The sequence below is a fragment of the Geotrypetes seraphini genome, chromosome 6 (assembly GCF_902459505.1).
Source record: "Geotrypetes seraphini chromosome 6, aGeoSer1.1, whole genome shotgun sequence".
Lineage (NCBI taxonomy): Eukaryota > Metazoa > Chordata > Amphibia > Gymnophiona > Dermophiidae > Geotrypetes > Geotrypetes seraphini.
In genome coordinates, this window is record NC_047089.1 from 116842762 (window position 1) to 117996194 (window position 1153433).

A 1153433-nucleotide genomic window follows, 5' to 3' on the forward strand; every position below is an offset into this window, starting at 1 on the left:
ATTCTTCAAAAAACCTTCACTGGATCCTATCTGCCTATCCAACTGAACCCATCTCTCTCCTCACCTTATCCAAGCTTCTAGTGCAATGGTCTCAAATTCAAACTCTTTGCAGGGCCACATTTTGGATTTGTAGGTACTTGGAGGGCCGCAGAAAAAAATAGTTAATATCTTATTAAAGAAATGACAATTTTGCATGAGGTAAAACTCTTTATAGTTTATAAATCTTTCCCTAACTTTGTTGTCTGGTGACTTTATTTTTCTGTGCTTTTAACTATGTTTCCAGGGCCTTCTTGTCCATTGACTATTTTTCTCTCCGTCTTCCGCCTTGCATCCATCTTTGGCATTAACTTAACATTTACCCCCCCTCTTTTACTAAGCTGTACAAGCGGTTTTAGCGCGCACACTAGACGCTAACGCCACCATTGAGTTGGCGTTAGTTTTTACGCTTAGCGCAGGGGGCTACGCACACTAAAAACGCTAGTGCACCTCAGTAAAAGGAGCCCTTAATTTTTCCATTTTTCTGCTTCTCAAAATCTACTTTTCCATGTCTTACCTTCCCTTGCTATCTCTCTCTCCTTCCCTCCCTATTTCCATGGTCTGACATCTCCTTCCCCCTTCAATGTAGCATTTCTCTTTCCCTTCCTCCTTTCTGCCCCCTGCAGTCCATCTCCCTTCCCTTCCTCCTTTCTGGCCCCCCTCCCAGTCCACTCCTTTCCTCCAGTCCAACATTTTTTTCTCTCTTTCTTCCTTCATGCTTCTCTGGTCCTCCTTCCCTCCCCCAATCAACATCTCTCTCTCTCCCTCCATGAATCCAACTTTTCACTCTCTGCCCTCTCCCACTTTCCCAGTGAAACATTTCTCCTTCCCTCCTTTATGTCCTCCCCATCCATCTCACCCTCTCCGTGAGTCAAACACTTTCTGCCTCCTTCACGCTTTCTCTCTCTGTCCTTGCCTCTTCCCTCGAGTAGCATCCCTCCTTCCCACCCACCCCTCAACCCAATATGCTCTCTCCCCTGCACTATATCACCCTCCCCTCCAGTGTGTAGCACCTTTCCTTTCTCTCCCTTTCTGCCAGGTCCAGCAGTACCTCATCTCCCTTTTATCTCCTCCCTGTCCAGCAGTACCCCTTTTCCTTTCCCTCCCTCCGTGTACACAAGGGCTCCCCTCCCCCAAAGGCCTGCATGTTCCCCCCTGGCCTCCCGGTCTTAGTTTCAGATCATTACGGCAGCCTGCAGAGAGGATTGCCAGCACTGTAGCAATCCTTGCAGGCTGCCATCGGCCTCCGCAGCACATTCCGTCTGCTGCAGTCCCGCCCCTCCTCTGACATCAGGGGCAGGATCACGGCAGAGGGAACAGGCTACTGAGAAAAACAGCAGCCTGCAAGGATCGCTACAGCACCGGCGATCCTCTCTGCAGGCTGCCGTAATAATCTGGTGGTAAGAGTGGGAGGCCAGGGAGGAAGCTGGAGGACGCTGCAAGCTCTTTGTAGCACTAGACCACGGGCTGCAAAATAGTACCTGGTGGGCCGCGAGTTTGAGACCGCTGTTCTAGTGCAACAGGAATTTCTTGTATAATCCCACTCTATTCCTGGACAAGTGGATTATGCATCCTCTTTTTTTTTTTTTTAATATCATTCATTTTAAAGTCAAAAATAAGTGCAACATATTTTACAGACATTTTACACTTTAACAGCACTTAAATTCAGTCAAAATTATCTTCTATAACAAATACATATATCACCCCCCCCCTCATCCATATATCCAAAAAATGCACTCCAATTAAAAGTATCTCCCCACCCACCCACCCTGGACATGTATTATCAAAGGGGAAAATCAACAATCACTCCTTATAGCATTTTATCACTTGGCTCACTGCGTGTTCGACTGGCGGGCCAAGGACTGTAGGGGATGGCTTCTTAGCCGGCTTACCTGTGGGGTGCAACACCGAAGATACATCTAGCGGTGTCGAAAGTGCCGGAGTCGATTTGGAGGACGTCGCCGATGCGGGGTCGATGCCGGTGGAATCTCCATACCGGTACCGAAAAGAAGCTTTTGTTGAAGTTGGCGATTTTTCAACGTTCTCTTTTGAAGAGAAGCACAACGGGTACACGTCGCAGCCCTATGGTCCGGACCCAAGCACTGGAAACACCAATTGTGGGGGTTGGACAGGGAAATAGGACGTGCACACCACTGACACTTCTTAAAGCCTGGTGAAGGGGGCATGAAGGGAAAAATGGCAGTAGCAAAATCGAAGTCCGAGGCTTCGATGATGCCAACAGGCCCCGCCGGGGCCGACCGAAAAAAAGACGAAAAAAAGTTGGATGTTTTTGTTTTTTTTCAACAAGAAATAAGAAAAAGAACGTGAAGAAATTTGCGAGAATATACGTGAGCAGGAAGGCGAAAAAAGAATATTCCAACAGCCGTTGGAAAAAACGCGTCTTCTTAGCTCCACGGAAACTAAGAAACTGGGGACCGCATGCCTCCGTCGGGTGGGAAGGCACTCGCGCATGCGCGGTGCGGCTAGCTAGAACTTTCTAAGTTCTTAGAGTGCAATCACTCTAAAATTGTCCATACCAGGGCTCCGTCGGTGCCGTCACCCATCAGTTAAGAATATACTGCCTGCTTGTCCTGGGATAAAAACAGTCAATGTTTAAGAAGGCACTGGAAATATAGTTAAAAGCACAGAAAAATAAAGTCACCAGACAACAAAGGTAGGGAAAATTATTTTATTTTCAATATAGTAATTGAAATATGTCAGTTTTTAGAATTTATATCTGCTATGTATATTGTGTGTATATGAAAAATGAATGGAAAAAATTGCATTACAATTAGTAAAGGAGTGGGATCTGGGGCAGAGCTTTGGTGGACCTAAGGCAGAGCTTGGGAGGTCTGTGGTTGGGGTATTCAGTTGATATTTGTTAGACTTAGGGGGTATTTAGCTTGAAGTAGTTGAGAAACTGCTATAGGCAATGTCAGCACCAGTGCCTCTCCTTCTTTCTGGCAACCCATACTGGCGTCTCAGGGCCCATCTGGAGGGCCTCTGCGCATGCATGGACATCAACGTGATGTCACGATGATGTCCGCACACTTCTGGGTGCCTTGAGCCGTGGTTACTACCTTTAGTTTGAGAGACACTGGTCTAGATCAGTGTTTCTCAACGCATAGTACGTGTACCCTTGGGGGTATGTGGCCTGGCAGCCGCCGCAGGGATCATTCCCTGCTGCCCCCTGCTGAAGCCACTTGTTATCTGTTAGCAGCATTTGGTTTTTTAAGAAGATGTTAACAATGTGACATTTCTTTTTTGTTTGAACGCTAGCGATATCTATTAGAGCGGCAGTACATTTCAAATATCACTATTGGTGGCTCTTAAGAATCCTGAGGCAGGCCTGTTGGCCGAAACATGTACATGTCGAGTCATTGAGTCATTGTATGCATCATTGTGGTATTGGAGAAATAAAGATTTTGTAATGTAATTTATTTCTTATATACTGCTACATCTAAGCGGTTTACAGAAAATATACATTAAGATTAGAAATAAGAAAGGTACTTGAAAAATTCCCTTACTGTCCCGAAGGCTCACAATCTAACTAAAGTACCTGGAGGGTAATAGAGAAGTGAAAAGTAGAGTTAGAGGAAAAATAAAAATAAAATAAACATTTTAACAAGACAGCATTGATCTAAATACTTTGGAATGTAGAAGAGAGGAGAGAAAGGAATAGAAGCAGAAGGGGGAGCCGTTGAACAGTAGAATTCTGGAGAAATTTAAATGATAGAAATAGAACAAAACAAAGACAAAAGGCAAAACAATAGATAAGATTAAAGATAAATCATAAGCTGGAAAGAAAAATAAAATAAAACTTTGTCTTCAATCCACGGTTTCAGCGTCAGTGATGAAGTGGAGCAAGTAAGTTTAGGAGGAGCGATTGACGTTTCCAGAAAGGGCTTCTTCAGGGAAGAGACTTGGCAGACAGTCCCAGGATGCCTATGTCTCCTCCCCTGCGATGTTCTCCCATCCATGCATTCCCTCCCAGACACACTGCCCGTGCCCCAGCCGCTCCAAGGAGGCTGCCCCAGATGAGGCCCACGGTGAATGCAGGATTCTCTCCTCTGCGGGAAAGCCGCCCGGAGCCGACAGTCGATCTTCTTAGCAGATTGCATGGGGGGAAGAGTTCACACTCTTGGTAGGATCGGGTCTGTGTGCTCTCGGTGGTTGTGGCTGGTCTCGTTGCTGCTTAGGTGTAAAAGCAGTTGATCTCCACTGCTGCTGATATTTAAAAGCAGGCAGATTGATCTCTCCAATGGACTGCAGGGGGAGGAGTTCACACTCCTGGCAGGATCGAGTCTGTGGGCTCTTGGTGGTTGCGGTAGGTCTCGCTGCTGCTTGTATGTAAAAGCAGTTGTTTTTCTACTGCAGCTGATATTTAAAGCAGGTAGATTGATCTCTTAAACGGGATATAGGGGGAGGAGCTCACATGCCTGGTTGGATCGGGGCAAGGGCTCCTATTATAGACAGCTGGTCTTGCTGCTACTTAGGTGTTAAAGCAGTTGATCTTCCTAGCGGACTGCAGGAGGTGTGGAGCTCACACTCCTGTCATGATCTGGTCTATGGGCTCTTGGTAGTTGCGGTTGGTCCCAATGCTGCTTAGGTGTAAAAGCAGTTGTTCTCCCACTGCTGCTGATATTTAAAAGCAGGTAGATTGATCTATCCAATGGAATGCTGGGGGAAGATCTTATATGTCTGGCTGGATCGTGGCAAAGGGTTCCCGGTAGTGGCGGCTGGTCCTATTGCTGCTTAGGTGTAAAAACAGTTGATCTTCTTATCGAATTGTAGGGGGGGGCGGATCTCACATTCCTGGCAGGTTCGGGTCTGTGGGTTCTTGGTGGTTGCGGATGGACCCGCTGCTGCTTAGGTGTAAAAGCAGTTGTTTTCCCAATGCTGCTGATATTTAAAAGCAGGCAGATTGATCTCTCCAACAAATTGTATGGTGAAGAGCATACACGTCTGGCTGGATTGGGACAAAAGCTCTCGATAGTGGCGGCTGGTCTTGGTGCTGCTTAGGTGTAAAAGCAGTTGATCTCCTACTTCTGATAATATTTAAAAGCAAGCATATTGATTTTTCCAACGGAATGCTGGGGGAAGAGCTTACTTATCTGGCTGGATCAGGGCAAAGGGCTCTCGGTAGTGGTGGCTGGTCCTGTTGCTGCTTAGGTGTAAAAAACAGTTGATCTTCCTAGTGGACTGCAGGGGGAGGTGGAGCTCACACTCTTAGTTGGATCGGGTCTGTGTGCTCTTGGTAGTTGCGGATAGTTCCGCTGCTGCTGAGGTGTAAAAGCAGTTGATTTCCCACTGTTGCTGATATTTAAAAGCAGGTAGATTGATCTCTCCAATGGACTGCAGAGGGAGGAGCTCACATGCCTGGCTGGATCGGGGCAAAGGGCTCTTGGTAGTGGTGGCTGGTCCTGCTGCTGCTTAGGTGTAAAAGCAGTTGATTTTCCAAGCGAACTGCAGGGAGGGTGGAGCTCATATTTTTGCAGGACCGGGACTGTGGGTTTTTGGTGGGTTGGTCCCGTTGCTGCTTAGGTGTAAAAGCAATTGATCTCCCACTGCTGCTGATATTTAAAAGCAGGCAGATTGTCCAGGGAGAGGAGCTCTGCACTCAAACTGCCATCCTCCTCGCCTCCAAGTTCCGGAATGTTTTTTTCATATCATCAGATGAATTGCAGGACACTTTCTTAGGGCACAACATTCTGATCTTAACAGAATACCGCAGTCACATGACAGGAATAGTGTTAGGGGAGTGCAACTAGGGCAACTGCTCTTTGGTCAGAGAGAGCTCTAAGAAGGTAAGGAATAAGAGGTTAGCTTTTATAAACTACAAAAGATCATAGAAAAAGAAGTCAGGCAAAAATATCTGGAAAAGTTAAGAGAGGCTGGTTGTGTAGTCAGGAAAGCAAAGATGCAAATGGATGAAAAAAATAGCTGACATGGTAAAACGGGGAGACAAGACATTTCTTAGATATATTAGTGATAGGAAGAAGTGCAAAAGTGGCATTGTGAGACTCAAAGGTGAAGGAGAGGAATAAAATATCAGTAATAAAATATCAGTAAATTTGGGGCCTGTTTAACAAAGTCATGCTAGTGGCTGCCGCACGGCAACAGCCCTGAAGCCCTTGAAATCTTTTTTTTTTTTTTGAATCATAATGAATAAAACAGTATCCACCTTATAGTACATAACATAAGAGAATATAAGGAAAATTTAACATTCTTTCAACTGTTAATTAGTCCACAATAATAATGAGGGAGAAGTATCACAAATCGGAGATTAATTAATTAATCCAACAAATTATAAGAAATTTAGGCTGACTGAAGTGGACCCAATTTACTAACTTGGAACATTTTCTTGGTTACAAATAGGGGTACTTGCAAAGATTACCTCCTTATCTACTATAAACCTCGATAACTGTGCAGATTCAAAAAAGGTATATTTAGCTCCCCTATAATTAACTAAGCACTTACAGGGGTATCTCAAAATAAATGTAGCTCCAATTTTTAACACCTGTGGTCTCAAGAGCAAAAACTGTTTCCTTTTTTTTTTGAGTTATCCTAGAAACATCTGGATACATTCTTATTTTTTGATTCAAAAACAAAACATCTTTATATTTAAAAAACAGCTTCAAAAGCCATTCTCTATCTGAATCTAATGCTAGTTGTACAAAAAGTGTGGCAACCATTAATTCCTCTGATTCTGACTTCTCTAATAAATTTGTTAAGTCCAATACATCTATTACTGGTTCTTGCTTGTCCTCCGGAGTCTTCTTCTTTCCCAAGGAAATATAATATATTTTTGAAATTGGTGGAAAAGAACTCTGTGGGACTTTTAGAATCTCCGAAAGATACCGTTTAAACATATCAAGAGCTGTAGTGGATATTAACTTTGGAAAATTAATCAGTCTCAAATTTTGTCTCAGTACTACATTTTCAAGAACCTCCATATTAAAATTGATATTATCATTATCCCTCATGAGGAGCTGATTTTGTGCTCCCAATATTTCCAACTTTTTTTCCTGCTCAAGTGATTTTTTCTCAATATTCACCATTACTTCCAATTTTCTTTCATGTTCTAATGATTTTTCTTCCAATTTGCCCACTTTTTTTTGCAATTTTAAAGTCTCAGAAAGTATCCCTGCTGAATGAGTAGACAGAGTTTGCAATTGACTTCCCAGGGAAATCTGTAATGTTGAGATTGCCTCCCAAATTGAGTTTAAATCCACAACTGAAGGCTTTTCTAGAGGAACTAGGAAACATTTAATGTCCAAATCTTTAAGCTGCTCAGTACCTGTTTGAAAATTTAAAGGTAATGGTGATTCTTGCCGTTCCTCCATTTCCCCCAAGACCTCCTGTGTTGGAAATGCTGTAGACCTTCTCCGGGCTGCCAGTTCTTCATTTTCCTCCTCCTCACAGCTCCCGGAAGTTACCGCCACACTCTCTTCACTCTCCTCACTCTGCAAACACAGTTGAGGGAGTGGCTGCGCCGGCGTGTCTCGTTCCTCCGGAGAGAAGGTGACCGCTTCAAAGGAGGTGGAAGGGCTCTCCGAAACGCCCCCACCTTGCGCCGAGGACTCTTTCGCCAGATCTCGTTGGGCCCGACGTTCGACGAACGCATCCATAGGGCCAGGTAACTGCTGTGACTCGGGTTCAGTAGGAAAAACCCGAGTTTTGGACTTGCGCTTCACCATTTCTAGGAAGATAGGCTCAGGAGCGTTCAGCCAAACAACTTCAGTCCGCCATCTTCATTTGACTCCTCCCCCCGCGGCTCTGACGCCACATTCTAAGAGGAAAGGAAGAAGGCGTGTCTAGCCCTTGAAATCTTTATGGACTTTGAGGCCAATACTGTGCAACAGCTACTAGTGTGGCTTTGTAAAACAGGCCCTCAGTTGTCTTTCCTTAAATTTCTTCAGTATAAAAGAGTAGTTTTTTTTTTGAATTTTGAAATTAATCTTGAATGTTGTAATTGTTTATAACAAAATAATTTAAAAATGTGTTCAAATTATAATAAAGAATTCAATATAAGAAAATAAACTGAAAGTTTTATTCAAAAATAAGCAATGGTTCAAAAGTTACAGCTATTTTATGTGAAACGTAATTTCCTGTGCAACATTTTAAAAAAAAAAATTTGCCCGCTTTTCGGCATAGATCAGTGAAAAATGCCCACAAACAATGTGTTAATTACGGCTATTGTTTGTAAAATGAAACATTTGAACTTACTGTATTTTTTAAATTATAATTTAAATTTATCAGGAGTCGGAGTCAGTACATTTTTATCAACTCCAGGTACCCAAAATTGTCTCCAACTCCTCGACTCCTACCCCACAGCCCTGCAGGAATGGTACCGGAGGACTAGAGAAGGGCAGATGTCCCTCTCCACAAAAGTGGAAGTAAGGCAGAAATAGGGACTTACAGGCCGGTAAGTCTGACTTCTTTGGTAAGCAAATTAATGGAAATGCTTATAAGTACATAAGAATTGCCCCTGCTGGGTCAGACCAGTGGTGCATCGTGCCCAGCAGTCTGCTCCCGTAGCAGCCCTTAGGTCAAAGACCAGTACCCTAACTGAGTCTAGCTTTACCTGCGTACGTTCTGGTTTAGCAGGTCTAACTTTGTCTTGAATCCCTGGAGGGTGTTTTCCCCTATAATAGCCTCCGGAAGAGCGTTTCCACCACTCTCTGGGTGAAGAAGAACTTCCTTACATTTGTACGGAATCTATCCCTTTTTAACTTTAGAGAGTGTCCTTTCGTTCTCCCTACCTTGGAGAGAGTGAACAACCTGTCTTTATCTACTAAGTCTATTCCCTTCATTATCTTGAATGTTTTGATCATGTCTCCTCTCAGTCTCCTCTTTTCAAGGGAGAAGAGGCCCAGTTTCTCTAATCTCTCAATATACAGCAACTCCTCCAGCCTCTTAACCATTTTAGTTGCTCTTCTCTAGACCCTTTCAAGTAGTACTGAGTCCTTCTTCATGTACGGCGACCAGTGCTGGACGCAGTATTCCAGGTTGGGGCGTACCGTGGCCCAGTACAGCATGATAACCTTCTCTGATCTATTCCTGATCCGCTTCTTATTCATTCCTAGCATTCTGTTCACCTTTTTTGCCGCCACCGCCACACATTGTGTGGACGGCTTCATTGACTTGTCGACTAGTACTCCCAAGTCTCTTTCCTGGGGGGGCCTCTCCGAGTCCTGTATTTGTGTATAAGATTTTTGTTACTGACATGTATCACCTTACACTAATCCATGTTAAACCTCATTTGCCATGTTGCTGCCCATTTCTCGAGCATGTTTATGTCACGTTGCAAGTCTTCGCAATCCTTCTGTGTCTTCACTACTCTGAATAACTTTGTATCGTCTGCAAATTTTATCAATTTCCAGGTCGTTTATAAATATGTTGAAGATCATGGGCCCAAGCACTGAACTCTACGGCATCCATCCGAGGGTCATCAAGGAACTGAAAGGGACTATAGCTGAATTGCTTCAACTAATAGCCAATCTGCCGATTAAATCGGGACAGATTCCTGAAGACTGGAAGGTGACGGATGTTACGCCGATCTTCAAAAAAGGTTTGAGGGAAGAACCGGGAAACTACAGACCGGTGAGTCTGACCTCAGTACCGGGAAAGATGGTAGAGGCGCTGATAAAGGACTGCATCATCACCTTGATGGACATGGTCTGATGAGGACCAGCCAGCTGCACTTCTTCGAGGGAGTAAACAGGCAGATAGACAAGGGCGACCCGATAAACATTGTATATCTGGATTTTCAGAAGGCATTCGACAAGGTTCCACATGAACGACTACTTCAGAAAATTGTGAGCCATGGAATCGAGGGTGAAATACTCACGTGGATTAAAAACTGGCTGGAGCACAGGAAACAGAGAATGGGGGTAAATGGACAATACTCAGACTGGAAGAGCGTCACCAGTGGGGTGCCGCAGGGCTCGGTGCTTGGACCTGTGCTCTTCAACATCTTTATAATCGATCTGGATATTGATACGACGAGTGAGGTGATTAAATTTGCGGACGATACATAGTAACATAGTAGATGATGGCAGATAAAGACCCGAATGGTCCATCTAGTCTGCCCAACCTGATTCAATCTAAAAGTTTGTTGTTGGTTTTTTTTTTTTCTTCATCTCCTTAGCTATTTCTTGGCAAGAATCTAAAGCTCTGCCCGTTACTGTTCTTAGGTTCCAACTACTGAAGTCTCCATCAAAGCTCGATACGAAATTATTCAGAGTAGTGAAAACACAGGGGAATTGCGAAGATCTACAACATGACATAATCAATCTTAAGAAATGGGCATCAACATGGCAAATGAGGTTCAATGTGGATAAGTGCAAGGTGATGCATGTCGGTAACAAAAATCATATGCACGAATACAGGATGTCCAGTGCTATACTCAGAGAGAGCCCCCAGGAAAGAGACTTGGGAGTACTTGTAAACAAGTCAAGTCAATGAAACCATCTGCGCAATGTGTGGCGGCAGCGAAAAGGGCAAAAAATGCTAGGAATGATTAAGAAGGGGATCACAAACAGATCTGAAAAGGTTATCATGCCGTTATACCGGGCCATGGTACGCCCCCACCTAGAATACTGCGTCCAACAGTGGTCGCCGTACATGAAAAAGGACATAGTACTACTCGAAAGGGTCTGGAGAAGAGCGACAGAAATGGTTAAGGGACTGGAGGAGTTGCCGTACAATGAGAGGCTAGAGAAACTGGACCTATTCTTCCTTGAAACATCAAGATATTGAAGGGAAAGAGAGATTGTTCACCCTTTCCGTGGTGAAGCGAACCAGAGGGCACTCGCTAAAGTTAAAAGGGAATAGATTCCGTACAAACATAAGGAAGTGGTAGAAATTTGGAACGCTCTTCCAGAGGCTGTTATAGGGGAATGCACCCTTCAGGGATTCAAGAAAAGGTTGGATAAGTTCCTGCTGGAACAGAACATATGCAGGTAATGCTAGTCCCAAATAGGGCACTGGTCTTTGATCTAAGGGCTGCCACGTGAGCGGACTGCTGGGCATGATGGACCATTGGTCACGATGGACCACTGGTCTGACCCAGCAGCGGCAAATCTTATGTTCTTATGAACAGCTTCTTGAAGCAACTAGTCGGGAAACCGAAAAGAAAGGGAGCTATTTTAGATTTGGTCCTTAGTAAAATGCAAGACATAGTACAGGAGTTAACTGTGTTGGGGCAGCTGGGAAATAGTGATCATAATGTAATCAAATTTGAGCTGATACCAGGAGTGACGTCGCAAAAGAAATCTACTGTAGAGGCATTTAATTTTCAAAAGGATGACTATGAGAAAATGAAAAAAATGGTTAAAAAGAAGCTAAAAGGATCAGTTGCAAAGGTTAAGACTGTAAACCAGGCACAAATATTATTTAAAACTACCATCATGGTATTCCATGCATCAGCAAAGGTGAAAAGTAGAAGAAACGAGAGCCGGCATGGTTAAAAGATGAAGTGCCAAAAAAACATCCTTTAAAGAATGGAAAAAGGATCCCAATTAAGAAAATAAGAAAAAACACAAGCATTGGCAAGTTAGATGCAAAGCATTGATAAAGATCCTGTTCAATATGTTTGTGAGTGACATTAAGGTTAGAAGGGAAGGTTTGCATTTTTTGTGGATGATGCCAAGATTTGTAACAGAGTAGACACCGAGGAGGGAGTGGAAAACATGAAAAAGGATCTACAAATGCTAGAGGAATGGTCTGATATCTGGCAACTAAAATTAAATGCAAAGAAATGCAGAGTAATCAGAAGGAGCCATATGTGGAGAGGGACCTTGGGATGATAGTGTCCAAAGATCTAAAGGCGAAAAAACTGTGTGACAAGGCGGTGGCTGTTGCCAGAAGGATGCTGGGCTGTATAAAGAGAGACATAGCCAGTAGAAGAAAGAAGGTGTTGATGCCCCTGTGCAGGTTGTTGGTGAGGCCTCACTTGGAGTATTGTGTTCAGTTTTGGAGACCATATCTGGCGAAGGACATAAGAAGAGTTGACCCAGCTTCCCAAAGCTCCCTATCGGTATGGTATAGAGTGGTTCGTTCCGTAGCTTCCCAGGAACACTTAACCACTCTTAGGGAGAGGTGGAACCGAGATCTTGCCACTCAGTATACCCCTGATACTTTTATGGACCTTTTTCATACTTTGCATGCTTTTGTGAAGTCGGCGGCTTGGCAGGAGACCCAATTTAAAATCCTCCATAGGGCTTACCTCACTAAAGTGAGGGGAGCGGGCATGGGTTTGTGGGAAGATCCTTTGTGTACCAGATGTTCAGGGGCCCCAGGGACGGTTTTGCACTCATTTTTGGAATGTCCTGACCTATCCATCTGGAACTTTTCTTTTGCGCAACTGCAGCTAGTCCTGCAGCGCTCAGTTGAGTGGGATTACAAGACGCTGCTCCTCGGCGACTAGACCCTATTGGAAGAGCAGGGCTTTACGGTACCGCAGCGGCGCTTTATTTACCTGACTTTGTTGACGGTCAAACGTACAATTTTACACTATTGGGTTCATTGGACAGTTGGCTCACTCAGATGGTTGAGCTGGCATGTTTCGAACTTTGCTATCATAAACGTTCCTCCAACCCTGAGCTGGCTTACCTGGCTCTTTGGAGTGTGTTCCTGCAGTTACCTCCGGTGCGGGGGAGGAAGGGAGGGAGGGTCGGTATGAATGGTGGTCAAGTTCTAAAATGGTTAACCTCTTTTCTCTCAGACCGTTCCTCCAGAGTCAGATTTAATGATGACTATTCTACATATTATTCTTCTACTTATGGGATACCTCAAGGGTCTATTCTGTCACCTCTCTTATTTAACATTTTTCTATCTCCTCTTCTCACCATTTCGCAATCACTGGGTTTTACATCATTCTCCTATGCAGATGATATTCAATTCCTGCACCCTTTTGACCCGGAAAATGATGAAGAAATAACGGCCATCAATAAAAAATTAGACTTGATAAAAGACTGACTAAGTTCTAATAAATTGGCATTAAACATTCAAAAATCCAAAACCATGTTTTTTACCTGGAAAAGAGACTTAACGCCAATATCACCGTTCATCCTAGATAATATCCCCCTAGAGTCAGTACCTATGCTGAAAATTCTCGGAGTAGTGGTTGATGTTGACTTATCATTTCATAATCACATCAATCAAATAGTTAAATCTTGTTTCCATAAATTACGTCTGATTCGTTCAATCTCTACATTTCTAGATCCTAAATCTGTTAATATATTAATCCATTCTATGATCATATCTAAAATCGATTACTGCAACTCTCTTCTAATCAATATAACACATAAAGAAAAAAGACGGCTTCAGATAATTATACGGCGATAAAACTTATTCATAAAGCGAAAAAACATGATCATGTTACACCACTAATGATTAAATCACACTGGCTTCCTATTTCCCACCGAATTAACTTTAAGATTCTATTTTTAGTATTCAAAGTACTAATCTTTAACGAACCACAATTTATGACAAGAATGATTATTCCATACAATGCCCCGCGTTCTCTACGATCATCTTCTTCAAACTTACTAACAATTCCCTCTTTGAAAATCGTTGGCACAAGAAGAAATGATATGTTTTCTGTTATGGCTCCTAAATTGTGGAATTCACTGCTACATTATATTAGAAATGAAAAAGATCTTTCATCTTTTAAAAAATTATTAAAAACTTTTTTGTTTCAAGACGCCTTTGATGTTTAATATGCCTTATCTTGGACCCTTCATATTTTGTTACAGATATTAACCACATTAACCCCTTTCCCTCCCTTTCGTTTTTTTCCTTTTATGTAATTTCCAATATAGAATGAAGTTGTAACTTTTCCCCCCTTTCCTTCTTCAATCATATCTGTCTTTAATATGACTGCAAAAATGTTAGTTGATTTATTTAATTTGTTTGTTATTGTTTTATTTTGTCCAATTGTATGTGAGACCACTATCTAGTGGCTTTTTAAATTGTACATCGCTTAGAAAATTTGTATAAGCGATTCATCAAATGGTAATAAAACTTGAAACTTGAATGGGGAGTATGAGAGGGGTTTGACTGACGAGTTGACTGCTCTGTGTTGGTTGGTATGTGTGTTGTTTTTTTTCTGTGGGATATTCTTGGGGTGGGATGGAACATTTTTTCAAAATTTCTGAGGCTCACGGAAGAGGCGGGCTGTTTTCCTTATTGGAATATCCTGTGTTTTAGTGGTTTATCTTGCACTTTTGTTGATGCATGTTCTGCCTCTGTACTGCATGCCAGTGTTTGCAATTTTGTTCTGCATTCTTGGACACATGCTTGTTTCTCCTGTGGTCTCTTTAATAAAAATGATGTTCAAAAAAAAAAAAAAGAAGAGTTGAAGCTGTCCAGAGGAGGGCAATGAAAATGATAGGAGGAAAACGGTGACGGAGTTCAAAAAAGCGTGGGATAAACACAGAGGATCTAGAATCAGAAAATAATAGTAAATATTGAAGAACTAAGGCCAGTACTGGGCAGACTTGCATGGTCTGTGTCTGTATATTTCAACCAAATAAATACACCGCTATTCTTAGCACTGCACAGGCAGAGTGCAGTGCTAAGAATAGCGGTGTCTTTAGCTTAAAGTCAGTCCCGCCCTCAATCCCACCCCAATCCCGCCCTAGCCCCACCTTAACCCTGCCCTAGCCCCACCCCCAATTTCTTCCATTCATTTTTCATGGACACATAGGGCCTGATTCTCTAAAAGTGCGTCCCGATTTTAGGCAGCTGTAGGCGTCCTACAGCTGTCTAATCAGCCAATCGGGATGCACGTTTTTTTAAAAAAATGCTCCCCAGGCAGGCCGCCTATATTGAAGGCGAGGCCCACAAGACACCTAGGCCCTGATTCTGAATAGGACGCCCGGGAGAGGCATTTTGCTGGCCTACATTTTAAGCTTCTCCTCTACTAGGGAGACGCGTAGGGCCGCCTAGGTTCAGCCTAAGGCCCGCCTAAGGCCCTTAGACGAGCTTAGGCATCTTGCGGGTCTCCCTAGGCTCCCGGAGGTGCCTTCAGGCTTGCCTGGGGAGCATTTTTTTTTTTTTAAACGTGCATCCCGATTGGCTGATTAGACAGCTGTAGGACGCCTAAAATCGGGATGCACTTTAGAGAATCAGGGCCATAATATCTTCATATTAATTCATAATGGTAACGTCAAAATTAAAAAAAACTACAAAGCACACTATACACAGAAAATGTTAATTATCATTTGGGGTTTTCAAAGATGTCAAGGCAAATGACTTTAAAATAACTATAGAAAAATAACCTCAGTAACTATAGAAAAATAGACAAATATAGTGCAAAATATAGACAGCAGATATAAATTCTCAAAACTGACAGGTTTTGATCACTAAATTGAAAATAAAATCATTTTTCCTACCTTTGCTGTCTGGTGATTTCATGAGTCTCTGGTTGTGTTTCCTTCTTACTGTGTATCCTTTCTTTCGTTTCTTTCTTTCTGCACTCAGGCCCAACAATTGTCCCTTTCTATTCCCTCCCTCCTTCCTTCCTATGTCCTTAGTGCCCCAGTGCCTCCTTCCCATGTCCATAGTGCCCCCCAGTGCCTCTGTCCTGTGTCCTTAGAGCCCCAGTGCCTCTGTCCTGTGTCCCTAGTGCCTCCCAGTGCCTCCTTCCAATGTGCATAGTGCCCCCAGTGCCTCTGTCCCTAATGCCCCAGTGCTTCCTTCCCGTGTTCATAGTGCCCCCAATGCCTCCTTCCCATGTCCATAGTGCCCCCAGTGCCTGTCCTGTGTCCTTAGTGCCCCTAGTGCCTCCTTCCCATGTCCATAGTGCCCCCAATGCCTCCTTCCCATGTCCATAGTGCCCCCAGTGCCTACTTCCCACATCCATAGTGCTCCCAGTGCCTGTCCTGTGTCCCTAGTGCCCCCAGTGCCTCCTTCCTATGTCTTTTCTTGCCTTTGTCCTTCCCCCCGAAGCCATCCTGCCTGCCTACTTCCTTCCCTCTCTCCAGTGCCTGATTCAACCCCCCCCACAGATTCAACACCCCCCCGCAGATTCAATCCCCCCCCGGCAGATTCATCACTCACCCCCTGCGGATTCAACACTCCCCCACCCGCGGATTCAAACCCCCTGCCTGCCCGCCTGTGTACCGCCGCTGCCTTCCAGTCTGCCTCCCTGCCACGCCGATTGAAATGCTGGACCGCCGCCCCTGCTTCTTGACTTCTTCCCGACATCAATTTTGATGTCGGAGAGGAAGTTCGGGGCCAGCCAATTGCTGCCTGACTGGCCCAAACTTCCTCTCCGACGTCAAAATTGACGTCGGGAACAAGCAGTGGCGGCGGCCCAGCGTTTCAATCGGTGCGGCAGGGAGAGAAAGTGATCGGCTGTCCTGGTGCCCCGCGCACAGCTTCGGGACGCTGTCCCTGAAAACAGACCCCCATACACTACCCCAGTGATCACCAACCCCCTTCACCTCCATAAAAATTTTATTCACAACTTTAAATTTCAGCCTCCAGACCATCATCACCTGGCCGCTTGGAATAGGAAAGCCTATTCGTCCAGCCCAGAGGCAGCTTAAGTCGTCTTGGGGGTGGGTTAGGGACCCATAGAGAGGAGGACCCATGCCCATAAGCCCCTGTAATCACTGCATTGATACTGAAACATGTGCACTGCCCTATACACCCACAAAATCCTTTTTTACTGGCATATAAGTGGCTCCTGCAGCCATAATGGCTATTGGGGTGGTAGATAAGTGGGTCTAGGGGATTCTGGAGGTAGTTTGGGGGGCTCACCACCGATAAGGTAGTGAGCTGTAGTGAGGAGAAGCCATGGCACCCTTTTTGTGAAGTTCACAGCAGTGCCCTGTAAGGTACCCCACTATTTAAGTGGCATGTCTGGATGTGCAGTCCATCACTTTGCAGACCCTTCCCACAGGGCTTGTTCTAGGCGTTTTGGACTTGGATGGAAGGTTGGACGGAAATGTGGTATAAAGATAGACGATGATCAGATCGGCAGGATGTATAATTAGATGAATTTTGAAAGTAAAAAGAAGTTGGACGTATCTTTTGAAAATGTATCTTAGGCTCTTTTTAACTTTGGACGACTTGCGAGATGGACGTAAACGTCCCTTTCAATTATGCCCCTCCACGTTACTATGTTAAAGAAAGCTAAGAAAGAATATGAAGAGAAACTTGCCAAAGAGGTAAAAACTCATAACAATTTTTTAATGTTCATCAGAAGCAAAAAACCTGTGTGGGAATCTGTGGGACCATAGGATGATCAAGGAGAAAAAGGGGCGCTCAAGGAGGATAAGGCCATAGTGGAGAGACTGAATTAATTCTTTGCTTCGGTCTTTACGGAAGATGTAAGAGATCTATCTGAACCAGAAGTGGTTTTCAAGGGTGATGATGTGGAGGAACTGAAAGAAATCTCGGTGAATCTGGAAGCTGTACTAAGGCAAATCGACAAGTTAAAAAGTGATAAATTGTCTGGACCGTATGGTACTAAAAGAACTCAAACATGAAAATACTGACTTGCTATTAGTGATTTGTAAGTTATTGCTAAAATCATCTGTAGTACCTGAAGATTGGAGGATGGCCAATGTTACGCCGATTTTTAAAAAGGGTTCCAGGGGACATCTGGGAAATTACAAACCAGTAAGTCTGACTTCAGTGCCAGGGAAAATGGTGGAAACAATTATAAATAATAAAACTGTGGAACATGTATATAAACATGATTTAATGAGACAGCATGGGTTCAGCCGAGGGAGATCTTGTCTCACCAATTTGTTTGACTTCTTTGAAGGTGTGAATAAACATGTGGATAAATGTGAGCTTGTTGATATAGTGTATCTAGATTTTCAGAAAGCTTTTGATAAAGTTCCTCATGAACATAAGAATTGCCACTGCTGGGTCAGACCAGTGGTCCATCGTACCCAGCAGAACACTCATGTGGCAGCCTCTGGTCAAAGACCAGTGCCCTAACTGAGACTAGCCCTACCAGCGTACGTTCTGGTTCAGCAGGAACTTGTTTAACGTTGTCTTGAATCCCTAGAGGGTGTTTTCCCCTATGACAGACTCCAGAAGAGCGTTCCAGTTTTCTACCACTCTCTGGGTGAAGAACTTCCTTACGTTCGTACAGAATCTATCTCCTTTCAACTTTAGAGAGTGCCCTCTCGTTCTCCCTACCTTGGAGAGGTTGAACAACCTGCCCTTAACTACTAAGTCTATTCCCTTCAGTACCTTGAATGTTTTGATCATGTCCCCTCTCAATCTCCTCTGTTCAAGGGAGAAGAGGCTCAGTTTCTCTAATCTTTCGCTGTAAGGCAGCTCCTCCAACCACTTAACCAACTTAGTCGCTCTTCTCTGGACCCTTTCGAGAAGTACCGTGTCCTTCTTCATGTACGGCGACCAGTACTGGACGCAGTACTCCAGGTGAGGGCACAGCATGGCCCGGTACAGTGGCATGATAATCTTCTCCGATCTGTTCATGATCCACTTCTTTATCATTCCTAGCATTCTGTTTGGCCTTTTTGCTTCCGCCACACATTACATGGACGGCTTCATCAACTTGTCGATCAGAACTCCTAAGTCACTTTCCTGGGAGGTCTCTCCCAAGAATCGTCCCGGACATGAAATTTTTGTTAACGACATGCATCACTTTTCACTTATCCATGTTGAATCTCATCTGCCATGTCTATGCCCATTCCTCGAGCCTGATTATGTCTTGTTGCAGATCTTCGCAATCCCCCTGCATCTTCACTACTCTGAATAACTTCATATCATCCGCAAATTTAATCACCTCGCTCGTCGTACCTATGTCCAGATCATTTATAAAGATGTTGAAGAGCACAGGTCCAAGCACCAAGCTCTGTGACACCCCACTGGTGACGCTCTTCTAGTCCGAGTATTGTCCATTTACCCCCACTCTCTGTTTCCTATGCTCCAGCCAGTTTTTAATCCACGTGAGTATTTTACCCTCAATTCCATGGCGCGCAATTTTTCAAAGTAGTCATTCATGCAGAACCTTGTCGAACACCTTCTGAAAGTCCAGATATACAATGTCGACCGGGTCGCCCTTGTCTATCTGCATGTTTACTCCCTCGAAGAAGTGCAACAAGTTTGTCAAACAAGATCTGCCTTTGCTGAAACTGTGCTGGCTGGTCCTCATCAGACCGTATCTGTCAAGGTGATCAATGATGCAATCCTTTATAAGCGCCTCTACCATCTTTCCCGACCGAGGTCAGACTCACCGGCTGTAGTTTCCCGGATCTCCCCTCGAACCTTTTTTGAAGATCGACGTAATATTCGCCAACTTCCAGTCCTCCGGAATCTTTCCCGATTTGATCTACAGATTGGCTATTACTTGAAGCAGTTCAGCTATGGTTCCTTTCAGTTCTTTGATGACCCTTGGATGGATGCCATCTGGTCCCGGGGATTTATCGCTCTTAAGCCTATCAATCTGCCTGCATACCTCTTCTAGACTGACCGTTAACCCTGTTAGTTTCCCGTTTTCACTTCCAGCATATAGCCTGATGGGTTCCAGTATGCTGTGTATATCCTCTTGGTAAATACAGATGCAAAAATATGTTCAGTCTGTTGGCGATTGCTTTGTCCTCCTTTATTCCCCTTTATTCTCCTTTATTTGTGCTCCCTTTATTCCTTGGTCATCCACTGCTTCCTTCGCAGGTCATTTCCCTTTAATATACCGAAAGAATGGTTTAAAGTTTTTCGCCTACATGGTTATTTTTTCCTCGTAGTCTCTTTTGGCCCTTTTTACCACCTTATGGCACCTGCGTTGATGTTGTTTGTGCTTATTCCAGTTTTCGTCTGTTTTTGATCTTTTCCATTCCTTAAATTAGTTTTTTTTGCCAATTCCTTATTCTTTTTCCTCTTTGATCCCTTGTTGATATGCGATATATATAGATTTTGCGCCTCAGTGACCATATCCTTAAAAAGAGACCAAGCTTGCTCTAGCATCTTTACAGTGTTCATCCTCTTCTTAATCTTCTTCCCCACCATGCATCTCATCCTAAACACAACAGTAAAAGTAATGCAAATAAATATAACAAATGGTTCGACATCGAACTCCTAAAAATGAAACAGTTAGCCAGACGTCTAGAAAGAATATGGAAAAAAACAGAATTATCTGACCGTAACAATTGGAGAGCCAATATAAAAACCTACAAACAACTGATAAAAGATAAACGCAAAGCATTCTACTCAAACAAAATCAATTCATCCTGCAACAGCTCACAAGGAGTCAATACAAAAGAGCTGTTCAATCTGATTACGAACTTATTTGACACCACCCGCTACACTTTACCTACACACAATATTAAATTGTGCGAACAACCTAGCCCTGCACTTTGACTCAAAAATCAAAAACCTAAGAAACAATTGCTCAACAAAAGAACCTAGTGATCACCATATAGCTAACACACAAGGAAATGAAACACCTGCAGACATGATCTGGAATTCCTTTCAAGACATAGATTAGAATAACTATACCAAATTATATAACAAATACTCCAATTCATATTGCTTCCTGGACTCATGTCCCCCGGAAATCATGAAAGTGGCACCACTTGAATTTAAACTATCACTACTGCATAACCTGAAAAATGGGAAATTCCTCACCAAGAATGGCCACATATTAAACCCCTATCCTAAAAAATAGCAAAGAATCGTCAGCCCTAATAACCAACTATAGACCAATTGCTTCCATTCCACTCATCGTAAAGATCATGGAGGGACTGGTACACTCCCAATTGATGGAATATCTTGACCAGTTCTCACTCCTTCAAGAGACTCAATCCGGCTTTAGACCTCTTTTCAGCATGGAAACAGTAATTGCGGCCATCTTAGATTACTTGCATCTATTATTAAGCAAAGGCCACAATGCCCTGATATGCAATTCAACATGAGCTCTGCCTTTGATCTAGTAGACCATGCGAAAATGCTATACTGCCTAGACGCCATTGGCATCAGGGGTGAAGTGCTAAACTGGTTCCATGGTTTTCTTTCTTCCCGCACCTATCAGATTCGTTTCAACAATGATCTCTCCAACACCTGGAGCAACACCTGGAGTACCGCAAAACCTGGAGTACTATCCCCACTGCTTTTCAATATCTACATGATCTCACTGAGCGTTCAATTAACCCAGCTGGGGATAAAATTATTCAGTTACGCTGATGACTTTACTATCATCATCCCATTTGCCAACGCCATCTCGGAAACAATTCCCATAGCATCAGAAGCCATAAACTTGATGGAGCACTGGATGACAGACTTCAAACTCAAGCTCAATACAGAAAAGACAAAATTATTTGTCACTTCACCACGCCCACTTGACTCCAAAACACCACTAGACATCAACAAACTTAACTACCCCATACAGCCCACCATTAAAATACTGGGTGTAACTCTGGACCAATGTCTTACCATGGAAGACCAGGTGGACTCCCTAATCAAAAAGGGTTTTTTCACCCTCTGGAAGCTTAAATCCATTAAAGCATACTTTGATAACTCTGCATTCAGAATCCTGGTATAATCCCTCGTATTGAGTCAACTTGACTACTATAACATCGCCTATTTAGCAATCCCCCAAAAGAATATGCAACGCTTACAATTAATGCAAAACACTGCGGTCAGACTAATCTTCGGTCTGAAGAAGTTCGATCACGTGACACCATACTACAAACAGCTACACTGGCTGCCATTGGAAGCTCGTGTAAAATTTAAGTTCACCTGCCTCTGCTTTAAAGTTCTTTACGGTCTAACCCCTAAATACATAACTGACCTCTTCTCCTTCTCAGCCAGCAGACACAAGAGAAGCTCCCACTTGCACTTCGTTTCTCCCCCGGTTAAAGGTTGCAAACTAAAAAAACACCATGAGCACCTTCTCTCACATCAAGAAGCTCCTAGAACAACTCCTATTGCCCACCACATACGAGGTATTCAGGAAACGCCTCAAAACTCACCTGTTCCTGAAATACCTAGACAGCTGACCCGTTCCTCTCTTTCCCCTCTTTAACGGTTCTCTTGCCCTTTCTTCCTACTGTTCCCCCTTCCCCTAAGTTCTCTCAACTTGTACTTCACTAATCTTTTGTAAACCGCATAGAACTTAACGGTACTGCGGTATATAAACTGTTATTATTATTATCCCTTCATAATTCCCTTTTCAGAAGTTTAGCGCCGTGGCCATCATTCTGGACTGATGTTTCATCCCTATTTCCAGGTTGAAGCGGATCATATTGTAATCGCTGTTTCCCAGTGTCCCTTCTACTTCTACATCTTGTGGCAGTCCTCGTAGTCCATTTAGAATTAAGTCCAGAATTGCATTTCCTCTTGTATTTTCCCAGACAAGTTGTTCCAGGAAGCAATCGCCTACAGTTTCCAGGAACTTGGTCTCTCTAACATAACCGGAAGGTGCCTAGGTTTCATTCTATCCCTGGATAGTTGAAGTCGTCCATGATAACTGCATTGCCTCCCTTGCAGTTGCGTTTAATCTCATCCGTCATTTCTCTATCAATTTCTTCAGACTGCCCTATCCTTGTTTCCGGTCCATTTGTGCCTGGAATTTTGACCCATTGAGACTTTAACTTATCTGTCTGTTGTGGCATGTTCTCTCCAGTAGATTCAATTCCCTCTTTTAGGTATATGACAATGCCTCCTCCTTTTTGAGTCACTCTGTCTCTGCGGTATATTTGTATCCCGGTAGCACCGTGTCCCAGACATTTTCCTCAGTCCACCATGTTTCCTTGATGCCGATGATGTCAACGTTATCCTTTTGTGCCACAGCTTCTAATTCACCCATCTTATTTCTAAGGCTCCTTGCTTTCGTGTACAAACACTTGAGTTTGCAGCCTGTTCTCTTGCGAGTCCTTCCTTCTTGTGTCCCTTTCGGTCTGTCATGCCTGCGATCTGGTGAGCCTCCCCCTCCATTTTCCTGCACGGTATCATCCGGGTATACCGGTTCCCGAACCATCGACTCTCTCGGTCAACTATCAACTTTCCCCTTCTTCCTAGTTTAAAAACTTCTCATCTTCTCTCTTGATGTTGCTTGCAAGTAGCCTCGTTCCGTCCTTCCTTGCTGTTCCCCCAGAACGTTGTCCAGTTGCGCACAAAGTGGAATCCTTCCTCACACCAGCACCGCATCCACACGTTGAATGCATGTAGCTCCATCTTTATCTTCTCGTCTGCCCTGGGTACTGGCAGGATCTCCGAAAATGCTATCCTCTGCATTCTGGTCTTCAGCTTCCTTCCTAGCATCTGGAACTGGTCCTTCAGTACTTCTCTGTTGTAGTTCCTGTTTCTCACGTTGTTCATCCCCACATGGATCACCACCGCCGAATCATCTTTTTCCACACTGTTGACGATCCTGTCGATGTGGCTCACTATGTCTTCTACCTTGGCTCCCGGTAGGCAGGTCACCAGTCGATCCAGTCTTCCTCCTGCTATGTAGCTGTCGACTTGTCTGATGATAGAGTCCCCCATGAAGATTGCTGTCCTCTCTATTTTCTCTTGATTCTCCAGCCGCAGGGTGTCCCTGGTGTATGTCCATCTCTCCAGCTGTAGGTCCGTGTCCTTCATACCTATCCATTTCCTCTCATCCTGGCGTTCCTCTCATCCTGGTGTTCCAGATCTTGCTGATGTGTTCCCCATTTCCTCCTGGTGGCTGTCCGTCTGGTGTTCCACACTCTCTGTAGCCGTATCCCGGCAGTTTCACTGTTGCTAGTGTTTTTCCACGGCCTCCATGTATGTCTCTTCTATGAAGTTCTCCAGCTCCCGGACTTCTTGCTCGATGGTGTCCTTTGTCTTGATGTTCTCTGCATCTCTGTCTTCCTCCTCCACTGCTTGAAGTGCCTCCAGTTCCAGTATTCTGCCCTCCAGGAGTCTGACTTGCTTCTTCAGGCTTTCCAGTTCTCCGCATCGAGCGCATACGTAAGGAAGGGAGGTAGTCCAGAAGGGAGGTAGTCACATATGGCAGATGGTGCAGAAAACTGGGTAGCTCAACATTCTGCTTCTGTCTGCTTCTTCCATTGCTACCCACTTGCCGGTCTTCTGTGGATGCCTTCTGTGCCTGCTGTGTTCACCTGGTTATGTCCTCAGTGTCCGCCTGGTTGTTTATCCTCAGCGCCTTCTTTGTCCTCTGTGCCTGCCTGGTTGTGTGTCCTATGTACCTGCTGTGTCTGCCTGGTTGTGTGCCTCTATACCTGCTGGGTCTGCCTGGTTGTGTGTCTCTGTACCTGCTGGGTCTGCCTGGGTCTGTATCTGCTGTGTCCTCTGTACCTGCTGTGTCTGCCTGGTTGTTTGTCTCTGTACCTGCCTGGTTGTGTGTCTCTGTACCTGCTGGGTCTGCCTGGTTGAATGTCCTCTGCGTCTGCTGTGATCTCCCTTTGCTCTTCTTTAGTGGTGGCTCGGCCCTTTGAAAAGGTGCAGCTGGCCCCTCCCCTTTTAAGGGGGAACTCCAATAGATGACGTCGGGGGTAGGCGGAGCTAACTCTAGCCGCTGCCCCTGCTGATCCTCCTGATCCTGCTGATCCTCCTGATCCTTCTCTCCTGCTTTCCCCTCCTCCTCTGGGTTTCTCCTGCTGTCCCCCTCCGCTCTCCTCCTGCTACTCTCCTCTCCTCTCAGCTGAGAAAATTAGAGTAATGGGATAGTTCAGTTGTGGATTAGGAATTGGTTATCAGAAAACAGAGGGTAGGGATAAATGGTAATTTTTCTCAATGAAGTGGAGTAAACAGTGGAGTGCTGCAGGGATTTGTACTGGGATCTGTGCTATTTAATTCATAAATGATCTGGAAATTAAATTTACAGATAAGAACTGATGTAGGCAGCTGTCCAGGCCTACCTCGGTAATGAGACCTCGAACGCTATATACTGGTTTCAATAAGTATATATTTATTTAGTCAATCAGTAACAGCTTACAGGAATAAATCATTCAGCATATAGCGTAACAGAAGGTGATCTCCAGGCCTAGAGATCCTCTGATGTCTGTCCTGACCTCTCCCTTCTAAAGGCCTGGTTTTTATACATTTCTTAGTGGCCAACACCACATTGGCCTAGATCACATGATACCTCCTTATTGGCTATTTTCCTATGCACTACTGCCTAACTACATTCATTTATTGGTTGGTTCACCTGCGTCATGTTATATGTTCACTCTGTTTCCCGTAAGACCTAACCTTTTCCCCGAAATGCCTGTTTCTATACCATATATGCATTTCCGAGCAATAAACCTCCTCCCAACTGCAAATATTTCTGACACTTTAGATGATATCTCTTGAGAATTCTATCTTCGGACCATGGTCTGTTTATCTCTTCATGGTATCTGGCTGGGTGGGTCCTGATGCCAGACCGCAGCATCAGGACCTGTTGCTTTTTCTCTAGTTTTACTGCTACAGTAGCTAATTGAACTTAAAAACAGCCTCATTTCCCCATCTTTGCATGCTCTTTAGTCAATGATGTGAAATATCTTTCCACAGTTAATCTACTGTTTCTATCAGCTGCAGAGATAGATAAGGTAGATGTCAGTTGCAGGGGGTGAGGGCAGTTTTTCTGTAAAGAGAAAAGTGATCTTTGTCTTTTTCCCTATCCCACTTCACCTGGTTTAATAATGTCAGGACTTACAGGGATTCTTCCAGAGCTTCCATGCTTTATCTTCCTCCTTCTCTCATCCCCTCTTCAAAGCCCCTCCAGGTGGCTTTGACCCCTGTTCATTCGGTGAGGAGTTAGATTGTGTCAGAAACTGTACATTATGGGCCCAGGGCTATGTGTTAGGAATTGCATATGGTAAATGAAAGAGACAAGTGCCCACCCTTACTACGCTACCGAGGACAGAGCAGTATAACATGTCACAGTGTACTCATTGCTTATAATACTAGGCTAAGCAGTCAATGATTCAGATACTTGTGCAAAGCAGAAATTGGGCCTGTAAGATCTAAATAAATGACTTATACTGTTAAGGTTATACTGATGTGTTAGAAACATCAGCATAGATTACTGATGTAGTGGGGATAGATGGTGGCTTGTGGGAGGGGAAATCAGCTGCTGGTGTTTCATAGGGGGAGGTACATTAAAAATCAGCCAAATCAAGATTATCAAAAATGTTATGTACGGGTCTGTGTAGGGGTCTCTATTTCAACATTTGGGATAGTTCGAGCAACTAGGCATCTGCAGGGGTTCATAATTTAACCTGATACAGTTTAATATATTCTCTTTTTATGGCTTCATCCTGTTATGAGCATACTACATCCAAAAGGGATGGCGGGATAAATTAACAAGTTAGATTATTTCCATGCTCTTCCAAAATAGCTGGGATCAGTGCAGACTCGGCTGGGTCCAGACGCCAGGGGTGAAAGTCCAGGTAACCACATCAAATTTTACGTCATCATCCTTCAGCTGGGCTCATCACTTCTTCTTCACTGCTGTTCTCCTCAGCTTAGCAGCAAGAAAGGGAATGGAAAGAATCTAACTGGAGGGGAAAATAACTAGGGAGCTATTGTGGGAGTCAAACAGGATGAAAATGCAGAAAGTCACAATCAAGAAAAACACATGAACTTGCAATAGGGCTGTTAGAAATAATTACCAACACATGAAAATATATATATGTACTTAATACTGCATGAGTCCATAAAAGAGTTAAAGTGCAAATTAATAAGTCCATAATTAAAGCTGTAGAAGTTCAAGGTCATAAAGGTCATTCAGTCTTTGGTAGCAACAGTCAGGAAGTCTTTGCTAGTAAGTCTAGGTGCTTATCCGGTCCCTTCTCTGGTAGCAAGATCCTTCCGTTGGAGCTCATCCGTCATCGGGGTTTCATACGGCCGAAAATCTTTCTTCCAACGATGATATTTCAAATAGCATTAGTCCATAATTATGCAAATAAGTCATTAATAGACATTAAAAGGATGTAAACACGGATTCTCATGTAGCATACAGCTTCCTCTGATATGGCAATTGTCTTTGTGAAGTGATCCATAATTAATAAGGCAATACCTGAGCCATATTACTAACAGGATAGGTACAACGTTAAGAGATGACATAAAGAAAACAAAAACTTATCTGTTTTAATTCAGATAGGCTAAGGTCTAATATATGTATTGGCTGAATTATATTTGTCAGCCTAAGGGAGTTATAGTTACAATGGCATATGATGTTCAAAGGAATATGCTAAACATAAATATGAATTAGCAAAGAGTCAAACCCAAGCAAAAGGATGGCTAAGCTATAGCCTTAGACATATTAACACATAGGTTATATTGAAACATACTAAAATAAAGAGGATAAACCCTAAAAATTAAAATAAAATAGGATTTATGGGAGAAATGTCCTTCCCATGGGATTCTATCAAATCATGGGTTACTTTTTTTGTTTGACTCATAATATATTTTTGCTAAGAAACCAAATAAAATCCTACATATTGATTAAAACTAGACAACTGATTTTTTCCTAACTCAGCCTACAATGGGTTAAAAGTATAGTGCATGAAAAAGCAGAAGTTACTTTCGCTTCGGTGTGTTAGCACGACATTAATTAATATTACCATTTGGGATAGAAGCGGATCATAAGAACCCTATGCAATATGTTCCAGTTATTGTAAAGACATGAATAATGAAAAAACGAAAAGAAAATAGCAACTGATAATTTCAAGTTAAAGAAATAGAGCACTACATTTCCCAGTGTCCTTAAACACAGACACATCAACCAGGAAGTAGCTCGGTATGTTTGTGTAACGGAAAAAAAGAAGAGGAAGCATAACTCATTTTCTTAAACTAGAAGAGGAAGCATAACTAATTTCTTAAACTTTGATCACAGACAAAGAATAAGGTGTGAAATCGTTGTGGTGAGTACTGAAAGAATTAAATCTTCTTTCTTTATATTGGTAATTATAGTGAGCGCTCATAAATAGAAATCTACTCGTATTTCCATAAACACTGAAGTTGACATATGACATAATACAACAAATAATAACTCATGTGCAGGAAAACAGACAGACATTAATTGCTTGCAAGTATTAAGGGAGTGCCCCTCTTGTATAATTTTATTTATTTTTTTTTTTATTTAGAGTACTCATAAAAATCATTAAGTGTTCTCTTCAAGTGCACTGTAGTTTTTCCTAACTCTAGAAAACAAATGATCGTTAGTAATGGGAAAAAGTGAGGTGATGGGAAACGCCCATAATAAAAATCCCAGACCTAGAAAGACAAAGGGTGCGTTTATTTTTACATTGCCAGTTATCATACTTAATGCCTGTCAGTTATTTGGTTAGACATAATCACTTGTCACGTATCCTTCCTATCTACGTACACTATCTTTATATATTCCCTTCATTGCCAATCTAACATAACACTTTCTATTGACTTTCGGTATTTGTCTCTTATCCCTTCTTTCCAATACTTTTCTGTAATTTTGTTCTCTTTCTCAAAAACAATCCTTTATAATCCAGCAAACTTATATAAAATAAATAATGATTTTAATGAAAGCTTATGGTAACATTGAAACGCAGTTAAAATTATACTTCCTCTTTCAGTCTCATTCAATCTCATCCCCCTCACCCCCCCTGTTTTTGTGTTTTTTTTTCTCTGGTACGTGACCACAAAAGAACAGGAAACAAAAAACCAAGAGAGCAATGCTTTCGCTGTCTCACAAAGTGCCATATGTTACACAGGTTAGTACACAAGCGTAAAGCAAACAGCATAAACGGAAGAATAAAGGAAGCCTTTAGACTGCATGACAAACTGAAACTATTACAGTAAAACACAGACTCAGAGCTATGCCAAGGCTAGAAGACCCCTCTTGTTAGTAGCAAAGAAATAAACCCAGGAAAACAGAACGAAGAAGCCAAAACCTTTACAAAATAGTGGCCACACATGATAATACTACTTACACTAATAAAATCCATGAAGACAACATATCAAGCGTAAATAAAGAAAGCTAGGCAAGGTAAGATGGTATGTCAGTGAAAGCAACGTCATAAGCAGTATGGTGACATCATAAGGGGCTAGGTAACACAAAGCACAATGCAGAGAAGAGGTGTATACTTTCGGCTCAAAAATTGCAGGAAATATGGGGGCAGAAGGAGGAACAGGATTGTCTAAGCAACGGCTTAACAGAAGATCAAGAGGGAACAGGCAAGAGAAAGAGAAGCTAGGGCTAGGGGCACAAGACAAATAACTCTGGCTAGCACTGACAGCCAGAGAAGTATAAGACAAGGGGATTCCTAATGGCAGCAAGAGCAGGGGGAGAAATCAGACATAGCGGGCTCCGAGACAAAAAACACTACTTAAGCACAGTTTCCTGGAAAGTGGGGGACGGGGTGCATTGCTGTTGAATAGTTTCACAGATATCATCTAATGCCGGAGAGATAGTGGCCCACGGGACAGGGGAGTAACGACCAGTATGTGTTGCAAGAGTGTGATCTGCCTGCCATTGCACTTGGTGTGCAACAGAAGGTGGAAAGATAGGACTAGGGTTAAGAGTATTTGCTGGGGAGAGCAAAGGAGCAGTGAACAGTGGCAGAGAGTGATACAAACGGGAGGACTGAGACGCTAGCAGCAAAAGCGGAGAAGCAGGAGAAGAAGGGGGTGGGAGACTGCAGGAGCAGGCAACATGGGAGAAATAAACAATATATCCAACTACAAAGTGTACAAACTAATGAGTCTAAAAATAAAACTAATAAGAATACTTACAAAATGATGCAATGTGATCACAGAAGAGCAGGTACCTGTGTAGCAATAACTCAGGTGTAGCCTGAGACCACAGAAACAGCATAACCACCAGTCAAAGCTGGTTCAACAGTCATACCATAACAGTGATAGTCTGATATAGCAGAGGAAACGTCAAGACCACAAGAAATAAAGAAAAGAATTTAACCAGCAATCGAATCAGTGTCTGTACCCAAAAAGAAAAATTAAGGAGAGTAAAAAGAAGGTATATAACAGGAAGTGTTAGATACTGACAATACAGCTGCGCTAGACTATACCTAAATTCCGGCTACGCTACCCACCGGTGATTGATTAACTACTAATTACCTACGTATATATATCAACTACGCCCTGACCTATAGGCTGACTACACAACCCGCCAGCCGTAAATATCTCTTAACTCATGAACTATGGACTGACTACCGCCCGCCAGTCATAAATATATATATATCCTAATTCCTAAACTATTCCTAAACTATGGACTGACTACCACCCGCCAGTCATAAGCTTATCCCTTATGCCTAAACGACAAACAAACAGGATTAGTAAGGAAAGAGAAAGCAGTGTTTAAGGCAGACCATATTCCATTGCTGGTTTTAAACTAGAAAAAGAAAAAAAACCGCATAAAAGGGGAAGTAAAATAACACAGCAAATCTGCAAGAAAATAAGGAAGTTTAGGTAGAGACACTGCATAAGTACAAGCATGCAACCCAGAAACACACTTTTGGCCAAAAGTAATGGAGAGGCAATCTGACAAGCAGAGTATAGGCCTTCAATCCAGTGAGGTCTCTAAAAGGGGCGTGTCTCCTCTTTCAACGTCGAAGGGTCACCACTGATGTAGGCAGCTGTCCAGGCCTACCTCAGTAATGAGACCTCGAACGCTATATACTGGTTTCAATAAGTATATATTTATTTAGTCAATCAGTAACAGCTTACAGGAATAAATCATTCAGCATATAACGTAACAGAAGGTGATCTCCAGGCCTAGAGATCCTCTGATGTCTGTTCTGACCTCTCCCTTCTAAAGGCCTGGTTTTTATACATTTCTTAGTGGCCAACACCACGTTGGCCTAGATCACATGATACCTCCTTATTGGCTATTTTCCTATGCACTACTGCCTAACTACATTCATTTATTGGCTGGTTCACCTGTGTCATGTTATATGTTCACTCTGTTTCCCGTAAGACCTAACCTTTTCCCCGAAATGCCTGTTTCTATACCATATATGCATTTCCGAGCAATAAACCTCCTCCCAACTGCAAATATTTCTGACACTTTAGATGATATCTCTTGAGAATTCTATCTTCGGACCATGGTCTGTTTATCTCTTCATGGTATCTGGCTGGGTGGGCCAGACCGCAGCATCAGGACCTGTTGCTTTTTCTCTAGTTTTACTGCTACAGTAGCTAATTGAACTTAAAAACAGCCTCATTTCCCCATCTTTGCATGCTCTTTAGTCAATGATGTGAAATATCTTTCCACAGTTAATCTACTGTTTCTATCAGCTGCAGAGATAGATAAGGTGCAGGGGGTGCAGGTCAGTTGAAGGGGGTGAGGGCAGTTTTTCTGTAAAGAGAAAAGTGATCTTTGTCTTTTTCCCTATCCCACTTCACCTGGTTTAATAATGTCAGGACTTACAGGGATTCTTCCAGAGCTTCCATGCTTTATCTTCCTCCTTCTCTCAGAACATAACATAAGAACATAAGAGTTGCCTCCGCTGGGGCAGACCATAGGTCCATCTTGCCCAGCGGTCCGCACCCGCGGCGGCCCATCAGGCCTATTGCCTGAAACAGTGTTCTCAGACTAATTTTATAACTTACCTCTACCTCTATTCTTATCTGTACCCTTCTACCCCTTTGTCCTCCAAGTATCTATCCAAAGCTTCTTTGAACACCCTGTAGGGTGTTCCTGCCCTGTAGGGTGAATCCTCCGGCAGCGCATTCCATGTATCCAGGAAGAACTTCCTGGCATTTGATCTAAACCTCTCCCCCTTCAATTTCTCCGAGTGCCCCCTTGTACTTGTGGTTCCCCTTAATTTGAAAAGTCTGTCCCTGTCTATTTTTTCTATACCCTTCATGATCTTGAAGGTTTCTATCATGTTTCCTCTAAATCTCCGCTTTTCCAGGGAGAAAAGCCCCAACTTTTTCAGTCTGTCAGTATATGAGAGGTCCTCCATGCCCTTTATTAGTTTAGTTGCTCTTCTCTGGACTTTCTCAAGTACCTTCTTGAGGTGTGGCGACCAGTACTGAACACAGTACTCCAGGTGCGGTCGCACCATTGCACGATACAGTGGCAGGATGACTTCCTTCGTCCTGGTCGTGATACACTTTTTAATGATACCCAACATTTTGTTTGCTTTCCTTGAGGCTGAAGTGCACTGCGCCGTCGCCTTCAATGTTGTGTCCACCATCACTCCAAGGTTGCTCACCCCTAGCGGTGAACCCCCCATTTTGTAAGTGAATATCGGGTTTTTTTCCCTATATACATGACCTTGCATTTCCCTATGTTGAAGCTCATTTGCCACTTTTTGGCCCATTTTTCCAGTGTTGTCAGATCTTTTTGGAGATCTTCGCAGTCCTCCACGTTATTTACCTTGCTATAAAGCTTGGTGTCATCTGCAAATTTAATAACCTCACATTTCGTTCCTGCCTCCAGGTCATTGATAAATATATTGAACAGGAGCGGTCCCAGTACCGACCCCTGCGGAACTCCGCTCGTGACCCATAGAAACATAGAAACATAGAAGATGACGGCAGAAAAGGGCCACGGCCCAACAAGTCTGCCCACTCTAATGACTCACCCCTAAATTCTTCCCTGAAGTGATCCCACATGCTTATCCCATTTTCTCTTGAAGTCCAGCATGCTGCTGGCCTGAATTACCTGCAGCGGAAGACTATTCCAATGATCAACCACCCTCTCGGTGAAGAAGTACTTCCTGGTATCACCATGAAATCTCCCACCCTTGAGTTTCAACGGATGACCTCTTGTCGCCGTAGGTGCTTTGAGAAAAAAGATATCCTCTTCTACCTCAATACGGCCCGTGAGATATTTGTACGCCTCAATCATATCTCCCCCTCTCTCTATGCTCCTCGAGTGAGTATAGCTGCAACTTACCCAGCCTTTCCTCATACAGGAGATCCTTGAGTCCTGAGATCATCCTGGTGGCCATTCGCTGAACCGACTCCATTCTCTGCACATCTTTTTGATAGTGCGGTCTCCAGAATTGTACACAATATTCCAGATGAGGTCTCACCAAGGATCTGTACAACGGCATTATAACTTCGGTCTTCTGGCTTGCGAAGCTTCTTCGGATACAACCCATTATTTGTCTAGCCTTGGATGAAGCTTTCTCACTTGGTTGGCAGACATTATGTCTTCACTAATGATTACTCCCAAGTCCCGTTCTGCAGTGGTTCTTGCTATGGTCTCGCCATTTAGGGTGTAAGTTCTGCATGGATTTCTGTTGCCAAGGTGCATGACCTTACACTTTTTGGCATTAAAACTTAGTTGCCAAGTTGAGGACCAATGTTCCAGTAAGTTTAGGTCCTGCGTCATGCAGTCGGGCACTGAGCTGTTGCCTACTATGTTGCATAGTTTGGCGTCATCGGCGAATAATGCAATTTTCCCTCAAAGCCCTTGAGCCAGGTCCCTTACGAAGATATTAAACAGGATCGGACCCAAGACCGAACCCTGTGGCACACCACTGATTACTCTCGGAGAGAGTGCCATTCACCATTGCCAGTCTGAGTAATGGCCCTTTACTCCAACCCTCTGTTTCCTGTCCGCCAGCCAGTTTTTGATCCATCGGTGGACCTCCCCTTGTACCCCGTGGTTCCATAGCTTCCTTAGCAGTCTTTCGTGTGGCACCTTGTCGAAGGCTTTTTGGAAGTCAAGGTAAATGATGTCAATGGATTCCCCTTTATCCACCTGGCTTGTTACCCCCTCAAAGAAGTATAATAAATTCGTGAGGCATGACCTGCCCTTGCAGAAGCCATTCTGGCTCGACTTTAGCTGCCCATTTTTTTTCGATGTATTCCCAGATGCTGTCTTTAATCAGCGCTTCCATCATCTTTCCCGGGACCGAGGTCAAGCTCACCGGCCTGTAGTTTCCCGGGTCTCCCCTTGAGCCTTTTTTGAAGATGAGCGTGACATTTGCTATTTTCCAGTCCCCCGGAATCTCTCCAGTTTTTAAGGATAGGTTGTATATTTGTCGGAGTGTCTCAGCTATTTCATTTTTTAGTTCCTTGAGTACCCTTGGGTGAAAGCCGTCCGGACCTGGCGATTTGTCGCTCTTTAGCCTGTCTATCTGCCTGAGGACATCCTCCTTGCTCACCTCTAGTTGGACCAGATTTTCATCCTGCTCTCCTTTTACGATCTCCTCGGGTTCTGGAATGTTGGTTGTGTCCTCCCTCGTGAAAACTGAAGTGAAGAACTCATTTAACCTGTCAGCTATCTGTTTTTCCTCTTTTACCGCTCCCTTTCTGTCCCCATCATCCAAGGGTCCCACTTCCTCCCTCGCTGGTTGCTTCCCCTTAACGTACCTGAAGAACGATTTGAAGTTTGTTGCTTCCCCCGCCAGTCTCTCTTCATATTCTCTTTTTGCTTTCCTAACCACTCGGTGACACTCCTTTTGGTGTATTTTATGTTCCTTTTGCTTGTCCTCAGTTTTGTCCTTTTTCCATTTTTTGAATGATGCTTTCTTGTCACTTATCGCCTTTGTTACTGCATTTGTTATCCACATTGGGTTTTTTGTTCTATTTTTTTTGCACCCTTTCCTGAACCTGGGAACGTACAGGTTCTATGCTTCATGCACTGTGCTCTTCAGTAGAGTCCAGGCTTTTTCTACGGACTCTATCCTCTTTGTGTTGTTGTTGAGTTTATTTCCCACCATTTCCCTCATGGCATCATAGTTCCCTTTTTTGAAGTTGAGTGCTGTCGCCGTAGTTCTTTTTGCCTTTGATGATCCACTTTCTATCCTGAACTGAATTGTGTTGTGATCGCTGTTCCTAGTGGGGCTAGCACCACCACCTCCCTAGCGGGTCCCCCTAGTCCGTTGAGGATTAGGTCAAGAGTGGCATTACCCTGTGTTGGTTCCGTGACCAGCTATTCCCTCGTAACCTCCAGGAATTCGGTCTCCCTCATGCAGTTTGAGTGCCCGATACTCCAATCTATTCCAGGGTAGTTCAAAGTTGTTAAAACCCATGCGGATTGTGAAAAATTGCATGCAGACCTTAGGAAATTGGAAAACTGGGCATCCAAGTGGCAGATGAAATTTAATGTGGACAAATGCAAAGTGATGCATATTGGGAAGAATAACCCGAATCACAGTTACGGATTGTAGGATCCATCTTGGGGGTTAGCGCCAAAGAAAAGGATCTGGGTGTCATCGTCGACAAAACGATGAAACTTCTGCCAAGTGTGTGGCAGCAGCCAAAAAAGCAAATAAAATGCTAGGAATTATTAAAAAAGGTATGGTTAACAAGACTAAGAATGTTATAATGCTACTGTATCGCTCCATGGAGCAATCTCATCTGGAGTATTGCGTTCATTTATCTTAAGAAAGATAAAGCGGCACTAGAAAAGGTTCAGAGAAGAGCGACCAAGATGATAAAGGGGATGGAACTCCTCTCATATGAGGAAAGACTAAAAAGATTAGGACTCTTCAGCTTGGAAAAGAGAAGGATGAGGAGAGATATGAATGAAATCTACAAAATTCTAAGTGGAGTAGAACGGCTACAAGTGGATCGATTTTTCACTCCATCAAAAATTACAAAGACTAGGGGACACTCAAAGTTACAGAGAAATACTTTTTAAAACCAATAGGAGGAAATATTTTTTCACTCAGAGAATAGTCAAGCTCTGGAACACATTGCCAAAGGTGGTAAGAGTGGTAGTGTAGCTGGTTTTAAGAAAGATTTGGACAGTTTCCTGGTGGAAAAGTCCATAGTCTGTTATTGAGAAAGACATGGGGGAAGCCACTGCTTGCCCTGGATCGGTAGCATGGAATGTTGCTACTCCTTGGGCTTTGGCCAGGTACTAGGGACCTGGATTGGCCACTGTGAGAACAGGCTACTGGGCTTGATGGACCATTGGTCTGACCCAGTAAGGCTATTCATATGTTTTTAAGTTCTAATGCTTGTCCCAATAAGTTTTTAGGCTTAAACACTAGCTCATGTGGACCCTCATTTCTTCCCATTTCCTGTCACCTTGTAAATGCATCAGAGAAATTTCTGCCTCTCATTGATTCTCACTACACTTTCCAGAGTCCCTTGCCTGCCTTCCTGAGGACTTTCCCTGTAAGAATCAGGAAATTCAATCCAGGAACTGAAAAATGTATTAAATCTTGCACATGGGCCAACTGAATAGGTTGCCCCATGTGCCTAAGGCCCCGCCCATAGGTGGGGCATTAGGCAACGGACCCAATTCCGGTTGGCCCAGTTGCCTAAGGCCCCTCCATTTGGCTGGAGGGAGGACCTGGCTGGCCAGTGATTAAGGCTAGTGGAGGGGCTCGGTTGGGGGAGGGGAGTTTGTCCGGCAGGAGGGCTTGGGCTCCCTCCTGCCGGTAATGGCGGGGTTCTGTCGGCAGGAGGGCTTGGACTCACTCCTTCCGATGATCATGGGGTTTGGAGGGGTTTATGTTGGCAGAAGGACTTGAGCTTTCTCCTGCCGATGATTGTGCGGGTGTTCGGCAGTCCTGTCAGTAATCGCACAGGTGTTGGGGGGGTGCTTTGTGTAGGCAGGAGAGATTGGGCATCTCTCCTGCTGGGGAAGTTAGGAGGGATCGCCGCAGGAGAGATTAGGCATCTCTCCTGCCGCCATCGTTACCGGTGCGGGGGGGATAGGTTATCTGGGCTGCTGAGCTGATCGCAGCAGTCGTGATCAGTTCAGCGGCCTGATTCAGAACTTATACCTGTTTTGACTTGGTCTAAGTCAAAACTTATAAGTTCCAAATGGCAACCTGTCAAACCTTTTTGGTTATGGCTGCCAAACGACTAAGTCTAGGTTGGCCCATCTCCCACCCTATCCACTCCTCCAAAAACATCCCTTTTCGTTCTAAGGCCCCAATTCTGCAAACTGTGCCTAAGTGGAGCCTAGACTTAGGTGTGCTTTGGATGTCCGATTTAAGTGGATAACAAGCAATTTAAGGGACTTAGTGTTCCCTCTAAGCTGAGCAGGAGTCCTCCACCCACAGTCTCACCAATAGAGGGTGCTGTTTTACTGTCACATTTTTCAATTGTGAGGGACAGGCAAGTTCTGCAGGACTCCAGGGAACATACCTGTCCTTAGCGACTGAAAATATTCCACCCCCTAGTGGTAGCAATGCAGCTGGAGGACACCTGCTCAGCTTAGAGGGAACAGTGACACTTTATTTAGACAAGCTAGAGGCTAGCTAGGCGTCCGTTGAATGTAGAAGTGAGTTAAGTGTCACCTCTGCCCAAATGTAGGCGTCCATAACAAAAACCCGTGCCTAAGTAGATAGATGTGGGCATGTTTATGGTTAGGCTCTAGATAGACACTACTTGGGTGTTAGATCGCGTCTATGTATGGCTTAAATTGTAGGCGAATGAAAAGCTGGTCTAAGTGCACTTTTTACTTCAGCTCAGTGTTATTTCAGCTTCGACTGGACGCGACTTCCTATGGGCGAAACTTAAGCATTCTTTGGGCTTCTGAAACGATATTCTCTATATCGGGAATATATTGGGATATATTCTCTATATCAGGAATATGTTTTTTCTTCTTTTTTCTCTCCTAATAAGCCAGCATATCAATAGGGCACATCAATACAAAGATACTGCATGCAAAATATAGTACTTCTCTGCCCAAACAGCAATTTACTAATTACAGCACATGAAAAACACACACCTTTGCATATCCTGCTTAAAAATAACCCATTTTTTCTCACAGTGCTGCAATCAGCTCTTTCTTGAAAGCAAAGAAAGAACATGAAAAAGATATAAATATTGCATACATTACTTTATTTCTCAAAGCTTAAAAATAGAAAAACCAGATACATACTGTGGCGGGGCCAGGGATAAGCCTAGCGCTGGCAACCCGGCTCCCGCCCCAGGCGTAGGACGGAGCGCTCCCTGGAGGACTCCCGCTGGATAAAATCAGTAGAATAATTGGCATACACTGCTTTCTTGGTAAAGTTCAAATTTTCTCTTTATTATCCCCAGTTCAAGGCACTGGGTTTCCAGTAGTCCCTCCTGGCTGAGTGGACTAAAAACAAACAGTACATCCACAATGCTTCTTTTTCATAACACAGTCCAGCCTGCTACTCAGGCAAATAATCCAAAATAAACCAAAAACGTTTTTCTCTTCAGTATCACTAATTGTGCCTGAGGATACTTCAGGAAGCTTTTCCCACCTGACCCACCTGAAGTACAATGCCCCACTACCCTTATGCTCCTGGGTAGGGGCTGGGGAACCATCCACCCTTTTCTGACTGGTGTAAGTCCCCTCCCAAAAGGTCCCCTATTCAGGGTTATCTAATGTCAGGTCACTGAATTCCCGTTCAGGCTTTTCTGGGAAGTGAATTAGGGTTCCCACCTCCTTCACTCTCTCTACAAGGCCTCACTCTCGGGCTCTAATTAACTCATTCACACTTTCTTACATTCCTGCCTCAGGGAGAAAGAACGCTACCCAGAAATAGTCAACTTTCATTCCCCTCCCCCATTCATACCTTATTGACTGTGATTAGATAGGAGATCCCAGGCTGCTAGACTGCAATCCATTTCACTGCCTTCAGAGACCTCTCCCTCTATCTCCATTAGGGACTCTCCGCTCTCTGAGGCTGGGTAGGAATTCCCTTCAGGGGCAGCAACTGGCCAGCCCTGCTCTGGAAGCCTTTCTCCTCTCTTGAGCTTCTGCCTAGGAGCCAGAAGTTTGTTAGTACGGGAGGGCTGTAGGAAAGCCGGTTCCTTAGCCCTGCACTGGGAAAGAGAACTTCTAGCTGGCTCCTTCCTGCTCTGCATGGGACATCTCTCTCTAGCAGTTCCTGAGTTCCCCTGAGTGTTCCCAGCTGTGTTGATTTTATGCTGCAGGCTGGTTCCCACTCTCCCTCTGGGTTCGTCTTGCCTGTCAGCTCCGCCCCTTTCCTTAACCCTTCCTGGGCTAGTTTTCTTTACCAGAGGCTTTACTGGAGAACTGCCCAAGGAGTTATAAAAGGGATTATAGTGCCCTAACTCAGATATTGTGGTTTCTGCCCTTCTCTCTCTGCCTGGCCCTGCCTGTTGGCTCTTCGTGATAGGAACAGGGTTACTGGGCAGCTTCCTGGGCTTAGGAATAGGGACAGCCCTTTGCATGGCAGGGTTTAAACCCGGGTTTAAACTGGTGACAGGAGCTTCCCTGTCACAATACCTTAACATGCATTTTCCTTCATTGCAAAATGGAGCTGTGCAACTGCACAAAAGTGACTTCATTGTGAGATCATCAAGGTGCACCTGCAAGGTAGAATGCCACAATTAAAAGATGTGCTGGGTGTTGAACTCACAACCTCTGCATAATCAGCAGAAGAGTTTAGCACATTGACCTGAAATTGAGCTATCATGATAAAATAAGTTCACTGGTTAGGAACTTTCTCTATAGGCTAAGGCTGATTAGAGCACTATCCACATTCCTGGATGAAGCATCTCTAAACATCTTAATGCACTCCTTAGTCATATAATAATAATAATAATTTATTGTTTATATACCGCCAAAGCCAAGTTAGTTCGAGGCAGTTTACAATAAAGAAGAGCTGGACCTACAGCGAAAAAAAACAATGAAGTATTTGAGTACAATTCAGTGCAGTGCAAAATAGAAGAGCTGGAACATACAGCGAAAAAACAGAAACAAGAAGGCTTTGAGTGCATGACTGTTTGTATAGAGTAAGGTAACATTGTAGGGACGGTTTGCAATAAGAGTGAGTCAATAGGGAGCAGGTTGTACAGTGTGGGGTAAGTAGTGAAGGCTTTGGGAGATTTTGGTCAAAAAGAAGTAGGTCGAGGAGATTTACAAAGAAGGGTAGGTCAAACAGTATGGGAAAGCAGTGAAGACTTTAGGCATTCCTGGTCAAGAATCGGTTGAACAGGTTGGTTTTGATTAGTTTTCTGAAGTTGAGGTAGGATGAGGAGTGCATGATGGTGCTGCTTAGCCAGTTGGTCTGTAGGCTTGCTTGGAAGGCCAGCATTCTGTCAAGGAATCTTTTGTATCGGCAGGTTTTTATTGTAGGGTGGCTGAACATGCGTATTCTGCATGTAGGCCTGATGGAGCCTATATGCCTAGTTTGAAGTGGGAGACCAGGTACAGAGGGGCCAAACCGAGAGTGGATTTGAAACAGAGACAAGCAAATTTGAACAATACTCTTGCCTCCAGTGGAGTTTTTGGTAGTAGGGGGTATGTGGTCCCATTTCTTTAGGCCGAAAATCAGTCGCACAGCTGAGTTTTGTATGATTTGGAGTTTTTGAATGGTTTTCTTGAGCGACCCCAGATAAATAATATTGTAATAGTCAAGTAGGTTTAGGATGGAGGATTGCACCAGTAAGCGGAATGATGTTGAGTCGAAGTATTTTCTGATGGTTCTAAGTTTCCATAGTGTCGAGAAGCCCTTTCTGATTAAAAGCTCTGAATGTGTATCTAGGGTGAGATAGCGGTCCAGTGTCACTCCTAGGATTTTTATGATATCGACAATAGGGAAGTTCTGTCCATTGAGGGTTATTGTAGTATCTTTGATTTTGTCATTTGGGCTAGCCAGGAAGAATTTGGTTTTTTCGGGGTTGAGCTTCAGTTTGAACTCTGTCATCCTTGTTTCGATTTGTTTTAGAATTAGTGCTAGATGAACCTTCGTCTCTGGGTTCAGGCTTGTTAGAGGCAGGAGAATGATGATATCGTCGGCGTAGATGTAGAATTTGATTTTTGCTTTTTGCAATAAATTTGCCAGTGGGGCGAGGTAAATGTTGAACAGAGTGGGGGATAGGGGGGAACCCTGTGGGACACCGCATGGGTTAACCCAGCTGGAGGATTGGATATTGTCGCTATAGACTCAGTACGTTCGTTTAGTCAAGAAGCCTCAGAACCATTTTAGTACTTTGCCTGAGAGACCAATAGTCTCCAAGCAGTCAATTAGGATGGTGTGATCGACTAAGTCAAAGGCGCTGCTTAAGTCTAGTTGAAGGATTAGTGCATTGGAGCCTTGGCTGAATAGGCTCAGGAGGTAGTCCAGTAATGAGGCAATAACCGTTTCCGTGCTGAACCCGGATCAAAAGCCTGATTGGTTGTCGTGAAGAATGTTGAATTTGTCCAGGTAAGATACTAAGTCCTGGTTTACCAGGCCTTCCATCAGCTTTACAAAGAAGGAAATGTTTGCGATGAGCCTGTAGTTGGATGTCAGCTTGATGGATTACTTGGGGTTTATTACAATAGGTGTGATCAGTAACTAACTCCTCAGGAAATGTATCCGACAGTAATAGGGAGGAGAGCCAATCGTATAGCGAGGCTTTGAAGGGGACTGGAGCAGCTTTCATGACGTTTGGTGGGCAGCTGTCTAGTCTGCAGTATGAATCGACGTATTTTGAGAAGAGTTTGCTGAAATGATTCCAGATAGGGATAGAGAAGTTGTTCCAGTACATGTCTACTCTGGGATCGCTTGTGTGTTGGGCGACAGGGTAGTTCAGATGGTTGGATGTGGAGGGTGGTAGGTTGGATCTTAAGACATTGATTTTGTTGTTAAAGAATTCAGCCAGAGCGTCTGCTGAGGGAGGGGAGTCTGTGGTGTGGCGTGAAAAGGCCTGTAGATTGTTAACTAGTTTAAATAGGTTCTTGGTGTTGGTGTTGGGGTAGTCTATTTTTTTTTGCGTAGAAGTTTGTGCGTTTTGTAGTTATGAGATTTTTGTATTCTTTCAGTTTTAGTCTCCAGTTTGTTCTTTCTATGTTGTCGCCAGATTTCAGCCATTGTCTTTCCAGTTTTCGTAGTTCTCGTTTCACTGCTCCTAGCTTGGCGTCGAACCAGCCATCTAGGTTTTGATTTCTTGTTCTTCTTAGTTTGATGGGGGCCATCTTGTTAAGAATCTGCGTGCTTGTGTTGGTCCAGGTGTCTATAGAGGGGGAGTGTGAGTCTGGTGAGATATCGTACTGTGACCAGAATTCAGTTGGGTTTACCAGGCCTCATGTGGCAACCATTTTCCTAATCCTTTTTTCCTCCAGGGGTTTGGCTGGGGAGTGTTTGGTTTGCCAGTTGAACTGGAAATTGCACAGATGGTGGTCCGACCATAGGGAGTTGGTCCAAGTGGTTTGGTGCCAGAACATTTTGGGATGGGCTTGGGTTTTAGGAGAAAAGGTAATTAGATCTAGTTGGTGTCCTTTTTGGTGAGTTCTTTCAGGGGGTGGCACAAGGAAGTCGAGAGAAGTGATAAAAGAGAGTAATTCTTTGGTGTCAGCCTGCTCTAGGTGGATGTTCAGGTCTCCAGCTTGAACATCCACCTAGAGCTGTAGGTTGTACTGTAGAGTTGTACTGTAGAGTTGTACTGTAGAGTTGTAGGTTGTAGGTTGTAGGGGCTAGCAGTTGAGTTTGCGAGAAGGAATTCGAAGAGGGTGTCCTTGGCCGTGGGCCATTTCTTGGGAGGAATGTAAAATAGCGTGATGATTAAGGCCTCTTCTAATTTGTCTGACAAGAGTTTGCAGGAGAGGATTTCCATGTCCACTGAGGAATTCGTAGCTATGATGGTGGATTTGTACGTATATTTTAGAATATTGTAACGCTTTGTATAAGGGAATAACTCTTAAAGAAATACGCAGATTACAAATTATACAAAATACGGCAATAAAAATAATCACTAAAAGGAAAAAATTTGACCACGTGACTCCCCTTCTGAAGAAAAAACACTGGTTACCTGTTAACCATAGAATCACATACAAAATAGCATTACTCTCACAAAAAATTTTAACGAACAAAGCTCCTGCATTTTTAAAAAGATTCTTTTATTCCTATAAGATCTTTAAGATCAGAAGAGAAATCACTCCTCCTAGTGCCCTCATTAAGAGTCATCTACTCTAGGAGAGACACGATCTTTTCCGTCACAGCCCCCCAAATCTGGAATTCGCTCCCAACTAATACAAGGGAAGAAAAATTACTTGGTAAGTTTAAAAATCTCCTGAAAAGCTGGCTTTTTAAGGACGCTTTTAACTGAGTTACACATATTTTTACATCCCCAGGATACTCGTTAAGTAATAGCAAGATCTATAAGCAAAAATTGAGCGGGTAATCTTTCCCCCATCCTGTTGTTTCACTGCCTTGCCCTGTTTGATTTGATTTACAAATTGTACTTAATCCTCGTTTATTTCTCCCTTTTGTGTTTGTCTGGTACATAGATGTGTGAATTGTCTTGTTTGAGCAATGTGTTTTTTCATTTTGTTACCCCAATTTTACTAGTTCTTGTAAATCGCCCTGTCATATCATAGCTGACTGACCTGCCTATGTATCATCTGCTTAAGAATGATATCAATCACCACAAAGAAAGCATTTCTGGCTCACTAGGTGCCTTGTTGCACCTCCTCTATCCTCTCCAGGTCACCAGTTCAAATCTCACCTTCACTAATTTTAACAACATCCTAACAGCTTATTAGCTCTCATAAGTGGACTTTGTCTTTTTTCATCAGTAAAGGCCAGATACCTCAATCTATCCTCCTGGTTCTTGAGCTGCACTATTTTGGTTAAGCAGGTGTGGAAACCATAAAGATGCTCACAGCTGCACTGCTCTCAGTAATACAAAACTCCATCTGACAATACCGCAGGAAGAACTACACCTGAAAACTACACCTGAAAACTACACCTGAAAACAGAAAAGAGGAGAAGCTGGTTTACACAAGGTTCACAAACAGGGGGTTCAATCCCCAAGGTCCATATCTGTCCTCCCTTCCCTGAAGCAATGTGTTAACCTCATTTATGTTGAGCTGCTTAGATGTCACCGTGGTATAGTTGTTAAAGCCTTAACTCGCTGATGGTGTGGGTTAATATCACCTGTAATCCTCCACTGCTACAGGTCTATTACATAAAGTTGGGATAAATGTTTCAGCACCTGTTTAGAACTCATGTGAGGGAATAGACTAACTGAAAACAAAGTCTGTGTGCATATAACAGCAGGAATGCGTGCCATGGTGTTCTATGAGGCCAACATTATCAATTTACTATTGTTCCTGAAAGTCATCAAGGATACCTGTGTGAAAAGAACAATAGAAGTGTGAAACATGTTAGCTTTGTGAACATTTATTTCCCTCATCAGAAGAGTGACTCAAGTGAAGAATAGTAGAGTAAGCAAATACCTTTCAGGAACAATAGTAAATTGATAATGTTGGCCTCATAGAACACCATGGCACGCATTCCTGCTGTTATATGCACACAAACTTTGTTTTCAGTTAGTCTATTCCCTCACATGAGTTCTAAACAGGTGCTGAAACATATTACCATATATCATTCTCACCTACAACTGTTTGGCCAGGTGCAAGCTGGTGTGCTGAGCTGCTCGTCTGGTCTCTCTCTGGCAAACACACTGGGGTGATGAGCATAGTTAACCTGAAATGAAGAATAGAGACAAACTGTTAACAAAGACCTATGTCTCCAAAATTAAACACTGAAGTTGTGGCAGAACACACACCTAGAAGTAACAGAAGTGCTAACATACCTTTAGACTCCTTATTAAAAATGGCAGCTACAGCTGACCCCTTTTGATAATGCCTAACCCATTAGGCACTCATTAGGAGTTTTCCACCTGAACCATGTACACTGATTGGATGTCCACTGAATGGCAGTGTTTCCCCCCCCCCCCAACACACCCGACCTATTCTTATCAATGAGTTAGTACATAGAACCATTCATCACCTGATTTTAACTTGCCTGTAATTTGATTCTACAAAGAATTAACTTTAGCTCTATGAGTAAACCCTCTCAGATGTGTGAACACATCCATTTTACTTACATATCCATTTTTCTGCCACCAAAATTTCTACCAGCATGGTCTTTATCAGTCTTATCAGTCATTTTTGTCAGCCCTGTGGAATCAGAAATAAAATAACTATTATAAACAATAGCACACAATGAAAGCCCATAAAGAGAAGTCAGTTCTTGCTGGTTGGTTTCTTTGGTTCTATCATAAGGACACCTAAGTAGCTTACAAAATATCATTCTCACCTTGACTTACTATCTGAGCTGCTAGCTAGCAAGCTGCTTCTAGAAAAGATAAAACAACATATTAGAATGACATGTAGCTTGTTAATGGCTCTGTAGAATAGAGAGAAATGGGAGGCAGAGATAGGAAAAAAAATGTAAAAGACTAAGACAGAGTAAAGTCTCAAACGTCTGCAAAAGCAGACAGAATAGAATAGAACAGAATAGAACAGGACAGAATAGACAGAATAGAACAGGACAGGAATAGAACAGGACAGAATAGCAGGACAGAAGCAGGACAGAATAGAAAGGAAACACTGCTCACCTGGACCTTCTTATACCCATGCACGCCTATGTAGCGTCTGACGTCAGTATGGCGGGAAAACGTTCTCTATGCCTATTGGGCGCCATTCGGGTGCGGTTGCTTGTCCCGCTTCCTAACCATGCCCATCACACCTCATTGGGTGTCCTATGGGGGTGTGTTTGAACGTGTTCTACAGGTAGCCTGAAAAGATGGCTGCACCTTGCAACATGGCTCCAAAACAGAAATCGAATTTCTTGCATGGAGAGTTGCAGATCCTTGTGACCCAAGTCGGGGCCAACTATGATTCCCTCTTTGGGAGGGAAGCTGATAGGATTGGGACAGAAGGCCAGCATGCTATCTGGAGAAGAATCTGCAGTGACATAGATTCAGTACACCATCAGGGCCGTGATATAGAGGCTCTGAAAAAATGGTAGCGTGCCCTGCGGAGAGAGGTCCAGCGAAAGCAAGAACAGATCCTTGCAGGGTCCTTGCGGCAATCTCCAACTCACTATCCTGGAGAGTGAGATGATGGACATAGTGGGTCCTGGAATAGCACCTGTTGTGGGAGGCACCAAGGTAAAATCACTTTACATAGAAGCCATTGACTTGGTGTTTTAACTCATATTTTATATCTTTCTAAACTATCTTTTCTAAACTGCTGCGACACAGGCTGCGACACGAGCCCAGGCTGCGACACAGGCTGTGACATGAGCCCAGCAGGCTGCCATGCTGGAGGAGCAGGCTGGGATGTGCCGTGCTCTGGAGGACATGTGTGGCATTCTTACACACTTTCTCCGCCAGCTCATCACCCAGACTGCATCACCTGGGGATCCTGGAGCTCAAACCACCTCCCAGACCTCCTCCAGCCAGGCCCCCACCAGGCAGGGTTCCTCCCAGCCACCCGTGCCCGGGGTCGAGGCCGTGGCCGGGGAAAGGGAAAAGGAAAAGGAAAGGACCCCCATTAGGACCCACTATGTCCTCTGAACACTCCCAGGCCAGTCATGCCGCATGGACCCTGGGGCTCCGCTGGACCTCCTCTGCATGTACACGCCACAGCCTCTATATCATGATTCAGTCACTGTAGATCTTTCATCCAAATAGCCTCCTGGCCTGAGTGCCAATCTTCATCAGCTTCAACTCCCATCGAGGGCATCATAGTTGGATAATAACTATTACACCCTTCCAAGGATCTGTAGCTCTCCAGGAGCCATGTTGCCACCTTCATTCACCACTCCAACTGCAACCTGTGCCATCTCTTTGCACCCTGGACATTTGCCTCACTTCACCCAGCTGCTACCTGTGCCATCTCTTTGCACCCTGGACATTTGCCTCACTTCACCCAGCTGCTACCTGTGCCATCTATTTGCACCCTGGACATTTGCCTCACTTCACCTGTGCCATCTATTTGCCTCACTTCACCTGTGCCATCTCTTTGCATCCTGTATTATGCATTTTACCATCTATCATGTAAAATGGCAAGCCAATGGATTGATGTTTTACAATAAAATCCATCAAATAAATGAAACATATATAGCTGACAGTGTGTTTGTGTTTCAGCTTATATTGTATTCGTTAGGTGCTTCATGGAGCTACATTGCTGTATCATATGGTTTACAGAGGTATGTCCCAACAGTGTCATGAACGACCACTAGGCCAGTTAGAGTTTGAGGATACCCCTAATGCAGGGGTGCCCAACGCGTCGATCGCGATCGACCAGTAGCTCAGGAAGGCAACTCGAGTCGATCGCACTCGTGTTGCCGTCCTGATCTACGGGCCGATCAGCCTTCCTCTCCAGTGTTCTCCCTAGGGCCTTTTAGCTGGGCGGTCCGCCCAGCTGTCATCTGCCGCTGCTGAACATTAAAAAAAAAAACCCCAAAAAACGGCTTGGAGATTTCAGCCCCTAGCGAACTTATGCTCCGGGCTCTAACGTGTGCGTGCAGGCTTCTCTTCTCTTCCCTCCGAAACCGGAAGTTATGCCCGGGGAGGGGGAGGGGGGGGAGAAGGGAAGCCTGCACGCACATGTTGAGAGCCCTGAAGCAAGCGTTCGCTACGGGCTAAGGCGGGAGACATGTTAGTGAAGCATTTCCTCTTCTTGCTGCCGGGTCCTGCCTACTTTCTGTTTCCGCGAAGGCAGGACCCGGCAGCATTTCCCCCAACAGTTCCTCGCAATGCTGGTCGGCCGAAGCAGGGAGAGGTTGGGGCGGCGGCGGCTTTTGGGCGTGTTATTGGCGTCGGCTTTCGGGCCTGTTATTGGTGGCGGTTTGGGTCCTGGTCCCCGATGGCAGTTTGGGTCCCCGATGGCAGTGGCAGTGTCTTGGGGGAGGGCAGGGAGAAAGAAAAAAAGAAAAAGGGCAGGCAGGGAGACAGAAGGAAAGAAGAGAAACAGAAAAAAAGGAAAGGGAGGCAGAGAGAAAGAAAGGGCAGGGGAGAGGAAGGAAAAGTTGGGGGAGGGAATGAGGTGTGGAGGAGTGGAAGCATACAGGCTGAAAGAAGGGAAGAAAGACTGGATGCACAGTCAGAAGAAGAAAGTGCAACCAGAGACTCATGAAATCACCAGACAAGGTAGAAAAAATGATTTTATTTTAAATTTAGTGATCGAAATGTGTCTCAATTTATATCTGCTGTCTATATTTTACACTAAGGTCCCCTTTTACTAAACCGCAATAGAGTTTTTTAGCGCAGGGAGCCTATGAGCGTCGAGAGCAGCGCTAGGCATTCAGCGCAGCTCCCTGCGCTCTAAAAACTGCTATCGTGGTTTAGTAAAAAGGGAGGGGGGTATATTTGTCTATTTTTGTATGGTTGTTACTGAGGTGATAGTGCATAGAGTCATCTGCTTTGACCTCTTTGAAAAACCCTGGAATAGGAATGATAATTAACATTTTCTATGCGTACAGTGTGCGTTGTGTTTTTTTAAAATTTTATTGTTGGTAGATCATTTTGACTTGGTCATTTTAAAAGTAGCTCGCAAGCCCAAAAAGTGTGGGCACCCCTGCCCTAATGGATATGCATAGTGGTAGATTTGAAGGCTGACACCTCCATTAGATGCTGGTCTCTCATGCATGCTCATTAGGGCTATCCCTTACAATCCTCTTATCCCACCTTTCACAACCTAGCTCCCTATGCATCAACATCTTTTCAGTTATTTTCCTTGATGCATACCAGTGGGGGGGGGCTGGAACCTACATGCCATCTCTCCATTCCACCTCAAAACCTAGTGTTTTTCCCTAACCTCCTTCCATCCCGTGTCAACCTTTCACCCTTTCTGTTTGCAAATACCCTCGCATCCCTAATCTCTCCTTGCCTCCATGACATCCTCCACCTCTTGCTTTTATCTTTTCTCATTCCAGACTACTATCCAGCATATCTCTCAGTCTCTCTCCCTCCCCTCCCCCAAGTCTGGCCATTTCTAGACACCTCTCCTGCATTTAACTTAAGAATCTCATTAATATGTATCCCATTTGGTGTAGTAGCTGCCTTGGTTGATGACATATTTCCCATGTTTAAACACAGGTTCCCATCCATTCCACTTGGAGTTAATTGAAAGTTGTAGGCCCTCTCTGCTCTTTCTTTTTGGTGTACTCTGCTGATATGGAAAATGGAGGTGGGGCAGACCATGACATTATGAAAGCATGGAGAGTGGTGGGTGTGGGCATCTGTGTGTAACCTGGCCTGGCCCCTTCTTTTCCCTAACAATTGATTCCCCTCCACACAAAACCTAAGTCCTCAACAATCCCTCACACCAACACCCAGAAAAATCCATAAACTAAAGAAATACAGATAATGGGGGTGGGGAGGAGTGGCAAAGGCAGAAGGGGAGAACAGGCAAGTCATAGCACAAAGTTTCATCATTGAGGAAACGGAACACCACAAACACCAACTCACATGAGGGGGTCTTACATAGGAAAAATGGCCATGCCAAAGCTTTCTATATACTCAGCACGCCTAATTAGCGTCTGACATCATAGGAACCGTTAGAATTCAAATCTAATTGGACGTGCATTGGATGTCGTTTTGCCATATACAGCTGTAGTGACGTTGTAGTCATTTCCTTCACATCTCTAAGCTTTGATACGAAGCTCTATGTTCTATACAAAGTTACCTCTATAGCTCTATGCCTTAAGGCACTGCTTTTTATCTTCCATACATCAGGGGTTCAAGTCTTGAGTAAGGTTAGCAAATAGTTTATATTCATTTCTCAGCCAGGACACTTGGTAACTCTTTAGCCTTGCCTTTACATATAAATATTTTGCTTCAGCTTTTATTATCTGCAGCCATTGTCTAATTTTTAATGCAACCTGTTCACTCTCATGCTGATCACTCTCATGCTGAACACCCTCCCCCACCCCAACATCTCCCCCTAACTGGATCATTCTTCAACACCTGTCCAAGCCCTCTGAAGTTTGATTTAACTCATAGCTGTTGGCCAATGCCTATATTGCATCAAAAGAAACACATTCCTATTAGAATGGCTTGTAGTTGGGAGCAAATGAAAGTATCTCATGCACCTGTGGCTGCAGAATGCTGATGAGAAACAGCAAATTCCACCACTTCAGATGCAAGTTAGGATGCAAGGAAACAAAAGTGAAGGTGAGGAAGGGATTTGAACCAGGATGCTTGAGAAGATGGACAAGGCGTAATAGAGCACATTAACCAGGTAATCCACAAATGTCATCTTGCTGTCAGAGGAAAGGTTTCCTCTCATCACTGCTTAGGATGTCCGAGCCATGGTAAGTTGAAAATAGATTTGCCTGGAAAGGGAAATGTGCACCTTACAAATGGCAAAGTCCACCATGTAGACCCTGTTATAAGAGCTAATAGGAAGCTGCTAGGACCTTATTAAAATGAGCAAAGGTGGGATTTGAACTGGGGAGTTTGAGAGGTCGGAACAGGCGCATTAACCTGTTGAGCTAGAAATGCTTTCTTTGTGCTTATTGTGACATGATAGTTAATGAGATGATACATAGGCAGCTCAGTCACGTATGATATGAAAGGGCGGTGAGATTCGTCTAAGCAGAAGTTGTATGGGTTAAACTCCTGTGCTAGTCGTACAGAGGTTGTGAGTTCTACACCCAGAACATCTTTTAATTGTGGCATAATACCTTGAAGGTGCTAGATAACAAACCGTACAATAGCAGTTTTGATTTGCTTATACCGCTTCTTATAGGCAGTTAATTCTGCTAGGAGACAAAACACTGCTGTTTCTTCACGATTTCAGAAATGTATATTTTACCATGATAAAAACTAACAAAGTATGCCATGTTTAAAAGGAGAAATATAAGATGAGTTGAACTCAAATTCTTAGCATGGAAGGGGGAAAAGTTTATTTTTCTGCTACACAGAAAGTTGTACAGTAATGTTATTATCAACTCCTATAAGAAGTGGAAAGCATCATCAAGGTGCACCTGGAAGGTAGATATGCCACAAGTAAAATACAGGGCGGGAGTTGAACCCTCAAACCCCGGAAGATCGGTACAGCGCCTTTACTCACTGAGCTACAGCACCTTTCGCTCCAATGTCTCTGGCTCCCTTGTCATATCATACCTTAGTGAACTGCTAAGGGAAAAGGAGCTTAGCTATAATGTCATAGTAGGCTGAGACAAAAGAGTGGTAGCTCAATGGTTAAAAGCGCTGCTTTCACTGAGCCCCAAACCCATATTCCCCAGTATGGTTGAATACATGTGAGGTGGAGTCCAAAAGTGCTGTTTTGATCAAACGCAAGCTCCATTTTTCTAATGTCCAACCCAGATCATGCTCACATGCTAATCTTCATTCTAAGCACTGTACTAAGGATGTATGACTGTAAGTAATCTGTTCCGTTTAGGCGTCATACCCAGAAAAGTGGTGTTTTTTGCCCTTAACGATCGGCGTCATTTGTGCTGCAATTCCTTAATACATATTTAATATTTGTTTTCTACCAGAAAACCTTCCAAATCTTTAGGCATTCCTTTGCTTAAACTTATTTGATTTGATCCTTAAAATGATCTCCACGAATTCTCAGCAGCATGTTCTCTGTCATCCTAGACCCCCCTCCCCCACCCCAACACACACTCCTGCAGCATAACATCCTAACCCTAACCATGAAAAACAGCAAAGTCCACCATATATATATATATATATATATACATACCACTTTGAATGCTAATAGGAAGCTGTGAAAAATAGGTATGCTGATGGTGGGATTTGAACCGGAGACCTTGAGACAGAAATGCTTTCTTTGAGTTGAGTGTGATATGATAGCTAATGAGCTGATACATAGGCAGCTCAGTCAAGTATGATATGAAAGGGTGGTGAGATGAACTTAAGTAGAAGCAGCTGTAGCTCTATGGGTTAGGAGCCTGTGCTCCTAACTCACATCCAGAGGTTGTGAGTTCTACACCCAGCACATCTTTTAATTGTGGCATACTACTTTGAAGGTGCAGATTGATGAGGTCACAATGAGGTCAGTTTTGTGCAGCTGAAGACCTCCATTTTGCAATGAGGGAAGCTGAATGTTAAGGTGTGTATCTGTTTATTCTCTTTTTAAGTGCTGAGAAATGAAGTTATATGTGCAATAATGATATGTGTTTGCTGTTCTTTCTTTGCTTTCAAAAGAGAGCATTGATATGGTGTCATTAAATTTATTAGGACAGAGAAAAGATGAAAATTACCTATTCAAACTCACTATTGGAATTATTGATGGAAAAACACAGCGGACGTCTACCTCGCGTCTAACAAAGAGCCGCAATTAAGAAAGTTGAAACTGCATTGAAATCCAAGTTAGACCAGGGTTTCTTACGCCTACATTATACACGATATTTAGACGCAGTCTGCCGCTCAAGTAGCACCTACCTAGCACCTGCCATTGCCACGCCCATGTCATGCCCAGGGCACGCCCACGTCCATATATGAAGACGCGACTATGCTTTGTATAGACATCTATACCTCGTCTATCTTTTGGGGACGTCTATCTGCCGTCTAGCTACGTCTAACTCTCAATTAACACTAATTAAGACCCTTAACTCCGTAATTATTCAATTACGCTGGATGATATGTAAATGTTGAATAGTGTGGGAGATAGTGGTGAACCCTGTGGTACTCCCGAGGGGTTTTTCCAGGAGTTGAGTATGTCCCACCACTAACCACACGGTAAGATCTCTTTGTTAGGAAACCCTGTATCCAGTTCCTTACTCCAGTTGAACAGTCCCTGTATCCAGTTCCTTACATCCAGTTGAATAGATTCTTTTAAAAATCTGGTGAAGCTGTTTTCAAGGTCTTGGAAGGACATACGTTCAGTAGGCAGTTCATTTTAGTATATTTATTGAACAGGGTTAGAAATTGGTGCCAGTTTGGAGGTTCAAAATGGTTCCAGAGCATGTCTACTCTGGGTTCTTTTACGTGGAGTCTGAGTTGGAATTCGAAGTTGGGTGAGGGTGAATGTATGGTCACTCTTATGCCTAAGATTTTATTGTTGAAAAAAGTGGGAAGGGTTTCTGCCGAGGGCATACTTTCATTATCCCGTAGCAGGATTTGGGTAGTGTCTGTTAGTTTGTTTACCAACTTGAACAGTTCTTTGCTATTTGTTTTGGGTGCCCCTATTTTTTGTGCGTAGTGTTTTGTTCATTTTTCTCTAATCAGTTTTTGTAGTTTTTCATTTTTTGTTTCCAGTGTATTTTGTCTTCTTCTTTGTTTGTTTTTTGCCAGATTCTTTCTAGTTTTCTCAGTTCCTGTTTTAGAATTAGTAATTCAGAGTAGAACCATTCATTTAGTTCCCTTTCTTTCTTTTTCTATGTTTGGAATGGTGCTATTTGATCTAACACTTATTTGCTAAACTTTGCCCATTTAGTTGGGAAGTCCTGTATTTCCTCAGTTTTGGGTTGTAGTTCATAGTCGGCCCAGAATTCTATTGGATTTATAGTTCCTCTTCTGGTGATTATGGTTGGTTTAGGGTTTTTTCTTTTATATTTTGGTTGTGGTGATTTTTTTTGCCAATATAGATCAAATTTACATATGTAGTGATCTGACCAGATGCATTTTTCCCAGGCCCCTATGCTATAATGGATCTTTGGGTCAGTGATTTCTTTTTGCGAAAAGGTAACTATGTCTAGTTGGTGGCCTTTTTTGTGCGTTTTCTCTGGTTTTGGTATTATGAAAACTAGAGTTTTTAAAAAAGTGTCAATTTCTATCACGTCTGGTTTTTCCACTTGCTCCACATTTATGTCTCCCAGTAGCAGGTTGTACGTTCCTTTTAGGGTATAGTGAGGTATTCAAAGAACTCTTCTCTAGCACTAGTCCACTTTTTTGGGGAAATGTAAAATAGTGTCACGGTTAATGCCTCTTCTAGTTGGGTGTTGGTGACCTTGCAAGTTAATATTTCCAGGTCTTTTTTGGTTTTTGAGTCTATTTTGCTATAATCAAAGGATTCTTTTAAAATTATCGCTATACCACCCCCTTTTTTCCAGTTTCTAGATAGAGATATTATTTTGTAACCCTGGAGTAACATTTCTTTCATAATCGTATCGGTGTCTGAAACCATTCATGTTTCAGTCAGAAATAGGAAGTTGGGGTTTTTTGCACCAGCCAATCGTGTAGTATTTGAGCTTTGTTTCTTACTGATCAGGTGTTCAGGTAATATCCCTTGAGATTATCATATTTAGTTGGGGTGGGTGTTCTAAAGCATTCTATTTTTTTCAGTTTTCTTTCCTTGATCTTGTTTTTATGGAATTTGAATAAATTGCGAACTCTATTTACCACGGGTATTTGTAATGGGCCTAGATTTGAATATTCATATAGAAATTGATGTGGGCCTGTTGGTTTGTTTGTCTTAGTTAGTCTGTGTCAGGAAAAATGAATAGGAATTGGTTTGGGGTTGTTTTCATCGTTACACCAGCTTCTATACCATTTTAAATAAAGTATCCCTAGTTTCAGAAGAGATTTGTTGGAAGTCACCATTTTTGGCTAGTGTTTAGATTGCTTGGGAGGAGAGGAGTAGAATATCGGTTGGTAGACAGGGGAATAGTGCAGTACAATAATATCAGCTATAAAGTGAGAAAACAATAATATCAGCTATGACAGGTTGTTAAACTTATCAGGAGGATTTTGAAGTCAATCACATTCGTTGCTTCACAGATCGTCGCTTCACAAAGGCACGCACTAAGGCCTATGCCGGCGCGCCGAACGGCTGAGCACCGTTGGCGCCGCTTGCTTTAAAAAGAAGCCTCCGCTGGTTTCGGGGGGAGGGGCGAATCTGATCACACACCCCGCAGGATCGGGCTCCTGCCTCTCACTGCCTGCCTGCCCACTGGTCCTAGTGCGGGAAAAGGCAGTTTCAGCCGATGCCACTTGCTTTAAAAAGAAGCCCCGCTGGTTTCGGGGGGGGGGGGGGGGGGGAGGGGCAGATCGGATCACACACCCCGCAGAATTGGGCTCCTGCCTCTCACTGCCTGCTTACCCGCTGGTCCTGATGCGGGAAAAGGCCAATGCCGCTTCAGCCAATGCCGCTTGCTTTAAAAAGAAGCCCTGCTGGGTTTTTTTGGGGGGAGGGGCGGATCGGATCACACACCCCACAGGATTGAGCTCCTGCCTCTCACCACCTGCCTGCCCGCTGGTCCTGGTGCGGGAAAAGGCTGGAATGGAATGGAAGAGTGTTGGAGGGAAAGAAAGGGGGCAGAGTGGTATGGAAGGGTGGTGCTGATGGAATTCATGTACAGAGAAAGGGGAAAGACATAAGGGTGGGATATTGGAGGGAAAGAAAGGGTGCAGATGCTGATTGAAGAGGGGTGGATAGCGAGAGAAAGGGCAGACATTGAATGGTAGTGGGGAGCCTATGCTGGATGGAAGTGCAGATGGGAGAGATAAGGGAGCAAATGCAGGAAGGAAATGGGAGGAGAGAAAGGGGAGCAGATGCTGGATGGAAGTGAACAGAGAGAGGAGAAGGTACTAGATGGAAGGGTTTGAGAAAGAGGGTACATGATGGGAGGAGGGAATAAATAAAAGGAGGGCACATGATGGGGAGAAAAGGATTGAGTTAGGGAAACACTGGAGGGGTGAGGGAAAGAGGTGGCAAGCTTTAGGTAGACAGTAAAAAAGGACATTGATGAAATCCGTGGAGATCAGGGAGGCCCGATGAACTTGTCTGCAGCAGTGTTAGTAGCGTCAGCGCAGCGATTTAATTAGGCAGCCTTGGGGCTTTTACTGAGTTGCGGCCCGCCTCTGATGATGCAACTTCCTCTTTCCTCAGAGGCGGGCGCAACCCATCAAAGGACTCAAGGCTGCCTAATTGAATCACTGCGATGACAGTACTGAGAGCTGCTGGGAGGGGAAGGGAGAAGATGAGGGCGGAAAGGAGAAATGGATGATTGGACAAATTCCCGCTTCCCGGAACTGGCTCTGCTCTTGCAAACCCGCCTGTTCTCCTTTTCTGGCAGCAGTGGGCAACATTGCCTAGGACCTGAGTCATGCAAATTGCACGCTGGAGCATGAAGTCAGCCTGCACTTTTCCCTGGGAGGGCTGCAATTGCCCACAAATGAGAGCAAATAGGGTCAGCCTCCAGTAAGATATTTGAACAGGAGTACAACCTGCAGACGCACACTAAATCTCACCCTTTACTTCCCCCCCCCCCCCCACCCCCGTTAGAGCTTCTTTCAGATTGCTGGTCTTTAGCTGAGCTCACATCCAATAAGATCAGCGAGAAAGTGGTGAACTTCTCTCTTTTGCACTTGAGTCATTGCAGTGATTGACCTGGACCACAAGTCACATAACTTGGCTCCTTTTGGAACACTACAACAACCAAGACCCCTGATTGTGGTTATCTAGGCATAACTTCCATGGAATGACCACAAGTACATGAAAAGGTTCAGATCCCAATACTGTCTCACACACATAAAGGACAGGCTCCTCCATGAGTGAAGGTTAGAGCCATTGCTTGAAAGGCATGAAGCTATAGAACACATTTGATATAATATGCTGCCAATCAAGGAACAGTATGAGGGACAGTACCATGACCATAAGCAACATCAAATAACATGCATGCATTACAATACAAAGGCACTGGGCGAGGAGGGTAATAAGGGGTCACAAAAGGCCCTCAGCACCTGCTAAAGGTACTAGGTGGGGGTTGCGATAAACCACAAGCTGCTAGTTACACTCAAACATTTGTAAACAATTCCGGTCCAAGAAATTAAAAGGTCAGGATGTGGCGTTGCAGGTGTATCAGTCTCTTTAAACTGGTAAGGTGCATACTCAGAGAGAAAGGTGTCTGCACAGACAGGGAGGGACACACCAGCTTGAAAGGAGTTCAGGGATCATCATCCAGCAGCTGAAGCCCAGGGAAGTGAGTCAAAGGAGGACATTGACTTGGTATATGAGAGACAATATGCAGATACACAGTATTCATAAGAGGACAGGGTGATAGGTTTGTGTGGGTTGCGCACTACTAGTAAGGCATTCAAGAGAGACCATAAGGATATACTCAGTGTAGGGCACAAAAAACCCCATTATGCCAGAAATGTGTGAATTGATCATATCCAGTGAGCACCATGGAATAAACACTGTATAAAACCTTTGTCTTAATAATATAACCCCTAACTAAGCAGCGCTCAGGCCATGGAATACAAGAACTAAAATGAAGATTGTGCAATTTAGATAGGTAAAAACAAAAATGCAAAAATGGGGATAAAAAACACCAAAAATGGCCAATGGTATGTCTTCCGGGATACCCCACAAACCAAACAGACAACACAGAGAGTACATGGCACAAAGAAACAGAGAGCTCCAGCAGGCCTTAAACTGTCTTTCATCTGTCAAGGAATCAGGGCAGAACTTAAATCTGCAAATAAACACAGTTTTACAAAAGGAAGAAGGAAAATAACATCATAGAACCAGACATGTGTGCACACATTAGCAAAGTAAATTTCCTGAGAACACATGGCATAATCAACTGGTCTAGAGTCTAACTTCTGTAAGAGAAAACAAAAAATGGAGTCAATGGGCATAGGGCATGTCGTCAGACAAGTCACACAGTCAGAGGAGAGAATGCAATCAGACTGGCTAGTCTGTATTTCAATCTACAGAAAGAAGCAGATCTGACTAGGTAAAGCAAGATACAGTGTACAGGGTGAGGTACAGAGGTAGTTTGAAGTATTACAGTTTCAATGCTAAGAGGCAAAAGAAACATTGTAAATCTTAAAGTACAAGGGCATTTCAAGGTCACTTGAGGCACAACTTTTTCTTCCTTGTTATTTTGTTTCGGTTCAGCAAAAAATTATTTGTGGCAAAACTGGTCCAAGATAGCTATGCATGTATACCAACTGACTGCTAAGAGAGAGAAGAAACATATCAAATCATCATCATAAGGAAACAGACTTATTGGAAAGAAAAAAGTGATAGGGGAAATGCCCCTTGCCAGATACCAGTGGTAAATCGGCTGCCAACAATTGGCATCTCCCAGACCTGTTAAAGAGACTTGTACAGAGTACTGTAAAACAAAAAAAGTGAAACACTACAACAAGGATAATGCAGATCCACTGGTCTTAACAGATTAAATTATTAAATTACACTTTCCACTACAACATATGAAGGTGCTTTATACATTTCCCAAAGAGCTTACCTAAACAAAAATAACTGAGAACTTTGCGCACACCCACCTATTCCAACGAGAATCAAACACATGACACATACCCTGTTTATCAACGTACGCTATCCTGTCTGCAACGTTCGGCAACAATCATGCTTCCTTGCTTCACCAAATCCACATTAGCCACAAAGCAAACCTGAATCTGCAACCTTTCCCATGTTTCCAAACCAAATTATTTTTCCATCTCCCCTGGTAATTTCTCAACATCACCAATTTCTCTTTCTCTGCATCTTGTCTTGTTTCCCCAGTGCTTTCTTGTACCAAGTTTCCATATTTGTTAAAAAGTTGATGAACTTCCAAATACTAGATTCACTCGTGCAACAGAAATATGAATTTAACCCCCCCCCCCCCCAACATTTAGGAAACTTCTATCTAGCTAAATTATCACACAGATTGTTGGTTCTTTTTTTTTCTATTCAAACTCATTGATGCTCCATAATTATCCAAATAAAGATTGCATTGTATTGTATTGTCTTCTGCAAGCATGATATACGATATATACGATATATATTCCCCCCCCCCCCCTCTTGTAAGAAGAAAAAGAGGGACAGGCAGGAATGCTGGCCAGAGGGGTGGAGGGAAAACAGAAAATTCCCTACAAATACGGTATGCATACCACAGTTAGAATAAAGGAACATAAGAACAGTGCCTCTAAATATAAAATTGTTAAGAAAAAGACCTGCAAATTCCTGACACAGGATGAGCATTGTGCCACTGCATCAGAGCAGGGTGTTCTAATAATTCCCTGTGCCTTTCTACTAAGCACAACACAAACAAAATAATTGACAACCTCCTTTCAAATATGCAAAAGATAAACCACTGGTAAAAGGAGTTGAATTCCAAAGCAGTGGCATACCTAGCATATGCTAATTTCCTAAATAATAGCTTTGAAAACACAGATATATTGAAAAACCAATGTATGTAAACCAACACTTTCAATTGGCGACTGCTATGCTAATAGGACATAAGAAAATATCGTTTTGCTAGAACATAGTGAAGCAAGTGTCACCTCACATTTCACTCAAAAAGAAGGAAAAAAGCCTCAGAAAAGGCCCTCCCACCGCCACAAAAGTGGATATCAAGGTGGTTAGACGGTAACCTCACAGGCAAAACCTTCAAAAATGAGTTAATACGAGCAAAGAAACTTATGCTTCACATGTATGTAATTGTAGATAGAGGAATAAAGCCACTTATCTTCAACTGATCGGCACACCGACGGAGGCCAGCGTTTCACCGACTAGCTGCATCAGGGTGTGACCCGACCGATCAGTCTGCAAAACAGAAAGGAAAAACAAAAGGAACTTAGACAGTCTCTCATTATGTTTTAACTTCTTAGTGTTCAAATACTAACTTGTACCTTAAAAGAGCGGAAACAACCGCTTCAGCTGAGTCCAAACAGATGGCTTACATGGGGCGGCTCTGAACTTCTAAAATTTAAATACCCCCGGTAGGAACGTCACTACCGGAAGCAAATCAGAGAAAGACTTGACAGCTGAGAAATCGCAACAAACCGGCAAAAACCAAAAACAACAGAAAAAAGGACATCAAGCATTCTTTTTGAATGCATTTTTTCATTGTTTAACATTTTTTGTTATTTTTATACATATTGTTTTTATTCTTTTTTATTTTTTATCTGTGTTTAGGTTTTTTTGTAACTTTTTTATATATATATATATATATATAACTTTTTATTTGTTTTTCAATGTATTGAAATTTTTCTTGGATTTAGTGATTGAAGATGACCAAAAAATAAATAAATGCAAAAAGTAAATGCAAACAATACAATATAAATGAAACCTAATAAAAAAAGAATTTGAAAGAACTTTTGAGTCCTGCTGACATAACCACAACTTCTCCTCAAAATGGGTGTTCAATTATGGAAAAGTCAACAGGACATTTCAAGTGTGGCAAATGTTTGACTTGTGCCATCACCATTGAGTTTACTGATAGTTTTAAGCATCCAGGCACAAAGAAACTGTACAAACTCAAACATCTGACCACCTGCTCTTCTATGTTCGTGGTATATGTTATTTTCTGCCCATGTTTTAAAATTTACGTGGGGCAGACCACACGGACTCTGAGGAGACGCATCACTGAACATAAGAGTTGTCTTCATAACAACAAGCTGCAAGCTCCCCTTGTTGCACACTGTCTCGAACACAGTCATAACTTTGAAGATCTACGTTGCTTTGCCATTGATCACGTTAAGGAAGGCATTACAAATCGATCGACCCAGTTGCTACGTGCTGAACAGTTCTGGATCCACCTTTTAAACAGCGAAGAACCAGTTGGGTTAAATCAGAGACTGGAATGGAATGCTTTTTATTAGGTTTCATTTATATTGTATTGTTTGCATTTACTTTTTGCATTTATTTATTTTTTGGTCATCTTCAATCACTAAATCCAAGAAAAATTTCAATACATTGAAAAACAAATAAAAAGTTATATATATATATATATATAAAAAGTTACAAAAAAACCTAAACACAGATAAAAAATAAAAAAGAATAAAAACAATATGTATAAAAATAACAAAAAATGTTAAACAATGAAAAAATGCATTCAAAAAGAATGCTTGTTGTCCTTTTTTCTGTTGTTTTTGGTTTTTGCCGGTTTGTTGCGATTTCTCAGCTGTCAAGTCTTTCTCTCATTTGCTTCCGGTAGTGACGTTCCTAACGGGGGTATTTAAATTTTAGAAGTTCAGAGCCGCCCCATGTAAGCCATCTGTTTGGACTCAGCTGAAGCGGTTGTTAAGGTACAAGTTACAAGGTACAAGCGGTTGTTAAGGTACAAGTTAGTATTTGAACACTAAGAAGTTAAAACATAATGAGAGACTGTCTAAGTTCCTTTTGTTTTTCCTTTCTGTTTTGCAGACTGATCGGTCGGGTCACACCCTGATGCAGCTAGTCGGTGAAACGCTGGCCTCCGTCGGTGTGCCGATCAGTTGAAGATAAGTGGCTTTATTCCTCTATCTACAATTACCTACATGTGAAGCATAAGTTTCTTTGCTCGTATTAACTCATTTTTGAAGGTTTTGCCTGTGAGGTTACCGTCTAACCACCTTGATATCCACTTTTGTGGCGGTGGGAGGGCCTTTTCTGAGGCTTTTTTCCTTCTTTTTGAGTGAAATGTGAGGTGACACTTGCTTCACTATGTTCTAGCAAAACGATATTTTCTTATGTCCTATTATCATAGCAGTCGCCAATTGAAAGTGTTGGTTTACATACATTGGTTTTTCAATATATCTGTGTTTTCAAAGCTATTATTTAGGAAATTAGCATATGCTAGGTATGCCACTGCTTTGGAATTCAACTCCTTTTACCAGTGGTTTATCTTTTGCATATTTGAAAGGAGGTTGTCAATTATTTTGTTTGTGTTGTGCTTAGTAGAAAGGCACAGGGAATTATTAGAACACCCTGCTCTGATGCAGTGGCACAATGCTCATCCTGTGTTCTAGCAAAACGATATTTTCTTATGTCCTATTATCATAGCAGTTGCCAATTGAAAGTGTTGGTTTACATACCTAGCATATGTGACACCTGGGGCCCATCATTTTTTTGACATCTGTACGAAAAACATGATTTTTAGTAACAAGTCACATGTCACACCTAGGAAAAGGCACATGTCACAAGCCACATGTCAACCTAGGAAAAGGTTGACATCTTACATACTGCAGTGAGCATCAATACACCCATTGTAAAACTAAACAAGCCAGACCAGTACAGATCAATCCTACACCGTCAATCCTAACAGAAAACCATGTCTTTCGAACACACAGAACACAGAAAACACCTTCGCCTAGTATGGAATATGTCATCACAAACTAACCCCTCCCCCTTTTACAAAACTGTAGTGTGGATTTTAGCCATGGTAGTAACAGCTCTGACGCTCATAGAATTCTGAGCATCAGAGCTGCTACCACCACGGCTGGCGCTAAAAAATGCTCCACAGTTTTGTAAAAGGGGGGATAAAATAGAAATACATAGACAAAGAAGCTGGACTCTGCATAAAATGCAACACCACAGAAACAGTGACATATGTCTCCTAAAGCAATAAATAGAAAATTTTTGTTCTAACTTTGTGTTCTCTGGTTTCTGCTTTCCTCATCTTCTTGTTACTGTCTTCCTTCCATCCACTGTCTGCCCTCTCTTTACCCCTCCTTATATGGCATCTTCTCTCCTTCTATGCCCCTTCCAGAAACTGTATGCCTCCCCCTTCCATCTCTCCTCTAGACTCCCCCCCCCCTTTGGTCTGGCATCCATCATCTTCCCTCTGTTCCCTCATGGTCTGGCATCTTTATCCTTTCATCTCTCTTTCCCTCCCCCCTGTGGTTTTTAGCATCTCTCTCTTCTCATTTCCTCCACTCAGATCTGATATCTCTGTCTCCTTCCCCGTTCTCTGGCATCTCTCTCTCCTCTCTCTCTTCCCTTTCCTTCTCTGGTCTTCCTTCTTTATTTTCTGCCTCCGTTTAAATTCTTTCTTACTATGCAGTCCTTAGTTTCCCTCTTTTCACTATGTCTACCCATAGCATGCCACCCCTTTCCTTCACCCCTCCACTATCTCACTATCTTCTTCCCCCATCCAGCATATGTCCTTTTTCTTTATTCCTCCTTCCATCCAGTATGTGTTCTCTTTCTCCACTTCCATTCAGCATTTGCTCTCCCTTCTCCCCACTTCCATCATCTGACCTCTTCTCTCTCCCCTTTCTACCCACTTCCATCATTTGCCCCTTCTCTCAATCTCTCCATCCACCACAGGCCCATCTTTCTTCCTTACTCACCTTTCCGATTTTGGCAACAAGATCTGCAATGCCGCCGCCCCCCAGGACAACAGGCCCGGGCCAGTTTAGACATCCCTGCCTGTGGCCGGCGATGTCTAAACTGCCTTCTTACAGCAGCCGGAGCATTGTAGTTGCATATGGCTGCCGTAAAGGTTGTCTCTGATGCAACTTCTGATTGTGTCAGAGATGACCTTTACGGCAGCCACACGCAGCTTAAACGCTCTAGCTCAGGGATGCCCACACTTGCGAGCACTTTTAAAATGCTTGCGAGCTACTTTTAAAATGACCAAGTCAAAATGATCTACCAACAATAAAATTTTTAAAAAACACAAAGCACACTGTATGCTGAGAAAATGTTAATTATCATTCCTATTTTGTTTTTCAAAGAGGTCAAGGCAGATGACTCTATGCACTGTCACCTCAGAAACAACCATACAAAAATAGACAAATATACCCCCTCCCTTTTTACTAAACCACAATAGCAGTTTTTAGTGCAAGGAGCTGTGCTGAATGTCCAGCGCTGCACTGGACACTTATAGGCTCCCTGCGCTAAAAACCGTTATTGCGGTTTAGTAAAAATATAGTGCAAAATATAGACAGCAGATATAAATTCTCAAAACGGACACATTTTGATCACTAAATTGAAAATAAAATCATTTTTCCTACCTTTTTGTCTGGTGATTTCATGAGTCTCTGGTCCTTCTTCTTTCTCCTCCTGGCCCCCCTTTCTTTCTCTCTCCCCATAGCCCCCCTCTTTATTTTTGCCTTTCTTTCTCTCTCCCCCTGGCCCCCCTCTTTATTTTTGCCTTTCTTTTTTTCTCCCCCTGGCCCCACTCTTTCTGCCTTTCTTTCTCTCTCCCCCTAGCCCCCACAAAGCCATCGTGCCGATTTCTCCACTTCCACGATTCTTTCCCTACTCTCACCCCCAAGCCAGCAGCCATTCTCCCTGCTCCTTCCCCGAGCCAGACCCAGCGCGTACAAGTGTCGGGCCCACAAAAGTCTTCACTTCCAGGGTCAGTTCTAACGGGGAGGAAGTTGCCGGCCAGCCAGACAGCGATTGGCTGGCCCAGAACTTACCCTCCGACGTTAGAATTGACACCGGAGGTGAAGTCTTGTGGGCTCTGCGCTTTTTCCCCGCCCACCAGCCCGCCTCACCTTTTGTCTCCACCTACCACGCAGTTGCCGGCCGGTTGGGTTAAGGAGTGACTCTGCGGGGGAGCCGGTGCCGGGATATGGTGGTGAGATGGAGCAAAGGCAGGGTGGCTGGCTGTGCACCCCCTTGGGGCGTGCACCCGGGGCGGACTGCCACCTCCCGCCCCCCTATTGGTACGCCACTGTTCCAAAGCAAATTTCCTTGTTCCAAAGCAATTTCCTTGTTTTTGGAAATTCTGTTCGTATTAGCTCAACTACTAAAGCTTTTTTTCTGTCTTCCTGAATCTTATGTTTCAGCTTACTACTCACCAGTCCTATTCTGAATTTGACAAAGTGTAATAAGTTTCAACTCTAGTCAGAAGTGCAATATAGATTCTGACTTTTAACATTTAAATGAGTGAATGGTTTCTCCCCCCTGGTTCTCGCCGAGAAGCCATTCAGCCATCTCTGTTTAAGACACTATCTCAAAGTATTGTCCTATGTAACACTGTCATTATCACTGCAGGATCCTCTCTAAGGGATCCTGCAGAGGATCCCTTAGAGGATTGCTGTCCAGGGGGTCTCATCACTTCTGCTAGCTTTTTACTCCCCATTCTGTCCCCCTGCTCCATCCCCCCCTCTCTCCTGTGGAGAAAAAGGGAGGCGGCCAAAAATATGCCTTCTGGAAAAGGAGAAGGAGGTGAAAACTCACTGCTGCCCAGAGGCACAGCGTGGGGAACTTGTTTCAAGTGAACAAAAGAAAACCCAGATAGCATTTTTTACAGCGAGCACAGAGTTAAAAGATACCAAAGCTGCAGTTTTTGATGGGTTTTTGTCCTGTTTCTTTTTACAAGGCTCGTCTTTCTTAAGAAAGGGAGGATCCTTAGTGCCTGTCTGACCCAGAACAAAGCACAAATCTCACTTACCGTACCTTACCTTATAAGCAAGACACAGGAATATATAATACAAAGCTTATACTTCAAACCTTATCTTCTAAGTGATAGATAGATTAAGTGCATGCACAAAGCGTTAACCCCACGGATGACAGAGCAGGCAGGCGTGTCTATTAATAGCGTTCTTCCCAAAAGAACATGTGGCCACTTACTACAGGAGTTCCCTAAACTCCGTGAGCATCAGGAGTTCCCTAAACCCCTGAGGCTGGCCAAAAGCCTCAATAATCATATAAAATTTGCAGATGACACTAAACTCTGTAGCAGGTGTAGTAGGTGTAAAAAGTGTGAAGACCTACAAAGGGACCTGAACAAACTGGAGGAGTGGGCAAATAAATGGCAGATGAACTTCAATATAGAGAAATGCAAGGTCATGCATATAGGGAAAAAGAACCCGATGTTCAGCTACAAAATGGGGGGGATTAGTACTAGGGGAAAGTAACCTTGAAAAAGACTTGGGTGTGCTGGTGGATATAACAATGAAGTCAACGGCACAATGCGCAGCAGCCTCAAATAAAGCAAACAGAATGTTGGGCATTATTAAGAAGGGTATTACAACCAGAACAAAGGAAGTCATCATGCTGCTGTATCGTGCGATGGTGCACCCGCATCTGGAGTACTGTGTCCAATATTGGTCACCATACCTTAAGAAGGACATGGCGATACTTGAGAGGGTTCAGAGAAGAGCAACGAAAATGATAAAAGTTATGGAAAACCTTTCATATGCAGACAGGTTAGAAAGGCTGGGGCTCTTCTCCCTGGAAAAGCGGACACTCAGAGGAGACATGATAGAGACTTACAAGATCATAAAGGGCATAGAGAAGGTGGAGAGGGGCAGATTCTTCAGCCTATCGGGAACCACAAGAACAAGGGGGCACTCAGAGAAATTGACAGGTTTAGAACCAATGCTAGGAAATTATTTTTCACTCAAAGGGTGGTGGGCACCTGGAATGTGCTTCCAGAGGCTGTGATAGGACAGAGTACATTATGGGGTTTCAAAGAAGGTTTGGATAAATTTCTGATGGATCCGGGGATTGAGGGATACAGATAGAGGTATAGATACAGATAGAGATATAGCTTTAACCACCGGTCTTTAACCACCGGTTAAGACCGGTGCTGGTCCACAAAATAATTCTTTTATTTCCACCAGTCCATAGGTGTAAAAAGTTTGAAGAACACTGATCTAAAGGTAACGCCTCTCCCTGCTTCACCGACGCAATAGATCAGATGCATGCAGCAGCGACTGCACAAGCCTCTCCCCCCCAAACATCAATTCTGACGTTGGAGAGGAAGGACTGGCTGGCCCGGAACTTCCTCTCCAATGAAAGAATTGACATTGGGGGGAGGCTTGTTGAGTTGCTGCACGCACCTGGCCTGTTGCTGCAGCGGTGGCTTGGGAAGTGAACATAGTACAAGCTCCTTTTTGCACTTCTGTCCTCTGCCAGCTGCAATTGTCTAGAACGGTCCACAATGTCAGTTCCTGGAGTGCTTCTGCTTGCTTCTGAGCACTTGTACTGCCAGTGCTGCCAAAGAGGGCCAGGGCCAGTCCCTGTCCATAGCAGATCTTTAAGCCACTATTTCCTGCTGCATCTTGATGGCTCCACCTCCTCTCTGTCCATCCTACAATCTGTAGGGGAATTTTCTGTGACGCTTTGGTGATGTCACATAACCAGGAGAGCCAGAGAAAAAGCAAGAGCAAGTCCTGTGTGGCAGCTCTCATGTTATGGAGGAGTGTGTGGCGCAGTGGTTGGAGCTACAGCCTCAGCACCCTGGGGTTGTGGGTTCAAACCCCGTGCTGCTCCTTGTGACCCTGGGCAAGTCACTCAGTCCTCCATAGCCCCAGGTACGTTAGATAGATTGTGAGCCCACCGGGACAGAGAGGGAAAAATACTCGAGTACCTGATTGTAAAACCGCTTAGACAACCTTGATAGGCGGTATATAAAAAACCTAATAAACTTGAAACTTGATGCTTGAAACAATAAATATGGTATACCCTAGGAACATCTCCAATGTGTAAACATGCTTCTCCTGTTGTCAGTTTACAGGTGTCCTGGATAGCCTAGTGTAGTTCCTGCTGTGGTATTGCCACATCCTATTCCATCTATCTGATACCTGTGCATACGTGAGCATTTTTGTGGTGTTTAGGAACAGGAAAGGCAGGAGAGTGAAGGGAAGGGGTTTGGCTGGGGGAAGGGTTATTACAACAGGGGATGCTGGTGGTGGGCCTTGCGGCAGTGGTGGTGGTCCAGGCACCAGCAGGGATGTTCTCTCGGAATGGTTTACAGTATATATTCTGGGACTCAAAGCATTTTCCCCTATCTACTGAGCGGCAAGTTCTTGCCTCATCCCCTGCAGGAACACCTGCTCCTGTCTCCGAAGGAGGCAACCATGCTTGCATAGATCCTCCATCTGCATAATGGAGAAGGAGAAAGAGAAAGAAAGGAGAGGAAGGGATAGGATGAGTGTGATATCACAATGTGACATAATCTGACTTATGTCTGGACCTCTATATCACAGAAAAATGGATTACAAGATATGTTGGCTTCCAGTGATAATAGGATAGGGTCAGAGTGGAAGACCCTTCCCCTCCTGATGTTCCTTGGTGCAGGTTGGTTATTGCTGCTTTGGCCAGAGAAGGAAGAGGACAGGTGGATGTATCCTGGCCTATAGGGATTTGCAGTGGAGAAAAATACTCCACCCCTTCCTGCATCCAGAACCTACATTAATAATTTAAAATTTGTAGACCATTATGCCAACAGTTTAAATGAATTTATTCAGGCTTTCAGGCAGCATTTCTTATTCTGGTGGGCTGACGAAGTTATAGCAATTAAATGGGTTGGCCAGGGTGAGAAAGAGCAGTATGGTTATGAACTTGCAAAAAAAATGCTTGAGTACCTGAATAAACTCAAGTAAACTGTTCTGAGCTCTTCTGGGAGAACGGTATAGAAAATTGAGAATACATAAATAAATATATCTCAGGGTGCTGAGGGTGTAGCTTTCACAGCTGTGCCACTATCTCCCTAGACCTGCAGGCTGTGATACAGATTGCTGTGTACATATGGCAAAGAGAAAGTGCAGGGACATATATGTAATCATAAGGCTGAAGGCAGGTAGGCAGGCAAGAACTTTCTAATTTTACTTTCTTTAGACAAATGTCAGTATGTTTCCTTTACAAATAACATGTTTGGTGTCACTTGCATGTGGCACAAAGATTAAAAACAGCACCTTGTGAATGACCATGATGAAGAAATAGAGTTTGTAAGTTCAAATCCCATTCTGGCACTTTTGGGAAGTTTTTGTAAAAAGAACTATTTTATACAGGTTTATATAAAGAAAATATTTTTACATTATTATTTGTCATAAGCAGACTATGAGTACTTACATTCCTGGGAAAGGAGGCCAGGCGGTTGAACCTCCTGGTGAGGTGGTGCCAGGAGGTTCTGTATTGCAGGTATGTTCTCCTGCGGCCTTCCACCTTAAAATAATGTTCCTTCCTCAGGAACAGGCTTGCCAGGAACCTGGAATCCGTTCCAAAATCTGGATTCCTCCTGGCAGCCATGCTTTGCAAATCAATTGTGTTGTAAAAATTGGTGATTCTGTGACATCACAATGCTAAAACGTGATTATATAATTTTGCGCCACTTAGGCATGCTTGTGGATCCATGACAACGCTATCCAAACACCATTATTCTATACACAACGACGCTTACAATTGAACAGTAATAGAGACTTAAATGCTATTATTTAGTGGCTCATTGTATACCTGATATGAGTTCAACACTCAAAGTCTGCAGGTTTTCTGGTGGGAAAAAAGAATATTACATATTTGCTAACCACACTCAAGACATGAACCCCTGACCTTTGGAAGATATAGACCAGGGGTGCCCAATACGTCGATCGCGATCGACAGGTCGCTCACTCAGGTGACCCCAGTCGATTGCAGAGCGGGTTCCCTTCTTCCCTTCTCTTTTTCCCCTCCTGACTGGCCCGCCTCTTGAAGAACGCCAGCCAATCAGAGTGCTGGCATGAAGGTCGGTGGCGTACCAAGTGGGGGGCGGTCTGCCCTGGGTGCATGGCTTGAAGGGGTGCGCAGCCGGCCAGGTGCAGGTCCTCCTGCCCTTCCTTTCCCCCTGTCCGCGCTCGGGGCTCGTGCCTACCTGGTCCTGTGCCGCCGCTCAAATGGTGCTGTTCAACTCTCGCGGGAGTTGACGGCACCATTCGAGCAGGACCAAGCAGGCGCGCGCTCGGGGCTCGCGTCTGACTTTAACTTCCGGCGCATATGGGGGAGCCTGCCGAGCTGACACAATTCGGCCGGCACGAGACCAGGCAGGCACGCTCGGGGCTCACACCTGCCTATTACTGCCGCAGCAGATGGGGACTTGGGTTGCTGTCCAGCAGGGAAGGCTGCTGATGCAGCGCTGGACCGCCAGGATTGCATCAAGGTACCAGGGGTGAGGGGATGTTTAAAATACCAGGATAGCCATCTAGGGAGGGAAGGAGGGATTTTAAAAAGTACAGGGGTATGATTAAAAAAAGGTACTGGGGGATACGTAGGGGGATGATTTAAGGTACTGGGGGGTATGGGGGATGGTTTAGGGTACGTGAGGGGTATGGGGCCAGCCTGCCTGCCACTAGGCCTGCCTGCCTTGTGCCCTGTCACTGCCTAGCGGCAGTGGTTTGGGGGGAGGGCAGGGAGAAAGAAAGAAAGGGGGCAGGCAGGGAAACAGAAGGAAAGAAGGGAAACAGAAAAAAATAAAGGGGGCATGAAGAGAGAAAAAAAGAAAGGGAGGCAGGGAGAAAGAAAGAGAAGGGAGGGAGGAAGAAAAAGTTGGGGGAGGGAATGAGGTCTGGAGGAGAGGAAGCATACAGGCTGAAAGAAGGGAAGAAAGATTGAATGCAAGAAAGTGCAACCAGAGACTCATGAAATCACCAGACAAGGTAGGAAAAATGATTTTATTTTCAATTTAGTGATTAAAATGTGTCTGAATTTATATCTTGTCTATATTTTGCACTATGGCCCCCTTTTACTAAACCGCAATAGCGTTTTTTAGCGCAGGGAGCCTATGAGCATCGAGAGCAGCGCTGGGCATTCAGTGCAGCTCCCTGCACTAAAAACTGCTATTGTGGTTTAGTAAAAAGGGAGGGGGGTATATTTGTCTATTTTTGTATGGTTGTTACTGCCTTGACCTCTTTGAAAAAAACCCGGAATAGGAATGATATTTAATATTTTCTCAGTGTACAGTGTGCTTTGTGGTGTTTTTTTTTTATTTTATTGTTGGTAGATCATTTTGACTTGGTCATTTTAAAAGTAGCTCGCAAGCCCAAAAAGTGTGGGCACCCCTGATATAGACAATGCTTTTAAGCATAGAGCTACACTGGGGATTTGGGAACAGGTGCTTAACAAATGCCTTCATGTTATGTAAAAGCTTTGAGAAGTGAAGGGAATGATTGAAAGTCAATACAGGTGTGTTTGTCAAAACAACACGCAAAGAATGTCTAATCAGTTTGAAAGTTTTCTTGCAGGAAGTCCTAACACTGCCTATGATGTCAGATGCCAATTAGGCGTGCTTAGTATAAAGAGGATTTTATGTCTCCTTTAGACTCCTGTGTGTTTGTGCTTCTGCTGCTTGATTTGTGATATTGTGACTTTGTGTTGTGACCTCGCTATTTCTCCTTTCCCTGGTCTTCTCTCTTTTGTTCTATATTTGTCAGTTGGTGTCTTTGGTTTAGTGTTGGTTTGAGAGATGGCTGAGTACTTTGGGTTTGTGTTAAGTGAGGAGGAGCATAGATTTTTGCGGAGAGGAAGGGGTCTGGCCCCGGCTTTGGGGCATGGCCAAGTTAGTCACAGAGGCCCAGTCTGATACGGACGCCAGGCCCCCAGGGTGAACTTCCTCGATATGACAGATGAGTGTGCATTGTTCTCTTTAGATTTAATAATTCATCTGTGTGATCAACTGCAGGATGATTTGGAGTACACCACTCTTAGGGGACAATCCCTTCCAGTTTATGTACAAGTAACTACAGCCCTGGCTTTTTTGGCTACTGGAACATTCCAAAGCCCCTGGTTCCTGGGGCTGGCATCAATCAACCATCTATATCCAGGATTATAACTAGGTTTCTGGATGTCTTTTTAAGGCAGATTGCTATTTCTATACAATTTCCAATGAGTGAGGCAGACCGGCAACGCACAATAAATGGTTTTTATCAACTGGCACGCTTCCCCTCTGTCCTGGGAGCTATAGACTGCACACATGTAGCACTTAGACCACCTGCAGAGACAGAAAGGCAATTTAGGAACCGGAGGGCATATCATTCCATGAATATGCAGGTGGTATGTAGTGCTACAATGGAGGTGATCAATGTGTGTGCCAGCTTCCCAGAGTCCTGCCACAACACCTATATCCTGGCCCACTCCGGCCTAAGTGGCAGGTTCCAGAGGGGAGAAATCCATGGTGGATGGCTGGTTGGTGAGTTAACATACTACTGCAAATAAAGCTTTGCTTCATTAACCACCTTTCTCTCATTTTACCACAGGGTCGTTGCAAACATTGGAAGATGATGCAGGACAATGCAACAGATATATGCCCCTTTTCTAATATTGTTTCTTCTTGCAGGTGATCATGCCTATCCCCTGCGGCCATGTTTGATGATCCCAGTTGTGTGTCCCCAGCAGCCGGAGGAAGTGCGGTATAACCGGGCTCTGAACACCACACGGGCCATCATTGAACGTGCGTTTGGTTTGCTAAAGTCCCAGTTTACTTGCTTACACCACTCAGGAGGGCAACTGCTCTACAACCCGGACAAGGTGTGTCAGATATTTGTTGCGTGCTGTATGCTACATAACATGGCAGTGAGAAGAAGGATGCCAGACCCTCCTGAGCCATTAGCAGGCCTTATGATGAATTAACCACATTTCAAATAGCTAACAGCTTTCATACTCTTGTTGCAGGTTGGAAGTCCGCATTGTCACTATACAAGGGCATCATAATGTGCTTCTTGATGGCCTGGTAAGAGCAATATATTGGAGATCATTGTAGGACCTTTTTTTGAACAAAAAAAAATAAAATGCACTAAATCAACGCATGCGCTAAACTAACGCGTGCAAGTTATTCTATGGACGCGTTAATGGTTATCGTGCGGTATTAAATATTAAAGGGCACTTAATCAACGCATGCAATAACGTGTCCATAGAATAACATGCAGGTGTTAGTTTAGCATATGCCTTGATTGTTTTTAGTACAAATCAAATCTATAGTTCGCTGTCGTCCTTTTCTGAAGCTATAGGGTAACTGTAGGCATTCTGACAGTTTGAGGGGGGGACTTCTCCAAGGTATTAACATGCTTCCCCTCTGGCCCAGCTGACCACCTCCTCCTGTGGCTATCATCTCATCATGAATCTGTTCCTGTGATATAGGCAGATACTGTTACCTATTCCTGATACTTGTGCATAAGACATATAAGACATTTTTGCTCACTTTCACTAACCTTCAACATTCAGAACAGTGTGTGTAAGTTGATAGCTATAATTTTTGTGCTGTGGTTATCATACGGCTCTGGAACAAGGAGGACAGCTTGAGATATGTGGGGATTTATTTCCAATGCTTTCAATGGCAGAAAACTTTGGGCTTTACTCTCTGACCTCCTTACTTCCATTGCTTTCAGTGCAAGGATCTCTGAATCCGTCTTCCTTTTCCTAGAGCCTGTCTTCTCCTACCAGGAGTCCATGATGAAACCTTAACAATTCAAGCACAGAACAATTTTCTCCTTCCTCCTGTAGGCTGGCACTTGATTTGGACCTAGGAGTGGCTTACTCTGCATCCATCTGTAATCCATCTCATCAAACTGCAGTTGCATGATGTTACACTTGCACGCCGCTTTCCTGGACTGTGCAAGGATTCTACATTTGAGTGTCTATGAAGTTATACGTTAGATTCTGTGGGTTTGGGTCCGCGCATGCGAGATTGGATTCGGGTCCTTTATACGTGCCCTCTTAGTTGTGTTAAGGTTAATGGGGGGTATTCGGAGACTTTTTCATTAGCCCAGGGAACACGACAGGGATGTCCTCTGTCATGTCTCTGACAGGGCTTCTTTTTGCCCTGACGGTAGAACCCTTGGCTCAGCGGGTGCGGATGAACCAGGATATCAAAGGGGTTACGGTGCCGGGAGGGGATTATAAGCTGACCCTGTTCGCGGATGACCTTCTGTTTACGGTGGAGGAGCCTGAGAGTTCTCTGCCTGCAATATTGCGGGAGTTGGAAGATTTTGGTCAGGTGTCAGGGTTTCGTGTTAACGTGGGTAAATCGGAGCTTCTCAATATTAACTTGAATGGAGAGCGAGTGTCTTATCTCAGAGACCGATTTCCGTTTCGGTGGGTTCAGCATTCTCTACGTTATCTTGGGGTTTATTTTGAACCGCCGGGAGTGGCACTTTATGATCTTAATTTCCCTCCGCTCTTTCGGCGTATTCGCCAGGATTTGCTTGGCTGGAAAGATCAGTACTTTTCTTGGTTGGGCAGGGTGGCTGTTGTGAAGATGATGATCTTACCCCGTCTCTTGTTTTTATTTCAGGTGTTGCCGCTATGGGTGAGCAGGAGGGCGTTGGAGGGGGTTCAAAGGCATCTTTTTGATTTTATATGGGCGGGCAGGAGACCCAGGGTAAGCAGGAAGGTCTTATATTTGGGGCGGAGTGATGGGGGACTGGGGGTACCCAACGTGGTGAAATACTACCAGGCTGCTCAGTTACGTGCCCTTCTAGAGTGGCAGACGCAAGTACCGAAGCCGTGGGTGGAGATAGAGCAAAGTTTAAATGATGGAGTGCCCTTGATGCATCGGCCATGGCTGCCGGGCAGGGTGCGACTAGTGGGTGAGGTGCCTTCAATTGGAACTTCTCTGAGGGTTTGGAATCAGACCAGAGGGGGCTTATTGCAGGGCAGGCACCATTCCTGGTATACCCCGTTGAGACATAATCCAGATATTTTACCGGGCATGGATGGGGGAGTGTTTGCTGCTTGGGAAGCTACTGGTTTGGTATGTGTGGGACAACTGTGGGATCCGATTTTGGGCCGTATTCGACCCTTTGCAGAGCTCCGGGGTAGGTTTGGCTGGGGGGCCGGGATCTGTTTCCTTACCTCCAAATTATTCACTATATTCGGACTTCGGGTCTCCTGGGGGATTTGAGGGGGGGCAAGACCCCCTTTGAGTTATTGTTGGGTCCAGTGCTCCGGAAGGGAGTTCTGGCTGTTATCTATAGGTGTCTTAATCATAGGGAGGCCCCACATCCCTACATGAGGGCTTGGGAAGGTGATTGGGGAGCTCCTATCTCGTGGGACACTTGGGGGAATATCTGGACAGAAGTTTCCTCGGCGGGTATATCCGCTCTGCTGATTGAGAATGGTTATAAGGTCCTCTTTCGCTGGTACTATACTCCTCAGGCTGTGGCACGTTGGCAGGGAGGTACAAGTGTACTATGTTGGCTGGGCTGTGGGGAGGTGGGCACCTACCTTCATATGTGGTGGCAGTGTGGGCGGGTGCGTGGGTTCTGGAAGGAGGTTTTTTCTAGGGTGTCCCAGATCCTTGATATCCAGATCCTGGAGAGTTGGCGACATGCCCTATTGTATTGGCATCCCTTAGATCTTGCCTGGGGAGATTCTATGTTTTGTAAGCTGGCATTCACTGCTGCCAGGTTGGCTTTGGCCTCTTTGTGGAATCAAGCGCTCTCTCCCACCTGGGATATGGTGGAGCAGCGCTTGCTTTCATGGCAACTTCTTTACCACTTAACGGCTTTGCGACATGGCAAACAACATGGCTATGCTCGTATTTGGCGTAGATTTCTGGCTTCTGTGGAGGTTGGAGGTAGGGGCGGACCGGGGATTTGAGCTACATTTGGGGCTGAAGTGGGTGGGCGGGAATGTGGGGGATTCCATATTCCTCTTCTATTTTCTGCTGTGTATGGGCTTTGTTGGTTCTCAACCTTTTTAAATGTTGTGGGTATTGTGTTTTGTCCCTGGGGGTAGGGTGGGGGGGGGTAGGGTGGGGGGGGGGTAGGGGCTATTGTGGTTTGTTGTTGCTTGATTATAGGGATTGCACATGTTATTTGGTTTGCAGCACTTTGAGTGTTTTCCAGAATGTTGCACATTATGCCTTGTTTTATTTATTGCTGCTGCATCTACTATGTATATTTTATGTTGTGTGTATATCTCAATAAAAGCTTTATTAAAAAAAAAAAAAAATCTTAAACCATTTTTGACCTTGTGATTACTTATAAAAGGAAGGCCAGGGCACATTCAGATACATTGAGTAGCATCCGGGCATTAGTGTTTCCTTAAGCACCATTGTATCACATTGACCTTTGTCTTATCTAGTGTTCCATGAGGACCAGACTGCAAAGGAGAGAAGTGGGGTAGCTGTTGGGGGAGGCACCAGGGGCTGGCATGTCTCCCACTTGCTCACCAGTCCAAAACTACCTCAGAGCCTGCAAATAGCATAATATTTGAGAAAATGGCATTATTGGAGAGGATGGACTTATTGGAGAGGATGCCTTAACTTGGAGGTGTTTCCTACCCTGACAGCTTAAGATATGCTAACTGCAGCTGTTTAGGCGTGCTTTGAGCGCTCACATTTTTGGTTGAACCTCCTTTTCTGAATCAATAAATATGGTAAACCCTAGGAACATCTCCAAAGTGTAAACATGCTTGTCCGTTTTCAGGTGTTCTGGACAGCCAAGTGTAGTTCCTGCTGCGATATTGGCAGATCCTGTTCCATTTTGCTGATACCTGTGCATACGTGAGCATCTTTGTGGTTTTTAGGGAAATATTTACCTTTTTACACACCTGGTTTAACAAAGCACTGCATGTAGATTGCTTTCTTTGGGGTGTGGTTACCATATGGCTCCAGAAAGAGCAGGATGGATTGAGAAATCTGGGTTTCACTTCCCTTGCCTTTAGTGGAAGGAAGAAAAACCCAATTACAGAGACACAATTACAGAGACCCATAAAGATCATAACACCTTTTATATGTCACCTTGCTCTTATTTTGAAGGGGAATGGCAGGGCCCATTCAGCAGTTCCTCCTGAACCTTATCTCCCTTCCACTCTGTCCACCAAACTGAAGATGGCAGAAACACACAGGAAACGTATAAAACAATATAAACTTTTTAAAAATATAAATATTAAAAACTTTTAAAAAACTATTTACAAAAGGGAAAAGAGAGAGCAGGTGCCCCCCAAGAGCAGCTTGAGCTACCTCAGGAGGAGCCAGGAGGATGGAAAAAAGGTAGTCATGGAGAGAACTCTGGCACATGGCTGGAAGCATGCCTTAACTCCCCAGCCAGGACCCCAAAGGCATGCTCCAGCCTATCCAGGTGTTCCCTCCATGACTGCATCTCCTGGATCAATGTAACCATGGCCACCTCTAGTACCCTCAACATCTCCAAAACTTAGTTTCCAGCAGCAGGGGCATCTGCTGCTGCAGCTGCCCATACCCCTGGATCCCTCTGTATTGGAGAGGTTGGGGGAGCCTCCTCCTGAGGCTGATTATGCTGCTCGAGGGGGGGATAGGGTGGGATGGGGTCTGGAACCGGAGGGGTAGGAGAGTTTGGGGTACGGGGTAGGGATTTTGGGGGAAGGGTTTTGGGCAGGCCACTGGGCCTCGGCACTCTCCTCAGCCATTTCCTGGGCCTCCGCCTGGGCCATGTCCTGGGCCCTCTCCCGGGCCTCTGCCTCTGCCCTCTCCCAGGCCATGTTCTGGGCCTCAGCCTCTGCCTCTGCCCTCTCCCAGGCCATGTCCTGGGCTTCGGCTTCTGCCCTCTCCCGGGCCATGTCCTGGGCCTCCGCCCTGGCCGCTGCCTCTGCCTCCTCGTGGCCAGCTTCTGGACCTTCAGGGGGTGCCCGCGCTGCAGCTGCTTCAGCTAGACAAGAAGGAAACAGGATACAGTTAGGTAGATAAAGTACAGTTTTGAACATGAAATTCTTTACTGCTTTCTTTCCTTCAAATGTAAATATAAATATAAAGCATCAACCTCCTAAGAAGGTACATTATTAACATTTGGGTGACAGCCAAGACCATGTGACACCTGCAAACCCTGATGTTAGCCCTACTTGTGCCAAACCAGTGCCTATTTCTAGGGAATGAAACAGAATTGTAAAGTCTTGCCAGCAGATGATAGCAAATAGTGCAGCACAAGTTCAGAGTTCTACTAGATTTCCCTATTATTCCTTGCACACATTTGGCCAGGACTAAACTCACTTTTATCATACAGCAATCCAATTCAAGTTTCAAGTTTATAAAAATTTTGATGTAAACGCAATATCAAATATTTTCAATGCGTATAACAATAATAATTTTAGGGGACAAGATAGAACAATTTATATCAATAAACATACAATTGATATAAAGAGGGGTGAATTAAAATTATTTAAGGAACAGAAAAACATTTAAGGGGAAACAACATCAGGAGGATAATTAAAAAATATTTTAAATAAAACTAGGTCTAAAAGTGAATAGGAGCGATTGTGACCTATATACAGATCTGGTTAAATTTAATTGTTTGATCCTAAGATTGTTGATAGAAAAAGTTATCCACTCTATGACTCATATGCATCTTTGTATAGGTGGCTTTTTAGTGTGCTTTTAAATTTTTCTAAAGAGGTTTCAGCATGTAGATAAATTGGTAGCTTGTTCCAAAGCTGGGGTGCTAGGATAGAAAAAATTGTAGCTCTTCTTGTGCCTATTATTTTCAAAGACGGAATGGTGAGCAGATGCTGATCTGTTGATCTTAGAGATCTAGCTGGAGAATATGGTATTAAATAACGATGTAAGAATATTGGTGCATTGGTTTTTTGAATTTTGAAGGTTAACAATGCAATTTTATATATTATTCTGTGTGAGATAGGTAGCTAGTGTGCTTTTTGCAAAAGAGTGACATGATCATATTTTTTGGAGTTAGTAATAATTTTTATTGCTGTGTTTTGTATAACTTGTAACCTTCTTATTTCTTTCTGAGTTATGCCTTGGTATAATGTATCCAGCCTGGAAATAACCAAGGAATGAATTAGAACATTAAGAGCTTTGGGTTCTAAGAACATAAGAACATAAGAAATGCCATCTCCGGATCAGACCTTCGGTCCATCAAGTCCGGCGATCCGCACACGCGGAGGCCCTACCAGGTGTACACCTGTCGTAATTTATAGTCCTTGAAATTCAATATAAACAGCTGGGGAATAAGGTCAAAAATATGTTCCTGAAGGTCCAAATAATGAATACAACAGATAAAGGAACCAAAATTATGCTTCAGATACCTTATTAACCTTGAGTGGTGCTCAGAAACCAAGATGGCATATGAAGAACTCAAAACTGGGGAAAAACCCCTAAAGAGATTCTTGTGATATCTATCATTGCACCAGTGTATGGTATAAAGGTACTGTAAAATCTTTGTAAACTGTGTTCATAGCTGGTAATATATCCAAAAGTTGAATTGTCCAATATGGCTTTAAAGAGAAATAGCTAAACAGCTTAATGAATGAACTTAGCTTGAATGTTCAACCCGCGATGGTTCAGCTGGGTTCTGACGCGTTTCGCCCCTATGGCTTCATCAGAGAACCCGCCTAGCTAAAGATGAACACGAATTCAAAATCAGTCCTGAAAAGATGAAACAAAAGAACAAGATGCATGACTGTGTTTGATACTGAAAAACAACTTATAAATATAGGTAAGCAGCAAAGTTAACGACGCTACCGGTGGAATACCTGTGCTGAAACAATGATTTTCAATTTCCTGTGACGTAAGCGCTCAGCTGAGCGCTCGGTTTTTATGCAGGGAGAAATGTCAATCACCTAGTGGAGGAACGCCCACCACTCCACTTCCTTATTGAGGCCAGAAGGAGCCACTGTCTGCCAGTGAAAAATGAAGCTCTGTTCTTGTTTCCAAAGCCAAGCCTGTGAATTACACCTCTTGTTCTCTTCACCTTGGAGAGGGTGAACAGTCTCTCTCTCTCTCTCTCTCTACTAAGTTTCAATCATGTCCCCTCTCAGTCTTCTCTAGCCTCTCGATGTACGGCAACTCCCCCAGTCCCTTAACCATTTTTGTCATTCTTCTCTGGACCCTTTCGAGTAGTACTAAGTCCTTTTTCTATGTACGGTGACCAGTGTTGGACACAGTATTTCAGGTGGCGGCGTACCATGGCTCAGTATAACAGCATGATAACCTTTTCAGATCTGTTTGTGACTCCATTCTTAATCATTCCTAGCATTCCATTTGCCCTTTTCGCTGCCGCCCTGCATTGCGTGGACGATTTCATTGACTTGTCTACAAGTCTCTTTCCTGGGGGGCGCTCTCAGAGTATAGCTCTGGACATCCTGTATTCGTGCATATGGATTTTTGTTACCGACATGCATCACCTTGCACTTATCCACGCTGAACCTCATTTGCCATTTTGTGACCCATTCCTCGAGTGTATTTATGTCTCTTTAAAGGTCTTCGCAATCCTTCTGTGTCCTCACTACTCTGAATAACTGTATCATCTGCAAATTTAATCACCTCACTCGTCGTGCCAATTTCCATGTCATTTATAAATATGCTGAAGAGCACAGGCCCGAGCACCGAACCCTGTGGCACTCTACTCGTGACGCTTTTCCAGTCCGAGTATTGTCCATTAACCCTCACTCTCTGTTTCCTATCCACCAACAATGATTTTCAATTTCCTGTGACGTAAGCGCTCAGCTGAGCGCTCGGTTTTTATGCAGGGAGAAATGTCAATCACCTAGTGGAGGAACGCCCACCACTCCACTTCCTTATTGAGGCCAGAAGGAGCCACTGTCTGCCAGTGAAAAATGAAGCTCTGTTCTTGTTTCCAAAGCCAAGCCTGTGAATTACCCCCTCTATTACTGTGTGCCACCTTCAAAATTACGAATTTTAAATCCTGTAATTGATGAGAAGAAGATTGCCAATGCTGAACCAACGGGGCATTAATATCTCCTCTTCTGATTTTACTGAGGTGTTCAATAATACGGGTCTTGATGCTTCTAGTGGTGTGTCCTACATATAACATATTGCATGGACAAAAGATCAAATATACAACACCCTGTGTATTGCAATCTGTGCGCTGTTGTAAAATGTGTTTCTTCCTTAATAACCGGGGATGTTGAATGCTGGTGGTTTCAAAAGCGTGCGCACACACCGTACACTGTCCACATTTGAAATGACCCGTGAGGGGTGTCTCAGTGTTGTCTGGTTTGTTGAAAAAATAAGAGGTAGATATATGATCCCTCAAATTTCTGCCTCTGGAATATGCAAATAGAGGAGGCTGTTCAAGGCATGTGTGTGTCTGCAAAATATGCCAATGGGTACTGATAATTTTTTTGATATTGAATGCTTGATAAGAGTAAGGCAACGTGCATACCATTCGGGATTCAGGTTGGTCAGAAGTCTGATTTAACAAATAAGAGCGATGAGCGTATAAAGCCCGTTTATAGGCTTTTCTGATGGTACCGTGGGGATACCCTCGATCTTTAAACCGCTGCCACATATCTTCTGAACGATGTTTATATTCTTCCGTGGTACTGCACAAACGCCTGACCCACTGGTAGATTATCTCTCAAGTGACGTGGATGATAACTGTCATAGTGTAACAAAGCGTTCCTATCAGTGTTCTTACGGTGTATGGAAGTGTGAAAGACCCCTTGGTTAAGAGTAATGTTAATGTCTAAAAAAGCAATCTGGGTGTAAGAAGTGCAAGAGGTAAATTGTAAGTGTGGATTGCGTGTATTAAGCCACTGTAGAAACTGGTGAAAAGCTTCAAGAGTATTAATCCATATCAAAAATACATCATCGATGTAACGCTTCCATGTGTAAATATCAGAAACATATGTGGAAGAATAAACGTGTGTTTCCTCGAAGTCAGTGACGTAAAGGCATGCTAAAGATGGGGCCATGGTTGCCCCCATTGCAGTTCCTTTTATTTGCAAAAAAAATTCAGAATCAAACATAAAATAATTGTGCTGCAAAGCTATGCTGGCTAAGGTGACTAAAAAGTCTACTCTAGCTACAGATAACTGTAAAGATTCAAGGTATTTCCTCACGATCTCAATCGCACTGGATTGAGGAATATTGGTGTATAAGGCTTGAATGTCTAAAGTAACCAATAAGGCTCCCTGAGGTATGGATTGAGCCTCCTGGAGCCATGCAAGCATACTGGTGGTGTCCTTGACGTATGACTTCGCAGTGGTAACTAAAGGTTTGAGATATTGGTCCACAAAGGTGAACAGAGGCTCCAAAATGGAGCCAATGCCCGAAACTATGGGGCGCCCAGGAGGGTTAGTGACATGTTTGTGTATTTTTGGGACGAAGTATATCACAGGGATGACCGGGTGATTTTGATGGAGATAACGGTACTCCTTCTCAGTGATGATACCTTTTTCCAAGGCCTGTACAAGGACGTGCTGAATAAAATCTGCAATGTCCACTGTAGGGTCCCCTGGCAAGGGCTGGTAGTAATGAGGATCACTCAATTGTCTACGAGCTTCCATTATATAAGAGGAAGTATCTAAAATGACTATGCCACCACCCTTGTCAGCTGACCGTATGACAATATCGGGATCTTGGGCCAAACTTCGTAACGCCCGGGTCATCTCAAGGGACATATTCCGTCTGATATAAGACTGCTGTGCCTCTAAAGTAACTATGTCCTTTTCAACCAAATTATAAAACACCGTTAAGTGCGGATCCAAATTGCCTGGGGGATTCCAGGTTGATGGCCTGTGCAGGCCCGTAAGCTCCGGGTCACTGGGTTTGTCTTGAAAGAATAATTTTAAATTGCATTTCCTAATGAGTTTGTACAGACTTATCCTGGTGTCCAATGGGTTGTAATTCGTGAAAGGAACGAATGACAGCCCCTTGGATAAAACTGTCAATTCACTGGTAGATAGCCCCCTACTGGATAAGTTAAACACGTTATTATTAGTCCCTGTCAGGGCTTCGGTGGACGTCTCCCCTTGGCAGTCCGGGGGCCTCCTTGTTTGTGGGAGGCCGTCCCTTGAAAATTTACAGAGGCAGAACGGGTTTGTATCGAACCTGATGTTGTGGAAGTACTAGAGTCAGTGCTAGAGTCATCCCCTCCTGACCCACTCGATGTTTGTGTATACGTAGGTTTTTTTGGCTGGCGGGAACGTTTATTGCGATCCATCCAGGGATAAACATATCCCCGGATGTAATTGCCCTCGTCCCGTCTAAATTTACCTATTTTAGTTTTTTTGATATCTGCTCTGAAAACCTCCATTTCTTTCTTGAAATTTTCCATCTTTGTGGTGAATTCATCTAATTGTAATGTGTTTTGTACTAAAGCAACTTTGTCTTGAAAGTCAGTGTGGTAGGTGTCTAGCTCTTGTTTGGTAGTGTTGATGATCAACAACATTAAATCATGTGAACATTTGTTTAAGATGGCATTCCATTTCTCTAAGAAATGAACATTATCAAGAAATAACCTGGGCTCAGTACGCATCCGGAGCCCTCTGGGAATGCGTTTGGCTCTACAATATTCAGCCAACGTAGCAGCATGTAATTCGGCTCTAATCGTACGTTTCTGCAAAAATGCCAATTGGTCCCAATCTACAGTGGTGGTAGACACCTCTTCTTGCGTAAACAGCTTAAATGATGACAAAATGTCATCTGCTTGCTGGTCAGTGTATGATAGTACAGTATCCCAACCTCAGGGAGCCTTATTGGTTACTTTAGACATTCAAGCCTTATACACCAATATTCCTCAATCCAGTGCGATTGAGATCGTGAGGAAATACCTTGAATCTTTACAGTTATCTGTAGCTAGAGTAGACTTTTTAGTCACCTTAGCCAGCATAGCTTTGCAGCACAATTATTTTATGTTTGATTCTGAATTTTTTTTGCAAATAAAAGGAACTGCAATGGGGGCAACCATGGCCCCATCTTTAGCATGCCTTTACGTCACTGACTTCGAGGAAACACACGTTTATTCTTCCACATATGTTTCTGATATTTACACATGGAAGCGTTACATCGATGATGTATTTTTGATATGGATTAATACTCTTGAAGCTTTTCACCAGTTTCTACAGTGGCTTAATACACGCAATCCACACTTACAATTTACCTCTTGCACTTCTTACACCCAGATTGCTTTTTTAGACATTAACATTACTCTTAACCAAGGGGTCTTTCACACTTCCATACACCGTAAGAACACTGATAGGAACGCTTTGTTACACTATGACAGTTATCATCCACGTCACTTGAGAGATAATCTACCAGTGGGTCAGTTTTTGAGACTCAGGCGTTTGTGCAGTACCACGGAAGAATATAAACATCGTTCAGAAGATATGTGGCAGCGGTTTAAAGATCGAGGGTATCCCCACGGTACCATCAGAAAAGCCTATAAACGGGCTTTATACGCTCATCGCTCTTATTTGTTAAATCAGACTTCTGACCAACCTGAATCCCGAATGGTATGCACGTTGCCTTACTCTTATCAAGCATTCAATATCAAAAAAATTATCAGTACCCATTGGCATATTTTGCAGACACACACATGCCTTGAACAGCCTCCTCTATTTGCATATTCCAGAGGCAGAAATTTGAGGGATCATATATCTACCTCTTATTTTTTCAGCAAACCAGACAACACTGAGACACCCCTCACGGGTCATTTCAAATGTGGACAGTGTACGGTGTGTGCGCACGCTTTTGAAACCACCAGCATTCAACATCCCCGGTTATTAAGGAAGAAACACATTTTACAACAGCGCACAGATTGCAATACACAGGGTGTTGTATATTTGATCTTTTGTCCATGCAATATGTTATATGTAGGACACACCACTAGAAGCATCAAGACCCGTATTATTGAACACCTCAGTAAAATCAGAAGAGGAGATATTAATGCCCCGTTGGTTCAGCATTGGCAATCTTCTTCTCATCAATTACAGGATTTAAAATTCGTAATTTTGAAGGTGGCACACAGTAATAGAGGGGGTAATTCACAGGCTTGGCTTTGGAAACAAGAACAGAGCTTCATTTTTCACTGGCAGACAGTGGCTCCTTCTGGCCTCAATAAGGAAGTGGAGTGGTGGGCGTTCCTCCACTAGGTGATTGACATTTCTCCCTGCATAAAAACCGAGCGCTCAGCTGAGCGCTTACGTCACAGGAAATTGAAAATCATTGTTGGTGGATAGGAAACAGAGAGTGAGGGTTAATGGACAATACTCGGACTGGAAAAGCGTCACGAGTAGAGTGCCACAGGGTTCGGTGCTCGGGCCTGTGCTCTTCAGCATATTTATAAATGACATGGAAAATTGGCTACGACGAGTGAGGTGATTAAATTTGCAGTATGATACAGTTATTTCAGAGTAGTGAGGACACAGAAGGATTGCGAAGACCTTTAAAGAGACATAAATACACTCGAGGAATGGGTCACAAAATGGCAAATGAGGTTCAGCGTGGATAAGTGCAAGGTGATGCATGTCGGTAACAAAAATCCATATGCACGAATACAGGATGTCCAGAGCTATACTCTGAGAGCGCCCCCCAGGAAAGAGACTTGTAGACAAGTCAATGAAATCGTCCACGCAATGCAGGGTGGCAGCGAAAAGGGCAAATGGAATGCTAGGAATGATTAAGAATGGAGTCACAAACAGATCTGAAAAGGTTATCATGCTGTTATACTGAGCCATGGTACGCCGCCACCTGAAATACTGTGTCCAACACTGGTCACCGTACATAGAAAAAGGACTTAGTACTACTCGAAAGGGTCCAGAGAAGAATGACAAAAATGGTTAAGGGACTGGGGGAGTTGCCGTACATCGAGAGGCTAGAGAAGACTGAGAGGGGACATGATTGAAACTTAGTAGAGAGAGAGAGAGAGAGAGAGACTGTCCACCCTCTCCAAGGTGAAGAGAACAAGAGGGCACTCGCTAAAGTTAGAAGGGAAAAGATTCTGTACAAACATAAGGAAGTTCTTCTTCACCCGGAGAGTGGTAGAAATCTGGAACGCTCTTCCAGAGGCTGTTAATAGGGGAAAGCGCCCATCAGGGATTCAAGACAAGATTGGATAAGTTCTTACTGGAACAGAACATAAGCAAGTAAGGCTAGACTCAAATAGGGCACTGGTCTTTGAGCTAAGGGCCGCCGTGTGAGTGGACTTCTGGGCATGATGGACCACTGGTCTGACCCAGCAGCGGCAATTCTTATGTTCTTATCTGCCTGGCTAGGTGGCTTTAACAAACTGAGGTGGAGATGTCAGTACTGTACTGGTGGGACACCGTGGTGTCCTGTATGATTATAAAGGCTGCCTTGGCTTTTCTAGGCTCTGGAAAACTAATCTGTCCAAGGCACCATTAGATGTTACCAGTAAATGGCTGGCTCACGGATAATCTGGTGTATCAGCAGAACTTGGGGAGGGAATTCACAAAATATAAACCGAATTGCTTCTTTTATACCTCATACTTCCAGATAATCAAACATATCACCTGGAGTACTGCATCCAGCACTGGTCGCTTTACATGAAGAAGGACATGGTACTACTCGAAACGGTCCAGAGAAGAGCGACCAAAATGGTTAAAGGGCTGGAGGAGTTGTACAGTGAGAGATTGGAGAAATTGGGCCTCTTCTCCCTCGAACAGAGGAGATTGAGAGGGGCATGATCGAAACATTCAAGGTACTGAAGGGAATAGACTTAGTAGATAAGGAGGCAAATTCAAAACTAATGCTAGGAAGTTCTTCTTTACACAACGTGTGGTGGACACCTGGAATACAATTCCAGAGGAAGTTATAGGGCAGAGTACAGTACTGGGGTTTAAGAAAGGTTTGGACAGATTCCTGCTGGGAAAGGGGATAGAGGGGTATAGATAGAAATTTACTGCACAGGTCCTGGACCTGTTGGGCCGCCGCGTGAGCGGACTGCTGGGCGCGATGGACCTCGGGTCTGACCCAGCGGAGGCATTTCTTATGTTCTTATGTTCTTATTGTTTCAGCACAGGTATTCCACCGGTAGCGTCGTTAACTTTGCTGCTTACCTATATTTATAAGTTGTTTTTCAGTATCAAACACAGTCATGCATCTTGTTCTTTTGTTTCATCTTTTCAGGACTGATTTTGAATTCGTGTTCATCTTTAGCTAGGCGGGTTCTCTGATGAAGCCATAGGGGCGAAACGCGTCAGAACCCAGCTGAACCATCGCGGGTTGAACATTCAAGCTAAGTTCATTCATTAAGCTGTTTAGCTATTTCTCTTTAAAGCCATATTGGACAATTCAACTTTTGGATATATTACCAGCTATGAACACAGTTTACAAAGATTTTACAGTACCTTTATACCATACACTGGTGCAATGATAGATATCACAAGAATCTCTTTAGGGGTTTTTCCCCAGTTTTGAGTTCTTCATATGCCATCTTGGTTTCTGAGCACCACTCAAGGTTAATAAGGTATCTGAAGCATAATTTTGGTTCCTTTATCTGTTGTATTCGTAATTTATAGTCCACCATATCCTTACATGCCTCTCTTAAGGAGATATGCATCTAGTTTGCTCTTGAAGCCTAGGACGGTCGATTCCGCTTTGGCTAAGGATCTAATGAGACATAGTTTATAAAAACAGTTTTTAACTATGGAACTAATCTGATCATGGAAGGATAATTCATGGTCCAATAATACTCCCAATATTTTTGTCGTCGTCACTTTTTGTAGTGGGCAATTGTCCAAGAAAATTTATGATGCAATTTTAAGATCCTTTTTCCATGGAAAAAACATTATTGAAGATTTGGATGGATTCAGAGCCAACATATTGTTTTTTAGCCATTGACTAATTTGTTTTAACTTATTGTTTATGTTCGTTATCTCATTAGAATCAGCAGTATTTAATGGATGTAAGAGCTGGATGTCATTTGCGTAAGCAAAAACGGAGAATCCAATGGATTAACTTAGTGTGAGAAGTAGAGTTAAGAAAATATTGAATAAAAGGGGGGACAGAATAGAACCTTGAGGAATACCATAAGAGTTTGTATAGTTTCCTGATGATGAATTATTGAAAATAACTTTGGCGGACCTGTCTTGAAAATATGATTTAGTTTAAGGATATACCATTTATGACTAAAATAGTGAGAATGTATCCAGACGTGTCACGAACGACCCAAAAGAGAAGAAAACAGTTTCTCATTTTGAGACCAAGGGTCCTGCAGTTAGGTGCGACGTTTGTACTCAGATTCCCCTGTAAATGTGTGATGACCTATCAAGGGAATAGATTTGTCTTTTTTGAACCTCAGCAGTTGACAAAATTTATTTCTGCTAAAGAGCAAATTTAGAATACTTGAGAGAATTTCTGTTTCAAGTCAGCTCATTAATAAGGTTCTTGTTCCCTCTTAGCTACCATCTTTTATTTTCTTTGTATTGTTTGATTAGAGATTTCAGCGATTGTATTTCTAATTGAGGTCTAATGTCACAATCCAGTAAATTTATATTTTGGTTTAATTCTTTGCCTTTATGATGAGAAAAATAAAGTCTTTTGCTTTTCTTATGTAAATTTTCATTATTGACTATTGTGTTATTTCAAAGTTTGAACTGGTATTGTATTATTTCTTTGTCTTGACTAGTAATTATGTCAAAACTACAAAATGAAAATAAAGATTATAAAAAAAAAGAAAATATGATTTAAACCAATTTAGAACTTGTTCAGAAATACCAATGGAGGACAGTCTCTTGATGAGTAAATGATGGTCAATAGTGTCAAATGCTGCAAATAGATCGAGTGAAATCAAAAGTACCGATTTATGGTGATCCAAATAATATTGAATGTTGGCTGTAAGACCTATCATAGAATGTTCTGTTTAATAATTAGCTCTAAAATCTGTCTGGTTGGGATGTAGTATATGAGTTTTTTCAATGAAGTTGCTTACATGATTGAAAACATTTTTCTATTAATTTAGTGATGAATGGTAAATTGGCGATAGGTCGATAATTTGATTCAGTTGAAATTGAATCTTTAGGATTTTTAATTATTGGACGGATGATTGCTTCTTTCCATTCTTTTGGTATAATTCTTGTAGTTAAACTATTTTCATTCATTGTCTGAATGAAGAAACCAAAGAAGGAAAAGAAACGTTTTATAAAGAAGGGAGAAATTGCGTAAGAACCTGAACCTTTGATGTTGATACTTTGTAACAATTATTTAAGGACCTCTAGGGTTGGTATTTGAAAATTGGTGCATTTTGAAATGGATAAAGTTTGTATTGGTTCCATATCAACATTAAAATTACTTTTTGAGCTAATGCTATCTCTAATTTTATTAACTTTGTTTACAAAGTAGTTTGCTAGATCTTGTGCTTTTGGTGTATCTTCTAATTCTGGGTTTTCTATTCTTTTGGGGGCTGTAAGATTTTTTAAAATGGCAAAAAGGGCAGAGGAATTTTTAGCACCTTCAATTTTTTTAGAATAATATGTTGTTTTTGCTGAATTTATTTTGGTTTTATAATATAGCAGTTGTTCTTTATATTTACTCAAATTCTCTCATGATTTAGTTCTTCTCCATTTCCGTTCTAAGGCCCTAAGTTGTTTTTTGATTAGAGTAAGTTCTTCTATATACCAAGGGTTTCTTATTTTCTTTTGACTTATAGTTTTTGTGCATAATGGAGCTAATTTTCCCATTAGTTCTTCTGTTGCAGTGGACCAAGCTCTGATTTGTTCATTTATTGGTAAAAGACAAAAGTCTTCTATTTTTAAGTTGAATGATGCAATAATTGAGGAAAGTTCAATTTTATTGTAGTCTCGATAGGTGATTGATTTTGAATAGTAGTTGTTCCTAACAGTTTTAGAAAAAAAATTCAAAGTAATTAAAGAGTGGTATAACCTTGGAACAGAGGTAATTTTGAGATTTGAAACAACTTCATTAAGCGATGTAGAAGTAAGAATCATATCTAATGTATGACTAGCAGAATGAGTTGGTTCCTTGATCAAAGAAGTAAGATTTAAATTTGAGATTAATTCTAGAAATTCTTCTGTAAAAGGATTACATATGTCGTCTAAATGTATGTTAAAGTCACCAAGTAGTATGACGTTATTTGATAATGAATTAAAATCAAATAATAGTGCCTGTAATGAGTCAAAGGTATCATGTCTCATTGGTGGAGGAATAAATAAAAGCAGAAAATGAGTTGGTGGGGAAGTATTTATTTAAAAATGTTGGTATTCAATAAGTGCTCCTGTTGGTGAAAAATGACAGCTAATCCGCCACCCATTTTTCCTATTCTGTGATTATAAATGTAAGAAAATTCTGGAGGGCACGCAAAAGAAAGATATGCCTCTTCTCCTGTAGAGAGCCAAGTCTCTATTATACAAAGAATATCCAAATTGGATTGTAGTATTAAATCTTTGATTATATGAAATTTAGTTTTAAAAGATCTTACATTAATTAAACATATAGTAATGTTTGTTGTTTGATTTAAATATAAAGGCGTCAGAGGAATTTCAGTGTATGCTGGGGGGGGTCGATGTGATAGTAACTTACCCTCTTTCAATGGTCTATTACCCCAGAAGGTTGGAATCGGAAGAGCTGTGTTATCTATTGGTGTTGGAGATAGCTGAAGGGAAATTAGAATAAGCAGGGAAAAGTTTATCTTGGAACGTGTTAGTTTGTGTAAGGAACCGCACCAAGGAAGTGCACAAAGGAGCGCATTAAGGAGCAGGACCTGCTCTTTAATTGCGCTCCTTTGGCGTGTGCCGCAAAGGAAGTTAATTTAAATGACATGTACCGGAAGTCAGCTGGGGTTGAAGGTAACGCGCAGCTTTGCGGCAGCACATCTGAGAATGGATTAAAATCTAAAATACAAAGTTAAAAGAATAACATAAAAACAGTTAATCAGCATTAGAGAAAACAACAAATTATTATTCGTAGCAAAGTGAGGAGTGCAGGTAAAGTGCTCAGTGCTTGTGCAGCAATCGAAGAGAGAGAGGTTGGTTATGAGAAATGAGGGTTTCCACAGGCTTGGGGGACAGAGGTGAAATTGGCATGGAAGTATGTGAGCAGGGTTTACTTTCCAAAAAGCCAGCTTATGCATGGAGAGCAGTTTAAACCTGGGCTGCCCAAGTCCAGTCCTTGAGGATCTACTGGCAGGCAAAGTTTTCAGGATATGCATGAGAGAGATTTGCATACCAAGAAGGCAGTGCAGGCAAATCTCTCTCATGCATATTGTTATTGGTGAGGAATAAGACACCTCCAAATGACCAGAGGCTGAAGCTTTTCACATGATAAATTTATCTCTACTGTTCCCTCAGAATGGTTTACAATATTTATTCTGGGACTTAAAGCATTTTCCCTCATTATTCAGCAGCCTGAGCAGCAAGTTCTTGCCTCACTCCCTGCAGGAATGCCTACAACTGCCTCCGGAGCAATCGGCCACGCATGCTTAGGTCTTCCATCTGCATAATGGAGAAAGAAAGAGAGAAAGAAAGAAAGAAAGAAGAGGGAGGATAGGATGAGTGTCATATCACAGTGTGACATAACAATTAGAGAATGACACGGTGGCAGTTTACCCGCGGCCACCGGGTTTAGCTGCGGGTAACCCGCCAAAACGGGGAACGAAAACTAGCAGTCGCTGTGAATGGTCTTGTCCCTGCAGTGAGGCATGAAGGATTGCACGGTCCCCGCAGCTCACACCCACCTGCCCAATCGATCCTAGTGATTAGCCACCTCTCTCCCTTCTCCTCACTATGGGTTAAGCTATCCGGAGGAACTGGAGCAGACATAAAATTGGGTCAAACGGAAGAAATCGATAAGGATCTGGAGGCTGAACTGGGGCAGGTATGCAAAAGCGGAAGTGTGGTGGTGATGGGGGACTTCAACTACCCGGGAATAGACTGGAGTATAGGGCACTCAAACTGTATGAGGGAGACCAAATTCCTGGAGGTCACGAGGGACTGTTTCATGGAACAACTGGTCATGGAACCAACACGGGGAAATGCCACTCTTGACCTAATCTTCACCGGACTAAGGGGACCCGCTAAAGAGGTGGCGGTACTAGCCCCACTAGGAAACAGCGACCACAACACGATCCAGTACAGACTAGAAATTGAACCATCAAAGGTGAAAAGAACTACAACGACAGCACTGAACTTCAGAAAAGGGAACTATGATGCCATGAGGAAAATGGTGAGAAGGAAACTCAACGACACCGCAAGGAATATGGAGTCCGTAGAAAATGCATGGACCTTACGCTATCAAAGAGCCGCGCACACGCTGCTGCTCAGTTTCGATCTTCTGCTCTGACGCAACCAGAAACAGGAAGTTGCAGCAGAGCAGAAGATTAAACACTGAGCAGCCGTGTGTGCGCGGCTCTTTGGGAAAGCGTGCAGGTCGCCGAAAAAGAAAGCCTACAAACTAAGGTGAGGAGAAGGGAGAGAGCTGGCTAAACACTAGGATCGATTGGGCAGGCGGGTGGGGGCTGTGGGGACCGCGCGATCCATCTGTAAGGTATGTTACATGCATTTCTATTAGAGAGCATCTTTTTTGGTTAAAGCTGAGAACAACATGTGCCACATCAATCGCCTGTAATGCACTAGTTGCCATTGTTCATTATTTGTTGGAGTAGTGGTTGGTACTTAAGGTGTAAGAAGAATGAATGTTTTGTACTAAATAACACCATCTACCCTACCTGCTTATTTGGAACTTTGGTTATCTAGATGTGCAGTTCTAGAAACCGCTTTCACTATTATGAGCTGTCTAATTGCATGTTGAGGGAAGAGGAAGTGGTGGTTGCAAACTTACCAGGTGCAATACCATATTAATATAGCATATTACCTTGGAGATGAAGGAACAGCGCATTGCTTCTGCCCAACCAGGCTCAAACTGAAAGGAGGGAGCGAAAAGGAAAAGGATTCTGGGCCAAGGGGATGAAGACGGAAAGAAAAACCCACAGCAGGAAAGAAAGGGAAGGACAGGCAGGTGAGTCAGATGCTAGAAGCAGGGGGGGGGGAAGAAAGAGGGAAAAAAGCTAGATGGGGTTGAAAAGAAGAGACACACTGGTATGGAAGAGGAAGATAGGGGAAATCTGGACACAGGAAGGTAACAGAAAGAGGGGAAATTATGTGCATGGGGCATAGGGACAGAGACATAAAGGGGACATGCCATGGGGATGGTATATGGACACAGGGTGGGGGGGCAATGGCAGATACATAGGGGAGATATTAGAAATGGGGAAAATAGGAGCCCAGAAGCGAGATGGTTTGTGGGGATGGGACAGGGACCGAGCTCGCAGGCTCCAGTGGCTTGCACAAATTACATTGTAACGTGCCATGAAAATAAGAGGGAGGAAGGTAGATAGATAGGCCACGCGAGAGGAGCTGAAGGGTGGTAGAAAGGAACAGATGGTAAAGGAGGGAGGGAAGGGTGGTGGTGGAAAGGAATAGGACAGATATTGAAGGAGGGTGGAGAGGAACAGACCCTGAAGGGAAATGTGGAAGACAGAATGGGAAGAAGACAGATGACAGACTATGGGGGAGCGGAGGGAAGAAGATGGGTGCTAGACCAATTGGGGGGGGGGGTGAAGGGAGAGGCACAGTAACAGCAAATGGAAGACGCAGAGAGAAGACACACAGTGGATGGAAGGAATTGAATGAGAAGATGTGGAAAGCAGAAACCAGACAACAAAGGTAGAAAAAAAATTCTATTTATTTATTTTTTGCTTTAGGATAAAGTAGTATATTAGTTGTGTTGATAAAAATTTATAAACAAAGCCCTGCCAGCTGAACATCTCTTTCTCTAGTTCAGCAGCAGGAACTTTGATTTATAAGAAAGGAATAAGCTAAATATTACAGTACTAAGGCTTATATGGATGCAGCGGGGACGGTGACGGGGCGGTGAATGGGATGGCAGTGGCGGTGACGGGGCGGTGAAAGGGATGGCTGTGACGGTGATGGGGCGGTGAAGGGAACGGCGGTGACGGGGCGGTGCAGAGGATGGTGGGCCGGGGACAGGGCGATGACGGGGACAAATTTTTTCCCCGTGTCATTCTCTAATAACAATCTTAACCTAATCTAATAACAAGTCTTAACCTCTATATCACTGAAAAATGGATTACAAGATATGCTGGCCTGCAGTGTTAATAGGATAGGGTCAGAGTACATTATGGTGGTACATTGGGTAGTGAAGGAGGACAGGCAGGTGTGTCCTGACCACGATGGTGTCCAAGTCAGACTATGCCACAATGCTGATGCCTGGGCTATAGGGATTTGTAGGGGAGAAAAATTCCCCCCATGCATCCAGAACCTACATTAATAAAGTAATGTTTGTAGAGCATAATACCAATGGTTTTAATACATTTATTCAGGCATTCAGGCAATTTTTCTTGTCCTGGTGGGCTGACAATCTATATAACGCAGCTGTGGCATGTAAATGGTTTTGCTAGGTGAGAAGAAGCAGCATGGTTATAAACTGGCAATCTCAGGGTGCTGAGGGTGTAGCTTTCACAGCTGTGCCCCTATCTCCTTAAACCTGCAGGCTGTGATACAGATTGCTGTGTACATATGGCAAAGAGAAATTGAAGGGACATATATGTAATCATAATGACACATTTGGTGTCACTTGCATGTGGCACAAAGATTAATGGCCATGATGAAGAAATAGAAAGTTCAGATCCCATTCTGGCACCTTTGGTAAGTGTTTGTAAAAAGAACTATTTTATACAGGTTTATGTAAAGAAAATATTTTTACATTATTATTTGTCATAACCTGAGTATGAATACTTACATCCCTGGGAAAGAAGGCCAGGTGGTTGAACCTCTTGGTGAGGCGGTGCCAGGAGGTTCTGTATTGCAGGTAGGTCCTGCTGCGGTCTTCAGTTTTGAAAAAATGATGTTCCAGGAGCCTGGAGTCCTCTGTTCCAAAATTCGGATTCCTCCTTACTGCCATGCTTTGAAAATCAATTTTGTTGTAAAAATCGGCGATTCTGTGATGTCACAACGCTATAACACAATTACATCCTTTCGCGCCGCTTAGGCGTGCTTGTGGATCTGCAACGGTGCTTAGCGCATGCTGTAATTATATACATAACGATGCCTAAACTGAACACATATAAACATTTCAATGTTATTAATGGCTTATTCTATGATGAAGCTGTTTAAATGCGGGAGGGTGGGATTTGAACCAGTGTGCTGGAGAGGATAGACAAGATGCAACAAGACTCTTTAACTTGATGAGCCACAAATGGCTTCTTTCAATCAGTGAAATCAGTGAATGGTTTCTTACCATGACAGCTTAAGATGTCCCAGCCATGGGACAGTGAAAAGAAGTTTGCTTGGAAAGGGAAATGCGCTGAAGGAAAATGGCAATGTCCACCTACCAAATAGTATGGGAGCTGTGAAAATTATTGAAAGTGATGTTTGGATTTGAACTAGTGAGCTTGAGAAGATAGACAAGGTGCATTAACTTGGTGAGCCAGAAATGCTTTCTTTGTGGTGATTGTCATATGATAGCTAAATAGATGGTACATAGGCAGGTCAGTAAGCTATGATATGACAGGGGAGTCAGAGGACCTAGAGTGGAAGGTGGTGTAGCTCAATGGGTAAAAGCTGTGTGCTTCTCTTCTAGGTACACCTAGATGAATCTCACAATGAGGTCAGCATTGCATTTTGGAACTGCACACTTCCATTTGCAATGAACTAGAAGCCACATTCAGGTCTGTTATATGTTTTATTCTGTTTTTAAGCTTTGCTTTGAAGAATGAGCCGATTGTAGCAACGTTTAGTGAGAAAGGAGGTGTTATTTGAAGAAAGGAACCTAAAGCAGTATTTTTCATGTGCTGTAATTAGCTAATAATATTTGAAATTTTGAAATTCAATATGCATGTTTGGATGTGTCCTGTTTTTCTGGTGGCTGAATCATAAAATGAAATCCCTTAACTATATTTAGAAGATCACTTTGGGAAACTTTAGAAATCTACCTAAATCTCATTCAGAGAAACATCTCTCAAATAACATCTAAGGGATGCCCAGGGAAAGCTTAAGGAATGACTTAGAGGGCTGCCTAAATAGCATCTATCCTACAAATAGCATCTATCCTATTTGAATCTATCTATCAGAAGCCCAAACCACATCTTTCTAAAGCCTAAACCAGGGGTGCCCAATACGTCGATTGCGATTGACTGGCAACCTGAGTCGATCGCAGAGCCATGCGGTTTCCCTTTTCTTTTTTCCCCTCCTGACCAGCGTGCAATTAATCCGCCTCGTTGTGAACGCCAGCCAATCATAATTCCCTTCTCTTTTTTACCCTTCCTAACTGGCGTGTAATTAATCTACCTCTTGTAGAACGCCGGCCAATCAGAGTGCTGGCAGGGCGGGGTTAGAAGGTCAGTGGGGATGGAGCTTAGCACCCTACTACAGGAGACAGAAGCAGTGTACCGCCTGTTATGGTAAGAGCCGAAGTTGGGAATAGTGCTGCCCGATTCAAATAAAAATAAATAAATAAATAAAATAAAATAAATAAGTAATAATAATAACTTTTTGTAAATGGCAGGTAGAACTAGAAGCAGCAAGACTTCAATCAAAACAGGCAGTGTAGTCACAGGAAGTACCCAGGGGATGGCTTTGGTTGGATGGAGGAGGAACCAGAACGGAGGGCAGAGGTCTCTGTGCAGACTGAGGCCATCCCCTCAAAGACGTCTACAGTCTCAACACAGACGGAAGTAATGGATCAGTCGGACAAAGACCTTTTGCTAGAGCTGAGGAGCCTGAGAGAGGAGGTTCAGCGCTTAAGGAGCATCCGAGACGACGAAACCTTCATCGATGGAGTCATCCAGGAGCTGTCTCAGATCGCGGATCAGGATCAGGAACCTGACAAGACCACCCTGAGAACACCCAAAGCATCCAAACCCGCAAACTTGAGACCAACCGCTGGAATGCAAGAAGTAGCTGGTGTCGCTGACTCCTGGCAGCTGGTGACTTCCTCCTCAGGGAAACGCAGAGGACCTAATTCTGTCTCTCTCTCTCACATACAGGGCAGCTCTACATCGACACCACAAATCATCCTTAAGAACAGATACCAGCTGCTACAGGAAGGTCCTGACAACGAGGTACAGGAAGATGTTCAGCAGACGGTTCCAGAGTCAACAGTTCGGCCCACCCCTAAGAAGCGCAGAGTGGTGGTCATCGGGGATTCGCTGCTAAGGGGCACCGAGGGACCAATTTGTAGGCTGGACCTGCAATCAAGAGAGGTCTGCTGTTTGCCAGGGGCCAGGATCCAGGATGTAACCGCTTGCCTTGACAGACTCATCAAGCCCCGAGATCACTTCTCCATGATTCTCATCCACGTCAGGACCAACGACACCGCCAGGAGCACCACGAACAGCTTACCTGAAGACTTCGGGGCCCTGGGTGAGAAGCTGAGGAGGATGGATGCGCAGGTGGTCTTCTCCTCGATCCTCCTGGTAAGGGGCAAGGGCAGTGCCAGGGAGATCGCATCCAGAGGGCAAACGACTGGCTGCAGGGATGGTGCAGGGAGATGAACTTCGGGTTCCTGCACCATGGAGAAGCATTGCAAGGACTACTGGGACAAAACGGGTTATACCTGACCAGAAGAGGGAAGAACGTCCTTGGACACTGTCTAGCCCACCTACTTCACAGGGCTTTAAACTAGGTATTTACAGACCCCCAAGACAACAGGATGACCTGGATATGGAATTGATTGAAGATATAGAGAATATCACCTTGCGTGGGGACACAGTATTGTTAGGTGACTTCAACATGCCTGATATGGATTGGGGCACACTTACCGCTGCTTCCAGCAGCAGCAGGAGGCTATTAAACTCTTTGAAGGGAGCACGTCTCAGGCAACTAGTGTTGGACCCAACAAGGGATCAGGCAATACTGGACCTGTTGCTTACCAATGGTGAAAGTGTCACAGAGGTCTCGGTGGGAAACACATTGGCCTCCAGCGACCACAACATGATATGGTTCAATCTTGGGAAAGGCTTCACTAAATTTGCCACACTGACCAAGGTCCTCAAATTCAAGGACACAAACTTCCAAGAGATGGGTGACTTTGTTCACCAGATGCTACAAAGCCAAACAGAAACTGATAGTGTGGAAGAAATGTGGTCGACTTTGAAAGCCACCATACAGGAAGCGACAAACCGTTATGTTAAGCTAGTAAGTAAACACCATAGAAACAATAAACCACAGTGGTTCACTGCGGAGATCTCAGACCTCAACAAAGAAAAGAAAAAAGCATTCATCTCTTACAAACAATCAAGGGAACAGGACTCCAGAGCAGAATACCTGACCAAGTCAAAAGCCGTCAAAACAGCAGTCAGGGAGGCTAAATTCAACATGAAGGAATCTCTAGCAAAGAACATCCAGAAGGGATATAAATCATTCTTCAGGTATATCAGTGACAGAAGTAAAAACTCAGGGGGAATAGTACGTCTTAGGAAACCAGATGGAGACTATGTGGAAAAGAACTCAGAAAAAGCCCAACTGTTAAATGAATACTTCTGCTCTGTCTTCACCCCGAGAAGCACCGGGGCATGGCCCTCAGCTACAGACAAGGGCTGAGTCAGTTGACCCATTTAGCGATTTCAAATTTACGCCCAACAGTGTCTACGTTGAGCTGTCAAAGCTCAAGGTTTACAAGGCAATGGGACCGGACAACCTGCACCCCAGGGTGCTCAGGGAGTTGAGTGATGTCTTGGCAGAGCCGCTGTCAGCACTCTTCAACCTCTCCCTTAGTTCAGGAAGTGTCCCGTTGGACTGGAAGAAGGCTAACGTCATTCCACTCCACCAGAAAGGCTCCAAGACAGAAGCGCAAACATACAGTACCAGTGAGTCTCACATCAATAGTGAGCAAACTAATGGAAACTCTTATCAAACACCAATTAGATATGATCCTGAATGAAGAGAACCTACGGGATCCCCGTCAACATGGATTTACTAAGGGGAGATCCTGCCAATCTAACCTGATCAGCTTCTTTGACTGGGTGACGGGAAAGCTAAATGTTGGAGAGTCCCTGGACATCGTATACCTGGACTTTAGCAAAGCATTCGATAGCGTACCTCATCGCAGGTTGCTAAGCAAGATGAGTTCCATAGGATTGGGCGACACATTGACGAAGTGGGTTGGGAACTGGCTTAGAGGTAGGGTTCAAAGGGTAATGGTGAATGGCACCCCCTCTGAAATGACGGAGGTGATCAGCGGAGTGCCCCAGGGCTCTGTCTTGGGCCCGATACTATTCAATATCTTTATAAGGGACTTGGCAGAAGGGCTCCGAGGTAAGATAACATTATTTGCCGATAACGCCAAACTAAGCAATGTAGTGGGCAAAAGCACAATGGATAAAAATTCAATGCCCGACAATATGATGCACGATCTACTCTTACTAGAGAACTGGTCTAAGACATGGCAGCTCAGCTTCAATGCCAAAAAATGCAAAGTTATGCACCTGGATACCCAAAATCCATGCAGGACTTATACCCTTAATGGCGAGATCCTAACAAGAACAGTAGCAGAACGAGACTTAGGGGTGATCGTCAGTGAGGACATGAAGGCTGCCAATCAAGTGGAGCAAGCTTCTTCCAAGGCAAGACAAATCATAGGTTGCATATGCAGGGGTTTCGTCAGCCGTAAGCCTGAAGTCATTATGCCTTTGTATAGATCCATGGTGAGACCCCACCTGGAATACTGTGTGCAATTCTGGAGGCCACATTACCGTAAGGATGTGCTGAGGCTGGAATCGGTCCAGAGAATGGCCACCCGGATGGTCTCGGGACTGAAGGATCTCCCGTACGAAGAACGGTTAGATAAATTACAGCTATACTCGCTCGAGGAGCGCAGAGAGAGGGGAGACATGATCGAGACGTTCAAGTATCTCACGGGCTGCATCGATGCAGAGAAGGATATCTTCTTTTTCAAGGGTCCCCACAGCAACAAGAGGACACCCGTAGAAAATCAGAGGCGGGAAACTGCGCGGTGACACCAGGAAATTCTTTTTCACCGAAAGGGTGGTTGATCGCTGGAATGGTCTTCTACTTCAGGTGATTGAGGCCAGCAGCGTGCCTGATTTTAAGGCCAAATGGGATCGACACGTGGGATCTATTCACAGGGTAAAGGCAGGGGAGGGTCATTAGGGTGGGCAGACTAGATGGGCCGTGGCCCTTATCTGCCGGCAATTTCTATGTTTCTATGATTCACTTCGGGTGAATTGATATAATTTAAAACCCTCCCAAAAAATTGGCCTCCTGATTCAGTGACTGACCCTCCCCTCTTGCCCCCTAAAGCAGGATCGGTAGCACTGCCTCTTGCTGGCCAGCCGCTGCCGCTCCTGCTTTAGAGGGCAAGGGGGGAGGGTCAGTCGGGAAGTACTGTGGTGTCCGGCTTTTTCCATGGCTTCCCGCGCATCCCTTTACCTAATTTCAGCAGGGAGCAGCCTGCAGAGAGGATTGCTGGTACTTTAGCGATCCTTGCAGGTTGCCATAGGCCTCAGGAGCTGTCTTCCCTCTGCCATGATCCTGCCTCTGACTCAGAGGAGGGGCGGGACTGCGGCAGAGGGAAGACAGAGGGTTGCCTATGGCAACCTGCAAGGATCACTAAAGTACCGGCAATCCTCTCTGCAGACTGCTCCCTGCTGGAATTAGGTAAAGGGATGCGCGGGAAGCCATGGAAGAAGCCGGACACCACAGTAAGGAAGGAAGGAAGGAAGAAGCAGGTGGGTGGGCTGCAGGACTTCGAGGGGACAGGCAGGCTTTCAGAGGGGGGTACAGATCTTCAGGAGGTAGTGCAGGCCTTTAGGGGGGATTGTGCAGGCCTTCGGGGGGACAGGCCTTTGGGGGAGGAGGGCCCTGGTGTAGAAGTACATGGAGGGAGGGAGGGAGGGAAGGGGGTTCAAAGAGACGTGCATATGCTGGACTTTGGGGGGGGAAGAAATAATGGGTCTAAAAACAGGAGAGGGGGAGAGAGATAGGGAGGGAAGGAACAGAAAGGGAAAAGTTGGACATAAGGGATGGTGTGGAGGGGGGATAGAGATACTGGATAGGAGGTAGTTGTGAAAAGAAAGGAAGAGATGATGGACCCTGGGGTGGTGGGGAAGGAGGGAGAGATGCTGGATGAAAGGGTAGTTGAGAAAAGGTGGATCTGTGGATGGAGATGAAAAAAAGGAAAGATGCTAGACTTCCGGGGGAGGGAAGGGAAACGGAAGGGGAGGACAGAGATGGAAGATGGATGGTTAGCATAGAGAAAGAAGAAAACAACAAATGGGCAGGAGTCCCTGGCAAGCAGAAGACAACCAGAGCATGGGACCAAAATGATTTGAATAATGACCAGATAACAAAGGTTGGAAAAATTATTTTATTTTCAATTTAGTGATTAAAATGTGGCCGTTATGAGAATTTATATCTGCTGTCTATATTTTGCACTATTGCCCCCTTTTACTAAACCGCAATAGGGTTTTTTAGCACAGGGAGCCTATGAGCATTGAGAGCAGCGCAGGGCATTCAGCGCAGCTCCCTGCACTAAAAACCGCTATCACAGTTTAGTAAAAAGGGAGGGGGTATATTTGTCTATTTTTGTATAGTTGTCTATTTTTGTATAGTTGTTACTGAGGTGACATTGCATAAAGTCATCTGCCTTGATCTCTTTGGAAAAAAAACAAAAACCCGGAATATAAATGATAATAAACATTTTCTCTGCGTACAGTGTGCTTTGTGTTTTTTTAAATTTTATTGTTGGTAGATCATTTTGACTTGGTCATTTTAAAAGTAGCTCGCAAGCCCAAAAAGTGTGGGCACCCCTGGCCTAAACTATGCTGAAACAGCTATTCTTTCCACTGCTTATAGGAACTAATTTTACAATTATTATACAGCTAAGTAGCACAGTGGTTCTCCCCTTCCATGCTGATGTTTCCAGTTCAACTCCCTGTTAATACTGCTCACTATATATTATATATATATCCTTTTAAAGATGGCATACTGTGTTACTTTTTTATTTTTATTATATTGAAGTATACAATCCTGAAATAAGAAAGAAAAAGAATATAACAGGACAGTGAGATCTACCTTGTTCTATCTCCTAGCAGAATTAACTGCCATTATAGAATCTATATAGAACAGTATAATTGAACCAGAATTGCTATTATTGTATGGGTCATTGTGTAGCACAGGGGGTTAGAATAAAAGTTAGCGTCACATTTTTTTAAGATTCACACTTTTTCAAGATTCACACTGTTCCTAGTTCAACTCCCATTGAATCTACTGTATGATAAATATAATTTTAAAGATAGTATACTGGGTTTATATTATCTTTTTAAAGATGGTATACTGTGTTTTTATTATGTTAAAGCTTACAATCCTGAAATAATGAAAACGAATTAGTAAAAAACACATTTTTATATATAACACTAGTGTTTAAGCCCGTTACATTAATGGGTGCTAGAATAGATGTCTGTCTATCTTTCTCCTGTCCCCTGTCTCTTTCTTCCTTTGTTTCTGTCTTTCTCTCTGCCCCGTTTATCTTTTTTCTTTCTAAACTAAACCAAGCTAAACTAAACCTTAAGTTTAAATACCGCATCATCTCCACGGAAGTAGAGCTCGGCACGGTTTACAAGAACTTAAAAATGAGAAAGGTTTACATAAGTTTATAAATCAATGGAAAAGTAAGGGGAAAAAAGAAATTACATGTTAGAGAAGAGGCCAGGTTTTTAGTTGCTTACAGAATAAATGGAGGGAGCTCAGATTCCGCAATGGGATAGTAAGGTCATTCCAGAGACCTGTGATTTTGAATAGAAGTGATTTTCCAGTTTACCTGCTTGGAGAATACCATGTAGGGAGGGGAAGGATAGTTTTAATTTATGGGCGGTCCTGGTGGAGTCAGGGCACGAGGAGTTGAAGGAAAGTGGGATTAGGGAAGGAAGGGATGCCGTGAATAATCTTAAAAAGCCAGGCAAGAGCATTTGAATTGGATTCTGGAAAATCAACTGGGAGCCAGTAAAGAATGGCCAGGAGTGGGGAGGACATGGTCAGATTTACGTTTTGCAAAAGATCAGCTTGGCTGCAGTATTCTGAATAAGCTGGAGTCTTTGGAGGCTTTTTTTTGTTAAGCATAGGTAAATGGGCATTTACAATAGTCAAGTTTTGGAGAGGATGATGGATTGGACAAGGACGGCGGAAGCAGGGTCTTGCTTTCCTTAGCCTGTGGAGGCTGAAAAAGCATGATTTTGTCAAGGAGTTGAGGTGGTTGTTAAGGGAGAGAGAGGAATCAATAATGATGCCAAGGACCTTGCTTGAGAACTCAAGGTGTAAGGCAGCGCCTGAGGGTAGTGCGAAGAGGGTGGGCAGGTGTTCTAACTTTGGGCCGAGCCAGAGTAATTTTGTTTTTGATTCATTTAGTTTCATCTGTACCGAGAGGGACCAGGAGTGGAGTCTCATTATGCAGGATGTTATGTTGGTGAGGTTCTGGTCTGTTTCAAGAAGGACAAAGATATCATCAGCGTATGTGTAGATTGTTTCAAGGGGAGAAAGCTGGAAGAGCTTCAATGAGGACATATAGATATTAAAAAGGATAGGGGATAGGGGTGATCCCTGAGGGACACCGCAAGAAGGAGACCAAGGAGTGGACATGGTGCCATTAGAGTTGACAGTGTAGGAGTGAGAGCAAAGGAAGTATGAGAACCAATTAAGAACAGTGGAATCAATTCCTATCTCGGAAAGTTGATAAAGTAGTATGTCGTGGTGGAGACATCGAAAGCAGCAGAGAGGTCGAATTGTAACAGAACAGCAAATTTGTTTCGAGAATGTAGTTGTTGCACCTTTGATATTAGGGAGACAAGGAAGGACTTGGTGCTGAAACTGGATCTAAAGCCATGTTGATAGGGGGAGAATGGAGAATCTCTCTAGGTAAGAAGATAGCTGAGTAGCGACTATGGACTCAAGCAGTTTGGTTAGGAGGGGGATATTTGCTATGGGGCAGTAGTTCGATGGTGAGGAAGGGTCGAGATCTGCTTTTTTCAGAAGAGGGGATAAGGCAATGTGTCCCATTTCTGTGGAGAACAGGCCAGATAGTAGGGCAGTGTTTACAAGATTAGTAAGGGAGGAGATGGCCTGCGCAGGAATGTTATCGTAAAGGTAGGATGGGAAAGGATCTAGGATACATTTGCAGGATTTTAATTTGAGACAAAGTTTAGAGATCTGGGATTCGGAGGCTATTTCGAAGGCAGTCCAGGATCTATCAGCAGGGATAGGGTTGGAGTCGTTGGAAGGTAGAGAATTGTAAGAGATAGTTGAGGGGAAAGAACTTCTTATGGTAATGATCTTTTCGTTAAAAAATTTGGCTAGGTCGTTAGCGGATGGGGACAGAAGGGGAAGGTGGAGTCGTTTTTTGAGGTTAAATTAAGCCAGATGTTGAACAGTGTACTAGTTTGGTTTTTTGATCTGGTGATTTTGTCACCGTAGAAATTTTTTCTTGCTTTTGTCAATACCGTGTTGTAGAACTTGATGTTGTTTCTCCAGGATTGTCTGTCAGAAGGAGATTTCGATTTTTTCCATTTACGCTCCAGTGCTTCAATTCATTTCTGCTTCAATTCCCTATGATATGGAAGATACCAGGGAGCTTTGCGGGCGTGGGCGATAGGTTTAGTACAGAGAGGAGCGAGAGCACGGTAAGTGGATTCAGAAAGGGTTACCCAGTTGTGCCAGTTGGAATCAGGGTCAGTATGGTCAGGAGAAGGAGGAAGTTGGTTAAGAAATTGGGACCAGAACAGTTCACTCGTGATTTTTCTGTCTCTCTCCCTGCCCTGCCCTGCCCATCTTTCTTTATTTCTTTCTATCTTTCTTTCTCCCTCCCGTTATCTATCTTTATTTCTTTCTGTCGCTCTCCCTGCCCAGACCCTCACTGAAGCCGTACACGGAAGTCCGACGCAGGCAGGGATTCGTGAAAGGAGCCACCGCCGCGTCTTTCAACTAAAAAATACAATACGGCAAGGCGAGCAGGGAGCAGGCAAGACCAAAAAACAGGAAGAAAAACAGAACCCTAAGCATGCATGCGCACTCCTACCTGCGGGTCCCTACAGCTCACAGAAAACGGGAGCACGCAGTGGGAGTGCACATGCACGACTTAGGGTTTTATTATATTAGATTATAGGGACCTGGCATCTAGATCAGAAAAGTACGATTTTTGTGAACGCGCATCTAATGCCTTCCCGACGCTCAGTGCAACTTATGCCCCACAGACGTGTACAGCACGCCTAAAAGTAGGTGCAGTTTGCAGAATCAGGGCCTTAGGGCTCCTTTTACGAAGGTGCATTAGGGCACCTTCACATGGAGTACCGTGCGTTATGGCCTCGTTAGGTGGTGAGTGCGGTAAATCATGTAGTATCATGCGGCAATCCACGTGTTAATGTCCTAATGCAAACATGGGTGGAGGTAGGGGCGGAACGGAGGTGTGGCGTAGGTGGGTAGCAGAAACCATGTAGCACGCGGTGTAGCCAGACGCGTAGCGCGGCTCTATCGCATGCTTATCGTGTCCCTTTTTAACGCCACAAAAATAGGCGTGCATGTGCACGTGAGGAGGCACTCCCCCAGCAGAGACCAGTAGCAGGAGCAGTAGGCCAGCTTCAGCAGCAGGAGAGGCGCGGGCAGCCTCGTAGGGCCTAACAACAGCCATGTCTCAAACAACAGCCTCTTTCAGTTTCGGAGGCTGGTGGTCATGTTATACTGCCTCAGTTCTGCTGCCATCACAGAACTGAATGATCAGCTCTGGGACGATCTGGAGCCCCTGACTGCTAGATCTGGAGCCATCCCCGTGATCTGCAAGCTGCTCTCTGTCCTGCACTTTCTGGGGTCCAGCCCTCTGCTGTTGCTGTGGCAGGGATATCTCCACCCTCATTTTCAAGGTGTCTCCACCAGGTACTCGGTGCCATGATGGCCAATGAGGGCCCTTGCAGGGCAGCATGGGAAGCCCTAGGAGCATCGTTTGAGACTGTTGCCGGAATACCACAGATCATGGGGGCCATTGACTGTACACACGTGGCATTAGTCCCGCCCAGTGCCACGAAAGCCTGCTACTGGAACCAAAAGCATTTCCATTCCCTTAACAAGCAGGTGGTGTGTGGCTCAGATATGTTGATCATGAATGTGGTGGCCAGATTTCCAGGATCCACCCACGATTCCTACATCCTGCGACAATCGGCCATATTCCGGCAGTTTGAAGAGGGCAGGCATGGTAACGGCTGGCTCTTAGGTAAGTGTCACGGGGAACAGCTTGCGTCTCTACACTCTGTAGCTTTGATTTAAGAAGCAGCAACATCATATGGACGGATTGAGACATCTGGGTTTTACCTCCATTGCCCCAAATAGAAGTAAAGGCCAGATGTCTCAATTAGAGAATGACACGGTGGCTGTTACCTGCGGCTAACCGGCCAAAATGGTGGGGAAAAAACTGTGTTCACCGTGGCTACGGGAACAAGGTCATTCACCGCCCCATGAAGTAGTGAATGGCCTTGTCCCCGCAGTTAAGGGAGGGAATGCGTGCGGTCACCTATCGCTGCTGATGCTGCCACTCAACATCTCCCTACTCCCTCCCTGAACCTTACCTTCATGGCTGGCGATTTCTAAACTTCCTTCTTACAGCTGCATGTGGCTGCCGTAAAGGTCATCTCTGACGCAACCGGAAGTTGCATTAGAGACAACCTTTCCGGCAGCCTTATGAAACTTCAACGCTCCGGCTGCTGTAAGAAGGCAGTTTAGAAATCGCCGGCCACGAAGGTAAGGGCAGGGAGGTTTGTCGGCACAGTTGTACGCTGCAAGCAGGAAACACTCCTTCTGCCTGTCGGACCGGGGCCTGTTGTCTGGGGGGGTCGTGGGTGCATTGCGGAAGCAGCTAAGAGGTGTGAGATGTTCTAACTGGGGGGGTGAAAGCGCCACGAAGGTAAGGGGCAGGGAGGGAGAAAGGGAGGAAAAGTGGGGTGGAGAAGAACAGACACTTAAGGGAAATGGGGAAGAGAGAGTGCGGAGAAGACACTAAAGGGAAATGGGGAAGAGAGATTGGGAGAAGACGCTGAAGGGAAATGTGGAAGAGAGAGTGGGGAGAAGATGCTGGCAGGGAAGAAGACAGACTATGGGGGGAGCAGAGAGAAGACAGACAGTGGATGGAAGGAATTGAATGAGAAGATGAGGAAAGCAGAAACCAGGCAACAAAGGTAGAAAAAAAATTATATTTATTTATTTTTTTGCTTTAGGATAAAGTAGTATATTAGTTGTGTTGATAAAAATTTATAAACAAAGCCCTGCCAGCTGAACATCTCTTTCTCTAGTTCAGCAGCCAGAACTTTGATTTATAAGGAAGGAAAAAGCTAAATATTGCAGTATTGAGGCTTGTATGGATGCTGCGGGGACGGGATTAGGGCGGTGAAGGGGAAGGCGGGGACGGGGCGGTGAAGGGGACGGTGGTCTGGGGATGGGGCAGTGATGGGGACAGATTTTTTCCCCGTGTCATTCTCTAGTCTCAATCCCCCTCCTCCCCTTTTTCTAGCTGTGTGGCAATTGCCATCAGGTGTCGTCTCCACAATCCTGGGTGTGTAATAAGACATATGCCTTCAATATAGGCCAACATTCAAACCGCCTACATTTAAGGTGGCAATCTCACACGTAGGATGGCTCCTTTGAGCCAGCATTACATTGGGTGTTTACTTAGTATGGGGGCTGGCTATTGATGCCAAATGTCATATTTGGGCTGTGTTTGAATATACCAACTGCTATCGCATGTTTACACATACTGCACATTACACATGACAGGTTACCCCATTCCAGCCTGGGGAGATGGTTCATACCCCCAGCTTGATGCAGGCAGGAGCTTCTCTCCTGCTCTTACCCCGTTCCAGCCTGGGGAGATGGTTCACACTCCCAGCCCGATGCTGGCAGGCGCTTCTCTCCTGCTCTTACCACGTTCCAGCCTGGGAAGATGGTTCACACTCCCAGCCTTTTGCTGGAAGGAGCTTCTCTCCTTCTCTAATCCCATTCCAGCCTGGGGAGATGGTTCACACTCTCAGCCTTCTGCTGGCAGGAGCTTCTCTCCTGCTCTTACCCCGTTCCAGCCTGGGGAGATGGTTCACACTCCCAGCCTTTTGCTGGAAGGAGCTTCTCTCCTGCTCTAACCCCGTTCCAGCCTGGGGAGATGGTTCACACTCTCAGCCTTCTGCTGGCAGGAGCTTCTCTCCTGCTCTTATTCCGTTCTAGCCAGGGGAGATGGTTCACACACCCAGCCTTCTGCTGGCAGGAGCTTCTCTCCTGCTCTTATTCCATTCCAGCCTGGGGAGATTGTTCACACTACCAGCCTGATGCTGACCTTTTCAAGGCTACTCTCCTACAGAGAAGATAAATGGGATGGTGGATTAGCTATTAATTTGGTCACCTTTAAGTTTGTTGGTTAGCAGGGTGCTCCCACAGTACAGGTGTGTCAGGAGCTTGCTACAGTTGTAGGGCAGGGAAGGACATGTTATAGGCCTAAACCATTCCTCAGCAGGGTGGGGGCAAGTGCTCTGGCAGATGAAACCCCCCTTTACTCATCTTAGTGCCTTTAACAGGACCATGCCATCTCTCTGAACTACAGTTTCTCATTCCAGCACACTTGTCAAAATGCTAACAGGGACGTGTGCCAGAGTGCTGGCAATCTTTGTCACACAGGCTTGTGCACATGCACAATGTCATTCAGTCTACACTGCTTCATCTCACTTGTTGACTGTTACACACAACAGCGGAGGTGCCTCTGTGTGTGCTCTCTAGGGTTTGGTGATGGTGTTACCCCACCCGCACACACTCAGCATTTATGATGCGTCAAAAATGCAGGCTGCGAACACGATGGTGTCAGCTCCTACAATTCTCACCTATATTGGCTACTTCAAAGATAAAATGTGGGAAACTATTGTTTACAGCTATCTTCTCTCGATTCACTGTGTTTGTAGGTGACGTGGTACCAGCCTCCTTCTCATGATGCCCACCCATGCATTTATCAGCATACATAACAATGTCACCACTTAAATGTACCTGCCATTACAAGATATGATTTTTCTGCAACATCTCACCCTAGTAGGAGTGAATTGTGTGCCAATTGGGTAGCCTACTCATCTTTATCTGTAATGGAAACACACTGCGCCAATGGAGGTGTGAGCTTTCATTTGTCTGTGATATGATATGAGCTGAGCTGCAGATGAAAACCCCGGAAAGCCTCTAACAGCTGTAATCTGTGCTCCTTTGTTCCCCCAGGTGATGCCGGATACAGCTGTCTCCCATGGCTTCTCACTCCACTGCGTGACCCCCAAACACCTGCAGAGAGGGCCTACAATGACGCCCACATCGCCACCAGTGGAGTCATCGAGCGCATCTTCGGGGTGCTCAAAAGTAGGTTTCGGTGTCTGGATCAGTCCGGCGGAGCATTGCAGTACTCCCCCAATACAGTGGCCCAGATTGTGCTGGCGTGCTGCATGCTCCACATCGCAGTGTGCCCGTAGAACATCGTGTACCCATAGAAATCCAGCCCGATCTTCCACCAGTTCCATCATGTCGGCCTGCACCTGCTCGCACTACCACTCTGAGCAGTAGGCAGGTCCGGCAGCAACTCATATGGGGGGGGGGCCAAGCGGGACTACGCAGGTGTCAATGAACTAGCCCTCTCCTTTACAATGGCATGCTAACGTCCACAGGGCCAGTCGTGGCGGTCACAGCTCCGACGTCGAGAGCAATTCTATGAAGCGTCCGAGTTGTTACCGTGGCACTACAGCTTTGTAAAGGAGCCAGCATGTGTTCCTCCGTTCCCCGTCTGTTCCGCGCAAAGCGCTGGCCCTGTTGTACCCTGTACAGCTAGGATGTCCTCCTATCCATGTGTAGGTGTGCCACAGTGATGTGAAATGTATGCTACCGTTAGGCCTGCACCGTTCTACAGAGGATGCCGTATACATAGGTTAGATCCGTGCATAGCAGCTGTCAGCTAGATGTCTTCTGTTCAGTTATTCCACATAGGTCACATGGATTATATCTGGAATGTTCAGCATACAGCTGTTCATTTCAAAGGTACATGAGGGAGGGGATACTTTTCCACTCCGCCAGAGTTAAGGAGGGGTCTGTGTCGAACACACTACACATGGTTTTTTTTGTTTTCCCATGACTTTCCACCTTTTTTTTTTTTGCTTACAGAGAGATGGATCCGTCAGAGGTGTTGCCATCACACACCACCTGACCACCTGGCATTTGGAGGGCCATTCCATCTATTTAGATAAGTAGCAGTTTTCATTCTCGTAGACGACTAAATGCTTCACTTGTGTTTTGTCTGTAAATGAGATCAGGTTCTCGGAGAACAGAATGCAGCTAGATTATTCTCTGTTCCATTGGCCCATGTCCAGATGGCCGGTGCGTGTTGGGAGTTCTGAGAGAACATTCTTGATATCATGACTAGATTTAAAGGACAATATCTACACATATACTGTATATTGTGGTATGCAGACTATGCCTGCTAGGAATGTCCCTAGAGCAGTGCTCAAGTGAAGTTCAGGCTCCACGCCAATACGCCCTTTAAAAGCACAATTCCAGTCATTAAATGAATTTCCTTCTTTGTAGAGGGAGTGGGAGTACAGAACTGCAGGATTCCCATCCCCCATGGAAGCCTAGAGTGATTAACAGAAAATCACTTCCTCCTGAGGGTTTGGGGCAGGACTGCAGACTCCTTACTCTGAGAACCAAGTTCCTTAATAGTCAGAAGCAGCAGGAACTAGGAGAGGACAGGTCACAGCACTCAGGGCTGAGAGCTCTGAATGTTAGCCAAACTCCAGAGTCTATGGAGCTAATAGAGGCTGGTGAGTCTCTTGGTCTGTTGGAAGAGCCACAGGATATGGAGCTGGAAGTCAATGCTGAGACAATTGCTGAATTGCCTATTGAAGTCCAGCCCATGGAGATATGCTGTGTGAGAGGCAAGTGACTGACTTTGTTGAATGATTTTTGAAAGTTTGTTTTTCTAATTACTTGCCTGTGCTGGATACCTTTAAACCAGCTGAAGAGTTAAAGAAGTTTCTTTCGAATTGTGTTTTTGAACTTGTTTCTTGCTGGAAGTTTTGTTACTTATCCTGGGGAAGGAAAACTGAACAGTTTCCCAGTCCCAGACAATGGGGGGTTTTGCCCGTGTTACGTGGTGGGATTGAGGGCCGATACTGGCAGAAAAAGACCACACGGTGCACGCTGTCTGGCCAGCACTCTGATGCTGGAGAAGTCAGTGCAGTTACACTGACTTGGGTAGAATTGAGGCAAGTGAGTTACACTGACTTGTGTGTTTTGAGTTTTGAATTTTTTTTTTCTTTTCTTTTTTTGATACCTGCTAATGGACTATGAATCAAAGTGGACTTTAGCAACAGATTTAGTTTTTGCCTGATGGACATTAAGTCTTAGTGATATACTGAAACATCCTGACAAAGTTTTATGTTTAATTTTTACTTTGAAGAAAGCTCAAGTTTATTTTGAAAAGAACTTTCCTGGTGCGGTGGTGTCCTTAGCTAAACGCTTGGCTGTTATTTTTCCTTGTGTTGCCCGTGGCGGCTCACAAGAGGTTTTTTTGTACCTGTGGCACAAGACACCTTGTCCTGAGGCTGCCGGTTACAATATGTACTTGACTAATGTAGGTTCAAAAGGCTTTTTTATCCTAATGGCTGTCTCCCCATAATTCCACATTCCAGGATGTTGGATTATGCTCTTTCTGGGATGCTACATTCAAAGGATGTGATCCTCTTAATGTTGTTCACTCTTTTCTCTCACTACAGAACAAGGTCAGCTCGGTCGCTGCGCTTCCACCCACACCACCAACCCTATCCACATCTCTAGAGGTCTGTCTCCCCATTTGAGCATCTTTGAATGAGCTCTTTTCTGGGATCCCACCATCGTATTAAGGTCCTTTACTCTTTTCTCTCACTACAAGAACAAGCTCAGCTTGACTGCTTGGGCTCACATCCACATCACCAACCCTATCCACATCTCTATGTGCCTGTCCCCCCATAAGCCCGCATTCAAGGATGTTTGGATGCGCTTTTTCAGGTATGCTACATTCTAAGTAGACAATCCTCTTCATATCCTTTACTCTTACTACAGGAACCTTCACCTTCACCTCCTTCATCATTTCACCTCTAGCTTTGGCCCACAACTCTCCCTCCCTCCCTCACCGAAATGGCCACTTTCCTGACCGTGGTTTTTTTTCCCAAACTGCTCTCTTGGTTACTCTCTCTCTAACTTCTGTACCTCACTACATTGCTGCTCACCATCTGATATCCTTCACCATTATTCACCCTCCCCCTCGGCCACGCTCACTCACCTCCAAGAGCTTTGTAAATCTTCAAGCCCTCCATCCTTCCACCCTCTCATCCACACTTTCATGTCTCCTTGCCTCCACAATGTTATCTAACTCTCGTGGTTCAACTCTATTCTCTCCTTTGCTCTTGACACCCTTGCTCCCCCCCTGTCTCTTGCTGGCTTAAACGTAACAAACCTCGACCTTGCCTCAGTCCATGTCTCTTTTTTCCCATGATCCTGCACCTGATGTTTTGTTGTCCCCTTGGCTACAATCTCACACATGCGCTGCTGACCTTCTTCACTTAAAACGTACATTCTCCTCCTTCAATTTAGCACTTACACGGGTCAAGCAAAATGACTACAGCCAAATCACTAACTCCCTTTCTTTGCCATGCTTCCCTCCCCCCCTCAAAGTGCTCCCCCCTTCCCACTTCTGAGGTCTCCTTTTCTCTCTCTCTTTCTGTGGCCAGATTATGGCAGATGACTTCCATTACTAGATCTGCAAAGTCACATCCTTCTCCCCTACCTACCAGCCAGTCTCCTGAACTCCCACCTCCATTTCATCCTTCAGTCAAACAGCTCTGGAAGTTTTTTTGTGTCTGGTGGGGGCCACTTGTCCCTCCTTCAACAACAGCAGACATTTCTGCCGTCTCTGTCATCACACAGGATGAAACTGCACAACATCTGTCCTCAGCCAAGCCCGGTACATGACCCTGGGACCCTATTCCCACCTCATCTCACATAGTGTTATCCCTCCTATATGCCATATTCTCAGTCTAGCGCTTGACACTGCAACTGTCCCATCCCCCCCCCCACCCCCGCTAAGAGCTTCACCTGATCCCCTCCTGTACCTCTGACAATTGGCCCTTCTCCCATTTTCTGTTCCTATCCAAGGTACTCCAGTGTGCTATGCTCCTAAGCTCCTTGCACCTCCTTTCAACTGGACACATTCTCCATCCCCCAACACTCCACACAGACCGTCCTCACTGAAGTCTGCTGTGAATCGTTCATGGCGAGATCTAAGGCCCTTTACTCAACCATTATCCTTCTTGAGCCGTCTGCTGCCTTAGATACTATAAGTTGCCGTTTAGTACTCGATATGCTATTTTCTTTTGGAGTTGGGGAATCTGTCCTGTGCTGGTTTGCCTCTTTCCCCACGCCCCTTTACCGTATGTGTGGTTGAGTCCTCTTCTGCTGCTGCCACCCCGCTAGCGGGCGGTGTACCTCAGGGTTTCCTACAAGGTCCTCTTCTCTTTTCTCTCAACACCTCTTCCCTGGGTGCCCTGATCTCCTCCCATGCCTTCCAGTATCACCTAGATGCTGGCCATTCCCAGATCAACCCTTTTTACATCTGAACTCTCATCTAAAACCCAAGAAAAGTCTCTTCTTGTTTAGCTGACATTGCTGCCTGCATGTCCTGCCGCCATCTGACATTGAATATGTCCAACACTGAGCTGTTCCTCTGTCCTCCTAAGCCCTCTGCTCCTCCTCCTTTCTTCATCTCTGTAAATAATAGTGTCAAAGTTGCAGCCTCCTCTGCTCGTCACGTCAGAGTGGTGTTCCATTCAGAATTTTCATTCGCTAAGTCTATTCAACACGTCGCTAAGACCTGTCACCTCTCTCTTTAATATAACCTACTTCCTTTCTCGTGTCCAAGCTCTCCTTACCTCACACTTACAGTACTATCATCTACTCCTAACTGGTATCCCTCAGGGTCGTCTCTTCTCCTTCCAATCTGTGCAAGACTCTGCTGCTTGACTCATCTTCAACTAACCTCCCAATGCTCACGTCACCCCTCTCTTTCAGTCACTTTACCGGCTCCCTATCCGCCATGGCATACCCTTCAAGCTGTTATTGCTGACCTACAAGTGTGTTCACTCTGCTGCCCCATTATATCTCTCCTGCCTGCTCTCTCTCTTTATACGCTTCTTTGATAGCTCTGCTCCTCAGATAAGTGACCCTTCCACTCCCCTGCCTAATCCAGACTTTGTGCCTTTCATCTAGCTGCCCCTATGCCTGCAATCAAGTACCTGAGTTTGTCCTTATTTACAAGCAGACTCAAAATCCACCTTTTGGATTTCACCATCAACCCTTTACCCTACTCCTATGCCCTCCAAACCAGTCTGCCGATGAAACCCCTTCACTCTATCCATGACATCTTGTTTGTCCGTCTTCCTTGTTTCAAGTGTAAGCTCTATTGAGCAGGGACTCTTTGTAAGTCTGGTAGCGCTATAGAAAGGATTCATTCATGTAGCTTTAGGAACAATGCATGTATCTAGATGGTAGTGTGATTATGCTCTATTCAAAGGACAGCATCCTCTTCACGTCCTTCATTTTATTTCCTCTCACTACAGGGGAACAAGGTCAGCTCAGTGGCCACGCTTCTACCAACATCAGCAATTCCACACTAAAGCCACCTAGTCAAAGGGTTGGCATATTGCCACTGAATGCTCCTGAACCAGTAAAGATTTCAGTAATCTCCTCACTGAGAAAAGAAGAAAGCTATAGGAGGACAACAGACAAAATGACATCATCTAGGGACAAATACCAAGGATCAACTCGACACATCATGGACAACTTTCAACTCATCACTGAATTCCGAGTAAAGAAACTACAGAGAAGAGTGAAACCGGGCCTCCCCCCTCCCTCCACAGCTGCCTGATTCCGCTGATGAGAGCGCCTGAAGCGCCAGCACTCTCCTACCTCACAGATCTCATCAATGACTCATTACAGTCCCTTAGATGGAAACATCCCATTGTGAAACCTATACCAAAAGGTCACTACAAAAACCTACTAAACCTCTCCAACTACAGACCCGTTTATGCGGTGTTGTTGAATGCCAATGTGGAAACCTTTCTCTCACATTTCTCAGCCAGATGACTACATTCTTCTCTTCACAAAGAAGGAAAAGTGAGTTTTGTCTGGACATACGTACGTCTCCGAACGTGAGGAAACCTTAGCTTGCACCTGCAGCGCAAGCAGTCATCAGCAGCCAAACTGCTGTTGGTGGTGAAGTCTCTGGAGCAGTCCTTAAAACATAGACCTTACTTCAAACACATCTAATAGCAAAGCACCAGGGTAAGAATGTTCTGGGTAATGGCACCCGTGCGGTGGAATGAAGGTTAGAAAAGAACAGCTGAAAGATTTACAAAGCAAACTACATCCACTGAAACTAGAGAGAGAAAACCTGATCTTTGGGGCTAAATATTTGTTGAAATGGCCAACCTCATGAAGAGGTAGGCCAAAGCGTATCGTGTATTGACTCCCAACTGTTCCCCTAGTAGTGCATGTGTACATATACAGGACAACTGATTTGGTATCAAAAAGTGCAAAAAAGTAGGATGATCCATTATTGCCATTACCCTACCAGAACTAAGAACTTGGTAAGACCACCATAGAGCTTTGTGTATTTCAGTATAGAGGCTGTGCATTGTAACACCTCACACCTCCTTATGGTAACAGCTGTTCCGAAGATAATGTATCATTAACGTGACCATTTATTTTTTTCATCAAAACGGGAAATCTATTAATATTCAGTCCCACCCCTAATCCTGCCCTAGCCCCACCCCCAATCCCATCCTAGCCCCGCCCCCAATTTCTTCCATTCATTTTTCATGTACACACAATATCTTATTATTTCATAATGGTAACCATAAGAACATAAGAATTGCCACTGCTGAGTCAGACCAGTGGTTCATCATGCCCAGCAGTCCGCTCACGCGGCGGCCCTCTGGTCTAAGATCAGCACTCTAACTGAGACTAGCCCTACCAGCGCACGTTCTTGTTCAGCAGAAACTTTTCTAACTTTGTCTTGAATCCTTGGAGGGTGTTTTCCCCTATAACAGCCTCTGGAAGAGCGTCCCAGCTCTCTACCACTCTCTGGGTGAAGAACTTCCTTACGTTTGTACGGAATCTATCCCCTTTCAACTTTAGATAGTGCCCTCTTGTTCTCCCTACCTTGGAGAGGGTGAACAACCTGTCCTTATCTACTAAGTCTATCCCCTTCAGTACCTTGAATGTTTCGATCATGTCCCCTCTCAATCTCCTCTGTTCGAGAGAGAAGAGGCCCAGTTTCTCTAATCTTTCGCTGTACGGCAGCTCCTCCAGCCCCTTAACCATCTTAGTCGCTCTTCTCTGGACTCTTTCATGTCGATGCCTATTCCTCGAGCTTGATTATGTCACGTTGCAGATCTTCGCAATCCCCCTGCGTCTTTACTACTCTGAATAACTTCGTATCATACGCAAATTTAATCACCTCGCTCATCGTACCTATGTCTAGACCATTTATAAAGATGTTAAAGAGCACGGGTCCAAGTACCGAGTCCTGCAGCACCCCACTAGTGATGCTCTTCCAGTCCGAGTATTGTCCATTTACCTCCACTCTCTGTTTCCTATGCTCCAGCCAGTTTTTAATCCATGTGAGTATTTCACCCTCAATTCCATGGCTTGCAATTTTCCGAAGTAATCGTTTATGCGGAACCTTGTCGAACGCCTTCTGAAAATCCAGATATACAATAACGACTGGATCACCCTTGTCTATCTGTCTGTTTACTCCCTCAAAGAAGTGCAGCAAGTTCGTCAAATACGATCTGCCTTTGCTAAAACCGTGCTGACTGGTCCTCATCAGCCCATGTCCGTCAAGGTGATCAATGATGCTGTCCTTTATCAGTGACTCTACCATCTTTCCCAGTACAAAGGTCAGACTCACCGGTCTGTAGTTCCCCGGATCTCCCCTCGAACCTTTCTTGAAGATCGGTGTAACATTCGCCACCTTCCAGTCTTCCGGAATCTTTCCCGATTTGATCGACAGATTGGCTATTAGTTGAAGCAGTTCAGCTATGGTCCCTTTCAGTTCCTTGATGACCCTCGGATGGATGCCATCCGGTTCCGGGGATTTATCGCTCTTAAGCCTATCAATCTGCCTACATATCTCCTCTAGACTGACCATCAATCCTGTCAGCTTTCCGTCTTCGTTTCCAGCATCTTCTTCGGTAAATACAGATGCAAAAAATGTGTTCAGTTTGTCAGCGATTGCTTTGTCTTCCTTTAGTGCTCCCTTTATTCCATGGTTATCCAACGGTCCCACCACTTCCTTTGCGGGTCGTCTCCCCTTAATATATCGAAAGAACGTCTTCGCCTCCTTGGCTATTTTTTCCTCGTAGTCTCTTTTGACCCCTTTTACCGCCTTATGGCACCTGTGTTGAGGTTGTTTGTGCTTGTTCCAGTTTTCATCCATTTTTGACCTTTTCCATTCCTTAAATGAAGTTTTCTTGTCTCTGATCGCTTCCTTCACCTCTACAGTGAGCCACGCTGGTTTTTTCTTCTTGGATCCCTTGTTGATACGCGGTATATATATATTTTGCGCCTCGGTGACTGTGTCCTTAAAAAGGGACCAAGCTTGCTCTAGCGTTTTTACAGTGCTTATCCTCTTCTTAATCTTCTTCCCTACCATGAGTCTCATCCCTTGGAAATTCCCTTTTTGGAAGGTCAGTGCCGTGGCTGTCGTTTTGGACCGATGTTTCTCCCCTGCGTCCAGATCAAAGCGGATCATATTGTGATCGCTGCTTCCCGGCGTCCCTTCTACTTCTACATCTTGTGCTGGTCCTCGCAGGCCATTTAGAATTAAGTCCAGAATTGCATTTTCTCTAGTATTTTCCTTGACAAGTTGCTCCAGGAAGCAATCGCCTACAGCATCCAATTTAAAAATTTTTAAAAACACAAAGCACCCTATACGCAGAGAAATTTTTAATTATCATTTATATTTGGGGTTTTTTCCAAGATGTCACCTCAGTAACTATAGAAAAATAGACAAATATAGTGCAAAATATAGACAGCAGATATAAATTCTCAAAACTGAAACATTTTGATCACTAAATTGAAAATAAAATCATTTTTCCTACCTTTGCTTTTGGGTTATTTCATGAGTCTCTGGTTGCATTTCCTTCTGACTGTGTATCCTTTCTTCATTTCTTTCTTTACTCAGGCCCAACAATTGTCCCTTTCTATTCCCTCCCTTCTTCCTTCCTATGTCCTTAGTGTCCCATCCTATGTCCTTAGTGCCCTCAGTGCCTCCTTCCTATGTCCTTAGTGCCCCCAGTGCCTCCTTCCAAGTCCCCCACCACTGCCTTCCAGCCTTTGTCCCACCGCCTCCCCCGAAGTCAGCCTGCCTGCCTACCGCCCTTCCTCCCTGCTGCGCCAAAACCAGCCTCGCACCGATTCAAACCCCCCCCCCCCGGTCCACCGCCACTGCCTGCCAGCCTCTCTCCCCATCTCCCTCCAGCACCAATTCAATACCCCCCTCCAGTCCGCTGCCGCTGCTTGCCACCCAGAAAATTTCAGTGGAACCCTCACAACCCCCCCCCCCCCCTCTTCTATCTTGGATTATCAGACGTCCGGATTTAGCCAGAAAAGTCCTCTTTTTAAAGGAGTGTCCAGACGTCTGTCTAAAATGTGAGAGTTTGTCTGGGTTTTTTTCTCCCCTGTTCCCTGCCTACCTCGGTTTCTTGGCTGCTACTCGTATTTTTGGGAGGCATTAACTATTCAACCAGTGCAGCTCTGGATCTCACACTTTGAAAATCAAGCCTCGTTTTGGGGCTCCAATGGTTTCGTTCATTACAATTCAAGCCTCATTTTGAGGCTCCAATAGCTCCTCTCAGGATCAACCAAGCCTCACTCTGGCCCTCATTGAAGGGAGGTGAGGAGAGAGGCTAGCAAGCAGCAGCGGCTGCAGACCTGGGGGAGGGGGTTGAATCGGGCGCAGGATGAAGGGAAAGAGGGAGGATGGCTTTGGCGTGGCAGGGAGGGGAAGTGATCGCCTGTCCTGTTGTCCTCGCGCACAGTTTCGGGATGCTGTCCCTGAAAATGGGACATTTTGGCATCCCGAACCTGTGTGTGGGGATAACGGGACAGGGGATCTAAAAACAGGACTGTCCCGTTCAAAACGGGAAGTATGGTCACCTTATGTATCAAAGCACCTTTACAGAAGCTCATGTCATGTAAGCCTCTCGCGAAAGGCTCATATAGATCACATTGAATGGACTCTTCCCCAGTCCTTAGTTGTGGTATAGAAGCTTTCAATGATTGTCATCCTATTGCATGATTAAATCAGATTCACCTTTCACTTGCCCAGATTCCGTCTCTTCATTTTAACAGTATTGAACTCCTCAGGGACATATTGACGTGTGGCTTCTTATGCCCACCATCTTCACAGGCCAACCACAATGTCATCCCTTTCATCACATTGTCATGCCAGTCAGAGTGCTGCACACTTTATTCTACACTTTGACATTAGCTTTTGCCAGCTCACATCCCTCTCAGCCTCTCTCCTGATGACATTCATGGGCCCACTCCAAATCACCATTACTATAATGAAACAAGGAGGAAATGAAGGGGGGAAGCATTGTGCAGTGCTTCTAGCAACAGCCTGGAACCCATGCTGCTCCCTGTCACCTTGTCCAACTCACTTCATATAACCCCCAACCCCACCCCCCACCAGCCCACGGAAATGTACATGCTGCATACATTACCCACTCCATGTAAACAGTAGTTCTTCTGACCCTTGGGAGAACACCATACAAACAGCAATCTGCAAATGTTTCAAACCAAAACCCACAAAAAGGGGGGGTCGATTGAGACCATTTTGACTTCCAAATGCAAGTAAAGGCCTGACGTCTCAATCTGTCCTCCGTTTTCTGGATCCCAACCCTTTGGCTCAGATCAAAAGATGTAGGGGTTGCTACTTGACCACTTTCTGTAGCATGTAAACAAGCAGTCAATCAGTCAGAGGCAGTAGTTGGTGTTTTGCAAACTAGTCTTGAATGGTCACATAGTGCATGTTCATTCCCCTAAAGAGCTGATGTCTGCTCTTACTGCTTATGGCTGCAATGTTGTTCTGTGTGGTCTCTCTCTCTCTCTCATCTGTGAAGGTTGACGATATACACCCAGTCCTCCACATCTTACTATCTCTTTCACAATTGCCCTCCACCATCTTACCTAATATCAAAGCTCATTGTATGTACTTAGTGAGCAATGGAGCAAAATACTAGCCTTGCAAAAACATATTTCACCTTATGAAGCAATGGAATCCTTTGTAGTGTGTGGGGCACACCGTTAACACCTCTGACACTTTCGAGTGTCTCTTCAAACTTTCGAATAAAAGAAAAAGAGGGCATTCAGAAAAGTTGAAAGGGGACAGATTCAAAACGAATGCTAGGAAGTTCTTCTTTACCCAACATGTGGTGGACACCTGGAATGCGCTTCCAAAGGGCATAAAAGGGCAGAGTACGGTACTGGGATTCAAGAAAGGATTGGACAATTTCATGCTGGAAAAGGGGATAGAGGGGTATAGATAGAGGATTACTGTACAGGTCCTGGATCTGTTGGGCCACCGCATGAGCGGACTGCTGGGCTCTTGAGGACCCCCCAATTGCCTACGCCTGGCCTAGTTTCCTGCCTTGCCCATGTCTGTCCTGCCTTGCCCATGCTGTCCTGTGTCCATGCTGTCCTGCCTTGCCCATGTCTCTACCCCCCTTGCACCATCTAGGCCCTGCCCTCTCTTATCTGGCCTAGAGGCTGGCCTGGCTGTGGCTAAAGAGGGGTCGTGGCTGGATGGGGTGGTTCCTACAAAGACAGCAATTGCAAAAGCACAGAGAATCAGATTGTCTCCCTCAATGTTATACCCCCCCTCCCATGCTCATTCCATCTGCCATCTATGACATGCACTCTCTTACCTGCAGGTCTGGCTGGCACACAGGAGGGGGCCTGGGTGTCAGAGCTGGGTCTTAGAAAGACAAGATATGCAAAACATCATGTCAGCTTGCCTCCTCCTCCTTCACTGTTAGCCGTCTCTCTCCCTCTTCTCCTCGGGGCTCAGAGCCACCTCCAATGGGGGTCCCCCCTGTGACAGCTGAATGATCCCGTATGGCTCTGGACTTCATTCTCACCTGGGCCTTGATGTCCCTAAAACAATGTTTTATCTGTTCCATACTGTGGGCTGTCAAGTAAAACCATTGACAGCCCACAGTATGGTAGCCGTCGAAGAGATCCGGCGGCTAGCATCTCCAAAGAGCTGGTCATGTCGGTCCAGGGCCATACGGAGCAGCAGATGGTTCTCCTCAGAAAATCAGACCGCCCTCAGCCTTTCTACCTGTCCCTCCTCAGCCTGGCTACCCCCATGTCCTCTACACTTGCTGGCAAAATACTGGTTATCACAGTTATTAAGACTTTAAATAAATATAAATTTATAATTGTGATGTGCTCAGACCTTAAACCCATTAAATAGTGAAGTCACTACTTAGAGTTTAACAGGGGGACCATCATCGCACTCACTTGTCCCCGACCCCTCCCTCCATATACATATTCAGATACTTGATGGTACTTATCTGAATGGAGAGGTGTTTGTTGTCAGATTTGATCCTGTTAAATCTCGGTAGCGGCTGTGTTCTAACTCATAAAGTGCCTCTTAAAATCCTGAGGTGATTGTTAACTATAAATCTGTTTCATTTCCCGTCCCCCCGACTCGAGTTTCGCCTTCTTCGTCGGGGAGGGACACTAAAAGTTAAAATTTAAAAATTTTTATTATTCAAAATTCTCTATTCAAATGTGTATATATGCAAAATAATCTAAGCATAATTAATCAATTCACATTGAAGTTGCTATAGAATAAATAGAAATACCTGATACTGGCTCATTGAACCAGACTCGTACAAAATCTGCTGGCCATCTGACTGACTCTGTTGTAGCGGTGCGTATTTAAGGGATCCTGAAACCGGAAGAGGCGGTGCCTTAAGGCCCCGGATGATAACACCGCCGGGGACATACTTTCTACAGGGCCAGCCACTCGATATCAACATTTAAGCCTTTTGGGTGCAGGGTCTGCCAGTTATAAATAAAACGCTGTTCTTTTTGAACCAGCGCTTTAGATATATCACCTTCGGTGCTGTGTATCTGAGTTAACACTGTGTATCTGAGATCTAACAGATCATGTGATTTGTCCATCCAATGGGATACCAGGGGGGCGGATACTCTATTTCTTCTAATATTACTCATGTGTTCTATGATTCGGGTTTTGATCATACGAATCGTTTGTCCTATGTATAATTTGTTGCAAGGACATTGTATACAATAGATGACCTTTGTGGATTCACAATCTGTCCCTGAGAATAATTTAAAAATACGTCCGCCCTTCCCTGGTATCACAATGTGGTCTGCATTTAGTACTAACTGACAGACCCTGCACTTACCGCAAGGCTTGTGCGGTAATTTATTTTCAATGTCATAATGGTACATATTATGTTTTAGCTGTTCACCGAGATTTTTTGCTCTGGAGAACGCAAATTTAGGATGATTTTGTAGTGACGTATGGTACTGTAATATTGGCCAATACTTTAATATGATGTGTTTAATGGCATTGTTTTTGTTACTGTGAGGCAAAACACATACTATATTGTGATCTTCTTGTTTATTTTGTTTGTCTTGTATTAACCAAGAGCGGTGGCAGTTTTTTGCCCTTTTCCACGCCCTCTTAACGACTTTGACAGGATACCCCCTACTAACGAACCTATTATACATTTCATGTGCTTCTCTATCAAAATCAACCTCCTGGCCCTGTAGAAAGTATGTCCCCGGCGGTGTTATCATCCGGGGCCTTAAGGCACCGCCTCTTCCGGTTTCAGGATCCCTTAAATACGCACCGCTACAACAGAGTCAGTCAGATGGCCAGCAGATTTTGTACGAGTCTGGTTCAATGAGCCAGTATCAGGTATTTCTATTTATTCTATAGCAACTTCAATGTGAATTGATTAATTATGCTTAGATTATTTTGCATATATACACATTTGAATAGAGAATTTTGAATAATAAAAATTTTTAAATTTTAACTTTTAGTGTCCCTCCCCGACGAAGAAGGCGAAACTCGAGTCGGGGGGACGGGAAATGAAACAGATTTATAGTTAACAATCACCTCAGGATTTTAAGAGGCACTTTATGAGTTAGAACACAGCCGCTACCGAGATTTAACAGGATCAAATCTGACAACAAACACCTCTCCATTCAGATAAGTACCATCAAGTATCTGAATATGTATATGGAGGGAGGGGTCGGGGACAAGTGAGTGCGATGATGGTCCCCCTGTTAAACTCTAAGTAGTGACTTCACTATTTAATGGGTTTAAGGTCTGAGCACATCACAATTATAAATTTATATTTATTTAAAGTCTTAATAACTGTGATAACCAGTATTTTGCCAATTAACAGAATCACAGATTAACATTGTATATTTCCCTATTGTTTAAGTATCTAATAAGGTACCACAGGGAAGCAATGGCTACTTTGAGCAGAACGTCAAAATCAGGTCTATCTGAGGAACGAATTTCCTCCCTTTTGGGGAGTGCCCGATTGTTTGAAGAAGGCACGGTAGATCATAGCACTACATGGGATGATATTCAATATTTACAAAAATCTCTCATCAGGTCCCAATTACACTCAGCGGCATTAGTTGAATATTGTCACTATATGAGAGTACCTAGGGGTTTAAGGTTATACAAGGAACCTAGGTTCCATGACAATAAAGACTATATTAGGAATTGGAACGATACATTAACGCGCTGTTCTATTGACCTCATGCTGCTAACTATAGACGCACTAGTACCAGTTATTGAACAACAACAGAAAGATCTAGGAAATAAATTAGAATTGATTCAACAACAAACACCTGATGAAGAATTTACATCCAGCTACCAAGATCATTTAGCTAAAATGGATAAATACCAAAAAGAGCAACGTCAACTGAAAATAAAGAAATTCCGGAGGGATGAAGGAGACTTCACCAAAGGTTATGTATACCCATGGATGAATTATAACGTTAAAACAAGAAGACAAAGAACCAACATCAATAAAAGTAAGAAAATTAAGTTTAATTTATCAACCAGCAATTCCTCATCTTCGGAAGAAAATATTGCGCCTCTTCAACAACAAAAAGAGCTATATCAACAAAAAAATCCGAATGATTTATCCGATTCTTTTTTAAGAATTCAGTCCCAAGAAACAATACCAGTCATAGGCAACAGAACAGTAACGCGCAGTACAAGCAAACACAAGAAATAAAAGTCAAAGACCACACAGGAATTTTTAATTTGTCATCGAGAAGACTGGATAAAAATGAGGAACAAGTCTTACAACGAGGTCTATCCTTTGTCCCAAGTACTAAATATGACAGTTTTGATGTTCGAGCACATCTTCAAAGATTTTTTCGCACAATCAAATTGAAACAATTTTTTCAGGATAAACAAATGAATGAATCCCCCTTACCAAAGGGGTTGAAACTTAAATCTTCCTGGATGCCGCCCGGACAGACAGACCCGCTAATAACATCGTTTGAAAAATTAGTATTACGTGATGTTAGCTGTTTAGAACTTCAAGATAATTTCATTAACCATTCAAACCTCACTCATCAACAGAGGAAAATTATACGTGACCTTCAAGCAGATCATTCAATAGTCATCTCAAGGGCCGACAAAGGAGGGGGAATCGTTATCCAAGATTACAAAGACTATAGGGAAGAGGCCATGCGCCAATTACTAGACATGACATATTACACCAGATTGCAACATGATCCCACTATGCAAATTAAATTGAAAATAGATGGGATGATTAACACCGCCAGGGACTTACAAATAATTACATCTAAAGAAAGCAGATTCCTCACTAGCGACTTTCCCAGGATACCAAAAATTAACTTTATTCCCAAAATACACAAATCTGACACGAAACCACCGGGACGTCCTATAGTAGTGGGCACTGGCTCAGTTTTAGAGCCAGCGTCGCAATACTTGGACAGCCAATTGAAACATTTGGTTCCTCAGGCTGACTCATATATTAAAGACTCTTCACATTTCCTACAGGTTATATATCAACATTTACCCAATGAATTGAAGGAAGATTCAATTTTAGTAACAGCCGACGTGGTGTCACTATACACCAACGTCCCCCAGTTGGAAGCAGCAAAATTAGTCAAAACACAATTATTGAAACTCAAATTAACAGAATTAAAAACATCTTTGCTGTATGATCTAGCAGAATTAGTTATTTACAATAACTATTTCAAATTTGAAGATGATATTTTCCTCCAAACAAAGGGAGTAGCCATGGGGGCCACTGTGGCCCCCACACTTGCTTGTCTTTATATGAGTCAGTTTGAGGAATCCCATGTATACACCTCCAAGTATTTCCAGCATGTGTCATGCTGGAAACGCTTTATTGACGATGTATTTTTTGTGTGGAGTGGTGGAGAGACTGATTTAACTAAATTCCTAGAAGAACTCAATCTAAAGGATAGTAATATAAAGTTCACTTATACTATAAACAAACATCAAGTCACGTTCCTAGATATAAGAATTGTTAAACAGAATTTACGTATCTCCACCACTCTACACAAGAAACCGTCCGACAGAAATACCCTATTACAGTTTCAAAGCTATCACCCACGACCACTCAAAAACAGTATCCCCATTGGACAATTTCTCCGCTTGCGAAGAATTTGTTCCGAGGAGGTTGATTTTGATAGAGAAGCACATGAAATGTATAATAGGTTCGTTAGTAGGGGGTATCCTGTCAAAGTCGTTAAGAGGGCGTGGAAAAGGGCAAAAAACTGCCACCGCTCTTGGTTAATACAAGACAAACAAAATAAACAAGAAGATCACAATATAGTATGTGTTTTGCCTCACAGTAACAAAAACAATGCCATTAAACACATCATATTAAAGTATTGGCCAATATTACAGTACCATACGTCACTACAAAATCATCCTAAATTTGCGTTCTCCAGAGCAAAAAATCTCGGTGAACAGCTAAAACATAATATGTACCATTATGACATTGAAAATAAATTACCGCACAAGCCTTGCGGTAAGTGCAGGGTCTGTCAGTTAGTACTAAATGCAGACCACATTGTGATACCAGGGAAGGGCGGACGTATTTTTAAATTATTCTCAGGGACAGATTGTGAATCCACAAAGGTCATCTATTGTATACAATGTCCTTGCAACAAATTATACATAGGACAAACGATTCGTATGATCAAAACCCGAATCATAGAACACATGAGTAATATTAGAAGAAATAGAGTATCCGCCCCCCTGGTATCCCATTGGATGGACAAATCACATGATCTGTTAGATCTCAGATACACAGTGTTAACTCAGATACACAGCACCGAAGGTGATATATCTAAAGCGCTGGTTCAAAAAGAACAGCGTTTTATTTATAACTGGCAGACCCTGCACCCAAAAGGCTTAAATGTTGATATCGAGTGGCTGGCCCTGTAGAAAGTATGTCCCCGGCGGTGTTATCATCCGGGGCCTTAAGGCACCGCCTCTTCCGGTTTCAGGATCCCTTAAATACGCACCGCTACAACAGAGTCAGTCAGATGGCCAGCAGATTTTGTACGAGTCTGGTTCAATGAGCCAGTATCAGGTATTTCTATTTATTCTATAGCAACTTCAATGTGAATTGATTAATTATGCTTAGATTATTTTGCATATATACACATTTGAATAGAGAATTTTGAATAATAAAAATTTTTAAATTTTAACTTTTAGTGTCCCTCCCCGACGAAGAAGGCGAAACTCGAGTCGGGGGGACGGGAAATGAAACAGATTTATAGTTAACAATCACCTCAGGATTTTAAGAGGCACTTTATGAGTTAGAACACAGCCGCTACCGAGATTTAACAGGATCAAATCTGACAACAAACACCTCTCCATTCAGATAAGTACCATCAAGTATCTGAATATGTATATGGAGGGAGGGGTCGGGGACAAGTGAGTGCGATGATGGTCCCCCTGTTAAACTCTAAGTAGTGACTTCACTATTTAATGGGTTTAAGGTCTGAGCACATCACAATTATAAATTTATATTTATTTAAAGTCTTAATAACTGTGATAACCAGTATTTTGCCAATTAACAGAATCACAGATTAACATTGTATATTTCCCTATTGTTTAAGTCTCTACACTTGCTGGCCATCTCCTCTCCATAACTTACCACACCCACACAAAGGTGCAGCCATGGTTTGACACCTCTATGTCACAACACCCATTTTGGCTTACAGTGAGATGTTTGTTGACATTCACATATTCTATGATAGACCTTATTCATAATATGTAGTAAGGAATATGAGCACATGTGTGCTTTAATGCATCTCTAAAAAGGGGCTAACATGCAGTATTATCACCAAAAATCATGAACCTTTCCACATTTATCAAGTGTTGTATAGACGCACGCTGATGACGTAGGCGTACGTATGACATAAGCGCGAGTGCCACCAGCGGGCGTATATATGAGGTGCCATCTCTTCCCTTCTTTTATTCTAGACAGGCTGGGGATGCTGCTGGTTCATGTACAGGTAAGGTTGCAGGATGTGTCTCTTGTTCTCTCAACTGAAATGTGTTTTCTCCCATGCAGAGGTTTGGTATGTTTGAGGTAGAACCAAACCTATTTAAAACAATAGAATGATCTACTTTGTATTGTCTGCCCTGAGGATGTTCATTATAGTGAATGCAAATTTGGTGTGCTCATGTAGACTTATGGTTTACAGGTACTATGTTGAGTTCAGTGGCTTGAACTGTTTTGAATTTGAACTAAGCTACTATGTAATGTGGACTGTGTGTTAATGTATTTTTGGTTCTTTCACAGATAATATGGCAACACTCTGAGGTTCCCCTCCCCCACCTCACATAGTAAGTGGCATGGAGCTACACAGGTGTGGAGATGAGCTCCTTAATTTAAGAAGCTTTCATGAATGCTTTGTTAAGGAACCAGTTTGAATTAGTAATTGGTGGTTAGTAATGTAGGTAGAGACTGATATCTTAAATGCTATGTCTTAAATCATGGCTTCTCTATAAGTTCAAAGACAAGATGTGCATTATGATATAGACTGTTGTGTTTGCTTGATCAACTAAAGGAAAGATATATCATCTGTTTGAAAAGTTACAGACACCTACGTAGCAAGTATGTTATTAGAAGATATGACAGCACATCTGATAACAAAAGCTGAATGGAGAAGCTATGGACATTTCGGGGAGTAAGGTACCTACATGAGGAAGGCTGTGAGTTACATAAACTCATTTTGGAAGAACATAGAGTAGCTGCATGATTGGTGGTATAGGAAGAGGTATTCTAAAAAGGCTGTCCTAATGAATAGGTGGAAAGGTTTGCATTATATGGGGGGGGGGTATAGGGAGTAAAGGTTGGCTTAATATACTGATCACTTTTTTGTAGCTGAGACTAATTAGAGGGAGATGTTGCCTATATATGCACACCAGATACAAACTCTCAATTACCCTCACCTATGTAGGTAGTGAAGTGTGTTAGACTTTGAAACCATAAAAATCTGCATGAAAAGTGATGTTTATGCTACTCTTTCCTATAGGTCACCTCTGTAAGACCAGCACCTGCCTGCTGTGGACCATAAACTGCAATGACTTTGGATTGTTTCCCATATTAAAAACTCTTATTGCTGCCTAGTTGGTCTCTTTGTACAAATAAAAAACCTAACAAACCACAACTTTAAATTTAATATAGTTTCTAATAAAGCAACCATTGTTGGTTTTACAATACAAAATGACACTCAAACCAATTACCCCCTCCTGTAGGAAGTGGTGATAGATCAAAGGTAGCAATTGTGATGGACGACCACCATATCAGGCGTTTGGTTTTTGATGGACCACATGTTCAGCAGTAATAAAATGTGAATCATATCTTCTAGTCATCCCCACCCCCCTACTCCTCAAAGAATGCCAGGAGGGATGGCCACTTCCTGCTGTGTCAAACACCTTACCCTCCAAGCATCCCCCTCCCCTGTCCTGGAGACATTGGGAGCAGGAGCTACTGTAAACACATCTGGTTCCTCTGTTATGTCACAGGGCCCTTGGTACATCATGAGTAGTATAATTGGTACACCTCATGTCAAAATGATTGACAGCTGTCAAAGATAAGGATCGACCAATCAACGTTCACTTCTGGGTTAAGCCACGCCTACTCTCTGCCCACACCACGCCCACTCCTCCCAAACCCTAACAACTCCCTGCTCACTTTTACCCAAACCCCACCCATGCCCCTCCCACTCCACTTTTCCCTTAGCCCCGCCCAGGCCCTGCCAGATCATACCCATTTTTTCATAGCCCCACCTAGGCCCCACCCATACCACACACCCTGCCATCCATGCCCTGCTCACTCTCCGCCATGGCCCGCCCCCCTCCCATAGGAATGAATGGTGGTAGCCTCGCCCATGCCCCACCCCCATAGGATTGAATGGTTGTGGTCCTGCCCCGCCCCATCACCAGAAATGCACTTTCTGATGATGTCACCGGAAATGGGGGGGTGTTTGACCCCGGAAATACGCTTTCTGATGACATCACCGGAAATGGGAGTGCCTGTCTACCGGAAGTGTACATTCTGATGACGGAAGTGGAAATAGGGTAAATAAAGCGCTGGAAATGCACTTTTCTGATGAGACGGAAATGCATTTTCTGATGATCTTACCGGAAACAGACTTAGTCAAAACCCCAAAAAAGAAGTGTCTTTATTTTAACAGTTTTTTTTAGTTAAAAGACAGGTTTTAAGAGCTCATAGAGCAATGCACAAGCCGATCGCAAATTCTTTCCTGTTTTTTTTTAAAAAGACTAGGTTTTAAGAACACTGCACAACCACTCAGAAGAGATAAAAGACATACAGCTGTTTTTTAATTTCCTGATTTTTAACACACTACCAAAACCTGAGTTAATGGCTGTGGGGATGGGCAACATCCAGATTGTCATGGTGATGGCTGATAAGCTGGTTATCATAAAAGGTTCTTTCAGCCCCCCCCTGATAAAAACAAAGGGGGGGGAAGGTGTGTTTAAACATGTCTGAACATGCCCCGGCCCCCTGGTGTTGTCATAGAACATAAGAAGTTGCCTTCGCTGGGCAGACCAGAGGTCCATCTTGCCTAGCGGTCCACACCCGCGGCGGCCCATTGCCTGAACAGTGCCCCTGACTAATTTTGTAACTGCCTCTAATCCTCTAATCCTATCCCTATAACCTACCTCTACTCCTATCTGTACCCCTCAATCCCTTTGTCCTCCAGGTACCTATCCAAACCTTCTTTGAAGCCCTGTAGCGTGCTCCTGCTTATCACATCCTCCGGTAGCGCGTTCCATGTATCCACCACCCTCTGGGTGAAAAAGAACTATGCCCTGTCTCTTTAACAATCTGAAAAAAAAAAAACTGTTCCTATTGTCCTCTGTTAAAAAGGCAGAGTTTTAAGACTTTTTATTATTTAGAGCTATGTTAGAGCTGAATGGAATAGGGTACAGTTATGGTTCAAGAGGCTAAAAAGAGCGATATTACAGTCCGAAGTCAAAACACATACAATTTTACACAGACCTGCTAAAATCCATTTTAAAAGAAATAAAACAATGGTGTCAGAAGTTGACAGCCAATGGTCGACATGTCAGCCTTTGCCCGTTATAACAACGGCTACAAATACATCTTAACGGTAATAGATATCCTGTCAAAATATGCATGGGCCATGAGTTTAAAAACAAAAAGCGGTCACGAAGTTACCAAAGCCTTTGAAACAATATTTAATTTAGGGCGTACACCTGAAAAACTTAAAACAGACAAGGGTAAATAATTTTTAAATAAGTTTCTGAAGAATTTATTAAATCAAAAAGGTGTTTGCCATTTTGTGACCCATAATGATGTTAAAGCAGCTGTAGTGGAAAGATTTAACAGAACTTTAAAATCCAAAATGTGGCACTATTTCACGGCTCATTGTTTCATCCTTCTTGCAGCCCCTCCCCCCCTCCGATAAAGCCAAGGGGAGAGGGAGAGGTGTGTTTAAACCTGTCTGAACATATCCCAGCCCCCTGGTGTTGTCATAAGAACATAAGCATTGCCTCTGCTGGGTCAGACCAGAGGTCCATCATGCCCAGAATTCCGCTCAAGCGGCAGCCCATCAGGTCCAAGACCTGTATAGTATTCTTCTATCTATACCCTTCCATCCCTTTTTCCTTCAGGAATTTATATAATCCTTTCTTGAACTCCGATATCGTGCTCCGTCCTATCACACCCTCTGGAAGCTCATTCCAGGTGTCCACCACCCTTTGGGTGAAGAAGAACTTCCTAGCGTTGGTTTTGAATCTGTCCCCTTTTAATTTTTCCGAGTGCCCTCTCGTTCTTGTGGTTTTTGAAAGATTGAAGAATCTGTCTCTATGTCCTTCATGATCTTGTAAGTCTCTATCATGTCCCCTCTAAGTCTCCGTTTTTCCAGTGAAAAGAGCCCCAGTTTCTCCAGTCTTTCAGCATATGAGACATTTTCCATACTTTTTATTAATCGCACTGCTCTTTTCTGGACCCTCTCGAGTAACGCCATATCCTTCTTTAGGAACGGCGACCAATATTGGACACAGTACTCCAGATGCGGACGCACCATCGCCCAATACAATGACAGGATATCCTCTTTCGTTCTGGCTGTAATACCTTTCTTGATAATACCCAGCATTCTATTCGCCTTCGTTGAGGCCGCTGCGCACTGTGCCGACAGCTTCATTGTCTTGTCTACCATTTCCCCTAAGTCCTTTTCTAGGGTACTTTCAACCAATTACAGACCTCCCATCGTATAGTTGTACTTTGGGTTTCTGTTTCCCACTTGCAAGACTTTACATTTCTCTACATTAAATTTCATCTGCCATCTCGCCGCCCACTCTTCTAGTTTGTTCAGGTCCCTTTGTAAAGCTTCACAGTCCTCTTTTGTCCCAACTGCACTAAATAGTTTGATGTCGTCTGCGAACTTTATTACCTCGCACTTCGTCCCTGTTTCTAGATCATTTATAAAAATATTGAACAGCAGCGGTCCGAGCACCGATCCCTGCGGGACACCACTTGTGACCCTCCTCCAGTCAGAGTAGTGGCCCTTCACTCCTACCCTCTGCTTCCTACCCGCCAACCAATTTTTGATCCATCTATGTACGTCTCCTTCCACCCCATGGCTCTTTAGTTTCCGTAATAGGCATTCATGGGATACCTTGTCAAAGGCTTTTTGGAAATCCAAGTATACGATGTCTAAGGAGTCCCCTTTGTCCATTTGTTTGTTAATTCCTTTGAAGAAGTGTAATAAGTTCGTTAGGCATGATCTTCCCTTGCAGAAGCCATGCTGGCTTGTTTTCATCAGTTTATTTCTTTCGAGATGCTGTCCTTTATCAGTGCTTCCACCATCTTCCCCAGAACCGAAGACAGACTTACCAGTCTGTAGTTCTCCGGTTACCTCTTGATCCCTTTTTAAAGATGGGCGCAACATTTGCTATTTTCCAATCCTCCAGGATCACGCCTGTACTCAGGGATAGGTTACAAACCTGCTGTAGTAGTGCCACTATTTCTTCCTTTAGTTCCTTCAAAACCCTGGGGTGCATTCCATCCAGGCCCAGAGATTTGTCACTTTTTAATTTATCTGCCTATATACGTCTTCGAGGCTTACCTTCATTGATGTTAACAGGTTTTGGCACATTGGATGTGTCCTCCAATGTAAATACTGATGAAAAGAACATATTTAGTCTATTCGCCACCTCATATTTAGTCTATCACCACTCCTTTTCTATCTCTGTCATCCAGCGGTCCCACCTCCTCCCTAGCTGGCTGCTTCCATTTAACATATCTGAAGAATGGTTTGAAATTTCCTGCTTCCCTGGCTAGCCTCTCTTCATAATCTCTTTTTGCTCTTCTAACCACGCGATGACATTCTTTTGATGCTTCATAGAAACATAGAAATAGACAGTAGATAAGGGCCACGGCCCATCTAGTCTGCCCACCCCAATGACCTTCCCCTACCTTTCTCTGTGAATAGATCCCATGTGTCTATCCCATTTGGCCTTAAAATCAGGCACGCTGCTGGCCTCAATCACCTGAAGTGGAAGACTATTCCAGTGATCAACCACCCTTTCCAGTTCTCCCCGGTTTTGTCCTTTTTCCATTCCCGGATTGAATGTTTCTTGCCTCCTATTGCTTTCCTCATTTCTTTGGTTATCCACGCTGGGTCTCTAGTTTGGTTCTTTTTGCATACTTTTCTAAGTCTGGGGATGTACAGATTTTGCGCTTCGCTCACCGTGTCTTTGAATAGTGACCAGGCTTGCTCTACAGTCTGGGATTTCTTTGAGTTGCTCCTAAGTTTCTTTCTTACCATTACTCTCATCGCTTCGTAGTTTCCTTTCTTGAAGTTTAAAGTTGTCGCTGCGGTTCTCTTCCCTTCGATATTCCAACTTTAACTTTGAACTTGATCACGTTGTGATCGCTGTTTCCCAACGGTCCCACTACTTCCACTTCCTTTTCAGGTCCTCCTAGCCCATTAAGGATGAAGTCCAGAGTGGCATTTCCTCTCGTCGGTTCTCTGACAAGCTGCTCCATGAAGCAGTCCTGTATAGCCTCCAGGAATCCGGTCTCCCTAGCACATTTTGAGTTTCCAAGTCTCTAGTCTATCCCGGGATAGTTGAAGTTTCCCATAACAATCGTGTTACCGCTTTTGCATTCTCGCCTCATCTCGGCTTTCATTTCTTCATCGCTTGCTTTGGATTGCCCAGGTGGATGATAGTACAGGCCCATCTTTATCTCGAGCCCATTTTTTCCTGATATTTTAACCCATAGTGATTCCAATTTGTCGGTCGTTACCGCTGTGTCCACTCTGGTCGAGTGCATGTTATCCTTTATGTATAGGGCTATTCCTCCTCCTTTCTGACCTGACCTTTCTTTGTGATAAAGTTTGTACCCCAATAGTAATATGTCCCATTTATTTTCATCATTTCACCATGTTTCAGAGACTCCAATGATGTCTAGGTTCTCATTTTTGGCCCTGATTTCTAGTTCTCCCATTTTGTTCCTTAGGCTCCTTGCATTAATATACATGCAGTTTAAATCCTGGTATTTTTTGTCTTCATTTTCTATTCCTGTGTTATGTTCTTCTTATTATCCTCATCTCGAGCTGTCAGCTCTAGTTTTTTTGCCCATTGTATTTTTCCCCTGTGATACGTCCTTCTTATCCTCCTCTTGGTCTGTCAAATCTTGTTGTTTGCCCGTTGATTCTTCCCAGCATTTTTCCCTCTCAGTATCTTCTTAGGATACCTTTTTCCGAATCATCGACACTTGGTCGACCGTCGGCTTTCCCCTTCTTCTTAGTTTAAAGCCTGATCTATTCTTCTTCTGACATTGTTTGCTAGAAGTCTTGTTCCCGACGCACTTAGGTGTAGTCCATCTCTCCTGAAGAGCTTGTTTTTGCCCCAAAACGTCCAGTTCCTCACGAAGTGGAACCCCTCTTCCTCACACCATCTCCTCATCCATGCATTTATTGATTGTAGTTCCGCCTGCCTCTTCACATCTGCCCTTGGTACTGATAGGATCTACAAAAACACTATCTTCTGAGTCCTCATCTTCAACTTCCTTCCCAGAGTCTTGAACTGTTTGATCAGTGCATTTCTACTGTAGTCTCTCCTGCTGACATCATTTGTCCCAATGTGGATCATCACCGCAGTCTCTTCAGTCTCTGCTCCTTCTAGGATCCTTTCAATTCTGTTGGCGATGTCCTTTGTTCTTGCTCCTGGGAGTGATGTATGCCTTAGATCTTTAACAAACATCTGTTAACATCAGAAATAAAAGTTCTCACAGCTGTTAGCAACAGAAATAAAGGTTCTCAAGCCGTCAAACAAAATGACTGCCACAAAGGCGCGTAGATTGAGTTACTTTCTTAAAGACCGTGATGTAGAAAAAGAGGGTTACCCGATGACAGAAAAACTGTATGAATCAGACAAAGAAAACATGGACCTCTTTAACACATAGGTAACTGAAAAAAGGCCTATCAAGAGGTCTCATAACTTTCTTAAAGACTGTAATGCAGAAAAACCGATTGACGCAACAGCAGATACCGGGGAGCATATGCACAAATTAACAGATTCTGAAATACAAGAGTTTTGAGAAGGGGGAGAGGAAAGTCCTGTAAGCTCAGGTGAAGACCCCCGAGAATCTCCTCAGTAGCAAAGTAAGGCCAGTACAGCTAAGACCTAAAATGGCTGCTGAAAAAGCAAATGGACTCTCTGACTAGAAATTGTCAGCTCTGAAAGGAGCCATGAACTCTAGAAGACACTTCTGCTTTTTCCTAGAAACAGAGGGTGTGGTTATAGAGAAAAATAGTTCTGATGAAAAATATAAGCAGCATGATAACTTTATGAAAGTTTTACCAGAAGAAAAACGAACCACGGACAAAAGTGTACAAAAAGGCCAACCACAGAGCCGGAAAACCGTTAGGCCCAGGTGCTCAAAAGAGGAACTTGGTATATTAACGGGACATTTACGGGGAAATGAGGGAGAAGCATATGGAAAAAGGCGTGACACAGAATCACTCAATTTATGTTAACCAATCCATAGCTTAATATATGCAATGATGAATATAATTAACTGATGAAAGTGTGAAATGTAATATGCACCAACGTGGGCCAGAGCTGCCAGAATCATATAAAAGAAAGCTCCCTGGACCATAGTTTCAGAACTCATCGAAAGTTCTCCATCAGTCTGGCCAGCCTGATATATGTTCTATCACTCTGTATGCTATGTGATTTGTTCCTGTAAGCTATTACTATTTGATTATTAAACCTCATATTATTTGTATCAGCATAAAGAGAGTTAAGTGGTCTATCTGTGAAGGCCTAGGGTCTTCAGTTTTCAGACGCTCAAAAGCTATATGATTCAAACATAGAAAATGAAGATGCAGGCTATGAATTACCAGAGGATAATACTTCGGATATCGAAATTTATGAAGCCGCAGCTGACGCCGTGGCGACAGACATGTTGGAAAAGCCAGAATCTTCCATGGTAAGAGAGAGAGAGACACACACACTTTTCATTTCCAGGGGTCGGTGTTGAAGGGTTTATGAAGCTGGATCTGTTCGTGTGTTTTTTTTTAAAAGTTCAATATGTTTATTGGTTTTGTATAACAAACAGTAAAATAGCAAGTACAAGCAGAGTCAGTACATTCAGCAATAACAGCAAACAGTCTGCAATACACAGTACAATCAAGAGCAAAAACATCAGCACAAGTACAATAAGAAAAAGAAAAATGCAGTAAAGGATCAGAAAATGAAACAAGCTGCCAATGGAATTAAATTCAATGATCTACGGAGATTCACAATACTCAGTTAGAGGCGCCCAGAGTTGCTCATGTTTATTCACATGACCATATTTTACCGCATAACATCTCTCATATTTCATTATTAAACATACTTCATGCCACCACAAATTATAAGACAGATTATCAGCATTTTTCCAATTAGATACAATAAGTTTGAGAGCAATGATCAATAAACAGCGAAATAGTTTGGCTGACGTATCATCAAGTGAAGAATTTAAACCCAGATTGCCATATATTAAAATAGCTAAAGAAAGAGGTTCTTGAATATCAAAAAGTTTGGATATAGTGCCCCATATTGAATACCAAAAGGTTTTGACCACTGCGCAATGAAAAATTAAGAACATAAGAAGTGCCTCCGCCGGGTCAGACATGGGTCCATCATGCCCAGCAGTCTGCTCCCGCGGCGGCCCAAACCTGTCTGAATCACCATAAGGGGCCCCCTTGCCACCTTGGTTTCCCATTTAAGTCCTATCTTCCCATCGAAGTCCTAACCCTCCGGTCTTGCACATGCACGACCTGGTCGGGTTTCTATACTTATTTCCTGGATACTTCTCTCAGTATCCCACTATCCCTTTATCCCTCAGGAATCCATCCAATCCCTGTTTGAATCCCTGTACCGTACTCTGCCTGACCACTTCCTCCGGTAGCGCATTCCAAGTGTCCACGACCCTTTGGGTGAAAAAAAACTTCCTTGCATTTGTCTTGAACCTAACTCCCTTCAGTTTCTCCGAATGCCCCCTCGTACCTGTTGTCCCCTGTATATTCTTATGTTCTTAAGCGAGAATATATCATACCCTGCTTTGATAGCATGACAGAGTTGCAGCCAGCGGAAGTAATGCGAGCGGGGTAAGTCATAACAGAGACATAGAGCGTCAAAAGTAATCCAAGCACCATTTTCAATTAGTTGACCAAGATACCTTGTGATACCTGCAGACTTCCAAGTACTCCAGCAGATGGGGTTTTTTTGAATAAGTATTTTGGGGTTGTTCCAAATGGAGACAAAAAGAGTGGAGTTCCAATCATTAGGTAACACAGAGTTCAGTTCCTTAAGGGCCTGTTTAGTTGAAAGTAAATGGCAAGGTGAAGAAACAAAAGTGTTTGCGTTAGCAAGAAAATAAGTTTGCAGGTCCGCAGGTTGTACTAGATGTTCTTCTATTGGCACCCACAAGGGTTTTGAAGTAGTGTTACTATTGTCAATCCATATAAAGCCTTGCCTCAAAATGAATGAGGTATGGTATTCATAGAAACTGGGGAAACGTACTCCTCCCTCAGATTTGTCTCTCTTCAATTTCTGCAAACTGATACGAGGTGTAGTATTGTTCCATAAATAACGCACAAGAAGGGCTTCGATTTTCTTGTAGGAAGATCTAAGTAGATACAATGGCAGCATGCTAAGGACGTAGTTGATGGAAGGCATTATCATCATCTTTATGGTGGCAAGACGTTCCCACCAAGACAAGCGCAATGGAGACCATCTGGAAGTCAAAGAACTAATGGTGCTAAAGATGTATTCAGTGTTGTAATCTATCAGATCCTCAAGGCATGGACCAAAGTATACACCAAGGTATTTCAGCTTCCTGCTCGTCCATTGCAGCCCTAGACTCCGAATAGATTCACATAAATCTGGAGAATTCAATGATAAGATTTCCGTTTTGGATTTGTTGAGCTTGTATCCTGAAACCATGGAATATTCAGAAATGGTTTGTAGGATGTGTGTGATAGACTCAGCAGTAACATATAGTAACACATCATCTGCATAGGCAGAAACCTTAATCTCTACCTCCCCATACTGAACACCTTTAATATTGTGATCTCGAGAAAAGGCCAATAACAATGGTTCCAATGCCAAGTTGAAGAGTAATGGGGAAAGCGGGCAACCCTGTCGGGTGCCTCTAGTAGGGAGAAAGCAAGCAGATGAAGTCCCATTTATAGAGATCTTGGTGGTAGGTGATAGTACCCTGATCATGTCAATGAAATAACTGGGGAAGCCAAACCATTCAAGAACAGCAAACAGGAAGGACCACTCAATTCTGTCGAACGCCTTCTCCGCGTCCAGCCCCATGGCCATCAGGGGGACGTCCAGAGAAGCTGCCTGAGCGATAATACGAGTATTGTCACTTGATTTAAAGCCGGTTTAAGCAGGCATGATAATATGTGGAAGCACAGGCTGTAAGCGAGAAGCTATAAGTTTTGCAAATAGTTTGGCGTCAGTGTTAATTAGAGACAGTGGTCTGTAATTTGGTATGTGTAAAGGGTCTTTGCCCGGTTTAGGAAGGACGATGATGTCCTTCAGTGAAGGTTCCAGAAACATCTCCCGATGATATCAGATATTCAAAGAGAGAGAGTAGACGAGGACTCAGTTGGTCACGAAAGCACTGATAAAATTCTATAGTAAAACCATCTGGCCCAGGAGTTTTGGATTTGGCCATAGTGTCCATAGCAGAGTCAATCTCAGACAACGACAAAGGAGCACACAAGAGGTCATGCGCATTTTCAGGTACAGTTTGGTGATGGAGCGGAGATAGAAAATCAAAAATATGCTCCCTAGATGCAGGCTCCGCAGTATATAACTGCTGGTAAAACATTCAAAATCGTTCAAGGATCAACAATGGGTCAGTGAGGAGGGCTCCATTCTCTGAATGAATGGCTGGAATTGTAGTTTTATCAATTTTCCCTTTCAAATAACGGGCCAGGGTGTGACCACACTTGTTAGATTCAGTGAAATATTGTGCATGTTGAGAGAAAATTTGGGTAGCAGCAGTAGTGCTAAGGGTGCGATTATAAGTGTAACGGAGGTCCCGCAATCTATATAGAGCATGTAAGTCAGAAGGATCAGCACAGTGCTGTTGTTCTAGGAGTTTAATCTCAGTTTCCATTTGATGCAATCTAGTCATAGCAGATTTCTTTTTGAAAGCTACATAGGAAATAATCGAACCTCGGATGCATGCTTTAAAGGCATCCCAGACAATGGGCCAACGTATAGATGTTGGTGAGTTGAATAAAAAATATTCATCAATTGCTATGGATATGTGTTTTTTAAACTCGTCATCTTGTAAAAGTGAGTTGTTAAACCTCCATTGTGATCTTACAGGGGGAGTACCAAGAGCTGAGAGGTCCAGGATTATTAAAGCGTGATCAGACACACTGATTGCTTGTATTTCAGAACTGGTGATATGTTTGACAAGCGATTGACTGATCAAAAAATAGTCTATACGGGAGTAGGAGTTATGAGGGCATGAGTAAAAAGTGTATTCAAAAGTATCTGCATGATTGATGTGCCACGGATCAATAAGGTGAAATTGAGAAATAATATCCTGGAGTGAGTGCCAATTCTTAGATTTTTTGTATAGAGTGCTTGATTTTCTGTCTTTAACAGGGTCTTGTATGACATTAAAGTCACCACCAATGATATGATGTAATTTGGAAACTTACTAATATTGTCAGCTAAGTCCATGAAAAATTGAGCGTCATCTAAGTTAGGACCATACACATTCAACAGCATAACATTATGGTCCGCAACTTCCAGCAGAACCTGTGACCACCTACCTAAGGAGTCAGATGAGTGTGACTTAATTGCAAGATCTGGTCTCTTACGTATAAATGTTATAACTCCATTTTTCTTGGAGACAGCAGCAGAGTAGAATGCAGGGTGAGCCCAAGAAGGAGTTATTTTCTGTGCTTCATCGGTGTCAAGATGTGTCTCCTGCAAAAAAAGCACGTCAGCCTGGAAGGTGTTAATATAGTTGACAATTTTTTTTCGCTTTATAGGATTGTTTAAACCTTTAACATTTAGTGATACACATCTCAAGGGCATAGATCCAAAATGTATGAGACTTGAACAGATGCAAGAGAATACATAAGGTAAAAAACATGAATTTTAGCTTGATTTGGAAATCACACTGGGCAGCATGAAAGATAAAGGGATCATCATATAAATCAACAAAAGTACTTGCAGTAATATAACAGTCGTACAGTTGAAAAATCGCTGTCAGAATGCAGACATAGTGAAAGAAAAACAGAAAACTATTATACAGAGAAAGGAGTAGAGAGTTGCGCGGGGACAGAAATCCCACCCGTCCCCACCCGTCCCCGCCAAAGTCCCACCCGTCCCCACCCGTCCCCGTGAGGAATCCCACCCGTCCCCACCCGTCCCCGTGAGGAATCCCTCCGTCCCCACCCGTCCCCGTGAGGAATCCCCTCCGTCCCCACCCGTCCCCGCGAGGAATCCCCTCCGTCCCCGCCCGTCCATATAAACTTCAGAAATAGTTATTTCATTTAATTATGCTACTGAATTAAAGGCTCTGGTAGAAACCATTTACAAATAAGCAAAAAGACTTTATTAATTTGAAAATATTAATTGGGAAGAATACATACTTTGCAAATGGGTTTCTACCAGAGCCTCTAATGTTTATAAATTTTTATCAACACAACTAATATACTACTTTATCCTGAAGCAAAATAAAAAAAAAGAAATATAATTCTTTTCCTACCTTTGTTGCCTGGTTTCTGCTTTCCTCATGTTCTCATTCAATTCCTTCCATCCACTGTCTCTCTTCCTTCTGCATCTTCCATTTGCTCTGTTACTGTGCCTCTCCCTTTCTTCCCCCTTCCAAATTGGTCTGGCACCCATCTTCTTCTCTCCGCTCCCCCCATAGTCTGGCATCTGTCTTCTTCCCTGCCAGCGTCTTCTCCCTACTCTCTCTTCCCCATTTCCTTTCAGCGTCCTTCTCCCCCCATCTTCCCCATGTCCTGTCAGCGTCCTTCTCCCCCCTCTGTCTTCCACATGTGCTTTCAGTGTCCTTCTCCCCCCTCTGCTTCCCCATGTCCTTTCAGCATCCTTCTCCCTCTCTGTCTTCCCCATGGCCTTTCAGCGTCCTTCTCCACCCCCCCCCCGTCTTCCCCATGTCCTTTCAGCGTCCTTCTCCACCCCTTTATCTTCCCCATGTGCTTTCAGCATCCTTCTCCACCCCTTTGTCTTCCCCATGTGCTTTCAGCATCCTTCTCCCCCCCCCTCTGTCTTTCCACAAGTGCTTTCAGAGTCCATCCCCCCCCGCCCTTCCCATGGCCTTTCAGCGTCCTTCTCCACCCCTTTATCTTCCCCTTGTCCTTTCAGCGTCCTTCTCCACCCCTTTGTCTTCCCCATGTGCTTTCAGCATCCTTCTCCCCCCCCCTCTGTCTTCCACAAGTGCTTTCAGAGTCCTTCCCCCCCCCCCCGCTCTTCCCATGGCCTTTCAGCGTCCTTCTCCACCCCTTTATCTTCCCCATGTCCTTTCAGCGTCCTTCTCCACCCCTTTGTATTCCCCCATGTGCTTTCAGCGTCCTTCTCCCTCCTCTGTCTTCAAGTGCTTTCAGCGTCCTTCTCTCCCCCTCCTTCTCTACCGCCCCGGGTGCAGCACAGCCGGCCAGGTCCCCTTACTTTTGTGGCACTTCCCCGACCGACTGACAACAGCCCCGGTCCGACAAACCTCCCTGCCCTTAACTGCGAATCTAAATTACCTTATTACAGCTGCTGTAAGAAGATAATTTAGATTCGCGGCTACAGGGCAGGGAGGATTGTCGGACCGGGGCTGTTGTCGGTCGGTCGGGGAAGTGCCACAAAAGTAAGGGGGCCTGGCCGGCTGTGCTGCAACCGGGGCGGGGTGTGGCGGGGCGGACCGCCCCGTCCCTTGGTTAGCCACTCGAACCGCGAGGCTACTCTCCTCCTTACCTGCACTGCCTGCAGCACAGAGCCAAACGGAAGTCTTCCCGACTCAGTCGCGCGGCTCTTCTCTCTACCTTCTCTGCTTGCAGCACAGAGCCGAACGGAAGTCTTCCCGACGTCAGCGCTGACGTCGGAGGGAGGGAGGGCTTTAAGCGACCCTAGGGGCGTCCCCACGGGATCCCCGTGACCCAAAGGGGGAACCCGCGGGATGCCCGCGGGTCCCGCGGGATTCCCGTCGTCCCCGTTCCCGTGCAGCTCTCTAGAAAGGAGTGGACCAAGGGTCAGTGAGCCCACAAAGAGGGCAGAGTCAGCTACTCACAACGCATTGAAAGGTACTTATTATCAGCATACATAACAATTAACTGCACCATAAAAGAAAAGGAGCAGAGTCTAAACAATAGAGTCACAAGCAGATACTTATCAGGTGTTGTCAATTCTGCTAGGAGAGAGGTTTTCAATGTAATCTACCAGTTCATGAGGAGATGTGAAATCCTTAGTGGAGTTGTTATAGGTTACCCTGAGTTTCGCCGGATAAAGCATTCCAAATCTTGCTCCAAGCTGTTTGAGCTTCGGGCGATACTCCAGCAATTGTTTGCGTGCTTTAGCCGTTTGCTTGCAGAGGTCTGGCACAAATAGCAGCATGTGGCCTTCCAGCTTTATTGGAGCCTTTAGTCGTGCTCTCTGCATGATGTCGAGTACCTGAGGGTACCGGAGCAAACGCACAATAACCGGTCTGGGATACCTGTTGTGATCAGAGGCTTGGTGAGTAGGAATCCTGTGTGCATGTTCAATTTCGAATGCTTGGCTAAATTCAAGATCCAGCAATTTTGGCACGGTGGATTCCAAAAATTTAATCAGGTCGCAGCCTTCCCGCGATTCAGGTAGGCCTAGGATCCGAAAGTTGTTACGACGTGCGCAGTTATTACTGTCAGCTAATTCAGCCTCAAGCAGCGTGATACGCTTATTCTGCCGTTGCAGAGCTTTGATGTTTTCGGCATGAACCTGGGTAGTGTTTTCAACAACATCCATGCGTTTGTTAAGATCTGTAAGTTCAGCTTTGAAAGTGCGAAACTCCGTCTTAATTTCGTCTAGATCATTTTTCATGTCCCCCATGAGCGTGCGCAGGGCGCGAAATTCCGATAGCAGGGAAGTTGCAGTTTCTTCGTACAGCTTCGCAGCAGATTTAGAAGGGGAGGCCGGCTCCATGCTGTGTTTTTTTCCAGATTTCACGGTAGCCATGGTGTTTAATAAGGTGCGCAGTTAGTTTTGGCAGCAAAAGCACCCGATAAAGTACGCCGAAATTGAGACTAAAGCTGATTCAGCGCCGGAGCAGAGCCTCTAAGCAGCCATCTTCGCTCGCTAGCGCCCCTGTGTTCGTGTGTTTTAAAAAGGAAAATTTATTTCTGTATGTTTTTTTTGTAGGGAAGTGGCGGATCTTCACGATCACAGAAACCTGTGGACAAGGTGTACATACCGATGATAAATCTATCCTGTTTGTGTTTTTTCTGCTCATTTCAAAGAGAACCAGCGGTAAATGAACATAAACTAAAATTAAGACCTGAAGATTCTTGTGATTATGGTTTGTGGACCGGCATAGGCCTTTCCAAAACACCAACAGAACTTAAATCAGTTATAAAGGTAGTTGTATACTGCATTCTAAATAAATGTCTGCAAGGTGTGAAGGATGAAGATTGTGGAGCCTGCTTAATGCGAGCTGGGGGGCAAAAACACTATGATTGCTTGATATGGGGGCAAAAGGATATACAACAGAAACTCAGGAAAACTTGTAACATGTTGTGCCTGGAACGTGTGGTAAATGTAGTCACTTTTGTAGGCTATAAAATGAAAATACTGATGCTTTGTAATGAAAGCATTAATATAATCATTGATTTCATCAGAAATATTAAGACCTCTATAAACAGGCCATGACTACTCAATAGATTTGGTCAATTTCATGAGAGATGGTGGATATGTAGAGATTGTAAATGATTTAATCCGTGACACTGATTATAAATCATTCTTCAAAAGAAATGCTTTATAAAACATGGTTTTATTCTTGGGATTGTGGGAAATACATTATGTAACTGCTTGTTTGTTTGTATAAAACTTTAAACATTTATTGTTGTAAAATAAAGATTTTTTTAAAAATTGCAAATGTGTGGTGTGTTTTAGGAATGGCTAGCCACGTGAATTATCAGCCCAAACTAAAACAATAGAAGGTGTGACAGATTATAAGGAACTAGGCTCTAGGCACGTAGGGGTCATTTTGATATCTAAAATGACTAACCAAGACAAACAAGATCTAGGAGAGGCCTTAGACATACAATAAAGCCTTCGTGAATGGGTAACTTCTATAGAGGGTTGTAAGTGTATAAAAAATATGCTGTGACAAGACCAACAAGCGTTATGGTTTTTGTGGATGCTACACCGGACCCCAGATATATCAACTGCTCACATGGTAAGTAGAAAAGGGCCTTTTATTTTTGTTTTTAGGGATATCATTTTTTTTCTGTCTCTGAAGTGAGTTGATTTATCTGGCACGTATGTTTTTTGTTTTTTTTTAAACCCAGCATCTACAAAACATTCTTTTTTACGTTATGATTAGACCAAGAAACGGCTGGAGAACCAACACCTTATACATCGACATGTTCTAACCAACAACCGGTTCCTTACCGGAAGCCAAAAGATAAATGAAATAGTAGGTATTCTGGTTTTTGTAAGAAGACTAGGGTTAAAAGAAAAATTTATATACTTTTATAATGGTTGATCAAGAAAATGTTAAGCACAGTCAGAATCCCAAAGAAAATGTGTATTAACGGTTATGCTATGTTATAAATTGTAGATCCGGAAAATGTTAGAAAGTCGCAAGCAGATACTATGAACCTGACAGAAAAGTCTAACATGAAAAGAGCACATATGAAAGCTTCTTAGACGGTGAACCAGAGCCTAAAGGTGTTTACTGGAAACCAAAAGATAAACGAATTAGTAAGTATTCTGATTTTGTAAGGAGACTAATGTAAAAGAAAATGTCATTACTTTTATAATGGTTGATCAAGAAAATATTAGGCAGTCAGATCCTCAAAGGGAGAAAAGTATTAAAGGTTATGCTATGTTATAAATTGTAGATCAAGAAAATGTTAGAAAGTCACAAGCAGATACTGTGAAGCCGACAGAAAAGTCTAACAGGAAAAAGACACACAGTGAAAGCGTCTCAGAACCGGACTGCACAGAAGATGAAGAATTTCATGAAGGTGATAATTATCCTGATAGCAGCAAGGTGTCAGATGGCGGTTCAAATAAGGTGCATTAGGTTCTTCTGAAGATTCAGAACCAATCAGCTATGTCCAGTTTGTGAAAATATGGGATCGTAACTGGACAAGTTTCATGGTGTACTTTATTCAGAAGAATTTCATTTCATTAATTTAGACAGGATAACATCATTACGTGAGGCTCAAAATGCTATGCGCCAAGGCATTCAACATATCCTGGATGATGTTAGCAACAGAGCATTGAAACGACCAGGTCCCAATTTGTATTAGCCTCGTTCTGCTGTCCTCACTACAGATGCATCCGGGGACACCTCTTTAGAAAGAAATCACATACACACACAAACGCACATGCAAATATGCAAAGGGATATCTCCTTTATTCAGAGTACTGTAACATATATAGCATTTCACATGGGTCAGTTTTTTTAGCATATGACTTTAGGAAAGACCATATATGGTAACAGGATACATAAAAGCAACTAGAAAAAGGTAGCAAACATAAGGAGGGGGAAGTAACTATGGCATATAATACTGTCTTGTCTAAGATCTAGCAATGTTTCTTTATTAACAAATGTTTCTTATCAAAACAAGTCAACTACAGAACAAAATGGGGACACAGAGCTCAGAACACAAAAAGAAAAGACCTTGTGGTTTCTTGGCAAAATGATAACTGTTTCAGCAGTTTTTTTTATATGTTACACAAGCAGGAATAGAATAGACTTACAAGAAGTATATGCCCCTTCAATCCCCTCTTACGTCATGAAAATGACATCATAAGTGCACAGCATGAGCTTGGAGGGAGAGATATTCCATATATGTCCTATGATATATATTTCAATAAGAAGGTGTTTAACCCCTTTTGGGACACCAAGAGCAGCAATAAAGACATGGGGGTCAAAGCTTCCGGGAAGGTCAGGGGTCTGTGGTAGGGACTGGCAGGTATGAACCAGGGCTGCAGTAGAGCGATGAACAGCTGAGTTGACTGTACCATTTAATCACGGACCAGGCAAGGCAGGCAGCCAAGAGTGAAAGAGTCAGTCAGTAGGGAGGCCACGCCAGGTTCGGAGAGGAACATGAGCCAGTGTGGTGATGCGGTCCACATCTTCCTCGAGCACAGTACCATCATCATCAAGGTTAAGGCAGCAGTTAGAGAGGTGGAACTTCCGCAGCCATCTTCCGCAGCCAGCAAGTAATCTAGGGACAGGCGATTCTGGTACATGGCAGTGCAAAAGTTCAAGAACATCCTGCAAGTGAAGTATGCAGTTGAGCAGGTAGATTGGGATCCGACAACCCCAGGAGCCATCTTTGGCCCATGTAGCAGGTCCATAAGCAGCAATGATCCGTTCAGCAGGCCAGTTGTCACCCCATTTTCCAATCTGTATAGGGTGGAGAAGGCTTTTGGCGACCCCCTAGTGTCGAACACAGGGGCTCCCAGGCATTCGCCGTCGGCCAGCAGTAGCAGAAAGGAGCGGGGATGGATCCAAGTACACATGTACCAGTCCGTTGAGCAGGCAGCCAAGGGTAAGCAAACAGGCCACAGAGTCAATATCAACCATCAGGAGCTGGCCATCGGGCGTAGGAAGTTCCATGGGGCAGGTACTGAAGAGGAGGACCTGGTAAATTGAAGATGCAATAATGGAAGTCCGCAAGGGGCCAATGATATGTTTTCCGGGTTACCCCACAAACCAGACAGACAACACAGATATTACATGGCACAAACAAACATAGAAAGATGATGGCAGAAAAGGGCTATAGCCCATCAAGTCTGCCCACTCTACTGTCCCATCCCCTTAAGTCTGTGCCCTAGTGGCCCAATCCTTTAACTCGGCCCTCACAGGGATCTCACATAGGTATCCCATTTAGAGCTCCAGTAGGCCTTAAACTTGTTTTAATCCGTCAAGGAGTCAGGGCTGAACTTAAATCTACAAATAAGCACATTTATACAAAAGGAAAAAGAAAAACAACATCATAGAACATAGCACTAGCAAAGTAAATTTCCATGTAATACATGGCACAATAATCAGAAAAGGCATAATCAAAGGGTCTGGAGTCTAAATGTATGCTTGAACTTCTGAAAGAGAAAACAAAAAATTTAGTCAATGGGCTCCATTGCTCTGCCTATTTTATTCATAGAGCATGTCTTCAGTCAAGTCACACAGTCATAAGAGATCATGCAATCAGGGACACAGCTGGCTAGTTTGTACTTCAATCTACAGAAATATGAAGATCTTGCTAGGTAAAGCAAGATACAGTGTCCAGGGTTAGGTACAGAGGTAGAATGAAGTATTGCACTGGCAATGTTAAGAGGAAAAGAAACATTTTAAATCTTAAAGGGCAAGGTCATTTCAAGGTTACTTGAAGCACAACTTTTTCTTCCTGTTTATTTTGTTTCGGTTCAGCAAAAGATTCTTTGTGCCAAAACTGATCCAAGATAGCTATGTATGTATTCCAACTGCCTGATAAGAGAAGGAGAAGAAATACTTCACATCATCATCATAAGGAAACACATACCCACTGTTAAGAAAAGTGATAGGGGAAACACCCCTTGCCAGATACCGATGGTAAATCAATTACCAACAAGCTGCTTCTCCCGGACCTGTAAAAGAGACTTGTACAGTGTACTGTAAAACAAAACAAAAAAATGAAACACTACAGCAATGCTAATGCAGATCCACTGGGCTTAACAGATTAAAGTAGTAAATTGCACTTTCCACTAGAACATATGAATTAGTGTCAATTCATAGTTGCTTTATACAGTTCCTACCCCAAAGAGCTTACTTAAACAAAAATAATTTGGAACTTTACTCACACCTGCCTATTCCAACTAGAAGGTTATAATAAGGACATAATGTAATGTAATGTAATGTAATTTATTTCTTATATACCGCTACATCCGTTAGGTTCTAAGCGGTTTACAGAAAATATACATTAAGATTAGAAATAAGAAAGGTACTTGAAAAATTCCCTTACTGTCCCGAAGGCTCACAATCTAACTAAAGTACCTGGAGGGTAATAGAGAAGTGAAAAGTAGAGTTAGAGGAAAAATAAAAATAAAATAAACATTTTAACAAGACAGCATTGATCTAAATACTTTGGAAGGTAGAAGAGAGGAGAGAAAGGAATAGAAGCAGAAGGGGGAGCCGTTGAACAGTAGAATTCTGGAGAAATTTAAATGATAGAAATCATGCACATACTTTCAAACACGTGACAGTGCTGTAATTGTCTGCAACAATCATGCTTCCTTGCTTCACCAAATCCACATTAGCCACAAAGCAAACCTGAATCTGCAACCTTTCCCATGTTTCTAACCCAAATTATTTTTTTTCCTTTTCCCCTGGTAATTTCTCAACATCACCAATTTCTCTTTCTCTGTATCTTGTCTTGTTTCCCCAGTGCTTTCTTTGACCAAGTTTCCAAGTTTGTTAAAAACTCGATTAAATTCCAAATACTAAGCCTTTGACAACAATAAAAAGAAGGGTAAAGACAAATGAAAAGAATAAAGATTAAAAATTACAAAAACATACAAACAGAATTACAAGGAGAGAAAGAAGAACTTCAAGGAGTAAAGGAAAGAGAACATAGATGGAAGAAAAACAATAGGGCAAAGGGAAAATTTTTTTGTGTGTGATTAAAGCTCCTTTGAATTTATCTAAATGTCGCTAAACCATAAGATTAGGAGTTAATCCAGTCCAAGCATGATTGTGTAAAGCCTGAACCAATTCAGAACTAATTAGCATACCTTATTTTTTATTTTAGGCAAAATACATTGCAATCCCTAAAACCATAAACTAAGAACAATGTGCTTGGCTCCTATTCCTCTTCAAACTTCAAAATGTGCACAGTGCTGTAACTTTTGGCAATAATCCTATTCTTAGATTTTTTTATATTAGGGGCGATAGTGTTTGTTTTTCCGCTCAATGTCCACAGCTAAATGGGGCGTTTCGGGAGGCGTGTCGAGGGCGGGAGTTGGGCGGGACGTGGGCTGGCTTAGACTTAGTTGTACAGCATGTATAACCGAAAGTTTAACAACAGAGCTTAGACGGAACTTGGATGTTGACTTAGACCATGTAAAACATGGTCTAAGTCACAAAAACCCACCTAAACTCACTAGATAAGCACTTCAAACACATAACACAGACCCCCACATACTACCCCAGTGATCACCACTTTAAATTTCAACCTCCAGACCATCATCACCTGGCCGCCTGGCATAGGAAAGCCTAGTCGTCCAGCTCAGAAGCGGCTTAAGTCATCTTGGGGGTGGGTTATGGACCCTTTAACCCACCCATAGAGAAGAGGACCCATGCCCATAAGCCCCTGTAATCACTGCATTGATATTGAAACATGTGCACTCCCTTATACACCCCCAAAACCCTTTTGTACTGGCATATAAGTGGCTCCTGCAACCATGAGGGCTATTGGGGTGGTAGATAAGTGGGTCTAGGGGATTCTGGAGGTGGTTTGTGGGGCTCATTGTCACCTATAAGGGAGCTATAATGAGGAGAAGCCATGGCACCCTTTTTGTGAAGTTCACAGCAGTGCCCTGTAAGGTACCCCGCTATTTAGGTGCCTTGTCTGGGTGTTCAGTCCATCACTTTGCAGACCCCTCCCACGTCCAACAAGACTTGTTCTAGGCGTTTTGGACTTGGATGGAAAGTTGGACGGAAATGTGGTATAAAGATGGCCGATTTAGCGGCTTGGATGATCTGATCGGCAGGACGTATAATTAGCCGATTTTTGAAAGTAAAAAAAGTTGGACGTCTCTTTCGAAAATGTGTCTTAGGCTCTTTTTAACTTTGGACGACTTGCGAGATGGACGTAAGACGTCCCTTTCAATTATGCCCCTCTATACCTTCATCGTCCATAATGCCAAAGGTTCTTAGCCAACTGTTAAAGGAAAAGATGGACAAAGGTCTGTTGGTTCAAGGTGGCAAGCTTTTACAAATAACAGTTGAACCTTTAGCTATTCGTTTCATAGACTCTCTAAATTTCCTACCTATGAAACTTAGCAAACTTCCAAAGGCCTTAGGTTTTCCGGGCTGTAAGGGTTATTTCCCGCATTTTTTAATGCTCAGGAAAATCAAGACTATGTAGGGTTTATGCCAGATATGGAGCATTATGGTGTGGGAAACATGATGCCTGAAGAAAAAGAGGAATTTTTTAAATGGTACAAGGACAACCAGCACAAGACGTTTGATTTGCAAAAAGAGCTGGCTTATTACTGTCAACAGGATGTGGCTATTTTGTGACAGGCATGTGTTCTCTATAGAGCTGAAATCATGAAAATGACACAAAAAGATGTGGTTGTAGAATGAGAGGGTACTTCATAAATTCTAATGAATTGTTTAGACCCTTTCCAATATATAACCCTAGCCTCTGTATGTATGGCCATGTTCAGATTTATGTTTTTAGAACCCGAGACAGTGGCGCTCATCCCCCCGGATAACTATCACAGACACAAAAAGAGATATTCATCCCCTTCTATTCAATGGTTGCTGTATCAAGAGGCTGCACAAAATATACAGATCATGCATGCTCTGAACGGGGGTGAAAGAAAGGTGGGGGGTCTTATTTTCTTGACGGTTACGCTGTCATTGATGGGGTAAAACAGCTTTTGAATTTAATAGTTGCTTTTATCATGGCTATCCGGTCTGTTATAATGATAAAGACCAGAATCCTGTAGCAGCCACGACCTATTGCTTTCTTTATTACAAAAAGCAGCTAAAGACAGCCTACTTGGAAAGCCTGGGCTTCAAGGTCGTGAGTCTGTGGGAGCATGAGTGGAAGCAGATGGTCAAAGAAAATGATAGGGGCTGTGCAGACTTCCTGGCTAGCACTGCTTTACCGCAACCCTTGCTCCCATGAGATGCCATTTTTGGGGGTAGAACAAATGCTGTTTCTCTATACTACAAAACAAACCTGGGGAAAAACTACACTATACCAGCCTATATCCTTATCCAACAGGCAGGCCATCCGCAAATCATTTTTGACAAATTTGGTCCACCCACAAATTGGTTTGGTTTTATAAAAGCAAAAGTATATCCTCCGAGAAAGCTTTTTCCCGGTGTTACCTGTCAGGTTGGGCGGTAAGCTTATGTTTCCTTTGTGCCGTACATGCGCCGACGCACGGCAACAGGAAACGTGCCCATACGGATGAGGAGAAAGCTTTCGTGGGGACTTGGTGCACGGTGGAGATGGATGTTGCCATTGCAAAAGGGTATGTGGTTGTTGAAATCTATGAAATCTTGTATTTCGAGCAAAAATCTCTTTTCTGAATACATCAAAATACACCTCCGTGAAAAACAAGAGGCTTCCGACTACCCCCAGTGGTGCAATGATACAGAAAAACAAAATATGTACATCTCTGATTTCTATAGAAAAGAAGGTGTACTTTTGCGTGCAGACCATATTCAGCTAAACCCAGCTAAACGCCAAATAGCAAAACTGTTCTTAAATTCTCTGTGGGGGAAATTTGGTCAAAGGACAAACCTGCTTACCGTTAGCATTGTCAGAGAGCCCGATGATCTCTTTAAATACCTGTTTTCCCCTGAATTTGAGGTTTCATCATGCGACTTTATCGATAATGAAACGGCCTGCGTGTCAAGGAAGCACTCAAAAGATCGCACTACTTTGCCCGGTAACACTAATGTTTTCATCACCTGTTTTACAACAGCCTATGCACGTTTAGAGTTGTACAAACTTCTAGATAGTCTACAAGAACGTCTGTACCACGATACAGATTCTGTGATATTTTTGAGCCGCGAGGATGACTGGAACCCCCTCTGGGTGATTATTTAGGGGAGCTCATCAGCAAGATACCTGCAGATGAACATATAACAGAGTATGTATCAGCAGGTCCTAAAACATACGGTTACAAACTATCACGTCGAAAGACCTGTATGAAAGTGAAAGGGATAACGTTAAATGTAGAAAACAGCCAGAAAAAGCAATGTTACTTACCGTAACAGTTGTTATCCAGGGACAGCAGGCAGCTATTCTCACTAGTGGGTGACGTCATCCGACAGAGCCCCGATACGGACATCTTGAAAGCATGTCTTGCTTGAAGAAACTTAGAAGTTTCGAGATGCCCGCACCGCGCATGCGCCAGTGCCTTCCCGCCCGATGTACCGGGCGCGTCTCCTCAGTTCAGGTAGCTAGCCTGAGAAGCCAACCCAGGGGAGGTGGGTGGGACGTGAGAATAGCTGCCTGCTGTCCCTGGATAACAACTGTTACGGTAAGTAACATTGCTTTATCCCAGGACAAGCAGGCAGGTATTCTCACTAGTGGGTGACCTCCAAGCTAACCCCAATGGGATGGTGGGAGAGTTGGCAATTTTAAGAGAACAAATTTTGTAACACTGTTTGGCCAAACTGTCCATCCCGTCTGGAAAAAGTATCCAGACAATAATGAGAGGTGAATGTATGAACCGAGGACCAAGTGGCAGCCTTACAAATCTCCTCAATTGGTGTCGATCTGAGGAAGGCTACAGAGGCTGCCATTGCTCTGACCTTATGGGCTGTGACCTTACAGGGAAGGGATAATCCAGCCTGGGCATAGCAGGAAGAGATACAAGCCGCCATCCAGTTAGAGATGGTGCGCTTCGATACAGGTCGTTCCAACTTGCTTGGATCAAAGGAGACGAAAAGTTGAGGAGCAGTTCTGTGTGGCTTTGTGCGATCCAAGTAGAAAGCTAGAGCACGTTTACAGTCCAGAGTGTGCAAAGCAGATTCCCCAGGATGAGAATGAGGCTTTGGAAAGAACACTGGAAGCACGATGGATTGGTTGATGTGAAATTCAGAGACCACTTTAGGCAAGAATTTTGGATGAGTACGAAGGACCACTTTGTCATGATGGAATACAGTGAACGGTGGATCCGCCACTAGGGCCTGAAGCTCGCTGACCCGGCGAGCTGACGTGAGGGCCACTAGGAAAACCACCTTCCAGGTGAGATACTTAAGTGGAGCCTTGTTGAGAGGTTCAAACGGAGGCTTCATAAGATGAGACAGGACAACATTGAGATCCCAAACCACAGGAGGAGGTTTGATAGGAGGGTTGACATGGAAAAGACCTTTCATAAATTTAGAAACCACAGGATGAGCAGACAAAGGTTTCCCCTGTAGAGGCTGATGGAAAGCCGCAATAGCACTCAGGTGGACTCGTATAGAGGTAGACTTGAGACCAGACTGAGACAGGTGTAGAAGATAGTCCAATACAGAAGATAGGGAAGCACGCTGTGGTTCTGTGGCATTGGAAATACACCAGGAAGAGAATCTAGTCCATTTCTGGAAATAGCATTGTCGAGTAGCAGGCTTCCTTGAAGCCTCCAAAACCTCCCTCACTGCTTGAGAGAACTGGTGAGGAGTAATGTTGAAAGGAACCAAGCTGTCAGGTGGAGGGACTGCAGATTGGGATGAAGTAGTGAACCCTGATGTTGAGTGAGTAGTGAAGGAAACACTGGAAGAAGTACTGGCTCCCTGCAGCTGAGTTGAAGTAGGGCCACCGAGGAGCAATTAGAATCATGGTGGCATGGTCTGATCTCAACTTGACTAGAGTCTTTTGAATGAGAGGAAACGGAGGGAACGCATATAGGAAGCGATTCCCCCAATCCAGTAGAAAAGCGTCTGCCTCGAGGCGATGAGGAGTGTATATCCTGGAGCAAAACTGAGGCAGTTTGAAGTTGTGGGGGGCTGCAAAGAGGTCTATCTGAGGCGTCCCCCACCGTGCAAAGACTTGATGAAGGGGGTCGGAGTGGAGCGTCCATTCGTGAGGCTGGAGAAGACGACTCAACTTGTCTGCTAAGACGTTGTCCTTCCCCTGAATGTAGACAGCTCTGAGGAAGGTGTTGTGGCGGACTGCCCAATCCCACACTCGAAGAGCTTCCTGGCAAAGAGGGGCCGAGCCCGTGCCCCCTTGTTTGTTGACATAATACATGGCGACCTGATTGTCGGTGCGAATTAGGACCACCATGTCGTGAAGCAGATGTTGAAAAGCTTGGAGAGCATTGAAGATGGCTCTGAGCTCCAGGAGATTGATTTGATGAAGTCGTTCCGCACTGGTCCAGAACCCCTGAGTGCGAAAACCATCCAGATGAGCTCCCCATGCATAGTTCGATGAATCGGTCGTGAGAACTTTCTGGTGGGGAGGAGAGTGAAACAGCAAACCTCTGGATAGATTCGAAGAGGTCATCCACCAGAGAAGAGACTGCCGTAGAGCAGGAGTGACCACAATGTGGCGGGACAACGGATCGGACACCTGAGTCCACTGAGATGCCAAGGTCCATTGAGGAATTCTGAGATGTAGTCTGGCAAAAGGCGTCACATGAACTGTGGATGCCATGTGACCCAAGAGGACCATCATGTGTCTCGCAGAGATGGAGTGGCGAGAAGACACCGACTGGCAGAGTAGAAGAAGAGCCTCCATGCGTTGAGGAGGAAGGAATGCTCGAAGTTGGATGGTATCCAGTACCGCCCCGATAAAGGGGAGAGACTGGGTGGGCTGAAGATGTGACTTGGGAAAGTTGATCTCGAAGCCCAAGTTCTGCAGGAAACAAATTGTAGTCAAGGTCGCCGAAATGACCCCCTGGGCCGACGGTGCCTTGATGAGCCAGTCGTCGAGATATGGAAACACCTGGAGACCTATGTTCCGGAATACAGCGGCCACCACCACCAGACACTTCGTGAAGACTCTGGGCGACGAGGAAAGGCCGAATGGAAGCACTCGATACTGCAGATGTAGATGTCCCACCCGAAATCTGAGGAACTTGCGGGAGGCCGGATGAATCGGGATGTGAGTGTAGGCCTCCTTGAGGTCCAGAGAGCATAACCAATCGTGCTGCTCGAGGAGGGGGTAGAGAGAGGCAAGGGTCAGCATACGGAACCGTTCCTTGACCAAAAACTTGTTGAGGACTCGAAGGTCCAAAATGGGCCGCAGATCGCCCGTCTTCTTCGGGACCAGGAAATACCGGGAGTAAAACCCTTGGTTTTGCTGATCCAACGGGACCGGCCCGAAGCCGAAGCAAAGCCTGAGCCTCCTGGAGGAGAAGAGCGGTCTGCGTCAAGTTGGAAGGATACTCTCTTGGAGGGTGGTCCGGGGGGACCCGTTGGAAATGAAGAGAGTATCATTCACGGAAGCGTAGACCTGGGAAGGGTGAGAACGCTTGAGAGAAGACTCGACCAGAAGGGACTGATGAGAAAGTTGAGCTCCCTCAAACCACTTCCTCCGGTAGCGCATTCCAAGTGTCCACGACCCTTTGGGTGAAAAAAAACTTCCTTGCATTTGTCTTGAACCTAACTCCCTTCAGTTTCTCCGAATGCCCCCTCGTACCTGTTGTCCCCTGTATATTCTTATGTTCTTAAGCGAGAATATATCATACCCTGCTTTGATAGCATGACAGAGTTGCAGCCAGCGGAAGTAATGCGAGCGGGGTAAGTCATAACAGAGACATAGAGCGTCAAAAGTAATCCAAGCACCATTTTCAATTAGTTGACCAAGATACCTTGTGATACCTGCAGACTTCCAAGTACTCCAGCAGATGGGGTTTTTTTGAATAAGTATTTTGGGGTTGTTCCAAATGGAGACAAAAAGAGTGGAGTTCCAATCATTAGGTAACACAGAGTTCAGTTCCTTAAGGGCCTGTTTAGTTGAAAGTAAATGGCAAGGTGAAGAAACAAAAGTGTTTGCGTTAGCAAGAAAATAAGTTTGCAGGTCCGCAGGTTGTACTAGATGTTCTTCTATTGGCACCCACAAGGGTTTTGAAGTAGTGTTACTATTGTCAATCCATATAAAGCCTTGCCTCAAAATGAATGAGGTATGGTATTCATAGAAACTGGGGAAACGTACTCCTCCCTCAGATTTGTCTCTCTTCAATTTCTGCAAACTGATACGAGGTGTAGTATTGTTCCATAAATAACGCACAAGAAGGGCTTCGATTTTCTTGTAGGAAGATCTAAGTAGATACAATGGCAGCATGCTAAGGACGTAGTTGATGGAAGGCATTATCATCATCTTTATGGTGGCAAGACGTTCCCACCAAGACAAGCGCAATGGAGACCATCTGGAAGTCAAAGAACTAATGGTGCTAAAGATGTATTCAGTGTTGTAATCTATCAGATCCTCAAGGCATGGACCAAAGTATACACCAAGGTATTTCAGCTTCCTGCTCGTCCATTGCAGCCCTAGACTCCGAATAGATTCACATAAATCTGGAGAATTCAATGATAAGATTTCCGTTTTGGATTTGTTGAGCTTGTATCCTGAAACCATGGAATATTCAGAAATGGTTTGTAGGATGTGTGTGATAGACTCAGCAGTAACATATAGTAACACATCATCTGCATAGGCAGAAACCTTAATCTCTACCTCCCCATACTGAACACCTTTAATATTGTGATCTCGAGAAAAGGCCAATAACAATGGTTCCAATGCCAAGTTGAAGAGTAATGGGGAAAGCGGGCAACCCTGTCGGGTGCCTCTAGTAGGGAGAAAGCAAGCAGATGAAGTCCCATTTATAGAGATCTTGGTGGTAGGTGATAGTACCCTGATCATGTCAATGAAATAACTGGGGAAGCCAAACCATTCAAGAACAGCAAACAGGAAGGACCACTCAATTCTGTCGAACGCCTTCTCCGCGTCCAGCCCCATGGCCATCAGGGGGACGTCCAGAGAAGCTGCCTGAGCGATAATACGAGTATTGTCACTTGATTTAAAGCCGGTTTAAGCAGGCATGATAATATGTGGAAGCACAGGCTGTAAGCGAGAAGCTATAAGTTTTGCAAATAGTTTGGCGTCAGTGTTAATTAGAGACAGTGGTCTGTAATTTGGTATGTGTAAAGGGTCTTTGCCCGGTTTAGGAAGGACGATGATGTCCTTCAGTGAAGGTTCCAGAAACATCTCCCGATGATATCAGATATTCAAAGAGAGAGAGTAGACGAGGACTCAGTTGGTCACGAAAGCACTGATAAAATTCTATAGTAAAACCATCTGGCCCAGGAGTTTTGGATTTGGCCATAGTGTCCATAGCAGAGTCAATCTCAGACAACGACAAAGGAGCACACAAGAGGTCATGCGCATTTTCAGGTACAGTTTGGTGATGGAGCGGAGATAGAAAATCAAAAATATGCTCCCTAGATGCAGGCTCCGCAGTATATAACTGCTGGTAAAACATTCAAAATCGTTCAAGGATCAACAATGGGTCAGTGAGGAGGGCTCCATTCTCTGAATGAATGGCTGGAATTGTAGTTTTATCAATTTTCCCTTTCAAATAACGGGCCAGGGTGTGACCACACTTGTTAGATTCAGTGAAATATTGTGCATGTTGAGAGAAAATTTGGGTAGCAGCAGTAGTGCTAAGGGTGCGATTATAAGTGTAACGGAGGTCCCGCAATCTATATAGAGCATGTAAGTCAGAAGGATCAGCACAGTGCTGTTGTTCTAGGAGTTTAATCTCAGTTTCCATTTGATGCAATCTAGTCATAGCAGATTTCTTTTTGAAAGCTACATAGGAAATAATCGAACCTCGGATGCATGCTTTAAAGGCATCCCAGACAATGGGCCAACGTATAGATGTTGGTGAGTTGAATAAAAAATATTCATCAATTGCTATGGATATGTGTTTTTTAAACTCGTCATCTTGTAAAAGTGAGTTGTTAAACCTCCATTGTGATCTTACAGGGGGAGTACCAAGAGCTGAGAGGTCCAGGATTATTAAAGCGTGATCAGACACACTGATTGCTTGTATTTCAGAACTGGTGATATGTTTGACAAGCGATTGACTGATCAAAAAATAGTCTATACGGGAGTAGGAGTTATGAGGGCATGAGTAAAAAGTGTATTCAAAAGTATCTGCATGATTGATGTGCCACGGATCAATAAGGTGAAATTGAGAAATAATATCCTGGAGTGAGTGCCAATTCTTAGATTTTTTGTATAGAGTGCTTGATTTTCTGTCTTTAACAGGGTCTTGTATGACATTAAAGTCACCACCAATGATATGATGTAATTTGGAAACTTACTAATATTGTCAGCTAAGTCCATGAAAAATTGAGCGTCATCTAAGTTAGGACCATACACATTCAACAGCATAACATTATGGTCCGCAACTTCCAGCAGAACCTGTGACCACCTACCTAAGGAGTCAGATGAGTGTGACTTAATTGCAAGATCTGGTCTCTTACGTATAAATGTTATAACTCCATTTTTCTTGGAGACAGCAGCAGAGTAGAATGCAGGGTGAGCCCAAGAAGGAGTTATTTTCTGTGCTTCATCGGTGTCAAGATGTGTCTCCTGCAAAAAAAGCACGTCAGCCTGGAAGGTGTTAATATAGTTGACAATTTTTTTTCGCTTTATAGGATTGTTTAAACCTTTAACATTTAGTGATACACATCTCAAGGGCATAGATCCAAAATGTATGAGACTTGAACAGATGCAAGAGAATACATAAGGTAAAAAACATGAATTTTAGCTTGATTTGGAAATCACACTGGGCAGCATGAAAGATAAAGGGATCATCATATAAATCAACAAAAGTACTTGCAGTAATATAACAGTCGTACAGTTGAAAAATCGCTGTCAGAATGCAGACATAGTGAAAGAAAAACAGAAAACTATTATACAGAGAAAGGAGTAGAGAGTTGCGCGGGGACAGAAATCCCACCCGTCCCCACCCGTCCCCGCCAAAGTCCCACCCGTCCCCACCCGTCCCCGTGAGGAATCCCACCCGTCCCCACCCGTCCCCGTGAGGAATCCCTCCGTCCCCACCCGTCCCCGTGAGGAATCCCCTCCGTCCCCACCCGTCCCCGCGAGGAATCCCCTCCGTCCCCGCCCGTCCATATAAACTTCAGAAATAGTTATTTCATTTAATTATGCTACTGAATTAAAGGCTCTGGTAGAAACCATTTACAAATAAGCAAAAAGACTTTATTAATTTGAAAATATTAATTGGGAAGAATACATACTTTGCAAATGGGTTTCTACCAGAGCCTCTAATGTTTATAAATTTTTATCAACACAACTAATATACTACTTTATCCTGAAGCAAAATAAAAAAAAAGAAATATAATTCTTTTCCTACCTTTGTTGCCTGGTTTCTGCTTTCCTCATGTTCTCATTCAATTCCTTCCATCCACTGTCTCTCTTCCTTCTGCATCTTCCATTTGCTCTGTTACTGTGCCTCTCCCTTTCTTCCCCCTTCCAAATTGGTCTGGCACCCATCTTCTTCTCTCCGCTCCCCCCATAGTCTGGCATCTGTCTTCTTCCCTGCCAGCGTCTTCTCCCTACTCTCTCTTCCCCATTTCCTTTCAGCGTCCTTCTCCCCCCATCTTCCCCATGTCCTGTCAGCGTCCTTCTCCCCCCTCTGTCTTCCACATGTGCTTTCAGTGTCCTTCTCCCCCCTCTGCTTCCCCATGTCCTTTCAGCATCCTTCTCCCTCTCTGTCTTCCCCATGGCCTTTCAGCGTCCTTCTCCACCCCCCCCCCGTCTTCCCCATGTCCTTTCAGCGTCCTTCTCCACCCCTTTATCTTCCCCATGTGCTTTCAGCATCCTTCTCCACCCCTTTGTCTTCCCCATGTGCTTTCAGCATCCTTCTCCCCCCCCCCTCTGTCTTTCCACAAGTGCTTTCAGAGTCCATCCCCCCCCGCCCTTCCCATGGCCTTTCAGCGTCCTTCTCCACCCCTTTATCTTCCCCTTGTCCTTTCAGCGTCCTTCTCCACCCCTTTGTCTTCCCCATGTGCTTTCAGCATCCTTCTCCCCCCCCCCTCTGTCTTCCACAAGTGCTTTCAGAGTCCTTCCCCCCCCCCCCGCTCTTCCCATGGCCTTTCAGCGTCCTTCTCCACCCCTTTATCTTCCCCATGTCCTTTCAGCGTCCTTCTCCACCCCTTTGTATTCCCCCATGTGCTTTCAGCGTCCTTCTCCCTCCTCTGTCTTCAAGTGCTTTCAGCGTCCTTCTCTCCCCCTCCTTCTCTACCGCCCCGGGTGCAGCACAGCCGGCCAGGTCCCCTTACTTTTGTGGCACTTCCCCGACCGACTGACAACAGCCCCGGTCCGACAAACCTCCCTGCCCTTAACTGCGAATCTAAATTACCTTATTACAGCTGCTGTAAGAAGATAATTTAGATTCGCGGCTACAGGGCAGGGAGGATTGTCGGACCGGGGCTGTTGTCGGTCGGTCGGGGAAGTGCCACAAAAGTAAGGGGGCCTGGCCGGCTGTGCTGCAACCGGGGCGGGGTGTGGCGGGGCGGACCGCCCCGTCCCTTGGTTAGCCACTCGAACCGCGAGGCTACTCTCCTCCTTACCTGCACTGCCTGCAGCACAGAGCCAAACGGAAGTCTTCCCGACTCAGTCGCGCGGCTCTTCTCTCTACCTTCTCTGCTTGCAGCACAGAGCCGAACGGAAGTCTTCCCGACGTCAGCGCTGACGTCGGAGGGAGGGAGGGCTTTAAGCGACCCTAGGGGCGTCCCCACGGGATCCCCGTGACCCAAAGGGGGAACCCGCGGGATGCCCGCGGGTCCCGCGGGATTCCCGTCGTCCCCGTTCCCGTGCAGCTCTCTAGAAAGGAGTGGACCAAGGGTCAGTGAGCCCACAAAGAGGGCAGAGTCAGCTACTCACAACGCATTGAAAGGTACTTATTATCAGCATACATAACAATTAACTGCACCATAAAAGAAAAGGAGCAGAGTCTAAACAATAGAGTCACAAGCAGATACTTATCAGGTGTTGTCAATTCTGCTAGGAGAGAGGTTTTCAATGTAATCTACCAGTTCATGAGGAGATGTGAAATCCTTAGTGGAGTTGTTATAGGTTACCCTGAGTTTCGCCGGATAAAGCATTCCAAATCTTGCTCCAAGCTGTTTGAGCTTCGGGCGATACTCCAGCAATTGTTTGCGTGCTTTAGCCGTTTGCTTGCAGAGGTCTGGCACAAATAGCAGCATGTGGCCTTCCAGCTTTATTGGAGCCTTTAGTCGTGCTCTCTGCATGATGTCGAGTACCTGAGGGTACCGGAGCAAACGCACAATAACCGGTCTGGGATACCTGTTGTGATCAGAGGCTTGGTGAGTAGGAATCCTGTGTGCATGTTCAATTTCGAATGCTTGGCTAAATTCAAGATCCAGCAATTTTGGCACGGTGGATTCCAAAAATTTAATCAGGTCGCAGCCTTCCCGCGATTCAGGTAGGCCTAGGATCCGAAAGTTGTTACGACGTGCGCAGTTATTACTGTCAGCTAATTCAGCCTCAAGCAGCGTGATACGCTTATTCTGCCGTTGCAGAGCTTTGATGTTTTCGGCATGAACCTGGGTAGTGTTTTCAACAACATCCATGCGTTTGTTAAGATCTGTAAGTTCAGCTTTGAAAGTGCGAAACTCCGTCTTAATTTCGTCTAGATCATTTTTCATGTCCCCCATGAGCGTGCGCAGGGCGCGAAATTCCGATAGCAGGGAAGTTGCAGTTTCTTCGTACAGCTTCGCAGCAGATTTAGAAGGGGAGGCCGGCTCCATGCTGTGTTTTTTTCCAGATTTCACGGTAGCCATGGTGTTTAATAAGGTGCGCAGTTAGTTTTGGCAGCAAAAGCACCCGATAAAGTACGCCGAAATTGAGACTAAAGCTGATTCAGCGCCGGAGCAGAGCCTCTAAGCAGCCATCTTCGCTCGCTAGCGCCCCTGTGTTCGTGTGTTTTAAAAAGGAAAATTTATTTCTGTATGTTTTTTTTGTAGGGAAGTGGCGGATCTTCACGATCACAGAAACCTGTGGACAAGGTGTACATACCGATGATAAATCTATCCTGTTTGTGTTTTTTCTGCTCATTTCAAAGAGAACCAGCGGTAAATGAACATAAACTAAAATTAAGACCTGAAGATTCTTGTGATTATGGTTTGTGGACCGGCATAGGCCTTTCCAAAACACCAACAGAACTTAAATCAGTTATAAAGGTAGTTGTATACTGCATTCTAAATAAATGTCTGCAAGGTGTGAAGGATGAAGATTGTGGAGCCTGCTTAATGCGAGCTGGGGGGCAAAAACACTATGATTGCTTGATATGGGGGCAAAAGGATATACAACAGAAACTCAGGAAAACTTGTAACATGTTGTGCCTGGAACGTGTGGTAAATGTAGTCACTTTTGTAGGCTATAAAATGAAAATACTGATGCTTTGTAATGAAAGCATTAATATAATCATTGATTTCATCAGAAATATTAAGACCTCTATAAACAGGCCATGACTACTCAATAGATTTGGTCAATTTCATGAGAGATGGTGGATATGTAGAGATTGTAAATGATTTAATCCGTGACACTGATTATAAATCATTCTTCAAAAGAAATGCTTTATAAAACATGGTTTTATTCTTGGGATTGTGGGAAATACATTATGTAACTGCTTGTTTGTTTGTATAAAACTTTAAACATTTATTGTTGTAAAATAAAGATTTTTTTAAAAATTGCAAATGTGTGGTGTGTTTTAGGAATGGCTAGCCACGTGAATTATCAGCCCAAACTAAAACAATAGAAGGTGTGACAGATTATAAGGAACTAGGCTCTAGGCACGTAGGGGTCATTTTGATATCTAAAATGACTAACCAAGACAAACAAGATCTAGGAGAGGCCTTAGACATACAATAAAGCCTTCGTGAATGGGTAACTTCTATAGAGGGTTGTAAGTGTATAAAAAATATGCTGTGACAAGACCAACAAGCGTTATGGTTTTTGTGGATGCTACACCGGACCCCAGATATATCAACTGCTCACATGGTAAGTAGAAAAGGGCCTTTTATTTTTGTTTTTAGGGATATCATTTTTTTTCTGTCTCTGAAGTGAGTTGATTTATCTGGCACGTATGTTTTTTGTTTTTTTTTAAACCCAGCATCTACAAAACATTCTTTTTTACGTTATGATTAGACCAAGAAACGGCTGGAGAACCAACACCTTATACATCGACATGTTCTAACCAACAACCGGTTCCTTACCGGAAGCCAAAAGATAAATGAAATAGTAGGTATTCTGGTTTTTGTAAGAAGACTAGGGTTAAAAGAAAAATTTATATACTTTTATAATGGTTGATCAAGAAAATGTTAAGCACAGTCAGAATCCCAAAGAAAATGTGTATTAACGGTTATGCTATGTTATAAATTGTAGATCCGGAAAATGTTAGAAAGTCGCAAGCAGATACTATGAACCTGACAGAAAAGTCTAACATGAAAAGAGCACATATGAAAGCTTCTTAGACGGTGAACCAGAGCCTAAAGGTGTTTACTGGAAACCAAAAGATAAACGAATTAGTAAGTATTCTGATTTTGTAAGGAGACTAATGTAAAAGAAAATGTCATTACTTTTATAATGGTTGATCAAGAAAATATTAGGCAGTCAGATCCTCAAAGGGAGAAAAGTATTAAAGGTTATGCTATGTTATAAATTGTAGATCAAGAAAATGTTAGAAAGTCACAAGCAGATACTGTGAAGCCGACAGAAAAGTCTAACAGGAAAAAGACACACAGTGAAAGCGTCTCAGAACCGGACTGCACAGAAGATGAAGAATTTCATGAAGGTGATAATTATCCTGATAGCAGCAAGGTGTCAGATGGCGGTTCAAATAAGGTGCATTAGGTTCTTCTGAAGATTCAGAACCAATCAGCTATGTCCAGTTTGTGAAAATATGGGATCGTAACTGGACAAGTTTCATGGTGTACTTTATTCAGAAGAATTTCATTTCATTAATTTAGACAGGATAACATCATTACGTGAGGCTCAAAATGCTATGCGCCAAGGCATTCAACATATCCTGGATGATGTTAGCAACAGAGCATTGAAACGACCAGGTCCCAATTTGTATTAGCCTCGTTCTGCTGTCCTCACTACAGATGCATCCGGGGACACCTCTTTAGAAAGAAATCACATACACACACAAACGCACATGCAAATATGCAAAGGGATATCTCCTTTATTCAGAGTACTGTAACATATATAGCATTTCACATGGGTCAGTTTTTTTAGCATATGACTTTAGGAAAGACCATATATGGTAACAGGATACATAAAAGCAACTAGAAAAAGGTAGCAAACATAAGGAGGGGGAAGTAACTATGGCATATAATACTGTCTTGTCTAAGATCTAGCAATGTTTCTTTATTAACAAATGTTTCTTATCAAAACAAGTCAACTACAGAACAAAATGGGGACACAGAGCTCAGAACACAAAAAGAAAAGACCTTGTGGTTTCTTGGCAAAATGATAACTGTTTCAGCAGTTTTTTTTATATGTTACACAAGCAGGAATAGAATAGACTTACAAGAAGTATATGCCCCTTCAATCCCCTCTTACGTCATGAAAATGACATCATAAGTGCACAGCATGAGCTTGGAGGGAGAGATATTCCATATATGTCCTATGATATATATTTCAATAAGAAGGTGTTTAACCCCTTTTGGGACACCAAGAGCAGCAATAAAGACATGGGGGTCAAAGCTTCCGGGAAGGTCAGGGGTCTGTGGTAGGGACTGGCAGGTATGAACCAGGGCTGCAGTAGAGCGATGAACAGCTGAGTTGACTGTACCATTTAATCACGGACCAGGCAAGGCAGGCAGCCAAGAGTGAAAGAGTCAGTCAGTAGGGAGGCCACGCCAGGTTCGGAGAGGAACATGAGCCAGTGTGGTGATGCGGTCCACATCTTCCTCGAGCACAGTACCATCATCATCAAGGTTAAGGCAGCAGTTAGAGAGGTGGAACTTCCGCAGCCATCTTCCGCAGCCAGCAAGTAATCTAGGGACAGGCGATTCTGGTACATGGCAGTGCAAAAGTTCAAGAACATCCTGCAAGTGAAGTATGCAGTTGAGCAGGTAGATTGGGATCCGACAACCCCAGGAGCCATCTTTGGCCCATGTAGCAGGTCCATAAGCAGCAATGATCCGTTCAGCAGGCCAGTTGTCACCCCATTTTCCAATCTGTATAGGGTGGAGAAGGCTTTTGGCGACCCCCTAGTGTCGAACACAGGGGCTCCCAGGCATTCGCCGTCGGCCAGCAGTAGCAGAAAGGAGCGGGGATGGATCCAAGTACACATGTACCAGTCCGTTGAGCAGGCAGCCAAGGGTAAGCAAACAGGCCACAGAGTCAATATCAACCATCAGGAGCTGGCCATCGGGCGTAGGAAGTTCCATGGGGCAGGTACTGAAGAGGAGGACCTGGTAAATTGAAGATGCAATAATGGAAGTCCGCAAGGGGCCAATGATATGTTTTCCGGGTTACCCCACAAACCAGACAGACAACACAGATATTACATGGCACAAACAAACATAGAAAGATGATGGCAGAAAAGGGCTATAGCCCATCAAGTCTGCCCACTCTACTGTCCCATCCCCTTAAGTCTGTGCCCTAGTGGCCCAATCCTTTAACTCGGCCCTCACAGGGATCTCACATAGGTATCCCATTTAGAGCTCCAGTAGGCCTTAAACTTGTTTTAATCCGTCAAGGAGTCAGGGCTGAACTTAAATCTACAAATAAGCACATTTATACAAAAGGAAAAAGAAAAACAACATCATAGAACATAGCACTAGCAAAGTAAATTTCCATGTAATACATGGCACAATAATCAGAAAAGGCATAATCAAAGGGTCTGGAGTCTAAATGTATGCTTGAACTTCTGAAAGAGAAAACAAAAAATTTAGTCAATGGGCTCCATTGCTCTGCCTATTTTATTCATAGAGCATGTCTTCAGTCAAGTCACACAGTCATAAGAGATCATGCAATCAGGGACACAGCTGGCTAGTTTGTACTTCAATCTACAGAAATATGAAGATCTTGCTAGGTAAAGCAAGATACAGTGTCCAGGGTTAGGTACAGAGGTAGAATGAAGTATTGCACTGGCAATGTTAAGAGGAAAAGAAACATTTTAAATCTTAAAGGGCAAGGTCATTTCAAGGTTACTTGAAGCACAACTTTTTCTTCCTGTTTATTTTGTTTCGGTTCAGCAAAAGATTCTTTGTGCCAAAACTGATCCAAGATAGCTATGTATGTATTCCAACTGCCTGATAAGAGAAGGAGAAGAAATACTTCACATCATCATCATAAGGAAACACATACCCACTGTTAAGAAAAGTGATAGGGGAAACACCCCTTGCCAGATACCGATGGTAAATCAATTACCAACAAGCTGCTTCTCCCGGACCTGTAAAAGAGACTTGTACAGTGTACTGTAAAACAAAACAAAAAAATGAAACACTACAGCAATGCTAATGCAGATCCACTGGGCTTAACAGATTAAAGTAGTAAATTGCACTTTCCACTAGAACATATGAATTAGTGTCAATTCATAGTTGCTTTATACAGTTCCTACCCCAAAGAGCTTACTTAAACAAAAATAATTTGGAACTTTACTCACACCTGCCTATTCCAACTAGAAGGTTATAATAAGGACATAATGTAATGTAATGTAATGTAATTTATTTCTTATATACCGCTACATCCGTTAGGTTCTAAGCGGTTTACAGAAAATATACATTAAGATTAGAAATAAGAAAGGTACTTGAAAAATTCCCTTACTGTCCCGAAGGCTCACAATCTAACTAAAGTACCTGGAGGGTAATAGAGAAGTGAAAAGTAGAGTTAGAGGAAAAATAAAAATAAAATAAACATTTTAACAAGACAGCATTGATCTAAATACTTTGGAAGGTAGAAGAGAGGAGAGAAAGGAATAGAAGCAGAAGGGGGAGCCGTTGAACAGTAGAATTCTGGAGAAATTTAAATGATAGAAATCATGCACATACTTTCAAACACGTGACAGTGCTGTAATTGTCTGCAACAATCATGCTTCCTTGCTTCACCAAATCCACATTAGCCACAAAGCAAACCTGAATCTGCAACCTTTCCCATGTTTCTAACCCAAATTATTTTTTTTTCCTTTTCCCCTGGTAATTTCTCAACATCACCAATTTCTCTTTCTCTGTATCTTGTCTTGTTTCCCCAGTGCTTTCTTTGACCAAGTTTCCAAGTTTGTTAAAAACTCGATTAAATTCCAAATACTAAGCCTTTGACAACAATAAAAAGAAGGGTAAAGACAAATGAAAAGAATAAAGATTAAAAATTACAAAAACATACAAACAGAATTACAAGGAGAGAAAGAAGAACTTCAAGGAGTAAAGGAAAGAGAACATAGATGGAAGAAAAACAATAGGGCAAAGGGAAAATTTTTTTGTGTGTGATTAAAGCTCCTTTGAATTTATCTAAATGTCGCTAAACCATAAGATTAGGAGTTAATCCAGTCCAAGCATGATTGTGTAAAGCCTGAACCAATTCAGAACTAATTAGCATACCTTATTTTTTATTTTAGGCAAAATACATTGCAATCCCTAAAACCATAAACTAAGAACAATGTGCTTGGCTCCTATTCCTCTTCAAACTTCAAAATGTGCACAGTGCTGTAACTTTTGGCAATAATCCTATTCTTAGATTTTTTTATATTAGGGGCGATAGTGTTTGTTTTTCCGCTCAATGTCCACAGCTAAATGGGGCGTTTCGGGAGGCGTGTCGAGGGCGGGAGTTGGGCGGGACGTGGGCTGGCTTAGACTTAGTTGTACAGCATGTATAACCGAAAGTTTAACAACAGAGCTTAGACGGAACTTGGATGTTGACTTAGACCATGTAAAACATGGTCTAAGTCACAAAAACCCACCTAAACTCACTAGATAAGCACTTCAAACACATAACACAGACCCCCACATACTACCCCAGTGATCACCACTTTAAATTTCAACCTCCAGACCATCATCACCTGGCCGCCTGGCATAGGAAAGCCTAGTCGTCCAGCTCAGAAGCGGCTTAAGTCATCTTGGGGGTGGGTTATGGACCCTTTAACCCACCCATAGAGAAGAGGACCCATGCCCATAAGCCCCTGTAATCACTGCATTGATATTGAAACATGTGCACTCCCTTATACACCCCCAAAACCCTTTTGTACTGGCATATAAGTGGCTCCTGCAACCATGAGGGCTATTGGGGTGGTAGATAAGTGGGTCTAGGGGATTCTGGAGGTGGTTTGTGGGGCTCATTGTCACCTATAAGGGAGCTATAATGAGGAGAAGCCATGGCACCCTTTTTGTGAAGTTCACAGCAGTGCCCTGTAAGGTACCCCGCTATTTAGGTGCCTTGTCTGGGTGTTCAGTCCATCACTTTGCAGACCCCTCCCACGTCCAACAAGACTTGTTCTAGGCGTTTTGGACTTGGATGGAAAGTTGGACGGAAATGTGGTATAAAGATGGCCGATTTAGCGGCTTGGATGATCTGATCGGCAGGACGTATAATTAGCCGATTTTTGAAAGTAAAAAAAGTTGGACGTCTCTTTCGAAAATGTGTCTTAGGCTCTTTTTAACTTTGGACGACTTGCGAGATGGACGTAAGACGTCCCTTTCAATTATGCCCCTCTATACCTTCATCGTCCATAATGCCAAAGGTTCTTAGCCAACTGTTAAAGGAAAAGATGGACAAAGGTCTGTTGGTTCAAGGTGGCAAGCTTTTACAAATAACAGTTGAACCTTTAGCTATTCGTTTCATAGACTCTCTAAATTTCCTACCTATGAAACTTAGCAAACTTCCAAAGGCCTTAGGTTTTCCGGGCTGTAAGGGTTATTTCCCGCATTTTTTAATGCTCAGGAAAATCAAGACTATGTAGGGTTTATGCCAGATATGGAGCATTATGGTGTGGGAAACATGATGCCTGAAGAAAAAGAGGAATTTTTTAAATGGTACAAGGACAACCAGCACAAGACGTTTGATTTGCAAAAAGAGCTGGCTTATTACTGTCAACAGGATGTGGCTATTTTGTGACAGGCATGTGTTCTCTATAGAGCTGAAATCATGAAAATGACACAAAAAGATGTGGTTGTAGAATGAGAGGGTACTTCATAAATTCTAATGAATTGTTTAGACCCTTTCCAATATATAACCCTAGCCTCTGTATGTATGGCCATGTTCAGATTTATGTTTTTAGAACCCGAGACAGTGGCGCTCATCCCCCCGGATAACTATCACAGACACAAAAAGAGATATTCATCCCCTTCTATTCAATGGTTGCTGTATCAAGAGGCTGCACAAAATATACAGATCATGCATGCTCTGAACGGGGGTGAAAGAAAGGTGGGGGGTCTTATTTTCTTGACGGTTACGCTGTCATTGATGGGGTAAAACAGCTTTTGAATTTAATAGTTGCTTTTATCATGGCTATCCGGTCTGTTATAATGATAAAGACCAGAATCCTGTAGCAGCCACGACCTATTGCTTTCTTTATTACAAAAAGCAGCTAAAGACAGCCTACTTGGAAAGCCTGGGCTTCAAGGTCGTGAGTCTGTGGGAGCATGAGTGGAAGCAGATGGTCAAAGAAAATGATAGGGGCTGTGCAGACTTCCTGGCTAGCACTGCTTTACCGCAACCCTTGCTCCCATGAGATGCCATTTTTGGGGGTAGAACAAATGCTGTTTCTCTATACTACAAAACAAACCTGGGGAAAAACTACACTATACCAGCCTATATCCTTATCCAACAGGCAGGCCATCCGCAAATCATTTTTGACAAATTTGGTCCACCCACAAATTGGTTTGGTTTTATAAAAGCAAAAGTATATCCTCCGAGAAAGCTTTTTCCCGGTGTTACCTGTCAGGTTGGGCGGTAAGCTTATGTTTCCTTTGTGCCGTACATGCGCCGACGCACGGCAACAGGAAACGTGCCCATACGGATGAGGAGAAAGCTTTCGTGGGGACTTGGTGCACGGTGGAGATGGATGTTGCCATTGCAAAAGGGTATGTGGTTGTTGAAATCTATGAAATCTTGTATTTCGAGCAAAAATCTCTTTTCTGAATACATCAAAATACACCTCCGTGAAAAACAAGAGGCTTCCGACTACCCCCAGTGGTGCAATGATACAGAAAAACAAAATATGTACATCTCTGATTTCTATAGAAAAGAAGGTGTACTTTTGCGTGCAGACCATATTCAGCTAAACCCAGCTAAACGCCAAATAGCAAAACTGTTCTTAAATTCTCTGTGGGGGAAATTTGGTCAAAGGACAAACCTGCTTACCGTTAGCATTGTCAGAGAGCCCGATGATCTCTTTAAATACCTGTTTTCCCCTGAATTTGAGGTTTCATCATGCGACTTTATCGATAATGAAACGGCCTGCGTGTCAAGGAAGCACTCAAAAGATCGCACTACTTTGCCCGGTAACACTAATGTTTTCATCACCTGTTTTACAACAGCCTATGCACGTTTAGAGTTGTACAAACTTCTAGATAGTCTACAAGAACGTCTGTACCACGATACAGATTCTGTGATATTTTTGAGCCGCGAGGATGACTGGAACCCCCTCTGGGTGATTATTTAGGGGAGCTCATCAGCAAGATACCTGCAGATGAACATATAACAGAGTATGTATCAGCAGGTCCTAAAACATACGGTTACAAACTATCACGTCGAAAGACCTGTATGAAAGTGAAAGGGATAACGTTAAATGTAGAAAACAGCCAGAAAAAGCAATGTTACTTACCGTAACAGTTGTTATCCAGGGACAGCAGGCAGCTATTCTCACTAGTGGGTGACGTCATCCGACAGAGCCCCGATACGGACATCTTGAAAGCATGTCTTGCTTGAAGAAACTTAGAAGTTTCGAGATGCCCGCACCGCGCATGCGCCAGTGCCTTCCCGCCCGATGTACCGGGCGCGTCTCCTCAGTTCAGGTAGCTAGCCTGAGAAGCCAACCCAGGGGAGGTGGGTGGGACGTGAGAATAGCTGCCTGCTGTCCCTGGATAACAACTGTTACGGTAAGTAACATTGCTTTATCCCAGGACAAGCAGGCAGGTATTCTCACTAGTGGGTGACCTCCAAGCTAACCCCAATGGGATGGTGGGAGAGTTGGCAATTTTAAGAGAACAAATTTTGTAACACTGTTTGGCCAAACTGTCCATCCCGTCTGGAAAAAGTATCCAGACAATAATGAGAGGTGAATGTATGAACCGAGGACCAAGTGGCAGCCTTACAAATCTCCTCAATTGGTGTCGATCTGAGGAAGGCTACAGAGGCTGCCATTGCTCTGACCTTATGGGCTGTGACCTTACAGGGAAGGGATAATCCAGCCTGGGCATAGCAGGAAGAGATACAAGCCGCCATCCAGTTAGAGATGGTGCGCTTCGATACAGGTCGTTCCAACTTGCTTGGATCAAAGGAGACGAAAAGTTGAGGAGCAGTTCTGTGTGGCTTTGTGCGATCCAAGTAGAAAGCTAGAGCACGTTTACAGTCCAGAGTGTGCAAAGCAGATTCCCCAGGATGAGAATGAGGCTTTGGAAAGAACACTGGAAGCACGATGGATTGGTTGATGTGAAATTCAGAGACCACTTTAGGCAAGAATTTTGGATGAGTACGAAGGACCACTTTGTCATGATGGAATACAGTGAACGGTGGATCCGCCACTAGGGCCTGAAGCTCGCTGACCCGGCGAGCTGACGTGAGGGCCACTAGGAAAACCACCTTCCAGGTGAGATACTTAAGTGGAGCCTTGTTGAGAGGTTCAAACGGAGGCTTCATAAGATGAGACAGGACAACATTGAGATCCCAAACCACAGGAGGAGGTTTGATAGGAGGGTTGACATGGAAAAGACCTTTCATAAATTTAGAAACCACAGGATGAGCAGACAAAGGTTTCCCCTGTAGAGGCTGATGGAAAGCCGCAATAGCACTCAGGTGGACTCGTATAGAGGTAGACTTGAGACCAGACTGAGACAGGTGTAGAAGATAGTCCAATACAGAAGATAGGGAAGCACGCTGTGGTTCTGTGGCATTGGAAATACACCAGGAAGAGAATCTAGTCCATTTCTGGAAATAGCATTGTCGAGTAGCAGGCTTCCTTGAAGCCTCCAAAACCTCCCTCACTGCTTGAGAGAACTGGTGAGGAGTAATGTTGAAAGGAACCAAGCTGTCAGGTGGAGGGACTGCAGATTGGGATGAAGTAGTGAACCCTGATGTTGAGTGAGTAGTGAAGGAAACACTGGAAGAAGTACTGGCTCCCTGCAGCTGAGTTGAAGTAGGGCCACCGAGGAGCAATTAGAATCATGGTGGCATGGTCTGATCTCAACTTGACTAGAGTCTTTTGAATGAGAGGAAACGGAGGGAACGCATATAGGAAGCGATTCCCCCAATCCAGTAGAAAAGCGTCTGCCTCGAGGCGATGAGGAGTGTATATCCTGGAGCAAAACTGAGGCAGTTTGAAGTTGTGGGGGGCTGCAAAGAGGTCTATCTGAGGCGTCCCCCACCGTGCAAAGACTTGATGAAGGGGGTCGGAGTGGAGCGTCCATTCGTGAGGCTGGAGAAGACGACTCAACTTGTCTGCTAAGACGTTGTCCTTCCCCTGAATGTAGACAGCTCTGAGGAAGGTGTTGTGGCGGACTGCCCAATCCCACACTCGAAGAGCTTCCTGGCAAAGAGGGGCCGAGCCCGTGCCCCCTTGTTTGTTGACATAATACATGGCGACCTGATTGTCGGTGCGAATTAGGACCACCATGTCGTGAAGCAGATGTTGAAAAGCTTGGAGAGCATTGAAGATGGCTCTGAGCTCCAGGAGATTGATTTGATGAAGTCGTTCCGCACTGGTCCAGAACCCCTGAGTGCGAAAACCATCCAGATGAGCTCCCCATGCATAGTTCGATGAATCGGTCGTGAGAACTTTCTGGTGGGGAGGAGAGTGAAACAGCAAACCTCTGGATAGATTCGAAGAGGTCATCCACCAGAGAAGAGACTGCCGTAGAGCAGGAGTGACCACAATGTGGCGGGACAACGGATCGGACACCTGAGTCCACTGAGATGCCAAGGTCCATTGAGGAATTCTGAGATGTAGTCTGGCAAAAGGCGTCACATGAACTGTGGATGCCATGTGACCCAAGAGGACCATCATGTGTCTCGCAGAGATGGAGTGGCGAGAAGACACCGACTGGCAGAGTAGAAGAAGAGCCTCCATGCGTTGAGGAGGAAGGAATGCTCGAAGTTGGATGGTATCCAGTACCGCCCCGATAAAGGGGAGAGACTGGGTGGGCTGAAGATGTGACTTGGGAAAGTTGATCTCGAAGCCCAAGTTCTGCAGGAAACAAATTGTAGTCAAGGTCGCCGAAATGACCCCCTGGGCCGACGGTGCCTTGATGAGCCAGTCGTCGAGATATGGAAACACCTGGAGACCTATGTTCCGGAATACAGCGGCCACCACCACCAGACACTTCGTGAAGACTCTGGGCGACGAGGAAAGGCCGAATGGAAGCACTCGATACTGCAGATGTAGATGTCCCACCCGAAATCTGAGGAACTTGCGGGAGGCCGGATGAATCGGGATGTGAGTGTAGGCCTCCTTGAGGTCCAGAGAGCATAACCAATCGTGCTGCTCGAGGAGGGGGTAGAGAGAGGCAAGGGTCAGCATACGGAACCGTTCCTTGACCAAAAACTTGTTGAGGACTCGAAGGTCCAAAATGGGCCGCAGATCGCCCGTCTTCTTCGGGACCAGGAAATACCGGGAGTAAAACCCTTGGTTTTGCTGATCCAACGGGACCGGCTCGACGGCCCGAAGCCGAAGCAAAGCCTGAGCCTCCTGGAGGAGAAGAGCGGTCTGCGTCAAGTTGGAAGGATACTCTCTTGGAGGGTGGTCCGGGGGGACCCGTTGGAAATGAAGAGAGTATCATTCACGGAAGCGTAGACCTGGGAAGGGTGAGAACGCTTGAGAGAAGACTCGACCAGAAGGGACTGATGAGAAAGTTGAGCTCCCTCAAACCCCTTGTGGTGAACGATGCGGTATCGAGCATCCAGCTTACTGGGAACTGCAGGTATGGAATACGGTGTCTCAAAACAGCGCATGAAAGTCTGGTCCAGCAATTTATGTAGAGGAAGCCGAAGAGTCTCCGCCGGAGGGTGAGGCAAATGCATGGTATCCAAATACTCTTTAGAATATTTGGACCCAGTGTCCAAAGTCACATCCAAGTCATCCGCCATCTGTCGGAGAAAGGATGAGAAAGACAGTTGGTCTGCCAAGGCCGGCCGACGAGACGGACTAGAAGAAGTGGAAGCCTCCGGGTCCAGGGAGAGCTGAGATCGGCATGGAGAATAGGAGGTAGATGGTTCCTCGTATTCTGGCCCCTCCGGCTGGGACACATCCGACGAGGAGTACCCCAAACGCTGCATCTTTTTCTGCGGAGACACCTCCGAATGACGTGAGGAGTGCCGAGAAGAGTGCCGAGATCGATGCCCCTCCCGGTGACGGGACGGAGAACGAGATCTTCTATGCATCGATTGATCCTTCGAAGCCTCAAAGGAATGGATAGGACTCGATGCAGTGGATCGCAGAGGTGGCAGAGATGCGGATTCACGCAGCGCCACCCATGTCTGGTATGGAGTGCGGAAGAACTCCTCCTGCGATGCAGTATGCCCAGGACTACGATTATCAGGAGCCGTCCTAGCACCCTGTTGTCGTGGAGGTGTGATGGGCTCCAAAGGCGGCATCTCAGGAAGGGAAGCCCTCCTGGAGGATTCCGCCGCCCTCCGCCGATCCCCCTCGTCGAGCAGAGAGATCGAACGACGAGGAGGAGGGGGAGGGGGCGGACCGCCCCCTGAAACCGGGGTGGGAATCTCACCCTGAATGTTGGCGATAAGCCGGGGTCCCATAGTGTGCATAAGCTCGACAAACTGAGCTTCTAGCAGGGATCGAAGCGAAGCCGATATGGAGAGATCCGCAACGAAAGGGGGTCCTCCTGCACGGTCTTCGCGTTCCTTCGTGGCCAAGTGCTTCTGCTTGCTAGCTTTAGGCACTTTGATGACCACGGGAGGGACAGTGGAAGGCGGTACCTGAACCGAGGAGACGGAGGCAGGCGCCGATGCAGAACTCGAAGCTGAAGCCGGGGCAAACGATGCTGGCTTCACGATGCTCGATGCAGGAGTCGCAGATGTAGGTTTCAAATGGACCGGCGAAACCTCAACAGCCGCAGCAGCAGAGATGTCCTTGGCAGTCTCCATCTTGAACATCGACTCCCAGAGCAAGCAGCGCCGCTTAAACGAGCGCGCAGTGAGCGTGGAACAAGGCCGGCACGATTTCGGAACGTGTTCCGGACCAAGACACTGAAGGCAGCGTCGATGCGGGTCCGTCAGCGAAATCGCACGCTGGCACTTGCTGCACTTTTTAAAACCGGTGATTGGTCGGGACATAGGCCGGAAAATCGACGCTGCAAGGTCGAAGCCGCTAGGCCGCAGCCACGAGGCCGGCCCGGCCGAACCGCCGGAAGAAATAATTTTTAACTTTTTTTTTTATAAATAAAATAAAAGTTGAAAGAAATTGAAAGAAATAAACAAAAACGCGGGTTAAAGAAGGCAAAAAAACTGAAATTCAGTCAGCGCAGAATGAAGACAACTTCTCAGCTCCGCGGAAAGAAAAGAACTGAGGAGACGCGCCCGGTACATCGGGCGGGAAGGCACTGGCGCATGCGCGGTGCGGGCATCTCGAAACTTCTAAGTTTCTTCAAGCAAGACATGCTTTCAAGATGTCCGTATCGGGGCTCTGTCGGATGACGTCACCCACTAGTGAGAATACCTGCCTGCTTGTCCTGGGATAATCAATTTTACTAGTTTAAAAGATCTAGTTTTTGACTACAAACAGGGTGCAAAGGGTTTACCCCAGAAAAAGATAGGGATGCAACAAACCGGTATTATAAGAAACAAAAAGAGGTGGGCTATAGAGACCGGTGTGATTAAAAAAACACAGCAAGTTGTGTATGAGAAAAGAGTGAAGGAGGAGAATGGGTTCAGCACACTACACTACGGATACTAAAACGGTGGATGCCCGCTGGTCGCACCCTATTAGCAGGACCGTCCAATTCAGGCTTCTTTGTAAAAAAAACTGTTAGAACATGCTGGCTGTGTATTGTCTGTCACACCTGACAATATTGTTTGGTGTTATAGTTGTTGGCAACCTTTGTATAAAGAAATATTAAATAAATATCCTTTTATTACTTTTAAGGACATTTTGCCTGATACTTTTAACGATGACCGAATGTTTCCAACCCATAAAGTAAAGGTGGTTATTGTACATGATCTAATGCAGTGTTTTTCAACCGCCGCAGGGCCACCATCAGGGCAGTACTACCAGTCCTGCATTCAGGGGCCCGGAGCTGACAGGGGGCCCGAGGCAGGGGCACCAGTAGCTCGCCAAGGCAAAGTGAGTCGATCACCCAGGACTCACTTTGTCTTGGCGATCTAATCTATCGAGCCGATAAGTCTTCTTCTCCCCAACGTCAATTCTGCAGTCGGAGAGGAAGTTCGGGCCAGCCAATCGCTGGCTGGCTGGGCGGAACTTCCTCTCCGATTGCAGAATTGACGTCAGGGAGAGCATGCGTCGGCGTCGGCTTTGGGGCCTGTTATCCATTGGTGGGTCCTGTTCCCCGATGGCAGCGGCAGTGGCAGTGGCTTGGGGAACGGCAGGGAGAAAGAAAGAAAGGGGGCAGGCAGGGAAACAGAAGGAAAGAAGAGAAACAGAAAAAAAGAAAGAAAGGTCAGGGAGAGAGGAAGAAAAAGTTGGGGGAGGGAATGAGGTGTGGAGGAGAGAAAGCATACAGGCTGATAGAAGGGAAGAAAGATTGGATGCACAGTCAGAAGAAGAAAGTGCAACCAGAAATCACCAGACAAGGTAGGAAAAATGATTTTATTTTAAATTTAGCAAAGTGGAGGAAGTATTACCACTGTTTTCAAAGGAATTTGCCCAAATAACTTAATAGTTAACTGGGTAAATTCCCAGAGATGAAAACTTCCCTTCACTTACTATGCACAGTTCTGAATTTATATCTGCTGTCTATATTTTACAATATGGTCCCCTTTTACTAAACCGCAATAGTGTTTTTTAGCGCAGGGAGCCTATGAGCGTCAAGAGCAGCGCTGGGCATTCAGCGCAGCTCCCTGCGCTAAAAACTACTATTGTGGTTTAATAAAAAGGATGGAGGGTATATTTGTCTATTTTTGTATGCTATAAAAACCAAATACAGAGAGAGACTGAGAGCTGTTGACGAAGAGCTACGTGTGTGTCTTTCTTCGATTCCAGCCAGAATATCAGCTTTGTGTTCAGCCAAACAGGCCCAGGTTTCGCACTAAATAAAGTATTTAATAATTTTTCACTATTCTGTTTACTTAATATTTCATAATAAAGTAATTATAAAATACTTTCTTTGTGTTTATTTGATTCCTATTCAAGAGAATTACTTTATATATAGTCAATATAGGCACAGAGTTAAATTTTTTAACATTTTCTAATGGTGGTCTGCCTCGTGATTTTTTTCATGAAACAAGTGTGCCTTTGCCCAAAAAAGGTTGAAAAACACTGATCTAATGGATTCTACCTGTAAAAGCGGCGAAATAGAGAATGTCTTTACTAAGTACGTACATCACAGAAACCTGAGCATCATATATATAGTTCAGAATGTTTTCTGCTAGGGTAAAACAAGCCGGACTATAACTTTAAACACCAAATACATGGCTCTCTTTAAGAATCCTAGAGATAAGTTACAGATAGCCATTCTAGCTAGACAGATGTACCCTGGAAAATCACAATTCTTTTTAGAGGCCTTCGAGGATGCCACCAGAAAGACGTACGGTTATCTCTGTGTGGATTTAAATACCACAACGCCTTAGGCTTACAGATTGAGAACGGATATTTTCCCGCCAGACTGGACAACAATTTATTGTGTAAAACCACAATCAGCCCGTAAAAAGCTGTGAATATATAACCAGGCCCCTTCATATAAGCTGGGACATGTCTCAGGTAACTTGTTTAGCTGTGTAAAGAAAAACCTGCCCCTTTAAAAACTTTTAGTCCAAGCCTCGCTGCAGCACAGATAAGCCGTCCTGAATACAGCTTCTGATGATTTGGTGGCTGCTATAGCTGAAATCGCTCTCAACACCCTAAAAGGTAACATCCCGCTTTCACAAAACCAGATAAAGGTTTTAAAAGGGAAGCGTCACACTATAAAAAGACTTTGTGATAAAAGATTAGCCCTTATTAGCCCTTAAGAAAAAAAGAAGCAGTTGGTGAAACAAAGGGCCCTTGTTAAGTTTTGCTTTACCATTGATAATGGGTCTTCTGACAAACCGCTGATGCATCATGCTGAAAAAATGTACCTGGTCCCTAGTCAACAACTCGAGTGCTTGAGAAACCCCATAGATCGGGGAGAAAATATTAGAACCTCAACCATACATAGAATAGACGCGGAAATGAAAAACATACTTACATAAGAACATAAGAAACGCCTTCACCAGATCAGACCGCGGTCCATCTAGTCCGGTGCTCCGCACACGCGGCGGCCCATTTAGATACTCCTTTTTGGAGACCCGACTTTACCGCAAGAAGGTGTGCATCCAACTTGCACTTGAATCCCAGTACCATAGTCTCCGCCACAACCTCCTCTGGGAGTGCATTCCAAGCACCCACCACTCGCTGTGTGAAACAGAACTTCCTGACATTTGTCCTAAACCTGCTGCCACTCAGTTTCAGGCTATGACCTCTTGTCCGTGTCACATCTGAAAATGTTAGCATTTCTGCTTCTTGGTCTATTTTATCAAATCCTTTTAATATTTTAAAAGTCTCTATCAAATCCCCTCTCAGTCTTCTCTTCTCGAGGGTAAACAGTCCCAGTTTCCTGAGTCGTTCCTTGTAGCTCAAATGCTCCATTCCTTTGACAAGTTTCGTGGCTCGCCTCTGCACTTTCTCCAACAGAGTTATATCCCTCTTGAGGTATGGAGACCAGTGTTGGACACAATATTCCAAGTGTGGTCTGACCATTGTTCTATAAAGTGGCATTATGACATCTTCCGATCTACTCGTGATCCCCTTCTTAATTATGCCTAACATCCTGTTTGCTTTCTTTGCCGCCGCCGCACATTGTACCGATGGCTTTAGGGTATTGTCAATCAGTACCCCCAAATCCCTTTCTTGTTCGCATTTTGCTAATGTCACCCCCAACATCTTGTACTCATGTTCCTTGTTTTTCTTTCCTAGATGCATCACCTTGCATTTGTTTATGTTAAAGTTCATCTGCCACTTTGTCGCCTACTTTTCAAGCTGTTTCAGATCTTTCTGGAGGTCCTCGCAGTCCCTTTGAGAACCAACCGCCCGACATAGTTTTGTATCATCTGCAAACTTTATTATATTGCATGTTGTTTCCTCTTCTAGGTCGTTTATAAAAATATTGAACAAGATAGGCCCAAGAACAGAGCCCTGAGGCACGCCGCTAGTCACTTTCTCCCAGTCCGAGAATTTCCCATTTATGTTAACCCTCTGCCTTCTGTTTTCTAGCCATTTGCCGATCCATCTGTGTACTTCTCCTCCTATTCCATGGCTTACTAGTTTCTTCATAAGCCTTGCATGTGGGACCTTGTCAAACGCTTTCTGGAAGTCCAAGTAAATTATATCCACTGGATCTCCACTGTCCATTTGTTTGTTCACTTTCTCAAAGAATTGTAGTAAATTTGTCAAACATGACTTCCCTTTTCTGAAGCCGTGTTGATAGCCCTATTAATTTGTGATCCTCCAAATGTTGTACAATGTTATCTTTTATTAGTGTTTCAATTATCTTCCCTGGAACCGATGTGAGGCTCACAGGTCAGTAGTTTCCTGGATCATCTCTTGATCCTTTTTTGAAAATTGGGATGACATTTGCTATCCTCCAGTCTTCTGGTATTTGTCCAGTTCTAATAGACATGTTAGCTACGGATTGTAATAATTCACTAATTTCCACCTTAAGTTCCTTTAATACTCTTGGGTGAATTCCATCCAGTCCAGGGGATTTGTCACTTTTTAGTTTGTCAATCTGAAAGTGTATCATGTCCAACGTCACATTTACTGTCGTGAGGCTTTCCTCTATTGCAGTAAACACTACAGGAGAGGTTCTTGAAGATAGGAAGTGAGGTAAAATGAACAACTCAAACAGTGTGCAATCCTCACTCAGCAGGATAAACCATTCAAAACAGAACAGACCAACTTGTGACGTTCTTCAATTTTCTTTATTCAAAAACTTTTCTTTTTTCTTATCATTCTTGCTCCAATGCTCAAATGCCCTCGGCTGCAAGAGGAAGCCAAATTAAGTGCTCCTTGCTGGAACCCTTGATAAGCCAGTTTGGCGAAACGGGTCCCGTCGGGCATTTGAGCATTGGAGCAAGAATGATAAGAAAAAATAAAAGTTTTTGAATAAAGAAAATTGAAGAACGTCACAAGTTGGTCTGTTCTGTTTTGAATGGTTTATCCTGCTGAGTGAGGATTGCACACTGTTTGAGCTTTCCTCTATTGCCCCGGTGAATATCTTCCCTGCGGTTGGTACTGCTGAAATGTCCTCATTTGTGAAGACTGAGGCAAAGAATGAATTTAACCTATCGGCAACCTGTTTGTCCTCTTTAATTGACCCTTTCCTTCTCTGGTCGTCGAGAGGGCCCACTGCCTCTCTTGCTGGTTTCTTTCCTTTTATATATCTAAAAAAAGGCTTGAAATACTGGTATGTCTGACCATGAAAAAGTTAAACTTTACTCAGAAGTGTTACAACGCTATCTCGTGTTGAACAGACAAAGGGATATGGAAAAGCTAAATGTGTATCTACAGGGACCGGTTGATGCTTCAACAACCCCCTCTCCAGAAAATAGTATACCTCCTGACTGTGGTTCAAGAAGTGTTAAACAGCATCAATATGCGCTATAGGAAAAATGCCAAAGTCCTGCTTAACAAACTGTCAAAAAACAAAAGTGTTGCATCCTGGGAGGGAAATGGTACGTTTGTATACCAAGGAAAACCTATCAGTGGTTCTAACCTGCTCGACCTCGTTTGCAGTGTTACACAGACCCATGCTCTTTCAGAGCAAAGAAGGACCCTAGGCTGGGGGAGTTCATGCAAACCCTAGATGAATTAAATATGCCTTCCTCGGTAATGGGTAATGCTGCCAACAGAGATGTACTGTTAGGCCTCAAGGAGAACCCAGCTATGAAGGTTCCTGAACTATATACGAAACCTACCAAGACCAAAGAACTCCTACCTCATAAAAACCGTAAATTACCCAGTTACCAGTGGCTGAGTGTATAAAAACATATCTTCAATAAAATAATACTTTTTAAAAAATGAAAATAAAAGACTGCAGACATTTTGATTTTTTAAGGTTTACTTTTTTTATTTAGAAGCAGCATGACATTCATGGTAGGAAATACAACCCTAGGGAGTATGAAATGGATTTTGAAAAGGTCTTCACAAGACTTGTTTTTTATTTTTTACAAATTTCAGTACCATTTCATCATTTTGCATTAAATCTTCAGAATACATTTCTAAAATATTTTCAAAAGGTTGCCCTTTACAATGATGATGTAAAAAAAAACAACACACAATGATAGCCACAGGCCTCAGACAGCGGGTGCTGTAACTGTCTGTTATGATATAATATGGCCTTACAGTGTTAATTGAAAAAGTTCATAATGCTGTTAGGAAAGAATAAACTATCCAGTGGTTGTCCGTAAGAATCAAAAAATTCTCCTATCCCATCACCGGTCACATAGAGGGCCAACCAATGTTCACCCGGTAGGTTGTGTGGGTGTGTGTTCACGACAATTCCCACGGGTTTCCTTGGTATTTCTAACCCTGTTAACCAGTCACTGGGCAGTATATCTAAAAAAGATTCTGCAACACAGGAGTCCTTCTTTAAAATAAGGAAGATCTGTACGGTGTTCATGTTCAAGAATGGTCAAAAAGAACATTCCTTCTATGATTAATTTCTATCACATTGTCGAAACCCCATAAACAATCATGTTCACAGTGTGAGGTAAAGCTCTGGCAAAATGTATTTCAGCCCGCAGGATACCGGTTTTGATCAGCGAGTAGTGGTCAGTGCACTCCTGGTCCGGCGATAGGTCAATGGCTAGCAACATATAACCTTTGTAAAACTCCTGACCAGGAGAGTGTTGTCTTTCAGATGTTTAACGGTCGCATATATTCTCTCACACAATTTCCATTTTCAAAGTCGGGTTGTAGAGGTTTTCTGGGTACTTGTTCACCATCCACATACAGAGCCGCAAAATGAATATCGCAATGTTTAAAATTGAAAGGATTTTTAGCATAATTACCACTGAAAGCATCGTTATCCACAAAGCCCAACATGATGAGCTTTGGCAACTGCCCCAAAAAGAGATTTTCCTGATTAGTCACACAGGTGCCGGTCGGTATGCTAAACTCCTTCAACCCCACACGGTCTATCGCATACTTGGCATTAGCTTTCAGTAGAGCTTCAGCATGTCCCAAGCGCACTCCAGGGGCCACTTTAACTCTCTTTACAAAGAGGGTTGCATTTAGGATAAGGAGTTTATAATTTTGGTCAGCATCACCGCTCATTAAACAGAAAGAGTTTTTGTTACGAGACAGTTTTATTTTAAGATCTACGCAGTTGATGAGTAGCTTTTCTTGAAAAAAATAGATCGCTGTGTAAATGCCCCAACAGCTCCACCTTGTGGCTAGATGCTGTAAAGTGAGCCCTTTCGGTAAAACCCACATTATGTGCTCCTATATCTCTCACGTCGTGATGTTTGGCTGTATCCTTATAAAACAGGCTGCTTGTGAACTGTGATTTGAGGGCTCCTTCACCGTAATTGATGATCAGCTCTATGAGGGCTCTGTAGGGGTAACAGTTATTACTCTGACTAATCAGCTGGTGTCCCAGGGTAACATCCAATTGGCTAAAAATAGATGCAATCGGGTAGTTTACCAGGGCTAATTTGGTGGCTGCATCAATGTCTAAACCGTCTTCTTTCACAATTTTACAGGTCAGATGCAGGAGAGTGTTGTTTAAATCAATGTAGTCTTCACCGTGCCCTGCTATGTAGAAGTCCAAAGTGCTGTTTCCGATAAAGCTGATAATGGTGATTTCCACATAAATGCTTTTTTCGATACTGGTTTGGGTCGGGGATAGCTCAAACAGATTTAGTTCTGATTTAATACATTCTTCAGAGCCGTGGTGTACAAAAGCCATGGTTTTTTTTAAAATATATCACATTTCCTAGAACAGGCCCTTCTCTTCTTGGATCCACCGGATAGCTTCTGTGATTTGTCACCTTGGGGTTTCTTTCTTTTAATAGGTTTTGAAGGTCCTTGCAGAATCTTTTTAGGATGGGTCCTCTTTCTAACCACAGCCAGTCCTGACCCCGCCTGCTCTGCGGAATGTTTTAATTTATTTAGAACGGTTGTTGTGACGTGGCCCATGACATCTTTAGCTATGTTTTGTGCAGCTCCTTTCACATGTGGTTTAATAATTTCAAAACCCCTTCTCAAAAGTGGTATTGCTTTTCTAAAGAGACTACGAAATACGCCACCTACACCAGCACTGTACATGACAGGGGCCCCGTGATATCCTGAAAGTCCATAACAGGCTTGTGCTGTGTAATCATTTTTGTATGCTTTGGGGTCTCCGTATCTTTAGATACCAACATTTTAAACACAACAGTCTTCCTGGGTCGCAGGTGAAGCTTAAGGATCACCTTCTCGTAACGAAATGAGACGTTCCTGTTCTGATCCATCTTTATTTCAAATATGATGGTGTCGATGTGCTGCTTGTTCACAGGTATAGTGCGGTTTATCATACGTGAGGGTAATAAACTTATCCACTGACCCTAGAGTTGGAACACAGCGCAACAGTTGTACAAAATGGTCACCTACTAACTGCTGCTATACAATATCGGTGTACACGTAGAGGGTATTAAAGCCGGCTGCGATATTTGCTGGGAAATGAGAATGCCTTGTATTAACGTTAGCCTTTACCCCCAAAATGGTTGCCAAATCACCCCCTGCAAAAATAACAGACTTATTCTCTGATTTTACATGAATTCTTCGCGTATTGGGGTCATATATGATTCTTGGCGGTCTCTCAGACTCATAGAAGCTTTCTAATAACCTCCCCGTGGTCGCATAATATCCTCTCTGGATTGTAAATTGGTGTACATTTCCTTCTCCAGAGGTGACAATGTACTTTATGTCTTCCTTAATATTTTCCCAAGTATGTGGGTATTGTATTTCCACCACTCCGCTTCCCACGGGAACAGTAATTTTGCAAGCGGTGCTGCTTGCCCAAAGCTTCCCTCTGACGCGCCCAGGCGGAAACAGGAGGCTGCGTCAGAGGGAAGCTTTGGGCAAGCAGAACTGCTTGCAAAATTCTTATATCCTTATAAAACTATCCTTAAAATGGGAACTATCCTTATAAAACAGGCTGCTTGTGAACTGTGATTTGAGGGCTCCTTCACCGTAATTGATGATCAGCTCTATGAGGGCTCTGTAGGGGTAACAGTTATTACTCTGACTAATCAGCTGGTGTCCCAGGGTAACATCCAATTGGCTAAAAATAGATGCAATCGGGTAGTTTACCAGGGCTAATTTGGTGGCTGCATCAATGGCTGCTTGCAAAATTTAGTTCCCTGTTTTATAAGGATAGTTTTATAAGGATAGTTCCCATTGCCTTTCTTACCCACGTTGCTTGTTTGTTTTACTTTCCATCGATGGGGGGGCTTGCATTTCTGATCGGGGGGGGGGGGCCCCGTGTTGCTAATCGATACTTTGGGGGGTGTCACCGTTCTAAGAAAAAAAAAATTGGAGTTAAAGGTGAGTGGTGAGATGGGCCTGGTATGGAGGGAGAAAGAGAAGAGGGCAAGGCAGAGCAGGGCAGATGATGGAAGTGGGGAGAAGGGAGACAGAAGGGAGCAGGGCAGATGATGGATGTGGAAAGAAAGGGGCAGGGCAGAAGATGGATGTGGAAAGGGGCAGGGCAGATGATGGAAGTGGGGAGAAGATGATGGACGTGGGAAGGGACAAATTAGCCTGTTTAATGGATGAAACCGAAGGAGTCAATTGGATGCCAAGATAGCAAAATGCCCGGTCAGCCCATTTCAGTGGGAAGACCCCCGGCCAGGTGTCCCGAAGCTCGGGTAGGTAGGACTTCGAGATTCAGCCAAAACCCCGAAAAGTCCCCATATTCAGCCATCACCATCAAAAGAGCAGGCAGAGCTTGGACAGGACGAGTAAGATGTACCAGAAGATCATCTGCAATGCGGACAATTTAAATTCCACCGCACTAATGGAGACCCCAGGAATGTCCGGATTACGCAGAACATCACGCACTAAAGGGTCTAAGGTAAGAACAAACAGCAGGGGGGACAAAGGGCCATGGTGAGACCACATCTGGAATACTGTGTGCAATTCTGGAGGCCACATTACCGTAAAGATGTGCTAAGAGCAGAGTCAGTTCAGCGGATGGCCACCAGGATGGTCTCGTGGCTCAAGGATCTCTCATACGAAGAGAGGCTGAACAAGCTGCGGCTCTACTCTCTCGAGGAACGTAAGGAGAGGGGAGACATCTCCGGACGTATCGAGGTGGAAGAAGATATTTTCCTTCTCCAGGGACCCTCAGCCACAAAAGGGCATCCGCTTAAACTCAGGGGTGGGAAATTTCATGGGGACACCAGAAAGTATTTCTTCACCGAAAAAGTGGTTGATCATTGGAACAAGCTTCCAATACAGGTAATCGAAGCCAACAGCGTGCCAGATTTGAAGGGTAAATGGGATGCCCATGTGGGATCCTTAAGAGGGTGGAGTTAAGGATGGGTCATTAGGAGAGGGATCTCCAGGAGAGCAGACTCAGGGGGGTGGGTCTGTGAAGTGGGCAGACTTGATGGGTTATGGCCCTTATCTGCCGTCATTTTTCTATGTTTCTATGACCTGCAAAGGGACCTAACGAGACTGGAAGAGTGGGCAAAAAAGTGGCAAATGAGCTTTAATATAGAGAAATTCAAGGTCATGCATGTAGGGAAAAAGAACCCGATGTTCAGCTACAAAAAATAGGGGTAAGTAACCTTGAAAGAGACCTGGGTGTGTTGGTGGATACAACGATGAAAGCATCGGCACAAAGTGCGACAGCCTCAAAGAAAGCAAACAGAATGTTGGGTATCATCAAAAAGGGTATCACAACCAGGACATAGGAAGTCATCTTGCCTCTGTATCGTGCAATGGTGTACTACACATCTGGAGTACTACGTCCAGTACTGGTCGTCGTACTCCAGATACTTGAGGGAGTCCAGAGAAGAGCAACTAAATTGGTAAGAGGTATGGAAAACTTTTCATACGCTGACAGGTTGGAAAAGCTGGGGCTATTCTCCCTGGAAAAGCAGAGACTTAGAGGAGACATGATAAAAACCTTCAAAATCCTGAAAGGCATAGAGAAGGTAGACAGGGACAGATTCTTCAGACTGTGGGGAACCACAAGTACAAGGGGGCACTTGGAGAAATTGAAAGGGGACAGGTTTAGAACAAATGCTAGGAAGTTCTTCTTTACTCAGAGAGTGGTGGACACATGGAACGCGTTCCCGGAGGTTGTGATAGGGCACGCTACGGGGGTTCAAGGAAGGTTTAGATACATTCCTGAAGGATAAGGGGATTGAGGGGTACAGATAGAAGTAGAGATAGGTTATAGGAAAAGTCAGGGACTACCTAACAGGTCATGGACCTGATGGGCCACCGCTGGTGTAGACTGCTGGGCACGATGGACCTCTGGTCTGACCCAGCGGAGGCAACTTCTTATGTTCTTATTAGTCCAATAAAATGATGGGCACTAAATTTTCTTCCCTCTATGCCCCATGCTTCCTACCCAAATGCAAAATATAAATTGGTGGGCTTCCCAAAGCCCTGCCAGCTGAAGATCTCTTCCTCTAGGAAGGAAGGGGAGCTTTGTTCAGAGATGTTTGGAGGTTGCATAGAAGAAAAACTGTACACTGGCACTGGTATGGTAATCTTTGTTTTGAATTTTAAAATAAAAGAAATAAAGTGGAAATAAATAAATATATGGGGGCGGGGCAGGGGCGAGGCTTGGTGTGGTATGGTAGCGCATGGCAGGGGACCCAGTGTACTTGTGTGGCTAGAGGCCCTCGACGAATTAATCCTGCTTTGCTGTTTGTCATTACCTGAATGGCCTCCCACAAGATCATTGTGTCCCCCCCCCCCAGCAAGGGGAAGGCTGTGTCTGTCAACCATATCGACAGATATGCATACTAGTGCTGCCCGATTCAGGAAAAAAAACTTTGATTCGATTCGATTCAGCCTATTGAATTGGTTTATCGATTCAATTTTCCTTCCCAACAGGGTGTTTTTTTCAAACATCCTGGTGGGTTTATTTTATAGCCTCTTCACCCCCTTTGCCTTCTCCTAACCACACTGGCGCTGTAAACCACACTGGTGGTGTAAACAAAATAAAGAAACAAAAAGGACTTTTCCTCTCTGTTAAATCCTAGCTCACATTTGCGGTCTAACACCAGCTCTGGCAGGATACCCCAGGAATGTCCGGATTACGCAGAACATCACGCACTAAAGGGTCTAAGGTAAGAACAAACTGCAGGGGGGACAAAGGGCTCCCCTGCCGAGTGCCCTGCTGAATGTCAAAAGGGGCAGAAAGCAGCCCATTAACCCAAACAGCCGCGAAAGGCTAAGCATAAAGAGAGGAGACGACATCAAGAAAAAATCCCTCAAAACCATAATGCCGCAACGTGGCAAACAAGAACTTCCAGGAGACCCCATCAAAAGCCTTCTCCGCATCGAAGCTAACAAACAGGGAAGGCAATCAAACATGAGCCACGTATTCCAAAGAAGTTAAGATACGGCGAATAGAGCGGGCCACCCGACGATTACGGACGAAGCCCACCTGTGAATCAGTGATAAGATCAGGGAGAACACAGGCCATTCTGTTAGCCAGGATCTTAGCAAAAAATTTCGCCTCAGTATTAAGAAGGGAGATAGGCCGATACGAACTAAGCAAGGTAGGATCCTGTCCCGGTTTCAACAGAACCACGATAAGTGCATCCTGCAGAGACTGTGATATGTTTAAATGATTTTTATTATTCCAGCAGTAAGAAGCAAATACAAACAGTAGTACCATTCAGGAAATAACATTTTTAACAATATAATCAGTTCCCCTCCCATCCCCCCCTCCCCTCCCCAAGAATCCATGGCCAGTCCTACAGCTGAGAGTGGGAATAAAATCTTAAAGATTCAAAAGTCTACTGCGAGCACGCGGTGTGAGGTTCTGCCAGAAGTGCTCCCACACCTGACAAAATTTGCGACCCGGGCCAAGAGTCAAGTCTCCCACCATGCATTTCTCCAGTGTTGCGTGCACTATCATTAGAGATCTCCATTGTGCATATGAGGGGGGATCACGGGAGAGCCAGTTGGTGAGGATGGCTTTTTTCCCCATCAAAAGGGGTTCTGCCAGAAGTGCTCCCACACCTGACAAAATTTGCGACCCGGGCCAAGAGTCAAGTCTCCCACCATGCATTTCTCCAGTGTTGCGTGCACTATCATTAGAGATCTCCATTGTGCATATGAGGGGGGATCACGGGAGAGCCAGTTGGTGAGGATGGCTTTTTTCCCCATCAAAAGGGCTCTGGAGATAAATGCTGACATTCCCCTGGGTTTGGGCGAGGCTATATTATAAAATCCAAATAACGCCCTCGGTTGCGGAAGCCATCGCCTTCCCCAAAGCGATGGGGATTACTGCGTCGCATTCTTGCCCGAAATGCAATCAGGTTCACGCATCTTTGAGTCATATGTTTTGGGCCTGCCCCGCAATCCAACAGTTTTGGAGACATCTTGGCCTATATACCACATTGCTTGTGCGCTAAGACTATCAATGCTGTACGTACGTTGTGTACTGCTTGTCTACCCTATACAAAGCTGACTTGTATGGATGCAATCACATCGGGGAGAAGGGTCGCTAATCTATCAGCTAAGATTTTGGACAGAATTTTGATGTCTACATTCAGCAAAGAAATTGGGCGATAGGACTCGGGAGCAGAACTGTCTTTGCCAGGCTTCAATATCAACGTGATTAAAGCCTCATTCGCTTCTCCTGGGAAATGTTCATCCTGGATTACCTGGGAGTAATAGTCCCTTAAAAAAGGACTAAGCAGCCCTGAGAGCAGTTTATAAAATTCTGCCGTAAAGCAATCCGGCCCTGGAGCTGAAAAATTTCGTTGATTGTGGATAGCTTTATGTAGTTCTTTAGGGGTGATGGGTGCATTAAGAAACCTAACATCCGAGTCAGAGAGCGGCTGTAAACCGGAATCCGTGAAATAGTCCTTAATAAGGGGTTCAGCTCCCGAGTCCCGGCGCCCATATATCTTCCCGACATGGGACTGAAAAATTTGTGCAATGTGTTCAGTAGTGTGTTAAAATTGGCCCGTACTATCCTTCAATCCCAAAACATAACGGTGACCCCGCACCTGGGAAGTCAAGCGGGCTAATAACTTCCCTGTCCGATTTCCATAGCGATGGTAGCGAAATTTTTGATACAAGAGCATTTTCACCGTGCGCTCATGTATATAGGAGTTGAGGGTCGTTTCCACGGAAGCTAAGTGTTCCCTAGTGTGGCGGGTCGGGAACAGGGTATACTGACGCTTAGCGCTTGCTAGTTCTTTTTCCAACCGCAGTATTCCCCGGGACAAACGGCGATTACGCGCTATTACATAAGCTATACAATCTCTGAGCACCACCTTAGCCGTGCTCCAAAACAGTGTCGGATCATTGCTATGCTGACCATTAAAGTCTAGGAATTCACCCCATTTAGTCGTTAGGCTTATCTGTTAGGTATGTTTTGAAATGGTCATCAGAAAATAGATAACTAGGGAAGCGCCAACATACAGGTCCGCGTAAACCGAAGCCAGATCATCGTGTGATCTGAAATCACCGCCGGGCCTATTACCACTGCATCCACATTTAGAAATGCTCTGCGCGTGGTAAGGATGTAATCTATCCTAGATTGTGTGTTATGTGCTCTGGAGCAGTGTGTGTAATCCCGTTCAGTGGTATGGAGAATTCTCCACGGGTCCACCAGATCTAAAGTGGCGCAAAGATAGGGCAGGCCTCTGGTATGAGATATACTCGCACCAGGTCCCGGCTGAGAACGATCACAAGTCGGGTCAAACACCTGATTGAAATCCCCTGCAATGTATACCGGATCAGTAACCCACCAAAGAAGCATGGCAGTTAGACCCTCAAAGGAATGGTCATAAGTATTAGGTGCATATACATTCATCAAGTAAAAGGAATATGTGCCTACTGACAACTGCAGCGAGAGGTAGCGGCCCTGTGGGTCTAAGGCTACTACTTTCGCAGTGTAAGGTAATGTCTTACTAATCAGTATCGCCACCCCTGCCCGCTTATGAGTTGAAGATGCTGCATGCACTGCGGCTACCCAGGACCTCCTCAATTTCTGATGTTCCAAGTCTGTAAGTCGGGTTTCTTGCAGACAGGCTATGTCAACCTTATGTCGTTTGAGCTGTGTTAAAATTTTTGTTCGTTTTATGGGAGAGGTAATGCCCGAAACATTCCAGGATACTATTCTCAAAGTGTTAGCCAGCAGGTATAAAAGGTATAAAATGCTAAGTGCGGAAAAAATCCACCCCAGGTTCCCAGCCATACCCAGGGCAGCCACATGACGCTCAGGACCTGCCCGAGTAACCAGTACCATGGTAAATGTCAGGTGCAGGAGTCTCGCAGAAGGGTCTGATCCCACCCTTCCCAATAATTGAAAGAATACCAGCAGCAACCACGTAGGCCAAGGACTCCCCCCTCCCTGGAACCCCAACCCCCCCTCCCTTCCCAACCTTCTCCCCAATTGCATGATGTGGTCACAGCCTCAGGTTCGCCCTAGGCGGGTCCCAAAGGTGTGAAAGATCACAAAACAATGTCACTCCGGGCCCCGAGTTCCCATACAGTAAATACAATAGTCATAAAAGCAGTCTGCAGAGCAAATGAACGTTAGGATGAGCTCAAATATATCAATTTCTGAACTAGAACAAGAAAAAACACAAAATTGTAAACAAACTTAAACCAGAATAGCAAGTAACAGCCATATTATCTAAGATCCAGGCTTCCCCCAAACCAGGAGATCCCGGTGCATCCACAATGCCACAGGCACACAGGAGCATGTGACAAACAAGGAAGCACACCATGTGCTCTTTCATGTAAGGTCCGACTGGGGCAACACCTGAGTGTTCACATAAAGGGCCGCCTCAGCCGCAGCCTCAAATACCTGCCAGTGTCCCTAATGGTAAATTTTCAAAGTGGCTGGATATAAAAAGAGAAAGCGTATTTTTTTTCCAGCCAAAGAGGAGCAAAGTGGGTAGAATTGCTTCCTGCGCTCCGTTAGGGCCACAGAGTAATCCTGGAAAAATGCACACCTGACTCCTCAAATGCTAAAGTCTCCCGAAGTTGTTTATATTTGCGCAAGATTTCCACTTTATGGTTATAGTTTAAAAGTTTGGCTATTACCATGCGAGGCCTCGCCTCTCTTGCTTGTTCTCGGCCTAGCCGGTGTGCTCTCTCCAGTCGAATAGGCCCCAGGCCCTCCTTCAAGGGAAAGGAACTGGTCAGCCAGGCCTCCAGCACCTGCAGGAGCTTAGGACCGGGTACTGTTTCCGGAATCCCCAAAAAACATAAGTTAGATCTTCTGGATCTATTTTCAAGATCATCCAGTCTTTCTGCTTGTTTATGAGTCAGAGCCTGCAGTTCCTGTAACGTGGTGTCATGTGCCTGCTGTGTATCCTCGATGCTGGAAACCCGAGTCTCCAGCGCTGTGGTGAGGCTAGTAGTCTCCATAAGTAGATTTTCAAGCTTTTGGAGCTGTTCAGAAAGTTTTTCTATGCTGGGCTGCATTGCCACTGTTACTGCTTGAGTAAGGGCCGTCAGCGCCTCCGGCGCTATTTGCTGAATCGCGGCTGTGGAGGTGACCAGCGCCATTTTGTCAGCACCGTGCTGCGGGTGGTCCTGATCCTTTTTTTGAGTGAGGGTGGACATCGGCGACGCAGGAGAGGACAGAAATCTGTCCATATATTGTGCACAGCAAGCGCTGCAAAGCGCTGTCTCCCGGCTCACCTCCAAAGGCTAGTAACAGGGCGCTTCAGGACTCGGGGCCCGGGAGCTCAGGCAGCCTGCTTCTGCCTTGGCTCAGTGCATCATGTGATCTCCCGCAGAGACTGTGATAAAAACCCATGCTGATCATACTTATTGAAGGTAGAAGTCAGCACCGGTGTAATTTCCATAGAGAGCAATTTATAAAACTCCGCGTGATAGCCATTGGGTCCAGGGGCTTTCCAAAGAGCGCTAGACTGGATCACCGAAGCCACCTCCATCGAGATAGGGGCATTCAACATCTGTTGGTGAATAGCTGATACACAAGGAGTCGGGATGTTATTGAGATACAACTAACTTGGCATCTCCGGGGTCGTAGAGCAGGCATATTACCTATGATAGAACTGGTGAAAAACTCACAATGGCCGCATCAGTACAAACCGGCCCCACCCACTCCTTTATTACCTGGAGCACCCGCCGGGGACCATCAGATGTACGGACCAGGTTAGCTAAGAGTCTCCTGCGGGAGCGGGAGGTACGGGCTTGCAAAAGCTCATTTAAAGAAGCCTGCGATGCCAGCAGAGTGCTCCTCTGGGAAGGGGTGGGATGGCAAGCATACCACATCCTGTCCGCCCGAACCTGCCTCTCCAAGTGAAGAATTTCCCTATCGCGTGTCTTTTTCTGAAAGCTAGCATAAGCAATAATCTCACCACGCAAAACTGCTTTAGCTGCCTCCCAATATAGCACTGGGTCCTCCAGATGAACCTCATTATGAATCTGATAGTCCTTCCATTTCCAAAGTAAATGATCAAGAAACCCAGGATCCCTATATAAAGCCGGAGGAAAGTGCCATCGACGGGTGCCGCTCCCGCCCGCCCCCACACTCAAGGTGCACCAAACAAAGGTATGATCCGAAACGCAATAAGGACCGATCCCCACCGCAGTCATAGAGGAAAAAAGACTGGTGGACAAAAGCCAGTAGTCTATCCGAGATTGAGTGCCATGAGCACGGGATAGGTGAGTGTAATCACGCTCCCCAGGATGGAGAGTGCACCAAACATCTACCAGATCCAGAGTCGAGCAGAGATAAGGAATCCCCCTAGAAGAATCAATACGGTCCTGTGGACGGGGATCGGACTTGTCAATGGTGGAATCATGAACAAGGTTAAAATCGTCCCCAAACACTCGAGGCAAATCAGGAAAATCACTCAAAGCCTTGAACAAAGAAAGAAAGGTAAAAAGCTTTATTATAAACATTTGGAACATAAATGTTACAGAGAAACAAAGGCATCCGATTTAAAAGGATAGAAAACAAAACAAAACGATCAGACGGGTCCACATACACCCTATTCACCGTCACATCCAGGGTTTTCCGAATGAGAATCAAAACTCCAGACCCGCCGCAGCGCAGCAGCCCCCACCACCCATCCAACCCACCAGTGGGCAAATTTAGCATGTTCCTGAGAGGTCAAGTGCATCTCCTGCAAGAAAGCAATATCCGCCCCGTGACAGTTCAAGGTCTGCAGTATCTTTTGTCACTTGATAGGGGAAGTAACCCCATTAACATTCCAAGAAATTAGTTTAACCATTGAAAACCAGAGGAATGAAAAGCAATAATGAACCAATAACAATAAAGGGGGGAAGGAGGGGGGCCGTCCCAGCCTACAGCCTCCCCATGTCGCAATTCCAGGAACACGGCCTGTAAAGACTCCCAATAGGGGCCCAACATACCCCAGGATGGCCTTCCCCAGCTCGGCCCCCAACCAGAAAGAGAAAAAAAAAGCAAAAAAAACCCACAACAAACCAAAAAAGGAAGCAACCCCAGACCAATCCCAACCTACCCCATTCCCCACACCCCCCAGAAACACCAGTGTCCCTTAGGACTACCCAGGGCTGCCCCGAACCTACCAAAGCCCCGCCCTCCCGAACAAGCCCCAAAAGAAATAAACAGAAAGAAACATCAGTAGTTTACCCCGCAAATCCCCCAGAGAAACCTGAAGTATAACTGGGGCAGCAAACTCCAGCAAGAAAAGGAGCTAAGATCACAAACAAAAATGCCCCAATCCACCCCTCCAACCAAACCGAGCAACCCTACCCAGACCCCATCAGTCCAAAAATACAAGGCCAATATCACCAAAAGGACCCCATCAGCCCTGAGCCGGGGTAAAAAAAACCAACCCAGCCGACACCTCCCAGCCCACAAAACCAAAACCCAACCATCCGTTCCCCACTCATCCAAACATACTAGCAGAACCCCCCCTCAGAAACATAGAAAACTCTTAACAAGTGTCCCAATGTCCAAAAAAACAAACCAACAAACAACAAGACACCAGGCTGGCAAAGTCAATGGGGCAGGTGCAGAACTGGTAGACGGAGTAGTCATCTGAGCCATGAAATGTGTGGCATCTGCCACGTGATCTAAAAAGTGAGCCTTGCCTTCATAGTAGATCTTCAGCTTGGCAGGATATCAAGGCAAATTGCACATGTTTACAGTGCAGCTCAGCACAGAGAGAGGCGTAGGCTCGTCGTTGGGTAGAAACCCACGGAGAATAATCCTGGAAGCATAGAAAGCACAGTTACTTACCGTAACAGGTGTTATCCAGGGACAGCAGGCATATATTCTCACATGTGGGTGACGTCATCTACGGAGCCCCAGCGCGGACAGCTTTTCAAGCAAACTTGATTGAAGTTTCAAGTTTGCTACACTGCACCACGCATGTGCATGCCTTCTTGCCCACTAGAAGGCGCATCCCCACCTCGTGGTTCTCAGTTCCATAACCAGCAAAGAAGCCATCCCCGGGGAGGAGGGCGGGTTGTGAGAATATATGCCTGCTGTCCCTGGATAACACCTGTTACGGTAAGTAACTGTGCTTTATCCCAGGACAAGAAGGCATGATATTCTCACATGTGGGTGACCTTCAAGCCAACCAAAAAAGGGCAGGTGGGAGGATGGCAATTTAGGAAAACAGGTTACGTAATACCGACTGGCCAAACCGGCCATCGCTTCTGGACAAAGTGTCCAGACAGTAATGGGAGGTGAACGTATGAACCGAAGACCAAGTGGCAGCTTTACATATGTCCTCCACAGGAGTAGACCGGAGGAAAGCAACAGAAGCTGCCATAGCCCGGACCTTATGCCCCGTGACTCGACCATGGAGCGTGAGACCAGCCTGAGCGTAGCAAAAAGAAATACAAGCAGCTAACCAGTTGGACAAGGTGCGCTTGGAAACAGGATGTCCCAATCGATTAGGATCAAAGGACAAAAACAATTGAGGAACCTTCCGATGAGACTTGGTACGTTGGAGATAAAAGGCCAACGCCCTCTTACAGTCAAGCGTGTGAAGGGCCGCCTCACCAGGATGAGAGTGGGGCTTCGGAAAGAACACCGGAAGAACAATGGACTGATTGAGGTGGAAATCAGACACAACCTTAGGCAAAAATTTAGGATGGGTGCGAAGAACCACCTTGTCATGATGAAACACAGTAAAAGGTGGATCCGCAACCAAAGCCTGCAGCTCACTAATCCGACGAGCGGACGTGAGCGCAAGCAAAAAGACCACCTTCCAAGTGAGAAACTTAAGATGAGATTTGTCGATAGGCTCAAAGGGAGGCTTCATCAGTTGAGCTAAGACCACATTAAGATCCCAAACTACAGGAGGAGGTTTCAGAGGAGGGTGAACATTCACGAGACCCCTCATGAAACGAGTTACCAGAGGATGAAGAGAAAGAGACCGACCCTCGAGATGCCGATGGAACGCCGCAATGGCACTAAGATGCACCCGAATGGAAGTCGTCTTCAGCCCAGACTTAGACAGATGCAACAAATATTCCAGCACCGAAGACACTGGAACTGAACTCGGGTCCAGATGGTTCGAGGAACACCAGGATGAAAATCTGGTCCACTTCTGGGAATAACAAAGCCTAGTCGAGACCTTGCGTGAGGCTTCCAAAATCTCCCTCACCGACTGAGAAACAGGAACCGAAGTCAAGGGGAAAGGAACCAAGCGGTCAGATGTAAAGACTGAAGATTGGGATGTAACAGCGAACCCCGACTCTGAGACAGCAGAGAGGGAAAAACAGGCAGAAGCAGAGGTTCCTGACACTGAGTTGAAGGAGCAGGGAGAACCAGTGCTGTCTGGGCCAACGAGGCGCAATGAGAATCATAGTGGCTCTGGTCGATTTGAGATGTACCAACGTTCTCAAGATCAGAGGAAAAGGAGGGAACGCATAAAGGAACCTTCCCCCCCAGTCGAGAAGGAAGGCATCGGCCTCGAGACGGTCCCGGGAGTACATCCGAGAACAATAGAGGGGCAGTTTGTGAGTCTCCGGAGAGGCAAACAGATCCACCTGAGGAGTCCCCCAGCGGTCGAAGACCTCGCGTAGAACCCGGGAGTTCAGCGACCACTCGTGCGGCTGGAGAAGACGACTGAGTTTGTCTGCCAGACAGTTCCTCTCTCCCTGAATGTAAACCGCACGTAGGAAGATGTTCTGGGAGACCGCCCATTCCCAAAGGCGCAGGGCTTCCCGGCACAGGGACCAAGAGCCCGTTCCGCCCTGTTTGTTCACATAATACATTGCCACCTGGTTGTCCGTCCGCACGAGGACTACCTGATCGTGTAGCAAGTGGCAGAACGCTCGAGCCGCCAGAAAAATGGCCCGAAGCTCCAACACATTGATGTGACAAAGACGGTCCTCTGCCGACCATAGACCCTGAGTCCGCAGACCGTCGAGATGAGCCCCCCACGCGTACTCCGAAGAGTCCGTGGTCAGGACCTTACGATGCGGAGGAACGAGAAAGAGCAAACCCCCGGAAAGATTGGAAGAGTTGGTCCACCAACGGAGCGAGCGTCTCAAAGAAGGAGTCACCGTTATTGGACAAGAGACTGGGTCGCGATCCTGACGCCACTGCGAGGCCAAGGTCCACCGAGGAAGCCTCAGATGCAAGCGGGCGAACGGAGTTACGTGGACCGTCGATGCCATGTGACCCAGAAGAACCATCATGCGCTGAGCCGATACTACAGGCATCAGCGAAACCTGGCGACTCAATCGAAGCAGGGCCTCCAACCGAGGGGGGGAAGGAACGAACGGAGGCGAACCGTGTCCAGCACGGCTCTGATAAACTGAAGGGATTGAGTCGGGCACAATTGAGACTTGGGAAAGTTCACTTCGAACCCCAGACGTTGAAGGAAGATGATAGTCTGTTGGGTCGCTGAGATAACCCCCTCCCTGGTCGACGCCTTGATCAGCCAATCATCCAGGTAGGGCAAGACCTGTAGCCCCCGAAATCTCAGGGCTGCAACGACCACCACCATACACTTCGTGAAGACTTGAGGGGACGAAGCCAGTCCGAAGGGGAGGACCCGATATTGAAGGTGCAACTCCCCCACCTGAAACCGTAAGAATTTGCGGAAGGCGGGATGCACCGGAACACGAGTATATGCTTCCTTTAAGTCTAGGGAGCACATCTAATCCCCTTCCTCCAAAAGAGGATACAACACCGGAAGCAACAACATACGGAACTTCTCCCGGACCAGGAACTTGTTGAGCTTCCGGAGGTCCAAAATGGGGCGTAAGTCCCCGGTCTTCTTTGGGACCAAAAAGTAACGGGAGTAAAACCCCTGCCCCCGTTGGTCGGGGGGTACAGGTTCCACTGCCCGAAGGCTCAACAAGGCCCTCGCTTCGGCGAGAAGAAGGGGAAGTTGGGCTTGACTGAATGGGTAAGCACCCGGCGGATGTTCCGGCGGCGTGGCTAAGAAATTGAGCGAGTAGCCTTCGGAGATAATCCGGAGCACCCAAGCATCTGATGTGATCCCGGTCCAGGCCGCATAAAAGGCTCGGAGTCGACCCCCTATAGGAAGGGGGTTCGGCGAGAGTGCGGAGGGGGCCCGCCCCCATCCGCACATCCCGTCAAAAAGATGGCGCCGGCTTGGACGTCGCCTGCGCCTGAGGTTTTTGTTGGCCTCCCCTACCCTGTTGCAGCGGGCGCCGGGGCGGAGGTCTAGAGAAGGCCGGCGTGGACTTCTGGGGGTTTCGCCTTGGGGGAGGCCGAAACGGCTTCTGCGGCGGGGCCCGAGGTTTAGGACGGACCAAGGAGGCAAGGGAGCGCTCCTGTTCCGACAGACGTTTGGTCGCCACCTCCAGGGACTCATCAAATAATTCAGAGCCAACACAGGGTAGATTGGCCAGACGTTCCTGCAAATTCGGGTCCATGTCCAGGGTACGCAGCCATGCCAGCCGGCGCATGGCCACTGCAAATGCGGATACCCTGGAGGCCAGTTCAAATGCGTCGTAGACAGCGTGAAACAGGTACAGACGCAGCTGAGATAAGTTGGACATGAAAGTGGCAAACCCCTCCTTGTGGGAATCCGGCAGGACCCCTTGATAACGAGGCAAGTCTTTGACCATGGCTCGAAGATAAGATGAGAATGTAAAGGCATAATTAAGGACCCTGGTAGCCATCAATTAGTTGGAATAGAGGCGACGACCAAACTTGTCCAGGGTCCGTCCCTCCCATCCGGGCGGGACCGCCACCGAAACCTTAGCGGGCTGCGACTTTTTCAGCGCCGACTCCACCAGCAACGACTGGTGAGACAGTTGTGCTTTCTCGAAGCCCTTACATGGGATGGTCCGGTACTTGGACTCCATCTTAGAAGGCACCGCTGTGACTGTAAGAGGGGAGTCCAAACTACACCTTCCCTGTGATCCTGGATTGAATTCCTGGTGGTAGTTTGATTGCGCTTTGACAGGGCTGTTGGTACGGCGGCTCCTGTTTGCCTTTTCCCTGCCTATCCGGCGGTGGTGTCTGTTGTGCAATTATGGCCTTCGGCTGTGGCTTCTTCAACCTCTTTTGGTTAGCAGTTTCCTGGCTGTGAGACGGCTGTGTGGATCCTCCTTGACCCTTTCCTTGCCTGCTTACTACCATGATGTCCTGCTTCGTTGGATGGCCCTGGTTTCCTTGTGACAGGCTGTTGACACCTGAAGACTCCTGCCCCATATTGTAGAGGCAAGAAATCTCCGAAACATGTCCAATTTATTGTCAGCTTTACATCTCTTTTATATCATTCTACATGAATCAGTGTTGTCAGCATGTGTCAGCATTAGAGAATGACACGGGGAAAAAATTTGTCCCCGTCACCGCCCCGTCCCCGGCCCACCATCCTCTGCACCGCCCCGTCACCGCCATTCCCTTCACCGCCCCGTCACCGCCACTGCCATCCCTTTCACCGCTCCGTCACCGCCACTGCTACCCCATTCACCGCCCCGTCACCGTCACCGCAGCATACATTTATTCTTTCTCTGAGGTCTCCCTCTCCTGCTTTTCTTGAGCAATGCAATTTACCTTTTGTTCCATGTCAGGCAGTGATATATGAATCTCGTTTTGTGGAAGGTTTGCTGACTTAAGGCTTTACCGAAAAGGAGCAAGGTGTGTATTAGAGGGAAGAGAACAGATGACTCGTGGTTCTAATTACCAGGCCCCCTCCGCAATAACATTGCACATGGATATGAAATGATCCTTTTTCCAGTGCAAAAATGAACAAAAGGCTGTTACTGCATGATCTGCATAGTACTGTCCATTTAACAGACTGCAAAAAAATGATTGGGTCCTGATTTTCCTATGGTAATTCAGGATTTTTGCAATTAAATAAAGGATTAAATATCTCCTAAAGGTGGTGGGAAAGCATCAGGGCCAAGCATTTTCAGGTTACCGAAAATGACTGATTTCCTGGTTTGGGAATGGCACTGCTGTGTGTTCCATTCGAGCCCCCTGTGGGCATGTCATTGCATAGTGAGCATATTTCAATATACTAAGGGTATGATGCACAAAGCTCCATCAATTCCAGTTAAAAATGCTGGGTTGGGAGCGATTTCCTTTTACCAGGCTATGCTACACAACTAGCATGCTGTTTGTACGGTAAAAGAGGAGAGGGGCTGTGCCTGGTACTTGCTTAGCAGAGCAATCGCTAGGCACAGCTCCTCTTCCTGATCAGCTGATCACAGCTCTTGAGCCGGCAGGGGACGCCGCGAATCAGCAGAGCAATCGCTAGGCACAGCTCCTCACAGCTCTTGAGCCGGCAGGGGATGCCACGAATCAAATGAGGAGCCAGTATATTGGGGGGCGGAGTCAATGCGGCAACGTGCAAGTCGGGTAGAGAGTTGGAGGAGACAGACCACATGGCGGAGACAAACATGGCCGCCGGAAAAAAAATCAAACACCCGGTCCCGAACCAAAGACACACGGTGAAGACAAGGTAAATAGCGGTACTTAGAAGGGGGTACATTGGCCTGCGGGGACAAATCTTTTCACCGTTTTTGCGGGCGGTGAAAACTTTTGTCCCCGTGTCTGCGGCGATTTGGCTATGGAGTCTCCATAACCCGCAGCCAAACCGCTGCCACGCCGCGGCTCCCTGCGGGGATCGCTCCCCGTGTCATTCTCTAGTCAGCATGTGACATAAACACAAACCATATATGGACACAGGTCACATGAAACTTTAAAGAAAATAACAAGCATTTTTACTAGCTAGAGACTGAAGTCCACAGAGGGTGCTGTGGTCAGCAGAGCTTCTTATCTAAAGCTGATTGCAAATATGGCTTTATGAAAACAATTGAAGTCACTTCACAACAAGATAACACACATCTTATCAAACATAAATGTCCTTGTACTATTTCAGCAAGAGAAGGCAAACAGAGTCTGGATTTACAGCTTTAAACACATAACCTAAGGAAAACTACCAAAGTACATGATACGTGTCCCTTCAATCCCCTCTTACATCATGAAAATGACATCATAAATGCACAGCATGAGCTTGGAGGGAGAGATACTCTAGATATGTCTCTCGAGGAGGGGTTTTAGGAGCTGTAATACGAATAACACAGTACATGAGCAGTCAAAGACAAGAGTGCAGATAATAATAGAGATTATAACAATAAAAAGGTCTTTTACCCAACCCTGCATTCAACTGATCCCAAGAATTAGATAAATCAGAGTTACATTTGAGCTCAGCAAAGAGGTCTGCTAATTTCTGAATGGCCATAGTAACCTGTATTGTCAGGAATAAAAGTGCAACACCATAAAGTACTGGGAAGAATTTTACAGAATTCTCAGCTAGAATAATATCTAGGGCCATACGATTTTGAAAACCATCTGAGAAGTGGAGCTTAATTGATCAGCAATACCTTGCAAGGTGTCCCTAGAGTAGTTCACAAAGCGTTGCTGATTATAATAAATTTAACTAATCCGATCAACATTCTTATTAATAGTAACAAAGGGAATAAGGAACTCAAACCCAGCCTTAACCTGAGCTCGGGCCTTAAATTCATCTGGGACCCCTCTTGGGACCCCTATAGCATCTATGTATACATGCAATCAGATTTATTTCTAGACAGATAAGAGGAAAAACCATGTGAATAGGAAGGATGCCTTTCAGAAAGAATATGCAGGAGCATGGTAACCGTAGTTAAAGTGCACTGGCCTATCCACTGGCTGGGTAGCTGAACAGGGAGCCAAAAGTCTCCATAGAGCCAGTAAATATCACCTAGGGTAAAAATTTGATGCTGCAACAATGGGGCATACCTATGAGCCAAGACAGAACAATAACCTGGGGGTAAATTACCTACAAAACTACCCTGTGTCAGATTAGAAACATGACATGTGTAATTACCCTTAAAGATGGTAACGGCAATATCAAGCTTTTTCTGTCCAGGCAGCAAAAGGTATTTAGAACACCATAGTGCACAAAGGGGATAGGTAAAATTAGAGGAGGTAGATAGATCCCGTAAGAAAACTGATGGGTCGGATAGCTAGACCCACCCTTAAACCACATGTCCATAATGTACATACCTTCATCAGTAGGTCTAGGGTTGTCAATAGTAAGAGAAAGCTTAATAATTTGTGCAGGAACACTTTTCCTATAACAGTTTCCAACCTTACGAAGGGTCATACAAGTAAGCAGTGATTTACCATTTTGGTCCACTTTTTTTTCAGAGTACTTTCTGGTTTATAAGCCCAGTCAGTATCAATATTCCACCCTACCGCTCCCCAGAATGCACACTTATCCCCCCAACGTGAGTCAGTAACACATATATATACATATGTCTTTAGTTTTAGGAATCTCTGAGGACCAATGGCACAGCCTTGGGATATCAATTGATGAACAGTCCACAATGTCACAATACTCAAAAGAGAAGGTGGCAACTTGCACACTACTGAAATTATACCAAAAGGTAGTATACTGTCTATCTTTCTGGATTCCAACTGAAGGACAGCCTTTTCGAGGGAGTAGTCCAGCTTGACGTCATGTTCGTAAAGAGGTGTCGGGGGTGCTGTTTACAGCAGGAGTGTCATTTACAGATGGGTATGGGCAGAAAGTGTCGTGGACCCAAAACACATCATCCCTGTAGACCCAATTAGAAATGACCCAAACAGGAAGAAAAACTAGCAGCAGCGTTGCCAGTAAGAGAATGATAAAGTTGGTAGAATGCTGCAATGAGATCATCATGTTGTTCCACTGGAGGAGGTGAAATTTGCGCAGGGAAGACTTGCTTCTGGGGTTTTAGGTTAACCCTCTTTAAGCGACTTGCGTGGATCCAAACAGGAAACTCCTCAGTGAGTGCAGCGGGCCTGGTCACAGCGATCACAGTAGTTGGAAGGCCAAAGGGGAAATCCGTCTGCTTCTGATCCTTCAAAAGCTTCTGGACAATCACCAGGCTGGAAAAAATGGGTAGGAATCTGTGGAGAGAAAGGAGAAGTGCAAGACAAGCCCTAATATTTCAATGAGCTTTTGGACGTATTCCTCCTGTATCAAGGGAAGATCACTACTCTCAACTATTGAGGGTTTGTCTACCCATGGGGCGGGGAAAGGTCATCCCATGAGAATCTCAAAGGGAGAGCAGCCAGATGTCTGTGCATACAGAAAGAGATACTTGAAAAGAGATGCTTGAAAAGCATTCCAAATATCATTCAGCAGCTGTACTCCAATGTGATCCAAATAAGAGATAGAAAACAAGAGAGAAACCATGTTGCCTGTACTGAATGTGGCAACATGTAACAATACCAGTACTTGGTATAGCTATGGCAAAAGAGATACAATACTCAGTTACTTAAGGTTCTTAATTGAACATTCCAAAAAGATATGTTTTTGCGTGCTGCATATGACTATTATGGCACTTCAGAGAGTCCATACTGATGTACTGAATGTATTCAGAAATGTATACTGAATGGATCATATGAAGGGAACACCACGAAATAAACGCTGTATAAAGTAAAACTTTTTCTTAAACATATAACCCCTAACTAAACTATATTCAGAATATGAAAGCTAAAAGTAAAAGAACATTGCGCAGTTAGGCTAGTAAGAAGTGGAAAAAGAGCTCTAGAAATGGCCAATGTTATGTATCCTGGGGTACCCACTAAACTAAAACAAGTAGACATGACACAGACAAAACATAAAGTTTTAAGCGTGAAGCTATTATTCCATCTGTCAAGTGTGCAGGGCTGAATTTAACTCTGCAAATAAACACATTGATATAAAAAACCAAAACAAAGAAACAATAATGTATATCATAACCATCTCATATTTGGAAAAAGGCATAAAGCTAATGTCTCTATCTCTGCAGTGATAAAGAGGACCCTTGGAAAACATTAGAAATATCTGTGCCAAAACTGATCTGGGATGGCTATGTATATATCCGAACTACTGCTAAGAAAAAGAAAAAACATTTTAAATTAGCAACATCCTAATTTCAGCTAAAACAATAGAAAGGAATTATGTTTTCCAATTTGTTTTCAATTCACAAACGTGCAAGCTGTAATTATCGAGCTATATATATCTGTATCAAGGAGCAAAAGGTCAAGAATTAAAATATCACTAGCAAAAAGTTAAAATGTCGAGCGAGCACTACGATAACCAATACCATGATATTGGGCAATGAATAAGGGAGAGCTAGCAGCTGGTATCCAGGGTTTCCCCTCTTTGCACCAAAGTCCGTCCAAAAGGGCGGCTTTGGGCACTCGCCAAACACCAGGCATCAAGTTCAGAGGGGGAGTAACAAAGGACTGAAGCTGTGAAAAAAAGAGAGGAAGAGAATCCTTTTCACCCTTGAGACCCAGGAGCCCATTTAAAAGAAGGGCTTGGACATCGTGAAAAGTGTGAAGGGTAGTGGGGTGACCAAGGGTCAGAGGAGTAACCATCTCTACCACCATAGCACAAGCAGCCAGGGCTTTCTTGAACAGGAGTGACTATAGAAAAAAAGGCAACAGAGCGTAACTTACCGCCATGTTCTCCCTTCATGGTGTTACAATAGTCCCAAACAAAGAGATAAAACATATGGGCATAAGCAGGAAGACCCAGACCTGGGCTAGAAACCAAAGCACATCTCAAATGTCCAACATTTCATGAGTCCATCTGATAAGAGCAGTCATTTCAGAAACCAGGGTCTGCCTCAGAATCTGGTCATAGAAGGAACAAGCAGAGATCCATTGGCGGCAGTGACCAATCATATCAAGAAAAGTAAGCATGTCTTTCTTGGTAGCTGGGCGGGGCAGACCCAGAACAGCAGCAATGCAGAAAGTGCAGATTTTCCTCTGACCATGAGACAGGACAAAACCCAGGTATTTCACTTCAGATTTACACCAGTGCAGTTTATTTCGTGACACCTTGTGACCACACACAGACAACCATTGTAAAAGGTGCAAACTATCAGCCTGACAGGTCTCCTGAATTATGGAACACAAAAAGAGGTACAGAATGAGGACAGAACCATGAGGGGCAGAACATGACTGTAGAATAGTCCGGAGGACAATGAAGAGCACCACAGGGGGGTCAACATAGCCCTGGGGCATTCCACACCAGGTATACTATTGCTTAAAGGTGAAGGCAAAAAGGGGCTGAAAAGCCTCACCAACAGGGACCAAAAAAAACTTTCTTTAGGACAATGACAGAAAAAAAATTGGCTACCGATGGAATGGAGGAGAGAAAGGAAAAAACATCAAGGACAATGGGTGCAATGAAAATTACCAAAACATTAACAGCCCTAAAGTCTAGGACGAAGCGGGGGATGCCATCAGCTTTGACAACAGGATTGATAGTGGTTTTGATAATACCGGAGGAAAGAAAAGTGACAAGCAGTGGAATCTCACCGTACTGCTTGATGCAATGAGAATGAGTAACTTCAAAGAAGCACTATAGGGGGTACATGAAATACAACATTGTCAGTGAAAGCCCAAAACCGGGAAGTCTGAGGGGAGGGGCAAAAGCATTCATGCACGGACCCTGATAATGAAAGCAAAGAACAGCGTCTGGCAGTCAAAAGTGCATTTGTACATTATAGAATTCAGACTGTCAAAATAGAAAAAAATGAGGTTTACAGTCAGAAAGAGAAAACCAGAATCGCATTCCTTAAGGTCAGTAACTAGATGTCCAAATAAGCACAGAGAAAATTCACAACTGGCTAATCTTCTAAAAACAAAACAAAATTTTGCCAGCACAGAACTCAAAGGAAGCAGCCGTAGAAGAAACGCACAAAATTAGTCAGGATCAAACTATTGTATGTTCAAAAGGAAGACAAGAAATAGTGCTTGTGTACAAGCTGCGAAGGAAAGATCTTAGACTGATTCAAACAGCGCTTGCAATTCATTCCACATAACAGCATGTCCTACCTCAGTGTTAAACATATAAACAGTGCAAACGTATACGGGAAAGGATTGGTGACACAGAGAGATGTGAGCTGAAGGAAGAATGTCACACACACACAGGCAACATAAGCCTTACAAGTCTCATCTGTCTAGGAGGGGGAGAATCAAGTTTCAAGTTTCAAGTTTTATTCGGATTTTATATACCGCCTATCAAGGTTATCTAAGCGGTTTTTACAATCAGGTACTCAAGCATTTTCCCTATCTGTCCCGGTGGGCTCACAATCTATCTAACGTACCTGGGGCTATGGAGGATTAAGTGACTTGCCCAGGGTCACAAGGAGCAGTGCGGGGTTTGAACCCACAACCCCAGGGTGCTGAGGCTGTAGCTTCAACCACTACGCCACACACTCCTCCATAAATCCTAAGTGCCTTTATGACTCATTACAAAAACAATATAACAATGCAAAAATATTTGCTTATCTTACCTTATAAGCGAGGTACAGTAATAAGAGACAATAAAATCTTAAACTCTATAAAATTTTAACCTCACAAATGACAGAGTGGGCAGGGGGGTTCTATAAATAATTTCATTCTTCCCGAAAGAATGGCAGCTGCTTATATTCACGAGGGGCGCTTATCGAAAGTACCCCGAGATTTTCCCCAAAAAACTCCGTAATAGAACCAAAGCTTGAACTTAAAATAAAGGGTGGGAACAGGTCACCAATACCAGTGAGTATTAAAGAAAAGAAAAAAATTCAGAAATACTCACAAAATATTGGTGATATCATCTGCCCATCCCGGACGAGCCCCCAACTGAAAAGGATTAGGTCCCAATTCCTGCCCCATACTTTCTCTCTGTCATTTGGAAGTCAGATGCATCTGGGGACATATTGTAGAGGCAAGAAATCTCCGAAACATGTCCAATTTATTGTCAGCTTTACATCTCTTTTATATCATTCTACATGAATCAGTGTTGTCAGTATGTGTCAGCATGTGACCTAAACACAAACCACATATGGACACAGGTCACATGAAACTTTAAAGAAAATAACAAGCATTTTTACTAGCTAGAGACTGAAGTCCACAGAGGGTGCTGTGGTCAGCAGAGCTTCTTATCTAAAGCTGATTGCAAATATGGCTTTATGAAAACAATTGAAGTCACTTCACAACAAGATAACACATATCTTATCAAACATAAAGGTCCTTGTACTATTTCAGCAAGAGAAGGCAAACAGAGTCTGGATTTACAGCTTTAAACACATAGCCTAAGGAAAACTACCAAGGTACATGATACATGTCCCTTCACCTTTCATCACACCAGTCAGAGTGCTGTACACCTTATTCTACACTTTGACATTAGCTTTTGCCAGCTCACATCCCTCAGCCTCTCTTCTGATGACATTCATGGGCCCATTACTACAATGAAACAAGGAGGAAATGTGAAGGGGGTGGGGGGAGCTTTGTGCAGTGCTTCTACCAACAGCCTGGAACCCATGCTGCTCCCTGTCACCTTGTCAAACTCGCTTCATATTACCCCCCTCACCAAACCATGGAAATGGACATGCTGCATGCATTACCCACTCCATGTAAACAGTAGCTCTTCTGAGCTCCCCTTGGGAGAACACCATACAAATAGCAATCTGCAAATGTTTCCACTTCCAAATGCAAGTAAAGGCCTGACTGTCTCAATCTGTCCTCTGTTCTCTGGATCTCAACCCTTTGGCTCAGATCAAAATATGTAGGGGTTGCTATTTGCCCGCAGTAGCTGGTGTTTTGCAAACTAGTGGGAATGCTCACATGGTGCACATTCATTCCCCTAAAGAGCTGATGGCTGCAATGTTATTTTGTGTGGTCTCTCATTTGTGAAGGTTGACAATTCCCCTCCACCATCTTACCTAAAATCAAAGCTCAAACATTGTATGTACGTTACTGAGCAATGGAGCACAATACTAGCTTTGCAAAGACATATTTCACCTTATGAAGCAATGGAATCCTTTGGAATGTGTGGGGGCACACCATCAACACCTCTGACACTCATACAAATCTTCGTAGTGTCTGACGTGTTAACACTGTGCCAGCTGGAAATAATCCTTATGGCGCTTTTTCAGGAGTAGACTCAAACTGTGTCGTAGTCTTGCACACATGCTGGGAAAACATTCCCACTGGGGGGAAGGTCTATCATGCCTTCGTTTTAGAAGTTTGCTAGGAATGGGGAGAGGGAGGAAGACAAGTACTGAAGGGTACAATTTGTTCATCATCTTACTAACAATGAACATCAGAACACATCACCAAATTCTGGGGGAGGCATGTTAGACCCCCCCCCCAGGTAGATCCTGAGGCACAATGCAAGAGTTGACTCTCAAGGTTTCGGATCTCAAGACCCTTTCTGAACTATTGCATTATCACAAGTACCCAAACCCAGGAAGTGGATGACTGCCATTCTACCAATTGTGGGTCAGATGAACTCCAGAAGTGTATTTCCTTGTACTTTTGGAAGGAAGTCACCCAAGGGAGGGGGGAGAACCGCAGTAGCAGTGCTATGTAAAGTCATCGCACTGGGCACACTTCTTGACTCCAGCCAGACGGGTAAGGCAGTTAGAGTTAAGCTCATGTTCACCGTTGTCAGAATCCAATGCAATAGGATGCAAAAGCTTTTTGCAGGGGGGCTAAGGGTCAATACGTGATGCACACACACTCAAGTGCCTACCTAGCACTTTGAAAAGAATCACAAAATGACTACAGCAAAGAAACAGTATATAGTACAATAAAGAAATATTTTATTTATTTACAATGTGTGTCCCTCCCCCCTCCACCCAACACAAACGACACCCTAATGGCCATGTCGGGGCACTTTTAGCGGTCTCCCCCAACCCCTTGAACGCCCCCATCCCCGGCCCCCCTGATTAGGGGCTGGCTGTTCCCTGGCCTCTGCTAGCTGCAGAATTGCTGCAGTGAGCCCCCTGCCTCACTCCCTCCATCCCAGCTCTCATTCCTTCCATTATTCCCTCCATCCCAGCTCTCACGTCCTGCCTCATCCAGGCCAGCTCCTGTACCCTTGCCTGCCCACATGCCTCCATCCTCTCAAAGTGGAGAGTCTGGAGGGCATGCAGGCATTGGAGCTCCCCCAGAGCAGCCACACAGGCTGCTGCGGTGGTGGTGGTGGTGATGGTGGGGAAGAGGGTGGTGGGAGCTGGTGACATTCCACTTCCTGCTCCATCTCCTCACTGCTAGAGGAGGGGAAGGCCAGACCTGTCCAAGGAGTTCCTAGAAACAGATAAGAAACAAAACACACAGTCAGATTGTTCCTCCCTCAAGGTCAGTTTCCCCCTGCCTTGCAGAAACCTGTCTTCCCCTCACTGACTGTCACTTCTCGCCGATTCTACGCCTCCTGCTGACGTCTGTTCCCCCCCAAATCATCCCATCTTGCATCTATGCCAGGCCCTCTCTTTCCTGGGCTACAGGCCTGGCTGCATGGCAGGAAGGTGGTGTCCTGGCTGGGTGAGGCGCTGCCTACAGAGACAGGAGGACATGGAGAGACAGAGGGTCAGATCCTCCCTACTCTCTGCTAGGGCAAGAGAGAAAACCGTTCTGGTCCCGCCCTCATCTGCCCCCCCTCTTACCTGGCCTTGAGGCCTGGCCTAATGGCAGGGAGGAGGTTTGTTGGATGGGCGAGGCGGGGCCTGCAGAGACAGAGTCACATCATCTCTTTCAAGGTCAATCTCTACCCCCCTCTCCCTCTCCATCAACTCTGCTAGGCCAAGAGAGAAAACCGTTGTGGTTCCATCCTCTCACAACCTCATCTACCCCCTCTTACCTGCCCTGGAGGCTGGGCTGTCTGCATCTGTGGAGGGGGCGTGGCTGGGTGAGGCAGGACCTACAGAGACAGGAAGACATGCAGAGACAGAGAGTCAGATTCTTTCCCCCCTCAAAGTCTGCCCCCCCCCCGCCTTGCCTCGTTGAAACCTCTAATCCCCCTGCTGCCACGTCTCCTGCCCTGCTGACGTCTGTCCCCCCCCCTTCACCCTCATCCCATTGCACCATCTAGGCCCTGCCCCCTCTTACCTGCCCTGGAGGCTGGGATGTCTTGAGCAGAGGCACGGGGCTGGCTGGGCGAGGCAGGGCCTGCAGAGACATGCAGAGACAGAGTCACATCATCTCCTCCTTCAGGGTTAGTCCCCCCCCACACTTCCCCTCACTATCACATCTTCTAGGCCAGGAGTAGGCAATAGGGGGGGTGTTCTCGAGAGGCACAGCCAGGTCAGGTTGTGTGGATATCCACAATGTATATGTATGAGATGCATTGCCATGCTCTGCCTCCTTGAGATGCACGTCTATCTCATGCATATTCATTGTGCATATCCACACAACCTGACCTGGCTGTGCTTCTCGAGGACACCCCTACCCCTGGCCTAGCCTAATCCACACCTCCTGCCCTGCCGACGTCTGTCCCCCCCCACCATCTAGACCCTGCCCTTTCTTACTTGGCCTAGAGGCTGGGCTGGCTATGGCTGAGGAGGGGTCGTGGCTGGCTGGGGCGGTTCCTACAAAGACAGAAATTGCAAAAGCACAGAGAATCAGATTGTCTCCCTCAATGTTACACTCCCCACCCTCTCTCCCAAGCTCCTCCCATCTATAACATGCACTCTCTTACCTGCAGGACTGGATGGTCTGGCTAGCGCACAGGAGGGGGCCTGAGTGTCAGAGCTGGGTCCTAGAAAGACAGGAAATCCAAAACATCATGTCAGCTTGCCTCCTCCTTCACTGTTAGCCCTCTCTCAAGCCAGGCACTTCACTGTTAGCCCCCCCTCTATGCCAGACACTATCTTACCTGTGGTAGCAGCTCCACCTGATGAAAAGGAAGAAGAGGCCTGGCTGCCAGAGCTGGGTCCTAGAAAGAAACTAAAGCCTAAATATCTACACAGTTCATGTCCTCCAATGTTATCCTCATTCACTTAGTACTGTGTTTCCACCCCTCCACCCCTGCATTCCACCACCCTGAATAGGCCTATTAACCTCATTATCTGCATCTACCGTTCTACAGCAGCGACTTTCAAGTAGGCCCTGATATGGTACCCATCCCCCCTCCCACTCCTGAGTGAGAGGTGAGGACATGGCATATGGCATGGCATATGGCATATGGCATGACTGTTCTTACAAGTTGTATGATATATATATAGACCCCCCTCTCCGTGCTGCAGGTTATTGGTGTTTGTGTCTATGTGAGTCACATTATAATAAACACAGCCCTCTACATATATGCTTATAAACAGCACAGCTACACCCTCAGACAGAATATGATGGGTCTTAGGTTTTGCATGGAGGGGAGTGGCAGCAGAAATACCACCATTGACACACCTGGGTTAAACTTGCATCTGCCCTCTTGACTTCCATAGATTGCAAGGGACGTAGAGGGTGAAGCTGTGGTGTTTGTAAGCATATATGTTGAGCACATGTAACACTTTCCATAGAGCTCTTCCTGCTAATGAGCTGTTCCACATGCTGCCTGTGAAATACTGGAAAGAATGCTCATACTTACCTGCACCTTCTGAAGCGGTGTCATACTCACTTCCGAGGCCCAGTAGGTAGACAGGCCCCAGCCTGGCCGCCAACTCTTCCTCCTTTGAGCTTAACGCCACCTCTGATGGGGGTCCCCCCGTGGCAGTTGCATGCTGCCGTATGACCCTGGACTTCTGTCTCACCTGGGCCTTGATGTCACGAAAACGGTGTTTAATTTGTTCCATACTGCGGGCTGTCAAGGCAACGCCATTGACAGCCCGCAGTATGCTGGCCCAGATGAGACTTTTGGCTGCCGAGGAGTTACGGCGGCTAGCCTCCCCAAATAAATGATCATATTTGTCCAGGACCTTACGGAGCAGCAGATGGTTCTCCTCCTCGGAGAATCGGACTGCCCTCAGCCGTTCTGCCTATCCTTCCTCAGCCTGGCTTCCCCCATGTCCTCTACCCTTGCCTGTCATCTCGCTAACCTACCCAGCCACGGTTTGACAGCTCTATCTGACAGCACCCATATTGACTTACAGTGAGATGTTTGTTGTCACCCACATGTTCTATGATAGACCTCACTCCTAAGATTTAGTAAGGAATATGGGTACATGTGTGCTTTCATGAGGCATCACTAAAAAGGGGCTAACATGCTGTATTATCAGCAAATCGCACGTGCTATCCCAGATTTACCACGCGTTGTATCGATGCACGCTGATGATATATTCGTACGACATAGGCGCCAGTGCCACCAGCGCCAGTATATATGAGACCTCACATCTACCCTTCTTTTATTCAAGATAGGCTGGGCATGCTGCTGGTTGGCGTACAAGTAAGGTTGCAGGATATGTGTGTTGTTCTCTCAACTTAAACGATATGGTGTGCACTGTACTAAAATGTATTTTCTCCCATGCAGGGGTTTTATATTTTTTGGGGTCAACCAAACCTATTTGACACAATGTAATAATGTACTTTGTATTGTCTGCCTTGAGGATGTTCATTATAGTGAACAGAAATGTGGTGTGCTTATGTAGACTTATGGTATACAGGTTGAGTTCAGCGGCTTGAATTGTGTGTTAATGTCTTTTTGGTTGTTTCACAGATAATATGGCACCACTCTGAGGTTCCCTGCCCCCACCTCACATAATAAGTAGAATGGAGCTACACAGATGTGGAGATGAGCTCCTTAATTTAAGAAACTTTCATGAAAGCTTTGTTAAGGAACCAGTTTGAATGAGTAATTAGTGGTTAGTAATGTATGTAGAAAGTAATATCTTAAATGCTCTGCCTGAAATCATGGCTTCTGTATAAGTTCAAACACACAATGTGCATTATGATATAGACTGTTGTGTTTGCTTTATCAACTAATGGAAGGATATATCATGTGTTTGAAAAGGTACAGACACCTATGCAACAGGTATGTTATTAGAAGATGTGACAGCACACCTGATACTGGAGGCTGAATGGAGAAGCTATGGACATCTCTGGGAGTAAGGTCATTAACTACACGAGGAAGGCTATGAGTTAGATGAACTGGTTTTGACAGAACATAGAGTAGCTGCGGGATTGGTGGTACAGGGAGAGGGATTTTAAAAGGGCTGCCCTATAGAATAGGTGGAGAGCTTTATCTTATATGAGCGGGGGGGGGAGTAAAGGTCGGCTTAAAATACTGATGACTTTTTGTAGTTGAGCCCAATTAGAGGGAGCTGAGGCCCTAATTAGAGGGAGACGTTGCCTATATATGCACACCAGATAACTAACTCTGTATTACCTTCCACCTATATAGGTAGTGAGGTGTGTTAGACCAGTGTTCTTCAACCTTTTTACACCCGTGGACCGGCAGAAATAAAATAATTATTTTATGGACCGGCAAACTACTAAGACCGAAATAAAAAAAACACATTTTCGCCCTGTCTCCGCAAGCTCGGTCCCCACAAACCATCTGATCCCATCTGCACAAGCCTCAGTTATGATTTTATATTGAACGTATTTTATTAAAGTATAAAAAGAAACAATATTCTGTACAATTGTCATTTTATAAATATAAATATTCAGAACAAGGACCAACAAAACCCCTGTCTCCCCTCCCCTTCACATATATCCCCTCTACTATCAAGAAAACTGAACAAGCCAAATTATTACAGAATGCTACACAGAAATATCATGCTAACAGAATACTGTCCATAATAGGAATAGTGTTAGGCTTTGCAGTCTCCAGTTATGTCTCTAGCGGATATATATTTCAAATCTGATATATTGTAATGACAAAATAGAAATAAAATTATTTTTTTCTACCTTTTGTGGTCTCTGCTTTCATCTTCTTTCCACTCTTCCTTCCAGCGTCTGCCCGTTCCATCCACTGTCTGGCCTCTCCCCCTTCCATATGTATCTGACTTCTTTTTATGCCCCTCTCCCCTTTCCATCCAGCCTGTGCCTCCTCTCTCCTTTTTACATCATTCATTCCAGCTTCACTGCTTTCTTCATTTTTATCTCTCCTACACCAGATCTAGCATCTTTATCCCTCTCTCATTTCTCTGCTGATCCCCTTTCCAGCATCAATCTCTCTCTACTTTCTCATTCCTGTCTCTCCCCTTTCCCTCCTCTAATCTCCCTGCCAGCTGTTTCCTTCCTTTTTTCCTTCTCCCTTCCCTCCTCCCCCTTATCCAACAGCAGCTCTCTTCCCATCCCTTTCCCTCTTCCCCTCTCTTTCTACCTCCCTCCAGGTGCAGTAGCAGCTCCCCCTTTATCCATCAGCTTCCCAGCCTCCAACAGTGGCTTCCTTCCAGCAGTTCTCAGTACTTGCCTGCAGCAGTGATTTCCTTAGGCAGCCTTGGGTCCGTTGCCGCCTCTAAGGAAAGGGGAAGTTGCCAAAGTGAATCACTGCCCTGGTAAGTACAGAGCTGCTAGGAGAGGAGACAGCCACTGTTGAAGCCTCCCCATGATCTTACTCCTGCTGTGCCCTGCACTTTCACGACCCCCCCCCCCCCCAAGCCGGCAAAAACAGCTTTGCACCGCAGGCCCTGTCGCCCAAGACGAGCCGGAGGCCCCTACCCGCCGCATCCTGCACGTGGGCAGACTCTCAGCACAGACGCTGCTGATGGCCCCAATCAACACGCTGACCATCTCCTCTCTGCCTGCACTTTCCCCGAGGCCCTCTTCGGCGACTTGGCAGGGGCAGCGATCAAGACAGGCTGCCAACGTCGGGACCTTCCCTCTCCTGAGTCCCGCCTATTTTGTTTCAACTTCCTGTTTCCGCATAGGCGAGACTCACAGAGGGAATGACCGACGTCGGCAGCCTGTCTTGATCGCCCGAGGTTGGGAGGAACAGAAGATTTCCGCGAACACCACCGGGGCAGGAAATTTAACGGCGTCCATCTCGCCGGCCCTGTGTGGACTGGCAGGAATTTTCTGCGGACCGGCATCGGTCCACGGACCGGCGGTTGAAGAACTGTGTTTAAGACTTTGAAACCATAAAAGTGTGCTTTAAAAGGGATGTTTATGCTACTCTTTTCTGTAGGACCAGCGCCTGGTTGTTGCGGACCATAAACTGCAATGACTTTGGATTGTTTCCTCATATGAAAAACTGTTCTTGCAGCCTAGTTGGTCTCTTTGTACAAATAAAAACACCTAACAAACCACAACTTGTGTGCTTTACATTTAATAGAGTTAGATGCAAGGCATGTGTACCTTTAGCCCTAGGTTTGGGGGGTGGGGGGAGGAGGAGGCCTGCTAGGTAGATGATAGGCTGTCCTGGTAGAGGTGACCTATAGCAAAGTGCAACATGTGTTAGGAAGATTATTTAATTGACATGGTCTTAAACAGTAAAAAAAAAAAAGGTGTTGGACACAGCTGAGCTTGTAGTGAGGTCAGGTGGTTACCTTGGCAAGTGCAATAATATGAAACTTGGACATTATGTAGCTTGGACATTATGTAGCCTACCTCTTCTCTCCCCCCCCCCCTCCAATCAGGATCACACAGTATTTAGGGGTAGGTGTGGTGATATAGTCCAGATATTTTACCTATAACTGTATCCTGTAGGCACACATTTCCACACACAAAGGAAAGGTTCCCCCCAACTCAGTCTAGGTCAGGGATTTTAAAAGGGCTGCCAGCTAGAGGTGTCACAATCTCTGGGACAAGAAATAAAGTGTGGTACATTTTGCCAAGAGATTGGAAAGGATACTAATGTGACAACAACCTTGGGCTAATGTGGAAGTAGGAAGGTCAATCTATATATCATAGGAGGTGGGAGATCAGACCCTCCCGGTTAGCCAGCTGGGCCCTGGGCATGGGAATAAGGACTGTACAACACCATGACTGCCATTCCTCCCCGGTTCCTATACCTATTCAGCATTGGCCCTACCCTATACAGTTTATTAGGACTACACACCTGCCTTAGGTCAACCCCCCAAAAACATGTGTTCCATATACACTGGCTATGAACTGCCCTCCCAGCCTCATAATGCTAGAATAATCATTCATAGACTTCTCCTCTACACATATCTCCTACTCTCTTAGCCCCCTTTATGCAGACTGCTTCACGGTGCCTAACCATCTGAGGCTTGCTATATATGTCTCTGGCTCCCCCCTGCCCTCCCAGGACATGACATGGTTTCAAAATACATCTGGCCAGCCTGTCTCTCAACTCCCCTCTAATGTTGGTTACAGTGCTGGGATGGGGGGGTGTATGTGGTTATGTCTCTTCTCCCTGCCCCCCTCTCATGTGTGGCTGGACACAGTATCTGCTGTGAGTTTGGAATTGCCTCCTACAATCAGAAGCTGAGGTTCATTGATCCCACTGGGGGTGCATATATCCTGCTGAGGCTTCTGCCTGGGAAGTCCCTCCCCTTGTTTGAACCCCCCTATTGTGCCTTTCTGCCTGCAAAGGGTTTTAGGTTGAGTAGTCCATTTATGAAAGGAATTGTAGGAAAAGTGAAGAGAGAGGCTTGTTTTTATCTACAGTGTTTCCCTTTCTGTGACCAGCCTGGTATTAGAATTTGTGGGCCTGGTTGAAAGCAGTGGCATGGCCTTCCCTGTCACAATACACTGGTATAGTGAGGGAGAAAGGTGGGCTGGTTGGTTCCACTCTGGCCCCCCTCCCAATGCACATGTCCCTTTACTTTAGCTTCCAACTAGGCCATAGCTTGTTGCCTGTGTTATCTTCATGGTGTAAAGTAGTGAAATGATACATATCTGTCCTCATGAGAGTTTACAGAATGTGAGGATTGGGTATCTCACGAAATGCCACCAGACTCCCTGTATACAATCAACACATAATGAGAGAGGGGGGGAGAGGTACCTAACAGTGGGAAGACCAATGAAGCCCTGAGTAGTTTAAGTCACCTGACATTTCACAGCCCTGATTGGGGAGAGGGGGAACCCTTACACCACTCTCCTGAAAGAAGAAAGCTCAGTGCAGTATGTAGCATTCAGGCAGGGGGGGGGGGCGTTCTTTTAGTAGAGTGAAGCAAAAAGTTACAGCAAAACTGAATGTTGAACACATTATCAGCCTGTGTGACGTTATCACAACCTGTGATAGAGTGCACTGGAATCAAAATGAACTAACTTGGAACAGGGTAGAGCGGTTTCTTTTTCCTGCCATGCTTATTCCACAGCGGCCCTCCAAAGAGTGTTATTCTTATGCCTAGGCCAGAAAGCAGGTTTGGCCCTGGGCCCATCACTAATTCTAATAAAGCAACCATTGTTGGATTTACAATACAAATTGACACTCAAACCAATAACCCCCCTCCCGTAGGAAGTGGTGATAGATCAAAGGTAGCAATTGTGATGGATGAGCACCATAACAGGTGTTTGGTTTGGGATGGACCACAGGTTCAGCAGTACTAAAACATGAAACATATCTCCCATCTCCATCCCCATCCCCCTAATCTTCAATGAATGCCAGGAGGGATGGCCACTTTCTGCAGGAGAAAAGCAGCTACAGAGAGAGGCAGAGGGAGAGAGAAGCCAAAGGGGGAAAAAAGCAGATAAAAGAGCAGGAGAGAGAAGCAGAGGCAGGAGACCAAGAGGGGAATCAGTGAGAGTTAGCTCCACCCCCACGACATCGACCACCGAAGCTCCGCCTTAAAAGGGGAGGGGCCAATGGAACAGAGTAGGAGAAAAGCAGCTACAGAGAGAGGCAGAGGCAGAGAGAACAAAAGGGGGAAAAAAGCAGATAAAAGAGCAGGCGCAACCACAGCAGACCCAGAAGGCATCCGCAGCAGACCGGCAAGCAGACAGCAATGGAAGCAGCAGATGGAAGCAAGATGTTGAGCTACCCAGTTTTCTGCATTGTCTGCCATATGTATGATTACCTCCCCTCTGGGAGGCGGTCTTACGTATGCGCCCGATGCAGAGAACTGGAGAGCCTGAAGAGACAAGTCAGACTCCTGGAGGGCAGAATATTGGAACTGGAGGCACTTCAAGCATGGGAGGAGGGAGACAGAGATGCAGAGAACGTCCAGACAGAGGAAGCAGAGAACAAGACAGAAGACACCATCGAGGAAGAAGTCCGAGAGCTGGAGAAGTTCATAGAGGGATACAGGGAGGCATACAGGGAGGTCTTGGAAAATCACCAGCAACAGTGGAACTGCCGAAAGACACCTACAGAGAGTGTGGACCACCCGACAGACAACCACCAGGAAGAAATGGGTGATACAGTAGCGAGAACGAAGGATACGGACCTGCAGCAGGAGAGATAGACATACACCAGGGACACGGACCTGAGGCTGGAGAATCAGGAGAAGATAGAGAGGACAGCAATCGTCGTGGGCGACTCCATCATCAGACAAGTTGACAGCCACATAGCGGAAGGAAGACTTGATTGGCTGTTGACCTGCCTATCGGGAGCCAAGGTAGAAGACATAGTGAGCTGCATCGACAGGATCCTCAACAGTGTGGAAGAAGAAGATACGGCAGTGGTAATCCATGTGGGGATGAACAACATGAGCAATAGGAACTACAACAGGGAAGTACTGAAGGACCAGTTCCGGATGCTAGGAAGGAAGCTGAAGACCAGAACGCATTCGCGGAGATCCTGCTGGTACCCAGGGCAGATGAGAAGAGGCAGATGGAGCTGCAAGCAGTCAATGCGTGGATGCGGCGCTGGTGTGAGGAAGAAGGATTCCACTTCGTGCACAACTGGACAACGTTCTGGGGGAAGAGCAAGCTCTACAGGAAGGATGGTCTCCACCTCAGCAGAGACGGAACGAGGCCACTTGCAAGCAACATCAAGAGAGAAGTGGACAAGTTTTTAAAATAGGAAGAAGGGGAAAGCCAACAGTCGACAGAGAGAGAGAGTCGATGGTTCGGGAACCGGTATACCCAGAGGATACCGTGCAAGAAAATAGAGGGAAAGACTCACCGGATTACAGGCAAGAGAGAACGAAAAGGACACAAGAGGGAAGGAAATGCAAGAAAGGAAAAAGCTGCAAACTCAAGTGTATGTACACAAACGCAAGGAGCCTTACAAATAAGATGGGTGAATTAGAAGCCATAGCACAAAAAGATAACATTGACATCATAGGCATCACGGAAACATGGTGGACTGAGGAAAACATCTGGGACACTGTGCTACCGGGATACAAACTATACCGCAGAGACAGAGTGGCTCAAAAAGGTGGGGGCATTGCCATATACGTCAAAGAGGAAATTGAATCTGCTGGAAAGAACACGCCACAACTGACAGATAAGTTAGAGTCTCTAGGGGTCAAAATTCCAGGAACAAATGGCCTGGAAATGAAGATCGGCATCTACTACCGATCCCCAGGGCAGTCCAAAGAAATTGATGGAGAAATGACAGATGAGATTAAACGCAACTGCAAGGGAGGCAACACAGTTATCATGGGTGACTTCAACTATCCGGGAATAGACTGGAACCTAGGCACCTCTCTGCATTAGAGAGACCAAGTTCTTGGATGCTGTAGGCAATTGCTTCCTGGAACAACTTGTCAAGGAAAATACTAGAGGAAATGCAATTCTGGACTTAATTCTAAATGGCCTGCGAGGACTAGCACAAGATGTAGAAGTAGAAGGGACGCTGGGAAGCAGCGATCACAATATGATCCGCTTTGATCTGGACACAGGGGAGAAACATCGGTTCAAAACAACAGCCACGGCACTGAACTTCCGAAAAGGGAATTACGAAGGAATGAGACTCATGGTAGGGAAGAAGATTAAGAAGAGGATAAGCACTGTAAAAACGCTAGAGCAAGCTTGGTCCCTTTTTAAGGACACAGTCATCGAGGCGCAAAATCTATATATACTGCATATCAATAAGGGATCCAAGAGGAAAAAGAACACAGAACCGGTATGGCTCACTGTAGAGGTAAAGGAAGCAATCAGAGACAAGAAAACTTCATTTAAGAAATGAAAAAGGTCAAAAACGGATGAAAACTGGAACAAGAACAAACAACATCAACGCAGGTGCCATAAGATGGTAAAAGGGGCCAAAAGAGACTACGAGGAAAAAATAGCCAAGGAGGCGAAGAACTTCAAGATGTTCTTTCGATATATTAAGGGGAAACGACCCGCAAAGGAAGTGGTGGGACCGTTGGATGACCATGGAATAAAGGGGGCACTAAAGGAGGACAAAGCAATCGCTGACAAACTGAACACATTTTTTGCATCTGTATTTACCGAAGATGTACACAGCATACCGGATCCCATCGGGCTATATGCTGGAAACGAAGACGGAAAGCTGACAGGATTGACGGTCAGTCTAGAGGAGATATGTAGGCAGATTGATAGGCTTAAGAGCGATAAATCCCCGGGACCGGATGGCATCCATCCAAGGGTCATCAAGGAACTGAAAGGGACATAGCTGAACTGCTTCAACTAATAGCCAATCTGTCAATCAAATTGGGAAAGATTCCGGAAGACTGGAAGGTAGCGAATGTTACACCGATCTTCAAGAAAGGTTCGAGGGGAGATCCAGAGAACTACAGACTGGTGAGTCTGACCTTGGTACCGGGAAAGATGGTAGAGTCACTGATAAAGGACAGCATCATTGATCACCTTGATGGACACGGGCTGATGAGGCCAAGTCAGCACAGTTTTAGCAAAGGCAGATCGTGTTTGACGAACTTGCTGCACTTCTTTGAGGGAGTAAACAGATAGACAAGGGCGGTCCGGTCGACATTGTATATCTGGATTTTCAGAAGGCGTTCGACAAGGTTCCGCATGAACAACTACTTCGGAAAATTGCAAGCTATGGAATTGAGGGTGAAATACTCACGTGGATTAAAAACTGGCTGAAGCATAGGAAACAGAGAGTGGGGGTAAATGGACAATACTCGGACTGGAAGAGCGTCACCTGTGGGGTGCCGCAGGGCTCGGTGCTTGGACCCGTGCTCTTTAACATCTTTATAAATGATCTGGACATAGGTACGACGAGCGAGGTGATTAAATTTGTGGATGATACGAAGTTATTCAGAGTACCGTATTTTCTCACATATAATGCGCGCGTTATAGGTGGTTTTTACGTACCCTTGCACGTTATACGCGTTAGCGCATTGTACAAAATTTTTTTTACATAGTTCCCCCCCCTGACGTCCGATTCACCCCCCCCCCCCGCAGGATCGCTCGCACCCCCACCCCGAAGGACCCTCGCACGCACTCCCACCCGCACCCTGAAGGACCGCTCGCACCCCCACAGCCTCCCGACCCCCCCCATCATGTAGAAGCTCCTACTGCTTCTTCTTGGCGGTCCCGACACCCGACATGATCGGGGTAAGAAGGAGCTCAAGCCCTCTTGCCCCAGCCAACCGCGGCACCCCCGCGGCACCCCCGACACGATCGGGGTAAGAGGGAGCTCAAGCCCTCTTGCCCCAGCCAACCGCGGCACCCTGACACGATCGGGGCAAGCTCCCTTGCCCCCCCCCCCGACTCCCCGACACGATCGGGGCAAAAGGGAGCCCAAGCCCTCTTGCCCCATCGACTCCCCAACTCCCCGCTAGTTGTTCGGGCCAGGAGGGAGCCCAAACCCTCCTGGCTACGGCGACTCCCTACCCCCACCCCGCACTACATTACGGGCAGGAGGGATCCCAGGCCCTCCTGCCCTCGACGCAAACCCCCCTCCCCCCAACGACCGCCCCCCCAAGAACCTCCGACCGCCCCCCCCAGCCGACCCGCGACCCCCCTGGCCGACCCCCACGACACCCCCACCCCCCTTCCCCGTACCTTTGTGTAGTTGGAGTCAAACTCGCCTGCCGGCAGGCAGCCAACAATGGAATGAGGCCGGATTGGCCCATCCGTCCCAAAGCTCCGCCTACTGTTGGGGCCTAAGGCGCCTGGGCCAATCAGAATAGGCCCGGGAGCCTTAGGTCCCACCTGGGGGCGGGGCCTGAGGCACATGGGAGGTGAGTGGGTTGTAAGAATATCTGCCTACTGTCCCTGGATAACAACTGTTACGGTAAGTAACTATACTTTATCCTAGGACAAACAGGCAGCATATTCTCACAAGTGGGTGACCTCCAAGCTAACCAGAAAGGGATGGTGGGAGAATTGGCAATCTAGGAGAAAAAATGTTGTAAAACAGACTGGCCAAAATGGCCGTCCCTTCTGGAGAAAGTATCCAGACAATATTGAGAGCTGAAAGTATGAACCGAGGACCAAGTGGCATCCTTGCAGATTTCCTCAAGAGGAGTAGATCTGAGGAAAGCTACAGACGCCACCATTGCTCTAACTCTGTGACCCGTGACTCGACCCTGCAAAGGGAGACCAGCCTGAGCATACTAGAAAGAGATGCAAGCAGCCATCCAGTTGGAGATGGTTCTCTTTGAAACAGGATGCCCCAACTTATCTGGATCGAAGGAGATGAAAAGTTGAGGAACAGTTCTGTGAGGTTGAGGGCGTTGCAAGTAGAAGGCCAAAGCACGTTTGCAATCCAGAGTGTGAAGCGCTATTTCTCCAGGATGAGATTGAGGTTTTGGAAAAAACACTAGTAGAACAATGGATTGATTGAGATGAAATTTTGAAACCACTTTAGGTAAGAATTTTGGATGTGTACGGAGGACCATCTTGTCATGATGGAAAACGGTGAAAGGTGGATCAGCAATTAGAGCTTGTAACTCACCGACTCTTCAAGCGGATGTGAGGGCAATGAGAAACACCACTTTTTCAAGTGAGATATTTAAGATGAGCCGAATCTATTGGTTCAAATGGAGGCTTCATCAAGTGGGTAAGAACAAGATTGAGATCCCAGACCACTGGAGGCGGTTTGAGCAGTAGATGGATATTGAAAAGTCCTTTCATAAACTTGGAAACCACAGGATGAGCAGAGAGAGGTTTCCCGTCAATAGGTTGATGGAAAGCAGCAATTGCACTGAGATGGATTCTAATAGATGTAGATTTGAGGCATTTTTTTTGTTGTTTTTTGAAGTGGTGCTTTTGTCAGAGTTTTTTGCTTACATCAGAGCCTTTCATGATGTCATCACATTTATTACGTCTGGCTGCCCTCCCCCCTCTGGTTTAAATATCGGAGCGGGAGCCGGCGTTCATTGTTGCATGGAAGCTTTTTTCATTTTTGCACGGTATGTACATTGTTGTGCTCCTTTCTGTAATGGCAGTTGTTAAATATTTTATGTTAGCTTGGGTATGCGGTCTTGAAAAGTTTTTAGCCCATATCTATAGCCTTTTTTGACATACATGTTTTTTTGCATTTCAGATTACTTTTTGAAGCAGTGCTATGGTTGTTACCTTTCTTCAGAATTAAGTTTCTTTTCTGGCGGGGTCTCCTGAAGCAGACACCGAAACGGGGCCGCGTCAGGACCCTTATGAGCTCTTGCTTCTTAAAATCAAGTCAAGCTAAGTTGAAAGTATCAGTGGCAACCTGATTTGCAAGAATAATTTATTTTTGTTCGTTTTGACTTATATGCATACAGTATTTTCAATTAAGCAATTATGTGACATAAATTCAGTTGAAACATTTTTCCACACCTCTGATCTGGTCTCGCTTTTAACATTGATTGAGCAATGATTGGAAGACAAACTCTTTTTCCAAGAGGGGGTAACCTCTCCCTCTTTTGTTTTTATATCTCTGAGCTAAATTTTTGTATAGCGAGCCCTCCTCTCAGGTTGTGTATATCACTGAGTCAGTCTGTTTCCAATAGTCTAGTGTCTTTTCTGACTCTTAGTAATTTTGTCCCTGCTGAAGTTATAACATAGATAAGATTGGATTGGCATGACCTGCCCCTAGTGAATCCATGTTGATAGGGATCCCTCAGATTCCCCTCAATATTGTGTCTAATTTCCCTTTAAGTAGAGTTTCCATGAGTTTACACACTATTGATGTGAGACTCACTGGTCTGTAATTCGCAGCCTCCGCTCTGCAATCCTTTTTGTGCAGAGGAACATCGTTGGCAATTTTCCAGTCCAGGGGGAATCTCCCCGTACTTAGGGAGAGATTGAAGAGCATGGCTAACGGTTCCGCCAAAACATCGCATAGCTCTCTGAGCACTCTTGGGTGCAAATTGTCCGGTCCCATGGCTTTGTTCACCTTGAATCTTGACAGTTCTCTGTAAACATCAGCTGGTGTGAACTCAAACTTCTGAAATGGGTCTTCCATGCTTTGCTTTGCTTCCAGCCGAGGCCCGTGCCCTGGTGCCTCGCAGGTAAAGACTGAACAGAAGTAATCATTCAGTAGTTTGGCTTTATCGGAATCTGTTTCCACATAATTCCCGTCTGGCGTTCTAAGGCGTACTATCCCGTTTGCATTCTTTTTCCTGTCGCTAATGTACCTGAAGAAGGATTTGTCCCCTTTCTTAATGTTCTTCGCTAGAGTTTCCTCCATACGAAGTTTGGCCTCCCTGACTGCTGTTTTGACCGCTGCAGACTTCGTCCTGTATTCAATGTTTGCTTCTTTATCCCCCGTGCGTTTGTATGAGAGAAATGCTCTTTTCTTCTCCTTGACGAGGTACGATACCTCCTCTGTGAACCATTGGGGTTTCCTTTTTCTTTGTTGTTTGGTTACCGATTTTATGTAGCGGTTAGTTGCCTCATGAAGGATCGATTGTTGTTGTTGATCAATTTTATAAGTAAACTGTAAACTATTAGCAATAAATCAATCTAAAGACTTAAAAGTTTGATAAAGAAGAAATACAAATTCACTTATCTGTATGTCAGTGGTGAATGGAAACTGGACTGTTGGCTGAGCCACTGAAACAGAAACTGGTAAAGCTCTAGTGCAAGTGAAACCCAAAATCTTCTGTAATTCAAAAGAACAATTTGTGTGGCTGCCCATGAACACTACTCCGGCTGAGTTTCAAATGTCTTCCTCAGGAGGGATGGATGTAGATGATCATTGATATCACCACCCTTTATTTGAGGGCGCTTATGTTCAGTGAGATAATTTAAAGTCCAGATGGCTAATAGTAATTAAGCAACAGCCCGGTGTTTCTTGCTGCCGGTTCTTGTTTGAAGACTGTTTGAGTATCTGTCGAGTAAGTTTTTGCTTGCATATTTACATTGAACTACTGAATTATCATTGAACTTGAATGATAATATATGTGGAGTGAAGTTATTATTGATGTGTTTAAACCTTTTTTTAATATTGCCTAGATCTCAATGTGATCATCTATGTCCACTCCTCCTGAGGAAGACATTTGAAACTCAGCAAGTCGAGTGGAGCAATATTGTGTTCATGGGCAGCCACACGAATTGTTCTTTTGAATTACACAAGATTTTGGGTTTCACTTGCACTAGAGATGTTTGGGATTACTCTACCATCGGACATTTGAAATTGAAGAGCCTTACTATGTTTCAGTCCAGTTTCCATTCGCCACTGACATACAGATAAGTGTACTTGTATTTCTTCTTTATCAAACTTTTAAGTCTTTAGAATGATTTATTGCTAACAGTTTACTTATAAAATTGATCATCAACCATTTTGGGACTTTGGAGAACCGAGTGATGCTATGATGGTTCTCTGGTCCATTGGTCTTCTTTTCAAGTGGCCGATGTGAGAAGTGAGTACATGGTTGCGCATCACATTTCAACATACAGGGTATTTCATGCCAGTATCTCATACAGATACATGTAGTTTAATCAAAATAATATTTATTCAATTTATATCCAATTAAACTTGAGGTTAAAATCAGAATTAAGATGATAATTGGGGAGTGGGTTTCCTTACCCAGCATTTGGATCTAGTAGATGTCTGGTGCACTCTGCACCCTTATGATATTGATTTCACCTTTTACTCTCAAGCCCATAAAGTGTATGCCAAGATGGATTACCTCCTTCTAGATAAGCGCCTGTTCTCCATGGCCACTTATTCAGAAATTTATGAGAGCACCATCTCTGATCATGCACCGGTGGGACTCCAGTTGAGTTTTGCTCCCACATATCGGACCTCCTCCTGGAAATTGCCTCCTCACTTATACCATGACCCGGACTTCTGCACTTTTTGAGAGCGCTTTGGGTAGATTATACACTTACGAATGACACGCCTGAGGTGGGCCCTGTTATTTTCTGGTATGCACATTATCATGTATCTTTCGGGTCAGCAGAAAAACGGGAGGGGGAATTATTGTGGTTGTCTGGGAGGCTACACGACTTTTGGAGGGCCCACATCAGCACCTTGTCAGAGGCGGATCGTCTGGAGCTCCGAGAGGTTCAGGGTCAGCTTGAGGAGCTTCTTAATAAGTGTATGGAACGCTGTTTGGATTACCAGCGGTATCAGCTTTACCGATAGGTGGCAAAACTGGGAAGCTGTTGGCTAACTTGATATGCCCGCATAAAAAATGACAGGTTATTACCACTATTAAGGATGCCCGGGATGTACGTCATGTGGGGGAGCACCAAATTGGGATGCAATTTTGTTCAATGCTACCAGACTTTGTATGGGCATCAGCCTTTGGATAGGGAAGCCCTGACCAATTTTTTTGCTGATCTGGGACTGCCTCAGTTGACAGAGGACCAGATGGTGGTTTTGAATGCACCCCTTATGGTGGACGAGATGTCTACCACGATTGGTTCCCTTACTTTGGCCAAGGCACCGGGCCCGGATGGCTTTGACCCTGAATATTGTCAGTTGTTACAGGACCTGGTGGCTGGCCCAATTAGTCAGATGTTTAATGAGGTAGCGGGAGCTGATGGTTGCTTTCCTGAAAACTTGACGCATATTGTGCTACTGCTGAAGCCGGGGAAGAATCCTGAATTGGTGGGTTCCTTTCGCCCCATTTCATTATTGGACCAGGATATTAAATTACTAGCTATGACACTGTTTTTGCCAGAATTGATCCACTCAGATAAGGTGGGTTTTGTGCCTGGTAGACAAGCCTCGATGAATCTGATGAAAATATTGGGGGCCATTCATGAACATAAGGGTAAGGGGGCAGTCTGCAGTGGTGAGATTGGATATGGAAAAAAAATTCAATAGCATCTCCTGGGAGTATTTATTTTAGGTTTTGGAGGGTTATGGTTTTACGGTGTTTCTTTCTGGATTGGATTAGGGCACTTGTATACTCACCCCAGGGCTCAGTTGCTCATTAATGGGGGCTTGACGGATGCATTTGGGTTGCAGTGGAGGACTAGGCAGGGTTGCCCACTCTCCCCATTGCTGTTTCTTTTGGCTATTGAACCTCTGGCTCTCAAGATACGACAGGCTCCTAGTGTCCGGGGAATCTGGGGGTGGGAGGTGGGTGGGAATGCAAAATTAGCCTGTTTGCGGATGATATTTTACTCTATCTAGATCAGGCTCCCACTCACTTGACTGAGGCGCTGGCCATCGTGTGGGATTTTGAGGCATTGTCGGGTTTGCAAGTCAACTGTAGTAAGTCTGAGCTTTTGTTATTGGCTGGAGGCATGCTTTGCTCCCTACCCCACCCTCGGCTACTCCTGTACGCTATCTGGGTGTATACTGGAGTACCAATCCTGTTACCTTTTATTCTATGAACGTCTTCTGCCATCTCAATCTCATTGGGAAATTGGGCAGGTGTGGCAGGATCTCCCGCTGGGCCTGTTGGGGCGTGTGGCATTGGTAAAAATGGTCCTGCTCCCTATGTTACTTTATCCTCTTCAGATGGTGCTGCTCTGGCTCTGTCGTCAGGATGAACTTCATTTTAAATCTTTAACCTCAATGTATTATAAGGTGACCTTACGCACCTATTACACTCGTATACAGTTGTATTGCAGTGGAGGTCTCCCTACGCCACTATGTCATAAATGTGGGACGGGGACACACACTTTGGGACATGCTTTTTGGTCCTGCCCCATTATCCAGTGCTTCTGGAGGCGTATAATCTCTTACATGTCAGGGTTAATTGGGAGAGCCTTGCACCGTACCCCGGCCCACTTTGTCTTGGATTTGTCAGAGGCTTTTGGCCATTTGCCTAGGGGGCATTGGGCTCTGTGTAGGATGATGAGTTTACTGGTTGGATGGTCCCTGACTTTCCGGTGTTTTGGCATTGGCAGAACCAGTTGCATCAGTTGGCCATCTGGGAGGCGCGAAAGGCCATCTGGGAGGGCTAGGAAGTGAAAGATATTATTTTTGAATATATGGGAGCCATATCTGCAAGCCTTGCATCCAAAGGGCCACAGTGCGGTCTCACAATGGGTGTCCTAATCTGGACGCTCTGTTAGTTGGGCTGGGAGAGTAATGGTGCCTGCTGGTGGGGCGGGGCGGAGAGTACCCTTGGGGGGAGGGAAGGGGGGTATTGAACGGTTCTGGCATTTAGTTACGGATAGGATGAGTGGGATTGGGTGGGGGAGGGGTGGTGTGGCCTCTTCAGGGCTCATAAGAGTCCAGGGCCTTGAAGAGCCTTTCCGCCCTCATTAACCTCATTCATCTCGCTCGCTCTATGTATAGTAGGATGGGTGGGCGTTTGTTGTTACTCTTCATCTGTATAAGCTTGTCATATTCTTGTATATGATACATCATTGTTTGTACTGTGCACCCCCTTGGGGTGCTCTGGAGTTGTATTTGCTGTTGTTTGCATCAATAAAAATTGTTTGAACCTAAATCTTTAATCTCTTGGTTTATTGATAAAATAAGTTTATTGAGCTCAACAAGAAGAAACAAAAACAAGAAAAATATCAAGAACAAGCTCTCAATTTTCTAGAAATAACAGAACCAACCACAACCCCCCCAAACCCAACCCTCCGACCCCCCCTCCTATGTTCCCCCCAAGTCCTCCTTCGGCTACATATGATAACAGGAACCACTAATGGATGCAGGTACAGCAGTTCAGCCATAGATAATATGGAGGGGGATAATAACTAAAGTATCAACAGTTCAACAGGCGGATACGAGCCAGTGGAGTCATGGTGGTCCAAAAGGGCTCCCATATGTGCTTAAAGGATCGACCACAAAGGGAAGAAAAGTCCAGCACATCTCAGCGTTCCCACATCAGAAGCGTGATCATATGACACTGCCATAGGGAATAATCAGGCGCTTCCACCTCCAGCCACTTGAGTAGAATGCATTTCATAGCCACAAGAATAGTCCATCTAAGGAAAGCAGCAGTCCCACTTTGGCGTGGAAAGTAATGGGGAGACACACCAAAAAGAATCAGCAGAGAACGTTGTACAGTAACATGCCAGATAAGCTCTACAAATAAAAATATATCTTCCCCAAAAGACCTAACAGTAGGACAGGTCCAGAACATATGTCCCAGCCCCGCTTCCGGAGCCTGATATCTAAGACAGGCAGCTGACTCTCGAAAACCTGAGAGATAAGCCCTCTTAGGAGAGATGTACAGCCGTAGAACTAACTTATAATGTTGTTCCCAAAAGGTAGTATATTTACGATAAACATATAACTTGTGAACAGCTTGTAATATCACTGTATCAGACAATGCCCGATTGAGATCCCTGGCCCAAGCATCTCTTAGTTGAATGTGGTCAAGCAAAGGGGACTCATCTTTCAGGTGGCGATGATGGAATTTAAGCGGAACAGGGAGCTGGAATCCAATGGTGAATGCCGTAGACAGCAACTCCTGACGAGAAGCTGTTAGATGGCAAGATGGCAAAGAAGTGAGGTAGTGATGAATCTGCAAATAGGCAAACCCATCAGTAGAAGGAAGATCAAAATCCTCCTGTAGTTGAGCAAAGGACTTAATCCTGCCGGCATCATCCACCAACTGAAACATATAATGAATCCCCTTTGCTTCCCAGGGGACAAAACTGGCACGGTCCACCCCAGGAAGAAAATTACCATTAAAACAAAGAGGGAGAAATAGTATGGCTGACCGAATGAAATTTACAGACCCAGTGCCAAACCCTCCGCAAAGGATGGTGAAGCACCATGCTAGGAAGAAACTCAGGTGAAGAGGAAGGAACAGAATGTAAATAGGCGCTGAAATGAGCAGTCCGAAAGCAAGAGAATTCCAAAGAAGTGTTGGTGAAGGCAGAAGAACCCCAAAAAGGTCATTAATATGTCACAAGCGAAGATTCAATAAGCCCAGCCCACCCTTATACCATGGAGTCGCCGCAACATGATACGATAAGCGAGCTCTCCTGCCAGCCCAAAGGAACTGCTGAACCAAGCGCTCCAACCTACGTTCATCCCGAGAGGTCAAATAAAGGGGGGAGCACCTGAAAGACATACAACCAACACAGGACTATAAGCACCCGACCCAGAAGCGAAAAAGGAAGCTCACACCACAAGTGCAATTTATTGGTAAGGGCCTGGAAGAGCGGCTCCATATTAAGAGAATACAGATGAGAGAGGTCCAACGGGATGAGCACCTCCAAATAACTCATGGAGGACTCAGCCCACCGCAAGGGAAATGAACCTCTCCAAGCAGTATGGACCGCAGGACCTGAAGGTAAGGCAATTGACTTATCTAAATTTAGAGAAAGACCAGAGTAGAAATCAAACTCAGAAATAAGGTCCAATGCAGACGATAAAGAAACCTCCAGCTGAGTAAGGAGCAAAAACATATCATCAGCAAAAGCTAAAGTCTTCAATTCCACCCCATGCTCCGGACCTCATCAAAATGACGAAAGGTACAAAGCAAAGGTTCCAAGAAAATAAGAAAAAGCAGCGGAGAGAGAGAGCACCCACGGAAAATAGAAAAAGAATCAGTGCGTGTTCTGTTAACCAACAAGGATGCCCTCGGATTGGAATACAAAGAACGCACCGCATTGAGGTAAAAGCCCCCAAGGCCTACATACTCTAGAGTACGGAACAAAAAGGATCAGTGAATGCTAACAAAGGCCTTGGAGGCATCCAAACTAACAAACAATGCAGGAATGTGGTGATGTTGACAATAAGCTAGTGCAAAGAGTACCTTCCGAACATTACAGACCGACTGATGACCACGAATGAAACCCACCTAATCCTCATGGATGATGGTCGGAAGATGGGGAGCCAGACAATCTGCTGGAAAAGAAGCTTAAGATCAACATTAATCAACGAGATAGGATCATCAGCCTCCTTTCCAGGTTTCAACAATAAGGTAATAAGCGCCTCATTGGCATAGCGGGAAAAAGAGCCGCGAGTAATTGCATCATTATAGTAATCCAATAGGGGGCCACACAATTGGGGAGAGAGAATATGATAAAATTCACCAGAAAAGCCGTCTGGGCCCAAAGCCTTTCCAGAATGGAGAGACTTGATAGCAGCCTCCAGTTCAGCTGCCCTAAAGGGGCAGTTGAGAGCAGAAATAGCATCCTCAGAAAATTTAGGCAATCCCGAAGATTGAAGATAATCCGTCAATAAGTCTGGGAAAGCATCATCAGGGCCAGCATACAAACGCTCAAAAAATTCCAAGAAACCGCAGCCGTATGGGACACCCTTCCCCCTCCCAGGCTCCGGAGCGTCAAAATCAGTCGCTGACCAGTCCTATATGCAACCATGTGTGCCATAAGCCGACCCGGTTTATTGCCAAAGTGGTGGAAGCGGTATTTATGATAAGTCGCCCATTTCTGAGAGCAGGAGTGGAGGAGAGAATTAAGAGCCTCTTGGATGGACAGATAATGTTCCCGAGTCATCTCCGAAGGAGTAGAGTGAAAGGAGCGCTTAACCGCTCGCAAGGCTTTTTCTAAATTTAAAATTCCACTATGAATACGTTTATTCCTGGTGCAGAGAAAGGAAATAATATGGTCCCGGAGTACAGTTTTAGCAGTTTCCCAAAACAAGATCGGATCATCCAGATGTTGATCATTAGTGGCTGAATATTCATCCCATCGGGCCAGGAGGAATGTGCGAAATTCAACATCCTGCGTAAGATAAAACGGAAAGCACCAACGAGGAGAGCGGACATAAGCGACATCCAAGTGAATGTCCACCCACACCTGGGTATGATCTGAAATATTCAAGGGGCCAATCTCTGCCAATACTACAGAGGAAAATAACTCCTGGGACACTAAAATGTAATCAATTCAAGACCAGGTATTATGGGCCCTAGAAAGGTGAGTAAAATCATGAACCTTGGGGTGTAGGAGACGCCAAGGATCTATTACAGAAAGGGCATCACACAAATCAGAGAGAAGACGACCCTTAGCCCCCAAATGGGCAGACAAGGTACCAGACTTATCCAAAGCCAGATCCATAACCAAATTAAAATTTCCCACAAGAAGGGGGTCCCCATGATATTTGAAACAAAGCTGAGTTAACTTCCTCAACAAAGCCGATTCCAATGAATTAGGCCCATAAATAACCAATAACCAATAACTCCAAGCCCCCAACGACAAACGTAGTAGAAGATAGCGGCCATCCGCAGCTTTAGCAAAAATCTGAACACCCAACGGCGAAGATTTAGGTACCAATACCACTATGCCACCATGACGCCCAGAGGAAGAGGCAAAATAAACGTCCCCCCACCCAGCAGAAGGAAAAGAGCAGGAGCAAGCATGTGGAGAGCGGTGAGCGGAGAGAGCGGGTGCTTGTAAGGAAAGAGGAGCAGAGAGGGCTGAGATAGCGGAGAAGAGCGGATAAGCAGTTGGGAGGTGGAGGAAGCTGCACAAGGGGAGCGGAGAGGAGCGGATAAGCAGTCGGGAGGCGGAGGAAGCTGGTAGAGGAGAGGAAAAGTAGTCAAGAGGCAGAGGACGCTGGAAAGGGAAGCGGAGAGGAGCACAGCGATCAGTAGCAGTAGAGAGAGAGGCGATTGGGACATGGAGAGGGGAAGAGGCGGGTATAAACTCCGCCCACCCTCCGACATCACACCCGATCTCCCCCATAAAAGGGGACGAGCCAACGGAACGCAGCCGTTCAGCGTGGCAAAGGCGCTCACCTTAGCGAGAACGCCTTTGCGAAGAGCCAAGTTGCAGACGACAGGACACCTTAGGGTAACAAGAGGACCTTTCTAGCCCACTAACAAGCAGGTAAAACACTCTCACAAAGCAGGCTCACTAACAAGCAGACAAAACACTCTCACAATGCAGGCTCACTAACAAGCAGGCAAAACACTCTAACAAACAGGCAAAACACTCTAACAAGCAGGCAAAACACTAACTATATAGTAGGCAGACCTTTCTAGCTCACTAACAAGCATGCAAAACACTCTAACAAGCAGGCTAAACACTTTACAAGCAGGCAAAACACTAACTATATAGTAGGCAAACCTTCTTGGACACCTTAATCCTTTAACTCTCAAACTACCTCACAGGCAAACTTCTCTAACTGACTAACAAGCAGACAGACCGTCTCAGACACTCTAATCTTTTAAACTCTCATACTGACTCGTAGGCAGACTTTTCTAACTTTCTAATTAACCAACAAGCAGGCAGATCTCACTTACAACTTGAAAATGGCAGGGAGAACAAGAAGCGCCAAGACTACTATCAAGACCAGCATTCCAGTCACCAAGGGGTTCCAGGGGGTGGCCACGGCCTGCGTTCAGACGGAGGAGAACCCCAGGATGGTGGACAGAGGTCTCTGTGCAGACGAGGCCATCCCCCAGCAGTACACTCTGTCTCTATGCAGACAAAGGAGGTGGGCCAGCTGGACGGAGACATCTTGCAGGAACTGAGGAGCCTGAGGGAGAAGCATCCGAGAGGATGAGGCCTTCATCGACTAAGTCATCCAGGAGCTGTCCCAGATCACCGAGCAGGCACATGACAAGTCCATCCTCGAGACGCCCAAACCTTCAGCTTTGAAACCAACGATTGGGGTACAGGAAATGGCTGGAGACGCTGTCTCCTGTCAACTGGTAACCTCCTCCACAGGCAAGCATAGAAGACCCCCCTTTTTCAGTTTCTTCTTCTTTTTCTCACAAAAGGGCAGTTTCACATCTACCCCACAACTCACCCTGAGGAACAGATTCCAGATCTTACATGAAGAAACGACTGACGAGGAACAGGAAGATGCTCAACACAGGTCTCCAGTTCCGGGGACAACTGATCGACTCCCCCCGAAGAAGCGCAGAGTAATAGTCATTGGGGACTCCATGCTGAGGGGCACCGAGGGACCAATTTGCAGACTGGATATGCAATCAAGGGAGGTTTGCTGTCTGCCTGGAGCCAGGATCTGAGATATCACTGCCTACCTAGATAGACTTCTCAAGCCCCCTTCCCCATGCTTCTCATCCACGTTGGAACGAACGACATTGCTAGGAACACCCAGGAGGACATACCCAAAGACTTTGGAGCCCTGGGTGAGAAGCTGAGGCGGACAGGAGCGCAGGTGGTCTTCTCCTCGATCCTCCCAGTTAGAGGCAAGGGAAGAGCCAGGGATGAGCGTATCCAGAGGACTAACGAGTGGCTAAACGGATGGTGCAGGGAGATGAACTTTGGATTCCTAAACCATGGAGCCATGGAGAGGCACTGCAGGGACTTCAGGGACCAGACGGACTACACCTGACCAGTAGAGGTAAGAACGTCTTTGGACATCAACTAGCCCGCCTACTTCGTAGGGCTTTAAACTAGGTAAGTTGGGGGAGGGTATCCACTCACATACCAGCGCAGTAAGTAACTATCCTGAGGAGGTAACTCGCGACTCCACTTCTGAGTTCGAGGTAAGTACCCACATTGCAAACAATTCTTTAAGAGTCACACTAACTCAGGCGGGAAAATCCCCACAGGGACTTGGCAAACATAAGGTAACAAAATTCTGGAATTGGAGACGAAAATAATAAACGCCGAGCTAGACGTAGTGGTGATATCCGAGACTTGATTCACGGACTCTTATGAGTGGGATATGGCTATACCGGGTTACAACTTACTTCGTTGAGACAGAGAGGACAAGTTAGGAGGAGGGGTAGCGCTATACACTAAAGAAGACATCAAAACTACCAGAATCACAGATGTCAAGTACACCGGAGAATCCCTCTGGGTGAACCTGGCCAGAGGTACCGAAAAATGCCTGCATCTTGGTGTAGTTTACAGACCTCCAAGACAGCTGGAAGACAAGGACATAGAATTAATCGAGGACATAGAGAAAATCACTTTATGTGGGGACACTGTACTGTTAGGAGACTTCAATATGCCCGATGCAGATTGGAACACACTTTCAGTGACAACCAGGAGCAGCAGAAGGCTATTAACCTCCATAAAAGGAGCACGACTCAAACAAATGGTATTGGAGCCCACTAGGGATCAGGCGATACTGGACCTAGTACTCACAAACGGAGAAAGCATCTTGGAGGTTTCGGTAGGCTAGCTTCCAGCGACCACAACATGGTATGGTTCAACCTCAGGAAAGGTTCCACTAGATCAAACACGTCAACAAAGGTACTCAACTTTCGGGGCACTGACTTCAAACTCATGGCAGATTTTGTCCATTGGGCACTACAAAACCAAGCCGAAACTGATAACGTGGAGGCGATGTGGTCAACCCTGAAATCTACCCTACACGAAGCATCAAACCGCTACATCAAAACAGTGAGCAAACGTTGAAGAAACAATAGACCCCAATGGTTCACTGCAGAGATCTCGGACCTCGTTAAAGAAAAGAAAAGAGCATTTATTTCCTACAAACAATCTGGGAAAAGGGAGGCTAAAATAGACTATATAGCCAGGCCTAAAGCAGTCAAAATGGCAGTCAGAGAGGCCAAGCTTCGAATAGAGGAAAATCTAGCGAAGAACATTAAGAAGGTGGACAAATCCTTCTTCAGGTATATTAGTGACAGGAAAAGAAACACAGACGGGATAGTATACCTTAGAAAACCAGACAGGAATTATGTAGAATCAGATTCTGATAAAGCAGAACTTCTAAATGAATACTTCTGCTCAGTCTTCACTTGCGAGGCGCTGGGGTCCGGTCCACAATTGCAGGCAAGACAAAACTCGGAAGACCTGTTTCGGAATTTTGAGTTTACACCCAGCGATGTCTACCGCAAACTATCAAGACTCAAGGTGAACAAGGCCAGGGTGCTCAGAGAGTTGTGTGATGTCCTAGCGGTACCGTTATCCATGCTCTTCAATCTTTCCCTGAGTAAGGGAAGAGTCCCCTTGGACTGGAAAATAGCTAACGTCACTCCACTGCACAAAAAGGGTTGCAAGACAGAGGCTGCGAATTACAGACCGGTGAGTCTCACATCTATAGTGAGTAAACTCATGGAAACACTAATTAAACATGAATTAGATACAATCCTGAGTGAAGAGAATCTACGGGATCCCCACCAACATGGATTTACCAAGGGTAGGTCCTGCATATCCAATCTAATTAGCTTCTTTGACTGGGTCACAAGAAAACTGGATTTGGGAGAGTCCTTGGACGTCATGTACTTGGACTTCAGTAAAGCTTTTGATAGCGTTCCACACCGTAGGTTATTGACCAAGATGAAATCGATAGGATTAGGAGAAACACTAACTACATGGGTCAATGATTGGCTAAGTGGTAGACTTCAGAGGGTGGTGGTTAACAGTACCCTCTCCAAAACGTCGGAGGTAACCAGTGGAGTGCCGCAGGGCTCGGTCTTGGGCCCGATCCTTTTCAACATATTCGTAGGAGACCTGACTCAGGGGCTTCAAGGTAAAATAACATTATTCGCCGATGACGCCAAACTATGTAACATAGTAAGTTATAGCAATTTGCCCGATGGTATGACACAGGACCTACACTTGTTAGAACATTGGTCCTTGACTTGGCAACTTAGCTTCAACGCTAAGAAATGTAAGGTCATGCACCTTGGCAGAAGAAATCTGTGCAGAAATTACACCCTAAATGGTGAGACCTTAGCTAGGACTGCAGCAGAGCGTGATTTAGGAATAATCATTAGTGAAGACATGAAAGCTGCCAATCAAGTGGAGAAGGCTTCATCCAAGGCTAGACAAATGTTGGGGTGTATCCGTAGAAGTTTCGTCAGCCGGAAGCCCAAGGTCATAATGCCGTTGTACAGATCCATGGTGAGACTTCATCTGGAATTTCTTCAGGGTATGCTGGCTGGATTTGAGGTGATTGAGGCAGGAAAGTCTGTTGGTCATGTGGAAAAGTTTGTTGGTCACAAATTTAAAATTGGCAGGAAGTTCGTAGGTCACAAATTTGAATTGTGGAGGGAAAGTCTGTTGGTCACAGATTTGAATTTTTGAATTTTGGCGGGAAAGTTCATTGGTTCTACCTACCCAGGCGCAGTGAGACCTGGACAACTGCAACAATCATGACATCAGATGCGGAAACATAAGAGAACAGCTCATACATATTTATTTATTAAGATTTCTTAGCACCTTGATAAAGGATTCCATTTAAGGTGGTAAACAATTATAACTTGATTTAAATACCTTATATTTTATTAATAGCATACTTATGGTAAAATTACCATATATGCTCAATTTTAAGCACAGGCTCTAGTAGTACTGAAAAATATTTGCAAGAAGCTTTCAAAACAAAAGTCCTAAAATGGAGAAATATCCAATATGGAGTAAAGTTCCAAAACAAAAATACCCAATATGGAGAAATAATTCCACATATTGAAATTGCAATCTGGACGAGTGAGCAAAAATTAAAGGCCCCATTTACAAAGCCACAGTAGTGAGTACTAGTGTTGCACATGCAACGCAGCCCATAGGAATTGAATGGGCTGTATTGCATTTGTCACATGTGAATTGCTACCATGGCTTTTTACCTCTCCTCATTTTTATACTCACTCTTTTAAGAAGATGGCACTAATTATGTCTTAGGACTTGATATAATTTGTATGTGAGTACTGTGAGGCTCACAATGCATGAAAAATGGGTGTTGGTTCTTTATTCAAGAGTAGTATAGCAACATACCATACTGAAAAGTCATACAAACAGCTTATATAGGGGTCCTTTTAAGGTGCGCTAACAGATTTAGTATGTGCTCAGTGGCGTACCTAGGGTATGTGGCCCATCATTTTTTGACACCCCCCCCCCATGTAAAAAAATATTTTTTGTAATAACCATGAAACTAAATAAATGGTCATAATAGAAACAGGCAGTGAACATTTTCTTTTATTGAACCTCATATATGTAACCATTATTCCAAACATACCATAAATTATGTCTGAATTGTCATGACATCAGAAGTACATATGGAGTAGTTGCAGGTGATGCCTGGGACAGTTCTGATTGTGTTAGTTCGGTTTTATGTGTTTTTTGAATTTTTTTGGGTTTTTATTTCTTTTTTGACGGTTTTGTAGTTTGTGGTCGAGGTCAATAGGTTGTAGAGTTGGGGGTCGAGTGTTGCAGCTCGAATGGCTAGGAGGTTGTCGAACTGTTTTTTTCTTTTGACGTTTTTGGTTGGAGGGTGTGTGAATGGTGCGTGAGTTCTCCTACCCCTAATCACTAAATATGAACACTCTATTCAACTTACGGAACATTTCTATTTCTGTGTAAACAACTTGGCACTTCCTAGCCTTGCAACACACAAACTGACGTTAACATTATTAATGTTATCAGATGTACACTGCTATACTCTTTAACTCGTTGTACGAGATATTCACTGCTATACTCTTCAATTCGCTGTACGTAAAGTTTCTCTTTATTTTATTGTATTTACAGTTTCTTTTATTGTGAACCGCCTAGAAGTCGCAAGATTGTTGGCGGTATATAAGAATAAAGTTATTATTATGTCTGGCTGAGGTGGATTGAATTATTTAGCTGAAGAAATTAATTACCCCCCCCCCATTCCACACACATTAATTCTCTTCCATTTTTGTTCCCATTATAAAAAACACTGATAAGTTCTCAGAAAAAAAATGCATTAAAATAAGAAGTGAAAACAAAGGCCCCTACAGATGAGAACATAACATAAGAATAGCCTAACTGGGTCAGACCAATGGTCCATCATGTCCAGTAGCCCATTCTCATGGTAACCAATCCAGGTCACTAGTACCTGGTCAAAACCCAAAGAGTAGCAACATTCCATGCTACCGATCCAGGGCAAGCAGATGTTTCCCCCATGTCTTAATAACAGACTATGGACTTTTCCTCCAGGAATTTGTCCAAACCTTTTTTAAAACCAGCAACGCTATCTGCTTTTACCATAACTTCTGGCCACTTCATTTTTAAGCTGAGATCTTTCCTTCCAAACAGAGACTTTGCTAGATGTCAAATACAGCACAAGGTAACTTCACACAGACTTAGCTGTGCAGGAAATGTGAATCTCCTCATACACCCACCATATAGTGCAAAAATGTGCAAAGGTCTGGTTTTTTCTTTCAATCACTACATAGACTAATGCCACACAAGCAGCGCTGTTACAAACATATTCTGTAGGTCAATGCTAAGGTTAACAAAGTTTCCTTCCTTGGACCAGAAGGAGATACTGACAAACCACTGGAAGAGATCCCAAAACAACTACCCAGGAACAACACCCAAAGACCCACTCAGTGTGTGAACCAGTTGAGTGGAGTGGACTAACAGGGGGGTGGAAATGGGCCTGGAGTTTGCTCAGCAGAATTTCCCAGATCACCTCTTCCTCTCAACACATTGACACGTTGCCACCACCACCACTAGGAACACCTCATCGGGTAGGCCAGCAATGCTATAAACTTTATAAAACACATTATTATATTTTCTTATAAAGCACATATTTTAACCGAACTCTCTGATATCCTCAGCCTATCCATTCACAAAAATAGAAGGAAGAAAATTTCCCATTTCCTGCTGTCTCATGTCCCCAGCCTATACAATATTTTTCTTCTGCAGAGTGCAGACCCTTCAAAAGTCTGACCAAATCCTCATTTCACTTGCATTATAAAGTACTGAGGATGCCATCTCTCCCCAATCCCAGGTCCTAAAGTCTAAGACAGTAGCACAAACTAGTGCTGCCAGATTCAGGAAAAAAAATTTCGATTTGATTCAGCCTATTGAATTGGTTTATCGATTCGATTTTCCTGCCCAATTGGGTGTTTTTTTCAAACATCCTGGTGGGTTTATTTTATAGCTTTTTCACCCCCCTTTGGCTTCTCCTAACCACACTGGCGCTGTGGTGTAAATAAAATAAAGAAACAAAAAGGACTTTTCTTCTCTCTGTTAAATACTAGCTCACGTTTGTGGTCTAACACCAACTCTGGCAGGATACACATTTCAAATCTGACATATTGTAATCACAAAACAGAAAATAAAATTAGTTTTTCTACCTTTTTGTTGTCTGGTTATTTTTCAAATCTTGTTGGTCCAAGGCTCTGGTTGTCTTCTGATAACTTGCTTGCCAGGGTCTCCTTCTTTCTTCTTTCTTCGTGCTAACCATCCATCTGCCATCTCTGTCCTCCCCTTCCGTTTCCCTTCCGTCCCCCGGATGTCTGGCATCTTTCCTTTCTTTGTCTCCCTCCACAGATCCACCTTTTCTTAACTACCCTTTCATCCAGCAGCTCTCCCTCCTTCCCCGCCACCTCAGGGTCCACCGTCTCTCCCTTTCTTTTCCCAACTACCCTCCTAACCCTCCTACCCTCTATCCCCCCTCCACACCATCCCTTGTGTCCAACTTCTCTCCCTTTCTATTCCTTCCCTCCCTAAAACCCATGTTCATCATCTCTCTCTCTCTCTCCTCTATTTTCAGAGCCATTATTTCTTTCCACCCAAAGTCTGGCATATGCACGTCTCTTTGAACCCCTCCCCCTTCCCTCCGTGTACTTCTACACCAGGGCCCCCCTCCCCTGAAGGCCTGTCCCCCCTTAAAGGTCTGCATCCCACCCCTGAAGGCCTGTCCCCCCCTTGAAGGCCTGCCTGCCTGCTCCCCTTGAAGGCCGGCCCCCCTTGAAGGCCTGTTCCCCCCTTGAAGGCCTGCCTGCCTGCTCCCCTTGAAGGCCTGCCCCCCCTGAAGACCTGTTCCCCCCTTGAAGGCCTGCACCCCCCCTGAAGGCCTCCACCCCCCTGAAGGCTTGTCCCCCCCCCTTGAAGGCCTGCCTGTTCCCCTTGAAGGCCTGCCCCCCCTGAAGGCCTGTCCCCCCCCCTTGAAGGCCTGCACCCCCCGAAGGCCTGCACCCCCCCGAAGGCCTGCATCCCCTGAAGGCCTACACCCCCCTCGAAGGCCTGCCCCCCTGAAGGCCTGCACCCCCCCAAAGGCCTGCACCCTCCGAAGGCCTGCACCCCCTTGAAGGCCTGCATCCCCCGAAGGCCTATACCCCCCTCGAAGGCCTGCCCCCCTGAAAGCCTGCACCCCCCGAAGGCCTGCACCCCCCCAAAGGCCTACACCCCCCTCGAAGGCCTGTCCCCCCTTGAAAGGCCTGTCCCCCCCTCCACAAGGTCTGCCTGCCCGCCCCACCCTGAAGGCCTGCTGCCCCCCCCCCACTACCTTGAAGGACCACTCGGCCCCACCACCACCATGAAGCACTGCTCATTCCCCCGGCCTCCCCGCTTCATTTCCCTGGGGAAACAGCCTGCAGCAAGATCGCGCGATGCCAGCGATCTTTGCTTGCTTCGGCTGTTTCCTCCGCCGCGGTCCCGCCCTTCCTCTGGCATTGCGATCTTGCTGCAGGCTGTTTCCAGACGCGACACCCGGCACAGGGGGAGGGAACCGGACCGGACCGGGAGCACCCCCTCAGGGCTTGGCACCCGGGGCGGACCGCTCCCCACACCCCCCCTTGGTACGCCACTGTATGTGCTAAATGCTAAGGCGCCCATCGCATTTAATGGATGCCTTAGCATTTAACGAACACTAAATCGTTTAGCACGCCTTTATAAAAGGACCCCATAATGTTAAAACCCCAGCCTTTAAAGGCTCAAACTGCTGTGTAATTTTAAAAAGAAACACCTTGGAAACAATTTTCCATAGGAAACAAATTTTATTTTTTAAAAGAACAAGTTTAGGTTGAAACAGAAATGAAATGTGACTTAGGGCTCCTTTTATCAAGCCGCGCTAGCAGGGTTAACGCACGTGACTTTTCATCACGTGTTAACCCCTGCGCTGGCCAAAAATTACTGCCTACTCAAGAGGAGGCAGTAGCGAATAGCGCGGCCAGTGGTTTAGCACGCGCTATTATGCACATTAAACCGCTAGTGCGGCTTAATAAAAGGAGCCCTCAGTTTCTATTTTCAAGGACTAACAGAAATGTTGATTTCAAAACCTAAAAGATATCCAAATATATAAAACAATGAAAAATAGATTCAGAACTCAAACATTTCCCTCTCACATGGGCGTCGGGACATCTTACTTACTTAGGTATAGTTATTTCCCGGATCCTTCCAAAATATATGCTCTCAATATAGACCCTTTAGTTCTCATTACAGTACAAAAATTAGAGAATTGGAGGATCTATCCACTTTCTTTAATGGGCAAGATAGCATTATATAATATGGTACTGGTGCCCCAATGGCTTTATGTATTTCAAATGATACCTGTTTTATTATCTTCCCGTCATGATAAACTAATTGGGAAATGTTTACAAAAGTTCTTGTGGAACGGGAAGAGAGCACGTTTGTCATTGTCTCATCTGGCGCGCCCTAGAGATCGCGTAGGCTTTGGTCTCTGTAGTCTTCGTTTATTGTCTCAGGCGTGTCAGATGAGACATCTAAATGATTGGTATCGGGGGACAAGCCATTTTTTCGGCCTCCCGGTAGGAACTTTCACTTTGTGCTCCATATCATTTTAGTTATCTGCTTCATGTTCTTCACTTGCCCAGGAAAACTTCAACTGGACGGGATCTGTTCTTATTACCTCTGCGGCGTCTCTGGAAATTATTGTGCAAACAGCTCGGGATTCCGTTTCAGGTGACTCCTTACTTACCACTGCGGGGCAATGGGGCCTTTCCCGCAGGCATGGACCCAGTTTCCTCTCAGGTTTGGACACTACAATCTACTCAATATGTCTTTCAATTGGTCCATTCTGATGGCTCCTTAAAATCGTTCGAGGAACTTCAACGAGATCATGGTTGGAGGCCAATTGATTGGCTTTCTTACCTTCAACTTTCCTCCTACATTTACTCCTTGCCACGAGAATCCATCTCTGATCGCTGTATGGAATCCATTTCTGAAGCGTTGAGTCTGTCTGCACAGGTACCGATTCCATTGAGATTTCACCATCGTCATCTACAGGAACACCTGGGTGAACCTTCTTATGAAGCCCATGCTCTCAACTGGACACAGGACCTTTCTTGTGAAGTGACAGCAACCATGATTCGCAGGGGGTTCCTTCGGACAGCTCGTGTGTCCCATAGTGTGATCCTGTTTGAAATGAATTATAAATTTTTGCACCGGTTATACAGGTCTACTGCATACCAATTTCGGGCAAAGATGTGTTTGTCCGACCGTTGCCTTAAATGTTCTCATTCTCCATCTACTCTTGGACATCAGTTTTGGTCTTGCACTCGGATTCGCATCTTTTGGCAGCAGATGTGTAATCATATTTGCAACATGTGGAATTACAAATTTACCTTGGATCCGCTGATGCTGTTCTCACTGGATCACATTCCCCTGTCCACCCCAAAGGGGTTTCGGAGCTTTCTTTCTCGCTCCGTGCTATTGGGGAAGAAAGCAATTCTATTATGCTGGATTACCTCGGAATTTCCGACACTTTCCCGTTGGCGGACTCTGATGATACATCAAGCAACCATGGAGCGTTTGTGCTTTTCTTCCTTGGACTCTGCCTTGGGCTGGTTATTTTGTCAATGTTGGACACCATTCTGGGACACTTTAACACCAAGAGCTCGTAGTCATTTGTTGAATGTCTGATTATCTTATTGGGACTGCACTGGAGTGGATTTTTTGTTGTTCATAGTTTTTGTTTAGGTTGTGGGATGGGGATGGTCGGTGGGATGGGGGGGAGGCTCAGGTATATGGTGCATTTGGGCTGTGCTTTGGTATCCATGTTATTCTGTTGTACACCATGTATATTTGAGAGTTTATTTTTCTTTTTTGAAAACTTAATAAAATATATTTCTCAAAAAAAAAAAAAAATTTTAAATATTTGTGGTACACAAATGCAGAAGTTTGGCAAACATTTACCAAATTTTTCTTATTACCTTTTAAACAAGTTGTAGTTAAATCCATTCCAAGACTAATTTTGTATAAAACAGCTTAAATAGAAATTTTTTGAAATGTCCATTGCTCCATATAATTGATATTTTTAATAAAAAGTTTTGTCATTTTATGTGGGGTATTTTGTTTACTGTTTTACAAAAGGTGAATAAGCCTGCTGAAATGCCCTATATCTAAACACTTTTAGAAATATTTATAATACTACTAGAACACGTGATACAAGTTCTTAAGTTGAGACTTTTACAGTAACACTCCAAAGTTACTGCCCGTGTTCTAGGAAAAAATAGTGATTCGACTGAAGTATGGTTGCAAGCTACTCTAACGCCCCTCTTCTACAAAGCTGCACGGTAATGGCCCCGAATTTAAAGGGCTTTGGGGCTGTTGCTGCGTGGCAGCCACTAGCATGGCTTTGTAGAAGATGGTGGTAAGTGTTTTTCAGTTAACTAGAACATAGTCAACTGACAATATATAAAATGCTATTTTACTGACATGAAGCTGGTTATCCCTAATATTCCAGACCTTTTTCACAGAAGAAGGGGACAGCTATCCAAAAAGCTTAACCAGCCCTTATAAGGTTCAGAAAGGAAAAGAATTGCATATCTCTTGAACTGTAGAAAGTTAGAGTAGTAATCTCACTGATCTGTGCTTAATTTATATTTTGAACACATGAGCACATAATATTGAACACGTGAGCACAAAGGTCCGGGGATGTAACATGCTTGATTAACTGTCTTTTGGGTTTCAATAGCTTACAGCTCACTCCACAAGGCTTGTCCCAGTTGTGTTAACTGAGGACCTTGCACTAACATTCAAGCTGTTATTTTATTATAGTTCCCTTTTCTTTGGGACTTGGTGCAAATCTCCCAATATATTCGGTGATTCATGAAAAATTTTTATATTTGAACACAGATTAATTTATTCTTCTACTAGTTTTGGTTTTCACCCAAATCATATTTAGACCTTGATCATATGGAAATTTTAAGAAAAATATGCAATTATTTCTGTGAGAGTTCATTTTTTGCAGGTACCACACTGACCAAGGTCCTCAAATTCAAGGACACAAATTTCAAAGAAATGGGAGACTTCGTTCACCAGGCGCTACAAAGCCAAGCAGAAACTGATAATGTGGAAGAAATGTGGTCGACTTTGAAAGCCACCATACAAGAAGCAACAAATCGCTATGTTAAATCAGTAAGTAAACGGCGAAGGAACAATAAGCCACAGTGGTTTACTGCAGAGATCTCAAACCTCATCAAGGAGAAGAAAAAAGCATTCATCTCTTACAAAAAATCAGGGAAGCAGGACTCTAGAGCAGACTACCTGACCAAATCAAAAGCCATCAAAACAGCAGTCAGAGAGGCTAAATTCCACATGGAAGAGTCTCTGGCAAAGAACATCCAGAAGGGAGATAAATCCTTCTTCAGGTATATCAGTGACAGAAGAAAAAACTCAGGCGGGATTGTAAGTCTTAGGAATCCAGACGGAGACTATGTGGATAAGGATTCGGAAAAAGCCCAACTATTAAATGAATACTTCTGCTCAGTCTTCACCCGAGAAGCGCCGGGGCTTGGCCCTCAGCTACAGACAAGGGTTGGCTCAGTTGACCCTTTTAGTAACTTTGAGTTTACGCCCAGCAGTGTCTACGGTGAGCTGTCAAAGCTCAAGGTTAACAAAGCAATGGGGCCGGACAACCTGCACCCCAGGGTGCTTAGGGAACTGAGTGATGTCTTGGCGGAGCCACTGTCCGCGCTCTTCAACCTCTCCCTTAGTACAGGCAGCGTCCCGTTGGACTGGAGGACGGCTAACGTCATTCCACTCCACAAGAAAGGCTCAAAGATGGAGACAGCAAACTACAGACCAGTGAGTCTAATATCGATAGTGAGCAAACTAATGGAAACTCTAATCAAACACCAATTGGATAAAATCCTGGATGAAAAGAATCTACGGGATCCCCGACAACATGGATTTACTAAGGGGAGATCATGCCAATCCAACCTGATCAGCTTCTTTGATTGGGTGACGGAGAAGCTGGATATTGGGGAGTCCCTAGACATCGTGTACCTGGACTTTAGCAAAGCATTCGATAGCGTACCACACCGCAGGTTGCTGGGCAAGATGAGTTCTATAGGATTAGGTGACACATTGACGCAATGGGTTGGGAACTGGCTTGGAGGTAGGCTTCAAAGGGTGGTGGTGAATGGCACCCCCTCCGAAATGACGGAGGTGATCAGTGGAGTGCCACAGGGCTCAGTCTTGGGCCCAATCCTATTCAACATCTTTATAAGGGACTTGGCAGAAGGGCTTCGAGGTAAAATAACATTATTCGCCGATGACGCCAAACTAAGTAATGTAGTGGGCAAATGCACAACAGACGAAGATTCAATGCCTGACAACATGATGCACGACCTACTCCTGCTGGAGCGCTGGTCTAGGACATGGCAACTCAACTTCAATGCCAAAAAATGCAAAATTATGCACCTGGGCAGCCAAAATCCATGCAAGTCTTATACCCTTAATGGCGAGATCCTAGCAAAAACGGTAGCAGAACGAGACTTGGGGGTGATCGTCAGTGAGGACATGAAGTCTGCCAATCAAGTGGAGCAGGCTTCATCCAAGGCAAGACAAATAATGGGTTGCATACGAAGGGGTTTCGTCAGCCGTAAGGAGGAAGTCATTATGCCATTGTATAGATCCATGGTGAGGCCCCACCTGGAATACTGTGTGCAATTTTGGAGGCCACATTATCGCAAGGATGTGCTGAGACTGGAGTCGGTGCAGAGAATGGCCACCCGGATGGTCTCGGGACTCAAGGATCTTCCATATGAGGAACGGCTTTACAAATTACAGCTATACTCGCTCGAGGAGCGCAGAGAGAGGGGAGACATGATCGAGACGTTCAAGTATCTTACGGGCCGCATCGAGGCGGAGGAAGATATCTTCTTTTTCAAGGGTCCCACGACAACAAGAGGGCATCCGTGGAAAATCAGGGGCGGGAAACTACGAGGTGACACCAGGAAATTCTTTTTCACTGAAAGAGTGGTTGATCGCTGGAACAGTCTTCCACTACAGGTGATTGAGGCCAGCAGCGTGCCTGATTTTAAGGCCAAATGGGATAGACACGTGGGATCTATTCACAGAGAAAGGTAGGGGAGGGTCATTAGAGTGGGCAGACTAGATGGGCCGTGGCCCTTATCTGCCGTCTATTTCTATGTTTCTATGTTTCTATGTACTCCTTGGTGGTTTGAGAACCTTAAAAATACTACAGTGGTGCCTCACACAACGAACTTAATCCGTTCCAGGAGCAAGTTTGTTATGTGAAACGTTCGTTGTGTGAAACGCGTTTTCCCATAAGAATACATGTAAAACAAAATAATTCGTTCTGCAGCCCTGTTTTCCCATAAAAATACATGTAAAACAAAATAATTCGTTCTGCAGCCCTACATTTCCCTCCCTCCACCTCACCTTATATGCAGAGTTTGCCAGCTTTCTTTTTCACCCAGCCGCACGCTTTCAAAAAGCTGTGCACGCGCAGCTGCTGAAGTTGATCAATGTTCTCTTCTCCTGCAACTTCCGGTTTCCGGTTGCGTCAGAGGAGAAGATTGAACAACAGAGCATGCGCGCATGTGCTGCTCTTTGAAAGTGTGTGGCTGGCCGAAAAAGAAAGCCGGAAAACTCGGCATCTAAGGTAAGGTGGAGGGTGCTGCTGTTCCCGGCTCACATTAGGAAGCGGCGAGAGTAGTTCCGCCCCCCCCGGGCCCCTCGGGCGACTTCGTTGTGTGAAACGAAGTTCGTTATAGGGAGCAAGACAAAAAGTTCGTTATGCGCAGCGTTCGCTGTGCGAGGCGTCCGTTATGCGAGGCACCACTGTATTTTATTTTTCTTTTCAATTCATAAAGTCAAGTGTTACTTCCTATAGCAACAAGACATAGAGGCATTTTCAAAAGAATATCCACGTCGGAATTGGAAAGTCCTGCTCACAACATCCAACCCCCCCCCCATCCATCTCACAGCAATTTTCAAACAGGAAAGGCATCCAGATTTCCTGTTTGAAAATACGTGAGTGTCTATTTTGAACAACCAATTTTATAAACTGAAATGCTTAAACTATAAATGGGGAGTAGGGAGCACAGGGATGTCTGTCTGGCAGCATTCGTATGAAAATGGTGGTTAGTGCAGCGGACTGTAAGCCAAGAAACACTGGTTCAAAACCCAATAACTTTTTTTTATAAAAGCAATCCCTCTGAACTACAGAAAAATATTTACTGTACTTAAAGATACCTGTAGGCTGTTGAAGTGGTGTACATTCAGGCATTTCTCTCTTCCTGGAGGGAGCCCTAGGGAACCTCCTCCCACAAAACACATTATTAGAGTTAGAGTGGGATTTGAACCTTTGTTCCTTGGTTTACAGTCTATTGTACACTAGCCCCCTCTTCTATGAAACCGCGCTAGTGGTTTCTAGTGCAGAGAGCCATGCTGAATGGCCCGTGCTGCTCCCGATGCTCATTGAATTCCTCTGAGCGTCAGGAGCAGCGTGAGCCATTCAGCAGCTCCCCACGCTAGAAACTGCTAGTGCAGTTTTGTAGAAAAGGGGATAGGTTTCTCCTTTGACCTGCTTGCTGCTATGTTCAGAATGGCTATATTGTAGTACCTGCAGCTAATATATAGCCTGGTTTTCCTTTATGGTTTCACTTCCAGGTAAGAGAAAGAGGGGGACAGCAACCACTGGGGGTTAAGGAGGGTCCATGCCTTAATCTCTCCAGTGGTCAGCAACTCAATCAGAGCACCTTTTTGTAACTTGGATGTGACAAACAAAAGATTAGGTTCTTACCTTTGCTAATCTTCTTTCCTGTAAATCCTCACTTTATTCCGGACCAGTGGGTTATTTCCCTCCTCCCACCTTCTGTAGGAAGCTTTTAGACTTTTACCCCCTCCTTCTCATACCTCATCACTGAGCATGCTCTTGTCCAAAGTAGTCAGTCTTAAAGCAACTGAGAGAACAAGAGAGAGAGGAATGGGGAACTCCCCGGCAAGCAAATCAATTCTGCTCTCATAAACAAATGCAACAATGCAAAATGAAATAACAAGTTATAAAACATTGAAAATCTGAGTGACAAAACAGTGCTAGAAGCCTTTTAATGTTAGAAGGGGGTGCCTGAACTAAGGACCCCCCCATTAAGTGCTAAACCCATTCTGATGGCATTCTTCAAAAGGCTGGTCAGAAAACAGAAATCCAGATTACCAGTTAGCAGACAATTAGCGAATCAGCAATATATAGGGCAGGTTTCCCAGAATAAAGTAAGGATTTACAAGAAAGAAGATTAGCAAAGGTAAGAACCTAATATTTTGTTCTTTATTCCGGGACTAGTGGGATTAACAGAGCAGTCCTGAAAAGTCAGGATGCTGCCATCATAGAGGAACCAAAAGCAGCATCCTACTTGGCCTGTGTCGATCCTGTAAAACTTTGTGAAGGTATGCAAGGAGGACCAGGTAGCAGCCCTACAAATCTCATCCAGAGACACAACTGATGACTCTGCCCAAGAGGAGAAAACTCTGGTCGAATGAGCACGTATCCTGAGGGGGGGGCTTCTTTCAGGCTGCCACGTAAACTGTGGAAATGGCCATGCGAATCCACCTGGAAATGGTAGCCTTAGAGGCTGGAAGCAACAAGAAAAAATCCAACGGGATCTGCAATAATTACACCAACAAGGAAAAACCAAATAAAATCTGCAGACTGTGTATAAGATGCAGGCAATATTTATTAAAATTAAAATGCAGTAATGTAAAACCTTATTACCAACCAAGGGACCCGACACGCCGTTGATATTTGGTTTATCTTTTTTATAATTTTTAAACCTATATATTCTGTTAATATTCAAGGCCGTATAATTATTCCGACATGCCGTTCAAACACATAGTACGAGTGTGCTCCAAATACATTTAGCACATTGCTGGCAATCTTATCTTCTTAGTCTTCCAGTCAGTTCAGCCATTTATACGTTTTGTCTAAATGTTTAAACATAGCACTGCTAGTTCCCGTGGTCCATAATGCATACAATTTTTCCTTAATATTGTTCAATTTTGTGCTTAAGAGCTCAATACTACAATCACTAAGGCCATTTCACATCATTACCCCTTTTTTTCTTTTTTCTTAACCAGTGGTTTCCAGGACTTATATATAATTTTTGATTACATGTCTGCTCTTGTCTTCCTCTCCCCTTTTTTATTTTTATTTTATTTTTTATTTTCATTCTGCTTGTGGCATTACACCTTTCCAGTATAACAATTAAAAAACCCATGTTGCTCATATGTGAGCTGCTATTGTGTTTTATATTAACATCTTTTGTTTTTATTTTATAACATTTTATTAAAGTATGTTTTAGTTGTAGGTTATACATTTATATGATGTCATATCTATATATAGTATTATTATGTTCTCTATAACAGTTGTCATCTTCATTTTTTGCAGTTTATTTTATACCTTATTTATCATGGTAGGTGTCCTCTTATTACAGCTCTACACTCTTGAGGAACGTAGGAAGAGGGGAGACATGATCGAAACATTTAAGTACCTCACGGGACGTGTCGAAGTGGAAGATGATATTTTCTTTCTCAAGGGACCCTCGGCCACAAGAGGGCAACCGCTCAAACTCAGGGGTGGAAAATTTCATGGCGACACCAGAAAGTATTTCTTCACAGAGAGAGTGGTTGATCATTGGAACAAGCTTCCAGTGCAGGTGATCGAGGCAGACAGCGTGCCAGACTTTAAGAATAAATGGGATACCCATGTGGGATCCCTACGAGGGTCAAGATAAGGAAATTGGGTCATTAGGGCATAGACAGGGGGTGGGTAAGCAGAGTGGGCAGACTTGATGGGCTGTAGCCCTTTTCTGCTGTCATCTTCTATGTTTCTATGTTTCTATTACAAATAATGGGTGTCTATTTACAAATTTGCACTGTTCCACACAAAGGTTTCATCACAGCTTCATCACGTGACACTTTCCTTTTGATTTTTCCCCCTTTTTTTCCTTTTTTCTTTAATCTTGATCTTTCATTTTCTATTTCACTTTTTTTAGTTAAGTTAGTGAATACACTTATATATATTTTTTTTCACATGTTTCTTTCCTACCCTTAGCATATTATAAATAGTTTGCTTTTTTAGTTCACAGAGTTGTAGACATATCACCTTATGATATCACAACATCACGTTCTTTTCTGGCATGGCATGTTAACACCACTTTGTTTTTTCACATAGTCATCTTATACACTGTTTGAATTATTTCAGTATTGTATTTATATTTATTAGGACCCCTGACAAAGGTGTGTTGTCCGAAACACGGACCGTGTCGGGACCCTTGGTTGGTAATAAGGTTTTACATTACAGCATTTTAATTTTAATAAATATTGCCTGCATCTTGTACACAATCTGCAGCCTTAGAGGCTGGCCAGAACAAACAGGTGGTCAGAGAGATGAAACTTGGTAACAAAAGTCTGCACACGTCAAAGGTCATGGAACACCATGGGCCACCATGGACTATGGAAGGAAGACATAAAGAAGATCATCCCAGGTTGTCACAACCCTAGCCCTAAAGCTCGGCTTGTGCCAGGGAAGGCTCCGCCTAACCCTAATCTTATCTTGAAGAGGGCTAACCAATGTGACAGGTTAGACACAAATAGAAAGGAAGGCTCTGAATTCCCATTCAAACCCCATATTATAAAACCCTGGGGAGGTGAGGAATATGGGGAGAACAGCCTGGAGCAGAGGGAGGTGCCTTATACTAAGGAATAGCCTCAGAGCAAAACCACAAGTTCAGGTAATTCACAGCTGCTGGGCCTAATTAGAGCCCAGGGAAAAACCCAGCAAAAGCTACAGGCTGCCCTTCCCCCTTTCAGGACAGGGCGGGGTCGGGTCAATGCTTTAGAAGCAGCCCTGAGAAAGACCAAGTTAGTCTACCCTGGGTCCCCAGGAAGGAGGTTCTCAGGACGGGTCTCCTGAACCTCAGAGAAACCAGGATATTGAAATGGTTGATGCAGCCCCTGCTCCTGAAGCCAGCCAGCTAGCTAACCCGGAGCCCATGGAGTTTAAGGACACTGCCATGGAACCAGAAGCCTCAGCCATGGATGAGAGTTAAGTACAATGACTTTACTTTTTGGCTGTGCTTAATTTTTGTGGACTTTTCTTTTCTGGTTTTTGGGGAAACCTGCATGTACCTGTTTTTAAGCCCGGTGAGCAGTGCTGAGCTCACGGCTGTAAAGGTGCCTAAATCTGGTAGCATTAAAGCCAGGTTTTATTTGTTTGTAAGATTTTTGCTTTTTGCCTTTTTGCGGTTGATTTGGGACTGCATTATAGACTGTGTGCAGGGGTAGTAGATTGGGGAGAATCCACACAAGTTCCTTGGGTGGGATTGTGGGGCCATTTGTGGCAAGCTTATTGAAGAAGTGGATTCAGCTACTCCCCTCCCCCAACCAACTGCTTGTTGAGTTGGTTGGGACAGGCCTGTTGCAAGCCAGGCCTAATTGGAACTCTTTTATACAACTGAGAGAGTGCAACAGTCTTATTTCTGCCCTGCTTGGGACAGCAGGCTTATTAGGACTGAACTATTATAGACTGTTACAGTACTTACCTTTTAATACCTGTAAGAAAGGTGTGGGCTTTTGTTGTACAGCCCGGTTATTCTTTTCATGGTTTTTGTTGTTCATGAAATTAATGGACTAACCCCTGGTGAGGGGCTATGGACTCAATAAATTGAGACTCAGTTATATTTGAAACTTTATTGTTCCTGACCTTTTTATTATTCCTTACTGCATAAGAACCAGCAGGACTTCCAGCGTCTTCTGGAGGCACGTCCAGCGCGGTCTATTCTGAGTGCTGATCGGGGACCAACGTTCAAACCAGCACCGGCAGCGCCACAAGGTTCAGGGCTGAACCATAGTGTCCAGGCCTTTGCTGCCGGCCTGACTGAAGTCACCATGAGATCGAACATGGGGATCCTCACTGATCCACAATGCAATCAAGCGCTCTTTGAGAGAGACCACTCATCGGGGTCCAGAGTCTGATGACAGAGAGTCCGCTTGAATGTTATCCACTCCAGCCACATGCACCGCAGACAGCGCCTAAAGGTGCTTCTCTGTCCATCAAAAAAGCAGCTGAGCCTCCATGCTCAGTGAGGGACTCTTCATGTCCCAGTGATTAATGTAAGCCACCACCTTGGCATTGTCTGAGAACATATGGATGGCTCAATGATGGAGATGACCCTCGAAGTGGAGAAGAGCCAGCCGAATTGCCCAAAGTTCCAGGTGATTGATCGATCACTTGCACTCTGAAGGCACCCATCGGCCCTGAACAGGGACAGACATGTACACTGCTCCCCAGTCCTTGACAGGATTACCCAATCTGAGATCCAGAGTGGAAGGTCCATGGACAGTGAGAGAGGACACAACCACCATGCTAGACTGTTGCAGGCCACAGTCCAGGGCAGGAGTGCATGAAACTCCTGCAGCAGACGCAGATGAACCCTAGCCCATAGTACTACATTGATCATTGCCACCATAGTCCCCCAGGACCTGGAGATACTGCCTTGCTCTTGAGATCAGAGAGGCCAGAATGTCTCTGATAAACTGTTGTAGCTTTGTCTGACGGGTCACGGGCAGAAACACTGTGAAATCGAACCCTTGTGAAATCCTGGATGGGCTCGAGGTGACTCTTCTGAAATTTGATCACCCAGCCCAGACCCTGACCTCCCTTGGACAGCAAGGGAGCTCTGACCAACCAGTTATCCAGATACTGTCACAATCCTATCCCTGTGGCTCAGCCTTTGCCAGGACAGGTTTTAGTAAAACCCTGCCCAGTAATCCAGAGAGCTAACCACGGAGATAGGATTGTGACCAGAGTTAAGGAGAAAGCTGGTTTTCCCTGGGATGCAGGTTTTTCTGATCTCCAGGGAGGAGAGGAGTGTGAGCAGAACAGCCCACAACAGCCCCAGAGGAATCTCTCTCCCTCTGGTGACTCACAGCTGAAGGGAATAATTAAAGTCCCAAAGAAAGCCAGGCAGATTTTGCAGATAACCCCTCCCCCTCCAAGGGCAGGGCGTATTCACCTGAGTACTTTGGAAGCTGCTTTGGGGAGGAGAAAGGCAGTTTATCCGGGGCCAGCCCCAGAGAGGGTCTCTCGCGGCTGGGCTCCTGAGTCCCAGGACTTTGAAATGCAGGAGCCAGATACTGACCTTTCTGACAACCAGCCAGCAACAGAAGAACCTATGGAGTATTTGGAAACTCCCAGTCTGCCTGAAGACCTCTTGATGGAAGACAGCTAAGTGGCAGGGCTGGGAAGTTTGGGGGTTTATTAGCCCACTGTGTATGTTTTTGAACTGCTTAGAAAGGGTGCTTTCCTTTATAAGTTGATTGGGACTTGTGCTGGTTGGGACTGCCCTGCTTGGGGTGAAGCAGGAAGGAAAAAAAAAAAGGGGAAAAAAAACACGTTTTTTTTTTGAGGTTTAAAACTTCCAGCCAAGTTAAGCTGGCTGAAACTGTTACTGCTTGAGAGTGTGCGAGGGAAGTAATTGTGGGGAGAATCCACAGTCCAAACAGGTTGGGTTAGTGGGGCCATTAGTGGCATTCTGAAATTCAGAAACTTAATTAGTGGATTCGCTTGCTCCCCTCCCCCCACCAACTCCTGCTGAGTTGGCTGGGGTCAAGCCGGACTATCTTAAGGCTTGTGCACAGGGCTTTTGAAAATGTGATGAAGATGGACTCTGTTTGAATGTAAAGACAGCCGCATTTTTGCTTTTGGTGGTTTGTTTCTTTTTACTTACCTAGTCTTCCTGATGAAAGGCTAAAGCTGGAATCTACTCTTTTTGACTAGCCCTAGTTTGGTTTTGCTGACATGGATTGATTTTTGTGATTTTGTTCTTGGACTATTTGTATGTCAGCTCTTGCCCTTACCACTGAATAAAGTGGATATTGCAGGATCAAGGAAAAATTGACTCTTTGTGTTTCTTTTTGATTTCCTGCCTAAAGGTAAATGTTATACAGCAGGACTTCCTTCCTTCAAGGGAAGCACGCCAGAGCAGCGCTAATGTAAGCGTGAGCCGGGCCTACTTGAACCACGGGTACCGGCAACGCTACAATACGGGTGAACCAAGACCCCCCAGAGTGTGAAAATGGACTGCCACCACCACCATTACCTTGGTGCAAGTCCAGAATGCAACTGGAAATGTTGCCCCTGAACATGGAATCGCAGATATTTCCATTGGTCCAGGAAAATGGGAATGTGGAGATATGCCTCCGTCAGATCCAGGAAGGCTAGAAACTCCCCCTGCGCCATTGACGTGATCACTGAACACACCATCTCCATGCAGAAACAAGGAACCTTGAGGTCCAGAATCAGTCTCCAATTAATGGATCTTTCTTTGGAACGATGAAGTATATCGAGTATCTCCCAGAGCCCAAGTCTCGCTCTGGCACGGGTTTAATTGCTGCAAGAGCCAAAAGTCTGTGGGATTATGGCCTGCACCCGAACCACCTTTTTGGGGCGGCCCGCAGGGGAATCCAGAAAATACTTGGTCAGAGGACAGAGAAACTCCAACTTGTAACCATCTTTGAGAACCTCTAGAACCCAGCGGTTGGAGGTGATGGCCTCCCATTCCGCCAGAAAGGCTACCGGTCTAGCGTCAGAACTATTTCTTAGCAGAAGCCGCTGGCTGACTTGTCACAGACTGTTGATAGCGGAGCCCGCTGAAGTGTAGTCTGGCATACAAAGAGGATCATTGTCCTGAGGAAGAAACAGAGTATGGACAAGAACTCTGAAAGGGACAAAAATTAGAACATCTCAAATTCCTAGAAGGGCGGGACCTGCTCCCAGGCAAAGCCTTGTGTTTACAATCCTGAACATTGGCTATAGGGTCATACAGACCCTGGTCGAATAGAAGCTGACTCTTAAAGGGCAACTGGCTCAACGTGGCGTTAGAAGAGGAATCGCCAGACCATTGCCAGATCCAGAGCATTCTGCGAGCCAAATCAGAATAGGCACTCAGCTTGGCGAAAACTTTCAAGATGTTGTACAAGGCATCAGCCATGTAATCCACTCTGGAGATGAGAAAATCCAAATCACAAACCACCACAGTGTCAGCTTGGAATGACATGCCCAAGCCATGAAGGAGGAGGTGGTCGCTGCTTTAACACCAACCACAGCTGAATCAAACAGATGCTTCAGGACCACCCTCCATCGGTGGGAAGAGATGTACACTTGGTGATCTGCATCACTGAAGAATCCACCTTCGGGGAAACAAAGCACTTGTTAAAACCATCCACTATGGGATAAAGACATGCCATGGCTTGAGCACATTTCAAGGGACCCCCTGGAGTGTCCCAGATATATGCAAGAATGTGAACAACATCTGGATGATCAAGGAAAGAGGCAGATTGTGGCCTCTGATCACTCATGAAGGAACATTCAGCAGTATCCGGCTGTTCTGACTGCAGCTTCAATTTCTGCAGAGATTCAGAGATAAAATCCATAAGATGCGTGGGCTTGAAAAATCTGCGCACTCTGGGGTCCTCCACCAAATCACAGGCTCCACACAGGTTTGGATCCTGGAGATCTGCCAGATTTGCCACATCCATGGCTGCTGAAGTGCTGCCTGGCGAAAGCAGTGGAATGGATGAGTGTTTGGTGCAAGTCTAGTTCCCCTATGATCAGTACTGAGGTCGATGGAAAGGAAACAGTCAGAGACTTTTTAATTAAGTATGCCTGATAAAGAATATTCACAAATTCCGGGGGAAAACCATCCTCCATGGAGGAAGCAGACTTCTGCGCCTCAGCTTTGAAGATATTTTTCGCCAGATCTGTGCTTGCGTTTCACCAAAACTTCACCAGCACACGTCCCAGGGCCCCCGATACTAATTTTGCAGGAGTTGGGGCAGAAGGTGCTTGAAGAACCTCCCTGGAGGTCGAAGGCCCTGCATCCGGGCAAACTACCGCCCTCGCATCCGACAGCCATCCACTGCAAATGAAGCATGAATCCATCCCATCCTGTCCTGGAGAGGCCATGTATGAAGTTTGCTTGCAAAAATGAAGCTCACAAATATGAAAAATATACTGTATTTTTCGCTCTATAAGATGCACCTACATGTAAATGAGGAAAAACAAACAAAAAATAAGAACCAAATAGTGTACCTTGTCCCACCACCTTGCCCTTTACCCTGTCCTCCCTCTGGTGGTCTCTAGTGTTAGGCTGGATCAGGGTACTCCCCCTGGTACCTTTTTTTTAAATTCTGGCGGACCAGCGCTGTATCTGCATGAGCTTTCCGTGTTCCTGACCCTCCCTCACTGGACAACTGCCTCTGAGTCCTCATCTCTTGTGGCAGAGTGGCACACAAGGCAGGTGCAAGCTTTTCGTGCTCCTGCCTGGTCGCTATCAGTTCTCATGAGTCCTGCGAGAACTGATGGCAGCCATTCAGGGAACGGCATTGGGCCAGGCAGGAGCGTGAAAAGCTCGCATCTGCTTTGTATGGCGCTCTGCTGCAAGAGATGAGGACTCGGAGGCAGTTGTCCAGCGAAGGAGGGGCAAGAGCGCGGAAAGCTCCTGCCGATACAGCGTTGGACTGCCAGAATTTAAAAAAGGTACCGGGGTGGGGGGCTCCATAAGATGCACCTACATTTCAGCCCACTTTTTTTGGGGAAAAAGTGCATCTTATGGAGCGAAAATACGCTTTAAATTGGGAAAAATCCAAGATGGCTACCACAGGTGCTGATTTAGAAGAAAAAGTGCCTGGGAAAACTACAGGAACCCTTAGAAAATGATGATTTGTGGCTTTTAGAGGTGGGGAAGAGTAGAGCATACAGGGAAACACCCAAAACCCCTTTTCAAGACCCCCCCAAAATTGCTGATTTAGGCTGTCAGCTTCCTACTCACTGTGACATGTACTGAATGAAAGAAACAGCAAGCACAGCTGTAACAGCTCACCAGGAGATTCTGTGCCTCAGGGAACTTAGAAAAGTGGATTTCAAGTCTTCTGACTGCCCTACCAGCTGGACCACCACAGCTGCATTCCTCCACCACCAGTGCCCATGTCGTACAAACGCCTGGTGGAGGAATACAGTCTGGCTCCAATCCCAGTCGTACCTCCACGGAACCGCTCAGCATGCAGACAAACTTGGGGTGAGCTAGCTCCCTCAGCAAGTGGATCCTGGAACTGCTCAGCAAGTGGACAAACTTGGGGTGAGCTAGCTCCCAAGGGAATAATCCTGAAGCCCCGATCTGATGTGCAGGCTGGCCAGGTGGCTTACTGCCAAGCAGGGAACCCCCCAGAAGCAAATGTTCTCCAACAGTCTGTGATCTCCCACAGTCAAGGATGTTCCCGCAGGGAACCTCCGCAGCACGAGGGGAAAAAACTGCGACTGAAAATTACTGAAAGGTACTGAAACATCTCAAAACATGAGCAGAAAAAAATAAGCTCCTACACCTGGCTTGTAGAAAAGAAGACTGCTGTGGACATAAGCATGCTTATTGATGAGGTATGAGAGGGAGGGGGGTAAAAGTCTCTAAAGTTTTGATGCTTCCTACAAGATCCTCGGTGGGAGGAGGGAAATAACCCACTGGTCCCAGAATAAAATGGGATTGTACATGAATGGGTCTAGATAAAATATCCTTCTTTTTGGATATGGATGTTTCTTCCCATTTAAAAATCATTGTTGGACATCCTACTTTGGGCCTTCCCTAATCCCACCCACAACATGCTCCCTTGTTATTTGGACAAAAATCCAAACTCTCACTTTCCAAAATCATGATTTGGAAGATTTTAGTAAATTGACTTTTTAAAAGACATTTTGAGACATGCATCTGCTTTGAAAATGAACACTGTGGAAGGGCATTTTCAATAGGACATCTAAGTCCAAGTTTGGACATTTTGGGAAAGATGTCCAGAAATCCAGTAGAGCAGGGGTCCCCAACTGGCCGTCTGACAGCTGGGCCGCGAGAGATCCCCTTATGCAACATCTTTCCATGCCTCCTTCCCATCCTGCACAGCAGAACCCCGCCGAATCTCTCACTGCGAGGCCGACATATCTCATTCCAAACAGCAGCGGTGGCATCACTAAACAGGCTGCTTCGCTGCTTTCCCTGCCGGGGCTTTCCCTCTGCTGCCGCGTCACTGATTACATCATCAGTGATGCAGTGGCACAGGGAAGATCCCGGCGAGGAAGGATAAGAAGCAGCCTGTTCAGTGCTGCCGCAACTGCTGTTTGGAATGGAGGTATATCGGCCTCATAGTGGGAGGGTGGGTGGGGTTCTGCTGCATGGGGGAGATGGGAGGGAGAGATGGAAAGATGCTGCGCAAGGGTATGGGTTGGTGGGGTCATCGGGGTTCTGCTGCACGTGGAGGATGAGGAGAGATGGAAAGATGCTGCTTAGTGGAATGGGTTGGCAGGGTTGTCGGGGTTCTGCTGCATGTGGGGGATGGAAGGGAGAGATGGAAAGGTGCTGTGCAGGGGGATGAGTTGGTGGGGTTGTTGGGGTTCATCTGCAAGGGGGGATGGGAGGGAGAGATGGAAAGATGCTGCATAAGGGGATGGGTGAGAGATGATCGTTGTCTTACGTCGGTTCCTGGGAAGATAGTTGAAGCACTAATTAAGGATAGCATAGTACAACACCTGGATAATCACGACCTGATGAGAGCTAGTCAACACGGCTTCAGGAAGGAGAAGTCATGTTTGATGAATTTACTTCAATTTTTTGAGGTGAACAAACAAATTGATAGCGGAGAAAGCATTTGACAAGGTTCCACACGCAAGGCTTCTGAAGAAACTACAAAGCCACGGAATAGAAGGGGATATACTAAGATGAATAGACAATTGGCTAGAAAACAGAATGCAGAGGGTGGGCATAAATGGGAGAAGATAACAAGCAGTGTGTCCCAGGGCTCGGGGGCCCATCTTATTCAATATCTTCATAAATGACCTGGAAGAAGAAACAACAAGTAATATAATCAAGTTTGCAGATGACACAAAACTATGTCGTTCAAATTGGTAACCAAACTTCAGGATTGCAACCGTCACGTTTGAAAGTCACTCAGAGGTATAGAGTTCTTCAAGAAGAGAGTTGCGCCCTCTAGTGATGAACAAGGCTTTTAGGCTACACGCAGTCATATTTCACTGTCTTTACAATTACATTTAAAATCTTCCCTGTATTTTTTAATGCTAAACAGTATTTTTTAATGCTAAACAGTAACTCATCACTCTATGTACTTATCCACCAACATTCTAGGAATCACGTCAGTTCTAATTCTGACGTGTAATAAACTCCTCCCCCTGTACTCTTTTAAACCGGACAGCTGATGCTATGTTTTCTCTGACAGTTTAAATTCTCAGCACCGACAGCGTTCTTTTGACGGTATGTATTGTTGTGCCTCGCTTCCTACAGTAGCTTTATAATTAATTTAGAATTTTTGCCGTAGTGAGGATAGTGAAATTTCTACTCTCATACCCGGCTGTTTATATACATTCTATATTTCAGATGTTACCACATCGCAAACTTGAAGCATTCTATCAGCATTGAAAAGGTTTTTCAGTTTACATATAATAGGGTCTCCTGAAGAAGGAATCGAAATGGGGCCACGTAGAGACCCCAAACCTGTTATAAACTGAATTATCAAGCTGCTCTCAATTTTCTCACAGAGCGATGTTCATTTGAAAAGATTTGTAAAGATAAGAAAAAACAAAGTATTTTCATACAAGTGTTTGAAAGACTGTAAAGACATTTATTTATTTATTTTTGTAATCAAACTTGGAGCGTAACCAGCACTAATAAAGTTGCAACGACTGAAAAGTATACTTTGGTTCATCACTAGAGGGCGCAACTCTCTTCTTGAAGAACTCTATACCTCTGAGTGACTTTCAAACGTGACGGTTGCAATCCTGAAGTTTGGTTACCAATTTGAATGAGAAGACAGTTCTTTTGTTTGAACTCTAATATTTTTCTGACTTCCACTAATATTTAACTATTAGTACCCCAGTGACATTATAAAGAAACAAAACTATGTCGGGCAGTTGGGTCACAAAAGGACAGCGAAGAACTCCAGAGAGATTTGAACCAGCTGGATAAATGGGCAGAAAAGTGGCAGATGAAGTTTAATATAGAAAAATGCAAAGTGATGCAACTGGCAGAAAAAACAAGGAACATGAATATAAAATGTTAGGTGTAACATTGGGCAAGAGTGAACAAGAAGAGGTGCTGATAGACAGGACCCTGAGGCCGTCGGCTCAATGCACAGTGGCGGCAAAGAAAGCAAACAGGATGTTGGGCATGATAAAGAAGGGAATCACAAGTAGATCGGTGGACGTCATAATGCCGCTTTACAGAGCAATGGTCAGACCACACTTGGAATACTGTATCCAACACTGGTCTCCCTACCTAAAGGATATAACACTGCTGGAGAGGGTGCAAAGGCGAGCCACAAAGCTAGTAAAAGGTATAGAGAATTTGAGCTACAAAGAACGCCTCGGAAAACTGGGATTGTTCACTCTCGAGAAGAGAAGACTGCGAGGGGATATGATAGAGACTTTTAAAATACTATAAGATTTTGACAAAATAGAGCAAGAAACAACGTTATTCACATTGTCTAATGTGACTTGGACAAGAGGTCATGGACTGAAACTGAGGGGCAACAGGCCCAGGAGAAATGTCAGGAAGTTCTGTTTCACACAGCGAGTGGTGGACTCTTGGAATGCTCTCCCAGAGGAGGTTGTGACCGGAGACCACCATTCTAGGATTCAAGGGCAAGTTGGATGCACACCTTTTTGCAAATCACATTAAGGGATACGAGTAAACAAGGTCTTCATCAGGGAACACTAGCTTAGCCTCTGCGTGTGCGGGTCGCCGGACTAGATGGACCTAAGGTGAAGGCATTTCTTATGTTCTTAAAAAAAAAGACATCCCCTGAAAATAAACCCTATTGCATTTTTAGACCCAAAATTAATATGACAGTGTCTTATTTTGGGGGAAACATTGTACTATTTGCACTACAGGCATACAGGCACTATTGGGCACCCCACCTTTACACACTCTCAGTGGCATACCTAGCATATGTGATACCCGGGGCCCATCATTTTTTTGACACCCCCATTTGTACGAAAAACATTGTTTTTAGTAACAAGCCACACATCACACATGAGTACCTAGGAAAAGGCAGTGAGCAGTACATCAATACACCCATTATAAAACTAAACAAGCCAGACTAGTACAGATCAATCCTGCAGTCAATCCTAACAAAAAACCATGTCTTTCGAACACACAGAACACAGAAAACACCTTTGCCTAGTATGGAATATGTCATCACAAACTAACCCCTCCCCCTTTTACAAAACTGTAGTGTGGATTTTAGCCATGGTGGTAACAGCTCTGACACTTATAGAATTCTGAGCATTAGAGCTGCTACCACCACGGCTGGCACTAAAAAACGCTCCACAGTTTTGTAAAAGGGGGAATAAAATAGAAATACATAGACAAAGGTTAAATTGAACCAATAAGAAGCTGGACTCTGCATACAGTGCACCACAGAAACAGTGACACGTGTCCTAAAGAAATAAATAAATAGAAAAATTTTTTCTACCTTTGTCTTCTGTGATTTCTGCTTTCCTCATCTTCTTGTAACTCTCTTCCTTCCATCCACTGTCTGCCATCTCTCTTCCCCTATATGGCATCTTCTCTCCTTCTATGCCCCTTCCAGAAACTGTATGCTTCCCCTTCCATCTCTCCTTTCACCCCCTTGGTCTGGCATCTCTCTCTTCTCCTTTCCTCTCCCACACCTCTCCTCTGCAATCCCTTTTTTCCCTCATTTTCCTTTTCAATTTATTTTCTGCATCTGTCTAGATTACGTTCTTACTACCCTCTCATCAATGTCCTTTTTCACTGTCTACCTAAAGCTTGCCACCTCTTTCCCTCTCCCCTCCAGTGTTTCCCTAACTCAATCCTTTTCTCCCCATCATGTGCCCTCCTTTTATTTATCTCCTCCTTCCATCATGTACCCTCTTTCTCCAACCCTTCCATCTAGTACCTTCTCCTTTCTCTGTCCACTTCCATCCAGCTTCTGCTCCCCTCTTTCTCTCCTCCCATTTCCTTCCTGCATTTGCTCCCTTATCTCTCCCATCTGCACTTCCATCCAGCATAGGCTCCCCACTACCATCCAATGTCTGCCCTTTCTCTCACCATCCACCCCTCTTCAATCAGCATCTGCCCTCTTTCTCTCCCTCCAATATCCTTCCCCCTTGTCTCTCCCCTTTCTCTGTACATCAATTCTATCAGCACCATCCTTCCATACCACCCTGCTCCCTTTCTTTCCCTCCACCACTCTTCCATTCCAGCAATCCTGCTCCTTTCTCTCCCTTCATGCAGCAAGGTCCCACGATGATTGTAGCTGCTGGCTGCCAGTCCACCCCACTCCGACGTACTTGCTCTAGAGCAGACTCAGCAGCCGCATGCCGGAAGGTCCCGCGATGACTCGTCTGCTGACTCAGCTCCAGAAGAAGTTACGTCGGAGGGAGTAGACCCGGCAGACGCAGGGAGTTGTGGCAAAGTCCTGCAATGACTGCATCTGCTGGGTCCACCCTCTCCGACGTAACTTACTTCTTCCGGAGCACAGCCAGCAGACGAGTCAGCATGGGACCTTCCTGCATCTCAGCACGGCTGTCGACTCTGCTGCAGAGAAAGTAAGTCAGAGGTAACATGACCATTTATTTTTTTCATCAAAAGGGGACATCTATTAATTGACTGTGTATCCTTTCTTTCATTTCTTTCTTTCTGCACTCAGGCCCAACAATTGTCCCTTTCTATTCCCTCCCTCCTTCCTTCCCATGTCCTTAGTGTCCCCAGTGCCTCCGTCCTGTGTCCATAGTGCCCCCAGTGCCTCCGTCCTGTGTCCTTAGTACCCCCAGTGTCTCCTTATGTCCCCCCACTACCTTCCAGATTTTGGCCACCTCCAAAGCCAGCCTGCCTGTCTACCTATCTCCCTCCCTTCCTGCCGCGCTAAAGCCAGCCAGCTTGCCTGCCTACATCCTGCCCTCCCTGCCATGTAAAAAAAAGCCCTCTCCCCTTCCTTTCCCCCGGCCGCACCGCTACAATCCTACCTCCCCCGCCAACAAGAAGTCTTTTCGACATCAATTCTGCCATCGGAGAGGACGTTCCGGGCCAGCCAATCACTGCCTGGCTGGCCTGGAACTTCCTGGAAAAACTTCTTGTCGGTGGGGGGAGGTAGGATTGTAGTGGCGCCACCGGGGGAAAGAAAGGGCAGGAGGACCCAGACCTGGCTGGTGTGCACCCCCCAAGCCGTGCACCCGGGAGCGGATCTTCCCCCCCCCCCTTGGTACACCACTGCACACTCTGCAGATCAGTATCCAGCCAGGCTGGAAGAGCCTGAGGAGGAAAATCTGAGGTGGTGGTAGAGCAGCAGCATGTGGGGCAGAGGCAGAAGATACCTAGAGGTAGGGAGAGGGGGTACCTGGTTGGCGGTGACAGGATAGGCAGCAATTAGCAGCTGCAGCCAGAGTGTGTGGAGTGCTTAAAGGCACAGGAGCAGAGTTTTGCCAGTGACAATTTTAAACACATTTTTGCACTTTGGCAAAAATGAGTAAAAAACTGAAAAGCTTCTTTGAAAAGGGGGAAGACCCAATGATAATGAGACAGCAGAAGACTCTAAGACTGCCAACAAAAAGAGAGCTGCATTTAAAAGAAAATATCAAGAGTCCTATTTAAATTACAGGTTCATTGCAACAGGTGATTCACATTCTCCATGTCCGCTTCAAGTTTTATTTAAAATTTGATAAATCGCTTAATCAAACTTCTAAGTGGTGAACATAAATAAAATTTTAAAACATTCAAAGGGTACAATACACTTCTCCCTCATCATTCGCAGGGGACATGGGCAGAGCAGGACCGCGAATGCCGAAAAACCACGAATATCCGGCTCTGACCCACCCCCACCTCCCTGCCACCTTCCCAGCCTTATCTGGTGGTCTAGAGGGCTTTCGAGGCAGGAGAGATCTTCCTACGCTCCTGCTCCATGCAGATCACCATCAGGAAATGGCTGTAGGGAGTTCCCGACGTAGTCTCGAGTCTCTGTGTTCAAGTTGGCAGATAAAGTGGCTGCATTCAAAGCCAAACTTGATTTATGGAGCTGACTAGTGAACATTGGGATTTTTGACATGTTTCATACGTGTGTAGGGCTCTGCGGCTCAGCTGATCCTGGCAGGGGGAATCCCCATCAGCTGAGCCGCCAGGAATCCCCAAAACGGCTCAGCTGATGGGGATTCCTTCTGCCACGATCAGCTGATGGAAGCCTATGTTTTTGAGGGGGGTTTTGACTCTTGTGGTGGGAGGGGTCGTGACCACTGAGGGAGTAAAGGAAGGGGGTCATGCCTTAAATCCTCCAGTGGTCTTCTTGTCAGTTTGGGCACCTTTGTGGAACTTAGACACAACTCAAACAGGTCTGCCAGCATCTTTTCCTCTAGGAAAGCTTTGATTAGAGCTGGGGTACGTCCAGGTTGAAGTCCACCCATAACACACCTTCCAACACACCCCTTTGCTCTCTGGCTGCATAGCAGTTTAGAAGTGCTGCTGCACATCCAGAAAGTTGGTTTTGATTATCAGACTTGGACGTCCCTACTATTAGGACGTCCAAGTGCCGACTTAGGCTGGTTTTTGGACTTTTTAAAGTTTTGATTATGAGTCCCAGTGTTTAAGATGTTGATTTTGCATACCATTTAGTTTTAAAATCCATGGAAAAGGCATAAACATGACTGACAGTTTTTGCTTTGACACCCTGCATCACTAGCACAGATTTAAGGAAAGAATAACAGAAAATAGAAAAGACAGAATGTTCTATTGTAAAATATTTGAAGAAATCAGGGATAGAAAATTCCTGGGTGCTAGGTTGCCAAAAATTTCCAGTTTGGGCCCAAAAAAGGAGATGCCTGCTAAAGGCTACATAACTTACTCGTTGCTAAAGTAGCGTGATACTCCTAGAGGAAATCTGAACAACTGCACAATGTAAACACTGCTGCCTGTGTTGCTTCTTCCTATTGGTCATCTAGAAGACACCGTGAAGTAGTATTGGCTGTGTTACAGAGCCTGCCTGGTAGAATTACCATGTGCTTCAACCATGCAGCAGCTCAAAGCAGGCAAGGAGAGAAGAGCAATGGCTGCTTGCACTCATTTTTGTGAGTTGCCCCATCCTTTCCCTCCCCAACAAACAAAGCCTACTCTCTACTCCTCAGATCACTTTCCTATTGGTTTTCATTGTGCTATTACTAGCTAGAATGGAGGTGGAAGACATTCTGGTTGCTGGTGGGGAAAGAACAAGTTGGAGACTAGGAAAAGGATGGGAGAGCAACTCAAATGAGGGAATGGAAGAGCAAAGACATGTTGAAAACAAAACTAAAGATCACTTTAAAGCTTGTGTAATAAATGGGGCTATGACCAGCATATATTTGGCAGTTACCACATAGAACAAACATTTACTGCATTGTAAGTGATCAGCAGATAGCATGGATGCACTTACCCAATCCCCAACCAAGCAATATCATAAGAACATAAGAATTGGCACTGCTGGGTCAGATCAGTGGTCCATCGTGCCCTGCAGATGGCTCATGCGGCAGCCCTTAGGTCAAAGACAAGTGCCCTAATTGAGTACGTTCCAGTTCAGCAGGAACTTGTTTAACCTTGTCTTGAATCTCTGGAGGGTGCTTTCCCCTATAACAGCTTCCGGAAGAGCGTTCCACTTTTCTACCATTCGCTGGGTGAAGAAGAACTTACTTACGTTTGTACGGAATCTATCCCCTTTTAACTTTAGAGTGCCCTCTCGTTCTCTCAACCTGCCTTTATCTACTAAGTCTATTACCTTCATTATCTCAAATATTTTGATCATTTCATAAGAATATAAGCAATGCCTCTGCTGGGTCAGAGCTGAGGTCCATCGTGCCCAGCAGTCCGCTCACGCGGTGGCCCAACAGGTCCAGGACCTGTGCAGTAATCCTCTATCTATACCCCTCTATCCCCTTTTCCAGCAGGAAATTGTCCAATCCTTTCTTTAACCCCAGTGCTGTACTCTGCCCTATTACGCCCTCTGGAAGCGCATTCCAGGTGTCCACCACAAGTTGGGTAAAGAAGAACTTCCTAGCATTCGTTTTGAATCTGTCCCCTTTCAACTTTTCCGAATGCCCTCTTGTTCTTTTATTTTTTGAAAGTTTGAAGAATCTGTCCCTCTCTACTCTCTCTATGCCCTTCATGATCTTGTAAGTCTCTTATCATATCCCCTCTAAGTCTCCTCTTCTCCAGGGAAAAGAGTCCCAGTTTTCCCAATCTCTCAGCGTATGAAAGGTTCGAGTATCGCCATATCCTTCTTAAGGTACGGCGACCAATATTGGACGCAGTACTCCAGATGCGGACGCACCATCGCCCAATACAATGGCAGGATAACTTCTTTCGTTCTGGTGGTAATATCCTTCTTGATTATGCCTAGCATTCTGTTTGCCCTCATAGCGGCCGCTGCGCACTGTGCCATCGGCTTCATTGTCATGTCCACCATTACCCCCAAGTCCCTTTCTTGGGTACTCTCATTTAATAACATCCCTCCCATCATATAGTTGTACCTCGGGTTTCTGTTTCCCACATGTAATACTTTACATTTCTCAACGTTGAACTTCATCTGCCATCTCGTCGCCCATTCCCCTAGTTTGTTCAAGTCCCTTTGCAATTCTTCGCAGTCCTCTTTAGTCCGAGCTCCACTAAATAGTTTGGTGTCGTCCGCAAATTTTATCTCACACTTCGTCCCTGTTTCTAGATCATTTATGAATATATTAAATAGCAGCGGCCCGAGCCCCGAGCCCTGCGGGACCCCACTCGTGACCCTCCTCCAGTCCGAGTAGTGGCCCTTCACTCCTATCCTCTGTTTCCTACCCGCCAACCAGTTTCTGATCCATCTATGTACGTCTCCTTCCACCCCATGGTTCTTCAGTTTCCGGAGTAGACGTTCATGGGGCACCTTGTCAAAGGCTTTTTGGAAATCTAGATATATACTATGTCCAGAGACTCAGGACATAGTATATTTGGAAATCCAAATATACTATGTCCAGAGACTCAGGAGAGTCTCTGGACATAGTATATTTGGATTTCAGCAAAGCTTTTGACAGCGTCCCACACCGCAGGTTACTAAACAAGATGAAATCAATGGGGTTGGGTGAGACGATAACTGCATGGGTCAATGATTGGCTGAGTGGTAGACTTCAGAGGGTGATGGTCAACGGTACCCTCTCTGAAACATCAGAGGTGACCAGCGGAGTGCCACAGGGCTCGGTCCTGGGTCCTCTCCTTTTTAATATATTCATAAGGGACTTGACACGAGGGCTACAGGGTAAAGTGACATTATTCGCCGACGACGCAAAACTGTGCAACATAGTAAGTGATAGCGTTTTACATGATAGTATGACACAGGACCTTCGTACGTTGGAAAACTGGTCCTCGACATGGCAGCTAGGCTTCAATGCTACGAAGTGTAAGGTCATGCACCTTGGTAGCAGAAATCCGTGCAGAACTTACACCTTAAATGGAGTAACATTAGCTAGAACCTCAGTAGAAAGAGATTTGGGAGTAGTCATCAGTGCAGACATGAAGGCTGCCAAGCAGGTAGAGAAGGCCACATCCAAGGCAAGGCAAATGATGGGATGTATCAATAGAAGTTTCGTCAGTCGGAAACCAGGAGTCATAATGCCGCTGTACAAGACCATGGTGAGACCTCATCTGGAATACTGTGTGCAATTCTGGAGGCCACATTACCGTAAGGACGTGCTTAGAGTTGAGTCAGTTCAGCGGATGGCCACTAGGACGATCTTGGGATTCAAGGGTCTCTCGTACGAAGAGAGACTGAGCAGACTGCGGCTCTACACTCTTGAGGAGCGCAGGGAGAGGGGGGACATGATTGAGACATTTAAATACATCACAGGACGTGTCGAGGTGGAAGATGACATCCTCTTCCCCAGGGGACCCTCGACCACAAGAGGGCATCCGCTTAAACTCAAAGGGGGGAAATTTAGGAGTGACACCAGGAAGTATTTTTTCACGGAAAGGGTGGTAGATCACTGGAATAAGCTTCCGGTGCAGGTAGTCAAGGCCACAGGCGTGCTTGACTTTAAGAGCAAATGGGACATGTATGTGGGATCCCTACGTAAGATGATTCACTAGCATCTAGACTTATTGGGGTGGGTCAGTAGTGTGGGCAGACTTGATGGGCTATGGCCCTTTTCTGCCGTCATCTTTCTATGTTTCTATGTTTCTATGATGTCTATGGGTTCTCTTTTGTCCATCCATTTGTTAATTCCTTCGAAGAAGTGCAATAAGTTCGTTAGGCATGATCTCCCCTTGCAGAAACCATGTTGGCTGGTTATCAGAAGTTCGTTTCTTTCTAAATGTTCATCGATGTTTTCTTTTATCAGTGCTTCCGCCATTTTCCCCGGAAACAAGGTCAGACTCACCGGTCTGTAGTTTCCCCTCTCAGTCTCCTCTTTTCAAGGGAGAAGAGGACCAGTGTCTCTAATCTCTCACTGTACGGCAACTCCTCCAGCCCTTTAACCATTTTAGTCGCTCTTCTCTGGACCCTTTCGAGTAGTACTGTGTCCTTCTTCATGTAAGGCGACCAGAGCTGGACGCAGTATTCCAGGTGGGGGCGTACCATGGCCTGGTACAGTGGCACGATAACTTCTCCGATGTGTTTGTGATTGCACGGACGGTTTCATTGACTTATCTACCAGTACTCCCAAGTCTCTTTCCTGGGGGGGTCTCTCCGAGTACTGCACCGGACATCCTATATTAGTGTATAAGATTTTTGTTACCGACATGCATCACCATGCACTTATCCACGTTAAACCTCATTTGTCATATCGCAGGCATTCCTTGAGCGTGTTTATGTCATGTTGCAGGTCTTCATAATAAGAACATAAGAACTGCCATCTCCGGATCAGACCTTCGGTCCATCAAGTCCGGCGATCCGCACACGCGGAGGCTTAGCCAGGTGTACACCTGGCGTAATTTTAGTCACCCATATCCCTCTAAGCCTCTCGTAAGGAGATGTGCATCTAGTTTCCTTTTAAATCCTAGAACGGTGGATTGCGCAATAACTTCCTCTGGGAGAGCATTCCAGGTGTTTACCACTCGTTGCGAGAAGCAGAACTTCCTGATATTTGTCCTGGACTTGTCCCCCTTAGCTTCAGTCAATGTCCTCTTGTCCGTGTCACATTGGACATAATCCTTCTGTGTTTCCACTACTTTGAATAACTTCGTATCGTCCGCAAACTTAATCACCTCTCTTGTCGTACCAATGTCCAGATCATTTATAAAGATGTTGAAGAGCACGGGTCCAAGCACTGAATCCTGCAGCACTTCACTCGTGATGTTTTTCCAGTCCAAGTATTGCCCATTTACCCCCACTCTCTGTTTCCTATCCGCCAGTCAGTTTTTAATCCACGTGAGTATTTCACCCTCTATTCCATGGCTCACAATTTTTTTGAAGTAGTTATTGTAAAACTAAACAAGCCAGATTAGTACTTATCAATCCTGCACAATCAGTGTTAACAGAAAACCATGTCTTTCGTGAACACAGAAACACCCTCACCCAATAATCACAACCTAAAAATAGAAATATGTAGAGAAAAGTTAAACAGAACCACCAAGAAGCCAGACTGCATACAATGCAACACCACAGAAACAATGATGCATGTCCCCTAATATTGTGCAAAATATAAAGATAGCAAATGTAAATTTGAAAATAAATGAGAAACAATCATCACTTTACAAATTAACAAACAACAATAAATCAAAAATGGAAAATAAAGATACCATTTATTGGACTAATCCATTTTTCAATTAGCTTTCAGAGGCCAAAACCTCCTTCCTCAGGAAAGTAAAGAATACTGATGTTATGGTATCTTTCCTGACCCAAGAAAGAGGGTTTTAGTCTCTGAAAGTTAGTAAAAAAATATATAAAAATTAGTCCAATAAAAGGATCACCTTATTTCCATTTTCTATTGATAAATGTTTATCAACATAGCTACAATATTACTTTATCCTAAAGCAAAACAATAAAGAAATAAAAGAAATACAATTTTTTCCTAACTTTCTCATCTCTGGTTTCTGCTTTCCTCATCTTCTCATCACTCTCTTCTTTCCATCCACTGTCTGCCCTTGCTCTGTCCTTTCCATATGATATCTGCCCTCTTTCTATGCCCCTTCCAGAAACTGTCTGCCTTCCCCTTCCATCTCTCCCTCCTCCCATGGTCTGGCATCTCTGTTTCCTTCCCTTCCATTGCTCCCCTTCTTCCTTTCCTTTTCTTGTCTTCCCTTGACTTCTCAATTTAATTTCTGCCTCTGTCTAAATTGTTTCTTACTATCTGGTCCTCAATTTTCCTCTTTAAACTGTGTCTACCTACATCTTGCCACCTCTTTCTTTCACCCCTCTAGTATCTCATTAATTCTTAGGCCATTATTGAGTTGGCTTGGGGAAATCCACTGCTTATCCTAGGATAAGCAGCATTGAGATCTAGCTAGGGACCTGGGTTGGCCACTGTTGGAAACAGGATACTGGGCTTGATGGACCTTTGGTCTGTCCCAGTATGGCAATTCTTATGTTCTATCCTGTTCCCTTTTTTCTTTATCCCGCGTTTTAAGTTTATTATTTATTTGATATACCACCTACCATTACATCTAGGTGGTTTACAATATATTTGAAAAAAAACCCCCAACAAACACCCCAAAAACATATCTAAAAAGACAGGTGTTTAAAAAAATAAAAAGAGCATCATCAGACTGAAATACAGAGTCAGAGAGACACAGTGACTGGAGACAAAAGGGGAGAGGGGAAAAATACAATATTCAAACAAAAGAAAATTAAAAAGGTCATACAAGTAGGAGAGGGTAAAGCTAATGATTTGTACTAAATAATAGGAATTTCTTAGATTGTGTAGGCATCCTTAAATAGAAAGGTCTTTAAATTCATCTTCTATATTGATAAGGATTTTTCTTGCCTGAGATGGCTTGGAAGAGCATCCCATAAGGTAGGAGCAACAACAGAAAAAATGGTTTTGCGTGTAGTGTCAAACTATATGGCAAAGTGATAGAATAAAAAGGAGATTTTGCTGTGTTTCAAGTTTATTTAAAATTTCTTATACCACCTAATCAAACCTTCTAGGCGGTGTACAAAAATGTTAAAACCATCTACTAACTAAAATACAGTTTAAAAACACACAATACTAGGGCAAATACTAGCTTTTAAGGACTGATAAACTAACAAAAAATTAACAAAGACAAAAAGGAAAGGAGGGCTGGAACTACAATATGTAAAGAAAAAGAAAACATGTAAAGGAGAAGAACAATAGGAAGGGGAACAGGTATTAAGACTCCTTCTAAATGCTAGGTTGTCCTTAAAAGGACAGTTAGGTATCAAAAGCGTCGAGAAAGAGAAATGTCTTTAATTTTGACTTAAAATCTGTTAGTTTTTCGCGTAAATAGTTTGGAATACTGTTCCAAAGAAAAGGGGCGCTAACAGAAAAAATTGCAGACCTTAATGTATTTATGTTTCAATGATGGGATAACAAGATTTTGAGCTGTAGATCGCAGAGTCCTTGTAAGGTTGTAAGGGATAAGTAGGTTATTAATAAATTCAGGCTGATTATTTTGTCTGGTTTTAAATGTTAATAAAATAATTTTATAGGTGATTTTATGTTGTATAGGCAACCAGTGAGCTTTATGTAAAAACGGGGTGACATGATCATATTTTTTTGCATTAAATAAAATTTTTACTGCAGTATAATTGGAGTCTTCTGATTTCTTTTTTTGTTGTGCCTTTAAAGAGGGTGTTACAATAATCGATACATGAGTTCACAAGAGAGTAAATCAAAATGTTCAGAGAAGCAGGTTCTAATAGTTTAGATAGAGATCTTATCATATGCAATCGATAAAAGCAATGTTGGACTACTGTGCTGATATTTAAATGGTATGTTAGTTTACTATCAAACATGATTCCTAGTAACTTTAATGAAGATACCACTTTGATAGATTGAGTTTTGAACTTAAGGGGAGTTTGAAGGGTGTGTCCGTCTTTGATGGGGAAAATCATAAATTTGGACTTATCGATGTTCAAAGAAAGCATATGTGAGTCGAGCAAAACATTTGATTTTTTTTCTAGTTTTTGGTTAATAAGAATTATTTCGTTTGCATTGTTTAAGTCAATTGGATGAACTAATTGAATGTCATCTGCGTACGCAAACGTTGTAAAACCGATAGATTGTCCTAAGGTTAAAAGAGGGGCTAGGAAAATATTAAACAGTAAAGAAGACAAAATTGAACCTTGTGGAATTCCATATTCTGTTATTGAATCTGAGGATGTTGTGTTGAAGGCGACTTTGGAGGACTGATCAGTAAAAAAGGAAGAAAACCAGTCCAAAACTTGATCTGTGATTCCTATGTCTTGCAAATGTGACAGGAGAAGCTTATGATCTATTGTGTCAAATACTAATGACAGGTCTAACAAAATAAGAACAGAGTGATGGTGATCAAGATGGTAAAGGATCTTAGTGGTCAACCCAATGAGTGATAGTTCAGTGGAGTGATGCTGGTGGAATCCAGTCTGATTTAGATGCAAGACATTTGTTTGTTCAACGAAATCTGATATTTGGCAAAAGACAATTTTCTCAGTGAGTTTAGCCAGGAACAGTATATTAGCAATTGGACAATATTTAGAGGCATCAAGTGTACTGATTTTACAGTCTTTGATTATTGGATAAATAGTTGCTTCTTTCCATATTTTAGGGACGATTCCTATTGATAAGCTGGTCTAAAATGTCTGGACCAAAGAATGAGAAAAAGCGCTTCAATAAGGATGGTGAAGTATTTCTGATTTTGCCCCTTTTATATTTAGAGAGTTCAAGTCTCTCTGAAGGTCTTGAAGAGTGGGTAAGATAAACCTAGAACATTTAGATCAGGGGTGCCCACACTTTATGGGCTTGCGAGCTACTTTTATAATGACTAAGTCAAAATGATCTACCAACAATAAAATTTAAAAAAAACACAAAGCACAATGAAAGGCAGAGAAAATGTTAATTATTCATATTCCGGGTTTTTTCAAAGAGGTCACGGCAGATGACTTATGCAATGTCACCTCGGTAACAAAATACAAAAATAGACAAATACACCCCCTCCCTTTTTACTAAACCACAATAGTAGGTTTTAGCACAGGGAGTTACGCTGAATGCCTCGCGCTGCTCTCAATGCTCATAGGCTCCCTGTGCTAAAAAACGATATTGCGGTTTAGTAAAAGGGAGCCATAGTGCAAAATATAGACAGCAGATATAAATTCTCAAAACAGACACATTTTGATCACTAAATTGAAAATAAAATCATTTTTCCTACCTTTGCTGTTTGGTGATTTCATGAGTCTCTGGTTGCACTTTCTTCTTCTGAATGTGCATCCAATCTTTCTTCCTTTCTTTCAGCCTCCTGTATGTTTCCTCTCCTCCAGAGCTCATTCTCTCCCCCAACTTTTTCTTTCTGTCTCCCTGTTCCCCCTTCTTTCTGTCTCCCTGTCTGCCCCTTTTCTTTCTTTCTCCGTGCCCTCCCCCAAGCCACTCGGTTTGATGCCACCGCCATCGGGGAATAGCCCCCAAGCCACCGCTGTCTCAAGCTTTCCCTGCAGAAGCGTCGCACTGACCAGCATTCCGCTCCCTGACGTCAATTCTGACGTAGGATAGGAAGTTCCGGGCCAACAAGGCATTTCTCCTCATTCCATCCAGCCTGAGCCCCATCTCTCCTTGATCCAGCATTTCCCTTCTGTGTTTGTCAGAATTACCATTCCACCTATTTTCCAGCATCACCCTTCTTTGTGTCCATCTCACCTATATCCATATCTCACCACTTTTTCAGAATCTTCATTTGTCTCTGTCCTTGTCTTTACCCCATGTTCACCATTTGCCCTTTCAATGTCTTTATCTCCCCCCCCCACTTTTTCAGCATTACTTCTATGTCTCTATTTCACCTCCTCTTCATGTCCCCTCTGTATCTCTATCCTTATTCAGTAGGTCCTGCTTACCCTTTCTCTTCTTTGTGTCACTATCTCCATTTTCAGCTTTCCTCCATTTCCCTTTGTTACTGCACCCGGTAGCCAGAATCTTTCCACCCTCCCTCCACTCCGGCCCAGCCCAGTATGAAATATTTCCTTTTGTTTCCCTCACCTCTCTCTTTCTCTCTCTCTTCTCCTCCCTCACCCACGAGTCCTGCGTCTGGCCCTCTGCCTTCTACCTGCACCTGGCAACACCCCCCTGCTCCGCGGCTCTCTTCAGCAACTCGTCAGCAGCGGTGATCAAGACAAGCTGCCGACATCGAGGCCTTCCCTCTACGAGTCCCGCCTTTGTGGAAAAAGGAAGTTGAAACAAGCGGGACTCGCAGAGGGTAGGCCCCGACATCAGAAGCTTGTGTCGATCGCTGTTGCTGAGTTGCCGAAGAGAGCCGCGGAGCAGGGGGTGTGGCCGGAAGCAGGTAGAAGGGAGAGGGAGATAGGAAGGCTGTAGAAGCTCTGGAGCATGACACCGACCCCGGCCAGGATGATTTCTTTTTCAGGCTGCTGCTGCTGCTGCTGCCACCCCCCACTCGAAATGACAAAAAACAGCCTAATGCCTGTGTCGGCGTCTTTGACGTCGGGGAGAGGAAGGCTGATAGGCCCGGTAGATCGGGACGGCAACACGAGTCTATCACGGAGCCCGGGATGGGCTCTGCGGTCGACTCACGTTGCCTTCCTGAACTAACGGTTGATCGCGATCGACGTGTTGGGCACCCCTGATTTAGATAGAGAAAAATTAAAGAATGTGGACAAATTATTTGATTCCCCAGAACAGGGGTACATAAGAACATAAGAATTGCCACTGCTGAGTCCATCATGCCCAGCAGTCCGCTCACGCGGCGGCCCTCTGGTCTAAGATCAGCACTCTAACTGAGACTAGCCCTACCAGCGCACGTTCTTGTTCAGCAGAAACTTGTCTAACTTTGTCTTGAATCCTTGGAGGGTGTTTTCCCCTATAACAGCCTCTGGAAGAGCGTTCTAGTTTTCTACCACTCTCTGGGTGAAGAAGAACTTCCTTACGTTTGTACGGAATCTATCCCCTTTCAACTTTAGAGAGTGCCCTCTTGTTCTCCCTACTTTGGAGAGGGTGAACAACCTGTCCTTATCTACTAAGTCTATCCCCTTCAGTACCTTGAATGTTTTGATCATGTCCCCTCTCAATCTCCTCTGTTCGAGGGAGAAAAGGCCCAGTTTCTCTAATCTTTCGCTGTACGGCAGCTCCTCCAGTCCCTTAATCATCTTAGTCATATTGTATTAGCAACATTTGCTTGTGGAAAAGAACTTCTAATTTTTTGAATTTTTTTGATAAAGTGAGAAGCAACAGCTTGAGCTAAAGGTAGTAAGGCTGTCAGATTTTGTTCTGTCTTCTGTGTGATAAGTGATCTTACAATTGCATATAACGTAGAGGTATTTTTGCTTTTTTAAATTTGTTTGGTATATAATTCTCTTTTTTATCTATTAATTTCAGATTTGTAGTAGCAATGTTGGCAGAGAAGGGCAGGAGGTGCCGTGTGCCGGCTGCAACCAGGACAGACCACGTCTCTATCCCCCTTGGCACGCCACTGCTCCACCTGATAATCCTTGCTAGATCACTATCATTCCAAGTAGGCAAATGGAATAATTGTTTAACCAACTTCATTTCAAATGAACCCTCCTACCAAACCTTCAGGAAGTCAATTAAAACCTATCTCTTTGATAAATTTCTCTGACTTCTTTCCTGTCTTGTATCTTTGAAATGCTGCCGGATAAATTTTGACATGCTATTGTAATCTGAAAGTCTTTTTGTAATATTGCTGTCTGTATACAGTCTCTTCCTCTGTAAACCGCTCTGAACTGCTTGTGGTATTGCGATATACAAAAATAAAGTTATTATTATAATGTGAGGAAGTAATAGTGTGTCGATAAATGCCGGAGAGTTTTCTTGTTTTATTTTGAAAACAAGGAGTAATATTTTGAAGGTGATATGGACTGCCAGTGAGCATGTTTTAGGAGAGGAGTGACATGATTGTATTTTTTAGCCTTGTAGATGAGTTTGACTGCTGTGTTTTGTATTATCTGAAGTCTTCTGATTTCTTTTTGGTTAATACCTTGATAAAGGGAGTTGCAGTAGTCCAGATACAAAATAATTAAAGAGTGACTGAGGATATTGAGGGATTTTTGTTCCAAAAGACCTGAAATAGAACAAAACATTTTTAACTTATAAAAGCATTTTTCCCTTCCTTCCATCCAGTATGTGCCCCCTTTCTCTACCATCCAGCATCTTCCCCTCTCACTCTCCTTTCCACTTCCATCCAACATCTGCTCCCCTTTCTTTCTTCTCCACTTCCATCCAGCGTCTGCTCCCTCTTCCTCTCCCCACTAACATTCAATGTCTGTTCCTTCTCTCTCCATCAGCCCTTTCTCTCTCTCCACCCCACTTCCATCAGCATCTCTACCTCCACCCCTTTCTTCCAGCATCTGACCCCTCTTTCCCTCCACTCCAATTCCACTCATTATCTTGCCCCTTTTTCTCTCTCCCCCTCCACCCCACTTCCCTCTTCTTCCACCACCCTTCCATATAGTATTCTGCTCCCTTCTCTCTCCATTCAAACTAATTCCACCCAGTATCCTGCCCCCTTACCTCCTCACTGCTGCTTTCCTAAACCAGCAGCAGTAGTAAACTTAAATGCAGCCATCATGGGACCATCATGCACCCTCCTAAGGCTCTGTTCTGGAAGAATGAAGTGACATCGGAGGGGTGTGGGATGCCTGAAGGTCCTGCAATGGCTGCATTTAAGTTTACTACCACTATTACTAGTTTGGGAAAGCAGCAGTATTGGTAGAGAAGGGCAGGAGGTGCCATGTACAGCTGCACCCCCTTAGTGCTTGCACCCAGGACAGACCTGATCTGGCTCTTGGCTCAAATGAACCTGGGGGTGGCAGCCTATTAAAAATGGACAGGCATGGGTGAACATGAAATAAAAAAATAGCCACTAAACTTTCTTACCATTGTTCAAAGGATTTTACTTGTCAGGGAGAATATAATAAAAGATAAGGACTTAATCCAAGAGCAGGTAAGAAAGTTTTAAGAGTGGCTATATAAACCACAATTGGATAAACCAGAATACAAAATCAGATAGACAAAGATGGGATAAAATATAAAATATTGATCGGAAAAAATATCTGTGTTGTAGACATTAAAAAGAAACAGAAAAGGGCAGGAATTCATCTTGGGGCATTAGAATTGATTGATAAGATCTGTTGAAGGCTAGAGAAAATACAAACCAGATGCCCGCAGCTTAGTTTCACAGAGGCTCATTGTTCAATTTGTGCCCAGTCTGCTTTAGGGGGGGTATGCTCAATAGACCCATAGGCAGACACAGATTGGCCTTTGACCTGGTTGCTATAGAGATGGATTTTTCTTCTTACTCTGAACTATAGGGAGCACACACCAAGGGGCCCTTTTTTGCAGAGTAAAGTTAGAAATGCTAATTAGATAGACATGTACAAGCATGTGTAGATGCACATATGAGTATATGACTCAATTTTTAGTAAGCTATTAAAATATAAGTTAGTACTTAGATATGTAGGAACTTTCATTTAAATGCCTTGGATTAGTATGTAGCTACCTCAAAAATGTATCAGAGGACTTATATAGGAAAGTTAGAGTTCTTTGGAGTTGGTTAGCCTCTCCCCCTTTTTTCACTGTGAGACAAAGGACTTCTTAGTGCACGCTGTCAAATCAACCAGTAGCATATGGGAGAGAACCAGTTTGGATTTTAAGGAACACAAGAAAATATTTTCCTTTGTAAGTATATTATAATATTAGAAATTGTTTTCTTCTGTATTTTTCTTTATTATGATTTAAGCTAGTACTCAAATGTAACTTTTAGGAATTCTTTTGTAAGGGGAAAACCCACGCCCCCCCATGTGAATATATAGAAGTAAGCCTTATAAGGTACCAAATATTTTTGACCAATTATATGCAGGTAGAAGAATGTCATCATATATTAGATATTGTGACAGGGAAGTGCCTGTCAGCAGTTTAAACCCGGTTTTAAACCCTGCCTTGCAAAGGGCTGTCCCTATTCCTAAGCCCAGGAAACTGTCTAGTATCCCGGTGCCTATCACTAAGAGCCAACAGGCAGGGCAAGGCAGAGAGGCAAGGACAGAAACCATAACGTCTAGTTTGGGGCACTATAATTCCTTTTATGATCCCTTGGGCAAAGATCTGACAAAACCTACGAGAAAGAAAACCAGCACAGGCATGGTTAATGAGGGGTGTGTGGCTAGCAAGCAGGACGAACCCAGAGGGAGAGTGAGATTAGGCTTGCAGCATAAAATGAGCCCAGGTGGAAACAATAGGAGGAGGGCTGAGGAGATTACGGACACTGTGGAGAAGACGGGAGAGAAGACTGGAAGGAGGAATGCAGGGAAGAGCCAGGCTGCACTAAGCAGGAGAGAGCCTGTCAAGAGGTCTCTGTCCCAGACCTTAGCTAAAGCACAGCTGGTCTTACAACCCTCCCGAGTGACCAGACTTCTAACTCCTCAACAGCAGTGCAGGGAAGTAGCAAGACTTCCAGGACAGGGCTGTCCGTTAGCTGGCCCTGAAGGGAGTTCTTACCCTAGCTCAGAGAATGGTGATTCCCTAATGGAATTAGAAAGGGCGTTATCTGAGAGCAGTGACATGGAATGCAATCTCGCAGCATGGGAGCTCCAGGAGAGTCCCAGATAACGAGGTATGAATGGGGGAGGGGAATGAAAGTGAATGTTTGGAAGTAGCGTTCTTTCTCCCTTAGTCTAACTGTGAACTAGCATGAATACATTACGTAGAGCCCGAGAGGAAAGCCTGTGAAGATAGGGAAGGAGGTGAGAACCTGTAATTAACCTCCTCAGAAAGCTTGCACGGAACTTAGAGTCCCGATATAGTTTAACCCTGAAGCAGGAACTTTGGGGAGGTGACTAACAGCAGTCTGAAACGGTTGGGTTATAAAGTTCCCTAGCCCTACCCTGAGAGCTTGGGGTAGTGGGGCATTGGGCTTCAGGTGGGACAGTGCTAAAGCTTCCTAACGATTTTTCAAACAGAAAAAGCAAAAGCAGGAGAAAACGTTTTTGGTTTTATTTTTGGCTTTTCTGCCTGGACATCAGGCTGGACTGTATGAAAATATGTTTTGTTTAAGTCTCCTCAACACAGAGGGACTGCTTGAACCCTAGTGCTGTAAACTGAGGGAAATAAACGAAAAGCTGAACTTTACCACTAACGCAGCCTCCATTAATTATTTCACTGTTTCCCAGCGGAAGTCCTCCTGGGAGCGCTTGGTCCTTACGCCTGGGGCGGGAGCTGGGTTGCTGGCGCTAGGCTTACCCCCGGCCCCGCCACAATATATAAATAAATGCAACAGAACAGCATTCGAGACCGTTCTTCAGAAAAGTTGCATTTACACTTCTGACTGTAATATGTCTCCATTGTACAAATGCCTTTTGACTAAACTAAACTGAAACTTAGCTTTATATACCAGGTCATCAACCAGAGAAAGCTCGACACAGTTAACAATGATTAATAAAAATATGCTAAAATTGCAAGGAGATTAGTTTTCAAAATGTTTAGCAAACAGAAAAGTTTTTAAAGATTTACGGAAGGATTGGAAAAGACTGCGACATCTCAAAATTAAAGGAAGTTTGTTCCATAATTGGGAAAATTTAAAAGCCAAAGAGAGGCTGAAATTCTTTACTCCTTTAATTCATTTCCTAAAAGGGAGGGAAAGTTTAAATTGTTGAGTGCCTCTTGCATAGGAAAATCTGTAAACGTTCCATAGAAGAGGAACAAGAGGAATAAAAATACCATATAAAATTTTGAAAATAATGCATATACATTTGAACTGAATTCTGAGATGAACCGAGAGCCAATGGAGGCTCAAAAGCAAAGGAATCACATGATCGAATTTGCTTTTTCCATAAATCAACTTTGCAGTGGTATTCTGAATCAACTGTAGCCTTTGGAGGCAGATCTTGGTGATGCCAAGATAAATAGCATTACAATAATCTAGCCGAGATAGTATAATTGATTGGACCAAGACAGAAAAATGACGTTAATGAAAAGAGATCTAACCTTCCTCAGCATTCGTAAACTGAAAAAAACATCTCTTAACCAGAGAGTTTATTTGATCCTTAAAGGTAAGGGAAGAGCCAAAAAGTATTCCCGAAATCTTGGAGGAAAACTCAATTTGCTGGGAGGCTTCAGAATCCAGAAGTACAGGGGAAGGAAGATAGTCCAATTTGGGGCCTAACCACAAAAGTTTAGTTTTGGCTGCATTTAACTTCATCTGGACAGACATAGCCCAAGCTTGAAGTTTGGAAATACAGTGGTTTATTTTAAAAACTAAATTGGTAATATTTGAATCAATCTCGATCAATATAAAGATATCATCCGCATAGGTAAAAAGCATTTCCCAAGCTGACAACTTATAAATTAATTTCTACTAAACAATATTTGATTGGAAATATTTGTACAATTATAATTATTCCAGAGCATCTAAGGGCAGGGTTAGGAGATAACTCTGTTCAGACCACACCTCCATTCCCCTTGGCATGCCACTGCCCCACCTGATACTTGGCACTGATACTATCTCTGGGCAGCTGTAAGAAGGTAATTTAGATTCGCGGTTAAGGGCAGGGAAGTTTGTCGGACCCGGGCTGTTGTCGGTCGGTCGGGGAAGTGCCATAAAAGTAAGGGGACCTGGCTGGCTGTGCTGCATCCGGGGCGGTAGAGAAGGAGGGGGGGGAAGGACTCTGAAAGCACTTGAAGACAGAGGAGGGAGAAGAACGCTGAAAGCACATGGGGGAATACAAAGGGGTGGAGAAGGAAGAAGGGGTCGTCTTATACGGCGAGTATAACACAAAACTCTATTTTTTAACTAAAAGTTGGGGGGTCGTCTTATACGCCCAGTCGTCCTATACGCCGGCAAATACGGTACATTCCATGCTATGAATCCCAGGGCAAACAGTGGCTTCTCCCATGTCTGTCTCAATAGCAGACTATGTACTTTTCCTCCAGAAACTTGTCCAAACCTTTTTTTAAACCTATCTACAATAACAGCGGTTACCACATCTTCTGACAATACATTCCACAGCTTAACTAGTCTGAGTGAAAAACTATTTCCTCCTAAAGGTGTCTCCTAGTCTTTGTAATTTTTGATGGAATAAAAAATTGATTCACTTATACCCTGTTCTACACTCAGGATTTTGTAGACTTCAATAATATCTCCCTCAGCTGTCTCTTTACCAAGCTGAAGAACCCTAACCTCTTTAATTCTTTCCTCAAATGAGAGGAGTTCCATCCTCTTTATCATCTTGGTTGCTCTTCTTTGAATCTTTTTAAAAATTCCGCTATACAGAATCTTTTTTTTTTTTTTAGATATGGCAATCAAAACTGAATGCACGTCACATCATGGAGTGATACAGAGGCATTATGATAGTTTTATTTACCATTCCTTTTCTAATAATTCTCAGCATCCTGTTTGCTTTTTTTGTCCCTTGACACGCATTGGTCAGAAGGTTTCAACGTATTGTCTACGATGACACATAGATCTTTTTCTTGGGTGCTGACCCCTAAGGTAGACCCTAGCATCTGGTAACTATGATTGGATTGTTCTGCCAAGCAATCCAGTTCCAGCAATCCCCACAAAGTCATCCACACATACTCACACACTTCAGGTACATACTCAAACTCCCTGTAGGCTAGTTCCTGCCCTCCCTCTTTACTTGATAAATAGCACTGAATATCTACCACAAGGATATTCATTAATAATATAGGAAATGAGTCTCCTTAGAAACTCAGACACAGTAGACTAGATGAATATTTTTAATAGACTCAAAAGATATAGCTTATCACCAGTATCTACAATAGTTGAGTTTCACATATGTACCTATGGTGCCTCTCTTCAATCTTTATTCTGTAATAATGTTCTTTCATTCTGATTTTGAAAGTTCTGTTTTTTGCCCTGCACTGTTAACCATGCTTATAAAGAATACATTTCAAAAATTACAATCCTAATCCACTGCACACTCACGACAATTTCTTCACTTATGTGAACTGCTAAAAAAGAATCTATTTTATAAAGCTGACAGGCTTTTATACATACACTCTCAGAATTTTTCTTAATCGCACACTAATTTATAACTGTTTCAATGGTAGGGTGTGTGTGTGTGTGTACTGTATTTTCACGTAAATAACGCGCACCCGTGTAAAATGCGCACACGGGTATAGCTCGCGGGGAACACAAATTTATGTAATAAAATGTTAATATAGCGCGCACACGCGTATACCGCGCATGCCAAAACCTCCTCCTGCCTACTCCGAACCGGCATCCTCCCCCTGCTCGCGTCACCCCCCCTCCCCCTCTGATCCGAGATAATCTGATCCGGCATTCCCCCTGCGAACCGGCATCCTCCCCCCCCCCCCCGCTCGTGTCACCCCCCCTCCCCCGTGATCCTACATCCCCCCCAGCACCGCAAATACAACTCTTACCCGGATTGGGCACCGGCACCGGCATCAGCACCAATGCACAGCATGTGCCAGTGCCAGTGCCCAAAGATCCTCCCTTGTTGGTTTGGGCTGGGCTGGGCTGGGCCGGGCGGTGCGAGAGAGATCCTCCTTCTTCCTCTGCCGGGCTGGACTAGGCTTTGAGCATTTGCGCATGCTCAAAGCCTTCTGGTCTCGCTCTCTTAACCAACGAGGGAGGATCTTCGGGCACTGGCACTTGCTGTGCATTGGTGCTGGTGCCGCTGCCACTGCCCAATCGGGTAAGAGTTGTATTTGCGGTGCTGGGGGGGATGTAGGATCGCGGGGGAGGGGGGGGTGACGCGAGCGGGGGGGGGGGGGAGGATGCCGGTTCGCAGGGGGAATGCCGGATCAGAATGTAAAAAAAAAATTGTAAAACGCGCTCACACGTATAACGCGCATAATTATGCACGGTTTGTAAAATCGTGTATAACGCGCGCATTATATGCGTGAAAATACGGTACTTCATGCATGTATATGTGCATTTTATAACATTCATTCGTATGTTGTAATTCCACTTCAGCTCTCCCTAAATTGCACCTTTAGGAATACCTATGCATAGATCAAATAAAAGTTTGCATTCTCTTTAATAAAGCAATTCTATGCTTGTACGAGGTCTGACAATTAAATCTACAAACTTGCCTCCGTGCACTTACAATGGCAACACTGTACAAACAACTCAGTAATGTTTCATAACCTTGATATATCAGAGTCTCATAGCTGTGTTCATGTCGACATGTGGTGTTCATTATTGTTGTTGCATGTTTTGTGTGTTGTCGCAGAATGTCGGAGCTTGAATTAGAGCAATGAACAAACATTAAGGGCTCCTTTTACAAAGGTGTGCTAATGTTTTTAGCGCATGCACTGGAATAGCGCGCGCTACCCAAAAAACTACCGCCTGCTCAAGAGGAGGCGGTAGTGGTTAGCGTGCGCTATTCCATGCGTTAAGGCCCTAACGCACCTTTGTAAAAGGAGCCCTAAATTTCTTGTTAAACTTAGCAAAAGAGTGGAAGTGAAATCAAGGACATGTTTGTCCAAGTTTATGGGGATAATGCTATGAAGGAAATGGCAGTGAACAAATGGATTAAACGTTTTTCTGAGGGGACAGAAAGCGTCACTGATGAAGAAAAGTCAGGGCGGCCAGTAACGAGCAGAACTGATGAAAACATTGCAAAAATGTGTCAAATTGTGCATCAAAATCATTGGCTGTCTGTGAGAAGCATTGCAAGTAGCCCTTTTACTAAGGTGCGGTAGCTGATTTAGTGCGTGCTAACGCGCTCCATAAGATATAATGGATGCGTTAGCATTTAGCATTCCCCTAAGTAAGGAAAATCTTAACTGAAAATCTTGGCATGAGAAAAATGTGTACAAAAATGGTCCCCAAGAAGCTCATCGTTGAACAAAAGCAAAGGAGAGTTGAAGTTTGCCAAGACCTTTTGGAGAGACAAGACAATGTTTTGGGCTGTGTTATCACTGGTGATGAAACATGGGTGTATCAATATGACCCTGAAACAAGGTGTCAAAGTGCACAATGAAAGTCGGCCAATTCTCCATTACCAAAAAAGTTCTACCAGTTCAAATCAAGAGTCAAAAGAATAATCTTTTTTGATATCAGAGGGATTGTTCATTATGAATTTGTACGAACTGGACAAACAATTAACCAACTTTACTATTTGGAAATGCTGAAAAGGCTGCATGAAAAAAAGATGAAAATTACCTGAACTTTTTGCCAACAACTCATGGATCCTGCATCACGACAATGAACCAGCTCACACGACACTGTCTGTAAGAGAGTTTTTAGCCAGAAAACAAATAAGTGTATTCGGACACTCTCCCTATTCACCAGATCTGGCCCCCAATGACTTTTTTCTTTACCCAAAGATAAAGGAAATATTGAAGGTAGACATTTTGAAGGCGGTCAGGACATCAAGGGTAATATGACAGCTCTAATGGGTATTCCAGAAAAAGAGTTCCAAAATTGCTTTGAAAAGTGGAATAGGCGCTGGCATTAGTGTATAGCTTCCCAGTACTTCAAAGGTGACCGTAGTGATATTCAGCAATGAGGTATGTAGCACTTTTTCTAGGATGAGTTTGCATATTTTGTTGTCAGACCTCATATAGCACAATTTTATAATAGTCCCTTTCCTCATGCTATATATTCATGCTATACTTTCAGAATGTGGATTGCCTCTAACCTACCTCTTGAAAGATACTAAGAGCTATTCTTCCTAACCCATTCTTTTGTTCTATATAGCTTCCATTTTAGACAAAATAATTTCAGCTGTAGTCATTCACCCTTTTCCTGCTCTAGAGTCTATTGATGTAACTTTTAATTGTAAGGCCAAAACATTTTTGTTCAAAGAAATACAAAAAAGAAATGTTTCAGTACTGATGCGGGATATATACCCCCCTTTTATAAATCTGTGCTAGCAGCTGCCGCACAACAACAGCCCCAAAGCTCTTTAAATCCCTATGGGCTTCGGGGCAGTTACTGCAGTGGCTTGCACTATATGGCTTTGTAATAGAGGCCTATAGATAGCAAAAATGTGAAGGATTGTCAAATCCCACATAACAAAAGTAAATGTAATTAAAGGAGTTACAGAAACACCACTTCAAGTCTTACTCAGAAATAAAGATTCATGTAACAAGTCAGAAACGAAGATTTCATTTAAAATGCTATATTACACAGCACACCTTCCCAAGATGCTTTGAAAACACCTCTAAATGTCTTTTGTATACACTTTAGTTATAAACACATGACTAAAAGGATGAAGACTCCAAAATGGGTATGCAATCAGATGAGGTGTCATAAAGAAATCTTTCAGAGTTTACTCTTTGTGATACGAGATTTTTAAATCCAATAAGCTGTTGAGCTGCAGGCATTTCTCTGAAAAAGGTATTATGCTTTATTTTCTCCTGTGTAAATAAATATTAATACACAAAGAATCATAAAGACCTCCAGATAGCAGCAGACCACCAAGTTTCTTCTGTCCTACATGTACCAATTATTCAAACTTTATAGTAAATATTCGCTGGACTTTGAGGGGGCATCTCTTGTACAATGTAGACAGGATGTCCATAATCTCCACTGACTTTTTCATAGTGAGGGCAGAATACACCATCTGCTGTCCTTAAGGGAATGACAATGTCACTAGGCTCTGAACCATTGTTATTGCCACCGCGTTTTGGGGTGGCTAATGAACTGAGTGACAAAGTAGCTGTGTGTTGTGAATGCTTTCTGTGCCGTCTTCGGTACTTTAATAAAAGCACCACCAATGTGATGATGATGATAATGAAGATTATGCATCCAGATGTAATCCCTGCAAATAAGGCCACTTCAGATCCAAGTACACCGGTATGTCCAGCATTTTTACCATCTGTACTAGAACCTGGAAAAAAAGAAAACGAGCAAAAGTAAGTACAACCAGCATATCGCATTGACTGATTTTTTTTTATTTTCTTGTCATTTCAAAATATTCAGAGGTATGGTTGCCAATTAAAAATAACTTAAATGTTTAAAGTTATATTTATTTTCAGCCGCATAATCTGTGTTAAGTGCCACCTTAAAATTCATATACATATTTAAAGGAAGAAAAGAAATTAGAACTTGTAGCACAAAGTTAAATTATGGGTTTCTCTCAAAAATAATTTGTATATTTTGCAGATATAACTATTTCTTGGTTAGGAAGAATTAGTACTATCAAATTGCTGGGTTTTCCTTGATTATATGTTTGTTCACTCAGCTTCTTATTAAGAATTCAGCTTATTTCTTTTCTGAATTAAAAAAGCATATGATGGAGAAGTTAAAAAAACCTAGAATCAGTTATGAAATTTTGATGGTTTCCTGAATTTCAAATATTATCGGTATGCTGTTTTTGAGATCTTATTTTCTAGAAAAATACAAAGTCTAAAATGCACTGGGTTAGGTTAGACCAGTGGTAGGCAATTCCAGTCCTCGAGAGCCGGAGCCAGGTCAGGCTTTCAGGATATCCACAATAAATATGCATGAGATAGATTTGCATCTCAAGGAGGCAGTGCATGCAAATCCATCTCATACATATTTATTGTGGATAAGTCTAAGTATGTAGTACACGTGTGACTGTCCAACTGGAGCAGTGTACGTGTCTTTGAGCACATAACCGAAAATGGCTTGAGACAAGCGGTTGGACAATCATACATGTACTACAAAACCGCGCGATAATGGCCCCAAAGCCCATAGAAATTTAAAGGGCTTCGTTACCGTGCAGCAGCCGCTAGTGTGGCTTTGTAGAAGAGGGGGTTAGACTTATACTTGTATTTTTATGTTTTTATTGTGAAGAGCGAATAATAAATCATCTTTCAGAACATCTAATAATAATAATAACAACTTTATTTTTGTATACCGCAATACCATAAGAACATAAGAATTGCCATCTCCGGATCAGATCCTGGGTCCATCAAGTCCGGTGATCTGCACACCCGGAGGCCCCGCCAGGTCTACCCTGGCATAGTTTTAGTCCCCATATCAGAGCGGTTTACAGAGGAAGAGACTGTACATATACAGTGATGTTACAGAAAGTATTGTCAGGTACATTTGTTTGGGTTTTTTTTGAAAATCATTTTTATTGAGGAGTCAACAAGAGAAACCAACGAAGTACAAGGATAAAATGAGATGGCATCCAGCAATAATATCATAATGTGCACTAACAAAAAACACTAAGCATTGCATGGAAACCCCAGGATATCCAAAAGCAGGAACAATGCGTCTCCCATGTCATCTCCAACAAATTTTATAACATAACAGACCCTCCCCTGAAATCCCCTTCGCAGAGAACTACACACACACTAGATCAGTCACCCCAGCCTCTCCCACAAACATACCCCAAATACACACACCCGTCAATCACACCCCCCCCTTACCCTCCAATCTGGAGACCAGAGGTAAGCGCAAAAACACCTGCCACAGGGCCAAATATGCCAGCACCTCAGAATTAGAGGAACTTTTATGATAATTAAGCTCAAATCGGGCCAACTAGGTCATTTGATGAATCCAACAATCCAGAGGGATAGACCCCACTTGAATCCAATATTGTAGGATCAGACGTTTAACCATCAACAAAGTCAGGTAAATAAATCGCCTCTGAGGAACAGTAAGGCCTTGTTCTTCCAACAGGGTCTGGTCACCAAGTAGCAACGTTTTATAATCCCACTCTATAGTGCGTTGTAGAACTAAGTGAAGCTGCGCAAAGGAGAAGTTCCATAAGGAAAGCTCAGGACACTTCAAAAAGGAATGCAAGAATGACCCTGACGCCCCTCTGCACTTGATGCACACAGGCTCCTCCCAGAAACCCATGTGAGCACCTCGTGCCATGGTAATGTATGCCCTATGAATTACTTTAAATTGGGTCTCCTGCCAGGCCACAGATTTCACAAAGGCATACAGGGTTTGAAAAAGTGCCAAAAAAGAGTCAGGGATGTACTGTGTAGCCAAATCCCGGTTCCATGCATCACATAACAGAGTCAGGTGCCCCCTAGAGGCAGACGATCGCACCACCCTGTACCAGATCGAAAGAGAACTCAGTAAATGCACATCCAGGGGTCCACAAGTCCACTCCTCACCATGCTGCAAACAAAGACTCTGAACGTAATGTCGAGCTTGTAAATAGGCAAAGAATTGAGTTTTGAGAATGCCCCACTTGTCCTGAAATTGGGCAAAAGAATCAAAGACCCCCGTATCCCCATCCATCATATGAGAAAGGGTCCTGGCCCCCCGAAAAGCCCACGCAGCAAATGGGGAACTACCTAACCCCGACGGAAAGCAGGATTGCCCTGAAGTTGCAAAAAGGTTGATGCCCGCGGAGAGAGCGTCTGCACCCGTCGCCACCACCTCCATGCCTGACAAAAAGGACGCAAAAACTTCATTTTGGATTACAACTCGCCCCTTAACCCCCTAGGTACAAGCAAAAGGTTCAAAAAAGTATATGGGGCACACCAGCCCGCCATCCAGCAGATGAGAATCGAGCCATCCCCGTCACTCCCTCATGAATAAAGCGTATTAATGCCGCCACGTTGTAGGCACGAATATCAGGAAGGCCCAGGCCCCCCTCCTGCTTATGTTCAAATGTATTTTATTGAGCACAACAAAACAGCAAACAGGAAATAAACCAAAGACAAGCAAGCTCATCATTTTAAATAACAGTAACTCCACAGAATGCACCTCCCTAAATAACCCCCCCCTCCCAACACAACCCTACCTAAAATAAAGTAAATTAACCCCTCCCCAGGGTCCTCCTTCCAAGCAATACACATTCAGGAAATCAAACAGTGGTCAGGCACATCCAAGGAAACAAATGGAAACAAAATGTAAAAATCAACAATTCAACAAGCGGCTGCGAGCCATCGGGGTCATAGTCGTCCAGAACGGCTCCCAGGTACTCTGGAAAATACAGCCTGGAGGAGAAGAAAGGTCAATCACATCTCGTTGTTTCCACATCAAGAGGGAGATCATCCGGCATCTCCAAAGAGAGTAATCTGGAGCCGCAGCTTCAAGCCAGGTAAGTAAAAGGCACTTCAGGGCCACTAGAACAGTCCATTTAAGGAAGGTGGTAGCTCCCCTCACACGAGGGAAATAATGAGGAACAGTTCCAAACAATAATAGAGGGGAGCGACGGATTGTAATGTTCCAAATTCGCTCCACAAAGACAAAAACTGCATTCAAAAAGCCTGAACATTGGGGCAAGTCCAAAACATGTGTCCCAAGCCCGCCTCGGGAGCCTGACAGCGAAGACAGGCAGCAGATTCCCGCAGGTGGGATAAATAAGCCCTCTTGGGGGAGACATACAAACGGAAAACTAACTTATAATGTTGTTCCCAGAAAGTGGTATATTTCCAGAAGGCAGGCAACCTATGGATAGCATGCAGAAGCACATCATCCGGCAAATCCACCGCCAGGTCTCGTGCCCAAGCATCTCGTAAGGAGGAATGATCAAACAAGGGGGACTCATCTTTCAAATGGTGATGATAGAATTTGAGGGGGACTAGAAGTTGGGAGCCTATAGTGAAAGCCGTAGATAACAGCTCATAACAAGAGGCATTCAAAGAGCCTGAGGGTAAAGAAGAAATATAATGATGAATTTGCATATAGGCAAAATAATCAGTGGGTGGGAGACCAAACTCTTCTCGCAACTGTGCAAAAGGTTTAATTTTACCATTATCATCAACCAAGTGAAATACATAGTGAATTCCCCTCGTTTGCCACTGAGCAAAACTCGGCCCATCGATCCCAGGTAGGAAGAAGCCATTAAAACGGATAGGCAGGAAGGGAGTTACAGAAGCAGAAAGAGCATGGAATTTACAGACCCAGCGCCAAACCTTCTGCAAGGGACGGTGAAGCACTTTCGCAGAGAGAGATTCAGGCACAAGAGAAGGAAGAGCATGAAAATAGGCACTAAAGTGAATAGAACGAAAACAGAAAAGTTCCAAAGAAGTGTTAGTGAAGTACCCCTAAAAAGGTCATTAATGTGGCGCATGCCACAACCAACAGTCAAATAGCGAAGGTTCAGTAAACCCTGTACGACGGAACCGCGGCCCTCTGGTAAGGCAAACGAGGCCGCTTTCCAGACCAAAGAAATCGCTGAACCAAACGTACCAAGCGTCTCTCATCTCGAGAAGACAAATAAAGAGGGAGGACCTGAAAAACATAGAGCCAACAGGGGACAATAAGCATGTTGTAAAGGTGCACCCAACCCAAGAGGGAAAAGGGGAGAGTACCCCAGAGCTGCAATTTATTCTGAAGGGCCTGAAACAGCGGCTCCACGTTCAAGCGATACAAAGTGGACAAGTCCTGAAGGATAAGGACCCCCAAGTATTTCAAGGCTGTACCCTTTTGCATGTACCTAGGGGGTTAAGGGGCGAGTTGTAATCCAAAATCTTCATTTCAAGGCTGACTCTGCCCAACAGAGAGGAAAAACACCCCACCACCGGGAACGCAACTCGGGCGGGAAAGGCAAGGCTAGGGACTTGTCCAGATTTAGTGACAGACCAGAATAAAATCCAAACTCGGAAACAAGATCCAACGCTGCCGGTAAAGAAGCTTCAGGCCTAGTGAGAATCAAAAACATATCATCCGCAAAAGCCAGCGTCTTCAACTCAATCCCATCAACGCAAAGGCCCCTCACATCTGCAAATCCCCGAAGAGTACACAGCAAAGGTTCTAAGGAAAGAAGAAACAACAAGGGGGAGAGGGGGCAACCCTGCTGGGTGCCATGAAGAATAGAGAAAGAATCCGTGCGGGTCCTGTTGACAAGAATCGAAGCCCATGGGTTAGAGTAAAGAGAGCGTATTGCCGCAAGGTAAAAGCCCCCCAACCCAATATATTCCAAGGTACGAAACAAGAAAGACCAATGGACACTATCAAATGCCTTAGAAGCATCAAGACTGACGAACAGAGCAGGAATCTGGTGGGAATGACAGTGGGCAAGCGCAAAGAGAACCTTACGGACATTACAGACTGATTGATGCCCTCGGACAAACCCAACTTGATCCTCATGAATAAGCTCAGGAAGATGAGGGGCAAGACGATCAGCTAACATGTGGGCAAAAAGCTTAAGATCCACATTGATCAAGGAGATGGGGGCGATAGGATCCCGGGGAGTCAGCCTCCTTGCCAGGTTTCAACAGTAAAAAAATAAGGGCCTCATTGGCATAACGTGGGAAAGAGCCCCGGGCAATAGCAACGTTAAAGCAAGCCAGCAAAGGGCCACAAAGATGAGGAAAAAGAAGCCGATAAAAGTCACCCGAAAAGCCATCCGGGCCAGGAGCTCTATCAGGGTGAAGAGCCTTAATAGCAGATTCCAATTCAGCCGCTCTAAAGGGGCTATTAAGAGAAGACGCTACTTCGTCGGACAGGCGAGGGAGACCAGAAGACTGAAGATAGTCCGTCAATAAGTCCGGTGAAACGTCATCAGGAGCAGCACACAACCTGCTAAAAAAGTCACAAAGCACTCCGGAAATATCAGCCGTTTTGGACACCATCCCCCCACCTGGGGTCCGGAGAGACAAGATCAGTTTCCTATTAGTCTCAGCGTTAACTATACGGGCCATGAGACGCCCAGGTTTGTTGCCAAAACGTTGAAAGCGATGTTTATGAAAAGCCAACCATCGTTGGGAGCGAGAATGAAGCAACAAATTTAAAGCCTCCTGAGTAGACAGGTAACATTCTCGAGTCTCCCGTGAAGGATGTAAATGAAAAGATTGTTTAGCCACTCGGAGAGCCCGCTCCAAGTTGATGATACCTCTATTGATTCGCTTGTTGCAAGCACTCAAAAAAGAAATAATATGTCTCCTAATCACCGCCTTACCAGCCTCCCAAAACAAAGTTCGATCAGTCAAATGGGCAGCATTGTGAGTAGAGTAGTCCTCCCATTGGGCCTGCAAAAAGGTTTGAAATTCTTTATCCTTAGCAAGATAGGCTGGAAAGCACCAAGATGGGGTCCGAAGATATTCAGAATCCAGAGAAACATCTACCCAAATCGGAGTATGGTCCGAAATGTTCAAGGGACCAATCTCTGCCGACTGGACAAAGGGGAACAACTGTGAAGACAAGAAGATATGATCAATTCGGGACCAGGTCCCATGGGCCCGGGATAGATGCGTATAATCACGGACTTCAGGATGTAAAAGACGCCAAGGGTCTACCACAGAAAGGGTATCACAGAAGTCAGAAAGGAGGTGACCCTTAGACCCAAAGAGGCAACAGAGGTTCCAGATTTATCGAGATCCAGTCGCAGGACCAGATTAAAGTCACCCAAAATGAGAAGAGGATCCCCAGAAAAGCGAGAGCAAAGTTGGAGCAAACATTGAAGGAAGGCGGATTCCCCTGAGTTGGGGCCGTACGCTACAAGCAAAAGATAGGATCGGGCACCCAAAGTGAGGCGTAAAAGCAAGGATCTCCCATCACTGGCCTTGTCAAGTATCTGCACCCCAAAAGGCGAAGATTTACGGACCAATACAGCTACTCCACTACGGCGGCTCTGAGAAGAAGCAAAATATACCGCACCCACCCAAGAGCGGGCCAGTTTAATGCTTGTCTTTGGTTTATTTCCTGTTTGCTGTTTTGTTGTGCTCAATAAAATACATTTGAACATAAGCAGGAGGGGGGCCTGGGCCTTCCTGATATTCGTGCCTACAACGTGGCGGCATTAATACGCTTTATTCATGAGGGAGTGACGGGGATGGCTCGATTCTCATCCGCTGGATGGCGGGCTGGTGTGCCCCATATACTTTTTTGAACCTTTTCTCCCCCTGTTGTTTCCACCTGGTGGCCACATATTGGATGATATGACCTCGCAACACTACCTTTGAAGCTTCCCAAAACACCGCCGGATCAACATCCGGAGTGTTGTTATACAAATCATAGTTTACCCACTGGGCGCGTAAATACTCATGAAACTTCTTATCATAGTAGAGAGCGGCAGGAAACCGACAGGAGCTATCCCCTCGGCACTCCCTAACCGCCACAGTCACTACGACCGCCGAATGATTCAACAGGGTAGTGTCTTCAATAGAAACTTTGTCCACTCGAGAAAATAGAGCATGGGATTCTAGTACATAATCTAATCTAGAATACATGGAATGGGGATGTGAGTAAAATGTATACTCCCTGTCAAAAGGATGTAAAGTTCTCCAGGTATCCACCACTGCTAACTGGTCACAAAGAAAATTCACACCCTGCTGCACTGTATTCTTGGGCTGTGGTCTGGCAGGAGAACAATCAACAGTCGGGTCAGCTGTAAAATTAAAGTCACCGCCCACGACCAAGTGATAAGTAGGATATTGAGCTATAATACCCAACAACCCCGAGTAAAAACTAAGGTCATAAACATTCAGGGCATACAAATTACAAAAAAGAAACTGAAAACCCCATAATTACCCCAGGACCAAGACATATCGGCCAGTTTTATCCTGAATGGTCTTATGAATGTGAAGGGGTAACTGTTTATGAACCAGGATAGCCACCCCCCGTTGTCGGCCATTATAGGCAGAGTACCGCATATCCCCTACCCACTCCCTGCACAGCTTCTCGTGCTCAGCACTTGTTAGGTGAGTTTCCTGAAGGAAAGCAATATCCACCTGGTGTTGCCGGAGCCAAGTAAGAATTTTCTTTCGTTTAATAGGAGAGTGGACACCATCAACATTAAGAGTAACCAGTCAGATTAATCATAGCTGTGCAGCATAAAAAGCCACCAGTATTGCCACAGAATAGAAGGAGAAAATAGAACAAGAGACCAGACCCCCAAGCTAGGCCTGACTCCCATCGAAGAAAGACCCCTTAGAGCCCAATATACTCCTATCCTCCCCCCCAGCCCCACACACACCATCCAAACATACGCCAACTCCCATTCATACACCACAGCCAAACCCCCCAACTCCCCCCTTCTCCTTCCCCCTTCCCCTCCAAGCATGCCCGCCCCTCCGACATGCAATCCCATAAACAGACCCCTCAGCCTACCCGGAGACCCTTCGCCCCCATCACTCCCCCGGTCTATATCCCCCGGACCCCAAAGTTCAACAAAGCAAAACAGTAAAGAATGTCCGGTCCATCGGCAGGTAAAAGTCCATCAGGGCCCAAGTCATCGATCCCAACATGCAGATCACTCCCTTGGCCTGGTCCGAGAGGCCCTCCCAGTCACTTTCCGATGTCCCGGAGTAAGGAGGATAGAACCAAACCAGCCCCCGAGACTCATCAGCTCACCGGGTATGACAGCGGATCAGCAAGTCCCATAGCAAGCAGGCTGAGAGGGCCCCCCAACACCCCAAAGTACCAATCCCGCCGCTGCGGTCAACAAAGTGCCCGAGGGCCCCTCCAGAGGAAAGAAGTTGCAGAAAAGCGGCATTAGGTAGGTAACTTCGCCAGGAAGGCTCGAGCCTCCTCCACCGTGGTCAGAGTGTGAGTCTTCCCATTGTTCCACACCCGAAGCCTAGCTGAAAACACCAGGGCAAACTTTATCCCCCGATTATGCAGGTCGGTGCAGTAGGGCGACATTGCCTTCCATTGGGCAGCCACTCGGATCGAGTAATCATTAAAGGCCAGCACTTTGGAGCCCTCGTATTCCAATGCCCCCACCTTGCGGAACGCCCGAAGGATCAGTTCTTTCTCACGCCAATTTGTGTAGCTGGCTATAGCAGTGCGGGGTCTCCCAGCTCCAGCTGCACGTGCTCCGACACAATGAGCCCTCTCACAGTCGAAGCACCTCGCGCCCTCCTCAAGGCCCAGTGCAGTCGGCAGCCACTTGCTGAATATATCATACAGCGCTGAATCAGCAACCGACTCCGGGATCCCGACCAGCCTCAAGTTGTTGCGCCGGCTTCGGTTTTCCTGTTCGTCCAGCCTGTCAGCCAACTCCTGCGACTGTTTCTGCAGCTCCGCCATCTGCGCCGCCATACTCATGTACGTGTCTTCCTGATCAGATATGAGTTGCTCGACCTCGTTCAGTCGCCGATTATGGGAGTCAAATTTTTCATGCATTTCATCTACTGCAGACTGGATTTTGTTCAGTCTATCAGCCAAGGCCGCCGAAACAGATTTTGTTATGTCGGTGATCCAATCGCCAGCCGGGAACGTAAAAGTGGCCTGGTCCGCCGCCATCTTGGAGGGGGTTGACAGAGGTTTTTCCCTGGAGCTCCATGCCGATTTTATAGGCATATCCGGCTCCCGAACCCAACTCCAAAGTTCCCGGTAGAGGCAGAAGCTTGTCCCCAGCAGGAATGCAGGACATGGCCCCAGGGGATATAGAGAGAGCAGGTAGTTTTGCCGATTTTAGTGAAGTGGGGTGGGAGCTCTCCTCACGAACGTCCTTCTAGGTAGACTGCATCACGTGACCCCCCCATCAGGTACATTTGTAATAAATTTCAAATTAAATTGGTGACCCAAGGAAGGTTAGGAAAAGTCCGGAAATATGTCAGAGGTACAACAGGTAATTTCAGTGATAAGCAAGGTGGGGAGGGTTCAGAGAAATTTATCAGAGATAGGTTTTAATAGATTTCCTGAAGGATTGGTAGTAGGGTGCACTAGAAATGAGGGTGGTTAAACATTTATTCCATTTGCCAGCTTGGAATGACAGTGTTCTATCAAGGAATCTCTTATAGACACAGCCTTTCAGGGAAGGGAAAGCAAATAGGTAGGCGCTACGTGTGCAGGTGGTGCCTGGAAACATCCACAGTCTTTTGTTTTTATCGTTGGATTGTTCTCACTGTGGAATATTAGGTCTTCTTTTTGTTTTTGTTGTGTTGTTTTTCCTTTCCCCAATTTATATTCATTGTAAACTGCTTAGATTTTAACCTTGGTTTTATATTTGCGTTATATTACATAAATTAAACTTGAACTCCAATGTAGAGAGTTGCGCGGGGACATAAATCCCACCCGTCTTCGCGAGGAATCCCCTCCGTCCCCGCCCGTCCCCGTGAGGAATCCCCTACGTCCCCACCCATCCCTATAAACTTTAGAAATAGTTATTTCAGTTAATTATGCTACTGAATTAAAGGCTCTAGTAGAAACACATTTAAAAATAAGCAAAAAGACTTTATTAATTTGGAAATATTAATTGGGAAGAATACATACTTTGTAAACGGGTTTCTACCAGAGCCTCTAATGTTTAGAAATTTTTATCAACACAACTAATATACTACTTTATCCTGAAGCAAAAAAAAAAGAATTTTTTTCCTACCTTTGCTTTCCTCATGTTCTCATTCAATTCCTTCCATCCACTGTCTCTCTTCTCTCTGCGTCTTCCATTTGCTCTGTTACTGTGCCTCTCCCTTTCTCCCCCTTCCAAATTGGTCTGGCACCCATCTTCTTCCCTCCGCTCCCCCCATAGTCTGGCATCTCTGTCTTCTTCCCTGCCAGCGTCTTCTCCCCACTCTCTCTTCCCCATTTCCTTTCAGCATCCTTCTCCCCCCCATCTTCCCCATGTCCTGTCAGTGTCCTTCTCCCCCCTCTGTCTTCCCCATGTGCTTTCAGTGTCCTTCTCTCCCCTCTGTCTTCCCCATGTGCTTTCAGCATCCTTCTCCCCCCGTCTTCCCCATGTCCTTTCAGCGTCCTTCTCCACCCCTTTGTCTTCTCCAGTGCTTTCAGCGTCCTTCTCCCCCTCATTTTTACCCATTTCCCTTAAGTGTCTTTCCTTCTCCACTCCACCTTTCCTCCCTTTCTCCCTCCCTGCCCCTTACCTTTGTGGCGCTTCCCCACCCAACCGACAACAGAACAGGCCCAGTCCGACAAACCTCCCTGCCCTGTAGCCGCAAATCTAAATTACCTTCTTACAGCAGCTGGAGTATTGAAGCTGCTGTAAGAAGGTAATTTAGATTCGCGGCTACAGGGCAGGGAGGTTTGTCGGCCGGGCCTGTTGTCGGTTGGTTGGGGGAAGCGCCACAAAGGTCCTGGCCGGCTGTGCACCCCCCCCATGGCTGCACCCGGGGCGGATCTCCCCCCCCTTTGGTACGCCATTGCCTTTTCCCTACCTGCCCTGCTGCACACAGCTGACCGGAAGTCTTCCCGATGTCAGCACTGACGTCGGAGGAAGGGAGGGCTTTGCTTAAGCCCTCCCTCCAACGTCAGCGCTTTCATCGGGGAAGACTTCCGATTGGCTATGTGTGCTGCAGCAGGGCAGGCAAGAAATGGAAAACGAGCCTCGCAGCAGGGCAGGTAGGAAAATCAGATGAGTCTTGCATTGAACCCCGTGGGATCCCCGAGAACACGAGAGGCGTCCCCACGGGATCCCCTGACCCTAGGGGACATCCCCACAGGATCCCTGTGACCCGAAGGGGACCCGCGGGATTCCCGTCGTCCCCGTTCCCGTGCAGCTCTCTACTCCAATGCTCATAGGAATTCTTTGAACGTCGGAGCTTTTACTTCCATGGCCTGAGATAAAAAACCCTAACGCAGCTTGATAAAGCAGGGGGGGGGGGGATTTAAGTTTGCAAAATAGCAAATACTTTATTTCTCAATACTTTATTCCTTTATATGCCTCTTCTGGCACAAAGATTTTTGATAGACATGGGAAGGGCTCTTTTCCAAGTCTCAGAAGGCTGGGAATCCTGCCACTTTTTGCACGGAAACATAATTTAACCCTTAGTTTGTATAGCACAATTGCTTACCATAAAGCAGCAGAATGGTTTTCTGCTTTATTTTCTAAGCAGGATCAACTAAGTTATTTGTACTGAAATATGTCTTTCAATGTACCCTCAATGTTCATACAGTACTTTCCAGAGGCTCATTCAATTACTTTCAAGTATTTTCCATACATGTGTTTCTCCTATTGTTAATGAACATTATCCACAACACCCTTTACTCCATATCCTTTCTTATTCTAAAGGACCTTGAGGTTTGGGAGTGGCTGTAGGGAAGGAGGAGGCCACTACATTCTTTATTATGAAGTTTTTTTCATTTTCTTTACAGTTTATCTCAAACAGAGTCTCTGGACAGAAGAATTCATGTCCATGATCTAAAATTTGAGCCTTGTGCTTTCGAACATCAGTGCGTACTTCCAAAATCCTACTACATTAAGATTGTAATTCTAGCCCTGTTCCTGCTCAACATGCTCTACAGCAGTGTTCTTCAACCTTTTGACACCTATGGACTGGTGGAAATAAAATAATTATTTTGTGGACCGGCACCGATCCACGGACCAGCAGTTGAAGATCACTGGGCTAAGTCGTGCCCATCTTCACTCAATCTCCACCCCAGATCATAGTACTAATTGTAACACCATAACACCATTTTTTCCATTCATTTTTCATATATACACACAATATAATTGTATTAACAACACATAATGGTTAATCACAAAATTAAAATACACAAAGCACACTGTATGCTTTTTAACATTCATTATTACCAGAAAACAGATAACCCCATGCAGGACCAAAAACTAAAAGTACTAATATTTACAAACAAACCCTAAGATGAAAGACTCTGCAAGCAGTACAACCCCAGAGGAAAAGAAACAAATGCATTTCTTCTTGAACAGACAAATCAATTACTAAATTAAAAAAAATAAAAGCATTTCCCCTACCGTTGTTGTCTCTCTCCCTCCATGTGCCTTGTCTGCCCCCCAGTGTTATCTTCAGGCCGGTCCATGGTATGATCAACGCGGCTTCTTCAGGCCGGCTCCCTGAGTGCTGCAGTGCATAAAGCTGTGGGCAGCGGCTCCTTGCACGCGTCCTGCGCCTCATCTGGAAGCCTTCCCTCTGACGTTGCAACGTCAGAAAGAAGGTTTCCGGTTCAGGCGCAGGACGTGGGTAGGGGCCTTTACCCATGGCTTTGTGCACTGCAGCACTCAGGGAGCCGGCCCGAAGACGCAGCGTTGATCACACCGTGGACTGGCGGCTGAAGAACGCTGTCTTGGGCCTGATGGAGTGGCCCTGTGGATCGGCGGTTGAAGAACACCGCTCTACAGGTCGCATTCATATTTTCAGTTTCATTTTACTCTCTGGACAGAGCAAATGGATATGCTCAGATGCACTTAGCATATACAAGTTTTTATAGCTTCTCATAGTTCCATTGGAAGTGGTTCCAATACTGTAATCAAGCCGTACCTTTCTCATAGGTCCTTGGCTCATGTATCGATCTTTATTCTCTGTGTTACTGTTCTACTTGTTCTACTTTATACTTCTCTGCAGTATGCAAGGATTTTGTTAATCTGCTTTACATGTTGTGACCTCTAGACTATTCCTAGGTCACTTCTGTGTTACCTTTTATCAATAGTATATTCGTTTTTACTTACGTACTACACTCACTTCTTTGTAAGACTATTCCTCATGAGAAGACTAAAAACCCCTCCATGGTGGTAATGAAAGCCTGTAATTTTGATCCACCATCTAACTCATTTTAAAAGATTTTCACATGGTTCTCTGGTTTCTGTTTCTTGAATTCATACATAAAACTTTGTTCTGAGACTACGCTGCTTTATAGCTGGCCTTATGGGATTACGCTTATGCATAGGTCATATGGCGTCCTCAATCCATGTTATCCTATTTACCTCAGTGCTTCAGTGTTCTCTGGCATCTCAGTGGTCTTTAGCTTTCAATCTCTTATCCAAAAGATCAGGGTCAATTTACCAGTTCAACAATCTCTTCAGTGATTGATGTATCCAGTCATTCTCCTTTGCATACTTCTCTGTGCAACACTGAGGTTTTTCTCCTGGTTGCCTTGTTCCTCTCGTGGTTTTTGCTACTTATGACCACTTTCCATGGAGCTTCCCAGGAATATTCTTTTCAGCACCTCGACTCTCCAGGCACTTTGCCTCTTTTTGTTGAGTTAACTTACTATCAACTTTCTGTTTCAGTTGGTACCACTGGCTCAGAAGTAATTTCTTTGATTTTTGGGTAACATGTGGCTGATCTCAGTTACCCATGGTCCCTCTTCTATACCAAAGTATGAGGGTACAGGAGTTCAATGACAAGGGGTTGTTACTTTGTTTTTCCTGTTCCTGTTCCTTATTTACTACTCAGCTTGTTCTCAGTTCCTTATTTCGCTGGGGAAAAATTATATATTTTTTGATTCCCCAGTTTCTAACATGCCATTCACAGGGGATAGTAGTTTGAAGGTTCCACTCAATTGTTCAACAGACTGGCAACCTAATGTATCTTATTACTTACTTATAATTTTTATCTCATTTTAAATTGTTTGTATCTTCCCACTGTAAGCTTTTAACTTTGATGAAATTTTAGATGATTTCAATTTTAAATATCTATTTGTACTGTATGTATAATGTATAATGATTGATTGTTGTGAACCGCCTAGATCTCCCCGGTATAGCGGTATATAAAAATAAACTATTATTATTATTATTACTTTCCTTCTAGAAATATACTTTCATGGGCTCAGGTCCCACTTTTAGTAACACACCTTAGTAATACTGTAACCTTACTAAGCTCCTCTTTTTCAGTAAGCCCCCCCCCCAAAAAAAAAAAAAAAGAAAAACAAGGATCTTAAACAATTCTGTTCTCTTTCCTTTTTAAATCTCTGCTTGTATCATATGCTTCCCCTATCTATTCTCTGCTGATTTCTCGTTTAAGGCTTATTACAATCCTTTCTCAGCCTTTGTGAAATGAAAAAAAAAATTATATATATAATACTTAGAATGTTATTAATCAGGAAGTTCTTTTCTCCACAGTAAGCCACTATGTCGTTCTAGTTTTATACATCGGCTTTTCTTCCTTTATTCCTTTTTAGCTTCTATGGCTATTCTTTAAATATGAATCATGCTTTTGTTATTTATGAAAATCTGTTCCCTTTTTCATTTGTATCTACTCTGGGACATGACTGGAGTCAATGGCTCATTTGGTCTCCTGCTCCATATGGGTACATTTACCAGTAGTCTTTTCTTATTTGATTCTTGAATCTTTTTGGCGTCTCCATCGCCTATGTTTAAATTCACCTCCTTTTATCTCTAGCAGGGCATGGAATTCCCCTATTCATTTTTTCCCCTTATGTTTCTTCCCTTGCCTCCATGCTCTTGTATAAGATATTGGGTGTAGGTTTTGCGAACCCAACTCTCCCTCCCATTCCCTTTTTAAAGCTAGGGAGTTCCACATGTGAGAATATGTTGCCTGCTTGTCTAAGGATAAAGCACTGTTACTTACCGTAACAGGTGTTATCTTGGGACAGCAGGCCGATATTCTCACAACCTGCCTACCTCCCCTAGTTAGGCTTCTTCGCATGGACATAGAACTGACAACCTTGTGAGCTGATGTTGGGCGGGAAGGCACTCGCACATGCACGGTGCGGGCAGTCTAAAAGCTTGTTAAAGCTTAAAGTGATTCTACACTTTTCACTGTCCAAACCAGGGCTCCGTGGATGACGTCTCCTGAGAAAAAAGAATGTTAATTTATAGTGCCAAAGCACAAGGGAAAACCCTGGCTGTCTTCGTAGTTTGGCATGGGAAAGGAATCTAACTTAACAGGCTCTACACCCATGTTAGATTCCACCACTTATCTTTGCATGTTTGTATCCAGACAATAGAAAAGACCACCTTACAGGCTCTACACCCATGGTGGAATCCTGAAGCATACGGAAAGACAGCTTCAACGTGGAGTGATGCTGGTTAAGCATGTTGAAAGGATAACTCAGAAAACCATTTAGGGACCATTTGGTTTTGTATTGTCTAAAAACATAGTAAGGAATCTAACTTGACAGGCTCTACACCCACGTTAGATTCCCCCACTAGTCTCTGTGTGAACAAGTGCAGACCATAGGAAACAAACTACCTTACAGGCTCTACACCCATAGTGGTTTCCTGTCACAGTATCCCAATGAAGAATTCACTGATGTAGATGTACCAAATGTGATGAACATCAATTTACATCTACATGTGAGCTTGCACAGCGGGGTCCATAGAAAAGAAGTAGAAAGCTGCTGAAAATTTAAAAAACAGAACTCAGTGCCTCAACATGAAGAAGTGATGGAGGTTAAAAATACCACTTCCCGGGTCACGTGACGCTATGAGCAGATAAGGACGTTTTTCCTGATCGGCTCCGGGGCCCTGCTCTTCCTCATGGAGTGTTAGTTTACTGATTTAGCACCCTGGCCGGTTCTTACAGTGGCGATTGAGCCCAGGATCCCATGGACAGATATTTAACACCTTCTCAGGAGGCAGCGCGCATGAAACCAGCTCGTAAGGACCGGGATCGTCCGAAGCCTGGTGAGGCCAAGATGCCAGCTGTGTCGGGCACCGCTGTGTTGGAGTTTACAGATACGGCGCTCAATGATATCAAAACTGCGGTAGCGCAGGTATTGGGGCCTCAAATAGAAACTCTGGCTACCCAAATGACCCGCCTGGAACAATTACTAACAGACACTGCTGCTCGCACTACTGATCTGGAACAGCGGGTGTCTACGGCGGAGGATACGATCAACTCGCATGAGTTAGACCTTGCAGCTCTGCAGGAGACGGTATGACTACAGGCGGACAAACTTGATGATCTTGAGAACCGGTCTTGTCGCAGCAATCTTCGTTTTTTGGGTGTCCCTGAAATTATTCCGGATGCGCGAATTCTTGCTGAGTTGGAAGGATGGCTAGAATTGGAGTTTTCGGATATCATGGCTTCTGACTCTCTGTGACTGGAAAGGACCCATCACCTTGGAGTGCGGCCTGCTCGAGAGTCCCGACCACGTGTGGTAATTGCCAAATTTTTGAATTATTGGCACAAAATGGACATCTTGCACCAGTACAAGGCTAAAAGAGACTCATTGAAATTTAAGGGCTCTGTTATCCGCATTAGTCAGGACTACTCAGGTGCCCTAACTGAACGGAGAAAGGCCTTTTACCCTCTTTGTGTGAAGCTGGTGGATCTTAAACATCGATTTCTGTTCATATATCCAGCTTTACTGAAGATCCAGCATGATGGCACTTGGCACTCCTTCAATGTGCCTACGGAGGCCAAAGATTTTATTAATGTTACTCTTGGCTCCTCTGTAGAGCCTCCGTGACTATGTTCTGGGTTTTATACTTTGTGACTCAAGGCCGAGGTGGTTCTTTTTGGTCTTTGTACTATTCTGCACTGATACTCATTCTTGTTTTTTGGTTGTATCTCTGTTCTGGGAGAAGTAGGGTCCCGTCTTGTGTCTCTCACGGACCTACTACATATTCCTGAGGGGATATGTCTTTTGGGTTTGTTCGGGGATGGGGAGGGATTTGGGGGTTTGGATGGGAACAGTCTACGGGGTTGCTATATAGGGCACTGTTTTTCACTGTCTTTTGTTTGGGTTTTTGTTTTCTGAGCTTGCTACCTTCTGACTTGTTATTTGATGGGTGTATCATGGTAAACACTTGGGTGAGGCTGGGCACCCGGGTGTGAGATATGTATGATATGTTCTATATATATTGTTTGTTTGGAGCCCATGGGTGATAGCACACTTCCTGGAACGTTTCTGGTATAACGTCCCAGGTCAAACGAACGAAGATTTTAAGACAATTGAAGCATCATCTGCTGATTTGGCCTGTTTACAAGAAACTAAATTAACAGTGGAGGAACATAGAAAACTGCAGCGGGGCTGGGTGGGCTCTGTATATTATGCTTCCTCCCAGGGGAAAAAGGCTGGGGGGTCCTGCTTGCTGGTCCGTAAGAGTTTGAAGTGTGCTGTCACCTTACTCCATCAGGATCCGCAGGATAGAGGTTTACTACTCCATATATCCTTACAGGGTATTGACTTTCGGTTGTTGGTCACTTATGGCCCTAATACTTATTCTCAGACTTACTTTACTTCTCTGGTTTCTTTGGGTCTGTTGGACACATCTTTGCCCCTTATAGTGGCTGGTGACCTTAAGCAGATGTTGGATGCCTCGCTTGACCGATCAAGCCTTACTGCTTTACCTACAGGCATTGTCTCTAAAGGCGTGCCTTTTCTCTGTAAATCCCTGGGCTTGGTAGACCCTTGGAGGTTCTCCATCCCTTTGACAGGGATTACACTCACCAATCTCGTGCCCATGGGACTTTTTTCCCGCCTAGACTATCTTTTGGTTTCGGAATCCTTATTCCCCCGGGTTGCAGAGGCCACTATTGGACCTATAGAGGTGTCCAACCACTGCCTCATTTGGGTGGATATTTCCTGGGGTATTTCTCCTCGGGGGACCCTTCGTTGGCGTTTCCCATCGTACCTGCAAGATGATCCTGATTTTCTAGCTTATCTGCGCAAAAGTTCGGATGATTATCTCTTGACCAATGGCCAACACAAATCAGACTCGGCCCTCTTCTGGGAGACGGTCAAGGTTGTTATTAGGGGGCATATTATATCTTATATGGTGGCTCGTCGCAAACTATTTCGAGTGGTATTATTCGCTTGGAAAAACAATATTCTCAATTGAAGCCAGATATTTACAACATTCTATCCCTGCTTTATGGGAGGAACTTCAGTTGGCCCAGGTTGCCCTTAATGCCTTGTTACATGATCGTAACAAGCGCTCGCTTTTATATCGGAAGTATAGGTATTATCGTTATGGGAACAAGACGGGCAGAATGTTGGCCACTTTAACTAAGAATTGGCAGGAAGATAGCTATATTTCACGGATTCGGACGAGTCCGAACTCTTACTATACGAAGCCTAAGGACATAGCGGATGCTTTTTACCGCCATTTTTCGGAGTTTTATGCTAGTCCAGGCCCTTATTGTGGTCCCGATGTTCTGGATTATATGGAAGATGCGGGCATGCTGAAATTCACAGCCCTGCAGAGGCAAGCTTTGAATCGGCCTATACAGGGCACGGAGATTCAAAAGGCGATAAAAAACTTACGCTCTTGTACGGCTCCAGGCCCTGATGGGTTTTCAGTTGAATTTTTTAAAATGTTGTCTCTGCGGGTGTGTGAACCACTCCTGGGTTATTTTGTTACAGCTTCGGAGGCTGGGTCGTTTCCACCTTATGCAAATGCCTCTACTATTACCTTGCTCCCCAAGCCTGGTGAACCTAGAGATGAAATCGAATCTTATCGTCCCATTTCTCTCATTAATGTAGATCTTAAAATTTTGGCTCGCCTCTACTGCTCCATGTTATATCACCCGAGCAGGTTGGTTTTGTGCAGGGCAGACACTCCGTAGTGAACGTTCGGAGAGTATTGTTGGCTATGTCCAGAGCCCAATCAACATCGACCCCGGGAATTCTTGCGAGCTTGGATGCCGCTAAGGCGTTTGACCAGGTTCCATGGCCTTATCTTTTCCAGGTCCTGGAGTATGTGGGCATTGGAGGTTGGTTCGGTTCCGCTCTACAGGCGTTATATTCAACTCTGTTGGCTTCTATTTTGGTGAATGGGATCCCCATGCACTCTTTTGCGGTTGGTAGAGGGATGTGTCAGGGTTGCCCTCTATCTCCCTTACTCTTTCTATTATACTTGGAGCCACTTCTCCGAACGATCCAGAGGGATGATGACTTGGTTGGGCTGCCAGAAGGCTCTTCCCAATTGCGAGTGTTAGCATTTGCTGACGACTTATTGCTGGCCCCGGCACAACCACAACGATCCCTGACCTGCGCTCTGGGACTTCTGGATGAGTTTCGTCTGTTTTCTGGTCTGACGCTGAACCCACAGAAGTCTTTGGTGCTTCCCTTACAACTGGAAGTTCGTGACACTCGAGGGGGCACTTTTCCATTGGTGTGGGCCTCTTCTTCCATCCGCTATCTAGGCATCCTTATACCACGGGATTTGACTACACTTTACTCTCTTAACATTCTCTCCTTGTTAACTAAAACTGGACAAAGACTGCAGGCCTGGTGATCTTACCCTTTGACCCTCCTGGTAAAATTGCTCTGTATAATATGATGGTGATCCCTCAATGGCTATACCTTCTTCAGACTTTGCCCTTACTTTTCAAGTGCTGTCATCTCAGGTTGTTTCATAGATCTTTACTTTTGTTTTAGTGGGGTGGTAAACGCTCTAGGATTCCTTTACGTACTCTTAATCTACCTCTTGCTCAGGGGGGTCTGGGGTTATTGCATTTGGGCAGGCTCAATGTGGCTTGGCAACTTCGACATGTGACTGATTGGTTTTGTGGAACCTCTCATTTTTCAGCTACTGGGGTGGAGTGTCTTGCTTTTGTTCCCTACCATTTTAGTTACTTGCTACATGTGAAGAGCCTGCCTCCACGGGCTCTGCATTTTGGGGATTTGTTTTTATTACCAGTGCGTAAAGTTTGGAAACAACTCTGTACTCAATTGGGTGTCCGATTTGATGTGACCCCGTGTTTGCATACAGCTGGTAATGGGAATTTTCTCTCTGGTATGAGTCATGGTCCAAGAAGGGCTTGTATTATTTGTCTAAAGTCTTGCAGCCTGATGGCACGCTTCAATCATTTCAGATGTTACAAGACTTTTACTCTAGCGGCTGCGGACTGGTTCTTTTACAGACAATTGCAACATTATGTTAATTCTCTCCCTGGCTCAGCTTTATCAGAGGAGATTCAGGAGAAACTGTCTGAATCCTTTTGTTTGACTGCACAGGTGCTCTGATTTCTTCAGGAGCTGGCTGGTGATTTGGATTATACTACTTTGGCAACTCTGTGGACCCAGGATTTACAGTTACAAATTACTACGGCTATGTTAAAGCGGAGTGTTCTGCTGGGGGCCAAACTCTTGGCTTCTGCAGCGGAAAAGGAAAGGCACTATAAATTTTTGGTTCGGGCTTATTTTGCGCCTGTTCGAGCCTACAAAGGGCATGTCGGCTCTACGGACAGTTGCCCTAAGTGTGCAGCCCCCAGAGCCACCCTGGGCCATATGTTTTGGTTGTGCCCGGGTATTCGGGCTTATTGGAAACGTATTTGCCTGCACATCCAGTCTATATGGCATTGCACTTGGGTGCCCACAGACACTTTTCTTTTTACTTTAAAACTTTCTTTGGTCCCTGTTAAACCAGGGGCTGCTGCATTTGTACAAAAAGCTATCTTCATGGGACTCAAAACTATTCTTCAGTGCTGGTTGTCTCCATACACTCCCACAATATCGCACTGGCGATCCCAGATGATCCAGCTGGCGGGATGTGAGCGACAGGCTGTTGTTGATATGGATTCTAAGCGAGGCTCCCTTTATCTTCGGTGCTGGTTACCTTTTTGTTCAACCTTGACACCCACTGTGCGCAGTAGACTACTGAACGAACCCATATGGCATGCTCATGGTATGATGGACCTTGGTGTGGCTGTTCCCTTGGGTGGGTGGGGGGGGTTGTTTTGTACCTATGCTTCTGGATTGATTGTTCTTTGTTTGGTGTATTTCTTCAAATTAATAAAATAGATTTAAACATAAAAGTAAAAAAAAAAAAATACCACTTCCCAAGGAAAATATTTAAGGTGAGAAGAAGACAAAGTCTCAAAGTAAGGTTTCATCAGCTTGATGAGAACATTAAGGTCCCCAACACTGGAGGCAGTTTGAGAGGTAGTTGGATAAAGTGCAGACAGACGATGCTGCTGCTCAATGCAGAAAAAGTTGGATCGGGTGTGTCAGTGTCCTCTAGATACAGACAGACTCTTGAAGATCCATGGATGCTCCAATGGATAGCTGAAAACGGTACCGTGAAGCCTCAAGGTGGTATGCTCAGGCTGGGCTGGATCCGAGGGAGTTGCTTTTTAAAAAAAAAATTTTAACGAACTACCCTTGGAAGAACGCATCGAGTTTCTCCCTGAAAGAATACACTGATTCCAGTTGCTCAACTGGTATCATGGGTGCAGCAGGAATGGATGACCTCAGAATGGATGACCTCGATGAGGATGTATACCTTAAAGGAGAGAAACCTACAAGGGTGGAGAACGATAGCATCGCCTTTAGGTCTGCATCAAGGGACTCTCTGCTGTTGAGACCTGTGACTCTGTTCATTAATGAAGAGGAGGCACCATGACCATGTAACATCAAGTGGTATCAAAGGTGTCACAGGCGTCGAAGCGTGAATGCCTGAAAACACAATGCACTTTAGAAATGACAACCTGTATCGTCCTTGAAGCCATGCATCAAATGGACTCTATACTTAATTGGTAGGGCATTCTCCACTGTGATACATCTGCGTCGACATGGTAGAAACGTAGATTACAGAAAGGCATGCATTATGCATCAACCGAAGTCGATGCTAATATGCCACCGATGCAAGTAGAGGATGTCTATCGGTTCCAGCCCAGTCGCTGGAAGTCTGACCACAGACCTATTCGAATAAACAAATAAAAGAAGAAAAACTTTTGACATTAATCAATAGTAGCTCTCTTCTTCTAATCTGTCAGAGAGGGCAAGCCAGGGTAGATTTGAAACAAGACCGAAAATCCATCGCTGATCACAACAGGCAGTAAGGATGGAAAATTGTGTGAAGACTGCTGAGCTTCGAACAAAGTTTGAAGAAAGTTCAAAAGTTCATTTTCCTTTTACTTTTCTAGATTGCTTATTTTTGAAAAGAAAAGAAAAGAAAAAACAGCAACTAGAAATACAGTGGTATCTCGGTTTACGAGTGCACTGGTTTGCGAGTGTTTTGCAAGACGAGCAAAACATTCGCAAAATCGGCACCTCAGAAACCGAGCGTGCCTCGATTTGCGAGCGGCGCCCCCCGCGATCCGGTTCTTCCCCCCCGCAATCCGGCACCCAACCCCTCACGATCCGGCACTCCCCCGCCGCGATCGGGCATCCCCCCGCCGTGATTGAGCACCCCCGCCGCGATTGGGAACCCCCCCGCCACTTCTTACTGTCATCTGGGCACCGGCTCCAGCATGTCCTGTGCATTGGCCTCCTCTTCTTGCTGGGCCTTGAGCATCTGCGCATGCTCAGGGCCTGAGAGTTCACGTTCTCTCCGAGATTCGGAGATCTGCCGTCATATTCTATGTTTCTAATTGCTGCTTGAGAACTGTTACCTGCTTCTAATTGCTCCTCTGTACTTGCCCTCGGAAGAACTTTGGAGGAAAGCTCTTGCTGCTCTGCTGGCCCGGACGATCTTAGCCATATCCCCTGAGTGATGTCACTCGGGGGAGGGAGGTGAAAAAGGCCAAGCCAGTGCTGGAGAAAAACAGAGATTTCTTTGGAAGAATTGCTGCTTAAGAACTATTACCTGCTTCTAGTTGCTCCTCTGTACTTGCCCTCAGGAGAACTTTGGAGGGAAGCTCTTGCTGTACTGTTGGCCTGGATGATCTTAGCCACGCCCCCCTGAGTGATGAAAAAGGCCAAGTCAGTGGGGCGTTCCTTTGGGGGACTATGGTGAGAAAATTTATTGTTTGATGAATGTTTTTCTTTTTTTTTTCTCTTGGAGCAATAAGACCCTGAAGCCTGTAGGTAGAGGAGGAACTAGGATGGTGGAAGTCAAGCGGCTGCAGCCCGATCATCAAATTTTTTGTTCTAAAATTTCTACCTCGTGATGCTGCTCTGTGACGCTGTTTGCATTTTTCTTGAAGCATGCCCTACGCTAAAAGAAAAGGAGTAGTGAGATAGCTACAATCTTTGCCTCTCACCTCCTCACCGGTATAGCCAACACTGCAGCGCTTTTTTGAATTGTGGACAACAGCTGACCCTCAGTCATCCCAATGACGGCAGACTTCCATGCAGTCTCGGAGTGAGGGAGCATCTGAGTCTTTGGAGTTCCAGACATCACTATCACCGCCGATGATCTCTGTACTGCTCTGTCCAGCGAGCGGGCAGAGTAGTGATTCCTTCTCCGGAGAGGAGGGGGGAGTGATGCCGGAGAAGGTAACAGGTGAAACTACACTCCAGGCTGGAGCACAGGGACAGAACACTGAGGCTGAGGATTTGGGAACCTCAGCTAAACATCCTGAGGTAACTCTGGAAACTCTATTGGAGGCCATAAGGAGAATAGATGAAAAAGTGGATAAAACCTCTTCTGATATGCAGGTACTGGTTAATAAAGTGGACTCTTTTTCATTAAATGTTGAAAAGGTGAAACAGGAGTGTTTTGATAAAATTGAATCTGAGGCTGTCTCTTTGAAAAACTCTATTGCTACAATTTTAGAGAACAATCTTTAACCTCAAGGAAGATTAAGATGATTGAAAATCATAATCGTTGCCTGAATTTGAGAGTATTGAACTTTCCAAAAATTCCTACTATGCCACTAATTGAGCTCTTTAAAAATTTCTTATAGAAAATCTGATGTTTCCGGCTGACTAGATACCACCAATAAATAAATTGCTCTATTTGCTTGTCTCAAGGAAAATCTTTGAGACAAATGAATTTCCTGCAATTGGATTAACTGTGTCAGATAGTTTACCTGTTACAGAACTTAACGGCAGTTTTGTAAAGCTCATATTCTGATATTAGAGAGCTACACTGATTGTTAGTTTTATATTTGAGCAAGATCTTAATTCTATAATGAGATTATTTTTTAAAAGCTCTGTTTCAAAATTTGGCTATATCATGATGTAACAAAATTAACCCAAGAAATGCACAAGTTATTTCTTGCAATGAGAGATGAGACAAAGAAATTGGGTGCTACCTTTATGTTAACTAGAAAATGACACAGGGAAAAAATTTGTCCCCGTCACTGCTCCGTCCCTGCAACCACTATCCCCACCCTGTCCCCGTAGCATCCATACAAGCCTCAGTACTGCAATATTTAGTTTATTCCTTCCTTATAAATCAAAGTTCTGGCTGCTGAACTAGAGAAAGAGATGTTCAGTTGGCAGGGCTTTGTTTATAAATTTTTATCTTAAATAAATAAATATAGGGATATATATATATTTTTTTCAATTGTGATAATAACTTTTTTTTAATTTTATTTATTCATTTATCATTATTTCAACAAAATAAGCTTATTGAACAAACAAAAGCTTTTCCAAATTAAAATATTCAAAGAAAGTAAGATTCAATCAAAATTAAAATACATACAAACTTTTAGATAGTCCACATTAAAGAGAGAAACAATTCACATTCAATGGGAATGAGAAAAAATAAAGAATTAAATTAACAAGATCAAAATCTAATAGTAGTTTGTTATCTTCAATTTAAATCAGACCAGTAAGTTGGAGTCAATTGGAATTCTGCATTATCACTCCCTTCCCTTCCAAAAAATATTGCAATTGGGAGGGTTCATAAAAAACATAAGAATTCTGATTCAAGTAAATTACACATTTACAAGGAAAGCGCAATTGAAATTTTGCCCCCAAAGTTTTAACATTCTCTTTCAATTCCAGGAATCTTTTCCTTCTTGCTAGGGTTGTTCTTGAGACATCAGAAAATATAGAAATTTTTCCATCCATAAAGGAGACTTCTTTCAACCTAAAAAATAGGCGAAGAAGCGCTTCCTTATCTTGAAGAAATACAAATGTCACAAGAAGCATTGTTCAAAGTACAACTTCTTCCTCTGAGGTTTCCAAAATTCTAGATATATTAATAGAACTTAAATCCACATTAGATTAAACAACTTCTGAAGAGGAAGCTTTTTAAGAGAAACCGGTGTATAATATATTTTATGTAGAGGAGGAAGCCCTTCTTCGGGGTATTTGAAAACTTCTTTAAGAAATTTATAGAACAAATCTATTGGGGACATTGTAAGTGTTTTTGGGAAATTCAAAATTCTTAAATTCAACTGTTTAGTGTAGTTCTCCATGTTTTCCATTTTCCTCAAAAACACCAGTTTGTGCAGAGTAAGTAAATTACAAGAAGATTGAACTCCTTTAACAGATTGCTCTAAAGATTCAACTTTCTCCCCTTGGGCTTTTAAGTCCTCTTCAAACCTTTGCATATTCACATTTTGATTTTGAACAAGTGGTAGGATTCCTAGACAAACCTTGTGGAGAGAGTCCAGTGCAGTCCAAATTGAATCCAAGGTGATTTCAGCAGGTCTATCTAGAGCAGTGATTCCCAACCCTGTCCTTGAGGAACACCAGGCCAATCGGGTTTTCAGGCTAGCCCTAATGAATATGCATGAGAGAGATTTGCATATGATGGAAGTGATAGGCATGCAAATTTGCTTCATGCATATTCATTAGGGCTAGCCTGAAAACCCAATTGGCCTGGTGTTCCTCCAGGACAGGGTTGGGAACCACTGCTCTAGAGGTTGAAGAGTTGGTAATTCCCCCTGCATTGCTGAAATTGCTATAGCCGCCTTCGGTGAAGATGGTCCAGTCGGAGGGTGTGATAATAACTTAAATGACAATATTCATATCACAATTTAAAATAATTAATTAATAATTTAAATAGTGCTCAGACCCACAACCTTAGTGTTCTAGTGTAAAGACACACAACACCAGTTGCTATCAGACCATCATGGCACTATTAATGTCTGTACCACCATATAACAATCCAACATCCATTTACTATAAAATAAACTTACTGCTTCTGGTCGTTTAATAAGCAGCTGGTGTCATAAAGTGCTTGTGCATGTGCTAATAAATAATAACTTCTGGAAGCCAAAAATTACAAATATCTTCTCTTCTACTAAAGTTTCGCCTTGTGCTTCCTCAGGAAGGGATTATCTAGAAACAGCCTCCAAAGAAGGACCCATCCGACCTGCTCCATCAGAATAGGCTACTGACTGTCAGCCTAATTGTGATATGAATATTGTCATATAAAATTTTATCAACACAACTAATATACTACTTTATCCAAAAGCACAAAATAAGAAAATAGTAATTTTTTTTTTTCTATCTTTGTCTGGTTTCTGTTTTTCTCATCTTCTCATTCAATTCCTTCCATCCACTGTCTGCCTTCTCTCTACATCTTCCATTTGCTCTGTTACTGTGTCTCTCCCTCCACCACCCCCCAATTGGTCTGGCACCCATCTTCTTCCCTCTGCTCTCCCTATAGTCTGGCATCTCTGTCTTCTTCCCTTCCAGCATCTTCTCCCCACTCTCTGTTCCCCATTTCCCTTCTAGCGTCTTCTCCCCACTCTCTGTTCCCCATTTCCCTTCCAGCATCTGTTCCTCTCTACCCCCCTTCACTGTCTGTTCCTTTTCTTTCCACCACCACCCTTCGCTCTCGCCACCCCCTTCAGCATCTGTTCCTTTCCACCACCCTTCAGCACCCCTCGCGTGGTCTGAGCATCTCCCTCCCCCTTACCTTTGTGGTGCTTTTTAACTTTATAGAGTAACTTGTTCAAGCCGCTGAAGCCTGTCTGAAGTCATGTGCGTGTGTGGCCTGGAACTTCTTCTCCGACATTACAATTGACGTCGGAGGTGAAGTCTTGTGAGTCCGACGCTTGTATGTGCCTGGCCTGGCTCGGGGAAGCAGCAGGGAGAAATCAGCATGGTGGCTTGGGGGGTAGGGAAAGAATCGGGAAGTGGAGAAATCGGTGCGATGACTTGGGGGCGGCAGGGGAACAGAGAAAGAAAGACAGGCAGGCAGGGGGAAAGACAAAGAAAGAGAGACAGAAAGAAATATTGGATTTACAGTCAAAAGAAGGAAGTGCAACCAGAGACTCATGAAATCACCAGACAAAAAGGTAGGAAAAATGATTTTATTTTCAACTTAGTTATCAAAATGTGTCTGTTTTGAGAATTTATATCTGCTGTCTATATTTTGCACTATGGCCCCATTTTACTAAACCGCGATAGTGGTTTTTAGCGCAGGGAGCCTATGAGTGTCGAGAGCAGCGCGGGGCATTCAGCGTAGAGAGTTGCGCGGGGACAGAAATCCCACCCGTCCCCACCCGTCCCCGCCAAAGTCCCACCCGTCCCCACCCGTCCCCGTGAGGAATCCCTCCGTCCCCACCCGTCCCCGTGAGGAATCCCTCCGTCCCCACCCGTCCCCGCGAGGAATCCCCTCCGTCCCCACCCGTCCCCGCGAGGAATCCCCTCCGTCCCCGCCCGTCCATATAAACTTCAGAAATAGTTATTTCATTTAATTATGCTACTGAATTAAAGGCTCTGGTAGAAACCCATTTACAAATAAGCAAAAAGACTTTATTAATTTGAAAATATTAATTGGGAAGAATACATACTTTGCAAATGGGTTTCTACCAGAGCCTCTAATGTTTATAAATTTTTATCAACACAACTAATATACTACTTTCTCCTGAAGCAAAATAAAAAAAAAGAAATATAATTCTTTTCCTACCTTTGTTGCCTGGTTTCTGCTTTCCTCATGTTCTCATTCAATTCCTTCCATCCACTGTCTCTCTTCCTTCTGCATCTTCCATTTGCTCTGTTACTGTGCCTCTCCCTTTCTTCCCCCTTCCAAATTGGTCTGGCACCCATCTTCTTCTCTCCGCTCCCCCATAGTCTGGCATCTGTCTTCTTCCCTGCCAGTGTCTTCTCCCTACTCTCTCTTCCCCATTTCCTTTCAGCGTCCTTCTCCCCCCCCATCTTCCTCATGTCCTGTCAGCGTCCTTCTCCCCCCTCTGTCTTCCACATGTGCTTTCAGTGTCCTTCTCCCCCCTCTGCTTCCCCATGTCCTTTCAGCGTCCTTCTCCCTCTCTGTCTTCCCCATGGCCTTTCAGCGTCCTTCTCCACCCACCCCCCCGTCTTCCCCATGTCCTTTCAGCGTCCTTCTCCACCCCTTTGCCTTCCCCATGTGCTTTCAGCATCCTTCTCCCCCCTCTGTCTTCCACAAGTGCTTTCAGAGTCCTTCCCCCCCCCCCGCCCTTCCCATGGCCTTTCAGCGTCCTTCTCCACCCCTTTGTCTTCCCCATGTCCTTTCAGCGTCCTTCTCCACCCCTTTGTCTTCCCCATGTGCTTTCAGCATCCTTCTCCCCCCTCTGTCTTCCACAAGTGCTTTCAGATTCCTTCACCCCCCCGCCCTTCCCATGGCCTTTCAGCGTCCTTCTCCACCCCTTTGTATTCCCCATGTGCTTTCAGCGTCCTTCTCCCTCCTCTGTCTTCAAGTGCTTTCAGAGTCCTTCCCCCCCTCCTCCCGTCTTCCCCATGGCCTTTCAGCGTCCTTCTCCCCACTCCTTCTCTACCGCCCCGGGTGCAGTACAGCCGGCCAGGTCCCCTTACTTTTGTGGCACTTCCCCGACCGACTGACAACAGCCCCGGTCCGACAAACCTCCCTGCCCTTAACTGCGAATCTAAATTACCTTATTACAGCTGCTGTAAGAAGATAATTTAGATTCGCGGCTACAGGGCAGGGAGGATTGTCGGACCGGGGCTGTTGTCGGTCGGTCGGTCGGGGAAGTGCCACAAAAGTAAGGGGACCTGGCCGGCTGTGCTGCAACCGGGGCGGGGTGTGGCGGGGCGGACCGCCCCCTCCCTTGGTAGCCACTCGAACCGCGAGGCTACTCTCCTCCTTACCTGCACTGCCTGCAGTACAGAGCCAAACGGAAGTCTTCCCGACGTCAGCGCTGACGTCGGAGGGAGGGAGGGCTTTGTTTAAGCCCTCCCTCCCCTCCGACGTCAGCGCTGACGTCGGGAAGACTTCCGTTCGGCTCTGTGCTGCAAGCAGAGAAGGTAGGGAGAAGAGCCGCGCGACTGAGTACATCCAGCTTTGTTTAAGCCCTCCCTCCCCTCCGACGTCAGCGCTGACGTCGGGAAGACTTCCGTTCGGCTCTGTGCTGCAAGCAGAGAAGGTAGGGAGAAGAGCCGCGCGACTGAGTACATCCAGCCCCGCAGGAACCCCGCGACCCTCGGAGGCGTCCCCACGGGATCCCCGCGACCCTAGGGGGCGTCCCCACAGGATCCCCGCGACCCTAGGGGCGTCCCCATGGGATCCCCGTGACCCAAAGGGGGAACCCGCGGGATGCCCGCGGGTCCCGCGGGATTCCCGTCGTCCCCGTTCCCGTGCAGCTCTCTAATTCAGCGCAGCTCCCTGCACTAAAAACCGCTATCGCGGTTTAGTAAAAGGGAAGAGGGTATATTTGTCTATTTTTGTATAGTTGTTCCTGAGGTGACATTGCATATTTTAAAGTCATCTGCCTTGACCTCTAAAAAAACCCCAAATACAAATGATAATTAACATTTTCTCTGCGTACAGTATGCTTTGTGTATTTTTTAAATTTTATTGTTGGTAGATCATTTTGACTTGGTCATTTTAAAAAGTAGCTCGCAAGCCAAAAAAGTGTGGGCACCCCTGCTGTACTGTCTTAAAGAAAGATTTGGCCTCTGAAAGCTAATTGAAAAATGGATTAGTCCAAAAAATGGTATTTTCTTATTTCTCATTATTTGTTTTATTTCTATTTGTTAATTTGTAAAGTGGTGATTGTTATGCAGCAGTTTTTTTCAAATTTACATCTACTGTCATTATATTTTGCACAGTATTAAGAGGACGTGTCACTGTTTCTGTGGTGTTGCATTGTATGCAGAGTCTGATTTCTTGGTTCAATTTAACTTTTGTCTACATAGTTCTATTTTTAGTTTGTGATTATTCCATATTGGGCGAGGGTGTATCTGTCTGTGTATATGAAAAGGACATGGCTTTCTGTTAGCATCGACTGTACAGGATCATTTGACTGTGCAGGATCTGGCTTGTTTAGTTTTACATTGCCTATGTGCTCACTGCAGTGTTTAAGATGCTGCTTTTTTGTAGGTACACCCTTGTTGTGTGACTCATGGATTATTACTAAAAATATCTTTTTTATATAGAGGAGGGGGTTGTTAAAAAAATGATCAGCACTGGCAGTCATATATACTAGGTACGCCATTGGATTTAATGACACTATTCTAACTTTACTGTTGATGTAGGTGTTGTCCCACCCCCCTACTTACCCTCCCCCCCACACACACTATAAAGAATTAAATTAAAGTTGTATTAATAGCAAGCAGCTTTTGAATGACATTATAAGCAAATAAAAATAAAATATTTTTAATACATATGTAATTATTACCTGCATCTTTACCTAAACTGTTTTGCCCTAGCTCTCACTTTGCACTACAGCAAAATAAAAAAGTAGCAGATAAAGATCAATCAAACAGGTCTGAGACCTAATTGAACCTAATGACTTAATTAACACATTTCCCTTTTTTAAACCTCTATACCATTTGAAAGAGGGCAAATATCTAATTATTCCCTTCTAGAATTGGATACTTCTTAAATTTAGTAAAAATATTCTGGCATAAGTGGCAAACCTTAAAAAAGGAAGTCATATTGAGCATTGGAAAATAATAATAATTAACTAATAAAAATAGTACACATTTAGGGCTCCTTTTACTAAGCTGCGATAGAGGTTTTAGCGTGCGCTTAGCGCGTGCAGAATTGCCGCATGTGCTAGATGCTAACGCCAGCATTGAGCTAGCGTTAGTTTTCCCACGTAACATGGGGGTTTGCATGCGCTAAAAACGCTAGCGCACTTTAGTAAAAGAGGGGGTTAATTTTTCCCACCACCAAATTTCCCCATCCCACCCCACCCGGCTACTTTTTCATGCCACCCAGCTGGAAAAAATTTCTGGGGAGAACACTGAGGACCATTTTTACCAAAGCCATTCGTCCCATGAGGCCCAAAGGAAGGTCCTACCACCCTTGGCACAATTTCCCGATGGCATCAAGATGACGGAGGACATTCATGGAATAAAACGTGGCAGCGTTGGTACTCAGATATTTACCCAGATGGCGGAACAGCCAAGGGTGGGATAAGAAGCAAGGCATGCCATGATTCCACAGGGCCTCCAGTCAGTAACAAGAGCTCAGACTTACTGCAGTTAACCTTCAGGCCCAAAAGTGCCCCGAAGGCCCGAACGAGCACCAGCGCTGCCGCCAAATAAATAGGATCCTGATCCAAATAGAGTAAGATATCATCCGCAAAGAAACTGATTTTACATTCCTGCCCCCCTCCAACCCAGATTCCCCGAACATTAGTAGCCTGTCGTATCTTGAGGGCCAGAGGCTCAATAGCCAAAAGAAACAGTAGCGGGGATTTCGGGCAACCCTGATGCGTTCCTTGTTGCAGCTCAAATGTGTCCGTCAAACTCCTTTGATGAGCAGCCTAGCCCGGGGATGAGTGTACAATGCTCTAATCCAGTCCAAGAAACCCCCCCGTGAAACCGAAGCCCTCTGAAACCTGAAACAAGTATTCCCAAGAAACACTATCAAACGCTTTCTCCATATCTAAGCCCGCCTCTGCAGATTGTCCCCCCTTTCCTTTGTGCTCATGGATGACCCCCGCCGCAGCACTTTCATCAAATTCATCAATGCATCGCGACCAGATACAAAGCCCACCTGATCCGGGTAGATCAGGTCCGACAATAAACAATTAAGACACCGCGCCAATGTCGTAGCCAACACTTTGACATCCTGGTCCAGAAGGGAGATAGGTCGGAAGGAACCCACCAGTTTGGGGTCCTATCCCCGGCTTCAGCAGCAGCACAATGTGGGCCAAATTGTCGGGAAAAGTACCTGCACCTCCCGCTTCTGCGTTACACATCTGACTAAGCGGACTTGCCACTAAGTCCCTCAGTATCCGATAATATTCAGGACCCAAGCCATATGGTCCCGGTGCTGTGGCCAAAGTGAGGGAACCTATCGTGGTAGACATCTCGTCCGCTGTTATACGTGCATTCAAAGCCGCTACCTGGGCCTCAGTTAACTGGGGTAACTCCAAATCTGCGAAGAAGGTGGTCATGGCTGCCTTATCCAAAGGTCAGCACCTATACAAAGACTGATAGTATTGGACAAATTGCGAAGCTATGTTGTGCTCCCCCACATGATGGGCAGCCTTGGGGTCCTTAATGGATGTAATAATCTGTTGTATTTTGTGTGGGTGGATCAGGTTAGCCAGCAACTTCCCTGTTTTGCTACCCCAGCAATAAAGCTGATACTTCTAACATAAGAACATAAGCACTGCCTCCGCTGGGTCAGACCAGAGGCCCATCATGCCCAGCAGTCCGCTCACGCGGTGGCCCATCAGGTCCAGGATCTGTATAGTAATCCTCTATCTATACACTTCTACACTTTTCCTTCAGGAAATTATCTAATCCCTTCTTGAACCCCAATACCATACTCTGTCCTATCACACCCTCTGGAATCGCATTCCAGGTGTCCACCACCCTTTGGGTGAAGAAGAACTTCCTAGCATTGGTTCTGAATCTGTCCCCTCTTAATTTTTCCGAATGCCCTCTCGTTCTTGTAGTTTTTGAAAGTTTGAAGAATCTGTCCCTCTCCACTTTTTCTATGCCCTTCATGATCTTGTAAGTCTCTATCATGTCCCCTCTAAGTCTCTGCTTTTCCGGGGAAAAGAGCCCCAGTTTTTCTAATCTTTCAGCATATGAAAGGTAATTCATACCTTTTATCAATAGTGTCGCTCTTTTTTGAACCCTCTCGAGTATTGCCATAGCCTTCTTAAGGTATGGCGACCAATACTGGACGCAGTACTCCAGGTGCGGAACATTGAATTCTCGTGGACTTCCTCCATCACCGATTGAAGTTTGTTGAGGCGGTTTGCCAAAGCTGCCATCACTGAGCAGGTTATCCTTGGATCCAGTCTTAACTGCAGGTGAGCGTGGCTTGTCTCGGGGTGGTTTTGTGGCTCTTATTGGCATGCCAAAATGCTTTCTGCTACCCGACTGCGGCAATTATGGACCGGAGCACTGTGCTCCAAATAAGATTCAGGGCTGGGTACAGTACAGTAGCTGATAATAATAGCAGATTTTGGCGGGGTCGGTGCAGAGCTCTCCTCTCCTGCATCTGTTCAGGCAGACTGCATCACCTGACCATCTACTTCTTAGTTTGTACTTAGATTTATTTTCATGATAGATTATGGCTCTGTATTTACTTAAACAAGTTGTTATACTTGTGAAAAAGTTATAATTAATAAAAATAAATTTTTTTAAAAAAAAGTGAACTGTCACTTTAAGTTTTAAGAAACTTCATGATTGCCTGCACTGCACATGCACGAGTGTCTTCCTGCCAGATGCTGGCTCACTGTACCTCAGTTCCATAAGCAAGCTAAGAAGCTAACAAGGGGAGATGGGAGGGATGTGAGACTATCTGCCTGCTGTCCCCGGTAAACACCTGTTAAGGTAAGTAACTGTGCTTTATCCTAAGACAAGCAGGGAGCATATTTTCACGTGTGGGACTCCCTAGCTGAATATAATGGGATGGAGGCAGAGTTTGCCATTAGGAAGAAAATTAATTCTTTAATACTGCTTGGTTGACATGATCATCTCATCTAGAATGGGATTCTAGACAGTAGTGAGATGTGAATGTGTGAATTTAGGACTAAGTAGCTGCTTTGCAAATTTCATCAATGTAAGAAAGCTACTGATGCTGCCATAGCTTGGACTTTGTGTGCTGTTACACAGCCCTCAAGCTGCAGCCCAGCCTGAGCATAACAGAAGGAAATACAGGCTGCTAGCCATGTGGAAATAGTTTTCTTGGTTACAGGCTTGCCCAATCTGTTAGGATCAAAGGAGATAAACAGTTGAGGTGAAGTCCGGTATGGCTTAGTCACACTTACAGTCCAATGTGTGAAGAGTTATTTCTCCAGGATGAGAATGAGACTTTGGGAAGAAAACTGGAAGCACAATGGATTGATTGAGGTGAAATTCCTTGACTATTTTTGGGAGGAATTTAGGATGGGTGTGGAGTACCACTTTATCATGAACGGTAGGTCCAAGACCAATGCTTGGAATTCACTCACTAGACTGGCAGAGTTGAGAGAGATCAAGAAGACCACTTTCCAAGTGAGAAACCTGAAATGGGTCAAATGATTGGTTCAAATGATGGTTTCATCAAAATGGCCAGGACTATGTTAAGATTCCAGACAATCGGAGGTGGCTTGAGTGGAGGTTTGAAATTGAAAAGTCCCTTCATAAACCTGGAAACAAGAAGATAGTGACCAGAGATTTATTGTTGACAGGAAGATGGAAAGCACTGATGGCACTGAGGTGAACCAGACTAGGAAAATTTCCAAGTTTTGCTGGATCGCTGCTTCAGGGGTGTAGCAAAATCTAGCAAGATTCTTTCAACTGTAATCCACAGGGATGAAATCCAACAGGGCTTTAAAAAAAAAAAAAAAAAATATGGCGGCATAGACAGCAAGTTCCCATGCAACATTTGGACTGAGTATGAAGTTGGAGTCATCCTGGGAAACAGATAAGTCCTTATTTTTTCAACTGTCTTCATCTATAGTGGGGTTTAGCTGTGCCTAATTTTTGGGTTTTCCTTGCATTTTGATGGGTTATCCTCAGGGCAAACCAATTGTGAGTCGCCTGTGCTTTAGCCCATATAGTTGGGCTCAACTGAGGTTTTTTCTCCCTCCCTGTTTTATGCCATTGTTTGCTGGGCATAATAGACTGGTGTTGCCTTTTTGTTCCTGTGGGTACCCAGATTGCAGTTTGTTTTTGGGGCAGTCTGTTTCTATATATTCCTAATTGAATACTGTTGCCCATTTCTCCAGCTTTCCTAATCTCTGAAAACATTTCTTCATCTATCTGCTCATTTTGTCCTGGGGGATGGTAGTATAACCCTACCTTTATATTCCTTACCTTTACACATGGAATTTCTATCCATAAGGGTTCCACACTGCTATCTATGTCATGCAGAATGTTCATTTTATTTGATTTAATTCCCTCTAACATATAGCGCAACCTCCCCTCCAATTTGATCTACTGTACCCTTGCGATATAATTTGTACCCAGATAACACAGTGTTCCATTGATTGTCCTCCTTCCACCAGGTCTCCGAGATGCCTATATTATATCTATCTCAAAATTCAGTGCTATATACTCTAACTCTCCTATTTTATTTTTTAGGCTTCTAGCATTTGTATATAGACACTTCAAATTGTGGTTTTTCCTTGCAACTCAGCAACTGCTGAGACGACAGGGAAAATCTGAGTCTTTTACTCTGCCTTCCTCTTAAACCCTCCTGGCTTTCTTTCACCATTATTGGAACCAGGTCTCCCTAAATATCCTGCTTCAAAAGTATCCTTCAAGGATACCTCACATTGAACCATCTGCTCCTGGGCGACTGTTGGCTTTTCCCCACATCTCAGTTTAAAAGCTGTTCTATCTCCTTTTTAAATGTTAGTGTCAGCAGCCTGGTTCCATCCCGTTAAGATGTAGTCCGTCCTTTCGGAACAAACTCCCCCTTTCCCAGAAGGTTGCCCGTTTCCTAACAAATCTAAATCCCTCATCCCTGCACCATCATCTCAACCACGCATTGAGACTTCGGAGCTCTACCTGCCTCTTGGATCCTGCGCATGGAACTGGGAACATTTCTGAAAACGCAACCCTGGAGGATCTGGATTTCAGTTTTTTACCTAGCCTAAATTTGGCTTCCATAAACTCCCTCCCATATTTTCCTATGTCATTGGTACATACATGTACCGGACAGCTGTCTCCTCTCCAGCACTATCTAAAATCCTATCTATGTGACGCGTGAGCTCTGCCACTTTTGACCAGGCGATCTTCATGCCCACCAGCCACCCAGCTATCTACATGCCTAATAATCAAATCATCAACTACAACTGCTGTCCTAACTTTTCCCTCCTGGGCAGAAGCTCTTGGAGAGACATCCTCAGTGCGAGAGGATATTGTATCCCCTGGTGGGCAGGTCCTAGCTACAGGATTATTTCCTACTTCACCAGGGTGAAGCTCTCCTCCAAGGCAGCACAGGGGCTACCAGACTGGAGGTGGGATTTCTCTACAACATCCCTGTAGGTCTCCTCTATGTGCTTCTCTTTCTCCTTGAGCTCCTCTAAGTCTGCTACTTTAGTCTTAAGGGAATGTACTCGTTCTCTGAGAGCTAGGATCTCTTTACAGCGAGCACACACATATAACTTCTCGCCAACTAGGAGAAAGTCATACATATAACACTCAATGCAAAAGACTAGATAGCAACCTTCTTGCTGCTGAACTACTGTCTACATCTTGTTATTGAGCTAATTAATTAACCTTATTAAGCTACTAGGAATATATTAGACTAGTATAGAGAGCCTTATGATTTTATTAAATGTTTTATTTATTGTTTTTTTAGATGGTCTTGGGTTATATTACATTACATTAGTGATTTCTATTCCGCTTGTGCCTTGCGGTTCTAAGCGGATTACAAATTAGAAGATATTGGACATTACCGATAGAATTATATAACAGTGATTCTTGTACATTACCTATTATAGTTGAGAAGTTACATATAAAGATTCAAGTAGTTATAGGATACAGTGGAGAAAACCAATATGTTCGGGTAATAGAGGAAGATTACCTAGCATTGATTTTTTTTTGGAAGGTGAGGTTCGAGGGAATGACTGATGTGCTATTTGCAGGGGAGAGAGCATGTACGAGTGGGAGGAGATTAGTGAGTGAGGACGTGTTTTTTGAATAGGACTGTTTTGATTTCTTTTCGAAACACTTTGATGTCTGTTGTTTTGATCATCAGTTTGGTGATGGTGGGGTCAATTTTCGCTGCCTGTGTCGCCAGAAGGCTGTCGTAAAGTTTCTTTCGTTTGGTACCATTATGAGGGGGGAAGGTGAATAGGTTCTGATTCTCCTTGATCTGGGTGAGTGGTAGCAGTGAAGGCGGTTGCTTAAGTAGCTGGGGGCGGTGCCATGGCTTACTTTAAATAGTAGACAATAGAATTTGAATTGGGTTCTTGCTTTTATTGGAAGCCAATGAGAGTCTACATAGGCGGGAGTGATGTGGTCAAATTTTCTAAGAGCGTAGATGAGTCTGATGGCTGTGTTTTGAACGGTCTGCAGTTGTTTTATCATGTTGTTTGGGCAAGGTAGGTAGAGGCTGTTGCAGTAATCTAAGGTACTAAGTATGAGGGATTGTACAATGAGTTTGTAGTGTTCTTTGGTAAGGAATTTTCTTATTTTTCTTAGGTTTCGCATGGTGAGGAATGCTTTTTGTATGATTTTGTGGATTTGTGTTTGCATTGTGCAGCATCTGTCTAGTTGTATTCCCAGAATTTTGAGAGTGCTCTGAATTGGATATTTGGTTGCGTTTACTTCCAGTTCTGTTAGGGATGGTTTTTAATCCTTCTCTAGTAGTAGGAATTTGGTTTTCTCTGCATTCAGTTTCAGCTTATGATTCTTCATCCATTTTTCTACAGTTTCCAGTGTTGTTTTTAGGCGTCCGTTGGAGATGGGGTCGTGGATGTCGTAGGTGAGGAGGATGGTTATATCATCCGCGTAGCTGAAAGATGTTATGTTTAGGGCATCTAGGGCAGTGCCTAAGGAAGTTATGAAGAGGTTGAAAAGTATGGGCGATAGAGGGGATCCTTGTGGTACTCCGCATGGGTTTGTCCAGGGATTAGATAGATGATCTTTTGACTTAACTCTATATGATCTTGTTTTAAGGAAGCCTTGGAACCAGTTGTGAACTTTACCTGATATTCCTATGGCATCTAGTATCTGGAGTAGTATTGGGTGGTCAACTAAGTCGAATGCTGCTGAGAGATCGAGTTGAATGATTAGTAACTTGTTTCCTTTGCTGAGGTGCTGTCGGGCTATGTCTAGTAGAGATACCAGTAGTGTTTCTGTGCTGTGATTAGCTCTGAAACCAGATTGAGTTGGATGCAGAATGTGGTGGTCTTCTAGGTAATTGGTGAGATATTGTGCTACTATGCCCTCTATAAGTTTGACGTATAGTGGGATAGAAGCAATTGGTCTATAATTTGTTGGGTTGTCTATTGGGCCTTTGGGGTCTTTTAGTATGGGAGTGATTATGATTTTGCCAAGATCCGGAGGGAACAGACCTTCCCTGAGGGTGGTTTGCAACCATAGCGTGAGGCATGCTATGAATTTGGTGGACGCTGTAGCAAGTAGATAGGGTGGACAGTTGTTCAGATCACAAGAGGATTTGCTGTATTTTTTGTACAGCCGGTCGAGGTCTGACTATTGTGTCGTTGGGAAGTTGTTCCAGATCCTATCTGCTGGGGTGGCTTCGTCTATTGTGGGATTTATTAGCAACTCGTCATTGATGTTATGGGAGTGGTTGAATGTGGATCTGATTGTGGCGATTTTATTTTTGAAGTGGTCCGCTAGTTGAGAAGCTGATGGGGTCTGGGTTCCTTGGGTGACGAGGAAGGGTTTGGCATCGGTGAGGTTTTTTGGTGTTTGGTTTTTCGGTGCCGATGAGTTTGGAGTAGTAGTCTTTACGTTTTTCCTTCAGTTTGATGTTGTATTGTTTGATTTGGGATCTCCATTCTGTTTTAATGTGGTCTTGTTTCTGTTTCTTCCATGACCTTTCTAATTGTCTACATTGCCTTTTTTGGTGTTGTAGTTCTGCGTCAAACCATTTGTCTGAAGGTCTGCGTATTTTGTTTTTTGTTTTTAGAGGTGCTAGTTTGTTCAAGGTGGATTCACTTGTGGAACGCCAGGTGTTTATGAATTCTTTGGGGTTGTTTAAATCTATTGCTGGATCTACTGTGTCCCAGAATGTATTAGGTTCAATTTTCTGTCTGGACTTGAGGCTTGTTTTGCATGGAGGAGGTTTGATGTTGTTATGCTCCCAGTTGATAGTGAAGGTGTACTTGTAGTGGTCAGACCATAAGGAGGGATTCCATGAGCTGTTGGTGATGTAGATGTTTTGTGTGTTGAGGTTGGGTGATGTGTACGCGGCAATATCAAGTTGATGGCCCTTTTCATGCGTGGGTTCAGGGTTGAGTAATTGGTAGGATAAGGTGGTGAGGAATGTAAGAAAATCCATTGCTTGTTTGGAGGTGTTGTCTTCTAAGTGGAGATTGATGTCTCCTAGGATCAGGTTATGTGTGGAAGAGAGGGAATTCTGGAAGATAAATTCTTCAAGTTCTTGTTTAGAGGTGTTCCATTTTCCTGGTGTGACGTAGCAGAAAAGGCAGTTCAGAGTTCCTGTGAGAGTGTTGTCAGAGAGTTGACATGCTAGAAGGTCAAGGTGAGGGGTGGAGTGTTTGTTAAGGATTTTGATGTTGAGGTTGTTTTTTACAATGATTGCAAGACCTCCACCTCTTCTGTTTTCTCTGCATACTAGCTCTAATTTGTAGCTTTTTGGGCAGAATTCCGTAATGCGAGGGTCTGAGTCGGAAGTGAGCTTGCCTTAGTTGGTGGTTTTGTTCCCCAGATTGTGGGAATGTTTTCTTGGTTGGATGAAGGACAAGGTATCAGGGTTCTAGGGGTTTGGAGTTTCCTGTTGGGTTGAACCAGTCTGTGTGTTGTTGTGATGATGGGTATAGGATGTATGTGGTATCCTGCTGTTTTCCATTTATCTATGAGAAGGGAGAGCAGAAGTAGAACTAGGATGAGTTTAGGTGTGCGTGTTGCCATTTTTTTTTTTTTGTGTGGCTTGGGGTGTTGGTGCTGAAGATCGTTGCTCTTTTGGTGTAGGCTGTCTTTTTGGAGGGCCTTTACTTAAGCCTAGACCTATAAGTAGGGTTCATGTGGGAAATTTTGAGCAAGTTGTGCGAGTGGGTGATGTGAATTGTTCTTGGTGCTTGTGGATGTTTAAACTGTGTGGTGCAAGATGTCTGTCAACAGTTAAACCTTACAAGGAATTCCAAAGATAAGATTAAGTATAGCCAACTATTACTAGGTATTCCAACAATTAAGTAAAACCAGCAGTTAAGTATTTCAGCTAATATGTTGAACAATAAATAACAACAATTAAGTTTAACAGGGTATAGGTACAATTTTAGCAAGTATAACAAGGTGTGCCAACAGTTATGTCTATCAATTGTGACTAGCAAGGTACAGCAAAAGTTGGTAGTGGGTAAAGTGGTTACCTGTACTTGGAGGGTTTTGTTTGTTTTTTCCCCCTGTTATGTGAGCTTCAGAACCCTGCAGTTGTCGCTGAGGCGCTTCACAAAGGCGCGCACTAAGGCGCATGCGCCTTCGTCGGCGCGCCGAATGGCTGAGCGCCGTTGGCGCTGCTAATCTTTTTATGTGTTCCCTCGCGGCCAGGGAGAGGGGCGGAGCAGGGCTCCCACGCTGTCCTCTCCTCGGGGAAGCTGCTGGGCTGACTTCTCCCGCTGGTGGTCAAAAGGGCCTGAAGAAAACGCTGCTAATCTTTTTATGTGTTCCCTCGCGGCCAGGGAGAGGGGCGGAGCAGGGATCCCACGCTGTCCTCTCCTCGGGGAAGCTGCTGGGCTGACTTCTCCCGCTGGTGGTCAAAAGGGCCTGAAGAAAACGCTGCTAATCTTTTTATGTGTTCCCTCGCGGCCAGGGAGAGGGGCGGAGTAGGGCTCCCACGCTGTCCTCTCCTCGGGGAAGCTGCTGGGCTGACTTCTCCTGCTGGTGGTCAAAAGGGCCTGAAGAAAACGCTGCTAATCTTTTTATGTGTTCCCTCGCCGCCAGGGAGAGGGGCGGAGCAGGGCTCCCACGCTGTCCTCTCCTCGGGGAAGCTGCTGGGATGACTTCTCCCGCTGGTGGTCAAAAGGGCCTGAAGAAAACGCTGTTAATCTTTTTATGTGTTCCCTCGCGGCCAGGGAGAGGGGCGGAGCAGGGCTCCCACGCTGCAGAAAAACCCAAACGAAGGAGCTTTTTACGCCACCAGACATCCCTCAGGTTCGTAAGACCCAATAAACAAGTCTGTGGAGTAAACGAAACCAACTCTCCCAACCAGGCAGTCAAACATCCAGTAATCATAACCCAATAGGGTCTGACCCTAGCACAATCCCACCAGACATGGAAAAAGATCCCTCCCCCCTACCCACATCTCCAACAAATATCGGGTACATTAGGAAACATAACATGTAAACGAGCCGGAGTATAGTACCAGCGAGATACAATTTTATATGCATTCTCCTGAACCAACACACACACTGACGCTTTATGTATTTCAGAACATATTATGGCCCATTGACTCTCCAACAGTCTAAACCCTAAATCTACCTTCCACTTATCCTAATAAGAAAAAATAGGTTTAGTCCAGCCCCGAAGAAAAGAATACAGGACAGAAATCGGGCGAGGTACCCTCCCCAATAATAACCATAAATTTTCCACTTGTTCCCGACCCCCCCGGAGAATCAACCAACCACCCCTGGGCCTGGATATAATGTCTAAGTTGTAAGTAATAAAAAAAATCACCAGGAGGCAAAGAATACCTCTTTTGCAAAACATCAAAGGGATGAATCTCATGACCCTGCATTACATCCCGATAAACCCAAATCCCCCTCCTCTCCCACTTAGCAAAACTCCCAGAGGACCCTCCCACTGGAAAAGTTGATTCATGACATATAGCCGCCAAAGAAGAGGTCCCCCTGCCCATCCCCCACTGCCTCTTCATCAATCCCCACAAAATAATTAAATGCTTAAGAAAAGGGTTCTCCATCCCCCGCAACCGATCCCCAGTTGACAAAGAACTCCATATCCAGTCTCGCAGAGGCTGCTGTCCAACCCAAAATTGTTCCATCTGCACCCCCAAATTAACCCCCTCCAAAGACCAATCCAAAATAAAATGAAGCTGAGCCACCTGATAATATCAGAGGAGATTCGGTACCGCCCTCCCACCCTGTTCTCTAGGGGCCCATATAACCCTTTTAGTCAACCGAGAAGCTTTATATCCCCAAATGAACCTGGAGAAGGTTCTCTGCAAACCTACCAAAAGGCCCCTGGGAAAGGGAATAGGCAGCATTTGAAATAGAAACAACAACCGGTGGAGGATATTCATTTTCAACACCGCTATTCTTCCCCACCACAACCACAGCCCCTTCCACTGCTGAAGATCTCGTCTCACCTGTACCAACAGCGATCCATAATTAGCTGAATAAAGTTGAGTCAAATCCTTAGTAATCTGAATGCTAAGATATCTAAATTTCTCCCCCGCCAGTCGAAAAGGAAAGCCCCGTAAAATCCCCCTTTTTACCCCCTCTTCCAAATTGACACCCATCAATTCTGTCTTATCCATATTAACTGTAAACCCTGCTAAGCCCCCATACAGTCGAAAAATATCCAAAATAATAGGAAGAGTACCCCCCGGGTCTCGAATATACAACAGAATGTCATCTGCAAAAAGTGCAATGCGATGTTCATATGCCCCCACCCTAACCCCCTGCAAACCAGGATGCATACGGATCGTCTCTGCAAGAGGTTCAATGGACAATGCAAATAACAGAGGGGACAACGGGCACCCCTGCCTTGTACCTCTTCCGATGTCAAAAAATTTGGTATAAGACCCATTTATTTTAATACACACCCTAGGCCGAGCATACAGGGCTTGTACCCACCTACAGAATAAAGGGCCTAAGCCTACTTTGACCATAACAGCCCAAAGAAAGTCCCAAATGACTCTATCAAAGGCCTTCTCCGCGTCAATAGCCAGTACTGCTATCCCCCCTGTAATTGCTGGGCTTCCCACATCACATGCAAAGTATGTCGCACATTATCGCGCACCTGACGCCGGTGTATAAATCCCGCCTAGTCTACATGAATAAGCTGGGGTAAAACACAAGCCAACCACAGAGCCAACACCTTAGCTATAATCTTAACATCTACATTTAAAAGGGAGACAGGTCTATAAGCCCCACAATTCATCACCTCCTTTCCCGGCTTAGGTAAGACAGTAATACCGGCATCACCCATATAGCCCGATAATGGGCTACCAGTTCAAACCTCATTCACTACTCTAGCCATTAAGGCACTCAGTGTGTCCTGGAACTTGTTATAAAACAGACCAGAGAACCCGTCAAGTCCAGGCGCCTTTCTAGCCTCTGATCACCCCTCGCACCTCGGATTCAGAAAATGGCTCCTCCAATCTATCATATTCCGGCTGGGACACCCTGGGTAAAGCCAAGCCATCCAAAAAATCACCCAGATGGTCCCCCAATGGTCTAGGCACCCCTTTATATAAATCAGCATAGGAGACCACATGATGCTGTGAACCGGTGAGCATCTAGTCTTGCCAGCTCCGGAACCCTGTCCCTCACATTGAGTTTAAGCGGGATTTACAGTGCTGCATTTTTGGTGATTTTGTTCTCTAGCAGAGTGATACTATATGGACAGATATCTGGCCAAAACTCAGCCCGCTATGTCGTCTAAATCGGCAAAAAAAGACAAAGAGAAAAACAAATCGGGTGAGGACAAGATGGCGGAGTCCTCCAGCGGCGTGCTCACGCAGTTCACCGCGGAGACTCTATCAGAGTTAAAACATCTCATTTCCCAAGCATTAAGCCCGAGTATGGAGCAATTATCGGCACAACTTACAAAGTTGGAAGCCTTACTGAAAGATCATTCCACGAGGGTCACCGCGTTGGAGGAGCACGTTTCTTCGGTGGAGGATGAGGCACATGCAATGGAAACAACAGTTACCTCTTTGCAAGCACAGCTTCACCAACAGCAGGATAAATTGGAAGACCTTGAAAACAGGTCTCGGCGGGGGAACTTACGTTTCTTTGGTTTCCTGGAATCCATCGCTGAAGCAGTTCTTCTCTCCGTTCTGGGTGGTAATTGGTAAGCTGCATAACTATAGACATAAGGTGGAGATTCTTCGGGAGTTTCATTTAAAGAGGAACTCTTTACTCTACGACTCTGTGCCGATTCGGATTGGGCAGGATTATTCTGCAGCGCTCACCGATAAACGAAAGGCCTTCTATCCATTGTGCACAAAGCTGGTAGAACAAAAGCGCCGTTTTATGTTTCTCTACCCAGCTATCTTGAAGATCTACTCGGAGGGTAAATGGCATGTATTTGACTCGGACACCTTGGCTGGAGAGTTCCTTAATAGATTGGGTACTTCTCCCTCTCCACCACCTCCTTGACTTATTTTAACATTATGTTGAGGTGATACAGAGTAGACATGATTATTTGTGATTTGTGCTTTATGGGCACTGAATCTCGCATTGAGTTACAGTTTTTGCACTGGGGAGGGACAGGTTATGATGGCACCAGATACGTGCTCTGCCTTCCTGCTTCCTATTGGTAGCCGGATGGTTTCTTGTTTTGGGGGTTCTGTATTTTGGGTTGGGGTGTGGGATTAGGAGGGGGGGGTTTACGGTGGGTTAGAGTGTCTGTGTATTGTATGATTGGTTTACGCTATGGGTTTGTGGGTTCTGGTGGTGCTAGTTGTCCCTTGGGCGAAGGCTGGGCGCCTGGGGGTCTACTGGATCAGCGTTTTTGGTGGGTCCTCTATTTGTTCTTTTGGTGAGTGGTAGGACATTCAGACTTTTATCTTGGAATGTTAGTGGTATAACTTCACCAGTGAAGCGGGCCAAGATCCTTCAAAGATTGAATCATCATAAAGCGGACCTGGCTTGCTTACAGAAGACACGCGTCACTAACAAGGAACATGCTAAATTGCTTCGGGGTTGGGTGGGCCAAGTATTTTACACTTCGTCTCCGACTAAACACACAGGGGTGGTGCTTTTGGTGCGTAAGGGCTTTCCGGGGAAAGTGGAACAGCTATCTACTGATGCCAAGGGGAGATTACTTTATTGCCGGGTGACAGTGTCTGGACAAGTGTTTAATTTGCTTATGGTTTATGCCCCGAACCAATATGATCATAAATTTTTTTCGTCTTTGGTACAGTTTGGTAGGAGAGACCCTCAACATCCTTTGCTCGTGTTGGGTGACTTCAATCAGGTGTTAGACCCTCTGCTAGATAGAACGGGGTCGGAGTCCTCGACTCGGGTGACTATTTCCAAGGGTATTCCGTACTTGTGTGAACTCTTGGATTTGCAGGACCCCTGGAGGTTATTGCATCCTAATGAAAAAGACTTCACTCACCAATAAAGAGCCCATCACTCTTTTTCTAGACTAGATTATATTCTGGTGTCTACTTCTTTCTTTTCTATGATTGACTCATCGGAGATAGGTCCCCTTTCGGTCTCTGACCACTGCCCAGTGTGGGTCGATGTTCTCCTGGAGGACTATCCTGCTTCTGGTGGGGGATGGCGATTTCCTGCACATTTGGTTGCTAATCCGGATTTTGTTAAATTTCATAAGGCGAAATGGGAAGATTATATTACTTTTAATGCAACCCACCGGGAGACGCCATTTTTGTTGTGGGAAGCGGCTAAATCGGTCCTCTGGGGGGACGTCATCTCATATGTGGTGGCTCACAGGAGGCGTGTCGCCCGGGGTATTATTCGGCTGGAGCGGGATTGCCAAATACTCAAGAAACGCCATTTAGCGCATCCTACGGCTCAGTCTCGGGAGCTTTCGGTTTCAGCCCAGGTTGCGCTTAACACATTAATACATGAACGTACAAAAAAACGCCTTTACTATTCTAAGTTTCATTACTATAAGTCAGGACGTTTATTGGCTGCTTAGGAGACCTAGGAGACCGAACCGCTATATTCCTTGTTTGAAATTACTTGATGGGACTACAGTGACGAAAACCTCGGAGATCGCGGATTGCTTTTTTCGATATTATAAACGGTTTTATGCTGCTTTGGATGGTGTTCCGGGCCCGGATGCGGGTGATTACTTGGAGGACACGGAGATGCTGCGGTTGTCTTCTTCTATGCGCTCCTCTTTGAATGGCCCTATTTCGGGGAAGGAGTTGCAACTGGCAATTAAACAGTTTAAGTCTCGCTCGGCACCCGGCCCGATGGTTTCACCCCAGAATTTTATAAAGTATTGTTTCCGCAACTTTGTGGCCCGTTAGAGGCTTATTATACCACAGCGTTGGGGGTGGGTACCTTCCCAGATGGTGCTAACCAGGCCTATATTACGCTTATTCCGAAACCGGGTAAGCCAGAGACCGATATCGATTCTTATCATCCCATCTCCTTAATTAATGGAGATATCAAAATTTTGGATTGGCTAACCGCTTGGCTTCATTGCTACCGCAGTTGATTGTCCCAACTGAGGCACTCGCTTTTGAATGTCCGTCGATTGCTGACGGCAATACACAGAGCCCAGGCTGCTCACACTGCTGGTATCTTGGTTAGCCTTGATGCTGCTAAAGCCTTTGATCAGGTTAACTGGAGCTACTTATTCATAGTTCTCACTCATATGGGCATTACGGGCTGGTTTCAAGATATGGTTCGTTTGCTGTATAATGAACCCACTGCTTGTGTCCTGGTGAACGGTACACGTGCGTCGCCTTTTTCCATTGAGCACAGGACGAGACAGGGTAGCCCTTTGTCTCCATTGTTGTTTTTGCTTTACCTAGATCCCTTTTTGCGCACTATTCAGAGGGACGATGAATTGAGTGGTCTCCTGGAAGGGGACAATCAATTTCGTGTGTTAGCCTTTGCGGACGATATGATGCTGACTTTGGCGGATCCACAACCGTCTTTGTTCCGGGCTTTGGCACTTTTGGATGAGTTTAATATGTACTCTGGCTTGGTCCTTAATTATCAAAAATCTATGGTGCTACCACTTTCACCTTAAATCCCAGGACAATGGAGGGGAGACTTTCCTTTAACAATGGCACCAGATCATCTTACTTATTTGGGAATTCAAATCCCCAGGGATCTTATGAAATTGTACCAACTGAATGTCTTGCCACTCTTGTCCCTGACTAAACAGCGGTTGGGTCTTTGAAGGGAGTTTCCTCTTTCTCTGATGGGCAAAATAGCATTGTATAATATGGTTTTGGTGCCTCAGTGGCTTTACGTGTTTCAGATGCTTCCATTATTGCTGCTTGCTAAACATGACAAAGAACTTGGTAGATGTCTAACTGCTTACCTGTGGAATGGGAAGAGGGCACGGTTGTCATTATCAGTGTTAAGAACATAAGAACATAAGAAGTTGCCTCCACCGGGATCAGACCAGAGGTCCATCGCACCCAGCGGTCCGCACCCGCGGCGGCCCATCAGGTCCATGACCTGTCAAGTGTTCCCTGCCCTAAAAAAACCTATCCTTACTTCTATCTGTATCCCTCAATCCCCTTTTCCTTCAAGAATTTATCCAAACCTTCTTTGAATCCCTGTAGTGTCTTCTGCCCCACCACTACCTCCGGGAGTGCGTTCCATGTGTCCACCACTCTCTGGGTGAAGAAGAACTTCCTGGCATTGGTTCTAAACCTATCCCCTTTCAGTTTCTCCGAGTGCCCCCTTGTACTTGTTGTTCCCCACAGTCTGAAGAATCTGTCCCTGTCTACCTTATCTATGCCTTTCAGGATCTTGAAAGTTTGTATCATGTCTCCTCTAAGTCTCCTCTTTTCCAGGGAGAACAGCCCCAGCTGTTCTAGCCTGTCGGCATATGAAAGGTTTTCCATACCTCTTATCATTTTCGTCGCTCTTCTCTGGACCCCCTCAAGCAATGCTATGTCCTTCTTGAGGTACGGCGACCAATACTGGACACAGTACTCCAAATGCGGGCGCACCATTGCACGGTACAGTGGCATGATGACTTCCTTTGTCCTGGTGTTAATGAAACCAATGGACCAGGGAGGATTGGGGCTGCATAGTATTCGGTTATTTTCCCAGGCTTGTCAGATGAGGCACCTGAATGATTGGTTCCGGGGAACCCGTCATTTTTCTGCTACTCCATCTGAACTTATCTTTGTGCCCCATATCATTTTAGCTATCTCTTACATGCCCAACGTCTCCCGGGTTGCCCTGCTCCTTTGGGTGGTATTCTCTTCAAGCTTCTTCGACAGGTTTGGCGGAGATTATGTACCCAACTGCAGATAGGGCCTTCTGCTACGGCTTATTTGCCTTTTTGGGATAACATGGATTTCCCTCCGGGGACCTCACAATTTCCTCAGTCGATGTGGAAAACGACTAATTTGCAATATTTATTTCAGGTGGTTAATTCTCAGGGCACACTGCTTTCTTTTGCAACATTACAAACTGAAAATCACTGGCGCCCTTCTGATTGGTTGGCATACTCTCAGATGGCATCTTATGTACGGTCCCTTCCGCGGGCCGGACTTACCAATCTCAGTCAGGAGGCTCTTTCTGAAGCGTTATGCCTTTCAGCTCAAACGCAGAAGTATCATCACAGATTTCTCCGAGAGAGCCTGGGACATATACCTTATGATTTTTATGCAACTAAATGGTCCGCAGACTTATCTTGTGTGATTACTGGAGAGACTATTCAGAAAGGTCTTAAGCGCACAGCCGGTATTACCACTCAGGTTACTTTAATTGAAATGAACTATAAGTTTTTTCTTAGACTCCATCGCTTGCCTGTTTATCTTCACCGAGTTAAATTTCTCCAGACAGACGCTTGCTTAAAATGTACTCAACTTCAGGCAACTTTGGGTCACCAGTTCTGGGCCTGTCCCTTGGTGCAGGACTTTTGGACTCAGTTACGCCGCCACATCACATCTATGTGGCATCATAGATACGTTAATAGTCCTGAGTTGCTTTTCACTCTAGAGCACATATCCCGTGCATCTCCCAAGGGGTTTCGGGGTTTTCTGGAACGAGCTGTTTTATTGGGGAAAAAGACTATACTGCAATGTTGGACTGTTCCTGATCCACCAACACTATCACACTGGCGTTCTCTTATGATTCAGCAAGCTTCGATGGAGCGTCTCTCCTTGGTTTCCTTGGAGGTACCACAGGAAAGCTTGTTTTGCCACATCTGGGAGCCTTTTTGATTAACTTTAACTCCTGCTGCTCGTAGCCACCTTTTGAATCCTTGATTAATCATACGCTCTAACCGTTGTACAGTTTGTATTATGGGGGGGAGTTGGGTGGGGGGGGGGGGGACAGGGGATGGGAGGTTGGGGGGTGAGGTACAGTACTGCTTGTATTAGATGCGTTTGCACTACTATTTTGTTTGCTTGTCATTTTGAAATTCAATAAAAACACTTTCACATAAATCAGCATAATAATTCAAAAAACAGGTCTGTATATCAGAATCCATGTGAGATATCCTCCCACCACTCCCTTTAATTTCCTGGATCATATGGACTGATCTATGCTTGCGCAGGAATCTCGCCAACTGAGCCCCGGATTTGTTTCCATATTCAAAAAGACTCTGTTTCACTCTGGCTCTCATGAAAGCGACATCCTCCAACTGAAATTGCTGTAATTCTCAAAGTATATCCCTCAATTTACAGTCCACTGCTGGATCCAACGTGTCCTTATGAGATAACTCCAAGTGCAACAACTCTTCCCTCAAATATAAGGTCCATTCCCCTCTACATCTCTTTTTCCTCGCTCCCCATTTAATCAACACTCCCCTCACGACTGCCTTCAGGGCATCCCAAAGAATCCCATCCCCTACCTCTCCCGCATCATTTTCAACCAAATACTGGTTAATGGTAAACTGAACCTCCTCCAGCACCTTGGGATACCCCAACAACGATTCATTTAATCTCCAAAAAATACGCCCTTTCTGCTTTCCAAACCCCTTCCAGGACACCCAAACCGGGGCATGATCAGATATCTGAATACCCTCAATTTCTGCCTCCCCCATTTCCCCCCTCAAATTCTGATGAGCCCATATACTATCCAACCTGGTATAACTTCTATTAGCATGGGAATAAAAAGTATAATTCCTCTGAGTAGTATGTGTAGTTCTCCAACAGTCAAAAAAATTCAACTTAGACATTAAATCCAAAAAAGCTTTCCGATGAGACTTAGCATATCCCAACCCTCCCCCAGAATGATCCAAAAAAGCATTAGGGCCACATTAAAATCACCCCCCACAAAAATGACTCCCCGCACAAATTCCAAAAGAGGCGCCTCCAAAAAATGATAATAAGCAGCCTGTTTAGAATTGGGACCATAAATGTTGACAATAGTAAATGACTTCCCCTGATAAGAGCCCTGTGTAGCCAAGCACCAGCCTGCCTTATCCCGATATTCCCCATCAATACCCAGCCCTGCACCTTTAAGGATCAAAATCGCCAGCCCCCCTTTTTTCCTTTCCCCCCCTTCCTGATGTGTAAATACTCGCTCAAAACCAGGGTGATTCAACAAATGAGCATCCCTACCCCTCAAATGTGTCTCTTGCAACAAAGCCACATACAATTTAAACACAACACTTCTTTCAACACAATACTATGCTTCCCTGGGTTATTAACCCCATTCACATTCCAAGAACCTAGCTGAAAGGCAACTACAGAGTTAACATTAGTGGATACCCCACTCCCAAATCCCCGTTTACCCCCTGTACCCCCATCCTCCTCCCAGCCAATACTGGTCTTGATCTTCCATGACCAGTCATACCGATAAGAAATGAAGCACACACCCAACTGCTCCCCAGACTCATCCATATTCTCATACACCTAATACATACCATACAAATTCACTCCCTTATCTACCCCACAAATCACACATAACCAAAATCCAAACACTGCCAATAAGACTCAGAGAAAAAAAAAAATCCACCATCCCGGCCTCAGATTTCGGCCGAGCAACTTAAAAGTCCAACAATTCAACTCCAAGTCCTCTCTCAGGTAACATTAGAAGTGGAGGACCCCTGTTCTGGCCCCAGAATATTACGGCAATCCAATTCCTGTAGCACCTTCCATGCCTCCTTCACCGTATGCACCTTCAGCAAAGTCCCGTTGATAATAAGCCAAACACCAAATGGAAGCAACCATCGATATCTATGTCCTTCAGCCCTCAGCAGGCGGGTCACATCATGAAATGCCTGTCGCTTCTGAAGTGTGGTCCAAGCCAAGTCCTGGAAAATGCCCACTTTGATCCCCGCCATTCCGGGGACCCCCGCGCCTTAGCCATAATGCGCTCCTTGGTACCATAATCTCCAAAACAAGCAATTATATCTCTCACATTTGCCCCTCTCGGGGTTCCCACACTGTGATACGCTCTCTGTATATACATCCGACTTTTCTCTGCCACATCAGTGAGTCCCAATAGCGAACCACAAAGGTCCCGCACCACAGCTACACTGTCCCGATATTCCTCCGTTTCCGGGATCCCCTTAAAACGAATGTTGCACCTCCTGGATTGATTTTCAAATCTTCCACATGCATTTGTAATTCCTTAAGGAGAGAGTCGTGGGAGTTCACAGACAATTTTTGTTCCGCCACCTCCGCAGCCATCTTTGCCACCTGACCCTCGGAAGCCGCCACGTGGGTGCCTAATTCCCGCACCTCTGCCTTAATTTCCGCCAGTGCCGATTTGACATCTTGGCGTACCCCCAACATCTCCTGCCGAAGCTCCTGGAACCACGGGGGCGCTGCCGATATGGAAGCCACTGCCCTTTCATCCACCACCGCCGCCTGGCCTTCCTCTTCCATTCCTGACAAAACAGGCGTCAGCGGTTTAGTTTTATCAGCTGAACTAGGCCCAGGCGCCGCATCAACTTTCTCCCCCGTCTCTGCAGAGAAACAAAATTTCTCCAGCTTTTTTCATGTGGCCATCATCCAAAATCAAAAACGCTCCCAACCTGCACACTCCCGAGTCACAGAAGCAATGAGAGCTCCAAAATCGATCAATTTATCAAGCAGCTACACAGAGCGCTCGAATTATGCAGCCATATCAGGTCGTGACATCACTTCCTCTCCTGTATGCTAATTTATTATTTGATTCTTTACAGGTAATGAAATATAAAGAGTTCTCCTGTTGTTCTAATTAGAATAATTGACAATAAATTAAGACTATAAGTATAGAAATGAGCGAGGGGTGGGCGGGAGGCAATAGAGATTAAGCCAGACCCTACTCTGCCTGCCTGCCAGAAACTATCTCTATTAGCAGGTTCAAGCTTACAAAACTGTAGAACTATAAAAGGCTATTATCCTAGGGAGACTAGCTAAGTAAAGTTTGTTCTTTTAAGATCTAAACTACCTTTAGAAGAGAACCTACAATTGAGCTTTTCTCCCCAAAGCTCTTTAGAAGGGAACCTACAATTGAGCTTTTCTCCCCAAACCTATCAAAGCTCAGAGCAAAATAATGTATACTTACCCAAAGATATGTCTTCTACTCTTCTCCTCTCAGAAAGAGAATGTCTTCTTCTCTCCTCAGAAAGTAGGCCACCTGGATTAACCAGTCATCTAAATAGGGATGAACTTGGACACCTTCTTCCCAAAGTAAAGTTGCTACCACCACCATCACTTTTGAGAAGGTACCATCCTGAGACCAAAAGGCAAAGCTTGTAATTGGTAATGATCGCCTAGCAGCGAAAACCTCAAACGCTGATGAAGAGGCCGAATGGGAATATGCATATACACCTTCTTGAGGTCTAGAGTAGAGAGTTGCGCGAGGACAGAAATCCCACCTTTCCCCACCCGTCCCCGCCAAAGTCCCACCCATCCCCACCCGTCCCCGTGAGGAATCCCACCCGTCCCCACCCATCCCCGTGAGGAATCCCTCTGTCCCCACCCGTCCCCACGAGGAATCCCCTCCGTCCCCGTGAGGAATCCCCTCCGTCCCCGCCCGTCCCTATAAACTTCAGAAATAGTTATTTCATTTACCGTATTTGCCGGCGTATAAGACGACTTTTCAGTACCTTAAAATCCTCCCCAAAGTCGGGGGTCGTCTTATACGCCGGGTACTGTTTACATGCCCTAACATCTCCTTCCTTACCTCCTTACGGTGCTTACGGTACTAGTAAACCTGCCGGGACATCAGCGGGGCCATGGCGGGACATCAGTGTGACAAGGGTGCCAGCTCCTTCATCCTGCGCAGCGGGAAGCAGCGGCGCTCTGGCCCCACCCCTTTTCTCTTTACTACGTCTCTCGCACATGCGGCCGTGTGTGGAGTCTAGCCCTTAAGGAAGTTGCGGGGGCGAACAGGAGGCTTTTGAAGGCTTTTAAAGGGAAACTGTCATGCCAGCAAACTTGCTAGGGACTTGCCCGGCACTTGCTCTCTCCCTCTATGTGTTATCTTCCTTCTATCATTGACAGTTTCAGTTTGGTTAACAGTTTAGAAAACAAATAGCATGGCAGCTCCCATGGGTTTATTGTTCTATTCAGCTTTAGTGAATTAATTAAAATTGTTGAAATAAATTCTGATGTTCTTTTAAGTTTTATTTGTTGTGCAGAAGGTGTGCGGAAGAAGGGGTAGTCTTATATGGCGAGTATATAACAAACTCTATATTTTAACTGTAAAAGTTGGGGGGTCGTCTTATACGCCCAGTCGTCTTATACGCCGGCAAATACGGTAATTATGCTACTGAATTAAAGGCTCTGGTAGAAACCCATTTACAAATAAGCAAAAAGACTTTATTAATTTGAGAATATTAATTGGGAAGAATACATACTTTGTAAACGGGTTTCTACCAGAGCCTCTAATGTTTATAAATTTTTATTAACATAACTAATATACTACTTTATCCTGAAGCAAAAAAAAAAAAAGAAATATAATTCTTTTCCTACCTTTGTTGCCTGGTTTCTGCTTTCCTTATGTTCTCATTCAATTCCTTCCATCCACTGTCTCTCTTCCTTCTGCATCTTCCATTTGCTCTGTTACTGTGCCTCTCCCTTTCTTCCCCCTTCCAAATTGGTCTGGCACCCATCTTCTTCTCTCCGCTCCCCCCATAGTCTGGCATCTGTCTTCTTCCCTGCCAGCCTCTTCCCCATTTCCTTTCAGCGTCCTTCTCCCCTTCATCTTCCCCATGTCCTGTCAGCGTCCTTCTCCCCCCTCTGTCTTCCACATGTGCTTTCAGTGTCCTTCTCCCCCCTCTGCTTCCCCATGTCCTTTCAGCGTCCTTCGCCCTCTGTCTTCCCCATGGCCTTTCAGCGTCCTTCTCCACCACCCCCCCGTCTTCCAAGTTTCAAGTTCAAGTTTATTAATAATTTGATGAATCGCCTATTACAATTACTAAGCGATGTACAAAATCCAAGTAAAGAATAATAAAGAGAAACTAACATTTTAACAATATGATTACATAAAATACAAACATGAGTCGGGAGGGAAAATATTAAAAGTTACAATCTTAAATTTATGGTAGAAAAAAGGAAAAAACAAAAGGTAAGGGGTAATTAATCCATAGCACAATTAGGAGCATCTCTAAAAAATATAAAAAGTTTCATGTCCTTTCAGCGTCCTTCTCCACCCCTTTGTCTTCCCAATGTGCTTTCAGCATCCTTCTCCCCCCTCTGTCTTCCACAAGTGCTTTCAGAGTCCTTCCCCCCCCTCCCGTCTTCCCCATGGTCTTTCAGCGTCCTTCTCCACCCCTTTGTCTTCAGTGCTTTCAGCGTCCTTCTCCCCCCTCCTTCTCTACCGCCCCGGGTGCAGCACAGCCGGCCAGGTCCCCTTACTTTTGTGGCACTTCCCCGACCGACCGACCAACAGCCCCGGTCCGACAAACCTCCCTGCCCTTAACTGCGAATCTAAATTACCTTCTTACAGCTGCTGTAAGAAGGTAATTTAGATTCGCAGTTAAGGGCAGGGAGGTTTGTCGGACCGGGGCTGTTGGTCGGTCGGTCGGGGAAGTGCCACAAAAGTAAGGGGACCTGGCCGGCTGTGCTGCAACCGGGGCGGACCGCCCCCTTCCCTTGGTAGCCACTTGAACCGCGAGGCTACTCTCCTTCTCCTTACCTGCCCTGCCTGCAGCATAGAGCCGAACAGAAGTCTTGCCGACTGAGTACATCCAACCCCGCAGGAACCCCGCAACCCTTGGAGGCGTCCCCACAGGATTCCCGTGACCCTAGGGGGCGTCCCCACAGGATCCCCGCGACCCGAAGGGGGAATCCGCGGGATTCCCGTCGACCCCTGTCTCCCCTCCCCTTCACATATATCCCCTCTACTATCAAGAAAACTGAACAAGCCAAATTATTACAGAATGCTACACAGAAATATCATGCTAACAGAATATTGTAGTCACACATGACAGGAATAGTTTTAGGGGAGTGCAACTAGGGCAACTGCCCCCTGGTCAGAGAGCGCCCTAAGCCAGCTGGAAGCTAAAGAAGCACTGCCTGGGCTTTGCAGTCCCCAGTCTAGTCTAGAGAAGTAAAAATTCTCTGGGTTGGAGAGATGTGATTAATGATCGCAATTTCCATGTGAAAATGCCTGACCTTGAAAGTTTGGTTTACAGACTTGAGATTGAGCATTGGCCAAAAAAAAATCACCATTTTTGGGAACCACTGGGCAATAAGAACCAACATTTTGGCCTTGGCCCCTTTGTGAAGGGGGTACAGACTGCACAGCCCCCAGCTCCACCAGGACACTGAGGGTGTCTGACTGCCTGAACCCTGGCTGGTGCCTTGCAAGGGGGCTCCAAATAAAAATCCACTAGGAGACAAGCAATTTCCAGCTTGTAACCATCTCTTACCACCTCTAAGACACATTGGTCTGAAGTAATTTTGGTCCACTCCTCCAGAAAGAGAGATAGTTGTCCTTTGATGTAGAGGAGCAGACTGAGACCCCATCACTGCGTAGCCCTAGGAAATTCAGTGGCTAGGTTAATTCTGGGTATTTCGCGTAGAGAACATATTACTCCAGTGCCAAAGAAATTGAATTGGATTCTGGTTACTCAATGGGTTTGTTTTAAGATGCTGTTAGTAGTCTATCAGAGTTTATATGGGCATGTGCCAGTGAACTATTAGAGTTTGTGGGAGGTGTATCAGCCAGAGAAGGCATTGAGGTCAGAGGGTACTATGAGGTTGGTCTCTATGAAGGAGAATGCTATTCGATATGTTAAATTTAGAGTGGTGATGATGTCTGTGGCAGGAGTGAAACTGTGGAATTATCTTCCTGGCATCCTGAGGACCTGTTCAGATCGGTTAAAGTTTAGAAAAATGCTAAAGACTGAATTATTTGTTGAGGCCTTTTTCTAATATTCTGCTGCTAGTTGGTCACAACTTTCAGAATTTAAATTAAGGTGATTTAATGTAGCATAGTTTGTTAAAATACTGGCTTTGCAGTATTTGAGGGGTACTGTAAATATGTGATTGAGCTGTAATTGAAAATGTTTTTCATGTATTTTGTCTGGATCTATTGTGAATGTTTTACTGTGAACCACTTAGGGATAAGCAGTCTATAAATTTTAGAAATAAATAAATAAATAAAAATTTCCTTGTGATAGGACTGCTGTTTCAGTTGAAATTGAAGGTTGAAAAAAAGATTTTGGCCAATGTTCCGGCAAACATTGCCCTTTAGTGTCCCCCAGATCCAAGTCCACCACAAAAAGGAGTTTACCCCAGAAAGGGAGCTTAGCCAACCTAGCTTTTTGAAGCCTTAAGCCTAAGCAATTGTGTTGCTGTGACGGCCAAGGTGACTTATTTAGTGGATGCCCAGAGTAGGTCATAGAACAAGTCTGCCAAGTAATCTAAACCAAGCTCCAAAAGGGATAGAATCTGTAATCAAATCCTCTGGTGATGTACCTAACTAAGGCAAGCCCATGCTACGTAAGAACCGCACATGGTGGTATGCATACACAAAGTTGTGACCTCGAAAGATGCTTTGAGAGATGACTCTAACCTGCTATCCTGTACATCTCTTGACAGCAATTTTGCCCTCCATCGGCAAGGTAGTCTTCTTAGTAAAAGCAGTGATCAAAGAGTCCACCCTTGGATAACAAGGCACCTCCAGCTCCCCCATTGGAAGTGGGAATAGTTTCACCATGGCCCAGTATACATGCAACTCCGCTTGAGTGGAGTTCCATTTTGCTGAAATGAGCACCTTAACGGCCACATGAATATGGAAAGTCGTAGAAGGACTTTTTGTACCAGACATCTTAGGGCAGTGTTTTCTAACCTTTTTACACCCATGGACCGGCAGATATAAAAGAATTATTTTCTGGACCGTCAAACTACTAGAACAAAAATTTAAAAACCTAATTTTCGCCCCATCTCCGTGAGCTGGGTCCCCGCAAATCATCTGATCCCATCCACACAAGCCTCAGATATGATTTTATATTGAATGTATTTTATTAAAGTATAAAAAGAAACAATATTCTGTACAATTGTCATTTTATAAATACAAATAATACAGAACAAGGATCAACAAAACCCCTGTCTCCCCTCCCCTTCACATATATCCCCTCTACTATCAAGAAAACTGAACAAGCCAAATTATTACAGAATGCTACACAGAAATATCATGCTAACAGAATATTGTAGTCACACATGACAGGAATAGTTTTAGGAGAGTGCAACTAGGGCAACTGCCCCCTGGTCAGAGAGCGCCCTAAGCCAGCTGGAAGCTAAAGAAGCACTGCCTGGGCTTTGCAGTCCCCAGTTATGTCTAACACCAGCTCTAGCAGAATATATATTTCAAATCTGATATATTCTAATCACAAAATAGAAATAGAATTATTTTTTTCTACTTTTTGTCATCTCTGGTTTCTGCTTTCATCTTCTTTTCACTCTCTTCCTTCCAGCGTCTGCCTTCTCTGTCTCTTCAATCATCTGCCCCTTCCATCCACTATCTGTCCTCTCCCCCTTCCATATGGTATCTGTCTTCTTTCTATGCCCCTCTCCCCTTTCCATCCAGCTTGCGCCCCCCCTCTCTCCTTTTTACACGATTCACTCCAGCTTCACTGCTCTCTTCATTTTTATCTCTCCTACACCAGATCTACCATCGTTGTCCCTCTGCTTATTTTTCTGCTGACCCCTTCCCATCATCAATCTCTCTACTTTCTCATGCCCGTCTCTCCCCTTCCCCTCCTCTAATCTCCCTGCCAACTGTTTCCTTCCTTTTTTCCTTCTCCCTTCCCTCCTCCTCCTGTCCAGCAGTAACTCTCTTCCCTTCCTCTCCTCCCAGCAGTATCTCTCCTTCTCCTTTCCTCCAGGTCCAGTAGCAGCTGTCCCTTTTTTTCCCTTGCCCAGCAGCTTCCCAGACTCCTTTCCCTCCTCCTCTCCCAGCAGCATCTCTCCTTCTACCTCTCCAGTAGCAGCTGTCCCATTTTTTCCCTTGCCCAGCAGCTTCCCAGACTCCTTTCCCTCCTCCCCTCCCAGCAGCATCTCTCCTTCTCCTTCCCTCCAGGTCCAGTAGCAGCTGTCCCTTTTTTCCCCTTGCCTAGCAGCTTCCCAGACTTCTTTCCCTCCTCCCCTCCCAGCAGCATCTCTCCTTCTCCCTCTCCAGGTCCAGGAGCAGCTGTCCCTTTTTTTACCAAGCCCAGCAGCTTCCCAGCCTCTAACAGTGGCTTTCTCCCCTCCCAGCAACTCTCCTTACTTGCCAGCGCAGCGATTCAGGAAGGCAGCCTCGGGTCCTTTGTTGGGTCGCACCACCTCTGAGGAAAGCGGAAATTGCATCATCAGAGGCGGCTGCAACTCAGCAAAAGCCCCAAAGCTGCCTTCCTGAATCGCTGTGCTGATAAGTAAGGAGAGCCGCTGGGAGGAGAGAAAGCACACTGTCGGAGGCTCCCCATGACTACAGCTTGTTGATCTTGCCGGAGATTGGAGAAACTGGGTCTCTTTTCCCTGGAGAAGAGGAGACTTAGAGGGGATATGATAGAGACTTACAAGATCATGAAGGGCATAGAGAGAGTAGAGAGGGACGGATTCTTCAAACTTTCGAATAATAAAAGAACAAGAGGGCATTCAGAAAAGTTGAAAGGGGACTGATTCAAAACGAATGCTAGGAAGTTCTTCTTTACCCAACGTGTGGTGGACACCTGGAATGCGCTTCCAGAGAGCGTAATAGGGCAGAGTACGGTACTGGGGTTCAAGAAAGGATTGGACAATTTCCTGCTGGAAAAGGGGATAGAGGGGTATAGATAGAGGATTACTGCACAGGTCCTGGACCTGTTGGGCCACCGCGTGAGCGGACTGCTGGGCACGATGGACCTCAGGTCTGACCCAGCAGAGGCATTGCTTATGTTCTTATGTCCTTCATAATAAGTGAAAACAACTCTTCCCTCTGAAACAAGCGGGCCACTGTGGGATTATCCCCTCCTCATGAGGAAGCACCCCTTCTTCCAAAGGGTCTCCAAGGAGGATCCCAAGAAAGGGACATCTGAGCCCTGATCTGATAGGCCAATGATTTCCTCCAAGTCCTCCGACACCTCTAGCCATGCCCTTTTGGTCTGTAGAGCCTCAGAAGCCCCTGGACATGATGCAGATGCTAAATTGGTATCAGTTGTTTTAACAACTAAGCTTGATGCATTAACAGCACAAACTCAGGGGTGAAAGATCACAGGCTCCTTGACCTGCATAGCCTCTTCTGCAGAAGAATGTCCTGCCCTAAAAGGAGAAATCACCATTAATCTATCTGACTAGGAGCATATCAGTACATCATAAGACTATAAGAATTGTCATACTAGGACAGACCACAAGTCCATCAAGCCCAGTATCCTGTTTCCAACCCAAATCCCAAGTAGTAAAACAAGATGGCCACCGTGTGGTTCATGTGAAGTGCCATGGAACACAATAAAATTTCCCCCAACAATACTGTTGACCTGTCCAGGCTCCCATGCACCAATGCCACATTCAGAGGGGGACTTGAAGGAGAGATGCGAGCATAATTATCACAACTCCCCGATGCTGATTCCTGCTGCCACAATTTCAACAGGGGCAGCCAAAACATCAATAAAATAAGCCCAGTACTCACAGTTGTTGCAAATGCTGGCAGAAGTAGAGAGGACCCTCTGCAATAATTTCCCCTGCTTCAACTGGACCCAGACTGTTTCACTGTTATTTGGGTTGTGTTTTTGTTTCGTTTCTTAAAGAAGTTGTTTGGGTTGTGTTTTAAGAACATAAGAATTGCCACTGCTGGGTCAGACCACTGGTCCATCGTGCCCAGCAGTCTGCTCCCGCGGCAGCCCTTAGGTCAAAGACCAGTGCCCTAACTGAGACTAGCCTGGGCAGACTTGCACGGTCTGTGTCTGTGTATGGCCGTTTGGTAGAGGATGGGCAGGGGAGGGCTTCAATGGCTGGGAGGGTGTAGATGGGCTGGAGAAAGTCTTAACAGAGATTTCGGCAGGTGGAACCCAAGCATAGTACCGGGTAAAGCTTTGGATTCTTGCCCAGAAATAGCTAAGAAGAAAAAAAAAAAAAATTTTAAATTGGTTGGGCAGACTGGATGGACCATTTGGGTCTTTATCTGCCGTCATCTACTATGTTACTATATTACTAAGCCTTATCTGCGTACGTTCTGGTTCAGCAGAAACTTGTCTAACTTTATCTTGAATCTCTGTAGGGTGTTTTCCCCTATAACAGCCTCCAGAAGAGTGTTCCAGTTTTCCACCTCTCTGGGTGAAGAAGAACTTCCTTACGTTTGTACGTAATCTATCCTCTTTTAACTTTAGAGAGTGCCCTCTCGTTCTCTCTAGCTTGGAGAGGGTAAACAACTTGTCTTTATCTACTAAGTCTATTCCCTTCATTATCTTGAATGTTTTGATTATGTCCCCTCTCAGTCTCCTCTTTTCAAGTTTCTCTTTTTTTAATTTATTTTTTATAGTTTTCAATCATTTACTGTCGTAATAAACAAAAGAAAAAAAGGACATTCATTGACTTTAACACTTACATAATCAATTTCATACATAATTCCTTTTCAAGCCCACATTAATGGGGAGTCATACTTAATGTGACCATTTTTTTTTTCATCAAAACGGGACATCTATTAATATTCAGTCCCGCCCCCAATCCCTCCCTAGCCCAACCCACAGCCCTACCCTAGCCCCGCCCCCAATTTCATCCATTCATTTTATTGTACACACAATATCTTATTAATTCATAATGGTAAACATAAAATATTAAAAAACCCACAATGCACACTGTACGCAGAGAAAATATTAATTATCATTTACAAGTTTCAGGGTTTTTTCAAAGATGTCAAGGGAGATTACTTTAAAATATGCAATGTCACCTCAGTAACTATAGAAAAATAGACAAATATAGTGCAAAATATAGACAGCAGATATAAATTCTCAAAACAGACACATTTTGATCACTAAATTGATAATAAAATCATTTTTCCTATCTTTGTTGTCTGGTGATTTCATGAGTCTGGTTGTACTTCCTTCTGACTGTGCATCCAATCTTTCTTTCTTTTGGATTCAACATTTCTTTCAGAATCAAGCCCCATCCCCTTTGGGTCCAGGTCTCTCTCTCTTTTCCCTCTGTTACCCTCCCCAGATTCAGTGTCAGTTCTCCTTTCTACCTTTGTTCCAGGTCTCCCTCTCTCTCCCCCTCTGTTTGAACCTCCCAAACTCCTGCATCTGCCTCCTGTCTTTCCACTTTTGTCAAAGCCTTTTTCTCTGTAGTCTTTCTAATGTGCTTACAACCCCCCCTTTCTCTGCCTCTTTCTCTCCTTCTTTCTTTTCTCCCTCCCAGCAGATTTTAGCATATCTCTCTCCTCCTTTTTTCCCCTCGGATCTAGTATCTGTCTCCTTCCTCTTTTCCTCCTTCCAGGTCTGGTATCTGTCTCCTCTCCTTCCCCCCTGCTCTGGCATCTCTCTCTCTGCTCCCTTCCTCCTGTTCTTCCCTGGTCTTCCTTCTCAATTTATTTTCTGCCTCTCTCTAACTTCTTTTTTACTATTCAGTCCTCAATTTCCCTCTTTCACTGTGTCTACCTATAGCTTGACACCTCTTTCCCTCACCCCTTCCAGTAACTAACTCTATGCTCTTCCCTCAATCCTGCATGTGCCCTTTTTTCTTTCTCCTCCCAACTTCCTTCCAGTGTCTGCTCCCCCTGTCCCTCACACTTCCATTCAGCGGCTGTCCCTCCTCTCCCTCACAGTGTCTGTTTCCCTCTCTCTATCCCTTCCATCTACTGTTCACCCTCTATCTCGCCCCTTCCATTCACTGCCCTCTGTGCTCTTTCCATCCAGTGTCCGCCCTCTCTCTCTTTCTCTCTCTTCCACATGGCATCTTCCCTCTTTCTATGCTCCTTCCATAAACTATCTATCCCGTGCCCCTTCTCTCCTTTGTACATGATTGATTTCAGCTCTGTCACCTCTCTGTTTTTTTCTTTCTGTCACCACCCCCTCCCCTATGCTCTGGCATCTCTCTCTTCTCCTTTCTTTCCTTCCCCCATGATCTGGCATCATCCCTTCCCTGATTCCCGGCATCTCTCTCCTTTCCTTTTCTTCCATCTCTCCCTCCCCCTCCATGCTCTGACATCTCCTCCTTCCTTTTCCCTTGGTCTGGCATACCTTCCTCCTTCCCTCCAAGCCCTGGCATTTCCTTTCATTCCCTCCCTCATCTTCCTGCAACACTCTCCCCAATTCTCTCCCCCTCTGCTCCCTTTACTCCTTGTCACCCAAGGCCTGGTGTCCTGAACTTCATCGGGCAGCAGCAGCATTCACAATTCACTGCTGTTGCCGGCTTCAGGCCTTCCTCTCTGTCGGGTCCTGTCTTCATGAAAACAGGAAGTAGGCAGGATCCGGCAGAGAGCAAGGCCTGAAGCCGGCAACAGCAGCGAATTGTAAACGCTGCTGCTGCCCGAAAAAGGTAATGGAGCACCGAGGCAGACCGCTTCTCCCCCTCCCATTCGAACCCCCGCTGACCCTCCTATCTCTCCCTCCTGACCCTCCCAGCGAGTTGACAACCTCCCTCCTGTAGCGTCGGCAGCTGCAGCAAGCTAAACAGGCTGCTTTCTGGCTTTCTCCTGCCCGTGAATCCCTCTGCCGCATCACCGATGACGTCGTCAGTGATTCTTCGCCGGCAGGAGAAAGCTGCGAAGCAGCCTGTTTAGCTTGCTGCGGTTGCCGACGCTACTGGAGGGAGGTTGTCAACTCGCTGGGAGGGTCGGGAGGGAGAGATAGGAGGGTCAGCGGGGCCTGAATCCAGGCTGCGATCCCCTGTCCCGTTGTCCCCACTCACAGCTTTGGGACGCCTTCTCTGAAAACGGGACATTTCGGGACAGGGGATGTGAAAAAGGAACTGTCCCGTTCAAAACGGGACGTATGGTCACCTTAGTCATACTACACTTTCAAATCAAAATTTATAAGTATTATAAAGGAATACATTCAGGATCCACCCTTATGGATTTCGATGTATTCCTAACTTAATAGGAATTATTCATTATCTCCTCTTATTCTCAGTTTTTTGTGAAACAAAGATCATCATTCATTAATTAATAAGTCATTTCTTTTCTCTAGCCATTAAAAATTGTTGTAGTTCTATGGGATCCCAAAATACAAATTCAATGCCTCAAGTTAGAGTTTTAGCTCTCGAGGCATCGTGTAAGTGTCTTACACGATGCCTCAAGAGCTAAAACTCTAACTTTTAATTTCAAAAATTCTTTCCTCCTTAATTGAGTAGCTCTAGAGACATCTGGAAAAATCCTAACCAAGTCACCACAAAATTTCATTAATAACATCTTATCCATCTCATTCATGCATGTTATCACTAGGGTAGACGATGTCTGCCGTCATTTTTCTATGTTTCTATGTTTAAGAATTGCCGCTGCTGGGTCAGAACAGTAGTCCATCGTGCCCAGCAGTCTGCTCACGTGGCGGCCCTCTGGTCAAAAACCAGCGCTCTAACTGAGACTAGCCCTACCTGCGTACGTTCTGGTTCAGCAGGAACTTGTCTAACTTTGTCTTGAATCCCTGGAGGGTGTTTTCCCCTATGACAGAGCGTTCCAGTTTTCTACATCCTGACTATATTCCAGAAACTCTCTCAAATTAATTTCAGTTGTTACCAAATGGTCCACGTCCTGGGCAGATTCTAACTTTTTCTTAGGAACCTAATAATAATTATTAATAGGAAAATTCTCTGCATTGGGTAAGTATTTCTTTAAAGAAGTTCATCAACAAAATTTCCGGTGACAATAAATGAGTTACTGGGAAATTAACCAAGCGGAGATTCTTCGCTCTATACAAATTTTCCAATACTTCCATTTTAGAATGTATCACTGAACAAGGCTGCCCTGTGAACTTCAATAAGATAAGTTGCTCAGCATTTCATATTCTGCTCTTTTCACTGGTTTTCAGCATTATATCTGCTTAATTTCTCTTCTCCTCCCTTTTTCTTACTTTAAAACCGCCCAAAAAAAGCCACAAAAATTAACCCTTCTCTTTCCTCTGTTAAATCTTATTTCCTCTTCCTCTTCATAGGAATAAGGGTAAGACTTTATTAACTCTAATTAAATCCTGGTGCCTGTGGCTCGGGTGACTAAAGTAAGGAAGATCCTGTTATAAATCCTGTGTTTTAGGGTAGCCACTGATTTGTTATAGAATATGCATTTTTGTTTAAAATACTGTGTTTTAGGTGGTATAGAGCCTGTATTTCTGACTTACTAGTTTTTAGCCATTGTGTCTGCTGATTAAATGGAGAAGGGAGGGGCTTTGATTTACTTCTAAGGTTAACTGCATTATGTTTGGGACAGTGCTGTGAACAAGGCTGTCCTGTGAACTTCAATAAGATAAGTTGCTCAGCATTTCATATTCTGCTCTTTTCACTGGTTTTCAGCATTATATCTGCTTAATTGCTCTTCTCCCTGATTCTTACTTAAAAAAAACTCAAAAAAGTACAAAAAAAACCCCTTCTCTTTCCTTTGTTAAATCGTATCTCCTCTTTCCCTTCATAGGAATAAGGGTAAGACTTATGGTCCCACCAACCCCAGGGACCACTTTTCATATATAGAGACCCAAATAATCAGGACTATTCAAATCAAGTCGCTTCACAACCAACCAAGATGACCTTTATTCTATGCAATCACTGTGGTGCTTTAATTCCAAGACATACTATTTGGAGGCTTAAGACTTGCCCCATCTGTCTTCAACTTCCTAGTATTAAGGAGGAGCTCTGCAAACTTAAACAGGAATTGAATACAATTAAAGCAGCTTTCATCACTCCACAAAATTATACCAACTTACCACTTCTACCTCAAAGAATAAAACAGCCCAGGAATAAATGGGTCACAGTAGGCTCAGGAAGACTGCGACATGTAACACAGAAACATCCACCTTCACAAATATTACCTCTACAGAATTCCTTCGCTCCACTAGTGCACTGCGATACTCATGAAAACAGAAGGGAGGTGGGACTGGAACCAATGAAGGTAACTCAAGAGAACAAGCGCACCCTAAGCACAAATAAAAAGGCCAAAAACAGAAAACTATTACTGTTTGTGAATTCCATCATCAGAGGCATTAACCTTGGAACACAGGGCGAGGAGACCAAAATAGTGAAATGTCTTCCAGGATCCTCAGCTACCAGGAGTTCCAGGCAAATACAGACTATAATTAAGGAAGAAACTAAGGATTTTAACACTGATGTTGTTATCCATCTGGGAACAAATGACCTGGCCAACAACTCCACACTTGCAGCACAGAAAGCTTTTCGGGAGCTTGGTGATAGCGTGAAATCTTTTGTAAACACTTTAGCTTTTTCTGAAATACTGTCTGCATATGGAAAGGGAGAGCAAAGAGTGAAAAACACAGAGGACTTTAATAGTTGGCTCAAAGCCTGGTGTCATCAAGAAGGCTTCAGGTACATAGGAGGATGGGGAAATACATGGAAGGACAAGAAGCTATATTGCACTGATAGGCTACATATTACTACAGCAGGAAAAAGAAACCTTGCAGAGAAATTTAGATAATATTTTTCTAGGCATTTAAACTAGAAGGTGGGGGTGGTGTATGTACGAAGGACAATTATAGAGACCACCCCTGGAAAAAGAAAAGATGTGATAGTAGTAAAGACTGCAACATAAGCAACTCATTTTTTAGTATTGCAACGGAAAGTGAAACGAAACAAAAATCCATACAAAAAAGGAGATTATCGCTGAAAAATAGCTGGAAAGCGATGACCACAAATGCTCACAGTCTAAGCAACAAAGTTCATGATCTGCAAGCCCTGATGTTAGAGGCAGATCTAGATATTGTCGCTATCACAGAGACATGGTTCAGTGAATCACATGGATGGGAAGCAAACATACCGGGATATAATCTTTTTAGGAAGGACAGAGATGGTCAAAAAGGTGAAGGAGTAGCTCTCTATGTAAAGATCAATATCCAAGCGACCGAAATGCAAGAGACCTGGGGAGAGGAAGAAGCGATATGGATTGCTCTGAAAAGAGAAGATGGAACTTCTATCTATGTGGGTGTAGTCTACAGACCTCTGACTCAATCGCAGCAAATTGATAAGGATCTGATTGTGGATATCCAAAAATTTGGAAGGAAAGAGGAGGTTCTGCTGTTGGGAGATTTCAACCTGCCGGATGCGGACTGGAATGTTCCGTTTGCAGAATCGGAAAGAAGTAGGGAGATTGTGGATGCCTTTCAAGAGGCTCTGCTCAGACAAATAGTGACGGAACCCACAAGGGAAAAAGCGATATTGGATCTGATCCTCACAAATGGAGAGAGTATCTCTAATGTTCGAGTGGGTGTTCACCTGGGAAGTAGCGATCATCAAACAGTTTGGCTTGATATAATGGCTAAAGTGGAGAGCGGCCGCACGATACTTAAAGTCCTAGATTTCAAATGTATGGACTTTAATGCAATTGGAGAGTACCTGAAGAAAGAGCTGTTAGGATGGGAGGACATAAGAGAAGTGGAAAGACAGTGGTCTAAACTGAAAGGAGCGATAAAAATGGCTACGGACCTTTATGTGAAGAAAATCAATAAAAACAAGAAAAAAAGGAAGCCGATATGGTTCTCCAACCTAGTGGCTGAGAAAATAAAGGCGAAAGAGTTGGCGTTCGTGAAATAAAAAAAACCCCAAGAAGAGGAGAGCAGAAAGGACTACAGGGTGAAACTGAAAGAAGCCAAGAGAGAGATACGTCTGGCGAAAGCACAGGCGGAAGGACAAATGGCTAAAAATGTAAAAAAGGGAGACAAAAATTTTTTCAGATATATTAGTGAAAGGAGGAAGATGAAAAATGGAATTGCTAGGCTAAAAGATGCTTGGAACCAATATGTGGAGAGTGATGAGGAGAAAGCAAATGTGCTAAAGAAATACTTCTATTTTGTGTTCACAGAAGAAAATCCTGGAGAAGGACCGAGATTGTCTAGCAAAGTTACACAAGAAAATGGAGTAGATTCTGCGCCGTTCACGGAGGAGGGTGTTTATTAGCAACTTGAAAAACTGAAGGTGGACGAAGCGATGGGACCAGACGGGATCCATCCCAGGATTCTAAGGGAGCTCAGGGAGGTTCTGGCGAGTCCTATTAAAGACTTGTTCAACAAATCTCTGGAGACGGGAGTGATTCCTGGGGATTGGAGGAGAGCGGATGTGGTCCCTATTCATAAAAGTGGTCACAGGGATGTAGCAAGAAACTACAGGCTGGTGAGCCTCACTTCAGTTGTTGGTAAAATAATGGAAGTGTTGCTTAAAGAAAGGATAGTGTACTTCCTTGAATCTAATGGGTTACAGGATCCGAGGCAACATGGCTTTACAAAAGGTAAATCGTGCCAAACGAACCTGATTGAATTTTTTGATTGGGTGACCAGAGAGCTGGATCGAGGACATATGCTAGATGTAATTTACTTGGATTTCAGCAAAGCCTTTGATACAGTTCCTCATAGGAGGCTGTTGAACAAACTTGAAGGGCTGAAGTTAGGACCCAAAGTGGTGAACTGGGTCAGAAACTGGCTGTCGGACAGGTGGTTAATGGAAGTCACTCGAAGGAAGGAAAGGTGAGTAGTAGAGTCTCTCAGGGATCGGTGCTGGGGCCAATCCTGTTCAATATGTTTGTGAGTGATATTGCTGAAGGGTTAGAAGGAAAAGTGTGCCTTTTTGCAGATGATACCAAGATTTGTAACAGAGTAGACACCAAAGAGGGAGTGGAAAATATGAAAAAGGATCTGCAAAAGTTAGAGGAATGGCCTAATGCCTGGCAACTAAAATTCAATGCAAAGAAATGCAGAGTAATGCATTTGGGGATTAATAATAGGAAGGAACCATATATGCTGGGAGGAGAGAAGCTGATATGCACGGACGGGGAGAGGGACCTTGGGGTGATAGTGTCTGAAGATCTAAAGGCGAAAAAACAGTGTGACAAGGCAGTGGCTGCTGCCAGAAGGATGCTGGGCTGTATAAAGAGAGGCATAGTCAGTAGAAGGAAGAAGGTGTTGATGCCCCTGAACAGGTCATTGGTAAGGCCCCACTTGGAGTATTGTGTTCAGTTTTGGAGACCGTATCTGGCGAAGGACGTAAGAAGACTTGAGGTGGACAAGAGGAGGGCTTGTGCCAGAAGACGTATGAGGAGAGGCTGGAAGCCCTGAATATGTATACCCTAGAGGAAAGGAGAGACAGGGGAGATATAATATAGACGTTCAAATACTTGAATGGCATTAACGTAGAACAAAATTTTTTCCAGAGAAAAGAAAATGGTAAAACCAGAGGACATAATTTGAGGTTGAGGGGTGGTAGATTCAGGGGCAATGTTAGGAAATTCTACTTTACGGAGAGGGTAGTGGAATGCCTGGAATGCGCTCCCGAAAGAGGTGGTGGAGAGTAAAACTGTGACTGAGTTCAAAGAAGCGTGGGATGAACACAGAGGATTTAGAATCAGAAAATAATATTAAATATTGAACTAAGGCTAGTACTGGGCAGACTTGCACGGTCTGTGTCTGTATATGGCTGTTTGGTGGAGGATGGTCTGGGGAGGACTTCAATGGCTGGAAGGGTGTAGATGGGCTGGAGTAAGTCTTTTTTTTATTATTATTTATTTATATTTTAAACAAATTATCAAGAATAAACCTTGTACAGAATATGATTAAGTCAACATAATAGCTAACAAAAGAAATAACATTTAATATAACTAAATTACTATTTACTCAATCAAATTAAAGTCCCAAAATTTGAGGATCCAAGGTGCTCCCTGAGTGAGAAAACTATTTAAAAAAAAAAAAATAAAGAAATTGAAATTACAAATTAGACGGTTAGTTGAGAGTGAAACAAGAGTAAATTTATACATTAGGTTTTTCTTTCTCCCCTTCAAGGCACTTCTAGAGAGAAATCCTGTCAACTGAGAGGGTTCAAATAAAATATAGTTGCAAGACTTATACTTTACAATACATTTGCAAGGATATCATAAAAGAAATAATGCCCCCATTGCAGTGACCCCAGGCTTAAGAAGCAAAAATTATTTCCTTCGTTTCTGAGATTCCCTTGTCACATCTGGAAATATTTGAACTCTGTGTTCAAGAAATTCTTTATGTCTATTCTTAAAATAAAGCTGTAATATCCAATTTTTGTCCGGTGATAAGACCACCGAAGCTAATAGGGTAGCTGGAATAGCTACCTCCCTCATTGAAGATTCCAATAATGTTGTTAGATCCATCTTGGCCTTGTTGTTCTAATGGATGTTGTTCTTCCAAATTTTTTGGTGTTGGCAAGTAGTACATTTTAGAAAAAGGGGGAAAGGCATCATTTGAAACATTAAGAACTTCACAAAAGTACTTTTTCAAAACTTCTTTTGCTGATAAAGAAGGAATCTTTGGGAAGTTCAAAAATCTAAGATTATTCAACCGCATGTTATTTTCCATCATTTCCACCTTTCTCCTAAGGTTGAGGTTATCTTTAATCAGTGTCGTTTGCACCTGATTTATTTCACTTATCTTTTTATCTATTTTTTCCACATTGTTTTTCATCAATATATTTTCCTGTTTAAGTCCATTTAGTTCATTTCTTTGTTCTGAGAATTTCTCTTCTAATACTTTAATTTGTGGTGACAATGTTTGTCTCAGAATGATTACTAAATCCCATATAGAGTCTAGGGTAACATTCGTGGGTTTAGGAACAGAAAATATACTTGCAGGTATTGTCCCAGCTTCCACTGAGATGGCAGTCTTCTCTCGCTGCATGCCTTGCTGCAATTCTAATACCTTCGTTGTTCCCACCGCAGTTACGTTCTCCTCAAGTGCTTCGCCCATTTCAGCCTCCCGGGAAACGGAGTCTGCATCTTCGGACTGGCTGCTTTCCGGTGGAGAGCTAGCACACTGCGGTTGAGGGGGCGGGGTCCTGGCGTTGGGGCTCAGAGTCGATTCTAGCCCAAGGAAACTCACCGCGGCCTCACTCCTTCCTGGCGGTTCCAGCGGACGACTCCCCAAAGCATCTACCTCTTGATTTAGTCGCCGCAAAAAATCCTCCATGGTTGTCTGGAGAGGAATCTCCGGGCGCCTTGAGGCTCCAGAGGCGCCTTTTCCTCTCCTCTTCGGCATCGATAAAGCAGGAGGTAATATTTTATCCGGATCTCTGCTAGCATCTTACTCACTCTCAACAGCTCACAGCCAACTTGGATCCCGTTGGGCTGGAGTAAGTCTTAACAGAGATTTCGGCAGTTGGAACCCAAGCACAGTATAGGGTAAAGCTTTGGATTCTTGCCCAGAAATAGCTAAGAAGAAAAAATTAAAAAAATTTAAATTGAATCAGGTTGGGCAGACTGGATGGACCATTCGGGTCTTTATCTGCTGTCATCTACTATGTTACTGTAGAATCCTTAACCGCAGATACTAAGACAGCTTGAAGTGTAGTACATTGAGCTTCCACTACATTTAACCTTTCATCCAAATAACCCCGGTCAGAATCCACATTTTCAAACTTATTAGAAATAGACTGTGAAAATTCTACTGTTTGTTTCACTATTGATCTGAGAAACCCTTCCACTCTAGAAATACCTAACCACAAATCTTTCAAAGTAATATCTTGTGTTTCCTCTGATAGTGGTTGATCTTCCACTGCACCTGAAAAATCAAGTGCCTTGGGAATTTCAGTAAAAGCTAACTTATTTATCTAAGTGGAGGGTACCACATACTCGGTGGAAATAGTAGGATTAGTCTTGATCCCACTATCACTCGATAATGGGGGAGGAGGAGGAGTTTGATCGAGGGAACTCATTGAGGCACCCAATATAGAATTCATATTTAAAGCTACAAGTGGGGATTATCCATTAGCAACGTCATATGCCAGTTATAGCTGGCGTTGAACTTTTAGGCTTAATTTTCCTTTTCCCCATATTCAAGCTAGCCAAACAGTATAATAATATAATACAACCTTAGTTCCAGCTCCCCTGCTCCTCGTGGCTCCAAGGGGCTCCCAAGAGCATAATTACCACTTAGGGCACGCCCCTGCGGCCATGGCGTAGATTTGAACTGGTGGAGACGGACCCAATGATGTCAGGCAAGGCCAATGATGTCAGACCCAATGATGTCAGACCCTGCAAGGCAAGCACCAGTGCAAAGGAAAATCACTGAAGTTCAGCTGCTGCGTGAAGCTCCGAGGTGGCAACAGAGTCTCCTCTAATGTCCCTCAGTTTCTCTAATCTCTCACTGTATGGCAACTCCTCCAGCCCCTTAACCATTTTAGTTGCTCTTCTCTGGACCCTTTCGAATAGTACTGTGTCCTTCTTCATGTACGGCAACTAGTGCTGGACGCAGTATTCCAGATGGGGGTATACCATCTGTTCGTGATCCCCTTCTTAATCATTCCTAGCATTCTGTTCGCCCTTTTCACCACCACGCATTGCATGGGCGGCTTCATTGACTTGTCGACCAGTACTCCCAAGTCTCTTTTCTGGGGGGTCTCTCCGAGTACTGCACCAGACATTCTGTATTTGTGTATAAGATTTTTGTTACCGACATGCATCACCTTACACTTATCCACATCAAACCTCATTTGCCATGTCGCAGCCCATTTCTCGAGCGTGTTTATGTCACGTTGCAATCCTTCTGTGTCTTCACTACTCTAATTAACTTCGTATCATCTGCAAATTTAATCACCTCACTCGTCGTACCAATTTCCAGGTCATTTATAAATATATTGAAGAGCATGGGTCTAAGCACCAAACCCTGTGACAATCCACTCGTGACGCTTTTCCTGTCCGAGTATTGTCCATTTACCCCCACTCTGTTTCCTATCCACCAGTCAGTTTTTAATCCGCATGAGTATTTCACCCTTGATTCCATGGCTCGCAATTTTTCGAAGTAGTTGTTCATGCGGGACCTTGTGGAACGCCTTCTGAAAATCCAGATATACAATGTCGACCGGGTCATCCTTGTCTATCTGCCTATTTACTCCCTCAAAGAAGTGCAGCAAGTTCATCAAGCAAGATCTTCCTTTGCTGAAGATGTGCTGGCTGGTTCTCACAGATTGTGTCCGTCAAGGTGATCAATGATGCGGTCCTTTATCAGCACCTCTACCATCTTTCTCGGTACCGAGGTCAGACTCACCAGTCTGTAGTTTCCCAGATCACCCCTTGAACCTTTCTTGAAAATCATAAGAACATAAGAACATAAGAAATGCCTTCACCTTAGGTCCATCTTGTCCGGTGACCCGCACACGTGGAGGCTACGCTAGGTGTTCCCTGAGGGACACCTTGTTCACCCGTATCCCTCAATGTGATTTGCAAGAAGGTGTGCCCTTGAATCCCAGAATGGTGGTCTCTGTCAAAACCTCCTCCGGGAGAGCATTCCAAGCGTCCATCACTCGCTGTGTGAAGCAGAATTTCCTGACATTAGTCCTGAGTCTGCTCTGCTGCCCCTCAGTTTCAGTCCATGACCTCTTGTTCGGCGTAATATTCACCACTTTCCAGTCTTCCAGAATCCTTCCTGATTTGATAGACAGATTGGCTATTAGTTGAAGCAGTTCAGCTATAGCCCTTTTCAGTTCCTTGATTACCCTTGGATGGATGCCATCGGTCCCGGGGATTTATCGTTTTTAAGCCTATCAATCTGCCTGCATACCTCTTCTAGACTGACCATCAACCCTGTCAGTTTCCCATCTTCATTTTCGGCGTATAGCCCGTCAGCTTCCGGTATGTTGTGTATATCCTCTTCGGTAAATAAATAAAAATTTCCTTCTGATAGGACTGCTATTTCAGTTGAAATCGAAGGTTGAAAAGAAGATTTTAGCCAAGAGATTGTTTTAAGAGGTTGTTTGAGTTATGTTTTTGTTTTGTTTTTTAAAGAGGCACAATTTAAACACTCAAGGCATGAGATTTCTGGCTTAAAAGGAGCCCAATAGATAGAGTACTGCAGGAAGGGGGGAGGAGAGGGCATAATGGTATGATTCATCATGGAACGTTTCATCTCGACCACACTGAAACAGCTGCGCTGAATAGCCCATGTCTGGTAGCCATGCTGGCCACTCGGAGCTGACTCCTTCTCCAATTCCCTTCTCTCTTCAGCTTCTCCCTCTTTATCAGCTCCCAGCCTGGGGCAGGGAGCCTTCCTGACCTTCTGGTGCTCAGTTACCTGCAGTGCAGCCATTGGTGATATAATTGGAGTTGAGCTGCCCTAACATCTTGTCTGATAAGCTGAGGTGATGGGAGAGGGCAAACTGGTCAAGGGTGAATGGGGCTCATCCGCAGCTGCCAGGGAATGGGGGAGGGTAATTTTTTTTGGGGGGGGCATCACCTGAAATACTGAAATGGCCATGATGAATTGTCCTAAACCAGTAGGGAGAGGGACCTGGCCCCACCGAGTATACACCTAAGCCCACTAAGAACTGTTCCACCCAAAAGGGCTCTACTCATCCTGAAGGCCAGGAGTCCGCATCAATACAGAGTTGCATAGGCTATGTCCATTCATCTGCTAGATTAAGAGAATACAATATTGGAAATGAGGCTGCTGCACAGGAGGCTGTATGGCAGAGCTCTAGTGTTCTCTCTGTTTCTACCTGATGGTTGATGGATGCAGTCCACAAGCCTCTGGATTGATCCATGGGTTGACATGGAATAACAGAATTTTGAAATAAAAATTTATTGACTTATATACGGTATATGTCAATCCCATCCATAGTCTACCTATTTTCCATCCACGAGAATGCCTACATAATACTGTATATCACACAAAAGTAGGGGTTATGTTTCTATGTGCCTATTTTTTATAGAAATAGAAACATGACGGCAGACAAAGGCCAAATGGCCCATCTAGTCTGCCCATCCACAGTAGCCATTATCTCTTTCTCTCTCCGAGAGATCCCACGTGCCTATCCCAGGCCCTCTTGAATTCAGACACAGCGTTCTTGAGCACATAAAAGGCAGTTCTATACTTTCTAACTAGAGAGGTGAAGGAAGCCATAAAAGAAAAGAAGGACTCCTTTAAAAAATGGAAACACACGAAAACAACCGAAGCTTGAAACAAACATAAAGATGATCAGAAGAAATGTCACAAGGTGATGAGGGATGCCAAAAAGGACTATGAGGAGAAAATAGCGCAAGAGGCCAAAAATTTCAAGCCCTTCTTTAGATACATAAAAGGAAAAAAATCTGCAAAAGAGGCAGTGGGACCGTTGGATGACCAGAGAAGAAAAGGGTACATCAAGGAAGATAAACAAATTACAGACAGACTAAATTCCTTCTTTGCATCTGTCTTTACGAAGGAGGACACCACAACAATACCAGAAGCAGTGAAAGTGTTCAAAGGAGTAACAGAGGACAGCCTCACCACAGTAGAAGTGGACTTGGACCAGATATACTACCAGATTGACAATCTTAAAAGCGACAAATACCCTGGACCTGATGGAATTCACCCGAGAGTCTTAAAAGAACTGAAGGTTGAAATCGAAGAGCTTTTGCAAAAGCTTGCCAACCTGTCAATTAGATCTGGACAGATACCGGACAATTGGAAGAAAGCGAACGTCACACCAATTTTCATAAAAGGATCAAGAGGAGAACTGGGCAACTACAGACCTGTGAGTCTAACGACTGTAGCCTGGAAAGATGGTTGAAGCACTGATTAAAGATAGCATAGTCTGGCACTTGGATACACACGACCTGATTAGAGCCAGTCAACATGGCTTCAGGAAAGGGAAATCATGTTTGACGAATTTACTTCAATTTTTTGAGACCGTGAACAAACAAATTGATAGTGGAGAACCGGTGGACAATATACTTGGACTTCCAGAAAGCGTTCGACAAGGTTCCACATGAAAGACAAAGCCATGGAATAGAGGAAGCCATGGAATAGAGGAAGCCATGGAATAGAGGAAGCCATGGAATAGAGGAAGATATACTAAGATGGATAGGCAAATGGCTGGAGAACAGAAAGCAGAGAGTTGCTTAGGCTATGTCCATTCATCTGCTAGATTGAGAGAATACAATATTGGAAATGAGGCTGCTGCACAGGAGGCTGTGTGGCAGAGCTCTAGTGCTCTCTCTATTTCTATCTGATGGTTGATGGATGCAATCTACAAGTCTCTGGATTGATCCATAGGATGACATGGAATAACAGAATTTTGAAATAAAAATTTATTGACTTATATACGGTATATGTCAATCCCATCCATAGTCTACCTATTTTCCATCCACGAGAATGCCTACATATACTGTATATCACACAAAAGTAGGGGTTATGTTTCTATGTGCCTAATTTTTATAGAAATAGAAACATGACGGCAGACAAAGGCCAAAATGGCCCATCTAGTCTGCCCATCCACAGTAGCCATTTTCTCTTTCTCTCTCCGAGAGATCCCACGTGCCTATCCCAGGCCCTCTTGAATTCAGACACAGCGTTCTTGAGCACATAAAAGGCAGTTCTATACTTTCTAACTAGAGAGATGAAGGAAGCCATAAAAGAAAAGAAGGACTCCTTTAAAAAATGGAAACACACGAAAACAACCGAAGCTTGGAGCAAACACAAAGATGATCAGAAGAAATGTCACAAGGCGGTGAGGGATGCCAAAAAGGACTATGAGGAGAAAATAGTGCAAGAGGCCAAAAATTTCAAGCCCTTCTTTAGATACATAAAAGGAAAAAAACCTGCAAAAGAGGCAATGGGACCATTGGATGACCAGAGAAGAAAAGGGTACATCAAGGAAGACAAAATTCCTTCTTTGCATCTGTCCTTACGAAGGAGGACACCACAACAATACCAGAAGCAGTGAATGTGTTCAAAGGAGTAATAGAGGACAACCTCACCACAGTAGAAGTGGACTTGGACCAGATATACTACCAGATCGACAATCTTAAAAGCGACAAATCCACTGGACCTGATGGATTCACCCAAGAGTCTTAAAAGAACTGAAGGCAGCAGCAAAGAAAGCAAATAGAATGTTAGGCATGATAAAGAAAGGAATCACGAGAAGATTGGAGAAAGTTATAATGCCGCTTATAGGGCAATGGTCAAACCACACTTGGAATACTGTGTCCAACACTGGTCTCCCAACCTAAAGAAGGATATAAAACTGCTTGAGAGGTTGCAGAGACGAGCAACAAAGCTAATAAAAGCTATGGAGAACTTGGAATACAAGGAACGACTTAAGAGACTGGGATTGTTCTCCCTTGAGAAAAGGAGACTGCGATGGGATATGATCGAGACTTTCAAAATACTGAAAGGAATTAACAAAATAGAGCAGGAAAAAAAAATTATTTACAATGTCCAATGTGACATGGACAAGAGGACATGGACTGAAGCTAAGGGGGGACAAGTCCAGGACAAATATCAGGAAGTTCTGCTTCACGCAACGAGTGGTGGACACCTGGAATGCTCTCCCAGAGGAGGTTATTGCGGAATCCACCGTTCTAGATGCACATCTCCTTACGAGAGGCATAGAGGGATATGGGTGACTAAAATTACGCCAGGTGTACACCTGCCTGGGCCTCCGCGTGTGCAGATCGCCGGACTTGATGGACCGAAGGTCTGATCCGGAGATGGTAGTTCTTATGTTCTTATAAAATTATTCTTTCATATACCACTGAAGCCAAAATTAAAAGGTCCTAGTTTTAAAGAGATTGCCCTGTACTGATACAAAATAGCTTTGATAATTGCACTTTAAAAAAACTTAAAAGAATGAATTGCCACTCAAATTCTTACCCTTACAAGTAATGTCATATAACTTGGAATTTTAGAACTTTAAATTAAAAAAAAAAAAAAAAGATTATGTACTTACCCTGGTAAGCTTCTTTCCAGTAGATAGGGGAGACATTCTATACAAGTGGGTAGTATCCCAATAGCCGTGTGCCAAATGCAGAAGGAATCCAATCCGTTTTTTTTTTTTATCTGCCTCCGCTCTACTTTAATGTGCTCTCTAGCTCCACCTACAGTTAGTACCCTCGCACCGAAAGCCACCGTACAAACGTGAAGTAGAGGCTCCCATGGTAATGAAGTCCATAAACAAGTGTTCTACTCAAGAATTAACATGAGAACATTAACTGTAAACAAGTAACAAATGCATCAAAGGAGCACAGAAGTGACCCCCTGCATAAAACAGTAACACATATACAGATTCTTCCCAGCACAAGGGCTGACTGACATCAAGAATCAACTTGAAGACGCATAAATGGTTAGTAGGTAGGTGAAGGAAGGACAGGGCGGGAGTCTAGAATGTCTCCCCTATCTACTGGAAAATAACTTACCAGGGTAAGTACATAATCTCTTCCAGTGCAATAGAGGAAACATTCTAGACAAGTGGGACATATCAAAGCAGTCCCGAAATGCCAGGGTGGGTTGACTGTGTCGCCCAGGAAAACTGAGGATCCGAAGGTAGTCCTGTCTCATTGCCACATCCACTATGTAATATTTGGCAAAATGTGAGCAAAGAATACTACATTGCTGCCATATAGTTCTTCGAAGAAGACTGCACTAACTTCGGCTCTTGAAGTCATAGTCCTAGAAGAATGCGCTGTAACAGAGATGGGAGACAGAGTCCCGGCCAGAATATAAGCTGACGAAAGGGCCCCATGGATTCATCCAGAAATGGTGGCCTTGGAAGCAGGGGCACCCCGCACAACAGAATGTATCAGCACAAACAGGTCATAGAGACAAAAGTTGTCAGTAATCTCCAGGTAACAAAACCCTGTGCACATCAAGTTTCTTCAAAAGGCGATCCTGTGGCCTGGAACAAGCAGACTGAAAATCAGGCTAACGCACCTCCTGAGGAACATGGATGCTGAAGTCAACTTCGGCAGGATAGAAGGAACTATGCATAAGGAAGACCAGACACTAAGAATCGGTAGAATGACTCTCGATAAGAAGAGCCCGAAATTCGGAGACATTGCTTGCCGAAGTAACAGCGATGAGAAGACAACTGGGAAAGTCAAGGCCAAGAGGGAAACATCCAGAAGAGGCTCAAAAAGAGCTGTGGTAAAGCCAGACAGCACCCAATTGAGATCCCACAAAGGGAGCAGTGGTGTAATAGGTGGTTTAAAGCAAAGAGCCCTTTGCAGAAATCTAGAAATAGCAGGGTGAGATGGTTAAGACTAAGGATGGTCCTGGCTCTGAAACAAGAGATCCCCGCTACTTGGACACGAAGGGATGTCATAGCTGGATGTCCAGATCAGCTGGAAGAAAGTCAAGAACCACCTAAATCTGAGCGGAATATGGCTCTGACCATTTCTGGTCACACCAATGCTGGAAAGTCTGTCATGCCCCAGTGCAGGCAGACCTAGTAGCAAAAGCCATGCTGTAAGAGCAAAGTAACCAGATCCTGAGAAAGCAGGTCAGAAGGGTGCAGAACTGAAGGCCGCTATCTCTGCAAAGTTGCAGATCTGCGTACCACAGCCTGTGAAGCAAGTCCAGAGCCACCAGAATGACAAGGCCCGGAAGGATCACTATCCGCCAAAAGACTTAGCCTAGTATGGGCCAGGGAGGAAGGACATACAGGGCGGCACAAGAGCACTGAGATCTGTGCTTGTCAGGCTCGGGTCTTCGTTGTGCCCTGTGCTGCTACAAGGACGAAGCTGGGCTGATCCTAGCTCTGCACAATGGCTTGGAATGCCACTGAGGATAGCTCCCATGTGGTTGAGGGACATAGGCTAATGCCATTGCGCTATTGGAGAAGACTCCGACCACTTGGTCCTCCAGAAACTTTTAGAAGCAAACCACAGCCAGCCGAAAGGCTTCCAGTCCCAGCCTGTCAATCAACAATGTCTAGTGGGAGAGATTCCAACCTCATTGGATGGGACGACTAGTACAGTGGGCTCTTTAGTCTGAAAAGCTGGCATATGACATCACTACGACACAGGAGTCGATCCACAGCAGTACGCCCCTGAAGAGCAACTGAGGGAGAAGCCACCAAGCCACGCTGGTTTGAGTCTCTAGAGTCCAGGAAAGACTGGACTGAAATGCAGACTCATGCAGATCCCAACGAGAGAGGAAGGCATACTGGAGAGGACACCTGTGCTCTCTCACCCAAGGAACCACATTCAATGTGGCTTGAAGGGACCTTAGGACCTGAAGATAGCCACATGCCGACTGAGCAAGTTCCTACAAGAAGGAAGAAACTGTGAGAACCATCAGCTTGATAGACGTGGCCCGCTGCTGCATCAAACACCCAGATATTCCAGATGCTGCATGGGCGTCAGACTGCTCCATCCGGAGCTCACAATTCAACCAATGCCCTCCAGAACAGGGATCACCGGATCCGCTGTATGGCAACCCTCGGCCAACAAGGGAGCTCTCATCAGGCAGTCGTCTAAGTAAGGGTGTATTGGCAGACTCATGTTCTGTAAATAAGCTGCCATGACCAGCATCGTTGAAGGTATGGAGAGCCGAGAACTGGCAATGTTTTTCCTTTTTCTTGGTTTATTTATTTTTTTTTTTAAGCACAAAACCGCAAGCTTGCGGTGCAGCTGGAAACATTGACATGTGCACGTAAGTTTCTGTGAGATCCAGAGAGGCAAGGAACTCTCTCTCCCAGGGCCACTGCTGCAAAATCGTGGAACTATGAGCACCACTTATACGCGCTGGAGATCCAGAACAGGTCCTCAATCACGGATCCTTCCTGAGCTAAGATGAAGGATATCAAGTAGCTGCCAGAGCTTGAGAGATTGGATTGCCCTGGATATCCAGCACACTTTTTACAGTAGCTTGCACCTTAAGCGCTGTGTCAGGTCGACCTGCGGTAGAACCCACAACCCAATCCATCAGAAGCTAGGGGAGTCCAAAGTGAAGCCTGAGCAAAGAATGTTCAAGACCCAAAGGTCGGACGAAAGGTGAGCCCAGGCCAGCAGACAACCGAGAGACTGTCCCCAACTTGTAGAGGGGCAAACTTTGGCCTGGTAGCATTGCGCCTTTGTGCGTGAAATGGGAGGCAGATGGTTGCACCTGCAGTACTGCTGATGGGAGCTCTGGGAAATTTCAGAGTTGTAACAGTCATAGGCGGAATCGCCTGTAGCCACGAAAAAGTAAAGTGACTAGAACTTCTAAAGATTCTGAGGCTGCTATCAGGCAGAGACATAGGGCTACAGTCTACCACAGAATTCATGAGGTCATCCATTCCCTTGCCAAACAAAAACTGCTCCTTAAAGGAAAGATTAGCCAAAGGAGCCTTGTATGTGGAATGAGCAACTCACTGTCAGATCTAGAGTATCCTGCGTGCAGAAAGAGTACGCCGGCACCTTAGCAAGCACTCGCATAAGCATCAGCAACATAAGCACCATCAGCCAAACGAAGTAGAGGAGGCAGCTGACCAGCCTCATACTCCAGCGTGCACAGCCAAGACAAAAACAGGTGCGAGTGACAAAGGATGCCACCGAAGTAGCCTTAATGCCTAAAGCAGCTGCATCAAAAAGTCTCTGGAGGACAACATCCAGCTAGTGGACCTGCATATCCTTAAGCACCATACCACCCGCACTGGGAAAAGAGGTGTGTTCAGTCACTTGTGCAATCAAAGAATCTACCTTAGGCTGATCCAGAAGCTACTGGCTCTTCTGTGACATAGCCCACACTATCTTAAGAACTCCTTCCAGAGAAACAATGCTCTGAGAATAAAATGCTCAGATCAGAGTGCCAGGGAAAGGCAGAAGACTGGGAGCGCACTCCACAAAGCCAGGAGGAAAAGGTGGACAAAGCTGAATGAATGACCAAATTCAACTCCTACAGAGACTCAGAAATAAGATCTGGCAAAGCTGCTCCTGATTTCCCCCACCACCCGCGCCTAGAAGCGCTGAACTGGGGAATAAAGGGCCAGCGAGCTGGTCAGCATCCAAAAAATCCCCCAGATCAGAATCAGGCAGGACTAGAACAGTGCTTAGGGAAGCAATGCTGCTTAGAGAAAGAACAGAGATGGTGGGGACTGCACAGGGGAAAAATGCCCACTGCTATAAAGGTTGAGAAGGCCTCCGGCTCCTGGGGCACAGTCACCCAGAGATGACTGCAACATGTGTTTCTTAGGCTGAGGTGGGTCCACAGCCCTACGAATAGAACCAGCAGCCATGCTGAGCCCCGAAAACAAAATAGGCCACCCCACTGGGCTAACCGAGCATTTAGTCACCTGCTTAATCAGAAGAGAGGCTAAGCTTTGTGCTACCGCCATTCCTGGCAAAGGTGCCTAATTTGCATAATCCTGGCAAGAAATCACACTAGGAGAGTCCAAGGCTCCATCCTAATAAGTTTTGAGGCAAAATTTGAAGTTTTAGAGAAGTAGGGAGCTTTTGAAATAAAGATATCTAAAAATCCAAGATGACAGCCGCTGAGAAATTCATGCCAAAATTGCAATATTTTTTCACATATAGCAAACTGTAAAAATGGAGATTTTAGGATTTTTTAGGTGGGGGAACACATTCAAAACTGCAAAATTCAGAACCCCCTGAATAACCTTACTGGCTATGACAGCCTTTACTCACTGTGACCTGGGTTGGAAATGTGCTGCAGTCTACCACAGCTCTCTTAAAGTAGTTGGAATTGGAGAACTACTGCCTCATGCTGGGAATGCCTCCAGGATACTGATCTTCAGACTGCCAGTCAGACATCATGCCTGACTTCATCTCCACTCTTATGGACCAACGGACACGCTCAGGGACGAGCAGAGGCATGAAACGCAGTCGTCACACTGCGAGATACTGCTGAGTCTCCAAAGTATGCCCCACAGCCTGCACTGAACGATGTAAGGCAATAGGAGAAGTGGGGATGGCCCAAACTCCTCAGAAACAGATGCAGGCTGGCTGATAGGTACCACCAGGGATTGGCCTGTTAGTTGCAGATCGAAGTCTGAGAGTTTTCCATGCAAGCAGAGCTAAAGAATTGCTCTAAACAAAAGAAAATCCCAAAAAAGGGATGGAAAAACACCGAATAAAATAATAAAAAGGGGAGAGCAGAACACACACATCCTTCTGGCACACGTGCAAAAGAAAAAAAACTGTAGGTGGAGCTAGAGATCACACTGAAGTAGAGCAGAAGCACAGAAAAAAATCCAGATTGGATTCCTTCTGCATGGCATGTGGCTATTGGAATACCCACTTGTCTAAAATGTCTCCCCTATTGCATTGGAAATAGAAGTTTCAAAGCAAGCACCAGTCACCCATCAAGAATGGGAATGTAAAAAACAAACACATAAAAAATGTTTTGTACTACACATTATTTTATTCCCAACACTTTTTTTAAATCTTTATCTTTATTGAATTTTCAAAATAATCACAAGATAACCTTGTTCAAGAAAATCAGTTGTAAAAGGTACGAGTACAAATTAAATCAATTCTCAAAAGAAACATATTAAACTTTCTTAAACCACAAACAATCCTTGGAGAATTCCTGGAAAATGTGAAGAGAAACAATAATTCTTACAATATGGGCTTAGCAGTAAGGTTCCCTGTACGACTTAATTAACACTAGCAGTAGACAGGGGGGGGTCACGTGATGCGTCTGACTTGAAAGGATGTGTGCCCTCGAGCTCTCCGAGCCCCGGTTTTCAAAACTCTGCTAAACTCCCTCTATAATACTGCCTGATTGGTGATAATCTTCCCGGAGACCTTCTTAAGGTGCTTTGCGGGAGTGCGACCTCTGGAATGGTGGTTTGCATCCGGAATGCCGGTACGTTCAGTGAAGATGCCAAAACACAAGTCTGCCTTCCCCGTGCCTAAAATGGCAGCATCGCCAACTCCATCTTCTGCCCCGGCGCAATGGGGAGAGTGGGCACAAGAAATTTCCCGCATGGTGACCGCGTCTCCATAAGCTTCAGTCAGCAGTAGACTGCATAAATAAACGCTTTGAGTCGCAAACGAACCGCATTGCAGCGGTGGAGCAGTGCATCTCTGATGGGGAAGATGCGGCACTGCGGTATCGCACTAGTGTGGTCACAATGCAGGCCCAGGTGCAAGCGCTGACTGGCTGACTCGATGAACAGGAGCATCGCCAGCGCTGGAACAACCTCCACATGGTGGGTCTTCCAGAGCTCCGGGCTGACTAAGATCTCTACCACTTCTTTCAAATTGGCTCCCGACTAGGCTGGGCCTAGAGGCACCGCCGACCGGCTTTATCTGCGAGTGAGCGCATTGCATGGGCCAACGCTCGGGGGATAACAATCGCCCTAGGGCTGCAATTGCTCGTTACCTCAACTGGAAGGAAAAAGAGCTTACCGGAAAGTGGGACAGTTGGACTACGAGGGAAAGAAACTGTTGCTGTTCAACGATTATTCACTCTATGTGGCCTCCCACCGTAAAGAAATGGTGCCCCTTTGCACCGCGCTTCACCGACGAGGAGTGCGGTTTGCGCTGGTGTACCCGGCGTCGCTGCGCATTTGGAGAGAGGGGAAACCTCACACCTTTGCTTATCGAGCGGCAGTGCAGCATTTTCTAGACTCCATGCCGGCCATGGCTGACGGGGTGGGGAGGCCCCTGAGGCTGATCTGGCCATTTGACGCAGCAGCTTGCCCTCAGTATTTTCTCTCTGTGGCCTTCATCTATTTGTGAGACCTATCGGATACCTTGGCCGCTGAGGGTAGTTCTGCCTGGACTCTGTTGGCTTAAGTGGGGGTGAGCTGTGGTGTCTAGGGCGTTCGGGGCCTGGTGACCCTTTTTTGCTCTGTTTTGGTCCCATGCTTCGGACTGCTTGACGTCGACGGCAGTGAACTTTGATCGCCTTCTTTGCTGTTTCATCCCTGCTGGGGTCTGTCTGGACCAGGCTGATTGAGGGAGGGCGATCTGCTCCGGTGCTGGCAGGTTCTTCTTTCAGCCTGAGCAGTTGAATCTTTGTGGGAGACTGTGGGTCTATGAGAGCTCAGCTAAGGACTTTAGGCTGCTCCGCTTCTTGGGAGTGGGATTTTTTGTTCTTAGTTTTTTCTTTTGTATTGAGGGATTTGGGGGATGGCTCTGGGGATGCTTTTCTCTGGGGGCCAGGGTGAGGTTGGTGGGGAGCAGGTGGGGGTTTGGGGGGGTGGATGGTGTGATTGAATGTGGGTATGTGTGGTGGTTGATGTGTGGGTAGGGGGGAGGGCTATATGTGATGTGGTGCAGCGTTCCTGGGGGTGGTTGGGCATGCTTCTGTGTCCCATGGCACTCTTTAGTGTGTTCCTGCTCAAGTTTTCCTGGATGGGAGGCCTAGCTGGGGGGCTGACTGTCCACTGTACTAATTTGTCTCCTGTTATTACCTCTGGGAAACTTTTTACTAATGACTAAGTTGACTATAGCTACCTTAAATGTGGACGGGATTCACTCTCCTGTTAAGAGGAAGAAGGTTTTGACCTGGTTCCAACGGTGGGGGACTGATATCGCTTTTGTGCAGGAAACTCATATTTCCATTACTGAACACCTCAAGCTTAGGAGAGACTGGGTGGGTGAGGTTTGCTCGTCCTCCTTTGGTACCCGGAAACGAGGAGTTGCCTTCCTTATTCATAAACAACTGCTCTTCCACACTCATAAGGTTCTCCAAGACCAGGAGGGCCTATATGTTATAGTTTTGGGGGAATTTTGGGGCACAAATGGTTATTATGCCATCTGTTTGCTCCTAATGTGTATAATCATAAATTTTTTCCGCTCTGCTTGCCAGGATAGCCATGCCGCTGGTGGGAGGGGACTTTAACATTACTGTAGATCCTGCCCTGGACTGTAGTCCGGCAAAGGCGGGGGCAAGGGACCATGGAGCCAAGGGGGTACATTTTTTACTTAGCCAGTTGCAGTTATTGGACACCTGGAGGATTTTGCACCCAACGGAATGCACCTACACCTTTTACTCACACCCCCACAATGTATATGCCCGGTTGGACTACCTGTTGATCTCACCCTCTCTGCTCCCCAGGGCTTCTGGGAGGTTCCCTTATCGGATCACTCCCCAGTTGTCATGGAACTTCAGTTTATGCCGGAGTCCGGGGAATGGCATTGGAAATTTTCGTGTTACCTCTATCGAGATCTAGAATTTCATAAATATCTTCAGGAACAGTGGTTGGAGTATAGTTATCATAATAACACTGAAGACGTCCACCCAGTGACATTTTGGGAGGTCTCCAAGGCAGTTCTGCGGGGGTTCATTATTGCTTATCTTTCTTGCAAGTGGAAGAAAATGGATGCTGAGTTATTGGCTCTCTCGGGGGAGCTTCAACAATTGAGGGCGTGCCACTTTCTGCAGATGATAAACTTCACTTGTTGACCGTAAGGCACCAGATTGATACCATCTTGACGCAGAGGGCCTCTCGCGATATTTATTTTCAATGGTATAAATTGTACTCCTGGGGGGTTAAGACAGAGAAGCTGTTGGCCAATTTGGTCAGGCATCTGCGCACATGCCAGGTTATTCTGTTCATACAGGACAAGAAAGGTACTCGTTTCACCCAGGAACAGCAGATTTAACAGCAATTTGTTCACTTTTATGAATCTCTGTACGCTAACAGACCCTTTTCGGAAGCTGATAGAGATGTCTTCTTTCAGGGGCTTACGCTTCCTAAGCTGACAGTAGCTTAGCTGGAGCAATTGAATATCCCTATTAGCCCTGGAGAAGTACAGCTTGGTATCAAGAAGCTCAAGTTAACTAAAGTACCTGGCCCTGATGGATTTGGTTCTGAATATTACAAGATCTTATTGGATCAGGTCTCCCCTGTTTTGGCGGGGGCATTCAATGCATTGTCTGCAAACCAGGGTTTGGAGACACCTAATTTAGCTCACGTTGTGCTCTTGCCTAAACCGGGCAAAGACCCGGCCCAGGTGGGGTCTTATCACCCCATTTCTCTTCTCAATCAAGATGCCAAGCTTTTTGCCGTGATTATGACGACCAGATTGAATGCATTTTTGCCGCTTTTGATCCATGAGGACCAGACCGGGTTCGTGCTGGGCCGCTACGCGTCGATGAATCTAGCTCGCGCTCTGATGGCTCTTCATTCCAGGCGCTGGATGGAGGGCACATCGGCTATTGTTGGCCTGGATATGGAGAAAGCATTTGATAGCATCTCATGGCCATACCTCTTCTGGGTTTTACGTCAGTTTGGCATAGAGCAGGGATAGGGAACTCCGGTCCTCGAGAGCCGTATTCCAGTCGAGTTTTCAGGATTTTCTCAATAAATATGCATTGAAAGCAGTGCATGCAAATAGATCTCATGCATATTCATTGGGGAAATCCTGAAAACCCGACTGGAATACAGCTCTCGAGGACCGGAGTTCCCTACCCCTGGCGTAGAGGGTCCCATTCACCAATGGATTTGTAGCTTATATATTCAACCGCAAGCAAGACTTTTGGTGAATGGTCAGTTCACTGACCCATTTGCATTGGGTAGGGGGATGCGACAGGGGTGGCCATTGTCTCCGCTTCTTTTTGTGTTAGACATCGCACCATTGGCCGCTAAAATTCAAGGGGATTCGACTCTTCGGGGTATCTGGCTTGGACAGAAGGAGAGCCGCATTAATCTATTTGCTGATGATATTCTCATTTATCTAGACTAACCCCGCCAGGATCTAGGGAGGGTCCTAGCCTTTGGGGATATTTCTGGCCTTCAAGTTAATTGCGATAAATCTGAGCTTCTCCCATTGCGGTCTACTACAGTGGAGAACTGGCATGCGGGCCTCGAGATCCCACTGGTACGGGGGCCGATGCGTTATCTTGGTGTGTATTTAAGCCCAGATCTCAAGCTTCTGTACCAATATAATGTGCGACGCCATTTGGATGAGATCTAGCAATTGTGTGTTAAATGGAGAGACCTTCCATTGGGACTCTGGGGGCGTGTGGCTTTGTCTGGTACTTCTCCCCAAAATTCTGTATCCCTTGCAGACTATACCTCTCTGGGTTACGGATAAGGATGTGCACTTGTTTCGCTCTATCCTCTCTTCCTTCCTCTGGCGTCATAAGCGAGCCCGGATTAGCTATGCTACTTTGGCTCTGGACAAATCAGGGGCGGTTTAAATCTCCCTGATCTTCGTTTTTACAATGTGGCAGCTCTGTTTCGGTTTATCCATGAGGGCTGGTCGGGTGGAGGCATGGTGCACCCCCCATTCGGTCTTGTCCCTTCTCGACGCCCCACAGTCAGTTATTCTGGGCGGGGAGAATAAGTTTGCATTTCTCCTCCTCCTGCGACGTGCATGGAGGTGGTGGCGGCATCGGCAGAGGAAAACTCCGGAAGCTTCCCTCTTGTTGCAGCTGTATGGGAATGTCGATTTTCCCCTGGGTGTAGGACACTCTTGGTTTCAGTAGTGGGAGCGAAGAGGGTGTAGATCACTTCAGGATTTCCTTACCGTGGGGGGTGGTCAGTTTCCTACATTTGCCCAACTGCAATCCCATTGGCATTTGCCCCAGACTCATTTCTGGGCCTACCTTCAAGCTCGACATTACTACTTGTCCCTTGGTCGCAAGTTGGGGGCTGCTTGGCTATGTGGTCCCTTGGATGTTCAGTTTTTTCAGGTACTGCCCGTTTTAACAAATTAGCCACCTGGTATCGTATTTTGAAGAATGCTTCAGATCTAGGATCTATTGATAGATTGGCTTCACAGTGGCAATTAGACCTTGACATTACACTTGACCGCAGGACATTTCTTGATCTTTTTGCCAACGTGCACGCCTTGGGGGGGGGCTCCATGGATTTTCGGGAAATGCAATTTAAAATCCTGCACCGAGCTTACATTTCCAGGGCGCAGGGGGCTCTCATATGGGCCTCTGGGAGGAGGGGTCTGCACTAAGTGCAATTGATCCTTGGGTACCTTCATTCACCATTTCTTGGAATGTCCCGCTACTGCCTTATGGTTGCGAGTTCTCCCGTTTTTGGAGCGCCTTGTTCAACGTGCTGTGCCCTGGAACTATGGTTTCCTGCTATTGGGAGATCAACGCAATTTGATAGAGGGAGGGCTTACACCACCCCAGTGCAGGGTTCTTTACATGGCTGTCTTGGTGGCAAAAAAGCTCTTGTTGCAACACTGGGTGGCTGACTCAGTGGCCTCTTTTCTGCAGTGGATTGCTCGTTTAGCTGAGGTGGTGCATTATGAAATACGGCGCACCCCCCGGTCTGGGAACCTCAATCATAGGTGTTACCTAGCTCTCTGGCAGCGGGCCTTAACTCAGGGCTGGAGGCTGATGACCCAATCCTCTGACTCCTCTGGGAGTGGTTGCCACTCCTTTCTTTTTGGCTCCCTTGAGCGGCTGCACTGGTGTGTTTGGTTGGTTGGGGAGTATGACTGTGGGGTGATTGATGCATGCTTGTTGTGACTTGTGGCTGGGTGTTTGGGGTCTGCGTGTGTTTGGGGGTTTTATGGTACTTAAAAATGTCAATTGTGTTGGGCATCCAACTGAAGGGTTTCTGTACTATGACTCATTTGTTGCCATGATTTTCACTTGTTGATTTCCTTGGCTGTTCAGCTTTTCTCTGTTTTTCCCCCTCCTGGTTGTATGTTCCCTTTGCAATAGCTAATAAAGATATAAAAAAAAAAACCCCCAAAAAAACCCACTAGCAGTAGACAGCTTCTTCATATCAAGAAATGCGCGCAAGTGTTCAGGTAAAAAAAAAGACATATTTAACTGCAAGATACTTAGATACAAGATACATAGATAACTGCAAGTCAACTGAGTATTTCAATACTTCAACAAGATATTTTCTTAGCATTTCCATAGGTGACATTCCAATTGAATGAGGAAAGTTGAGAATTCACACATTTAATCTTCTATTATAATTTTCCAATTGTTCTATTTTCTTATTCAAATTTATTTTATCTTTGACCAGTTCTGAAGATAGAGTTTGTAAATCAGTAACCTTAGTCTTAACCTGGGATACTTCCATATTAAATTGGTCTATAGTACCCTGCAGTTTCTCTCCCAAGGCATTAAGAGTACTCACGAGTGCTGCAATTTCTTTAGAAGAGCTGGAAACTGTTGTGTTGATCTTCATGAGAGTCTCCAATATGCTCTCCAGTGACACTGCCTCAGATTTCTTTAGTTGGGGAGAAATCTCCAAAGTTTCTTCTGCCTCCAGCTGTTTCCGTACGGCTACAGCCCCTGCTCCCAGGGTCTCCCTCGAGAATATCAAGTCGGGAGTCACATCCGGGTCAGCTGCATTAGGTGCTGGGAGCGGTGGTGGAACTGACATCAGAGGGGAGAGAGATACCTCCCAGTCCGAAGCCCCAGCCTCTCTTCCAGCTGGGAAACCGCCAGACTCTGCCCCGATGAGAGGGGAACCTGCTCCGACAAACTCCAGCATGGAGTGCTGTGAGGGAGTAGAAGTTTGTGCCACAGGGGGATCTGCTCGAACTACTCCCTTTCTCTTTGAATGTGGCATACTCGGGACAGCTGAAACAAAATGCTCAGACGCTCCTGCAGATCGAAGTCAGAGATGCCGAGGGTAAGCTGCAGCTATCTTGGAATCCTGCAAAACCCTCCCCCCCAACACTTTTTTTTTTTTTTTTTTACTGAAATACAAAAAGTTTAATAAAGTCATGATTTTACTTACAAAATTTACAGCCCCAAAAGTGAACATTTTAAGAAAAAAATTTTTTATATGTACCTGCAGGGACATTCACAAATGGGCTCATTGTGTAACTTCTCCTGTTTGTACCAGGTTCCTGTTCTAAATATCTTGTTGAAACAGCATCCTCAGATGACCCAGCAGAATCAGGATCTGTAGAAAAAAAAGTTTCACTGTAAATATTGTAGAACAAACATCACTTCTGGTGGAATTCTGCACAAAAAGTATTCAAAATTCTGCGTTAAAACGCCCCCCCAAATTCTGCACAAAAAATTTGCAAATTTGACAACATTTAAACATTATTTTTGCTAATTATCCAGAATTTCAGTACAATTCAGTATTTTCATTAAATTATACTAGAGAAAAAAAAGAGCCTTCAAGTTTTTTTCACTTAACCCCTCCTTTTATAAAACTGGAGTGTGTTTTTTAGCACCGGTCAGAACAGTAACAGATCCGAGCGGCGGAGCTCTTACCACTGCAGCCGGCGCTAAAAACTGTGCTATAGTTTTGTAAAAAAGGGGGGGGGCTAATTACTTTCTTCTAGCAGCACACCTTTGTAAAAGCCCACCTCAGTGAAGTTTGGTTGATTTTCTTTTTTTAAAATTTTATTAATTTTCAAAACAAGAACAAAGTGCATTAAATTTTACATACAGTTATGTTCATAGACAGCACTTACAATCGATCAATAACAATACAAATTATATTTCCCCCCCTCCCTTCCACTACATCCATCAAGGAATAATACAATATATATTTCCCCCCCCCTCCCACCCTCCCTGGATGCATGCGAACCTCCTTTTAGAAATCAAAGACTTATACTAGTGATCAGTTTTTACAAATGTCATCAATGGACCAGATCTCATTAAATTTTTTGTAATGACCCAGTTGTTCTGAATTCATTCGCTCATATCTATAAAACTGGCACAGGGTTTCCCACCAGAAGTTAAAATTCAGTCTATCCCAGTTTTTCCAATTTTTTGTAATTAACTGCATCGCTATCCCTGTCATAATAAAAAGTAATCTATTCTGGGGTGTGGCTTGGTAGCCTAACATGGTGGAAGCTTAATCATTGAGCTCCATCCCTCTGAAAGCCTCTGCGGTAATATTATATACAATTTCCTTCAAGGCAATTGATCTCCTGATGTGAGATCAATTGCCTTGAAGGAAATTGTATATAATATTACCTCAACGCGTCAAACAAAGAATGAATCGTCTTTCGCGGGAGGAAATGCAAAAAGAATTAAAGCTGATCCCCCATCTCCATCCAGAGTGCCTCTTCCGTCGGACGAAGTGAATAACAACGCAGGCATTATAGTTGAGTTACGAAATATAATGCTGGAGGTAAAGGAGGAAGTTTCTAACTTAGCTAAGAAAATACAAATTGCTAATGCTTGTGCTGTTTAGATGGAAGAGAGAATGGAAAAAGCAGAAGAAACTTTATTACAATGTAAATCTGATCATCAATCCATTCAACGATTGGAAGATAGAATTGAACAGATTGAGAACAAGTCCAGACGTAATAATTTGAGGATTTTAAATTTAAAAGAAGGATTGGAGGGAAAAGATGACATTTCTTTTTTAGAAAATATTATTCCTAAACTAGTGCCATTGAGCCCTCGATTTCCATTAGAGATCAAGAGAGCTCATAGAATCCTGATAAAATCAAATACAAAAGGGATTCCAAGACCATTAATATTTAGAGTAATGAGGTATCAGCAGGCAATAAAAATATTAAATTTGACTAAAGCTAATAAAGATTTAATATATAAAGGGACAAAATTGATCTTCGTTCCTGATTTTGCTAAAGCCACTTCTGAAAAACGTAAAAAATTCTTCCAATTAAGACCTAAATTAAAGGAGATAGGAGCAAGGTACAGTCCTATATACCCTGCAATAATGAGGATTACATTAGATAATAAGACCTGTCAATTTGAAGATCCGGAAGAGCTCATAAAGTTTCTTTTACAACAGAAAGAACCAATGAATATGTAATTTTAGAAAATTCATAAATGAAAGGAAAGGATTTGACATAAAGAAGATTGGTTAAGTGGCACTAGTTAAAAACAGGCAAATAACTGATGGGTTAGAGTATAAATGATTATTAATTATAGAAGGAAGAGGAAAAGTCAAAGGAACACCATAATGCAGTTTAAAACTAAACGGAGAAAAATGCGAATGTGTGGAACTGGATATAAGAATTAAAGGCGGTGAAGTGCTTGGTGATCGACTGAGAATGTCTGTTCTTCGGTATCAGGAAATCGGTATGAATTGAACAGTGCTTTTCTGACTGTAGGGTCATCGGACAGAGTAAAGAAGGAGGGAAAATAAATAAATAGCTATACAAGGATATTGGCGGAATAGAAATCACTAATGTAATGTAATGTAATAATTTGATAAGGTGGCACAGAAGATGGAAGTTCATGAGACAGTGATGCTCCTATAGTAAACGTCGGTTCTCGTATAGGAAAGATGGACTGATTTTACAGTTTGACTTTATTACAGTAATAGTCAACTTCACAAATGACAATTAATGGCTTCACATACAAAGGACTGAAGTTTCTTCCATCATTTCAACGTTGTTATTTGTGAAAAACAAGGGAATAGATCCAACGAGGTGACACATTCAACGGATTTGAAGAAGATCGCTACTATACGGCTGCAAAAGGACATGGAGTTCATAATCAAAAAACAAACAAACGCCTAAAAAGTGTCCTAAATGGCTACTTGGACGATCAAAAAGCCTGATCGTCCAAGTACCCATAACCAAAGCTGGTTTTTAGACGCATCTAAAAACAGCTTATGCCTTTCCCCTGCCTCTAAACGCAGAGAGAAAAAAGGTGTGTTTAGAGGAGGGGAAAGGGCGGGCAGTGGGCGGGAGGTGGGCCAACCTACACCTAGGTGTACAACACATATAACCAAAACAGTTGACAGGTTGCCTAGTTGGCACTTAGACCTTTTTGACTTAGACGAAGTGCCGAAAAAGGGGCCGCTAAGCTGATGGCCGCTGGTGTGATCAGTTCAGCGGCCCAGAAACCTACCCACCGCAACCATCGCGGCAGGAGAGATGCCCAATCTCTCCTGCTGCGATACATCACACCCCCCCGAGATGCCCACCCTCCTGCCTGGATCGTTGTGGGGGGGGGGATTCTGTAACCGGTTTTGTTTTTGACAGACACCGGTTACAGAATCCAGCTTTTAGGGGAAGGACTGGCTCCTCCTTCGCCTAAAAGCCCTTCTGTTGGACGTTTGGGGCTTAGGCATTTTTTTAGTTCATTATGGCCAAAAAGTGTAGATGTTGTGATGGTGTACTTTTAGACGTAGTGGTGATCTGGGCATTTAGTAGAGGCAGGCCATAATCAAAACAAGGACGTTTGTTTTGATTATGGACACTTTCCCTGCTTCTGCTTTGAACGTTTAAGGACTTAGGCCAAAAAGGGACTTAGATGGTTTTTTTGATTATGCCCCTCCATGTGTCTTAAATCTGGCTATGGGGAAAATCTTTTGTGCCAGATGAATGCATTTTAAAATCTTTGGTGGATACACATTCCGCTTTTTATGGAAGTCAGTAGAGGCTTCCCTTCTTTGCTCTAATGAAGATCATTAAGTCACTGTTATTGCCTGTCTGCATGGAATATAGTATATCACTTGTGTGTGATAGGAACATCGACTGAACAAAGGGAAAGTGCTGTCAGTTTAGAAACGAGCATATGTAAAAGCATACACTTATAGCTGACAGTTGGGATCTCTATGCAACTGCCCTATGCACACTGATTACATACTGCTTCTGAAAAAGTCAAAATCTAAAGTACAAATACTTTTGATTAAATACAATTAAAAACGGAGTTATGTGATCTGAAGAAAGTTTGTGCCGTCAATATATCTCAATTCATTCAAGGAAATTACAGTCTTACTCAGTTACAAAACATCCACTCTTCATTTCTCACAAAGATTGCATTTCTAATCTCATCATAGTGTTAACATAATTAAAGTTGGAGAAAGTATTACAAAGTCTTCATAAATAGATGCCATTTGACTTTATTGATTTAAAACGTAGTGTTTTAGTAATATGTAGTAGCAACAGGTCTTAGTAATTGATAAATATAGGGAAAAGGTAATATTTTTATTTAATTACTTCAAACGAATTTGGATTAAAGATGGGAGAAAACTAATTTATTCTTTAACAATAAATAAGTATTAATTGATTATAATAGAATTAATTCATCTATTAGTGAAGGATTATACTAATCTATAATAATAAAACGCTGGGCCCATGTGCCTAAGGCCCCGCCCACAGGAGTGGCCTAAGGCTCCCGGGCCTATTCTGATTGGCCCAGGCGCCTTAGGCCCCACCAGTAGGCGGGGCTTTGGTACAGCTGGGCCAATCGGGCCTCATTCTGCCGGTGGCTGCCTGCCGGACAGGCGGGTTTGGCACCCGTCTGTCCGGCCAACGAGAAAAAGGTACGGGGAAGGGGGGTGGCGGTGGTCGTGGGGGTTGGTCGGGGGTCGTGGGTCGGCTGGGGGGGCAGTCGGGGGGGGTAGACGTTGGGGGAGGGGGGGTCGTCGAGGGCAGGAGGGCCTGGGATCCCTCCTGCCCGTAATTTAGTGGGGGGGGGGGGTAGAGAGTCGCCTGGGCCAGGAGGGCTTGGGCTTCCTCCTGGCCCGAACGAGTCGGGGGTGCCGTGGTTGGCCGGGACAAGAGGGCTTGGGCTCCCTCTTGCCCCGATCGAGTCGGGGGGTCGCGGCTGCCGCAGGGCAAGAGGGCTTGGGCTCCCTCTTGCCCCGATGTTGTGTTGGGGGGGGGAGTGATGCATCGTGGCAGGAGAGATGCCTCATCTCCCCTACCGCGATGCCATCACTCCTCTACCCGAACTGCCGCGGGTCGCGGCAGTTCGGGTAGAAGAGTGATGGCATCGCGGTAGGGGAGATGAGGCATCTCTCCTGCTGCGATGGTTAGGTTGCCGGGCCGCTGAACTGATGGCGCCAGCGGCCATCAGCTCAGTGGCCCCTTTTTCGGCACTTAGACCTGGTTTTCTTTCGTCTAAGTCAAACAGGTCTAAGTGCCGACTAAACTGTTTTGGTTATAGGTGTTGTACGCCTAGGTGTAGGTCGGCCCACCTCCCGCCCGCCCTTTCCCCTCCTCTAAATACACCTCTTTTCTCTCTGTGCGTTTAGAGGCAGGGGAAAAGCCTAAGCTGTTTTTAGATACGTCTAAAAACCAGCTTTGGTTATGGATACTTGGACGATCAGGCTTTTTGATCGTCCAAGTAGCCATTTAGGACACTTTTTAGACGTTTTTTTTTTATTATTACCCCCTTAGTTTCTTAAAGAAACAAGAAGCTGATATATATTTTATTCAGGAAACTCATCTTTCAGCCAATGAATCATCAAAATTAGAGGGAGATTGGGTGAAACATTGTTTTTATGTGCAAACCATAGGTAAAAAAGCAGGGATTGCTATTTTAGTACACAAGAAATGTAATGGAAGCTTTAGATTAATTTCTACAGATGTCATGGGAAGATGGGTCCAAGTGGGCATGAGCTTAGAGAATAATACCTTGATGCTGATTAATGTTTACGCACCTAATTCGGGTCAAATTGAGTTTTTTAAATCTCTTCAACAGTTGTTTTTACCACTGACTACAACTAAAATGATTGTGGCTGGAGATTTCAATGCGGTTATGATGCTTTGATAAAAAAAACAAGTAGAATAATAAAATCATTGGGTTTGGATAATCTAGTTCAATCATGTGGATTAAAAGATATATGGAGGATTTTACATTTTAAAGATCAGGAATTTTCATTTTGTTCTCAAATACACAAATCCTTTTCAAGAATAGATTATTTTTTGTGTCAGATATTTTAACTCAACAAATCACAAAAGCTGAAATTGATCCGATTATTTTTTCGGATCATGGAGAAGTATAGATTGAATTAAATATAAATGAACAAGATTATAGTAGACCTGTTTGGAGGTTTAATAATGCTCTGCTAGCTGAAGATAATTTTATAGAAGAATTACAACAAAAAATTAATATTTTCAATTAAATACATCAGAAGAAATCTCATTAGAAATTCTCTGGGATGCTTTTAAAGCTACTATAAGAGGACATATTTCATTCTCAGTACACACAACGAAAAAGCATAAAATGGAATTTTTTAGTTTGGAGAAAAAGATTAAAGATTTAAAATTAAAATTGTATTCAAAATGAGAACAAAGCATGTTGCAAGAATTATTGCAATACAAATACAAATATGAGATTTCCTCTAGAATAGTTGAAAAAGTTATTTTATCAGCAAGCATTGTATTATGATAATTCAAATAAGGCTGGAAGAATGTTAGCGAATTACCTTAAAGTAAAGAAAGAGAAAATAAAAATAGCAGCTATAAAAGATGAAAAAGGGAAAACTCATTTCCAAATTAATAACATTTTAGAACAATTTTTGAAATTTTATAAAACATTATATTCTTCCGAGTTTGATTCAAATAAAGAAACTGAAGGAATTGAATTTTTAAAAACAATTGAAGGTCCGAAAATTCCTGATCATTTAAAAGAATCCCTTGAAAAGCTGATTACATTAAAGGAGATACAGACAGCATTGAAGTCTCTTAGTGTTGGATCCGCTCCAGGTGGAGATGGTTTACTGTTGAATTTTATAAATCATTTCAAACTATATTATTACTCCAATTATTACATTTATATAAATTTCAATTGAATAATAGTTGTATTATAGGTACCATGGCGGAATTTTTAACTATAGTATTACCTAAGCCAAATAAAGATCCTACTTTGGTTTCAAACTACAGGACTATTTCATTAATTAATGTGGATGGAAAATTGTTGGCTTTGAGGTTGGCCATGATAACTTTATGAAAGTTTTACCAGAAGAAAGACGAACCACGGACAGAAGTGTACAAAAAGACCAACTGTTAGGCCCAGGTGCTCAAAAGAGGAACTTGGTATATTAACGGGACATTTACGGGGAAATGAGGGAGAAGCATATGGGAAGAATCAACAGGCAAACAACAAGATTTGACAGACCAAGAGGAGGATAAGAAGGACGTATCACAGGGGAAAAACACAATGGGCAAAAAAACAAGAGCTGACAGCTCAAGATGAGGATAATAAGAAGCACATAACACAGGAAAAGAAAATGAAGACAAAAAACACCAGGATTTAAACTGCATGTATACTAATGCAAGGAGCCTAAGGAACAAAATGGGAGAACTAGAAATCATGGCTGACTGCTCTGGAAAAAGGCAGGTAGAAGTTCAAGCTGGCCCGCTGAGCCTTCCAACTGGCTCGGTGGGTTGTAGTGTCGGGGAGGGGCGGAGTGTGCTCCCACGCCCAGTGAAGTCCTCCCGACTGCTACCGGAGAAAAGGCAGGTAGACATTCAAACTGTTCTGCTGAGCCTTCCAAGTGGCTCAGTGGGTTGTAGCATCGGGGAGGGGCGGAGTGTGCTCCCACGCCCGAGGGTTCCTCAGACTCACCGGCGGCAGACAGAAAAGAATGGTGTAACCCAAGGAGAATGGAAGATTTTTTAAAGATTGGAGAGTTTATGTGCTGAGCTTTCCAGATTTGCTAAATCCTGAGCAGGTAAACCGTCTGGTGTTCGTGTGGTATTTCTGCCATTGGGCCGTGAGTGGATGTACGATACAGAAAATTTGCTTAAAGCCCATGTAGATGAGCCATCCGGTCTATCGTCCCAGTGTGTTATCTCCCAAATCGCCTTCCTTTCTTCCGAGGGCCGGTCACGAGTCAGTAGCGCGATTCCCCCAAAGCAAATGCTGGTTCCCACGGTACTCAGGTCTTAGGCGGCCATTCCCAGTTTCACTTTTAGATTTGGGACATGTGTTTCGCAGTCCTGTACATGCGTCTCACGGTCCCAGCACTCGCAGCTCCCCTGGCGGCGGTGAAGTTTTACTTTTTAGATTCAGGACGTGTGCCTCGCAGTCCCAGCCCATGTGGCTCCTCAGGTTGTTCACCTCGGCGTACACATGGGCCCCACTTCTGGCAGCCTGGCCGGAAACATCGGGAGGCCGGAGCAGTAGACAGACAGCGGCAGTGCGGGGAGTCCTTCACACCTGGGCTCGCACTTTCCTCTCTCTTCCCCTTCTATCTCTCTTTCCCTTCTCCTTTCGCGCTGTGCAACCCCAAGTGTAAAAGCTGTAGAAAGAAGCTCAAGCTCCTGCCAGCTCTCAGTAAGATCCCCAGGGAGGATGTAAGTTGCAAATATGCAAAGTGGTCCCTCGAAGAGAGTCCAAACTCTCGTCAGAGGTCCACAAAAGGTCGGATCTGCCCCTCATCAGTAACCAGTTGTGAAAGAAAGTAGATGCCCTTCAGGTGCCAAGAAATAAAGGTCATAGAGTCCATGCCCGGCACGAAATTTCCATTAAATCTAATAGGCAACAAAGGTGATACCCTAAATGGGACCCTAAGAAACCTACAAACCCACTTCCAAACATAAGAACATAAGAAGTTGCCTCCGCTGAGGCAGACCAGAGGTCCATCCTGCCCAGCGGTCTGCTCCCACGGCGGCCCATCAGGCCTTATTGCCTGAACAGTGTCCCTGACTAATTTTGTAACTGCCTCTAATCCTCTAACTATTACCTACCTCTACTCCTATCTGTACCCCTCAATCCCTTTGTCCTCCAGGTACCTGTCCAGACCCTGTTTGAAGCTCTGTAGCGTGCTTCTGCTTATCACATCCTCCGGTAGCGCATTTCATGTATCTACCACCCTCTGAGTGAAAAAGAACTTCCTGGCGTTTGTTCTAAACCTTTCCCCTTTCAATTTCTCTGAGTGCCCCCTTGTACTTGTGGTTCCCCGTAATTTGAAAAATCTGTCCCTGTCTACTCTTTCTATGCCCTTCATGATCTTGAAGGTTTCTATCATGTCTCCTCTAAGTCTCCGCTTTTCCAGGGAGAAAAGCCCCAGCTTCTTCAGTCTGTCAGTATATGAGAGGTCTTCCATACCCTTTATTAGCTTAGTTGCTCTTCTCTGGACTCTCTCAAGTACCGCCATGTCCTTCTTGAGGTACGGCGACCAATACTGGACACAGTACTCCAGGTGCGGGCGCACCATTGCACGAAACAGTGGCAGGATGACTTCCTTCGTCCTGGTCATGATACCCTTCTTAATGATGCCCAACATTCTGTTTGCCTTCCTTGAGGCTGTGGCGCACTGCGCCGAAGCCTTCAATGATGTGTCTACCATCACTCCCAGGTCTCTTTCAAGGTTACTCACCCCTAGCGGTGATCCCCCCATTTTGTAAGTGAACATCGGGTTCTTTTTCCCTACATGCATGACCTTGCATTTCCCTATGTTGAAGCTCATTTGCCACTTTTTGGCCCACTCTTCCAGCGCTGTCAGATCCTTTTGGAGATTTTTGCAGTCCTCCTTGCTTTCAACCCTGCTGTATAATTTGGTGTCATCCGCAAATTTAATAACCTCACATTTTGTTCCTGCCTCCAGGTCGTTACTAAATATATTGAACAGGAGCGGTCCCAGCACCTACCCCTGCGGAACTCCGCTCGTGACCCATTGCCAGTCTGAGTAATGGCCCTTTATTCCAACCCTCTGTTTCCTGTCCACCAGCCAGTTTTTGATCCATCGGTGGACCTCCCCTTGCACCCCGTGGTTCCATAGCTTCCTTAGCAGTCTTTCATGTGGTACCTTGTCGAAGGCTTTTTGGAAGTCAAGGTAAATGATGTCTATAGATTCCCCTTTATCCACCTGGCTGTTTACCCCCTCAAAGATATATAATAAGTTAGTGAGGCATGACCTGCCCTTGCAGAAGCCATGCTGGCTCGGCTTTAGCTGCCCAGTGTTTTCAATGTGTTCCCAGATGCAGTCTTTAATCAGCGCTTCCATCATCTTTCCCGGGACCGAGGTAAGCTCACCGACCTTACAAAGAGTGGAATATTTAAACATAGTGGTGCACTACAAAGCCAGCACACTATGTAATATGAACTGAAGTGTTCTCTAGTGAACAAGGAAAGCTCTGAGGTATTAGAAAATGTAGAAGTACACCTAAACCAGTCGTTGATGTGATGCATGCCACAGCCTGTCAAGTAACGCCAGTTAATAAACCCAAACTCCCTTTGTATATCGGTTTAGCTGCTATACTATAAGGCAATCAAGGCTGCATGCCCTTCCACAAAAATTTTTGAATAAGCTGTACAAGCTTCCAATCATTAGAAGTATGAAGATAGATAGACAAAACTTGAAAAACATATAGCCAACAAGGAACTATGAGCATGTTGTAAAGACTGACTCTCCCCTGAAAAGAGACAGGATAATCTTGCCACAGACGCAATTTAACTGTAGTGGAGTGTATCAAGGGATGAACATTAGACGCATACAAGGTGGACAATTTTAAGGGTATAGTAACCCCCAAGTACCTTAAGCCCATGGTAGGGGAAAAACATCTGGCCAGGTGGTCTGAATTATAGGCATTGCCATGGATTTAGATAAGTTCAAGTTTAACCCCGAGTAAAATCTATATTCTGCGATCAAATCTAGGGCCACCGGTAATGAAGTGTGGGGTTGTGTTAGGATAAGAAACAAACCATCCGCAAAGGCAAGGGTCCTCAACCTGCTGCAAAGTATACAGTAGTGGTTCCAACGTAAGGATTGAAATAAAGGCTTACTTTACCTCACTGGGGATCCGTCGTGAAGGAAAAAACACAAGGCTTACATTGTATATCCCAAAGCAGATAATTTTTTATTCCAGTAAATAAAAGTATTATAGCAGCATTTGGCATATCAGAAATAAATCAGTTTGTACATATACAATTCCCCTCTTTTCCTAAACATGCTGACCCAGATTCCAACTGGCATAATTGGGTAACCCTTTCTGGGACTACCTACCGTGCTCTTGCCCCTTTGTCTACTAAACCTATCTCCCACTCCCGCAAGGCTCCCTGGTATCTTCCATACCACAGGGAATTAAAGCAGAAATGTCGAGCCCTGGAACGTAAATGGAAAAAATCGAAATCCCCCTCAGACAGACAATCCTGGAGAGACAACATCAAGTTCTATAACACAGTACTAAAAAAAGTAAGGAAGAATTTCTATGGAGATAAAATCACCAGATCAAAAAACCAAAATAGTACACTGTTCAACATCTGGCGCAACCTAACCTCAAAAAACTATTCCACTATTCCCCTTTCCCCCCCATCCGGAAACGACCTAGCTAAATTTTTCAACGAAAAGATTACTACCTTACGGAGTTCTTTTCCCCCAGCAGTCTCTTACAATTCTCTGCCTCCCAACGACTCCAACCCTATCCCTGCTGATAGATCCTGGACTGCCTTTGAACTCGTATCCGAATCCCAGATCTCTAAACTCTGTCTCAAACTGAAATCTTGCAATTGCATCCTGGATCCTTTCCCTTCCTTATCTTTACGAAAACATTCCCGCGCAGGCATCTCCTCCCTTACCAGGCTTATATATTCTGCTTTACTATCGGGCCTGTTCTCCACAGAAATGGGATACATTACCTTGTCCCCTCTTCTGAAAAAAGCCGATCTCGACCCTTCCTTACCATCTAACTACCACCCCATAGCAAATATCCCTCTCCTAACTAAACTGCTAGAGGCCACAATCGCCACCCAGCTCGCTCTCTTCTTACCTAGAGAGTTTCTCCATCCTCCATCCCTACCAATTTGGCTTCAGACCCAGCTTCAGCACCAAATCCCTCCTAGTTTCCTTAATTTCTAAGGTGCAACAACTACATTCTCGTAATAAATTCGCTGTCCTATTACAATTCGATCTCTCTGCAGCTCTCGATGTTGTCCACCACGACATACTACTTTATCAACTTTCCAAGATAGGAATTGACTCCACCGTCCTAAAGTGGTTCTCAAACTTCCTACGCTCTCGCTCCTACACTGTCAACACAAATGGCACCATGTCCGTTCCTTGGACACAATCTTGCGGTGTCCCTCAGGGATCACCCCTATCCCCTATTCTCTTTAACATCTATATGTCCTCCCTGAACTCCTCCAATTAAACAATATGCACATACGCTGATGCATCCTTGTCCTCCTTGAGACAGACCAGAACCTCATCAACCTCCACGAGAACATTACAGCTTGCATAATGAGACTCCATTCCTGGTCCTCTTCGGTACAGATGAAATTGAATGAATCAAAAACAAAATTACTCTGGCTCGGCCCAAAATTAGAACACCTGCCCACCCTCTTCGCACTACCCTCAGGCGCTGCACTGCAGCTTGAGTTCTCAAGCAAGGTCCTTGGCATCATTATCAATTCTTCTCTCTCCCTCAATGACCACCTCAACTCCTTGGCTAAATCATGCTTTTTTCAGCCTCCACATGCTGAGGAAAGTAAGATCCTATTTTCGCCAACAACATTTTGCCGTCCTTGTCCAATCCATCATCCTCTCCAAACTAGACTACTGCAATGCCATCTACTTAAGCCCATCAGAAAGTCTTCAAAGACTCCAGCTAATCCAGAATACTGCAGCCAAGTTGATCTTTGCAAAACGCAAGTCTGACCATGTCTCCCCGCTCCTAACCAAACTTTACTGGCTCCCAGTGATTTCCAGAATCCATTTCAAATGCTCCTGCCTGGCTTTTAAGATCATTCACGGCATCCTTCCTCCCTTAATCCTACTATCTTATAACTCCTCGAGTCCCGAATCTACCAGACCTGCCCAAAGGTATAAATTATCCTTCCCCTCTCTACACAGTATTCGCTATGCAGGCAAACTGGGAAAATACCTTCTCTTCAGAATCACAGGTCTTTGGAATGACCTTACTACCCCGCTGTGGAACCTGGGCTCCCTCCAATTATTCCGCAAGCAACTGAAAACCTGGCTTTTCACTAAAATGTAATTCTATCCCCCCTTATTCTTCTCTTCTATATATAAGTTCATGTAAACCTTTTTTTCCCTTCTCTTCTTATATTTTAAGTTCTTGTAAACCGTGCCGAGCTCCACATCCATGGAGATGATGCGGTATATAAACTTAAGGTTTAGTTTAGTTTAGAGAAGAAAAAACTCATACAAACAGAGCATATTTCTCTAAGTATGGCGCAGCTTCTCTAAAGAAACTCTGCCATAGAATGGGGGTTTTATACAGAAAGTTTCTTTGTCTTCCAAGACCATCCCCTGGCTGAAAATGTACCACCCTATTGGAGCAAATATGCTATCTAGTCCACCCCTAGTCTACATTTCCATTCTTTCCTGGGGGGCCCTGGACAGGCATAACTTCTGGAACTTTCTTCTTGAAGTTTTCATTCTTCACATGGGTACATCAGTATCAGTGCCTCAATACATTAGCCTGGCATCTCTATCAGTTTCCGGATAGAGTGTCCTGCTGACTTGCATTTCCTTTCAGCATTTCCTTTCAGTTAAATAGCTCATTGTCTTTACAGCACTGTTTTGTGTCCTTGAGAAACTCTTCACAGCAAGAAATCTACACACTCACATGCCATACATTAGCATCTCAGCATCTGAACTGAAACTAGTTTGTACAAACCCGTGACTTCAGCAACTCCCATAGTCTCTATCTCAAGATAAACAATAAGGGGGAAAGGGGACATCCTTGGCGAGTCCCCTTTTCAATGGCAAAAGAGTCAGTGGTTATGCCATTAATAAAAAAGGAGGAACTAGGGTTAGAATAAAAGGCTTTCACTGCCCCCAGAAACCACACATGAATGCCGACATGGGCTAGCGTGGCAAAAAGAAAAGGCCAACTAATATTACTGAATGCTTTGGAATCATCCAAACTAGTGAAAAGAGCAGGAATTTGTTGGTGCTGACAATAAGCCAAGAAAAGTACAACCCTCCACACGTTGCAAGCAGACTGCCAGTCCCTGACAAATCCTACTTGATTCTCACCAACCAACCAACCCCGGCATAAACTGTGATAGACGCGTGGCCAAATAAGAGACAATAATTTGAGATCAACATTGATCAACAAGATCGAGCGCTATGAGTCTGAAAGGTCAGCCAGTTTCCCAGGCTTGGGGATCAAAGTGATCAGGGCAATATTCTATAAAATTCACCCGAGTAACCATCTGGGCCAGGGGCTTTATGCCCCCCACTTTTCTGTATAGCACAAAATAGTTCCTTAGCCTGTATCAGGGAATTAAGCAATAGCACGGATTCAGGAGAAAGCTAAGATAAACCGGAAGAATTCAAGTAATCATTCATCAAGTCAGTAGATGGTGACTTTCAGGAAGGGTCTAGAACTGGTTTCAAGGATTTTTGAAGAAAAGATCTTATCAAGTGATTTGTGACGGTAACTATTCTCATTCATGGAGCAACCCATCTGGTGTGCCCCAAGTAGAGAATGGAAAAAATCTGTCCCCGTCACTGCACCGTCCCCGGCCCACCATCCTCTGCACCGCCCCGTCACTGCCATTCCCTTCACCGCCCCGTCACCATCACCGCCATCCCTTTTACCACCCCGTCACCGCCACTGCCATCCCATTCACCGCCCCGTCACCGTCCCCGTCTAGCACCCATCTTCTTCCCTCCGCTCCCCCATAGTCTGGCATCTGTCTTCTTCCCTTCCAGCGTCTTCTCCCCACTCTGCCTTCCACATTTCCTTTCAGGGTCTGTTCCTCTCTACCCTCTTTCAATGTCTGTTCTATTCCTTTCCACCACCACCCTTCCCTCCCTCCTTTACCATCTGTTCCTTTCTACGACCCTTTTTTCATATCTTCTATCAGTCACCCCACCATCACTAGCAGTCTCTCTTCTCCCTTACCATGAGCAAATAGAACTTATGAAAATTGTATTGCTGAGGCACTATTTCTAGTACGCTTTTTTTTCCAGATGGATAATGACATCAATTTTATAATTCTTACTGTCTGCTCTGATTTCATTCACAATTTGGTTTGTGTTTTGTACCTGAGGATTCCATGAGGCATTTAACCTTTTCCTGTCTCTTCTGTGATTTCAAGTTGATTCCTTCAATAATGGAGTCTCAAGGCAGTAGCAGTTTTCTATTTTGGGCTCTTTTGACATTGTTTAAGGGATTTCTTGTACATTTGGTGCTGGTCTTCTTTGATGAGGTCACTTCAGAATCTATTTCCAAGGAAGAGAAACTTTTTCCCTTTCACCCCCTCCTTCCTTGTGTGAGCCGGAACATGCGGTCCCCGCAAGCAAGTAATTTTATATCATTTTCATTCTATTCATTCATAGAAATTAAAGTCTAGTTAATGCCAGTCACATAACAAAACATGATTTTACAAAAATAATTCCCTGCACAGTCAAGCCTGCAAGGATTACTAGATGTCTTTCAGCAGCTCCCCTCCCTCCCTCCCTCCCCCTTACCTTTGTGGCCAAGTCAAAATGATCTACCAACAATAAAAATTTAAAAACACAAAGCACGCTGTACGCAGAGAAAATGTTAATTATCATTTATATTCCGCGGGTTTTCAAAGAGGTCAAGGCAGATGACTTTATGCAATGTCACCTCAGTAACAACTATACAAAAATAGACAAATATTCCTCCTCCCTTTTTACTAAACTGCGATAGCGGTTTTTAGCGCAGGGAGCTGCGCTGAATGCCCCACGCTGCTCTCGACGCTCATAGGCTCCCTGCGCTAAAAACCGCTATTGCGTTTTAGTAAAAGGGGGCCATAGTGCAAAATATAGACAGCAGATATAAATTCTCAAAACGGACACATTTTGATAACTAAGTTGAAAATAAAATCATTTTTCCTACCTTTTTGTCTGGTGATTTCATGAGTCTCTGGTCCTTCTTTCTTCTCCTGCCCCCCCCTTTCTTTCTCTCTCCCCCTGGCCCCCCTCTTTATTTCTGCCTTTCTTTCTCTCTCCCCCTGGCCCTCCTCTTTCTTTCTGCCTTTCTTTCTCTCCCCCTTGACCCCCTCTTTATTTCTGCCTTTCTTTCTCTCTTCCCCTGGCCTCCCTCTTTATTTCTCTCTCCCCCTGGCCCTTCTCCTCTTTCTGCCTTCCTTTCTCTCCCTCTTGACCCCTTCTTTATTTCTGCCTTTCTTTCTCTCTCCCCCTGACCCCTCTTTATTTCTGCCTTTCTTTCTCTCTCCCCCTGGCCCCCCCTCTTTATTTTTTCCTTTCTTTCTCTCTCCCCTTAGCCACCACAAAGCCATCGTGCCAATTTCTCCACTTCCATGATTCTTTCCCTACCCTCACCCCCAAGCCAGCAGCCGATGTCTCCCTGCTCCTTCCCCGATGTCTTGAACTTCATCGGGCAGCAGCAGCATTCACAATTCACGGCTGTTGCCCGCTTCAGGCCTTCCTCTCTGTCGGGTCCTGTCTTCATGAAAACAGGAAGTAGGCAGGACCCGGCAGAGAACAAGGCCTGAAGCCGGCAACAGCAGCGAATTGTAAACGCTGCTGCTGCCCGAAGAAGGTAATGGAGCACGAGGCAGACCGCTTCTCCCCCCTCCCAGCCGAACCCCCGCTGACCCTATCTTCCCCCCCTCCGTGAACCTTTCCGACCCTCCCAGCAAGAGCAGCAAACCTCCTTCGCGGCTTTCTCCTCCCTCTGCCGCGTCACTGATGACGTCATCAGTGATGCGGCAGAGGGAGGAGAAAGCCGACGCTACTGGAGGGAGGTTTGCTGCTTTCGCTGGGAGGGTCGGAAAGGTTCACTTGGGGGGAGAGATAGGAGGGTCAGCGGGGGTTCAGCTGGGAGGGGGGAGAAGCGGTCTGCCTCGGTGCTCCAAGGCCTGGCGCCATTACCTTTTTCACCCCTCCCGCCCCCCCTTGGTACGCTACTGCTCTCCAGCTCTCCTTAGTTTGCCGGTTTTCTTTTTCGGCGACCGGCACGTTTTCAAAAGAGCCGCGCACGCGTGGCTGCTCAAAGTTCAATCTTCTGCTCTGCTGCAACTTCCTGTTTCCGGTTGGGTCAGAGCAGAAGATTGAATACTGAGCAGCCGCGCGTGCGCGGCTCTTTTGAAAGCGTTCCGGTCGCCAAAAAAGAAAGCCGGCAAACTAAGGTGAGGTGGAGAGAGGAAGCTGGTTAAACGATCGAGCCGGCGTGCGGGTGGGCGGGTGGGGGCTGCCGGAACCGCACACTGCTGTGACAAGACTATTCACCGCTCCACGGGGCGGTGATGGCCTTGTCCCCATCCCCGCAGAGGCTGCTAATTTTCATTCCCCGTTTTTGGCGGGTTACCCGCGGCTAAACGCAGTAGCCGCGGATAAACCGCCACCGTGTCATTCTCTAGCCCCAAGGTTCTCCGCTATCACCTATCTTATTCAACATCTACATTTCCCCTTTAGGACATTTATTACAGAGTTTAAATGTAAAATTTTATATATACACAGATGACATTTCTATTTTAATCCCTCTAAATAATTTTACCACTGAAATTTTAAATCAGATATCTTCTATTATGACTCAGAACAGTGGAATCTGTACCTAAACTGAAAATTCTTGGAGTTATAGTTGACGTAGACTTATCATTTCACAGTCATATCAGTGAAATAGTTAAATCATGTTTCCATAGACTACGTCTTATCCGATCAATTTCTACTTTCCTAGACCCTAAATCGATTAATATTCTGGTCCACTCTTTGATCATATCCAAAATCGATTACTGCAATTCTCTCTTAATCAACATAACTCAGAAAGAAAAAAGACGCCTTCAGATAATTCAAAATACTGCAATAAAATTAATTCATAAAGCAAAAAAATATGATCATGTCACTCCATTAATGATTAAATCACATTGGCTTCCCATTTCTCACCGAATTACCTTTAAAATTATATTTTTGGTATATAAAACACTAATTTTCAATGAACCACAATTTATATCAAAAATGATTATCCCATATAATGCCTCACGCTCGTTACGATCATCCTCCTCAAATCTATTATCAATTCCCTCCTTAAAAATTATTGGCACACAAAGAAATGACATATTTTCCGTTATGGCCCCTACACTATGGAATTCCCTTCCTAACTATATTAGAATTGAAAAAGATCTTTTATCCTTTAAGAAAATTTTAAAAACTTTTCTATTTCAAGATGCATTTGATATGTAATATGGCACATTTTAATTCTTACATTCTGTTGTGACTATTAAACTCACGAACCCCTTTTACTCCTTATTGTGTTTCCCTTTTTATGTAAATTTCAACAGATTATAATATTGTAACTTTCCCCTCCTTCCCTACTCATTCATGTTTGTCCTTAATTCAATTGTTATAATACCAATTAATGTAAATTGTTTGTCTTGTGTTTATTTCGTTTAAATTGTATATGAGACCACCACCTGGTGGCTTTTAAATTGTACATCGCTTAGAAATCTCATATAAGCGATTCATCAAATGCTAAATAAACTTGAAACTTGACAATTAATTTCAAACTGAAACTCAATACGGAAAAGACCAATCTTTTCTTGGCTAGTTCCAATGACAAAATAACAAACTCATTGCTTCATCTTAATGGTCATGACTCCCCGATTATTAAATCTATCAAAATTCTGGGAGTCACACTAGACCAACATTTAACACTAGCAGAACACACGAACTTAGTGGTACAAAAATGCTTTTTTACATTGTGGAAATTGAGAACCATAAAAAAATATTTTGATCCTTTATCATTCAGACTATTGGTGCAAGCATTAGTTTATCTATTTTAGACTATTGTAACATCATCTATTTAGGAGCACCCAAAAAATTCTAAGGAAGTTAAGGATAATTCAAAATACAGCTGTTTGATTTTTGGTTTAAAAAAGAATGAAAATATTAGTCCATGTTATCGTTTACTTCATTGGCTGCCTTTGGAGGCAAGAGTATTATTCAAATTTTCCTGTATCTGCTTTAAGTTGATATCTGGATTGTCTACAGCTTACCTTTTTCCTCATTTTGTGTTGCATAGACCATCAAGAGAAACTAGAAACTTCTACTTATTTGCTTATCCAAAAATTAATGGTTGTAGATATAAAACCTTCTTAGATAGGACCCTAGCATTTCAAGCTGGCAACAATCTTGGTTAGGTAAATGTATTCAGCAAGCTATGTTATCTATTTGCAGTTTTTGGAAATTAATTAAGAGCGGAGTACCACAGGGGTCGGTGCTGGGACCGCTCCTGTTTAATATATTTATTAACGACCTGGAGGCAGGAACAAAATGTGAGGTTATTAAATTTGCGGATGACACTAAATTATACAGCAGGGTCATAACCATGGAGGACTGCGAAGACCTCCAAAAAGATCTGACAACGCTGGAAGAGTGGGCCAAAAAGTGACAAATGAGCTTCAAAATAGGGAAATGCAAGGTCATGCATATTGGGAAAAAACCCCCGATGTTCACTTACAAGATGGGGGGATCACCGCTAGGGGTGAGCAACCTTGAAAGAGACCTGGGAGTGATGGTGGACACAACATTGAAGGCGTCGGCGCAGTGCGCCACAGCCTCAAGGAAAGCGAACAAACTGTTGGGTAGCATTAAGAAAGGTATCACAACCAGGACGAAGGAAGCCATCCTGCCACTGTATCATGCAATGGTGCGCCCGCACCTGGAGTACTGTGTCCAGTACTGGTCGCCATACCTCAAGAAAGACATGGCGGTACTTGAGAGAATCCAGAGAAGAGCAACTAAGCTAATAAAGGGTATGGAAGACCTCTCATATACTGACAGACTGAAAAAGCTGGGGCTTTTCTCCCTGGAAAAGTGACGACTTAGGGGAAACATGATAGAAACCTTCAAGATCATGAAGGGCATAGAAAAAATGGACAGGGACAGATTTTTCAAACTAATGGGAACCACAAGTACAAGGGGGCACTCAGAGAAATTGAAAGGGGAAAGGTTTAGAACAAACGCCAGGAAGTTCTTTTTCACCCAGAGGGTGGTGGATACATGGAATGCGCTGCCGGAGGATGTGATAGGCAGAAGTACACTACAGGGCTTCAAAGAAGGACTGGACAGATACCTAGAGGACAAAGGGATTGAGGGGTACAGATAGGAGTAGAGGTAAGGTTATAGGGACAGGATTAGAGGTAAATTACAAAATTAGTCAGAGACCACTGTTCAGGCAGTGGGCCTGATGGGCCACCGTGGGAGCGGACCGCTGGGCAGGATGGACCTCTGGTCTGCCCCAGCGGAGGCAACTTCTTATGTTCACTTTGTTCGATAAGTTTATTACTTACTGAGTTTTATTATTGAAATTCTATTTTACAAATATTTGTATTTTTTACTGTATTATTGTATTTCGCTGATTGTCCAGCTCTTTTTAGTGTAAACCACCTAGAACTTTTGGTAATGGCGGTATAAAAGAATAAAGTTATTATTATTATTTGCTTTGTACATATCCTCAAAGAAGGCTTTAAAACATTTAGCAATGTCCTCTGCCTTCATCACCTGACCTCCGGTAGGTACTTGGACAGAAAAAAATGGTCGATGACCAAGCGAGCAAAGAAGGCTGCCTGGCTTGTTCCCAAACCAATGCAGCCAGTATTTGGTAAATGCATTCCCTTTATGGAAATGAGCCTGCAAGAGAATTCAACGCAGCCTTGGTTGCCACGTAATGTTCCCGCGTAGAGGAAGTAGGTTGTTGTATATTAGCTCGCCCTCTCTAAAGCAATAATTCCCTGATTAATCCTGTGATTTCAGGCACTAACATAGGAGATAATCTGACCAAGTAAGACGGCTTTCGCTGTCTCCCCAAAAAGTATAGGGTCATCAGCATGCTGCTCATTATGAAACAGAAAATTCTCCCATTGTGTTTGAAGGTAGGCAAGGGAGTCTCGATCCTTGCTAAGATAGGCAGGAAAATGCCAATGCTTGCCCTGACAGTAATACAGGTAAAGTCAAAGGGCCTATGGCAGCTGAATGGACCTGCGAGAACATGGAGGTAGATAGCAAAATATGATCAATATGGGACCAGCTCCCATGTGTGCGAGACAAGAAGGTGTAATCTCTGATTTCAGGGTGGAGAAGCATCTACAGGTCAATAATATTAAAGGTGGTACAGAAATCAGATAAAAGTGTGCCCTTGATTCCTAAAGAGGTAGCAGGGGAGCTGTAAGCAGAAGAAAAACAGATAGAGAGAGGCCTAGGCCAAAGGGGAAAGACAGGAGGCAGATGCTAGACTATGGGAGCTGCAGACAGAAGAGACAGAAAGGGGGAGAGACCCTGAGGAGGAACAGAGAGATGCAAGATCATAACATAGGAGGGAGAGAGAGGGAGACATGTTGCCAATAGGGGTGGAGGAGAGAGGAAGAAAAATTGGACTCATGGAGGGACAGAGAGAGATGTTGGTTGTGGAAGGGAATGAGGTCCGAAGAGGAAGCATGCAGGAAGCAGAAAGAAAAAAATGTTGGATGCACAGTCAGAAGGAAGTCCAACCAGAAACTAATTAAATCACCAGACAACAAAGCTAGGGGAAATTATTTTATTTTCAATTTAATGATTGAATTGTGCCAATTTTGTGAATATTTGCAAATATTCCTCTCCTGACCAAGTTGCTGGAGTCTATCATATCTACCCAACTTTCATCCTATCTTGAAAGATTCTCCATTCTCCTACCCTACCAACATGGCTTCAGACCCAACTTCAGCACCGAATCCCTATTGGCCTCATTAATCTCAAAGGTCCAACATCTTCACTCTCGCAATAAGTTCGCTGTTCTTCTTCAATTCAACCTTTCTGCAGCCTTCGACATGGTCCATCATGATATACTAATCCTCCAACTTTCTGAAATTGGCATAAACTTAACAGTATTAGATTGGTTCTCAAAATTCTTACGTTCCCGCTCCTACTTCGTTAACATGAATGGCTCCTCATCCCTCCCATGGAAACCGATTTGTGGAGTTCCTCAGGGCTCACCGCTATCTCCGATTCTCTTCAATGTTTATATGTCCTCCCTGAAACTCCTCCAACTGTCCCCCCTTGGAAACACTTTACACTTACACCGATGACATCCTTGTCCTCCTCGAGACCGACTCTAACCTCACCAATCTCTCTGAGAACATCTCCTCATGTATATCGAACCTCCAATCCTGGGCCCTCACCGTACAAATGAAACTAAACAAGACCAAAACAAAACTACTTTGGCTTGGCCCAAAATTAGATCAGCTACCCACCTACATCCCACTGTCCTCTGGCACCACATTGCAGCTTGAATACTCATGTAAAGTTCTGGGCATCATCATTGACTCCACACCGTCCTTCAATGACCACCTTAATTCCTTAGTAAAAAAATGCTTTTTCAATCTTCACATGTTAAGGAAAGTGAGATTCTGCTTCCATCAACATCACTTTGCTGTCCTCGTACAATCCATCATTCTTTCCAGGCTGGATTACTGTAACTCCATCTACTTAAGCCTGACAAAAAAAGCCTTCATAGACTCCAGCGGATCCAGAACACTGCGGCTAAACTAATCTTCACAAAAAGCAAATTTGACCACGTCTCCCCGCTTCTGTCTAAGCTTCATTGGCTCCCAGTAATCCTTAGGGTTCACTACAAATGCGCCTGCCTAACCTTCAAGTCTCTACACGGTATCCTGCCTCCCCTTTTTCCACTATCTTGGAACTCCTCTAATCCCAACACCACCAGATCCACTCAAAAAATCAAACTATCCTTCCCCTCTTTAAAAGGCATATCCCATGCAGGAAAATTAGGAACTTCCCTCTTCTTCAGGATCACCAAACTCTGGAACAGTTTTACTACCCCGCTTCGGAGCCTGACCTCCCTCCAACTCTTCCGAAAACATTTGAAAACTTGGCTTTTCTGCAAAATGCAATGACCTCCCCCTCATCGATATACTAAGTCTCTCTAAACTTCTCTTCTTAGTCCTTCTACTTTCTTTGTAGTTCCTTTCTATACCAATTCCTGTAAACTGTGCCGAGCTCTACTTCTGTGGAGATGATGCGTTATACAAACTTAAGGTTTAGTTTAGTTTACATCTGCTGTCTATATTTTGTACTGTTAAGAAAAAAATACATTTGTTTCTAATTCTCTGGGGTAGTACTGCATGCAGAGTCTTGAATCTTAAGGTTTTGTTTATATATATTAGTACTTTTAGTTTGTGGTCCCATATTTGCATAGGGGTTATGTGTGTTCTGGTAGGAATGAATGTTGAGAAGCATACGTACAGTGTGCTTTGTGTACTTTAATTTTGTGCTTAACCATTATGTATTGTTAATAAGATTATATTGTGTATATATATGAAAAATGAATGGAAAAAATGGTATTACAATTAGTACTATTATGGGGGCGGTGTCTGGGGCAGAGATTGGGTGGGGTCTGGGGGCAGAGCTTGTGGACCTCCCCAAACAAAAAAGCATTCCGCTGCCTATGAGTTGAACCATCCCAGAGGCCCAGCCTCCCCCAGGACATTACAGGAAAGCACAGTTACTTACCGTAACAGGTGTTATCTAGTGAAAACAGGCAGAAAATCTCACATGTGTGTGACGTAATCCACGAAGCCCCAGTATGGAAGGTCCCAAGTGCATCGCCACTTTAAGAACTTTAGAAAGTTTGCGACCGACCGCACCACGCCTGCACGAGTGCCTTCCCGCCTGATGTAGGCGCGCGGCTCCTCAGTTAGCCTCCTCCTTAGCTAGCCAACCAGGGGAGGTGGGTGGGTTGTGAGAATATCTGCCTGCTGTCCCTGGATAACACCTGTTACAGTAAGTAACTGTGCTTTATCCCAGGACAAGCAGGCAGCATATTCTCACATGTGGGTGACCTCCAAACTAACCAGAATGGAATGGTGGGAGTGTTGGCCTTTTAGGAAAATAAATTCTGTTATACTGTTTGGCCGAAGTGCCCAATCTTTCTGAAAAAAAATTCAGACAGTAATGTGAGGTGAATGTGTGAACTGAGGACCAAGAGGCAGTCTTGCAGATTTCTTCTATCAGAGTGGAACGCAGGAAAGCTACTGAAGCTGCCCTAGCTCTAACTTCATGGGCTGTGACTCGACTCTCCAGTTGCAGCCCAGCCTGAGCGTAACAGAACGAGATACAGCCAGTCAGTTGGATAGTGTTCTTTTGTAAACAGGATGCCCCAATTTGTTAGGATCAAAGGAGATGAAAAGTTGGGGAGACGATCTATGTGATTTAGTCCTTTGCAAATGCTAAGCTAAAGCTCGTTTGAAGAGCCGTTTCACCAGGATGAGAATGAGGCTATGGAAAAAATACTGGAAGCACAATCGACTGATTGAGATGAAATTCAGTAACTACCTTTGGTAAAAACTTTGTATGAGTACAAAGTACCACTTTATCATGGTGGAACACTGTGAATGGTAGATCCCCCACCAAGGCTTGAAGTTCGCTCACCCTTCTGGCAGAAGTGAGAGAAATGAGGAAGACAACTTTCCAAGTAAAGTATTTGAGATGAGCATTAGATATTGGTTCAAATGGAGGCTTCATCAACTGAGCAAGAACCCCATTGAGATCCCATACCACTGGAGGCGGTTTGAGAGGGGGGCTTGACATGGAAGCTCTTTTGAGCAGAGACTGTTTTCTTATTCTTTTGACTCTGCAGCAACGTGTGCATCTGGTAGCGCTATATAAACAATTAATAGTAGTAGTAGTAGTTCATGAATCTGGAAATGAGAGGATGGGCCGTGAGAGGTTTAACATCCACTGACTGATGAAAGGCTGTGATTGTGCTGAGATGAACCCTAATAGATGTAGATTTGAGTCCAGTGTCAGACAAATGGAGAAGATAATCCAAGATTTGAGAAACTGAGATGGATGTCGGTTGCTCCTGATGAAGAAGACACCATGAAGAAAAATGAGTCCACTTTTAATGATAATATTTTCGAGTGGACCGCTTTCTGGAAGCTTCTAAGATAAGTTGAACAGTCTGAGAGAGATGAATATCAGCAGAACTCTGCCCGAGGAACCAAGCTGTCAGGTGTAGAGACTGAAGGTTGGGATGTAGAAGAGAACCTTGACTCTGCGTGAGTAGAGATGGAAATAGTTGTAGAGGTATTGGTTCTTTGATACTGAGTTGAAGTAAAAGGGAAAACCATGGTTGTCTGGGCCACCGAGGAGCTATCAGAATCATGGTGGCAGACTCCTGCTTGAGCTTGACAAGCGTCCTGAGAACAAAAGGAAAAGGTGGAAACGCATACAGGAACTTGTTCATCCAATCTAATAGAAAAATGTCTACTTCCAGGCGATGAGGTGCGTAAAACTGGGAACAGAAGCAGGGTAGCTTGTGATTGTGGGGAGACGCAAAAAGATCTACTTGAAATGTCCCCCATTGGGAGAAAATGGCATGGAGAGTGGCTGAATTCAGAGTCCACTCATGAAGTTGAAGAATACGACTGAGCTTCTTTGCCAGAATTCTGTCCCCGATTATAAACGGCCTTTAGAAAGATGTTGCGAGGAGTCTCCCAATTCCAAATCTTTTGAGCCTCCTCACAGAAAAGGAGAGACCCTGTACCTCCCTGTTTGTAGATCGGAGAAAGTTATAATGCCGCTTTATAGGGCAATGGTCAGACCCCACTTGGAATACTGCGTCCAACATTGGTCTCCCTACTTAAAGAAGGATATAAAACTGCTGGAGAGGGTGCAGAGACGAGCAACTAAACTAGTGAAGGGTATGGAGAAACTGGAATATGAGGATCGACTTAAAACACTGGGATTGTTCTCCCTTGAGAAAAGGAGACTGCGTGGGGATATGATCGAAACCTTCAAAATACTGAAAGGAATCGACAAAATAGAGCAGAAAAAACTATTTACATTGTCCAATTTGACACGGACAAGAGGACATGAAATGAAGCTAAGGGGGGGCAAGTTCAGGACTAATATCAGGAAGTTCTGCTTCACACAGAGAGTGGTTGACATCTGGAATACACTCCCAGGGGAGATTATTGCGGAATCGACAGTCCTAGGCTTCAAAAGCAAACTAGATGCATATCTCCTTGAGAGAGGCATATAAAGATATGGTTGGCTATAAAATAAGCCAGGTGTATACCTAGCAGGGCCTCCGCGTGTGCGGATCGCCGGACTTGATGGACCGAAGGTCTGATCCGGAGATGGCGCTTCTTATGTTCTTACTTGATTGTCCATCTGGACAAGGAGAACTTGATCTTGTATGAGATGCTGGAAAGCTTTGAGAGCATTGAAAATCGCTCTGAATTCTAATAGATTTATATGATTATGATGGCATTTATCTCTGGAGATCCATAGACCTGGTGCGTAAGCCATCCAGACGAGCTCCCCAAGCATAGGTCGATGAATCTGTGGTAAGGACATTCTGATAGGGAGGCGTTTAGAAAAGCAAACCTCTAGAAAGATTGGTAGATTGCATCCACCACTGAAGTGACCGTCGAAGAGATGAGGTTACTGCAATGTGGCATGAGAGAGGGTCTAGAGCCTGTGACCAATGAGAAGCCAGAGTCCATCGAGGAATTCATAAATGAAACCTCACAAATGGAGTGACGTGGACTGTTGAAGCCATGTGCCCTAGGAGAACTATCACATGTTTTGCTGACAAAGATTGGGTCTGGGCAACCTGCTGACAAATCTGAATAAGGGCATCTTGACGTGGTTGCGGAAGAAATGCCCTGGGTTGAGTTCAGAAAGGCTCCTATGAATTGGAGTTTCTGAGACGGTTGAAGTTGAGATTTGGGGAAGTTGATTTTGAATCCCAAACTCTGGTGTGTTGCCGAATGCACAGCTTGAGAAGGCAGATCCTTGATCAGCTAGTCGTCCAGGTAGGGAAAGACTTGAAGGCCCTGACACCGCAAAGCCGCTGCTACTACTGCCAGGCACTTGGTAAAGACTCGCTTGAAGGATGATCGGGAGGTATGATGAGAAAATGAAGGGAGTATCCTTCCCTAATGATCTTGAGAACCCAGAAGTTGGATGTTATTAAATCCCAACAATGAGAATAAATTTGCAGATGACCTCTGATGGATTGAGGGAGAGGCAGAGACGACTGGATTGAAACTATTGTGACAAACCCAGGTTCATTTCGAGTTTTGGCCAAAACAAATCCGAGTCCGTCCCGGGTTTTGCCCCAGTGATCAGGAGAAAACACAGTGTACCTAGATGCAGGAGAGCTGATCAGGTGATTAACCAATTAACTGAGCAAGCTGACTTCTGCTCTGATAATGATATGGAGGTAGAAGAGGCAGGGCAGGAAAAGATTAGGAGGAAAAGCTACACTCCATGCAGACCTGCCCCTGCCACTGTCAGAAATCTGAGTCAATTTGAACAGCCGGTTAAAACCAGGACTAGGGAGAAACCTGCCTGTAATAGCAGGAAACAGGTTAGTGTGGGGAAAACCCTTCCTCCACCTTCTCAGAGGCGGAGTGGCTCTCCACAGGATATAACGTGGCTCCTGAGAACAGGAAGGGGGTACACAGGAGGGAGGCATTCAAAGAGTGGAAAGCTGGGAGAGTGAGTCTCTCTCAGACTGGCCTATGGTAGAGGCAGAGGAGTTGTCTCCTACCGGGAATCCATGGGAACAGCCAGAGGAAGAAGCTATGGAGGTACAGGCAAGCCATGCAGGCACTGAGACTCAGCCATTACCCATGGAAACACAGTAAGCATGAGAGTTGGGTTTTTTCCTGTTGCTTATACCTCCGTGCTGCCAGCTAATCTATAGTTTGTGTGAAGTAAATTTAGAAACTCTCCTGGAAAGCCAAACTTGGGGGCTTTCTCTGAAGCAGTAAAGTGTGAGGTTCTAGCAAACGTATGAGTGTTTGCTTTCCCTGGATTGTTGGCAAGCTGAGCAAGTACATTGCCCTCCCTCGCAGCTGTGCCTGATTACTGCAGCAACGTTTCAGAGAGAGAGAGAAACGTAGGCATGATACTGAAGTTTTGAGCAGTACAAATTATTTTTGTTTGATATGAACTGTTTGATAAAACATGATTTGCTTAAGGCATTACTGCTCTGGTGAAGAGGACTGTGTTACTCACCTGATTTAAGTCCAGAAGCAGGGGACTATTCTCAATGCAGTGATAACCAAGCTTTAACTTTCTGTTTGCATTATTTGAACTTTCTTGCTATGATTGCATGCAATATAAGTTTACACTGATCGGCAAGGCTGAAGCCTCTATTTTTTATTTATTTAACCCATGGCTGGAATAAAGCTATTTTTGTTTTGCCATCTCTGACTTGGACTCTTTGACCTTGCTTATTCCTGAGGCAGATATTGTGCTGATAGTAAGACCTGAAGGATTCCCTTGGTAGTAAGGGGCACGCTGAATCGGAATTTTGGTCAAGTATCCATAGTAACATAGTAACATAGTAGATGACGGCAGATAAAGACCCGAATGGTCCATCCAGTCTGACCAACCTGATTCAATTTAAATTTTTTTTTTTTTTTTTTTCTTCTTAGTTATTTCTGGGCAAGAATCCAAAGCTTTACCCGGTACTATGCTTGGGTTCCAACTGCCGAAATCTCTGCTCATCTACACCCTCCAAGCCATTGAAGCCCTCCCCTGCCCATCCTCTACCTAACAGCCATACACAGACACAGACCGTGCAAGTCTGCCCAGTAACTGGCCTTAGTTCAATATTTAATATTATTTTCTGATTCTAAATCTTCTGTGTTCATCCCATGCTTCTTTGAACTCAGTCACAGTTTTACTCTCCACCACCTCTCTCGGGAGCGCATTCCAGGCATCCACCACCCTCTCCGTAAAGTAGAATTTCCTAACATTGCCCCTGAATCTACCACCCCTCAACCTCAAATTATGTCCTCTGGTTTTACCATTTTCCTTTCTCAGGAAAAGATTTTGTTCTACGTTAATACCCTTTAAGTATTTGAACGTCTGAATCATATCTCCCCTGTCTCTCCTTTCCTCTAGGGTATACATATTCAGGGCTTCCAGTCTCTCCTCATACGTCTTCTGGCGCAAGCCTCCTATCATTTTCGTCGCCCTCCTCTGGACCGCCTCAAGTCTTCTTACGTCTTTCGCCAGATACGGTCTCCAAAACTGAACACAATACTCCAAGTGGGGCCTCACCAATGACCTGTACAGGGGCATCAACACCTTCTTCCTTCTACTGACTACGCCTCTCTTTATACAGCCCAGAATCCTTCTGGCAGCAGCCACTGCCTTGTCACACTGTTTTTTCGCCTTTAGATCTTCGGACACTATCACCCCAAGGTCCCTCTCCCCGTCCGTGCATATCAGCTTCTCTCCTCCCAGCATATACGGTTCCTTCCTATTATTAATCCCCAAATGCATTACTCTGCATTTCTTTGCATTGAATTTTAGTTGCCAGGCATTAGACCATTCCTCTAACTTTTGCAGATTCTTTTTCATATTCTCCACTCCCTCTTCGGTGTCTACTCTGTTACAAATCTTGGTATCATCTGCAAAAAGGCACACTTTTCCTTCTAACCCTTCAGCAATGTCACTTACATACATATTGAACAGGATTGGCCCCAGCACCGAACCCTGAGGGACTCCACTAGTCACCTTTCCTTCCTTCGAGCGACTTCCATTAACCACCACCCTCTGGCGTCTGTCCGACAGCCAGTTTCTGACCCAGTTCACCACTTTGGGTCCTAACTTCAGCCCTTCAAGTTTGTTCAACAGCCTCCTATGAGGAACTGTATCAAAGGCTTTGCTGAAATCCAAGTAATTTACATCTAGCATATGTCCTTGATCCAGCTCTCTGGTCACCCAATCAAAAAATTCAATCAGGTTCGTTTGGCACGATTTACCTTTTGTAAAGCCATGTTGCCTCGGATCCTGTAACCCATTAGACTCAAGGAAATACACTATCCTTTCTTTCAGCAACACTTCCATTATTTTTCTAACAACTGAAGTGAGGCTCACCGGCCTGTAGTTTCCTGCTTCATCCCTGTGACCACTTTTATGAATAGGGACCACATCCGCTCTCCTCCAATCCCCAGGAATCACTCCCGTCTCCAGAGATTTGTTGAACAAGTCTTTAATAGGACTCGCCAGAACCTCTCTGAGCTCCCTTAGTATCCTGGGATGGATCCCGTCTGGTCCCATCGCTTTGTCCACCTTCAGTTTTTCAAGTTGCTCATAAGCACCCTCCTCCGTGAACGGCGCAGAATCTACTCCATTTTCTCGTGTAACTTTGCCAGACAATCTCGGTCCTTCTCCAGGATTTTCTTCTGTGAACACAGAACAGAAGTATTTGTTTAGCACATTTGCTTTCTCCTCATCACTCTCCACATATTTGTTCCCAGCATCTTTTAGCCTAGCAATTCCATTTTTTATCTTCCTCCTTTCACTAATATATCTGAAAAATTTTTTATCTCCCTGTTTTACATTTTTAGCCATTTGTTCTTCCGCCTGTGCCTTCGCCAAACGTATCTCTCTCTTGGCTTCTTTCAGTTTCACCCTGTAGTCCTTTCTGCTCTCCTCTTCTTGGTTTTTTTTATATTTCATGAACGTGTGCTCGCTGCGCCTACAGGAGCGGGTGTGACACTATGCTCTTGAGTAGATGGTCAAAAAGACTGAGTAGATTTTGCAGTAGCAGATTTCTGAGATTTCTGAGACCTCTGCTGTCTTTGCTTCTTCTGCTGAGGTCTTGCAGCAGCTGGTTTAGCAGTATAGCTTCGCTGATAAGACATGAATGGCTTAAGAGGACGTGACACTGAAGACTTGGGCTTAGGCTTGACCAAAGAGTCCCAAGATTTTTCATGAGCGTTAAGCTTTTGAGTAGCATTCTTAATTGTATCTCCGAAAAGCTCAGCTCCAAGAAATGGAATGTTAGCCAAGCGATCTTGAAAATTCATAAGAACTATCATTGACATTGAAAAGAAAAACATTACCGTATTTTCGCGGATATAACGCGCACCATTGTAAAACGCGCACAGGGGTATAGCGCGCAGAAATCACGATGATATGTACAAAAACTTTTCTATACCGCGCTCAGGCATATAACGCGCATGCTGCCCGACTCTCCTCCTGGCCACCCCGACTCTCCTTTCGCTCTCCCCGACTCTCCTCTGGCCACCCCCGACTCTCCTTTCGCCCTCCCCGACTCTCATCTGGTTGCCCGACTCACCCTGACTTTCGGTGCACTGCCCCGACTCTACCTCTGGTTGCCCCGACTCACACGTTCACCCGCCCTGACTTTCGGTGCACTGCCCCGCCTCTCCGTGCCTGTCCCCCTTGAAGTCACTGTCCCCCCTTGAAGGTCGCCTGTCCCCCTTGAAGATCTGCCTGTCCCCCTTGAAGTCCTGTCCCCATCCTGAGAAGCCTGAGGCCCCCCCTCGACGGCCGATTCTTCTCCCCCCTCGGCAGGACCACTCGCACCCCCACCCCGAAGGACGCCGACTCCCCGACAATATTGGGCCAGGAGGGAGCCCAAATCCTCCTGGCCACGGCGACCCCCTAACCCCACCCCGCACTACATTACGGGCAGGAGGGATCCCAGGCCCTCCTGCCCTCGACGCAAACCCCCTCCCCCCAACGACCGCCCCCCCCCAAGAACCTCCGCCCGGTCCCCCAGCCGACCCGCGACCCCCCTGGCCGACCCCCACGACCCCCCACCCGCCTTCTCCCCGTACTTTGTGTAGTTGGCCATGAAGGGAGCCCAAACCCTCCTGGCCACGGGCGACCCCCTAACCCCACCCCGCACTACATTACGGCCAGGAGGGATCCCAGGCCCTCCTGCCCCTCGACGCAAACCCCCCTCCCTCAACGACGCCCCCCCCCCAAGAACCTCCGACCGACCCGCGACCCCCCTGGCGACCCCCCCACCCCCCTTCCCCGTACATTTGGAAGTTGGGCCGGACAGAGGGAGCCAAACCCGCCTGTCCGGCAGGCAGCCAACGAAGGATGAGGCCGGATTGGCCCATCCGTCCTAACAAGCTCCGCCTACTGGTGGGGCCTAAGGCGCGTGGGCCAATCAGAATAGGCCTGGAGCCTTAGGTCCACCCCTGGGGCGCGGCCCTGAGACATCAATGGTCGGGTTTTGGCCCATGTGCCCTCAGGCCGCGCCACCCAGGTGGGACCTAAGGCTCCAGGGCCTATTCTGATTGGCCCACGCGCCTTAGGCCCCACCAGTAGGCGGAGCTTAGGACGGATGGGCCAATCCGGCCTCATTCCTTCGTTGGCTGCCTGCCGGACAGGCGGGTTTGGCTCCGTCTGTCCGGCCAACTTCCAAAGGTACGGGGAAGGGGGGTGGGGGGGTCGGCCAGGGGGTCGCGGGTCGGTCGGAGGTTCTTGGGGGGGGGCGGTCGTTGGAGGGAGGGGGTTTGCGTCGAGGGCAGGAGGGCCTGGGATCCCTCCTGCCCGTAATGTAGTGCGGGGTGGGGTTAGGGGGTCGCCGTGGCCAGGAGGGTTTGGGCTCCCTTCTGGCCCATTACACAAAGTACGGGGAAGGTGGGTGGGGGTGTCGTGGGGGTCGGCCCAGGGGGGTCCGCGGGTCGGCTGGGGGACGGGCGGAGGTTCTTGGGGGGGGGGCGGTCGTTGGGGGGAGGGGGTTGCGTCGAGGGCAGGAGGGCCTGGGATCCCTCCTGCCCGTAATGTAGTGCGGGGTGGGGTTAGGGGGTCGCCGTGGCCAGGAGGGTTTGGGCTCCCTCCTGGCCCGATATTGTTGGGGAGTCGGCGGTCCCTTCGGGGTGAGGGTGCGAGTGGTCCTGCCGGGGGGGGGGGGGGTGTATCGGACGTCGGGGAGTCGGCCGGGCAAGAGGGCTTGGGCTCCCTCTTGCTCCGATCGTGGATGCGGGTGCGGGTGGGAGCGCGTGCAAGCGGTCGTTCGGGGTGGGGGTGCGAGCGGTCCTGCTGGGGGGGTGAATCGGGCGTCGGGCGGGGTGGGAACTATGTTTAAAAACTTTTGTATACCGCGCTCAGGCATATAACGCGCGAGGGGTATGCGCGGTACGTAAAATCACGTATAACGCGCGCGTTATATCCGCGAAAATACGGTAAAGGGTGAAATAGAGAGAAATTATTACTCCAAAAAGAACAAAGATGGATACATAGACCGCAAACTATTGAACACAAGGATGGAACATCAACATAGTATAGAGAGCTTTTTTCTAAAATTTTATGTATTAACAACAGCAGTTGGCACACAATTCTAGTATTTATTTTAGCATTACCGATTCAAATAATGAAGTTTTGCGATCTTACAAACCAAATCAATAGGTACACTCTCTGAGCAAATCAGGTAACACATGCAGGGTCGTATAGATACAACTATCAAGGGAGAGTTTATACTATTGGGCAAACTACTAATAGGGTAATGCTTACTGTTTTCCAGGTTTTTTGAGTTCTGTGTTTTTCCAATTATTTTGTAAAGGGTTTTAGATTTAGTTATAAAAGAGATTGGCCGATATGGCTCAGAGAGTGATGCCTCCTTCCCAGGTTTCAATAAAGCACAATTACTTACCGTAACAGGTGTTATCCAGGGACAGCAGGCAGCTATTTTCACATAAGGGTGATGTCATCGACGGAGTCTGGATGTGGAAGCCTCACTAGCAGACTTGCTTGTAGAAACTAGAAGTTTCAAGTTAGCCACATCGCGCATGCGCGAGTGCCTTCCCACCCAGTGCAGGGCACGTCTCCTCAGTTCAGTTAGCTAGCAGAGAAGCCAACCAGGGGAGTTGGGTGGGTTGTGAGAATAGCTGCCTGCTGTCCCTGGATAACATCTGTTACAGTAAGTAACTGTGCTTTATCCCAGGACAAGCAGGCAGCCTATTCTCACATATGGGTGACCTCCAAGCTTACCAGAATGGGATGGTGGGAGCGTTGACAAATTAGGAGAATAAATTTTGTAATACTCTCTGGCCAAAATGACCATCCCATCTGGAGAAAACATCCAGACAATAGTGAGAAGTGAAAGTATGAACCGAGGACCAAGTAGCAGCTTTGCAAATTTTCTCAATAGGTGTAGATCTGAGGAAAGCTACTGAAGCTGCCATTGCTCTGACTTTATGGGCTGTGACTCTACTCTGTAGGTGTAATCCAGATTGGGCATAGCAGAATGAGATACAAGAAGAAATCCAGTTGGAGATGGTACACTTAGAGATTGGATGTCCCAACTTGTTTGGATCGAAGGAGAAAAAAAGTTGAGGAGCAGTTCTGTGTGGTTTGGTGCGTTTCAAATAGAAGGCCAAAGCACGTTTACAGTCCAGAGTATGAAGAGCTGATTCTCCAGCATGAGAATGAGGCTTTGGAAAGAACACTGGAAGAACAATGGAATGGGTTGAGATGAAATTCTGAAACCACTTTAGGGAGGAATTTAGGATGAGTACGGAGGACCACCTTGTCATGATGGAACACAGTGAAAGGTGGATCAGCAACTAAAGCTTGCAGCTCACTGACTCTTCGAGAAGAATTGAGGGCAATGAGAAATACCACCTTCTAAGTGAGATGCTTCAGATGAGCCGTAGACATTGGTTCAAATGGAGGCTTCATCAATTGAGCAAGAACATTGAGGTCCTAAACCACTGGAGGCAGTTTGAGAGGAGGTTTGACATTGAAAAGTCCTTTCATGAATCTGGAAACCACAGGATGAGCAGAGAGGGGTTTCCCTTCAATAGGCTGATGGAAAACAGCAATTGCACTGAGATGGACTTGGATCGATGTAGACTTGAGGTCAGAGGCGGATAAGTGTAAAAGGTAATCTAAACAGAAGATAAGGAGGATTGTTGAGGCTCCTTATTGTGAGAAAAACACCACGTAGAAAATCTTGTCCATTTTTGGTGATAGCATTGTCTAGTGGTAGGCTTCTAGAAGCCTCTAAAATGTCTCTTGCAGGTTGAGAAAACTGAAGAGGGAGTTATGTTGAGACGGTACCAAGCTGTCAGGTGTAGAGACTGCAGGTTGGGATGAAGCAGAGATCCTGACTCTGTTTAAGCAGAGATGGAAAAACTGGTAGAAGAAATGGCTCCCTGCTGTGAAGTTGAAGTAGAAGGAAATACAAGGTTGTCTCGGCCACCGAGGAGCAATCAGAATCATGGTGGCATGTTCGTTCTTCAACTTGACAAGAGTCTTGAGAATGAGAGGAATGCATCTGCGTCCATTGCAGAAGAAAAGTATCTGCCTCGAGGCGATGAGGCAAATATATCTGAAGCAGAACTGAGGCAGTTTGTGGTTGTGGGGAGCTGCAGAGATCTATCTGAGGTGTTCCTCACTGTGAAAAAATGTGATGAAGAAGCGAGGAATGGAGTGTCCATTCGTAAGGTTGCAGAAGACGACTCAAGTTGCCCGCCAAGCCAATTTTTCGCCCCTTGGATGTAGACAGCTTTGAGGAAGGTGTTGTGGCAAATTGCCCAGATCCAACCTTCAGAGGTTCTTGACAAAGGAGGAAGATCCCGTCCCTCCCTGTTTGTCTGACATAATACATGGCGACTTGGTTGTCCATCCAAATGAGAACTACCTGGTTGTGAAGAAGATGTTGAAAAGCTTTGAGAGCCTTGAAGATCACTCTGAGTTCCAACAGATTGATGTGACACTGACGATCTGTACTGGTCCAATGGCCTTGAGTATTGAATCTATCGAGATGGGCGCCCCAAGCATAGGTAGAGGAATCTGTTGTGAGGACCTTCTGATGGGGGGGCACTTGAAACAGCAAGCCTCTGGAGAGATTGGAAGAGAGCATCCACCAGCGGAGAGACTGTCTCAATGAAGGAGTGACTGCAATGTGTCGAGAAAGTGGGTTGCAAACCTGCGTCCACTGAGATGCCAGGGTCCACTGAGGAATTCTGAGGTGAAGTCTGGCAAAAGGAGTTACATGGACTGTGGAGGCCATGTGACTCAGTAGCACCATCATGTGTCTCACTGAGATGGAAGAGCGGGAAGACACTGTATGACAGAGTTGAAGGAGAGCTTTTAGACGTGGTTGCGGAAGAATTGTAGATTCTGAGAGGGTTGAAGTTGTGATTTGGGAAAGTTTATTTCGAATCCCAAACTTTGTAGGAAACCACGTTAGTCCATTGGGTCGCTACAATAACCCCCTGAGATGTTGAATCTTTGATGAGCCAGTCATAACTGAAGACCATGGTTCCTTAGAGCTGCTGCTACCACCACCAGGTACTTGGTGAATACTCTGGGAGAGGAAGCCAGGCCAAAGGACAGCATTCTATATTGATAATGCAAATTCCCACCCGAAATCTGAGATATTGCTGGAAAGCCAGATGAATGGGATATGAGTATAGGCCTCCTTGAGATCCACAGAGCATAACCAGTTGTTCTGATCGAGAAGGGGATAAAAGATGCCAAGGACAACATTCAAAATTTTTTCCTTGACTAAAAATTTGTTTGAGAGCCCTGAGATCCAGAATGGGTCTCAGATTGCCCGTCTTCTTCGGAACAAGGAAGTAACGGGAGTTAAAAAAAACCCTGTTCTGCTGTTCCAAAGGAACTGGTTCGATGGCACGGAGACAAAGCAGAGCTTGAGCTTCCTGAAGAAGGGTGGTCTGGGATGTACAGGAAGGATACTCTCTTGGAGGAAGGTCTGGTGGAACCTGAGTGAAATGAAGAGAGTATCCTTCCCTGATGATTGACAGCACCCAGAGGTCGGAAGTGATGGTCTCCCATCGGTAGTAAAAATGATGGAGACGACGTCTAATAGGGGGAAGAGAGGTCAGAGACAGAACGGTGGAGGTTATGCTCTGTTTTAAACAGTCAAAAAGGCTACGTAGCCTTAGGTGCAGCAGAAGGTTGAGATTTCTGTTGCTTCTGATTCTGCTGTTTCTTGAGAGGAGGGCGAGTGTAAGGAGCCGCTCTCGGTACAAACGCTTCTGGAAGATTGGATGGAGGGCGTTGCTGGCTTGGCAGGAGCTGGCTTGGGCTTTGGTCTGACAATAGAAGCAAAGGATTTTTTCATGTTCAGACAATTTCTTGGTGGCTGCCTCGATAGATTCATCGAAGAGGTCATTGCCTTCACAAGGAACATTAGCCAAATAGTCCTGAAGATTAGGCTCCATATCAATGGTACGAAGCCAGGCTAGGTGGCGCATTGCTACAGAACAAGCAGTCGCCCTGGCGGATAACTCAAAGGCATCATAAGAAGACTGAAGTAGATGTAATCTGAGTTGTGGACAGAGTAGCTATGACCCTCTTGAAATTCTAAGTGCTTTTGAGTATCTAGATAACTGAGAAATTTAGGAAGAAGATCAATAAGGAACTTGAAATAAGTAACAAAATGGAAATTGTAATTGAGGACTTTAGAGGACATTAATGCATTTTGGTAGAGGTGACGTCCAAACTTGTCCATAGTTTTCCCTTCCCTTCCAGGAGGAACGGTAGCATAAACCTTGGAAGGATGGGACCTTTTCAAGGACTCCACAAGTAAGGATTGGTGAGACAACTGCGAATTCTCAAATCCTTTGCAATGTAGAGTTTTATACCTGGAGTCCAACTTGCCTGGAACAGCAAGAATTTCATAAGGAGTCTCCAGGCATCGTGTAAAAGTCTGAGACAAAAGCTTGTGAAGAGGAAGCTTAAGTGACTCTGCAGGAGGTTGAGAAAGATGCATGACTTTGAGGTACTCCTTAGAGTATTTAGAACCAGCATCCAATTGAAGGTCCAGGTCAGCAGCCATATGACGAAGAAAAGATAGCTGATCCACTAATGCCTTGCCTCGAGAAGGACTCGAGGACGTCGAGGCAGCCTGGGTCGAAGATGAAGCTTCGGCAGGAAAATAGGCATCAAAAGAGAAAGGAGACTTGGACTAAGCAATAGAAACCACTGAGTCCTCGAGGTCTGGAAGCAGGGACCTCGATCAAGGAGTTGGTGGTCTAGAAGAGCTGGAAGGCATAGATTGAAGCTTAGTGGAAGAAGGACGCTCTTTGAAAGAAGAGGTATGCCTGGAAGTATGTCTCAAGGATGGCTCGATCGTCGGTGAGAGTGGTGCTTGGAAGCAGATCTCGAAGATCGAGGAGACTTCACCCCAGAGATGGACGCAGACGTTGCTACCAATGAATGGATAGGGCTAGAAGCTGTGGATCAAAGCTCAGAAAGCTTGATGGAGGAACCTCGAGGCACTCCCAAAGATTCTGCTCCTTGTATGGAGTGTGAGGATTCCTGCCAAGACACTTGCAAAGAATCTGCTCCTTGCTTCAAGTGCATAGGTGCCAGACCAGACACTCGCAGAGACTCTGCTCCATGCATAGAGTGTGTAGTCTCGGCTGGAGGCATAGGAAGAGGCTCGACCTCGCGGGAGTCTGCAGAATGCCCAGGCTGGATTAGAGTAGCAAGCTTCAGTCCCTTATTAGTGAAGAACTGAATGAATTGCTTCTCTAACATGGTCTGGAAAGAAGCCGGCAAGAATGGATCCGCGTCTGAAATCGGACCACCTGCATTGGCTGGAGGTTCCACAGAGGCAGTGGAAATGTGCTTTGACTTGGAAGTCTTGGCCACCTTCTGCTGGAACCTTCTGCTGAGCTATCTGACCTGAGGATGCGGGGGAAGATACAGCAGGTGTAGTCGAGGTAAGAGCCGCTGCAAACGATGAAGGTCTGATGAGGCTCGAGGTCAGAGTAGTGGAGGCAGAAGGACCCTCGGTCGAAGGTGGGACAGAGGCCGCTTTCGAAGTCGGGGAAGTGGTTGAAGAATCCATCCCGAAAAGCTTCTCTACTAAAATCCGATGACATTAAAGGGCTCGAGGTTCAAGAGTAGCACAGCACTCGCACGACTTCGATCCGGCCCAAGGCATTGAAGGCACCAACGGTATGGGTCCGTGAGGGAAATCGCATGCTGCACACTTCTTGAAGATCGTTGCCGGCTGGGACATAGGAGGAAAAATAGCCGCTGCAAAGTCGAAGCCCACAGGCTGTGGCCGAGCGGCCTGCCCCGGCAGTCGAACGGAAGAAATAAAAAAATTATTTAAACTAGAAATAAAAGAAAACAGCGATTCGTGAAGAAAATAAACACAAACCGCGGAAAGAGAAGGCACGAAGTAACAAAGTTAAACGCAGAGAGTCAGACGGACTTCTCAGCTCCGTGGAAAACTGAGGAGATGCGCCCTACGCTGGGTGGGAAGGCACTCGCGCATGCGCGGTGTGGCTGACTCGAAACTTCTAGTTTCTACAAGCAAGTCTGCTTGCAAGGCTTCTGCATCCCGGCTCCGATGACGTCACCCATATGTGAGAATAGGCTGCCTGCTTGTCAAGGGATAATAAGGTGATAAAGGCCTCATTGACACCCCTAGGAAACACCCCCCGATCTATAACCTGAGTATAATAATCCTGCAGCGGTGTACATATAGCAGGGGACAATAATTTATAAAATTCCACGGTGAATCCATCAGGACCCGGGGCAGAATAGTTACGCTGAGACTGTATCAACCGCTGAAGTTCTCGGACTGTAAGTGGTGCATTCAGGGAAAGCTTAGCGGTGTCCGGCAATTTAGGCATGCCAGAGTCCTCCAAGTAATCTTCCAGAGAGGGGCCAGACCCCCAACTCCGGGGAATCATAGAACTCTCGAAAATAGTCATAAAAAAGCTGTACAATTTTGTCAATTTTGTGATGGACCACCCCCAACCCATCGGAAATACCGGTGATAAATCTATGTCCCCTCGCATGTTTAGTCAGCTGAGCCAAAAGTTTCCCCGAATGATTACCAAAGAGATAATATTTAAATTTTTGATAGAAAAGAATCTTGGTCGTGTGCTCATGAATCAGGGAATTAAGGGCCGTTTCAGTCAAAAGCAAAGATTCCTTGGAATGGGGAGAGGGATGGTGAACATAACGTCGTTTAGTAGCTGCTACCTCATGTTCTAACTTAAAAATGCCTCTAGAGAGGCGGTGATTCCTAGCAATAACATAGACAATACAATCTCCCTGAAGCACTTTCGCAGTATTCCAGAAAAGATTGGGATCGTGTAAATGTTGTCCATTAAATTCCAAATAATCTTCCCATATTTTTGTTAAAAATTTGCCAAAATGTTCATCCAAAGCCAAATAACTGGGAAAGCACCAGTGGCCTGTTCCACGAAAGTGATCTGATATCACCGCCTCAATGTGTGGAAAGGATGTAAGGGAGGTGAGTATACAGTCAATTCTGGAAAATGTTCCATGGGCTCGAGAACGATGGGTAAAATCCCGTTCAGTAGTATGGAATACCTGCCAGGAGTCCATCAGATCTAAGGCTGAACAAAGATAGGGCAAACCTCGAGTTCCATTCCCCACCTGTATGTTGCCCGGATGGGAGCGATCCCTCTGTGGATCCAAAACTTGATTAAAATCACCTGCTAAATACAAAGATTCATTATTTTGTTCCAGCACCAAATGAACCAATCGTTCAAAAAAAGAATGATCATATACATTTGGCATGTATACATTCAGTAAACGAAAAGAATAAGTACCTACTGTAATATGTAGTAATAGGTAATGACCCTGGGGATCTTGGTCTATAATGTGTGTTTTATGGGGGAGGGATTTCCGAAATAAAACTGCCACTCCCGCTCGTTTATGAGGAGCGGAGGCCGCATAAACCGACCCAATCCACGTTCTTCCAAGCTTCTCATGTTCTGTAGCCAAAATTCGTGTCTCTTGAATATAGGCTATGTCAGTCTTATGCCGCTTTAATTGATTCAATATCTTGTCCATTTAATGGGGGATGTAATGCCCGAGACATTCCATGACACTAAACATAAATTAGAAGTTGTCATCTAAGAAGGTAGTGAGATGGATGACAGGAGCCTATGGGAGACTTTTACAGGTTGTGAGACCTATTCCTATATTTTGCTGAAGTTGTTAGTCACAGGCTTGTGCAAACTAGTTTCAGTTCAGATGCTGAGATGCTAATGTGTGGCATGTGAGTGTGTAGATTTCTTGCTGTGAAATCTCCCAAGGACACTAACCAGTGCTGGAAAAGACAATGAACAGTGCTGAAAGGGAAAATGCAAGTCAGCAAAAACACTCCATCTGGGAACCTAAGAACTGATAACATCATGCTGTACCCGTGTGAAGAATGGAAACTTCAAGAAGAAGAAAGTTCTAGACGCTATGGGGCTCATAATCAAAAGAGAAAAACATTAAAAAACCAGCCTAAGTCGAACATTTCTCAAAAACGTCCAAACGCTGATAATAAAATCGGGTGTTGGATGTAATTCTAAACGACTTAGGCCTTCATAGTGCCTCTCAACGTCCAAAGCTAAACGGGGCGTTTCAGGAGGTGTGTCGAGGGTGGGAGTTGGGCGGGACTTAGTCGTACAGCATATATAATCGAAAGTTTAACAACAGAGCCTAGACGGAACTTGGACGTTGTGACTTTTACATGGTCTAAGTCACAAAAACTCACCAGATAAGCACTGCAAACACATAACACAGACCCCCACACACTACCCCAGTGACCACCAACCCCCCCCACCCCCATAAAAATTTTATTCACAACTTTAAATTTCAGCCTCCAGACATTAGAACATAAGCAATGCCTCCGCTGGGTCAGACCTGAGGTCCATCGTGCCTAGCAGTCCGCTCACGTGGTGGCCCAACATGTCCAGGACCTGTGCAGTAATCCTCTATCTATACCCCTCTATCCCCTTTTCCAGCAGGAAAATGTCCAATCTTTTCTTGAACCCCAGTACCGTACTCTGCCCTATTACACTCTCTGGAAGCGCATTCCAGGTGCCCACCACACGTTGGGTAAAGAAGAACTTCCTAGCATTCATTTTGAATCTGTCTCCTTTCAACTTTTCTGAATGCCCTCTTGTTCTTTTATTATTCAAAAATTTGAAGAATCTGTCCCTCTCTACTCTCTCTATGCCCTTCATGATCTTATAAGTCTCTATCAAGAAGAAGTGCAATAAGTTAGTTAGGCACAATCTCCCCTTGCAGAAACCATGTTGGCTGGTTATCAGAAGTTCGTTTCTTTCAAAATGTTCATTGATGTTTTCTTTTATCAGTGCTTCCGCCATTTTCCCCGGAACCGAGGTTCAGACTCACCGGTCTGTAGTTTCCCGGGTAACCTCTTGATCTCTTTTTAAAGATGGGCGTAACGTTGGCTATCTTCCAATCTTCCGAGATCACGCCTGTTTTCAGGGATAGGTTGCGAATTTGCTGCAGTAGTCCCACTATCTCCTCCTTTAATTCCTTCAGAACCCTTGGATGGATTCCGTCCGGACCTGGGGATTTGTCAGTTTTTAGTTTTTCTATCTACCTGCGCACATATTCAAGGCTCACTTCCATGGATGTTAATTTTTCTGCTTGATTTCCATTGAAGAATTGCTCAGGTTCCGGTATGTTGGATGTGTCTTCGTTTGTAAATACAGACGAAAAGAACATGTTAAATCTTTCCGCGACTTCTTTCTCCTCCTTCACCACTCCCTTCCTGTCTCCGTCGTCCAGCAGTCCCACCTCCTCCCTTGCCAACTGCTTCCCTTTAACATATCTAAAAAACGGTTTGAAATTTTGTGCTTCCCTGGCTAGCCTCTCTTTGTACTCTCTTTTGGCTTTTTGAACTACACGGTGACATTCTTTTTGATACTTCCTGTGTGTCCAGTATTAAGAGAAAAGATAAGAAGCAAATGATAAGTAGTGAGACACCACCTAGCTTCTGGCCAAAGTTTAGTGCAGAGGAAAAAAAATTGGCTATGTCAAATTTTAAATTAGTGGGAGAATTGCAAGCAGCACTAAGAAAGCTAGAAATGTTTCCTGTTGAAAAACAAAGGGGATTGCAAAGAGGTGATAATCTGCCCATGAGACCCCTTAAAATATTTATCCCCTCCCTGTAAAACCCTCAGTGGAGAGGGGGTGTTAGGAGAAAATAATTTGAGACGGTGCCTTAAACGGAGATGGGAGGAGCTGAACAGATTCTCTTCTGCGAGAACCAGGGGGGAGAAACCATTTCCTAGTTTAGATGTTAAAAGTTGGAATCTATACAGCACTTCTGACTAGAGTTGAAACTTATTATACTTTCTCAAATTCAGAATAGGAAGGGGGAGTAGTAAGCTGAAATAGATAGGATTCAGGAAGAAAGAGAGCTTTAGTATTGAGCTAATACGAAAAGAATTTCCAAAAGCAAGGCAGAAAGTGTTTGCTTTGGAATTCAATAATTTTTACCAGTGCTTAGGACCCATTTTGCATATTTGAAAGGAGATTGTCAATTTTTTTGTTTGTGCTGTGCTTAGGAATTATTAGCAAACACTGCTTTGATGAAGTGTCACAATGCTCATCCCATGTCAAGAATTTCTTAAGTCCTTCTCTTAAAAATTCTATATTTAGAGGCACTGTTCTTATGTTCCTTTATTCTAACTGTGGTATGCATACTGTATTTGTAGGGGATTTTTTGTTTTCCCTCCACCCCTTGGCCAGCATTTTTGGCTGTCCCTCTTTTTCTTCTTATAAGAGAGGGGGGAATACGTGGAGGGGTATAATAAAAAAAATCTAAGTCCCCTTTTGGCCTAAGGCCTTAAACATTGAAAGTAGAAGCAGGGAAAATGTCCATAATCAAAAAAAACGTCCAAAAGAAGGTTTTTTTAAATAATGGCCTCCCTCTACATTCAGCTGTTTAAACGCCCAGACAACCACTACATCTAAACTTATATACTATAATCAACCTAAAAAAAGCCTAAGCCCCAAACGTCCAAAACAAGAGCTTTTAGGCGAAGGAGGAGCCAATCCTTTGCCTAAAAGCTGGATTCTGTAACCGGTGTCTGTCAAAAACAACACCAGTTACAGAATCCACCTCAACCCTCCCCCCACGACTTCGAGGCAAGAGGGAGCCCAAGCCTCCTGACCCGGGCACCCCCAAACTCCCCAACGACATTGGGGCTGGAGGGAGCCCAAGCCCTCCTGCCCCGCAATCCCCAACCCCCCGATTACGTTCCGGGCAAGAGGGAGCCCAAACCCTCCTGCCCCGGGCACCCCCGAATTTCCCGACATCGAGGCAGGAGGGAGCCCAAGCCCTCCTGCCCCACAGCCCCCCCTCTATTACGATCGGGCCAGGAGGGAGCCCAAGCCCTCCTGGCCTCTGGCCCCCCCACCCCCTACAAGATCAGGCAGGAGAGAGCCCAACCCCTCCTGCCCAGGCGGGCCCTCCTCACTACAATACGGGCAGGAGGGATCCCAGGCCCTCCTGCCCTCGACACAACCCCCCCAACGACTGCCCCCCTGAACCCCGATCCCCAACCCCCCTGAACCTCCTGCCCCAAACGTAATTGTGGGGGTTGGGGATCGCGGGGCAGGAGGGCTTGGGCTCCCTCCTGCACCGAATGTAACCGGGGAGTCGGAGTGCCACCGGGGCAAAAGGGCTTGGGCTCCCTCTTGCCCCGACTGTAATCAGGGAGTCGGGGTGCTGCCGGGGCAAGAGGGCTTGGGCTCCTTCTTGCCCTGATTGTTGTCAGGGGGAAGGGTGAATCACGGTAGGGGAGATGAGCCATCTCTCCTGCCGCGATCATTGCTGTAAGGGGGTAGGCAGGTTGCTGGGCCGCTGAGCTGATCGCAGCAGCCACAATCAGCTCAGCGGCCCCTTTTTCGACACTTATACCTGTTTTGACTTGGTCTAAGTCAAAATGTATAAGTGCCGACTAGGTAACCTGTGAAATGTTTTGGTTATACCTGCTGCACGCCTAGGTCTAGGTCGGCCAACCTCCCGCCCACCCTTTCCCCCTCCTCTAAAAACGCATCTTTTTTCTCTGTCCGTTTAGAGGCAGGGAAAGGCCTAAGCTGGTTTTAGATACGTCTAAAACCAGCTTTGATTATGGGTACTTGGACGATCAGGCTTTTTGATCGTCCAAGTAGCCATTTAGGCCACTTTTTAGACTTTTTTTCCTTTTGATTATGAGCCCCATAGCATACATAGTACTGCTTTTAATCATGAGATGTAACATCTCAACCCTGACAGTCACGGCAGGCTTGCAGAAGACAATACAATATAATGCAATCTTTATTTGGGTAAGTATGGAGAATCAATGTTAAATGAGTTTGAAAGAAAAAAAAACAACAACCCAAACAAAACCCAACAATCTGTTTGATAACTTAGCTAGATAGACCTGTGGTTGTAGAAGCCAAGAATTAATTTTCTGATTAACATAAACAATTTATGAATTAATAGTTTTAGGATATCTTTTGGCTTTAGGAGACATTAGAATTCTTTTATATGGGTCACAGTAGGCTCAGGAAGACTGCGACATGTAACACAGAAACATCCACCTTCACTAATATTACCTCTACAGAATTCCTTCGCTCCACTAGTGCACTGCGATACTCAGGAAAACAGAAGGGAGGTGGGACTGGAACCAATGAAGGTAACTCAAGAGAACAAGAGCACCCTAAGTACAAATAAAAAAAGCCAAAAACAGAAAACTATTACTGTTGGGGTATTCCATCATCAGAGGCATTAACCTTGGAACACAGGGCGAGGAGACCAAAATAGTGAAATGTCTTCCAGGATCCTCAGCTACCAGGAGTTCCAGGCAAATACTGACTATAATTAAGGAAGAAACTAAGGATTTTAACACTGATGTTGTTATCCATCTGGGAACAAATGACCTGGCCAACAACTCCACACTTGCGGCACAGAAAGCTTTTCGGGAGCTTGGTGAGGGCGTGAAACCTTTTGTAAAGACTTTAGCTTTTTCTGAAATACTGCCTGCATATGGAAAAGGAGAGCAAAGAGTGAAAAACACAGAGGACTTTAATAGATGGCTCAGAGCCTGGTGTCATCAAGAAGGCTTCAGGTACATAGGAGGATGGGGAAATACATGGAAGGACAAGAAGCTATATTGCACTGATGGGCTACATATTACTACATCAGGAAAAAGAAACCTTGCAGAGAAATTTAGACAATATTTTTCTAGGCATTTAAACTAGAAGGTGGGGGTGGTGTATGTACGAAGGACAATTATAGAGACCACCCCCGGCAAAAGAAAAGATGTGATAGTAGTAAAGGCTGCAACATAAGCAATATCAGCAACTCATTTCTTAGTATTGCAACGGAAACTGAAACGACACAAAAATCCATACGAAAAAGGAGATTATCGCTGAAAAATAGCTGGAAATCGATGACCACAAATGCTCGCAGTCTAAGCAACAAAGTTCATGATCTGCAAGCCCTGATATTAGAAGCAGATCTAGATATTGTTGCTATCACAGAGACATGGTTCAGTGAATCACATGGATGGGATGCAAACATACCGGGATATAATCTTTTTAGGAAGGACAGAGATGGTCATAAAGGTGGAGGAGTAGCTCTCTATGTAAAGATCAATATCCAAGCGACCGAAATGCAAGGGACCTGGGGAGAGGAAGAAGCGATATGGATTGCTCTGAAAAGAGAAGATGGAACTTCTATCTACGTGGGTGTAGTCTACAGACCTCCGACTCAATCGCAGCAAATTGATAAGGATCTGATTGTGGATATCCAAAAGTTTGGAAGGAAAGAGGAGGTTCTGCTGTTGGGAGATTTCAACCTGCCGGATGCGGACTGGAATGTTCCGTCTGCGGAATCGGAAAGAAGTAGGGAGATTGTGGATGCCTTTCAAGAGGCTCTGCTCAGACAAATGGTGACGGAACCCACAAGGGAAAAAGCGATATTGGATCTGGTCCTCACAAATGGAGAGAGTATCTCTAATGTTCGAGTGGGTGCTCACCTGGGTAGTAGCGATCATCAAACGGTTTGGTTTGATATAACGGCTAAAGTGGAGAGCGGCTGCACGATACTTAAAGCCTTGATTTCAAACATACGGACTTTAATGCAATGGGAAAGTACCTGAAGAAAGAGCTGTTAGGATGGGAGGACATAAGAGAAGTGGAAAGACAGTGGTCTAAGCTGAAACGAGCGATAAAAATGGCTACGGACCTTTATGTGAAGAAAATCAATAAAAACAAGAGAAAAAGGAAGCCGATATGGTTCTCCAACCTAGTGGCTGAGAAAATAAAGGCGAAAGAGTTGGCGTTCATGAAATATAAAAAAACCCAAGAAGAGGAGAGCAGAAAGGACTACAGGGTGAAACTGAAAGAAGCCAAGAGAGAGATACGTTTGGCGAAGGCACAGGCGGAAGAACAAATGGCTAAAAATGTCAAAAAGGGAGATAAAAATTTTTTCAGATATATTAGTGAAAGGAGGAAGATAAAAAATGGAATTGCTAGGCTAAAAGATGCTGGGAACAAATATGTGGAGAGTGATGAGGAGAAAGCAAATGTGCTAAACAAATACTTCTGTTCTGTGTTCACAGAAGAAAATCCTGGAGAAGGACCAAGATTGTCTGGCAAAGTTACACGAGAAAATGGAGTAGATTCTGCGCCGTTCACGGAGGAGGGTGTTTATGAGCAACTTGAAAAACTGAAGGTGGACAAAGCGATGGGACCAGACAGGATCCATCCCAGGATACTAAGGGAGCTCAGAGAGGTTCTGGCGAGTCCTATTAAAGACTTGTTCAACAAATCTCTGGAGACGGGAGTGATTCCTGGGGATTGGAGGAGAGCGGATGTGGTCCCTATTCATAAAAGTGGTCACAGGGATGAAGCAGGAAACTACAGGCCGGTGAGCCTCACTTCAGTTGTTGGAAAAATAATGGAAGTGTTGCTGAAAGAAAGGATAGTGTATTTCCTTGAATCTAATGGGTTACAGGATCCGAGGCAACATGGCTTTACAAAAGGTAAATCGTGCCAAACGAACCTGATTGAATTTTTTGATTGGGTGACCAGAGAGCTGGATCGAGGACATATGCTAGATGTAATTTACTTGGATTTCAGCAAAGCCTTTGATACAGTTCCTCATAGGAGGCTGTTGAACAAACTTGAAGGGCTGAAGTTAGGACCCAAAGTTGTGAACTGGGTCAGAAACTGGCTGTCGGACAGACGCCAGAGGGTGGTGGTTAATGGAAGTCGCTCGAAGGAAGGACTAGTGGAGTCCCTCAGGGTTCGGTGCTGGGGCCAATCCTGTTCAATATGTATGTGAGTGACATTGCTGAAGGGTTAGAAGGAAAAGTGTGCCTTTTTGCAGATGATACCAAGATTTGTAACAGAGTAAACACCGAAGAGGGAGTGGAGAATATGAAAAAGGATCTGCAAAAGTTAGAGGAATGGTCTAATGCCTGGCAACTAAAATTCAATGCAAAGAAATGCAGAGTAATGCATTTGGGGATTAATAATAGGAAGGAACCGTATATGCTGGGAGGAGAGAAGCTGATATGCACGGACGGGGAGAGGGACCTTGGGGTGATAGTGTCCGAAGATCTAAAGACGAAAAAACAGTGTGGCAAGGCAGTGGCTGCTGCCAGAAGGATGTTGGGCTGTATAAAGAGAGGCGTAGTCAGTAGAAGGAAGAAGATGTTGATGCCCCTGTACAGGTCATTGGTGAGGCCCCACTTGGAGTATTGTGTTCAGTTTTGGAGACTGTATCTGGCGAAAGACGTAAGAAGACTTGAGGCGGTCCAGAGGAGGGCGACGAAAATGATAGGAGGCTTGCGCCAGAAGACGTATGAGGAGAGACTGGAAGCCCTGAATATGTATACCCTAGAGGAAAGGAGAGACAGGGGAGATATGATTCAGACGTTCAAATACTTGAAGGGTATTAACGTAGAACAAAATCTTTTCCAGAGAAAGGAAAATGGTAAAACCAGAGGACATAATTTGAGGTTGAGGGGTGGTAGATTCAGGGGCAATGTTAGGAAATTCTACTTTACGGAGAGGGTAGTGAATGCCTGGAATGCGCTCCCAAGAGAGGTGGTGGAGAGTAAAACTGTGACTGAGTTCAAAGAAGCGTGGGATGAACACAGAAGATTTAGAATCAGAAAATAATATTAAATATTGAACTAGGCCAGTTACTGGGCAGACTTGCACGGTCTGTGTCTGTGTATGGCCGTTTGGTGGAGGATGGGCAGGGGAGGGCTTCAATGGCGGGGAGGGTGTAGATGGGCTGGAGTAAGTCTTAACATAGATTTTGGCAGTTGGAACCCAAGCATATTACCGGGTAAAGCTTTGGATTCTTGCCTAGAAATAGCTAAGAAGAAAAATTTAAAAAAAAAAAATTAAAAAAAAAAAAAAAAAATTTAAATTGAATCAGGTTGGGCAGACTGGATGGATCTGCCGTCATCTACTATGTTACTATGTTACTATGTTAAGATGCCTCCCCGAGCCCCGTGTCAAACAACCTCTTCCAGAATAATGGAAAAAAATATAAAAATTAAATATTCCATCTATACTGATTTAGACACCAGAACAGCAGTGATACAGAAGAGAATACAGAAACATGAAAAGTATACTTCAACGATACCATAAATAAGCAAAACAGGCTACAACCAACTCCAAACCAATTGGTCTGCATATGCCACTCCAACAAGTGAGCCCACAGCCATTTTTCCAGTAACTGAAGAAGTCCTTAGACCCCCCCCCCCACACTCAAGATGGGACCTCAGAGGATGTAATACAAATTGCGGCCTCCGTAGAAGAATCAAATGCATACCACTGTCCCTGATGTTGAATGTGCAACACAGCTGGGTAAAAGAACATAAAACGGAGCTTCTTCTCTGCCAAAGATGCACACAAAGGGTAAAACAATTTTCTCTTCTTTGTTAATGCTGCAGAGTAATCTTGAAAAATCCAGATCTCTAAGTCCCCAAATTTCAATGTGTCTTGAAATTGTTTGTATTTTCGTAAGATGTAGACTTTGTGATTAAAATTAAGAATTTTGATAATCACCATCCGGGGACAGGCCTCTCTTGCTTGCTCTCTCCCCAAACGATGGGCACACTCCAGACAAATGGGGCCCATAGCCTCCGGCATGGGAAAATTGTCCCGCAACCAGGTCTCCATGGTAGTCACCAGATCCGCCCCAGCCACTGTTTCTGGAATTCCCAAGAAGCACAAATTGGATCGTCGGGACCTATTTTCCAGGTCCTCCAAACGGTCTGCCTGCACACGGGTCAAATTTTGCAGGGCTTGAATCTACTTTGCCTGCTTCCCCTGGGTCCCATCCAGCATTGTTACACGAGCCTCAAGCTCCATTGTGCGGCGGGTTGTTTCAGTCAGCAGGGACTCCAGCTGCTGCAGTTGCTCTGAAAGGTGCTTCATTCCCGGCTGTATAGCTTGGGTCACCGCCAAGGTTACTAAACTAAACTAAACTAAACCTTAGGTTTGTATACCGCACCATCTCCGCGTGCGCAGAGCTCGGCACGGTTTACAGAGGTTGAGAGGAAAGGAACTACAAAGAAAGGGTATAGGAGAGGGACTGAGAAGATAGAGAGGGGCAGGGAACTAGAGAACGGGAGGTGATTAGATTTTTGAGAAGAGCCAAGTTTTCAAGCGTTTACGGAAGGATTGGAAGGAGCTAGAATTTCTGAGCGGGGATGAGAGGTTGTTCCAGAGTTCCGTAGTTCTAAAGGGGAGGGATGTTCCGAGTTTTCCTGCACGGGATATACCTTTTATAGATGGGAAAGATAGTTTCAGTTTTTGGGAGGGTCTAGAAGAGAGCGCCTCTGGGGAAAACTGGCTGACCTCTGATGTCAGGCTCGGCGCCATTTTGTCTTCCACAGGTCTTATGCGGTCCCAATCCTTTTTTGTAGTTTTAGACGCCATCAAGCTTGCCGGGAGATGTAAATATTTTTCCATGCACCGACTCACTAAGAAAAGGAAAGACCTGAGTCATCGGGCTTGCTGCCAGAGTGCTGTAAAATAGCAAGGTGAACTCGGGGCCCGGAAGCTTGGGCAGTGTACGTTTGTCCCTGCTTACAGCATCACGTGATCTCCTCACATTAAGTATTAAATTCTCTGGAAAGGGGATGAAATTACACTGAATTTAAAACAATAAATTGGGAAGAGCAGAACATACACAATTGCAAGTCATACGTGTAGAAGGAAAAAAAACGCTAGAGGGAGCTAAGTGAAGGACACCAGAGGCAGAGTAAAAAAAATCTGGAGTGGATTCCTTCTGTAGCATGCGGGTTTGGGGAAATAACCCAGCTGTCTAGAATGTCTCACCTATTGCACTTGAAAATATGGTTAGGACTGTTGGTTAAAGGAGAAGCTATGTGATGCAAGATTCTATGTTAGGAATTACTGCCCAGGAAAAGGATCTAGGTGTCATTGTTGAGGATATGTTAAAACCCTCAGCTCAATGTTCGGCAGTGGCTAAGAAATCAAATAGAATGTTAGGAATTATCAGGAAAGGAATGGAAAACAAATATGAAAATGTTATAATGCCCTTGTATCGCTCTATGGTACGACCTCACCTTGAATACTGTGTGCAATTCTGGTCACCATATCTCAAAAAAAACATAGCGGAATTAGAAAAGATACAGAGAAGGGCGATAAAAGGGATGGGACGACTTCCCTATGAAGAAAGGCTAAAGCAGCTAGGGCTCTTCAGCTTGGAAAAGAGATGGCTCAGGGGTGATATGATAGAGGTCTATAAAATATTGAATTGAGTGGAAAGGGTAGATGTGAATTGCTTGTTCACTCTTTCCAAAAATACTAGGACTAGAGGGCTTGTTATGAAGCTACTAAGTAGTAGATTTAAAACTAACCAGAGAAAATATTTCTTCACACAACGTGTAATTAAACTCTAGAATTCGTTGCCTGGGAATGTGGTGAAATCAGTTAGCTTAGAAGGGTTTAAAAAAGGTTTGGATAAATTTCTAAAAAGAGAAGTCCATAGGCCATTATTGAGATGGCTGGGGGAAATTCAAATTCTTAGGATAAGCAGCATAAAATCTGTTTTATTACTTGGGAGCTAGCTAGATACTTGGGATCTGGGTTGGCCACTGTTGGAAACAGGATGCTGGGCTTGATCAACCTTGGTCTGTAAAAAGAGTATGGCAACTCTTATGTTCTTATGATAGTTTCTTAAAATAATAATACGGTAATAACTTTATTCTTGTATACCGCATTACCATGGAAGTTCTATGCGGTTAACAGATGAAGAGACTGTACATTTACAGTGAAGTTACAATTTCGTTAATGTTACATTTACATTTTAGACGATACATATTCGGTCAAGTTACCTTTACATTTTAGACAATAAATATACGGTGAAGTTTTTTTGGCAGCTAGGTTATATGTTCAGAGTAGTTACATTTGCTATAAGTTAGATACAGCGGCGTTACAAATAGCAGTGTTACATGAGGCGGTAGGGTCTAGGGGGGAGAGGTCAGAGGAGGAGGGAGGATAAATCAAAGGAATTTGTCAAAAACGTAGGTTTTAGTTAACTTCCTGAATGTTTGATAGTGGGGGGAATTGGAGATGAGAGTAGAGAGGCATTTGTTCCATTTGCCCGCTTGGAATGCTAGGGATCGGTCAAGGAATTTTTTGTAGAGGCAGCCCTTCAGGGAGGGAAAGGAGAACAGGTAGGTATTTCGAGTATGAGAGGGGCCAGCTATTTCAATGTGCTCAGATGGGTAGATTGGTGAAGAGCCTGCTAAGGTTTTGAAGCAGAGGCAAGCGAATTTAAAGGTGATTCTTGCCTCCACCGGCAGCCAGTGGAGTTTAGCGTAATAGGGGCTAGCGTGGTCGTATTTTTTGAGGCCGAAGATGAGGCAGACGGCGGCATTTTGTACTATTCTTAAACGTTTGATGGTGTTTTTATAGGCTCCTAGGTATATGATATTACAGTAGTCCAATATGCTTAAGATTAATGATTGGACCAGTAAACGGAAGGAGAGGTGGTCGAAGTGGTGTTTGATGGTGCGAAGTTTCCAGAGGGTGCAGAAGCATTTTTTGACCTGGGCGCTGGTATGGTCTTCAAAAGTCAAGCATCTATCTAGGATGACTCCGAGCATTTTTATGGAGGGGTTGATAGGATAATCTAGGCCAGGGGTGCCCAACGCGTCGATCGCGATCGACCGGTAGCTCAGGAAGGCAACATGAGTCGATCGCAGAGCCCATCCCGGGCTCTGTGAGAGACTCGTGTTGCCGTCCCGATCTACCGGGCCTATTAGCCTTCCTCTCCCCGAAGTCAAAGACGCCGACGCCGGGCATTAGGCTGTTTTTGTCATTTCGGGGGGAGGGGGGGGCGTGGTAGCGTGGCGGCGGCAGCAGCCTGAAAAAGCAATTATCCTGGCCCGGGTCGGTGTCATACTCCGGAACTTCTACCGCTTCCAGCAGCCCTCTCCCTTCTACCTGCTTCCGGCCACACCCCCTGCTCCGCGGCTCTCTTCGGCAACTCAGCAGCAGCGATCGACACAAGCTTCTGACGTCGGGGCCTACCCTCTCGAGTCCCGCTTGTTTCAACTTCCTTTTTCCACAAAGGCGGTCTCGTAGAGGGAAGGCCTCGATGTCGGCAGCTTGTCTTGATCACCGCTGCTGACTAGTTGCTTAAGAGAGCCGCGGAGCAGGGGGGTTTTGCCAGGTGCAGGTAGAAGGGAGAGGGCCAGATGCAGGACTCGTGGGTGAGGGAGCAGAAGAGAGAGAGAAAGAGAGAGGGGAGGGAAACAAAAGGAAATATTTCATACTGGGCTGGGCCGGAGTGGAGGGAGGGTGGAAAGATTCTGGCTACAGGGTGCATTAACAAAGGAAAAGGGGGGAAAGCTGAAAATGGAGATAGTGACACAAAGAAGAGAAAGAGTAAGCAGGACCTACTGAATAAGGATAGAGATACAGAGGGGATATGAAGAGGAGGTGAAATAGAGACATAGAAGTAATGCTGAAAAAGTGTGGGGGGGGGGAGATAAAGACATTGAAAGGCTAAATGGTGAACATGGGGTAAAGACAAGGACAGAGACAAATGAAGATTCTGAAAAAGTGGTGAGATAGGGATATAAATGAGATGGACACAAAGAAGGGTGATGCTGGAAAATAGGTGGAATGGTAATTCTGACAGACACAGAAGGGAAATGCTGGATCAAGGAGAGATGGGGCTCAGGCTGGATGGAATGAGGAGAAATGCCTTGTTGGCCCGGAACTTTCTCTCCTACGTCAGAATTGACGTCAGGGAGCGGAATGCTGGTCAGCGCGACGCTTCTGCAGGGAAAGCATGGGACGGCGGTGGCTTGGGAGCTGTTCCCCGATGGCAAACCGAGTGGCTTGGGGGAGGGCACGGAGAAAGAAAGAAAGGGGACAGACAGGGAGACAGAAAGAAGGGGGAAAAGGGAGACAGAAAGAAAAAGTTGGGGGAGAGAATGAGGTCTGGAGGAGAGGAAACATACAGGAGGCTGAAAGAAAGGAAGAAAGATTGGATGCATAGTCAGAAGAAGAAAGTGCAACCAGAGACTCATGAAATCACCAAACAGCAAAGGTAGGAAAAATGATTTTATTTTCAATTTGGTGATCAAAATGTGTCGGTTTTGAGAATTTATATCTGCTGTCTATATTTTGCACTATGGCTCCCTTTTACTAAACCGCAATAGCGTTTTTTAGTGCAGGGAGCCTATGAGCATTGAGAGCAGCACGAGGCATTCAGTGTAACTCCCTGTGCTAAAACCTACTATTGTGGTTTAGTAAAAAGGGAGGGGGTGTATTTGTCTATTTTTGTATTTTGTTACTGAGGTGACATTGCATAGAGTCATCTGCCGTGACCTCTTTGAAAAAACCCGGAATATGAATAATTAACATTTTCTCTGCCTTTCAGTGTGCTTTGTGTTTTTTTTTTTATTTTACTGTTGGTAGATCATTTTGACTTAGCCATTATAAAAGTAGCTCGCAAGCCCATAAAGTGTGGGCACCCCTGATCTAGGCCGTTCAGTTTCATGGAGGTGTTTGTTATTTTATGGGTAGGGCTTGCCAGGAAGATTTTGGTTTTTTCTGTGTTCAATTTTAATTTAAATTGTGAGGTCCATAGTTCTAACTTGGTGAGGATGGAGGATGTGAGTTGTTCCGTCTGTTGGGTGAATGAAGTTAGGGGGATGATGATGGTGATGTCATCGGCGTAAATGAATGATTTAAGGTTTAAGTCGGCTAGTGTCCGTACTAGAGGTGCCAAGTAGATGTTAAAGAGGGAGGGGAATAGTGGGGAGCCTTGTGGGACTCCGCAGGAATTACGCCATTGATGGGAGAAGGTTCCATTGCTGTGGACCTGATAAGTACGGTTAGTTAGGAAGCTTGAGAACCAGTGTAGTACTTGGCCGGAAATGCCGATGGAGTCAAGGCAGCGGAGCATGATATTGTGGTTGACCAGATCGAAAGCGCTGCTTAGGTCGAATTGGAGTACTAGGGCGCTTTTGCCCAGTGAGAATAATTGGAGGAGGTAATTGGTTAGAGCAGCTAAGACCGTTTCCGTGCTGTGGTTTGAGCAGAAGCCGGATTGGGAATCGTGAAGGATGCTGAACTTTTCTAGGTAGTTCATGAGGTCATGGTTAATGAGGCCTTCCATGAGTTTTTGGAAGAGTGGTATGTTGGCGATGGGTCTGTAGTTGGTGGCGGAGGAGATGGGTTCTTTGTTGTTTTTGAGGCAGGGAGATACGAGAATGTGGCCGAGTTCAGTCGGGAAGAGACCAGTGGACAGGCATAGTGAGACCCAATTGAAAAGTTCGGCTTTGAATTGGGGGGGGGGGCGGATTTAATAATGGTGGGTGGGCAGTTGTCTAATAGGCAGTTGGAGTTGGCGTATTTTGAGAAGAGTTTGAGAAAAAGATTCCAGTCTGGGCTTTCGAATGAGCTCCAGGTCATGACGGCCCTTGAACCTGTTGTGTCTACTGCTGGAAGGTTAAATATAGGACCAGTGTTGGGAGTTGTAAGTGACGATTTTAAGGTTTGGATTTTGTTGGCAAAGTGGTCTGCTAGGATTATTGCGGGGGGGGGGGGGGGGGGCGGGAGTTCTGAGCTAGAGCATTTGTGAGAATCAGTGTCTAGAAGGGAGTTGACTAATCTAAAAAGTGTTTACTGTTTAGAGAAGGGGTGTTGATGAGTTGGGAGTAATATTTACTGCGTTTTTCGACTATCAATTTTTTGTATTCGCTGACTTTTTTTCGCCAGTTAAGTCTGTCGTTGTCGGTTCCTGATTTGCGCTATGTTCGTTCTAGTTTCCTTATTTTGCGTTTTATGGCTAAGAGATCTGCATCAAACCATTTGTTTGAGGGCCGAGGGGTTTTTTGGCGGAGTCTTGGGGGGGCGATGGTATTAAGGACTTGGTCGCTGAAGTGTTTCCAGTCAAGGTGGAAGTTGGGGTTGGGGTCGGAGTTAGAAATGAGGGTGTAGTGGGACCAGAAATCTACAGGATTAATTTTTTCTCTTGTCCAGGTCATCGTCTTTGTTTGGTTAGGTGTGTTATTTCCTGTCTGGTTGTTTTTTGAACCAGGATAGTTCAAAATGACATAGGAGATGGTCGGACCAAGGGGTGTTAGACCAATTTTGTTTTGTGAGACTTATGTTTGGAGTAGTGGGGGAGTTGGAAAGGAAGGTGACCATGTCAAGCTGGTGTTCTTTATTGTGTGTTGTGGTAAGAGGGGGCTTGGCGAAGCCTAGTGATGTGAGTAAAATGACCAATAGACAAAAAAGTTAGTGAAAAACAGGATGTTTCATATATAGGCCAAGAGGCCAATATGGAAAATAAGAAGAATGGGAAATATTGTGAAGATTATTATTGCCATCTAGTGTTAAAATTTTAAAGTACAGTTGTGTGGAAATCTTATTGAAGTTAAAGACAGAACTTATTTATTTAATACATTTATATACTGCCTTAAGTCTAGGCGGTTTCCAGTATCAAAACAGTCATAAAATAGACAGACATCTACATTCCAATAAGCATATAAATGTGAACATCATTCACAGTCCATTGACAGGCACATGCCCAAAGCAGCGTGGAATCAATTATATTTCTTACATATAGGCATCAGCAAATAATTGAGGTTTTTAATAATTTCTTAAAGCATATATATTGCTAACAGGTTAGGTCAGGAATTAAGATGAGAACATAGTCGTAGTGATTTTAGAAAATTGAAAATAATGTGTTGATTTTAAAAGGCTTTGCCTATTAAGGAATTAACCTCTCCGCCTCTTTTACAAAGCCGCGTTAAGCTTTTTTTATTGCTAGCCACAGTGGTATTAGCTCTGACTCTCATAGCAATTCAGTGAGCACCGGAGTTAATACTACCATGGCTATGATAAAAAAAGCCTAATACAGAGGGTGTGGGGGTAAATGTAAGGATTGAAAGATAATGCTGATAGGATGAAAAACAATAAGTACAGTAGACAGGAGAGAAAAGGGCAAACTGTGCTCCTGACACAAAAACTGAATTTATTTACCATCTCTGATTAATAAATTTGATACTAATTCTGATATCACAGAATTTGTGTCTAATTTGTAACTGCAGTCTGAGAATCTTCTCACTTTAGGAGGGGATGCTCAGCCTGGATAGATCCTTCCTGTCTACATTGACCAGGCTTTGCAGCATCCTGTCAGGATTAACAACCCAAAAGTAATAACTCAATTGCAAAGCAGAAGAAATAAAAGACACTTCCTCAACTCACTTGCAGAAGGAAAAATGAGGAGGCCGAGCTGAAAAGCTAAAAAAGCACAGTTACTTACCGTAACAGGTGTTATCCAGGGACAGCAGGCAGCTATTCTCACATATGGGTGACATCATAAATGGAACCCGGATGCGGACACCTCACAAGCAGACTTGCTTGAAGAAACTCGAAGTTTCGAGTCGCCCGCACCGCGCTTGCGCGAGTGCCTTCCCGTCCAGCACAGGGCGCGTCTCTTCATTTCAGATAGCTAGCAGAGAAGCCAACCAGGGGAGGTGGTTGGGTTGTGAGAATAGCTGCTTGCTGTCCCTGGATAACACCTGTTATGGTAAGTAACTGTGCTTTATCTCAGGACAAGCAGGCAGGTATTCTCACATATGGGTGACCTCCAAGCTAACCAGAATGGGATGGTGGGAGTGTTGGCAACTTAGGAGAATAAATTTTGTAATACTGATTGACCAAACTGTCCATCCTGTCTGGAGAAAGTATCCAGACAATAGTGAGAAGTGAAGGTATGAACCGAGGACTAAGTAGCAGCTCTACAAATTTCCTCAATAGGTGTAGATCTGAGGAAAGCTACTGAAGCTGCCATTGCTCTGACTTTATGGGCTGTGACTTTACTGTGAAGAGGTAATCCAGCCTGGGCATAGCAGAATGAGATACAAGCCACCATCCAGTTGGAGATGGTATGCTTGGAAATAGGATGTCCCAACTTATTTGGATCGAAGGAGACAAAAAGTTGAGGAGCAGTTCTGTGTGGTTTGGTGTGTTCCAAGTAGAAGGCGAAAGCACGTTTACAGTCCAGAGTATGAAGAGCTGATTCTCCAGGGTGAAAATGAAGCTTTGGAAAGAACACTGGAAGTACAATTGATTAGTTGAGATGAAATTCTGAGACCACTTTAGGTAGGAATTTGGGATGAATACGAAGAACCACTTTGTTACGATGGAACACAGTGAATGGTGGGTCAGTAACCAAAGTTTGCAGCTCACTGACTCTTAGAGCAGAAGTGAGAGCAATGAGAAACACCACTTTCCAAGTGAGATACTTCAAATGAGCCTTATCAATTGGTTCAAATGGAGGCTTTATGAGATGAGTAAGGATAACATTGAGGAGGCTTGAGAGGAGGTTTGACATTGAAAAGTCCTTTCATGAATCTGGAAACCACTGGATGAGCAGAGAGGAGTTTCCCTTCAATAAGCTGATGGAAAACAGAAATTGCACTGAGATGGACTCAGATAGAAGTAGACTTGAGGCCAGAATTGGATAAGTGCAAAAGATAGTCCAAAACAGAAGATAAGGAGGAATGCTGAGGCTCCTTATGATGGGAAAAACACCATGTAGAAAATCTAGTCTATTTTTGGTGATAGCATTGTCTAGTGGTAAGTTTTCTAGAAGCTTCTAAAACGTCTCTTACAGATAGAGAAAACTGAAGAGGGGTTATGTTGAGAGGTACCAGGCTGTCAGATGTAGAGACTGCAGGTTGGGATGAAGCAGAGATCCTTGACTCTGTGTAAGCAGAGGAGGAAAAACTGGTAGAAGGTATGGCTCCCTGCTGCTGAGTTGAAGTCGAAGGGAGTACCAGGGTTGCCTTGGCCACCAAGGAGCAATTAGAATCATGGTGGCATGATCGTTCTTCAACTTGAACAGAGTCTTGAGAATGAGAGGGAATGGAGGAAATGCGTAAAGGAAAAGATTCGTCCATTCCAGAAGAAAAGCATCTGCCTCGAGGCGGTGAGGAGAGTATATCCTGGAACAGAACTGAGGCAGTTTGTAGTGGGGAGCTGCAAAGAGGTCTATCTGTGGCGTTCCCCACTGGGAAAAAATGTGATGAAGAGGCGAGGAATGGAAAGTCCATTCGTGAGGTTGCAGGAGACGACTCAAGTTGTCCGCCAACAATTCTTTGCCACTTGAATATAGACAGCTTTGAGGAAGGTGCTGTGGAGGATTGCCCAGTCCCAAACCTCCAGAGCTTCTTGACAAAGGGAGGCAGACCCTGTCCCTCCCTACTTGTTGACATAATACATGGCAACTTGGTTGTCCGTGCGAACGAGGACTACTGTGTCGTGAAGTAGATGTTGAAAAGCATGGAGAGCTTTGAGGATCGCTCTGAGTTCCAACTGATTGATATGACACTGACGATCCATATTGGTCCAGAGGCCTTGAGTAAGGAGACCATCGAGATGAGCGCCCCAAGAGTAGGTTGAAGAGTCTGTCGTGAGGACCTTCTGATGAGGGGGCGCTTGAAAAAGTAAGCCTCTGGAAAGATTGGAAGAGAGCATCACCAACGGAGAGACTGCTTCAAAGAAGGAGTGACTGTGATGTGTCGAGAAAGAGGATCACAAACCTGCATCCATTGAGATGCCAGGGTCCACTGAGGAATTCTGAGGTGAAGTCTGGCAAAAGGAATCACTTGTTCTGTGGAGGCCATGTGACCCAGAAGTACAATCATGTGTCTTGCTGAGATGGAAGAGTGGGAAGACTGTGTGACAGAATTGAAGAAGAGATTCCAGACGTTGTTGTGGAAGGAATACTCTGAGTTGGACAGTGTTCAGAACAGCTCCAATGAGTTGTAGATTCTGTGAGGGCTGAAGTTGAGATTTGGGGAAGCTGATTTCGAATCCCAAACTTTGTAGGAACCAGGTAATCTGTTGGGTCGCTACAATAACCCCTTGAGATGTTGAATCTTTGATGAGCCAGTCGTCGAGGTAAGGAAATACCTGAAGATCATGATTTCTTAGAGCTGCTGCTACCACTACCAGGCACTTGGTGAACCCTCTGGGAGACGAGGCCAGGCCGAAGGGTAGTACTCTGTATTGATAGTGCAGATTCCCCACCTGAAATCTGAGGTATTGACGGGAGGCCGGATGAATGGGGATATGAGTGTAGGCCTCCTTGAGATCCAGAGAGCATAACCAGTCATTCTGCTCGAGAAGGGGATAAAGGGATGCCAGGGACAACATTCGAAACTTTTCTTTGACTAGAAATTTGTTGAGAGCCATGAGATCCAGAATGGGTCGCAGATCGCCCATCTTCTTTGGAACAAGGAAGTAACGGGAGGAAACCCCCTGTTCTGCTGTTCCAAAGGAACTGGTTCAATGGCATTGAGATGAAGCAGAGCTTGAGCTTCCTGAAGGACGGTCTGGGATGAATTGGAAGGATACTCTCTTGGAGGAAGCTCTGGTGGAACCTGAGTGAAATGGAGAGAGTATCCTTCCCTGATGATGGTAAGCACCCAGAGGTCAGATGTAATTAACGTCCATTGGTTGTAAAAATGATGGAGACAACCTGCTATAGGGGGAAAAAGAGACAGAGAAAAATGGTGGAGGTTATGCTCTGTTGTAAACAGTCAAAAAGGCTGAGAAGCCTTGGCTGCAGCAGAAGGTTGGGATTTCTGTTGCTTCTGAGGTTGTTGTTTTTTCAGAGGAGGGCGAGTATAAGGAGCCGGCTTAGGAGCAAAACGCCTTTAATAGATAACAGCAGGGCGTGCAGGCTTGGCAGGAGCTGGCTTTGGTTTAGATCTGACTATTGAAGCAAATGATTTTTCATGGTCAGATAATTTTTGGGTGGCTGCCTCTATGGATTCATCAAAGAGGTCGTTGCCCTGACAAGGAAGGTTAGCTAAGCGGTCTTGAAGGTTAGAGTCCATGTCAATGGTACGGAGCCAGGCAAGACAACGCATAGCTACAGAGCAAGCAGCAGCTCGGGCAGATAACTTGAAGGCATCATAAGATGACTGGAGGAGATGGAGACGTAATTGAGAGAAAGAAGCAATGACTTCTTGAAACTGAAAATGCATGTGGTTATCCAAATAAGCCAAAACTTTGGTAGAAGAGAAAGAAGAAATTAAAAATAAGTGTTGAAATAAAAATTATAATTGAGGGCTTTAGAGGACATCATAGCATTTTGGTAGATGCGACGTCCAAATTTGTCCACAGTTTTCCCCTCTCTTCCAGGAGGAACTGTGGCATAGACCTTGGAAGTATGGGATCTCTTCAAGGAGAATTCAACAAGCAGGGATTGATGAGATAATTGTGAGTTGTCAAACCCTTTGCAATGCACAGTTTTAAACCTAGAGTCCAATTTTCCTGGAACTGCTGGTATGGAAAAAGGTGTCTCCATGCATTGAGCAAAAGTCTGATTCAAAAGCTTATGAAGTGGAAGCTTAAGCACTCTGCCGGAGGTTGAGGAAGATACATGACTTCTAAATATTCCTTAGAATATGTGGAGCCAGTATCCAATTGAACATCCAAGTCTACAGCCATCTGTCGCAAGAAAGACAAGAAAGATAGCTGATCTGCCAATGCTTTGCCTTGAGAAGGACTCGAGGACATCGAAGCAGCCTGTGTCGAAGAAGAAGCTTCAGCATGGAAAAAGGCATCAAAGGAATCTGGTGACTTGGACGAGGCAAGGGAGACCGGAACATCCTCGAGATCCGGCATCGGAGACCTCAAACGAAGAGTCGGTGGTCTGGTCGAGGTTGGAGTAGATCGAGGCTTCGAGGAAGATGGTCTATCCTGAGAAGAACGATGCCTGGAAGAATGCCTCGATGATGGCCTCGAATGGTGGTGAGAACTGTGTCTGAAACCAGATCTCGAGGATCGAGGAGATTTCACCTCGGAGACGTAAGCAGCCGATGCCAATGTATGAATAGGGCTAGAGGCTATAGATCGAAGCTCCAGAGGCTTGGTGGAGGAACCTCGATGCACTCTCAAAGACTCTGCTCCTTGTTTAGAGTGTGAGGATTCTTGTCGATGCACTCGCAAAGAATCTGCTCCTTGCTTTTCATGCTTGGATGGCAGACCAGACACTCACAGAGACTCTGCTCCCTGCAAAGAGTGTGGAAGCTCATACTGGGGCATAGGAAGCGTCTCGACCTCATGGGAGTTTGCTGATTGCCCAGGCTGGATAAGAGGAAGCAGTTTAGGTCCCATGTTATTAAGGAACTGAATAAACTGCTTCTCTAACATGGTCTGGAAAGAAGCCGGCAAGGATGGATCCGCGTCTGAAACCGGACCACCTGCCTTGGCTGGAGGTTCCTTCGAGGTAGTGTGAGTGTGTTTCGACTTAAGAAGTCTTGGACACTTTAATCACCACCGGTGGAACCGACTGCTGAGCTATCTGACCTGAGGAAACAGGGGAAGATACAGCAGATGACGTCGAAGCAAGAGCCGCTGCAAACAACGAAGGTCTGATGAGGCTTGAGGTGGAAGCAGTAGGCGCAGAAGGAGCCTTGATGGAAGTCGAGGCCGAAGACACTTTCGAAGTCGAAGGATCAGCAGGAGACTCCATGTCGAAAGGTTTGTCCACCAGAATGCAACGACGTTTGAAAGCACGAAGCTGAAGTGTTTGGCAAGGCAGGCACGACCTAGGATGATGTTTCGGCCCAAGGCACTTGAGGCAGCGTCTGTGAGGGTCTAGGAGAGAGATTGCGTGCTGACACTTGCTACAACTTTTAAAGCCTATAGCAGACTGGGACATAGGCGGAAAAATAGACGCCGCAAAGTCGAAGCCTGCAGGCTGCGGCTGAGCGGCCAGTCCCGGCAAACGAACGGAAGAAGAAAAAAAAATTATTATTTTTTAACTAAAATAAAAGAAATAAAATAAAACAGCGATTCGTGAAGACAAAAACACTAACCCCGGTTGAGAGAAGGCAAAAAGTGAAGTTAAACGCAGAGAGTGAAAGACGAACTTCTCGGCTCCGCGAAAAGCTAAGAACTGAGGAGACGTGCCCTGTGCTGGGCGGGAACGACTCGAAACTTTGAGTTTCTTCAAGCAGGTCTGCTTGTGAGGCGTCCGCATCCGGCCTGCGTCGATGAGAATATCTGCCTGCTTGTCCTGGGATAATGATTCTTTCTGCAAAAACTCATAGATACAGGTAACATAGTAACATAGCAGATAATGAAGACTTGAACAGTCCACCAGTATGCTCCATAAAATAATTTAATTTAAATTGTCCTTTTTCTTAGATATTTCTGGGCCAGAAACCTTTCTTTCTGGGCTAGAAGCACCTTCTTTGTTCTACTAGTCATGCTTCTCTCTATACAGCCTAGTACTCTTCTGGCAACAATAGTGAAATGTCTTCCAGGATCCTCAGCTACCAGGAGTTCCAGGCAAATTCTGACTATAATTAAGGAAGAAACTAAGGATTTTAACACTGATGTTGTTATCCATCTGGGAACAAATGACCTGGCCAACAACTCCACACTTGCGGCACAGAAAGCTTTTCGGGAGCTTGGTGAGGGCGTGAAACCTTTTGTAAAGACTTTAGCTTTTTCTGAAATACTGCCTGCATATGGAAAAGGAGAGCAAAGAGTGAAAAACACAGAGGACTTTAATAGATGGCTCAGAGCCTGGTGTCATCAAGAAGGCTTCAGGTACATAGGAGGATGGGGAAATACATGGAAGGACAAGAAGCTATATTGCACTGATGGGCTACATACTACTACAGCAGGAAAAAGAAACCTTGCAGAGAAATTTAGACAATATTTTTCTAGGCATTTAAACTAGAAGGTGGGGGTGGTGTATGTACGAAGGACAATTATAGAGACCACCCCCGGCAAAAGAAAAGATGTGATAGTAATAAAGGCTGCAACATAAGCATTATCAGTAACTCATTTTTTAGTATTGCAAAGGAAAGTGAAACGACACAAAAATCCATACGAAAAAGGAGATTATCGATGAAAAATAGCTGGAAAGCGATGACCACAAATGCTTGCAGTCTAAGCAACAAAGTTCATGATCTGCAAGCCCTGATATTAGAGGCAGATCTAGATATTGTTGCTATCACAGAGACATGGTTCAGTGAATCACATGGATGGGATGCAAACATACCGGGATATAATCTTTTTAGGAAGGACAGAGATGGTCATAAAGGTGGAGGAGTAGCTCTCTATGTAAAGATCAATATCCAAGCGACCGAAATGCAAGGGACCTGGGGAGAGGAAGAAGCGATATGGATTGCTCTGAAAAGAGAAGATGGAACTTCTATCTACGTGGGTGTAGTCTACAGACCTCCGACTCAATCGCAGCAAATTGATAAGGATCTGATTGTGGATATCCAAAAGTTTGGAAGGAAAGAGGAGGTTCTGCTGTTGGGAGATTTCAACCTGCCGGATGCGGACTGGAATGTTCCGACTGCGGAATCGGAAAGAAGTAGGGAGATTGTGGATGCCTTTCAAGAGGCTCTGCTCAGACAAATGGTGACGGAACCCACAAGGGAAAAAGCGATATTGGATCTGGTCCTCAGAAATGGAGAGAGTATCTCTAATGTTCGAGTGGGTGCTCACCTGGGTAGTAGCGATCATCAAACGGTTTGGTTTGATATAACGGCTAAAGTGGAGAGCGGCCGCATGATACTTAAAGTCCTAGATTTCAAACGTACGGACTTTAATGCAATGGGAAAGTACCTGAAGAAAGAGCTGTTAGGATGGGAGGACATAAGAGAAATGGAAAGACAGTGGTCTAAGCTGAAAGGAGCGATAAAAATGGCTACGGACCTTTATGTGAAGAAAATCAATAAAAACAAGAGAAAAAGGAAGCCGATATGATTCTCCAACCTAGTGGCTGAGAAAATAAAGGCGAAAGAGTTGGCATTCATGAAATATAAAAAAAACCCAAGAAGAGGAGAGCAGAAAGGACTACAGGGTGAAACTGAAAGAAGCCAAGAGAGAGATACGTTTGGCGAAGGCACAGGCGGAAGAACAAATGGCTAAAAATGTCAAAAAGGGAGATAAAAATTTTTTCAGATATATTAGTGAAAGGAGGAAGATAAAAAATGGAATTGCTAGGCTAAAAGATGCTGGGAACAAATATGTGGAGAGTGATGAGGAGAAAGCAAATGTGCTAAACAAATACTTCTGTTCTGTGTTCACAGAAGAAAATCCTGGAGAAGGACCGAGATTGTCTGGCAAAGTTACACGAGAAAATGGAGTAGAATCAGCGCCGTTCACGGAGGAGGGTGTTTATGAGCAACTTGAAAAACTGAAGGTGGACAAAGCGATGGGACCAGACGGGATCCATCCCAGGATACTAAGGGACCTCAGAGAGGTTCTGGCGAGTCCTATTAAAGACTTGTTCAACAAATCTCTGGAGACGAGAGTGATTCCTGGGGATTGGAGGAGAGCGGATGTGGTCCCTATTCATAAAAGTGGTCACAGGGATGAAGCAGGAAACTACAGGCCGGTGAGCCTCACTTCAGTTGTTGGAAAAATAATGGAAGTGTTGTTGAAAGAAAGGATAGTGTATTTCCTTGAATCTAATGGGTTACAGGATCCGAGGCAACATGGCTTTGCAAAAGGTAAATCGTGCCAAACGAACCTGATTGAATTTTTTGATTGGGTGACCAGAGAGCTGGATCGAGGACATATGCTAGATGTAATTTACTTGGATTTCAGCAAAGCCTTTGATACAGTTCCTCATAGGAGGCTGTTGAACAAACTTGAAGGGCTGAAGTTAGGACCCAAAGTGGTGAACTGGGTCAGAAACTGGCTGTCGGACAGACGCCAGAGGGTGGTGGTTAATGGAAGTCGCTCGAAGGAAGGAAAGGTGACTAGTGGAGTCCCTCAGGGTTCGGTGCTGGGGCCATTCCTGTTCAATATGTATGTAAGTGACATTGCTGAAGGGTTAGAAGGAAAAGTGTGCCTTTTTGCAGATGATACCAAGATTTGTAACAGAGTAGACACAGAAGAGGGAGTGGAGAATATGAAAAAGGATCTGCAAAAGTTAGATGAATGGTCTAATGCCTGGCAACTAAAATTCAATGCAAAGAAATGCAGAGTAATGCATTTGGGGATTAATAATAGGAAGGAACCGTATTTGCTGGGAGGAGAGAAGCTGATATGCACGGACGGGGAGAGGGACCTTGGGGTGATAGTGTCCGAAGATCTAAAGGCAAAAAACAGTGTGACAAGGCAGTGGCTGCTGCCAGAAGGATTCTGGGCTGTATAAAGAGAGGCGTAGTCAGTAGAAGGAAGAAGGTGTTGATGCCCCTGTACAGGTCATTGGTGAGGCCCCACTTGGAGTATTGTGTTCAGTTTTGGAGACCGTATCTGGCGAAAGACGTAAGAAGACTTGAGGCGGTCCAGAGGAGGGCGACGAAAATGATAGGAGGCTTGCGCCAGAAGACGTATGAGGAGAGACTGGAAGCCCTGAATATGTATACCCTAGAGGAAAGGAGAGACAGGGGAGATATGATTCAGACGTTCAAATACTTAAAGGGTATTAACGTAGAACAAAATCTTTTCCAGAGAAAGGAAAATGGTAAAACCAGAGGGGTGGTAGATTCAGGGGCAATGTTAGGAAATTCTACTTTACGGAGAGGGTGGTGGATGCCTGGAATGCGCTCCCGAGAGAGGTGGTGGAGAGTAAAACTGTGACTGAGTTCAAAGAAGCGTGGGATGAACACAGAAGATTTAGAATCAGAAAATAATATTAAATATTGAACTAGGCCAGTTACTGGGCAGACTTGCACGGTCTGTGTCTGTGTATGGCCGTTTGGTGGAGGATGGGCAGGGGAGGGTTTCAATGGCTGGGAGGGTGTAGATGGGCTGGAGTAAGTCTTAACAGAGATTACGGCAGTTGGAACCCAAGCATAGTACCGGGTAAAGCTTTGGATTCTTGCCCAGAAATAGCTAAGAAGAAAAAAAAAAAAAAATTTAAATTGAATCAGGTTGGGCAGACTGGATGGACCATTCGGGTCTTTATCTGCCGTCATCTACTATGTTACTATGTTACCGCCTTTTCACACTGTTTCTTTGCCTTTAGATCTTAAGATACTATCACCCCGAAGTCCCTCTCCCCATCCATGAATATCAGCCTCTCACCTCCCAGCACAAACTGCTCCTTCCGATTTCTAATCCCCAAATGCATTACTCTGCACTTCTTTGCATTGAATTTTAGTTGCGAGATATTAGACCATTCCTCTAACTTTTGCAGATCCTTTTTCGGTTTCCACTCTCTCCTCGGTGTCTACTCTGTTACAAATCTTGGTATCGTCTGCAAAAAGGCAAACTCATCGGCAATGCCTAACACTTCGGCAATGTTGCTCACAAATATATTGAACAGGATCGGCCCCAGCACCGATCCCTGAGTGACTCCACTACTCAATTTGTCCTCCTTCGAGCAAATTCCATTAACTACCCTCTGGCATCTGTCTGTCAACCAGTTTCTTATCCAGCTCACCACTTTGGGTCCTAACTTCAGCCTGTCAAGTTTGTTCAAAAGCCTTCTATGAGGAACCGTGTCAAAGGCTTTGCTGAAATCTAAGTAAATTATATCTAGTATATGCACTTGATCCAATTCTCCGGTCACCCAATCAAAAAATTCAATCAGATTCGTTTGGCATGATTTACCTTAAGTAATACCATGTTGCCTTGGATCCTGTAACACATTTGATTCTAGGAATTTCACTAGCCTTTCTTTCAGCAACGCTTCCATTATTTTTCCAATAACCAAAATGAGACTTACCGGCCTGTAGTTTCCTGTTTCATCTCTGCGACCACTTTTGTGAATAGGGATCACATCCGCTCTTCTCCAATCCCCAAGAACCACTCCCATCTCCAAAGATTTGTTGAACAAATCTTTAATAGGACCCGCTAGAACCTCTCTGAGCTCCCTCAATATCCTGGGATGGATCCCATCTGGTCCCATCACTTTGTCCACCTTCAGTTTTTCAAGTTATTCATAAACACTTTCTTCTGTGAATGGCATGGTATCTACTCCATTCTCATGTGTAACTTCTCCAGGATCTTCTTCCATGAATACAGAACAGTATTTATTTAACATGTTTGTTTTTTCCTCATCACTCTCCATATATCGATACATATCTTTTAGTATTGCAATTCCATATTTCTTCTTCCTTTTACTAATATATCTGAAAAAAAATTTGTCTCCCCTTTTTACATTCTTAGCCATTTGCTCTTCCGCTTTCGCCAGATGTATCTCTCTCTTGGCTTCTTTCAGTTTCACCTGGTAGTCCTTTCTGTACTCCTCTTCTTGGGTATTTTTATATTTCACGAATGCCAGCTCTTTTCCATTTATTTTATCTGCCACAAGTTTAGTATCGCTTTTTCCCTCGTGGATTAACCCACTAGTCAAGACTCATGCTCCTTTGGCACTGGAAATATTTTTCCAAATGTCTTTTAGAGACATATAATATATCCAGTGATGAGTTGTGCCTGAAATAGTGAAGGTGAAGAAGGATTTTATGTTCAATATGGGTTTACATATAATATGACTCCTCTATCCAACCTCTCTTCTTTTTATTAGCTTTTTTTAAAACTTGATTTTAACTGATGAAGAGATAATTTTTACTCTTTACTTATTATTATTTTTTACCTTAAAGATTTTTCCTGCGTAGTTTGTTTTACATCTACATTGGATTTTTTAAAAATTCGAATATCTATGGTAAGTATTCTTGTTTTCAATATATATACTTCATCACTGTTTGTAGGGGCTTGGTTCTCACGTTTCACCTGATCATACTCAATCATCACCATTCATACAATATCACAGGTAAGAGCACACTCAGCATGCTCATCATTCCATTTTGAGGACCATATCTCACTTGTCATATAGATAGACCTTTATATATACCATATTCTATTTTGGTCCACGGACAATTTCTTGTACACGATTCTCACTTTTCCACCTCCACATATCATCATTTGCATTCTCATTCTATTATTCTCTTTTTTTGCCAACCTTCACAAATTATTAACCTTCACAAATTAGTTATACCCTTAAGACCTCTGAGGAAGACAATTCAGTCGAAACACGGACCATGTTTGTGTCCCCATCTCTTAAAGCATATGTGGATTTTGCTGTTGTAATGTGACTCTACATCATTTTATTGATGGAATAAACGCTTGTATCACGAACATCACCTTTGCAGTCCTTTTTTGTGCTTGGCTTCATCATATTCACTGCGATCTGTTGGGTTTTCTTTTGATTTTTGAAGGATTGAAGCAGACTTCCTTAACATTGTTCCTCTCATAAAAAGAAGCCCAGGAACAGAGGTAAAGATAGACTAGCAATTTTGGAAAACAACAGGTAAGTCCTTACCTTGTCCAACTTTCATAACAATCTTCATTGATTTTGAATGACACACTCCTCCTTCTTTGTTATCCATTCCCTCAGATGACCCATTTGATGTAGCTAATAAATAAAATTAAAAGATCAAAAATATAAATAAATATTGCCATTTATTTAAACATATCTCTAAAATCATGAAGACTGTTACTACAATTACTTATTATTTCTATAGTGCTTCTAGACCAGGGATCTCAAAGTCCCTCCTTGAGGGCCGCAATCCAGTTGGGTTTTCAGGATTTCCCCAATGAATATGCATTGAAAGCAGTGCATGCACATAGATCCTGAATGGATTGCGGCCCTCAAGAAGGGACTTTGAGACCCCTGTGCTAGACGTAAGCAGTACTGTACATTAAACATGCTGCTCAATCGAGCTTACAATCTAATTAAAACAAACAGCATAAATAAGGGTTTGGGGAATTTCTCGCAAAGAGAATAATAAAACAGTGATAACTATTTTGGATTGTTGGCTCAAAAGGTGTCATTTCTCCATATATTTTTAAAGATGAAATTAATTCATACCTGTTAATTTCATTTACAGACTAGTAGGTTGTGCCCCTTTCTGCCGGCAAAAGGAGGTAGACGCTAAATTGTTCTAGTGATGATACTGAAATGAGGCTAGTGAAAATCAAGTTGAAAAAAATCACTAGTCAAGAGCTATAATCCCCCCCCCAACAAGGTAGCTATTCCATTTGCATATAAAAATGTTGGAACCAGGGCGACACTTCAAAACTGTTTTAAAAAAAAACCCAAACAAATAAACATTACTTTAATCAAAGCAGGATACCTCTGTTAGACCTATTATTTTGCATATTGGTTTCATACTGGTATTAATATTTTGAATAATAACAAATGTACAAGAGAAATCCTATTAGTAACCATAGATATGGAAGGAAAAATTATGTTCTTACCTTTTAATTTTCTTTCCCTTAGACGCAGCAGATGAATCCAGAGACCAATGGGATAGCACACATCTACCAGCAGGCGGAGATAGAGAAACTGATTAACAGGTGGTCCTATTGGCTGGCACTCCTCCTGTATCTCCAGTATAGCTCTTTGCCCAAGCATCCATAACCATCAATAGGCATAGCAGGTAAAAAACTTCTTTCCCATAACAAATCTCAAAAGGCAGAACACAACCCTCAATAACAACAAACTTCGAAAGTTGGAAAAGAAAAAAACCCGACAGACAATATCCAGAATGGGTGGGGCTCTGGATTTATTTCCTGCGTCTAAGGGAAAGAAAATTAACAGGTAAGAACATAATTTTTCCTTCTCTAGCAACAGCAGCAGATGAATCCAGAGACCAATGGGATGTAGCAAAGCAATCCTCAATCTGGGTGGGAAGCAAACGCTGCCTCCTCAACAACCAAAGCACTAAACGCATCTACCGCATGCGCCCCCACATCCAACCAGTAATGCTGAGAGAAAGCACTCTCAGAAGACCAAGTAGCTGCGAGACAAAACTCCTCCAAAGAAAAAATCTCTGGACCGAGTCCAAGAAGTAGCCATCGCTCCAGCGGAATGGTCATGAAGTTCTTTCGCCAAACGCCTCCCTGCCATCAAGCAAGCGTAAAGAATGTCCTCCTGGACCCATAGAGTGATGGAGGCTTTGGATGCCGCCATACGTTTGAGGCGTCTCGTGAAGAATACAAAAAGGTGATCTAAACAACTAAAAGTCATTAGAAACCTAGCTCGCTGAGAACGCTACACACTTTCAAAAAATGCAGTGAATAAAAGCACGTCTCCCCATTTCTCCTCCCAGGAGGAAGGAAAAGTGAGAGTGACATAAAAGAAAGGATGCCACTTCCTTAGAAAGAAATTGTGGACCGTCTGAACTGACACCCCAGATTTTGTAAATCAGAAATAGGAATCCCCGCCAAACAAGGCCTGCAACTCAGAAAACCACCGAGCTGAAGCCATGGCCACAAGAAACCCCTTGTCCAATGGTACAGCCCTTTAAAGTATCAAAAGACAAGGATGAAATGAAGCCTTCGGTAAACTGCGAAGAAGTACCTTAAGACTGTACTCCGGACCGGGCTTTCTAAGAGGTGCATGAATATACCGTACTCCGTTTAGGAACTGAACTACATGAAGCTGAGAAGGAAGTGAAGAGCAATATACCTAGCCCTTGTAACAAGCTAAGAATGGCACTTGAAGCTGAAGGGAATTGAAAGCTAAGCCCTCGGCAATACACTTGTGTCAAAAAAGAACTCTATAAGGGTGCAAATGTGGAGAAGTACCCAAGAAAGGAAAAACCTCCAAAAGGAAGCAGAAGCCACAGGTGAAGACATCTGCATCGCTTGGACAAGAGAAGAAACAACCTGCTTTGCATAACCCTTACATGTCAGCCATGACTTTTCAAAAGCTAGGTCGCAATACCAAAGTAGTACGAATATCCATGTTGATCGGATCCCTAAGTGAGCAAATCCTGAGATACCAGGAAATTCAATAGTCCGGCTATCAAAAGACTCAACAGAACCGCATAGCAAGGATGGCGCAGCCAATCCATAGATTCTACAAATACTGTGCCCTGAAAGAAAGCTTGAGATGGCAAATCCAAGCCATCATCAGGCAGGGGAAAACACCGAAAAAGAAAAAACCAGAGGCGAGAAAGAAGCCACGTTGCTACCCCCTCCGACTCCCACTCCCTGTGCCCGCCGAAGAAGCTAGGAAGCTTAGAATTTTGAGACGAGGCCATGAGGTCTAGTTCCAGGAGATCTCACTTCCATAAAAAGAGCTGGAATGCCTGAGCCAAAATTCTCAATATCCAGGATGTAGAAGATTTCACTATTACTAACATTTACACTTTTTAGAGCATACACGGCGCTGTACACTGTAATATACAATAAATGGGCCATGCTCAGATTTCGCGGAGAGAAAGTCTATTCAAACTCTTTTCCTGACCCATAAAATGATCTGCCAACAGAAGAGGAAGATGAGGGTCCACCCATTGAAGTAGAACCACAACTTTACCTGCCAACTGAGTACATCACCTACTGCCCAGGCTGTAGAGAAATACCCCCATCATAATACTGACTGAAAAGATCTTCAGCATCATTCTGGAAGAATAGTCTGAAGCTCCAGAAACGGTAGCCCGACCATGCTCCAGAGTAGAAGAATGAACAAGTACTGAGTCGCCTCTTAAGACCAGACTCCTGGAGCTGAGGATGGAAGGCACCGAGCCTCCCAACCCGACAGCCTGGGATGTTTGGTGACCATGAGCTAGTCCAGCAAAGACCGAGGCATGCCTTTGAAAAGAGAAATCTCGCTGAGCCACCAAATCATACAGAGCGATGCATGAAGAGCCTACCAAATAATTGGAGCCCTGAGATACCGGGAACCATCGGAACAAAAGCGGCTGCTGTAGTGTTATAATGGGAAAGCAAGCCGAAGTTCCCAGTGGAGTCAGCAACATGGATCCTAGAACCTGTACAGAATCCCATACTCTTGGTCATGGTAACCAAAGAAGAATGCAAACCTGAGACTGTGACTCATCGCCCTAGTCTCTGGGAAGAAACACATTTGTCTCCTATATGAATAAAAACATCTCCCCGATATACCTATAAATAGTACAGGAGAAAAGAGCGCTGTGCAAATTTGAAGATTCACATCCAGAGAACTAATCTAATCTAATCTAATCCTTAGGTTTGTATACCGCATCATCTCCACGTTCGTAGAGCTCGACACGGTTTACAGTAGGAGAAATAGGAAGGAACTACAACAGAGGGTTAGAGGTAGAAGTGTGAAGAAAATTTAGAGGACTTGGGATGCCAAGATATAAGAGTTTCCCTGATTCCTAAGTTGGAGAGAGACTTACATTTTTTGACAAAAGCCAGGTTTTCAGATGTTTGCGGAAAACTTGGAGAGCTCAAGTTCCGAAGAAGGGAGGTAAGGTTGTTCCAGAGCTCAGTGATGTTGAAATTTGACCAAGAGGAACCAAGCTGTTAGGTGCAGCGACTGCAGATTGGGATGTAAGAGAGCCTTGACCGAGTGAGTACAGATGGAAAGATCTGCAATGGGATTGTATGAGCTAGTAGAGCACTTATCTTCCCATACCCAATGGGGACCACTGTTTCACCTCAAGGCTTCCTTAGGGGTTTTGCAACAATGCTGTACTCATAAACCACACCCATTCTGAAATACAAAGGGGACAAATCAGAAACATTTTGATGAATTTTTAATGTTGGAAAATTATGTTTATAAATCAAATTATCAGCGTCAGCGTTCTAAGGGATTCCTACAAAAACAGTAGCCAAATGTCTTCCCTCCTAATGAAGCAATTAAAAACTCGAGTAGAGGGGCTGGCTAGGAAAGCTGCACTGCACCGTGATTTCAGTTGGTGGATAAGAGCAGCAAGGTTTAGCAAGCCAAAAACCGCAGAAGAAAGCAACAAAGCTAAGTAGAGAATAATAGCTTTAGACAGAAGACACAAAGTTATAAATGTTCAAGAGACTACTGATAAATGTTCATGAGACTACTGATAAATTTAAGTAACATTGTTAGCTAAGACAGTTCCAGGGACTGTGAAAGTGCTGTGATGGTCAGATGACAACCTATGCTTGTCTTTACAAGTTTTGAGCACAATGGTTGGTGGTCTGAGCACTTTTTAATAATATACATATTTTGTATGATTAATGATTTCTTCCTACCCTGTTTTCCTGAACAGATTATAGCCCGGTATAACTACATCCCAGTCATGGTTCTTTGTGAACGATGTCTCCATGATCACCTGTAAATCCAAATTAGCCTCTTCCATCACAGCCTCTAGATCCATAAAGCACAGTTACTTATATTAATAGGTGTTATCCAGGGACAGCAAACTGAGGAAAAGAAACCACCCTTTTTGTATCAGTCAAATGGCCCGACTGGAAAACGTCCAAATCAAGCAGTCAGTCAAGAAGAAATAAGGTGAATCGCCTGTTAGCGCCAAAACGGTACCATTGCCCACATTTGCTAAAATGTTCGTGAAGCCTTGGGTAGGCGAAAAGGCATGTGCCAAAACCAAAAGCGCAGCTCCAAGAGAGGCAAGCAAACCTAGTGTCGATTCGGAGTCCATAGTAAAAATGTAAATATTCTCCCAGTTTTTCTGCAGAAATGTGTAACCCTGAGAAACTAATTCAGCAGAGTGGGATCCAGCCTACCCAATGCCCCCATCTTGGGCATCATGCAGTAAGTAGAACAACGTCCCTTAGTTCCCGAAGAACTGCCCTGAGGACCAGTAACACTTAAAAGGGAAACACAAAACACAGAGACTCCAAGAACGAACCGGAAACCTGAGGAGGATGCAAAGTTGCAAGCATCCTGAAAAATGTTCACAGCCCCCTGACCTGACATTAAAGCGTCTTGTCCCTCATGAGAAAGCCTGAAGAGTCATTGGAAGAAATCAAGATCCCCTCAGAATGAAGTGCAGAAGGTCAGGGAACGGCAGGAATAGGATCTGTAAGAAGAAAGAAATTCTCCTAGGAAAAATCAAGTTTCGCAATGTAAAGAGGAGTATACTGGAACCATGACAACAGTATGAACTCCATGCAACGTGAGTGAAATACGTATGTCCTTTAAAGTGAATAAGTACTAGACGCAATCAAGTTGGTGATCTATTGCCCCGTGGAAAACAACAGCATCCTAACAGGTATCAGACATAGCTCACATCGCTAATGAGAGCTTCAGGGAAGAGGTTAACAGCCACATAGCGCGTGCTCCTCCGCGGGTTTGATAGAATAGGTAACTGGCTCCTGGTTAGAAGGAGCTGCACAGCCCTTCCGTCTGGTCGGGGGGGGGGGGGGGGGGGGTGCGTCTAGCATGTGCCATGAGAAGATGGCGACAGGAGAAACCAGCGTGATAAGAATGGAAATCTGAAGTCCAGGCCCTCTCAGAAATAGAGAAAGAGAGTCCTGGCCGCAGGAAGATGCGAAGTGTCATTATGCCCATAGAGACAGCTCAAACTTGGAAACTGTTAGTACTACCTTTAGGCATATATATCCTATGCCACTACTAGACACATGCAGTGCAGCACAGAGGCCCAAATAAGAAGGACAGTTACCAACAGACAAAGGCTCAATCTGCAGGGACCCCAAGAGAGACAATGAGATACCCGTGTGAAATACAGGGCACTATCTTACTGCTGATCTCACTGTGCCGTGAGGTGCCGTATGTCGACCCAGTCCTGAGACAAACCGAGACTGGGTGACCTAGCACAGGTCAGAGTCTCTCTTGTAATCCCTTTGAGTGCTAACCCCAGAGTCTGATTAAACTAGCAGCTTCCTTCAAGGGAATACAGCAGGAACACAGCCATAGACATATAAATCTGCCTAAGCTTGTCCCAAAGCTGGTGAAACACGAACAACTTGTCTGAACCAGAAAGGAGAGAAGCCGCGGCATACCCTGACCAAAGTCAGCTGTAAATAAACTACTGGAACGCTGCAGTTCTCCTGCCATCGCCAGAGACCCAAGCACACACCTGATTCTCGCTGACACGTGGCCGCTGCATCAACGCTCCTAGAAATATAGTCGGATTCAAGCCCCGCAAAATTTACCCTGCCGCGGCCTGCATAGAAAGAAAATCAGACTTGGGAATAACCAGAAGAATGGTGCGCTGCTGCCCACAGCGCAGAAAAAACATGTCCCATCTCATGCGCGCTGCTATAAACCGGCACCTGCACAATCAGCTGCACATGGCCGTGAAAGACACCGACGAAAGAGAGCCTCAGAATAAACAGGACTACTACTGCTGCACTGAAACCCAACAAGGAGAACAAGTGCGAGCATGAAATTGCACTGCTACTGCCGCGCTGTAACCAACAAGGAAACCAAGCGCGTGCATGCAAAGAACGGGAAATTCCCGGCTCCCTCAACGGATTTCTAGTCATAAAATCCATTCCTTAAATGTACGATGACCGAACCCACAGTACTAAGACCCCCAAACAGAACCTGAAGTTCAAACAACAGTAAAAACCAGACATACTCACAAACTTGTTGTTAGGGCCAGTTGAAGCCAGTTAGAGCTAGTAGTGCAGCAATAACAGGGCAGAATGTAGCAACTGTGGTCTCTTTTTTTTTTTTTTTTTTTAAACAGAGAAGGGAAAGAAGAAAAAATTGAGACCCAGTCAGACCCTCTAGCAATGGAGGGAGGGTGAGGCAGGGACCTGGGGGGGCCCATGTGTAACCTCTAAAGCCGGCACCTTTCAGCCGGACACCCCTGTCTCACTGAAAAGAAAATCTCAACAGGAGAAATAGCATTGCCAGCTCACTGAAGAGAAGCCTCAACAGGAGAAACAGAATGGCAGTCTCACTGAAGAGAAACCTCAACAGGAGAAAATAAAGTTCCAGTCACAGCCAGAATTCAGGAGCTAGTTGAATAGCGACCATTTCCTGCTGGGAGATAGAGAATACTGGAGATACAGGAGGAGTGCCAGCCAATAGGACCACTTGTTAATCAGTTTCTCTATCTCCGCCTGCTGGTAGATGTGTGCTATCCCATTGGTCTCTGGATTCATCTGCTGCTGTTGCTAGGGAAGGGCATTTTCAATAGGAATTCTAAGTCTGAGAAAAACGTCCAGAAATCCAATAGAGAAAGTGTTCATTTTCTAAACTGTAAGACGTCTATTTTGTATAACTTATCTAGATGTTTTGGCCCTTAGTACATCTATCTTTTTGGCCATTTTAGAATATAAAGATGTTCACATGAAAAATGAACAAAAAAAAGCTTTTCAAACATCTAAGCAGCCAGCATTCTTAGCATACTGCTTACAGACAGCTGAGCAAAGCAGAGGGGAACTCTAAGAGGTACCATAGTGAATGTCACCTAAAAAGTCTAAGGTATTCATGTCACTATAACCTGCTTATATTATATGGAGAGCCTTCTAAAACCTACCCAAAACTTACTGTAATCACCTGTACATCACAACAATAGCTCTTATGCCTGCAGGTATCATCTTTATATAGGTACAGTAGGCCTTGGAGGGCTCATCATACATTAGAACAGGGGTGCCCAATGCGTCGATCGCGATCGACCAGTAGCTCAGGAAGGCAACTCGAGTCGATCGCACTCGTGTTGCCGTCCTGATCTAAGGGCCGATCAGCCTTCCTCTCCAGTGTTCTCCCTAGGGCCTTTTAGCTGGGCGGTCCGCCCAGCTGTCATCTGCCGCTGCCGAACATTAAAAAAAAACCCCAAAAAAACCGGCTTGGAGATTTCAGCCCCTAGCGAACTTATGCTCCGGGCTCTAACGTGTGTGTGCAGGCTTCTCTTCTCTTCCCTCCGAAACCGGAAGTTATGTCCGGGGAGGGGGGGGGGTGAGAAGGGAAGCCGGCACGCACATGTTGAGAGCCCTGAAGCAAGCGTTCGCTACGGGCTAATGCGGGAGACAGGTTAGTGAAGCATTTGTTTTTGTTCCTGCCGGGTCCTGCCTACTTTCTGTTTCCGCGAAGGCAGGACCCGGCAGCATTTCCCCCAATAGGTTGATCACGATCTTGGGCTGATCAGCCTTCCTCTTCCCGACGGCAGAATTGACGTCGGGGAGAGGAATGCTGGTTGGTCGAAGCAGGGAGAGCTTGGGGCCTGTTATTGGTGGCGTTTGGGTCCTGGTCCCCGATGGTAATGGCAGTGGCAGTGGCTTGGGGGAGGGCAGGGAGAAAGAAAGAAAAAGGGCAGGCAGGGAGACAGAAGGAAAGAAGAGAAACAGAAAAAAATGAAAGGGAGGCAGAGAGAAAGAAAGGGCAGGGAAGAGGAAGGAAAAGTTGGGGGGAAGGAATGAGGTCTGGAGGAGAAGAAGCATACAGGCTAAAAGAAGGGAAGAAAGATTGTATGCACAGTCAGAAGAAGAAAGTGCAACCAGAGACTCATGAAATCACCAGACAAGGTAGGGAAAATGATTTTATTTTAAATTTAGTGATCAAAATGTGCCTGAATTTATATCTGCTGTCTATATTTTACACTAAGGTCCCCTTTTACTAAACCGCAATAGAGGTTTTTAGCGCAGGGAGCTTATGAGTGTCGAGAGCAGCGCTGGGCATTCAGCGCAGCTCCCTGCGCTAAAAACTGCTATCGTGGTTTAGTAAAAAGGGAGGGGGTATATTTGTCTATTTTTGTATGGTTGTTACTGAGGTGATAGTGCTTAGAGTCATCTGCTTTGACCTCTTTGAAAAACCCTGGAATAGGAATGATGATTAAGTGTGCTTTGTGTTTTTTTTTAATTTTATTGTTGGTAGATCATTTAGACTTGGTCATTTAAAAAGTAGCTCGCAAGCCCAAAAAGTGTGGGCACCCCTGCATTAGAAGCTAGTTATAGTGACATCTGTACCTGGGACTTTTAATGTCAAAAGTTTGGTTTGATATAACAGCTAAAGTAGAGGGCGGCCACACAAAACTCAAAGTCCTAGATTTCAAATGTATGGACTTTAGTAAAATGGGAGTGTACCTGAAGAAAGAGCTATTAGGATGGGAAGACATAAGGGAAGTGGAAAAACAGTGGTCTAAGCCAGTGTTTTTCAACCTTTTTTGGGCAAAGGCACACTTATTTCATGAAAAAAATCACGAGGCACACCACCATTAGAAAATGTTAAAAAATTTAACTCTGTGCCTATATTGACTATATATAAATATATAGGAATCAAATAAACACAAAGAAAGTATTTTATAATGCTGCCACCGCCAACTACACCGTTGGCGGCGGAGGCACTCAAGTGGCTAAAGAGCCGCAGTTTGCCGGCCTAGGGACAACACTGGAAGGTGGCCAGCTGTGCACCCCCTTGGGACGTAAACCCGGGGTGGGGCAGACCGCCCCCCCCCCACCCTGGTATGCCACTATCTGTACCTCACTCCCTCCCTATGACCAAAAATTCTCCTTTCTTCTATTCCCCGTGTACACAACCATCTCTTTCCCTCCCTTCCTCTCTCCCAAGTCCATTTCTTCTGTGTCCAAAAACGCATTCCCTCCCCCACCTCAGTATCTCTTTCCCTCCCTTCCTCTCTCCCAAGTCCATGCCTTCTGTGTCCAAAAACCCATTCCCTCCCCCACCTCAGCATCTCTTTCCCTCCCTTCCTCTCTCCCAAGTTCATGCCTTGTGTCCAAAACGCACTCTCTCCCCCCTTTTGTGTTCCGTGTTTGCCTCCCAGCCCATCTTTGCAATTTTCTCAGCAAAACGAAGCTCAAGCCGCGAGGCTTGTCTTCTGCTTCCTGCCTGCCCTGCCGCGCACAAATAGCCGAACGGAAGTATTCTCCGACGTCAGCGCTGACGTCGGAGGGCAGGCTTTGCTTAAGCCCTCCCTCCGACGTCAGCGCTGACATCGGGGAACGCTTGCGATCGGCTATATGTTAGCTGCAGGGCAGGCAGGAACAGAAGACGAGCCTCGCGGCTCGAGATGTATTAAACTCCGCGGGTCCCCCGTCCAGCTCTCTCCTGTCCACGTGGGGCGGACCGCCCCTCTCCCTAAACTGGTGGTACTGCCCTGATGGCGGCCCTGACCGTACGGCACACCAGGCAACATCTCGCGGCACACTAGTGTGCCGCGGAACAGCGGTTGAAAAACACTGGTCTAAGCTGAAAGGAGCAATAAAAATGGCTACTGACCTTTATGTGAGGAAAATAAATAAAAACAAGAGAAAAAGGAAACTAAAATGGAGAAAATAAAGGTAATAGAGCTGGCGTTTGTGAAATATAAAAATACCCAAGAGGAGTACAGAAAGGACTACAGGGTGAAACTGAAAGAAACCAAGCGAGAGATACATCTGGCGAAAGCAGAAGAGCAAATGTAAAAAAGGGAAACAAAATTTTTTTCAGATATATTAGTGAAAGGAAGACGAAGAAAAATGGAATTGCGAGACTAAAAGATGATATGTATCAATATGTTGAGAGTGATGAGGAAAAGCAAGCATGTTAAACGGAAGGAACCATATATGCTAGGAGGAGAGAAGCTGATATGCACGGACGGGGAGAGGGACCTTGGGGTGATAAGTGTTCGAAGATCTAAAGGCGAAAAAACAGTGTGACAAGGCAGTGGCTGCTGCCAGAAGGATGCTAGGCTGTATAAAGAGAGGCATAGCCAGTAGAAGGAAGAAGGTGTCGATGCCCCTGTACAGGTCATTGGTAAGGCCCCACTTGGAGTATTGTGTTCCGTTTCGGAGACCGTATCTGGCGAAGGACATAAGAAGACTTGAAGCGGTCCAGAGAGGGCGACGAAAATTATAGGAGGCTTGCGCCAGTAGACGTATGAGGAGAGACTGGAAGCCCTGAATATATATATCCTAGAGGAAAGGAAGGACAGGGGAGATATGATTCAGACGTTCAAATACTTGAAGGGTATTAACGTAGAACAAAATCTTTTCCAGAGAAAGGAAAATGATAAAACCAGAGGACATAATTTGAGGTTGAGGGGTGGTAGATTCAAAGGCAATATTAGGAAATTCTACTTTACCGAAAGGGTGGTGGATGCCTGGAATGAGCTCCCGAGAGAGGTGGTGGAGAGTAAAACTGTGACTGAGTTCAAAGAAGCGTGGGATGAACACAGAAAATCTAGAATCAGAAAATAATATTAAAAATTAAACTAAGGCCATTACTGGGCAGACTTGCACGATCTGTGTCTGTATGTGGCCATTTGGTGGAGGATGGGCTAGGGAGGGCTTCAATGGCTGGGAGGGTGTAGATGGGCTGGAGTAGGTTTTAACGGAGATTTCGGCAGTAGGAACCCAAGCACAGTACCAGGTAGAGCTTTGGATTCTTGCCCAGAAATAGCTAAGAAGAAAAAATTAAAAAATTTATATTGAATCAGGTTGGGCAGACTAGATGGACCATTCGGGTCTTTATCTGCCGTCATCTACTATGTTACTATGCTAAATACTTCTGTTCTGTGTTCACAGAAGAAGATACTGGAGAAGGACTGAGATTGTCTGGCAACGTTACACATGAGAATGGAGTAGATACTATGTTGTTCACGGAAGAAAGTGTTTATGAACATCTTGAAAAATTGAAGGTGAACAAAGCGATAGGATCGGATGGGATCCATCCCAGGATACTGAGGGAGCTCAGAGAGGTTCTAGCAGGTCCTATTAAAGATTTGTTTAACAAATCTTTGGAGACAGGAGTGGTTCCTGGGAATTGGAGAAGAGCAGATGTGGTCCCTATTCACAAAAGTGGTTGCAGAGATGAAGCAGGAAACTACAGGCTCAATTCGGTTATTGGAAAAATAATGGAAGCATTGCTGAAAGAAAGCATGGAAAAATTATGTTCTTACCTGTTAATTTTCTTTCCTTTAGACGCAGCAGATGAATCCAGAGACCAATGGGATAGTACACATCTACTAGCAGGTGGAGATAGATAAACTGATTAACAGATGGTGCTATTGACTGGCACGCCTCCTGTATCTTCAGTATTGCTCCTTGCCCAAGCATCTGTAACCATCATATGATTAGCACATAAAAAACTTCTTTCCCATAACAAATCTCAAAAGGTAATAATACAGAATACAACTATCAATAATAACAGACTTTGAAAGTTGCAAAAGAACAAAACAACAGTCAATATCCAGAAAGGGTGGGGCTCTGGATTCATCTGCTGCGTATAAAGGAAAGAAAATTAAGAGCATAATTTTTCCTTCCTTAGCAACAGCAGCAGATGAATCCAGAGACCAATATGATGTATAGCAAAGCAATCCTCAATCTGGGTGGGGAGCAAACGCAGCCTCCGCAAAAACCGAAGCACTAAACGCAGCCTCGCATGCACCCCCACATCCAACCGGTAATGCTGAGATAAAGTATTCTTGGAAGATCAAGTAGCCGCATGACAAAACTCCTCCAAGGAAAAAACCTCTGGACTGCAGAGTAATGTATTTGGGGATTAATAATCGGAAGGAACCGTATATGCTGGCAGGCGAGAAGCTGATATGCATGGACGGGGAGAAGGACCTTGGGGTGATAGTGTCCGAAGATCTAAAGGCGAAAAAACAGTGTGACAAGGCAGTGGCTGCTGCCAGAAGGATGCTGGACTGTATAAAGAGAGGCGTAGCCAGTAGAAGGAAGAAGGTGTCGATGCCCCTGTACAGGTCATTGGAAAGGCCCCACTTGGAGTATTGTGTTCAGTTTTGGAGACCATATCTGGCGAAGGACGTAAGAAGATTTGAAGCGGTCCAGAGGAGGGTGACGAAAATGATAGGAGGCTTGCGCCAGAAGATGTATGAGGAGAGACTGGAAGCCCTGAATATGTATATCCTAGAGGAAAGGAGGGACAGGGGAGATATGATTCAGACATTCAAATACTTGAAGGGTATTAACGTAGAACAAAATCTTTTCCGGAGAAAGGAAAATGATAAAAGCAGAGGACATAATTTGAGGTTGAGGGGTGGTAGATTCAAGAGCAATGTTAGGAAATTCTACTTGGTGGTGGATGCCTGGAATGCGCTCCCCAGAGAGGAAAACGGTGACTGAGTTCTAAGAAGCATGGGATGAACACAGAGGATCTAGAATCAGAAAATAATATTAAATATTTAACTAAGGCCAGTACTGGGCAGACTTGCAAGGTCTGTGTCTGTATATGGCTGTTTGGGGGAGGAAGGGCTGGAGAGGGCTTCAATGGCTGGGAGGATTTAGATGGGATGGAGTAGTTTTAATGGAGATTTCGGCAGTTGGAACCCAAGCACAGTACCGGGTAGAGCTTTGGATTCTTGCCCAGAAATAGCTAAGAAGAAAAAATTTAAAAAATTTAAATTGAATCAGGTTGGGCAGACTGGATGGACCATTCGGGTCTTTATCTGCCGTCATCTACTATGTTACTATGAAGTAGCCATCACTCTGGCTGAATGGTCATGAAGTTCTTCTGCCAACCACTTCACTGCCCTCAAGTAAGCATAAAGAATGTCCTCCTGGACCCTTCGAGCGATGGAGGCTTTGGACACTACCATACGTTTGTCGTGTCCCTTGAAGAATACAAAGAGGTGATCTAAAAGCAATGAAGAAAAGCTCGCCTCTCCATTCCTTCTCCCAGGAAGAAGGAAGGAAAAGAGAGAGTGGCATAAAAGAAAGGATGACACCAACTTAGAAAGAAATTGTGGTACTGTCCAAACTGACACCCCAGAATTTGTAAATCAGAAATAAGAATCCCCGCCGTACAAGGACTGCAACTCAGAAAACTGCTGAGCTGAAGCCATGGCCACAAGAAACACTGTGTTCAATGTCACAGCTTTTTAGAGTCTCAAAAGACAAGGTTGAAACGGAGCCTTCTTTAACCTGCAAAGAAGTCTCTTAAGACTGTACTCCGGACAGGGCTTCTTAAGAGGTGTACGAATATACTGTACTCCTTTTAGGAACTGAACTACATGAAGCTGAGAAGTAAGCGAAGAGCAAGATACCTAGCCCTTGTAACAAGCTAAGATTGCCACTTGAAGCTGAAGGGAATTGAACGCTAAGCCCTTGGCAATATGCTTGTGCCAAAAAAGAAAGAATATAAAACATAGAAGTCAGGAAGGGTGCCAATGTTGAGAAGTTTCCAAGAAAAGAAAAGCCTCCAAATGGGAGCATAAGCCACAGGTAAAGACCTCTGTATTGCCTGGAGAAGAGGAGAGGAGAAATAACCTGATTCGCATAACCCTTACACGTCAGCCATGACTTTTCAAAAGCTAGATCATAATACCAAAGTAGGATGAAGATCCATGTTGATCGGACCCTAGGTGAGTAAATCCGGAGATACTGGGAATCTCAACAGTTCGGCTGTCGAAAGACTCATCAGATTCGCATAGCAAGGACGGTGCAGCCAATTCGGAGATTCTCTGATTACTATGCCCTGACAGCGAGCTTGAGAAAGCAAATCCATCCAATCATCAGTCAGGGGAAAACACTTAAAAGAGAAACCAGAGACGAGAAAGAAGCATCGCTGCTACCCCCTCTGACTGCCACTCCCTGCGTCTGCTGAAGAAGCTAGGAAACTTTGCATTTCGAGAGGAGGCCATGATGTCTAGTTCTAGGAGATCTCACCTTTATATAAAGAGATGGAACATCTGAGTTAATAGTTCCCAATTTCCAGGATGTAGAAGATTTTACTACTACTACTATTTATTATTTCTAAAGCGCTGAAAGGCGTATGCAGCGCTATACATTTTAACATACAATAGACGGTCCCTGCTCAGATTTTGTGGTGAGAAAGTCTATCTAAACCCTTTTCCTGTCCTATAAAATGATGCGCTGACAGAAGAGGAAGATGAGATTCCACCCACTGAAGTAGAACTATTATTTTACTCGCCAACTGAGTACATCACATACTTTCCTGGCTGTAGAGAAATACCACCATCATAGCACTGTCCTAAAAGACCTTTATCGTCATTCTGGAAAAATGGTCTGAAACTCCTGAAATGGTAGCCTGACCATGCTTCAGTCCAGAAGAATGAACGAGTACTGAGTCTCCTCTTTTTTTTTTTTTTTTTTTTTAATCTTTATTACATTTTGAGATCTTACAAAAAGTGCCTAACATACATGTCATAACCATAAAAATTAAGCACTTATAAACATTCAGAAATAGTTTATCAATACCCCAAAATACCCCCCTCCCTTCCCCACTGTCAAAGAAAAAATCAAAGCATCATATAAACATATACCCCCCCTACCAACCCTCCCATCCCTGGATGTGCAAATAATATATCAAAAAATAAAACTACAACAATTCTACAAAAGACATCAATGGACCCCATACTAATTTGAATATTTTTGTGTTCCCTGACAAATCAGCATTCATTTTTTCATATTTATACACTAAACATAGATTTGCCCACCAGAATGTGAAATTGAGACGGTCCCAATTTTTCCAGTTGCGCATGATCAACTGCATAGCTGTACCCGTCATAATTAAGAAGAGTCGGGCTCTATATTTATCCAATGGGGGCTTAACATGCAGCACAGTTCCACAAATTACTACCTCTTAGGTCTCTTCTTAATACCAGACTCCTTGAGCTGAGGATTGAAGGCACTGAGCCCCCCCAACCCGACAGCCTGGGATGTTTGGTGACTATGAACCAGTCCAGGAAAGACCGAGGCATGCCTTTGAAAAGATTAATCTCACTGAGCCCCCAAATTATATTGAGCGATGCTTGAGGAGTCTACTAGATACTGGAACAAAAGCGACTGTTGCAGTGTTCTCACATGAAAGCGAGCCAAAGTTCCCAGTGGAATCACCACCATAGATCCTAGAACCTGAACAGAATTGGCCTTCTAAACGTCTATTCAATAAAAAACAAACACCACCTTGTTCATGACTTAATCCTTCAACACAACTTACACATTCTCTGTTTAACAGAGATTTGGCTAACTAAAGGGGAAGAGGCATATATCAACCAAGCCTGTCCCACCAATTACAAAGCCAAAACTCAGTGCCGCCCAAATAAAAAAAGGTGGTGGCCTAGCCATCATTTTCCACATGTCCATTTCTCTCAAAATTGGAATCTCTTCTACTCACAATTCTTCACCAGTTGAAACTTTACACTTTATGCTCCCCAATAAGTCGCCCCTCAATTTCCTACTTATTTACTTATCTTCCTTTCCCTGTCTCTAAATCCTCTCTTTCCTCTCTCCTCTCTATAATTATGGACTTTAGCATCTCCTATTGGGTGACTTTAATATACATTTTGACCAACCAAGCCACCCCAACTCTGCAGAATTACTAACTCTAATCTCAGACATCTCCTTAACCCCTCTGATTTCTTTCCTCACTCATCAAGCAGGACATACCATTGACATGATATTTGGCCCAGATACAATAGCCCACCTTTTCCAAAATCTAACAACTCACTCTCTCCCGTGGTCAGACCATGTTCTCCTCAACTTTTTCCTTTACTCACCTACAGAACATGCTTCAATTCCCCATCACACTTACAACTTTAGAGACTATTCTAAAATTACCACCTCCTGTGGGAAGAAGCTGCTTTTATAGATTTAGAATGATTAGATCTCTTGCAAAAATCCTGGAGCCATCATCAATTAATATTTTAATTCATTCACTTATTTCAAAAACATATTATTGTAATTCCTTATATCAGGGACTGTGTCAGAAAGATATCAGGCACTTACAGTTAGTACAAAACACAGCCATCAAAGTGATTACAAACTCTGGAAAATTCACCCATTGGCTTCCAGTCCAATACAGGATAACTTATAAGATTGCCCTTTTGATATTCAAAACCCTCAAAACTAAAGAACCAGCATTCCTTGATAAAAATCTTATACCTTATGAATATAACAGATCCTTAAGATCCTCTGGACAACATCTACTTTGGGTTTCTTCTTTAAAAATAATAAATACCCATAGAACAACAATATTCTCAGTTACCGCACCCACTCTCTGGAATGCATTAACCACTTATCTTCGGGCAGAGCAGAACTTAGATAAATTTAAAGGAGCTTTAAAAAGCTTCTTATTCATTGATGCCTTTGGCTAATTATGCTACTATTCTTTTTTTTTATTAAACTCCTTAGTCCTTTTGTTTTTTTCCCATATATGTTTTCTTTTCTGTATTTATTATAGTTCTGCTCCCTATCCTTTTGTTCTTATTACACTTATTTTGTGTCTTGTTCGCTTGAGTATATTTCGTTTGTTTAATATTGTTGTTTTAATTCTGTTTTTATCTCTGTTCTTATCCCTATTTTATTATTGCTGTAATACGCTCTTTCCCCTTATCCAAAAATTTAAAAAAACCCAATTTCACCTAACCAACCATCAGCAACAGAACTGGCCAACTAATTTGACCAAAAAATAAAAGATATTCGATTAAACTTCAACAACATCTTGCTCTTAAACCTCCAAGACACTTTAAACCCAAACCTCCACCTCCCATTTAATACTTTTTCAAAATTCAAACCTCCCTCTTTAGCTGAACTACTGCAAACCACCCAATCTATGAACACCTCTAATAACCCATTAGAGAATATTCCACCTACAATATTAAAAAAATTATTTTCATCATTTGTTCCATACTTACTAGAAATGATCACCCAAAGTCTTTCAACTAACATTGTTCCGAAATCTTGGAAATCAGCCCTATGGCATTCCACAAGGTTCAATTCTTTCTCCCCTACTATTCAATATCTTCCTAGCCCCTCTCCTGACTCTTGCTCAATCCAATGGATTCACCCCTTTTGCCTACACCGACGCTATTCAACTTCTCCACCCTATTAACCCAGCTAACATTAATGATATCCAAGAAATTAATCTTAAACTAGACAAAATTAGCTTATGGCTTCGAACCAATAGACTCTCATCGAACATCGCAAAATCTTGAGGGATTCTATTCCCACTCAAAAACAATGGCTCCCTAACTGGACAAATAACTAGCGACTCTGCTCCCTTTCAAATTGAGTCCAAACTCAAACTTTTAGGAATCATCTTTGATAAACACCTCAACTACCATGACCAAATTAGCTCTCTGACCAAAACCTGTTTTTAAAAACTTCATCTAATTCGCTCCATAACTTCAGCCCTAGAACCTACTTCTATCCAGTGTTCCCGCTAAGCTGCGTTGACGTGCGCACGCGCACAAAATATTACCTCGCAGCGCACAAGTTTCTCGTCACAGCGCACACAGTGTAGAGCACAGTTCTTCAACCGCCGGTCCGCAAACAAAATCTTGCCGGTCCGCGAAGGATTCGGTCCCCGCCGCAACGAAAGGCCGGCGTCAGCTGACTTGCAACTTCCTGTTGCAGTCGCTATGCCGGGACTCCAGCCTTCGCCGGGACTCCTGCCTTCCACCGCGTTTGCCTCCTGCCTTGTCTCCGCACCTCCAGACCAGCAGCGGCAGCTGTGTATGCTTTTAACTTCGGCACAGAGCTGCCCCTAATCAATAGTTTAGCGCGGTTTCATAAGGCAGCCTCGGGGCCTTTGCTAGGCCGGCCCACATCGCATCATCGAAGCGGGCCGGCTATCAAAGGCCCCGAGGCTGCCTCATGAAACCGCGCTAAACTATTGATTAGGGGCAGCTCTGTGCCGAAGTTAAAAGCATACAGAGCTGCCGCTGCTGGTCTGAACTCTTGGGCCGCTGAAGGAGGGCAAAAAGCAGCTGTCCTGGAGGTTTCCCTTCCTCTCGCCTTTACAGGTTCCTTTTTTCCACCTTTTTTTTTTCCTTCAAACGGCAACGGGCCCCAGCATCGACATCAATCAAGTAAGTTCCACTGTCAATCAAGCGGTTCTGCTCGGCCAAAGCTTCCCCTGTGACATGAGCCACCCTCAGGGGAAAGAAAGTGACCCACAAAGGTGAGGGGAAGGGGGGCAGATGATGGAAGTTGGGGGGGGGGAGAGAGAGAGAGAGAGAGAAGGGGCAGATGATGGAATGGAGGAGATGAGAGAGAGAGAGAAGGGGACAGATGATGGAAGTGAGAAGAAGGGAGAGAGAGCAGAAGGCAGATGGATGTCAGTTGAGAAGGGAGAGCAGATGCTGAATGGAAGTGGGGAAAGAACACATACTGGATGGAAGGAGGAGATAAATAAAGGGGGAAGAAAATAGTAAGATAATGGAGGGGTGAGGGAAAGGGGTGACAAGCTGTGTGTAGACACAGTGAAAAGAGGGAAACGGGACTAAATAGTAAGAAAGAATTTAATTTAGATGGAGGCAGAAAATAGAGAAGGAAGACCAGAGAAGAAAAGGGAAGAGAGAGCAGAGAATGATCAGATCTGAGTGGAGGAAATGAGAAGAGAGATATGCTAAAAACCACAGGGGGGAGGGAAGGATAGAGATGCCAGACCATGAGGGGAACAGAAGGAAGATGATGGATGCTAGACCAAATTGGGGGGTGGGGGGGGGCAGGAGGAGAGATGGCAGGGAAAGACAGACAGTGAATGGAAGGGGCAGATGCTGGACTGAAGAGACAGAGAAGGTTATCATGCTGCTGTACCGGGCCATGGTACGCCCTCACCTGGAGTACTGCGTCCAGCACTGGTACTTTAAGAAGGACACGGTACTACTCGAAAGGATCCAGAGAAGAGCAACTAAAATGGTTAAGGGGCTGGAGGAGTTGCCGTACAGCGAAAGATTAGAGAAACTGGGCCTCTTCTCCCTTGAGCAGAGGAGATTGAGAGGGGACATGATAGAAACATTCAAGGTACTGAAGGGAATAGACTTAGTAGCTAAGGCAGGGAGAACGAGAGGGCACTCTCTAAAGTTGAAAGGGGATAGATTCCATACAAACGTAAGGAAGTTCTGTGGTAGAAAGCAACATATTTATTTGGCTCATAACTTGCTGGCGCCCGATATTTTTAGCTCACAGTGAAAAAAGTTTGCTCACAACACCCGCCCGCTTAGAGGGAACACTGCTTCTATCCAAATTCTAATTCATTCATTGATCATCTCACACATAGACTATTGTAACTCACTCTACCATGGAATAACTCAAAAGGAAATTAATTCAAAATGCCGCGATCAAGCTTATCTATAAAGCCAAAAAATATGACCGTTACCCCTTTACTTCGAGAGTCACACTGGCTACCAGTCTCTCACAGAACAACTTATAAGATCCTCCTTCGAGTCTTCAAAATTAGGACCTCCCACCTGCCAGCCTTTCTAGACAAATATCTAACTCCACATACCTCTGCTAGGGCCCTTAGATCCACTAATCAGAACTTACTGACAGTCCCCTCAATCAAGAACTTATACTATACTAGAAACACTATGGGCTCCGTTTACTAAGGTGCGCTAGTGTTTTTAGCGCACGCAGGAAATTACCACGCGCTATGCTTCTAGAACTAACGCCAGCGCAATGCTGGCATTAAGGTCTAGTGTGTGTGGCAATGTAGTGTGTGCTATTCCGCGCGTTAAAGCCCTAACGCAGCTTAGTCAAAGGAGCCCTATATTTTCCGCTGTCGCTCCTTCACTCTGGAAAACAATGCCACCACACCTCCGCTCTGAAAATTCTCTAAACAAGTTTAAAAAACACCTTAAAACATTTCTATTCAAAGACGCCTTTCTAAATTCCAATTGAGAACCCGAAAAAAGGGAAAATAAAAACTAATAAATAGAGAAACGCTTTCAAGAAGTGACATTCCCCTTCCCCTCTTGTTTTATCCTGCCCCCTTTTCCTTCCTTTTATTTTTTATTTCCATAATGTAATTAAAAATCCTCCTCTCCCCCTCCTTTCTCTCATCACCTTCACGTCTCAATTATGTCCTTGCCTTGGACTCAATCCCCCCTATTTTTTTTAATGCAAAATTAGATATTTTTTAAAATTTCTATTATTGTAAATCGGCCAGATACTTGTGATGGTCGGTATATCAAGCTATAAATAAACTTGAAACTTGAATCCCATACTCTTGTTCTTGGTAACAGAAGAAGAATGCAAACCTGAGACTGCAATCTGTCGCCCCAGCCTCTGGGAAGAAACACATTCCTCTCCTATGTGAACAACATCCCCCGATATTCCAATAATTAGTACAGGAGAAAAGAGCTCTTTGGAAATTTGAAGATTCACATCCAAAGAACTGAAGAAAAGAAGTTCAAATAAAAGAAATCACCCGTTTGTGTCTGACAAATCTGAATCAAGCAGTCGTATAAGAAAGAAAGTACCTGAATAATAATAATAATGATAATTTTATTCTTATATACCGGCAAAACCATAATAGTTCGAGGCGGTTTACAGTAAGAAGCGCTGGACAATCAGCAAAAAGACAATACAAATCACCAGAAATATATACATACAGGATAAAAATAAAGTAAAACAATGAATCCTTAGGACAGCAATCGTCGTGGGGGATTCTATCATCAGACAAGTTGACATCCACATAGCAGGAGGAAGACCGGATCGACTGGTGACCTGCCTACCGGGAGCCAAGGTAGAAGACATAGTGAGCCGCATCGACAGGATCATCACCAGTGTGGATGAAGAAGATATGGCGGTGCTGATCCATGTGGGGACGAACAACATGAGCAACAGGAACTACAACAGAGAAGTACTGAAGGACCAGTTCCGGATGCTAGGAAGGAAGCTGAAAACCAGAACCCAGAGGATAGCATTCTCGGAGATCCTGCCAGTACCTAGGGCAGTTGAGAAGAGACAGATGGAGCTGCAAGTAGTCAACGCATGGATGCGGTGCTGGTGTGAGGAAGAGGGATTCCACTTCGTGCACAACTGGATGACATTCTGGGGGAAGAGCAAGCTATTCAGGAAAGACGGACTCCACCTCAGCAGAGACAGAATGAGGCTACTTGCAAGCAACATCAAGAGAGAAGTTGAGAGGTTTTTAAACTAGGAAGAAGGGGAAAGCCGACAGTCGACCGAGAAAGAGAGTTGATGGTTCGGGAACTAGTATACCTGGAGGATACCGTGCAGGAAAATGGAGGGGAAGACAAGACAGACCAAAAGTGGCACAAGAGGGAAGGACACTCAAGAAGGGAACAGGCTGCAAACTCAACTGAGAAAGAGTGTCGATGGTCTGGGAACCGTTATACCCGGAGGATACCCGGCAGGAAAAGGAGAGGAAGACTCACCAGAACGCAGACAAGGCAGACCAAAAGGGACAAAAGAGGGAAGGACACTCAAGAAGGGAACAGGCTGCAAACTCAAGTGTTTGTACATGAATGCAGGAGCCTTAGAAGATGGGTGAATTAGAAGCTGTGGCACAAAAGGAAAACGTTGACATCATCGGCATCACAGAAACATGGTGGGCTGATGAAAATATCTGGGGCACGGTGTTACCGGGATACAAATTATACTAAAACCACAAAAAATAGAAGACAGAAAGTGAGGTAATGAGAAAACTCCACAATATAAATGGACCCTCACTCATTAGGGTTAAATCATCATTCTGTATATTGCTTGATCAGTCTGTTAAAAAATTCTTCATTGGATTCAAAAACTGACTAACAACCTTAATTACTTATCCTTTATTGAAGTAAAGTTGCTTGCCCCAATAATTACGTGCCCGATGGGACCCGTTTCACCTAAACAGGCTTTCTCAAGGGTTCCAACAGGGAGCACTGTACAATACAAATGTAAACTATACCACAGAGAAAGAGTGACTCATAAAGGAGGAGGTATCGCCATATACGTTAAATAGGGAATTGAATCTACTAGAGAGAACATGCCACAACAGATGGATAAGTTAGAGTCTCTATGGGTCAAAATTCTGGGAGCTAATGGACCGGAAACGAGGATAGGCATCTACTACCGACCCCCAGAACAGTCCAAAAAAATTGATGAAGAAATGACGGATTAGATGAAACGCAACTGCAAGGGAGGTAACACAGTTATCATGGGCGACTTCAATTATCCAAGGATAGACTGGAACCTAGGCACCTCCGGCTGTGCTAGAAAGACCAAGTTCCTGGAAATGGTAGACGATTGCTTCCTGGAACAACTTGTCAAGAAAAACACTAGAGGAAACGCAATTCTGGACCTAATTTTAAATGGATTGCGAGGATTGGCATAAGATGTAAAGTAGAAGGGACCCTGGAAAACAGCGATCACAACTTGGAAACGCTTGAATCTGGTAACAGGGGCGAAACATCGGTCCAGAACGACGGCCACGGTGCTAAACTTCCGAAAAGGGAATTATGAAGGGATGAGATGCATGGTGGGGAAGAAGATTAAGAAGAGGATAAACACTGTAAAGACGCTAGAGCAAGCTTGGTCTCTTTTTAAGGATACGGTCACCGAGGCACAAAATCTATATATACCGCGTATCAACAAGGGATCAAAGAAGAAAAAGAATAAAGAACCAACGTGGCTCACTGTAGAGGTAAATGAAGCGATCAGAGATTTAAAAAACTCATTTAAGGAATAGAAAAGATCAAAAACTAATGAAAACTGGAATAAGCACAAATAGCATTAACGCAGGTGCCATAAGGCGGTAAAAGGGGCCAAAAGAGACTATGAGGAGAAAATAGCCAAGGAGGTGAAAAACTTCAAGCCGTTCTTTAAATATATTAGAGAGAAACAACCCGCAAAGGAAGCGGTGAGACCGTTGGATGACCAAGGAATAAAGGGAGCGCTAAAGGAGGACAAAGCAATCACTGACAGACTGAACATGTTTTTTGCGTCTGTATTTAATAATAATAATAATAACAGTTTATATACCGCAGGACCGTGAAGTTCTATGCGGTTTACAATGATTAGAAATGTTACAAATTGAGTGAATAAACAAAGTTACAGATTGAATGAACAAACAAAGTACAGATTTAGCGACAGATAGTTCTTGCGCTCGGTTGTTAAGGACTAAGATTGAATAGGTTGGTTTCCTAAGTATTTCAGGAATAGATGTGTTTTCAGGCGTTTCCTGAATTCTCCGTAGGTAGTAGGCACAAGCAATTGTTTAAGGTCTTTACCCCATAATGCTGCTTGATGTGCGAGAAGATGTTGATGATGACTTTTAAATTTACAACCTCTAACCGGTGGAGAAATGAAGTTCAGGTGTGAGCTTCGCTTGTGTCTGTTGGTTGAGAAAGAGAAAAGGTCTGTTATGTATTTAGGGGCTAAGCCATAAAGTACCTTGAAGCAAAAACAACCAAACTTGAATTTCACACGTGCCTCCATCGGTAGCCAGTGTAAAAGTCAATAGGAAGGTGTCATATGATCAAACTTCTTCAATCCACAAAGTAGTCTAACCGCTGTATTTTGAACCAGTTGCAATCGCCGCATGTATTTCTGGGGGAGTGCCAAGTAGGCGATGTTACAATAATCGAGTTGACTCAGAATAAGGGATTGTACTAGAATTTGAAATGATGAGGCATCGAAGTAAGCTCTGATGGACCGAAGTTTCCAGAGGGTATAAAAGATTTTTCTGATCAAGGAGTCCACCTGGTTTTTCATGGTCAGGTTTTAGTCCAGTGTTACACCCAATATCTTCATAGTGGGTTGAATTGGATAGCAGAGGTTGTTGATGCACATTGGTGCTTTAGTGTCGAGTGGGTATGGCGCTGCTATGAAAAATTTTGTTTTCTCTGAGTTTAGTTTTAGTCTGAATTCGGTCATCCATTGCTCCATCCGATTTAATACTTCTGTTGCTTTGGGGGTGACTTCCGAGACAGAGTTGGTGAATGGGATGATTATCGTGAAGTCGTCAGCGTAGCTAAATAGTTTTATCCCCAGCTGGGATAGTTGTGCACCCAGTGAGGACATGTAAACATTGAAGAGCAAAGGGGATAGCGGTGATCCTTGTGGCACGCCAGATGGATTGCTCCATATATCTGAGAGATCGTGATTAAAACGGACTTGGTATGTGCGTGATATAAGGAAGCCTCGAAACCAGTTCAGTACTTCTCCTCTGATTCCGATTGCGTCTAGGCATTGTAACAGTTTTCCATGGTCCACCAAGTCAAAGGCGGAACTCATGTCAAATTGCATGATTAGGGCGTTGAGGCCCTTACTGAACAAGTAGCGCAAATTGTCCAGAATGGCCGCAATTACCGTTTCAGTGCTAAATAGAGGCCTAAAACCAGATTGAGTTTCGTGCAGGAGGGAGAATTGGTCAAGGTATTCCATAAGTTGGGTGTGTACCAGTCCTTCCATGATTTTTACCATAAATGGAATAGATGCTACAGGTCTATAGTTGGTTATTGATGTTGCTGGTTATTTACAATTTTTTGGGATTGGGGTTATTATAATATGACCATTGTTGGTGAGGAAATTTCCATTATATAGGTTATTAGTTAAGACAATTCAATAGGAATAATTTAAAACCTAATGGAGCTGCTTTCATAATCTCTGGGGGACATGAGTCCAAGACACAGTATGAATTAGAGTATTTGTTATATAATTTGATGTAGTTGTTCCAATCTGAGTTGTGGAAGGAACTCTAGATCATATCCGCTAGTATTTCATTTCTTGGTATATCAATTGATTGATGTTCGTATGCAGGAATTGTTGAGTAGTTGTTTCTTAGGTTTTTGATTTTTGAGTCGAAATGTGCTAGTTCGTTTGCTGAGGGTAGTTTGGCATTTTGCATGGGTTGAGTGTGGCATGTGGTGTCAAATAAATTTATAACTATGTTGAACAGTTTTTTTGTATTGGCTCCTTTTGAGCCAGTATTAGATGAGTTGATTTTGGACGAGTAAAATGTTTTACATTTTTCTTTTATCTGTTGTTTGTAGAGTTTTATGTTGGATCTCCAAATGTTTCGGTCTGACGCTTTTCCTGTTTTTTTCCAGATTCTCTCTAATCGTCTTACTGATTATTTCATTGTTAGGAGTTCGACGTCAAACCATTTGTTGTATTTGTTTGAACAGCTTTTGCTCTTTCATATTGGGGCAATTTTATCTAAGATGGACGTGCTAGTTTTCATCCAGTGAGCATGGAAGTCAACTTCTTCTTCTTCTTCTACTATCTTCGCTTGTAGATCATATTGTGACCAATATTCCTCTGGATTGATATGGCCACTTGTGAGATGATCTCTTTTTGTCCGTGGGCATGTCTTAGTTTTTAGCTGGGTCCAAATTAGATTGAAATAATATGTGAAATGGTCAGACCAGATATCATGACACCAGGTACCGTTTGAGAGAGAGAGGGGAGGGTCTGTGTTTTCTTTTATGGATATCGCTACAATGTCTAGGTGATGGCCTTTTTCATGCGTTTGAGTGGGTGAAGGAAAATTGTAATTGAGTAGCGAAAGAAAGTTTTTAAAGTCTTTCGCTTCTGGATTGTCTATTTCATCTAGATGTAAGTTTATGTCTCCTGCGATTAGGTTATGTGATGAAGTGATTGAGTTGTGTAGGACGAATTCGCAGAAATCCTCCCTAGCTTTTGGCCAGCTTTTCAGCGGAACATAAAATAGTATAGTTCCTTATTGCTAATTTTGCAAGCTAATATTTCTAATTGATCGGTCATTTTGGAGTCCAGAAGTTCAACTACAAATCCTTCTTTGGCGACAATTGCTAATCCTCCCCCTCTTCTTCCTTCGCGATTTAGTGTGTGTATTTTAAAATGATCTGGTATGAGATCATTTATTATTGGGTCAGCTTCAGACAGAAGCCATGTTTATGTTAGAAAGAGACAGGCTATTTGCTTGTTGATGATCCAATCCTTAATTAAGAATGCTTTGTTCCTGACAGATCTGGTGTTGAGATATGCACAGGGAACGAAAGTAGATGCGATAGGTTTGGTGGGTGTAGTTGTTCTGATAGGTTTTACTTCCCTTACCTTTTTGTTTTTTTGTGGTGCGTTGATGTCTTCCATTGCTTGAGATTACCTTGATCTGATTTTCTCTATCTTCTTGTTGGTTGATTATAAACCTGGTGTGTAAAGCAGGGTAATGGGTTAAGTGTAGCTGTGGATAGAGTGACTTAACCTCCTTAATGTTATTGCATATTAAATAGATTAGTAGGAGCAATATGAGATGAATGCTTGTAGGTTGAACTGACTTCTTATTGTCCTAATGGCTATTTGATACTTCCTGTTTCTAGATAGGTGATTTTAAGTTTCCCGCTGGTTTGGGGGAGAGGGCGGATCGCTTGCCTGCAGGCACAGGCCCGGCCTCCTGTCTTTCTCTCCTGTTGCCCACTGGTATCTATGCTGATTTATAAGTTTCCCCGCTAGTATTGGTGCTGGTTCTTAAGTTTCCCTGCTGGTTCGGGGATGGGCGGATCAATTCTCTTGTCTGCAGGGTCGGGCTCCTGCCTCCGCTGGTATCGGTGTTGATTTATAAGTTTCCCCGCTGGTGTTGGTGCTAGTTTTGAGTTTCCCCTTGGGGGATGGGCAGGTCAATTCACTTGCCTGCAGGGTCGGGCTCCTGCCCGCTGGTATTGGTGCTAATTTTTAAGTTTTCCTGCTGGTATCAGTGTTGGTTTTAAGTTTCCCCGCTGGTATCGGTGTTGGTTTTAAGTTTCCCTGCTGGTTCAGGGGAAGGGTGGATCAATTCGCTGGTATCGGTGTTGGTATTGGTGCTGATTTTTAAGTTTCCCTGCTGGTATCGGTGTTGATTTCTAGGCTTCCCTGTTGGTTCGGGGGATGGGGAATCAATTAGTTTGCTTGCAGGATCGGGCTCCTGCTTTAATCCCCTGCCCTCTGGTATCAGTGCCGATCCTCCAGGTTTCCCGTGGATTGTCTGCTCACGGGGTCAGGCTCCTGCTCTCCCTCTCCTCCCCACGCTGGTTCCTGGAGGCCGACAAAGGCAGCAGCACCTCTGCAGTGCTCCCCATTCAGCTCCCCTGCGCAGCGCCTGGGCGCACGGTCGCTCAGATCCCAATCTCGGATTGTGTCTCTCCGCTCCACCACTGCGTCCGGACGGGGAGCGCTGCTGTCGTGGGCAGTGGCAGCGCTAGTGGGGGAGAGCGGCACTGCTGTAGGTCTCCCGCGGTGGCCTCGGCCCCGATCCAGGCTCTCTGCCGCGCCTCTTTCTCGGCTCTATGCTGCGGAGTGCAGCTCTCCACTGCGGCACGTGGGCGACTCTTCCCCACCAGGACGCGCAGGCCAGGTGGGACGGAGGTCGGGTGGATGCTGGGCGGGCTGACGCTAGGCGTGGATCGACAGCGGTGGCTCCCGTTGCGTCCTGGCCTCGGCTCTCCGCCGCCTCACTGCCCCAGCTCCTGGTCATGGCGTGCAGCTCTCCACCCCAGCGCCCGAAGGCTCTCTGCTACGATGCGGCGTCCAAGGCGATCAAAAGCGGTCGAAAAGGCCAAAGGCAATCGTCCAACTGAAATTAAATGAAATTAAAGGTAAACGGAATTAAATGAAACCAAAAATGAAACTAAAAAAAAAAACCTAAAAACTAGAAATAAAAGAACGAGTAATGCGAAAATGAGCGAGCAGCGCGACCTCCTTGCTCCTTGCTCTTGAAATACCAAAGTTAACATCTAATAACCTCTGGATAAACAAGGATGGCTTCTATGGTCAATTTTGGAAAGTGGCTATACTTTTCCACTTCATTTAATCCTAAGGAAGAGGGTATACACAGCATATCGGAACCCATTAGGCTATATGCTGGGAGTGAAAACAGGAAACTGACATGGTTAATGGTCAGTCTAGAAGAGGTATGCAGGCAGATTGATAGGCTTAAGAGCGATAAATCCCCAGGACCGGATGGCATCCATCCGAGGGTCATCAAGGAACTGAAAGGGACCATAGCTGAACTGCTTCAACTAATAGCCAATCTGTCAATCGTATCGGAACGATTCCGGAGGACTGGAAGGTGGCGAATGTTACGCCGATCTTCAAAAAAGGTTCGAGGAGAGACCCGGGAAACTACAGATCGGTGACCTCGGTACCGGGAAATATGGTAGAGGCGCTGATAAAGGATCACATCATTGATCACCTTGACGGACATGGGCTGATGAGGACTAGCCAGCATGGTTTCAGCAAAGGCTGATCTTGTTTGACAAACTTGCTGCACTTCTTCGAGGGAGTAAACAGGCAGATAGACAAGGGCGATCCGGTCGACATTGTATAAAACTGGCTGGAGCATAGGAAACAGAGAGTGGGGATAAATGGACAATACTCGGACTGGAAGAGCATCACCAGTGGAGTGCCGCAGGGCTTGGTGCTTGGACCCTTGCTCTTCAATATCTTTATAAACGATCTGGACATAGGTACGACAAGCGAGGTAATTAAATTTGTGGACGATACAAAGTTATTCAGAGTAGTGAAGATGCAGGGGGTTTGCAAAGATCTGCAACATGACATAATCAGACTCGAGGAATGGGTATCAACATGGCAGATGAAGTTCAACGTGGGTAAGTGTAAAGTGATACATGTCGGTAACGAAAATCTCCTGCACAAATACAGGATGTATGGGGCAGTACTTGGAGAGACCATCCAGGAAAGGGACTGGGCAGTACTTGGAGAGACCATCCAGGAAAGGGACTTGGTAGTTCTGATCGACAAGTCGATGAAGCCGTCCATGCAATGTGCGGCGGTGGCAAAAAGGGCGAACAGAATGCTAGGAATGATTAAGAAGGGTTCACGAACAACACTGGTCGCCGTAAATGAAGAAGGACATGGTACTACTCGAAAGGGTCTAGAGAAGAGCAACTAAGATGGTTAAAGGATTGGAAGAGCTGCAGTACAGCAAAAGATTAGAGAAATTGGACCTCTTCTCCCTCAAACAGAGAACACTGAGACGGGACATGATCGAAACATTCAAGGTACTTAGTAGACAAGGACAGGTTGTTCACCCTCTCCAAGGTAGGGAGAACAAGAGGGCATTCTCTAAGTTGAAAGGGGATAGATTCCGTACAAACGTAAGGAAGTTCTTCTTCACCAAGAGAGTGGTGGAGAGCTGGAACGTTCTTCCGGAGTCTGTCACAGGGGAAAACACCCTCCAGGGATTCAAGGCAAAGCTAGATAAGTTCCTGCTGAACATGGACATACGCAGGTAGGGCTAGTCTCAGTTGGGCGCTGGTCTTTGACCGGAGGGCCACCGCGTGAGTGGACTGCTGGGCATAATGGACCACTGGTCTGACTAAGCAGCGGCAATACTTATGTTACAAATCGATCAAACAACTGCTTTTACTGATTTTCTAAAACTAAAATAGGATGGGGTGCGCATGATAGTATTATCCAACCAGTCATTCAATTTACCTGCCTGGAAAACAAGAATTCTGTCTAGGAATCTTTTATAATGACAAACATAGTAACATAGTAACATAGAAGATGACGGCAGATAAAGACCTGAATGGTCCATCCAGTCTGCCCAACCTGATTCAATTTAAATTTTTTTTTTTTTTTTCTTCTTAGCTATTTCTGGGCAAGAATCCAAAGCTTTACCCGGTACTATGCTTGGGTTCCAACTGCCGAAATCTCTGCTCATCTACACCCTCCCAGCCATTGAAGCCCTCCCCAGCCATTGAAGCCCTCCCCTGCCCATCCTCCACCAAACAGCCATACACAGACACAGACCGTGCAAGTCTGCCCAGTAACTGGCCTTAGTTCAATATTTAATATTATTTTCTGATTCTAAATCTTCTGTGTTCATCCCACGCTTCTTTGAACTCAGTCACAGTTTTACTCTCCACCACCTCTCTCGGGAGCGCATTCCAGGCATCCACCAACCTCTCCGTAAAGTAGAATTTCCTAACATTGCCCCTGAATCTGCCACCCCTCAACCTCAAATTATGTCCTCTGGTTTTACCATTTTCCTTTCTCAGGAAAAGATTTTGTTCTACGTTAATACCCTTTAAGTATTTGAACGTCTGAATCATATCTCCCCTGTCTCTCCTTTCCTCTAGGGTATACATATTCAGGGCTTCCAGTCTCTCCTCATACGTCTTCTGGCGCAAGCCTCCTATCATTTTCGTCGCCCTCCTCTGGACCGCCTCAAGTCTTCTTACGTCTTTCGCCAGATACGGTCTCCAAAACTGAACACAATACTCCAAGTGGGGCCTCACCAATGACCTGTACAGGGGCATCAACACCTTCTTCCTTCTACTGACTTCGCCTCTCTTTATACAGCCCAGAATCCTTCTGGCAGCAGCCACTGCCTTGTCACACTGTTTTTTCGCCTTTAGATCTTCGGACACTATCACCCCAAGGTCCCTCTCCCCGTCCGTGCATATCAGCTTCTCTCCTCCCAGCATATACGGTTCCTTCCTATTATTAATTCCCAAATGCATTACTCTGCATTTCTTTGCATTGAATTTTAGTTGCCAGGCATTAGACCATTCCTCTAACTTTTGCAGATCCTTTTTCATATTCTCCACTCCCTCTTCGGTGTCTACTCTGTTACAAATCTTGGTATCATCTGCAAAAAGGCACACTTTTCTTTCTAACCCTTCAGCAATGTCACTTACATACATATTGAACAGGATTGGCCCCAGCACCGAACCCTGAGGGACTCCACTAGTCACCTTTCCTTCCTTCGAGCGACTTCCATTAACCACCACCCTCTGGCATCTGTCCGACAGCCAGTTTCTGACCCAGTTCACCACTTTGGATCCTAACTTCAGCCCTTCAAGTTTGTTCAACAGCCTCCTATGAGGAACTGTATCAAAGGCTTTGCTGAAATCCAAGTAAATTACATCTAGCATATGTCCTCGATCCAGCTCTCTGGTTACCCAATCAAAAAATTCAATCAGGTTCGTTTGGCACGATTTACCTTTTGTAAAGCCATGTTGCCTCGGATCCTGTAATCCATTAGATTCAAAGAAATACACTATCCTTTCTTTCAGCAACACTTCCATTATTTTTCCAACAACTGAAGTGAGGCTCACCGGCCTGTAGTTTCCTGCTTCATCCCTGTGACCACTTTTATGAATAGGGACCACATCCGCTCTCCTCCAATCCCCAGGAATCACTCCCGTCTCCAGAGATTTGTTGAACAAGTCTTTAATAGGACTCGCCAGAACCTCTCTGAGCTCCCTTTATTGCTGGGGTAGGTAAACATATGGATTCTACGTGTAGGCCTGTTTTGGCAATTCTAGATTAAGTGAGAGACCAAATAAGCAGGGGCCAAGCCAAATATTAGTTTAAAGCAAAAACAAGAAAATTTAAACAAAACTCTTGCTTCCATCAGCAGCCAGTGTAATTTTTGATAATAGGGACTAATATGATCCCATTTTTTCAAACCAAAAATCAGGCAAACTGCCAAATTTTGAATAACTCTGAGTCTTTAAGGGTTTTCTTGAATGTTCCCAAATAAATATTACAATAGTCAAGCATGCTTAAAATGGAAGACTGAACCAGCAAACAAAATGATGATACATCAAAATATTTTTTAATGGTTCTGAGTTTCCATAGGACCAAGAAACATTTTCTGACTAACAGGTCCGTGTATTCTTCTAAAGTAAGATGTCGGTCCAATGTCAGTCCCAGGATTAGGATTTTTATAGAATAGTCAATAGGAAAATCCTGACCATTCAAAGATATCGATGTATCTTTAATTTTATCATTCGGGTTTGCCAGAAAAAATTAGGTTTTATCTGAGTTGCTTTTGTGCCAAAATGCCACTACTGCCCTAAAATGTTTTGCAGCCATGGCTAGGCCAAATGGCATCTGCCAAAACTGATAGCACAGCTCGAAGAGAACCAAGCGAAGATAGTGCTAATTTGGTGTCCATAGGGAAATTGTAAATATTCTCACAGTTTTTCTCTGGAAATGTCTAACTCTGAGAAACCAATTTACCAGAATGAGAATCAATCCCCGTCTGACCAATTTCCCCATCTTAGGCACTATGAAGTAAATGTAATAACTTCACTAAGTTCTGGAAGAACTAAAACTACTGCCCCGAGTACCAGTAACACTTAATAGGGGTCTTGCACAAACATAACCTTTGGAAGCTCAATACATGGTGACTCCAAGAAAGAATCTGAAATGGGAGGAGGATTCAAAGTTGCAAGTATCCTGAAAAATTCCCAAAGCCCCCTGACCTGACATCACTGTGTTTCCCCCCTCAAGAGAAAACATAAAGAGTTACCAGAGGAAGAGAAGACTCCTTCAGAATGAAGAGCAGACAGTCGGGGAACGGCTGGATGAGAGCTGTAAATTCTGGTAAGAGGAAAGGAACTTTCCCACAAAAAATCCAGCTTTGCGATGTAAGATGGAGTTTGTTGGAATTCTGAAAACAGTACTAACTCCATGCAATGTTAGCCTTTAAATTGAAGACTTACTAGACGTAATCTAGAAACTGAATTGACCGCCCCATGGGAAACAATCTGCACCCTAATTGTTATCAGACAAAGCTCTTATCCCTATAGAGAGCTTCAGGATGATTCCAACAGCCACATAGCGTTTGCTACTCTGTGTGTTTGGGAGAATAGGTAACTTTAGAAGGAGCCCACACAGCTCTTCCTGCCAGTTTGAGGGACTGTCTAGCAGGGTGCCTTGAGAAGATGGTGACCTGATGAAATCTGTGCAAGAAGCTTTGAAACTTGCAGTCCTGGCACCCTAGAAATAGAAAAGACAGTTCTGCCCGCAGAAAGATGTGAAGTGCCATTATGACACTAGAGACTTCCCCAATTCGTAATCTATTCATACTATGTTCAGGAATTAATTCTATAGTGCTACCAGACACACACAGCACTTTAGTGCTACCAGACACACACAGCGCTGCAAAGAGGCACAAAGAATAAGGAAACCTCTAAACCTCCATAGACTCACCCTTCAGGGACCCGTCCGAGAGAGACAAGAAGATATCCGTATGAAAACACAGGGTATTCTCATGCCGCTGACATCTCTGTACAGCAATTTGCCTTCTGCCGACCCATAACAGCAAAAAAACGAGATTGGGTAGCGGAGCCTGTTAGGCAGAATCTCTTTCTTAAGCACTGTCAGGTCATAACAGTACAGTCCCAATTAAAGTAGTTAAGTCTTTTCAAGTAGAGAGAGAGTGGGGAAACACACATACAGTACAAGGTATATCGCTGCAACAGTAGCAAAAGCTAAAACACTCCTGACGTGTAGAACCCCGAAAACAGGGAAGCTGCGGGATACAGTGACCTAAGTCAGCTGAAAAATAAACCCCGTGAATGCTGCGGTGCTCCCGCTAGCGCTGGAGACCAAAGCGCGTGCCTGTTTCATGCCAAAATGAGCTGGCTCTAGCAAAAGTGCATTAAAAACCTACCCAGAGCCAACCATTAAAATATTTTTCCCACTGTCATGGCATAAAATGCTTAAAATGAACATTGAAGAGATATAAATGAATGCTGCTTCGTTTTCTTCAACTTAGGAAAATAAGAACGCGCCTCTTGTGCACAGTCAGGAACCGGCTATGTAAAGAACACACCCGGAGTCGTCCAAACATTCACCTCCACCCGGCCATGGGAACTGTCAAGCAGAGTCTGCCTCAGGGAGAAATCCCACTACCACTGTGGCGCTGCTGCCAGAGTATGAAAACAAGCGCACGCCTACAACACACGGGAAGGTATCATACACTCGAAGCCCTTTAAAGAATAAACTTCATACAAATGTAAATTTACTTGTCAGTCACTAAACAATTCTACAAAAGATAGTGTTTGATAAAAACCATATTCCTTCTGTAGACTCACACTGAACCCGCAGATCCACCACAACCAGAAACCAGAAAAGAAGTTCAAATAAAACATATACTCACAACTTTGTTGATAGTGCCAGCAGATGCCGGATGCTCAGCACTATGAGGGTAAAAATGTTTAACAGTCACTGTGGTCTCTTTTTTTTTTTTTTTACAGTGAAGGGAAAGAAGAAAAATTGAGACCTAGTCAGAGGAGGGTGAGGCGGGGGGGGGGGGGGGGGACGGACGACGACCCAGGTGTAACCCCTAGAGCCGGCACCATTCAGCCAGACACCCCTGTCTCACTGAAGAAAAACCTCAACAGGAGAAATAGAATTGCCATCTCACTGAAGAGAACCCTCAACAGGAGAAAATAATTGCCCAGTCACAGCCAGAATCCAGGAGCTAGGTGAATAGCAACTATCACCTGCTGGGAGATAGAGCATACTGAAGATGCAGGAGGCGTGCCAGCCAATAGCACCACCTGTTAATCAGTTTCTCTATCTCCACCTGCTGGTAGATGTGTGCTATTCCATTGGTCTCTGGATTCATCTGCTGCTAAGGAAAGTAAAATTCCTTGAATCAAATGGGTTACAACATCCGAGGCAATATGGTTTTACAAAAGGTAAATTGTGCCAGACGAATCTGATTGAATTCTTTGATTGGGTGACTGGAGAATTGGATCATGGGCATATGCTAGACATAATTTACTTAGATTTCAGCAAAGCCTATGACACGGTTTCTCATAGAAGGCTCTTGAACAAACTTGACAAGCTGAAAATAGGACCCAAAGTGGTGAGCTGGATTAGAAACTGGTTGACAGACAGACGCCAGAGGGTGGTGGTTAATGGAATTTGCTCAGACGAGGGAAAGGCGAGTAGTGCAGTCCCTCAGGGATCAGTGCTGGGGCCAAGGTATGGAGAACCTGGATTACGAGGAAAGACTTAAGAGACTGGGGTTGTTCTCCCTTGAGAAAAGGAGACTACGAGGGGATATGATTGAGACATTCAAAATACTGAAAGGAATCAACAAAATAGAGCAGGAAAAAACGTTATTTACAATGTCCAATATGGCACGGACAAGAGGACATGGGCTGAAGCTAAGGGGGGACAAGTTAAAGACAAATATCAGGAAGTTCTGCTTCACCCAACGAGTGGTGGACACCTGGAATGCTCTCCCAGAAGAGGTAATGCGGAATCCACCGTTCTAGGATTTAAGGGTAAGTTAGATGTGCATCTCCTTATGAGTGGCATGAAGTGACATGGGTAAGGGTAAGCTAGATGCACTTCTCTTTACGAGAAGCTTAGAGCGATATGGGAACCAAAACTATGCCAGGGTACACCTGGCAGGGCCTCCGTGTGTGCGGATCGCCGGACTTGATGGACCTAGGGTCTGTTCCGGAGATGGCGCTTCTTATGTTCTTATGTTTAATCCTGTTCAATATATTTGTGAGCAACATTGCCAAAGGGTTAGAAGGAAAAGTTTGCCTTTTTGCGGATGATACCAAGATTTATAACAGAGTAGATACCAAGGAGGGAGCGGAAAACATGAAAAAGGATCTGCAAAAGTTAGAAGAATGGTCTAATATCTAGCAACTAAAATTCAATGCAAAGAAGTGCAGAGTAATGTATTGGGGATTAGAAATCGGAAGGAGCCATATGTGCTGGGAGGTGAGAGGCTGATATGCATGGATGGGAAGATGGACCTTGGAGTGATAGTGTCTGAAGATCTAAAGGTGAAGAAACAGTGTGACAGGCGGTAGCTGTTGCCAGAAGGATGCTAGGCTAAAGAGAGAGAGGCGTGACCAGTAGAAGAAAGAAGATGTTGATGTCCTTGTCGATGGTGAGGCCCCACTTGGAGTATTGTGTTCAATTTTGTAGACCCTATCTGGTGAAGGACATAAAAAGACTTGAAGTGGTCCAGAGGAAGGCGATGAAAATGGTAGGAGGTTTGTGCCGGAAGACATATGAGGATAGACTGGAAGCCCTAAATATGTATATCCTAGAGGAAAGAGGGACAGGGGAGATATGATTCAGACGTTCAAATATTACAAAGGTATTAACGTAGAACAAAATCTATTTCAGAAAGGAAATTGGTAAAACCAGAGGGCATAATTTGACGTCGAGGGTTGGTAGATTCAAGAGTAATGTTAGGAAATTCTTCTTTACGGAGAGGGTGGTTGATGCGTGGAATGTGCTCCCGAAGGAGGTGGCGGAAAAGAAAACAGTGACAGAGATCAAACAAGCATGGGATGAACACAAAGGATCTCTAATCAGAAAATAATGGGTATATAATGGGCAAGCTTGCACAGCCTGTGTCCCGTATATGGAAATCAGTTGAGGATGTGCTGAGGAGGGTTTTGATGGCTAGGATGGTTAAGATGGGCTGGAGCAATGATCTCAAACTCAAACCCTTTGCAGGGCCATATTTTGAATTTGTAGGTACTTGGAGGGCCTCAGAAAAAATAGTTAATGTCTTATTAAAGAAATGATAATTTTGCATGAGGTAAAACTCTTTATAGTTTATAAATCTTTTCTTTTGGCTAAGTCTTAATAATATTGTATTTTATTTTATTTTTTAAAGTAATTTTTATTAGATTTTAAAATGAAATTTTACAACACTGTCATGGTATCAACATCAGAAAATAAGACCAAATATCAGGCATGTACAGAAAAATCTCTCCAAAACTAGAGCAGAGAACATCAGTACAATCAAACTCAAGTATGAAGTAAAATCCAAAATAAAGTGGTAAAAAAGAGAAGGAAGAATAATAAATAAACATAATTAAGAAAAAGAAGAAAAGTCAAGAAGAAGAAGTAAGGTTTTCCGTTACATAACAATCAAGATACACCCAAGGCGATTTTAATGTTGCGTGTGAAGGGAAGCTGTTGCCACTAATCTGAAAAGCCTGTTCATATTTTACATAAAGGCATACGGAATTCCACCAAAACATGTAATTCAGTAGTAATGCAGATTTCCAGTTTTTTAGCACATGTGGTATGCCTATAGCCAGTAAGAAATCTATCAGTTTTGGCGGACAAGCAGGCTTAGTAAAACAAGGATGCTGTGAACGAAGTATTATTACATCATGGCATACAAAGCTATGGGACCGGACAAACTACACCCCAGGGTGCTCAGGGAGTTGAGTGACGTCCTGGCGGAACCGTTATCCGCGCTCTTCAATCTTTCCCTAAGTACAGGAAGAGTCCCGTTGGATTGGAAAATGGCTAACGTCATTCCACTCCACAAAAAGGGATGCAGGACGGAGGCTGAGAATTATAGACCAGTGAGTCTCACATCGATAGTGAGTAAACTTATGGAAACACTAATCAAACGCCAATTGGATACGATCCTGAATGAGGAGAATCTACGAGATCCCCATCAACATGGTTTTACGAAGGGAAGGTCCTGCCAATCAAATCTGATCAGCTTCTTTGACTGGGTAACAAGAAAGCTGGATATAGGAGTCCCTGGACGTTGTGTACTTGGACTTCAGCAAAGCGTTTGATAGCGTCCCACACCGCAGGTTATTGAGCAAGATGGGTTCGATGGGACTGGGTGAAACATTAACCGCATGGGTTAGGGACTGGCTTAGAGGTAGACTTCAGAGGGTAGTGGTAAACGGTACCCTCTCCGATACGACGCAGGTGATCAGCGGAGTGCCGCAGGGCTTGGTCTTGGGCCCGATCCTATTTAACATCTTCGTAAGAGACTTGGCTGAGGGGCTTCTAGGTAAAATTACATTATTCGCCGATGACGCCAAACTAGGCAACATAGTAGGCAACCGCACAACAGATGAAAGCACAGTGCCCGACAAAAGCTCAATGCCCGACAGTATGACACAGGACCTACTCCTGCTGGAGCATTGGTCAACTTGGTAACTAAGTTTCAATGCCAAAAAATGCAAGGTCATGCACCTTGGCAGCAAAAATCCATGCAGGACTTACACCCTAAATCAGGGGTGCCCAAGTCCGGTCCTCGAGATCTACTGGCAGGCCAGGTTTTCAGGATATCCACAATGAATATGCATGACAGAAATTTGCCTACACTGCCTTGATATATATGGGTCAGTCCTCTGCTGCAAAGCTAGCCAGTGGAGAGGTGTAATCCCCTGGAGGGGGAGTTCACTCAAGCGTAAATGCTCACTCTTCTCACATGGGCTCTCTGAGGATATCTGCTAATGGAGTGATATTGTAGCTACAAGCAGCTGATGTGACTGAAGTCATAACATTCAGAGATCTAGTAGTGGTTGTTTTTTTGTTTTATTTCTTTATATTACCTTGGTTGTATTAGGAAACCCTGACAATGAAGGAAGTATTGGTGTTGGGACTCCACCACCTATACCAGGAGAAGACTGCTCTTTGGATTCAAGAAAGGCTACAAGCTATGAGGAGAATGAACTGGGACAGTCTCAGGAAATTATTCAGCTCTAGTCTACAAAATAAGGGAAATCCAATACAATAAAAAGGAAAGAAAAAAATTAATAGCATTTATAAGAAAACAATCAATGTTTGCAGGTTACATTGGCAAAGAAATGCATTCAAATTCCACTAACCCTTCTCCCCTTTTTCAGGGTCTGATATAGCAGTCCTTCTATCCAAGGTCCAAAAAATATACCGACGTGATATACAGTAGGATAACATACTTGCAAGGAATTTTTTTTTAATTAATAAGAGGCCCCATCTAAAGCACACAAGGATGAAGAAGCAAAAAATGTCCTCCTCCTTAGTGTTTCACGAGGGATACCATATACAATAAAACCTTGGTTAGCAAGTAACTTCGTTTGCAAGTGTTTTGCAAGACAAGCAAAACATTTTATTAAATTTTAACTTGATACACAAGCAATGTCTTGCAATACAAGTACATACAGTGTACACACATCACAACTGAGCCGATGGTTATTCTCTGACGCTGCAGGAGTGTAGTGACTGTTGTAAATGAGCGAGGTCTTTTAATACAAGAACATATAGTATTTTCTATTAAAGTTTTTGGGTTGTGGAACGAATCGCCTGAATTTCCATTATTTCCTATGGGGAAATTTGCTTTGATATACGAGAGCTTTGGATTACAAACATGCTTCCGGAACTAATTATGCTCAAAAAACAAGGTTTTACTGTATACTCGAATATAAATCATAAGAACATAAGAAGTTGCCACCACTGGGTCAAACCAGAGGTCCATCACGCCCAGCGGTCCGCTTCCGCGGCGGCCCATCAGGTCTGTGACCTGTGAAGTGGTTCCTGACCATTTCTGTAACCTACCTACTTCAAGAACAAATGGGATACCTATGTGGGATCCCTACGAGGTCATGCCAAGGGATAGGGTCACTAGGACTGAATGAGCGGGTCAGTAGAGTGACAGTATAATTACAATTATTCTTTAGGGGGTCAGTAGATTTAAGAGGGTGGGTAAATAGTGTGGGCAGACTTGATGGGCTATGGCCCTTATCTGCCGTCATCTTTCTATGTTTCTATGTTTCTACCTCTACATCTATCTGTAACCCTCAATCCCCTCATCCGAATATAAACAGAGAACATAAGAATTGCCACTGCTGGGTCAGACCACTAATCCATTGTGCCCAGCAGTCCGCTCCTGCGGCGGCCGTTAGGTCAAAAACCATTGCCCTAACAGACTAGCCTTACCTGCGTACGTTCTGGTTCAGCAGGAACTTGTCTAACTTTGTCTTGAATCCCTGGAGGGTGTTTTCCTCTACAACAGCCTCCGGAAGAGCATTCCAGTTTTCCACCACTCTCTGGGTGAAGAAGAACTTCCTTAAGTTTGTATGAAATCTATCCCCTTTAAACTTTAGAGAGTGCCCTCTCGTTCTCTCTACCTTGGAGAGGGTGAACAACCTGTCTCTATCTACTAAGTCTATTCCCTTTATTATCTTGAATGTTTCAATCATGTCCCCTCTCAGCCTCCTCTTTTCAAGGAAGAAGAGGCCCAGTTTCTCTAACCTCTCACTGTGCGGCAACTCCTCCAGCCGCTTAACCATTTTAGTCGCTCTTCTCTGGACCCTTTCGAGTAGTACCGTGTCCTTCTTCATGTACGGCGACCAGTGCTGGACGCAGTATTCCAGGTGGTGGTATACCATGGCCCGATTCAGTGGCATGATAACCTTCTCCGATCTGTTCGTGATCCCCCTCTTAATCATTCCTAGCATTCTGTTTGCACTTTTCGCAGCTGCCGTGCATTGCGCAGACGGCTTCATCGACTTGTCGACCAGTATTCCCAAGTCTCTTTCCCGGGGCGTCTCTCCAAGTACCGCACCAGACATCCTGTATTTGTGTATAAGATTTTTGTTACCAACACGCATCATCTTACACTTATCCACGTTAAACCTCATTTGCCATATCGCAGCCCATTTCTCAAGCATGTTTATGTCATGTTGCAGGTCTTCGCAATTCTTCTGCATCTTCACTACTCTGATTAGCTTAGTTTCGTCTGTAAATTTAATCACCTCGCTCGTTGTACCAATTTCCAGATTGTTTATAAATATATTGAAGAGCACCAAGCACCAAATCCTGCCGCACTGCACTCGTGACTCTTTTCCAGTCCGAGTATTGTCCATTTACCCCCACTCTCTGTTTCCTATCTGTTAACCAGGTTTTAATTCCACGGCTCGCAATTTTTCGAAGTACTCGTTCATGTGGGACCTTGTCGAATGCCTTCTGAAAATTCAGATATACAATGTCGACCAGCTCACCCTTGTCTATCTGCTTGTTTACTCCCTCGAAGAAATGCAGCAAGTTCATCAAGCAAGATCTTTCCTTGCTAACTGGTCCTCATCAGATTGTGTCCATCAAGGTGATCAATGATGCGGTCCTTTATCAGCGCCTCTACCTTCTTTCCAGGTACCGAGGTCAGACTCACCGGTTTGTAGTTTAACAGATCTCCCATCGAACCTTTCATGAAGATCGGCGTAACATTTGCCACTTTCCAGTCTTCCAGAATCCTTCCTGATTTGATCGACAGATTGGCTATTAGTTGAACCAGTTCAGCTATAGCCCCTTTCAGTTCCTTGATTACCCTCGGATGGATGCCATCCGGTCCCGGGGATTTATAGTTTCTAAGCCTATCAATCTGCCTGCATACTTCTTCTAGACTGACCCTCAACCCTGTCAGTTTCCCATCTTCGTTTCCTGTGTATAGACTGTTGGCTTCCGGTCTGTTGTGTATATCCTCTTCGGTAAATACAGAAGTAAAAAATGTGTTCAGTTTGTCAGCGATGGCTTTGTCCTCCTTTAACACTCCATTTATTCCATGGTCATCCAATGGCCCCACCGCTTCCTTCGCAGGTCATTTCCCTTTAATATATCAAAAGAACGGCTTGAAAGTTTTTGCCTCCTTGTGGTCTCTTTTGGTCCCTCTTACCTCCTTGTGGCACCTGCTTTGATGATGTTTGTGCTTTTTCCAGTTTTCGTCCATTTTTAACCTTTTCCATTCCTTAAATGAAGTCTTCTTGTCTCTGATCGCTTCTTTCACCACTACAATGCGCCATGCCAGTTCCTTGTTCTTTTTCCTCTTGGATCCCTTATTGATACGCGGTATATGTAGATTTTGTGCCTTGGTAACCGTGTCATTAAAAAGGGGCCATGCTTGCTCTAGCATTTTTACAATGCTTATCCACTTCTTAATCTTTTTCCCCACCATGACTTTCATTCCTTTGTAATTTCCTTTTCAGAAGTTCAGTGCCATGGCCGATGTTCATGACCCCGTGTCCAGGTTGAAGCAGATCATATTGTGATCACTTCTTCCCAGCGTTCATTCTACACCTTGCGCAGGTCCTCATAGTCCATTTAGAATTAAGTCTAGAATTGCAGTTCCTCTTGTATTTTCCTTGATAAGTTGTTCCAGGAAGCAATCGCCTACAGCAGGGGTGTCAAAGTCCCTCCTCGAGGGCCACACTCCAGTCGGGTTTTCAGGATTTCCCCAATGAATATGCATGAGATCTATTTGCATGCACTGCTTTCATTGTATGCTAATAAATCTCATGCATAATCATTAGGGAAATCCTGAAAACCTGACTGGATTGCGGTCCTCGAGGAGGGACTTTGACACCCCTGGCCTACAGCATCCAGGAACTTGGTCTCCCTTCCGTGGCCGGAGTGCCTAGGTTCCAGTCTATCCCCGGACAATTGTAAAACAACTCAATTCAGCATTTTCACATCCTAGAATCCAGAATCCAGCTGCAGCCAAGGGAAGCCCGTGGTCTGTACTGACCCATCAATCGAAAGGATTCCAGATTGTGAGGGAACAGACATGGCAGACATGGTGATGTTTTTATATATATATATATATATATATATATATATATATATATATATATATATATATATATATAAAATCTGTATTATCTGGTGTATCTGTATTATCTGTATTTATCTAATGTTTATGCAATAAAATATCATATTCCTCTGATGCTTTCTTTGGATGTTACTGTGCACACCCTTGATAAATAAGATACGTGGCATAACAAACCCATAGGATGAAAGATAGAAAAACAAATCTCCTGATTGACATGGAAGGCAGAAACCACCTTCAATAGAAAGAAAGGTACCATCCACAGAGAAACACCAAACTTTGTAAACTGGAGGAAGGGTTTTCTACAGGAAAAGACCTGAGATTTTCTTGCTGAAACAATGACAACCAAAAACACGGTCTTAATCTTAAGATCCAAGAGGAATGTGTCTGACAGGGGCTCATATGGAGTCTGAAATAGGTCCTTCAGCACAACATTAAGGTCCTAAAATAGGAAAGGCCTACGTACTGAGGGTCACAATTTGAGTGCCCCCCTCAAAAACAAAGTCATGCTTGGATAAGACGCCAATGAGTGCATGCCTCTCTGGGCCCTAAAGCACGAAAGACTGGCTACCTGCATCTTGAGAGACAAAACCGCTAGCCCCTTTTCAAGATCAGCCTGTAGAAATGCTAGCTCTTTGGTGCACCATAACTGGAAAGCCTTCCAGGTCTTTGCATAAGCCACAAATGCCGCAGGTTTCTTTGCTTTAAGAAGAGTCATAACAACCACCTCCAAGTAACCCTTACAAGTTAGGGCCGTGTGCTCAAGAGCCATGCCATAAGACCAAACCACTCTGGATTCTCCATGGGAATTGAGGACTGAGGAGCACCGGATGAACCAGCAGCTTGAGACACCTGCATCTTTGCAGGCATACCAGATCCACATACCAAGATCGACGGGGCCAGTCTGGAGCTACCAGAATCACCATAAGAACATAAGAACCAGTCAGACCAGTGGTCCCTCATGCCCAGCAGTTTGCTCCCGTGGTGGCCCCCAGGTCAAAGACCAGCACCCTAACCGAGACCAGCCCCACCTGTGTACGTTCTAGTTCCACTATTCTGTGGATGATCCGGCCCACCTTTGCCCATGGCCAGGGATGAACGAGAGAATCCAGCCCCATGCTTCCTGGTTCGGTCCATCGACTGTGGAAGTGATCTGTCTTTGCATTTTTGGCTGTGGCCATGAGATCCATGTCCAGTCTTACCCAGCACTGCACAATAAGGGTGAATGCCCTCTGGGACAGAGACCACTCACCTGGATCTAGAGTCTGCCTACTGATAAAATTGGTCTGGACCTTCTCTACTCCTGCTACATAGGCAGCCAAGAGGGCTTGCAAGATAGCTTCCACCTACTAGAATAACATCTGTGTCTCTAGGCATAGAGGAGCACTTTTCATACCTCCCTGCTTTTTTACATAAGTAACTGCTATGGTATTGTCTGAAAATACCCTGACTGCCTTCCCTGTGAGGAAAGATTGCAATTCCTTCAGCGTCACACAAATGTCTCTTGGTTCCAGACAATTTATGGACCACTTGCTTTCCAATGAGTTCTATTTTCCCTGGAGTGCTGATGTCAGTTGAGAGGGTCACTCATGAGTTGATTCTGAAAGGCATGCCACTCAATAAGGCATCCCCCTGGAGCCCAAAAGACAAACAGGAGAAACTACCTTCACAACAGTGAGGGGCACGAGAGCAACAATGAAGGAGACCAGATGGTGCCCAATCCTTTTTATTATAAAACAGACTCGACACGATCGTGTTTCAGCCCAAGAAGGCCTGCCTCAGGAGTCTCTAAGAAATGAGACATGTATTAAAATTATACAATTGTATCAAGAAACCTCCATATAAAAAATTACACACATAAATGAATCCATGACATGCAAATAACAAGCAATTGGGCATAAATATCAAAAATACATTCATAAATATTTATAAAAAATTTTTGTGTAAAAATCGATCATATTAAAAATCGCACATCAAACTCATAAATAAATTTTTAACATACAAATGAATATGGATACATTCATAAATACAATAAGAACATCCATATGAATGGTAATGTTACAAATATAAAAATATGAAAGCAAATAACCTTATAAATAAAATCATATAAGTAAACTTTTAATAAAAATAACACATTGAAAATAAATAAAAAATATAATGAAAATGCTCTAATTATACTATTATCTCAAAATTATAAAAAAAAAAACCCCAAAAACCCCCCCTTTCTTTTAAAACAAAAAAGAAGAGCTAGGAAGAATGATCCAAGATGGCGACTGAATAGGTTGTCTGTGTGTTTGCTCCTGACAACCTCCTCGAAGTTTGTGACTTTATTAGTGCTTTTTAAGAATTACCTGTTGAGCATGCCGAAGCGGAGAGGGAGAAGCATCGCTGGGGCCTCGCGGCGCTCCGGGACTACCGGGACTCCTGCCGCGGTTGGTGGCATAGAGGAGCTCATTCGGCGCATGCAGGGCATGTCGGCAGAAACAGGGCAGTTATCCCCGCTGGAGACGCTGCAAGGGAACGGCGCGCAGCAGATCTCCCTGGGGCTCAAGACAACTTTCAGCCCTGAAGCAAGAGCACCGCCTCCAAATCCTCAAACGACCAGTTCCCCGAGGGAGGGGGAGCTTCCGGGTGTCGGAGTGCTCCCTCCTCCAGAGGCAGCAGAATTCGACCCGAGGAATGGAGACTCAGGCTCCCAGCTTTTGCTTGGGAACCTGAGCATGGAGTTTGAGGCATTAACATCCGTAGGAGTAGGTTCAGCACAGCCTGAACAGCAACTGTTATTTGCCAGTGGGTGAGCATAAAACTTTACATTTACAATTTCCTCAACTTGTTAAACCCCAGGTGGTAATGTTGGACGCTCTGTGGGACTTGGTAGCCACTATTCCAAAAACTATAGCTTCTCAATTTAACCAAGTGGAAGAAAAATTTAAAGAACATGATAAGGAAATCATAGGATTACAGAAAATTACTACTGATATTAAATCACAGATTGAAACTCAACAACAAAATAATAAATCCTTTAAAGCAATACAGGACGCATTGATTAAGGACAATACCAACTTAAGAAGAAAGCTTGAATCACTTGAGAATTTTTCAAAAAACAATAATCTTAGATTAATTAATTTTCCTAAAATTCCTATAGCATCTCCTAGAGATATGCTCAAACGTTACTTAGTAGAAATACTTGAAATTCCTGAATCTTCTATTCCACCGTTCACACAGGCTTATTATTTGCCAGTTAAAGACACTAATGATCAAAAGAACTCTCAAGAAGTGAACCAAGAAGTGATTCAAGAACCTTTGGATATATCAGCCTTAATAGAGTCCTCAGACAGGAAAGTAGCCATTCCAGCAACTTTACTCCTATTAGTTGCTCTTACATTGGATAAAACATGGCTATTGAAGTTATTTTTTAAAAATAAACACAAGGAATTTCTGGGATTGAAAGTTCAAATGTTTCCTGATTTGGCCAGGGACACACAGAGGCGTCGAAAGGAATTTTTATTGTTAAGACCAACAATTACTGACCTGGGAGCTACCCTTTTTCTCCGATACCCTTGCAAATGTATCGTTCATTATAAGTCGCATAAATTTGTTTTCTTTGAACACTCACAACTGACAACATTCCTGTCTCTGTCAAGACTGGAGAAAGCTCATGATGTATGATGTATAGATGACTGCCTTATTACAGTTCTACCTATTACTGTTTCTTTCTTCTTTTGTACCCGATTGCTTTAAATTCCGTTTGATTTAATCTTGGATCCTATATGAGGACTTGAGCATGATTTAAGACAGAATTTATTTTTCTTTTGAAATTTAATATGTTGGATGTTTTTTTCTTTATTGAATCTTGCTTTTCTGTACAAGTTTAAACTTGATTGATTATAATTGAAAATGTATAAATATAAATTTAAAAAAACAACAAAAAAACAAAAACAAAAAAGAAGAAAGAAAAAGAAAGCATACCTTGGTGTTGAATGATATAATGAAAGATGTGTTAATCTAAATGTCCAAGTAATGCAATAAAAACACTAAGAATAGACTGAAAAAGAGGCATGAAAAAGAAAAGAAAGCACAAAAAAACCACAAGAAAAAAGAAGAGAAGAGAAAAAAGAAGGAAAAAAAAGAATTATGAAGAAACAAGAAGAGGGGAAATTTCTGTTTACGATACATTCTAAATGAAAAATGTCATATAATGTGAATTCAGTCTATTTAAGTGCATCAAAATATTGTAAATAATAATTTTTGTAATTAATGAATGAAAGATTGGACATGATGCATAACTTGCCAACAAATAAGAAAGAAGGGTTGATGAATGCACTGCACCTGATGCAACCAAGACAACAAATTTAAATGCATGCCAATTTATGTCAAAAATGATCACAGAGATGTGAAAAAGATAATAATCCACAAATGGCTAAATTAGCCATAACTAAAAAAAATTTTGTTCTTTGGTATTTATGATGAATCATCTATTTATGCATAAAAATATGTGAGTCTCATATCAACATACTCAAAATAGATAATGTTCTGAAACGTCTAAAAATAATTAACTCTGAGAAAGCATACAATATGGATGAATTTGAACATATTAAAAATGATTACACATAAAAAATACAAAAAGTAATAACAAAGTAACAAAAACAGGCATCTCGTAGTGTAATCTGCGAATGCTGAAGCTAAAACACATATGGGTTTCATAGCAAAATAATCATACCAAAACCTATTGACATGCAAATGAGAAGAGAAAATGATGAGTAGCCAAATAAAGGTGAAATATCTAAAAGCAAATGATTTTGAAAAAGCATAATTTGTATAGGTGAAACACCGATAGATGCAGTAAACAAAACCCTAACAAATGTGTCAATTATAACAAAACGACCAAACATAAGAATGTGTACTGTCTTACTAATAGCAACAGATTACCAGATAATGAGGGTCAAGAAATGAACATGATGATGATACTAATATAGTGATATTGAACAGTATAACAAACTGAGATGTTTGAGGTATTAAATGCAGAAACACGAAAAGCTAATCTCAGTCTCTGTAAAACCTATACAAGGTACACCAATGCTGTTGGACAAATATTGCACACAATCTTTAAATTAAAAAAATGTTTGAACTAAGGGTACGTGTATAAACAGGCAAACAAAAGTGATGCAGAGAAATACTAAAAGCTCACCACAATATCTATATACCCTTTATGAGGTGCACCAATGCTGTTAAAAAATTTCTGCACACTGCCTTTAAATGGAGAATATGTTTAAACTAGGAGTGTGATGTATGAACCCCATGAGAACCCAACAAGCAAAATGCATCGTGATTCTCTAATAAAAAAATAACGGCAACGCTAATAATAAAAACTTCAAAATTTCCATATCTAGAATTTTTCTAAAATAACATAAGCTTAAAAGAGGTCAGACTAGGTATGGGTGACCATAACATACAGAAGGAATGGCTGGCAACAATTATAGTGAACACTACATGAAAATGAAAATGAAAAGCATAGACAAAATGACACATCTTTTGAATTGCAAAAAAGCGCGAAAGTACAAAGTGCTACTGTGCACGAGTAGTTTTATGAATTTCTGCGGGAAACCAGGAAGTAAAAACGCACGAACATACAAACTGTCAGTTGAATATAAAACTGTGTGCAATAAAGCTAAAGTATTGAATATGCATCTGCAACCATTTTAGAATGAATGCATTTTTAAAATTATAAGTTGAAAACAATAAGTATTCAGCTATGTACCAAAAATGTATGGTATAATCTTTTTTTTTTTAATGTTAGAAATGTGTGATGAATGTGCCAAGAATAAACTAATGTAATGTAAACATACAATTTAAGAACAGGAGCCTATGTTGGTTATGAATAACGTGACCACTTATTTTTTTCATCAAAAGGGGACATCTATTAATTGTCAGTCCCACCCCCAATCCTGCCCTAGCTGTGCCCCAATCCCACCCTAGCCCCACCCTAACCCCACCCCACAATCCCACCCACAATTTCTTCCATTCATGTTTCATGTACACATATCTTATTAATTCATAATGGTAACCTTAAAATTAAAAAAAACTACAAAGCACAATATGCACAGAGAAAATGTTAATTATCATTTATATTTGGGGGGGTTCAAAGATGTCAAGGCAAATGACTTTAAAATATGAAATGTCACCTCAGTAACTATAGAAAATAGACAAATATAGTGCAAAATATAGATAGCAGATATAAATTTTCAAAACTGACACATTTTGACCACTAAATTGAAAATAAAATCATTTTTCTTACCTTTGCTGTCTGGTGATTTCATGAGTCTCTGGTTGTGTTTCCTTCTGACCGTGTATCCTTTCTTTCTTTCTGCACTCAGGCCCAACAATTGTTCCTTTCTATTCCCTCCCTCCTTCCTTTCTATGTCCTTAGTGCCTCCAGTGTCTCCTTCCTATGTCCTTAGTGCCCCCAGTGCCTCTGTCCTGTGTCCTTAGTGCCCCCAGTGCCTCCTTCGCATGTCCTTGGTGCCCCAAATGCACCTGTGCCCATAGTGCCCCCAGTGCCTCCTTCCCGTGTCCTTAGTGCCCCTAGTACCTCCTTCCTATGTCCTTAGTGCCCCTTCCTATGTCCTTAGTGCCCCCAGTGCCTCCGTCCTGGGTCCTTAGTGCCCCCAGTGCCTCCGTCCTGTGTCCTTAGTGACCCCAGTGCCTCCTTCCCATGTCCTTAGTGCCCCCAGTGCCTCCTTCCTATGTCCTTAGTGCTCTCAGTGCCTCCTTCCCATGTCCTTAGTGCCTCCAGTGCCTCCTTCTCATGTCCTTAGTGCTCCCAGTGCTTCCTTCCTATGTCCTTAGTGCCCTCAGTGCCTCCATCCTGTGTCCATAGTGCCCCCAGTGTCTCCGCCCTGTGTACTGAGTGCCCCCAATGCCTCCTTCCCATGTCCTTAATGCCCCCAGTGCCTCCTTCCCATGTCTTTAGTGCCCCAGTGCCTCTGCCCTGTGTCCTTAATGCCCCCAGTGCCTCCTTCCTATGTCCTTAGTGCCCTCAGTGCCTTGTCACCTACCGGGTTCGCAGGGATACGGCAAAGGCCCGCCCCAGGCGCGGCTCCCAATGGGGAGACCTTGCTAGTGACCAAGTTCTTTGGCTTCACAGCAATAATAACAAGCCAAAACTTATCCAGACTATTGCCAAAGGTTTAATTTGTCCAAAAAAAAAATAGAAAACAAAATACAAGGAAACTATTTCACTGATTTCCTTCTTCCCAAACTGGTTTCTCACAATCAATTGCAATTCAGTGAATAAACTGACGTTTTGTCCCAGGTAAGTCAATGCAAGTCCCAGGTAATACTCTGGTAGCTTCACACAGCTTCAAACCAGGAAATCAATGCAAAAAAAAAAAAAACCAACAAAATATTCTTTCACATCTTCCTTGAGACCTGGACTTCTAATAATATAGTCCTGTTCTTTACCAGGCTCTTTACATCACCATCCACAAAATCAAACTTAAAAAAAAACAACGTAGTATTGGAGCCTTTGTTTCTTTAAGCAATAGCAACTCTCCAGCCTTTCAATGACTGGGCAACAGAATTGCCGGGTCCCCTTTTACAATGGCTTTTACAAGCACCCACAAAGACCCAACCCTAGCTCTTCGGGGAACCCTCCCCAATTCTGTAAGTCCTTTGGGTTTTTCAGGTAGAAATAAGAACCCCCAAGCACTAAAAAGAAACTTATTTCAGCTTTTCCCTGGCTTAAACACAGCTGGAGTGCAGCAGCTTAATTAATGCCGAGTACTGCTGCAGCACTGTTTTCCAGCCCAGCTCCCACTGCTGAGCAACACAAAAATGCTCTTTCAAAAACAAACGGTTCTTTAGAAAATTGTCCCAACAAGATATTCTCAATGGAAAACAACAACTTCAATCATTGGTGAGAGACTGCTAAACTCACGTCCATGGATTCCACACCTTCAGCTTCAGGCATTTTCCATTCAGCAGTGTCCATGCTTTCCTCTGGAACCATTAGCTCTATTGAATCCTGGGCTGTGGAACCTTCACATTCCATGTGTTCCTGACCGAGGTCTGGCCTTTGCCTGGCCAGGAGAGTCCTCTCTGCCAGGTCCTCGTGTGCTGTCTGCCTCACTGACTTTGAGAGTTGTTTAAAAAAGTTATGGCTCCTCCCTATCTTAGGTGGCTGGGGTACAGATTTGAGTGCTCTCTGGCTCCCCCTTAGGTCACTGGGGAGATTGCTATTAGGAAACTGATTAAATCTCCCAAGGGAGCTAACTCTCTTACTTGGCTGTGGCGCTAGCCTGGGTTCCATCTCCTGGTTGGGCTCATGTTCCTCAGGATAGGCAGCTCTGCTCTCTGTATCCTCTGGTTCATCATTCTCACCTAGTTTCCTGCCTTGGGGAATGGATTTGCTACAGGATTTAACCCTGACATGATCATCTATAGGTATGGAAATGTCACAGCCTCCTTCCCATGTCCTTAGTGCCCCCAGTGCCTCCTTCCTATGTCCCCTCACTGCCTTCCAGATTTTGTCCCACCTCCATCCCCAAAGCCTGCCTGCCTACCTACCTACCTCCCTGCCGCACCAAAGCCAGCCAGCTTGCCTGCCTGCCTACCTCCTTCCCTCACTGCTGTGCAAAAAAAAATAAAAATAAAAATAAAAAGCCTCCCTTCAGGCCCGATTTAAATACCCCCCCCCTCAGTCCTCTGCTGCTCTATTTACCTCCCTGCTGCTAATCAAGCTCAGAAGCCTTCTTCCCGACGTCAATTCTGACGTTGGAAAGGACGTTCCAGGCCAGCCAATTGCTGCATGGCTGGCCTGGAACGTCCTCTCTAACGCCACAATTGATGTTGGGAAGAAGGCTTCTTAGCGCGATTAGCAGCAGGGAGGTAAGCAGAGAAGCAGCAGCGGTGACGGACTGGGAGGGAGGGGGGATTTTTGATGTGCGGTTTTTACACAGAAAAATGTTGTGTGATGATTTTTACACAGAAAAATTTATAAATATTTATGAATGTATTTTTGATATTTAGGTATTTATGCCCAGTTGCGTTTTATTTGCATGTCATGGATTCATTTATGTGTGTAAGTTTTATGTGGAGGCTTCTTGACACAATTGTATAATTTTAATACACGTCTCATTTCTTAAGATTCCTGAGTCAGGCCTTTTTGGGCTGAAACACGAACGTGTCGAGTCTGTTTTATAATAAAAAGGATTGAGCACCATCTGGTCTCAACCCCTGGAGCCACCAATGTAAGCTGCATTTTGCTCCTGAAGTCCAGGGGAGCTGCATCTGCAGGGAGTGGTTTTGTGGTGACCACCTGGAGAGAGTCCTGGAGTGGCAGCAGTTTCCAGGCAGGTGTCTCTGACTGCCCTGTGATATGATAGCTTAGAGATCTGCTAAGCTATCATATCACAGGGCAGTCAGAGACACCTGCCTGGAAACTGCTATAGCTCAGTAAGTAAAAGCCCTGTGCTCCTCTTCCAGAGGTCATAAATTCAAATCCCAACCAGCTCCCCAGCACATATTTTAATTGTGGCATTCTACCTTGTAGGTGCACCTTGATGATCTCACAATGAGGTCACCATTGTGTAGCTGCAAACCTCCATTTGCAATGAAGTAGAAGCCATGCTAAGGTCTGTATCTTTTTTTTCTGTTAAGCTTTTGCAAATGAAATTATGTATGCAATCTATATATTTTTGTCATGTGCTTTCTTTGCACTCAAGAATGAGCTGATTGGAGCACTGTTTAGTCAGAAAAAAAGGGTAGTTTTTTAGCAAGAAAACTAAAGCTATGTTTTCATGTGCTGTGTTTTAGTTAATGGATCTTTTTCTCTAATTAGCAAATAACATTGCTGTTTGTCCACAAAAATAGAAGGTTTTGCATGCAGTATATCTGTTTTGATGTGCCCCATTTATGTGGTGCCTTATTAAATGTATTTTGAGCTTAATAAAGCAAACATAAAAACTGAGAGAGCTATTTAGCAAACCGCATTAAGGACATCCAAACTGTGCCTAAGTTCCGAAAGAACGTCCATAGAGTGCCTAAGTTCCATCCATAGAACTCAGGTCTATCTGAAGCCTAAACTATGCTCAAAAGTAGACTTCCTTACAATGCCTACAAGACCCAGTTTTACAATTGCTATGCAGCTTGCTAGATCACTCTGTAGCACACTGGTTAAACCTATACCCTTCTATCCTAATGTTGCTGGTTCGAATCCCAGTCACTCTGTCTTATGGAAGAGAAATAAATAAAAGCATTAAACAAATCTGACTCTTAGTATTACAATTATAATGAAAAACAGCATAAAATCACCATTCTAACAACATAATAATAAAATATTATAACATTAAGGACATTGTTTGGATGTCTAAATCTCACCTAAAACCTGATTCTCTAAAGGACGCCTAAAAAGTTACCTAAACAGTGCAGAACTCTGCTCAGTGGGATTCTACAAAGGACCATTCATTCACTCACTAATTCAGAAGAGTCTAACAACAGCAACCGTTCCCCCCCTTTGGAAAGCCGCGACCATCATTCCTATCATCAAAGATCACAATATCAGCATAAATGATCCAACTAATTATCGACCAATAGCTAATCTGCCATTTTTGGGAAAACTTACAGAAAAACTCATATTTAATCAACTCTCTGATTTCATAGAGAGCACTAATGCATTACATCCAAACCAAACAGGGTTCAGAAAATTTCACAACACAGAATATTCTCTAATAGGGCTAACTTCAAATATTCAATATCATTTAGACCATCACAAATCCGTCATCTTGTTCTCTTTAGATATCTCAGCAGCGTTCGACACCATAGATCATAACTTATTGTTACAAAGACTAGAATCAATAGGCATAACAGATAATGTCCTAAATTGGTTAACCTCATACCTCGCTGATTGCACCTCCTCAGTTAAATTTAAAAATGAAATGTCCAAAATTTATTCTTCTACATTTGGCATCCCTCAAGGATCCATCTTATCTCCTCTTCTGTTTAACATATTTCTTTCTCCATTGTTAAGCATTTGTCAATCCATAGGTTTTACCCCATTTGCATATGCAGATGACATTCAATTAATACATCCTTTAGATCCCAAATGTGATAAAGAAATCAAATCCATTAATCACAAATTAGAAATAATTCATTCTTGGCTTAATACAAACAAATTAGCTCTTAGCATAAAGAAGACTAAAGCTGTATTATTTACTTGGAGAAATGATATAACTTTGTCAAATCCATTCATTCTTAATAACACCACAAAAAATTTAGTTCCTTCAGTTAAAATTCTTGGCGTATTAATTGATGAAAAATTCACTTACCATGATCATATTTCTCTTACTGTTAAAAACTGCTTTTTTAAATTACGTCGTATTAGATCAATATCCAAATTTCTGACCCCTAAATCCATTACAATATTAATCCATTCATTAGTAATTTCGAAACTTGATTATTGTAATGCCCTCTTTCTTAACATATCATTGAAAGAAAAAAGGAGATTACAATTGATTCAAAACACCGCAATAAAGTTAATATACAATGCAAAGAAATACGATCATGTTTCTCCGCTGTTAATAGATTCTCATTGGCTACCTATTGGTCATAGAATCACATTTAAAATAATGCTACTCATCTTTAAAACTTTAGCCTGTGATGAACCCCAATTCATATCTAGACTCTTGATACCTTATAATACACAACGCTCACTTCGCTCCACCAACCAAAATCTTCTTTCAGTTCCTTCCCTGAAAATCATTGGTACAAGAAGGGCTGACATTTTTTCTGTGACAGGTCCCCTATGGTGGAATGCCCTTCCCCAATATATTCGTAAAGAAAAAGATATTTTAGTATTTAAAAAATCTTTAAAATCTTATTTATTTAGAGATGCCTTTAACGTTTAAAGCATTGCATGTTTATAATTGCTGAGTTTTTACGTCCCTTTACCTATTGTTATTTCCACTATTCTACCCCAAATGATAATTGTAACTTTTATCCTTTCCTTCCCAGCTATATGTTTGTTTAAGTTAATTGTTTGTTATTAAATTGTGAACCTCTTTTTAATTTATTATATTTTTGTTATGTACATCGCTTAGTGATTATAATAGGCGATTAATCAAATTTTGTTAATAAACTTGACGCCAAATTTAGGCACCTAAATGGTGCCTAACTTTAGACACATTTTGCAAAATCAGGGCCAACGTGCCTCGATTACTGACTTCAAGTCTAGGATGAGCCTCCAATCTTCTGTGCCTTTCTTAGACACTATTGTAAGGAACTGTGCATATCATTTTATTAGTATGTTTGGGGATAGCAAGATAGAAGATATAGAGAGAATCAAAATGGAAGAAAGGAAGATCTTTGCTCTCTCACTGTAAAATGATAGATCCTTGTTTCATAATTAGGTATGTCAGGCCAGTAAGGCTTTTTGCTATCTGGCTGATAATAATTGGCAATTGATCATGTGTTTGGGTTGGAGTGGAATATGGTACTATGCAGAGTAACCAGTGGGCTGAAGCAAGGAATAAACAAGATTAGCTGAGTCATGTCCCATCCACACCCCCCAGGAGCCTAGGTCGAGGTGACCCAGACCTGTGCAGAATTGTGCAGGAGTTCTGGGGACAAGGAAAAAGGGAGTTGATACAATGCACCCAATCACAGGTTGAGGTGGGAAAGTGTGACCGATGCTGGCTGATGGTGGTTGGCTAGTATTGTGTGCTCAGCAGTCTACCCTCTGTGAACTTGGGCACAGGACATGAGCCCAGAAGACATGTCTACAGGAAAGGTTTGGGATTTTCCACCCATCACATGACCTAAATTAATGCATAAAAGCTGTGGAGTAGAAGGTGGCAGCTGAAGAGGTTTGATCCTGATTTGGGACCTCTTCCTCATCTGCAGGATTCTAAGCTGTTACAGAGAAAGACTTGGGTAAAGTATAGGCTTCCTTTGATTTGATACATTTAGCTGTAGCTGCAGGAAGAAACTGATTCACTTAGGGATTAGATAAACCTAGAATCAAGAGGTAGGGTTTTGATAGACCTAGAATCAAAAGGTAGGGTTTTAGAGAAGAGGTTTACTGCAATTTAAGTTGTGATTTATTTGTAAATCCTCCAGTGATACAGATTCTTGGTGTGTAAATAATTTTCCTTTGTAATTTACACAGGTCAACACATCATTTTCATCAGAGTTAATTTTGGGTGGGTGTTGTAGAATTTTCATGCTGATTTCAAATTTGTATTTAGTTTTTCACTGGCACGAAACATTTTTGTGATGAGGCTCATTATATATAATTATAAATGTTAATTGGGCGAGATCTCATGCGTATAATTAATGACAGTTGTCTTTATTTTTTTATGGTACAGACATTATTTATGGTGATTAATATCAGTCTTTATCATGCCAAGACATTGTACTAATCATCCAGATAGTTTCTGTTACGTCTGTGGTTCATTCACGATGAAAGCACAACATTGTCCAATTACTGTAGATCTAGGTGACCAGGATAAGTCTTGATCTCTACATATTTCTACCAGTTGTTCCAATGGACTTCGTGACTGGCTCAATCGATGAACGGCAGCGATGTCTTATGTTCTTATGATGTCATTTTCAATCCCAATGATTGCAACTTTTGCCTTGTGAACACAAGTGGATTCTCAGCTAAAACTAAGCACAAAATTATATATCCTACTCTGGATTCTAGTATTAGGCCTGTTCCTCATGATGACTCACTGCCTGCCTCTGTACCTCCACAAGATGGACTTGCTTCTGTGGAACATGATGAGGAATGTGATGATGATGCAGCAGCTGGTCACAATCCAGAATTATCTGATCCTGATTATGTGAATGATGAAGATTCAGAACCAGAGACCTTCACACAAGCTGAGCTCAATAATCTTATTCATGATCTAAATCTTTCAACAGAAAAAGCAGAACTTCTTGCTTAAAGGCTTACGCAAAAGCACTCATTACAGAAAAAGGAATCATAACTGAATAACATTCTTCACTGTAAATGGCTCATTGTGCTTTTGTCATGACATCAATGGGCTCTTCAACAGTTTGTCACAAGTGCATTGTCCAGATGAATGGCATCTCTTCATTGATTCTTCACAGAGAAGCTTGAAGGCAGTGTTACTGCACAACGGAAATTCCAAACCAAGTATACCAATTGCCCATTCTGCTCATCTAAAGGAGTCTTATGAGAATATGAAGAATATACTAGAAGCAATCGGTTATAAAACACACCAGTAGAACATCAGTGGTGATCTGAAGGTCATTGGCATGCTATTGGGAATGCAAGGAGGATTCACTAAATACTGCTGTTTCCTGTGCTTGTGGGATAGCAGAACTACAGCTGAACATTATGTCAAGCGTGTCTGGCAGCTTTATAATCCAGGGACAAATGTGTCTGGAGCTTTATTAATCCAGGGACAAGCAGTGTGAAATTTATGCCATTGGTGGATCCTCATAAAATATTTCTCCCACCTCTTCATATCAAGCTGGGTTTGATGAAGAACCTGGTAAAGGCCCAGGTTTTCAATATCTTGTTAAGAAATTTCCAAAAATCAGCACTGCAAAACTGAAGGAAGGGATATTTATATGCCAACAGATCAAGTCCGTTATGCAGGATGAAGATTTTAAGCCAGGGGTGTCCAATGTCGGTCCTCGAGGGCCGCAGTCCAGTCGGATTTTCAGGATTTCCCCAATGAATATACATGAGGTCTATTTGCATGCACTGCTTTCATTGTATGCTAATAGATCTCATGCATATTCATTGGGGAAATCCTGAAAATCCGACTGGATTGCGGCCCTCGAGGACCGACATTGGACACCCCTGTTTTAAGCAATCACTCTCAGCAGCTTTCTGGGCAACAATAAGTCTCCTTCATACAAGGAAGGAGTTCAGAATCTCCTGACTTATATAAAAAACTTGACTGTTGCATGTCATTAAAAATACACTTTTTGCATTCACATTTTGATTTTTTTTTCCAGAAAATCTTGGTATGGTGATGACGATGTACAATCCACAATGTCATTGAAGGGACTTGCTGTGACAACTGCAGACCCTAAGACAGAAGCAAAAGGCAAGGCTTCCACAAAGAAACAAGAGACGTCCACAAAGTACACCACATGTGATGACAAGCAAGGAGAACATTTTCACCAGGACATTCAGTTAATGGAGCGTCGCTACCAAGATTTCTGGAATGAGAGTATGATGGCCGACTATTCTATCCCCCTTACTCTTCTCTTCTATATATAAGTTCATGTAAACCTTTTTTTTCCTTCTCTTCCGATATTTTAAGTTCTTGTAAACCGTGCCAAGCTCCACATCCGTGGAGATGATGCTGTATATAAACTTAAGGTTTAGTTTAGTTTAGACTATTGCTGGATGTTGTGCTATGACAATCTAGACACAACTCACAAAAATAAATCATACTCTAACATTTTTGATGAAATATTGGTTGCTAAGTGACACAGTCCAGTATAATTATGTTATGCTGTGTGCTTATTTGACTTTGGACCGAAGATACTGCAACATTTCTTTAAGTTGATGCTGCAGTTCTTAAAACCCTATATGCTAAAACGCTTTAAACTAACATTAGTCATAACTTTAAAAGTTTATGTGACTGAAAAAACTAAATCTGTTCCCATTCCCTCCAGAAAGCCAACAGCCACCTGTCGATGTGAGGAGGGGTGGCCATCACCCTGGAGTCACTGTGGCTTTTTGGAGGCTGAGCCATTGTGGGAATCTGAGATTGCTGGCGCCTGTAACTGCTAAATCTCTGGGTCCCTGGAAGGGCCTCTGAGAAGAGTAACTGGAGGAAAATTGGCAGGATCTCCTAAAGATACGAAAACTGCCTCTGCCGCCCCCAGCGGAACAACCACCCCTGCTGTCTTGGAGGGATTTGTGACAGTGATCCACCATACTGGCCATGAGGTTGTCTAAATCTTTGCCAAAAAGCATCTGCCTCTTGAAGAGTAATCTGCTGAGAGTGACCTTGGAGGCTGAGTTGCTTGCCCACTGTCTGATCCAGAGCATTCAGTGGGCAGAAATGGAGTAAGCTGAAATCTTACTCAGGATTCTGATGATGTCATTAATAGTATCGGCCACATAATCCACTTTCTTCTTAATTATGGGGGGGGGATAGGCATCCCCCAGTTCCAAGGGACTAATCCATAATCTTATATGACAGGCCCGTACCATGAAGGAGGCAGCTTCTGCAGCTTTGATACCCAAAGCCAGTGCTTCAAACTGTCCTTTAAGAACCACGTTCACCTTATGGTCCTGTGCATCCCTTCAGCATCACTCCTCCCTCACTAGGAAGGGAGGTGCACTTAGTCACTTTAGCTACTGCAGAATCCACTTCTGGCTGTGAAAACAGCTATTGGAAGTCCAGAGCCATGGGCTAGAGCTTTGACATAGCTTTAGAGAGCCTTCAGATGACTCCCATTGGTCAGTGACTAAGGAGGTGATGTCTGGATGAGCAGGAAAAAATGTTGTCCTTGCATTAGCGTCACTTATAACTGAACACTGAGAGGTGGAGGGTTGCTCGGTATTGAACTTCAATGCAGACATGTGAAACGGAAGCCGATTTGAAAAGGGATCATCACCGTGATCTGCTCCTGCCTCCTAACCCCGAAAGGGATCCCAAATCATTCACAGATGCAGAGGAGCCATGTTATAATAAGGGCATGGAAAGAGACTTCGAGTCATCCCAGTTCTGCTCCGAAGGGTCCCTGACACTAGATGCTGGCATGGTATGAGGTGGAGACACTGTTTGAGACATGGATCCTCCTGAGGCAGAGCCAATATACTCATAGGCAGTACAGTGTTTCCCAGGCTCATTAAGTAGGCTTTCCATATAAGGCTGACAAAACTGGAAAAGCCTTGTACTGGAGGCCCCGAGGCCCCCTGCAAGACCCCAGATTGGGGAATTAGGGCCTCCTCCATCACCAAGCGTTTGCATTTCACCCCCTCTTTGATTGTGGCCTCTGAGCAAAATCTAGTTCCTGCAGACTGGGCTTTTTCAGGATTTTGGGGGGTTCCAAGGCCCTGAAGGACTGATTAGTAGAGGTCTGAGCCCTAAGCTCCTGCCCCTTCCACTCATGGCCCGGTGGCACGTGGAACACAGCAGCTCATCAGCCGTAAATAGGCACAAATAAATGCAGGAATTAGGGCTAAACTGAGCCTGGGCATCCATAATAGATGATCCCTAGGCAAAAACAAGGGATTTTGAAAGGATTTGAAAAAAGTATCGCTAAAAATCCAAAATGGCCACAACCTGAAAAATTTGTGCAAAAATGGCTCTTTGGAAGAAAACAATTAATTGGAAAAACAATTAATTAATTAATTAATTGGAAAAAACAATTAATTGGAAAAAAACAAAAAATATTGAAAAAGGGGTTTTGGAGGTGGGGGAGAATACTTTCTGCCTCTTTTACAAAGAGACGCGCTAGCGGCATGCCGCATGGCAATGGCTCCGAAGCCTTTAAATCTTTATGGCTTCGGGGCCATTAGGTTAGCACAGCTGCTAGTGCTGCTTTGTAAAAGAGGCCGTTTGGTTTATATTATTGATATAGAAAGGGATGCTAGCGAACAATCTGGGAATAGTAAGATTTTTAAAAATTATTTGGAGTCATTTGTTAAGAGCGGAATGATTAATAACTCAGTTACCAGAATTAATGGTCTCCACACACATCCAGGTAGGGTGTAGGGGAGGGGAGGGAGAGGTGGGGGGGAGAGGATGGGTAATTTCTTTCAGTTATTTGCAAATATGTAAGTGCTGTTCTCTGGTATTTTTGAATGTAAAATTGTTGCACTTTTGTATGCTTAAAAAAAAATCAATAAAGATTAAAAAAAAAGACAGCACAGAGACTGTAGTTCCTGCCAGAGGGCTTCCTTAATACAAAGCTGTGATAGTTAAATATTAAATATAATTTATAATCATATCATATACAGTAAAACCTTGGATTGCAAGTATCTTGGTTTGCAAGTGTTTTGCAAGACAATGCAAAATATTATATTAAATTTAACTTGATATACAAGCAATGTCTTGCAATACAAGTACATACAGTAGATACACACATTACAACTGAGGCCAATGGTTCTTCTCTCTCTGACACTGCAATAGTGTAGTGACTGGTTCTAAACAAGCAAAGTCTTGCAATACGTGTACATACAGGTATACAACGTGTCACATCATCACAACTGAGCCAATGGTTCTTCTCTCGTCTGATGCTGTGGGAGGTGTAGTGACTGTTCCAAATGAGTGAGGTTTTGCAATACAAGTACGTATAGCATTTTGTATTAAAGGTTTTTGGGTGTGGAACGAATCGTCTGAGTTTCCATTATTTTTTATAGGGAGAAATTAACTTTGATATATGATCGCTTTGGATTACAAACATGCATCTGGAATGAATTAATGCTCGCAGACCAAGGGTTTTACTGTATATTATTATATTAAGAATGAAGAGGATGGCTATATTTTAAGTTCTTGTAAACAGTGCCGAGCTCCACAACATCCGTGGAGATGATGCGGTATATAAACTTAAGGTTTAGTTTAGAAAATGATTGTTTAATGTAATAATTGTATAGTTAATAGTGTGTATTTGTGCAGTTTTTATGATTTATTATTTGTGTTGCACTATCAAAGTTTAAAAATCAATAAAGAATTAAAAAAAAACAAACCTGTGATAGCAATTCTGCCACAGCAAATGCACTAAAGCCTATAGGAATTGAATGGACTTTGGGGCATTTGCCATGGGAGAATCACCACTGTGGTTTGTAAAAGGGGCCCTTACTGAGTGAACTCCATAGTCACCTAGACCAGTTTCTCAACATTTTCAAGCCAAGTACCCCCTAAGGGCTCCTTTTACAAAGGTGCACTGGCGTTTTAAGCGCAGGCACCAGATTAGCGTGCAGTACCCAAAAGACTACCGCCTGCTCAAGAGGAGGCGGTAGCGGCTAGTGCGCGGGGCATTTTAGCGCGCGCTATTCCGCACGTTAAAGCCCTAACGCACCTTTGTAAAGGAGCCCTAAGTCTAACAAATAACAACCAAGTACCCCTGCCCAGGGGGGGTCATGTGATGCAGCCTGTCTGAGTAGACATGCGATCGGAGAGCTCCTGCCCCACGGAGACATAATCGGGCGATTAAACCGGCTTTTTCTGCCTCCCAAGAGGACGCGCACGGACCATACGTTGGGGGACCTCCTATGCTCTTTGACAGCCTCTTTGAGCTTTGGATCCGGTCTGGGTATGCCCGTAAAATCTGCACGAAGCATCCGGGGATAAGCCCACTCATTACCGCCCTCCAAGGGATGGCGGCGGAATCATGCCTACTTTCAACCATTCCCTCAGGTGACTGATCACCGACATCACGCGCTCGGTCTCGCGGCGCTGGCGGATAGACTAATAAAATACAGTCAGCTGTGGACGAGATGAATGAGAAATTTGATTGCCCACAGCCGACGACTGAACGGGCGTGGAACAGCGAGTGTCCGACCAAGAAGACACGTGCGTCGGGGCCTTGACCGCCCAGGTGGCGGATTTGCAGAAAAACATCCAGGGAGCTACTGGCCACCATGGAGGAGCAGGAGAATCGGAGCCGCCGTAACAACCAGCGGCTGGTCGGGCCGCCCGGGAGACAGTGAGTGATCACGATCTGCAGCTGTATTCAGTAAGTGGCTGCCCGAGCACCTAGATCTAACTGGAGCCGCCGAGGGGTTTGCGTGTGAGCGTGCACATCGCATCGGAGCCCGACCAGCGGAGGGGGGGAGAGCGAGGACTGCCATAGCCCACTATCTTAATTGGCGGGAAAAGGAGCTGATACTCCGGGCTTACCGCAAGGCAGGGGCACTGGACTACAACGGCGCTAGAGTTCTCCTCTTTAATGACTACTCCGTGCGGGTGGCAGCCCAGCGTAAGATCATGGCACCATTCTGCACGGATCTCCATAATCGGAGAATTAAGTTTGCGCTGGTTTTCCCGGCGAAACTCCAGGTCTGGCAAGACGGCAAGACTTTCAACTTCAACACAGCGGAGGAAGCCAAGGCATTCCTGTCGAAAATGCCAGTCTAAGTGATCGTCCTGAGCTTTTGCTTCACCTACTTTCTGCCTTTTAAACTGGACTGAGTTGGGGTCTTTGTGGGTCCGGGACGCCCGACCGCCACTTAGCACCTGCCTGCACTCTTAACTCTGCCCTAATCAGGGTTGCGGGGCTCCTGATATAGTGAGGGGATCACGTCTGCCTGTTTGGAGATCGTTCTGGGGGATTCTGCGGAGCCTTGGCCTTCTGTGACTGCAGGGACCCTTCTCTACCATGCAACACCTTGATCAACGCCTTGTGGGACCCCTGTGACAGTCCGGAGATGTAACTTCTGGCCGGGACTTCTGCTCCTTGGATTTTAGTTGGTCCCTCTGAAGACATGGCCCTGGACTTGATGGTGGCCTCAAGTGACTTTTTTGGGTTGTGCGGTCCTCTGGGAGGTGGAAGGGGAGTTTACTGGGGGTGGGGGGGAAGGTCTCCGGGCAGCTGAAGCAGAGTTGCGGGTCTCCATTCGGTCCCTTAAACTGACGAAGGCACCTGGCCCGGATGGGTTTGGGCCTGAATATTACCGGATTCTAGAAGATTTGGTGGCGCAGCCCCTGAGTGCGATGTATAACGCGGTAGCGGAGACAGGAGGTTCGTTCCCGGATAATATGGCTCATGTAGTCCTTCTTCCTAAGCCTGGTAAGGACCCGGATTTGGTGGGGTACGTTTCGTCCCAATCTCCCTTTTAGACCAGGACATTAAACTCTTGGCTGTGACCTTGGCGAGGCGCTTGAATTGCTTTCTCCCTGCCCTAAATTCATCCAGATCAAGTTGATTCATACCGGGCCGGTACGCCTCCATGAATTTGCTGAAGGTCCTGGGTGTGATATATGGACAGGGTGGGCCAGGGGCGGCTTGGAAGCAGTGGCGGGATTGGATATGGAGAAGGCGTTCGACAGTATCTTCTGGGATTATCTTTTTTGGGTTCTGCGCAGGGATGGTTTTCAGGGTGGGTTTCTGGCTTGAGTGACGGCATTGTATGATAACCCTAGGGCGCGCTTGCTGATTAATGGGGGTCTAAACCGTTGACTTTGGCTTGCAGAGGGGTACGAGACAGGGTTGCCCTCTTTCCCCCCCTTCTTTTTCTTTTGGCTATCGAGCCCCTGGCAGCTAAAAATTCGTCGCAGGATGAGAATATTCGGGGCATCGAGGTGAAGGGGTCAGGAGTGCAAGATCAGCCTTTTCGCTGATGATATCTTACTTTATATGGACCAGGTTACTGTGCACCTGCCCAGAGCTTTGGAAGTGGATACGAGCCTTTGGCGCCCTGTCAGGCTTACAAGTTAACTGTAGTAAATTGGAGCTCTTACTGTTGTCCGGGGTCCGGTGGAGCCCTGGCATGCTGTGTTGCCTATCGCACCCAACGACAAAACCGATGCGCTATTTGGGCATATACCTCAGTACTGACTTACCTACTCTCCTATTGGAGACCATTGGGAAAGTTGTGCCAGGCCTGGCAGGAGCTGCCGTTGGGCATCTTGGGACAAAGTCGCTTTGGTAAAGATGGTTCTGGTTCCGAAACTTCTCTACCCTTTGCAGACTATGGCCACTTTGGCTTAGTCGGCGCGATGAACTCGCTTTAAGTCGGCTGTTTCCCGTTTTATTTGGAGATCCCGAGCCCCTCGATAGCGATGCTTAAGCTCACTTTGGACAAATGTTCGGGTGGTCTCAATGTCCCGGACATCAGGCTCTACAATGGTTGCTTCTCTCTTCCGCTGGATCCATGAGGGTTATACCGGGTGTTCTCGCTACTCTCCACAGGGATGGTTGGCTGGCTGGAGCTCCCCTTTTCACTTTTTGAACACGCTCCACCATCAGGAAGACCCCGGGAGAAGGTACCAGGTCTGCTTTCGTTTTCTGCGACCGTTTCGGATGGCGGCGATGGTGGCGGCGCAGGCAACAGCTTCCGCGGAGGTGTCCCCTTTTTTGCGCCTAGAGGGCAATTCCCAGTTCCTCCCGGTTGGGGTACGTCAGTGTTTAGGAACTGGGCGGCTCGGGGTTGTGTGGCTATGGAACAATTGATTGACTTGTCACCCGAGAGTTTCCCCTCCTTCCAGCAAATACGTGATACGTGGGACCTTCCTTCCTGTTCACTTATTCTCATACTTTACAACTTCGTCATTACTGGATGCTGAGAGGCGAGGCAGAGACGGGGGTTGGGTTAAGGGATGTTTGGATACTTCTTTTACTCGGCTACTCCGCCGATGGCTACTCGTCTCGCCCATTGGTATCGAGTACATCAAGTCGTCTCTTTCTCTATCAACACTTACCCCATTGCGCTCTTACGTGGGAACGGGATCTGGGACAGAGCATTTCTGAGGCCCAATTCTTGCTTGTTTTAGTAACTCTATACTCGTATACCAAATCTGCTGATTTCCAGGAGCTTCAGTTCAAGATCCTTCACCGAGCCTACTTCACTGCTCAGAGAGGGGCGCGCATAGGGCTGTGGGGCAGCGCGTCTTGGTGTTAAAATGCAAGGGTCGGGTCGGTTACATACCTTCACTCCTTTTTGGAATGTCCCCAGCTGAGCATCTGGCAGGAGGTTCTCCCCCTATTGGAGGCGTGCCGTACAACACACTGTTGAGTGGGACTACAGATTTCTCCTCCTGAGTCTGCAGGATTTCCCTCCAGGATCAGGGCTTTACTATTCCCCAATGTCGATTCTTCTATAATGCTATTCTCCTAGTGAAGAAATTGATTTTGACTTACTGGTTTTCGGTGGACCTCGCCCCCAATACCCCAATGGGAGTAGGACTTCGGGAAGTGGCTCAGTTTATAAAATTCGGTCTTATGCAAGATCTCCGAATGTGCTAAAAGCAGCATTATGTCGTCTGTGGAGAGTCTGAGGGACCTGGTGCCATCCTAAGAGCTCGACAAGGGCTGGTCACTGGTAGTGCTCTTCTGTGCATTCTATATTGTGCCTTTGCTATGTTTCTTTCTTTTTTCGTTGTTTTCAGGTGCTCTGGGATGGGGGGGGAGGAGGGTTCTGGGATGCTTGGGGGGATGAGTGGTATGGTGAGTGGTGCGGATAGAGTTGTGTGTGTGTGGTGGTGCGAGTCATGTGTGGTTCTCTTGGGTCACTTGTATATTAAAAAAGGTGAAAGGTCACTGTCCATGGTATAAGGTTTTTCTTCTTCTTCTGTCCATTCATGCCCTTACCTTAGCCTATCCCCTATTCCTTCTTTTCCCTAGTATCCTTTTTGGTATTTTGATGGGGATGCTCTAGGGAGGCTTTCTGTATGCTTTTCCTGTTTTTCTATTTGTAATGGACTGTTTTTGAGTCATTGTTGTTTGCCTTTACGCCCCGTTGGGTGGTGTATTTTTTACTGTCAATAAACATATGTTTTTAAAAAAAAAAACAACAAACCAAGTACCCCAGCCCAAGCTCCGCCCCTGAACCCACCCCCATTATAATAGTACTAATTGAAATGCAATTTCTTCCATTCATTTTTCATGTACACACAATATCTTATTCATAATGACAACCACAAAATTTTTAAAAACCCACAAAGCACACTGAATGCAGAGAAAATATTAATTATCCTTTATATTTGTTTTCTTTTCAAAGAGATCAAGGCAGATGACTTTAAAATATGCAATGTCACCTCAGTAAAAACTAAAGAAAAATAGACAAATATAATGCAAAATATAGACAGCAGATTATAAATTCTCAAAACTGACATATTTTGATCACTAAATCAAAATAAAATCATTTTTCTTACCTTTGTTGCCTGGTGATTTAATTAACATAGTAGATGATGGCAGATAAAGACCCGAATGGTCCATCTAGCCTGCCCAACCTGATTCAATCTAAAAATTTGTTGGGTTTTATTTCTTCTTCTCCTTAGCTATTTCTGGGCAAGAATCTAAAGTTCTGCCCAGTACTTTTCTTAAGTTCCAACTACTGAAGTCTCCGTCAAATCTCACCCCAGTCCATCTACACCCTCTCAGCCACTGAACCCTCCCCAGCTCATCCTCCCTCAAATGGCCATATACAGACACAGATCGTGCAAGTCTGCCCAATACTGGCCTTAGTTCTTCAATATTTACTATTATTTTCTGATTCTAGATCCTCTGTGTTCATCCCATGCTTTTTTGAACTCCGTCACCGTTTTCCTCTCCACCACTTCTCTCAGGAGCGCATTCCAGGCATCTACCACCCTCTCTGTAAATAATTTTCTTACATTGCTCTTGAGTCTCCCACCCCTGAATCTTAAATTATGTCCTCTGGTGTTAACATTTTCCTTTCTCTGGAAAAGATTATTGCTCAATGTTAATACCTTACAAGTATTTGAATGACTGAATCATATCTTCCTCTGTCCCTCCTTTCCTCTAAAGTATACATATTCAGGACTTCCAGTCTCTCCTTATATGTTCTTTTATTGCAAACCCTCATATCATTTTCATTGCCCTCCTCTGGACCGTATTCAAGTCTTTTTGTGTCCTTTGCCAGATACAGTCTCCAAACAATACTCCAAGTGGGGCCTCACCAACACCCTGTACAGGGCATCAACACCTTCGTTCTACTGGTTACGCCTCTTTATACAGCCCAGCATCCTTCTGGCAGCAGCCACCACCACCTTATCGCACTGTTTTTTCGCCTTTAGATCTTCGGACACTATCACACCAAGGTCCCTCTCCCCATCCGTGCATATCAGCCCCTCACCTCTGAGCATATACGGATTACTAATCCCCAAATGCATTACTCTGCATTTCTTTGCACTGAATTTTAGTTGCCAGATTTTAGACTATTCCTCTAACTTTTGTAAATCCTTTTTCTTGTTTTCCACTCCTTCCTCGGTGTCTACTCTGTTACAAATCTTGGTATCATCTGCAAAAAGGCAAATTTTTCCTTCTAACCCTTCAGAAATGTCACTCGCAAACATATTGACCAGGATCGGCCCCAGCACCGAACCCTGAGGGACTCCACTACTCACCTTTCCTTCCTCCAAGCGACTTCCATTAACCACCACCCTCTGGGGTCTGTCCGTCAACCAGTTTCTAATCCAGTTCACCAATTTGGTTCCCAACTTCAGCCCTTCAAGTTTATTCAAGAGCCTCCTTTGAGGAACTGTGTCAAAGGTTTGCTGAAATCTAAGTAAATTACATCTAGCATATGTCCTCAATCCAGTTCTCCGGTCACCCAATCAAAATTTTCAATCAGGTTCATTGGGCACAATTTACCTTTAGTAAAGCCATGTTGCCTCGGATCCTGTAACCCATTAGAATCTAGGAAGTTCACTATTTTTTCTTTCAGCAAAACTTCCATTATTTTTCCAGCAACTGAAGTGAGGCATACCAGCCTGTAGTTTCCCGCTTCATCTCTGTGATCACTTTTGTGAATAGGGACCACATCCGCTCTTCCCCAGTCCCCAGGAACCACTCCCGTCTAAAGAGAATTGTTGAACAAGTCTTCAATAGGACCCGCCAAAACCTCTCTGAGCTTCCTCAGTATCCTGGGATGGATCCCATCCGGTCCCATCGCTTTGTCCACTTTCAGTTTTTCAAGTTGTTCATAAACACTTTCCTTCGTGAACAGCTCAGAATCTACTCCATTTTCTAGTGTAACTTTGCCAGACAATCTCGATCCTTCTCCAGGTTTTTCTTCCGTGAACACAGAGCAGAAATATTTGTTTAACACATTTGCTTTTTCTTCATCACTCTCCACATATCGGTTCCTAGCATCTTTTAGTTTAGCAATTCCATTTTTCATCTTCATCCTTTCACTGATATATCTGGAAAAAAATTTTGACTCCCTTTTTTACAATTTTAGCCATTTGCTCTTCCGCCTGTGGTTTTGCCAGGCATATCTCTCTCTTGGCTTCTTTCAGTTTCACCTGGTAGTCCTTTCTGTACTCTTCTTCTTGTTTTTTTTAAAATATTTTAGGAACGCCAACTCTTTTGCCTTTATTTTCTCCGCCACTAGTTTAGAGAACCATATCGGTTTTTCTTTTTCTCTTGTTCAAATCTCTATTCGTCATCCTTCCTCCCCTTTTTCCACTATCTTGGGTCTCCCCGAATCCTAACTCCACCAGATCCACTCAAAAATTCAAACTATCCTTCCCCTCTTTAAAAGGCATATCCCATACAGGAAAACTTGGGACATCCCTCCTCTTCAGGACATTCTTCAGGCCATACGGTTTGTGCATCTATCTCAAGAACAGAGCGTGGCTTTTAAGTTTCCTTCCTGTTTCTCACAGGGTAGCATGTCAAAACTGCGTCAGTCATTTGCGTGCCGACAATAGCGTGCCCTTCTCTCGGAAACTTTGTTAGGTCCCTGGAGGTTCAGACAGGCTGTAGCAGCAAGCCGCGAGAGCAGCTTGTTGTTTGTTTGTTTTTTGTAAGGGAGGGCAGGACACAGCTTTCTTTCTGTCTTTGTGTGGCTGATGAGGTAGGGGAAGAGGCGGACGGTTGATGATGGAATATCCGCGGGTTTGAGCGTGCTGGGGGATTCCTTTCTGCTTAGTCTATCTAGTCAGAAATCGGCCGGCGAGGTGCGCATACAGCAACGAGGGTTGGGTATAGGGAAGGTGACGCGAGCTCTGCTCAGCAAATTACAAATCCCTGCGGCATCCCATCCTGAGCCGGGCTGCAGAGAAGGGTTAAAAAACAAACAAAAAGCATCATAAATATTATTGAGCAAACTGCACAGAGCTCACGCAGCCAGCACCTTCTTTTAACACAATCTGGAAACCAACCTCATTTGCTCCAGCTGAGCGGCGTGTATGTAGTGCGGAGAGCGGGATAAGGTTGTGTATATTTGTATACGGATGTAGGTGGGTGTTTCACATGTTATCTGAGCTGGGGGCGTTAGGAAGCAGCAGTAGGACGTGCTGCGGTAGGCAGGTGAGCAGGTTTCCTCATCCCGAAAGTCTGCGTTGTGGGGAAAAAAAAGTTACTTATCCCTGAGGGGAAGAGTGTCACTGGAGGAAGGCAGATGGCCGCTCACCTAAATTAGCCGGGCGGAGTGCCTTGCTAAAAGATGCTAGGGAGAACAATGTATTTGTATTTCTTTCCCATAAAACTAGGAAAATCAAAAGTTAACCGAGATCATATGTAACTTCAGATTTTTCATAGGAGAGGAAATTAAGACTGGTGAATATATACAAGTATATTGTGGTGCATTTACAGATAGACTCTTAAAGAAAAGACTATAAAAATGCAATTCTAGCCTCTATCGGTAACCAATGAAGGCAGATTATTTAAGGAGTAATTCTGTTTTACACAAAGAAAAAAAAATAGACATATTGCTATATTTTGGATAGTTTGTAATTTTTCAATATTGTTTTAGGTTACTGAATATATTCAAATATAAGCCAACCCGAATATAAACTAAGATAACCCCCCCCAATATGGAGGAAAAAAAGGTTGACTTGAATATAAACCAGGGGGGTGGGATTTAATATTCAAGTGCCCTGCCCAGCTCCGCACCCAGCCCCTTCCCTCATTTCCTCCCCTGCCCAGCTTTGCACCCAGCCTCCCGCCCTCCCCACCCTGCCAGGCTATGCACCCTATCCCCTTTCCCTCCCTCCCCCGATGCCTTGCAGGCCTCCACCAGGCCTGCCGTATGACCTAGTGATCCAGCTGTGGGCTGGAACAGGAGGGATCCCTCACGACTCCTGTCTAGGCCGACTGTTACAACTTTTACCTCCCTTCCACCTCCCCCAAATGCTTTTAAAATCCCCGGTGGTCCAGTGGTGAACCAGAGCAGGAACAGTCTTCCCGTAATCCTGCCCCATGCAAAGCCACCAGTGAATGGCTCCCAAGAGTTCTCATGGGACTCACGAGAACTTGTGGCAGCCATTCACTAGCAGCTCTGCATGGGGCAGGAGCACAGGATTGCACTGCTCTGGTTCATCAGGGATTTTAAAGATATGCGGGGGAGGTGGGAGGGAGGTAAAAGTTGTAACAGTCGGCCGGGACAGGAGATGGGAGGGATCTCTCTTGTCCCAGCCCACCGCTGGACCACCAGGCCTTAAGCAGGCCCGCTGGAGGTCTGCAATAGGTACGGAAAGAGTGGAGGGTCGGAGCTGTCCTGAATATAAAATGAGATCCCCATTTTTGGGCCATTTTTTTGGCCTAAACATCTCAGCTTATTTTCGAGTATATACAGTAATTCAGATAGTTTACATTTGAAATAATAACACTTGAGCCAGAAGTGGAAAATTGTATTTTCTAAAATATTTATAAATTCATCATAGTATTCTCAATAATAGAAAAGATTTCTTAATAATCACATTTTATCTGTGGATTTAATGACAATGTTTTACTAATCACAATACCTAAAAGTTTGATCTTAGAAACAAATTTCTAATAAGTAAGAGTATAGCGTAGTCTTACATATCTCCTTATCTGTCCACTAACATTAATTTTGGTTTTCCCTATTCAGTTTTAACTGATTAATTATCTACCTCTCAATCAGGTCTAAATATTCTATTCTTATCGGCCTGAAGAGAAGGCAGGCTCCAGAGTTCCAAAAGGTGCCTCCAAGGCCCGTTTTTGCCAGTTTGGTTGCCAGAGATGATGAAAACCTCCAGCAGGGCCCCGGGAAGGTTCCAGCAATAATATGGGTAAGTTCGAGGGTGCGCTGGGGATGAGTGATGTCATATTTCTTATTCCAACTCTAAGTGCTCCAAGCCTCATTCTGATGTTCCATTGCTTCAATTCTTAACAATGCTCAAGTCTACATAGTTAACTTAAAAGGAATTTAATTCAACTTGTATTCTAATGAACTGTCCAAGCAATTTTGAGGGCAAGCCCCAAAAAAATTATAACAACCGCCCTTGTAAACAAAACAGAATGTACTCAACAAAGTATCCAAAGTAACATAACTTCATAACATATAAAATTATTCTCCTCTCTTTCAAAATTAAAAACTCCCACTTACCTTCATTTCTTGACAAATTATTAATACCTCAAAGTTCACCTCGTTCTTTAAGATCTACAGATCAAAAACTTCTTTATATACCATCTTTAAAAGAATCTTACTACACTAGAAAAACTAATTTCGCAATAACAGCACCCACCCTATGGAACTCTCTCCCCCAATATATTCGCGATGAACTACAACTACCAAAATTTAAGGTCAATCTTAAAACTTTCCTTTTTCAAGATGCGTACGATAAATCCTAATCTTAAAATAAAAAGTTTTTTTTTTTTTTTTTTTTTTTTTTTTTTTTTTAGAGCAGTCCACCTTCTTTTTTTTTTTTTTATTATACCCCCACCCCTTATGTGTCATCCCCTTTTCCCTCTATATCCTTTTTTTCTTCTATAATTATGTAACTTTTTCCCACCTCCCCATTTTTCCTCACTTTCCAGTTTGTCTGTAAATGTCATACGTGTTCACTCTATCTACCCTTTTCACTCTTTTATTTCTCTCTATTCTATATTAAATTCTTTTTATTTAATTATTATATTATTGTAAACCGGTCAGATATTCATTTTATGATCGGGTTATTAAAAACTAATAAACTTGGAAACTTCATTAAAACCATCTTTAAAGATTAAAGTTTTAGAGTTTCAGAGTCAAACCACACATACTTTATGACATCCCATCCCGATTTTGAGTAATATATTCCTGTAACTTCAGCGGATCCTCATAATGAACAGTCCTGTTACAATGAGTGACCCTCATAAAAGCTGGGTATAACAACCCGTACATCACTCCCAATTCCTTTAGCTATGGGCAAAGTGCCAGAAATTGTTTTCTCATATCTGCTGTGGCCTTTGCAAAATCCAGTAAGATTCTTTTGATTCTTGCCATTTCAGGTTTCTTTTTTTCCTTAATAGCTTTTAAAATGGTCATGACAACCATCCAGAAATAAGTTCACCCACGGACACAGGTTCTTCCCCCACCTCAATTCCCACCCCCCCTCACACAAATCAACCAAGCTCCGCAAAAAAATACATAGAACACTGAAAAAACTAGCCTACTCTCACTATCCCCCAACAGACCTCACTAACACCCAGACCCTCCAAGGATTCTACCTAAACATAAGATCAATGAGAAACAAATCCATTCTTATCAAAGACTGGCTAACCGAAACCAACCCCGACCTAGTCCTACTCACGGAAACCTGGCTGCTATCAGATAAAGACATTATTATCAAAGATTGTCTTCCCCAAGGATTCAAGATCTTATCCCTAGCCAGAACTTGGGGAAGGGGAGGAGGACTAGCAATAATCTACAGAGACCACCTAAACTGCACCACTCTCAACTCCAAATCTTCCTCCAACTCTGAAACACTAGCCATCTCACTAACCTCAAAGTCATTGGCCTCCTCCCTAACAGTCACACTGTTCTACATCTCACCCAATAAATGGACTTTAGCCAAGGAGGACTTCGCAGAATGCCTACTAACTAACTCATTAGCAAGTCCATACAACCTATTATGCGGAGACATCAACATTCACCTGGAGCAGACAGACCAGCCAGATATATCAGACTTCTGGTCACTAATCTCCCAACTAGGATACTTCAAACCCCCGCCCACCAAAACCCACGAAAGAGGCCACCAACTAGACCTGGTGACATTCGCCACCAACAAACAAATCAACCCCAAATTCCTCTGGAACCAAGACAACTGGTCCGACTCCCTATGGTCCGACCATAAACTATGCAGCTTTACCATTCAGGGCCAACAAAAAAACACCAAAAACAGCAAAAAAAGAAACACCAAAACTCACACCTCCAGAGGTAAGATCGACCCGGTCGAATTCTGGTCCCACTATGAAACCACTGTTAAACAAAATGAAGAACTAGACCAACTTATGACCTCCTGGACCAAAGACAGCACAAACATTCTAGATGAAATAGCCCCCATAAAAACACGTAGAATCAGAACCCCAAACCAAGAGGGATGGTTTGACTCAGAGCTACAATTGTTAAAAAAGGACCTTAGAAAATTAGAAAGAATTTGGATTAAATCTGGAACCCAGGAGTACAGAGTAGTTTGGAGACTCAAACTAAAAAACTACAAAAACCTCATCACGGAAAAACGAAAAAATTTCTACGCCCACAAAATCGGAAATGTCACAAACAACAGTAGCAACCTCTTTAAACTGGTCAACGACCTCTACAACCTAGAGACACTCACCGAAATCCACGATGACGAATCTTCATTAATCGCTAACACCCTAGCAGACTTCTTCAACTCTAAGACACAGAAACTAAGATCATCGTTAACTTTCCCCCCAAACCCCCACGGGGATTTCCCTATCCTGCCGGACACAGACAGGACTACACGAGACCCAGGGTCCAGAACGGACCTAAGCTGGAATCAATTCACTACCATCGACTGGCATACCTTCAACAAATACTTTAACAAATACACCAACTCCTTCTGCAGACTGGATACCTGCCCCCCACACAGTCTGAAAACTGCACCGATCCACTTCAAAGCCAATATGCTGGCATGGACAAACCACCATCCACAGGAAGCTTTCCAGCAGAACAGGGCCATATTTCGATAACCCCAATCATAAAAAACACAAAAGAACCACCCAATTCACCGTCTAATTACAGACCAATTGCAAGTATCCCACTATTCACCAAAATAACTGAAAGGGTGGTAAATACCGAGCTAACCACATATCTGGAAAAATTCAACATCCTAAACGAAAATCAATCAGGTTTCCGCTCTGACCACAGTACCGAAACCATCATAGCCTCTCTTCTAGACAATTTACACACACTCTTCAGCCAGGGCTCCAGCGCATTGATCGTGCAACTCGACCTGAGCAGTGCTTTCGACTTAGTCGACCACAACATTCTTTTAGACTACCTTGCACTCATCGGTATCTCCGGCCAGGTCCTCAACTGGTTCCAGGGATTCCTAAGAAACAGATTATACCGAGTATTTAAAAATGACTCCTTTTCATACAGCTGGGACAACTCCTGTGGTGTTCCGCAGGGCTCCCCCCCTGTCCCCCACCCTGTTCAATGTCTACCTTGCCTCCCTGGGTAATCTTCTGCAGAGCCACAAACTCAAATTCTTCATATACGCAGATGACATCACAATAGTCATCCCGCTATCCAGCTTCACACCAGAATTCCTCACCTCCAGTGTTCCCTCTAAGCTGCGCTGGCGTGCGCTGGCGCACAAAATATTAGGTCGCAGCGCACAAGTTTCTCGTCACAGCGCAGGACCGGCAAGATTGACTCATTTGAACTTCCTGCATCAGCATCGGAAGCGTGCGCTGGGCCGGAGAGATCTTGGGGAGCCTCCGACAGTGGCTTTCTCCCCTCTCTGCAGCTCTCCTTTACTTCCCAGCGCAGCGATTCACGAAGGCAGCCTCGGGGCTTTTGCTGAGTCGCGGCTGCCTCTGATGATGCAACTTCCTCTTTCCTCAGAGGCGGCGCGACACAACAAAGGACCCGAGGCTGCCTTCGTGAATCGCTGCGCTGGGAAGTAAGAAGAGCTGCTGGGAGGGGAGAAAACCACTATCAGTCTGGGAAGCTGCTGGGCAGGGGAAAAAAGGGACAGCTGCTACTGGAAAGGGAGAAGGAGAGATGCTTCTGGGAGGGGAGGAGGGAAAGGAATCTGGGAAGCTGCTGGGCCAGGAAAAAAAAGGGACAGCTGCTACTGGAGAGGGAGAAGGAGAGATGCATCTGGGAGGGGAGGAGGGAAAGGAATCTGGGAAGCTGCTGGGCCAGGAAAAAAAAGGACAGCTGCTACTGGAGAGGGAGAAGGAGAGATGCTTCTGGGAGGGGAGGAGGGAAAGGAATCTGGGAAGCTGCTGGGCAAGGAAAAAAAGGGACAGCTGCTACTGGATAAGGAGAAGAAGGAGAGATGCTTCTGGGAGGGGAGGAGGGAAAGGAATCTGGGAAGCTGCTGGGCTAGGAAAAAAAGGGACAGCTGCTACTGGAGAGGGAGAAGGAGACGGAGAGATGCTTCTGGGAGGGGAGGAGGGAAAGGAATCTGGGAAGCTGCTGGGCAAGATAAAAAAAGGGACAGCTGCTACTGGAGAGGGAGAAGAAGGAGAGATGCTTCTGGGAGGGGAGGAGGGAAAGGAATCTGGGAAGCTGCTGGGCAAGGAAAAAAAAGGGACAGCTGCTACTGGAGAGGGAGACGGAGAGATGCTGCTGGGAGGGGAGGAAGGGAAGAGAGTTACTGCTGGACAGGAGGCTGGGAGAAAGAAAGAAAGGGGGCAGGCAGGGAAACAGAAGGAAAGAAGAGAAACAGAAAAAAAGAAAGAAAGGTCAGGGAGAGAGGAAGAAAAAGTTGGGGGAGGGAATGAGGTGTGGAGGAGAGAAAGCATACAGGCTGATAGAAGGGAAGAAAGATTGGATGCACAGTCAGAAGAAGAAAGTGCAACCAGAAATCACCAGACAAGGTAGGAAAAATGATTTTATTTTAAATTTAGCAAAGTGGAGGCAGTATTACCACAGTTTTCAAAGGAATTTGCCCAAATAACTTAATAGTTAACTGGGTAAATTCCCAGAGATGAAAACTTCCCTTCACTTACTATGCACAGTTCTGAATTTATATCTGCTGTCTATATTTTACAATATGGTCCCCTTTTACTAAACCGCAATAGTGGTTTTTAGCGCAGGGAGCCTATGAGCGTCAAGAGCAGTGCTGGGCATTCAGCGCAGCTCCCTGCGCTAAAAACTGCTATTGTGGTTTAATAAAAAGGATGGAGGGTATATTTGTCTATTTTTGTATGCTATAAAAACCAAATACAGAGAGAGACTGAGAGCTGTTGACGAAGAGCTACGTGTGTGTCTTTCTTCCATTCCAGCCAGAATATCAGCTTTGTGTTCAGCCAAACAGGCCCAGGTTTCGCACTGAATAAAGTATTTTATAATTTTTATAATTTTTATTTCATAATAAAGTAATTATAAAATACTTTCTTTGTGTTTATTTGATTCCTATTCAAGAGAATTACTTTATATATAGTCAATATAGGCAGAGAGTTAAATTTTTTAACATTTTCTAATGGTGGTGTGCCTCGTGATTTTTTTCATGAAACAAGTGTGCCTTTGCCCAAAAAAGGTTGAAAAACACTGGTCTAGAAATTGAAAGCATCAAACGTATTGTCTTCTGGACTGTTTTTAATTTACAGTTTACACATATGGATGTAACAGACATAACTACATTTGTTGTAAAACATTTATTAAGATATCATTTCATCCCTACAATTTCTGTGTTCTTAAAAATATTATTTAACGTTATTTAATTTAGCGTGTAGGCCTAAAATTCCTTTGAATACCTCGTCCTCATGTATCAGCAACTTTGACAACATATTTATTTGGCTCATAACTTGCTGGCGCCCGATATTTTTAGCTCACAGTGAAAAAAGTTTGCTCACAACACCCGCCCGCTTAGAGGGAACACTGCTCACCTCCCTCTCAAATACACTCAACCAGATAGAACTCTGGATGCAATCCTACAGACTGAAACTAAACCCCGACAAAACAAAATTTTTCCTTGCTAGCCCCAAAGACAAAATATTAGACACCACAATTCAAGTAAAAGGATCGACCTTTCCCCTTGAACAAACCCTAAAAATACTAGGAGTCACACTGGACCCTGGAGAAGCACACCGACAATACAGTTAGGAAAAGCTTCTCGGCGCTCTGGAAATTACTCACCATAAAAAAATATTTCGACTACACGTCATTCCGCCTTCTAGTCCAATCCTCCGTTCTTAGCATACTAGACTATTGTAATATCATTTACCTGAGCTCCACGAAGAAAAACACCAGAAGACTCAGAATGATCCAAAACACCGCTGTCCGCCTTATATTCGGCTTGAAAAAATGGGACCATGTTACCCCTTTCTACCACAAACTTCATTGGCTGCCATTGGAATCCAGAGTCCTATTTAAATTCGCTTGTTTCTGCTACAAAACAGTATTCGGTCTAACCCCAAACTACATCAACCCACACTTCATCCTGAATAACAGAAATAAGAACCCCAGCAGAATCCAGTTATTTGCTTTCCCCTCCCTAAAACTCTGTCACTCCAATAAATTCTTCAACAAAACCCTCGCCTTCCAGGCTGCCAAGCTAAACCCATGGATAGCCCAATTAATCCTCGAGGCTCCAACCTACCTCAGCTTTAGAAAACTACTCAAAATACACCTCTTCCAAAGCCACGACACTTAATGGCCCCCCTCCTCATAGATCCCCCCTCCCCCCCCCTCTATCTCGCCCCTCCTCCCCCCCCGACCCACCTTTTCCTTCTCCCCAATCTTATCTTCTCCCCTGCCTGCATCCCTGCTCATTTCAACACCTAACTTCACGCAACTCTGTTCAACTATTACTTAACTGCATGTAACTATGTTTAATTAATGTGAACCGCATGTAACGATGCACGTAACTATATTTAATTAATGTAAATCTGTTCAACCAACTCTTAACTGCATGTAATCCATGTTTAACTAATGTGAACCGCCTAGAACTCACTGGGTATGGCGGTATACAAGAATAAAGTTATTATTATTATTATTATTATATATTGTGGCTCATGTGACAGTGGACCATCAGGAGTTGATTCTGGTCAACGTCTATGCTCCTAATATCTAGAATAAACAATTTTTTAGGAACCTTATTCGACATACTCAGGCTACCTCTACTGTACCTGCTATTATGGGGGGAGATTTTAACTCAGTCTATGACCCCTTAGTGGATAGATCAGCCCCAAAAGGGTGGCTCCCATTGATTATACCAGAGGGGTACCATTATTATGTTCTGCTTTGGAACTCCAAGGTGTGGAGATTTTTTCACCCGGATGGTAGGAATTATACTCACGTCTCCAGAGCCCATGGGACCATGTCCCGTATAGACTACTTGCTGCTTTCAGACTTGCTCAGACCCCATCTTGTTGGAGCTGGGATTGGACATAAGCACATAAGAATTTCCTCTGCCGGGTCAGACCAGGGGTCCATCGTGTCCAGCAGTCCGCACCCACGGCGGCCCCCCATGTCCATGACCTGTCATTGGACCTTACCTAAGTCTTTCATCCACTATTCATTTAATACCTGTACCTATACCCTTCAATCCCCTTATCCTTCAGGAAGTCATCCAATCCCTTTTTGAAGCCCAATATTGTACTCTGCCCTATCACCTCCTCTGGAAGCATATTTCAGGTGCCCACTACCCTCTGAGTGAAGAAGACTTTCCTAGCGTTCATTTTGAATCTGTCTCCTTTCAATTTTTTCTGAATGCCTTCTTGTTTTTTTGGGCCCGGCTAGCCTGAAGAATCTGTTCTTCTCCACCTTCTCTATGCCTTTCATGATCTTATAAGTCTCTATTATATCCCCTCTAAGTCTCCGCTTCTCCAGGGTAAAGAGCCCCAGCTTCTCCAACCTTTCAGCATACGAAAGGTTCTCCATGCCCTTTATCATCCATGTCACTCTTCTCTGGACCCTCTCGAGTATCGCCATATCCTTCTTAAGGTACGGCGACCAATACTGGACACAGTACTCCAAATGTGGGCGAACCATCACTCGATACAATGGTAGAATAACCTCCTTTTCTGGTAGTGATACCCTTTTTGATTATGCCCAACATTCTGTTCACTTTCTTTGAGGCTGCTGCACATTGCGCCGCTGGCTTCATCGTTTTATCCACCAAAACCCCCAAGTCTTTTTCAATGCTACCTTCCCCCAGTATCCTCCCTCCCATCGTATAGCTGTACATTGGGTTCCTCTTCCCCACATGCAAGACCTTACATTTTTCTACATTGAAGCTCATCTGCCATCTTATTGCCCATTCACTCAGTCTGTTTAGGTCTCCTTGTAATTCTTGGCAATCCTCCACGGTTCTGACTCTACTGGAGAGTTTTGTGTCGTCTGCAAATTTTATGACTTCGCACTTCGTCCCTGTTTCCAGGTCGTTTATGAATATATTGAACAGCAGTGGTCCCAACACTGACCTCTGTGGGACCCCACTTGTGACCCCTATCCAGTCCGAGTAGTGTCCCTTTACACTTACCCTCTGTTTCCTATCTGCCAGCAAACTTCTGAGCCATCTGTGCACGTCCCCTACCACCCCGTGGCTCCACAGTTTCCTCAGTAGGCGCTCATGGGGTACCTTGTCGAAGGCTTTTTGGAAATCAAGATATATGATGTCTACGGGGTCACCCTTGTCCAATTGCTCACTTATTCCCTCAAAGAAATGCAGTAGGTTAGTTTGGCATGATCTTCCTTTACAGAAACCATGCTGGCTTGTTCTTATCAGATTATTATTTTCTAAATGCTCATTGATACTTTCCTTGATTAAGGATTCGGCCATCTTTCCCGGAATCGAGGTTAAGCTTACCGGGCTATAGTTTCCTGGGTCACCCCTCAATCCCTTTTTGAAGATAGGTGTAACATTCGCTATCCTCCAGTCCTCCGGGATTACCCTTGTTTTCAAGGTTAGGTTGCAGATCTGCTGCAGTAACTCCGCTGTTTCGTCTCTGAGCTCTTTCAGTGTTCTCGGGTGGATTCCGTCCGGGCCCGGAGATTTGTCAGATTTTAGTCTATCTATCTGCTTGAGTACGTCTTCGAGGCTTATCTCAATGCATGATAGTTTTTCCCCTTGATCTCCCCTGAAGATCTTTTCCGGTTCCGGCACATTGGATGTGTCTTCCCCTGTAAAGACGGATGAGAAGAACGTGTCCAGTCTGTCAGCCACCTCTTTTTCTTCCTTCACAACTCCCTTCCTGCTGCCCTCATCCAGAGGTCCCACCTCCTCCCTCACCGGCTGCCTTCCTTTCACATATCAAAAGAATGGTTTAAAATTTCGTGCTTCCTTGGCTAATCTCTCCTCGTATTCTTTCTTTGCTTTTCTGACCACTCGGTGACATTCTTTTTGTTGCTTCCTGTGCTCTTTCCAATTTTCTTCGGTTTTGTTCTTTTTCCCACATCCGAAATGTACTTTTCTTGTCTCCTATCACTTTCTTTACTTCAGTTGTTATCCATGCCGGGTCTATTGCTTGATTCTTTTTGCATCTTTTTCTAAATCTGGGTATATGCAGGTTTTGCGCCTCATTTACCGTGTCTCTGAATAAGGACCAGGCTTGCTCCACAGTCTGCGCTTTCTTAATGCTGTTTTTGAGTTTTTTTCTCACCATTCGTCTCATGGCGTCATAGTTCCCTTTCTTGAAGTTAAACATTGTTGCAATGGTTCTCTTTCCCTTTGGTAACCCTACCTCCACTTTGAATTGGATCATGTTGTGATCACTGTTGCCTAAAGGTTCCACTACTTCCACTCCCTTTGCAGGTCCTTTTAGCCCATTGAGGATTAGATCCAGAATCGCTGACCCTCTCGTTGGTTCCTTGACAAGTTGTTCCATGAAGCAGTCTCGTACAGCCTCCAGGAACTCCGTCTCCTTTGTGCATGTTGAAGTTCCAAGACTCCAGTCTATTCTGGGATAGCTGAAGTCTCCCATAAGTATGGTGTTTGTGTTCTTGCATTCCCGCCTCAATTCGGCTTCCATTACTGTATCAATTGCTTCAGATTGCCCAGGTGGACGGTAGTACAGACCCATCTTTATGTCGGTTCCGTACTTTTCCTGGTATTTTAACCCATAGGGATTCCGGTTGGTCATTTGTTGCTGCCGCATCCACCCTGGTTGATTTAATGGTGTCCTTGATGTATAGTGTGATTCCTCTTCCTTTCTGATGTATCCTGACTCTTCGGTAGAGCTTGTACCCTTGCAGAACTATGTCCCAATTGTTTTCCTCATTCCACCATGTTTCTGTGATCCCTATGATGTCTAGCCTCTCATTATTGGCCATGACTTCTAATTCCCCCATTTTGTTTTTTAGGCTCCGTGCATTAATGTACATGCAGTTCAAGTCCTGGTATTTACCCTTCCCTGTTTTCTCTTGTGCTACGTCTTTCTTTCCATCCCCTCCCTGACTTGCTGATTCCTGAATTTAGTCTCTTTTGTCTTCCCCTTGCGGTATGTTCCTATTGACCTCCTCTCGTTCCTTCCCTTCATCCTGCTCCATTTTGACTTCCCCTTGTAGTACACTCCTCCTACGTTTCGTCCGGCTTCCCTGCTTTTTTAGCTCCTGTTGTTTGCCATCTGCGTCTTCCCAGCCGTTTTCCCACTCAGTATCTTCTCGGGATACTGTCTTCCGAAACGTCGACACCAGGTCAACTATCGGCTTTCCCCGTCTACTTAGTTTAAAGCTTGCTCGATTGCTCTTCTGATGTTACATAAGATACATAAGCAATGCCTCTGCCGGGTCAGACCTGAGGTCCATCGTGCCCAGCAGTCCGCTCACGCGACGGCCCAACAGGTTCAGGACCTGCATAATAATCCTCTATCTATACCCCTCTATCCCCTTTTCCAACAGGAAATTGTCCAATCCTTTCTTAAACCCCAGTACCGTACTCTGCCCTATTACATCCTCTGGAAGCGCATTCCAAGTCTCCACCACCCGCTGAGTAAAGAAAAACTTCCTAGCATTTGTTTTGAATCTATCCCCTTCCAATTTTTCCGAATGCCCTCTTGTTCTTTTATGTTTTGAAAGTTTGAAGAATCTGTCTCTCTCCACTCTCTCTATGCCCTTCATGATCTTGTAGGTCTCTATCATGTCTCCTCTGAGTCTCCGCTTTTCCAGGAAGAAGAGCTCCAGCTTCTCCAGTCTTTCTGTGTATGAAAGGTTTTCCATGCCCTTAATCATTCGTATCGCTCTCCTCTGGACCCTCTCAAGTATTGCCATATCCTTCTTAAGGTGCGGTGACCAATACTGAACACAGTACTCCAGGTGCGGGCGCACCATTGCCCGATACAACGGCAGGATGACTTCTTTTGTTCTGGTCGTAATACCATTTTTAATAATACCCAACATTCTGTTTGCCTTCTTCGCGGCTGCTGCGCATTGCGCCGTTGACTTCATTGTTGTATCCACCAGTACACCCAAATCTCTTTCAAGGTTACTTCCCTCTAATACTAATCCCCCCATTTGGTAGCTGAACATCGGGTTCTTTCTCCCTATATGCATGACCTTGCATTTCCCTACATTGAATTTCATCTGCCATTTATTCGCCACTCCTCCAGTTTGCTTAGGTCCCTTTGTAGGTCCTCACACTCTTCCGTAGTTCTGACCCTTCTACAGAGTTTAGTGTCATCCGCAAATTTTCACATTTCGTCCCCGTTTCCAGGTCATTAATACATTATTAATATGTTATTTGCTAGTTGTCTAGTCCCCGCCGTACTCAGGTGTAATCCATCTCTCTTGAAGAGCTTGTTCTTGCCCCAGAATGTTGTCCAGTTCCTCACGAAGAGAAAACCCTCTTCCTCACACCATCTCCTCATCCACGCATTTATTGATTGTAGTTCTGATTGCCTCCTTGCTTCTGCCTTCGGTACCGGCAGGATCTCTGAGAAGGCTATCCTCTGGGTCCTCATCTTCAGTTTCCTTCCTAAGATCTTGAACTGTTCAGTAAGTGCATTTTGGTTATAATCTCTGCTGGCGACATCGTTGGTCCCGACATGGACTATCACTGCTGTCTCTTCCGTCTCAGCTCCCTCCAGGATTCTTTCAATTCTGTCGACAATGTCATTCGTTCTTGCTCCTGGGAGACAAGTCACCAGCCGATCCTCTCTCCCTCCCAGCTATGTGACTGTCTACTTGCCTTAGGATGGAGTCTCCCACCAGGATTGCAGATGTCCCCTTTTTCAGTCTCCCCTGCGGACGGAGGTCCGTGTCTCTGATGCTCTTCGTTTCTTCTCCCTTTAGGCCCTGGTGAAATCCTGCATCTTCTTTCTCCGAGACTTCTCCAAGGGTACCTTCTACCGTGGTGTCAGATGGTTCTTGTCCTCTGTCTTGTGCGTCTTCTTCGATCTTGCTCTGCTCGTATTCCTGCTCCTCCACCTTCCTGTAGGCATCTTTGATGAACTTCTCAAGCTCCCTGACTTGTTCCTCGATTCGCCTCTCTCGCAAAGGGTCTTCGGCTGTCTTGAATGGGTCTTCAGAGATGTAGAGTCCCTCCAGCTCCTGGATCCTGTGCTTCAGTCGACTGACTTCACTCTTCAGGCTCCTCAGTTCCTGACATCAACCGCACACATACGACTGCCACCCCGAGGGGAGGTAGTCGTACATGTGGCAGGCTGTGCAGTGCACTGGTAAGCACATCCTCCGGGTTCCCTCTGCTGCCATGCTTGTCTGCCTTCTAGGAGTCCTGGTACCTTTGCTGGTGTGCTCCCTCCTGTTGCTTGGCTCTTCTTTACCTTTTTTGTGTGTGCCTTCTTGGTGTGTGCTCTCTCCTTAGTCTCCCTCCCTCTCTTGCTACTTTCTGTGCCTGTTGCTACTCTTTCGATTGTGTGCTTGTGTTCTACCTCCTAGGCCTTCCCCTTCATGTCTTCTGTCCCTGCCACTTATCTTCTATGCCCTCCTAGCCTGACGTTTCCCTTTGTTCATGTGTGTGTGTGGTCCTCCTGGCCCCTTTGCCTATACTTGCTTGTATGAGTATGCTTCCTTCCTCTCTTGCCACTCAAGTACCTTGCTGTCCTGCTTGGGATTTCTGGACTTAGCGACCCGGCCCTTCCCAAGGCACTTCACAAAGGCGCTCTCGCTAAGGTGAGCGCCTTTGCTGCTCGCCTTTGCTACGCGCCGAACGGCTGCGCCATTGGCTCCCCCCTATTAAGGGGGAGTCCGGCCGAAGTCGCTGATGCTGATGCGGTGGGCGGAGCTAACTCTTGCCGCTGTCTCCCTCTCTTCACCCTCTGCCTTCTCGTACCTTCTCCTGCCGCTACTGCCTCCTCTCCACGCGGCCCTTAGTCCTCTGCGCCGCGGCTCCTTCCTATTAAGGGGGAGTCCGGCCGAAGTCACTGATGCTGACGCAGTGGGCGGAGCTAACTCTCGCCGCCGCTGTCTCCCTCTCTTCGCCCTCTGCCTTCTCCTACCTTCTCCTGCCGCTGCTGCCTCCTCTCCACGCAGCCCTGGACCATCATGTATTTCAGACCACTCCTTTGTGTGGACGGAGCTGCAGGAGGCGGGGGGTCCTCGAGTCCCTTCACTCTGGGGATTTCTGAAGTCACTTTATTATGATACTAAATTCCATGAGTTTCTGTAGGTGAAGTGGAGGGAGTATTCCGAGTTCAATCAGGGATCCACTTCTCAGCAGGTTCCTTTGGGAGGCAGCCAAAGCGGTGCTGCGTGGTGAAATTATCTCTTATGTGGCCCATAAAAAGTGGGCAGTAGCAGCTGAGTTGAGGAGGTGGGAACGTCAAGTTCGGCTTGATAGGCAACGGTATGGGGCCTCAGGGTCCCAGTCTCATAGAGCGGAGTGGCTGACCTCTCAACTACCCTTAATCACCTTATTCAGGAAAAGGTTCAGAGATCAGCTCTTTATTTTAAATTCCAACTTTTTAAACATGCTAATAAACCAGGGGCTCTGCTAGCTAAGCTGATTGCCCGGGAGCGGGGGCCAAGTAGGGTGTTGAGGGTATTTAATCATTACGGGGACTTGGTTCATGACAACGGAGCTGTCCGGCAGGCATTTCTTACTTTCTTTGCGTTCTTATATAGCCCGCCTGATAATATGGGATTGGACTATTCTTCATATCTGACTAATGTGGATCACCCTTCTTTGTCGGACACATAACAGCACGCGTTAAACTTGCCTTTCCATGAGGAGGAGATGTCTTATCTCATCAGGCTTAGCTCCCTGTGGAAGGCATCCAGTGGGGACGGCTTGGTGGCAGAATTCTATAAGATTCTTCAACAGCAGATATCCAGCTGTTTGGCAAAGGTATTAAATTCCTATATTGCAGAAGTAGAATTACCATTTTCCCTCCGTGATGCTTTAATTATCATACTTTTGAAGCCTGGAAAGGAATCTCAGGCATTAGATTCACACCAGCCTATTTCTCTGTTATCATATGAAGCTAAATTATTTGCAAAGATTTTGGCAAATAGAATGGCAAAGGTGCTCCCCAATCTTTTGCTGTCGTCCCAGGTTGGATTCGTCCGGGGTAGAGAGCTGCACGGGAACGGGGACGACGGGAATCCCGCAGGACCCGCGGGGATCCCGCAGGTTCCCCCTTGGGGTCACAGGGATCCCGTGGGGACGTCCCTCGTGCTCTCAGGGATCCCACAGGGTTCAATGCCTTTCCTACCTGCCCTGCTGCGAGGCCTCATCTTCCATTTTCTGCCTGCCCTGCTGCAGCACACATAGCCAATCGGAAGTCTTCCCCGATGTCAGCGCTGACGTTGGAGGGAGGGCTTAAGCAAAGCCCTCCCTTCCTCCGACGTCAGCGCTGACATAGGGAAGACTTCCGGTCGGCTGTGTCCGGCAGGGCAGGTAGGGAGAAGGCAGTGGCGTACCAAAGCGGGGACGGTCCGCTTACCTTTGTGGCGCTTCCCCCGATTGATCGACAACAGGCCCTGCCGTCAAACCTCCCTGCCCTGTAGCCGCGAATCTAAATTACCTTCTTACAGCAGCTTCAATTCTCCAGCTGCTGTAAGAAGGTAATTTAGATCCGCGGCTACAGGGCAGGGAGGTTTGTTGGACTGGGCCTGTTCTGTTTTCGGTCGGGTGGGGAAGCGCCACAAAGGTAAGGGGCAGGGAGGGAGAAAGGGAGGAAAGGTGGAGTGGAGATGAAAAGACGCTTAAGGGAAATGGGTAAAACTGAGGAGGGAGAAGGACGCTGAAAGCACTGGGGAAGACAAAGGGGTGGAGAAGAACGCTGAAAGGACATGGGGAGGACGGGAGGGGAGGAGAAGGACGCTGAAAGCACATGAGGAAGACAGAGGGGGGATAAGGACCCTGAAAGGACATGGGGAAGACAAAGGGGTGGAGAAGGACGCTGAAAGGACATGGGGAAGACAAAGGGGTGGAGAAGGACGCTGAAAGGACATGGGAAGACGGGGGGGGAGAAGGACGCTGAAAGGACATGGGAAAGACAGAGAGGGGAGAAGGACGCTGAAGGGACATGGGGAAAACAAAGGGGTGGAGAAGGACGCTGAAAGGACATGGGGAGGATGGGAAGGGGGGAAGGATGCTGAAAGCACATGTGGAAGACAGAAGGGGGAGAAGGATGCTGACAGGACATGGGGAAGATGGGGGAGAGAAGGACGCTGAAAGGAAATGGGGAAGAGAGAGTGGGGAGAAGACGCTGGCAGGGAAGAAGACAGAGATGCCAGACTATGGGGGGAGTGGAGGGAAGAAGATGGGTGCCAGACCAATTTGGAAGGGGGGAGAAAGGGAGAGGCACAGTAACAGAGCAAATGGAAGACGCAGAGAGAAGAGAGACAATGGATGGAAGGAATTGAATGAGAACATGAGGAAAGCATAAACCAGGCAACAAAGGTAGGAAAAAAATTCTTTTTTTTTTTTTTTTGCTTCAGGATAAAGGAGTATATTAGTTGTGTTGATAAAAATTTATAAACATTAGAGGCTCTGGTAGAAACCCGTTTACAAAGTATGTATTCTTCCCAATTAATATTTCCAAATAAAGTCTTTTTGCTTATTTTTAAATGGGTTTCTACCAGAGCCTTTAATTCAGTAGCATAATTAACTGAAATAACTATTTCTGAAGTTTATAGGGATGGGCGGGGATGTAGGGGATTCCTCGTGGGGACGGGCGGGGACGGAGGGGATTCCTCACGGGGAGGGGTGGGTACGGAGGGATTCCTGGCGGGGACGGGTGGGAGTCCTCACGGGGACAGGTGGGGACGGGTGGGACTTTGGCGGGGACGGGTGGGGACAGGTGGGATTTCTGTCCCTGCGCAACTCTCTAGTCCGGGGTCACTCAGTTTCAAAAAATCTATGATGCATCCTTCTCTCCCTGGAACGGGTGCTAATAAAGCTTTCGATAGCTCTGCCCACCCCTCTGACGTCACCGAGCAGAACTGGAGCTCCTTCTTAAAAGGGGAGGAGCCAACAGCAATCACTGCCTAGGAGAGCAGGGCAGCTGAGAGTCGGAGGCGATCGCTGCAGAAGAGAGCCGGGAGGCAGAGGCAGAGGAGAGCCGGGAGGCAAAAGGAGAGAAGCAGAGGGGAGAAGGCAGAAAACAATGAGGGGCAGCGGCGAGAGATAGCTCTGCCCACCCCTCCTCCAACATCACCAAGCAGAACCGGAGCTCCCCCTTAAAAGGGGAGGGGCCAACAGCGATCACTGTCTAGGAGAGCAGGGCAGCTGAGAGTCGGAGGCAATCACTGCAGAGGAGAGTCAGGAGGCAGAGCAGAGCTGGGAGGCAAAAGGAGAGAAGTAGAGGGGAGAAGGCAGAACACAGTGCGGGGCAGTGGTGAGAGATAGCTCCACCCACCCCTCCAACATCACCAAGCAGAACCGGAGCTCCCCCTTAAAAGGGGAGGGGCCAACAGCGATCACTGTCTAGGAGAGCAGGGCAGCTAAGAGTCGGAGGCGATTGCTGAAGAGGAGAGTCAGGAGGCAGAGCAGAGCTGGGAGGCAAAAGGAGAGAAGCAGAGGGGAGAAGGCAGGAGACAGTGAGGGGCAGTGGCGAGAGATAGCTCCGCCCACCCCCTGACGTCACCGAGCAGAACCGGAGCTCCCCCTTAAAAGGGGAGAGGCCAATGGCGCTCAGTCGTTCGGCGCACGTCGAAGGCGAGCATTAAAGGTGCATGCCTTTGCGAAGGGCCTTCAGAAGGGACGAGCCACCACTGAAGGAGACCACAGGTACAGAGGACTCACAGCCGGGCAGACACAGCAAGCACAGATACAGAGGCCACACAGCCGGGCAAACACAGCAGGTAGAGAGGACTCAGAATCAGGCAGACGCAGAGATCACAGCAGGTACAGAGGACACAGCAGGCACAGAGGACTCACAGCTGTTGCAGAGGACATCCGCAACAGACATGGAGGACAGACATGGATGCAGCAGACAGAAGCAGGAAGTTTAGCTACCCAGTGTTTTGCTTCGTCTGCCATATGTATGACTACCTCCCCTCTGGGAGGCAGTCTTACGTTTGCACTTGATGCGGAGAACTGGAGAGCCTGAAGAAACTAGTCAGACTCCTGGAGGGCAGAATACTGGAACTGGAGGCACTTAGTGCAGTGGAGGAGGAGGAGAACATCAAGGATACAGAGAACATCAAGACAGAGGAAACCATCGAAGAACAAGTCCGAGAGCTGAAGAAGTTCATAGAGGAGGCATACAGGGAGACCGTGGAAAATCACCAGCAACAGTGGAACTGCTGGGACACATCTACAGAGAGTTGGGACCACCAACAGCAACGGGATCTGGAGGCAGCAGAGAGGACCCACAAGAAGACATGTCCGGTGCAAGCCAACGCCAAGATGAGAGAAGATGGGTGTGCGCGGAGGACACGGACCTATGGCTGAAGAGATGGACACAGACCTGCGGCTGGAGAAGAAAGAGAAGATAGAGGGGACAGCAATAATCGTGGGGTACTACATTATCAGACAAGTTGACAGCCACATAGCAAGAGGAAGACAGGATCGGTTGGTGACCTGCCTACCAGGAGCCAAGGTAGAAGACATGTTGAGCCGCATCGACAGGATCGTCAACAGCATGGAAGAAGAAGATACGGCAGTGGTGATCCATGTGGGGACGAACAACATGAGCATCAGGAACTACAACAGAGAAGTACTGAAGGACCAGTTCCGGATGCTAGGAAGGAAGCTGAAGACCAGAATGCAGAGGATAGCATTCTCGGAGATCCTGCAGGTACCCAGGGCAGATGATAAGAGACAGATGGAGCTGCAAGCAGTCAACACATGGATGCAGTGCTGGTGTGAGGAAGAAGGATTCCACTTTGTGCGCAACTGGACGACGTTCTGGGGGAGGAGCAAGCTATACAGGAAGGATAGACTCCACCTCAGCAGAGACGGAACAAGGCTACTTGTGAACAATATCAAGAGAGAAGTTGAGAAGCTTTTAAACTAGGAAGAAGGGGAAAACCGACAGTCGACCGAGAGAGAGAATCGATGATTCAGGAACCGGTATACCCAGAGGATACCATGCAGGAAGATGGAGGGGATGACTCACCAGATCACAGACAAGACAGACCAAAAGGTACACGAGAGAAGGACACGCAAGAAAGGAACAGACTGCAAACTCAAGTATATGTACATGAATGCAAAGAGCCTTAGAAATAAGATGAGTGAATTAGAAGCTGTGGCACAAAAGGACAACGTTGACATCATTGGCATCACATAAACATAGTGGACTGATGAAAATGTTTGGGACACGGTGCTACTGGGATACAAACTATACCGCAGAGACAGAGTGACACAAAAAGGAGGAGGCATTGCCATATACATCAAAGAGGGAATTGAATCTACTGGAGAGAACATGCCACAACAGACGGATAAGTTAGAGTCTCTATGGGTCAAAATTCCAGGAACAAATGGACCAGAAACAAGGATAGGCATCTACTACCGATCCCCAGGGCAGTCTGAAGAAATTGATGGAGAAATGATGGATGAGATTAAACGCAACTGCAAGGAGGCAACACAGTTATCATGGGCAACTTCAACTATCCAGGGATAGAATGGAACCTCGGCACCTCTGGCTGTGCTTGAGAGACCAAGTTCCTGGAAACAGTAGGCGATTGCTTCCTTGAACAACTTGTCAAGGAAAACACAAGAGGAAACACAAGTCTGGACTTAATTCTAAATGGGCTGCAAGGACCGGCACAGGATGTAGAAGTAGAGGGGATGCTGGGAAACAGCCATCACAATATGATCCGCTTGAACCTGGAAACAGGGGCAAAACATCGATCCAGAACGACGGCTACGGCGCTAAACTTCCAAAAAGGGAATTCCGAAAGGATGAGAAGGATGGTGGGGAAGAAGATTATAAAGAGGATAAACATTTTAAGGACGCTAGAGCAAGCTTGGTTTCTTTTTAAGGATACAGTAACCGAGGCACAAAATCTATATATACCGCGTATCAACAAGGGATCAAAGAGGAAAAAAATAAAAACCGGCATGGCTCACTATAGAGGTTAAGGAAGCGATCAGAGACTAAAAAAAAACCTCATTTAAGGAATGGAAAAGATCAAAAACGGACGAAAACTGGAATAAGCACAAACAACATCAACGCAGGTGCCGTAAGGCGGTAAAAGGGGCCAAAAGAGACTACGAGGAAAAAATAGCCAAGGAGGCGAAAAACTTCAAGCCGTTCTTTCGATATATTAAAGGGAAACGACCTGCGAAGGAAGCGGTGGGACCGTTGCATGACCAAGGAATAAAGGGAGCACTAAAGGAGGACGAAGCAATCGTAGACTGAACACGTTTTTTGCATCTGTATTTACCAAAGAGGATATACACGGCATACTGGAACCCATCAGACTATATGCTGGAAGTGAAAACGGGAAACTGACAGGGTTAACAGTCAGTTTGGAAGAAGTATGCAGGCCGATTGATAGGTTCAAGAGCGATAAATCCCTGGGACTGGATAGCATCCATCGAGGGTCATCAAGGAACTGAAAGGGGCCATAGCTGAACTGCTTCAACTAATAGCCAATCTGTCGATCAAAACGGGAAAGATTCTGGAGGACTGGAAGATGGCGAATGTTACGTCAATCTTCAAAAAAGGTTCGAGTGGAGACCTGGGCAACTACAGACTAGTAAGTCTGACCTCAGTACCGGGAAAGATGGTAGAAGCGCTGATAAAGGACCGCATCATTGATCACCTTGATGGACACGGTCTGATGAGGACCAGCCAGCACGGTTTCAGCAAAGGCAGATCTAGTCTGACAAACTTGTTGCACTTCTTCGAGGGAGTGAACAGGCAGACAGACAAGGGCGACCCAGTCGACATTGTATATCTGGATTTTCTGAAGGCGTTCGACAAGGTTCCACATGAATGACTACTTCGGAAAATTGCTAAGCCATAGAATCGAGGGTGAAAATACTCACGTGGATTAGAAACTGACTGGAGCATAGGAAACAGAGAGTGGGGGTAAATGGACAATACTTGGACTGGAAGAATGTCAACAGCGGGGTCCAGCAGGGCTCAGTGCTTGGACCCGTGTTCCTTCAATACTTTATAAATGATCTGGATATAGGAACTACGAGCGAGGTGGATTAAATTTGCGAACGATACAAAATTATCAGAGTAGTGAAGATGCAGGGGGACTGCGAAGATCTGCAACGTGACATAATCAGGCTCAAGGATTGGGCAACAACATGGCAAATGAAGGTTTAATGAAACATGGTAAATGAGGTTTAATGTGGATAAGTGAAGGTGATGCATGTTGGTAACAAAAACTCTCATGCATGAATACAGGATGTCCGTGGTGGTACTTGGAGAGACCTTCCAGAAAGAGACTTGGGAGTTCTGATCGATAAAGCCGTCCATGCAATGTGCGGCGGCGGTGAAAAGGGCGAACAGAATGCTAGGAATTATACAGAAGGGAATCACAAACAGATCGGAGAAGGTTATCATGCCGCTGTACTAGGGCCATGGTGCGCCCTTACCTGGAGTACTGCGTCCAGCACTGGTCGCCGTACATGAAAAAGGGACACGGTACTACTCGAAAGGGTCAAGAAGAAGAGCGACTAGGATGGTTAAGGGGTTGGAGGAACTGCCAAACAGCGAAAGATTAGAGCAGTGGTTCCCAACCCTGTCCTGGAGGAACATCCAGGCCAATTGGGTTTTCAGGCTAGCCCTAATGAATATGCATGAAGCAAATTTGCATGCCTATCACTTCCATCATATGCAAATCTCTCGTCATGCATATTCATTAGGGCTACCTGAAAACCCGATTGGCCCTGGTGTTCCTCCAGGACAGGGTTGGGAATCACTGGATTAGAGAAATTGGGCCTCTTCTCCCTCGAACAGAGGAGATTGAGAGGGAACATGATCGAAACATTCAAGGTATTGAAGGGAATAGACTTGGTAGATAAGGACAGGTTGTTCACCCTCGTCAAGTAGGGAGAACGAGAGGATACTCTCTAAAGTTCAAAGGGATAGATTCCGTACAAACGTAAGGAAGTTCTTCTTCACCCAGAGTGGTAGAAAACTGGAACAATCTTCTGGAGTCTGACATAGGGGAAAACACCTTCCAGGGATTCAAGACAAAGTTAGACAAGTTCCTGCTGAACAAGGACAAATGCTGATAGGGCTAGTCTCGGTTATGGCGCTGGTCTTAGACCAGAGGGCTGCCGTGTGAGCGGACTGCTGAGGCATGATGGACCACTGGTCTGACCCAGCAGCGGCAATTCTTATGTTCTTATGACCGAGTCCAGTGTGATTTTCTGTTTGTGGACTTTGTGTTTACGATTGGGGATACGTTTCTGTATGGATACGTGCTTTATATCGTTCTCCCAGGCGCAGATTTGGTGAATGGGGTCTCTTGGACCATTTTGCGGTGTGGCAGGGTACGAGACAGGGGTGCCCTTTGTCCCTGCTTCTCTTTGTGCTGGTCTTAGATTCAGTACTTCAGGATATTCAGGCTCACCCGAGATTGAAGGTGTGAACATTGGATTGGAGACTTTCAAGATCTCTGCCTTTGCCGATGACATTATAGTTCATATTACTAACCCTGAGAGATCTCTGCGAGCTCTTCTGGATACCTTTGTAAAGTTTGGCGATCATTCTGGATTTTGGCTCAATCTGGATAAGTCAGAATATCTGGTGACCCAGCCGGACTGGACACCCAGCTCGGCTTTTCACTGTCCTTTGCAGAAAACGCATGGCAGCTTCAAATACTTGGGTAGTTTTTGGGGAGCTGATCCTGCCCAGTTATATCAACTTAATATCCCTTCCATTGTTGCATTAACGGCGGCTCGTTTGGGCCAATGGTCTATGTTGCCACTGTCTCTTATGGGGCAGGTTAGTCTGTATGCGATGGTCATCTTTCCCAAGTGGCTGTATTGTCTGCAGACTCTCCCACTTCGGGTGACCTCCACGGATAACAACTTCTTGTAGCAGGCAGTGGCACATTTCTGTTGGAGGAGAAAAGAGAGCATCGCATGCGTTTCTAGCGGTTAATTGGGAATTGGTGAAGGGGCGACATGGGGATCCCTGATTTACACTTATATAGCTTGGCCTGCTTGCTTCGGCATAAGAACATAATAATTGCCACTGCTGGGTCCATCCTGCCCAGCAGTCCGCTCACGCGGTGGCCCCAAGGTCAAAGACCAGCGCTCTAAATGAGTCCAGCCTCACCTGCGTACGTCCCAGTTTGGCAGGAATTTGTACAGCTTAGTCTGAAACCCTGGAGGGTATTTTCCCTTACAACAGACTCCAGAAGAGCGTTCCAGCTCTCCATCAATATCTAGGTGAAGAAGAATTTCCTTACGTTTGTACGGAATCTATTCCCTTTCAACTTTTAGAGAGTGCCCTCTTGTTCTCCCTACCTTGGAGAGTGTGAACAGCCTGTCTTTATCTACTAAGTCTATTTCCTTCAGTATTTTGAATGTTTCGATCATGTCTCCTCTCAGTCTCCTCTTTTCAAAGGAGAAGAGGCCCAGTTTCTCCAATCTCTCACTGTACGGCAACTCCTCCAGTCCCTTAACAATTTCAGTCGGTCTTCTCTGGACCCTTTTGAGTAGTATCGTGTACTTCTTCATGTACGGCGACCAGTGCTGGATGCAGTACTCCAGGTGAGGGCACACCATGGCCCAGTATAGCGGCATGATAACCTTCTCCGATCTGTTCGTAAGCCCCTTCTTTATCATTCCTAGCATTCTGTTCGCCCTTTTTGCCGCCGCAGCACATTGTGCAGACGGCTTCATCGACTTGTCGATCAGAACTCCCAAGTCTCTTTCCTGAGAGGCCTCTCCAAGTACCACCCCGGACATGCTGTATTCGTGCATGAGATTTTTGTTACCGACATGGATTACAGTGTTCTCCCCAGAAATTTTTTCCAGCCGGATGGCATGAAAAAGTTGCCGGGCAGGGCAGGGATGGGGAAATTTGGTGGTGGGGAAAATGAAAAGGTACTTTTACTAAGGCTTGCTAGCCATTTTAACACACGCTAAACGCTAACGTGTCCATTATAGTTTATGGATGCATTAGCGTTTAGTGTGCGCTAAAATAGCTAGCACACCTTAGTAAAAAGATCCCTAAATGTGCACTATTTTTATTAGTTAATTGTTATTAATTACTACTGTATTTTCCAATGCTCAATCTGACTTTCTTTTTTAAGGTTTGACACTTAGGAAGTGTTCCAGTAGCGTTTAAGCCACCCTTGAAAAAAGCAATGCAGATTCTCTTATTCCGAATAACTAATGACCAGTATCAAACCTTCCATTTCTTTCAAAACTACCGTACTTCAAACTCAAGTTGAATCAGTTAATGATTTGCATCCCCGGCAATCTGTGTTTTAAGACACAGCAGAGACAATAGTTCCTGCCTTAGGGCTTCCTTCTGCAAAGCTGCGATAGCAATTCTGCCACAGCAAATGCACTGAAGCCCATAGGAATTGAATGGACTTTGGTGAATTTGCCATGGGAGAATTGCTACTTTAGCTTTGTAAAAGGGACCCTTACTTAGTGAACTCCATACTAGTCACCTAGAGACCAATGTTTCTCAACTTCTTCAAGCCAAATACCCCCCTAAGTCTAACAAATACCAACCGAGTACCCAACCCAAGCTCCACCCCTGACCCCAACCCCATTATAATAGTACTAATTGTAATGCATATTTCTTCCATTTCATTTTTCATGTACATCACAACCCTACTGTACAACCATTAAAATACTCCTCCCAATGTCAAAAATTATAAAAATCCTATTAATACAAAAATAATAATAATGCAAAATACATTTATAAGTCCAACTTTAAAAGCAAGGATAAGCCTCCCCCAATACACCCCCAAACAATAAGATGTATCATCTAGAAAAGTGTTTCTCTACAGCACTGCAACTGCATCAATAACTCCAGAACTACCATACATTCTTCAAGCATCCAGTCCCTACTCTATTAAATAATACCAGTTATGACCCTCCCACTGCAGAATCATTTTTTTTGGGGGGGCCAAGGGTTGCAACGGTTCATAGTCATTTGTGTGCGGGACTTCAGCGCACCGACATTTCAGCGCAGACAAATCAGCACAAGACTCCAGCAGGACGCCTAAAAAGTTACTTTTAAAGAGCTCCGATGCGGGGTGTGAGTGGGGAACCCCGCCCCCCCCAGTTTACTTCATACTGTTTGCACTGCCATTGGGGGGAGTTGTGGGTTGGAGCCCTCCATTATAGAGTAAACTTAACTTTTTCCCGATTTTTTTAGGAAAAAGTTCAGTTTCCTCTATAATGACACCCCCAACAAAAAATATGAAGTAAAGTGGGGAGTTCCCCCCCACACCCCCGTCAGAGCTCTTTAAAAGTAACTTTTTAGGCGGCGCGCTGAGGTCTTGAGTCAATTTGTCTGTGCTGAAATGTGGACGCGCCGAAGTCTCGCGCGCTTTTGTCCTATCACCGGTCAGAATTAGCTTTCACTATGTTTTATATTCCCAAATACCTGTAAACATAAATAAATAAATGTGCTTAGACTTTCAGACTTGTGTGTTTAAAGTCAAGGGTTGAATGGAAAGAGTTAATCCTAAATACAAGAAAGTCACAGGCAAATAATGAATTAGTTGTCCCAGTGGCACTCGGTGTCTCACCACCTGGGGCTCTGGCTGTAAACGGCCTTGGGATAGTTGTGTCTGGTTAGCGGTTTGGGGCTTGTGGGCGCTGCCAGAGCCAAGCTGCAGTGGGCAACAGGAGCCGGACATCCAGAGCCATGGCAGCCGTAGTTCCAGCCCCGGTACCGGGCATCTTCCACCCCCTTTTCCCCCGTTAGCCACTTGACTTGACTTGCCCCAAACCGATGCTGAGCAGGAGCTGCCGAAAGCCTTGCACCGTCAGCAGCTGTTGTCGCCATAGCGTGTGAAAAGCACGTGCAACGCCCGCTCCCGGTCCATGGCCAGCTCTAGCTCTACACTGTTTCCGCCACCGGCCGCGCAACGAGAACAAGGGCGGAGAGATGAGCATCGACAGCATCAGCCCTGCCCAGCCGCCCCTTCCCTCCCAATTCACACATCCGTCGGCAAAGTCGCTAGGCAAATCATAAGCTTCCCTCCATAGGTCAGCGACGGAGGGAAACTTACAATTTGCTTCGGACCTTCCTCGTTGCCGGGTCCTGTCTTCGCGGAAACAGAAAGCAGGCAGGACCCGGCAGCGAGTTGTAAGCTTCCATCCGTCGTTGACCAGTCTCCTGCCTTAGCCCGCAGCGAATTCATGCTTCGGGGCTCTAAGGTGTGTGTGCTGGCTTCCCTTCTCTTCTCCCCCCCCCCCCCCCGGATGTAACTTCCGGTTTCGGAGGGAAGAGAAGAGAAGCCGGCACACACACCTTAGAGCCCCGAAGCATGAGTTTGCATCTCCAAGCCGGTGAGAGGTGGTTATTTGAGGGGATTTTTTTACATTGAGCGGTGGCAGCTGCAGGATTCCCGACAGATGACAGCTGGGCGGTCATCTAAATTAGGCAGGCGGAGTGCCCGGCTAAAAGGCCCTGGGGAGAACACTGGATTACTTTGCACTTATCCACGTTGAACTTCATTTGCCATGTCGATGCCCATTTCTTGAGCTCGATTATGTCACTTTGTAGATCTTCACAATCCCCCTGTGTCTTCACTACTTGAATAACTTTGTATCATCCGCAAATTTAATCACTCTCACTTGTCGTACCAATGTCCAGATCGTTTAATAAAGATGTTGAAGAGCACGAGTCCCAGCACCAAGCCATGCAGCACCCCGCTGGTGTCACTCTTCCAGTCCGAGTATTGTCCATTTACCCCCATTCTCTGTTTCCTATGCATGTGGGGGATTAGTATAATAATACTTCCCACTTCTCCTCTTTGGCAATGGAACACGCCTTCTGTATCTCTTGGCATCTCTTTTATGTGTTTCAGGCTAGGCCGAGAATGCGTCCAGGCCACATTCGCCACTAGGGTGTTTTTCGATCTGCTCAGATGTGTTGGAAGGATCTTGCTAAATGGGGGGCTTTGACCCGCACTGTAGTCTTCTTTTAACACTCCGGGGGAATGGCGACCTTCGACCTGGATTGGAATCGGCAGTTTTTCAGACTTGGGAATCAAGGGATATCACGCTTCTTCATCATTTCATCATGTTCTGACGGCTGCGGACATGTTAAGTCCAGTGGGTTCCTTTGTGGGAATGGGGGGCTCATGGCCGGTGGTTTTCGTCCATTGCCAATTGGTCCTTGCCCCAGGTTTCATTATCAGATGCTGTGGTTAGCTGCTTACACGAGTTGTTTTCTCTTGAGGCAGTAGATCAGCTGTCCATTTCCCTCCTTTATAAACAACAATTAGTTCAGGGGCTTCCCCCATGGAAGCTTTCGGAGCTCCTGGATAAATGGACCGCTGATTTGGGTGTGGAATTGCCGGGGGCTGAGTTTCTTCATCTTATTCGCTTGATTCCCACCTGGGTAGTATCGGCAGAATTGAGGGAATGTCAATTTCGCATCATGTTTTGTGCTTATATCTCCCAACATCAACTTTATTTAATGGGGGGGGGGGGGTTAGCCACAGATTGTTGCAGATATTGCAACTGGGCTTCCAACACTTTTATTCATGCACTGTGGTCCTGCCCGATCATTGCAGATTTTTGGAAGGCGATTCTTCTTTATTTGGGGGATGTGTTGCAGCAATCTCTTTGACTTCATGCTGGCAGGATATTCTTGGGACAAGTGCAGGCTTTGCAGGTTCAGGGTAGGGGTGCCCGTCACTGGGTCCTGAAGGCTTGTCTTTTAGGTAAGAGGTGTATTCTCCAATTTTGGACACAGGTGGAGGCTCCTTCTTTTTGGCACTGGAGGAACCATTTACATACTCTTCTGTTATTGGAATTTCGGGCCTTAAATTTCACCTTCAAACGCTCTAAATCCTTTTATTCGGTCTGGGGACCATATATTCATAGGCTATCCCCTCATACTGGCAGTTATTTTCTTAACAAACATGGGGACTGTATTACCCATGCCACCTCGGCTGTTTCTAGGTTTCATCCTCCTGTGTCATATTTGTAGGGTTGGGATTGGGAGTTGGCGGGTAGGGAGATTGGTGAGGGGGTTACCTTTGGGGTTTGGGGGAGGGGTTCTGGTTTTCCAGGGGGAGGTGGGAGGCTTGGGGAGGGCTTGTTTCTTTGAGGAAGGAGGTTTGGGGGTTGGGTGGGGGCCTGGGGTTGGGGTTTCATTTGCATTGTGACTGACAAGGGGGGAGGAGGGTTGGGGGACATGTTTGATTTTGTAAAGCTTGATGATACATGCTGTACTCATTGTTTGCTGACAGCTTGCGTGGTCTGTATTGTTGCTTGTTATCATCAATAAAAATTGTTTATACGTAAAGTATAAAAAGAAACAATATTCTGTACAACTTGTCACTTTATAAATCACAAATACAGAAAAAGATCAACAAAACTAGTCTCCCCTCACAATATCAAGAAAACTGAATGCTACATAGAAAATTCATTGCGCACACACACAATGCCAAATAACATAATAGCTGACCCAAAAATGATAAACATAAATTAAACCAAAATTCCAAGAAGCCACACCTTCCATGAAGTACAACACCAAAGAAATAGAAAGATCCATTTCCTCCTATACTGTGCAAAATATAAAGATCACACATGCCGGGAATGGGGTTAGGCCAAAGAGTGCAATTAGAGCAACTGACCTCTGGCTAGAGAAAGCCCTAAGCCCTGGAAGCTGAAGATGGGATGGACTAGTAGTGGACTTTGGGTCCCCTCCCAAATTTTTGTCTAGGCCCTACCCATGTCTAAAACAAACAATGGCAGGATAATCATTTCAGTTCTGATATATTCTAATCACAAAATAGAAAATAAAATTATTTTTCTACCTTTTGTTGTCTGGTCATTTTATTTCTCAAGTCATGTTGGTTCCAGGCTCTTATTTCTGTTTCCGTCTGCTATCTCTTAACTCATTCGCCAGGGTCTGTAGATCATTTGACATTTCTTCTCTGTGCTCACCATCCATCTTTCATCTTTGTGTACTTATTTTTCCTTTCTCTGTGTCCCCTATACTTCCCTGTACAGCATCTTCCCTGTGTTCACCTCCATGTATTTATCATCACTACTCTATGTTCTGCATTACTCATCTCCCTTTCTGTGCTCCTAGTCTCTTCCGCATCTAGCACTTTCCCTCTGTGTCCATATACTCTCTACCATGTCTGGAATTACCCCTCTCTGTACCATTATTACTACTACTTATCTACTATAATAAAACGCAAAGCGCGCATGCACACTCTTACCAGCGTGTTCCCTGATCTGTAGTTCCGTGGTTGGCAGGAGTGCGCATGCGCGCTTAGGGTTCTATTCTAGGACATAGGACCACCAGCAGGTAACACGCTGCGACTCTCCCCCACCCGGAGCCTTCCCTACCCGGCACACCCGAAACCCCCGTTGACCCTCCCAGCCATACCTCCCACTGCGAGACGAACACAAACCTCCCGGCTCCAGCAGTGTTCGAGGCAAAGTAAACACGCTGCTTCGCGTCCTTCTACTGGCCTGATTTCCTTTGCCGCGTCCCTGATGACATCATCAGAGACGCAGCAGGGGAAATTAGGGCAGTAGAAAGCCACAAAGCAGCGTGTTTACTTTGCCTCGAACGCTGCTGGAGCCAGGAAGTTTGTCGGCCGTCTAGCGATGGGAGGGTCGGATGGGAGGGTCAGTGGGGTCAGTTGCATGATGGCAGTAATGGCGGCGGGGGGGGGAGTTAAATGGAAACATGCTACTCAGTGGAATGGGTGGGAGGGAGGCAGGCAGGCTGGCTTCAGGAGGTGGGGGAGTTAAATGTAAACATGCTGCTTAGTGGAATGGGTGGGAGGGAGGCAGGCAGGCTGGCTTCAGGGGTGGGGTTTTTTAAATGGAAACATGCTGCTCAAGGGGATGGGAGGGAGGGAGGCAGGCAGGCTGGCTGGCATCAGGGGGGGGGTGGGGTGGGACAAAGTCTGGAAGATAGTGATGGGGACATAGGAAGGAGGCACTGGGGGCTCTAAGGACATAGAAAGGGGCACTGAGGACACTAAGCAGGACAGAGGCACTGGGGGCACCAAGGACACAGTACAGAGGCACTGGGGCACTAAGGACACAGGACGGAGGTACTGGGGGCACTAAGGACATGGGAAGGAGGCACTGGGGGCACTAAGGACGTAGGAAGGGGTACTAAGGACATGGGAAGGGTCACTAAGGACACAGAAAGGGGCACTGAGGGCACTAAGGACATAGGAGGCACTGAGGGCACTAAGGACATAGGAAGGGACACTAAGGACATAGGAAGGAGGCACTGAGGGCACTAAGGACATAGGGAGAGACACAGACAGAAAAAATGACAGACAAACAGGCAGCGTCCAAGGAGAGAGAGACAAAGAAAAAAAAACCCAGACAGACAGACATCTACTCTAGCACCCGTTAATATAACGGGCTTAAACACTAGTCACTTATATAGCGCTGAAGAGGCGTACGCAGCGCTGTACATTTTGACATTTATAGATGGTCTCTGCTTAGAAGAGCATTACAATCTAACTTTGCTTAGAAGAGCTTACAATCTAACTTAGACAGACATGACATAGAAGGTGGGGATGCCGAACCCAAGGTGAGAGGAGTTAGGTGTTGAAAGCACTCTCAAAGAGGTGGGCTTTTAAACAGGGCTTGAACACTACCAGGGATGAAGCCAGCCATAGGGATTTGGGCAGCTTGTTCCAAGCATATGGTACAGCAAAGCAGAAGGGACAGAGTTTGGAGTTGGCAGTTGAAGAGAAGGGACATACCAGCTGAGCAGAGCTCAAGAAGGGGGGGGGGACATGGGGGGAGATAAGTGAAGAGAAAAAGTGAGGGGCAGCTGAGTGAGTGCATTTGTAGGTCAGTAAGAGGAGTTTGAATTGTATTCAGAAATGGATGGGAAGCCAATGAAGTGACTTTTGAAGAGGAGTAACGTGAGTAAAGCTGAATTCTTGATGGATTGGAGGGGAGTGAGATGGCTAAGCGGAAGATCTGAGAGCAGTGCATTGCAGTAGTTTAAATGTGAGGTGATGAGGGTGTGAATTAGAGAATGACATGGGGAAAAAATCTGTCCCCGTCACTGCCCCGTCCCCGGCTCACCGTCCCCTTCACCACCATTCCCTTCACTGCCCCGTCACCGTCATCCCTTCACCGCCCCGTCACCGTCCCCGCAGCATCCATATAAGCCTCAGTACTGCGAAAATACCATGAAGACAGAAGAGAGTCCTGCCACTACTACTACTGCACTGAGAATCTGTTTCAGTGCCTCTGCCCTGTAGTAAAAACAGAACAAAATAAATCAATTGACTTGTCTTCCCTTGCAATGACGTGTCCCCCATGTTCACCTATAGCTCGAATCAGGTCAATTGTGCACACTAAAAATGCCCACCTGAGCACATAATCATGCAGATGCTGCAGTACAATGAGCAACAGGAGGATCTGGAACGTGAGCGCAGGCAGACAGTGATACAAAAACAGCAGACATCCAATGATTGCAGCATTCCGCCATCTCCCTCCTGCCACCTCACCTTAGATGTAGAATATGCTGGCTTTCTTTTTCGTCCAGCCACACGCGCGGCTGCTCATTTGTTCAATATTCTCCTCTGACGCAACCGGAAATAGGAAGTTGCAGGAGAGGAGAGAAGATTGATCAACTCGAGCAGCCGCGCGTGCGCAGCTTTTTGAACGCGTGCAGCTGGGCAAAAAAAGAAAGTCATCATACTCTACATCAGTGTTTTTCAACCTTTTTACAACCCATGGACTGGCAAACATAAAAGAATTATTTTGTGGACCGGCAAACCACTAGGACTAAAATTTAAAAAACCCCGTTTCCCACCCCATCTCCATGAGCTCAGTCACCTAAGTAACTATAGAAAAATAGACAAATTTAGTGCAAAATATAGACAGGAGATATAAATTCTCAAAACTGACACGTTTTGATCACTAAATTGAAAATAAAATCATTTTTCCTACCTTTGCTGTCTGGTGATTGATTTCATGAGTCTCTGGTTACGTTTCCTTCTGTCTGTGTATCCTTTCTTTCATTTCTTTCTTTCTGCACTCAGGCCCAAGAATTGTCCCTTTCTATTCCCTCCATCTTTCCTTCCTATATCCTTAGTGCCCCCGGTGCTTCCTTCCCATGTCCTTAGTGCCCCCGGTGCCTCCTTCCCATGTCCTTAGTGCCACCAGTGCCTCCTTCACATATCCTTAGTGCCCCTTCCTGTCTTTAGTGCCCCCAGTGCCTCCTTCCCATGTCTTTAGTGACCCCAGTGCCCCCTTCCCATGTCCTTAGTGCCCCTTCCTGTCTTTAGTGCCCCAGTGTCTCCTTCCCATGTCTTTAGTGCCCCCAGTGCCTCCTTCCCATATCCTTAGTGCCCCTTCCTGTCTTTAGTGCCCCTAGTGCCTCCTTCCTATGTCCCTCTCACTGCCTTCACACTTTTGTCCCACCCCCACCCCCGAAGCCTGCTTGCCTGTCTCCCTCCCTCCCTAGTCATAGCCAGCCTGCTGCCTCCCTGCCTCTCAAAAAAAAAAAAAAAGAGCCTCCCTCCTTTTCCCCTGCTACTTACCGCCATGCTGCAGCTGCTAAAGCCGACAGGAAGTCTTTCCGACGGTCAATTCTGAAGTTGGAGAGGACGTTCTGGGCCAGCCAGGCAGCAATTGGCTTGCCCAGAATGTTCTCTCCGACGTCAGCATTGACGTTGGAAAGACTTCCTGTCGGGTTTAGCAACTGCAGCATGGCGGTACGAGCAGGAGAAAAGGAGGGAGGCTTTTTTTAATTTCACCTGTCCCTTGCTGCGATCGGGCGGGTGGGGACCGCGCGATCCTTGATTGCCTCACTGCGGAGACAAGTCCATTCACCGCTCCACGGGGTGGTGAATGGCCTTGTCCCCGTCCCCGCAGAGGCCACTATTTTTTCTTCCCCGTTTCGGCGGGTTACCCACGGCTAGCCACGGTAACAACCACCTTGTCATTCTCTAGTGTGAATAAGTGCCTTTTGGTAGTGTGCTCAGAGAAGAAGGATCAGATTTTGGTAATAATTATAGAGGGAAGAAGCAGCAGGTTTTAGAAATATGTTGTATTTAGGCAGTGAAGGAGAGAGAGGAGTAAAAGATGACCCTGAGATTACGAGCAGACAAAACAGGAAGGATGAGAGTGTTGTCCACAGAGACGAACGAGGTAAATGGAGAGGTGGGTTAGGTGGGAAGATGAGCAACTCTGTTTTAGCCATATTTAATTTTAGATGGCAGCGAGACATCCAGGCAGCAATGTCAGACAGGCAGGCTGAGACTCTGATCTGGGTTTCAGTAGAGATATTTGGCGCAGAGAGGTAAATCTGGGAGTCATCAGCATAGAAATGATACTGGAAGCCATGGGAGAAGATCAGCGCTCCAAGTGAGCAAATGTAGATTGAGAAAAGGAGCGGTCCCAGAACATAGCCTTGAGGTACACCAATCGATAGTGGGAAAGCTGTGGAAGAGGAACCACCATTGCATACAATGAAGGTGCAATTCCATTCCTATGCAGCATTTCCCTTTGTGTCCCTGCCCTTATTCTCCTCTCTATGCCCATTATTTTCCCCTCTGTTTCTGATACCTCCCTATGTCTTTCCCTCTCTCTGCTGTGTTCAGTATTTCATTCCCTCTTCCTTCAACCACTTAGTATGGCATATCTTGTTCTCTTCTCTTCCCTTCAGCCCCTCCCCAACAGGTGCTGCACCTCTCCCCCCTTCCCTCCAGTTCCCCTTCCTGCAGGTCCTATAGTTCTCTCTCTTCCCTTCAGTTCGAGCCCTCCCCTCCATAGGTCAAACACCTCTCTCTCTCTCTTACCTTCAAGCCAAAGCTCCCTCCTGTGCCCTTAATTCCTGCCCATCTGATTTGCCTTGCATTCCCTCCTTCTTTTCTTCAGGGCCCACGGCTCCAGCTCCTTCCCCACTCTGTAGGTCCAGCCTGCCTCCCTCCCTCCTGCTGGCACACACCTTGAAGAGTGAGCTGATCTCTGCACACAGACTTGCTCGACGGTGCTCGCAATCTTCCTTCTGGCAGGACTCCCGCTTATGATGCAACATCCTTTTTGCGGAAAAGAGGAAGTTAAGTCATAAGGAGAGGCCTAGAGTTAAGACCGCGGAACACTATCGAGCAGGCATGTGTAGAGATCGGTTTGCTCTTAAGGTGTGTGCTAGCAGTAGGGAGGGAAGGAAGTCAGCTGGAGCCACCAGACCCACAAATGTGGGGTGGGACTGGAGCCTCTGGACTCACAAGAGAGGGAGGGTTGGAGCCTCTGGACCAGGGGTGCCCACACTTTTTGGGCTTGCGAACTACATTTAAAATGACCAAGTCAAAATGATCTACCAACAATAAAATTTTAAAAAACACAAAGCACACTGTACACAGAGAAAATGTTAATTATCATTTATATTCTGGGTTTTTTTTCCAAAGAGATCAAGGCAGATGACTTTATGCAATGTCACTTCAGTAACAACCATACAAAAATAGACAAATATAACCCCTCCCTTTTTAATAAACCGCAATAGCGTTTTTTAGCGCAGGAGCTGCGCTGCTCTCGATGCTCATAGGCTCCCTGCGCTAAAAACCACTATTGCGGTTTAGTAAAAGGGGGCCATAGTGCAAAATATAGACAGAAGATTTAAATTCTCAAAATGGCCACATTTTGATCACTAAATTGAAAATAAAATCATTTTTCCTACCTTTGTTGTCTGGACATTATTCAAATCTTGTTGGTCCCAGGCTCTGGTTGTCTTCTGATAACTTGCTTGCCATGGTCTCCTTCTTTTTTCTTTCTCTATGCTACCCATCCATCTTCTATCTCTGTCCTCCCCTTCCATTTCCCTTCCCTTCCCTGGAAGTCTGGCATCTTTCCTTTTTTTCATCTCCATCCACAGATCCACCCTTCTCAACTACCCTTTCATCGAGCATCTCTCCCTCCTTCCCTACGACCCCAGGGTCCACCATCTCTCCCTTTCTTTTCCCAACTACCCTCCTATCTAGTATCTCTTCCCCCCCAACTCCACACCATCTCTTGTGTCCAACTTCTCTCCCTTTCTGTTCCTTCCCTCCCTAAATCCACCATCTCTTTCCCACTCCTCTGTTTTTAACCCCATTATTTCTTCCCCCCAAAGTCCAGCATATGCACATCTCTTTGAACCCCCCCTTCCCTCCCTCCCTCCGTCCATGTATTTCTACACCAGGGCTCCGAAGGCTTGCACCCCACCCCTTGAAGGCTTGCCTGTCCCCCTGAAGGTCTGCACCCCCCCCAAAGGCCTGCACATTCCTCCCTGAAGACTGCACATTCACCCCTGAAGGCCTGCACTACCCCTTGAAGGCCTGCCCCCCCCCCCCCCCGGAAGGACTGCGTGTTCCTCCCTGCCCTCCCACATTCCCACATCCATTTACCTAATTCCTGCAGGGAATTGGGCACCCCTGCTCTGGACCCACATGCGAGGGAGGGCTGGAGTCTCTGGACTCGTGAGGGGGGAGAGATGGCTGGAGCTGCAAGGGGGGATGTGATTGTGGATGGGGTTTCCCATGATCAAAGCTTTTTACCACTCCTTGAGGTAAACAGTACAAAAGTTTACCCGTTCCTGCAGTTTTACTGCGTTTTGCCACAGTTTACCGTGGGAATGGGTCACTGTGTCATTCTCTATATCAAACCAAATTGTTTGATGATCGCTAGCACCTAGGTGGACATCCACACAAACAGACACTTTCCCCATTTATGAGCACCAGATTAGAGAATGACACGGGGAAAAAATCTGTCCCCGTCACTGCACCGTCCCCGGCCCACCATCCTCTGCACCGCCCCGTCACCGCCGTTCCCTTCACCGCCATCCCTTTCACCGCCCTGTCACCGCCACTGCCATCCCATTCACCGCCCCGTCACCGTCCCCGCAGCATCCATATAAGCCTTAGTACTGCAATATTTAGCTTATTCCTTTCTTATAAATCAAAGTTCCTGCTGCTGAACTAGAGAAAGAGATGTTCAGCTGGCAGGGCTTTGTTTATAAATTTTTATCAACACAACTAATATACTACTTTATCCTAAAGCAAAAAATAAATACCGGTAAATAAATAGAATTTTTTTTCTACCTTTGTTGTCTGGTTTCTGCTTTCCACATCTTCTCATTCAATTCCTTCCATCCACTGTGTGTCTTCTCTCTGCGTCTTCCATTTGCTGTTACTGTGCCTCTCCCTTCATCCCCTCCCACAATTGGTCTAGCACCCATCTTCTTCCCTCCGCTCCCCCATAGTCTGGCATATGTCTTCTTCTTCCCTTCCAGCGTCTTCTCCCCACTCTGCCTTCCACATTTCCAAGGAAGAGAAACTTTTCCCTTTCACCTCCTCCTTCCTTGTGTGAGCCGGAACACGCGGTCCCCGCAGCCCCCACCTGCACGCCGGCTCGATCGTTTAACCAGCTTCCTTTCTCCAGCTCTCCTTAGTTTGCCGGCTTTCTTTTGCGGTGACCGGCACGCGCGGCTGCTCAATGTTCAATCTTCTGCTCTGCTGCAACTTCCTGTTTCCGGTTGGGTCAGAGCAGAAGATTGAATACTGAGCAGCCGCACATGCGCAGCTCTTTTGAAAGCGTTCCGGTCGCCGAAAAAGAAAGCCGGCAAACTAAGGTGAGGTGGAGAAAGGAAGCTGGTTAAACGATCGAGCCGGCGTGCGGGTGGGCGGGTGGGGGCTTCGGGGACCGCACAATCCTTTATGCCTCACTACAGTGACAAGATCATTCACCGCTCCACGGTGCGGTGATGGCCTTGTCCCCGTCTCCGCAGAGACTGCTAATTTTCATTCCCCGTTTTTGGCGGGTTACCCGCGGCTAAAAGCGGTAGCCGCGGGTAAACCGCCACCGTGTCATTCTCTACACCAGATCCAGCATCGCTTTTTTTTCTTTGTGGGTTCCATCACCATTTGTCTGAGCAGAGCACTTTGAAAGGCATGCATTATCTCTCTACTACTTTCTGATTCTGCAAACAGAACTTTCCAATCTGCATCCAGTCGGTTGAAATCACCCAGCAACAGCATCTCCCCTTTCTTTCCCAACATTTGAATATTTGCAAGAAAATCTTAATCAATTTGCTCTGATGTGTCAGGGGGCTATAGAAAACACTCATGTAGATAGATGTCCCAGCTTCTCTTTTCAAAGAAAATCCATATCGCTTCTTCCTTTCTCCAGGCCCCCTGCATTTTAGTTGCTTGGATATTGTTCTTTACATGGAGAACTGTTACTTGACCTTTTTGGCCATCACTGTCCTTCCTAAAAAGATTAGATCCTGGTATGCTTGCATCCCATCCATGGGAATCACTGAATCATGTATCTGTGATAGCAACAATATCTAAGTCTGCCTCTAACATCAGGGCTTGCTGATAATGAATTTTGTTGCTTAAGACTGTGATCGTTTGTGGTCATTGCTTTCCAGCTACCTTTCTTTCAGTGGCAATCAGGTTTTTTTGTTTAGTCTCACTTCTTATTGCATTCCTAAGAACTGAATTGCTAAGATTGTTGTTTACATTGCTATCTTTACTATTTTCACATCTTGTCTTTTGCTGGGGGTGGCTACCGGAAGTGACCTGTATACATATGCCACCCCATCTTCTGGTTTAAATGTCTAGAAACATATCACCTGAATTTCTCAGCAAGTATTATTTTTCCTGCCAGAATAAGGTGCAACCCAACATTACAATATAGTCTCTTGTTTTCCCATGTATTACCCCCCATCCTTATATGTACCTAAAGCTTTATTCATGACACCAGGCTTTGGGCCATTTATTGAAATTTTCAGTATTTTGTAATCTTTCCTCTCCCTTTCCATAAGTAGGCAGTACTTCTGAAGAAGTTACAGTCTTTACAAAAGGTTTTAATTCCTGTTAGCTCCCCAAAAACTTTCTGCTCTGCAATTGGGGGTTTGAGTGGGCCTCCCTTCTGCCAATTTCAGATGGAGGGTTAGGCAAAAGGGAGTGGGAATCCCTCCTGCCAATCTCTGGTGTGGGGGGTGTTGGAGGGTCCTCTGCTTGCCACAGCCAGCTGAGCTGATCGTGGCAGGGAATTTCCCATCAGCTGAGCTGGCGGGATTCCCCGAAGTCACACTTTCAAGGGATTCCTGCTGGCTCAGTTGATCAGGGATTCACATGCTGCGATCAGCTGATGGCAAGGGATCTCTCAGCAAAGATAGGCAGTTGAGCTGCCTATCTTTGTGATCAGGCAGGTGCGATTCGATTCTTTAACTGGTGCCGGTTGACATGGGTGCTGGTTAGAGAATCAGGGGGGGGGGGGGAGGCATCTGTTCATTCAGATAGATGCGATTTTTTTATCGGACGCTGGTGCATGATTGACACACAATTCTTGACTGCTTCTTAGGCGGCCACTGAGACCGGTTTTTAACACGATTTGCAATGATATACTGCAGATCGGGTTAGGTCCCAAACCAATGGTAAAATAACCTCAGCTCTTTGTAAAGATTATTCTACTTTTCAGAGCATTGGGCCACATAAAACTACACCTGATGCTCCAGGGATAAGGCCCGAATTACACCCCCCCAGCAGAGACGCCCCCCCTGACAGAAACACTGCCCTCCCCATAGGCCCTTCTACCTCCCCTGATGGCTACCTGTATAATCTATGGTGGTCTAGTGGGTGTCTAGCCAGGAACAATGCTCTATCACTCCTGGCCTTTCCGGCACCATTTTCTTAGGGTGCTAAAGAGGCCACAAGTGATGGGGCATTTTTCCTGGCCATCATCCCCAGCCCACTATGGATTATACAGGTAGCCACCAGGGGAATTCAGGTAGGCCTACAAGGGGGAATTCAGGCAATGGCCCAATGCTCCTGGGCAACAGAAATAAACCTGCTTGCATGCTGGCTCACAGGAACTGTTATTCCTATAGGAAGGGATTCAGCAACCTGCAGTACTGGGATACCGCAGGTTACGCCCCCCAAATGTTTATTTTTAATCCTTATTTATGTCATGGTTTAGATGTTTGTTTGTTTTTTTTTGGGGGGGGGTTATTGTTTTGAATTTATATATTTGGGTCACCACCATTAGGTTTCAGATTTTGTTCAAAATTTGTACATAGAATAGTCAGGTACTAAGAGAATTTTCCTATGATTTTTGATTCCTAACTGCAGTAGTCACTAAGCTAAACCCACTTGTCTGGCTGGATATTGGCAGCATTGTACACAGTGATGACTAAAGTGTCATTTTTAGCTGCTTGTAAAATTGAGTAAAAGAGTGCTAATTTTTGGTAGTACAGCATAACTTTTTGTGCTAGTTGTAACAATGTTAGTATGAGCATCATGGATACAAAAGTCCACCTGAACAGTTTCTCAAAGTGTGCCCCAAAATTTGTCACAGTTTGTTGCAACAGATTTTGACCAGTTTATCAGCTGCTTTACCTCCAGAGCAAGAGTAAATACAACTTCAGATTTTTATTGCAGATTATCCTTGCATTGGACACTACGCTCTCAAATTTGCAACAATTCTGCATGAATAGCTGCATTATAACATTCCTTCAAATTTGGTATCTTTGACACAGGGGCTGAAATCTGTCAATTTTCTGGGTCAATTATTTTAAAAAAAAGAGTCTGACTATGGGCTCCTTTTACAAAGCCGCACTAGCGGTTTAACGCATGTAATAGCGCACGCTAAACCGCCAGCTGCGCTAGCCGCTACCACCTCCTCTTGAGTAGGCAGTAGTTTTTCGGCCAACGCAGGAGTTAGTGCGTAATGAAAAGTTGCACGGCTTTATAAAAGGAGCCCTATATTTTCCTAAAAGCAACACTGTTTGAAAGAGAAAATTTTACTCTATAAGATACATGCCTTTTGGTTTTGCAATGCCACTGTCATAAATATACAAATTCACCTCATAGATAGAAATGCTTAGCAGTTTGACATGCAAAATTTGCATTTATGTTCGATAAGTTGAATACCACTTTATTTCTGTTTTATACGTGTCAAAGATTGTTTACGTGTTATACGTGTACAATATTGTTGTAATATGTGTTTTTCTGGTGGTGAGTGAATTTAGTGATTGGTACTATATTTTGTGCTTCATTTGGTGTTCATTCTCCAGTGAAGGCAGCACTGGGTTTATCAGTTGGCTGCTGTGAATAACATTTGTGTACCATTCGTATTTTCAAGGTATTAAAATAGTTTTTACACTCAGAATTGATAGGCTTAAGTAGCTTTGTTGAACTCATTTATCACTAATCATTTTAGCTATTTGTTGATTGCTTTGGTTCCATTCATGTGCTTTAGTCAGGTATTTTAAAAATTTTTGAACCTGTGCCAAGATATCTAATTCAGATTGTGTTCTTCGATTTTTAGGTTATTAATGTCAGATTTTGAAGAGGATATAACTTTGCTTTCCTGTTCAATTGGGAAAGGTACTGGTGCATCAAAGTACCGTGTAATTTTCCATGCAAACAGGCCTGGGAACCTATGTAAAAGAAACCCACTTGTGGCTGTCATTGCATTGCTATTGGGCATGGCACCCATGGCAATGAGGATACTGGTTTGCTCATTTGGAAACTAGCAAGTGGCAAAGCCACCATGGACCAACGCAACACCTATTTCATATACATTTTCTAGCCTTGTGATATGTGTATATCGGGCTGTGCACACAAATATCCCACACTTTTAAGTGAATTTATATTTCGATAAGGGTTGCATTACAAAACAAATAAGCACAGTTACTTACCGTAACAGGTGTTATGATATTCTTAACGCATGGGTGACGTCACCGACGGAGCCCCGGTACGGACCTTTTTAACTAGAAAGTTCTAGTTGGCCGCACCGCGCATTCGCGAGTGCCTTCCCGCCCGACGGAGGAGAGCGTGGTCCCCAGTTAAGATAAGCCAGCTAAGAAACCAACCCGGGAAGGAGGGTGGGACATAAGAATATCTGCCTGCTGTCCCTGGATAACACCTGTTACGGTAAGTAACTGTGCTTTATCCCAGGACAAGCAGGCAGCATATTCTTAACGCATGGGTGACCTCCAAGCTAACAGAGAGGGAGGAGGGATGGTTGGCCATTAGGAAAATAAATTTTGTAACACAGATTGGCTGAAGTGTCCATCCCGTCTGGAGAAGGCATCCAGACAGTAGTGAGTAGTGAACATGTGAACTGAGGACCAAGTGGCAGCCTTGCAGATTTCCTCGATGGGCGTGGAACGGAGGAAAGCCACAGAAGCAGCCATAGCTCTGACCCTGTGGGCCGTGACAGCACCTTCCAGTGAGAGACCGGCCCGAGCATAACAGAACGCAATGCAGGCAGCAAGCCAGTTGGAAAGCATCTGTTTAGAGACAGGACGACCTAGACTGTTAGGATCGAAGGTCAGAAAGAGCTGAGGGAACGAGCGGTGAGCCCTGGTACGATCAAGGTAGTATGCAAGGGCACGCTTACAATCCAGCGTGTGCAACGCCTGTTCCCCAGGATGAGAATGGGGTTTAGGGAAAAGACAGGCAACACAATGGACTGGTTGAGGTGAAAAGCCGAGACCACCTTGGGAAGGAATTTAGGATGGGTACGCAGAACCACCTTGTCATGGTGAAAAACAGTTACCGGTGGATCGGCGACCAATGCATGCATCTCACTAACCCTCCTGGCAGAGGTGATGGCAATGAGGAAAAGCACCTTCCAGGTTAGAAGTTTGAGCGAAGTTGTGGCAAGAGGCTCAAAAGGGGGTTTCATGAGGGCTGATAAAACCACATTCAGGTCCCAGACGACAGGAGGAGGCTTCAGAGGTGGTTTGACGTTGAAGAGGCCTCTCATGAACCGGGAAACCAGTGGATGAGCCGTGAGAGGTTTTCCGAGGATAGGCTCATGAAACGCAGTGATGGCACTGAGGTGGACTCTGATTGAGGTAGACTTGAGGCCAGCGTCGGACAGAGAGAGCAAATAGTCCAGTACAGTTTCCACCGCTAATGAGGTGGGATCGTGATGATGCAGTAGACACCAAGAGGAGAACCTGGTCCACTTCTGATGGTAACATTGGAGGGTGGCCGGTTTCCTGGACGCATCCAAAATGCGACGGACAGGCTGAGACAGATTCTCTGGAGAGGTCAGCCCAAGAGAAACCAAGCTGTCAGGTGGAGCGAAGACAGATTGGGATGCAGTAGAGACTGACATTGCTGCGTAAGTAGAGTAGGAAACACAGGAAGATGAATGGGCTCCCTGGAGCTGAGCTGAAGCAGGAGGGAGAACCAGTGTTGGCGAGGCCACCGAGGAGCGATGAGAATCATGGTGGCCCTGTCCCTGCAGAGTTTGGATAATGTCCGCAACATCAGAGGTAGTGGAGGAAAGGCATAGAGGAACCGATCCGTCCAGTTGAGCAGGAATGCATCTGGGGTCAGACGATGAGGAGAGAAGAGTCTGGAACAGAACTGGGGTAGCTGATGGTTGTGAGGCGCTGCAAAGAGGTCCACCTGCGGAGTGCCCCAGCGAGCAAAGATGGAGTGGAGTGTTGAAGGGTCCAGAGTCCACTCGTGAGGTTGAAGGATGCGGCTGAGATTGTCGGCCAGGGAGTTCTGTTCGCCCTGGATATAGACAGCCTTGAGGAAGAGATTGCGGGCCTTGGCCCAGGTCCAGATGCTGAGAGCCTCCAGAAAAAGGAGGCGAGATCCGGTGCCGCCTTGCTTGTTTATGTAGTACATGGCGACTTGATTGTGCACAGGAGAAGGACCTGAGGGCAGAGAAGGTGCTGGAAGGCCTTGAGAGCATAGAACATGGCTCTGAGTTCCAGGAAATTGATGTGATGTTGACGCTCCTGAGGGGTCCAGAATCCCTGGGTGCGTAGATCTCCCAGGTGAGCTCCCCACGCATAGGGGGAGGCATCCGTGGTTATGATCATGGAGTGAGGGGGTAGATGAAAGAGTAGACCCCTGGAAAGATTTGAGGAGTTCAACCACCATTGAAGAGATTGCTGAAGAGACGATGTCACAGAGATGGGATGAGAAAGAAGATCCGTGGTCTGTGACCATTGGTTGGCAAGAGTCCATTGAGGTGTCCTGAGGTGGAGTCGCGCCAGAGGAAGCACATGGACCGTCGAGGCCATGTGGCCCAGGAGGACCATCATCTGTCGAGCAGGAATGGAGTGATGAAGGAGCACCTGACGACAGAGGTGGAGCAGGGTCCGTTGACGGTCGGAGGGGAGAAATGCCCTCATTAGTGTGGTGTAGAGAACTGCTCCAATGAACTGAAGACGCTGTGTGGGAAGCAGATGCGACTTGGGGTAGTTGATCTCGAACCCCAGGAGATGGAGGAAAGAGATGGTGTGATGAGTGGCTTGTAGCACAAGTGGAGACGTAGGTGCTTTCACCAACCAATCGTCCAAATAGGGGAACACCTGGAGGTTGTGAGACCTGAGGAAGGCCGCCACCACAATAAGGCAATTGGTGAACACCCTGGGCGATGAAGCGAGGCCAAAAGGTAGCACTTTGTACTGATAGTGACGGTGCTGTATCTGAAACCGTAGGTAGCGACGTGAAGTCGGATTGATTGGGATGTGAGTGTAGGCCTCTTTGAGGTCCAGGGAACATAGCCAGTCATGTTGAGAGAGAAGAGGGTAAAGCGTGGCAAGGGAGAGCATTCTGAACTTCTCCTTGACCAGACACTTGTTGAGGTCCCTGAGATCGAGGATGGGACGAAGGTCTCCTGTCTTCTTGGGAACCAGGAAGTAGCGGGAGTAGAATCCCTGACCCCTTTGGTCCGGAGGCACCTCTTCGATGGCATTGAGAAGAAGAAGGGATTGGACCTCCCTCAGGAGGAGGGGGGTTTGGGAGGAGTGAGAAGCAGACTCTACGGGAGGATTGTCTGGTGGAAGGTCTCCTGTCTTCTTGGGAACCAGGAAGTAGCGGGAGTAGAATCCCTGACCCCTTTGGTCCGGAGGCACCTCTTCGATGGCATCATACTGTTCTTAGCAAAAATCACTGAGAAGGTGATATTCAACCAGTTAGCAGATTTTGTCCAATCCACTAACATACTTCACCCCAACCAAACGGGTTTTAGGAAACACCACAGTACCGAATATTCTTTAATCGGACTAACAACAAATATCATCTACAATCTAGACCACCACAACTCAGTTATCCTTTTCTCCCTTGACCTCTCAGCGGCATTCGACACCATAGATCACTTCCTCCTCTTAGATAGGCTGCAATCAATAGGTGTCAGTGACTCAGCACTACACTGGTTCTCTTCCTTTTTAACTGACTGGACCTCGACGGTACGCTTTAATAATTCATCCTCTACACCATTCTCACACAATTATGGAATCCCTCAGGGTTCAATCTTGTCTCCATTGCTGTTTAATATCTTCTTATCTCCATTACTCAGCCTGAGTCAATCTATAGGCTTCACGACGTACGCTTATGCTGATGATATTCAACTGATTCATCCAGTCAATCCGGAAAACTCCAATGAAATAATACAAATCAATCAAAAATTAGAAAAAAATCAAAAATTGGCTTACTCAGAATAAGCTTGCGCTAAACATATCGAAAACAAAGGCGTTGTTCTTTCCATTTAAACAGGGCTTAAATCTCTCTATGCCTTTTTCAATTGATAATACAGCAATTGAACTCGTCACATCCCTCAAGATATTAGGAGTAACAATCGACGACAAATTCTCTTATCAAGAGCACATCAACAACACAGTCAAAAGTTGTTTTTATCGTTTACGTTTAATCCGCTCAATGTCGAAATATCTGGAACCAAAATCCCTAAATATCTTAATACACTCCCTTATAATATCCAGACTCGACTACTGTAATTCACTTTTCATGAACATCACTCAAAAGGATCAAAGACGATTACAAATAATACAAAATATTGCCATCAAAATAATCCACCATGGGAAAAAATACGATCACGTAACTCCCTATCTCATAGAATCTCATTGGTTGCCTATCAATCAACGTACAACATATAAAATAGCATTACTGGTATTTAAAACACTAGATACTAATGAGCCACAGTTTATAGATCGGCTCCTAATCCCTCATACTTCAAAACGTTCACTTCGGTCCAATACTCAAGGTCTATTAATGGTCCCCTCATTGAAAATAATAGGAACTAGACGCCATGACATCTTCTCAGTTATGGCTCCTCTTATCTGGAATACCCTCCCCCTATATATCAGAAACATCAAAGACCTTAACTTATTTAAAACTAATCTAAAAACATATCTCTTCAAATCTTCATTTAACCTTTAGAACAACTTTTCCGCGTATAGTTAAACAATTAATACTTCCTCACACATCTTCCCCAACCTAATCGTTTGTCCCTACCCATATCATACCCCTTTCTTCTCTTGAGGAAACAACAATTTGTAACTTTTATTCCCTAATGTTCTTTCCTAATGTTTCTTAGTTCGTCTGTATTGTCAATCTGTCGTAGCCCCTTGAAAATTGTTACTGTAAAATAACTTGTTTTATTGTTCTATACTATAATTCTTTTATTATGTAATTCGCTTAGATTTAATAAGCGAACCATCAAATTTTAATAAACTTGAAACTTGAAGAGTCTGGAAGTTGAGAGAGTAGCCGTGGCGAATGATGCTGAGGACCCATTGGTCTGATGTGATGACCTCCCAACGGCTGAGGAAGATTTGGAGGCGACCTCCGATAGGCTGAGGAAGAGGCAATGATGATGGGAGACTGGCTATGCCCTGGAGGAAAAAGTCAAAAGGGCTGAGATGGTTTTGACGGAGGGAGAGGCTTGGCAGGTTGGTGAGATTGAGAACGAGCCTGAGTGTGTTGTTGTTGACGAGGTCTGCGAGGCTGCTGTTGGGGCGGGTTGAGAGGCCTGGCCGAGAACCTGCGCTGGTAAGAGGATTGTGGTCTATAAGGACGAGCAGGTGGAGCCTTCTTTTTAGGTTTTACCAGAGTGTCCCATCTGGTCTCATGTGCTGAGAGCTTCTGGGTGGTTGAATCCAGGGACTCTCCAAAAAGTTCGTCCCCAAGACAGGGTGCGTTAGCTAGGCGGTCTTGGTGGTTGATGTCAAGATCAGATACCCTCAACCAGGCCAGACGCCGCATGGCAACAGCTATGGCAACGCTCGGGAGGTCAGCTCAAATGAATCATAAATAGAGCGCACCATGAATTTCCGCAGTTGAAGGAGGTGTTGTTGAAAGAGTGGAACTTTGCGTTCAGGGATGTATTTTTGTAGGGCGGATAGTTGTTGCACAAGATGTTTCATATAAAATGAGAAGTGAAATGTGTAATTATTCGCCCTGTTGGCTAGCATTGCATTTTGATAAAGGCGTTTGCCAAACTTATCCATCGTTTTGCCTTCTCTGCCAGGAGGGGTGGAGGCATAAACACTGGAGCCCTGAGTTTTCTTTAAAGTAGACTCAACGAGGAGAGACTCATGGGGCAATTGAGGTTTGTCAAAACCCGGAATTGGGATGACCCTGTATAGGCTGTCAAGTTTACGAGGAGCTCCGGGGACAGTGAGTGGATTTTCCCAATTTTTATAAAAAGTTTCCCGCAGTATGTCATGGACGGGTAACTTGAGGAACTCTTTGGGAGGTTGTTCAAAGTCTAAGGCATCCAGAAAGGCCTGGGACTTTTTGGAGTCGGACTCTAAAGGAATAGAAAGAGCCGCCGACATTTCCCTGAGGAATTTGGTGAAAGAGGATTGCTCAGGCTTGGAAGCGGCATCGGTCACTGAGGGTTCCTCGTCTGTGGACGATGCGTCCTCCTCGGTACCGGGAGGAGATACTTCCCATAAGTCCGGGTCCCTGATGTCAGTGTGCGCACGCCGAGATGTCGGGGTGGAAGGCTCGGTGTGGCGGGTCTTAGAAAGAGACTTGCCAGAGCGCATTGAGACGGTACCGGGAGAGGAAGACCGGTGCTGATCCCGGTCCCGGGAAGAGCGGTGTCGTTCTCGGTCCCGGGGAGACCGGTGCCCTTCCTGGTCCCGAGGAGGATCGGCTCCAGAGCGGGTCTGTACCACAGGACGAGAACGGAGTGGTTCAGCCGAGAGGATTGGCATGGAAGTGTTGAGTGGCACCGAGGGGGTGGACACCGGTGGGATGGTGCGAGGCTCGGGCCGGTCTGGTACCGAAAGAAGTGGTGCCAATAGGGTCGGTAGCAGGTGCTGGAGTTGTTGCTGCAGCTGTTCCTGCAATTTGTCTTGGAGTATGGCCGCGATGCGGTCATCCAGGGGTGGCACCGGTACCGCTTTTTTATTTTTCGGTTCCATAGGTGCTGCTCCACGCCCCGGCGATGAGGAGGCCGATGAGGAGGCACTCACCGAGATCGGGGCGGAGCGTTTGCGGGGTCGGCGTGAGGCAGGGAGGACCGGCGTCGCCACTATGGCAGGTGGGCGCTCAAGGGAGGTGGAAGGCTTCTTAGCTGGGTTACCTGGTGCCAGCGACCCTGAGGAAGGATTGGGCGTCGTCGAAGTGGTCGGTGCCGTCTTTTGCGGTACCGTCGACGTCGCGGCAGTTTCCATAGCAGATCCGGTACCGAAAAGGATGTTCTGCTGGATCTGCCGATTTTTTAAGGTGCGTTTCTTAAGAGTGGCACAGCGGGTGCAGGTGTCAGCCCGATGCTCTGGACCCAAGCACTGTAGGCACCAATTGTGTGGGTCAGTGAGAGAGATCGGGCGTGCACACCACTGGCACTTCTTAAAGCCCGGTTGAGGGGGCATGAAGGGAAACACGGCCTCCGCAAAATCAAAGCCGGAGGCTTGTATGATGGCAACAGGCCCCGCCGGGGCCAGCCTGAAAAATAAAGAAAAAACAAAGTTTTTTTTTTACTATTTAGAACGGAAAAAGAAACCCGAAGGGAAAAAGAGAAAAAACAAGAAAATAACGCGAGCGGGAAGGCAAAAAGGAAGTTTTCAACGGCCGTTGAAACCACATGCGTCTTCTTTGCTCCGCGGAAACAAAGAAACTGGGGACCACGCTCTCCTCCGTCGGGCGGGAAGGCACTCGCGCATGCGCAGTGCGGCCAACTAGAACTTTCTAGTTAAAAAGGTCCGTACTGGGGCTTCGTCGGTGACGTCACCCATGCATTAAGAATATGCTGCCTGCTTGTCCTGGGATAAAATACCGTATACGTCTTGTAGAGTAATATTTCCTCTTTCAGATGGTACAGTTAGATTCAGGCAGACTCATTTTTTATAATTCACCCTGAAAATTGACAAATTTTAGCCCTTGTGTCAATGGTGCAAAATTTGAAGGAATGTTCTGATGCAGCTAGCTGCAAATTTGAGAGTGCACTGTCCAGTGCAAGGATAATCTATGATAAAAATCTGAAATCTTTTTCTACTTTTGCTCTGGAGCAGTGGTCTCAAACTCAAACCCTTTGCAGAGCCACATTTTTGGATTTGTAGGTACTTGCAGAGCCTCAGAATGTGGACAGCCACACCGCAGGAGGAAGAGAGGATAGACTGGTTACCTGCCTGCCTGGTGCAAGAGTGAAGGATGTGACCAGCAGGATAACCAGGATCATAGACAGCACAGGAAGAGAGGACACTGCTGTGCTTATCCACGTGGGAACCAACGATGTCAGCAGACGGAAGTACAACAGGGAGGAAATGAAGGACCAATTCCGCTCACTCGGGTGTAAATTGAAGGTCAGGGAGGTGAAAGTGGCCTTCTCCAAGATCCTCCCGGTACCGAGAGCGGATGGAAAGAGACAGGAAGAACTGCGAGCAATCAATGCCTGGATGAGACGATGGTGCGAAGAAGAGGGTTTCGACTTTGTGCGAAACTGGACAGCATTCTGGGGAAGAAGCAGATACTACAGGAAGGACGGCCTACACCTCACCAGGCAAGGAGCGAGAGTCTTGGCTGAAAACATGAAGACCATTGAGAAGGCTTTAAACTAAGGATCAGGGGAAAGCCGACAGTCAACAACCAGTTGATGGCCCAGACATCAGGAGACCCCAGAGAAGAAACTACAAGCAACTACTCAGACAAAAGGGAAGAGCATGTTGAAACCGCAAGAGGCAAGAAAGGAGAGCAAATAGATACAAAAAGGGATGTGAATACTAAAGAGTCCAGAGAGGGAACTACAAGCAACTGCTCGGATAAAAGGAAAAAGAATGGTGAAACTGCAAGAGGCAAAGAAAGAGCACAAAAAGATACGAAAAGGGATGTGAAGACTAAAAAGTCCAGGAAAGTAGCACAAAGGGAGCTCAAATGTATGTACACAAATGCCAGAAGCTTAAGAAACAAAATGGGGGAACTGTAAGCACTAGCAAGAAGAGAGGAACTGGATATCATTGGAATAACAGAAACATGGTGGAATGAAGAAAATGAATGGGACACAGTTCTGCAAGGATACAAACTATACAGAAGAGATAAAACAGGGCAAAAAGGGGGAGGTATTGCCCTGTATGTCCAAGAAGAAATAGAGTCTATCAGAGAAGGGGAGACGGAAGGAAAAGATAAACTGGAGTCTCTCTAGATAAAGATTCCTAGACAAAACGAAGCAGACACAAAAATTGGCCTCTATTATCGACCCCCAGGACAGATGGAGGAATCAGACACAGAAATGATAGAGGAAATCAACCATGCTTGTAGAATAGGAAACGTAACGATCATGGGGGACTTCAACTTTCCGGGGATAAACTGGAATCTGGGAACCTCAAATTGCGGCAGGGAAACAAAGTTCCTAGAAATAATAGGAGACTGCTTCCTAGAACAAATGATGGGAGAACCAACAAGAGGGACCGCAACCCTGGACTTGGTCCTAAATGGCATAACTGGAAGGACAACAGATGTAGAAGTCACGGCCCCGCTGGGGACGAGCGATCACAATACGATCAATTTTAAAATTAGCATCGGGAAGGGGAAACCAACCAAGACCCAAACCACAATCTTTAACTTCAGAAAAGGGAACTATGACAGCATGAGAGCCATGGTTAAAAAACAGCTCAAGAAAAGGACAGCTGAAATCCAAACGGTCGATCAAGCATGGTCCCTACTAAAAAATACCATCACCGAAACGCAGAATCTCTACATTCCGCAGATATCCAAAGGAAGGAGAAACAAAAACAAGAGAGAACCAGCTTGGCTATCTAAAGAGGTGAAGGATGCAATGAGGGATAAGAGGAACTCGTTCAAAAAATGGAAACGTGAAAAACAACGGAGGCCTGGAACTGTCACAAGGTCGACCAGAAAAAGTGTCACAAGGCGGTAAGAGATGCCAAAAAGGTCTACGAGGAAAAGATAGCGCAAGATGCCCTAGCCCTTTTTTAGATATATAAAAGGGAAAAAGCCAGCGAGGGAGGCAGTAGGCCCTCTCGACGACCAAGGAAGAAAAGGGTGTATCAAGGAAGACAAACAGATTGCAGATAGGCTAAATTCATTCTTTGCCACTGTCTTTACCAATGAGGACACTGCAACAATGCCCAAAACAGGAAGGGTATTCAAGGGAGAAATAGAGGAAAGCCTCATCACAGTGAATGTGGATTTAGACAAAATATACTATCAGATTGACAAACTAAAAAGTGACAAATCCCCTGGACCGGATGGAATTCACCCGAGAGTGCTAAAGGAGCTTAAGGTTGAAATTGGATAACTATTACAAACCCTAGCTAACATGTCAATTAGAACCGGGCAAATACCAGATGACTGGAAGATAGTGAATGTCATCCCAATCTTCAAAAAAGGATCGAGGGGAGAACCGGGCAACTATAGACCTGCGAGTCTTATGTCAGTTCCTGGGAAGATGGTTGAAGCACTAATCAAGGATAGTATAGTGCAATACCTGGAAAATCATGACCTGATGCGAGCAAGTCAACTCGGCTTCAGGAAGGGGAAATCATGTTTGACGAATTTACTTCAATTTTTTGAAGTAAATAGCGGAGACCCGGTGGATATAATATACTTGGACTTCCAGAAAGCGTTCGACAAGGTTCCGCACACAAGGCTTCTGAGGAAACTACAAAGCCATGGAATAGATGGGGACATACTGAGATGGATAGGCAAATGGCTAGAGAACAGATTGCAGAGGGTGGGCATAAATGGGACATTCTCGGACTGGGAGAAGGTGACAAACGGTGTGCCCCAGAGCTCGGTTCTTGGGTTCATCTTATTCAATATCTTCATAAATGACCTGGAAGAGGAAACAACAAGCAATATTATCAAGTTTGCAGACGACACAAAACTAGGTCGGGCAGTTGGGTCACAAAAGGACAACGAAGAACTACAGAAGGATTTGAACCAGCTGGAGAAATGGGCGGAAAAGTGGCAGATGAAGTTCAATATAGAAAAATGCAAAGTAATGCACTTGGGCGGGAAAAACAAGGAACATGAATATAAAATTTTAGGTGTAACTTTGGGCAAGAGCGAACAGGAAAGGGACCTGGGGGTACTGATAGACAGGACCCTGAAGCCATCGGCTCAATGCACAGCGGCGGCAAAGAAAGCAAACAGGATGTTGGGCATGATAAAGAAGGGAATCACGAGTAGATCGGCAGACATCATACAGAGCAATGGTCAGACCACACTTGGAATACTGTATCCAACACTGGTCTCCCTATCTAAAGAAGGATATAACCCTGCTGGAGAGGGTGCAGAGGAGAGCCACGAAGCTAGTAAAAGGTATGGAGAATCTGAGCTACAAGGAACAACTCAGAAAACTGGGATTGTTCACCCTCGAAAAGAGAAGACTGTGAGGGGATATGATAGACACTTTTAAAATACTAAAAGGATTCGACAAAATAGAGCAAGAAACATCGTTATTCGCTTTGTCAAATGCGATATGGACAAGAGGTCATGGACTGAAACTGAGGGGCAACAGGCCCAGGACAAATGTCAGGAAGTTCTGTTTCACACAGCGAGTGGTGGACGCTTGGAATGCTCTCCCGGAGGAGGTTGTGACAGAGACCACCATTCTGGGATTCAAAGGCAAGTTGGATGTACACCTTCTTGCAAATCACATTGAGGGATATGGGTTAACAAGGTATTCATCAGGGAACACCTAGCTTAACCTCCGCGTGCGTTGTCTAGATGGACCTAAGGTCTGATCCGGTGAAGGCATTTCTTATGTTCTTATTAAAGAAATGACAATTTTGAATGAGGTGAAACTCTTTATAGTTTATAAATCTTTCTTTTTGGCTGTCTTAATAATAATATTGTAATTTGTAGCTAAAGAGACATATGATCAAGAAACTGTTTTATTTAAATTTTTTTTATTATGATAAACATACCGAGGGGCTCAAAATAGTACCTGGTGGGCTGCATGTGGCCCCCGGGCCACGAGTTTGAGACCACTGCTTTGGAGCTATAGCAGCTGATAAACTGGTCAAAATCTGTCACAACAAAGTTTGAGCAAATTTTTAAGCGGGCTTTTGCATCCATGATGCTCATACTAGCATCGCTGAAATTTGCATAAAAAGTTGTTTTGGACTGCCAAAAATTAGTATTTTTCATCAATTATTGTCAGCTTTTTGAGCAGTTAAAAATGACAAACTAAGCAAAATCAGCACCTGGCTCAATCTTAATAAGCTCACATTGAATATACCAAAAATCAAAGGCATATTATTTCCAATTTCAGATAAAGAAGACCCATGTCTGCCAATCTGTATAGAATCTACCCCTATTCAAATAGATACGAAGGTCAAACTTTTGGGGATCATCCTTGACAAAAATCTTACCTTCTACGAGCAAATCAGTACAATTATCCAGAAGTGCTTCCATAAACTAAGACTTATATGATAAATAATCTCGCTCCTTGACTCACCCTCCATAAACATCCTTATTCATTCCTTAGTCAGTTTCTCACATTGACTATAATTCTTTGTACCAGGGCAAAAACAGAAAGAAATGCATGGACTTCAAATCTTGCAAAACACAGCATGTAATTCCCTGTATTCTGTAACCTGTGTGCTAAAAACACTTAGGCATATCTAATGTGACCATACATCCTGTTCTGAACGGGACCATCCTGGTTTTAGGTAGCCTGTCCCATTGTCCCCAAGCACAGCTTTGGGATGCTGTTATGTCCCGTTTTCAGGGGCTCACTGAAGAAACAAGTGCCATAGCGAATACAGCCTCCCCTTTTTAAAATTCCAACGGATGCCTCCTATGTCCTGATGTCTTCCGGCAGCGGCAGAGTGGCGCGCTTGCCTGGTCCCACACCACTCACTGAATGGCTGCTGTCAGTTCTCATGAGTACTGTGAGAACTGACTGCAGCCATTCAGTGAGCAGCGCGGGACCAGGCAGGTGCGCGAAAAGCTCGTACCTGCCTTGTGCGCCGCTCTGCCACTGCCGGAAGACTACAGGACAGGAGGCAGCGCTAGGATTAAAAAAAATGTACCAGGGGGGTCCTGTCCCGTTTTGAGGAAAAAAATAAATGGTCACGTTAAGCATACCCCCATATCCCCGCAAGTTGCACACAATGGAATCAGCATGTACAACTTCTAGAAAAGTGCAGTTCCAAGCATAAACACAAACTGGTGCCAGTTAGCATCAATTTAATCCAGTGATTGGCAGGGGTCACGTGGTGGCATGCACAAGAGAGGTCACTGAATAGCGGAGCTCCATGCCTTTCCCAACAAATTGGCTTTAAAATGACGGTGAGACCCCTCGAGGGGACGACTGTGCCACCCCATCTTCTCCTGCATACTCGGAAAAGCTTGCGAGTTTCTTTGTTAGCGGCAGGAGGGCTCCGATTACATCAAAAATGCTTCGAAAAGACCGGGAGTAAATTAAGGGGCCAGTGCCAAGATGGCAGAGCAGCCCACCTTGACTTTCTCGGCTGCTAGTGCCTCGTGGACAGCAGAACTCACGGGCAGAGATTACGGCTGCGATGGAAGCCGCATTGGATAAAATATTACAAAAACTCTACATCCATGCTGAAGAGGCCCATGAACGTTTGGACAGTGTGGGCATAGAAATGGACAAAATGCAGCAGAGAATCAGTGCTTTGGAGGATCAGGATACCACGGAGGATGAACTGTTGTCGGCACTGAAGCAACGAGTCACAGAATTGGAATCCAAATTGGATGACTATGAAAAGATTCATCGGCATTCCTGAGACTTCACAAGAGGGTGAGCTCCCTTGACTGATGGAAACCTGGCTCACGAGTCAACTCACCTTTGCTCCTCATCTTGGCCCACTCTGGATTAAGCGAGCTCACTTGGTGGGCCCAGTGCGCTCTGCTGGTTCTAAACCTAGAGCTGTTTTCCTGCGGGTGCTCAACTTCACTCATAAGCAGGCTGTGCTATGGGCTATATGATCTGGCACGGCTCTGACTTATGAAGGAGGGAAAATCCTCTGTTTTCAGGATTACTCGGCCCCAGTGGCTACCGCACGGAAAAAATGTGTCCCGGTCTGTACCGCTTTGGTAGCTAGAACTGTGTATGGTACAGGGGGGGAGGGCAGGAAGGGAATAGAAGCTTTTGGGGCTTTGATGGGGTAAGGAGGGGGGGATGGAGGGCTATTGCCCTGCTTCGAGTTCTGGGTTGGATGGGATTGTGGTATTTTTAGAGTGGTGGGTGGGATGCTGGCGATTTGGGGGTTTTCTGCTGATCATGGGGGCGGGTATAGGCTGGGGTACCTGTCTCCTCACGATGTCTGTTCTGCTGTGGGTCGGGGTACTGGTATGGTTTTATGACTTATAAAATTATTTCCTGGAATGGGGAGGGATACACTCCCCTATGAAGTGCAGTAAGATCCTGCGTACTTTACAGAATCATGGGGCTGCAATAGTATTTCTCCAAAAAACTCACCTGCCGGCTACAGAGCATAGAAAGTTGTGTACTTGGTGGGTGGGCGATTATATTGACAATCATGCAGTACAAAAGAAGGCAGGGGTGATTATCCTATTTAGGAAGGGGCTTCTTGTGGAGAAACACTCCATCCGGGTTGATGACCAGGGCATGTTACAGTGGACAATCAAGAGTTGATTTTGGTTAATGTATATGCTCCTAATACCTATAATAAACAATTTTTTAGGACCCTTATTCGACAGACGCAGGCAGCTTCTACTGTACCTATTATTATGGGGGGAGATTTTAATGCAGTGTATGACCCCTTAGTGGATAAATCTGAATCTAAAGGGGTTGCACCCATTGATTATACTAAAGGGGTACCAACTGTTATGCTCTACTCTGGAGCTCCAGGATGTGTGGAGATTTTTTCAACCGGATGGTAGGGACTATACCCACATCTCCAGAGCCCATGGGACAATGTCCCATATAGACTATTTGTCGCTCTCAGACTCGTTCACCCCCTGTCTTGTTGGAGCTGGGATTGGACCTTCTTGTATTTCAGACCATGCTTTTGTGTGGATGGAGCTGCGAAAGGCCAGGGGGTCCTCGAGTTTTCTCGATTTGGCAATTTCTGAAATCACTTTACTATGATACTTAATTCCATGAGTTTTTGCACCTGAAATGGAGGGAATATTCCGAGTTTAATCAAGAGTACTCTTCTCAGTCTGTTCTTTTTTGGGAGGCAGCAAAAGCGGTGTTGCGTGTAGAAATAATCTCTTATGTGGCTCATAAAAAGCAAGCAACAGCAGCTGAGTTGAGGAGGTGGGAATGTCAAGTCTGGGGGGATCGGCAACAGTATGGTGCCTCTGGTTCCCTTTCTCACAGAGCAGCGTGGTTGGCCTCCCAAGCTTCACTCAATCACCTCATTCAGGTGAGGGCACAGAGATCGGCTCTCTATTTTAAATTTCAACTTTATAAACATGCTAATAAACCAGGGGCTTTACTAGCTAAACTGATTGCCTGGGAGCGAGGCCCTAGTAGGGTTTTAAGGGTTCGAAATGGCCAAGGGGAATTAGTGCTTGCAGATTTGTATAGTGCACCTGAGCATACGAGACTGGACAGTTCTTCTTATCTTGCTAATATTGCTCATCCTTCTTTATCGGAGGCCCAACAGCATGCTCTAAACTTGCCAATTCAGGAGGAGGAGGTGTCTTCCCTGGGGAAGGCACCGGGTGGGGATGGTTTGGTGGCGGAATTCTACAAGATCCTTCAGCAGCAGATCTTCAGTTGTTTGGCCGTGGTCTTTAATTCCTATATAGCAGACATAGAGTTACCATCTTCCATACGTGATGCTTTAATTATTGTACTTTTGAAGCCTGGAAAGGACTCTCAGGCTTTAGACTCTTACCGGCCCATCTCTTTGTTATCCTACGAAGCTAAATTATTTGCTAAGATTTTGGCCAGTAGAATGGCAAAAGGGCTGCCTGACCTTTTGTTGTCTCTCCAGGTTGGGTTTGTCAGGGGATGCTCAGTCTCAAAAAATCTGAGATGCATCATCCTCTCCCTGGAGAGGGTGAAGGCTACCTTTACTCCATCGTTATTAATTAGTTTTGATGCTAACAAAGCTTTTGACCGGATCTGGTTGGATTTTCTGTTTACGGCACTTCGGGACTACGGTTTTGGGGGGGGTGTTTCTGGATGGGATTCAAGCTTTATATCAATCTCCACAGGCTCAGATCTTGGTGAATGGGGGTCTCTCAGAGCACTTTGCAGTGAGGAGGGTACAAGGCAGGAGTGCCCTCTGTCCCCTCTTCTCTTTGTACTGGTCTTAGACTCAGTCCTTCGGGAGATTCATGCACATCCTGAGATAGAGGGCATTGATATTGGTTTTAAAACTTTCAAGCTCTCGGCCTTTGCCGATGCTATTTTAGTTTACATTACTAATCCTGAGCCCTCCTGAAGATCTTTGCAGAGTTTGGTAACCATTCTGGCTTTCGGCTTAACCTGGATAAGTCGGAATATCTGGTGACCCAGCCAGATTGGCTGCCCAGCTCCCCTTTTCATTGTCCTTTGCGGAGAGCGCACGGCAGTTTTAAATACTTGGGCATCTTTTTGGGTTCTGATCCTCCTCAGTTATATCTACTCAATATACATCCGTTGTTACAACTTACGGAAGCACACCTTGGTCAATGGTCTATGCTGACTCTGTCTCTCATGAGGCGGGTTAGTTTGTATGCGATGGTCATCTTTCCCAAGTGGCTGTATTGTTTGCAAACTCTTCCGCTTTGGGTGACTTCCAAAGATATTAACTTGTTATATCGGGCAGTGGCGCATTTTTGTTGGGGGAGGGAAGAGAGCACGTATGCGATTTTCAAGGCTGCTTAGGAACTGGCGACGGGGCAGCCTGGGGATCCCAGATTTACACTTATATAATTTGGCATGCTTGCTACAGCATGTGGGTGATTGGTATAATAATACCTCCCATTTCTCCTCTTTGGCTATGGAACATGCCTACTGTACCCCCTGAGATCTCCTTTATGTGTTGCAGGCCAGGCCGCGAATACTTCCTGGCCACATTCGCTCTTCGGGAATCTTTTAAACCACTTGAGACTGTTGGAAAGACCTTGCTAAATAGGGGGGCTTTGACCCACACTGTAGTCATCTTTTACCAATCCGGGGGAATGGTGACTTTCGTCCTGGAATGGATTCAGCGGTTTTTCAGACCTGGGAATCAGGTGGTATTGTACTTCTTCACAATGTTCTGATGGCAGCGGACACGTTGTGCCCGGTGGGCTCTTTTGAGGGTATGGGGCAATCTTGGCTGGCAGTATTCGCCCATCGTCAATTGGATCATTATATTAGGTCTTTGCCCCGTGTTTTGTTATCAGGCATGGTGATTCGCTGTGTAGTTGAGTTGTTCTCTCTTGAGGTAGATCAGTTATCCATATCCTTCCTTTATAAAAAATTGGTTAAGGGGTTGCCCCCACGGTTGCTTACAGAATTATTAGACAGATGGGTTACTGATTTGGGTGCAGAGTTGCCAGGGGACAAATTTCTTCATCTTGTTTGTTTCATTCTCACTTGGGTGGTAGCAGCAGAATTCAGGGAATGTCAATTCCGCATAATGTATCAAGCTTATATCTCCCAATATCAACTTTATTTAATGGGAGGATAGCCTCGGATCTTTGTGAATGATGTAAGGGGGCTTCCAAAACTTTTATTCATGTGCTGTGGTCTTGCCCTGTTATTGTAGGCTTTTGGAAGGAGATTCTTTTCTATTTGGGGGATGTTTTGCGGCAATCTCTTATACTTCATGCTGGAGGGATACTGTTAGGTCAGGTGACAGTGTTGCAGGTTAGGGGTAGGGGAGCCTGCCGCTGGGTCCTGAAGGCTTGTCTTTTGGGTAAGAAGTGTATTCTCCAATTTTGGACGCAGGCGGAGGCTCCCTCATTTTGGCACTAGAGAAACCGTTTACATACCTTGCTGCTGCTGGAGTTTCGTGCTTTGAATTTCACTTTCACTCTAAATTCTTTTACTCGGTCTGGAATCCCTACATTCATAGACTGCCCCCGCATACTAGCAGTTACTTTCTTAACAAACTTGGGGACTGTATTACACATCCCACCTCGGCTATATCGAGGTTTCATCCACCTGAGATGTGTGGATAGGGTTGGGTTTGCATGTCGGGGAATGGGGGGGTAGATGTGGATATGTGTAGTGGTCCTGGGAGGGGGGGGTTGGCCACAAAAATGAGGGGGTGGGAGGTTGTCTTTACACTTTGTGCAGGAGTGGGAGGGTTGGGCGTTCTGCTTGATATTGTAAAACTTGATGATAATCTGTTCTCATTGTCTGCTGGCTTTCTGTTGAGTTGCTTTTTGTGCTGCTGGTTTGTACTATTGTCTGTTGGATTTATCATCAATAAAAATAGTTTACTGGTAATCCAGTGATTGGCTGTTAGTTCCAATTAACACAAATATTAAAGTTGCACACACAGCTGTCCTTTTTCTATAACTTGTATGCACAAATTTGTGCATGCTAGTTTATAGAATTCAGAGAGTAATGCAGAAAGTGTTATGAAACAGACACCATAATACAGGACAAAAATTACAAAGAACTAGAATTAAACTTTTTTAATAAAAAAAATATGCATACTTACATATGATATAATAGTTTTTGTTTCTTTGGAATTCTAAGCCCCAGAGGTTGGGGCTAAACTCTTGAAATTTAATGGTAAATTTAACATCTTGCTCTGGTTTGGCACAGTTAAGCAGAGGTGTCTTGTCTTTTTTGATGGTACAGCTATCTGCTTGCTCTTTATCCACCATGTAGACCTTAAAATATTCATACTGGCCAATAGATATGGAATCTACTTTTGGGCAAATAATATCCAGTCTATCTCCCATTTGTGGATATAGTATCAGTCCTTGTCCAGGATGAAATCTAAAAGAAAAATATGGGATTCCATGAAAGCAAGAGCAGAACAAGCTAGTAATATATATATATATAGTTTCAAAATAAAAAAGCCTTCCTATAAACAAAAACAATCTGATTGCAAAATAGAGGACTTTCCATTTGTTCTAAACTGATGCATATGAATTGAAAAAAGTACTAATTTGGTTGCAATTAGACTATCAAGAATGCATAATTTCTCTTTTTAGATTCTGAAGTTTCCAAGTTTATTTCAGTCTTGATATCTCACCTATAATAAAAAAAAGGTCTAAGCAGTTTACAATAAAAAAGAGAAATAGGGAAGTTTGTAATTAGCAGTGTATTTCACAGGGATATGAACTGGTGATACATACTGTACATAACTCATAAAAGGCACAAATGCCAAGAGCTGTAATTTCCTAAAAGGCACAAATTCCAAGAGTTGTAGTTTGCATGTCTGTGAACAATCATCACTGAATGGTAGTACCATGAATTGATGACTGAAAATAAATGAAGAAATGAAGCTATTAAGTGTTTTTTTTCTATTTCCTGAAGAAATAAAGGTCAATAAATGAAAAAAAGTATCACTACAACATATTAAATGATTTGTGATTAACTGGAAACTATGGGGCTCATAAAAAAGACATATCATCCAAGTACCGATAATCAAAACTAACACACAGAAAGTACTTAGGCCTTTTCACTGCCTCTGTACACCGAGTGAAAAGGAGAGTTTTTGGAGGAGTGGATAGGGCGAGAGGTAGGCCAACCTAGACTTAGTCATCTGGCAGCCATAACCAAAAAACTTTGACAGGTTGCCAGACAGAACTTATTACATTTTGACTTGGACGAAGTCAAAACAGGTATAAGTTCTGAATAAGGCCGCTGAGCTGATCACTGCTGCTGCGATTCCCTCCCTACGCTGGTAGGAGATATGGGAATGTGTGGTGCAGTGGTTAGAGCTACAGCCTTAGCACCCTGAGGTTGTGGGTTCAAATCCCTCACTGCTCCTTGTGACCCTATGCACTCACTTAATCTTCTCATTGCCCCAGGTACTCTAGATAAGAGTTTGAGCCCACCGAGACAAATAGGGAAAAATGATAAAGTACCTGAATGTAAACCACTTAGAATATACGTGGTAAATAAATAATTAAATAAAATAAAAAATGCCTAATCCCCCATGATCCTGCCATGATCCCCTACGCCCCGCCCCATCTTCCCTGGCAGGAGAGATGCCCAATCTCTCCTGCCACGATCCCCCATGACCCCCCTCCAGAATCTTCCCCAGAAGGAACTGGGCCAGTTGCCTAATGCCCCTCATATGGGCAGGGTCATAGGCGCCTGGGCCAATCATGCCCTAGACCCCTCCCCAGTGCATCCCACAATGCACCAGGAAGGGGAAGGTCTGCCATTCAGAGGAAGGTGGGCCTGCCAGCCATAGGCAAGACCCGTCTGTCTGACCATCTAAAGAGGAGGGATTGGGCATCTCTCCTGCCGGGGAAGAATCAGGTGGGGGGAGGTTCATGGGAGATTGCCCCAGGAGAGAATGGGCATTTCTCCTGCCATGGAAGATTCGGAGGGGGGGTTGCGGGGGATAGCGGCAGGAGAGATTGGGCATCACTCCTGCACAATCATTGCAGGGAGGGATGGTTGATTCTGTAACCGGCGTTGTTTATAACAGATGCTGGTTAGAGAATCCTGTTTTTAGACAAAAGATTGGCCCCTCCTTCGCCTAAAAGGTCTTGTTTTGGGCGTTTGGGACTTGAGCGATTTTTTGGTCGGGAATGTGTTATAAGGATACATATAGTGGCAGTCTGGGTGATTAAACTGCTGAACATAGAGGTAGGCCATTCTCAAAAAACCCTAATTTTGGATGTTTTGGGGTTTTTTGAATGGACATTTCCTGCTGCTGGCTACTTTCTGCGCCTAGGGATTTAGGCCAAAAGGGGACCTAGATGTTTCTTTTGATTATGCCTCTCCACGCTTTCTTCAGAAAGCACTTTGCAAACAAACTTAGTCTAACCTTAAAAAATATTTAAGTTAAACTCACAGTTAGGGAGGACCAACCTTGATTCTTTAAACATTATTCCCTATAGCTAGGGTGCCTAAATGTATTCCCTATTTTCAAGGAAACATAGGAGCCTATGGGGCTCATAATATATATATATATTTTTTTAAAGTTCAAAAAGTGGCCTAAATCGGTACTTAGATGACCAAAATGACAGTACCGATAATCAAAGCTGGTTTTAGACATATCTAAAACCAGCTTAGGCCTTTACCCTGCCTCTGAATGCCTAGAGTGAAAAGGGGCATTTTTGGAGGAGTGGATAGAGCGGGAGATGGGCGGACCTAGACTTAGTCATCTGACAGCCATAATCAAAAGGGTTTGACAGGTTGCCAGATGGAACTTATACGTTTTGACTTAGACCAGTGGTCTCAAACTCAAACCCTTTGCAGGGCCACATTTTGGATTTGTAGGTACTTGGAGGGCCGCAGAAAAAAATAGTTAATGTCTTATTAAAGAAATGACAATTTTGCATGAGGTTAAACTCTTTATAGTTTATAAAACTTTTCTTTAACAGTTTTACCTTATGCAAAATTGTCATTTCTTTAATAAGACATTAGCTATTTTTTTCTGCGGCCCTCCAAGTACTCTATTTTTTCTGCAGCACTCACATTTAAAGTTTAATATCTTTTCTTTCTCAAAACTGGCACATTTCAATTACTAAATTGAAAATAAAATAATTTTCCTACCTTTGTTTGGTAATTTCATCAGTCTCTGGTTGAACTTTATTCTTCTGACTGTGCATCCAATATTTCTTCCCTTCTTTCAGCCTCCTGTATGCTTCCTCTCCTCCAGACCTCATTCCCTCCCCCAACTTTTTCTTTCTTTCTCTATGTCTGTCTTTCTCTGATTCCGTGTCCCATTTTTTGCTTTGTTTCTGGCTCCCTGTCCCCCCTTCTTTCTTTCTTCCTTCCTGCCCTCCCCCATGCCACCGCCGCCGGGGAATAGGCTACTGCTGCCGCCATCGGGAACAGGCCGAGATCTCCACGCTTCTCTTCTCCATGGGGCCGACCAACTCTCGCTGCCCAACGTCAATTCTAACGTCGGAAAGGACGTTCCAGGCAGCCAGGCAGCGATTGGCTAGCCAGAACGTCCTCTCGACGTCAGAATTGAGGTCAGGCGGCGAGAGAAGGAGGGAGATCAAAGAGCATGGTGCCGGCCTGTTCCCCAATGGCAGCGGTGAGAAGGGAAGGGAAGCAGGTTGGGCATCACTGCTCTAGACAAGCCGCACTCTAGGGAGAACAGTGGAGGGTGGCCAGCTGTGCGGACCGCCCCCCCCCCCCCTTGGTACGCCACTGGAGCAGCAGTGTGTCTGGCTGGCTCGTTCCGTTCAAAGCCGCGGGTGGAGGCTCCTTGCGAGATCCGCACCTGTGTCTGAAGCCTCTCTGATGTGATGTCAGAGAGGCTTCCGATGCAGGAGTGGATAGCGCAAGGAGCCGCCAACCCGCGGCTTTGAACGGAACAAACTGGCCAGACACACTGCTGCTCCAAAAGGAAGAGAATGATCCAGTCCAGACCGCGGGCCGCGTGTTTGAGACCGCTGACTTAGACCAAGTCGAAACAGGTATAACTTCCGAATAGGGGCCGCTGAGCTGATCGCGGCTGCCGCGATCAGCTCAGCTGTCCCAGCAACCTACCCACAGCAATGATCACGGCAGGAGAGATGCCCAATCTCTCCTGCCGGCACCCTACCCCCCCCCCCGAACTTTGTGGATGCACCAGAGAGAGGCCTAGGACCTGATTGGCCCAGGCGCCTAAGGCCTGCCCATAGGAGGGGCCTTAGGCAACTGGGCCAACCAAAGATTCAGCTCCCTCCTGGTCTCCCCTCCTGTCAGGGTGGGTACGCCTTCAGCAGGAGGGCTTGGGATCCCTCCAGCCACGATCACAGGTTTGGGGAGAGGGTGCCGGCAAGAGAGATTGGGCATCTCTCCTGATGGGCATCAGTGGGGTTCGGAGGGGGATTGCGATTGCGGCAGGAGAGATGAGGCTCTCTCCTGCCCTGATCAGGGGGGGAAACAGTCACAGTACTCTGTAACCGGCGTTGTTTTTGACAGATGCCAGTTACAGAATCCTGCTTTTAGGCAAAGGACTGGCCCCTCCTTTGCCTAAAAGGTCTAGTTTTTGGCATTTGGGATTTGTGTGATTTTTTGGTCAGGAATGTGTTTGTAGGGATAGAAGTAGTGGTAATCTGGGTGAGTAGATTGCTGAACGTGGAGGAAGGCCATTCCCAAAAAAAACACCTCATTTTGGACTTTTTGGTTTTTTAGAATGGCCATTTCCCTGCTGTCTACTTTCAGCATCTAGGGACTTTGGCCAAAAGGAGACTAAGACGTTTTTTTTTATTATGCCCCTCTACGTATTCATCTGAAAATTCACCCAAAGTTATTTTCTTCAAATTTAAGCCCCTGAATGACTTGTCTTTATTTAGGAGTCTATTTAGGTGCCTAGTGCTGAAGAATAATGCTAGGCTTTTAACTTTTTTCTCCAGGCCTAAATCCATCCATTATGCCACCTACTTTAAGGCTCTCAAATTCAAGAGACAGGGAAATTTTGAACATAAGTGTAAGTACTCAGTGCTGGTAACTTTTCAAACAGATCAACTGCGGAGTCTACTCTCTTTGAAAATTGAACCTTTTATTTTTAACTAAAATTAGGAAGATTGGCAAATTGGTAATTCAATAAAGGAATATTTCAATTATACTTCTCCCTCCGTATTCACGGTTTTAGCAATCGCAGTTTCGATTATTTGCGGTTTTTCAATTGCTGGCTCCTCCAGCCCCCCCCATTGCATCACAGAAATCGCTGATTCACACCATTTACAGATATAATCACTGATTCCAAACATTGCACAGAGAAATCGTTGATTCCCAGTTGCACATAGAAAATCGCCGATTCCCAGCGTTTGTACAGTACAGATAAAATCGCTGATTCCCAGCATACACAGAGAAAATCGCTGATTCCCAGCACTGCAAAGAGAAATCTCGCTGATTCCCACCATGGCTACAAAGCATAAGACTTCTGATGCTACTGAAAGTGCTCCCAATAGGGAAAAAACGTGAAAATCTTACAAGTAAAGGTTGAATTATTTGATATGCTTCATTCTCCACCGTAGCTTGGCATTATGGCATTAATGAGTCTACCATTAGATACATAAAGAAGAATGAAAAAGCAAGGGGGAGGAAGCTCAGAAACATCTTTAGGATGGAGACTGTAGGAAGCGCCTGGACCCTATTAAGGGACACCCTGCAGAAAGCACAAAGAATGTACGTCCCCAGTTTCAGGAAAGGCTGCAAGAACAAGCGGTCAAAGGACCCGGCTTGGATGTCAACTGAAGTAGAGGGCAATAAATGACAAAAAAGTATCCTTCCAGAGATGGAAAAAGGACCCAACGGAAGAAAATCACCAGGCGCACAGGAAATGCCAAAAGGAATGCCACCGAGAGGTTAGAAAAGCAAAAGGGAAATACGAAGAGGGGCTGGCCAGGGAGGCGAAAAACTTCAAGGCATTCTTCAGTTACGTAAAGGGGAAGCGACCAGCGAGAGAGGAGGTGGGGCCGTTGGACGATGGGGATAGGAAGGGAGTGATTAAAGAGGATAAAGAGGTAGCTGAGAGGTTGAACACGTTCTTCTCGTCGGTTTTCACGAGAGAAGACACATCTAATATACCGGACTCAGAGGAGCTCATGAGTGGGGAACAGGCCGAAAAATTGGAGCACATAGAGGTAAGTAAGGAGGATGTCCTCAAACAGATAGACAGGTTAAAATGCGGCAAATCACCGGGCCCTGACGGGATCCACCCAAGGGTTCTAAAGGAACTAAGACAAGAAATAGCAGGCACAATCCAGCATGTTTGCAACCTATCCTTGAAAACTGGAGAGGTACCAGAGGACTGGAAATTGACGAATGTCACACCTATCTTCAAGAAGGGATCGAGGGGTGACCCAGGGAACTACAGGCCGGTGAGCCTGACTTCAATTATAGGGAAGATGGTGGAAGCTATGATCAAAGACGGCATTTGCGAGCACACCGAGAGAAATGGCCTACTGAGAACAAGCCAGCACGGATTCTGTAAGGGAAGGTCATGCTTAACGAACCTTCTGTACTTCTTTGAGGGAATAAGCAGTCGGGTGGACAATGGGGAACCCATAGACATCATTTACCTCGATTTTCAAAAGGCTTTCGACAAGGTGCCACATGAAAGGCTGCTTAGGAAGCTGTGGAACCACGGGGTGGGAGTGGATGTGCACAGATGGATCAAGCACTGGTTGTCGGGTAGACTGCAGAGGGTCGGAGTGAAGGGCCAATATTCTGACTGGCGGGGAGTCACGAGCGGTGTGCCACAGGGATCGGTGCTGGGGCCGTTACTCTTCAACATATTTATCAATGACCTGGAAAAGGAGGCAAAGTGCGAGGTTATAAAATTTGCAGACGATACCAAACTGTGCGGTAGAGTTAGGTGCAGGGAGGAATGTGAGGACCTGCAAAGGGACCTGGACAAGCTGGAAGACTGGGCAAACAAATGGCAAATGCGCTTTAACGTGGAAAAATGCAAGGTCATGCATATAGGGAAAAAGAACCCGTTGTTCAACTACAAATTGGGGGGGGCATTGTTGGGAGACAGCAGACTTGAGAGAGACTTGGGTGTGCTGGTGGATGCATCACTGAAGCCATCTGCACAGTGCGCAGCAGCCTCGAAAAAAGCCAACAGGATGCTGGGCATCATAAAGAGGGGCATAACAACCAGGACGCGGGAAGTCATCATGCCATTGTATCGAGCGATGGTGCGTCCACATCTGGAATACTGCGTTCAGTATTGGTCGCCACACCTCAAGAAGGACATGGCGGTACTTGAGAGAGTCCAAAGGAGAGCAACGAAACTGGTAAAAGGGCTGGAACACTGCCCATACGCCGAGAGGTTGGATAGGCTGGGGCTCTTCTCTCTGGAAAAGAGGAGGCTCAGGGGAGATATGATAGAGACCTTCAAGATCATGAGGGGCATAGAGAGGGTGGATAGGGACAGATTCTTCAGATTGAAGGGGACAACAGGTACGAGGGGGCATTCGGAGAAACTGAAGGGAGATAGGTTCAAAACAAATGCAAGGAAGTTTTTTTTCACCCAAAGGGTCGTGGACACTTGGAATGCGCTACCGGAGGAAGTGATCAGGCAGAGTACGGTACAGGGATTCAAACAGGGATTGGACGGATTCCTGAGGGATAAAGGGATCGTGGGATACTGAGAGAGGTGCTGGGATGTAATACAAGTATAGAAAACTAACCAGGTAATAAGTATGGAAACCCAACCAAGTCGTGAATGTGCAAGACCGGAGGATTAGGACTTCGATGGGAAGATAGGGCTTCAATGGGAAACCAAGGTGGCAAGGGGGCCCCTTCTGGTTATTCAGACAGGTCGTGACCTGTTTGGGCCGCCGTGAGAGCGGACTGCTGGGCAGGATGGACCTATGGTCTGACCCGGCGGAGGCACTGCTTATGTTCTTATGTTCAATCCGTGAAGCTGTTGCAGCAGCTACTCTTGCAGGTGCAAAGACATTATATGTTGTGCGAGATGTCAATCTCTCTCATATGGAAGCTGAAACATTTCTGTGTGTGCAGGATTGCTACAAGAGAATTTTGGTAAACTCTGTGATAAGAGGAAAGTGTCATAATCCATTGACTTTCTGGCTAGTAAAGGGTGGCTTGATAAATTCCATCACAGGTATGGCCTGCGTAATGTGAGGAGAGTGGCAGGATAAGTAGCATCTGCCAACCAAGAGGCAGCTAGAGAGTTCCCTGCTACCTTTAAGGAAATTATTGAAGAGACGCGATATGAACCTGAGCAGGCATTCAATGCCGATGAAACTGCTTTAATTTTGGAAGAAAAAGCCACAGAGGACTTTCATTAGCAAAGAGGATAAGCGAGCACCAGGTTTCAAAGCTGCAAGAGATAGAGTAACCATGGTGTTTTGTGCAAATGCAGTAGGCCATATGATAAAGTCAACACTGATTTATAAAGCAGTGAACCCCCAGCCTTGAAGGGAAAAGATAAGTTCCAGCTGCCTGTTTATTGGATGAGCAACAAGAAGGCTTGGACAACCAGAGCATTGTTCCTACAGTGGTTTCATCAGTGTTTTGTGCCTGAAATAAGAAAATACCTGGCCAATAAAAGGAATGGAATTCAAGGTTCTGTTGATATTGGACAATGCCCCTGGATACCCATACCCACACCCACATGAGTTGCACATTGAGGGTGTTGAGAATGTTTACTTGGCCCCCAACACAACATCTCTCATCCAGCCTCTCGACCAGGGGGTAATTAGGACATTCAAGGCATACTACACAAGGTATTCATTGGAGAGCATTGTGCATACGATGGACAAAGGCCCAAACGTGGATAACATCATGAAAAAGTGGAAGGATTTCACTATTGCCAATGAAATCAATATTATTGAACGAGCAGTGAAAGCTGTCAAGCCAGAGTCAGTGAACTTGTGCTGGAAGAATCTATGGCCTGAATGTGTAAAAAGGGAGAACACTGTCAATATCATAGAGCCTGTCCAAGAAATTATGGAAGATATCATGGGCTTGGCAAGGGTGGGGAAGGCTTTGAAAATATGGATATGGAGGATATTCAAGACTTAATAGACACCAGAGCAAAAGAGCTAACTGAAGATGACCTAATTGACCTGACTACTCCTGAAGGAGAAGCAATACCAGATGAAGAGGAGAAAGGTGTAGAAGAAGAAGAAGTGCTAGAAGACAAGTTTACAGTGAATAATATTGCAGAGATTATACTCGGGTTCAATGGTGTGGTTGACTTTTTCTGTGATATCGACCCATCCATGGTACGTGCGTTAAAGATGAAGGAATTAGCAGAAAGCACAGTTACTTACCGTAACAGTTGTTATCCAGGGACAGCAGGCAGATATTCTCACACATGGGTGACGTCACCGACGGAGCCCCGCAGCGGACAGCCTCGAAAGCAAACTTGCTTGAAGATCTTGAACTTTCGAGTGCTGCACCGCGCATGCGCGTGTGCCTTCCCGCCCGAACTAGGGGGGCGCATCTCCTGTGAGGATCCTCAGTTCAGATACCTAGCTAAGAAGCCAACCAGGGGAGGTGGGAGGGTTGTGAGAATATCTGCCTGCTGTCCCTGGATAACAACTGTTACGGTAAGTAACTGTGCTTTATCCCAGGACAAGCAGGCAGCATATTCTCACACATGGGTGACCTCCAAGCTAAGAAAAAAGGGATGGAGGGAAGTTGGCAATTTAAGAAAAAAGATTTTGCAAAACAGATTGGCCAAAGTGGCCATCCCTCCTGGATAAAGTATCCAGACAGTAATGAGAGGTGAAAGTATGAACCGAGGACCAAGTAGCAGCCTTGCAGATTTCCTCAATAGGAGTTGATCTGAGGAAAGCTACAGACGCCGCTATAGCTCGAACTTTGTGGCCCGTCACTCAACCCTGCAGAGGAAGACCAGCCTGAGCATAGCAGAAAGAGATGCAAGCAGCCATCCAGTTGGATATGGTACGCTTCGAAATAGGGCATCCCAACTTATTCGGATCAAAAGAGATGAAAAGTTGAGGAGAAGTTCTGTGAGGTTGAGTGCGTTGGAGGTAGAAAGCCAAGGCACGTTTGCAGTCCAAAGAATGAAGTGCCGCTTCTCCCTGGTGAGAATGAGGCTTTGGAAAAAATACTGGCAGAACAATAGATTGATTGATGTGAAATTCTGAAACCACTTTAGGTAAGAGTACGGAGGACCACCTTGTCATGGTGAAAAACTGTGAAAGGTGGGTCCGAAACTAACGCTTGTAGCTCACTGACTCGTCGAGCAGAAGTGAGGGCAATTAAGAATACAACTTTCCAAGTGAGATACTTGAGATGAGCTTTGTCAAGTGGTTCAAATGGAGGTTTCATCAGTTGAGCCAAAACAACATTAAGATCCCAAACCACTGGAGGCGGTCGAAATGGTGGATGAAGATTAAAAAGTCCTTTCATAAAACGGGAAACCATGGGTTGTGCAGAGAGGTTTCCCTTCCAGAGACTGATGTAAAGCAGCAATAGCACTGAGATGGACTCGAATAGATGTAGATTGAAGTCCAGATTGTGACAAGTGAAGTAAATAGTCCAGAACTGATGCTAAGGAGGAAGACATTGGTTGCAGCTGACGTGTAGAACACCAAGCAGAAAATCTAGTCCATTTCTGGCCGTAACATTGACGAGTGGACGGCTTTCTGGAAGCAAGTAAAATATCTTGAACAGACTGAGAAAATTGAGAAGAGTCTGTTATGTAGACAGGTACCAAGCTGTCAAATGTAGAGACTGCAGGTTGGGATGAAGTAAGGACCCTTGACTCTGAGTGAGCAGAGAAGGAAAAACTGGCAGAAGTAGAGGCTCCCTGGTGCTGAGTTGAAGTAGAAGGGAGTACCATGGTTGTCTGGGCCACCGAGGAGCTATCAGAATCATGGTGGCGTGTTCTGACTTTAGTTTGACTAGAGTTTTGAGAATCAGAGGAAATGGAGGAAAGGCATAAAGAAACTGAGCCCTCCAGTCCAGGAGAAACGCATCCGCTTTGAGACGTTGAGGAGTGTAAATGCGTGAACAAAACTGAGGTAGTTTGAAGTTGAGGGGGGACGCAAAAAGATCTATCTGGGGGGTCCCCCAGCGGACAAAGATTTGACGAAGCGTGGGAGAATTGAGTGTCCATTCGTGAGGCTGTAGAAGACAACTCAATTTGTCCGCTAAACAGAATAATAATAATAATAACAACAGTTTATATACTGCAGGACTGTGAAGTTCTATGCGGTTTACAATGATTATAAAAAATGTTACAAATTGAATAGAATTAACATAGTTAATATTTATTGTTTAGCAGTTCTAGAGATCTGGTATTGAGAGAGAGATTGAGCAAATCAGTTTCCTATGTACTTTAGGAACAGATATGTTTTCAGTTGTCTTCTAAATTCCCTATATGTATTGGCAAGTGTAAGTAGTTGTTTCAGATCGTTGCCCCTTAATGCTGCTTGATAAGAGAGAAGATATTGGTGATGAATTTTGAATTTACATCCTCTAACCGGGGGGGGGGGGGGGAGAAACAATATTCAAGTTTGAGCTTCTTTTATGTCTATTGATTGAAAAGGAGAATAGGTCAGTTATGTATTTGGGGGCTAGACCGAATCGAACCTTGAAGCAAAAGCAACCGAACTTAAACCTCACACGCGCCTCCATTGGCAACCAATGCAGGAGTTGGTAGGAGGAAGTTATGTGATCGAACTTCTTCAACCCGAAGATCAGCCTGACTGCTGCATTCTGCACCAGTTGTAGTCGCCGCATTTTCTTCTGGGAAATTGCCAGATAGGCAATGTTGCAGTAATCCAGTTGGCACAGTATGAGGGATTGTATCAGGATTGTAAACGATGGTGTGTCAAAATATGCTCTAATAGACCGAAGCTTCCAGAGAGTAAAAAAAAACTTTTTTGACCAAAGAGTCTACCTGGTCTTTCATGGTTAGGCCTTGGTCCAGCGTTACACCCAGAACCTTCAGAGTGGGTTGAATGGGGTAACTAAGATTGTTGATGCGTGGTGGAGTTGTAGTATCTAGTGGGTGTGGCGAAGCCATGAAGAATTTTGGTTTTTCTAAATTGAACCTCAGTCTAAATTCAGTCATCCATTGTTCCATCAAGTTTAGTGCTTCTGTTGCCATGGGAGTAACTTCTGAGAGAGAGGTGACGAATGAGATGATGATCGTAAAGTTGTCTGCATAACTGAATAATTTTATTCCTAGTTGGGACAGTTGTGCACCTAATGTTGACATGTAAACATTGAAAAGTAATGGGGATAGTGGTGACCCCTGTGGGACACCAGATGGGTTACTTCAGGTGTCCGAGAGATTGCAATCAAAATGAACTTGATAGGTGCGGGATATAAGGAAGCCTGGGAACTAGTCTAACACCTCTCCTCTGATACCAATTGCATCTAAGCATTGTAGCAATTTCTCATGGTCTACTAACTCATATCAACTTGCATAATCAGGGCATTGAGGCCTTTACTAAATAAGGAGCGTAATTTATCTAATATGGCTGCAATTACTGTCTCAGTGCTAAATAAAGGTCTGAAATCTGATTGTGTTTCATGTAGGAGAGAGAACTGGTCAAGATATTCCATCAATTGGGTGTGCACTAATCCTTCCATGATTTTTACAAACAATGGAATGATAGCTACTGGTCTGTGGTTGGTCACATCAGGCAGCATTATGGGGTAAAGATCTAGAACAATTGCTTACGCCTACTATTTATGGGGAATTCAGGAAATGCCTAAAAACATATCCGTTCCTGAAGTATCTAGGCAGCTGACCCGTACAACTCTTTCTTCTCAATAACTGATCCCTTGAGCTGTTAATCACTAGCTTCCACCCTGTTAAGTTCAATCAATTTGTACCATCTTTTAATCTTTGCAAACCGCATAGAACTTCACGGTCCTGCGATATATAAACTGTTATTATTATTTATTATTATTATTATATTAACTGATATGGTTAAATAAAATGGGGCTCATAATCAAAACATAAACATATCTAAAAACCCGCCCAAGTTGGCGCTTGGATGACCTATGAGTAGTGGCTCGTGGCCAGTAGGGGGTGATGTTTATGGGATGGTAATGGAATGGATATCAGAACATGATAGTGCAGTATTAAGTGCCTGCTTTTCGTATGATTCTGGGTAACTCTAATTAGATACAAGCATATGTGTCGGTTAACGCCACGCCCAAATAGAAGCGTACGAAAAATGGGTGAATAAAAATCTGAATATAAATGTGGCCAAGGCCAGAAAAACACACTACAGATTAATATAAGGGAAAGTATAATAATATTCTTTTTGTGTACTTTGCTATTGGGCTAGATCATGGAGGAAATCGGGATGTGCATGGACTCCATTGACTTTCTGTCAAGTCTTTGTTCAAAGGTTCCCGCTTCTCAGCATCGTGGTGTTAATTGATACCAGATGTGCTTTAGGCTGGCTAGGAAAAACATATTGGATAACGTGTCCTAAACTAGGATATAACATGCATTGAATATGAATTAAATATGAATCAAAAGTTATGAATGTATGGAATGCTTGGGCCCAAGTATGAATGTGTGGATATGAAAGAATTGGTATAACAGGCGAGGGAGGAAGTGGGACCGTTGGATGATGGAGACAGAAAGGGAGTGGTAAAGGAGGAAAAAGAGGTAGCAGACAGGTTAAACAAGTTCTCGTCGGTCTTCACGAGCGAGGACACATCCACTGTACCAGAACCCGAGGAGATCATAAGTGAGGATCAAGATGAAAAGCTGGAGCAAATAGAGGTAAGCCATGAGGACGTCCTCCGACAGATAGATAGATTGAAAAGCGACAAATCACCGGGCCCGGACGGAATCCACCCAAGGGTACTAAAAGAACTGAGAGAGGAAATAGCGGAAACACTCCGGCAAATATGTAACCTATCATTGAAAACTGGGGAGATCCCGGAGGACTGGAAAATAGCAAATGTCACGCCTATCTTTAAGAAGGTATCGAGAGGTGACCCAGGAAACTTCAGGCCGGTGAGCTTGACTTCAGTTCCGGGTAAAATGATGGAAGCACTGATTAAAGACAGCATCTGTGAGCACATAGAAAAAAATGAGCAGCTGAGGGCGAGCCAGCATGACTTCTGCAAGGGAAAGTCATGCCTCACGAACTTACTACACTTCTTTGAGGGAATAAACAGCCAGATGGACAAAGGGGAACCCATAGACATCATTTACCTCGACTTCCAAAAAGCCTTCGACAAGGTACCCCACGAACGGCTGCTTAAGAAGCTGTGGAACCACAGGGTGGAGGGGGATGTACACTGATGGATTAAACACTGGTTGGCGGGCAGAAAACAGAGAGTTGGAGTGAAGGGCCAATACTTAGACTGGCAATGGGTCATGAGCGGAGTTCCGTAGGGGTCGGTGTTGGGACTGCTCCTGTTCAATATATTTATAAATGATCTAGAGATGGGGACGAAATGTGAGGTTGTCAAATTTGCAGATGACACCAAACTCTGCAGCAGGGTCAGAATCACGGAAAACTGTGAGGAACTGCAAAGGGACCTAACGAAACTGGAAAAGTGGCAGATGCGTTTTAATATAGAGAAATGCAAGATCATGCATGTTGGAAAAAAGAACCCGATGTTCAACTATACAATGGGGGGGATCATTGCTAGGGAAAAGTACCCTTGAAAGAGACCTGAGTGTGCTGGTGGATACAACAATGAAAGCATCGGCACAATGTGTGACAGCCTCAAAGAAAGCAAACAGAATGCTGGGTATCATCAAGAAAGGTATCATGACCAGGACAAAGGAAGTCATCATGCCACTGTATCGTGCAATGGTACGCCCGCATCTGGAGTACTGTGTCCAGTATTGGTCGCCATACCTCAAGAAGGACATGGCAATACTTGAGGGGGTCCAGAGAAGAGCGGTGAAAATGATAAGAGGTATGGAAAACTTTTCATATGCTGACAGGCTAGAAAAGCTGGGGCTGTTCTCCCTGGAAAAGCGGAGACTTAGAGGAGACATGATAGAAACTTTCAAGATCCTGAAAGGCATAGATAAGGTAGACAGGGACAGATTCTTCAGACTGTGGGGAACAACAAGTACAAGGGGGCACTCGAAGAAACTGAAAGGGGACAGGTTTAGAACCAATGCCAGGAAGTTCTTCTTCACCCAGAGAGTGGTGGACACGTGGAACGCACTCCCGGAGGTTGTGATAGGGCAGAAGACACTACAGGGATTCAAAGAAGGTTTGGATAAATTCCTGAAGGATAAGGGGATTGAAGGGTACGGACAGAAGTAATGATAGGTTATAGGATGAGGCAGGGACCACTTGACAGGTTATGGACCTGATGGGCCGCCGTGGGTGCGGACTGCTGGGCGCGATGGACCTCTGGTCTGACCCAGTGGAGGCAACTTCTTATGTTCTTACGGCATTCAAAGTAGGCAGGGATGAGATTCACTAAAAAAAAAAAAAATGAGGGACACTGACTGTGCTGACCGATCCAAAAAATAAGCGACTGCTGAGGACCAGTCGCTCAGGTCCTTTCCGACTGCCCTGCCTTCTGCCGCACTGCGTCTCTGCTCTCAGTCCCGATCTGCTCTCTACCACATCTCCCGCTCTCACTCCGAATCTCTCCTGCCACCCTGACTCTCCTGCTCTTCCCCGCAGTGCAAGCCCGTGGTTTTAATAACAAAAAAAAAGTTTTCTGCTCTGCCGAGCACAGAGGGCAGATGGTCTGTGCATGCTCATGGATCGCTCTCCAGTGATCCATGCAGTCAGTGGGGGGCGTGCCAACGATCACCCCCATTTGCATGCAAGCCTTTTGTGAATTTGTCGCCCTGCATGCAATTGGACATGGATCGGACACGGAAAGTAAGGTTAGTGAATCTAGCACTTAGACTATCAGCCACTCACATGAGAAACTTAAAATACTGTCTTCTGTAGTTCACTCATCTTTATGTTCTTGTTTGTTAATAATCTGGAAAAGAAAACCAAGCTTTCCTGCTTTATCCCAAATGATTTCTCAATTTGGAAAGAATGAATCCAAAGGAAGAGAATATTCTATGCCAACAGAAGAAGCTATTGCTGTTAAAAGTAAAATCATTACTTCAACAGTCTCTAAAATCCAAGTGCTTAATAAGTGACCTCCACCAGGTCATTGGGGTGACTATTTTTAAAACATCATCGGCAAACATATTTCTTGAATGGTTCCCCCTTTACTCTGAAGTTTATCATAGTTGGCATTACAGATGGACAATTCCTGGATATCCATGTCATAGCTAACCCCTCTTCTTCAGAACTTAAAGTTTGACCCTGGTACTGGATATTGACAATATTTGCAAGAAAATGAGCTAAAGAGACAGCGCTTGTCCCATTCGGGGGTTTTATGATTGTAATTTAATTCTATACATAAAGTCCCTGGATATGTATTGTTTGTAGTTGTTTTATCATGGTTGCTGTGCAGGGGAGATATAGTATGTTGCAGTAGACCTAGGATTAGGGATTGCACCAAGAGTTGGAATTGTTTTCTGTCAAAAAATTTTCTGACTTGCCCAGGTTTCTCATGACTGCAAATGATTTTTTTTTTAATTGTTTTGTTGATTTGTGGCTGCATTGTACAGCCTCTGTCTGTACTCCCAGGAGTTTTAAAGTAGGTTGGATGTGGTATGTTGTAGAGTTTATGACAAAGTTGTTAAGGTTGGGGTCCAGTTATTTTCGAGTAGGATGAAGTTTGTTTTGTCCTGATTCAGTTTCAGTTTGTGGTCTTTCATCCATGCTGCCACTGTTTCAAGTGTTCTGTCAACCAGCACCACCCATGTTTAGAAACTGTCATCAGAATAGGACAGTTCTTGATATACTGATCAAACAGTCCTCTACAGAGTTCCATATAATATCTTGTGGTAGCATTAGCTTGGTTCCACCCATTCTTTTCAGAGCTTCTGCAGCAAAATATTCATTATAGAAGTATTTAGCAATTTCAACATTAGTCTATTTCCGGGGCACTGTAGTCTTTGGCTAGGAGGTACAGAAAATGAGCATTGCAGCCATATTTTATTAGCTTGGTATTCTCTTCATGCTCTTCTAAATTTCTTCTCATCTTGGATACATTTGCAGCATTGTCTATGACTAAACTGCATACTAAAACTATTACTGTGAAATAGTGTTCAAAAAAATCTGGTGCTAAACACATGCAGTCACCAACAATTCACCAGATGCAGCAAATTAACACAATTTATAATGTTGCTTCTGTGCTCAGAGATACATTGTATGAGATGTTAAGTGAGCAAAACCCGCTATAATAATGACTTAATTTTTTGCTTCTTTTTTTCTTTTTTGTTTCGTGCTTAGTAAAAGATTCTCTAAATGTGTGAGATTTTATATGCTCAAATTAATAGTACTTAGCTTAAAGACCCAAACACGGATCCTGACACGTTTCGCCGACCGGCTGCTTCAGAGTGACCCGGTAAGTAAATAACTCATTTTGCTCGCAGAGTCTCTATAAAGAATATATATTAAAAAACTTCATTAGGTCAGTATATTAAAAACCTAAAACACATGCCTACCTACTACACATACCATACCTACTTCACATACTTTCAAAGGTTTGCTGAGAGCACCGGCCCGGAGGCTCCTCGTCCTATTATACATCACGCTGCTGACGTACCAATGATGCGTGTGGAACAGCTGATGAAGAATCATTGCATTCTCTTATCTGAATCATGGAAATGACAAACCCCCTCCCCTTGCATGGTAAAGCAGTTTTGATAAAAATTATGTTCTACATACATTAATGCAGGAAAGCATGCCATTCAACTTCACAGTTCAGACCATGTGGAACCACCATCTGCCACTTGTAAATACACTCCTGCTCTTTTTGCCATAGTCTGACCGCCAAATTTCCTCCTCGGGGCAAAGAGACCACTTCCATTACAGTATATTTTAACTCCTGCAATTTTTGATTGTTTAAAATCCAATGTTGAACTAATATGGCTTCAATCTCACCCTGTCTGATTTTACTAAGATGCTCAATAATTCTAACTCATACAGTCCTAGTTGTAAGTCCAATATAATAAAGATAACACGGGCATTGGATTAAGTACACAACAGCTTTGGTGTTACAAGTAGAGTTTTGTCGCAAGATGTAATTGTATCCTAATCTTGAATGATTAATCTCAGAAACATAAAGACTGAGGGCACACAGAGCAATTCCCACAAGTGCTATGATAGCCTTGTAGAGTTTCACTATGCACACTATTTTCCACATAGTGTGAACGCATGACAAGATTTTTCAAATTACACCTGCTCAAGAAGGGGGGCGAATCTCAGTTAGATTGCAAATGTGGGAGGAATTTGTAAAACATGCCAAAACTGTTTATTTATTTATATATTTATTTTAAATCTTTATTGATTTTTAATCTAAAACAGTGTCATACAAATGAACAAACAGTAGGTATTACATACATTACACTAATATCTGTACAGGTAACATATATATCATTCAAGATTTTCAGTTTTCCTTCATATAACATAATATATAGTATAAATGAAGAATAAAGTTACCCAAATGTCACCATCAATATTTATTCCCCTCCCTCCATGGATATGTAAAAGTGAATGAACAAAAGGAAACATAAGATAAATATACATTATTTGTTTAATTTTTAAGGCTCTGTGGAAAAATAGTGTGCATAGTGAAACTCTATAAGGCTGTCACAGTGCTTGTGAGAATTGCTCTGTGTGCTCTCAATCTATGTGAAGCAGGTATGGAGTGCTTGTCCTAGTGCCATGAATTTTATAGTAGGTAGGCATGTGTTTTAGGTTTTTAATACACTGACCTAATGAAGTTTTTTATAAATATTCTTTATAGAGACTCTGCGAGCAAAATGAGTTATTTACTTACCGGGTCACTCTGAAGCAGCCAGTCGGCAAAATGCGTCAGGATTCACGTTTGGATCTTTAAGCTAAATACTGTATTATTAATTTGAGCATATAAAATCTCACATTTTTAAAATATCTTTTACTAAGCACGAAACAAAAAAGAAAAAAGAAGCAAAAAATTAAGTGTACAGTGATTGAGAATATGAGTCGTTATTACAGTGGGTTTTGCTCACTTAACATCTCATGATACAATGTATCTCTGAGCACAGAAGCAACATTATAAATTGTGTTAATTTGCTGCATCTGGTGAATTGCTTGTGACTGCAAACTGCATACTAGACATTTTAATTTTTGTTCACATTATAGCTTTTGCTGCTACTTGATGTAAGTATTCTTCTCTATGTGCATTTCCTGAGGTATCAATTGTTACAACAGGATCATGGTAGATATTATGCTACCCATCAAGACTTGAGTTAACAATTTTACCCTCTAGACCTGTTGCACATTGCTCCATTTCTCCGTCATACACTTTATCCAGCAGTTTCCTTGCAACATCTGCACTGTTGGGTGGACAATATCCTGGTCTCAATGACTGAATCATATTAATGAAGTGTGAGTTTTTAATCAGGCAGAAAGCTGTCAGCTGTCACAAACTGGGCAATTTTTTCAGCAATTACCTCTTTTTCTAATCTGCTGGGTTTTATTACAAACTTATCTATGCTGATTCCTGGATGGGCTGATTTTTTCTCTCTCTTATAGGTGATATACTGTGGATGCGTGATGTATATTGTGTGTCTGAAACACAGTCCTGAACAGATAACTCTAAGAACTGTATAATAAGAAGATTGTGATCTTGAAAGTGGATAGTTTCCAGAATCCTTAGGTTGATAATAGATTCCCCTAAACAAAAAGTCAATGCTGTTATTTTATTACTGATACCATTTCTGCTTATTTAATATTACTCATTGTATTTACTCAGTACTGCCCAAAAAAGGAATATTGTTTTGGGCAATACTGCCACTCAGTAGTGCCAGAAAAAGGAATATATGCTTATTTCAATATAACAACTGTATCAAAATGATGGTAACAAATATATTTTTACTCAAATATGACAATTCCTCAAGGCAATCTAAGAAAGCACTTTTCATGATGGCATTTCATTCTAGCCATAGGCCTTGCATTTCTCTGTTGCAGTGTTTGCATTTTGCATGCAGGCCTGTTTTACCCATAGGTAAAGGAACATCATTAAATATTCTTAAATTGGGTCTCTTTTAAGGCCTGCTGTTCTCTCTTCTAAGGAAAGAATACTATGATAAACCTCAACCTATATACACAAAGATCACAAGACTTGTGGAGTATTTTGTTCAAAAAGATTCACTTTCATTTTTACTGCTTGCCCCACCCTCCTCATAGATATATAAACTTAGCACTTAAGAGGTTCATTCTGTATAAATCGATTTGCAAAGGAGCAATGGGGCTAAGGTCTTTTTCTCAACTCTGTATATTTTATAAAAAAATTTGCTGTGAAGAAGCAGCATGTTATCTTTGCAGATAGAAAATTTACAGTTCTGAGAAATACAAAATCAAGCATCTGTAATATCTTCTAGATGCACCATCCTGCTGGATTTTTTCAATCAGCGCCAGCCCTCCATATACTGGTGATATAATTGGGAAAAAAACCCATCACTTTCTCTACCTTCATCTGCTGGCATCCACTTGCTCAAGATGGTATAGCTAAAATGCTTTGGAAAGTCAAATTATAGAAAGTCCTCAGGAAGGCTGGTAAGGAAAAAAAAGAAGAGAGCAACCTGCTCAACTCTCATTTGATTAATCCAGCAAATTTCACCAGCAGGGTAGACTAAATGTGAAAAAAGGGTGCAGACATTTGTTAAGAGATCTTGGACCAGCTCTCTAGCTTCTGGGTACACAGGATATTGCAGAGTTATCAATTTCAGCTCCTCCAGTCCAAAATGGCAAAGCTAGACTGAACCATTTGCTTTTTAGGTCAAAGGGAAGTAAATGGTTGGCTAGCTTACCAACAAATTGGAGAAAACTGCCCCAAAGTGCATCTGGTACTGACCTCTCTGGTGTGCATCTCATAAAAGACTAGGTCATTAAAAGAGGGAGAGTGTGGCACAGTGGTTAAAGCTACAGCCTTAGAACAGGTTGTGGGTTCAAAAACCATGCTGTTCCTTGTGACCCTGGGTAAGCCTCTTAATCCCCCCATTGCCCCATGTACACTAGATAGGCTGTGAGCCTACCAGGACAGACAGGAAACAATTGCTTGAGTACATGAATAAATTAATGTAAAGCCCCTGTAATGAGTGCCTCTGGGAGAACAGTATAGAAAATGGAATAAATAAATAAAAAGCTACAAAATATCAACCAGTCACATCCATGCAGTTTACATTAAAACGAACATTCATAATATATTTAACAATTTGGCTTTTTGGGAAGTATTTAATTGTGAGCCAGTATTTGACTGCTGATCTGTCAATGGTTTTATAATAAAAGTTTCTTTAAGAAATACCCAACTGCTATAAATTTGATTATTGTTAAAAAAATAAAAAAAACCTTGTAAGATCATATTAAGGAGTAGTGGACTGTTTTTGTCCATTTATTTGTCCACTGTGTGTCCATTTATTTGTCCTAGTGGCATACCTAGGGTATGTGGCACCCGGGGCCCATCATTTTTTGACATCCCCCCATGTAAAAAAAATATTTTTTGTAATAACCATGAAACTGAATAAATGGTCAGAATAGGAAAAGGCAGTGAAAATTTTCTTTAATTGAACCTCATATATGTAACCATTATTCCAAACATAACATAACATAAATTATGTCTAAATTATCATGACATTAGAAGTACATATGGAGTAGTTGCAGGTGATGCTTGGGACAGTTCTGATTGTGTTAGTTCAGTTTTATGTGTTTTTTGAATAGAAGGGTTTTAATTTCTTTTTCGAGGTCAATAGGTTGTAGAGTTGGGGGTCGAGTGTTGCAGCTCGAGTGGCTAGGAGATTGTCATATAGTTTTTTTCTTTTGACATTTTTGATTGGAGGGTGTGTGAATGGTGCGTGGGTTCTCCTGTGTCTGGTTGAGGTGGATTGAATTATTTAGCTGAAGAAATTAGTTACCCCCATTCCACACACATTAATTCTCTTCCATTTTTGTTCCCATTATAAAAAACACTGATAAGTTCCCAGAAAAAAAATACATTAAAATAAGAAGTGAAAACAAAAGCCCCTACAGATGAGAACATAACATAAGAATAGCCTAACTGGGTCTTACAAATGGTCCATCATGCCCAGTAGCCCATTCTCATGGTAGCCAATAGTGCTGCCCGATTCAGAGAAAAATATTTCATTCAATTCAATTCACTGTTAATGACACAGCTTTTTAAGTTTAAACAAAGTACAATAAATTTCACAAAGTACAGTGGTACCTCAGTTTACGAGTGCACCAGTTTGCGAGTGTTTTGCAAGACGAGCAAAACATTCGCAAACTTGGTGCCTCGTAAACCGAGCTTGCCTCACTGTACGAGCGCCCCCCCCCCCCCCCCGAACAGTCAATGACACCCTTTACCCGACTTGGCACCAGTGCCGGTGCCCGAAGATCCTCCTTCTTCTGGTCTGAGCTGGGCTGGACTGGCTTTGAGCATTTGCGCATGCTCAAAGCCTTCTGGTCTCGTTCTCAATCTTGGAGAGAGCAAGACCAGAAGGCTTTGATCATGCGCAAATGCTCAAAGCCAGTCCAGCCCAGCCCAGCCCAGTAGAAGGAGGATCTCCGACGCACCGCCCAGCCGCGCCAGAAGAGGGAGGATCTCCGGGCACCGGCACTGGTGCCGTCGGGTAAAGGGTGCCATTGACTGCTCGAGAGGGGGGAAGTAGGATCGCGGTGGAGGGGGGGCAACGCGAGCGGGGGGGAGGGGATGCTGGTTCGCAGGGGGGGAAGCTGATCACGTGGAGGGGTTTGGAACAGCGTCGGATTCCTCAAGGGGGGGGAGAATGGAGCAGCGCCGGTAGCCTCGTGGAGGGGTGGGGGAGGAGGAGGTGGAACCAATCAAAGCAGTTTCCCTTACTTCCTATGGGGAAACTTGCTTTGATATACGAGCAATTTGGTTTTCGAACATGCTTCTGGAACGAATTAGGCTCGTAAACCAAGGTTTCACTGTACTTCAAAAAAAAAAAAAAAAAATCACATTTTTCCATTAAAGCAGTTCTGGAGACATTTGCTTTAACAGTCTTTTTTCCCAGTCCATAAGCAAGCAATATGAAAAAGATTTCCTTAATTATCTACTCAAACATTTTTGATATTTACTTTCATTGTACTTACACTATTATTCAGTAGAAAAAATTTAGTTTGTTCAATCAAGCAGAACATTCACTCATAGAAGTCCAATGTCCAGACAGGATTTGATTGAACAAACTAAATTTTTTCTACTGAATAATAGTTTAGGTATAATGAATAGCAAAAATGTTAAAGCCACACAGAAAAGCAGTAAAAGTCAATAGGTTCTCCGAGTGGGAACAACCTGATGTCTCAGCACTTGAAGAAAAGACCACATAATAATGTTTATAAGATAAATCATATAAATGATTATACTGAAGCAGGGTGTCCTCAGCGTGAGAGGTAAGCGAGGGGAGAGAATTCTCCAGCGCTTTACACAATAAGGCACAGGTTAGTCACCCTCTGCCTGCAGTGCACACCATCATAGGACACCTCACGTGTGCTCAAATTAATCAATGTGATAAATTAAACAGTGATATACAATTGGTCAATCACACGAGTGCAAGATCAAACAGGTTGTTCCCACTCAGAGAATCTATTGACTTTTACTGCTTTTCTGTGTGAGTAGATAATTAAGCAAATGTCTGATAGCCTACAGAAATGATTTTCAGCTTCCATCCCCAGCCCCCAAGACTCACCAGCCCCCCTGCTGGTCAGCTTCTATCCCCAGCCCCCCTGCCAATTTCAGCTTCCATCCCCAGCCCCCAAGACTCACCAGCTACCCCCCCCCCCCCCCCGCCAATGTATTTACTTACTGCCTGTACTGGATATTAAATCGTGGAGAAGAGAGGAGAAATATGGGGAAAGAGCCAGCCAAAACTAGTATTTGTTGCTGCTGACTGCCAAGGTCTGCAGCACGAGGTCCGCTCGCTCGCCGCTTGACTCTCCCACTCCTTTTTTTTCTTCCGATGTAATTTACGGTTTTGCAAAACCAGAAGTTACATTAGATGGGAAGAGTCCGGCGGCTGGCAGCGTGAAATAGTCCGAACTCGTCGATTCACCTGATTCGAATCGGTGAACTGATTTGAATCGTGAATCGGGCAGCACTAGTAGCTAATCCAGGTCACTAGTACCTGGTCAAAATCCAAAGAGTAGCAACATTCCATGCTACCGATCCAGGGCAAGCGGACGCTTCCCCTATGTCTTAATAACAGACTATGGACTTTTCCTCCAGGAATTTGTCCAAACCTTTCTTAAAACCAGCTACTATCTACTTTTACCATAACTTCTGGCCACTTCATTTTTAAGCTTAGATCTTGCCTTCCAAACAGAGACCTTGCTAGATGTCAAATACAGCACAAGGTAACTTCATACGGACTTAGCTGTGCAGAAAATGAATCTCCTCATACACCCACCATATAGTGCAAAAATGTGCAAAAGTCTGTTTTTTTCTTTTGATCACTACATAGCCTAATGCCACACAAGCAGCGCTGTTACAAACATATTCTGAAGGTCAATGCTAAGGTTAACAAAGTTTCCTTCCTTGGACCAAAAGGAGATACTGACAAACCACTGGAAGAGATCCCAAAACAACTACCCAGGAACAACACCCAAACACCCACTCAGTGTGTGAACCAGTTGAGTGGAGTGGACTAATGGGGGGTGGAAATGGGCCCAGAGTTTGCTCAGCAGAATTTCCCAGATCACCTCTTCCTCTCAACACATTGACATGCTGCCACCACCACCAACAGTAGGAACACCTCACCGAGTAGGCCAGCAATGCTTATAAACTTTATAAAACACATTATTATATTTTCTTACAAAGCATATATTTTAACTGAACTCTGACATCCTCAGCCTTGCCATTCACAAAAATAGAAGGAAGAAAAGTTCCCATTTCCTGCTGTCTCATGTCCCCGGCCTATACAATATTTTTCTTCTGCAGATCCTTCAAAAGTCTGACCAAATCCTCGTTTCACTTGCATTATAAAGTAATGAGGATGCCATCTCTCCCCATTCCCAGGTCCTAAAGTCTAAGACAGTAACGCAAACTAGTGCTGCCCGATTCAGGAAAAAAAAATTTTGATTCGATTCAGCCTATTGAATTGGTTTTTCAATTCGATTTGATTTTCCTGCCCAATTGGGTGTTTTTATTTTATAGCTTTTTCACCCCCTTTGGCTTCTCCTAACCACATTGGCGCTGTGGTGTAAACAAAATAAAGAAACAAAAAGGACTTTTCCTCTCTGTTAAATACTAGCTCATGTTTGCGGTCTAACACCAGCTCTGGCAGGATACACTTTTCAAATCTAACATATTGTAATCACAAAACAGAAAATAAAATTATTTTTTCTACCTTTTGTTCTCTGGTCAATATTCAAATCTTCTTGGTACCAGGCTCTTGTTGTCTTGCTTGCCAGGGTCTCCTTTCTCCGTGCTAACCATCCGTCTGCCATCTCTGTCCTCCCCTTCCGTTTCCCTTCCCTCCCCTGGAGGTCTGGCATCTTTCCTTTTTTTTGTCTCCATCCACAGATTCACCTTTTCTCAACTCCCCACCACCCCAAGGGTCCACCATCTCTCCTTTTCTGTTCCCAATTATTCTCCTATCCAGTATCTCTATCCCCCCTCCACACCATCCCGTGTTTCAAAGTTCTCTCCCTTTCTGTTCCTTCCCTCCCTAAATCCCATTATGCACCATCTCTCTCCCACTCCTCTGTTTTTAGACCCATTATTTCTAACCCCCAAAGTCTGGCATATGCACTTATCTTTGAACACCCCTTCCCTTCCTCCCTCTGTGTACTTTTACACCAGGACCCCTCCCCTGAAGGTCTGTCCCCCCTGAAGGCCTGCACCCCACCAAAGGCCTGCACCCCCCCAAAGGTCTGTACCTCCCACCCGAAGGTCTGTCCTTCCCTGAAGGCTTACACCTCCCCGAAGGTCTGCACCCCCCCGAAGGCTTACACCCCCCCGTAGGTCTGCACCCCCCCTGAAGGCCTGCACCCCCCCTGATGGCCTACACCCCCCCTGAAGGCCTGCACCCCCCCTGAAGGCCTGCACCCCCCCTGAAGGCCTGCACCCCCCCTGAAGGTCTATACCTCCCATCCGAAGGTCTGTCCCCTCCCTGAAAGCCTACACCCCCCCGAAGGTCTTTACCTCCCACCCGAAGGTCTGTCCCCCTCTAAAGGACTACACCCCCCCCCTGTACTGTCTAATGCAATCAGATAAAGGTGCAGTTCGGGAGGCCAGAGGAGAAGCAGGACACTGCAGCACTTCCCAACTGATCCTCCCCCCTCGCCCTCTAAAGCAGGAGCCAGGTAGCAAGAGGAAGTTGCCGATCCTGCTTTAGGGGGCGAGGGGGGAGGATCAGATGATGAATCGTGATTCGGGAGGCCGATTTTGGTTTTTTTTTTAATTGATTCGGGCAGCAATAGCCAAAGAAACAACACAAAAACCACCACGAAGCAGCTCAGCAGCCCAGTGATACTCACCTTCAGTTCAAAGGTAATTACAGTGTCGCACGCAGCTCGGGCTCCCTTTCCTGCTTCCACCCAGCCGGAAACCGGAAGTTGGTGATGAAACCGCGCCGACAGTAGAGCGCACCAAGCTCCGACAGCGACGGGGGGTGTGGCCGTGGGGGAATGGAAGGTAAGAGAGAGGGCTCAGGCTGGATCACTTCGGGGACTCGCGAAAGCCTTGGAGTCGGGCCATGAGCAGGGAAGTTCCCAGGCCATGACTCCAAGGCCGGGAGCACCCCCCATGAGCTTGCACCCGGAGCGGACCTCCCCCCCCCCAGGGCGGTCCAGTGTATGTGTGTGTGTGTGTGTAGGTTCATGTATGTAGGTGCGTAGGTGTGTGCAGGTGTGTAGGTGTGTGCAGGTGTGTGTAGGTGTGTGTGTAGAGGTGTAGGAATGTGTGTATAGGTATGTGTGCACAGATATGTGCGTAGAGGTGTAGGTGTGTATGCACAGGTGCGTGTGTGTAGGTGCGTGTGTGTGCAGGTGTGTGTGCGTAGGTGCATTTATGTAGGTGCGCAGGTACATGTGTGCGTATGTGCGTTTATGTAGGTGTGCAGGTGCGCAGGTGCATTTGTGCATAGGTGTTTGTGTGTAGGTGCATAGGTACTTGTGTGTAGGTGCGCAGGTGCTCGTGTGTAGGTGCATAGGTGCTCGTGTGTAGGTGCATAGGTACTTGTGTATAGGTGCGCAGGTGCATGTGTGTAGGTGTGTAGGTGTGTAGGTGCTCATGTGTATGTGCAGGTGTGTGTACGCGCAGGTGTGTTGGTGCAAGTGTATAGGTGTAGGTGTGTGTGTGCATGTGTGTGTGTAAGCATGTGTGCATAGGTATGTGCGCGTAAGCGTGTGCGCGTGTGTAGGTGTGTGTGTGTGTAGGAGCATAGGTGCAGGTGCGTGGGTGTAGGTGTGTGTGTGTGTATATGTAAGTGCGTAGGTGTGAAGGTGTGTAGGTAGTGTTCTCACAGAAATTTTTTCCAGCCGGGTGGCATGATAAAAGTAGCTGGGTGGGGCAGGATGGGGAAATTTGGTGGTGGGGAAAAATGAATGTGCATTACTTTTATTAGTTAATTATTATTAATTATTTTTCATCGCTCAATATGACTTCCTTTTTTAAGATTTGATACTTAGGCAATGTTCCAGTAGCATTTAAGCCACCCTTGAACAAAAGTAATGTAGATCCTTTTATTCCGAATAACTACTGGCCAGTATCAAACCTTCCATTTCTTTCAAAACTACTGTACTTGAGAGAGTGGTATTCAACCAACTTCAAACTCACGTTGAATCAGTTAATGCTTTGCAATCTTTTTTTGTTTAAGACATAGCACAGAGACAGTAGTTCCTGCCTTAGGGCTCCTTAGACAAAGCTGCGACAGCAATTCTGCCACAGCAAATGCACTGAATCCCATAGGAATTAAATGGACTTTGATGCATTTGCCATGGGAGAATCACTATTGTGGCTTTGTAAAAGGGGCCCTTACTGAGTGAACTCCATAGTCACCTAGATCAGTGTTTCTCAACTTTTTTAAGCCAAGTACCCCAGCCCAAGCTCTGTCCCTGACCCCACCTCCATTATAGTAACATAGTAGATGATGGCAGATTAAGACCTGAATGGTCCATCTAGGCTGCCCAACCTGATTCAATCTAAAAATTGGTTCTTTTTCTCCTTAGCTATTTCTGGGCAATAATCTAAAGATCTGCCCGGTACTGTTCTTAGATTCCAACTATTGAAGTCTCTGTTAGAGAATGACACGGGGAAAAAATCTGTCCCCGGCCCACCATCCTCTGCACCGCCCCATCACCACCGTTCCCTTCACCGCCCCATCACCGTCACCGCCATCCCTTTCACCGCCCCATCACTGCCACTGCCATCCCATTCACCACCCCGTCACCGTCCCCGCAGCATCCATATAAGCCTTAGTACTGCAATATTTAGCTGCTGAACTAGAGAAAGAGATGATCAGCTGGCAGGGCTTTGTTTATAAATTTTTATCAACACAACTAATATACTACTTTATCCTAAAGCAAAAAATAAATAAATAAATAGAATTTTTTTTCTACCTTTGTTGTCTGGTTTCTGCTTTCCACATCTTCTCATTCAATTCCTTCCATCCACTGTGTGTCTTCTCTCTGCGTCTTCCATTTGCTGTTACTGTGCCTCTCCCTTCACCCCCTCCCACAATTGGTCTAGCACCCATCTTCTTCCCTCCGCTCCCCCATAGTCTGGCAAATGTCTTCTTCCCTTCCAGCGTCTTCTCCCCACTCTGCCTTCCACATTTCCTTTCAGGGTCTGTTCCTCTCTACCCTCTTTCAATGTCTGTTCTATTCCTTTCCACCACCACCCTTCCCTCCCTCCTTTACCATCTGTTCCTTTCTACCACCCTTCTTTCATATCTTCTATCAGTCCCCCCACCATCACTAGCAGTCTCTCTTCTCCCTTACCATGAGCAAATAAAACTTCTGAAAATTGTATTGCTGAGGCATTATTTCTAATAATCCCCGCAGCCCCCACCCGCACGCCGGCTCGATCGTTTAACCAGCTTCCTCTCTCCACCTCACCTTAGTTTGCCGGCTTTCTTTTTCGGCGACCGGCACGCTTTCAAAGAGCCGCGCATGCGCGGCTGCTCAAAGTTCAATCTTCTGCTCTGCTGCAACTTCCTGTTTCCGGTTGGGTCAGAGCAGAAGATTGAATACTGAGCAGCCGCACATGCGCGGCTCTTTGAAAGCGTGCCTGTCGCCGAAAAAGAAAGCCAGCAAACTAAGGTAAGGTAGAGAGAGGAAGCTGGTTAAACGATCGAGCCGGCGTGCGGGTGGGAGGGTGGGGGCTGTGGGGACTGCGCGATCCTTGATGCCTCACTGCGGTGACAAGACCATTCACCGCTCCACGGGGCGGTGAATGGCCTTGTCCCCGTCCCCGCAGAGGCTGCTATTTTTCATTCCCCATTTTGGCGGGTTACCCGTGGCTAAACGCGGTAGCCACGGGTAAACCGCCACCGTGTCATTCTCTAGTCTCTGTCAAAGCTCACTCCAATCCATCTATACCCTCCCAGCCATTGAAGCCCTCCCCAGTCTATCCTCTCCCAAACGGCCATATACAGACATAGACCGTGCAAGTCTGCCCAGTATTGGCCTTAGTTCTTCAATATTTACAATTATTTTCTAATTCTAGATCCTCTGTGTTCATCCCACGCTTTTTTGAACTCCATCACCGTTTTCTTCTCCACCACCTCTCTCAGGAGCGCATTCCAGGCATCCACCACCCTCTCCGTAAAGAAGAATTTTCTTACATTGCCCCTCAACCTTAAATTATGTCCTCTGGTTTTACCATTTGCCTTTCTCTGGAAACTATTTTGTTGTACATTAATACCTTTTAAGTATTTGAACCACATGTGTCAAACACAAGGTCCGCGGGTTGAATTTGGCCCGCCCGGCTGTTTTATGCGGCCCCGGTGACTGTGTGCCGACTTGAGGTCAATATGGCGTTTTCCTCATTGCCACGTCTAGGTGTTTTACTTTCTGGCCGGCTCTGTCCTCCTCACTGCAGCAGTTGTTTCTGTGCACAAAGCCGCGAGCAGCGGCTCCTCACACATTACATTAATGGCTTCTATTCCGCCCGTACCTTGCAGTTCTGGGCGGATTACAAAAGAAACAACTGGACATTTCCAGGAGAATTACAAGAAGATTGGAGAATTACAATTTAGTGAATAGGATACAGAAAAGATGACTGGGCTATTCCAGTAGATTTACAATTTGGGGAGCTGTACAATTAGGAGATTGTGCAATTCTAGCAGATTTACAATTTTGGGAGCTGTACAATTCCCGTAAATGTACAATTTGGGAGGCAGTTGACATGCTTGAGGTTTTGACGAGAAAGGATATCTGGAGAAGGGGAGAGGTTAGGGGGGGAATTATAGGGAGGGAAAGACCATGGTTAGAGTTAAGATATCTGGATAAATTTTTTGAATAGTAGGGTTTTGATTTCTTTTTGAAAAGATTTGAAGTCGCTCGTTGTTATCAGCAGGTTGGAGATGGTATGGTCAAGTTTCGCTGCTTGCGTCGCTAGTAGGTTGTCAAACATCTTCTTGCGCTGAGTGCCTTTGAGTGGAGGGTAGGTAAATGGGGTCTGAGTTCTTCTTTGTCTAGTAGAGAGGTTATAGTTCAGGCGATTGTTTAGGTAAACAGGGGCTGTGCCATTTATTGCTTTGAATAGTAGACAGTATAGTTTGAATTGAATTCGTGCTTGTATAGGTAACCAGTGTGAGTCTAGGTAGGCAGTGGTGATGTGGTCAAATTTACTTAGCAAGTAGATCAATCTGAGTGCAGTGTTTTGGACTGTCTATAGTTGTTTTATCATGGTTGCAGGGCATGGTAGATAAGAGGATATTGCAGTAGCCCAATAGACCTAGGACTAGGGATTGGACTATGAGCCTATATTGCTCTTTGTAGAAGAATTTTCTAATTTTTCATAAGTTGCGCATGGTTAGAAATACTTTCTGGGTGGTCTTATTGATTTAGACCTTCATTGTGCAGCATCTATCTATCGTTACTCCTAGGAGTTTGAGGGCAGTTTGTATAGGGTATTTGGTGGTGTTAATTTCTAGTTCTGTGATGGAAGGGTTTTTGTCCTTTTCGAGCAAAAGAAATTTTGTTTTGTCTGTGTTCAGCTTCAATTTGTGGTCTGCCATCCATTTTTCCACTGCTTGTAGAGCTTTTTCCAGTTTTTCTGTTGATGTGGGGTCAGGAGAATCGAAGGGTAGGAGTATGGTGATATCATCTGCGTAGCTAAATGAAGTTACATTTAGGTCGTCTAGGGTAGAACCAAGGGAGGATAAAAAGAGGTTGAATAGGGTAGGTGAGAGAGGTGAGCCACAGGGGTTGGACCAGGGTTCTGATTTAAGATCGTTTGTCTTTACTCTATATGTTCTAGATTTAAGGAATCCTTGGAACCAGTTGTATACCCTGCCTGAGATCCCTATGGCTTCAAGTATCTGTAGAAGAATGGTGTGGTCAACCAGATCGAATGCTGCTGAGAGATCAAGTTAAATTATCAGCATCCTTCTGCCTTTGCTGAGGTGCTGTCAGGCTGTGTCTAGTAGGGTTACTAGTAGGGTCTCTGTGCTGTGATTGGATCTGAACCCCAATTGAGAAGGGTGAAGTAGATTGTGGTCTTCCAGGTAGTTAGTGAGGTTTTGAGCAACTAGGCCTTCTATTAATTTGACATATATTGGTATTGAAGCGATGAGTCTATAGTTGGCAGGGTTATCTATTAAGCCTTTGTGATCTTTCACGATTGGGGTGATTATGATTTCTCCTAAGTGCTGTGGGAATTGGCCTTCTGTGAGAGTAATTTGGATCTAATGCATGAGGCTAGCTCTAAATTTGGGGGTGGCGTTTGTTATTAGATAAGTGGGGCAGTTGTTCAGGTCGCATGAGGCTTGGCTGTATTTTTTGTAGAGTCGATTCATGTCAGTCCAGTGTACTACTGGAAAGTCAGACCAGATCCTGTCTACTGCAATGGCTTCGTCTGATGAGGGGTTTGTTATTATCTCGTCGAGGTAGGTGCGTGAGTTGTTGAAGGTAGTCCTGATCATTGTAATCTTGTTTTTGAAGTAGTCTGCAAGTTGGGTGGCTGTTGGTGGATTCTTTCCTTGTACTGCTAGGTAAGGTTTGGTGTCAGTGAGGTTTTTTACTAGATTGAATAGTTTTTTAGTGTCTAGTGACTCCAAGCCTACCAGTTTGGAGTAGTAAGCCTCATCCGGAAGCTTTCCTTCTGACGTTGCGTGTATATATTGTGTGTATATATGAAAAATGAATGGAATAAATGGTATTACAATTAGTACTATTATTACATTACACTAGCTTTATAGCCCGTTACATTAACGGGTGCTAGAATATATGTGTGTGTCTGTCTTTATTTCTTTCTTTCTCTCTGTCTCCTTAGCCGCTTTTTCCTGTCCATTCTCCCTTCTTTTTACCTCCCCTGTGTTCCCCACCACCCCTTCACTGCTCCCCTTATCCAGCAGCAGCCCTTCTCTCTTTGTTTTACCTCCCCCCTGTCCATCAGCACCTCTTCCTCTCCCCCTGTCCAGCAGTAGGCCTCCCTTCATTTCCCCCCCCCCGTGTCCATCATCACCTCTTCCTGTTCCCCCTGTCCAGCAATAAGCCTCCCTTCCTTTTTTTCCCCCCTGTCCATCATCACCTCTTCCTGTTCGCATTTCCCTCCCCCTCCAGGTCCCTGTGCAGCAGTAGCAGCATTTTCCCCCACCCTCTTCCCTACTCTTACCACAAAGTGGCCTGCTCCTTTTGGCCCCTCCGCCTTCCATTCCTGCGGTCTAGCCTGCTTCAAGGGCCCCCCCCTCCCTTATTGTGTTCCCCGCAGGCAGGCCCAGCTTCTCTCTGCACGTTACCTTTTTTTAATTCTGTTGCTCTCCCTCGCATGGCTGCCTGCCTGGTCCCATTGAGCGGCTCGCGGCTGAAGTCTTTTTTGTTGGCGCTTCCCTGCCCTGTGTTTGTTTTGGTGTTTGTCTCTTTGGCTGATGTATATGGATTTTTTTTTTTCTGTGTCTCTCTCTCCTTTTATTTTTTTCTTTCTTTCAATCTTTATTGCTCCTTGTCTTTAAGGGGTTTTTTTTCCTATGTGTGTCTCTCTGTTTGTATATGGAGGTGTCATATGTCACCTATTTTTTTTTTTTTTTGTAATAACTGAAGTTTCACAGAGTAAGTTTTTTTTATGTATATTACCAGCATTCCCTCCCTTTCCATTTCCCTCCCCCCACACTACTTTCCTGTGCAGCAGCAGCATTTCCCCTACTATCCCCCCCCTTTCCCTTCCCGCAGTCTGGTTGGCTCCCTTAGTCCCTTTCCGGCCCCCCCCCTTCCCTTCCCGCGGTCCCGACAAACCTGCTACACCAGCAGCGTCTGCAGCATTGTACACACGCTGCTTCGGGGCTTCTACTGCCCTGATTTGCTCTGCTTCTGTGCCAGAGTAAATCAGGGCAGTAGAAGGCCCCAAAGCAGCGTGTGTACAGTGCTGCTGGAGTCGGGACCGCGAGAAGGTTTGTAGAGAGTAGCTGAACAGGTCACCGGCAGTCAATGAAGGGCTGCTGTCCTCGGGGGCAGAGCACGTTAAACAGGCTGGTTCGCGGCTTTCTTCTGCCGTTGAGTCTCTATGTCGCGTCATTGATGACATCATTAGTGACGCGGCAGAGGGACTCAACTGCAGGAGAAAGTCGTGAACCAGCCTGTTTAACGTGCAGCGACTGCCAACGCTGGAGGGAGGATTGTACCGGTATGTGCAGAAGCGATATGTCTCTCCCCCTCCAGTATCTGTGCAGCACTTTGCGGTGCATCCTCCCATCCTGAGTCGGCCACAGCGCTCGAGTCTGTTTCTTGCTTTGTCTAGCCGCCGCATACGCACTCTGGCCACGGACCTACAGATCACGGATCAGGGATTACAGATCACGCAGGTCTGAGTGCGCATGCGCGGCTAGCGTTTTATTATATAGGATTACATTAGGGATTTCTATTCCGCCATTACCTTGCAGTTCAAGGCGGATTACAAAAGAATTATCCAAGATGTATTACAACAAGAACTTACAAAAAAAAAAATTGGTCATTTTCAAAAGGAGTAAGAAATGGGTAAGGTTATTTGTTTGGGGTAGTTGGCTTTAGTGAGAGGTGGAGTTTGAGACTTGTGGTATTATTTCTTTTTTCAGAGTTTTCTTATTATGGGGCGGAGTCTGGCCTGTGACTTAACCTATGTTTTAGATTTCGGCCCCTTAATGTGATTGAGTTTGACACCCCTGATTTGAACATCTGAATCGTGTCTCCAGTGTCTCTCTTTCCTCTAAGGCAGTGTTTTTCAACCTTTTTACACCTATGGACTGGCAGAAATAAAAGAATTATTCTGTGGACCGGCATCGGTCCATGGACCGACGGTTGAAGAACACTGGGCTAAGTCGTGGGCCAGACCCCGCCCATCTCTACCCAATCTCCATCCCAGACCACACCCCCATAATAGTACTAATTGCACCTTGCACGTCCCGTGCCTCATCTGGAAGCCTTCCCTCTGACGTTGCAACGTCAGAAAGAAGGCTTCCGGTTCAGGCGCAAGATGCCTGTAGTAGCCACTGCCCATGGCTTTGTGCACTGAATCAGTTAGGAAGAGGGAGCTGGCTCGAAGATAACGCTGCATCGATTGCACTGTGGACCGGCGGTTGAAGAACACTGTTTTGGGCCTGATGCACGTGCTAGCCCTATGGACCGGCAGGAAATTTCTGTGAACTGGCACTGGTCCATGGACCAGTGGTTGAAGAACACTGCTCTAAGGTATACATATTCAGGGCTTCCAGTCTCTCCTTATACGTCTTTTGTCGCAAACCTCCTATCATTTTCGTTGCCCTCCTCTGGACAGCTTCAAGCCTTTTTGTATCCTTCGCCAGATACGGTCTCCAAAACTGAACGCAATACTCCAAAGTGGGGCCTCACCAACGCCCTGTACAGGAGCATCAACACCTTCGTTCTTCTACTGGTTACGCCTCTCTTTATACAGCCCAGCATCCTTCTGGCAGCAGCCACCACCTTGTCGCACTGTTTTTCGCCTTTAGATCTTCGGACACTATCACCCAAAGGTCCCTCTCCCCATCCGTGCATATCAGCCTCTCCCCTCCCAGTATATACGTCTCCTTCCAATTATAAATCCTCAAATGCATTACTCTGGGTTCATAGTCAGTGGCGCGCCAGACACCAGCGCGCCAACAATCCAGCGCTGACAATTCGGTGCAAGACAGAAGCATGCGGGGGAAAAACTAATTTTTAAAGAGTTCCGACTGGGGGGATAGTGTTTGCGCTGCTGTTGGAGGGATGTTCGGGGGGTTGGAACCCTCCATTATAGAGAAAACGGAACTTTTTCCAATTTTGGGGGGAAAAGTTCCATTTTCTCTGTAATGTGGAGGGTTTCACCCCACACACTCCCCCCCTCCCGCAATGGCAGCGTGAACACTATGCATTAGAGTGGGGGGTTCCCCCCCACACCCCCATCGGAGCTCTTTAAAAATTAGTTTATCCACCCGCACGCTTCTGTCTTTGCGCCAAATTGTCAGCGCACTGGCATGCAATTATCCCATCACCTTACTCTGCATTGAATTTTAGTTGCCAGATTTTAGACCATTCCTCTAATTTAGACCATTCCTCTAACTTTTGTAGATACTTTTTCTTGTTTTCCACTCCCTCCTCGGTGTGTACTCTGTTAGAAATCTTGTTATCATCTGCAAAAGGGCAAACTTTTCCTTCTAACCCTTCAGCAATGTCACTCACAAACATATTGAACAGGATCAGTCCAGCACTGAACCCTGAGGGACTCCACTACTTACTTTTCCTTCCTCTGAGCGATTTCCATTAAGCACCACCCTCTGGCGTCTGTCCGTCAACCAGTTTCTAATCCAATTCTCTACTTTGGTTCCTAACTTCAGCCCTTCAAGTTTGTTCAAGAGCCTCCTATGAGCAACCATGTCAAAGGCTTTGCTGAAATTTAAGTAGATTAAATTTTCTTCTTAGCTATTTCTGGGCAAGAATCCAAAGCTCTACCAGGTACTGTGCTTGGGTACAGTACTGCCGAAATCTCCGTTAAAATCTACTCCAGCCATCTACACTCTCCCAGCCATTGAAGCCCTCCCCAGCCCATCCTCCACCAAATGGCCATATACAAACACAGACCATCTAGTATATGCCCTCGATCCAGTTCTCTGGTCACCCAATCAAAAAATTCAATCAGGTTCGTTTGGCATGATTTACCTTTAGTAAAGTCATGTTGCCTCAGATCCTGTAACCCATTAGATTCTAGGAAGTTCACCAACAGAAGAGGGGGGGGGTTAAGATGGCAACAGCGTGAAGCTGGCGGTCTTACCAGCGGTCTAGGAGCTTTTTCCTTTATCGACTACTTTGCAATGCCTCACTCTAAACGGAAGGGTAGTGTCTGTGCTAAGCCCACTGCAGCCCGGACTTCTACCCCTATCCAGCGATCCATCCTGGACTTTGCCGCAGCTTCTTTTGTCCCCGATCCTCTGGGAGGTAGGCTCGGGCTCTTTCCAACTGGAAGAGTGGCTGGGGATTTCGAGCAGGAGGTTTCTCTCTCCCCTCCGGAGCCTGTGCCGCCCCCGCACCCTGCTCAACTTGCAGTCTGATCGGAGGTTCCCTCTGCGGAAGTGAGCATTGGGGAGACCCTGTATCAGGGGCTTGGACTCGTGAAAATGGAAGGAGAGCAGGAAGCAGTGAAAGCTAGCACTGTTGCTGGCTCTGAATTAACAAAGTCGGAGGCAATTACCCTTGAGAAGATTTGGTACTCTCTCGAGCGGTTAAACACCCAGGTGGCCAGATCTTCATAAGAATTGACAACACTTATAAGTACCATAGACGCTTTGGGCAAATCCTTGGAGAAAACTAAATGAGATTTTTCAACGGAGATAAAAGAAGTTAAGGACAATGTGGTAACTATTCAAGCTATAACTAACAATTTAATAAAGGAACGTACAGTTTTGAGTAAAAAAAATTGAACAAATGGAAAATTATAATCGAAGACTAAATGTGCATCTGTTGAATTTTCCGAAGGCCTTGGGGGTTACACCCATTGATATGTGGAAAAGGTACTTAACTGAAATACTAAAGTTTTCCCCTAAACATTTACCTCCACTTAATAGAATTTACTATTTGCCAAAAAAGAAAATTGTATGAACCTACCAGAAATGCTGAAGAGACGAGGCCGGAGTGCCGCTGCTGCCTCTCGGCACACCAGAGGAATTTCGGTTGTCACTATAGATGAGCTGCTGAGGAGGATGCAAAGTGCCCTGTCGGCGTCAGCAGTTGGCCCGCTGGAGACGCTGGGAGAAGGCAGGACCGCGGCAACTCTCCTTGGGCCGGACACCACTCTTAGCCCTGACGCAAGAGCACCGCCCCCGCAGCCTCGGACCACAAGCTCTCCACGGAGTGGGGAGACCCCGCGGATCAGATTGTCTCCTTCTCTGGAGGCAATTATAACGTCGGAGAGCCTGGGAGATGGAGAATTTCGACAGGAAAGCCCCATTATGGAGACTGAGGCAATATCAACGCTGAGTGAAGGACATGCCCAGAGGGGAAAGTGCCAAGTAGATTCAATGGACGGTGAGCATTTTTTCACTAAACAAGGGGAAATTCCTATAACTAAACCTGCTGAAGTGACCCTGGAATCATTATGGGATCTTGTGGCTAACTTTGGTAAAGCCATAAGTCCCCATTTTCAATACATAGAAGGGAAACTAATTGAACAAACAAGAGATAAAAGAACTTAAAAATGATTTGCTTTCTTCTAAAGTAACTAGTGGAAAAATGGAACAGAACTTGGTATCCTTTAAAAATATTCAAGAAACATTAATACAAATCTTAGGAGAAAAATTGAGTCTTTGGAAAATAACGCTCACGGTAACAACCTAAGATTGATTAATTTCCCAAGGGTCGCTATGGTGTTCTCTAGAGAAATGATTAAATGATATCTACAGGAAATACTGGGAGTCTCGGAGGAATGTCTACCTCTACTCTCTCAGGTTTACTGTTTGCCTACAAAAAAATCAAGTTCAACATCAAGTGATTAATAACCAGGAGATACTAGATGTTTGAACTTTTACTTAAGACATCAGATAAAGAAATGGCAATTCCAGCGACATTAATCTTAACGGTGGCTCTTCAGCCAGATAAAACATGGATTTTGAGACTATCCTTTAAAAATAGACAAAAAGAATTTCATGGACTTAAAATTCAGATGTTTCCCGATCTCTCACGTGAGACGCAGAAGTGCCGACGTGAATTTCTTCTTTTGAAGCCAGGTGTTTTAGTTTTAGGGGCTACATTTTACTTAAAACACCCTAGCAAGTGTATAGTGCATCACCGTGAAATTAAGTATATTTTCTTTGAACCTTTTCAGCTAATTAATTTCTTGGCATTATCTCGTTTGAAGGAAGAACATCATTTGCTTTTTAGATTAATTTAGGCATTAGCTCTCAGCCCTACAGTTTTATATCCTTGACTATAGTCTTAATTTTCTCGCATTTTGTTAATCTTGGATCCCTTTGTAGGAGTTGAGTAAAGTTAAACATATATATGTTTTTTTGGGGGTTTTTTCTTTTCTGATGGTTGCAATGTCAACTTTGATAGAATTTGTTCTCATGTTTAACTTCTTTCTGTACAAGTTAACATGCTTGATATAAGTTTGAAAATGATATAAATAATTTTTTAAAATTTTAAAAAAGATACGAATGCAATTATGCGATTGTATTTCCGAAATCCTCAACTAGGAAAGAAAGTATGGATGTTCCCTGACGTCACAAGAACAACGCAGAAGCGAAGAAAATTATTCCTAGCTATGAGAGTAGAGACTTTGACCCTTGGAGCGACATTCTTATTAGCATATCCATGCAAATGTTTGATTAAATATCAAGGTGTTAAATATGTCTACTATGCACCAGAATAGTTACCTGCTTTTTTAGATTTAAAAGGTCTAGCTAAGTTGTTTCATTTTCTGTTTTACTTGTACAAGAGGAATATTCTTGTGAATAATGTAAATCTCTCAATCTCTCTCTCTCTCTCAATCTCTCTCTCTCTCTCAATCTCTCTCTCTCTCTCTTGCTGTGTGTGTATATATATATATATATATATATATATAAAGATTCTAGGAAGTTCACTATTCTTTCTTTCAGCAACACTTCCATTATTTTTCCAACAACCAAAGTGAGGCTTACAAGCCTGTAGTTTCCCGCTTCATCCCTGTGACCACTTTTGTGAATAGGGACCACATCCGTTCTTCTCCAGTCCCCAGGAACCACTCCCATCTCCAGAGATTTGCTGAACAAGTCTTTAATAGGACCCGCCAGAACCTCTCTGTACTGTAATGCAATTTCTTCAATTCATTTTTCATGTACACACAATATCTTAATTTATAATGGTAACCACAAAATTTTTTTTAAAAACCCACAAAGCACACTGTATGCAGAGAAAATGTTAATTGTCATTTATATTTGTCTTATTTTTCAAAGAGGTCAAGGCAGATGACTTTAAAATATACAATGTCATCTCAGTAACAACTATAGAAAAATAGACAAATATAGTGCAAAATATAGACAGCAGATTATAAATTCTCAAAACTAACACATTTTGATCATTGAATTAAAAATAAAATCAGTTTTCCTACCTTTGTTGTCTGGTGATTTAATTAGTTTCTGGCTGGACTTCCTTCTAACTGTGCACCCAACATTTTTTTCTTTCTGCCTCCTGCATGCTTCCTCTCCTCCGAAACTCATTCCCTTCCCCAACCATAAGTCCTCCATGAGTCCACAACTTTTCTTCCTCTCTCCTCCACCCCTATTGGTAACATGTCTTCCTCTCTCTCCCTCCTCTGTTATAATCTTGCATCTCTCTGTTCTTCCTCAGGGTCTCTCTCCATCTGTCTCTTCTGTCTGCACCTCCCATAGTCCAGTATCTGCCTCCTGTCTTTCCCCTTTGGTCCAGGCCGCTCTCTTTCTCCTGCTTACAATCCCCCCTCCAATGTCCAGCATTTGTTCTCCTTTCTTCCAGGTCTTTCTTTGCCTCTCACTCCTTCCTCCCTCCTTGGTCCAGAATCTTTCCACCTCTCTGCAGGCTCTTTCTCTCTCTTCCCTCTATATATCCCCAAGTCCAACATCTGCCCCCTCTCTTCTGCCTCCCCTTTGTTTCAGATATATATATATATATCTTCCTTCTGCTAACATTTTGAGTCATCCCACCTTTGTTCCAGGTCTTTCTGTCTCTCTCACTCTCTTTGTCTTCCCCCTCCCCAGGGCCTGGCATCTCTCTCTCTCTCTCCTCGGTTCAGGGTGTTTCCCCTCTCTACCCCTTCTAGTCTAGCATCTGCCTTGTCTTCTGGTTCAAGTCTGCTTTCCCGCACATCCTTAAGGTCCTTTTTCTGTCTCCCCCCCCCCCAAGATAAATACCCAATATGGTGTGGGAAGCAGGTAGATACTATTACATGAGTAAAAGTAGATGTGAAATGGTAATATACAGGATGAGTAAGTATAGGAAAAAAAAGAGTAAGAGGAAGTCCTGCCCCTTCTCTGACGTCAGGGGCAGGTCCATGGCAGAGGGAATGTGCTACGGAAGCCATCAGCAGCCTGCTAGGTTCGCTACAGCACCAGCGATCCTCCGCAAGCTGCCGTAATTACCTTTAAAGGTTGGTCCTCGACAAGCGGCAGCCACAGCATGGGAGTGTGCATGTAACTGTATGTGTGTAGGTGGGCATAGGTGTAGGTGTATGTGCATAGATGGGCGTAGGTGTAGGTGCATAGGTGTGTGTGCATGTGTGTAAGTGCATAGTTGGGCTTAGGTGTAGGTGTGTGCGTAGGTGTCTATATGTAGGTGTGTGCGCATGCTTAGGTGTATGTGCATAGGTGTGTACGTAGGTGCAAGGGTATGTACGTAGGTGTCTGAACGTAGGTGTGTGTGTGTAGGTACGTAGGTGTGTAAGTATGTGTAGGTGTGTGCATAGATGAGTGTATAAAGGTGTAGGTGTGTGCGTGTAGGTGAGTGTGTGTACGTAGGTGTAGGTGTGTGTGTATAGGTGTAGGTATGTGAGCGTAAGTATAGGTTTGGGTACATAAGTGTGTAAGTAGGTGTGTGCGTAGATGAGTGAGCGAAGATATAGGTATGAGTGCATAGGTATGTGTGCGTAGGTGTAGGTGTGCACACACATAGGCGTAGGCATGTAAGTAGGTGTAGGTGTTTGCGCGCATAGGTGTGGGTGTGTGGGCACAGGTGTGTACGTAGGTGTGGGTGTTTGTGCACGGGTGTGTACATAGGTGTGGGTGTGCGCGTAGGTGTAGGTATGTGTGCGCACATAGGGGTAGGTATGTGTGTGCATAGGTGTAGGTATGTGTGCGCGCATAGGGGTAGGTATGTGTGCGCATAGGTGTAGGTATGTGTGCGCGCATAGGGGTAGGTATGTGTGCACATAGGTAGGTGTGCGCCTTAGGGGTAGATATGTGTGCGCATAGGTAGGTGTGCGCCGTAGGGGTAGGTATGTGTGCGCATAGGTAGGTGTGCGCCGTAGGGGTAGGTATGTGTGCGCATAGGTAGGTGTGCGCCGTAGGGGTAGGTATGTGTGCGCATAGGTAGGTGTGCGCCGTAGGGGTAGGTATGTGTGCGCATAGGTAGGTGTGCGCCGTAGGGGTAGGTATGTGTGTGCATAGGTAGGTGTGCGCCGTAGGGGTAGGTATGTGTGCGCGTAGGTGTAGGTATGTGCGCGCGTAGGTGTAGGTATGTGCGCGCGTAGGTGTAGGTATGTGCGCGCGTAGGTGTAGGTATGTGCGCGCGTAGGTGTAGGTATGTGCGCGCGTAGGTGTAGGTATGTGCGCGCGTAGGTGTAGGTATGTGTGCGCGTAGGTGTAGGTATGTGTGCGCGCGTAGGTGTAAGTATGTGTGTGCGCATAGGTGTAGGTGTGTGTGCATAGGTGTGTAAGTAGGTATAGGTGTGCACGAAGTTGTAGGTATGTGTGCGCAGGGGTGTGCGTAGGGGTAGGTGTGTGCGTACATAGGTGTAGTTGTGTGTGCATAGGTGTAGAGGTGTGTGTGCAGGTGTGTACATAGGTGTGTGCATACGTGTGAATGCAGGTGCACGCTCATAGGTGTAGGTGTGTGTACATAGGTGTGCATAAGTGTAGGTGTGTGCATAAGTGTGTACATAGGGGTTAGATGTGTGCGTGTAGGTGTGTATGTGTGCATAGGGGTTAGGTGTGTTTGTGTAGGTGTGTATGTGTGTAGGTGTGTACATAGGGGTTAGGTGTGTGTGCGTAGGTGTGTGCACGTAGGGGTTAGATGTGTGCGCGTAGGGGTTAGGTGTGTGCGCGTAGGTGTGTGTGCGTAGGGGTTAAGTGTGTGCACGTAGTTGTGTGTACGTAGGGGTTAGGTGTGTGCGCGTAGGTGTGTGTACGTAGGGGTTAGGTGTGTGCGCGTAGGTGTGTGTAGGGGTTAGGTGTGTGCACGTAGGTGTGTGTACGTAGGGGTTAGGTGTGTGCGTGTAGGTGTGTATGTGTGCGTAGGTGTGTGTACATAGGGGTTAGGTGTGTGTACCTAGGGGTTAGGTGTGTGTGCATAGGTGTAGAGGTGTGTGTGCAGGTGTGTACATAGGTGTGTGTGTGTAGGTATAGGTGTGTGTGTGCATAGGTGTGTATGTAGTGTGCTTAGGTGTAGGTGTGTGCGTAGGTGTAGGTCAGAAGACTCATACTCGCGGCCCGCCAGGTACCATACTTGCGCCCCGCCAGGTACTATTTTGATGTCCTTGGTATGTTTATCATAATCACAATAGAAAAATTATTCTGTTTCTTGATCATATGTCTCTTTAGCTATAAATTACAATATTATTATTAAGACTTAGGAAAAAGGAAAGATTTATAAACTATAAAGAGTTTGACCTCATTCAAAATTGTCATTTCTTTAATAAGACATTAACTATTTAATCTGAGGCCCTCCAAGTACCTACAAATCCAAAATGTGGCCCTGCATAGGGGTTTGAGTTTGAGACCACTGGTGTAGGTGTGTGTGAGTAGGTGTGTGCATAGGTGTAGGTGTGTGTGCATAGGTATGTGTGTGTGCGTAGCTGTAGGTGTGTGTACATAGATGTGTGTGTGCATAGGTGTGTGAGTAGGTCAGTGGACTCATACTCGCGGCCCGCCAGGTACTATTTTGAGGCCCTCCGTATGTTTGCGTAAGTGTGTGTGCGTATGTTTGTGTGGGCAGGTGTGTGCACAGGTTTGTACGTAGGTGTAGGTATTTTTGTGTAGGTGTATGTGAATATAGGTATAGGTGTGTGTGCGTAGGTGTGTATGAATGTAGGTGTGTGTGCGCGTAGGTGTAGATGTGCATAGGTGTGCATAGGTGTAGGTCAGTGGTCTCATACTCACAGCCCGCCAGATACTATTTTGAGGCCCTCGGTATGTTTATTATAATCACAAAAGTAAAATAAAACAGTTTCTTGATCATATGTCTCTTTAGCTATTAATTACAATATTATTAAGACTTAGCCAAAAGGAAAGATTTATAAACCATAAAGAGTTTGACCTCATTCAGAATTGTCATTTTTTTAAATAAGAAATTACCGTATTTTCTCGCATATAACGCGCGCGTTATACGTGGTTTTTACAAACCGCGCATACCCTTGCGCGTTATACAAAATTTTTTTTACATAGTTTCCCCCCCCCCCCGACGCCCAATTCATCACCCGGAAGAAGCGCTCGCACTCCCACCCCGAAGGACCGCTCGCACCCCCACCCGAAGGACCGCTCGCACCCCCACAGCCTCCCCCCTCCCCCATGGAGAAGCTGTCTACCTTGTTTCCGGATGCCAGCCCAGCTGCTTCCTCTGCCGTTGGTCCTGCCCCTTCTCAGAGCCCTGTGCTGCGCTGCTTCATCTTCAGGCGGTCCCGCCCTTTCTCTGATGTCAGAGAAAGGGTGGGACCGCCGGAAGAAAAAGCAGCGCAGCAGGGCTCAGAGAAGGGGCGGGACTGCCGGCAGAGAAAACAGCTGGGCTTGCTGGCATCTGGAAACAAGGTAGACTGTTTCTCCATGGGGGAGAGGGGTGAGGCTGTGCGAGCGGTTCTTCGGGTAGGGGTGCGAGCGGTCCTTCGGGGTGGGAGTGCGAGCGGTCCTTCGGGGTGGGGGTGCGAGCGGTCCTTCAGGGGGGGGTGCGGGTGCGTGCGAGCGGTCCTTCGGGTAGGGGTGCGAGCGGTCCTTCGGGGTGGGAGTGCGAGCGCTCCTTCGGGGTGGGGGTGCGAGCGGTCCTTCAGGGTGGGGGTGCGGGTGCGTGCAAGCGGTCCTTCGGGGTGGGGGTGCGAGCGGTCCTGCGGGGGGGGTGAATTGGACGTCGGGGGGGGCATCAGGCTTTCAGGGTAGGGACAGGACTTCAAGGAGGAAAGGAGAATCGGGGCGGGCGAAAACAGAGTCGGGGTCTCCAGAGGAGAGTCGGGGCGGGCGAAAGGAGAGTCAGGCAGCATGCGCGGTATACGGGTGTGCGCGGTATATAAAAATTTATATACATAAATATGTGTTTTTTGCACGCTATACCCGTGTGCGCGTTTTACACGGGTGCGCGTTATCTATGTGAAAATACGGTAACTATTTTTTCTGATGCTCTCCAAGTACCTACAAATCCAAATGTGGCCCTGCAAAGGGGTTTGAGTTTGAGACCACTGGTGTTGGTGTGCGTAGTTATAGGGGTGTGTGTGTGCATAGGTGCGTGCACGTAGGTGCAGGTATGTGTGTGTATAGGTGTGTGCGCGTAGGTGTAGGTGTGTGCACGAAATCAATTTGGAGATTTAATAATGCTTTACTTGCGGATTCGAACTTTCTGGAAGATCTTAAATTAAAGATGAATGAATTTTTTAAATTAATAATTCAGATAATATAAATGTTGAGATTTTATGGGATGCTTTTAAAGCAACAATGAGAGGAAATATTATTTCATATTCAGCATTTATTAAAAAACAACTTAAAAAACAATTTGTTGATTTGGAAAAAGAAATTAAAGTATTAGAAAATAAATTAATTGAGAAATGGGAACATAATATATTGCAAAAATTATTAAAAGCAAAAGCTAAGTATAATGAGATTTCTTCTCAATTTGTGAGGAAAGATATGTTCTCTCGGCAAGTTCAGTATTATGGTAATTCAAACAAGGCTGGAAGATTATTAGCAAATTTTCTTAAAGCAAAAAAAAGGAAATCTAAGATTATTGCAATTAAAGATATGCAGGGCAATACACACACTAACACTAAGGATATTTTAATACAGTTTCTTGATTTTTATAAAGATCTATATTCTTCTGATACTTATGAAAATAAAGAACAAGATGGGTTAGATTTTTTAAATTCACTTAATGGACCAAATGTTTAGAAGATCCTATATCTTTAAAAGAAGTAGAATCAGCATTGAAGTATCTTAGAGTTGGATCCGCTCCAGGTGGCGATAGATATACTGTTGAATTTTATAAATCATTTCAAAATATTATTTTACCATATCTATTAAATTTATATCAGTACCAAATGAATAATGGGAATATATCAGGTACTATGGCTGATTCTGTAATTATTGTCTTGCCAAAACCAAACAGGGATCCTACTTTGGTTTCAAATTACAGGCCTATCTCTTTATTAAATGTAGATGGTAAATTGGTTGCTAAAGTATTAGCATCAAGATTGGCAAAAGCTCTTCCTTTTATTATTGATGTTCACCAAACAGGATTTATTGCTAAAAGGCATTCTTCAAATAATACTAGATTAGCATTTCACTCTTTAAATTTAGCAAAAAATATTAATGATCCAGCTTTTCTAGTGTCTTTAGATGCAGAAAAAGCATTTGATAGAGTGGAATGGAGTTTTATGTATCAAGCTTTAGAATGGTTTGGTATAGGCCCCGGTTTTATTAAAATGATTCAGACATTGTATAGCTCTCCTGGTGCAAGATTATATATTAATAATAATTTATCAGATAGATTTAACTTGCTAAGAGGGGTTAGACAAGGATGTCCTTTATCCCCCTTACTTTTTGATGTTGTTCTTGAACCCTTATTAATTGCAATTAATCAAACTAAGGGGATAAAAGGAATCTCATACTCTAACTGGGAATTTAAACTTTCTGCATATGCAGATGATATTTTACTATATTTAAGAGAACCGGGGAATACCATTCCATGTTTACTTAATCTTCTAGAGAAGTTTGGAAAATTTTCTGGATATAAAATTAATTGGAGTAAATCTGAAGTTCTTCCAATTAATGTTAATTGTACCAAAGGATTATTTGATTCATATTCATTTATATGGAAAGATGAAGGTTTAAAATACTTAGGTATTATTATCAAAAATACAATTGATGACACAGTGAAAGAAAATGAAAAACTTTTATTAAGAAAGATAACAGAAATGTGTGAGCAATGGAATCCTTTACATCTCTCTTGGTGGGGAAGAGTTCAAACAATTAAAATGATGATATTGCCTGTGTTTGTTATCAAATGAGTATGATACCAATATTTTTTCAGGGGTCATTTTATAAAAAGTTAAACAATGTTCTTACAAAATTCGTTTGGTTTGGGAAAAGACCCAGAATTGCTCTAGCATCATTACAAAGAACAATTATGGAGGGAGGGGTAAATTTTCCAAATTTTTATAGGTACCATCAAGCCTATATTCTAAAACAGGGTATTTATTGGATCCTCCCAGATCTCATGGAGAATGCACCTGATTGGTTATATTTAGAATGGCGGCTCCTGTTCACATTACATTTAGAACATGTAGTTAGTATAAAATTGCCTAGGAAATACAAAGATAATATAATTTTACTTGATACTTGGAAGACCTTAAGATATATTAGTAATTTACCACCAGATCCAATTGCTAAATCATTAAATCAATCCATTTGGGTAAACTCCAGGATCAAGATTGGCGGATTTAAGATCGTCTGGAAACAATGGATAATTGCAGGTATACGGACATTGAATGATGTCATTTCAGAAGGATCACTGCTTAGTTTTTCACAATTGCAATATAAATTTGGCTTAAATAAAACACAATATTTTAAATGGATGCAATTGAAGCAGGCTATTCAGGTAGGGTTCCCTGAATGGAAGGGTCTTAATACTCAATATAGCTTGCAGGTTCTCTGTTTTCAGGCGGATTTTTTGGGACACCAAGCCGCAAAATGGCATAAATTGTTATATGGATTTTTAAATAAAAAAAAGAAAACTGGACTTAGGGATATTTGGAGTATTGAGATTGGACAGACAATTTCTGCGTCTCAATGGCCACGATTTTGGTCCTGGAGATTAAGGTCTACAAAGTCAGCATCTATGAGTCAAACGTGGATGTTTTTGTTACATCGAATTTTATGGACCCCTACGCGTTTACAAAAGATAGATAGCACTAGATCCAATAGATGCTGGCATTGTAGATTAGAAGTTGGGATAGAAACATAGAAACATAGAAAGATGACGGCAGAAAAGGGCCACAGCCCATCAAGTCTGCCCACTCTATTGACCCACCCCATTGAGTGCTAGTGACCCAGTTCCTTAACTTGACCCTCGTAGGGATCCCACGTGTATGTCCCATTTATTCTTAAAATCAAGCACGCTGGTGGCCTTGATCACCTGCACCGGAAGTTTGTTCCAGTGATCTACCACCCTTTCCGTGAAGAAATACTTCCTTGTGTCACCACTAAATTTCCCCCCTCTGAGTTTGAGGGGGTGCCCCCTTGTGACCGAGGGTCCCTTGGGAAAGAATATATCGTTTTCCATCTCGACGCGACCAGTGACGTACTTAAATGTCATTTAATTTTTTTTTGTCCCTGTGTAAATGCTTTTTGGAAACTAATTTGGCCCCAAATTAATAAATTATTAGAAAACCATGTAGGACTCTCATATGACACTATATTACTTGGTACAGCAATGAGAACTCAGAGTCCGATTTCTGCAAATAATAACAAGTTATTATTAATATTGACAGGGGTCGCCATACAACAAATTACTCAAAATTGGAAAGATTATACTAAATTAAATTATACATTTTGGTGGAATTCAGTTTGTCACATATATAAGATGGAAAAGGTGTTAGCGTTACAACAAGGGAATCTTCATAATTTTAAAAAAATATGGGAACCATTGACTAATTACTCTAATGATCAGATATCTTAGCACATGGGTATCAGATATGTGGGGATGGGGTGGTAAATGTATATCATATGGAATTAGGAATATTGATAAAAAGGGGGGTATTTATCTTATCTTACAAGACTATTTGTTTGTAAATACAAGTGATATGTGAAAATTGTTTGTACAGTATTATGTTTAATTCACTTGTAAGAATTCAAAAATGAATAAAAAAATAATAAAAAAAAGGGACCCGATTATACTTCCTAGTTCTAATGTAGGAAATGCTAAAAGCAAAGAACTACAAGGACCAGCATGCTCCAGGCAGGTAATAGCAAAACCTACAAAGGGATTAGCTCCTGCAATCAGCTCTGCTGGGGGCAGAGTTAATGAGCAGGGAAGCTATCGAGGCTCATTAGCAAAGCACCAGAGAACCACAAGTGTTGTGAGGGGCAATGGGTGTATTCTCTAGGCCAAGGGGGGCAGAGGCAGCCACAAACTTACAGGATACATGAATCCTTGGAGAGAAGCAGACCTGTGCTAGCCAGGATTCAGAAGACAAAAATCAATATTCCCCACAGAAAGCAAGGAGTAAACCTCAGGACTGAAATTTCTAATCATTCTTCTGAAGGTAATAATGAATTTGATACTGAAATGCCAGAAGAAATGCTTACAAATGATGTTGAAATGGAACCTGAGGAATCATGCTTGTTTGAGAGCATGATTACAGAGTAAAGTTTGGGGAAAATAAAAATGCTGTTTCTGATAAGGTGGTGTTGCTTCACAAAACTAAGAATACCAGAAGGTTAAGAATTACTGCCTCTGATTGAATTAAGAATACCAGAAGGATCAGAAATCACTGCTTCTGATGTAATTAAGGGTAACAGAAGAGTGTAGGTGTAGGTGGTGTGCACACGCATAGGTATAGGTGTGTGTGCATAGGTGTAGGTGTGCACCATCAATCCACAACGGCATATAATAAACTTCAAAGTGCCTAATTTCTAAGTGATCTTTTTTTCAGATAATACCTTTCTATGTACCTCTATGGTCTTCAGTTCCAGCCAACCACTAGCCAAATTATTTGAAGGCTTGTTTCTCTTTCTGGCTTTTATTCATCATCAGACCTTAGGTTTTTTTTAAGTGCTTGTGACATTTCTATTAAACGTCTGGTAAGCAGATGGGTTACATCAGGGAACCTTCATCCTTTGGTAGCCACATTCAGAGATCTGGTCTTAAAAGATCTTAACATTGCAGAAGTTGAATATGAAGCTAGATGGTGTGTGCGTAGGTGTAGGTGGTGTGTGTGCATAGGTATAGCTATATGCACAGGTATAGGTGTATGCACAGGTGTGTGCTTATAGATATGTAGGTATGTGTGTAGCTGTATGCGTAGCTGCAAGCGTAGGTGTAGGTATAGCTGTATGCGTAGCTGCAAGCGTAGGTGTAGGTATAGCTGCATGCATAGGTGTATGCGTAGGAATAGCTGCATACGTAGGTGTAGGTTTAGCTACATGCATAGGTGTAGGTGTAGGCATAGCTGCATGCATAGGTGTGTGCGTAGGTGCGTGCGTAGGTGTATGCATAGCTGCATGCATAGGTGTGCGTAGGTGCGTGCGTAGGTGTATGCATAGCTGCATGCATAGGTGTGTGTAGGTGCATGTATAGGTGTGGGCATAGGTGTGTGTAGGTGCATGCATAGGTGCGCGCCTCGGTGTGTGTAGGTGCATGCATAGGTGTGTGTAGGTGTAGGTATAGGTGTATGCATAGATATGTGTAGATGCATGTATAGGTGCGTGCATAGGTGTAGGTATAGGTGTATGCATAGGTATGTGTAGATGCATGTATAGGTGCGTGCATAGGTGTAGGTATAGGTGTATGCATAGGTATGTGTAGATGCATGTATAGGTGCGTGCATAGGTGTAGGTATAGGTGTATGCATAGGTATGTGTAGATGCATGTATAGGTGCAGGTATAGGTGTATGCATAGGTGTGTGTAGATGCATGTATAGGTGCGTGCATAGGTGTAGGTATAGGTGTATGCATAGGTATGTGTAGATGCATGTATAGGTGCAGGTATAGGTGTATGCATAGGTGTGTGTAGATGCATGTATAGGTGCGTGCATAGGTGTAGGTATAGGTGTATGCATAGGTGTGTGTAGGTGCGTGTATAGGTGTGTGCATAGGTGTACGCATAGGTGTGTGTAGGTGCGTGTATAGGTGTGTGCATAGGTGTGTGTAGGTGCGTGTATAGGTGTGTGCATAGGTGTACGCATAGGTGTGTGTAGGTGCGTGTATAGGTGTGTGCATAGGTGTACGCATAGGTGTGTGTAGGTGCGTGTATAGGTGTGTGCATAGGTGTACGCATAGGTGTGTGTAGGTGCGTGTATAGGTGTGTGCATAGGTGTACGCATAGGTGTGTGTAGGTGCGTGTATAGGTGTGTGCATAGGTGTACGCATAGGTGTGTGTAGGTGCGTGTATAGGTGTGTGCATAGGTGTACGCATAGGTGTGTGTAGGTGCGTGTATAGGTGTGTGCATAGGTGTACGCATAGGTGTGTGTAGGTGCGTGTATAGGTGTGTGCATAGGTGTACGCATAGGTGTGTGTAGGTGCGTGTATAGGTGTGTGCATAGGTGTACGCATAGGTGTGTGTAGGTGCGTGTATAGGTGTGTGCATAGGTGTACGCATAGGTGTGTGTAGGTGCGTGTATAGGTGTGTGCATAGGTGTACGCATAGGTGTGTGTAGGTGCGTGTATAGGTGTGTGCATAGGTGTACGCATAGGTGTGTGTAGGTGCGTGTATAGGTGTGTGCATAGGTGTACGCATAGGTGTGTGTAGGTGCGTGTATAGGTGTGTGCATAGGTGTACGCATAGGTGTGTGTAGGTGCGTGTATAGGTGTGTGCATAGGTGTACGCATAGGTGTGTGTAGGTGTGTGTATAGGTGTGTGCATAGGTGTACGCATAGGTGTGTGCATAGGTGTACGCATAGGTGTGTGTAGGTGCGTGCATAGGTGTACGCATAGGTGTGTGTAGGTGCGTGCATAGGTGTACGCATAGGTGTGTGTAGGTGCGTGTATAGGTGTGTGCATAGGTGTACGCATAGGTGTGTGTAGGTGCGTGTATAGGTGTGTGCATAGGTGTACGCATAGGTGTGTGTAGGTGCGTGTATAGGTGTACGCATAGGTGTGTGTAGGTGCGTGTATAGGTGTGTGCATAGGTGTACGCATAGGTGTGTGTAGGTGCGTGTATAGGTGTGTGCATAGGTGTACGCATAGGTGTGTGTAGGTGCGTGTATAGGTGTACGCATAGGTGTGTGTAGGTGCGTGTATAGGTGTGTGCATAGGTGTACGCATAGGTGTGTGTAGGTGCGTGTATAGGTGTGCGCATAGGTGTGTGTAGGTGCATGTATAGGTGTGTGCATAGGTGTAGGTATAGGTGTGCGCATAGGTGTGTGTAGGTGCATGTATAGGTGTGTGCGTAGGTATAGGTGTGTGCATAGGTGTGTGTAGGTGCATGTATAGGTGTATGCATAGGTGCATGCATAGGTGTGCGCATAGGTGTGTGTGTAGGTGCATGTATAGGTGTGTACATAGGTGTATGCATAGGTGTGTGTAGGTGCATGTATAGGTGTGTACATAGGTACATGCATAGGTACGCGCATAGGTGTGTGTAGGTGCATGTATAGGTGTGTGTAGGTGCATGTATAGGTGTGTGCACAGGTGTAGGTATAGGTGTATGCATAGGTATGTGTAGATGCATGTATAGGTGCGTGCATAGGTGTAGGTATAGGTGTATGCATAGGTGTGTGTAGATGCATGTATAGGTGCGTGTATAGGTGTGTGCATAGGTGTACGCATAGGTGTGTGTAGGTGCGTGTATAGGTGTGTGCATAGGTGTACGCATAGGTGTGTGTAGGTGCGTGCATAGGTGTGTGCATAGGTGTACGCATAGGTGTGTGTAGGTGCGTGCATAGGTGTGTGCATAGGTGTACGCATAGGTGTGTGTAGGTGCGTGTATAGGTGTGTGCATAGGTGTACGCATAGGTGTGTGTAGGTGCGTGTATAGGTGTGTGCATAGGTGTACGCATAGGTGTGTGTAGGTGCGTGTATAGGTGTGTGCATAGGTGTACGCATAGGTGTGTGTAGGTGCGTGTATAGGTGTGTGCATAGGTGTACGCATAGGTGTGTGGAGGTGCGTGTATAGGTGTGTGCATAGGTGTACGCATAGGTGTGTGGAGGTGCATGTATAGGTGTGTGTGTAAGTGAAGGTATAGGTGCATGCATAGGTGTGCGCATAGGTGTGTGCAGGTGCATGCATAGGTGTGTGCATGAGTGAAGGTATAGGTGCATGCATAGGTGTGCGCATAGGTGTGTGCAGGTGCATGCACAGGTGTGTGCGTGAGTGAAGGTATAGGTGCATGCATAGGTGTGCACGTAGGTGTGTGTAGGTGCATGTATAGGTGTGTGCGTAGGTGTAGGTATAGGTGCATGCATAGGTGTGTGCGTAGGTGTTGGTATAGGTGTATGCGTAGGTATATTTCCTGTCCTATTAACCCTCTTTCTTCCTCCCCTCTTAAAGTCAATCAATTTGTACCTTTGCTTAATCTTTGTAAACCGCATAGAACTTCACTGTATTGCGGTATATAAGCTGTTATTATTATTATGCGTAGGTATAGGTATAGGGGTGTGCGTAGGTATAGGTGTAGGTGTATGCGTAGGTGTAGGTGTAGTTTTATGCGTAGGTATAGGTGTATGCGTAGGTATAGGTGTATGCGTAGGTGTGTGCGTAGGTGTAGGCATAGGTGTGTGCGTAGGTGTAGGTATATGCATAGGTCTGTGCGTAGGTGTAGGTATATGCATAGGTCTGTGCGTAGGTGTATGTGTAGGTGTATGCGTAGGTGTATGTGTAGGTGTATGCGTAGGTGTATGTGTAGGTGTAGGTGTATGCATAGGTGTGTGTAAATGTATGCATAGGTATATGCGTAGGTGCATAGGTGCAGGTGTGCGTAGGTTTTAGTGTAAGTAGAGATGTGGGTGTATAGGTTTGTGTACATAGAGGTGTGGGTGTGTGTGCATACGTGTAGGTGTGCATGCGTAGGTGTGTGTGCAGTGTTCTACCTAGCGCTTTTTAGCTGAGTGCACTACCCGACTAATTTAGATGAGCACCCGGCTATCATTGTGGTCGTGAATCCTGCTGCTGTCGACAATGCCACTCAAACATTTTTTAAAACCCCGGCCCAACTCGGCACTGCCTGAAGTTCTGTGTTTGACTCTGACCAAAGAAAGTAAAAAAAAGAAAAAACACAACCCCGAAAATCCAGGTGATTTTTCTAACCCTCCCCATAACACTAGCCTGGACTAGCAGCAGCACCGTTCTCTCCTTATTGTAATTTGCCCGACAGCTGCAGTAGTATTATCGAATCAACTCCCTTTTGCAGCCTCGGGGATTGTGCTAGGCCGCCCCACCTCCGATGATGCAACTTCCTTCTTCCTCAGAGGCGGGATGGCCTAGCAGAGGCCCCAAGGCTGCTGAAGTGGTGGTTTATGGTGTTTAAGAGGGGTAAGGCGGGGGGGGGGGGGCGAGGAGAGGGAGGCTTTGGAATTGTGTGGTGGTGCTGGGGATTCCTTTGCATGATCTCTGGAGGGATGGCTGCTGGGGGAGGGCTGGGATTCCTGGCAGCGACTGTTCAGTAGTATGTTCTATTGCTGTTTCTGGTCCTTTCATGTAAATGATAAGAGGGGGGGATTCGATGTGTGCTTTGGAACGTCTCTGGTATTAATTTTCCAATTAAGAGGACTAAGATCCTTCAAGGCTTAGCCAGACTCCAGGCGGACATTGTGGGGCTGCAAGAGACTAAGCTAACTGAACCAGAGCATTGTAAGTTATGCCAGTTCTGGGTGGGCCAATGTTACTCTGCTTCTTCCTCTGCGGCCACTGCAGGTGTGGCCTTATTGATTCACAAATCTATCCCCTTTTGTATGTCTCAGGTGATCTCTGATCCGGAGGGGCGTTATGTGATAGTACAGGGCACCTTGCATAGTAGCTCTGTGCTTTTGGTATCTGTTTATGCCCCTAATAGTGGGCAGCGGGCTTTCTTTAAAAAGCTATTTGGGATACTGATGTCATTGTCTGACACCCCTGCAGATCACAGAATCTTTCGGGGGGGATTTTAATATCATCCTGGATCCTGATTTGGATTGTTCCAGGCCTTGCCCTGGCCCACTTCAGCAGTCAGATCAGGGTTTAAATGCTTGGGTTCACACTTTGGAGCTCGTGGATGTGTGGAGAACTCTGCACCCACTCTGCACCCCATACCTCTAGGGTTCATCAGACCTCCTCCAGGATTGATTATAATTTTATTTCTCGGTCCTCTTTTCATGTTGTTTCTCGTGCAGAACTTGGTGTTTTGGCTATCTCTGATCATACTCTGGTGTGGGTGGAGATGGGCATAGAGTATGGTCCTTCTAGACGGAGAGAGCGGTGATGCTTTCCTGTGGCTCTTTACTCTGACCCAGACTTTCAAAAGTATTTGGTACAGCAGTGACAGGATTATGTGGAATTTAATGGAGCGCATGTTGGTGATGGCTTTTTATTCTGGAACGCTGCAAAAGATGTGTGTGTGTGTAGGTGTGTAGATTTTTAGGTGTGTGTGTGTGTAGGTATGTGTGTGTAGGTAGGCGTAGGAGTATGTGTAGTTGCAAAGAATCAAATTATGGTTGAAATGTAAAAAAGAGTATATGTATACTGTTCTTATCTATTAGAAGTGAGATCCAGACATAAGAACATAAGAATTGCCGCTGCACGATCCAAGATGGCGATCTGAGACAGGACGCGCTGAGCTGCGTGTCCCAGGACTGTGCTTCTTTCAATTTTCTTAACGGTAATTACTTACCGCGATGCCGAAGAGACGGGGCCGGAGTGCCGCTTCTGCCTCGCGGCGTCCTGGAGCCCCGGGTCTCGGGAATATTCAGGATTTACTGCGGCGCATGCAGGAGGTCGCAGTGACGTCGGATGGCGGCCCGCTGACAACACAGGGAGGCGAAACCAACGTGGATGTTCCTGGGCCCGACACTACACTGAGCCCCGACGTTAGGGCACCGCCCCCGCAACCCCAGACGACCAGCTCTCCCAGGGGCGGGGAAACCCCGGATTCATTGGTTTTCTCCTCTCCAGAGGCAAGGGAAGAGTTACTGGAGAGCTTGGAGACTGGGGCCCACTTTTCCAGGGCCCCTATGGAGGTACCTGGGGGAATATCATCTCAACATGAGGGGGAAGGGCTGAAGACATCCCCCGAAGGACTTCAGAACGGTGAGCACTCTACACCTACACAAACCTCAATTGAACTGATTAAACCTGCAGAAGTGACTTTAGACTCTATCTGGGACTTATTGGCTGGTTTTGTTAAAAAAATTACTCCTACACTCCAACAAATTGAAGGGAAAATTAAGGAACATGATAAAGAATTGAAGGATTTAAGGAAAGAAACGAATATTTCTAATTTATCTGTTCAAAAAATGGAAAAAGAAATTGTATCATTGAAACAAGTTCAAGAGGCTTTAGTTAAAGATAATATTAACCTAAGGAAGAAGACTGAAATGCTCGAGAACAATTCACGCAGTAATAACTTAAGGTTAATTAACTTTCCAAGACTCGAGTTAGTAACACCTAGAGAAATGCTAAAGAGATATCTAGTAGAGAACTTAGAGATACCCGAAGATTCATTACCACCATTTTCACGGGTTTATTATTTGCCTGATAAAGAACAAAATCAACAACTAAAAGAAAAACCCTCAGATCAAGAACTTCCAAATATATCGCAGATCTTAGAAACATCTGAGAAGGATTTAGCATCACCAGCCACCATGATTATTACTTTAGCTTTGCCAATTGATAAAACATGGTTGTTAAAACTTTTCTTTAAAAATAGACAAAAAAGCTTTCTTGGTTATAAAATACAAATGTTCCCAGATTTGGCACGGGAGACGCAAAGGCGTCGCCGTGAATTTCTTCTATTGAAACCTGGGGTTTTATCTTTGGGAGCAACTTTTTATTTGAGACATCCGTGTAAATGTATTGTATATCACCGTACTCTTAAATATGTGTTTTTTGAACCATCACAATTGACAAACTTTGTGGCTATGTCTCGCCTGAATGTTAACAATCTTTGAGCCCTATATTTAGGATATTGTGACCTCATCTCAGTGCTATAGTTCTCAATTTCTTTTACAATTTTCTTTTTAGATAATTTCGCCAATTTTCAATAATTCTTGGATCCTAATAGTGGACTTGAGCATAAATAGTATATTTGTTTAATTTAAGATTTATATTGCTTTGTATTTGATATCTATCCTATTCTTGCTTTCTGTACAAGTGAAATACTTGAAATTTAAGTTGAAAATAATAAATAAATAAATTAAAAAAAAAAAAAAAAAAAAAGAATTGCCGCTGCTGGGTCAGACCCGTGGTCCATCATAAGAACATCTGCTCATGCGGCAGCCCCCAGATCAAAGACCAGTGCTCTAAATGAGTCCAGCCTCACCTGCGTACGTTCCAGTTTAGCAGGAACTTGTCCAATTTTGTCTTGAATCCCTGGAGGGTGTTTTCCCCTATGACAGACTCCGGAAGAGCGTTCCAGTTTTCTACCACTCTCTAGGTGAAGAAGAACTTCCTTATGTTCGTACAGAATCTATCCCCTTTCAATTTTAGAGGGTGCCCTCTTGTTCTCCCTACCTTGGAGAGGGTGAACAACCTGCCCTTATCTACTAAGTCTATTCCTTTCAGTACCTTGAATGTTTCGATCATGTCCCCTCTCAATCTTCTCTGTTCGAGGGAGAAGAGGCCCAGTTTCTCTAATCTTTCGCTGTACGGCAACTCCTCCAGCCCCTTAACCATCTTAGTCGCTCTTCTCTGGACCCTTTCGAGTAGCACTGTGTCCTTCTTCATGTACGGCGACCTGTGCTGGACACAGTACTCCAGGTGATTGCGCACCATGGCCCGGTACAGCGGCATGATACCCTCTCTGATCTGTTCGTGATCCCCTTCTTTATCATTCCTAGCATTCTGCTCGCCCTTTTTGCCGCCACCGCAAATTGCGCGGACGGTTTCATCGACTTATTGATCAGAACTCCCAAAGCTCTTTCCTGGGAGGTCTCTTCAAGTACTGCCCCGGACATCTTGTATTCGTGCATGAAATTTTTGTTACCTACATGCATCACTTTACACTTATCCACGTTGAACCTCATCTGCCATGTTGATGCCCATTCCTTGAGCCTGATTAAGTCATGTTGCAGATCTTCACAATCCCCCTGCATCTTCACTACTCTGAATAACTTTGTATCGTCCGCAAATTTAATCACCTCACTTGTCGTGCCAATGTCCAGATTGTTTATACAGATGTTGAAGAGCATGGGTCCAAGCACTGAGCCCTGCTGCACCCCACTGGTGACGCTCTTCCAGTCTGAGTTTTGTCCATTTACCCCCCACTCCCTGCTTCCTATGCTCCAGCCAGTTTTTAATCCACATGAGTATTTCACCCTTGATTCCATGGCTCACAATTTTCCAAAGTAGTCGTTCATGAGGAACCTTATCAAACGCCTTCTGAAAATCCAAATACACAATGTCTACCAGGTCACCCTTGTCTATCTGTCTGTTTACTCCCTCAAAGAAGTACAGCAAGTTCGTCAAACACGATCTGCCTTTGCTAAAACCTTGCTGACTGGTCCTCATCAGCCCGTGTCCATCAAGGTGATCAATGATGCGGACCACAGTATAAAAAGAGCTGAAATTAAAACAACAAAAATAAAAATAAACTACCCAACCAAAAAAAAAGGAGTTTTCTTTTCATATAAATCCTGCCTTGCCAAGTCCCTCTACCCTTTCTCAGTATTCTTCTACACAAAGTTCACAGAGATAAAAGCCACTAATTCAGAGTGCAACTAAGAGAAGCTGCTGCTGCTGCAAAGGCCAGGAGTTGGGGAAAAAAAAAAATCTATATCCAATCATACAAAGATATAATTTTAAAAAGCAGCAAGTTAAATGCATTACATTAAGTATTACTGAGCAAGAAGTTAACATCTTTTTTCACTATCTAACCAAAATCAAGTCAGTTTTGTAAGCCTTCTTAGTGCTTTCTATTCCTAGGTTTTTGGGTATTTTTTTTGTTCTCATACAAATACCCAACTCCAAGTATTTATTTGTTTTCTATCCCGTTGTCCCCAAATTCAGTTCTTGTATATTTTCAGAAGAGTTGTTTCCATAAGAACATAAGAAGTCGCCTCTGCTGGGTCAGACCGGTGGTCCATCGCACCTAGCAGTCCGCATCCACGGCGGCCCATCAGAACCATGACCTGTATGTGATCCCTTAAATTTCGCCTTGATACCCTTTCTATAACCTATATTTGCCCTTATCTATATCCCTCGATTCCTTTATCTGTCAGGAATTTATCCAATCCTTCTTTAAAACCCCGTAGTGTGCTCTGTCCTATCACAACCTCCAGCAGCGCATTCCAGGTGTCCACCACCCTCTGAGTGAAAAAGAACTTCCTGGCATTGGTTCCAAACCGGTCCCCCCTCAGTTTCTCCGAGTGCCCCCTTGTTCTTGTGGTTCCCGATAGGTTGAAGAATCTGTCCCTCTCCGCTTTCTCTATGCCCTTTATGATCTTGTAAGTCTCTATCATGTCTCCTCTGAGTCTCCGCTTCTCCAGGGAGAAGAGCCCCAGCCTCTCCAACCTGTCTGCATATGAAATGTTTTCCATACCTTTTATCATTTTCGTCGCTCTTCTCTGGACCCTTTCAAGTATCGCCATGTCCTTTTTGAGATACGGTGACCAATACTGGACACAGTACTCCAGGTGCAGGCGTTTCCAACATCCAAATAAGCTGTTTGTTGTCATGGTATCTCTTATCTGCCTTTACAATTGGTAAATCTGTAGAGTTATGGCAAAAAAAAAAAACCTGATAAGATAGCAATAAAACAACCATACCTGTATTACTGCCGTTTCTGATTATCTTTTAGCCATATTTCAGTCAAAAAGGCAGTGTGCGACAGCCTCAAAGAAAGCAAACAGAATGCTGGGCATCAACAAAAAGGGTATCACGTCCAAGACGAAGGAGGTCATCATGCCGCTGTATCGCGCAATGGTGCGCCCGCACCTGGAGTACTGTGTTCAATACTGGTCGCCATACCTCAAGAAGGACATGGCGGTACTCGAGGGAGTGCAGAGGAGGGCGACTAAACTGATAAAAGGTATGGAAAATTTTTCATACGCTGACAGGTTAAAAATGCTGGGGCTGTTCTCCCTGGAGAAGAGGAGACTTAGAGGGGACATGATAGAAACCTTCAAAATCCTAAAGGGCATAGAGAAAGTAAATAAGGACAGATTCTTCAAACTGTGGGGAGCCACAAGTACTAGGAGTCACTCAGAGAAATTGAAAGGGGACAGGTTTAGAACAAATGCTAGGAAGTTCTTTTTTACCCAGAGGGTAGTGGACACATGGAACGCGCTTCCGGAGGATGTGATAGGCCAGAACTCGGTACAGGGGTTCAAGGAAGGTTTGGATAGGTTCCTGGAGGATAAGGGGATAGAGGGGTACAGATAGAACTTGAGGTAGGCTATAGAAGTGGTCAGAAAACAATTCATAGGTCACGGACCTGATGGGCCGCCGCGGGAGCGGACCGCTGGGTGAGATGGACCTCTGGTCTGACCCAGTGGAGGCAACTTCTTATGTTCTGTTTCTTTATACTCTACCCATGATCACCTGTATGTAATATGTAAAACTGCTATGGTTGTATAAAGTGATATATCAAGAATCTCAAACAAATCTGTAAATACCTAGTTATGGGTTAACCAACTATGACAAAAGACGATATACCTAGATGAAAGAAAATTGTGCCAGACCTTTTTTATTCTGAACTGCAAAACAGATACTAAAAAAATCAAGTATAAATTCTTATTTTAAAAATCAGTACTACTGAAGTTAAACCACAGAAGCCATATTAATGGTTTACATTTTTTACCATGAGAGAAAGGCCTAATTACCCATGCGTTTGTTTTCTCTGGTTTCAGAGAGACAATGAAGCCACAGTAGTTCTCAAGCTATACGGTTTGCCTTCCCTCGCCTCTTCTTTCTTTTTTTTAAACAGGGGTATGAAAAGCAAAAGAGAAAGAAACTACTAAGTCCTAGCTCAAAGCTTATATAATTCTATGGCTCTGCATATTATAATAAAAAATATTAAACATTTGAAACTTTCCTATTTAAATCTTCCTACCAAACAAAAAATGAGCTCATAAGCAAAGCCTATTCAGATGTATGATACATGACCTGAAAAACAGGTTCCCTTTATGTCTGAGCCCAAGATTAAGAACCTGAACATTTTAATTACTATTTTTTTTTCTCAGACCACCACTTGCTTCTCAATAGCTTTTTATTTTTTTAAATAGTATAGTTCCCCCCCGATGCTTAAAAAACATATATTTTAAAGATCACAACTTATGGTCTCCAAAGTGCTCGTTTTTAATATCATAGGAATGATAGATTTCCAACTTATTCCCTACTATGGGACATCTATGCAAATCTGAAGATGTACATTAAGGGCTGGTTTCTGTATAATACACCCAGTCTCAGAAGCAGCTTATGAGAATCACAGAAGGGCATCCTATAGAATCGTGTCTGTCCTCATGAACAGATGTCTAAGCCCACCTAATACCATGATTCTCTAACCAGCATCCAAGTCACAGGCACCAGTTAGCGAATTGGATTGCCGCTGAGCTTTCCCTGACACAATATGTTTAGTGGCAACCTGTTTCCCTCCCCCTGTGAAGACTACCGGCAGGAGGTATGCCCCCTCTACCTTATGTTGATGGCCGGCCGGAGGCATCCTTCCTGCCTCCAGTCAGCTGGCCCGCCTTCACTTGAATTGTGGGCCTGCCCCTTCCCAGTGCATTGTGGGATGCACCGGGGAGGGGCCTTAGGCCCTGATTGGCCCAGGCGCTTAAGGCCCCACCCACAGGAAGGGCCATAGGCACCTGAGCCAACAGGAATCTTACTCTCACAGTGCATTCTGGGTTGCACTAGGAGTGGCCTAAGATTCCAATTGGCCAGATCCCTTAGGCCACCCCCCCCCCCTCCGGCCAGCTGTGGAAATGGCTTACGAAGGCTGGCATCCTTCATAAGTCATTCACTCAGAAATCCGAAGAAGCCAGCCCTGGCAAAGCCTCCCCCTGAAGCCACCAGCTCAAGCTGCTGTGATCTAAGACCATCCAGAGAAGCAGCATCCGAAGGGGATGACGTTGCAGAGACCACCAAGAGAGGAGGGACTCCTGTAAAGGATGCATGTGCACTCTGGTCCAGGGGGCTGCCTTCAAGGTTGCCATTGAACCCCATAACCTGCATATAATGCAGGGTCACAAAGAGCCAGACAGTCCAGGAGTTTGTTGAAGTTTGTCTGCGTGCCTCGGGAAGAAACACATGACCTTATCTGGTGTTGAACAGAAGGCCCAGATACTCCAGGGACTGGGAGGATGTCATACGGCTCTTCCTGAATTTGCCCAACCCCTGCAGCCGACACCACTGTTTCTATCACACTTTCATTCTCCTGATGAGTCCAGATCAACCAGTTGTCCAAGAAAGGATGGACCTGGATCCCCTGCAAAAGCCGCAACAAAAGCTGCCACAACTTCCATCACCTTGGAGAAACTACTGGGTGCCATCACGAGGCCAAAGGAAATGCTGTTGCAGAACATGGAAAAAACGTAGAAACCTGTGAAGCTCTGGGTAGATCGACTAAGGAGGCAAGCCTCTGGGAGATCCAAGGGTGCCAGAAACTCTCCTGGAGAGACTGCAGCTATCACGGTGTGCTCCGTTACCATGTGGAAATGATAAATCCACAAGAAGCAATTGACCAACTATAGATACAGTCTCCAATCCAAGTCTCACAGCTGGAGATCCAGGAGCAGGACCACAGATGACAAATGTGAATAGGGATGGTGAAGTGGTAGACCCCGACAGATTTTCAAAGGATTTGTTTGTGAGCTACAGTCATGTGAAAAAATTAGGACACCCCATAAAATATTTAGCTTTCTTAAGAAATGTTCACTTATTGATATCAAATCTTTTTTTTTTTATTTATCTCTGGAAAAGAAAGTGATGTAATTACAGGTAAACACAAAAATTTTCCTTGATTTACTCATAAAACAAGATATCCACAAAAACGTGTATGCTAATTTACGGAATAAATTAGGACAGCCCCACATAAACTCCCCCTTAAAGTGGCTCAAATCACACACAGGTGTATCACATCAGGTGCACATGATTAGAACATCGTTACTCAGCATTTTGAAGGAGGTTTGCCCTACTTTAAATCTCAGTCATTTAGTTTGATGTGCTCATGCTGTGGTGAGAATGAACACTATGGTGAGATTAAAAGAGCTGTCTGAGGCCTTCAGAAAGAAGATTGTAGTAGCTGATATGTCTGGTAAGGGATTTAAAAAGATCTTGAAAGAGTTTGACACTCCACGGTCCGGAAAATAGTATACAAATGGAGGACTTTCCAAACAACTGCCAATATGCCCAGGTCTAGCTGTCCAAGCAAGGTGACCTCCAGAACAGACCACAAGATGCTAAAAGAAGTCTCCAAAAACCCTAAAATGTTATCACAGGACCTACAGCAGGCTCTTGCTACTGTTAATGTGAAAGTGCATGCTTCTACAATCAGAAATATTGTATAAATTTAACTTGCATGGGAGGTGTGCAAGGAGGAAACCTTTGCTCTCTAAGAGAAACATCAAGGCCAGACTGAAGTTTGCCAGAGAGAACATAGACAAACATCAGGACTTCTGGAATTGTGTTCTATGGACAGATGAGTCTAAAACTGAATTACTTGGACACCAGAAAAGAGGACATGTTTGGCGTACTCCAAATACAGCATTCCAGGAAAAGAACCTCATAGCAACTGTTAAGCATGGAGGTGGAAGTGTCATGGTTTGGGGATGCTTTGCTGCAGTAGGACCTGGCCAGCTCACCATCATCAAATCCACCATGAATTCTACTGTGTATCAGAGGGTGTTTGAGGAACATGTGAGACCATCTGTAAGAAAATTAAAGCGGGAGAGGAACTGGATCCCTGGAACACAACAATGGACCAAAACAAATCAGTAAATCCACCAAGGACTGGTTGAAAACTATGAAATGGAGAGTCCAGGAGTGGCAAAGTCAAAGCCCTGATCTTAATCCCACTGAGATGCTGTTGGGTGATTTGAAACAGGCTGTACATGTAAGAAATCCCTCAAACATTTCACAGCTGAAAGAATTCTGCATTGAGTGGGCCAAACTTTCCTCAGACCGATGTCAGAGACTGGTGGATGGCTACAAGAAACATCTCACTGCAGTTATTTCAGCCAAAGGGGGTAACACTAACTATTAGGGTGTAAAGCAGGGCTGCCCAAGTCCAGTCCTCGAGATCTACTGGCAGCCCAGGTTTTCAGGATATCCACAATGAATATGCATGAGAGAGATTTGCCTGCACTGCCTTCTTGATATGCAAATCTCTCTCATGCATGTTCATTGTGGATATCCTGAAAACCTGGCCTGCCAGTAGATCTCGAGGACGGACTTGGGCAGCCCTGGTGTAAGGTGTCCGAATTTATTCTTCAGTTAGAATACACATTTTTGGCTCCCGATCCCAGCAAGAATACAATTTAAATTCTACTGCCTACTATTTAAGACTTTATACAGAGACAGTCCAAACTACCTGAATAACCGCCTCATCCACAACACCGCAACCAGACAGGAAAACTCATACCCCATTCTCATACCCCCCAATTAAGGAGGTCAAATGGAAAAAACTATATGATGGCCTCCTGGCCACTCAAGCAGCCAAACTAGACAACCAAATCGCCAATCTACTGACGGCATCCCTCGACTACAAGACTTTTAGAAAAGAAATAAAGACCATACTCTTCAAGAAAACTCTGAAAAAATAAATAATACCACAAGTCTCAAACCCCACCTCTCACTAAAGCCAACTACCCCAAACAAATAACCTTACCCATTTCTTACTCTTTTTGAAAATGACCAATTTTTTTTTTTTTTTGTAAGTTCTTGTTGTAATACATCTAGGATAATTCTTTTGTAATCCGCCTTGAACTGCAAGGTAATGGCGGAACAGAAATCCCTAATGTAATGTAATCTTTTGTTTCATGAGTAAATCAAGGAAATTTTTTGTTGTTTACCTGCAATTACATCACTTTCTTTTCTAGAGTTAAATTTTAAAAAAGAAAGAATTTAATATTTAATGGGATATCCTAATTTTTTCACATGATTGTAGCTAAATTAAAGCTAGACAAAGTGATGGAGCCAGATGGTGTACAGTACATCTGAGGGTGCTGAAGGAACTTAGAGAAGTTCTGGTGGCTTTGCTGACTGGCCTTCTCTAAAGTCAGGAATGATACCAGAGAACTGGAGAAGGGCGGATGTGATCCTTCTACACAAAACATAAGAACATAAGAAATGCCTTCACCGGATCAGACCGTGGTCCATCTTGTCCAGCGATCCGCGCACGCGGTGGCCCATTTAGGTACTCCTTTTTGGAGACCCGGATTTCCCGTATCCCTCAATATGCTTTGCAAGAAGGTGTGCATCCAACTTGCACTTGAAACTCGGAACAGTAGTCTCCGCCACAACCTCCTCCGGGAGGGCATTCCAAGCGCCAACCACTCGCTGTGTGAAACAGAACTTCCTAACATTTGTCCTAAACCTGCTGCCACTCAGTTTCAGGCTATGACCCCTTGTCCGTGTCACCTCCGAAAATGTTAGTAATGCTGTTTCCTGGTCTATTTTATCAAATCCCTTTAATATTTTAAAAGTCTCTATCAGATCCCCTCGCAATATTCTCTTCTCGAGGGTGAATAGTCCCAGTTTTCTGAGGCGTTCTTCGTAGCTCATATTTTCCATACTTTTGACTAGTTTCGTGGCTCGCCTCTGTACCCTCTCCAACAGAGTTATATCCTTCTTTAGGTATGGAGACCAGTGTTGGACACAGTATTCCAAGTGAGGTCTGACCATTGCTCTGTAAAGTGGCATTATGACCTCTTCCGATCTGCTCGTGATCCCCTTCTTAATCATGCCCAACATCCTGCTTGCTTTCTTCGCCGCCGCCGCACATTGAGCCGAAGGCTTTAAGGTCCTGTCTATCAGTACGCCCAAATCCCTTTCTTGTTCGCATTTGGCTAATGTCACCCCCAACATCTTATACTCATGTTCTTTGTTTTTCTTTCCTAGATGCAAAGTGGAAGTATGGAAGAAGTAGGGAATTACAGGCCAGTAAGTCTGACCTCTGTGGTAAGCAAATTAATGGAAATGTTTTTAAAATAATAAATGGTGAAGTTTCTGGAATCTGGTGGATTACAGGACCAAAGACAACATGGATTCACTAGAGGTAGGTCTTGTCAAATTTCTTTGACTAGGTGACCAGAGAATTGGGAAGAAGGAGTACGCTAGATGTGATATATTTAGATTTTAGCAAAGCCTTTGACAGTATACCACACAGACGCCTAATGAATAAACCAAGTGCTCTTGGGATGGGCCCCAAAGTTAGGTTAGGTTGGGTTAGGAACTGATTAAGTGGAAGACGACAGACGGTAGTGGTCAATGAAGATTGCTCTGAGGAAAGGGATGTTACCAGTGGTGTGCCTCAAGGTTCTTTTCTTGAGCCTGTTCTTTTTAACATTTTTAAAAGCGATATTGCTGAAGGGCTATCAGGTAAGATTTGCCTCTTTGCGATGATACCAAAATCTGCAATAGAATAGATACCCCAGATGGCATGAACAACAAGCTTGAAGAATGGCCTGAAATTTGACAGCTAAAATTTAATGCTAAGAAATGCAAGGTCAGGCATTTGAGCTGCAAAATCCCAAGGGAATGGTATAGTTTAGGGGGTGAAGAACTTATTTTGTGCATGACAGAACGGTACTTAGGTGTGATTGTATATGATGATCTTAAGGTGGCCAAACAGGTTGAAAAGGTGACGGCAAAACCTATAAGGATGCTTAGATGATTAGGATGATTAGATCTTTGGTCCCCCTCCTTGATGCAAATTCTCTTAATGTTCTAATTCATTCTCTTGTAATATCAACAATTAATTATTGTAACTCAGACAATGGGTTGTGTTTAAAAGATATAAGAGGTCACGTGATGCTATGAGCGAGTGAAGATGTCTCCTCGCTTGCTCCGGGGCTGCCCTATTTACTTTTCTTAAATTGCGGGACGGTTTCTCCCTCCGACGCTAGTGCTGTTTCTTACCGGGTGCCTTAATATATGGACAGATATATTACGCGGTCCCAGGACTCCATGACTACTAAAACTGCTCGGAAAGATCGCGAGCGTGTGCAGCCTACTGAGGCCAAGATGGCAACGAGCTCCGCAGCGGCGGTCTCCCATCTTACTGAGACCATACTGGGTGACATCAAGGAGGCAATTGCGCAGGTCCTGGGACCGAAAATGGAACTTATCTCTTCGCAGATCTCCAACATTGAAAATCTTTTGTCGGCTGCAGCGGCTCGTACCGTGGAATTGGAACAGCGGGTCTCAACTCTGGAAAACTCATCGGAGACTCGGGAGACGGCTCTGTCCACGTTACAGGCCCAGGTGTTATCGCAGGCAGAGAAGCTCGACGATCTGGAGAATCGCTCACGCCGCTCTAACTTGCGTCTCATGGGCATTCCAGAAACAATCGCTGATCGTCTTTTATTGGATGTCCTGGAACGTTGGCTGCAAGATGAACTACCTCTCCCACCCTCTTTGGGCCCTTTTCGTTTAGAGCGGGCTCATCGTTTGGGGCCCCGAGCAGGTTTGGAAATGCGCCCACGGGTGGTTATTCTAAAATTACTGAATTTTCGACATAAGGTGGAACTCTTGCAACAATATCGGGCCAAACGAGATGTGCTCAACTATAATGGAACCCCGGTCCGTATTAGCCAGGACTTTTCAGTGGCTTTGCAAGAACAGAGGAAGCCGTATTACCCTTTATGTGCCAAACTTGCTGAGCTCAAGTGGAGGTTTCAGTTTAACTATCCGGCCTCACTCAGGATTCAACATAACGGCATTTGGAAGTCTTTCCAGTCCCCAGACGCAGCAGCGGATTTTATAAAGCTCCTGGAAAGCCCAGCAACTGGGGAGGCTTGACTGTTTGGTGATATTACATGGACCTATGTATGCTCTAGTTACAGTTTGATTAGTTAGCTTAATACTATGGAGGGGATTCCAGTCCCGATGGCTCCTTGGGGGCTCTTTTGCACTGCTGGCCAGGGCGGCCCTGGGCTAGGTGTCTCTCGTGACCTGTATCTATCCCTCATGGTAGGGATTTCTGGGAGTGTTTGTGGGGGATGGGGGTAGTTTAGTTTTTGGGTGGTAGCAGCGGCATTGTTTTGGTATTTTGTTCTAATACTTGTTTTCTGCTGGGGACTTACTTTTGTGGGGATGTATGAATGGATTGAGTGGAGTGTGAATCTTGGGTCTTGGGGTGAGGCTGGGTGCCCTGGGACACTTTCTTTTTGGTGGTTGACCTGTTTTAGGCTTTCTGGTGGGGTACCCTATGGGTGATCGGACATTGTGCATACTCTCCTGGAATGTGTCAGGAATTACATCCCCTGCTAAACGTACCAAGATTCTGTCCCAATTGAAACATCATCGTACGGACATCGCTTGTCTCCAGGAGACTAGGCTTACTGACTTGGAACACAAAAAACTCCAGAGGGGTTGGGTTGGGGATATTCATTACGCTTCTGCTCCGGGGAAGAGGGCTGGGGTGGCCATTCTTATATGGAAGGGCTTAGCGTGCACTGTCCAGGTACAACGGCGTGATACTCAGGGTCATTATCTTTTAGTGAAGGTGGTGGGACCTGGTGGGCCTTTTAGGCTCTTGATGGCCTATGGCCCTAATGGATATCAACATTCCTATTTTCAAAATCTGGTTAATATTTGCTTACAGGATTCTGATTGCCCCTTAATTCTGGTTGGTGATCTGAACCAAGTGCTTGATTCGGCCATGGACCGATCTGGGGCGTCGAGACGGACTAAAGGGGTCCCTTATCTTTGTAGAGCCTTGGGGTGGTTGATCCCTGGCGCTTACTCCATCCTACCGAGCAGGATTATACTCACCAGTCCAGAGCACATGGGTCATTCTCTAGGATTGATTACACCTTATTATCGGAATCCCTATTTTCTCGGGTTACTGAGGCGACCATAGGCCCCTTGGGGGTGTCAGACCCCAATATGATTTGGATTGACGTTGCGGTGGGTGGACCGGTGGGCCCAGGGACGGGATGGCGATTTCCCTCTTACTTACATCATGATGCTCACTTTCAAAAGTTTTTGACGGATAAGTGGGAAGCTTACTGCTCCTTTAATGCCCAACATGTCGACCAACCTGTGTTGTTTTGAGATGCGGCTAAGGCTGTGCTACGCGGGGACATCATAGCATATGTAGCTACTTGCGCGCGCCGTATAGCGAATGACAACTGGTGTCGTTAAAACGGGACTTATTGCGTAGTCCCACTGCCGCTAATCGAGAGGCGTATCAGACAGTGTTGGTAGCTTTAAATTCTCTTATTCACGAACGCACGAAAAAATTATTGTTCTTTCGTAAATTCCAATTTTATAAATATGGCAATAGGGCGGGGAAGCTATTGGCGTCCATCACCAAAAGTTGGAAGGGGTCTCGCTACATTCCTACGATTCATGAGAGTTCAGGGAAGATCCTGACATCTTCGGGGGATATCTCTGCTAGCTTTCATCGTTATTTTGAGGCCTTCTATGCGTCACCGGGTCCTTATACAGGTCCGGACATGTGTGATTATCTGGAAGACGCGGGTATGCCTAGATTGACGGCTGCTCAGATATCCCTCCTAGATTGACCATTACACTTACAGGAGGTGCTTCAGGCGATCCAGAAATTGAAACCCTGTACGGTGCCGGGGCCTGATGGTTATTCCCCTGAGTTCTTTAAGATCTTATCCTTCTCCATTGGGGGCTCTCTTTTGGATTATTACACGACTAATCAGGCGCAGCGGACATTCCCCCGTTATTCTAATGAAGCCCTGATTTCTCTTATCCCTAAACCGTCTAAGCCGTCTACTGATTTGGAATCCTATTGCCCGATATTATTGCTGAATGTTGATATTAAAATATTTGCTTGTGTTTTGGCAGATAGGTTAGCCCCCTTGTTGCCCTCACTTATTGTTCCTGAACAGGTGGGTTTTGTTCGGACTCGCCATTCTGTACTTAATGTACGGAGGGTTCTCCTTGCATTTTCCCGTGCACAGCAGATGCAGCTGCCTGGCTTGCTGGTAGGGCTTGATGCAGCAAAAGCTTTTGACAAGGTCCATTGGCATTACTTGTTTCAGGTCTTGCAGTATATGGGGATTCCGGACAGTTACTTTGCTTCTATACAGGCGCTTTACTCAGGACCTACTGCCTCGGTGTTAGTCAATGGTGTGAAGTCTCCATCATTTCCCAGTGGCAGAGGGACGCGTCAGGGATGTCCGCTGTCCCCTCTTCTTTTTCTTTTATATTTGGACCCTCTTTTGCGCACGCTCCAGAGAGATGACGAGATTACGGGATTACCTGAGGGTGCGTCTCAGTTGCGGGTGCTGGCCTTTGCGGACGATCTTTTGCTTACTTTGGGCAAGCCTCAACGCTCGTTGTTTCGGGCATTGGAACTCCTTGATGAGTTTAATATTTACTCGGGTTTGGTCTTAAATAAGCAAAAGTCCTGGAGTGGGGGGTTTCCCTTACAGTGGGCGTCCTCTCATTTGGTTTACTTAGGGGTGGTTATTCCACAACACTTAGATAGGCTCTATAATGCTAATGTTCTGCCCTTCCTCCGTCGCACCGCTACTACGTTACATAATTGGCGAACATATCCTCTCTCTCTTTCTGGACGCATTGCTCTTTTATAACATGATGATTCTCCCACAATGGCTTTACATATTGCAAACGCTCCCCATAATGTTAACGGCACGGCACTTGTCCCAACACCGGTCCCACCTTTCTGCATACTTGTGGCAGGATAAACGAGCTCGGATATCTTTATCCAAGCTACTGCTTCCAACTGCTCAGGGGGGGTTGGGCCTTTTGTGTGTTTTTAGGTTTAATCTTGCCTGTCAATTACGTCATATTCATGATTGGTTTTGTAACACTACTTGTTTTTCCTTACCTAATATTGAATGTTTTCAGTTTCAGCCATATCATTTTAGTTATCTCCTCCATACTCTTGCCTGATTTACCTCAGCTGCAGTCTCACCCATTCTTACCTGCTATGCGTACGGCTTGGCGGATGCTATGTCGATTATTGAAGATCTCCTCCCGCAGAACGCCTTGCCTTCCTATCTTGGGCAATGGAGACTTTTTGCCTGGCCTGGACTCTGCATTATTTCAGCATTGGTCCGGTGTAGGCCTTCAGTATGTGTCTCAGGCTGTGACACGTGCTGGTCTTTCCATCTCATTTGCAGACCTTCAGGCGACGTTTCATCTACTTCCTGCAGATTGGTTCGCCTATCGACAGCTTCAACATTATTTACATGCCCTGACCCCGGTGGTACTGAAGGAGGACATTCAGGATAAGTTGCAGGAGGCAGTTTGCCTCACGGCTCAGGAGCCCATACCCTTAAAATTTTATCATAAGTTCTTGCAAGAGCTCTCAGGTGACCTAGATTATGTTGCCCTGGTTCAGAAATGGACGGCTGATCTTCAGATACCCTTATCGGATGAGATGATTCGTAAGGGTATTCGCCTGGGTAACTCTTCTACTTTGTCATCAGTTGAGAAGGAGCGAAATTATAAATTCCTTTAACATGCCTTCTATGCTCCGAAGAGAGCACATATGATGGGGATTGGCTTGGGACATGTTGTGGCAAATGCTCTCAACCTTTGGCATCTATTGGACACATGTTTTGGACCTGCCCACTCGTGTCCTCCTTCTGGATCCAGTTGGTGTCTTCTGTGGCACAGCTTTGGCGCTGCTCCTGGCGCCTACATCCGAGTTTTCTCTTCACCTTACAGATTTGTTTTCATTCTCCTCGACCAGGATGTTCAGCTTTTCTTCAGAGGACTGTGTTGCTGGGACGGAAGTGTATACTGTTACAATGGCTTTCGCCTCAACCTCCTACTATTTCCCAGTGGAGAGCATTACTGTTGCAACAAATGTTACTGGAACGAAGAGACATTGTTGATATGTCCTCTAAAGCGGGGCGGTTGTTCCGCCAATGTTGGCAGCCCTTTAGTTTTACTTTTACTTCTTATGTTCAGCGAAAAATTTGGGATGCCTAGTGTTATTCTTTTATTTGTTTCTTTTCTGTTCTTACCATTGCCTTTGTACCCTGATTTGGTTGCCGTTGCTGCTGCCCGGGTTGGGTGGGTGGGGGATTGGAGTTGGTTTATGATTGCAAATTTGATTCATGTTGTATTGTATATTGCTATTTGTTGTGTTTGACTTTAATAAAAATGATTTAAACATAAAAGATATAAAATGTCTTCAACTTATACAAAACACAGCTATCAAAATTATTTCGGGTTCTAAAAAATTTGATCACGTCACCCCTTTGTTACAAAAAGCTCACTGGCTGCCTGTTTTACATAAGATTACCTATTTTTGACTTTTAAAACTAAGCAAACTAATACCCCAGCATTCATAGATAGACTACTGATCCCTTATGACCCTTTCCGAACTTTAAGATCAGTCTCACAGCATTCCCTTAACGTCCCATCCCTAAAGATAATCGGTACTCAAACTCTTTTTCTCAATCACCACCCCTTTAATTTGGAACTGTCTCCCTCTATACCTCAGAGCTGAACAAAACTTGCAGAAATTTAAAAGCAGCCTAAAATGCTTACTCTTTAAAGATGTCTATAACTGATTTTTTTACATACGTACTTATTTTACATACGTACTTATTTCTCCGCCTCTTCTCTTCAGGGCAGCCCCATTGCCACCAAGAGCTGCCCCAACGCAAGCCAGCCCTCCCGCTGCAGGGAAAGAACTTCGGGCCACGTGGGAGTCCAACTCCGCCTCCCGAAGCCCCCTGCAGAGCACAGTTTCGCTGCCTCTTCTCTTCAGGGCAGCCCCATTGAAACCGGGAGCTGCCCCAACGCAAAAAGCCCTCCAGCCGCAGGGAAAGGATATCAGGCCGTGTGGGAGACCAGCTCCGCCTCCCGAAGCCCCCTACAACACACAGCTCTCTCTCTTCAGGGCAGCTCCATTGCCACCGGGAGCTGCCTCTACGCAAGCCAGCCCTCCCACTGCAGGGAAAGAACTTCGGGCCACGTGGGAGTCCAGCTCCGCCTCCCGAAGCCCTCTGCAGAGCACAGTTTCGCTGCCTCTTCTCTTCAGGGCAGCCCCATTGAAACCGGGAGCTGCCACAACGCAAAAAGCCCTCCAGCCGCAGGGAAAGGATATCAGGCCGTGTGGGAGACCAGCTCCGCCTCCCGAAGCCCCCTGCAACACACAGCTCTCTCTCTTCAGGGCAGCTCCATTGCCACCGGGAACTGCCCCAACGCAAGCCAGCCCTCCCGCTGCAGGGAAGGAACTTCGGGCAGCGTGGGGAGTACAAATCCGCCCCCGAAACCCCCCCGCAGTTCATTCATTTGAACAGACCAACAGCAGGACCTATCTCCCACAAAACAGCGAGATCTATCTCCCTCACCGATAACAACAGGACAGGCGGCATTCTGAACCAGTCCATACCCTTACCCCCTGCCACTAAAAATGAAGCTATCCCCACAAACACATATTCAAGCCACCCTACTGATAATCCTCCTCATTACCAGTTGGAAAGTAGTAGCAAACAACTTACCCACCACACCCACAAGCTCCTTTGCAACCAATTTCCAACACCACAACAGGAGAATCCTTATAACAAGAAATTCGAACCACCAAACCAGCACTCAACATCCCATCACCCTAACCTGGAGAAGAAGATCAACACTTCCCAAGACCAAACCTCGACCTCCTCCTAAAACACTCATTTACCCTAAAACGACCCACAATCAAACAGATATCACTACCCTAACCTGTGCCTACGTAAACATCAGAGCCTTAGGATCTAAAACAGAACATATAAAAAATGGGATAAAAACCAAAAACCTAGATTGCCTTTTCCTAACAGAAACCTGGTTAACCTCAGACACAGACCCTAGAATAACAGAGGTATGCCCTCAGGGGTACAAAATAACTGACCTGCAGAGAGAAAAAAAGGAGGAGGACTAGCAATAATATTCAAGGACTCCCTAATCCTAAATATACTAGAAAAAACATCCACCACACAAATGGACTTCCTTGCCTGTCATCTCACAAGCTCCACACTAAAAAAACTCACTAAACTGCATGCTCTGTTACATAACACCAGGTAACTGGACCATAGTGAGACCTGAATTTGAAAACTTCATTTACCAAAACTCTTTAACAGCAGAATATAACCTTATTCTAGGAGATCTAAACTTTCACCTAGAAGACCTAACATCCACACCAGCAAAAATCTGTCTAGCATTTCTCAATGCCTTCTCCTTCCAAATCCTAAACCCATAAACCACTCATGAAAAAGGACATCAACTTGACATTGCAGCCTTCATGACCCATCAACTAACCACCCCAGTAATTCAAACACTCAATGGAACCTGGTCCCCATCCCTCTGGTCAGACCACTACACTCACAATTTCAACATCAACTGGACCAAGAACAAAACCACATCTAAATCCAAAAAAATAACATACACCTCATGCAAACATATCGAACCAACAGTATTCTGGACAAAAATAGATGAAACACTCCAGGACTACGACTTCAAAGACTTCATCTCTCACTGGAATAATCTGACCACCAACATCCTGGACGAACAAGCCCCACTACAAACCAAAACTAGAACCAATAGAAGATCAGACCAATGGTTTGACAACGATCTGCTCCAACTTAAGACAATGCAGACGATTAGAAAGAACATGGAGAAAAACAAACCTAGATCAAACGAAAACCGCCTGGAAAAAAATTAACAAACAATATAAAATGCTACTAAAAGACAAGAGGAAAACTCACTACACAAATCTTATAGGCACAGAAACCCAAGATACCAAAAAACTATTCCAAATATTAAAAGACCTAACTGACACCAAACCCTACACGACCACTAACACCCCATCCCCCTCAGCTACCCTATTAGCAGATCACTTCAAGAACAAAATTACTAACGCCAGAGCCGCCCTCAATTTTACCCCATCCCACCTAAACGAAATCACAATTCACCCCACAGAAAAAGAATCAACAGCAGCAGACAGAACATGGTCTCAATTCCCCAACATACAATGGTCCGAACTCAATAAACTCTACAAAAAATACAGCCACACCTCCTGTGACCTCAACCACTGCCCATCATATCTCCTTACTACCTCCAGTGTAAAATTCCGTACTCTACTTCTGCAATGGATACAAACTACGCTCACAGATGGCATTTTCCCAACTGACCTCAGCGAAATCATCATTACCCCAATTCAAAAAGACCCAAAAGGACCAATGGACCAACCATCCAACTTCAGACCCATTGCCTCAATACTGCTATATGTCAAAATTACAGAAGGGCTAGTAGCCAAACTCCTCACAAACTATCTAACTTACTCCACCCCATGCAATCTGGCTTCAGAACCAACTTCAGCACAGAGACACTACTAGGCTCCCTTATGGACACAGCCAGACAACATCTTAGCACGGGAAAAAAAAAATGCTTCTCATACAACTGGACCTGACTGCAGCATTTGACCTAGTTGATCATAACATCCTTCTTCAAATCTTGGATGCAATAGGTATCTCAGATAAAGTACTCTTGGTTTGAAGGCTTCCTAAAATCCAGAACCTACAGAGTAAAATCAAACAAAGAAAAATCAGAACCTTGGTCAAACCCTTGCAGCGTACCACAGGGATCCCCACTATCCCCTACTCTCTTCAACCTATACACTGCCTCTCTCGGAGCTTACCTGGACAATCTAGGCATAACCACCTATAGTTATGTGGATGATATCACCATCCTCATACCATATGATCAGCCAAAGACCACCATGACAAATATACTACATTGAACACTAGAAACAGTTACGACCTGGATGAAAGAACACAAACTGAAACTCAACCCAGATAAAGCTAAAATTCATCCTCCTCGAAAATGACAAAGTCCCAACCATAACCAATTTAGAACTTAACTCAATCAACTATCCAATCCAAACCACCATAAAACTACTAGGAATGACAATAGACAGATGCTGTACTATGCAACCACAAATAAATAAAATACAGAAATCCTTCGCAATAATGAGAAATCTGAAACAAGTCCGGAAATTCTTTGAAAGAACACAATTCCAGCTTATAGTGCAATCCCTTATCCTAGGACTGCTAGACTACTGCAACATCCTCTACCTCCCCTGCCCTGCCACTATGACCAAACAACTACAAACAATCCAAAATACAGCTCTGAGACTCATCTACTCATTGAGAAAACATGATCATATCACAGAGGCTTACATAAACTCACACTGGCTACCAATCCAAGAAAGAATACTATTTAAATTCTACTGCATGATATTCAAAACCCTAAACTGAAATAGCCAATCCTACCTAAACAACCGTCTCATCCAAGCAACCTCAACCAGATATAGAAAAACGCACTCCCCATTCACACCTTCACCGATCAAAGTAAAACGGACAAAACAATACGATGGCCTCCTAGCCACTCAAGCCGCAAAACTAAATAACAAAATCTCCAACCTACTGTTAACCACCCCAGACTACAAGATTTTCAGAAAAGAAATAAAAACTATACTCTTCAAGAAATTCCTGAAACAGTCCTAACTTCACTTACTCTTAACAACTCTAGAAATGAAAAATGATCTACTCTTTACAACTCTAGAAATGACAATTGTTCTTCCATTATAACCCCCATTTATATATCTTTTGTAATCCGCCTTGAACAGCAAGGTAATGGCGGAATAGAAATCTCTAATGTAATGTAATGTAATTTAACTTGTCTCCCTTTCCTATTGTATATTCCTTTTATGTATTCTTTCTAAGAAATTGTAGTTCTTTCCTTTTTCCCCAATGTTTTCATGTCATAAGTATGTTTGTTTAGTCGGTGTATATCTAATTATTTAAAATGTTTGTCTTCCAGCTATTTTAAATTACTATGTACAATGCTTTGTACCTTTGGATAAGCGTTTAATCAAAATTTAAATAAACTATGAAATAAACTATGCCTAGGAAGAGGTTTGGCCAGTAGGAAAAAAGAAGTATTGATGCCCCTGTATAAGACTCTGGTGAGACCTGTTAGAATTTTGTGTACAATTCTGGAGACCGCATCATCAAGTTTCAAGTTTATTAATTTTTAATATACCGACCATCAACAAGTATCTAGCCGGTTTACAATAAAAGTTAAAATCAAGGTAGAATTATATTTATAGATTATAAAATTGATATTAGAGAAAGAGTAAAGGGAAGAGTGAACATTAAAGACATTTGACAATAACAGACATAAAAGTGAGGTTAACAAAGAGGGAAGAGGAAAAGTTACATTAAAGTGATGAAGAAAAAAAGAAAAAGAAAAAAAAAGAGTTTTAAATGGGAGGGGGAGGGAAGGAACAAAGGGAAGGAGGGCGCTTCATTAAAGCGGTTAGGTGAATGGTGAAAAAAAAAAAAAAAGAATCATCAGTAATAAAAAGCATCTTGAAATAAGAAGGTTTTCAGATTAGTCTTAAATTTGTCAATGAGTTTTTCCTGACGAAGTTGGGATGGCAGAGAGTTCCATAAAGTAGTAGCTACTACAGAAAAGTTGTTTTTTCTTGTATAGAAGAATTTCTTTATAGAGGGAACGGATAGTAAATTTTGGTCAGCAGATCTAAGGGTCCGTGATGGGGAAAATGGAATAAGACGTTTGTCAAGAAAGGATGGTTGATGGGAAGATTTAATTTTAAAGACTAACATAAGAGATACGATGTGTAATGGGTAGCTAATGCGCTTCTTTCAAAAGAGGGGTGACGTGGTCATATTTCCCTAGTTTATATATAAGTTTTATTGCAGTGTTTTGGATGAGCTGAAGACGTCGGGTTTCTTTTTTAGGAATTCCATTGTAAAGAGAATTACAATAATCAAGGTGCAAAATGACTAGGGAATGAACTAGGGTCGTGATTGCTTCAGTTTCAAGGATGGAGGTTAAAGATCGAATAAGTCGTAGTTTGTAGAAGTAGATATTTTTAAAAAGATGGAGTCGGGCCAGAGGAAGGTTACTAAAATGGTACATGATCATCATAATGCGTATGGAGACAGACTTAAAGATCTCAATTTGTATACTCTGTCATAGGGGAAAATATCCTCCAGGGATTCAAGACAAAGTTAGACAAGTTCCTGCTGAACCATAACATATGCAGGTAGGGTTAGTCTGAGTTAGGGCGCAGGTCTTTGACCAGAGGGCCTCCGCATGAGCAGACTGCTGGGCACGATGGACCACCGGTCTGACCCAGCAGTGGCAATTCTTATGTTCTTATGGAGGAAAAGCGGGAAGTAGCGATCATCAAACGGTTTGGTTTGATATAACGGCTAAAGTGGAGAGCGGCCGCACGATACTTAAAGTCCTAGATTTCAAACGTACGGACTTTAATGCAATGGGAAAGTACCTGAAGAAAGTTAGGATGGGAGGACATAAGAGAAGTGGAAAGACAGTGGTCTAAGCTGAAAGGAGCAATAAAAATGGCTATGGACCTTTATGTGAAGAAAATCAAGAAAAACAAGAAAAAAGGAAGCCGATATGGTTCTCCAACCTAGTGGCTGAGAAAATAAAGGCGAAAGAGTTGGCGTTCGTGAAATATAAAAAAAACCAAGAAGAGGAGAGCAGAAAGGACTACAGGGTGAAACTGAAAGAAGCCAAGAAAGAGATACGTCTGGCGAAAGCACAGGCGGAAGAACAAATGCCTAAAAATGTAAAAAAGGGAGACAAAAATTTTTTCAGATATATTAGTGAAAGGAGGAAGATGAAAAATGGAATTGCTAGGCTAAAAGATGCTGGGAACCAATATGTGGAAAGTGATGAGGAGAAAGCGAATGTGCTAAACAAATACTTCTGTTCTGTGTTCACAGAAGAAAATCCTGGAGAAGGACCAAGATTGTCTAGCAAAGTTACACGAGAAAATGGAGTAGATTCTGCGCCGTTCACGGAGGAGGGTGTTTATGAGTAACTTGAAAAACTGAAGGTGGACAAAGCAATGGGACCAGACGGGATCCATCCCAGGATACTAAGGGAGCTCAGAGAGGTTCTGGCAAGTCCTATTAAAGACTTGTTCAACAAATCTCTGGAGACGGGAGTGATTCCTGAGGATTGGAGGAGAGCAAATGTGGTCCCTTTTCATAAAAGTGGTCACAGGGATGAAGCAGGAAACTACAGGCTGGTGAGCCTCACTTCAGTTGTTGGAAAAATAATGGAAGTTTTGCTGAAAGAAAGGATAGTGTACTTCCTTGAATTTAATGGGTTACAGGATCCGAGGCAACATGGTTTTACAAAAGGTAAATCTTGCCAAACGAAACTGATTGAATTTTTTGATTGGGTGACCAGAGAGCTGGATTGAGGACATATGCTAGATGTAATTTACTTGGATTTCAGCAAAGCCTTTGATACAGTTCTTCATAGGAGGCTGTTGAACAAACTTGAAGGGCTGAAGTTAGGACCCAAAGTGGTGAACTGGGTCAGAAACTGGCTGTTGGACAGACGCCAGAGGGTGGTGGTTAATGGAAGTCGCTCGAAGGAAGGAAAGGTGAGTAGTGGAGTCCCTCAGGGATCAGTGCTGGGGCCAATCCTGTTCAATATGTTTGTGATTGACATTGCTGACGGGTTAGAAGGAAAAGTGTGCCTTTTTGCAGATGATACCAAGATTTGTAACAGAGTAGACACCGATGAGGGAGTGGAAAATATGAAAAAGGATCTGCAAAAGTTAGAGGAATGGTCTAATGCCTGGCAACTAAAATTCAATGCAAAGAAATGCAGAGTAATGCATTTGGGGATTAATAATAGGAAGGAACCGTATATGCTGGGAGGAGAGAAGCTGATATGCACGGACGGGGAGAGGGACCTTGGGGTGATAGTGTCCGAAGATCTAAAGGTGAAAAAACAGTGTGACAAGGCAGTGGCTGCTGCCAGAAGGATGCTGTGCTGTATAAAGAGAGGCGTAGTCAGTAGAAGGAAGAAGGTGTTGATGCCCCTGTACAGGTCATTGGTAAGGCTCCACTTGGAGTATTGTGTTCAATTTTGGAGACCGTATCTGGCGAAGGACGTAAGAAGACTTGAGGCGGTCCAGAGGAGGGCGACAAAAATGATAGGAGGCTTGCGCCAGAAGACGTATGAGGAGAGACTGGAAGCCCTGAATATGTATACCCTAGAGGAAAAGAGAGACAGGGGTGATATGATTCAGACGTTCAAATACTTGAAGGGTATTAACGTAGAACAAAATCTTTTTCAGAGAAAGGAAAATGGTAAAACCAGAGGACATAATTTGAGGTTGAGGGGTGGTAGATTCAAAGGCAATGTTAGGAAATTCTACTTTACAGAGAGGGTGGTGGATGCCTGGAATGTGCACCCAAGAGAGGTGGTGGAGAGTAAAACATTGACTGAGTTCAAAGAAGTATGGGATGAACACAGGATCTAGAATCAGAAAATAATATTAAATATTGAACTAAGGCCAGTACTGGGCAGACTTGCACGGTCTGTGTCTGTATATGGCCGTTTGGTGGAGGATGGACTGGGGAGGGCTTCAAAGGCTGGGAGGGTGTAGATGGGCTGGAGTAAGTCTTAACAGAGATTTCGGCAGTTGGAACCAGCTTTGGATTCTTGCCCAGAAATAGCTAAGAAGAAAAAAAAATTAAAAATTTAAATTGAATCAGGTTGGGCAGACTGGATGGACCATTTAGGTCTTTATCTGCCGTCATCCACTATGTTACTATGTTACTAGAGATATGATCAATACATTTAAATACTTACTTGGTGTAAATGCGCATGAGTCGAGTCTTTCATTTGAAAGGAAGCTCTGAAATAAGAGGGCATAGGCTCTTGAATAATCTAGGGAAATACTTTACAGAAAGGGTGGTAGATGCGTGTAACAATCTCCCAGAATAAGTGGTGGAGACAGAGACTGTCTGAATTCAAGAAGGTATGGGATAGGCACGTGGGATTTCTTGGAGAGAGAAGGAAATAATGGTTACAGTGGATGGGCCATTTGGCTTTTATCTGCCATCATGTGGCCTGATGCAGATTTGTGTTCCTGGAACAGGTTCCATCGCTCCAATGTCTAAGAGACATTGCAAAGCAAGGCTGCCCAAGTCCGGTCCTCAAGATCTATTGGCAGGCCAGATTTTCAGGATATCCACAATGAACATGCATGAGAGAGATTTGCATACCAAGAAGGCAGTGCAGGGAAATCTCTATCATGCATATTCATTGTGGATTTCCTGAAAACCTGGCCTGCCTGTAGATCTCGAGGACGGGACTTGGGCAATCCTGTTGCCGACCCTAAATTCATGTTCTAGCCGACCTGCAAGAGGCAGGCAAAAAGAGGTCTAATGTGCCCCTCCCAAATGATGGCCAGTATCCATGGATCCGATGAAAGTCAATGCCACTTTTTTATTTATTTATTTATTATTTTGAGAATGAATGACAAGTAATACACTTGTTTAAGTAACACAAAAAGTAATAATACATAGAAATTAAATTAAATTAAAGGAAATATCAGTTAATCTTCTTAGACCCCAAAACACTGTGGGGGAGAGGTCCTAAAATACAGAGACTTAGGGCTTCTTTTATCAAGGTGAACTAAGGGGGTTAGTGCGTCGGACATTTCATCACACGCTAACCCCCGCAACACACCAAAAAATTAACGCCTCATCAATGGAGGCGTTAGCGACTAGCACAGCAGGCGGTTGAACGCGCGGTATTCTGCGCGTACACCGCCTACCGCAGCTTGATAAAAGGAGCCCTTAATTTAACCATCAGAAAAACAATAAAGGAAATGGCTTAACGGGAATAACTCCTCATTACATAATCAAACCCTTTAAACCCAGGAGATCTTCATATCCAGAAAACTCCGGAGATGATCTGGAACAAAAAATGTATATTTTGTCCCCAAATATTTAATGAGTTACTTACATGAATATGCAAATTGGAATGTGGCACCTAAATCTTTCGTGTCTTGCTTCATTGTTAATATTTTCTCCTTTCTTGAGTTGTTTTATTAACGTCAGGGTATGTCCAAATACATTGACCAAGAAAAGGAGTGTTCGAGTTATGAAATTAGAATTTTAAAACAGCGTTGAGATCTTGCTGAGACAAGTAAGGCAGCTCTCTCTTCCAAAGTTACCACAGATGTTTCCAAAATTGCTGATATATTTCCCAAATCAGGAGATTGATTCTGAGAACCCTAAAGCTAAGGACACAGAAGAAAGCGTTCTCAGAGATCCTGCCAGTACCTAGAGCAGACATGAAGAGGCAGATGGAACTACAAGCAATTAACGCATGGCTGCGGAGATGGTGCGAAGAAGAGGGATTCTACTTCGTGAGAAATTGGACAACTTTTTGGGGGAAGAACAAGCTCTTCAGGAGGGACGGACTTCACCTGAGCATGGCTGGAACAAGACTTCTAGCAAACAATGTCAAGAGAGGTATAGAACAGGCTTTAAACTAAGAAGAGGAGGGAAGCAGACAATCGACCGGACATCGACGGTTCAGGTGAGAGTATCCAAAGGAGATACTGAGCAGGAAAAATGCTGGATAGAAACAAAAGGCAAACAACTGGAGCCCAAAGAACAAGAGAAATTGGCGAACAAAGGCAATGGGAAACAGCAAGAGCTAGAGGGACAGATGGAATTGAGGAAACAAATTGAGGCAAAAAAAGATGCGCCAAAGAAGAAGGAAGAAATGAACAAGACTCGGGGTCTGGCAGCTCGAAAAGGGGACGAAAAGAGGAACAAATCACAGGGACGAATAACAGAGAAAGGAGAAAACCAGGACCTAAATTGCTTGTACACAAATGCAAGGAGTCTGAAGAATAAAATGGGGGAACTAGAAATCATGGCCAAAAAAGAGGCCCTGGACGTCATTGGAATCATGGAAACATGGTGGAACGAGGAAAACAAATGGGACATAGTACTACCAGGGTACAAACTCTATCGAAAAGACAGGACACAAAAGAAGGGTGGAGGAATAGCACTATTTATAAAGGACGCCATTCACTAGACCAAAATGGATACGGCACCAGAGACAGACGGATTAGAATCATTATGGGTTAAATTACCAGGAAGAAATGGGCCTGACATCAAATTGGGACTGTACTATTGTCCATCTGGACAAACAGAAGCAAAAAACAAAGAGCTGGAAGTGGAACTAAGGCGGGAATGCAAGAACAGAAATGTCATGATAATGGGGGACTTTAACTACCCTGGGATAAACTGGAATATTGGAATCTCAAACAACGCAATGGAAATGTAATTCCTAGAGGCTGTGCGGGACTGCTTCATGGAACAGCTCGTCAAGGAACCAACGAGAGGGAATGCGACTAGACCTACTACTCAACGGGCTGGGGTGACCTGCAAAGGAAGTGGAAGTAATAGGACCATTAGGAAACCATTAGGATCTAGTTTGTACTGGATCACAACACGATCCAGTACAAACTAGAAGTAGGAACATCAAAAGGGAAGAGAACCACAGCAGCAACGCTCAACTTCAAGAAGGGGAACTACGACGCTATGAGAGCAATGGTAAGAAAGAAACTCAGGAAAGGCTCGGGAAAAGTAAAGACCGTGAAGCAAGTTTGGTCCCTGTTCAAGGACACGATACAGGAAGCACAGATCCTGTACGTCCCCAGATTTAGAAAAGGGTGCAAAAAGAATCAAACAAAAGACCCGGTGTGGATAAGCAATGCAGTGAGGGCAGCGATACAGGACAAGAAACTATCGTTCTGGAAGTGGAAAAAGGACAAAACCAAGGAAAACAGGAAGGAGCACAGGGAACATCAAAAAGAATGTTACCGAGTGGTCAAGAAAGCAAAAAGAGAATACAAAGAGAGACTGGCCAAGGAAACATGAAATTTCAAATCTTTCTTTAGATATATTAAAGGGAAGCAACCAGCGAGAGAAGCAGTGGGACCGTTAAATGATGGACACATAAAAGGAGCGATAAGGGGGGGGGAAAAGGAGGTGGCTGACAGATTAAACATGTTCTTCTCATCAGTCTTCACAAGCGAGGACACATCCAATATACCGGAATCCAAAGAAATCTTTAACGGAAACCCAGAGGAAAGACTTTCGACATTAGAAGTAAGCCTCAAAGATATACTCCGGCAGATAGACAGATTGAAAACTGACAAGTCCCCAGGCCCAGACGGGATCCACCCAAGGGTATTAAAGGAACTGAAAACCGAAATAGCAGAAATATTCCAAAGAGTTTGCAACCTGTCCTTGGCAACAGGGGTGATCCCGGAGGATTGGAAAATAGCAAATGCCACACTTATTTTCAAAAAGGGATCGAGAGGAGATCCAGGAAACTACAGACCGGTAAGTTGGTAAGATGGTAGAGGCAATGATAAAAGACAGTATCTGTGAGCATATAGAAAGAAATGGGCTAATGAAAGCAAGCCAACATTGCTTCTGCAAAGGAAGATCATGCCAAACGAACTTACTACACTTCTTTGAAGGGATAAACAGCCAGATGGACAAAGGGGACCCCATTGATATCATATATCTTGACTTTCAAAAAGCCTTTGACAAGGTATCTCATGAGCGGCTACTTAGGAAACTGTGGAACCACGGGGTGGGAGGGGACGTACATAGATGGGTTAAACACTGGTTGGCAGGCACAAAGCAGACGGTTGCAGTGAAGGGCCACTACTCAGGCTGGAGAAGGGTAACAAGCAGTGTCCCACAGTGGTCTTTGCTCGGGCCGCTGCTGTTCAATGTGTTTATAAATGACCTGGAAGAGGGGACAAAGTGCGAAGTTATAAAGTTTGCAGATGACAGGGTTTAAAACTATAGGGGAATGTGAAGAACTGCAAAGAGACCTGACAACATTGGAGGAGTGGATACATGGAACGCAGATGAACTTCAATATAGAGATAAGCAAGGTCATGCATATAGGGAAAAAGAACCCGATGTTCAGCTACAAAATGGGGGGGTTGGCTCTGGGGGAAAGTAACCTCGAAAAGGACTTGGGAGTGTTGGTGGATATAACAATGAAACCAACGGTGCAATGCGCGGCAGCCTCAAAGAAAGCGAACAGAATGTTGGGTACTATCAAGAAGGGTATTACAACAAGAATGAAAGAAGTCATCCTGCTATTGTATCGGGCAATGGTGCGCCTGCACCTGGAGTACTGTGTCCAGTATTGGTCACCGTACCTTAAGAAGGATATGGCAATACTTGAGAGGGTCCAGAGGAGAGCGACACGAATGATTAAGGGCATGGAAAACCTTTCATACACTGAAAGGCTGGAGAGACTGGGGCTCTTCTCTCTGGAAAAGCGGAGACTCAGAGGAGACACGATAGAGACCTACAAGATCATGAAGGGCATAGAGACAGTAGAGAGGGACAGATTCTTCAAACACTCAAAACACAAAAGAACAAGAGGACATTCGGAAAAGTTGAAAGGGGACAAATTCAAAATGAATGCTAGGAAGTTTTTCTTTACCCAGCGTGTGGTGGACACCTGGAATGCGCTTCCAGAGGGCATAATAGGGCAGAGTACGGTACTGGGGTTCAAGAAAGGATTAGACAATTTCCTGCTGGAAAAAGGGATAGAGGGGGTATAGATAAAGGATTACTGCACAGGTCCTGGACGTGTTGGGCCGCCACGTAAGCGGACTGCTGGGCACGATGGACCTCAGGTCTGACCCAGTGGAATGTTCTTATATGTTCTTAAGATTTTCTAAAGTTTCACTCCCATTTTTCTTTAAAGGACCAGATAAATAGTAGATTTTATTCAAAGAAGGAATAGTCTCAGGAGTGAAGCTATTTGTAGTAAATACTTCCTAAACAATTCCATTGAGGAAATCTCTGATTATCTAGGGAAATTCAATATTCTCAAGTTCAGTCTTCTATTATGGTTCTCCATTTCCTATATCTTTCTGTGTATCATTAGTTTATCTTCAATTAGACTATCAGAAACAGACTTCAAAGCAATTATCTCCTGATTCACTTTATCAAATTTAGCCTCATTATCCGTTTTTAAATCTTCAACTGTTTTTACCAATGAGTCTACCTTACTTACTAATGATAAGGTTTCCCCCGCTGTTTTTTTAAATAGTACTATCCATTCTCTGGAGTGTCTTCCAGACATCCAGTAAAGTTACCTCCGTTGACGGGGTCAGAATATTGCCTTTAACCCCTAGTTGAATCTTCTTCACCGCAGCTCCATCTTCCATCCTGCTCCCCTCTAGTGAGTCGGCTCCAACAACCACCTCGGTCTCAAAGCCACTCAGCTGCTTGAACAGTGCAGCTGCGGGAGACGGAGGCAGTGTGGCAGCCAAGTCCTGAGATGTTGACGTTTGCAAGCCTCGCACTCCCGCTATCAGAGGAGAAGTACTGGTGGCAAAATCCAGTGTAGTTTGGCGCATCGGTGTTGAAGAGCCGGCTGATGGGAGTCCCAGATGGACCAAGCCTTTGCACTTTGTATGCGGTCAATACCACTTCTGATAAATCTGAGAAGTTGGCCTCCAATAAGAGGAATACAAATCTTAACCGGTGGGTTATTTACCTCCTACTTGTTTGTGTAAAAAATATCAATTTACATTTTTTGGTTATACCTCCTCTGCACTGCTCTGAGCTACTCAGTTCATACCTAAGCGGTCGAGAAAGAAAAGAAAAAGAAACAGAGGAAGGGTAAGGGGAACTCTCCGCTTAACTCAATCTGCTCGGACATTAAAAGAAAACTATTGCATAATATAGTAAAATAAGGTAAATATATAGCACTCAAGTAGGTGGCATAAGAACATAAGAAGTTGCCTCCGCTGAGTCAGACCAGAGGTCCATCCTGCCCAGCGGTCCGCTCTCGCGGCGGCCCATCAGGCCTAATTGCCTGAACAGTGTCCCTGACTAATTTTGTAACTGCCTCTAATCCTATCCCTATTACCTACCTCTACTCCTATCTGTACCCCTCAATCCCTTTGTCCTCCAGGTACCTGTCCAGACCCTCTTTGAAGCCCTGTAGCGTGCTCCTGCTTATCACATCCTCCGGTAGCGCGTTCCATGTACCCACCACCCTCTGAGTGAAAAAGAACTTCCTGGCGTTTGTTCTAAACCTTTCCCCTTTCAATTTCTCTGAGTGCCCCCTTGTACTTGTGGTTCCCCGTAATTTGAAAAATCTGTCCCTGTCTACTCTTTCTATGCCCTTCATGATCTTGAAGGTTTCTATCATGTCTCCTCTAAGTCTCCGCTTTTCCAGGGAGAAAAGCCCCAGCTTCTTCAGTCTGTCAGTATATGAGAGGTCTTCCATACCCTTTATTATCTTAGTTGCTCTTTCTGGACTCTCTCAAGTACCGCCATGTCCTTATTGAGGTTCGGCGACCAGTACTGGACACAGTACTCCAGGTGCACCATTGCACCATACAGTGGCAGGATGACTTCCTTCGTCCTGGTCGTGATACCCTTCTTAACGATGCCCAACATTCTGTTTGCCTTCCTTGAGGCTGTGGCGCACTGCGCCGACGCCTTCAATGATGTGTCTACCATCACTCCCAGGTCTCTTTCAAGGTTACTCACCCCTAGCGGTGATCCCCCCATTTTGTAAGTGAACATCGGGTTCTTTTTCCCTACATGCATGACCTTGCATTTCCCTATGTTGAAGCTCATTTGCCACTTTTTGGCCCACTCTTCCAGTGCTGTCAGATTTTTGGAGATTTTTGCAGTCCTCCTTGCTTTCAACCCTGTTGTATAATTTGATGTCATCCGCAAATTTAATAACCTCACATTTTGTTCCTGCTTCCAGGTCGTTAATAAATATATTATACAGGAGCGGTCCCAGCACCGACCCCTGCGGAACTCCGCTCGTGACCCATTGCCAGTCTGAGTAATGGCCCTTTATTCCAACCCTCTGTTTCCTGTCCGCCAGCCAGTTTTTGATCCATCGGTGGACCTCCCCTTGCACCCCGTGGTCCCATAGCTTCCTTAGCAGTCTTTCATGTGGTACCTTGTCGAAGGCTTTTTGGAAGTCAAGGTAAATGATGTCTATAGATTCCCCTTTATCCACCTGGCTGTTTACCCCCTCAAAGAAGTATAATAAGTTTATTTGGGTTCCACCTTTTTATATATATATATAAAAAGGTGGAACCCAAATATATATATATAATAAGCCACCTACTTGAGTGCAATCAGCACTAACACCAGTGTGACCACAGAACTCTCCTGATTTTGGTGGGGTTTTTTTTTAAAAGGAAGAGCGTTTCTATGGATACTGTGGAGAACTTCAGAGTATTCAACACTCTTCAGACCCTAGGACAGCAAAAGATCAAACATAAGATGCAGTAAGCACGCAAAATGACAACCTGACAGAGCAGAACGTCAAGACCTATATGTCTTTCTACTAGAAAGAAGACTGAGGTAAGTACCTAATCTTCCCTTCTAGTGCAAAAAGGCATACAAGTCTTGACCAAAGCAGTCCCTCCAGCCTAGGGCAGGGTAGGTGAGCCTTCTACTAGTACAAAGGACCCAAAAGTGATGTCTGCTTGCACTGCCAAATCTACCCTGTACGAGGGAGTACTAAAATTTTCAGCTCAACCAACTTCCTAAATTCTGAGCATTATTTTGCTTCTATAGCTGAAAAAGAGTTTATTTTATTTGGCAATATGCCAATTTGCAGAATCATAATGCTATGTTTTCACATTGTTTCAAATCATTTATTGAACCATGGGAGGGAGAGAGGATAGAATCGTCACCTGCCTGCCGGAAGCAAGAGTAAAGGATATGGCCAACAGGATCTCCAGGATCCTAGACAGCGCAGGGGGAAAGGACACTGCTGTGCTTATCTTCCAACGATGTGAGCGGACAGAAGTATGACAGGGAAGAAATGAAGGGCCAGCTCCGCTCACTCGGAAGAATACTGAAGATCAGGGAGGTGAAGGTGGCCTTCTCCAAGATCCTCCCGGTACCAAGAGTGGATGGAAGGAGGCAAGGGGAACTGCAAACGATCAACGCCTGGATGAGACGATGGTGCGAAGAGGAAGGCTTTGACTTCGTGTGCAACTTGACAACGTTCTGGGGAAGAAGCAAGTACTACAGGAAGGATGGACTGCACCTCAATGAGGAAAGAGCAAGAGTATCGGCAGCCAACATCAAGAAGGCCATCAAGTAGGCTTTAAACTAAAAAAACAGGGGAAATCCGACAGTTGACCACCAGTCGATGGTTCGGGCGACAGGATGTCCCAAAGAAGGAACTACGGACAACTACTCAGACACAGGAGGGGATGACCACAAAGCATATAAGAGAGACAATACAGGAGCAAGAAAGGATACCGTGAAGGAACCAGGGGAGACTGCTAAGCTTAAAGAGTCCAAGAAGGCAACACAAAGGGAACTCAAATGTATGTATACGAACACTAGAAGTTTGAGAAACAAAATGGGAGAATTAGAAGCAATAGCAAAGAACGACGAACTGGAAATCACTGGCATAACAGAAACCTGGTGGAATGACGAAAACAAATGGGATACGGTACTTCAGGGATACAAACTGTACAGAAGAGATAGAGTGGGGCAGAAAGGTGGAGGTATTGCCCTATATGTTCGTGAAGAAATAGAATCTGTGAGAGAGACTATGATAGAAGAGAAAGAGAAGCTGGAATCCCTCTGGATAAAGATTCCCAGACATAACAGTGCTGACACAAAGATTGGCCTTTACTACCGACCGCCAGGACAAGTGGAAGAAACAGACTTGGAAATGATAGAGGAAATTAAACACGAATGTAAGACAGGTAATGTCATTATCTTGGGGGATTTCAATTTTCCAGGAATAGACTGGAACCTGGGAATTTCAAATTGTGGCAAGGAGGCAATGTTCCTGGAAGTGCTAGGGGACTGCTTCCTGGAGCAATTGGTGGGAGAGCCGACAAGAGGAAACGTCACCTTGGACTTGGTCCTAAACGGCATTACGGGGCCGGCAAAGGAAGTAGAAGTCATGGTCCTGCTGGGGACGAGCGATCACAACATGATCAACTTCAAACTCGATGTCGGGAAGGGGAAAAGTACCAAAACCTTAACCACAACTTTAAACGGGGAAGATATGATAGCATGAGAGCCATGGTGAAACAACTGATCAAGAAAAGAATGGGCAAAGTTAAAACGGTAGAACAGGCATGGTCCCTTCTGAAAAATACTATCACGGAAGCACAAAGCCTCTACATTCCGCGGATGTCCAAAGCAAAGAAAATCAAAGGCAAAAGAGAGCCAACATGGCTTACTAAAGAGGTGAAGGAAGCCATAAAAGAAAAGGACTCATTCAAAGCATGGAAACGCACGAAAACAACCGAAACTTGGAACAAACACAAGGGTGATCAGAAGAAGTGTTACAGGGCGGTGAGGGATGCCAAAAAGGACTACGAGGAGAAAATAGCGCAGGAGGCCAAAAACTTAAAGCCCTTCTTCAGGTACTTGAAAGGAAGAAAACCCGCAAAAGAGGCAGTGGGACCGCTGGACGACCAGGGAAGGAAAGGGTACATCAAGGAAGACAAACAAAATTGCAGACAGACTAAATTCATTCTTTGCGTCTGTCTTTACAAAGGAAGACACTGCAACAATTCCAGAAGCAGTGAAAGTGTTCAAAGGAGTAAAAGAGGATAGCCTTACCACAGTAAAAGTGGACTTGGACCAGATCTACCGCCAGATCGACAAACTCAAAAGCGACAAATCTCCTGGACCAGACGGAATTAATCCGAGAGTCTTGAAAAAGCTAAAAGTGGAAATCGGAGAACTATTGCAAAAACTTGCCAAGCTGTCAATCAAAACAGGGCAGATACCAAACGACTGGAAAATAGCGAACGTCACGCTGATATTCAAAAAAGGATCAAGAGGAGTACCGGGCAACTATAGACCTGTGAGTCTCACGTCGGTCCCTGGGAAGATGGTTGAGGCGCTGATCAAGGATAGCATAATCCGGCACCTACACACACACGACCTGATGAAAGCCAGCCAACATGGATTCAGGAAAGGGAAGTCATGTTTGACGAACCTACTTCAATTTTTTGAGACAGTGAACAGACAAACTGATAATGGAGAACCGGTGGATATTATATACTTGGATTTTTAGAAGGCATTCAACAAAGTTCCACATGTAAGACTCCTCAGGAAACTGCAGGGCCATGGAATAGAAGGAGATATACTAAGATGGATAGGCAAATGGCTGGAGAATAGAAGGCAGAGAGTGGGCATAAATGGGAAGTTCTCGGACTGGGAAAATGTGACTAGCGGTGTGCCCCAGGGCTCGGTACTTGGGCCCATCTTATTTAATATTTTCATCAATGACCTAGAGCACAGGTGTCAAAGTCGGTCCTCGAGGGCCGGAATCCAGTCGGGTTTTCAGGATTTCCCCAATGAATATGCATGAGATCTATGTGCATGCACTGCTTTCAATGCATATTCATTGGGGAAATCCTGAAAACCTGACTGGATTGCGGCCCTCAAGGAGGGACTTTGACACCCCTGACCTAGAGGATGGAACATCCAGTGAAATCATCAATTTTGCAGATTACACAAAGCTATGCTGGGCCATCAAATCGCCGAAGGACAGTGAGGAACTCCAGAGTGACTTGAGTCGATTGGAGAATTGGGCAGATAAATGGCAGATGAAGTTTAATGTGGAAAAATGCAAAGTGATGCACTTAGGCAGAAAAAATAAGAAACACAAGTATAGTATGTCAGGTGCAACTCTGGGAAAAACTGAACAGGAAAAGGACCTGGGAGTATTAATTGATAGAACACTGAAACCGTCGGCGCAATGCGCAGCGGCAGCTAAGAACGCGAATAGAATGCTAGGCATGATAAAGAAGGGAATCACGAGTAACATAGTAACATAGTAGATGACGGCAGATAAAGACCCGAATGGTCCATCCAGTCTGCCCAACCTGATTCAATTTAAATTTTTTTTTTTTTCTTCTTAGCTATTTCTGGGCGAGAATCCAAAGCTTTTCCCGGTACTGTGCTTGGGTTCCAACTGCCGAAATCTCTGTTAAGACTTACTCCAGCCCATCTACACCCTTCCAGCCATTGAAGTCCTCCCCTGCCCATCCTCCTCCAAACGGCCATGCACAGACACAGACCGTACAAGTCTGCCCAGTAACTGGCCTAGTTCAATCTTTAATATTATTTTCTGATTCTAAATCTTCTGTGTTCATCCCACGCTTCTTTGAACTCAGTCACAGTTTTACTCTCCACCACCTCTCTCGGGAGCGCATTCCAGGCATCCACCACCATCTCCGTAAAGTAGAATTTCCTAACATTGCCCCTGAATCTACCACCCCTCAACCTCAAATTATGTCCTCTGGTTTTACCATTTTCCTTTCTCTGGAAAAGATTTTGTTCTACGTTAATACCCTTTAAGTATTTGAACGTCTGAATCATATCTCCCCTGTCTCTCCTTTCCTCTAGGGTATACATATTCAGGGCTTCCAGTCTCTCCTCATACGTCTTCTGGCGCAAGCCTCCTATCATTTTCGTCGCCCTCCTCTGGACCGCCTCAAGTCTTCTTACGTCTTTCGCCAGATACGGTCTCCAAAACTGAACACAATACTCCAAGTGGGGCCTCACCAATGACCTGTACAGGGGCATCAACACCTTCTTCCTTCTACTGACTACGCCTCTCTTTATACAGCCCAGAATCCTTCTGGCAGCAGCCACTGCCTTGTCACACTGTTTTTTCGCCTTTAGATCTTCGGACACTATCACCCCAAGGTCCCTCTCCCCGTCCGTGCATATCAGCTTCTCTCCTCCCAGCATATACGGTTCCTTCCTATTATTAATCCCCAAATGCATTACTCTGCATTTCTTTGCATTGAATTTTAGTTGCCAGGCATTAGACCATTCCTCTAACTTTTGCAGATCCTTTTTCATATTTTCCACTCCCTCTACGGTGTCTACTCTGTTACAAATCTTGGTATCATCTGCAAAAAGGCACACTTTTCCTTCTAACCCTTCAGCAATGTCACTTACATACATATTGAACAGGATTGGCCCCAGCACCGAACCCTGAGGGACTCCACTACTCACCTTTCCTTCCTTCGAGCGACTTCCATTAACCACCACCCTCTGGCGTCTGTCCGACAGCCAGTTTCTGACCCAGTTCACCACTTTGGGTCCTAACTTCAGCCCTTCAAGTTTGTTCAACAGCCTCCTATGAGGAACTGTATCAAAGGCTTTGCTGAAATCCAAGTAAATTACATCTAGCATATGTCCTCGATCCAGCTCTCTGGTCACCCAATCAAAAAATTCAATCAGGTTCGTTTGGCACGATTTACCTTTTGCAAAGCCATGTTGCCTCGGATCCTGTAACCCATTAGATTCAAGAAAATATACTATCCTTTCTTTCAGCAACACTTCCATTATTTTTCCAACAACTGAAGTGAGGCTCACCGGCCTGTAGTTTCCTGCTTCATCCTTGTGACCACTTTTATGAATAGGGACCACATCCGCTCTCCTCCAATCCCCAGGAATCACTCCCGTCTCCAGAGATTTGTTGAACAAGTCTTTAATAGGACTCGCCAGAACCTCTCTGAGTTCCCTTAGTATCCTGGGATGGATCCCGTCTGGTCCCATCGCTTTGTCCACCTTCAGTTTTTCAAGTTGCTCATAAACACCCTCCTCCGTGAACGGCGCAGAATCTACTCCATTTTCTCGTGTAACTTTGCCGGACAATCTCGGTCCTTCTCCAGGATTTTCTTCTGTGAACACAGAACAGAAGTATTTGTTTAGCACATTTGCTTTCTCCTCATCACTCTCCACATATTTGTTCCCAGCATCTTTTAGCCTAGCAATTCCATTTTTTATCTTCCTCCTTTCACTAATATATCTGAAAAAATTTTTATCTCCCTTTTTTACATTTTTAGCCATTTGTTCTTCCGCCTGTGCCTTCGCCAAACGTATTTCTCTCTTGGCTTCTTTCAATTTCACCCTGTAGTCCTTTCTGCTCTCCTCTTCTTGGGTTTTTTTATATTTCATGAACGCCAACTCTTTCGCCTTTATTTTCTCAGCCACTAGGTTGGAGAACCATATCGGCTTCCTTTTTCTCTTGTTTTTATTGATTTTCTTCACATAAAGGTCCGTAGCCATTTTTATCGCTCCTTTCAGCTTAGACCACTGTCTTTCCACTTCTCTTATGTCCTCCCATCCTAACAGCTCTTTCTTCAGGTACTTTCCCATTGCATTAAAGTCCGTACGTTTGAAATCTAGGACTTTAAGTATCGTGCGGCCGCTCTCCACTTTAGCCGTTATATCAAACCAAACCGTTTGATGATCGCTACTACCCAGGTGAGCACCCACTCGAACATTAGAGATACTCTCTCCATTTGTGAGGACCAGATCGAAGAAAGTTATAATGCCGCTTTATAGAGCGATGATCAGACCGCACTTGGAATACTGCGTCCAGCATTGGTCTCCATACCTAAAGAAGGATATAAAACTGCTAGAGAGGGTGCAGAGATGAGCAACAAAGCTGGTGAAAGGTATGGAGAACCTGGATTATGAGGAAAGACTTAAGAGACTGGGGTTGTTCTCCCTTGAGAAAAATAGACTGTGAGGGGATATGATCGAGACTTTCAAAATACTGAAAGGAATCGACAAAATAGAGCAGGAAAAACATTATTTACAATGTCCAATGTGGCACGGACAAGAGAACATGGGCTGAAGCTAAGGAGGGACAAGTTCAGGACAAATATCAGGAAGTTCTGCTTCACGCAATGAGTGGTGGACACCTGGAATGCTCTCCTAGAAGAGGTAATTGCAGAATCCACCGTTCTAGGATGTACATCTCCTTATGAGTGGCATGAAGTGACATGGGTAAGGGTAAGCTAGATGCACTTCTCTTTAAGAGAAGCTTAGAGCGATATGGGGACTAAAACTATGCGGATCGCTGGACTTGATGGACCTAGGGTCTTTTCCGGAGATGGCGCTTCTTATATTCATGTTAACAAAAAAGTATGGAATTTTCAAGTGTGAAACTCCCTGAGCCGTCATGAAGTTCCTAGTCCTGCAGAAGAAAACTCCAAAGGAAATCCATGAATGTATAATGCAAACATTGAGTGATAAAAATGCCATGAAGTGGTGTGCAAACTTTCAGCATGAAGACTGAGACCGAAGATGTAGCAAAGTCTGGGAAGCATCAATTGATGCCAACATCTAATATTGCCAACTATGTCCATGACATAATTTTGGCAGATCGGCGAATATTGGATACAACAATTGCTGAGACATTACAGATGTTCTGTCCCCATTTCATGTATGCAGTTTCTTGTATAAGGGGAGGGGAGTATGTGATGCAGTGGTTAAAACTACAGCTCAGCACCTTGAGTTTGTGGGTTCAAACCTGATTCTGCTCCTTGTGACCCTGGGTATATTACATAGTGTGACCCAACCAGGACAGATGCTTGAGTACCTGAATGTAAACCACTTGCTTAGGCATAAATGGTATATATGTACTAAAAATAAAAATAAGTAAAGTCATGTGAAAAAATTAGACCACAGGAAATATGAACATTTCTTAAGAAAGAACTGTCAATTTTTTTTTTCCTCTGGATAAGAAAGTGATGTAATTGCAGGTGATGTAATTGCAGTGATGTAATTTTCCTTGATCTACTCATGAAACAAAAGATATCCACAAAAATGTGTATTCTAACTGAGGATTAAGTTAAGACACCCTACACCCTAATAGCTAATGTTACCCCCTTTGGCTGAAATAACTGCAGTGAGATGCTTCTTGTAGCCATCTACCAGTCTCTTGGCATCGTTCTGAGGAAAGTTTGGCCCACTCCTGGACAATACGTGGACTGGAAGTGCGTCACCAGTGGGGTGCTGCAGGGCTCGGTGCTTGGACCCGTGCTCTTCAACATCTTTATAAACGATCTGGACATAGGTACGATGAGCAAGGTGATTAAATTTGTGGACGATACGAAGTTATTCAGAGAAGTGAAGACGAAGGGGGACTGCAAAGATCTGCAACGTGACATAAACAGGCTCGAGGAATAGGCATCGACATGGCAGATGAGGTTCAACATAGACAAGTATAAAGTGATGAATGGCGGAAACAAAAATCCCATACACGAATACAGGATGTCCAAGGCAGTATTTGGAGAGACCTCCCAGGAAAGGGACTTGGAAGTTCTGATCAACAAATCGATGAAGCCATCCACGCAATGTGCGGCGGCGGCGAAAAGAGCAAACAGAATGCTAGGAATGATAAAAAAGGAGATCACGAATAGATCGGAGAAGGTTATCAAGCCGCTATACCAGGCTATGGTGCGCCCTCACATGGAGTACTGCGTCCTGCACTGGTCACCGTACATGAAGGAAGACACGGTACTACTCGAAGAGTCCAGAGAAGAGTGACTAAGATGGTTAAAGGGCTGGAGTTGCCGTACAGCTTGTTTCTCTTGTTGTCTCCCAATAAAAATGATTTTCAAAAAAAAAAAGAGAAACTGGGCCTCTTCTCCCTTGAATAGAGATTGAGAGGGGACATGATCGAAACATTCAAGGAAATGAAGGGAATAGACTTGGTAATAAGGACAGGTTGTTCACCCTCTCCAAGGTAGGAAGAACAAGAGGGCACTCTCTAAAGTTGAAAGAGAATAGATTCTGTACAAAACGTAAGGAAGTTCTTCTTCACCCAGAGAGTGGTAGAAAACTGGAACGCTCTTCCGGAGTCTGTCATAGGGGAGAACACCCTCCAGGGATTCAAGACAAAGTTAGACAAATTCCTGCTGAGCTGGAACGTACACAAGTAGGGCTAGTCTCAGTTAGGGTGTTGGTCTTTGACCAGAGGGCTGCCGTGTGAGCGGACTGCTGGACACGATGGACCATTGGTCTGACCCAGCAGCGGCAGTTCTTATGTCCCAAAAAGTAAGGTTTTTAATGGATTTCAGTTTAGCACATGTAGTAGATGAAAATGGTTATGTTTTACACCAAAAACAAGGGTTTAAAAGTTTATTTTCAAAAATGATTAGAGATTGGAATCTCTGGAAATTTTAAATCTGAATGCAAGTCATCCTCGGATTGGCTGGCACAACTTGTGAGTGATGAGTTCCAAGACAGTTGGTGGAGAGTAACTGTCACCAAGAATGAGACAAAGAGCATACTGAAGAGCTGCTTTCTGAGAGATTGATTGAGTGAAAAGAGAATTTATGAGAGAACAAATGACTGAGGGTCAGGTTCTCAAAACTTAACACCATCGCTAAACTGTTTACCAACAGTTTAGCGTGTAAGCATTTTAGCGGCAGATTATCTGTCAATAGCGAATTTTCCAACAGTCTCCAGAAATGACATTCAAATGGGCTCTTCAACATTGAAATGAGTCCTCCGGTTCTAGGCAGTTAGAGAAGGAATACAGTGAAGACAGAAATTAACAATGACAGGATACCGAGCAGAAATAATTGTTAGCATTAAAAAAGATATTTCATAGATATTCCTAACTTTACAGATAGGAGCACAATCTATGTAAATGACATCTAAATGAATTATAAGTAATATGTAAAATAGAATGGAAGAGAAGAACCGTTAAACAATATAATTCTGGGAAATTCAAATAAAATAAATTTGGATCCCTGAATAGCATATTATTGCATGCCTTAATAATAATAATAACAATAATAACTTTATTCTTCTTTACCGCCACAATCTTGCGACTTCTAGGCAGTTTACAATCAAGAGTGCTGGACATTCAGCGAAATACAATAAGTAGATATTCAGAGGAAATACAGAGATCAGAGACCTCAGCAGGCAATAGTATAGAAATACAATTTGCTAAGCGAAAATGTAATATGTACATTTTAGTAGGTAATGTCCGACAGGACCTGTTGGGGATAAATAGCAACGTAAAGTTACGATAAGATGAAGATAACATATTATATTTATAACAGTGCTGTAAGTTCAGGTGGAATAGGGAGGGGGAGGGGGAGGGAGAGGGAGAGCGGATCAATTGTTTAGGTATTTCTGGAACAGGTATGTTTTTAGGCGTTTCCTGAATTCCCCGTATGTAGTGGGCGAAAGCAGTTGGTCTAGGTCTTTGCCCCATATGACTGCTTGGTGAGAGAGAAGATGTTCGTGGTGTTTTTTCATTTTGCAGCCTCTAACTGGAGAGGAAATGAATTTTGGGTGTGTGTTTCTCTTTGAGTTTGTTATTAGAAAATGCGAAAAGATCCGTTATGTACTTGGGGGTCAGGCCATATAGTACTTTGAAGCAGAGGCAGGCAAATTTAAACCTTACTCGGGCTTCCACTGGTAGCCAGTACAGCTGCTGATAATAGGGTGTCACGTGGTCGAATTTCTTTAGCACGAAGATAAGTCTGACAGCAGCATTTTGCATTATTTGGAGACTCATATTCTTTTGTGAGATTGCTAGATAGGCGATGTTGCAGTAGTCAAGCTGACTCAGTATGAGGGATTGCACTAGGATTCTGAATGTTGACGTATCGAAGTATGATTTAATGGTTCTGAGTTTCCAGAGAGTAAGAAAACCTTTTCTGAATAGGGAATCCACTTGTTCCTTCATTGTTAGGCATTGGTCTAGAATAACACCTAGTATTTTCATGGTGGGCTGAATAGGGTAGTTGAGTTTATTGTTGTATAGTGGGGTTTTATTGTCAAGCAGGTGAGGGGAGGCAACGAAGAATTTTGTTTTTTCTGGGTTGAGCTTGAGCTTGAAATCTGTCATCCATTGTTCCATCTCATTTATGGCATCGGATGCCTTGGGAATGGTTTCCGAGATGGAGTTGGCGAATGGGATGATGATCGTAAAGTCATCTGCGTAGCTGAATAGTTTTATTCCTAGTTGGGTAAGTTTCACACCTAATGAGGACATGTAGATACTGAAAAGCAGTGGGGAAAGCGGTGAACCTTGTGGCACTCCGGATGAGTTGCTCCAGGTGTCGGAGTGTTCGCTGTTAAAGCGTACCTGGTAAGAATGGGATGTGAGGAAGCCACAAAACCAGTTTAGTTCCTCAGCTCCGATACCAATGGCGTCTAAGCATTGCATCATTTTCTCATGGTCTACCAAGTCAAATGCAGAGCTCATGTCGAATTGCATGATCAGGGCGTTGAGGCCCTTACTAAATAATAGGCGCAGATAGTCTAGGAAGGCAGCGATTACTGTCTCCGTACTGAATAGGGTTCTAAAGCCGGATTGAGTTTCATGCAGGAGAGAGAATTGATTAAGGTAGTCCATTAGTTGGGTGTGTACTAGTCCTTCCATGATTTTTACAATGAATGGGATAGATGCTGTTGGTCTGTAGTTTGTTATTAGCGCTGAGGATTCTTTTCTATTTTTTGGGATGAGGTTATTATTATGTGGCCGTTATTAGTGAGGAAAGTCCCATTTTTTAGGTTGTGGGTTAGGTAGTGTAATAGTGATATTTTGAATTCTGGTGGTGCCGCTTTCATAATCTCCGGAGGGCACGTATCTAGGATGCAGTGAGATTTAGAGTATTTGTTGTAGAGTTTGGTGTAGGTATTCCATTCTGGATCTAGAAAGGAACTCCAGATCATGTCTGTAGGTATTTCATTGTCATGTGAGTTAGCTATTTGGTAGTTGCTGGGGATGATTGTTACATCGTTATTGCTTATACAGTTATTTTTTAGGTTTTTAATTTTGGAATCAAAATATAGAGCTAGGTCCTTCGCGGTGGGTAACTTCGTGTTGTGCTCAGGTGTGGTGTAGCGGGTGGTGTCAAATATGTTTGTGACTATGTTGAATAACTCTTTTGTATTGATTCCTTGTGAACCTTTGCATAATAAGTTAATTTTGGTGGAGTAGAACGCTTTGCGTTTGTCTTTTATCAGTTTGTAGGTTTTTATGTAGGCTCTCCATTTGTTGCGGTCTGTCAGTTCTCCTGTTCCAAATCCTTTCTAGTCGCCTAGCTGTTTGTTTCGTTTTTAATAGTTCGGTGTCGAACCATTTGTTGTATTTGTTTGCGTTGCTTTTGCTTTTATGTATGGGGGCGATTTTATCTAGGATGGAAGTACTGGTTGTATTCCAATGGTCCCAGAAGTCTATTCCTTCCTCTATTACTGTATGCGGTTTGTATTCTGACCAGTATTCTTAATGCACCTATGACCACTTCATCAGGCAGACAGTACACTTATCCACAAGTTAGTTTGGCAAACATTGACCAGATTTTCAAAACCATGTGCAAGAAACTAAGTTAAAAGTTGAATTTATGCGATTTCCTGATCTTTGTCAATATGTATGCACAATGCAAATAAGTGTGGTTTTTGCACTTTTCTTTTTTGTTTTTAATAAAGCTTAGAAATTTATATGGTATTATCTGACTATTGGGAATGTCTTTCAGACAATGGATCAATAACTGATAAATACGTGGTCTCAGTGTATAATACACTTGTCATGATCTTTACGACCAGTGGCAGTGGGTATATGAAAATGCATGGATACAGGGAAGAGGATCATAAAACAGTAACAATCTGAACTAAACTGTGAAACTTCATGTACCTTATTCATTTGAATACAACATGGTTTGTGTTAAACATGCCTCTTTTCAATGTTACACAAAAACTCTAAAGAAAAACTGCCAAAAGAACTTAAGACACTACACAAGAGGCAGTGACAATCAATAGGTTTCCAGAGAGAACTCCGGAGGAAACAACTCGTGAGCAGAATAAATACTCAATGACTCATTAGATCAAAATAAAAATAATAAAAAATTTTTGTGAAACGGGGTATCCTCAGTATGGGGGGTCCGCGAACGGAGGAAAGACCTCCAGCGCAGAAAACGACTAGGTTGAGGCAGCAAACCCCTACCAGCATACCATCATCAGATACCTCACGTGTGCATAAATAATACAGTGAAAAATACGCGATAAGTCATTTAATTGTCACACAAGTGGAATCACACGGAGAACACTCTGAAAACACTCCAGCCAACTCCCAAAATAAACTTGAGTTTGAACTTAGCTTGAAGGACAAAGGCTGCTTCCTCTTTAAAAGTGACAACAAGACATAGAAACATAGAAAGACGACGGCAGAAAAGGGCCACAGCCCATCAAGTCTGCCCACTCTATTGACCCACCCCATTGAGTGCTAGTGACCTAGTTCCTTAACTTGACCCTCGTAGGGATCCCACGTGGATGTCCCATTTATTCTTAAAATCGAGTACGCTGGTGGCCTTGATCACCTGCACCGGAAGTTTGTTCCAGTGATCTACCACCCTTTCCGTGAAGAAATACTTCCTCGTGTCACCACTAAATTTCCCCCCTCTGAGTTTGAGGGGGTGCCCCCTTGTGACCGAGGGTCCCTTGGGAAAGAATATATCGTTTTCCATCTCGACGTGACCAGTGACGTACTTAAATGTCTCAATCATGTCACCCCGTTCTCTGCGCTCCTCCAGGGTATAGAGCTGCAGTTTGCCCAGTCTTTCTTCGTATGAGAGACCCTTGAGTCCGGCGACCATCCTAGTGGCCATCCGCTGGACCGATTCAGCTCGAAGCACATCTTTCCGGTAATGTGGCCTCCAGAATTGCACACAGTATTCCAGATGAGGTCTCACCATGGTTCTGTAGAGTGGCATTATGACTTCAGGTTTGCGGCTGACGAAGCTTCGATTGATACATCCCATCATTTACCTTGCCTTAGATGAGGCCTTCTCTACTTGTTTAGCAGCTTTCATGTCTGCACTGATGATTACCCCCAAGTCCCGTTCCTCTGAAGTCCTAGCTAGCGTTTCTCCATTCAAGGAGTATGTTCTGCATGGATTTCCGCTGCCGAGATGCATGACCTTACATTTTTTAGCATTGAAGCCCAGCTGCCATGTCGAGGACCAGTTTTCCAACGTGATCAGATCCTGCGTCATACTGTCCTTGAGGTTGCTTTCACTTACTATGTTACACAGTTTGGCGGCGTCGGCAAACAGTGATACTTTACCCTGAAGCCCCCGGGTCAGGTCCCTTATGAATATGTTAAAAAGGGATGGTCCCAGGACTGAGCCCTGCGGCACTCCGCTAGTCACCTCCGAAGTCTCAGAGTGGGTGCCGTTGACCACCACCCTCTGAAGTCTTCCACTCAGCCAATCATTGACCCATGCAGTTAGTTTCTCACCCAACCCCATCGATTTCATCTTGTTTAATAGTCTACGGTGTGGGACACCGTCGAAGCTTTACTGAAATCCAAGTATACTATGTCCAGAGCCTCTCCTGAGTCTAGTTTTCCTGTCACCCAATCAAAGAAGCTTATAAGATTAGATTGGCATGACCTGCCTCTTGTGAATCCATGTTGACAGGGATCCCTTAGATTCCCTTCATCCAATATCGAATCTAATTTACCTTTGAGTAGAGTTTCCATGAGTTTACACACTATTGATGTGAGACTCACTGGTCTGTAGTTCGCTGCCTCTGCTCTGCAACCCTTTTTGTGCAGAGGAACGACGTTTGCTGTTTTCCAGTCCAGGGGTACTCTCCCTGTACTTAGGGAGAGATTGAAGAGCATGGCTAACGGTTTCACCAGAACATCGCCTAGTTCCCTAAGCACTCTTGGATGCAACTCGTCCGGTCCCATGGCTTTGTTCACCTTGAGTCCTGACAGTTCTCTGTAAACATCAGCTGGTGTGAACTCAAAATTCTGAAATGGGTCTTCCTTGCTTTGCATTGCTTCCAGCTGTGGCCCGTGCCCTGGTGCCTCGCAGGTAAAGACCGAGCAGAAGTAATCATTCAGTAGTTTGGCTTTTTCAGAATCTGTTTCCACATAATTCCCGTCTGGCGTTCTAAGGCGTACTATCCCGTTTGCGTTCTTTTTCCTGTCACTAATGTACCTGAAGAATGATTTGTCCCGTTTCTTGATGTTCTTCGCTAGAGTTTCTTCCATTCGAAGTTTGGCCTCCCTCAGTGGCATACTAAGGGGGGGGCGGGAGGGGCGGTCCGCCCCGGGTGCCAGCCATGAGGGGGTGTTCCCGACCTTGCCGTTCATTCCCCCCCCACCACCCCCGAAGGACCGCTCGCCCCACTGACCTTCCTGCACCACCTGTGAAGCAGCCCGCAGCAGGATCGCGACTTCAGCGATACCTGAGCTGCTTGGGCGCTGCTTCCTGCGCTGCGGTCCCGCCCCTCATCTGTCGTCAGAGGAGGGGCGGGAACGCGGCGCAGGAAGCAGCGCCTAAGTAGCGCAGAGATCGCTGACGTCGGGATCCTGCTGCGGCTGCTTCATAGGTGGTGCAGGAAGGTCAGTGGGGCGAGCGGTCCTTCGGGGGTGGTGGTGGGGGGACTGAACGGCAAGGCCGGGAGCATAGGTAGTGCTGCTTCATAGTGGTGCGGGGAGGCCAGGGGGCGAGCGGTCCTTCGGGGTGGGGCGGGCTTTCAAGGAGGAGGGGGGTGACAGACAGGCAGGAAGGCCTTCAAGGGGGGACAGGCCTTCAAGGGGGGGGGACAGGCAGGCCTTCAAGGGGGGGGGACAGGCCTTTGGGGGGGTGTGCAGACCTTCAAGGGGGAGAGGCAGGCCTTCAAGGGGGGGGACAGGTCTACAAGGGGGTGGGACAGGCCTACAAGGGGGGGACAGGCCTACAAGGGGGTGGGACAGGCCTTCAAGGGGGGTGCAGGCCTTCGAGGGGGTGCAGGCCTTCAAGGGGGTGCAGGCCTTCAAGGGGGTGCAGGCCTTCAGGGGGGGGTGCAGACCTTCAAGGGGGGGGACAGGCCTTCAAGGGGGGGGACAGGAAGGCAGGCCTACAAGGGGGGAGGACAGGCCTTCAGGGGGTGCAGGCCTTCGGGGGGGGGTGAAGACCTTCAAGGGGGGACAGGCAGGCAGGCCTTCAAGGGGGGTTCAGGCCTTCAAGGGGGGACAGGCAGACCTTTAAGGGAGGACAGGCCTTTGGGGGGGACACTGGTTTAGAAGTACACGGAAGGAAGGGGGTGTTCAAAGAGACGTGCATATGCCAAACTTTGGGGGGGAGGAAGAAATAATGGGTCTGAAAATAGAGGAGAGGGAGAGAGATGATGGACCATGGGATTTAGGGAGGGAAGGAACAGAAAGGGAGAGAAATTGGACACAAGGGATGGTGTGGAGGAGGGATAGAGATACTAGATAGGAGGGTAATTGGGAAAAGAAAGGGAGAGATTGTGGACTCGGGTGGTGGGGAAGGAGGGAGAGATGCCGGATGAAAGGGTAGTTAAGAAAAGGTGGATCTGTGGAGGGAGATGAAAAAAAGGAAAGATACCAGACTTCCTGGGGAGGGAAGGGAAATGGAAAGGGAGGACAGAGTTGGCAGATGGATGGTTAGCATGCAGAAAGAAGAAAGAAGGAGACCCCAAGTTATCAGAAGAAAACCAGAGCCTTGGACCAACAAGATTTGAAATATAACCAGACAACAAAAGGTAGAAAAATTAATTTTATTTTCTGTTTTGTGATTATAATATGTCAGATTTGAAATGTGTATCCTGCCAGAGCTGGTGTTGGACTGCAAACGTGAGCTAGGATTTAACAGAGAGAGGAAAAGTCCTTTTTGTTTCTTTATTTTATTTACACCACAGCGCCAGTGTGATTAGGAGACGCCAAAGGGGGTGAAAAAGCTATAAAACCCCAGGAGTTTTGAAAAAAATCACCCAACTGGGCAGGAAAATCAAATTGAAAAACCAATTCAATAGGCTGAATCGAATCAAAATTTTTTTTCCTGAATCTGGCAGCATTAGTTTGCGCTACTGTCTTAGACTTTAGGACCTGGGATTGGGGAGAGATGGCATCCTCAGTACTTTATAATGCAAGTGAAACGAGGATTTGGTCAGACTTTTGAAGGGTCTGCAGAAAAAAAATATTGTATAGGCCGGGGACATGAGACAGCAGGAAATGGGAACTTTTCTTCCTTCTATTTTTCTGAATGGAAAGGCTGAGGATGTCAGAGAGTTCAGTTAAAATATGTGCTTTATAAGAAAATATAATAATGTGTTTTATAAAGTTTATAGCATAGCTGGCCTACCCAGTGAGGTGTTCCTAGTGGTGGTGGTGGCAGCGTGTCAATGTGTTGAGAGGAAGAGGTGGTCTGGGAAATTCTGCTGAGCAAACTCCGGGCCCATTTCCACCCCCCAGTTAGTCCACTCCACTCAACTGGATCACACACTGAGTGGGTCTTTGGGTGTTGTTTTGGGATCTCTTCCAGTGGTTTATCAGTATCTCCTTCTGGTCCAAGGAAGGAAACTTTGTTATCCTTAGCATTGACCTACAGAATATGTTTGAAACAGCGCTGCTTATGTGGCATTAGGCTATGTAGTGATCGAAAGAAAAAAACAGACCTTTGCACATTTTTGCACTATATGGTGGGTGTATGAGGAGATTCACATTTCCTGCACAGCTAAGTCCATGTGAAGTTACCTTGTGCTATATTTGACATCTAGCAAGGTCTCTGTTTGAAAGGAAAGATCTAAACTTAAAAATGAAGTGGCCAGAAGTTATGGTAAAAGCAGATAGTGTAGCTGGTTTTAAGAAAGATTTGGACAAATTCCTGGAGGAAAAGTCCATAATCTGTTATTAAGACATGGGGGAAGTGTCTGCTTGCCCTGGATCGGTAGCATGGAATGTTGCTACTCTTTGGGTTTTGACCAGGTATTAGTGTCCTGGATTGGCTACCATGAGAATGGGCTACTGGGCATGATGGACCATTGGTCTGACCCAGTTAGGCTATTCTTATGTTATGTTCTCATCTGTAGGGGCCTTTGTTTTCACTTCTTATTTTAATGTATTTTTTTTCTGGGAACTTATCAGTGTTTTTTATAATGGGAACAAAAATGGAAGAGAATTAATGTGTGTGGGATGAGGGGGTAACTAATTTCTTCAGTTAAATAATTCAATCCACTTCAAACAGACATAGGAGAACTCACGCACCATTCACACACCCTCCAACCAAAAACGTCAAAAGAAAAAAACTGTTCGACAACCTCCTAGCCATTCGAACTGCAACACTCGACCCCCAACTCTACAACCAATTGACATCGACCACAGACTGCAAAACCTTCAAAAAGAAATAAAAACCCTTCTATTCAAAAAACACATAAAACCGAACTAACACAATCAGAACTGTCCCAAGCATCACCTGCAACTACTCCATATGTACTTCTGATGTCATGACAATTCAGACATAATTTATGTTATGTTATGTTTGGAATATAAGAAAATTTTCACTGCCTGTTTCTATTCTGACCATTTATTCCGTTTCATGGTCATTACAAAAAAATATTTTTTTACATTGGGGGAGGGGGGGTGTCAAAAAATGATGGGCCCCGGGTGCCACATACCCTAGGTACGCCACTGGCCTCCCTAACTGCCGTTTTGACCGCTGCAGACTTTGTCCTGTATTCAATGTTTGCTTCTTTTTCCCCGGTGCGTTTGTACGAGAGAAATGCTCTTTTCTTCTCCTTGACGAGGCGCGAGACCTTATCAGTGAACCATTGGGGTTTCTTTCTTCTTTGTTGTTTAGTTACTGATTTTATGTAGCGGATAGTTGCCTCATGAAGGGTCGATTTCAAGGTTGACCACATAACCTCCACATTATCCGTTCCTTCTTGAACCTGAAGCGTCTGATGGACGAAGTCTGCCATTTGTGCGAAGTCAGCACCCCGGAAGTTGAATACCCTTGTTTGTGATCTAGGAAAGCCTTTCCTAAGGTTAAACCATACCATGTTATGGTCACTGGTGGCTAGTGGTTCTCCCACCGAGATCTCCGAGATACTTTCCCCGTTCGTAAGTACCAGGTCCAGGATGGCCTGGGCTCTAGTGGGCTCTAGTACCAATTGTTTGAGCCGTACTCCCCTCATGGACGTCAATATCCTCCTGCTATCACAAGTTGTCTTTTTTTTTTTTTTAATTTTTATTTATAAAATTTTCATTCTTACAATAAATGAATAGCATAATATTTAGTTTATAATAATTATAGTTGTATGTACAATATCATATCATATATATTGAATCGCTTTCCCCTGTTATTTGTTTTTTCATTTTTCCTCATATTAATTTCTATATTTCCCTCCCTAACCCTATATTATTATTATCAATGTGTTAAGATATCTGATCTTTAGAATATTTTGTCAATGGATCCCATATTTTCTTAAAATTTTTTATATTTCCTTGTTGTAATGCCAATATTTTCTCCATTTTGTATATGTGACACACCGAGTTCCACCAGAATGTATAATTTAGCTTGGTATAATCCTTCCAATTTTGTGTGATTTGCTGCATGGCAACTCCTGTCAATATTAAAAGCAACTTGTTATTGTTTGCTGATATTGGACTTTGTGTTCTCATTGCAGTACCAAATAATATGGTATCATATGAGAGACCAATATGATTTTCTAGTAATATGTTAATTTGGGGCCAAATTAAATTCCAAAAGGCTTTTATGCAAGGACAAAAAAAAATTAAATGATCTAATGTCCCTACTTCTATTTTACAATGCCAGCATCTATTAGATCTAGTATTCTCTATTTTTTGCAAGCGCGTCAGGGTCCATAACACTCTATGTAATAAAAATATCCATGTTTGACTCATAGATGCTGACTTTGTTAATCTTAATCTCCAGGACCAGAATCTTGGCCATTGAGATGCAGAAATTGTCTGTCCAATCTCAATGCTCCAAATATCCCTAAGTCCAGTTTTCTTTTTTTTATTTAGAAATCCATATATTAATTTATACCATTTTGCGGCTTGGTGTCCCAAGAAATCCGCCTGGAAACATAAAACTTGCAAACTATATTGGGTATTAAGATCTTTCCATTCAGGGAACCCTACCTGAATGGCTTGCTTCAATTGCATCCATTTAAAATATTGTGTTTTATTTAGTCCAAATTTATTTTGCAATTGTGAAAAACTAAGCAAGGAACCTTCTGATATGACATCATTCAATGTTCTTATTCCTGCATTTATCCATTGTTTCCAGACGATTTTAAATCCGCCAATTCTGATCCTGGAGTTTACCCATATTGATTGATTTAGAGATTTAGCTATTGGTTCTGGTGATAGGTTACTTATGTATCTCAATGTTTTCCAAGTATCTAAAAAGATTCTGTTATCTTTATATCTCCTAGGCATTGTTATGGTAATTAGATGTTCTGGATATAAAGGGAACAGGAGCTGCCATTCTAAATACAGCCAATCTGGTACATTTTCCATGAGATCTGGGAGGATCCAATACATACCCTGTCTTAAAATATAGGCTTGATGATACCTATAAAAATTTGGAAAATTTACCCCCCCTTCCACAATTGGTCTTTGTAATGATACTAAAGCGATTCTTGGTCTTTTCCCAAACCAAACAAATTTTGTAAGAATATTGTTAAGTTTTTTATAAAATGACCCCTGAAAAAATATTGGTATCATACTCATTTGATAACAAACCACAGGCAATACCATCATTTTAATTGTTTGAATTCTTCCCCACCAAGAAAGATGTAATGGATTCCATTGCTCACACATTTCTGTTATTTTTTTCAATAAAAGTTTTTCATTCTCTTTGACTGTGTCTTCAATTGTATTTTTGATCATAATTCCTAAGTATTTTATTCCATCTTCTTTCCAAATAAATGAATATGGGTCAAATAGTCCTTTCGTACAATGAACATTAATTGGGAGGACTTCAGATTTGCTCCAATTAATTTTATATCCAGAAAAAGTGCCGAATTTCTCTAATAAATTAAGTATACATGGAATAGTAGTATCCGGTTTTCTTAAATATAATAAAATATCATCTGCATATGCAGAAAGTTTAAATTCCCAGTTGGAAAACGTGATTCCCTTTATCTCCTTAGTCTTATTTATTGCAATTAATAAAGGTTCTAGGACAATATCAAAAAGTAATGGAGACAAAGGGCATCCTTGTCTAACTCCCCTATGCAAATTAAATCTAGTTGATAAATTATTATTAATATATAATCTTGCACCAGGAGAGCTATACAATGTCTGGATCATTTTAATAAAACCGGAGCCTATACCAAACCATTGTAAAGCTTGATACATAAAATTCCATTCCACTCTATCAAAAGCTTTTTCTGCATCTAAAGATATTAGAAAAGCTGGATCATTTATATTTTTTGCTAAATTTAATGAGTGGAATGCTAGTCTAGTATTATTTGATGAATGTCTTTTAGCAATAAATCCTGTTTGATGTACATCTATAATGAATAGATACATCTATAATAGATCCATGGTGAGGCCCCACCTGGAATACTGTGTGCAATTCTGGAGGCCGCATTATCGCAAGGATGTGCTGAGACTGGAGTCGGTGCAAAGAATGGCCACCCGGATGGTCTCGGGACTCAAGGATCTACCATACGAAAAACGGCTTGACAAATTACAGCTATACTCGCTCGAGGAGCGCAGAGACAGGGGGGACATGATCGAGACGTTCAAGTATCTTACGGGCTGCATCGAGGCGGAGGAAGATATCTTCTTTTTCAAGGGTCCCACGACAACAAGAGGGCATCCGTTGAAAATCAGGGGCTGGAAACTACGAGGTGACACCAGGAAATTCTTTTTCACCGAAAGAGTGGTTGATCGCTGGAATAGTCTTCCACTACAGATGATTGAGGCCAGCAGCGTGCCTGATTTTAAGGCCAAATGGGATCGGCACATGGGATCTATTCACAGGGCAAAGGTAGGGGAGGGACATTAAGGTGGGCAGACTAGATGGGACCGTGGGCCCTTATCTGCCGTCTATTTCTATGTTTCTATGTTTCTATGAAAGGAAGAGCTTTTGCCAATCTAAGTGCTAATACTTTAGCCATTAACTTATTATCCACATTTAATAACGAAATAGGCCTGTAATTTGAAACCAGAGTAGGATCTTTGTTTGGTTTTGGTAAGACTATAATTATCGATTCTGCAATAGTACCTGAAATATTTTCATTCTTTATTTGATATTGATATAAATTTAACAGATGTGGTAAAATGATATTTTGAAATGATTTATAAAATTCAACAGTATACCCATCTCCACCTGGAGCGGATCCAACTCTAAGAAACTTCAATGCTGTTTCTATTTATTTTAAAGATATAGGATCTTCTAAACTTCCTTTTATATGATCCGGAATATTAGGTCCAAGAAAGGAATTTAAGAATGTTAATCCTTCTTGTTCTTTATTTTTATAAGAATTAGAAGTGTATAATTCTTTATAAAAATCAAGAAATTGTGTTATAATATCTTTTGTGCTGGTATGTGTGTTACCTTGTATATCTTTTATTGCAATAATCTTAGATTTTCTTTTCTTTGCTTTAAGAAAATTTGCTAATAATTTTCCCGCTTTATTTGAATTGCCATAATATTGTACTTGTTTATTGAAAATGTCTTTTCTCACATATTGAGAAGAAATCTCATTATATTTAACTTTTACTTTTAACAACTCTTGTAATGTATTGTTTTCCCATTTTTTAATTAATTTATTTTCTAATAATTTAATTTGTTTTTTCATATCTTCATATTGTTTTTTAAGTTGTTTTTTTAATAAAAGCTGAATAAGAAATAATATTTCCTCTCATTGTTGCTTTAAAAGCATCCCATAAAATTTCTATATTAATGTCATCTGAAGAATTAAGTTGAAAGAATTCTTGCATTTTTACTTTAAGATCTTCTAAGAATTTCGAATCTGCTAATAAATCATTATTAAATCTCCATATTGAATTAAATTGATCAATATTATAATTCTTAAGGTTAATCCACACACCAGCATGATCTGAAATTATAATTGGATCTATAACTGCTTTTGATACACGCTGCGCTATGTTATTAGTTACAAATATATAATCAATTCTTGAAAAAGATTTATGGACCTGAGAACAAAAAGAATATTCTCGATCATTAAAATGAAGGATACGCCATATATCTATTAAATTACAAGATTGTATTAAATTATCTAGTCCTAAAGATTTTATGATTTTACTTGGTTTCTTGTCCACAATTGGATCCATTACAGCATTGAAATTTCCAGCTACTACTAAGTTAGAAGTAGCCAGTGGTAGTAATATCTGTTGAATTTGATTAAAAAACTCCATTTGGTTCGAATTAGGAGCATAAAGATTAAATAAATCCAGGGTTGTATTTCCCAGATCCATTTTAATATGTATCCATCTTCCTGAAGAGTCAGAATTTATTAATTTAAAATCAGCTTTGCATTTCTTATTTATTATTATCGCTACCCCTGCTTTCTTCCCTATTGCCGGTGAATAAAAACATTTTGATATCCATCCTTCTGTTAGCTTCCTAGATTCAGTGTCCGAAAGGTGTGTCTCTTGTAGGAAATAAATATCTGCGTTTTGCTTATGGAGAAAACCTAATAATTTTTTTCTTTTTATAGGATGATTTAAGCCATTGACATTAATTGAAAAAAATTTTAATATCCATTTACTTTTGTAATTAAAATTTGACATGAAATCATATGATTATTATTTTCAGATATCCACACATTGTAATAATATATTTTCCCCATTCTCTTTCTTCCCCTCTTCCCTCCCTCCCCTCCCTTCCCCCCCAATATTAACTGTGTATGCTTGGCAACACGCATCTTAGGTCAGGTATCAAAACACTCCACAAAAGTCCATTTCCTGTTAAGATTCAGATATAAGTCACAAATATATCAAATATTACTAAATAACATTAACAATCCATATAATATTTAAACATTTTGCCTTTTTTTTTTTTCCCAATGTTAAATTTAATCTTTTCAAATATTATTTTCTGTATCATTTTCATATTTTATAACTATTAGTATATCTTATTAATTCAAATAATATGAAAAATATTGTAAATTTTTATTTTTTTTTAATAAAATTCATATATCACCTTTATATTTTCTAATTCTATTTCTTTATAATATTTTTAAGTAATATATAAGTTTATGAATATATTCTAGATCCTTATATTTCTTTTAAACTTATATATTATATAATGAGATGTTTCATTTCTTTGGAAAATAAACAATGTTTCACATATGTGTGCTACTTGTACTATGTGATTTTTTTTTTTTTTTTTCCCGTTCCAGAGCTTCCTTCCTTCATTATACAGAGTCATACCTCATTCATATAACATACTTCCTAGTTTCATTTTTAAGATATATCAAAGTTAAAGATGTGTCATTCCATTATCTTTATTTATCCAAGTAAATATTATTTTTTCTTCCTTTCTTCTTCTTCGTATTTTTTATATCCAGAGTATTATTCATTTCTTTTCAATAGTTTGTTAATTCCGAATAAGTTCCGGTTCCAGCGACGATCTAATTTTAGTTTATTTTGTGATCTTTCATCCGATGTAATCCTTTATCCTTTATTATCAAGTCTAGTAGTTTATTTATTCATATTTGTTCATAGTTCATCCGGTTTTAAGAGTTATTCTTTACATGTATTTCCTTTTGCAAGGACTTCTGGGATTTGTAGTTCCATTGAATCCGAGAAAGGATTTTTAATAGGTTTATTCTTCTTGTATTGTCTTCTGAGAAGTGGGTTATATATACATACATCTTCATTCATTCTTACATACATTCCATAGGAAGAAAGCTCTGGACCATGATTCAATCACATAATAGTATTTAGGATCTGCTCATTACAGCATCTGTTATTATTAATATCAATAGTTAATTTATTTATTAACTTTCTAAAACCAATTAAGGGCTTATATCTCGTTTTTATATTTAAGTTCTTATTTATTATCTAATAAATATTATATTCTTCCTTGTTTAAAAACTATATTACTTTTATCTAAGATCTTGTATACTTATATGTTAATTTATCATTTGAAGAATCATTCCATTCTAGAATGTATAATCTATCCATATTTCTAGTAAAAAGATCGTTGAAGGAATTTTTTGAACAGAGTCAAAAACATTCTATACCGTTTTTCATCTGCTAAATACTTATTATATTCAATCAATAATTTCAAAAAATACAAGGTGATATTAGCTCTTCTTAATACAATGAAAAACATATCATTTCCCCTACCTGTTTATATTATAAGACATTCAAACTTGATATTCAAATTATTTGAATTATAATAAAATAAAGAAAATTAAGATGACATTGGCATTTCCTGGTTTAGTATATATTTTTGTAGCTCTTCAGCATTATCAAAGGTTAAAGTTTTGTTTGCTATGGTTACTTTCATATTTGCTGGGTATACAAGATCAAATTTTGCTCCCAGTTCACGTAGTTGTGGTCTCAAATCCAGCAGTTTTTCTTTTAATTGCTGTGCTTTTTGCAAAATCCAGGACAAAGTGAATACGGGCATCTTGATATTGTAAACCTTTATTCTGTTTTGCAAGATGAAAAATTTCCATAACCTGTTGGTGGCGTAGTAGTTTAAATATCAGTGGCCTCGGTCCTTGATGCTTTTCTGACCTCTTTGTTGGCACTCTATGTGCTCTTTCAATCTCTATGGGATATTTAGTTTGTAGAGGAAGTAGTTTTGGTAATAAGTTTTCTATAAAGGTCACCGGATTCCCCTTTTCTGCTCCTTCCGGTAAACCTATCAGACGAACATTGCTTCTTCTCTCACGATTCGAGTAATCCTCCAGTTCTTTAGTAAGTGTTTCAATTTTCTTTTTTTCAGTTTTTGTGTTGAGAATTTCCTCTTCCACAGTTATCATTCTTTCTTCTAAATCGTTAGATTTTAATTCGATTAGATCCATCTTTTTATTTAATGTTGAAACATCATCTGTTAATTCTGTAACTTTTTTTTGTGAGAATTGAAAGCATTTGTTTGATTTCTTTAAGTTCTTTCATTACTTCTGGATCTGCGGTTTTGGATCCTGTCTCTTGTTCGGGCTTTGCTCTCTTGCTGCTTCCAGAGACTGCGAAGTCGTTTTTATTTTGCTTTCCTGACGCCATCGAGTTTATTTTTATCATAAATTTAATCTTAATTTTTCAAATTTTTGCGACTTTTTTATTCTTTCAAGGACTTTTTATACGGAGCTCTTCTGTTAACCGACCTCCTTCATGCGTGTCCAAGCCACGCCCAATATCACAAGTTGTCGCTGAGAGTGTGTTCCAGTCTACATCAGGCATGTTGAAGTCCCCCAATAGAACAACGTCCCCCCGTAAGGTGATATTTTCAATGTCATCAATTAAATCAGCGTCCTTGAGCTCAGATTGTCTTGGAGGTCTGTACACCACACCAAGGTACAGGCATTTTTCTCCGCCTCTGGCCAGGTTTACCCAGATGGATTCCCCAGTATACTTGACATCCATGATCCTGGTTGTTTTGATGTTTTCTTTGAGGTAAAGTGCTACCCCTCCTCCTAACTTACCCTCTCTGTCTTGCCGAATCAGGTTGTATCCTGGTATAGTTATATCCCACCCGTGAGAGTCTGTGAACCATGTTTCGAAAATCGCTACTATGTCTAGGTCTGCATTAACTATTTCTGTTTCCAGTTCTAGAAATTTGTTCCCCAGGCTGCGTGCGTTAACATACATAGCTCTCCACTCTTTTTGTTTATTTAGCTCATGTAGAGAGCAACCCATTTGAGTTAAAGTGTCCCCTAGCGATTCTTTTGCAGTAAGGGTACTTACCTTAGAATCGGAGTTTTGGTTTGCCACATCAGGATTGTTACTTACTGCTCCGGTGTAAAAGTGGGTACCCACCCCCGACTTACCTAGTTTAAAGCCCTTCGAAGTAGGTGGGCTAGTCGGTGTCCAAAGACATGATGGAATGGGAATCTGAACAGTCACCACAGTTGAAGATCCCCTCTAGCTGGGTTCAACCAAGCCCAGTTTCGGTAACTCAGCGTCCCTTCATCAGGAACCCTTTGAAAATGGTGAGAAATAATCACACATTACATCCAACAAGCTGGCTGGGAGAAGGGCGGAGCTAGCGGGGAGCAGCGCACACAGCGCTTAAGAGCTTAACAGGAAATACATCATGAGAGATGAACACCAATCACAAGCAAACAGGAGTTAAATGATGGTATTCCACTCTAAACTGTCATTAAGTCCGTCTGGATGGACTGCACGTAAATGAAAAATCCAAAATTGTTCCCTTAGTTGGATATGATGCATTTTATCCCCTTTAAAATTCTCGGGTAGTTGTTCCAACACAAACCAAGTTAAATCATAAAACACGCGACCCTTATCCATGCAGTGGGGAACAAGAGGAGCAGACAAAGAACTGGTATTCAGTCTGCTCTTATATTCAGACAGTCGAATCTTAATTTTTCTGCTGGTCTTCCGTACGTATATGAGGTTGCAAGGACAGGTGATGATATAAATAACCCACTGAGAGTCACAGGTAGTACGGTGTCTCAAGTTGTAAACACACCGAGTTTTAGAATTTTGCCAACTGGAAATGGACAATGTATTATGACACATATTGCAATGCCCGCAAGCCGAATGGCTCCCTGCATCTAAAATAGGACGGGGAGTCATGGGAGATAATAAATTACCCAAATTCTTAGGACAAGAAAAAGCAATGCGGGGGGGTTCCTTAAAAACAGTATGAGAGTCCAAAACATGCCAGTGTCATTTAATAATACTGGCAACCTGATAAGCTTGATTGGAAAAAGAAAGGATACATACTTGACGATCAGAGCTTTGGTTAGACGTGGTGGTATGAAGTAACTGAAGGCTGGCATAGCGGGCCCTAAGATAGGCCCGTTTGATGGTCCAATCAGGATAATCCCAAGCCTTAAAGTGCTGCGTCATAATTTTGGCTTGAGCTTTGAATTCGACCACTGTGGAACATATACGCCGAATCCTAAGAAACTGACTGATGGGTAATGACTGCTTGAGGCGAGTGGGATGGCAACTAGAGTAGTGAAGGTAAGTATTACGATCAGTAGGTTTTCTGAAAACAGTAGTTGCCAGTTTCCCAAGAGACTTGGTCACCACAGTATTAAGGTATGTAACTGTAGAAGTGTCAACAGCAGAAAACTTGAGATGAATGTCCACAGAATTTAACCACTGAAGGAACTCTTAAATTTGCTTGAAGTATCTGACCAAATCAGAAACACGTCATCGATTTACCGGAGCCATATGGTTATACTGCTCATCCAGGATGACGGGTAACGATGTCTTTCATCAAAATCAGAAACATATAGAAACATATACGCTAGGAGCCATGGCAGTAAATAAAATTCCTCATGAACTTCAAAAATTTTTTTTTGCAGAACCAATGTGGATGTCATCAGAAAAGCTTTAGAGATACGAGTTTACGAGTGTCACTTGATAAAGAAGTCAGAGTAGAGTCAACAATTCTCAAAGCTTCTACTTGAGGGATGTTACTATAGAGAGATTCCAGGTCCTTGGTGATCAACAGATACGACTGAGTAACAATTAAAGGTTGAATAAGATTTTAAAAAATGAGTAGTATCCAAAACAAATGACTTGGCCTTAGCCACCTACGGTTTCAAAAAATAGTCAACCATTTTAGAAAGCGGTTCCATTATAGTACCCCTAAGAGAAACGATGGGTCTACCTGGAGGGTTCAAAAGTGTTTTATGTATTTTTGGCACAGTGTAAAAGGAAGGAGTATGACTGGGAGTTTGAGTGAGGAACTTGGCCTCAGCTTTCGTTATAATATTAATCAGCACAAGCAGATTGAACTACCTCCATAATGCTGGCTTGTATTTAAGAGGTGGGATCAACGTCTAATTTAGTGTACCATGCAGTATTAGAAATGACATTGAATTTGAGTTAAATATTGAGCTTTTGACTGGATAACTACTGCTCCGCCCTTGTCAGCAGGTTTAATGACCAAATCACTGTTAGACCGCAGGGTGTTTAAAGTGGTGTTTTGTATACTGTGGCGTTGCCGGTGCCGGGTTTTGACTTAAGCCCCGTCCACCTCTCAGCCACGACCGATTCCCACGTGCCTCCAAAAGAAGTTGGAGGTCCTGCTGGCTTTCAATAAGAAATAAAAACAATTAGTCAGGATCAATAAAGTTATTTCCTCCAATGGTGTCTCACTTTATTGGCTTACAGACCACACTGTCAGAAATTAGCCTTGCAGTATAAAAATAACAAAAAGAAAACTGGGCTTTTAAAACCTAGCCCACACCTTCTTGGCAGGTCCAAATAGGTAAGTCCCCAAATAATCCTGGGTAGCTCAGACCTCTCAGTTCCAGAGTCTAAGCAAGGTCAAAAATAAAGTTACAAACAATAATGTCCAGCTTTATCAGAGTCCTTAGCAAGGTAGCTTCAATATTTGAGTGCAAATGTTGCTGAGGCCTGGCTTGCAACAGGCCTAACACACCAGCTGAGCACGCTGGTGGGGGAAGGGAGTAGCCGAATCCACTCTAAATTAGCTTTAATTCAGCTTGCCAAAATTGGCCCCACAAACCCAACCCGAGAATGGTTGGTGGATTCTCCCCACTACAGTTCCTTCATACCATAAGTCTCACACACTCTGCAAAAAAGGCAGAACACAAAACTAGCCAACAAAATGTACTTGGCTTTAAAGTCCCAAAACAGCTCCCTCGTGGCTGTGAGCTTTGCACAGCTCACTTGGCTTCACCTTGGTGCTTGTAGCAACACGAAAAAAAAACACCAAAGTTTTAAACCCACAAGAAGAAAAATAAAGTTAATGCACTTAACTTTCCTCCATTGATACTTCTTGTGGCTCCATGGCATACTCCAGGAATTCCATGGGTTCAGTGCTGGCTGTAGGGTTGGCTTCAGGGACTGGGGCTGCCTCTGACATTTCAATGTCCTCTCCTAGGGCTAAGTCAGGAGCCCGGTCCTCAGAGCCTGCTTCCTGGTCAGAGCCAGGATAGATTGACCTAGACTTTCTCAGGGCAGCCGACCACGCCCTAACTTGAAAGGAGGCAGAGCAGCTTGTTGCCTAGACTGTGCTTTCTTTGGGGCTTTAATCAGTGCTTGCAGCTGTGCACTACCTGCTCTAGGAGCTTGTCTCCTAGGCTGTTGCTTTCTAGGACACACCTCCTGCCGCTCTGGGCTATTCTCCCCTTCTTCCTCCCCTCCACAGGGCTTAGTGACTTGGTGTTTCAACTGGAACTCTAAACCTAGCTGGGAACTAGAGTTTGTCTGGTCACATTGGTTAGCCCTTTAAAGGGTAATGCTAGGGTTTGGAGGAGACTTCCCTGGAACAAGCCGAGCTTTAGGGCTAGGGTTGTGACAATACGAGTAAGATTGGAGTAGCTGTTCTGACCCCGGGATCCATGTAGTTGTTGAATATCCCTTAACAGGTCATGAAATACCCTGATGTGGGGATCCAGAGGCCCGGGAGGAACCCAATGGGACTTAGCAAGAAAAAGAGAAACATCCCTATTAGATTGTTTGTCAGTAAAAAATACTTTAATTTGCAGACTTCTGGTGAGACGAGCGATGTCCCTATGGGTGGCAAAACTGTCAAAAAAAGTGGTAGGGACAAAAGAAAGGCCCTTATCCAGAACTGAAATTTGGGAAGGGCTCAAGTTGATGCCTGAAATATTGACTACTGCAGACTCATTCCTGTTTGTAGGCGAGTCTGCGGCTGGTGAAATCCTTGCATTTGATTGCGGTCCACCTGTCCTCGACAAGATCGACCATGTCTTCGGGGGCCTGTTCTGTTGCCTCGTCCTAAAAAAACAGTACAAACCTGACCGTGAACTTCTGCCACTAGAGTCACTTAGAGATGAACTGTCTTCAGGAACATTGGATCCTTTACTGGTAGCATTAGAAGAATCTTGTACTTGCATCCATTTATAAACCTGACCTGTCGCATAATCATTAGCATCCCTATGACATTTTTGACTTTGCCTTGTTTAATTTTGCCCCGATACTGATCAAATGACTGTTGGATGTCAGGCAAATGTTGAATAAACAGGGGCAGTGAATCTTATTTAATTGCCTTTAAACCTAGACGGTGCTCAGATTCCACGAATGGAACAGAAATTCTCAAAACAGGGGATAAACCCCTAAAAGAGATTTTCAAAGTCTATCACTGCACCAACTTCTTAAGGTAGAAAGGTAGTTAAAATATATATCATAGTGACATCAATGTGTAGAAAGTTTCTTCACTTTTTTGTAGTTTAAATTATATGATGAGTGCAATAAGGTGAAACTTAACTTGAGTGTTCATACAGCATAAACCAGCAAGGTTCTAACACGTTTCGCCATGATGGCTTCTTCAGAGAACCTGCTAGCGCTGAATATAGCTCCAGTCTTTAATTCTTTCTAACAAAAGAAGAAGATCATTTAAATATATTCAAGCATAAGTAATTTACATAGCAAAAACTCACAACGCTGTCGGCGGTCTACCTCTCAGATGACACATAACTTTTCACTTCCTGTAGGGTAAAGGAAACAGCTGAAGCCCCGGTGTTTTAAAGGGAACCTAGCTGTCAATCACCGATGTAGAAATGTCCACCATTCAACTTCCCGATTTAACCCTGTGGGAGCTACTGTCTTCCAATGAAAAATCCATGCTTGTTCTTTCTTCCACAGGCATGTTTGTTTGTTCCCTCCTCTCTTCAATTTCGGAGCTTCTAGTACCACAAATTTAAGGTCTTTAAGTTCATGAGATGCACTCTGCCAGTGTTGAACTAATGGAGCATTCACATCTCCCCTGCGAATTTTACTAAGATGCTCAGTAATTCGAACACGGATGCTCCTAGTAGTGTGTCCAATTGAAAATGGCCAGCTAGCCAATAATTTAAAATTCCTAAATTTCCCTAGGGTCTTATCTATGACACCTAGGGAAATATTAAAGAAATACTTCTTGGAAGTTTTTTCAGTTTCTGAGGAATTAATTCCGCCCTTTTCCCAAGTATATTATTTGCCTGTTAGAAAAATGGAACAGCAATTGGGTAATCAAGATCAGCAGGAACCACAATTGAATATATCCATTTTATTGGAATCTTCTACAAAGGATTTGGTCACACCAGCAACATTGTTAGCTACTGTTGCTTTAGCACCAGATAAGAATTGGATTATGAAGTTGTTCTTTAAAAATAGAACTAAAGAGTTCCTGGGACAAAAAGTACAGATTTTCCCTGATGTTACCAAAGAGACTCAAAAACGGAGAAGGCAGTTCTTATTGTTAAAACCAGGAGTAATTTCAGTGGGGGGAAAGTTTTTTCTTAGATTTCCCTGTAAATGCATTGTTCTTCATGGTGTAGATAAATATGTTTTCTTTGATCCAATGCACCTAACAAATTTTGTGGCTTTGAAATGTCTTGAGAAAGAAAGAACAACTGGAATAATAACTGACTCATGATTAGAAAACTCCCTTTGATTTCAGCCACTTTGATTTGCTTATTATTGTTATTTTCTTTTTAATTTGAAAATTTTGGATCAAAATTGGGGACTACAGATTGCTTAAGTGTAAGAAAATATGTTACATGTTTCTTCTTATTATATATGTATTAGGATACAATCTTACTGTACAAGATATAATGCTTGATAATTTTTTTGTGTAAAATGATAAATAAACAAATAAAAAAAAACAAAAAAACATGCAGCTATGGATGAACATATAATGATGTTATGAGTGTGCACCTCTTCCTTCCCATCCTCCTCAACATGTCATACAGCATGTTACATTACACAGACTTTGTGTAATGTAACATGCTGTATGTGACATGCTAAGGATTCCGCGAGGAATCCTCTCCGTCCCCACCCGTCCCTATAAACTACAGAAATAGTTATTTCATTTAATTATGCTACTGAATTAAAGGCTCTGGTAGAAACCCATTTAAAAATAAGCAAAAAGACTATTAATTTGGAAATATTAATTGGGAAGAATACATACTTTGTAAACGGGTTTCTACCAGAGCCTCTAATGTTTATAAATTTTTATCAACACAACTAATATACTACTTTATCCTGAAGCAAAAAAAAAGAATTTTTTTCCTACCTTTGTTGCCTGGTTTCTGCTTTCCTCATGTTCTCATTAATTCCTTCCATCCACTGTCTCTCTTCTTTCTGCGTCTTCCATTTGCTCTGTTACTGTGCCTCTCCCTTTCTCCCCCCTCCCAAATTGGTCTGGCACCCATCTTCTTCCCTACGCTCCTCCCATAGTCTGGCATCTCTGTCTTCTTCCCTGCCAGTGTCTTCTCCCCACTCTCTCTTCCCCATTTCCTTTCAGCGTACTTCCCCCCCCCCCATCTTCCCCATGTCCTGTCAGCATCCTTCTCCCCCCTCTGTCTTCCCCATGTGCTTTCATCGTCCTTCTCCGCCCCTTTGTCTTCCCCATATCCTTTTAGGGTCCTTCTCCCCCCTCTGTCTTCCCCATGTGCTTTCAGCGTCCTTCTCCCCCCCCCGTCTTCCCCATGCCCTTTCAGCGTCCTTCTCCCCCCATCTTCCCATGTCCTTTCAGCGTCCTTCTCCACCCCTTTGTCTTCCCCATGTCCTTTTCCCCCCTCTGTCTTCCCCATGTGCTTTCAGCGTCCTTCTTCCCCCTCCTCCCGTCTTCCCCATGTCCTTTCAGTGTCCTTCTCCACCCCTTTGTCTTCCCCAGTGCTTTCAGCGGCCTTCTCTCCCCTCAGTTTTACCCATTTCCCTTAAGCGTCTTTTCTTCTCCACTCCACCTTTCCTTCCTTTCTCCCTCCCTGCCCCTTACCTTTGTGGCGCTTCCCCTCCCGACCGACAACAGAACAGGCCCGGTCGGATAAACCTCTCTGTCCTGTAGCCGCAAATCTAAATTACCTTCTTACAGCAGCTGGAGTATTGAAGCTGCTGTAAGAAGATAATTTAGATTCGCTGCTATAGGGCAGGGAGGTTTGTTGGCCGGGCCTGTTGTCGGTCGGTTGGGGGAAGCGCCACAAGGCTAAGGGGACCTGACCGGCTGTGCACACACCCCCCATGGCTGCACCTGGGGCGGACTTCCCCACCCTTCGGAACACGACTGCCTTTTCCCTACCTGCCCTGCCACAAGCAGCCGACCGGAAGTCTTCCCGATGTCAGCGCTGATGTCGGAGGAAGGGAGGGCTTTGCTTAAGCCCTCCCTCCGACGTTAGTGCTGACATCGGGAAGACTTCTATTCGGCTGTGTGCTGCGGCAGGGCAGGTAAGGAGAAGGAGAGGAGACTATGCTTGCGACCCTGGGGAAGCTCGGGCCCCCGGTCAGCTCCAGGCCCCTGAATGCAGGACTGGTAGTACTGCCCTGATGGCGGCCCCGTGGTATATAATGATTTTTTATGTACTCCACTAATGACATGCTATGTAGTTCTAACTTAATCGGTTCCCTCTGTAAATTTAACCAATTATTCTTGTTAACAGAAAAATCAGGAGAATTAGGCTCAGTTCCTTCTTGAAAAAGTGAACTCCTGGCAACGCATGACGTAACCTAGTCAAGCATAGGGTGCGCTGCCACTCCAGAAGATCCATGGAGTAAGACTAATCAAAGTACACAAAAAACTCCAAAGAAAAACTGCCAAAAGAACTTAAAACATTTGTGCGCATATACTAATGCTTATCTTTGAAGCTTTAATTCTCACCAAAGAAAGGTCAGGTCCAAGATGAAACAGGATAGCTTCTGTAGCAAAAAAAATGCTCTTTCAAATGATATTTTTTTAAAAAACCAAAACTACACATTAGAGATATTTGAATCTGAAAAACAGTGAAAATTTGCATAAATGCATAAAGCCATATTTTTTGGATGGTCATATCTTCAGCTTCATTTGACTGTAAAAACTCATATTGCAAATCTTAGAAGTGCCTCATGGTACATGTCTGCTGGTACATGTCAGCTGACTTACCTACCAGCAGCAGTATGAAGCCAAACTTTGCCAAAAATTTTCATTCGGAAATATTTTTGCCTACTTTGCTGACCTGTAGAAATGGAAGCATGTTCGCAAAAGATTTCAAACTTGGCACGGAAACTTGCCCCAAGGTGTTGTACCAAACAGCAAAATTTCAGACTCCTAGGTAGTTTCCTTATGTCGCAGTACTTAAGCAAAGTTGGCATTTTAGGTCGCACGAGGCATGGGAATGGATTGATTGCTTTTATTCAACCACCCCTAGCTCCTGACCAAACTGAGATAGATCCAAAAATTTTTGCAAAGTTTCATTTGAGGCCCTAGACAACACCCCTGTAAAATTTGGTTGGATTTCAAGGGGGAGCGGGGGGGGGGGGGGGGGTCGAACATGAGTTTCTGGTCCACTTAAATAAGGGAGTACATTTAAAATAATTCATAAACTGGAATAACTGAAAAACAAAATCAAATAAGTCTGACAGAAGTCTAGCTTGAATTGTTATTATTGCTTGGTCACCAATTTTCTGAAGCAGCTTTCTATCACCAGCAATGGGTACATGCAAATTTAGCAAATCTTTGCTCCTGTCCGCCAACCTCATTTGCATGCGCAATTTTTTAAAAATGTCTCACTTTTTTCGATTCGCTATCAAAACGCCTGCATTAGTAGACCGTCGCTTTTTATTCATTTTCAAACTTAGAATAATTGTGACAAATGTTCAAACAAATTAACAATAAATACATCACTTAATAATCAGCAATGATACAAATCATAAACTCTTATCACCCCCTCTTCCCATCCTTTCCTAACATATTATCAAATATCTTGTAGAATATGTAATAATAAAAATAACCCCCCTCCCCCCTCACTACTAAACTTGTAAATTTAAGGGAAACAAACTCATCTAATCAGTACAATACAAACCGTCGCTTTTTAGCACAGGTTTTTGAGAACCCTGGCCTCAGTGCCTGTAGTATGAGTGGACGCTTTGGAGTATTTTTCTTGAAGCTCACAGCAGGTAGGAAGCTTTAGGGTAATGCAAAGGGTTTCCCAAGAAGTAAAAAATTTCTAATTGTTTGGGAACCAAAGGAAGATTTGTTAAACACTGGCTTCGACATAGAACAATATAGGCTCATAGTCCAATCCCTAGTCCTAGGACTATTGGACTACTGCAACATCCTATATCTACCATGCCCCGCAAACATGATAAAACAATTACAGACTGTACAAAACACAGCCCTCAGACTGATCTATTCACTGAACAAATATGACCACATCACCACCGCATACCTAGACTCACACTGGCTACCGATACAAGCGCAAATACTATTCAAATTCTACTGTCTATTATTCAAAGTAATGAATGGCACTGCCCCCACATATCTAAACAACCACCTAAACTGGAACAATACAACTAGACTAAGGAGAACTCAGTCCCCATTTACCTACCCCCCTTTCAAAGGTACACAGCGCAAGATGTATGACAACCTACTAGCAACGCAAGCAGCTAAACTCGACCACCCCATATCCAACATGCTGACGACAGACTACAAATCATTTCGAAAAGAAATCAAAATCCTGCTATTCAAAAAATTTATCTAGATATCAAAACTCATCCCCATGTCTTTCCCCTCTCTTGTAAACTTCCCTTCAAAGTCTCAATCATGTAAACAGCACCCTAAATTGCAATTTTCCTGGAAATGTCCAGCTATCTTTTTTTGTAATCCGCCTAGAACTGCAAGGTACTGGCGGAATATAAGTCACTAATGTAATGTAATCTATTTCTCTCAGATAGAGGGAGGGAATTAGGAAAGAGGTTCAACTACAGCAACTTTGTTGTAAAAAGTGAAAAAGCTGCTAATTGTGGCTCTTTAGGGATTTAACCTATTAAAGTTCAGTTCAAGACTGAGAAATTATAAAAGTCAGTTTAACTGCAGAGCTGTTTGAAAAGAACCTTATGGACCACTCATAAATTCTCTCTAGCCAGTCTTATAGCTAACAATAAGTGCTGGAATTGTGGACAAACAGCAGGCTCGCTTATACACATGATCTATGAATGTACTTATGTTAAAAAATTTTGGCTCTAACATAGTAACATAGTAGATGACGGCAGATAAAGACCCGAATGGTCCATCCAGTCTGCCCATCCAGTCTGCCCAATCTGATTCAATTTAAATTTTTTAAATTTTTTCTTCTTAGCTATTTCTGGGCAAGAATCCAAAGCTCTACCAGGTACTGTGCTTGGGTACAGTACTGCCGAAATATCCGTTAAAACCTACTCCAGCCCATCTACACTCTCCCAGCTATTGAAGCCCTCCCCAGCCCATCCTCAACCAAACGGCCATATACAGACACAGACCGTGCAAGTCTGCCCAGTACTGGCCTTAGTTCAATTTTTAATATTATTTTCTGATTCTAGATCCTGTGTTCATCCCACACTTCTTTGAACTCAGTCAACGTTTTACTCTCCACCACCTCTCTCAGGTGCACATTCCAGGCATCTACCACCCTCTCCATAAAGTAGAATTTCCTAACATTGCCTTTGAATCTACCACCCCTCAACCTCAAATTATGTCCTCTGGTTTTACCATTTTCCTTTCTCTGGAAAATATTTTGTTCTACGTTAATACCCTTCAAGTATTTGAATGTCTGAATCATATCTCTCTTGTCTCTCCTTTCCTCTAGGGCAGGGGTGTCAAAGTCCCTCCTCGAGGGCCGGAATCCAGTCGGGTTTTCAGGATTTCCCCAATGAATCTGCATGAGATCTATTTGCATGCACTGCTTTCAATGCATATTCATTGGGGAAATCCTGAAAACCCGACTGGATTCCGGCCCTTGAGGACCGACTTCGACACCTGTGCTCTAGGGTATACATATTCAGGATTTCCAGTCTCTCCTAATACATCTTCTGGCGCAAGCCTCCTATCATTTTTGTCACCCTCCTCTGGACCGCTTCAAGTCTTCTTACGTCCTTCGCCAGATACGGTCTCCAAAACTGAACACAATACTCCCCAAGTGGGGCCTTACCAATGACCTGTACAGGGGCATCTCACCTCCTTCCTTCCACTGGCTACGCCTCTCTCTATACAGCTCAGCATCCTTCTGGAAGCAGCCACTGCCTTGTTACACTGTTTTTTCGCCTTTAGATCTTCAGACACTATCACCCCAAGGTCCCTCTCCCTGTCCGTGCATATCAGCTTCTCTCCTCCCAGCATATACAGTTCCTTCCGATTATTAATCTCCAAAAGCATTTCTCTGCATTTCTTTGAATTGAATTTTAGTTGCCAGGCATTAGACCATTCCTCTAACTATTGCAGATCCTTTTTCATATTTTCCACTCCCTCTTCGGTGTCTACTCTGTTACAAATCTTGGTATCATCTGCAAAAGGCACACTTTTCCTTCTAACCCTCAACAATGTCACTCAAACATATTGTAAAAAGTGTATACTGGATAAGAATCTTAACCTTGCAGACTCATGAGTGGATAAATGAAAAAGCCTCAGCCCCACCACTCCACCGCTGTAGTATCTTGTTACTGCAGGAAGAAATTACGTGGTGCAATCATCACTGGCTATTTCATTCATTTATAAGTGCTTTTTGTTTAAATAGTATGTTTAAATAAATAATTTATTAGGTAATAGTAAGAAATACTGAGGTTCAGTGTACTTATCTTATGCCAGCTAAATCCTGGGAACATGACCCGACATGTTTCGCACTGTCTGTGCTGTATCAAGGGTCCCCCTAAAATAGTAACAGGAAGGTGACATTAGTGCTTATTCTATAAAATCACCCCACCCGCTAAGTTTTATAAGTAATTACTACCCAACTTTAAAATCCAAGTGTCTTACTGGATTGCCTATGTCATCCGACTCTGTCTATGTTTGTAAAAGAGCAAGATGGTGTCGGCGTGTACACCGGTGTTTATATAGTGTCCTCCCATTCGTGCCAGTAACTCCTCCCCCTAAGTCCTATTGGTCAGAATCGGTCAAAACAATGGAGCCCTATTGGTCAGAATCTATCAAAACAATGAAACCCACTCCAACTCACAATTAAGTCCATAAGGTTCGATTGTATTAAGAAAAAAGATGTTTCTCTGCTCTCGTTCATTCAACCTTATTCAAAATCTCGGATTTTGAATAAGGTTGAAAAAGCCCCTTTGGTTGACCACTGGCTGGTTCATAACCATAAAGTTGAGGACATGAGATGGAGGGTTATCGAGAAGGTTGTGGGGAGGGATGGTGGGAAAGATTTAATTAAGTTGAATGAACGAGAGCAGAGAAACATCTTTTTTCTTAATACAATCGAACCTTATGGACTTAATTGTGAGTTGGAGTGGGTTTCATTGTTTTGATAGATTATGACCAATAGGGCTCCATTGTTTTGACCGATTCTGACCAATAGGACTTAGGGGGAGGAGTTACTGGCACGAATGGGAGGACACTATATAAACACCGGTGTACACGTCGACGCCATCTTGCTCTTTTACAAACATAGACAGAGTCGGATGACATAGGCAACCCGGTAAGACACTTGTAAAATTGGGTAGTAATTACTTATAAAACTTAGCGGGTGGGGTGATGTTATAGAATAAGCACTAATGTCACCATCCTGTTACTATTTTATGGGGACCCTTGATACAGCACAGACGGTGCGAAACATGTCGAGTCATGTTCCCAGGGTTTAACTGGCATAAGATAAGTACACTGAACCTCAGTATTTCTTACTAATAAATTATTTATTTAAACATACTATTTAAACAAAAAGCACTTATAAATGAATGAAATAGCCAGTGATGATTGCACCACGTAATTTCTTCCCGCAGTAACAAGATAATACAGCGGTGGAGTGGTGGGGCTGAGACTCATGAGTCTGCAAGGTTAAGATTCTTATCCAGTATACACTTTTTATAATAGTTCTGGACTTATACTGGAATAAGGACTACTGAAACTAGTGCCATAGTTCTAGTGAACTCAAACATATAGAACAGGATTGGCCCCAGTACCGAACCCTGAGGGACTCCATTACTCACTTTTCCTTCCTCTGAGCGACTTCCGTTAACCACCACCCTCTGGCGTCTGTCCGACAGACAGTTTCTGACCCAGTTCACCACTTTGGGTCCTAACTTCATCTCTTCAAGTTTGTTCAACAGCCTCCTATGAGGAACTTTATCAAAGGCTTTGCTGAAATCTAAGTAAATTACATCTAGCATATGTCCTCAATCCAGCTCTCTGGTCACCCAATCAAAAAATTCAATCAGGTTTGTTTGGCACGATTTACCTTTTGTAAAGCCATGTTGCCTCGGATCCTGTAACCCATTAGATTCAAGGAAGTACACTATCCTTTCTTTCAGCAACACTTCCATTATTTTTCCAACAACTGAAGTGAGGCTCACCGGCCTGTAAGAACATAAGAACATAAGAAGTTGCCTCCGCTGAGGCAGACCAGAGGTCCATCTCGCCCAGCGGTCCGCTCCCGCGGTGGCCCATCAGGCCCATTGCCTGAGCAATGGTCCCAGACTATCCCTATAACCTACCGCTACTCTTATCTGTACCCTTCAATTCCTTTATCCTCTAGGAACCTATCCAAACCTTCTTTGAAGCCTTGTAACGTGCTCCGGCCTATCACAGCCTCCGGGAGCGCGTTCCATGTGTCCACCACCCTCTGGGTGAAAAAGAACTTTCTGGCATTTGTTTTAAACCTGTCTCCTTTTAATTTTTCCGAGTGCCCCCTTGTACTTGTGGTTCCCCGTAATCTGAAAAATCTGTCCCTGTCTACTTTTTCTATACCCTTCAGGATCTTGAAGGTTTCTATCATGTCTCCTCTAAGTCTCCGCTTTTCCAGGGAGAACAGCCCCAGCTTTTTCAGTCTGTCAGTATATGAGAGGTTTTCCATACCTCTTATCAGTTTAGTTGCTCTTCTCTGGACTCCCTCAAGTACCGCCATGTCCTTTTTGAGGTACGGCGACCAATATTGGACACAGTACTCCAGATGCGGTCGCACCATTGCACGATACAGTGGCAGGATGACCTCCTTTGTCCTGGTCGTGATAGTTTCCTGCTTCATCCCTGTGACCACTTTTCTACATTTTTAGCCATTTGTTCATCCGCCTGTGCTTTCGCCAGACGTATCTCTCTCTTGGCTTCTTTCAGTTTCACCATGTAGTCTTTTCTGCATTCCTCTTCTTGGTTTTTTTTATATTTCACGAACGCCAACTCTTTCGTCTTTATTTTCTCCGTCACTAGTTTGGAGAACCATATCGGCTTCCTTTTTCTCTTGTTTTTATTGATTTTCTTCACATAAAGGTCCGTAGCCATTTTTATCGCTTTCAGCTTAGACCACTGTCTTTCCACTTCTCTTATGTCCTCCCATCCTAACAGCTCTTTCTTCAGTTACTCTCCCATTGCATTAAAGTCCGTATGTTTGAAATCCAGGACTTTAAGTATCGTGCGGCCACTCTCTACTTTAGCCGTTATATCAAACCAAACCGTTTTATCGCTACCCACTCGAACATTAGAGATATTCTCTCCATTTGTGAGGACCAGATCCATTATTGCTTTTTCCCTTGTGAGTTCCATCACCATTTGTCTGAGCAGAGCCTCTTGAAAGGCATCCACAAGCTCCCTACTTCTTTCCGATTCCGCAGACGGAACATTCCAGTCCGCATCCGGCAGGTTGAAATATCCCAACAGCAGAACCTCCTCTTTCCTTCCAAACTTTTGGATATCCACAATCAGATCCTTATCAATTTGCTGCGATTGAGTCGGAGGTCTGTAGACTACACCCATGTAGATAGAAGTTCCATCTTCTCTTTTCAGAGCGATCCATATCGCTTCTTCCTCTCCCCAGATCCCTTGTATTTCTGTCGCTTGGATATTGATCTTTACATAGAGAGCTACCTTTTTGACCATCCCTGTCCTTCCTAAAAAGATTATATCCCGGTATGTTTGCATCCCATCCATGTGATTCACTGAACCATGTCTCTGTGGTAGCGACACTATCTAGATCTGCCTCCAGCATAAGGGGTTGCAGATCATGAACTTTGTTGCTTAGACTGCGAGCATTTGTGGTCATCACTTTCCAGCTATTTTTCAACGGTAATCTCCTTTTTCGTATGGATTTTTGCTTCGTTTCACTTTCCGTTGCAATACTAAGAAATGAGTTGCTGATATTGTTTATGTTGCAATCTTTACTACTATCACATCTTTTCTTTTGCCGGGGAGTACTGCATCCAATATTGGACATAGCGTTACTCGAGAGGGTTCAGAGGAGAGCGACGCGTCTGATAAAAGGGATGGAAAACCTTTCATACACTGAGAGACTGGAGAAACTGGGTCTCTTTTCCCTGGAGAAGAGGAGACTTAGAGGGGATATGATAGAGACTTGCAAGATCATGAAGGGTATAGAGAGAGTAGAGAGGGACAGATTCTTCAAACTTTCAAATAATAAAAGAACAAGAGAGCATTCAGAAAAGTTGAAAGGGGACAGATTCAAAATGAATTCTAGGAAGTTTTTCTTTACCCAACGTGTGGTGGACACCTGGAATGCGCTTCCAGAGAGCGTAATAGGGCAGAGTACGGTACTGGGGTTCAAGAAAGGATTGGACAATTTCCTGCTGGAAAAGGGGATAGAGGGGTATAGATAGAGGATTACTGCACAGGTCCTGGACCTGTTGGGCCGCCGCGTGAGCGGACTGCTGGGCACGATGGACCTCAGGTCTGACCCAGCAGAGGCATTGCTTATGTTCTTATGGTGGTCTTTATAATTGTCCTTCATATATATACCACCCCCACCTTCTAGTTTAAATGCCTAGAAACATATTGTCTAAATTTCTCTGCAAGGTTTCTTTTTCCTGCTGTAGTAATATGTAGCCCATCAGCGCAATATAGCTTCTTGTCCTTCCATGTATTTCCCCATCCTCCTATGTACCTGAAGCCTTCTTGATGACACCAGGCTTTGAGCCATCTATTAAAGTCCTCTGTGTTTTTCACTCTTAGCTCTCCCTTTCCATATGCAGGCAGTATTTCAGAAAAAGCTAAAGTTTTTACAAAAGGTTTCAAGCCCTCACCAAGCTCTCAAAAAGCTTTCTGTGCTTCAAGTGTGGAGTTGTTGGCCAGGTCATTTGTTCCCAGATGGATAACAACATCAGTGTTAAAATCCTTAGTTTCTTCCTTAATTATAGTCTGTATTTGCCTGGAACTCCTGGTAGCTGAGGATCCTGGAAGACATTTCACTATTTTGGTCTCCTCACCTTGTGTTCCAAGGTTAATGCCTCTGATGATGGAATCCCCCAACAGTAATAGTTTTCTGTTTTTGGCTTTTTTATTTGTGCTTAGGGTACGCTTGTTCTCTTGAGACCTTCACTGGTTCCAGTCCCACCTCCCTTCTGTTTTCTTGAGTATCGCAGTGCACTAGTGAAGCAAAGGAATTCTGTAGAGGTAATATCAGTGAAGGTGGATGTTTCTGTGTTACATGTCGCAGTCTTCCTGAGCCTACTGTGACCCATTTATTCCTAGGCTGTTTTATTCTTTGAGGTGGTATAATTTTGTGAGTGATGGAAGCTGCTTTAATTGTATTCAATTCCCGTTTAAGTTTGCACAGCTCCTCCTTAATACTAGCAAGTTGAAGACAGATGGGGCAAGCCTTAAGCCTACAAATAGTGTGTCTTGGAATTAAAGCACCATAGTGATTGCACAGAATAAAGGTCATCTTGACTGGTTGTGAAGTGACTTGATTTGAGTAGTCCTGATTATTTGGGTCTCTATATATGAAAAGTGGAACCTGGGGTTGGTGGGACTATAAGTCTTAGCCTTATTCCTATGAAGGGAAAGAGGAAATAAGATTTAATAAAGGAAAGAGAAGGGTTTATTTTTTATGTTTTTTTGTTTTTTTTAAGTAAGAAACAGGGAGGAGGAGAAGAGAAATTAAGCAGATATAATGCTGAAAAACAGTGAAAAGAGCAGAATATGAAATGCTGAGTAACTTAGCTTTTAGAAGTTCACAGGGCAGACTTGTTCACAGCACTGTCCCAAAGATAATGCAGTTAACTTTAGTAGTAAATCAGAGCCCCTCCCTTCTACACCTAATCAGCAGACACAATGGCTGAAAACTAGTAGGTTAGAAATACAGGCTCTTTTTTTGAAAATAATTCTAAAGATCCTGAAATTTGCCCTTCCATTGTCTGGGAAGCATACAAAGTAACCCTTAGAGGCGAATTGATTAAAATTGCCTCTTGGAAAAAGAAACAGTCCATGAGAAAGGAAAAAGATTTAGAAAACTCCATCAAAACCTTAGAATTACAACATATGTCTAATCACATACATGACCCAAATACTTTCCAACGTATTCAAAATCTTAAATATGAATATAATACTTTAGTTTCATATATAGCTAGGCGTGATATTTTCATCTCTAACTCTGGTCATTACATGGGAGATAATATAATGGGTCGTCCTTTGGCCAGATACCTTAAAAATAAATCTAAAAGACTACATATAACGGCTATTCAGAATCCATCAGGTCAATTAGTCAAAACCAGATCTCTAATTTCCTCTCAATTTGAAAAATTCTATACTTCTTTATACCAATCTGAATCTACCACTCCTGAAGCAGATATAGACTCATTTCTTACCTCCTTAACTCATCCGACCATGCCAGAACCTGTTAAATTGGAACTTGATTCTCCAATAACTATATTAGAAATTGAAACTGCCATATCTTCCTTACCTGCTGGGAAAGCCCCTGGCCCAGACGGCTTCACGAACGAATTCTTTAAGCAATTTCGCACCCTACTAGCTCCTCATCTCCTTAAATATTATGACTTCCTCCACTCCACTCCGGACAAGCAATTCAATTTCACTGAGGCCACCATTGTAGTAATCCCTAAACCTGACAGAGATGACACTTTAGTTAAAAACTTTCGCCCCATCTCTCTCCTCAATTTAGACTACAAGATAATGGCAAAATTACTTGCATTAAGACTTACCAAAATAATCCCACTGCTTATACATAAAGATCAAACAGGGTTCATTAAACAAAGATATATAGGAGACAACCTGCGCCTATTTCACTATATTAACGCTCATGCTAAAACAATGTCAGACCCTGTAATAGGCCTAGCTATTGATGCTGAAAAAGCCTTTGACCGAGTGGAGTGGCCTTTCCTTTTCCGTGTCCTGAAGTGGTATAATTTTGGCCCATTTTTTACAAACTGGATAAAAACGCTATATCATCAACCCACAGCTCGTATTAGGATTAACAACTCTTTATCCAATAAATTTCCCCTCCATAGAGGTACTCGACAAGGCTGTCCTCTCTCACCATTGCTATTTAATTTAGTGTTAGAGCCACTCCTTTCAGCTATACGACAAAGTCCCTCAATTAAAGGTATTCCCTCCTCTGATCGAGATTTCAAATTAGCAGCTTATGCTGATGATGTTTTACTTTTTCTGAGAGACCCTTTACTCTCCCTTCCCAATCTTATTCATATTATCACTCAATACTCCCTCCTTTCCGGATACTCTGTTAATTGGGAGAAATCAGAGATCTTCCCTCTAAATGATAATATACTTCTATCAGATTTGGCTCATTTTCCTTTCTCATGGTCACATGAAGCTGTGAAATACTTGGGGATTTTAATACATAAAGATTCGGTTCATGCTCAAGATCTTAATATATCTAAAGTCAAAAATCTAGTTCTAAACACTACATCTCGATGGACTCCACTCTTTCTATCCTGGTGGGGTAGAATTGCATCCATCAAAATGACTCTGGCCCCTCAAATTAATTATATCCTTTCTATGCTCCCTCTGTTATGCCGGAAATCATTATTTCATTGGCTAAATATGAAAATATCTGAATTCATTTGGAACAAGAAAAAACCTCAAATTGCTCTCGCCAAACTGAAAGCCTCTAAGATCAACGGTGGTCTCAACTTTCCTGATTTCTATCACTATTATATTGCTTCATTAGCCAAATATGGAGCTTACTGGCTCACTAACTCCTCCACTCAAAATCTTCCCACTCAAGATCTTCCTGCCTGGTTTGAAATGGAATGTTTTTTATGTACGCCTTTACACATCTCATGCTTACTAACGGTGTCAATACCAAGGCACTTAAAGAGATACTCTTTATTGGGTGCAACGCAGCATGCTCTTTATCTTATAGATACATTGACTGAAATCTCAGTTAAGGTTAGTCCACTCATGTCCCTTTGGAACAATCCCAAAATTCAAAATCACGACAAATCTCTATCATGGAAAAGGTGGCAGCGGGCAGGTATATGGTTTGTCCATCAATTGTCTACCCTCAACTCGTTAATTCCATTCGATATACTGTGCTCTACATACTCGCTGCATCCTTCTAGTTATTCACAATGGCGTTCTCTCACTGGAGTGTTGCCGTCTTTACATATACGATTTGACTATATGACTTCCAAAAATACTATTTACAACTGGTCTTCTCTGTCTCTATTAAAAGGCAAGGCGATATCATCCTTCTACAGTATTTTAAGAGATCACTCCTTCACTTTTTCACCTCACTCTATGAAGCACTGGGACGCTATACTTACCACTCCGCTTTCTGACATTGATTGGGAGCTTTTCTGGTCATCAACAAATCGCCCGCTTTTATCTTCTAGAGTATCACAATCAATGTACTTCCTTATGTGGCAGGCAATATGGACCCCACTTCGCATGTGGAAAGCTAACTTAAAGCAAGACTCTGTTTGCTGGAACTGTTTGAAAGAGGAAGGAACTCTTGATCATATGTTATTTCATTGTACTCTAGTCCGCTCTTTTTGGACCTACGTCTGGAACACCATACAATCTATTACTAACTGCTCAGAAGAAATCTCTATAGACATTGTAATCCTTCGCTCTCAACACCCATGTTTCACACAATCAAATTGTCCACCTAAACTCATTGATACCATGTTGGTGACTGCCCTCATGCACATTCTAAAAAATTGGAAATCACCCTCGCTATTAGATTATACCTTTTGGTGGAACTCTCTGAGTATGTATCATAGATTTGAATCCTACGCATATGAGAAGAGAGTTACATTCCGAACCTGCATGAACTTGAAATACAACAAATCTCCATGGTCATTCTTAGATTCCTATGTACGCTCATCTTCTTAGACACTCCTGTTATCCTTTTCTTCTCCTCTCTTTCATTTTTCTTTCCTTTTTCTTTACTGCTCTCTCTCATCTTTATCTTATATATCCCTTACATACATTTTTAATAATTGGAGCCTTTGCTCCTATACAATTAAACATAGATTTATATATTTTATATACAGAAAGCTTTATTTTGTTTCTATGTACTTTAAATGATTCTTGTATCCTTTAAAATACTTAATAAAAATTATTGAACTTAAAAAAAAAAGAAATACAGGCTCTATACCAGATCAGTGGCTTCGCTAAAACACAGGATTTATAACAGGATTTTCTCTGCCATAGGCACCAGGATTTAATTAGAGTTAATATAAGTCTTACCCTTATTCCTATGAAAAGGAAGAGAAAATAAGATTTAACAGAGGAAAGAGAAGGGTTTATCTTTTTGTGTTTTTTTTTTAAGTAAGAAACAGGGAGGAGGAGAAGAGAAATTAAGCAGATATAATGCTGAAAAACAGTGAAAAGAACAGAATATGAAATGCTGAGTAACAGCTTTTAGAAGTTCACAGGGCAGACTTGTTCACAGCACTGTCCCAAAGATAATGCAGTCAACCTTAGTAGTAAATCAGAGCCCCTCCCTTCTACACCTAATCAGCAGACACAACGGCTGAAAACTAGTAAGTCAGAAATACAGGCTCTATACCACTCTAAAACACAAACTGATATATCTCTTTCTATAATAATATTTAAATCTCATACACCTGAAATAGCTGCAATAGAACCTCATGGTAAGCTATTTGATATTATTCTCTCCATAGCACTAAAATAAAAACTCTCTCACTGGAAGTTATCTAACCTTCTCTTCCCACATCTCTGGTGGCAATCAGTCCTTCAGCACTATAAATAAAATTAAATACTACATTCCAGAGCACGTTACAAGGCTTCAAAGAAGGTTTGGATAGGTTCCTAGAGGATAAAGGAATTGAGGGGTACAGGTAGGAGTAGAGGTAGGTTATAGGGATAGTCTGGGACCACTGCTCAGGCAATGGGCCTGATGGGCCGCCGCAGGAGCGGACCGCTGGGTGAGATGGACCTCTGGTCTACCTCAGCAGAGGCAACTTCTTATGTTCTTATTGCCGGCAGCAGATGAATCCAGAGACTAGTGGGATAGCACACATCTACCAGCAGGTGGAGATAGAGAACTGATTTGTAGGAGTATATCTGGATGGAACCCCTCTTGCCAATTAGTATGCTCTATTTCCAGCAGGCTGAATGCCTCCTATTATTCTGGTTCCTGGTTTCAAGTTCCTGAGGACAAAAGGCTGTTTGCTCCTGTTGCTGCGGCTTCAGTTGAGCTTAGGGTGTTGGCCAGACTGAGCCAACTTTAGGAGCAACACCTAGGCCCACCCAGGTCCCTTCCCCACTCTCCCTGCCCGTGGAGACAAAGGACTGCTGTAGTCGGAGGGTGGTTTCTTTCCCATAAGTTAAAAAAAAAAAAAGGAGCCCAACCCAGGGAGCTGGTACAGATTGTTGTGCGCTGCAGTACAAGGACTTCTCATTTGCCTTTCAGTTGACTGGAAGCACACAAGTACAGTGGTTTGCTGTTTTTTACCTTTCTTGTTCTGGGCATGTGTGATAGCTGGGAGGGGCGTGAATGGCAGCAGAAGTGAATGGCAGCTTTAAAACGAGCCAAATGAAGTCAATGAAATTGAAGGAGACCAAAATAGTTCAGAATAGTCATTAGATCAACCGTGCCCGGTTTCGGGAGCAACCCTTCTTCAGGATCAACGGCAGCGGTTCTGCTCCAGCCGTTGATCCTGAAGAAGGGTTGCTCCCGAAACCAGGCACGGTTAATCTAATGACTATTCTGGACTATTTTGGTCTCCTTCAATTTCATTGACTTCATTTGGCTCGTTTTAAAGCTAAGTTGGCTGTGGTTTTACTATGTATTTTGGGGATTAGGCTGGGGAGGACTCTATGAGTGGGTTTTCAGTTTGTTCACTCTCTCACTAGTTCACAGTTTGTGACTTATTTATTGATATTAATTCAGCACTGTTGATTTTGCACACCAGGGATGCCCGATGATGGTGTGCAGGCGGGGTGATTCACCTTCGCCTTTGTATGTGAAAGTGCTGGAGTTTGTTCTCCCGTCGCTAATAACCTCACATTGAGAGCGCCCCTATCTCCAAATTGACATTTATTATTAGTGTTGTGTGGTTTGTTAGCAGTGATTGGCTGATATACACACTCATAGTGTCCTTTTTGACATTGTTGCCTCTTTTTTGTATCTTTTTAAGCACCTTTTGGCAAACGTTGAGGAGTTTATAGTATTGGAGCAAGTTTAATGGCATCGGAGGACACACTGTTTTTCCGCGTGATCGATGTGGCTGATGAGGTGGTTGTGGTGCCTCTGGAACAAAGGGACCAGGGTTGCTATTCCATTTACTTTGTGGTTCACAAGAAAGGGGGGGTCAGTTAGAACCGTTCTAGATCTCAAGAAAGTCAATCAGTTTCTCAATGTCAGGCATTTCCAGATGGAGACAGTGAGGTCCGTCATTGCATCCATACAGCCAGAGGAATTCCTCACGGTGCTGGACCTCAAAGAATCATACTTGCACATTTCCATTTGGCCTCCGCATCACCGTTATCTTCAATTTGCGATTCTGGGTAAACATTATCAGTTTTGGGCTCCGCCCTTCAGCTTGGCCACGACACCTCGCAAGTTTTCGAAGGTGATGGTAGTGGTGGCAGCTTCCCTTCGCAGGGAAAACATTCAGGTTCACCCTTATTTGGACGACTGGTTGATTCAGGCTTCTTCCCGTCAGGAAAACATAAGGGTCATGGAGAGAGTGATTTTGGTGCTGCAGTCCCTAGGATGGGTGATCAAATTTCCAGAGTTCCTTAGTTCCCTCTCAGTTGTTTGAACATCTAGGAGTCCTCTTCGATAAGACCTAAGGAAAAATTTTTCTGCCGTGAGTCAGGGGTGAAAAGTTGTGATCACAGATCCGTCTTCTCTTGCAGGTTCCCCAGCCAAGAGTTTGGGATTACGTTCAAATCCTAGGTTCCATGGCAGCAACTCTGGAGGCGATTCCTTGGACTCACTTTCATACGAGGCCGTTGCAGCAGTCCCTCCTGTCCAAGTAATCATCGGTGTCTCAGGATTACGCGAGATGGTTAAAATGGAACCTCAAGCCTCTTGCAGCAAGCATTGGTGGTTACAGGAGGAACACCTGTTCGAAGGCATGCCGCTGGCAACTCTAGCCTGGATGATGGTTACAGCAGACGCCAGCTTGACCGGGTGGGGGGCTCAGTGCCTCCAGTTCTTAGCACAGGGCAGTTGGAGCTCGGAGGAGGCTCAGTGGTCTATCAATCTTCTGGAACTGAGATCAATCAGGGTAGCTCTGATGGAGTTTCAGCTGCTGATTCAGGGCAAGCCGACCAGGGTTCTGTCGGACAGTGTCACGGTGGTCACCTATATCAACAGACAGGGGACAGGAGGAGCCTGGTTAGCGCAAGAGGCGAAGTTGCTTCTTCTTTGAGCAAAGGATTTTCTTCCACTTCTGTCAGCAGCGCATATTGCAGGAAGTGGCAATGTTCAGGCAGACTTCCTCAGTAGGAATCAGTTGGATCCCGTGGAATGGGAGCTGTCTCAACAGGCATTTCAGCTCATTGTTCACAAGTGGGGTCTCCTGGAGATCGATCTTATGGCCTCGGCTCGCAATGCCAAAGTTCTGCGGTTCTTCAGCAGGCGCAGGGAATGAAGGGGGTAGATGCGTTAATTCTTCCATGGCCTGTATGTGTTTCCTCCCTGGCCGATGATAGGTCGGGTGTTAAATCAGACTGTGCGCTTCCCGGACTTAGTGATTTTCATAGCTCCAGATTGGCCATGCCATCCGTGGTTTACAGATCTGATGAGGCTGTCGCAGGGCACTTCACTTTGGTTTCCGGTGACTCTGGACTTGCTCACATGAGGACTGGTTCAGATAGAAAATCCCTCCCGCTTTGGTCTTATGGCCTGGCTATTGAAAGGGCACGGCTAAGGCGTAAGAGGTATTCCAGGCAGGTTACTGCTACTCTTCTGCAGGCAAAGAAGAAGTCTACCTCTACGGCCTATGCTAAGGTCTGGCGAGTGTTTGATTCTTGGTGTGGTAGGTTAGGAATTTCTCCCTGTCTGGCTTCCTTATCTCATATTCTTTCTATTTTGCAAGAAGGAGTTTCCAAAGGGTTAGCCTACAAGTCCCTTCGGGTTCAAGTGGCAGGGATAAGGTGTGGAATACTTCTCTAGGGTCTCAGCCAGATGTGGTTCGATTCCTTACTCGGCCACCGCTGCGGAGACTGAGTCCAGACTGGAATTGAAAGCGGTTCTTGGGGGGTTGATAGGGGCTCCTATTGAACCTTTGAGTAGCATGACGCTCAAGGATGTTACCTTGAAAGCGATTTTTCTGGTAGTTATGGCGTCTTTGAGGCGTGTACCTGAATTACAGGTGCTGTCCTGCAGGGATCCGTTCTTACGTTTCTCAGAATCACGGGTTTTGATTCGGACGGTTCCTTCTTTCTTCTTAAGGTGGTTTCGCCTTTTCATGTCAATCAGTCCTTCTTCAGGGAGGAGGATTGGAGGTCGCAGTTTCAGTCATTACATTTGCTTGATGTGCATAGAGTTCTCTTGCACTATCTTCAGGTTACTAATGGTTTTTGGAAGTCAGACCACCTCTTTTGTTCTCTTTTGAGGCCCTAGGAAGGGTCTGGCAGATTCTAAGGCTTCGGTAGCTCACTGGGTCATAAGAACATAAGAACTGCCTTCTCCGGATCAGACCTTCGGTCCATCAAGTCCGGCGATCTGCACACGCGGAGGCCCTGCCAGGTGTACACCTGGCGTAATTTATAGTCCACCATATCCTTATATGCCTCTCTTAAGGAGATATGCATCTAGTTTGCTCTTGAAGCCTAGGACGGTCTATTCCGCCATAATCTCCTCTGGGAGGGCATTCCAGGTGTCAACCACTCTCTGAGTTAAGCAGAACTTCCTGACATTAGTCCTGAACCTGTCCCCCCTTAGCTTCATTACATGTCCTCTAGTCCGTGTCAAATTGGACAATGTAAATAATCTTCTCTGCTCTATTTTGTCGATTCCTTTCAGTATTTTGAAGGTCTCGATCATATCCCCACGCAGTCTCCTTTTCTCAAGGGAGAACAATCCTAGTGTTATAAGTCTGTCCTCGTATTCCAGTTTCTCCATACCCTTCACCAGTTTTGTTGCTCGTCTCTGCACCCTCTCCAGCAGTTTTATATCCTTCTTTAGGTAGGGAGACCAATGTTGGACGCAGTATTCCAAGTGTGGTCTGACCATTGCCCTATAAAGCGGCATTATAACTTTCTCCGATCTACTCGAGATTCCTTTCTTTATCATGCCCAACATTTTATTTGCCTTCTTTGCTGCTGCCGCGCATTGTGCCGACGGCTTCAGGGTCCTATCTATCAGTACACCCAGGTCCTTTTCTTGTTCACTCTTCCCCAGAGTTGCACCTGACATTGTATACTCGTATTCCTTATTCTTATTGCCTAAATGCATTACCTTGCATTTCTCCACATTGAACTTCATCTGCCATTTCTCCGCCCATGTTTCTAACCGACACAAGTCGCTCTGGAGTTTCTCTCTATCCTCCTGCGATCTGATTGCCCGGCATAGTTTTGTATCGTCTGCAAACTTGATGATCTCACTGGATGTTCCTTCCTCCAGGTCATTGATATAAATATTAAAAAGGATCGGCCCAAGTACCGAGCCCTGGGGTACACCACTAGTCACTTTCTCCAAGTCAGAGAACTTCCCATTTATGCCCACTCTCTGCTTTCGGTTTTCCAGCCATTTGCCTATCCATCTTTGTATATCCCCCTCTATGTCATGGCTTTGTAGTTTCCTGAGAAGTCTTTCGTGTGGAACTTTGTCGAACGCTTTCTGGAAGTCCAAGTATATTATGTCCACCGGCTTCCCACTATCAATTTGCTCGTTTACGGTCTCAAAAAATTGGAGTAAATTCGTCAAACATGATTTCCCTTTCCTGAATCCATGTTGACTGGGTTTCATCAAGTCGTGTGCATCCAAATGCCGGACTATGCTATCCTTGATCAGTGCTTCAACCATCTTGCCAGGGACAGACGTAAGACTCACAGGTCTATAGTTGCCCGGTTCCCCTCTCGATCCTTTTTTGAAAATTGGGGTGACGTTCGCTATCCTCCAGTCATCCGGTATCTGTCCAGTTCTGATTGTCAGGTTTGCAAGTTTTTGCAATAACTCTCCGATTTCAATCTTCAGTTCCTTTAAGACTCTCGGATGAATCCCATCCGGTCCAGGGGATTTGTCACTTTTAAGTTTGTCGATCTGATAGTATATCTGGTCTAAGTCCACTTCAACTGTGGTGAGGCTGTCTTCTATTTCTCCTGCAAACACTTTCTCCGCTTCAGGTATTGTTGAGGTGTCCTCCTTCGTAAAAACGGACACAAAGAAGGAATTTAGTTTGTCTGCGATTTGTTTATCTTCCTTGATGTACCCTTTTCTTCCCTGGTCGTCCAGGGGTCCCACTGCCTCTTTTGCAGGTTTTTTCCCTTTCACGTATCTAAAGAAGGGCTTGAAGTTTTTGGCCTCCTGGGCTATTTTTTCCTCATATTCCTGTTTTGCATCTCTCACCGCCTTGTGACATTTCTTCTGATCATCTTTATGTTTGTTCCAGGCTTCGGTTGTCTTTATGCATTTCCATTTTTTGAAAGAGTCCTTCTTTTCTTTTATGGCTTCCTTCACCTGTATGGTAAGCCATGCCGGTTCTCTTTTGCTCTTTGTTCTCCGATCTTTGGAAATCCTCGGAATGTAGAGATCTTGTGCTTCTGTGATAGTATTTTTCAGTAGAGTCCATGCCTGATCAACCGTTTCAAGTTTGTCCACCATCTTCTTGAGTCGTTTTTCTACCATGGCTCTCATGCTATCGTATTTACCCTTTTTAAAGTTCAAGGTGGTGGTTAAGGTTTTGGCATATTTCCCTTTCCCGATGTCAAGTTTAAAGTTGATTACATTGTGATCACTCATTCCCAGTGGAACCATGACTTCCACTTCTGTTATCGGTCCCGTGAGGCCATTTAGGACCAAGTCCAAGGTGGCGTTGCCTCTTGTCGGCTCTTTTACCATTTGTTCCAGGAAGCAATCCCCTAGCACCTCCAGGAACTTGGCCTCCTTGCCGCAGTTGGAGGTTGCTAGTTTCCAGTCTATCCCTGGGAAATTGAAGTCTCCCAATATAATTATATTGCCTGTCTTGCATTCTTGTTTGATTTCCTCCATCATTTCTGAGTCAGTTTCCTCCGCCTGTCCTGGTGGACGATAGTAAAGGCCAATTTTCGTATCTGCGCCATATTGACCAGGAATTTTGATCCAGAGTGACTCAAGCTTCTCTTTCATTTCTGTTGTAACCATTTCAACAGAATCTATTCCCTCCTTAACATATAGAGCAATACCTCCACCTTTCTGCCCTACTCGATCTCTTCTATACAGTTTGTATCCCTGTAGTACTGTGTCCCATTTGTTTACTTCATTCCACCATGTTTCTGTTATGCCAATGATATCCAATATGTCATGTCTTGCTATTGTCTCTAGTTCCCCCATTTTGTTACCTAGACTTCTAGCATTCGTATACATACATCTAAGTTCCCTTCATGTTACCTTTTTGGACCTTCTACTCTTGGCCGTCCCTGTAGTTTCAATTACGGTATCCTTTACTGCTCCTGTGTTGTCACCCTTGTTTGCTGTGTGGTCATCCCCTCTTGTGTCTGAGTTGTCCCTTCCTGCTTTTTCTCCCTTATTGGCTGTGAGGTCGTCTTCTCTTGTGTAGGAGTAGTTGTCCTTTGCTTCTTCGTCGGGGCATCCTGCTATCCGTGCCATCGACCGGTGGTCGACTGTCGGCTTTCCCCTATCTTTCAGTTTAAAGCCTTCTCGATTGCCTTCTTCATGTTGCCTGCCAAAACTCTTGCTCCTTCCTTGTTGAGGTGTAGTCCATCCCTTCTGTAGTACTTGCTTTTTCCCCAGAACGCCGTCCAGTTGCGCACGAAGTCGAAGCCTTCTTCTTCGCACCATCGTCTCATCCAGGCGTTGATTACTTGCAATTCCCCTTGTCTCTTTCCATCCGCTCTTGGTACTGGGAGGATCTCGGAGAAGGCCACCTTCACCTCCCTGATCTTCAGTTGTCTTCCGAGTGAGCGGAGCTGGCCCTTCAGCTCTTCCCTGTCATACTTCCGCCCGCTCACATCATTTGTTTCCATATGGATAAGTACAGTAGTGTCCTCTCCTCCTGCGCCATCTATGATCCTGGAGATCCTGTTGGTCACATCCTTCACTCTTGCTCCAGGCAGACAGGTGACGACTCTGTCCTCTCTTCCTCCTGCGGTGTGGCTGTCCACATGTCGTATAATGGAGTCGCCTACGATGATCCCCATCTTCTTTATTCGGGAGTTCCTTGGGGGGCGTAGGTCCACGTCCTTTGAGTAGGGCCAGTCTTCTGCCTCCATTGATACTCTTGAAATTGTTTCCTGTTCTTTGGGTGGGGCGATGTCTTCCTGTGCTCTCACTATTCCTCCTGGTGTGCGGTTGTCTCCTACCTCGTCTTCGGTTTCTTCTGTGTTTGCATGGATGTCTTCTCTCCTCACATCGGTTTCCCGAGTACAGTTTTTCAGCCCTGGGATCTCTATGTGGTGCTGATGAGCTTCCTCTATGAACATTTCTAGTTCCTTGACCTCATCGTTTGGGCTGTACTCCACTAGAATCTTCTCCTGTGCTCAGATTCTGTCTTCGAGTTCCATCACTGTTCCTTCCAATAGTCTTACCTGACATTTCAAGCTATCCATCTCCATGCACCGATTGCAAATGTATGCCTGGATCCCCGAAGGGAGGTAGTCATACATATTGCAGCCGATACAGAAGACCGGAAAGCTCACCTTCTGACTTCCTTGGGCTTCCATTTCTTGCTTCCCTTGTGTGTGCTTGTGTCCCTTGCCTGCTGCTTCCTTATGTTGCTTGCCTTGCTGTCTCTTTTGTGTGTGCTGTCTCCGCTCTACCTCACCTTGATTGTATGTGTGGGTTTGTTCCCTTGGCGTCTGTCTCTTCCTTACCTTCTGTGTTTGTCGCTTCCTTACCGTTCAGTCCTCCTCGGTGTTCTTGATAGTAGATACTCGTCCCTTGCAAGGCCCTTCGCAAAGGCGCTCTCGCTAAGGCGAGCGCCGAACGGCTGAGCGCCGTTGGCTCCGCCCCTTTTAAGGGGAAGCTACTCGGATGACGTCGGGGGTGGGCGGAGCTAACTCTCGCCGCTGCCCCAGTCGATCCTGCCTCCTCTGCTCCTGCTTTTCTTCTCCGGTTGTGTTAGTTTCCTGGTTTTGCTCCCCTGTTCTTCTCCTCTCGCTTCTCTGCCTCCTCTCTGCCTTCTACAGAGCCAAACGGCTGAGCGCCGTTGGCTCTGCCCCTTTTAAGGGGAAGCTACTCGGATGACGTCGGGGTGGGCGGAGCTAACTCTCGCCGCTGCCCCAGTCGATCCTGCCTCCTCTGCTCCTGCTTTTCTTCTCCGGTTGTGTTAGTTTCCTGGTTTTGCTCCCCTGTTCTTCTCCTCTCGCTTCTCTGCCTCCTCTCTGCCTTCTACAGAGCCAAACGGTCCGGGAGGCTATTGCTTCCGCTTATTTGTTGGCGGGCAAATGTTTGCCAGAGGCTCTACATGCTCACTTGACAAGGGCGATAGCTACATCTTGGGCCGAGTCCAGGGGTTTATCTCTGGAGAAAATTTGTAAGGTGGCCACTTGGTCATCCTTGAATACATTTTCTAAACATTATCACTTGGATGTGGCGGAATGCACGGAGGTGTCCTTTGGGGCTTCTGTCATTGCAGAGGCAGCATGTTCGTCCCACCCAGTTTGAGTTTGGCTTTGATACATCCCACTAGTCTCTGGATTCATCTGCTGCCAGCGCTAAGGAAGGAAAAATTATGTTATTACCTGCTAATTTTCTTTCCTTTAAATGCAGCAGATGAATCCAGAGCCCCACCCAATCTTTGTTCTGCGGCGACTCCCCTTGCGGGGGGGGGGGCGCGCTGGTGTAGGTTGGTACTATGGGTACTATTTACTTATGGGAAAGTTTTTGGTCTGCAGCTGCACTGTTCCTGATACTTGGGCAAAGAGCGACTAATGCCAGAAAGTTCTTTTTCACCCAGAGGGTGGTGGACACATGGAACGCGCTTCCGGAGGCTGTGATAGGCCGGAGCACGTTACAAGGCTTCAAAGAAGGTTTGGATAGGTTCCTAGAGGATAAAGGAATTGAGGGGTACAGATAGGAGTAGCGGTAGGTTATAGGGATAGTCTGGGACCATTGCTCAGGCAATGGGTCTGATGGGCTGCCGCGGGAGCGGACCGCTGGGTGAGATGGACCTCTGGTCTACCTCAGCAGAGGCAACTTCTTATGTTCTTAATTGGTAAGAGGGGTTCCAGTTATACATCCAGTTATACTCCTGCAAATCAGTTCTCTATCTCCACCTGCTGGTAGATGTGTGCTATCCCACTAGTCTCTGGATTCATCTGCTGCGTCTAAAGGAAATAAAATTAATAGGTAAGAACATAATTTTTCCATTTCCTTTAACAAACATTGTTCTCCTTTGCAACTATATTTGAGCTCACTTCCAAATCATCTTTCATAAAGCTGTCTCAGAATACATCAGTAATTGCTGTTTTGTTTTTACTGTAAAAGTACTCTTAAATACTGAAAATCTCCTGATATTAGTGTACCTGGAATCTCATTGATCTCTCATTATTGTTATAGTAATCATTAGTTTATTGTATTTCTTTATTAAAATCAATAAAATTTCAAGGAAAAAAAAAGAACCTTAAAGGTTCCTGAAAATAAAACAGCTTCACTGTAGATGAAAGGAAAAAAGGTTCTCTCAGGAGCTTGAGATTTTAAAAGGGAAAAGGAAAGAAAGTTTTTCTTCACAATTCTCTATAACAATGTATGCAAGTGTAATAATGTATGCAAGTGTGTGGGTTCCAGAGAAACTAAAGCCAGCAGTCTGCAAGATTTCAAACCTATCAGTGTAGTGTTTTTCAACCTTTTTACACCTATGGACCGGCAGAAATAAAAGAATTATTCTGTGGATCGGCATAGGTCCATGAACCGGCGTTTGAAAAACACGGGGCTAAGTCGTGGGCCAGACCCCATCTCTACCCAATCTCCATCCCAGACCCCGCCCCCATAATAATACTAATTGCACCTTGCACATCCCGTGCCTCATCTAGAAGCCTTCCCTCTGACGTTGCAACATCAGAGAGAAGGCTTCCGGTTCAGGCGCAGGATGCCCGTAGGAGCCACTGCCCATGGCTTTGTGCACTGAATCAGTTAGGAAGAGGGAGCTGGCTCAAAGATAATTCCGCATCGATCGCACCGTGAACCAACGGTTGAAGAACACTGTTTTGGGCCTGATGCACATGCTGGTCCTGTGAACCGGCAGGAAATTTCTGTGGACCGGCACTGGTCCATGGACTGGTGGTTGAAGAACACTGTATTAGTGAGAACAAGGAAAATCTGTTCTAGTGCAGCAATAATTTTAGAAATAAGAAAATTACTGTATTTTTCGCTCCAGACGCACTTTTTCAAATAAGGGTGCGTCTTAAGGAGCAAATATTTTAAAAAACCACAAAAAAACTGTACCTTTTTTTCCCATCCTGACAGTCCAGCGCGCTTTCTGCGCTCCTGCCTCAGTTTCCCTACTCTCTGCCGATCACTTCCCTACTCTCTGCCGATCACTCTCTCCCCTCCAACTCTCTAGCATCGAGGAAGTTGATTAGTTTGCTTTTCGCCTTCCCTCCGGCCCGCCGATTGGTCCGTTTCTCCCGTTGCTTTCCCATATCCATAGTAACCTAGCAATGGCGCTACAGCTGGCGGGGAGGCAGGAAAGGGATCCGGGGTTGGGGATGGAATTTACAGTGGTAGAAGCGCCTGGCCTGCCATGGGAGCCGCACGCAGAAGCCCCTTCACAGGTCCGGCGAATGGAGCACCATGTCGATGAGCATCCTGCCGCTGCTCTTCATTAACATGGGTGGGAATATGCCCTACATCCTGGACCAGTGGCTCCGAATCCAGAACATCCGTGCTGATAAGGCCAAGAAAGGTGATTGGGACGGGGCCTTTTCTTAAATCTCACGCGCCTCTGGGATGCAGAGCACGCGATGACATTACATGAGCGCAGCTTCTGGCTCTCCTGTTTAAAAGCCATGGGGGGGTTATGTTTCAAATATTTATGTTAAGTATTTGCATTACCAAAAGATTCATAAACAGAGAGAGAGAGAGAGATAACAGCGTAAAGGAGCCAGCGCTATGGGTGCTTGAGCACTCCCTACTATTGAATAAATTCTTTGACTGTGTCCAGGGAAGGAAAATTTCTGTTGAGTTTGGCTTGGGGCTGGCTGGCTGTATTGGGGCTACCTGACTGGCAGGCTGGCTTGGGGCTGGCTAGCTGGCTGCTACTACATGTTCCTACCATTAGACATGTCCACCACTAGATGTGACCTGTACCCTGTCCTGGCCTACCACTAGACCACCAGAGGGAGGACAGGGTACAGGGCACACCATTTGATTCAGAATTTTTTTTCTTGGTTTTTCTCTTCTACAGGTGGGTGCGTCTTATGGTCAGGTACTTTTTATGGTGCGAAAAATATGGTAATTTTATTTTTTAAGCTAGAATTGCAGAGATTAGGTTTCCTGACTAACAGGTTCTTTACACCACTGTTCAACCGCTGGTCTGTAGACCAGTGCCAATCCACAGAAAATTCCTGCCGGTCCGCGCAGGGCCAGCAAGATCGGATTGGGGCCATCGGCAGTGTCTGGGCTGCAATGGCGATGAGCGGCATCAGTGGCTCCCCCCACAACGCAATTCAAGATCAGCAACGGGCCTCTCCCCTCCCACGATGGCACTCAAGTTCGACAACGGGCCTCCTTCTCCCCCCGGCATCAACAGCACTTCAGATCATCAACGTGGTGCTTAGCCCAAAGCTTCCCTTTGACTCAGCTTCCTGTTTCCGCCCAGGCAATTCGAGTCAGAGGGAAGCTTTGGACTGAGCACCGCGTTGCCGATCTGAAGTGCTGTTGATGCCGGGGGGAGAAGGAGGTCCATTGCCGATCTTGGAGTGTCATCGCGGGGGGGGGGGGCCCTTGCTGATTTTGTTGCCAAAAATCAGAAATAAAAGTGAGAGGAAGGGAGAGAGATGGCCTGTGGTGGATGGAGAGATTGAGAGAAGGGGGCAGATGATGGAAGTGGGGAAAAGAGAGAGAAGAGGGCAGATGATGGAACTGGGGAGAAGGGAGAGCAAATGCTGAATGGAAGTGGAGAAAGAACACATCCTGGATGGAAGGAGGGATAAAGAAAAAGGACATATGCTGGATGGGGGAAGAAGATAGTTAGTGAGACAGTGGAGGGATGAAGGAAAGGGGTGGCATGCTGTGGGGAGACACAGTGAAAAGAGGGAAACTGAGGACTGCATAGTAAGAACAAATTTAATTTAGATGGAGGCAGAAAATAAAGACGGAAGACCAGAGAAGGAAAGGGAAGAGAGAGAGAGGAGAGAGAGATGACAGTGAATGGGGAAGGAAACCGAGATATCAGATCTGAGTGGAGGAAATAAGAGAGAAATGCTAAAAACCACAAGGGGAGGGAAAGAGAGATGAAAGGAGAAAGATGCCAGATCATGAGAGAACAGAGGGAATATGATGGATGTCAGACAAAAGGGGGGTTTAGAGGAGAGATGGCAGGGGGAGACAGACAGTTTCTGGAAGGGACAGACAGTGAATGGAACGGGCAGATGGAAAAATTATGTTCTTACCTGTTAATTTTCTTTCCCTTAGACGCAGCAGATGAATCCAGAGACCAATGGGATAGCCCACATCTACCAGCAGGCGGAGATAGAGAAACTGATTAACAGGTGGTCCTATTGGCTGGCACTCCTCCTGTTTATCCAGTATAGTTCCTTGCCCAAGCATCTGTAACCATCAATAGGCATAGCATGTAAAAAACTTCTTTCCCATAACAAATCTCAAAATGCAATAATACAGAAAACAACCTGCCATAGTAACAAACTGCGAAAGTTTCAAAAGAAAAAAACCGAGAGACAATATCCAGAAAGGGTGGGGCTCTGGATTCATCTGCTGCGTCTAAGGGAAAGAAAATTAACAGGTAAGAACATAATTTTTCCTTCCCTAGCAACAGCAGCAGATGAATCCAGAGACCAATGGGATGTAGCAAAGCAATCCTCAATCTGGGTGGGAAGCAAACGCCGCCTCCGCAACAACAGAAGCACAAAACGCCCCTACCGCATGCGCTCCCACATCCAAGCAGAAATGCGGAGAGAAAGCACTCTCGGAAGACCAATTAGCCACGAGACAAATCTCCTCCAAGGAAAAAACCTGTGGGCCGAGCCCAAGAAGTAGCCATCGCTCCGGCGGAATAGTCATGAAGTTCTTTCGCCAACCGCTTCCCTGCCAGCAAGCAAGCATAAAAAATGTCCTCCTGGACCCATTGAGCGATGGAGGCTTCGGACGCCGCCATACGTTTGAGGCGTCCCTTGAAGAATACAAAAAGGAGATATAAACAACTAAAAGTTGTTAGAAACCGAGCTCATGGAGAACGCTACGTACGTATCAAAAAATGCAGTGAATAAAAGCACTGCTCCCAATTTCTCCTCCCAGGAAGAAGGAAGGAAAAGCGAGCATGACATAACAGAAAGGATGACACCCCCCTAGAAAGAAATAGTGGTACAATCCGAACTGATACCCATATTCGGAAATCAGAAATAGGAATCCCCGTTGAACAAGGCCTGCAACATAGAAAACTGCAGAGCTAAAGCCATGGCCAAAAGAAACCCCATGTTCAACAGCACAGCCCTTTAGAGTCCCAAAAGACAAGGATGAAATGAAGCCTTCGGTAAACTGAGAAGAAGTACGTGAAGATTGTACTCCAAACCGGGCTTTCTAAGAGGTGCATGAATATACCGCACTCTGTTTAGGAATTGAACTACATGAAGCTGAGAAGTAAGCGAAGAGCAATATACCTAGCCCTTGTAACAAGCCAAGAATGGCACTAGAAGCTGAAGGGAATTGAACGCTAAGCCCTCGGCAATACACTTGTGCCAAAAAGGAACTCTGGAGTGGTTCAAACGTTAAGAAGCACCCAAGAAAGGAAAAACCTCCAAAAGGAAGCAGAAGCCACAGGAGAAGACGTCCATAGCACCTGGATAAGAGAAGAAACAACCTGCTTCGCATAACCCTTACACGTCAGCCAATATTTTTCAAAAAACTAGGTCGTAATACTAAAGTAGTACAAATATCCATGTTGATCGGACCCTAGGCGAGCAAAGCCGGAGATACCAGGAAACTTCTTAGTCCGGCTGTCGAAAGACTCATCAAATCCACAAAGTAAGGATGGTGCCGCCAATCCAGAGATTCTACAAATACTGTGCCCGGAAAGCGAGCTCGAGATGGCAAATCCAAGCCATCATCAGCCAGCGGAAAACACTGAAAAAGAGAAGGTAGAAGTGAGAAAGGAGCCATGCAGCTACCCCTTCTAACTCCCACTCCCTGGGCCCGCCGAAGAAGCTAGGAAACTTAGAATTGAGAGACGAGGCCATGAGGTCTAGGTCAAGGAGATCTCACGTCCATAAAAAGAGCTAGAACGCCTGAGCCACAAATCTCAATATCCATGATGCAGAATATTACACTATTACTAACATGCACACTTTCCAGAGCGTACACAGCGCTGTACACTGTAACATACAAGAAATGGGCCATGCTCAGATTCCGCGGAGAGAAGTCTATCCAAACTCTTATCCTGATCCATAAAAGGATCTGCCAACAGAAGACGAAGATAAGAATCCACTCATTGAAGCAGAACAACTTCACCTGCCAATGAGTACAACACCTACTGCCCAAGCTGTAGAGAAATACCCCCATTCTAATACTGACCAAAAGGACCCTCAGCGGCAATCCAGAAGAATGATCTGAAGCTCCAGAAAGGTAGCCTGACCCTGCTCAAGAGTAGAAGAATGAACAAGTACTGAGTCGCCTCTGAAGAACAGACTCCTGGAGCTGAGGATGGAAGCCACCGAGCCCCCCAACCCGACAGCCCGGGATGGTCAGTGGTCTTGAGATAGCCAAGCAAAGACCGAGGCTTGAAAAGAGAAATCGCGCTGAGCCACCAAATCATACAGAGCGATGCAGGAGGAGCATACCAAATAATTGGAGCCCTGAGATACCGGGAACCACTGGAACAAAAGCGACTGCTGTAGCGTAAGAAGGGGAAAGCAAGCCGAAGTTCCCAGTGGAGTCAGCAATATGGATCCCAGACACTGTACAGAATCCCATACTCTTGGTCATGGTAAGCGAAGAAGAGCACCAATCTGAAACCGAGACCCCACGCCCAAGTCTCCGGAAAGAAACACATGTCTCTCCTATATGAATAAAAACATTACCCAATATACCTATAAATAGTACAGGAGAAAAGAGCGCTGTGCAAATTCGAAGATGCACGTGTAAAGAACTGAGGAAAAGATATCACCCTTTTCGTGTCAGTCAAATGGCCCGACTGGAAGTCGTCCGAATCAAGCAGGCAGTCAAGAAGAAATTAGATGAATCGCCTGGTAGCGCCAAAACGGTACCACCGCCCACATCACATAAAACGTTCGTGAAGCCTTGGGTATGCAAAATGGCATGTGCCAAAACCGAAAGCGCTGCTCCAAGAGAGGCAGGCAAACCAAGTGCCGATTCGGAGTCCATAGAGAAAATGTAAATATACTCCCAGGTTGTCTGCAGAAATGTGTAACCCTGAGAAACTAATTCAGCAGAATGGGATCCAGCCTGCCAATGGCCCCGTCTCGGGCACCATGCAGTAAGTGGAACGTCCCTTAGTTCCCGAAGAACTACAAGAACTGTCCTGAGGACCAGTAACACTGAAAAGGGAAACACAAAACATAGAGACAAGAACGAATTGTAAACCTGAGGAGGATGCAAAGATGCAAGCATCCTGAAAAATCTTCACAGCCCCCTGACCTGACATTATAGCGTCTTCTCCCTCATGAGAAAGCCTGAAGAATCATTGGAAGAAGTCAAGATCCCCTCAGAATGAAGTGCAGAAGGTCAGGGAATGGCAGGATGAGACTGTAGGATCTGCAAGAAGATTCTCCTAGGAAAAATCAAGTTTCACAATGTAAAGAGGAATATACCGGAACCATGAAAACAGTACTAACCCCATGCAACATGAGCGAAATACATATGTCCTTTAAAGTGAATACGTACTAGACTCAATCAAGATGTCGCATCTATCGCCCTGTGGAAAACAACAGCATCCTTACAGGTATCAGACAAAGCTCACATCGCTAATGAGAGCTTCAGGGATGAGGCTAACAGCCACATAGCGTGTGATCCTCCGCAGGTTTGATAGAATAGGTAACTGGCTCCTGGTTAAAAGGAGCTGTACAGCCCTTCCTGTCTGGTCAGGGGGCCCGTCTAGCATGTGCCATGAGAAAATGGTGACAGGAGAAACCAGCGTGATAAGCATGGAAATCTGAAGTCCAGGCCCCCTCAGAAATAGAGAAAGAGAGTCCTGGCCGCAGAAAGATGCGCAGTGTCATTATGCCCATAGAGACAGCCCGAACTTGGAAACTGTTTGTACTACCTTTAGGCATATATATCCTGTGCCACTACTAGACACATGCAGCTCAGAACAGAGGCCCAAATAAGGACAGTTACCAACAGACAAAGGTTCAATCTGCAGAGACCCCAAGAGAGACAATGAGAAATACAGGGCACCTGTACAGAGATACCTGTGTGAAATACAGGGCACTATCTTACTGCTGATCTCACCGTGCCGTGAGTTGCCGTATGTCGCCCCAGTCTGGAGACAAACCGAGACTGGGTGACCTAGCACAGGTCAGAGTCTCTCTGGTAAGCCCCTTGAGTGCTAACCCCAGAGTCCGATTAAACAAGCAGCTTCCTTCAAGGGAGTACAGCAGGAACACAGACATAGACATATAAAGCTGCCCAAGCTTGTCCCAAAGCTGGTGAAACACATACAACTTGTCTGAACCGGAAAGGAGAGAAGCCCAGGCATACCCTGACCAAAGTCAGCTGGAAATAAACTACCGGAACGCTGCAGCTCTCCCGCCATTGCCGGAGACCCAAGCGCACGCCTGATTCTCACTGACACGTGACCGCTGCATCAATGCTCCTAGAAACATAGTCGGATTCAAGCCCCGCAAAATTTACCCTGCCGTGGCTTGCATAGAAATAAAATCAGACTCATGGGAATAACTAGAAGAACAGCCCACAGCGACGGAAAAAACATGTCCCATCTCATGCTGCTATAAACCGGCACCTGCACAATCAGCTGCACATGGCCGTGACAAACACCAATGAAAGAGAGCCTCAGAATAAACAGGACTACTATTGCTGCACTGAAACCCAACAATGAGAACAAGTGCGAGCATGAAATTGCACCGCTACTGCCGCACTGTAACCAACAAGGAAACCACACGCGTGCATGCAAAGGGCGGGAAGTCCTGGCTCCCTCCACGGATTTCTAGTCATAAAACTTAGCCTTAATAAAATATCCATGCCTTAAAACGTACGTTGACCGAACCCACATTTTAAGACTCCCAAACAGAACCTGAAGTTCAAACAGGCATACTCACAAGCTTGTTGTTAGGGCCGGTTGAAGCCAGTTAAATCTGGTTGATCAGCAGAGAAGGGAAAGAAGAAAAATATTGAGACCCAGTCAGACCCTCTATCACTGGAGGGAGGGTGAGGCAGGGACCTGGGGGGGGCAGGTGTAACCCCTAAAGCAGGCACCGTTCAGCCGGACACTCCTGTCTCACTGAAGAGAAAATCTCAACAGGAGAAATAGCATTGCCAGCTCACTGAAGAGAAACTTCAACAGGAGAAAATAAAGTTCCAGTCACAGCCAGAATTCAGAAGCTAGTTGAATAGCGATCTTTTCCTGCTGGGAGATAGAGAATACTGAATAAACAGGAGGAGTGCCAGCCAATAGGACCACCTGTTAATCAGTTTCTCTATCTCCGCCTGCTGGTAGATGTGGGCTATCCCATTGGTCTCTGGATTCATCTGCTGCTGTTGCTAGGGAAGCTGAATTGAATAGACAGGGCAGACGCTGGAAGAAAAGAGTGAAAAGAAGATAAAAGCAGAAACCAGAGACAACAAAAGGTAGAAGAAAATCATTTCATTTCTATTTTGTCATTAGAATATATCAGATTTGAAATATATATCCTGCTAGAGACATAACTGGGGACTGCAAAGCCCAGGCAGTGCTTCTTTAGCTTCCAGCTGGCTTAGGGCTCTCTCTGACTAGAGGGCACTCCCCTAACATGAATATTCCTGTCATGTGTGACCGCAATATTCTGTTAGCATGATATTTCTGTATAGCATTCTGTAATAATTTGGCTTGTTCAGTTTTCTTAATAGTAGAGGGGATATATGTGAAGGGGAGGGGAAACAGGGGTTTTGTTGGTCCTTGCTCTGTATATTTGTATTTATAAAATGACAATTGTAAATATTGTTTCTTTTTATACTTTAATAAAATATGTTCAATATAAAATCATAACTTAGGCTTGTGCAGATGGGATCAGATGGTTTGCGGGGACCGAGCTTGCGGAGACAGTGCGGAAATGTGTTTTGTTTTTTTTATTTCAGTCTTAGTAGTTTGCCAGTCCACAAAATAATTCTTTTATTTCTGCTGGTCCATGGGTATAAAAAGGTTGAAAAACACTGCTTTACACAGCACATTCACTGAGAGAGAGAGTTTTCTTTCAGTTGTGTTAATTAAGATATGGTGTAGGGTAACAGGAACTTAAAATGTATTTCGCTTTCTTTGTTGTTTTATTGATTTATGGCCTTGCCTTGTATATGAGTATTGCAAGTTTGTAATTGTTGAACTGAGCCATTTTTGTTGTTTGTGTTATATTGATAATTCAATAAAAACTTACTTGAACAAAAAAAAAAAAGAAGATAAGGAGTAGGGTGAAGATTAAGAGAAGAGAATGGAGATCCAAGATGGCGTTTGGTACCTGTGTCTGGTGAGACGCTGTGGGAATTATTGTCGTTCATTTTCTTGTGAACAGTTCTTTTTTCTTCATTTCGATGCCGAAGAGACGGGGTAAGAGCACCGCTGCAGTCTTGCGGTGCTCTGAACACCCCCCTCTCGCTACTATCGAGCACTTTCTACAGCGCCTTAAGAGGGAGCCTGTAGTTTCGGGGAATCGCTCGCTGGATCCTGCAGCGTGGAGCGACGCCGACCCGGAAGTCCCAGGGCTAGATACAACCCTGAGCCCCGACCAGAGGATTCCACCTCCCCCAACGCTGAGTGCGAGCTCCCCACGCGAATGGAGTGGGCCAGAAGTAGCAGCACTCCCTGACCGAGAGGCTTTAACACCTGGGAGCCAGCAAGGAGAAGTCTCGATGGCTTCTTTAAGCCTAGAGACAGTTCCAGCGGATAGGAGATCTGAGGGAGGAGAAAACCCGGATCGGCAGACAGAAGGCAGTCAAGGTGAGCCATTTTCACCTTTACATGAGATTTCCTTTAAACATGAAAAACCAGCTGAAGTGACTCTTGACTCAATTTGGGACTTGGTTTCTAAACTGGGAGACTCGCTAACTAAACAGATTAAAGAAGGTGAAAAGAATATAAAAATTCAAAAACAAACAATTGAGGAAAATAAACAGGAAATTTCCAACATCAAAGAAAAAGTAGGAGAAATTGAAAAAGAAGTAATAATGATTAAACAAGTTCAATCTACAATAATAAAAGATAATCAAGTTATTAGAAGAAAATTGGAAACATTGGAAAATAATTATCGGACTAATAACCTGCGCTTACTGAACTTTCCAAAAGTTCCATCTATAAACCCAAGGGAGATGATAAAAAAGGTACTTTACTGAGATACTAAATATCCCTGAGGAATCATTACCTCCTCTCACTCGGGTATATATTTGCCTATTAAAGTAATGGATCAGCAAGAGAAGGATCAGAAACAGGAAGCACAAAACCTTCAACAAGATTTGACAGCAATTCTGGAAGTATCAGATAAAGATTTGGCTAAACCAGCAACTCTTATTATCTGTGGCGTTATTGCCAGATAAGGATTGGATATTAAAAATGTTTTTTAAGAATAAAAATAAGAAATTTCTGGGTTTGAAAATTCAAATATTTCCAGATGTTAGTAGAGAAACTCAGAACCGTAGACATCAATTTCTTCTGCTGAAAGCAGGAGTTGAACAGTTGGGTGGTATTTTCTTTTTACGTTTCCCATGTAAATGTATAATAAGGTATCGAGATAATAAATATGTGTTTTTTGAACCGGCTCAACTTATAGCTTTCTTGACGCTGAAACGTTTGGAAAAGGAAGGAACAATATAACAACAACAACAATGGACTTGATTAATAGAATATAAGCTCCTTAATCCAGTCACTAGATACTTTTTTCTTGTATAGAATTTATTAATTGATTTCCTTAAAGTTCACTCAAATTCTTGGATCATCTTTTTGAGGACTTGAGATTGTTTGACTAGAGATAGGTATTATGGAAATTATTTTTCTTTTTATTTTTGTGTATGATCAGACAATCTTTCTGTACAAAATGTTTGATTTTGTTAAAATTTAAAATAATAAATAAAGAATTAAAAAAGAAAGAAGAAAAAAATCAAGTAAGGAGAAGAAATTAAGAAATTCAAGCAATTGGGAAGACTTCAGGATTAAAGGTTTTTAGGACTGGTGTATTGAAAGACTCCAAAAGCAAACTTGGGTTAGGCTGAATGCAGTGAAGTGCTAAACAGCACTGACTGATACATCCTTAAAGAAAAAAAGTTAACTTCTCACTGAACAAAGTGTTTCATTTTGAAGGAATCTTTATAACCTTAGTGGTTCAATTCCTGGGAATAGCAACTCTTCAAAATTCTATAGGTTTAGATTGCATGACACTGGCCAGAGCTATTTTAGCTTATTTATACAGTAAATGAGTTAGGTGATTACTGTATTTTTTGCTCCATAAGATGCACCTGACCATAAGATGCACTCTAGATTTAGAGGAGGAAAACAAGAAAAAAAACCCCACATTCTGAACCACATTCTGAACCAAATTCTCCCTGCTAGGCTCTGCATCCTGTCCCCCCTCCTGCCAGGCTCTGTACCAGGCTCTGGTGGTCTAGTGGTAGGCCGGGGCAGGGCACAGAGCAGGCAGGCCTAGTGGCCTAGTGACAGGCAGGCAGTCAGGCCTAGTGACAGGTAGGCAGGCCCCACACACCCCCAGTACCTTAAATCATCCACCCATACCCATGTACCTTAAATCATGCCCACATACCCCCACATGCCCCCAGTACCTTAAATCATCCCCCATACAACCACATGCCCCCCCCAGTACCTTTTTAAATCATCCCCCCTCGGTACCTTTTTTAATTCCTCCTATCTTTCCCAGCCAGCAGCACATAGGCCAGACGCGCCACATTTATTTATTTTTTTTTTTTTAAACCACATCATTGCTACAACTTTAATCCCACCCGCCCGCTCGTCGTTGTACCTGGTGGTCTAGAGAATTTCCCGGCCAGAAGTGCAGAGAGATCAGGAGCAAGTCCTCTGCGCTCCTGCTTGGGCCGATCTCCGAACAGCTGCAGTCAGTTCTCCTGAGTCCCCGAGAATCTCGGAAAGAGGCGGGAGCCAGAAGGCCTTGAGCATGCGCAGATGCTCAAGGTCCAGTTCAGGCAAGAGGATCGATCTTCGGGCACCGGCACGTCCTGTAGGTTGGTGCTGTGTGCCGGTGCTAGATCGGGGTAAGGGCTTCTGTTTGGGCAGGGGGGGCGTCAATGCTTGTTCATGGGGGTGTTCGCGGGCATGGGAATGCTGGTTCTCAGAGGGGCTCGCAAATCGAGTCAACGCTCGGTTTTCAAGTCACGATTTGCTCGTCTTGCAAAACACTCGCAAAAAGGGCTTCTTTTACAAAGCCATGGTAGCAGCTACTGCTGCGGTAATCGCTTCCAACACCCATAGGGATTTAATGTTAAAATTAAATGGAGAAAGCTACAGTATTGCATATAGTTCAAGATCTTATTGCTGACCTACAAGTGTATTCATTCTGCTGCCCCTCAATCTCTCTCCTTATACACTTCCCAGAGAACTCCGTTCCTCAGATAAGTCACTCTTAACGTTACCCTTCTCTTCCACTGCCAATTCCAGACATTGTTCCTTTCATATAGCTGCCCCCCTATGCCTGGAATAAATTATCCGAGTTTGTCCGTCAAGCCCTTTCCCTTGTTTAAAAGCAGACTGAATACCTACCTTTTTGATATAGCTTTCAATCCTTAACCCTACTCCTCTGGCCTCCAACCCAGCCATCTGATTAACTGTTCCCCTTAACTGTATCCATGACATCCTGTTTGTCTGTTTTGCCTGTTTAGATTGTAAGTTCTTTCGAGCAGTGACTGTTTTCTTACGTTTTGTAACTCTGTACAGCGCTGTACAGTAGTAGTAAAAAGCTAGTCAGTCTTAAAACGACTTACCATAGGATGCACTCAGGCATCCTGCAGTAAGTTCTAAATTGGCACACATAGAGGGGGGGCAGAAAGTAGGTATTCCTGCGCTTAACAGTTAGTTCAGCCCCATTACCATGCATTAATTGGTTAGCACAGGATTACTGCCTGAGCCTTACCATCTCTTTAATGGTTACACAACAACATACTAATTATCCCTTACCATCTTTTTAATAGTTACAAAATAACATTAGCGCAACTTGCTATTTTTCAGCTATGGTAAAAATGGCCTTAGCACACAAGAAAAACCCACATAAGGGTTTACTGCAACTTAGTGGAAAGGACCCTTTTATTTCTAGCATTATGTAACACATGACACCACATTATAATGTTTGTCATTTGCCCACAGAAATAGCTCTGCTAGCACTTTAGCAAAAATACTTAAAAAAAAATAACACAAAACAAACAACATCCCCAAACCATCTCCATGTCTTTCTTTAAGGAGAGAGGGAAGAATCAGAGTTTGAATGGGCATGATCACTGACCCTCAAGCCTTGCATTGAAGAATGCTGATGTCAGGTGTAACTCTAGGTAAGAGCGAACAAGAAAAGGACCTGGGTGTACTGATAGATAGGACCCTGAAACCATCAGCACAATGTGCGGCGGCAGCAAAGAAAACAAATAGAATGTTAGGAATGATAAAGAAGGGAATCACGAGTAGATCGGAGAAGGTCATAATGCCGCTTTATAGAACAATGGTGAGACCCCACTTGGAATACTGTGTCCAACATTGGTCTCCCAACCTAAAGAAGGATATAAAACTGCTGAAGAGGGTGCAGAGACGAGCAACAAAACTAGTAAAAGGTATGGAGAAAATGGAATACGAGGATCGACTTAAGAGACTGGGATTGTTCTCCCTTGAGAAAAGGAAACTGCGAGGGGATATGATCGAGACCTTCAAAATACTGAAAGGAATCGACAAAATAGAGCAGAAAAAACTATTTACATTGTCCAATTTGACACGGATAAGAGGACACGAAATGAAGCTAAGAAGGGACAAGTTCAGGACTAATATCAGGAAGTTCTGCTTCACTGAGAGTGGTTGACACCTGGAATACTCTCCCAGAGGAGATTATTGCGGAATCAACCGTCCTAAGATTCAAAAGCAAACTAGATGCACATCTCCTTACGAGAGGCATAGAAGGATATGGGTGACTAAAAATTACGCCAGGTGTACACCTGACAGGGCCTCCGTGTGTGCGGATCACCGTACTTGATGGACCGAAGGTCTGATCCAGGGATGGCGCTTCTTAAGTTCTTATGTTCTAGAAGGACTGAGGTTGAGATAGACACTAAAGAATGACATGGGATGATTTCCTGCGGTTATCCCCGGGGACAGGAATGGTGATTAATTTTGTCACTGTGTCATTCTCTACCTAAGATGACACTGCCATCATTTAGGTCACACTGGTCAACAAAATTTATACAAATAATTCTATTCAGACTAATACCAAAATTGTACAGTATTAAAAAAAGTTTCTAACAACCTTTTGCCAAGTTTTTTTTGGATCTGCATTATGAGAGCCATTTACTTGGTTTTCAAGTTTACACTTTCACTAAACACAAAGGGTAAATAAGAGTTAAAAAAAAAAAAATCTGGGATAACCTCTAATTAAAATATCTTGGCATACTATTTGGTTCAAGCATTAAAGAAACTGCTCTATTGCATCAAGAAGCCCTGATTAAATCAACGCAAGATTTGACTAAAAGGTGGTCACCGTTGCGACTTTCTTGGTGGGGAAGGTTAGACACCATTAAGATGATGATATTGCCCAAAATCAAATATACTCTTCAGATGTTGCCATTCTATTTTAATATCAAAGTTTATCATAAGCTGGAAAAGATTTTTACCTCATTTCTGTGGAATAACAAACCACCATGTATTGCCATTAAAAAAAAAAACAAAGGCATCGAGGTCGGGACAAGTTGGCTGACCACCGAGGAAAACTGCGTGGTAATAGCCTTAAGCATGTCCTCGAACATAGGCACCGAGACCAAAGGTAGGTGGGTCAGAGGTGCAGCAGTGCGCTCCTTCGGGGGCGACCTCGAAGATGAGTATTCCCTACGTGAGGAGGCATGCTTAGAGTGATGTCAAAGACGCCGATGAGGCGGCGCTGACATGAGACTCCGAGGAAGGCTTCTTTGCGGCACACCTGAGGAGGAAAGTAGAGACTTACCCGAGGCCGGAGTAGCAGGAGGGGCCGAGGCCGGAGCCTTCGAGGCTGATGAGGACTTCGAGGCCGAGGCACCAACCGAGGGTGCCAAGGCCAAGCTCAAGTCCTGTCCCGCAGGATCCATGGGGCCAAAGAGTTGGAGAATCTTGGCCACCCTCCAATGAAGAGCCCGTGGTTGCAAGGTCGCACAACGGGGACACGACTCAGCACGGTGCTCTGCACTCAGGCACTCCACACACCAATGATGAGGATCGGTGATGGAGATAACCTGGTTGCACTTAGTGCAGTGTTTAAAGCCGGAATGAGGCTGGGACATAAGAAAAAAGAAAGCCGCAGCCCCGCGAGGCAAGGTGGCCAGAGGAAGACCGGGAACCCAGTCAAAAATACACGAATGGAAAAAAATGAAAATAAAGAAATTAAGACGCAAGCACAGCAACTCAAAGGAAATAAACCAAATAAGTCGCAAGAGGGACAAAGAGAATTCGCGAAGTAAGGGAGCAGTGCTTCTGGCTCCGCAGAAAACATTGAATTGAGGACCTACTGAGGAGACGCATGCCCTAGGCAGGGCGGGAGGGGCACGCGTGGGCCAATCGCAAGCCTGATGATCTTTGAGCAAGTCTGCTTGCGAAAACGTCCACTAGGGGGCTCCGTCGGTGACGTCACCCACATGTAGAGAATATGCTACCTGCTTGCCTTGGGATAAAGCTTTTTACAGCATCTCTTGGGATTATCTTTTCTGGGTTTTGGATCGAGGCGGCTTTCAGGGGCATTTCTTGGCTTGGGTACATGCTTTCTATACAGGGCACATTATGAGTGGTGCCAGTGATTAGGCATTTTGGTTGTTCCAATAGGACATCCCTGAATCCTCTGGACTCAGAAATAAGGCCTTATTGTAGGAATCTTGTCTTGATGTATCTATTTGTCTGACTATCATTTTTCTGTCCACAGGTTAACCATTTTTTTTAAATATTACATTGTATAGTGATATTGTATTTTGTTGTTTCTATGAATCTACTGTCTTGCATTTTGATATTTCTCTGCATCTGCATCGGTGCCATGTGAAATCAGTCACCTACATATATCTCTTTGGTAATTAATCTCTAATCTGACCTATTACTGTTACCAGTATATATCCATTTTCTGTCAGCATGCATCTGGGTGAACCTTCACTATCAAAAGAGTTGGGGAACTGATGCCTGGCTTCTTTTATCTCTCTCTTACTAAATTTTCCTCCTGGTACCGGCTGGTGCATCCCTTGTGTTCAGGTATATTTTAAGGGCGATTTTTATGCCAGTAGTCTCTATGGCACGCCCATGAAATATATGTCCTCAACTCTATCTTTCTCAGCCTCTCTTCTCCATAAAAAAAACAGCATTTCTAAATACACCACAGCCGTCCCGGCTGCACCCCAGCACCAACGAGTGGATTAGGGAACTTCAAAGTACCTGTTTTATATCCCTTAGGATGCAGAGTCAGCTGTAACCGAGACAGCAGTGCTGCTCTTTCTTATTTTGTTAATTAACCACCAAACTTTTGCTCAGAACCATCTCATGCATGCTACAGCGCTAATAAGGTACCTATTCTTCTGTTATCACAGTTCATCTATTGTAAGTATTCTTTCCCTTTTTTTGTATATAGTATATTTTATAGTATTGTACATAATATATCCTGATTGATAGCTTAGGAAGTATTCCTGCGTAGATAGCCGTATTCATTATCCTGAGCCCTAGGAACATTGTTCTTACTATGTTGCCTTTGGCCGCACTCAAGTATCCCATCCTAGCTTACATGAATTCATTCAACACTTTCATGACAAATGGGTTAAACACACCTTTAAACGCCGCATCCACCAGTCTACCGATTGGACATGGCCTAAAGAGGGGTCACTCTTTTGGAATGATCTTGTTTCCCTCCATGCCACTATTCTAAATGACAAAAAAGGCAAATCTCAAACTGAACATTTGCAAGCTTGGAACTCTGGCAGACCCAATGTGTGGATCCGCCTGTCCCTTCACCTCCATCTTCTCCCGTGCCCACCCTCGTGTCACCCAAAGGAGGCGATACAGACTCCATGAACCCACCCCCTTACACACGCTCTACTTTGCCTTCTGAGCTGGCTTCCCAGTCCTCGGGCTTGTATCCATCTTTACAGCCGTCTGCCGGGGGATATAATCAAGCCCCATACGTCCCTCCAGACACAAAGCCGTCCTCCCCACCTTCAACTAAGGAATTCTCTCCTGCCCTTATCCCTGATCCTGCGCCCATTACTGCTAAAAGAGTACAGTGGCAAGTCGACCAAAGCCACTGCACTCTGTGTGCCTCTTCCAATAACTTGACGGCTACTGCCCCAGACCCTGGCTCTACATCTGATATACCTTGTTCGACTCCATGTGCCCCCTCCTCTCAAAAGAAAGATCATCTAGAGCAAGTATGTGCCCATATTGCTGCTCTAATAATGCAGCAGCATCCAGAGCCCAGTCGTCCTCTGATGATGCCATTCCTGGCCTTGCTGCTCTTCCCAACCCTCTGCCTCCACCCTTGGTCCCTACCGTCCAAGCTCCCCTGCTCATTAAACAGACTAATTCTGGTCTCATTAAAATTGATTATGCCCCGTGGAGCTTTGCCCATTTTGCTGCTCTAATAATGGCAGCAGCATCCAGAGCCCAGTCGTCCTCTGATGATGCCATTCCTGGCCTTGCTGCTCTTCCCAACCCTCTGCCTCCACCCTTGGTCCCTACCCTCCAAGCTCCCCTGCTCATTAAACAGACTAATTCTGGTCTCATTAAAACTGATTATGCCCCGTGGAGCTTTGCCGATAAACTTTCAGTCAAAGCTCAGCTCCCTCCCCTTTTGGCAGGAGCATCCCCTTGGATTGCCAAATTTGAACAGATCACCTCCCAGTGGGAATTAGTCCTTGGAGATGTGCGCTCCCTGTTAGTTGAATGTGTTGGTAAAGTTACAACCGACATTTTTGCCGACGCAGGCATTGCCAATTATACCATTGATGTTAAAAATTTTGATGGGGACCGCTTTAATAATTATCGGTCCTCTGTTTGGAAAGCCCTCCGCGCTAGATACCCCGATGAGAAAGATATGTTTAGGCTCACCTCCTTAAAGTATAAGGTCGGCTCAGACATATACTCTTTCATCCGTGAATTTGAGGAGAATTGGGAAATGCAAATTGGAGACCCTTGCTCTAAGGAGGGGATTAAAGGTCTCGCTTTCCAGACCCTCAGACACACTATGCCTAAAGACATCCAAACCAAGCTTGACGCAGTTGTAGGCATGGCTGGCAAGCCATGGTCTGAGATTGTGTCTCACATCAGATGATGCTGAATCTAAGGAACACAAACAGTGCTTCAAATGCAGAAAAAGGCCCTAGCGGTTCAAATACAAGGTTACACCAATCCTCCCCTTCTTGCATCCACAGTCCAACTTCCTACTATGAAATGTGCTGCACACCCAGTCCAACCAGAAGCTATGCAGCTGGCACAAACTCAATGGGCCCACAACACTGCCCCTTGGCTTCACAATGGCCATGGTCCTACTCCGAGATCCCGTGGCATGAGGAGTATTGCTAGAGTAACCCCCCTTTCTAGAGCTCGGTCTCAAATTCAATGTTGGACCTGTAACTATGCCGATAAATGCCATGTAACGATGTTGGCCACTATGCCGATCAATGCCAATCCCCCTACTCGGCCACTCCTTACCCCCCTAAGGGTAGCAGAGGAGACAGTCTTTGTCACGGCCGTGGTATGCCTCCCTTCTCTTTACGATTCTCAAAGCGCTCCTAACTTCCCCCTACCCCCAACAACCTCCACAGCAAAGACAGGGCCCAACAGGGGACCTTTCCCCTGATGATCCTTACAATCATCACTACCTAGCCCTTTTTTGCAACCCATTACACACATATAAAGATACCTACATTTCAGCAAGCTATAAAAAATACATGTATTCAATGCTGTAGATTTTAATAGAGCAGGAAAGCCACACACTCTGGCTCAGTCTCATTCATTACATCATCTCACTGCTTTCACAGTTGTCACTGACTGCTACATGTTAGAAAAGACTTCCCTAAAGACTCCATGAGAGTCCTGGTTTCTTTTCCCCGGGTCATTGCACATGATCTACAGGGGTTCAGGGACACACATTGTTGTTTGTCTGTGCTTACGACAGTCGCTGACTCACACTTTTCTGTATCACCATCTCACGGTTATTCTCCTCCACTTTCCAATTTCTTATCTCCTCCTGTAGTCTAAGAATCCATCCACAGGGGTAATACTCTGACTCTTTCACTGACACATACATATTTACATAATTAAATTCGGACCTAACAACAAGCTCCTTAGTTTCTGTTACCATCACAATCCCTCCAAGTATATTTTCATGCCCTCGACCACCCAGTGGGGTGGGCTGCCCAGTGGGGGGGGGACTGTGGTGGCTTCCTTTTAATATACCAAAGTATCCAAACAATTTTCTATTGCTCAGGGTATTTCACACCTGTTGAATTATTTTCAACAGCTGTGAAGAGGGGGTGATGTGATACACTTACATGACACAGAATAGGTGATACACTTACATGACACAGAATATATGCAGAACAGTGCTGACCATTCCCAATCCAAAAAGGTCATCTGCTTACATCGTTTTGCAACACACACATGTCCTGTCAAAGGTTCTGTACTGTTTACCTCAATTGCCTGTTCTGTTTACCTCAACTCTCACTTTTACCACACAGAGACTAGCCACTGCTCCGTGCAAGGAAAAAACCATTGCAGCATGTCACACCCTTAGAATACCTCATGATAGCTTTGTGAGAATCAGAGGTTTTGATTGTAGACAGATTTTGCTTTTAAAGAATGTTGACCGGAAGTTAAGACAGTGCTGAGTGAGAATGGTACTAACAGGAAGCTATGAACAGATTACTGAAGATCAGAGAAAGATAATGCACGTAGATAAGAAAGATTTGAGTTGTTTTTGCACAGTAATATATGTCATGAGTACGTTTAACTAATAGACAAGTGACAATGCAAAATTAAAAACCCCTTTGTCTTTATAGGATTTGTTTCCTAGTGTCAAGGAAAAACACAAAAAACTGCAGTGTTCTACAAGTGCACTTTAACAGAATTGAATTTTTTTAGCTACAAGAGGGGCTTTCCCTTAATATCCTCTAGCAATTAATGTCTGTCATTTTTTTTAGCAGTACTGTTTTATTTTATCTGTTGTATTGTGTTATATGTCTAAGTTCAATGTTTTTGGAAATACGAGCGGATTTCCATTTATGAGTACTCAATAACATTAACAAGATAAAAAGAGAAATTGATTTCCTTTACTTACCCTGATTCTGAGGTTTTAAGAGTTTTTCCTTCTCCCTGTTTCTTGAAACTTGCAAAAATAAACACTGCTTCCCTTTCTTCCTTTTTTAAATTTATCTGATGCATACAGGGTTATGTCCTGGTTTAGCTTTATTTATAAACCATTTTTAACTTTCCTTAAATAACTTTTCTAATAAGGTACTGAAGAAAAAGTCCAGTTTTATTGATTGAAATTCAGAATGTTAGTGAAAGTTTTTTCAAATGTACCACATACCGAAGCTATCAAAGCGGAAGTAACTAATTTCTGTTTTTTATTTCCCCGGTCACAAGAAATGGTTTGAGTGTTTCAACAAAGAGATACACTATATTATTAATCTGTTATAGGCTGTTCACTGCTTTTCAGGAAAATCATAGGTCTAAACAATATGTATTACTTTCTTTCCTTATGAGCCAAACGAAATTGCACCCATGATTTGATAGAATGTCGTGGGAAGGACATTTCCCTCATAGATCCTATTTTGTTTTAATTTTTAAGTTGCACAATTTTTTTTTGTTTCAGCAAAGTTACAATATAACCTATGTGTTAATAGATCCATCCTTTTACTTGGGGTTGATTTTCTGTGACTAATTCCCTTAGGCTGACAAATATGATTCAGCCTATCCAACTATTCAATCTTAGGCTATTTTAATAAAAGTAGTTAAGTTTTTGGTTTCTTTCATATTTCATCCTTTAATGTTGTACCCATCCGGTTAGTAATATTACTCAGGTATAGTTGGAAATAAATTAAATGCAGTGTTCTCCCCAGAAATTTTTTTCAGCTGGGTGGCATAAAAAAGTCGCCGGGTGGGGTGGGACGGGGAAATTTGGTGTTTAGAATAGGGTCATTAAATCCAGTGGCGTACCTAGTATATATGACAGCCAGTGCTAATCATTAACAACCCTCTCCTCTATATAAAAAAGAGATTTTTTAGTAATAATCCATGAGTCACACAACAAGGGTACACCTAGGACAAGGCAGCATCTTAAACACTGCAGTGAGCACTAGAACACCAACACACACACTGTAAAACTAAACAAACCAGATCCTGCACAATCAATTGATCCTGTACAGTCAATGCTAACAGAAAACCATGTCCTTTTCATACACACAGAACACAGATACACCCTTGCCCAATATGGAATAATCACAAACTAAAAATAAAAATATGTAGACAAAAATTTAACGGAACCACCAAGAAACCAGAATCTGCCACCACAGAAACAGTGGCATTTGTCCCCTAATACTGTGCAAAATATAAAGACAGTAAATGTAAATTTGAAAAAACTGATGCATAACAATCACCACTTTACAAATTAACAAATAAAAATAAAACATAAATTGAAGATAAGAATATACCATTTTATTGGGCTAATCAATTTTTCAATTAACTTTCAGAGGCCACAGCCTCCTTCTTCAGGTCAATATAGTATACTGCTGTTACATTATACTGTCCTGAGCTGAGAAAGGGGGTTTTAGTCTCTAAAAGTTAGTAAAAAATGTATTAAAATAAGTCCAGTAAAAAGATTACCTTATTTTCTGTTTCTAAAAGTTTTATCAATACAACTACAATATTATTTTATTCTAAAGCAACAAAAAATCTTTTTTCAATCTTTTGTCGTTTCTGCTTTAATCATCTTGTCTTCACTCTCTTCTTTCTAGCCAGCATCTATCCTCTCTCTGTCTTCCATGCAGCATCAGCCCTTTCCATTCACTGTCTGCCCTCTCCTTGTTCCATATGGTATCTTCCCTCTTTCTATGCTCCTTCCATAAACTGTCTATCCTGTGCCCCATCTCTCCTTTGTACATGATTGATTTCAGCTCTGCCAGCTCTCCATTTTTCTCTCTCTGTCACCACCTCCTCTGGCATCTCTCTCTTCTCCTTTCTTTCCTTCCCACCCCATGGGCTGGCATCTCTGTCTCCTTCCTTTCCCTGATTCCCTGGCATCTCTCTCCTTTTTTTCCCATCTCTCCCTCCCCCTCCATGCCCTGGCATCTCCTTTCATTCCTTCCTTTCCCACCCTCTCCCATCTTCTTTCTCCCTTTCTTTCTCCCTCCAGTTGCGTGCAGCAATTCTCTCCACCCTCTGCTCACTTTTCTCCTTCTGTCACCCCATCCCCGGTCATGAACTTCTTCGGGCAGCAGCAGCAGCAGCATTCACAATTTGCTGCTGTTGCCGGCTTCGGGCCTTCTCTGTTGGATTCTACCTTCATGGAAACAGGAATTAGGCAGGACTCGGCAGAGAGGAAGGCCTGAAGCTGGCAACAACAGCAAATTGTAAACACTGCCCAAAGAAGTTAATGACGCTAGGCCTTGGAGCAACCACAGCAGCCCACTTCTCCCCCCCCCAACCCCTCTGACCCTCCTATCTCTCCCTTCCATGCGAACCCCACCATGAGATGACCGACAAACCTCCCTCCAGGAGCATTGGCAGCTGCAGCAATCTAAACAGTTATAACTATAATACCAAGAAAATTGCTTCATTAATAAAAAATAATAGCAAATTTTAAGAAAAATGGAGCTTTGTAATTAGTGACTTTGAGGGACCCCAGGAAGGGCTTTCAAATTTTTTAAAAAAATTATTTTCTGATCAAGTACAATCAAATTCATGGGGAAAACTTCAATTCAGTTTTTCCAACTTCAGATTTTTCTCAACAGCCTTTGAAAGCAGACATGGAAGATTGGCTCAGCCTTCTGGACAGGACAATGTGATGGTGACACTTCTCACTCACTGTTTGTCCTTTTGTGGGAGGAAGGCCCAGCTGTGAAAAGGAGGAGCAGGAAAAAGGGAGTGGGGGGCTCTGAAAATGACAATGAAGAAAAAGCAAATTCTGTAGTGACAGTAAAGGAGAGGTAAAAGACTGTTCAATTTGGCTCTTATGAGCTGCCAAAAAAAACCCCCAGCTGAAATAACTACCAAGAAAACAGCAGTATTAACAAGGGGACTTGCAAGAATTTCCATTAAGATGGCAATTCATTAGTGCACTTTTTAAACGAATTATTTATAGCAGTACAGCCACTCTGCTCACACTTTTATTTTGAAATTCAGCTGGTTATAAGTAATAAAAACCCCATATACACCTCCAACAACCCCACGGGGCCTGATACCTTCTCACTCTGGCCACTTTCTACCCCCACTCTCGCGCTTCCCGTGCACCTGCATTGTAGAAGTGATTGAGCACGCCGGTCTCACCAAAGTCCAGTTTGTTGAAGTGCAGCGACTCCAGGGCGGCTGTCACACTCTTGCACGCCTCCCGCAGGCACTGCAGCGCCACCGCTGGGCTTGCCTCATTGATTACATAAGGCCACCATCGTCCTCCTGCTGCTACTGCCTGCGCCAGTAAAGTGCTGGCTGTGGTAACCACAGCCGATGGCCCCTCACTGCACCACTTCATAAAAACTAAGGAGCGATGTAGAGAAGTGCTGCTGGGTCCTGCCTTCGCAGAAACAAAAAGTAGGCAGGACCCAGCAGCAAGAGCAACAAATTGTAAGTTTCCCGCCTTAGCCCGTAGCGAACTCATGCTCCAGGGCTCTGACGTGTGTGTGCCGGTTTCCCTTCTCTTCCCCCCTCCCCGGACATAACTTCCGGTTTCGGAGGGAAGAGAAGGGAAGCCGGCACGCACATGTTGAGAGCCCTGAAGCAAGCGTTCGCTACGGGCTAAGGCGGGAGACAGGTTAATGAAGCATTTCCTCTTCTTGCTGCCGGGTCCTGCCTACTTTCTGTTTCCGCGAAGGCAGGACCCGGCAGCATTTCCCCCAATAGAGCCCCGGAGCATAAGCTCGCTAAGGGCTGAAATCTCCAAGCCAGTTTTTTTTTGTTTGTTTTTTAATGTTCAGGAGCGGCGGCAGCAGCAGATGATAGCTGGGCACTTGTCTAAATTAGCTGGGCGGACCGCCCAGCTAAAAGGCCCTAGGGAGAACACTGAAATGATATACACAGTACAGATATTTCTTCCTTATTAATTGCGGATCACTTCACAAAGACAATTGCCATATCAAGGGAAGCTGTTTTGCTACATGAAAAATTCGTGTTTGCACCTTTCGATGTCTGTTAATGACTTATTTGCACAATCATGGACTAATCTAATCTAATCCTTAGGTTTGTATACCGCATCATCTCCACGTTCGTAGAGCTCGACGCGGTTTACAGTAGGAGAAATAGGAAGGAACTACAACAGAGGGTTAGAGGTAGAAGTGGGAAGAAAATTTACAGGACTTGGGATGGCAAGATATAAGAGTTTCCTTGATTCCTAAGTTGGAGGGAGACTTACATTTTTTGAGAAAAGCCAGGTTTTCAGATGTTTGCGGAAAACTTGGTGAGAGCTCAAGTTCCGAAGAGGGGAGGTAAGGTTGTTCCAGAGCTCAGTGATTTTGAAGTGGAGGGAGGTCCCTAGCTTTCCTGTGTGGGAAATGCCTTTTAGCGAGGGGAAGGATAGTTTTAATTTCTGGGAGGATCTGGTGGTATTAGGGTTTGAGGAATTCCAAGAAAGAGGGATAAAGGGAGGGAGGATACCATATAGGATTTTGAAAGTTAAACAGGCGCATTTATAGTGGACCCTGGCGATTATTGGAAGCCAGTGGAGCTTGGTCAGGAGCGGGGAGACATGGTCAAATTTACTTTTAGTGAAGATGAGCTTGGCCGCGGCATTCTGAATCCGTTGGAGTCTGTGGAGATTTTTCTTAGTTAGGCTTAAGTATATAGAGTTGCAATAGTTCAATCTGGAGAGGATGATGGATTGGACAAGGAGGGTAAAATGTTTTTGATGGAAGCAGGATCTAACTTTCCTCAGCATGTGAAGACTGAAAAAGCATTTTTTTACCAAGGATTGGAGGTGGTCATTGAAGGACAATGTGGAATCAATGATGATGATGCCCAAGACCTTGCTCGAGAACTCAAGCTGCAGAGAGGAGCCAGAGGGTAGTGGGATGGAGGTGGGTAGGTGATCTAGTTTTGGACCGAGCCAAAGAAGTCTTGTTTTGGACTCATTCAATTTCATTTGCACAGTGTGGGCCCAGGATTGTAGGTTCATTATACAAGAGGATATGTTCTTAGACAGGTCGGTGAGGTTCGAATCGGTCTCGAGGAGGACGAGGATGTCGTCTGCATAAGTGTAAATTGTTTCAAGGGGGGATAGGTGGAGGAGTTTTAGGGAGGACATATAGATGTTGAAAAGGATAGGGGATAGTGGAAAGCCTTGCGGGACTCCACAATTCAGTTTCCAGGGGGAGGATGAGGTGCCATTCATGTTAACAATGTAAGAACGAGAGCGGAGGAATTTAGAGAACCAACCTAGGACTGTGGAGTCGATACCTATCTCAGAGAGTTGGTAAACAAAAATATCATGGTGAACAACGTCAAAAGCAGCGGAAAGGTCAAATTGTAGGAGGACGGCGAACTTGTTTCGAGAGTGAAGTTGTTGAACCCTTGAAATCAGGGAAGACAGTAGGGATTCGGTGCTGAAGTTAGGATGAAAGCCATATTGATAGGGTAAAAGAATAGAGAATCTCTCTAAGTATGATGAGAGTTGGGAAGAAATGATGGACTCTAGCATCTTGGTTAGGAGAGGGATATTTGCAATTGGGCAATAGCTGGATGGTATGGAAGGGTCAAGGTCAGATTTTTTCAGTAGTGGGGTCAAGGTGATATGACCCATTTCTGGGGAGAAATGGCCCGACTGAAGGGCGGAGTTTATGAGAATGGTGATAGAAGAAATAGCCTGAGCGGGAATGTTCTCGTATAAGTAGGAGGGGAATGGGTCCAAGGAGCAATTACAAGATTTCAGTTTGAGGCAGAGATTAAGGACCAGGGATTCAGATACGTGGTCCAGGATCTGTCAGCTGGGATAGGGTTGGAGACCATTAGGGTGGGAGTGGAATCGGTGGGCACTAGGGAGTTGTAAGAGACTGAAGGAGGGAAAGAGCATCTCAAGGAAGAAACCTTATCGTTGAAGAATTTTGCTAGAACATCGGCTGAGGGAGAGGAGGGGAGCAAGGTGGGGTCTCTTTTGGAGGTTAGGGAGCGCCAGATGTTGAATAGAGTACTGCTTTGATTGTTGGACCTGGAGATTTTGTCACCATAAAAGTTCTTTCTTGCTTTTTTTAGTGCTGTATTGTACAGCTTGATATTGACTCTCCAGGACTGTCTGTCTATAGGACATTTTGATTTTTTCCATATGCGCTCCAGAACTCGACATTTCTGTTTTAGCTCTCTGTGATATGGGAGGAACCAAGGGGCCTTGAGGGGATAGGAGATGGATTTAGTGGAAAGGGGGGTGAGGGAAAGATAGGTGGATTTGGAGAGAGCGACCCAGTTATGCCAATTAGTACCTGAATCTGCAGGCTTAGGGGCAGAGGAGAATAGATTGAGAAATTTAGACCAGAACAGGTCGCTTGTGATTTTTTTGCGGAAGGTAATGGGGTTGGAAGTACGGGGTGGAGCCCCAAGGTGCGACATAAAGATAGGGAGACAGAAAGCCCCTAGGAAGTGGTCAGACCAGGGGACATGTTCCCAGCGAGTGTCGTCAATTGACGTCTTGTGAGCGGTAAGGTCGAGGAAGCTAATGAGGTCTAGTGTGTGCCCCTTTTCGTGGGTTGGGGATGGTACAGGGGGGGGTGAGGCCAAGGGAGGTGAGGAAGAGCACAGTTACTTACCATAACAGGTGTTATCCAGGGACAGCAGGCAGATATTCTTGACTGATGGGTGACGGCACTGACGGAGCCCCGGTACGGACAATTTTAGAGTGATTGCACTCTAAGAACTTGGAAAGTTCTAGCAGGCCGCACGCGCGAGTGCCTTCCCGCCCGACAGAGGCGCGCGGTCCCCAGTTAGGATAAGCCAGCTAAGAAGCCAACCCGGGGAGGTGGGTGGGACGCAAGAATATCTGCCTGCTGTCCCTGGATAACACCTGTTACGGTAAGTAACTGTGCTTTATCCCAGGACAAGCAGGCAGCATATTCTTGACTGATGGGTGACCTCCAAGCTAACAAAAAGAGGGATGGAGGGAAGGTTGGCCATTAGGAAAACAAATTTTGCAAAACAGATTGGCCGAAGTGTCCATCCCGTCTGGAGAATGCATCCAGGCAATAGTGAGATGTAAAAGTATGAACTAGGACCAAGTAGCAGCCTTGCAGATTTCCTCAATAGGAGTGGAACGGAGGAAAGCCACAGATGCTGCCATAGCTCTAACTCTATGGGCCGTGACAGAACCTTCCAGTGTCAGTCCGGACTGAGCATAACAAAATGAAATGCACGCTGCAAGCCAATTTGACAACGTACGTTTAGTAACAGGACGTCCTAATTTATTTGGATCAAAGGACAGAAAGAGTTGGGGAGATGATCTGTGGGGCTTAGTACGGTCCAAATAGAATGCCACCGAGAGGTTAGAAAAGCGAAAGGGGAATACGAAGAGGGGCTGGCCAGGGAGGCAAAAAACTTCAAGGCATTCTTCAGTTACGTAAAGGGGAAGCGACCAGCGAGAGAGGAGGTGGGGCCGTTGGACGATGGGGATAGGAAGGGAGTGATTAAGGAGGATAAAGAGGTAGCTGAGAGGTTGAACACGTTCTTCTCGTTGGTTTTCACGAGCGAAGACACATCTAATATACCGGACTCAGAGGAGCTCATGAGTGGGGAACAGGCCGAAAAATTGGAGCACATAGAGGTAAGTAAGGAGGATGTCCTCAAACAGATAGACAGGTTAAAATGCGGTAAATCACCGGGCCCGGACGGGATCCACCCAAGGGTTCTGAAGAAACTAAGACAAGAAATAGCGGGCACAATCCAGCATGTTTGCAACCTATCCTTGAAAACTGGTGAGGTACCAGAGGACTGGAAATTGGCGAATGTCACACCTATCTTCAAGAAGGGATCGAGGGGTGATCCCGGGAACTACAGGCCGGTGAGCCTGACTTCAATTATAGGGAAGATGGTGGAAGCTATGATCAAGGACGGCATTTGCGAGCACATCGAGAGGAATGGCCTACTGAGAACAAGCCAGCACGGATTCTGTAAGGGAAGGTCGTGCCTAACGAACCTTCTGTACTTCTTTGAGGGAATAAGCAGTCGGGTGGACAATGGGGAACCCATAGACATCATTTACCTCGATTTTCAAAAGGCTTTCGACAAGGTGCCACATGAAAGGCTGCTTAGGAAGCTGTGGAACCACGGGGTGGGAGGGGATGTGCACAGATGGATCAAGCACTGGTTGTCGGGTAGACTGCAGAGGGTCGGAGTGAAGGGCCAATATTCTGACTGGCGGGGAGTCACAAGCGGTGTGCCACAGGGATCGGTGCTGGGGCCGTTACTCTTCAACATATTTATCAATGACCTGGAAAAGGAGGCAAAGTGCGAGGTTATAAAATTTGCAGACGATACCAAACTGTGCGGCAGAGTTAGGTCCAGGGAGGAGTGTGAGGACCTGCAAAGGGACCTGGACAAGCTGGAAGACTGGGCAAACAAATGGCAAATGCGCTTTAACGTGGAAAAATGCAAGGTCATGCATATAGGGAAAAAGAACCCGTTGTTCAACTACAAATTGGGGGAGGCATTATTGAGAGACAGCAGACTTGAGAGAGACTTCGGTGTGCTGGTGGATGCATCACTGAAGCCATCTGCACAGTGCGCAGCAGCCTCGAAAAAAGCCAACAGGATGCTGGGCATCATAAAGAGGGGCATAACAACCAGGACGCGGGAAGTCATCATGCCATTGTATCGAGCGATGGTGCGTCCACATCTGGAATACTGCGTTCAGTATTGGTCGCCGCACCTCAAGAAGGACATGGCGGTACTTGAGAGAGTCCAAAGGAGAGCAATGAAACTGGTAAAAGGGTTGGAACACTGCCCATACGCCGAGAGGTTGGATAGGCTGGGGCTCTTCTCTCTGGAAAAAAGGAGGCTCAGGAGAGATATGATAGAGACCTTCAAGATCATGAGGGGCATAGAGAGGGTGGATAGGGACAGATTCTTCAGACTGAAGGGGACAACAAGTACGAGGGGGCATTCGGAGAAACTGAAGGGAGATAGGTTCAAAACAAATGCAAGGAAGTTTTTTTTCACCCAAAGGGTCGTGGACACTTGGAATGCGCTACCGGAGGAAGTGATCAGGCAGAGTACAGTACACGGATTCAAACAGGGATTGGACGGATTCCTGAGGGATAAAGGGATCGTGGGATACTGAGGGAGGAGCTGGGATGTAACACAAGTATAGAAAGCTAACCAGGTAATAAGTATAGAAACTCAACAGGTCGTGCATGTGTAAGACCAGAGGGTTAGGACTTCGATGGGAAGATAGGACTTCAATGAGAAACCAAGGTGGCAAGGGAGCCCCTTCTGGTGATTCAGACAGGTCGTGACCTGTTTGGGCCGCCGCGGGAGCGGACTGCCGGGCGGGATGGACCTGTGGTCTGACCCGGCGGAGGCACTGCTTATGTTCTTAAGCTAGAGCCCGCTTACAGTCCAAAGTATGCAGAGCCTGTTCTCCAGAATGCGAGTGAGGTTTCGGAAAGAAGACAGGCAGAACAATGGATTGGTTGAGATGGAATTCAGAGACAACCTTAGGGAGAAACTTTGGATGTGTACGCAGAACCACCTTGTCATGATGGAAGACTGTAAAAGGTGGATCCACAACTAGTGCATGTAGCTCACTGACCCTCCTGGCAGAGGTAAGAGCAATAAGGAAAAGTACCTTCCAAGTGAGAAACTTGAAAGAAGCGGTAGCCAAAGGTTCAAATGGAGGCTTCATTAAGGCGGAAAGAACTACATTGAGATCCCAGATAACAGGAAGGGCTTTAAGAGGTGGTTTCACATTAAAAAGACCCCGCATGAACCTGGACACCAAGGGATGAGCTGAGAGGAGTTTTCCATGGACTGGCTCATGAAAAGCAGCAATAGCACTGAGGTGGACTCTGATTGACTTGAGGCCAGAGTCAGGCAAAGAAAGAAGATAATCCAACAAGGTCTCCACTGCAAGGGAAGTGGGATCATGATGATGAAGAAGACACCAGGAAGAAAACCGTGTCCACTTCTGATGGTAACATTGCAGATTGGCCGGTTTCCTGGAGGCATCCAGAATGGAACGAACAGGCTGAGACAAAAGAGTATCATGAGAAGTCAGCCCGAGAGAAACCAAGCTGTCAGGTGCAGAGACTGAAGGTTGGGATGCAGAAGGGTCTCCTGATGTTGCGTAAGCAGCGAAGGAAACAATGGAAGAAGAAAAGGCTCCCTGGAACTGAGTTGAAGTAGAAGTAGAAGGGAGAACCAATGTTGCCTGGGCCACCGTGGAGCAATCAGAATCATAGTGGCTCGTTCCCTCTTGAGCTTGAACAAGGTTCTTAACATGAGAGGCAGAGGAGGGAAAGCGTACAGGAACAGATTGGACCAATCGAGGAGAAATGCATCCGCTGCCAGACGGTGAGGAGAGTAGAGTCTGGAGCAGAATAGGGGCAGCTGGTGATTGTGAGGAGCTGCAAATAGGTCTATCTGAGGAATGCCCCACTGAGCGAAGATGGACTGCAGAGTTAAAGGATCGAGTGTCCACTCGTGAGGCTGGAGAATTCTGCTGAGCTTGTCCGCCAAGGAATTCTGTTCTCCCTGAATGTAGATAGCTTTCAGGAATAGATGGTGATCTGTGGCCCAAGCCCAAATCTTCTGGGCTTCTTGGCACAAGAGGCGAGAACCTGTCCCAACCTGCTTGTTGATGTAGTACATCGCAACTTGATTGTCTGTGCACAACAGGAGGACTTGAGGAAAGAGAAGATGTTGGAAGGCCTTGAGGGCATAAAACATCGCTCTGAGTTCCAGGAAATTGATGTGATGCTTCATTTCCTGAGCTGTCCAAAGTCCTTGAGTTTGGAACTCGTTCAAATGAGCCCCCCAGGCATAAGGGGAGGCATCGGTGGTGATGACAAGTTGATGAGGAGGTAGATGGAACAGAAGACCTCTGGAGAGATTTGAGGATATCAACCACCATTGTAGAGACTGACGAAGAGATGTTACAGATATGTGACGTGAGCAAGGATCCATCGCTTGGGACCACTGGGTAGCTAGGGTCCATTGAGGAGTGCGCAGGTGAAGACGTGCAAATGGTGTGACATGAACTGTGGAGGCCATGTAACCCAAGAGTATCATCATTTGCTTGGCAGAGATGGAACGTTGTGGAAGAATCTGCTGACATAGAGATTGAAGCGTTTGAAGACGGTTGGACGGCAGGAACGCTCTCATGAGGACTGTGTCCAAGACTGCTCCAATGAATTGAAGTCTCTGCGTGGGGATGAGATGAGATTTGGGTAGATTGATCTCGAACCCCAGCAAACGAAGAAATAGGATGGTCTGGTTGGTGGCCTGAAGAACTGTTTGAGATGAATTGGCCTTTATCAACCAATCGTCCAGGTAAGGAAACACCTGAAGGTGGTGGGAACGCAGAAAAGCAGCCACCACAATCAGACATTTGGTGAACACTCTTGGAGAAGAGGCAAGACCGAAGGGTAGTACCTTGTACTGGTAATGACAACGATTGATCATGAAGCGTAGGTACTGTCTGGAGGACAGATTGATCGGTATGTGAGTGTATGCTTCTTTGAGATAGAGGGAACATAGCCAGTCGCCTTGATTGAGAAGAGGATAAAGAGTGGCTAAAGAGAGCATTCTGAATTTCTCTTTGACTAAGCATTTGTTGAGATCGCGAAGATCTAGGATGGGTCTGAGATCTCCTGTTTTTTTGGGGACTAGGAAATAACGGGAGTAGAATCCCTGCCCCTTTTGATCTAGAGGAACTTCCTCTATGGCGTTCAGAAGGAGGAGGGATTGAATCTCTTGAAGAAGGAGTGAAATCTGAGGAGTTTTCGAAGCAGACTCTCTTGGCAGACTTTGGGCAGGAAGTGTCTGAAAGTTGAGAGAGTAGCCGTGGCGGATGATGTTGAGGACCCACTGATCCGAGGTGATGGTTTCCCAACGGCTTATGAAAAGAGTAAGGCGTCCTCCTATAGGCTGCGGAAGGTGGGCAGCAGGATGGAGACTGGCTATGTCCTGGAGAACCAAGTCAAAAGGGTTGAGTGGATTTTTGTGAAGGGGGAGGCTTCACTTGTTGCTGCTGTGCCGGTCTAGCAGCTTGTCTCTGTTGTTGCCTCTGACGCCTGGGTTGTTGTGGGGCCTGTGGTAAAGGACGAGCCACAAATCTACGCTGGTAGGCCGACTGCTGGCGAAAAGGCCTGGTAGGTGGGGTCTTCTTTTTGATTTTGAGAAGAGTATCCCACCTGGTCTCATGAGCTGAGAGCTTTTGTGTAGTGGAGTCCATGGATTCTCCAAACAGCTCATCCCCTAGGCAAGGTGCATTAGCCAGTCGATCCTGATGATTGACATCAAGTTCTGAAACTCTGAGCCAGGCCAGGCGACGCATGGCCACCGACATAGCCGTGGCCCGAGAGGTCAGCTCAAAGGTGTCATAGATCGATCTGACCATGAACTTACGGAGTTGCAAGAGTGATGAAGAAGTTTGGCGAAAAGCAGATCTTTTACGGTCAGGGAGGTATTTTTCAAAAGATGACAAATTCTGAATGAGATGCTTTAGGTAGAACGAAAAATGAAAAGCATAGTTCCCAGATCTATTAGCTAGCATCGCATTCTGGTATAACCGCTTGCCAAACTTATCCATGGCCTTACCTTCTCTGCCAGGAGGGACAGAGGCGTATACACTAGCCCCCGTGGATTTCTTTAAAGTCGATTCCACTAGTAAAGACTCATGGGGGAGTTGCGGTTTGTCAAAGCCAGGAATAGGTATGACCTTATACAAGGAGTCCAGTTTGCGAGGAGCTCCTGGAATGGTCAAAGGTGTCTCTAGATTTTTATAGAAAGTCTCTCGCAAAATATCATGGAGAGGCAATTTCAAGAATTCCCTTGGAGGCTGGTCAAAGTCCAGTGCATCGAGAAATGCCTTGGATTTTTTGGACTCAGCCTCCAAGGGAATAGAGAGAGAGTCGCACATTTCTTTGAGAAAAGAGGTAAAAGAAGATGCATCAGGCTTAGAGGACGGATCTAATACAGAAGGGTCCTCGTCCCCTGACGAACACTCTCCCTCAGAGAGAAGCGGCTCCTCTGAATCACCCCACAGATCAGGGTCCCACACCTGAAAACTACAGTCCCGAGACTCCGGTGTGGAGGGTTCTAGGTGTCGAGTTTTGTGAGTCGACTTACCAGACCTCTGTGAAACGGTACCGGGAGATGTTATCGGGCGTGCCGGTGCCGAAGTTTGCACCGCCTGGTGTAAAGACCTCGGTTCCGGCGCTAAAACTGGCATGGATACCGAGGAAACTGTTTGTACCGGTACCGACAAAGTGGATGCCGATAAAAGAGGCTGCTCCACTGCCGGTACTGGTAGCTCAGACCGGACCGGGACTGGAAGGCTCGGTGTCAGAAAAGCAGGCAGGAGCTGCTGCAATTGCTCTTTAAGCTGAACTTGCAGGACGGCGGCAATTCGCTCGTCCAGCGAAGGCACCGGTACCGCTTTTTTCTTCTGCGGTACCTTTGGTGCCGCTCTACACTCCGAAGAGGAACCCGAGGTCGAAGGGCTAACCTCAATCGGAGTGGAGCGCTTCCGTGGGCGCCTCAAGGTCGGCAGGATTGGGCTCGCTGCCACTGAGACCGGAGGGCGCTCCAGCGGGGAAGGCTTCTTAGCCGGCTTACCTAAGGAATGCGACACCGGCGCGGTATCGATGAAGTAGGTGCTGACTGCATCGGGGCCGAAGTCGGAGTCGGTGCCGCCGAATCCGACATCTCGGTACCAAACAATAACCGCTGTTGAATTTGGCGGTTTTTAAGAGTTCTCTTTTTCAGAGTGGCACAGCGGGTGCAGATGGACGCCTGATGGTCAGGACCGAGGCACTGTAAGCACCAGTTGTGCGGGTCGGTGAGAGAAATGGGCCTCGCGCACCGCTGGCACTTCTTAAAACCGGGTTGGGGGGCATGAACGTAAAAACGGCTTCTTCCAAATCGAAGGCCGAGGCCTCGATGGTGGCAGCAGGCCCCGCCGGGGCGAACCTGAAAAATGAGGGAAAAAAGAAAAGAAAATTCTTCTCTTTTTTTTTTTTTAAAGAAAATAAGTAAAGAAGGGAATAAAATACCGAAAAAGTTTACACGAGCGGGAAGGCGTTAGTAGAAAAAATTTTCAACAGCCGTTGAAAGTGCGTCTTCTTAGCTCCGCCTCTGTCGGGCAGGAAGGCACTCGCGCGTGCGCGGTGCGGCCTGCTAGAACTTTCCAAGTTCTTAGAGTGCAATCACTCTAAAATTGTCTGTACCGGGGCTCCGTCGGTGCCGTCACCCATCAGTCAAGAATATGCTGCCTGCTTGTCCTGGGATAACTAATAAATTCAATCGTATCCTTGCTGGTGATGTCGTCTAGGTGGAGATTGATGTCTCCGATGATCAATAATCTTTGGAACTTGAGGAAGGCGTTTGTTATAGTCTCAAGGACGAGTTCGGAGGAGTTGTTCCAAGGGGTAGGTGGGCGGTATAGGAGCAGGATGCCCAGTGGGTGAGGGTGAAGTTCATCGTTGACGGAAGCAAGCATGTATTCTAGTGAGGTGTGGCAACCCCTTTCGAGGAGCTGAACATCGAAAAAGGATTTGTAAAGAATTGCCAGGCCACCTCCTTTACGGTTAGATCTAGGTGAAAAGAGACCTTGGTAGCCATGGGAGCAGAGTTCATTTTGTGTAAATAGGTCATCTTTTTTAATCCATGATTCCGTGATGCATAGGAAACCAGGGTCAGAATCTTCAAGTAGGTCCTTCAGAATTTGAATCTTGTTGCAAGCGGATCTTGCGTTGCAATAAAGCATTGGGACTGGGGTGAGCGAGTCAGAGGCAAGGTTGGGGAGATTGGCAGGGGAAACAGACTTTAAAGAAGCATGGTTGATTCTTTGGGGTTTTTTGGGGGGAGGATGTGGTCTGGTGCGAATCAGCGTGGGGATTTTGAGGCCAGGGCAGATATTATTGGTATTTGCAGAATTGAGAAGATCGGGAGAAGGAGGTATTACGCAGAGGGTGGAGTTGAGGGAAAAGCAAAGTAGGAGGAGAAAGGGCCACGAGGGTAGCTTCATGGTGAGAGGTGAGCTTTTGGGGTTTTTTTTGGGAAAAGCTAGGCAACTTGGTATCTAAGCAAGAAGAGGATCTAGACAACTAGGTAGAGAGACAACTAGGTAGACAGACTTAGCATACCTTGATGGAACTAGTATAGAAGTAAAGGAAAGGGCTTAAATATTGCGCTCGTCCCTTAACATTGAAAGCACTTAGCAACTGGATGGTGTCCTATAAGAAGCTGTGGACAAGGACAGGCACTTAGCAACTGAATAGTGTCCTATAGGAGAACTTAGACCAGGGTCAGGGTCAGGCGTATATTGGCTATACATGTGGTTTTACATAGAAACATAGAAACATAGAAAGATGACGGCAGATAAGGGCTACAGCCCATCAAGTCTGCCCACACCATCGACCCTCCCCTTTAAGTCTAATGTCCCCTTCAAGTAGAATAGTAATAATGCCATTCTACTTTCCTGCTCTTTCAAGTCTATACCCTAGTGATCCTATCCTTTGGCTGACCCTCGTAGTGATCCTACATAGGTATCCCATTTATTCTTGAAGTCTGGGACGCTGTGTGCCTCTATCACCTGCATTGGAAGCTTGTTCCAATGCTCAATCACTCTCTCCGTGAAGAAGTACTTCCTGGCGTCTCCACGAAACTTCCCTCCCCTGAGTTTGAGCGGATGACCTCTTGTGGTCGAGGGTCCCTTCAGGAGAAAGATATCATCTTCCACCTCAACCCGTCCCGTGATGTACTTAAATGTCTCAATCATGTCTCCCCTCTCCCTACGCTCCTCGAGAGAGTAGAGCTGCAACTTGCTCAGTCTTTCCTCGTACGGGAGACCCTTTAGCCCTGAGACCATCCTGGTGGCCATCCGCTGAACCGATTCAACTCTGTGCACATCTTTACAGTAATGTGGCCTCCAAAATTGCACACAGTATTCTAGATGAGGTCTCACCATGGCTCTGTACAATGGCATCATGACTTCAGGCTTCCTGCTGACGAAGCTTCTCCTGATACAACCTATCATCTGCCGCGCTTTAGATGAAGCCTTCTCCACTTGAGTGGCAGCTTTCATATCAGCACTGATGATTACTCCTAAGTCTCGTTCTGCCGTAGTTCTGATTAAAGTTTCTCCATTCAGGGTGTAAGTTCTGCAAGGATTTCTGTTTCCGAGATGCATGACCTTACATTTTTTGGCGTTGAAGCCCAGCTGCCAGATCGAGGACCAGCTTTCTAAAGTACGCAGGTCTTGCTCCATAGCATCTTTTAGATTATAGTCGTTTACTATATTGCATAGTTTGGCATCATCAGCGAATAAGGTTACCTTGCCTTGAAGCCCTTGAGTCAGATCCCCAATGAATATGTTGAAGAGGAGAGGGCCCAGGACTGAACCCTGTGGCACTCCGCTAGTCACTTCCGACATTTTAGAGAGGGTACCATTAACCACCACCCTCTGAAGTCTGCCACTAAGCCAATCTTTGACCAATGTAGTTAGAGTCTCTCCAACCCCATCGATTTCATCTTGTTCAGCAGCCTGCGGTGTGGGACGCTGTCAAATGCTTTGCTGAAGTCCAGGTACACGACGTCCAAGGACTCGCCTGAGTCCAGTCTTTTTGTTACCCAGTCAAAGAAGCTGATAAGATTGGACTGGCATGACCTACCCTTGGTGAATCCATGTTGGCTGGGATCCCGGAGATTTTCCTCGTTTAGGATCGTATCCAATCTATACTTAACCAGTGTCTCCATGAGTTTACACACTATTGAGGTGAGGCTTACCGGTCTATAGTTCGCAGCCTCAGCCTTGCAACCCTTTTTATGTAGAGGAACGACATTGGCAGTTTTCCAGTCCAACGGTACTTTCCCCGTGCTTAGTGAAAGATTGAAGAGCACTGCCAACGGTTCCGCTAGAACATCTCTCAATTCTCTGAGCACTCTTGGGTGTAGATTGTCCGGTCCCATGGCTTTGCTCACCTTGAGTCTTGCCAATTCGTTGTAGACGTCCCCAGGTGTGAACTCAAAATTCTGAAACGGGTCATCCACGTCTTGTTTCTCTTTCAACTGTGGTCCATGTCCCGGTGCCTTGCAGGTGAAGACTGAGCAGAAATATTCATTTAGTATTTCTGCTTTCTTGGAGTCCGCCACTGCGTAGTTTCCGTCCGGTTGTCTAAGGCGTACTATACCGTCTGTGTTCCTTTTCCTATCACTGATATACCTAAAGAATGATTTGTCCCCTTTTTTAATGTTTTTTGCCAGAGTTTCTTCCACTCGAAGTTTGGCCTCCCTAACTGCTGTTTTGACTGCTGCAGATCTGGTCTTATATTGTACTTTAGTATCTTTTTTTTGCGTACTTTTGTAGGAAAGAAATGCTTTTTTCTTTTCCTTAATGAGGTGCGAGATCTCTCCAGTGAACCATTGGGGTTTGTTGTTTCTTTGCCGTTTCTCTACTGATTTTATGTAGCGATTAGTTGCTTCGTGTATGGATGATTTCAGGTACGACCACATAGTTTCCACATTGCCGGTCTCTGCTTGGTCCTGCAGCGTCTGATGAACGAAATCTCCCATGCGTGTGAAGTCGGTGCCCCGGAAATTGAGTACCTTTGTTTTTGTAATTGATTTAGGGGATCCTTTCCCAAGGTTGAACCATATCATGTTATGGTCGCTGGAGGCTAGTGTATCTCCTACTGAGACCTCTGAGACGCTTTCTCCGTTGGTGAGTACCAGGTCTAGGATCGCCTGGTCCCTAGTGGGCTCCGTTACCATCTGTCTGAGATGTACTCCTTTTATGGAGGTCAAAAGCTTCCTGCTGCTGCTGGTTGTTGCTGAAAATGTGTTCCAGTCTGCATCAGGCATGTTGAAGTCCCCTAGCAGTACAGTGTCGCCCCGTAGAGTAATGTTCTCTATGTCTTCAATTAATTCTGCGTCCATGTTTTCCGGTTGTCTTGGAGGTCTGTATACCACACCAAGATACATGCGGTAACAGGCTATAGGTGCAGTTTATAACAATCTATGACATGCTGGACATGCAGTTTGTACAAGTTAAATAAGCAGGCTATACAGGTTATATAGGGACAGGGAAAGCTGTGTTGAACCAGCTGATAGAATCCCCAGGAAGAGCAGCAGTTAGGAGAGATGAAAGAAAACACAGTTCCCGCAGAGCCTGGCGTGCTCCTTCTCAAGTGTCTTGGCACTAGAGGACAGCGTTAGAGTGGCCCTTCTTTGCTGCTATGTTGAAACCAGCTGATAGAATCCTCAGGAAGAGCAGCAGTTAGGAGAGATGAAAGAAAACACAGTTCCCTCAGAGCCTGGCGTGCTCCTTCTCAAGTGTCTTGGCACTAGAGGACAGCGTTAGAGTGGCCCTTCTTTGCTGCTATGTTGAAACCAGCTGATAGAATCCTCAGGAAGAGCAGCAGTTAGGAGAGATGAAAGAAAACACAGTTCCTTAATGCTATTTGAAACATCATTGCTGAGAATCTTCATCCACATGGCACCCCGATGTTGGATGAGCCCCAGCGGAAGAACCTTGCTACCAGAGAAGGAATCCCTAAAGACTATCAGCGAAGACTTCTTGACTACTGCTACTTAGAACGTGACGACTTTCGTGACCTTGAACTAATACAGCTTTAATTATGGACTTATTGATTTACACTTTAACTCTTTTATGGACTCATGCAGTATTAGTGTATATGTATGTGTATATATATATATATATATATATACATATACATATACATATACATATACATATACATATATATATACATACATATACATATACATACATATACATATATATATATATATATATATATACACATATACACTAATACTGCATGAGTCCATAAAAGAGTTAAAGTGTAAATCAATAAGTCCATAATTAAAGCTGTATTAGTTCAAGGTCACGAAAGTCGTCACGTTCTAAGTAGCAGTAGTCAAGAAGTCTTCGCTGATAGTCTTTAGGGATTCCTTCTCTGGTAGCAAGGTTCTTCCGCTGGGGCTCAACCAACATCGGGGTGCCATGTGGGTCATCGGGTCACTGCACTTTCTCGTAACTTAGGAGCAAGAAAGGGGATGGAAAGAATCTAATAGAAATGAAAAACCAGCTAGGGAGCGATTGTGGGAGTCAAATCAGGATGAAAAATGCATAAAAGTCACAATCAAGTAAAATACATGAGTACATGAGTACTAACATGCAAGAATATATATATATATATATATATATATATATATATATATATATATATTCTTGCATGTTAGTACTCATGTATTTTACTTGATTGTGACTTTTATGCATTTTTCATCCTGATTTGACTCCCACAATCGCTCCCTAGCTGGTTTTTCATTTCTATTAGATTCTTTCCATCCCCTTTCTTGCTCCTAAGTTACGAGAAAGTGCAGTGAAGAAGAAGAAATGAGCCCAGCTGACTTAAAAAGAGTTGATGCGATTAGCTGAACTTCCATCCTGACATCAAGTGTAATCTGATGGCGTCTGGACCCAGCCGAGTCTGCACTGATCCCAGCTATTTTGGAGGGGCATGGAAATAATCTAACTGGATAATTTATCCCTTTTGGATATAGTATGATCATGACAAACGGAGTTCCTGGAAGCAGTCCAGGACTGCTTCATGGAACAACTAGTCGAGGCACCAACGAGAGGATCAGCGACTCTGGATCTGATCCTCAATGGGCTGAAAGGCCCCGCGAAGGATGTGGAGATCATAGGACCACTAGGAACCAGTGACCACAACATGATTCAGTTCAAAGTGCAAGTAGGACTACCTATGAGAAAGAGAACCAAGGCAACAACATTTAACTTCAAGAAAGGGAACTATGATGCCATGAGACAAATGGTGAGAAAGAAGCTCAGAAACAGCTCCAAGGAAACTCGGACTGTGGAGCAAGCCTGGTCCCTATTCAAGGACACAGTAAACAAGGCACAAAACCTATATATACCAAGATTTAGGAAAGGTTCCAAGAAGAATCAGACAAAGGACCCTGCATGGATAACCAGTGAAGTAAAGAAAGTGATAGGAGATAAGAAAAAATCATTTCGGAAGTGGAAAAAGGACAAAACTGAAGGAAACTGGAGAGAGCACAGGAAGCAACAAAAAGAATGTCACCGAGTAGTCAGGAAAGCCAAGAAAGAGTATGAGGAGAGACTAGCCAAGGAAGCAAGAAATTTCAAACCATTTTTCCGATATGTGAAAGGGAAACAGCCAGCGAGGGAGGAGGTGGGGCCCCTGGATGAGGGTGACCGGAAGGGAGTGGTGAAAGAGGAAAAAGAGGTGGCTGGTAGGCTAAACAAGTTCTTCTCGTCGGTCTTTACAATAGAGGACACATCCAGTGTGCCAGAACCGGAAAAAATCTTCAGGGGAGATCAAGAGGGGAAATTATCATGCATGGAGGTAAGCCTCGAAGACGTTCTCAGGCAGGTAGATAGATTAAGAACGGACAAAGCTCCGGGCCCAGACGGGATCCACCCGAGAATACTGAAAGAGCTCATAGATGAAACAGCAGAGTTACTGCAGCATATTTGCAACCTGACCTTGAGAACAGGGGTAATACCGGAGGACTGGAAGATAGCGAATGTTACACCGATCTTCAAAAAAGGATCGAGAGGCGACCCGGGAAACTACAGACCGGTGAGCTTAACCTCTGTTCCGGGGAAGATGGTCGAAACTACAGACCGGTGAGCTTAACCTCTGTTCCGGGGAAGATGGTCGAAACTACAGACCGGTGAGCTTAACCTCTGTTCCGGGGAAGATGGTCGAATCAATGATCAGGGAAGGTATCAATGAGCATATAGAAAAAAATAATCTGATGAGATCGAGCCAGCATGGTTTCTGTAAAGGCCGATCATGCCAGACAAATCTACTGCATTTCTTTGAGGGGATAAGTAAGCAATTGGACCAAGGTGACCCAGTAGACATTATATATCTAGATTTCCAAAAAGCCTTTGACAAGGTGCCCCATGAACGCTTACTGAAGAAACTGTGGAGTCACGGGGTGGAAGGGGACGTGTACAGATGGATCAAAAATTGGCTGGCGGACAGGAAACAGAGGAAACAGAGGAGTAAAGGGGCACTACTCTGACTGGATAGGGGTCACAAGTGGTGTTCCGCAAGGGTCAGTGCTGGGACCATTGCTGTTCAATATATTTATTAATGATCTAGAAACGGGGACAAAGTGCGAAGTTATCAAGTTCGCGGATGACACAAAACTCTCCAGCAGGGCCAGAACTGTTGAGGAATGCAAAGAATTGCAAAGCGACCTGAACAAACTGAGTGAGTGGGCAAAAAAATGGCAGATGAGCTTCAATGTGGAGAAATGTAAGGTCTTGCACATAGGGAAGGGGAACTCCATGTACAGCTATACGATGGGAGGGAGGGTACTCGGGGAAGGCAGCCAAGAAAAAGATCTGGGGGTATTGGTGGATAACACAATGAAGCCGGCGGCACAATGTGCAGCGGCCTCAAAAAAAGCGAACAGAATGTTGGGCATTATCAAAAAAGGTATCACTACCAGAACAAAAGAAGTTATCCTGCCACTGTATCGAGCAATGGTGCGCCCACATCTGGAATACTGCGTCCAATACTGGTCGCCATACCTCAAGAAGGACATGGCAATACTCGAGAGGGTCCAGAGGAGGGCAACGAGGATGATAAAGGGTATGGAGAACCTTTCATATGCCGAACAGTTAGACAGGCTGGGGCTCTTTACCCTGGAGAAGCGGAGACTGAGAGGGGACATGATAGAAACTTATAAAATCATGAAAGGCATAGAGAAGGTGGAGAGGGACAGATTCTTTAGACTAGCAGGGACAACTAAAACAAGAGGTCATTCAGAAAAACTGAGAGGAGACAGATTCATAACGAATGCAAGGAGGTTCTTCTTCACTCAGAGGGTGGTGGACACCTGGAACGTGCTTCCCGGAGAGGTAATAAGACAGAGTACAATTCTGGGGTTCAAAAAGGGATTGGATGACTTCCTGGAAGCGAAGGGGATAACAGGGTACAGATAGAGGTTTACCTTACAGGACATTGAGCGAATAGGGTATGGATATTTTAGGTTAGGTAGGGAACACTTTCAGGTCATGGACCTGGGGGGGCCGCCGCGGGAGCGGACTGCCGGGCACGATGGACCCCTGGTCTGACCCGGCAGAGGCAACGCTTATGTTCTTATGACAGGATGAAGCCATAAAAGGAAGGTATTTTAAAAAAATGTTAGTCACCCATATTTACTGTCACTTGATCCACATCCTGAATATCAGATCAGAATATGAACCCCCTCACAGATGCTTAGTTTCTCAAACTATCTCAAAAGTTGAAATAGGGACTCATTACATCTACAATATTAGCCATATGGATCAGGATATGACAAGTTACTAAGAGTCATTACTAAGAGTCATGGTATATTACCTTCTTTGCTTAAACAAACGGTAAATTAATACTTTATTACCATTATTCTTTCCTACTAATAGTTGCATATATGGCCATATAGAATTGTTGAGTTATTCTGCGACATATTAGTTTAGTTTAGATTGGGTTAGTTTATTTGTCCTCTTAATCCATATCAAGCCTACTTATTGAGTACCAGGGCCTTATGCTTGTGCTCTGTGACCAAGAACCTGCATGACCTTCAACCACACCTTGACCTGGGAGTTGAAGATGTCATAATCTTCAAACAGGGGGATGAGAAGGGGGAGGGGAAAGTCCTTTAAGCTCAGGTGAAGACCCCCAAGAATTTCCCTGTCACAGCAGTAGCAGGCCAAAGCAAGGCCAGTACAGCTAAGACCTAAAATGGTTGCTGAAAAAGCAAATAGGCTCTCTGACTAGAAATTGTCAACTCTGAGAGCAGCCGTGAACTCTGAAAGACTTCTGCTTTTTCCTAGAAACAGAGAGTGTGGTTATAGAGAAAAATAATTCTGATGAAAAACATAAGCAACAAGATAACTTTCACTACAGGAAAGATAAGCAACAAGATAACTTTCACCAGAGGAAAGAAAAACCACAGACATAAGTATACAAGAAGGCTAACCACAGAGCTGAAAAACCGTTAGGCCCAGGTGCTCAAAAGAGGAACTTGGTATATTAATGGTACATTTACGGGGAAATGAGGGAGAAGCATATGGAAAAAGGTGTGACACAGAATCACTCAATTTATGTTAACCAACCCATAGCTTAATATATGAGATAATGAATATGATTAACCAATGAAAGTGTGAAATGTAACATGCACCAACGTGGGCCAGAGCTGCCAGAATCATATAAAAGAAAGCTCCATGAATCATGCTTTCAGAACTCATCGGAGGTTCTCCATCAGCCTGGCCAGCCTGATGTATGCTCTAGCACTCTGTATGCTGTGTGATTTATTCCTGTAAGCTATTACTATTTGATTATTAAAACTCATATTATTTGTATCAACATAGAGAGAGTTGAATGGTCTATCTGTGGAGGCCTACGGTCTTCATTACCCAGCAGAAAGGGACGCGTATCGGGGTTTGGGACAGTGACCTTCGTGTTAAGTGTCCAGTGTTTGGCAGGTACTTATCTTCATTCCTTTCTCGAATGCTCCAAACTGACCATTTGGGGGGGGGGTGCATCCTCTTTTGGAGAAGGTGGTGGGCTGTACTGTAGAATGGGATTATGGTACCCTTTTACTGGGTTTTCAGGAGCCCCTCTGTGCGCAGGGTCTGACCCTCCCACATTGCTGATTTTTGTACAATGCCATCCTCTTGGTCAAAAAGCTGATTTTGACCCACTGGGTTTCATCGGATGCTCCCCTGGAGGTACAATGGAAGAGTAGACTTCGGGAACTGGCTCAATTTGAGATTAGGGCTTCTTCTGTGTCCTTTAATCTGTCCAAGCAGCACTACGGAAGTGCTTGCACGATCTGGTGATCTGACTGGACCTTACATGCATGTCTTCCCTTTATCTGGCTCCCACGCTTTCTGTATTTGTTCTTTTTGCTCTGTGGGTACCTCAGGGTGGGTGGGGGGTGGTTAGGGGCTATGTGGGCTGTGAGATGTGGAAGTTGGTGTGTTAGTGTAAGAGAATGTTGGGTATGCATATAGTCTGCATGGTTGGGGGCTTATGCTGCTGCTCATGGGATTGTTTACACCTACTGAGCTCCCCCTGCAGGAGTTCTCTCATGGGGCATTGTTGACTTTATTATTATTTTTGCTTGCCTTTGCTGTACATGATTGTTTCACTGATTTTTGTATTGCCATGTATTATGCTATCTGTGACCTTTTCCACTTCCAATAAACATGTAAAAAAAAAAAAAAAAAAAGATGATGATACTTCCCAAAATAAATTATATTTTGAGTATGATACCATTTTTGCTTAAACGACGCACATATCATGACATTGAAAATTGTCTAAGTACATTTTTATTGCAGAATAAACAACCCCGTATTGCGTTGCATAAATTAGGACAAGCCAAATCTAGGGAGGGGGGGGTAAATTTTCCTAACTTCTTGAACTATTTATTTATTTATTCAATTTTCTATACCATTCTCCCAGGAGAGTTCAGAACGTTTTACATGAATTTATTCAGGTACTCAAGCATGTTTCACTATCACCAAGCTTTCAACAAGAGACACGGATCGATATGGCTGAATGTTGATTCTGTTGCCAATTCCCTTACTTGGTTGCAATTGGAAAAAAGTGTATATGGAAATACTCGCCTCGCTTTTACACTTTCCAATCCACTACATCCTAAAGATAAACAATCAATCTACTATTACACTCATGCAGTACTCAAGGTTTACGATAACTTGATGGAAATTAAATTGCACAAATCGACAGATATTGTTGTGGCATAATGATCATATAAAGATTTAGGATAGATCAATTAACTGGATATTGTGGCAAAATTGTGGTATCTGGACTCCCCAAGATTTAATAAAGAACTCTCAATGGATGTCCTTTGAGGAATTACAAGCTTGTTATAGCTTGCCACTCCATCAGCAGTATTGTTGGATACAATTGAGACACTGCTTGAATGCTCTTTTTCCTAATGTAGGGCAATTAAAGAATATCCCAGAACTACTTTCCTACATTTCATTAATCAATACTAATAAAAAAGGAGTTGCCTCCAGATGGTATGACCTTATGAGAAGGTCTTCAACTTCTTCATTAACGAGCATGATGAACGCTTGGCATGGAGATTTGGGACTTTCGCCTGAGGAAGAGACGTGGCAGGAAGTTTGGAAAAATATGTTTAGATCTTCTCGCTCTGCCGGCATTCTTCAATCTCTGTTCTTCCTTATGCATAGAGCACACTGGACTCCAATTAAGGTAGCTAAGATTTCAAATGGACTACCATGTGTTGGTCTTTTAACTCACAGGAAGGCACACTTAACTCATATGATCTATAACTTTTCACATCTATTGGAGCAAAGTCTGGGAAACCATTTCTACAATCTTGAATATACAAGAGCCCTTAAGTTTGCGCATTATCATACTGGGTCATCATGGCCTACTGCACACGCTGCCTGATCATAATGCAAGGCTGCTTAACATCTTGCTATTTTTGGCCCTTAAAAATATCTTACATTGTTAGAAAGACCTATCTAAGGTGAATTATATTAACTGGTGGAATACGTTATGCCTTACAGTAAAATATGAAAGTGTCATAGCGGAAAGGCACAAGTCTGAGCTCATTTATCAAAATCTGGAGTCCGGACAATTCTTACTGCAATACAGACTGATGGCATTCAGTTATTGTGCTAGGATATAGATATCTACAACAGAACTTATATATTATATCATGGCTTGCTATTCATATTTATATGGGGGTAAAACTCCAGTGTTCCTCTGTGTTTAGGATATTGTATATAGTTATGGCTACAGGTTGTGCTAACACTCTCTTTTTAGATAGGCAGGAGTCAGCTTGTTGTATTGCATAGATTATATGGAAAAATTATGTTCTTACCTGTTAATTTTCTTTCCTTTAGACGCAGCAGATGAATCCAGAGACCAGTGGGATAGCAGACATCTACCAGCAGGTGGAGATAGAGAAACTGATTAACAGGTGGTCCTATCGGTTGGCACTCCTCCTGTATCTTAAGTATGCTCTGTCTCCCAGCAGGTGATAGTCGCTATTCAACTAGCTCCTGAATTCTGGCTGTTCCTAAGGAATTTTTGTGAAATAATCATATACAGTCAAACCCGGTTTGTGAGTGTTTTGCAAGACGAGCAAAACACTCAGCAAACTTTTGACTCGCAAACCGAGTGTTGACTCGATTTGTGAGCAACCCCCCCCCGATAACCTGCATCACTCCCCCCCGCTCGCAAAGGCCCCCTCGCTCCAACCGGCACTTCCCCCCTGCGTGAACCGGCCCCCCCGCCCGAACAACTTAAACCCCCCCCCCCCCGTCTAGCGCAGGCACAGATCGTGTGCCTAGAAGATCTTCCGGCTTCTGCCTGCCTGCCTTGAGCATGCATCTGCGCATGCTCAAGGACTTCTAATTCTCCCTCTTGCCAAGAATTAGAAGCCCTTGAGCATGCGCAGATGCATGCTCAAGGCAGGCAGGCAGAAGCCGGAAGATCTTCTAGGCACACGATCTGTGCCTGCGCTAGACAGGGGGGGGGAGGGGTAAGTTTAAGTTGTTTGGGGGGGGGGCCGGTTGGGGGGGGGGGGCCTTTGGAAGCGGGGGGGGGGGGTGGAAACGTATCAAAGCGAGTTTCCATTATTTTCTATGGGGAAACTCACTTTGATAAACGTTAACAAGGTAAGATACAGACAAGTTGTACAAAGGCAAAGAATCATAAATTCCTATTCAACAGCAGCAGATGAATCCAGAGACCAGTGGGATAGGAGACATCTATATATTACATTTGTATTTTATTAAAATCAATAAAAATCTGAACTGGAATAAAGATTATTCTTCTTAATAGTACATTGCATGCAGTGAGGATGATTGAGAAATGCTTTACCATGCCATGGGAAACCACACTACATGTACCCATATGGAATAACATACTGATTAAAATTCAAGGGACGATGGTGTAATGGCCAATATGATAACGGGCGGGTATATGGTCAATTTATCATTTACGAAGAGACGATAAGTGGTGGTTATCCCTTTCATGATTTGCAATATGATTACAAGTTACCCCCTAGTCAATTTTATAGATGGATACAACTTCAGCGTTGCCTTGATGCTTTTTAAAAGTGTAAACTATTCATAATACACTAAGATCAACAGCTATCAAACAATCTATATTTTTTGTTTTTCACAAGGCCATCTGGACACCATATAAATTATCTAAAATTAAAAAGATAACTCTAATAAATGCTGGTCATGTTCCAGGGAGGTTGGCACACTAATACATTTGTTAGACTACTGTGATCATATACGTGTTTACTGGAAACGTATATGGGATACCATTTATATTTTACTAGAAATTAAGGAATCACTTACATTAGATGTTATAGTACTGGGCCATTTAGGACTTCAGCAACCAATATCTGAAAACTAGTGCTGCCCGATTCAGGAAAAAAATTTCAATTTCGATTCAGCCTATTGAATTGATTTTTCGATTCGATTTTCCTGCCAAATTGGGTGTTTTTTTCAAACATCCTGGTGGATTTATTTTATAGCTTCTACACCTCCTTTGCCCTCTCCTACCCACACTGGCGCTGTGATGTAAACAAAATAAACAAACAAAGACTTTTCTTCTCTCTGTTAAATCCTAGCTCACGTTTGTGGTCTAACACCAGCTCTGGCAGGATACGCTTTTCAAATCTGACATATTGTAATCACAAAACAGAAAATAAAATGATTTTTTTCTACCTTTTGCTGTCTGGTTGTCTTCTGATAACTCGCTTCTTTCTTCTTTCTCCGTGCTAACCATCCATCTTCCATCTGTGTCCTCCCCTTCCATTTCCATTCCTTTCCCCTGGTCTGGTATCTGTCTCCTCCCCCTCCATGCCCTGACATCTCTCCCTCCATGGTCTAATATTGCCTTTCCTTTAGAGAGTTGCGCGGGGACAGAAATCCCACCCGTCCCCGCCAAAGTCCCACCCGTCCCCACCAGTCCCCGTGAGGAATCCCTCCGTCCCCATCAACTTTTGAAATAGTTATTTCATTTAATTATGCTACTGAATTAAAGGCTCTGGTAGAAACCCATTTACAAATAAGCAAAAAGACTATTAATTTGGAAATATTAATTGGGAAGAATACATACTTTGTAAACGGGTTTCTACCAGAGCCTCTTGTTTATAAATTTTTATCAACACAACTAATATACTACTTTATCCTGAAGCAAAAAAAAAAAGAAATAGAATTCTTTTCCTACCTTTGTTGCCTGGTTTCTGCTTTCCTCATGTTCTCATTCAGTTCCTTCCATCCACTGTCTCTCTTCCTTCTGCGTCTTCCATTTGCTCTGTTACTGTGCCTCTCCCTTTCTCCCCCCTTCCAAATTGGTCTGGCACCCATCTTCTTCCTTCCGCTACCCCCATAGTCTGGCATCTCTGTCTTCTTCCCTGCCAGCGTCTTCTCCCCACTCTCTCTTCCCCATTTCCTTTCAGCGTCCTTATCCCCCCCATCTTCCCCATGTCCTGTCAGCATCCTTCTCCCCCCCTCTGTCTTCCACATGTGCTTTCAGTGTCCTTCTCCCCCCTCTGTCTTCCCCATGTCCTTTCAGCGTCCTTCTCCACCCCTTTGTCTTCCCCATGTGCTTTCAGCATCCTTCTCCCCCCACCCACCCACCCCCGTCTTCTCCATGTCCTTTCAGCGTCCTTCTCCACCCCTTTGTCTTCCCCATGTCCTTTCAGCATCCTTCTTCACCCCTTTGTCTTCCCCATGTGCTTTCAGCGTCCTTCTTCCCCCACCCCACTCCCGTCTTCCCCATGTCCTGTCAGCATCCTTCTCCCCCCCTCTGTCTTCCACATGTGCTTTCAGTGTCCTTCTCCCCCCTGTCTTCCCCATGTCCTTTCAGCGTCCTTCTCCACCCCTTTGTCTTCCCATGTGCTTTCAGCATCCTTCTCCCCCCACCCACCCACCCCCGTCTTCTCCATGTCCTTTCAGCGTCCTTCTCCACCCCTTTGTCTTCCCCATGTCCTTTCAGCATCCTTCTTCACCCCTTTGTCTTCCCCATGTGCTTTCAGCATCCTTCTCCCCCCCATCTTCCCCATGCCCTGTCAGCGTCCTTCTCCCCCTTCTGTCTTCCACAAGTGCTTTCAGTGTCCTTCCACCCCCCCCCCCCGTCTTCCCCATGGCCATTCAGCATCCTTCTCCACCCCTTTGTCTTCCCCAGTGCTTTCAGCATCCTTCTCCCCCCTCCTTCTCTCCCCACCCCGGGTGCAGCACAGCCGGCCAGGTCCCCTTACTTTTGTGGCGCTTCCCCGACAGACCGACCAACAGCCCCGGTCTGACAAACCTCCTTGCCCTTAACCGCAAATCTAAATTTCCTTCTTACAGCTGCTGTAAGAAGGTAATTTAGATTTGCGGTTAAGGGCCGGGAGGTTTGTCGGACTGGGGCTGTTGTCGGTCAGTCTGGGAAGTGCCACAAAATTAAGGGGACCTGGCCGGCTGTGCTGCATAGGGGCGGATCGCCCCCTCCATTGGTAGCCACTCGAGCCGCGAGGCTACTCTACTCTCCTTCTCCTTACCTGCCCTGCCTGCAGCACAGAGCCGAACGGAAGTCTTCCCGACGGGAAGACTTCCGTTCGGCTCTGTGCTGCAAGCAGAGCAGGTAGGGAGAAAAGCCGCGCGACTTAGTACATCCAGCCCCGCAGGAACCCCGCGACCTTCGGAGGCGTCCCCACGGGATCCCCGCGACCCTATGGGGCGTCCCCATGGGATTCCCGCAACCCTAGGGGGCGTCCCCACGGGATTCCCGCAACCCTAGGGGGCGTCCCCACGGGATTCCCGCAACCCTAGGGGGAACCCGCAGAATGCCCGCGGGTCCCGCGGGATTCCCGTCGTCCCCGTTCAGCTCTCTACTTTCCTTTCCCTCCCTCCCATGGTCTTGGCATCTCTTTCCTCTCCTCTCCCTTCCTGGGCTTCCTTATCCCTCCTTCCTTCTCTCCCTAATTGGGTGCAACAGCATTTCTCTTCCCCCTCCCCCTCTCACTCTCCTCCTCCACTGCTCTCTCCCTCCCTTCCCCCATCCACTCTCCTCCTCCACTGCTCTCCCCTCAGTCCTGCTGCAGCTTTCCCTCTTTCATTTTAAGTCCAGCAGCACTCTCCTCTGTTCCCAATCCAGCAGCACCTCTCCCTCTCACCTCCCTCCTCCACTCAGCTCCAACAGTACCTATCCCTCCCCTCTACTTCCGTTTCCCCCACCAACTAGCTGTAGCATCTCTCCTTTCCACCCCCAGGGCAAGCAGCACCTCTCCTCTCCAACTAGCAGGGCTCCTCTCCCTTCCCTTTCCCTCTGACTAGACGCAGTACCTTACCCACTCACCTCCCAGGTCTAGCAGCATCACTCCCTCCTCTCCTCCTATCAGCTCCCCTCCCTCTCATCTCCCAGGTCCATCGGCACCACGCCCCCCTCCTTATTAACAGGCTCTCATGGCTCTCACTGGCCTGACTCGGCACAGCCTGAAGTTGTGTTTGACTCCTATAAAGAAAGTACAAAAGAAAAAAAACCAGGCGATTTTTCAAACCTTCTCCGTAACACTAGCCTGTATTAGCAGCTGCACCGTTCTCTTCTTCCATAGCTTTAGTGAGTCAATTCCCTTCTGCAGCCTCAGAGCCTTTGCTAGGCCATCCTGCCTCCAAGAAAGAAGGAAGTTGCATCATCAGAGGCGGGACGGCCTAGCAGAGGCTCTGAGGCTGCAGAAGGGAATTAACTCGCTAAAGCTACGGAAGGAGAGAGCGGTGCAGCTGCTAATACAGGCTAGTGTTACGGGGAGGGTTTGAAAAATCGCCTGGTTTTTTTTTTTTGTACTTTCTTTACCGGAGTTAAACACAACTTCAGGCTGTGCCAAATCAGGCCGGGGAATTCACAAGCCGATGAGAGGGTTTAAAAATTTTTTTTTAAAAATGTTTTGAGTGGCAGGATTCATGAGCGCGATGACAGTCGGGCACGGGGAGGCTGGGCCCCAAATCAGAGAGGCTGATTTCTTTTTTAAATACACATCGATTCTAATCGATTCACCCAAAGTGAATCAGTGAATCGATTTGAATCGGAAATCGGGCACTACTGAAAACCATTCTAAATTGATAAGAATTTTACTTAATTTGGCCATCAAAATCATTTTGCAACACTGGAAGGATGCTTCAAGGATGGAATATATAAACTGGTGGAATATTGTTTGTCTAACTGCCAAATATGAACGTGTTGCTGCACAAAGATTAAATGGGTTAAATAAATTTAATAAAATATGGGAGCCATTAAAATCTTAGTCACACGCCTGTTAAACCATGATGATTCAGCTGGACAAGGTGTACATCCATACTGTTCTTTTTGTTGTATCTATGATAGCATTATTGATTAATTGTTAATTGTCATTATATCGCTATACTTTTGCAATTCATTTATGTATGATCTATTTAAATGTCAATAAAAATTATTGAACTTAAAAAATAAAAAAATAAAAATCAGGGATAACCGCAGTCCTTACTATGTTATAAAATAACAAACAGGAAAGTTTGTCATCAGTTTTGTTCTGCTGCAAAAATTATGTTAGTCTTACCCACAGACATTCCTTAAAGAGAAGATTTTTTGTTGTTAATATACTAGCATAAGGATTACATTGAAGTGGCAAAATCTTTTTAAGTTAATGTTTATTATGTTCACTTACTTGTAGGACTAACAGCTAAAAGGTTTATATGAACAAATCTAGCAATGTACATAAACTTACAACTCATTTGCTTATTTAAAAAAAAAAAAGAAATTACTTCGATTTAGCACTCTCTCTTAAACTACACTAACCCTTATTTATTCACAGCCCTGTTGCTACTTTACTAAGGGGTTCCTTTATAGAGCTACAGTAATAACTAGCCTGCACTTACAGCAGCTTAAAAGAGCTTATCACAGGATGCACAGATGCATCCTGTGGTAAAATCTCAATGTGCATATGCAAACCAAATGCAAAAAAGATTCCTGAATTTTTCCTTGGGGAGGGGAGTGAAGGAGAGAGTGGGCATGACAGCATTAATCAGTAAGTATAAAGTAATGTGGCTGTGTTAATTGATTAACACAGGATTCGCATGTAAGAGCTCACTTGCTAATTTTTGTTAATAGCCACATTGGCCGTTAATTGGGAAAGTCAGTTATTTTCTAGCTGCAGTAAAAATGGCCTTAACACACAGGAAAAAAAAAAACCCATGCACATAAGGCCAAATTTTACCACAGCTTAGCATAAAAACCCCTAAGTAATGTTTTCATCAGGATAATACAGTACACCCAAAATCACTGGATAGGCAGCATAGCTACATATAACATAGTAACATAGTAGATGACGGCAGTAAAAGACCCGAATGGTCCTTCCAGTCTGCCCAACCCGATTCAATTCAAATTTTTTAATTTTTTCTTCTTAGCTATTTCTGGGCAAGAACCCAAAGCTCCACCCTGCACCGTGCCCGGGTTCCAACTGCCGAAATCTCCGCCAAGACCCACTCCAGCCCATCTACACACCGCCAGCCACCGAAGCCCTCCCCAGCCCATCCTCCACCAAACGGCCACATACAGACACAGACCGTACAAGTCTGCCCAGTACTGGCCTTAGTTCAATATTTAATATTATTTTCTGATTCTAAATCCTCTGTGTTCACCCCACGCTTCTTTGAAATCAGTCACAGTTTTACTCTCCACCACCTCTCTCGGGAGCGCATTCCAGGCATCCACTACCCTCTCCGTAAAGTAGAATTTCCTAACATTGCCCCTGAATCTATCACCCCTCAACCTCAAATTATGTCCTCTGGTTTTACCATTTTCCTTTCTCTGGAAAAGATTTTGTTCTACATTAATACCCTTCAAGTATTTGAACGTCTGAATCATATCTCCCCTATCTCTCCTTTCCTCTAGGGTATACATATTCAGGGCTTCCAGTCTCTCCTCATACGTCTTCTGGCGCAAGCCTCCTATCATTTTCGTCGCCCTCCTCTGGACCGCCTCAAGTCTTCTTACGTCCTTCACCAGATACGGTCTCCAAAACTGAACACAATACTTCAAGTGGGGCCTTACCAATGACCTGTACAGGGGCATCAACACTTTCTTCCTTCTACTGACTACGCCTCTCTTTATACAGCCCAGAATCCTTCTGGCAGCAGCCACTGCCTTGTCACATTGTTTTTTCGCCTTTAGATCTTCGGACACTAATACCCCAAGGTCCCTCTCCCCGTCCGTGCATATCAGCTTCTCTCCTACCAACATATACGGTTCCTTCCTATTATTAATCCCCAAATGCATTACTCTGCATTTCTTTGCATTGAATTTTAGTTGCCAGGCATTAGACCATTCCTCTAACTTTTGCAGATCCTTTTTCATATTTTCCACTCCCTCTTCGGTGTCTACTCTGTTACAAATCTTGGTATTATCTGCAAAAAGGCACACTTTTCCTTCTAACCCTTCAGCAATGTCACTCACAAACATATTGAACAGGATTGGCTCCAGCACCGATCCCTGAGGGACTCCACTACTCACCTTTCCTTCCTTTGAGCAAATTCCATTAACCACCTCTGGCGTCTGTCCGACAGCCAGTTTCTGACCCAGTTCACCACTTTGGGTCCTAACTTCAGCCCTTCAAGTTTGTTCAACAGCCTCCTATGAGAAACTGTATCAAAGGCTTTGCTGAAATCCAAGTAAATTACATCTAGCATATGTCCTCGATCCAGCTCTCTGGTCACCCAATCAAAAAATTCAATCAGGTTCGTTTGGCACAATTTACCTTTTGTAAAGCCATGTTGCCTCGGATCCTGTAAACCATTAGATTCAAGGAAGTACACTATCCTTTCTTTCTGCAAAACTTCCATTATTTTACGAACAACTGAAGTGAGACTCACCGGCCTGTAGTTTCCTGCTTCAATCTTGTGACCACTTTTATGAATAGGGACCACATCCGCTCTCCTCCAATCCCCAGGAATCACTCCCGTCTCCAGAGATTTGTTGAACAAGTCTTTAATAGGACTCGCCAGAACCTCTCTGAGCTCCCTTAGTATCCTGGGATGGATCCCGTCTGGTCCCATCGCTTTGTCCACCTTCAGTTTTTCAAGTTGCTCATATACACCCTCCTCCATGAACAGCGCAGAATCTACTCCATTTTCTCGTGCATCTTTGCTAGACAATCTCGGTCCTTCTCCAGGATTTTCTTCTGTGAACACAGAACAGAAGTATTTGTTTAGCACATTTGCTTTCTCCTCATCACTTTCCACATATTGGTTCCCAGCATCTTTTAGTCTAGCAATTCCATTTTTCATCTTCCTCCTTTCACTAATATATCTGAAAAAATTTTTGTCTCCTTTTTTACATTTTTAGCCATTTGTTCTTCCGCCTGTGCTTTCGCCAGACGTATCTCTCTCTTGGCTTCTTTCAATTTCACCCTGTAGTCCTTTCTGCTCTCCTCCTCTTGGATTTTTTTATATTTTACGAACGCCAACTCTTTCGCCTTTATTTTCTTAGCCACTAGGTTGGAGAACCATATCAGCTTCCTTTTTCTCTTGTTTTTATTGATTTTCTTCACATAAAGGTCCTTAGCCATTTTTATCGCTCCTTTCAGCTTAGACCACTGTCTTTCCACTTCTCTTATGTCCTCCCATCCTAACAGCTCTTTCTTCAGGTACTCTCCCATTGCATTAAAGTCCGTACGTTTGAAATCTAGGACTTTAAGTATCGTGCGGCCGCTCTCCACTTTAGCCGTTATATCAAACCAAACCGTTTGATGATCGCTACTTCCCAGGTGAGCACCCACTCGAACATTAGAGAAACTCTCTCCATTTGTGAGGACCATATCCAATATCGCTTTTTCCCTTGTGGGTTCCATCACCATTTGTCTGAGCAAAGCCTCTTGAAAGGCATCCACAATCCTACTTCCTTCCGATTTTGCAGACGGAACATTCCAGTCTGCATCCGGCATGTTGAAATCTCCCAACAGCAGAACCTCCTCTTTCCTTCCAAACTTTTGGATATCCACAATCAGATCCTTATCAATTTGCTGCGATTGAGTCGGAGGTCTGTTCCATCTTCTCTTTTCAGAGCAATCCATATCGCTTCTTCCTCTCCCCAGGTCCCTTGCATTTCGGTCGCTTGGATATTGATCTTTACATAGAGAGCTACTCCTCCACCTTTTGACCATCTCTGTCCTTCCTAAAAAGATTATATCTGAGTATGTTTGCATCCCATCCATGTGATTCACTGAACCATGTCTCTGTGATAGCGACAATATCTAGATCCGCCTCTAACATCAGGGCTTGCAGATCATGAACTTTGTTGCTTAGACTGCGAGCATTTGTGGTCATCACTTTCCAGCTATTTTTCAGCGATAATCTCCTTTTCGTATGGATTTTTGTTTCGTTTCACTTTCCGTTGCAATACTAAGAAATGAGTTGCTGATATTGCTTATGTTGCAGTCTTTACTACTATCACATCTTTTCTTTTGCCGGGGGTAGTGTCTATAATTGTCCTTCGTACATACACCACCCCCACCTTCTAGTTTAAATGCCTAGAAAAATATTGTCTAAATTTCTCTGCAAGGTTTCTTTTTCCTGCTGTAGTAATATGTAGCCCATCAGTGCAATATAGCTTCTTGTCCTTCCATGTATTTCCCCATCCTCCTATGTACCTGAAGCCTTCTTGATGACACCAGGCTTTGAGCCATCTATTAAAGTCCTCTGTGTTTTTCACTCTTAGCTTTCCCTTTCCATATGCAGGCAGTATTTCAGAAAAAGCTAAAGTCTTTACAAAAGGTTTCACTCTCTCACCAAGCTCCCGAAAAGCTTTCTGTGCTGCAAGTGTGGAGTTGTTGGCCAGGTCATTTGTTCCCAGATGGATAACAACATCAGTGTTAAAATCCTTAGTTTCTTCCTTAATTATAGTCTGTATTTGCCTGAACTCCTGGTAGCTGAGGATCCTGGAAGACATTTCACTATTTTGGTCTCCTCGCCTTGTGTTCCAAAGTTAATGCCGCTGATGATGGAATCCCCCAACAGTAATAGTTTTCTGTTTATGGCCTTTTTATTTGTGCTTAGGGTGCGCTTGTTCTCTTGAGTTACCTTCATTGGTTCCAGTCCCACCTCCCTTCTATTTTCTTGAGTATCGCAGTGCACTAGTGGAGTGAAGGAATTCTGAAGAGGTAATATTTGTGAAGGTGGATGTTTCTGTGTTACATGTTGCAGTCTTCCTGAGCCTACTGTGACCCATTTATTCCTGGGCTGTTTTATTCTTTGAGGTAGAGATGGTAAGTTGGTATGATTTTGTGGAGTGATGGAAGCTGCTTTAATTGTATTCAATTCCTGTTTAAGTTTGCAGAGCTCCTCCTTAATACTAGCAAGTTAAAGACAGATGGGGCAAGCCTTAAGCCTCCAAATAGTATGTCTCGGAATTAAAGCACCACAGTGATTGCATAAAATAAAGGTCATCTTGATTGGTTGTGAAGTGACTTGATTTGAGTAGTCCTGATTATTTGGGTCTCTATATATGAAAAGTGGTCCCTGGGGTTGGTGGGACTATAAGTCTTACCCTTATTCCTATGAAGGGAAAGGAAAAGAGGAAATACGATTTAACAAAGGAAAGAAAAGGGTTTATTTTTTGTGCTTTTTTTGTTGTTTTTTTAAAGTAAGAAACAGGGAGGAGAAGAGAAATTAAGCAGATATAATGCTAAAAACCAGTGAAAAGAGCAGAATATGAAATGAAGAGCAACTTAGCTTTTTGAAGTTCACAGGGCAGCCTTGTTCACAGCACTGTCCCAAAGATAATGCAGTTAACCTTAGAAATAAATCAAAGCCCCTCCCTTCTCCACCTAAATCAGCAGACACAATGGCTAAAAACTAGTAAGTCATAAATACAGGCTCTATACCACTAAAACACAGTATTTTAAACAAAAATGCAAGTTCTATAACAAATCAGTGGCTACCCTAAAACACAGGATTTATAACAGGATTTCCCCTTCTTTAGTCACCCTGAGCCACAGGCACCAGGATTTAATTAGAGTTAATAAAGTCTTACCCTATGAAGAGGAAATAAGGTTTAACAGAGGAAAGAGAAGGGTTTATTTTTTGTGCTTTTTTGTTTGTTTGTTTTTAAGTAAGAAACAGGGAGGAGAAGAGAAATTAAGCAGATATAATGCTGAAAACCAGTGAAAAGAGCAACTTAGCTTTTTGAAGTTCACAGGGCAGCCTTGTTCAACCATAACTCTACAGCTTGTTGCCAAAACAGTAGAAGGCTAAATGAAACCAAGGATTAGTTAAGGAAGTTTTAAACCAGCTAACCCTAAGAACTTAACATCCTAAGGCCACTTATGGAAATTAAGTAAAGTAAAACTTGTGACACAGATGCTCTTACTACAGTTTTTACCTTCCACCTTTCCTCAATTTTTTATATGAGATACCTAACCAGTTTGTGCCCCTGATCACTAATGTTTTCATAATAAGGTAGCCATTCTACCACCATTTCCCCACGCCATAAGTTAAAACTTAGGTGACCTCATTGTATCTTATACAGAGTAGAGAATGACACGAGAAAAAACTTTGTCCCCCATCTCCGCCCTGTTCCCGCAAACTCGTCCCCATCCCATCCCCGCAAACTATCTGATCCCCTCCACACAAGCCCCGGATACTTTATACTGAACTTATTTTATTGAAGTATAAAAAGAAACAATATTCTGTACAATTGTCATTTTATAAATCAAAGTTCTGGCTGCCGAACTAGAGAAAGATGTTCAGCTGCTAGGGTTTATTTATAAATGCTTATCAACATAACTAATATACGACTTTATTCTAAAGCAACAAAAAAAGAAAGTAAATAGAAACTTTTTTTCTACCTTTGTTATCTGGTTTCTGCTTTTCTCATCTTTTCCTCATTCATTTCCTTCCATCCACTGTCTGCCTTCTGTCTCTTCCATATGCTCTTGTGCCTCTCCCTTTCATCTCTCCCTCTATTCACCTCCCCCAATTGGTCTGGCACCAGGGCAGGATTAACCAATAGGCCAAGTAGTGCCTAGGGCCCGAAATGGTCAGGGGGGCCCGATGAAGGAGGGCATCAACATTGTTTTTTCCAAATGGTGATGGGCCCCTCCTGCATCGATCGGCAATGCGCCCCCCCCCCTCCTCCCGATTGGTAATGCGGCCCCCCCCATCAACAGATGGGGGGGCCTAGTGTACTTGTGTGCCTAGAGGCCCTCGACAAATTAATCCTGCCCTGTCTGGCACTCATCTTCTTTCTTCCGCTCCCCCCATAGTCTGGAATCTCTCTTCCCCATTTTCCTTCAGCGTCTTCTCCCCACTCTCTCTTCCCCATTTCCCTTCAGCGTATGTTCCTCTCCACCCTACTTTCCCTCTCTCCCTTCCCCAGTTCCCTTCTGCGTCTGTTCCTCCCCACCCCACCAAGTTCCCTTCAGCATCTGTTCCTCTCCACCCCACCTTCCCTCTCTGCCTTCCCCAGTTCCCTTCAGCGTCTGTTCCTCTCCACCCCACCTTCCCTCCCTGCCTTCCCCAGTTCCCTTCAGCATCTGTTCCTCTCCACCTCATCTTTCCTCCCTTTCTTCCTCTCTCCCTTCCCTTTGTATTAGGCGTTTCTAAATTTCCTTCCTATGAGCAGCCGGAGTGTTGAAGTTGCATGTGGCAATTTCCAGTTGCGTCAGAGATGACCTTTAAGGCAGCTATACGTGACTTCAACGCTCCGGCTGCTCATAGGAAGGAAATTTAGAAATTGCCTGCCATGAAGGTAAGGGGAAGGGAAGAAGAAAGGGAGATGCTCGGATGTGGCGGCGGCGGCAGCAGCGGTGGTGGTCACTAAGGAGAAAGGGAGATGCTTGGATGTGGTGGCAGCAGTGGTGATCAGTAAGGAGGGAGGGAGATGCTTAGACGGGGCAGCGGTGGCAATCAGGCAGCAGCAGCGATCGTTAGTAAGGAGGAAGCGCGATTGGTGACCGCACGCATTCCCTCCCTTAACTGTGGAGACAAGGCCATTCACCATTCCATGGGGCGGTGAATGGCTTTGTCCCCGTAGACGCGGTGAACACTGTTTTTTCCCCCACCGTTTCGGCCGGTTACCCGCGGTTACCCAAAGCTTAGTGTCATTCTCTAATACAGAGCAAAGCAAATACATGAAACTGGATCCTGCTACTATTTTGCACATATAAGGGAAAATTCTATAAGACACCTAAGATAGGCAGCCAAATAAACAGGTGCCTAACTACTTAATTAATAAATTGGTTTTAATTATGAGCATTAACAAGATAATTTTTAAAAAATACAAATTAATTGGGAAAAAGGCACTTGTCTTTTGTAGAAGCATGCCTAGCAGCACCTAACTCCAAAGTAGGTGTGTTTAGGGGCAGAAAAGGACTTAAGTGCTGCTAGGTGCAATCCAATTATTTGGGCGCCTCTAATGTAGTCCTTTAAAACCCTGGCCTACATTACATTACATTACAAGTGCCTATGTTTTAAGTTAAGCGCCTATTACAGAATCACCCTTTCACTTGTCATTCACCTATCTTTTCAGATGCTATTTACAGATTATTTTCCCATAATGTCTACATGTTCAAACTGAGAAACATTAAATACATTTTTATCTCAATCTCAACACGGGTTTTAAAAGGTAAGAGACTTCTACAGCAGTGTCTGACTTTTTGCTACCTATCTGTCGGAAAGAAAATCACGAGTTCCTACTTGAATTGAAAGAGTTATGCGATCCCTTAGAGGTACGCGAACCTATATCAGACGACCTGGTCACCCTATCCATAAACCATACCCCTTCCCCCCCCCCCACCCGGGACCCGGAGAAAGCACTTCATGATCATAGAGCCCAGAGAATAAACTAAGAACTATTTTCAACACTTCGCATACACAAACAGAAAAGAAAAATAAACAAGATGAGAAAACCTTACTTGGGATTCGACGAATTCCAATAGATCGGATCTATCGATTTAGATATAGCAATCCTTAAAATCACCAAAGCTCCCCAGTAGTACTTCCAAATGGATTTTCTTCCAGCCATAGTCAGGCAACGACGAGTTTTCTTGATCAAGCTTCCACAGCTCCACAGGATTCTGAAGATAATCGAACAGCGGAAACAGCTTTTATTCTCAAATCCCTCCAACAAGAGCCACAAACACCCGCCGACTACCTAAGTCAGACCCGGAAATATAATACTTATCTAGTGATTTAAAAATGAAATAAAACCAAAATCCACTCTAGTTAGCAATAATAATAATAATTTTTTAAAAATCAGTTCACGCTTCGATTTTTTTTTCACTTCAAACTATCTCGTCAAAAGATCCAATTCCATACGCCCATTTAGTTCCACTCTCAGTACATAAGACGGCGGCAAACGAAGATCATATGAGAATCCAGTACTCGTTATATAATAGGTTTCTTTGCTGATGGCTGGACCCTCAGAAACCGATCAAGTATGAACGATCTCCAACAGATCATTTATTAACAATAAATCAAATTTCAAAACAGCAATTAAAGTATATTAAAGCCGGCTTCGGCATTCCATCTTCCATCTTGGGGCTGTTTGGAAGATTTTGTAGAAAACACTTAAGAGAGGATTCAGGATTATGCTTTTTTCCTTCCACGCTTTGCCTTTTTTGTTTTAAGATTCTTTCTGGTACCACCAGCAGCAATACCAGAACAATCAGCTAGAGACGTAATGAAGTATTGTGCGCCGCCTCACTATACCTACTGCTTCCTGTTCCCGTGACCAAAAAACCCTTGCTGCGCTAAACTAACACAAGCTGTCAGCACACCAAAAACCCACCCCCTTGCAATCACTTGACTGTTTTTATTGGGTAGCTCCACCAATACGAAATCTGATTGTTTTCTGTGACTGTCAATCATCCAATCAAAGCTCTAGTTCGCGAGTTACTTCTTTGCGCAGGAGCAGTTCACATATGTAGTGTCGTGGTAGTAGTGTATTAACCACCGCAGAATTTAACTCCCATATATTCTCTGAATACTGACTAGACTACTGATCGAAGAAATTGTAAGATTTCACAGTGACAAAGGCTATGTAAAAGAGGCCATATTCTTTAAAGAGATGCAAGACGAAGAAATTAAAAAATATACTTGGGGATTTTAAGACGTGTGAATAAACTAGTTCTACTTTTTCTTGAAATATTTTCGGATTCCTTCAGACAGTAATTATTTGAATAAAAATGTTTTCATATTTCTACTTAAATAGTACCGCTTAGCTAATAATATGTTAGGGGATTTTCTCTCCAGTATTTTGTTAACTTTCTTTATTTGTTTACGTGATACGAGTCGGAACGTTATCTTTTGTAGCAGGTTCTTTTAGCAATTTCGAAGATGTCCTCTAACTAAAGACTTTTCGAATCAGCTATGATTTTCAGCCTGACAGCTAAGTTTTCTCACTATTACTATTATCGCTTTGTTCAGCAAAGGGACTTATCGCTTTGTTCAGCAAGGGGACTTCCATATTGCATTAATTAGCCAAATAGCCTAAGGCTAAGCCTACAGCTTGAGAAAACTTTACAAAGAGTGCAGCTCAACTCAATACCATGCCTTGAACTGTTTTCTTCTCCAAGGGCTTTAATTTTCAATACGTTACCAACACCTTCCCTATCAAACAAATATTTTAAAAATATTTCAGAAGTAGCGCATAACGGCAAATATTCGAGGTTTACAGTGATTTCAGAAGCTGGTTCTTTGTAACTATTTTTCAACACCACAGTGCCATAGCCTCCACTAGTGGCTAGTTTGAAGGTCGTGAGCAGAAAGCCTTGCTCTAATTATCTCCAGCTCCACCACTTAAGAATACATTTTCATTTATCGTACAGCGATCTGTTCCCAAAAATCATATTGAATGCCTGGACAAATGTGTACAAATATGCTTCCCAACTTGTTCTGTTTTAAAAGAGCAGAAAAGGCAAGTTTGGAGATATAATAAACATAAAATATATCATTAAACTGTGTGTTTGATTCACTGTAAGATACTCATATACAGTACTTACTTTATATTGCAATCTTTATTTATTTAGTTGGCTTTATTAACCGCCTTTTTCATGAAGAGATTCACCAAAAGCAGTTTACAATACACTGAATTTAGGACGGAATAAGTGAGAGAGATTTAGAAAATCCAAATAGTAGTTTACAGCCATCATTTTGTCTTATATACTGAACTCGTAATGAATAGTCAGTGCACATTCAAATAATTTTACCTTATTTTTTTCAAAATTAAAGTTTCAAGTTTATTGTATTTAATATACCACCTAAAACCTAAGCGGTTTACATAAAAAAAACAAACTTTTATTCAAAAGTTTGAATAAGTAAAAACAACAAAGGGAAAACGAACATAATCTAAAACTACAACGGATATCACAATATACAAGTGAGAATAAAATGCGAAACGTTTTTAGTCCGCTTCTTATCTATATTGGAATAATCGATCTTTAAAAGTATATATCGGGCTATTTATTGGAATCTGGAAGCATGTAATTATAAGCTATTCCCAAATGGAGTTTAGTAATGTGTCTCCTATTTTCTATCTTTTGATTTTTCTCATCTAAAGGCGGAGAACAAATTGTCCACTTGAATAATTTAATTTGCATTTTCAAAGGTGTATTATTCATTACGATAATAACAATAGGATAAAATCATAATAGAAAGAATAAGAGGACAAGGCAGAATAGACGTTGCTTGTTTGGACAGATTTACAATCCTTAAATGCAGCACAAACTTTTACTTTTAAGCTTTTCCCGGTTTTGTATGATATCTGAAGACATTACATATAATACATTTATTTGCACCTTTCTGAAATAAAACAATATTTTTTCCAGGGATTTCTAGACAAATTATAATTTCAGATTGTTTGCATTCTTGTTTTTTAAGTAAAAAAAGCGGAAATGCAAATGACCTGTATGGTACCAAAATATCTCTCTACTGTTGATTATACAACTTGGAACAAATTCTTAATATTGTACCCACTTCCCAAGGAAATGATCAGTTTGTTTCAAGCCACTTACTATGTATGTCTACAGTTTCCAGATTATTTAATCAAATAGACCCTACTCGGTCCACAAAAAAAAAAGGGGGGGGGGAGGTTAAGAAAATGAAATACACTCGTATTTCATTTTTCTACCTAAGCGTCTTCATTCTGTTGTAATTGGTGCTGAGCTGTCTGTTGAATTTCTGTGCAGTTTCGTAGACCAAATTGCAAATATTTTTCACGTATGAATAGTATTCTTCTATCTGATATATTCGATCAACGGAGTGAAATACAAGTAAATTAATTTTAGTACCCACAGGATAAATAAGGTCCAATAATTTTTTTATATGTTGGACCATCCTTGACTTCGTTTATCTTTACTATATACTGTATAGATAACTAGCAACATCCTGGGGGAAAAAATAAGTCCAGTGACTGTTTAAATTCACTCTTTTATTTTTTATACGGACGTCTTGGACAAATCAAGCCACTTTTCTTCAAATATCAAAATTGGGGACAGTGTGTTTAATTTGAATGTCACGTGATTAAGAAATAATAATGTTGTGTGAAGATATTGAAGACATGAAACACAACAATACAAACTGATATTTTTAGTGACCATGATAAAAGAAAACACATATTTTAAAGTTTATAATTCAATCCTATGCCACTGCAGTCAACTTCAGATCAGGGAAACCGATTTGCATATTATAATAGCAGAGAGACAAACCTCCCCCCCCCAAAAAAAAAAAAAAAAATCATTTTTATTTTAATAAAAGATGGATTATTTCATGTAAAAGAAATACAATTTCATAAAAACTGATGCACTTATGGATACTGTTTTGAACAAATATAAATGTAAACCGCTCATATTGTTAAGGAGAGAATGAATAAAAAAAACAGCCAGAATAAAAAGTGAATTGATTATTGCTTGTAAAATGGGTGATCATAGCTTGAAGAGCAAACTTACATCCTCTTCTACGAAACTGCGATAGCAGTTTCTAGCAGAGAGACCCGCGCTGCTCCCGAAGCTGAGCGTCGGGAGCAGCGCGGGCCATTCAGTGCAAAGGGGGTAAGGGATTTTACTAGAGATTAGTGCATTTTATCTGTAACAGGGCACAAAGTTATAATATGAGTCCTCTGGCAGATTACATGGCTAGTTTTTAATATAATACACCCTACATTGCTGTTCCTGAATATACATGTAATTTCCTGCATTCCTTGTGAACAATTAGCTTACAGCAAAGCAAAATTTCACACAGTGGAGCTCCATTACTAAGTCATCCTTAATACAGGTTAAAATCCACGACACTAAAGTGCGTCCAGGCATCCCACAGTAGGTTTGTGTTTTGCATGATCTACCCATGTGCTAAAAAATGTAAAACATTTTTTTTGCACTGGGAGCGTGTTTGAAGGAAGAGAGTAAGGCATTCTCAGCGCTAATTGGTTAGCGCAGCTGCATTACTGAGCGCTAATCAATTGCATACCAAGGGGGTGCACTGCTCCGAGGGTCCGCGTCTTGAATTTCTTCCAGCAGCATCAGAGTTCACAATTTTCTGCTGGTGTCAGCTTCGGGCCTTCCTTTCTGCTGTGTCCCGCCTACTTCCTGTTTCCACAAAGATAGGACTTGGCAGAGAGGAAAGCCTGAAGAGGACAAGAGCAGTGAATTGTGAATGCTGCACTACCCAAAGGGGAGGGTGTGAGAGAGGGAGGAAAGGGATCAAATGGGAAGAGCATTGCTGCACCCAACTGGGGAAAGGAAGGGAGAAGGAAGACCAGGGAAGGGAGAAGAGTGGAAGGAAGGGAGGGAAATGAAGGAAAGAAAGGAGATTCCAGACCATGGAGGAGGAGGAGGGTAAGATGCCAGGCATGGAGGGAAGGGAAGGAGACAGAAAGAAATGTTCCGTAACAGTTGTTATCCAGGGACAGCAGGCAGCTAGTCTCATTAGTGGGTTACGTGATCCAACGGCGCCCCGATGCGGACGCTCACCCCGAAAATCATGCTAGGGCTTATTTTGGGGGAAACACCATACCAGTAATTACAAAGTTTATAATAAAAAGTGATCGTGCTGCTTTTTCTACCTGTGAATTTTTATATTTTGTTTGTTTTTGTCTAAGATATTATAATTATTATGAACAGATGAGGTTGTGTTAACCATCCTGATAATTTCTGTTATGTCTGCAGACAATTTATTGCAGAAGATCAGCGAAAGAATCTGTCCAGCAGACTTCAAAATGCATACAAGCATTATTTTGACTGTAAAGTTGGCAACCAAGATAAGGCGTGGGCACCTCATGTGTGCTGCACTGCCTGCTATTCTAGATTAATCTGTATTAATCTGACTTGTTCAGTTTTACAATGGATGTATTGATATTCTAGTGCTGTACTGCCAAGTTCGTTAGGTAGTCAGCACTTCACGGCACACAAAGAGATATCCACACACACAAGATAAGGTTAATTATGCTGCTTTATTGGCTACATAAATTGCAGGGCAGTAAAATACTGAGCACAACTGATATAGATATAAATTGCGAGGCAAATATACAAAGCACTAATAAGTCAAAATAACACTACCATGATTGATTTATGACATCACCGTTTCTCACAGCTGACTGGGGAATCCTTTCCAGGCAGTGATAGACCAGGTCAACCAACCATGGGACTCCGTTTACAGCCCGCTGATGGATTTCAAAGGAAAAGAAACATAGAAGATGACAGCAGAAAAGGGCTACAGCCCATCAAGTCTGCCTACTCTGCTTACCCACCCCCTGTCTATGCCCTAATGACCCAATTTCCTTATCTTGACCCTCGTAGGGATTTCACATGGGTATCCCATTTATTCTTAAAGTCTGGCACGCTGTCTGCCTCAATCACCTGCACTGGAAGCTTGTTCCAATGATCAACCACTCTCTCTGTGAAGAAATACTTTCTGGTGTTGCCATGAAATTTTCCGCCCCTGAGTTTGAGCGGGTGCCCTCTTGTGGCCGAGGGTCCCTTGAGAAAGAAAATATCATCTTCCACTTCGACACGTCCCATGAGGTACTTAAATGTTTCGATCATGTCTCCCCTCTCCCTACGTTCCTCGAGAGTGTAGTGTTCAGTCTCTCTTCGTACGAGAGACCCTTGAGCCCCGAGATCATCCTGGTGGCCGTCCGCTGAACCGATTCAATTCTGCGCACATCTTTACTGTAATGTGGCCTCCAGAATTGCACACAGTACTCCAGATGAGGTCTCACCATGGCCCATGTACAACGGCATTATGACTTCAGGCTTTCGGCTGACGAAACATCTATTGATACAACCCAATATCTGCCTTGCTTTAGATAAAGCCTTCTCCACTTGATTGGCAGTTTTCATGTCTGCACTGATGATTACTCCTAAATCTCGTTCTGCTGAAGTCCTAGTTAAAGTTTCTCCGTTCAAGAAGTACGTCCTGCATGGATTTCCGCTTCCGAGTGCATGACCTTACATTTCTTAGCATTGAAGCCTAGCTGCCAGGTTGAGGACCAACTTTCCAATGTAAGCAGGTCCTGTGCCATATAATTCTGTAAACTGCATTCACTTACTATATTACATAGTTTGGCATCATCGGCGAATACTGTTAATTTACCTTGAAACCCTTGAGTCAGATCCCCTATGAATATGTTCAAAAGGAGTGGACCCAGGACCAAGCCCTGCGGCCTCATATACTATTTTATCCTGTCTCACACTCTGTTAGTTTCTGCAGTAAACAACAGGTGTTTCACTTATCTCCCAGCTGGAATGCCCACCAGATTCCCACAAGCCTGCGCCTGGAAATGCCATCTCCTATCACAGTATCCTGAGATTCACAGTTCTTTCTCACATACACACCAAATCCCTGCTTCTGGAAATGGCTGCACAAGCACTCACTGCAGTGTTTAAGAGGCTGCCTTTTCCTAGGTACACCCTTGTTGTTTGACTCATGGATTATTGCTAAAATATATATATTTTTATATAGAGGGGAGGTGTTAAAAAAATAATCGACTCCGGGAGTCAAATATACTAGGTACGACACTGCCTTCCTGATCTCTTTTTAAAATCAAAATCTTCTTTTCCAGTGGGCCCTGGCATGGCAGCCATTCTCACAGCTATCAGCGCTGCCTCAAAGCTTTCTGTCTGTCGCAAGCCGCCTCCCTCTGATGCAACTTCCTGTTTCCACCTGGGCAGATCGCGGCAGAGGGAAAGCTTCAGGGTAGCACTGGCAGCCTGTGAGACTGAGGAGACTGGGAAGATGAGGGAGATGGACAGAAGGGGAAGAGATGCCTGGACTGCAGAGCCCCCTGGAACTGTTTTAAGTTATCCCCGGGGTAGGGGTGGGGGGTGAGGAAGGATGAGAGCATGGGGAGGGGAGGTTGCACTGCAAGGGGCAGAAAGGAGGAAGGGAGGGATAAATGTTATACTGGGAGGAAGGAGAGATGACTCAAGGAAGAGAGAGATGTCAGATTCCAGAGAAGAGTGATGGAAGAAGGGAGAGAGAGATGCCAGACCATGGGACAGAAGAGAAGGAGGGGAGAGATATGCCAGACTGTGGGAAGGAGAGGAGAGAGATGTCAGACTGCAGGAAGGAGATGGCAGACTGTAGGAAGGGGTTGGAAAGGAAAGAGATGCCAGAGGAAAGGAGAGAGAGATGCCAGACCATGGGAGAAGAGAGAGATACCAAGCTGTGGAAAGGAGAGGAGAAAAATGCCAGACCACAGGAGGAGGGGAAGGGGGAAGACAGAGATGTCAGACCACAGGAGAGGAAGAGAGAGGAAGGAGATTGTGCACAGGGATGGAGGGGAAGGGGAAAGAGAGGGAGGATATGGTGCACATGGATAGATGGGAAGGTAAGACATGGAAAAGTAGATAGATTTTGAGAAGAAAGTAATGTAGGAAAATGTAAGAAAGTTGAATGTTAAAAGTTAATACCGGAATGTACGCAGGTAAGGCTAGACTCAGTTAGGGCACTGGTCTTTGACCTAAGGGCCACCGCGGGAACGGACTACTGGGCACGATGGGCTACTGGTCTGGCCCAGCAGCAGCAATTCTTATGTTCTTATGATGTAAGGCAGAAAGTGAAGGAGAGAAAAACAGCAAATGGATAAGAAGGCCCTGGAAACACAGTTAAGAGCACAGACAGAAGGAAGTGCATCCAGAAAAGATTATTAGAAAAATAAGAAAAGATTATTAGAAAAATAAAATCACCAGACAACAAAGGTAGTTAAAATTATTTTATTTTCAATTTAGTGATTGAAATGTGTCTGTTTTAAGAATTTATATCTGGCGGAGACCACATGATGCCTTGAGCAGAGCAGGACATATCCACCCGGTGCTGCCTAGATGACCTCCCGGAATCCCTGGTCATCCTTTATCGTTTATGTTTTTGGAGTCTTTCAATGCCCCAGCAGTGTGTATTTTGACCTTATGGACAGATATATCTTCAAATCTCCAGATATGATGGCATCTAGACTCTTTAAAAAGGACAAATCTGTTCACATGAGGCCTAACTCCCTTCCGAAGCTGGACAGTTCTTCATCTACTTTAAAAGACGACATTACTGTGGCAGTTGTAGGTGCATTGGACTCCTGTTTTAAATCGCTTACAGAGTGGGATGCCATGGACAAAATTGATGATCTGGAAAATAGATCGCGACGAGATAATCTTCACTTTGTGAAATTTCCAGAGACTCTTTCAGATGCCCAGCTCCCATTGGTCTTGGAGGACTGGTTAACCAAACAATTTCCTCCACTAGCGGATGGCAGACCATATCGGATTGAATTTGCTCATCCCCTGGGTTGGAGGTGTGAAGGGGAAGTTAGGCCTCAACAAGTCATTGCAAAATTTCACAGCTATAAGATGAAGCGTGTGGATCTTCATTATGAAAAATTGTCCATTCAGATTTTATAGGATTATTCTGAAGCCCTATCTGATTGTCACTGGTCTATCATGAAGTCTGCACCAGCCTGGTGGAACGCAAGATACGCTTCATGCTTCTCTATCCAGCCCTACTGAAGGTGAACATTGAAGGCAGCTGGTAAGTTTTTCATTCTGTGGAAGAGGCGCACACCTGGCGTACTTCATTATCATTGCCCCTCTTCATTGGGCTGGATTCTAATACTGTCATTTTGTCTTGCCTTTCCTACTTGATGGTTGCTTTGGCTGCCACGTTGCTGCCAGGTTGCCTTTCGGTGCTTGGAACTTACTAGTCACTGTTTGTACGTTTTGGATACCCACTTAAGGGCAGCCTCTTTGAGTAGCGGGCTTTGCGGTGTTGGACTTCCAATTGGGTTAACTTTGAGTTACTGTTTTGCAATCACACTATGAGGGGAGATCTGAGGGATCACTCTTTGGCTTATACTACGTGGTCTCTCCATTTTTTCCTCCGATGCTTTAGAGCCGTTTGAAAAGATTAAGGGGTTAGGCAGTGGAGAAGTTGGAGAGGGTGGGGTGGGAGGATTTTGGGGTGGGGTTCTTTGGTGGTTGGGGATGGGTGGATAGGGCAGGACTGTAAGAGATGGTATGATTGTGACTGTGTGGCGCTTTGTAACATGTTACACTTTTCAGACTTGGCTGCAGAATTGTTGGATATCCGAGGTGAAGGCTGGGCGCCCAGATGTCCTTTCCTTGATTTGTTGCATCTTGCTTTTTACTTTCTTTGGGATGATTGGAGCTAAATCTCCTTCGTCCCTGAGAGTAGCGACCTGGAATGTGTCAGGTGTGAATTCTCCTATTAAACAGGCTAAATTGCTCTCTTACCTGTGCCACCAAATGTGGATATTGCTTTGTCCGGTCTTTATGTTGCCCTATTTTACTTTTTTTATTTTATTCTTATTATTTTTAAACTCCAATTTTAACAATTGTAAACCGTCCAGATATTTGTTTGATGGTCAGTATATCAAACTGTAAATAAACTTGGAATCTTGGAAACCAAATTGTCTGATGTAGAACATATGACGCTCAAAACTGGTTGGGTGGGAGAGGTTTACTGTTCCTCCATTACTTGCAAGAAAGGTGGAGTAGCGGTACTTATTAGCAAACGTTTACAGTCTCAAACTAAACTGCTTGCTAAAGATACTTATGGCCGCTTTGTGCTCCTGCAGGTGACTTTGAGTGCATTCAGTTTTAATCTCCTAGTGGTGTATGCTCCCACTACCTATGAGCATACTTTCTTTCAATCCCTGGTTAACACTGCTTTGGGACCTGATACAGGCCCCCTGATCTTGGTGGGGGATTTGAATCAAGTGCTTGACCCTTCCCTAGACAGGTTTTCCCCAGGTCAGCAGCCTTCAAATTCTCATAAGGGGGTCCCTCACTTATGTTCTATTTTGGAGTTAGTAGACCCTTGTAGACTGTTACACCCCACTGAAAGAGACTAATTAATACGTTGCGCTCCAATAACTTTGCTGTTATCGCCCCTACTCTATGGAATTCACTACCTAACCAATTACGTAGCTTTAAAACAATTTAAAGCGCAGTTAAAAACATTCTTGTTCCAAGATGCCTTTGGATAAAAACTGTCCTTTTAAGGACAAAACTAAAAGAAAATTGTTACCATCCCATTCCTACTGTATTTTCCCTTTTACGTTACACCTTTTCTTTAATAATTGTAGTTCTTCCCAACTACCCTATTGTTTGAAGTAGGTCCGTACATTTTATCAGTGTTTTTACTTAGATTTTGATGTTATTTAGTACCCCAAATTTTTACGTGTTTTTATGTAATTTTATATTGTAAACCGCTTAGAAACCTGAATAAGCGGTTTAAAAAATATTTTAATAAACTTGAAACTATATGCATCTCTCCCGCTCCCATTCTACTTGGTCCCATATAGATTACATTCTTGTATCACAATCATTGTTTTCTCGGGTTCTTTCCTCTGATATTGGCCCACAGGCAATTTCTGATCATGTTATGGTACTTATGGATATGGAGGTAGGGAACTGCAGAGGTGGCGGTTGGCGCTTTCCTGCCTATCTGTATGATGATCCTCATTTTCAACAGTATCTGGTGGAGCAATGGGCAGATTATACACATTTTAATGCTGAACATGCTATTGACCCAGTCCTTTACTGGGAAGCCTCTAAGGCAGTTCTTCGTGGGGACATTATTGCATATGTTGCTGCGTGGAGCTGCCATATTGCTGCTAAAATTACTTCTCTCGAACGCCAGTTTCAGCGTGCTATGAAAACCTATCTTCGTCGCCCTAAAGCTGCGCATAAGGAATGTATGCTGGCTGCGCAGGTACCTTTGAACATTCTGCTGCATGTGCGGACTAAACGTAGCAAAATCTATAAAAAATTTAGATTCCTCCGTTTTGGGAACTGTCCCAGGTGCTTTCTTGCACGGCTCACTAAGGTTTGGCGTGGTCCTTGGTTGGTTCACTCTATGCGTTTACCCAATGGAACCATTATTAATACAACTGATAAGATCTCCCACACTTTCTGTGACTACTTTTCCAGTCTGTATACGGCTGATTCACCTCAGCCCTCTTTGGTACAGGCATAAGAACATAAGAATTGCTGCTGCTGGGTCAGACCAGTGGTCCATCCTGCCCAGCAGTCCACTCACGTGGAGGCCCCTAGGTCAAGACCAGTGCTCCAAATAAGTCCAGTCTCACTAGTTTAGCATGAACTTGTCCAACTTTGTTTTGAAACCCTGGAGGATGATTTCCCCTATAACAGACTCCGGGAGAGCATTCCAGTTTTCTACCACTCTCTGGGTGAAGAAGAATTTCCTTATGTTTGTACAGAATCTATCCCCTTTCAACTTGGAGAGGGTGAACAACCTGTCCTTATCTACCAAGTCTATTCCCTTCAGTATTTTGAATGTTTCGATCATGTCCCCTCGCAGTCTCCTCTTTTCAAGGAAACAGAGGCCCAGCTTCTTCAATCTCTCACTGTATGGCAAGTCCTCCATCCTCTTAACCATTTTAGTTGCTCATCTCTGGACCCTTTCGAGTAGTACTGTGTCCTTTTTCATCTACGGTGACCAGTGCTGGATGCAGTACTCCAGGTGAGGGTGCACCATGGCCCGGTACAGCAGCATGATAACCTTCTCTGATCTGTTCGTGATCCCCTTCTTAATCATTCCTGGCATTCTGTTTGCCTTTTTTGCCTCCGCAGCACATTGTGCAGATGGTTTCATGGACTTGTCGATCAGAATTCCCAAGCCCCTTTCCTGAGAGGTCTCTCTAAGTACCACCCCAGACAACCTGTGTTTGTGCATGAGATTTTTGTTCCCGACTTTGCACTTATCCACGTTGAACCTCATTTGCCATGTCGATGCCCATTTCTCGAGCTTGACTATGTCACGTTGCAAATCTTCGCAGTCCCTCTGTGTCTTCACTACTCTGAATAACTTTGTATCGTCCGCAAAGTTAATCACCTCACTCATTGTACCAATGTCCAGATCATTTATAAAGATGTTGAAGAGCATGGATCCAAGCACCAAGCCCTGAGGCACCCCGCTGATGATACTCTTCCAATCTGAGAACTGTCCATTTACCCCCACTCAACATTTCTAATCCGCTAGCCAATTTTTAATCCATGTGAGTATTTCACCCTTGATTCCATGGTATGCAATTTTCTGAAGTAGTCGTTCATGTGGAACTTTGTCAAACGCCTTCTGAAACTCCAGTTATACAATGTCGACTGGGTCGCCCTTGTCTATCTGCCTGTTTACTCCCTCGAAGTGCAGCAAGTTTATCAGGCAAGATCTGCCTTTACTGAAACCGTGCTGACTGGTCCTCATCGGATAATGTCCATCAAGGTGATCAATGATGCGGTCCTTTATCAGCGCCTCTACCATTTTTCCTGGTACCGAGGTCAGACTCACAGATCTGTAGTTTCCCGGATCTTCCCTCGAACCTTTTTTGAAGATCGGCGTAACATTCGCCACTTTCCAGTCTTCTGGAATCCTTCCTGATTTGATCGACAGATTGGCTATTAGCTGAAGCAGTTCAGCTATAGTCCCTTTCAGTTCCTTGATGACCCTCAGATGGATGACATCTGATCCCGGGGATTTATCGCTCTTAAGCCTATCAATCTGTCTGCATACCTCTTCTAGACTGACTGTCAACCCTGTCAGTTTCTCGTCTTTGTTTTCAGCATGTAGCCTGATGGGTTCCGGTATGCTGTGTATATCCTCTTAGGTAAATACAGACGCAAAAAATGTGTTCAGTTTGTCAGCAATTTCTTTGTCCTCCTTTAGCACTCCCTTTATTCCATGGTCTGCTTCCTTCGTGGGTCGTTTCCCCTTAATATATCGAAAGAACGGCTTGAAGTTTTTTGCCTCTTTGGCTATTTTTTCCTCGTAGTTTTGGCCCCTTTTACTGCCTTATGGCACCTGCGTTGATGTTGTTTGTGCTTATTCCAGTTTTCATCCTTTTTTGACCTTTTCCATTCCATAAACAAAGTTTTCTTGACTCTGATCACTTCTTTCACCTCTACAGTGAGCCACGCCAGTTCTTTGTTCTTTTTCCTCTTGGATCCTTTGTTGATACGTGGTATATATAGATTTTGTGGCTCGGTGACTGTGTCCTTAAAAAGGGACCAAGCTTGCTCTAGCGTTTTTACAGTGCTTATCCTTTTCTTAATCTTCTTCCCCACCATGAGTCTCATCCCTTTGTAATTCCCTATTCGGAAGTTCAGCACCGTGGCCGTAATTTTGGACCAATGTTTCTCACCTGCATCCAGGTCAAAGCGGATCATATTGTGATCGGTGCTTCCCAGCGTCCCTTCTACTTCTACATCATGTGCCGGTCCTCGCAGTATCTAGACGACGCCTCTTTACCGCGTTTAACAGATGCGCCTTTGAGAGTGGTGAAAATTCCAAATTCAAGTCTTTATAATAATAATAATAAATTTATTTTTATATACCGCCATACCCGAAAGTTCTAGGCGGTTCACAACAGTTAAACATGGTACAAACAATGCAATTCATTTGAGGTTTGGCAAGTAAATGCGTTCAATATAAAAAGAAATACAGGCAATATTAAATATAGAGGAATACAGGCAATTTTAAATAGAATAAAGGTTAAAAGGTAAAATATGTGAAGAACCCAGCCTATTGAATAATTGACTTTTTATCTGTTTTCTAAAATCAAAACTGTACTAGAAGTGGCTTCTAGAACAGTTTTGGCAAGCCATAGGTTCAGTTTGGCCACCTGAAAAGAGAAGGTTCTTTCGAGGAACCTTTTATACTGGCATAATTTTTATCTACTTGCAACGTGCCCTGACCCAACGGGTTTACCACAGAATATTATAAACTACTTCTTTACCACCTTCCAGGTGTGCTGGTACGCTACTTTAACACTTGTGTATATGGCGCTTCATTTCCTCCAGGTGCCACAGACACCCTAATAACCTTGATTCCGAAACCAGGAAAAGGTCCTCTGTATGTTGAATCTTATTGTCCCATTTCCCTGCTCAACATTGATCTTAAGATTTTTGCACGGGTGTTGGGGGATAGATTGGCCTCTCACTTACTCCTGCTTATAGGGGAGGAACAGGTTGGATATGTATTTGGCCGCCAGTTCGTACTGAATGTGCATAAAGTTTTGACGGTGCTGGTGTCAGGCGACTGCAACACCAGGGTTATTGACCAGTCTGGATGAAGAAAAGGCCTTCAACCAGGTGGAGGGGTCCTTCCTCTTCCCTGCTATGTCTCACATGGAAGTATCTGGTTGGTTCATGGATAGTTTGCACACTTTATATGCTGGCCCTCGTGCATCAATACTGATCAACGGGACTCATTCCTCCCCCTTTGCTATCTCGCAGAGGACCCTTCAGGGATGTCTCCTCTACCCGTTACTGTTCCTTTTATACCTGTAACCTTTATTGAGAACTTTGAAGCGAGATGTCCATATTAAAGAATGACACGGGGAAAAAATTTGTCCCTGTCACTGCCCCGACCATGCAACCACCGTCCCTGTCACCACCCCGTCCCCGAGACCACTGTACCCGCCCCATACTCATTCCCGCAACCACTGTCCCCACCCCATCCCCGTCCCCGCGACTACTATCCCCGTAGCATCCACACAAGCCTCAGTACTGCAATATTTAGCTTATTCCTTCCTTATAAATCAAAGTTCTGGCTGCTGAACTAGAGAAAGAGATATTCAGCTGGCAGGGCTTTGTTTATAAATTTTTATCAACACAACTAATATACTACTTTATCCTAAAACAAAATAAATAAATAGAAATTTTTTTTCTACCTTTGTTGTCTGGTTTCTGTTTTCCTCATCTTCTCATTCAATTCCTTCCATCCACTGTCTGTCTTCTTTCAGCGTCTTCCATTTGCTCTGTTACTGTGCCTCTCCCTTCACCCCACCCCAATTGGTCTGGCACTCATCATCTTCCCTCCGCTCCCCCATAGTCTGGCATCTCTGTCTTCTTCCTTCCAGTGTCTTTCTCCCCACTCTTTATTCCCCATTTACCTTCAGTGTCTTCTTCCCACTCATGTCATCCCTATTTCACTTCAGCGTCTTCTCCCTCACTCTGTCTTCCCCAAATCCCCATTTCCTTCAGCATCTTCTTCCCACTCTGTCTTCCCCATTTCCCTTCAGTGCCTTCTCCCCACTCTGTATTCCCCATTTCCCTTCAGCGTCTTCTCCCCACTCTGTCTTCCCCATTTCCCTTCAGCGTCTTCTCCCCACTCTGTCTTCCCCATTTCCCTTCAGCGTCTTCTCCCCACTCTGTCTTCCCCATTTCCCTTCAGCGTCTTCTCCCCACTCTGTCTTCCCCAATCCCTATTTCCCTTCAGCGTCTTCTGCCCACTCTGTCTTCCACATTTCCCTTCAGCATCTTCTCCCCACCACCACCCTTACCTCTCGCCACCTCACCGCCCTTCAGCACCCCTCGCATCGCCCGAGAATCTCCCTCCCTCCCCCTTACCTTCACGGCGTGTTAGTAAAGTAACTTGTTTAAGCTGGCCAAGCCTGCCTGCAATCGTGTGTGTATGGGCGGAAGCTTCTCCTCTGACGCAACTTCCGCTTCCGCCCATACACACATGACTGCAGGCAGGCTTGGTCAGCTTGAGCAAGTTACTTTACTAACGCGCCGCGAAGGTAAAGGGGAGAGAGATAGATTCAGTAGGTAGGAAGGAGTGGAGAGGGCTGCACGCAATCAGTGACCGCGTGCATTCCCTCCCTTAACTGCAGGGACAAGGCCATTCACCATTCCACGGGGGCGGCAGATGGCCTTGTCCCCTGCCCGCAGTGAGCACTTTCCCCCTCCCCCCACTGTTTTAGGCAGGTTAACCGCGGGTAACAGCCACCGTGTCATTCTCTAGTCCATATCATTGGCCTCCATATTGCATATCATGAATTAAAAGCCCTGGCAATTACGGATGATTTGATGCTTATATTGGCAAACTCAGTAGCCTTCCCACTCTGTCTTCCCCATTCACTGCTCCCCCCTGTCCAGCAGAAGCAGCCCTTCTCCCTTCCTTTTACCTTCCCCCTGTCCAGCAGCACCCCTTCCCTGCTCCCCCTGTCCAGTAGTACCCCTTCTCCTTTCCCTGTTCCCTCTGTCCAGCATCCGCTAGCCCAGGCAACCCCTAGCACACCCCTCCCCCCAAAGCAGCCCCCTTTCCCTCTCCCCCTCCACTTCTTACCAGCATGGAACACCTCGCAGTCGTTGCTGAGACAAACCGCCGCTCAATCCACTGCACGCGCCACAAGCTGCACACGCCACAAGCTGCCCCCAAGCTGGTGCACGCACTGCAAGCCACCCCATGCACCGCAAATGGAATGCAGCCACGGAGGCACACATCACGGCAGCAGGGATCACGGCCTCCTATGTGTGCATGCGCACTTAGGGTTTTATATTCAAATATATTTTATTGAGCACAACAAAACCATCAAACAAGTAACAGATCAAATATAAGCAAGCTCAGCATTTTAGATAACAAAACCCATCCCTACAGAAAAGAAGGTCCCCCTATCCCAACACAACCCACCCCAAAATAAATATCCCCCCCCCCAGGGTCCTCCTTCCAAGAACATCTCATATACCTCTCATATACTGACAGACTGAAGAAGCTAGGGCTTTTCTCCATGGAAAAGCGGAGACTTAGAGGGGACATGATAGAAACCTTCAAGATCATGAAGGGCATAGAAAAGATAGACAGGGACAGATTTTTCAAATTAAGGGGATCAATAAGTACAAGGGGGGACTCAGAGAAATTGAAAGGGGAGAGGTTTAGAACAAACGCCAGGAAGTTCTTTTTCACATAGAGGGTGGTGGATACATGGAACGCGCTACCAGAGGATATGATAAGCAGGGTTCAAAGAAGTTTTGGATAGGTACTTGGAAGACAAAGGGATTGAGGGGTACAGATAAGAGTAGAGGTAGATTATAGGGATGGGATTAGAGGTAAATTACAAAATTAATCAGGGACCACTAGTTCAGGCACTAGCCTGATAGGCCGCCGCAGGAGGCGGACCGCTGAGCAAGATGGACCATCTGGTCTGACTCAGCGGGGGCAACTTCTTATGTTCTTATCTCAATCCAAAGAAAAGTATACAAAGATCAAGGCAAACCTGGTAGGAACAAAGGAAAACAAAATACAAAGATTCAACAATTTCAGCAAGCGGCTTCGGGCCAGCGGGGTCATAGTTGTCCAGAATGGTTCCCAAGTGCGTTGAAAGACCCGGCCTGGGAGAGAAGAAAGGTCCAACACATCTCTCCGTTCCCACATCAAAAAGGGTAATCATCCGACATCACCAAAGAGAGTAATCGGGAGCAGTATCTTCAAGCCAGCGCAGCAAAATACATTTCAGGGCCACCAAGACAGTCCCATTTAAGGAAAGCTGCAGCTTCCCGCATACGAGGGAAATAGTGAGGAACAGTTCCAAACAAAAACAAAGGGGAGCGGCGAATGGTAATTTTCCAGATGCGCTCCACAAAAGACAAAAACAGCATTCCAAAAGGCTTGAATATCTGGGAGAGTCCAAAACAGATTCACGAAGGCGGGATAAATATGCCCTCTTTGGAGAGATGTACAAGCGGAAAACTAACTTATAGTGTTGTTCCCAAAAGGTGGTATACTTTCGAAAGGCTGGCAACCTAAGGACAGCCTGTGAGAGCACATCATCCGGCAAATCTACAGCAAGGTCAGGAGCCCAGGCCTCCCGTAAATGGGAATGGTCAAACAAGGGGGACTCATCCTTCAAATGGCGATGATGGAAATTTAAGTGGGACTGAAAGTTGAGAACCAATGGTGGAAAGCCGTGGAGAGCAACTCGTGACAAGAGGCAGTCAAAGAACTGGAGGGTAAAGAAGAGACATATAGGATGAAATTGCATATAAGCAAAATAATCAGTGGGGGGGGAGACCAAACTCCTCTTGCAAACTGTGCAAAAAGCTTTATTTTGCCATTATCGTCAACCAAGTGAAAAATATAGTGAATCCCCCTTGTTTCCCACCGAGCAAAACCCGGCCCATCTATCCCCGGCAGGAAGGAGCTATTAAAGCAGATAGGCAGAAAGGGAGTGACAGAAGCAGAAAGAGCATAGGAATTTACAGACCCAGCACCAAACCTTCCTCAAGAGACGGTGGAGCACTTTCGCAGAGGAGAGGTTCGTGGCCCAAGAGAAGGAAGAGAATGAACGTAAAGTACTAAAGTGAGTAGAGCGATAAACAAAAAAGTTCCAAAGAAGTGTTAGTGAATGCCGAAGTACCCCTGAAAAGGTCATTAATGTGACGCATGCCAAAACCAACAGTCAAGTAACGAAGGTTCAATAAACCAAATCCACCCCTGTACCATGGAGCCCACGACCCTCTTATAAGGCAGACGAGAGGCTGCTTCCCAGACCAAAGAAATCTCTGAACCAAACATACCAGTCGTCTCTCATCTCGAGAAGGCAAATAAAGAGGAAGGACCTGAAAAGACATATAGCCAATAGGGGATAATAAGCCATATTGTAAAGATGCACCCGACCCAAGAGCGAAAAGGGGTAAACCTCCCCATAGCTGTAATTTGTTCTGAAGGGCCTGGAACAGCGGTTCCACATCAAGCGATACAAATGAGATAGGTCCTGAGGAATAAATGACCCCCAATTATTTCAAGGTAGAGTCCGCCCAATGAAGAGGAAATGTACCCCTCCACCGAGGAACGCAACTCGGGTGGGAATGCAAGGCCAATGACATTATCCAGATTAAGAGAGCAGACCAGAATAAAAAGCCAAATTCAGAAATGAGATCCAACGCTGTCGGTAAAGAATCTATCAGGCCTAGTGAGAATCAAGAACAGAATCATCCGCAAATGCCAACGTCTCAACTCCATTCCGGCAATGCAAAGGCCCAACACTTTCGCAAATCCTCGAAGAGGTATAACAGGCAAGAGGTTGCCAAAGAGAGGAGAAATAACAAGGGGGAAAGGGGGGCAACCCATGTCGGGTGCCATGAAGAATAGGGAAAGAATCCGTGCGGGGTTCCTTGACGAGAGTAAAGAGAGCGAATAGTATCAAGGAAGAAACCCCCCAACCCACCATAGTCAAGGGTACGAAACAAGAAAGACCAATGACACTATCAAACGCCTTAAAAGTATCGAGACTAACAAACAGAGCCGGAAATCTGATGTGATTGACAATGGGCAAGTGCAAAGAGAACTTTAACGGACATTACAGACGGATTGACGCCCCCGGGACAAACCCGACTTGATCCTCATGAAATAAGCTCAGGAAGATGTGGAGCAAGACGATCAGCTAACAAAGGGGCAAAAAAGCTTGAGATCCACGTTGATCAAGGAGATGGGACGATAGGATCCCGGGGAGTCAGCCTCCTTGCCAGGCTTCAACAACAAAGTGATGAGGGCCTCATTGGCATAACGCGGGAAAGAGCCCTGATCGACAGCAGTGTTAAAACAAGCCAGCAAAGGGCCAGAAAGATGAGGAGAGAGAAGGGCGGTAAAAAGTCACCCGAAAAGCCATCCGGACCAGGGGCTCTATCAGAATGGAGAGCTTTGATAGCAGATTCTAATTCAGCCGCACGAAAAGGGCTATTAAGAGAAGACACTCCGTCTTCCGACAGGCAAGGAAGACCAGAAGACTGAAGATAGTCCGTCAATAAGTCTGGGGAAACGTCATCGTGAGCAGCATATAACCGGCCAAAAAAGTCAAAAAGCACTCTGGAGATATCAGCCGTTTTGGTCGCCACCCCCCCACTCGAGGTCCGAAGAGACAAGATCGGTTTTCTATTAGTCTCAGCTTTAACTAAGCGGGCCATGAGATGCCCTGGTTTGTTGCCAAACCGTTGAAAGCGGTGTGTTTTTTTTTTTTTTTTCAATGAAAGCTTTTATTGAAATATACTCAGAAACAGGCAGCAATAACAATAAACAGCACAAAACTGCAAAAGAAAAAGCAAAGTTGCTTCCAACAAATAAAACATGTGCAATATCCACAAATACACAAGATCCAACTACAAATACTGAAACTATAACACAGCAAAATCCCCCTCCCCCCCCACAGAGGGACGAAACACAATTCCCACAGCCACCAGAAAAAGGTAAAAGGGTCTCCTAACTCCACTCAAAGAAGGAAGGAGTAATAGGGTCCTCCCCATCACAGGTCCCCCCAATCAAGCCCCAGACTCAACTCCCAGCTCCACCCTCACACCGAAACCCCTACAGAGTCCCGAAATACGGCGCCATATACGAGCATAGCCATGCTGTTTGCCATGCCGTAAGGCCGTCAAATGGTAAAGAAGCTGCCAGGTAATCAAACGCTGCTCCACCATGTTGGCCCACTTGGGAGGTTGCATCTGATTCCATAAGGAGCTAAAGCCAACCGGGCAGCAGTAAAAGCAACTTACAAAACAAAGAGTCTCCCCAGGCTAGATCCAATTGATGCCAATACAAAAGGGCATGCCGCCAATCATACCCGGGATCTGGAAATTGAGGATCCGGGACACGCGAGAGAAAACCCCAGCCCAGAACCCACGCACCCCGCCCACACTGCCACCACATATGAAGGTAGGTACCCACCTCCCCACAGCCCCTCCAGCAAAGAGCACTCACTCCCCCCCGCCAACGAGCCAAAGCCTGAGGAGTATAATACCAACGGAAAAGAACCTTATATCCATTCTCAACCAACAAATGCCCGCCGAGGAAACCTCTTTCCAAATGTCCCCCAAAGAGTCCAGAGACATAGCTGACCCCCAGTCCCCCTCCCAAGCCAACATATAGGGGAGCAGAGTCCCCCGACTATTAAGGCATCGATATATAGCAGACAGAGCTCCTTCTGGAGTACCGGACCCAACAGCAATTCGAAGGGAGTCTTGCCACCCCGCAATTCCCCCAGGAGACCCGAGGTCCGGAGATAATGAACAACTTGCAGATAAGGAAACAGATCCCGGGCGCCAAACCAAAACCAGCCCTGGAGCTCACCAAAGGGCCGAATGCGTCCCAAAACCGGATCCCACAATTGTCCCACACATACCAAGCCATGAGACTCCCAACTAGCAAACACACCCTCACCCTGACCCGCTATAAAATCCGGATTATGCCGCAGCGGTGTATACCAAGAATGGCGCCTACCCAACAGTAAGCCACCCCGGGTCAACTTCCACACCCGCAAGGAAGTGTCAACCGAAGACAACACTCCCGCGGGCCGCACCCTTCCAGGTACCCACGGCCGATGGATTCAATGGCACCCCACCGGTAAAACTTTGCTCAATTCACCACCCACGGTTTCGGGTCCTGCGCCTGCCATTCTAAAAGGGCGTGCAACTGAGCGGTCTAATAATACTTCACCACATTGTGAACCCCCAACCCCCCGTCACTCCTACTCAAACATAAGACCTTCCTGCTCACGTCGAGGGTCTCCGTCCAGCCCATATAAAATCAAAAATATGCCGTTGCACCCCCTCCAACGTACGTCTACTCACCCAGAGCGGTAACACCTGAAATAAAAACAGGAGAAGAGGCAGTATCATCATCTTCACTATTTCCACCCTACCCAACCAGGAAAAAAAATGATCCTTCCAACCAGACAAGTCCTGTTGGATACGACGAAAGAGTGGAGGAAAATTGAGATCATAAATATCCACTCCCGGCGGGCCGAAATAAACTCCGAGATAACGCAAAGAATGCTGAACCCAACGAAACGAAAACCGGTCTCGTAGGTAATTCACTCTGGCCAGGGGCAAATTAATATTAAGCAACTCAGATTTCCCAACATTAACACGAAACCCTGACACCATACCAAAAGCATCCAACTCCCGCAATATAGCAGGCAAAGAACTCTCAGGATCCTCCACCGTAAACAAAAGATCATCCACAAACAGGGACAACTTGCAGTCCCCTCCCGGTACAGTAACCCCCCCCTAATATCCCGATTCATCCGCACCCGCTGCGCCAGGGGTTCCACCGTCAGGGCAAAGAGGATCGGGGAAAGAGGGCACCCCTGTCACGTTTCCCGCGCCAGAGAGAAAGTCTCAGAATAACCCCCGTTCACCTTGATACAACCGACAAGACGAGTATAAAGGACGCGAATCCATTCCCGCATGCGCGGCCCCAAACCCACAGAATCCAACACCCGAAACAAAAAAGGCCAGGAGACCCTATCAAAAGCCTTCTCAGCATCGATAGATAAAAACACCGTCTCCTGCACACCACCCCTGGCCTTTTCAAACAAGTTATAAACCCGACGAGTATTATCGCCCACCTGTCGACCCACCACAAAGCCCGACTGATCTGGATGAATCAACCTGGGGATCCAGCTCATCAATCTGTCCGCCAAAATCCTCGTAAAGATCTTAGTATCTACCCCCAGCAGAGAGATCGGTCGATAAGAAGCACACTGGAGGGGGTCCTTCCCTGCCTTAGCCAACACCGTAACGCTCGCCAATCGCATGAAGAATGGAAGGGCACTATTCTCTTGCAAAGAATTAAGAAAGCGCAACAGAGGAGGCAACAAAAGATCTTGAAAACGCTTATAGTACCGAACAGTAAAGCCATCCAACCCGGGCGACTTACCAAGTTTCATGGAGCGCAACGCTCCACGAGCCTCAACCAGCGTGAGAGGACGGTCCAACCAGGCGACATCTTCCAGCGCAATCTTGGGCAACGCCGCCGAAGTTAAATAGCTATCTAGGTCCTGCGAGGGCCCGGTCGCTTCTGGAGTATAAAGATGTGAGTAGAACTCCACAAAGCGTGCACGAATAGCATCATCTTTCCGCAACAACTCTCCAGAAGCCACCCGGATCGATAGAATCTGATTGCGCGTCTGCCGCACTTTCAAACCATGAGCAACCATTCGGCTAGCCTTATTAGAAAACTCAAAATATCTCTGTTGCAGGAGCTGCAGATTAAATTGCAAATGCTCCAAATCCAAAGCCTGAAGATCACGGCGAGCTTGGAACAAGCGCCCATGCAGCTCTATATTCCAAGGTCTGCGCTTGTGTAAAACTCTCTAAAACTGCCTATCAAGAGTAGCAAAGCCGCCGCAGCATTCCACTACGTTTACGCTGCCGGGCAGAAGCCAGAGCAATTAATCTGCCCCTAAGGGTAGCCTTTAACCCCCTCCCAAACCGCCCTCCATCAAAGCCCCACACTCCACATTCACCTCCAGGTATTCCCTTAACCACCCCTCTATCTGCACCCCCCACCTCCGGGTTCATACTAGAGACTGTCATTAAAACACCAAAAATTTCTGTCCCGAACCACCCCCCTCCCCCAAGAACCATGCCCAAACAGGAGCATGATCCGACCACGTAAGTGATTCAATCCCGCCGACTCCACCCTACGAAGCAAGTCCCCGCTCCACAAATACATAATCCAATTCTAGAGTAAGAGGAGTAAGAGGAGAAAAGTAAGTATAGTCCTCTAGCCGATGGATGCATCCACCGCCAGCAATCGACCACATTAAGGGCAGCCAGCGCCGCCCGCAACATTCTACGATCCCTTCTCCCATATTGATCCGCCCTCCCCAAATTATACAAATGAGGGGTCACAGTGAGATTAAAATCCCCACCCAAAACCAGGGCACCCCCCTTAAACCGGAGAATTCGAGGCACCAACTCATGAATGAAGGCCCCCTGACCTTCATTGGGGGCATAGATATTAACCAGGGAATACAAGTTCCCCTCAATCAGAGCCTCCAGCATAATATACCTACCCTGAGGGTCCCGTACCACCTTATGCACTTCACAACGAATCCCCTTATGAATAATAATCCCCACCCCTCCTCTCTTGGAAGTGCCCACCCGGGAGGCCCAAAAGGCTTGGGGGAATCAAGAATCTCTAACTAGGGATTCATGGGACTGGAGTAGATGAGTTTCCTGGACAAAACAAATATCTGCCCGCAAACGAAGCAGCTCTCTATAAAAAGCCCTTCTCTTATTGGGGGAATTGAGACCCCGGATATTATAAGAGACCAACCTTAACCCCTCCATAAACCAAATAGATCAGAAAAGATGCAGACCCGGCCCGTGGGGGGGAGTGGCTTAAGGAAGATGGCCGCGGGTGGCTGGAGCTAGACACCACGGATGTTCCCGGACTGCTGTTACCTTGTAATGGTGAAACGAAAGTCCAAACTTCGGGTTTTTTCCCAACGAATCTTTGCCAACAGCAACGGGCCCGATGGACTGCCTTTCTTCAGCGAGGGACGCCAACGCAGCCGGAGGCTTTCCTCGGCTGGGAGAGACACGCTGGCTGAAGCGTTACAGCTCTCCCTAGAGGCAACATCCATAACTCCGGAAGAGCGGAGTCCTCCGAGTCGCCCGGGGGCGTTTGACCGGTCGATGGAAGAACTAAGTCCTCCGAGTTGTTTGGGGGCGTTTGACCAGGCGAAGGTGGAGGAAATGCCCCGGGGTGTTTACTCTCCAGACCTGCTGAGATCGGGAATCGGCCCAGCAAGAGGAGGGGTGAAGCCAAATCAACCATCTGTGCATTCGGAGGAGCTGGGACAGAAACTGCCTCAGGATTTCCTGACACTGACTTCATCGCCTGCTGAAGTTCCAGGTACTTTTTCATCAGAGAGTCTGGGTGTTGAACTGATACCATTGCAGAGGCCCAAGGTTTTCAATATGGAGACAATTTGGGAAGCAATATCTAGTTTGCAAATCTCTTTGGGAACCCAAATGCAGCAACTTACCACACGTTATACCTCTGTTGTGTCTGAAAATTTGGAAAATGAAAAACAGGATATCACAGCGTTGAAAATAAAGTGGCATGGACATGAAACTAGAATAAAAACAGTGGAGTCCCAGGCTTCGGTCTGGGTAAGAGATAGTGGAAACCTTAATTTTAAGGTAGAAATGTTGGAAAATATGACTAGAAGAAGTAATCTTCGGATTATTAATTTTCCAAAATTACCACTTATCTCAGCGCAGGATACATTTAAAAAGTAGTTGAAAGAAGTTTTGAAAGTTCCCGAAACCTCCTATCCGCCTCTCACTAAAATATATTATTTACCAACTAGAGCATCTGTTCAAAAACCAAACCAGCAGAATTTGTCTGCTGATAGTTTGGATTTGACAAATTTCCTTGAGAGGTCAGGTGAAGAGATACCGGCAACTGCTACGCTACTTGTACAATTTGCTATAGATGCTGACAGGGAATGGATGCTTAAAATGTTTTTTAAGTTTAAAGATGTACCATTTATGACTAAAATAGTGAGAATGTATCCAGATGTGTCACGAATAACCCAAAAGAGAAGAAAACAATTTCTAATTTTGAGACCAAGGGTTCTGCAATTAGGTGCGACGTTTGTACTCAGATTCCCCTGTAAATGTGTAATGACCTATCAAGGGAATAGATTTATTTTCTTTGAACCTCAGCAGTTGATAAAATTTATTTCTGCTAAAGAGCAAACTTAAAACTCCTGAGAGAAGTTCAGTCTCAACCTGCTCAAGCATAAGCTTTTTGGTTTTTGTTCTCTCCTGCTACCATCTTTAATTTCTTGTATTATTTGATAAAGATTTCAGCCATTGTAAAGCTTTCTCCCCCCTTAATTGAGGTCTAAAGATACAAACCAGTAATAATTCACATTTGGGTTTAATGATTTTGCCGCATGAGAAAGAAAAAACTTGTTCTGTTTTTGTATGTTAATTGTATATTTTTATTATTACCTATTGTCTCATTTTAATGTATGTACTGAGTTGTATTATTTTCTTGTTTTGACTAATATTATAAAAAAAACCTTAAAGGCTAAATCACAAGTAAGAGAGGATTCTAATAAGAGCTCTGGGAGAGTATAGAAATTCCAATTAGAGTCCTTGATCAAGGAGCCTCAGCTGACTCTAATTGGAAAAGCAGAACGGAGCACACTGGAAGCAGCCCAACGCTCTATGCAAAACACCAGGAACATAGGATTGTTCCAAGCCAACAAGCAGGGAGAAGAATCCAGCAGCCAGCTAGTGAGAATGTCGGCTTCTTTCCTGATGAAGCTCTCTTCAAATTAATGAGAGCGAAACGGAGATCTTCCGTAGCCACCTTGATATCTCGCTATTAAAGCTAAGTAGCTTAAGATCTATGCCACCATGACTTTTTGCTATTTAAGCTAAGTAGCCTAAGATCGATATATGGAAGTTATAAACTCCGACAGTTCTATTTTAGAATTATAAGTTATAGAATTTCATAGAGTTATTAAAATTAAATTAAAGATATAATAAAATATATAAAAAATCTTTTTGAGATAAAACTATCTATAGTGGGTTTCTGATAGTATAGAGCATATATTGGAGTAGTGAATAAAGATCGATGATAGCTCACCCTAAGGTTATCAGCTTGTAAGACATATCGAGCTTTTAACCGTGAGCGCTTGAGACCCTTTCTATACTCTCCCAGAGCTCTTATTAGAATCCTCTCTTACTTGTGATTTAGCCTTTAAGGTTTTTTTTTGTGTGATTCACGACTTTTTGGAGGATATTGACTAATATTATGTCAATATTATAAAATGAAAATAAAGAATTAAAAAAAAAAAAAAGAAAAGATGAAGACCCAACCCCACCATACTCGTCCCCATATCCCCCTCCCCCCCACCAACCCACCCCTCCATCCCCCATCCCCCAAAGTGAGAGTCCACGGATCTCCCACCATCATGTAAGGAAGTGATCCATCCCCTAAGCCCCTGACTCAAATCCCCACAACTATATGCCAACTATCAATACAACACACTCAACAATCCCAAAGGCAAACACACCAACCCCACAACTCCCCTGAAAAAAACCAAACAAACCCCGCAACAGCCCACCACACTTCACCCCCACATATCTCATACCCATACTCAGCCCCAAACCACCCCACACCCCATAAACCCCAGGTCCAGTCCAGGGGCAACCCCCCCAAGGCTCCAACCCAAAACTCAGAACCCAGGGACACAGTCACAAGGGGTGAGTCCGAAAACACCCCGCACAGGAGCGGAGGGAAGAGACAGCAGTAAAACATAGGTAGTCTTTCAGCCCTCAAGGGAGGCCACTCGAAGAAGAGGCGGTTGCCCGAAGAGGAGGTCCTCCCCCACGGCCTCCCCGCCCGCTCCGATGTCCACGCTCCACTCGCTGCCATCGGGAGGCGGCAGGATTCCCCTCACGGCCGGGCACCGCACCCACAGCAGGAGCAGCCTCCTCCAGGATCTCAATACCCGCTTGTTGCAGCAAGACACGGGCCTCGCGAACGGTGGTAACTTTAGTGTGGACTCCATTGATGGAAATGACTACCCCAAAAGGATAAGTCCAGCGGTAGCGCAAGTTACTGCGCTGTAGAGCTTTAGTCACTTCCCGGAACGCCCGGCGTTTCTGGAGCGTGCCTGCAGCTAGGTCCTGATAGAATTCCAGCTGATGTCCTTCGCAAGTTACCGTGCCCAACTCCCAGGCTCTGCGGAAGATCTGTTCCTTAAGCACAAAGCTCTGGAGGCACAGCACAATATCTTTGGGTTGATCCATGGTTCGGGGTCCCAGAGCTCGATGCGCACGTTCAAGACCCGGCTCCAGAGTGTCGTTCTGTAGAAGCCAGATTGATAGTGGTGGCGCGAACATCTTTATACTCTGGCAGATCAGGTAAGCCCCGCACCCGCAAATTATTACGCCGTGTGCGGTTCTCCAGGTCCTCAACCTTATCCAAAAGGGTTGGTAGTCAGCAGAAGCAGTTTCCAATGATCTTTGCATGCCAGTCGCATTCTCCTCACAACTGTCCAATCGCATCTCCACCACCTCTACCCTCGTGCCCACCTCCACCAGGTCAGTGCGAAGCTCCTGCACCGCCTCCCAAACTTGAACTGCCACTACCGATATCTCGGACTTCACCTCTGAGATCCAGCGCTGCATGTCCGCTTTCGTGAGCGGTTCTGGCGCAGCGCACTCCTGCAACGGCTCAGCCACCATATCGGCGACCACCGCTATAGCGCCGCTCAATCTCGCCGCCTCACCGCCACTGGTCTCCGGACCCGCGCTGCCACGTGCTGTCCGGCCCAGTGCCTGTTCCATCGTGCGCTGGCCGGGTTTCTCGCCGGGAAGTTTTTTGCGCGTTGCCATGGGGTCCCCGTTCCCTGCACACACCTCTGCACCGCCAGGGAAGAAAAATTAGCGCGTTTTACTCAGCGAATTAACAGTTAGTACGCCGGGCCCGAACGGAGCTCGCTGCTCAAGCTCCCATCCGCGGCGATGACGTCACTTCCTTCTTCTTGAAAGCGGTGTTTATGAAAAGCCAGCCACTGTTGGGAATGAGAATGAAGTAGCGAATTTAAAGCCTCCTGGGTAGATAAATAGCATTCTTGAGTCTCCCGTGAGGGATGCAAGTGAAAAGACCGCTTAGCCACATGTAGTTTAAGAATTCCCTGATTGATACGCTTGTTACGAGCACTCAGGAAAGAGATAATATGTCTTACCTGCCTCCCAAAACAAAATTGGATCAACCAAGTGGGTAGCATTGTTGGTGGAGTAGTCCTCCCATTGGGCCTGCAAAAAGGTTTGAAATTCCTTGTCTTTAGCTAGATAGGCAGGAAATCGCCAAGACGGGGTCCGAAGATATTCGGAATCCAGAGAAACATCTATCCAAATCGGAGTGTGATCCGAAATATTCAGGGGACCAATCTCTGCCGACTGGACAAAAGGGAACAACGTTGAAGACAAAAGGATATGGTCAATCCGGGACCAGGTCCCATGAGCCCGAGAAAGAGGCTTATAATCACGAACTTCAAGATGTAATAGCCACCAAGGGGCAACTACTGAAAGAGCATCACAAAAGTCAGAAAGAAGGCGACCCTTAGCCCCCAAAGAGGCAACAGAAGGTCCGGATTTATCCAAGTCTAGGTGCAGTACCAAATTAAAGTCACCCAAAATGAGAAGCGGATCCCCAGAAAAATGAGAGCAAAGCTGAATCAAACATTGAAGAAAAGCGGATTCCACCAAATTGGGGCCATAAGCCACATGCAAGAGATAAGATCGGGCACCCAAAGTGAGACGCAAGAGCAAGGATCTCCCTTCGCTAGCCTTGTCAAGAACCTGTACTCGAAGAGGCGAAGATTTACGGACCAACACAGCTACCCCACCATGGCAGCCCTGAGAGGAAGCAAAATAGATCCCACCCACCCAAGATCGGGCCAATTTAAGATGTTCCGAGTCAGTCAGGCGGGTTTCCTGTAAACAAGCAATATCTGATCGGTAACACTGTAAAGCTGCTAATATTTTGGACCGCTTTATCGGAGATGTAAGGCCCCCCACATTCCAAGAGGTTAATCTAAAAGGGGTACTCAGGTCAGAAAGTCAGGAGGGAAGTATCATAGAAAAGACAGAAGAAAGGAATGTGAACTACCCCAGGGGCCCAGCCACTCCCCAGAGCATTGATCCCACACCACCAGCGTAACCTGAAAGAAAAAGCATGAGTAATGCAAAATCAAAATAAACAGTTTGAAGGAGGACCCCCACCCCCACCAACCCAACCCGCCCTAACCCCATCCCTTCCCCTTCCCAACCATCACAATCCCCCCAGAGTACCCAGTAACCCAAACACAAACACACACCCCAGTCAACAGACGTGGAGTGGAGAGGAAGCCACACAAAGATGGAGACAGGGCCCTCAATCCCCCCCACCCCTCCCGCCCCCAGAATCAAAGCAAATCAAAGACCCCTCTCGCACACACACTCCACTCCAGTCACGCACCCACTACCCCAGGCCCACCCCCATGCAGACACAAAGTACAAGAGGGAAACCAAAGTGACAAGGTACAATCAGACCGCCATGGAATAAGTAGGAGTCCCTCAAGAAAACCAGGCAAACAAATGAACACCAACCACAAGAAGACCCCCCAAATAATCCACAATGAACTGCAACAGGATGCACAATAAACAAACATTGCAAAAAAGGTGTGGTGGGGGGGTCAATGAGTTCTCAGGCAGGTCCAAGCCACCAAGAGGCATGTCCACCCCATTCGGCAGCAAGAGCAGCCAATAGCGGGAAAAGGCACCACTGCCGCCGGCTACACGCCAAGTTCCAGAGAAAGGGGGGACTCTAGCCCAAGGGGGTCAAAGGCCGAACCCAGGCAATGGCCAAACAGGAAGACCCCCAAAAAAGTGGACCATGAAAAGATCCCAGGAGAAAACAAACCAAGGGTGTTGAAATCTCAAGGGGCCGAGGAAGGGCCACTCTCCCCCGGAAGAGCATCCAAATAGGCCTGTGCGTCCTCCGCCGAGGTGTAGGTCTTCCACCCGGCAGCAGTCCAAATCCGCAGGAGTGCAAGATAGGAAAGTTGAAATCGTTGCTTGCGCTCATACAAGGCCGTACAAACCCTGGAGAACCGACGTCGCCGCTCCTGTAAGGCAGGGGAATAATCCTGGAACAAACGGACCAGAGCCCCGTCGTAGGTAAGTGTGTTACATTTCTGCCTGTAGTGCCGCATTAGCTCCAATTTATGAGAGGAATTGAGAACTTTGAAGATAGTTACCCGTGCACGGATATGGTCCTCAGCCCTCCGGCCAAGTCGGTGAGCTCTTTCCAGCCGAATGGGCCCCATCTCAGCGGGGAGTGGTAACTCCACCTGGAGCCAGGACTGTAAAGTGATAAGCAGGCGAGAGTCAGGAACTGCCTCAGGAAGACCAATCAGGCGCAAATTATCGCGGCGCGAGCAATTCTCCAGATCTTCAAGTTTGTCCTCCTGGTGTCTAAGTTGTGCTTTTAAGGAGGAGAGGTCAGCAGCTAAAGCAGATTGAGCCTCCTCCACGTGGGCGGCACGGGACTCCAGCTCCCCAGTGCTTCGGGTGGTATCAGACAGTAAAGATTCCACTGAAGTCAGCTGAGCAGAGAGCTGGTCAAACCGAGCATCCAGAGCCCTCACCACCGAGGCAGATAACGCCTCGATGTAGGCCGCCGATAATGGGAGCGCGGAGCCCTGTTCAGCTGATGACGCCATCTTGGATTCGGACCGCAAGGCTCTCACCTCACGATCCTTCGCAGCGCGGCTTGATTTACAACTCATGGCAGGGCTGTGAGGGTGCAGGTACCGCTCCATACAACACCCAAGCCAATACGGTGGAGGCAAAGTCCGATTCCGACGGCAGGTAGGGTTCAGAGGGACCGAGGGCCCCGGAGCTCGAGCAGAGCACATCCACTTGGCTTAGCACATCACGTGACTCTCACTTAGGGTTTTATTATAGAGGATGGTACTTCCTCAGTGGCTGTATGTTTATTAAATGTTGCCCCTGTCTCCTTCCAGGAGTGTAGAACATCAATTGGACAAAATGCTACGTGGGTTTCTTTGGTTGGGCGGTCATCCACATCTTTCTTTGCACCTGGTGGCTTTGCCGATAGATGGGGGTGGACTGGGATTGTTGCCTTTGCGGAGATTCGTAGAGGCCTGTCACATGCAGCATATCCATGATTGGTTTCTCTCTACGTCTTACTTCTCATGGACTCCGTTAGAATTACAGTTTTGGAAACCCTATTATTTCATACAACCTTATTATTCTTGCATACCCCTCAAGTTGTGGCTGCTGTCCTGGGGAACCCCTATTATTTTTTACTTGCCCCCTTGAGATCCACCTGGCAACAAGTATATATTCAGTTGAAACTAGATTTTCAGACTACACCTCTTTTGCCTATTTGTGGAAATGGCTCCTTTCTACCAAATATGACAGCTGCTGGATTTCTAGCGAATAGGAGGAGAAACATTTCCTATTTGTATCAGATCCTTACTGATTAGAGTACTCTACCAACATTTTCCCAGTTGCGCATTGCTTATGGTTGGACCAGTTTGGGTGTCTTTTCTTATCTACAACTTAGGCACTATGTGATTTCTTTGCCTTCTTCGGCATTGCTTACTACAGTGTATGAAAACCTATCAGATGTTTATTGGTTAGATGCTCAGCTGATGGTACCCCTAAAATATTTCTGCCATTCTCTGTTGGAATTCTCTCCTCCTCTAGACTATGCCAAGGTAGCCCAGGCTTAGTGTACTGAATTGAAGATTAAACTAAAGGGCCCTCACATTCAATGATTCCTGAAATTACTTCATGGCCTTTTGCCTGACATTTCCTTTTTTGAAATGGGCTACAAGTTTCTTTGTAGAATGTACATAGCACCTTGGCGTGCATATAGAGCAACACTCGCCTCTGCGGACTCTTGCCCGAAGTATAGTCACCCTAAACCCACCCTGTCTCACATGTTCTGGAATTGTCCCCTGATGTGACATTTCTGGTCTGTTGTCTTCTCCAGGTTCGGCTGTATGTGGCAAACCAGGTGGCATTGTAATAGTTATAGCTTGTTTTGACTTTCTGACCTTCAGCATCCTATACCCAGAGGTCTTAAAGGCTTTCTTCGATGAGCAATTCTCTCGGGTCTGAAGGTAATCCTTTCTCTTTGGATAGGGCCTCTGAGTCCTACTTATGGCCACTGGCGCTCACGTATGCTACACCTCCTGACTATGGAAAGCATGCATCTGTCTTTTTTTTCTTTTATAATCTTTATTGATTTTCCAAACCAGCAACAGTGCAATTAACAGTTAAAGGTGCATATAATAAATCAAGAAAAAGCACATTCATCTTTCAGAAAAACAAAAACAACCACTTTTCCCCCCTCCCTCCCACCTACCCACCCAAATGACTAAGCAAGATAACATTAATATATATATAAAAATTCCTTCAATAACCTTTCCCAATTTAACATCTATAAAAATCTAAAATATCCCCAACCCTCCTGCCCACCCTTTGGATATGTAAATTGTACTCAGAAGTGTATTAATAAATCAATCATTTATTATTTATAAAGTTAGTCAACGGACCCCAATTTAGTTGAAATACCTTAGTATTTCCCCTTTGATCATTTATAATTTTTTTCCATCCTGTAACAAAGGCATAATGAGTGCCACCAAAAACTAAAATTCAATCGATCAGTTTTTCCAATTCTTTATGACTGGGACACTAAACAGGGATGAATGTTGCCTATTATTTGGCAGCCCTTTTTGGATACCTTAACCCCACATGCACGCAGACGTGCTTTACTTGATCGGTCCTGACTTGAGTTCTTGGTGTCCTTTTCCTTCACAGTTCTGGGATGGGGGGTGGAGGTGGGAATGGGTGTTGGGTGTTGGGATGGCAAGTTAATTGCATTGATGATCTCTGTGATAATTTTATGGTTGTGTGTCTTGTTCTCTATGACAGCTGTGCTTTTGTGCTGTACTTGACTGTATTTCTCGCAAATTTAATAAATATAATTAAAAAAAAAATTTTATATCTGTTAGTTATAGTTTGCACTGTTCAGGAAGAAATTATTTTCTTTTTAGTTCTCTGGTGTTGTAATGCATGTAGAGTCTGGCATCTTAGGGTTTCGTTTGTGTATTTTAGTACTTTTAGTTTGTGGTCCTGTATTTGCATAGGGGTTTTCTGTGTACTGCATGTGTGACCAAGGCCAGGTGTTCTGGTAAAAATTAATGTTGAGAAGCATATAGTGTAGTTTAATTTTGTGGTTAACCATTATATATTGTTAATAAGATTATATTGTGTGTACTGTATATATGAAAAATGAATGGAAAAAATGGCATTACAATTAGTGCTATTATTATGGGGGTGTATTATGGGGCGGAACTTGGGTGGGGTATGGGGCGGAGTTTTTGAGCACCCCTAATCATTTAAAAAAGTTGGGGCAAATAGGAAATCTGGCCATTTTACAGCTATACTAAAAATGGCTTCAGCACACAGAAAAGCCTCATACAGCATGCACTTTTAGGAAAAGGGCCACAGTAAAATTGTTTGTAGAATCAGAGAAATGGCAAATTCAAGCTCTTTCTTAAAACTCAGCTGTTCTAATTATTGGAAATAAGAACATAATAAGAATTAGAACATAAGAACGGTTGCTGCTGGGTCAGACCAGTGGTCCATCATGTCCAGCAGTCCGCTCACACGGCGGCCCTCTGGTCAAAGACCAGAGCCCTAACTGAGACTGAGATTAACCCTACCAGCGTATGGCCTTGTTCAACAGGAACTTGTCTAATTTTGTCTTGAATCCCAGGAGGGTGTTTTCCCCTATGACAAACTCCAGAAGAGCGTTCCAGTTTTCCACCACTCTCTGGGTAAAGAAGAACTTCCTTACATTTGTACGGAATCTATCCCCTTTCAACTTTAGAGAGTGCCCTCTCGTTCTCCCTACCTTGGAGAGGGTGAACAATGTGTCCTTATCTACTAAGTCTATCCCCTTCAGTACCTTGAATGTTTCGATCATGTTCCCTCTCAATCTCCTCTGTTTGAGGGAGAAGAGGCCCATTTTCTAATTTGACTTGGCATGCAGCTTCTACTTGATTATATCTATTGCTGGTTGAAGGCTTTGCCTATTGCTTTATGTGAGTTTTTTTTTTCTTTTTGTTAGTGGGGCCCTGGGAACTTTTTTTTTTCTGTTTTCTTTTTCTTGTGGGGGGGCGGTGGGTGTTTCATTGCATATTTTATTGTAATTATGGATGCTGAGTTTTTGATTGTTAGCATTGGTTTTGCTGGTCAGTATGCAATGTCATTGTTTTCTTTTTCTTCTTAAAAATTAAAAAAAACACAACACAGAACATAAGAACATAAGAAGTTGCCTCCGCAGGGTCAGACCAGAGGTCCATCGCACCCAGCAGTCCGCACCCACGGTGGCCCATCAGGTCCACGACCTGTTAGGTGATCTCTGACTTTTCCTTTAACCCATCTCTACTTCTATCTGTACCCCTCAATCCCCTTATCCTTCAGGAATTTATCCAAACCTTCCTTGAACCCCGTAGCGTGCTCTGCCCTATCACAACATCCGGGAACGCGTTCTATCCTCTGAATAAAGAAGAACTTCCTAGCATTTGTTCTAAACCTATCCCCTTTTAATTTCTCCGAGTGCTCCCTTGTACTTGTGGTTCCCCAAAGTCTGAAGAATCTGTCCCTGTCTACCTTCTCTATGCCTTTCAGGATTTTAAAGGTTTCTATCATGTCTCCTCTAAGTCTACGCTTTTCCAGGGAGAATAGCCCCAGCTTTTCCAACCTGTCAGCGTATGAAAAGTTTTCCATACCTTTTATCAGTTTAGTTGCTCTCCTCTGGACCCCCTCAAGTACTGCCATGTCCTTCTTGAGGTACGGCGACCAGTACTGGACACAGTACTCCAGATGCGGGCGCACCATTGCACGATACAGCTGCATGATGAATTCCTTCGTCCTAGTTGTGATACCCTTTTTGATGATACCTAACATTCTGTTTGCTTTCTTTGAGGCAGTTGCACATTGTGCCGATGCTTTCATTGTTGTATCCACCACCACACCCAGGTCTCTTTCAAGGTTACTCACCCCTAGTAATGATCCCCCCATTTTGTAGCTAAACATCGGGTTCTTTTTCCCTACATGCATGACCTTGCATTTTGCTATATTAAAGCTCATTTGCCACTTTTTTGCCCACTCTTTCAGTCTTGTTAGGTCTCTTTGCAGGTCTTCACAGTCATCCGTGGTTCTAACCCTGCTGCAGAGTTTGGTGTCATCTGCAAATTTAATAACCTCACATTTCATCCCCGTCTCCAGGTCGTCTATAAATATATTGAACAGGAGCAGCCCCAGCACCGACCCCTGCGGAACTCCGCTCGTGACCCATTGCCAGTCTGAGTATTGGCCCTTTACTCCAACCCTCTGTTTTCTGCCTGCCAACCAGTGTTTAATCCATCGGTAGACATCCCCTTTCACCACATGGTTCCACAGCTTCTTAAGCAGCTGTTTGTGGGGTACCTTGTCGAAGGCTTTTTGGAAGTCAAGGTAAATGATGTCTATGGATTCCCCTTTGTCCATCTGGCTGTTTATCCCTTCAAAGAAGTGCAGTAAGTTCGTGAGGCACGACCTTCCCAGCTGTCCATATTTTTCTATGTGCTCGCAGATGCTGTCCTTAACCAGTGCTTCCATCATCTTACCCGGAACCGAAGTCAAGCTCACCGGCCTGTAGTTTCCCGGGTTACTCCTTGATCCTTTCTTAAAGATAGGCGTGACATTTGCTATTTTCCAGTCCTCCGAGATCTCCCCAGTTTTTAAGGATAGGTTACATATTTGCTGGAGTGTTTCCGCTATTTTGTTTCTCAGTTCTTTTAGTACCCTTAGGTGGATTCCGTCCGGGCCTGGTGATTTGTCACTCTTCAATCTATCTATCTGTTGGAGGACATCCTCTTGGCTTACCTCTATTTGCTCAAGCTTTTAATCTTGATCCCCACTTATGATCTCCTCGGGTTCTGGAACATTGGATGTGTCCTCGCTCGTGAAGACCGATGCGAAGAACTTGTTTAACCTGTCAGCTACCTCTTTTTCCTCCTTTATCACTCCCTTTCTGTCTCCATCATCCAACGGTCCCACTTCCTCCCTCACCGGTTGTTTCCCCTTCACGTACCTGAATAACGGTTTGAAGTTCCTTGCTCCCCCAGCCAGCCTCTCTTCATATTCTCTTTTTGCTTTCTGAAGGATCCAAGGCAACATGGCTTTACAAAAGGTAAATCGTGCCAAACGAACCTGATTGAATTTTTTGACTGGGTGACCAGAGAGCTGGATCGAGGACATATGCTAGATGTAATTTACTTGGATTTCAGCAAAGCCTTTGATACAGTTCCTCATAGGAGGCTGTTGAACAAACTTGAAGAGATGAAGTTAGGACCCAAAGTAGTGAACTGGGTCAGAAACTGGCTGTCGGACAGACGCCAGAGGGTGGTGGTTAATGGAATTCGCTCGAAGGAAGGAAATGTGAGTAGTGGAGTCCCTCAGGGATCAGTGCTGGGGCCAATCCTGTTCAATATGTTTGTGAGTGACATTGTGAAGGGTTAGAAGGAAAAGTGTGCCTTTTTGCAGATGATACCAAGATTTGTAACAGAGTAGACACCGAAGAGGGAGTGGAAAATATGAAAAAGGATCTGCAAAAGTTAGAGGAATGGTCTAATGCCTGGCAACTAAAATTCAATGCAAAGAAATGCAGAGTAATGCATTTGGGTATTAAGGAACCGTATATGCTGGGAGGAGAGAAGCTGATATGCACGGACGGGGAGAGGGACCTTGGGGTGATAGTGTCCGAAGATCTAAAGGTGAAAAAACAGTGTGACAAGGCAGTGGCTGCTGCCAGAAGGATGCTGGGCTGTATAAAGAGAGGTGTAGTCAGTAGAAGGAAGAAGGTGTTGATGCTCCTGTACAGGTCATTGGTAAGGCCCCACTTGGAGTATTGTGTTCAATTTTGGAGACCGTATCTGGCGAAGGACGTAAGAAGACTTGAGGTGGTCCAGAGGAGAGCGACGAAAATGATAGGAGGCTTGCGCCAGAAGACGTATGAGGAGAGACTGGAAGCCCTGAATATGTATACCCTAGAGGAAAGGAGAGACAGGAGAGATATGATTCAGATGTTCAAATACTTGAAGGGTATTAACGTAGAACAAAATCTTTTCCAGAGAAAGGAAAATGGTAAAACCAGAGTACATAATTTGAGGTTGAGGGGTGGTAGATTCAAAGGCAATGTTAGGAAATTCTACTTTACGGAGAGGGTGGTGGATGCCTGGAATGCACTCCCGAGAGAGGTGGTGGAGAGTAAAACTGTGACTGAGTTCAAAGAAGCGTGGGATGAACACAAAGGATCTAGAATCAGAAAATAAGATTAAATATTGAACTAAGGCCAGTACTGGGCAGACTTGATGAGCTGTAGCCCTTTTCTGCCGTCATCTTCTATGTTTCTATATATGGCCGTTTGGTGGAGGATGGGCTGGGGAGGGCTTTAATGGCTGGGAGGGTGTAGATGGGCTGGAGTAAGTCTTAACAGAGATTTCGGCAGTTGGAACCCAAGCACAGTACTGGGTAAAGCTAAGAAGAAAAAATTTAAATTGAATCAGGTTGGGCAGACTGGATGGACCATTCGGGTCTTTATCTGCTGTCATCTACTATGTTACTATGTTACTATGAACCATTGGTGACATTCCTTTTGGTGTTTTTTGAGTTCCTTCTGGTTGTCCTCTGTTTGATCCTTTTTCCATTTTCTGAACGATATTTTCTTGTCACCTATCGCCTTCTTCACTGCATTTGTTACCCACACCGGGTTTTTTGTTCGATTCTTTTTGCATCCTTTCCTAAACTTGGGGACGTACAGGTTTTGTGCTTTGTGCACCGTGTCCTTGAGTAGGGACCAGGCTTTTTCTACGATCTCCATCTTACCTGAGCTGCTTCTGAGTTTCTTTCCCACCATTTTCCTCATAGCATCGTAGTTCCCTTTTCTGAAATTGAGCGCTGTCGTTGTGGTTCTCATCACCTTTGATGCTCCTACTTCTAATTTGCACTGGATCAGTGGTGATCGCTGTTGCCTATTACTACCACCTCCTTTGCGGGTCCCCCTAGCCCGTTGAGGATTAGGTCGAGAGTGGCATTTCCTCGCGTTGGTTCCATGACCAGCTGTTCCATGAAACAGTCCCTCTCGGCCTCCATGAATTTTGTTTCCCTCGCGCAGTTGGAGTATCCAATACTCCAGTCTATCCCAGGGTAGTTGAAATCCCCCATCACCATCACACTTCTGCTTTTGCATTCCTGCCTCAATTCTGCTTCCAGGTCTTGGTCGTTTGCTTCTGGTTGTCCAGGTGGGCAATAGTACAGTCCCAATTTTATGTCAGCTCCATTTATTCCTGGTAAGTTAACCCATAGTGATTCCAAACCGTCCGCCCTTACTGCTGTTTCCATCCTGGTCGAGTGAATGGAGTCCTTTATATATAACGCTATTCCTCCACTCTTCTTGCAAGTCCTGTCTCTCCTATAGAGTTTGTACCCTGGTAGGACCACATCCCATTTGTTGTCCTCAGACCACCATGTTTCTGTGACTCCAATTATGTCTAGGTCTTCTTTGTTGGCTATGACTTCTAGCTCTCCCATTTTGGCTCTTAGACTCCTTGCATTTGTGTATAAGCAATTTAAGTCCCGGTTGTTTACTTTCCTTGCTGGTTTTTCTCGTGGTCTGTTACTCCTGCTGACCCCTTCGTGGGCTGTCAGCCCCTGAATTTCATTCTGTTTTCCTCCTATGGTGTGTCTTCTTCGTCCTTAGCCTGCTTCCCCTTTTTCGCATGTCCTTCTAGCTCGTATTGTTCTCTCTTCTTTTTGCTCTCTAGTTCCACTTGTTCCTTGGACCCCTGTAATTCATCTTTGGGTCCTTTTTCACATTTTCCTCGCTCGCCCTTAAGTCCTTTTCCACATTTATCCCGCTCGCCTTTAAGTCCTTGTTTACATTTTTCCGCACAGTATCTTTGTTTGATACTCTTGTCCGAAGTGTCGTTGTCAGATCTACTGTCGGCTTTCCCCTTCTCAGTTTAAAGCCTTGTCTATTTCGTTCTTGACGTTGTTGGCCAGCATTCTCGTTCCTGCCTTGCTCAGGTGCAATCCGTCTCTCCTGTACAGCTTGTTCTTTCCCCAAAAAGTTGTCCAGTTCCTTACAAAGTGGAAACCTTCCTCTTCGCACCATCTCCTCAGCCATCCGTTTATTGCTTGCAGCTCGGTCTGCCTCCTCGCATCCGCCCTTGGTACTGGCAGGATCTCTGAGAAAGCTATCTTCCTTGTCCTCAGCTTCAGTTTCCTTCCCAGGATCCTGAACTGCTCAGTTAGTGTAGTCCTGTTGTAATTTCTTCTGCTGACATCGTTGGTTCCAACCTGGATTATCACTGCTGTCTCCTCCGTCTCAGCCCCTTCCAGGATCCTCTCGATTCTGTCGGTGATGTCCTTCGTTCTTGCCCCCGGGAGACATGTCACTAGCTGGTCTTCTCTCCCTCCTGCTATGTGACTGTCCACTTCTCTCAGGATTGAATCTCCCACTACGATTGCAGATTTCCTCTTCCTCAGCTTCCTTCTTGGTCTCCAGTCTGTATCTTTGGTGTGGTCTTCTAAGTCTCCCTCTGGGTTCTGGTGGGTCTCTGCCTCCTCGGTTTCTCCGCATGGTCCTTCTCCCCTGGCGTCTGGTGGATTCTGTCCTCCATCTGTTGGTTCCTGTCCCCCGGCGTCTAGTGGTTTCAGCTCAGCATTTCTACAACCCCCAGTGGCAAATACAATATGAACATTGTTTTCTAATCAAGTCCAAAATGCTTCTTTGCAACGTGACTAATGGAAGCATACTTTTAGCTATACAGTAATGAGAGTTCTTCTCGGGCCTGTCTATATGGAATATTAAAGGACTCTTTCTCTGACTGGTGGGAGAGGAAAGCGGAGACTCCTGTGGGTTTTTGGAGAGGTCCAGGCTGACTGCCCTTGACCGTGGAAGGCAGGCCAGGTAACACCTGCAGTCAGCGCTGCCAATGGTGACCAGTTTTTTGGCCATCTTAAACAACTAGGACCCCTGAGGAAGGCTAATTTGCCGAAACACAGCCCATGTTGGGTCTAGGCTCCAGTGTTTTGTTGGTGTAATTTGAAATTTGGAATAAAGTATTCAAGTCTTTTACTCCTTAGACAAACTTGAAGCTATTTGTTCAACTGCTGTATGATAGTGTGCTGAAGCGTTTTTAGTTCAGGTATTTTGAAAATGAAAGAGCAAGGTGCATTATAAAAACTTGGAACTTTCTTTTTTAAAAGAAAAATATCGAAGTCAACTTTACTTGGGACAGAAATAAGCCATATTGAAAACCACAAGCACAGTTTCTTAATAGTGAAATCAATTTTTATTGAACAGAGAAAGAAACACAGCAAAGAAGGAACAGGTTGTGCAGAAAATGTACAACTCCCTCAACTCCCCCTCACTCCCAACCCCCTCCCCATCCCACCCTTCATCCAAAACCAGCCCCCAGAAATAAGGAACAATACTATGCAAGACCAATAACAGGCAAAAGCTCAATCCTGCACCACTGCAGAGGCCCGGACAGCATAGGACACAATACCGTGCAAACAAAGCCCTGTACTCTGATGAGCCCTGAGAAGAAAATCAAGGCCTCTCTTCCCCCCCAACGCTCCCAAAAAAGAGAGAAAACCCCCCCCCCCACAAAAAACAGCACCAACAACGAAGAACTAACAACCAAAAGTAAAGAGCAGAAATAACAAGAAGAACAGAGGAGAGGATGGTATGGAAGCGTGGTGGAGGGAGAGAAAGGGAGCAGGGTGGTATGGAAGGGTTGTGAGAAGGATGGTATGGAAGGATGGTGGAAGGAGAGAAAGGGGCTGGTGGAATTGGTGTGCAGGAGAAGAGGAGAGATATAAGGGGAAGGATACTGGATGGAATTGGGTTGAAGGGAAAGAAAGGGGGCAGATGCTGATGGAATTGGGGTGCAAAGAAAGGGGAGAGAGACATAAGGTGGAAGGATCCTGGATGGAATTGGGTTGGAGGGAGAGAAAGGGGGCAGATGCTGATGGAAGTAAGAGGAAGGGAGAGGAGAGAGTGAAATGCCCGACCATGGGGGTGTGGGAGAGGGAAGGGGAGGAGAGGAGAGAGATGCCAGACCATTGATGAAGGAAGGGAAGATGATGGATTCCACACCAATGTGGGGGGAGGGGAAGAAGAGATGGAAGGGAGAGGCAGACAATTTCTGGAAGAGGCACAGGACAGAAGATGAAAGGAAGAGAGTGACACAAAGATGAGGAGAGCAGAAACCAGAGAAGACAAAGGTAGAAAAAAATTTCTATTTATTTATTTTTTTTGTTTTAGGGGACATGCATTGCTGTTTCTGTGGTGTTGCATTGTATGCAGAGTCCAGCTTCTTGGTGGTTTTATTTAACCTTTGTCTACATATTTCTATTTTATCCCCCCTTTTACAAAACTGTAGAGCATTTTTTAGCGCTGGCCGTGGCTAAAAACCATACTAGTTTTGTAAAAGGGGGAGAGGTTAGTTTGTGATTACATATTCCATACTAGGCAAAGGTGTTTTCTGTGTTCTATTTGTATGAAAGACATGTTTTTTGTTAGTGTTGACTAGCCTTGTTCAGCGAAATGCATCAGGCATGGTTCTTGGGAGCACCTTGAATGAACCTGATTTGAATCTTCTTATTTTCTGCCAATCTTCTTTTGTTTTATTTTGGATTCTTTAGTGGACTGTTTGCCTTGTTGTTTCGTTGCAAGTGGATTGTACTAGAGGAGTTACAGATTTGGTTGTTTATACATATGGGATACAGTTGGTTGATATAGAGCAGTGGTCTCAAACTCAAACCCTTTGCAGGGCCACATTTTGGATTTGAAGGGACTTGGAGGGCCTCAGAAAAAAAATAGTTAATGTCTTTTTAAAGAAATGACATTTTTGCATGAGGTAAAACTCTTTATAGTTTATAAATATTTTCTTTTGGCTAAGTCTTAATAATAATATTGTAATTTACAGTTAAAGAGAGATATGATCAAGAAACGGTTTTATTTTACTTTTGTGATTATGATAAACATACCGAGGGCCTCAAAGTAGTACCTGGCGGGCCGCGAGTTTGAGACCACTGATGTAGAGTGAGGCAGTTGAGAGGCGTTGTAAAGTTGGTTATTAATATAGACTTATATTTCAGATAGTATTACTGCTTTACAAATATTTGAATACTTTTATATATGCATGGAAAGGGTTCAGAGTTAAAGTCCTGGGTAAGTAGATGGGATGGGAAGGGAAGGAAGGGGGATTTGTTCAGGTGTTTGGGGGTTGCATAGAAGAAAAACTGTGCATTGGTATGCTAATCTTTGTTTGTTTTGAATAAAAAAAAGAAATACAAGTGGAAATAAAGAAGTAAATAAGAAAAAAGATAAATGGGGGCGGGCCATGGGTGGGGCAGGGGCAGGGCCAGGGGGGCCCAGTGTACTTGGGTGCCTAGGGGCCCTCGAAGAATTAATCCTGCCCTGGGTGGGCGGGATATAAAACGAAATAAATAAATAAAGTCCAACTTTATTCTCATCCCCAGTACAAAAGCGAGCCTGTCACTGCAGTGAGAAATGTCTAGCCTTTAATGTTCAGGAGCTGTTTAAAGAAACGTTTCTCCGGGCTCAGGAGGACATGTGAAAAGTTAAAACAGGCGCCGTAAGTCACCCTCCTACCCACCGTGACACAAACTGACGTGATACGTCAGCGGAGAAAGGGGCTCGTGCCGAAAGAGGAAGGCTTTTAAGGTAGACAGAGGAACCGGATTTTGCATTAGACTGAAGTACGACCTTACTAACATCTAAAGAAATAAAAAAAACAAACAATCAAAATTGGTACCCCCCCTATAATTCACATATTTATGACAGAGGCAAGAAAAAGTAAAATTTTAATGTTTCTATAAGACGGTTCGGGAGAATCCAGAGGATCCTGCAAATCCCTCTTTTGCCTTATGTAGACGGATACACTGCAAAAACAATCTGCCACCTTTCGCCATATAAATTCGACTGAAAAGCCACAACTCTTGATTATATGACTTCCTTTCCGTCATCGTACAACTGAATGCGTTTGCGCAGTTATGCAGCCTTGGCAAATGTATATAGTGCATTGTGGGAAAGTAGAGAGCTCGGTGGGTAAGCCGCCATCTTGTCTGCTGGGGAAAAGCGGCTCGTTTATCGGTTGCAGCTAAGAGTAGTGGGCTTAAGTAAAGTGGTTTGTGTGTGTCTTCCCCAGCTATTTATTAGTGCAGTTTATGCTCCTGTAGTGTGCTTGCTCATTGCATAAATTAGGTAAGAATCCACGGAAGGTAGAGTCGGAGGTAGACTGTAGTGGTTAGAATGGGCCGCTCCCGCAGTCGCAGCTCGTCCCGCTCCAAGCATGCGAAGAGTGGGAAGCATAACAAAAAACGAAGTCGGTCGCGATCAAGGGAGAAGGAGCGGGTAAGGAAGCGCTCTAAGTCGCGGGAGAGTAAACGTAGCCGGCGGCGAGAATCTCGCTCCCGCTCTCGCTCCAACACAACTGTGTGCAGACGCGAGCGCGCAGCCTCTCCACCCGATCGTATCGACATGTTCGGGCGTACGGTGAGCAAGCGCAGTAGCCTTGGACGAGAAGCAGAAACGCGAGGAAGAGGAGAAGAAAGCTGAAATGGAAAGGCAACGCAAGATGTGAGTGAACCCATCCACCAACCCTATTTTGGCTCTCCAGTGTATATAGTAGTGAATCGGTGATGTAGTAGTATCCTAAGAAAAGAAATACAAAACGTAAATAGACAAGGGTGATGAAAACTAGGGTCTGAAAGAGGGAGGTGAAAGGGTTGTTCGTGCAGTGTAAACTTACTAGATATGTAGGATTGGGAGTAATAATCTGGTTTTTCTCTGTGTACAGTAGTAAATCGTCTTGGTCTTGTGTTATGTGTGTATACATATATTTACATTTTTCAGGGTCCCTTTATATGCAGAATCTTGTTTTAAAAAAAAAATATTTCACATTCTGTTATCTGAAAAAAAAAATGAAATTCAAAATGGTTTAATGTTAATATTTGTGATTCATGCAACATAGCTTATACCTGTAAGGTGAAGGAACAGTTATAGAGACATTAAAATATTAAAAACGTATAAAGTGTGGGTGTGATTTTACTTAACTTCATTTGTCATAACAAACCCAGATTAGCGCTGTTTACAAAACTACCCTTGACAAAGATAAGTAATTTAGGGAGTTAGGCTGATTGTGAATATTCTTATGAAGAATCAAACTTTTTGTTGTATTATGTGCATTTGGAGTAAAGATCTAAACCTGCTAAAAGAACTTTGGAATAAAGTTGTTTGAAAGATACAGATAGAAACATGATGGCAGATAAAGGCCAAATGGGCCATCTAGTCTATCCATCTGCAGTAACAATTCTTTTCCTCTCTCTGCGATCCAGTGCCTATCCCACCCCTTCTTGAATTCAGACATACCCTCTGGTCTATGAAACCGCGCTATCGGTTTTTAGCGCAGAGAGCTGTGCTGAATGGCCTGCGCTGCTCCCGACGCGGTTTCGTAGAAGAGGGGGATAGTCTTTGTCTCCACCATTTCTTCTGTGAGACTGTTCCACGCATCTACCACCCTTTCTGTAAAAAGTATTTCCTTAGATAACCTATTACCTCTTAATTTCATTCTATGCCCTCTCATTCCAGAGTTTCCTTTCAAATGAAAGAGACTCAACTCATGCGCATATACGCCATTTGATAGCAGGTATAAGAATGTCTGTATATATTGACTATTCTTTGATGCATTGTTAGGTCCATTAGAAACAATTTGGTTCCACTATAACCTTTCCTCAGTTATGTTATTCTCTTTAAGTCAAAAGCTGTGTGTGGGTTAAGGAGAGAAATCATAGAAACATAGGCCAAATGGTCTTTATCTGCCTTAAATTATCAACTCTGTCTAACCATGCCATTTATTATCCATTCCTCTCTCTTAGACCAAAAAATACTTTCTTGAATTCATATATACTTTACATCTCCACCTCCATGGGAGGCTGTTTCATGCTTTCACCATCCTTTCTGTGAAAGCCTTTTCTGAGATGATTTCTGCATCTATCCCCATTCACTTTCATTGCAGGCTTTATTTTCAATTGAAAGAGACTCACCTCATATATTTATGTGCCACATATGTAGGTATTTAAATGTCTATTGTATCTCCTCTTTCCTTAGCAACTGCAGCAGATGAATCCAGAGACCAATGGGATAGCACACATCTACCAGCAGGCAGAGATAGAGAAACTGATTAACAGGTGGTCCTATTGGCTGGCACACAGTATGCTCTATCTCACAGCAGGTGATGGTCGCTATTCAGCTATCTCCTGAATTCTGGCTGTGACTGGAAAATTATTTTCTCCTGTTGAGGTTTCTCTTCAGTGAGCTGGCAATGCTATTTCTCCTGTTGAGATTTTCTCTTCAATGAGACAGGGGTGTCCGGCTGAACGGTGCCGGTTTTAGGGGTTACACCTGCCCCCCCCCCAGGTCCCTGCCTCACCCTCCCTCCATTGCTAGATGGTCTGAATGGGTCTCGATTGTTTTCTTCTTTCCCTTCTCTGTTTAAAAAAAAAAAAAAAGGGAGACCACAGTTGCTACATTCTGCCCTGTTAGTGCTGCACAACCAGCTCTTACTGGCTTCAACCAGCCCTAACAAGCTTGTGAGTATGTATGTGTTTTTTTTACTGTTGTTTGAACTTCAGGCTCTGTTTGGGAGTCTTAGTACTGTGGGTTCGGTCAACGTACATTTAAGGAATGGATATTTTATTGAGGCTAAATTTTATGACAAGAAATCCGTTGAGAAAGCCCCGGGACTTTCCCGCCCTTTGCATGCACTTGTTTGGTTTCCTTGTTGGTTACAGCATGGCAGTAGCAGTGCGAATTCATGCACGCACTTGTTCTCCTCGTTGAGTTTCAGTGCAGCAGTAGTAGTCCTGTTTATTCCGAGGCTCTCTTTCGTTGGTGTTTGTCGCGGCCATGTGCAGCTGATTGTGCAGGTGCCGGTTTATAGCAGCGCGAATGAGATGGGACATGTTTTTTCTTGCGCTGTGGGGAGCACCGTTCTTCTAGTTATTCCCCGAGTCTGACTTTCTTTCTATCAAGTTTCAAGTTTAATAAGGTTTTTGATTGATCGCTTAATCATATTTCTAAGCGATGAACATAATAATAAAATTACAATATTTAGGGAACAATACAATACTTAACAATAATTAAGTCCTGCAGGACTATTAACAGACTTAACAAACCCATAAACACAAGGAAGGGAAGTGAACTACAAAATATTTAAAAGAAAGCAGAACAATCAAGGAAAATACATAAGCCAGGGGAAACAGAAAATTTCCATAATATTATACAACAAAAATAGAATTAGCCACAGAACTGGCTAATTAGTTATCAAAGGCGTCTTTAAAAAGAAAAGTTTTTAAATTACTCTTAAATTTCTCCAGATTGTACTCTTCCCTCAAATAAATAGGAAGAGAATTCCAAATTTGAGGGGCTGTAACAGAAAAAATAAATTGCCATCTCGTATTAATAATCTTAAGAGAGGGAATTGTCAGTAAATGCTGTTCATTAGATTTCAACGTTCTATGTAGGCTGCGGCAGGGTAAATTTTGCGGGGCTTGAATCCAACTATGTTTCTAGGAATGTTGATGCAGTGGCCATGTGTTGGCGAGAATCAGGCGCACGCTTGGGTCTCCGGTGATGGCGGGAGAGCTGCAGCGTTCCGGTTGTTTATTTCCAGCTGACTTTGGTCAGGGTATGCTGCGACTTCTCTCCTTTCCGGTTCAGACAAGTTGTACGTGTTTCACCAGCTTTGGGACAAGCTTGGGCAGATTTATATGTCTGTCTGTCTGTTCTTGCTGTATTCACTTGAAGGAAGCTGCTAGTTTAATTGGACTCTGGGGTTAGCACTCAAGGGGATTACCAGAAGACTGACCTGTGCTAGTTCACCCAGTCTTGGTTTGTCTCCGGACTGGGTCGACATAAGGCAACTCGCGGCACAGTGAGATCAGCAGTAAGATATTTCACACGGGTATCTCATTGTCTCTCTTGGGGTCCCTGCAATTGAGCCTTTGTCTGTTGGTAACTGTCCTTCTTATTTGGGCCTCTGTGCTGTGCTGCATGTGTCTAGTAGTGGCATAGGATATATATTCCTAAAGGTAGTACTAACAGTTTCCAAGTTCAGGTTGTTTCTATGGGCGTAATGACACTTCGCATCTTCCTGCGGCCAGGGCTCTCTCTCTATTTCTGAGGGAGCCTGGACTTCAGATTTCCATGCTTATAATGCTGGTTTCTCCTGTCGCCATTTTCTCATGGCACATGCTAGACGGAACCCCCCGACCAGACAGGAAGGGCTGTACAGCTCCTTCTAACCAGGAGCCAGTTACCTATTCTATCAAACCCGCGAGGAGCACGCGCTAAATGTGGCTGTTAGCCTCAACCCTGAAGTTCTCATTAACGATGTGAGCTTTGTTTGATACCTGTTAGGTTGCTGTTGTTTTCCATGGGGCGGTTGATGCAGCATCTTGATTGCGTCTAGTACGTATTCATTTTAAAGGACATACGTATTTCGCTCACATTGCATGGAGTTAGTACTGTTTTCATGGTTCCAGTATACTCCTCTTTACATTGTGAAACTTGATTTTTTCCTAGGAGAATTTCTTTCTTCTTACAGATCCTACAGTTCTCATCCTGCCATTCCCTGACTTTCTGCACGTCATTCTGAGGGGATCTTGATTTCTTCCAATGACTCTTCAGGTTTTCTCATGAGGTACAAGACGCTTTAATGTCAGGTCAGGAGGCTGTGAACATTTTTCAGGATGCTTGCAACTTTGCATCCTCCTCAGGTATTATGGTTCGTTCTTGGAGTCTCTATGTTTTGTGTTTCCCTTTTAAGTGTTACTGGTCCTCAGGGCAGTTCTTCAGGAACTAAGGGACGTTGTTCCACTTACTACATGATGCCCAAGACGGGGGCATTGGGCAGGCTGGATCCCATTCTGCTGAATTAGTTTCTCAGGGTTACACATTTCTGCAGAAAAACTGGGAGAATATTTACATTTTCTCTATGGACTCCGAATCGGCACTAGGTTTGCTTGCCTCTCTTGGAGCAGCGCTTTCGGTTTTGGCACATGCCATTTCGCTTACCCAAGGCTTCACAAACATTTTTGAAAATGTGGGCAGTGGTACCGTTTTGGCACTACCAGGCGATTCTTCTAATTTCTTCTTGACTGACTGCTTGATTTGGACGTCTTCCAGTCGGGCCATTTGACTGACACGAAAAGGGTGGTTTCTTTTCCTCAGTTCTGTAGAAGTGAATCTTCGAATTTGCACAGCGCTCTTTTCTCCTGTACTATTTATTGGTATATCGGGGCGATGTTTTTATTCATATAGGAGAGAAATGTGTTTCTTCCCAGAGACTAGGGCGATGGGTCACAGTCTCAGGTTTGCATTCTTCTTCGGTCACCATGACCAAGAGTATGGGATTCTATACAGGTTATAGGATCCATGTTGCTGACTCCACTGGGAAATTCGGCTTGCTTTCCCATTATAATGCTACAGCAGTCGCTTTTGTTCTGGTGGTTCCCGGTATCTCAGGGATCCAATTATTTGGTATACTCCAATTGTTTGGTAGGCTCCTCAAGCATCGCTTTGTATGATTTGGTGGTTCAGCAAGATTTCTCTTTTCAAAGACATGCCTCTGTCTTTGCTGGACTAGCTCATGGTCACCAAACATCCTGGGCTGTTGGGTTGGGGGGCTCGGTGCCTTCCATCCTCAGCTCCAGGAGTCTGGTCTTAAGAGGCGACTCAGTACTTGTTCATTCTTCTACTCTGGAGAATGGTCAGGCTACCTTTCTGGAGCTTCAGACCATTCTTCCGGAATGACGCTGAAGGTCTTTTCAGTCAGTATTATGATGGGGGTATTTCTCTATAGCCTGGGCAGTAGGTGATGTACTCAGTTGGCGGGTAAAGTTGTGGTTATACTTCAATGGGTGGACCCTCATCTTCCTCTTCTGTTGGCAGATCATTTTATGAGTCAGGAAAAGAGTTTGGATAGACTTTCTCCGCAAAATCTGAGCATGGCCCATTTATTGTATGTTTCTGTGTACGCTCTAGAAAGTGTAAATGTTAGTAATAGTGAAATCTTCTACATCCTGGATATTGAGAATTTTGGCTCAGGCGTTCCAGCTCTTTTTATGAGATCTCCTGGAATTAGACCTCATGGCCTCGTCTTGAAATTCTAAGCTTCCTAGCTTTTTTGGCGGGCACAGGGAGTGGGAGTCGGAGGGGTTAGCAGCGTGGCTTTCTCGCCTCTGGTTTCTCTTTCTTCAGTGTTTTCCCCTGGCTGATGATGGCTTGGATTTGCCATCTCAAGCTCGCTTTCAGGGCACAGTATTTGTAGAATCTCTGGATTGCCTGCGCCACCCTTGCTATGCGGATCTGATGAGTCTTTCGACAGCTGGACTGTTGAGTTTCCTTGTATCTCCGGATTTGGTCACCTAGGGTCCGATCAGCATGGATATTCTTAGACTCTCACTGGCTACCGATAAAAGCAAGATCACAATTCAAATTCTACTGTCTACTATTTAAAGTAACCCACGGAGCTGCACCAAGTTACCTAAACAACCGCCTATACCGCAACCTCACACACAGAATAAGGAAAACTCAAAGCCTATTCACCTACCCACCTCTCAATGGTACTCGACGCAAGAAACTTTACGACAACCTTCTGGCGACACAGGCAGCTTAAATTGACCCAACCATCTCCAAACTGCTGACCAAAACAACAGACATTAAAGTGTTCCGAAAAGAAATCAAAACTCTTCTATTCAAAAAACACCTCCAATCATTCTAACCTCCATCCTACTTGCACACGCATACTCCTTCATAAACACCACCCCTATAGTATCTCCTAGCCAATTCTTCAAACCTTACCCCCAAAATTATATTCAGAAACCTAAACAAGCAACCTCCATCTGTAACCAGAATATTGCTTCCCTCAACGTTAAGTAATAATCTTCCTAACATGAATGTATTGCTATTCTTACCTGAAATGTAAACTTGATATGTACCTGATATGTAAATTTCCTGGAAATTTCCAGTGTTCTTCTAATTTTGTAATCCGCTTAGAACCGCAAGGCACAGGCGGAATAGAAATCACAAATGTAATGTAATATTCGTACTACTTTGGTATTACGACCTAGCTTTTGAAAAGTCATGGCTGACATGTAAGGGTTATGCGAAGCAGGTTGTTTCTTCTCTTATCCAGGCGATACAGATGTCTTCACCTGTGGCTTCTGCTTCCTTTTGGAGATTTTTCCTTTCTTGGGTACTTCTCAACATTTGCACCCTTCCAGAGTTCTTTTTTGGCACAAGTGTATTGCCAAGGGCTTAACGTTCAATTCCCTTCAGCTTCAAGTTCCATTCTTAGCTTGTTACAAGGGCTAGGTATGTTGCTCTTTGCTTACTTCTCAGCTTCATGTAGTTCAGTTCCTAAACCGAGTACGGTATATTCGTACACCTCTTAGAAAGTCCTGTCCAGAGAACAGTCTTAAGGTACTTCTTCGCAGTTTACCGAAGGCTTCATTTCATCCTTGTCTTTTGAGGCTGTAAAGGGCTGTGCCGTTGAACACGGGGTTTCTTGTGGCCATGGCTTCAGCTCGGCGGTTTTCTGAGTTGTAGGCCTTGTTTGGTGGGGATTCATATTTCTGTTTACAAAATATGGGGTGACAGTTCGGATGGTACCACAATTTCTAAGGAGATGTCATCATTTCTTTTATGCACTATCCTTGATCACCTAAAAATATTTTATAAGTCTCAAAATATGTTCAATTCATGAATATGACTTATACAAAGTGAACATTCAGACCCACAACTTTATCCCAGTGAACAAAGATCACGGAGTAGCTGTGCAGAGAGACCATCATAATGTTCACAGTCTCACCCACCAGAACCAGTGCAGAGCATACAATAAACCAAATCTGTGTAGAAAAAAACTGTAATGACTTATCTTGGTTTATGGTGGGAAACAATCAACAGCTGCTCCGGGCACCTCCTAATCCACCATGCTGATAAAGGAGGTGGTATAGTTATTCAAGACTATAATAAATATCATGATGTAGCCATGGGTCAGTTAAATGATGTAGAATTTTATAGGGAAATTCCCAATGACCCTACTATGAATATCAAGGCCATGATAGATGATGTTTTGAATAAAGCTAAAGAACAGGGAATTATTACTGGTAGAGAATATAAATGTTTAAGTGTTGAATTTCCAGAAATTCCTTACATTTATTTTACCCCTAAAATCCATAAATCTCTCACGTGCCCTCCAGGCCGTCCCATTGTGGCTGGCAGTGGGTCTGTTTTGGAACTGCTTTCCAGGTATATCGATGGTTTCATTCAGAAACAGGTGTTTATTGCTGAATCATATGTGCGTGACTCCTCTCATTTTTTGCAATGTTTACAAGGCTGTGAGGGTTTAGATAGTAAATATTTGGTCACTGCTGATGTTTCAGCACTATACACCAATGTCCCACAATTGGCGGCCTTGGCAATTATTAGACAATCTGTTAGTAAACTGAATATCCCAGTACAGAAAAAATAACTAGTGTTTGGCTGAATTTGTCATTCTGTATAATTATTTTTCTTTTGAGAATAAGTTCTTCATACAGACTAAAGGGGTGGCTATGGGGGCTACTGTGGCCCCCTCTATTACGTGCCTCTTTATGTCTTGTTTTGAAGAGCTTTTTGTCTATAGATCATGTAGGTTTTCTAGAGTTGGTCTTTGGAGGAGATTTATAGATGATATTTTTTTCACATGGAATGGGGAGTGTGATGAATTGGAGGAATTCCTTGAAGAGTTGACTCAAATGGATTCCAATATCAAACTCACTTATATCGTGAGTAGTGAAAGTATATCTTTTTTAGATATACAGGTCACTAAGGTTAATATTGATTCTGTAACCCAATATGAGACGACTCTTTATAGGAAGCCTTCTGATCGCAACACGCTCCTTCATTACAATAGTTTCCATCCTAAACCCCTCCGGGACAGTATCCCGGTGGGGCAGTTTTTAAGACTGCGGAAGGTCTGCTCTGGTGACGGGGAATTTCATCGGCAGGCCGTGCAATTATATTGGAAGTTTGTGGAGCGTGGTTACCCACCCAAGGTTGTTAAGCGGGCATGGAAAGGAGCCCGCAACTGCCAACGTGAATGGTTGTTTCATCCGCGTGAAGCCAAAAAACAAGGGGCCTTGGTGTGTGTATTGCCTTACTCCAGTCAAAGTTATGTCATCAAACAAATTGTTTTAAAACATTGGCCAGTTCTCCAGGTACATGAGGGAATGAGAGAAAGCCCCCCATTTGCTTTCACTCGGGGCCGTAATATGGCTGAAATTCTTAAACATAGAGGGGGCAGGAGTCATCTGCATACTAGTCCCCATGTTAGTTGTCATCAGTGTGTTTATTGCTCTCATGTCCTGAATACTGACCATTTAGTAATTCCTGACTTGGGGGGTAAGAAATTCTATTTAAGAACTGGGACGAACTGTCAATCTCACGCCGTTATATATTGTATTATATGCCCTTGTGGCCTATATTATATTGGTCATACACGGCGTGTGGTGAAGATCCGTATTGCTGAACACTTGAGCAACATTCGGTGTAAACGGCAGTCAGCCCCCCTTGTTAGTCATTGGCTTGAGAAGAGACACACAGCAGAACAATTGAAATACACAGTTTTAATGCATGCATACAAAGATACAGGGGATGTATCGCAATTTCTGCTTTATTATGAACATAAATTCATATTTCAGTGGCACACTTTGACCCCTGATGGTCTTAACAACAAAATGATTGGTGTGAGTTTTGGTTTCCCTGTGTGCATGACGTTGGATGTGTGGGAGTATTTTATGGGCGTGGCCCGCCTGCATGTGACCTGACACCAGTAGTGTTTTCTGTTTGCAAGATGGAGTTCCCGTCCCGGTAAGCTGAAAGCAGAGATTATTATGTGCTTTTGTGCTGTAGTAAAGTATTTAGAAGCAATTTTAGTGGGGTGGTGAACATGTGTCTGATAGGATGTTTGGTTTGTTTTGTTTTTAGTACCCCTCCTGAAGAAGCCAACCGGTGAAACCTGGGTTGGGGGGGGGGGTCAGTGAATCTGTTTGCATGTTGTTGTAACTTTAAGGAGGTGCCCGGAGCAGCTGTTGATTGTTTCCCACCATAAACCAAGATAAGTCATTACAGTTTTTTTCTACACAGATTTGGTTTATTGTATGCTCTGCACTGGTTCTGGTGGGTGAGACTGTGAACATTATGATGGTCTCTCTGCACAGCTACTCCGTGATCTTTGTTCACTGGGATAAAGTTGTGGGTCTGAATGTTCACTTTTTATAAGTCATATTCTTGAATTTAACATATTTTGAGACTTATAAAATATTTTTAGGTGATCAATGATAGTGCATATATTACATATCACCTTTGATAATTTGATTACCCTCGTTGTTTTGAATCATTTCTTTTATGACATACTCACTTTTCCTTCCTTCTTCCTAGGCGGAGAAATGGGGAGCCGTGCTTTTATTCACTGCATTTTTTGAAAGTGCGTAGCGTTCTCCGTGAGCTAGGCTTTTTACGACTTTTAGTTGTTTAGATCACCTTTTTGTATTCTTCAAGGGACGCCTCAAACGTATGGTGGCGTCCAAAGCCTCCATCGCTCGATGGATCCAGGAGGACATTATTTACGCTTGCTTGATGGCAGGGAACTGGTTGGCGAAAGAACTTCTTGGACTTGGTCCAGAGGTGTTTTCCTTGGAGGAGTTTTGTCTCGCGGCTACTTGGTCTTCTGAGAGTGCTTTATTTCAGCATTACCGGTTGAATGTGGGGGCGCATGCGGTGGATGCGTTTAGTGCTTCGGTTGTTGCTGAGGCGGCGTTTGCGTCCCACCCAGATTGATAATTGCTTTGCTATATCCCATTGGTCTCTGGATTCATCTGCTGCTGTTGCTAAGGAAGGAAAAAATTATGTTCTTACCTGTTAATTTTCTTTCCTTTAGACCGGGGGTCGGCAACCTGCGGCTCCAGAGCCGCATGCGGCTCTTTTCCACCTTTGCTGCGGCTCCGGTAGTGTGTCACGCAGGCATGCACCTTACAAGTCCAGCGTCGCGGCGGGAAATAGCCATGCTGAGCAGTGAGCTCAGCACATACACAGATGAAAGCCTTGCTTGCTGATTGGTCCGGCGGCGTAGTGCCGCCGGACCAATCAGCAAGCAAGGCTTTCATCTGTGTAGTGCTGAGCTCACTGCTCAGCATGGCTATTTCCCGCCGCGACGCTGGACTTGTAAGGTGCCTGAAAAAGAAATCATCCTGGCCGGGGTCGGTGTCATGCTCCGGAGATCTACAGCCTTCCTATCTCCCTCTCCCTTCTACCTGCTTCCGGCCACATCCCCTGCTCCGCGGCTCTCTTCGGCAACTCAGCAGCAGCGATCGACACAAGCTTCTGACGTCGGGGCCTTACCTCTGCGAGTCCCGCTTGTTTCAACTTCCTTTTTCCACAAAGGCGGGACTCGTAGAGGGAAGGCCTCGATGTCGGCAGCTTGTCTTGATCACCGCTGCTGACGAGTTGCTTAAGAGAGCCGCGGAGCAGGGGGGTTTTGCCAGGTGCAGGTAGAAGGGAGAGGGCCAGATGCAGGACTCGTGGGTGAGGGAGCAGAAGAGAGAGAGAAAGAGAGAGGGGAGGGAAACAAAAGGAAATATTTCATGCTGGGCCGGAGTGGAGGGAGGGTGGAAAGATTCTGGCTACAGGGTGCATTAACAATGGAAAAGGGGGGAAAGCTGAAAATGGAGATAGTGACACAAAGAAGAGAAAGGGTAAGCAGGACCTACTGAATAAGGATAGAGATACAGAGGGGACATGAAGAGAAGGTGAAATAGAGACATAGAAGTAATGCTGAAAAAGTGGGGGGGGGGATAAAGACATTGAAAGGGCAAATGGTGAACATGGGGTAAAGACAAGGATAGAGACAAATGAAGATTCTGAAAAAGTGGTGAGATAGGGATATAGGTGAGATGGACACAAAGAAGGGTGATGCTGGAAAATAGGTGGAATGGTAATTCTGACAGACACAGAAGGGAAATGCTGGATCAAGGAGAGATGGGGCTCAGGCTGGATGGAATGAGGAGAAATGCCTTGTTGGCCCGGAACTTCCTCTCCTACGTCAGAATTGACGTCAGGGAGCGGAATGCTGGTCAGCGCAACACTTCTGCAGGGAAAGCTTGGGACGGCGGTGGCTTGGGGGCTGTTCCCCGATTGCGGTGGCAGCAAACCGAGTGGCTTGGGGGAGGGCACGGAGACAGAAAGAAGGGGGAACAGGAAGACAGAAAGAAAAAGTTGGGGGAGAGAATGGGGTCTGGAGGAGAGGAAACATACAGGAGGCTGAAAGAAAGGAAGAAAGATTGGATGCACAGTCAGAAGAAGAAAGTGCAACCAGAGACTCATGAAATCACCAAATAGCAAAGGTAGGAAAAATGATTTTATTTTCAATTTAGTGATCCTATATATAGCATTAAGATAAGAAACAATATATGCAGTGTTAGATTTGTTTTATAATGGTTTTGCGGCTCCAAGTTTTTTTTTCTTTTCGAAAACGGGTCCAAGTGGCTCTTTATGTCTTAAAGGTTGCAGACCCCTGCTTTAGACGCAGCAGATGAATCCAGAGCCCTACCCTTTCTGGATATTGTCTGTCGTTTTTTTTTTTCTTTTACAACTTTCGAAGTTTGTTGCTATTGATGGTTGTATTCTGTATTATTGCCTTTTGAGATTTGTTATGGGAAAGACGTTTTTTACATGCTATGCCTATTGATGGTTACGGATGCTTGGGCAAGGAGCTACACTGAAGATACAGGAGGCGTGCCAGCCAATAGCACCACCTATTAATCAGTTTCTCTATCTCCACCTGCTAGTAGATGTGTGGTATCCCATTGTTCTCTGGATTCATCTGCTGCGTCTAAAGGAAAGAAAATTAACAGGTAAGAACATAATTTTTCCCTCCTCATTTGTGCACAAAAGTTCTTAACTCCCTAAACTACTATTCCCCCTGGGTTTTTGCATCCCAGATGCATGATATTACATATCTTAGTATTAAATCTTAACTACCACATTCCAGATCATTCTTCAAGCGTCACTAGATCCTTCCTAATGTTATTCACACTATCAGAGGTGTCTACCCTATTGCATATTTTGGTATCATCTGCAGAGACAAATCTTGCCAAGAGCCCCTTTAGCAATATCACTTACAAAAATGTTTAAAAGAAGAGGCCAAAGAATTGAAACATTGAGGCACATCACTTTTCCTTAGAGTAGCGGTCTCAAACTCAAACCATATTTTGGATTTGTAGGTACTTTTGAGGGCTGCAGATAAAATGATGTCTTATTAAAGAAATGACAACTTTGCATGAGGTAAATCTCGTTATAGTTTATAAATCTTTCCTTAATCAGGAAAGATTTATAAACTATAAAGAGTTTTACCTCACGCAAAATTGTGATTTAGATTCTAAAGTATCAACTGCAAGACTCAAGATTTTGGTGTAGTCCTCTAGGCTTTTTTTATAGAGGGGAGAATCAATATTCGACTTGTGCCTTAATTGTCCGGTGATCGCATCTGCAACTGCCTTCAGCTCTCACCTCCAGCACCGGACGCAACCACCATCTTATATCAAGTAGTCACCGCCAGGAGAGGTGCCGAATTTCATGAGATTACGTACTCACTCACAAGCTGCACTGCCTCCAATGGTTACCTTACGTTCTGGAATGTTGCCTGCCTCATTGCTGTAACTTCATGCAAGCGCTTTCCTGTGTCTGTACGCGATTGTCCTCTCCAGTCCACCTCACAATCGCGTACAGTTGAATGAGGTTACAGCAGTGAGCCGGGCAATGTTCCAGAACAATGGTAACATACAAGGGCCTCAAAATAGTACCTGGTGGGCTGCATGTGGTTTGTGGGCAGTGAGTTTGAGACCACTGATTCAGAGCCATCTCCATATATCACTACTCTCTCGTTGCTTTCCACTCACCAGTTCCTGACCCAGTTCATCACTTTGGGGCTCATACCGAGGGCACTCAGTTTTTTATTTGATGCCCATGTGGAACATTGTCAAAGGCTTTGCTAAAATCTAAATACACCACATCTAGCATGCTCCTATCCAACTCTGGTCACCCAGTCAAAGAAATTAATCAGATTTGTCTGACAAGACCTGTCTCGGGTCCTGTAATGCATTGGATTTCTGAAACCTTTTCTCTGTTTAAAGCATTATCATTACTTTATTTACACAAACATATTGGCCTATAGTTCCCCACCCTTCTCCAGTCCTCTGGTACCACGACTCTAGAGAAGCATTAAAAACGTCAACCAGCAGAGTCTCCGCCAGAACTTCTTAAATTCTTTCAGTATCCTTGGATGTACACCATCTGGCCCATTGCTTTATCCTTGAAGGCCTCCATGAATAGGCCAGTTCTTCAGGGTCTGAAGGCCCACTCTACTAGGGATCAAGCCATGTTTTGAGCAGAGACCCAGGCGATATCTCCTGATGACATTTTGTAGTGCGTTGACATGGATGTCACGTCATTCATCAAGCATTACAGGTTAGATGTGTTCACCAGAGCCTGGTTGAACTTTGGTAGGGCTGTCATTGGGGGGCTAGTAAAAAAATATATGAATTTGAAAATGGGACAGATTGAATTTGGGATCCCAGAGAAATGAATCCTCCAAAATATGGCCTAGTTCAGTGGTTTGTAACCTTTTTCATGTAAAGGGCTGCAGTGTGAATATGAGAGAGCTGTGAGGGCCACCAAAAGATGTCAAGCTTACACGTACTACTAATTTTGTAAACTGCCTTGACCTGTTTTTCAAACTGAGTATTAAACATTAAGAATTAATACTAATATTGATTCTACAACATGTCAAGGAAATATTTTAAAAAATTCACTTTTCCTTTTAGGGTGGATTTGATTTAAATCAAATTTAAATCATGATTTAAATTGGTAGTCAGAAAAATTTGGGGGGGGGGTCTCCTTTTATCAAGATATGCTAGAGGTTTTTAGTGCAAGCTGGTGTGATAAATGCTCCGATGCTCATAGAATTCCTATGAGTGTCAGAGCACTTACCTTGCCTGCTCATGTTAAAAACTTCTAGTGCAGTTTCATAAAAGGGGGGTTATTTTATCATGGCATTATGAATGCAGTGTTCTCCCCAGAGCCTTTTAGCCGTGCGCTCCGCCCGACTAATTTAGATGACCACCCGGCTGTCATCTCGGTTGTGAATCCTGCTACTACCTCTGCTGTTCAAACATTTAACAAACACAATTCCCTGGGCTGACTCGGCACAGCCTGAAGAGCCGTTGGAAGTTAAACGTTTGACTCCCGCCTCTGTTGGTGCTTAAAAAAAAAAATAAAATAAAAAAAAAAATCAGGCAGGGTTCTAAGGGTAAAACTGTGCATGCCTTTGAAACTGGAAGTAACGTCCCGAGGGGGGAAGGGAAGAGAAAGAAAGCCGGCACGGACAGTGTTGTCTTTACAGGGCTGACCAACCTGCGGCCCAACAAGGAGTTTTGTCCAGCCCAGCTTCTCCTTCTTTCCCTCCCTTCTGCGCCTCCCGCCGGGTAGTTTTCTGGCCGGCACCTTTACTGCAGTTGTCTGCAGGCGTCCTTGGCTCCTTGTGTGTGATCTGCGGTTGTGTCAGCTCCTGCCCATGGTGTGGGGCCAGGTGAGATCTAGTGTCAGTGGCTACCACAGTGTCCCCGGGCCTGGCCTTAGCATGTACATGAGTGAGGATGAGGTGCAGTGTCTAATCGGTGAGTGCTGCCTTGCTTGGAATGTGTACGATTCTTTTTTAAATGGCCAGAATATTTCTACCTTGGTACATATTGGGAACATTAAATATTCATTGCTGTGTACCATATTAGCTGATGTGCAAGTGAAGTAAACACCCCCCCAAAAAAACCAAACCAAAACAAAACCTTGAAAGGTGAGCTTTTTTTTATTTTATAGATTTATTTTAAAACTTATACACTGCCTATACCGAGGCAGTTTCCAAAACATCTTAACAAAATAACAGACAAAAATACAAAATCACCCCCCAAAAATTTAATGAAACAACTATAAAGAAAAACAGTGCCAAAATAACTCTCCAGCAATATAAAGTGTAGAAACATTTCAACAAAGCTGATGGAAATATATATATTTTTTTCAATTTTCTATACGGTTCTCCCAGTGGAGCTCAGAACGGTTTACATGAATTTTTCAGGGTGCTCGAGCATTTTCCCCTGTGTCCTGGTGGGCTCATAATCTATCTAATGTACCTGGAGTAATGTAGGATTAAATCAGTGTTTCTTAACACACGGTATGCGTACCCTTGGATACATGGCCTGGCCTCCGCTGGGGATCCCTCCCTGTCCACTCGGTGCTGAAGGGGCTGCTGAAACTGCTGTCAGATCCCACTCTGCCTCCCTCCCTGCCTGCTACACTACCCCCCCTCCCCTTCACTCAAAGCCAACCCTGTTACTTTGTTGGCGCCAAACTGGCTCCCTCTTCCCCCCAGCGGCACTCCGTGCAGGGATGCAAACAGCGACTCGCACACTGCATAGCTGACCCAGAACCTTCTCTCAGGGCCAGCCACATGAAGCATGTGAATTGCTACATGCGCTGTCCCTGCACAAAGTTGCTGCTGGGAGAGGATGGAGAGAGTCTGGCTCCAAATGAAGTAACAGGGTCGGCTTTGGGGGTGGGGGGTGATGTAGCGGGCTGGCAGGGAGGGAAGGATCCTCGGCAGCAGCTTCAGCAAGGGGCAGGCGGGCAGGGATCCGAGGCGTTGCCTGCAGCTTCTGTGGACAGGTCGGGGGATGGATTGTTCAGGCGGAGCAAGCAGAGATCCCCGGGGGCGCCTGTGTCTACTATGAATGGGTCGGCTTTGGGGGAGGGGGGAGTGCTAGTGGGGCAGGATGGGATCCCCGGCGTCAACTTAATTTTGGGACAAAGCTGGAAGGTGGGGAGGGGACATGAACATGACACAAAAGGAAGGGAAGGGGCATGAACATTGGACACAGAAGGGAGAATTAATGGGCATGAGTATGTGAGTGAGAGATGGTGTACTTGGCGGAAAGGAAAAAAGGAAAATTGGGCATAGAGAGAAAGAACTGAGGTAGAGATGCATGGGAAATAGAAGGATGAGAGGGAGAAATGTTGGAAATGGTGGTGGAGAGGGCAGACTGAAAGGGATGCAAGAGGGAGGAATGTAGGACATAGTATGGAGGGAGAAATGTGGCATTGTGCTAGAGAAGGGTGATAGAAGGAGAAATGGGCACAGGGCTGGTGGGCAGTGGTGAAAAATGCTGCACCTGATCCGGGGGATGAGAGGGGGAGAAATATTGGATGTAGCAGTAGAGGGGATGGGAGAAATGCCTGGATCTCTCAAGACAGATGGACAGTGAGAGAGGGGGGGACATGTTGCCAATAGGGGTGGAGGAGAGAGAAAGAGAGAGATGTTGGTTGGGGAATGGAATAAGATCCGGAGGAGAGGAATCATGCAGGAGGCAGAAAGAAAGAAATGTTGGATGCACAGTCAGAAGGAAGTCCAACCAGAAACTAATTAAATCACCAGACAACAAAGGTAGGAAAAATGATTTTATTTTCAATTTAGTGATCGAAATGTGTCAGTTATTAAAATTTATAATCTGCTGTCTATATTTTGCACTAAATTTATCTATTTCTATAGTTATTACTGATTGCATATCTGCCTTGACCTCTTTGAAAAACTCCTCAAATATAAATGATGATTAACATTTTCTGAGTGTGCTTTGTGTTTATTTTTTAATTTTGTGGTTACCATTATGAATTAATAAGATTATATCGTGTGTACATGAAAAATGAATGGAAGAAATTGCTTTACAATTAGTACTATTATAATGAGGGTGGGGTCAGGGGCGGAGCTTGGGCTGGGATACTTGGTTGGTATTTGTTAGATTTAGGGTGTACTTGGCCTGAAGAAATTGAGAAACACTGGTCTAGGTGACTATGGAGTTCATTCAGTAAGGGCCCTTTTACAAAGCCACAGTAGTGATTCTCCCATGGCAAATGCACTATCCATTCAATTCCTATGGACTTCAATGTGACAGAATTGCTATCGCAGGATGCAAAGCATTAACTGATTCAACATGAGTTTAAGTTGGTTGAATACCTCTCTCTCAAGTATGGTAGTTTTGAAAGAAATGGAAGGTTTGATACTGGCCAGTAGTTATTCGGAATAAGAGGATCTGCATTACTTTTTTTTCAAGGGTGGCTTAAACGCTACTGGAACACTGCCTAAGTGTCAAACCTTAAAAAAGGAAGTCATATTGAGCATTGGAAAATAATAATAATTAACTAATAAAAAATAGTGCACATTTAATTTTCCCCACCACCAAATTTCCCTGCAGCACCCCACCCGGCTACTTTTTTGTGCCACCCAGCTGGAAAAATTTTCTGGAGAGAACACTGTGAATGGATTAATAGAATTCATTTACCAAAAATTTTAAATTAATCCTTATTTCATGATTAACTTTTGGACTATAATGTATAGAAAACTATCTTTAGATAGATTTTTTTTTCTCTCCTCCAAAAAAGCATTTTATTAAAAAAAACCTTTTTAAAAAAAAATCAGATTTTTATCCATCCAAAAAAAGTATTTTTATTAAAAAAAACCCTTTTTTTAAAAAAAAATCAGATTTTTATCCATCCCAAAAAAAGCATTTTTATAAAAAAAACAAAACCCCTTAAAAAAAAAAAAAATCAGATTTTTATCCATCCTATCTCTTACCCCTCCTTTTACTAAAGCCATGGTAGAGGTTTCTACCGCAGCCTGGGACACTAAATGCTCCGAAGTTCATAGAATTTCTATGAGCGTCATAGCAGCGTTAGAGCATTTAGCGCCCCAGGCCAGCAAAGGATTAGTTCAGACCAGTGGATCTTTGTCAGTGCATTGGGATACATTGGTGGAAGGTATGTTACAAAAGATTTGATGTAGACACAAGTCTATGTTTGCTTTACAACCATCAGTGCTTGCAATTTTGGAAGATCAGCAATCTTGAGTCAGGTTCTTGATCCTCAAAGTTGATCTCTATTTCTGCTTCTCCACAACCCTCCTCCCCCCACAATAATAACTTCTGCCTTCAGCTCCAACTCAAAATGTTGTAGGTCTGCTGTCCATATGTTCTGTTTGCTTTTTGGTTTCTGAGTAGCATATTTATAGGTTTTTGTGTGCTTCACAGGGATTTTATGATGGTATTACTGAGTGACAATAGAATTTGAATATTACATTACGGATTTTGCTGTTTGACAAGCGAGAAATCTGAGGCTGATGTGTTGCATACTATTTTTTGATAGGGAATTATCCCAGGTCAATCAGGCAGCATATTCTCAACATGTGGGTGACATCATCCACGGAGCCCCGTAGCAGACAGCCTCACAAGCAGACTTGCTTGTAGAACTTTCAAAGAATTCACGAGTGCTGCACCGTGGATGCACTAGTGCCTTCCCACCGAACGTAGGTTGTGCGTCTCCTGTGAGGTACCTCAGTTTTCTGCGGAGCCAAGAGCACCTGTTTCTCAGCTCTGCCATCTTCGAGTTTGCCTTCTCACACCACAGCATACCTTTTTTCTTTATTTGTTTCTTTTTCATAGTCGCTGTGCAGTGCATCTTTTTTTTTTTTTTTTTTTTTTTTTACTTTTTTTCCATCGGTTCTCATCCGTTGGGGCTTGCTGTCAGCTCTCGTTTGGCTGCAGCTGTATTTTTTCTATGTACTGGCCTCTTACTGGTTTTAAGAGGTGTAGCCAGTGTAATTGGGCAATTTCTCTCACCGACCCCCACTGTTGGTGTATTAAGTGCTTGAGACCCGAACATTATTCAAAAAATAGCTCTCCGGAGGCGTCGTGCCCAAATCCAGCAGTTCTTTGGTTCCATGGAGGTGCCTGCAGAAAAAACCTTGGAATCCCCCCCCCCCCCTCCGTAGTGGCCTCATTGACCAAGTCCTCGACCTCGAGCAAGTCGCCCTTGTCCTCGAAGGCCTTGTCTGCTGTGCCTCTTAAGGTCTCATCCTCCGGCAAGTGTCCTCTTACCTCCGTAGGTATACTACCTATGAAGTCTCCAGTTGAGTCTCAGGCAATCCTGGCAACGAGTGCAGTTGTGCCAACCTGTACGAGATCTCCGAAGCGTGCCTCCAAACATAGGGAATACTCATCCTCGAGGTCGCCCTCAATGGAGCGCACTGCTGCACCTTCTAGACCAGAGTCATTGGTCTCGGTGCCTGTCTTCGAGGATATGCTGCAAGCCATATTAACCGTGCATCTCACCTCTGTATTGGCCAAGCTTGCCCCTGCTTTCTGCAAGCCAATCTGAGCATAATCTTGAGGCACGCCGAGCAAAGCCTCTTAGGTCTCGACCTTTGTCCTCCAGTGACTTCTCGCCTCGTCCTTCCAGGTCCGGGTCTCCAGCTACTCAACCTGCTCAAGACGTGGTGGAGAAGCCTCGATCGGGTCCCATTCGAAGCATTCCTCATCCTCAAGGCACCTGACTTCAAAGAAGAGTGGTGTCCTATACCTCATTCTTCGAGGCCCATTGAAACCCCTTCCAAGCCCAGGCATAAGCCTCGAACTCTGATGCTTTCAACACCTCATACCCATCTCGAGGCTTGTCCAGGTCCCAGACTCCTCCTGTTGAGGCCTCCTCCGAGGGATTTTTGTTTGCCTGTTTCTACGAGGCACGAGTCGAGACATTCAGTTCTTCATACTCCTGGGACTTCTCCATCGAGGCATCTCAAACATAAGCACTCTCTGTCTCTGCCTATATCACACAGCTGAGCTTCTTCTGTGACTCTTATGTTGGATACAGACCTCCCTTCCCAATACTCCAGGTAGGCTTCTCCTTCTTATTCAGCAGCGCCTCGCTCTCGCTCCACCTCTCCTTCTGAGGGCTCTTCGGCTTCGAAATCCACATCTTTTTCAAGATTCATATTTGACATGAGTAAGGCTCTTCAAGTTGATCTTCAATCTGAGTCTAAGTATACTCCTGAATATTTGGCAGAGATAGAATTGCCACATCTGACAAAGGATACCATGAGACTTCCCATGAATCCTGTTTTGAAACAAACTTCTCTGAGGAATCTCGAGACGCCTTATTCAATCCCGGCTATTCCCTCCAAAATGGAATCTCATTTCCGTACGGTTCCTTTTAAAGGGTTTGAGAAGTTGCAATTGTCTCACCAATTCTTGTTAGTAGAATCATCTCTTAAAAAAATCTAATGCCACCAAGGTTTATGCTGCAGTTCCTCCAGGCAGAGAAGGATGCGTGATGGATAAATTTGGACGCTGTCTATATCAAAACTCCATGATGGCAAACAGGATTTTGAATTACAACTTCATATTCACATCTTATCTGAAGAACTGTATAAAGATCATGCCCTACTTATTCTCTGATTTGGCTGAGCACTGGTTGCCTGAGTTTCAACGACTCCGCCAGACTCTCACAAATACGTCTCTTCATGCTTCAAGTGACTTATGATGCGTTTGAGATGTCATCTCGAGTCGCTGCTTTTTCTGTGGCAATGCGACGTCTGGCTTGACTGTGCATTGTGGAAATGGATCCTAACTTACAAGATCGTCTGGCCGGTATACCATGCTGTTTGACGATTCTATTCAGGCTGCCACCAAGTGTCTGTCAGAGCATGAGCGGTCCTTTGCCTCTTTGATTCGGCCTAAAGCTAAGCCTCCAGCTTCTAAGCCTTATAGGCCACCTCCACGTCGTTATCCACAGAAATCTACTCCAGCTTTCTCCAGGCCTCTGCCTAGGAAGCAACCACAGCAGCAGCGTCAGCAAAAACCCCAGACTCCTGCTGTAGCTAAGCCTGCACAGTCTTTTTTTTACAATCTAAATCTGAGCATAACATCCACCTTCATCCATCAATCTTCTCTTCTACCCATAGGAGGTCGTCTCCATCACTTTTACCAACAGTGGGAGCAGATTATATCAGACCTCTGGGTTCTCACCATCATCAGGGGGTTACTCGCTGCAATTTCTTCAAATTCCACCAAGATAGTTTCCTTCCTACATGTCACAACTTATTCTTCTTCAGGAGGCTCAGGCTCTTCTTAGCCTCTCGGCTGTTGAGGTTCCCTTGACCCAACGGGACATGGGTTTGAACTCCCATTATTTTCTGGTCCCAAAGAAGACGGGGGATTTGCGACCTATCCTGGACCTCAGAGCTCTCAACAAATTTCTTGTCAAAGAAAAGTTTTGGATGCTCTCTCTTCTAACACTGTATCCCATGATGGATCAAGGAGATTGGTTATGCTCCCTAGATCTCAAAGAGGCTTATACTCGTATTCCAATTCATCCAGCCTCTCACAGATTCCAAAGATTTTGGGTGGGGATTCTTCATCTTCAGTACCGAGTCCTTCCTTTTGACCTCGCCTCATCTCCCAGAGTCTTCACAAAATGCCTGGTGGTGGTGTTGGCTGCAGCCCTGCGGACGCAGAGTTTTCAAGTCTTTCCATATCTGGATGACTGTCTCAAGCATCATCTCAACAGGAGGTTATTTTAGCGACCCCACGGACTATAACATTTCTCCAAAGTCTTGGGTTCTAAATCAATTTTCCAAAGTCCCAGTTACATCCTTCCCAAACTCTACAGTTTATTGGAGCCATACTGGCCACTGTTCAACTTGGAGCATTCCTGCCTCAACCATGTCAAGATGCTCTCATTCACCTTTGTCAATGATAGAAAATATCCCTCTCTTAACCAAGATGCTAGAGTCTATCATATATACTTAGAGAGATTCTCTATTCTTCTTCCTTACCAATATGGCTTTCGTCCCAACTTCAGCACCGGATCCCTATTGACCTCCTTGATCTCAAAGGTTCAACAACTTCATTCTCGAAATAAGTTTGCCGTCCTCCTACAATTCGACCTTTCCGCCGCCTTCGACGTTGTCCATCACGATATTCTCGTTTACCAACTCTCTGAGAAAGGCATTAACTCCACAGTACTAGACTGGTTCTCAAAATTCCTACATTCTCGTTCTTACGCTGTTAACATGAATGGCACCTCATCCTCCCCCCTGGAAACCGATATGTGGAGTCCCGCAAGGTTCACCTCTATCCCCCATCCTTTTCAACATTTATATGACCTCCCTAAAACAACTCCACCTATCCCCCCTTGAAACAATCTACACTTATGCTGACGACATCCTTGTCCTCCTCGAGACTGATTCGAACCTCACCAACCTTTCTGAGAACATAGCCTCCTGTATAATGAACCTCCAATCCTGGGCCCGCATCGTTCAAATGAAACTTAACGAGTCCAAAACAAGACTCCTTTGGCTTGGTCCAAAACTTGACCAACTACCCTTCTCCTGCCCTAGCAACAGCAGCAGATGAATCCAGAGACCAATGGGATAGCTCACATCTACCAGCAGGCGGAGATAGAGAAACTGATTAACAGGTGGTCCTATTGGCTGGCACTCCTCCTGTTTATCCAGTATTCTCTATCTCCCAGCAGGAAAAGGTCGCTATTCAACTAGCTACTGAATTTTGGCTGTGACTGGAACTTTATTTTCTCCTGTTGAGGTTTCTCTTCAGTGAGACTGCCATTCTGTTTCTCCTGTTGAGGTTTCTCTTCAGTGAGCTGGCAATGCTATTTCTCCTGTTGAGATTTTCTCTTCAGTGAGACAGGGGTGTCCGACTGAACGGTGCTGGCTTTAGGGGTTACACCTGGGCCCCCCAGGTCCCTGTCTCACCCTCCTTCCATTGCTAGAGGGTCTGACTGGGTCTCAATTTTTTTCTTCTTTCCCTTCTCTGTAAAAAAAAAAAAAAAAAGAGACCACAGTTGCTACATTCTGCCATGCTTTTGCTGCAAACTGGCTTCAACTGGCCCTAACAACAAGCTTGTGAGTATGTCTGGCTTTTACGGTTTTTTGAACTTCAGGTTCTGTTTGGGAGTCTTGGTACTGTGGGTTCGGTCATCGTACATTTAAGGTATGGATATTTTATTGAGGCTAAATTTTATGACTAGAAATCCGTAGAGGGAGCCGGGACTTCCTGCCCTTTGCATGCACGCGCTTGGTTTCCTTGTTGGTTACAGCGCGGCAGTAGCGATGCGATATCATGCTCGTACTTGTTCTCATTGTTGGGTTTCAGTGCAGCAGTAGTCCTGTTTATTCTGAGGCTCTCTTTCATCGGTGTTTGTCACGGCCATGTGCAGCTGAATGTGCAGGTGCCGGTTTATAGCAGCGCGCATGAGATGGGACATGTTTTTTCCGGCGCTGTGGGCCGTTCTTCTGGTTATTCCCCGAGTCTGATATTCTTTCTATTCAAGCCGCGGCAGGGTAAATTTTGTGGGGCTTGAATCCGACTATGTTTCTAGGAGCGTTGATGCAGGGATCACGTGCAGCGAGATTCAGGCGTGCGCTTGGGTCTCCGGCGATGGCAGGAGAGCTGCAGCATTCCGGTAGTTTGTTTCCAGCTGACTTTGGTCAGGGTATGCCGGGGCTTCTCTCCTTTCCGGTTCAGACAAGTTGTATGTGTTTTACCAGCTTTGGGACAAGCTTGGGCAGATTAATAGGTCTATGTCTGTGTTCCTGCTGTACTCCCTTGAAGGAAGCTGCTTGTTTAATCGGACTCTGGGGTTAGCACTCAAGAGGTTTACCAGAGAGACTCTGACCTGTGCTAGGTCACCCAGTCTTGGTTTGTCTCCGGACTGGGGTGACATACGTCAACTCACAGCACGTTGAGATCAGCAGTAAGATAGTGCCCTGTATTTCACACAGGTATCTCATTGTCCCTGCAGATTGAGCCTTTGTCTGTTGGTAACTGTCCTTATTTGGGCCTCTGTGCTGAACTGCATGTGTCTAGTAGTGGCACAGGATATATATCACGTTTCAAGTTTATTAAAGTTTTTGATTAATCGCTTAATCGTACTTCAAAGCGATGAACATACATAAAAAAAACAATTAAAATTACAATATTAAAAATAATACATTATTTAAACATAAACATTAAAATAAACTAGACTATATACAAACTTAACAAACAAGAACAAAAGGCGAAGGGGATTTGAACTACAAATTATTATAGAAAAGGTAGTCAGGTAAAAACACAAGGTTAGGAATTTAAGATGGATGGTCAAATACAACATTATTAGTAAATACAAGATTAAGAATTATTGCTCAAAAGCATCTTTAAAAAGGAATGTTTTTAAATTTGTCTTAAATTTATCAATATTATTTTCTTCTCTTAAATAAATTGGAAGAGAATTCCAGATTTGTGGGGCAGTAACGGTAGTACAAACAATTTCCAAGTTCGGGCTGTCCCTATGGGCATAATGACACTGCGCATCTTCCTGCGGCCAGGACTCTCTTTCTCTATTTCTGAGGGGGCCTGGACTTCAGATTTCCATGCTTATCATACTAGTTTCTCCTTTCACCATTTTCTCATGGCACATACTAGACGGGCCCCCCCGACCAGACAGGAAGGGCTGTACAGCTCCTTTTAACCAGGAGCCAGTTACCTATTCTATCAAACCCGCAGAGGATCACGCGCTATGTGGCTGTTAGCCTCATCCCTGAAGCTCTCAGCGATGTGAGCTTTGTCTGATACCTGTAAGGATGCTGCTGTTTTCCACGGGGCGGTAGATGCAGCATCTTGATTGAGTCTAGTACGTATTCACTTTAAAGGACATACGTATTTCGCTCATGTTGCATGGGGTTAGTACTGTTTTCATGGTTCCTCTTTACATTGTGAAACTTGATTTTTCCTAGGAGAATCTTCTTGCAGATCCTAAAGTCTCATCCTGCCATTCCCTGACCTTCTGCACTTCATTCTGAGGGGATCTTGACTTCTTCCAATGACTCTTCAGGCTTTCTCATGAGGGAGAAGACGCTATAATGTCAGGTCAGGGGGCTGTGAAGATTTTTCAGGATGCTTGCATCTTTGCATCCTCCTCAGGTTTCCAGTTCGTTCTTGGAGTCTCTATGTTTTGTGTTTCCCTTTTCAGTGTTACTGGTCCTCAGGACAGTTCTTGTAGTTCTTCGGGAACTAAGGGACGTTGTTCCACTTACTGCATGGTGCCCGAGACGGGGGCATTGGGCAGGCTGGATCCCATTCTGCTGAATTAGTTTCTCGGGGTTACACATTTCTGCAGACAACCTGGGAGTATATTTACATTTTCTCTATGGATTCCGAATCGGCACTTGGTTTGCCTGCCTCTCTTGGAGCAGCGCTTTCGGTTTTGGCACATGCCATTTCGCCTACCCAAGGCTTCACGAACGTTTTATGTGATGTGGGCGGTGGTACCGTTTTGGCGCTACCAGGCGATTCTTCTAATTTCTTCTTGACTGCCTGCTTGATTCGGACGACTTCTAGTCGGGCCATTTGACTGACACGAAAAGGGTGGTATCTTTTCCTCAGTTCTTTACGTGTGCATCTTCGAATTTGCACAGCGCTCTTTTCTCCTGTACTGTTTATAGGTATATGGGATAATGTTTTTATTTATATAGGAGAGACATGTGTTTCTTTCCGGAGACTTGGGCGTGGGGTCTCGGTCTCAGATTGGTATTCTTCGCTTACCATGACCAAGAGTATGGGATTCTGTACAGTGTCTGGGATCCATATTGCTGACTCCACTGGGAACTTCGGCTTGCTTTCCCCTTCTTACGCTACAGCAGTCGCTTTTGTTCTGGTGGTTCCCGGTATCTCTGGGTTCCAATTATTTAGTATGCTCCTCCTGCATCGCTCTGTATGATTTGGTGGCTCAGCGCGATTTCTCTTTTCAAGGCATGCGTCGGTCTTTGCTGGACTAGCTCATGACCACTGACCATCCCGGGCTGTCGGGTTGGGGGGCTCGGTGGCTTCCATCCTCAGCTCCAGGATTCTGGTCTTCAGAGGCGACTCAGTACTTGTTCATTCTTCTACTCTTGAGCAGGGTCAGGCTACCTTTCCGGAGCTTCAGATCATTCTTCCGGATTGCCGCTGACGGTCCTTTTGGTCAGTATTAGGATGGGGGTATTTCTCTACAGCTTGGGCAGTAGGTGTTGTACTCAGTTGGCAGGTGAAGTTGGTCTGCTTCAATGGGTGGACTCTCATCTTAGTCTTCTGTTGCCAGATCCTTTTATTGATCAGGATAAGAGTTTGGATAGATTTTCTCTCCGTGGAATCTGAGCATGGCCCATTTCTTGTATGTTACAGTGTACAGCGCTGTGTACGCTCTGGAAAGTATCCATGTTAGTAATAGTGTAATCTTCTGCATCCTGGATATTGAGATTTGTAGCTCAGGCGTTCTAGCTCTTTTTATGGACATGAGATCTCCTTGACCTAGACCTCATGGCCTCGTCTCTGAATTCTAAGCTTCCTAGCTTCTTCGGCGGGCCCAGGGAGTTGGGAGTTAGAGGGGGTAGATGAATGGCTCCTTTCTCGCCTCTGCCTTCTTTTTTTCAGTGTTTTCCGCTGGCTGATGATGGCTTGGATTTGCCATCTCGAGCTCGCTTTCTGGGCACAGTATTTGTAGAATCTCTGGATTGGTGGCACCATCCTTACTATGCGGATTTGATGAGTCTTTCGACAGCCGGACTAAGAAGTTTCCTGGTATCTCCGGCTTTGCTCGCCTAGGGTCCGATCAACATGGATAGTTGTACTACTTTAGTATTACGACCTAGTTTTTTGAAAAATCTTGGCTGACGTGTAAGGGTTATGTGAAGCAGGTTGTTTCTTCTTTTATCCAGGTGCTACGGACGTCTTCTCCTGTGGCTTCTGCTTCCTTTTGGAGGTTTTTCCTTTCTTGGGTGCTTCTTAACGTTTGAACCACTCCAGAGTTCCTTTTTTGCACAAGTGTATTGCCGAGGGCTTAGCGTTCAATTCCCTTTAGCTTCTAGTGCCATTCTTGGCTTGTTACAAGGGCTAGGTATATTGCTCTTCGCTTACTTCTCAGCTTCATGTAGTTCAGTTCCTAAACAGAGTGCGGTATATTCATGCGCCTCTTAGAAAGCCCGGTTTGGAGTACAATCTTCACGTACATCTTCTCAGTTTACCGAAGGCTTCATTTCATCCTTGTCTTTTGGGACTCTAAAGGGCTGTACCGTTGAACATGGGGTTTCTTGTGGCCATGGCTTCAGCTCTGCAGTTTTCTATGTTGCAGGCCTTGTTTAACGGGGATTCCTATTTCTGATTTCCGAAATATGGGGTATCAGTTCGGATGGTACCACTATTTCTTTCTAGGGGGGTGTCATCCTTTCTTTTATGTCATGCTCGCTTTTCCTTCCTTCTTCCTGGGAGGAGAAATTAGGAGCAGTGCTTTTATTCACTGCATTTTTTTGATACGTACGTAGCGTTCTCCGCGAGCTCGGTTTCTAACGACTTTTAGTTGTTTATATCTCCTTTTTATATTCTTCAAGGGACGCCTCAAACGTATGGCAGCGTCCGAAGCCTCCATCGCTCAATGGGTCCAGGAGGACATTCTTTATGCTTGCTTGCTGGCAGGGAAGCGGTTGGCAAAAGAACTTCATGACCATTCCGCCGGAGCGATGGCTACTTCTTGGGCTCGGCCCAGAGGTTTTTTCCTTGGAGGAGATTTGTCTCGCGGCTAATTGGTCTTCCGAGAGTGCTTTCTCTCCGCATTTCTGCTTGGATGTCAGGGCGCATGCGGTAGGGGCGTTTTGTGCTTCGGTTGTTGCGGAGGCGGCGTTTGCTTCATACACAGATTGAGGATTGCTTTGCTACATCCCATTGGTCTCTGGATTCATCTGCTGCTGTTGCTAGGGAAGGAAAAATTATTTTCTTACCTGTTAATTTTCTTTCCCTTAGACGCAGCAGATGAATCCAGAGCCCCACCCTTTCTGGATATTGTCTCTCGGTTTTTTCTTTTGCAACTTTCGCAGTTTGTTATTATGGCAGGTTGTTTTCTGTATTATTGCATTTTGAGATTTGTTATGGGAAAGAAGTTTTTTACATGCTATGCCTATTGATGGTTACAGATGCTTGGGCAAGGAGCTATACTGGATAAACAGGAGGAGTGCTAGCCAATAGGTGTGAGCTATCCCATTGGTCTCTGGATTCATCTGCTGCGTCTAAGGGAAAGAAAATTAACAGGTAAGAACATAATTTTTCCATCTCTCTGCCCTCTGGCTCCACTCTGCAGCTTGAGTTCTCAAGCAATGTTCTGGACATCATCATTGATTCTATATTGTCCTTCAATGACCACCTCAATTCCTTGGTAAAAAAGTGCTTCTTCAGCCTTCACATGCTGAGGAAAGTCAGATCCTGTTTCCATCAAAATCATTTTACTGTCCTTGTCCAATCCATTATCCTCTCCAGATTGGACTATTGCAACTCTATCTATTTAAGCCTAACTAAGAAAAACCTTCATAGACTCCAGCGGATCCAGAATGCCGCAGCCAAGCTGATTTTCACAAAAAGTAAATTTAACCATGTCTCCCCGCTTCTGTCCAAACTTCACTGGCTACCGATAATCGCCAGAGTCCACTTCAAATGCGCCTGTCTAGCTTTCAAAATCCTACATGGGATCCTCCCTCCATGTATCCCTCTTTCTTGGAATTCCTCAAACCCTAATACCACCAGATCCACCCACAAATTAAAACTATCCTTCCCCTCATTAAGAGGCATTTCCCATATAGGAAAACTAGGGACCTCCCTTCCTTTCAGAATCACCGAGTTCTGGAACAACCTTTCCTCACCTCTTCGGAACCTGAGCTCTCTCCAACTTTTCCGCAAACATCTGAAGACCTGGCTATTCTCAAAAATCTGATACTTATTCCATTTCTGACATTCTAAGCCCTCTAAAAACTCTCCATACCTGGACCTCTAACCCTTCATTGTAGTTCCTTTCTATCCCTTCTCCTGTAAACCTCTACCTTTCATTGTAGTTCCTTTCTATCCCTTCTCCTGTAAACCTCTACCTTTCATTGTAGTTCCTTTCTATCCCTTCTCCTGTAAACCTCTACCTTTCATTGTAGTTCCTTTCTATCCCTTCTCCTGTAAACCGTGCCGAGCTCTACGAATGTGGAGATGATGCGGTATACAAACCTAAGGTTTAGTTTAGTTTAGTCTTCCCTCACGTCAATCTTGGCAAGACAAATGATGGTTCTTCTCAGTCACATGGCCTCTACAATTCACGTGACTCCTTTTGCCAGACTTCACCTCAGAATTCCTCAGTGGACTCTGGCATCTCAGTGGCAGCAAGCTTGTGACCCACTCTCAACACTTTACAGTGACTCCTTCGTTGAGACAGTCTCTCCACTGGTGGATGCTCTCTTCCAATCTTTCCAGTGATTTGCTATTTCACGTGCCCCCTCATCAGAAGATTCTCACAACAGATTCTTCAGCCTAGGATTTGGGGCTCATCTCCATACTCAAGGCCATTGGTCCAGCACGGATCGTCAGTGTTGCATCAATCTGTTGGAACTTGGAGCGATCTTCACTGCTCTCAAAGCTTTTCAGCATCATCTTCACGACCAGGTAGTCTTCATTCGAACAGACAACCAAGTCGCCATGTACTATGTCAACAAACAGGGAGGAACAGGATCTCTCCCTCTTTGTCAAGAAGCTCTGAAGCTTTGGATTGGGCAATCCTTCAACACCTTCCTGAGAGCTGTCTACATCCAAGGGCAGCAAAACTGGTGGACAGATTGAGTCATCTTCTACAACCTCACGAATGGACATTCAATTCCTCACCTCTCCGTCACATTTTTGCTCAATGGAGAACTCCTCAGATAGATCTCTTTGTGTCTTCACACAACAACAAACTGCCTCAGTTCTGCTCCAGGATATACTCTCCTCATCGCCTCGAGGCAGATGCTTTCCTTCTGGAATGGGCGAATCAGTTTCTCTATGCGTTCACTCCAGTCCCTCTGATTCTCAAGACTCCTGTCAAACTCAAGACGGAGCATGCCACCATGAGTCTGATAGTTCCTTGGTGGCCTAGACAACCATGGTATTCCCTTCTACTTCAACTCAGCACCAGGAGCCTCTAATTCTACCAGTATTTCCCTCTCTGCTTACAGAGTCAAGGGTTTCTGCTTCATCCCAACCTGCAATCTCTACAGCTTGATACCTCTCAACCTAAGTACCACTATACAGTTCTCTCAGTCTGTACATGACATTCTAGAGGCTTCCAGGAAGCCGCCTACTAGGCAGTGTTACACCCAGAAATGACTAGATTCTCTGCTTGGTGTACTATTCATCACAAGGAGCCGCAATCTACCTCCTTGTCTTCGGTTTTTGATTACCTGCTGCACTTATCTCAATCTGGCCTCAAATCAACATCAATTAGAGTCCACCTCAGTGCAATTACTGCTTTTCATCAGCCTATCGAGGTTAAACCCCTCTCTGCGCATCCTGTGGTTTCCAGATTTATGAAAGGACTTTTCAATGTCAAACCACCTCTTAAGCTGCCTCCAGTGATTTGGGATCCCAATATTGTTCTTACCCAATTGATGAAGTCTCCTTTTGAACCCATAGATTCAGCTCATCTTAAATATCTCACTTGAAAAATGGTTTTTCTCATTGTGCTCACTTTTGCTAGACGAGTCAGTGAGCTACAAACTCTAGTGGCAGATCCATCTTTCACAGAGTTCCATCATGACAAGGTGGTTCTCCGTACTCATTCTAAATTCATACCTAAAGTGGTTTCAGAATTTCATTTCGATCCATTGTTCTTCCAGTGTGTTTTTTTTTCTCTCCAAAGCCTCATTCTCATCCTGGAGAAATAGCTCTTCATACTCTGGACTGTAAATGTGCTTTGGCTTTCTACTTGCAACACACTCAACCTCATCGAACTGCTCCTCAACTTTTGATCTCCTTCGATCCCAGTAAGTTGGGGCATCCTGTTTCCAAGCGAACCATCGCCAACTGGATGGCTGCTTGCATCTCTTTCTGCTATGTTCAGGCTGGTTTCCCTCTGCAGGGTCGCGTCAGGGGCCATAAAGTTAGAGCTATGGCAGTGTCTGTAGCTTTCCTCAGATCAACTCCTATTGAGGAAATCTGCAAGGCTGCCACTTGGTCATTGGTTCATACATTCACCTCTCATTATTGTCTGGATACTTTCTCCAGATGGGACGGCCACTTTGGCCAAGCAGTTTTACAACATTTATTCTCCTAAATTGCCAACACTCCCTCCATCCCACTCTGGTTAGTTTGGAGGTCACCCACATGTTGAGAATATGCTGCCTGCTTGTCCTGGGATAAAGCATAGTTACTTATTGTAACAGTTGTTATCCAGGGACAGCAGGCAGATATTCTCACAACCCACCCACCTCCCTTGGTTGGCTTCTTAGATATCTATCTGAACTGAGGTACCTTGCAGGAGACGCACAACTTGTATTTGGCGGGAAGGCACTTGCGCATGCACGGTGCAGCACTCACGAACTCTTTGAAAGTTCTACAAGCAAGTCTGCTATGGGGCTCCGTGGATGACGTCGCCCACATGTTGAGAATATCTACCTGCTGTCCCTGGATGACAACTGTTATGGTAAGTAACTGTGCTATGCGTACTGAACTTAAAATTACACAGTGAAATATTTAGGTATGCTTAGTTCAGCTGGGACATACCGACCGATATTAGCGCTATTTGTTCAGAAATGGCGCTTACCAGATAATAGCACTTAACCAGCTAAATGTGAATATTCAGCATGTGAAAACTGGTTATCTCTACTGAATATTTATGGTTAACAGCTAAAAGTTAATTGGCAATATTCAACGCTAAAGTTTAGCAGCTAAATTGGGCTATGTAAATAGCAGTCCTATATTTGGCTGCTATAATTTATTTATTTTATTACTGTTTGTTGGGATTTATTAACCACCTTTATGATGAGATTCCCCCAAGGTGGTTAAAACTTAACCAGCTAACTCCCCTTTTTATGAAGCCGCGTTGGACTTTTTATCGCCTGCCCTGGTGATATTAACTATGACGCTAATAAAATTCTTATGAGCATCGGAGCTAATACTGCTGTGGCTGGTGATTAAATAAAAGCCTAGTGTTGCTTCATAAAATCTGTGTGTGTGTGTGTAAGTCAATATTTCCTTAGCAACAGCAGCAGATGAATCCAGAGACCAATGGGATAGCACACATCTACCAGCAGGCGGAGATAGAGAAACTGATTTAACAGATGGCATTCCTCCTGTATCTCCAGTATGCTCTATCTCCCAGCAGGTGATGGTCGCTATTCGAATAGCTCCTGGATTCTGGCTGTGACTGGAACTTTATTTTCTCCTGTTGAGATTTTCTCTTCAGTGAGACAGGGGTGTCCGGCTGAACAGTGCCGGTTTTAGGGGTTACACCTGGGCCCCCCCAGGTCCCTGCCTCACCCTCCCTCCATTGCCAGAGGGTCTGACTGGGTCTCGATTGTTTTCTTCTTTCCCCTTTCTGTTTTAAAAAAAAAAAGAGTCAACAGTTGCTACATTCTGCTCTGTTAGTGCTGCACATCCAGCTCTAAGTGGCTTCAACCGGCCCTAACAACAAGCTTGTGAGTATGTATGTGTTTTTTACTGTTTGAACTTCAGGTTCTGTTTGGGAGTCTTAGTACTGTGAGTTCGGTCAACATACGTTTAAGGAATGGATATTTTATTGAGGCTAAGTTTTATGACTTGAAATCCGTTGAGGGAGCCGGGACCTTCCTGCCCTTTGATGTACGCGCTTGGTTTCCTTGTTGGTTACAGCACGGCAGTAGTGGTGCGATTTCATGCTCGCACTTGTTCTCCTCATTGAGTTTCAGTGCAGCAGTCCTGTTTATTCCGAGGCTCTCTTTCGTTGCTGTTTGTCACAGCCATGTGTAGCTGATTGTGCAGGTGCCGGTTTATAGCAGTGCGCATGAGATGGGACATGTTTTTCCGGCGCTGTGGGAAGCACCACACCGTTCTTCTAGTTATTCCCCGAGTCTGATTTTCTTTCTGTGCAGGCCGCGTCAGTGTAAATTTTGCGGGGCTTGAATCCGACTGTTTCTAGGAGCGTTGATGCAGCGGCCACGTGTCAGCGAGAATCAGGTGTGCGCTTGGGTCTCCGGCGATGGCGGGAGAGCAGCAGTGTTCCGGTAGTTTATTTACAGCTGACTTTGGTCAGGGTATGCTGCGGCTTCTCCCCTTTCCGGTTCAGATAAGTTGTACGTGTTTAACCAGCTTTGGGACAAGCTTGGGCAGATTTATATGTCTGTCTGTGTTCCTGCTGTATTCCCTTGAAGCAAACTACTAGTTTAATCGGACTCGGGGGTTGGCACTCAAGGGGATTACCAGAGAGACTCTGACCTGTGCTAGGTCACCCAGTCTCGGTTTGTCTCTGGACTGGGTCGACATACGGCGATTCGTGGCACAGTGAGATCAGCAGTAATATAGTGCCCTGTATTTCACACTGTATTTCACACTGAGTAATGTAGTGGGCAAATGCACAACAGACGAAGATTCAGTGCCCGACAACATGATGCACGACCTACTCCTACTGGAGCGATGGTCTAGGACATGGCAACTCAACTTCAATGCCAAAAAATGCAAAGTTATGCACCTGGGCAGCCAGAATCCATGCAAGTCTTATACCCTTAATGGCGAGATCCTAGCAAAAACGGTTGCAGAACGAGACTTGGGGGTAATCGTCAGTGAGGACATGAAGTCTGCCAATCAAGTGGAGCAGGCTTCGTCCAAAGCAAGACAAATCATGGGCTGCATACGAAGGGGTTTCGTCAGTCGTAAGGCGGAAGTCATTATGCCATTGTATAGATCCATGGTGAGGCCCCACCTGGAATACTGTGTGCAATTCTGGAGGCCGCATTATCGCAAGGATGTGCTGAGACTGGAGTCGGTGCAAAGAATGGCCACCCGGATGGTCTCGGGACTCAAGGATCTACCATACGAAAAACGGCTTGACAAATTACAGCTATACTCGCTCGAGGAGCGCAGAGAGAGGGGGGACATGATCGAGACGTTCAAGTATCTTACGGGCCGCATCGAGGCGGAGGAAGATATCTTCTTTTTCAAGGGTCCCACGACAACAAGAGGACATCCGTTGAAAATCAGGGGCGGGAAACTACGAGGTGACACCAGGAAATTCTTTTTCACTGAAAGAGTGGTTGATCGCTGGAATAGTCTTCCACTACAGGTGATTGAGGCCAGTAGCGTGCCTGATTTTAAGGCCAAATGGGATCGGCATATGGGATCTATTCACAGGGCAAAGGTAGGGGAGGGACATTAAGGTGGGCAGACTAGATGGGCCGTGGGCCCTTATCTGCCGTCTATTTCTATGTTTCTATGTTTCTATGTATCTTATTGTCTCTCTTGGGGTCCCTGCAGATTGAGCCTTTGTCTGTTGGTAACTGTCCTTATTTGGGCCTCTGGGCTGCGCTGCATGTGTCTGGTAGTGGCATAGGATATATATGCCTAAAGGTAGAACTAACAGTTTCCAAGTTCGGGCTGTCTCTATGGGCATAATGACACTTCGCATCTTCCTGCGGCCAGGACACTCTTTCTATATTTCTGAGAGGGCCTGGACTTCAGATTTCCATGCTTCTCATGCTGGTTTTTCCTGTCGCCCTCTTCTCATGGCACTGCTTCTCACGCTGGTTTCTTCTGTCGCCATCTTCTCATGGCACATGCTAGATGGACCCTCCGACCAGACAGGAAGGGCTGTGCAGCTCCTTCTAACCAGGAGCCATTTACCTATTTTGTCAAACTCGCAGAGGAGCGTGCTCTATGTGGCTATTAGCCTCATCCCTGAAGCTCTCATTAACGATGTGAGCTTTGTCTGCTACCTGTTAGGATGCTGTTGTTTTCCACTTTAAAGGACATACGTATTTCACTCACATTGCATGGAGTTAGTACTGTTTTCATGGTTCCAGTGTACTCCTCTTTACATTGCGAAACTTGATTTTTTTTCCTAGGAAAATTTCTTTCTTCTTACAGATCCAACAGTTCTCATCCTGCCGTTCCCTAACCTTCTGCACTTCATTATGAGGGGATTTTGACTTCTTCCAATGACTCTTCAGGCTTTCTCATGAGGGACAAGACGCTTTAATGTCAGGTCAGGGGGCTATGCACATTTTTCAGGATGCTTGCAACTTTGCATCCTCCTCAGGTTTCCGGATCGTTCTTGGAGTCTCTATGTTTTGTGTTTCCCTTTTAAGTGTTTCTGATCCTCAGGGCATTGGGCATTGGGCATTGGGCAGGCTGGATCCCATTCTGCTGAATTAGTTTCTCAGGGTTAAACATTTCTGCAGAAAAGCTGGGAGAATATTTACATTTTCACTATGGACTCCGAATCGGCACTAGGTTTGCTTGCCTCTCTTGGAGCAGTGCTTTCGGTTTTGGCACATGCCATTTCGCCTACCCAAGGCTTCACGAACATTTTAGAAAATGTGGGCAGTGGTAGCGTTTTGGCGCTACCAGGCGATTCCCTAATTTCTTCTTGACTGACTGCTTGATTCGGACGTCTTCTAATCAGGCCATTTGACCAACACGAAAAGGGTGGTTTCTTTTCCTCGGTTCTTTGGACGTGAATCTTCGAATTGGCACAGCGCTCTTTTCTGCTGTACTATTTATAGATATATCGGGGAGATGTTTTTATTCATATAGGAGAGAACTGTGTTTCTTCCCAGAGACTAGGGCGATGGGTCACAGTCTCAGGTTTGCATTCTTCGGTCACCATGACCAAGTGTATGGGATTCTGTACAGGTTCTAGGATCCATGTTGCTGACTCCAGTGGGAACTTTGGCTTGCTTTCCCATTATAATGCTACAGCTGTCGCTTTTGTTCCGGTGGTTCCCAGTATCTCAGGGCTCCAATTATTTGGTAGGCTCCTCAAACATTGCTCTGTATGTTTTGGTTGCTCGGCGAGATTTCTCTTTTCAAAGGCATGCCTCGGTCTTTGCTGAACTAGCTTATGCTCAATAAATAAGCAATGTAAGCAAGTCACTCAACGAAATTGCAACAGTAACAAAGACTTGCAAAAGAATAGGTTTGAAGTTTTGATTTGTACCCTCAGATACCTGTGCTGTTAAATCAACCAGTGATTTTATGACAGCTTGTTACAGGTGTGTGGCTATCATTCATCGGGTACAATCATTCAGCATATTCATACTATGTGCACTATAAATAGAGTGAATATAAAGTGCTAAAGTAAGAATTATAAATAAAGGACAGCACTTATCTTTAAAGAGCTGTCTTTGCCCAACGGGATCCGTTTCGCCGTAAGTACGGCTTCTTCAGGGGTCGTGTATAAACTGCAAACATTTAAAAGACAGAATTATAAACGTGAACATGATAATATATTATAATTTAACCACAAAACCCATAAAATATATTTTAAAACAGACGTGACTTACTGGGCAGCTCTGCTCTTACTTCTTAGGCAGAAAATGGCGCTGGCATAGCAAGTACGCCGCGCATGCGGTTTAAAGATGTAGCTCATTAATTATTCATGTTATGCCAAGACTACTCTTTCAGGTAACTGATTGCTTTCTATAAGTATTTATGTGTGCACCCATTATCATTTTATTAAATTAAAACATAGAATATTGTATCGATATTAAGACATTAATGTTTTATAATAAGGAGTTGTGTTAAAAGAACACACTCCATTCGACTGTAGTATTTAAACCATCCGGTTTCATAGAACCTAGTCTGTGGATCCAGCGTGCTTGTTTTTGTAAGAGTAATCTTCTCCTATCACCACCTCTGTTATTCATTACAATCTTGTCAAAGCAGAAACACTTTAAATCTATAAATTTGTATTGAAACTGATTACAATGCTCTACAAGAGGGGCTGTCAATCTCCCGCATTTTAAGTTAGATTTATGCTCGCTCATATGTGTCTTGAAGGGCCTGGTTGACATCCCTACGTACCATTTCTGGCAAGGACAGACTATAGCATAAATGATATGGTCTGTGGAGCAAGTTAAAAAATGTTTAATCTTACATACTTTTCCATCTTTAGGATTTATGAAGTCTTTCTGTTGTATGGTATTCTGACAGATGTTACATTTACCACACTTAAAAAATCCATTCGGTAAAAGTGTTTTAGTTGGACTTGGAGCACATACTGCTGGAGAAAGTATTTCTTTTAAGTTTTTATCTCTTGAAAAGGCAATCTGTATATCTGTGTTTTCAAAGATCGGACTTGTCTTCAGAATCTTCCAGTTTTCTCTAATGATATTGGCTACCGTGCTGCCTGCAGTGGAGTATTTAAGCACACATGTGAATTTATCTGTATTTTGATCTTTCTGTTCTTTCTCTTGTTTTTGCAGTAACCATTCACGGTGATAGTATTTAGCTCTCTTATACACCTTCTTAAGTATGTTTCTTGGGTAGCCTCTGCACTCCAATTTTTGAATCAGAATTTTTGCATGTTTGTTATAATCTCTGTTGTTGGAACAATTCCGTTTTAATCTTAAAAATTGAGAAAACGGAAGGTTCTTTTTCCATGGAGGAGTTTTGTCTCGCGGCTACTTGGTCTTCTGAGAGTGCTTTATCTCAGCATTACCAGTTGAATGTGGGGGCGCATGTGGTGTATGCATTTAGGCCCTGATTCTGAAAAGTGCCGTCCCAATTTTAGGCAGCTGTAGGCGTCCTACAGCTGTCTAATCAACCAATTGGGATGCACGTTTTTAAAAAAATGCTCCCCCGGCAGGCCGCCTATATTGAAGGCGCCTCCGGTAGCTTAAGGTGGCCCGCAAGACGCCTAAGCTCACCTAAGGACCTTAGGCGAACCTAGTAGAGGAAGAGACGCAAGGGTTCTGCGAAGCAGGTTGTTTCTTCTCTTATCCAGGCGATACAGATGTCTTCACCTCTGGCTTCTGCTTTCGTTTGGAGATTTTTCCTTTCTTGGGTACTTCTCAACATTTGCACCCTTCCAGAGTTCTTTTTTGGCACAAATGTATTGCCAAGGGCTTAACGTTCAATTCCCTTCAGCTTCCAGTGCCATCCTTAGCTTGTTACAAGGGCTAGGTATATTGCTCTTCGCTTACTTCTCAGCTTCATGTAGTTCAGTTCCTAAACAGAGTAGGGTACCTCTTAGAAAGCCCTGTCCGGAGTACAATCTTAACGTACTTCTTTGCAGTTTACCAAAGGCTTCATTTTATCTTTGTCTTTTGAGACTCTAAAGGGCTGTGCCATTGAACATGGGGTTTCTTGTGGCCATGGCTTCAGCTCGGTAGTTTTCTGAGTTGCAGGCCTTGTTTGGCAGGGATTCCTATTTCTGATTTACAAAATCTGGGGTGTTAGTTCGGACGGTACCACAATTTCTTTCTAAGGAGGTATCATCCTTTCTTTTATGTGATACACTGAATTAATAAAGGTTGGACCGACGAAGCATTAAGCAACTGGTGGTATATACCCGATTGCAGTCCGAAGGTCCATACATATGATAGATATAGCCCCAAGGGTGGATGAACTTAACACTAGAGAGTTGCACGGGAACAGAAATCCCACCCGTCCCTGCCAGGATCCTCTCCGTCCCCACCCGTCTCCGTCAGGATTCTCTCCGTCCCCACCAGGATTCTCTCCATCCCTACCCATCCCCGCAAGGAATTACTTCCCTCCCCGCCCGTCCCCATAAAAAGCAGCAATTACTTCTGACAGGATCATCAATTCCACAGTTTCTTTTGTGTTTGTGCTGCTGTTTTCCTTGTGGAATCTCTTTGATAGAACCCTTTTTTGTTTTCTGTTCAGGTAATTAACTTATAAACCCCCTCTTTTACTAAGGCTGACGTGTCCATTATATTATATGGACGAACCCTGCTTCCAAAGCCTTCCATCCCCTCGGGCGTCCCATTGGCTAGAGGGGGGTCCCCGTGGGAGTCCCATGGGCCAGAGGGGGGTCCCTGTGGGAGTCCCGTGGGTTAGGGGGGATTCCCGCGAGACCCCTGCAGGACTCGCGGGATTCCCGCGATCCCTGTTCCCTTGCAGACCTCCACTTAACACTAGCTTGTTTGTAAAGTTAGTTTCACTAGACAAACCAGTATATGACTTGTCATCCTTTCCTTTATGACACTCTCACTTTTCCTTCCTTCTTCCTGTGAGGAGAAATGGGGAGACGTGCTTTTATTCACCTTTTGGTATTCTTCATGGGACGCCTCAAACGTATGGCGGCATCCAAAGCCTCCATCGCTTGATGGGTCCAAGAGGACATTATTTCCGCTTGCTTGATGGCAGGAAAGCGGTTGGCGAAAGAACTTCATGACTATTCCGCCAGAACGATGGCTACTTCTTGGACTTGGTCCAGAGGTTTTTTCCATGGAGGAGTTTTGTCTCACGGCTACTTGGTTTTCTGAGAGTGCTTTATCTCAGCATTACCGGTTAAATGTGGGGGCGCATGCGGTGTATGCATTTAGGCCCTGATTCTGAAAAGTGCCATCCCAATTTTAGGCAGCTGTAGGCGTCCTACAGCTGTCTAATCAACCAATTGGGATGCACGTTTTTAAAAAAATGCTCCCCCGGCAGGCCCGCAAGACGCCTAAGCTCACCTAAGGGCCTTAGGCGAACCTAATAGAGGAAGAGACGCTTAAAATGTAGGCCAGCAAAATGCTGGCCTACATTGTAAGTAGATGCAGCCGCTATACTTATCGGGGCAAGGGATCTCTCTGCCGCGATAAGTATAGCGGCCGCCTGTCCTATTGCCGGCAGGAGGTGCCCAACCCCTCCTGGTGGAAGATGCCCTCCCCGACACTACCGATCACCGACAGGAGGGTGCCCAATTCCTCCTGCCGGAAGATGCACCCCCTACGGACTCCCCCCCTCACGCTAACAGCCACCAATGACCACCCCTAACTTCCCTTCCAACTAACCCCCCCCCCCCAAACTAACCTTTAATTGTTGGCCGGCTAGCTGGCCGGCCGGGTCTTGGTACCATCCAGCTGGCAGGCCCTCCTCGTCGAAATGAGGCGGGCCCGCCCCTTCCCGGCCTATCCCGCGAAGCCTAAGGCCTGATTGATCCAGGCTTCTAGAGCCTGGGCCAGTCAGGGCTTAGGCTTCGCGGGAAGGGGCGGTCCCGCCTCATTTCGTCGAGGCGGGCCTGCCGGCTGGATGGTGCCAAGACCCTGCCGGCTAACAGTTAAAGGTTAGTTTGGGGGGGGAAGTTAGGAGTGGTCATTGGTGGCTGTTAGTGCAGGAGGAGAGCTGTTAGCGCGGGGGGGGGGGGGGCGTTCGGAGGGGATTGGGATTGGGCACCCTCCTGCCGGTGATCGGTAGTGTCGGGGGGGGGGGGGTATCTTCCGGCAGGAGGGATTGGGCACCCTTGTGCCTGTGATCGGTAGTGTCGGGGGAGGGCAGCGTTCCGGCAGGAGGGATTGAGCACTCTCCTGCCGGCAATCGGATAGGCGGCTACTATACTTATCGCGTCAGGGAGATCCCTTGCTGTGTCTACTCTAACCCGATTCTGTAACCTGCGTCTGTAACATGGACGCCAGTTACAGAATAGGGGTTAGTGTACGCTCGATTCTGTATTGGTCGCCCCTCCTGGGCCGTCCTATACAGAATCTGGGCCTTAGTGCTTCGGTTGTTGCGGAGGCGGCGTTTGCTTCCCACCCAGATAGAGGATTGCTTTGCTACATCCCATTGGTCTCTGGATTCATCTGCTGCTGTGCTAAGGAAGGAAAAATTATGTTCTTGCCTGTTAATTTTCTTTCCTTTAGACACAGCAGATGAATCCAGAACCCCACCCTTTCTGGATATTGTCTGTCATTTTTTTCTTTTCCAACTTTCGAAGTTTGTTCTTGATGATTGTATTCTTATTATTGCCTTTTGAGATTTGTTATGGGAAAGAAGTTTTTTACATGCTATGCCTATTGATGGTTACGGATGCTTGGGCAAGGAGCTATACTGGAGATACAGGAGGAGTGCCAGCCAATAGGACCACCTGTTAATCAGTTTCTCTATCTCCACCTGCTGATAGATGTGTGCTATCCCATTGGTCTCTGGATTAATCTGCTGCGTCTAAAGGAAAGAAAATTAACAGGTAAGAACATAATTTTTCCTTAGTGACAATCAGTTAAGTTCATAATGGCCCCAAAATGGATATTCGTTGCCCGCTGACTGCATGAGCTAGCTGAATATTGGCTCCATACTGTTTCTGATATAAATCTTCCACAGGAAGTGGTACATCTTTGCTGCTGGACTTACCCCCCCCCCCCACTAATTCTCCTGTTATGTACCACCATTAACGGAAGCTTGAAGGCACCAACCTTTAAACACAGGGCAGCTCCATTACCACCAGGAGCTGCTCCACTGGGATCCAGCATTGGCAGAGGAGGAGAGTAAGTTGGGCCGGTATTGGGAGATTTGTTCCACATTCCCTCCTCCCTCCACCCCCGCAGTCAAAGGTGTACTTCTTAACACAGTTCACAAAAGCAACTAAAATCCAAACTGAGAACAAGAGCTACATTTCCCTCACATTCACAATACAACATAGATCAGTGGACCAGAGGACAATCAGCCATCTGGAACCCTTAAATGTTCCAATTAACAACTATTCTTGTACAATCCCTCTGGAGCCTGACCTATCGGGTAATGCATCCATTCCAGCCTTGGCTGCAGAACTTAAAAATAACACCAACCCCCCTCTGCGATGTCACCTGTGTGGCCACTCCCTTTGAAGTTCAGTTGATTCTGCAGCCTTGCTGAGAACTTCTAGTTTTCTTCTGCACGTGGGGTCAGCAGTCCACTTCTCCCAGATAGTTCGGCTACCCACTTTTGTTCTGCCGGGTTCCAAGTCTAAGACCCGTGTTTTGCGTCTCTGGAGGTGTGGCGTCTCCTTTTGAGGTGCCTTGAGGCTACTAGCAACTTCTGTCGGACCATCTGTTTGTCCTGGTAGGCCCCACATGCCGGAGTCGGCTTGCTTCCGAGGCTACCTTCTCGCGTTGGTTGCATCCGATGCTGCATTGCTACCACTAGGGGGTGGAATATTTTCAGTCGCTAAGGACAGGTATGTTCCCTGGAGTCCTGCAGAACTTGCCTGTCCCTCACAATTGAAAAATGTGACAGTAAAACAGCACCCTCTATTGGTGAGACTGTGGGTGGAGGACTCCTGCTCAGCTTAGAGGGAACACTGCATGCGGGCATTTCCGCGGCCCATGTGGTGGTGGGAAAGCTGCCTTCCCTTGGCGTGAGGGCTCACTCTCCTGGAGGCAGGGCTTCCGCGTGGGCTGACTCTCATGTGGTCTCACCTGAGGAGATTTGTGGGGTGGCCACGTGGGTTTCCTTTCATGTTGTTTTTCCGGGTTTTACCAGCTTGATGTAGCAGCTATGGGTGTTGCAGCCTTTGGACATTTTGTTCCGGCGGCGGGCTCATTGGGGCCCCCCCCTGAGATTTGGGACTGCTTTAATACGTCCCGATAGTTCAGGCTCCAGAGGGATTGTACAAGAATGAAAGATTAGGTTTCTTACCTCTGCTAATTTTCCTTCTCGTAGATCTCCTCTGGAGATTAACTCCTGCCCAACTGTTTTGTCCAATTCACAGGTTGCCTGCCAGTAACTGGTAAGTTGGCTTTCTCTCTTTGACCAGCCCCTTTTATTTAAGCTTATGGGGTTTTAGGGGTCCTGGGATGGTGCCCCTTCTGCTCTTTAGGCCGGTTCTTCTTTAGTGACCTGTGCCTCGGGTTTACAAGTGTGAAATGTTTCAATTCTTATTATCCTAACTTAGCCTTTTATTGGCGGTTATTGATTATGTATTTGGTTATCATGAGCATCATTGATTTTGTATCGAGGAGTCCCCGCACCCCCTCTCTTTTTATTGTGTTTCCTGTTTGTATTAGGTACTCCTGGCTTTGCTACCTACTGAACTTTTAAGGGGAGTGGCTGCACAGGTGATATCGCAGAGGGGGTTGGTGTTATTTTTAAGTTCTGCAGCCAAGGCTGGAATGGATGCATTATCTGTTAGTTCAGGCTCCAGAGGAGATCTACAAGAAGGAAGATTAGCAGAGGTAAGAAACCTAATCTTTCATTCTGATACATCCCCTCTGGAGTCAATCCGATAGGTGTTTTACCGCAACCCATGAACTGGGTCTTGCAGAAAACCACACACTTGTTTCCTCTGCTCCTCCCACATGGCTGAGGAACACAGAGCCCCCTACAATTTATTTCTGCAGGCGAACCATGCAGAAGTACTTCTGATCTCTGCTTCTTTTTCTTTTTTGCTAAGCTCATCCTTTTTCAGTGGCTTTGGTGCCTTGAGATCCTTTTGGAGGTTTCTCTGCCTGTTAAAGGAAACAGTTTCTGCGGAGTTGGACTGCAGCTTCAGAGGGCAAACTTCGGGTGGACCTGTGGAGTCAGCTTTCTGTGTGCCACCATCAGAGCTCGGAGTCTGTCCCTCTTGGAGTGAGCTTGCCTTCTGACCTTGTCAGAGGTTTAAGCACAGGCTGTATACACCCTGAGTAAGAGCTCTCGGGGTATTAGGGCGCAGGCTGTGTTTTCCCACCACAGTCGTGTTTCGAGGGGGGGCGGAGGTTTCAGTAAGGGTCTGTCTGACTGGAAGCCTGAAGATTGGACTGCTTGGAGAAAATTTCAGGCAGAAATTCCTTTATCCTAGGACAAGCAGGCAGCATATTCTCACACATGGGTGACATCACCGACAGAGCCCCGCAGCGGACAGCCTCGAAAGTATATAAGCGGTATATAAGAAATAAATTACATTACATCTTTATAAGAGCTTCCGAGTGCTGCACTGCGCATGCGCGCGTGCCTTCCCACCCGAACTAGGGGGCACATCTCCTGTGAGGATCCTCAGTTCAACGTTTTCCGCGGAGCCGAGAAGTCCTCTTAATCTTCGCTCTGCAGCAAACTTCGTTGCCTTCTCTCACCGTGGCTGATTTTTATTTTATTTTCGGTCGCTGTGCGTTTCGTTTATTTTCTTTTATTCTTTTAAAAAAAAAAAAGACTTTTTCTTTTTTGTCTGGTCAGCGGGCTTTGGGCCTAGGCCCAATCGCTCGTATTGTCGACACGGACTTTATTTTTTCTATGTCCCGGCCCCATACCGGCTTTAAACGCTGTCGCCAGTGTAAAAAGACAATTTCCATCACCGACCCTCATTCTCTGTGTTTGGGTTGTTTGGGGCCTTCTCATTCCCCTGAAGATTGTTCCTGCTGTTGGACTCTTCAATCTAGGGCCTTTCGCCTTCGGTGTGACCAGTTTAAGCAACTTTTTGCCGGCATGGAACAAGTCCCTGACAAGGCCTCAACCTTGCCCTCGGGGTCTGACCCGAGTTCGAAGACTCTGTCTTCCATTTTGGCCTCGGTCTCAAAGACCTCGCCCTTAACTTTGGCAGCTACCTCGGTCTTGAAGGCCTCGACCCCGGCTCTCACAGCTAAGGCCTTGACTTCGGTCTTGAAGGCCTCGACGGTGCCTCCAATGAAGATGTCCTCGTTGGGTAAGTCTCCTGTCTCTCTTTCAGGTACCGTGCCTAAGAAACCACCAGAGTCCTCTTTGAGACCTCCTTGTAAGCGTGCCTCCAAGAGTAGGGAATACTCATCTTCAAGGTCGCTCTCTTTGGAGCGCACTGCTGCACCTACGAGACCGGATCATGTTGTCTCAGATGCCGATGCTCGAGGACCTGTTGAAGAACATCTTGACCACACAGATCTCCTCTATCGTGGCTCAACTGGTTCCGTCCTTGACCCTGCCTCCTGGAGACCAGTCTGGGCATCAATCTGATCCTCCAGTTGTATTGCCTCGAGGCAGGTCTCGCAAGTTGAAGAGGCTATCTTCCAGTGATTCTTCACTTGAGCCTACATCGATGTCTCCCCCGCCTCTTCTGAAGCATTGCTCGAAGCACTCGAGGCAACTTGCTTCTAAACTTCGTCGTGAGGGGTTGACAGTCTAGTCTCCTTCTCGAGACACAGAAGCTTTTTTGCCTCGGACTTCTAAATCGAAGCACAAGTCTCGCCCTTCGGATGCCTCGAGTCGAAGCCTCTCAAGATCCAGGATTTCTCCGTTGAAGCCAGCATTCCGAGACTCTTCCCCTTCTGCCTCGACACATTCTGTGCCTCGAACCCTGGGGACCTCTCCATCGAGGAGCCTGAAACGCAGACACTCACTGACTCCGCCTCATGTAGACAGTGCAGCTTCTTCAATTACCATGCGTCTTGAGTCGGAACCTCTCTCTGCACATCTGATGGTTTCCCGTTTTATGAAAGGACTTTTTAATCTTCATCCACCACTTCGACCGCCTCCAGTGGTTTGGGATCTTAATGTTGTTTTGGTTCAACTGATGAAACCTCCATTTGAACCACTTGACAAAGCTCATCTCAAGTATCTCACTTGGAAAGTTGTATTCTTAATTGCCCTCACTTCTGCTCGATGAGTCAGTGAGTTACAAGCTTTGGTTGCGGACCCACCTTTCACAGTTTTCCACCATGACAAAGTGGTCCTCCGTACTCATCCAAAATTCTTACCTAAAGTTGTTTCAGAATTTCATCTCAATCAATCTATTGTTCTGCCAGTATTTTTTCCAAAGCCTCATTCTCATCCTGGAGAAGTGGCGCTTCATACTTTGGACTGTAAACGTGCCTTGGCTTTCTACCTACAACGCACTCAGCCTCACAGAACAACTCCTCAACTTTTCGTCTCCTTTGATCCAAATAAGTTGGGACGTCCTATCTCGAAGCGATCCATCTCCAACTGGATGGCTGCTTGCATCTCTTTCTGCTATGCTCAGGCTGATCTTCCTCTGCAGGGTCGAGTCACGGGCCATAAAGTTCGAGCTATGGCGGCATCTGTAGCTTTCCTAAGATCAACTCCAATTGAGGAAATCTGCAAGGCTGCCACTTGGTCCTCAGTTCATACATTCACCTTTCATTACTTTCTGGATACTTTCTCCAGAAGGGATGGCCATTTTGGCCAATCTGTTTTGCAGAATCTTTTTTCTTAAATTGTCAACTCTCCCTCCATCCCTTTATGCTTAGCTTGGAGGTCACCCATGTGTGAGAATATGCTGCCTGCTTGTCCTTGGATTGTCTCTGCTGCTGAGGCTTCACTGGGACATCTATAATGACTAGAAGTTATAGAGTACAGTTCTTCAACTATTTCCTCATACGAGTCAGTTACAGAGTTGGTAGTTAATTCCAGAGTTTTTTCTATGCTTACGACACGCTCGGTGCTATTTTTCAGTTAAGAGTTTGGAAACCTCTTTTACAGGCTCACTGTCATGTGGATTCCTTCGGTTCAGGTCCACTCTCAATGTTGCTCCTTACCAAGTGCGGGTGGGCTTCGACACCAACGATCATCGTCATCGAGTCATGTTTCTTGACATCACACCGGTCTCTGATAGTAGAGACTACCCTGAAGCTTCTCCAGGGCGTGAAGGTAGACCCATGGATATATAGCAGAGCCTCCCATCAGTGTACAGCCTTTCGGAGAAACTCTCTGCTTCTTAAGCATTATGCTCCCATTATACTGCCACTGTTTACAAATACCTGGCCAGAGTGGAAGCGGCTGTGACTCACTGTAAAAGCCCTCTGCTTATCTTCCAGAAGCTGTGGGTTCAACTCCCAGCATATCTTAACTTTGACAAAGTCTACTATTGATGTACAGCCTGTCGGAAGTAGTCAAGCTTCTTCAACATCATGGTTGGACTGTGCTGCTTTTCAACAAGCGTGTTCTCTACACTGCGGCTGTGTTTCCATCCATGTTCCGCCTGTTTACCACTTTCAAAATGTGTACCAGATGCCACTTTTTTCACTACCTCACCTGCACCTCTTAGGTGCTTCCAGTGTCTAGAATCAGACCATCATATGCCATTTATGGTCTTAAGTTAGACCTGCTCCCTACTTTGGTCATGATAATGGCGGAGAATAACAAGAGTGGAGAGCCTGTCGGTTAGTTCTCCACCTTTTTTTTTTTTTTTTTTTTTTTTTTTAACCCTGCAACAAATATGACTATCATGTAGGATCAACTGGGTTTTCTTTAGTCATGCCTTTCACTGTATCATCAATGTCAGCTTGTGTTTCCTACAGCCATTCCATTACCTCAATTATGTTTTCTCTTATATCTTTTCTCCTGTTTTTTTTAATCCGATTTGGGAGTGGCTATAGGGGAGGTGGAAGCTAGGGGAGCTTTCCAATTCGGGTGAATCAGTGTGAATTTTTTTTTTTTTTTTTTAAGTCGGCTTCCCGATTCGGTGACTGACCCTCCCCTGTTGCCCCCCTAAAGCAGGAGCGGCAGCGCTGCTTCTTGCCGGCCGGCCGCTGTTGCTCCTGCTTTAGGAGGTGAGGGGGGAGGGTCAGTCGAGAAGTGCTGCAGTCATTGTCCTCCGGCTTCCCCCCTGGCCCTCCTGCTTTTATATTTACCTAATTACAGCAGCGGAGCAGCCTGCAGAGGATCGCAGGTACTGTAGCAATCCTTGCGGGCTGCCATCGGCCTCCAGAGCTGTTGTTCCCTCTGCTGCCATCCTGCCCCTGATGTCAGGAGGGGCGGGACCGTGGCACAGGAAATGACAGCTGCGGAGGCTGATGGAAGCCTGCAAGGATTACTACAGTACCGGCGATCCTCTCTGCAGGCTGGTCCGCTGTTGTAATTTAAGTAAAAGTAAGACCAGGAGGCCAGGGGAGAATATGCAGGCCTTGGGGGTGGGGGGGTGGGGGGAGGGGGCACTGGTGCAAAAGTACGCGGAGGAAGGGAGAGAAAGGGGTTCAAGGAGATGTGCATATGCCAGTCCGGGGGAGGGGGGTGAGAAATATTGGGTCTAAAAACAGGAGAGGGAAGAGAGATGGTGGACAATGGAATTTAGGGATGGTGTGGAGAGGGTGAGATGGGGGATAGGGATACTAGATAGGAGGGTAGTTGGGAAGAGAAAGGGAGAGAACTCGTAGACCCTGGATTAGTTTGGAAGGAGGGAAAGATGCTGGATGAAAGGGTAGTTGTGAAAAGGAGAGATGGTGGATCTGGGGATGGTGGGGTCCGTTGCTGCAACTGTGGGGATGGAGATGAAAAAAAGGAAAGATGCCAGATCTGGAGGGAAGGGAAATGGAAGGGGAGTACAGAGATGGAAGATGGATGGTTGGCACGAAGAAAGGAGATCTTGGCAAGGGAGTTATCAGAATACAACCAGAGCCTGGGACCAACATGATTTGAATAATGACCAGACAACGAAAGGTAAAAAAATAATTTTATTTTCTGTTTTGTGATTACAATATGTCAGATTTGAAATGTGTATCCTGCCAGAGCTGGTGTTAGACTGCGAATGTGAGCTAGGATTTAACAGAGGAAGTGTCTTTGTTGTTTATTTTGTTTGCACCACAGCGCCAGTGTGGGTAGGAGAGGGCAAAGGGGATGAAGAGGCTATAAAATAAACCCACCAGGATGTTAAAAAAAACAAACAAACCACCCAATTGGGCAGGAAAATAGAATTGAAAAATTGTTTCAATAGACTGAATCGACTTGAAATTTTTTTCCCTGATTTGGGCAGCACTAGTGGAGGCTGCTACATCCTTTTTAGGATGTTTTTTCCCTCATTTCTATAGTTGAACACCAGCAGCTTACTTCCATTTTTCTTTGTTAACAAATAGCACACATGTTCTACTGCAGGGGTGCCTACTCTTTTTGAGCTTGCAAGCTACATTTAAAATGACCAAGCCAAAATGATCTATCAACAATACATTTTTAAAAAAAACACAAAGCACACTGTACGCAGAGAAAATGTTAATTATCATTTATATTCCAGGGTTTTTTTCAAAGAGGTCAAGACAGATGACTCTATGCAATGTCACCTCAGTAACAAGTATTCAAAAATAGACAAATATACCCCCTCCCTTTTTACTAAACCGCGATAGGGAACACTGAATACCCTGCGCAGCTCTCGACACTCATAGGCTCCCTGTGCTAAAATCTGCTATTGTGGTTTAGTAAAAGGGAGCCATTGTTCAAAATATAGACAGCAGATATAAATTCTCAAAATAGACACATTTTGATCACTAAATTGAAAATAAAATCATTTTTCCTACCTTTGTTTGGTGATTTCTTTTTTTTATTTGTCTTTATTTAACATCAAAGAAAATACCTTTGATAAGGAAAATAACAATATCCAATTAGGAAATACTACATATAATAACATAAACTGTACTATGATGATAGTTTACAATTAAGGAGAGAGAATCGAGCACTATCAAGGGTAGTTGAATTTCAAGGAAAAAGAAAACATATCAATATACTCGTGAATACAGAGCAAATCAGTTAGAAACATAGAAAGATGACGGCAGAAAAGGGCTATAGCCCATCAAGTCTGCCCACTCTATTGACCCACCCCTTTAAGTCTATTGACCCCCTTAAGTATACTGCCACTCTACTGACCTGCCCCTTCAAGTCTATACCCTAGTGACCCTATTCCTTGACTTGACCCTAGTAGGGATCTCACATAGGTATCCCATTTATTCTTAAAGTCTGGGATGCTGCTGGCCTCGATCACATGCACTGGAAGCTTGTTCCAATGATCAATCACTCTTTCCGTGAAGAAGTACTTCCTGGCGTTTCCACGAAATTTCCCTCCCCTGAGTTTGAGCGGATGTCCTCTTGTGGCCGAGGGTCCTTTGAGAAGGAAAATATCATCTTCCACCTCAACGCATCCCGTGATGTACTTAAATGTCTCAATCATGTCTCCCCTCTCCCTACGTTCCTCGAGAGTGTAGAGCTGCAATTTGTTCAGTCTTTCTTCGTATGAAAGACCCTTGAGCCCCGAGACCATCCTGGTGGCCATCCGCTGAACCGATTCAATTCTGAGCACATCTTTACGGTAATGTGGCCTCCAGAATTGCACACAGTATTCCAGATGAGGTCTCACCATGGCTCTGTACAATGGCATTATGACTTCAGGCTTCCGGCTGACGAAACTTCTCTTGATACAACCCATCTGCCGTGTCTTAGATGAAGCCTTCTCCACTTGAGTGGCAGTTTTCATGTCTGCACTGATGATTACTCCTAAATCTCGTTCTGCTGTAGTCCTGGTTAAAGTTTCTCCATTCAAGGTGTAAGCTCTGCATGGATTTCCGCTTCCGAGGTGCATAACCTTACATTTCTTGGCATTGAAGCCCAGCTGCCAGGTCGAGGACCAACTTTCTAATGTAAGCAGGTCCTGCGCCATAGTATCCTGCAGATTGCAGTAACTTACTATATTGCATAGTTTGGGGTCATCAGCGAATAAGGTTACCTTACCTTGAAGCCCTTCAGTCAGATCCCCAATGAATATGTTGAAGAGGAATGGACCCAGGACTGAGCCCTGCGGCACTCCACTGGTCACCTCCGATGTTTTAGAGAGGGTACCGTTAACCACCACCCTCTGAAGTCTGCCACTTAGCCAATCATTGACCCATGCAGTTAGTGTCTCCCCTAACCCCATCGATTTCATCTTGCTCAGCAGCCTGCGGTGTGGGACGCTGTCAATAGCCTTGCTGAAGTCCAGATATACGACGTCCAAGGACTCTCCCAAGTCCAGCCTTCTTGTTACCCAGTCAAAGAAGCTGATGAGATTGGATTGGCAGGACCTAACCTTGGTGAATCCATGTTGAATGGGATCCTGCAGACTCACCCCTCATTCAAGATCGAGTCTAATTTATGCTTAATTAGTGTTTCCAGTCTAAGGGAACCTTCCCCGTACTTAGTGAGAGATTGAAGAGCACGGCCAACGGTTCCGCCAGAACATCTCTCAACTCTCTGAGCACTCTTGGGTGTAAATTGTCTGGTCACATGGCTTTGTTCACCTTGAGCCTTGTCAGTTCGCTGTAAACGTCTCCTGGTGTGAACTCAAAATTCTGAAACGGGTCTTCCGTGCTTTGCTTTGTCTTCAACTATGGTCCGTGTCCCGGTGCCTCGCAGATGAAGACTGAGCAGAAGTATTCATTATCGGAATCTGCTACCGCGTAGTTTCTGTCCGCTCTTCTAAGGCGTACTATCCCGTCCATGTTCCTTTTCCTATCACTAATATACCTGAAGAAGGATTTGTCCCCTTTCTTAATGTTTTTTGCCAGAGATTCTTCCACTCGAAGTTTGGCCTCCCTAACTGCCGTTTTGACCGCTGCAGACCTGGTCCTATATTCTACGTTAGCTTCACTTTTCTGCGTACGCTTATAGGAAAGAAATGCTTTTTTCTTCTCCTTAATGAGGTGCGAGATCTCCTCGGTGAACCATTGGGGTTTATTGTTTCTTTGCCGTTTAGCCGCTATATAAAATCAGTAAATAGTTGCTTCGTGTATGGATGATTTCAGGGTTGACCACATAGCTTCCATATTACCGGTCTCTGCTTGGCCTGCAGTGTCCGATGGACGAAATCTCCCATGCGTGCGAAGTCAGTGCCCCGGAAATTGAGTACCTTTGTTTTTGTGTTTGATTTAGGGAAGCCTTTCCTAAGGTTGAACCATACTATGTTGTGGTCGCTGGAGGCTAGCATATCTCCTACCGAGACCTCTGAGACGCTTTCCCCGTTGGTGAGTACCAGGTCGAGGACCGCCTGGGCCCTAGTGGGCTCCATTACCATCTGTTTGAGACGTGCTCCCTTTATGGAGGTTAATAGCCTCCTGCTGCCGCAGGTTGTTGCTGAAAATGTGTTCCAGTCTGCATCAGGCATATTGGAGTCCCCTAGCAATACAGCGTCGCCCCGTAGAGTGATATTCTCTGTCTTCAATTAATTCTGCGTCCATGGCTTCCAGTTGTCTTGGGGGGTCTGTATACCACACCAAGATACAGGCATTTTTCGCTGCCTCTTGCCAGGTTTCCCCAGAGGGACTCCCCGGTGTACTTGACATCTGTGATCCTGGTGGTTTTGTTGTCCTCTTTAATATATAGTGCTACCCCTCCACCTAACCTGCCCTCTCTGTCCTGACGAAGTAAATTGTAACCGGTATAGCCATATCCCACCCATGTGAGTCCTTGAACCAAGTTTCGGATATCGGCACCACGTCTAGGTTGGCATCCCTTATTTCAGTCTCCAATTCCAGAATTTTATTGCCTAAACTGTGTGAATTAACATACATGGCCCTCCATATCTTGTGTTTGCTAAGTCCCTGTGAAGCATTTCCTACCTGAGTCTGTGTGGCTCCTAGAGAACTGTTTGCAATGTGTTTCCTTATCTCGGAAGCAGTGTGTCGACTCATCCCACTAGGATAGTTTCTTTCCGCACCAGTATATGAGTAGGTACCCTCCCCCAACTTACCTAGTTTAAAGCCCTACGAAGCAGGCGGGCTAGTCGGTGTCCGAAGACGTTCTTACCTCTACTGGTCAAATGGAGTCCGTCTGGTCCCTGAAGTCCTTGTAGCGCCTCTCCATGATTCAGGAATCCGAAGTTCATATCCCGATACCATCCTTGTAGCCTCTCGTTAGTCCTCAGGATACATTCATCTCTGGCTCTTCCCTTGCCTCTAACTGGGAGGATCGGTGAGAAGACCACATGCGCACCTGTCTGCTTCAGCCTCGCACCCAGGGCTCCGAAGTCTCTGGTGATGGTCTCCGGGGTGTTCCTGGCAGTGTCTTTTGTTCCTATGTGGACAAGAAGCATGGGAAAATGGTCTTGGGGCGTGAATAGTTTATCCAGACTGGTGGTGACGTCCCGTATCCTGGCTCCAGGCAGACAGCAAACCTCCCTCGAATGTATATCCGGTCTGCAAATTGGCCCCTCAGTGCCCCTCAGCATGGAGTCCCCAATGACTATTACTCTGCGCTTCTTCCTTTGTGGGGGGGGGGGGAGTCGGTCAGCAGATGGAGCTATGTGTTGGGTCTGCTCCTGTTCTTCATTGGCAGCTTCTTCCTGAAGAATCTGTTCCTCGGGGCGAGTTGAGGGGTTGATGTAGAGTTGGCCTGTTGGAAAGAAAAAGAAGAGGATGAAGAGATTGAAAAGGGGGGGGGTGTCTCCTTTGTTTGCCTGTGGAAGAGGTCACCAGCTGCCAGGTGTCATTGCCGCCAGCCATTTCCTGTATCCCAATTGTTGGTTTCAAAGCTGATGATTTGGGCTTCTCGATAATGGACTTGTCGTGGGCCTGCTCTGTGATTTGGGACAACTCCTGGTCGACTCCGTCGATGTAGGCTTTGTCCTCTTGGATGCTTCTCAGGTGTACCACCTCCTCTCTGAGGCTCCACAGTTCCTGCATGAGGGCTCCATCCAGCTGAGCGGCCTCCTCTGTCTGCGTGGAGACTGTAGTGTAATGACGGGGGATGGCCTCTGTCCACCGTCCTGGGTCCTCCTCCCTCCGCAAGCAGTCCGTGATCGCCTCCTGGATCCCCATGGCGACTGGAATGCTGATCTTGATTGAAGACTTGGCGCTTCTTCTCCTCCCTGCCATTTCCAAGTTGTAATTTAGGTCTGCCTGTCAGTAAATTAGAAAATTAGATAAAGTTAGAAAAATCCGACTGAGAGTTAATGCGAGATTGTGAAAGATTTGGGTGTCTGAGGGATTAAGGTTAAGATTAGGGTGTCTGAGAGGTTAAGAGCTGAGGGTATCTGAAAGGGTGGCTGTCTGTGAGTTAGTGTGAGAGTTGCGAGTTAGTATGAGGGTTCTGCGATTAGGGTTAAGGGATAGGGTGATTGAGAGGTTTGCTTGCTGCTCTAAGGTATCCTTGTCGAGTGTAGTTTGGCTCTCCTTAAGGCTCTTTGCAAAGGTGCTCTCGCTAAGGCAAGCGCCTTTGCTGCTCGCCTTCGGCGCGCGCCGAACGACTGTGTGCCGTTGGCTCGCCTCCTTTAATGGAGGAGCCCGGTCGCAAGTCGCTGACGCGGTGGGAGTGGGTGGAGCTTCTCTCGCCGCTACCCCGAAGTCGTACCCACGTGGTCCGGCGCTCCTAGCGCCTCTCTCTGCCTCCCCTCTAGCTCCTCTCTCCTGCCTCCTCCTGCCTGATCCGCTACTCTCCTGCTCCTCTTCTGTAGCCGATCAGCGCAGCGCCCGTTGGCTCGCCTCCTTTAATGGAGGAGCCTGGTCGCGAGTCGCTGACGCAGTGGTGGTGGGCGGAGCTTCTCTCGCCGCTACCCCGAAGTTGTACCCACGTGGTCCGGCGCTCCTAGCGCCTTTCTCTGCCTCCCCTCTAGCTTCTCTCTCCTTCTACCTCATCCTGCCTGATCCGCTACTCTCCTGCTCCTCTTCTGCAGCCGATCTTACTAAACAGTCTGGATGGTGATATCAGTAAGCATCTGTGGGGCTATGGAAGCAGCTTTGCCCTCCAGGAAAAATTGTAATTGATCAGGTTAATAAAAAATATATCTATTAGCTTGATAATTGATACAACATTTATAAGGGAAGCGCAGCTGAAAGGTAGCTCCTAAACTCAATACTACTGATTGACGTAACATTAGAAATTTTTTCCGATGCAATTGCGTCCATTTAGAAACATCAGGAAAAACAGCTATTTTAGTACCATAAAATTCAACATTCTCGGTTCTAAAGAATAGACAAAGAACAGCTTCTTTGTCTTGTGAAAACACAAAGGTCACAATAAGGATAGCTCTTACAGAAATTTCAGATTCAAGGATATCTGTAATAATTAGTTCTGTTGATTGGCTGGCCTGGAACTTCTTCTCCGATATCAGGGAGAGAAAGGCTGATTGGCCTGGAGCTTCTGCATCCTGTTTATGGCATCGGGATGCAGGTAGAACGCGAAGGCAATGTGAGTCTATCACGGAGCCCGGGATGGGCTCCACGATCGACTCGCATTGCCTTCGCGATCTACTGGTCGATTGTGATTGACCTTTTGGGCACCCTGTTCTACTGTGTAACTTCTAAGTCCCTATTTGATCGACTGCTTATACTCTTTCGATCTCAAGGAATTTCTTTCTTTCTTCTGAACTCTGCATCTAGAACATATTCTTTTTTTATCTATCAACTGGGGTTGCCCCCTGATCACCTGACTCGATCAGGATCTTATGTCTGAGTGTGCTCTTACCGGCAAAACATACTCTCTTCACTCAGGGTGTTTCATTGCTCATTATTGTCAGAACACTATTTACATTTGGCCATTTCAGGCTCAATGTTTCTACTCTCTGCATAGAAAACGTAGCCTTCAGTGCATGTGATTCCCTTTGGAAGGCTTCATCTACGGTTCAGCGAGTTGTTGTTCTTCAGTCAGTCCTATTCAAGGATTTCTCACACTCTTCTTGCTGAGCTCATCGGCATGCTCTTTGCATCAAAGTCTCTAATTCTCTCATTTTCTAGTCTGTATGCACCTTCAACTACACATAGGCTATATTAACTAGCCAAGTGGAGTGAAGTTTTCTGTTTCATCTTCATAACTGGACTCTAGATTCAGTGATTCTCCATTTCATTTCCTCTATATGGGAGACTCCGCAAGCAGATTCCCTTGCGTCTTTCCTCCGTTTTCATTGCTGGCTTATGTGCCTCATCTCCTAGAGGGGTGGTTGTCCTCCTGAACTGGACGAACAAGGTCCAGATGATGTCCAGTCTTCCTCTTTTTTTTAAGAAGCTTGTCCAGCTCAAGTGGGGAATTGCCACCATGATTCAGGTACCTCCTTGGTGGCTCAGACCTTTTTTTCCTTATTTTTCAACTTAGTTGATACCAATACCTCTGCTACTCTCCATCTTTTCTTGCGCAGAGTCCAGATTTGATCTGCATTCCAATTTTCAGCTTAGCTCCTGATTGATATTTCTCAGGCTGAATTCAGCTGTTCCTCATTGCTCTCAGCCTAGTTAATTTATATTAACAGCTTTCTGAACACCAGCTATTTCGCAGTGTTCCCAGCAACTATGATCACCTTTTTTCTGCTAGGTGTCTTATTTCTCTTTAGGATCTGAAATCCTCTGTGGTTTTCTCTTATTTTTGACCTCTCTCCTCCATTTGTCGGATTCTGGTTTCAAACTTCTCTATTAGTATCTGTCTTGGTACTATTACTGTCTTTCATCGGCCAGTAGATGGTACATCTATTTCTGCTCATCCTTTCATTCTCAGCTTATGAAAATTTTTTCAATGTGCAACCACCTCTTGGTGTTATGGAATCTCAGTATGGTTCCTGTCCACTTACGAAAATTGAATTTGAATCAATGTCTTCTGTTGTTTCCTGCTTGAAGTTTTTTCTCATCTCTCGTGCAGCTCTGCCAGACGAGTGAATGGACTTGACCCATAAATAGCGACTCCACTTTTTTTTTACAGTGTTCCTTTCACGACACTTTTGTGTTTTGTACTCATTCAAAGTTATTCTTTTATAGTTGTCACTGAATCCAAACTCCTTTTCATTGATTATCACTGATTTCTATTCCAATCAATCGATTGTGCTATCATTATTTTTTCCAAGTCTTATTCTCATCTATGTGAATCGACTCTTCATACTATAGACTGCAAGTGAGCATTGGCTGCTTCTTTGCAGAAGAATGTATCATACAGATCATCTCTCCAACTTTTTGTTTCTTTCGACATTTACAATTTGGGGTATCCTGTTTCCAAGGGATTGATACCCAACCAGTTGGATCCTTTTTTGTTATAAGGTTGGGCTACACTTAGATAGTTGAGTCCCAGCTTTTCAGCAGTTCGAGTTTGGCAGCTTTAATATTTTTCTCTCAATCTATTTCAAGTGTCGGAATAGATGAAACTGCTTTTTTTTCTCCTTGGTTCATATCGTCACCTTTCATTATTGTCTGGAACTTTTGTCCAGGTGGGATGGGCCCTTCGGCCTCTCAGTATTTCACATTTAATTTTCTAAAAGGCCCAAACTTCCACCATCCCATTCTTGTCAGTTTGGAGGTCACCCACATGTGAGAATATGCTGCCTGCTTGTCCTGGGATAAAGCACAGTTACTTACCGTAACAGGTGTTATCCAGGGACAACAGGCAGATATTCTCACAATCCACCCACCTCCCTTTATTGGCTTCCTAGCTGGCTATCTAAACTGAGGAGACGCATACCCTGAGTTGGGCGGGAAGTCTCTCGCGCGTGCGCAGGGCTGTCAGTCACAAAGTTTTTACAGTTCTTAAAGCAAAAATGGTTTTGCAGCTGTCCGCATCAGGGCTCTGTGGATGATGCCACCCACGTGTGAATATCTGCCTGCTGTCGCTGTATAACACCTGACGGTAAGTAACTGTGCTTTTTCCTCATGACAATCCTCACTGAAACTTGCTGCCCGATCAGCACTCTCAAGTCCTGCCTACCGGACAAAATGACTCTTCGGCAGCCCAGTAAAAGGGCCACTGCTGGGACAGAGAACCTTTAGATCCAGCTTCTGGAAGGGGAAGGAGGATAGCAACCACCATCTTTCTCTCCTTTCCCCACCAATCCTCACTGAAACTCGCTGCCTGACCAGCACTCCCCAAGTCCTGGCCACTAGATGAAGTGACTCCTCATTGGCCCGTTAAAAGGGCCACCGACAAGGTGGACCTTCTTTCCGAAGGCCCTTTGTGTGGACTTTGGAGGACCTCAGAGAAAGAAAGCACAAGTAAAACGATCATCTGACAAATTCCAGACCTCAAGCCAAAAGGGACAACAGTGTTCTCCCCAGAAATTTTTTCCATCCGGGTGGCATGAAAAAGTAGCTGGGTGGGGTGGGCGAGACAGGGAAATTTGATGGTGGGAAAATTAAGGGCTTCTTTTTACAAAGATGCATTAGCACCTTAATGCGCGGAATAGCGTGCGCTAAATTGCCGCGCATGTAGCCGCTACCGCCTCTTAAGCAGGCGGTAGTTTTTCAGATAGCATACGCTAATCCGGTGTGTGCGCTAAAAACACTAGCGCACCTTTGTAAAAGGAGCCCTAAATGTGTACTATTTTTATTAATTATTATTTTCCAATGTTCACTATTGCTTCCTTTTTTAAGGTTTGACACTTGTGCCAGAATATTTTTACTAAATTTAAGAAGTATCCAATTCTAGAAGTGAATAATTAGATATGCGCCCTCTTTCAAAAGGTATAGAGCAGTGGTCTCAAACTCAAACCCTTTGCGAGGCCACATTTTGGATTTGTAGGTACTTGGAGGGCCACAGAAAAAATAGTTAATGTCTTATTAAAGAAATTACAACTTTGTATGAGGTAAAACTCTTTATAGTTTATAAATCTTTCCTTTACCAGTTAAAGGAAAGATTTATAAACTATAAAGAGTTTTATCTTATGCAAAATTGTCATTAATTATTTTTTCTGCGGCCCTCCAAGTACCCTATTTTTTCTGCAGCCCTCATATTTAAAGTTTAATATTTTTCCTTTCTCAAAACTGACACATTTCAATCACTATATTGAAAATAAAATCATTTTCCCTACCTTTGTTGTCTGGTGACTTTATTTTTCTGAAAACAACAGACTGCAGATAATGTACAAGATGCAGGCGTTGTTTATTAGTAAATGCAGTAACATATACAACAAACACATATATATGTAGTAACATATATAACAAACACACGCCAATCACGATCAAATGGGGTCAAGCAAGTCTTACACAATGCCATTTGATCGTGATTGGCGTGTGTTTGTTATCTTTTATGCAGTTTGCTTTATACCTTAACCACCATGGACCCCTGAGGAAGGCGTGTTGTCCGAAACATGGACCGTGTTGGGTCCCTTGGTTGGCTATAAGGTTGTATATGTTACTGCATTTACTAATAAACAACGCCTGCATCTTGTACATTATCTGCAGTCTGTTCGTTGTTTTCTGGTTGCTGTTGTTTACTGCAGACTACGTTGGACTTTCTTTCTCCCTTTTGTGCATCGACTTCATTTTTCTGTGCATTTAACTATGTTTCCAGGGTCTTCTTGTCCTTTGACTGTTTTTCTCTCCGTCTTCACTTTCTGCCTTGCATCCATCTTTGGCATTAACTTAATATTCAATTTTTCTGCTTTCTTTTCAAAATCTGTTTCCATGTCTTCCCTTCCCTTCTATTTCTCTCTTCTTCTGTCCCTATTGACATGGACTGTATCTCTTTCTTTCCTTTCTCTCCATCCCTCCTTCCTTCCTTTCCCCTGGTCTGGCATCTGTCGCCTTCCCTCCCCCAACTTTTTATTTCTTTCACCCTGCCCCCTTCTTTCTTTCTCTCTCTATCCATGCCCCCATTCTTTCTATATGTCTGTCTTTCTCGCTCTCTCCGTGCCCCCTTTCTTTCTTTTTTTCTTTCTCCATGCCCGCCCTTTCTCTCTCCATGCCCCTTTCTGTCTGTGTCCCGTTTCCCTTCTTTCTTTCTGTCTCTCTGTCCCCCCCCCCTTTCTTTCTTTACTTCTCCCTGCCCTTCCCCAAGCCACCACCATTGGGGAACAGGCTGCCACCGCCGCAATCAGGTAACAGGCCGCCACCGCTGCAATCGGGGAACAAGCTGCCACCGCCACAATCGGGGAACAGGCCAGTGCCGAGGTCTTAACTCTCCCTGCATATCTTCCCCAGCGCGAGCCAACCAATTCACGCCACCTGACGTCAATTCTAACGTCAGGGAGGAACTTCCTGGCCAGCCAGGCAGCAATTGGCTGGCCCAGAACTTCCTCCCCAACATTAGAATTGAACGTCGGGTGGCGAGAATTGGTTGGCTCCGAGCTGGGGAAGATATGTAGGGAGAGCTAAGACCTCGGGCGCTGACCTGTTCCCTGATTGCAGTGGCTTGGGGGAGGGCAGTGTGGAAGGGAAGCAGATTGGGGACCCCTGCTTTAGGCAAGGACAGATCGCGGACCGCAAAATAGTCCCTAGGGGGCCGCATGTGCCCCGCGGCTGCGTGTTTCAGACCGCTGGTATAGAGGTTTAAAAAAGGGAAATGCGTTAATGAAATCATTAGGTTCAATCTAGCCATTTATTTCTGCATGAATTTAAACAACTAAAAAAAAAAGATAAATATAGCTCATCCAGTCATACAAGAAACATCTCTACAGCACCTCTAATAATATTTTGATCACTATATTCCTTCCTGAGGTCTCACTGAGGATATGAAATAGATGCGATCCCCACTTCCAAACCTCTTCCACATAATTTGAAGGAGACCTGTGTGATCGCACTACAGCAAAATAAAAAAGTAGCAGATAAAAATCAAAGTGAGAGCTAGGCAAAACAGTTTAGGTAAAAATGCAGGTAATAATTAGCAATGTATTAAAAATATTTTATTTTTATTTGCTTATAATGTCATTTGAAAGCTGTTTGATGTTAATACAGCTTTAATTTAATTCATTATAGTGTGTGTGTGGGGGGGGGGGACACACGACACTACATCAACAGTAAAGTTAGCATTGGGTCATTAAATCCAGTGGCGTACCTAGTATATATGACAGCCAATGCTGATCATTTTTTAATAACCCCCTCCTCTATATAAAAAAAGTTATTTTTAGAAATAATCCATGAGTTACACAACAAGGGTGCACCTAGGAAAAGGCAGCATCTTAAACACTGCAGTGAGCACTAGAACACCAACACATGCATTGTAAAACTAAACAAGCCAGATCCTGCACAGTCAATGCTAACAGAAAGCCATGTCCTTTTCATACACACAGAACAGAGATAAACCCTCGCCTAATATAGAATAATCATAAACTAAAAATAGAAATATGTAGACAAAAGTTAAACTGAAACGCCAATAAACCAGACTCTGCATACAATGCAACACCACAGAAACAGTGACACGTACCCTAATACTGTGCAAAATATAAAGACAGTAGATGTAAATTTGAAAAAACTGCTACATAACAATCACCACTTTACAAATTAACAAATATAAATAAAACAGGGAAGAGAGAAATAAGAAAATACCATTTTATTGGACTAATCCAATTTTCAATTAGTAGTAATTACCTTTCAGAGGCCAAATCTTTCTTCAAGACAGTACAGTATACTGCTGTTATGGTATCCTGTCCTGAGGAAAGGAGTTTAGTCCCCAAAAAACTGCCTTATTTCCATTTTCTATTGATAAACTTTAATCAATACAGTTACAATACTACTTGATTCTACATAAAGCAACAACAAATTTTTTTTCCACCTTTTGTCGTTTCTGCTTTAATCATCTTCTCTTCACTCTCTTCTTTCTATTCAGCGTTTGTCCTCGCTCCCTTCCATGCAACATCTGTCCTCTCTCTTTGCCCCTTCCACCCAGCCTCTGCCCTCTCTCTCTCTCCCCCTTGCATCCACTGTCCACCCTCTCTGCCCTTTCCATCCAGTGTCCGCCCTCTCTCTGTTCCATATGGCATCTTCCCTCTTTCTATGTCCCAATAAACTGTATATCCTTTGCCCTTTCTCTCCTTTGTACTCTGTGACCTTTGTACTTTGTGCCTTTGTACTCCTGTGCCCTTTCTCTCCATTTCAGCTTCACCCCCTCTCCATTTTTTTTTGTCTCCACCACTTCCCCTATGCTCTGGCACCTCTATCCCCTTCTCTCCCCCCATGCCCTGGCATCTCTCTCCTCTCCTTCCATCTCCCCCTTCCACTCCATTATCTGGCATCTCTTCTCCTTCCTTTCTCTCCTTCCTTCCTTTCACCTGGTCTGGCATCTGTCTCCTCCCCCTCCCCCCATATGCCCTGACATCTCTCCCCCCCTCCATGGTCTGGTAGCTCCTTTCCTTTCCCTCCCTCCTATGGTCTTGGCATCTCTCTCCTCTCCCTTCCCTGGTCTTCCTTCTCCCCTCTCTCTCCCCAATTGTGTGCAGCAGCACTTCTCTTCCTCTCCTCCCCTCCCCAATTGGATGTTGCAGCAGCATTTCTCTTCCCATCCCTCCCCTCATGCCCTGGAATCTCTCTCCTCTCCTATGTCTCCCTCTGCTTCCTTGCTCTGGCACCTTTCTTTCCTTTCCCTCTGGTCTGGCATTTGTCTCCTTAGTTTCCCTTCCCTCCCCTCCCCCATGCCCTGGCATCTCACTCCTCTCCCCTACCCCCTCCATTATCTTGCATCTCCACTCCTTCTTTTCTCTCCCTCCTTCCTTCCTTTCCCCTGGTCTGGCATCTGTCTCCTTCCCTCCCCCCATAGTCTGGTATCTCCTTTCTTTTCCCTCCCTCCTATGGTCTTGGCATCTCTTTCCTCTCCTCTCCTTTCCCTGGTCTTCCTCCCCCCTGCCCCCCATTGGGTGCAGCAGCAGCATTTCTCTCCCCCCTAATTGGGTGCAGCAGTAACAGCATTTCTCTCCCCCCATCCCTTCTCCCCCCCCCCCGCCTCGGTCGGCAGATTCGCTACAGGCTAAGGCAGGAGAAAGGTCAGCGACGGAGGTAAGCTTACAACTTGGAGCTCTTCCTTGCTTCGGGCCTTCCTCGCTGCTGGGTCCTGCCTTCATGGAAACAGAAAGTAGGCAGGACCCGGCAGCGAGGAAGACCCGAAGCAAGCAAGAACACCAAGTTGTAAGCTTTCCTCCCTGCCCTATCTCCCGCCTTAGCCTGTAGCGAATCTATATCTCGGACCTATTTCATTTCTCTTAGGTACCTTCTCCCTCCCTTAGCCAGCAGCAGTTACTGAAGCACGCAGCTGCGAGCTTCCGCCTTTCCTCTTTCCGATTGGTTTCGCTTTGTGCAGGAGCGTCTTGTGAGATAAGCTGCAGATTAGTGCAGAACAAAAGTAAACACGACGTCGGGGTTCTTCCTGTTTGTGCACTGGGTCATAATGAGCCTGCAGCCCCTGTCTCCAACTGCGACTGTAAAAATCGACCAGCAGTAGGAAAATTGTTTAAAAAAGTAAAGCTGAAAACCCTTTTTCTGGCGCTTTAAAAAAAAAAAAAAAAGTCAGGCGGAGGCGAATTTGCAGCCAAGATGACAGCCGGACGCTCACCTAATCTAGCCGGGCGGGGCGCCCGGCTGAAAGGCGCTAGGGAGAACACTGGACAATCCAAGATGAACTGATACTTGTTTTTAATCGTGTTATTCCTAAACCTGTATACAGTGAAAGAAAGCCTTTCGTGAGGCACAAGATTATCATCTAATTCTAGACCACTCAGCCTCTGTCTACACCACGACAAACCCCGCTGTAACTAATTCACAAATCATTGATGAGACCTCATTCACAGTACCTGAAGTAATCGTAAGTAACAGGAAAAAGGTGACTCTCCCACCCAGCCACCATAACAGAAGGAAAGTTAGAACACTGAAGCAAGTTAAGCTTCTTGCAATAAAATCTCCTGAAGAAGACCATGAACTAGTGCTGTCCGATTCACGATTCGAATACATTCAAAAGAAAAGAAAAAAAAATCAGCTTCCTCATTCGGCTGACCCTCCCCCCTGGCCCCCTAAAGCAGGAGCAGCAGCGCTACTGTTGCTGGCCGGCCACTGCCACACCTGCTTTAGAGGGTGAGGGGGGAGGGTCAGTCGGGAAGTGCTGCTGTTGGCCCTCCCCCCCCATGACCTCCCCGCACTGTTTACCTTCGAAGAGCAGCCTGCAGATAAGATTATGGTGCTAGCGATCTTTGTACTGCTTCTGAGCTGTTTTCTCTGCTGCGATCCTGCCTCTGATGTCAGAGGAGGGGTGAGACCGAGGCAGAGGAAACGGCTCCGAAGCAGTACAAAGATCGCTAGCACCGCGATCTTGTCTGTAGGCTGCTCCTCGAAGGTAAACAGTGCGGGGAGGCCAGGGGGGAAGCCGGACACCAGTGGGAGGCCAGGGGGAACACGCAGGCCTTCCAGGGGTAGGGGGAGTGAGCAGTCCTTCAGGATGGGAGAGGAGGCAGGCAGGCCTTCAGGGGTGGGATGCAGGCTTTTAAGGGGGGGAGGCAGGCCAGGCAGGCCTTCAAGGGGGGGGACAGGCAGGCCTTCACGGGGGGGGGGGGACAGGCAGGCTTTCAAGGGGGGGGGACAGGCAGGCCTTCAAGAGGAGGACAGGCCGGTAGGCCTTCGGGGGGATGCAGGCCTTCAAGGGGGACAGGCAGGCCTTCAGGGGTGGGATGCAGGCCTTCAGGGGTGGGATGCAGGCCTTTAAGGGGAGACAAGCCTTAAGGGGGGGGAACAAACCTTCAAGGATGGTGGCACAGACCTTCAGGGGAGGGGGCCCTAGAAGTACACGGAGAGAGGGAAGGGGGTTCAAAGAGATGTGCATATACTGAACTTTGGGGGTGGGGGGAGAAATGGGTCTGAAAATAGAGGAGAGGGGGAGAGAGGTGATGGACAATGGGATTTATGGAGTGAAGGAACAGAAAGGGAGAGAAGTTGGACACAAGGGATGGTGTGGGGGGGATAGAGATACTAGATAGGAGGATAGTTGGGAAAAGAAAGGGAGAGATAGTGGACCCTGGGGTGGTGGGGAAGGAGGGAGAGATGCTGGATGAAAGGGTAGTTAAGAAAAGGTGGATTTGTGGAGGGAGACGAAAAAAAAGAAAGATGCCAGACCTCCTGGGGAGGGAAGGGAAACGGAAGGGGAGGACAGAGATAACAGATGGATGGTTAGCATGGAGAAAAAAGAAAGAAGGAGACCCTGGCAAGCAAATTATCAGAAGACAAACAGAGCCTGGGACCAACAAGATTTGAATATTGACCAGGCAATAAAAGGTAGAAAAAATAATTTTATTTTCTGTTTTTTGATTACAATATGTCAGATTCAAAACGTGTATCCTGCCAGAGCTGCTGTTAGACCGCATATGTGAGCTAGGATTTAACATAGAGAGGAAAAGTCTTTTTTTGTTTATTTGTTTTGTTTGTATCACAGCGCCAGTGTGGTTAGGAGAAGGCAAAGGGGGTGAAGAGGCTATAAAATAAACCCACCAGGATGTTTGAAAAGAAAAACCAAAAACATCCAATTGGGCAGGAGAATCGAATTGAAAAACCAATTCAATAGGTTGAATCGAATCTAAATTTTTTTCCTGAATCGGGCAGCACTATTATGAACCAATAGAGTGCCAATACTTCAACACGCATTCAGTATGCAGCAAGACTTTAATCATAAATTATCTCATAGCTGATGGGCAAGCCAGCATAATCTGCATCACAGAAACATGGATTCCAGATGAAAACTCTCCGACCTTGCTAGATCTATGCCCTCCAGGATTCAAGGTAATACTCTTGCTGAGAACGTATAAATGAGGTGGTGGCCTCCTAATATACAAGATATTCCTCACAATAAATATCCTTGATAAATGAGCAAACTCGGACCTGGAGTACATGATCTGCACCCTGAAGAATCCTGAGGGAGGAAAAGATATAGGCATCCTACTGGTATACCAGCCTCCTGACAGTTGGTGCACGGTGGAGGACAAGCCCCTCAAACTAGTTTCCCAATGCGCAACACTCTTCCCTAATTTAGTAATATTAGGAGACCTCAATATCCACCTGGAAAATAGACAATGACCCTAAAGTCCGCACCTTCAAACTGGAACAGCTAGATATCCATAGTTCACTTCCAATCCCAACACACAAAGACAGGCACAGCCTTGAATTTATTTCCTATTCATCCAGAAGATTGAACTTCCCACTAGTCGACCACATCATATGGGAACTGTTAATATGGTCAGACCACCATCTCTCAAACTACTACCTGAAACTGCCTAAACCTTCCATTCACAAAACCAAGGAGACGACATATGTGATGAAACAAAGCAAGATCTCAGCAGAGGCCTTTTGAGAAAAAATTACAACCCATCTCCCCCAGGTGAACGAGAACAGGGAGAGTGTGGATGAGGCCCTTGAATCCTGGCACTGCACAGTTATGACAGCCTTAGACAACATAGCACCCCTCAACCATAGTCCCTAAACAGAAACACAGGCCTTGGTATTCAGACAAAGTACTTACCTTGAGAACAGAAGCCAGACGACTGGAAAGAGCTTGGAAAAAAATTCAAACACAGGACTTCCATATCTAATGGAGAAGGAAGATAGAACAGTACCAGCAGGCAGCAACAGAGGCCAAAAAGACATACTAAAAGAACCTTATAAATCGATTAGAAAATTCCACCAAAACTCTCAAGATCTTTGACTCCTTAACATCAACACAATCAATCTGGGACGGCTCAACCTCAAATCAACCAGATGCAGCGAAACTGGCACACTACTTCCAAGAGAAAATAGAGACCAGTGAGAGGATCCTTTACACACTCATCGGAAAAAAGTGTCGGTCAGGACCAAACATGCTACACTGCTGAGGAAGGCATCCTTGCAGACAGTTGCTGGTTAGACTTCACCCCAATTACATCCAAAGAGCTATCAAACTGGCTACTAAGGCTCTCAAAGAAACCATCCAGTCTAGACATATGTCCAGCGAAACTGCTGTGCCCCCCCCCTTCCTCTGCTGGCTGACAGACATTGTCAATTCATGCTTGTGCAATGGCATTTACACCAATACAATATAGATAATTACATTGATACCTATACCGAAAGCCCAAGGCCTAGAGTTTGACTCATAGCTGGAATACCTTGACTGGCGAAACTATTGGAATGATGCGTAAACTCACAGCTCTCTGACTTCATTAACCAATGGGATGGATTCCACAGCACACAACACGGCTTAGGACCATGGACAGCACTAAAATACTACTGCTAGAACTAACCTTGACAGCCAAATTCTACATGAGCAAGGGTAAACAGTCATATTGCAATTCGACATCTAAGCTGCCTTCGACACTGTGGAATAGAGAATGACACGGGGAAAAAAATTGTCCCCGTCTCTGCAAGCTCATCCCCATCCAGTCCCCGTCCCCGCAAACTTTCTCCCTTCTGTGTTCTATTTTCCCCATTTCTAATATTTCCCCTCTGTATCCATATACCATCCCTTTTGTCTGTCCCTCTGCCCCCATGCACATAATTTCACCCCCCTATGTATCTCCCATTTATGTCTCTGTCCCTATACCCTCATGCACATAATTTCCCATCTGTTTCTGTTACCTTCCTAAGTCTTGAATTCCCCTCTCTTCCTCTTCCACACCAATGTGTGTCTCTCCTCTCCAACCCCATCTTTCCCTCTTTTTCCCTCTGCTTCCAGCATCTGGCTCACCTGCCCTGTGAGTTCAATATTTGTCTCCCTCTTCATCCACTTGGCCCAGCATCTCTTTCCCATTCACTCCCTCCTTCCTACTGTGAGGGTCCAGCAGCCCCGCCCGATCGCCGCATCCCACCATCTCAATCCCTCCCTTCCCCCTTCCTCTTATGTGGCGAATTTAATTGTTCTTCTCCCAGCAGCACATTTTCAACAAGTCACGTGTGCGGCTGCTTCAGTTGAATCTTCTGTTTCCGGTTGCATTAGAGGAGAAGATTCAACTGAAGCAGCCGCGTCCACGCGTAACTTGTTGAAAGTGTGCCACTGAGAGAAGAACAATTAAATTCAGCACATAAGGTGAGGGTGAGGGAGGGAGATGGCAGAACACCGATCGGGCGGGAGGGGGCTCCTGGACTGCATGATCTATGACCGCACATGTTCCCTTCACTGCGGAGATAAGACCATTCACCACTCCATGGGTGGTAAATGGCCTTATACCTGTCCCCGCGGCGACTACTATTTTTTTGCTCACCGTTTCGGCAGGTTATCTGTGGCTCCCCGTGGCTAGCTGCGGTTATCAGCCACTGTGTCATTCTCTATTGTGGACCACTCACTCTTGCTCCTGAAATTAGATGAACTGGGTATACAAGGAACAGTTCGTGATTAGATCCTATGAGGTGTGGAAGAGTGGCCAAAGATCCCAGAACTGGACACCCTCCTATGGGATCCCGCAAGGTTCACCCTCCCTATTCAACATCTACCTAAGTTCAGTGGGCAACACTCCCTTTCCCTCAGTCACACATCTTATACGTAGATGACATTTTCATACTCTGCGCTGCTAAAGACTCTAGAAGATGCTCTGTACCTCATAAAAACTGTTGAAAGCCTGAGCACCTGGGTCCACAATTTCTTTAAAATCACAAACAAAAACAGGAAACTTTGGTTCAGTGACTACATGTAGGCAGCTACCAAGCCAGGTGAGATGCTTGAGATAGCGAACCCTGCAAAGGTGCTAGGAGTTACACTAGATTCCTCATTATTGTTCAAAGGCCATATCGCGCCTCTGGCAAATAAATATTTCTTCGGACTGAAACAATTGAAAACAATCAGACCGACCCTGTTGCAACTCTATACTACGGAACTATAGAAAAAGAACTAAAACGCCTACAGGTACTCCAAAACACAAGACTGATCTTCCAATCACACCGCTTCTAGAGGGCTAGCCCATTGCTACTCAAGCTACACTGGCTACCTGTGAAATAAAAGAATCCATTATAAGTTGGACTGCATGATTCACAAATCCATCTTTGGGGAAAACTCCAGCCGACTACGGCCATCATACCGGTCTCACACACCTTCCTTAGCTCAAGGACCACACAGCTACCTTTTCCATCGTCCCATGGAGTACAGAGGAAGAGGATGTTCAACTTCACTTACGCATTCCTAGGACTCAATATCTGGAACAGCTTACCAGCTAATTTGTGAAAAACTACCTACACACCGCCAGTTCAGAAAAAGATTGAAAACATATCTCTTCCCCCCAATAGACTCAACTTTCCTTTCTCTTAATTAATCTTGCATTCCTCTGTCAACTTCATCTAAAAAGTAATCCTTTTGCTTTAAGCCGCAATGATTCCCTGTTGAAAATTGCGGGATATAAGAAACTATATTGTAACTATAGGCTTTCTTGCAGAGAGCCTTTTCTTCGATTCATGGAGGTGGGGTTTCCCTCCACACAGGTCCCTCCATTCAAAAGTGGTTTTGGATTTTCATGTCAACCAGGAAGTTCATCTGCCTTCTTTTCATTCCACTCAGATATAAAGCAGGAGGGAACCTCCACGAGCGCTCTCCGGCCATATCAGTAACCCCTAAAGTAAGAACTACTACAGAATGATCGGAGAGAGGGATTTCTCGGATAGTAGACTTTTCCATCCTGGAGAATAAAGTATGAGACACCAATAGATAGTCTAGATAGTTCATGTAATCCTTTTTCTTCTTCTCTACCCACTATTTTAAGTTCTTGTAAACCGTGTCGAGCTCCATTCTCATGGAGATGATGCGGTATATAAACTTAAGGTTTAGATTAGATTAGATTAGCTGGGTATACAATTTATGGGGATTGGAATAAAATGTGAATTCACGATCAAACTGGTGAAGTACTCTCCAGGTATCGACCAGTGCAAAATGGTGACATAAAAAATTCACCCCTTTTTGATCATGGTGGTGCGGCACAGGCTTGGCAGGTGTTTCAGTGTCTGTGGAACGCCTGCATCTGGGGTCATTGTGGCGTATATGTTCACAGATGACAGGTCTCGGATAAAACAAAGCTCGGTCCAACTAACATGCCAGAGTAACCAAAATCACTGAAAAGCTATGGAAGCATTTGAAAATACGCCACAGTGACCCCTGATGCAGGCGTTCCTCAGACTCTGAAACAGTGCTGTGTCGGGTCCACAGCTTCTGCTTGTGTCCTTTAATGAAATAAACAAGTTGGTTTTACACCAGTGATCTTCAGTGGAGTGTTCATTATCAATTCCCACTTCCTTTGGTACTGATAAAGTCAAATTAACCATAACTACTCGGTAAAAAAAGCCACCAAATTGCCCATGGTGTGAATAGTAGAACGTGTACTGGCGAATGGCCCCCTTGAGCTAGGTCCATCCCCATAAAGCAATAGTCTACACCAGGGATGCCCAAATGTTTGATCGCGATCAACCAGTAGATCGCAAAGGCAACACGAGTCGATTACGTTGCCTTTGCGATCTTGTTCTTCCTGCCTCCCCGAGCCAGGCCAGGCGCGTACAAGCGCCGGACCCACAATCCTTCACCTCCATCGTCAATTCTGACGTCGTAGAGGAAGCTCTGGGCCAGCCAATTGCTGCCTGGCTTGCCTGGAACTTTCTCTCTGACGTGAAGGCTTATGGGCTTGGTGCTTGTACCTGCCAGGCCTTTCTTGGGGAAGCAGGGAGAAATCGGCGTGGTGGCTTGGGGGGAGGGGCAGGGAGAGAGAAAGAATCGGAGAAGTGGAGAAATCGTCATGATGGCTTGGGGGGCAGGAGGAGAGAGACAGAAAGACAGGCAGGCAGGGGGAGAAAGACAGAAATAAAGAGGGAGGGCAGAGGGAGAGAGAGAAAAACAGGCAGGCAGGGGGACAGAGAAAGATAGAAATAAAGAGGGGGCAGGGGGAAGAAAGAGACAGAAAAGGGGAGGGGGCAGAAAGAAAGAAATATTGGCTTTACAGAAGAAGGAAGTGCAACTAGAGACTCATGAAATCACCAGACAAAAAGGTAGGAAAAATTATTTTATTTCAATTTAGTGATCAAAATGTGTCCATTTGAGAATTTATATCTGCTGTCTATATTTGGACTATGGCTCCTTTTACTAAACTGTGAAAGTGGTTTTTAGCGCAGGGAGCCTATGAGCGTCGGGAGCAGTGCGGGGCATTCAGCGCTGCTCCCTGTGCTAAAAACTGCTATTGCAGTTTAGTAAAAGGGGAGGTGGTATATTTGTCTATTTTTGTATAGTTGTTACTGAGGTGACAGTGCATATTTTAGTCATCTGCCTTGACCTCTGAAAAAACTCTGAATACAAATAATTAACATTTTCTCTGCGTACAGTGAGCTTTGTGTTTTTTAAAATTTTATTATTGGTAGATCATTTTGACTTGTCATTTTAAAAGTAGCTCGCAAGCCAAAAAAGTGTGGGTCTACAGATGCATCTTCCCACCTGTCTCTCTAGTTCTCCTTCTGCCATCAATCCTGCCCTCCCTGATCTGCCACACTATCACACTCAGCCCACACTCGCATGCATTCATACACCCCACAGACACCCCCCTACCTTCCCACCCCCTCAGAAGTCCCCTTCCAGCCATCCTATTCTATCTTACCTCCTTGTATCCCAGACACTCAAACCTCTCTGCACCCCCCACTCCCCCCAACTAAATATGTACGGGAACTCGCTCATCATAGTGGATTATACAATGTTAAGGAGAGACAAAGGAATCAACTGTAACATTTTGGTATACCTCTGAAAGTAAAAGAAGCAAGAATGAGCTGCCCCCAGAAGGGGTGTACAGAAAAAAGAAAAAAAATCATAGTAGGTCTCCCCAACCACAATCTCAACTATTTCACCGACCCTCCCGCCACCCCCAGGCAAGGCTATTGTTGCTCTTCCTGGAACAAGAAATCCTCCAGCAGAGACCTACCTAATCCCAGCCACCACCCAAGCATGTCTCAGACTCCACAAAAAGAGTGCCATAAGAGTGGGAAAAACTGAAGCAAGGGAATCTCCAGAGTCACCAAAGCAAGTAAGGGACACTGCCCTCTAATGGCTCCCCACTCCCGTATCCACAGCATTATAAATTATGACTAACAGAAAAAAGGAGAGGTAAAAGAAGAAGGAAGAAAAAAAAAAAAGAGTCCCCGGGCTCCAGGCCCATGCAATGGAGTCTGTAATGCAGTCAAGGTGAACATGGAACCCCAAGGCACCCTCAAGGTAGTGGTGAGCCAAGCCAGTCATCTCCCAGCAAGTCAGGGTCCAGGGGCAACATCCACGGGGTCGGTACATTACTCCCACCAATCAGCTGTGCAAGTCTTCCAAAAATGCACAGATCTCCTCCGGTTTGTTGAAGAATAGCGCCCTATTCTCATGTGACACCTGGATCTTTGCTGGAAACTGCAAGGAAAACTGTATCTTTCATTGGAAAAGTTGTCTATAATAGGGCGCCATTGCGCGCCGCTGCTCCTACACCCGGGCTGAGTAATCCTGGAACAGAAGTATATGCTGTCCCTTGTAGGTGAGCCCACCTTTAGCTTTGTAAAGAGATAGGAGTTTATGCTTTTTGGCATAATTCAAAACCCGAGCTATCACCGGCCTTGGCCGCCTATCTTCCTCTCTGTGCATCCCCACATGGTGTACGCTTTAGGACCCACTGTGGGCAGGCTAAGTTCTTTGGGCAGCTACGTACTGACCAGCGGCCAGAGTTCTTTTCTTGTAGGGATTTAGGCAGCCCAATTAGCCTGATATTATTGCAGTGGCTCTGATTCTCGATATCTTCAGCTATGTACTCCAACTGCTGGCACTTCTCCTCCAGAGCCCGAACAGTTGCCGTCCGCCCCACCGCCTGATCCTCATGGGCAGACACGAGCTCCTCCACCTGCTGGAGCCTGGTAGTTTGCTGCTCCAGATTATCCTTGATGCCATCTATCGAGGCTTGAAGGCGGGTGAAGCGATTATCTAGGAGCGCTGCCAAATGCTGTTTCAGGTCAGTAATCACTTCTGCCTGCCTTAGAAGTCCAGGTGAGTTTGTAGACGCCGCCATCTTAGGAGGGGTACTGTGGCCTCCTGGTGGTTTACTCAACTTCAGTGCAAGTGCTGGCCTCTGAGTAGTATTTGCTTGCAGCTCCCTGTGTACCCAATTCAACAGCAGTAAGTTTAGAGCGAGTATTTTGCTGATTCAATGCACCAGGGTCAGGAGAGGAATTCAGGTGCATCCTCTGAGTGCATCACGTGACCCCCGAGTAACGATGTTCTAATCATGTGCACCTGATGTGATACACCTGTGTGTGATTTGAACCATATTAAGTGGGAGGATATATGGGGGTGTCTTAATTTATTCCTCAGTTAGAATATACATTTTTGTGGACATATTTTTTCATGAATAAATCAAGAAAATATTTTGTTGTTTACCTGCAATTACATTACTTTATTTATCCCAGGACAAGCAGGCAGCATATTCTCAGATTGGGTGACGTCAACCACGGAGCCCTGATGCGAACAGCTTCACAAGCAGACTTGCTTGAAGAACTTTTAGGAAGTTTGTGACTGCTGCACCGCATATGCGCAAATGCCCTCCTGCCCAACATAGGGCGCACGTCTCCTCAGTTCTAGTTTTTCTGTGGCGCTGAGAAGCCCTTGTTTCAAGGCTCTGTGCGAGAATTAGTTCACTTTGTCTTCTCATCGCTGCAGCTCGTGTTCGCTTTTTGTTACCGAGTCGCTGCGCTGCGTGTTTTTCATCATGTTTAAAAAAAAAAGAAAAAGACTTATTTTCTTCGTATCAACGGCGGGGCCTGTTCCATGGCCTCAGCCTGCAGGCTTTGATTGGCCACGGCCGTTTTTCACTCCATGTCCCGGCCGGTCAAGGGGTTTAAGAAGTGTAGCTGGTGTCAGCACCGTGATCTCTATCACTAATCCACACAAGTGGTGTATACAGTGTTTGAGACCAGACTACCATCCGGAGTCGTGCACCCACTGTGCTACACTTCAAACAGGGCTCTGAAGAGGCGTCGTATCCCACTTGAGAAAATCTTCGGGGCCATGGATTCGACTCCAGACAAGCCCTCGACCTCAACTTCGTTAAAGTCTTCCTCGTTGGCAAAGACCTCAACACCGACTTCGATTAAGCCTTCCTCGCTGGAGAAGTCCTTGTCCTTGGGGAAACTTTCCAAGGCACAGACATCACCAGAGGGGCCATTGTCTTCTGTGTCTTCAGTTCCAGGTCAGCTAGCTAAGAAGTCACCAGGCCTTCAAATGGAGTCTCAGACCATTCAGGCAGCGAGTTTAGTCTTGCCGGTCACTTTGAGACTTCCAACAAAGCGTGCCTTCAAGTCAAGGGAACCCTCTTCCTCGAAGTCTTCCTCCTTGAAGTGCACTTCCACACCAAGGTTTTGGAGCCTGCTTTCAAGGATATGCTGGAAGCTATCCTGCATAAGGAGTTTGGTAATATGCTGGCCAATGACCTCGACACTGCTACCTGCAGTCCAGCCTGAGCACTCTGTAGAATTGCAAGGAGTTGAGTCCTTGAGAGTGCCTTGAGTCCAGCCTGAGTACTCTGTACAAAGAGCCGAGTCCTTGAGCGTGTATCGCCATCAATCTTCAGCTTCGAGTCATACCTCGCACCATCAATCTAGGTCACTGAGGTCTCGGACTCCAGGCCATCTTCCTGCACCTCCATCGAAGCCAGTATCATTTTCAAGGCAAGTATAGAGGTCACCTCGACCTCCATCATCGAGGCAGGATCTGGCTTCTTCAACGTCTCGTTCTCCGAGGCTTCATCAGGATCCCTATTCCAGCTCTTTGAGGCACAGATCATCCTTGTACCATCATATGTCGAGGCATTCTTCAAGACAGAGGTCTTCATCTTGAACAGCCATCATTCACCAATTTCTCGAGGCTCTTTGAGACCACTATCCCCTTTATTGGGGCAGTCTACTACAGAGTCTCATTATCAGCTGGCACAGGGCTCTCGTCAGTCAAGTCCTTCTTCTCCGAAGCTCAGCTCGAGGCACTTGGCTTCCAAGCCTGTTACTCCAATCTGTTCCCTTTAAAAGGAAACGTTCTTCTTTCCCTGTTCATTCCAGGAGTGGATATTCTTCTGCGTCTTTGCCTCTGGTCTCGGATCTCCATTTTCATATTCAAGAGAGGCTTCACCTTCTTTCCTCTGCAGTACAGGTTACTCCAAGGGGGCTCTCATTCTCCTTCGCCTCAAGTGGAACATCCATCTTCTGAACCTGTGTCCTTTACCAAATTCCTTTGTCAGATGAGTAAAGATCTTAATATTGCATTAGTCTTAATCTAAATACACTAAGGAATATTTGGAGGAATTGTAAATGCCTCATCCTTCTAGGGATTCTCTCAGATTACCCATGAATGGCATTCTTTGTCCGACTTTCAAAAGAAATCTGGGTACACCATATTCTATTCCTGCAGTGCCAACAAAATTGGAATCTCGCTATAAGATGGTGCATTGTAAAGGATTTGAAAAGACTCGGTTGTCTCATCAATCTCTTCTGGTTGAATATTTTTTGAAAAGGTCCAACCCTTCTAAAGTTTATTCAACGGTTCCCCCATGTCGAGAGGGAAGGACCATGGACAAATTTGGTCGTCATCTATATCAAAATTCCATGATGATGAATCGAATTTTGAATTATAACTTTGTGTTTCCATCCTATCTAAAGCATTGGGTCAAGGCCATGGTTACTTTTTACCAGTATTTACCAAAACATCTGCCTGATTTTCAGCACATGCACCATACCTTAGGCCAACTACACACGCATATGGTTCAAGCTGCATATGATGCTTTTGAAATGTCTTCACGGGTCACTGTGTTCTCTGTGGCCATCTGGCGTCTGGCTTGGTTACACACTGGACATGACCCAAACCTGCAAGATCGACTGGTCAACATTCCATGTCGGGAATGAGCTGTATGACTCCTCTGAAGCGGCTGCAAAATGATTATCTGAGCATGAGAAATTGTTTGCATCTATAATTAGACCAAATCCTAAGCCCTCTGCTGCTGAGGGTTATAAACCTTCTTCCTCTTATCAGAGGCGTTACCTCAAAAGTCAGCACCTTACTCGAGACCGCCTCCTAAGAAACAACCGCAAACTCCTGCTGTGGCCAAGTCCTCTCAGCCTTTTTGACCATCTAACACAGAGCATAACTTCAATCTTTCTGCCTCTGTCTTCCCCTCTTCCTATCGGAGGGCATCTCCATCATTTTTATCAATGATGGGAATTGATCACATCCTACCTCTGGGTTTTATCATTCTGGAAGGTTACTCCATTTTCTGCACACTCCCCCAGATCACCCTTCATGAGAGTGACTTTTCAATTCCCCACAGACTCCCCCTTCTCCAGGAAGTACAAGCTCTGCTAGCTCTCAACACCATCGAGACAGTTTCTCTGGAACAGCAGAACACGGGGTTTTACTCCCATTACTTCCTTGTCTCAACAAATTTCTCGTCAAAGAAAAGTTTCGATGCTGTCCCTTCTGGATCGCAATGATTGGATATGCTCTCTGGATCTCAAGAAGGCTTACACTCGCATACCTAGATTACGGATGGGAAAAGCACAGTTACTTACCGTAACAGGTGTTATCCAGGGACAGCAGGCAGCTATTCTCACATGTGGGTGACATCATCCACAGAGCCCAGATGCAAACAGACTTGCATGAAGAAACTCAGAGGTTTCGAGTATGCCGCACTGCGCATGCGCAAATACCTTCCCGCCCAGCACTGGGCACGACTCTTCAGTTCAGATAGCTAGCAGAGACGCCAACCAGGGGAGGTGGGTGGGTTGTGAGAATAGCTGCCTGCTGTCCTTGGATAACACCTGTTACGTTAAGTAACTGTGCTTTATCCCAGGACAGGCAGGTAGCCTATTTTCACATGTGGGTGATCCTAGGGTGATCTCTAAGCTAACCAGAATGGGATTGTGGGAGTGTTGGCAATTCAGGAGAATACATTTTGTAACTGCCTAGCCAAAATGGCCATCCTGTCTGGAGAAAGCATCCAGATAATAGTGAGAGGTGAAAGTATGAACCGAGGACCAGGTGGCAGCTTTGCAAATTTCCTCAATAGGAGTGGATCTGAGGAAACCTACTGAAGCTGCCATGGCTCTGACTTTGTGGGCTGTGACTCAACTCTGTAGATGCAGTCCAGCCTGAGCATAGCAGAAAGAGATACAAGCAGCCATCCAGTTGGAGATGGTTCGCTTAGAAATCGGATGTCCCAACTTGTTCAGATCGAAGGAGACAAAAAGTTGAGGAGCAGATCTGTGTGGTTTGGTGCGTTCTAAGTAGAAGGCCAAAGCACACTTACAGGGTATGAAGAGCTGATTCTCCAGGATGAGAATGAGACCTTGGAAAAAACACTGGAAGTACAATGGATTGATTGAGATGAAATTCTGAAACCACTTTAGGTAAGAACTTATGATGAGTACAGAGGACCACCTTGTCATGATGGAAAACTGAAAGGTGGATCAGCAACTAAAGCTTGCAGCTCACTGAATCTTCGAGCAGATGTGAGGGCAATGAGGAACATCACTTTCTAAGTGAGATATTTGAGATGAGCCGACGCCATTGGTTCAAAAGGAGGCTTCATCAATTGAGCAAGAACAACATTGAGATCCCAAACCACTGGTTCGAGAGGAGGTTTGACATTGAAAAGTCCTTTCATAAATCTGGAAACCACAGGATGAGCAGAGAGGGGTTTCCCTTCGATAGGCTGATAAAATGCAGCAATTGCACTAAGATGGCCTTGAATGGATGTAGACTTGAGGCAGAGGTAGGTAAGTACAGAAGATAATCCAAGATGAAAGACAAGGAGGTATCTCGAGGCTCCTTGTTATGAGAGATGCACCACGTAGAAAATCTAGTCCATTTTTGGTGGTAGCATTGTCTAGTGGCAAGCTTTCTAGCAGCCTCTAAAATGTCCCGAACAGGTTGAGAAAACTGAAGAGGTATTATGTTGAGAGGTACCAAGCTGTCAGGTGTAGAGACTGCAGGTTAGGATGAAGAAGAGATCCTTGACTCTGTGTAAGCAGAGTTGGAAAAACTGGTAGAAGGTATGGATCACTGCTACTGAGCTGAATTAGAAGGGAGAACCAGGGTTGCCTGGGCCACCAAGGAGCTATTAGAATCATGGTGGCATGATCATTCTTGAGCTTGACAAGAGTCTTGAGAATGGGAGGGAATGGAGGGAGCACATATAGGAAGAGATTCGTCCGTTCTAAAAGGAAAGCATCTGCCTCGAGGCAATGAGAGTATATTCTGGAGCAGAACTGAGGCAATTTGTTGTTGTGGGGAGATGCAAAGTGGAGTTCCCCACTGAGAAAAAATGTGATGAAAAGGTGAGGAATTGAGTGTCCATTCATGAGGTTGCAGAAGACGACTCAATTTGTCCGCCAGACAGTTTTTCTCTTCCTTTAATGCAGTTTTTCTCTTCCTGTTTTCAGGAAGGTGTTGTGATGGATCGCCCAGTCCCACACCCTTTGAGCTTCCTGACAAAGAGGGAGATATCCTGTTTCGCCCTGCTTGTTGACTTAGTACATGGCTACTTGATTGTCTGTCCGAATAAGTACTACCTGGTCATGAAGAAGATGCTGAAAAGCTTTGAGAGCATTGAAGATCGCTCTGAGTTCCAACAGATTGATGTGACACTGACGATTCATGCTGGACCAGTGGCCTTGAGTACGGAGACCACCGAGATGAGCCCCCCAAGTGTAGGTCGAGGAATCTGTCGTGAGAGCCTTTTGATGAGGAGGATGTCTGAAACAGTAAACCTCTGGATAGATTGGAAGAGAGCATCCACCAGTGGAAAGGCTCTCAACAAAGGAGTGACTGTAATGTATTGAGAGAGTGGGTCACAAGCTTGCGGCCACTGAGATGCCAGGGTCCACTGAGGAATTCTGAGGTGAAATCTGGCAAAAGGAGTCATGTGAACGGTCGAGGCCATGTGACCGAGTAGTACCATCATGTGTCTTGATGAAAGTGATGAAAGGGAAGACACTTTTCGGCAAAGCTGAAGGAGAGCAATCCAGACGCTGCTGAGGAAGAAATGTTCTGAATTGGATAGTGTCCAGAAAGCTCCGATGAATTGCAGGTTCTGAGAGGGCTGAAGGTGGGATTTGGGGAAGTTGATTTCGAATCCCAAGCTTTGTAGGAACAACGTAGTCTGTTGGGTCACTACAAAACCCCTTGAGATGTTGAATCCTTGATAAGCCAGTTGTCCAAGTAGGGGAATACCTGAAGACCATGGTTCCGCAGAGCTGCTGCCACCACCACTAGGCACTTAGTGAACATTCTGGGAGATGATGCCAGGCCGAAGGGAAGCACTCTGTACTGAAAATGCAGATTACCCACCCGAAATCTGAGGTATTGATGGGAGCCAGATAGATGGGGATGTGAGTGTAAACCTCCTTGATATCTAGAGAACATAACCAATCGTTCTGATCTAGAAGGGGATAAAGGGATGCATGTGAAATTTTTCTTTGACCAAAAATTTGTTGAGAGCTCTGAGATCCAGTATGGGCTGCAGATCGCCTGTCTTCCTCGGAACTAGGAAATAACGGGAGTAAAACCCCTTGCTCTGCTGTTCAAAAGGAACTTCTTTGATGGCATGGAGACGAAGTAGAGAATGACACGGTGAAAAAATTGGTCCCCGTCACCGCCCCGTCCCCGTCTCACCATCCTCTGCACCGCCCCGTCACCGCCATTCCCTTCACCGCCCCGTCACCGCCACTGCCACCCCATTCACCGCCCCGTCACCGCCACTGCAACCCCATTCACCGCCCCGTCACCGTCACCGCTGCATACATAAAAGCCTCAAACGGGTACGATTTTATATACTTTTCTTTATTTACGTATAAAGGAAACATTCTTTAAAACTTTAAAACTTAGTTAAATATTACCTTTGTTGTCTGGTTTCTGCTTTCCACATCTTCTCATTGAATTCCTTCCCTCCCTCCTTTACCATCTGTTCCTTTCTACTACCCTTCAGCTCCTCTCGCGTGGCCTATCTATCTACCTTCCTCCCTCTTATTTTCATGGCACGTTATCTCCCCTATGTATCTGCCATTGCCCCCCCCCTGTGTCCATATACCATCCCCATGGCATGTCCCCTTTTTGTCTCTGTCCCTATGCCCCATGCACATAATTTCCCCTCTTTCTGTTACCTTCCTGTGTCCAGATTTCCCCTATCTTCCTCTTCCATACCAGTGTGTCTCTTCTTTTCAACCCCATCTAGCTTTTTTCCCTCTTTCTTCCCCCCCCCCCTGCTTCTAGCATCTGGCTCACCTGCCTGTCCTTCCCTTTCTTTCCTGCTGTGGGTTTTTCTTTCCGTTTTCATCCCCTTGGCCCAGAATCCTTTTCCCTTTCACTCCCTCCTTACAGTCTGAGCCGGGAACACGGGTGATCGCACGGTCCTCGCAGCCCCCACCCGCCTGCCCAATCGATCCTAGTGTTTAGCCAGCTCTCTCCCTTCTCCTCACCTTAATTTGCAGGCTTTCTTTTTCAGCGACCTGCACGCTTTCCCAAAGAGCCGCACACGCGCGGCTGCTCAGTGTTCAATCTTCTGCTCTGCTGCAACTTCCTGTTTCCGGTTGCGTCAGAGCAGAAGATCGAAACTGAGCAGCAGCGGCTCTTTGATAGCGTGCGGGTCGCCGAAAAAGAAAATCTACAAACTAAGGTGAGGAGAAGGGAGAGAGCTGGCTAAACACTAGAATCGATTGGGCAGGCGGGTGTGAGCTGCGGGGACCACGCGATCCTTCATGCCTCACTGCGGGGACAAGACCCATTCACTGCCCCGCGGGCGGTGAATGGCCTTGTCCCCGTCGCCGCAGCGACTGCTAGTTTTCTTCCCCGTTTTCGGCGGTGACCCGCAGCTAAAATGCGGTGGCCGCGGGTAAACCGCCACCGTGTCATTCTCTAAGACGAAGCAGAGCTTGAGGTTCCTGAAGAAGGGCAGTCTGGGAAGGTATTGGAAGGATACTGTCTTGGAGGAAGCTCTGGAGAGTCTGAGTAAAATGAAGAGAGTATCCTTCCCTGATTATTGACATCACCCAGAGGTCAGATGTAATGGTCTCCGATTGATGGTAAAAATGATGGAGACAACCTCCGATGGGAAGAGGAAAAGACAGAGGCAGAACCATGGAGGTTATGCTCTGTTTGAGACAGTAAAAAAGGCTGAGAAGCCTTTGGTGCAGCAGAAGGCTGAGGTTTCTATTGCATCTGCTGCTGTTGTGGTATCTTGGGAGGTGCTAGAGTGTAAGGAGCTGCCCTCGGAGGATAACGCCTCTGATAGAATGGAAGAGGTCGAGAAAGCTTAGAAGAAGCTGGCTTAGGCTTTGGTCTGATGATAGAAGCAAAAGATTTCTCATGCTCAGACAACTTCTTGGTGGCGGTCTCTATTGATTCATCAAAGAGATCATTGCCTTCACAAGGAATATTGGCCAGATGATCCTGAATGTTGGGATCCATATCAATGGTGCGAAGCCAGGCAAGGCGGTGCATAGCTACTGAAAAAGCAGTGACCCTCGAGGAAAGTTCAAAGGCATCATAAGATGACTGAAGAAGGTGTAACCTGAGTTGTGCTAAAGTAGCAATGACTTGCTGGAACTCTAAAAGCTTGTGTTGACCAAAGTCTTTAGAAAAACCAGGAAGTACATCAATAAAATACTTGAAATAAGTAGTAAAGATAAAATTATAATTTAAAGCCCTGGAGGCCATTATCAAATTTTGATAATGACAATGGCCAAACTTGTCCATGGTCCTGCCTTCTCTGCCAGGAGGTACGGTAGCATAGACCCTAGAAGGATGACTCCTCTTTAAGGAAGATTCCACAAGAAGGGATTGATGAGATAGTCGTGAGTTCTCAAAGCCCTTGCAATGTACAGTTCTATATCTCGATTCCAACTTGCCTGAAACAGCAGGGATGGCATAAGGAGTCTCCAGGTTTCGTTTGAAAATTTGAGAAAGAAGCCTGTTAAGAGGGAGTTTGAGAGACTCCGCAGGAGACCGAGACATACTCATTTCCTCTAAATACTCCTTGAAGTGCTTGGAACCAGAGTCCAATTTAAGATTCAGGTCCTCAGCCATTTGATGGAGGAAGGAGGAAAAGGACACTTGATCCGCAAGAGGAGGGACTCGATCCGCAAGAGGAGGTGCCTCGAGTGGAAGATGAAGGCGAAGCCTCCCTGGAGTATTGATAGCCCAGCGAATAAGCAGACAGGGATGAGGCACTGGGAAAAGTGGAGCCCTCAGGTTCTGCTATTGGTGTCCTGGATCGAGGAGTTGGAGGCCTCAAAGAGCTGGAAGGCCTGGATGAGGGCCTCAACCGGCGATGAGAGTGCTGCCTGGAAGCAGGTCATGTGCGAGGTCGAGGAGACTTCGCCCTTTGCCTCGAAACGGGCAATGCCTTATGTGAGGATATAGGGCTGGAAGCTGTAGATCGAAGTCCCATGGACTCAGTGGTTTGGATCGAGGAATCTCTAAGCACTCACAAAGACTCGGCTCCTTGTATGGAGTGTGAGGATTCCAGACCAGACACTCGCAAAGACTGGACTCCTTGCATAGAGTGTGTAGATTCAGCTCAAGGCATAGGCAAGGACTCGACTTCTTGTGAGATTGCTGAGTGCCCAGTCTGTGTTGCAGGAAGCAGAATCGAGGCAGGACTATACTTGGTCAGTAATTGAACAAATTCCCGCTCTAAATGGTCTGGATGGTAGCCTGCAATTGTGGATCCGAATCTGAAACTGGACCACTTACTGAGGCTAAAGGCTCCGAGGATGAAGAGGAAGAATGCTTTGACTTGGAAGAATGATGCTTACGTAGCTTGAGGACCACCGCTGGAACTATCTTCTGAGGTATCTGACCAGAGGGAAGCTCAGGAGAAGACTTGGCAGATTTACTCGAGGTTGTGGCTGTTCCAAACGAGGAAGGTCTGATGAGAGTCGATGTCGAAGTCATGGAGGCAGGAGGACACCCCGTAGCAGGCCTGACCGAATTGGAGGTCAAGGGTGTAGCAGGGGTTTCCATACTGAAAATCTTCTCCTCTTGAACTCGATGCTTGAGGGCTCAAGGTTGAAGGGTAGCACAGGGGTAGCACAGCAAATGCACGACTCCAGGCAATGGTCAGGCCCCAGGAAAAATAGCCGCTGTAAAGCCAAAGCCTGCAGGCTTAGGGCGTGCGACAGGCCCCACCAGTCACTCGATGAAAAAATTTAACTTTTTTTTTTCTCTCCCCAATGACCGAAAGAAAAGCACAGTGACACGGTAATAAGTAAAATAAAACACGAGCTGCGGTGAGAGAAGGCACGAAGCAAACTAAGTTCAGCGCAGAGTGTCAAAGAGGGGCTTCTAGGCTCCACGGAGAACTGAGCAGACGCGCCCAGTGCTGGGTGGGAAGGCACTCGGTCATGCATGGTGCAGCAGACTTGAAACTTCTTAGTTTCTTCAAGCAAGTCTACTTGCGAGGCTGTCCGCATCCGGGCTCTGTGGATGACATCATCCACATGTGAGAATAAACTGTCTGCTTGTCCTGGGATAATGATCATTACCAATACAAAGTGCTACCTTTTGCCCTGGCATCATCTCCCAGAATTTTCACCAAGTGCCTGGTAGTGGTAGTAGCAACTTTACAAAGTCATGGTCTCCAGGTTTTCCTGTATCTGGATGACTGGCTTATCAAATATCCTTCTCAGGGGATTACTGTAGTGACCCAACAGACTATTTGGTTCCTACAAAGTTTGGGATTCGAAATCAACTTTTCCAAATCTCAACTACAGCCCACTCAGACACAGCAACGTCAGGAGGCTCTCATACAACTGTGCCATCTAGTGTCTACCCTCATTTCACTATCAGTGAGACACATGATGGTTCTCTTAGGTCACATGGCCTCTACAGTTCACGTGACTCCTTTTACCAGACTTCATCTTAGAATTCCTCAGTGGACCCTGGCTTCAGTGGGCGCAGGCTTTCGACCCACTCTTTCAACACATTACAGTGACTCTTTTGTTTCGACAATCTCTTCACTGGTGGTTGCTCTCTTCCAATCTGTCCAGAGGTTTACTGTTTCAAACACCCCCCCCCCCCATCAGAAGGTTCTTACAACAGATTCCTCAAACTACGCTTGGGTGGGCTCATCTCAATGGTCTCTGTACTCAGGGTCATTGGTCCGCCACAGACTTTCGACATCACATCAATCTGTTGGAACTTGGGCGCTATTTTTAATGCTCTCAAAGCTTTTCAGCATCATCTTCACGATCAAGTAGTGCTCATTCGCACAGAACAATCATGTAGCCATGTACTACATCAACAAGCAGGGAGGAACAGGATCTCTTCCCCTTTTCGAAGAAGCTCAGAAGGTTTGAAATTGGGCAATTCTTCACAATACTTTTCTAAAAGCTGTCTATATTCAGGGACAGGACAAATCACTGGCAGACAAATGGAGTCTTCTGCAACCTCATGAATGGACACTCAACTCTTCATCTCTTCGACATATTTTTTCTCAGTGGGGGAATCCCCAAATAGATCTCTTTGCATCTCCCCCCACAACAACTGCCTTAGTTTTGCTCCAGGATCTACTCTCCTCATCGCCTGGAGGAAGATGCTTTTCTCCTGGAATGGACAAACAAATTCCTATATGCGTTTTCTCCATTCCCTCTCATTCTCAAGACACTCGTCAAAATCAAACAAGAACATGCCATCATGATTCTGATAGCTCCTCTGTGGCCCAGACAACCTTGGTTCTCACTTTTCTCCAACTCAGCAGCAAGGGAGCCACTACTTCTACCAACCTGTAGTTTGTACATCTCACAGTTTGGTACCTCATAACGTAACTTACAGCTTTCTCAGTCTTTCAAGGAAATTTTTGATGCTTCCAGAAAACCTACCACCAGGCAATGTTACAGCCAGGTTTTCTCCTTGTCTTCATTCTGGATTACCTTCTTCATTTATCTCACTTCGACTATAAGAACATAAGAATTGCCACTGCTGGGTCAGACCAGTGGTCCATCGTGCCCAGCAGTCCGCTCATGCGGCGGCCCTCTAGTCAAAGATCAGCACCCTAACTGAGACTAGCCCTACCTGCGCACATTCCGGTTCAGCAGGAACTTGTCTAATTTTGTCTTGAATCCTTGGAGGGTGTGTTCCGCTATGACAGACTCCGGAAGAGCGTTCCAGTTTTCTACCACACTCTGGGTGAAGAAGAACTTCCTTAAGTTCGTACGGAATCTATCCCTTTTCAATTTTAGAGAGTGCCCTCTCATTTGCCCTACCTTGGAGATGGTGATCAACCTGTCCTTATCTACTAAGTCGGTTCCCTTCAGTACCTTGAATGTTTCGATCATGTCCTCTCTCAATCTCCTCTGTTCGAGGGAGAAGAGGCCCAGTTTCTCTAATCTTTCGCTGTTCGGCAACTCCTCCAGCCCCTTAACCATCTTAGTCTTCTCTTGACCCTTTCAAGTAGTCCCGTATCCTTCTTCGTGTACGGCGACCAGTGCTGGACGCAGTACTCCAGGTGAGGGTACACCATGGCCTGGTACAGAAGCATGATAACCTTCTCCGATCTGTTCATGATCCCCTTCTTTATCATTCCTAGCATTCTGTTCACCCTTTTTGCTGTGGTTGAACATTGCATGGACGGCTTCATCGACTTGTCGATCAGAACTCCCAAGTCTCTTTTTGGGTGGTCTCTGGCCTCAAATCAACCTCCATTCGAGTCCATCTCGGTGCAATTGTTGCTTTTCATCAGCCCCTAGAAGGGAAACCTCTTTCAGCTCATCCTGTACCGTGCCCGACACTGACACAAGACATACTTTTACTGGAGCACTGGTCTACTATGTGGCAGCTGAATTTTAATGCCAAGAAGTGTAAAGTTATGCACCTTGGTAGCAGAAACCCAAGCAGAACCTACACTCTGAATGATGAGACCTTAACTAGAACTATTGCAGAACGGGAACTGGAAGTAATCATTAGTGAAGATATGAAGACATCCAATCAAGTGGAGAAAGCCTCATCCAAGGCTAGACAAATGCTGTGTTGCATCCGGAGAAGTTTGTCAGCCGAAAGCCCGAAGTGGTAATGCCGCTATACAGGTCCATAGTGAGACCACTGTGTACAATTTTGGAGTCCACATTATCAGAAGGATGTGCTGAGAATAGAATCGGTTCAATGGTTGGCCACCAGGATGGTCTCAGGACTCAAGGATGTCCCATATGAAGAACGTCTAGGTAAGTTGCAGCTATACTCTCGAGGAACGCAGAAAAAGGGGTGACATGATAGACGTTCAAATATGTTACTAGCCGTATTTAGGTGGAAGAAGACATCTTTTTCCTTACAGGACCTACGGCGACAAGAGGCCATCCGCTAAAATTCAGGGTTGGGAGATTTCATGGTGACACTAGGAAGTACTTCTTCACCAGAAGGGTGGTTGACTGTTGGAATGATGATAATAATAATAATAATAATAATAACAGCTTATATACCGCAATACCGTGAAGTTCTATGCGGTTTACAAAAGATTAAGCAAAGATACAAATTGACTGACTTCAAGAGGGGAAGAAGAAAGAGAAGTAATTAAACAGGAAATTCATTGTTGAGGAGAAAAGTGATCAAAAGGACAGTAGGTCGCTATTGAGAGGAAAGAGATAAGTGGATCAGTTGTCAAGATGTTTTAGGAACAGGTGTGTTTTTAGACGTTTCCTAAATACCTCATAAGTAGAGGGCGAAAGTAATTGTTCTAGGTCTTTACCCCATGATGCTGCTTGGTGTGAGAGAAGGAATTCATGGTGTTTTTTCAGTTTGCAACCTCTCACTGGGGGGGAAACGAAGTTGGAATGTGAACTTCTCTTGTGTCTGTTGTTTGAGAAGGAGAAAAGGTCAGTAATGTATTTGGGGGCAAGTCCGTGTAATGCTTTAAAGCAGAAACAGGCAAATTTGAACTTTACGCGTGCCTTCATTGGCAGCCAATGTAGCTGCCGGTAGTAGGGTGTCACGTGGTCAAATTTTTTTCGTCCAAAGATTAGTCTGACTGCCGCATTCTGCAACAGTTGTAGGCGTCGCATATTTTTTTGGGAAATTGCCAAATAGGCGATGTTACAGTAGTCAAGCAGGCTTAGTACGAGGGATTGGACTAGGATTCTAAAAACCGATGTAACAAAATAAGCTTTAAGGGATCTGAGTTTCCAGAGAGTGAAAAATCCTTTTCTGATTAAGGAATCTACTTGGTCTTTCATGGTTAGGCATTGATCCAGAGTTACACCTAGTATCTTTATGGAGGGCTGGATAGGGTAACTAAGGTTATTGATACAGAGGGGTGATTTAATGTCAAGTGGATGTGGTGAAGCAATGAAAAAAGTCATTTTATCTGAATTAAGTTTGATCTTCCACTTCAGGTAGTTGAGGCCAATAACGTGACTGACTTTAAGAACAAATGGGATCAACATGTGGGTTCACTTCAAAGAAGAACTTAGGGGGGAGGGTTATTTGAGTGGGCAGACTTGTTGGCCGAAGGCCCTTTTCTGCCGTCATATTCTATGTTTCTGTGGTTTTCAGATTTATGAAAGGATTTTTCAATGTCAAACCACCCCTCAAACCACCTCCAGTGGTTTGGGATCTCAATATGGTTCTTACTAAATTGATGAAGCCTCCATTTGAACCAGTGTCTACAGATCATCTGAAGTATCTCACTTGGAAGGTGGTCTTCCTTATCTCTCTTACGTCTGCTCGCTACAAACTTTAGTATTAGATCCACCTTTCACAGTTTTTCATCACGATAAGGTGGTACTCCGCACTCAACCAAAATTCTTGCCTAAAGTTAAAAACATAAGAACATAAGAGTTGCCTCCGCTGAGGCAGACCATAGGTCCATCTTGCCCAGCGGTCCGCACCTGCGGCGGCCCATCAGGCTTATTGCCTGAACAGTGCTCCCTGACTAATTTTATAACTTACCTCTACCTCTATTCTCTTCTGTACCCTTCTATCCCTTTGTCCTCCAAGTACCTATCCAGAGCTTCTTTGAAGCCCTGTAGCGTGTTCCTGCTCACTACATCCTCCGGCAGCGCGTTCCATGTATCCACCACCCTCTGTGTGAAGAAGAACTTCCTGGCGTTTGATCTAAACCTCTCCCCTTTCAATTTCTCTGAGTGCCCCCTTGTACTTGTGGTTCCCCTTAATTTGAAAAGTCTGTCCCTGTCTATCTTTTCTATACCCTTCATGATCTTGAAGGTTTCTATCATGTCTCCTCTAAGTCTCCGCTTTTCCAGGGAGAAAAGCCCCAACTTTTTTAGTCTGTCAGTATATGAGAGGTCCTCCATGCCCTTTATTAGTTTAGTTGCTCTTCTCTGGACTTTCTCAAGTACTGCCATGTCCTTCTTGAGGTGCGGCAACTAGTACTGAACACAGTTGTTCCAGAATTTTATCTCAATCAATCTATTGTACTTCCAGTGTTTTTCCCAAAGCCTCATTCTCATCCTGGAGAATCAGGTCTTCATATACTGGACTGCAAGCGTGCTTTGGCTTTCTACTTGCAAAGGACTAAGCCACATAGATCTTCTCAACTTTTTGTCTCCTTTGATCCAAACAAGTTGGGACATCCAGTTTCCAAGAGAACAATCTCCAATTGATTGGCTGCTTGCATCTCATTCTGCTATGCTCAGGCTGAACTGTATCTAGAAGCCAGTTCTGATAAGACATCATTCAAAACTTCAAGTGTAATATGAAATTGTTCACTGTTCAGCTTCTTATAGCAGTACTTTGCAGTAGGATCATTATCTTTGTCTTCTTCAAAATATTTTAATAGGGGATCATAATTTCGAATACAGTGGTACCTTGGATTACGAGCATAATCCGTTCCAGGAGCATGCTCGTAATCCAAAATGCTCGTTTATCAAAGCAAGTTTCCCTATAGAAAATAATGGAAACTCGCTTTGATACGTTCCCCCCCTCCCGATAACCGGCATCGCTCTCCCCCGCTCGCAAAGGCCCCCTCGCTCGAACTGGCCCCTCCGCCCGAATAACTTAAACTTACCCCCCTCCCGTCTAGCGCAGGCACAGATCGTGTGCCTAGAAGATCTTCCGGCTTCTGCCTGCCTGCCTTGAGCATGCATCTGCGCATGCTCAAGGACTTCTAATTCTCCCTCTCGCCGAGAATCTCATCACCTTAATTTCATCAGGACCGGAACGCTTCCGTCCATTACTAATTTGCCTGTTTTCTTTTTTGGTTGGCCTTTCAAGCAACATGTTAACCAGTTCCCCCTCTTAAATTCGGATTTTTACTTCTGAGTTTCCTAATACTGTCGGTATGAGATTTACTTGATAGATGGCGTTTCAGAAAGTCCAGTTTCCAAACATCATCTCATATTTTTCCAGTAGAGAATTTTTCAGTTGCTTTGGCATCTTGACAATAACAACACACAATTCCATCATCTTTGTCATAGGTAAATATTTCACACAGTCGAACACGTATTGTATTTCGAGATTCCAGTGTCTCCGTTTCAACAATTTCTTCAAGCCATTCTGACCTAAAAGCTGTTGCAGCTCTCTTGCATTTTACACTTTTCACCATTCGCGGTTTAGACATTTTAAGAGTTATAGCTGGTTGCAATTTAATAAACGAATACAGTTATACAACCGCAGTACCACGCTGCACACTACGATTCCATGAAATAAACAATATGGCGGAACTTCAGGAAGTCAAAGAATTGGAAGTGTTTCATAGCCTATGGGGCACGTGACGTGTCAAGTTCAACTGCCAAAGATAACGGAATCACGTGAATGACTTAAAATTTATATTATAGCGCTTCAATAAATGTGATAAATGGGAAATCGGAACAGCTGGTCTTCTGCAACATTTCATTTTAGCAGTGAAAATCATTTTAGGCAAAAATTAATTTTTTTGTGCGCGCTATTTTAATTTGTGTGCGCCGGTTCGGCAAGTTGTGTGCGCTCAGCTTAGAGGGAACAGTGGTTGCAGGCCTTTTGTGCTTTAGAGCACGCAGAGGCTCTAGTTCGTTCACTGCTCATCTAGATGTGACCAGATTTGAGAGGTGTGCTTCGTTTGTGGTCTTCCTTGCGTTGTCTTTTTCCTTAGTGAAATCTTAACAACATTCTTCAGGGCATTGAGGGAGCCCCATTCGAGCCTCTGAAGGATGCTACTCTTCTGGATCTGACAATCAAAAGACTTTCTTTCGGGTCACCATTGCCTTGGCACAGCGTATTTTGGAGCTTCAGGCTCTTTCGTGCAGGGAGTCCTTTCTCCATATTATAGACGCAGTTGTTCTCTGTACTGCACCTTCAGTTCTACCGAAGTTGGTGTCCACCTTCCATACCAATCAGGGCTTCTGAGCAGGGATGGTATCCATCTATCAAAGAAGGGAAGAAGTGTCTTCAGTGATAGGCTGGCTAATCTAGTAAAGAGGGCTTTAAACGCAAAGTGATGGGGCAGGGCCATCAAAGCCCCCGGGTGAGTATAAGCCCTCAAGAGTGCACGACAGAAGAGGGAGACGGGTATAAATTGTATGTGATGATCTTAAGTTGGTCAAACAGATTGAAAAGGTGACAGTGAAAGAAGGATGCTAGGGTGCATAGGGAGAGGTATGGCCAGTAGGAAAAAAGAGGTATTGATGCCCCTGTATAAGACTTGTGTATAATTCTGAAGGCCACACCTTCAAAATATATATAAAAAGGATGGAGTCAGTCCAGAGGAAGGTTACTAAAATGATGCATGGTCTTCGTCATAAGGCATATGGGGACAGACTTAAAGATCTCAATCTGTATACTTTGGGAGGAAAGGCGGTAGAGGGGAGATATAATAGAGATGTTTAAATACCTATGTGATGTAAATGCGCATGAGTCGAGTCTTTCATTTGAAAGGAAGCTCTAAACTAAACTAAACCTTAAGTTTATATACCGCGTCATCTCCACGGAAGTGGAGCTCGACACGGTTTACAGGAATTAAAAACAAAGAGAAGGAACTACAATGGAAGGAGAGAGGGGCTTGGTGAACAGGGACAGAAGAGGGTACTTAGAATAATGGAGAGGGAGGGTGTAGTTACATTTTGGAGAAAAGCCAGGTTTTCAGATGTTTTCTGAAATGTTGGAGGGAGGTCGAACTCCGAAGATGGGCCGTAAAGCTGTTCCACAGCTCGGTGATCCTGAAGAGGAGGGATGTACCATGTTTTCCTATATGGGAAATGCCAATTAGAGAAGGGAAGGATAGTTTGAATTTCTGAGTGTATCTGGTGGAGTGAGTGCTCGAGAGCCAAGATAGTGGGAAGAGGGGAGGAAGGATGCCGTGAAGAGATTTGAAGGTAAGACAGGCACATTTGTAGCGAACCCTGAGGAAGACTGGGAGCCAGTGAAGCTTAGACAGAAGCGGGGAGACGTGATCGAATTTGCCTTTTGTGAAGATTAGTTTAGCTGCGGTGTTCTGAATCCGCTGAAGTCTGAGAAGACTTTTCTTTGTTAGGCTTAGATAGATGGAGTTGCAGTAATTGAGTCTGGATAGAATGATGGATTGGACAAGGACAGCGAAATGTTGTTGGTGGAAGCAGGATCTGACTTTTCTTAGCATATGGAGATTGAAAAAGCATTTTTTTACTAGGGAGTTGATGTGGTCGTTAAAGGACAATGTAGAGTCAATGATGATTCCCAGAACTTTGCTAGAGTGCTCAAGCTGTAGATTGGTGCCAGAGGAAAGTGGGATGTGGGAGGGTAGCTGATCCAGTTTCGGGCCAAGCCAAAGTAGTTTTGTTTTGGTCTCATTTAGTTTCATTTGAACGGTGAGGGCCCAGGATTGTAGATTTGTTATACAAGATGAGATGTTATCAGAGAGGTTGGTGAGGTTAGAGTCGGTCTCAATAAGAACGAGGATGTTGTCGGCGTAGATGGAAAGTTGGAGGAGTTTCAGGGAGGACATATAAACATTGAAAAGAATCGGGGATAGAGGTGAACCCTGAGGGACTCCGCAGATCGGTTTCCAAGGGGAGGATGAGGTACCCTTCATGTTAACGAGGTAGAAGCGGGAACGTAAGAATTTTGAGAACCAATCTAAGACCGTGGAATTTATGCCAATTTCAGAAAGTTGGAGGATTAGTATGTCATGGTGGACAATGTCGAAAGCTGAAGAGAGGTCGAATTGAAGAAGGACAGCAAACTTGTTGCAGGAGTGAAGTTGTTGGACCTTTGAAATTAAAGAGGCTAGAAGGGATTCAGTGCTGTAGTTGGGTCTAAATCCATGTTGGTAGGGTAGGAGAATGGAGAATCTCTCGAGATAGGATGAGAGTTGGGTGGCTATGATGGACTCCAGCATTTTGGTCAGGAGAGGGATATTAGCTATTGGGCGATAGCTGGAAGGAATGGAGGGGTTAAGATCAGCTTTTTTCAAAAGAGGGGACAAGGAAATGTGTCCCATTTCTGTAGAAAACAGGCCTGAGACCAGGGCGGAGTTTAAGATTTTGGTGAGAGATGAGATGGCCTGTGCTGGAATGTTCTCGTATAGGTAGGAGGGGAAAGGATCCAAGGAGCAGTTGCAGGCTTTTAACTTGAGGCAGAGCTTAGAGACCTGGGAGTCTGAATCAAGCTTGAAGGCGGTCTAGGATCTATCGGCTGGGATATGGTTCGCCTCAGTTAAATTGGGGTTGGAGGTAGTGGGCACCAGAGAGTTGTAATCGGGTGTTGGGGGGAAGGAGCTTCGTAAGGTAGTCACTTTCTCATTGAAGAATTTTGCTAGATCGTTCGCGAATGGAGAAGAGGGGAGTGGGGAGGAATCGTGTTTAGAGGATATGGAACTCCAAATGTTGAACAGAGTGTTGCTTTGATTGTTGGAGCTGGAGATTTTGTTGCCGTAGTAGTTCTTCCTTGATTTTTTTAATTCGGTGTTGTAGAACTTAATGGAGGCCCTCCAGGACTGTCTGTCCGTGGAGGATTTGGATTTTTTCCATTTTCGTTCCAGTGTTCGACATTGCTGCTTTAGTTGTCTGTGGTAGGGAAGGTACTAGGGGGCCTTGCGGGAGTAGGAGACAGTTTTTGTGGATAGTGGAGCAAGGGAGTGGTAGGTGGTCTCAGAGAGGGTGATCCAATTGTGCCAGTTGGATTCAGGGTTTGAAGGATTGGGAGTGATGGTAAATAGGTTGAGGAATTTGGCCCAGAACAAGTCGCTCGCAATTTTTTTCCGGAAGGTGATAGGATTGGGGGAATGGGAAGGGGGTTTGAGGTGGGACATGAAAATGGGGAGGCAGAAAGCCCCCAGGAAGTGGTCGGACCAAGGGACAGGGTCCCAGCGAGTGTCGTCGATTGAAGTTTTGTGTTCGGTGAGGTTGATGAAGCTGATGATGTCTAACGCATGCCCCTTTTCATGGGTTGGGGAGGGAGCCAGGGGGGGAAGCTGTTGAGATCAATAGCATCCTTGTTGGTGGTATCATTTATGTGAAGATTAATATCCCCAATGATTAGTAATCTTTGAAATTTGAGGAAGGCGTTTGTAATGAATTCAAGGACGAGGTCAGAGGATTTGTTCCAGGGGGATGAATGTGGGCGGTATAAAAGCAGGATACCTAGTGGGTGCGGGTGGAGCTCGTCATTGATAGAGGCTAGCATGTATTCTAGGGAAGCCTAGCAACCCTTTTCAAGGAGCTGGATGTCGAAGAATGATTTATGGAGGAGTGCCAGACCACCTCCTTTTCGGTTAATTCTAGGGGAGAAGAGGCCTTGGTAACCGTGAGGACAGAGTTCGTTTTGAGAGAATATGTCGTCTTTTTCAGTGATGAATAAGAAACCGGGGTTGAGATCTTCAAGAAGATCCTCCAAAATTTGGGTTTTGTTGCATGCGGATCTGGCGTTACAGTATAGAGATAGGACTGGGTGAGAGAATCTGAGGTGTGGTTGGGAAGGTTGGCAGGGGGAATTGGCTTTAAGGAGGCGCGGTTGATACTTCGGGGGGGTTTCTTGGAGGGGTGACTTCTGGTGCGCAAAAGTGTGGGGATTTTGGTACCAGGGTAGATAAGACTGACAGTGATGGGGTTCAGTAAGTTGGGGGGGGGAGGGTTCAGGCAGAAGGAGATATTGGAGGATGAGGAGAAGAAGGATCCATAGGTGAGACTTCATGGTGGGGGTTTGGAGGACCGTTAGGGGGGTGGGAGGCAAGAATAGCGGAAGTTTGGAGTTGGGGAGAGCAGGACGATTGGGCAGGACTAAAACAATTGAATAGAATCTGGGGAATCTTGGTAATTATGCAAGGACATAGACAGTTGAGAGGAATCTGGAGATCCTTAGCAGGGGATGAATAGTTGAAAAAAGTCTGGGGACCTTAGCAGACTGAAGCAGAAGTAGAGTCAATAAAGTCTGGGGATCTTTAGCAGACTGAAACAGTAAGTAGATTCAATTAAGTAGCAGAACATAAACAGATGGATAGAATCTGGTGAACCTTGGCAAATTTAAACAATGAAAAGAATCGGGAGAATCTTGGACAGGCTTGAGTAGGGATTGTTGTCTAAGTCAGGGTGGAGCTTAACAGTTATGAAAAGAAAACTTGACGAGAATAAAGATAAGAGTTGAGCAGCAGGAGGCCTCGGGTGGCGGAGCTGGACTCCCACGCGGCCCGAGGTTCTCTCTGCAACTGAAGGTCGATCTCACGTTGGGGCAGCTCCCGGTATCGATGGGGCTGCCCTGAGGAGAAGCACTGGAGAGCCCAGGTTGCAGGGGGTTTCAGGAGGCGGAGCTGGACTCCCACGCGTCCCGAAGCTTTTTCCCTGCAGCCGGAGGGTCAGGTTGTGTTGGGGCAGCTCCGGAATCAATGGAGCTGCCCTGAGGAGAGTAACAGAACCAAATGAAATGAGAGGGCATAGGATGAAGTTAAGAGGTGATGGGCTTCAGAGTAATCTAAGGAAATACTTTTATTTGCAGAAAGGGAGTCTCCAGAGTAATCTAAGGAAATACTTTTTTTTACATAAAGGGTGGTAGATGCGTGGAATAGTCTCCCGGTAGAGGTGGTAGAGATAGACTGTCTGATTTCAAGAAAGGCTGGGATAGTCATGTGGGATCTTATAGATCAGTGGTTTCCAAATGTTTGGCTTCCTAGGGCTGCATTGGATGCAAAAAAATTTTCTGGGGCCGCACATACACTAACACTAGCTGATGAGCAAAAAAAAGGTCCCAAATTTGAGCAGGTTCCAAATTTGCCATCACTAATATAGAAGATATACATATCTAATAATAAACCTTCATTAAAGGGGCACTGTGGAGAGGAACCCAAAAAAGCAGTAATACATACCCTGACTGAGTGATCCTCCATGTGCACCGCTGGCAGTGGGAGCAGCCACAGTCTTCCGCATCCCCACTCTGATGAGCAGGGATGCACACTCCTGGTTCTCTCATTCACTTCTATTACAGCTACGGTGAGCCTCTTCAGAGGTGAGTCTCATCAGAGTGAGGATTCTGAATCAGCTGTCAGCAGTGCATGTGGAGGATCATTCAGTCAGGGTAAATATTACTGCTTTTTTGGGCCTCCCACTTTGAGGTTAGGCTCCCTCAAAATGAACATCTCCCCTGCTGTAGCTAGTAGGGATCCCCAAGCCTTACCTACTGACGACCACCTCCACCCCCTCCAAATTCCCAACATAAAAACATAAGAATTGCCGCTGCTGGGTCAGACCAGTGGTCCCCCGCCTTCCCCCATCCCCCTGGCGAACCGATCCCCCACTAGCAAGATCAGACAGAGTAAGAATGAGGTCATCCCCAGAAGACAATTCACAACCCCACTCCCCATAGAAACATAAAAAATGCCCAAAATAAAGCAGAATCATCACCCACACCGAAATTCCCATGTGTACCACCCAAATCAAAGCCCAAACCCCTACATTCCCGGTTCTAGCATGTCAAAATATCCCCCCCTGCTCAATTTAGCCCTCAAGTCTAAACTTCCTCTCCCCAAGCAACATAGCATGGCATCACACCCCAACCCCATCACCCAACATAACATTCAAACCACACCATCCAAAACAGGGCTAGAAATAGTAGCCTAACTGTCCTCACATGGCTAACCATCTAGGAACTCAACAAAAGTCTATATCCCAAGTGGAAGCACTCATCAATTGGCAGATTTGTTATTCTTCTTCCCCCCTCGGGTAATCAGTTGCCACGGAGTAAGCTTGGCCGCTCTACCCGAAGAAGGACCAGAAGAGTCTTGTGTCGGTAATCTGTCACATCCTAAGTCTTTAAGCGCCAGCCAAGCGTCGGCCACTTCCTCCTCTTTCCTTGATCTCCCATTTACTGTTATCCATAGACCAAAGGGAAACGGCCAGCGGTAACAATGGTCTTCATGCCAGAGCACCTAAGTAACTTTGCGATAAGCTCTCCATTTTTGCAGCATGACTAAAGCCAAGTCCTGATATATTCCAACGGTAACACCACTCCATTCAAACTGCTGGTGACATCTTGCTTCTTGTAAAATACGTTCCTTGAGCAAGTAGTCCCCAAAACAAGCAGTGATGTCTTGGGGTCCATTAGATCTGGCAGGGCCAAGGCTTCTATGCACCTATAGTAAGATTATATTGGAGGGTTCCACCGGGTTCTCAACCCCCAAGAATTTACTGCAAAGGTCTTTAACTACCTGCTAACCATCCTTATAATGATCAGAGTCTGGGATTCCTTTAAATCTCAAATTGCAATCTTGATCTATTCTCTAAGTCCTCCAGTTGATTCTGCACCTCGATCAAACTAGACACTGTTTTTTCTCCGTCGCTGCTGCTATTTCTTCCACTGTAGTTGCCAATTGAGACACATGCTCTTCCAACTCTGCAACCCGGCCACCCAGCTCCCCTACCTCTGCTTGATGTTTGGCCAGGGCTGTCTTAACATCATCTCACACCCCCACCATTTCGGCTTTCAGGCTTCCATTTTAGATTGGAACTTGATCACCTCTGAACCCGTTGTGGCAGTGGTGGAGGCCGAAGGTGTGGGCCTCGACCGCATCGCCATCTTGTTCCTGTCCGATGGGGAGCCGGGAGAGCATGCACTGGATTATCGCTCACACCGCCTGTGATTTTGAATTTATCCAGGCATTTGCGGGTCACCATGCACTGAGCAGCACAAAGGGAACCCAAAAGGTATCAAACGCTCTCAGGATGCCAAACAACCTCAAAAATACTCAAGCCCCGAGAGAGCTCAAGAGTTAGTTTGCCATCTGTCGGTCTGAAAAAACACCATGAACACCTTCTCTCTCACCAAGCAGCCCTATGGGGTAAAGACCTAGATCAACTACTCTCGCCCACTACCTACAGGGAATTTAGGAAACGCCTAAAAACATACCTGTTCCTGAAATACCTAAACAATTGACCCACTCTCCCCTTTCTCTCCCCAATAACGGTCCCCCCTACCCCCTACCTTTACCCCCCCCTCCTTAGCCCACCTGAATTTCACGGTACTGTGATACATATAAACTGTTATCTACATCTTATCATAATTTTTTGTTGTTATTTATTCCAAACAGGTCCTGTCGGACATTACCTACCAAAATGTACATCTTATACTCTTGCTCAGAAAATTGTATTTCTATACTCTTGCTTTCTTAAAGTCTCTGCTCTCTGTATTTCATCTGATTATCTGCATATTGTATTTTGCTGAATGTCCAGCTATCTTGATTGTAAACCGCCTAGAAGTCGCAAGTTTGTGGCGGTATAGAAGAATAAAGATATTATTATTATTATTATTATTCCTCTCCGAGTTTGAATTCTTTTATACATGAAAAAACTCAGAAAGCATTGTTTTATTATAAAGGATATTATCATAAGTTTGGTAATAAGCCATTTGCTTTATTGGCACGTGTGGTTCGGGCTAATGGTGGTAATCGCTGTGTGGCGGCATTGTGAGATTTGAATGGTTCACTTACGTCTCATCCGATAGAAATGGGTACCTTGTTTTGAGATTATTTCCCCACATTATATTTGGTGGGGGAGTCTCCGCTGCAATTCTAGAATACTTTGCCCTGCTTGACATTGGAAGATGGGCAGGTTCTTGGGGCTCGCATAACAGGGAAGGAATTGCAGAAAGCTTTTGCTGCTCTTAAACTCTGGGCTGCCCCTGGGCCTGATGGTTTTTTGGGTGAATTTGATAAACTTTTGCAGTTGGAGGTGGTTCGGCTCTTGGCTAAGTATTTCCAAGATATTCTGGAGGGAGGTCTCTTGTTGCTTCATGAGAATATGGCACAGATAAGTTTAATTCCTAAGCCTGGATTGGCCCTGGACTTGGTCACTTCATACCATCCGATCTGTCTTATTAACGTTGATCTTAAATTGTTGTCAGGTATCTTTGTGTCCAGGCTTATAGGAGCAGACCAGAGGTCATCAATCTGTTGTTCATGTGCGCAAATTATTGTTATCTATGGCATATTGCCAACATCATCAAGTTCCTTCTATGGCCGTCGGTATGGACACTGAGAAAGCCTTTGATCGGGTGGCCTGGAGTTTTTTGTTCTCTACGCTCGAGTATATGGGTTTCAGGGGTCCTTTTTTGCCAGCGTACATATTGCTTAATGGAGTTTGCACAGCCCCTTTTGAGATTGCTAGGGGTACGCAACAAGGGTGTCCATTATCACAGTCAGCCTAGCATTGCTAGCAATCAGCATTTTCGGTTAGCCTAACCTATGTCAGCAAAGGCCTATGGGAGATCATATCATTCATGTCTGACCTTAGGGAATGCCATTGCAACACCTTAATTCAATCAGTGCTTAGAGGACCTGGCAGTAAAAGGTGCTAAAGACAGCTAAGAGGTGTTAAGATGTGTTAATGACTGATGCTTAAGATGGACAGCTTAGGATGTACAATGGGTCCAGGTTAGAGAGTTGCGCGGGGACAGAAATCCCACCCGTCCCCGCGAGGAATCCCCTCCGTCCCCGCCCGTCCATATAAACTTCAGAAATAGTTATTTCATTTAATTATGCTACTGAATTAAAGGCTCTGGTAGAAACCCATTTACAAATAAGCAAAAAGACTTTATTAATTTGAAAGTATTAATTGGGAAGAATACATACTTTGCAAATGGGTTTCTACCAGAGCCTCTAATGTTTATAAATTTTTATCAACACAACTAATATACTACTTTATCCTGAAGCAAAATAAAAAAAAAAGAAACACAACTAATATACTACTTTATCCTGAAGCAAAATAAAAAAAAAAGAAATATAATTCTTTTCCTACCTTTGTTGCCTGGTTTCTGCTTTCCTCATGTTCTCATTCAATTCCTTCCATCCACTGTCTCTCTTCCTTCTGCATCTTCCATTTGCTCTGTTACTGTGCCCTCACTCCCTTTCTTCCCCCTTCCAAAATTGGTCTGGCACCCATCCTTCTTCTCTCCCGCTCACCCCCATAGTCTGGCATCTGTCTTCTTCCCCTGCCAGCGTCTTCCTCCCTACTCTCTCTTCCCCATTTCCTTTCTGCGTCCTTCTCCCCCCATCTCTTCCCCATGTCCTCGTCAGCGTCCTTCTCCCCCCTCTGTCTTCCACATGTGCTTTTCAGTGTCCTTCTCCCCCCTCTGCTTCCCATGGTCCTTTCAGCGTCCTTCTCCCTCTCTGTCTTCCCCATGGCCTTTCAGCGTCTTCTCCACCCCCCCGTCTTCCCAATGTCCTCTTCAGCGTCCTTCTCCACCCCTTTTGACTTCCCCATGTGCTTTCAGCATCCTTCTCCCCCCTCTGTCTTCCAACAAATGCTTTCAGAGTCCTTCCCCCCACCCTTCCCATGGCCTTTCAGCGTCCTTCTCCACCCCCTTTGTCTTCCCCATGTCCTTTCAGCGACCTTCACCCCTTTGTTTTCCCCATGTGCTTTCAGCATCCTTCTCCCCCCCTCTGTCTTCCACAAGTGCTTTCAGAGTCCTTCCCCCCCCTCCTCCGTCTTCCCCATGGCCTTTCAGCGTCCTTCTCCCCACTCCTTCTCTACCGCCACCGGGTGCAGCACATGCCGGCCAGGTCCCCTTACTTTTGTGGCACTTCCCCGACCGACTGACAACAGCCCCGGTCCGACAAACCTCCCTGCCTTAACTGCGAATCTAAATTACCTTATTACAGCTGCTGTAAGAAGATAATTTAGATTCGCAGGCTAAAGGGCAGGGAGGATTGTCGGACCGGGGATGTTGTCGGTCGGTCGGGGAAGTGCCACAAAGTAAGGGGACCTGGCCGGCTATGCTGCAACCGGGGCGGGGTGTGGCGGGGCGGACCGCCCCCTCCCTTGGTAGCCACTCGAACCGCGAGGCTACTCTCCTCCTTTACCTGCACTGCCTGCAGCACAGAGCCAAACGGAAGTCAGCGCTGACGTCAGGAAGACTTCCGTTTGGCTCTGTGCTGCAAGCAGAGAAGGTAGGGAGAAGAGCCGCGCGACTGAGTACATCCAGCCTCGCAGGAACCCCGTGACCCTCGGCGGCGTCCCCACGGGATCCCCGTGACCCTAGGGCGTCCCCACGGGATCCCTGTGACCCAAAGGGGGAACCCGCGGGATGCCTGCGGGTCCCGCGGGATTCCCGTCGTCCCCGTTCCCGTGCAGCTCTCTAGTCCAGGTGCACAGATAACTAAGATTAATCAGAAAACTATTGTCAGAGGCATACTGGGAAAGTACATTGGACTCCTGTCTATTCTTCTCCAGTCTAGCACACCTCACTCACCTTCCTGATCAGTGAGAAACTAATCATTGTTTCAGGACAATTTACTAAGGATGGGGATACTTAACTTCATATGGATTCTATTTGTTATAAAAAGCCCCCTTTCAACATCAACCCCCCTCTCTTGCTCTATGTGGTACATCACACTTCTCTATCTCATCAACACCCCTTTTTCCTGTCTCTCTTCCTCTTGGATTCTTTCTTTGTTCTCTCTCAGTCACAAGAACACAGAATCAGTTTCTGTATTTGTAAAACTTATTCCTTAATGGTAATGCTTAATTGTAACCTTTATGAATCTTGCTTTCTGCTTTTCTGCAATACATATATTCTTTATCCCAGGACAAGCAGGCAGCTTATTCTCTACATGTGGGTGACGTCATCCATGGAGCCCTGAAGCGGACAGCTTTTCAAGCAAACTTGATTGAAGATTTCAAGTTTGCTGGTGCTGCACCATGCATGTGTGTGCCTTCCTGCTCCACTAGAGGGCGCATCCCCTCCTCATGGTCTTCAGTTCTTAGTTTTCCGCGGAGCCAGAAAGCCCTGTCTCTCTTCTCTGTGTTCTTCTAAGTGCCTTTCTAGCACCGCGGCTTCTTTATTTTGTTCGGGAGTCGCTGTGCGTTTGTTGATTGATCGTGTGTTTTCTTTGTTTCAAAAACAAAAACAAAAACCTGGACTTTTTATTGTGTTTCTGCTGGTTCCACCGGCAGGCCCTTCTTGGGCCTCAGCCATGCTGCTAGGCCTGGTTTGGCTGCAGCTGTGTTTTCTTCTTCCCTGGCCTCTCTCTTGGCTCACCTCGTGTGAGCAGAATGGCCAGGACCCTTTTTCCTTCATTGGAATCGGGCTTGACAATATCATCGATTCCTGGTAAGTCTTTCTTTCTTTCTAGGTGCGTTACCTCGTTACACGACACCGGCTGAGTCTCAGGCATTCCAGGCATCGAGTACAGTCGTGCAGCCTCTACGAGACCTTCGAAGCGTGCCTCCTTTCATGGGAATACTCATCCTCGAGGTTGCCCTTTAGGGAGTGCACTGCTGCACCTTCATTACCAGTTTCATTGGTACGGTGCCTCGACGTCGTCTGGGGCTTTGTGCCTCGACGTCGTCTGGGGCTTTGTGCCTCGACGTCGTCTGGGGCTTTGTGCCTCGACGTCATCTGGGGCTTTGTGCCTTGACGTCGTCTGGGGCTTTGTGCCTCGACGTCGTCTGGGGATTTGTGCCTCGACGTCGTCTGGGGCTTGGTACCTCGACGTCGTCTGGGGCTTGGTACCTTCGACGTCGTCTGGGGCTTGGTACCTTCGACGTCGTCTGGGGCTTGGTACCTTCGACGTCGGCTGCGGCTTGGTACCTTCGACGTCGGCTGCGGCTTGGTACCTTCGACGTCGGCTGCGGCTTGGTACCTTCGACGTCAGCTGCGGTCGTGTGCTCCGCGTCGCCTGAGGCTTGTGCTCCGACGTCGCCTGGGGCTTTGTGCCTCGACGTCGCCTGGGGCTTTGTGCCTCGACGTCGCCTGGGGCTTTGTGCCTCGACGTCGCCTGGGGCTTTGTGCCTCGACGTCGCCCTGGGGCTTTGTGCCTCGACGTCGTCTGGGGCTTTTGTGCCTCGACGTCGTCTGGGGCTTTGTGCCTCGACGTCGTCTGGGGCTTTGTGCCTCGACGTCGTCTGGGGCTTTGTGCCTCGACGTCGTCTGGGGCTTTGTGCCGCGTCGTCGTCTGGGGCTTTGTGCCTCGTCGTCGTCTGGGGCTTTGTGCCTCGTCGTCGTCTGGGGCTTTGTGCCTCGTCGTCGTCTGGGGCTTTGTGCCTCGTCGTCGTCTGGGGCTTTGTGCCTCGTCGTCGTCTGGGGCTTTGTGCCTCGTCGTCGTCTGGGGCTTTGTGCCTCGACGTCGACTGAGGCTTGGTACCTTCGACGTCGGCTGCGGCTTGGTACCTTCGACGTCGGCTGCGGTTGTATGCTCCGTGTTGCCTGAGGCTTGGTGCCTCGACGTCGCCTGCGGCCTTGTGCCTCGACGTCGCCTGCGGCCTTGTGCTTAGACTTTCTGCCTCGACGTTGACTGAGGCTTGGTACCTTCGACGTCGGCTGCGGTCGTGTGCTCCGCATTGTCTGAGGTTTGTGCTTCGACGTCACCTGAAGCATGTGCCTCGACGTCGGCTGGAGCTCTGTGCCTCGTCGTCGACCGGGGCTTTGTGACTCGACGTCGTCTGGGGCTTTGTGTTCCTTGGTTGACTGTGGCCTTGTGCCTCGACGTCGACTGAGGCTTGGTGCCGCAACATCGCTGGGGGTTTTATACCTCGACGTCGGCTGAGGCTTTGGGCCTCTGCGTCGACTGCAGTTTTGTGCCCCGGTATCGATGGGGGCTCTGTGCCTCGACGTCTCCGGCTTCTGTTCGAGAGGGTTCCACGATTTCTCTTCGGTTCATTCCGGGCAGACGTGCCGGAATCTTGTAGTACGGAGTTTGGTCTCCTGGAGGAGACTTTCTCCCTGCTACCGGCTCTATTGCTCCCGCCATGCGTCGTCTTGCTTAGCGCAGAGTGTGGCTGGGGATCCGAACCTCCAAGATCGTCTCGCTACTTTTACTTGCGTGAGTACTGCGCTTCTTGAGGCCTCTCTTGCGGTCGGCCACTAACCCACCTATTCAGAATGCGACTGGTTCTTCGCCTATCTGGACGCCTTCAGCTGAATCCCTTCTGCCTTGGCAGGGTTTGGACTCCCTCTCTGGAGGGACCCTCCAGATAACCTTTCCTGTGTTATCTCTGCCTCCTTCGCAGCGGCTGCTATAGCTGCAGCAGCGCCGGGTATGGTCCAGCTGCCGGCTTCCTGGCCGTCTTTTTGACTATTCTTGCTATAGCCTTTGGGCTGCTCTCCTTCTGGAAATTCCTCCCTCCCTCTCGGGAGGGGTTCCTCCTTCGTGTCTATGCACTGGGGGTATAGCGTCGCCTCTGTCGTTGGGCGTTCCCATCATCCCATCTGCGTCTGATCCTGGCCCTTCGTGACCTGCGCTAGTTTCTAGTCTGGGAGCGGTTCAGCCTCTGTCCGCCCCAGTCTCGGGAGTCCGTCAAGGCGAACATGAACCCAGTTTTGTCTGCGCTCCTTCTTGTCTCGGCCTCAGGGGGAGGCCCTTGTTCGTTTATGCCGGAAGGTGGTCCCTCTGTCCTCGGTCTGCCTCCAGTCTTTTCTGCCTCTGCCTCGGCAGGCCGCCCGTCTGCGCCTGAGTCAGCTGGTGTCTCAGCGGTCTTCGGTCTCGGCTGAGCAGATGGTGATCCTTTTGGGACCATGGGTCTCCATGGTTCATGTCCCGCCGTTCGCCTGGTTTCATCTTCGTGTTCTCCACTGGACCCGAGCGTCTCAGTGGTGGCAGGATCGTGATAAGAGCATAAGAAGTTGCCTCCACTGGGTCAGACTAGAGGTCCATCGCGCCCAGCGGTCCGCTCCCGCAGGGCCCATCAGGTCTATGACCTGTGAAGTGGTTCCTGACCATTTCTATAACCCACCTCTACTTCTATCTGTACCCCTCAATCCCCTTATCCTTAGGAACCTATCTAAACCTTCCTTGAACCCCTGTAATGTGCTCTGGCTTATCACAACCTCTGGAAGCGTTGTTCCATGTGTCAACCACCCTCTGGGTATAAAAAGAACTTCCTAGCATTTGTTCTAACCTTGTTCCCTCTCAGTTTCTCTGAGTGACCCCTTGTACTTGTGGTTCCCCACAGTCTGAAGAATCTGTCCCTGTCTACCTTCTCTATGCCCCTCAGGCTTTTGAATGTTTCTATCATGTCTCCTCTAAGTCTCTGCTTTTCTAGGGAGAACAGGCCCCAGCATTTTCAACCTGTCAGTGTATGAAAAGTTTTCCATACCTTTTATCAGTTTAGGTCGCTCTTCTCTGGACCCCTCAAGTACTGCTATGTCCTTCTTGAGGTACGGCGACCAGTACTGGACACAGTACTCCAGATGTGGACGCACCATTGCACGATACAGCGGCATGATGACTTCCTTCGTCCTCGTTGTGATACCCTTTTTAATGATACCCAGCATTCTGTTCGCTTTCTTTGAGGCTGTCGCACACTGTGCTGATGCTTTCAGTGTTGTGTCCACCATCACCCCCAGGTCCCTTTCAAGGTTGCTCACCCCTAGCAATGATCCCCCCATTTTGTAGCTGAACATCGGGTTCTTTTTCCCCTACATGCATGACCTTGCATTTCTCTGTGTTAAACTCATTTGCCACTTTTTTGCCCACTCTCCAGGCTCGTTAGGTCCCTTTGCAGGTCTCTTCACAGTCTTCCGTGGTTCCAACTCTGCTGCAGAGTTTGGTGTCATCAGCAAATTTAATAACCTCACATTTCGTCCCCGTCTCCAGGTCGTTAATAAATATATTGAACAGGAGCGGTCCCAGCACTGACCCCTGTGGAACTACCGCTCGTGACCCATTGCCAGTATGAGTAATGGCCCGTTTACTCCAACTCTCTGTTTCCTGCCTGCCAGCCAGTGTTTGATCCATCGGTGGACATCCCCCCTGCACCCCATGGCACCACAGCTTCTTAAGCAGTCGTTCATGAGGTACATTGTCGAAGGCTTTTTGGAAGTCAAGGAGTAAATGATGTCTATGGATTCCCCTTTAGCAATACAAAAATTAACTCAGAAAAATATCAGAGACACGTACAGTCACAGCCAGAACGATACTACGTCTCCTGGGACATCAAGCAGCCACCATACACGTTGTCCCGCTCCACAAGCTCCACGGCGACCCCTGCAATGGTTCCTCAGAAAGAATTGGAACCAACACACACACAGCCTCTGTCCCACAGAATCATAATGGACCAGAAAATCTGCAACAGCCTCGAGTGGTGGACACAGCAGCAGAATTTGTTCAAGGGCAGGCTCTTCCAGCAGCCACAACACCAACTGACACTCACCACAGATGCTTCAAAGCAGGGGTGGGGAGCCCACCTCCTCCACTTGAGAACCAAGGGCCCCTGGTCCCCCATCCGAGGCCAAACAACACATCAACCTGCTAGAAACTCAGGGCAATTGGGAATGCCCTACAAGCCTTTGCCCCCTGGATCTCCAGCAAGACCTTACTGATTCAGACAGACAACCAGGTGGCAATGTTCTATATCAACAAGCAGGGAGGCACGGGCTCACTCACCTCTGCAGAGAGGCCCACAAAATCTGGACATTCACTTTAGCAATCAACACTCTCATCCAGGCCACCTACCTCCCGGGCCAGAACAACGCCCTGGCGGACAGCCTCAGCAGAAGCTGGACCCCACGAATGGTCCCTCCACCCGGAAATAACCCAGGACCTCTTCCACAAGTGGGGCCTCCCAACAAGAGACCTCTTTGCAACAGAGGACAACAAAAAGTGCCCACAATTCTGTTCCAAAAGACCAGCACAATATAGCCAAACCAGGGACGCTTTTGCCATACATTGGGGAGAACACCTACTCTACGCCTTTCCCCCCATACCACTTATCCACAGAGCGCTCCAGAAGATCAGGCAGGAGGAAGCCTCAGTGATCTTCATCGCGCCCCTACTGGCCGAGACAAGTGTGGTTCCTCTTCCTACATCGGCTATCGACACGGCCGCCGATCAGCCTACCACTGCTACCGGACCTGATCACCCAGGACCAGGGACAAACTTTGCACCCCAGTCTGAAAACTCTAGCACTTACAGCATGGATGTTGAAAGGCTAATCCTGGACCCTTTCCACCTGTCAACAGGAGTGACTGAGGTACTACTAGCAGCCAGACGCCCGTCAACTAGAAAATCATACAGGCTCAAGTAGAAAAGATTCCACATTTGGTGTGTTTCGAAAGGAGAAGGACCCACTGAAACTGCCAGGTCCCAAGAGTACTCCAATACCTACTTGACCTATCCAAGACGGGCCTCAGAACGTCCTCCATAAGGGTCCATCTGAGCGCTATCTCAGCGTTTCACAACCACATCGAGGACAGGACCCTAGCCACACACCCGTAGTGTCCAGGTTCATGAAAGGGCTTACAAAACCTGCACCCCCCGGTGCGCCGCCCGCCACCTGCGTGGGACCTGGGCATCATCCTCCACAGGTTAACAGCGCATCCCTTCGAGCCATTGGAGGAGGTGCCAATCAAATTCCTGTATCGTGCAATGGTACGGCCTCATCTGGAGTACTGTGTCCAGTACTGGTCGCCGTACCTCAAGAAGGACATGGCAGTACTTGAGGGAGTACAGAGAAGAGCGACTAAACTGATAAAGGGAATGGAAAATCTCCCATATACCGACAGATTGAAGCAGTTGGGACTTTTCTCACTAGAAAAGCGGAGACTTAGAGGAGACATGATAGAAACCTTCAAGATCCTGAAGGGCATAGAAAAAGTAGACAGGGACAGATTTTTCAAATTAAGGGGCACCACAAGTACAAGGGGGCACTCGGAGAAATTGAAAGGGGACAGGTTTAAAACAAATGCTAGGAAGTTCTTTTTCATTCAGAGGGTGGTGGATACATGGAACGCGCTCCCAGAGGCTGTTGTAGGCAGCAAAACATTAAATGGTTTTAAAGAAGGTTTGGATAGATTCCTTGAAGAAAAAGGGATTGAAGGGTATAGATAGGTATAGATCACTTCTCAGGCGATGGGCCTGATGGGCCCACCGCGGGAGCGGACCGCTGGGCAGGATGGACCTATGGTCTGACTCAGCGGAGGCAACTTCTTATGTTCTTATGTTCTCACCTGGAAAGTAGCTTTTCTCATCGCCATCACATCAGCAAGACGTATTAGCGAGCTACAGGCCCTGGTGACATACCCACCTTACACACAGATCCTTCAAGATCACGCAGTGCTGAGAACTCACCCAAAGTTCCTACCAAAGATAGTCTCACCTTTCCACATAAACCAAGCAATAGTACTTCCCTCCTTCTACCCGGGACCACATACCAACAGCACGGAACAACTCCTACACACTTTGGACTGCACCCGTGCACTCCGCCTATACATTCAACAAACACAACCCTGGCAGAAGGCAGTACAACTATTCGTCTCCTTTGATCCCAACAAACCAGGATCACCAGTGGGGAAACGCACTATATCCAACTGGATCTCAAACTGCATTGCCTTCTGCTACGAGCAGGAGGGTGTGTCCCTTGAAAGAAAGGCCACAGCACACCAACTAAGAGCCATGGCTGCTACTTTGGCAAACCTCAGCAACAGGCCACTCCAGGACATTTGCAGAGCAGCCACATGGTCTACCCCACACACCTTCACCAGACACTATTGTCTGGATTGCCTGCTGCAGACCTCCAATGACTTTGGCCTCAACATATTAAGATTGGGGACCAAAACAGACACAGCTAAGGACACTAATACCTGAACTAGCTGAACAGGACTATGAGCCTGAATCAGATAGAACAGACTATTAACAGATTATATTCTGCCATGTTGGCACAATTTGCACTGTTTGCACAGGTTAGCACAATTTGCACAGTTATTGTTATAATTGCATCTGTTATTGAGATACATACTCTGCCATGTTGGTAAGAAAGAAAGTGTCGGTCCAGTTCTGAGGACCAAAATAAAGTTCCTATTGTTTACAACACATAACCTCTGACTGGCCTCAGTAATTGGGGTTTATGTTATTTCCATCGTTTTTATGATGGAGTCTGAATTAGTGCTAGGGGGTCTGTAGAGAAGAAGAATCCCACGTTCAAGATTCTGGGAAGGAAGCTGAAGATACGGACCCAGAAGATAGTGTTCTCAGAGATCCTACCAGTACCAAGGGCAGATGTGAAAAGGCAGGAGGAACTACAATCAATAAATGCGTGGATGAGGAGATGGTGTGAGGAAGAAGGGTTCCACTTCGTGAGGAACTGGACAACGTTCTGGGGCAAAAGCAAGCTCTACAGGAGAGATGGACTGCATCTGAGTGCGGCGGGAACAAGACTTCTAGCAAACAATGTCAGGAGAGAAATAGAATAGGCTTTAAACTAAGAAAAAGGGGAAAGCCGACAGTCGACCAAGCGTCGACGATTCAGAAGAAGGTATCCCGTCAAGATACCAAGGGGAAAAAAGATTGGGAAGAAACAATGGACAAATTACAGGAGTCGACTAACCCAGAAGAGGAGGTTAGAAGAATTGTAACAATAGAGAAGAAACTAAAAACCGAAGCACTGGGAAAGGAAATGAAGACAAGAAAATACCAGGATCTAAATTGCATATATACTAATGCAAGGAGCCTAAGAAACAAAATGGGGGAATTAGAAGCCATGGCCAATGCAGAGGACATAGACATCATTGGAGTCTCTGAAAAGTGGTGGAATGAAAAAAACAAATGGGATACAGCACTGCCGGGGTACATGCTCTATCACCAGGACAGGTCAGGACAGAAAGGAGGTGGAATAGCCCTATACATAAAAGAAAGCATACAATCGACAAAAATGGACACAGCAGAGACGACCAACAAGCTGGAATCACTATGAGTTAAAATACCGGGATAGAAAGGGCCTGAAATAAAGATGGGCCTATACTATTGTCCACCCGGGCAAACTGGAGATTTCGATGAAGAAATGGAAGCCGAGATGAAGCGAGAATGCAAAAGCGGTAACACGGTTATTATGGGAGACTTCAACTACCCCGGGATAGACTTGAGTCTTGGAAACTCAAAATGCACTAGGTAGACAGAATTCCTGGAGGCTATACAAGATTGTTTCATGGAGCAGCTTGTTAGAGAACCAACGAGAGGAAATGCCACTCTGGATCTAATTCTATATGGGATAAGGGGACCTGTAAAGGAAGTAGAGGTAGTGGGACCGTTGGGAAACAGCTATCATAATATGATCAAGTTCAAGGTTGAGATAGGAATACCGAAAGGAAAGAGAACCATAGCGACAACTTTCAACTTCAGGAAAGGAAACTACGAAGCAATGAGGGAAATGGTAAGGAAGAAACTTAGGAACACTTCCAAAAAATGGCAAACGGTAGAACGGTGAGCGAGGCGCAAAATCTGTATATCCCCAGATTCAGAAAGGAGTGCAAAAAGAGTTGAACAAAAGACCCGGCTTGGATAACTAAAATAGTGAAGGAAGCGATAGGCAATAAGAAAAATTCATTCAGGAAATGGAAAAAGGACAAAACTGAGGGGAACTGGAAAGAGCACAGGAAGTATCAAAAAGAATGTGAACGAGTGGTTTGAAAAGCCAAAAGAGAGTATGAAGAGAGGCTAGCCAGGGAAGCACAAAATTTCAAACCGTTCTTTAGATATGTTAAAGGGAAGCAACCGGCTAGGGAGGAGGTGGGACTGCTGGATGACGGAGACAGGAAGGGAGTGGTGAAGGAGGAGAAAGAAGTGGCAGAAAGACTTAACATGTTCTTTTCGTCTGTGTTCACAAACGAAGACACATCCAACATCCAACATTCTTCAATGGAAATCAAGCAGAAAAATTAACATCCGTACCTTAAGAAGGACATGGCGTTACTCGAGAGGGTTCAGAGGAGAGCGACGTGTCTGATAAAGGGGATGCAAAACCTTTCATACGCTGAGAGATTGGAGAAACTGGGTCTCTTTTCCCTGGAGAAGAGGAGACTTAGAGGGGATATGATAGAGACTTATAAGATCATGAAGGGCATAGAGAGAGTAGAGAGGGACAGATTCTTCAAACTTTCAAATAATAAAAGAAGAAGAGGGCATTCAGAAAAGTTGAAAGGGGACAGATTCAAAACGAATGGTAGGAAGTTCTTCTTTACCCAACGTGTGGTGGACACCTGGAATGTGCTTCCAGAGAGCGTAATAGGGCAGAGTACGGTACTGGGGTTCAAGAAAGGATTGGACAATTTCCTGCTGGAAAAGGGGATAGAGGGGTATAGATCAATGTTCCCTCTAAGGATTGATGAGGTGTGTGCAAAAAAAAATATGCATGAGCGACAAGTTACATACTCCACAAATTTATGAGCAGGCGTGGAGGACGCATTTTTAAACAAATGTAGTTTTGTACTCCTTATGTATTTTTAATCATCTATGGATATGTTTGTATGTTTATTGTTCAAATGGTTTTATTTATTTCCCCAAATTTATTTTTGTTATACGCATTGAAAATATTTGATATTGCGTTTAAAATCACAAATCTCAATAAACTTGAAACGAGTGCCCGTGAGATTGTGGGAGGGTTAAATACTCAAAACTTAGAAGAATAACAATTTACTTAAAGTTTTTGCTTCGCCAGCTTTCTGGTATCTTTACATACAGTGGCGTACCTAGCATATGTAACACCCAGGGCTCATCATTTTTTGGCACCCCCCACCCATCTGTATGAAAAACATGATTTTTAGTAACAAGCCACATGTCACACATGAGTACCTAGGAAAAGGCAGCATCTTACATATTGCAGTGAGCAGTACATCAATACACCCTTTATAAAACTAAACAAGCCAGACCAGCACAGATCAATCCTACAACGTCAATCCTAACAGAAAACCATGTCTTTCAAACACACAGAACACAGAAAACACCTTCGCCTAATATGGAATATGTCATCACAAACTAACCCTTCCCCCTTTTACAAAACTAGTGTGGATTTTAGCCACGGTGGTAACAGCTCTGATGCTCATAGAATTCTGAGCATCAGCGCTGCTACCACCACGGCTGGCGCTAAAAAACGCTCCACAGTTTTGTAAAAGGGGGGATAAAATAGAAATACACAGCTTCAACGCTCTAGCTCAGGGGTGCCCAAACGTTTTGGGCTTGCGAGCTACTTTAAAATGACCAAGTCAAAATGATCTACCAACAATAAAATTAAAAAACACAAAGCACACTATACGCTGAGAACATGTTAATTATCATTCCTATTCTGGGTTTTTTTCAAAGAGGTCAAGGCAGATGACTCTATGCATTGTCATCTCAGTAACAACCATGCAAAAATAGACAAATATACCCCCCTCCCTTTTTATTAAACCACAATAGCAGTTTTTTAAATGCCCAGCGCTGCTCTCGACGCTCATAGGTTCCCTGCGCTTAAAAACACTATTGCGATTTAGTAAAAGGGGGCCATAGTGCAAAATATAGACAGCATATATAAATTCAGACACATTTTGATCACTAAATTTAAAATAAAATCATTTTTCCTACCTTGTCTGATGATTTCATGAGTCTCTGGTTGCACTTTCATCTTCTGATTGTGCATCCAATCTTTCTTCCCTTCTTTCAGCCTGTATGCTTCCTTTCCTCCAGACCTCATTCCCTCCCCCAACTTTTTCTTACTCTCTCCCTGCCCTTTCTTTTTTTTTTTCTCTCTTGATGCTCCCTTTCTTTTTTTCTGTTTCCCTTCTGTCTCCCTGCCTGCCCCCTTTCTTTCTCCCTACCCTCCACAAAGCTACTGCTGCCACCATCGGGGGAAACAGGCCCCAAAGCCACCGCTGCAACCATCGGGGGAAACAGGCCCCAAAGCCACCGCTGCAACCATTGGGGGAAACAGGCCCCAAAGCCACCGCTGCAACCATCGGGGGAAACAGGCCACAAAGCCACTGTCGCGGCTGCCCCAAGCTCTCTTTGCTTCCCCCGACGTCAATTCTGCCGTCTGAGAGGAAATTCCGCCCAGCCAGGCAGCGATTGGCTGGCCCGAACTTCCTCTCCGACTGCAGCCTTAGGGCGGGTGCACAACCAGGGCAGACCCCCCCCCCCCCCCCGGTATGGCACTGAAGACATGGCAGCGGCTCCTCTCACGAATCCCCACCTACGTCGGAAGTCCGATGCAGTCGGAGATCTTGAGAGGAGCCGCCGCTGCATATTTCAACTTTAAAATACAGGCCGCCGCCGCTTCCTCTCACCTCGCCTTCGAGTGAGCAACAGAAGAAAGCGCATGAGCGACGCCACTGAAAATAATGAGCAATCGCTCATGCGCTCACCTTAGAGGGAACACATAGATAGAGGATTACTGCACAGGTCCTGGACCTGTTGGGCCGCCGTGTGAGCGGACTGCTGGGCACGATGGAACTCAGTTCTGACCCAGTAGAGGCATTGCTTATGTTCTTAAGTTCTCGCTTTTAAGCTTGCAGGTGATGTTTTCTAGGTCGGGTTGGGAGCTTGAGTTTGCATTAAAGTTTTCCTGACAAACCACCCCACCAACTCCCCCCCTCCCCGGATCCTCAGTGGCACCAAAATATAACAGGAGAGTTGAAGAATGAAATGTCCATCAACAATTCAGGTTATTGTACAATCCCTGTAGTCTGGGTGTTATGAATCTTATGCAGCCATAATCTGTAGGGAACTCAAAACAAACTCCAGCCCCTTCCACTGGGTCCATCTCCTGTGACATGCTCCATGAAGATCGGTCAGTTTTGTTTCTTACAGCCATACTGTAGGAGCTCATCTCTTCTGCTCGTGTTTATTTTTCTAAAATTTTGGTATATTAATTTAATATTTGACGTGGGCTTTGCCCTAGTGCTGTGGATTCACCCTGTGGGGACATTCTCCAGCGGGAGACTGCAGATTCTTTTGAAAAAGTCTACATCTGGGGGGTTACCTGCCATTGCAGTAAGCCCCCTGAACAGCCTGCAAGTCGGATCGGGGCTCCGGGATTGGGAGCTGACTCACCCTGGGTTTGTCCACTAAGGGATAGAGTTCAGGCTGTGCGGTTCCGTGGAGGCGTGCTCCAGATTGAGACGGGACGGCATAACTTCCCTGATTATTTTGGAGGTCCTGGTAGTCACTGACTGGGGTGACCGGGCAGGTGTGGCAGTTAGAAGATTTTAAACTCCGATTTTGTCAGCTTCCTAAGGTACTGATCTCCTTGCATGCATGTTGGTTTGGCAATTTTGGGGGGTTATAAAAAGGGGTTTTTGGGTGGTTTCCCTGCATGCCCTAACTCCTCCCCCCACGTATAAAAATGCAAAATTTGCTGTTTTCCCTGGTTTCCTGTGTTTTTCCCGGGCTGTTTTAGGGCAAAATTGGCACATGTTGCGGCCATCTTGGATTTGCTTTAAACTTTTCAAAAGTATATTTCTACACTTGGGAGCTTTGTTTTCGCTCCAAACTTCACAGATGGTCTCCTCAGGACATGATGGCATGGATTCATGCCTCATTTGTGGCATGTTGGATTTGCAGCCGGTTTCCACGCACGCCGCATCCTGTGTGGGGGGGGGGGGGGGGGGGGGAGAGCTGTGCGCGGCCTCCGGGCTTTTCACCTCCAGTGAGGTCTCCCTTGGGCTTACTGCTACCAGTGCTGTGAAATTCACGCCTGGTGACCCTGAAAAGGGTGCGGATGGTACTCTGGTGAAATGCAAGTGCATTCCGGGGAAATGCTTCATAAACCTTCTAAGCACTCTAGATTAGATGTGCATAAAGCGCCTGGTGCTGGTGATTTTTTTCTCCTCGGTTTTTGTGAGGATTATTCTCAGGCATGTTTGGGAAAAAAAGACAGATCCATTTGTGTGGCTCCCCCTAAGAAGCCAGCCCAGTAGGTGGGCTCTCTTTCTTTACTGGTTTCCAGCAAGTAGTTGACGGGGACCCTGGAGATTAGGCAGGCGATGCCCGGCATCTCGTCCACAAATCTTTCCATACTTTTGGTGCCTCAGGGCATATTGTCAGCATCATCTGATGTAGCTAACCTAGCTGACTTTAGTGTTCAAGATCAGTGTGGGACCCGGGATCTGTATGCAGATTGCTTAGGTCAAGCTGTCTTGCGGTTGTCAGGTTGGAATTCCTGTGGGGACTGGACCTGCAGTTGGCTCATCCTGCCCATGCGGGCTTTTCCCTTATGAGCTTTGCAGACCACTCTTGGCCTCCTTGCTGGATACTCCGGATTTGGTCCGGTTCCTTTTCAGAGGTCCATGATTTCTCAGTGGGTCTCCTGCACTGCGCTCGAGCCGTAAAGTGATTTTACCACATGACATCAGCGTTTTCTACATATTTCTCTCCGCCGAAGGTAGTTTCAGCAGTGGCTTAGGTCACTAAGTGCACTTCTCTGCCCTCTGAGGGAAGTGTAGTCCTGAGCAATTTTCAGGACAGGTGGGTGGATTTTGTCCTTAAGCGTCTCCTTGATCTGGCGGCGGCCAGAGTTAAGGCAACAGCGATCACATGGGTCATTCCATGCTCTGCCAATTTTCTACTGCTACGGTTATCCAGTATCTGGAATTCCTGATCTCCGGAGTAGTCTAGCTGGCGGTCACCGTATGAGACATCAAGAGGATCTTCGCTAAGCTGAGAGCTTGTTCCGTGTGTGCCAGAAGAATGTTATGGATTCTTCAGTGGTCCAGGATTTCTTCATCCAGGGCTATCCTAAGCAAATTGCCATTTTGAGGACCTTTCTTGTTAGGCTAGAGGCTAGATGTCCTCATGGCCAGTGTTCAGGACTGAAATCCTAAGGTCCTCCCAGGCAATGTGCTCTGTCCCGCCCGGAGTTCCGGGAGTCCTAATTTTCATCCCTTTCGATTACCTTGCCGGTTTGCTGGTTCCCAGGCTTAGGGCCAAAGAGTCAATGCTTTGTCTAGTCCTCGCTTGGGGGTCCTGCTAGTCTGCAGTCCTCTCGCTCCCGACATACAGCGGTTCTGATGCCAGGCCTCCGGCCCTTCTCCCTCGTTTAGGAGGGTGACTTGTGGCTTTCCTGGCAGATTGGGAGTTGGTGACCTCGGACAGGTGGGTCCTAGAGGTTCTGCAAGACGGCCTCAAATTGGAGTTGTACCAACCTCTGTCGGACTTCTTCCTGGCTTTGCCCATGGGGCACCCAGAATAAGCCCTGCACATGCAGGCTTCTGTTCCCAGAGGACGACTTAGACTTGGGGAGATACTCGATATACTTCATCATTCCGGGCAGTGCAGCAAGTGGTTCAGCTACTGCAGTGTCTTGGCTGGGTTATCAACATGAAGAAGAGCCATCTCGAGCCAACACAAGACTTGGAGTATCTGGGAGTCAGGTTTCAAACTGCCAGGAACCAGGTGTTCCTTCCAGATCCCAGCAAGATCAAAATATGACCATTCAGGACATATTAGCTGTACCAGCATCTACGGCCTGGCAATATCTGCAGGTCCTGAGTATCTTGGTAGCAACGATAGAGGTGGTTCTGTGGGCCAGAGCAAGGTTACGTCCCCTGCAGCAGTCCCAGTTGTCACGATGGAGTCATTAACAGGACCCTCTGACCATGCCGCTACCTTGAGCTTCTCTTAGGGTATTGGATTGGGTGACTCCACAGATGCGAGTCTCTCCGGTTTGGAAGGGGGGGGAGTCTGCTTGTCTGCCTTGGTGCAGGGTCGGTGGTCCGATCAATTGCCTGGAACTGCAGGCGATGTGCCTTGCCCTGCTGTGTTTTTGGAAACATAGAAACATGACAGATAAAGGCAAATGGCCCATCCACAGTAACCATTATCTCTTTCTCTCAGAGATCCCATGTGCCTATCCTAGCTAGTCCCTCTTGAATTCAAGACACAGTCTCTGCTTCCACCACTTCTTCCGGGAGACTGTTTTTCCGTAAAAAAAGAATTTCCTCAGATTACTCCTAGCCTATCACCTCTTAACTTCATCCTAAGCCCTCTCATTGCAGAGTTTCCTTTCACATGAAAGAGACTCAATGACTATCATATCTCCCCTCTCCCGCCTTTCCTCCAAAGTATACAGATTGAGATCTTTAAGTCTGTCCCCATATGTCTTATCACGAAGACCACACACCATTTTAGTAGCCTTCCTCAGGACCGTCTCTATCCTTTTTATATCTTTTTGAAGGTGCGGCCTCCAGAATTGTACACAATATTCCAAATGAGGTCTCACCAGAGTCTTATACAGAGGTATCAGTACCTCTCTTTTCCTACTGGCCATACCTCTCCCTATGCAACCTAGCATCCTTCTAGCTTTCGCTGTCACCTTTTCAACCTGTTTGGCAACCTTAAGATCATCACCCAAGTCCCGCTCTTCTGTCGTGCACATAAGTTCTTCACCCCTTAAACTGTACCGTTCCCTTGGATTTTTGTAGCCCAAAAGCATGACCTTGCTTTTCTTAGCATCATCCGCAATGAGGCAAATCTTACCCGACAACCCTTCAGCAATATCGTTTATAAAAATGTTAAAAAGAACAGGCCCAAGAACAGAACCTTGAGGCACACCAGTGGTAATATCCCTTTCCTCAGAGCAATCTCCATTGATTACTACCCTCTGTTGCCTTCCACTAAAACCAGCTCCTGACCCAGCCCATCACTGTGGGACCCATCCCAAGGGCACTCAGTTTATCTATTAGACGGTTATGTGGATAATAGTGTCAAAGGCTTTGCAAAAATTTAAATACACCACATTTAGCGCACATCCTCTATCCAATTCGCTGGTCACCTAGTCAAAGCTATTGATCAGATTTGTCTGTCAAGACCTGCCTCTAGTGAATCCATGTTGCCTCCGGTCCTGTAATCCACAGGATTACAGAAACTTGACCATTCTCTGTTTTAAAAGCGTTTCCATTAATTTGCTTACAACGGAAGTCAGACTTATCGGCCTGTAATTCCCTACTTCTTCCTTACTTCCACTTTTGTGGAAAAGGACCACATCCACCCTTCTTCAGTCCTCTGGTACCACTCCCGACTCTAGAGACTCATTGAAGAGGTCAGTCAGCAGAACTATCAGAACTTTCCTAAGTTCCTTCAGCATCCTCGGATGTACACCATCCGGTCCCATCGCTTTGTCTACCTTTATTTTAGCTAGCTCCTCACGAACACAACCCTCTGAAAATCGATCAGGGTCTATTACTCCTCCATCCCTATTCACATTTGTCTTCTGCGATCCTGTTCCCGGTGCTTCAGCTGTGAACACAGAACAGAAATATTTGTTAAATAATTTGGCCTTTTCATTAGCTTCTACATATTCCTCCCCTTCACCTTTGAGTCTCACAATGCCACTTTTGCACTTCTTTCTATCACTAATATCTAAAAAAGTCTTGTCTCCCCGTTTTACCATGTCACCTATTTTTTTTTTCTTCCATTTGCATCTTTGCTTTCCTAACTACACGACCAGCCTCTCTTAACTTTTACAGATATTTTTGCCTGTCTTCCTCTTTCTGTGATCTTTTGTAGTGTACAAAAGCTAACCTCTTATTATCCCAGGTCAAGCAGGCCTATATTCTCACAGATGGGTGACGTTGTAGGGTCATGAAATGTTTAACTGTTGTTTAAAATATTGCTCTGGCCTACAAAGCTGAAAACAATGTACAATCTATTGACCTCATCTGCCTGAAATGTATGTCCCTACCTTACCACATTGTAAGCTAAATAGATAAGAGCTTGAGCCATGGTGTACCCTGCTCTTCTGTACATGTAACATTTAGAACTGTAAGACTTAGATAAGCAGAGAAATGAGCTAGTTTCCTATAGGATTATAAATTGTATCCCTGAACCTATCATAAGTGCTGGCTTAGGACCAATAATAATTGTAGAAAAGTTATAGAAGTAACAAATAAAAATTGTAGTTTTTGCATATATTAGTTTGCGTATGCTTAGTGAAAAGGGCATAAAAGTCCATGCATTTCCTGATTCTAACACTCTAGTAGGCAGGCTGTTAACTGCACTAGAGTCCAGCATGCTGTAATAAACCTCTTGTACTTTCTTCATGCCTCTGACTTTGTGTGTCCAAGTGACCTTTCAACAGTCACCACGGAGCCCTCGGTACGGACCACTTAAGAACTTAGAAAGTTCTTGAATCCCTACTGCGCATGCGCAAGTGCCTTCCCACCCACTGGAGGTGCGTGGTCCGTCAGTTATTTAGTTTCTGCGGAGCTAGTCAGTTGGCTCTTTTGCTTGTGCGTATTTTTTTTCAACTGCCTTCTCGCTCGCGCGGATCATTTTTCTGATCTTTTCTGATCATATTTTAGTTTGTTGTTTGAATTTTATTATCTTATTTTATTTTTTGTTTAAAAAAAAATAAAAATAAAAATTTTATCCCAGGACAAGCAGGCATGATATTCTCACATGTGGGTGACGTCATCTACGCAGCCCCGATGCGGAAGCATTTTCAAGCAAACTTGATTGAAGATTTAAGTTTGCTCTGCTGCTCCACGCATGCGTGCCTTCCTGCTCCACTAGGGGGTGCATCCCCTCGTGGTCTCCAGTTCAAAATTTTCCGCTGAGCCTAGAAGTCGTGTTTTTCAGGCTCTGCCCCAACTGCCTTCTAGCACCGCGATTTTTTCTTGTTTTTTCACGATTAAGTCGCTGTGCGCGAATTCCTTACCTTTTAACTTTATTACTGCTTCGTTTTTGTCGACCCGGAGGCTTCCAGGTCCCCGTGGCCGCGTGGCTAATCGAGCCGCGGCTACTTTCGATTTAATGTCCCGGCCTTTGACCGGCTTTAAAAAGTGCACCCGGTGTGAGCGGCTTCTTTCCATCACAGATCCGCATCGCCGGTGCATTCTCTGCCTGGGGGCGGCTCATCCAACCGACTCCTGCCCCCAGTGCGCTATTTTCCAGAACAGGGCCCTCCGTCGAAGAAAAACCCGCATGGCGGACCTCTTCACCCCGGACCAACTCTCCACCTCGGCCTCGAGGTCGGCCCCGGCCTTGACCTCGGCCCCGGATACCTCGGCATCGCCTCGAGACTCGGCCCCGAAGTCCTCGGGACAACAGAAAGCCTCGGCCCTGGGTAAGTCCCCTCTTCCCTCTTCAGGTTCCGTAACATCGAAGAAGCCAGCCTTGGGGACAACGACGACGCATGGCGGAAGCCCCATACTTACAGCCCCGGCTAAGCCCTCCAAGCCTGTGCCCGTCTTCCAGGACCTACTCCGAGCGATGATCACGTCGGAGCTGTCCGCCCCAATGGCCCAGTTTCAATCGGCCTCGACCCCGACCCCGATTGTGCCAGACCAGCCTGAGCCTCGCATCGAACAACCTTGAGGAAAGGTGCGCAATCCCCGCCGCATCCCATCCTCCTCGGACTCCTCGCCGAGGCGCCCGAGACGTTCTCCCTCCGCAGACCGCCGAGGGGCAAAACGTCGGGCTAAAACGACAGAAACCTCGAACCGCCTTACCTCCAAGAAGGCCCGAGGTTCACCAACTCTACGGGGCCGTTCTCTCACACCGCGTACGGGACCACTAAGGGTGGCTGAGTTATCACTCTCCAACCCGCGCATCCTCCGAACTCCCCCTCGCAGGTATTCTCCGAGGGAGTCCGGATCGAGGTCACCGATTCGACATCGATCGGTACCCCGAACCCCGGCATCGTCTCCGAGGGGCTCCTCGAGACGCCGTAGATCCACAACCCCGGAACACTCTCACAGTGCTTCCCCGGCCTCGGAGCATGGATCGGAGCAGGAACCTCGATACTCGAGGGAAGCCTCCCCATCCTTCTCCACCCGACGAAGGTCTCGTTCACCGACCCCGCACGGGGCCCCGGGAACATCTCGCCCATCCTTCACTCGCTTTGTCCAGGACATGGGCCACGCCTTGGACTTAGACCTCCAGTCTGACTCCAGATACTCCAAGGAGTACCTGGCGGTGCTGGATATGCCATCACTGCCCAGAGAGTCCCTTCGCTTACCACCTAACCCGGTACTCCAACAGGCCTTCTTCAGGAACCTGGAGACCCCCTACATGGTCACAGCCGTACCCTCCAAAATGGAGGCCAAGTACCGCACAGTACCTTACCCGGGATTCGAACAACCACAGCTCTCCCACCAATCGCTGCTAGTAGAATCCTCCTTGAAAAAAGCTCACCCATCCCGGGTCTCAGCAGCGGTCCCCCCAGGCCGAGAAGGCCGAACCCTGGACAAATTCGGCAGGAGACTATATCAAAACGCAATGATGGCCTCTAGGGTGCAAAGCTACACTTTCACCTTCACATCCTACCTCAAACACCTCATTGGACTATTGAGAGCCTTTGAGACTGACCTACCGGCCTCCCGGCAAGGAACGTTCGGCCTGCTTTTGGAGTCCCTCTCCAACCTGCGCCTTCATCTTTTCCACGCGGCCTACGATGGCTTCGAACTCTCCTCCAGAGAGGCAGCCTTTGCTATCGCCATGCGCCGACTAGCTTGGCTGCACCTGGTCGACATGGACCCCAACTTACAGGACCGGTTGGCTAACCTCCCCTGCGTGGGAAAAGAACTGTTCGATGACACTATCGAGGCGGCTACAAAACGCCTCTCCGAACATGAACGCTCGTTTGCCTCCCTCGTCCGACAAAAGCCCAAACCGCCCACGTCCAGGCCGTATAGAGCCCCTCCGCGCCGCTACCCACAAAAGTCCACCCCTGTCTTCTCGCGGCCCCCACCCAGGCGCCCGCAAGCCCACCACCGGGCCATGCCCAAGTCCCAACCGACTGCGACCACCAAACCGTCCCCGTCCTTTTGACGGGACACGCGGAAGGGGGCGGGTCCCCTCCGCCATAGTCCCAGGCCTCCTCCCCATCGGGGGCCGGCTCAAAGCCTTTTACCCTCGCTGGGAACAAGTCACATCGGACGCATGGGTCCTTGGCGTGATCTCATCAGGGTACTCTCTCAACTTTCGGGCCATTCCTCCGGACAACCCCCCAAGGAATTGCCCTCCCAACCGGACTTAGCTACCCCTACTCCTCTCCGAGGCTCGAGACCTGCTTCGCCTGAGAGCAGTGGAGGAGGTTCCCCTCGACCAACGGGGGAAGGGCTTCTACTCCCGTTACTTCCTGGTACCGAAAAAAACGGGGGACCTACGCCCAATACTAGACTTGAGACGCCTCAACAAATTTCTGGTACGGGAAAAATTCAGGATGCTCTCCCTACCGACACTCTACCCCCTGATCGACGAGGGCGACTGGCTCTGCTCCCTCGATCTCAAGGAGGCGTACACACATGTCCCAGTGCACCCCGCCCACCGCAAGTTCCTGCGGTTTCAGGTAGGGGACTGGCACCTACAATACCGAGTCCTCCCATTCGGCCTGGCATCATCACCTCGGGTCTTCACCAAGTGCCTCGTGGTGGTCGCAGCAGCCTTACGCTCCCAGGGCCTCCAGGTATTCCCCTACCTGGACGACTGGCTAATCAAAGCCCCGTCCAGGGAAGGGGTTATCTCAGCGACCCAACAGACTATTACTTACCTACAAAGTCTGGGATTCGAAATAAACTTCCCAAAATCCCAACTATGCCCCTCGCAATCCCTACAGTTCATCGGGGCCACGCTGGACACGGTTCGCCTCCGTTCCTTCCTCCCCCCTCCGCGCCGAGAGGCGTTAGTAAGTCTGAGTCGAAGGATCTCCCGGCTGACCTCGGTATCAGCTCAACAGATGATGACTCTCCTGGGCCACATGGCCTCCACCGTCCATGTCACACCCTTCGCCCGCCTCCATCTGAGAATCCCTCAATGGACCCTGGCGTCCCAATGGCGTCAAGACCGGGACCCGATCGACCGTCCCGTGACAGTGACTCCTTCATTGCAACGATCGCTCCGTTGGTGGGCCGACTCTTCAAATCTTTCCAAAGGTTTGCTCTTCCTCACCCCACCCCACAGCAAGGTACTCACCACGGACTCGTCTGAGTACGCTTGGGGAGCCCACCTGGACGGCTTACGCACCCAAGGAATGTGATCAGCACAAGACCGCCGCTGCCACATCAATGTGCTAGAGCTTCGGGCCATCTATCTCGCAGCTGTAGCCTTCCAACATCTGCTCCACGACAGAGTGGTTCTCATCCGAACCGACAACCAGGTAGCGATGTACTACGTAAACAAACAGGGGGGGACAGGGTCTTGGTCCCTTTGTCGGGAAGCCCTGCGCCTCTGGAAATGGGCAATCTCCAACAACACCTTCCTTCGAGCGGTGTACATACAAGGAGAACAAAACTGTCTGGCGGACAGACTCAGCCGCCTACTCCAGCCACACGAGTGGTCACTACACTCTCAGACCCTACGATGGGTGTTCGAACGGTGGGGGACGCCTCAAATAGACCTGTTCGCATCCCCTCACAACCGCAAGCTGCTTCTCTTCTGCTCCCGGATACACACCCCGGACCGGCTCGAGGCCGACGCCTTCCTCCTCGACTGGGAGGGAAGGTTCCTGTACGCGTTCCCGCCGTTTCCTCTGATACTGCGGACGCTTGTCCACCTGAAAACAGTACAAGCCACCCTGATCCTGATTGCCCCTCGCTGGCCACGCCAGCCGTGGTTTTCCCTTCTACTTCAACTCAGTGTCAGAGATCCACTGCCTCTGCCTCTGTTTCCCTCTCTACTATCACAGGGTCAGGGTTCACTGTTACATCCCAATCTTCAATCTCTTCATCTGAATGCTTGGTTTCTCTCCCCCTGACTGCTCTCCCCTTGTCCCAATCAGTCAAGGAGATATTGGAGGCCTCTAGAAAAACCTCAACGAGAACCTGCTACTCCCAAAAGTGGACCAGATTCTCAACCTGGTGCGCCTCCCACAGCCAAGACCCGGTGTCGCCCCCGTCCCTCTGATCCTTGACTATTTACTTCAATTATCTCATTCCGGCCTAAAAACCAACTCCATTTGAGTACACCTCAGTGCAATTGCGGCCTTTCATCAGCCCCTGGAAGGGAAAGCCCTCTCGCTCCACCCCTTAGTCTCTCGCTTCATGAAGGGCCTGCTGAACGTCCACCCCCCTCTCAAACCTCCCCCCGGTGGTTTGGGACCTTAACGTGGTTCTGGCTCAACTAATGAAACCTCCATTCGAGCCCCTAGACAAATGCCATCCAAAATTCCTCACTTGGAAGGTAATTTTCCTACTCGCTCTCACGTCCGCCTGGCGGATTAGTGAGCTACAAGCTCTGGTAGCGGACCCACCCTTCACGGTATTCCACCACGACAAGGTGGTACTCCGCACCCATCCAAAGTTCTTACCTAAAGTAGTGTCTGATTTCCATCTCAATCAGTCCATTGTTTTACCTGTGTTTTTCCCCAAGCCCCACTCTCACCCCGGAGAAGTGGCGCTCCACACTCTTGACTGCAAGAGAGCATTGGCCTTTTACCTCCAACGCACTCAGTCACACCGGAAAGTCCCACAACTGTTTTTGTCCTTCGACCCAAACCGGTTAGGTCACCCAGTGTCCAAACGCACCTTGTCCAACTGGTTGGCCGATTGCATCTCCTTTTGCTACGCTCAGGCTGGTCTCGCGCTGCATGGTCGAGTAACGGGACACAAAGTCCGAGCGATGGCAGCCTCCGTAGCGTTCCTCAGGTCCACACCCATTGAGGAAATCTGCAAGGCTGCCACGTGGTCTTCGGTTCATACCTTCACCTCCCACTACTGTCTGGACTCACTGTCCAGAAGCGATGGCCGGTTCGGCCAATCGGTACTGCGAAATCTATTCGCTTAAATTGCCAACTTCCCTCCATCCCTTTTCAGTTAGCTTGGAGGTCACCCACATGTGAGAATATCATGCCTGCTTGTCCTGGGATAAAGCACAGTTACTTACCGTAACAGGTGTTATCCAGGGACCGCAGGCATATATTCTCACAACCCGCCCACCTCCCCGAGGTTGGCTTCTTGGCTAGTTAAGTGAACTGGAGACCATGAGGGGATGCACCCCTAGTGGAGCAGGAAGGCACGCATGCGTGGAGCAGCAGAGCAAACTTAAATCTTCAATCAAGTTTGCTTGAAAATGCTTCCGCATCGGGGCTCCGTAGATGACGTCACCCACATGTGAGAATATATGCCTGCTGTCCCTGGATAACACCTGTTACAGTAAGTAACTGTGCTTTTTACATTTTCGCTTTCGCGAACTCGGCCTGGCGGGGCCTTTTATCAGTCTCAGCCTTTGGCTTTTGATTTGGCTGAGGCTGTTTTTTCCTCGATGTCACGTGTATCGACGGGATTTAAAAAGTGTGAACGCTGCGCTCATCCGATTTCAATTACGGACCCTCATCGTTGGTGTCTTCAGTGCCTCGGGCCGGATCATCGGGCGGAGAGTTGCGCACGCTGTTCCACTTTCCAGAAAAGAACATTGAAAAATCGCTGGCTCTAACAACAGTTATTATTCGGTACCGGCATGGAAGGTGATTCTTCAGCAACACGGGTAGTGGAAGCTACGCCGAAGTCATCTTCGCAGCACTCGACATCGCAAGATTCTCTGGTGGTGTCAGTGAGTAAGCCAGCTAAGAAGCCTTCCCCTTCCTTTTCAGGTCTCAGGTCACTAGTGCAGTGAGCCAAGTCCTGCCGACCTCGAGACGCCCAAAGAAACGCTCCGCTCCCATAGAGGTGAGTGCCTCGTCATCAGCCTCCTCATCTCCGGAGCATCGAGTGGCACCGAAGGTACCAGTAAAGAAACAAGCGGTACCGGTGTAGTCTCTCGAAGATAAAATTGCTTCGGTGGTTAGAGACCAATTGAGAGACCAATTGAGGAAGCAGTTACAATTGCTGTGTTAAGTTACAAGATACTAAGTATGCCTTTTGGGATCCTATACAATTACAACAATTTTTAGTTGCGAGAGAACAGAAATGAGTTTGTTTCATCTAACTGAGAATAAGAGGAAAAATTAAATTAATATCCCATTTAGTAAGGAATGATTCAAGGTTGCTTAGTATGAACCGAGAATTATTGTCCTTTAGTTTTCTTGAATTTATTTGATTAGAAATAGTAACATATTCTCCCCATTAATGTGGGCTTAAAAGGAATTATGTATGTATGATTTGATTATGTATTGTTTTGTGTGATTTTTCCTTTTTTCCTTTGGAATTATTGAATATTGTAATGTATTCAAAATTATAATTAAAAAAAAACAACAAAAAACCAACAATTGCTGTTTCCTGTCATGTCGACACCGGCTCCCCCGGTGCCAGTCCGGTCTGAGACCATGGTAACGGCATCGACTTTGACGACATCGTCTAGATCGGCGTCATCGATGCGAGCGGGTTTCCATACTCCCGACACCGTCGAAGAAAGATTCCTCGTAGGATATCTTTTGGGGCGGTGTCGGATTCTGCTCGACATCGATCAGCGGTGTTGCCGGAATCAGTGTCGATGTCTATTAAATCAGACAAGTCTTTTCAAAAGACTAAGCATATGGAACCTTCGACACCGGTCTCCACTTTTCCTCTCTTGAAAGATTCTGATTTGTGGGAGGATTCTGAGGAGCCTATTTTATTAGCAGAGGAGGCTTCCTCAGATGAGGATGATTCTTCTAAGGGTCCTGCTTCAAAACCTGAGCAGACTTCTTTTACTAAATTTTTGAGGGAGATGACTGAGGCACTTTCTATCCCCCTTGAATCTGATTCTAAAAAAGTCCAAAGTGTTTTTAGATGCTTTGGATTTTGATCAGCCTCCAAAGGAGTTTCTCAAGCTTCCCTTGCATGACATCCTAAGGAAAACTTATTATAAAAATTTAGAAACTCCTTTGACAGTTCCAGGAGCGCCCAGGAAGTTGGATTTGCTTTATAGGGTAGTTGCTCTTTCTGGCTTTGACAAACCACAATTACCTCATGAGTCCTTATTGGTGGAATCTACCTTTAAAAAAATCTTCAGCTAGTGTGTATGCTTCTGTTCCTCCTGGCAGAGAGGGCAAAACAATGGATTGCTTTGGCAAGCATTTGTTTCAGAATTCTACACTGGCAAATCGCTCTGGCAACTATGCTTTTCATTTTTCATTCTATTTAAAGCATTTGATTCAACAGGTGTCTACTTTTCAAAAGTATTTACCTGACAGAAAGCTTGCCATTTTTCAACAGCACATTGCTTCCTTGTTGCAATTAAGGAAGTTCTTAGTAAGATCAGTTTATGACACATTTGAACTTACTTCTAGGGCTACTGCCATGTCTGTTGCTATGAGAAGGTTGGCTTGGCTTCGTGTATCTGAATTAGATGTAAACCATCAAGATAGGTTGGCCAATGCTCCTTGTTTGGGAGATGAGCTTTTTGGAGAGTCCTTGGATTCCACAACTCAGAAGCTTTCTGCACTTGAGACCAGATGGGACATGTTGCTTAAGAATAAGAAAAAGCCTCCACCTTCTCGTCCTTATAGGTCTCAATCTACATATCAGCGTAGATTTGCGGCAAGGCCTCTACAGCAAGCTTCATCTCATCCTTGCAGACAGAGATAACCTCAGCAACAACAACAATCTCGTCAACAGCAGCAAAAACAACCAGCTGCTCCGCCAAAGTCTTAACAGCCATTTTGACCTGTTTCTAAGGAGCATAGCCAATCTTTCCATTTCTCATCCGATGCTTCAGCCCATAGGAGGTCGTCTTCAGTGGTTCATCAGTCGTTGGGAACTCATCACAACAGATCATTGGGTTCTCACCATTATTCGTCAGGGTTACAATCTTCATTTCAAGATTCTTCCTCCAGATTGTCCTCCAAAAAAGTCTGTTTTGGACCCTATACAGTCCTCCATTCTTCTTCAGGAAGTTCAAGCCCTTCTTCAATTAAATGCCATCAAAGAAGTTCCTCTCGAACAGCAAAGGAAGGGATTTTATTTCCGTTACTTCTTCGTTCCCAAGAAGACGGGAGGACTCGGACCTATATTGGACCTCAGAGCTCTCAACAATTTCCTGGTCAGAGAGAAATTCAGGATGTTGTCATTAGCTCTCCTGTATCTTCATCTCAATCTCAATGATTGGCTATGCTACCTAGATCTCAAGGAGGCCTACACACATATACCGATGCATCCGGCCTCTCGAAGGTATCTTCGATTTCAAATTTGTCATCATCATTATCAGTACAAGGTTCTTCCATTTGGGTTGGCTTCATCTCCCCGAGTCTTCACAAAATGCCTGATTGTGGTAGCAGCTTGTCTCCGGTGGCACGGTCTCCAGGTCTTTCCTTATCTGCACGATTGGTTGATCAAGGAGATTTCAGCTCAAAGAGTAGCAAAGGCGACAGCTCAAACTGTCTCTCTTCTTCAACTTCTGAGATTCGAGGTAAATTTTCCCAAATCTCATCTCATTCCAACTCAGCGTCTTCAATTCATTGGAGCAATTCTGGACACTGTGTTGATGAGGGCTTTTCTTCCGCCAGATCATCTTCAGACCCTCTTTGTCAACAGTTGTTTCTTCTTCAGACCATCTCAGCCAGACACATGATAGTTCTTCTAGGCCATATGGCTTCCACAGTCCAGGTCACACCTCTGGCCAGACTTCATCTGCGTACTCCTCAATGGACTCTAGCATCTCAGTGGTCTCAGGCAAGGGATTGTCTCTCGAAGCGCATATTAGTTCCATTGTCTCTTCTGCAGTCTCTTCATTGGTGGATGAAATCCTCCAATCTCTCCAGAGGTCTTCTTTACCATTTACCATCTCATCAGAAAATCATTACCACAGATGCTTCCCCTTATGCCTGGGGGGCACATATGAACAATCTTCAAACTCAGGGTTTTTGGACGACTTATGAGAAAAAGTTTCACATCAATTTTCTGGAACTCAGAGCGATGTTTTATGCTCTCAAGGCTTTTCAACATCTCCTTTTCCCTCAGGTTCTCCTTCTTTGCACGGTCAATCAAGTAGCGATGTATTACATCAACAAACAGGGAGGCACGGGTCCCTCTTATTGTGTCAGGAGGCTCAAAAGATTTGGTCCTGAGCGACAGCTCACAATCTGTTCCTCTGAGCGGTATACATTCAAGGCGAGAACTCTCTAGCAAACAATCTCAGCAGAATCCTTCAACCTCATGAATGGTCTCTCGTTGCTGTCACTCTCCAGTCAGTCTTTGCCAATGGGACACTCCACAAGTGGACTTGTTTGCAGCTCCTCACAGTCATCAATTGCCCCAGTTTTGCTCCAGACTTTACTCCCCTCTTCGTCTGGCGGCGGATGCCTTTCTACCGGATTGGACGGGTCGGTTTCTATATGCCTTCCCTCTACTTCCTCTCATACTGAGAACGTTGTTCAAACTCAAGCAGGAGTCAGCCACCATGATTCTCATTGCTCCACGGTGGCCCAGGCAACATTGGTTTTCCCTTCTTCTGCAACTCAGTTCCAAGGAACCCATACAACTTCCAGTGTTTCCTTTTCTACTCACACAGAATCAGCAGTCCCTTCTACATCCCAATCTGCAGTCTCTGCACCTGACAGCTTGGTTTCTCTCGGCTTGAGTTCTTCTGAATTACTTCTCTCTCAACCTGTTCGCGATATTATTGTTGCTTCCAAGAAGCCGGCCACTCTACAATGTTATCAACAGAAATGGACTCGGTTTTCTTCCTGGTGTTTACTTCATCATCATGAACCTACTTCATTGGCAGTGGAATCAGTGACATAAGAACATAAGCAATGCCTCTACTGGGTCAGACCTGAGGTCCATCATGCCCAGCAAGTCCGCTCATGCGGCGGCCCAACAGGTCCAGGACCTGTGCAGTAATCCTCTATTTATACCCCTCTATCCCCTTTTCCAGCAGGAAATTGTCCAATCCTTTCTTAAACCCCTGTACTGTACTCTGCCCTATTAGTGCTGGATTATCTTCTTTCTCTGTCGGATTCTGGTCTTAAATCCACATCCATTAGAGTTCATCTCAGTGTTATTGCTGCTTATTATGCTCCAGTACAGGGTAAACCTCTTACTGCTCATCCTTTGATCTCCAGATTCATGAGGGGGGCTTTTCAATGTGAAACCACCTCTCAAGCCTCCACCTGTAGTCGGGGATCTTAATGTAGTTCTGTCCAGTTTGGTGAAACCTCCATTTGAACCAATGGACACGGTTCATCTCAAATTTCTTACCTGGAAGGTAGTTTTTCTTATTGCTCTCACCTCTGCCAGGAGGGACAGTGAGTTGCATGCACTGGTTGTGGATCTACCTTTTACTGTTTTTCATCATGATAAGGTGGTTCTCTGTACTCATCCTAAGTTTCTTCCTAAAGTTAAGAACATAAGCATTGCCCCTGCCGGGTCAGACCAGGGGTCCATCGTGCCCGGCAGTCCGCTCCCGCGGCTGTCCCCCAGGTCCATGACCTGTAAGTGCTCCTTGAAGCGAACAAAGTCTGTTTCTTGGTCCCGAAACCTGAAAGGACACTCCTAACCTACAACTTCCATACCCTGTTCACCTAATGTCCAGTGAAGTAACCCTCTATCTGTACCCTGCTATCCCCTTTGCTTCCAGGAAGTCATCCAGTCCCTTTTTGAACCCCATTATTGTACTCTGTCTTATCACCTCTCCTGGAAGTGAGTTCCAGGTGTCCACCACCCGTTGAGTGAAGAAGAACTTCCTTGCATTCGTTTTGAATCTGTCTCCTCTCAGTTTTTCTGAATGACCTCTTGTTTTTGTTGTCCCCACTAGTCTAAAGAATCTGTCCCTCTCCACCTTCTCTATGCCTTTCATGATTTTATAAGTCTCTATCATGTCACCTCTCAGTCTACGCTTTTCCAGGGTAAAGAGTCCCAGCTTGTCCAACCGTTCGGCATATGAAAGGTTCTCCATGCCCTTTATCATCCTTGTTGCTCTCCTCTGGACCCTCTCGAGTATTGCCATGTCCTCCTTAAGGTATAGCGACCAGTATTGGACGCAGTATTCCAGATATGGGCGCACCATTGCTCGATACAGTGGCAGGATGACTTCCTTTGTTCTGGTAGTGATACCTTTTTTGATAATGCCCAACATTCTGTTCGCTTTCTTTGAGGCCACTGCACATTGCACCGCCGGCTTCATTGATTTGTCCACCAATACCCCCAGGTCTTTTTCTAGGTTGCCTTCCCCCAGTACCCTCCCTCCCATCGTATAGCTGTACATTGGGTTCCCCTTCCCTATGTGCAAGACCTTACATTTCTCCACATTGAAGCGCATCTGCCATTTTTTAGCCCACTCACTCAGTTTGTCTAGGTCGCTCTGCAGTTCTTTGCATTCCTCAACAGTTTTGACCCTGCTGGAGAATTTTGTGTCATCCGTGAACTTGATAACTTCGCTCTTTGTCCCTGTTTCCAAATCATTAATGAATATATTGAACAGCAGTGGTCTCTGACTTTCATCTCAATCAGTCTATTGTTCTCCCAGTGTTTTTTCTCCAAAGCCTCATTCTCTACCTGGGGAACGAGCTTTGCATACTTTAGACTGTAAGCGGGCTTTGGCTTACTATCTGGAGCGCACAAAGCCTCACAGAGTCTCTCCTCAACTTTTTCTCTCTTGATCCGAATAAGTTGGGTCATCCTGTTTCCAAGAGAACGCTTTATAATTGGCTTGCTGCCTGTATTTCGTTCTGCTATGCTCAGACCGGACTGGCACTGGAGAGTCATGTCACAGCCCATAAAGTTCGAGCTATGGCAGCTTCTGTTGCTTTCCTTAGGTCTACTCCAATTGAGGAAATCTGCAAGGCTGCCACCTGGACCTCAGTTCATACCTTCACTTCTCACTATTGTCTAGATGTTTTTTCCAGACGGGATGGGCACTGAGGCCAATCTGTTTTGCAAAATTTATTTTCTTAACCGCCAACCTACCCACCGTCCCATTTTGTTAGCTTGGAGGTCACCCATCTGTGAGAATATAGGCCTGCTTGTCCTGGGATAAAGCACAGTTACTTACCATAACAGGTGTTATCCAGGGACAGCAGGCATGTATTCTCACATCCCTCCCCCCTCCCCGGGTTGGCTTCTTAGCTGGCTTAACTTAACTGACGGACTGCGCGCCTCTGGCGGGCGGGAAGGCACTCGCGCATGCGCGGAAGGGATTCAAGAACTTTCTAAGTTCTTAAAGTGGTCCGTACCGAGGGCTCCGTGGTGACGTCACACATCTGTGAGAATATATGCCTGCTGTCCCTGGATAACACCTGTTACGGTAAGTAACTATGCTTTCCTTACCTTCTCAGGCATTACTTTTGAGAACCAAAGTGGCCGTCTTTTTCTCTTACTTTTACTTACTTGCCTCACATAAAGGTTTGTTGCTCTTACAATCGTTCCTTTCAGTTTTGCCCACCGCATTTCCACTCCTTCCAGATGTTCCCACCCACACAACAATTCCTTGACGTAAACCACCATAGTTTTTTTTTTAAGTCTAGAACCTTTGTTTTTGAATGAGCTCTCTCTCTATTCCCATCTTAAATTTAAACCGTACTATGCAGTGATCACTGGATGCCAGGTGATCACCCACTGTAACATCATAAACACTTTCCTCGTTTGTAAGCACTAAGAGCCAGATTCACTAACCTGTCCGATCGGTCCCGATCTGGCAGGTCCGACGAATTCACTAAAGAAAAATATGCAGATGGGGGCAATTGGAGGAATGCCCCTATCTACCTTCCCGGATTGCTGATGTGTGATCCCTGTGCATGCGCAGACCATCTGCTTTCCCTGCAGATGGTCTGCGCATGCGTTTTGTCTGAGTTGGGTTTTTTTTCTGTTTTTCTTTTTTCAGGCCGGACTCTTCCTCTGTTATCTCCAACGGTGGCAGCCTCTTTCTTTGCGTGGGCTGGCTCTCCTGCGCACCTTTTCCAGCCAATTTTGCCACCTAGAACTCCTGCTCTTTGCCGCCTTGTCTGCAGTGCGAGCCTGCGGGTTTAAAGTGGGGCAGTACTGCGGCGTGCAGCCCTGCTTTAAACCCGCGTGCTTGCACTGCAGGGAAAGTGGCAGAGAGTAGGAGCTCGGGGCAGAAAGCAGGGGTGGAAGATTGGGGCAGAGGGCAGAGCAGGGACAGGAGCCGCATGTTTTGTTTTCTGGGCAGAGAGCAGGGCTGGAAGATCGGGGCGAGCAGGCAGGAGACACGAGGCAGAGCAGGGCTGGAAGATTGGGGCAAGCAGACAATCGACACGGGGCAGAACAGGGCTGGAAGATTGAGGTGAGCTGGCAATAGACACGGGGCAGAGCAGGGCTTCTATGGAGCTGGACAGTCGGAAAGATGTTTTAGAATGGTCTCTAGCAGTTGCTTCTTCAGTTGATCAGCCAGCCCAGTCGGTTTTAAATTTTTGGTTATTGAATTGCATTGCCGTCCAATTTGCATGCATTTCTCCTCATTTGCATGCACGGATTTGAAGCAGATCGCTGGAGAGGTTAGTGAATGGGGCCGGAGGGAAATTTGATTGTAAAGGGGTTGTAAACCGATCGGTACACGATCCATTTGCTTTGTGAATCTAGCCCTAAGTCCAGTATGACTCTATCCCGCGTGGGTTCCATTACCAACTGCTGGAACAGTTCTCCTTGTACAGAATCTAGAATCTCCCTACTTCTAGAAGACCCGCAATAGGGATACCCCAATTAACATCTGGCATGTTAAAATCACCTATTAGCAAGATTTCCTCTTTTTTAAATATATTCTGAATGTCTACTATTAAAGCTCTATCTACTTCCATCTGTGAAGGAGGCCTGAATATCACACCAATATAAATATATTCACCATTCCCTCTATCCGGATTGATCCACAGTGTTTCTTCTTTGCTCTGCAGATCCTGCAATTGTGTAGCTTTAATATGATCTTTACATGAAATCAATTTTTATTGAACAAGTAAATGATAAAACATATCAAGAAAGGTACAAAATCTGTTCAAGAAATACACAACAAAGCCCCCACCTCTCACCCAGAATCCACAGTTCCACTGTCCCTGACATGACCATAGCGATGTAAACAGGTGAAAAAAGCAGTTACCACCCAAAAGCTATATTACAAGTACATGAACAGGAAACAAAGCCAGCAATCAAAAATTGAGGAACAAACAATATAGAAGACCAGCAAAAAGGCAAAAGCACAACACTGCGCAACCGGGGAGGCCCAGACAGAATTGTCTAAAATACCTTGCAAACAGAGCCCTGTACTCTGAGTCCTGAGAGATAGAAAGCAAGGCCTCCTCCCTCCCAGCACCCCACCCCCCAAAAAAACCCCCAAAGGATAGAATAAGCGAAGAGTCAAACAAACACAACAACACTATCAGAGAACAAACAAACATAAAATAAATGAAGCAAACCACGAAAAAGACAAAGGAAATCCACAGCTGGGGAGAGGCAATCCAGAGCCCCCCACGGCTCAGAACACCTCAGAGTCATAGAGTGTTAAGAATCAGACTACGAATTCTAGGAGACAAGAATAAATATAAGGGCTCCAAACTTGGACTGACGAAAGGAAGCACACACCCGACCTCTCTTGAGCAACATCAAAGCATGCAGCCGATTGCGCCATGCCCAATATGCAGGGGGATCAGCCGACACCCACTCTGTCAAAATAACCTTAGCTACTAAGCCAGCCTTCCGCAGGAATAAAGTGCCTAAACCAGGCGGAAAACAAAAGACCTCAAATTTATCTAAAAGAAACCCCACCGGAGTAAAGGATCGAGCGGCCCATTAAATCTTCCAAATATCGGACCTCCCGCCTCTAAAAAGCCTCAACCACCGGACAACTCCAAAAAGCATGAAAGAAGGACTTGGGGGTGGTGTTACATTTCTCACATTGATCCAAGTCTGCCAAACCAGAATGGTATAATTGAACCCTTGTGAAATACGCCCGATGGAACACCCAAAATTGACATTCCCGGAGTTCAGCAGAGACAGAAATAGTCGGGATTCGCCTAATAAGACCTCCCACATCCAAGTCCGTCGGTAATAATGGTACAATTGAACTCTTGTGAAATGCGCCCGATGGAGCACCCGAAATTGACATTCCTGGAGTTTAGCAGAAATAGTCGGGATTCACCTAATAAGACCTCCCACATCCAAGTCCGGTAATAGACCCAATTCCGGAGCCCAACGTGCACACAAAGAGTCCCAAGATCTAGGTGGGACCATCAATCACAAAGCTTTATGCAGCTCCGAAACAGAAAGCCCCCCCATCTTCAAAACTGGCAAAGAAGGTGCGAAGCCAATCACCTAAACCTATCTGCAGGCCATCCGCCTGCAAAGAATGAACATAATGGTCCAATTGCAGATAGGCAAAAAAAATCTGTGGCCAGAACACCCTCCCTAAGTTGAAAAACCGGCCAAGAGGGAAGAGTCCTGGCCTCGGTTAATACATGCGCCAAAACAGTCAAACCTAATTAGGCCCAGTGTCGAAAAGGAGCCGAAGAGTTACCTGGCAAGAACTGAAGATTCCCTTGCAAAGGCAATTGGTCGGACACTCCCGGCCGCCCCCCCCCCTCCCCCCCAAGCCCAACACCAAAATCTTCCAGATATCGCATAAAGATCCCAATAATAGATTGGAGTGCAAGAAAGAGAAGACCGAGGTGCATGCAACAAAGAAGATAAATGCCAAGGATGATAATATGCCCGTTCATAAGCAAAACAGGTATAGACGTCTTGTTCCAAAATCCAATCACCGAGATAATGGAAGTAGGCAAGCCTGATTATATTTCTGCAGATCAGGGACACCCATGCCCCCCTAGACCAAGACCCTATCAAAGAATGAAACTGCATTCGTGGTTTTTTCCCCACCCCAGAGGAACCTAGAGAGAAGTTGGTAAAACACCCAAAGATCCTTTTGCAATAGACTAGGGGTAGACAATTCCGGTCCTCGAGAGCCGGAGCCAAGTCAGGTTTTCAGGATATCCACAATAAATATGCATGAGATAGATTTGCATTTCAAGAAGGCAGTGCATGCAAATCCATCTCATACATATTCATTGTGAATATCCTGAAAACCTGGCCTGGCTCCGGCTCTCGAGGATCGGAATTGCCTATCCTTGCAATAGATGAATAGGCAATAACTGCAGGACATACAGCCATTTCGGAAAAATAATCATATTAAAAAGGTGTATGTGGCCATGGACTGAGAGGGGAAAAAATTTCCAACTATTTAATATGATCTTTAACATATAACGCTACTCCCCCTCCTTTTCTTCCTACCCTGTCTTTCCTGAACAGATTATAGCCTGGTATAACTACATCCCAGTCGAACTGTCTGGGTATTCTCGGACAATGTGAAGGCGGTGGTCTATGTCAACAGACAGAGAGGCCCCCGGAATCCACTTCTGATCCTGGAAGCTCAGTTGCTCTCTTCCTGGGTGGGAAAGCATTTGGTGGCCCTATTTGCAGCTGACATGGTGGGTTTAGAAAACATTTAGACAGACTGTCTCAGTTGTCAGTCCCTGGATCCGGGTGAATGGTCCCTATCTAGATGAGCTTTCGAGTCCATAGTACGGCAGTGGGGCAGTCTGACCTGATGGCGTCCGCCAGGAACAGGAAGGTGGAGAGATTGTTCAGCTGCTGCTGAGAGGTCGGCAGCGAGGGTTTGAATGCACTGGTGCAACTTTGGCCTCGGGGAGGTCTTCTCTATGTCTTTCCCCCGTGGCTCATGATAGGGCGTGTCCTGCGCCGAGTGGCAACTCAGGTGGGCCAGGTGATTTTAGTGGCCCCAGATTGGCTATGGAGACTGTGGTATGCAGATCTAGTATGGCTGAGCATAGAGAGGGGTCTGTAACTACCTTGCCGTCCACGTCTTTTCAGGGCTCCATTGCGCTCCAAGATCCGGACCTCTTTGGTCTTATGACTTGGCTTTTGAGCACGTGGTGTTGACAGCCAGGGGCTATGCGACCCGCGGTCATCGCAACGTTACTTCAGAGTACATGAAAATCCACTGTGATGGCCTATGCGAAAGCTTGGAGGTGTTTTCTGGCCTCATGTGACAGGTCAAGTGGATCTCTTGGATCCTTAAGTAGCACAGGTCTTGGATTTCCTGCAAGCTGGAATCAGGAAGAGACTTGCAGTCTCTTCACTTTGTGTTCAGATCGCAGGCCTGCTTCACTCGGGGGTTTGCTGGTGTCCCACCTGGACATTATCCGCTTCTTGCGGGGGGTTGGTACGGCTGCAGCCCTCTTTGCGAATGCCTTGTCCAACGTGGAATTTTAACTTTCCCTCTGAGCCCCTGGATCTCTGCAAGATCTCACCATCAAGACTGTCTTCCTTGTAGCGGTCACTTCTGCTTGTAGGATCTCGGAGCTACAGGCTTTCTCGTGTCGAGATCCCTTTCTGCAAATCACGGATTCTGCAGTCATCTTAAGGACTGTGCTTTCCTTTCTCCTGAATTTCTACAGGTTTCTACAGTCCATGTGAATTATGAAGTTTGGCTTTTGTCCCTTCGGGCTCCAAGGACAGGCTATATATGAATTCTGTCTGTTGGACCATGTTTTCGTTCTTTCGGGTTTTGCCCGTAGGGGTAGGCCTCCATCTAAGTCTACCCTTTCTAGATGGATTCATGTGGCCATCTTTGCTGCTTATATGGCAGCGGGAAAGAAATCTCCTCTTGGAGTGAGGGGTTACTCCACCAGAGGAATGGCTTTTTGAGCTGAATCGACAGCTGTTTCTCCTGAAGAGATTTGCAGGGTGGCCACCTAGGCTTCCCTGCACACTTTCACCGAGTTCTACCGGTTTGCTGTGGCGGCCAAGCAAGATGCAGGTTTTGGGGCTTCAGTCCTGGCGGCTGGCTCATCGGGCCCCCCTGACTTTTTGGGACTGCTTTGATATGTCCCATCCATTCAGACTACTGCTAATCTTTCTTGTATATCTCTGTAGTTTGAAAACTCATCCATTTTATGTCCGATTCACAGGTTGCCTGACCAGTAACTGGTAAGCTGCATTTCTGTGTCTAACTAGCCTCGCTGAGAGTGCCATTCTTTCCTTTTGCATATGGGTTAACAGGGTCACAGGGTGGTTGCCCCCTTTTGATTGTACAGGCTGTGTACAGTTCCAAATTGTTTAGTGTTCATGTTGAAAGTTCATGTTCTGTTTCACATTATTAAACTTGATGTTTTGAATTTCTTAACAGGAGCAGAATTGATTGTGTAGTGGGGAGTTCCCTGTGCCCCCTCTCTATCTATCTTTTGTTTCCTGTTTCTCCTGTAGACCTAACTGGCTAGGTTACTGAATGATCTTCAAGGAGCATGTAACAGGAGATGGACCCAGTAGGAGGGGCTGGAGTTTGTTTTGAGTTCCCTACAGATTATGGCTGCATAAGAGATTCATAATACCCAGCCATTCAGACTACAGAGGAGATTTACAAGAAAGAAGATTAGCAGAGGTAAGAACCTAATCTTTCGATCCGGCTCCTTGCCACCAAGATCAATGTTCCAAAAGGTTTCCCATATGGATTGAAACTGGAGTCCAAGCATAGAGTCTAGATCTGTGATATCTCTGCGCTCCCAGGAGAGGATAGTGAGCATCTGATTTCTCCAATGATGAATGGTTGGCGCAATGGAATCCAGCCAAGTTCTCAGGATACACTTAAGGGTGGCCAGCAGGGACTAATGGAGAAAGACGCCAAGTCCTTTCCTCCTAGGAAAAGAAGGAAAGATGCGAAACAAAAACAGGGGGGTTCAAGCGAATAGTGACTGTCCAGATTGTACAAAATCAATCATCTGGTTCCAAAATATTACTATAGCTGGACGAGACCAAAACATGTGACCCAAGGTTGCTTCTAAGAAACAACGCCTGGGGCATACAGCATCTAGTCTGAGTTTCATAGCATGTACTCTCTTAGGAGATGTATAAAGACGAAGTAACATAAGAACATAAGCAGTGCCTCCGCCGGGTCAGACCATAGGTCCATCCCGCCCAGCAGTCCGCTCCTGCGGCGGCCCGAACAGGTCACGGCCTGTCTGAGTCACCAGAAGGGGCCCCCTTGCCACCTTGGTTTCCCATTGAGTCCTATCTTCCCATCGAAGTCCTAACCCTCCGGTCTTGCACATCCACGACCTGGTTGGATTTCTATACTTATTTCCTGGTTAGCTTTCTATACCTGTGTTACATCCCAGAACCTCTCTCAGTATCCCACGATCCCCCTATCCCTCAGGAATCCGTCCAATCCCTGTTTGAACCCTTGTACCGTACTCTGCCTTATCACTTCCTCCGGTAGCGCATTCCAAGTGTCCACGACCCTTTGGGTGAAAAAAAACTTCCTTGCATTTGTTCTGAACCTATCTCCCTTCAGTTTCTCCGAATGCCCCCTCGTGCCTGTTGACCCCTTCAGCCTGAAGAATCTGTCCCTATCCACCCTCTCTATGCCCCTCATGATCTTGAAGGTCTCTATCATATCTCCCCTGAGCCTCCTCTTTTCCAGAGAGAAGAGCCCCAGCCTATCCAACCTCTCGGCGTATGGGCAGTGTTCCAGCCCTCTTACCAGTTTCGTTGCTCTCCTTTGGACTCTCTCAAGTACCGCCATGTCCTTCTTGAGGTACGGCGACCAATATTGAACGCAGTATTCCAGATGCGGACGCACCATCGCTCGATACAATGGCATGATGACTTCCCGCGTCCTGGTTGTTATGCCCCTCTTTATGATGCCCAGCATCCTGTTGGCTTTTTTCGAGGCTGCTGCGCACTGTGCAGATGGCTTCAGTGATGCATCCACCAGCACACCCAAGTCTCTCTCAAGACTGCTGTCTCCCAACGATGCCCCCCCCAATTTGTAGTCGAACAACGGGTTCTTTTTCCCTATATGCATGACCTTGCATTTTTCCACGTTAAATCGCATTTGCCATTTGTTTGCCCAGTCTTCCAGCTTGTTCAGGTCCCTTTGTAGGTCCTCACACTCCTCCCTGGACCTAACTCTGCCGCACAGTTTGGTATCGTCTGCAAATTTTATAACCTCGCACTTTGCCTCCTTTTCCAGGTCATTGATAAATATGTTGAAGAGTAACGGCCCCAGCACCGATCCCTGTGGCACACCGCTCGTGACTCCCCGCCAGTCAGAGTATTGTCCCTTTACTCCAACCCTCTGCAGTCTACCCGACAACCAGTGCTCGATCCATCTGTGCACATCCCCTCCCACCCCGTGGTTCCACAGCTTCTTGTACTACTTTTCCCAATAAGTCATATAAAGCTGTAGACCGCTCGGGCACTTCAAGGCAGTAAACGGAACATCATATGGAAACTCATGACCTAAATCCTGGGACCAGAGAACCCTAATTTCTAATGATCTACCGGGAGGGGGGGGGTCATCATTTAAGAACCTATGATGAAACCTCAGTGGCACTTTCAATTGAGAGCCAAGTGTGAAAGCTGTAGAGAGAAACTCCTGCTGACCTTCATTAAGGTCCCCAGGAGATAAACTCATAATATAGTGCCTAAGTTGCAAATATGCAAAATGGTCCCTCTATCCCAATGAGGGTTTGCAAAAGGTCAAACCTGGCCCTCGTCAGTCACCAATTGTGATAGAAATTTGATGCCCTTTGAGCTCCAAGTGGAAAAGTTTAAAGAGTTCACACCCAGCAAGAAATGACTATTAAATCTAATAGACAATACTGTAGAGGCGAAACCCTAAATGTAATCCCAAGGAACTTAGAGACCCATTTCCAAACTCTACGGAGGGGAATATATAACACATAATGCTGTACAGTTGAATCTGCAAGGGGTAGAACACTATGTAGGTATGCACTGAAGTGTTCTTTGGAAAAGAGAGAGAGCTCCAAGGAGTACCTCTGAACCAGTCATTAATGTGACTCATGCTACATCCAAGAGTTAAGTAACGCAAGTTTAATAATCGCAATCCTCCCTTATATACCGGTTTAGCTGCTGTATTATAGGGCAAACGGGGTCTCCTGCCTTTCCACAAATTTCTAAGTAAGCTGCACAAGTCTCTTCTCATGTGAAGCTTGAAGATAGAGGGATAATACTTGGAAAACATATAGCCAGCAAGGGTACTATCAGCATGTTGTAAAGGCTAACTCTCCCCTTCAAGGAGATTTGGTAAGCCTGCCACAAATGCAGTTTAACTGTTTTGGAGTGTATCAAAGGGTTAATATTGGATGAGTATAAAGCTGACAGATCCAAAGGTATATTAACCCCCAGATATTGTAGATGAGTAGGAGCCCACTTTAGGGGAAAGTCTCCCGACCATGTTGACTGAATTACTGGCATCGTTGGCATCGCCATGGATTTTGATAAGTTTAAAGCTTGCCCAGAGTAAAATCCATACTCTGGAAGAATCTGTGGCACTAGATTTGATAGCAAAGAAACGTGTGGTTGTGTGTCAATAAGAGAAACAAGTCATCTGCAAAGGCAAGGGTCTTTAGTTCTAAATCCGCTAACCGGAAGCCCCTGGGCTTCCTAAAACTGCCTCAAAGTACACAATAATGGTTCCAGCGTAAGAATGAACAGTAATGGGGAGAGGAGATTTGATGCGGGTCCAATAAAGCAGCTGAAAAGTCTTGAAAAATTTGTACACGATCTTTGCCATCCCTGGGCCCCTTTACTTTTCCAGTGGAATGTGTGGGAAAGGTGAGGGAAAAAAGATGACAACAGAGTATTGTGTGAGCAGACCCGGTCTCCACACTACTAAGGAGAAAATCTGGCTACTTAACCCATTGAGAGCGGATTTGGGCGGCATTCGTTGGTGCCAGAGTGAAGCGGAGCTTCTGTCTCTTTTGCCAACCTTTTGCCGCGCTGGAGGAGCTGCGAAGGGGATTGTTCTTCCAGGAACGGTCTTCAGCGGCTTGGCTGGGGCAGGAGTGGAGGCGTGGTCTGGTCTTCCGGAGTGTCGGGGCTCCGTGTGAGTGGTGCAGAGAGGAAGCTGGTACTGGCTCTGGAGTATGGTGGGCCCTCTTCGGAGTGAACTGTTGCAGCTCACAATCTCTTTCGGGTCAGGAGAAGCACAGAAGTGGAGGCGTGGCTGAATCTTGGGGTCAGCAGGGCTGTATAAAAGTGGCCCAGAGAAGGAGCCGGTGGTGGCCTGGGAGTTTGGCAGACCTTCATTTTGGCGGCATCCCGCTGGGGCTTTGGAGTACCTCTCCTTCCCAACTTCTACCGCGTTGAGGACCGGTGGTATAGCTGAACTGGAGAACAGACCGGAGGAGGGGGGGGGCATGGTTTGAGCCCTGAAGGGGTGAAGACAAAGAACTAGGGTCTGAGTTTTGAAGGTAAGATCGACCCAAGGAGGCAATCAGGATTGTGGCTGAGGACTTTTAATAGAGAATTTTGATGTTATGCTGGTAGAGACCTATTCACACTAAATGTTTCAAAACCTTTCAAATACTATTAAATAGGCTTACCAGGGACCGGACACTCCTTCACCCGGCTGAGAGGCAACTAGCGATGTCGAAACCCGGAGCAGGCCCAGAATTTGAAGCTCCAGTCAACCAGGGTCAACCATGACTCTGGGGGCGGAGCTTCGATGATGCCACAAAATTTCAACAAACTTTAAATCTGAAACCAATCTATTTCATTATTTAAGCCCACTGGAGCTAGAGTTTGCCAATTGTAGATGGATCGATGTTCCTGCTGTAACAGGTATTGAGACACGTTTCCTGTTTTTTTCCAAGCTTTAAATAATACTGTATATTGGACCTGTTCAATGGTGTGGCCTGCCTCCAATCAATGACTAACCAAGGGAGCAACAGCAGTGCCATCCTGCATTCAGATAAGTTACCTATCTTTTTCTTGTATGTTATTAGCAGGTGGCAGAGACAGTGAACTTGCTGTGATGGTCTCTATTATAACTGTCTCCGTGACTTTTCACTAGAGTTTGGTTATGGGTATGAGCGTTCACTTAGAAACCTAGAGTCATGTGTGACCATAAAAGTATTTGGTTGTTTATTTATGTGGAAATAAGGTAATTATTTTTTTAATTATTTTTTTTATTAGCCATGTTTCAACAGTTCCATCAGTCAAGCCTTTTATCCCTTCTCTATCTTTTCAATACCACTAGAGTCACTTGCACTATATTCTTTTTCAAATTAAGTCAATTCTTTGCTTTCCTTGCTTTTTATCCCAGGATGGTATCGAGGCTTTATTAAAAGTGCAGGGACTATTATTTTGGAGATAATAGTCCCTGTGTGACCATAAAAGTATTTGGTTGTTTATTTATGTGGAAATAAGGTAATTATTTTTTTAATTATTTTTTTTATTAGCCATGTTTCAACAGTTCCATCAGTCAAGCCTTTTATCCCTTCTCTATCTTTTCAATACCACTAGAGTCACTTGCACTATATTCTTTTTCAAATTAAGTCAATTCTTTGCTTTCCTTGCTTTTTATCCCAGGATGGTATCGAGGCTTTATTAAAAGTGCAGGGACTATTATTTTGGAGATAAAATAATAGTCCTTGCACTTTTAATAAAGCCTCGATACCATCCTGGGATAAAAAGCAAGGAAAGCAAAGAATTGACTTAATTTGAAAAAGAATATAGTGCAAGTGACTCTAGTGGTATTGAAAAGATAGAGAAGGGATAAAAGGCTTGACTGATGGAACTGTTGAAACATGGCTAATAAAAAAAATAATTAAAAAAATAATTACCTTATTTCCACATAAATAAACAACCAAATACTTTTATGGTCACACAGTAACTCTAGGTTTCTAAGTGAACGCTCATACCCATAACCAAACTCTAGTGAAAAGTCACGGAGACAGTTATAATAGAGACCATCACAGCAAGTTCACTGTCTCTGCCACCTGCTAATAACATACAAGAAAAAGATAGGTAACTTATCTGAATGCAGGATGGCACTGCTGTTGCTCCCTTGGTTAGTCATTGATTGGAGGCAGGCCACACCATTGAACAGGTCCAATATACAGTATTAATTAAAGCTTGGAAAAAAACAGGAAACGTGTCCCAATACCTGTTACAGCAGGAACATCGATCCATCTACAATTGGCAAACTCTAGCTCCAGTGGGCTTAAATAATGAAATAGATTGGTTTCAGATTTAAAGTTTGTTGAAATTCTGTGGCATCATCGAAGCTCCGCCCCCAGAGTCATGGTTGACCCTGGTTGACTGGAGCTTCAAATTCTGGGCCTGCTCCGGGTTTCGACATCGCTAGTTGCCTCTCAGCCGGGTGAAGGAGTGTCCGGTCCCTGGTAAGCCTATTTAATAGTATTTGAAAGGTTTTGAAACATTTAGTGTGAATGCATTTATTAGTCTTGGGTTTCTAGTTCGCCCTGACCCTGTTGTCACAGTAGAAGGTGGTTAGAATGTTGTTATTTTTCCTTTGCAGTACCCCTCCTGATGAAGCCAATCGTGAAACCCGGGTTGGGGGGTTTAACAGCTTATGGCAGTTGCAATGTGTTAGTACTTTAAATATATACCTGGAGCAGTGAAAGAGCAACAGCAGTGCCATCCTGCATTCAGATAAGTTACCTATCTTTTTCTTGTATGTTATTAGCAGGTGGCAGAGACAGTGAACTTGCTGTGAAGGTGTCTATTATAACTGACTCTGTGACTTTTCACTAGAGTTTGGTTATGGGTCTGAGTATTCACTTAGAAACCTAGAGTCACTGTGTGACCATAAAAGTATTAACCTAGAGTCACTGTGTGACCATATTTATGTGGAAATAAGGTGATTATTTTTTGAATTGTTATATGGTTATCACCTTTGAAGAAACAAGGTCCCTTATATTTTATTTGTAATAAAAAATATAGACATGACCTTAAAATATTTGCTTATCGTGCTTAAGGTGTGATAGAAAAGCCAGCTTTGGAACAAAGTTCAATACAACAAAAAGAAGAGATGACAACTATATTAGGAAGAGAAATGCTAGAGACTTTAGAATCTCCTCCAGCAGACTTGGATAAGTTTTTACAAAAGGGGTAGAAATTAATAATGGTGGAGAGCCAGGTCAGGGTTAACTTTCTTTGACTCTGATATCTGGAAGTGGATCGGGCACTTGGTCTCATAGGCTGGTAGTCGGATTTGGTTCCAGGGTTAGACGACGAGAGAGACTTGGAAAGGGAAGGGTGAGGGGATGGCAGGAGAAGAGGGAAGGGGATGAGGGTAAGTTAGTTTTTGTTTGGGAGTGTGGTAAGGGGGACAGTGGGGAGGACAAGAGACCTGGGTAAAAAATTATAAGATTTGTAAGACCAGGAAAGTTAGAAAATTGAAATGGCTATGAATGTAAGATAACACTAGGAAGTCTAAATGTGAATGGACTTAATATACCCCCAAAACGGCAGTTGCTTCTAAATGAGATGAAAAGGTTGAAATATGATATATGTTACGTACAAGAAACTCGCCTACAAAAATCAGGGGGAAAAGATGGTCCATTTTAAAGATTATCCGTTGAGAATTTGGGCTTCAAATAAAAAAGAGAAAAAGAAAACAGGAGTGGGGATACTATTTGATAAAAAGTTGAAAGTATTGTCAAAGGCTGAATGGAGGGATGACGAAGGGAGATGGATTATATGGGTAGGGGAATTGAATGGGGAAAAGGTGACCCTGGTGAATCTTTATGCTCCTAATCTCAATCAAGGGAAATTTTTTGAAGATCTCTTGAGTATAATTTTAGAAACCCAGGAAGGGCTATTATTAATTGGAGGGGATTTTAATCTGATATCAGACCCTTGCTGGGACACTACTAGCATTAAAAGTGATAGATCTAAAAAACATAGGAAACAATTAAAAATTTCCTGGCAGTATTGAACTTAGTGGATAGATGGCAGAGTATACATATATGTTGGGCAGAGACTATACATATTAATCTCCTCCACATAAAGTGTATTCCCATATTGATATGATTTGGTTGGCTAAATCCTTAGGGGGTAAATTCTTAGATTCAAAAATAGAAGAAGCCAACTGGGCAGACCATGCCCCAATATGGGTGGATATAATATGGGAACATATTAAAATAAGGACACGATATTGGAAATTAAATGATACCTTGCTAAAAGATCCTAAGGTAGTCCAGAAAATAGAACAATCTATTAGGAATTTTTTGGATAATAATAATACAGACCATTATTTACCTATAACGATTTGGGAATCATTAAAAACTGTTTTAAGGGGAGAGCTGATTTCTATAGCTTTTTATAAGAAAAAGATCCAAGAAAAGGAAGAAAAAAGACTAAGAGAAAAACTGATGGGACTAGTAATACAACATAAGAAGGGGCTGGGTGGGGAACAGATTAGGATGCAAATAAAAGAAATTTGTATGACCCTAGGAAAAATGGAAGATGAAGCCATCCAATTTAATTTAGAACGCCTCAGACTTAAACATTATGAATCTGGAAACCGGGTAGGAAAATTATTAGCATGTCGTATCAAAACACAATATTTGCAAGGTAATATTACAAGTATACAATCTGAACACGGTGATTTCTTGTCAAAAGAGAAGGAGATTCATGATAGATTCGTAGAATTCTATAAGAAATTATATACATCGGAATATCAGGGACAGGGAACATCCTTGTCACAATATCTGTCTGAGAATTAAATAAGCTTCAAGAATCAGAGATTCAAAGATTAGATGAAGATATAACAGAGGATGAGATACGAGGAGCAGTACATCATATTAAGTTAGGCAAATCCCCAGGGATGGACGGTTTCACAGGATTGTTTTATAAAAAGTTTGTATCTTATGTAACTTCTCTTTTAGCAAAATTATTTAACTTAAAAGACAGAGAACAATTGCCATACTATATGAGATTAGCAGGTATTACAGATTTACGATAGATTACAACAATTTACAGCAGTCAGCGAGGAAGTTACAGCAGTTTACAGTAGTCTGCAATGAAGGGAAAATGTACAGCAATTTAACAGAAATTGCAGCTTTGATCGAACTAGACAAGGGAAGTAGAGAGAGGGACAAGGGAGGATCTGGTGAGGGCGAAAGGGGGAGGGGTGGGGCCGGTGTTATGTGGGGTGAAGGGATTAATTAAGGGTCATGTTTGCTGAATAGATAAGTTTTTAGTAGTTTTCTGAAGGCAAGGTAAGTGGGGGCCTCGAGTATCATCTGGGCTAGCCATGGGTTCGACTTGGCTGCTTGGAAGGCGAGAGTTCTATCGAGGAATCTTTTGAGAAGACAGTGTTTTGGCGAAGGGAAGGCGAACAGTTGAATTCTGCGTGATGTCCTGTTGTTGCAATAAAGGTTAAAGTGGGTATTTATGTAACTAGGAGAAGAACCGTTAACCGATTTGTAACAGAAGCATGCAAATTTAAAAAGAACTCTAGATTCAAATGGCAGCCAGTGTAGTTGGTGGTAGAAAGGGGTGACATGTTCCCATTTCTTTAGGCCAAAAATGAGGCGCACTGCGGTATTTTGGATTATTTTTAGTCTCCTGGTATTTTTCTTTGTGGCGTTAAGGAAAATGATGTTGCAGTAGTCGAGAATGCTGAGGATGGAGGATTGTACAAGTAGGCGGAATGCAGTGTCATTGAAGTATTTTTTTATGGTGCGAAGTTTCCAGAGCACCGAGAAGCTTTTCCTAACGATGATGTCGGTATGGTTTTCTAGGGATAGGTTTTTGTCCAGCGTGACTCCCAGAATTTTTATGGTCGGATCAAGGGGGAAGATCTTTCCGTTTAGTTGAATTGTGGTTTCCTTGATTTTATCTTTGGGGGAGGCTAGGAAGAATTTTGATTTGTCGGGGTTTAATTTCAGTCTGAATGAAAGCATCCAGAGTTCTATCTGGTTGAGAATGTTTGTAATGTGATCGAGTAGTTCTTGTGAATAGTTGGTTAGTGGGATGGCTATTGTGATATCGTCTGCATAAATAAAGAATTTGAGATTTAGGTTGTGTAAGAGTTTACCTAGGGAGGCTAGGTATACGTTGAATAGGATGGGGGATAGGGGGGAGCCCTGCGGGACCCCACAGGTGTTGTCCCAGCAGTAAGAGAAAGAGTTATTCTTGAATACCTTGTATGATCTATTTTGTAGGAAACCCTGGAACCAGTTAAGGACCTGGTCTGAGATACCAATGTGAGCTAGGCATTCAAGGAGAATGGTGTGGTCGACCAGGTCAAAGGCACTGCTCAGGTCGAGTTGTATGATCAGGGCACTTGAGCCCTGACTGAAGAGCGTGTGGAGGTGGTCGAGAAGGGAGGCTATGATGGTTTCAGTGCTATGGTCCGCGCGAAAGCCTGATTGGTTGTCACATAGAATGTTTAATTTTTCAAGGTATTCGGAAAGTTCCGCCTTTACCATCCCTTCCGCTATTTTGGTAAATAGGGGGATGCTGGCGATTGGTCTATAGTTAGATGGGGAGTTAGGTGGTTCTTTCGCGTTTTTTAGAATTGGGGTGATCATTATATGACCTTGCTCAGACGGGAAGTTTCCTGTGGATAGTAGGTGATTAACCCATGTCATCATTTTTGCTTTAAAGTTGGGGGGGGGGGGGGGCAGTTTTCATGATATTTGGTGGGCATGTGTCCAGGTGGCAATAGGAGTGTGTATACTTGTTGTAGTAAGTATTGAAGGTTTGCCAATCGGTTAATGCGAATTGTTTCCAGCTAAGGTCGACTCTGGCTCCAGGATCTGGGTTTGATGAATTAATGTCTGTGAGGATGGGGAAGAGCTCGAGGGGGTTGGGACTGACAGGTAGTGTTGTTCTTAATTTTTGGATCTTGGTGTTGAAGAAGTCGGCAAGGGTATTGGCGGTTAAGGTGGATTCTTCGTGTAAGTTAGTGAAGGTTTCTATGTTGTATAGGTCAATTTAAGTGGTTGATCTGAAGAGGTTGCTGGTCCATAGACGAATGGGGGGTTAATTGTGTCACATCTTTTCCAGACAGCTAGAGCTGCCACTTTAGTGGAGGATGCCATTAAACTCTTAACACGTTGGTACACTACTCTGGTTTTAATTAGCAAATGTATTAAGCAGAGTGATGGTACTTGCTGGAAAGGATTTGGCAGAAGAGGTACATTTTCATATGTGGTGGGAATGTCAAGGGTACAGAGGTTCTGGGAACAAGTATTTGGTTATGTAAGCAGTTTAGTTCAAATGCCACTTAAATTGAATGCTGAAAGGGCACTATTGGGAATAAAAATAGAAAGTCTAACATCCTCTCAATCTAAACTTTTGGACTTGGCATTTATAGCTACTAGACTGACATTGGCTCAGCAATGGCGCATGCAGGATGTACCTATATTAAGAGACATGAGGGAACACCTGTGAATAGTCTGTGAGAAATAAAGGTTATCGGCCCTATTAACAAATCAATGGGCAAAGTTTAATGATATATGGGAGAGTTCTATTCAAATAGAAAAATAAGTCTAACGAAAGAATATATTGTCTTATTTTTATAGATTGGGGATCCATGTCCTCCTGGGAGGGGGGGGTGGAGGTAGGGGATAGGTTTATTGTAATAGTAGATAAATAAGTTGCATTATTTTTATTAATATATCAAGACTGTGAATCATATTCAATGGCGATTATGTGCTGCACTGAAGTAGGATTTCTTTAATAGTAGGATGGAAAATTTGCATTATTTCTATTAGTTTAATAAGATTGTGAATCACATTCAATGTTGATTATCTGCTTTAAGTGAGTTTGCTGTATTAGAAAAAATTATTAAATTAAGAATTTAAAAAGAAAAGAAAAATTTGTACACGATGACAATCGTAGGTGAGCGAATCTCTTTTGGGTTTATACAATCACAAAATCTCAACCTTGTAAACATAGTTATGCAGTTTCAGGATAATCACTCTAGGTCTCGGCCTCCGGATCTTTGTGGCCTAGTCTATGTGCATGTTCTAAGCACATCTGTCCCGCCTATGGTGAGAGAGGAGATTCATGTTGCAGCCATTTCTCCATTTTTGCCAGTAATATCAAGTCTGACACCGATTCCGGCACTCCTAGGAAATGTAAATTCTCCCTGCGAGTACGGTTCTCCAGATCATCAATATTCCCTGCCTTGTTGATGCAGTTGAGCCTACAGGGTTTCTAGTTCTGATGTTAAGACTGCAGCAGAGTATTCCACAGCAGAAACACACTGTTCTACTTCTCCTGTCTGTCGAGTTGTATCGGAAATCAAACTCTCCAAATTGGTAAGTTGGCTGGAAAGTTGTAGTAAACACGAGTCTAGCAATGCCATCACTGCTACTTTCAGTGGTTCCAAGTGTTCGGGGCAAGCTATGTACAGCATTTTGTCTGGAGACTGAGTCGCCATCTTGTCCTCTTGAGGCTTAGCACGATCACGATCTCTCTTAGCCTGTTTTGCACTCATTGAATCTGTGGACTTGTTCAAAAATCTGTCCATAGATGCTAGGGATCATAATGAAAAGCAAGGTTAAGAATCATTGCACTAAAAGCACAAATAGTGCCAGAGGGCTGCGAGCAGACCAAAGCACCTCTGCCTCTGCTCACATCATCAAGTGATTTACCATTTTATTAAAGTATATAAAGAAACAATATTTTGTACAATTGCCATTTTCAGTGTTCTCCCCAGAAATTTTTTCCAGCTGGGTGGCATGAAAAAGTAGCTGGATGGGGTGGGATGGGAAAATTTGATGATGGGGAAAATTAACCCCCTCTTTTACTAAGGTGCGCTAGCGTTTTTAGCGCATGCAAACCCCGCGCTACACGGGAAAACTAACGCCAGCTCAATGCTGGCGTTAGCATCTAGCACACGTGGCAATTCTGCATACGCTAAGCGCACGCTAAAACCGCTATGGCAGCGTAGTAAAAGGAGCCCTAAATGTGTACTATTTTTATTAATTAATTATTATTATTTTCCAATGCTCAATATGACTTCCTTTTTTAAGATTTGACACTTGTGCCAGAATATTTTTACTAAATTTAAGAAGTATCCAATTCTAGAATAATTAGATATTTGCTCGCTTTCAAATGGTATAGAGCAGGGATCTCAAAGTCACTCCTTGAGGGCTGCAATCCAGTCGGGTTTTCAGGATTTCCCCAATGAATATGCATTGAAAGCAATGCATGCACATAGATCTCATGCATATTCATTGGGGAAATCCTGAAAACCCGACTGGATTGCGGCCCTCAAGGAGGGACTTTGAGACCCATGGTATAGAGGTTTAAAAAAGTTAAATACATTAATGAAGTCATTAGGTTCAATCTAGCCATTTATTTCTGCATGAATTTAAACAACTAAAAAAAAGATAAATATAGCTCATCCAGTCATACAAGAAATGGCTCTACAGTATCTCTAATAATGTTTTGATCACTAGGTTCCTTCCTGAGGTCTCACTGAGGATATGAAATAGATGCGATCCCCACTTCCAGACCTCTTCCACATAATTTATGGAGAGGTGTTACTAAGCCTTGAAGGAGACCTGTGTGATTGTTCTTTATCTGCTACTTTTTTATTTTGCTGTTGTGCAAAGTGAGAGCTAGAGCAAAACAGTTTAGGTAAAGATGCAGGTAATTAGCAATGTATTAAAAATATTTTAATTTTATTTGCTTATAATGTCATTTGAAAGCTGCTTGATGTTAATACAACTTTAATTTAATTCTTTATAGTGTGTGTTTGGTGGGGGGCACAACACCTACATCAACAGTAAAGTTAGAATAGGGTCATTAAATCCAGTGGCGTACCTAGTATAATATAACAGCAAGTGCTGATCATTTTTTAACAACCCCCTCCTCTATATAAAAAAGATGTTTTGAGTAATAATCCATGAGTCACACAACAAGGGTGCACCTAGGAAAAGGCAGCATCTTAAACACTGCAGTGAGCACTAGAACACAACACACGCAATGTAAAACTAAACAAGCCAGATCCTGCACAGTCAATTGATCCTGTACAGTCGATGCTAACAGAAAGCCATGTCCTTTTCATACACACAGACAGATACACCCTCACCCAATATGGAATAATCAAACATGTAGACAATGTTAGAAATATGTAGACAAAAGTTAAAACTGAACCAAGAAACCAGACTCTGCATACAATGCAACACTACAGAAACAATGACATGTCCCCTAATACTATGCAAAATATAAAGACAGTAGATGTAAATTTGAAAAAAACCTGCTACATAGCAATCACCACTTTACAAATTAACAAATAGAAATAAAACAAATAATGAGAAATAAGCAAATACCATTTTATTGGACTAATCCATTTTTCAGTTAGCTTTCAGAGGCCAAATCTTTCTTCAAGACAGTACAGCAGGGGTGTTCACACTTTTTTGGCTTGTGAGCACTTTTTAAAATGACCAAGTCAAAATGATCTACCAACAATAAAATTTTAAGAAACACAGAGCATACTGTATGCAGAGAAAATGTTAATTATCATTGTATTTGGGAGGGGGGGGGGTTCAGAGGTCAAGGCAGATGACTTTAAAATATGCAATGTCACCTCATTAACAACTTTACAAAAATAGACATATATACCCTCTCCCCTTTTGCTAAACCGCAATAGCGGTTTTTAGCGCAGGGAGCTGCGCTGAATGCCCCGTGCTGCTCTCGACGCTCATAGGCTCCCTGCGTTAAAAAACGCTGTCGCGGTTTAGTAAAAAGGGGCCATAGTACAAAATATAGACAGCAGATATAAATTCTCTAAACGGACACATTTTGATCACTAAATTGAAAATAAAATCATTTTTCCTACCTTTTTCTCTAATGATTTCATGAATCTCTGGTTGCACTTCCTTCTTCTGACTGTAAATCCAATATTTCTTTCTGCCCCTCCCCTTTTCTTTCTGTCTCTCTCTCGCTCTTCCCCCTGCCTGTCTTTCTTTCTCTTGCCAGCTTCTTTATTTCTACATTTTTATCTCTCTCTCTCCCCTTGCCTGCCTGTCTTTCTTTCTCTCTCTCCCTGCCCCCCCCCAAGCCACCGCGACGATTTCTCCACTTCCCCGATTCTTTCCCTACCCTCCAAGCCACCACGCCAATTTCTCCCTGCTGCTTCCCCGAGCCAGGCCATGCATGTTCAAGCGCTGGACTCACAAGACTTCACCTCCGATGTCAATTCTAACATCAGAGAGGAAGTTCCAGTCCAGCCAGGCAGCGATTGGCTTGTACACGCCTGGCCTGGCTCGGGGAGGCAGGAAGAAAAAGATTGCAAAAGCAACGCGATAGATTTTCTACCTTTTGTTGTTTCTGCTTTAATCATCTTCTCTTCGCTCTCTTCTTTCTATTCAGCGTTTGTCCTCGCTCCCTTCCATGCAACATCTGTCCTATCTCTTTGCCCCTTCCACCCGCCTCTGCCCTCTCTCTTGCTACCCCTTCCATCTACTGTCCACCCTCTCTCTGCCTCTTGCATCCACTGTCCACCCTATCTGCCCTTTCCATCCAGTGTCCGCCCTCTCTCTGTTCCATATGGCATCTTCCTTCTTTCTATGTCCCTTCAATAAACTGTATATCCTGTGCCCTTTCTCTCCTTTGTACATGATTCATTTGAACTTCACCCCCTCCCCTATACTCTGGCATCTCTCTTCTCATTTCCTTCTTTCCTTCCCCTTCCACCCCATGGTCTGGCATCTCTATCTCCTTCCCTTCTCTCCCCCCATGCCCTGGCATCTCCCTCCTATCTCTCCCTCTCCCTCCTCTTATTTCTTTCCCTCTGGTATGGCATTTTGTCTCCTTTAGTTTCCCTTCCTTCCCCCCATGTCCTGGCATCTCTCCCCTCTCTTTCCATCTCCCCCTCCCACTCCATTATCTGGCATCTCTTCTCCTTCCTTTCTTTCCTTCCTTCCTTTCACCTGGTCTTGCATCTGCCTCATCCCCCTCCCCCCATATGCCCTGATATCTCTCCCCCCCCCCTCCATGGTCTGGTAGCTCCTTTCCGTTCCTTCACTCCCATGGTCTTGGAATCTCTTTCCTCTCCTATCCCTTCCCTGGTCTTCCTTCTCCCCTCCCCAATTGGGTGCAGCAGCAGCATTTCTCTTCCCAGCCCTCCCATCGGCAGAGTCGCAAGCTTCCATCCATCGATGATCTATCTTCCATAGGTCAGCGACGGAGGGAAGCATACAATTTGCTGCTCTTCCTTGCTTCGGGTCTTCCTCGTTGCCGGGTCCTGCCTTCGCGGAAATAGAAAGTAGGCAGGACCCGGCAGCGGGGAAGGCCCAAAGCAAGTAAAAGCAACAAGTTGTAAGCTTCCCAATGTCGTTGACCTGTCTCCTGCCTTAGCCCGTAGCGAACTCATGCTTTGGGGCTCTAAGGTGTGCGTGCTGGCTTCCCTTCTCTTCTCCTCCCCGCCCCCCCCTCCCCCCCCATGACATAACTTCCCGTTTCGGAGGGGAGAGAAGGGAAGCCGGCACGCACACCTTAGACCGGCACGCTAGATAGATTGTGAGCCCACCGGGACAGACAGGGAAAATGCTTGAGTACCTGATTGTAAAACCGCTTAGATAACCTTGACAGGCGGTATATAAAATCCTAATAAACTTGAAACTTGAAGTTGCTACGAGCTAAGGTGGGAAATCTCCAAGTGGAGTTTTTTTTTGTTTGTTTTTTTAAATGTTGAGCAGCGGCAGTAGTGGCAGGATTCGCGATATATGGCAGCCAGGCGGTCATCTAAATTAGCCACACGGAGTGCTCGGCTAAAAGGCCCTAGAAGAACACTGCATATAGAATGTCCCCTTTATTTTTCTTTCCTTTGGATTTCCTTTTTTTACCCATTGAGGAGCAAGCTTCTAAGAAGATAAGAATAGCCTTACTGGGTCAGACCAATGGTCCATCTAGCCCAGTAGCCCTTCTTCACTAGCCTTATTAGCTGGAATCAGAGCCTGCAAACAGCCTTAAACACCATTGCCCCTATTCAGACATTTATTCCTAATACAACACGCAAAAAGTCCTGGTATCACAGCAGTCTTCACCTCCTGAAACATCAGTAGAGTGAGTTTGGCATAAGCAACGTAATTACTCTGATCTACAAGCCTGTAGAAACCTTCAAAAGGAATATAATAAAAAATAGCAGGATGCAAGATCTGATAACACCCCCCCAAGTCTTTTTCATTAATATCAAGACTCACTTCTTACCTTCATAGTGCAATCTGTTTCCCTCAGCTGATGTTTTAGTGAATCACTTTCTCAATAAAGTTACTAAACTTAGACATTCATTTTTACCAACAAATTCTTCAACAGATACGAAACCATGTTCTACAGATTCTTTAGTAGTTCAGTCTCCATCATTTACTACTTCTACCTCATGAACCTTGCCCCTATCAAACTGGTCATCTTTCTTACTTCAGTCTCTGGATAAATTATCCAAGATCCTCTCTTTAATGAGAAGTACAACTTGTTCTTTAGATCCAGTCCCTTCCTCGTGGTTAAAACTGTTCACAACATTTTGCCACTTGCTTTAAATTTGATTAATGTTAGTTTATCATTAGATGTGGAAAAAAGCTCTTGTCCATCCAATCTTCAAATCCAACTCTGGAGATCATTCTGACCCTAATAACTATAGATCTATCTCCAATTTGTGCTCTCTTTCCAAGTTGACTGAAAGAGCATTTTTTTTGAACAATTATCATAATTTGCAGATCGAACTCATGCTCCACATCCACGACAAGCAGCCTTTCGGAAAGACCAGTGACTGCTATTATTACGCTCCTGAATGAAGTTCATGTCATCTTTGAATTGGCAGAGTCGCAAGCTTCCCTCCATCGCTGATTTATCTTCCATAGGTCAGCGACGGAGGGAAGCTTACTACTTGCTGCTCTTCCTTGCTTCGGGCCTTCCTCATTGCCGGGTTCTGCCTTCGCGGAAACAGAAAGTAGGCAGGACCTGGCAGCGAGGAAGGCCTGAAGCAAGTTGTAAGCTTCCATCCATCGTTGACCAGTCTCCTGCCTTAGCCCGTAGCGAACTCATGCTTCGGGGCTGTAAGGTATGCGTGCCAGCTTCCCTTCCCCCCCCCCCTTACCCCGGGACGTAACTTCTGGTTTCGGAGTTAAGAGAGGGGAAGCCAGCACGCACATGTTAAACCCCCAAGCATGAGTTCGCTACGGGTTAAGGTGCCAAATCTCCAGCCAATGAGAGGTGGGAGTTTTTAAAAAAATGTTGAGCAGTGGTGGCAGCTGCAGGATTCATGATGGATGGCAGCCAGGCGGTCATCTAAATTAGCTGGGCAGACCGCCTGGCTGAAAGACCCTAGGGAGAACACTGCTTTTTAAAAATCAGAGTTCTGGCTGACAAACTAGAGCAGATCTTCAGCTGGCAGGGCTTTGTTTATAAACGTTTCTCAACACAGCTACAGTACTCATCCCCCTCTATATTCGCGGGTTCCAAATTCATTTATGCATGGTTTTCATCTGGGTGACCCAACCCCACCTCCCGGACCTCTCCACTTATTTGCTTTTTAAAATCTGTGCAGAAGTGGGAACAAAAATGGCTGCCATGAGTGCCCATGGTCTCACGGAAGCCATTTTTGTGCCCAGCTCTGCTTGGGGCAGGAGCATAGAAGATTGCTCCTGCCCCGCTTCACCGCTAGACCACCAGGCTTTAAAAAGTAAGTACAGTGGACAGCTGGGAGGGAGGCGGAGTGGGGCATAGTCTGCCCTAAAGTTATTAATGATTTTTCCATAGTTGTGGGCCGGCTCTGCCCCTAACCCCCACAAATATGAAGGGAGAAGTGTACTACTTTATCCTAAAGAAAAAAAAAAAAAAAAGAGAAGAAATAGAAATTTTTTTCTACCTTTGTTGTCTGGTTAAGAACATAAAAACATAAAAATTGCTGCTGCTGGGTCAGACCAGTGGTCCATCGTGCCCAGCAGTCTGCTCATGCGGCTGCCCCCAGGTCAAAGACCAGAACTCTAAATGAGTCCAGCCTCACCTGCGTACGTTCCAGTTTAGCAGGAACTTGTCCAACTTTGTCGAATCCCTGGAGGGTGTTTTCCCTTTTAACAGACTCCGGAAGAGTGTTCCAGTTTTCTATCACTGGCTGAAGAAGAACTTCCTTATGTTTGTCAGCGCTGACGTCGGAGGGACGGCTTTGCTTAAGCCCTCTCTCCGACGTCAGCAAGGCTCACCCCTCTCTCCTATCCTTTTCAACATCTACATGTCCTCTCTGAAACTCCTCCATCTATCCTCCCTAGAAACTCTCTACACCTATGCCGATGACATCCTCATCCTCCTCGAGACCGACTCGAACCTCACTAACCTCGCTGAGAACATATCCGCATGTATAATGAACCTCCAATCCTGGGCCCAATCTGTACAAATGAAACTGAATGAGTCCAAAACAAAATTACTTTGGCTCGGCCCAATATTAGATCATTTACCCACCTCCATCCCATTATCTTCCGGCCCCACTCTTCAGCTTGAGTTTTCAAGCAAAATCCTGGGCATCAACATAGACTTTTCTCTTTCCTTCAATGACCACCTCAACTCCTTGGTAAAAAAATGCTTTTTTAGCCTTCATATGCTGAGGAAAGTAAGATCCTGCTTTCATCAAAATCACTTCGCCGTCCTTGTACAATCCATCATCCTCTCCAGATTAGATTATTGCAACTCCATCTACTTAAGCCTAACTAAGAACCTCCATAGACTTCAGCAGATTCAGAATGCCGCGGCTAAGCTTATTTTCGCAAAAGGCAAGTTCGACCATGTCTCTCCACTCCTGTCCAAGCTTCACTGGCTTCCAGTACACTCCAGAGTCCTCTTTAAATGTGCCTGCTTAGCCTTCAAGATCCTGCACGGCATCCTTCCTCCCGTTATTCCACTCTTTTGGAACTCCTCAAACCCTAACTCCACCAGATCCTCCCAAAAATTGAAACTGTCATTCCCTTCTACAAAAGGTATATCCCGCGCAGGAAAACTAAGAACATCCCTCCCCTTTAGAACCACAGAACTCTGGAACAACCTCACATCCCCGCTCAGAAATTCAAGCTCCCTCCAATTCTTCCGCAAACACCTGAAAACTTGGCTCTTTTCAAAAATCTAACACCTCCTGCTCTCTGGTACCCTGGCCCCCTCTCTATCCTCTCAGTTCCTTTCCTATAACCCTTCATTGGATTTCCTTTTTATCCCAACCCTGTAAACCCTGTAACCGTGTAAACGCTTGCGGAGATGGTGCGGTATACAAACCTAAGGTTTAGTTTAGTTTAGACATCAGGGAAGACTTCCAGTCGGCTATGTATGCTGTGGCAGGGCAGGTAGGAAAAAGAAGACGAGCCTCGCGGCTTGAGTTGTATTGAACCCTGCAGGATCCCTGCGACCCTAGGGGGGCGTCCCCATGGGATCACCATGTCCCTAGGGGGCGCCCCGGACATTCTGTATTCGTACATGAGATTTTTGTTATAGACATGCATCACTTTGCACTTATCCACGTTGAACCTCATCTGCCATGTCGATGCCCATTTCTCGAGCCTGATTATGTCACGTTGCGGATCTACTCTGAATAACTTTGTATCGTCCACAAATTTAATCACCTCACTCGTCGTACCAATGTCCAAATCGTTTATAAAGATGTTGAAGAGCATGGGTCTAAGTACCGAGCCCTGCGGCACCCACTGGTGATGCTCTTCCAGTCCGAGTATTGTCCATTTACCCCCACTCTCTGTTTCCTATGCTCCAGCCAGTTTTTAATCCATGTGAGCATTTTACCCTCGATTCCGTGGCTTGCAATTTTCCGAAGTAGTCGTTCATGTGGAACCTTGTCGAACGCTTTCTGAAAATCCAGATATACAATGTCGACTGGGTCGCCCTTGTCTTCTGCCTGTTTACTCCCTCGAAGAAATGTAGCAAGGTCGTCAAACAAGATTTTCCTTTGCTGAAACCGTGCTGGCTGGTCCTCATTTGCCCGTGTCTGTCAAGATGATCAATGATGGCGATCCTTTATCAGTGCCTCTACCATTTTTCCCGGTACCGAGGTCAGACTACTGGTATGTAGTTTCCCGGGTCCCCCCCTCAAACCTTTTTTGAAGATTGGCGTAACAGTCGCCACCTTCCAGTCCTCCAGCATCTTTCCCAATTTGATCGACAGGTTGGCTACTAGTTGAAGCAGTTCAGCTATAGTCCCTTTTAGTTTCTTGATGACCCTCGGATGGATGCCATCTGGTCCCAGGGATTTATCGCTTTTAAGGCTATCTATCTGCTTGCATATCTCTTCTAGACTGACCGTCAACCCTGTCAGTTTCCTGTCTTCATTTCCAGCATTTAGCCTGATGGGTTCTGGTATGCAGTGTATATCCTTTTCGGTAAATACAGACGCAAAAAATGTATTCAGTTTGTCTTCGATTTCGTTATCCTCCTTTAGCACTCCCTTCAATCCACGGTCATCCAAAAGTCCCACCGCGTCCATAATATATTGAAAAAAAGGCTTGAAGTTTTTTTGCCTTCTTGGCTATTTTTTCCTTTGGAGGTTTTCCACACATACATATATTTTTGGTCAAGAAATCATTGTCTCGTCATCGTCTGGTCTCCAGTTTTCAAGAAAGACTTTACCATACCAAACCATTTCATAGAGAAACATAGAAACATAGAGTTTGACGGCAGAAAAGGGCCGATGGCCTAAAAAGTCTGCCCACACAATAACCCTCACTCCCAGAAGTCTACTCAAGACAAACCCCCCACCTGAAGTATTCATCTTTTAAGCAAAATTCTGTGGTTCCCCCACCTGTTGGTCCCATCGACGCTTGAAGTCAAGCACACTACTAGCCTCGACCACCTGGCGAGGAAGACTATTCCATCGATCGATCACCCGTTCGGTGAAGAAGTATTTCCTGGTGTCGCCATGGAATCTTCCCCCCTTAAGTTTTAATGGATGCCCTCGTGTCGATGTGGGACCCTTCAGAAAAAGATGTCTTCTTCCACTTCAATGCGACCCGTGATGTATTTGAATGTTTCTATCATGTTCCCCCTTTCTCTGCGCTCCTTGAGAGAATATAAGCGCAGTCTGGTTAGGCGTTCTTCGTATGGGATGTCTTTAAATCCTGAAACCATCCTAGTGGCCATTCTTTGGATCGACTCCATTCTCTTCACATCCTTTTGGTAATGAGGCCTCCAAAACTGGACACAGTACTCCAGGTGAGGTCTCACCAGGGATCTGTATAATGGTAGTATGACTTCAGGCTTTTGGCTGATGAAGCTCCTTCTGAAGCAACCCAGCATTTGTCTAGCCTTTGCTGAAGCTCTCTCCACCTGATTGGCAGCTTTCATGTCTTCTCGGATGAGAACTCCCAAGTCCCTTTCTGCAGTAGTTCTTGTTAAGTTTTCACCGTTCAGGGTGTATGTTCTGCATGGATTTCCGCTCCCGAGGTGCATTACTTTGCATTTTTTGGCATTAAAGTTTAGTTGCCAAGTGCTGGACCATTGTTCCAATAGAAGTAAGTCCTGCTCCATAGCGCTTGGCTTGGTTGCGCTGTCGGGTTCTTTTGCCCTGCCCACGATGTTACATAGTTTAGCATCATCAACTATTTTGCCTTGAAGTCCCTGAGTCAGGTCCCTATAAAGATATTAAATAGCATCGGACCCAAGACCGAGCCTTGTGGCACTCCACTGGCCACTTTCAACGTTTTTAAGGGAATACCGTTTACCATTACTCCCATTCCCAAAACTGTAATTCACCAATCTTCTTGTAATTTCTCCTGGTAATGTCCAGATGTCTCTTTTTAATCCGCCCAGAACTGCAAGGTACGGGCGGAATAGAAGTCAGTAATGTAATGTAATGAAGTCTGCCGCTAAGCCAGTCTTGTACCCAAGCAGTTAGTGTGTCTCCTAGTCCTAGCGAGTTCATCTTGTTCAATAACCTGCGGTGTGGAATGCTGTTGAAAGCCTTACTGAAGTCTAAATATACTATGTCCAGGGACTCACCCCCCATCCATTTTTTTTGTTACCCAGTCAAAGAAGCTTATCAGATTGGATTGACAGGACCTTCCCTTTGTAAAGCCATGCTGGTGGGGGTCCCTTAATCTTTCATCATCCAGAAACGTGTCCAATCTGTTCTTAATCAACTTTTCCATGAGTTTACTCACTAGTGATGTGAGATAGAGAATGACACGGTGGCGGTTTACCCGCGGCTACTGCGTTTAGCCGCGGGTAACCCGCCAAAAACGGGGAATGAAAATTAGCAGCCTCTGCGGGGACGGGGACAAGGCCATCACCGCCCCGTGGAGCGGTGAATGGTCTTGTCACCGCAGTGAGGCATAAAGGATCGTGCGGTCCCCGCACCCCCATCCGCCCACCCGCACGCCGGCTCGATCGTTTAACCAGCTTCCTCTCTCCACCTCACCTTAGTTTGCCGTCTTTCTTTTTCGGCGACCGGAACGCTTTCAAAAGAGCCGCGCACGCGCGGCTGCTCAGTATTCAATCTTCTGCTCTGACCCAACTGGAAACAGGAAGTTGCAGCAGAGCAGAAGATTGAACTTTGAGCTGCCGCGCGTGCCGGTCACCGAAAAAGAAAACCGGCAAACTAAGGAGAGCTGGATAGCAGTAGCGTACCAAGGGGGGGCGGGAGGGGTGAAAAAGGTAATGGCGCCAGGCCTTGGAGCACCGAGGCAGACCGCTTCTCCCCCCTCCCAGCCGAACCCCCGCTGACCCTCCTATCTCCCCCCCAAGTGAACCTTTCCGACCCTCCCAGCGAAAGCAGCAAACCTCCCTCCAGTAGCGTCGGCTTTCTCCTCCCTCTGCCGCATCACTGATGACGTCATCAGTGACGCGGCAGAGGGAGGAGAAAGCCGCGAAGGAGGTTTGCTGCTCTCGCTGGGAGGGTCGGAAAGGTTCACGGGGGGGGGGAGATAGGAGGGTCAGCAGGGGTTCGGCTGGGAGGGGGGAGAAGCGGTCTGCCTCGTGCTCCATTACCTTCTTCGGGCAGCAGCAGCGTTTACAATTCGCTGCTGTTGCCGGCTTCAGGCCTTGTTCTCTGCCGGGTCCTGCCTACTTCCTGTTTTCATGAAGACAGGACCCGACAGAGAGGAAGGCCTGAAGCGGGCAACAGCAGTGAATTGTGAATGCTGCTGCTGCCCGATGAAGTTCAGGACATCGGGGAAGGAGCAGGGAGAAATCGGCTGCTGGCTTGGGGGTGAGGGTAGGGAAAGAATCGTGGAAGTGGAGAAATTGGCACGATGGCTTTGTGGGGGCTAGGGGGAGAGAGAAAGAAAGGAAAAAATAAAGAGGGGGGCCAGGGGGAGAGAGAAAGAAAGGCAGAAATAAAGAGGGGTCAGGGGGAGAGAGAAAGAAAGGCAGAAATAAAGAGGGGGTCAAGAGGGAGAGAAAGAAAGGCAGAAATAAAGAGGGGGCCAGGGGGAGAGAGAAAGAAAGAGGGGGGGGGCAGGAGAAGAAAGAAGGACCAGAGACTCATGAAATCACCAGACAAAAAGGTAGGAAAAATGATTTTATTTTCAACTTAGTGATCAAAATGTGTCCGTTTTGAGAATTTATATCTGCTGTCTATATTTTGCACTATGGCCCCCTTTTACTAAAACGCAATAGCGGTTTTTAGCGCAGGGAGCCTATGAGCGTCGAGAGCAGCGTGGGGCATTCCGCGCAGCTCCCTGCGCTAAAAACCGCTATCACAGTTTAGTAAAAAGGGAGGGGGAATATTTGTCTATTTTTGTATAGTTGTTACTGAGGTGACATTGCATAAAGTCATCTGCCTTGACCTCTTTGAAAACCCGCGGAATATAAATGATAATTAACATTTTCTCTTCGTACAGCGTGTTTTGTGTTTTTAAAATTTTATTGTTGGTAGATCATTTTGACTTGGCCACAAAGGTAAGGGGGAGGGAGGGAGGGGAGCTGCTGAAAGTCATCTAGTAATCCTTGCAGGCTTGACTGTGCAGGGAATTATTTTTGTAAAATCATGTTTTGTTATGTGACTGGCATTATCTAGACTTTAATTTCTATGAATGAATAGAATGAAAATGATATAAAATTACTTGCTTGCGGGGACCGCGTGTTCCGGCTCACACAAGGAAGGAGGGGTGAAAGGGAAAAAGTTTCTCTTCCTTGGAAATAGATTCTGAAGTGACCTCATCAAAGAAGACCAGCACTAAATGTACAAGAAATCCCTTAAACAATGTCAAAAGAGCCCAAAATAGAAAACTGCTACTGCCTTGAGACTCCATTATTGAAGGAATCAACTTGAAATCATAGAAGAGACAGGAAAAGGTTAAATGCCTCATGGAATCCTCAGGTACAAAACACAAATCAAATTGTGAATGAAATCAGAGCAGACAGTAAGAATTATAAAATTGATGTCATTATCCATCTGGAAAAAAAGGCGTACTAGAAATAATGCCTCAGCAATACAATTTTCAGAAGTTCTATTTGCTCATGGTAAGGGAGAAGAGAGACTGCTAGTGATGGTGGGGGGACTGATAGAAGATATGAAAGAAGGGTGGTAGAAAGGAACAGATGGTAAAGGAGGGAGGGAAGGGTGGTGGTGGAAAGGAATAGAACAGACATTGAAAGAGGGTAGAGAGGAACAGACCCTGAAAGGAAATGTGGAAGGCAGAGTGGGGAGAAGACGCTGGAAGGGAAGAAGACGGATGCCAGACTATGGGGGAGCAAAGGGAAGAAAATGGGTGCTAGACGGTGACGGTGACGGGGCGGTGAATGGGATGGCAGTGGCGGTGACGGGGCGGTGAAAGGGGTGACGGGGCGGTGAAAGGAACGGCGGTGACGGGGCGGTGCAGAGGATGGTGGGCCGGGGACGGTGCAGTGACGGGGACAGATTTTTTCCCCGTGTCATTCTCTAATGTGAGACTCACCGGTCTATAGTTTTCGGCCTCTGACCTGCATCCCTTTTTGTGGAGCGGGATAACGGCAGTTTTCCAGTCCAGGGGAACCCTTCCCTTTCTTAAGGAAAGATTGAAGAGCCCATCTAACGGTTCTGCTAAGACGTCACTCAATTCACGAAGTACTCTAGGGTGTAGATTGTCCGGGCCCATAGCTTTGTTTACTTTTAATTTTGATAGCTCCTGGTAGACTTCGCTTGCAGTAAATTCCATGTCCCGGAAAGGGTCCTCCGAACTACCCTTTGTCTGTATCTGAGGATCGGATCCTGGTACTTCACAGGTGAAGACTGAGCAGAAGTAGTTATTGAGTATTTCTGCTTTGTCTGTATCCAAGTCCGTAAAGTTGCCGTCAGGTTTCTTTAGGCGCCCAATACCGCTTGTGTTCTTCTTCCTGTCGCTAACGTATTTAAAAAAGGATTTCTCCCCTTTCTTTACCTGCCTGGCTATATTTTCTTCCATCCGAAGTTTGGCCTCTCTGACTATTGTTTTAACTTTTCTGGATTTATCCATATAGGTTTCTTTAGCTTCCGGTCGTTGTGATTGTTTGTAGGTAACGAAGGCCTTTTTTTTTTGTTTGTTTTACTAGTTCTAAGATCTCCGCGGAGAACCACTGTGGCCTATAGTTTCTGTGTCTTTTGCTCACGGTTTTTATGTACGAATTGGTTGCTTCATTGAGGGTGGACTTTAGAGTCGTCCATAGTTCTTCATTGTCCGTCGTGCTTCAGTTTTGCAGTATTTTGTAGACGTGGTCCCCCATGCCTTGAAAGTTAGTGCCTTTAAAATCTAGGACCTTGGTCAATGTGTTAGACCTAGTGGTTCCTTTTTTGAGGTGGAATCAAACCATGTTGTGGTCGCTGGATGACAAGGTGTCTCCCACCAATACTTCTGTGACACTGTCTCTATTGGTGAGCAACAGGTCAAGGATTGCCTGGTTCCTGGTGGGTTCCAGTACCATCTGCTTGAGGCGTGCTCCACACATGGAGGCTAGTAGTCTCTTGCTGCCGCTGGTTTTAGCAGAGGGTTTCTTCCAGTCCACATCGGACATATTAAAGTCTCCCAGCAGCACTGTGTCTCCATGTAGCGTAATGGTCTCAATGTCTTCTATTAGTTCATCATCTGCCTCCTCTTTTTGTCTTGGAGGTCTGTATACAACACCAAGATACAGGCATTTGTTATTGCCTCTGGCGAGGTTCACCCAGAGGGATTCTCCCGAGTACTTGATGTCTGTAATTTTAGTAACTTTGATGTCGTCTCTAATGTACAAAGCTACTCCTCCTCCTGACTTACCTTCTCTGTCTTGACGAAGTAAGTTATATCCCATCCGTGGGACTCCAAGAACCATATTTCTGATACCACCACTACATCAAGGTCGGTGTTCCTCATTTCCGTTTCCAGTTCCAGTATTTTGTTGCCTAAACTATGGGCGTTAACATACATGGCTGTCCATTCTTCCTGTTTGCATGGTGTGCTTTCTATCTGAGATAGTTTGTCCCTTTCAGTTTTGCCTTTGTCATCCTTACTATTGCCTCTGTCTCCTTTGGTATCCACATAATTTCCCCCCCTGCTATGTGATTTTTTCCCCCCTAACCCCAAGATGGAGTCTCCATCTCTCCTCTGTCCCCCACTGTACCGGCTCGATCACTTACCTCAGATATTAAGTCTCTGTCTCTTGTTCTACCTCCCTCCCATCCTCTGTCCCCTTTAGTATTTGCGCGATTACTTACCTTCAAGTTACTTACCCAGCTTGTGTGAGGAGTGGATCCCCTCCCCCGGCTCACCTAGTTTAAAGCCTTCTGGAGTAAGTGAGCCAGGCGTCGTCCCAGGACATTCTTCTCTCTTTTGGTTAAGTGCAGCCCGTCTGGTCCCTGCAGTCCTTGAAGTGCTTCTTCTCCGTGGTCCAAGAAGCCAAAGTTCCTTGCACCATCCTCTTAGCCACTCGTTAGTCCTCTTGATTCGATTTTCTCTGGCTTTTCCTTTGTCTCTTACCGGTAGGATGGAGGAGAAGGCCACCTGCACTTCCAGTTTCTCACCCAGGGCCTCAAAGTATTTCTGAATCATCTCCAGTGAGTTCCTGGCAGTCAACGTGGATGAGAAGCATTGGGTAGTGGTCTTGGGGCTTGATTATTTTTCCAATGCAGGTAGTCACATCCTGGATCTTGACTCCTGGTAGACAGCAGACCTCTCTTGCTTGTAGATCTGGTCTGCACACCGGTCCCTCGGTTCCCCGCAGCATAGAGTCCCCAGTGACGACCACAACCTCAAAGGTTTTCTACAGGAGTTTTTAACACCTTAATGTGATCCTTACACTGAGTTAGAGCACTTATTCCCTTGTTTCAGATCCAGTATGTTTCACATCTTGCACTTGAACGGATTCTATTTGGACACTTGGGCTGCTGACATCCCTATAAAACTACTTCTGGAGTTCTTTTTCACTCATTCCATCATAACAGGCTTTCCATGCCTTTCACCAGGAAATCTTTCGTTAAAGCTGCAGGATGCTTCTTTAGTGGTTTTCTTCACCATCCCTACAAGTAAGGCTGTCTGTTTCAACCTCCATTGCCTCTTCTTAAGATCAGGACAAATACTTCCAATCAGGCCTGGGGGCCTCATCTCAACTAATTGCAGACCCAGGCCCAGTGGTTGACAAGCTTGCGATCTCCTGCACATCAGTCTTCTCGAGCTTTGAGCAGTATACGAGTGCTGTTCAAAAAGTATCAGACCTTAGTTTTTCTTGTGTAAACAACTAAAGCTAGGGAGGCGTGGTTTGGTGCATGTATGTAGGCAACCCTAATGCGCATGCTTGGATTTTTTCCTGCCTACAGAAGCTGTTAGTCACCGGCAGACCGCCGATGAGTGAGGAAGTATAAGTGAGTGCTGTCCAATTTTCCTTTTTGACAAAATGACAGAAAAAGTTGAACAACGCTACTGCATTACATTTTGTGTAAAGCTTGGCGATTCCCAAGTGGAAACAATCCACAAGATTCAACAGGCCTTTGGGGACAAAGCAATAGGCACCACACAGATAAAGGAGTAGTACAACTGCTTCAGAGATGGCCGCATGTCAGTGGAGAGTGAAGCACGTTCTGGTAGGTCCTCAACATCCAGAAATGAAATCGTCATTGACCTTGAGTGAGGACCCTGGTGATGCAGATTTGTTGAATCACAACCTGAGAACTTGTAGATGAGGCGAGCATCAGCATTGGATCCATTTATTCCATTTTGACTGAGGATTTGGGTTTCTGGAGAATTTCAGTGAAGTTTGTGCCAAAGCTTCTAATGATCGAGCAGAAGCCACTCCGATTGGAGATCGCATAGGACATGCTGGAGACTGTGAACAGTGATCCCAACGTCCTCAGCACAATGATCATTGTCTATGAGTCCTGGGTTTATGGGTATGACCCAGAAACCAAGTTGATGTCATCACAATGCAAGCATTCAACATCCCTGAGGCCAAAAAAGCAAGGCAGGTCTGCAGCAATGTCAGTCATGCTGACCGTCATCTTTGACTCCAGTGGCAAGGTTCATCACGAGTACGCACCACAGCGCACAACCATCACCAAGGGTTACTACCAAGAGGTTCAGCATCGCCTTTGTAACACTGTAAGACGCAAACCTGTGGTCAGCGGGCAATTGGCAGCTCCATCACGATAACGCATCTGCCCATTCTTCACATTTGATACGGGGTTTCCTGACCAAACACAACACACCTGTGATTCCTCAGGTTCCCTACTCTCCCGACATGGCTCCGTGTGACTTCTGGCTTTTCTCCAAGCTGAAAATGCCCCTGAAAGGGGCCAGATTTCAGTCAAGAGAAGACATCATACAGAATGCGACTGACCAGTTGCGAGCAATCTTAAAAGAGGCATTCCAGCGCTGCTTCCTGACAGTGGCAGAACTGTTGGAAGACATGTGTGGCAGCCCAAGGGGTCTACTTTGAAGGAGATTAGTATAAGATTGTTGTATCTGAATATGAATATTTTTTTAGGAATAAAGGTCTGATACTTTTTGAACAGCCCTCGTATTTTGCACTCCAGGCATTCTGCCCTTGTATTTGCAACAAATACATTCTTATGCAGACGCACAATCAAGTCACGATGTTTCATTTCAACAGTCTGAGAGTTCTGGCTCTCTTCCTCTCTGCAGAACAGCTTACCATCTGGGGACCTACGCTCTGACTCTTCAGATCCATCTACAAGCGGTATACATACCAGTAGAACACAATCTTCTCGCACTCTCTAAGCAAGAAACTTGACCCTCACGAATGGTCTCTCCATCCTTTGGTTCTGAGCCAACTATTTCATCTTTGGGGATCGCCCATCATGGATCTATTTGCTTCCCAGTACAATGCCAAATACAGCAAGTTCTGCTCCCTTCAACCTGCTCTTTAAGCAGTAGCAAGAGATGTTTTCTCTTTTCAGTGGGGGCATAATCTGCTTTATGCCTTTCCGTTGTTTCCTTGCATCTCCAAGGTACTTCAGAAGATAACCAGAGATTCAGCTCACATCATTCTCAGTGCTCTCTGTTGGCCCATACAACTTTGGTTTCAGCTCCTCCTGGGCCTGCTGGACGCTTCTTAAATTCCATTGGGCAACCATCTGTCTCTTCTATCTCAACAGAATGGATAGTTCCTTCATCCCAATTTTCGCAGTCTATTAGACAGCCTGGAGGTTGAAACGTCATCCTTGACACACATACCACTTTCTCAACCAGTAAAGATTGTACCACTTGTAGGCAGATGTCTGTCTATTAGAAAGGCCTACCAATCCAATCTATGTGGTTTCAGTGGCAACAGCAGGATCCTATTTGTCTGATCACCTGGGTTTATCATATCTTCTATATTTGTCAGATTCTGGTCTCAAATCCAACTCGGTTCGCTTTCCTCGAGCAGCTTTCTCGGCAAAACACTTTTACTTTATCCACTGATGTCTTGCTTTATCAGAGGTCTTGCTCCAGTATGGGTTCTTCTACCTGCTTAGGATCTGAATTTAGTCTTAGATATTTTCTTGTATGACCCTTTTGAACCATTGGGATCTGCGTCACTTTCTTTCCTTCCTTGGAAAACAATTTTTCTTCCAGCCCTGACATCAGCTAGAAGAGTTAATGAGCTGTAAGCAATGGTTTCCTGTTATCCGTATCACCAGTTCTTTCCTCATAGTGTACAATTACGAACTCATCCAAAAATTTCTTCCAAAGGTTATTACAGATTTTCATCTTAACCAGTCAATTAATTTACCTTCGGTTTTTCCCTCCGCACTTCTTCAAGCAAACATTGCATAACTTGGACTGCAGGAGAGCATTACTTATCTCAAGGCAACTGCTCCCTTAGGTCAGAAACATCAGTTTTTCATTTCCTATAATAATCCAGCTACCCAAGGAAAATAAGCATCTAAATGGGCTCTGTCCACTTGGATTACAAAATGCATTAAATTTTGCTACACAAATTTGCATCTTCCATTGCCTGGTACTCTTGGAGCTCATAAGCTCACGGCAACAGCTTCTACAATAGCCAGCTTGAAATCCATTCCTATTTAAGATATTTGCAAAACTAGAACTTGGTCCTTAGTATATACATTTACAAAACATTACTGTCTGGATCAGATTTTTTCTCAAGATGTGCGATTTGACCAATCAGTCTTAAGAAACCTGTTCCACCACCCACAACCTCATTTTCCACCACCAATAACCTCATTTTCAGCTTGGTACTCACCTACAAGTGTGCTTGCATTTCCCCTGTTTCTCTTTGGAGAAAGCAAAGTTGCTTACCTGTAACAGGTAGACTGCAGGGGAATGTAGCCACACTCCGTAGACAGCAGGGGAATGTAGCCACACTTGCCCACCCTCCTTCCCCTTGTCTCGCTTTTCTTTTTAATTGTTAGAGATAAAACTGACAAGCTGAAGGGAGGGGCTGCTAGTAAGTTCTTAAAAAAAATGAACTAGCTAGGGGAGAGCTCCAGCACATAGGCTTAGTCAGCGGGCTTCATTTATAAGTGTGGCTGCATTCCCCTGCTGTCTACGGAGAACACCTATTACAGGTAACAACTCTGCTATTTCTCTGTGTCTACCAAAAACTGTCTGCCTCTCCCTTCCATCTCTTCTCCCCTCCCCACTGGTCTGGCATCTCTGTTTTCTTTCCTTCCATCTCTCACTCCCTCTCCCAGCTGGTTTTTACCATCTCTCTCCTCCTTTTCTTCCTTCAGATCTGGTATCTGTTTCCTCTCCCTCTCCCAATTCTCTGGTCTCTCTCCTCTTCCTTCCTTTTCTGCTCTTTCTTCTCAATTTCTTTCTACCTCTTGTCTACTTTCTTATTTTACAGTCCTCAATTTCCCTTTCATTATGTCTACCTATAGTTTGCCACCTCTTTCCTTCACCTCTTCCAGTATCTCACTAACTCTATCCTTTTCCCACAACCAAGCATGTGGCCATTTTTCTTTATTCCCTCCTTCCATCTAGTATGTGTCTCTCTTTCTCCCCCCCCTTGCATGCAGCATCTGTTCCTCTCTTCCTTCCCCTTTGGCACTGCTCAACCTCTTCCCCTCGTTGGGCCATCTCCCTCCCTTCCTGTCATCTTCGCAGGTGCTTTTCAGAATCAAGGTTTTCTCTCCGAGCGGCCCAGATGCCATCCTTCTCACAAGTTAAATGTGGCTTCCCTGAAGCTTCTTCTCTGATGCAGCTTGCATTAGAGGGGAAGCTTCAGGGCAGTCGCATGTGACTTGTGAGAAGGCTGTGGTGTCCGGGCTGCTTGGAGAGAGAAAACTCTGAAAAGTGAAGGTGAGAGGAAGGAAGGGAGATGACCCGACGAGGGGAAGCGATGCCCAGACAGCGGCGATTGGGAGGGAGAGGGCTGCTGGACTGTGCGATCGTGAGGAAAGCTGCTGACTGTGAGGAATGGAAAGGGAGGCAATGCACGGCAGATACTTTACTGTGGGACAAGACCATTCACCGCTCCACAGAGCGGTGAATGGCCTTGTCCCCTGCACCCGCAACTACCAATCTGTTCCCCCCCCAATTCCTGCGGATTACCTGTAGCTACCAGTCACCATGTCATTCTCTACTTCATACTTTTACCCGGTTTTACCGAGTGGATGTAGCAGACTTGCTCTGATGCCGCTTTTGGGACCTAGGTGTTCAGGGCAGGCTCTTCTATCCCTCCCTAGCTGCTACCATTGCTTTGGTACATCACCTAGCATATGGAATCTGGAAGGGACGTAACAGAATAGAAGATTTAGGTTTTTACCTTTGATAATCTTTGTTAGTCCCTGTAGGATTTCATATGACCAGCCCTCTATGCACACTCAGATGTTTGGAATAGCCTGCTTCTTTCTCCCTCAGTTATTCTCCTTACAGGCTTGAAGACTTTCTAGCCAGTTGACAGATCCTGTGGGAAGTTTTCCACTTCTGTGAGTATACTTAACTGAAGGATGTCTTGTGGGTGTTTGTTGCACACCGCAGGTTAGTTCTACATTGTTCTTAAATGGTTTTTCTGGGTTTCCTTTGTGCCTGTTTATTACTTGTTTCATGTTTTTGAAGAGCAGATCAGTTAAGAAATTTTGTTGCTTGGGATCTTCCCTCGTACCCCCCTTGTCCTGGATTTGTTCAGATATGTTGCTTGGCTTTGGGACTCAACTGTAGATGGCTCTAGCTCTCACTCTAAGGGGGAGGGGCATGTGCTCAGAAAAGTGTTTGGATTTCTGCAACTCCCAGATTGAGCACCTAGTATATAGAATCCTACAGGGACTAACAGAAGATTGTCGAAGGTAAAAACTACTCTCACAAATGGCATTTGAGTCAATTGATAATATTCTCTGGTTCCAGCTATTGTGCTGCTTTTTTTCCATCTCTCTTCCTGAAATTTCTTGTTTTCATCAATTTCTTCTTTGAACAAATATGTTTCAGCACTATCCATTGTCATGCGCTGGCAAGCCTGGTTATGAGTGTCTGAACTAGACCCTAATGAACAAGATTGTCTGGCGAATATTCCCTGTCTCGGTGACAAGTTGTTTGGAGACAAATAGAAGAAGCTACATAAAAGATTACCAGACATAAGCAAAGCATGATTACTCTTTCTACTACTAAATCCTCAGGCTCTTAGGCATTACTATAACCCTAGCAGTCAACATCCTTCAAACAGCGCTATGCCCAGCCAACTTCTACTTCTAGGGCTCCTCTGCAAAAGCGCACCAGACAGCAGCAGTCCCAGAAAACTTAGTCTCAACCTTAACAGAAATCCATTCAGTCTTTTTGGCTCGCTCATCCAGAGCCTAGCCACCGTTCTTCCATCTCATACCATTGGAGGTCGACTAATCCATTTCCACCACCGTTGGACTCATCACAACTGATAACTGGGTTTTACAAGTCTTGAAGGAGGGCTATGCTCTTTGTCTTTGCAAACAACCTTCAAACAGACCTCCCAGAGAGTATTTTTCCAATTTTCAGCAAAATGCCATCGAACCAGTATTTCCTCTGCAGAGGGGCCAGGGGTTCTACTCAAAATATTTCCTCATTCCGAAGAACAGCGGTCTGTGCCCAATCCTTGACTTCCAAGCCCTCAACAAGTATTTAGTCAGAGAAGTTTTGCATGCTATCCTTAGGCACGCTCCATACCCTCTTAGAGAAGAATGACTGGCTTTGCTCTCTGGATCTCAAGGAAGCATGCACTCTATATCTCCATTCTCCCAGCCCACAGAAAATACCTCCACTTTCAGAAAGGAACACTTCTCCAATACAGGGTACTACCCTTTGGCCCAGAGCATTCAGAAAGTGTTTAGTTATAGTAGCTGCAACACTCCGCTCTTACGGCTTTCATGTATTCCCTTATCTGGATGACTGTTTGATAAAATTCAAGTTTAATAAGTATTTGATTAATCGCTTATCTTTTTTTACTAAGCAATATACAATATAAAATGATAAAAACAAATTAAAAATTACAGAAAACAAACAATGGTTGGGTCCAAGATGAAACAGGATAGCTTCTGTAGCAAAAAGCATGCTCTTCCAAATTATATTTAACCCCCCCTCAAAAAAAAAAAAATACAAACTACACATTAGAGATATTTGAATCTGAAAACCAGTGAAAATTTGCATAAATGCATAAAGAAATATTTTTTGAATGGTCTAACCTTTAGCTTTACTTGACTGTAAAAGCTCATATAGCAAATCTTGGAAGTACCTCATAGTACATGTTTGCCGGTAAAGTTGTACCCTCAACTGACTTACCTACCAGCAGCAGTATGAAGCCAAACTGTGCCAAAATTTTTCATTTGTGAATGTTTTTTGTCTACTTTGCTGACTTGTAGAAATGGAAGTACATTTGCAAAAGATTTCAAAGTTAGCACAGAAACTTGCCCCAAGGTGTTGTACCAAACTGCAAAATTTCAGACTCCTCTGAGCTTGGAGGGTCTCGAAGCTGCAGGCTTTGTCTTGTCAGGACCTATACTTCTCCTTTTCAGAGGACTTGGTGTTCATTTTCTTTTTTTTCCCAAGGCGACTTCACCATTCCATGTGAAGGCCTGTTTGCCCTCAGTTGTTGGTCTTGTGGCTCAAAGACTACACAAGCAGTGCTGCGCTACATAAAGGAGATGAATTACTTTCATCTCTGTCCTTTTCCATAGCCCTCAGAAGGGCCAGGTTGTATCCAGAGCCTCACTTGTGAGGTAGATCAAGGTGGCTATTGAGATCGCTTACATTTGTAAGAACCTCTGGGTAGAGGCCCAGACAGTTGCCCTTGAAAAGCCGGCTGCAAGGAGCCCTTCACAGAATAAATGGTGACCATACAACACCCTGTTACAATTCTCGAATTCAAGCGGTTTATTTTATGAAAGAGATGAATTCAAGTACAAAAGGCAATTTAAAAAGTTAGTAATTCAGTAGGCTATAACAGGGGAGGAAGTTCTTATGATTGTAGCTAGCAAATAAGGCACAGAATATTTCTCTCTTATTCTCACCCAGGCACTTTTATCTGTTCTATTTTGCACATAGTCCTAACTTCTTTCATTGCCTCTGTTACCATATTTGGCTATATCCTGTTAAGCTCTTTTTTTGCAGTTCCTAGTAAATTTTACATGCGGCACTATACATTTTGTACACATCACTACTTACACTTTTTCTGCACATCAGTATACGTTTTGCACTCATTACTCTACTAAACTAACAGAGTACACAAATGTGGCTTTGTACTCACTTGATGATGCAGCTGCAGTAGTTGGTGGAGCACAGATATGCATTAGAAATGGATCTTCTGCTGCTTTGATAGATGCATAATGGAGTTTTCCAATGAGCACCAGCAAATTATAGGGGTGTGTTCATTGAGGGGAAAATTCAGTTTTTTCTACCTCCTAATCTGCTGGTAGGAGGAGATAACGTCTATTTGTTCAGAATCGTACATTTTATATGTATAATAAGTTTCAGATGGTATTTCATATTCATGAAGTGTGAAAATGATTATTTGCACAACATAAAAAATAATTTTGGAATGAATACCTTGACTTTTGTTTTAAATTATTTGGGAGTCTTTATACATGCTGGTGTACAAATAGTCCATTGATTTTATTTTCTTCTTAGTTTTAGCTGAGTGAGTTATTTTTTTTCTCTTTTAGTCGTCAGCAGGAGGTAGAAGAAAAGCTCATTGAGGAAGAGACAGCACGGAGAGTAGAAGAACTGGTTGCAAAGCGAGTGGAGGAAGAACTAGAGAAACGAAAAGATGAGATAGAACGGGAAGTTCTTCGCAGGGTGGAGGAAGCTAAGCGCATCATGGAAAAGCAGTTGCTCGAAGAGCTCGAGCGACAGCGACAAGCTGAACTTGCAGCACAGAAAGCCAGAGAGGTAACGCTTGGTCGTTTGGAAAGTAGAGACAGTCCATGGCAAAACTTTCAGTATTGGGTTATACCTCCTGCTTATTTCAGGAAGATGGAACATCGAATTCTAATTGTCATGTAAACTCTTGCTGTGAAAGTTCATTTCCAGCTTGTTCATACATGTTCATCAACACTTAACATACTTTCCTGAAAGTAGTAGAGCTGCCTTATGTATTTGGAAAGTGTGTGAAACTTTTGCCATGGCTGAAGGATTTCTACACCTTTCAAAAAAAGCACATCTTTATTATACACACTTTGTTCACATAGGGCACTTGGGCTGTAAAGGGTATTCTCTTCAGTCAGCTACATACTGTGGTTATTCACTGATAGTACTTGCCCTTTGCCAAATACATGGTCTTATACTTTTCTAGAAACAAATTGAAGACAAGGAGCTTGTTCTGCTTTAAGCCATGGACGGGCATGTATTGTTTTTTTGAGTGTTGAAAAGTTTCTGGAGACTTTCTATTTTTCAGTTATCAGGAATAACTTCCCCCCCCCAGGAAGTTATAATGGCTTAAAGTTGTTCTTGGGTTTTTGTTTTTTAATTTTTTTTAACAAAATTATACTAAGTATGATTTTGATTTTCGTATTTTTCCATAACTGGATCAAAAACTGAAAATGTCTTCCTGTGAGAGTTATTTGCTACTGGAGGTTTGAATGATTGTACAGACCTAGGTCTTTAATACAGCTGAATTTATTTCAAAAATTTAGCAACTTCTCAAATAACCCATCACTTAGTTCTTTTTGAAGGAAAGGGTTGATCCTGTTTATAGTTTATAACTAAACTGTCTTCGGTAATCTGTTTATAATTTTAGCATGGCCTTCTGATGCCTGTTACCATATATACTCGAATATAAACCTACCTGAATATAAACTTGAGGTAATCTTTTTTTTTTTTTCCTCCCAAAAAAGGTTGCCTCAAATAGAAATGGGGGGGGGGGGGGAGTTATATTCAAATGCCCAGCTTTGCACCCAGCCTTCCTTTCCTCCCTTCCTACTCAGCCTCCGATGCCTACTGCAGGCCTGCCTGAAGTTCTGGTGGTCATCAGTGAGCCCAGACAGGAGCAATCCTTCCTGTGTTCTGTCCTGGCAAACTCTAGTGGTGAAGTGGGGCCGAAGTGATTTTCCTACACTCCTGTCCCCTAAGAACCACGGTCAGAAATGGCTGCTGCAAGTTCCCGCTGCATTTTCATGCGTTGCAACTTGCAGAGGCCATTTTTGATTGCAGCACTCTCAAGGCAATAGCATAGGAAGATTGCTTCTGCCCCGCTTCCTTCTAGACCACCAGGGCTTTAAAGGTAAGGTCTAGAGGGGTCAGGGAGGTGGGGTGGTTTAGAGTTGGCCGGGACACAGAGTGGGAAGGATTGTTCCTGTCCTGGTTCACCGCTGGACCACCAGGGCTTCAGGCAGGCCCATGGAAAGTCTGCAACAGGTCCAGGCAGGGGGTGGAAGGGGAGGCACAGACCAGAGGTCTCAAATATAAACAGAGATTCCCATTTTTGAGCCATTTTGTTTGTCTCAAAAATCTCTCTGTATTCAAGAATATATGATGATTATATATTTTTAGGACACATTCTCAACTTGTCTTGTCTTCAAATTGCTCAAGGAAAACTTATTCACCTTTTAAGGCACTATATATGCTAGTTATTTTTTTATGAATAATATAGAAACTTAGAATAGGATAAAGAGCCATAAGTACAGTCCATCTAGCCTGTTTAGATCCTGATATAGTGCCATAGATCATGCATGATATTTGGCTTTTACCACATTTGTTGCTAAAGATCCTTTATTTATCTAATGCATTGTTGAATTCTGTTACTATTTTTTTCTGTTCTAGTTATCGTAATGTTTTCTTTGTGTGGCCTTCAAAATGTTTATAAATAAGCAAATATATTCTCATTAATTTGCTGTACTGAAGTTGTGATAATTAAAGTGAACTTAACTCCCAGATTGAGAGGTGCTAGTTTGTACGTTGTTTCTAATTGTGCTCAGAATTTTTATGGCTGTTCAGTTTTATATGACCATTTTCTCATAATAGACACACATGTGGCTGACTGAAATTTTCCAAGTAAAATAATTACCATAGTTGTGTGCTGTAAGTTAAACACTGCCATAAACATCTTTGAAAAGGATTCCATTCCACTGTTTAGAAACCTACATAAAATTCAATATATAAGATCATAATTACTAAATCCCTATCTCTTGATCTTTGTATTCCACTTACTGTAATACCTTTAAAGACATATTAAACTGCCATTCGTTTATTATCAGGAGAATAAATGTAAAAGATTATATTCACAAAAGAAGCCCTTAGATCCCTGGAGTATGGATAACAATTTGTATTTTTTTCACTAACAGTAAATGTATTTTTCTTATTAATTGTTTGCCTTAGGAATGATGAATTGCATATTTTTGTTCCTTCTTGTCATAAACATCTGCATTCCTCAGCTCAGCCTTCCTTGTATGTTTCTTATAAATGGTTGAGCTGCTGATGGCAGGTGTTGCCAAGCTAACAGTACAAATCATTTTAAAGAGGAAGCTGGCGCGTATGGCAGCTGAGGAGCACACTCTGCAGGACACGGGACAAGACAGTAAATATTCAACTTTTAATGCTGATTAAAGGAGTATAGGTAATGGATGCGTAGGTATACATAATTGGTGAGACAAACTATTCACTTTATTTATATTTTTATATTAATTTTTTAATTTGGTAAATTCTAACTGATTTTGTAGTTGTCCATGTTGATTCGTGTGATATATTAGCAGTAATATTCATAAAAATGAGTAGGGAGGGTTTAGTTAGTTGCTGTTTGCACTGGGAGGGATGAGTTAAATTTAGCTGTAGGGTGTGTTTTGTGACCACATTTTACTATTGGTGAGAAATAAAAGCAGCTGTTTAGCTGCTACTTAAGCCAGTTCTCAACTGAGAAAGAATAGATAACCTAGAGAAATAAGGTGGCATTTTCACTAACATGTTGTTATATCCACCCCTTTAGGAGGAAGAACGTGCAAAACGCGAAGAACTAGAGCGAATACTAGAAGAGAATAACAGAAAAATTGCAGAAGCACAGGCTAAATTGGTATGTAAATGTGTGTAACATGAAGGAAGGGTTTATTTCATAGTAAATAGAAATATAAAATGAGCTAGCAGATGAGAAACAAGGTCTGTGCTGGTGCAGTGCCACATATCCCAGTTGATATCTGGCTTTTCTCTTAATTCTGTCCAGTGCTTTCATGAAACACATTATTATTCTTTTTCTACCTCATCCATTGGGAGACCATTCCATGCATTGCACCACCTTTCTCTAACAGGAGAGGCTTCTAGGAAGGCATTAAGGTAATGCATGATGCAGGGGGAACAGCGTTAAGTTAGCCTGCATAAAGTGTTCACAGTAAAAACCTGAATGAACATGGGGAAACATGTTTTTAGACTATGGCTTTTTTAGTTTTGGTAGCTATGTAAAGTAGTAGCAAATTTGCTAATAGACCTCGGTCCACCTTTTATCTTTCTCAAAGAAGAGGGGAAGATAGACCAGTTAATATCAGCAGGTAAATATCAGCAAGTAGTTTTGATGTTTCTCAATTTTTAAATTCATCACATGCTACCTTTTAATGACTTTTCATTTTGAAACTGAGAAGAACCTGATTTTGAAATTGTTCTCTTAAAAACATTCATTCTGTTCTCTGGTCAGCTGATTGTTTCCTAATATGGTCAAACACAGCTTTGTAGGAATTGGTATCTACAGTTGAAGCCAAATATTTTGGCTGTGGGAACTACATTTTCTTGTACAATAGCCTATAGAATCTTCAAAAGAGGGTTATGTATCTCTTTCAGCCTTGAACTGCAGGAAACTCAAAATCAAATTCTAGCCCCTCCCTCTGTGATCATCTTCTATTACTCATCCCTGGAATGCCAGTCTAGTTTGTCTCTTCTGCTTGTGATTAATTTTAAATTTTGTAGTCACTTTAATTTGTTTTTGGCGCGGGTCTTGCCCTAGTGCTGTGGATTTATCCTTCAGGGACATCCTTCGGCGGGTGATCGTAGACATTTACATTTATATTGTCTGCTTCTGGGGGGTTATCCGTTAGTAGAACTGCAGTAAGCCCCCCGGACAGCCTTCAGGAAAGATCAGGGCTTCGGGATTGGAAGCCATCTCACCCCTGGTTCGTCCGCTAAGGGGTGGATGCCCATCCGGAATTGGGACCGGACCGCATGTCTTCCCTAATTGTCCTGAGAAATCTTGGTGGTCACTTTCTGAGGTGACAGGGAAGGTGAGGGAGTTGGAAGACCTGAAATCCAATTTCTCAGCTCCTGAGGTACTGATTCCATGCATGCTCTGATGTTAGCCTGCTTGCTGTTTGATTCTGTGCAGCACATTGCCACTGTGTGTATTTGAATGTTTGCTGGTTTAGCGATTTTGGGAGGTCCTAGAAAGCAGTTTTTAAGGGGTTTCCCTGCATGCCTTCCCCCCCACACACACACCTGTAAAATTGCAAAATCACCATTTTCCCGGGTTCCCTGTGTTTTTCCTGGGCCATTTTAGGGCAAAATTGGCACCTGTGGCCGCCATCTTGGATGTTCTTTTAAACTTTTAAAAGTACACTTTTGAAGTGTAGGAGATTCATTTTTGCTCCAAACTTCTACAGATGGCCAACTCAGGACAGAATGGCATGGATTCATGCCTTAATTGCAATGAATGGCTAGCGGATTCGCGGCTGTGTATCATGTGTGCCACGGCCTGCGAGGGGAGTGAGGTGTGCACGGATTCTGGCTTAAACCAGGACAAGCAGGCAGCATATTCTTGACTGATGGGTGACGACACCGACGGAGCCCCGGTACGGACAATTTTAGAGTGATTGCACTCTAAGAACTTAGAAAGTTCTAGCTAGGCCGCACCGCGCATGCGCGAGTGCCTTCCCGCCCGACGGAGGCACGCGGTCCCCAGTTTCTTAGTTTCCTCGGAGCTAAGAAGATGCGTGTTTTCCAACGGCCATTGGAAAATCCTTTTTCCTTAGCAAAGCAGCAGATGAATCCAGAGACCAATGGGAATAGCCCACATCTACCAGCAGGTGGAGATAGAGAAACTGATTAACAGGTGGTTATATTGGCTGGCAATCCTCCTGTCTCATTAGTATGCTCTATCTCCCAGCAGGGGAAAGTCGCTATTCCAATAGCTCCTGGATTCTGGCTGGAAATTTCAGTTGCTCCTGTTGAGATTTTCTCTTCAGTGAGACAGGGGTGTCCGGCTGAACGGTGCCGGCTTTAGAGGTTACACTTGGGCCCCCCCTTGTCCCTGCCTCACCCTCCCTCCATTGATAGAGGGTTTGATTGAGTCCCTATTTCTTCTTCGCTTTCCAGGACGATGAGCAAGGGATTCTGTACAGTTTCTAGGATCCATAGTGCTGACTACACTAGGAACTTCGGCTTGTTTTTCCCTTCTTCTTTACAGCAGTCGATTGTTGTTCTGGTGAGTTCCGGTATCTCAGAGCTCCAATTATTTGGTCTGCTTCACTCAGTTTGTTTTAGTTGCTGGGCGCGATTTCTCTTTTCGAGACATGCCTGGCTCTTTACTGAACTAGCTTATGCCCACCGCCCTTCCCGGGCTGTCGGGTTGGGGCGGCTCAGTGACTTTCATCCTCAGCTCCAGGAGTCAGGTCTTCGGAGGCAGCTCAGTAGTGGTTCTTTCTTCTACTCTTGAGCAGGGTCAGGCTACTTTGCTAGAGCATCAGATCTTTCTTCAGGAAGGACGCTGGGGGTCCTTTTGATCAGTATTTAGATGGGAGTATTTCTCTCCAGCTGGGGCAGTAGCCGTTGTACTCAGTTGGCAGGCGAAGTTGTTCGGCTTCCATTGGGTGCTCTCTCTTCTTTATCTTCTGCATCCTGGATAGTGAGATTTGTGGCTCAGGCGTTCTTGCTCTGTTTACGAACGTGATATCTCCTGGGTCTAGTCCGCATAGCTTCGTCTCTCGATTCTAGGCTTCCTTACTTATTCGGCGGACCCAGGGAGGGGCAGTGATAGGGGGTTGATGCGTGGCTCCTTTGTCGCCTCCGCCTTCTCTGTTTCAGTGGTGGCCTCTTGCTGAGGATGGCTTGGATTGGCCATCTCGAGCTCGCCTACCGGGAGCGGTATTTGTATATTCTCTGGATGAGCGGCCCCATCCTTATTAGAAGGATTTACTAAGTCTTTCGACAGCTGGGCTACAGATGTTTCCGGGTATCTCTGTCGTTACTCACCTGGGGTCCAATCATCATGGATATTGGGACTACTATAGTATTAAGACCTAGCTTTTTGGAAGTCTTGGCCGACTTGTTCTAGTTAGGCAAAGCGGGTTGTTTCTGCGCTTACCTGGGTGCTACCGACATCTTCTATTGTGGCTTCTACTTCCTTTTGGAGGTTGTTTGTTTCCTTTCTTGGGTGCTTCTTATCGTTTGAACCACTCCAGAGTTCCTTTTTTGACACAAGTGTATTGCCAAGGGCTTAGCGTTCATTTCCCTTCCGCTTCTGGAGCCTTTCTTGGCTTGTTACAAGGATTGGGTAGGTGGCTCTTCGTTTCCTTCTCAGCTTTATGTAGTTCAGTCCCTAAACAGAGTGCGGTATGTTCAGGCACCTCATGGAGAGTACGATTTGGAGGACATTCCTCACGTATTTCTTCGCAGTTTACCGAAGGCTTTATTTCCTCCTTGTCTTTTGGGGATTCCAAAGGGCTGTGCCGTTGAACAGGGTGTTCTTGTGACCATGGCTTCAGCTCTGCAATCTTCTATGTGGCATGCCTTGTTCAACGGGTATTCCTATTTCTGATTTCCAAAATATGGGGTATCAGTTCGGCTGGTAACTCTATTTCTTTCTAGGAGGGTGTCATCCTTTCTTTTCCGTCAGGCTCGCTTTTTCCTTCCTTCTTCCTGGGATGGGATTTTGGTAGCAGTGCTTTTATTCACTGCATTTTTTGCATTTTTTGATACGTATGTCGAGTTCTCCGCGAGCTCGGTTCTATCAACTGTTAGTGTTTATATCTCCTTTTGATATTCTTCAAGGGACGCCTCAGGCGTATGGCGGTGTCCGATGCCTACTTCGCTCATTATGTCCAGGAGAACATTCTTTATGCTTGCCTACTGGCGGGGAAGCGGGTGGCGATTGAACTTCATGAGGAGGAGTGTGTGGCGCAGTGGTTGGATCTACAGCCTCAGCACCCTGGGGTTGTGGGTTCAAACCCCGTGCTGCTCCTTGTGACCCTGGGCAAGTCACTTAATCCTCCATAGCCCCAGGTACGTTAGATAGATTGTGAGCCCACCGGGACAGAGAGGGAAAATGCTTGAGTACCTGATTGTAAAAACCGCTTAGATAACCTTGATAGGCGGTATATAAAATCCTAATAAACTTGAAACTTGAAACTTGATGACCATTCCGCTGGAGCGATGGCTGCTTCTTGGGCTCGGCCCAGAGATTTTTTGCCTTGGAGTCTCACGGCTAACAGGTCTTCCGAGAGTATCTTCTCTCCGCGTTGCTGCATGGATGTGCGGGCACATGCGATAGGGGTTTTTTGATGCTTCGGTCGTTGCGAAGGCGGCGTTTGCTTCCCACCCAAATTAAGGATTGCTTTGCTACATCCCATTGGTCTCTGGATTCATCTGCTGCTTTGCTAAGGAAGGTAAAATTATGTTCTTACCTGTTAATTTTCTTTCCTTTAGAAGCAGCAGATGAATCCAGAGCCCCTCCCTTTCTGGTAGTTGTCTATCGGTTTTGTCTTATGCAACTTACGCGGTTTGTTGTGGTTGATGGTTGTATTCGGTATCTTTGCCTTTTCTCCTGGGAAGAAGTTTTTTACATGTGATGCCTATTGCTGGTTACGTGTGCTTGGGCAAGGAGCTATACTAATGAGACAGGAGGATTGCCAGCCAATATAACCACCTGTTAATCAGTTTCTCTATCTCCACCTGCTGGTAGATGTGGGCTATTCCCATTGGTCTCTGGATTCATCTGCTGCTTCTAAAGGAAAGAAAATTAACAGGTAAGAACATAATTTTACCTTTTGCCTTCCCGCTCGCATATTTTTTTTTCGTGAAGCTCTTCATGTTCTTTTTCTTCTTCTTGTTAATTTACAAAAAAAAAAAGTCAATTTTTTTCGACTCTTTTCAGTCGGCCCCGGCGGGGCCTGTTGGCACCATCAAAGCCTCGGACTTCGATTTTGCTATTGCAGTTTTTCCCTTCATGCCCCCTTCACTGGGCTTTAAAAAGTGTCAGCGGTGTGCACGCCCTATTTCGTTATCCGACCCGCACAGGTGGTGTCTTCAGTGCTTGGGTCCAGACCATAGAGCTGCGACGTGCACCCGCTGTGCTTCTCTTCAAAAGAGAACTTTGAAGAATCGCCAGATTCAGCAGCAGCTTCTTTTTGGTACCGCTATGGAAGTTCCACCGGCATGGACCCCGGCATCGGCAACTTCCTCCAAATCGGCCCTGGCGCTTTCGACACTGCAAGATACATCTTCGGTGTCGCACCCCACAGGTAAGCCGGCTAAGAAGCCATCCCCTACAGTTCTCGGCCCGCCAGTCGAACATGCAGTGAGCCAAGTCCTGCAGACTGCGCGCCGGCCCCGTAAACGCTCCACTCCTATAGAAATTACTGCCTCTTCATCGGCATCGACTTCACCTGAGCGTCAAGCTGCACCGCAGGTACCGAGAAAGAAAAAAGCGGTACCGGTGCCATCGGGACCATCCCTGGATGAGGGTATAGCGTCCATTCTCCAGGTCCAGCTTAAGGAGCAGTTACAACTTCTCCCGGCTCTTCTGACTCCGAACCTTCCAGTGTCGGTACCCACTGAGCCTCCGGTGCCGATCGTCGATCAGCCTATTTTGTCGGCATCAACGTTATCGTCACCGCTCAAATCTGCCTCTTCCATGTCTATGCCTATTTTATCGGCAGAACCAAAGTCTCTGCGTCGAGAGGTTCACTCAATCTTGGAACCGGTACCGCTTTCTGACACCCGTACCGCTTTACATTCACCAGGTAAGGTGTCGATGCGTTCCAGCAAATCGGTACGCAAAACCAGACATACCGAATCCTCTACTCCTCTATCTCAGGGCCGCCTTCCATCGGTACGTGACCCTGATTTATGGGATGATTCCGAGGATCCCCTCGGTACCGATGATGACTTTTCATCGGATGAGGCTGATCCATCTGTGCAGGATCCTGCTAGTAAGCCGGAGCACACTTCCTTCACGAAATTTCTTAAGGAGATGTCAGACACCCTTTCAATTCCATTAGAGTCTGATTCTAAAAAGTCCAAAGCATTCCTTGAATCTTTGGACTTTGACCACCCTCCCAAAGAATTTTTGAAATTACCCCTTCATGATATCTTAAGGAAAAATTTTTATAAAAATCTGGAGACTCCTCTCACCATCCCAGGAGCTCCAAGAAAACTGGAATCACTTTATAAAGTTATTCCCATTCCAGGGTTTGACAAGCCTCAGCTGCCACATAAGTCCTTGCTGGTGGAGTCAACCCTGAAGAAATCTGCAGGCTCCAGTGTGTATGCTTCTGTCCCTCCTGGCAGAGAGAGCAAGGCCATGGATAAATTCGGTAAATGACTTTACCAGAATGCTATGTTGGCCAACCGTTCAGGTAACTATGCATTCCACTTCTCTTTTTACCTGAAACATCTTATTCAGCAAATGGCCACTTTTCAAAAATATCTTCCAGACCGCAAGCTCTCTGCCTTCCAACAATGTACTGCCAGTCTATTCCAGCTTAGGAAGTTCATGGTCCGTTCCATCTACGACATGTTTGAACTTACATCCCGAGCTACTGCAATGTCTGTAGCTATGAGACGTTTGGCATGGCTTCGCGTCTCAGAACTTGATGTCAACCACCAGGACCGCCTTGCCAACGCTCCTTGCCTGGGTGACGAGCTGTTTGGGGAATCTCTGGATACCACCACCCAGAAGCTTTCGGCTCATGAGACGAGGTGGGATACTTTATTGAAAACCAAAAAGAAGCCCCCTCCTGCTCGTCCTTTTAGACAGCAGATGTCGTATCAGCGTCACTTCTCAGCTCGGCCGATTCAGCCTCATCCTCCCCAGCCTCGGAGACAGCAGCAACAGCAGCACCAACAGACTCGCCAACAACAGCAGCCTACAATAAAACCTTTAGCTCAGCCTAAACCAACTCAGCCTTTTTGACTCCCTTCTCCAGAGCATCACCAGTCTTCCTCATGTCCTCTTCCACAACCTATCGGAGGCCGCCTCCAATTTTTTCTAAGTCGATGGGAGGTAATTACCACTGATTAATGGGTGCTCTCTATCATCACCCACGGCTACTCCCTCAATTTTCAGACCCCTCCTCCGTTAGGTCTTCCAAAAGAGTCTGCTTCCAACAGGTCTCAATCCCTCCTTCTCAATCAAGAGGTTCAATCCCTCCTTCTTCTCAATGCCATCGAAGAGGTTCCTCCAGATCAGCGAGATCAGTGATTTTACTCCCGATACTTTCTAGTTCCCAAAAAGACCGGAGACCTCAGACCCATATTAGATCTCAGAGATCTCAACAAATGTTTGGTCAAGGAAAAGTTCAAAATGCTCTCTCTTGCCACACTCTACCCTCTTCTCACTCAGGGTGACTGGCTATGCTCCCTCGATCTCAAAGAGGCCTACACATATCCCTGTCCATCTGACGTCCAGACAATATCTAAGCTTTCTCATCAATCAAACTCATTACCAGTACAAGGTGTTACCCTTCGGTCTGGCCTCCTCTCCCAAGGTATTCACCAAGTGTCTGATTGTGGTAACCGCCTACCTCCGCTCTCACAATTTTCAAGTCTTCCCTTATCTGGACGACTGGCTGATCAAGGCTCATTCCCCTCAGAAGGTTCTTCTTGCCACCAACCAGACCATCTGATTTCTTCAACTTTTGGGTTTCGAAATCAATCTTCCCAAGTTGCACCTCATTCCAACCCAGCGACTTCAATTCATTGGCGCCATTCTGGACACTGTTCTCATGAGGGCGTTTCTTCCATCCAACCGCCTTCCAACCAACTAGACCATCCTTCATCTCTGTCTGCAGGTGTTTCAACAGATTACCATCTCTGCAAATCAAATGATGGTGCTCTTGGGGTATATGGCATTGATGGTGCATGCCACCCCTTCGCACGTCTTCACCTGCGCACTCCTTAATGGACTCTAGCAACTCAGTGGTCACAAGCGACGAATCCTTGCTCACAACACATATCTGTGACATCGTTTCTTCGACAGTCGCTACTCTGGTGGTTGACATCTTCAAATCTCTCCAGAGGTCTACTGTTCCATCTACCTCCTCATCATCTAGTCATCACCACAGATGCATCCCCCTATGACTGGGGAGCTCACTTGAACGAATTCCAAACTCAGGGTCTTTGGATTGGCTGAGAAAAGAAACATCACATCAATTTCCTGGAACTCCGAACGATGTTTTACGCCCTCAAGGCATTCCAACATCTCCTCTTTCCTCAAGTACTACTACTTTGCACAGACAATCAAGTTGCAATGTACTACATCAACAAACAAGGTCAACAAACAAGGTGGGACGGGCTCTCGCCTGTGTGTCAGGAGGCCCAACAGATTTGGTCTTGGGCGACAGCTCGTCATTTATTCCTGAAAGCTGTCTACATTCAAGGGGAGCAGAATTCCTTAGCAAATAATCTCAGCAGAATTCTCCAACCCCACGAATGGAATCTCGATCCCATGACTCTCCAGTCCATTTTCGCTGAATGGGGCACTCCTCAGGTGGACCTTTTTGCAGCCCCTCACAATCATCAATTGCCCCAATTTTGCTACAGACTCTACTCCCCTCACCGTCTGGCACCCGATGCATTTCTTCTGGATTGGGCCAATCTCTTCCTCTATGCATTTCCTCCTCTACCTCTCATGTTGCGGACCTTGTTCAAGCTCAGGAGGGAACAAGCCACCATGATTCTCATCGCTCCACGGTGGCCCAGGCAACACTGGTTCTCCCTTCTGCTTCAACTCGGTTCCAGGGAGCCCATACTTCTTCCACTGTTTCCTTCTCTGCTTACTCAGCATCAGCAGTCCCTCCTACATCCCAACCTACAGTCTCTGCACCTGACAGCTTGGTATCTCTCGGGCTAACTTTGGCTCACTCACTTCTTTCTCAGCCTGTCCGTTCTATCCTTGATGCTTCCAGGAAACCAACCACTCTTCATTGTTATCAACAGACGTGGACTAGGTTTTCTTCCTGGTGTCTCTTGCATCACCATGATCCCACGTCTCTAGCAGTGGAACTGGTGTTGGACTATCTCTTTTCTTTGTCTGACTCTGGTCTCAAATCTACTTCTATCAGAGTCCATCTCAGTGCCATTACTGCCTTTCATGAGCCAATTCATGCAAAACCCCTCTCTGCTCATCCTTTGGTTTCCAGAGTTATGTGGGGCCTTTCAACGTGAAACCACCTTTCAAGCCCCCTCCTGTAGTCTGGGATCTGAATGTGGTTCTTTCCGCCTTAATGAAGCCTCCTTTTGAATCTTTGGCCACAGCACATTTCAAATTTCTCACTTGGAAAGTGGTCTTCCTTATTGCTCTCACCTCTGCCAGGAGGGTCAGTGAGTTACATGCACTAGTTGCCGACCCACCTTTCACTGTTTTTCACCATGACAAGGTTGTTTTGCGTACCCATCCAAAGTTTCTTCCTAAGGTTGTGTCTGACTTTCACCTTAACCAGTCCATTGTCCTACCTGTTTTTTTCCCGAAGCCTCATTCTCATCCAGGTGAACAGGCTTTACAAACTTTGGACTGTAAACGTGCTTTGGCTTACTATCTCGAACGCACTAAGCCTCACAGATCATCTCCTCAATTTTTTTTGTCTTTTGACCCTATCAAGATAGGTCATCCTGTTTCTAAACGCACTTTATCCAATTGGCTTGCTGCTTGCGTTTCATTCTGTTATGCTCAGTCGGGACTGACACTGGAAAGTTCTGTCACGGGCCACAAAGTTAGAGCTATGGCAGCGTCTGTAGCTTTCCTCCGCTCCACTTCCATTGAGGAAATCTGCAAGGCTGCTACTTGGTCCTCAGTTCTTACTTTCACATCTCATTATTGTCTGGATGCATTCTCCAGACGGGATGGACACTTCGGCCAATCTGTTTTACAAAATCTATTTTCCTAATGACCAACCTTCCCTCCATCCCTCTTTTTGTTAGCTTGGAGGTCACCCATCAGTCAAGAATATGCTGCCTGCTTGTCCTGGGATAAAGCACAGTTACTGTAACAGGTGTTATCCAGGGACAGCAGGCAGATATTCTTGCGTCCCTCCCACCTCCCCGGGTTGGCTTCTTAGCTGGCTTATCCTAACTGGGGACCATGCGCCTCCGTCGGGCGGGAAGGCACTCGCGCACGCGCTGTGCGGCCTAGCTAGAACTTTCCAAGTTCTTAGAGTGCAATCACTCTAAAATTGTCCGTACCGGGGCTCCGTCAGTGCCGTCACCCATCAGTCAAGAATATCTGCCTGCTGTCCCTGGATAACACCTGTTACGGTAAGTAACTGTGCTTTTTCTCCCCTTGCCTCCACTTCTACTGGAGACGCGATTGGTGCATCTGGTCAAAAAGGGGTATGGAAGGCGCTGCAAAGAAACATGGAAGCGTAACTCCTCATACCAATCTGTCGGGAGCATAGGAGGTTTCTGAGATTTCGTGTGCTCGGGCAGCACTTCCAGTTCGTGGCTCTGCCTTTTGGGCTGGCTTCGGCGCCCAGAGCACCAAGATCATGGTGGTAGTGGCTGCCCACCTGCGCTCGCAGGGTGTTCTTGTCCAATCCGTACCTGGACGATTGTCTGTTCAGAGCCTCCTCTCGCTGTCGGAAGATCGCAGGGTGGTTCACCAGGTGATGTATCTGCTGGAGAGTCTCGGCTGGGTGATCAATCTGAAGAAGAGCCACCTCAAGCCGATGCAGGAATTGAAGTATCTGGAAGTCCAGTTCCACCTGGGCAGGAACTGGGTGTTTCTGCAGGACTCCAGGAAGCTCAAGCTATGGAGTACCATTTCGGCTATTTTGGAGGTTCAGGCTCTGGCTTGTCAGTACCTGCAGGTACTGGGTCTCATGGTTGCGACCATAGATGTGATTCCGTGGGCCAGAGCATGACTCTGGCTTCTTCAGCTATCTCTGCTGACTTGATGGAATCCTCATTGGGATTTGCTGAGTGTGACGCTGCATTTGATGGCAGCGGCCTGCAGCAGCATGCTGTGTTGGCTGAATCCTATGACTGGACAGAGGGCTTCCTCTGCGAGTCTTGGACGGGGTGACCCTGACAACGGACGCGAGTCTGTCCGGCTGTGAGGCAGTTTGCAGATCTGTCCCGGCGCAAGTCTGGTGGACTGCACTGGTGAGCAGTTTGGTTGATCAATCGCCTGGAACTTAGTGATTCGCTTGGCCTTGTTGCGAAATAGTAGAAACATCCAACTGTGTATTTTCAACTGCTATAGCTTTTTCTTTTTGCATTTATTTTAAATAGTAAATTTGCTGTATTGGTGGGAGACTTGCTTCTGAAATCTTTAAGACTGTTACCATGAAATTCTTAAAAAGTTCCTGTGGGGATATAAACTTGGCAATCGGAAAATTAAGAATACTTAAATTCAGATTTTTCTGTTGGTTTTCTAGGTTTTCAATCTTCTTAATATCATTTTATCCGTCATTTGTTTGGTAACTAAATTCTTGGTCTCAGTTGTTAAGTTTTCTAAGTTTTTCAAATCCACCTGGTGCTGTTAAACAGAAGTCTCTAACAGACTTACCTTAGAGGTAGAATTTAAGGTAATAGAAACAGTTTGTGCATACTGAGAGTAAGTTCTCAATCGCCATCCAGATAGAATCCAATGTTACTGCCTGTGGTCTCACAAGAGGCTTGAGGGGGGAGATAATAGCCGGGTTTTCTTTGGCTTCTTTTCCGGAGAATGAACTCTGGGCTCCAACAACCTCACCACCAGTGTTCCCTCTAAGCGGGCGGGTGTTGTGAGCAAACTTTTTTCACCGTGAGCCAAAAATATCGGGCGCCAGCAAGTTATGAGCCAACTCGCCCGATTCTCCTCTCGCCGCCCTGCCATCTGCCGTACGCCTCTTCCGATCGTGCGCTGTGACGAGAAACGTGTGCGCTGCGATGTAATATTTTGTGCGCCAGCGCACGCCAGCGCAGCTTAGCGGGAACACTGGTTCAAATGGTTTTATTTATTTCCCCAAATTTATTTTTGTTATACGCATTGAAAATATTTGATATTGCGTTTAAATCAAAATCTCAATAAACTTGAAACGAGTGCCCGTGAGATTGTGGGAGGGTTAAATACTCAAAACTTAGAAGTTTTTGCTACGCCAGCTTTCTGGTATCTTTACATACAGTGGCGTACCTAGCATATGTAACATCCGGGGCCCATCATTTTTTGGCACCCCCCCCCCATCTGTAAGAAAAACATGATTTTTAGTAACAAACCACACGTCACACATGAGTACCTAGGAAAAGGCAGCATCTTACATATTGCAGTGAGCAGTACATCAATACACCCATTGTAAAACTAAACAAGCCAGACCAGCACAGATCAATCCTACACCGTCAATCCTAACAGAAAACCATGTCTTTCGAACACACAGAACACAGAAAACACCTTCGCCTAGTAAGGAATATGTAATCACAAACTAACCCCTCCCTCTTTTACAAAACTGTAGTGTGAATTTTAGCTACGGAGTTAACAGCTCTGATGCTCATAAAATTCTGAGCATCAGAGCTGCTACCACCAAGGCTGGTGCTAAAAACGCTTCACAGTTTTGTAAAAGGGGGGATAAAATAAAAATACATAGACAAAGGTTAAATTGAACCAGCAAGAAGCTGGACTCTGCATACAATGCTTCACAGAAACAGTGACACATGTCTCCTAAAGCAATAAATAAATAGAAATTTTTTTCTACCTTTGTCTTCTGTGGTTTCTCCTTTCCTCATCTTCTTGTAACTCTCTTCCTTCCATCCACTGTCTGCCGTCTCTCTTCCCCTATATGGCATCTTCTCTCCTTCTATGCCCCTTCCAGAAACTGTATGCCTCCCCCTTCCATCTCTCCTTTCACCCCATTGGTCTGGCATCTCTCTCCTCGCCTTCCCTCTCCCACACCTCTCCTCATAGTCTGGTATCTCCCCTTCCCTGATTCTCTGGCATCTCTCTCCTTTCCTTTTCTTCCATCTTTCGCTCCCCCTCCATGCTCTCACATCTCCCCCTTCCTTTTCCCTTAGACTGGCATACCTTCCTCCTACGCTCCAAGCCCTGGCATCTCCTTTAATTCCCTCCCTCATCTTCCTTCTCCCTCCAGCTGGGTACCGCAACACTCTTCCCTGCAGCTCTGCACTTACCCACAATTGCCATGCTTCGGTTCCTCTTCTTCCTTCCTTCCTCCCCCCCCCCCCCCCCGCGGGACCCTGCGGCACCATCAACTCTTACTCCCTCTAATGTCGGCCCTGCAGCTCCAGACTTCCTCGCACCTTCTCCCCTCCCCCTTTGGATCGCTATTATTTTAAATGTTATAGCCGCGGAGCTGTATCCATCAGTGGAGATGTCTAACCTCGGCCTGCCCCGGAACTCTTACTGCAGCAGCCGCCCGTCTAGGCAGGAACAGGAAGTCACTGTTGCAGTAAGAGTTCCGGGGCAGGCCGAGGTTAGACATCTCCACTGATGGATACAGCTCCGCGGCTATAACATTTAAAATAATAGCGATCCAAAGGGGGAGGGGAGAAGGTGCGAGGAAGTCTGGAGCTGCAGGGCCGACATTAGAGGGAGTAAGAGTTGATGGTGCCGCAGGGTCCCGCGGGGGGGGGGGGGGGAGGAAGGAAGGAAGAAGAGGAACCGAAGCATGGCAATTGTGGGGAAGTGCAATCCCCCCAATGCGTCCCCTTACCTTACCTCCCCTTACCTTTGCGACGCGTGTGTGCGCTGTGAAGAGAAACTTGTGCGCTGCGATGTAATATTTTGTGCGCGAGCGCAGGCCAGCGCAGCTTAGCGGGAACACTGCTCACCACCGCTTAATCCCACTGGCTCCACACTCCCAGGACGCGTCGGGCTCCAACAACCTCACCACCGCTTGCTCCCACTGGCTCCACACTCCCAGGACGCGTCAGCTCCAACCCAGGAGTCAGCGTTGTTGTAATCATTTCCGGGTCTACATTGGCTGCAGAATGTGCCTCACTCGATATGCTCGGCGAGCCTTCCTGCATTGTCTGCCCTGCTGATGTTTCTCCGTGCATTGGATGTGTGTGATCCTCGCGGGCTCAGCGAGAGATACAACTTGCCATCCAGGCTGTGAGCTTCCCTGCTCACAGCAGCAGATATGCCCGAAGTGGAAGGTTGGACCATAAAAGCTGTTATTACAGTCTGCCTTGGCATTGAAGAGCCAGAGGTAGGTGGAGGGAAACCCCTCTGTTTCCCCATTCTTTTAGGCATAAGAAAAGTTTTCCCCACGATACTAATTAAGAGAATTCGCCCTCAGAGTGGGAGCTCTCTTCTCGGCAAACTGCTGTGGATGCCCCATTGTCCGCTTCTCGCGGGGGGTGGATTTTGAACTTGGTTCTCCACTCACTGGCTCGTCCGTCCTATGAACCCCTGGATCAGATAGCTCTGAAAGATCTTATCATCAAGACCATTTTCCTTGTGGCGGTCCCTTCTGCACGTAGAGTGTTAGAGCTCCAACCTCTTTTGTGCAGAGCTCCGTTTCTCCACGGTTTTCTTATGGAAAGTGGTTTCAGTGTTCAATATCATTCTGGAAGTTCGGTTGCCCGCCTTTGTTCCATCAGGCTCCTAGTCTAAGGACCCGGTCTTGCGGTCTCTGGACATATGGCATCTTCCTCTGAAATACCTGGAGACCACGAATGATTTCTGTCTTTCGGACCATCTGTTTGTTTTGGCGGACCCTGCTCATCAGGGTTGGCCTGTTTCCAAAGCTACCATCTCTAGATGGATCGGTGTGGCCATTTCCGCTGCTTGTGTGTCAGCAGGAAAGAAGCCTCCCCTTGGGGTGAAGGCTCATTCTACCGGAGGAATGGTTTCCTCTTGGGCCAATCTACAGCTGTTTCTCCTGATGAGATTGGTAGGGTGGCCACTTGGGCCTGTTTGTATGCGTTTGCCAAGTTTTACTGACTAGATGTGGCGGCTAAGCAAGATGCAGCTTTTGGGGCTTCAGTCCTGGCAGCGGGCTCATTGGGCCCCTCCCCCCCCCCCCCTGATGTTATGGGACTACTTTGATACGTTCGTCTCATGAAGATTCCAGAGGTTATTGTACAAGAACGAAAGATTAGGTTACTTACCTCTGCTAATCTTCTTTCTTGTAAATATCCTCTGGAATCTTCACACCCTCCCGCCTTTTCTGTCTAATTTGCAGGTTGCTTGCCAGTAACTAGTAAGCTGGATTTCTGTCTTTGCCCAGCCTAGCTGAGAATCCCATACATGTTCCTTGTAAGTAAAGTTTAAGGGGTTAGATAGGGTCTCTGGGTGGTGGCCCCTTCTGAAACCTAAGGCTGTGTCTCCTTTATCCAAAGTTATTCTGTTTTCAACTTGTTAATGTTCAAATTTGATGTTGTGCAAAGTTTGGCCTTATGGCGCTAATTGTTTTGAATTTGTTTCTTATGAGCAGATATGTACCGTGTTTCCCCGAAAATAAGACACTATCTTATATTAATTTTGTGCACAAAAAAGGTGGTAGGTCTTATTTTTTTTCATGTACAATGATCATCTCTCCCTTCTTCTCCTCGACCTCCAATTCTTCCTATTTCCTTTCTCTCCCCCACATGTGCAGCATCTTTCCTCCCTTCTCATCCATCCCCTTGTGTAGTATCTTTCTATCCTCCCTCCCATCCCCCTGTGCAGCAGAACCCTTGCAGCTTCTATCCCTCCCATACCTTGTGCAGCAGAACCCTGGAAGCTTCTATCCTTCCCTTTCTCCCATCTGCCTGTGCATCTTTCTATCCCTCCCCGCTACAGCGCACCCCGCACCCCCTCCCCCCCCGGCTGACCCTTCCATCTCTCCCTCCCATGTGAACCCCAACCGTGAGTTGAAATACCTGGAAACAAACGGCAGTGTCAGCAGCAGAGGATAGATCGCGGCCTGCCCTTTTCATGTGTAGGCGTTCCTCTGCTGCATCACTGTTGATGTCATCAGCAATGTGGCACGGAACGGCCGGGTGTGAGAAGGGCAGGCCACGATCCAGCTTCTGCTGCCGACACTGCCATTTGTTTCCAGGTATTTTGGTTCGCATGGGAGGGAGAGATGGAAAGGTCGGTGGGGGGCATAAGGTCAGTGGGGGAGCATGTGGGAGGGATGGGGGAAGCGCTGCTGGCAACTAGGGCTTATTTTCAGGGGTAAGGCTTATAGTAAGACCTACCCCAAAAATCATGCTAGGTTTTATTTTCGGGGTAGGTCTTATTTTCAGGGAAACACGGTAACGGGGAGTACCCACACCCCCCCTCCTGTTTTTGTTTGCTGTTTGTAATAGATCTACCTGGCTTTGGTAAAGGCAAGTTCGACCATGTCTCCCCACTCCTGTCCAAACTTCACTGGCTCCCAGTTCACTCCAGAGTCCTTTTTAAATGTGCCTGTTTAGCTTTCAAGATCCTACATGGCATCCTTCCTCCCGTTATCCCACTCTTCTGGAACTCCTCTAACCCTAATTCTACTAGATCCTCCCAAAAACTGAAACTATCATTCCCCTCTGCAAAAGGTATATCCCGCGTAGGAAAACTAGGAACATCCCTCCCCTTTAGAACCACAGAACTCTGGAACAACCTCACATCCCCACTCAGAATTTCAAGCTCCCTCCATTCCTTCCGCAAACACCTGAAAACTTGGCTCTTTTCAAAAAAATTACACCTCCCGCTCTTTGGTACCCTGTCCCTCTTTATCTTCCTAGCTCCTTTCCTATAACCCTTCATTGTAGCTCCTTTTCAACTTAACCCTGTAAACCGTGCCGAGCTCTACACTTGTGGAGATGGTGCGGTATACAAACCTAAGGTTTAGTTTAGTTTAGTCTGGAATTCCAGGGGTGCGTAACAGGAGATGACTACAGAGGGAGGGGCTAGAATTTGATTTTGAGTTCCCTGTAGTTCAAGGCTGAAAGAGATACATAACCCTCTTGTGAAGATTCCAGAGGATATTTACAAGAAAGAAAATTAGCCTAATCTTTCATTTTCTTAGATTTCCCTACAAGTGTGTGATCAATTATGTGAAAAAAATAGCTATGCGTTTGTTGATCCCAAGAAACGTTCTTGTTCAACAGAAACTTGTCTAACTTTGTCTTGAATCCTTGGAGGGTGTTTTCCCCTGTAACAGCCTCTGGAAGGGCATTCCAGCTTTCTACCACTCTCTGGGTGAAGAAGAACTTCCTTACGTTTGTACAGAATCTATCCCCTTTCAACTTTAGAGAGTGCCCTCTTGTTCTCCCTACCTTGGAGAGGGTGAACAACCTGTCCTTATCTACTAAGTCTATCCCCTTCAGTACCTTGAATGTTTCGATCATGTCCCCTCTCAATCTTCTCTGTTCGAGAGAGAAGAGGCCCAGTTTCTCTAATCTTTCGCTGTACGGCAGCTCCTCCAGCCCCTTAACCATCTTAGTCGCTCTTCTCTGGACCCTTTCGAGTAGTACCGTGTCCTTCTTCAGGTACTGGGTTCCCAGTGGCTGAGCAGTGAGCCGGTACCATGTTGCAGTCCAGCTTACCAAGGCATCCCCTACTGAGAATGGAACCAACTCTGCATTCCCGGCTTTTGTATGAGGGAGGTCTGGTGCCCCAGAGAAAGGAGACTGTAGCCATAGAGCAAACAAGCAGCATATACATAGCTGAGAGCCTTGCTTGCTGATCCCACCCTGCCATGCCGCCGAACCAATCAGCAAGCAAGGCTTTCAGCTGTGTACGTGCTGAGCTCACTGCATGACGTCAGCAGCTGATCAGAGATCTCCTGAACCTTCCATCTTCCACGCTCTGGCATTATCTACAGATGCTGGAGTCCATGGCAGCCTCTTGGAAGCGGTTCCCTGGGCCAGTGCATGCATGTCCCTCCTCTTTCGGTGGTCTCCACAATGTCATCCCTTTTTAGATGCCGTTCCCCTCGATGGGACCAGCGTGCAGAAGTCTGTGCTAGTGACTTCTTTTTTTTTTTTTTTTTTTTTTTTCTTTATTTATTGGATTATTCATTACAATATCTTTGTAACAAACATACATGAATGAACACAAAAAATACAAAATGTAAATTCCCAAATGGGAATTAACATAATATATAAGGAAACTAATTCAACCGTATCCTAGTCCACATTAAAGCTGATCGCCAGTACAAATAAAACATCAAAGCAAATCTTTCTATCTACTATCTAGGAACAGGCAAATGGCTATTATATGCATTATACATCATCCTCCAAAAATAAACTAAATATAAGGAATTAAACTTTCAATAAAGATTTTGATTTAATAAAATCTTCCACCTGGGCTGGATCAAAAAACACATATTTATCATTTCCATATGAAATCAGGCATTTACATGGAAATTTTAAAAAGAAAGTAGCTCCGACTGCCAAAACCTTAGGCTTTAGCTGAAGGAACTGTTTCCTCTTAAACTGGGTTTGTCTAGAGACATCTGGAAAAATAACCACCCGTTGACCACAAAACATCTCTTGTTTTTTCAGGAAATATAATTTCAAAATATCTTGTTTCTCAAGTTCTGTCTTGAAGGTCACGAGAAGAGTTGCTCGTTTTTCAATTATGTCTTTAGATGACTCCAAAAACTGTGACACATTCAAACTCTCAGGTGATACTATTCTATCCATTCCACCTTCCTCTACCTTTTCTTTGGAATCTCTTGAAATGTAATATAAATTATCGACCTCAAAGGTCTCCACTTTATTATAATGTAATATCTCCCTCAAATACATTTTCAAGAGTTCCATTGAAGAAAGGTAGTGTGTGGTAGGAAAATTTAACAAACGAAGGTTCTTAACTCTAATAGCATTTTCCATTTTTTCTAATTTAGCATGTAGCATCATACTATCCTTTATATTAGAAACAGCACTAGCTTGTAAATTACCTACTGCCTGATCTAACTTTTCAACCTTTACAGCTGTTTCTCCAATTTTATCATTTTGTTCTTTAATTTTCACAGTTACATCAGATGAAAATTGACATAAGTTCAAAACGGTTTTTTGTAAAGATGACTCTATTCTGTTAATACTAAGCCAAACATCATTTAGAGTGATCACTTTATCCCTGGGGAGAGCATCCGAGCTTTGCCCAGTACTCATCTGCACTGGGGTTAGTTCTTTAGCCTGTCCCAGGGACTGTCCTGAAACCTCCAGACCAGATAATGACAATGATTGAGGGGAAGAAGAAATTATTCCTTCCTTAAAAGGGGAAGGAGATTCTTCTAACCGTAAGGAATATGATGGTTGAGGAGGTGGTGTTGGTTCCCCAGAGGATAAGGAGACAGCTTGAATATTAAAAGTTACCTGTTCCTCAACAGGAGGCAAGATAGGAACCACAAGATGGCGATCCATTGGGCCTGTTGTTACAGCAGATGGTATTGCTTTAGCTTTCCTCTTACCCATGTTGAAGAATCGGTAGTCCTGCTCCCTGCTCCTCCTAGGCTCCGAAGGGGCTCAAAAGGGGCAAGCCCCTTTAGCCACGCCCCTTCAGCTCGCGACCCGGGGCTCGCAACCGCGGGCCGCGTACCGCGGCTGTTCGAAAATTTAAGGCTCCTTCTCCAAGGACCCTCTCAGCTGGCTGGGTCGGGCAGCAGCGGGACTGCCTGTCCCGATGTTTCCAAGTGCAGCAAGCACTAGCGACAGGCTCCCTCTCTGCTTTCCTCGTTTAAGGCTCCTTCTCCAAGGACCCTCTCAGCTGGCTGGGTCGGGCAGCAGCGGGACTGCCTGTCCCGATGTTTCCAAGTGCAGCAAGCACTAGCGACAGGCTCCCTCTCTGCTTTCCTCGTTTAAGGCTCCTTCTCCAAGGACCCTCTCAGCTGGCTGGGTCGGGCAGCAGCGGGACTGCCTGTCCCGATGTTTCCAAGTGCAGCAAGCACTAGCGACAGGCTCCCTCTCTGCTTTCCTCGTTTAAGGCTCCTTCTCCAAGGACCCTCTCAGCTGGCTGGGTCGGGCAGCAGCGGGACTGCCTGTCCCGATGTTTCCAAGTGCAGCAAGCACTAGCGACAGGCTCCCTCTCTGCTTTCCTCGTTTAAGGCTCCTTCTCCAAGGACCCTCTCAGCTGGCTGGGTCGGGCAGCAGCGGGACTGCCTGTCCCGATGTTTCCAAGTGCAGCAAGCACTAGCGACAGGCTCCCTCTCTGCTTTCCTCGTTTAAGGCTCCTTCTCCAAGGACCCTCTCAGCTGGCTGGGTCGGGCAGCAGCGGGACTGCCTGTCCCGATGTTTCCAAGTGCAGCAAGCACTAGCGACAGGCTCCCTCTCTGCTTTCCTCGTTTAAGGCTCCTTCTCCAAGGACCCTCTCAGCTGGCTGGGTCGGGCAGCAGCGGGACTGCCTGTCCCGATGTTTCCAAGTGCAGCAAGCACTAGCGACCTGTGCTAGTGACTTCAAGGAGAAGTTCTCCGTCAGGGCAAGTTTTTTTCGGATCTTAGAGTGGTTAACTCAGATCCCAGCCTATCAGGTTGGTGTGATCACTGGGTTCCACTCTATTCTGGAGTAGTGGTCTCCTCGTCAGTGGTGTTGGTTGATCTTTCGGATTCGCCTGGTGTTACAGTATGAGTGTTCTCAGATAACGCCACGGCAGTGACGTATATGATTCATCAAGGGGGCGCAAGAAGCACTCTCTTGGGCTAGGAGGCTCGCATTCTGTGTCTCTGGGCAGAGTAATGTCTTGTGTCTCTCTCGGCAGCACACATGGCGGGAGTCAACAGACTTCCTCAGCCGACAAGTCCTGGACCCGGGAGAATGGTCCTTCTTGTAGACAGCGTTTCCATCTGATTGTACAGCACTGGGACCAGCCCTAGATGGACTTTATGGTGTCAGTAGAGAACTCGCGGGTCAAGCACTTCTTCAATGAATAGAGCACAGACACTTAGGGCTGAACACCTTGGTTCAGCCCTGGCTAGCTCACAAGCTCCTTTGTGTCCCCTCCATGGCCTCTGGTTGGTTGGGTCATCCGCCAGATAGCGATGTATCCTGGCTTTGTGATTCGAATTGTTCCTGACTGGTCTCATTGTCAGTGGTTTACAAGTCTTGTCAGTCTTCAGTGGGACAGGAAGCTCAACCTCCCTCTCCCTGGAAATCTTCTCAGTCAGGGTCTGGTGCCCATGGAGACCCACAGCACTTTGGTCTACTGGCATGGCTCTTGAGCGCTCAGCCTTGATAGAAACATGGAAACATGACAGCAGAAATAGCCCATCTAGTCTGCCCATCTGCAGTAATCATTATCTCTTCCTCTCTCAGAGATTCCACATGCCTATCCCAGGCCCTCTTGAATTCAGACACAGTCTCTGTTTCCACCACCTCTTCTGTGAGATTGTTCCACGCATCTGCCACCCTTTCTGATGAGGCGCTGTTTTTCTTTTGATGTAATGGATCATGGGAGATTGTTACACTGTTTAGATGTAATTGGTATTAGAGGAGAGGTGTTGAATTGGTTTTGAGGTTTTCTTTTGTCTCACACCTATCAAGTACGTTTTAATTATGATCTTTCTGGCACTTGGAGCAATCCATCTGGTGTCCCGCAGGGGTCGCCATTATCCCCATTGCTTTTTAATGTCTATATGTCATCACTAGGTGAGCAATTGTTCCAATTGGGGATAAAAGTATTTAGTTACGCAGACGATTTTACGATTATTATTCATAAGAACATAAGAAATGCCTTCACAGAATCAGACCTTTGGTCCATCTAGTCTGGCGAGCCGCACACGCGGAGGCCAATTTAGGTGTTCCCTGATGGAGACCTTATTTACCCATATCCCTCAATGTGATTTGCAAGGAGGTGTGCAGCCAACTTGCTCTTGAATCTCATAATGGAGGTTTCCATCACAACCTCCTCCGGGAGAACATTCTAAGCATCCACCACTCGTTACGTGAAACAGAACTTCCTGACATTTGTCCTGGGCCTGTCGCCCCTCAATTTCAGTCCATGACCTCTTGTCCGAGTCACATTTGACAACGTGAATAACGATGCTTCTTGCTCTATTTTGTCGCAACCTTATAGTATTTTAAAAGTCTCTATCATATCCCCTCGCAGTCTTCTCTTCTCAAGGGTGAACAAGCTCAGTTTTCCGAGGCGTTCTTTGTAGCTCAAATTTCCCATACCTTTTACTAGTTTCATGGTTCGCCTCTGCACCCTCTCCAGCAGGGTTATATCCTTCTTTAGGTAAGGAGACCAGTGTTGGATACAGTACTCCAGGTGTGGTCTGACCATTGCTCTGTAAAGCGGCATTATGACGTCCGCCGATCTACCCGTGATACCCTTCTTTGTCATGCCCAACATCCTGTTTGCTTTCTTTGCCACCACTGCGCATTGAGCCGACGGCTTTAGGTTCCTGTCTATCAGTACCCCCAGATCCCTTTCTTGTTCGCTCTTGCCCAAAGTCACACCTAACATTTTATATTCATGTTCCCTGTTCTTCGTGCCCAGGTGCATCACTTTGCATTTGTCTATATTAAACTTCATCTGCCATTTTTCCGCCCATTTCTCTAGCTGGTTCAAATCTCTTTGGAGTTCTTCGCTGACCATTTGTGACCCAACTGACCGACATAGTTTCATGTCATCTGCGAACTTGATTATATTACTCGTCGTTTCCTCTTCCAAGTTATTTATGAATATATTGAATAAGATTGGCCCAAGAACCGAGCCCTGGGGCACATCGCTTGTCACTCTTTCCCAGTCTGAGAACTTCCCATTTATGCCTACCCTCTGCAATCTGTTCTCCAGCCAATTGCCTATCCATCTTAGTATATCCCCTTCAATTCCATGGCTTTGTAGTTTCCTCAGAAGCCTAGCGTGTGGAACCTTGTCGAACGCCTTCTGGAGTCTTGGAAATTCAAAATGCGCTAGGGAAACAGAATTCCTGGAGGCTATACAAGATTGCTTCATGGAGCAGCTTGTTAGAGAACCGACGAGAGGAAATGCCACTCTGGATCTAATCCTAAATGGGTTAATGGGACCTGCAAAGGAAGTGGAAGTAGTGGAACCGTTGGGAAACAGTGACCATAACATGATCAAATTCAAGGTTGAAGCAGGAATACCAAAAGGAAAGAGAACCATGGCAACAACTTTCAACTTCAGAAAAGGAAACTATGAAGCAATGAGAAAAATGGTAAGGAAGAAACTTAGGAACACTTCCAAGAAATGGAGGATGGTAGAACATGCCTGGTCTTTTTTCAAGGACACGGTGAGCGAGGCGCAAAATCTGTACATCCCCAGATTCAGAAAGGGGAGCAAAAAGAGTCGAATAAAGGACCCGATATGGATGACAAAAATAGTGAAGGAAGCGATAAGTAATAAGAAAAATTAATTCAGGAGATGGAAAAAGGACAAAACTGAAGGGAACTGGAAAGAGCACAGGAAGTATCAAAAAGAATGTCACCGTGTGGTTTGAAAAGCCAAAAGAGAGTATGAAGAGAGGTTAGCCAGGGAGGCTCGACATTTCAAACCGTTCTTCAGATATGTTAAAGGGAAACAGCCGGCTAGGGAGGAGATGGGACTGCTGGACAACGGAGACAGAAAGGGAGTTGTGAAGGAGGAGAAAGAAATTGCTGAAAAACTTAACATGTTCTTTTCGTCTGTATTTACAAATGAAGACACAACCAACATACCGGAACCTGAGCAATTCTTCAATGGAAATCAAGCAGAAAAATTAACATTCATGGAAGTGAGCCTTGAAGATGTACGCAGGCAGATAGATAAACTAAAAATTGACAAATCCCCAGGTCCGGACGGAATCCATCCAAGGGTTCTGAAGGAACTAAAGGAGGAGATAGCAGAACTACTGCAGCAAATATGCAACCTATCCCTGAAGACAGGTGTGATCCCGGAGGATTGGAAGACGGCCAACGTCACGCCCATCTTTAAAAAGGGATCAAGAGGTGACCCTGGAAACTACAGACCGGTAAGTCTGACCTCGGTTCCGGGAAAAATGGTGGAAGCACTGATAAAAGAAAACATCGATGAACACTTGGAAAGAAACGAACTTCTGATAACCAGCCAACATGGTTTCTGCAGGGGGAGATCGTGCCTAACTAACTTACTACACTTCTTCGAAGGAATTAACAAACAGATGGACAGAGGTGACCCCATAGACATCATATACCTTGATTTCCAAAAAGCCTTTGACAAGGTGCCTCATGAATGACTACTCCGGAAACTGAAGAACCATGGGGTGGACGGAGACGTACATAGATGGATCAGAGACTGGTTGGCGGGTAGGAAACGGAGGTTAGGGGTGAAGGGCCACTACTCGGACTGGAGGAGGGTCACAAGTGGTGTTCCGCAGGGCTCGGTGCTCGGGCCGCTGCTATTTAATATATTCATAAATGATCTAGAAACAGGGACGAAGTGTGAGATAATAAAATTTGCAGATGACACCAAACTATTTAGGGGAGCTTGGACTACAGAGGACTCTGAGGAATTGCAAAGAGACTTGAACAAACTAGGGGAATGGGCGACAAAATGGCAAATGAAGTTCAACGTTGAGAAATGTAAAGTATTGCATGTGGGAAGCAGAAACCCGAGGTACAACTATACGATGGGAGGGATGTTATTGAATGAGAGTACCCAAGAGAGGGACTTGGGGTAATGGTGGACAGGTCAATGAAGCTGACGGCACAGTGCGCAGCGGCTGCTAAGAGAGCGAATAGAATGCTAGGTATAATCAAAAAGGGTTTTACAACCAGGATGAAAGAAGTTATTCTGCCGCTGTATCAGGCAATGGAATACTGCGTCCAGTTTTGGTCGCCATACCTTAAGAAGGATATGGCGTTACTCGAGAGAGTTCAGAGAAGAGCGACACGTCTGATAAAAGGGATAGAAAACCTTTCATACACAGAGATTGGAGAAACTGGGTCTCTTTTCCCTGGAGAAGAGGAGACTTAGAGGGGATATGATAGAGACTTATAAGATCATGAGGGGCATAGAGAGAGTAGAGAGGGACAGATTCTTCAAACTTTCAAAAAATAAAAGAACAAGAGGGCATTCGGAAAAGCTGAAAGGGGACAGATTCAATACAAATGCCAGGAAGTTCTTCTTTACCCAACGTGTGGTGGGACACCTGGAATGCGCTTCCAGAGGACGTTATAAGGCAGAGTACGGTACTAGGGTTTAAGAAAGGATTGGACAATTTCCTGCTGGAAAAGGGAATAGAAGGGTATAAATAGTGGATTACTGCTCAGGTCCTGGACCTGTTGGGCTGCCGCGTGAGCGGACTGCTGGGCAAGATGGACCTCAGGTCTGACCCAGCAGAGGCATTGCTTATGTTCTTATGTTCTTATATCCACCGGGTCTCCGCTATCAATTTGTTTGTTCACCTTCTCAAAAAATTGAAGTAAATTCGTCAGACATGACTTCCCCTTCCTGAAGCCATGTTGACTAGTTCTCATCAGGTCGTGATTTTCCAGGTGTTGCACTATGCTATCCTTAATGCTTCAACCATCTTCCCAGGAAGCGACGTAAGACTCATAGGTCTATAGTTTCCTGGTTCTCCTCTCGATCCTTTTTTGAAGATTGGAATAACATTCGCTATCTTCCAGTCGTCTGGTATTCGCCCGGTTCTAATTGACAAATTAGCTAGGGTTTGTAATAGCTCTCCGATTTCTACCTTAAGTTCCTTTAGCACTCTCAGGTGAATTCCATCCGGTCCAGGGGACTTGTCACTTCTTAGTCTGTCGATCTGATAATATATCATGTCCAAGTCCACATTCACTGTGGTGAGGCTATCCTCAACTACACCCTTGAATACTTTCCCTGGTTCGGGCTTTGATGCAGTGTCCTCCTTGGTAAAGACAGACGTGAAGAATGAATTTAGCCTATCTGCAATCTGTTTGTCTTCCTTGATGCACCCTTTTCTTCCTTGGTCATCGAGAGGTCCCACTGCCTCCTTTGCTGGTTTTTCCCTTTTATGTATCTTAAAAAGGGCTTGAAGTTTTTAGCTTCTTGCGCGCCTCATAGACCTCTTTGGCATCTCTTACCACCTTGTGACACTTCTTCTGGTCGACCCTGTGATTGTTCCAGGCCTCCGTCGTTCGTTCACGTTTCCATTTTTTAAACAAGTTCCTCTTTTCCCTTACCGCATCTTTCACCCCTTTAGTTAGCCAAGCTGGTTCTCCTTTGTTCTTATTTGTTCTTATTTTTCCTTCCTGTGGATATCTGCGGAATGTAGAGATTCTGCGCTTCAGTGATGGTATTTTTTAGTAGGAACCATGCTTGGTCGACCGTTTTGATTTCGGCTGTCCTTTTCTTGAGCCGTTTTTTAACCATGGCTCTCATGCTTTTGTAATTCCCTTTTCTGAAGTTAAAGGTTGTGGTTTGAGTCTTGGATTGTTTCCCTATCCCGATGCCAATGTTAAAATTGATCATTTTGTGATCGCTCGTCCCTAGCGGGACCGTGACTTCCACGTCTGTTGTCCTTCCAGTTATGCCATTTAGGACTAAGTCCAAGGTTGCGGTTCCTCTTGTCTGTTCTCCCACCATTTGTTCCAGGAAGCAATCTCCTATTATTTCTAGGAACTTTGTTTCCCTGCCGCAGTTTGAGGTTCCAGTCTATCCCCGGAAAGTTGAAGTCTCCCATGACGTTACCTGTTCTACATTCATGGTTGATTTCCTCTATCATTGCTGTGTCTGTTTCTTCTGTCTGTGCTGGGGGTCGATAATAGAGGCCAATTTTTGTGTCTGCTCCGCTCTGTCTAAGAATCTTTATCCAGAGGGACTCCAGTTTATCCTTTCCTTCCGTCATCCCTTCTCTGATGGACTCTATTCCTTCTTGGACATACAGGACAATTCTGCCCCCTCTTTGCCCTATTCTATCTCTCCTGTATAGTTTGTATCCCTGCAGTACTGTGTCCCATTCATTTTCTTCATTCCACCAAGTTTCGGTAATTCCAATGATATCTAGCTCTTCTCGTCTTGCTATTTCTTCCAGTTCCCCCATTTTGTTTGTCAAGCTTTTGGCATTCGTGTACATACATTTGAGCTCCCTTTGTGCTGCTTTCTTGGACTTTTTAGTCTTCATAACACTTTTTGTATGCTTTTGCGCTCTTTCTCTGTCACTTCCGATCTTCCCGTTTATCTGAGCAGTTGTTTGTAGATCCATCTTTGGGATCACCTAATGTCCGGGCGATTGACTGGATGTCGACTGTCGGCTCTCCCCTGTTCCTTAGTTTAAAGCCTTCTCAATGATCTTCTTCATGTTTTCAGCCAAGACTCTTGCTCCTTGCTTGGTGAGGTGTAGGCTGTTGTTTCTATAGTATCCCCAAAATGCTGTCCAGTTGCACACAAAGTCGAATCCTTCCTCGTCGCACCATCGTCTCATCCAGGCGTTGATAGCTCGCAGCTCGTCCTGTCTCTTTCCATCTGCTCTCAGTACTGGGAGGATTTCTGAGAAGGCCACTTTCACCTCCCTGACCTTCAGTTTTCTTCCGAGTGAGCGGAGTTGGCCCTTCATTTCTTCCCTGTCGTACTTCCGTCCGCTCACTTTGTTGGTTCCCACGTGGATAATCACAGCAATGTCCTCTCCTCCTGTGCTGTCTAGGATCCTAGTGATCCTGTTGGCCACATCCTTCACCCTAGCACCAGGCAGGCAGGTGACCAGTCTATCTTCCCTTCCTCCTGTGATGTGGCTGTCCACATTGCGTATGATGGAATCTCTAACGATGATCCCTGTCTTCTTTATTCGGGGGTTCTTAGGAGGTCGCAAGTCTGTATCCAAGGTGTAGGACCTGTCTTCTCTCTTCTGTGGTGGATTCCCAGATGGGCTCTCATTTCTGCTAAGTGTGTGGTCATCTTTTACCTCCGCTTTAGTCTCTTCTTCAGTTGTAGCGATGCCTCCTTCCATATCGCCTGGGACCTCTTCCATGGTTGTTGGGATCTCCAGCCCTGGGACCTCCACATGTTGCTGGTGGGCTTCCTCGATGAATCTCTCTAATTCCATGATCACTTCGCTGGTATTGGACTCCCCAGCAACTTCTCCTGCATGTGGTTTTCTTCTTTACTGGCAAGGAGTTCTTCTAGTTCTATCACAGTTCCCTCCAGCAGCCGGACTTGCAGTTTCAGGCTGTCCAGCTCCTTGCATCGGCTGCAAACGTATGCCCTAGTCCCCGGGGAGGTAGTCATACATACTGCAGTCGGTGCAGATGACTGGAAAGCTCATCTTCTAGCTTCTGTGGGCGCTCATATCCTGTTCTCCTTCTCAGTTGTGTGTGTCCTGACCTCTTGTTAGCTGTCCTCCTGTTGGTTGTTGGTCGCGAGTTGTGTTGGTGCTGCTGAGTTGATTGCGAGTGCTTGTCTAGGTGTGTGTTGTGTGGCTAGGTAAAAAATAAAAAAACAACAAACAAACCGGAATGTATCTTACGTTTTGGGGCTCTCTGTTAGTCAGCATAGCTTCCTGGCTCCTTCTACAGGCTCCTTCGCAAAGGCACTCTCACTAAGGCCAGCGCCTTTGCTGCTTGCCTTTGCCGCGCGCCGTTGGCTTACCCCCTTTTAAGGGGGAATCCGGGCGCTCTGGTGGTGACGCTGGCAGTGATGCGTTGGGGATGGGCGGAGCTCCTTCTCGCCGCTACCCCACACTGCCTGCTTCCTTCAGTCTCTCTCCCGCTTCTCCTCTCTCCCTCCAACCGCTGTCTTAACCGGTGCCTGCTGCCGTTGTCTTAACCGTTGCCTGCTGCCTCCCGCACCGGCTGTAGCTGAAATTGTAGCGCTATGGTTTCCTCCTCTTAAGGGGAAGTCCGGGCGCTCTGGTGGTGATGCTGGCGGTGACGCGTTGGAGGTGGACGGAGCTCCCTCTTGCCGCTACCCCAAGCTGCCTGCTTCCTTCAGTCTCTCTCCTGCTTCTCCTCTCTCCCTCCTGCCGCTGTCTTCACCGGTGCCTGCTGCCTCCATTTGCTACCTCTCTCCCTGAAGTCATTCCTAAAGCAACAGAAGTATTAAATTTGATGGAGCAATGGATGACTGAAGCTTAATTCAGAAAAATCAAAATTTTATGTAGCTTCATCACATCTGTTCGATACTAAAACATCATTGTGTATCAATAAACTTAATTATCCTATTCAATCTACTATTAAGATTCTAGGTTTAATATTGGATCAGGGTTTGACTATGAAGGACCAGGTGGACTCTTTAGTTAGAAAGGGTTTTATTTACTCTTTGGAAGCTTCGGTCCATTAGAGCATATTTTGATGTTTCATCATTTAGAATTTTGGTACAATCCCTTATACCAAGTTAATTAGATTACTGTAATATTGCTTATTTGGCAATTTCTCAGAAGAATATGCAGCGATTGCAATTGGTGCAAAATGCGACAGGCAGGCTGATCTTTGGGCTGAAGAAGTTTTACATCACACCTTCTTGTCGACGTCTGCATTGGCTACCGATGGAGGCGCATGTGAAATTTAAGTTTGGCTGTTTCTGTTTTAAGGTTTTATTTGGGTTAACACCTAAATATATAACTGATCTTTTTTCTTTTTCAACCAATATACATAAGAGAAGCTCACACTTAAACTTTGTCTCCCCACTGGTTAGAGGATGTAAACTTAAAAAATATCATTAACATCTTTTTTTGTATCAGGCAGCATTATGGGGTAAAGATTTAGAAAAACTGCTTTTACTTACTAATATTTATGAGGAATTTAGGAGACACCTAAAAACATATTTTTTCCTGAAGCACTTAGGTAGCTGATTTCAAAATTTTATACAATGATTTTCTTTAATGTTTTAGTTATGAGCTTTTAGCTTTGTAAGTTTTATTCAATCTGTAGCATTTTTAATTATTGTAAACTGCATAGAACTTAATGGTCCTGCGTTATATAAACTTTTTTAAAAAAATTATTCAGGAGCACCCGTTCTTCAGAGGAGATTCTCTCAATTTCCCCATCCTGTCCTCACGAGTTTTGTCACTGTCCCTGCTCCATTCCTGTAAGCTCTGCCTTATGATTTTAAAGTGTTTGAGGCTTGTGCAGATGAGGACAAAGCTTGTAGGACTTGAGCAGGGACAGGAAAAGAACTCGCCGGGGGGGGGGAGGGGGGGTTCATGTGATGGCTGGTACCTAAACGGACGTACGAACACGGAGCTCCGCTCTAACTCCCCCAAGAAACCCTCTTGTCTCGGTCAGTAGCCAGTGAATTTCCTCACAAACAGGTTTACAAGCTTACCGGTGCAAGGGTGCATTGCTGTGGCTTGCGCAGCGGTGTGTTCAATCTGGCGATGAGAGGGTGAAGGTAATGGCCGACCAAGACTTGTGTTGGCCAGATTCCATAATTATATGATTAAGGCACATCTTCTGGACATGTTCAAAAAATCTAGAAATTGATATATGAAGGGGCCAAGCTCATGATCTTCCTGGAGTTTTCCACTAAAGTTGCAGAACAGCAAAGAGCCTTCACGCCATATTGCTTGCAGCTGGTCACGTGGGGGATTCGATTTGCTTTTCTCTATCCCGCCAAGGTGAGGTTGACTCACGAAAACCGGTCCCTTACATTGACAACAGTGGAAGAGCTGAAGCGGTTCATTGAGAAGCTGCCGGCGCAGTAAGGCAGATGTTGGGTTCCTGATTTTGCTTATTTGCCTCCTGGATTTGGGCGCTCTTGACTCTGTGTGAGCTCAGTGGATTTCCTCCTCTTCACAGAGCTTGAGAGTTTTTGGACTCTCTCCTTGAACTTGCTGAGACCTACTTCGGGGAGACCCGGTCCCTGCCGCTTCTGTGCCTTTCCTGACACTGGTCTCCTTTGATTCGTTGGAAGTGTGAGCGGCCTGAGTCGGGGGTTTCATTGACCTTTTGGTGAATAGTGTTGCATCTTGCCTCAAGGAGAACAACCTGTTTCGCTGCTCTGTTGATGGTGGCTTTACACCCTTTCTCACTTTTCGCTTGTTCTGTGTGTTTGCATTGACGCTGGTTCTGGACTGGTTTATGGTACTGTTTCTACATCTAAGGGTTGTTGGGGGTGGGGGGAGCGTGAGTGACTGTGTATGGGTGTGATATGTGGCAGGTGGTTGTTCTGGGGCTCTGGGTGTATGTGTGGGTTCTGGCTGGATGGGAAGTGCCTGAGATAAGGGGGACCACCTGGGGAAGCACAAGTGGGGGTGGTGGATCAGGGAGAACTGTTGGGGAAGAGGAAGTGGGAGGGGTGCATCCTGGGACTCTGCTTGGACCTGTTCCACAGGTGGGTGGCGTGTTAGTTCGGCTGGGAGGCCGATGCTGCTGCTCCGCGTGGACTGTTGACTTTTAGGTTTGTTGATTGTACTAGATTTCCTCATGGGTGATGTTAAGATTGCTAGCTTTAATATTGATTGGTTGCACTTTCCTGTTAAGCGTAGTAAGGTGCTTCAGTATTGTAAGAAATTGCATGTTGATGTCCTGCTCCTACAGTGTCTCTGAGCACGCCAAGCTGAAGAGGGACTGGATGGGGGAGATAGCGTATGCTTCATGCAATAGTAGACAACGAGGCATTGCTATCCTCTTTCACAAAAAGCATTCTTGTACCTTACATAAAGTGATTCAGGACACTGAAGGCCATTATATGATTTGGGCTGGGGTCTTTTTGGGGAAAAAATGTCTCTTGCTCCCTCTATGCCCCTAATGTATACTCTCATAGATTTTTTTCTGTACTAGTGGCTGCTCTAACTCCTTTCTAAAAATATCAGCTGGTGTTAGTTGGGGATTTTAACATTACCGCTAACCTCCTCATTGATTGTAAGCCTCCCAAACCTAGGTTGAAAGGGGGTGACCACAAAGGGGTGAATTTTGTCATGCGACAGCTGGGCCTAGTGGATCTGTGGCATACGCTTCATCCTGACGACTCTGACTTCACTTTCCACTCCCTAGTCTATAATGTACACAGTTGCCTAGACTGTTTACTGGACTATTTACTGGTGGCCCCTTCCCTTTTGTCAGGAGTATCCCAGGGGATGATCGAAGATCATCACAGTGGTCGCAAACTGGCTGGCATATGCATCCCACGCTGTATGAGGATGTAGAGTTTTGTGCTTTCCTTGGACGGCAGTGGGATTCTTATATAGCCGACAATCCTGCTTCCAACGTTTTGGAGGTGGTGTTTTGGGAGGCCAGTAAAGCTGTCTTACGGGATTAAATCCTTGTACACTGCGCGAAAATGGAAAGCTCGAGATAAGGCACTGTTGGACTTAGCATAACGTTAGTACGTAGTGTGGGGGGATCTCCTACTGCCAGGTCTCAATACTTGACTTTAAGATGTCAAATTAATGATTTACTGGCAGATAGAGCCCTTAGGGATATCCGGATGTACAAATATCGCTTACACCGGTGGGGAAATAAGGCAGGTACATTGTTGGCCTCATTGGTTACTGCAAGGGCTGAAAAGTGCCTTATTCCTAAAATAAGGGCCCCGAATTGGAGTGAGGTAATGACCCTATTGGGTATACAGCAGAATTTTGTTGACTTTTATCAGGCTCTGTATGATCGGGGGACTTGTGACACTGAACAGAGGACTGCCTTCTTTAGGGACCTTCAGCTTCCGACTTTGGGGCAGGAACAACGGGATGTGCTGAACGCTCCTGTGCAAGGGCTGGAAATTCAGAAAGCTATTAAAGCCTTGAGGTTAGCTAAAGCACCTGGGCCTGATGGGCTGGGTCCTGAATACTACAAACTGTTGGGGGCTCGGGTGGTGGGCCCTTTTCAAGCCCTATGTGGGGCCCTTTGTGGTTCTCCCGAAATCGAGCAGGGCAGAAGATCAGTTGGGGTCCTACCGACCCATTTCATTGCGTAATCAAGACAAAGTTGTTCGCAGCCATCATGGCTGTGCGTTTGGGCCAGGTTTTGCCCAGCCTGGTCCACCCGGACCAGGTTGACTTTGTGCTGGGCCAGTATTCGTCTGCTAATGTTCTGCATGCGCTATCAGTGTTGCAGAATCCTGGACTTTTGAGGGGGTATCCTGGCCAGCAGAACACCCTCATTGTTAGTTTAAATGCTGAAAAAGCTTTCGATAAAATGTTGTGGGATTACTGTTTTTGTGTTTTGCCCCAGTTGGGCATTCTGGGGAGTTTTCTGGTTGGGATCAGCTCCTTATATGCTCAACCTACTGCCCAGATTTTGGTAAATGGGGGGCTCACTTCTTTCACTTTAGCAAGAGGTACACGACAGGGCTGCCCCCTTTCACCTATGTTATTTGTCTTGGCCTTGGAGCCTCTAGCAGCAAAACTTCGCCTGCACTAGACCTTGCGCGGTATCTGGATGGGGTCCCGGGAATTTAAAATTAACTTATTTGCGGACCATATGCTCATCTTTTTGGGTGATGCGGTAACGGGAGTTTCTCAGTTGATAGAGCTTATTCAGCAATTTGGTGCATTCTCCGGGCTGCAGATTAACTTTGATAAGTCTGAGGCCTTGGCAGTCAACCCTCCTTGTGCTCTGTGGCATAATCTCTCCTTTCCGTTGCAGTGGTCCAAGGGTATGATTAAGTATTTGTAGGTTTATTTGCATGCAGATCTTGGGGTGGCTTATTGGAAGAACGTGCTTGATAAACTGGATGTTATAAGAGCCCTATGCAAGAGGTGGATAGAGTTTCCACTATCGTTTCTTGGGCGTATCACCCTTATCAAAATGGTCCTTTTACCCAAGCTGCTTTATCCTCTTCAAATGGTGCCGTTCTGGATTAAGCAAAAAGATGTGCAGGCTTATAAGGGGGTTGTTTCTTCTTTTGTGTGGTGTTTGTGACAGGCGAGAATTGGGTATCACAAGCTGGAGCGAGCAGGGTGGCGCAAATCTACCTGATCTGCATCTTTACAGTGTTGCTGCTCTACTGCGGTGAGGTATATACGGGAGCTTCTAAGTTCGCTCCGGCAGGGTTTTGGCATCTCTTAGCGGTCCCAGTGTGGCAAGGAGCCGGGGCTTGTGCCTCTATGCTTCGGCCCTTGCGCATGGCGTGGTGTTGGTAGCGGTCTTCTCTGGGGAAAGCAGTGGGCTCTTCGATAATGCAATGTGGGCCGGCCTAGCAAAAGCCCCAAAGCTGCCTCATGAAACCGCGGCTAAACTACTGCTTAGGGGCAGCTGTGTGCCAAAGTTAAAAGCACACAGAGCTGCCGCTATGCTAAAGAGAGGAAACATTTGCTGGCGAGGAGAGGGAAGGGGTACTGCTGGACAGGGGAGGAGGAGGAAAAGGGAAGGGAAGAGGATACTGTTGGATTAGGGGAGGAGGAAAGGGAGAAGGGGTACTGCTGAATAGCAGAGGAAGGAAAATAAGAAGGAAACAGCTGGCAGGGAGATTAGAGGAGGGGAAGGAGTTAGGATGGAATGGAGAGATCAGATGAGGGAAAGGGGAGAGAGAGGAATGAGAGAGTAGAGAGAGATTGATGCTGGGAAGGGGGTCAGATGAGAAATAAGGAGAGAGGGACAAAGATGTTAGATCTGGTGTAGGAGAGATAAAAATGAAGAGAGCAGAATGAATCATGTAAAAAGGAGAGAGGGGGCACAGGCTGGATGGAAAGGGGTATAGAAAGAAGGCAGAAAGCATAAGGAAGGGGGAGAGGGCAGACAGTGGATGGAAGGGGCAGATGCTGGATTGAAGAGACAGAGGGCAGACGCTGGGTGGAAGAGAGTGAAAAGACAACGAAAGCAGAAACCAGAGATGACAAACGATAGAAAAAAATAATTTTATTTCTATCTTGTGATTAGAATATATCAGATTTGAAATATGTATCCTGCTAGAGCTGGTGTTTGACATAACTAGGGGACTGCAAAGCCCAGGCAGTGCTTTTTTAGCTTCCAGCTGGCTTAGGGCTCTCTCTGACTAGGGGGCAGTTGCCCTACTTTCACTCCCTTAACACTATTCATGTGTGACTGCGGTATTCTGTTAGCATGATATTTCTGTGTAACATTCTATAATAATTTGACTTATTCAGTTTTCTTGATAGTAGAGGGGATATATGTGAAGGGGAGAGGAGACGGGTTTTGTTGATCCTTGCCCTTTATTATTTGTACAGAATATTGTTTCTTTTATACTTTAATAACATATGTTCAATATAAAGTCATAACTATTTGAGGCTTGTGCAGATGGGATCAGATGGTTTCTGGGATGGGGCGGAGATGGGGGGGTTATTTTAGTCTTAGTAGTTTGCCACTTTTATTTCCGCCGGTCCATAGGTGTAAAAAGGTTGAAGAACACTGATCTATATTAATTACTAATAGTGACTTTATATCAATTATACCTTTCTTTGTGAACAAATAAAACCTAATATAGCACAATCCTCAATAATAATACACCCTTGAAAATAAATAAATAAAGGTCCTTCCATTTATTTAGAAAGCACATTTAATAAACATATCATAAGCAACAATATAACTCACATTGACCCACTTCCTTTAAAACATAAACACATGTCAATTCATTCAACCCCTGTAAAATATGTTAAATGTAAACTCATCCTAAATCTACTTATGAGTATAGCAGTTTACCAGTAAAGCTATAACTAAAATATTGACCGGTTATATTAATTATAATAAACATTTTCCATACCAATAATATGAAATAGTAATTGACCCTACGATCATAAGACATTCCTAACTTAAATTTATTGTAATAATGAACTGTAAAGTCCATGAAGAGTGAACAGAAGTCTGTTGTCATACATTACTTTTGGTCTCCAGTGTGGAATACAAAGTTGTGTTCAGCATGGAGACTTCTGCAGGGACTCATTCAAGTTGAGATCTTTGGATTTGCACAGGCTTTTGCTGAAATACTTTGTGCTAGTTGGTGCTGGCTGTAAGGGCAGGCCAGTGTCAAAGGCAACCATTTCAGATGGCTATTTCATCCACCTACATTGTAGCTGAGATGTGGCTTCCTATTTCGGTGATAGCCCATTCCACGTGAGGCATTTCTTCTTCTTGAATTGAATCCTCATTTGTTTCCCTGGAAGAGATTAGTAGAGCTACCACTTAGCTTTCTCTGCATATGTTCTCCAATTTTACAGGATAGGTATGGTAGCCAAGTGGGATTCTGCATTTGGATCTTCGATCCTGGCAGCTGGCTCATCAGTCTCACCCTAAGTTTGAGGGACTGCTCTTATGTCCCAGTTGTTCAGGAATAGAGTGGGGTTGTTCAAGATTTCCTAAAATTTCAAAGATTACTGATTATTGGTGATATCAATCTCCACCTTGACGATGACACCAGCAAGAATGTGATTGAATTCAACAACTTTCTCACTTCTCTGGGCTTTCCTTCTCCAACCCATGAAAAGGGGCACACTCTAGACATCATTAGTTTCCTTGACATTATGAACTACAAAACTCTAGCCAAAGGTGTTTTGGGAACATGTCCCATGGTCTGACCATTTTGTAGGTACTCTGTCTCCCCATTTTCATGTCTCACCTTGGGGTTCAACCCCATGCCACAAAATCTATTACTTTACGCAAAAAAAATTGCGAGTGAACAGTTCTGGACCCAATTTCTCAACCAGTTTTCCTTTTGTCCTAAACTTTATACCCCAGAAACCAACTGGCACAACTGGGTAAACCTCTCTGAGACTACATACTGCTCTTTCGCTCCTCTATCTACTAAAACGGTCTCCTACTCCCGTAAGGCCCCCTGGTATCTTCGTACCACAGAGAACTGAAGCAGAAATGCTGAGTACTGGAGTGTAAATGGAAAAAAAATCTAAATCCCCCGCAGATAGACAGTCTTGGAGGGACTGTATTAAGTTCTATAATATAGTACTAAAAAATGCAAGGAAGAATTTCTATGGTGATAAAATCACCAGATCCAATAACCAGAGCAGTACATTGTTTACATCTGGCGCTCCTTAACCTCTAAAAATGATTCCTCTATTCTCCCCTCCTCTCCAGCAGCGGACAACCTAACAAAATTCTTCAGTGTAAAGGTTGCTACTATAAGAAACTCTTTTCCTTCAGCAGTCACTTACAATTCTCTGGTGCCCAGTGGCACTAACCCTATTCCAGTAGACAGATCCTGGACAGTCTTTGAGCATGTATCCAAAGCCCAGGTCTCTAAACTGTGCCACAAATTAAGATCCTGCAAATGTGCCCTGGACCCGCTTCCTTCTTACCTATAAGAGAAAATTCCCACACAGGCTATTTCATCTCTCACCAGACTTATCAACTCTACCTTACTATCAGGCCTATTTTCCGTAGAAATGGGACACATTGCCCTGACCCCATTACTGAAAAAAGCTGATCTAGATCCATCCTCCCTTTCTAGCTAATGTCCTATAGCAAATATTCCTCTCCTGACCAAAATGCTTGAGGGTATTATATCCACTCAGCTCTCATCTTATTTAGAGAGATTCTCCATTCTATTACCTTGCCAATATGGCTTCAGACCCAATTTCAGCACCGAATCCCTACTGGCCTCATTAATCTCAAAGGTTCAGCAACTTAAATCTTGTAATAAGTTTGCTATCTTACTATAATTAGATTTATCTGCGGCTTTTGATGTTGTCCACCACGATATCCTAATTTACCAACTTTCTGAGATAAGCATTGATTCCACAGTCTTAGACTGGTTCTCAAAATGTTTACGATCCCGCTCTTACACTGTTAACATGAATGGCACCATGTCTTCTCCTTGGAGACTGTTATGTGGTCTCCCGCAGGGATTACCTGTGTCCCCTATTTTCAACATCTATATGTCTTCTTTGAAACTCTTCCATCTGTCTCCCTTCAAAACACTATATACATATGCGGATGGCAACCTTGTCCTTCTTGAGATAGGTTCGAACTTCACTAACCTCTCCGAAAATATAACAGCTTGCATAATGAAGTTCCAATTCTGGGCTCTCACTGTACAAATTAAGATGAATGAGTCCAAAACAAAACTTTGGCTTGGCCCAAAATTAGATCAACTACCCATGCTCATTTCACTACCTTCTGGTCCCACACTGCAGATTGAATTCTCAAGCAAAGTTTTGGGGATCATTATTGACTCTACACTTTCCTTTAATGACCATCTCAACTCTCTGGTAAAAAAATGTTTTTTAGTCTTCACATGTTGAGATCCTGCTTCCGCCAACAACATTTTGCTGTCCTTGTATAATCAAACATTCTTTCCTGACTATACTATTGTAACTCCATCTATCTAAGCCTAATCAAGAAAAGTCTTCAAAGACTTCAGCGGATCCAGAACACTGCGGCTAGGTTGATCTTCGCAAAAAGTAAATTCAATTGTTTCCCAGCTTCTGTCAAAACTTCACTGGCTTCCAGTGATTTCTAGGGTTCACTTTAAATGTACCTGCCTAACATTCAAGATCCTACATGGCATTCTTCCTCCCCTAATTCCACTATCTTGGAATTCTTCGAGACCTGACATTACCAAATCCACCCAAAAATTTAAACAATCTTTCCCCTTGTTAAAAGGCTTCGTCTATGCAGGAAAATTAGGGAAATCTCTTTTCTTCAAAATCACTGAGCTTTGGAATAACCTTCCTGCTCTGCTGCAGAATCTGGGCTCCTTCCAATTATTCCGAAAGCATCTGAAAACCTGGCTTTTCTCTGAAATGTAAAGCTCACTACCCTCTTTATAACCACTATTGCTTATTTATGTTTTCCCCTCATTTATTAAAGTACCTGTAAACCGTGCTGAGCTCTATCTTTATAGAGAGGATGAGGTATATAAACTTAAGGTTTAGTTTAGTTTACCTTGCTAGTCTTTTTCCTTTTTATGAAACATTCATTTTTATTGAACATAAAACTATCCATAGTACCAAAAGCCATAGAACAGAATCAGCAGTACCAGCTCTACCCCAAACAGAAGAAACCAAGTACAGTGGAACCTTGGTTTATGAGCATAATTTGTTCCAGAAGCATGCTCGTAAACCAAATTGCTCATATATCAAAGCAAGTTTCCCCATAGGAAGTAAGGGAAACTGCTTTGATTGGTTCCACCTCCTCCCCCCACCCCACCCCCGAGGCTACCGGTGCTGCTCCATTCTCCCCCCTCCTTGAGGAATCCGATGCTGTTCCAAACCCCTCCCCGCGATCCGGCTTCCCCCCCCTGCGAATTGGCATCCTCCCCCCCACTTGCATTGCCCCCCCCTCCACCGCGATCCTACTTCCCCCTCCCCCCGAGCACGTCAATGACACTTCCTTTACCCGACTTGGCACCAGTGCCGGTGCCCGAAGATCCTCCCTCTTCTGGCGCGGCCTGGGCTGGGCGGTGCGTTGGAGATCCTCCCTCTTCTGGTCTGGGCTGGGCTGGACTGGCTTTGAGCATTTGCGCATGCTCAAAGCCTTCTGGTCTCGCTCTCTCCGAGATTGAGAGCGAGACCAGAAGGCTTTGAGCATGCGCAAATGCTCAAAGCCAGTCCAGCCCAGACCAGAAGAGGGAGGATCTCCGACGCACCGCCCAGCCCAGGCCGCGCCAGAAGAGGGAGGATCTTTGGGCACCGGCACTGGTGCCAAGACGGGGTAAAGTTAGTGTCATTGACGTGCTCGGGGTGGGGGGAAGTAGGATCGCGGTGGAAGGGGGGGTAATGCGAACGGGGGATGCCGGATCGGGGGGGGGGGGCGCTCGTACAGCGAGGCAAGCTCGGTTTACGAGGCACCAAGTTTGCAAATGTTTTGCTCGTCTTGCAAAACACTCGCAAACCGGTGCACTCGTAAACCGAGGTACCACTGTACAGAGTACCAAACATCAAATATAAGTGGATAACAGGTTTGCACCATAAATCTCAAACAGCCCAACATCCTCCCCACCTAACCCCCCCCCAAGAAAGCAAATAAAACCAAAACCATAGGAGTGATTAGAATAGGGAAACCGATAAATCAGAGACAATGAATGGGTTAATAAGTAAAACAGGAGACATTTCCTCCCCCTCCCTGAAATACAGAAAATAGGCAGAACTAAAGGAAGGCAAGAGGAATTGTGACAAATGTAAGTCCCATACAAAATCATCATACATGTACTTTGTTGACAGTTTTGGTGTCAGACTGAACCACTGTCACACCTCATGAAATTTGCTTTCTCTGCCCCGTAACATCTAGATCAGTTTATCATAAAGGAGCAAATACTAACTATGGTTTCCCAACACGACAACTGCGGCCCAGCCACTGAACTCCACTGAGTAGCAATTGTAAGTCTAGCAGCTAGTAACATATTCAAAATGAATTCTTTCTAACCTTCCTACAAGTCATTACCCAATCCCCCACCCAAAAAAACAAAACTGTGGGCCATCAGCAGACCCCCTTTTCCCCATATGAATCAGCTGGAGTAGGCATGTATTTGTTCGGTGAACCACTTTATACTGCAATTGCTTATACTTTGTGGCCAGGAACATCTATGAATATATAAATAAATCACCAAGATTCAAGGGATCTATCCGATGCTCCAGATTCATCTAATAAAGCCTTATAAACTCTAGAGAATAACTTTTCGAACTTAGACCCAAAAACAGAGAAGTTTCTAGGGGGGTAAGTGATAGTACAAGATGCGAAACTGGGACTTGTAATATGAATCATCTAAGCTGAAAATAAGCAAAAAACGGAAAGGTTCCCTGGATCTGCTCCTCTAATTGACTTAGTAATCACTGTCACATTGTGTAATAAATGTTTAAATTTGGTTACTCCTCCTACTCTCAAATGTCTACCTAAAGCCTGCCAGCCTGGTCTAGAGAAAGGAGCGTAAACACTGATAGTACTCTCAGGGAAAAGCTGCCCCCCACCCCCACTCCCGTTTGGGTTCTCTGCACCTTCCATTCCCACAATAAAGGTTCCAAAAAGGGATAATTCTGAACTGTTAAAAACTTCTCTTTACTTATGGAGAGAGGCCCCCAAATTCAAAAATAGTATAGGGATCAAGAAATACCCTTTCAATTGATACCCACGGGACATCTATTCTTTCTTCATAGTGAAAAAACATAGCCCTGAATATTGCTGCTCTATGGTAAGTATGTAATACAGGCAGGTTAACTCCCCCCCCCCCCTTCTCTTTCGTACACGCATGCAACTGTTGACGAGTGCGAGCCCTACCTGTCCCTCAGATGAATCTGCATAGCCTTCTCTGCCACTGAGCAAGCAATGTCTTGGGAATAGCCAGTGGAAGTTGGGCAAACATAAAATTAAACTTGGGAAGAACATCGTCTAATAGGCAGCTATTCTTCCCCACCAACTCAACTTTAATTTTCCCCAATTTGCCGTTTCCTCCCCTATCTTCTTAATCAAGGATGGATAGTTTAAGTGATATAAATCAGCAGAATTAGCTGACAAATGCACCCCCAGATAAGGGAAAGGAAAGGGGCCTGCCCACTCCGAAGGAGAAAAGCCAATCGCTAAAGCTTCAGTGTTCTCTACATTCAACTTATAACCAGAGAACATTATCCAATTGATTCACTTTTATCCACATATTTATTTACCCTTTCAATGAAATGTAGTAGATTGGTGAGGTAAGAATTTTCCTTGACTAAATCCATGTTGACTTTGTTTTATTAATGCTTTTGTATATAATCAGTATTAAAGAGCAATAGGTGTGGCATTCTAGACAGATGGGTTGTGTCCTCATGGCCATGTGCTATCTGCAGAAGGAATCCACTCTGGCTTTTTTTCTCTGTGCTTCTGCTGTACTTAACTGGGTTCCTTAGCTCCACCTATAGTTTTTCCCTTCTGCACATGTGCCAATGGGAGTGTGTGATATGCTCTCTCCCTTTTATTCTATGTTTTTACGCCCCTTTTTGGGGAGTTTATTGTGCTTGGAGTGATTATTCAGCTCTGCCTGCATTGAGTTCATATAGACTTCAGTCTGCAGCTGACAGGCCAATCCCTGATGGTACCTGTCAGCCAGTCTGCATTTACTTGACAGGACCTCAGGGCCATCCCCTTCTTTCTCCTTCTGCTGAACAAATGTTTGTGCACAGGCTGCGTCTTCTCACCTCAGTCTGTTCCTGAGTGCATCTGTCGGTCCTCAAGGGTGGAGGTGCAGTCAGGCATAGGGTCTGACGGGTAGCCCAAAGATCAGCATTGAAGAGGCATTACTAGCATGAGGCAGTGATTCTCTGACTCCAGCTACTGTAAAGAGAGCTGAGGCAGACTGCAGCACATTCCCATTAAAGGTCACGATGAGTAAAGGCTGTCAGCCTGTGAGGTGAATCGGGGGAGGTTTGAAAATCAGAGTTTTAAGGGTTTCTGTATGTCCACCTATGTTCTCCAACCTGAAAAATCCTGAAATCTCAATTTTTGCACTTTGTTTAATATAAAAAATGCTGCGATTTGGTGTGACTTTCTTAGCAGTTTTGGTAATATTTTTATCCCAGGACAAGCAGGCAGTGGGTGATGTCATCCGACGGAGCCTCAATGCGGACGCCTCACAAGCAGACTTGCCTGAAGAAACTCGAAGTCTCGAGTCGCCCGCACCGCGCAGGCTCGAGTGCCTTCCCACCCAGTGCAGGGCGCGTCTCCTCAGTTCTTTTCTGCGGAGCCAAGAAGTCCGTCTTCGACTCTCTGCGTGAAGTATTTTCACTTGTGCCTTCTTTTGTCCGCGGTTTTCCGTTATTTTTACTCAGAATCGCTGGTTTTCGTCTGTTTTATTTTTTTCAAAAAAAAAAATTTCTTCCGTTCGTTTGACTGGGCATGCCACGCGGCCGCAGCCCTGGTGCTTCGATCTTGCGGCAGCGCTTTTTCGGCCTATGTCCCGGCCTGCAACCGGTTTTAAAAAGTGTTCCAAGTGCCAGCGCACGATTTCCCTGACGGACCCTCATCGACGCTGTCTTCGGTGTCTCGAGCCTCAACATCTCCCGAAATCATGCCGGCCTTGCTCAACACTTAAGTCTCATGCTTTTAAGCGTCGTTGCATCCTGTGGGAGCAGCTTTTCAGCATGGAGTCTTCGATGGAGCTCTCATCCTGCAGGGGTGCTTCACCCTCGACATCATCCGATGCTCTGCAGGCTTCCACAGCTTCTGCTCCAAGCCTCATCAAACCTGCCTCGTTTATACCAGCTATGTCTTCGACGCCTGCTGCAGTGCCTTCATCTGTCTCTTCAGGTCAGATAGCACAGCAGCCCACTCCCCCGGTGGTGCTTAAAGTGCCCAAGGCTTCTAAGTCCAAGCACTCTCACACTGCCTCGAGGGAGCACAAAGCCTGTGCAGCTGGTCCCGTTGGAGACATGGATCCATCCTTGCCGGCTTCGTTCCTTACCTTATTAGAGAAGCAATTCATTCAGCTCTTTACTACCATGGGGCCGAAGCTTCTCTCACAAATCCAGCCTAGGCATTCAGAGATCTCCCGCGAGGTTGAGCCGCCTCCTGTGCCTCAGTCGCATGCACACTCTCTGCAGGGAGCAGAGTCTCTGCGAGTGTCTGGTCTGGCATCTCGGCATGTATCGCAAGGAACAGAGTCTTTGCCCATGCCTCCATTGGAACCCTTACACTCGATGCAAGGAGCAGAGTTTGCGAGTGCCTCGAGGTTCTTCCACTCAGCCTCTTCTGCTTCGTTCCACAGCTTCAAGCCCTATCCATTCTCTGGGGGCTTCGACTGGGACACGCTCTCCTCGATTGTCGAGGCCTGCTTCTAGGCACAGCTCGCATCATAGATTGAGGCATTCTTCGAAGCATTCATCCAGGCATGCCTCGCCTCATCGGAAGCAGCCTTTTCTTCAATATTCCCCACCGCCTACATTGACCTTTCCGCTTCCGGATCTCGAAGACCCAGTGGGTTCTTTTTCTCCATCAAGATCTCCTTCTTCACTGGACATCCTTGAGTCCCTCTCGAGGCCAGGCTTTGGCAGATCAGTTGTCTTTTTCATCTTTTCTGCATCAGATGACAGTTGACTTGGATATTCAACTTGACACAGGATCTAAGTTTTCCAAGGAGTATCTCGAGACCATGCATATCCCTCAACCTCCGGCTGAATCCCTCAAGCTTCCTCTTCACAAGCTTTTGGATCAAACCTTTGTCCACTGTCTGGAAACTCCTTATTCCATTCCAGCTGTTCCAGGCAAATTGTATTCCAGATACAGGACTGTACATCATAAGGGGTTTGACAACTTTCAATTGTCTCACCAATCCCTTCTGGTTGAATCTTCTTTGATGCGTTCTCCCCCTTCTCAGGTGTATGCCACTGTTCCTCTGGGAAGGGAAGGCAAAACGATGGACAGATTTGATCGTCGCATCTACCAAAACTCTATGATGACCTCCAGAGTCCTCAACTATAATTTTCATTTCATCACCTACTTTGAGTTTTTTCCATCCTTCCTAAGTTCATGCCTTATCTGGATTCTCGTGCGCATTTTGAATACCAAGAAGTCATTGCATCCGGTGTCAGGTCAAAAGCGCGCCGGGACAAAGGCGCGCCCAGACAATTGAGCGCAGCGCGCGCCGCCGCTCTAAATCACTGTTTTTAGTGTTCCGACGGAGGGGCGTGGGGGGAACCCCCCCACTTTACTTATTAGACATCGCGCCACGTTGTGGGGGGTGTGGGGGGTTGTAACCCCCCACATTTTACTGAAAACTTCACTTTTTCCCTGTTTTAGGGAAAAAAGTTCAGGTTACAGTAAAATGTGGAGGGTTACAACCCCCCATAACGCCCAGCGCGATGTCTATTAAGGTAAACTGGGGGGGTTCCCCAACAAAACCCCCCGTCAGAGCACCTAAAAATTGTAATTTAGAGCGGCGCGGCGGCGCGCGCTTTTGTCTTTTGCGCCGTTGTCTATGAACCATTGCATCCTTGTCCCAACTCCGGCTGCAGCTCTTCAGTCCTCCTTTTGAGCTGTCTGCTCAAGCTACTGCTTGATCGGTGGCCATGTGGTGTCTGGCGTGGTTCCGGACCATCGACATGGATCCTAACCTGCAGGGACCGGCTGGCTAATGTTCCTTGCGCTGGCAATGACCTCTTTGACGAGTCTATAGAGGCAGCCATCAAGAAGCTTTCGGACCACGTGAAGTCTTATGCATCCATTCTCCGCCCGAAGCTGGCTCCTCCTCGACCTGCACGCCCTCCTCAAATTTACCAACAGCGTTTTCCACCTAAACAGGCTCCTTCCATTCGTCAGCCTGTCAAGAGGCCACATCCTCAGAAGCAGCAGAAGCCTCAGCCTCCTGCTGTACCTAAGGCTCCTCAGCCTTTTTGACTGTCTAGTGGAAAGCATAACCTCAGTCGTTCTGCCGACCTCTGGGTCCTTTCCATAGTCAGGGAGGGATACTCTCTTCAGTTCCATCAAGTTCCTCCGGAACATCCTACAAGAGAGTATCCTTCCAATTCTGCCCAGACCGCCCTTCTTCTTCAGGAAGCTCAAGCTTTGCTTCAGCTCCAAGCTATCTAGCCAGTTCCTTTGGCTCAGCAGAACAAGGGATTTTACTCCTGGTACTTCCTTGTTCCAAAGAAGACGGGCGATCTGCGTCCTATTTTGGATCTCAGGGTGCTCAACAAATTTCTGGTCAGAGAAAAATTTCGCATGTTGACCCTAGCATCTCTGTATCCCCTCCTCGAGCAGAACGACTGGTTATGCTCTCTGGATCTCAAGGAGGCCTACACACACATTCCCACCTCACGTCAATTCCTCAGATTTCGGGTGGGAAATCTTCATTATCAATACAGAGTGCTCCTTTTTAGCCTGGCCTCATCACCCAGAGTCTTCACCAAGTGCCTGGTAGTGGTGGCCGCTGCGCTCAGGAACCATGGTCTTCAGGTGTTTCCCTACCTGGACGACTGGCTCATCAAGGATTCCACGTCTCAAGGAGTCGTCCTAGCAACCCAACGGACTATCTGATTCCTGCAGAGTCTGTGATTCAAAATCAACTTTCCAAAATCCCATCTCCAGCCTGCTCAGATTCTTCCATTCATCGGAGCTGTTCTGGATACTGTCCAACTCAGAGCGTTCCTTCCTCAACAACGTCTGGAGGCTCTTCTCCATCTTTGTCATTCAGTCTCCTCTCGCCCGTCCATCTCGGCGAGACACATGATGGTTCTTTTGGGTCACATGTGACTCGTTTTGCCAGACTTCACCTCAGAATTCCTCAGTGGACCTTGACATCTCAATGGACGCAGGTTTCCGCCCCTCTGACTCGACACATCCAGGTCACTCCTGCTCTGACACAATCTCTTCGCTGGTGGATGCTCTCTTCCAATCTATCCAGAGACTTACTTTTTCACACGCCACCCCATCAGAAGGTTCTCATGACCGATTCTTCAACTTTGGGGGGCTCATCTAGATGGTCTCCGTACCCAGGGCTATTGGACCAGTACGGATCGTCAGTGTCACATCAATCTCCTGGAACTCAGGGCGATTTTCAATGCGCTCACTGCTTTTCAACATCTTCTTCACGACCATGTAGTCCTCATTCGAACAGACAATCAGGTCGCCATGTATTATGTCAACAAACAGGGAGGCACGGGATCTGCCTTCCTCTGTCAGGAAGCTCTGAAAGTATGGGATTGGGCAATTCACCACAACACCTTCCTCAAAACTGTCTACATTCAGGGGGTGGACAACGCCTTAGCAGACAACTTGAGTCATCTTCTACAGCCTCACGAATGGACTCTCCATTCCAAGCCCCTTCATCACATCTTCTCTCAGTGGGGAACGCCTCAGATAGTTCTCTTTGCAGCCCCCCACAACTTCAAACTGCCTCAGTTCTGCTCCAGGTTCTACACTCCTCATTCGCTTGAGGTGGATGCTTTCCTTCTGGACTGGACAAATCTCTCTCTATATGTGTTTCCTCCATTTCCTCTCATCCAAAAGACGCTGGTCAAGCTGAAGACTGACAGTGCTACCATGATTCTGATTGCTCCTCGGTGGCCCAGACAACCCTGGTACTCCCTTCTTCAACTCAGCAGCAGGGAGCCATTCCTTCTACCAGTTTTTCCCTCTCTGCTTACACAGCATCAGGGATCTCTGCTTCATCCCAACCTGCAGTCTCTCCACCTGACAGCTTGGTTCCTCTCAACGTAGCTCCTCTACAGTTTTCTCAATCTGTGAGGGATGTTTTGGAAGCTTCACGGAAACCTACTACTAGACAATGCTATCACCAAAAATGGACTAGATTTTCTACTTGGTGTTTTTCTCATCATCAGGGACCTCACATTCCTCCTTATCTTCACTTTTGGACTATCTTTTGCACCTTTCTCATTCTGGCCTCAAGTCTACATTGATACGAGTCCATCTTAGTGCAATTGCGGCTTTCCATCAGCCTCTGGAAGGGAAACCCCTCTCTGCTCATCCTGTGGTTGCCAGATTCATGAAAGGACTTTTCAATGTCAATCCTCCTCTCAAACCGCCTCCTGTGGTATGGGACCTCAATATTGTTCTTTCTCAGCTCATGAAACCTCCATTTGAACCAATTGACAAGGCGCATCTGAAGTATCTCACTTGGAAAGTGGTGTTTCTCATTGGCCTCACTTCTGCTCGACGAGTCAGTGAGCTTCAAGCGTTGGTTGCGGATCCACCTTTTACGGTGTTCCATCATGACAAGGTGGTTCTTCGCACTCATCCAAAATTCCTTCCTAAAGTAGTTTCGGAATTTTATCTCAACCAATCCATTGTTCTTCCAGTGTTTTTTCCGAAGCCTCATTCTCATCCCGGAGAATCAGCTCTTCATACTCTGGACTGTAAACGTTCTTGGCTTTCTATTTGGAACGCACCAAACCACATAGACCTGCTCCTCAACTTTTTGTCTCCTTTGATCCAAACAAGTTGAGACGTCCTATCTCTAAGCGTAGCATCTCCAATTGGATGGCAGCTTGCATCTCATTCTGCTATGCCCAGGCTGGATTACCCCTTCACAGTAAAGTCACAGCCCATAAGGTCAGAGCAATGGCAGCTTCTGTGGCTTTCCTCAGATCTACACCTATTGAGGAAATTTGTAGAGCTGCTACTTGGTCCTCGGTTCATACCTTCAGTTCTCATTATTGTCTGGATACTTTATCCAGACGGGATGGACAGTTTGGCCAAACAGTATTGCAAAATGTATTCTCCTAAGTTGCCAACTCTCCCACCATCCCACTTTGGTTAGCTTGGAGGTCACCCACTTGTGAGAATACCTGCCTGCTTGTTCTGGGATAAAGCACAGTTACTTACCATAACAGTTGTTATCCAGGGACAGCAGGCAGCTATTCTCACATCCCACCCACCTCCCCGGGTTGGCTTCTCTGCTAACTATCTGAACTGAGGAGACGCGCCCTGCGCTGGGCGGGAAGGCACTCATGCATGCGCGGTGCAGGTGACTCAAGACTTCGAGTTTCTTCAAGCAAGTCTGCTTGTGAGGCATCTGCATCAAGACTCCGTCAGATGAAGTCACCCACTTGTGAGAATAGCTGCCTGCTGTCCCTGGATAACAACTGTTACGGTAAGTAACTCTGCTTTCTAAGGCTTCCTGCTTCTCTGAAACTGCAGTTTTTGCCTCAAAACATGTTAGGATGGAGTCCTTGGGCTCTCCTAATATGAATTCTTGCCAGAATTGCACAAATTTAGCGTGTTAAGAGCGTCCTTGTGCCACGTGGCGCAGCCAGGAGAGGTGGCAGTGTTATCTGCAAATTTAATCACCTCACTTGTTCCAATTTCCAGATCGTTTGTCATGTTTATTGAGCACAACAAAAGCCAGCACAGCCAACACGAGAACTAGCAACATAGAAAGAAGATCAATGTTGAACATCAAATATTAGGCTCAAACAGTTTTTCCATATTAATAATAATAATAACTTTATTCTTGTATACCGCATTACCATGGAAGTTCTATGCGGTTAACAGATGAAGAGACTATACATTTACAGCGAAGTTACATTTTCGGTGATGCTACGTTTACATTTTTGACGATACATTTACGGTGAAGTTATTTTACAGCTAGTTTACATTTGCAGAGATGTTACATTTGCTGTAAGGTACATAGAGCGGTGTTACTTATAGCAGTGTTACATACGGCGGTGATGAGTCTGGAGGTAAGTCGAGGTTAGAGGAGGAGGCAGGGAAGAGAGGGGTAGAAGATAGAGGAATTTGTCAAAAAGGTAGGTTTTGATTGACTTCCTGAACATTTGATAGGGGGGGGGGGGAATTGGAGATGAGGGTTGTGAGGCATTTGTTCCATTTGCCCGCTTGGAATGCTAGGGATCTGTCGAGGAATTTCTTGTAGAGGCAGCCCTTCAGGGAAGGAAAGGAAAATAGGTAGATGTTTCGTGTACGAGAGGGGCCTGCAATTTCAAGGTGCTCAGATAGGTAGATTGGTGAAGAGCCTGCTAAGGTTTTGAAGCAGATGCAAGCGAATTTAAAGATGATTCTTGCCTCCACCGGCAGCCAGTAGAGTTTAGTGTAATAGGGGCTAACGTGGTCATATTTTTTGAGGCCGAAGATGAGGCGGACGGCAGCATTTTGAACTATTCTTAAACGTTTGATGGTGTTTTATAGGCTCCCAGGTATATGATGTTACAATAGTCCAGTATGCTTAAGATTAGTGATTGGACCAGTAGACGGAAGGAGAGGTGGTCGAAGTGGCTTTTAATGGTCCGAAGTTTCCAGAGGGAGCAGAAACATTTTTTGACCTGGACACTGGTATGATCTTCGAAGGTCAGGCATCTGTCTAGGATGACTCCAAGGATTTTTATGGTGGGGTTGATAGGATAGTCTAGGCCGTTCAATTTCAGGGAAGTGTTTGTTAGTTTATGGGTAGGACTTGCCAGGAAAATTTTGGTTTTTTCGGTGTTCAATTTTAATTTGAATTGAGAGGTCCATAGTTCTAACTTGGTGAGGACAGAAGAGGTGAGTTGTTCCGTCTGTTGTGTGAATGAAGTTAGGGGAATGATAATGATGATGTCATCTGCATATATGAATGATTTTAGGTTTAAGTCGGCTAGTGTCCATGCCAGAGGGGCCAAGTAAATGTTGAAAAGGGAGGGGGATAGGGGGGAGCCTTGTGGGACTCCGCAGGTATTACGCCAGTGATGGGAGAAGGTTCCATTGTTGTGGACCTGGTAAGTATGGTTAGTTAGGAAGCTTGAGAACCAGTTTAGTACTTGGCCGGTAATGCCGATGGAGTCAAGGCAGCGGAGCAGGATATCATGGTCGACCAGATCGAAGGCGCTGCTTAGGTCGAATTGGAGTACTAGGGCGCTTTTCCGCGATCAAGAACAGATGCAAGTGGGCCAAAGAAAAGAATAAAAGAAAAGAGAAAAAAAAGAGAGACAATAATGAAGTATCACAAACAAAATATCCACTGTATAACTCTCACATATCCTAAAAGTTCAAAAGTCAACTCCTCTCTGTTAGGGAAAAGGAATTCCAAAAGGGTTCCCAGATGTGCATGGACTGACGTCCTGCTGGAGAATTCATGTGTCTGATCTGCGTGCGCTCCATTTTCAGTAGAGCGGTCATGTGCTTTCTCCATTGCTGAAGAGTAGGGGCCAGCTGTTGCAGCCAAAGTTGTAAGATGGTCTCTTTCCCCAGAAGAACCGCCTGCTGGAGAAAAGCAGAGTAGCCCTTTGGGATAGGGGATTGCAAAGAAAAAAACATCAAACAGGATTTGCGCCTCCAGCTTTATGCCACACTGCCAAAGAGAGGAAATGACCCTTTGCAACAAGTCCCAAAAATGCTGTACCTGGGGACACTGCCAGAACAGGTGACCCAAGGTGGCCTCCCGAAAGCCACACTTGGGACAACCGTAGGACTGAGCCATCCCAGCCAAATAAGCCTGTCTAGGAGAGACATGGACATGAAGAGCAAATTTATATTGAAGTTCCCAACAGGCTACATTGATTGTAACCTTTACGAATAGCAAGAACAAAGGACTTAAAGTTAGCCTCTGATAAAGAAATGGGTAGATCCGACTCCCAAGCTGCTGCATAAGGTCGGTGCATAAGGTTGGTACATAAGTGCTGGAGATGAGTTCAAGAGTGCTCTATGATGATACCTTAGAGGAACTTTATTCTAAGTCTGCAGAGTAAAAAGAAATCCTAGTTCCTCCTGGATATCTTCGATCAAATCAGTCCAGCAGAGACTCCTGATATAATTGCAAAGTTGCAGATAAGGAAAGATGTCCCGTGGGAAAAGAGAGAACTCTCTCTGTAGATCTGAAAACGGCATCTTATTGCTCTCTTCCATAAGCATTTGAAAAAGATAGTGAATACTTTTCTGCACCTTGCGTTGAAAGTCCAGAGAGGAAGTACCCACCGGGTAGAAGAAAAATGGTGATGTCTGGAGATCCATCCCCAAGGAGCAACAGCCGTTGGAATTAGGTGAGACAGTGTGACAACAGGCAGAGGGTGAAGTCCAGTGACATGGTGGTAACAACTGAAATACGACAGTTCAAGTCTAGTGGTTGAAAAGTCCTCAGCGGAGTGAAACCAGTCGCTGACATGCCACATAAGCAACAGTAAGAAATTTGACATTCAAAAGACCTAAGCCTCCCATGGAGACCGGGGTACATATAACAATGTAAGGAAGCTGCAACCTCTTTTCCAGCCACAAATAGGCCTACAAAGACTGCCGCAATTTCCGCTGATCGTAAACCCTCAAAAAGAGGGGCAGCATCTGAAAAACATATAGCCACTTAAGAACCAAAAGCATATTAAATAAATGAATTCCCCAGCACGGAAAGAGGGTAGGCTCATCAGAGATTCAACATTACAGCAGTATCTTGTAATAAAGGTTGCACATTTAAAGCATACATATGAGAAAGCTGAACAGGAATAAGGATCCCTAAATACTTAAGATCTGCCGCCCACTGCAAAGGGAAGGGACCTGACCATGAGTATCGAACCCCAGAAAGTAGAGGAAGGGCCTGAGACTTATGATAGTTTAAAGTAAAACCAGAAAACGACCCAAAATGAGAAATGGTATTTAGAAGAGCAGTTAAGGACTCCTGGGGGGTCAGTGAGAACTAACAAGAGATTATCGGCATATGCGAGCGCATTAACCAGGGTCTCAGACAATGGGACCCCCATGATGTCCGGGGACAGGTTAATCAGGGAGAGCAATGGTTCCAGTGTTAAAAGAAAAAGCAAAGGGGAAAGGGGACACCCCTGTTGGGTTCCCGGAGCAATGGGAAAGGGGAGGAACCAAATCCCATTGACCAATACGCAAGCTTTCGGATTATTATAAAGAGCCATGACAGCTTGCAGAAACATGCTTTGCACATCCATATGGGAAAGCAAGCCAAATAAAAAAGGCCACAACACCTTAAGGACATAAGCAGTGCCTCTGCTTGGTCAGACAAGAGGTCCATCGCGCCCAGCAGTCCACTCACGCGGCGGCCCATCAGGTCCAGGATCTATATGATAATCCTCTAGCTATACACTTCTATTCCTTTTTCCGTCAGGAAATCATCTAATCCCTTCTCGAAACCCAATAGCGTAGTCTGTCCTATCACATCTTCTGGAAGTGCATTCCAGGTGTCCACCACCCTTTGGGTGAAGAAGAACTTTCTAGCATTGGTTCTGAATCTGTCCCCTCTCAATTTTTCCGAATGCCCTCTCGTTCTTGTAGTTTTCGAAAGTTTGAAGAATCTGTCCCTTTCCACCTTCTCCATGCCCCTCATGATCTTGAAAGTCTCTATCATGTCCCCTCTAAGTATTCGTTTTTCTAAGGAAAAGAGCCCTAGTTTCTCCAATCTTTCAGCATATGAAAGATTTTTCCATACCTTTTATCAAGCGCGTTGCTCTTTTCTGAACCCTCTCGAGCATCACCATATCCTTCTTAAGGTACGGCGACCAATATTGGACGCAGTACTGCAGATGCGGGCGCACCATCGCCCGATACAACTACAGGATAACGTTCTTCGTTCTGGTTTAATACCTTTCTTGATAATACCTAGCATTCTGTTCGCCTTCTTAGAGGCCGCTGTGCACTGTGCCGACGGCTTCATTGTTTTGTCCACCAGTACCCCTAAGTCCTTCTCTTGGCTACTTTCACCCATTACCAGCCCTCCCATCGTATAGCTGTACATCAGGTTTCTGTTTCCTACATGTAAGACTTCACATTTCTCTACATTAAACTTCATCTGCCATTTATTTGCCCACTCTCCCAGTTTGTTTAGGTCCCTTTCTAAATCTTCACAATCCTCCTTAGTCCTAACCCCACTAAAAAGTTTTGTGTCATCTGCAAATTTTATAACTTTGCACTTCGTTCCTGTGTCTAGGTTATTAATAAATATATTGAACAGCAGCGGTCCGAGTACCGACCCCTGCGGGAACACCACTCATGACCCTTCTCCAGTCCGAGTAGTGGCCCTTCACTCCTACCCTTTGCTTCTTGCCCGACAGCCAATTTTTGATCCATCTATGTACGTTCTCTCTCCATCCCATGGTTCTTCAGTTTCCATAGTAGGCGTTCATGGGGTACCTTGTCGAAGGCTGATTCAGTGGCACAAAGCCACGGGCAGTGGCTCTTTACGGGCATCCTGCGCCTAAACCGGAAGCCTTCTCTCTGATGTTGCAACGTCAGAGGGGAAGGCTTCCAGGATGAGGGCACGGGACGTGCAAGGTGCAATTAGTACTATTATGGGGGCGGGGTCTGGGGTGGGAGATTGGGTAGAGATGGGCAGGATCTGGGCCCACGACTTAGCCCAGTGTTCTTCAACCGCTGGTCCACGGACCGATGCCAGTCCACAGAATAATTCTTTTATTCCTGCCGGTCCATAGGTGTAAAAAGGTTGAAAAACACTGTCGTAGACAATACAATGAAACCTTGCGGCCCAAAATTGTGGGCACTGGCCAAAAAAGCAAACAGGATGCTAGGAATTATTAAAAAAGGGATGGTTAACAAGACTAAGAATGTTTATAATGCCTCCTTGATGTGACCTTATTCTGGAATATTGCGTTCAATTCTGGTCACCTTATCTGAAAGATATAGCGGCACTAAAAAAGGCTCAAAGAAGAACGTCTAAGACAGGAGTCAGGAACCTATGGCTCGCGAGCCAGATGTGGCTCTTTGATGGCTGCATCTGCCTCGCTGCCAACGTGACACTCTGACTTCCCGGGGGCGTAGCTAAGGAGAGCAGCCGCACACAATACGAGCTCCTCAGCTGCAGCAGAGAAAAATCTTCTCCAAGACGTGCACTGCAGCAGAGGACACCCGAGCAGACCTACCCAGACCATCGGGGACATTCTGCCGACATAGAGCCGGATCGGATATGAGCCAGGACGGGGACAGTGGTGGACATCTTCCGACGCTCTGCACAATGTGGCACCTCCCCCAGCTGCAGATTCTAGCCTGGACCGCAGCAAGTTATACCAGTGAAGGGGACAAGTTGTGAGTGTGCCTATTTTATTTGTTATTGCTCCAGAACCCCCCCATATCTCCCCAGTCCCTCTGTGACTATATGAATGCATGGGAAAGATCCTTGGCTGGGGCTTGATTGGATGCATGCTGGGAAAGAAGAATACGTCTTCGTTCTGCCGAGCGCAGGCCACACCCTCCTCTGCATCGCATCCGGCATCCTTGGGACCCACCCTAACCTTGCCCGCAGCAATCCACGGCCGAACGGGCCTGAAGCCACATCGTCCTTCACTGGCAGCCCCAAATCAAGGCCCCGGCTTCCCATCCCACCAGCTACACCCGCAATTGGCTGCCCTGCCACTACTTTGGGTGGTATCCTCCTCACCTCAGTCAGCTAGCTAATTGCAGAAACCCTTTTATTGAAGAAGATGGCTAAAAGAATGGACAGAGGAATTCTCCTTTGTGGAGAGAGCAGGTTCTGCAGTGTTTCTAATATGCAATGATAAAATTGCATCAATGAAACGGTCAAATATAAAGCGGCACTTCGACATACACCATACTACATTTGCATTGAAATATCCTGCGGGGGACAGCAGGAAGAAAGCATGTCAAGGAGCTACTGTGCAGAGTGCAAGCTAGTCAGCAGCAACTCCGTGTTGGACCCAACAAGGTGACATGAATTCAGCTATCTTTGCTGGTGCTTTAGCAATTGTTGAGAAACGGAAAGCCATTTCACAGATGGGGAGTGTGCCAAAACATTCATGCTTGATGTTGCCAATGAACTTTTTGTCAACTTACGATAAAAGACAAGATAATCAAACGAATAAAAGACATGCCTCTGTCGGCAAGAACTGTTCACGATCATACATCATGATGGCAAATCAAATTGAGGCAACACAAGTGAAGGACATAAATGCAGCACCATTTCTTTTCTCTCGCTTGAATGAGTCAACAAACGTAAGCCATTTAGCCCAGTTCAGCTGATTGCAAGGTATGCTGTCGGTGACACATTACGTGAGGAAAGTCTTGCTGTTTTGCCTATGAAAGGGACAACAAGAGGGGAGGATTTATTCAAGTCTTTCACTGAGCTCGCTAAAGAACAAAATCTACCAATGGATAAACTTATTTCGGTGTGTACTGATTGGTGCTCCTTGCATGGTGGGGAAAAACAGGATTCGTAGCACTTCTTGTGACATGAAAAAGAGACCCATCTTAAGTTTTCACTTCATCCTACATCAGGAGAACGCTTTGTGCTCAGATGTGTGGCGAGCAGCTTGGTGAGGTGATGTCGCTGGTCATTCAGGTGGTCAACTTTATTGTTGCCCGAGCTTTAAATGATCGCCAGTTTAAAACACTGCTGGATGAAGTTGGGAATTATTCCTGGTCTGCTTCTGCACAGCAATGTGCGTTAGTTGTCAAGAGGAAGGTGCTCAGCCATTTCGCGGCATGTCTGAGCGAAATCCGGACTTTTACTTGAAATGAAAAACGTCGAGCATCCTGAGTTAGCTACACACTGAGTGGCTCCTGAAGTTCTACTATCTCGTGGACATGAACTGAACATCTGAACCAGTTCATGTGAAAAATGCAAGGTGTTGGAAATAAGTCTTATCCTTTCAACAAGCAGTGTTTGCATTTGAAAATAAGCTAGAACTCTTCATCGCGGACATTGTAAAACAGGTCGTTTACTACACTTTGAAAAACTGGGAGAGTTTAAAGATGCATGCACAGCAAGTGACCCTGCTCAACATCTAATCTCCTGCAGTCATTCAAAGTGCGCTTTGGAGAATTTCGTGAGCATGCTCATCTTTTGAAGTTCATCATCCATCCACACGAGTGTGCAGTGGACAGCACCGACCTGAGTTACATCCCCGGTGTCTCCGTCAGAGATTTTGAGCTCCAAGCTGCTGACATGAAGGCCTCAGACATGTAGGTGAATAAGTTCAAGTCACTGAATGAAGATTTGGAAAGACTTGCATGACAGCAAGCAGATTTGGTGAGCAAACACAAGTGGGGAGAAATGAAAAAACTTCAACCCGCAGACCAGCTGATTGTCAAAACTTGGAACGTGCTTCCCATCACATACCACACACTGCAGTATGTGAGTATTGCTGTACTGACAATGTTTGGCTCTACGTATGCATGTGAGCAGTCTTTCTCACATCTAAAGAACATTACACTTCTCCCTCGTCATTCGCGGGGATACGGGCAGAGCCAGACCACGAATGCCGAAAAACCGCGATTATCCGGCTCTGACCCACCCCACCTCCCTGCCGCCCTTCCCAGCCTTACCTGGTGGTCTAGAGGGCTTTCGGGGCAGGAGCAATCTTCCTGCGCTCCTGCCCCGTGCAGATCGCCATCAGGAAATGGCTGTAGGGAGTTCCCGACAGCCTGCATGAAACTTAATCTCACCACGTATCAACCAGACTACAAAACCATCAGCAAAACCATGCAGCACTAGAAGTCGCATTAATGATAAGAACTACTTTATCATCATTGGTTAGCAACAGCATAACAACGTAATTAAAAATAATTCAGAGACTTATTATATTTTAAAAGTGTTGGTCTTACATAAAATGCACACATTTACTTGTATTTAGTTTTAAACATATTGTATGGCTCTCACGGAATTACATTTTAAAATATGTCGTGTTTATGGCTCTCTCAGCCAAAAAGGTTCCTGACCCCTGGACTAAGATGATGGGATGGAATTCCTTTCATATGAGACAAGTCTAAAAAAGTTTTGGCTATTTTGCTTGGAAAACAGACAGTTGAGGGGATATATGATTGAAGTCTACAAAATCCTGAATGGTGTAAAACGGGTAGAAGTGGATCGATTTTTCATTCTGTCAAAAATTACAAAGACTAGGGGACACTTAATGAAGTTACAGGGAAATACTTTTAAAAAACAATAGGAGGAATTTTTTTTCCACTCGGTGAATAGTTAAGCTCTGGAACGCATTGCCAGAGGTTGTGGTAAGAGCAGATAATGTAGCTGGATTTAAGAAAGGTTTGGACAATTTTCTGGCGGAAAAGACCATAGTCTGTTGTTGAGAAAGACAAAAACTTCAAGCCCTTTTTTAGATATATAAAGGGAAAGAAACCAGCAAGAGAGGCGGTAGGGCCTCTTGACGATACATGAAAAGAAAGGGTCAATTAAAGAGGATAAACAGATTGCCGACGGGTTAAATTCATTATTTGCCTCAGTCTTCACAAATGAGGACACTTCAATAATGCCAGACACAGGGAAGATATTCACCGGGGCCACAGAGGAAAGCCTAACAACAGTGAAGGTGATGTTGGACATGATTTACTCCCAGATTGACAAACTAAAAAGTGACAAATCCCCTGGACCGGATAGAATTCACCCGAGAGTATTAAAGGAACTTAAAGAGGAAATTGGCGAACTATTAGTAACAGTGGCTAACATGTCAATTAGAACTGGACAAATACCAGAAGACTGGAGGTTAGCAAATGTCATCCCAATTTTCAAAAAAGGATCAAGAGGGGATCCAGGAAACTACCGACCAGTGAGCCTCACATCGGTTCCAGGGAAAATAATTGAAACACTAATCAAAGAGAACATTGTACAATACTTGGAAGACCACAATCTAATAAGGGATAGTCAACACGGTTTCAGGAAAGGGAAATCATGTTTGACAAACTTACTACAATTCTTTGAGAAAGTGAACAAACAAATGGATGCTGGAGAACCAGTGGATATAATTTACTTGGACTTTCAGAAAGCGTTTGACAAAGTCCCTCATGCAAGGCTTATGAAGAAACTAATAAGCCATGGAATAGGAGAAGAAGTACACAGATGGATCGGCAAATGGCTTGAAAACAGAAGGCAACGGGTAGCATAAATGGGAAATTCTCGGACTGGGAGGAAAGTGACTAGTGGCGTGCCCCAGGGCTCGGTTCTTGGGCCTATCTTGTTAATATTTTTATAAACGACCTGGAAGAGGATACAACATGCAATATAATAAAGTTTGCAGATGATACAAACTATGTCGGGCGATTGGCTCTCAAGAGACTGCGAGGACCTCCAGAAAGATCTGAACAAGCTGGAAACATGGGCGATAAAGTGGCAATGAACTTTAACATAAACAAATGCAAGGTGATGCATCTAGGAAAGAAAAACAAGGAACAGAGTACAGGATGTTGGGGGTGAAGTTAGCAAAAAGCGAAGAGGAAAGAGATTTGGGGTACTGATTGACAGTACCCTAAAACCATCGGCACAATGTGCGGCAGCGGCGAAGAAAGTGAACAGGATGTTGGGCATAATTAAGAAGGGGATTACGAGTAGAACGGAAGAGGTCATAATGCCACTTTATAGAACAATGGTCCGACCGCACTTAGAATACTGTGTCCAACACTGATCTCATACCTTAAAAAGTCTCCATACCTTAAAAAGGATATAACTCTGCTGGAAAAAGTGCAGAGGTGAGCCACGAAACTATCAAAGGAATGGAAAATTTGACCTGCAACGATCGACTCAGGAAGCTGGGGCTGTTTCCTTGAGAAGAGAAGACTGAGAGGGGATTTGATAGTGACTTTTAAATTATTAAAAGGATTTGATAAAATACACCAAAAAGAAGCATTACTGAAATATTCTGATGTGACGAGGACAAGAGGACATAGACTGAAACTGAGTGGCAGCAGTTTAGGACAAATGTCAGGAAATTCTGTTTCACACAGCGGGTGGTGGGTGCTTGGAATGCACTCCCGGAGGAGGTTGTGGAGGAGACTACTGTTCTGGGATTCAAACGCAAGTTGGATGCACACCTTCTTGCGTATCATATTGAGGGATACGGTAAATCCGGGTCTCCAAAAAGGAGTACCTAAATGGGCCGCCGCGTGTGCAGATCGCCGGAATTAGATGGACCTCGGTTTGATCCGGTGAGGGCGTTTCTTATGTTCTTATGTGGGGGAAGCCACTACTTGCCCTGAGTCTGTAGCATGAAATGTTGCTACTCCTTAGGTTTTGGCCAGGTTCTAGTGACCTGGATTGGCCACCGTGAGAATGGGCTACTGGGTTTGATGGACCATTGTTCTGACCCAGTAATGCTGCTATTATATTCTTATGTTCCCTTTGAACCCCTTCGGGATGCTTTTCTCTTGGACTTGGAGCTCAAGAGCGTGTTTCTGGTTGCTATTTTCTCAGCAAGGTGTGTCTCAGAACTCCAGGCTCTTACTTGTAGGGAACCATTCCTCACATCTTGGAGACTAGGATTTCCTTATGTACAGTTCCTTCAGGACCGTGCTTTTTATGTTCCTCAGGAAATGAGTTTGTCTGTTTATTAACCTGCTTTTTTAGGGAACTTGATGTGCGCAGAGTGTTTCTTCGCTACCTGGAGGTCCCTAATGAATTTTGTCACTTACCAACAATTTGTGCTGACTCATTCTGTTAAACATAGTAACATAGTAGATGATGGCAGATAAAGACCCGAATGGTCCATCTAGTCTGCCCAACCTGATTCAATCTAAAAATTTATTGTTTTTTTTCCCACCCCCTTCTTCTCCTTAGCTATTTCTGGGCAAGGATATAAAGCTCTGCCTGGTACTGTTCTTAGCGTCCAACTACTGAAGTCTCCGTCAAAGCTCACTCCATTCCATCTACACCAGGGGTGTCACAGTCCCTCCTCGAGGGCCGCAATCCAGTCGGGTTTTCAGGATTTCCCTAATGAATATGCATGAGATCTATTTGCATGCATTGCTTTAATTGTATGCTAATAGATCTCATGCAGATTCATTGGGGAAATCCTGAAAACCCGATTGGATTGCAGCCCTCGAGGAGGGACTTTGACACCCTTGATCTACACCCTCCCACCCATTGAAGCCCTCCCCAGCCCATCCTCCCCCCAAACGGACATATACAGACACAGACTGTGCAAGTCTGCCTAGTAGTGCTGCCCGATTCAAGAAAAAAAAAAATTCGATTCGATTCATCCTATTGAATTGGTTTTTCGATTCGATTTTCCTGCCCAGTTGGGTATGTTTCCCCTCCCCCCCCCCCCAACTTCCTCGTGGGTTTATTTTATAGCCTCTTCAACCCCCTTTGCTTTCTCCTAAACCACACTGGCGCTGTGGTGTAAACAAAACAAACAAAAAAGACTTTTTTCCTCTCTGTTAAATCCTAGCTCACATTTGCGGTCTAACACCAGCTCTGACAGGATACACATTTCAAATCTGACATATTGTAATCACAAAACAGAAAATAAAATTATTTTTTCTACCTTTTGTTGTCTAGTTATTATTCAAATCTTGTTGGTCCCTGGCTCTGGTTGTCTTCTGATAACTTGCTTGCCAGGGTCTCCGTCTTTCTTCTTTCTCCATGCTAACCATCCGGCTCTATACTCTGTCCTCCCCTTCCATTTCCCTTCCCTCCCCTCGAGGTCTGGCATCTTTCCTTTTTTTCGTCTCCCTCCACAGATCCACCTTTTCTCAACTACTCTTACATCCAGCATCTCTCCTTCCTTCCCCACCACCCCAGGGTCCACCATCTCTCCCTTTCTTTTCCCAACTACCCTCCAATCCAGTATCTCTATCCCCCCCTCCACACCATCCCTTGTGGCCCAATTTCTTTCCCTTTCTGTTCCTTCCCTCCCTAAATCCCATTGTCCATCATCTCTCTCCCTCTCCTCTGTTTTCAGACCCATTTCTTCCTCCCCAAAGTCCGGCATATGCATATCTGTTTGAACCCCCCCTTCCCTCCCTCCATGTACTTTTACACCAGGGCCCCCTGCCCTGAAGGCCTGCACCACACCCCTAAAGGCATGTCCCCCCCTTAAAGGCTTGCCTGTCCCCCCTGAAGGCCTATCTCCCCGAAGGCCTGCCTGTCCCCCTTGAAGGCCTGCCCCTCCCCTAAAAGCCTGTATCCCACCCCTGAAGGCCTGCCTGCCAGTCCCACCCCCACTTCCGAAGGACTTCTCACTCCCCCCACCCCCCCCGGAAGGCCTGCCTGTTCCCCCTGGCCTCCCACTGGGGTCCGGCTTCCCCCCTGGCCTCCCCTCACTGTTTACCTTCGAGGAACAGCCTGCAAACAAGATCACAGTGCTAGTGTTTCCTCCGTCAGTCCTGCCCCTCCTCTGACATCAGAAGAGGGGCGGGACCGCGACAAAGGAAACAGCTCCGAAGCCGTACAAAGATTGCTAGCACCGCGATCTTGTTTGCAGGCTGTTCCTTGAAGGTAAACAGTGCGGAGATGCCGGTGGGGGGGGGGGGGGGGGGAGCCGACAGCAGCACTTCCTGACTAACCCTCCCTCCTCGCCCTCTAAAGCAGGTGTGGCAGCGGCTGGCCAGCAAGAGTAGCGCTGCTGCTCCTGCTTTAGGGGGCGAGGGGGGAGGGTCAGGCGAATTGGGAAGCTGATTTTTGTTTTATTTTGGTTTTGAACTGATTCGAATCGATTCACCTGAAGTGCATCGGTGAACCGATTTGAATTGGGCAGCACTACTGCCTAGTACTGGCCTTAGTTCTTCAATATTTACTATTATTTTCTGACTCTAGATCCTTTGTGTTCTTCCCACGCCTTTTTAAACTCCGTCACCGTTTTCCTTTCTACCATCTCTCTCGGGAGTGCATTCCAGGCATCCACCACCCTCTCCGTAAAGAAGAATTTCCTTACATTACTGTTTAGACTCCCACCCCTCAGCCTCAAATTATGTCCTCTGGTTTTACCATTTTCCTTTCTCTGGAAAAGATTTTGTTCTACGTTAATACCTTTCAAGTATTTGAACATCTGAATCATATCTCCCCTGTCCTTTCTTTCCTCTAAGGCAGGGGTGTCCAACCTTTTGGTTTCCCTATGCCGCATTGGCAGAAAAAATTTTCTGGGGCTGCACAAATATGCAAACACTGCAGTAAGACAGAGGAGGTAGCCGGCAAGACGGTAAACACCCGGGGGGCAGCAGAGTAAAACACTGCATCGTCCTCGACTGGGGCCACACAAAATAGTTCGCGGGGTCGCAGGTTGGACACCCCTGCTTTAAGGTATACTTATTCAGGACTTCCAGTCTCTCCTCGTATGTCTTTTGTTGCAAACCTCCTATAATTTTCGTCGCCCTCCTCTGGAATGCCTCAAGCCTTTTTGTGTCGTTCGCCAGATAGGCCTCCAAAACTGAACACAATACTCCAAGTGGGGCCTCACCAATGACCTGTACAGGGGCATCAACACCTTCATTCATCTACTGGTTATACCTCTCTTTATACATCCCAGCATACTTCTGGCAGCAGCCAACGCCTTGTCACACTGTTTTTTCACCTTTAGATCTTCGGGCACTATTACCCCAAGGTCCCTCTCCCCATCCGTGCATATCAGCCTCTCCCCTACCAGCATATATGGCTCCTTCTGATTATTAATCCCCAAATGCATTACTGTGCATTTCTTTGCATTGAATTTTAGTTGCCAGATTTTAGACCATTCCTCTAAGTTTTGTAGATCCTTTTTCATGTTTTCTACTCAATCCTTGGTGTCTACTCTGTTACAAATCTTGGTATCATCCGCAAAAAGGCAAACTTTTCCTTTTAACCCTTCAGCAATGTCACTCACAAACATATTGAACAGGATCGGTCCCAGCACCGAACCCTGAGGGACTCCACTACTCACCTTTCCTTCCTCCGAGTGACTTCCATTAACCACCACCCTCTGGCGTCTGTCTGTCAACCAGTTTCTAATCCAGTTCTCCACTAGTTTTGTTCATGAGCCTTCTATGAGGAACCGTGTCAAAGTCTTTGCTGAAATCTAAATAAATTACATCCAGCATATATCCTTGATCCAGTTCTCTGGTCACCCAATCAAAAAATTCAATCAGGTTCATTTGGCACGATTTACCTTTAGTAAAGCCATGTTGCCTTGGATCCTGTAACCCATTAAATTTTAGGAAGTTCACTATTCTTTCTTTCAGCAACACTTCCATTATTTTTCCAACAACCGAAGTGAGGCTTACTGGCCTGTAGTTTCCTGCTTCATTCCTATGACCACTTTTGTGAATAGGGACCCCATCTGCTCTTCTCCAGTCCCCAGGAACCACTCCTGTCTCCGGAGATTTCTTGAACAAGTCTTTAATAGGAATCGCCAGTACCTCTCTGAGCTCTCTCAGCATCCTGGGATGGATCCCGTCTGGTCCCATCGCTTTGTCCACCTTCAGTTTTTCAAGTTGCTCATAAACACCCTCCTCCGTGAACGGCGCAGAATCTACTCCATTTTCTCGTGTAACTTTGCCAGACAATCTTGGTTCTTCTCCGGGTTTTTCTTCCGTGAACACAGAGCAGAAGAATTTTAACACGTTTGCTTTTTCCTCATCACTCTCCACATATCAGTTCCTAGCATCTTTTAGTTTAGCAATTTCATTTTCCATCTTCCTCCCTCCTTTCACTTATATATCTGAAAACATTTTTTCTCCCTTTTTTATATTTTCAGCCATTTGCTCTGCCACCTGCGCTTTCGCCAGGCGTATCTCCCTCTTGGCTTCTTTCAGTTTCACCTGGTAGTCCTTCTAGGGTTTTTTTATATTTCAGAAACGCCAACTCTTTTGCCTTTATTTTCTCTGTCACTAGTTTTGAGAACCATGTCGTTTTCCTTTTTCTCTTGTTTTTATTTATTTTCTTCACATAAAGTTCCGTAGCCATTTTTATAGCTCCTTTCAGTTTAGACCACTGTTCTTCCACTTCTCTTATGTCTTTCCATCCTAACAGCTCTTTCGTTAGGTACTCTCCCATTTTATTAATGTCCGTACGTTTGAAATCTAGGACTTTTAGTATCGCACAGCCGCCCTTCACTTTAGCCATGATATCAAACCAAACCGTTTGATGATCGCTACTACCCAGGTGAGCACCCACTCGTACATTAAGTGGGATTCTACCGCTTTCAAGGCCACGACATCAAGGTGGATCTATAGGGTCATTTCATCAGGCTATATTCTTTCTGGGAAACAGTCTCCCATTTCCATCAAGGTGCATTCTACCAGGAGTGTGGCTTCTTTGTGGGCCAAAGCTAGAGCTGTCTCCTCTGAGGAGATCTGCAGAGTGGCAATGTGGTCTTCTCTACACACATTTGCCAAGTTTTACAGTGTGGATGTGGCGGTAAGACATGACTCTGCCTTTAGGTCCTCGGTCTTATGGGCTGGTGCAGCAAGCCTGCCCTAGCTTTTTGGGGACTGCTTTTGTATGTCTCATCTGTCTAGAATGTCTCACCTATTGCACTTGAAGGCATTGTAAGAATATTCAGAATATTTATAATAGGAAAATAAAGAAGGCAAAGAGATTTTTTTTTTTTTTTTTTTTTTACAAAAAATTAAAACCACAAGAGTTCCAACAAAACAACTATTTTCTATAGTAGCAGCTTTAAAAAATGGGAACTCCAGTAAAAGGATTAGAATAATGTCAGAGGCAGAGGAACTAGCTGATTTTTTTTTTTCTGTTCAAAAATTCTATACTTACAATCAGGGTTAAAAAATTTGCAAATCAGTCAGATTGATCCATTGATGACTGATTTAGAAGAAAGAAACAAAGATGTAGGAAAATCTAGTTAGTCAGCTTTCCAATTACCATCTTTATCCAAATTGGAAAAATTATTTAGTACAATGCATGTCACCTTTTGTGATTTAGATCCGGTGCCTTCAAAAATGGCTTTCAAATTCTAGACATGGTCTAGTAGCTCTAACTTTAATTATGATACAGAATAGTTTAAATAGTGGAGAGGTACCTGCATGTTGGAAAAAGGCGATTATTAAACTGATTCTGAAGAAGAAAGATCTAGATATGTTGAATCTAGCTAGTTATAGTCCAGTTTCTAACCTTTGTTTTTTTAGCAAAATTAACAGAGAGGATAGTGTTAGAACAGCTAATGTTGATATTGAATCAACAAATGTACTTAACCCAAGACAAGCGGGGTTTCGATCAATGCATAGTACTAAGGCAGTGCTAGCAGGCTTTCTTAGTGAGGTTTACTCAGTCTTGGATGGGGGAACTTTGCAATGGTTGTGTCATTAGATCTGAGTTCAGCGTTTGATCTAGTGGATCATGTTTTGTTTTGTTTTTTTAATTAAACTTCTTACATGAGATTGGTTTAACAAGAGTATACTTCCCCCTCCCTATTTGCGGTTTCGATTATTTGCGATTTTTTTCCCAGGCCCCCTCCCCCCCCTCGAGATTCATTCGTTGGCAGCCTGCATCGGAAAAAAACGGCCCCAGGACTTGGATCGAGGCAAGGAGGGAGGCGATTGGAGGCAGAGGAGGCAAGCAGCCGCCTCAAGAGCATGGACCTTACCTGGTGGTTTAGCAATGACGCAGGGCAGGAGCGATCTTCCTACACTTCTTCCCCGTGCAGAGCCATGCTGTGAGTTCATGTGGTCTCACGAGAATACAACAGGGAGTTCCTGTTGTAGTCTCATGAGACCACGGGAACTCACAGCAAGACTCTGCACGAGGCAGAAGTGTAGGAAGTTCGCTCCTGCCCTGCGTCACTTCTAGACCACCAGGTAATGTCCAGGAGTGGGTCAGAGCCAGCCCAAAAGTTATTCGTGAATTTTCCCTATTCGTGGGCCGGCTCTGCCCCTAACCCCCGCGAATAAGGAGAGAGAATTGTAGTTTGGGACTGGTTTTTAGCATTTCTCCGTGGATGTACTTTTAGAGTGGTTACTGAGGGATCAGTATCTCAGGATAAATTGCTAGATTGTTGTGTACCTCAAGGGTCAGCTGTATCACCAGTTCTATTTAATAACTTTGAGTCCCTAGGCACGATGTATTTAGGATAGAGAGCTGCATGGGAACGGGGATGACGGGAATCCCGCGGGACCCGCGGGTTCCCCCTTCGGGTCACGGGGATGCCCCCTAGGGTCGCGGGATTCCTGCGGGGCTGGATGTACTCAGTCGCGTGGCTCTTCTCCCTACCTGCTCTGCTTGCAACACAGAGCCGAACGGAAGTCTTCCCGACGTCAGCGCTGACGTCGGGAAGACTTCTGTTCGGCTCTGTGCTGCAGGCAGGGCAGGTAAGGAGAAGTAGAGTAGCCTCGCGGTTCGAGTGGCTACCAAGGGAGGGGGGCGGTCCGCCCCGGGTGCAGCACAGCCGGCCAGGTCCCCTTACTTTTGTGGCGCTTCCCCGACCGACCGACAACAGCCCCGGCTGTAAGAAGATAATTTAGATTCGCGGTTAAGGGCAGGGAGGTTTGTCAGACCGGGGCTGTTGTCGGTCGGTCAGTCGGGGAAGCGCCACAAAAGTAAGGGGACCTGGCCGGCTGTGTTGCACCCGGGGCGGGAGAGAAGGAGGGGGGAGAAGGACGCTGAAAGCACTGGAGAAGACAAAGGGGTGGAGAAGAACACTGAAAGACCATGGGAAGGGCGGGGGGGAAGGACTCTGAAAGCACTTGTGGAAGACAGAGGGGGAGAAGGATGCTGAAAGCACATGGGGAAGACAAAGGGGTGGAGAAGGACGCTGAAAGGACATGGGGAAGACGGGGGTGGTGGTGGAGAAGAACGCTGAAAGGCCATGGGAAGGGCGGGGGGAAGGACTCTGAAAGCATTTGTGGAAGACAGAGGGGGAGAAGGATGCTGAAAGCACATGGGGAAGACAAAGGGGTGGAGAAGGACGCTGAAAGGACATGGGGAAGACGGTGGGGGGGGGGGTGGAGAAGGACGCTGAAAGGCCATGGGAAAGACAGAGAGGGAGAAGGACGCTGAAAGGACATGGGGAAGCAGAGGGGGGAGAAGGACACTGAAAGGAAATGGGGAAGAGAGAGTAGGGAGAAGACGTTGGCAGGGAAGAAGACAGATGCCAGACTATGGGGGGGAGTGGAGGGAAGAAGATGGGTGCCAGACCAATTTGGAAGGGGGGAGAAAGGGAGAGGCACAGTAACAGAGCAAATGGAAGATGCAGAAGGAAGAGAGACAGTGGATGGAAGGAATTGAATAAGAACATGAGGAAAGCAGAAACCAGGCAACAAAGGTAGGAAAAGAATTCTATTTCTTTCTTTTTTTTTTTTTTTTTTTGCTTCAGGATAAAGTAGTATATTAGTTGTGTTGATAAAAATTTATAAACATTAGAGGCTCTGGTAGAAACCCGTTTACAAAGTATGTATTCTTTCCAATTAATATTTCCAAATTAATAGTCTTTTTGCTTATTTGTAAATGGGTTTCTACCAGAGCCTTTAATTCAGTAGCATAATTAAATGAAATAACTATTTCTGAAGTTTATGGGGACGGAGGGGATTCCTCTCGGGGACGGGTGGGGACGGAGGGGTTTCCTCTCGGGGACGGGTGGGGACGGAGGGATTCCTCGTGGGGACGGGTGGAACTTTGGCGGGGACGGGTGGAACTTTGGCGGGGACGGGTGGGATTTCTGTCCCCGCACAACTCTCTAATTCAGGAACTAGGAATCAATACATATATTTATGCAAACGACATCTTATTAGTCTAGAGACTATCACCTGCAACTTTAGATTTAGGCCCTCTTTAGTTTACTTAAATAGAATTAAAGAATGGCTGAGTGAACATAAATTGATTTTAAATATGTCTAAAACTATAGCATGCTGTATCTCAGGAGATAAGACAACACCTCAATTAGATATTTCTTTAAATAATCATAATATAAAGCTAGTAAATAGCTTTAGTTACTTGGGGATTATAATAGATTGTCATCTAACTTTTGAGGAGCAGGTTTCATCAGTTGTCACTAAAGGATTTGGGGCATTAAGATAGCTTAGAGCTATTAGTGATATTTTAGATGAGAAATCATTGCATACGTTAATTCATGCCTTTGTATTGTCAACTAGATTTAGTATATGCAGGAATTGGGTTAGGACAGTTGAAATGTTTACAAACAGTTTAAAACACTGCAATTAGATTATTAGGCCGGGCATATATTCGTGATCATGTGACATCTCTGTATCTAAAATTCCATTGGTTACCAGTGGAATTTAGGATCAAATTTAAGATCTTGATGCTTGGCACATAGAGTATTATTTCTGCTACTGCCTTCATATCTTTCCAACTTGATGTTATTTTATGTCCCAAGACGTTTATTACGATCTTTGAATGACAATAGAGTAGTCATATCTCAAAGGCACATCTTGCATCAATAGCTAGAGATTGTGCATTCTTTTATCTAGTTCCGCGGTTATGGAATAATTTGCCCATAGATTTGAGAAAAGAAGAATCATACATAAACTTTAAAAGACACCTAAAAGCGCATTTTTTTCCAATTGGCTTTCTCAAATTGAATAATTGTTTGGTACTGTAATCTATATTTATATAATTAATTTTTGATATGGAAAAACAATTTTTAAACTATGAATTAATTATGGTTTATTGAGATTTGATTGTTTTTATTAGAATTGCTATTAGAATTATTATTATGGAGATATTGATTGCTTAATATATTAGGAAAAAAAATCAACAAATTTTTAAAACTTTTGCTTTTACTCTTTTCTATCCTATTTTTAAATGGAGCTCCTTTCTTGATGAATATGTATTATATATTGTATACTGCTTGGATCCTTTTTTAGGCTGTTATGCGGTATAGAAAGTTTTTAATAAACATAAACATACTTACCCTGGTAAGCTCTTGTCCAATAGATAGGTGAGACATTCTAGGCGCCTGTCTACTGTTTCAGTCTGTTTCTGTTCAGGTTGCTTCTTGGATACCTGATAGCTCTTGGGGGCTGGGACGTATTCTGTAAATATGTTCATCCTGTCCAAGTGGACAGCAGTTCGCTCCTTTCACTATTCTTTTTGGATACCAAGGTGTATCCTGCTGAATTTAGTCTATTTGACTCAAGGCTGCCTTTGATGTGTAATGCTATTTCTACTATGATGGACACTGCATTCCTGAACTTCTCCCATTCCTTCTCATGAGAATTTTTGTAGAGAGCTTCATTAGCATTCTTTTGCTCAACCTCGCATCCTCCTGGGCTATCCTCCGATTCCTCAGTTGTCTTTCTACAAACGAGACTGTAGGAGCATATAGGCTTATGTTTCTTTTCAATTAAATTTGTTGGTTTTTAATAACCGTTTGCAAGGCTTTTAGGTACTGCACAGGATTCCACTCTTGGGACAGCTCTGGCTGCGGGAGAACACAGACTCTGAGATCGAGGGTCTACTTCCAAGGGGCAGATTGCTTTGCAGAGCACCCACTACCAGTTTGGGGGCTGAAGGACTGTTCCCTTGGGAGCAAGGTTTGCCCCAAGTTCATTTGCAGTGGGCTTGAGTGCAGGCTGAGTGGCTCTGTGGCACTTTTTTCAGGATCAGGGCAGACTTTTTTCATCCTCCTGTTTGTGTGCATGTGATCGTTGGGAGATGAGGTATCTGGCTGGTTGACTGAGCCCGAGAAGCAGTCAGAAGATACAAGCAGTCCAGATTCCAGGCTTGTTAAGGCAGAGATTCTCCCTGTAAGCTGTTAGCAGCTTCCACACTTGCAGCTCCCAGCACACAGCACGACACAGTGAATAACAGGCTGACTGCCTGGCAAAGAGAATTGGAAGTTGAGGTGGGGTGGGGGTGTCTTTTAAACAGATTTTTTTGGATTCTGGGGTTAGAGTTGGGTTCCTCCACCTCTAAAATCCTAAAATTGCTAAGTTTTATTTCCCAGTGTAGCTCTCCTAGGCCATTTTGGTGCTAAAATTGCTATCGCGGTAGCCATCTTGGAAGTAAAAGCCTCTTATCTACCTCAAAACACTTTGATTTTGCTTAAAAACAGGTATGATGGACTCCACAGGCCAGGATACATTGGATTCATTCCAAGTTTGCGGTGGATGGTTGTCTGAGGATTGTCCATGTTCCACATGCCACATGGCACGTGAGGGGGAACGGGAGCCACTGGCTTATCTCCTCTGGTCTCTTTGGGGGTGTTAGTGCGTAATTGGTCCAAGGGCCTGGCAAAAAGTCCAGATTAAAACCAGGGAGCAGTGCAAGTGCATCCCTGGCGAAGTGCAGCTATGATGCAGCTGCAAAACTCCAAAAAGGAGTTTGTGAGCATCTGCAGGGGCCATCTGAATGTCCTGCTCAGGGGTTTCCCCCTGAATTCATCAATATGATGATTGAAGCTTAAATGATTGAAAGGGCTGCATGGAGCCTTTGGGGATTGCAGCCCTGCTGGCGCTGAGAGTTCCGCCCCCCCCAAGAGCACAATTGCCCAGCAACAGTGTCGTGTTCAGCCTGAGGAAGGCTGTTATGAAATGGGTTCTATTTCAATGCCTCTTCCAATTAAGCAGGAGATGCTGCTTCATCTCTAGGGGGTGGGGTGAAGGCCCTTGTTCTTATGGAGGACCTGATTGTGCATAGGCTATTTAAGCTTTCAATGTTTTTGGAATTAAAGATAGACTCCAAAATCCTCTGCTACACTATGCTCGCTTATGAGCAGCACAAAGGCACAGACCTCTTGTTTTCTCTCTCAAGACATTACCAAAATGCTCATGGACCATTGAGAGAACTTGGAGGGGCCTTTTTGGGTGGCCAAAGCCAAGGCAATGCGTTATCTTATGGATGTGGAATTTAACCAGTTCTTTGTTTTTCCAAAAGTGAATTAATTGGTGGCACAGGTTACAAAGCATACCTCCCTTCCCAGTGAAGATGGTGTGGTATTAAGATGTCCAGGACTGCAGGCTGGATTTTGTTCATAAGAAGATCTTTGAGGCCACATCCTTAGGTATGTAAGCATCTGCAGTGGCGACCTTTTGTCACCTGGGCTTGCCACTCCAAGTTGTGCCATGATCTGGAGACTATTGTCAGGATGGATCTCCAGTTTTTAATGTCTGTAGTCAATTATGCTCTGTATGACCTTTCAGAGTCGTGAGCAAAATGTCTGCTTATTCCATTTCTGCCCGCAGGATGTTATGGATTAAATAGTGGACAGGGAGATTCCTCCTCTAGAGTACGTTATCATTTAAGGCAGTGGTCCCCAATCCTGTCCTGGAGGACGACCAGGCCAGTCGGGTTTTCAGGCTAGCCCTAATGAATATGCACGAGAGAGATTTGCATATAATGGAAGTGACAGTCATGCATATCTGCTCCATGCAGAATCATTAGGACTATCCTGAAAATCCGATTGGCCTGGTGGTCCTCCAGGACAAGGTTGGGGGACCACTGATTTAAGGGACATTTACTTTTTTGGGAAGGTCTGGATGATCTTATGGCCAGTGTGCAGGATCGCAAGCCGAAGACTTTACTGGACAGCAGACCTTGAGTCGGGCCTCCAAATATTGCCAATTCTTGAGAGGGCCTTTGGGCCAGAGATCCTTTCCAAGCTACAGACAAAGATTTCTTTTTAATTTTTTGTGTTTTATTTTTTTTTTTTGGGGGGGGGGGCAAGGGCCCACAATCTTCGCCACAACTTCCAAGAAGCAGCTATGATGCCACACCATCAGCTGAGCTTCCACGTATTGGTGGGAGGTTATCTGCCTATTAGAAATTATGAGTAGAGATCAATACAGATTACTGGGTGCTGGACATAATACAAGAGGGGTACGAACTCAAGTTCTTTTGTCCCCTCCTGGACCTTTTTCTAGATTCTCCGGCTGGAAGGTCTCCCAGGAGCAAGAACCAAGGACATCATCGACAGAATTGATAGGATCCTGGAGGGAGCAGAGGCGGAAGAGACGGCAGTGATAGTCCATGTTGGGACAAATGATGTCGCCAGAAGAGACTACAGCAGGAAGGCACTCACCGAACAGTATATGATCTTGGGAAGGAAGCTGAAGATGAGGACACAGAGGATAGGGTTATCGGAGATCCTACCAGTACCGAGGGCTGATGTGAAGAGGCAGACGGAACTACAATCAATCAATGCATGGCTGAGGAGAAGGTGTAAAGAAGAGGGTTTTCATTTCGTGAGGAACTGGACAACGTTCTGGGGTAAGAACAAGCTCTACAGGAGAGATGGACTACATCTGAGCATGGCGGGAACTAGAATGCTAGCCAACAATGTCAAGAGAGGAATAGAGCAAACTTTAAACTGAGAGGAAGGGGAAAGCCGACAGTCAACCAGGTGTTGATGATTCGGAAGACAGTATCCCAAAAGGATACTGAGTGGGGAAAGTGCAGGGAAGACACCAACAATGTCCAACAGGCAACAAAATACCGGCGGAGCCAGACAAATCAGGAAAGGGATAGGAGGAATCTACTACATGGGGAAGTCAATAAGGGGCAAGAGGAAGAAAATGAACGTAAAAAAGAAACATACCACACCACCCAGGAGGAAGACAAGGGAGACAATAAGCAAAAGTCTGCAGAACAAGAAGGGGACTGAAAGAATAATGAATCGAAAGGGAAACCAACAAGAAAGCAAAACTATCGAGACTTAAAATGTATGTACGCTAATGCAAGAAGCCTGATGAACAAAATGGGGGAACTAGAAATCAGGGCCAAAGATGAGAATCTAGACATCATAGCAATCACGGAAACATGGTGGAACGAGGACAACAAATGGGTCACAGCACTACCAGGGTACAAGCTCTACCGAAGAGACAGGACACATCAGAAAGGAGGAGGAATAGCACTTTACGTAACTGATACAATTCAATCGACCGGAGTGGACGCACCAACAACTAATGGCCAACTGGAATCAATATGGGTTAAAATACCAGGAAGAAAGGGAACCGAGATAAAGATGGGGCTGTACTACCGCCCACCCGGGCAAACAGAAGCAATAGATGAAGAACTGAGAGCAGAGTTGAGGCGAGAATGTAAAAACACAAACACCATAGTGATGGGAGATTTCAACTACCCAGGGATAGACTGGAGCCATGGAATTTCCAATTGTTCAAAGGAATTAGAGTTCCTAGAGCCTGTAGGGGACTGCTACTTGGAACAGCTCGTCACGGAACCAACAAGAGGGACAGCTATTCTGGGTTTAATCTTCAACGGGCTGAGAGGACCTGCCCAAAAAGTGGAAGTAGCGGGACCTTTGGGGAACAGTGACCACAACACGATTCAATTCAAAGGAGGAGACCACTGTAACAACGTTCAACTTCAGGAAGGGGAACTATGATGCCATGAGACGCATGGTAAAGAGAAAACTCAAGAACAGCTCCAGAAAGGCACAGACGGTGGACCAAGCCTGGACCTTATTCAAGGACATGGTGAACGAGGTGCAAAACCGGTATATACCCAGATTTAGAAAAGGGGGCAGAAAGGGTCATGCAAAAGACCCAGCTTGGTTAACAAAATAAGTTAAGAAGGTGGTAGGAGATAAGAAAAAATCTTTCAGGACGTGGAAAAAGGATAAAACTGAGGAAAATTGGAAAGAGCACAGGAAGCACCAAAAAGAACGTCACCGTGTGGTCAGAACAGCAAAGAAAGAGTATGAAGAGAGACTTGCAAAGGAGGCACGGAACTTTAAAACTTTCTTTCGATATGTGAAAGGGAAACAGCCGGCGAGGGAGGAGGTGGGACCCCTAGATGAGGGAGATAGGAAAGGAGTGGTAAAGGAGGAGAAGGAAGTGGCAGACAGATTAAACACATTCTTCTCGTCAGTCTTCACGAAAGAGGACACATCCAAGGTTCCGGAACCAGAAATATTCTTCAAGGGGGATCAAGAAGAAAAATTATCGTGCATGGAGGTAAGCCTCGAAGACGTACTCAAACAGATAGATAGGCTAAAAACTGACAAATCTCCGGGCCCAGACGGAATCCACCCAAGAATACTAAAGGAGCTTAGAGACGAAATAGCGGAGTTATTGCAGCAGATTTGCAACCTATCCCTGAAAACAGGGGTAATACCAGAAGACTGGAGGATAGCGAATGTTACACCTATCTTCAAGAAGGGATCCAGAGGCGACCCGGGGAATTATAGACCGGTCAGCTTAACCTCAGTTCTGGGAAAGATGGCCGAATCATTAATCAAGGACAGTATCAGTGAGCACATAGAAAAAAATGAGCTGATGAGAACAAGCCAGCATGGTTTCTGTACTGAAAGATCTTGCCAAACAAACCTGCTGCACTTCTTCGAGGGGATAAGCGAACATTTGGACAAAGGTGACCCCATAGACATAGTATACCTGGACTTCCAGAAAGCCTTCGACAAGGTACCTCATGAGCGCCTTCTAAAGAAACTGTGGAACCACGGGGTGGAAGGGGAAATACACAGATGGATCAGAAACTGGCTAGCAAACAGGAAACAGAGGGTAGGAATAAAGGGACACTATTCTGACTGGAAAGGGGTCACAAGTGGCGTCCCACAAGGGTCAGTGCTGGAACCACTGCTATTCAATATATTTATTAATGACTTGGATACAGGGACAGAGTGTGAAGTTGTAAAATTTGCAGATGACACAAAACTCTCCGGTACGGTTAGATCTGTTGAGGAATGTAAAGAACTCCAAAGGGACCTGAACAAACTGACTGAGTGGACAAATAAATGGCAGATGAGCTTCAATGTAGAGAAATGTAAAGTTATGCACATAGGGAAAGGGAACCCAATGTATAATTACAGAATGGGGGGGGGGGGGGGGGTGACATTGGGAAAAGGCAACCTAGAAAAGGACTTAGGGATTTTGGTGGATAGAACAATGAAACCGGCAGCACAATGCGCAGCGGCCTCAAAAAAGCGAACAGAATGTTGGGCATTATCAAAAAAGGTATCACTACCAGAACCAAGGAAGTTATCCTACAGGGCAATGGTACGACCGCATCTGGAATACTGCGTCCAGTACTGGTTGCCGTACCTAAAGAAATATATGGCGATACTCGAGAGGGTCCAGAGAAGAGCAACAAAAATGATAAAGGGCATGGAAAACCTCTCATATGCTGAGAGGCTGGAGAAGCTGGGGCTCTTTTCCCTGGAAAAGCGGAGACTTAGAAGGGATATGATAGAAACTTATAAGATCATGAAGGGTATGATGAAGGTAGAGAGAGACAGATTCTTCAGACTGGCGGGGGCAACAAAAACTAGAGGGCACTCAAAAAAATTGAGAAGAGATAGATTTAGAACAAATGCTAGGAAGTTCTTCTTCACCCAGAGGGTGGTGGACACCTGGAATGCGCTTCCAGAGGAGGTGTTTGAGCAGAGTACAATTTTGGGTTTCAAAAAGGGATTGGACGAGTTCCTGAAGGGAAAGGGGATCCAGGGGTATAATTAGAGGGTTACTATACAATACAAAACGCCCTTGAGTAATAGATCACTACAGGTCCTTGACCTGGGGGGCTGCCGCAGGAGCGGACTGCTGGGTGTGATGGACATATGGTCTGACTCGACAGAGGCAATGCTTATGTTCTTATAAAGCAGATCTAGAAGCTTGATCTAGAAGCAATAGAGCCCATACTAGAGGAAGTCCCAAGCTCCAAAAGAGGCTCAGAATACTGGAGACAGATTCTAGACCTTAAACCAGTGAATGTGACCCGCAAGATACCATAATTTCTGAACGGAGAGAGTGAGGTCGGTGATTGCATCAGTGATGCCGGGTGAATTTCTCACCTCCCTGGATTTGACGGATATCTGCACATTCCCATTTTTCTAGATCACAAGAAGTTTTTTGGGGTTTTTAAAAATTCTTTGATTTTATGTGCTGAAGCAGGTACACTGTCAAAAGCGCGGAGGACAGTGGCGCGCTGACAATCCCATGCCGACATTTGAGCACAGGAGAAAGGTGCGCCGCCGCTTTGAGGCTGGGTTTGTGGGGTCAACCCCCCGACTACACTTAGAACTACTCGTGTTCCTGTTGGGGGGGAACCCCCCAGTACACTGAAAACTCCCTTTCTTTTTGCTGAGTTTTCAGTGTAGTGGGGGGATTCCCCCCCATTAGAGCACAAAAGGGAAAGCCTCAAAGCAGCGGAATCGACGGCGTGCATTTGTCCGGCGTGCAAATGTCGTTGTGCCACTGCCCTCCATGCTTTTGACGTGTCACCGCTGAAGCAACACTTCCAGTTTACGACCTTGCCCTTCAGGCTCACCGTGATGCCAAAGACTAAGGTAATGGTGGTTATTGCAGTACACCTGCACAGAGCGGGCATATCAGTAATCTGTTTATCCCATGACAAGCAGGCAGCATATTCTCAACATATGGGTGACATCATCCATGGAGCCCTGATGCGGACAGCTTCACAAGCAGACTTGCTTGAAGAACTTTCAGAACGTTCGCAACTGCTGCACCGCACATGCGCCTTTCCGCCTGACATAGGGCGTGCGTCTCTTCAATGTCTCCTCAGTTCTAAGTTTTCCACAGAGCTGAGAAGCCCTTGTTTCAAAGCTCTGCGTGAGAGTTAGTTCAAACTCATGGCTTCTCTTCACCGCGGCTTGTGTAATTTAAAAAAAAAAAAAAAAAGGTAGTTTTCATGTTTATTTTTCGTCGTGTCATGGCGGGTCCTACTCTGCGGCCTCAGTCTGTGGGCTTCGATTTTACCACGGCTGTTTTTCAATCCATGTCCCGGCCGGTCACGGGGTTCAAGAAGTGTAGCTGGTGTCAACGCGCGATTTCTATCACTGACCCACATAAACGGTGTGTGCAGTGTTTAGGACCTGATCATCATCCTGAATCGTGCACTGGCTGTGCTACACTTCAAAATTGAGCCCTTAAACATTGTCGAGTTCAACTTGAGAAAATCTTTGGGGGTATGGATCTTTCCTCAGCTAAAGCCTCGACCCCGATTGTGTCCTCGATCTCAACTTTGACTCCGTTTAAGTCTTCTGTGGGGCTAAGACCTTCAACCTTGACTTCAGCCTCATTAAAGCCTTCCTCGATGGGGGAAATCCTCATCTTCGGGATAGTCTGCTAAATCATCTCCTGAAGGGCCTTTATCCTCGGTGTCTCTATCAGGTAAGATATGTAAGCCAACTCTTCCGGAGTTTCAGCCTATGCCATCTTTAGAACCAGTGGTTCCGAGACTGTCCAAGAAAAGGGTCTCGAAATCAAGGCACCACTCTTCCTCCAGGCCATCTTCCTCTGAGTCCATAGCCACAACAATTGTACCAGTTTCAGTGGTCTTGGTGCCGACTTTATAGAATATGTTGGAAACTATTCTGCATCAGGAGTTTGATAATATGCTTGCCAAATTAACTCCTGCCTCGACTCTGCTTTCTGCAATCCAGCCTGAGCACTCAGCAGTAATACAAGGAGTCGAGTCCTTCATAGTGCCTCAAGTCCAACCTACATACTCTATCCATGGAGTTGAGTCCTTGAGAGTGCCTCGAGGTCAGTCTGAACACTCTTTACAAGGAGCCGAGTCCTTGCAAGTGTCTTGACCTCGTTCTTCAACTTCCAGCCCTACCTCTCAACATAAGGCATTGCCCTCTTCGAGGCACAGGGCGAGGACTCCTCGACATTCCACATCAAGGCTGGATTCAACATCATTGCCTCGTTCTTCGAGGCACAGTTAATCTCCTCGTCATATGTCGAGGCATTCTCAAGACCCAGGTCTTCTTCTTGAGACAGACCTCATTTATCGAGGCATCGAGATTCTTCTAGACAACCAGCTTCCTTGTCGAGGAAACTACCGTGGAACCTCACATTCGACAACCATAGCATTCTCGCCAGTTGAGTTATTTTCCAGGGAGGTTTTGTTCACCAGCTGGTTACATAGAAACAGAGTATGATGGCAGAAAAGGGCCGACGGCCCAACAAGTCTGCCCACTCAAGAACCCTTCCTCCCACTCAAGAACCCTCCCTCCCAACTAGTCTTCCTACTCAAGAATCCTTCCTCCCTGGAGTATCTTTCATTTGAGCATAACTCTATAGTACTCCCACCTGTTTGTCCCATCGACTCTTGAAGTCAAGCACGCTACTGGCCTCGACCACCTGGCATGGAAGATCATTCCATCGAACAATCACCCGTTCGGTGAAGAAGTATTTCCTGGTGTCGACATGAAATCTTCCCCCCCTTAAGTTTTAGTGGATGCCCTCTTGTCGCCGTGGGACCCTTTAGAAAAAAGATTTCCTCCTCCACTTCTAAAGGGTCCCACGGCGACAAGAGGGCATCCACTAAAACTTAAGGGGGGAAGATTTCATGTCGACACCAGGAAATACTTCTTCACCAAACGGGCGATTGATCGATGGAATGAAAACGTTATGCTTCTCCTACTCATTCCAGGAGTGGATGTTTCTCTTCATCTTTACCTATGGATTCAGACCTTTGGTACCAATATTCCAGAGAGCCTTCACCTTCTTCCTCTGCTGTAAGAGGTACTTCAAGGGACTCTCGTTCACCTTCACCTCAACATGGACATCCCTCCTCTGATCCGGTGTCTTTTACTAAGTTTCTAGGTCAAATGAGTAAAGATCTCAACATTACCCTGAAGCCTGACTTAAAGGACTCTAAGGAATATTTGGAAGAACTGGGTATGCCTAATCCTCCTAGGGATTCTCTCAAATTATCCATGGAAGCCATTCTCTCTGACTTTCAAAAGAAATCTGAATTCACCGTATTCTGTTCCTGCAGTGCCAGCAAAGCTAGAATCCCATTATAAGATGCTTCCTTCTAAGGGATTTGAGAAGTTTCAACTATCCCATCAATCTCTTCTCTGGAGACTTTTCTTAAACGAACCAATCCTGCAAAAGTTTATGCCACAGTTCCACCTGGCCGAGAAGGAACATAAGAACATAAGCAATGCCTCTTCTGGGTCAGACCTGAGGTCCATCTATACCCCTCTATCCCCTTTTCCAGCAGAAAATTGTCCAATCCTTTCTTGAACCCCAGTACTGTACTCTGCCCTATTACGCCCTCTGGAAGCACATTCCAGGTGTCCACCACACGTTGAGTAAAGAAGAACTTCCTAGCATTTGTTTTGAATCTGTCCCCTTTCAACTTTTCCGAATGCCCTCTTGTTCTTTTATTTTTTCGAGAGTTTGAAGAATCTGTCCCTCTCTACTCTCTCTATGCCCTTCATGATCTTGTAAGTCTCTATTATATCCCCTCTAAGTCTCCTCTTCTCCAGGGAAAAGAGTCCCAGTTTTCCCAATCTCTCAGCATATGAAAGGTTTTCCAAACCTTTTATCAGACACGTCGCTCTCCTCTGAACCCTCTCGAGTATCGCCATGGACAAATTTGGCCATCGGCTGTATCAAAATTCTTTTATCACAAATAGGATTTTGAATTATAATTTTGTCTTCACATCCTATCTGATGCATTGGGTCAGTGCTATGCCTACGTTCTTTAAGTAGCTATCTAAATACCAGCTCCCAGATTTTCAGCATATGGATCATACTTTTATGTCAACTTCGCATGCATATGATTGAGGCTGCATATGATGCGTTTGACGTGTCCTCCAGGGTGATGGCATTCTTAGTGGCCATGCGTCGTCTAGCCTGGCACTATAGATATGGACCCAAATCTGCAGGATCATCTGGCCAACATCCCATGTCAGGGGAATGAGTTATTTGACGACTCCATTGAGGCAGCTAAAAAACGCTTATCGGAGCATGAGAAATCATTTGCCTCTATAATTCGGCTGCAGCCTTCCACTGCTAAAAGTTATAGGCCTCCTCCATCCTATCAGAGGCGTTATCCTCCTAAGTCAGCACCATATTCCAGGCCACTGCCTAAGAAAGAACAGCAACAACAACAAAGGCAGTGTAAACCTCAGACTCCTGTTATACCAAAGTCCACTCAGCCTTTTTACCATTTAACACAGAGCATAACATCAATTGTTCTGCCTCTGTCCTCTCCTATTCCCATCGGAGGTCATCTCCATCTTTTTTTAACCAGCAATGGAAACTAATTACATCCGACCTTTGGTTCCTCACAATAATCAAGGAGGGTTATTCTTTTCACTTTCTTCAAGTTCCACCAGATCTCCCCCCCCCAAGAGAGTATCCTTTCAATCAGTCACAGACCTCCCTTCTTCAGGAAGCCCAAGCTCTACTTCATCTCCGTGCCATCGAGGAAGTTCCTCTGGAACAGCAGAGCCAAGGGGCTTTACTCCCGTTACTTCCTTATACCGAAGAAGATGGGAAATCTCCGACCTATTTTGGACCTCAGAGCTCTCAACAAATTTCTTGTTAAAGAAAAATTTTGGATGCTGTCTCTAGCATCCTTGTATCCCCTTCTGGATCACAATGATTGGTTATGCTCTCTGGATCTCAAAGAGGCTTACACTCACATTCCCTTTCATCCAGCCTCTCGCAAGTTTCTCAGATTTCTGATGGGAAATCATCATTTTCAATACAGAATGCTACCTTTCAGCTTGGCATCATCTCCCAGAGTTTTTACCAAGTGCCTTGTGGTATTAGCAGCAGCTCTGTGCAGTCATGGTTTTCAGGTTTTCCCGTCCCTGGACAACTGGCTCATCAAAGATTCAACATCTCAGGGGGTCATTGTAGCGACCCAATGGACTATTTGGTTCCTCCAAAGTTTGGGGTTCGAAGTAAACTTTCCAGAATCCCAGCTACAACCCTCTCAAACTCTACAGTTCATTGGAGCTGTACTGGACACTGCAACTCAGAGCATTCCTTCCTCAACAAGGTTGGGATACTCTTGTACAACTTTGTCACAAAGTGTTGCCCCTCTTTCAGCGAGACACATGATGGTCCTTTTGGGTCACATGGCCTCTACAGTTCATGTAATTCCTTTTGCCAGACTTCACCTCAGAATTCCTCAGTGGACCCTAGCTTCTCAATGGGCGTAGGCTTTCCGATCCTCTCAGCACATTGCACTGACATCCTCTGGTGGATGCTTTATTCCAATCTCTCCAGAGGCTTACTGTTTCAAATGCCCCCTCATCAGAAGGTCCTCATGACAGATTCCTCGATCTACGCTTGGGGGGCTCATCTCGATCATCTCTGTACTCACGGACATTGGTCCAGCACAGATCGTCAGTGTCACATAAATCTGTTGGAACTCAGAGCGATTTTCAATGCCCTCAAAGCTTTTCAGCATCATCTTCACGATCAAGTAGTCCTCATTCGTACAGACAAGTCGTTATGTACTACGTCAACAAGCAGGGAGGAACAGGATCTCATGCCCTGTGTGAAGAAGCTCAGAAGGTTTGGAATTGGGCAATTTTTCACAACATCTTTCTGAAGGCCGTCTACATTCAAGGAGAGGAAAACTTCCTGGCAGACAAATTGAGTCGTCTTCTACAGCCTCACGAATGGACACTCAATTCCTCGCCTCTTCATCAAATTTTTTCTCAGCGTTTCCCCACAACAACAAACTGCCTCAGTTATGCTCCAGAATTTACTCTCCTCATCGCCTGGAAGCAGATGCCTTTGTCCTGGAATGGACGAACAAGTTTCTGTATGAGTTTCCTCCATTCCCTCCGATTCTCAAGACACCCGTCATACTCAAACACAAACATGCCACCATGATTCTGATAGCTCCTCAGTGGCCCAGACAACCTTGGTTCTCCCTTCTACTTGAACTCAGCAGCAGGGAGCCACTACTTCTTCCAGTTTTTCCGTCTCTGCTTACACAGAGCCAGGGGTCTCTACTTCTCAACCTGCAGTCTCTGCACCTAACAGTTTGGTACCTTTCAACGTAACTGCCACTTTCCAGTTCTCTCAATCTGTAGCAGACATTTTAGAGGCTTCGAGAAAGCCTATTACAGAAATTGACTAGGTGCGCTCTTCATCACAAGGAGCCTCAATCTACCTCCTTGTCTTCAGTTTTGGATTACCTGTTGCATTTATCACACTCGGGCCTCAAATCCACATCTATTAGAGTCCATCTCAGTGCAATTGCTGCTTTCTATCAGCTGTTGGAAGGGAAACCCCTCTCTGGTCATCCTGTGGTTTCCAGATTTCATGAAGGGACTTTTCAATGTTAATCCACCTCTCAAATCACCTCCAGTGGTTTGGGATCTCAATGTAGTTCTTGCTCTGTTTGAACAAATGTCTTCAGCTCATCTGAAATATCTCACATGGGAAAGTGGTTTTTCTCATTGCTCTCGCGTCTGCTCGCAGAGTCAGTGAGCTACAAGCTTTAGTAGCGGACCCTCCTCTCACAATATTCCATCATGACATGTTGGTCCTCCGTATTCATCCTAAATTCTTACAAAAGTTGTTTCAGAATTTCATCTCAATCAATCTATAGTACTTCCAGTGTTTTTTCCAAAGCCTCATTCTCACCCTGGAGAAACCGCACTTCTTACTCTGGACTTCAAGCTTGCTTTGGCTTTCTACTTACAAAGGAAGCCACACAGATCTTCTCAACTTTTTGTCTCCTTCGATTCAAACAAGTTGGGATATCCATTTTCCAAGAGAACAATCTGCAACTGGTTTTGCTGCTTGCATCTCTTTCTGCTATGTTCAGGCTGGACTTGGCATTACATGTGGCAGGAGTAGACAATGTGCAAGCGGATTTCCTCAGCCGGAAGACCCTGGATCCTGGAGTGTGGTAACTGTTTCAGGAAGCCTTCACCTGTACCTGTGAATTGGTAGGGGCGCCAGACATTCAATTTGATGGCATCAGCAGCCAACAAGAAGGTTGTTTGATTCTTTAGTCGAAGATATAAGAACATAAGCTGTGCCTCTGCGGGGTCAGACCTGAAGTCCATCATGCCCAGCAGTCTGCTCACACAGTGGCCCATCAGGTCCAAAACCTGTGTAATAGCCCTCTATCTATACCCTTCTATCCCCTTTTCCTTCAGAAAATTGTTCACTCCATTCTTGAACTCCCTCTGGAAGTGTGTTCCAGGTGTCCACCACCCGTTGGGTGAAGAAGAACTTCCTAGCATTGGTTCTGAATCTGTCCCCTTTCAATTTTTCCGAATGCCCTCTCGTTCTTGTAATTGTCAAAAGTTTGAAGAATCTGTCTCTCTCCACTTTCTCTATGCCCTTCGTGATCTTGTAAGTCTCTATCATATCCCCTCTAAGTCTCTGCTCCTCCAGCGAAAAAAGCCCCAGTCTCTCCAAACTTTCAGTGTATGAAAGGTTTTCCATACCTTTTATCAAATGTGTCGCTCTCTTCTGAACCTTCTCGAGTATCACCATATCCTTCTTAAGGTACGGCGACCAATATTGGACGCAGTACTCCAGATGTGGGCGCACCATCGCCCGATACAATGGCAGGATAACTTCTTTGTTGGTTTCATTGTCATACCCCCAAGTCCCTTTCTTGGGAACTCTCACTCAATAACAGCCCTCTCATCGTGTAGCTGTACTTCGAGTTTCTGTTTCCTACGTATATGACTTTACATTTCTCTACATTGAACTTCATCTGCCATCTCGTCGCCCACTCCCCTAGTTTGTTCAGGTCCCTTTGTAAATCTTTGCAGTCCTCTTCAGTCCTAGCCCCATTAAATAGCTTGGTCAGAGAAGGATTGGATGCACTGGTATACCCTGGCCAAAGGCAGATCTTTATGCATATGATAGGCTGACTTCTGCACAAGATCATGACACCTAGGAGCTGGTGATTATAATAGCATCAGACTGGCCAAGGTGACTGTAGTATGCAGACCTGATCTGCCTGCTAAGGGATCAAAGTCTCATACTTCCCTATCATCCCTGGATGCTCATTCAGGGTCCAGAATGCTTTGGTCTTATGGCATGGCTCTTGAGTGTGCGGCACTAGCGCATAAAGGCTATTCGGATGGAGTGGTCTAAGATGTAGGAAGGAGGAGACTATAGTGGCACATTTGAAAGCCTGGAAGTGCTTCCAATCTTGGTATGCTCAGAGGAGTGAGGACCCAAGCTTGGCACAATTCTCTTTCTTGCTCGCCTTCCTGCAGAAAGGTCTGGAAAAAGGCCTATTTTTTGACTCTCTGAAAGTTCAGGTTGTGGAGCTCTCCTGCTTTGAGCCTAGAATTAATAAGAGCACTGTAGCAGCATATCCAGATGTAGCCAGGATTTTGAAGGGCGCTTTGCACCTCCATCCTCCAGTGCGACAGCCTTTTCAAGCATGGAATCTTAATTTGGTCCTCAGGGTGTTAGCGAGAACATCCTACAAATCTTTGGAACAAACTTCTCTGATGGACTTCACCATCAAGATGGTGTTTTTGGTGGCGATCACCTCCACCTATCGATTGTTGGAACTTCAGGCTTTGTCATGTAGAGATCAGTTCCTCAGAATTTCGAACTCGGGTGTGGTCTTACGAACAGTCCTATCTTTTCTTACTGAAAATGGTTTCCAGCTTCCACATCAACCATGAAGTACGCTTACTTGCCTTCACTCCTTCGGGAGAGACTGCTTAGATGTTGAAATTTTTAGATGTGCAAGAGGTTACAAATGATTTTGATTGTCAGATCACCTGTTTGTATTGGTGGGGACTAGTGCTGCCCGATTCACGATTCCAGTCGATTCACAGATTCATTTCAGGTGAATCGATTCAAATCGATTTACCCCGCCAAAATATCGGCCTCCCGATTCATTGACCCTCCCCACTCGCCCTCTAAAGCAGGAGCGGCAGCGCTGCCTTTTGCTGGCCTGCCGCTTCTGCTTTAGAGGACGAATGGGGAGGGTCAGTGGGGAAGTGGCTTACCCGCTGCTGTGCTTTCCGTCTTCCCCCTGGCCTCCAGAATCGATCTCCCTAACTTCAGCAGCCTGCAATAAGATCGCTGGCGCTAGCGATCTTTGCAAGCTGCTGAACGGTTTTGGAGCGTCTTCTCTCTGCCACCCCAGAAGGGGCGTGACCGCGGCAGAGAGAAGACGCTCCGAAGCCGTTCAGCAGCTTGCAAAGATCGCTAGCGCCAGCGATCTTATTGCAGGCTGCTGAAGTTAGGGAGATCGATTCTGGAGGCCAGAGGGAACAGCAGGCCTTCCGGAGGGGGGATATAGTCCTTTGGGGGGGAGGGGTACAGGCCTTCAGAGGAGATAGGCAGGCAGGCCTTCAAGGGGGAGGGACAGGCAGGCAGACCTTCAGGGGGGACAGGCAGGCAGGCCTTCGGGGGGATGCAGGCCTTCAAAGGGGAGACAGGCCTTCAGGGGGGACAGGCAGGCCTTCGGGGGGATGCAGGCCTTCAAAAGGTGGGGCAGGCAAGCCTTTGGGGGAGATGCAGGCCTTCAAAGGGGGGGACAGGCCTTCAGGGGGGCAGGCAGGCAGGCAGGTCTTCGGGGGGGATGTAGGCCTTCGAGGGGGGACAGGCCTTCACGGGGAGGTGCAGGCCTTCAAGGGGTGGACAGACCAGGGGAAGGGGGGCCCTGGTGTAGAAGTACACAGAGGGAGGGCAGGGGGGGGTTCAAAGAGACGTACATATGCCGGACTTTGGGGGGAAGAAATAATGGGTCTGAAAATAGAGGAGAGAGATGATGGACAATGATATTTAGGGAGGGAAGGAACAGAAAGGGAGAGAAGTTGGACACAAGGGATGGTGTGGAGGAGGGGGGTTAGAGATACTGGATAGGAGGGTAGTTGAGAAAAGAAAGGGAGAGATGGTGGACCCTGGGGTGGTGGGGAAGGAGGGAGAGATGCTGGATGAAAGGGTAGTTAAGAAAAGGTGGATCTGTGGATGGAGACGAAAAAAAAAGAAAGATACCAGACCTCTGGTGGAGGGAAGGGAAATGGAAGGGGAGGACAGAGATGGCAGATGGATGGTTAGAACGGAGAAAGAAGAAAGAAGGAGACCCTGGCAAGGAAGTTATCAGAAGACAACCAGAGCCTGGGACCAACAAGATTTGAATGACCAGACAACAAAAGTTAGTAAAACTAATTATATTTTCCCTTTTGTGATTACAGTATGTCAGATTTGAAACGTGTATCCTGCCAGAGCTGGTGTTAGACCACAAATGTGAGCTAGGATTTAAGAGAGAGAGGAAAAGTCTTTTTTGTTTGTTTATTTTGTTTACACCACAGCGCCAGTGTGGTTAGGAGAAGGCAAAGGGGGTGATGAGGCTATTAAAAAAATACCCAATTGGGCAGGAAAATCGAATCGAAAAACCAATTCAGTAGGCTGAATCGAATTGAATTTTTTTTTCCTGAATCGGGCAGCACTAGTGGGGACTGCCCATAAACGTCAACCAGCCTCGAAAGTGACCATTTCTTCAGCCTATATTGGAAGTAGAAAACATCTGCTTGTATCTATGAAGGCGCACTCCATTAGAAATGTAGCTTCCTCATAGGTGGAATCTTCAGCGGTGTCCTGAGAAGAAATTTGTAGAGTTGCCACTTGGTCTTCTCTACATATGTAAACGAAATGGACATTGAGACCAAACAGGGCTCCGCATTCGGATCTTCAATTTTGACAGCAGGCTTATTTGTCCCACCCTAAACTCAGGGGTCTGCTTTGATATGTCCCACAGGTTCAGGAATGGAGTGTTTGTTGTCCTAGAAGGAAAGATTACATTCTTATCTTGGTAATCTTCTAGTAGACACACTCCATTCCTGAAGTCCGCCCTATTGGATGTTCATTTGCCTGTTTACTTCCTCAAAGGTGCCAGGGAATCCAGACATCTTGTTTCTTTCTTTGGTTCTAAGAATAGAGGATGTGACTGCTGCATTGAAAAACTAGGGTGTATCTATAAAATCTCCTAGTCTTAGTGTTTTTCATCTTGTTATGTATTGCAAATGGTTAAGTTTTGTTTATCTGGTATATGTTTAATGATATGAGCAGAACAGACATGTTTTTTGGGGAGTGTGTCTGTATCCCTCTCTCTTCTGTTGCCTCTCCAGGGCTGTCCATCTACTTTGGTACAAACTGAGAAATTGGAGGACAGCCCCAGAAGTTTGGGAGGCGGAGCAAAAAAATTACTAATGAAGATCCCTATAAGAATTCTCGCGAGAAGGAATTGACTATCCACAGGTTCAAGAATGGAGTGTTTATCTCACCAAATAGAAGATTAACAAGGTAAGAACCTAATCTTTCCCTCTCTACCAATATAGTCCACTTTGCAATATAAATTGTATCCTTGTACGACAGTGTCCCATTGGTTATCTTCCTTCCACCAGATCTCAGACATGACTATTGGAATATATTGCACTAAATGAAAAGATAAATATAACTCTCCCATCTTATTTCTTAGGCTTCTGACTTTTGCATATAGACATTTCAAACAATGTTCTATTTACAACTTGGAAACAGGATACTGGGCTTGATGGACCTTCAATCTGTCCCAGTATGGCAATTATGATCTTATAATTTGCAATCTTTAAAATCTTTCTGGGGGATCATGTGCTGTAGTGAGCCATACAGATGCCTCTGTGTAGCTTCGGGATTCCCATACCCCATCAATCAACTTGCCTTTATTTTGGAGTACTGAAGTATATCAATACAACTTTATTTTCTTATGGACAAATATTTGGGGAAATTTGGGAAGGAAATGGTATCCAAGTCTTTAAAAAAGGATCAAAAGAAGGGCCGCAGTGGAGATGAGAAAATGGCAGCTGCTCCCCAGATGAGTCAGGTGCTTCTCCATAGTGCAACTCGGACATCTTACAACTGCAATTGCGAAGGCCTTTGACCCTCGGAAATTACCCATTTAGAGAGTTTACTTGCAGAGACTACCAGCAGAAGCGTGTCTTGGCTGTAGAGGATTCATCAACCACATGGACTTTTAAATTGAGGTCCTTTATACAGTGATTCATCAACCATGAGGCCAGAAATTCATCAGCCATGAGGCCAAATTGTAAGACTTAGAAAACCGATCCTGCAGAAGTAATCTGCAGTTTGTGGGCATCCCAGAAAATCTACCAGAGCCGAAACTGGCTTTGCTGCATTTTCAAGTGGTGCACTGAATGCCACAGGACCATATAATTCAAGGACCCACATTTAAGGTTCTGTTTTTAACCCTTCTTCTTTTATCATATTTTAAATTATATTTGTAAATTGCTTAGACTTTTTGATAGGCGGTATGTCAAGTCAATAATAAACTTGATAACTGGTGTGTCCAGTGCCTAGCTCCTAATCATTGAGATATTTCCTGTATGCTGTGCGCTCGTTTGCAGAAGAGGTCACTTAAAGCCAGAAAGTTGCAATTTGAGAAACATTTTGGTTCAACTACATTGACCGTATCTAGAGACGCTGAAGCTCAATATCAATCAACTCCGCCATTGACACTGGTACTAATGGCGTTGACAACTCACTCCAATTCCTCTTCACGATTCCACTGTTGTCAGGGGAACCTCGTAAGAAAGCTAAGAAGCATAAACACTATCGTCGACATACCAAGCATCATCATCATTGGCGCATGTTAAGCATTGACGCACTAATGCCAGATCACCAACTCTATAGTTTGTGTCTCCTTTGAGGCATGCCTCAACATTGAGGTCCCCAATTGCTCAATACCCAACGCAGCCAGTGCCTAATGTACCTTTGTCAACATTGGTACCGGTGCCATCTTTACAGGATCAGCTTTGAATGCTATTGTAGAAGGAACTGGCTTGACTGCTTCAGTTGCACTCTGTGCCAATTCCTGCATCAATGTACCCAGCCTCAGCTCAGTGCAAGCAATATGCTAAGACTCCATCCAGGCATTGATCTCGGACAACATGACATCTAGTATTTAGATCGAGAGCATAGTTCATCCCATTATCAATGCTCCTCTCGACGTTCTCCAGGACACTCGACATCAACCATCCTGACCCTCACCTCGACGCTTCTTCGACACACTCTTTGGCATTCCCCTCAATCTGCGAGACCTGATATTGAGGAATATGACTCGGAATTATCTCCACGCTCTTTCAGTGATTATTCATAACATAATAGCAAATTTCTAGACTGTATAGCCATAAGTTCAATGCAGTTAACAAAAGATTTATGCTATGAAAAAAATACAGGAATAATATGATATACAGAAATCTAGTTGATCAGAAATTTAGAAGAAATTTAGATCTAATAATGGATGGAAATCTTTGTCATAGCAAGCTGCTTGGTAGGAAAGACAATGCCCATAATGTTTCTTACTTTTACAGCCCTTGGCTGAAGGGAACATAAATAGGGCATGAGATTTTCTACTATTCTCATGTGCCACAATAACAAATCTGTTGGCAAGATATAATGGGGCAACACCAAAAGCAACTTTATAGTATAAGCATCCTAACTTAAAGATCACCCAGGCCTCAACTGGAAGCCAATGCAGCTCACAGTAATAGGGGGTTACGTGGTCGTACTTCCTCAGACCATAAATCATTCTTAACTGCTGTATTCTGAACCAGGGTCAATCTAGCCAAATTTTTCTTAGTACTTGTCAAATATACAGTACAATATTGCAATAGTCCAGTATATTCAGAAGTAATGTCTGAACTAAAATTGTGAAAGCAGTGGCATCAAAGTAGGATCTGATGGTATGTAGTTTTCATAAGGTATAGTATCCCTTTTGAACCACTGCATCAATCTGATTTTTCATGGTCAAGCACTGATCAAAAAACCAACTCCCAAGATTTTAATTGTAGGGCTTATTGTGTATGATATTGAATTGATCTTAATTATTGGTTCAAAAATGATCTTTTGTGATGATACAAGGAAGAATTTTAGTTTTTCCTGGTTTAATTTCAATTTCAATTCCTGCATCCAGGATTCTGTCGTATTTAGCACAGATTCAATAAGTTGAGCACTGTTGGTTAGCATTTTACAGCATGGGATGACTATTGTGATATCGTCAAGCAAAAACCAAAAACAACTGCAGACTATGTACAAGATGCAGGCACTGTTTATTTCAAACTCTAATGGTATATACAACCTTATTACCAACCGAGGGACCCGACACAGTCTGTGTTTCGGACAACAAACCTTCCTCAGGGGTCCGTGGTAGATAAGGTTTTGCAACAAACAGCATTAAAGGAAAAAACAAGTGCCCGAACGAGTATAGTGCTGGATTGTAAAAAGCATTGCAATCTCAATGGAAAAAAGCTATTGTGATATCGTCAGCATAGCTGAACAACTGCAGACCCAAGTTGCTCATCCAATGGCCTTATGAAAAAAGATACACATTAAAAAGTGTAAGAGAAAGTGGGTTTTTCCAAATAGCTGAGTGTGTGCCCTTAAATTTAAACTGATAGTCTTGATTCAAGGAATCCTTTAAACCATGAAAGTACTTTACCATGGATTCCTAAAAAATCCAAAAGTTCCAACAGTTTGCAGTGGTCTACTAAGTTGAAAGTGCTACTCAGATCAAACTGAAATACGAGTGTGTTGCTACCCTTGCTTAGAAGGCTGTTCAAATAATCCAGTAATGTAGCTAATACCGTTTCTGTACTAAAGTGGGATCTAAAACTTGATTGAGAATCGTGTAACAAAGAATGGGATTCTAGATATTTTGTTAGTTGAGCTTGCACCAGCATTATCTCCACGCTCTTCCAGTGATTATCCAGAATTATAAGCAGATGAGTTTTATGGTATACATTAGGATCCATCTCTCCATTAACTTCGAAGGTCACCCCCAGAAAGTCTGTCATTCACAAATTTCATAAGAAAGATGGGGCAAGCATAAATATGGAGACAGAACCTCGAGCAGAGCTTTTGGATGCACTCTACTATAAAGAGTGACCGAAGGACTGCATAAGAACATAAGAATAGCTTTACTGGGTCAGACCAATGATCCATCAAGCCCAGTTCTCATGGTGGCCAATCCAGGTCATTAGTACCTGGCCAAAACCCAAGGAGTAGCAATATTCCATGCTACTGATCCAGGGCAACCAGTGGCTTCCTTCATGTCTTTATCAATAACAGACTATGGACTTTTCCTCCAGGAACTTGTCCAAACCTTTCTTAAAACCAACTATGCTATCCGCTCTTACCAGAACCTCCGGCAATGCTTTTTAGAGCTTAACTATTCTCTTAGTGAAAAAAAATTTCCTCTTATTGATTTTAAAAGTATTTCTTGGTTTGTTTGTTTTTTTTGTTCAAGTTTATTAGTTTTTTATATACCGCCTATCAAAATTATCTAAGTGGTTTTTACAATCAGGTACTCAAGCATTTTCCCTATCTGTCCCGGTGGGCTCACAATCTATCTGTATCTGGGGCTATGGAGGACTGAGTGACTTGCCCAGGGTCATAAGGAGCAGTGTGGGGTTTAAACCCACAACCCCAAGGTGCTGAGGCTGTAGCTCTAACCACTGCACCACACACTCCCTGTAACTTTGAGTGTTCCCTAGTCCTTGTAATTTTTGACGGAGTGAAAAATCGATCCACTTGTACCTTTTCTACTCCATTCAGGATTTTGTATACTTCAATCATATCTCCCTCAGCCATCTCTTTTCCAAGCTGAAGAGACCTAACCGTTTTAGTCTTTCCTCATACAAGAGGAGTTCTATCCCCTTTATCATCTACAATCTCATGAAAGAACTGAGAATCTTCACCCTCTATCCCTATGGCTCCACGCAAATTGGATTCTCTTCACCGAAATCAGTCTTGCACAGGCTTTGACGGACCATAATTGCAGCATCAGTCTATGGTCAAAAAGTCCGCCTTAGAAAGAGTAAACAGTACCAGCACTTATGCCAGTATTCTTCCCAGGAATGAAGGCAGGAATCTGGATAAGTTTGGGCGCAGAGCGTTCCAAGGCTCTGTACTGTCTTCATAGAATTTTGATCTACAATTTTTACATGGCATTTTATATGAAATCTCATCCAGAAAAATCTTATGATCAATATATACCATTAGAGCATCTTACTTCCTGTCAACATCTATATTTTCAAGGGTCCTTTTATAAGAAATTAAATAGTATCCTCACTAAATTTATTTTGCTGGGTAAAAATCCAAGAATTGCTCTAGTATCTTTACAAAAGCCGATTGTGGAGGGCGGGGTAAATTTCCCCAACTTTTATAGGTACAGTACCATCAGGCCTATATAATGCGCCAGGGAATGTGTTGGATCCTCCCCGAGCTCATGGAGCATCTTCCAGATTGGCTGTACCTAGAATGGAAAATTATGTCCCCTATGCGACTTTCTCATGTATTAAGTATCAGAATATCTAGATATGCTAAGGACAACATTATAATATTGGACACATGGAAAACAATTAAATTTATTGATAAATTGACAGATATTCCGATAATGAATTCTACTTTTCAGTCCTTATGGTCGAACTCCAAGATTCAAATAGGCAGTGCTGGGATTGCTTGGAAGAATTGGATGCAGGCAGGCATTCGTATATTTGATGATGTTGTGTCTAATGGAAAACTGCTTGATTTTTCACGACTGCAACAAGTATTTGGTCTCTTAAAGTCTCAAAATTACAGGTGGTTGCAGTTGAAGCAGGCCATTTGGAGTGGGTTCCCTGAATGGAATAACTTAAAAACTTATTATAGCTTGCAGACCTATGCTACCAGACAGATTTGTTAGGACATCAGGCCGCCAGGTGGTATAAATTAATTTCGGAAACTTTGAACAGAAAACCAAAGAATAGTCTGAGAGATATTTGGAGCATTGAGATTAAGCAGTATATTTCTGCATCTCAATGGCCACGAATTTGGACTTGGAGATTACGATGTACAGTGTCAGCATCTATGAGACAAACTTGGTTATTAGTATTACATAGGATTTTTTGGACCCCAGTTCATTTGAATAAGGTAGATAGTTCTAAGTCTTTAGTTTCAACCACACTTAATCTTTTATCCAAACAACTTAAGTTAGAGTCCACATTCTGAAACTTTTGAGACACAGAACGAGAATAGTCCGAAGTTTGTTTCACTGATTCTCTGAGAAACCCTTCAACTCTAGAGATACCTAACCACAAATCTTTAAGGGTAATATCTTGTTTTTCCACTGTTTGTGGTTGATCTTCTACTACACCTGAAAATTCAGGTGGTTTAGGTATTTCAGTAAAAACTAGTTTACTTGTCTGAGTAGATGAAACCACTGATCCAGTGGAAAGAGCAGGAGTAATATTCCCGCTACCTCCAGATACTGGATGAAGGGGGGGGGGTGTCCTTTCGAGGGGGCTCAACGATGCTCCTGATGTGGGAGAGTTCATATCAAGTAAAGGTTGTGATGGAATTTCTGCAGGAAATGTTAAATGTCTGTCCATAGGACCAGAAACAGCAGGGGTTGAGCTCTTAGGCTTAATTTTCCATCTACCCATATTGGCAAATTAAAGTTATACAACCTGAGCTCCCACTCCCCAGCTCCAAGGGGCGGGACCTGCCCCTTCGGCCACGCCCTGCGGCCGCACCACAGCAGCAGGCTGGAATTTAAAGAAAACCAATGAGGGGAGATGGACCCGGTGACGTCAGGGGTCCGTCCTCCACAGTGCCTGCCCGAATTTCCACTCCAGGGCCAGCTGCCGCTGCGGGCAACACGGGGCAGCGATGAAGAACTCCTCCGGCGTCCCAACACAGAACTAGCAGCTCCCCAGTTCTAAGTCTAATAGATGCTGGCATTGTCGTATTGATATAGGGACCTTGGATCATCTGTTGTATTATTGTCCAATGATACTTAATTTCTGGAAGTCAATTTGGGGACAAATAAATATTATTCTTGAGTCATCAATCCCATTAACCTACAAAGCCATAATTTGTGGTATAATATTGCATATTAAGCCTTCTTTCCACTGTTTACTCTCCTCCATTGAGAAAAATTACCATTTAACCCTACCCTCTGTTTTCTATCTGATAACCAATTCCTAATCCACAAATGAACTGTGCCTCCTATCCTATGACTCTTTAATTTTCTCAGGAGCCTTTCATGAGGAACTTTGTCTAAAGCTTTCTGAAAATCTAGATACAGTAAAACCGTGGATTACAAGTAACTTGGTTTGCAAGTGTTTTGCAAGACAAAACATTTTATTAAATTTTAACTTGATAAACAAGCAATGTCTTGCAATACAAGTACATATAGTATACACACATCACATCATCACAATTGAGCCGATGGTTCTTCTCTTTCTGACACTGCAGGATGTAGTGACCTAAACAAGCAAGTTCTTGCTTGTTTAGGTCCACTAACAAGCAAGTTGCTTGTTTAGGGAACCACTAACACAAGGGGTCACTCGGAGAAATTGAGAGGGGACAGGTTTAGAACAAATGCTAGGAGGTTCTTTTTTACCCAGAGGGTGGTGGACACATGGAACGCGCTTCCGGAGGTTGTGATAGCCCAGAGCACATTGCAGGGTTTCAAGGAAGGTTTAGATAAGTTCCTAAAAGATAGGGGGATTGAGGGTTACAGATAAAAGAAGAGGTAGGCTACAGAAATGGACAGGAACCACATTACAGGTCATGGACCTGACGGGCCGCCGCGGGAGCGGACCGCTGGGCGCGATGGACCAGTGGTCTGACCCAGTGGTGGCAACTTCTTATGTTCTTATGTTGCAATACAAGTACATACAGTATACATGCGTCACATCACAACTGAGCTGATAGTTCTCTCTCTGACTCTGCGGGATTGTAGTGACTGTTCTAAATGAATGAGGTCTTTCAATACAAGTACGTACAGTATTTTGTATTAAAGTTTTTGGGTTGTAGAATGAATCGTCACATTTCCATTATTTAAGGGGAAATTTGCTTTGATATACGAGTATTTTGGATTACAAGCATGGTTTTGGAACAAATTGCTCGCAAACCAAGGTTTTACTGTACACTGTATCAACCAGCTCACCTATATTCACACCTTCAAAGAAGTCAAGGAAATTGGTGAGGCAAGATCACCCATATGTCCATCTTACCCGCCCACAGTAAATATCTCCGTTTTCGAGTGGGAACATGCCACTTCCAATACAAGTTTTCATTTGGTCTGGCATTGGCACCTAGAGTATTCACAAAGTTCTTAGTGGTGGTAATTGCTGCACTCTGTTCATGCAGTTTTCTCATGTTCTCTTACCTGGATGACTGGTTAATTAATCATCAAGGCCTGCACAGCTCATCAAGCTCACTAGGTCATGAATGCAACAGTTCATCTAGAAGAACTCTTGGGGTTTGCAGTCAACTGCAAAAAGTCCCATCTCCAACTATCTCAAACTTCAATGGGGCACTCTTAAGACATGAATCGTGCCTTCTTGCCTGAACAGATACTTGACACTCTAATCATCTATCAGATGGTCTCCTCTTATCACCACATTACTGCATGTCAAATGCTACATGTCCTTGACCACATATAGCCTCTTCAGTACATGTGACTCTTATTCAGCACATATAGCCTCTTCAGTACATGTGACTGTCTATATCTCGGGGAACCTCAATGGACTCTTTTGAGATCCAATTGGTTTCATGCCACTGGACTACAATCCCATAGTTTTTAAGTAACCACTGATCTTCAAAAGTCTCTTTAGTGATGGTTATCGCCAAGGCCATCTATTCCAGACACCACAATATCAAAAGATTTTGACAGCTTGGAGAATCCACCTTGACTGCTTCCATAGTCAAGGCAGCTGAAATCCTCATGAGAAAACTCTCCATATCAATCTCCCTTCAGCTTTGAGTAATCTGCAATGCTCTATACACATTCCAAGATTGTCACCTCAGTCAAGTAGTACACATTCGAATAGACAACCCCTATGTAAACAAATAAGGGTACACAGGGTCTTGCCACTTTGTCAAGAGGCAATACTTCACAACATATTTTTGAAAGCAGATTATATAGCAGGGAAACAGAATATCTTAGCAGACAAGTTGAGCAGTCTCCTGCTACCTCACAAGTGGTCACTCAACCATTTTATGTTGGGCATTTTTGGATTGAGGGACTCCAGAAGTGGCTCTTAGCTTCCTTCCCCAACCCATCCCATTATCTGAAACTTCCAGTCGTCTGTTCCAGACTCTACAATCTCAATTGTCCAGAGTCTGATGCCTTCCTCCTGAACTGGCAGGATAAGTTTCTTTATGCTTTCCCTCCAGTACCTTTGATCAGAAAGACTACTCAAACTTCGCCAAGAACAGGCCACCATGATTCTCATAGCACCTTGGTGGCTGTGCCAACCATGGTTCTCTCTCCTCTTGCAATTCAGTGTATGGGAACCAATCACACTTCATCTTCCCAACATTGCACACAGAATGAGGGCTCTCTTCTCCATCCTGATCTATGTTTGTTAACTCTCACAGCATGGTATCTCTCTCCCATCACGTAGATGCTTTTACACTATCTATACCAGTGTCGGCCATCATTGAAACTTCTAGAAAACCTTCCACACAGTGCTGCTAACATTTTAAATGGTCTTGCTTCACAGTAGGTGTAATCTCAACTCTCTGGATCCAATCACTTGTCCTCTCCCGTCAGTTCTATACTATCTTCTACACCTCTCTAACTCTGGTCTCAAAACTACTTCAGTAAGAGTTCATCTCGGTGCAATTAGTGCTTTTTCATACACCTCTGGATTAAAAATCCATTATCCGTACATCCTCTAGTTACAGATTCATGAAAGTCCTTTATCATATCAAACCACCAATCAAACTAAACCTTAAGCTTATATACCACATCTTCTCTATAAAGATAGAGCTCGGCACGGTTTAAAGGAAATTTTAAATGAAGGAAAAACATAATAAGAAGCCTCTTCTGGTTGCTTGGAATCTTAATGTTATACTTTCCACTCTAATAAAACCTCCATTTTGAACCACTTTCGACTTCATCTCTCAAGTTTCTCACTTGGAAAGTAGTCATCTTCATATCTCTCACATCTGCATGCTTACAGAGTGTTCTTCTACGATTGGGTGGTTCTTTGCACTCATCCCAAGTTCCTCCCGTAGGTCATCTTGGAATTTCATCTGAATAAATCTTTAGTTTTCCCTGTCTTCTTTCCAGACCACACTCTCACTCGGGTGAAGCTGCATTCCACACTTTGGACTGTAAACAATGGCTTATTATTTGGATTGGACCAAACCTCACAGAACTTCTAGAGCTGTTCCTGTTGTTCAATCTTAACAGGCTTAGAGCTTTTTTCACTAAGAGAACCATCAAACCTCACATAATTTCTAGAGCTGTTCCTGTCGTTTAATCCTAACAGGCTTAAAGCTCCTTTCACTAAGGGAACCATTTCCACATAACTGACGGACTGCATTTCCTTTTTGCTATGTTCAGGCTGGGCTGATGCTTGAAGGCTGTATCACTGCACATAAAGTTTAAGCAATGGCAATTTCAGTAGCTCATCTGTGTTCCACTCCCATTCAGGGCATCTGTAAAACAACCACCTGGTCCTCAGTTCATCCTATTATTGTTTGAAGAATTATTCCAGCCAAGAAGTTCTGCAAAATTTATTTTCTACTTAGATGCCAACTTCCTTCTAACCCTTTTGGTTTCATCAGACTCGTGATAGTTGCCAATAACCCTCTTCTCAGAGGTATGATCCTGGCAGATAGGGAGACCAACATATGAGAATATTCTGCCTTCTTGTACTCTGATAAAGCATATCTCCTTTCTCCTCTAATTGGCTTCTTAGCTTTGTTACTGAATTGATGGTTCTGGAGGTTCTGGAAGCCAAATTTAGGCTCTCAGGTAGGAAACCAAAATCCACAACCTCCAGGATAAGCAGGTATAATATTCTCACATGTGGGTGACATCATCCATGGAACCCTGTTTGTGCCGGGTTCCATGGATGTCACCCACAGTGAGAATATTATATCTTCTTGTCCTGGAGGCTGTGGATTTTGGCTTCCTACCTAAGAACCTAAATTTGGTTTCCAGAAACTCCCTACCGCATTTCCCTATGTCATTGGTATCCTCTCCTGCATTATGTAAAATCTTATCTAGGTAGCACTTTGGATTTCTCCAAATTTAACCAGAATCTATCAAAATATATTCTTTAAAGATCTCTAATAATGCTTTCAAGGATTGTACTGGGTCTGATAGGTGCACTAAAATGTCATCTGCAAAAGCGGCAACCTTAGACATGCGAGCCTAGCTGAATGCTGTGTTATATCTGGATTAGTAAAAATATCTCAAAGCAGAGAATCTAAAGAACAAACATTGGGGGAGAAGGAACAACCTTGTCTTGCACCACACTGTATTTGAAAAGGCGTTTTCCAACTGTCATTAAATAGCAAGGAGGCCAAAGGATTTGAATACAAAGTGCTGATTAGGTTCTGAAAATGACCAGACAACATGCCAAATTCCCAGTCTACCCTATCAAATGCTTTTTCTTAAGATTTTTTTGCAATCATCCTTCTCTGAATAAAACCAACCTGAGATTTGTATATAATAGATGGTAAGACCTGGGGTAATCAAATAGCCATTACTTTTAAGGAGATTGGTCTAAGATTCCAACTTGGTGGGATCCTCTTCTGGTTTGGACAAGGTTTTAATTTGAGCTGTGTTCATGTATGCAGGTAGAGATCTTCCTCCTGCGATCACATTGAACATGTCTGAAAAAGGGCTCAATATGTCTACACCCATAAAATTCAGCCCTGAACCTGTCTGTTCTTGGAGCCTTCACTAAGGGACTATGTGCAATAGGCCACTCCACTTCCTCTTTTGTAATAGAAGCATTCAGCTGTGCTCTTGTCTGTTTCTGTAATGCTAGGGAAATCTAAACCCTCTTGGTATAGATTACTGTGTAAACTCAGATCAACTGTTTTTGCATATAGATTAGCATAATAGGTCTCAAAGATCACCTTAATTTCTGTGTCAGTATGAACTAGTGGTCCAGTTGAATCTTGAAGGGCTAATAGCCATGTGGAGCTCGATTTTAGTGAAATTAACCGAGTGAGAAGTTTACCCCCCTTGTTTCCATGTCTGTGTAATTGAAATTTATAGTAAGCCAGGGATTGTTATTTGATGAAGCGATGTGTTTAGGGCAGTTTGAATGTCAAGTGAGTGCTGCTTCTGTTGAGGATCTACATGAGCTGCTGTTTCCCTTTTCCTACAAACTGCAGATTGATATCCCTTTAAGAACTTGAAAAACTCCTTTCCTTCTGCAGTGGAGCACAGCACTCTCCTCAGTTATTCCTTCTGCAAGCGAACTCAGAAGGTGTGTTTTGCTCTGCTTTTTTGTTTTTGTTTGTTTTTTAATTGTTTTTGATGTGTGTTCTGCTAGACTTTTGCAGTTCTTTGTTGTTTGGGCATACTCTGTCGGGGAAAAGATGCAGTCCTGCGTCAGAGGACTGCTGCTCCCAGGCCAATTTCCCAGAGTACCTGTGGAGACAGCCTCCTTTGGGGACCCTTCAAGAGTGTGGGGTCAGTCCCACCTGCTAATTCAGTCAAAGGTTTGGGTGCAGGCTGTAGCCCCTGAGTAAGAGCCCTAGGGATATTGGGTAACTGGCTGCATAATTTTTACCCCCATTATTGCCTAAGGAACCCCAGGGGTGGGAGTCAGTAGCCATAGTCCATCTGGATGGTAGCCAGGTTTCCTTAGATGATTGAAATATTGAGTAATTTCTGAGGCAGCCTTTCCTTGCAGCCAGGCTAATTCATACAAACAGGCACCTGAAGTCACAGTGAGAACTTCCATTATTCCCTGGGGGGGGGGGGAGGGTCGAGGGTCTGAAATTTGGAGTTTTGATGGTTTCTGGGGTTAGTACCTTGGCCCTCCTCCTCTAAAACCCTAAAATCACTTTTTTATTTTAGCATTTAGCTCCAATGGCCTGTTGTTTGGTACAGATTGTTTGATAGTGGCCATCTTGGACTTTTAACAGCCTAGTTTTAAACTCTGTTTCTACTTCTACTGATGGATGCCTCAGGCCTTTCTAGTCCTGGATCCTGCGTCAGTTGTGCAAAGTTGCCAGTTCAGGAGTGGCCGTGTTCTACAAGATGTGGGAGGAAGGGGTGGGAGCTTTGGGCTCGGCCTTCAAATAGTCCTCCAAGGCCTTAGAATTCATGAAATCCTGGAAGAACTGGTCTAAGGAGAAGAGATCCTGCTCAGAGGAACCGAGCAGCAATGGGGCAAAACACAAGCGTGTGGTGGCAGAATATATATCTCCTCTCTCCAGTTTGGAGGTATGGAAGAAGCCTCAGGTCCCCCAATTCAAGGATTTTCAGATATTTTCAGCCTTTTATGGAAAGCCTATTTAATGAGACTGGGAAGTGCCTATGGGCATACCTGCTCCTTCTAAGTTAGGATCTTTTTCCCTAACGGGCGTCCCTGCCTCATACCATGTTGGCACCTGGTGTCAGTGACCCTTCAAAGCAGGATAGAATGATTGGAAGGTGCCTTTCCATGCCTTCCTTTTTGCAGGGCTCTTCTGTGATGGTGGATCCCTTTTGGGTGCGGTGATAGATCACAGGTGATCCCTCCGTGTGTTGTCTTTTCACGTCAGCTTCAGTTTCCCATGTCATTTCTGACACTATTATCCCAGGTCAAGCAGGCAGCATATTCTCACATGTGGGTGACGTCATCCATGGATCCCCGATGTGGACAGAAAGTTTGCGACTGATTGCATTGCACATGCGCGAGTGCCTTCCTGCCCGACGTAGGTGCGCGTCTCATAAGAACATAAGAATTGCCGCTGCTGGGTCAAACCAGTGGTCAATCATGCTCAGCAGTCCGCTCACGCGGCGGCCTCCAGGTCAAAGACCAGTGCTCTAAATGGGTCCAGCCTCACCTGCGTACGTTCCAGTTTAGCAGGAACTTGTCCAATTTTGTCTTGAATCCCTGGAGGGTGTTTTCCCCTATAACAGACTCCGGAAGCGTTCCAGTTTTCTACCACTCTCTGGGTGAAGAAGAACTTCCTTACGTTTGTACGGAATCGATCCCCTTTTAATTTTAGAGAGTGCCCTCTCGTTCTCTCTACCTTGGAGAGGGTGAACAACCTGTTTTTATCTACTAAGTCTATTCCCTTCATTATCTTGAATGTTTCAATCATGTCCCCTCTGTCTCCTCTTTTTAAGGGAGAAGAGGCCCAGTTTCTCCAATCTCTCACTGTACGGCAACTCCTCCTGCCCCTTAACCATTTTAGTCGTTCTTCTCTGGACCCTTTTGAGTAGTACCGTGCCCTTCTTCATGTATGGTGATGAGTGCTGGACGCAGTACTCTAGGTGAGGGCACACCCTGGCCCAGTACAGTGGCACGATAATCTTCTCTGATCTGTTCGTGATCCCCTTCTTAATCATTCCTAGCATTCTGTTCGCCATTTTTGCCGCTGCCGCACATTGCGCGAACGGCTTCATCGACTTGTCGATCAGAACTCCCAAGCCTCTTTCCTGGGAGATCTCTCCAAGTACCGCCACAGACATCCTTAGTCCTCAGTTTTCCGTGGAGCTATGCAGTCATGTATTAAATGTTCTGCATTTGATTTTTGCCTTCCTGCTCATGAAATTACTGGTCTTTCTTTCTTTTTCTTAATAAATAGTTAATCCCCCCCCCCCCCCCCAAAAAAAAAAAAAAAGCAAAACCAAAATAGCTTTTACGTTTCTTTTATTTTTCTGTTTAGCCATTTTTGACGGTGGAGCCTTTGCCTCTGTCTCAGCCCTCCGAGTTTGATTTGGCTGAGATGGTTTTCCCTCCCATGTCCTGCCCATTAACTGGCTTTAAAAAGTGTGACAGGTGTATCCGGTTCCTAGGCCCAGACAACCGTGTTAAATCTTGTTCGTGCTGCTCTACACTCCAGAAGCGTTCCATTAAAAATCGTCTTCTGCAACAGAAACAACTTTTCAGTATCATGGATGCATCACAGATACCTTCAACACCGTCTAAACCCTCAACATGTCAGTGTCACAAACTATAGCCAGCTAAGAAGCCACTAGTTCCCAGATGGTGTCTCTTCCCACAAAGGTACAGAGTCAAGTTGTACCGGCCAGAGACCCTTGATGTGTCTCGCTTCAACCTTGAGGGGTGCATCTTCATCTACACTTCTCCCTCTGTATTCGCTGTGATAGGGGGATTAACAAAACCGCAAATACAGAAAAACCGCAAATAACTTTTTCATATGTTATTCCCTGTTTTCTATTAAAAACCATCGTGAATAATAGTGAAACCGCGAAAAACATGGTGGGAGACCTGGTCTGTTCCTGAAGGAGAGGGAAAACACGGTGAACAAAGTGCTGGGAATCAGCGATTTTCTCTGTAAATGCTTGGAACTAGCAATTTCTCTATGCAAGCTGATGTAATTTGGGGGGAGGAGCCAGCAAGCTAAAACCCGTGAATAATCAAAACCATGAATGCTGAAACCACAAATACGGAGGGAAAAGTATATATCCTTTCCGGAGCGAGCCACAGCACCATTGATATCGGCGTCCAAGCCACAGGTATCATAGTTTATTAAAAATTTGATTAAACGCTTATAACATTCAAAGCGTTGTACAATTAAAAAGCTAAAATATAAAATGGGCCTTCAATGAGAAGCTCGAAGCTTTCTTTAAGCTGGAGTTTGGGGACATGTTCCAGATGGTCACTCCCATGTCGATTCCTGCGGTACAGGCCCAGCCTGAGTGTCGCTCCATGCGAGATGCAGGTTCCACCTCTGTGGCACTGATCATCTTCATCGAGCCATGCTTCTCGACACTTGTCTTCAAAACGCCGATCACCTTCACCGAAGCGTCGCACCCCACAGCATCAGACACCTTCACCAAAGCGTCGCACCCCACAGCATCAGACACCTTCACCGAAGCGTCGCTCCAGACATTCGTCTGCAAGCAAGCATGCTTCCAAGTCCAAGCATATGTCTCCTACATTCTCGGACAAGCGTAAGTGATCTTTGTCACTTGCTTCATTGGGTCAAGAAAAACGAAGGTACCATTCCCCTTCCATTCCTGTGGATTCAGATCTACATCTCCAGTCAGTTCATGATGCGTCTCCCTCTTCTACGGAAGCTTACAGTTCCCAGGCAAAGCATTCTCCTCGTTCTACTACCCATAGGGAGCCTTCTCTTTCTGAACCAGTCTCTTTTACCCATTTCATCAGACAGATGAGTGAAAACCTGGCAGTAAAGTTGGAGGCAGATTCTAAATATTCAGAAAAGTACATGGAAACCATGGATATCAAACATCCTTCTAAGGACCTGCTCAAGCTTCCTTTACATGGTATCCTAAAAGAAGCTCTTCGTAAGAATTGGGACTCCCCTTTTTCTGTACCAGCTGCTTTTGGAAAGCTTGACTCTCAATATAGAATCATCCCTATTCCTGGTTTCGATAAGCCTCAACTCTCTCACCAGTCTCTTTGTAGTGGAGTCCACTCTTAAGAAATCTGCTCCGTCAAAAATCTACACTTCTGTTCCTCCAGGTCGTGAAGGTCGATTAATGGATAGGTTTGGTAGACGTCTCTACCAGAATTCCATGCTCGCTAATAGTCATATAAATTATAATTTTTATTACACTTGCTATCTGAAATACTGGGTCAAAACTATGCTAACATACTTCAAATATCTGCTATCACATCGGAAATCAGAGTTTTAGCACATGTTCCATACTCTTCAGCAGCTCAGGCAACATATGGTACAATCCTCTTACGATACCTTCAAGCTCTCTTCCAGAGTATCTACAATCTCAGTAGCCATGAGGAGGCTTGCATGGAGTAGTGGACATGGATCCTAATCTTCAAGACTGGTTAGCTAATATACCATGTCTAGGAGATGAGCTTTTGGGGGACACCATTCAGATTGCAACTAAAAGCTTTCAGAGCATGAAAAATCTTTTAATTCACTGCTGAGGCCTAAGGCTAAGTCATTTGCCTCTAAACCTTACAAGCCCACCTGCTCATACCAGAGGTGTTATACTCCAAAGTCTGCTCCTCTTTCCAGACCACAACAGAAAAAACAGCGTCAGCAGTGTCCCTAAAAATCCAAAGTCAAATCAGCCTTTTTGAACGACTACACAAGAGCATAAACTGTCTTCTCTCCCTCTTCCCATCGGACGTCACCTCCTTCATTACCACCCTCGTTGGCAACTCATCACCTCCGATCTCTGGGTTCTCAATATCATTCGAGAAGGCTATTCTCTTCTTTTCCTCAGTATTCCTCCAGATCATCCTCCAGGAGAGTTTCCTTCCAATCCTCTTCAGTCCTCTCTTCTTCTCCAGGAAGTCGAATCTCTGCTCATTCTCAGTGCTATATCGAGAAGGTTTTTTTTGGAAAAGCAGATCATGGGGTTTTATTCCCACTATTGTTTCATCCTAAAGAAGACGGGAGGTATTTGACTGATATTGGACCTCAGAGCTCTCAACAAATTTCTTGTCAAAGAAATGTTTTGGATGCTGTCTCCTCCTATATCCCCTTCTGGATCAAAATGATTGGTAATGCTCTTTGGATCTCAAGGAGGCTTATACTTGCATTCCCATTCACCCAGCAAGTATCTCAGATTTCAGGTGAGAAATCAGCATTACCAGTACAAGGTTCTACCTTTCGGCCTTGCATCTCCCAGAGTTTTAACCAAGTGCCTGGTGGTGGTGGCAGCAGCCTTGTGAAATCACATTTTCCAAGTTTTTCCATATCTGGCTGATTGGCTCATCAAAGGTCCCTCGTCTCAGGGGGTTACTGTAGCAACACAACAGACTATTCTATTCTTACAAAGTTTGGGATTCAAAATCAACTTCCCCAAATCTCAACTGCAGCCTTCTCAGACTCTTCAATTTTTGGAACTCTTCTAGATACTGTGCAGCTCAGAGCATTCCTTCCCCAGCAACGTCAGGATGCTCTCATAATCCTTTGCCATCAAGTGTCCCTCCTTCCTTCACTCTCAGTGAGGCACATGATGGTTCTTCTAGGTCACATGGCCTCTACAGTTCATGTGACTCCTTTTGCCAAACTTCACCTAAGAATTCTTCAGTGGACGCTGGCTTTTCAGTGATTGCAGGATCCGCTTTCCTAGCACATTACAGTAACATCTCTTCAGCAATCTCTTCAATGGTGGATGCTCTCTTCCAATCTATCCAGAGGTTTGCTCTTCTAAACACCCCTTCATCAGAAGGTTCTCACGACAGATTCGTCAACCAAACTTGGGAGGGGGGGGGGGTGCTCATCTAGATGGTCTCCGTACTCAAGAGCACTGGTCTGCCACAGATCATCACCATCACATAAATTTGTTGGAGCAATTTTCAATGCTCTCAAGGCTTTTCAGCATCTTCTTCAAGATCAAGTCATTCTCATTCGTACAGACAATCAAGTAGTGATGTACTACGTGAACAAGCAGGGAGGAACAGAGTCTCTTCTCCTTTGCCAAGAAACTCAGAAGATTTAGGAATGGGCAATCACTCGCAACATTTTTCTCAAAGCTGTCTATATTCAAGGAGAGAAAAATCCACTGGCAGACAAATTAAGCTGCATTCTGCAACCTCACGAATGGACACTCAATTCATCAACTCTTAATCAAATTTTTTCTCAACGGGGCACTCCTCAAATAGACTTTTTTGTATCTCCCCACAACAACAAGCTGCCCCAGTTCTGTTCCAGACTCTACTCTCCTCAGCGCCTGGAGGCAGATGCTTTTCTCCTGGACTGGACAGCCAAGTTCCTCTATGCGTTCCCTCCATTTCCACTTATTCTGAAGACACTTATCAAACTCAAGAGGGAATTTGCCACCATGATTCTGATAGCTCCTCGGTGGCACAGACAACCTTGGTTCTCCCTTTTACTTCAACTCAGCATCAAGGAGCCACTTCTATTACCAATCTTTCTGTCTCTACTTATACAGAATCACGGTTCTCGTCTTCATCCCAACCTGCAGTCTCTACACCTGACAGCCTGGTACCTCTCGGGATAACTTCACACCTTCAGTTCTCTCAATCTGTCAGAAACATCTTAAATGCTTCCAGAAAACCAGCCACAAGACAATATTAAAACTCAAAAATGGACTAGGTTTTCTGCTTGGTGCGATCGTCATCATCAGTAGCTCAGTGTACCTCTTTGTCTTCGATTCTCAGCTATCTGTTTCATTTATCTCAATCTGGCCTCAAATCCACCTCCATTATAGTCCATCTCAGTACAATTGCTGCTTTTCATCAATCATTGGTTGGAAAACCTCTCACTGCTCATCTTGTGGTTTCCAAATTTATGAAGGGACTATTTACCGTATTTTTACGCATATAATGCGCATATGTGTATAACGCGCCCATACGTGAGACCTCATCTGGAATACTGTGTGCAATTCTGGAGGCCACATTACAGTAAAGATGTGCGCAGAATTGAATCGGTTCAGCGGACGGCCACCAGGATGATCTCGGGGTTCAAGGGTCTCTCGTACGAAGAGAGACTGAACAAATTGCAGCTCTACACTCTCGAGGAACGTAGGGAGAGGGGAGACATGATCGAAACATTTAAGTACCTCACAGGACATGTCGAAGTGGAAGATGATATTTTCTTTCTCAAGGGACCCTCGGCCACAAGAGGGCACCCGCTCAAACTCAGAGGCGGAAAATTTCATGGCGACACCAGAAGTATTTCTTCACAGAGAGAGTGGTTGATCATTGGAACAAGCTTCCAGTGCAGGTGATCGAGGCAGACAGCGTGCCAGACTTTAAGAATAAATGGGATACCCATGTGGGATCCCTACGAGGGTCAAGATAAGGAAATTGGGTCATTAGGGCATAGACAGGGGGTGGGTAAGCAGAGTGGGCAGACTTGATGGGTTGTAGCCCTTTTCTGCCGTCATCTTCTATGTTTCTATGTATAGCGCGCGGGAATAAAGCATTTATGTAAAAAAATTTCCTTATAGCATGCCCACGCATATACCGCGCATGCTCCTCATTGAACTAGAAACTCCTCCCACCACCCCATTTGTGTGAAGGGGATTCGAATGTTCTATAAATAACCCGCTGGACTGCTGATTAAATATTAAAATCTGCCAAATAAAAACTTCTGAATTGAAAAACTTAGTCTCAACTCTATCGTAGCGGGGCAATTTGAGTTCGACCGGGTGAATAGGGGCGCTTACATTCATAAAGTCAGCCCACTGACCAAACCAGTAGAAGGATTAACAAAGACCCGGGATGAATGGAAAGACCGGTCGACTTCGGCCAACATGGTGTCTCATTTCCACGACAATGATGACATAACAAAAAAGTACGATACAATTCCAGTCGAAAAATCAGATTACGGCTTCTTCTAAAGCTATGATGGCCTGGATCACTCCTATGCACTTAATTAAAATTAAGTAGCCACCGGAAAAATATATTTTTCCTCTGTTTTATATCTACTGATAGAACATGTCCTTGTAAAAATTTCAATAGGTGGCATCAGTCATAGATGGCGACGGGTCTATATTGTTGAGGCAGCAATCTGGGTCGTGGGGTCCAGGAAGCGCCCTTAGCTCTACCGGCGGGGACTGGGAAGGGCCGGAATTATGTATTTTGGGCCCGACCGGAGGGGGAAGAGAATCTGACAACCCGACAACTGAGGAGTTTGGGGAATCTGACGATTGGGGCAGCAGAATTAAAATTTTGCAGTTAATAAAAAAACGAAAAAAAATTTTCTTCACTAAAAGTCGGGCGGCATTTAACATTACCCATACTGCAGGGGCAGCAAATGCCGTCTCTGCCATATGGGTGTCGCCGAATGTGGTATCAGCAATGAAAAAAAAATTGTATAACGCGCTCACAGATATTACGCGCATGGTTATTGCGCTGTTTGTAAAATCGTGTATAGCGCACGCGTTATATGCGTAAAAATACGGTAATCTTGTGACCGGGCACAGCCAAGCTGGGCTCAGCAAATGGCCTAACCCAGTGCACACCAACCTCGGCTGAGCGATTTGCAAGGTTTGGTAGCTTAGTACTGCTTCAAATAGAGTTCAAAACCCTGGTGCAAATTATGTGGTAAAGTTTGTTTCACCATCATGAACTTCAAAATGGTTCTCAGGTTTGTAGCACCTTGTGCTTATGTCCAACACTTACAAACCAAACCAAACAATTGCAGTTCAAGCCTTATTCCAACAAAATGAAAGCTTTTTTTCTGCCAGGCAAAACTCCCTTGGGGTTAGGCTTAATGCCCCAAGGATGGGATCCTCTCCAATAATTTCCCTCGATGGATCAGCTTGAAAGATCCCCCCCAAGATCCCAAATAAAATGGCTGCCTGTGGCTTTTGTTTGAACTATTTTAAAGTTCAAACAAAACTTCAGCTTTATAATAATCTTGAGCAGACTTTACTTTCATCCAGCCCCCCTTTCAGTTTATTTCCTTACCTTCAGTGCTAGGCATTTCAGTCCCTTCTATTTCATTATCAGCCATTTCAGTGTCTTGTACAAAAGCATAATTATCCTCTTAATTACAAACTTCTGTTTGTTGCCAAGAGGAAGTCTGCTGCTTTCTGGCTCTCAGTGGCCGTAGTCTGCTGCTTTCCCTTTGCTGTGTGGCTCTGGGTTGCTGGAACTCCTTGTTGTGAGTTACACCCTTTTCTTTCCCTGCAGTGAGCTGATTAGCTCTCACTGCAGGTGAGTTTGGGCAACCTGCTCTCGGAGATCTTCTAATCTGGCTTAAACCATTTTCAGCAGGATTGGGAGTTTCTTGTGTTCCAATTCTGCTTTTCTCCTTCACAAGCCCCTTGGCTGCTGGGTCATGTAGTTTCCCTGACTGTTTCCTTACAGCTGGTTTGGGAAAAGCTAAACCAGTTCTAGATGCTTTTAGCATGGCTTGAGGAGGTTTTATTACAGGAAGGTTTTGCTTTTGAGTATTCCTGGGTGCTGCTTTGGGAGTTAGGCAAGCAGGTTTAGGAATACTTTTAATGTTTTTAATCTTACATTCCTCCTCTAGCAAGGCTTCCTTTACTAGGAAAAGGGGCAACCCTGTGACAATCTCAATCCACCTCTAGTAGTTTGGGATCTTAATGTTGGACTTGCTAAACTGATTAAACCTCCATTTGAACCAGTCTTCCTCATTTCCCTCACGTCTGCTCGCAGAGTTAGTGAACTGCAAGCTTTGGTAGCAGACCCACCATTTACAGTATTTCATCATGATAAGGTGGTACTCTTCACCCATCCAAAATTCTTACTCAAAGTTGTTATGAAATTTCATCTGTTTTACCAATATTCTTTCTCAAGCCTCATTCTCATCGGGGGAGGGGGGGGAAGGACATCTCTTCATACTCTGGACTACAAACGTGCATTGGTCTATTATTTGCAGCAGGCTAAATCACATAGATCTTTCTCCACAACTTTTTGTCTCCTTTGATCCAAACAAGTTGGGGCATCCTGTTTCCAAGAGAACAATTTCCAATTGGTTGGCTGCTTGCATCTCATTCTGTTATGCTCAGGCTGGGCTGCAACTGGGTCGAGTCACAGCCCATAAAGTTAGAGCTATGGCAGCTTCAGTAGCTTTCCTTAGGTCTACTCCTATTGATGAAATATGCAAAGCTGCCCGTTGGTCCTTGGTTCATACCTTCACTTTTCACTTCCAGATGAGATGGCCACTTTGCCCAAGCTGTATTACAACATTTATTTTCCTAATCGCCAATACTCCCTCTATCCCTTTCTGGTTAGCTTGGAGGTCACCCACATGTGAGAATATGCTCGCCTGTTTGTCCTGGTTGGCTTCTTAGCTGGCAATCTGAACTTAACTGAGGAGACGTGTGCCTATGTTGGGCGGGAAGGCACTCATGCATGCGCGGTGAGGTCAGTCGTGAACTTTCTTAAGTTCTTAAGTGCTTTTGCAGCTGTCCACATCGGGGCTCCGTGGATGACATCACCCACATGTGAGAATATCTGCTATCCCTGGATAACACCTGTTATCTCAGGACAAGCAGGCATGATATTCTCACATGTGGGTGACGTCATCTACGGAGCCCCGATGCGGAAGCATTTTCAAGCAAACTTGATTGAAGATTTAAGTTTGCTCTGCTGCTCCACGCATGCGTGTCTTCCTGCTCCACTAGGGGGTGCATCCCCTTGTGGTCTCCAGTTCAAAATTTTCCGCTGAGCCTAGAAGTCGTGTTTTTCAGGCTCTGCCCCAACTGCCTTCTAGCACTGCGATTTTTTCTTGTTTTTTCTCGATTAAGTCGCTGTGCGCGAATTCTTTACTTTTCAACTTGATTCCTGCTTCGTTTTTGACGACCCGGAGGCTTCCGGGTCCCCGTGGCCGCGTGGCTACTCGAGCCGCGGCTACTTTCGATTCTATGTCCCGGCCTTTGACCGGCTTTAAAAAGTGCACCCGGTGTGAGCGGCTTCTTTCCATCACAGACCCGCATCGCCGGTGCATCCTCTGCCTGGGGGCGGCTCATCCAACCGACTCCTGCCCCCAGTGCGCTACTTTCCAGAACCGGGCCCTCCGTCGAAGAAAAGCCCGCATGGCGGACCTTTTCGCCCCGGACCAACCCTCGGCCTCGAGGTCGGCCCCGGCCCCGAATACCTCGGCATCGCCCCGAGACCCAAATCCGAAGCCCTCGGGACAGCAGAAAGCCTCGGCCCCGGGTAAGTCCCCTCTTCCTTCTTCAGGTTCCGTAACATCGAAGAAGCCAGCCTCGGGGACACCGTCGACGCATGGCGGAAGCCCCATGCTTACAGCCTCGGCTAAGCCCTCCAAGCCTTCGGGCCGTGCCTCCACCACACGGGAATACTCTGATACGAGGTCGCCCCCGGTGGAGTGCACCGAGGCAGTGGCCATGCCTTCGATGCTGTCCGTGCCCGTCTTCCAGGACCTACTCCGAGCGATGATCTCGTCGGAGCTGTCCGCTGCAATGGCCCAGTTACAATCGGTCTCGACCTCGACCCCGCAGGTGCCAGACCAGCCTGAGCCTCGCATCGAGCAACCTCGGGGAAAAGTGCGCAAGCTTCGCCGCATCCCATCCTCCTCGGACTCCTCGCCGAGGCGCCCGAGACACTCTCCCTCCGCAGACCGCCGCGGGGCAAAACGTCGTGCTAAAACGACAGAAACCTCGAACCGCCGTACCTCCAAGAAGGCCCGAGGTTCACCAACTCTACGAGGCCGTTCTCCTACACCTCGTACGGGACCACTAAGGGTGGCTGAGTTATCACTCTCCAACCCGCGCATCCTCCGAACTCCCCCTCGGACCGGGACCCCGTCCCGAGGTTGCAGGTATTCTCCGAGGTAGTCCGGGTCGAGGTCACCGATTCGACATCGATCGGTACCCCGAACCCCGGCATCGTCTCCGAGGGGCTCCTCGAGACGCCGAAGATCGACGACCCCGGAACACTCTCACAGTGCTTCCCCGGTCTCGGAGCATGGATCGGAGCAGGAACCTCGATACTCGAGGGAAGCCTCCCCATCCTTCTCCACCCAACGGAGGTCTCGTTCACCGACCCCGCACGGGGCCCCGGGAACATCCCGCCTATCCTTCACTCGCTTTGTCCAGGACATGGGCCACGCTTTGGACTTAGACCTCCAGTCCGACTCCAGATACTCTAAGGAGTACCTAGCGGAGCTGGATATGCCATCACTGCCCAGAGAGTCCCTTCGCTTACCACCTAACCCGGTACTCCAACAGGCCTTCTTCAGGAACCTGGAGACCCCCTACATGGTCACAGCTGTACCCTCCAAAATGGAGGCCAAGTACCGCACAGTACCCTACCCGGGATTCGAACAACCACAGCTCTCCCACCAGTCGCTGCTAGTAGAATCCTCCTTGAAAAAGGCTCACCCATCCCGGGTCTCAGCTGCGGTCCCCCCAGGCCAAGAAGGCCGAACCCTGGACAAGTTCGGCAGGAGACTATATCAAAATGCAATGATGGCCTCTAGGGTGCAAAGCTACACTTTCACCTTCACATCCTACCTCAAACACCTCATTGGACTATTGAGAGCCTTTGAGACTGACCTACCGGCCTCCCGGCAAGGAGCGTTTGGCCTGCTTTTAGAGTCCCTCTCCAACCTGCGCCTCCATCTATTCCACGCGGCCTACGATGGCTTCGAACTCTCCTCCAGAGAGGCAGCCTTTGCTATCGCCATGCGCCGACTAGCTTGGCTGCGCCTGGTCGACATGGACCCCAACTTGCAGGACCGGTTGGCTAACCTCCCCTGCCTGGGAAAAGAACTGTTCGATGACACTATCGAGGCGGCTACAAAACGCCTTTCCGAACACGAACGCTCGTTCGCCTCCCTCGTCCGGCAAAAGCCTAAACCGCCCGCGTCCAGGCCGTACAGGGCCCCTCCGCACCGCTACCCACAAAAATCCACCCCTGCCTTCTCGCGGCCTCCATCCAGGCGTCCGCAAGCCCACCACCGGGCCATGCCTAAGTCCCAACCGCCTGCGACTACCAAACCATCCCCGTCCTTTTGACGGGATACGCGGAAGGGGGCGGGCCCCCTCCGCCATAGTCCCAGGCCTCCTTCCCATCGGGGGTCGCCTCAAAGCCTTTTACCCTCGCTGGGAACAAGTCACGTCGGACGCATGGGTCCTTGGTGTGATCTCATCAGGATACTCTCTCAACTTTCGGGCCATTCCTCCGGACAACCCCCCAAGGAATTGCCCTCCCAACCGGACACAGCTACCCCTACTCCTCTCCGAAGCTTGAGACCTGCTTCGCCTGAGAGCAGTGGAGGAGGTTCCCCCCGACCAACGGGGGAAGGGCTTCTACTCCCGTTACTTCCTGGTACCGGAAAAAACGGGAGACCTACGCCCAATACTAGACTTGAGACGCCTCAACAAATTTCTGGTACGGGAAAAATTTCGGATGCTTTCCCTACCGACCCTCTACCCCCTGATCGACGAGGGCGACTGGCTCTGCTCCCTCGATCTGAAGAAGGCGTACACACATGTCCCAGTGCAACCCGCTCACCGCAAGTTCTTGCGTTTTCAGGTAGGGGACTGGCACCTACAATACCGTGTCCTCCCCTTCGGCCTAGCATCGTCACGTCGGGTCTTCACCAAGTGCCTCGTGGTAGTCGCAGCAAGCTTACGCTCCCAGGGCCTCCAGGTAGTCCCCTACCTGGACGACTGGCTGATCAAAGCCCCGTCCAGGGAAGCGGTTATCTCAGCGACCCAACAGACTATTACCTACCTACAAAGTCTGGGGTTCGAGATAAACTTCCCAAAATCCCAACTACGCCCCTCCCAGTCCCTACAGTTCATCGGGGCTACGCTGGACACGGTTCGCCTCCGTTCCTTCCTCCCCCCTCCGCGTCTAGATGCGTTGGTAAGTCTGAGTCGAAGGTTCTCCCTGCTGACCTCGGTATCAGCTCGGCAGATGATGACTCTTCTGGGCCACATGGCCTCCACCGTCCACGTCACACCCTTCGCCCGCCTCCATCTGAGAATTCCTCAATGGACCCTGGCCTCTCAATGGCGTCAAGACCGGGACCCGATCGACCGCCCCGTGACAGTGACGCCTTCTTTGCAACGATCGCTCCACTGGTGGGCCGACTCTTCAAATCTTTCCAAAGGTTTGCTCTTCCTCACCCCACCCCACAGCAAGATACTCACCACGGACTCGTCGGAGTACGCTTGGGGAGCCCATCTAGACGGCCTACGCACTCAAGGGATGTGGTCAGCAGAAGTCCGTCGCTGCCACATCAACGTGCTAGAGCTTCGGGCCATCTATCTCGCAGCTGTAGCTTTTCAACATCTGCTCCACGACCGAGTGGTTCTCATCCGAACCGACAACCAGGTAGCAATGTACTACGTAAACAAACAAGGGGGAACAGGATCATGGTCCCTTTGCCGGGAAGCCCTGCGTCTCTGGAAATGGGCAATCTCCAACAACACCTTCGAGCGGTGTACATACAAGGAGAACAAAACTGTCTGGCGGACAGACTCAGCCGCCTCCTCCAGCCACACGAGTGGTCACTGCACTCTCAGATCCTACGACAGGTGTTCGAAAAGTGGGGGACGCCTCAAATAGATCTATTCGCATCCCCCCACAACCACAAGCTGCCTCTCTTCTGCTCCCGGATGTACTCCCCGGACCGGCTCGAGGCCGACGCCTTCCTCCTCGACTGGGAGGGAAGGTTCCTGTACGCGTTCCCGCCGTTTCCTCTGATACTGCGGACGCTTGTCCACCTGAAAACAGTACAAGCCACCCTGATCCTGATTGCCCCTCGCTGGCCACGCCAGCCGTGGTTTTCCCTTCTACTTCAACTCAGTGTCAGAGATCCACTGCCTCTGCCTCTGTTTCCCTCTCTACTATCACAGGGTCAGGGTTCGCTGTTACATCCCAATCTTCAATCTCTTCATCTGAATGCTTGGTTTCTCTCCCCCTGACTGCTCTTCCCGTGTCTCAATCAGTCAAGGAGATATTGGAGGCCTCTAGAAAGACCTCGACGAGAACCTGCTACTCCCAAAAGTGGACCAGATTCTCAACCTGGTGCTCCTCCCACAGCCAGGACCCGGTGTCGGTCCCCGTCCCTCTGGTCCTTGACTATTTACTTCAATTATCTCATTCCGGCCTAAAGACCAACTCCATTCGAGTACACCTCAGTGCGATTGCGGCCTTTCATCAGCCCCTGGAAAGGAAAGTCCTCTCGCTCCATCCCTTAGTCTCTCGCTTCATGAAGGGTCTTCTGAACGTCCACCCTCCTCTCAAACCTCCCCCGGTGGTTTGGGACCTTAACGTGGTTCTGGCTCAACTAATGAAACCTCCATTTGAGCCCCTAGACAAATGCCATCCAAAATTCCTCACTTGGAAGGTGTTTTTCCTGCTCGCGCTCACTTCGGCCCGGCGGGTTAGTGAGTTACAAGCTCTGGTAGCGGACCCACCCTTCACGGTATTCCATCACGACAAGGTGGTACTCCGCACCCATCCAAAGTTCTTGCCTAAAGTAGTGTCTGATTTTCATCTCAATCAGTCCATTGTCTTGCCTGTGTTTTTTCCCAAGCCTCACTCTCACCCCGGAGAAGTGGCGCTCCACTCTCTTGACTGCAAGAGAGCGTTGGCCTTTTACCTCCAACGCACTCAGTCACACCGGAAAGTCCCACAACTGTTTTTGTCCTTCGACCCAAACCGGTTAGGTCACCCAGTTTCCAAACGCACCTTGTCCAACTGGTTGGCCGATTGCATCTCCTTTTGCTACGCTCAGGCTGGTCTCACGCTGCATGGTCGAGTAACGGGACACAAGGTCCGAGCGATGGCAGCCTCCGTAGCATTCCTCAGGTCCACACCTATTGAGGAAATCTGCAAGGCTGCCACGTGGTCTTCGGTTCATACCTTCACCTCCCACTACTGTCTGGACTCACTGTTCAGGAACGATAGCCGGTTCGGCCAATCGGTTTTACGAAATCTATTTGCTTAAATTGCCAACTTCCCTCCATCCCTTTTCAGTTAGCTTGGAGGTCACCCACATGTGAGAATATCATGCCTGCTTGTCCTGGGATAAAGCACAGTTACTTACCGTAACAGGTGTTATCCAGGGACAGCAGGCACATATTCTCACAACCCGCCCACCTCCCCGAGGTTGGCTTCTTTGCCAGTTAAGTGAACTGGAGACCACGAGGGGATGCACCCCCTAGTGGAGCAGGAAGGCACGCATGCGTGGAGCAGCAGAGCAAACTTAAATCTTCAATCAAGTTTGCTTGAAAATGCTTCCGCATCGGGGCTCCGTAGATGACGTCACCCACATGTGAGAATATATGCCTGCTGTCCCTGGATAACACCTGTTACGGTAAGTAACTGTGCTTTACGGTAAGTAACTGTGCTTTCTGAAGCTCGATGTCCAGCAGCCTTCCATCTCACAGTACGCAGTCATGTGTGGCACTAATGCACAGACAAACTTTTTTCCTGTTCACCCGGATCTTACCTCTTTGGTCACTGACCTGTGGGAGAGCCCTGACGGCTCACTTAAGATGGCCAAAGCTACATCTTGGCTCTATCCTGTGGCTCTGCATTTCCATCAGCTGTTTGTCCAACTGAAGGTAGACTCCAAAGTGTTGCAAGTGACCAAGCACACCTCCCTTCCTAGGGAAGGTGAAGTGATGCTGAAGGATGCACTGAACAGTAGAGTGAAGAGACAGTTTGAGGCTCTGGCTTGGGGGATCAAAGCTGCATCAGCTGCCTCTTTCATGGTGCACATCTGCCATACCAGTCTGCAGACTAGTCTCTCGGAGCTTGGGCACTCCTGTCCCCACATGTTTGAGAGCGTGGATTATGTGGCCAATACTTTTTATGGCATTAGATTCCTGGGTATGGTTTCAGCTTACTCCATTTTGGTCCGCTGGATGCTCTGGATCAGTGGGCAGGTGACGCAGCCCCCAAGGCCACTCGAAGCAGATTACCTTTCAAAGGGCAGATGCTGTTTAGCAAAGTGCTAGACAACCTCATGGCCAGTGTGGCGGATTGCATACAAAACCCCTCCTGGGTAATAAAAGCTATTGACCTGCTTGAGGTAATAGAAGCAATTTTCGTGCCTCCAGAAGGCCTTACCAATTTTTCTCTGACTACTCCTCTCAGATGCCCCTTCAGGGGTCCAGATAGTTTGGCAGTTATCGGCACCAATAATCCATGGGTTTCCATGGTGGTTCGACCTCCAAGAAAGCAGCAATGATGCCAGGAGGGTGGGTGATACTCCTCATATCAGAGGGAGGCTGCCAGCATTCAGGGACAGATGGGAGCAGATCTCATCTGACTGTTGGGCAAGGAAGGGGCACAGGATCGAGTTTTATCTGCGCCCTCCAGATCTGTTCCTCAACTCTTCAGCTGGTTAGCCAGAGGAGCAGGTCAGAGTTCAAGCAACAGTGCAATGACTCTTAGACATTCACACCATAGAACCAGTTCCTGAAGCAGAATCGGAGGCCCATTCTGGATTTGAAGTTTTTAAAGACCCTAAGAGTTCCCCACTTTTGCATGGAAACGGTCCACTTCGTCATAACGGCGATGGCTTCAGGAGAATTCCTTGCCTCTCTGGACTTAACGGAGGCGTATCTTTACATACTTATCTTTCCTGCTCACAGAAGATATCTGAGATTTCATGTGCTTCAACACCACTTTCACTTTATGGCACTCACCTTCAGTTTGGCTACAACTCCCTGCCTCTTTTCCAAGGTGTGATGGTGGTTGTAGTAGCCCACCTTTGCCGGATGGGGGTCCAGGCGCTTCAGGGCCCCTTTGCTAGCGGAATGCGAGCATGCAGTCCAGCAAGTGGTGATCCTCTTACAGGACTTGGGCTGGATAGTCAACTTTTGGAAAAGTCATCTTCAGCCAACCCAGTGTTTGGAGTATCTGGGAGTCCTATTCGACACAACGCAGGGCCATGTGTTTCTTTTCGAGCCATACAAACAGAAGCTCAGGACACAAATCCTTATGATCTTGGCTCTTCTGAACCCCATGTCCTGGCAGTATCTGTAGGTGCTGGGCTCAATGGCAGCCTCCTTGGAAATGGTGCCCTGGGCGAGAGCTCATATACATTCTCTCCAGCACTCCCTTTTGTCCAGATGGTCTCCAACGTCACTCCCTGCAGACGCTGTTCTCCTGGATGGCGGAGGTGAAGCACAGACTTCGTTGGTGGCTGCAAGGAGAGAACTTGTCAAAGGGCATGCTGTTCCGAATTGACACATGGGTGACCCTCGTGACCAATGCCAGGCTCAGTGGTTGAGGGGGCCATCTGCTGCAATTGACCTCTCCAGAGCAAGTGGTCCCCATTGGAGAGCAAATTGTCCATCAATCGTCTGAAACTGAGAGCCATTCAGTTGGCCTTGCTACACTTACAATGTTTCTTGACAGGGAAAGGAATCAGACAACACCACCGTAGTGCCTTATGTAAATATATGGGGGGCACCAGAAGCGTTACCCTTCTCTTGGAGGATTGGCTGCTGTTCTGTTGGGTGGAACTTCACTTGCAGGCCCTCTCAGCAGCTCACTAGGCAGGAGTAGAGAAACATCCAAGCTGACTTTCTCAGCCGGCACACCCTAGATCAGGGGTGTCCAATGTCGGTCCTCGAGGGCCGCAATCCAGTCGGGTTTTCAGGATTTCCTCAATGAATATGCATTGAAAGCAGTGCATGCAAATAGATCTCATGCATATTCATTGGGGAAATCCAGAAAACCCGACTGGACTGCGGCCCTCGAGGACCGACATTGGACACTCCTGCCCTAGATCTTAGAGAGTGGTCTCTGTCTCGGAGGGTATTTTCTCTCTGGAGCAAACCGAGCATGGATCTCATGACCATGGTCAAGTATGTGAAAGCAGCCCATTTCTACAGTTACAGGGAAGCGTGGGGCTGGATGCCTTGGTCCAGGCTTGGCCCACAGATCTTCTCTGTGTGTTTCCACTGTGGTTCATGGTGGGTTGTATCATCTGTAGGATAGCTACCCATCAGGATTTTGGTGGCACTGGACTGACCCCGAAGACCTTGGTATGTGGACTTGGTGCGTCTACAGAGACAGATCCCTGAAGTTGTTTGGTTCCGATGGAGAAACTGGACTGCTTTGGTCATACAGCATGGCTTTTGAACGCGCAGTCTTGATTTGGAAAGGCTATTCAGAGGTTTTGATTACATTACATTAGAGATTTCTATCCCGTCATTACCTTGCGGCAGATTACAAAAGAATTATAAATGGTGGGTTACAATGGAAGATCATTTGTCATTTCTAGAGAGGTAAAGAGTAAGTCCGGTAGTTTTCTGTGTGGCAGGAAGAGGGAGGGAGGGAGGAAGGACAGTATATGTGATGTTAGGACTGTTTCAGGAATTTCCTGAAGAGTATAGTTTATTTCTTTTTTGAACATCTTGTAGTCTGGGGTAGTTATCAGTAGATTGCAGATCTGGTTATCTAGTTTTGCTGCTTGAGTGGCTATCGTATAGTTTTTTTCCGTTTTACTTTGATCAGGGGGGGTGAATGGGGGGGTTTTCTATGTCTGATTGAGGTGGTTTGGATGCGGTGGTTGTTCAGGTAGGTTAGGCTGTCTCCATTTAGGGTTTTAAATAACATATAGTAGAATTTAAATAGTATTCTTTCTCGGATTGGTAGCCAGTGTGAGTTGATGTATGTTTCTGTAATATGGTCGTGTTTCCTCAATGAGTAGATGAGTCTCAGGGCTGTATTTTGGATTGTTTCTAGTTGTTTGATCATAGTAGCAGGGTAGGGGAGGTAGAGGATATTGCAGTAATCTAGTAGACCTAGGATTAGGGATTGTACTATGAGCTGGAATTGTGTTCTTTCGAAGAATTTCCAGACTTGTCTTAGGTTTCTCATAACTGCGAAGGATTTCTGTATTTTATTTATTTGCAGTTGCATGGTGCATCTGTCTATATCATTCCTGGTAGTTTTATGGTGGTTTGGATGGGATAGTTGATTGAGTTGATTTCTATATTGGTTATGGTTGGGACTTTGTCATTTTCGAGGAGGATGAATTTGGTTTTGTCTGGGTTGAGTTTCAGTTTGTGATCTTTCTTCCAGTCGCTACTGTTTCTAGTGTTCGGTGTAGTGTTTTGTCATGGCAGTCTTTGGCTGATCAAAAGGTATGAGAATGGTAATGTCGTCTGCATAACTATAGGTGGTTATGCCTAGATTATCCAGGTATGTTCCGAAAGAGGCAGTGTATAGGTTGAAGAGAGTAGGAAATAGTGGGCTTGTGGTATGCCGCAGGGGTTGGACCAAGGTTCAGATTTTTATTTATCTGATTTTACTCTGTATGTTCTGGATTTTAGGAAGCCTTCAAACCAAGAGTATATTTTATCTGAGATACTTATTGCATCCAGAATTTGCAGTAGGATGTCATGGTCTACCAGGTCAAATGCTGCAGTCAGGTCCAGTTGTATCCTGCCAGAGAAGCATTTTTTTTTCCTGTGCTAAGGCTGTGTCAATAAGGGAGCCTAGTAATGTCTCCGATTCTCCTTAGGGCTAAGAAGTCTGTGACAGTTGCAGCTTATGCTAAGACCTGGAAGACCTTTCGTTTATGGTGTGCCAGAGAGCAAGGTAGAGCCAGAGCTCCTGTTCCAGTGATCCTTTCTGTCCTGCAAGCTGGTCTTGAAAAGGGCCTTGAGGTTTCTTCCCTCAAAGTTCAGATAGCTTGTATCTTGTATTTTCGGGCTCAGAGTGACCTTTGGTCTCTGGCTTCTCGTCTAGATGTCACTCAGTTTTGTTTTGTTTTTTTTTGGGGGGGAGGCTCTCAGTCTAACACCCCTGTTGTACAGACCGTTCCTGTCTTGGGACCTATGTGGTCTTGAAGGGCCTGGCCCGTGCTCCATACAAGCCTCTTTCAAAGGCTACCTTGCAGTCAAGACAGTGTTTTTTGGTTGCTATAATCCTGGCAAGAAGGATCTTGGAATTGCAGGCCCTCTCCTGCAGAGAACCCTTTCTCCGTTTCATGGAGTCGGGTGTTTCTCTGTGCATTGTTCCTTCCTTCCTTCTGAAGGTGGTCTCCGCCTTCCATATTAATCAGGAATTTCGCCTACTCGCCTTTCAGCCTATGGGTTTGACCAAACAGGATAAGATTCTGCACAAGCTGGATGTGTGCAGGGCCCTGCTCTTCCACCTGAAGAGGACTAATGACTACAGGCTTTCTGATAATATTTTGTACCGACCATTCACTCGAGGAGGGGCAGGCCAGCTTCCAAAGCTTCCATTGCCAGATGGCCTAGACGTATGGCGCTGTTTTGGTTATGTTAACTCAATATGGACTCCTGTGTATCTGCAACAGAATGACAGATTAGGTTCTTACATCTGTAATCTGGATTTTGTTAGGATACACAAGAGTCCATACTAGTGCTGCCCAATTCAGGAAAAAAGTATTTCAATTCGATTCAGCTTATTGAATCGATTTTATTTATTTTTATTTCATTTTCCTGCCCATTTAGGTGTGTGTGTTGCTTTTTTTTTTTTCTTCCCCCAAACATCCTGGTGGTTTTATTTTATAGCCTCTTCACCCACTCCACCCCTTTGCCCTCTCCTACCCACACTGGCACTGTGGTGTAAATAAAATAAACAAATCAAAAAGACTTTTCCTCTCTCTGTTAAATCCTAGCTCACATTCTTGGTCTAATACCAGCTCTGGCAGGATACAGATTTCAAATCTGACACATTGTAATCACAAAACAGAAAATAAAATTATTTATCTGGCCATTATTCAAATCATGTTGGTCCCAGGCTCTGTAACAAACGTCTTCTGATAACTCGCTTGCCCATTTGTCGTTTTCTTCTTTTTCCATGATAACCATCCATCTTCTATCTCTGTCCTCCCCTTCAATTTCCCTCCCCCCCCCCGGAGGTGTGATATCTTTCCTTTTGTTCATCTCTATTTCCGTAGCTTCAGGGATGGACCCCACCATCACCAGATCCATCATCTCTCCTTTTCTCAACTACCCTTTCATCCAACATCTCTCCCTCCTTCCCCACCACCCTAGGGTCCACCAGTTCTCCCTTTCTCTTTCCAATTACCCTCTATCCCTCCCTACACCATCCCTTGTGTCCAACTTCTCCCCCTTTCTGTTCCTTCCCTCTCTAAATGCCATTGTCCACCATCTCTCTCCCTCTCCTCTGTTTTTCGATCCATTATTTCTTTCATCCCTCCCCATCTGCCCTCTCCCTCCCCTATCTCCCATCTCCATGTTCTCCCCCAAGTCCATCTTCCCCCCTCCACCAAGCTCATCTCTCCCAGCCATCTTCTCCCCATCTCTCCCTCTCCAGTCCACCAACTCCCCCAAGTCCATCTCCCCGTCCACCATCCATCTTCCCCCTCCATCATCTCCCCAACGCTCCCTCTCCAGTCCACCAACTCCCCCCAAGTCCATCTCCCCTCTCCCCCTATCTACCTTTATTTTGATGTTCTCCTGCTGCCAATCCTTGCATCTTTTCTCCACTGAGGGCCAGTGAAAACTTCCTGTTTCCACTTGGGTGGCCGAATGGAGAGAAAATGCAAGGAGTGGCAGCAGGGTAGTGAATCGCAATCGCTACCGCCACTTTTGCTTGTAATAAAAAGGTAGATGCGGCTTGGGAAGAGAGGAGAAATACTCCCGGCCGGGAAGGAGAAAGCAAGCCAGCCAACCAATTAAAAATCACCTTGCCACTGATCTGCATGCAGAGGTCCGCTCGGCGCTCCCTTTGCCGAAGTCCTTGCTTCTGATGTAACTTCCGGTTTCGCAAAACCGGAAGTTACATTAGATGGAAGGACTCCGGCGGCAGAGAGAAAGCCTGAACAGGTCTCTAGCAAGGGAGCCGACGAATCGGTGAGTTAAGTTTTTTGTAAAAACAAATCAATTCACCCGAAGTGAATTCGCGAATCGGGCAGTACTAGTTTTGATTTGCATGATTTCTGCCTCGGACATTGCCAGTGTCCGTCTCAGGACCTCTGCTAGCATACCTAAGATAAAGAAAATATGTGTTTCAGGTATTAGGTGTTTCCCTTTTTCTTTCCTCCTGGGAGGGTCCCATAGGTCCTGCTTGTTACCCTTAGCAGGTTGGATCCAAGTTACTCATGTAAGTGTTTGTGGTTCTCTGTTTGTTAAATGTTTATTACTCATTGTTCTATTTTCTAATTTTCAGAGCAGAATAGGTTTCTTGCCAAGGAAGTTTCCTGTGCCTTTCCTCTTTTCTTATGTTTCAGTGGAGTTCAATTGCTTTGGTACCAACTGAGGAGGATGCTGTGCTCCACTGCAGAAGGGGGAAGAATTTTCAAGTTCTGAAAGGGATATTTTCATGCAGTTCATGGTAAATAGGAATCAACAGGTCAAGTATTAAAGTATTCCGAAAAGAAATCAAAACTCATCTCTTCAAAAAACACTTCCCATCATCATAACCTCACAAAAGTATTAGAAAATGTTCTCACAACCACCTCCATCACCACCACCAGCAACACCCTGAAACCGAACAGTATTATCTCTATTCGTCTAAACAACCTATCACTATCTACTACCTGCTATCAATTTCTCCTGGAAAAGTCCAGACTAACAATTGTAACTGGACACACTCTTGATTACATGTACTGCAATGCTACTGGAAATGTCCAGTCCTCTAACTTGTAATCCGCTTAGAACCGCAAGGCACAAGCGGAATAGAAATCACTAATGTAATGTAATGTAATGTAAGTATCCTGACAGAATCCAGATTATGAAGGTAAGTATCTAATCTGTTATGAGAATGCTCGTGGGTTCTTCCAAAGTATCTTCTCACCTTTCTCAAAGAACAGTCTTGTCCTAACATTAGACATAATTTAGGGAGCTTATAACAATACCATGTACAGGAATTGTGGATGAAGTCTGAAGTTTCTCCACATCAACCTTTGGAGCTCTGAGCAATTTACTATGCCATTGGGTTCTACGTCTTCCATCTGCACCAGGACACATCACACTGTGATGTTTGTCAACCAACAAGGAAGAGTGAGATCCCTATATTTCTACTAGGATATAGCAAAGATTTGAGATTTTGGCATAGGCAAATAAATCCAAGCTGCTTATATTTTTGACTGGAGAATATAAACAGCCAACAAGCGTCACGAGTTGTCCCTAGATGCAGCAGCCAAGCAGACCTTTCAGAAATGGAAGATTCCCTCAGGTCCACTTCAGCAGCAAGAGCATGAAGCTGCCTCTGTTTTGGGGGAGAGTGTGGCATAGTGGTTAGAGCTACAGGTTCGCCACCCCATGCTACTCCTTGTGACCCTGGGTAAGTCACCTAATTCTCCACTGCCCCAGGTACATTAGATTGTGAGTCCTCCAGGAGATAAAGGGAAAATGCTTGAGTACCAGATTTGTAACCCGTTCCGAGCTCCTTTGAGAGGATGGGCTAAAAAATCAAATAAGTAAATATTGATCCATCCTCCTGTACCTGGATCACTTAGCCCCAGAGACACTGGCAATTCACTAAACTTTGTTTGTCTATGCATACCCCTTCCCCTCATTCCACTCCTAGGAAACATTTTGTACAAATTTCAACAAAAGCTAAGCACCATCATTTTTGTGCCATATTGACATCAGCAAAACTGGTTTTCTTAAGATTGAGCAGGTCTCATTCAGGGTTCAAGGATTCCCAACATTAATAATGCAGCATGAGTGTCATTTCTACATCCAAATCTAAAGTCGCTAGTTTTCAAGCATGAATGTTATGCAGCATTTAGTATCCACTCTAGGCTTACAAATGACTAAGAAGAGAGTATGGCATAATGGTTAGAACTATAGCCTCAGCACCCTGAGGTTGTGGGTTCAAATCCTGCGCTACTCCTTGTTACCCTGGGCAAGTCACTTAATCCTCCACTGCCTGAAGTACATTGGGACAGGGAAAATGCTTGAAGCTGAATGTAATCCACTCTGAGTGTGGTTGTAAAACTACAAAAAGGTGATATACAAGTCCCAAACCCCTTCCCCCACCCCCTTCAATACATATAAAAGAGCTGTTCATTAAGCCTACAGTACTTACCCTTTCAAGTAGAAAAGATGGTTGATCTTGTTCCTACCACCATATTCTGTGATCATCTATAGCCCAAATCCCTGCTCACTGTACAGCCTGCCCTTCATTTGGTGAGTCATGATTATTATTGTCCATGCTCTTGTTTTAGTTGCCTAAGTTTATTACTGTCTGTGCTTTTGTTCAGTGCCAAATTGTATTACTGCCAAAGGTTTCGCCTTTCTTCCCTACTCTTGATTATGCACTCAGCCAGCCTAATTAAGTCCCCTGCCCCTTCCTTAGCTAACACTACCGTATTTTCACGGATATAACGCGCGCGTTATACGCGTTTTTACCTACCGCGCATACCCCTCGCGCGTTATACGCGTGAGCGCGGTATACAAAAGTTTTTCTACATAGTTCCCGCCCGACGCCCGATTCACCCCCCCCCAGCAGGACCGCTCGCACCTCCACCCCGAACGACCGCTCGCACGCGCTCCCACCCGCACCCGCGATCGGAGCAAGAGGGAGCCCAAGCCCTCTTGCCCGGCCGACTCCCCGACAATATCGGGCCAGGAGGGAGCCCAAACCCTCCTGGCCACGGCGACCCCCTACCCCCACCCCGCACTACATTACGGGCAGGAGGGATCCCAGGCCCTCCTGCCCTCGACGCAAACCCCCCTCCCTCCAACGACCGCCCCCCCCCAAGAACCTCCGACCGCCCCCCCAGCCGACCCCGCGACCCCCCTGGCCGACCCCCACGACACCCCCACCCCCTTCCCCGTACCTTTGCTAGTTGGCCGGACAGACGGGAGCCAAACCCGCCTGTCCGGCAGGCAGCCAACGACGGAATGAGGCCGGATTGGCCCTTCCGTCCCAAGCTCCGCCTACTGGTGGGGCCTAAGGCGCGTGGGCCAATCAGAATAGGCCCTGGAGCCTTAGGTCCCACCTGGGGGTGTGGCCTGAGGCACATGGGCCCAACCCGACCATGTGCCTCAGGCCGCGCCCCCAGGTGGGACCTAAGGCTCCAGGGCCTATTCTGATTGGCCCACGCGCCTTAGGCCCCACCAGTAGGCGGAGCTTTGGGACGGATGGGCCAATCCGGCCTCATTCCGTCGTTGGCTGCCTGCCGGAGAGGCGGGTTTGGCTCCGTCTGTCCGGCCAACTAGCAAAGGTACGGGGAAGGGGGGTGGGGGTGTCGTGGGGGTCGGCCAGGGGGGTCGCGGGTCGGCTGGGGGGGCGGTCGGAGGTTCTTGAGGGGGGGGCGGTCGTTGGAGGGAGGGAGGGGGGTTTGCGTCGAGGGCAGGAGGGCCTGGGATCCCTCCTGCCCGTAATGTAGTGCGGGGTGGGGGTAGGGGGTCGCCGTGGCTAGGAGGGTTTGGGCTCCCTCCTGGCCCGATATTGTCGGGGAGTCGGCCGGGCAAGAGGGCTTGGGCTCCCTCTTGCTCCGATCGCGGGTGCGGGTGGGAGCGCGTGCGAGCGGTCATTCGGGGGGGGGGTGAATCGGGCGTCGGGCGGGGTGGGGGTAGGGGGTCGCCGTGGCCAGGAGGGTTTGGGCTCCCTTCTGGCCCGATATTGTCGGGGAGTCGGCGGTCCTTCGGGGTGGGGGTGTGAGTGGTCCTGCCGGGGGGGGGGCAGGGCAGGGCGGGTAAACGGAGAGACGGGACAGCGCACGGAGAGTCGAGGAGGGCGAAAGGAGAGTCGGGGCGGGCGAAAGGAGAGTCGGGGTGGCCAGAGGAGAGTCGGGGCGGGCGAAAGGACAGTCGGGCAGCATGCGCGTTATACCCGTGAGCGCGGTATACAAAAGTTTTTATACATAATATTGTGGTTTCTGCGCGCTATACCCGTGTGCGCGTTTTACACGGGTGCGCGTTATATCCGCGAAAATACGGTAATCCCCCCCTGCTGCAGACTTTCACACACCAATCATCCGGCCCTAACCCCGCCATGAACCCTTTCTTCTGGTTCCTTCTCCTCCTATTCTGCTCACCTCTCTACTCTTCCCTCTGTCTGATACCCCCTTCCCCCAACCTACTCGACCCACCAAACACCAATAATATTTGCCCTGGCCTTAGAATCCCCACGCTGATACGCACCAGAATTCCCCCTTTCAAGAAAAATCTCCGAAAAGTCAACCTAAACTCATTAAAGCCCCTGCCCCCAGCCAATCTTCACAATGCTGTCTCTGACTCTCTCACCCCAGTTCCAACTCTTTATTGCAATGCCAGATCAGCATGCAATAAGACCCAAATCTTGAAGGACCTTCTAGATGAGTTCGACCCTGGATTCCTGTGCATCGCGGAATCATGGATCACCAAAGATGATCTTTTTACACAAAACGAACTCCTCCCCCATGGTTATCAAGGCCTCTTCTCCCCAGATCCAACCGAAAAGGAGGCGGACTGGCACTTCTCTACAAATCTTTCTTTGACGTCCAGCTCCTCGAGAAGGGCACTCATGCCTCTCTAGAATATATGCTTGTCTCTGTCAATGATGAACTCCGCACTCACCCATTGGGCATCTTATTACTATACCACCCATCCACCCCTTGGAACAACTCCTCCAATCTCGTCTTTGAGGCTATAACAAACGCCTTTCTTAAAATTTCAAAGACTACTGATTGTTGGTGATATTAATCTCCACCTTGATGACATCAACAGCAAGGACACGATCAAATTTAACAACTTCCTTAGGTTTTCCCTCACCTACCTCTTCTCCAACCCACGAAAAAGGACATACACTAGACTTCACCACTTTCCTCGACCTTACTGCCTTCAAAACTTCAACTGATGACACCCGTTGGGAACAAGTCCCTTGGTCTGACCACTTCTTAGGGGCTACTTGCCTCCCCGTTTTCATGTCACACCTTGAATCCCCATCCCATTCCTCCCAATCAATAACCTTCCGCAAGAAAATTTAGAGTAATCTTTTCTGGTCCAAATTTCTCAACCAACTCTCCTACAATCCTAAGCCTACAGACTCTGAATCCTGCTGGTGCAATTGGATCTCCCTCTCCGAATCCATCTATCACTCTCTCGCTCCAATATCCACAAAAACCATCTCCTACCCCCGAAAGGCCCCTTGGTATCTACCGCTCCATAGAGAGCTGAAACAGAAATGTCGCACTTTGGAGCGCAAATGGAAAAAATCTAAATCCCCCTCAGATAGACAAACCTGGAGGGTCAATATTAAACTTTACAATTCATTACTAAAAAAAGCGAGGAAGAATTTTTTCGGAGATAAAATCTCCAGATCCAACAACCAGATCAGTGCGTTGTTTAACATTTGGCGCTCCTTAACTACAAAAAAGGACCCATCCTTGCTCCCCTCATCTCTATCAGCAGATGCCCTTGCAAAATTCTTCAATGAAAAGGTTATCACCCTAAGATTCTACTTCCCGCCTACAGTCTCCTACAACTCCCTAATCTCTACTGACCTCAAACCCTTCCCTACCTGTCTCCAATCCCATTCCAGCCGACAGATCCTGGACCATTTTTGAGCTTGTTTCCAAATTGCAAGTCTCCAAACTCTGCCTCAAACTAAAAACTTGCAAATGTACCTTGGATCCTTCCCCTCCTACCTATTCGAGAATATCTAAACAGGCCATCGCTTCCCTCACCAAACTTATAAACGATGCTCTAACATCGGGCCTTTTCTCCTCCGAAATGGGACATATTGCACTAACCCCTCTACTGAAAAAGGCCGACCTTGACCCCTCCATACCATCAAATTACCGTCCAATAGCAAATATCCCTCTCCTAACCAAGATGTTAGAATCCATCATATCCACTCAACTCTCATCCTACCTAGAAAGATTCTCTATTCTCCTACCCTACCAATTCAGCTTCAGACCTAACTTCAGCACCGAATCCCTATTAGCCTCACTAATCTCTAAGGTACAACAACTTCATTCTCGCAACAAATTCGCTGTACTTCTACAATTCGACCTCTCCGCAGCTTTCGACGTCGTCCATTGTGATATCCTAATCTTCCAACTCTCTGAAATAGGCATAAGTTCCACAGTCCTAGACTGGTTCTCGAAATTCTTACGCTTATGCTCCTACACCGTTAACATAAACGGTACCTCATCCCCTCCCTGGAAGCCGATATGTGGAGTCTCGCAAGGCTCACCCCCTTTCTCCTATCCTTTTCAATATTTACATGTCCTCTTTGAAACTCCTTCATCTATCCCCCTGGAAACTCTCTACACCTATGCTGACGATATCCTCATCCTCCTTGAGACCGACTCAAACCTCACTAACCTCGCTGAGAACATATCCGCATGTCAATCCTGGGTACATTCTGTACAAATGAAATTGAACGAGTCCAAAACAAAACTACTTTGGCTCGGCCCAATATTAGGTCATTTACCCACCTCCATCCCATTATCTTCCGGCTCCACTCTTCAGCTTGAGTTTTCAAGCAAAGTCCTTGGCATCATCATAGACTCCTCTCTCTCCTTCAATGACCACCTCAACTTCTTGGTAAAAAAATGCTTCTTTAGTCTTCATATGCTGAGGAAAGTGAGATTGTACTTTCATCATTCTCACTTCGTCGTCCTTGTTCAATCCACCATCCTCTCTAGACTGGATTATTGCAACTCCATCTATTTAAGCCTAACTAAAAAAAAAACTCTATAGACTTCAGCTAATCCAGAATGCCGCGGCCAAGCTTATTTTCGCTAAAGGCAAGTTCGACCACGTCTCCCCACTCCTGTCCAAACTTCACTGGCTCCCAGTTCACTCCAGAGTCCTCTTTAAATGTGCCTGTTTAGCTTTCAAGATCCTACATGGCATCCTTCCTCCCGTTATCCCACTCTTCTGGAGCTCCTCTAACCCTAATTCTAGATCCTCCCAAAAACTGAAACTATCATTCCCCTCTGCAAAAGGTATATCCCGCGTAGGAAAACTAGGAACATCCCTCCCCTTTAGAACCACAGAACTCTGGAACAACCTCACATCCCCGCTCAGAATTTCAAGCTCCCTCCAATCCTTCCGCAAACACCTAAAACTTAGCTCTTTTCAAAAATCTAACACCTCCCGCTCTTTGGTATCCTGTCCCTATCTTCCTAGCTCCTTTCCTATAACCCTTCATTGTAGCTCCTTTTTAACCTAACCCTGTAAACCGTGCTGAACTCTACGCTTGTGGAGATGGTGCGGTATACAAACCTAAGGTTTAGTTTAGTTTACTTCTGTGTGGTGTAGGAAAAGGACATTATGGATTCCTGGGTTGGATTTCCACCTACTATGCTCCAGTTGATTGTCTCCGGGCTTCAGTGGCTTACCATTTTCACTTCTTTTTGTCAATCTGTTTATCTAAGTGGATTCAGATTTCACCTAAAGAAAGACATTTTTGGGATTCTATACTGTTAAATTTTGCAATCCAATCCTACCAAGCTGAGATTTAAACCAATTTTTTCCTCAAGTTTTGCTTGCCATTTGGCATTACTTCCATTAAGGATTATTTATGTTATCCCAGGACAAGCAGGCAGCATATTCTCACAGATGGGCGACGTCATCCACGGAGCCCAGGACAGATGGTCTAAAAGTGATCACTTTAACTCTTTAAAAGTCTCGAGACGGTCCATACCATGCATGCACGAGTGCCTTCCCGCCCGACGTCGGCTCGCGGGAACATCTGTTTTTCATTTTCCGTGTAACGAAGAAGGTGTGTTTTAGAGTCTCCAATAGTGCATACATTTTACTCTTTTGTGCCTTTCCATTCAGGTTTTTGGGTGTCAGGTCAAAACTGCGGAAGACAAAGGCGCGGAGGCGCGCACCGAAGAAAATAACTGTTTTTAGGTGCTCCGACAGGGAACCCCCCAACTTTACTTTATATAGATCGTGCCGCGTTGTGGTGGGTTTGGGGGGTTGTAACCCCCGACATTTTACTGAAAACTTCACTTTTTCCCTAAAAACAGGGAAAAAGTTAAGTTTACAGTATAATGAGGGGGGTTACAACCCCCCATACCACCCACTACGCCGCCGCGATCTGCATTAAGTAAAGTTGGGGGGCTCCCCAACAAAATCCCCCGTCGGAGCCCTTAAAAACTTATTTTCTTTGGCGCGCGCCTCCGTCTTGCGCTCCGTTGTCGGCGTGCGCCTTTGTCTTCCGCGGTTTTGTCTATGAACCAGGTTTTTGTTTGTTTTTTCATTCTTTCTCTTCAGTTTTACTTTTTGTTTGTGTATAGTTTCCCTTAATGATGCATTTTTTTTTCTTTTCTCTTACTTTTACTTTATTTTGCGATTTTGGGCCTTGGGCACTTCAGCCGCCTCATTTTTCCTGGAGGTGTTGAGTCATTTTTGGAGGAACATTTATCTACTTCTACCATCGGTAAAAATTGCTTCTTTTGACCTTGCTTCGGATGTTTTTCCTTCGGTGTCGAGTCGAAGCCTTCTAGTGGCTTTAAGAGGTGCACTCACTGCAAAGGGACCATTTCAGTCACTGATCCATACAAGTGATGTCTTCAGTACCTTTTGTCCTGAGTTGACTCTTGCACATGCTGCCTAGCACTTCAGACACGTTCTCTGAAGGCTTGGCGACTCCAACAGGAAAAGCTTTTTGGAACTTCCACAGTGTCTACATCTTCCACAGTGGACACCTCTGCTATACTGGTACCATCGGCATCGACACTGCCCTCAACATCAGGCTTGGTACCACATCAGAGAAATAGGCTGAGAAGCATTCTTCCCCTTCACACCATGCATCACTACACTAGCATCAAGTAAGTCGATGCAGTCAAAACAGTGACGTAAGCAGCGCTCCCCATTGCACCAGGCTGTGTCACCTCTGAGACATGCCTCTTCATCAAGGTCACCAATGCCTTCACATCCTGCCGTGCTATCTGTACCGATTACTCTAGACTCGGTACTGGAGCTGTTCCTACTGGACCAACTTCGGGAGCTGCTTCAGAAGGAGTTGGCTGTCACCCTCCTTCAGTACTGGCACAGCCTGAGCATTACTCTCCTCGTTCTCCTCATCAAAAATTGAGATCTAAATATTCCTGGCGCCAAAGCACTACTTCTTCTACTGATTGGCACCGACAGAGTACTAGGAGTTCTCAGTGCTTCCATTGGTACCATAACCACCATGATTTGCAGCATCAGACTCCTTCCACGCCATGCAATAAATCTCCGCGGATTGAGCAGTTTGAATCACATTTGTCCATGCATACTGGGTCTGAACCAGAATTATCTGCCTCAGAGTACTCTGAGCCACAAACTGCATTACTTGATACTCTACACCAGAGGTCCCCAAAGTCCCTCCTTGAGGGCCGAATCCAGTTGAGTTTTCAGGATTTCCCCAATGAATATGCATGAGATCTATGTGCATGCACTGCTTTCAATGCATATTAATTGGGGAAATCCTGAAAACCCGACTGGATTCGGCCCTCAAGGAGGGACTTTTGGGACTCCTGCTCTGAGACTAAGCTTAAAAATTGGGAGACCCATTGCTCATTTCAGTGGCTCATAGGAAAATGGGTCAGGCTATCCACATCAGACCAGAGTCTGATCCTGAGCCATGAGCTGCATTATGTGATACTCTAGACTTTGAGGTGCCTAGAGACTTACTTAAACTCCATTGCCATAATCTTTTCCAGTAGACTATACTTAAATGTTGGGAGACCCCATTGCCCATTCCAGTCGCTCCTAGACCCATTGACATACTCTACAAGGTACAATCCTGTCCTGGTTTTGATCAGCCTCAGCTTCAGCACCAATCCTTCCTAGTGGAATCTGTGCTTAAAAAGTCTTCCAGAACATACACTAGTGCACCACTCGGCAGAGAAGGGCGCATCTTAGACAGGTTTGGCTGCGCCTCTTCCAGAACACCATGTTCACCAGCCAAGCTCTAAATTATAACTTTTATATGACTCTTTATTTCAAGCATCTGTTGCAACATCTTAATCAGTTTCAGGAATATATTCCGACAAATAATCATTTGGATTTTCAACTCACCCACAACCTTAAGCAGACTAGAGCATTCATGACCAGATCAGTCTTTGTGTTTGATATGACTTTGTGGTCTTCGTTCAAGTGTGGCTGCTCATTTCAGACTTTGATCCTACTGTCCAGGATCGTCTGGCAAATGTACCTTGCTTAGGTGAGGAGCTGTTTAGGGATAAAGTGGAAGAAAGCACTCAAGTTTAGTCATTATAAATAGAGTATGTCTACTCTATCATCTCAGACGTCAAAACCTCGAACTAGTTCCTACTTCCCAAGGCAGTCTTCTACAGCTTATGAGACACGCTATGCCATTGACATCTTGCAAAGCTTCAGCTCAAAAGCGTGCTAGCAACCAATGTTATCCAAAAGCTCCTTTTTCTTCTCAACAGAGGTCTACTTAATCTTTTTAACCAGATTCTAGCCATCTTTACCATCGAAGTTGTATTCTTGTTACCACTGGCACTTTGGTGTATTAACAAAGAGGGATGTGCTCTTCAGTTCAGCATTATTCCTCCATACAAGCCTCCAAGTTCTGAACCCTCAGTAGTACTCTTCAAGTATCCTGAAAACTCAAGCAATGTCTGTGATTTCTGCTTAGGCCATCTCACCTTCCACATAGAAATATACTTTTGATCTGGACTCAGCATACAAACTGTTGCCAAGTACTCTGTTGTCATCCCTACACTGCTCCAATCTTAATCAAGTTAATCTGTTCCTCTACTAGAAATACTAGTTGACAAAAGTATTGTGACCTCCAGCAATCCAGTTTCCACTGAACTACCAATGTTTCTATGGCTACCTTATCCAGAGTCTGGCCACTATTATGCCGTTCCATCCTACTCCTGATCCCATCGGTGGTCATCTGATTCATTATCATTATTGTTGGACCCTAATCATCACCAACAACTGGGCCTTGCCGATCCTAACCAATGAATATATTCATCTTCGCAAATTACCGTATTATCCCAGGACAAGCAGGCAGCATATTCTCACATGTGGGTGACGTCATCTACGGAGCCCCAGCGCGGACAGCTTTTCAAGCAAACTTGATTGAAGTTTCAAGTTTGCTACACTGCACCATGCATGTGCATGCCTTCTCGCCCACTAGAGGGCGCATCCCACCTCGTGGTCCTCAGTTCAGTTTTTTCCGCGGAGCCAGAAGCCCTGTGGGAATTTGAGCTCTGCTATTTTTGCTTTCTGTCGCCGCGTCCGGTGTTTTTTCTTCGGTCGTGGTACTTGCTTTCTTTTTCTTTTAAGTTTTCTACGTCTTTGACTCAAAAAAAAAAAAAGTTTTTCTGTCGGCTCCGGGGGCTCCCTTGAGCCGCGACCCGGCCTCCTTGTCGGTCGGTTCGGTTTTCATGTCCCGTCCCTTGACGGGTTTCAAAAAGTGCACCCGGTGTGAGAGGTTGCTATCCATCACTGACCCCCACCGGTGGTGCTTGCTCTGCCTTGGACCCGAGCATCCGACTGACTCCTGCGATCGGTGCTCCACTTTTCAGGCCAGAGCGCTCCGTCGACGCCGCGCCAGGATGGCGGAGCTTTTTGCCGTTGACTCCGCGCCCGGGAAGGCCTCGACGTCGGCCTCGGCTTCGGCCCCGGCCTTGACCTCGGCCTCGGCGTCCTCGGCTTCGCCGCGTCCCTCGATGCCGACGCCTGCGACCAAACCTGCCTCGGGTAAGTCCTCTTTTCCATCCCCGACTCCAGGGTCATCGAAGAAGCCATCCTCGAGCTCCTCTGCGGCGGGTGGGTCGTCCTCGGCCCCGCCCAGGACTTCGGCCACTAATGCCCCGAGGGAATACTCGAGACCGAGGTCGCCCTCCAGGGAGCATCCCCTGGCCTCGAACCTACCTACCATGGTCGGGATCCCGGCGTTCCAGGACCTGCTCCGAGCATTGATTTCCTCGTAGCTGTCTGGCGCCCTCGAACAACTGCAGCGGGCTGCGACCTCGACTGCTTTGACCTCGGGGGCGCCGACCTCGGCGACCTCGGTCTCGACTCCCTCGGTCTCGGGTACCAGGGCACCACCGACCTCGGCCTCGACCTTGCCCTCGGCCTCGACCTCGGGGGCCCCGCCTGAGAGCAGCGTTCGGCCCCGGGACAAGGTCCGCAGAGTGAGACGGATTTCCTCCTCCTCCTCCTCGAGGTCCTCCCGGGGTTCCTCGCCCTCGGGCCGGCCTCGGGCGAGGCGTTGCCCGAGGAAGCCTAAGCGGTCGCGAGGCTCTCCTCGGCGACGTGGTCGCTCCTCGCCACTCGGGGGCGAGGCCTTGCAGGTCTCGGAGCTTCGCCTCGATAACCCGAGGCTTCTCCATTCCCCTGCGAGAGGGGGTTCTCGCGACTCCTCGCCGAGGAAAAGGGGGTGTGCCTCGGTCCCTCCGACGCCTGGGACTTCTCCCAGGGGTTCTTCGAGGCGGAGACGTTCCCCGACCCCCTCGAGGCCATTGGATCTGGCCTCATGGGGCTTGGGGTCCGGTAGGGAACCACGCTATTCTCACGAGGCTTCCCCCTTCTGTTCGGCAGAGAGGTCGAGAACTCCCTCGCCGCCTGCCAGACCGTCCTCCTTCTCCAGCTTTGTGCAGGAAATGGCGCGTGCCTTGGGTCTGGACCTCATGGCTGGATCTCAATATACTAAAGAGTTCCTCGAGCAGGACCTTCCCACTCCACCAAGGGAATCCCCTAGGCTGCCCTTGAATAAGGTCCTTCATCAGACCTTACTTAAGAACCTGGCTTCACCTCTTACAGTCACTGCGGTCCCATCCAAGATGGAGTCCAAATATAGGACGATTCCACCCAAGGGGTTTGAGAAGGCGCAACTCTCCCACCAGTCCTTACTGGTCGAGTCTGCGCTCAAAAAGATGCAACCCTCCCGAGTTTCTGCGGCGGTCCTGCCCGGCAGGGAGGGTCGGACCCTGGACAAGTTTGGTCGTCGCCTCTATGCGAATTCCTTCATGGCAACCAGGGTTTTAAATTATGCCTTTACCTTTTCATCCTATCTGCGTGGCATGGTAAAGGATCTGCCCCAATATCGCGAATCCTTGCCGGACTCCCGCAAGGAAGGGTTTGACAGGTTTATGTCCAACCTGTCTCGATTGCGCCTGTACCTTTTTCATGCGGTGTACGATACGTTTGAGCTGGTATCGAGGGTGTCGGCTTTTGCGGTAGCTATGCGCCGATTGGCATGGCTACGCACCCTCGATATGGACCCAAACCTGCAAGAACGCCTTGCGGACTTACCTTGCATGGGGTCCGAATTGTTTGATGAATCCCTGGAGGCGGCGACCAAACGGCTCTCGGAACAGGAGCGCTCGTTGGCCTCCTTGGTCCGACCGAAACCCCGAGCCACGCCGCAGAAACCCTTCCGGCCTCCCCCGAGGCGGTACCCTCAAAAAGTCGACCCCGGCTTTTCTAGGCCACCGCCTCGGCGCCCCCCTCGACAGGGCAGAGGGGGACAAACCAAAACTCCAGCGCAGGGTCCTGCCAAGCCGGCGCCGTCCTTTTGACGGGCTAGGCGGATGGGGCCGGCCCCCCTCCGCGATCGCGCAGGACCCCCTTCCCATAGGGGGTCGACTCCGGTCCTTTTACACGGCTTGGACCGAGATAACATCCGACGCTTGGGTGCTCCGGACCGTCTCCGAGGGCTATTCTCTCAATTTTTGCTCTGCGCCGCCGGAACAGTCTCCGGGGGCTTGCCCTTACAATCGGACCCAGCTCCCCATCCTCATGGCCGAGGCCAGGGCCTTGTTGAAGCTTCGGGCGGTGGAACCTGTACCCCCCGACCAGCGGGGATGGGGGTTTTACTCCCGTTTCTTTTTGGTCCCAAAAAAGACCGGGGACTTGCGTCCCATTCTAGACCTCAGGAAGCTCAACAAGTTCCTGGTCCGGGAGAAGTTCCGGATGTTGTCACTTCCGATCTTGTATCCTCTCTTGGAGGAAGGGGACTGGATGTGCTCCCTGGACCTGAAGGAAGCGTACACCCATGTTCCGGTGCATCCCGCCTTCCGCAAATTCTTACGGTTCCAGGTGGGTGAGCTACACCTGCAGTACAGGGTCCTCCCCTTCGGCCTGGCTTCATCCCCTCGAGTCTTCACGAAGTGTATGGTGGTAGTCGCTGCAGCCCTGAGGTCTCGGGGGCTTCAGGTCTTCCCTTACCTGGACGATTGGCTTATCAAGGCCCCGACCAGGGAGGGGGTTATCTCAGCGACCCTACAGTCTATCGCCTTCCTTCAGCGACTAGGGTTCGAAGTGAATTTTCCCAAGTCCCAGTTGTGCCCGGCCCAATCACTTCAGTTCATAGGCGCAGTGCTGGACACTGTTCGCCTCCGTTCATTCCTCCCTCCTCCTCGTTTGGAGGCTTTGGTTCGGTTGGGCCGTCTGATCTCTCAGCTTCCTGTGGTGTCGGCTCAGTGCATGATGATGCTTCTGGGCCACATGGCGTCTACGGTCCACGTCACTCCATTCGCTAGACTGCACCTGAGAATTCCTCAATGGACCCTGGCCTCTCAGTGGCGCCAGGAGTGCGATCCTGTCTCTCGTCGCATAACAGTGACTCCTTCTTTGCGACGTTCGCTCCGTTGGTGGAATCTTCGAATCTTTCCGGAGGTTTGCTCTTTCTCGTCCCTCCTCATCGCAAAGTTCTGACCACGGACTCCTCCGAGTACGCGTGGGGGGCCCACCTGGACGGTCTGCGGACCCAGGGACTTTGGTCGGCGGAGGATCGCCGCTGTCACATCAATGTGTTGGAGCTTCGTGCCATTTTTCTGGCGGCTCGAGCGTTCTGCCACCTACTTCGAGATCAAGTAGTCCTAGTGCGAACGGACAACCAGGTGGCCATGTATTATGTGAACAAGCAAGGTGGGACAGGCTCTTGGTCCCTTTGCTGGGAAGCTCTGCGCCTTTGGGAATGGGCGATCTCCCAAAACATCTTCCTACAGGCGGTCTATATCCAGGGAGAACAGAACTGCTTGGCAGACAAACTCAGTCGGCTTTTCCAGCCGCACGAGTGGTCACTCAACTCCAGAGTCCTACGCGAGGTCTTCGACCGCTGGGGGACTCCGCAGGTGGATCTGTTTGCCTCCCCGGAGACTCGCAAACTACCCCTGTATTGTTCTCGGATGTACTCCCTGGACCGTCTGGAAGCCGATGCCTTTCTTCTCGACTGGGGAGGGAGGTTCCTTTACGCGTTTCCTCCTTTTCCCCTGATCTTGAGGACGTTGGTTCGTCTCAAATCATCCAGAGCCACTATGATTCTCATTGCGCCTCGGTGGCCTCGTCAACACTGGTTCTCCCTGCTTCTTCAACTCAGTGTCAGGGAGCCTCTGCTTCTACCTGTGTTTCCCTGACCGCTTGGTTCCTTTCCCCTTGACTTCGGTCCAGGTTTCTCAGTCGGTGAGGGAAGTTTTGGAAGCCTCGCGCAAGGTCTCGACCAGGCTTTGTTATTCCCAGAAATGGACCAGGTTTTCCTCCTGGTGCTCTTCGCGTCATCTGGACCCGGATTCGGTCCCGGTGTCTTCGGTGCTGGACTACTTGTTACATCTGTCTAATTCTGGCCTGAAGACGACATCTGTTCGGGTGCATCTCAGTGCCATTTCTGCTTTCCATCGTCACTTGGACGGACGTTCTCTTTCGCTTCATCCTCTGGTGACACGTTTCATGAAGGGTCTAATCAATGTTTGTCCCCCTCTGAAGCCTCCTCCCGTCGTTTGGGATTTGAATGTTGTCTTAGCTCAACTGATGAAACCTCCCTTTGAGCCTATCGACAAGTCTCTCCTGAAATTTCTTACTTGGAAATTGGTATTTCTGATTGCCCTCACATCTGCTCGACGATTAGTGAGCTGCAAGCTTTGGTCGCGGACCCACCTTTCACTGTGTTTCATCATGATAAGGTGGTTCTCCGCACCCATCCTAAATTTTTACCTAAAGTTGTGTCTGATTTCCACCTCAATCAGTCCATTGTCCTTCCTGTGTTCTTTCCTAAGCCCCACTCCCATCCTGGCGAGACGGCGCTCCACACGCTTGACTGTAAGAGGGCGTTGGCATTTTATCTCCAACGTACCAGGCCTCATCGGAAGGTTCCTCAATTGGTTTTGTCCTTTGATCCTAATCGTTTAGGACACCCTGTTTCCAAGCGCACCTTGTCCAACTGGTTGGCTGCTTGCATTTCTTTTTGCTACGCTCAGGCTGGTCTTACGCTCCCGGGTCGAGTCACGGGGCATAAGGTCCGGGCGATGGCAGCTTCGGTTGCTTTCCTCCGATCTACTCCTGTGGAGGACATATGTAAAGCTGCCACTTGGTCTTCGGTTCATACGTTCACCTCCCACTGCTGCCTGGATGCTTTGTCCAGAAGCGACGGCCGTTTTGGCCAGTCGGTGTTACGTAATCTGTTTTCCTAAATTGCCATCCTCCCACCTGCCCTTTTTTGGTTGGCTTGGAGGTCACCCACATGTGAGAATATGCTGCCTGCTTGTCCTGGGATAAAGCACAGTTACTTACCGTAACAGGTGTTATCCAGGGACAGCAGGCAGATATTCTCACAACCCGCCCGCCTCCCCGGGGATGGCTTCTTTGCTAGTTATGGAACTGAGGACCACGAGGTGGGATGCGCCCTCTAGTGGGTGAGAAGGCATGCACATGCGTGGTGCAGTGTAGCAAACTTGAAACTTCAATCAAGTTTGCTTGAAAAGCTGTCCGCGCTGGGGCTCCGTAGATGACGTCACCCACATGTGAGAATATCTGCCTGCTGTCCCTGGATAACACCTGTTACGGTAAGTAACTGTGCTTTTTTTGCTCCATAAGATGCACCTGACCATAAGACACACCTTACATTTAGAGTAGGAAAACAAGAAAAAAAACCATTCTGAACCAAATTGAATACTAATATATACCAGGCTCTGCACCCTGTTCCTTTCATTTTTCATATACACACAGCAGATATAAATTCTCAAAACTGACACATTTTGATCAGTAAATTGAAAATAAATTCATTTTTCCTACCTTTGTTGTCTGGTGACTTCATGACTCTCCTTCCTTTCTTCACTCAGGCCCAACAATTGTCCCTTTCTATTCCCTCCCTCCCTCCCGAGTTCGTGCCCCTTCCCCCTCACTGTCTTACAGCCTTTGTCCTTCGTCCTCCCTCTCATGTCCTGAGTTCGTGCCTCTTCCCCCTCACTGCCTTTCAGCCTTTGTCCTTCGTCCCCCATGTCCTGAGTTTGTGCCTCCTCCCCCTCACTGCCTTTCAGCTTTTGTTCTCCCTCCCTCCCTGCGGCGCTGAAGCCTGCTTTCGTCTCTCCCTGCAGCGCCAAAGCCTGCCTACCCGTCACTGATGCCTCCTCCTCTGTCCCCGGTCTGCTGCTGCGCCGCAACTCCAGGAAGGTAAGGGAAGGGCCAGCATGCAGTGATTGCACACTGTTGGCCGACAAGCCTTCCCCCGATGTCAGAAGTGACGTCAGGTGAAGGTTTGTGGGCTGGCGACGTGCAATTGTTGCACACTGGCCCTTATCTTACCTTCCTGGAGTTGCGGCGCAGAGGTGGCGGCAGGCAGGCGGGGTGGGGGGGGGGGGGAATTGGCCCATATACCCCCAATGAGCGGGACATTAAAAAAGGTGCGATGGGGTGGGTGGGGTTATTTTAAAAAGTTATCTTCGTGGCATAAGAGACGCTTTCATTTCCACCCACTTTTGGGTGGAAAAAGTGTGTCTTATGGAGCAAAAAATACAGCATCTCCGCACAGTCCTCCAGTAAAGTATTCTTTCATTTCTCAGCAGACCTCTCTTCTTCAGCATCAACCAATGCCTCCACAGCAGAAGAGCCAGGAATTCTAATTCAAACATTTCCTCGCACCAAGGAAGACTGGAGGACTGTGCTTATCCCTCAACCTCTGAGCCCTTACTAAGTTCTTTCTCCAACAATGATTTTCCATGCTGTCCACTTTTCTTTTTGTGTTTCAACATAGTAACATAGTAGATGACGGCAGATAACGACCCGAATGGTCCATCCAGTCTGCCCAACCTGATTCAATTTAAATTTTTTAATTTTTTCTTCTTAGCTATTTCTGGGCAAAAATCCAAAGCTTTACCCTGTACTGTGCTTGGGTTCCAACTGCCGAAATCTCTGTTAAGACTTACTCTAGCCCATCTACACCCTCCCAGCCATTGAAGCCCTCCCCAGCCCATCCTCCACCAAACAGCCATATACAGACACAGACCGTGCAAGTCTGCCCAGTACTGGCCTTAGTTCAATATTTAATCTTATTTTCTGATTCTAGATCCTTTGTGTTCATCCCACGCTTCTTTGAACTCAGTCACAGTTTTACTCTCCACCATCTCTCTTGGGAGTGCATTCCAGGCATCCACCACCCTCTCCGTAAAGTAGAATTTCCTAACATTGCCTTTGAATCTACCACCCCTCAACCTCAAATTATGTCCTCTGGTTTTACCATTTTCCTTTCTCTGGAAAAGATTTTGTTCTACGTTAATACCCTTCAAGTATTTGAACGTCTGAATCATATCTCCCCTGTCTCTCCTTTCCTCTAGGGTATACATATTCAGGGCTTCCAGTCTCTCCTCATATGTCTTCTGGCGCAAGCCTCCTATCATTTTCGTCGCCCTCCTCTGGACCTCCTCAAGTCTTCTTACGTCCTTCGCCAGATACGGTCTCCAAAATTGAACACAATACTCCAAGTGGGGCCTTACCAATGATCTGTACAGGGGCATCAACACCTTCTTCCTTCTACTGCCTCTCTTTATACAGCCCAGCATCCTTCTGGCAGCAGCCACTGCCTTGTCACACTATTTTTTCACCTTTAGATCTTCGGACACTATCACCCCAAGGTCCCTCTCCCCGTCCGTGCATATCAGCTTCTCTCCTTCCAGCATATACGATTCCTTCATATTATTAATCCCCAAATGCATTACTCTGCATTTCTTTGCATTGAATTTTAGTTGCCAGGCATTAGACCATTCCTCTAACTTTTGCAGATCCTTTTTCATATTTTCCACTTCCTCTTCGGTGTCTACTCTGTTACAAATCTTGGTATCATCTGCAAAAAGGCACACCTTTCCTTCTATCCCTTCAGCAATGTCACTCACAAACATATTGAACAGGATTGGCCCCAGCACTGATCCCTGAGGGACTCCACTACTCACCTTTCTTTCTTTCGAGCGACTTCCATTAACCACCACCCTCTGGCGTCTGTCCGATAGCCAGTTTCTGACCCAGTTCACCACTTTGGGTCCTAACTTCAGCCCTTCAAGTTTGTTCAACAGCCTCCTATGAGGAACTGTATCGAAGGCTTTGCTGAAATCCAAGTAAATTACATCTAACATATGTCCTCGATCCAGCTCTCTGGTCACCCAATCAAAAAATTCAGTCAGGTTCGTTTGGCATTCAGTACGGGTTGCTACCCTACTGCATAGCATCAGCACCCACAGTATTCCTGCTCCTTTTAATTCAACTAGTCACCTGCTACATTATTAGCTAAGGCTGTACTGACCCTTCTCTGGTCAAAAAGTGATGCAAGCCTCTTCAAAGCTAGCAGAACAATGCAATACAGTGTTTTCCTTAATCTCCATTCCATCAAATCTGCTTAACTTGGAGATCTCTACGCTTAAGTCTCTTCCTCTCTGCCAGCAATTGCAACTTTCCACAATAATGTTCCAGTCTGCACGCCCTCATCTTTTGAATGCCACTGAATTATTTCCAGCCTGGACATTCCTGTAATATAGAGCTTCTTATTCACATTTCAGCAGGATTAAACTACCATGATTCTCATGGCTCCATAATAACTGAAGCAACCCTCATTACCTTTACTTCTTCAGTTCAATGTCCTGGAGCCCATTCCTCTTCAAACCTTTCAATTGTCTGCACTCAAAATGAATAATCCCTTCTTACCAATCTACAGTAAAGGCACCATACAGCCTCATTACTGGCTCCATTTGGTTGATAATTTCCATCTCTCTCTGTTCCAGTGTCGACCACCATAACTTCATCAACTCTCCACATGATAATTCTACCGCATTTTGTGCACACAGGTTACCTGCTGGTATTGCCTAAAGAACTGGACTTGAAACATATATCCTATATTGTCAATGCTTCATTACCCTTTTTTTCTCTTACTCATACTAAAAAAAAAAAAAAAAAAAAAGAAGAACATAAGAATTGCCGCTGCTGGGTCAGACAAGTGGTCCATCATGCCCAGCAGTCTGCTCATGCGGCGGCCCTTAGGTCAAAGACCAGTGCCATGAGTCTAGTTCTGGTTCAGCGGGAACTTGTCTAACTTTGTCTTGAATCCCTGGAGAGTGTTTTCCCCTATAACAGCCTTCGGAGGAGCGTTCCAGTTTTCTACCACTCTCTGGGTGTAGAAGAACTTCCTTATGTTTGTACGGAATCTATCCCCGTTTAACTTTAGAGAGTGCTCTCTCGTTCTCGCTACCTTGGAGAGGGTGAACAACCTGTCTTATCTACTAAGTCTATTTCCTTCATTATCTTGAATGTTTCAATCATGTCCCCTCTGTCTCCTCTTTTCAAGGGAGAAGAGGCGCAGTTCTCTAATCTCTCACTGTATGGCAACTCCTCCAGGATTTGAGGAGACAACAATCAGCAAAACTTCAATACATGCTTCACGTCTCTTATCAGTGCCGGAGAGGTGGCCTTTCAACACATATTTCAAGTCTTAAGCACCGTATAAATATCTCTGGGTGCCAACTATCCAATTACCTGTCTCTTTGCTTTCTCACTTCATGAAAGGGCCTCATGATGTCAAAGCCTCCAATCCAATCTCTTCCAGTTGTTTTAAACCTACAAATAATCTTCACATGTTGAAGTCCCCATTTTAAGAACCTCTGACTTCATCTCTACGGCACATTATTTAAACAGTAGTCTTCTATTATTGAATCCCTTCTGTGCACAGATACAGTGAAATTCAGTCTCTAATACATGATCCACTTTACACCTTTCTCAAGATAGAGTTCTTCTCACTCATATCAACTTCCTATTAGAGGTAGCCTTCAATATTCATCTCAGCCACTCTATAGAGGTACTGAACTTCTTCTCCAGACCTTATTGTCTTCCTGGGGAAGTGTACTTCAGTTATTAGACTGTAAACCTGCCTTAGCTTGTTGCCTGCATTGAACTACACTTTTCCAAACTACAGCTCATCTGTTACTGTCCTTTAATCCCAACAGACGAGGAACTTCAGTGACCAACAAAGTCAACCTCATTGTCAATGGACCGCATATCATGCTGCTGGGCTGCTACTGGACAACACATGAATTAGTAGTGATGCCAGGCCAGCCTTAGTAGTAATTCCATTTCTCTTCTATTGTAGCCATTTCTGAAGAAGACTGTTAAGTCCCCAAATCATGTTTTCACATCCCATGTGTTATCTGGAGCCTAATTCCAGATGAGATACTTGGTTTGACCAAATAGTTCTAAAATAAATAAAACCTTATTCCCTATTTAATCACCAACTCCCTCCATATCACTCACAATAGCTAGGAAGTCCCATCTGTGAGAATATGGACCTGCTTGTGCTGGGATAAAGCACAGGTACTTACCTCTAACAGGTGTTATCCAGTGACAACAGTCAAATATTCTCACAACCCTCCCACCCAACTGTTTTGCTTGTACCACAGAGAAGCAATATATCAAATGCATTCATAATAAGACACACAAGTGTCTCTTATACAGTGCCTGTTACTGTCATGTCTTGTTACACCCAGTCCTCAAACAATCTTGCACGAGTTTGCAGATGGAGAAAGGGAACATGCCATTTTGTCATACTATGTATTCACTTTTTTTTTTAAATTGTTTAAAGCTATTTTCAAGTTTGATAGTTCAATTTGTGCAATATGGTAAACCACTTTGTGTTTAGAGCATATGTGTCAAACACAAGGCCCGTGGGCCGAATCTGGTCCGCCTGGTCTTTTTTATATGGCCCGGGGCAATGCTCCCGAATTTCCCTTTCTCAGAGCCCAGCATGTCCTCCCTCCCTGGTCTGATGTCGCTGTCACGCCGGAAAGTCTGCCGGCTTCGGCAGCGATTCGGTGGTGGTGTTCATTGCTCCCCCTCCTGCCTTCTGTCCGCCGCGGTCCACCCAGGTGGAAAACAGGAAGTTGCACATCATTGGAGACAGACTGCAGCAGGCAAAAAAGCAGGAGGGGGAGCTACGTACAACACTGCCGAATCGCTCAGGCCAACAGACTCCTCTGCTTGGCGGCAACAACGGATCAGTGCCGGAGGGAAAGACACGCCGGGCTGTGAGGAGAGAGGGACCGGCGCTGGAGGAAAAGGCATACTGGGCTGTGAAGAGAGCGAGATGAAGGGAGAGAGGTTGGACCTGGGGTAGTGTGGAGAAAGAGGGAAAAAGATACTTAAAGGGAGAACCATTGGGAAGACAAAGGGAGAAATGGTGGACCTGGGGGGAGAGAGGAGGCAGGCAAACAGGGGGAGAGATGGGATGGGAGCAGTTTGGAAGAGAAAGGGAGAGAAGTTGGATCTGGAGATGGAGAATTGATAGGTAGCTGAAAATTTAAAAAGGAGAAGGATCTGAGAGAGGGTGAGATTTGAGTGGACAGAGGCAGAAAAGAAAAAAGGAGAAAAGTTGAAAGGGAAAAAATCAATATGTTGGAGACAGTGACTGGAGCAAGAGAGAAGAGGAGAAAAAAATGGACAGCAGACACTGGAAAGAGAATTAGAAGATAAACAAAATCAGAAAGAGAAACTGAGACTAAAAGCAAAATGACTAGACAAAGGTAGAAAAAAATAATTTTATTTTCTATTTTATGATTACAATATGTCAGATTTGAAATGTGTATCCTGCCAGAGCTGGTGTTAGACAGCAAGTGTGAACTAGGACCTAAAAGGTTAAGTCTTTTTATTTATTTTGTAGCTGGCTTGAGGTTGGAGAGGTTGTATCCTTATACTTCTAGACCGGGGGTCGGCAACCTGCGGCTCCAGAGCCGCATGCGGCTCTTTTCCACCTTTGCTGCGGCTCCGGTAGTGTGTCACGCAGGCATGCAGCTTAAGTCCAGCGTCGCGGGGGAAATAGCCATGCTGAGCAGTGAGCTCAGCACATACACAGATGAAAGCCTTGCTTGCTGATTGGTCCGGCGGCCCCGCCCCGCCGGACCAATCAGCAAGCAAGGCTTTCATCTGTGTAGTGCTGAGCTCACTGCTCAGCATGGCTATTTCCCCCGCGACGCTGGACTTGTAAGGTGCCTGAAAAAGAAATCATCCTGGCCGGGGTCGGTGTCATGCTCCGGAGATCTACAGCCTTCCTATCTCCCTCTCCCTTCTACCTGCTTCCGGCCACACCCCCTGCTCCGCGGCTCTCTTCGGCAACTCAGCAGCAGCGATCGACACAAGCTTCTGACGTCGGGGCCTACCCTCTGCGAGTCCCGCTTGTTTCAACTTCCTTTTTCCACAAAGGCGGGACTCGTAGAGGGAAGGCCTCGATGTCGGCAGCTTGTCTTGATCACTGCTGCTGACGAGTTGCTGAAGAGAACCGCGGAGCAGGGGGGTGTTGCCAGGTGCAGGTAGAAGGGAGAAGGCCAGATGCAGGACTCGTGGGTGAGGGAGCAGAAGAGAGAGAGAAAGAGAGAGGGGAGGGAAACAAAAGGAAATATTTCATACTGGGCTGGGCCGGAGTGGAGGGAGGGTGGAAAGATTCTGGCTACCGGGTGCAGTAACAAAGGAAAAGGGGGGAAAGCTGAAAATGGAGATAGTGACACAAAGAAGAGAAAGAGTAAGCAGGACCTACTGAATAAGGATAGAGATACAGAGGGGACATGAAGAGGAGGTGAAATAGAGACATAGAAGTAATGCTGAAAAAGTGTGTGGGGGGAGATAAAGACATTGAAAGGGCAAATGGTGAACATGGCGTAAAGATAAGGACAGAGACAAATGAAGATTCTGAAAAAGTGGTGAGATAGGAATATAGGTGAGATGGACACAAAGAAGGTGATGCTGGAAAATAGGTGGAATGGTAATTCTGACAGACACAGAAGGGAAATGCTGGATCAAGGAGAGATGGGGCTCAGGCTGGATGGAATGAGGAGAAATGCCTTGTTGGCCCGGAACGTCCTCTCCTACGTCAGAATTGACGTCAGGGAGCGGAATGCTGGTCATGGCAACACTTCTGCAGGGAAAGCTTGGGACGGCGGTGGCTTGGGGGCTGTTCCCCGATTGCGGTGGCAGCAAACCGAGTGGCTTGGGGGACGGCACGGAGACAGAAAGAAGGGGGAACAGGGAGACAGAAAGAAAAAGTTGGGGGAGAGAATGAGGTCTGGAGGAGAGGAAACATACAGGAGGCTGAAAGAAAGGAAGAAAGATTGGATGCACAGTCAGAAGAAGAAAGTGCAACCAGAGACTCATGAAATCACCAAATAGCAAAGGTAGAAAAAATGATTTTATTTTCAATTTAGTGATCCTGTATATAGCATTAAGATAAGAAACAATATATGCAGTGTTAGATTTGTTTTATAATGGTTTTGCGGCTCCAAGTTTTTTTTTTCTTTTCGAAAACGGGTCCAAGTGGCTCTTTATGTCTTAAAGGTTGCAGACCCCTGTTCTAGACTAACCCCCTCCTTTGCTGGCGCACAGCATGGGTTTTGGCGGTGGCAATTGATCCGACACTCACAGAGGTTTTGCTGGGACCCACGCTGTGCATCAGCAAAGGAGGGGGGTAAGTATCTTAATAAAAATCCAGCCCACGATTTAGCCTGTGTTTTAGATTTTGGCCCCTTATGTGATTTGAGTTTGACACCCCTGGTTTAGAGAAAGTTGTTCCCTGAAGATAGCAGTTTACCAGTTACACAAACCTTTTTGACTCTTCTTTGGAGGAGTTTTACATCCTGTCGCAACTACTATATAACACTAGGGGATGATAGCATGAGAATTATCTGTGTAGCATCATCCATCTGTAACTGGTGAAATTCTGTCTCATTAGCATACTTGTTGTAGGAGCAATGCTTTGTCCTTAAGTCATATGAAAAAAATGTTACTTTATAAGCTTTTCATTTCACATTTTTTTAAGACCTATCTTAAGCTGGCATAACTTTTAGAATATCATTAAAATGTTTGTGCATAGGAGAAGTCTTTCCAAATCTGAACTCAAGAAGAATTATGAACTTAAATACTGTTGGTTGTTGCCTTTCCAAGAAGGCTCACGATAGAAACTAGTATCTGAGACAGTAGTCCTGTCCAAGGGCACGTGGCGTGGCGGTAGGCGAGGAAGGATTTGAATCCTGTCTTCCCTGGTTGGTAGCCCAATGTTCTAATACCTAAGATATTTGTTGTAATCCTGTTACCTCTGAGATTTTAATAATTTCATTTGTATTATCATCGCAGACCACATTCTTTTTTTCATAATTTATATTCTACATATCCTAAAAATCTATGCGGATTACAATTATTTAGGTACTCAAGCATTTTTCCCTAACTGGTCCCAGTGGGCTCTCACTCTAATGTATCTGGGACAATGGGGATTAAGTGACTTGCCCAGGGTCACAAGGAGCAGTGCGGGATTCGAACCCACAACCACAGGGTGCCAAGGCAGTAGCTCTAACCACTGCACTACACACTCCCACTTCTGTGTATTTGCTAATTTTAAAGTGCCAATCAGTCATCTACGTATGACATAAAATAGTAGCTGTTAGACTCCTTGAGAGGAAAAGTCATCTTGTATGTGAGGCTATAGCAGTGGTGTGCTTCCACTCTAGGGATTAGTGTTATATGGGTAAGTGGCCAATTGATCATATTTATGTTTTTAATGTATAAACAATTATTTAACAAGATGCATGGATGTATTGATAGGAGGTATATAGGTCAAATTGGTCATCCTTGTATGGGATTCTGCAAGGATCTGCTTTATCAGCAGTGTTGTTTAACATTACCTGCTTCCATTATTATAATAATAGTAATATCTTTATTCTTCTATACCGCCGCAATCTAACAACTTCTCAGCGGTTTACATCAAAGAGAGACTGGACAATCAATGAAGTACAAAATACAAATAGTAACAATACAGTATATTTCTAAAGGATAATCAGAATAGAATTATTGCAATTAAAGAATTATTACAATTAATGTAATTTCTATTTAGGAGATGTATCTATCAAATAGTACAGTTTTAATTTCTTTCCGAAAAGCACCGTAGGTCATCTTAGCTGCACTAATGTAATTACCAAACCAGGACTGCTATTTACTTACTTGAAACATAAAAGTCCTATCCAAAAATGACCTGTATCTACAGCCAGTGATCTTTGGATTGGTAAATAAATTACAATTGCTGGTTCTCCTCGGGGGGTTACATAGCACAATGTAAGACAAAAGATAGTCAGGGGCCTGTCCCCAAATCAACTTAAAACAAATACAAGAAAATTTGAATATTACTCTTGCCTCCACTGGTAACCAGTGCAGCAATCTATAGTAGGGACTAACGTGATCTCTTTTTTCAGCCCAAATATCAGCCAGACAGCCGTATTCTGCACTGTTCTCTATTTTCTCATTGTTTTATTTTTTTTTTTAGGTATTGCGTGCTTTAGGGCTTAGGTTTTATCTGTATGTAGACGATATTCAATTTTTGATCCTCGTTGAAAAATCGCAGGATGAAGCGGTTTCATATCTGAATGATTGTTTTGATGTCATTCAGGAGTAGAAGGCTCAAAACCATCTAAAATTGAATGTTTCAAAAACTGAAGTATTATTTTTAGGCGGGCTACAAATAATTTTAAATAAATAAAATAAATAAACTAATAATTACAATGACCCCAAAACATTGATTTTTCACTGACACTGGTACAAATCTTTTTTAATGTAGGCTGAAGAACAGTTGAAAATTGTTGAAGAGCAAAGAAAAATTCATGAAGAAAGAATGAAGCTAGAACAAGAGAGACAGCGCCAACAGAAGGAAGAGCAAAAAATGATCCTGGGCAAGGGGAAATCCAGGCCAAAACTGTCCTTTTCACTAAAATCTGTAGATTAAATTGGTACCTTTGAACTTGTAAAAAATCAAAATGAAAAACTGTATGATGGCTTCATGTTGAAGTGGGATTTTTGTTTTGTTTTTTTGTTAGCTTGTTCTGATAGGGGCTATGCTCTGAATTTCTTAATTTTTTTTTCTTGAATAGTATTAGGTCACATCCTTACCAGATCATTGTTGCATTTTTAAAGAATTATGTCAGCCATTTTGATTCTATAAACCAATGATCTTATACACATTAGATCACTTTATAAATTGATATAAATGATCTGGTAAGGTTTTTACTGACCCACTGATCTCAGAGATATGCTCTGTTTAATACTGGTCAGTTCATATGCTGGTTTTTCCTCATTTAAAACAAAATATTAATTCTTGGTACTTGAGTCTACAAATTTCCAGGGTGGGCCTCTGTGTTGTATAGTTAAATTAGTATCCTGTGATACTGTTGCGCTTGATGTTCCTGATACAGGTAAGGATACCAATAGATAGCTAAATGTGTGTGTGTGTATGTATGTGTGTGCATGTATATATACATATGCATCTATATCTATGAGGGGAAAATATAGATATAGATACATATAATTTATGTAGTTTCTGTTGCATTTTTATTACTTTGAAAAACGCAGCCAGCATTTCCAATTCTGTAAATAAACTAATTTACTCAATAAAGTTGTCTTAAATGCATAATTTTACATTACTTTCTGGTGTATTTTTCTATATGTTTAAAAAAGTTGGTATGACTGGCACAGAAAAGGACAGAACACACCAAAAGCAATACAGCAAAAAACCACAAAGGACCTCAATGAACAGGAACTTGTCTTTATTGACCCAACATGAGCTGTGTTTCGGCGTACAATGCCTGCATCAGAGGTCAGCCAGTGAGCAAAGTGAAAGTTAGAGAATGACATGGTGACAAATCTTTCCCCATCCCCACGGGAACTCAAATTTTCCCATCCCAGAGAGTTCTTTTCCTGTCCCTACCTCATTCCTGCAAGCTCTGTCCTCGGCACAAGCTTTAAACACTTTAAAATCATAAGTGTTCGAGGCTTGTGCAGTTAAGGCAGAGCTTATGGGACAGGAACAGTGACCAAACTTGGGACAGGACGGGGTAATTCAGTTCCTACAGGGACAAATTTGTCCTCCATGTCATTCTCTAGTGCAAGTACCAAACTACAGTGATCAGTATCGGCCCTTATTGAAGTGACAGAGCGTTTAGATTGCTTTCTGCCTCCGGCTTAAGGACTGATTCTGATCACTATGGTTTGGTACTTGCACTATGCGCACTGGCTGATCTCTGATGCAGGCATTGTTCGCCGAAACACAATAAAGACAAGTCCCTGTTCATTCAGGCCCTTTATGCTGTATAGAAAAGTTGGTATGTCATTCAGTAAAATTTTAAACAATTTCTGAACAATGGCATTTATTTGAACTAAATGATGTGAGACAGTTTCTGGGAAAAGGTAACTAAACTGATAGATCCAGAATGTTGAGACTGGCCAATTTCTCATGTCATGGGTCCATAAGCAGTCTGCATAAGTTACATGTTTTTACATAAAAGTTACTTATTTTTTACATAAGTTACTTATTTTTATTTTATTTTTTTTTGTTTTCAATATTTTTTATTGAGTTTTTATAATAAAGAACATACAAAACAAATTACAGTTTCGATACAACCAAGCATCAGGATGCAGTATAACAAGAAACATCAGGCTACAACAAGTGAACAAGAAGCTAGTAAGACAAATAGAGTATGACACAGTCCACTAGGAACCTAGTATGTTGAGTTTACAGAGAAAAGTAAAATAGTTCGTGACATAATATTAAAATTCGTGGAACTAAGAATTACAATATCTAACTAAAGGAGCCCAGACATTGCTATATGTGGAGAAGACATTAGATCTAACAGCCAGTATTTTTTCATATTTACCTATGAGGCATAGTGAATTCCACCACGTATGGTACTCCACTTTAGTCAAGTCTTTCCAGCAGTGAAGCACATTCTGAACCGCTATGGACAACACAATTGCCAATAGTCGACCAGAAGGAGCATCCAAAGATTTCAGCAGGCCTTGGTTATTCAATATAACAATCTTGTATGTAAGTGGTTCATCAATGTTTAGAATTTCACATATTGACCCCCATACTCTGTCCCAGTATATGTTGAGGTGTGAGCAGAAAAATAATAAGTGCTCCAAGGTACCAGATTGTATCCCACATGACCAACAAGTAGGTGGAGTAGCGGGCTCAATTTTGTGGGAGATAAGAGGGGTCCACACTGCTCTATATAATTAAAAGTACATAGATTGTAATAATGAGGCAGAGCGATTGGTCTTAAAAAGCATGTTCCAAACAGTCGACCAGTCAAGGGCATCAGATGGGAGGCTCAATTCACAATTCCATTTGTATTCCGTGTGAAAAGCTGGCCTGCAGGCCTTTTTTTGAATGATTTTGTACCATACTGACACCCTGTTCAAGTGGGAAATCTTCTGAGAAAGGGAGAGTAAGCTCTGGATAGGTGATAGAGAGCACCAGGCAGACTTTTCTTCACACAATGCATCAGTTGAATCCACTGATATCTCTGCGTGTTGGGGAGGCCCCATTTGTCCAGGAGGTCATCAAATGTCATCCAGGTATCTCCAATCATCAAATCTTGTACCGACCAGATTCCACAGCGTTGCCATATGTTCCAAGAAATGGAGGCGTCCTGTATTTTGAACATAGCATTATTCCATAACTGAATCATTTTTGATTCAGCCCAACGGACAGCTAGAGATGATTCCACCATGGTGAGGGCTTTCTTGTAAGTGGAAAGAATAGGATCAGCCTTGTCATGTTTGGGTAGGATAGATCCCTCGCAAGGAACGGAAACCGTGGAGGTTTAATTCGGCATTACTTCAAGATTCTTCCTTCATAGAACATATCAGAATGGCAATCCCTGAGTATTTCACCTTTAACACACCTGATCACACTTCGAGGTGCTGTTGGTGGAACGCCTTTAAAGCCTCCATCAGGGGTTCAATTATTGCATATATGGCTAACAAACACAAGTCCCAAAGGGAAGAGACTGCAGTGTTTGAGTCGGAACTTAAAAGACTGGAAAGCCTTCATCAACAGACACCCTTGGACCCAAGTCTTCTATTTCAATTAAATAAATGTCATTTCCAATACAATGTTGCTCTCAACAAACAAGCCTCTTATTCCATTTTCCAACGTTCGGCCTCCTACTTTTCGGAAAACAACAAGGCGGAGAGATTACTAGCTACCTATTTAAAGAAAAAACTGGACAAAATTGCAATTACTAATATCCAATTAGACACAGGTACTTCATTGACAGATCCGAAGAATATATCCCATGCTTTCATGGAGTACTACTGAAAACTGTATACGATGGAACAACCTCAGGCACAGCTGGATTCATCCTTTTTGGATAACCTACCACACTCTTCATTGAAGGACAGGGATAACCAAACTCTATCTCGCCCTATCACAATTGAAGAACTCACCGTCACAATTCAATCCATGGCCCGTAACAAATCACCGGGGCCAGATGGTTTAACTGTAGAGTTCTACAGTGCATTCCAAGATGACTTGCTTCCGCATTTTCTGTCGTTACTGGACCAGATGGTTGCCTCTGGTGTAGTGAGTGGCTCCTTCACCAAAGCCAATATTATTGTTTTGCCAAAGCCGGGTAAGGATCTGAAATCCATTTCCAATTATAGACCACTGTCACTCATAAATGTGGACGCTAAGATCTTTGCTAAACTGCTAGCCAATAGATTGCAATCCGTTATATCCAAACTTATTCATAATGATCAAAGCGGGTTCATCACAGGTCGTTTTTCTGAGGACAATACCTGTACCTTTACCCATATCATTATACAAGCTCAAGACCATCCGCAAGAGCTGCTGGCTGTAGGAATTGACGCTGAGAAGGTGTTCGATAGAATTGAGTGGCCTTTTCTATTCCAAACGCTACATTGGTATGGATTTTCAGAAGAATTTATTCGTATGGTGAGTGTCTTGTATTCTTCTCCATCTACCAA

At 45.0% G+C, this 1153433-nt stretch overlaps 4 protein-coding genes and 1 long non-coding RNA gene across 10 annotated transcripts; 2 read left to right on the top strand and 3 right to left on the bottom strand.

Moving 5' to 3' along the window:
- Positions 1–75633: 75633 nt before the first annotated feature.
- On the bottom strand, positions 75634–117534 carry LOC117362188 (transcription elongation regulator 1-like). 3 transcript variants are annotated; one of them, XR_004539824.1, is made up of 4 exons: positions 117436–117534; positions 93393–93555; positions 89401–89467; positions 75634–76548 (listed from the first exon to the last, which is right to left on the bottom strand). XR_004539824.1 is itself a non-coding variant. In XM_033948155.1 (4 exons), the coding sequence occupies exons 1-4, from the start codon at positions 116877–116879 to the stop codon at positions 76175–76177; spliced, it is 642 nt and encodes a 213-aa protein (XP_033804046.1). In that variant the 5' UTR covers positions 116880–116888; the 3' UTR covers positions 75634–76174. The 3 variants fall into 3 exon arrangements, 2 of the variants coding, with proteins under 2 accessions (XP_033804046.1, XP_033804047.1); XM_033948155.1 differs by lacking the exon at positions 117436–117534 and adding an exon at positions 116842–116888; XM_033948156.1 differs by lacking the exon at positions 93393–93555 and having other exon boundaries at positions 117436–117501.
- A 7805-nt stretch (positions 117535–125339) lies between these two features.
- LOC117362189 lies at positions 125340–127460 on the top strand. Its single transcript, XR_004539825.1, has 3 exons — positions 125340–126674; positions 126925–127023; positions 127367–127460. It is a non-coding gene; the product is annotated as an uncharacterized LOC117362189 (long non-coding RNA).
- Positions 127461–207591: 80131 nt separating this feature from the next.
- On the bottom strand, positions 207592–212508 carry LOC117362103 (predicted GPI-anchored protein 58). Of its 2 annotated transcripts, XM_033947921.1 has the most exons (7): positions 212463–212506; positions 209497–209556; positions 209320–209379; positions 209150–209209; positions 208731–208790; positions 208483–208542; positions 207592–207932 (listed from the first exon to the last, which is right to left on the bottom strand). In XM_033947921.1, exons 1-7 carry the CDS (start codon positions 212482–212484, stop codon positions 207700–207702), a joined length of 555 nt encoding a protein of 184 aa, XP_033803812.1. In that variant the 5' UTR covers positions 212485–212506; the 3' UTR covers positions 207592–207699. The 2 variants fall into 2 exon arrangements, with proteins under 2 accessions (XP_033803812.1, XP_033803813.1); XM_033947922.1 differs by lacking the exon at positions 209497–209556 and having other exon boundaries at positions 212463–212508.
- A 72239-nt stretch (positions 212509–284747) lies between these two features.
- Positions 284748–781017, bottom strand: EFNB2 (ephrin B2). Of its 3 annotated transcripts, none has more exons than XM_033948723.1 (7): positions 780945–781017; positions 780149–780310; positions 574738–575021; positions 444724–444816; positions 375534–375647; positions 374871–375343; positions 285262–285500 (listed from the first exon to the last, which is right to left on the bottom strand). In XM_033948723.1, exons 2-7 carry the CDS (start codon positions 780256–780258, stop codon positions 285411–285413), a joined length of 1164 nt encoding a protein of 387 aa, XP_033804614.1. In that variant the 5' UTR covers positions 780259–780310; positions 780945–781017; the 3' UTR covers positions 285262–285410. The 3 variants fall into 3 exon arrangements, with proteins under 3 accessions (XP_033804616.1, XP_033804614.1, XP_033804615.1); XM_033948724.1 differs by having other exon boundaries at positions 780949–781007; XM_033948725.1 differs by lacking the exons at positions 374871–375343; positions 780945–781017 and having other exon boundaries at positions 284748–285500; positions 780149–780938.
- A 43004-nt stretch (positions 781018–824021) lies between these two features.
- ARGLU1 (arginine and glutamate rich 1) lies at positions 824022–1150082 on the top strand. Its single transcript, XM_033948664.1, is given in 5 exon segments — positions 824022–824525; positions 824527–824591; positions 997242–997467; positions 1000496–1000579; positions 1149229–1150082. Coding segments are annotated over 5 exon segments (801 nt in total). The 5' UTR covers positions 824022–824264; the 3' UTR covers positions 1149394–1150082.
- Positions 1150083–1153433: the final 3351 nt, after the last annotated feature.

Bases quoted from the DNA above. Each gene is read 5' to 3' on its own strand.
- LOC117362188 (XM_033948155.1), bottom strand. From the start codon at position 116,879: ATGCAACCAGAGACTCATGAAATAACCCAAAAGCAAAG. The intron at 93,556-116,841 runs GTAGGAAAAATG...TGATTTTCAAAG, and splicing joins GAAATAACCCAAAAGCAAAG to CATGGCAGTAAGGAGGAATC. The intron at 89,468-93,392 runs GTAAGTATTCAT...TTTGTATTTTAG, and splicing joins TGGCCTTCTTTCCCAGGGAT to ATTTTAATCCATTCTCAGAT.
- LOC117362103 (XM_033947921.1), bottom strand. From the start codon at position 212,484: ATGAAAGCAGAGACCACAAAAG. The intron at 209,380-209,496 runs GTAAGATAGTGT...CTGTCTTTCTAG, and splicing joins AGGTGGAGCTGCTACCACAG to GACCCAGCTCTGACACTCAG. The intron at 209,210-209,319 runs GTAAGAGAGTGC...CTGTCTTTGTAG, and splicing joins CAGACCATCCAGTCCTGCAG to GAACCGCCCCAGCCAGCCAC.
- EFNB2 (XM_033948723.1), bottom strand. From the start codon at position 780,258: ATGGCTGGAAGAAAATCCATTTGGAAGTACTACTGGGGAGCTTTGGTG. The intron at 444,817-574,737 runs GTAAGTATGCAT...TTTATTTATTAG, and splicing joins CAAAAACTATTATATCATAT to CTACATCAAATGGGTCATCT. The intron at 375,344-375,533 runs GTACATATAAAA...TTCGATCTGCAG, and splicing joins ATTTGTGAATGTCCCTGCAG to GAGCGTCTGAGCATTTTGTT.